This window comes from Zalophus californianus, chromosome 2 (genome assembly GCF_009762305.2).
Source record: "Zalophus californianus isolate mZalCal1 chromosome 2, mZalCal1.pri.v2, whole genome shotgun sequence".
Classification (NCBI taxonomy): domain Eukaryota; kingdom Metazoa; phylum Chordata; class Mammalia; order Carnivora; family Otariidae; genus Zalophus; species Zalophus californianus.
The window spans coordinates 123,324,504-124,477,936 of record NC_045596.1 but is presented as its reverse complement, the minus strand read 5'-3'; the positions used below and the strand labels follow the sequence as shown (position 1 = coordinate 124,477,936).

The 1,153,433-nt window shown below is 38.7% G+C and overlaps 2 protein-coding genes, 1 long non-coding RNA gene and 4 pseudogenes across 7 annotated transcripts; 2 read left to right on the top strand and 5 right to left on the bottom strand.

The window, feature by feature from the left end:
* Positions 1 to 221,135: 221,135 nt before the first annotated feature.
* On the bottom strand, positions 221,136 to 237,918 carry LOC113924097. The gene is made up of 3 exons (XR_003520531.2): positions 237,746 to 237,918; positions 222,635 to 222,718; positions 221,136 to 221,398 (listed from the first exon to the last, which is right to left on the bottom strand). It is a non-coding gene; the product is annotated as an uncharacterized LOC113924097 (long non-coding RNA).
* Positions 237,919 to 432,860: 194,942 nt separating this feature from the next.
* Positions 432,861 to 765,491, top strand: NR3C2 (nuclear receptor subfamily 3 group C member 2). Of its 4 annotated transcripts, none has more exons than XM_027599952.2 (9): positions 432,861 to 433,105; positions 440,706 to 442,464; positions 593,137 to 593,276; positions 659,731 to 659,847; positions 689,060 to 689,410; positions 690,695 to 690,839; positions 717,542 to 717,672; positions 723,190 to 723,347; positions 762,782 to 765,491. In XM_027599952.2, exons 2-9 carry the CDS (start codon positions 440,708 to 440,710, stop codon positions 762,935 to 762,937), a joined length of 2,955 nt encoding a protein of 984 aa, XP_027455753.2. In that variant the 5' UTR covers positions 432,861 to 433,105; positions 440,706 to 440,707; the 3' UTR covers positions 762,938 to 765,491. The 4 variants fall into 4 exon arrangements, with proteins under 4 accessions (XP_027455753.2, XP_027455754.2, XP_027455752.2 ...); XM_027599953.2 differs by lacking the exon at positions 432,861 to 433,105 and adding an exon at positions 433,808 to 433,911; XM_027599951.2 differs by lacking the exon at positions 432,861 to 433,105 and adding an exon at positions 434,596 to 434,726.
* Positions 444,576 to 444,791, bottom strand: LOC113925999 (annotated as a pseudogene).
* Positions 765,492 to 771,344: 5,853 nt separating the features above from the next.
* ARHGAP10 (Rho GTPase activating protein 10) lies at positions 771,345 to 1,112,810 on the bottom strand. Of its 2 annotated transcripts, XM_027599802.2 has the most exons (23): positions 1,112,606 to 1,112,810; positions 1,030,383 to 1,030,478; positions 1,030,247 to 1,030,308; positions 1,009,751 to 1,009,822; positions 1,001,211 to 1,001,312; positions 994,992 to 995,102; positions 992,825 to 992,929; positions 983,173 to 983,302; positions 980,073 to 980,179; positions 977,456 to 977,550; positions 954,441 to 954,522; positions 952,363 to 952,408; positions 950,210 to 950,275; positions 924,973 to 925,047; positions 918,545 to 918,632; positions 910,077 to 910,135; positions 898,714 to 898,819; positions 897,115 to 897,274; positions 835,785 to 835,935; positions 798,899 to 799,058; positions 782,739 to 782,891; positions 781,467 to 781,558; positions 771,345 to 772,084 (listed from the first exon to the last, which is right to left on the bottom strand). In XM_027599802.2, the coding sequence occupies exons 1-23, from the start codon at positions 1,112,757 to 1,112,759 to the stop codon at positions 771,996 to 771,998; spliced, it is 2,361 nt and encodes a 786-aa protein (XP_027455603.1). In that variant the 5' UTR covers positions 1,112,760 to 1,112,810; the 3' UTR covers positions 771,345 to 771,995. The 2 variants fall into 2 exon arrangements, with proteins under 2 accessions (XP_027455603.1, XP_027455604.1); XM_027599803.2 differs by lacking the exons at positions 771,345 to 772,084; positions 781,467 to 781,558 and adding an exon at positions 785,646 to 785,716 and having other exon boundaries at positions 782,817 to 782,891; positions 1,112,606 to 1,112,759.
* On the top strand, positions 849,074 to 850,033 carry LOC113925198 (annotated as a pseudogene).
* On the bottom strand, positions 869,448 to 869,844 carry LOC118356739 (annotated as a pseudogene).
* Positions 1,112,811 to 1,132,244: 19,434 nt separating the features above from the next.
* On the bottom strand, positions 1,132,245 to 1,132,518 carry LOC113925473 (annotated as a pseudogene).
* Between the last annotated feature and the right edge of the window lie 20,915 nt (positions 1,132,519 to 1,153,433).

Below are 1,153,433 nucleotides of genomic sequence, written 5' to 3'. Positions count from 1 at the left end.
ACTTTGAGGACCTTCAGTTCTTCTGCATGTAAAGGAAGAATGAAGCTTTGGCTAAAATGCTAGGATCTCATCTATAGTCCCATAGGTCCTGGGCCTCACCCTTGGCTTTCAGCCACAAAGCAAATGTTTGCAGAGCCTAAGCTGGTATGCTTACTACTGCCCTTGTCTCGCAGCTTTCCCATACTTTCTCAGAAAAGAAAAACCTTCCTTTATTTGCTGCATTCCTGGCCAGTCTGTGGGTAGCAGGGATTTCCCAGTAGCCCCCAAATATGCTACAACATTTAATGTAGCACTTCCAGGTGACCTTCAAGCATTTTCTTTTTTAAGATGGCTTGAGGTTACCGTGAAGGACTCTGCAGATGGTGATTTTCCTTCAGGACCAGACAGTCATGTCATTTAAGGCAGGATAGGGTCTTAACACTCACCCTTGTCCTTAGTGCATTTGAATCTCCCCTCATAAGGGTCTTTTGTTACCTGAAACATTTCACAATTTAACATCTCAAGCAAATCTCTTCATCATTACTTTTTTCCTGGCCAGAGTTGACTGGTAAGTAACACAGAGCCTTTCTTCAGAATTTTTCAACCAACCATCTTAAGATTCAGAAACAGAAGGCTTCCTTTCTAATCAGGTTGCATTTAAATCAATCAGAGAAACTGAGGCCAGAGCTAAAGAGAGGATGGAGCAAGTGTGAGAGAGTTACAGCAATGGGGGTTGGTGGTGGGGGAGAGAGATAGAGAGAGAGAAGTGTGCTCTGCTTGAGTTTCAGTGTTCAACACTAACACTGATCATATGCAATACCTGAGCATTCTTTCAGTAAATTCCTCATTTACCTAAGAAGGTATTATTTGGGTCGGTTACTTGCAATTAAAGGAATCCTGAACAAGACATAGCCAGAAGAGACTCTAAAGTCATCTAGCCAAAAAAAAAAAAAAAAAAAAGCCACTCAATGCATCTAATGCATCTAATTTCCTCTGCCAAGTATTACAGTGAATGTCACTTATGACAGGGTACTAGCTACTTTCCAAGGCAACATTTTCAATCAATTCTAGCCATTATTATTATTAAATTATTATACTAAATCGAAGTCTTTCCCATGGCACTTTCCTCTTATTAGCCTATGAACTACCCCTTAGACCAGACAAATTTACCTTCCAAATGGCAGTCCTTTATTCTAAGACAGTTAAAATAACATCGCTTACTCAAAATGTTAACTGTTGTTTTTCCAAAAGCGCTAAATATCCAATTTCTTCCTTTCTTTCTCAGATGATGCCTTTTTAAAACCCTTTCACCTTCCTGATATCATTTTTCTGACTATCCAATAGTGTGGAGCCTAGAACTAGACACATTACTCCAACTAGGGTGTGAGCAGTACAGAAAACCGCGGGACTCTCTCTTCCAGATTCCAGGACTACACGTTAGCCTAAGCCTGCACTCACTTTTTGACAATCACAGCTGAACTTATTGTTGACTGAAGTTACTAATTGTTTTTTTATTCATGCTAAAGATATGTCCCCATCTCCTCAGCCCTATGCTTATGAAGTTGGTTTTTAGATCCAAGTGTGAGATTATGCAACATCCCTACAAAATTTCATATAAAATTTAGTGAATCAAAAATTGAGGATGATGATGAAAACATTGTGGAGATGGATGATGGTAATGGTTGTATAATAATGTGAATGTGCATGACACCACTGAATCGTACACTTAAAAATGGTAAAAAGGATAATTCCTTTTTTTTAAGATATTTATTTATTTATTTATTTGACAGAGAGAGACAGCGAGAGCAGGAACACAAGCAGGGGGAGTGGCAGTGGGAGAAGCAGGCTTCCCGCTGAGCAGGGAGCCCGATGTGGGACTTGATCGCAGGACCTGGGATCATGACCTGAGCCGAAGGCAGACGCTTAATGACTGAGCCACCCAGGTGCCCCAAAAGGATAATTCTACTTATATTATAAATATTTTACCATAATAAAAAATTGAGGAAATCTAAATATGGACTGGATATTATGATCTTAGGGAATTACTGTTAATTTTCTTAGATGTGATGAGTAGAAGCAGAGTAATAAAGAAGAATGTATTTTTAAGAGGTAGCAAGTGGTCAAATTTTATGAAGTCTGCAACCTGCTTTCTAGTGATCAAAAAAGTAGATATTTTGAGAGGTAAAGAAAACTAATAAAATATTAGCAGCTATTTAAACTAAGTACTCAGTATGTGAGTATTCATTTTTTTAAAAGATTTTATTTATTTGCTTGAGAGAGAGAGAGTGCATGAGAGAGAGCACGAGAGAGAGAGCCCAAGTGGAGGGGAGGGGCAGAGGGAGAAGCAGACACCCCACTGAGCAGGGAGCTCAGATGCGGGGCTCAATCCCAGAATCCTGAGATCATGCCTGAGCCGAATGCAGACGCTTAATCCATTGAGCCACCCAGGCACCCCAATATGTGAGTATTCATATAGTATTTGTTCAACTGTTTTTACGTGTGGAACTTTTCTTACTAAAAATTTGGAGAAAATTCAACACAAAATTTTAGTTTGTTAAAATCATTTTGGGAATTATGAATCTGTCATTCTTATTAACCTCCAGGTGTTTGTGTCATTACAAACTAAATAAATATTACTGATATATCTTCATTCTGGCCATAAACAAAATTGCTGAGGAAGACGTGATTGAGGACTTAACACTGGGGTAGCCAGGAGACATCTTGCTCCAAGCCCACATCAATCAATCTATCAGTGCCTTTATATATGGTTGTTCAACTAGTTATGTATCCATTTAATTATCCCCGCTTCATGGCATATTTCTGCATCATTCTACAAGAATATGGAAATGACTCACACCACTAGCTCCTTTTTTGAAGTTCATATTAATTATGTCTCTGCGAGTGGTGCATCATGATAGAATGACAAATGGATGAGCACTGGAGGCCAACCACTTTGGTTTAAATCCTTGAAGGGCCACTCAGCAGCTATGTGACCTTGGACAAGCTTAAGAATCTACCTTAATTTTAATTTCTTCATCTCTAAATCAGAACAAGATAGAGTTGGTTGCAATGATTAATTAGATTTTTTGTTGTTGGTCTAATACCACACTCCAGGACATGAAGCAGGGACTGTGGCTGGGGAAGGTACACAGCATATTTAAGTTCATTTTCCTTCAGCCCTCGTGAAAAGATGCTCATCAGAAGACACGTGTGCTTTATCAGCTCTGCTTTGACAGAGAACAGGGCCTAAAGACTAGGGAGAAATAAGACCAGTGATCTTTGATGAAGAAATGAAGAAGAAGACCAGACCACAGGCATGTGATGCCCTCAGGGGATGGAAGGCACCCTGGCCATAGGATGCAGCCTGAGAGTCTGGGAGTCTGGGATGATCAGAAGTTACAACAGGAGGAAGAAGAAATGGGAAGAGCCTCCAAAGAAGCCTGCACTCATTTTGTTATCAACTGTACATCTGCTGAAAGCCATCCTTTGCATAAATGCATTTTAAAAGGTAAAAAAATCTTGTGTCATTTCCTGATAAAATCCTTCAGAGACCTCCTTCTTGCCCAACTGCCTGCAAGATAGAGTACAGCCTAGAAAGTGTTCTGGGATTTGATGCTCACTAACTTTTTAGCCTCACCACTTTCAGTCCTATATCTCAGATACTAGAAACTCACTTGCAATTGCCTGAACAGCAGTGGGCTTTTGCACCTTCCTTTGCATGCGAAGCCTCCTCCTTCACCCCATCTTTGGCTTACAGCTAACTCTATTCGCCCTCCTTGGGAAACTATCTTTAACCATCTCTATCCCAGGCTTCAGCAGAAAATCCTTGTATTTATTATTCTCTACTATAACTTTCTATGTAACTCAAATATTTGCTACTCCAAAGTTCCCAAGTCCTCAATCCCCCTACCTTTTCCTTTAATACCTAATTAAGATGGCTCAGCTGGAAAGCCACAGGCAGTCTCCCCTTATTTGTTTACATTTCTGAGGGGCTTATGTTCTTGCCACCACTCATTCTGATTTCTTGCTCCCATTTACCATCCTACCTCTGAGAGCTACCTCTTCTCTTTGGGGCATTTCACCCCCAACAAAAGATAGGTACTTTTCTTCTGCATTCCTCCAATTTAACCAGGAATAGAAGACTGTTATACGTAACAGATTTTTCTGAATAATGTCATAAATAAAGGGGGATAATTGCAGCCCAGGGCAAGAAATAACTCCACATCCCATGTTCCTTGAAATTTCTCTGATCATAGGAAATTTTCACTGGCTGTCTCTCCCAAGAGCCCAATCAGCTGCCTGCTGCCATGTTGGGCCCGTCCACTCTTCTTTCTACTTTTTCCCAAGTCCTGGCCTGGCAACCAGTATGAAAACCACAAATTTCTGGTATTTTATTATCTGGATAACTTTTTCTCTTCTCTCCAAATCTCTCCCATTACACTACTTTGAGATCATGTGTTTTATAATCAAAATCAGCCCGTCCTAGCATTTTCCTAAACATAGATTCTTTTCCCCCCTAGAAGAAATTCTGCTGGTTCAAACTTCTACCAATGCTTTTACATGGCCTGTTTTAAAGATATCCTGTTCAGATTCCCTGTTCAATATCAAAGTCCAAACTAGACTGGCCTCTTTGGGAGTTCCTGCTAACTCTATAGACCTGGTACTCAATTTAGGTCACACTATTAAAGGTTCCTATTTCCTTTGTCTGGTGGCCTATGGTTATATTTCCAGTCTGTGTACTTCCCAAGCTTGATCCACATTACCTGATCTCTGTCTCGGCTTACTTTGCCTCCATCCTTCATCCTTCCCTCTGCCCCACAATTTCTAATGCCCAGGTTGATATCTGGTACCCTCTCATTTTAGGAAGAAAATTTATCGTTGTTGCCATTGCCAAGGCTTCTTCTCTGATTAGTTATATTTCTTCAGAGGGTTTAAAAAAGGCAAGTAGATTGCTGTCATCCCAGGCAGCATTCCCAAGAACTGATACTTTCCTATCATTTGCAGCATCCCATTTTAGTCTTCCCTTTAACCTCAAAGAAGTAAACTCCTCTCATAGTCCAGCAGGATACCTTCTGACTTCAGAAGTCTCCTTCCCTCCACTTGCGCCCATCACTTTAACAATGGAGAACACTATTTCACTTTGGAGTCATTGATTACATTTTGGATTAGAATTAATCTATTTAATCACTGCTCCTTTATCCTCCATTCCCCTTAGATTCCTTTATTTCACTGTGGAGCTTCATTGCTTCTATGAGTACATGTGCAAACAGCCTTCTTCCTATTTGCATTCCTCTCCCACCCACAGCCAAACCTTCTTCCAAGCTGCACTCTAAACTCAGCACTTCCCCCCTTGTCTAAACTCATCCACTGCTTTCCTCTCCTTATTTAAACAGCTCATAAAAGCCTATTTTTTCCATAAAGCCCTTTCTAAAGCAATTAATATTACATATTTATAGTTTTTCCCCCAATGCCTTCCAAAAAAGAATTATGGCATATATAGTCATCTGGGAAAAAATTCTTCTTCTTATATACAACAGAGATTGTATCACACTACCTACTATACTTATCTCTCTGACTTAAGCAACATAAAAATTTCAGCTAATTATATTTTTAATACCAATTTTTTATTACCACTAACACTATAATCCCATACTAAACATTTTAGAAGACACTGTGGAAATAATAAATACTACTTATTATGAATATTTATAATGTATTAAACACTTATACTAAGCACTGTATAAAGTATTTAATTTTCACAATAGCCCTTCAAATTTGAGGAAACGAATTAAACTACTTAATTATATATCTCTTAATCCGAAAAAGTGAGAAGTATTCCTATTTAAAATACAAGTGGACAGTAGTCCTGGATTAGACATCAGGAGGACATGAGTTCACCTGTTTTGTTCGCCATTACTTTTAGCATCTAGTATAATTGTGGGCACATGATAAACACTCATTTTGCATCTGGTGGATGAATGAATAAATGAATGGAAAAAGTTGCTTGAAATTACATAAAAGGTAGACATTAAAATTTGTATTTGATTTAGCCCTCTCAGACATCAAAGCCAATGTTTTTATTTTATTATTTTTTCTGAAGAAAATGAAGTCCTGGTTATTTCCATTATCACATTCACTACTGCCTTTCTCTTATGTTACTTTACTGTTACTAAATATCTTTTTAATTTTACAGATTCGAAGCTGACTTTAGTAGTGACTGGAAAAAGTCGCACCTACAAGATAGGTGAACCTCCAAAAGGTGGCAGTAGAGTGTCAGTCACATGACCCAAGCTCTAAGGCTTTATACTCCTGGCTAATTTGATTGACATAGAGATAAATACATTTTATCTCCTTGCACTAAAAAGAATATATTATAAAGATAATTACACTTAGTATTCATTATTATGTTAGAAAATATTTTAGATATATTTTTGAAAGGAAAAAATCTAAGGGGTAGTTCAAAGCTTCCTTGCTAGTTCTACCTCTTCAGAGAGTCGAAATCACTCACCAGCAGTTAGTTCTCCAACTTCAAGCCTGTTCCAACAAAGTTTCCCTGAGCAGTTTGTTTGCTAGACTTGGTCTCCTCTTTTGCCAAATTACCTTTCCTATAGTATCACGCTAATGAAAGAGATACCCTCAGTTTACCTTTTCAACTTCCTTTCTCTCAGAGTTTGGTTTGTTTGTTTTTGCGCATCGCAAAATCAAAAGGTGAAAGGAATAGCTGCCTGGTAGCATGATGTTGTTGAGAGACCGGTTTTACCCAATCAAAATAAAGTATTTATATTTTACTCATGTTAACTTTTTCTATCCCACCTGTCAAATTCTCTTTCCCCAATCCACAATGAAAGCATGCATGGGCAAGCATCTTTAGTTAGTGCCAAGAGAGAGTTCACTACTGTAATGGATAGTGGAGTATCAAATCAAGGGAGTAAGCTTACTTATTAAACAAAGTTCAAGACCTGTACAGAAATGAAAACGGGAAAATCAGCATCTACAAAGACCCAGAGGTCTACATCTTTGCAGCTTTAGGAAGATGAAAGTGGTCAGTATGTCTGAATGAATATAAGATATCCAGGAGCACCTACTTGCTCACAAGCGCATGATTTCCATGCCTAGGGTATCTTGCTGCCTAGTCAGCAATGTTTTGTATCATATAAACCTTGGACCCTCCCACTGAACAAAGCTGGTTAAACCAGGGGCGGCACTATCTCAATAACAGCCAACTTTCTTCCCGGCTAATGACATATGACCTATTGTTGGGCATAGAAAGATAAAATGGACCAATATGTTTCCTTTCTCAAAATCTTGGACTAAGAAAATGAGCATGATCTGAGTGAGATTTAAACCTGAGATGCATATGATAGGACATATACGTGGTAAAATTATGAAGGAATAAAAGTTAGTAAGAATGAAAGGTCAATTAAGAGAGAAAACTGTAATAGATATGCAGAACAGATATGCAGCATAGCATATTCCTCTAAGACCTTACTTAATATACAATTTTATTTTAAAAAATACATCCCACAGCTTTACCCTCATAAACATTGATGGCGAAGCTCTATGGTTCACCTGGCCATGGGCCACTTCACCACCCTCATTTCTCCTAATATTATTATAGCAATACTCTCAGATTGTCTTTGCATTGTTCTTCTCATTCCATTGACCAAATGAGCTCATTTTACAGATTATAAAATTGACGCACTGAGAGGATAAGTGACTGGCCCAGGTAATGTTTGGTGACCCTTCAATTAGAACTTACCTTTTTTTACTCCTTTAGCATTATTTGCTTCAATGTGCCACAAACGAATCCCAGAACTATACATTAACAGCAGTCAGACCCTACACCTGCACTGGCCAGAAATTTTTCACAACCATTCCCAGCATCTCATCCAGATTGTCAGTTATATACTATAAATTATTGATAGACCTAAAAGTATAAAACAACATATTTAATATTTAGCTTAATGACTTTCTACTGTGTGCTACTATTCTGATGCTGCCATTCTATCAAGCTTAGTGTAAATGACATTATTAAATTGTACTGGCAGCATAAAATTACATTCTTTAAATCATGTGCTTCAGAGTATTTTATTTTAATAAAGTTTCTGCCATAGAAATATCTTCCACGACTCACTTATTCTTTCTCATAAAACAACAGCAAAAAAAATTTGCTCTAGCCCCTTAAATGAGGGCCAAGTGAAAAAATTAATCATAATTGCAATAGCAGTCACAAAGTTGCTTTCGAGTGTTTTTTAGTATTTAATTGACTATCCTTTGTTACAAGCATCAAGTCCTGAAAGTGTAGTAGGTAGGAAGAATCTAAGTAAGCACATATCCTTGTAAGTTTCCAAAATGGCAAAGGGTTGGTTAAAATAATTTGTCAAATTTTGTTAATTGCTTTGTTTCATCTCCAGTTGTTGCCATGGAAATACATACATAGTTAAAACACACACACATGCGTATATACACACACACTCACAACTCAGTATATTCTGGGCTAATACATTTATCCACATGCTCATATTCAATACAAATGAAATATTCCTCAGTAGTCCTACTGCTGTTGCTATCAGAAATCTGTAAAAAGTGAAGTACATGTAGCTGGTAAACTGTAGTGAATCTTTTAAAATACAGCCTAGTCCACAAAACCCAGATTTTTAAAATAAGCATGTGTGAATTTACAATATGAGATTCCAAACAATGTTTTATTCAAATAACCTAAACCAAGACAAGTCTTGGAGAGTAGGTGGGATTTAGGTTACAGCATCTGGGTTTTCCAGGTGCATCCTTGGTGACCTTGAAGGTAACAAATAGGTGTAAAAGACATCCAGGCCCCTCCCCTGCCTGCATTATGAGTTCTTTGTGATCACGCAGGAGATGTTAGCATGACACTGTGGCTACAAGACAACAGGGGAACCAAAACCTCACCCCGTGGATATTATTGCATTACAGCTTTGACTAACACTCTGCCGTCAGGGAGCCAAGAGATAACAAAATACTTTTTTAAACTTCCACAACTGCATTAGCATTAAGAATCCCAAAGGAAGAAAGTTCTGACTGAAGAACCACAGTTGTCCCTGTCACTTGTCCTTGTGGACTTTGAAGGAAGCAGCTGGTAAATTGGCCTCTCCTGTGAGCGCTTTCAGTTCTCAGGAACCTGGGTAATAGAGCAATTCGCGTTATTACTGCTTGAGGAAATCCTGGCTATTGCACCCCAGCCGGCCAGGCCAAAGATCATCTTCCTGATATGGCTCGAGCACCAGCAATATTTTAATCCACGATTACAGAGAACCATTTACCTGCCACTTACTTGGGGGTTAGTGATGATTTTAAGCTGGAGACTTAATTTCATCTTCCTTAACACGAAAGCCTCCTGGCTATGGGAGTGTCAGCAGGGGAAGACAGAGGATGGTTGGTTCCAAAGGACTGGACAAGTTTATGAAATAAAGACACTATTGACAACACTGTCGGTCAATCTCTCTATCTCTTTCATCAATTCTCTTAGAATCTAAGGCTTCTAAGAATTTTTAATTTCTAAAGAATTTACTACACATTCAACCCACATTACCAAATTGCCCCCCAGAAAGATTATCCCAGGGTGACTCCCACCAGCGGGATCTGAGACAGCCCACCTCCCAGCAATCTTGCCAGCTTTGTACCCGGGCTTTTTCCATCTTTGCCAGTTTCATAAAGGAATCTATTCCTCTCTTTTGTTTTATTAGAGCCCATGTTGCCATTGGTTTAAATGATCGTATTTGTAAATCTAAACTTTTCAAATGTTTATATTAATGGATTTCACAATAGTAAATCAATCTCACATTCTTAGAATAAAATCTACAAGATGATGAATGATTCTGTGAATACCTTGCCAGTGTCAGTTTGATCTTTGTTATTTAAGATTTCAACACCTATGTTAATTAGGGAGATTGGTCTCAGATAGTCTGTCCAGTAGCTGAGAATGTTAGCACACCAGTGCCCAGAACACTTGGGGGCCAAACATTGTAAACCATTTTTAGGCATATTAGGCAATGAAGAAAAAATAAGAATAGGGGTTTCTTATAGTTAAATAAATTACAAAGGCTTACCATGCATTTTTGTATATTTGAGATCCTAAGATGCCCTGTACTAAAGAAATCTGTTAAGATTTCTTTTATCCATGGTTTATTAAATTTATTTGGCTAAATACATGGAATGTTTTCTGTATAGAATATTAACTTCTGACAGGACATGCAAGTATTTCACTTGACAGTTTGAAAAGGGTATAGTTTTCTTTTGTTCTGTATTTGGCATAAGTTTTATGCCAGTTTTACAAAATTAAACCATCTTTTCCTGTTCTCTAAAATGGCTTAAATGGAAAACATATAATTTATTCCTTGAAAGTTTGAAAGAATGCTCCTATGAAATTAACTAGTCCTAGTGATTTTTGTTGATGATTGTTTTATTTATTTTTTTCAAGTTCTTTCAGGGCCATTGATACATTTTGGTTTTAGATTCTTCATAGGCACTTTTGGAAATTCTTTTTTCAAAATAGTATCTACATACTTAATATTTTCAAAATAATAGAAAATTTTTATATACATCATTAATATTTTAAAAAACTTTTGTCAGAGGGTGCTTCGGTGGCTCAGTCGGTTAAGCGTCTGCCTTAGGCTGAGGTCCTGATCCTGGGGTCCTGAGATCGAGTCCCGCATCGGGCTCCCTGCTCAGCGGGGAGTCTGCTTCTTCCCTGGCTTGTGCTCTCTCTCTCTCTCCTGCTCACTCTGTCTCTCAAATAAATAAATAAAATCTTGAAAAAGTAATAAAATAAATAAAAAACTGAAAATCTTTGTCACTTCTCACTATATTCACTTTTATTTACAATATTTTATTTCATTTTCTCTCCTTTTTTCTCCACCAGATTTTCCAAGGTGCTTTTCTTCCCGTTCTATTGAGATGCAGTTGACATGCATCATGTATAAGTTTAAGGCGTACGATACAATGGTTTGACTTACTATAGTGTGAAATGATTACTGCAATAAGTTTAGTTAGCATTAATTATCTCATATAAACAAAATAAAAAGAGAAAGCAAAAAGAGAAAAAAAAATTTCCTATGATAAGAACTCTGAGGATCTATTCTCATAACAGCTGTCCTATATACCATATAGCAGTGTTAGCTATCGTCATCATACTGCACATTACATCCCTAGTGCTTACTTACCTTGTGATTGGAAGCTTTTAACTGCCTTCCTCCAATTCTTCCTTTCCTTACCCCTTGCCTCCAGCAACCACAAATCTGATCATCCACCCAACCCTTTTTTAGATTCCAAATACAAGTGAGATCATACAGTATTTGTCTTTCTCTGTATGAGGCATTTCATTTAGCATAATGCCTTCAAGGTCCGTCCATGTTGTCACAAATGTCAGGATTTCCTCATGTTTTATGGCTGAATAATGTTCCATTGTGAATATTATATACACACACACACTATAAATATATATATATATATATATATATCTCACAACTTCTTTATTCATTCATCCCTTGATGGGCACTTAGGTTGTTTCCTTGTCTTGGCTACTGTAAATAACGCTGCTATGAATATGGGGGTGTAGAGATCTTTTCAACTTAGTGTTTCATTTCCTTCAAAGTATTTCTTAAATCTTTCCTTTTCTATGATTTTATTATTTAATTATCACTACTTTACTTAAGCTTATCTACTGTTATTCTTTTTTTTAATTCTGCAAAGTTTATTTATAGTCCTTCCTTATCAATTAATTAGTATAAAAGTTAAGGCTCTGGATTTACTTTTGAGTGAGATTTTGTCAATCTTTTATAAATTTGGCATATAATATTCTCTTATTTGTTATTTTTAAAATGATTTATTAATACAGTATTGATCTCTTTTATGATTCAAGAATTATTTAGAATAATGTTCTGTAAATTTTATTTTGTTTATTTAATTTATGTGATTAATTTCTAATTTTATTGTATTTATCCAAAGAATGCAACCTTCAGCATTTCTATGCTGAGATCTGGCATAATCATAGTTCTAAATGTTCAGTAAATGCTTAAAAAGAAGTTCTATTTTCTGTACAAGATATAAAGTTTCATATAGTCAAAATAATATCTTCTCTTTAAAATTTTTATATAGGTATTATTGATCTCTTTTATCTTCTAAATAATTAAAGAAGTAAAAGTTCTTCAAATACAATTGCAATGACTTTAATGTATCCTTATTTTCTAGACTTCTAAAATTTATTCAAAAGCTGTGTTATTTGATATATAAAACTCAGACCTCTTATAATTTTTTTGGATAAAAGAGTTTGTTAATATGAAAATATCCTTTTGCCTTCTTTAATTTCTTTAAAGATTTTATTTTGAGAGAGAGAAAGCACACACGCACACACACGAGTGGAGGAAGAGGGGCAGAGGGAGAGAGAGAAGCAGGCCCCCCCAGAATAGGGAGCCTGAGTGGGGCTCGGTCCCAGGACCCCGAGATCATGACCTGAGGCAAAGGCAGACACTTAATGGACTGAGCCATCCAGGCAACCCCCCTTTTTGTCTTTAATGTATTGCCTGAATTTTTCTCCATTTGAAATTTAATATTGCCTTTCATAATTTGTGTTTGATAGTCTTTACATTTTAGATCGACAATTCTCAAATGTGGTCTAATAAAGACTCCTGGGAATCCCTGAGACCCTTTCAGAAAGCTTATGAGGTCAATATTTTCAGAATAATTCTAAGATACTATTTGCCTTCTTCACTCACATTCTTTCAGGAGTGTACAGTGGAACATTCCAGTCTCCATGATGTATGGCTCTGATACTAACATACATCACATTCTGATAGGTAAAATTATGTGTGCTTGTGTATTTTTCTGTTTTAAAAATTTCTCAGTTTTATGAAACTTCTACAAGAAAACATGGGAAAAAGTCCTTGTGACCTTGGGTTAGGCAAAGATTTCTTAGATAGAATACAGAAGCATGAACCATGAATAAAAAATGGATAAATTGGAGTTCATCAAAATTTAAAATTTCAGCTCTCTGAAAGACATTTAAAGAAAAAGGAAAAGAGAAGCCACAATTAGAAGAAAATATTTGGAAAACATACCAGATGAAAGACCAGTATCCAGAAGATATAAAAATACCTGTTAATATTCAGTAATAAGAAAACGAACAACCCAATGAGCAGAAGAATTGAACAGACATGTTACCAAAGAAGAGACACAGAGAAGGGTGCCTGGGTGGCTCAGTTGTTAAGCATCTGCCTTCGGCTCAGGTCATGATCCCAGGGTCCTGGGATCGAGCCCCGCATCAGGCTCCCTGCTTGGCAGGAAGCCTGCTTCTCCCTCTCCCACTCCCCCCGTTTGTGTTCCCTCTCTCGCTGTGTCTATCTCTGTCAAATAAATAAATAAAATCTTAAAAAAAAAGAGAGACACATAACAAATAAGCACTGAAAATATGCTGCACATCATTAGCCATTAGGGAAAAGCAAATTAAAACTACAATTAGATAATACTACACATCTATTAGAATAGCTAAAATAATTTTTATTGACAATATCAAGTCTTGATGAGAATTTGTTTTGTTTTTTCTTGTAGCTCCAGATCTTTTTTTAAGATTTAATTTAATTTTATTATGTTAGTCACCATACAGTACACCATTAATTTTTGACGTAGTGTTCCATGATTCATTGTTTGCGGATAACACCCAGTGCTCCATGCAATACGTGCCCCTCCTTAATACCCAACACCGGGCTAACCAATCCCTCCAACCCCCTCTCCTCTAAAACCCTTAGTTTCTCAGAGAATGTTGAATAAATAGGACTCTCAAATGTGGCTAGTGGAAATGCAAAATTATTCAACCATTTTGGAATTGTTTTCATTAAGTTATTGTTTCTTATACTGTTTCTTATAAAGTTACACATACATTTACCATACAGTACAACAATCCCACTCCTGGGTCTTCACCAAGAGAAATAGAGACATAGAGACAATATATCCACACAAAACCCCGTACACAAATGTGCATAGCATCTTTATTTATAATAGCCCAAAACTGGAAATCCTCACACATCCGCTGACTGGTGAATGGATCAAAAAAAAAAAAAAAAAAATCATGGTGCAGCTATACGATGGAATAGTACTCAACAATAAAAAGGATCAAACTACCGGTACATGTAACAACGTGGATGAATCTTAAAAGCATTATGCCAAGTAAAAGAACCCAGACTCCATAGGCTACAAAAGGAATGATTCCATATGTCTGATATTTGCAAAAAGTAAAATTATAAGGTTAGAAAATAGATCGTTCCAGGACTGGGAGTGGAGAAGGCATTTGACCTCAAAAGGCCATGGAAATATCCTGTATCTTGATTGTGATGGTGGTTATACAACTGTACAGATTTGTCAAAATTCATAGAATTGCGTATTGAAAGGGTGAATTTTACATGCATACAGCAATCACCCTGACTAAAAAAAAAAAAAATTCAGTGTTAATTTGTAATATAAACTATAATGATAGATATAATCCACATAAATAAAAGTTCTTTGGATCCTCAATAATATTTTTTTGGATCCTCAATGATTTTTATGAGAGTAAAGAGATCCTGAGATCAAAATGCTTGAGAACCATTATTATAAGGTCATGATAAATAATATAATTTTTATTTCTCTCTTCATTTTGTTTATTGTATTTTGTTAAAGCAACATGCTATTAGATTTTTTAAACTAGTCTGAGTATCTTCAACTTTTATTAAAATTAGAACATGTGGGGTGCCTGGGTGGCTCAGTCATTAAGCGTCTGCCTTTGGCTCTGGTCATGATCCCAGGGTCCTGGGATTTAGCCCTGCGTCAGGCTCCCTGCTCAGTGGGAACCCTGCTTCTCTCTCTCCCACTCCCCCTGCTTGTGTTCCCTCTCTCCTTGTGTCTCTCTCTGTCAAATAAATAAATAAAATCTTAAAAAAATAAAATAAAACAAAATTAGAACATGTAATTACTGTTAAAAGTATTTTTTTGGGTACTCTGGGTCTTCTTATTTTACCTTTTCAAACATTACCTTTTGCTATGTGCAATTTTAACTTTCTCCAGTCATTTAAAAGAATACTTTGTGCTTATTCGAATTAACCTTTAAGTTTTTCAAACACACACATAGAGCTTTTATCTAGATATCAGGGTGAAAAATGAAAATAATGTCTTTTTTCTATACACCTTATGAGATCAGAAATTAATCAATTTACCCATCCTATCTTACTCTAATCTGTGGTTTTGAGATATGGGCTATTATCATAATTCAAGTTATTTTATTATATATATATATATATATATATATATATGTTGTTTTTTAAGAATCATGTGTTCTGTTTTCAAATATATTAAGAATAATCATAAATATATAAATAAATTTTTAAGCCTAACATTTCTTTCTTATTTATTTACTTTATTCCCTCCATTATCAAATGTTGAAGGGCTTTTTTTTTCTGATTTCTATGTCAAGTATCTTCTATCTACCCATCATGTTCCTTCTCCATCCCGTTCTCTGTCCTGAAGGATTGGCCTGAATAATTTACACCTCTAGGATGCCTGCCCTGTGGTTTTCTGTTGAATTTGGCCTATGGGCCAAGAGCTTGGAAAAGAAAGGAGAGAGATCAGTGTATTATTTCCCTTTGTGAGGTTGCTCCAAGTTGGTTTGTTCCTTAACGGAAAGCCACTGCCTCTTTATATAACATACTTACATTTGGGATTTGATGACCTCTCCACCGTCTTTTCCCCTCGGGCCTAAGAGTAGGACAGTCTGCTGTTACTAGCTCTGAATTCTTACCTTCGGTTCTCCTACATCTCACCCACCCCCTTGCAATTAGTCTCTCTGCAAATAAACTATGGCGATAATTCTGAGTCTCCATCTAAGTTCTATAGGGACACTGCTGTCACTGATTAATCATAAGTTTGGCCAAGATATAGCGTGGCATAGCATCTCTTTTCAGAATTGATGAGCTTTTCCAATACAAATTTACCAGGTTTGGGGGACTTTTTTGTTTGTTTTTTTTCAGTCCAGACATTATAGTTCAATTTGCCTTTGCTTATTGTATCCATCCCAATTGCTTGGCATTTTCCTTAAATTTACATGTAATTGTTAGGTTGGATCTTTGCTCTCTATCTTTTCTAACTACCATCTTTTTTCTCATCACTATCATTTCTTTGTCCCATGCGTCTGTGCACTGGGGAGCGCTTGGTACATTTACACTTGACATCACCCATTTGGTCTCTGGAATACAAATTCTTCCCTTCACCAGCATATTTTCATTCTGTTATTACATTATTAGTTATTGTTTTTTTTAATTAATTCCACCCTTAATATTGATTTTCTTTTTTTTATTTTACTATGTTATGTTAATCACCATACATTACATCATTAGTTTTTGATGTAGTGTTCCATGATTCATTGTTTGTGCATAACACCCAGTGCTCCACGCAGAACGTGCCCTCTTTAATACCCAACACCAGGCTAACCCATCCCCCCACTCCTCTCCCCTCTAGAACCCTCAGTTTGTTTCTCAGAGTCCATCGTCTCTCATGGTTCGTCTCCCCCTCCAGTTCCCCCCCTTCATTTTTCCCTTCCTACTATCTTCTTCTTTTTCTTAACATATAATGTATTATTTGTTTCAGAGGTACAGGTCTGTGATTCAACAGTCTTACACAATTCACAGCGCTCACCATAGCACCTACCCTCCCCAATGTCTATCACCCAGCCACCCCATCCCTCCCATACCCCACCACTCCAGCAACCTTCAGTTTGTTTATTTTCACAGTACCACTTTTCTAGACAGCTTTGGCTCCTGTTTCCTAAGAATTTTATCTTCTTGTAAACTGCGTGTTTACCCAGTAAAATGAAAGCATTGAGACAGGGTGTTTTTATGAAATTTATATTAAATTTTCTTCTGTTCCCTGCAATACATCACTTTCCATACCCTGTTTTTTTAACGATAAATCTTCAAGATGGTATTTTACTTCCATATACTATAATACTCAAAAAAATTTTTTTTGCCCTTATGAGTTTGTCACTATCCAAATTTCCCCAGCTTCCTATCCATTTTTGGATGAGTAGACTCCTAGGCTCATACATCCATCTGAAGAACAAGATTATGTATACAACTTCTAGCTCCATTTCTATATCCTCCAAGCCATTGTGCAGTATAAGTGTGCTCATCTTCTCCCTGATTCTGTACCACTTAGAGTAATCAGAATATATGGGATAATCTAATTTGCAGTATGCCCTCCTAACAGGGCTTTTCCAGATCTTCCTTAATTTACAGCTTTTTGCCTCTGTGACGTAATGAGCCCCTCCCATTTTCTTTTTATACCTCCCTATTTTGTGCTCTTTTTTCAGTTTGCTTTTTAGTTCTAAAATGTGTATAAAAAGAGCTACTGGTGGTGAGAGGAAGAGAGATGGTGCCTCAGCAAACTTCTAAGAAAATACCTGTGTAGCTGACAGCTGCCCGTTTTAATGTCTGGAACAGAGCCCAGGGACTCAGAGCCAAGAGCTTAACATTCATAAGACTGAAATAATTCCATCTTCCTAGGGACCCTTAGAGAGCTCTCTTAGAAAAAGCAAACAGTGTATAGACTACTGGCCAGAGTAGAAATTCTAAGGGCTTCATAATTTATGGAAATTGTTCACAAATTATGACCATAGATTGACATTTACTTCTACTTTTTAGTATTGTTGTGTGATTTTCCACTTTTCTATATATAGGCTAAGAGAAACTGCATCAAGAAGTCATACACAGAAGCCTGGAAAATACTTTAACACAAATTGATGCATTCTCAGAATGTAAGATAAACTTTTGAAAAAGTGAGGCTTAAATTGGAAATTCAGAGAATCCTTTTTCTGAGGTTGCTTTTGATGACATTGAGTTAAGATTTACAAAGACCACATTTAAAGGTCTATTCATTCCTTTTTAGATATCTTGGCTATTATCAACCATTACATTTATTCCTCAGGTTCAGGAAAGAATTCAGGTTTTGTGGGTTTGAGACGGATGTACTAGGGAAACTCTCTTTAAGAAAAAGAGTAAAAATCATGAATATGAAACTAAGGACAAAATTATTACTTATTTAAAATGGGGAATGACAATATAACATTTAAAAGTTTAAAAAGTCTGACAAATAACATAAACATCCCAAAACTCAGAAGAACAGTATTTTTATTAATTGAGCAACATAGTTACATAAGTCTCTCTCTTTTTTTTTTTTTTACTACACACTTTTGGCTGCATACTTTTTAATCACTACTTCATAGGACAACAATTTTATAATATAATTTTTATTGAGTATGGAAAAATAATTCAGTATTTCCTCTAATATTATTGACTGATCAAAATTTGTTTTACTTAATGATGTTTTAGAAAGTTTCATTCAGGGGCGCCTGGGTGGCTCAGATGGTTAAGCGTCTGCCTTCAGCTCAGGTCATGGTCCCGGGGTCCTGGGATCGAGTCCCGCATCGGGCTCCCTGCTCCTTGGGAGCCTGCTTCTCCCTCTGCTTCTCTCTCTCTCTCTCTCCCTCTGTCTCTCATGAATAAATAAATAAAATCTTTAAAAAAAAAGTTTCATTCAGCTTCACAAGTTATTACTGATATTATCATGTACATTTTTATATTGTTATCAAACTTGGGAAGCATTCTAAAGTGTTATTTTTTATATAAACTATAAGATATGGAAGAAATTTCCATAGCTCAGTCTCCTGGCTCCACACACTTTAAACTTTGCTTCTCCTCCACTACGATTTTATGTGCCCACCACTGGAGGACACATCCATATCCTGATACAGATGCTCCTCTGTGTCATGACCCTGGATGGGTCAACACAAATGATGGCCACTGCATTTCTGAAAGACATTCCTATACTAGGACAGCTAGCAGTAACATAAATATTCATGGAAGCGACAGAGAATTACATAAATATATTCCACTAACTTAATTTCCCATTAATAGCCAGATCCTAGGTTCAGAACTTTACAAATTTAGCATTCCGCTTATGTCTATAAGATACAGAGCCTGTCTGAAAGAGACTGTATAACAGTTCAGGCTATTCTGGAAACAAGTTATTTTTTTTTATTTTTTTAGAGTTCCATGTGTATAGTTACTTTTCTTTGTAACTCCACATTTTCCCTTAGTATCTATTCTTTGCTGATGGGTTTGCTGAAACTAATGAATAGTGGAAATGGATTGACTAAGTTCTATGACAGGCTTTTCCAACATACTTTGTAAAATGCTAGTGTCCTTATTATTTCACATAAATAGCATGTGATATTGTGGCTTTCTCTCATACCTGGCTTTTCTGTTTGGTTTTTATATAGTGGCTCCATTCGCCTTGTTAGGTCAGTGTTTGGCAAGTTTTGACAATGGAAGGACATTTTAAACTCCCTTTGGAAGGAAAAGTCAGCTCTTATTTGAAGTCCATTGCATAACCCCATGACCTACTTCCTCACTGCCTCCTGACACCACTGAACATTATCCTAGAGGCAGCAGTTGACCTGTATTTCTATTAAATTATTTTCTGCTATATAAAATGTAGACTCTATATGCACATACAAAAAATAATGTGCACAAAACTAAAAGAAAATATAGTATATTTAGTGAAGTTCAGCATGAATGAGATAATAATGTATGGAGGAGCAGACTGGCAAACAGGGATGGAAGCACATGAGGACCATCCATATCATGGGATGGAGACAACATGGAAGTGACTCCTACTTATTCAATGTGCATTTCAGAGTAGGAAAATTCTTCCATTGGCCCAACAATGAACATGGGTGGCTTTAAGTAAAGATGCAATTTTGCCTTGGTCTTTAAGGAAAGTCCAGTAAATACTGAACAGTTTGGATTTAGGCTTCCCCAGATCACAAACCTTCTATTCTTTTATTTCCGATCTAGGATTTGACTACAGGCTTTGACCTTGTGTTGATACCTTTAGATTTCAATATTTTCTGGATAAAATCTTAGGGGAAAAAAAAGCATAGACTTCACAGTCAAGTAGATCTACATTCAGCTTCCAACTCACACTTACTCACTGTGAGATTGGGAAAAGTTCTTTACCTGAACTTTGAATTGTTCATCTGTAAATTAGGAATAGTTAAATCTTTCTTAGAAATCTGTAAAGATGGGGGCATCTTGATGGCTTAGTCAGTTAAGCATCTGCCTCTGGCTCAGGTCATGATCCCAGAGTCCCAGGATCGATACCCAAGTCAGGCTCCCTGCTCCGCAGGGCGTCTGCTTCTCCCTCTCTGTCCTCTTGTCTTTCCCCCGCTCCCGTCCTCTGTTCCTTCTCTCTCTCTCTCTCTCTCTCGCTCACTCACTCACTTTCTCTCAAATAAATAAAATCTTTAAAAAAAGAAAACTCTGGGTGCGCCTGGGTGGCTCAGCTGGTTAAGCGTCTGCCTTCGGCTCAGGTCATGATCCCAGGGTCCTGGGATGGAGCCCCACATTGGGCTCCCTGCTTGGCCGGAAGTCTGCTTCTCCCTCTCCCTCTGCCCCTGCTTGTGTTCCCTCTCTCACTGTGTCTCTCTCTGTCAAATAAATAAATAAAATCTTTAAAAAAAGAAAAATCTGCAAAGATAAAATACAATATTGTACCTAAGGTCCTGATACATAGTTCTTTTCATTTCATAATTCTGTCATCTGATCCTAGTCAAAGCTATAAATCCATTATATATATGAAATCGATAGTAAATGTTTTTAAAATTATGCTGTATCTAGCACAAAAGTAAAGAAACAAATCCATAAAACCCCTTCTCACTTCTAAAATTGTTTCAATGGTGCCTTTCAAACAAAAAAGCGACCTAGAGATTGGGAACCATCAAAATGAGGATAAGGTACAGGCATGCAAATAAGATGATTTACGGTATATGGAAGTCACTGGAGGCCAGCAAAGCTTCCAATTCCCTGGAATTTCTTTCAGAGATCTGAAATCAGTCAAGCCATGATAGAATCCTCTACCCTACAAAGCAAATGTACTTTTCTATACTTGCTTCCACTGTTCTCTGAAACTCAAATTTCTAATTTCTTATGTCTTCTTCCATATCCTTATCCCCCAAATTTTACTCATATGCTGTGTTTTATTCTGGAACACTTCCTCTCCTCACCTCTGCCTTTCTAGATCAAACTATTCTCTGGAGTTCTAATTCAATTTTATTTCTTTCATGAAGCCCCAATAGCTGCTCTGAAAAGAAATGGATAGAAGGAACTCTGAATGCTCATTTGAATCAGAGCAAATATACTTTTTTCTTATTTTTATATTTGATACCCAATCTCACAATATTTCTCTGACTTAAAAAAATTGGAAGTCTATTAATTTTGGTCAGATTATTTCCATATGTTTGTTTAACTTTTCTCAGCTACAGGGTTGACTTCTAACTAAAAGGTATATTCTTAGTAGGCAAGGATCATTCATAATTTACATCTTTAAGCAATGTCTGCAGTACCAGATCATGTTTTACACATAGTGAGCACTCAATAAATTTTAATCAAGATATATTTAAGAGTTTTTCCTTGTTATGGGTTGAACTGTGTCTCCAAAAAATTCATATGTTGAAGCCTCAGTCTCTCATAATGTAATTTTATTTGGAAAAGGGTTTTTGCAGAGGTAAGTAGTTAAGATGAGGTCATACTGGAGTAAGACGAGCCCTTAATCCAAGATGGCTGATATCTTTATAAAAAGGGGAAATTCAAATACAGACATGCACACAGAAAGAATGCCACGTGAAAATGAAGGCAGAGATTGGGGTGATGCAGCCGAAGCCAAAGAAACACCAAAAATTGCCAGCCAACCGCAGAAGCTAAGAAAGAGACCTGGAACAGATTCTCCCTCATATCCTTCAAAGGGAACAAACCCTGTGGACAATTTGTCCTCAGAATTCTAGCCTTTAGAACACTGAGACAATAAAGTTCTGTTGTTTAAGCCATCCGATTGTGGTACTTTGTTATGGCAGCCCAAACAAACTAGCATGGTCCCTCATGACAGAAATACACAAAGGACAAGATAAATGTGATTCTCGCCTTCCTGTGAAACTCTGGATTTGACTCTGAGGAAACTACAGAAACTTGCAGCTTCTGCTCAGCAGATCCCAGGTCTTGCTATAAAGGAATGTGGTCCAGGGCAGACCAGCATATTACACTGTTTGAGCAAAGACAGTGTTCACTGTGATTTTAGAGAAGTGACAGAAATGAGAGTGCTGTTAGGACTCTGCCCTGGGTCTCTCAGGTAGCACAGTGCAAACAGCAGGAAGCAAAGGTCTGGCCTCTGTTGGGATCACCATGGAAACGCAGCCATGGCCAATGCAGAGGGGTTAAGACCCTCTTTGGTCTCCTTCTGCAAGGCAAAACACTGCCGGATTAAATCCACATTGGCCGCAGGGTGCGTTGAACAAGGTTTGGTGGTGGTAAACCTGGAGAGGCTCACTGCACAATCCATACCAATATAATCATGCCTCTGAAATTGTTCCTTTCCTTAGTTTTCTCTTTAAAAAATGTCCAGGGTCTCTAAGTATAGATTTAGAAGACGATAGCGATTGCTCTGGGCCTTGAAAAAACACAATAAGCAACCCCACAAAGAAATATGTGAAGGTTTATTTGTCATGAAAGCATAAGACTGGAATAAAGTCTAACAGAGCCTGAGATCTATCTCTCTATCACTAAGCCTTTTCTTAAGATAAGAAGCTACCTTATAAAAAAAAAAGGTAAGAAGGCAATTTTCTATCTCTCTTCTCTGCTACCTGTTACTTGGAATTGGAAGGGGGAGGAGAGGAAAGATGTAAAGACTGAATAAATACATTGATAATACTAAAAACCCACATCCATATTTACTCTACATATAATAAAGTGATCTTTGTACCTGTTATTTTATTTTCCCCTCTCAGCAACCCTACGAGGCAGCATTATTATCTTCCTTTTACAATTTAAGAAACATTTATTCATTTTTTTCTAAAAATGAAACTCAGAACCGGCTCAAGTCCATACATCCAGTAATTACCAGCTGAAACCTCACACTCAGAGCTTCTAGCTTCAATTCAGATATTATTTCCACCAAGACACCCTGGAGAGAAGAATCAGCAATGGGGGAGGAAGAGTAAGAACGAAATGAAAGAAAGGGAAAGATGGATGTATGGGAAGGGGACTTCCTCCCTTCAGGGGAGCAGACTTAAAGACCCAAACGGAAGAGAGGATTTTCATTGCTTACCTCGTCTTAGTCTGGCCTGGCCTCTGCACAGAAGATCACCATGTGCATTGCTGCATTTCACTGTTTTTATAACTTCAGTATCGTTATCACCCAACCTTGTCTCCTTTATAATCCCAACCCCATTAGCGTTTCTCCCTAGGCTTCATTCTCCAGCTTCTTTGTATCTTCGTACGTTCTCTCTGAACCTTCCACATGATATCTTTATTCCCCTCTCAGTTGTAGAAGACAGAGCTGGATGAAATCTTTCAAGTAGTTTTACCTTCTACCTACCACTCTCTACAGCACAACGAAGAAGTCTGTCAAAGATTAGAACATGATGTAATTCAGTGTATATCTGTTTTTAAATAAACTACATTTCAAGTAATGACATATAAGATGTAAGACCAGTGTTTTATTCCACTGCCTATCCTTTTGGCTGTTTTCCCTTTTACTAATAGCACCTGATAATTAGACAATGAAAGAAGAAAAAGAATTTTATTCTAAACAATACGGTATATCCCCATTTCCCAGGTTGTTTCTCTTCTAGAGATATCATTTTCCAGTTGAGGCAATAGTGAATCCCACAAAAGTTAAGTCAAAATTTTCCATCAGATGATGATGGGGAAAAAATGGTTATCGATTTCTGGTGTCACCACTCAGAAACAAGAGATAACATTAATTAATTATTTACTATGTATCACTCACCATGTGCTAAGGCCTTCATGTTTATAATGAACCTTTCATCCCTACAACCTTAGAAAGTAGATACTGTACTTTGTACTATAGAGAGACAGGACATCAGTCAAGGTCCATTTAACTCCACAGCTTTTGGCCACTATGTATAGCCCCAGAATATGGGAAGTATTCTGTACTGCCTCATCAACAGAAAGCAAAATGTTATTGTAAGAAAAGGGGAAGAGTATGTTTCACAGACTTTTAGAATAAATAATGCTAACTTTAAAATGACTGTAGAGGGGGGCGCCTGGGTGGCTCAGTCAGTTAAGTGACTGCCTTTGGCTTGGGTCATGATCCCAGGGTCCTGGGATCGAGTCCCACACTGGGCTCCCTGCTCAGCAGGAAGTCTGCTTCTCCCTCTTCCCCTCACCCCACTCTCGTGCTCTCTCTCACTCTCTCTCCCTCAAATAAATAAACAAAATCTTTAAAAAATTTTAAAAATATAAAAAAAAAAATGACTGTAAAGGGGCACCTGGCTGGCTCCATCAGTAGAGCATATGACTCTTGATTTCAGGGTTGTGAGTTTGAGCCCCATGTTGGGTATATAGACTACTTAAAAATAAAATCTTAAAATAAATACATTAATTAATTAAATAAAATGACTGTAGAAAAGAAAGAGAAAAGAACATTTTTCCTTAGAGTATTGATGGTAAAACTGAAATGGATATTTGGGAATTTAATAATCTAACCAGATTAGTGCCTTCATCATCTTATTTTTGCTATCCCTCTGAACCAAGAAAGCAGGAACCCTATCTATGTCTCAGTTAACCAGATCATAGTATAGTCAGGCTGGCTATGTTAATTAACTCAGAATGTTAAATGGTGGGTCAGTTCAGTCACTAAATAATCCAATTAATATATGAGAGTAAGTAGCAGTGTGAATGTGCCATGGCTAATTTCATCCCTGCCTGTTGACTTTTTAGTAATTGATCTGATCTATCATGCACCTAACCCACTTGGTTTTTAAGATGCCTAGAATAATGTGTGTGCTGTTCCAACTATTTCAATAATATAATTCTGGCCTTCAAATTCTTTCTCAAAAAAGAATCAGCCCTGGGATGAAAGCATATAGAGCAGGCCTATCTAATTTTTAAAAATAGATACATTTTCTTTCTTTTTTTAAAGATTTTTATTGATTTATTTTTTGACAGAGAGAAAGAGAGAAAGAGAGCACAAGTAGGGGGAGCAGCAGGCAGAGGGAGAAACGGGCTCCTTGATGCGGGACTCAATCCCAGGACCGGATCATGACCTGAGCTAAAGGCAGACGCTTAATAACTGGGCCACCCTGATGTCCCAATAGATACATTTCCTAATAATTGATTCTGTGGCTGAAATAAATATGTTCTTTATCTTCTATCTCTAAATATGAAGGTATGTAACAATAAAATAAATTGCCTTTAAAAGTGATTACTTTGTATACTGGAGTCCTTTGAATTGTCATGCTGGTAACTTACAAGTATTATTGGTTATTATTAACTAATACTTTGTAGGGTTTTACTTGTATTTTAGATAACATGTTCTAGTTTTACCATTTTGTTTTTATTAAGACATTAATAATTCTCCATTGCCATAATTCTGTCTATTCTATCTATAAAATTAATTCATCTATAAAATAATTAAAAAGAGTGACTAATCCTGCCACTAATAAAACTACATGATTTTAATGGAAAGAACACTAGTCTATATTCAGAAAACCTAGATTATAACCCCAGCCACCTCATAGATTCACTAAATGCAGAGAATCTACAGTCAAGGAGAAAATATTTTTGAGACCATTTAGTCCGAACCCTCAAAGGAGAGGATCTGAAGCCTAGAGAAGTTCATTGCCATTATCTCCTGATTCCTACCCCTTGGATCTCTCCATTTCTGCAGTCTAAGAATTTACAATAAACTTTAAAAATAGAAAGTACATTTTATAACTAATTAGATTATGGAAACATCTCATGTCTTGATTATCTTGGACAAATCTTCAAAGTACAGTATTGTTAAGATTACATAATGGCGGTAGCCTTAAAGTTTTGAAATATGAATGCAAACCCATTTTGTAAAGCTTTCTTGAGTGAGATCAACTATAACAAATCATTAAATTTTGATCCATACACCGCCATTATATATTTCACTGTTTTATTTGTTTGTGTGTTTTTGTTGGCTCTCATATTGCTTTTTAATATTAATAACTAAACAAGATGGAGTGAGTATAGTGGAGGTGGGTGGAGTGTATAACGTATCAATTCATACATGTATATCTTTCTATCAATTATTTATTCATTCATTCACCTAATTATTCAACACATATTGACTGACTGCCCATAGACTCTGGAACACAGAAATAAGAAATGGTGGCCTCCAGACTCCACAATCCAGGAAGATACAGACATGCCAGCCTAGGATTACAGCACAGAGCACTGTGCTGTGAGCAAGATGAGAACAAGAAATGGCAAGCACATAGATGATGTTGATGTAAGGCTGCTCAGGAAAGGACAAGCTTCTAAGAGGCAATAACACTGGATTTAATGGCTTATAGGATTAAAAATAACAATACAACATGCCAAGTTCTATTCTAAGCACTTTATATCTATTAATTTATTTAATCCATACAACAACCCTTTGAGGTAGGTCCTATTATTATCCCCATTTTACACATGAAGCAACCAAGAAGCAAGGTCACAGAGTTATAAAGTGGCAGAACTTGCATTTGAACTCAAACAGACTCAAGGCAGTGACAAAGAAAAGGGAGTGAGAATGAACAAAAAGATAGGATGAGTTAAGGTCACAGATGTTATCAACAGTAAATCATAAAACCTTTGTGTGACATATGAACAACTCTGAATTTATCCCAAAGGCTATAATTACGCAAGGCTCTTCAGTGTATCAAAAGTATGACTCGAGTACATGCATTCTCATTTCTATCCCTGTGTTCACATTGCTATCAGGAAAGTCCTTCTTATACCCCTGCTCTTTTTTAAATACTTTCCCATCCTTTCAAATCTACTCTGTGACACTTCCAGCTTATAAGCCCCACTATCCCACTCTTCCAGCACAAACGGCCCTTATCACATAATTCAATAATCCTATCTGATATTGTGTACTAATTTTTCACATGTATTTGTCTAATCTCCCCCATAAAGGCATGTCCTATTCCCCTTCTATATTCCTGCAGTGTCTAATTCAGTTATTGAGCATCTAGAAGTTACTCATAGAATAAAACTTACTTTAGAATAAAAACTGATAAACTGATAAGCTTTAGGAACAGTGGAATATGTTGTTATTGCTATTCCTTAAAGCAAAAATTTCCCAACCCCTCTATCCGGTCTTTCTGGGTGCTTTTTGCATAATCAAGAGATTTAAATCTCAACAATAGATAATTATAACTTGCTTGGCAAGTGCCCAAACTGCTGCCCAGATTAATGGAGGAAGAAAGATAAAATAATAAGAATAAATCACAACACATGTATTAGCACTCACAGATTTTCTAATATCCTACTTCATAACCAGTATTACTTTCAAGATAATCATTACATTTTAAGATTAGAAGGTCTCTTCAGTGTTTATGTTGTTTTCTTACACCTTCCAATTCACCAATCTCCAGCCCCACTATTCAGACAGGATTTAATTTTTAAATTAGCCTTGACAATTGAGAAACTATTTTTACAAGTCTCCCACATAGGAAATTCCATATCCTTCCATAGTAATTCATCCCACTCAGCCAGCTCTTCCCTATATTTAATCTAAATCCCACACATTGCAGTTGGGGCCCATTTCCTCTTGTTTTGACCCCTGCTGTGTAAATGGAGAATGGTTGATTATCATCAATTATGACTAAACATTATTTTTAAAAAAATTTAAAGTACAATTAAATAATCCAGGCTTCTCTTGTTTATTTTAATAATCATAGTAATTTTAACCTATGCTCATAGATCTTACTTCCTAATTATTTTTGTCTTCGCTATTAAACTCTAAGTCCTCCACATTCTTTTGTGCAGAATCTAGAGCTTAAAAATGGGGCCTAGGGACTGTCTGGCTAGTGGTAGGCATAAATGGAAGATGACTTCATGGTTTCTGATTTCTGTACTTCTATTCCTGCCTCTCATTTTGGTGCCTCCACCCCTTATAAGGCTACTTTTTTGTTTCATTGCTTGATAATCACCCCTGAAATAGCCATCAGCCAGACTAAGGAAGATTACAGGTCAAGGATTCCCTTTTGGTAACTATTGTTCTGCCCCAAGTATTTTACAGTCTTACCCTCTTAATCAGAATTCTCTCTGTGAATCTCTTACCATTTGTCCACAATAGTAAGGAATGTACATTAATAATGCTGGTCCTATCCTCTAAGACTGATACCATTTTAGCAGCAAATTTTAATGTGTCTTCTTTTTTTTTTCTAGATTACTGGCCATTTTGTCCTGACCACCCCCTTCCGAGTTGGCATGTATCTTCATAACCATGTTCTGAGTTTCGTTCTCTGTCCTGTGAGCCTCTATAGGGTGGTTGTAATCTGATTCCCTATTAAATGATGAGTGTTTTCTATAGAATATAATTTTAAACATGTTAAAGTCAAGATAGACTGCATCAGATCTTTCTCAGATCCTCCTTTTTAAGTCATAATGAATGAGTCTGACAAGGTTTTTTTCTTCAAAATACTAAATAACCTGTCCAAGTTTTTTTTTTTTTAATCTTTAATTCAGATCACCTTTTTTTAACTTTAAAAATTATATTAGTCTGCTAAAGCTGCCCTAACAAAGTACCACAGACTGGATGGCTTAAACAAAAATTCATTTTCTCATTGTTCTGGAGGCCAGGAGTTCAAGATAAAGGCGTCGGCAGGGCAGATTTCTTCTGAGGCCTCTGTCCTTGGCCTGTAGATGGCCATGATTTCCCTGTGTCTTCACGTGGTCACCCATCTGTGCAAGTCTGTGTTCTGAAGTCTTATAGGGACACCAATCATATTAAGATTAGGTCCAACCACAATGAACTTGTTTAAACTTAATAATCTCTTCAAAGACCTTCTTTAAATCCAGTTACATTCCAAGGTACTGAGTGTTAGGACTTCAACATTTTGCAGCAACATAGTTCAGCCCATAACAAAATACATACTTATCCTTTACTATCTTCCTTCCTGCACTAGGTAAAATATTATTGACAATTTACCAGAAATGTTTCTCTGCCTTGTTTTACTTTTTCTCCCTCAATTACTTCTCAGGCCCCAATCTAGGATTTTTTTGTTATCCTAAAGGCTTCACTAATTCTCTATATAACTTTTAAGCATCTTTTTGTGTTGCCTCTTTTATGACAGCAAAGCAGGTTATCAATTCAGTCAAACTGAGCAACTCACTGAGGAAAAAAACAAACTTCACCCTTAGTGGAGTTGATTGGTCTGTATCATCAATTTGTCTATATCATTTAAAGCAGTTGCCTTAAATACAGCCTTGATAGTATTCAGAATTATTTCCACTTCAAATGTAGTTCTGTGTTCAGAAATTTCTGTTTTTTTCACCTTTCATATGTTTTATGTTATTTTCTCAAAGTACGCTGAGCTCTTTTGGATTGCTTTACTCCTAAGCCCTCTTAGGGTGTAGAGACTTTTCTTCAAATTAACTCCCTCAGATTACGGAAGTCTGATTTCTGAAACACATTAATTATAATTCACTGATAGAAAAGAATTTGTGAAGTAGCTACAATCACCAAAGACATGAATAATTGAATTAAGAGACTAAGCTCAGATTCCCCAGTATCAGCTCCGACTGGTACTGCCAGGTTGAAATATGGGGAGTGTCTGCCCAACATGTCTTTGATTACATTCTCCTTTTAACAGTTCCCCTCATGAATCTTATTAATTCCTTTCATGCTCCCTTTGTGTAAATTATTTCCAGTCCTATCTTTACATACTCATGTTCTCAGCTTTATTTTGGTCACTAGCTAAATATTACCCCCTATCATTATGACTTCCTTTAAATCTGCTCCTTCTCCAAGTATCTCCATTTCTCTTGATTCTCACTTTCCCACCTACCCAGGCTGGAAACTTTATCAACAGAGGCATAGCTTTTCTCTTCCTTCACTAAACAATCTTTGACTTTTGCCTTCATTTCCATCACCATCACCCTCCTTTAAGGGTTCATTACCTCTGACTTAAACCAGTCACTTGTCACATAACAAGCATCTTCATTTTCTGACTTCCTCTCTCACTACCACCACCACCAATGCATCCCAACCCCTATCTACTCCAGACTGGCATTTATCAAAACAAGTTGTGTAAAGAGGGAATGCAGATAAAAAAAAATGGTCAGTTTCTTAGAAATTAAGAGAGATGTTAAAATAAATAAAAAGGTTGCTTCCCTTAAACACCTCCAAGTTCAAAGAATATATATATGTGAAATGCTTTCCAATGCATACTGAATAAATTTCAAATTCTTACCCTAGGTAAGGTATTCAATGCCTTTCATATTCTGGCTCTAATTTCTCGACAAATCTCCTTTGATGCTCCACAATAATGGACATTTTGTTAATCCTCCCATATACCCTATGCCTCCATGGCAGTATTTATGCCATTCACTCTCTTCTGATGCATACTCTCCAGTTCCTACTCATCATTCAGAGTTAGGTTTTTATGTGGAGTTTTTTGCAATGTGTTCAGATAGGAGGGATTCATATCCAACCCATCCTCCAAACCAGGAGTCTCCAAACTAGTATACACACACCCCAAAGGAAGATGAAATGATCTATTAGAATATGGAAAAAAAAATATTTGAAATCTATTTTTAGCTAGCTTAAGAAATAAACAAGAAATTTAGCATATTATGACATAATACTGTTTGTGTAGGCATTTGGTCTCACCTACTTTTTAATTAAACTAAGTCTCACAACCTGCTTAATAATTTTTCTAAAAGAACTGGCAAATCAAAGGTAATATTATAATGTAAGCACCAACAAATAAGAATTAAATAACAGATATAATTTTTCCTTCTCCCAAATATGAGCTTTACATCAGCCACACTAGATGTAAAAACAATGACTGTTGAATCAGATCTGACATATAATCACTTTACCATCCCCCCAAAATTATTCATGGTTTGTTTAAAAAAGTAGGAAGAGTTTTGTATTGTTCAATAAAATTAAAATAATTTTAAAAAATACTGTCTGTTTCATCTTTACATTAACTTCCTCCTTAACTTCCAGTTTTATATATGACTATAATGTATGTAATATTTATGCACTGCGTGTATATACATTATTTACATAAAAATATATTATTCATAGACATGCAAAAAATTATAAATGGACTGCACAATGAAAAAATGTGGGGACCACTTTTTTGAACTAACACAGCACTGCTCAAACATCTTTTGTGGAATTCATTGCTTTCTTCCTTTTATTAGAGACATTTATAAATAAGCATTTTTTGGCTCACCATTTCTTCTAAACTCTAATCTCCTGGAGGACAAGGGTATCCTATTTTATTCACATTTAAATGTCCATTGTGATTAATATGTTTATTGAGCACTTTAATGCTTGATTGTTCCAATAAGTGTGTGGTAGAAGGATGAATGGAATGCTAGATGGGTAAATGGGAAGGTGAATATGTTGTGATTTAAAGTTCTCTTGAGACTTGTTCCTAGTAGGATTTCCAAGAAGTTCACTTAAGAAATCACTCCTAAGGCAAGAAGGGATAAAGAGTATCCTGGGTGGGGCTGTAAGTACCAACATAGGACTCCAGATTTCCCTTAGAATAATGTCATGTATCAGGAAGTAAAAGGTAGAGTCCAAATTAGTAGTGGAAACAGTTTCTCTCTTTGAAGAGAACCAGGGCTCCTGACAAATTCTCCATTGCCCAAAAGAAAAGTGCCTGGCTGCTCTCATCATCAACAGAAGTTTTCTTCTGACATGTATTCTCTGAATCTGCCATCTCTGCTACATACACTGTAACCCAGGGCCTGGTTTGTTACCTAAAATGAACTGACTCACCAGGAAATGTATTTTTACTGCTCTTTTTAGCTGAGTATCACAGCTCTGTTTACAGTATAAATGTTCGTGACAGCAGACAGATTTAAAAAATCAGGCACAACAACTACTGATGATAAAACATTTTAATTACAAAAGTCCTTCACAAGGCTAGCACTGTAATTACCAAGGGTTTAGTGTCTCCTCCATTTAAGGAGACATAGCCAGGCAATAATACATGATAATGCCCTTTGACACCAATAAAGCTGAAAAGGAAGAATAGGAATGAATCTGAAGAAAAAGAGTTTGCTAGGGAGAAGTGTCTGAATCTGATAAGAAAACTGTAGCACATATTGCATTCAAAGAAAGGGCTGAGGTAATAGGATGAACTGGTGTGGGTAAAGAAAATGCAACAGAAGTGTCCATAAAGAGAGAGGGAGATAAAAAGAATGCACACTCCCAGTGTTGTGTGACTGCTATTTTGGGGTATAAATGTTCTACTGTATTTCAGAACACTGCAGAGTTTCAAATACCTTAGTCTTTTTGTTTCTGACAATTCTTAGCTAAACACAGAGCTCATGGAGTCCAGACATCACAAAGACTAGAGTCAGGTTCTTCCTTGAAGTAGCCTCCATTTACTCTGCCACAAGATGACTAGAAGAGCAAAGGTATCGAGTCAGCCAGGGGAGAGGCCCTGCCCACAAACCCACTCCTCAGCATCACAACATATCATGGTTTGTAGAGGATAAAGTAAGCTCCCAAATTACAAAGTCTCAGGGAGTTCTATAAATCCAACTGTAGTTGAAGTGTGGTAAGTCCACTAGATGTTGAGAATTGAATAGCTGCATGATTGAGGAGAGGGAAGGGAATTTGGGGAAGACCAGGAACACTTTGAATGAGAATGTAGATTTGTTGCTTGTTCCCCGAATCCCAGCTAGAAGCTTAACTAGCCTACTCCAGGCAGTTCAGAGCTCCCTGTATGCCTTTAAACCAAGCCAACACCAGAACTCTTTCTATGGAGGGAGGGAAAACACAGTGTGGGAATGGGGCTATAAAGTCCCATACTAGTTCCAAAAGAAAGGTGTTAAAATGAAATAAAAAAAAAAAAAACAGACTTCAGATACAAACATTTGGGCAAAAATTTAACAATTTCTTATTAAGTTATATATATATATATATATATATATATATATATATATACACACCCATGCTATAGAAATTTCATTCTTGTATATCCAAGAGAAATGAAAATATACGTTCACACAAAGACTTGTATGAGAAGGTTCATAGCAGCTCTATTCATAATAGCAAAAGCTGGAAAATCCCAAATGTGCATCAATACGAAAATGGATAAACAAATTATGAAATATATACATATATGTCTAAAACACATGAACTATTGATAAACAGAGCACATATGAATCTCACAGACACTATCTTGAATAAAAAAAAACCTAACACAAAAGAATACATATTGTATTATTCATCTGTGAATATGTAGAACAGGCAAAACTAATATATAATGAAAAAAATTAGAACTGCAGTTGCTCAAGGAAGAGAGAATTGATTAGGAAGGGGATCTTTTCTGGGATGATGGAAATATTCAGTATCTTTAAAGGAGTGTGGATTACACTAAATACACATTTATCAAAATTCATTGAATTGTATAGTTAATATTTCTTGGTAATCGTAAAAAATACTGAAGTCTAGTTAGTAGGTTTGTTTTGTTTTCTCCCAGTGGTTTGGATTAACAATTCTTTTTTTTTAAGATTTTATTTATTTATTTGAGAGAGAAAGAGATCACAGAGGGAGAGGGAGAGGGAGAAGCAGGCTTCCCACTGAGCCCAATACCGGTCTCAATCTTAGGACCCTGAGATCATGACCTGAGCTGAAGGCAGATGCTTAAGTGACTGAGCCACCCAGGCCCTCCTGGGTTAGCAATTCTTAAACTAAATTCTATGTATTCTAATCTTGAGCAAATGAGTACATGTATTAAGGATAATGAGGTTCAAGTTTAACATTGTTGTTGAAGAAAGTCACAAATGTGAAAAGAAAATTAGTAATAGTGTATACAATGCTATTGGACTGGAATAGGAGGCATCAGTATGAACTCAGTTTTTAATAGATGAATTGATAAATAGTGATGATGATGATAAATCGATAGGTGTTAGATGGATGGGTGATAGATGACAGATAGATTGGATAGATAGATGGATAGATGACAGATGGATAGATAGATGATAGATGGATAGGTGATAGATGATAGATAGATAGATAGATGATAAATAGATGATAGATAGATGATAGATTGATAGATGATAGATAGATTGATAGATGATGATGATGATAGATAGATAGATAGATAGATAGATAGATAGATAGATGATAGTTTTTCAGCTCTGTCTACTTAAAAGGAACTAGGACTAATGACACCAGTAGCAATGAGTATATCTAGTACTTGTATCTGGCTTCTAATTAATAGTGACATCTGCACTAAAGAGGGCCAGGGATCCATGAGAAAAGGCTGATTACAGAGCTGGAGCAGGGAAAGTATAAAATGATCCTGAAACATCTTATACAGAAATCTAGAAAGTGGTCATAGAATGATGGTAATGTATTAAAAGGACACCAAATTTTAATTTCTGCTTCTACTTTCACCCTAATATCAAAAACAAGTCAAATAACCTACAAAGTCATAGGTTTTTTTCATAAACTAATCAGATAGCTGAGGATGAAATAAATCAAAATAAAATCTAGAAAGTGACAAGCCCCTTATAAAAAAAGGTCCTATAACCTTTACCATCTTTTATAGGAAAATGGGAATAAGAAGAAGCCACCATTAATAGGTTTCAGGAGAAACTAATGAACTTTGTAAGAATTTTAAAGACTAAATAACTGTTGATGTGATGTTCAGAATTCTGAAGAGTGCTATGCACAAAGAGAATCTATACCTGGTGTACTCATCAGATCTTCCATCACTAAATGCTCATGCAAAATATTCTGAGTAGAACAAGAGAGTTGAGATAGAACCCCTGCAACACAGGCACTCACTGAATGCTGAGAGTAGGGGAGGAGAACTGAGAAAGACCCTCCAAGCCACCACAGACTCTCATTACATACTTCTCAGAGGTTTTCCACAACTGGAGGAAGAGAGACATCATTGAGGAGCAGGTGCCCAGAACCTGAGAGTCTCTTTCAGCTCTTCTGCCCTATCTGTCAGACATACCATGCTAAATCCCTTACAGGTACTCTGAGCATTCACTACTACAATTCTCTGCAGTACAAAGACAAGGGCAAGTCAGGAGAGCAGAAAGAGATCTCTTCAAACACAAAAGGCCAGGAGGCAAAACATGATGGCAAGGTGAACCCCTTAACAAAATAAAAAGCTGGAATCCAGTTTATAAAGCAGAATGAGAGTCCAGTTGGTTTAGAAAGCTAAGTTTGTTTGTATGAAGAGTGATTGCTCTGCCAAAGGTAAAGTACTGACTCACCCTTGAATCATTAATCTGATGGTATACTAAATCTAATTAAAACAACAGTAAATTCCATCTCAGCTCAACTATGGTTTAGATGGACTTCTGACAGAATAAAAGCTGCTCCCTTTCCTGAGCAAATATATTATTTACTTCAGTCTTTACTGTGTCTTGTTTGCTTGTTTGTTTGGTCTGGGGTTTCATTGTTGTTTTTTTGTTTTAGTATGCACAATGTCTGCACACATCAAAAATTAAAAAACACATGAAGAAAAAAAATGTAAATGAAATATAAGCAGACTCAAAATGTCCCAGAGGTTAAAATGATAAGACAGAGACTTTAAAATAACTAAAAGAATATATTGGAAAAGGTACATAAGTAAATGGATGGGTAATTTTAGCACATAAATATACATTATTACAAAAGAAGAGCCAAATGAAATTGCCAGAAATGAAATATATGATATCTGAGATGAAAAACTCACACATTGGCTTGTCAACAGACTGGAAACATCAGCAAAAACATTAAATAAACTTGAAAACAGGTCAATAGAAATCATCTAAATATTAGCACAAAAATGTGATCTAATAAGCTAAATTATATCTGATTAGAATCCTATAATGTGAATTAAAATTTTATTAATTACAAAGGGAAAAATATAACATTATAGTAAAGAAAGCTAGAAGCTTAATCAAATGATCAAAGCTAACATTATCAATATTGGGATAAACCAATATCATGTGCCAACTGAAATGTTACACAGAAGGACACAATACAACTTCAATGATACATCTACCCCCTAAAAATGCATAATCTGAATCTAATTATAAGGAAACATTACACAAACTGAAGTTGAAAGACATTCTATAACACAAGTCACTTGTACTCTTCAAAAATTTTAAGATCAAGAAAGGTAAAGGAAGGCTGAGGAGCCCTTCCATATTTAAAGAGACATTACAACTAAATGCAATAAATGGTTCTGGATTGGATCCTAGACAAGGAAAAATATCCATGAAGGACATAATTGATGTAATTGATAAAAATTCATTATGGACTGTGTATTAGATTACAATATATATCAATGCTAAATTTTCTGGTTTTGTTACTTGGACTATGACTGTGTAGAAAAATGTCTGTATTTTTTAGGAAATCTGCAGTAACTAAGGATCAAGGGTGACAATGTTTAAAATTTACTCTCAAATGGTACTCTGTCCATAAGTATATATAATATATGACACATACACACATATGCCCATGCAAAGAATAACTAAGCAAATGAAGCAAAATGTAGATAATTGGTGAATCTGGGAAAAGTATGATCATTGGAGATACTTTTCATATGCTTGAAATTATATCAAAATACAAATTTACCCCCAGTGAACATCTTTAAAATGAAATGATACTGCCAGAGTATACTATGCTCCTTGAAGAATGGTTACAGAGCAGGCAGGGGGATGTTGTAGTCAGGCAAGCAACTTAGCATTTCACTGGGGATCAAGGATAATGTGTCAGTTCTGTGCAGATTCTGAAATTACTCAAGCTTAGAACCATGGGACTTTAAGACAGGAACGTTGGCACCCCTAACCTACCTCTTACCTTTTACAGACAAGGAAACTAAAGTTAGATGTGGAGCTCAAGCTTCACTGAAGAAGAAGACACAAGCCTTCTGATTCTCAGTCTTCATTTCTTCATTCATTCTTTATTCATTCATTATACTACCTTCTCAAGAATTTTAGGGCTTCCATAGCAGCCTTGCCATAGCATAGTTTCTTTGTCTTCAAGCCACTCAAATCTTTTGCCCTTAATCTGAGCAATCACAATTTGTCATACCTGAGGTATGCATTTGCTTAATGTCATGGTATTTCTTATAAAGGGCGGTCCATGTTTCATGAGGAGTTCCAAGGAATATGAGGACTTTGCTGACTCCTGGGGGCAGCATAACTCTTTATCACCTTTTCCTCCCCCTCTGGTTACCTCTTCCAAGTGGAGATTCATCTTAATTACTGTCCCTCCTATTTTTATTGACCAGCTGTTGAGATTTATTGAACACTCAATGTTTACTCGTCACTACCCTATCACATTGATAATGACTTATTACAGTAATCGTCCCTTTTCCCTGGGGAATATGTTCCAAGATCCCCAGTAAATGTCTGATATGGAGGAAAGCACCAAACCCTACATATACTATGTTTTCCCTACACATGCATATCTATGATAAAGCTTAATTTATAAATTAGGCACAGTAAGAAATTAACTAATAAAATGCAACAATTATAACAATATACTATAATAAAAGTTATGTGAATGTGGCCTCTCTCTCTCAAAATATCTTATTATACTACACTCATCTTTCTGTGATGATGTGAGATGATAAAATGACTATGTGATTAGATAAAGTAAGGTAAATGAGGCAGGCATAATGACATAGCATTAGGCTACTATTGACCATCCAATATGTCCAAAGGAGGATCATCTGCTTCTGAAACACAACTGACTCCAGCTAACTGAAACTGTGGAAAGTGAAACTGCAGATGAGGGGGTACTACTGTGCTCCCAATTTAGTTATTCCCTGATTAAGCACTCTTGAACTAAATAAGGTTATGGTATATGTATGGAGAAGAGTAGGAAAAGTTGGCGCTTCTTTTTCCAAGAAAGGCATTCAGTAATACGTAACTTATGTGATTCTTCTGGTGGATGTGCCAAGCAATAAAGGAGAAATTTTGCATTCCAATCCCATGTTGACCTACAGCTGGGTGGGTTATATTCTATGGCCACAGGGTAAGCCCTAAGCCTCATAACCATATTGTAATAAAAAATCAACAGAAATTCCACCTTCCTTAGGAAAGTATTTTATACCAATGATCTTACTGGAAACCTGATAATCTCTTCTTCCTTTGTGAAGACAGTTTGGCCCAAGTTGCAATCACTACTTTGACCATTAGTCCTAATAGCAGCAGTGTTTTCTTAGTGCATTGTATATAATCTTAACATCTGTCTCTTAAACAATGATACAGCATCTTTGCAGTCACCCAGACACAAAGGGGTCTGAAAAAAGAAGGCTTTCTTTTTTGAAAAACATTGCACCTCTCAAGTCCCCCTCACTCTTGCCAGTCCTATATCATCAGTAACCATGCCTTTTGCTATTTTTTTAATTGTTTCTTACAATTTCCTCTAACATTTAGTTCCCACTGAGAGCTCTTTGGTATAGGACTACTATCACTTGAACTTGGAAGAAGAAAATGGCCTTAATGTAATTGAATGAGCTGGTATTCAAAGAAAAAGCAGGAAGGAAACATTGAACAAGAAATCAATAGGATTTCCATATATATCTGACTCTATATAAAGATAGAGTCAGACATTTCCAACCACAAGTGGCACAAGGTAGAGCTGACCATTTGCTCTTTATATCCTGTAATGTTTTTAGCAGAATCTTTTATATAATCCCAATAACAGATATTCTCAATAACATTTCTTAACTAAATAACTTCTATAATGTACGTATAGAAGTGGCACCACTCAGCTTTTATTAGAACTACAAAAAGAAACCATTTCATTATATTCTGCTCAGCACACTCTTTCTACCTCTCAAATGGACACAAACAAACATAAACACACACACGCACACACAGAGTGATGTGTAAAAATCAAGGACTTTGGTATCAGACAAACTTGATTTCAAATCCAGTTCTGTCCTTATCATATCTGTGACCTTGAGAAAGTTACTTAATCTCTGCAAGGCTTAGCTTCCTTGTCTGTAAACAAGATTAGTTGAGATACTGTGAAATTCACTTGCAAAAGTTAGGTATTATCCTACTTCTCTTAATATGTTCCTTTAGAATAAATCATAATACAGTACTTATTCATATTTATACACATTCATACATATTCAATTATTCCCTCAAAATGTTAGTATGTTTTCATATGCCCCACAAAATATCTTCTACAGCTTCCCAGAAGCTAGTAATACATTAAACACATAACAACATGGATATAGTTTCTATGAAGTAAGATTGTGCTACTATCCTCAAATAATATCTCAATTTTTAACCATGGCTGTCTGTACACTTGGGAAAAGTGTTATGCTCAAGGTTTTTCATGCACTCACCCTTTAAATCACTTGATATATATCCCAGCGACCCAGGAACAAATTAACTCCTTAGGCTAATATACTACATTTAGTGTGTTGGAGAAACCTCAACATTTATTCATGGGATGTACTCAGGGCTTCACAAAGTCACTTTGGAAGACCATTCTTATTCTAGAAAACTATAAAAAAATGATGAGAGAAGAAATTTCCCAGGATCATTCTGCCCCTAATATGCTTCATCTCTCAAAGTAGTTAAGGGTACAATATCTGGAGTCAGAATGCCTGAATTCAAAACCTAGCTCTGCTATTTACTTTCTCAATGACTTTGAGGTGTATTTAGCTTCTCAGTGCCTTAGTTCTCTCACCTGCAAAAGTGGGGATAATTATAGAATCTAACTCAGGTGTATTTTAAGATTAAATTAACTAATATATTTAAAGTGCAGAGTCCATGCTTTGTACACTAGAAACCACCATCAAAAGGTATGGCAGACTTGGTGAAGGTTATGAGAAAGACCAGGGTTTTCCTGAAAAAACTTAAAATCCTAGCCCACCATTGACTCAAAGCACAGGGTGGTCATTTCTTAGCTCAAGAAATTTGGGTGTTGAAAGCGGGCCCAAAATGGCATCATAGAAAGACCCTGAAATCACCTCCTCCCACAGACACACTAAATTTTCATATAGAGTAAACCCTCCTGAAGAACTGAGGGTCAACTGAACAGTTTTTGTACAACAAAGGTGAAAGGGACCACATAGAAAACAGCAAGAGAGACAGAGACACAATAACAATAGGAAGTCCATATTTGGCTCTACAAACTACAATAGGAAGGGATAGCACTGAGGGGCCCACATACAGATTCACCTGAATCTGTATGGGCAAACTAGACTATAAGTGAACAAAACCCATTTAATAACCCTAAAGTGTCCACCTAACAGTGAAGGAACTGCTGAAACTCTCTACAGGGTCATAGGTGCTGGAGGATGCCATTATTTACATTTCCCATCCACCTTGACAGCACAGACAGGAGCAAGGTCCCTAGCCCATACCAGATCCAGCCAGCCTCCCAATACACCCCACACCTGTGACTGCCTCAGGTGTAGCTCTCCCTCCATGGCTGTCCTGACATGGCACCCATAGGATACACACAGCCTCCACCCACAACAGCCTCAGCTATTTTGCCAAGGTGGCCCAGATATAAAGCACCCCAGGACACCACAGACGATGCCCAATCCAGTTCTAGGCATCCCACCAGAGTGCCTCTGCGTGGAATGCCCTAGATCATGCCTGCCTCAGCACTATACATCCCACCTGTGTGGCCCACGGCAGAGCACCTCAGTATCACCTAGCCCATACTCACTTCAGCTCCGTCCATCCCATCAGGACGACCCTGGTGCAGAGTGCCCAGTGATCCCTAGCCCACAACTATGCCAACTCCAGACAAAGCCTCCAGGCACACATAGTCTACACAGGGGACCTCCTACATCAGGCCACACCTTCAAGACTGGAAGAGATAGATTTGCCTAATTCATAGAAAAATCACTAGAAGTCAAACAAAATAAGGAGAAAGAGGAAAGTGATCCAAATGAAGGAATATAATGAAACTTTAGAAAAAGAACTAACTGAAAGGGTTCAAATAGTGATAAAAATATTCACTGAACTTGAGAGAAGAGTAGATGAACTCAGTAACAACTTCAACAAAGAAATAAGATATATAAAAAAAAAGAACTACTCATAACTGAAGAATATAATAACTGAAATGAAAAATTACACCAGAGGGAATCCAGGATCAGTGATCTGGAATACAGGGTAATGGAAAGTACCCAAGCTGAACAATGAAAAGAAAAAAAGAACTAAAAAATGAGGATAGGTTAAGGGACTTCAAGGCCAAAATTGAACATACTAACATTTGCATTATAGGGATGCCAAAAGAAGAGAGAAAGAAAGGGGCAGAAAACTTATTTGAAAAAATAACAGCTGAAAATTTTCCTAAACTGGAGAAGGAAACATTCAGGTCAAGGAAACACAGAGGATCCCAAACAAGAGGAACCCAAAGAAGTCCACACTAAGATACATAACAATTAAAATGTCAACAATTCCAGAGGAGCAAGATGGCGGAGGAGTAGGAGACCTAAATTTCTTCTGGTCCCAGGAATTCAGCTAGATAGGGATCAAACCATTCTGAACACCTATGAACTCAACAGGAGATCAAAGAAATGAATAGCAGCAACTCTCTGAACAGAAAAGCGACCACTTTCTGGAAGGTAGGACGTGCAGAGAAGTGAATCCAAGGCGATATTTGGGAAGATAGACCACGGGGGGAGAGAGCCTCCTCAGCCAGCTAACCACAAGTGATAGAGCAGTGGAGCACAAAATCAGAACTTTTAGAAGTCTGCTCCCCTGAGGGATGTCACTCCAGTGGCTAAGTGGGGGGTGGAACCCTCGCTGGGACAGTGTGGTCTCAGGACCCTCGGGGTCACAGAAAGACCGGGGGTGACTGAGTGCAGCAGAGCTCCCACGTATCCGAGCAGGGAAGCCAGCTGCAAAGACGGAGCCAAGAAGTGGGCTTTCAGCTCGGGGTTGCCTTGTGATCCGCGGCACAGGCAGGCCACTTCTCTTCCAGCAGGGACCCAACAAATGGCAGATCCAGGGAGACTCCCCTTCTTCCCCTGGGAGGAGTGGTGCGGGAGCTCACTACAGGGATCTGCTGGGTTTGGAGACTCCACATGGGGTCGTGTGCCAGAGATAGAAACACTTGGTCTTTGGCTGGGTGAGCATGGAGTGCAGCCGGAGACCAGGGAGACAGGAGTGATTGACTGCTTTTCTCTGGGGGCACACTGAGGAGTGGGGCACTGACTTCTCAGCTCCTACAAGGCAGAGATTGGGAGGCCACGATTTTCAATCTCATCCTCCAAAACTTACTGAAAACTTGCAGGAAACAAAAGCTACCAAGAGCAAACCCAAGCAGATTACTTAGCCTGGACCAGCAAGGGCAGGGCAATTCCAACTCAGGCAAAGATGTTTGAGAACCACAGAAACAGCCACGCCCCCCTCCCCCTGAAGATCAGTGAGAAAAGCCAGCTAAGACCAAGTTTAATGATCAATGAGGATGCAGAACTCCAGCGCTAGGGGAATACTGCACAATAGAATTCATGGCTGTTTTTTCCCCTGATTCTTTAGTCCTTCAGAATTAACTTTTTTAATTTTCTTTTTTTGTGTTTTCTCTTTTGTTTTAATTTTTCTTTTTCCCTTTTTCAGCCAACATCTTATCAAACCCTTTTTAAAAAATCTTTTTGATTTTTCATTTTTAGAGTCATATTCTATCCCTTCATTGTAGTTAACCTTATTTTTGGTATATATATAAGTTGTTCACTCTTTAAAATTTTGAGATACAGTTTCTTCTAACAGACAAAATATACCCTAAATCTCTAGTGTATAGCTTTGTTCTAGTCTCCTGCCTGATCACATTCTCTCCCTTTTTTTTTTAATTTCTCTTCTTTCTTTTTTCAACCAACTTCTTATCTTTTCAATTCCTTTTATAAAATCTTTTATAATTTTCATCTTTACACTCATATTCCATCCCTTCATCGTATTTACCCTTATTTTTGTACATATATAAGTTTTTCTTTCTTTAAAATTTTGGCAGGCAGTTTCTTCTAACAGACCAAAATACGCCCAAAATCTAGTGTGTGGCACTAGTCTATTTACCAGTCTGATTATATTTGATCATATTCTTTTTTTTTAAAGGTTTTTCTTTTTCTTTCTTTTTTTTCTTTTTCTTTTTCTTTGTTTCCCTCTTTTCTCCCGGTTTCAGGTCTCTTCTGATTTGTTTAGCGTATATTTTTCAGGGGTCTTTGTTACCGTGTTAGCATTTTGTTCTCTCATTCATCTATTCTCCTCTGGACAAAATGACAAGATGGAAAAAATCACCTCAAAAAAAAGAACAATAGGCAGTACCGACTGCCAGGGACCTAATAAATACAGACATTAGTAAGATGCCAGAACTAGCGATTTTAAAGATACTAGCTGGGCTTGAAAAAAAGCATGGAAGATATTAGAGAAACACTGTCTGGAGAAATAACAGAACTAAAATCTAACCAAGCCGAAATCAAAAAAGCTATTAATGAGGTACAATAAAAAATGGAGGCTCTAACTGCTAGGATAAATGAGGCAGAAGAGAAAATTAGTGATATAGAAGACGAAATGATGGAAAATAAAGAAGCTGAGAAAAAGAGAGATAAACAACTACTGGATCATGAGGACAGAATTTGAGAAATAAGTGATACCATAAGATGAAACAATATTAGAATAATTGGGACCCCAAAAGAAGAAGACAGAAATAGAGGAGCAGAAGGTATATTGGAGCAAATTATACCAGAGAACTTCCTTAATTTGTGGAAAGAAACAGGCATCAAAATCAAGGAGGCACAGAGAAAACCCTCAAAATCGATAAAAATACATCAACACCCCAACATCTCATAGTAAAACTTACGAGTCTCAGAGACAAAGAGAAAATCCTGAAAGCAGCTCAGGAGAAGAGATCTGTAACCTACAATGGTAAAACACTAGAAGGGCAACAGACCTATCCACAAAGACCTGGCGGGCCAGAAAGGACTGGCATGATATAGTCAGAGCACTAAATGAGAAAAATATGCAGCCAAGAATAATATACCCAGCTAAGCTGTCATTGAAAATAGAAGGAGAGATAAAAAGCTTCCAGGACAAACAAAAACTAAAAGAATTTGTGAACATGAAACCAGCCTCACAAGAAATATTGAAAGGGGTCCTCTAAGCAAAGAGAGAGCCTAAAAATAACATAGGCCAGAAAGGAACACAGACAATATACAGTAACAGTCACCTTACAAGCAATACAATGACACTAGGGCGCCTGAGTGGCTCAGTTGGTTAAGCGACTGCCTTCGGCTCAGGTCATGATCCTGGAGTCCCAGGATCGAGTCCCGCATCGGGCTCCCTGCTCAACAGGGAGTCTGCTTCTCTCTCTGACCCTCCTACCTCTCATGCTCTCTGTCTCTCATTCTTTCTCTGTCAAATAAATAAATAAAAATCTTCAAAAAAAAAGGTTCTAGAAAATACATTTAAAAAAAAATACAATGACACTAAATTCATATCTTTCAATAAGTACCCTGAATGTAAATGAGCTAAATTCCCCAATCAAAAGACACAGGGTATCAGATTGGATAAAAACAAGACCCATTGATGGCTGTCTGCAAAAGACTCATTTTAGACCCAAAGACACCTCTAGATTGGAAGTGAGGGGGTGGAAAACAATTTACCATGCAAATGGATATCCACAGAAAGCTGGGGTGGCAATCCTTGTATGAGATAAATTAGATTTTAAACCAAGGACTATAATAAGAGATGAGGAAGGACAATATATCCTACTTAAAGGGTCTATCCAACAAGAAGATCTAACAATTCTAAATATCTATGCCCCGAACATGGGAGCAGCCAATTATATAAGTCAATTAATAACAAAATCAAAGAAACACATTGAAACAATACAATAATAGTAGGGGATTTTAACACCCCCCTCACTGAAACGGACAGATCACCTAAGCAAAAGATCAACAAGGAAATAAAGACTTTAAATGACACACTGGACCAAATGGACTTCACAGACATATTCAGAACATTCCAACCCAAAGCAACAGATTACACATTCTCTCCAGTGCCCATGGAAAATTCTCCAGAACAGATCACATCTTAGGTCACAAATCAGGTCTCAACCAGTACCAAAAGACTGGGATCATTCCCTGCATATTTTCAGACCACAATGCTTTGAAACTAGAACTCAATCACAAGAGGAAAGTCAGAAAGAACTCAAATACGTGGAAGCTAAAGAGCATCCTACTAAAGAATGAATGGGCCAATCGGGAAATTAAAGAAAAATTTAAAAAATTCATAGAAACAAATGAAAATGAAAACAAAACTGTTCAAAATCTTTGGAATGCACCACAGGCAGTCCTGAGAGGAAAGTATATAGCAATACAAGTCTTTCTCAAGAAACAAGAAAGGTCTCAAATACACAAGCTAACCCTACACCTAAAGGAGCTGGAGAGAGAACAGCAAATAAAGGCTAACCCCAGCAGGAGAAGAGAAATAATAAAGATCAGAGCAGAAATCAATGAACTAGAAACCAAAAGAACAGTAGAACAGATCAACAAAACTAGGAGCTGGTTCTTAGAAAGAATTAATAAGATTGATAAACCCCTGGCCAGACTATCAAAAAGAAAAGAGAAAGGACCCAAATAAATAAAATCATGAATAAAAGAGGAGAAATCACAACCAACACCAAAGAAATACAAACAATTCTAAGAACATATGAGCAACTCTATGCCGGCAAATTAGATAACATGGAAGAAATGGATGCATTCCTAGAGATGTATCAACTACCAAAACTGAACCAGGAAGAAATAGAAAACCTGAACAGACCCATAACCACTGAGGAAATTGAAGCAGTCATCAAAAATCTCCCAACATACAAGAGCCCAGGGCCAGATGGCTTCCCAGGGGAATTCTACCAAACATTTAAAGAAGAATTAATACCTATTCTTCTGAAACTGTTCCAAAAACTAGAAATGGAAGGAAAACTCCCAAACTCATTTTATGAGGCCACCATTACCTTGATCCCAAAACCAGACAAAGACCCCATCAAAAAGGAGAATTACAGACCAATATCCTTGATGAACATGGATGCAAAAATTCTCACGAAAATACTTACCAGTAGGATCCAACAGTACCTCAAAAGGATTATTCACCACAACCAAGTGGGATTTATTTTTGGGCTGCAAGGTTGGTTCAACATCTGCCAATCAATCAATGTGATCCAATACATTAATAAAAGAAAGAACAAGAATCATATGATCCTCTCAATAGATGCAGAAAAAGCATTTGAAAAACTACAGCATCCTTTCTTGATTAAAACTCTTCAGAGTGTGGGGATAGAGGGTACTTGCCTTAATATCATAAAAGCCATCTATGAAAAATAGATTAAAAAGAATATCATTCTCAATGGGGAAAAACTGAGAGCTTTCCCCCTAAGGTCAGGAACACAGCAGGGATGTCCGTTATCACCACTGCTATTCAACATAGTACTAGAAGTCCTAGCCACAGCAATCAGACAACAAAAAGAAATCAAAGGCACCCAAATTGGTAAAGAAAAAGTCAAACTCTCACTCTTTGCAGATGATATGATATTTATGTAGAAAACGCAAAAGACTCCACCCCAAAACTGCTAGAACTCATACACGAATTCAGTAAAGTGGCAGTATATAAAATCAATGCACAGAAATCAGTGGCATTCCTATACACCAACAACAAGACAGAAGAAAGAGAAATTAAACATTTGATCCCATTTACAATTGCACCCAAAACCATAAGACACTTAGGAATAAATCTAACCAAAGAGGCAAAGAATCTGTTCTCAGAAAACTATAAAATAGTTATGAATGGAAATTGAGGAAGACACAAAGAAATGGAAAAATGTTCCATGCTCATGGATTGGAAGAACAAATATTGTGAAGATGTCACTGCTCCCTAGAGCAATGTACACATTCAATGCAATCCCTATCAAGTACCATCCACTTTTTTCAAAGAAATGGAACAAATAATCCTAAAATTTGTATGGAACAAGAAAAGACCCCGAATAGCCAGAGGAATGTTGAAAAGGAAAAGCAAAGCTGGTGGCATCACAATTCTGGACTTCCAGCTCTATTACAAATCTGTCATCATCAAGACAGTATAATACTGGCACAAAAACAGACACATAGATTAATGGACCAGAATAGAGAGCCCAGAAATGGACCCTCAACTTTATGGTCAACTCATCTTTGACAAAGCAGGAAAAAATGTCCAAGGGAAAAAAGACAGTCTCTTCAACAAATGGTGTTGGGATAATTCATCAGCCATGTGCAGAAGAATGAATCTGGACCATTTCCTCACACCACACACAAAAATAGACTCAAAATGGTTGAAAGACCTAAATGTGAGATAGGAGTCCATCAATACAGGCAGCAACCTCTTTGACCTCAGCTGCAGCAACTTCTTCCTAGAAACATCACCAAAGGCAAGGGAAGCAAGGGCAAAAATGAACTATTGGGACTTCATCAAGATAAAAAGCTTTTGCATAACAAAGGAGATAGTCAACAAAACCAAAAGACAGCCGACAGAATGGGAGAAGATATTTGCAAATGACGTATCAGATAAAGGGCTAGTATCCAAAATCTCTAAACAACTTATCAAACTCAACACCCAAAGAACAAATGATCCAATCAAGAAATGGGCAGAAGACATGAACAGACATTTTTCCAAAGAAGACATCCAAATGGCCAACAGACACATGAAAAAGTGCTCAACATCGCTCTGCATCAGGGAAGTCCAAATCAAAACCTCAATGAGATACCACCTCACACAGTCAGAATGGCTAAAATTAACAAGTCAGGAAATGATAGATGTTCATGAGGATGTGGAGAAAGGGGAACCCTCCTACACTGTTGGTGGCAGTGCAAGCTGATGCAGCCACTCTGGAAAATGATATGGAGGTTCCTCAAAAAGTTGAAAATAAAGCTACCTTATGACCCAGCAATTGCACTACTGGGTATTTACCCCAAAGATACAACTGTAGTGATCCGATGGGGTATGTGCACCTCAATGTTTAGAGCAGCAACGTCCACAATAGCCAAACTATGGAAAGAGGCAAGATGTCCATCAACAGATGAATGGATAAAGAAGATGTGGTATATATATAAAATGGAATATTATTCAGCCAGCAGGAAAAAAACCAAAATATTGCCATTTGCAACCATGTGGATGGAACTAGAGGGTATTATGCTATGCGAAATAAGTCAATCAGGGAGAGACATGTATCATATGATGTCACTGATATGAGGAATTCTTAATGTCACAAAACAAACTGAGGGTTGCTGGAATGTTGGGGGTGGGAGGGATGGGTGGCTTGGTGCTAGGCATTGGGGAGAGGATCATAGGGGAAGGGAGGGAAAAATGAAACAAGACGAAACCAGAGAGGGACACAAAATATAAGGGACTCTCAATCTCAGGAAACAAACTGAGGATTGCTGGAGTGGAGGGGGTTGAGAGGGATGGGGTGGCTGGGTGATGGACACTGGGGAGGGTATGTGCTATGGTGAGCACTGTGAATTGGGTAAGACTGATGAATCACAGACCTGTACCTCTGAAACAAATAATACATTATATGTTAAAAAAAAAAAAGTGTAGCCAATCCACAGACCCTTTGTATGTAATTAAGCCTATTATTAAGTCATATTCATATCAAATATTGTTTGACTGAAGTGGAAAATGTTTTGTGTGAAATGTGTAGAGTGGGAAGGTCTTCCAAACTATAGGAAAAGTCATCACTATCATCTTGTAAGGGTCTTTCTTCTCATTACCCCAGTCACCAGCTATTCCTTTCCAGAGAAACACATTGCCTTTTCTCTTATTTTACCTTTCTTTCCCAAAAATTCCTTGGCTGCAAACATGGCTCAATGAGTAGACACAGTCAACAACAGTCAAATGGCCAATAATCCATCTTCAAAGAACCTGATCACTGACATATGAGAAAACAGTTACAAAATTAATGAGGAAGCCATTTCTCCATAATCTATTGCCCTCTTTGCATAATAAACAGAGTTTGGATCTGTTTACCAAGTTTGTAGCCTTCCAAGAGCCTATTCAAATGCCCAACTAGAGTGAATAAAGGCTTTCTTTCTGTCTTAAAAAAAATAAATAAAATAAAGTAAAATAAAATAAAATAAAATAAAATAAAATGTCAAAAATTAAAGATAAAGAGAGAACCTTAAAAGAAGCAAGATAAAAGCAACTAGTTACACACTAGGGAAACCCCATTAGGCTCTCAGCTGAATATCCAGCAGAAACTTTGCAGGTCAGAGAGAGTGGCATGATATATTCAAGGTGCTAAAAGGAAAAAACCTACAACCAAGAATACGCTATCTAGCAAGGTTATCATTCAAAACTGAAGGAGAGATAAAGTTTCCCAGATGAACAAAAGTTAAAGGAGTTCATCATCACTAACCCAGCCTTAAAAAAAATGTTAAAGGGACTTATTTAAAAAAGAAAAATAGACCATAGTAAAAAGTAAGAAAATTATGAAAGGAAAAATTTTCACTGAAAAAGTAAATGTATAGTGAAAGTAGTAGATCAATCACTAGTAAAGCTAGTATGAAGGTTGGGGAGCCTGGGTGGCTCAATCAGTTGAGCGTCTGACTCTTGATTTTGGCTCAGGTCATGATCCCAGGATCATGAGATCAAGCCCTGTGTCAGATTCTGCACTTAGTGGAGAGTCTTCTTGAGATTCTCTTTCCCTCTCCCTCTGCCCCTCCTCCTGCTCACATGTTCTCTCTCTCTTTAAAACAAATAAATAATTTTTTTAAAAAGCTAGTATGAAGGTTAAAAGACAAAAATAGTAAAATCAATTATATCTCAGAAATTAGTTTAGGATACACAAAATAAAATGATATATATATGACATCATATACATAAAACATGGAGAAGGATAAGAAAAAACCTAGTGCTTTTAGAATGTGTTCAAACTTAAGTGACCATCAACTTAGTATAGATTCACAGAATGTTATATTTGAACCTCATGGCAACCATAAACCAAAAACCTATAATAGGTACACAAAATATAAAAAGAAAAGAATCCAAGCATAACAGTGAAGAAAGTCATCAATCACAAGGGAAGAAAGCAAAATAAGAAGAAAAACAGAAAAGAACTACAAAAGCAACCAGAAAACAATCAACAAAATGTCAATAAGTATAGATATATATCTATCAACAATTACTTTAAATGTAAATGATCTAAATGCTTCAATCAAAAGACATAGGGTGACTGAATGGGTTAAAATAAAAGACCCATCTATATGCTATCTATAGGAGACTCACTTCAGACCTAAAAACACATATAAACTAAAAGTGAAGGGATAGAAAAGGATATTTCATGCAAATGGTGATTAAGAAAAAAGCTGGGTATGGGGTGCCTGGGTGGCTCAGTCGTTTCGCATCTGCCTTCGGCTTGGGTCATGATCCCAGAGTCCTGGGATCGAGCCCCACATCAGGCTCCCTGCTCTGCGGGAAGCCTGCTTCTCCCTCTCCCATTCCCCCTGCTTGTGTTCCCTCTCTCGCTGTGTCTCTCTCCTGTCAAATAAATAAATAAAATCTTAAAAAAAAAAAAAGCTGAGTAGCAATATTTATATCAGACAAAGTGAGCTTTTAAACAGAGATTGAGGGATTTACATAATGATAAAGGGATCGATCCAACAAGAGAGTACAAAATTGTAAATATGCATGCATACAACATGGTCGCACCTAAATATAGAAAGCAAATATTAGCAGACATAAAGGGAGAAACTGACAGTATTACGATAACAATAGGGGACCTTAACACTTGACTTATGTTAATGGATAGAACATTCAGATAGAAAACCAATAAGAAAATAGTGGCTTTGAATGACACATCATACCAGACAGACTTAACAAATATATACAGAAGACTCCATCCAAAGACAGTAGAATACACATTCTTTTAAGTGCACAGTATAGATCATGTGTTAGACTACAAAAACTGTCCAATAAATTTAAGAAGATTGAAATAGCATTCACTTTTTCTGACCACAATGGTATGAAACTAGAAATCAATTATAAGATAAAAACTGGATAAAACACAAATGCATGGAGACTAAACAACTTATTACTAAGCAACCAAAGTTTAATCAAAGAGAAAATAAAAAAATACATGGAGACAAATGAAAATGGAAACACAATGTTCCAAAACCTACGGGACGCAGCAAAAGCAGGTCTATGAGGGAAGCTTACAGTAGTACAGGCCTACCTTAAGAACCAAGAAAAATCTTAAATCAACAACCTAACTATACCTAAAGGAACTAGAAAAAGAAGAATAAAACCCAAAATCAGTAGAATGATGGAAATAATAAAGATCAAAGCAGAAATAAATAAAATACAGACTAAAAAATTTAGAAAAGATCAATAAAACTAAACGCTCATTCTTTGAAAAGATAAATAAAATCAATAAATCCATAGCCAGACTCATCAAGAAAAAAGAGAAAAAGGACCCAAATAAATAAAATCAGATATGAGAGAAGTTACAACTGACACCACAGAAATATAAAATATCATAAAGGACCATTATGAACAATTATATGACAACAAATTGGAAAATATAGAAAAAATGGATAAATTCCTAAAAGCACACAACCTTCCAATACTGAATCATGATGAAATAAAAAATCTGAATCAGCCACGCAGAAGCAATGAAATTGAATCAGTAATTTAAAAACACCCAAAAATTAAAAGTTCAGGACCACATGGCTTCACAGATGAATTTTTACAATCATTTAAAGAAGAGTTAGTACCTGTTCTTCTCAAATTATTCCAAAAACTTAAAGAGGAAGGAATACTCCAAACTCATTTTATGAGGCCAGCATCACCCTAATACCAAAACCATACAGACACCACAAAAAAAGAAAACTACAGGCCAATATCCCTGATGAATATAGATGCAAAACCCTCAACCAAACATTAGCAAATTAAATTCAACAATATAGTAGAAGTATTATACACCATGATCAAGTGGGATTTATCCCAGGGATGCAACAATGGTTCAACATCCACAAATCAGTCAATGTAATTAACCACATTAACAAAAGAAAGGATAAAAATCCTATGATCATCTCAAGATACAGAAAAAGCATTTGAAAAAATTCAACATCCATTTATACTAAAAACTCTCAACAAAGTGGGTATAAAAGAAGTGTACCACAATATAATAAAGGCTATAATAACAAATCCAGAGCCAACATTATACTCAATGGTGACAAACTGAAAGCTTTTTTTTCTAAGATTAGGAACAAGACAAAAATGGCTACCCTTACCACTTTTATCAACATAGTATTGGAAATCCCAGCCAGAGAATCAAGCAAGAAAGAGAAATAAAAATCATCCAAATTGGAAAGGAAAAGTAAAACTGTCACATGATACCATATATAGAAAACCCTAAAAAAATAGTTTTTTTACCAAAAAACTATGACAACTAAAAAAGATAAATTCCATAAAATTCCAGGATATGAAATTAACATTCAGAAATCAGTTGGATTTACATACACTAATAATGAGCTATCAGAAAGGGAAATTAAGAAAACAATCCCGTTTATAACTCACACAAAAAGAATAAAATATCTAGGAATAAATTTAACCAAAGGGGGACCTATATCCTGAAAACTATAAGACCTGATGAAAAAAATTGAAGATGACACAAATAAATGGAAAAATATACCATGTTTATGGACTGAAAGAATTAACATTGTTAAGATATCATACTATCCAAAGTAATCTACAGATTAAATGCAATCCTCATCAAAATACCAATGGCATTTTTCACAGAATTGGAGCAAATAATCCTAAAATTTGTATGGAACCACAAAAGACCCAGAATAACCAAACCAATCTTGAGAAGAACAGAGCTGGAGGTATCATGTTCCCTGATCTCAAACTATACTAAAAAGTCATAGTAATCAAAACAATATGGTATAGGGCTCCTGAGTGGCTCAGTTGGTTAAGCGACTGCTTTCGGCTCAGGTCATGATCCTGGAGTCCTGGGATCGAGTCCCGCATCGGGCTCCCTACTCGGCGGGGAGTCTGCTTCTCCCTCTGACCCTCTTCCCTCTCGTGCTCTCCATCTCTCATTCTCTCTCTTTCAAATAAATAAATAAAATCTTAAAAAAAAACCAATATGGTATAATCATGACAATAGACAAATAGATCAATGGATTAGAATAGATAGCCCAGAAATGAACCCAGACATATATATGGTCAATTAATCTATGACACAGGAGGCAAAACTATATAATGAGGAAGAGACAGTCTGTTTAACAAATGGTGTTGCAGAAACTGGACAGCTATGTGCAAAAGAATGAAACTGGATCACTATCTTATGTCATATACAGAAATAAATTCAAAATGGATTAAAGTCTTGAATATAACACCTGAAACCATAAAACTCCTAAAACAAACAAAAAAACCTAGGGAGTAAGCTCTTTGACACTGGTCTTAGTAATATTTTTTTGAACCACTCTCCTCAGGCAAGGACAAAAAAAGCAAAAATAAGTAAATAAATATATATATATATTTAAAAAGCATTTGCACAGCAAAATTAATATTTATTTATTAAAAAAGCATTTACATAGGAAAATAAATCAACAACAAAATGAAAAGGCAACCTACTGAGTGGGAGAAAGTATTTGCAAATCAGAATTTCAATTAGGGATTAATATCCAAAATATATAAGGAATTTACATAACTTAATATAAAAGAAAACTCAAACAACCCAGGTTCTCCAGGGGAGGGGGGTGGGGGGATGGGTTAGCCTAGTGATGGGTATTAAAAAGGGCACGTTCTGCATGGAGCACTGGGTGTCATATGCAAACAATGAATCATGGAACACTACATCAAAACTAATGATGTAATATATGGTGATTAACATAACATAATAAAATAAAATTTAAAAAAATGGATAGAGGACTTGAATATACATTTTTCCAAAGAGTAAGTACAGACGACCAATAGGCATATGAAAAAACACTCAACATCACTAATCATGAGGGAAATGCACATCCAAAACCACCATGGGATATCACCTCACACTGGTCAGATTGGCTATTATCAAAAAGATAAAAAAGAGCAAATGTTGGTGAGGATGTGAAGAAAAATGTTGGTGGGAATGAAAATTGGTGTAGCCACTATAGAAAATTATGAAATTTCCTCAAAAAGTTAAAAATAAAACTACCATACTATCAAACAATTCCACTTCTCAGTATTTATTTAAAGGATGTGAAGAGAACTGTTGGTGGGAATGTAAATTGGTTTAGCCACTATAGAAAATTATGAAATTTCCTCAAAAAGTTAAAAATAAAACTACCACAATATCAAACAACTCCACTTCTCAGTATTTATTTAAAGAGTCTGAAGAGATATCAGAACCCCTATGTTTATTGCAGCATTATTTACAATAGCCAAGATAAGGAAACAACCTAAGCATCCATAGATGAATGGATAAGAAAAATGGTGTACACACACACACATACACTCACACTGAAAAATTACTCAGCCAAAAAAGGAATGAAATCTTATCATTTGCAACAACATGGATGGACCTGAAAGGTATTATGCTAAGTGAAATAAGTCCTACAGAAAAAGACAAATAACACATAATTTCACTTATATGGGGAATTTAAAAAACAAAACAAACAAAACAAAACAGGAACAGATTCATAGATACTAGAAACAAACTGTTGATTACCAGAGTGGGGAAGGAGAGGGGGACAGGCAAAATAGGTGAAGGAGATTAATGTGTACAAACTTACAGTTATAAAGTAAATAAATCATGGGGTTGTACAGTGTAGGGAGTATAGTCAGTAATATTGTAATAACTTTGTATGGTGACAGATGGTAACTAGACTTATCATAGAGATCATTTCTAAATGTATAAAAATACAAACTCACTATGATATATGCCTGATATTAATAGGATATTATATGTCAATTATACTTCAATAAAAAAAGAAAGAAATAGACTCCATTAGAATAAAGATGTAAAAAGAACATCTAAATCATCAGTAACTGACACAGTGAATAAGGTCTAGCCAAAGTGGTTAATTGGGGGAAAGAAGGGGCAAAAGCTTAATAAAAAACACACAAACATGTTCAAAAGAAGATACCATCCTTTGTTATTAGAAAAAGGGTTTGGGTGTGGGAATAGAAAATCCCCAAAGCCCACTTGTACATTTTTGTTGTTTTACTCCAGGGCAAAGGAACCCCTTAATTTAATGTGGTCCAACTGACAGATACCAAACAATACATATGAAAAGGAAGAGGCTTTATCTTTGGAAGAAAATATGGATAACAAGAATTAGACAAAGAAGATTGGGGAAAGGAAGTGACCATATCCTTCTTTGAAGGCAAGTGTCCCCTTTTATTTCATTGAGTCGCATTGGAGGAAAACCCTGTAAAAACTTTAATGAAGCAATGAAACTCATTTTGAAACTTCTTGTATATGTTTTGTTCTTCTCACAGAGCGGCTCACAACCACATCAGTATATATATATAAAAAAAAAGAAACCCATAACTGACCTGTGATTTCTTATTAAACATTTACCTTAGCAAACACATATAAAACAGTCAAATATAATAGGAACTTTCAACTTCACAATCTATCTAGTACACAAATGATAATCCTAAACTGCTAAATGGGCAAGGAACCAAAGTGGAGGTGTTCCCTGAGCCTTTGAAATCAAATGTCCCCTTGTATTAAAATGCTTTAAGAGTGTAAACTGGCAGTGATCTATGCATCTCCTGAGAGCACTCCCTCTTTACTTTGTCTTCCAGGTCTATGTAGATCGCTGGCCCTGCTTTAACTCCCAGGTCTATGCTTCTACCAAAGCCATGCTTTTGGAGGACACAGTGTTTCCCACCCAGCTTCTCTTCTTGCTGCAAAGTGCAGCTTCAGTTCTATTTCTTCTACAACTCTCCTTATATAATTGAATGGCAATGACATACATATTTCAAACAAGCTAACAAAGGCAGGAACTTTTAGCTGTCATCACCAAAAAGATGACCCATGGGAGAAATTACTATTGTATATTTGTCTACCATGAGGACAGAGGCTACGTTTTTCTCTCAGCTCTACAAAGAAGGTATTACAGCACCGAAGAGTCCACAACACGAGATGATAATTTTATATTTCATTTGATAATAGGAATTTAAAAAGAAAAATAGATGGAGAATGGGGAAATTGGATACTCAATTTATTAAAAATGGGAGAGATGGGGTGCCCTGGGTGGAACAGTCAGTTAAGCATCCAATTCTTGGTTTTGGCTCAGGTCGTGATCTCAGGGTCATGAGATCGAGCCCCCAGTCAGGTTTCGTGCTCAGCAGGGAATCTGCCTAAGTCTCTATCCCTCTGCCCCTTCCTGTCATGCTCACTCTCTCTCTCTAAAATAAATAAATAAATACTTTTAAAAATTGGAAAGGTGATATACATATATATACACATATACACACATATATCATATGATAGACATGTAATAAGCCATATATATGTACACATGTCTTAGCTTTCCAACTATAATAGCTTATAGTTTGTCATTTAATTTTCATACCACAAAACCTCAATTACATTTCTAAGTCTATTTTGTGTTTATAGTTTAGCATTTTTATTTCTCTAAAAGTTATCTTGATCATTGTTTTATTGTGCAAGTTCAAGTACTAAGTATCCCCAAATAGGCATTGGTGGATACTTTCCGCACTCTTGTAGTTCTCCTCTCTATGCAGCCCTGTTGGTGTAATGTTACAAATACCTCTCATGCTTATTTATTTTTCTGCTGGTTCTTATCCTGTTCTAAACTCACTTCTATTTTCTTTCTCATTCAGAAAATGAGATTGTCCTTCCCTGGTTACTGAGTACTCCAGATGAGAAATAAGATTTGGACTGGAAAAATATGGGTTATACACTGGGATTCATGGATTTTCCTCTGTAAAACCTAAGATCTCCAGGCCAAACACAAAAGGTCTTTATTTCCCAAATTTTATAAGAACTTTTTCTTGATTTTATATTCTGTTTATATTTTCAAGACCCAATAGTTGTAGCTCTCTTTGTCAAGCTCCATGATACAATTGACTATTATTTCCATCATCTACTTAAATTGTTTTGTGAAAGTGTCATGACATTTCAAGTATCCAATGTTAGCTATTGATTTAGGGGGAATTTCTGGCATTTTTTTTTCCTTAGCGGCTCATTAACAAGTCAAATTTACAAACTAATTCCATTGAATTTACCACACTTTTATCTTGGGAATTAACAGTTCTTTTCATTTGAGAAACCATTTCTTCTAGCTACTTGGCAATTGTGGTTATTGCTGTGTCCAGTGAAACACCATTAAACTAAGAAAGTATGTTTCTATCTCTAAATTAAAATTCCAAAAAAACCCATAAAAAACAAACATAGAAACAAAGATAATAGAAATAAGAAATCCAAAACTTTTTTTTTCCTTTCCTTTCTATATTCTGCTAAAGTTTCTCATTGTTCACAATACCATCTACAGCATTGGCAATTCTTCATGGGCTAACTTGTTACTAGTCAGATGCTATACTTGGTTTTCGAAAGAAGTAGGCAATGGAGAAAGCCACTGGATTTCTCTTTCAAAATGGTCTCAGGACTGTGGCCATGGTCAGCATAAGACCAACCATCTGAAAATGGCAGCTATCTTGAGGCCAGATTCACCTGAATATTCTCCCACAAGGTCTAGTCATTAACAAGTGTCATTTACTTAGATGAGGAAGAAAAGTGCAAAAGGGATTCTGCAGCATGTGAACTGTCAATCCCTTTACTTCATCTGACATATTTGCTCCATTTTAGGCTTCTTGGCCTGACCAGAAACATGAACCAGTGTTTGATTTTTTCCAGTTTCTTGCGCCCTTAATTTTTGAGAGTTCAAAAGACCAATGAACCTGTTCTCTGTTTATGATCTTGTTCTTATCAACTGCATTCAGGAGAATAAAATTTCAAATTTCCCGTAGTATCAGTACTCCCTTGGCAAGTAAAGTTGCACACTGAAGAAATATATTAGGCAAATCTGATGGTGGAAAATTTTCTAAAAATAAAGATAATCTCCCAGTTACTAGAAAATGGACCATTTTGGTTTGATAAGGTTTCATGACATAGACCTTATAAATTCTATATGAAAGAACCTATAGAAGAGGCCACTAATCAAGATCAAGAACTAATTTCATTAGAAGGAGGTAGGGTAGAAAGAACAGTCATTTACAGAAGAAGGGCCTAATTAATGCCATTTGAGACATGGCACTCCATGTGTGTGTGTGAAACCACAGGATAATAGAATAGTGAATTATGGCACTAGAATAGTCCTTGAGTTCCTCTAGTCTCAACCTACTTAGGTAGGTTATATGACTAACTAAGGAGTTATATGACTCTTTTTTAGCTATGTTTGGCAACTTTCAAATCAACTTTGATTATCTCTATTATTTTCTATCTCACAGCAAAATATACTTTCCCTATTCTTACAATTAATTTATGTTTAAGGGTTTTCTGAAGAAAGTCATAAAAATAATCAACCCACTTAGCTGAATGTTGTACCTTTCTTCTAAAGAACCCAAAAGATTTTTCTTCCCATTTTTCCTTAAACAAATGATGGAATTTAATATATGAGGAAAAGGTATTATTATTCTTATTTTATAAATACAGAATGAAGGCCCAAAGAGATCAAATAAAAATCATGCCATCCTTCCTCTCAGAAAATGAATCTTCTCATTTAAAGCTATATGTGCCCTTTGAGTATCTTCCTCAGTGTCATGAGTTTGCAGTGAGTTTATAGTGAATTTCATAGCTATACTAACAACCTCAGCCCTGCCTAATTCTCCTTGGATCCTTTGGACCTACTCTGATGTGCTATATTATATACATACATATATACATAGACACACATAGAAATGGCCTTTTGGGATTTGTACCAGTGGGTTCATACTGACCAGTTTCATTAGTGTTCTCATTTTGAGCATTACAAATCCACATAATGACTGGCAAGGATTAAAAGTCAGTCTGTGATCATGAAGAGAGCAAAGCTCACTGGCCCACACTGAGATCAAATGAATAAACTTAGTCTCATTAATGTCCTTACTAATGAAGCTAACCAGTTGTCCTAAGACAGAAGCCCAGTAAAAGGTAAATTCGACACTTCTACTATCTAACTGGCAGGTCCTGACTTTACAAACAATACCATAAAATACACATTGTGATTACCACCAACAATTACTATATTTTGTGAATCATTAATTTCAAGACCTCTATCTTTAAACAAAATTAATTTATATTTTATTACAAATCTGCTACTTATAATTCTACTCATTGATCTATTTCAAACTGAATTTCCCTGATTTGAGGACTTTCACTCTATAGACAATGGTAACTGAGACATTTAGAGAAGGTAAAGTACTTACTCAAAGTCATACTTTAATAAAGTGGTAAGCTTTAATTTAAATACATTTCAGTATGATTTAAGTTAAAGTTTTAATTTTAGCCCTTATAAAATTTACTTCACAGGTAATTAGCAAATGCTAATGAACGATTACTATATGTTAAGCTCAGGCTAAGCTCGAAGTAATTTTATTATCTTATTAGCGTTTCACAACAACCCCATGAAGAAGTTATTAAGAGATTTTTCCCATTTTATAGATGAGAAAAAACAGGAACTTAGAGTTAAAGATACAATTTAGTCCATACCTATAACTAAATCTTGCCTTATGCCTAGAAAATTAGGTGGTCACCTACACACTTTAAGGGCACTATTTATAGGCACATACTCACACACACCCCTGTCTTACATGGGCATGCTACCCATCATTAGAAAGTAAGTCCTTTGAGCTAAAGCATCATGTCTTCAGTAATCATTGCTAAAATATAAACAATTCTAAAACAGGTAACACCCTATCTCAGGTCAGGTATGCCAAAAGCAGACCCTGACAAGGATTCATGTGGAAGACCTGCATACATTTCAGGGGATATCAGTAAGCGGGGGAGGAAAGCAAAAGAGGAACAGAGAGGAGGCCAAATATGCTCTAGCCTGATTCAACAGGGAAACCCTGAAAAATAGGCTTGCCTCAGTATTGTCTCTGATCCAAAGTGACAAATTTGGGCTTTCATAATCCTACACTCCTCAGCTGTTCTTTAAAGTCTACTCCGGAAGGATTAAATCCCTAGATTCTTATGGGTAAAGAGGTTCCCAAAGTAACGGACACTAGCTATTGAAAGCTAAAGCACACAAAGCCAGGAGGGCCCTCAAAATAGAAACAAAGAATTGAAGGGGACCTGGACAGAGCACCAATATTGTCTGCACACATTGAGGCTATTCATCCATTAGCATCTCCACAGGAAAGAACATAGACCCCCCAGGGAAGAGAAATGGGTATTTCTGTTGAAGGCAGAAAGAAGAAACAGAAGTGAGGGAGGGTCCATAGCTTAAGTTGGGCTTACGGACATTCGGGCAAAGGTCCTAAGGACCATTCCTACCTTGGGAAAGGAACAAAGCTGGGAATGGAAGTGAGAGAAGAAAAACCATATGAGTTGAGAGAACACCACAATTTGATTAAGTCTTCTGTGGCTCTCCTTTGGTGGAAAGGTTTTCTAATATCTTAGCAACCTTCCAAGGAGAGTTACTATTCACACCCATGGGCTTTTTATTACCATTGTAACTACTAACTTGGCCTTTAATATACAGAAGAAAATACTGTAGTTTTTATTTTAATAAAGACACATTTAAAAATTTTATAAGCCTACTAAATTCTAATGGCAAAGAAAAATAACAGAAGAGAGAGCCCAGAAATAGACCCACATAAATATAGTTACCTGGTTTTTGGCAAAGGAGCTGAGACAATACAATGGAGCAAAGTTAGTCTTTTCAAAAAATGACACTGGAACAACTGGGCAGCCACAGGCAAAAGAGTGAATATAAACACAATCTGTATACCCTTCAGAAAAATTAACTCAAAATGGATCACAGACCTTAATGTAAAATGCAAAATTATAAAAATTCTAGAAGATAACATAGGAAAAAATCTAGATGACCTTGGGTATGGTAGTGACTTTCTAGATAAAACCAAAGGAACAACCCATGAGCGAAATAATTGATAAGCTGGACTTCACTAAAATTAAAGACTTCTGGGGTGCCTGGGTGGCTTAGTTGGTTAAGTTTCTGCCTTCTGCTCAGGCCATGATCCTGGGCTCCTGGGATTTAGCCCCATGTCAGGATCCCTGTTCAGCAGGAAGTCTGCTTGTACTTCTCCCTCTGCCCCTCCCCCACACTTGTGATCTCTCTCTTGCCTACTCTCTCTCACTCTCAAATAAATAAATAAATAAAATCTTTAAAAAACTTAAAAACTTCTGGGGGCGCCTCAGTAGCTCAGTCAGTTAAGCATCAAACTCTTGATTTTGGCTCAGGTCATAATCTCACGGTTCTGAGGTATAGAGCCCCATGTCAGCCTCCTTGCTCAGCTGGGAGTTTGCTTGGGATTCCCCCTCTGCCCTTTCACCCAGGCTCCTCTCTCTCTCTCTCTCTAATAAGTAAATAAATCTTAAAAAAATTAAAAACTTCTGCTCTTGCAATGTCAAAAGAATGAGAAAAGGCACAGTCTAGGAGAAATTATTTGCAAAAGACACATCTGATAAAGGACTATTATCCAAAATGTACAAAATCTTTTAAAATTCATCGATAAGAAAGTAAACAACACAACTTAAAAATGGGCCAAAGACTTTAATGGACACCTCACCAATAAGATATACAGATGGCAAACAAGCACATGGAAAGATGTTCCACATATGTCATCAGGGAAATGCAAATTAAAACAGCAATGAGCTACCTATTTAGAATAGCCAAAATCCAGAACACTGACAACAAATGCTGGTGAAGATGTGGAGCAATAGGAATTCCCATTCATTATCGGTGGGAATACCAAACGACACAGCCACTTTGGAAGACTGGCAGTTTTCTATAAACTAAACATACTCTTATCATATGATCTAGCAATCATGCTCCTTGGCATTTACTCAGAGAAGTTGAAAACTAATGTCCACATAAAAACCTGCGCATAGATGTTCATAGCAGTTTCCTTCAAATTGCCAAAACTTGGGAGCAACCAAGATATCCTTCAGTAGATGAATTGATTAATAAACTGTGGTACTTCCAGACAATGGAATATTATTTAGTGCTAAAAAGAAATGAGCTATCAAGCCATGAAAAGACAAAAAGGAAACATAAATGTATATTGCCAAGTGAAAAAAGTCAGTCCAAAAAGGCTACATACTATAGAATTTCAACTATATTTCCAATCTGGAAAACCAAAAACTATGGAAACAGTAAAAAGATCATTTGTTGGGAGTGGGGAAGAAGGATGAATAGATGGAGCACAGAGGATTTTTAGAACAGTGGAACTACTCTGTATGATATATCATGGTGGGTACATGCCATTACACAGTTGTCCAAACCATAAAATGTACAATAGCCAGAGTGAATTTTAATGTAATCTATGAATTTGGGTGATTGTGATGTGTCACTGTAGATTCATCACTTACAACAAATGTACCACTCTGGCAGGGTATGTTGATAATGAGGGAGGCTATGCACACGTGGGGGCAAAAGGAATATGGGGAATTTCTGTACTTTCTTCTTAATTTTGCTGTGAACCTGAAACTGCTCAAAAAGTAAGGTCTTAATTATAATTTTAAAAAGAAAAATAGGGAAATTTTAAAAATTACTTTTTTTCACTTTCAATTAATCTTTTCAAATTTTTTTTTCTTGCCAAATATATTTATAATGACTGCTCTTTAGAGAAGTCAACATTTATAGCTGGGTTTTTTTTCTTACTCTTGAAACCTCAAATTATGGAAATATTATAGAGTCTATGTGATAATGGAAAAAATATACTTTGTACCTGTTTTCAGAAACTTTGTTACATGTGCACATTAATCATGTTTGGGATGATTTATTTCTGCATTCATGCTGGCCAATTTTATTAGTGTTTAGCTTGGCTGAATAGAAGAAAATCTGCTTTCTATTTCACCTCTGTAAAAAGAAGAGTTAGATTTGTGCTAACTTACATAAAGACTGTACATCTGCTTTGTTCCTAATCTCAGGCACTTCTATATTCATCTTTCTTCTACATTCTCCCTCTGGAGCACCCTCTATAAAATCTCTTGATCTAGATCTGTTCAAGTTATACCTTCAGATTGTCTTCCAGCCCCTTCAGAGTCTTCAGTATCTACAACAGGAACATTTAACATTCCCCATATGGATCTTGTCACCATTTCCTGCTTTATTACTTAGTCTTCAGTGCTGGCCTCAAATAATTTTACTATTGACATTGCCTAGCTGTGTTCTTTCCAACCACTACACTGCCACCATTAGGTTAGCCCCCTGAACAGACCCAAAAGCTGCCTTCTTTTGGCCACTGACACATTAATGACCCTTTATCACTTTCCAATATGGCCACAGTCCTTCAGTCTGCAAAACAAACATCTTTCATCTTTGTAATTGTTTAGTCTTCTACATTCAGAAAGCTTTAACAACTCCCGCCCCCCCAAAAAATATGGCCTCAAACTTTTCAAAATCATCAAAAACACATTTATTTGATTTTGTCTTTCCTATTCACTACTTCTCTTGCCTCTCTAAGGGCAAGGTTCACATTCAGTATTCCTAAATTCCTAATATCTAATAAGAGTCCATCAGCCTGAGCACTAAATAACTCTACTCGGATTTACAATATTGATTCGGTTATACTATTTTGATTTTCTTTTCATGTAGGGGTACTATGAGATAGAATTTTAGAGATCCCTTCACCATTTCCATTGTTAAAAATTCTATCATTTTCTAGCACTTCTGCTCAGTAGCAAATAGTTTGGTGAAAATTCCATCTCTCTGTTATATATTTGCCTACCTCTAATGATTCAACCTTGTGACAAATCTGGCTATCCATGCTGTGCACCATTTGTTTACACTCAGTCCTTTGGTCCCTTTCTTATAGTAAGTTCACATGAATAATCAAAGATAGGTCTAGCCTCAACTCAAAATGTTTTAAGTTATAAAATTGCTGGCCAAGTTGCTGACTTTAAATGGTTCAGGCTACTTTAAAATATATGGATGAAAAGTAAAACATCGATCTTCCTCATATTAATCTACACTAGAAAAAAGATTGAGATTTTAAGCAAAAATTTTTATATTCTTTACAGATATTCTTGTGACTATAGACACAACTATATATGGAGACTTAAAGTTTCCAAAAGCATATTGAATATAACGCTTTCTTTTTCTTACATTCCTTTATTCCCTATTTCATCTGGCAAATAATCTGGTATAAGAACTTTTGCTCTGTGGCTATAGAAAAAGATGGTTCCTATAGTCTTGTAGAATAGGTAAGAGGGCCATGGATTTTAGTGTATTGATTTAGAGTTTAGACTTTGAAGTCACATATGAGCTAAAGTCCTGATTGTCAATCAACCCTGAGCCCAGGGTAAGTTACTTGGTATCTCTATACTTCAGTTTGCTCATCTGTTAAATGAAGAGAACATTAGTACCTACCTCACAAGGTTTCATAAGTATTAAATGAGATAATGGGTATAAAGCATGTAACCTGGTCCTTAGATAAATCAATGATTGGTAATGCAAATTATTAGTACTATCAGCACCGTTATTCTATATGTACTACATACTCAAATCTCAGTGAAGTTCTAACATGGTAGGGGTGGGGGGAAGGATCAAGGAATTATGAAAACTTGATTATTGCATTGAAAGAAAACCCAGCCAAATAACTTATTTCTGCAAAATAAAGAGAGGAAGCTTGATACATGCTCATTAGGAAGGGTGATCATATAATTTATCATCCTAATTGAGACCCTTTGGAGAGTGAAGGGGGGATGATTAGTAACTACTCCAGGATAAAAGCATAAACAAAGACCATCCCAGGCTGAATCAGGATTTAGGATCACATTTTTGTTAGCACACTCTGATTTCTGATATTCTAAAATGAAAGAAACAGAGAAAAAACCTAACCCTACAGCTTTGGGATTTTTATGCCATAAGTCCTCAAAATCCCTAGCTATTACAGAAAAAAATGATTGAAGCCAAAAAAATTAACAAGATACTGCTAAACATCCAGAAACACAGAATGAAATTCAAAATAATGAACTTGTGGAAAGGATGAAAATTTTAACATCAAAACCTGGGTCAAGTTCTAGCTCTGCATTTAAATCTGCATATAACTAGGCAAGTCAAAATCTCTAAGCCTTTGTTTACTCCTCTGCAAGTGGGAAAAATGATAATAATGATAATAATAATAATAATAATAGCATCTACCCAATCACTGTGATATATAAACAGTTGCATTGTACATTATAAAGCAACAAACAACAGTTAATTAATTGAATTACTTATTTGGGGAATTTCTTGAAGATTCTATCATGATTCTCTTCCTTTGAGAAATGAAGAGAGAAGAACAACAAGCTTGCTTACTGTACTCAAGAACTATAAGAATAATAACAATGCAAAATTTTCTACCTTGCACTGATGATTGCTGAACTGATCCTAGAATTTCTTTTTTTTTTTTTTTTTTTGAGAGGTGGGGAGAAGCAGAGGGAAATGGAGAGAATCCTAAACAGACTCCCACTAAGTGTGGAGCTTGACACAGGACTCAATCCCACAACCCAGAGATCAAAACCTGAGTCAAAACCAAAAGTTAGTTGTCCAACCAACTGAGCCACCCAGGAGCCCCTCTTAGTTATTATTAAAACTTTATGCCTTTAACAAAATGTCAAGATTGAGTCAAATATTATGGTCTCACATTTTGTTTTTTAAAAAGCTGGTCTTAAAAATAATTAAACCAATAACAAATCCTTTTTTTAAGAGGTTGAATTTTAAGTGGTTAATTCAATCAGAACCTGTGGCTAGGTTAGGGAGGACTACATAAAAATGTTTCCCATGCCCCTATTTGTTCCAACTCTGTGGTTTTCAGTTCAACTAAGCATTTAAATTATCTGAGTTCTTAAAACCAAAGATGCCTTCCCCAAATGATTAAATCCTAGTCTTCGAGGTACGGGTCCTAGGTTTGGTATTTCGTAAAAGCTTTGGTGATTCTGATAGGCGACTGGGTTTGGTGCCCCAGTTCAATGGCCAGATGTAGAAGGAGACACCTCAAGGCACCCTTTTACCTGTATATCCTTCAAGGGATTGATGTTTTAACTCCCCCTCCACCACATACTTTTCTCTAACCCCCAGGTCTTGAATCCCAGTGCCTTAAACTTCTCTTTGTCTTTACTTTTTTCCTAATCAAATCCCACAGAAAAGGTCTCTGATAAATCCACTCTCATCAAAAGGTAACTGTAGATTAATCTTCCTAATGGTGTTTACATGCCAACAGTGAACTTTAAGGTAAAGAAAGAACACAGTGAGGGTGGGAATAGAGAGATTAGGCCAGTATGTCAGGAAGTGATTTCTGAACATTTTCTAGAGCCTTCCAGTATTCCAGAAATCATATCAAGGATGTGGTACTCCATCTACCTGTGCCTAAACCTGTAAAGTTGATGTAGGTATCAGTTTATGAATAAAACAGATAGTACAACTCAATTAACATTTGATTCATATCTTTTATTTCCCAGATAATGTTAGGTGTTTTCACATGGTATCTTCAATCCCATAATCCTGATGGAAAGTTAAGAATTGTTATCCCCATTTTACCTAGGAGAAAATGATGCTATCAGTTCAAATGTTGTGGGGAATACCAGTAAGTCCCTATAAACTGCCCTTGACAGGAAAAGCTTCTGTGGTGATATGGTAAGCATCACCTTCAGGGTCATCTTCTAAGGGCAGAAGCAAGAATTTGCATCATCTCAAGAATAAAAAGGGAAATGAGTGATTTGTACACTCTATATCTAAGCCAATCTCTTAAAGAACATCCAGGTACCCTTGATAATGGATTGGTTTGATATTTGAGAGAAAATATCATCCATCCACCCAGGTAATAGTTTATGCCAAACAAGTCAGCTAGAATCTTGGCATATTGATCATTTTTAAGGATAACTCAGTGAGTGGAAAATGAGTGGAAATAATTTGTAAGATGGTAAATGTGTTCTTATTTTTTAATGCTGATTTAGAGTTTTGTATTTGGACACTTGATACTTGTTGCTAAAAAATTAGGTTTTAAAATTGAATGAGATGTGATTCATAAGATGAACCACATTTGGGTGTTAGATTACATTATAAGATTAATGTGTACACACAAGGACAGAAGTGGCTAGACAGAATTCTTTTGAAGGAAGAAGGGAGAAAAGGAGACATGAGGGACACCTGGGTGGCTCAGTCGTTAAGCGTCTGCCTTCGGCTCAGGTCATGGTCCCAGGGTCCTGGGATCGAGCCCCGCATCGGGCTCCCTGCTCCACGGGAAGCTTACTTCTCCTTCTCCCACTCCCCCTGCTTGTGTTCCCTCTCTTGCTGCGTCTCTCTCTGTCAAATAAATAAAATCTTAAAGAAAGAAAGAAAGAAAGAAAAGAAAGAAAGAAAGAAAGAAAGAAAGAAAGAAAGAAAGAAAGAAAGAAAGAAAGAAAGAAAGAAAGAAAGAAAGAAAGAAAAGGAGACATGAGAAAGAAAGAGGAATGAAAAAAGATTACCTGTGAAGCAAGGAATAAGAAGTTTCTCACATAACACATTCCCTTTATCACAGAAAGATCAAAGGTAAGTCTTGAGAAGCAGAAATAACTTGACTCTTGTTCCCAGTATGGAAAAGGAGGCCAGAATGCCTACATGGTAGACCGAGAGACATAGTCAGCTTGAGCCATACAAGGAGAGAGGAAAAAGAAAGCATAGAAAATGAGAATATTTAAGAAGTCAATTTAAGTAGGTAGAAGCTGAGGGTGTGGCAAGTCCACAGAGTTTTGAAATAAGCAGGAAGAACAGTTTCAAATTGTATAAAGATATAGAAAGGCAGTAAAGCTGATGTCATGTTGATTTGTCACTGAGCATGAGGTGGTAGCTGCAGCTAGAATAGGGAATCACAGAGCAAGTGATGACAGAAATCACAGTGATTTATCACAAAGCAAATGGCCTTAGGAAGGACCAGATGAGAACCAGACATCAGAGAGGATGCTGGAAAAAACAAGTGGCAGAGGGCCAGTGCAAACATGTATAGTCTGGGTGGCAGTTGAACCTTCGGTGACCACACACGATCTTTCCATGGGGGCAAAACATAAGCCTGATGCTCTCAAAAGTCAATTAAGTTTTTTGTACCAAAGGAAAAAGCAAATGTTACCCAATAGTCAAACAATGCCGAGAGTTCTCTTCCTCTAACTCTATAGTTAAGCTACTCACTCAGGATAACATCACTCTATGACTAGGCACTAAAGTCAGGAAGTAGTTTATTTTCACTGAAACTGAAGGGGAAGTTAGAGAGAAAAACAGCTGCAACTTGATCAATTCAAGAAAAGCAGGTACAAATAAAGAGAGCCAGTGAAAGAGAAAGCCAGCTCAGATTTGCTATAAGCTAAATTTTACACACACACACACACACACACACACACACACACACACACACACACACACGACAGAAACCCCAGTATTACTCATCTATATTTGGTACAAAAGACAAAAACTGAATTGGGAATTGAGGTTTTCTGTGTCAGAGGGCAAAGTTAGCTCTGGGAGTCAATGCAGTCATGAGTGTGAGATCACTTAAAAAACCCAAGGAAAATAGATGGAATCTCTGGATTCCTCTATATAGGAGTAGGTGACTGAAGATGAGGAGGGAGAGAGGCCAGAGTTGGAAGGGGAGGAGGGAAAGTAGGGAAAGGGATGGGATTTTGAGAACGAAGGGGGACCGAAGGAGAAAAAGCTGCTGTTTCAAATCAATACTTCTCAGACGATGTTGCTTCCCCAGGGATATTCCGAGGACGTCACAGGACCAGCGCTGCAACCTCCCCAACATCTGTTAAGCAAGGGCAGTTTTAGATTTGCAACAAAACATCTTCTTCTGCATCACTCCCTTCCTTCTCTTTTACTGGAACCATAAGGCCCATTTCCTCCCCACCCTACATTCTGAGCCTTTCCCACCTTCTCCTGAGTGCTTTCCTCCCTTCTTTAGTGTCAAGCAAAGTAAAGACTGTCACCTGCTTCCCCTCCCAACAGCTGAATTATTCTTCCACGCTTTTATTTTGATAGCAAAGTGGTTCAAGCTATGTTTGAGGGTTGTGGAAACCCTCAAAGGGATTACAGAATGAAAAAGTTTTGAGAACTATGCTCTAAATAAAGAATCGGAGACAAAAACCTGTCATAATGAAAAATTAAACTAAACTGCCTCAAATAAAGCAAAGGAGCAAACAATGCCTTGGTGAGCAAGGAGAGAAATTCATATAACACGGAACTAGTAAGGACACAGCTTCCCTCCAATATCTTAGCCTCTTTCTGCCTGACATGTGTTAAGGAAATACAAGGGAGCCTTTACAGCCATGCTATCATAACATGCAAATTCAGAAAACATGAGAGACTATGGACTCTGAGAAACAAACACGGTTTTAGAGGGGTTGGGGGGATGGGTTAGCCCAGTGATGGGTATTAAGGAGGGCATGTACTGCATGGAGCACTGGGTGTTATATGAAAACAATGGATCATGGATCACCACATCAAAAACTAATGATGTATTGTATGGTGACTAACATAACTTAATAAAATTAAAAAAAAAGAAAAAGAAAACAAATCTGAGTACAAGTTTATTTCTAAATTTGAAATTTATTGTCAGTAACTTTTACCATAAATAAACCTATGTGAATGAATGGGTCTGATAACCCATAGTGCAGTAGACTACAAAGCCAGGCCTTTCCTTGTTGAGGTATTTGAAGTTTGTCTTTTTTAAATAATCAATATAATACGTTGGTTAAGAGCCCAGGCAGGGGGAATAAAAAACCATTATGTTTTGGTTATGTGACCTTGGGAAAGTTAGTCATTCTCTCTGAGCATTAGTTAATTTGTTTAGTGAAAATAATAATACCCACATCACAGACATGACATGAGGATTAAGACTTAAAAAATAGTTATTTGTGAGTGCTTTCTACATGTTTCAGGTACAATATTAATTATTTTACATGCATTATCTCATTCACTGTCTACAGCTACTCTCTAAATAATTGGATGGATGCATGCATGCCTGCATGCATGGATGCATGGATGGATAGAATTATCAGTTCCCACTTTAGAGATGAGAAACTGAGACCTAGATTAAATAATTTGCACAGGGCCTTATGTTTATTGGAGGGAGACCAGGATTCTGTCTGACTCCAAAATCTTTGCTCTGTATTGTCCTATAACTGTATTTTGCTGATACTTGTATCCTACACCTCAAGTCTCTCTTTATTCTTTCCCAATCCTGAAAAACCTACCAGGTGATACTTACCCCTAATCCCCGCACTCAGGATTTTCAGATTCTTTTTCTTTCTTTTCCCAAATTTGTTCTGATAAAAAAGACCTGAAAATCCCTCTTATTCAACCTAGCAACTAATGATGGGACCAAAGCAATGGGCCAGACACTGGGTTAGAAGCTGGAGAGGGAGACTAAAACATGGTTCCTACCCTCAAATGATTCACAAGTAATAAATCAGGCCTAAACAATTGATCCCACCTCTCCAAATCCCCACAGCCCCATGATCCCACTCAGTGAGAAGCAGAATTGACATTCAAAATCAGGCTTCTGAATCCAAAATCTTCCTCTGTTCCAGGAGCTATACTTCCATGGATGACCATGACTTTCTAGTGTATGTCTCCTTCTGATTGAGTGAGATCATGGGCAAATTGATTGACCTCTCTAAGTATCATTCCTCTGTCTTTGTAAAATGAAAACTATAATATTTTGTCTCATGGTTGCTCCCAAAATTCAGTAAGGTGATTATATAAAACACCTAGACATATAAGTAGTCAATAAATGGTAACTGTTATCACTATTATTTTCAGTGTGGAAATCACTAATCAAACTTCTGAAAAGAGATTTAAGATAAACCTGTTCCCTTTGTCCTCATTGCAAGGCGTCTATGCACATATTTTCTCTGCATTTTTACATCACATTGTTTTAAACCCATGGTGGACAACTAACCTCTGTATTCTGATGCTGCCAGAATGTTTTTCTGCTTAGTGGACTTTAATTATTACTGAATTACATTAGGATTCCATGGAATTACTTATTATAGCCACACAGTGCCAAAATGAGTCACCATGATTAAATCTATTAGAATGGCTACCAAGGAAACTATGTATGAATTTCCATCCTGTAAAGTATTCGGTCACATGAAACCAACTTCCAGTGAGTAACATGAGTAATATCTCAGGGATTTTATGGCATCATAGAAGTGAATAAGTAATTTTACATATCAAATAGTGTAGTGACAATATTGATGTAGGTCCTATAAAGTATTTCTTTTTCAATGGTTTAAGATTAAATTAAAGATATAATATTTTTAAATATCTTTAATCATTCATAACTATCTTTCCATTTTAGGGAAGCATAGAACAAATAATTAAAATTCATTGATGTAATATATGATCATGTAGTACCATATCATTATTCCAAAGTTATGTTCAGTTAAAAATGCTGTTTAGCCTTGTAATCTATGCAGCCAATATAGAGTACCAAATTCACCATGCATTTCTATGAGAAAAGGCACTGAAATAATTAACAAAGTATTATTCCCTCTTCCTATAATTGAATGGGTTTCTTAGAAAGTCACTTTTAAAATCTATGAATGTATTCTACAGTTCTGTGTTAAAGTTAGCATATAAATTAATATTTTTCATTGATGGTCAGATTTTGGGTCTCTGAAATAAGAACAAATAAAAATAAAACTAGCATGATGCTGTATATTGCTTGATTCCATAAATATGCAAAAAGTATCTTCACATTTCAATAATTTTGTAACTGGGTTTATGCTGATATGGTAGCATCATACTTTATGCATGTCGAGTTGGATTCCCTGAATTTTGGTCCTAATTTGCCTCTACTGCACAATGATATGATTCCTCCTGAATCAGAGGAAGGGCTGGGAGCATCCAGAGGTAAAATAAGAGGGCTTGGAAAGTATTGAAAACAAACTTCATGGGAAATTAAGATTTATGGGTTTAAATGCTGGTGGAAGCATTCTATAATTTTATTCAATCTGAAAAAATGTATAACTTCAATGTACTATATTTAGAAGCTACCATTTTGTGAAGTAGGTCAACATCAGGCAAACCCCTGAAAATTTTGGTTTACTTTTTTTTGTGTTCCTGGAGAAGCCCTCCTCCCAAAATGTATAGAAGAACACAAATATAGATTAAAGCTTTTCATACTTTCATGACTTTGGTTGGCTCTAAACACCATTTACTCCATTTATTTTTTCAACTTCACCTATGGACATTTACATAGTTGAAGGCACTGAGCTGATTTTGTGTAATTATGAAATATTATTTCTTGAAATGTCATTAATATAATTTATGTAATGTCAAACCTGATTTATATTATTTGTGGATGTGAAGGATATTGTTTACATTGTCTTAAAGGTGACAGAAACTGAGGTTAAGTCAAGTGAGCCAATGGCAACCAAAAGATCAGATATCGCTCCTTTAATCCCTCCACTTTGTCACTAACATGGGGAAAGGCTTCAGTCATTTTCAGGTTTCTTCCTTTTCTCTCCAATTCCCATTTGTGAATTGTACACACTTCTATTCTTATCTTTCTTGCACCTTTTGCATTACCATTAAGTTTTAAAGTGGAATATAGGAGGGAAACATACTAACAGTCTGGGAGAGGAAGTTATGCTAATGGAGAGTGAATATATGTTGGCATGCCCAGTAATTTCTCTATCTCTAGTCTCCCATGTCCTTTCTTCCATTCTGCTGAAGCAAATCTCTTTGAGGGAAACCCTAGGCCTCAGGATGAAGAGTTTAAGTTTTCCCATTGAAGAGATTGCCCTAGAGACTCAGAGCCACCCACTGACCTTTTTCCTCCTCTTTAAAACAAAGGTAATATAGTTATGGGGCACCTGGGTGGCACAGTCAGTTAAGCGTCAACTTGTTTTGGCTCAGGTCTTGATCTCGGGGTCATGAGATTGAGCCCCGGGTTTGGGTTCACACTCAGTGCAGAATCTTCTTAAGACTCTCTCTCCCTCTGCCCCTTCCACCCTCTCTAAAATAAATTTAAAAATCCTGAAAAAATATATACTTACTTCACAGCACTCTTACAAGCACGAAATGCACTAAATATCATAGCTAAGCAGCAAAACAGAAACAAACAAACCCAGTCTGCACTCACAATAAGAACTATGGTGCAGTTGTTAATTGGTTCATGGCTGTTATTCTTACCCACACCCCAACCCATCCCCTCACCCCACCTAAGCCACCTTCTCTCCCTCACAGAAGTTCTCTTCCCTTATAGGTCTCTCCATCGCATCGCTCCTTCAACATACATTGGGTCAAATACTATGATGTACAAGGCATCATTTAGAAACTTCAGGAAATGCAGCTATGTACGGAAACATTCTCTAAATAGTCAAGACAGTAAGTCCACCTTTGCCAGGTCTCAGACCATGTACTAGCTGAGTGTCAGCAAGTCAGTTCATTTCCTGAGGCTGATTCCATATATTTACATGGATGTTAACACTTTGTTTTAACATTATCTTTTCTATTTCATCTCAGTATTACATAAATCAGACTACTTACATTATGAGAATAGATTTTCAAAGCTATAATAAGTAAGCTATGAAATGTTAGGTATAAATGTAAAAAGGAGAATTTTACCTTTTTTATAGGAATATGCAGTTCATGCTTCTTTAATTTCACTCTTCTATTCAAATTCAAATTCTTACTCTGTTCAGGACTTTTGAAGAACTGACTCTGCCTCAAAATGTGGAACAATCTTTCCCTCCTTTTATCACCTCATTAAAGTCTAATGAGGTGAAGAGGAAAAAAAGGGTCATGTGTTGGCTTCTAAATCTCTTCCATATACATTGTGGAAGCAGTGTTTTAAAACCAGTATGAAGATGGGCTGGCAACACAGTTATTTTCTAAACTTCTTTAAAGAATAGGGCTTCTTGGAGTAAAATTTGAGTTTCATTCCTTGTATGCAATTATATTTTCCTTCTGATTTTACCTAAGTGTTCAAATGTCAGGCTCCAGGTTGCATCTAAATCCAAACTTCCACGCAGTCCATGCGGACTGGTTGGATTAGGTAAACTGAAGTCCCATCAAGATAAAGTTGCCCTGAGGGTCACAAGAGGGTAGTACAGAGAATCAGGTAAACTGTGAATGGAGTCTTCTGTGTGAAATAAATTAACTATAAAAGGCACCCAGGTGGCTTCTCCTATCTTCCAAGAATTAACAACGTTTCACTGTTGTTGAATAAACTTGTGGGATTTTTTTTTTAATGACAGAATAAATGTTACATATACACTATATAATTCATTCCATCCTGGCAGGAAATGGCCTTCAGTTTTCTCTGGGGAACTGTGCAAACATCTGGATAATCTTGAAATCTTTTAATATGAAAGAGTTGTAATTACCACCAAACTTACTACTTCCCACGTTTATTTCCTCTTTTTCAATGATTAGAAATGTCTTTCTTTCTCAGTAAGGATTTAAAGATTAGATATGAAGGAATTAATTTTGTGATGTGTCTTCCACAAAAGACACAGTTCTCAGCCTCATCCCACGAAAATTCACAGAAAGTTAATTTTTGCCATTTTTCTTCAAGGCAGCCAAATCTCCTAATTTTACAGATGTTCTTTTTTTTTTTTCAATTTGCCAACATTCTTTCCTTTGGTTTTGAATGTTGAGCTAAAATGAATTTTTAATGTAACGAGTAGTATTACATGGTTGTTTATATTTAGCTCTACATTCTCATTCATCACTACCCTATGGAAGAATTTTGACAAGCAATGTACAAATGTGACATGGGTACAAAAGCATATCTCAGAGGTCTGGAATCTCTGGGTGAATTCCATGCTCACTACAGTGCTGCATAACTCTGGAAGAGAATTTCCAATAAGTTACATGGGGTATGAATCTAGCTTTGACCTTTTACTCCGGAACACTTTTTTGCTTCATAGAAAGCAATAAAAGTACTTTTCTCTCACTTTTATATATATCCCTTCTCCTTTTATGTGTTCTTTTTTAAAAAAAAATTATTTATTTATTTGACAGAGAGAGACACAGTGAGAGAGGGAACACAAGCAGGGGGAGTGGGAGAGGGAGAAGCAGGCTTCCCACGGAACAGGGAGCCCAATGTGGGGCCCGATCCCAGGACCCTGAGATCATGACCTGAGCCGAAGGCAGACGCTTAACAACTGAGTCACCTAGGTGCTCCTTATGTGTTCTTAAGTGTTGGTTCTTTATTCTTTTACTCAACTCTTTTTTTTTGTCGTTTAGTTGGCAAAATGTTAATCTCAAGTACTTTTCTTTCTTCCACTCCTCACTTGCTATATCTGAGCATTTTTGTTTTGCTTGTTTGTTTTGTTTTGTTTCTTTATTCCCTTTATTAATAGTACACCTAGAGCTATATTATTTCCCAGTGTGGCCTACATTTGAATTCCTTTATTTTCTTTGTGTTGGTTTTAGTGTTCTCTATTGAATCATGTGGACCCTGAAAGGAGAGGAAAAGCTGAGTGGTCCAATTGGTTGCTGAGTCACCAAACTTCATTATGTTAGGAAGGCATTTTTTGAACTTTGACAAATCTAGTAATCTTTTTGGACCTCAGATTCTTGATCTGAAATAAGAAATTACATATGCTGTTAATTGGTTCAGTATGTACTTATATCTTCTAAAGTATTTGAAGATATAATTTGTATTGAATATTTACTAGTTTAGAATAATAAATATTTAATGATCCCTACCACATGTCTGGCACCATGATGCATGGTGGGGGGAAAAATGAATTGGGGATCCTTCCTCAAGAACTGTTTTGAAAAACAAGCTTATATAAAAGAATAGTTTCAGTAGACCATAGCAAAGTCTTTACATTACAAATATCAAACTCTTTACTAGTAAAATTGTTGTTAAAAAATGATTAAAGAAGACAGTTTAGGTGATACAAACAAAATTTATTTAATACTTCATAAAATAGACAATCTCCATTTAGAGAACTGCAAAATGGGGTGGAAGGCAAGAAGCTTTTACAAGATAAAGAATCGGGAACAAGAAAGAGAAAAGCAGAAAACATCTGATTGGCTGGGGCCACACAGTCAACCTTGTTTGGAGTGAGAAGGCCCCAAGTTGGGTTAGTGTTTGGGGGATTGGCTGACCACTTCCTGCAGTTCTGATCAAGAGGAGCATTTCCAGGGACAGAAAAGTTATCTAAGTTTCAGTTTGCTCATGTGACACTCCCAGGCAGGAATGGCTCCATCTTGGCATAGAAAGTCATTTCAACAGTGTTGAATATGTTTTTGTATCACTGTTATTTTTTAATGTTTTCTATTGAAATAATGGTAAATTAGAGAGGAGAAATGAATTTCCAACATAATCTAGTCTTTCTGGATCCAAGCAGAATAATCCAAACAACATCAAACAAATTTTACCCAATTAATACCAGTCATTATATCTATATCTTAAAAAATTATCCTTTCTGTAATAAGTACTCATTTTTGTCTGATTTTAATCCACACATTTCCTGTTTAAAATGCAGAGAAAGGAAGAATGAATTAACATTTGTTGAACACCTATCAAGCTCTCAGTATAATACAAAGTGCTTTAAAAACATTATTTTAATCAACAACCAGAAAAATTCTCCAAAGTAGGTTTAGTTAACTCTAAGGTTATGGGAAGTCAGGCTAAGAGATCGGGTGATCTATGTAAAGTCACCCACCCAGAAAATGTTAGTCAATATTCATACCCAGTTTCCCTCACTCCAAAGCCCATGCTCTTTCTGCTGTACCACATTTCTAACCCAAACAAAAATCACAGAACATAAGTTCGAATAGCTCTTTAAACATATATGGGACCCTAATATCATAAAAGCCATCTATGAAAAACCCACAGTGAATAGCATTCTCAATGGGGAAAAATTGAGAACTTTCCCCTAAGGTCAGGAACATGATAGGGATGTCCACTATCACCACTGTTATTCAACATAGTACTATAAGTCTTAGCCTCAGCAATCAGACAACAAAAAGAAACAAAAGGCAACCAAATCAGTAAAGAAGAAGTCAAACTCTCACTGTTTGCAGATGATATGATATTTATGTGGAAAACCCAAAAGACTCCACCCCAAAACTGCTAGACCTCATACAAGAATTCAGCAAAGTGGCTGGATATAAAATCAATGCACAAAAATCAGTGGCATTTCTATACACCAGCGATAAGACAGAAGAAAGAGAAATTAAGGAATTGATTCCATTTATAATTGCACCCAAAACCATAAGATACCTAGGAATAAATCTAACCAAAGAGGCAAAGAATCTGTACTGAGAAAACTATAAAAAACTCATGAAATGAAATTGAGGAAGACACAAAGAAATGGAAAAACGTTCCATGCTCAAGAATTGGAAGAACAAATAGTGTGAAGACATCAGTGCTACCTAGAGCAACCTACACATTTAATGCAATCCCTATCAAAATACCATCTACTTTTTTCAAAGAAATGGAACAAATAATCCTAGAATTTGTATGGAACCAGAAGAGACCCCGAATAGCCAGAGGAATGTTGAAAAAGAAAAGCAAAGCTGGTGGCATCACAATTCCGGACTTCAAACTCTATTACAAAGCTGTCATCATCAAGACAGTATGGTTTTGGCACAAAAACAGACACATAGATCAATGGAACCGGATAGAGAGCCCAGAAATGGACCCTCAACTCTATGGTCAACTCATCTTCGACAAAGCAGGAAAGAATGTCCAATGGAAGAAAGACAGTCTCTTCAACAAATGGTGTTGGGAAAACTGGACAGCCACATGCAGAAGAATGAAACTGGACCATTTTCTTACACCACACACAAAAGTAGACTCAAAATGGATGAAAGACCTCAATGTGAGAGAGGAGTCCATCAAAATTCTAGAGGAGAACTCAGGCAGCAACCTCTTTGACCTTAGCCACAGCAACTTCTTCCTAGAAACATCGCCAAAGGCAAGGGAAGCAAGGGCAAAAATGAACTATTGGGACTTCATCAAGATAAAAAGCTTTTGCACAGCAAAGGAAACAGTCAAGAAAACCAAGACACAACCAAAAGAATGGGAGAAGGTATTTGCAAATGACGTATCATATTAAGGGCTAGTATCCAAAATCTATAAAGAACTTATCCAACTCAACACCCAAAGAACAAATAACCCAATCGAGAAATGGGCAGAAGACATGAACAGATGTTTCTGCAAAGAAGACATCCAAATGGCCAACAGACACATGAAAAAGTGCTCAACATCACTCGGCATCAGGGAAATACAAATCAAAACCACAATGAGATTCCACCTCACAATTGTCAAAACAGCAAAAGTTAACAAATCAGGAAATGACAGATGTTGGTGAGGATGCAGAGAAAGAACCCTCTTACACCATTGGTGGGAATGCAAGCTGGTGTAGCCACTCTGGAAAACAGTATGGAGGTTCCTCAAAAAGTTGAAAATAGAGCTACCCTATGACCCAGCAATTGCACTACTGGGTATTTGTCCCAAAGAAACAAATGTAGTGATCCAAAGGGACACCTGCACTCCAATGTTTATAGCAGCCATGTCCACAATAGCCAAATTATGGAAGGAGCCTAGATGTACATCAACAGATGAATGGATAAAGAAGATGTGGTGTATATATATATACACAATGGAATATGATGCAGCCATCAAAAAAATGAAATCTTGCCATTTGCAACAGCATAGATGGAACTAGAGGGTATTATGCTAAGCGAAATAAGTCAATCAGAGAAAGACATTTATCATAATATCTCACTGATATGAGGAATTTGAGAAACAAGACAGAAGATCATAGGAGAAGGGAGGGAAAAATGAAATAAGATGAAACGAGGAGACAAACCACAAGAAACTCTTAATCTCAGGAAACAAACTGAGAGTTGCTGGAGTGAGGGGGGTGGGAGGGATGGGGTGGCTGGGTGATGGACACTGGGGAGGGTATGTGCTATGGTGAGCGCTGTGAATTGTGTAAGACTGATGAATCACAGACCTGTACCCCCAAAACAAATAATACATTATATATTAATTTAAAAAATATTTTGAGCCCTCATAGAATAAATCAACTGGAATTGCTGCATCATGAAAAAAAATGTATGGGACTCTAATGGCCTCTGAGCCTAACTACCTCATCCTATGGATGAAGAATATAGGGCCTGGAGAGTTTAAATGACTTGGTAGAATTCATTCTGCTAGTTGATGTCAGGGATTGGAGTAGACACCATTTTTTCTCTAAGACAAGTCCATGTTCTGAAACATTCTGTCTAAAAATGAATAAAAAATAAAAAATAAAAATAAAGGAATGAATTCCCTGCTGCAGAAAATGCTTAAATAGAAATGTGATGATTAAAAAGATTATGGAAGCATTTTTTATAGGGATGGAAGTTTGGATTTGAAGACCCAAAAGCTTCCTTCCATCTCTCCAATTCTTTAAGGCTATATAATTAAAGGCACATTTCCATTATCTTCTCTCCAATTAAAAATAAGTGACTAAGTGGAAATATAGTGCACTAAAATTTGTGGAATGCAGCAAAAGAAGTTGTAAGAGGAAAGTTCGTACCAATAAATGCCTATATCAGGAATAGAGAAAAGTCTCAAACAACCTAACTTTAAACCTCAAAGATTTGAAAAAGAAGAACAAACAAAGCCCATAAAAATTAGTAGAAGAAAGAAAATAACAAAGATTACAGCAGAAATAAATTAAATAGAGACTAAAAAGAATACAGATCACTGAAACTAAGAACTGGTTCTTTGAAAAGATAAATAAAATTGACAAGAGTTTAGCTAGACTTAACAAGAAATAAAAGAGAAGGAGCTCAAATAAAATCAGAAATGGAAGAGATGTTACATCTCTATGCTTATATTACCCTTCTATTCTTAAATGCTGTCTATTTTACCCATTAGAACTCTTGGTGTATTAATCATAAATATTTTAAATTCATCGTCTGGTAATTCCAAGATCTTTGCCATATGTGAGTCCAGTTCTGATGTTTGGTCTTTCTCTTCCAACTGTGTTTTTTTTGCTTTTTAATATATCTTGTAATTTTTTATTGATAGCTGGGCATAATATATTGGGAAAAATAACTGATATAAACAGTTCTTTAGTAATGTGGTGGTAGGGTATGGGTGGAAAGGAAGTATCTTCTACACCTATGACTAAGTTTCATTCTTTTAGTGAACCAGTGCTTCTGGACTGCATCTTAATCACCCCATCTTCTCACTCTTCTTAGATGGGAAAAGATGGCTAGGCTTGGGTGGAGCTGGATATTTCCTTTCTCCCACATGGAAGGTTAGAGGGGGCTAGATTTGGGTATTTCCTTTCCTTCACATGGAAACTAGAGTCAGCAGGAGTTGAGTATTTCCCTTCCACCAGGTTAATTAGGCTCCGATAAAACTCTATCAGGTTAAGTTTTCATTAACTAGATTCTCCTGGGGACAGAACTTATTAAGAAGAACATAATTCTCTGGTATATTTCAAAATGGCTCCTTTCCCTGCTCCCTGCCAGAAGTGCAAGGGGATTTATCTCCAATATTTACTCTGAGAACCTGGTAGATATATCCAGGAGGTAGAACTCAAGAGTGGATGGGCCTCTCCCTACCACTGTGACTGTGTCCCCTGGAGTTTTTAACATTCAGAGTTGTTCATGCTGAACCTCCAGCAATTCATCAACTACAGTCCAGGTCTCTCTACTCTGGCACTGGTTCCTGAGCGGTTTCAGCTCTAGTAAGTTGTAATTCTTTGTATTTGCCTCTCAGTCACACCAGTTTGGGGGGGCAGCAGTTTGCCCTGTGTTCTCACTTTCTTATGGATTCTAGGAAGGATTATTGATTTTTCAGTTTGTTAAGCTTTTTACTTGTTGTTAGGAAAGAGTGGCAACTTCCAAGCTTTTCACATGCTGGACCAGAAACTGGGAAGTCTCAGATCTTTAATTTTGATAATTTTGATAATTTTTCATGTTCTAGGTTTTCTCAGAGCTCACTTTCCCTAATCTTACAGCAGAATATAGGGTCAACTCTGAAAGGTAAGGACAATTCTCTCTCAATGTCTCTCTCCTTAGTTCTGTCTCTTCCTCTCCCCTTCTTCTCCCATTCTCTTTTCCTTCTCCCTCTGAGTCTTCCTTTCCCTCCTCTTTCCCTTATCTCATTCACACACACACACACACACGCACACACACACACACACAGTTAAAATAGCCTGTGTCCTTGTCCTTAGGCAATCCATAATTAAGTTTATTAAAATAATAAAAAAATTGTAATCCTGGCAGTGATATGACAGGCACTGGGTTTTCCATACTCTATCCCAATATTCAATTTACTTCTTGTACACAGAGTCCTTGTTTTGTACAATTACTTTCTGACCTATTTCCCTTCAAACAAATATCCCTTTAAAATTTAAATATAGAAATAGGGTAAGAAAATATTTTCCCCTTATTTTCCTTTAAAAAATATTTTCTTCAATGTAAATTGATAACATCAGTTATTCAATTATTTAGTTACTATTTTAATCTTGTATTGTAAAGTATAAGTTAATATCAAATTGAATAGATAATTCCAGTGCCATTATATTAATTTTTATCATCAGATTCCAGGATTATATGGATGGGAAGAGGAATAGATGGGAAATATTTTCTCTTTAATTTTTAATCAGTAAGCAACTGATAATTAACACAAAGTAAAAAATCAGCTTTTACTTGATTGGTTTTATTTTTTTAATTATTGTAGGATTTCATGCTCACTGTAAATCATTCAAACATAATAGAAGTGTGTTAAGTAAAAACAAAAGTTTCACTCCTTATATGCCCCTACCCCCCACTGCCCAAGGGTACCACTATTAATAGTTTAATTGCTACACTTCTAGGCGTTTTTGGTTTTACATACACACACACAGAAACAGGATCATATATATAGTATTCTTCAATTTGCTTTTATCCACTCAATGCTAATGAAAAATTTTTATACAACTACATACAAATCTGCCTCATTTATTTTAGTGTCTAGCTAGTATTCCATCTTATAGATGTGTCATAATTTATTTAACCATTCTCTGGTTGATAAACCTTTAGTCTGTTTTCAATTTTTCACCATTACAAATAATGTTGCAATAAACATCCTTGTATATAAATTATTATGACGTGTTTATTTTTACCATTTCCCCTAAAAAATCTGACAAACCCACAATCTTAAACTAAACAAACACTTCACTGTCTATTTCCAAGTTTAAACTGCAGAGTACACAGTTGGGCAATGTCCTACAGGAAAATAAAACACACAGCATGCACCTTAATACGGTGGGCTACAGATGACTTGAAGACCTGTAGATCAATGGATCTTAATGTGCTCTCAACAAGGAAAGAGCCCATTTAGATACAGGCTGGGATCCACAGTTCATGTTTATAAAGGGAGGGAATAAATTGGAGGAGAAAAAATTAATATCTCAAAGAGTAGTGCCTGAAATATCAAACACACCAAAGGGCATCTGTGGTAAGACTCAGCGAAAAAAAAAAAAAAGCAGAAAACAAACTCTGACACTTCCCAAGCACTTACAGGAAGCAAAGGTCAAAGCTCATTAAGTTTACTGGCTTCTTAGGGGTTACACACCCTCAGAATTGCTGTAGTCATCCCTTGTCATGAGTTTCCAACTATTGCTATAGACTCTAATAGCAAGTGCCATATACAAAAGTAGCAATGTGAAATGTCCCATGCAAGTAACACTTTGATTACAGACAGAATACTCACTCTCCTAGCACCACTGCATTTCTGACATATGTTGGAAACCTCCCCCCAAACTTTGTTTCTCCTCTCTCCAATGCCATATCTTCTTTAACATGACAATTCGGCTACAATTTTTGAGCAACTGTAATGTGCCCAGTACTATGCTAAGTATCTTTCAGACATTATCTCATCGAACTTTCACAGTGCTATGAAATCAATGCAATTATTAGTCTCATTCTGCAGACTCAAAGAGACCAGTGCTAATAAGTGGCAGAACCAGGGCTTCAATCCAGGTAGACATGCTCTAAAGCCCAGGTGTATCACTACAGGGAAAGCATCTATTTTTTCCCGAATGTTCGAGGAAGAAATCTTCAGATTGGAGTGATACATATGGCAATGAAAGTAGAACTATCTTAGTTGTCAGGGAAACTAATTCTCAGATTGTCAGAAAGGAAGTATTGATGAAGAGACCTTAAGGTCCAAAGTAAAGAGAAGAATTAGCCCTTCAAAATGTGTTTGAGATCTTTCAAAAGTTCTAAAGGAATACCAAATAAGACTGTTGAATCAAATTTGAAACCTTTGAGAAATCATAGAGAATGAAATAAATACATGATAATAGAAAACAGACAAAGATTTGATATTCAAAGAGGAGAAGGTAGATTTTGAAAATTTCTATCTAGGCATATTTAGCAAAGATGAGCAGAGTTCCAGGGCTGATTATCAAAAGCATTTCTTACATGAAAACACAGCAAAAATCTCTAGACAGATCTACAGATTTAAAGGGGGAAATGCTTTTTTTTTCTTTTTTTTTCTATATCTGTTTGCTTGTGATAGACCAATTTACCTGGACATTGCTGAAGTCTCTACAATTTTACAGAAAAGTCTTTAGTAAAAGCTTTCATGATGGATGTATACAAGACAGAAAACCACAAGGCCAGTGATATACAGTTTGCTAAAAGTCTAATCATTTCAGCCATCAAACCGAAGATTGTTGAATTGCTCAAATATGTCCAAAATTAAAGTTTCTAATAATAAGTTGTACCAAATACAGTAGGTAGCAGATTCAGGATTTAAACATTTAAGTGGGATGTCCTGGCCTAAATCTAGAAAGATAAAATTTAATGTAGATAATATAAGTAAAATATCTGAGACAGTTTATTTCCCCAAGTAACTTTGGATAATACCTCCTAATGACATAATTATTTCTGATAATATCTGAAAAACAAGACAAACAAAACAAAGTTCTACCATGAAGTTTAATTAAATAGCTAACACTACATTGGGCATGTATAAAGCCTTAAGTAGATAGTACATAAAGATACAGAACAGTTGGGCAATCTCAAGCTGCATGACTCAGTCACCTTACGGCATCCAATATTTCATTTCTTTCCTAGGTTGGTCTTCTATACTATCTAGCTCATACTCCCTTCTTTCTTCATTAACCTACTTTACTGAAAACCTACTGTAAATACTGACTTCTGCTCTCACACAAAATTGCTAGCTATGATATTTGGAGCAGACCATGTGCATGTCAACCTAATAGCCATTTGCCCCCTTTTCATGTGTAGGTCCCCAATTTGTTCTGGGGTCTATCCCTCCCCATTTAACTCAGAGAAACTGTGAAGGGCCCATAGTCAATTACAGAGTTTCATCTTCCTTGTCTATGACTGGTTTGGGGGAAGGGTATGCAATCCAGTTTGGACCAATAATACCTGGATACATTCACTGATTCATTCCAGAAATATTTACCCACTACATGGCAGATTCTAGGTCCTGGGAAAATAACAGTGGATAAAGCAGAGACATCTCTGCCCACATAAGTCCCAGGTTTTAACTGGAGAAGAGACAAAATTAATAGAAAATATTTTTGGGAGAAGATTCTTCACTTTTAATATATTTATTAATGCCAAGGGAAGAAATTGTTCTTCATCTTTTTCTGGCATTGATGAATAGGATGTGATGCTTAGAGTTTTAGCAACGTGGAAAGGAGCTAGCCAACCTGGCTAGGACAGCAATGCAGGAAAATGGAAAGAACCATCACTGAGCTGCTAAACTAATCAACATGGCCACCATTATGTTTAAACCACTTACTTGTATTTGAGTTTTCTATTACATTCTCACTGTTACATTCTAATTCTAGCATATTCTAACTGATTTGATATGGTATACAGGCTTGGTAGAAAAGATTTCAGAGAAATCTACCTGATCTCTGACCATTTTTTACAGGTAGAATTGACTAGGAAATCCATCACCTCCTTGATAATAGATGACATTAAACAACAACAACAACAAAATGAATCTATGCTCCATTTTCCTTGTGCATTGGCTGCAGAAGAAGAAAAAATATATAGAATGAAAACACACACAAACAACCCATTAAGGTAAGAATAGACATCCTTTGTACATATGGTCTAGATTGCTGTTGTCTGGCACTGAAAGAGTAGGTATTTATCATCACAGAAAGATTAAGGGTTTTGGGGGCACCTGGGTGGCTCAGTTGTTAAGCGTCTGCTTTCGGCTCAGGTCATGATCCCAGGGTCCTGGGATCGAGCCCCGCATCGAGCCCCACATCGGGCTCCCTGCTCAGCAGGGAGTCTGCTTCTCCATCCCCCACTCCCACTGCTTGTGTTCCCTCTCTTGCTGTCTCTCTCAATGTCAAATAAATAAATAAAATCTTTAAAAAAAGAAAGATTAAGGGTATTTTGAAGGCTTCTTTATCCATGTTCTTACTGTAACTACGACTCATCCATAATCATAATCTATCTAGTTATGTGATATATACTTAATCTTTAGAAGACATTTTGGAAATTCTAATTTGAAGTCTTAATTAAGATTATTTAATCATGAGAATATTAGATGAGGGAAAACATTCATTTTTATACAGATAAAGACATGGACAACATAGCTAACAGGTATTTCCAAAAACTGGTGAGAAGGAACTATGCTATTTTCCAAAATGTTAGGCTGAAAAAGACTAAAAGCAAGGATGAGCTTTCTATGATTACAGCAGGAAAATTCCTTCATGGAGACAGAAAAGGAGTAACTTGATAGATAATTATTGAATGAATGAGTATTTGAGCACCTACAGTACTGTGATGTGTATTTATGGTTTCTTTTCACACAAAGGTATAGTCCTTATCTTTCAAAAACTTACATTTCTGCTGATGATAGGAGAGATAAGTCAATCTCTATCTGTCTATCATTTATTTATCTATCTTTCTTCTCCCTCTTGCCCTTCCTTCCTTTCTTCCCTTCCATCCACTCTTTTTCAGCAAATCATGAGTGCCTTTTATCGAGCAGTTATTGTGTGCGGTATGTGAATAAGACAGATAAGACAGAGTTTTTGCCCTGAAAAAGCTTATTATACTCCAAGAAAAGAAAAGATACATTTAAAGTTTCATGTATTTGCCTGGTGAATGTTATTGGGTAAACAGTGAATGCTACTGAAGTCCAGAGTGCAGAGGGGGAGAGCTATGAGCAGAATTCATGTGGAGAAACGTAAGGGAAAATGAATTGGACTTGATAATTAGACTTAATAAGGTGATGAGAGTATGAAGGGGAAAGGAAGGACAATGAAAGCTGGGGGAAATGTAGAACAGAAGCATGCATGTACAGATGTATGTATGGTACTCTAATGGCAGTGAATAGTTTGTGTTGTTGAAGTTCTGTGTTTCCTGTGGAAGAGTGGTAAGAGTTAAGTTTGGAAGAATAAAATAGTGTCAGGTAATAGAAGACTTTGAAGAGCAGGTTAATTCTTGGTCTAAAGCTATAGGCAATAGGGAGCTTATAATTTAAGCAGGGCGAGAAATACAGAACAGAACCTAAGAAGAATTGTCTGTCAATGATGTAAGCAATGGAAAACAAAACTTGTTTCCTTACTGGACTGTGATGTTTGAGTTGAAATAAGGTTTTTAAATATTTTTAAAAGATTTTATTTATTTATTTGACAGAGAGAGACACAGTGAGAGAGGAACACAAGCAGGAGGAGTGAGAGAGGGAGAAGCAGACTTCCCGCTGAGCAGGGAGCCCGATGCGGGGCTAGATCCCAGGACTCTGGGATCATGACCTGAGCCAAAGGCAGACGCTTAACAACTGAGCTACCCAGGTGCCCTGAAATAAGGTTTTTAAAGAAAAGTAAATAACTGTAAGTCAAAGTACCTGTGATATTGTCATTTATAATAAATATATATTTTGTCTTTGTCCAGTTCCTCACACATAGCTCCTAAAACTCTTGGAATTTCCTGTGATGAGAATGATAAAGATGTCTTTTGTTGTATTAATGAAGTGAATTTTAGGAGGCACCCAAGGATGGGGGCTAGTTGCCAGTGAAACCGACCTTGTGATTAGAGGGTTGGAACTTTTAGCCCTACCTGAATGCCTCCCCCAGAAAAGAGGTCCAATCGCCAATGGCCAGTGATTTAATCAATCATGCCTATGTAATGAAGCCTCCATAAAACACCAAAAGGACAGAGTTTGGAGAGCTTCTGCATTTGTGAACTTGTAGAGTTGAGAGAGTGATGTGCTGAGAGAGCATGGAAGCTCTCCTCTTTCCCCCACACCTTGGCCTATGCATTTCTTCCATTTGTCTATTCCTGAGTTACATCCTTTTATAATAAACCAGTAACTGCAATCTAATAAGTAAGATGTTTGTTTGAGTTCTGTGAGCCCCTCTAGCAAACTAACCAAACCCAAAGAGGAGGTTGTTTGAAACCTCCTAAACCTTAGTCAGGAGCACTGGTGACAACCAGGAGTTACAACCGTGTCTGAAGGTGGGGAATGGGAGCATCTTATGGCACTGAGCTCTTAACCTGTGAGATCTGATGCCATCTCTAGGTAGATAGTATCAGAATTTAAGTAGTTGCTTGGTGGTTTTGGAAAAAAACACATATTGCAACTGGAGTCAGATTTGTAGTACCACAATGAAAACAGGAAGAATTAGGTATTTATACAGTTTACAGAATCTGAGATTCCCATAATAATAATGAATAGCAGTATGAATATTTTTAACTGTTAAAGTTTGATTATAGCATGGATAAAAGTAGGAAATAATTTAAGCAAAAGAATCACCAATGCATTACTTCAAAAAAGTGAAGTTTTGAATTTCAAAACCATAACCAAAATGTTAGTTTAAAAATACATACTCTAACACATTCATTACACTAAATTCTTTCAAAATATATTTTAAATGCTAATTTTGATGATAAAAATTCTATTAATGAATTGAGCAATCTCCTAGAAAAACTTTTATTAATCCAGTCACATCCTATAATCACTAGAAAAGCTTGGGAACGCTAATAAGAGAAGGAATGTTTTAACGAAATGAAATATCCTAAACACAAAGCTACCCATATTGTGCTACTCAAGAGTCTCAATGAAGAAATGCTAAATATTGTCAAAGGTCTCTCCAAAGCCAAAGCCCTGGGGCATAACACACTCCTCCAAGAATTATGTTCTAAATTAGCTAGTGTTCTCCTCGATCGTTTATTAGAACTTTATAACCAGAACTTGAAATTAAAAACCATCCATATTACACACTCTGTCAATATTTTATGCATTATATTAAGAAGGAAGAACTGCTACATTTTAAATTTCTTTTTGGCTCTCTGCCTCCAAAAACACCAGTTTGGGAGGGATGACTCAGATTCTCACCTGGCAGGTAGAATACAAAATGTTCTCTTTTCGCTCGTAAAGACAAGCCTGGACTCATGCCAGGAAGAATCTCTCTTGCTAACGTATGACCATTCATTGATAATATTTTAAACATGGGCCTTTTTATTGAAATAACTGATTTAAAAAAATTAGTGAAAATGAGTACTTACATCGGTTAAGCTTACTTAAATGACTTTTTTCTTTTTTTTTTTAAGATTTTATTTATTTGACAGAGAGAGACACAGCGAGAGAGAGGGAACACAAGCAGGGGGAGTGGGAGAGGGAGAAGCAGGCTTCCCACTGAGTAGGGAGCCTGATGCGGGGCTCGATCCCAGGACCCTGGGATCATGACCTGAGCTGAAGGCAGACGCTTAACAACTGAGCCACCCAGGTGCCCCTTAAATGACTTTTTTCAACTTGGAATCTGATGTGGAAGTTTTCTGAACTGCCAATAATTGCATCTCAAAGGAAAGCTAAGGATAGAAAATGATGGCATTATGAAATTTCCAAAGGTAAAAGAGTATACGTATTAAAGAGGTAAGAAAATTGACAAGCACTCACAAAGGAATATAATAATATTCCTCCAGATTCTCCCCCCAAAGTGTGTAATTATTACACCCATACAAATTAAAAGAATGATGTTCTTTTTACATCCTGCCACATTTCCCTTCTAATGTGCTTACACCTGGGTCAAGCAGAGAGCTATTCAGGTAGAATTAACAATTAACGAAGCTTTGATATGATGCAAGTTCAAACCTACAAAATAATCTGCTATGAAAGGAAGAATGCGAGAGCAGTTGACAGCCTTCTCCTGATCTGCCCACTCCACCCCTTGCAAATTGCAAATGCACTAACCCTGGTGTGTCATTTCTTCTCATTCCCTGTTTCCTCCAGCATAAATGGGTTTATAGGACCCTTCATCTAATTTTGGAGTGTGATTTCAAGCTCATTCATCAATGCTACCTCTTCAAGTGTCGGTGTTAGGCACCACCTAAAACTGAATATGCTAACTCAAGGATAGATGTGGCACATATTATAGGACCAAGTGAGACTACAGTCTTGCGTAGAGAGTACACCAAATATTTTCAATAACCTCTGCTTTTTTTTAAGAGTGATTATGTTGTCATTGTGTTGTTTATTGTTTTTTTTTTTAAAACTCTGTAACTACGAGTTAGTCTTAAGGGGTTCTTAGGTCCTATGAAATTTAAGGCAAGTTTTAAAAGGAAAAATTTTCAGATAGAAGTTAAGAACGTGGAAGGCATTTACTTATAGATAGACAAATGAAATTTAATTCAAATCATTTCTTGTTTTAAAATCTTTAAGATCATGACAGATTGCCCATAAGCTCAGACAAGCACAGATCTCAGAAACCCCTACCCAAAAGACCATTTAGCAATGTCCATAATACTATTAAAAAAGGAACTAAGAACAAATGAACCTCCAATCTAGATATCTGCACGTTGTGTATAATGAGGGTCATCACAATATTCTGTATTGGGAACATGTGAGATGGCTGGAGAGTGAGAGGAAACCAGTGGCATAGTTGTGAAGCTAGGAAGGAAAAAAATAAGATAAAAATTTCCAAGAACAGTAGGCACATATACTCTCTTCAAAAAAGAGCCATCTAATAAATAAAAATGCGTATATTTTTTCAAAAATCAATACTTGACATATATTTAATCAATCATTTGAGCCCCATCAGAAAAAAAGATAATACTTATTCCAGCAAAACAATTTAGCTTTGTTACCTTCTTGTAGGCATTATAATTATTCCCTGTACACATTGCCTTCAGCATGTCAAGAAAAAGTCTTTAATAAACTCATTTTAAAAGACCTATATCATTGCTCTTGCTCCCTAGGATGCTGTCATTTTCATATATCCATCATTAAATTAGGACTGTGCCCCCATTTCCTTTTTCATTTCCAAAGGAAGACTGGACTGGGCTTTATTAGCATTTTAATTCTATTTTTCTAAAGGGAAAAAGATACCAAAAATCAACAAAACTTTTCCCTGCGATATTAAAAATCACTAGGTGGTCTTAAATTTCTTGCATTTATATGCTGCTTTCATGTGAGGAACTAGAGATCTATTTTGAGTTGGCTTTTACCCAAAGAACTTGAGTTGGCTCAGACTTGAACAGGCAAACTGTGATTTCTTTAAAAAAAAAATCTTTTTGTAACACTTTTACCTGACACTTCAAAAAAAGAAGTGTTTATTCAAATTACTATTCAAAGACATAAAATAAGCAAAAGTAGTATGTTGCTTTATTTATACATAAGAAAGGATTACAATTGAAAAATTTATTTATAATCACACAAAGTAGCCAAGGTGAATAAACCAAATTGGGAGATGAATTAAATAGATCCTTCAGTTAGAAAAATGATGACCAAAATGTGAAACTAAAAGATCGTTCTATATGGCAGACCAGTTGGTTTCATCTAGTTCACCACAGATAATGTCAACTAGCTGTCATACAAATGGGTAGTCCCTGACACCAGTAGCCACCAAGTAAAAATGATGACAGCTTATGACAATGACCTTCATTGTCTCTGGAAAAACTCAAAACAAATCTTACTGGGTCATTAGCCTCAAGTCTACATGAAGGTTTCTTCTCAATATCATCTACACAAGATTCAAGAAAACTGGTACAGTTATCTTTCTGATGCAAAACCATTCCTACGAATATATACAGGCTTTGTTAGACTTGATATGGTGATTTAAATGCTAATTCCCTTTATTTGTATATGTCATTTATACAGGGAGTTTTCTAACATCAAATAACAGAGTATAATAAGTCTAACAGTTCATTTGCTCTAAAATTACTGTAGCTTAAGTTGAGTGTGGTTTAAAATATTATGATGAATTTTATTGTTGTTCTTAATAGTCCTCTTTGGGAGCAAGCTAAGAAACCTGTACCTTTTACAATCCTTTATTTATAAACAAAAAAGTCTTTGTTATCAGGTGTTAAATGTATTCCTATCCAAAAAAAAAAAAAAATCTGCTTTTGAAAATCTTTCTCAAAATAGATCTCCTAAAAGAAAATCATTTACCTAAAATCACTTATCTATATTACATATTTCTACTATATGAATTTTTTGTTTAGATTGATGTTCTTGCTTAAAGGATATCTTATCTAAAATTCAATAAAAGATAATATTAAATAATGAAAATAGGCACTGGATTTATCCAAACCTGGGTTTGAGCCCCATCTTTGTCACTTACTAATGCTGTGACTTGAAGAGATTCAATTAATCTTCAGTTTTATCTTCTGAAAATAAAGATAATAATCTCTATTTTGGCAGGTTATTAAGAAGATTACTCTAACACCAATTGCAGGGCTTGATCATGGGCGGTGCAGCATAACAATTAAGATCACAAAGTCTAGAAATAGGCTGCCTGGTTTCAAATCCTAGGTGTGCCATTTTTAAGTTGCAACCTTGGACGAGTTTCTTGAATTCTCTTTGCTTCAGTTTCCTCACCTGAAAAATGGTAATATGGAGAGTACCTACCTTATCAGGCTGTTATGAGGATTGTTGAATAATGCATGTTGATCTTTAAATTATACACTTGGGATAGTGCCCAGGACAGAATAGAGAATATACAAATATTAGCTGCTACTTTAAAACAATCTAATAAATGATAGCTATTGTGATGATGATGAAAAGGAAGAGGGAACCCAGAAGAGGTAGAATGAGAGGAAAAACAGATCAAATGGCTTCATTCCAAGGTAGAAAATAATGATCCCAAAACAAAAGTGCCACTATGACAAGGTTTAAATTAGCTCTCTCTGTGAAATCATTTCAGGTCTCCAGAACCTGAAGAATTTTTTTTCAAATCAATCATAATACTGACACATGTTTTAAAATTGCCCCTATCATAGAACCAATAGTCTAATATGAAATTTTGAATCTTCTTGATTACTTATTCAAACCATGTTTTACACTTTAATAACCCTTTCTTTGTTCATTTCTTTATTGTTCCTGCACAAATTTTTCTTTCCAACCAGGTTATCAGTTTCTTTGATGGCAAGAATTTTGTGTTATTCACCTTTTTAGCCTACCTTGTCCCAAGCTAGGAAGAGTGTTGTTAAACATATATGTTATTAAACTCCTATGTGTTATTGAGCTTAATTAATAACTTCCATAGCTAATATTTTATTTTTTTAAAGATTTTATTTATTTATTAGTCAGAGAGAAGAGAGCACAAGCAGGGGGAGCGGTAGGCAGAGGGAGAAGCAGGCTCCTCACAGAGCAAGGAGCCCAATGCAGGACTCCATCCCAGGACCCTGGGATCATAACCTGAGACAAAGGCAGACGCTTAACCTACAGATCCACCCAGGCATCTCAATGGCTAATATTTTAGATTCCTAAATGGGACACATACTTTTATCATTACTATCCACGTTTAATAAACCAATGCTTTATCTAGTGCTTTAATTCAAATAATTTAACTCAAATTTATGAATCAACTTAGATTTTAGTCATTTGTGTTTAAAGTTCAATTGACTTTTACACAAATAAAATTTAAAAGCATCCTGACTCTTCCAAAATTATGAAAGATGGACTCTTCTTGCATAACCAATAATCCAATAAATCTCAGAAAATTTTATGTGATTTTACAAGTGAGATAAGCAAGGTGGTAAGATCTGATGGTTTCAGGAAGACCAGGAAATAGAAAAAAGCAAGCTAAATGGATATTTCTTTAATTGGGAACTTTTTTCTTCCAGTATATCTTTGATAACTGTTCCATTTCCAATTGTTTTGTCCTCTCCTCCAGGATTTCCATTAGCTGAAGGTTGGCTTTCTTATTGTTATCTTGATCTCATCATTTTCATTTCTTTGCATAAAAATATGCATTAGGGGAACTTCTCAATTTCCTCTGCATCCCACTGGTTTGATTTTTCTCAGCATCAATTCTGCATTTACTAGAGTTCAGTGTGGATTTTAATTCAGTTGCTACATTCTAATGACCTGTTTAATGTATTATTTCTCTGCAAATGCTGCCAAAAACTGAATACTGATTTGTTTTTTATTTAAAAATACTAGTATTTGAATTCTAAAGAAAAATTTTGTCTTACAGAAGTTTTGAATTGCGAGAAGTAAAAACATCTTATCATTTACCAAACAAATTTGAGCTCCTATTATATGATAGACAATGGGAATTTAAAGACAAATGAGACATGTTCTGGACTTCAAGGAGCTTAGAGTAAAGGTGATGATAATGAGAATAAAACTAACACATTTAAGGTGCATTTCTAGGTACTAGGTGCTACGCCACACAGTTTAGATGTGTTATATAATCTAATCTTCATAACAGTATGAAAGAGGTAATGATATACTGATTTTGGAGTAAAGAAACAAAAGCTAAAAGTGGTTAAGTAACTTGCTCAAAGTTATTTAGACCCAGGACTCCAAAATCCATGTCTATATCATTTTCTTTAACTTGTCATAATTTCCTTCACTAAGGTAAAACCAACACATGGCATAAACACAATCATATTTAAATAAAATAATGATTTAATAAGACTGGTAATATCTACCAGTTGTCAACCAATTTCATTTATTATAGGTTGAACCTGATAACTGAGGAAAAAAACATCAAAATTAGACTCATATATACATATATAATTGTATACATATTTATGTGTTTATAGATAGATGGTTTAGGAGAAAAAACAGTACAAATTTATTAAAATAATACAAATATACAGCCTAGGTCTCTCTTCTGTTCAAACCGGCTTTCCTGAAAAACTCCCTTAATTTTCTTCTATTTCCATTTATTCAGTTCTAGTGATACTTGCGATTTCTATAGAAGTAAGGTCTAATGACCTCTAGGGACTCTATTTTTATAGGTACTGCAATCAATGTTTTCCTTTACCAAGGGAACAAAAGGTCTATGAACTTCTTCTATAAAAGGTCAGATAGCAAATATCTTGGGCTCTGTGAATCATTTGGTCTTTGTGAACTCTGCCACTGTAGTGCAAAAGGAGCCATAAACAGTAGGTAAGCAAATGAGCATGATTGCATTCATTTTTTTTCAAATTTTTATTTAAATTCTAGTTAGTTTACATATAGTATAATATTGGTTTCAGGAGTAAAATTTAATGATTCATCACTTACATATAACACCCAGTACTCATCATAACAACTGCCCTCCTTAATACCCTTTACCAATCTAGCCCATCCCCGACCCACCTCTCTTCAACAACCTCAGTTCTCTATTGTTCAGAGTCTCTTATGGTTTGTCTCCCTCCATTTCTGTTTTTTTCCCCTTCCCATATGTTCATCTGTTTTGTTTCTTAAATTCCACATATGAGTGTAATCATATGATATTTGTTTTTCTCTAACTGACTTATTTTACTTAGCATAATATACTCTAGTTCATCCATGTCACTGCAAATGGGAAGATTTCATTCTTTTTGATGGCTGAGTAATATTTCTGTGTGTGTGTGTGTGTGTGTGTGTGCGCGCGTGCGCGCACACGCATGCAAGTGTGCACATCTTTATCCAATTATCAGTCAATGGACATTTGGGCTCTTTCCATAATTTGGCTATTGTTGATAACGCTGCTATAAACATCAGGGTGCATGTACCCCTTCAAATCTATATTTTTGTATCCTTTGGGTAAAGGGTGTAATTGCTGGGTCATAGTACCATGACTGCATTCAAATTAAACTATAATTATGGACACTAACATTTGAAATATTATATAATTTTTACATGTTACAGAACATTCTTCTTTTGATCTTCTCACTTAAAAATATAAAAACCATTTTTAGTTCATGATTTCCTTTGTAGCACTTATCCTGTTTGTAGATAAATAATTGTTTTTTGTAATTATTTGAATAACTACACCATAAGTTCCATGAGGACAGGGATCAGGTTGTCATTTTTATTGGTCTGTTTTTGTGTTTTCCAGGCCAACTCATGAATTCTGTATTTCGACCCTTTTGTCATTTTGCCCCAAGTCGTTTTGAGGAAAGTTATTTATTTTTGCCTCATTTAAAAACAACAACAAACTATTCATTATATTATGTTAACCTGGGTACATTAATTCTCCCTTTGTGTTTGTCTCCCTTGGAACTTCTTTAAGTTACTGCTTTACATCACAAAAATTCCTCATTCCTGGGTGTGGAATAAAGATGACCACAAACTCTATAGTAGAAGGAGAGTAGTTGAGGGACAGCTGGGTGGCTCAGTCTGTTAAGTGTCTGCCTTCGGCTCAGGTCATGATCCCAGGGTCCTGGGATGGAGCCCCACATCGGGCTCCCTGCTCAACAGAGAACCTGCTTCTCCCTCTCCCTCTGCCTGCTGCTCTGCCTACTTGTGCTCTTTCTGTTTTAAATAAATAAATAAATAAAATCTTTAAAAAAAAAAGGAGAGTAGTTGAAAGGCAAAGCCATCAGCACTCTGATTACTAACGATAAGCATGGGAGCTTCAAAAGTCACTGGAAACAAAGGCATGAAAGGGAACCTATTGGGTGTAAATCTTTACTCTTACAGTCCCCAAGAAGTTTTTGGGAAATACTATCGAAGTTTTACTACACTAAAACAGTACTTGTAAGCATTTGAAGCATCAACAGAAGAAGTGCGTGTGAGGGGGCGGAGAGACATGAATATTACAAAATGGACAATCTCATCAAATTAAATGTAATGTTCTGGAATACCCTTTCTCTATCTATTAGCCCTAATTCGGTAACCTTAAAGAAGGAAATGGAACTGCAAGAGAAAACTCCAATTAAGTCTCTGAGCCTCAGGCATATTCAAGCCTTACTGATCTGACTGGAATGGCTTTATAATTCAAAGATAATCTGGTGATGTCGATCAGTTCTTTCTCATCATCCTGCATTTTCCCTCCATCAAAAAAAGGAAAGAAAAATGCCTGAATGTGATACAGCTCTAACAAAGAAACATCTAACACAGAGGAAATGCTATTTCCCCTTGACACACTCTTGTTAACCAACAAAGGGCCAACTGGAGAGGCAGGTGTTTCCTGGGGAATAAGATAGACCAGTGAGGGCATTCTCAGAGATTTAAACAGGAGGATGACTGAACCTAGAGGTATATGTTTTTGTTTTTGTTTTGTTTTCTTTCTTTTATTCACTGAAGAGACTCAGAAAGAGTGGTATTCCTTCAAATCTTTCCTGTCCAGCTTTCAATGAAAGTGAGAAATATCTTGGTTCATTTTTGTTTCCCACAGTCCTTTGGGATAGAGAAATGTGTGTGTAGAGGATCAAACTTTTATGAAGTTACTCCATGAAGCATCAGACAGATCTTTGAAAAGATGGAAAGATAACCCTCCTAGCTGAGGTTTTTTGATGAATCTGCTTCATCTCAATCCAGGTTGCAGTCAGTGAAGGATAAGAGTACACCCAGTCTTCTTCAATGGGTAGATTTTGCTTGAGATCAGTTTTCTTGCTGTCAGGGAAATGAGCTACAATATGGTGTGTTGATGAATATGAATTTGTTTCTATTAAATCACACTTAATTAAGGTATCTCTTTCTGTTTTGTTTTTCAAGTTGTAACTTGGTTTTTCCCATCACACTGTTGGCCCATGCCTTTCTGCATGGGGATAAAGGGAAAAAGACTATTCCCCTCTGACTGGACAGTGAGCATATGACCCTGCATGTCCATATCAGAGTATCTGGGCCTTCCCAGCATTTTGGTTCAGCAATCAGGCAGGTGCTGAATAGTAGACACAATGATGGTGAAAAGCTTCATTCTTCTTCCTGATAAACCACTCCCTCCAAGGTGTACTTCCTCCAGGCAGGGCCCAGAAAAACTACTCAGCAAGACATTTCTCTCTTTGAAAATGTTTCATTAATCAATCAGACAGGATTAAAGAGAAGGAAATAAATCTAGTGCCACTCTTTTGGATATTTTTGGATGTTAAAATAGGAATTTTGGCACTGATTTCTGAGTTCTCTGAGTGTTAAAATATATTTTAAAATTGTAAAGCTTTATTAATTTTTTCATGTAAGTCAGAGAAATGCTTCCTTATTTTGAATTTTGAAAAGTGGACAAATGTGTTTTCTATAACAACTTTACCATGTTCCAAGACATAGGTTTAATATCATACAACCTCAACATCCAAGATGAACTGATCTCTTAGAATATAACTACAGTTGACCCTTAAACAACATGGATGTGAACTGTGATGGTCCACTTAAATGGTCTTTTTTAATAAATACAGTGCAGTACTGTAAATGTATTTTCTCTTATGATTTCCTTAATAACACTTTCTTTTCTGTAGCTTACTTTCTTTTGTTTGTTTGTTTATTTATTTATTTTAAGATTTTATTCATTTGTTTGACAGAGAGAGGGGAAACTCAAGCAGGGTGAGTGGCAGGCAGAGGCAGAGGGAAAGGCAGGCTCCCCAGAGAGCAAGGATCCTGATACGGGGCTTGATTCCAGGACCCTAGGAACATGACCTAAGCTGAAGGCAGATACTTAACCAACTGAGCCACCCAGGCACCCTGCAGCTTACTTTACTATAAGAAAACAGTATATAATATATATCACATACAAAATATGTGTTAATCAACCATTTATGTTATCAGGCTATTAGTAGTTAAATTTGGGGGGAGTCAAAAGTTATATGCAGGGCGCCTGGGTGGCTCAGTTGGTTAAGCGACTGCCTTCGGCTCAGGTCATGATCCTGGAGTCCCGGGATCGAGTCCCGCATCGGGCTCCCTGCTCAGCGGGGAGTCTGCTTCTCCCTCTGACCGTCTTCCCTCTCATGCTCTCTGTCTCTCCTTCCCTCTCTCTCAAATAAATAAACAAAATCTTTAAAAAAAAAAAGTTATATGCAGATTTTTTACTGCATGGGTGGTCAGCACATTGTTCAAGGGTCAACTGTATAATAATTGTGGTATTTTCCATAATGACATAAAGATAAATCCCAACTGATATGGATTTAATTAATCCAGTAATTGCTGAGATACGAGTTGATGTTTATCTTTACACTATCTCTCAAAAAAGGACTAGCTAAGCAAATTACTATGGCATGGGCAAACCCATAAAGAGAGTGCTTACCTAAGTGAATGCATTTACATACAGCTTCTCTAATTGCAACAGATCAGCTGGCTGTTTTGATATATTATTCCAAATCATTTGTCTTTTTAGTGTAGAGCTTCCCTTAGATAATACTTGGTTAGCACACCATTAGTAATTGTGAGAACTTGAATAATTTAATTTCTTAGGGAAAAAAGAATTCAGATGATGGTTGTTTGTGATCATTAGAGTCAAAAGACTCAATTTAAATGGTTGGGCAAGTGCATTTACCGGTGCTCACTTTCATAATCTGAAAAAATACATGTAATACTGTTTTTTTTTTTTATAGTATCACTGTAAGGATTAAACCAGATGAAAATCAAGCATCTGCCAGAGTGCCTAGAACATGGCAGGTTCCAAATTAACACTTTTTAAATATAAGTGTTAACTAAATCAGATTTTCTTTTTTCCAAATATTATAATAACTTCAGGAATTTTGTTCTAGCAAATATAGAAAATGTCTTTTACTGTCAGCCCTCCCGAGTTCTGTTAGCAATGATTTTTTAGTTAAGATATCCCTTTAAAAAATTTCATAATGCTCCTTTAAAATATTATTTTTTAATAGAGATGGGTTTTTTGTTTTTCTTGTTATAAACATTACTTCAAGACTCTTGTGACCATGGGGGTTTCAGAGTAAATACTTTAACTCCATTACCTATTATTTACAATCCAGAAATAAGAAGTTTAAGAGCATGCTGGCTTTGGAATTCCTGGGGTGGGAAGAAGAGTAATGAAAAGGTGGAAGGGGTTTCGTGCCAGATGTCCACAAATCCCAAATACTACTCACCACAGCCTTTGTAGAAATTTTTTCTTTTAGTTTGAAGTGAATGGCTTTTTCAATTTGAACTATTAAACGTGGGATTCTTGAAAGCCTTAGTTTAACTGAATTAAGAATATTCCTTTCATAAAGGTATACTTCTAATATCTTGGTTAATATAATGATAGTACTTTGGGTAGGAATTGAGAATTTTAATTATTTTAATCACCCTCTGGGGGTTATAAATTTCCAAGCCATAGAATAGGGTAAAAAAAAAAAAAGGGGGGAAACATCTAGCACAACATTCTCATTTGTCAGTATGAGAAAACAGAGACCTAGGAAAGTTTACCATCTTGTCAGACACCTAACGGAAGTTTCACTTCTAGAATTTGTATTTATTGACTAGTCTCTAAGGACCATTTTAACAGAACCATGTTTCTTCTATGAATGTAGTTACTTGAAGACTTAGCTCTTAAGAATAGCTACATGAAAAGTAGAGCTCTGTCCTTTTGTCAAAATGACACCATTAAATATTGATTTGGATTCTGGTTTTATACGTGATTGCAGAGGCAAGTGAAACCAAAAAAGTAAAGATTAAAGAAATAGTACAAACATAAAACCAAGAAGAAAAAGCCTAGTTTGCATTGAATATTTTATTAAATTTTAATACAAGCAAATTTATATTTATATTTAATTTATATTTATAAAATTATTGTATAAAATATTTAATTTATATTTATAAAATTAATTTAAATTTATAAATTTATAAAAAGAAAGTCACCCTTTATGGTTACTCGGGGGATATGGAAAGCAGGGAGTGAATGTGAAGTGTTTGGTGGAAAACATAGAACAATCCCCTTTCCAACCAACAAACAAAACAGCTCAGACTTCTTTTTTTTGTTTGCCTGTTTTGGAATATTTTAACTACCTACTCTCAATTTTGGGATACCTAGCCAATGTCCACATTATAAACTGAGAGTCAGAAATAAATCTCCTGAGAAAAACAAAATATTTAGAACAACCTGTAGAGGATGCGGCTGGTTGACCAGCATGCACACCAAACCTATAATCTCCTTCAATTTGTTTGTTGGAGTGCTGGAAAGAATTCCATATTCAAGGAAGGCGTCTAAGTCCTCTTGGCTTAAGCAATGAAATAACGAAGTGATGAACTATTTCTGTTTTAATTTTAAAAAATAGCTAAGGCACAGCTCAAGAGCTCATTTTGGGAAACTAATATATAACTCCAGGATCTTAATATAGATTACTCCTGTGTTGATGCTTGGGGCCTGTTAAATGCTACATTATTATTCATTTTATATGAAATGTCTTCTTATAGTTGCTTCAATACCCACTAAGCCGTTATGCCTAATCTTCGATCATTTCCACAAACCTCCCCGAAAATTTTGTCCCACAAAGCCAAACATCTCTATAAAGCTTCCTTAGAAGTGAATCCTTGCCAATTACTTTCTGTTCATGTGGACTGCCATGAGTAAATTTCATATTGGGTTGCTTTCTAAGATGCTTGATTGTGTGTGTGTGTGTGTGTGTGTGTGTGTGTGTGTGTGTGTGTGTGTGAAAGAGAGAGAGAGAGAGGAGAGAAAGTGTGGCCCTAAAGCACAACTAACTGCTGCATAAAACCCCAAAGATCTACTAAGTTTCCCTATATTCCCATTTCTGAAACTGATTAATACCTTTCATAGTCATTATCCTCAAAAAGCAAGGAAATTGACACAGTGAAGTATTAGGGCTCTAAAAATTATGATCCAAAGTAGTTTTGCAAAAAAAAAAAAGTACTTTTAATAATTCAACCCAAACTCTTGCTGTTCATAGACTTCCTCCATTGCATGAATAAATAGCTCTGTTCATTGTAAGTTAGTAGGAGCACTGTCACAAGCAAATGCAAGGGTCAAACAGTGTGGCCTAAAAGGCAAAAGACAGCCCCAATTTTACACTGCATTTTTTCTTTTCACATCCTTCCAGAAAGTAAAATAACCTAACACCAGGATGAACTGAAGAGGCAGAAGGGGCCTTCTGAAATCAGTCACACTTATTTGAACAGCCTAATACGAAACAATGTGCTATTTGGGACAAAAACAAACAAACGACAACAAACAAACAAAGACGTTATCCCACTTTGGCAGAGGAAGGAGGAAAGTAACTGGCATGAGTATTAAATGTGCTGAAATTCTTAAATCAATATTAAAATTCTCTTAGATAGCTCTTTAAAAATCTTTAACTTCTGATATGGAAGCTAAATTGTTGGAATTTGTGCCCAGTTCTCAATGGCTTCTCTTCCGTCACTGTTGGAACAGTGAGATTCTCTGCCCATATCCAAGTTTGAATATTGACCTTTTGCTACAGGACAGACCAGACCACTCTAAACCAACAGGAGAATGAATACATCTCCATCAGGATCTGGTACTGACCAATTTAGCTCAAACACTGAGCTTTCCTTGGGTCTCCTCCTGCCCAACAGAATCAGGCTTAAAATACACTTTGTACAAAACAGAAACCCTTGCCCAAGGCTGGATTTGTAACCAAGAAATAAAACTGCTTCCTTCCAGAGAGCAAAGCCAGTCAGCTTAGTTTATGCCATTAATATCTTTCTTTTGCAAAGAAAAGTATGAACTCATTGGTAATGAATTACAACATTAACTTCCCTATTTCAATTCCAATTTCAACAGAGCTACAATTACCAAGGAATTATCTATCTAAACTAAGAGAGAAAAGGGGGGGGGGGGTTAAAATCATCTATAAATATATTATCAACAGGGCAAGAAGAGAACAAAGGAAAAAATAAACTAAAAGGAGAGACACAAGGAAACATAAAATATGTATTAAAATATGTAGAAAAATGTATCAAGTAAGAAGTAGAATTCTAGCTTGAGCCTGTAGGAGCTTTGAAACATCAGTGTTGATCATAGTCTCTATACCTGCAACCTTTCTCTTAACAGAAAAACAGCTCTCAGCCACAGCTGAGTTCTTTGGAAAATCTAAGAAAAGCAAACAAAAAGCAAAGCAAAACAAAACAAACCCTCTAAAGGAGTCTCTCAAAGCCCACTCTTCAAACTTGGAAAGATACTAATTATCCTACAACTCTCCAAGAAGGAAAAGACCTATTCATTTTCCCATTTCCAGAACCTAGGAGAGCATCTGGCTGAGAGTAGGCTCTCAATACATGCTTGGGAAGTAGACTCAACTAAAGAGACCAACCCATTACCCACAGAACCTAACAGCCTGAGTCCCCATCCAGCCCTGGGGACAGAGGCATGGCAGAGTACAGGCACACACCGCTGTTAGTACCAGGGTTGTTAGTGCTAGCTATTGCAACATCGGAAGTATTAGGGCTCAATTGGCTGGTGCCAGTAACAAAACCACTGCTTACCAAATACATTATAATAATAAATATAACTTTACAGGTCTCACAAATTTCTTTGTGTCTGCAACTCTAAACCTGCTCCCAAACCCCAAACTCCGGAAACCAAGTTAGCTCGTCCTCTGGAGATGATAATAGGATTGGGCATCAAGGGTATGCATTTGTGAGTGGGGCAGGGGGGCGGGCGAGAACTCGGGCCTTGATGCATTCCTCCTCTATTTTCAACAGAAGCCTGAGTCAGGAGCGCAGTTGTGAGAGAACTGTCCTCTGTAAAAGAGGGGTAATGTTTACCTCAAACTACCTTTTTTTTTTTTCACTTCCTTGAGATGTAACACAGATTGCCTGTAACCATAGCAATCAGTTCAGCTGTGAGCACCCTCATTTATTCAAGGCACAGAGGCAGTACAGGAGAGGAAACACTATTACAAATAGGAACAATAAGATTTAATTTCAGATGCCACAACATGATTGGTTTGGTATTGGATTCCCGACCATATGAAGCACATTATGCTTTCTGGGTTTCACCTGCTCTCTCCTGATCCTCAAGAGTAATATTAATTTCAATTTCTTCCAGAAATAATGATTAACTTGTTTCCAGGACTGCCTTGAGAGTGAAATAAAATTTGGAAAAACATATTTTCCGCAATGTGCTACGTTCAAGAGAGCTGAGATAAATGGCTGAGGACCATAAAGCAATGTCAGTGCACACTTTTTTTTTTATACTTTTGATGTGGGTTTTTTCAGGGCAGTGTCCAACTTCCCTTGACTAAGTCATAATGGATGCGCTCTATATTTATTACTTCTTCTCCCTACTTTAGCCTCTTTACATCTCTGGAATAATAATAAAAAAATCTTATGGAGGCAGCTCTGCCATATCTTAGAAGTAGAGTTACAGCAAAAATAGTCTTGATTTTCAAGGCAATTATTTGTGACTCATTAATTAAACTAAACTTCAGCAATTCCAAATTTGGTTCATTGAATCCTGGTATTTCCACAGATAAAACTCAATTAATGTATTTCAAAGTTATATAGATATTAAACACTGGGATGAAGAAAGGAAATGACAACAGCATTTCACCATCTACAAGGCAAGCATTGCCGCTTTCTCAGCCTCACTTATTATGGAGCTCCTACCATGTGCAAACCATGTGAGACAGAAAGATTTACAGATGGGTACCCCAAATTCCTACCATGGATAAAGCAATGAGAAACATATAAAGATGACACAAATATCTTAATTTCAAAACCCTTCAGCCTAGAAGGAGAAAACTCAATGAGAACCATGAAGGAAATATTTTATCAAAGTAAAGACTTTGGAAATAACCCATTTAATCAGAAAATTATAAAAGTTGCTACTTCTAGCTTAGTGGTAATTGAATCAATTTGATGCCAGTTGTCTAAAATTTTCATTGCAGAATTTGAAGCTTCATAAAGCTATAATTTGAAGACTACTTCATTTCTCTAAAGCTCCACTCATTGATCATACTTTTAATTCAGAGAGGATTTGAAAATGATGAGAAATAATTTCTTAAATGTATTGAATGTGTGGTTTTGGTTTGGTCTGTTTTTTTTTTTTTTTTTAATTTCCCTTTGGCCCTCTGCCTCCCCCTAAAACTTTTCTCAAATTTCTTGTCCCAGGCTGTAACTAACCACCAGCCAATCCCAGTTGCCTGGTTTGTAAGGTCTTGGAAGAAAACAGATTCAGGATAATTTTGTCCCATGACCACCTGAAAGGAAGAGAAAGATTTCAGAGTAACAATTGGAGCCAGCTAAGATTTGTTGTACTCCTAACCATGAGAAATCATCACTATTTTTAAATAATGGTCTGTAGAGGACTGGTTGCTATTTCTTAAAGCTGAAATTTACTATTGCAAAACTTTCTTGCTAATACTGGTTATCAACCACTTATCAAGAAAATTAAGTAATGACATTCACACCAATCCCTTTAACTTTCAGTAAATCCAAACCAGCCAGGACTATTAGTCACTTGTTAATCCACAAGTGATTTTCCCTATGTCAGAGAAGCTTGTTTTTTCCTACTAGATATTTCTTGGCAGTAATTATTTTAATGTCCAAGTTTGTATATGCTAACCACTGTTTAATAGCTATCTCTGTACCTGAATACTTGCAGACCTCCTTCCTTTGTGACGTCTTAGTAATATTTCTGTCTAAACTACAGCAGCTCTTTGCTCCCATCTTCATAACTGTTGGATTGCAGCACTCATTAAACTTATCTTCCAGTTATTTCAAGGTCCATGCCAAGGACCTGCATGGTTTCCAGAGCCAGTCTTTGGAGTACCAAAGCCATTGGCAAGTGTCCCCTACTCATTTCTATCCACGGAGACTGAAGCAGGACTATGTTCTTACAGTATCTCCTGAAGGGATCCCAGCCCACCAGTCCTGCAAAGTCAGACACAGATGGCCAGTTGGTGTGTGTGTGTGTGTGTGTGTGTGTGTGTGTGTGTGTAAACTGTATATACATATATTTATATGTATACAAATACATGTATGTGTACACATGCATATATACCTTAGGCATTTGTATTATATATAGGTTCATATTATGTATGCTAAGTCCTATCTATAACAAAGCAGTGACTGAGTATGGTAATTTTAAAAATGAATAACTTCGGATGAAAATATACTCATGACCAAAATTGTTAATTAGGCTCATTGTTGCCTTTAACCTAGTAACTGAGTAAAGCCAACATCTACGGTTATGAGCAAATGCTTAAGAATATTGTAGCTACAAACACTTGCTCCTCTGGATTGACAAAGTCTAGAACAAATTATCTACTAAATGCTCAAAAATAACATTTATGCAAAGAAGGTATTCATTTTAACAAATACTTGTAGAATATCTATTACTTATAATGCACTGACACAAAAAGAATTAAAGCAACAGCTCAGCCATGAAAGGACATGAAATTTGCACTCAGAGCTGGTTCAAGTTCTGGTTGTGCCCATTACTAGATCATGACCTTGAGAATCCTCAAGACCGTTCTCAAGAGGCACGAGTATGACAATGTTCATTGAACTCCTTGCCATCAGCACAGTGTCACATTGATGTTTTTGTATACTCATTCATGAAAAAACATTTTTTGAGTACCTACTATATATCAGGATTATCTCAAGTAATAAGGTTATAGCAGTAGACAAGAAAGATATCCTATTTCATCATACTTATATTCCTGTGGAATCAACCAGTCCAAAGGAAATGTCTTCTGCCCTGTGCCACTCTGAAATATCTTATACAAATATAAATGTGTACTTTTTGAATTTCAAAAAAGTAGATTAAGTCAAGCTAATTTCCTAACCTAAATATCCCCGTTCATTCCTGCTGGCAGGAAGATGAGTTGGCACCTTCACAACTGATTTAGCTATTTAGCTGACCTCATCCCTCATGCTGTTCTTTACTCTTTCTCAATTGTTTTTTTTTCTATATTTTTTTCTTTTGTTTTTCTTTTTCTTTTTCTTTTTTTGTCCTTGCATGTCATTGGTGCTCCCTCCTTCCACACATGATTGTATAGACAAAAATGAACACTCAGTTTCTGGGGTTGGGGTGTGTATGTGTGTATGTCTGTGTATATGAGGGAGGGAGTGAAGGAAGGAAGCGAGGGAGGAGGAGAAGGAGGAGAGAGTATGAATATGGGAAGGAGCCTGTGAGAACAATGGTTAAAATCCATTTTTCCAAAATCTTTATATTCAGAATTATTTATATTCATTTTTTTCTCATCTTGTGTTCCAGTAGCTCCTGTGAATACTTAAATCCCCCTTTTCAAAAATTTTATTAAGGTAAAAACACAGCATGAGATGTGCCCTTTCAAGAGTTTCTTTTTTAGAATAGGATTTACAGAAAATTTGTGAAAATGGTAGAGTTCCCATATATCCCACACCCAGTTTCCCTTATTATCAACATCTTATATTCATATGGTACATTTATTACAATTAGTGAATCAGTATTAACCAAAGTCCATACGTCATTCAGATTTTTTCAGTTTTTCCCAAGTTTCATCTTTCTATTCCAGGATCTCATTATATTTTGTTGTCATGTCTCTTTAAACTCTTCTTGGCTGTGATAGTTTCTCAGACTTTCCTTGATTTTGATGATCTTGACGTTTTTGAAGGGAAAATTGGTCAGGTATTTTGTAGCATGGATTGGAATTTGAGTTTTTTCTCCTGGTTAGGCAGGAGTTTGGGGAAGAAGGCAACAGAGATAAAGTATCCTTCTCATCACATTGTATCTAGGGTACATACTAGCAATATGATGTCACTGTTGATGTTAAACCTGGGTGAACGACAATGAACTCTTTTTTTTAACAGAAATTTTTACCAATGATTACATTTGTATTCCCAAAATCACTCCAAAGAGATTTTCAGGCAATCTCAAAATAACCTTTTATTTTCTCCAAAAATTTATTCATTCTTTAATTTTCTCTAGGGAAATATATTAAATATATACTAGTCAATGCCAGGCACTGAAGATATAGGCATAAATAAGATTCATCCCTACTTTCAAAAGTTTTGGGTCTAGTCTAGCACAAGAGAGAGACTTATAAAACCATAAATAATGCCTGCTCTCACCACTTCTATTCTACGTAGCATAGGAAGTCTTTGCCAGAGCAATTAGGAAAAAAAATAAATAAACGATATCCATATTGGAAAGGAAGAAGTGAAGTTATCTCTGTTCATAGATGATATGATCTTAAAAACCTTAAAGATTCTACCCAAAAAACCCTTAGAAATAATAAACAAATTCAGCAAAATTGCAGGGTACAAATGAACACTCAGAGTTCAGTTGTATTCTTTATGCTAGCAATGAACAATCCCAATAGGAAAGTAATAAAATAATTCCTTTTACAACAGCATCAAAAAGAATGCCAAGGAGGTAAAAGACTTGTACATGGAAAATTCACAAAGCATTATTGAAAGAAACTAAATAAGACACACATAAATGGAAAGATATACCTTGTTCATAGGTTAGACTTAATACTGTCAAAATGTCAGTACTTCCTATATCAGTCTGGTAGGGCTACCATAATAAAATACTGCAGACTGGGTGACTTAAACTACGAAAATTAATTTTGTCACAGTTCTAGAGACTGGAAGCCCAAGATCAAGGTGTGCGCAAGTTTGGTTTCTCCTGAGGCCTCTCTCGCCTTGCAGATGGTCACCTTTTTGCTGTGTTCTCAAATGACCTTTCTTCTATGCCCATGCATTCCTGGGGTCTCTTCTTCTTATAAGGACACTAGTCATATTGGATTAGAACTCTACCCTTATGACCTAATTTACCCTTAAATTACCTCTTTAAAGCCCTTACTCCAAATTTACTAGGGCTTCAATGTATGAATTCTGGGGAGACACAATTCAGTCCATTATACTACCCAAAGTGATTTACATATTCAGTGAAATCCCTAACTAAATCCCACTGGCATTTCTTGCAGAAATAGAAAAATCCATCTTAAAATTTATATGCAATTTCATATGCAATCCTCAAATAGCCAAACAATGTTAAAGAAGAACAAAGTTTGAGATTTCACAGTTCTTGATTTAAAAACATATTACAAACCTACAATAATCAAAGTAGTGTGGTACTGGCATAAAGACAGACATATAAATCAATAGAATAGAATAAAAATCTCAAAAATAAACCCTCATATATATGGTCAAATGATCTTTGACAAGGGTGCCAAGGCAACTCAATGGGAAAGGACAGTATCTTCAACAAATACATTTTCTTGTTAGGAAAACTGGATATCCATATGCCAAAGAATAAAGCTGGATCCTTACCTTACTCCATATACAAAAAAAAAAAAAAAAAGATTCAAAATGAATTAAAGACCTGAACATAAGACCTAAAACTATAAAAACTCCTAGAAGAAAACACAGGAAAGGCTTCATGACATTGGATTTGGCAGTGATCTCTTGGACGCTTTACCAGAAGCACAGACAACAAAATAACAAATAGACAAATGGGACTACATCTAAATTAAAACTTCTGTGCACCAAAGAATACAATCAACAATGAGTAAGCAATCTATTGAATGGGAGAAAATCCTTGCAACTCATAAATCTGATAATGAGTTAATATTCAGATTATATAAGGAATTTTTACAAGTCAACAACAAAAAACCCAATTCAAAATGGAAAAAGGACCTCAATAGACATTTCTCCAAAGATGATATAAAAATGGCCAACAAGCTATGAAAAGTTCCCAACATAATTTTCAGAGAAATGCAAATCAAAGAGACAAAAATGATACCACTCACACTCATTAGGATGGTTACAATTAAAAAGAAAACCAGAAATAACAAGTGTTGGTGAGGATGTGGAGAATCAGAACACTTGTGCACTGTTGGTAGGAATGTAAAAAGGTGCAATCTCTACGTAAAACAATATGATGGTGCCTCAAGAACTTAAAAATAGAATTACCATATGATTCAGCTATTCATTTCCGGGTATTTGTCCAAAAGAATTGAAAGCAGGGTCTTGAAAAGATATTTTTATACCAGTGTTTATAGTAGCATTATTCACAATATCCAAGAGGCTGAAGCAAGCCAAAGTCAATCAATGAATGAATGGATAAATGAGATTTGATATATACATACAATGGTATATAATTCAGCCTTGAAAAGGAAGGAAATCCTGTCATATGCTATGTCATCAATGAGCCATGAAGACATTAGGCTAAATTACATAACCAGTCACACACACAAAAATACTGTATGATTCCATTTATATGTTGCATTAAAAGTAGATTCATAGAAACAAAAAGCAGAATGGTGGTTGTGAGGGCTGGGAGGAGGGGGAAATGAGCGTTGATTTGATGGGTGCAAAATATTAGCTTTGCAAGATGAAATTGAAGATTTGTTGTCCAATAATGTGATTGTACTTGACACTACTAAAGTGTATACTTTAAAATGGTTAAGATGTGGGGCACCTGGGTGGCTCAGTCGTTAAGCGTCTGCCTTTGGCTCAGGTCATGATCCCAGGGTCCTGGGGTCGAGCCCCGCATCGGGCTCCCTGCTCCGCAGGAAGCCTGCTTTGCTCTCTCCCACTCCCCCTGCTTGTGTTCCCTCTCTATCTCTATCTCTCTCTCAAATAAATAAATAAATAAAATATTTAAAAAATGGTTAAGATGTTATTTATGTATTATTTACCACAATTTAAAATTTATATATATAAATTTATACATATATATGAGTGTGTATATATGTATATGTATATGTATATGTGTGTGTGTATATATATATATATCCAAGAGGTTAAGGGAAACTGTTTAAGGAATAAAATGAACCTAAAGGAGGCACAGCAATTTTTCACATGTGGTATAAGGAAGAAAGAGAACCTCCTTCCCAGACAAAGTGACGCATGATCTGGTTTGAAGGATAAATAGGATACTGCCAAGCAGACAAGGAAGGAAGGAGATCCCAGGAAAAGTGGACAGCATATGCGAAGCAAGTCTGTGTTCATCATAAGTAGTATGGTTTTAGAGAAGTGGCAGGAAGGAGGATGGAGTAGTGGGTAGAGGCATCGTGAGCAGCTTGGCCATCGCTCTTTCAGGCTGCTAGAGTCAAAATACTAAAAGACAAAGGCAGGCTTCTGGCAGGCTCCATCTCTAGCGCAGGGGTGATCAACTGGTCAAGTGGTATCCCTCCCCACCACCAGCCTCTAGAGTAGGGAAACAAGACACGGTAGCACCACATACATGGCCAGGATCTGTGACTAAACTCTGGTATGTTCTCTCTCTCTCTCTCTCTCTCTCTCTCTCTCTCTCTCTCAATCTCACATATACACATATGCTGCTGCTCATTTCCTGAGAGCTGCCAGCCCAAATAGGTAAGACTAGGTTTGGATAATTTGTCTCTTTCCATAGCTTGGCAATAGATGAGGGAACATCAGCTTTGGCTGAGGAATGCAGCAGCCTACTTTACTGTTATCAGAAGGTGTTCTTGGTTACACTATTTCTGCTTATCAATGGCCCTTGAGAACACAGAGTCAGCATCCAAATGGACCCAGAAAAGCCTCCTTGTTAGATGCCTGGAAACTTGCCTGGATTTGGAGGGAAGTGCCATTCCTCAGAAAAGGTCAATTCTCCCAGCTCATAATGATGCTCTAGCTTAAAAATCTGCCTCATGGATTTCATACCCATAGAAATGATCTCCTAGTCTTTATGTATGAAAATTTCCCATTGATACTAGAAGGACTTTTTCCTAGGACCTCACTAGCTCTGAATAAGACACAGCTGGGGCTTCTGGTTGGCTCAGTAGGTTGAGCTTCCAACTCTTGGTTTTGGCTCAGGTCATGATCCCAGGGTCCTGGGATCGAGCCCCACATCGGGCTCCCTGCTCAGTGGGAAGCCTGTTTCTCCCTCTCCCACTCCCCCTGCTTGTGTTCCCTCTCTCGCTGTGTCTCTCTCTGTCAAATAAATAAAATCTTTTTAAAAAATCCATTATATTCCTCATGTTGTCCCTTATCCCAACATATCTCTTTGTCTCCAGATCCTCAGTCTGTCATAAAAGTCCTTTTAGGATCAGGGTACTACCCCATCTCTAACCTCATCTCTCAGCATTGACGCCTTGGCATTTGCCACTCCTAAACTACAGACCAGACATTCAGCAATCAGGCCATGTTCTTGCTCATCACCCTGCCTTTGCACACACTGGTATCTCTGTTTGGATTCCTTCCCTTATAGGGATTTTCTGCCTACCTTGGTCTGGATAACTCTGGATCTTCCAACACCATATTTTGGAATCCTGAGATGGTTATTCCTCATTCATGTTATCCTAGCCTCTTAGGCTTCCTCTATATGACATACATAATAAATGTATTGCTATTGTCTATATCTCAAATCTGACTAATAAGACCATCTCTTACTCTGGAAATTTATGGTTTCATTTTGGATATAGCAGCTTAGCTGTGCTTCTGCATTGCCATGGTACATAGAACTTTATCTTTAGGCTTGGTACTGTATGATAGCAAGATAATTACCGTACTTTGAGGAATCATGAGTCACATCCTTATTTCAGTGTTTCAAGTAGGGAGGAAGAAGGCAGCAGGTAGAAGGAAACTACTTTTTTTTTTAATTAGAAAAGGGGGAAAATGCCCCTCAGAACTCCTGTTATGCCTCATTGGCCAGACCTTGTCATATGGCATCCCTCACTGCAAGGAAGCCCCAAAGGGCAAGTATCTGATAAGGCAGAAAGAATTGTCCAAATTGGTCTAATTGTGATTCATTTCCTGGAGCTGGTACTTAGCCTAACTAAACAAACTTGGGATTTTGTTAGCCAGGGAGAGACTATAGCTTTTGGACAACAAAATAATAGTATTTGCCACACTTAGGTTTTACAAAATAAAAATATTAAGCACATTCTTGAATATCACACCAATAAGAAGTAAAATATAAGGAGCAATGAAAACTTGCTTATATGTGGTGATAAAATAGTTATATTTATTTGTTGGTGTTCAAATATGTATTTTATTCCAGAATTACCTCAAGTCATCAAGACATCTTTAAAACTCTTTACCCGTGCTTATTTGTCTATTCTGACTAGGACAATAAATGAAGCTCCATCCTTATATATGGAAAAGGTGGGCCTAGCTTTATAGAACCACATGCATATAAAGCCCTGTTTACACAATATAGATTGGAAACTATCCTTATGGGCTAATCAGCTGGATTTGATATGTGTTTGGAAGTTTGGCATAAACTTAGTGATAGGTTTGAGGAAAAAATAGAACTACCATAATTATTTTATTCATTAGCCACAGATTTAGAAAATACTTGTTTCAGGCATTTTGTGAGTGATTCTTTTCTTTGAAGATACTTGCTCTCAGATTGCATGTCAAGTCATCTCCACCAATGGCAGAAAGGATATGCTCATATGTGATTCTTATACATTTCTTTTATCCTTGTCTTTACTGAAGTGATTTCACCTAACTTTAAGGCAGATCTAGACTGGTTAACTCAGAAGATTAGGGTACTGGATAAAGATAGCATCATGAGCTAGATATCCTTCAAATCAATGTATACCACTCCTTAATAGCTAAGAGAAACTAATAGCCTCTGTACTATTCTATTTCTGTTTCCACTATCCTTAATCCATTTGCTATGGATGTTTTGAGAGACAAGAACATTTTGGGGGGTGGCACCTGGGTGGCTCAGTCAGTTAAGCGTCTGCCTTCGGCTCAGGTCATGATCCCAGGGTCCTGGGATCGAGCCCTGCATCAGGCTCCCTGCTCAGCAGGGAGCCTGCTTCTCCCTCTCCCTCTCCCTCTCCCTCTGCCCTTGCTTGTGCTCTCTCTCGCTCTCTCTCTCTCACTCTATCTCTCAAATAAATAAATGAAATCTTTAATTTTTTTTTAAAAAAGAACATTTTTTGGTCCTTGGGCTAAAAATTTTCACAAGGTTGGATGGGAATCAAAATTTGAGTGTGCCAGAAGTCAAGGACTGGGGAGTACAGGGCTCTAGGATTTGCTCTCTTGGAAAGAACACAAACACTTGTCTCTAAATTTGCTTCCTCCCTGTATGGTAAAATAGCCCCGTCCTCATTGAAGAATAAGTACCCTCTTCTCTACTCCATTTCCCCTCAGAAGCCAAGTGGGAACCAGAGAGAGGCAGAGGGAAAAAAGGAGAAAACTTGGATGGCTTCTGGCCTCAACAAGAGTTTAGAGGTTCCTCATAAAGCCCAGCTTAGATCCCCAAGAAAATGCACAAAACTATGTGGGAAAAGACATGATATTAATAAAGCATTCATGTCTGCTGGACATGTTCTTCTATGCATACATATCCTTCAGAGTTCTTTCAGGGCAATGTGGGAGGCCAAGGACTGGCTTTGGAAGTTCCTAGTTTCTTTCTCCACCACTTATGCTCAACTCCCTCCTCCCCCAAGGTCAGGCATCATGCAATTACACCTTGGTTATAAAAGGGAAAGGTCACACAGCACTCTGATTTCAAGAAGCATGTATAGATAATGCAGTGAGAACACAGCTTAGTAACCCTCAGATCTGAGCTTGAATCTCAGCACACCTACTTTCTCATTCTGTGAATTTAGGTGATTTATGTAGCCTCTCTGAGCCTCAGTGTCCTTATTTAGTAACACTTACTTCAGGAAGTTATTATGAGGATTAAACGTACAAATGATGCAATTAATAGTTTATAAAATGTGCCAGACATCTAATGTATGTTCAACAACTATTAATCTCCCAAACAAACATTAATACTAGAAAACTAACTCAAAACTCTACTGATGACAGGTCAATAGTAAGATATTCTAATGAAAAGACATTTACTTTGTTACATAAACCAAAGATGTAGAAAATGAACTTGTGTTTCTAGGACAGTTATTTCACCATAATGTAAATTAATTGAAACAGACAGATTAGATTAATAGAGTATTTGTTATCTTTATTTCAGGATTTTAAAAAGCAGCAAGTTTAGGAGCTGACCATATTTGAAAGACTCTAGAATAGCACAGGACTGATTAAAGGTCTGTCACCACAGATTGAATGTGTTGATTTCGCTTCCCCAAAGGTATCCACATAGCAACTTGGCAGTACATAAATATTGTAAAAATTCTAACAGTTTTTACAGAAAATAATAATTGTACTCTTACCTAAAATGTTGGGTCCCATTTTCATTTTAAAGGCTCATAATGCTTTTCATAAGCTAATAATTTTATTCATTCCAATCCTGTCATGGTGAATTTGAAAGACGGGCACAACAAATAGGTACTTAACTAAAGTAGATGCGTTTCTCTGTTGTTTTATAAATCCAAACCTATTGATTGAAAGGATATAATACAGAAATGGGAACTTAAGGAAACTGCTCTCAATGATACTGTAATTACAGCTCATTTTTTGGATCCATCTATTAGAGTTAATTTAAGCTCATTCCCCACACTGTAAAATCTCTTTTATCCTCTGCAGCACTTGTCAGAATGCCTTGTATGTAGTTGGTGCCCAATGAATGTTTGCTGCATTGCACTGAGCTGATCATCCGTCTTACTCACTAGACTTGTCTTTGAATAACTTATGCTTTTTTCTTTTTTTTTCCAAAAATTAAGTCCACCCACGAGGGAAAAAGGCAGAAGGATGTTGTGACAAAAATATTATCCTGGAAAACAGATCTTGGTTCTGGTACTAGCTCTCTGTGACTTTAGACAAATCACTTGAACTTTCTAGATGAAGTTTCTCTATAATGAGGATGCTAGAGAAGTTGCATGTGCCAAACTGTAAGGCCCAGCCAGGCACACTGACATTCAAAGCAATGTGGGTGGAACTTTTTCAAGATTAGATACTTGCAGAGAGACAATATAGCAATGGTTTTGAACAATTTTGGAATTATTGGGTTAAGTGCTCTTATTCCATTAAGTGCTATCACTCCTGTTCCAAAGGAAATAATGCATAGTTTGTCTGGTATGTTTTGAGGGTTTTTGTTGTTGTTGTTGTTGTTGTTGCTGTTGTTGTTGTTGTTTTCAAGTTACGTTACTTTAGAATTATATGCCATATAGGCATTAGGATACAATTCAAGAGAGCAAATGTCAACAAAGTTCTGAAGTTGCTTTGCATTTTATCAATCATTATTTAGAGTTTCCTCTTTTATTTTTTTCTTAATGTATTTGGCCAGGAACACAGACGTTTTTGTGATGTAATGATAAAGAAATAAAGGAAGTTTAATCTAATGCTCTTTCAACCTTATCCACTCAATGCTTACTTTGTGACAAACCCTGACGATCTTAACGTAGTCCCAAGGTTACTAAAGAACTTGGAAGATCTTAGATTCCTACCAGATGATTACAGAGGTTCACACTTTGCCAAGTCATATGCAGGTGCTAAAGAGCAATTTTGCTTTATCTACCATTTCATGTCACACTTGGTATTTTCTATAAATGTTTCTTTAATAGTCATGCAAAGCCCTCAGTAGGTAATTCCCCACCAAAATGATTGTTACATAAGTGACCATGTAGCAATGTATATGTCATCTCAGATCCACCTCAGATCCCAAGTTTATATAATCCACTCTCCAGCAGCTGGTACACAGTTTTAAAAATGTGGGCCTTTACATTGTAGGGGGTTTTGTTTTGTTTTGTTTGTTTCTTAACACTGCACATAAGTGCACTTCTTTTCTCCCCTTGTAACGTATGGGATAAATGAAAATCTTAACTCACACAGATCTTACTGTAGACCCAATGAATGGCACGGTTCCGACACAAACACCCACACACTTCCCTCGTTACAGATCCGTGCTAAAGACCAGAAGTTGGCCATGGCTATGCTGAATATATACTTCTGTTGGATTTCCATGGAATTTGGTTTCATTAGATTGTATGTTAAGCTAAATATGTTTTAAAAAAAGAAAAAGTTTTATTTTGGGGGGTGAGTCAGGGAGGCTTCAAAGGGGGAGCAGAGCTGCCATGTTAATGTCCCAACCCCAGAGAGAAGCTTCTCAAACCACCTCAAAGCAGCCGAGCCCCAGCTTGCTCTGGATCACTGTGGAGCAGAACCAATTTTTAAATGTCTTCATCTGGTCCCTCCTACTTTCATGGTTGCTCTGGGGGTGGTGAGAATCAGGACGCACTGAAAGCTGCTGGGACATCTGACTCTTTATTTTCTTGGCTCTACGAGTCTTAACTCTGCACCAGTCCTCCCAACTATGCAGAATTTCACTTTTAAGAGCAGAGGCAAAAGAAGACACACAGGAGGGACAGGAGCCTTCACTGCTGTGTAGTGAGAGGAAAAAAGAGGCATGACACGTTTCCCACAGTGCCACTGGGGGCCCTGCCAATCACTGTTGCTTCTCCCATAGTCTCTAAGCTGGACTTCTCCTCCACGATATAACATAAGGGAAAGTGCTCTTAAGAGGAAACTGATTTTAAGTATCCTTACATTTATAAAAAATTCTTCCTACTTCTCTCTTGGATTTCATGGATAGACATGGTGTTTGGAGGTCAGGAGGGCTATGTGGAGAGAGATAACTGTCTCAAATATCTAGAAATGAGTTATATAATTAGACCAGCTTTTTGCTGCTCCAATGGAAACACCAACATACATGGCAGAAGTCATGGGGCAAGTTGGCTTCCATATAAGAACTTGCTATCAGCATCCTGAATTGTGCTGAAGTAATGTCCAGCCTCTGGAGATATTCAGGCAAGTTCTGGATAGTCACTTGGTGTAGAAATTATGCAAAGGATTCCATGAGCAGAAGGGAAGTGTGGCATTGGAGAAGAACTTTTCTCCTTCTTGTTGCATTCCCATCTCTGCCCATAGAGAAGGGAATCTGTCTGGGCTTCAGCTCCTCGCGCTGCCCTGTGGAAGGAATACATTCCAATCTGGATAAAAGTTGGCATCTTCTGCACCACATTTAACAGAGGGTAGTTTTACTGTGTCTTGAGAAGAAATGGGCATGTCTTGCTTCCTTCTTTGTCTTTCTGTATCCACTGAAAGCAGGTCTTTCCCACTTGTCCTATAAATTTTTGCTTTACATGTCAGAGGACCAGAGCCTTGATACCCTTCTTTTTTTTTGGCACACAGGAAGTCAGGCCTAGCAGTAGGGTAAATAGCCTATGCCAGCTTGAAATGAGCCGTCAGTGGGTAGGGGACTCCTTGCTACCTTCCCCCTTTTCTCCTGGAGCAGGTAGGTGCAACAGATTAGCTTCTGTCATCCTTCAGGGATGAGATCCTTGGGATTTAAAATTTCCTTAAGAGGCAGCTAGAGCCTTCATCTAGGCTTCCAGAATTAAACTGTGTTCTCAAATCTTTTAACAAATCCAGTAGTAGGAATGTTTCTGTTTGCCCAGCCACTAACCAAGTTGGTTCTTTCTTTTCCACTTAGCTATTATTTTTACACGTACTATCAAACTCTCCCCTAAAAACCCAACCAAACTCACTGTTACAGTGGTACACTACCACAGATTGGTCTAAGCAGAACATGGGTTTTTCATTACCATTAACAAAGCAGAAGCAAAATATTTTAAGTATATACATTTTATTCCTAGGAGATAATACAGGCTTTTTCATTGCAAATGATAAGACAGAATATATGGAAATTTGAGAATCATTATATCATTTATAATGTCCTTTAGCCCTTAGGCCCTGAGATTCAGTAAAATGTGGTATTTTCTACTTAGCCTAACACCATCTCCATTCAATCATCACCTATTAAATTTAAAAATACAACAAAATTTCTGCAGATTCAGTGCTGTGTTGAATTGATTTTATCTGTTGTTGCCTTCTACCTATTTAACCAATCAATGAGAATTCTTTGGAACCTACTGTAGAAAGTATAAATTCCAAATAATGTCCAGGAACAAGCATCAGCACACCAATTACACTCGCTTTGGTAAATACTGCTGCCTGCAGTTGCCCTGTTACAAAAAAACACAAACCAGATACTCTTTGTACCTTCTAACAGAAAGTTCTTCCTTACCTGAAGAAAATTATTCCTATAAAAACCCGTCTCTCAAGTACTTTTCTTGTGGTGTTTCTGATACCTGTACAATCAGGAAGTAATGAAAGTGTTCCCTAAAAACCCAGTTTTCACTGAGCTTTGCCGGCCAATGGGAATGAAAATTAACTCAAATAAATTTTGGAATGCCAGCCAAACCCCTGAAACTTGTCAGCACTTCACCAGCTAAGTCGGTTATGCTTTTTCAGTAGTACCTTATCCTGAAATGACCTGATGGAAAAGCCAGTGTCAGATGACACATGACATCAAGAGTTCAATGAGAAATCTGCTGGCATGATATTCCCTTTGAGTCCACAAACTCCTTAGCCTTCCACAATACTCAGTGAGAACTTAGTACCTTTTCAATCTCCAGCAGAACATGTGTGACTGAAATTTAATTCCTTAGGGAAGTAACTCTCAGTGGCATTCATGGATTTGCTTTTGGATAAGAAAATAGTAAACCCCTAATTGAAGTATCTTTTATTTCCCATAGAGAGTATTTTTGATATTGATTTCGCTTATACATGATGGTCACTTTACATTTTATTTTTTTATGGAAGATACACAAAAGGGTCTATATTTCATTCAAAACAAACTGGAAGTGTTTAACTTTTCTCTTTCTCTCAACAAACATTAACTCAGTATTTTTACCTATTTTGACTTTTTAAATGTGATATTTTATAGCACCTTGATTTATTGCCAGGTATATGTAAACGTTATGTCAGCATTTACATTATAAAGCCATGTTTTTGTGGGTTTGTAACTAAGTCATAAAAAATAATTCTGACTGAAACTTGGAATACCAAGTTTCCACCCTGAAACACAAGTTTGTTCCTAGATGTGCTTCACACACACACACACACACACACACACACACACACACACACACGCACAACATTTAACAACTACTGTTTTATGAAATGCATTCATTCAATATGCTGTTTGATGAAAATAAATTGGAAGAAAATAAAAGCTATGAAGTGAAATCAAGCATAGCTATCATCTAACTGTAGCCACTTTTATACTAAGATGTAGATTTGAAAAACTAATTTAATAACAAAAGAATTGATTGTCTAATTTTCAAATAGTTAAAGATTAAAGGACAGAAAGATGAAGGAATACCTCCCCTAAAAATATCTTCTTATTAACCAGAAATGTTTGCAACTTTCTTTTACACTGTATAGTAGATATTCTCTGTCTCTGCTGATGTTATCTAATGTCCTTGAACACACTTATTATAATTCATCATCTACATAGCAAAAGACAGGGCCATTCTCATAAACCAGAACTGGCGCTGGATCTGGTAAGTCATCAAGCAAACATATTCCTGGGTCATATGAGGCTTGTGTGCCCATTGCTGCCTGTGAAAGGGAAAGATTTCTGATACACAGACTCCTTCCTAAGACATGTTGCCTTCAATTTACATCTTACCAATGTTTTAATTATTTGACTATTTTCAAGTGCTGAAACATACCTGAATAAATTTCTATGGTTCTCTTTAAAATTACTATATCTTCATTTATATGGTCATGATATCTATCAGCAAGTAAGAAACAGAATTATAGGGCACCTGGGTGGCTCAGACATTAAGCATCTGCTTTTGGCTCAGGTCATGATCCCAGGGTCCTGGGATCGAGCCCCGCATTGGGCTCCCCGCTCCACGAGAAGCCTGCTTCTCCCTCTCCCACTCCCCCTGCTTGTGTTCCCTCTCTCACTGTATCTATCTCTGTCAAATGAATAAATAAAATTTAAAAAAAAAGAAACAGAATTATTTTCCCTGAGACATAAAAAATTTAAGAATTAGGGGGAAAATCTGAGACAACATAAACACCAGAGTTTTATCAAACCGACAAGCCATTGGTGTGTCTGAAAAATCCCTTAATTACCACTTAATCATAGAACTTCATATAACCAAACAAGACTCAAGAAAGAAAACAAGAAATTTAATGGAAAATAGCAGTTGAAGTGCATGTATTTGTTATAGTTGGTGACAAAAGTTACAGCTCAGAGGATAAGAGCTATAAGGACCAAGGTGTTAGGTTGCCTGGTTCAAATCCCAACTCTAGCACTTGTAATAGTCACATGACTTTGGACTAGTTACTCAACATCTCTGAGCTTAAGCTTTCTCATCTGGAAAGTGGGTAAATAGTATCTGTGTTGCAGGGAAGATTTACAGCTTAAATGAGTTAATAACTGAAAAATCCTTTCAATGCCTGGTACATCATAAGTGCTATATTAGTGTTAACTGTGATGATGATGAGGGTGATGATGAGACCAAACTCAAGAAAATTTCTGTGGGGAGGAAGTAACACTGCTTTGTACTAAAATCAGATATCACCCCCCAGCCCCGGTTCTTTACATTTAAGAAATTTTAACAAATAGAAATCCTATGTATTCAGGAGAAAATGCAGAACAAAGGCGATATTGACTTACTGTTATGACTGTAATAAGACTACTTGAAGAAATATACCAAACTGTGCAGTGATTGACACGACCCCTGATGAGCTCTACTGAAGAAAATAATATATCATATGTGTTTTGCATGTGAAAATAAGGAGGAACAAATTTGTTTTCACTTCTGATGTTGCTTAAAGGAGCAGATAAAACTAAGATCTTAGGGGCACCTGGGTGGCTCAGTTGGTTAAATATCCGACTCTTGATTTTGGCTTGGGTCATGATCTTAGGGTCATGAGATTGAGCCCTACGTGAGGCTCCATGCTTGGTGTGGAGCCTGCTTAAGATTCTCTCTCTCCTTCTCCCTCTGTCCTTCCCCCTCTCTAAAACAACAACAACAACAACAACCAAGATCTTAACTTTCCTCAAAATTGAGGAGCTAGTTTCATGACAAGGGAAAAGAAAAGAGAAAAGCTGAGTTTATTCTATCCCCAGGTTTAAATAGTATCATAGTTAACACTGGAAAATGGAGACAACTACCCTCCTGTCTCTAGGCATGGAGAAAGCAGGAATCTGAGACTGCACAATTCGGTGAATTCAGGATGACTTTGTTGCCACCCAACTTAGAAGCAGGTAGAGGGATTATATCTCACCTCTCTCTTTGCTCTAACGGTTTGGTCTGGTACATGCTTTTGAGCCATTCAAAAGCATGTGTCTGAAGTCAGGAGGAAGGCAAGATACCAAATAATCCAAGTAAAGTGTTCCTGCTGAATTGAAACTCTCTTCTTTTCAGAGTAGCATAAAGATATATTTTAACTGATTATCTCCTTCATTCTCCACAGCCAGCAATGGAGCTTCCTGGACACAAAAAGACAAATCTTACCGCAATATCCTCTCATATTTTCCTGTCAGTTCAGAGCCCTGTCAATCCAAACCAGAAATAGGTTTCTGGGTGCTGTCAGTAACCACCAAAAGAAGTTTTGGTATGTCCATTTCACACAGAACTCCTTCCAGGGAGGAGACCAGTGGTAGATGATTATCTTACAGAATTACTGCTGTACTATAGGTCACTCCACCTGAAAAACTGAGCCACTTGTGTATGTGTAGCCACTTGAGTATATACCCAAAGTTCAATGAGCCATGCTGAACAAAAGCAATGGCAAAATGAGGCAGTCTGTGTTCTTGTCTCTGCAATTCCTAAGCTTGTTGTGTTAAAAACTAAATCTGTGATCATTCTTCTCATTCCAACCCCTTATTCAATTTCACTGCATATTTTAGGGATTAAAGTTTTCAGTTACCTTCCCCTTTCTGCTGTGTTATTAGAGAATAAGAGAATTACAGTTTTAAAATATTAAAATTTAAAAACCCAGTTTGCAGCTAGAATACAGCAATGAAATAAGTTTCTACTCATAGAGAAGAGTCAAGATGCTCCACCCCATTTCTTTAGATATCAGATGCACCTAACGCCTGAGAATCAGTCCTCTCCTTCTTGTTTCTCCAGCTGATGGTGATAGCAAGGTCTGTAACAGCAAGCTTTTCTATTTCATTCCAGCACCAAATGACACCAGTTGGTCAATGTATCCATGAAGCTTTTTCTGGAGAGAACGTTCTATTTAGAGAATGTTCTCTATTTCGAGTTCATGCGACTCTATAATTGTAATATTAGGAGAAGACAGATGCGCTAGAAATTTGGCTCCACTTTAGATGCTCTGAGGACCAGCGTCAGTATCACTGTTATGCCTTCTAGGTATGGAAAATCTCAGGTCATGCACCAAAACTTTTGAATCAGAACTTGCATTTTAACAAAACCTGAGGTGATTTATATACATATTAAAGTTTGGGAAGCACTGGTTAAATAGTCAGAAGGTCTACTAAAGTACATAACAGGCAGTCTCCTAATACTGATTTGGGCAACAACACATCAAGATCATTTTTATGCACTGTAATTCAAAAAATTTTTGACGGCTTTCTTCTTTTTTGTTATATGAAGTTAGTCTATAATATATGGTAATTAGTTTGAAGATGTTTTAATGATTTTGATAGCCACGATATACAATTTCCACTGAATATGTAAACTCAGAATTTTAAGCATTTACTTGCAAATAAAGTATAATTAATTTTGAGCATTATTGATGGAAAAACTGAAATCTGCAGATAATTCTTTTTTTTAAAGAGTTTTTTTTAAAGATTTTATTTATTTATTTGAGACAGAGAGAATGAGAGAGAGCACATGAGAGGGGGGAGGGTCAGAGGGAGAAGCAGACTCTCTGCCGAGCAGGGAGCCTGATGCAGGACTCGATCCAGGGACTCCAGGATCATGACCTGAGCCAAAGGCAGTCGCTTAACCAACTGAGCCACCCAGGCACCCTCTGCAGATAATTCTTAATTTGGAAGTCTTTCATCCTTCATCCAAAATTTGCATATACATTACAGATTGTTAATAATTGAGGTAAATATTATATTATATTGTAAAATTAACTAGTAAATGTGAACTTTTAGACTATTTCATTTTTAAAATATTTTTATTTGAGTACAGTTGACATACAATGTTAATTAACTTCAGGTATACAACATAGTTATTCACCATCTCTATACGTTATGCTATGCTCACCACAAGTGTGACTACCATCTGTAACCATATAATGCTATTACAATATCATTGACTATATTGCCTATGCTGTGCCTTTTATTCCCATGTTTATTCATTCTATAACTGGAAGCCTGTATTTCCCACTGCGCTTCATGCATTTTGCTCATCCCCACACCCCCTTCCCTCTGGCAACCATCAGTTTCTTAACTGTATTTATAGGTGTGATTCTGCTTTTTCTTCATTTATTCATTTGTTTTGATTTTTAGATTCCACATATTATGATGTCATATGGTTTCAAATCATTGCCTTTCTCAGTCTGACTTATTTTGCTTAGCATAATACCCTCTAGGTCCATCATTGTAGTCACAAATGGCACAGTCTCATCCTTTTTTATGGCTATAATATTTATAATATTCCAGTGTATTATAAACCATATCTTCTTTATCCATTCATCTATCAATGAACACTTAAGTTTTTTCCATATCTTCACTATTGTTAATAATGCTGCAGTAAACATAGGGGTGCATGTATTTTTTCAAATTAGTGTTTTCATTTTTTTTTTTGGATCAGTACTCAATAGTGCAATTATTGGATCATATGGTATTTCTATTTTTAATTCTTTGAAGAACCTCCATACTGTTTTCCACTGTGGCTGTACCAATTTACATTCCCATCAGCACAGCAGAAGAGTTCCTTTTTTCCACATCCTTACCAACACTTGTTAGTTCTTGTCTTTCTGATTCTAGCCATTCTGACAGATGTAAGGTGGTATCTCAATGTGGTTTTGATTTGCATTTCCCTGATGATTAGTGATGTTGAGCATCTTTTCATGTGTCTTTTGGCCATCTGTATGTCTTCTTTGAAGAAATGTGTTTTCAGGTCCTCTGCTCATTTTTTAATTGGATTGTTTGATTCCTTTGATGTTGAGTTTGTAACTTCTTTATATATTTTGGGCATTAACCCCCTATCAGATATATCATTTGCAAATATCTTTTCCAGTTACATAGGTTACCTTTTTGTTTTGTTGATGATTTCCTTCCTTGTGCAAAAGCTTTTTATTTTGATGAAGTCCCAATAGTTTGTTTTTGCTTTTGTTTCCCTTGCCTTAGGAGACATATCTAGAAAAATGTTGCTATGACCAATTTCAAAGATATTATTGCCTTTGTTCTCTTCTAGCATTTTTATGGTTTAAGGTTTCACCTTTGTGTCTTTAATCCATTTTGAGCTTATTTTTGTGTATCATATTAGAAAGTAGTACTGTTTCATTCTTTTGCATGTAGCTGTCCAGTTTTCCCAGCACCATTTGTTGAAGAGACTGTTTTTTCCTCATTGTATATTATTGCATTCTTTGTCATATATTAACTGACCATATAAGTGTGAGTTTATTTCTGGGGTCTCTATCCTGTTCCATTGATCTATGTGTCTATTTTTGTGCCAATACCATACTGTTTTAATTACCATAACTGTAGGATATCTTGAAATCTGGAATTGTGATACCTCCAGTTTTGTTCATTCTCAGGATTGCTTTGGCTATTCGAAGTGTTTTGTGGTTCCATACACAAGTTTTAAGATTCTTTGTTCTAGTTCTGAGAAAAAAAGCTGTGGTGTTTTTATAGGGGTTACATTGAATCTAGATTGCTTTGGGTAATATGAACATTTTAATAATATTAATTCTTTTAATCCATGACATGGAATATTTTTCCATTTGTTTGTGTCATCTTCAATTTCTTTCATCAGTGTTTCACGGTTTACAGAGTGAGTCTTTCACCTCCTTGGTTATGTGTATTCCTAGGTATTTTATTCTTTCTGGTGCAATAGTAAATGGAATTGTTTCTTAATATACCTTCCTGCTACTTTATTACTGTATAGAAATGCTACAGGTTTCTGGGTATCAATTTTTTACGCTGCAACTTTACTGAATTCACTCTTAGTTTTAGTAGTTTTTTGGTGGATTCCTTAGAGTTTTCCATGTCATCTGCCAATAGTGACAATTTAACTTCTTTACCAACATGGATTCCTCTTATTTCTTTTGGTTGTCTTATTGCTATCGCTACGACTTCCAGTACTGTATTGAATAAAAGCAGTTAGAGTGGGCATCTTTGTCTTATTCCTGATCTTAGAGGAAAAGTTCTCAGTTTTTCATCATTGAATATGGTGTTAGCTGTGGGTTTTTCATATATGGGCTTTATGTTCCCTCTACACCCACTTGAACATTTTTTAATCATGAATGGATATTCAATTTTGTCAAATACTTTTTTCTGCATCTATTGAGATTATCATATGTTTTTTATCCTTTTTTTGTTGTTGATGTGGTGTATCACATTGACTAATCTGCTAATATTGAACCATCCTTACATCCCCAAAACAAATCACACTTGATCATGGTGAGTGATCATTTTAATATATTGTTGAATGTGATTTGCTCATATTTTGTTGAGGATTTTTTTCATCTATATTCTCAAGGATATTGGCCTGTAGTTTTTTTTTTTTCTTTTGTGGTGTCTTTGTCTGATTTTTATCACAGTATTGATAAAATACTACTTTGCCAGTACTGTAGAATATATTTGGAAGCTTACTTTCCTATTCTATTTTTTGGTATAGTTTGAGAAGAACAGGTATTAAGTCTTCTTTAAGTGTTTGGTAGAATTCACATGTGAATCCTTCTGGTCCTGGACTTCTATTTTGGGGTTCTTTTATTACTGATTCATATTCATTACTAGTAATTGGTCTCTTCAGATTTTCTATTTCCTCCTGATTCAGTTTTAGAAGATTGCATGTTCCTAGGAATTTATCCATTTTTTCTAGGTTGTCCAATTTGTTGGCATAAAATTTTTCACTGTATTCTCATAATCTTTTGCATTTCTGTGGTGTTTAGTTGTTACTTCTCTCTCATATCTGATTTAATTCATTTGGGCCCTCCCTCTCTCTCTCTCTCTCTCTTTTTTTCCTCTTTTTTCCTTGATGAGTCTGGCTAAGAGTTTATGAATTTTATTTTTTCAAAGAATCAGCTCTTGGGTTCACTGATCTTTTCTATTGTTTTTTAGTCTCTATGTCATTTATTTTTACTCTGATTTTTATTATCTCCTTCCTTCTGCTCACCTTGAGCTTTGTTTCTTCTCCTTTTTCTACTTCCTTTAGCTGTAAGGTTAGATTGTTTATTTGAACTTTTTCTTGTTTCTTGAGGTAGGTAGGTCTATATTGCTATATATGTCCCTCTTAGAACTGCCTTTGCTGTGTCCCAAGGATTTTGGACCATTGTGTTTTCATTTTCAATTGTCTCCATGTATTTTTTATTTCTTCTTTGATATCCTCATTGACCCATTGGTTGTTTAGTATCATGTTGTTTAGCATCCACATGTTTGTGTTTTTTCCGATTTTTTTCCTTGTGATTAATTTCAAGTTTCATACCATTTTGGTCAGAAAGGTGCATGGTGTAATTTCAATCTTCTTAAATTTATTCAGACTTGTTTTGTGGCTTCACACATGATATATTCTGGAGAATATTCCAAGTGCACTTGGAAAGAATGTGTATTCTGTTGTTTTGGGGTGGAATGTTCTGTATATATTTGTTACATCCATCTGGTCTAATGTGTCATTTAAAGACACTGTTTTCTTATTGATTTTCTATCTGGATGATCTATCCATTGTTGTAAGTGGAGTGTTGAAGTCCCCTACTACTATTGTATTATTGTTTCTCCTTTTATGTCCTTTAATATTTATTTTATGTATTTAGGTGCTCCAATGTTGGATGCATAGATATTTAGACTATTATGTACTCTTTGGATTGATCCTTTTATCATTGTGTAATGCCTTTCTTTGTCTCTTATTACAATCTTTAAGTCTATTTTGTCTGATGTAAGTATTGACACCCTGGCTATTTTTTCACTCCCATTTGCATGGTGAATTTTTTTCCATTCCTTCACTTTCAGACTGATGTGAAGCCTCTTGTAGGCAGGATATAGCTCTCTTTCTTTGTGATCGATGAGTTTCTGTAGTGTTATGTTTGGCTTTCTTTATTTTTATGTATCTATTATGAGTTTATGTAGTGTTATGCTTCACTTTCTTTATTTTTTATGTATCTATTATAGGTTTCTGGTTTGGGTTATAAACCATGAGGTTCATATATAAATAACATCCTAAGTGTGTAGTAGTTTATATTAAGTTAATGGTCATTTAAGTTCAATCACATTCTTAAAAAAAAAAAAAAACCCTCCATTTTTTTAAACTCCCTCCTCCACCTTTTATTTAAATACTGTCATAATTTACATTTTTATATATAATTTTCTTATGTCTAATTATGTCCTTTTTTCCCACTTAAAGAAGTCCCTTTAACATTTCTCATAAGGCTTTAGTGGTGATAAACATTTTTAACTTTTGTTTGTCTAGGAAACTATCTCTCCTTCAATTTTGAATGATAACCTTGCTGGGTAGAGTATTTTTGGTTGTAATTTTTTTTTTCCTTTCTGCACTTTGAATATTTCATGCCACTTTCTTCTGGTCTGCAGTTTCTATTGAAAAATCAGCTGATAGCCTTATAATGTTTCTCTTGTACCTAACTTTTTGCTTCTCTTTTGATGCTTTTAAAATTATCTCTTTATCTTTAACATCTGACATTTTAATTATTATGTGTTGTGGTGTAGAACTCCTTGGGTTTATCCTGTTTAAAACACTCTGTGCTTTTTGAAACTGGACGTCTATTTCCTTCCCTAGGTTCAGAAAGTTTTCAGCTATTGTTTCTTCAAATAAGTTTTTTACCCCTGTCTCTCCTTCTTTTTCTAGGATCCCTATAATATAAATGTTTATTCTCTTGATGTCATCCAAGAGATTGCTTAACCTAGCCTCGTTTGTTTTTACTTTTTTCTCTTTTGCTGTTTAGCTTAAGTGCTTTCTGTTACCCTGTCTTCCAGATTTCTGTTATTTTTTTTCTGTATCGGTAATCTGTTAATTCCTTCTAGTGTATTTTTGATTTCACTTATTAAATTCTTCAACTCTGGTTGGTTCTTTTTTATATTTTCTATCTCTTTATTGAAAATCTTACTGAGTTCTTTCATTCTTTTCTCCAGCTTGGTAAGCATCCTTATGATCATTTTTAATTCTTTATCAAGCACATTGGCTATCTACATTTCATTTAGTTCTTTTTCTGAGGTTTTTGTCTTGCTCTCTCTTTTAGGCTGTGCTAGGATAGCTGGAGCTGAAGTGGATGTGGGCCAGGGTGGCTTTGAGTCTCTCTGCTCAGAGGGTGCCCTGGCAGGACAGCTGAACCTGAAGTGAGTGCAAGCCAAGGGGTCCTGAGGTTCTATGCACAGAGGGCACCAAGGAAGATAGCTAAAGCCAAAATGGGTGTAAGCGGGGGTATCCTAGGGCTCTCTGCACAGAGGGTTCCCCGTGAGTGTGGCTAGAACTGAGACAGCGTTCAGGCCAGGAAATCCTAGGGCTCTATGTAGCAGATGCTCATTGCAGGACAGCTGAAGCTGAAGTGGGTGCAAGCTGAGATGTCTCAAGGCACTTGATGCAGGGCATGCCCTGGCAGGGCAACTGGAGCTGAGGCAGTGTGTGTGCTGGGAAGCTCCTGTGCTCTGTGTGCAGAGGACCCCTGGAAGAATAGCTGAAGTGGGTGTAAATTGGGGTGTTCCAGGACTCTCTACACAGAGAGTTCCCTGGAGAAGTGACGAGCCAAGGCAGGATACAAGCCAAGTGCTCCAGTGGTAGTCCACATAGGCAGCTCCCTGAGAGGACTGCTAAACCTAGCTGGTGTTGTCGCTGGGCTCTCTGTACAAAATGTGCCTTGGCAGGATAGTGAAGGTGAAGTGGGTATAAGCTGGGATGTTTCAGGGTGCTCAGCACAGGGGGCACTCTGGCTGGGCACTGGGAGCTGAGGCCAGCATGGGTGGGAGTGTTCCAGGGTGCTCTGCATGGGGCACTTGTACCTTGGCAGGGTGGCTGTAACTGAAGCTGGCATAGGGCAGGTTTCTCAGGATACTCCACACAGGGGGCAGCCTGACAGAGCAGCTGGATCTGAAGCAGGTATCAGCCAGGAGGTACCAGAATGCTCTGTGCCAGGGGTACCCCTAGCAAGCCATCTGAAGCCAAAGTGGTATGGGCCTGGAGTGTTCTGGGGTGATTTGTATCTGTGTCACCTCAGTACAAAGGCTGGAGCTATAGCAAAGTGCTGACCAGGGTGTCCTGGTATGCACTGCCCTGTGGTCTCCTTGGTGGGGCCTGGGGCTTAATGAAGCAACAGGCAGGTTAGGGCACCCAGACCTTTCACTGGTCTGCACTTTCAAGGTAGATGGGAGCATAGACCATGTTCACTAGCCCCTCCCACCCCACCATTTGTCTGAGTTCTAGGGCTGGATCTTTTATAAACTAGCTACTCTTTTAAACTGGGCTGTTTTTTTTCTTTCTGTGCCCAAGGACAAATGCATCTCTTCCCGATCCCTCAGTACTATAGCTCCCCACTGCAGTTCACATTGTTGAAGGTGGGGGTTCCTTTTGTTACCCTGTCTCTGTCTCTTTTGCCATTCTCTCTCTATCTTTTGTTTTGTTGTTCAGAAGCTGTTTGGTCTGCCATCAGTTCTTCAGGAGGAATTGCTCTATAAATAGGTATAATTTGGAGTGTTCAGAGAAATGTGTTAGGATTGTTCAGGGTATGGGAGATCCAGTAGTGACCAATAGACAAAAGTTTTCTCCATTCTACAGGAGGGAGTATAAGCCATTGATAAAGATATCAAAGGTATCATGTATTAGATGGTATACATGCTATGAAGACAATGAAGTAGGATGTGGTATGAGGATAGCTGGAAAAGGAGGGGTTTGTTATTTTAAACAAGAGGTCCAGGAAAGCCCCAGGATACAGGTGTCATTTCATCAAAGACCCCAAGGAGATGAAGGACCTGGTCATAAGGAGGTGGGGTGGTTTGAGCCCGGAGTGTGCCTGATGTATTCCAGTACCAGTAAGGAGGTCAACATGGTGGAGTGAGCAAGAACCAGAGTAGGAAGTGAGGTTAGAGGGATAATGGGGTGACAGCAAAATCAAGTAGAATCTGATAGGCCATTGAAGTGAGATGGAAAGATATTGGAGTGATGTAATCTTATGTTTGAAAAGCATCAGCTTGTCAACTCGTTGGGGGCATGTGTACCTCCAACTAGAGGGACAAGACAGCTACAAAGCACAGCTTTTCTATCCCCTCTCTCCAGCAACATCTTGACCACCACCCCTTCCCAGCCACAGATGCACTTATCATTATTTCTTCTAGTCAGTATGCACAGAATTGCAGATGTGGAGTGAAACAAGTTGAGATAATACAATCATCTCATTTTAGAGATTAGTAAACTGAGGCCTAGAAATCGATATGTTTTGTTCAAGGTCACAAACCAAGTGTATGGCACAGGCAGAACTGGAAATTTTGTGACTTCTGTTCTCATGAAAGGGCTTAGTGTGGAATAGTTGAAAGGCAAGGTCTTTGGTGCCAGACAACCTAGGGTTTTAACTGGGTCATAGTATAACTCTACAGCCTTGGGGAAGTTACATAAACTCTCTAAGCATCAGTATGGAAATAAGAGTGCCTACCATAGGATTGTTGTGGTGGTTAATTATATGTGAAGGAAAACAATAGAGCGTTTGGGGGTAATTTGTACTCAAAATAGGGGAGTTTCGTCTTCTTTCCCACTATCACAGCATCATGGTATGAAAGCTACTAGAAGTCAAGCTTGTATTGTTTCAGTCTGCTGTTTAGCCCACTACACAGTGCAGTGCTTATTACAGTATGGTGTTATCAGACAATTCTCATAAAGACTGAAATAGAAAAATCACAAAGTCACAGATTTAGCTACTTCGCTCATGATCCAGTATATCTTTATGGGAAGAGGCCATTGAGAAAGACAGACACTAGTGATTGACTTTATTTGTTAGATTATACTTCTATATGAGAGAATTATGAATTATAATAATTATATAATCATAGTAGCTACCATTGATTAACTCCTACTATATGTCAAACACTGTACTAGGTACTTTATACACATATTAAATCATTTATGCTCCTGATAATAGCTTATAGGTAGATATAAAATATGCTCATTTGACAGATGGAAAAATTGAGGCCCACAAAGATGATGTCACACATGATTCATATTTACAGCAATAGTACATGCTAAAGGTGGGAATGGAGACCAACTGTGTCATCCATCCACAGAAATCTTTCTTTCAAGAGGCTCCATGAGCATAAGAGTTGCTTTATCATGCATGCATAAAAAGTAGCTAATAATTTTTATTTATTGAATGCCCAGTGTATCAGGCACTGTATTTTTCAGTTTACATACTATCCTATTTAATCTTCCCAGCAATGAGTATTATTTTCCTACTTTACAATCAAGGAAACAGGCTCAGCAAAGGATGAATTTGCCCAGAGTCACACTGTTCCATGAGACAAAACCAGGATTTGAACTCAGCTTTCTGACACCAATGCCTGGGTTTGGCTATATAAAAAATAGGACAAGATCTCTGATGGCCATCTAACCAACTATTCTGCTTATGATAGGAGCTCCAGAGTCACCTCAGAGGACAACTGCATCTTCTTGGATATTATCGTCAATTTTTTCAGTAGTCATTGAAGGCTCAGGTACTAATGAAGAAATAGCTTCAGCAACATTCCAGAGAATGTTCTTAACATTTTTACAGAGGTGGTGATTTAACAAACTTTAGAGCAAAGAACATAGGTCACATATGTGTTCATTAGCCCTTCTCACTTTTATTTTCCTTATGGAAAGTTTGAATCCTTATTTGAATATGATACATTATGAGACTCAGTTTAGGTAGTTCCCCAGATTGGATCAGCTCCATCAGGATTTGAGGCTCCGGTCCATGTAGACAGCCCAAGCTGCCACCATTGTTGCTTCATCTCAGCATCTCATCCCTGCTACCATGGTGGTAGCCATAGTGGTTCTTGGAATCAGGTTTAACCTGAGTGGACCTATGAAGGCTATGACTCCTCCAACATTTCCAAGCTCAAATAACGCACCATGCTGTGGTATGTGGAATCTGTTTACTCAGTGATTATAGGGAGGGGTGTGACAAAGTCCAGAAGTATCAATGCCCCATGGGATGAATTTTGACCAATGAGAGAAGGGAGACAGGGAAGAAAGGGTGAGTAAATTCCTTTCCCTTTTCCCTCTAAGATGGGGTTTGTCAAATAGTCAAAGGGCCATTCTGAACTTCCTCCTATTTTGGTAAAATTTTATTGAAACATAGACATGCTCATTTATTTACTTATTGTCTATGATAAATTTCATGCTATAACAATGGAGTTAAATAATTGTGAATGAGACCATATGCCCTACATAGTCTAAATATTTACTGTTTGGACTTTTACAGATAAATTCTGTGGACCCCTGTCCTAAAGGGGCAACTCTGACACAGAGCCTGTTTGGAAAACAATGTGCATGATCAAGCAATCAGCTGTATTTCTTGTGAAGCCTTGGCCAGCTTGGTTATATGTCCTTTTGTATGTGAATTCCCTCTTTCCCTGCCTCACTTTTCTTGCCTCAGATCTGCTGCTCTGGGATTCTACCTATCAATAAAACCTGAGCAAGGGAGCTTGGTCACAGACTCTGTTTTCTTTTCTTTTTTTTTTTTTTTGCCTTGTTCTTTTTTTTCTTTAAATTTTTCATTGTTATGTTAATCACCATACATTACATCATTAGTTTTTGACGTAGTGTTCCATGATTCATGTTTGTGCATAACACCCAGTGCACCATGCAGAACGTGCCCTCTTTAATACCCATCACAGGCTAACACATGCCCCCACCCGCCTCCCCTCTAGCACCCTCAGTTTGTTTTTCGGAGTCCATCGTCTCTCATGGTTCATCTCCCCCTCCGATTTCCCTGCCTGCATTCTTCCCTTCCTGCTATATTCTTCTTTTTTTTTTCTTAACTTATATTGCATTATTTATTTCATAGGTACAGATCTGTAATTCAACAGTCTTACAAAATTCACAGCACTCACCATAGCACATACCCTCCCCAAAGTCTATCACACAGCTACCCCATCCCTCCCACCCCACCCCCACTCCAGCAACCCTCATTTTGTTTCCTGAGATTAAGATTTCCTCATATCAGTGAGGTCATATGATACATGTCTTTCTCTGATTGACTTATTACACTCAGCATAACACCCTCCAGTTCCATCCACGTCATTGCAAATGGCAGGATCTCATTCCTTTTGATGGCTGCATAATATTCCATTGTGTATATATACCACTTCTTCTTTATCCATTCATCTGTCAATGGACATCTTGGCTCTTTCCACAATTTGGCTATTGTGGACATTGTTGCTATAAACATTGGGGTGAAAAAAAACATTGGGGTGCACGTTACCCCTTCAGATCCCTACATTTGTATCTTTGTGGAAAACACCCAGTAGTGCAATTGCTGGATAGTATGGTAGCTCTATTTTCAACTTTTTGAGGAACCTCCATACTGTTTTCCAGAGTGGCTGCATCAGCTTGCATTCCCACCAACAGTGTAGGAGGGTTCCCCTTTCTCCACATCCCCGCCAACATCTGTCGTTTCCTGACTTGTTAATTTTAGCCATTCTGACTGGTGTGAGGTGGTATCTCATTGAGGTTTTGATTTGGATTTCCCTGATGCCGAGCGATGTTGAGCACTTTTTCATGTGTCTGCTGGCCATTTGGATGTCTTCTTTGGAAAAATGTCTGTTCATGTCTTCTGCCCATTTCTTGATTGGATCATTTGTTCTTTGGGTGCTGAGTTTGATAAGTTCTTTATAGATTTTGGAGACTAGCCCTTTATCTGATATGTCATTTGCAAATATCTTCTCCCATTCTGTCGGTTGTCTTTTGCTTTTGTGGACTTTTTCTTTTGCTGTGCAAAAGCTTTTTATCTTGATGAAGTCCCAATAGTTCATTTTTGCCCTGGTTTCCCTTGCCTTTGGTGATGTTTCTAGGAAGAAGTTGCTGCAGCTGAGGTTGAAGAGGTTGCTACCTGTGTTCTCCTTTAGGATTTTGATGGACTCCTGTCTCACATTGAGGTCTTTTAACCATTTGGAGTCTATTTTTGTGTGTGGTGTAAGGAAATGGTCCAGTTTCATTCTTCTGCATGTGGCTGTCCAATTTTCCCAACACTATTTGTTGAGAGACTGTCTTTTTTCCATTGGACGTTCTTTCCTGCTTTGTCAAAGATTAGTTGACCATAGAGTTGAGGGTCCATTTCTGGGCTCTCTATTCTGTTCCATTGATCTGTGTCTGTTTTTGTGCCAGTACCATACTGTCTTGATGATGACAGCTTTGTAATAGAGCTGGAAGTCCGGAATTGTGATGCCGCCAGCTTTGCTTTTCTTTTTCAACATTCCTCTGGCTATTCGGGGTCTTTTCTTGTTCCATACAAATTTTAGGATTATTTGTTCCATTTCTTTGAAAAAAGTGGATGGTATTTTGATGGGGATTGCATTGAATGTGTAGATTGCTCTAGGCAGCATTGACATCTTCACAATGTTTGTTCTTCCAATCCAAGAGCATGAAACATTTTTCCATTTCTTTGTGTCTTCCTCAATTTCTTTCAGGAGTATTTTATAGTTTTCTGAGTACAGATCCTTTGCCTCTTTGGTTAGATTTATTCCTAGGTATCTTATGGTTTTGGGAGCAATTGTAAATGGGATTGACTCCTTAATTTCTCTCTCTTCTGTCTTGTTGTTGGTGTATAGGAATGCCACTGATTTCTGTGCGTTGATTTTATATCGTGCCACTTTACTGAATTCCTGTATGAGTTCTAGCAGTTTTGGGGTGGAGTCTTTTGGGTTTTCCACATAAAGTATCATATCATCTGCAAAGAGTGAGAGTTTGACTTCCTCTTTGCCGATTTGGGTGCCTTTGATTTCTTTTGTTGTCTGATTGCTGTGGCTAGGACTTCTAACACTACATTGAATAGCAGTGGTGATAGTGGACATCCCTTCCACGTTCCTGACCTTAGGGGGAAAGCTCTCAGTTTTTACCCATTGAGAATGATATTCGCTGTAGGTTCTTCATAGACGGCTTTTATGATATTGAGGTATGTACCCTCTATCCCTATACTCTGAAGAGTTTTGATCAAGAAAGGATGCTGTACTTTGTCAAATGGTTTTTCTGCATCAATTGAGAGGATCATATGATTCTTGTTCTTTCTTTTGTTAATGTATTGTATCACGTTGATTGATTTGCGGATGTTGAACCAACCTTGCAGCCCAGGGATAAATCCCACTTGGTCATGGTGAATAATCCTTTTAATGTACTGTTGGATCCTATTGGCTAGTATTTTGGTGAGAATATTTGCATCCATGTTCATCAAAGATATTGGTCTGTAATTCTCCTTTTTGATGGGGTCTTTGTCTGGTTTTGGGATCAAGGTAATGGTGGCCTCATAAAATGAGTTTGGAAGTTTTCCTTCCATTTCTATTTTTTGGAACAGTTTCAGGAGAATAGGTATAATTCTTCCTTAAATGTTTGGTAGAATTCCCCTGGAAAGCTATCTGGCCCCGAACTTTTGTTTGTTGGGATATTTTTGATGACTGTTTCAATTTCCTTAGTGGTTATAGGTCTTTTCAAGTTTTCTATTTCTTCCTGGTTCAATTTTGGTAGTTGATACATCTCTAGGAATGCATCCATTTCTTCCATGTTATCTAATTTGCTGGCATAGAGTTGCTCATAATATGTTCTTAGAATTGTTTGTATTTCTTTGGTGTTGGTTGTGATCTCTCCTCTTTCATTCATGATTTTGTTGATTTGGGTCATTTCTCTTTTCTTTTTGATAAGTCTGGCCAGGGGTTTATCAATCTTATTAATTCTTTCAAAGAACCAGCTCCTAGTTTCGTTGATCTGTTCTACTGTTCTTTTGGTTTCTATTTCACTGATTTCTGCTCTGATCTTTATTATTTCTCTTCTCCTGCTGGGTTTAGGCTTTATTTGCCGTTTTTTCTCTAGCTCCTTTAGGTGTAGGGTTAGGTTGTGTATTTGAGACCTTTCTTGTTTCTTGGGAAAGGCTTGTATTGCTATATACTTTCCTCTCAGGACTGCCTTTGCTGCATCCCAAAGATTTTGAACAGTTGTGTTTTCATTTTCATTGGTTTCCATGATTTTTTTTAAATTCTTCTTTAATTTCCTGGTTGAGCCATTCATTCTTTAGTAGGATGCTCTTTAGCCTCCATGTATTTGAGTTCTTTCTGATTTTCCTCTTGTGATTGAGTTTTAGTTTCAAAGCATTGTGGTCTGAAAATATGCAGGGAATAATCCCAATCTTTTGGTACCAGTTGAGACCTGATTTGGAACCTAGGATGTGATCTATTCTGGAGAATGTTCCATGGGCACTGGAGAAGAATGTGTATTCCGTTGCCTTGGGATGGAATGTTCTGAATATGTCTGTGAAGTCCATTTGGTCCAGTGTGTCATTTAAAGTCTTTATTTCCTTGTTGATCTTTTGCTTAGATGATCTGTTCATTTCAGTCAGGAGGGTGTTAAAGTCCCCCACAATTATTGTATTGTTGTCGATATGTTTCTTTGCTTTTGTTATTAATTGCCTTATATAATTGGCTGCTCCCATGTTAGGGGCATAGATATTTACAATTTTTAGATCTTCTTGTTGGATAGACCCTTTAAGTAGGATATAGTGTCCTTCCTCATCTCTTATTAGAGTCTTTGTTTTAAAATCTAATTTGTCTGATATAAGGATTGGCATCCCAGCTTTCTTTTGGTGTCCATTAGCATGATAAGTGCTCCACTTTCAATCTTGGGGTGTCTTTGGGTCTAAAATGAGTCTTTTGCAGACAGCATATCAATGGGTCTTGTTTTTTAATCCACTCTGATAGCCCGTGTCTTTTGATTGGGGCATTTAGCCCATTTACTTTCAGGGTAACTGTTGAAAGATATGACTTTAGTGCCATTGTATTGTCTGTAAGGTGACTGTTACTGTATATTGTCTGTGTTCCTTTCTGGTCTATGCTGCTTTTAGGCTCTCTCTTTGCTCAGAGGACTCCTTTCAATATTTCTGGGAGGACTGGTTTCGTGTTTGCAAATTCCTTTAGTTTTTGTTTGTCCTGGAAGTTTTTTATCTCTCCTTCTATTTTCAATGACAGCCTAGCTGGATATAGTATTCTTGGCTGCATATTTTTCTCATTTAGTGCTCTGAAGTTATCATGCCAGTCCTTTCTTGCCTGCCAGGTCTCTGTGGACAAGTCTGCTGCCAATCTAATGTTTCCACCATTGTAGGTTACATATTTCTTCTCCTGAGCTGCTTTCAAGATTTTCTCTTTGTCTCTGAGACTCGTAAGTTTTACTCTTAGATGTCGAGGTGTTGACCTATTTTTATTGATTTTGAGGGGGGTTCTCTGTGCCTCCTGGATTTTGATGCCTGTTTCCTTCCCCACATTAGGGAAGTTCTCTGCTATAATTTGCTCCAATATACCTTCTGCCCCCCTCTCTCTTTCTTCTTCTTCTGGGATCCCAATTATTCTAACATTGTTTCATCTTATTGTATCGCTTATCTCTCGAATTCTTCCCTCGTGATCCAGTAGGTGTTCATCTCTCTTTTTCTCAGCCTCTTTATTTTCCATCATTTGGTCTTCTGTATCGCTGATTCTCTCTTCTGCCTCATTTATCCTAGCAGTTAGTGCCCCCATTTTTTATTGCACCTCATTAATAGCCTTTTTGATTAAAACTTGGTTAGATTTTAGTCCTTTTATTTCTCCAGAAAGTGTTTCTCTAATAACTTCCAAGCTTTTTTCAAGCCCAGCTAGTATCTTTAAAATCATGATTCTGAACTCTAGGTCTGACATTGCACTAATGTCCATATTGAGTAGGTCCCTGGCAGACGGTACTACCTCTTGTTCTTTTGTTGAGGTGATTTTTTTCATCTTGTCATTTTGTCCAAAGGAGAATAGATGAATGAGAGAACAAAATGCTAACAGGTTAACAACGTTCCCACAAAATATACTCTAAACAAATCAGAAAAGACCTGAAACCAGGGGAAAAGAAAGGGAAAGAAAAAAAAAAGAGAAAAAAAAGATAAAGATAAAAACAAGCAAAAACAGAACAAAACAAAAAAAAAAGAAACAGAATATAATCAAATATGATCAGGCTGGTGTAAAGATCAGTGCCACACACTAGATTTGGGGTGTATTTTGGTCTGTTAGAAGAAAGTGCCTCCTAAAATTGTAAAGAAAGAAAGACTTATATATGCACAAAATAAGGGTTGATATGATGAAGGGATGGAATATGACTGTAAAGATGAAAATTATAAAAAATTTTAAAAAAGGAGTTGATAAGAAGGTTTTTGAAAAAATAAAGAAGAGGATTAAAAAAAGGAAAGAAAGAAGGAAAAACAAAAGGGGGAGAGAATATGATCAGGCAGGAGATTGGAACAAAGCCATACACTAGAGGTTTAGGGTATACTTTGATATGTTAGAAGAAACTGTATCTCAAAATTTTAAAGAGAGAACAACTTATATATATATATATATATATATATATATATATATATGCCAAAAATAAGAGGAAGTACTATGAAGGGATAGAATATGACTCTAAAAATGGAAAATAAAAATGTTTTTTTTAAAAAAAGGGATTGATAAGACGTTGGTTGAAAAAGGGAAAAAGAAAAATTCAAAAAAAAAAAAACGGTTAAAAAAATTAACTTTGAAAGACTAATGAATCATGGTAAAAAAAGCCATGAATTCTATGTGCAGTATTCCCCTAGCGCTGGAGTTCTCCGGTTCTCATTGATCAGTAAACTTGGTCTTGGCTGGCTGTTCTTGCTGATCTTCTGGGGGAGGGGCCTGTTGCCATGGTTCCCAAATGTCTTTGCGGGAGGCGGAATTGCCCCGCCCTTGCCAGCCTGGGCTAAGTAATCTGCTCAGGTTTGTTCTTGGGAGCTTTTGTTCCCTGCAACCTTTCCATACAGCTTTGGAGGACAACAGTGAAAATGGCGGTCTCCCAATCTCTGCCCTGGAGGACCCGAGAACTCAGGGCCCTGCTCCTCAGTGCACCCCCAGAGAAAAGCAATCACTCCCGTCTCCCCGGTCTCCGGCCGCACTCCATGCTCCCCCGGCCTGTGACCCAGCATGTCTGTCTCTGGCACACGACCCCGTGTGGAGTCTCCAATCCCAGCAGATCCCTGCAGTGCACTCCCGCACCGCTCCTCCTGGAGGAGGAAGGGGATTCTCCCCAGATCTGCTGCTTGTTGGGTCCCTGCTGGAGGAGCAGTGGACCGACTGTCACCGATCATAGTTTATGGTAACCCCAAGCTGAGAGCCCGCGCCTCGGCTCCGTCTCCGCAGCCAGCTTCCCCGCTCCGATACTTGGGAGCTCTGCTGCACTCGGCACCCCCCGGTCTTTCTGTGACCCTGAGGGTCCTGAGACCACACTGTCCCGCAAGGGTTCCACCTCCCACTTAGCCACTGGAGCAATGTCCCTCAGCGGAGCCGGCTTCTAAAAGTTCCGATTTTGTGCTCGGCAGTTCTATCACTTGCCAGAAGCAGCCGACGGAGGCCCCCTCCCCCGCTGTCTATCCTCCCGAATAGACATTGGTGAATCCTCGGATTCACTTCTCCGCACGTCCTACCTTCCAGTAAGTGGTCACTTTTCTGTTCAGAGAGTTGTTGCTATTCTTTTCTTCGATCTCCTGTTGAGTTTGTAGGTGTTCAGAATGGTTTGATCCCTATCCAGCTGAATTCCTGAGACTGGATGAAATCCAGGTCTCCTACTCCCTGTCACAGACTCCGTTTTCTAAAGAACCAGTGGTGAAGAGAGGTACAGATCTAAGACTCAGAGTCATAAATTTTGTTCTTCTGAGATGTACTGATTCCCTCATAAATTGTATTAATCCATCAAAAAGAATATAATCAGTTTCTAGTTCTTCTGGTTAGCTTGAAGTCGTTTTACAAAGCCATTATAATTTTAAGTTCTCTGGTGATGATACACTGAAACTTTAGACCAGTTTTACTCATACTGTGTATCTTTAGGATATCTTTGCAATCTAGAATTTCTTTTTTTTTAAGATTTATTTTTTTAAGATTTATTTATTTGTTCCAGAGAGAGATGGGGGAAGCACAAGTCAGATGAGGGGTATAGGGAGAGAATCTTCAAGCAGATTACCTACTGAGCATGGACCCTGAGGTGGCACTTGATGTCTCAACCTATGAGATCACGACCTGAGCAGAAACCAAGAGTCAGATATTTGACTGACCACCAGGCACCTCCAGAGTTCCTTTTGGTTATAGTGTCATTTTAATTGGCAGTACACTATTAAGAGTCATTAGTGTTCCCCAAGGTCATATTTAATAAGTATTATGGACAGCAACCTACATCTATTATGGCTCAGTGTCTTCACCTTCCTTTGTATTTGATTCCCCAGTAACTAACTTTACCCACTATAGTAAGTTTCTCTATTTTTATCTGCTATATTTTTTCGATCAGTTGTAAAGATTGAGTTTATAAATTCTATTAAATCACAAATAGAACACTCATTTTAAGCCGAAATAAAAAGGATTAGAAACTGAGGCTGATAAGAAATGGAGCAGATATTACAGACAGCAGGGGTATGGCGAAGAAGCTTCAAAAATGCATATTGTAGCTGGCGCTGTCTTTCCTCACACCCTGCTTGCTAAGGAGTGTCCTTTGAGGAAGGAATAGTATGAAAGGTAACATCAACTTGAATATGATCAGAGCTGTCAGTCTTCATAAAACTAAAGATGAAAGAGATAAATGCTGTATGTATACCGCAGGGTTAGCCTAGATCTCCTGTCATCCCCTCTCTGCATTTCAGGTTAATTTGATCTAGACCAGATCTAGTCAGAGAATGAGTGACTGACTCTATCAAGAACCATTTGCTAAGTCTACTTGCATAGTGCCAAAGTTGTCTGGAAATTTCTTTATGAGGTTTGATCTTGAGAGATCAACTTGGAACATAATTGTGGAAAGGGAATTGCCTTGGTTCCTTCTTCAGGTCCTCCTCTAAGCTCTTAAGCCAGATGATTTGCCATCCAACTGTTGGGAAAGCAACTTAACAGCTATGCCACTTTGTTATCAGTTCGACGTTTTTAGTTGTAGATGACCACAAAGGGAATCATGATCAGACTTTGGAAATCAACATTGAAATGGAATGGTGGCAGTTACACAGAAATCAGGAACTGTGCTTTGCTTTACAGTGACAGCATTCTTCCAAGCCTTCTCAACTTCTGCCTTTCATGCTTAGGGAAATTCATTTGCGAGTTTGGAAAGTGAAACGAAATCTAAACTTCAATGAAATGTTTTAATGCTTTGATTTAGCCAAAGAAGTTTCTCTTTCAGTTAAATCCTATTTAAATATCCATAGCAACTCTATTTCTGAGAAGAGAAACTAATTCACAGATCACTGCTTTTGCTTGCATTTAGGTACCAGCCTTGAAGAAGCTATAACATTTTAATTAATAAATTAAAACATTCCTTTGGTGTTGCTCTCAATGTTATATATCTGCTTCAGTTAAAAAGTAAACTAGCGATAATAATTTAAAACATTAGAAAAAGTCTGTAAATGCATCATGCATTTGGAACCAAATGTAAGCTTTTAAAATTCCATTAACTTTGTTCTGTCTGATTAAAATCCAATAAAGATCAAATAAAAATTTGCAAAATATACATATATAGTATTTATGATTGACTTTCCTCATGCTTATGTACAGTCTAGAGAAATAAAAACCCATACATATCAAGCAAGAAAAATCAAGTGCCTATTTTAATTTTATCATTGTAAAAATTACCTACCTTTTTGATTCTTCAACTTTAGAATCATCTTTTAGAGGTCTACTTTAGGACATGAGTACCCAGAGTATTACAGACAAAATATTTTTATGGTTTCCAATTAGAATTATTTTATCAAAATATTTCAATAAATAGTAATATAATCACAGCTATCTTCTTCAAGCTAAAACAAAACACAAAACAAAAACAAATAAACAAAAACCCTAGTTATAAATCTTCCTGGACTTCATTGTAAACCCACTTATTTACATGACTTTAAACCCTTTCCAGTGTATCATATTTGTTGTAAGTTTTATAAATAGTACCCTCATTAAAATAAATATTAAATGTATCTGGGAAAATTTTACCATTCTAATTAAGAACTTACTATTAATTTTAAAATTTCCCAAAGCAACTTGTTTGTAATAGCTATAGATATTTAGGCAATTGGTGAGAACACTTTATAAAAGATCTTAAAAAACATATTGTTTTATCTGTAATGCTGATTCCTTTTATTTGGAAAAAGAATGTCCATAATATTGGGTCACAGCAACTTTTATTTTTTTAATGAAATGTAGTTGACATACAATACTGTATTAGTTTCAGTACTGTTTTTCATATTTTTAGGAATCTGCACATTTTTTTCCACAGTGGCTGCACCATTTTGCATTCCCACCAACAGGGCACAAGTTTTCCCATCTTTCTACATCCTCACTAGTACCTGTTACTTCTTGTCTTTTTGATAATAGCCATTCTGACAGATGTACAGTGATATCTCACTGTGGTTTTGATTTGCATTTACCTGGTAATTAGTGATGTTGAGCATCTTTTCATGTTCCTATTCATCATCTGTACATTTTATTTGGAGAAATGTCTATTCAGATCTCTGCCCATTTTATTTTTTATTATTTATTTATTTATTTATATTTTTTTATTATGTTCAGTTAGCCGGCATATAGTAAATCATAAGTTTTTGTTGTAGTGTTCAATGAATCATTCTTCGCATATAACACTCAGTGCTCATCCCAACACGTGCCCTCCTTAATACCCATAACCTGGTTACCCCATCCCCCCACCCCCTCCAAGCTTCTGTAACCCTCAGTTTGTTTCCTGGAGTCCAGAGTCTCTCCCCTATCTCCCTCTCTGATTTCTTCCTATTAAGTTTTCCCTCCCTTCCCCTGTGGTCCTCCACACTATTCCTTATGTTCCACATATGAGTGAAACCATATGATAATTGTCTTCCTCTGCTTGACTTATTTCATTTAGCATAATCCCCTCCAGTTCCATCCATGTTGAGGCAAATTGTGGGTAGATTACCAGTAACCTACCATTCTTTAACCATTCTTGTATCTCTGGATTAAATCCCACTTTCTCATGGTATATGATCCTTTAAATGTATTGTTGAATTTGGTTTGCTAGTATTTTGTTGAGGATTTTTGCATCAAGGTTTATCAGGGATATTGGCCAGTAATGTGTGTGTGTGTGTGTGTGTGTGTGTGTGTGTGTGTGTGTGGTGTCTTTGGTTTTGGTATTATAGAATGGCATCATAGAATGAGTTTGGAAGCTTTCTTTCCTGTTCAATTTTTTTAATAGCTTGAGAAAGATAGGTATGAACTCTTATTTAAATGTTTGTTGGAATTCACCAGTGAAACTGCCTGGTCCTGGATGTTTATTTGTTGGGAGTTTTAAAATTTCTTCTTTTTTTAAGATTTATTTATTTATTTCAAAAAGAAAGAGAGAGTGCATGAGTGGGGGAAAAGGCAGTGGGAATCTCAAGCAGACACCCCACTGAGCATGGAATCCAGTGCATGGCTCAATCTCGTGACACATGATCACGCTCATAACCTGAGCCAAAATTAAGAGTCGGATGCTTAACCAACTGAGCCACCCAAGTGTCCTGGGAGTTTTTAAATTCCTGATTCAATTTCATTACTGGTAATTTGTCTGTTCAAATTTTTCTACTTTTTCCTGATTCTTTTTGGGAAATTGTGTTTCTAGGAGTTTATCTATTTCTTCCATGTTGTCCCAGTTGTTATTGTAGTCTCTTATGATCTTTTGTGTTCTGTGGTATCCATTATAACTTCTCCTCTTTCATTTCTGATTTTATTTATTTGGGCCCTCTCTCTTCTTTTCTTGATGAGTCCGGCTCAAAGTTTATTAATTTTGTTTATCTTTTGAAAGAACTTTAGTTTCATTGATCTTTTCTAGTTTTGTTTCAAATTCTGTTCAATTTATTATTTCCTTCCTTCTACTAACTTTGGGCTTTGTTTGTTTTTTTTCTCATTCCCTTTGGTGTAAAGTTAGATTGTTTATTTGAGATTTTTCTTGTTTCCTGAGGTAGGCCTGTATTGTTATAAACTTCCCTCTTGGAACTGCTTTTTCTGTGTCTCATAGATTTGGGGACATTCTGTTTCTATATTCATTTGTCTCAGGGTGTTTTTTTTCCTTCTTTGATTTCTTCATTGACCGCATGGTTATTTAGTAGCATGCTTTTAGCCTCCATGTGTTTGTGGTATTTTTTAGGGTTTTTTTTTTCCTTGTAATTAATTTCTAGTTTCATACTTTTGTGATTAAAAAAGATGCTAGATATGATTTCAATTTTCTTAAATTGATTGAGGCTTGCTTTGTGGCCTAACATATGATCAATACTAAATAATGTTCCATGTGCACTTGAAAAGAATGTATATTCTACTGTATTTCAGTGAAATGCTCTGTATATGTCTATTAAGTCCATCTAGTTTAATGTATCATTAAAGGTCAATGTTTGCTTATTGATTTTATGTCCAGATGACCTAACCACTGATGTAAGGGCAGGGGGAAAGTCCCTTACTATGGTTGAATTACTGTCATTTTCTCCCCTTATGTCGGTTAATATCTGCTTTGCCCCTATGTTGTGTGCATAGATATTTACAAATATCATATCCTCTTGTTGGATAGATTCCTTGATCATTATGTAAATCACTTCATTTTTCTATTACAGTTTTTGTTTTAAAGACTAATTTGTGTGATGTAAGTACTGTCACCCCAGTTTTCTTTTTGTTTCTATTTGCATGAAATAAAATTTTCCCATCCTTTAACTTTCAGTCTGTATGTGTCTTTAAATCTGAAGTCAGTCTCTTGTAGGCAGCACATATGTTTTCTTTTTTAATACAGTCAGCCTATGTCTTCCGATTTGAACATTTAGTCCATTTACATTTAAAGCAATTATTGATAGATATGTACTTATTGCCCTTTTAATGATTGCTTTCTGGTTGTTTTTTGTATTTGTTCTCTGTTCCTTTCTTCTTCTCTTGCTCCCTTCCCTTGTGATTTGGTTACTTTCCTTAGTGTTATGTTTGTATTCCTTTCTGTTTATTTTGTGTGTATCAATTAACAAAATAGATGTTGGTTTTTGTTTGTGATGACTATGATGTTCATATATAATATCTTATGTATATAGCAATTTTAAGTTAATGGTCACATAAGTTTGAACACATTCTAAAGCACTACAATTTTATTCTCCCCTCCACATTTTATGTATTTGATGTCATATTTTATATCTTTTTATTTTGTATATCTCTTAACTAATATTGTAGATATAGTTGACTTCACTATTTTCATCTTTTAACTTTCATACTAGCTTTATATGTGATTAATTAATTACCTTTACTATATGTTTGCTACTGGTGGGATTTTTTTTCATAATTTTCTAATTTCCAGTTATTGTCTTTTCTGCTTACAGAAGTCCCTTTAACACTTCTCGTAATGCTGGCTCAATGGTGATGAACTCCTCTACTTTTTGTTTTTCTGAGAAACTCTTTATCTATCCTTCAATTCTGAATGATAACTTGCCAGGTAGAGTATTCTTGTTTTTGTTTTTGATTTTTTTTTCCTTTGAGCATTTTGAATATATCCTGCCACTTTCTTCTGGCCTGCAAAGTTTCTGGTGAGTAATCTACTGATAGCCTTATGCAGTTTTTCTTGTTCATAACAATTTGTATTTCTCTTAGTGCATTTAAGATTGTCTCTTTATCTTTAATGTTTGATATTTTAATTATTATGTGTCTTGGTGTGGACCTCTTTGAGTTCATGTTTCCTGGGGTTTTCTATGCTTCCTGGACCTGGATGTCCTTTTTTTCCCCTGGGTAAGGGAAGTTTTCAGGTATTATTTATTCAAATAATTTTTCTGCTCTCTTCTCTCTCCCTCATTCTCTTCTCTTTCTGAGACTCATATAATGTGATTTTTAATATGCATGATGTTGTCCCACAGGTTCCTTAACCTATTTCATTTTTTATTCTTTCTTTTTTCCTGTTCATCTGGATGATTTCTACTACTCTGTCCTTCAGATTGAGAATCTGTTCTGCTTCCTCTAATCTGCTTGATTCCTCTTACTGTGTTTTTTACAGCTCTGATTATTTTGTTTTGTTTTTTGTATTTTCCATCTCTGTGTTGAAGTTCGCACTCTGTTGATCCATTCTTCTGAGTTTGATGAGCATCTTTATGACCATTATTTTGAACTCTTTATCTGGTAGATTGCTTATCTCCATTTCACTTAGTTTTTTCCCCGAGGCTTTGCCTTGTTCTTTCATTTGGAACATATTCCTCTGTATCTTCATTTTACTTAACTCTCTGTTTTGTTTTGTTTTGTTTTTTCTATGTATTAGGTAGATCAGTTATGGCTCATGGTCTTGAAGTACTGGCTTTTTGAAGAAGGTGCCCTGTGGAGCTTTGTACTGCAAACCCTCCCTGATCACCTGAGCCACTTGCCGCAGGCCCTTGCCAAAGCCCATTGCATGCATCCTTCTGTTATTTCTGGGTCATGATTGTTGTGGACTTGCTGGTGTGAAGGGCTATGTCACTCTATGGCTGTCTGTGAAGTCTGGCTGTGAATTTTATGGAAATGTTGATGAGCAGGGCTGGCCCATGGCCTGTCTGACTGAGAGGTCTGGACATGACTATTGTGGGCACTTGTGTTCAGGTTGACCCCCCAGTGCAGCTGACTGCAGGACCTGGCTGCAATGGGTCTGGGCTCACTCGTGGGCAGGGCAGGTTTCCAGCATGGCTTGCTGTGAGGTTTGGATATCATTATTATGGGCATTCTAATGTGGAGGCTTGGCCCCAGGGCAGGGCTCTGTGGGAGAGGTTTCAGTGCCAGCCAAGTGTGAGCATTGAAAGTGGCAGAGCTGGGGAAGCTACTTGGGAAGAGCTCTAATGCTGGCCAATGCAACCTGCTGGGAAGGTTGGGGTAGCAGGCCACTTGGGAGAAGCTCCTGGTGGGGCAGATGGGTTCAGTGGGGCAAGTCCACAGAAGAAAGCCAGGGTGGGGCAAGTGGTGTTAGCACAGTAGTTGGAGAGTTCCAGAAATGCTACCAGACCAGCTAGGTAGAAGGGAAGTTACAGAAAAATGATGCCCACCAGTGCTTTTGTCCCCCAGAGAACATTCCAACAGATCCCTGCCCCTCCAGGTTACATTGACTAAATTAGTCAATGGATCCCCTTCAAATGTAACCCAGGTGCTTTTTAAACAGCTGCCTCTGTCCTGGGACTCTGAGCAAGTGAGATTATACACATGTTTTTTTAAGAGAGGAGTCTTGGTTTTCTACTGCCTTTCTGTTCTCCAAGACAAATGTTTTTAAAGCGAGACACTGGGTGCTCCTTTTCCCAGTACAAGTCCCCTAGGCTCTAGAGCCCAGTGTGGAGCTCAAGCCCTCATTCCTCAGGGAAGCACTCTGTGGTTGTAATATCCCTCCTTCTGTGAGACCTGATCAAACCCCATCTCTGCCTCTCCTCCCCATCTCTATATGGCTTTTTCTTTGTATTCTTAGTTGTGTATTATCTGTTTTGCTAGTCTTCAGTTTGTTCTCAGAGATGTTATGTATATAGGAATAGATACACTGTGGGAGAAGGTAAGCTCAGGATCTCCCTACTCTGCCATCTGTGGCAATTTCTAGTATTTTACTGTGAGAGCTTTTTAAGGAGATCAGCTTCCCAGAATCTCTGAGGTCTGGTCCAACTCTATTATTTTGCCCCAATCATTAAGATAAGCTGTGTCTTGTCAACATGGTAATGCTGGAGTTCAAGTCCTTCACTCTTTAAACCCTATTTCAATAGGCCTAAACTACTGAAGTGTTTCTGCTCAGGCCATAGATTCTGCCTCCTTCTGGGAGATAACAGTGGAACAACTTGCACTCTTCAACAACATTATGATATTGTGTTTGACCTGTGAAGGAAATTAGAAAGTCAAGTGTGGTTGGCATATTTGGCTAACCATATTTTTGGCTTGCTGGTCCATAAGAAGTGTGGGTTGAGTGTGTATTGTTTCTCTTTTTCCCCTGAACTTTCTCACCAAATAATCCAAGTGGTATCCAATCTGAACTCTTGATCCAGATACCTGAAATTTAAAGGAATCTCTCATTGCTTTTTTAACTCAGAGTTTCTCAAACTTTGTGTAGAAAGAAGCTATATTGAAATATCTGAAGAAATTTGAAGGCAATAAAGACCTCAGTGATAGGGAGAGACTCATGCTGTCCTTCTTCTTAATTAAAATTCTTCTTTTCTTTGCTTAGGCACATTAAACACCCATCTATCTTCAAAGCCTTAAGAGATTTATCATGATAGGTGTATTAGGTTAGGCAACATGGTAAATTTTCAGCATTCACAGATTTAACATCCATGGTTTCACCAACAGTGACTAACCTTGAAGAATTTGAATTGAACATACTGGAAGCTTACTAACCTCATCATCTACAGCTAACTTAGATCTGTTATTCTCTACTTTTACCACGTACACAGTAAAATTCATGAGGTAGATATAAATCTTTGCTCATGAAAAAATAGTCCTTAAACACGAGGGAATTGCTACTGATAGAGGCAGAAATGAAACAAAATGTGAAACACTAAGAAAGTTATGGGTTGTAGAATGTAAAAAGTTTCATGGGGAAAATAATTTGTTATTGTGATATTCATAAATTTGAACATTTACAAAGCCTTGAGATGGCTCACTCTTGAAATTAAAGTCTTTTGTAAATTTAGGTTTTTAAAGTAATCATAATATTAAATTACAAGCAAACTATTTATGAGACTGAAAATTTAAGAAACCAAGAATAAGAATTCGGTCACCAAGTCAGCAAAGAGAATAAGTCACAAAAATAAATGTTCAATGCAAAACCACATAGAGATGGAATCTCAACTCAGTCTTCATTCAGCATTGGCTTGATTTTCACTCACCACAAAGTTTTGGAATTTTGTGTGTTAATACAGGTGAAGAGAATAGATTTCGAGTGTTTTCCATCAAAGAAATCTCTTGTACATTTTGACATATTTTTAGCTACATTTATAAGACTCAAAACCATTTACAAGTGAAAGAAATAGCCAGCGTAATATCATCTCACAATTTGATTCATTTATTTTCTTTGGTTGGAATGGTTACTGAGTGTCTTATATTTTTTTTATATACTACCAAAGAGCAACTATCTTTAGATGTAGGTTGTATATGATTGTAGCAATGGTATGTCTCAGTTCTGAAAGGTTCTGCAGACAATTACAATGGAAAACAAAAAATAGAGAAATTCTTTGGAGAATTGAGAATATTTCATTACTCTCTGGAGTGCAGTCACAGCTGGCCAATATAAACATTTTTGTGAAGCGGCACCCATCTGGCCTTTATAGACAGGCACTAAACCTCCTATAAGCAGTGTCATCCATCTGTCTTTTATGAATGTATGATGTACTGGGTTCAACTCAAATGATAACATCTGTCTCGATAGATAAGCCAAAGCTAATCTATAAAGATATATCTACATATATCTGTGAACTACATAATGGAGTGACACAACTGATAAATGTAATTGGTGGCACTACTGCTTTATCTCCCCAACACCACCATCTATAGTTATTTCAATGTCTCCCCTTAGCCTTCACAAATGTTTCAGAAAATACATATTACTTAGTGACTCTGTGTGTGTGTGTGTGCTGTATGTAAAGTAAACCTGTATGATTTTTTTACCTGTTCGATGATGGCTCAATTGTTTCTAGCTTAAAAAATCAAACAAATAAATGAAATAAAATCTTGTAATGAAAGGATATTAATTTTCCAAAGCCTATGTTATTTTTCATCAATCTCTCAGTAAATACATAATGTTGAAGAACCTGTTTGGCATGTGGTAGTGAGGTTCCCTTCATCAACTTGTATGCTATACATGGTGTCAAGAATCTAAATCTTTTCAATTTATATGCCTAAACATCTGAATAATCAAAAACATGCTCATTTCTAGAGCAATAAGTGATTAGTCATATTAAATATTCAAGACATGGAATGAAACAGAACACTTTAGAAATTCTAAAGTAAACACACAGAATGAATTCTTATCACTCCAAAAGTTTAATTGCAGGACATCAGAGTTTTCATTAGATACAATATGTGGTGTTTGCTTCAGTAACTGAACCAAAAGTTTTGCGCTTACAGAACTGCGTTGTTACATAAGATTAACCATTTGTTGAAGTACTGAATCAGATCCTTGTATAACCCTCTAGAGTCAGTGTTAAAATAGACTTTCTTGGGTAGCCTAAAGTTTTCCCACATGGAAACACACTGACCCCAAGATACAAAAATGAAGCATTAGTAACAACAAGCAGAAAACACTATCTGATAAACAACAGTCCAATGCACCCTTGAGTCCCTGCTCCAAACCTGGAACCAGTGAGAGTTGTTCTGGATGTACTGACATGAATGATATATTGCACTCCCTGGTTTTCTTTTTTTTTTTTTAAAGATTTTATTTATTTATTTGAGAGAGAGAATGAGATAGAGAGAGAGCATGAGAGGGGAAAGGGTCAGAGGGAGAAGCAGACTTCCTGCTGAGCAGGGAGCCCGATGTGGAACTCGATCCCGGGACTCCAGGATCATGACCTGAGCCGAAGGCAGTCGCTTAACCAACTGAGCCACCCAGGCGCCCAAGCTGCACTCCCTGGTTTTCTTATCTAGAATACGTATGTGTTGATCACAAAATTCTACTTTTGACAGGATACACACGCAATTATTTCTTAATACTTTCTACAGCCACTTATTTATCTCTTCCCAGTTATTTATTTTACAAAAAGGAGTGCCCCTCTCTAGATTGTGCTAGGCTATTATACTCTGCTAGCTCTCTCAGAAGGGTTTCTTGTAACTAAAATAATGATACAGAAAGACTTACTTGCTAGAGTTATTTCTTTGGTTACCACTCAGTCAGGGGTAGATATCAACCATATCTAAGGTATAGAGAACAACAGAAAGAAGAAGGGTGCCACCCTTCCTCCTGTGCAGTCATTCTCTGGGAGAGCCATTGTCACTTGTTTCAGATCCATTTAGGGAAACCATTGCTTCGCCCCATTACCCTGGTGTCTTCTAATACCACTGGTGAGGTAGGTAAGGAATCATTTCCCAAGTACATTAAATATTTCTAAACCACTCTAATGGCCTATGAATTCACTTCTACTGGCAATAATATATGTCGCATAAGTTAAATGCCCACACAAACACAAATTCACACTTATATACACACACTAGCTACAATTAATTATATTTTAAATACTAAATTCTCATTCTGTACAATTGAAAATATTTTCCAAGTTCAAAGCAAAGAATTAAAAAGAAGGATAATATGGTCTACTTTCAAAGGCAAAAAAAGGGGGGATTTCTCTTCTTATTATCCCACAAATTTCTCTGTGATTTTTGGAAAATGAATTAAAATTTCAGTGGAGTCTAATTATCTGTAAAATCACAATATTTCAGGTAAGATACAATATTTAATACCTTAAAAAACTGCCATGAAGAGAATATGGATTTTAGTTACACAGTCAAATTAGCTGTGGAAAGAGCTTCAAACTTGGACCTGGGTTCTAGCCTAGCTTTTTCAGCTTATGAGCTGTCTGACTTTAGTCAAGTTATTTTACCTCTCAACTTTTTATGTAATGGGAATAATAATTACAATACATGATGATTGTGAAGATTAAATGAAATATTGCATATAAATAAGCCAAGAACAATGGCAGGCACATAGCAGATACTCAGTAAATAGTAGTACCTTTCCCCTGTTAGCTAGGGTTTTACATCCTTTAAAGGTTGTAAAGCCTTCTAAAAGCAATGGATAAAAGCTGGTCTAGACCCAGTATTTAAAATAGAAGTTAATTTCAAAATATCAAAATGGGAAATGAAATTGTCCTGGATTTACTCTTATGAAAACAATGAGTGTAGAGAAGGGGAGCAAAGTGCACTCATTTCAGGTTTGGAAGATTTCAACAAAGGATCCCATCATTTTGTATATTATGACCATAGAGAATAAGCAGCCTCCTTTTTACTTAGTGGTGTAGCTCAAGGTAGGTCTGAATTCCCCAACAATGGAAGGCAGGTTTCTCCCCAAAGAAAAAACTATCTCCATACCTTGAATCTTTTGATATGAAATTCTGATAGGAATGCTAGGCTGAGCCCAAACAACAGAATCAACTCATTAATTTATTTCCCAAGTTATCTTTCATCAAACCAAGGTAATTTTCATATTAAGAAGGCCACAGACAAATGATCACTTAAGGTATACCTAATACTTTGGAAGAGTCGGCTAAAATAAACTGGTGAATTTATTTTGCCAGGCAAGTCCCACAGTTCTTTCATTTGGAAAAAAAAAAAAGGATGCTGCTGCAGATCAGGTCCCTGTGAAGCAGACTCAGAAGACTGAGGTTTGCATGCGCAAAGTTTACTGGAGAGTATCCTTGGCATCCCACCTATGGGTGGTAAAAGAAGTACCACCAGGTAGAGAGAAGGTAAGCCCCACAACGTCCTCAGCCAATCTCATGAGGGTCTCTAAAGCTAAGAATGTGCACAGCCTACTTATAGGAAATTGGGCAAAGGAGCCCACCTTTATATCCTTCTCATTAACCATTAGATTCAAGCTCCCCCGGAAGGAGGTATGACCCAATTATTGAGGAAATGGGAACTTAGCTGTGTAAGTTAAAGTTCACGTACTCTGAGCTTTATACTTCCATACTTCCAGAAAGTGGAGGAATAAGAAATTCAGTCCCAGGAAGGGAAGTTGGGAAGGAGGGTACTTCCGAGACTTTATTTGGCATTCCTCATTATGATTGCTCTTGCCCACAGGCATAGGCTTCAGTCCCAATGTGGAGTTTCTTCCGGCTACATTCAATTATATTTTGTGGGACTGGGGAGAAAATCAGTGGGTGGGTCTCTAGATTCCTTGAGTCAAACCTGAGCCAAGACTTTATTATCTATTCCCCAATAGCCTCCGTGTCCGATGTTCCTCAAAATGTTTGTGTCTTTCCCTTTATCAGTGTATAGTTGTTAAATAAGTGTCCATAGGTTCATTTGCAGAATTACTAGGGGAATTATTACCATATTCACTTGCCATGATCTTGTTGTGTCCTTCCTTCTGAGGATCTGGTCTCTCCTATAGTAAATGGGTTATGGATTGGTAAACTGGCTCAAATCCAGAAAAAGGGTAAGAGATTTTGACATTTTATTGGGAAGTTGCCTAGTATATTGACAATCTACTCTTGATTTAATTGTGTAGATTGAGCAACACGTTTGCTGAATTCCCATCTAACTTGTGCCTAGAGATGCCATGTTCTATTAGCCATCTCCAGAGCCCTCTACATCTCAGGTCTCCCAGTTACCACTCTAGCCTTGCTGCTCATTACAGTAAATATGCCCAACTGGCTTTTGACATTTAATCATTAGCCTTTGTTATTTTGGGATCCTGTCAATCCCTGGTGCTGTCTGTGAAGACAATTCCTACCATCAGCTCTGATCTATGAAGCACAATCACCATGGAGCTTTTCTATGATGTTGCTGCCTCTTTCCAAAGCTGCTTTAATAAACGGAGTGTCCTCTGGTATTTTTTTTTAAGAGAGAGAGAATGGGGGGGGCAGAAAGAGAATGAAAAATAGAACCTTAAGCAGGCTACTAGCCCAGCACAGAGCCAAAGCAGAACTTGATCTCATGACCCTGAGATCATGGCCTGAGCCAAAATTAAGAGTTGGATGCTTAAACTAATTGAGCCACCCAGGTGCCCCTGGATATTTTATTTTTAAGTAATCTCTACACCCAACGTGGGGCTTGAACTCACAACCCTGAGATCAAGAGTCACATGCCCTACTGACTGAGCCAGCCAGGCAACCCCCCCCCCTTTTTAAGTCTGGGCCTTCCTTTAGAATTCGTTATCAGGTGGATTTTCCAGTCTTATGTAGTATATCTACTTCATGAGCCTTTTGATCCCTTCTTCATGGTCTGTCACACAGTGTTTGGAATTCCACTTCACTTAATGTGAACCATCATTTTCCTCAAGCTTGTAACACTGATTTCCAACTGTATGATAGCATCAACTCTTAGGGTCCTTTACCTTGGGAAAGTTTCCCATATTGATAAATTCTTGCTTGGGCAACTTTTCACCTGTCTTTGCACAACAAAATGATTACATTTTAGAAAATTGGGGAGCAACCAAGAAACAGGACACTGTACTATCAGAAAATTCCCCAAAATTAGATGACTGCTTATAAAATAGATTAGAATTTCTAAGGTAAAACAATTTTGTGAGCTAAGCATTCATCATTTATAAATCTAATACTACCTCAAGGAGATGGGTGAGATGGAGAAAATATAATTGCTTTATACTTTTATTTCTGTGATTTTCTTATCTTCAGATATTTTTCCTCTTCCATTTAATGGGACAAGAGAGAGAATCTGGTCCTGTAACAGTTTGTATAGGGAATAACTAATATGTATAACTACTTGGTTGATACCAGTCTGTGGACCTCTTTTAGGGTACAATTTCCAAAAGAATCTGCCTCAATAGAATATAAAAAGGAATTGTGCAAAATGTGATTATCTGAATTGAAAAACATCTTCCTGAATTTTCCAAGCATAAAAAAGTGGTCATATTCATATAGAGGCAACTCTGCATTGACACTGCCTTAGAGAGCCATTCATAACTGCAATTACTCCTTAAATACCATCCTGAGCATTTTAGCATTTTTTTCTCTTGATGCCAGTTGCCCCTACTGCCCCAAAGCACTGCCAATCTTTCCCATATGCTAGAATTAGAATATGAGTATGGTGACCAAAAGAAAAAAAAGTTCCATTTTCTAAAGGCCCACCCTGTATCAGAAATGAGTCCTTCTGAACTTGCTGAGTAAACTAGATAGTTTCTCTCTGAGCAAAGTGACTGCACTTAGCAGCCTAAGCCACTAGAGCTGAATTGACTTCTTGGATACATATTTATTAATGTATATCCAACGCAAATTAGATTTATTTTGTCACTTAGACCACAGAGAGGTCCTTTCCTTTCCTTTTAACCTTGAGACAGACAGTTAAACACAACTGGGGCTGGGGACTTTCTGCACATTGAGAGAAATTTTGAAATATTTGATAAGAACAATATGTTCCTGCTCATTACATATTTGTTTTTCTTTTTATTTCACTTGATATTTTGAAAAAATTTGATCTATGTGCTTTTGGATCATTTATCCTTAGATTATTAAAGAATGTTTTATAAGATCTATTTGCCATCCAAAAGCTTTAGGGGTGTTTCTTTTCTCTTCAAGCTCTTTATTAAAACATACACACAAAGGAAATTATGATATGCCAAGTAGAAACAAGCACAGACACCAAATGTTTCAAGTACACTTGGAAATATGACTCTGTGAACTTAGAGTAAAATGTCATCCTCAGTTCATGTTAAAGGTGTGCTTTAATCCACTCCTGCCCCATCCATCCAATAGCTTTTAAACATAATTGCTGCTTTTTATCATGGACCCTTTCCAGCTTCCAATGCTCCCCCATAGATGACTCCAATTTTGCTTTTTGGGTTGCTACACTCTTCTTCCACAAAGAATAGCATCCCTGCCACCAATCATGGCTAGAGAAAGGGAACTATACCCACATGGGATCCTCTATCAGTAAGGAAACACCAACTGATAATGGATGGCACTCCCTGCCATATGCAACCTGTTTCTTCATTCTTACTTGTCACAAACTCTGTTTATATTCCCCTCTCTCCCTTCTTTTCTCTTACTTCCTCAGGTTTTTTTGTTTGTTTGTTTGTTTACCTTTTCTCTTTTCTTCTTCTTCTTTTTTTTTAATATTCTTCCTTTCTTATGACTTAGGTCTTAGAAGAGCTACTCAGAGCATTTGGGTTTTGGGTCCTAGATCTATAAATGGTTTAGGTAGGAAGGGGAAGGGAAGCTTCATAAAATTGATTGGAATAGAGTGTCACCTCAGCTCTTAGTGGCAAGACAAAGTACTGGGGTTTCTAGATTCAGCCCTAAAGGCAGGTAAATAGTTGTCCTTGTCCCTTCCCAGAGAAGAAACTGCTCCTGCAGTAGGCTTTATACTATGTATGTGTCTAAAAGGAGATTCATCCAATTCTGTGAACACCCAATTCTACAAAATGCTGCCCAAATTTTATCTTTAATTTATCTTCTGAGGTTGACTATTAATCCTTTGAAAATCTTATCAAGAGCATATCATAAGCATCTCAGTTCAAACCACCAACATTCACCTGTACAACCACAGAAGCTTCTTAGCTGTGAGTCCACAGCCTCTCCCTGCTGTTTCCATTCCTCATTCTATTAAAGCAGTTAGAGTATATTTTTCAGAATGCAAGTTTGATCACCTCATTTGCTTCTCCCTCATAAAACTTACCAGGTCTTGGAATAGTTCTCAGAATAAAGACCAAATTCCAGCCCGTTCTTGCTTCACTGTGCCATCACCTACACACCCTACAGCCGCCCTTCTTTTCATTCCCCAGTTCCCTGTGCTCTCTCCCACTGCAGGGCCTTTGCACTGTGGCACCCCCTTTGAGTACAATACATTTCCCCATCTGACACCCCTACTTCTATCTTCCTCCTCCACTCCCTACCCTGTCGGCCCTTACTCATCCTTCAGCTCTCAACTCAGGCATTATTTCCTAAGAGGAATTTTAGAGTCTCTGTTAAATGTTCTTACTGTACAATATTTCATTACTTCAAAGTTCTTATCTCAGTTTTAATTATACATTATTGTGATTTAAATCACCATTGCATCACCAGCATAGGGCCTAACATATAAATCTCACTCAGTAATTATTCATTGGATGAAAAAATGAATTCACAGATAACCATTTATTACAACACACCCTCACATACCTTATTCTCCACCAGCCATTATTATCTGTATACTGAACTAGATATGGTTTGTAAACTTTTCATTTTAACCCATATCTTAATGACAGTCTTTAAATAATGGACACCAATGTTTTCCTTCTGGCCTTATTCATGGACTGCTAAAATGACATCCAGAAATTAAAACTGTTTCTCTGAGAAAGTGCTTGTGAAGAGGACGAAATGACAAACTACAGACTGGGAGAAAATATTTACAAACAATGTATCTGACAAAGGACTATATCTGGAATATACAAAGTAGTCTCAGAATTCAACAGTAAAAAAAAGCAAAAGTCCAACTAGAAAATGGGCAAAAGACATGAACAGACATTTCCCTGAAAATGGTATACAGATGGCAAATAATCAAAAGTAAAGATGTTCAATATCATTAGCCACTAGGGAAATGCAAATTAACGCCACAAGATATCACCATATACCTATGAAAAGAGCTAAAATAAAAAAAAAATAGTTGACAAAACTAAATGCTGGCAAGGATATGGAGAACCTGGAGACATGGAATCACTCATATATGGCTGGTGGGAATGTAAAAATGGTATGGCCCCTCTGGAAAACACTTTGACAGTTTCTATAAAAACTGAACATGCATCTACCATACAACCCAGTGACTGAACTCCTAGGTTTTTATTCCATCCTTCAGCTCTCAACTCAGGCATTAATTCCTCAAAGAAAATGTAAACTTAGGTTCACAGAAGTCCTGTATATAAATGGTCATAGCAGCTTTATTTGCTACTCGCCAAAACTAGCATCATCCCAGGTGTTCTTCAATAAATGAATGGCTAACCAAACTTTTGCACTTAATATACTGTGGAGTCAACTCAGAAAAGGAATCAATTCTTGATATATAACAGTTGACATGAATCCCCAGGAAATTATACTGAGTGAAAAAAACAAGTTCCAAAAGTCTTATTTCATTTATATAACATTTTTGGAAGTAACAAAATTTTAGAAGTGGAGGATAAGATTAATGGTTGCCCGGAGTTAGGGATGGGGCATGAAGAGGAATGTGGGAGGTAGGTATGGTAATAAAAGGCAACAAGAGTCAATATTTTGACTGTGGTGGTTGATAACACAAACTTACACAGGTGATAAAATTGTATAGAACTTACACAGACACGTGCAAATGAAACTGAGGAAATCTGAATAAGATCAAGTGGATTGTATCAATATTAAAATTTTGATTGTGACATTATACTTTAGTTTTACAAAATGTCAGCCCTGGGGCAAGTTGGGCAAAGTATACAAGAGATCTCTCTGTATTATTTCTTACAATGGCATTTATGATTTATCTCCATAAAAATTTCAATTAAAAATGATATCTAGAGGGGCGCCTGGGTGGCTCAGTCGGTTAAGCATCTGACTCTTAATTTCAGCTCAGGTCATGATCTCAGGGTTGTGGGATCAAGCCTCTCGTTGGGCTCTACACTCAGCAGGGAGTCTTTCTCTCTCTCTCTCTCTCTCTCTCTCTGCCCCTCCCCACGCTCACTCCCACTCTCTCTCTCTCTCTAAAATAAATAAATCTTTAAAAAAATGATATCCAGAGATTTTTATCATTTTACTTGTTTCATCAACAGATGAAAAACCCTATACACAATTCACTGGTATGCCCTGAAGACCCAGTGAATTCAAGGTAGGACCCACTGCCAGCTGTCATGGAATACATATTTCTTGGGCAAGGATGGATAGTGAACTGGCTTTCAGAAGCTGGTTTCATGCCTACTGGTTTGGACTTAAGGTTAGGTGAGAGTGCCCCTAGCACTCTCTGGAGCAGGTTTTATAGCCTTGTAAATTCAAATGTAGGGAAAAGTCATTCTAGGAGTTATGGTGGGGACAGGGCAGGACTTCCAACATCAAAGAAAATAGTAGCTGGACAAACAAGCCAATCTGAGGTGAGAATCCTGGAGATGGGTTCGGTCTCCATACACCTGTGCAACAGAGGATGTGGGAGGGGAGAATGTGTTGATTATGACTTGATGGTAAGGTAGATGGAAATGTCACCTACCCATAACTGCATTTGAAGGCAAACTCATCTGCTGCAGATGTGTGTATGTCTTGTATATGTGTGTATGTGGGGGTGTATGTAAATTTATAATTTACATAATAGTAATCTGTATCTGTTTTGGCTTTGCTAACTGTCTTAACATTTTCATAAAGTGGTTGCAGCTGTTGACGTTACAGTTCAGAATTTCCTCCCCTCAATTAAAGGCAGGATGGTGGGGCTTAATTATACTACAGGGAGTTTTAATAAGGTATCATCAAAATTATCATGAGATCTCATTAGATTTACCACAAAACTTTGAATATCTGTGATAACACTTCTCATGGGCTAGATTCTAGAATAATGCTGAAGGAAATTCTGAGATTTTACCAGATAGTAAATCAGCAATGAAGTAGCCACATTAAATTACTGGGAAATGATTGATATTTTCCTTCCAGATGTAGTTACATGAAGTGAAATTTAATGGTATGTTTTAAGAGAAGCAAAAATAATGCATGCTGCAGAAAAGCTGAAAACAAGGCTGAGACCATCCAAAATGATGCAGAGAAAACATGCTAATTAGCAACTCGCTAACAATATCTCACTGAAGTGCTCTCTGAAAGCTGCACCTTTTTTTCACAGAGCATCTGTAGCCCTGTGGGTAGAGACTGTCGAAATGAGGTTAAGGAAGTTGGCAATGGGCACATGATGATTATGATGTCACATCCATAAATATTAAATAATAATAATAAAACACTAAAGCGGTAGGATTGATGTATGCAAAGCCAGGACAGGATTTGGTTTCTCAAGAGCCAAATGAGAGCCAGCTGGGAAAAATGCCCAGCCCCAGAGAAAAAGACAATAGTGAAAAGAGTGTACTGTTATACTGAGAGAGGCTTTGCAAGTCACACCATATATTCACGGCAGAAGAATCAGGTTACTTCAGGAAGGAGACCTGTGATAAACCTCCTAGAACCTAACCTAGGAAATGGATTTAATAACTGTTGCCTGTAACCCTTGTGGATGCTTCAAGCTCTCTCTGTAATGAACCTAGCACATATTCAGTAGTACATCCTGTCCCAAGGAGCCAAGAGTCCATTATTTAACCTACAGCACATGTTGTATGAAAACCTCCTTTTGTTTTCACCAGGGAACCTCTGCCAATTTCCTTTAATTGACCTGGATTATAGTGACGATCCTAGAAGAATTTAAGCAGTCAGAAGGCCCATGTTTCTCTTCAAAGATTATCCTCAATTCACAGATAGAAATAGGGTCCAGCTAGATCTAGCAAGCGTCCAGTTATCACGTTAGACTTGTGGCTTTGTTACATCTTGGACAATTTTATGGCTCTGATCATATTTCCCTGGCTTGAAATTGACAATTTCAGGATGATTTTTTTCTTCATTTTTCCTTCCCTGTCTTTCACACCCATAACTTCATTTGACTGTTTGCTTTTTCTTCTACAAATCTAACCTGATGTGGATTTATCCAGAGATGGGAGGAAGCTTGATAAAATTTGTTTTGTTGGGGTATTATCACTCAATGACAACTATCATGGTCTTCGGCATTATTTGTACTTTTCCTTTCTAACTCATGCACACGCACACCAGTGCACAGATTTACAAGCTCACAGATGTAGGCATATAGACATGGGGACGCACACACATACACACACACAAGAACACATATATTTAGGGTTTCTTCATGAAAGAAGAAATACAGAAAATGTTTTTGCTCTTTGATTAGCCACTAATTTAGACATTCACTTTTATAGTTTTGGTCCTGGGACTTGCAACAGTAATAAAGTACCTCTATCGAATATTTCTGGAATTATGATTCCATCATTTTACCCAAAACTAAGGAAATTGTGTTTTTTTCCCTAGGTCCAGTGGTAACCCTCAGTTTTTGTCAGTCCCCATGATTCTTGGTCTCAGTTATCTCAGAGAATTCCAGATTCTTGTGCATTAGGGAGCACCCAGGGCTTTATCCTAAAATATGCTATTGCTCTTATTTATATATTAACATTAAAACTTCTTAGATTTTTCTTTTTGATATTGTTTAAATATTCATAACATGCAAATGGCCAATACCATATACTTTCTTTAGACCAGGTATTCATAGGGCAAAGATTTAGGAAAAGATGCAGAAAAAGGGAGGCCAGAAAGACTAAACAGTGACAATTTTGCCAAAAACCAGCCCCATGTTTCATGAGAGTTGAGACACACTGACATTTGGCTTTGAATTTCTTTATCAGTTTGGACTATATTTTGTGAAAATGAGATAATATATGTGAAAGTACCTAGCCAAATTCTCGGGACATGGCAGACACCCAATAAATGTAAGTTTTTACTACTATATTAAGCATCTTCTTGTCATAAGCAGAATTTACCCAGTAATGAAAAGTTACAGCTTAGTTGAGCCAATAAGGGTGACATACTTGAAGCTGAGAATACACACTTGATGTTACCAAAATCCTAAACTTCACTTCCATTCAAGAATATCAAAATCATTGACTCCAATTCTGAAACCCTGAGAATTCCTATTTCCCATCTCTAACTCTTCCTAAGCTATCTTTCCAAAAGAAGCCAGGCACATTTCCAAGTTATTCCATTTTATTTGTCCCATGTTATTTTCCAGTTGAGACTAATAATTGTTAAATTAATCCCATATATTACAATCTCTCAAAAAGTACAAATTTATAAGCAATCTTAGCAAAGGAAAGTAGCAATTATGCTTGCCTGGAAACAAAATTCCATTTTGTTTTGTTTCCACAAATTTGGAAAATATGTGGGTATTGTTCAGTGTTTGTATATACTATTCATTGGCTACTGACAGGAGCAGTGACAACACCGTGTCTCTGGTGTCACCATTGGTAGAATGACAATAACTGCCCATCTTTGAGAGGTTCTGGGCAGCAACTTTTTGGAATGCTGTTAGGCAACAAGTGAGTGGCAAATACAATAAAAATGGAACCTAAGACTCTTACTTCTGGCCCATGCTGATTCATATGCCCTAACAGTTTGTTTAACATCTAATGCTATAATAAGGTTATTTAGCAATGCCATTGAGAGGTCTTGGATATTTTATTTATTATATTTGTATATTCCTTACATTCTTTTTTTTTTATTCCTTATGCTACATTAGAAATTTTGTCTTGATAAATCGAATCTCTAGTCTATTTAATTCCTGTGTGTTTTAGGGTCATTCTTACATGTCTATCTCTAGATATAGTTGTATGTATAGATTCAGTTATACAAAATATTAAATACATGTAAAATATATAAAGAACTACATCACCAACTCATCATTTTTAAAAATTTTCCAAAAAAAAATTAAGTAAAAATTTTCCACAATGCTTTGAAGGAGGCATTTTTCATTTTCCTTTTTTTTAAAGATTTTATTTATTTATTTGAGAGAGAAAGTGAGCGAGAGAGAGAGCACAAGCAGGGGAAGCGGAAAGCAAAAGGAGAGGGAGAAACAGGGTCCCGCTGAGCAGGGAGCCCCACATGGTACTTGATCTCAGGGCCCTGGGATCATGACCTGAGCCGAAGGCAGCCACTTAACTGACTGAGCCACCCAACCCTCCCCCACCACTTTTCATTTTCCATTGATTCATTCAACTTTCAGTCAAACTAGTCTTAAGTGACTCATTATCTAAAGATAGTGGGAAAGAACTAACCATGCTAATCACTATGGAAAGAAAAATAAAAGACATTTCCAAAAACTTACAAAGGTGCACACAAAATCCATGGGAAGTACTTCACGCATTTCCTATGTGGCTTTTTTGTATGGCACCAATTCTGTACATGAAATATACTACTCCATCGGGTAAAACATTTAAATTGTAAATTGATTTTTTTTACTTAATTTTAAAATAAATGTAATGAATCATTGAAAACTACATCAAAAACTAAGGATGTTCTATACAGTGGCTAACTGAACACAATAAAAAAATTAATAAAATAAAATTAAGTAAATTGAGACCCCAATATCTTATACTATTTGTTCAAAGAAATTATTTCTGTGGCTAAGAAAAAAAAAATCCCATCTCTCAGTCCAGACACCCAGCCCCAGCCTTTACAGGAGACCTCATAACTTTTAAGCATCCCCTGGAACATTTAGGTCATAAGGTTAGTCTTTGCCTTGTTCACAGTGATTTAAAGTCATTAGCAGCTAATGATTATTTGTGTTGAACAAGAGTCCAATAATGCCACAAGCTGTCATAGTTGGTACTAATTAACAGCCTTGGTAGCAGCAGCAAGTTCAGAAATTGAATAATCCTACCAAGTGCTGTCTCATTGGTAGGAAGTTGCCTTTTCCATCCCTTTCCCTGTTCTAACAAGGGAACACTGATGTCTGGAAGACTGGCCATCATGAAGTTTCAATACATCTTCAGTCATTTTTATAATACAGGGACAAATACAAAAGTATATAAGAGAAAGAAGAGTCAGGTTGGTACTCCTAATATTTAAAAGTATGACTCAAGGAAATATTATCCAAGAATAATTGAATGCTTGGTTTAATCAAAAGCAGATTAAACATGTCACTGGAAGCACAGCTCCAATATCAAGTTATTAATAGGTAGTGCCAGCAATAATAATAATGTACCTTGATGTTTACAGTAGGGGCATGCCCTGTAGGTGAATCAATAAGTAAAAATGAAAGCCCCTGTATAAATTAGAAGTGCTAACATTTCCATGAATAATAAATAATTGATTCCTATGACTCTATAGAGAAAACAATTTACTTGAAGAATTTTATCTCTTATTCCAATTTATAACTCTTCTTGACATTTTGTTCTGATATTCAAAATCATGTCAGAGCAAATGAGCTATTATAGGAAAAGTTGTATTAATTTTACCCGTTGATATAAGCAAAACATATTGCTTTTGATTTTTATGAATAGGTAATTTTGTTTTTCATAAATACATAATGAACTCTGTTTTTTTTTTCCCTATGAATGGAAAGGGGCTTTTGAATACATAAAATATAGCTACAAGGATGCCAATCTTTTTTTTGTTTATATCTGTTCAGCCAACACATTTGAAATGTTCTGAAGCTGATTTTTCTTTTTACATGTAACAAAGTCTGTCACCAGCACAATGTTGACAAGATTCACAACTGACCCACTCTTTATATTACAAGTCTTCAACCTCAACCCAGGCATCAAAAAAAGTTTGTGATTAATATCAGATTTGAAACATTTTTGTAGAAACATATTGAATTTAGCAGTAGGAAATATCCTTTCTTGCCCCTGTAATCAAACCAGTCTAACTGAATAGGATGAGAGAATACTATCTGTACATTTGTATGATACTATTATTTGTATTATTCATACATCATTTTAGACCTTTTCTTGGTTCAGTCTTAGAAAGGTCAAAATGGTACTTCCATTGTATTCTATCAGGGTGAGATAATCTTATGCTTATGCATCTATGACATTGAGCTTTTGGAGGAGGGAGGAGAAATGGTATTTTTCAAAAAGTCTTTCTCTATCTGGTTACTCCATTCTTATTCCGTTCAATCAAACACAAAAAAAAGTCTTTTTGTAGCAAACTGTTTCAGGATGAAATGTGATAGGCTGTCTAGATTTGGTCATTTAGGATAAATTTACAAAAATTACATAAGAAATGAGGTATAATTATATATTATACTATATAATTATATTATATATTTAAAATTTGAAATATAATTATATTATATAATTAAAATCATTTAAGACTAAATCTTAAATGTTCTCACAGGGGAAAAAAAGAGGAGATGGTGAGCACCTACCTGTCAGTCAAATGATACACTTATCATAGCCTTTTTTGTTTGGAGTTGAATGTTCTTCACTAAGTTTTTGTGATAACTTATTGGTAAAAGTACCATTTGTCTTATTTTAATACAATATAAATACTGAAAAGAGTCAATCCATATTCCCCACTGAAATTCAATTAAGTGAATAGAGTTTGTTTTTCTCAGTGTATGTATCAAAAGGTAACCTATTAGATAATGACTTTTTTAATTTTATTGTTATGTTAATCACTATACATTACAACATTAGTTTGTGATGTAGTGTTCCATGATTCATTGTTTGCATATAACACCCAGTGCTCCATTCAGTATATGCCCTCTTTAATACCCATCACCAGGCTAACCCATTCCCCACCCCCCTCCCCTCTAGAACCCTCAGTTTGTTTCTCAGAATCCATACTCTCCCATGGTTCATCTCCCCCTCTGATATCCTCCCCCTTCATTTTTTCCTTCCTACTATATATATATTTTTAAAAATATAATGTATTATTTGTTTCAGAGGTACAGGTGTGTGGTTCAACAGTCTTACACAATTCACAGCACTCACCATAGCACATACCCTCCCCAATGTCTATCACCCAGCCACCCCATCCCTCCCACCCCCCAACACTCCAGCAACCCTCACGTTGTTTCCTGAGATTAAGAATTCCTCTTATCAGTGAGGTCATATGATACATGTCTTTCTCTGATTGACTTATTTCGCTCAGCATAATACCCTCCAGTTCCATCCACGTCATTGCAAATGGCAAGATTTCATTTTTTGATGGCTGCATACTATTCCATTGTACATATATACCACATTTTCTTTATCCATTCATCTGTTGATGGACATCTTGGCTCTTTCCATAGTTTGGCTATTGTGGACATTGCTGCTATAAACATTGGGCTGCACGTACCCCTTCGGATCACTACATTTGTATCTTTGGGGTAAATACCCAGTAGTGCAATTGCTGGTTCGTATGGTAGCTCTATTTTCAACTTTTTGAGGAACCTCCATACTGTTTTCCAGTGTGGCTGCACCAGCTTGCATTCCCGCCAACAGTGTAGGATGGTTCCCCTTTCTTCGCAACCCCGCCAACATCTGTCATTTCCTGACTTGTTAATTTTAACCATTCTGACTGGTGTGAGGTGGTAACTCATTGAGGTTTTGATTTGGATTTCTCTGATGCCAAACGATGTTGGGCACTTTTTCATGTGTCTGTTGGCCATTTGGATGTCTTCTTTGGAAAAATGTCTGTTCATGTCTTCTGCCCATTTCTTGATTGGATCATTTGTTCCTTGGGTGTTGAGTTTGATAAGTTCTTTATAGATTTTGGATACTAGCCCTTTATCTGATGTGTCCTTTGCAAATATCTTCACCCATTCTGTCGGTTGTCTTTTGGTTTTCTTGACTGTTTCTTTTGCTGTGCAAAAACTTTTTATCTTGATGAAGCCCCAATAGTTCATTTTTGCCCTTGCTTCCCTTGCTTTTGGCGATGTTTCTAGGAAGAAGTTGCTGCGGCTGAGGTCGAAGAGGTTGCTGCCTGAGTTCTCCTTTAGGATCTTGATGGACTCCTGTTTCATATTGAGGTCTTTCAACCATTTGGAGTCTATTTTTGTGTGTGGTGTAAGAAAATGGTCCAGTTTCATTCTTCTGCACATGACTGTCGAATTTTCCCAACACTATTTGTTGAAGAGACTGTCTTTTTTCCATTGGACATTCTTTCCTGCTTTGTCAAATATTAGTTGACCATAGAGTTGAGGATCCATTCTGGGCTCTCTATCCTGTTCCATTGATCTATGTGTCTGTTTTTGTGCCAGTACCATACTGTCTGGATGATGACAGCTTTGTAATAGAGCTGGAAGTCTGGAATTGTGATGCCACCAGCTTTGCTTTTCTTTTTCAACATTCCTCTGGCTATTCGGGGTCTTTTCTGGTTCCATACAAATTTTAGGATTATTTTTCCCATTTCTCTGGAAAAAGTTGATAGTATTTTGACAGGGATTGCATTAAATGTGTAGATTGCTCTAGGTAGCATTGACATCATCACAATATTTGTTCTTCCAATCCATGAGCATGGAACGTTTTTCCAATTCTTTGTGTCTTCCTCAATTTCCATTCATAACTATTTTATAGTTTTCTGAGTACAGATTCTTGCCTCTTTGGTTAGATTTATTCCTAGGCATCTTATGGTTTTGGGTGCAGTTGTAAATGGGATCGACTCCTTAATTTCTCTCTCTTCTGTCTTGTTGTTGGTGTATAGGAATGCCACTGGTTTCTGTGCATTGATTTTATATCCTGCCACTTTACTGAATTCCTGTATGAGTTCTAGCAGTTTTGGGATCGAGTCTTTTGGGTTTTCCACATAAAGTATCTTATCATCTGCAAAGAGTGAGAGTTTGACTTCCTCTTTGCCGATTTGGATGCCTTTTATTTCTTTTTGGTGTCTGACTGCTGTGGCTAGGACTTCTAATACTATGTTGAATAGCAGTGGTGAGAGTGGACATCCCTGCCGCGTTCCTGACCTTAGGGGGAAAGTTCCAGTTTTTACCCATTGAGAATGATATTCGCTGTGGGTTTTTCATAGATGGCTTTTATGATATTGAGGTATGTACCCTCTATCCCCATACTCTGAAGAGTTTTGATCAAGGATGCTGTACTTTGTCAAATACTTTTTCTGCATCTATTGAGAGGATCATATGGTTCTTGTTCTTTCTTTTATTAATGTATTGGATCACATTGATTGATTTGTGGATGTTGAACCAAACTTGCAGCCTGGGGATAAATCCCACTTGGTCGTGGTGAATAATCCTTTTAATGTACTGTTGGATCCTATTGGCTAGTATTTTGGTGAGAATTTTTGCATCCATGTTCATCAAGGATATTGGTCTGTAATTCTCCTTTTTGAGGGGGTCTTTGTCTGGCTTCGGGATCAAGGTAATGGTGGCCTCATAAAATGAGTTTGGAAGTTTTCCTTCCATTTCTATTTTTTGGAACAGTTTCAGGAGAATAGGTATTAATTCTTTAAATGTTTGGTAGAATTCCCCTGGGAAGCCATCTGGTCTGGGCTTTGTTTGTTGCAAGATTTTTGATGACTGCTTCAATTTCCTTAGTGGTTCTAGGTCTATTCAGGTTTTCTATTTCTTCCTGGTTCAGTTTTGGTAATTGATGCATCTCTAGGAATGCATCCATTTCTTCCATATTATCTAATTTGCTGGCATAGATTTGCTCATATGTTCTTATAATTGTTTGTATTTCTCTGGTGTTGGCTATAATCTCTCCTCTTTTATTCATGATTTTGTTGATTTTGGTCATTTCTCTTTTCTTTTTGATAAGTCTGGCCAGGGGGTTATCAATCTTAATTCTTTCAAAGAACCAACTCCTAGTTTCATTGATCTTTCTCCTGCTGGGTGTAGGCTTTATATGCTGTTCTTTCTCCAGCTCCTTTAGGTGTAGGGTTAGATTGTATATTTGAGACCTTTCTTGTTTCTTGAAAAAGTCTTGTATTGCTATGTACTTTCCTCTTAGGACTGCCTTTGCTGCATCCCAAAGATTTTGAACAGTTTTGTTTTCATTTTCATTTGTTTCCATGAATTTTTTTAAGTCTTCTTTAATTTCCTGGTTGACCCATTCATTCTTTAGTAGGATGTTCTTTAACCTCCATGTATTTGAGTTCTTTCCAACTTTCCTCTTGTGGTTGAGTTCTAGTTTCAAAGCACTGTGGTCTGAAAATATGCAGGGAATAATCCCAATCTTTTGGTACCGGTTGAGACCTGTTTTGTGATCTAGGATGTGAGCTATTCTGGAGAATGTTCCATGGGCACTAGAGAAGAATGTATATTCTGTTGCTTTGGGATGGAATGTTCTGAATAGATCTGTGAAGTCCATTTGGTCCAGGGTGTCATTTAAAGTCTTCATTTCCTCGTTGATCTTTGGCTTAGATGATCTACCCACTTCAGTGCGGGTGGTGTTAAAGTCCCCTACTATTATTGTATTGTTACCGATGTGTTTCTTTGCTTGTGTTATTAATTGGCTTATATAATTGGCTGCTCCCGTGTTAGAGGCATAGATATTTACAATTGTTAGATCTTTTTGTTGGATTGACCCTTTAAGTATGATATAGTGTCCTTCCTCATCTCTTATTATAGTCTTTGGTTTAAAATTTAATTTATCTGATAAAAGGATTGCCACCTAGCTTTCTTTTGGTGTCCATTAGCATGGTAAATGGTTTTCCACCACCTCACTTTCATTCTGGAGGGGTCTTTGGGTCTAAAATGAGTGTCTCGAGGATAGCATATTGATGAGTCTTGTTTTTTTATCCAAAATGATACCCTGTGTCTTCTGATTGGGGCATTTAGACCATTTACATTCAGGGTAACTATTGAAAGATATGAATTTATTGCCATTGTATTGCCTGTAAGGTGACTGTTAACTGTATATTGTCTGTGTTCCTTTCTGGTCTATGTTACTTTTAGGCTCTCTCTTTGCTTAGTGGGCCCTTTTCAATATATCTTGGAGGGCTGCTTTTGTGTTTGCAAATTCCTTTAGTTTTTGTTTGTCCTGGAAGCTTTTTATCTCTCCTTCTATTTTCAATGACAGCCTAGCTGGATATAGTATTCTTGGCTGCATATTTTTCTCATTTAGTGCTCTGATGATATCATGCCAGTCTTTTCCAGCCTACCAGGTCTCTGTGGATAGGTCCGTTGCCAATCTAATGTTCCTACCATTGTAAGTTACACATCTCTTCACCCAAACTGCTTTCAGGATTTTCTCTTTGTCCGTGAGACTTGTAAGTTTTACCATTAGATGTCAGGGTGTTGACCTATTTTTCTTGATTTTGAGGGGGGTTTCTCTCTGTCTCCTTGATTTTGATGCCTGTTTCCTTCCCGAAATTAAGGAAGTTCTCTGCTATAATTTGCTCCAATATACCTTCTTCCCCTTTCTCTTTTTTTCTTCTTCTGGGATCCCAATTATTCTAATATTGTTTTGTCTTATTGTGTCACTTATATCTCGAATACTGCCCTCGTGATCCAGTAATTGTTTATCTCTCTTTTTCTCAGCTTCTTTATTTTCCATCATTTGGTCTTCTATATCACTAATTCTCTCTTCTGCCTCATTGGTCCTAGCAGCTAGAGCCTCCATTTTTGATTATACCTCATTAATAGCCTTTTTGATTTCGACTTGGTTGGATTTTAGTTCTTTTATTTCTCCAGAAAGGGTTTCTCTAATATCTTCCATGCTTTTTTCAAGTCCAGCTAGTATCCTTAAAATCGTCATTCTGAACTCTAGTTCTGATATCTTACTAATGTCTATATTGATTAGGTTCCTGGTAGTCGGTACTGCCTCTTTTCCTTTTTTTTTTTTTTTTTTGAGGTGATTTTTTCCATCTTGTCATTTTGTGCTGAGGAAAATAGATGAATGAAAGAAGAAAACGCTAACAGGGTAACAAGGACCCCAGAAAAATATACACTAAACAAATCAGAAGAGACCTGAAGCCAGGGAAAAGAAAAGGAAGGAAAGAAAAAAGAAAAAAAAAAGAAAAAGAAAAAAGCTGAAAAAAAAGAATATGATCAAATATGATCAGGCTGGTGCATAGATCAGTGGTGCCACACACTAGATTTGGGGCATATTTTGTCTGTTAAAAGAAAGTGCCTCCCAAAGTTTTAAAGAAAGAAAAACTTATATATGTACAAAAATAAGGGTAAATATGATGAAGGGATGGAATATGAGTGTAAAGATGAAAATTATAAAGGATTTTATAAAAGGAATTAATAAGATAAGAAGTTGGTTGAAAAATGAAAGAAGAGAAATTTTTTAAAAAAGAGAGAATGTGATCAGGCAGGAGACTAGAACAAAGCCATACACTAGAGATTTAGGGTATATTTTGGTCTGTTAGAAGAAACTGTATCCCAACATTATAAAGAGAGAACAACTTATATATATATATACCGAAAATAAGGTTATCTACAATGAAGGGACATTATATGACTAAAAATGAAAAATAAAAAAGATTTTTAAAAAAGGGATTGACGAGATGTTGGTTTAAAAAGGGAAAAAGAAAAATTCAAAAAAAAAAGAAAATTAAAAAAATTAACTGTGAAAGACTGAAGAATCAGGGGGAAAAAAAGCCATGAATTCTATGTGCCGTATTCCCCTAGTGCTGGAGTTCTGCTGTTCTCATTGATCAGTAAACGTGGTCTTGGCTCATTGTTCTTGCTGATCTTCTGGGGGAGGAGCCTGTTGCTGTGATTCCCAAATGTCTTTGCTGGAGGTGGAATTGCCCCACCCTTGCAGGGGGCCAGGCTAAATAATCTGCTGGGGTTTGTAGTACCTTTTGTTCCCTGCAAGCTTTCCATACAGCTTTAGAGGATGAGAGTGAAAATGGTAGCCTCCCAGTCTCTGCGCTGGAGGAGCCGAGAACTTGGGGCCCCACTCCTCAGTGAGCCCCCAGAGAAAAGCAGTCAATCACTCCTGTCTCCCCGGTGTCCAGCCTCACTCCATGCTCACCCGGCCTGTGACTGAGCATTTCTATCTCTGGCACACAACCCCCTGTGGAGACTCCAAACCCAGCAGATTCCTGCAGTGCGCTCCCGTGCCACTACTCCTGGGGGAGGAAGGGGAATCTCCCTGGATCTGCCACTTGTTGGGTCCCTGCTGGAGGAGCAGTGGCCTGACTGTGCCGTGGATCACGGTTTATGGCAACCCCGAGCTGATATCTCACTCCTCGGTTCCATCTCTGCAGCCGGCTTCCCCATTCCAATACCTGGAAGCTCTGTCACACTCAGGCACCCTCGGTCTTGCTGTGATCCCAAGGGTCCTGAGACCACACTGTCCCAGTGAGGGTTCCACCCCCCACTTAGCCACTGGAGCAACATCCCTCAGCAGAACCAACTTCTAAAAGTTACGATTTTGGGCTCTGTTTCTCTATCACTTGCCCAAAGTGGCTGATAGAGGCTCCCTCCCCCTGCCATCTATCTTCCCAAATATCACCTCGGATTCACTTTTCCGCACATCCTACCTTCCAGAAAGTGGTAACTTTTCTGTTCATAGAGTTGCTGCTATTCTTTTCTTTGATCTCCTGTTGAGTTCATAGGTGTTCAGAATGGTTTGATCCCTATCTAGCTGAATTCCTGAGACCAGATGAAATCCAGGTCTCCTACTCCTCCGCCATCTTGCTCCGCCCCCCTAGATAATCACTTCTTAATGGCACTGCCCACAGGCAGAAAATTAATGTTTAGGAACTTAAGTTTTTGGATCTATGACTTAGCCATTCATCCATTAGAAAAAAAAATTGACATTGAATGATTATTAGGTGTCAAGTACTATGCTTAGTGAAGGAAAGGAGCAAATGAAAAAACATAAATGCTCTAAGGGGCTCAGTTTAGAGGAAGATATGGTAAAATAAACCAGTAATTACAAGTCAGTGGGACTTTTGCTATGATAGAAAGCTAAGTAATAATCAAACGATATTCACTACAACTGGAGTTTACAATGGAGTGCCTAGCATAGGCTTTTAATTTTAAATAGAGCACAGAAGAAAATATATGTCTGCTAAATCCAGTGAAACATGGATTGCCCTGTACATAGTGGGTACCTGGAGAGTGTGCAGATATCCATGAAAGGTATGGCATTATTTAAATGTTTTGGCCTCATGGGCACCATAATTCATAGAAGCCCTAAGAAAGATTGAATAAACAGAAATATCAATAAGATCAACCCTATCATAAAATGATGCATAGGATTCTCATAGAAACATACACTGTATCTTTCAAACGTGGACAGCACCCAATTCACAGAATTGTTTTAAAGATTACAAGGCAATCCAGTGTTGCCTATATGGTTGGTGCTGTGTAAGTATTCAATAAGTGAGTAAATGAAGGAATGAATGAGATAATATATGGAAATCACCGTAAACTTTAAAACACTGTCTGTGTAAGCTATTGCTGTTTTAGATGACGTTTTTTAAGCCTTAATAATTCCTAGATATCTTTTTCCCCCAACCCTCCTTTAAAAAAAATTATCTAATTGCTTTCTTGCGCTATAAAAAGATAATATTCATTCTCTGCATGGGAGGTGAGAAACAAATGTCTTTATCTAACAGAAAAGTACTCCTTATTTCCATCAATCTAACAGCCAAGTCCACTAATCTAAAACAAAGTGACTCTGCCCAGATGTCCCATGATAGTAAAATATGAAATAGAGGAACACTACATGCGGTACCAGGTTTAGGAAGAAAATTAACAAATTCTTTAGGTTTTAAATTCCAAGGCATATGCTAGGGAAGATGAAGTTCAAGGTATGACATAAAACGGACTCTCCTTCATTTCTCATACATAAATCAGGATTTAACAAATACAATTATGACTTAGAGATAACTGGCCACTCAGACCTTGAACTCATTTATCATTCAGCTTTTTTCTAACAGCTATGCACTCAAGCATGAAACCAAATGAGTATGATATTCATAACTGCTCTCTAGAAATGCTGAATTCAGACTAGAATCAACCCAGAAGACAACCAGACCAGAAACAAAAGAATCTCCTTGGGAATAACATGCTATTTTGAAGCCAGTACCAGTCAGCTAACAAGGCCAGTTATCATGACAGCTTATTTTACCATCTCTCGTTACTTTTGTGCCAGAGGTTTATTTAACTGGTCATATTATCTAAATGTAAAATAATGCTACAGTCCTGGCAAACAGCCTATTAAGTGAAGAATAGATATTCTCACATATGCTTTTGAAGAGAACAAATACCTTTTTCCTCCCTTAGGAATTCTGTCTACGGGTCCCAATTATTTTAAGTATTATATTCCAGTCTTTTTCAGAAATGTTACCATTTTACTGGTAAGATATTCCCTTCAAATGTCTGGAGTATAAAAAAGTACTCTAAAAATTATAAATTCTTCTGCCTTCACAGAGAAACTGAATCCCTTAGTAGTTGATCCAAGTTATTGATAACAACAGAAAGTCACTTAGAACTCTTTCTGAATATCAAAGTTAGAGAGCTTGAAACAAAGGAATAAACATCATATCCAAAAGCTAAGATGAACATGGTTCATGGGATCCCACTGAAAATCAGAGAACCCTTTTCAAGCTCAAAGTGCCTAGTCTTGTTCTACTGTCTAATTAGTAATAAATAAAACACATAGAGCCCCCCAAGCATGAGATGACCATATCTGATTGGGTTACTCTAAATTAGCATTGATGATGAGTCCTTGCCATGAAAGGACAATGGGGGCTTTTGAATGTGTTTTGTTCCATAAGGATATAATTCACTTTCTCATTCATTAACCAACATTGGTTAGTATCCTCTGCATACAGTATTTTACTGCAAGCTGTTTAACATAATAAGGCCATCCGTCTTCTCTTGTAAACCCTAAGAGATTAGTGATATGACTGTAAGGCTCCCAAAAGCAGGCTTGGCAAATTACCATGATCTTGAATCAAAGTGAAAGATTTCTTTGGCATGTCCAACCAATGCAAACTTCCTCTAAATTCAAACAAAAAGCATTAAAAACTTAAATTACACATGGAAATCATAACAAATTCATATATTTTATATATTTTATCTAGGCTTTTGGATTTATTAGCATATAGTTGTTCTGAACACTATTTGTCAATTTTTATTTCTGTTTCTACTAGTTATTTTCCACTTTTAAAATCTGCAACTTATCTCCATTTCTCTTAACTGGTTTTCACAACATATTTGATCATTCTTTTTAAAGAACTGTGTTTCCTTTTTATACTTTTTCTGTTATTGTTTTTGCTGTTTTTCATTTTATTGATTTCTTCCCTTAACTATTGCTTCTTTCATTTTTGTAGTGATTTTAACCCGTGTACAATTATTGTAATTACCTTTATATCAGTCTTATTTGTGCCATCGTAGTTTATATTTTATTTTACAATAATTTTACATTATTTTTTCTATTTAATACTTTCCACTGACTTCTGCTATTTTAATAGTTATACACTTTAAAACGTGTCCCTATGAGGTGAACCACCTGACACATTGTATGTCTGAGGGTATGTTTATTTCATCTTAATATTTAAACAATAGTTTATTTGGCTATAGAAGTCTAGTATTTAAAATATTTTTCCTTCAAAATATTGTTCAACTGTCTACCTGTTTCCAATATTTCTGTTGAGAAGTCTAATATCAATGACTCTTATTACTTTACAAGTAATCTGTGCTTCTCTGGAAACTTTTAGAAATTTTTCTTTGGAACTCCTCGCGTCCTGTCTCAGCAGCTCCCAGCAGGCAGATCATGAGCCATCGGCTCCCCTGGAGCCAGCTGTAGGACAACACAACTCTCACCAAGACAAGCGCACCGGGCACCATGGGACAGTGTTGGTCAGCCAATGCTGAGGATGATGTGTCCACACAAGGAGCCCTCCTGGGAAGAGGTGTCTATGCCTCATGCTAGAACCCATCCTGCGTGGAGGCTGTCACTGACAGGGAGGAAGCCTTGCTTGGCCTGTGGCTCAGGGCAGAGGATGCGCAGGAATTCAGCAATGTGGAGAGGGCCATTGAGACCCTCATCAAGAACTTCCACCAGTACTCTGTGGAGGGTGGGAAGGAGACGCTGACCACCTCGGAACTACAGGACCTGGTCACCCAGCAGCTGCCCCACCTCATGCCGAGCAACTGTGGGCTGGAAGAGAAAATTGCCAACTTGGGCAGCTGTAACGATTCTAAACTGGAGTTTGGGAGTTTCTGGGAGCTGATTGGAGAAGCAGCCAGGAGTGTGAAGCTGGAGAGCCCTGTCCGGGGCAGCTGAGAACCTTTTCCTGGAATTCTTGAGGGGATGTTGGGGTCTAGAAATAAAAGTCCTCTCCACCTGCACCACATGACTCCCCCGTCTGCACCTGCCTCACCTCTGCAAGGTTCAAGTCCTCAGTGACCCTTCCCAGGGCTCTCTGTGCACTTCATCCCTGGGAGCGCCATGGAGCTACCGGGTCCAGGAGTCCCCACCAGAGGGAGGCTCGGGGGTGGGTGGGGGCCAGGGTTAGGTGTGGTGAGATGCTGGAGGGATAAGGGTGGTGAGAGGGCCAAGTAATTTGGTTCGGGGGGGGGGTGGGTGGGAGGGCAGAGAGGAGGTGGGCTACCGGAAATGATTGGAAGAAGGGGGCTGGGAATAGGGCTGGGTATTTGTTACGAAGAAGGGTCTCTGAGAACCTACCCTTCCCAATCTCTTCCCCAACCCACACAGTAGCTGTCTGTCTGGTGCTACACCTTCCTGCCTCCAGCTCTGCCCAGCCTCGTCCCAGGACTCTGTCCCTGGCCTAGGGCAGGGGACGAGAAAGAGCAGGCTGAGGGAGAGGCAGAGGAGGGTGTGACTTTGGGAGAGGACCAGCTGGGTGCTTGGGCATTTAAAGGATGATGGTTGTTTTGTATCATTTGATTAATAAAAAAATGGAAAAAGAAAAAAAAAAGAAATTTTTCTTTGTATTTTCTGGTATAAAAATTCACTATAGTATGTAGGGTTTTTATTTTTTTTCACATCTATTCCATTTAGTATTCCCTGTACCCTTTCTTTCTGTAGTTTTATAACTTTCTTTATTTCTAGGGAAATAATGGTCATTATTTTTCAGTGTGACTCCTCACCAACTTTGAACTTTTAAAATGAGTCCCACTATAAAAAGGTCAAAGACCATGGCCCAGGAAAAAGATAGTTTTACTGAGAATTTTAGTATAGAAACAAGGTCTTTTTGCTGCTAAAGTACAAAGACAAAAGTCACAAGATATGGAGATATCATTAATTTTTCTTCCCTGCAGACAAAGCACTTGCACCTAATGAGGTGTTACTGAACTTGATACATCTCTGCTTTGAAAAGCTTTCTGCCTTTATCAGTACTTCCTTCCAGTGAGATCAGATGTTCCAACAAATCAACCTCAAATGCTGAATTCACTTACATGATGTGACATAAATTATGAGCATTGTCTCCTACATTTACATGTAGATATATGAAATCCTTTGTAATCACCAAAACTAACATACTGAAGCCAGGGTATTGCCAAATAATCATATTAGCAGAATTAGTCAAATTTGAAGAACTGCTGGAAGTAGTAAAAGGGGAATCAAATTACTATTCTATATACAGTTTGCAAAAGTACCAAGAAGTCAGATTCTCTTGTCTTATTTCAAATAAATCTCATGGTCAAAATAAAATTTAATGGAAATTCTATTGTGGACTTTCTCACATGGAATATCTGGGGTCTTCCATCTCAGTGCAAGCCAAATATTTCACAAATATGAGGACATCAATAAATGCTTGCTGAGAAAAACTGAATCTATTAACCTAGTATATGAATTTTAGTAATTGGAGATTTGAAGACCCTTAACAATATCACCTTTTTTTTATATTCCTTAATTTACATACATCAAAACATTAGTCTCAGACCACCACAGAAAATTGGTGGCTATTATGTTGTGGATTGATGGATTATCTGTTCTTTTTGTTCCAAACTGGATAGAAGGAAATGTAGTGACAAATGACCCCCATAAACCTCTGGGTGATAGGATCCAGTGGACTGGAAGAAGTTGTCTAACCCTGAACATGGCCACATCCAATACAAAAACCTTTCACTCAGTCGCTGTCCCTCTCTGAATTAAATCCAAATTTATAAACCTTTTACATTTTCTTGAAAAACACATAAGTATCTACCATGCAGCAGAAACTCTCTGATACCCTAATAATTAAGACCTGGATATAACACCATGAGATGTTCAGGATTACTTAGGGGGAAAAAATGTTTATCAGAAAGGCAATCTATAGTTCAAGTGCAGAGCCACTCACTGTCAACTGTAGGAAAACTCAAACCCTAATACATTTCTAGGGTCCCCAAGTCTCTCAATAGCATGCTGCAGCAGTACCATGGACATCATTTTAATAGATTGACTCTGCCTCAAGCAACTCTGAAGGTATTAGACTACAAAATTATCTCCTAATTTCTTAAAAAGTTTGTCTACAAAACTCCAGTGTCTCAACCATAAATGATAAATGGCTCTTAATTCCAAAAATTCTGTCTCTTTGGTCTTTCTAAAATGTCTTCTTAGTTTGTGTTCAAACATATGCTTTATTTGATAGTAGTTGTCGTACAACCAAAAATAACGGAAAATCCAGGATATCATGACATACCCGGCACCTCTTGACAGTGACCCAATGTATCCAAACACATTGACTGAAAACAGTTATCCAAAATGCCCTCCTGCCTTCTACTATTAAAAAGACCCCAAAAGATTCTTATCTGTTTGTAGTCATTTCCAAGAAAGATAATTTCATCCCCTTCCTGTTTCACTCAGCCTACAACAGTAACACCCTGAAATACATAGAAGTCAAGCAATGTTTTTTGGAGGGGAGGAGTTTGGAAGTTTATATTTATTGAAAAAGTAAACTTTGGGTCAGTGCACTTCTTTGAAAGATCAACAATTGAAATTACTTTTCAAATTTTTCTGTAACAAACACTGATACACCAGTCTCTATTCAACAAAGGATTTCTAAGCACCAGACAATAGTTACCTTACTTAAAACCTTCACTTAATAAACCTAATTCTCAGGACAATGAAGGTTTGTCCCTTTCAGCCTATTTTAGTAAGAACTCTTCTTCTAGGGCTGAGGATTTCCGGAGTCATTTAGCTTAGTCCCATGATTCTTTATTCTAACAGTCCCCTATTAGCCTATTAGCCTGAAGTCAAGCAATATTACCTCAGGGGCTTCTCAACTTGTGCAGTCTTCCTCCACCTACCCACCCTGCCTGACCCAACCAAGGAAAAGAGAACTACCGATAATGGAAAATAAATGCCTAAAATTTTTGTTCTGGCTTCCAATTTTGCTCTTTCACAAAAGCAGATTAGAGTGAAAAGAGAATCATGGGTCATGAAATAGCCTCTTGGAGGGAATGAGACAACTGATCTATGTAAGCTAGGTGTGACTTTGAGCCAGGTACTAGTCTCCACTTCCTCACATGTAAAATCAAGTGTTAGAGTATAAGTGATCACTAAGTTCCCTTCCAGTTCTAAAATTCTAGGATTTTAAGTAAGACACTGGTTATGTCTCTTGTAAGATTCCCTGGCTATTAACACTCTCATTTGCTAAATGACATTTTAATTTTGGCTCCGAGTGTCAGAAATTTTTACATGCTCAACAAATGGTACAATTCACTAGCTAAATGCTTTAGGTCTGATCATAAATTGCCAGAAGTCAGTTATAGCCCTGAGTCTGTGATGAGAAGACTGGGGATTTATAATTGAAACAGACAGCAAGGATTCTGGAGTGCCACTGGGGGAAAGGAATCTATTCCAAAATGAAACAGGCATTACTGGGTTTCTCAGAAAAATATCCCAAGTCACAGTGGCCAACCTATTAGGACTCTACTCACTCTTGCCAATTTTTCCAGTGACTGCTTTGTGTTATCATGGTCTAAAAAATAGGACTGTATTTTCTTTCTTTCTTTCTTTCTTTTTTTTTTTTTGTTAACCAAGAGAAAACAAGATGCATTTTGTCATCAAAAGCAACCCTTTCAGAGAAGGCAATTTAGAATGTGGTGGAAAGCAAATGCCTGCCTGTTAAAGCCACAGGTATTCCCTCACTTGCCAGTCTCCGTTATTCCAGAAACGCTGCTCTAAAGGTTGGCTGAGGTCTTGTTTAGAGAATCAATTAACCAAAGAAGTTTGGGCCAGTGAAGAATGACACTCAAGTATAGAAAGATTTGGAAAACACTTCTACTTTTGTGTTTCCTGCAAGAAAACTTATCCTATTCTGCACCACTAAAATACCATGTAACTCAACAAAGAAATGTATCAATCTAAAATGGGTTTCATGGATGACCTTCTTTTTCTTTTTTTTAAATGTTATTATGTTATGTTAATCATCATACATTACATTATTAGTTTTTGATGTAGTGTTCCATGATTCATTGTTTGCGTATAACACCCAGTGCTCCATTCAGTACATGTCCTCTTTAATACCCATCACCAGGCTAATCCATCCCCCCACCCCCTCCCCTCTAGAACCCTCAGTCTGTTTTTCAGAGTCCATAGTCTCTCATGGTTTGTCTCCCCCTCCTAATACCCTCCGATTCCCCCCCTTCATTTTACCCTTCCTACTATCTTCTTCTTTTTTTTAACATATAATGTATTATTTGTTTCAGAGGTACAGGCCTGTGATTCATCAGTCTTACACAATTCACAGCACTCACCACAGCACATACCCTCCCCAATGTCTATCACCCAGCTACCCCATCCCTCCCAACCCCCACCACTCCAGCAACCCTCAGTTTGTTTCCTGAGATTAAGAATTCCTCATATCAGTGAGATCATAGGATACATGTCTTCCTCTGATTGACTTATTTTGCTCAGTATCATACCTAATGGATGACCTTCTTAGTAAAGAAAATCCTGACCAAACCAAAACTTGAGCCTAATGACAAGCAACAGTCCACAGAGTTATAGAAATACATCATGAATACCCTCAAGATGGGATTCAATTTTATTTCTACTTTATTTGAAATAATGAAATGTTTAAAAGTTCTAATGGCAATATAGGTCTTTAATTCAACTAAAAAGTATTTTTCACACAGTGGAAATATTATATACATGTACAATACATGCATTCTTCAGAATGTCTCCTTGATATGGTTAACTCATATAGAAAACATGTATTTGACTTTGAGGAAAAGACATGCTCATTCCAGTTTAAAAATACTTGATTCTAAACTTTATCATCATCATCATCATCATTTTTATCATCCTCCTCATTTATAGAAAACTAATGAAATATATTTAAATGTGTGTGATATGTTTACATTGGCAACTATGTGAAGAAAAGATCAGATAGTCACATATAAGTTACAAATACAATGGAGAAGTTATTCTAACAATCCAAGGAAAAATCATGAGAGACTGAGTAAAGTTGTCAGTAGTAGGAATATGTCCCATATGGTAATTACCAATTATTTAGAACAACATTTTATTTCTATGTTGCCTAGTTCCTTTTCTCAATTGGAATAGATGTCTCTAAATAAATTTTATATTGCAATAATTATTAAACAAGTTTGGGATTACACTTCTTTTTTAAAGATTTTATTTATTTTGAGAGAGAATGTGTGTGTGTGCGTGAGAAGGGTGAGGGGTAGAGGGGGAGAGAGAGAGAGAGAATCTCAAGCAGACTCCCCACCGAGTACAGAGCCAGGGCTCAAGCTCATGATCTTGAGATCATGACCTGAGGTGAAATCAATAGTCAGAGCCTTAATTGACTGAGTCACTCAGGCACCCCTGGGATTACACTTCTTGCGGTAACTAAAGCCATGTCACTGGGGAGATCATCCAAGGAGTAAATGCAAGTAGAGAAGACAAGATAAGGGAAAGGAATGGAAAGGAGGAGAAAAGAGGAAAGGAGGGGAGGGGAGAGAGAAGGGAAGAGGCATGATGATGCAACAAATAATTGAGCACCTAATTTTCTAGGTGATGGAATATTTATCAGAGGAAAATAAAACATTCCTTGCCTTCTTGGAACTTTTATTCTGTGTCTAAGTAAGCAAAATATGTAGTACACCATGTGTTCATAAGTACTTTGGAGAAAAATTAGACAGAGGAAAGTAAGCTAGGGAATGTGGAGGTGGTTGCGATTTCAGACATGATAGAGAAAGAACGTCTCTCTGAGAAGCTCATTTGATGGAAATGAGGGAGTGATGACCAGGGAAAAGGTGGGCCAGGCAGAGGGAACAGCAAGTGCAGAAATCCTGGGCATACAGCAAGAAGACCAGTATGACTAGAAGGAGATAAAAAAAGCAGTAAGAAATAAGGTTGCCAGGTCATGTTGGCTCTTGCAGGCCAAAATAAAGACTTTGGATTTTGCTCAAGTATGTTGCAGAGCCAACAGACAGTTTTCAGCAGAGGAATAATGTGATCCAACTTACTTTTTAACATCATCACTCTGGTTGCCATATTGAGAACAGACCATGGGAAGGCAAGAGTGAAGCAGAGAGGCTATCGTCAGGAGACATTTGCAATAATCCAAGTGAAAGACGCCGGCAGCAGGGGAACTGGTGAGATACCATTAAGTTCTGAGAACATTTTTAAGTTGGAGCCACCAGGATTTGCTGAATGGCTTGAAAGTTGACTGGAGAGAGAGGAGTTGAAGATGAGATTGTGGCCTGAGTCTGAGATGAGGAGGAATATGTGAGCAACAGGCTTTCAGTGTAGGATCAGGGGGAGTTTGGGAGAAGACAGAAGTCAGTTTGGACATATTGGATATCCACTTAAGGATGTTGAATGGGCAGCTGGAACTGGGAGTCTTAGAAAAGGGGAGCCTGAGATGATAAATTTTAGAGTCATCACCATACAGAGGGTAACTCAGGCAATGAGACTGAGCTCATGATCAACAGGAATAATGTAGCTAGAGAAAGAGGCAAGTGAGTTCTGAGCCCTCCAACATGAAGGTATCTGACGGATGAGGGGGAATTGGCACAAACCTCTGAGAAGAAGCAGGCAGAGGGGCACCCTGAAGAGCATGCCCTAGAAGCTAAGCCAAGAACTTCAAAAAGGAGGGAGTGGTCACTTTTGTCAACTGGAAAGTCAAGTCATATAAAGGCTGAAATATGTGGCCCCTGAAGCCCAGTTTTAGTAGAATGGATTTGGTGCAGGAGAAAGGTGGGTTAGGGAGGATTTGAGGGAGATTGGAGTAGAGAAATCAGATCCAAGTAGCATGGATAAGCTTTTCAAGGAGTTTTGCTGTAAAGGTTTGTAACTAAAGGAAGCAATGAGATCAATAATTTAATAGGATCTGCTCATGTCCTTGTCACAGTTCTTTCATGATCTCCTTATTCTTTTTCTATTATTTCTGTTGATCTTCTGTTTCTCAAGATGAAATAACCAAAATAATGTGCAGCATCCCAAGTGTTGGTATATTAGGATTTATTTAGATTTATTCTGCTTATTCTTCCTTTAAAAGATTAGGCAAAGGTTAGAAAATCTAAATCTCTTTTGGAGGATAAATAACGTTCATCCTTAAAACTGCATAATTTGTTCTAATTTTAATAGGTTAATACTAAAAAGTAAATGATGGTTATTTTTTTAATCCATGTGACAAATGCTGATTTTTTAGACACTAAGGAGACAACACAAAGATTTATTGGGAAGATACCTTTTCCTTAAGAAGTCTGTGGTATATTAGTGAAGGTAACACATGAACCTAAATGACTACAATACAAATACATAAATTTTATCAACATGCAAATCCCCAAAAGCCAGGTTATTCTGATTTTGTTCTCATCACAAAGTAAAAGCTAGAATGGTCAAGCAATTTAACAGTGCTTTCCATTCCCCTGATCCCTTTTTTTCCTTTTTTCACCTCAATAAATCAAATGCCATGAAATTTTTATAACCTAAGGGATTTGGGGAGTGGTGTATATTTAGATCTGAGTAATGCCCTCCCAAGGGAGGAATCGGATTGAGTGCTCACACTGACCAAGAGAGAGGGGCTGTTGTAACAGGTACCTGGGAGGTTTCTGGCCAGAGTAGACAGGACTTAAGAGAGTGTACACAGGAACTCTGGCATCCTTTCCTGGCTTCATTTCCCAACCATCCATCTTACCACGAACCTTTCTGGGTGCAGAAGTCCTATTTTCCACCACCAAAGTAGAGTTTTTATAATACAAGTTCTGAAGTTGTACTAGTCACACCAATAATCTTCTGATATTTATTTAATTTTAAAATGTACATCAAGTTGGAAATTACCATGAGTTAACTTTCCAGTAAGTTATTGCATGCATGATACCAGGACATAGCTGCAGAAGACTAGGGGAGCTTCACAGAGTCAGTAAAGTACTATCAATAATAGATCTTATAAATATCAACAATAGGGATATTTTCATATAGTTCATATCGTAGAAAGTCTCTTTTCAGCAAAGAAGCTGATCTATGTATCTTTATGGAAAAAGCTGGAGGGCGCCTCAGTTGGTTAAGCATCTGCCTTCAGCTCAGGTCATGATCCTATAGTCCTGGGATGGCTCCATGGGTCTGGGCTCCCTACTCAGTGGGGAGTCTGCTTCTCCCTCTGTAACCCCCACCTCCCGGGCTTGTGCACTTGCTATCTCTCTCAAATATTTAAATAAAATCTTTTTTTTTTTAAAGGTGCAATTTTCAGGAAGACCACTACAGTACCACTGGCTTGAAGTTTGAAATGAAACAAATTTCCATTTTACAGAATTAATTATTTTTGCAATTAATTATTAAATAACGTGAGGGCAGAAATCTGCCTACTAAATCCCCTACTCTACAGACTTGGCTTCCTTATTAATGGGAGTAGGTTTTATAATATACACTTAAGAAAACCTCTCTAGTGACAAAGACTTTAAAATAGTAAGAAAAACTCATCATTTGCTCTAAATTTTAGTGGGTCTTAACAAATAGCAACCTCTGAGTAATGAGACTGTCTCTTTGCTTCAAGACCTCACCAGGTCTAAAGATAATGATATCTATCCTTAAATCACATTTACTTACCCACACTAAAAATCTTATGTCCCATTACTAATCTATGCATTTAGAAGCCAAGACACTAGTCATCCTTGGAGCAAGGGAGAAATAATGACAAGGAGCACCAAGGTGATTTCTGGTATAAAGATTATGTTATGTTTTTTGATTTAGGTGTTGATTCCACAGGTGTGTTCAATTTGATATGTGTTATTCCTCTCTGTGTGTGGATATGTGTGTGTGGATAATGTTTCAATAAAAAGTTAAAAACCAACTATATCAGATGCTTGAATTCTGAAAATCAGTAGTGTTGTTGCAGTTTAAGTAAAAAGTCTTATGCCAGTGAAATTTGCACATTGCATTTTATATCAAATTAAAATGAAGAGTCTATCAGTCAGGGTTCTACCAGAGAAGAGATGGAATCAGTGATATATATATATATATATATATATATATATATATATATATATATATATATATATATAAATTTATATATAAAGACATTTATTTCATTCATATATATGAATATTTATATATATTCATATTTATAAAGAGATTTATTTCAAGGAATTGTCTTATGAGATTGTGGGGTTTGGTTGGTCAGAGTCCAAAATTTGTAGAGCAAGCCTGCAGGCTGGAACTTTCAGGTAGAAGCTGGCACTGCAGACCCCACAATGAAAGGGAGAAACCTCTGTTTTGCCTGTAAACCTTTCTACCAACTGGATGAGGCCTATGCACATTAGCAAGGATCGTCTTCTTTACCTAAAGTCAACTGATTGCAGATGCTAACCACTTCTACCCAATAACTACACAGCAGCACCTAGACTAGTATGTGATTGAAAATGTGGGTAATATAGCCTACCCAATTTGACACATAAAAATATCCATCGTAATGGGTTATGTGAGGATTATAGGTTCCAATTAAAACTCCTTATTTTGTCAAGGTTATGTTGTCTCATTGGGAGTTTTGCAAAGAGGAGTATATAAAGTAACCAGTTATAGAAGAGAGGAAACTTATTCTGTATGTTGTGTGCACAAACTCAGTACTTTCTACGCCTCCTTCAGCGTGACCCTTGAGGAAGAAATTCTTCATCCTTATTGTCTTCTCAGAAATGAGTTACATTTAGAAAGGCTGAAGAAATCTGTTCATTCGTTTGGAGCGATAATAGCATTCCAACAAGCAAAGCGTGTTTTTTTACCAGCATCGAAATTTGCCAGAATTTATGTGTATGCAAAAAATTAAAGGAGTTTGAATTTTAAAATTTCAAACTTGGCACATATATTTGTCAAGTGAGGCATGTGGGTTTTGCAAGTTTGCGGGGGTAGGAAAGGGGGGAGGCAGGATTTGGTTGGGAATGAATGTTACCAGTAAGAAAAGAATTGAAGGTTCTGATTAGGTCGCCAGCATTCAGCAATAGAGCAATATACTCTTCCTCTTGGTTTTTCAAGAACAAGCAATAGGAAGGAGAGACATCCTTTGGTAGAGCTCTCACCAATGGTGCATTCCTTTCCCCAAATCCCTGCAATGTTGAGGGTACCATCAAAGAGCCTACTCTTTTCTTTCTCATTGCTTATCAACTTTATGTTGTGTTAACTATTCTCTGAACTGATAATAGTGACGAGAGCTTTTAATTACTGAGCACATAGTGTGTCCGGAACTGTTCTAAACACAGTTTAAACTGTTCTAAACACATATTTACTCATATAAGGTACTCTTATTTTCCCCATTTTATAATTAGGGAAACTGAGGACAGAGAAGGAAAGTAATGTGTTTCAAGTCACATGGTTACTAAGTAGCCAGCCAAGCCAGGATTCAAACTCAAGCGGCCTAACCACAAAGACTCCCTCTGAACCACTGGTCTAATCCCCTGGTATCAACAAAAATGAGCTGACACTCAGGCACAAGCTGAAAAGTTGTTATTCTCAAACCCATTCAACTGTTAAAAAATATATATATATATATTTTTTTACCAACAGAGTTAAAATAGAATCTCTGTCAGATATTAACACACCTAAAATTTAAACTTGGCAATAAAACCCATTCAAACTAAGGTACTGAATGGACACTTGTTAATAATATCTACCAATCAGATGTGGGGCTGGCTTGTTTTCACTTTTGAATGTGTAGGGCTTCATGTGACAAACACAATTTGCAGTGTTTAAGTCTTTCATTTGGACTTCTGCCTCAGGGGAGCTTACCTAGGATTGCCACTGGGTAAATAATTATCAGTTTCTTTATTCCAAAATACTTTGAGGTAAATAAGTACGTTTTTTTTTCTAATCCATTAATTTTTATTGGTTTATATTAAAAAACTGTAGGATAAGATTCTATGAAAGAGAATTCATAACTTGCTTTTGGTAAAATTCCATTTTCTCCAATATTTTGTCTCTAGACCAACAAAAAGAGCAGTGATAATATCTTTTCAGAGGCAAAATTGGTGTGGATTTTTTTTCCTCTTAGTAGAACTTTAGACTCTGAAAAAGTATTTTAGTATGCTTATTTAAAGAACAGCTAGATTTACTGCCAAATAGCTCTTCATGAAAGACATATGTAAATACAGCAGAGTAAACGAGATAATTCTATTTCATTTGAAAAACACTTTCTTAATTATGTGAACTTGTTTGAAAGAATACAAAATGCTCTGTATTTAGTTCTGTAAGAAGTTTGGCTGTGATATTTATGATGTAATCATAGCCAGGAGTTGAAAATTATATTAATATTGAATGCAAAACTATTTTCTTTTCTCTCTTCTTGTATTTTTAATAAAGGAAAATGCTAATTAAAAAATTGATTGCAAAAAATATCCTCTCTGGCACTGAGTACTGCCATTTAGCTTTATTTGTAATGTGTCAGAATTTACATTTGCAACGTTCCAAACTATTGTGTTTTAAAAATTTGAATTAAATATGTTCTTTTATCAAAGGTATCATTAAAATGCACAAAAGGCTAGTCTTATTTACATGTTAAGGTAGTCCACCAGAACATTTCCGCCCCAATGCAGTTTCCAACAAATACCTAATATTTTGTTTCTCCTCATTCCAGATATGAAACCAGCATATGGAAGCAATTTCATATCAACTATCTAGTTCAAATCTTAAGACTCTGAAATAATTTGAAAGATGATATTATCTATGAACCTATGACTAAGTGACTAAGTGCCTTGCCCCAAATCCTACTGTTAATGAGTAAAATCCGTTCAAGGATATTAATTTCCTGCCTTCCAAAGCTAAGCTCTTTCTCACTCCCTTATGCTGCCAACGCAACTCTGATTTAAATACTGATCTCGCTGGTTAATTTCTCTCCTTTCCTTGGCCTTAGCAACAACACACCACAATCCAACTAGTTTAGGCAATACATGCATGCTAAACATTCACCTTATATTATCCTTGGAAACATTTTGTTATTGTTGTTCCACTGAAGTTAAAGTGATCATTGCCTGTATAGAAAATTGTGTCTATGAAATCACTAATAGAATTCCAAAACTGAACTCATTATCACTCAATACCGCAGCTTCAACAAGCCAGTTTATTCCAGTGAATGTCACACTCATTGACCCTGTAACATTAACCAAATGCATAAGAGTCACCCTGGACTCCTCCCATTCCCTTGCCCTCTATTCCAATCACAAAGTCTTTCATTTTCCTTCCAGCATGTTACCTTTTTCTTGCCTGGGTGATTGCCATGGCTTCCTATGTGCTCTTTCCATCAAGATCTGCTCCTGCTCCAATCAAATTATTGCCAAAGAGATTTTTCTGTCTCACTGTGTTACACAGCAGCTTTGAACATTTCAACACCTCTTTCAGGATAAAGTTAAATCCCACAGGCGGGTATATGTAGTGATGCAACTCTGACCTCCTCAGCCTTGTCTCCTTCCACCCTTTTCTCCACACAGTCCATCATACAACCTGTTACAGTCCACAGGCTCTCCTGCCTATTGACCCATACACATGTCCTCTCTTCTGAGAACACAGTCCTCACCCTCAGCACAGGAAAAAATGTGACATTGCAACAGTAATAGTATGAATACTTAATCAATGCTCCTACCAGTTTTTTTTTACTAGCATTTACGAGAATCCCTCCTCTGCTCACCTCTCTCTCACACTGGTCCTTCCTACTTTTCTTCTATTAAAACAATAATTTCAGTAATGTGTAACAATTTTCAGATTGTAAGTGAATGGGCATTGTCACATGGAGATATGAGGTCAGAACTAGGAGGAAAGAGAGACAATAAAAGGGGGATTGAAGTTTTAGTTGCAGTGTATCTAAAAAGAAGAAATATATAATGCCTCAAGTTATTCAGGAAAAAAATCATCTTCCACAAGCCTGGCAAAAATGGTAGGAGATTCTTCTATAGTCCAGTAGAGTTGCTGCTACCTGAATTAGCACAATCCTCCAAAATCAGGCTCATAGTTGAGCGTCAGCTGAATACTAGCTTAAGATCTAACAAGAGAGATCTAAACACAACCAGCTAAGTAGTTTAATGACAAACACTGGGCTTGAATTAATCTCTTTTATTCAAGAATGGGTAACTATAAATTAATTAATTAGTTATTATTTATTTATTTATAAAGTAGGCTCCACACCCAGTGTGGAATCCAAAGCAGGGCTTGAACTCATAACCCTGAGATCAAGACCTGAGCTGAGATCAAGGGTTGGCTGCTTAACTGACTGAGCCCCCCAGGCACCCCTAGAATGGGTAACTATAAATTTAAATTAATAGGAAATTTGAAGGGGTTCCAAATAAGCTAGAAGGAAGAGATACATTCCAAGTGCAAAAGATTTAGCTATAAGAAAGTATCATTTTATGTTATCAGAAATCTGAAATCTTGAACTCTATTAAAGAAACAAATGAAATAATGACATTAAATTGAAATAAACTGAGCATGACTAAAATGCAGAATTGAGAGGAAGTCCAGGGCTAACTAAGCCTTGAATAGTATGAAACAAGGGAATAATGTGACAAAATTAGCATTTCAATAGGGTTAAAATCTATATTAAAATCAGTATAAAGAGTACAGAAAAATCAAATCAATGATAAGGTGTACAAACCTGAAAGGATGACGCACAATGCAGTGAATTCCAAACAAAGATTCCAAGGAAAAATAACACATTAAAAAAGAAAAAAAAGTCAAGGATATAATTGTAGAAAACCTTTGAAACTGCAGTGTAAACACAGAGTATGTGGGATTGCTGTTACTCTACATACTCTGCAGGAAATTTTACTGAAAGGGTGCCAATTACCTAAGCTTTCTTGAAGAAAATTTTGCATGACCAAAATGAAAAACAATATACAGGCAGAAAAAAAGTATGCTATGTAAAATAAAAAAATTAGGAAAGTCTCAGATATCTACTCAGGGACACAAAATGTCAAAGACAATGGGGTAATTAATGATTGTATATGTATAAAAATAGTTGTTTTACATAAGAATAACAATAATCTAAGATACTCAGTAAGTCAAATACCAAAGCACAGTTCTCCAAGATGAAACAAGCAATATTCTAGAGCCGTATGAAAAATAAATCAAAATTAAGGATTATACTAAAATATTTACAGGTATTTTTAAAGGAAAACTATCTCCCTAAAGAACTAACCCCAGCTAAAATGCAAGCTTGTATACTAACAACAAAAAGGGCGCGTTAGATCCGTATGTATTTGTGTTTATGTTCATGGATGTGTCTGGGTATGAGCTAATAAAGAATATTACTCATGGATTCTTGCAAAACAAAATATTATTCCAAGTCTAATTTGAATCCGCTAAGAAGAGAATCAAAACAAAGACCTCTAGAATATAGAATATGTTGTCTACTAGGTCAAGATAGTGTCTTGAAACCAGTTAAACATTGTTAGAACTAAATAACTGTTGCTAATATAGCTATGGAGATGAATACAAATGTCATAAATATTTAAAATAGGAATATAACAACTTTGCAGCAGTATTCTAGGAATAAACCCCAGATTAAATAGTTTCGACAAATTGATTCATTTGGAAAATAATGTTGTCCAAAAACAATATGTTCTCACCAAAGTCAAATTAAACACTAAACATAATGTTTAAAATGTTTTAAAATCTACAATAATCAAAACAGTATAGAGGGCCCCTGGGTGGCTCAGTCGTTTAAGCATCTGCCTTCAGCTGAGGTCATGGTCCCAAGGTTATGGGATCGAGCCCCGCATCAGGCTCCCTGCTCGGCGGGAAGCCCGCTTCTCCCTCTCCCACTCCCCCTGCTTGTGTTCCCTCTCTCACTGTGTGTGTGTCTCTCTCTCTGTCAAATAAATTCTTTAAAAAAAAAAAAAAAAACAGTGTAGAGTCACAGAATCAAACCAAATGAAGGAAATAGAAAAAATGCCCACAAACAGGTAAGTACTAGCATACTTAAAAATTCGGTCTGGGATAAGATAGTGCTTTAAATCAGGGGAGGAAGAACAATTTATTTAATAAATAGAGCAGGGAATTTATCATTTGGGGGAAAAAAATGGATCACTCCCCCCAGGATATACCCTGTAATGCATTACAGATTGGATAAAGATTTATATTGAAGTAATGAAACAAAATGTTTTATAAGAAACTCTAGGGGAATATTTACACAAATTTCATGAAGATAAAGCTTTCTAAGCATGCTATCAATGCATCCAGGCAAAAAAATTAAGGAAAATATTGATATATTTATCACATATATATTTAAAATATATATTTCTTCTAACTAAAGCCATATTAAAACTGGAGAAAATATTTTAAATATAAGTGACAAGTAAATATTTAATATTCTTTATATATAAAAAGTTCTTAGAAATCAATAAGAAGACAAAAACTTCTATATAAAAATGGCAAAAATTATTATAAGAAACCTATTACAATATGTGATTTGTACATTTAAAAAATAAGAAGATAATACCTCTTACTTAACAGATTGTAAAATATTGTGTTTATTTATAATATCTCACGTTAACAAAGTTGTAAAGAAATAAGGTCTCTGGGGCACCTGGGTGGCTCAGTCGGTTAAGCATCTGCCTTTGGCTCAGGTCATGATCCCGGAGTTCCGGAATCAAGTCCCGCATCGGCCTCCCTGCTCAGCAGGGAGCTTGCTTCTCCCTCTCCCTCTGCCTGCCGTGCCCCCTGCTAGTGCTTGCTCTCTCTGTCAAATAAATAATTAAAAAAAAAATCTTAAAAAAAAAGAAAAGAAATAAAATCTTTGTACACTATTGGTAGAATTATAAATTAATTTAAATTTTCTGGGGCCAAGTTTTCTCCAGCCCCTTATGAACATGTACCCCTTTGACCCAGAAATTTCACTATAAGAATTAATCCTAGAATTATCATAGATATGTGAAGGTTATATATCTATAAGCATGGACAAAGCAACAAATCTGGTACTATTTCCCCATCTCTGCATATTAGAACTGTCCTTTTCTCTGTCATTAAGAAGTAGAGAGAATCATGATAGTTTCAGTGTAGTGAGTGTCTCTTGCCCAACCTTGTCTAAAACCATTTATCCATATCTCCCCCAGGACAAATGACTATGGGAGCATAGTATTTTTCAGAAAGTTTGAATCTGTCCAAGAAGAAAACACTCACATTTTTCCACATCAAAACAACACAAACTAAAAATTTTGAAACATGTCTTGTCCACAGGGTCAAGGTATGGTAACAGTGGCTAGAAGTACACTGGGTTTTGTATTTGAATGATGCACTTAATGGTCTTCTTTTTTAAGAACGTTGTTGTCAAAAGTACTTATATTGCTCAGCCTCATTCAAATCAGTAACTACTTTGAGTTGTTAATCTTCCTTGACTGCAAGTTCAGACCTAACAGGAATCATTCATTATTATATTAGACATTAGTCATTCTCCTGAGACTCCTACATCTGAAAAATTCCACATCTTATGAGTCTAGATAAGAGATAAGCTGGATTCCCTTTAGAGAAATGGATTGTCTCACCATCCTACAACATTATTCTAGCTCATGGGAAACTAGGAACCAAAGGTAAACTATACCTAGGTGAAATATACATTTTCCAGGTAATAGGAGATAAAAATACAAAAACACGGAACCCTAATATTAACTTCTCTAAAAGATGTTTCCAGGGCAACATGGGCTCTCTCAAACAAAGTGAATGGTAAGGTGCAGTAATTTGTGTCCACTACAAAAGGGCATTATACCTGAGCCGTTTTAGTTTTAAGAGAGAAAATGTAACAGCTTTTGAGTATGCCATCTGAGCATGTATGAGATACATTAAAAGGTACCAATTTCAAGGACAGTCTCAGAGGAAAAGAGGCCTCTTCAGCTTACCAGCCTTTACTGGAAGGAGCTTCTCTACTTTACCCAGGAAACCCAATGGTTAAATTTGTGGCTAATCCCTAGGAGAATCACAGAAGAAATTCTTAAGATTTGTGGTCAAAGCCATTACCCTTTTCTCAAGTGTCTCTTTGTATGTAGAATAATAGATCCTGTTTTTCTCTAGTACCTATTTACAACTAAACACGTGACTATGGGACCTGAAACTTCACATTATGAATTTGACATCTTAACCCACTCATCTAAAAAGTCAAGTGTACTCCAAAGTGCTCCATCATCAAATGGAAATGGATATACAGAACTGGACCTGATAAAGTTCTGAAGGCACAAGTGAGTTTTGATACTACAGTTTTATCCCTTCCTCTATTCTTGTCTAAGGTATCATGCGAAGCTGCCAATGATCAATTGACTGAAAGGGGGTGGGGTGGGGAATCCTGGATTTCAGAAGACCCCACACAAAATTAGTCATTCTCAAAATGTAACTTTCCACTTATGAAATTCTGGATGCTCTTGATTTGGTTGTCTTAGTAACCAAAACAGTAGTGCTTATATCAGGAGATATAGCAATGGAATCATTAATTGGTAAATTGACAATACCACCTGGCCTATTCAGTCTCTTCAGGCCACTAAGTGAACAGACAATAAAGGGGATTATGGTGTTGACTTTTGAGATTGATTCTGTCAAAGGGAATTAGAATTGCTGCTACATAATTAGGAAAGTAAGAAATATTGAAGGTTCTAAAAGAACATCCTGGGGTGCCTCCTGATTCTGACTTATTCACTGATAAAGTTCATTGGAAGGCGACAGCCTTCATGTAGGAAAGATAACCAAGGCCTTATATTCCTCAAGAATGACAGTTTGGGACACTACATCAGGTAAGGCACTTTGACATTTAAGGCATTGGCTATATTGTTTAAAAAGACATAAAATGAGTAGTAGAAAAGTCATAATTACCAACATGAGCCTTACAACTGTTACAAAGAGAGGACCATAACAACTTCTTGTGTTTTAATTTCTCAGGCTTATGTATTTCACTTCTCTCTTCTCATTTATCTTTCCTTCCACCATTTTGCATAACATATGTTGCTACTAAACTTTCCAGTTTGGCTCTTAGGATTACAATGGATTGTAAGTAAACTAGAAGAAAAATAGATTTTTCAGGATGCAATAATGAATGAAACTGTGTGGTTCCCCTTTGGGGAGGAGGTGGATGCATTTCGGACACATGAAGTTTGTTAGTTGCATTAAGTTGTTTACTTTCTCAGTAAAAGACCCAAACTATTTCCCAAGATAGAAATTAAGTTGCCAAATTCTCAGTTTTCCCTTCCATTTGGAGAGTATGTGCCTACAAAGGCTCTGCCAGTCGCACTCATCTACCCCAGACTAAAAGGGAGTACAGAAGGAAGCAGAGACTAAGAGAATCCTCCACAGTCACAAAACAAGAAGAGTTCTCAGGGCCCTTGGAGCAGTGGTGGCAGGAGGACCAGTGAGCACTGTGGGTGTGGGATCAGCATTTAAGGTTTTGAGATGGCTTCATTTTCCTCATGGGACAGTTTCTATATTATTTAGATGTTTTCTGTAGATGTTTAGACTCCAAAGAGCTATATAGTACATTATTTTCCTATTTCCTAATATCCTTTTGTTTTATTTTTCAAGGGTTTTTCTGTGTTTGTTTTACTTTTTATTTTGAAGTAATTTTAGGTCTATTACCTTTTACGAGAATCCTTTTTCTGTTTAAATCAGCAAGTAAAGGCTTCTGTGGCTTGCAATTAAGAATCCTGACTATACAGTTTTACAGTTAAACACAGGATTAATTGTGAATAATTAGGAATTAATTAAATATCCAAAATTTGGCATTGGGGCAAGTGAATTATATTTATACCACAGAGTGCTGGAAATCATTTTAAAATGTTATAGGATAAAATGTAATGGCAGGAAAAAGTGTTCATGATATACTGACTAGTAGAGAACATTGCAGCCTTGAGTCTTGGGTCACAGGTTTTTATAACTTTATAACTCACATATCTATCTATTTATCTACCTATCTTCTAATCTATCCTGTGTTCATTATCTATAACTATATAGCAAATTACTCCAAACTAAGCAGCTTAAAATGATAATCATTTTTATTCTCTCCCAAGTTTCTTTGAGTCAGGGATCTGGGAGTAGCTCAGCTGGGTGGTTCTAGCTCAGCATCTCTCATGAGGCTGCAGTGAAGCTACTGGCCAGGACTGCAATCTCTGAAGACTCAATTGGGACTAAAAGATCCACTTCCAATCTCAGAAGGATCGCCAAGATGCTTTATTTTCTCACCATGTGGTCCTCTCCATGGGACTGTTCACAACCTTGCTTCCCCTATAAAAAAGTGGGGAGAGAAAGAGGGAAAGATAAAAGGAGACAGAGTGAGAGGAAGGGAGGGAGGGAGCTTGAGATGGATGCATAGTGTTTTATAATCTAACATTAGAAGTGATGTTCTACCACTAGAAGCAAGTCACTAAGTCCAGCCCACATTCAAGGGGAGGGTAATAAAGCTTCTCCTTAGTAGAGGAGTGTCAAAGGATCTATATTTTATCTCCAAAACTGCCATGTATACATGCATGTACAGATACAAATACTTAAATACATAAAATATTGCATAATAAACACACCCAGAAAATTACAGGATATAAAATATCATGTATATTATAAAAATTATTCCATAATTATAAACGTGTGTGTATGTATGTGCATGCATGTGCAAGGTCTGCCAGGGCCAACTTCCTGCTGGACAACTTCTAATGAATTACAACAAGGCTCAAACATCCCCAAGTGAAGGGATATTTTTTTAATTTTGCCTACAACTGAGTTGCACACATAGACAGACATAACTCTCAGACTACGGGAGATGGAGGAGGGAGGATGGTAGGAAGGACAGAGTTGGGACAGGAACTATGGGGTCCCTGGAAAGAATCCTAAGGAAGAAAAGGAGCTCAGTAAAGCAAACTGAACTGAACTCCCAGAAGACAAAAAGTAGTGGTTCTGGATACTAGAGCATGGCAGCTTATACTGCATCCACCCACCAGGCTCTGGAGGGATATGGCCTCTCAGGTTCTCCCATCCCAATACAGCTGCTACCAGTAGATGAGTGAGCAGCAGAAGTGAAATAATTAGCATTCAAATGTGAGGAATGCCCATAAATAACTGGAGAGGGTGGGCATGGGAGACAGAACTTTGCAGCAGAAGACTGATATGTTCTATAGCTAGTGAGATTTGCATATTCATATTATTATGACTTTATTTCTATCTAAAGGCTGTTTGGTAGGATCAGACTGAATAAATACCAAAAAGTTAATATGATTTGACTTTCTTTCTTGCTAATCTCTATCTTCTAACTTTCTATAGTTAACATATTTGCTAGTAATAAAAAAAACAGATTTTTAAAATACTTCTTCAAATATGAAGACAGATCAAAATATAATAGAAAGTGAAAATAGGGTACAAACTATATACAGTAGGGATCCCATTCATTTTTAAATACAAATGTTTGATAATGCAAAGTATTAATGAGATTAAATATGTTTATATATGCATATATACACATACATTGATATAACTATCTCTGTATCCATATACTTATCTATAGCTCTTCAGGGGGAGAAAAACCTAGCAGGAAACATACCAAAAGGTAAGTAGTTCTTATCTGTGGAATTACAAATGATGCTGTTGTCTTCTTGGTACTTTTCTGTTTTTTCCAAAATTCTTTAGTGAGTATATATTACTGTTACAATCAAATAGAAAAAAAAACTAACATTTTAAACAATTAAAAATGGAAATAAATTATGACATTTTCATGAGATACAATTATATTAATTATTAGTATTTCATTTTCAAAGAAATGTAATATGATAAATGCACATGATATAATTGTCAGTAAAAAAAAAGGTTAAAAAGCACAACATAAGGAATGTGAAATCAACTCTGTACCTGTGTGTATATATATATATATATATAACGGGAATTTGAATAGGACTCTTCCTGTTGTCTTAGAATTTTGACTGAAGCCCCAAAAGTGAGAACAATGAGTTATAAATAACTGCACATTCTAAAGAGAGAGCTAGACACATCCACGGAGGATTCAGTGGAGAGAAAAGAACTGGTCCAGCAACTATCAGCTCCTACCACCACCTCTAACCTACTTAAGTGAAGTTTAAAGTTCAAAAGTGGATTCAAGAGTGCCCTTAAGAGAGAAGAGTAGTCAAACTCATAGACTAGAGTGGCATTTTCTCTTCCCATCAAACCCTCCCTCAAATGCTCCAAAAAGAAACATCCATGGAGGGGTAGGGCATCTAGAAAAAAGAAAAACCTGCATCATTCATTAGCTCTAAACTGCTGCTGCAAAGGACTGAAATAAAGTGAGAATCTTGACAGAGCTTGATGTGTGTCTCTTGGAATTTCAGGACCCTGGAGACTGCTTCTCAATCTGAAAGCAGGCAATGGGCTGGAGTCATTTGAGTTAGCAAAATAAGAACAAAAAATGGTCATAAGGAATAGCTTGTACTTCAACCATGAAGCAAGGTAAGGATGCATAAGATTCCTGAGAGTTAAGTGGTATGATGGATGTGATCCTAAAGGAAAACCAGGAGGCAGTTGAAAAGCATGGTAAGGAGTGAGAGAAATGTCTGTGTGAGGGAGCAAGCAGCATAGCACAAAACTCTGTGTGTGTGTGTGTGTGTGTGTGTGTGTGCCGTGCGCGCACTTGCATGTGCAAACTGACCCTAAAGAACTAGAAATCCATCTCGTTTTGTGTAAATATTTGGACTCTTTCCAAAACGGAGGACATGGTTGACAAATAGTATTAGTCAACAGAGAACTAAAATAGTCTTAGTCATCTAAGACCTCTTCTCCTCTAATTTCCTTTCCCTTGTTTGAACACCTAGGCTCCACAGAGAAATTAAAGTTCTGATTTAGATATTACTAGGCTTTTAGGACCTGAAAGTGAATCTTATTTTCCAAACAGAAATACATTATAGTAATTAAAACTATACATAAATACATGGTCTAGCAAAAATACTCTTTGCATTCTTTTAATTTTTTTAACAAAATGAGGTGTGTGTGTATGTGTGTGTGAGTACACATGTGTATGTGTATTGAGTAATAGATAGATGGATAGATGACAAATAGGTAGAAAAACAGGTAAAGGTATACAGGAATTGACACATAGATCTCCATACCTTCAAAATAATAATTTGAAAGCAATATGTCAAAACTTTAACAATGGTTCTCTCCAAGAGATAGGAAAGAGAGATAACATTTTTCTTCTATCCTGTCCATCCTTATCTTTTCCTGTATTTTGCATTAATACTATGTATGAATTTCATACACATAATAAAAGTTTATCTAAAAAATTCTGATTGGGGGGCACTGTACTGTTCTACTGAAGTCCACTAGACTGAAATTGGAAGAAGTGCTTTTGACAAAGACTGTCAAAAAAAGATGCAAAATATAATCTGAACCCAACCAGTACATTTAACACAGGCCAAGAGTATTTTATGTTTCCTAATGACTAAACAATCTGTACAGAAGCACGGATAATTATTTAAACAGCCATCATTCTCAATAAGAAAAAAATTGTTTTTGCAAACATAGAATCTGCATCATAAATATTTGCATCTCAATTTATTTAATATTCCCACTTTATTCTGATATTGGCTGATTCAACTTTTAAAGTTGTAGGTCATCCAGTTCCAGAAAAAAGCTTGCTAACCATGTTCTATCCCCAAATTTACTTTGATCACTCTTGTGCTAATCAAAGTATTTAATTACCATACTCACCATCCGTCATGTTTCCGTCCATAGAGATTCCCTTGTTGACCTGCTTTGTGCTGTTTCTGAGAAACGGCTTTCTCTTTAAGGGGAAAAAAAGGGGGGGGGGATGTAGAAAGAGCTATAGACTGAGAACCAGGAAGTTGTCCTTAATATATCAGAAATGAAGCAAGAGCTAAACTGTTTGACCCCTCTTTTTCTGTTTCTTTATCTGAGTCCTGTTTCATTCTTTCACACACTACTCCCTTGAAATCCTGTATTAGGAGAATCAGCCAGACATGGATTTCTACTTGCTAAGCTTCAATTGCCTCCATTTTATTGAGGCCCTTGCTTGGTGGACCTCCTTCTTTCTTTAACAGTAAAATTTAACGCTGCCTTTATAGCTGTAACTTCCACAAGTGCTGAAATATCCACAGCAGGTTGAAAATTTAGGTCTTCCTGAGTCAGTAGACTTTTCCCTCTGGTCTTTTTCTGAATTCCATATACTCACCTGTGTCCCAACACATTGTTAGACCCACTGCACACTGTCAGAATTCTTCATTGGGTCACAAAAGGGGATGCCAGTTCAAGTTTTATAAATGGAATCAATATGAAGTTGAATCTTTCAGCAGTGACTAGTAAAATTGTACTTGGTATACATGTTTCATCAGTCTGTTTTTTCCAAACATAAAAGAATAAATGTTTTGCCTTCCTGTAATATAAAATGATCTAAAACATTTTCCTTCAGGAGATATAATATTAACTTTTTAAAATTCCTTTACCTCTCTTTCAATGTAAATTAGACAGTTTTACTGGGCATTATTATTCCCCAATTTAAGTTTGCATTTTCTCGCAGGTGAAATCCTTGGCATTCTGGGTCATTAATGGTGTACAAAAATGAGAGCTATCATTCCTATTCATGTGATAAATATTTGCTTCCACCAAGTAGTAAAAACATGATAGGAATTCCAATGGCTACAAGTAAATCTCGGGATTCCTTGAGCAGAGATTATTGAAGTTTTTTATTCCTAACCTGATGAAAACATAATAGGTAATAAGTGAAAAGCATTTGTCCCTTCAGGAGTATCTTTAGAGCTAGCAGAATATGAAATATTTTAGAAAAAGCTCCTGTACTGATCTTTACCTATTTTTTTCTCCTCTAATTTTTAAGCTCTTTAAGATTATCTCAAACTGGAAGGGATTGTGCTAAGTGAAGTAAATCAAGCAGAGAAAGACAATTATCATATGGTTTCACTCATATGTAGAACATAAGCAATAGCATTGAGGACCATAGGGGAAGGGAGGGAAATCTGAAGGGGGAGAAATCAGAGAGGGAGATGAACCATGAGAGACTATGGACCCCAGAAAACAAACTCAGGGTTACAGAGGGGAAGGGGTAACAGGGTGATGGGTATTAAGGAGGGCACGTGTTGCGATGAGTACTGGGTGTTATATGTAACTAATGAATCATTGAACACTACATCAAAAACTAATGATGTACTGTATGGTGACTAATATAATGTAATAAAATAAAATTTAATTTAAAAAAACTAATGATGTACTCTACAGTGGCTAACTGAACATAATAAAAAAATGAAATAAAAATTCACTATCTTATTCTCTAACCTCATTGTCTGAGAGAATTGTATTTACACCTAAACAAATGGCATTGTGAGAACCTGTGTATCTATAATGAGTAAAACCATGGTCCACATAATATAAACACACACTTTTTTGTAGCAGTAGCTACCATTTTATACAGCTTTTAACTTGAAAAATCATGTCACATGTATGTTTAATTCCTAATAATCAGTCAGGCTTTCCTTTAAAATGGATACTTTGAATGCTGTATGACTTACTCATGATACAAGATACAAGAATAGATACAAGAACATTTGAGCAGGAATAACCCCAAACTAGAAATAAAGATCCTTGGATCTTGATAACCATTTTAAAATTGCATAGGCTATAATTTTTAAATACATTCAAATAATACAAAAGTATGTAGGTTACAAAGTAAATACTATCTCATGTTCCCTGCTGCCTCTTCCCACTGTCTCCTCTATAGACCCTTCCTGAAAGGACATCAATGTAAATTTTGTCCATGCTTAGTGTGTGCATTTATAGACAAAATATATACGTGTAAAACAAATTTTTTTATTTTTATAAAGAAAATCATGCCATACACATTATTTTGAAAAAAAATCTTTTACTTAAAATAAGTCAAATATGTTTCATAGGTATTTCCTATTTTTTTAACTGTGGCAGAATATTCATATATAAAGCTGATATTTTACCATTTTATTATTGATTTATATTTAGGCTTATCTCAATTGTTCTTGATTACAAACTCTACTTCAGTGAACATCTCAGTACAAAAGTCTATACCTAAGTATATAGAAGTTGAAATTTGGTGCAAGTGTTAAGCCCATTTTAAAAATTTGATAAAAATTTCCAAAGGCCCACCAAAGAGGCTTAACTAATTGATAGTCCCACAAACAGTATATTCAGAGTTATCATTTCTCCACAAATTCACCAAAATTGGATATTATCAATCATCAATCTTTTTGCTTTTTCTCTAAATGTATATTCACATATATATATATAATATATGTCACAAATTACCTTAATTTTATTTCCTAGATTTTCACAGCAGAGTTAGTATCATTCCAAAAGTTTATGCATTTATTTGTATTTCCTATGCTTTTCCCTTCTCTTTATTGAGCGATTCATTCCTTATTGACTTGTAAATGGTTTTTGTATATTCCTTGTTACATACACATATATACAATTTTTTTATTAAAAGGATAATTTTTATACATATATATATTTTATTCTAGTCTACTGCTTGCCTTTTTGTGTGTTTATTTGTTTTTGTTTTGGTTTGGTTTTGTTCACTGGCATAGGGAACTCAAAGTGGCAAGGTGATAGTTGTAGCCCCCCATTAGGTGGAACCCATGGCGGATTTCCCACCCTGGGAGCTAGGATCTCTAATCCAGCAAAGACTAAGATTGTGGGGATGAAAAGATCCAACTTAGTGAAAGAGAGCATGTGTGTTTTGATCCATGCTTACTTTCCATCCTTGCCATCATGTCTTCATGGACCAGTACAAGCACTGGGATAACTCAATAAGAAGCTAACTGACGTTCGTTGTCTACTTGGTTGTCAAGGGCTTTGCATGAGATTGCTATTCTCTGGTAGGTATTGATATGTAATAAAAGGTCTGCATGCATCATGTCCATTCCAATTAGTCAATGTATATACATTTCTGCTAGACATCCTTGTCTCATATCTTTGCATGTTCCTTTTAAGTACTGACTACTTGATCATATTATTTCCCTCTGCTTAGGAGTCAGTATATATCCTTTCCTCAGGCCACTTCTTTTTCAATATGGAATGAATAACCAAGTGTATTGCTCTTGACTCTGCCCAATGGGAAGATTTCTCTTAAACGCCTTCCTTCAGGGTCAAGCTTGAGTGGGACTTTAATAGATCAGCAGTTTCCTTGTGGCTAGCACCAACATATTCTACCAAACTTTTTTGTGAATCAGACCCAAGTCCTTTTACCCTCTGTCAGGGATTTCCCAATGATGCTGTCGGTGTGTGTTGAAGGAAAGGTCCTACAGAACAGGCAAATGGGCCTAGGCCACCTGTCTATGTCATTTACTCAGGTGTTCTAGACTGACTTCAGTCCAGTCCTGAATGTATCCCTTCCATTATGTAATGGATTACTGTCAGACTCACCGTGCCTTATGACATGGTAGGTCTGATAATAGCTCACAATGATCAGCTTTGTTTCACAGTCACTTGTGTTCCATGATAAGAACTAAATTTTTATTTGTGACCAGCATCATGCTATTTTTCCAAAAAAGGAATTGTTCTCTGCCACAAAAGATAGGGCTTTGCTCCAGAATCCTAAGTAAATCTCCTGCTCGCCTTTTAAGTTTATTTTTTAACATACTTGGGTTTGTTTTTTATTTTTATTTTTTTGATTTATAATACTCACACATTTTGATTTTTCTTCCTTTTTCTATTCTAGATTTTCTACCTTATTTAGGAAGGCATTCCTCAAATAAATAAGAATGGTGCCTTTATTATATATTAAATTCTTATATATACATGAATCTATTTCAAGATTATACTAGAGTCCCATTAGTCTATTCTTCTCTTTTGGACCAGTGGTACTATATATATATATATATATAAAATAGAGAGAGAGATTTGTATATTATTTATATAATCCCATATAAATTATATTATATATTGTATATTATAAATAAATAATATAAAAGATAAACCTAATAAAATTTATATATTATATATATTATTTTTTAAATTTATTAAATTTACAGGATTCCTCACCCAATGTGGGGTACTACCAATTGTAGTGAAAATTTTTGTCTTGTGCTTGTCTATAATGTGAACATTTCTAATATTTTGCATTAGGTAAGATCTGTGCTTAAAGTCATTTATAAATACATTACATTTAGTTAAGGGATTTTTCTCTTTATTTCTCTTTCTAAGAGATCTTATTGGGATCTCTGATAAAAATAGGAATTTTTCAGTATCTACCGAGTGATCTTCCCCCTCCACTTTTAATTTTTTGGTAAAATGAATCACACTAGTATCTTTCCTAATGTTGACCCATACTTGCAACCCCCCCAAAAAAATTATTTGGTCATGATATATGGTGATTTGTACACTGCTGTTTCAATTTGCTGTTATTTTATTTAAGACTTTTGCATCTATATCCATAAATGAATCTTCCCTTATTTATTATTTTGGGGTTAACCTTTTTCTGGAATCAAGAGCAGGATTTTGCCATTCTGTAGAATGAGTTGAAAAGCTGGAATGGATATATTACATAGTAATTATCTGTTCCTGAAAGATTTGGTAAAACCTTTACATTTCCCCTCTTATATATGTAAAATTATTCAGTTGCAGAAATGAGAATCATATTAATACTCCAGTGGTGTGACAAAAAAAATTGCTCTCATCAATTTATTTTGTTTTCAGTGGGGAAATTTATATGCATCAATATAAAGCACAAACACCTAGTCATGTTATGTTTGTAAAAATGCCTTATGTTTCTAGGGCCACCCAGTGCATTATGACATGAAGCACAACCTTGACAACATTTTTTCTGGGGTTTTATCCAAACCATGAAATTATGAACAATATACAGGGAAGGTATTTAACTTGGAGACTTTAAAAGGATAACAAGATAAATTGTAGAGTAATGGAACTCAAACCACATACTGAAAACTGTATTGTTTACTCTGCTTTTAATTTAAGCACATAAAACAGATATTACCTAGTTTATCCTATTTACCGTCCAATACCACATAAGGAGTGACAAAAATCCCTAATCAGGTGTGATCAAATGTTCTGTCTTGGGCGACTGGGTGGCTCAGTTGGTTAAGTGACTGTCTTTGGCACAGGTCATGATCCTGGAGTCCCAGGATCGAGTCCTGCATTGGGCCCCCTACTCAGCAGGGAGTCTGCTTCTCCCTTTGACCCTCCCCCCCCCATGTACTCTCTCTCTCTTTCTCATTCTCTCTCTCAAATAAATAAATAAAATCTTTAAAAAAAATAAATAAATTTTGTCTTAAATAAATAAATAAATCTGTCTTAGATCCCAGCTATTTATAAACAAAACTCCTGGCTGCATAATTTCTGGAATTAACTATTTACTCATTAGATTAGTTAGGATAATGTTCAGATGTGAATAACAGAAATGTAAAATGAGAGTGGTTTAAACAAGCCTGAAATGTATTTGTCTCTCAGGTAAGAGTTCAGAGCTAACCACTACAGAGAGACAGTGAGGCAGCCCTGCTCCACAATGTCCTCAAGGATCCAGACTCCTCACTTTCCACTGTGCCATTCTTTGGGCATTACCTTCACTCATGGTCTGAGATGGAATTGTAGCCATTACGTATATTCTAAGCAACAAGTTAGGGGAAGGGGTTAAGAGAACTCAATAGGTACATGCCAGTTGTCTCATATCAAAGAGTCCTGGAAGCTGTCACAGGGTATTTCCACTTACAGCCCACTGAATATAGTTATACTTCATTACAAAGGCAGCTGGCCAGTATATTTTATCATTCTAGGAAGCCATTTATCTAGCTAAAAAGTCTATTGTAATGGGATAAAGGAGAGCAGATATTGAGAGAAAACTAACCACTTCTGCCACTACCGTTTCACACACACTCACAAGTAGTCTGTTCTTTCATTTCCTGATCTCCTCTCTCTCATGAATGTAAGCTCCTGGTGATGAATGGTCCTGCCCAAAGAGTAGAGATAGATCAGTCCAAATTAATCAGTGCTGATGGAGAAAGCAGCTTAAAGAGCATGACTTATTGCCAGTGGGTCAGTGGTGTTATACTGATAGTTAAAAAACAAACAAACAAACAAACAAAAAAAAAAGAATATTCCTTGAATGGAGAAATTGAACCCTAGTCTTTCAATCAGCCAATATATTCTTGGCACCAGTAACGTGACCCTGTTTAGGTGCCATGTTTGTTACATCAAAGTTGTTTTAGGTGTTTATAATAGAATTAGAAAGGTGACACATACAATAAAATAATTGTATGTATAAAACACCCTAATAATTATTCATAATGAACTAAGAGATGTGACAAGTCTCCATATGATTTGGTATATTTTCATCCATTATCTTCCCAAATATTGCCTCTGCTTCATTCTCTTTCTCCTTTCCCCTAAGAACTCTAGTTTTAAAAATACATATAGATATGTATATGATAGAGAAACAAAAAAGGAGAAATATATAGAAGATTTGAACAAAATGGACAAAAATAGAGGACTCCCCCTTTTACCTATATGCATTTATATTAGTTCAAATTTTAAAATAAGCACATCTTTATTCAAAAGAACTGTCACCAATTACTCTAGGGCTTACTTTTTCTAGGAAACTTAGCTCTTTCCTCTAACAGAGAGCAGAAGAGATGCTCTCGTTGGTGCAAGAGTAAGCTGCAAGACCCCCTGTACCAGATGTAAAACACACCCAGCTTCATGAGTGACAGCAATGGCAAAGCCTTGAGGTGCACAAGAATTGCAGAGCAGCTCTAAGGTCTGTGGAGTTTGGACTGGACTCACTAAAGACAGACCTACAACCAGGCAAATCTCATGAATATGTGTTGAGATCCCTGGAAATTTTTGGAAGTCTTTGAGAAAAAGAACTCAAGGAAAGAAACGTTTTGGTTTAAGGAAATATATATTAGGATTCATCAAGGTTTGGCTAAATATGTTAATGAAATAACATCTGTGCTCACCAGCTGGTAGTATCTTCACCAACTTCCCTAGAACGTATTTGGAGAAATCCCAAATTATAAAACTTAAAACTATGGAATGAAAATGTAGCTCAATCTGTTTGAGCAATTCAGGTGAAACATGTTTGATTTCATTTGTAATGGGATAAAATGTTGGCAATAGTAAATTTAATGCATTTCAAGTTTTTTTCCCTTAAAACATATTCCACTTACGTCCTTTCACCTCCAAGCTGGAACAATGAAGCTGATCTCTGAATAACAAAAACACAGGTTAGAACTCTGCAGGCAGAATGAGGAATAGGAACTGTACTCTGGTAGGGAGGCAAGAGATGACATAGGAAGGACATTTAGGATAATATATAGTTTCAAGGGCTTCCAACACATGGCCGGCAGGACTAGAAAGAAATAGAGCCACAAACATAAAAATAATAGGCTAGTGTGAACGTGTTTTCTTTTTTAAGATTTATTTATTTGAGGGGGAGGGGAGGGGCAGAGGGAGAGACTATCCAAGCAAATCCCCACTGAGCAAGGAGACTGATGTGGGGCTATGTCCCATGAGCCATGAGATCAGGACCTGAGCCGAATCCAAAAGTTGGACGCAACCAACTGAGCCACCCAGGCACTCCCAGTGCCATCATTTTTAACCTGGACTTTGGTAAGCCATTAGGTTTTCATCCTAAGAGAACCACTGCAGAAAGTGAGATTCATCCCTACCCACATTTCAACCAGACAAATGGTCCTTTTTATGGGATTTCATTTAAAGAAAGCTTATACTGCCTTTTAGATGATTCTTTTAAATTTTAAAACCACTTGTAAAAAGTAAATAGGTCCAGGTCATTTTTTAATTGCCTCACTGACTATGGAACCTAAATAACATTGCATTAAACCCTCAGCACCACCATTGTTCAAGACCCTAGAAAATGTAATCCTCCATGACTGTGATTTCAGAAAAATGTCGGTTATCTTACTATGTGCTAGAGCCCTTGCAAGTACTTTACATGCATACTTGCAGCCAATACTCATAATAGCCTTTGGGTATCAGTACCATTTTTATACTCACTTCATAGGTAATAAAACTTAGGCTAAGAGTGTTTTGAAAATCACCTTAGGTAAAAAAAAAAAATCAGTAAATGTCAGTCATAAATATGGTCCAGCTTCTCTCCCTTCAAAGTTCATATTCTTAACAAAGTCACAGTACTTGAAAGCAATTAATAGTTGGTTTATCATACTTGAAGCATCTGGGCTACAGAAAAATTGTATTATCCATCTTGTCATTTATATCAGATCATGAACATAAATCTCACTGAAAGACAACAATATTATGGTGTCAAAAAATAAACTGAGTCAAAAAATAAGAAATAAAAATCTTCACCAAAATTTTAGATTGCTTACTAGCATTACTAGTTTGTGTGGGTTTTTTTTTTATTATTACTATGTATTTATGCATGTGACTATTTTTCCTTCAAACTAGTTTTTTTTTCTTTTTTATATTTTCCAAACACTAAAAGAAACTTACAATCTGAAAAAAAAAAAAAGATCAAAAGAGTGGAAAAAAGAAAACTGAAGAGAACACCAAATGAAAACCCAGCAGGGAACATGAACACTGTGTTTTATTGTCTTCAGAGGGAAAAGGGAGGGTCTTCAAAATGCTAATATTGGTACAGCTTTATGACTCATCCCTTTATCCCCCACAGCACCTGGTGTATTGCTTTGCATATGTACATAATCAATATTTAAATGAATGGATGGATGCATATGAAGCTCCAACTTCCAAAATTCTATATTTTAATTCTCCCCCTCAAATCTAACACCATATATTCACTATATTTTTTAAAACCTGATCACAATGAAGTAAAAAAACAGGATTTGGACCTATTAAGGCCACAAATTGCTTAATACTTTGAGGTTTAACATAACAAATACTACATCCTTATGTGGAAATGTAGTTTGCTTATAAATGCTTTCCTATTATCCATATTTCTGTTACATAACAAACTACCCCAAACTTGGTGGCTTAAAACAACAGTTTTTGTTTTCCTTCATGGTTCTGTAGGTTGACTTGGTCTAACTCAGGGCTTCTTATGTGGTGTCCAATAGTCACTAGAACTAGAGTCATTTGAGGATTTAACTGGGCTAGACATCCAAGGTGGCTCATTCTCATGGCTGACTGTGGATAATGGCCACCAACTGGAGCTCAACTGGAACTGTCAACCAAAGCTCCTATACATGGCTTCTCCATATGTCTGGGCATTCTCCCAATGAGGCAAATTGATTCTGAGAAGCATCCCAAATGATCAACAAAGAAGATATGAAACTTCTTATAACCTAGGCTTGGAGGCTACAGATCATCATGCCTGCTTCATTTTATTGGTCACACTAGTCACTTTAGGCTAGCCCAGATTCAAGGAGATGGAAATCAGATTCCATCCCTTGATAGGAGGAAGAGTGTACAGGTACAGAGAAGGAAGAAACTGGTGGTGGCCATCATGGAGACTGTCCATCACAAATGCCTAAGACAGAATTTTTAAAAGGTTAGATGTGAACTGCTTCATCATTAATAAGTCCTTGGTGCATAATTATGAACTAAATATTTGCAAGGTGAGAAAGATGTATTTGAGCTCTACACAGCTTTTCCAAAAAAAAACATAAAATTTCAAGCCAACTCCATTTATTTGAATTACTTTTCAAACTATACAATAGTTTATATGGTTAATAAAATTTCAAATGATAATACTTTAGTTACTTCTAAGAAAATGTGTGAAACAATACCATGATTATCTCCTAGTACTAAATTTTGTGTTTTCTAAATGAAAATCTTATACATTATGAAAAGTAAAATAAAATCTTGCCATTTCTCCCAGATCTTAGTGGGAAAAAAAGTAAAGAATGGCTTGCTTTGTCCTGCTAATGTATTCAACAATTAAAAATAAGGAGAAAAGGGCTGACACATTTTTATTGCCCACAATTTGTCAGAATCTATTTCTTTTTCATGTTAATTTAATCTTCATAATACCCAAAAAAGGTAGATATGATTGACTCCATTTTGCAAATAAAGAAACTGAAGTTCTTCAAGGTTTAGAACTCTACCCAAGTTAATGGAAGGAATAGTGTTACGGTCCTGAATTTTTTTTCTTACACTGTCTTGTCTCATTAGGCAAAGTGAGTGTGTGTGTATTACAAACTCTCCATAAAGAAGGAAGTAGTTCAGCAATATACCAATATAAAGGAGGAAAAAAATTAAAAATGAAAATGTATTTACACTCTACTGGTTCATCTTACATATGAAAAGTGAAAAAAAACCTATATTCATATAGAAATCCTAATAAGATTGCTTCACCTTTAGTGATTTGGGGAATGGAGTAATTAAAATTGGTGAGGAAAGACATAAAACAAATTTCTTTATAGACATATAGTTGATGATGTGGTCATTCTATACTTCTATCAAATATACTAAAAGAACATTACAGGTAACATTGCTTTATATTATTAGCCTTTATGACTAAGCCTTAATGTAAACTGGTAAAATAAATAACTCAGTGGATGAACCTGAAGTAAGATTTGCACTTTTTTTTTTTTTTCAGTCAAGCAAGGTTTAGAGCAATACCCTCACTTTTCTGGAAAAGAGAATGATTAAATAAATTTAGAGCTCTCAGCAAAAGCCTAAAACAAAAGAAGACGAAAACATTAAATCAGAGTCTGAAAGATAGATGTATTGTATTATTTAAATATTAGCACAGATGCACTCTTGAATGTGAAGCATTAAAATTTAAGTTGTTTATCTCTCAGACAGATTTAATTTAATATCATGCAAGGCAAATAGACCTTTACTTATTCTGGTAAAGTAGTACTGAATCAATTGTAACCACTGCCTGTTAAAAGAGAAAAAAAGAAAAGAAAAAAACATAGCAGCAATTATTATGTGGAAGAATACCTCCACTTTCTTCCTATGTTTAAAAATCATGCAGCTCTATCTGATTGTCATGTTTTATGAGCAACCAGTGGTTTGAGAAACAAGTCTTGTCTTTCCTATAAATCTATCTCGGTCTGTGTTCAAGGCTCAGGTCTGCTGCAAAGGATAATGTCTAATGCACAGTGTCACCATCTCTAAAACTGGAGTCATTTAAAGGTTTGCCCACACACTCTGTGAGATAAGAGATTGACAGTGTTAAATTCATAGATAACAATTAAGGTAGCAATCCCAAAACACTACATTTCTAAATCATCTCCATTAAAGTAGGGTTACATTTGCTCTACTTGAGCCAATCCACCTAATCAAATGTCCTGCCCCTAACGGTAATCAACAAACTGGTATTTCAGAGGAAGAGACCAAACTGTCTTTAAAAAAAAAAAAAATCTTAAAAAAAATAATGTAGCATAGGAAAAATCACTACATGGAAATGACTCTCAATCCTAATTCTCACAGACAATAAATCCATATTCAAAAGCATTAAATAATCTTTTTCTTATATCTCCACTGACCAGGCTACAAGTGCCTAGTGGTGATCATAAAATTTTCCAGCACTTTTGAAAACCCAGGCACAATAATTGCCTCAATAAATCTCACTCAAGTCATACAGCTGGCTCTCTAAGAACATTTCTCTTTCTTTTTTAATTCACTTTTGCTTCCTAAAAGATATTCTGAGCTACAGGATGTGGTTTCTCAGGTTAATAGGGTGCCAATCCACTCTACAGTGTGGTTCATGTCTTCTTCACATGAACCCCAACATTCACAACCTTTTCTTAAAGGGCATTAGTCAATTCCATATGCTCTTATTCACATTCTGTGAGTGGATCTTGGTGACAATGAAAACTCCATAATCTCAGAAGAAGTTGTGGATAGAAACTCTTTGGCTTTGACCTTGGGACTCCGCTAAAGTGTTCTAGGTTAGAGGTGACTGAAGGTATCTAAAGTGGAAGAGGAACATGTTGCTGATAAGGTTGACTGCCAATTTCGAATACTGAAGAGACATTTAAGATTTCTACTCAGGGGCACCTGGCTGGCTCGGTCGAGTAAGTGTCTGACTCTCGATTTTGGCTCAGGTCATGATCTCAGGGTCCTGGGATCGAGGCCCCACGATGGCTCCACACTCAGCAGGGAGTCTGCTAGAGATTCTCTCTCTCCCTCTCCCTCTCCCTCCTGCTCTCAAATAGATAAATAAATCTTACCAAAAAAAAAAAAAAAAAAAGATTTCTACTCACAGGGCACCTGGCTGGCTGAGTTGGTGCAGCATGTGGCTCTTGATCTCAGGGTCCTTTGACCCCGACATTGGGCATAGAGATTACAAAAAAAAAAAAAAAACGATTTCTACTCAAGATTCTCTCCTTTTATCATCTGGTGATATCCGCATCACGTTGTACAGAAAGCTTCGTCATGACTACCTTACCTATTCTAGCACAACATTCTATGCAAGATGTCTATTCACTTAGTTTTGAGTTTAATTGTGGGCATTAACAACATCCTACAGGGAACCCAAATTATTTCACAAGACACCTTAAAATTAAACTATCTAATGATAAAACTAAGCAATGTTTAGCACATTTTGTTTTCAAATGCGAGAACAATCTCCTGAAAGTATTTCACTAAACTTTACCATTTATGGATTTTTCAGAAGCATTAGTAAAACTAACAGAAAAACTACTGGTGGTATGGTTTTAAAATATGAGATTGATGTATTTGTGTATTTATTCTATTCATCATTAGGAGATGTTTTAATAGAAATAAGATGGTGACACTGAATGGGATTCAAAGCCCACCTTCTCCACTGACTAGAATATTTACTAGTGTTTATTAAAATAATAATACCTTGCATCAGGATTATAAGATTAAAGGAGAAACATATGAAAAGCCCCTAGTAAAATGCCTAGCACATAGGAGATCTCAGCGAATGTTTATTGACCTATACTTAACCAAATGTGAAGATGAAAAATATTTTAGGCAGAGATTCATCATCCCACCTAGGTGACAAGCCCAAGATTTTAGAGAGCTTGCCTGGTTTTATAAACAAAAAGATTTGCACCATGTGGGATTTTCTTTTTTTTTTTATTTTATTATGTTAATCACCATACATTACATCATTAGTTTTTGATGTAGTGTTCCATGGTTCATTGTTTGAGTATAACACCCAGTGCTCCATGCAGAACATGCCCTCTTTAATACCCATCACCAGGCTAACACATCCCCCCACCCCCCTCCCCTCTAGAACCCTCAGTTTGTTTCTCAGAGTCCATAGTCTCTCATGGTTCATCTCCTCCTCCGATTTTCCCCCCTTCATTTTTCCCTTCCTACTATCTTCTTTTTTTAACATATAATGTATGATTTGTTTCAGAGGTACAGGTCTGTGATTCAACAGTCTTACACATGTGGGATTTTCTAAAAGCATTTTCACCATATAGTAAGATAGAGGTGGGCATAAGCCCCATTCATTCATCTGGGGAAAATATCTTTAGATTTATATCACTCTGAGGAAACATTAAAATTTCATATTTCTTTCTGAAGTCTTATTCCTAACCGAGTTAGTGAACCTGTCATCTGTATATAAAGACTCACTTTCAAGAAGAATGAAAAATGTTTCTCTTCTATAATCAGGGACTCACCTCTCTATCCTCCCTAGTAACATCAGCCGTTGTGACTCTGGCTCCCTAGCAACCATGTCTTTCTATAGCAGACAGCTTTATTTGAAACCATCTTCACTGGAGAAAAGAAAGTAGAAAAAGTCCACATAAAAATAAAACATGAAATGTCCACGAGGATAAGGGCAGTCAATGCTTACTTGGGATGCTAAACAATTCTCCTTGTATAATGTTAATAAAAAAATAAAATTAAAAGCCTATAGATTTGTCAGAGAACTGAATATATATGTATTTTATCAGGTGAGAACTTTGTTCCTTCCACATGTTAAACCAAAAGAATAATATAAGAAGGGACAATTCTGTCCAAGCTAGAAAGTTCAAAAAGGCAACATACCAAATATTTCATGAGAGTTTTGCTTTACTAAACACAATTTTGATGCAACAGTCTGTACTTTGAGTCTTTCTGCCCTGCAGCCTCTGGGTGAGCTAATTTCTATATCGAGTTGGTTCTCAGAGACAAAGGTCTGACAGAACATAGGAAAGTTTAAGCAAACAGTTCGCTTTATTTGAAACAGATTTACTACTGTCATCAGGAACACCATGCCCCTCATGGCCTCATTTGATGGCCCTTGCCCTTGATGGGCTGGTTCATCACAAACTCATTCCTCGTCAGTGCCCATTACCTGTCTAAGCCTTCCTCACGGGCCCTCCATGCAACCTCCATGCAGGATCTCACTTTGAATCCATTATTCTCTTAGCCAAAAGCAGTGATCATAAATAGCCAAACTTCATTTTCTGATTGCCAACAAAGTGACTGATGTTCATATCCGAATGAAAAAGATACCCCAAAAGATCATGCTTTACAGAAATGATTGATATTCTAAACCAGGAAATATTTCATATGCATATTAAGCAAATATATCATTATATATCATATATTATGCCTTAAAATCTTATTCCACACATAAAGATATGGTATCTTAGGAAAACATTTTTTTAAATAAAAGCAATAGTAATAATGTGTTTACAAATATATAGTATCCTAAACTTTTATAAAACTATTACTATCCCCATGTTATAAACAATGAAACTAAGACAATGATTTGCTCCACGTCACATAATAAATTAGTGACAGGACAGAACAAGAACCAAGGTCTCCTCTCTATAAGCTCAGGACACTGAGGCAAATTCTGGGCCTCTTTTAATTAGCAAAGACCAGAGCAGAAAGCCTCTTCATGGTGCTTCAATCTTTCCAGGTCCCAGATCAGTCCTGTGTCAGTTCATATTCTTTCTTTCCTTTCAGGCCAATGATTTGCTCCCAAATCATAGAAAAAGGAAGAAAGACTATGCTGATATAAATATCTGGCTTTGTAGCTCTACTTTCAAGGGAAAGAGAACAATGTAGCCATAAGATATATGGAACTAACCAAGATATTTAACTAGGGATCCAACAATTTAGACAACACTTAATTTGCTCAACACTTCTTAACTTCTAGGCGCTTCTCTAGACGTTTAGAAAACAAAACAAAGAGAACAGACAACAAACTCTTCCCTCAGGGAGCATACATTCTAGGAAGAGGAGATGAACAATAACTTATAAATATAATATATAGGGAAATATTAGATCATGATAAATCCAAAGGGATAAAAATAGGGCAGGGTAGAGAGTTTGGGAATACTGGATAGTGGATGGGAGTGGGGTGTTCAGGGTACAGAAAAATGGGCTGTGCACGGTCCCCCACAACCCCACCCCCACCTCAAGAGAATTTAGTAGAATCTAATCAGGGTAAGAGTAACATATTATCTTTTTTAAAACTAAATGGTTTTTTAATTTACATAATAAAATTGACTATATATTGACATTAAAAAAGAAATGATCTCCCAGTAAGCTGAGTTGAAGACTTTAAAGAAGCGAAGGAGTAGATGGTTGCTGCTCCTATTGAAGACACTATGCCTTTGTATAGCTACAGAATCTCTCCCTTTGGTGTCACTTGCAGAACTTCCCAACCCAGATCTCCCTCATCTCCATTTCAGTCTTTGCCCCAAACCAAATATCTGACAGTTCCACAACACAAAAACCCTCTCATATCATCTCTACATTTTAGGCTTCTATGGTACTAAATCCATATAAAATAGCTTATGAAATCAGAATAAGTTGGAGAGTGTACACAAGCACACACACACATGCACACATACACATGCACGCACGCATACACACACACATGCACACATATACACACACGCACGCATACACCACACATACACACATGCACGCGTACACACACACACGCATACACACACACACACACACATATGCAGCTTACCCTTGAACAACACAGGGATTTGGGGCACAGACCCCTGTACAGTCAAAAATCCAAATATAACTTCTGACCTCCCCAAAACTTAACTACTAATAGCCCACTGTTGGCCAGAAGCCTAATGGATAACATGATAGTCAATTAAAACATATTTTGTATGTTATATGTATTATATACTGTATTCTTACAAGAAAGTAAGCTAGAGAAAAGAAAATGTTATTTAAGAAAATCTTAAGGAAGAGAAAATACATTTATAGCACAGTATTGTATTTATTGAAAAAAATCTGTGTGTAAGGGGACCCATGCAGTTCAGACTCATGTTGTTCAAGGATCAACTGTATACACACACACACACACACACACACACACACACACATTTATTCCTTAGTATATTTTCAGTTCCTTGGCATCTTTATCTAGATGCATTATTATAATCTCTGTAAATGTTGCTAATCTATTCATTGCCCCTAAGTATGTCTGAAATTCAATTTAACTATTGAGACATTTGGGATTTCACTTTTCTCCACAGGAAAATGGCCAAAATCCTGAAGGTGTTTGGAAGAAAATAATTTTAGAATATTTTAAAAACTATTTCTAAGTCTGTTCTTCAATAACCATAAATGAATTTTTAAAAGATAAAAAATTCAATAAGAAAAGAAAATTCCATTTGCTTCATATCTATAGCAGAACTCAATCAGAGTACTTGTGTTTTGTCAAGATTTCTACTTGATTAACATTTTATGATTCATTTAAAACATCATATAAATTGTAGAGTATCGCTGAGCCAAGCCAGACTTGATCTGTTAACATTTTATTATATCTGACAAACCTTAATTTGGTTTGTTTTCATTTCTATAGTTTTAACTAATGTAAAAAAATGAATTACATGTAAACTATGATTAAAAATTTGTTATCAAAAGGGTTACCATCATTTTGCTTTAAGCCACTTTATCAGAGTATAATCCCATTCTCTTAACTTTCAAAGAAGAGGCAAGTATCTCAGTTAATTACTGTTTCATTGCTAATACCCCAGAGCAAGCACAGTTAAAGTGTTCAATGTTGCAAAGTAATTGGCAAGAACTTAGAAGAACCAGGACATATAAATTTAGACTAACAACTTAAGCTAATTGGGAAAATGGAAATAAATACAAGAATTTAGTGATTATCCAGCACTGAGATAAAAAGAGTGGCTGACAGTGAGCACAATCCAAGAACACAAGTTCAGCTAAACTTGTAATAGTTATGAGACACTTTAATTGGGACTTCAAATGAAATAATGTGCTCAGATGTCCTGTATTTAATCACTGTGCACATGTACCTGAGAGGAAAATATCTGTTTCAACAAAGGGCCACAGCAAGTAGCAATTTATGTCTTCACTTCCTCTAAAATACACACTACTAAAACAGAGGAATCTCATTGTAAATGCAGAAAAATGTGTCAAAACATTATGTGTCACACAAATTGAAAACCTGTCACTGTTGCAATGAAAGAAAGAAGAAAGAAAGAAAGAAAGAAAGAAAGAAAGAAAGAAAGAAAGAAAGAAAGAAAGAAAGAAAGAAAGAAAGAAAGAAAGAAAGAGAAAGAAAGAAAGAAGAGAGGAAGAAAGGAAAGAAAGAAAGAGAGAGAGAGAGAGAGAAAGAAAGAAAGAAAGAGAGAGCGAGAAAGAAAGAAAGAAAGAAAGAAAGAAAGAACGAACGAACGAAAGAAAGAAAAAGAAAGAAAGAAAGAAAGAAAGAAAGAAAGAAAGAAAAGAAAGAAAAAGAAAAAGAGCCCCACTATGCAGCCCATCACCTGAGTGATGTGCATTATAGGAAGATATTTCTACGTAGGTGATAATCAAATGTGCATATGCCAACCAAAGGCCAAAACACCATAGACCACTGGCATTGCTCTAAATGTTATCACAAATTATTATTGTTGTTGTTTTAGCTTAGTTGCCTGAAGTCATTGAACAGAACACATACTCTCCAGAACACAAGGGGTTTTGGGGGGGAGGAGGGAGGTGATTTTCTTCCTTGCAAAGTTCCAGCCAAGGCAAATCATTTTTTTTTTTAAAAAAGTTGCTGGTTGAAACCTTTGAGGTGGAGTCTAGTAATCAACTGGACAGATGCTGTGCAATAAGGTAAGGAGGGTGCAGTGAGACAGCAAGTGGTTACAGGGTAAACACCTCATCAGGATGGTAGGTACACCCTGCTCATTTGAAGGTAGCTCTGTGGTATATTATACATGAGGCAAATGGAGCAGAGAATTCACACACACTGCCAATATCTTAACTTTATATTTTCCTTATTTAAATACATGTCAGTAATATACTTATCCCAGCTCTCAATCTGATCCCCAACCCCTTTACTTCTCTCCCCAATCCCAGTGATGTGCTACAGCTGGCTGATATGAGAGACGATGGTGGCTTTAAAGTCTTCAGGATCTGGTCCCTCTCCCTTTCCAGGCTCATCTTCCATGGCTTACCCACCTCCTAGTGTTCCCCATGTCCCAGTCACAGCAGGCTGCTGCCAGTCCTAGATCCTTTCCATGCTTATGTGACTGCTCTCTTCCAAGAACAAACCTGACTAGCTAATATCTACTCATCCAAGTCTCAGTTCAACTGCTATCCCTTCCATGAAGTCCCCCCCCGCCCCCCAACTTCTACTCTAAAGGAATGGTTTAGAGTTAGGAGAGATATGCTTGAAAATGCCAGTGTTGCCACTTAGTAGGGCTATAACTCCTGTTCATGGGATGACCCCTGTTTTCTTGTTTGTAAAATGAGAATATTAATATGTGTTTATCACTGTCAGCTGCCTCTCAAGGTTATCAGTAAAATTAAATCTTTAATACAGTGCCTGGCACAAAGTAAATATCCATACACTGCTGTGATAATTAATACCACCTGATCTTTCAGAACTCTTTGTCATAGTTCTATAATAGTGTTTGTCAGATCATATAATAATTGTTAACTTGTCAATCTCCTCAGCTAGATACGCTCTGCTCAGCTTTGGGTCTCTAGTGACCAGAAGGGGCCTGACACATAGTATATGATCAATAAATGTATGCTTTATTAATGTATGAACAGTAAAGCAATTAATCATCCACTGGTCATCTTTAATGCACTTTATAATAGTATGTTTTAAAATAGTCTCAGTTGAGCCATTAAAATATGGTTCTTTCTTATCATATGAATGAAATGAAAATAGAAGAGTATAGTTCCATAGTACAGTGGTTCAGAAATCAGTGGTACCCATTACTTCAGGAAGCAGAGGTGAAGGCAGTTCTGAAAATAGGAAAGTATAAATAGAAAGGTACAAGAGAAGGTACAAGGAAGGTACAAGAGAGGGTCTGTCTTGGGGGAAACTGAGTCTCACTGAATGTTGAGTCCCTCAGCCAGAGCATGTGGTAGAGTCTCCATAGAAGAGGAGGTCACAGTCCAAATTTAAAAACAGACAGGAACAAAACATCACAGAAGAATCTGCTGATGCAACAAAGAGCATAACTGCAGGTAGAGTTGCAGGTAAAAACAACCCAAGATTGTTTTAAACATAATTTAAACATGATTCTCATGACATTTTCTATGAGACGGTTCTCCATATTTTACCTAAGATTAAAAATAATATATAGCATAGTGGTATATAATGATTACAGAAATTATTTCAGAATTGACGGAGGGTTCATGGTTGAGGCAGAACCTCCCCTCAAAATACCATACACTGAACATAACGTGGAAAATTTAAGCAGCCATACAAGTCAAATCTAACTCTGTGATTTATAGTTTAAATTATGATTATGATTATAGTTTTACAGTTTCATTAATAGTTAAATAATGATTGCATGGCCTTTCCTACTGGAGCAATTTTCAAACACACATGCTAAAAGGATTTTCATTTATCTTCTTAAACAACTAATAAAATTGGGGAGCAATCATAAAGTCGCATCTGTGATTTTCTTCATTATCAAACAGGAGAGTCTGTGGGTAATCACTGGGTCTTTCCATGTAGGAGGTTGACGTTCCAGACTAATTTCCTGGCTGCAGACCAAAGCTGGGTACACAACCTGTGGATGGTAGTACCAGTTCTCTAACTAAAACGTGCTGAGAGCAGCTCCTAGAGAAGCATACCCTTCAGGAGTGACTTTTTGGGAACATAGAATGATCCAAAATGCCAAAAGGGCAAAGACAGACTCAGAAAAATCCCTTCTCAAAGGTAACAATGAAGGAGGGTCTGATTCCAGTCCTTTTGCTACAGATAATCAGAAATGCTTTTCCTATGAATGTGACATTAGAGAGAACAGACATTTTATATCATCTAACATCAGGTGCAAAAGAAAGCATAGGGAAATGCTCTCCAAGACTAAATATGGTGAAATGTAATAATGATAGCTCCTTTCAGTTAGGGAGCATGATTCCAATTTGGATTACATTTTATCTTCTCTGCTTCCCTGTGGGGAGGTGGGGCTTCTTAATTGTCATCATTTTACAGAGAAAGAAGCTGAGAAAGCTAGTGATTAAGAGACATGCCTCAAGTTGCCCAGTGAATGGACCTAAGAGCTTCTTTTCATTTCACCATTAATGCAGTTGTTTTGAAATAGCCCTTGTTGTTAGGGGGACTGCAGGCACAGGAAGAAAACACATCTTTGTAAGAGTGTTCTCAGCAAGAATCACGATAGTCTCATTCTCTCTGTGTCCAGAACTGTACTCACCATCTTCCTACCAGTGTCCACCATCCATCAAGCTGCTCAACCTTGACCCCTTCTTCTCCCTCACTTCCAATCTAGCATGAACTCTTAGCAAGTCTACCTCCTAAATGTCCTTCAATACCTTACCCCATCCCACTGTCACCATCACAGCTAGACCTCCATTATCTCCCGCTTGGATTACAGGCACCCACCCTGCAGACTTGCCCGCCCCAATCTATTCCTTCCTCTATGGTGATAGTAATTTTTCTAAAACCACATCTGGTGAGGACTGAAGACTGCCATGTCCCCTTCAACCGTTTTTCAATGACCTCTGTTTGATATGCGGTCCAACTTCTGAAATGGTTTAAAAGGTCTTTTTAATTTGGCCCGAGTTTCTATCCAGTCTCATCTTGCATGCTTGCCATTTTATTTCGTCCATCCCACCATGCCTTCATTCTTCAGAGCCCTGTCCATGCTGTTCCTGCAACCATGAGCACACTTCCTTTCCTTACCACTTATAACAGCAAACGTCTATTTACACTTCAAATCTCTTAGCTGTCGTTTTGTCTGGGAAACCTTGTCATAGTGTATTTGCTGGAACTTGCCTGTGTTCCCAACTTGATTGTATATTATGTGAGGGTGGGGTACATATCTGACTTATTCACTTCTGAAACTCTAGGGTCTTGCAGTGCCCATGAAATATTTTTTCTATATGTAGTTTTATCTTCTATGAAAATATAAAATAGTTACAAAAACATGTCCAAATCATAAGTAAAAACCTCAATAACATTTCGCAAATTGAACATACTCTGTAGGCAGCACCCAGATTAAGAAACAGAACATTGCATGCTCACCAGAAGTCCCCCATTATGACCCGTTCAGTCCATACATCCCCATGGGTAATCACAATCCTGGTTTATAACAGCATAGATTAATTTTGTATTTACTTTTACTTCATATAAATTATACAGTACATTGCTTTTATGTATAGATTCTTTTGTTCAACATTATGTTAGTAAGATTCATCCACAATGTTGCATATGGTTATAGATCATTCATTCTCATTACACTAGTGCCCAATAAATATTTATTAAATGAAGATAATGAATGAAACGATAATCACGAAAATCTAGAAGAGGAAATAAATCTCTACATGTTGTGCAATGAAGGAAATGGACCAACTCCAGTCTTCAACCTGAGTCTTCTAAGATCGCAGGAAATATACCATTTGGTTCAGTGTGTCCCACCAACCCTCCCCCATCTCATAAGAGTAAATTGAAACATCAGTAGCAATGGGACCAATCACTCTCTCTCTTTTGCTTTATTTTTAAGGTGTGTTACCTCCATAATCAGAATTGCAGAGCCAGGTGCAAAGGGCAGCATTTAAATTATAGGATGATGACTGGAACACAACCTTCCTGGATATTAAAAGCCAGCAATACAGACGTTAAATACTGAGTGACTTCCTGCTTTTTGTGCTTTACGGTATCCCTTTTCATATGCCAAATGGTCTGTGAATTCCATCTGTCAGGACTTAGGGATGTACAAGACAAGGAAAAGCGGCAGCAAATTGGAACATAATAGAAAGGGGGCAGAACACGGAGATAGAGGGTGGATGTGTGAAAACATCAGGTAGGGATCTCAGAAGCATTGCTGTGGCTCTCAACTCTGGCTTCAGATGAAAATCACTTGGAGAAAATACTGGTGGCTAGCTCAATCCCAGACCAGTTATTTCAGGATCACCGTGGGTGGGGTTCTGGCATCAGTATTTTTTCAAAGCTTCCCAGGTGGTTCTCACATGCAACCGGGTTTGAGAACCACTGGTTAAAAACAAGGACCAGAGTGAAACAATAAACAGACACACCTGCAGTTGTTCTCAAACTTTATTGTGGGGAAAATGTCACCTGGGGAGCTTGTTTAAATTGTAGATTCTCTCAAACCAACCCCACACAACCCCCAGAAGACCAGATTCAGTTGGTCTGACCAACTCTAGGAATCCATCTTTGTAACAAGCTCCCAGTGATCCTGAGGCAGGAGAAGCCCTGGGGAAGAAACGGCTGATGAGGACGGAGGAGCAGAGAGGTTGAGCCAATGATGAAGATCTCTTCCTCGCCTTTCTCCAGAGTGAGTGAACTAAAACTGAGTCCTGAAAGAGGTACAAGATTTTTTCTCTAAAATGAAGTTTGGTATGGGATAATAGAAAATATTGGTACTTATTAAAATTTCATTCACCTTTAAATTTAAATCTTTCTGAACGTATTTGAGTGTTATTGAATGGGCTCCAGTTATGTCTTCACCTTCCCTTACCCAGTAGCAAACCCACCATGCTGGTCTGGACAGAACATACTATTTGAACAGGAAAGCTCTGTAACCATGAGTGTGCTTTCATATGATGATTATCTGATACTTAAGCATCCTTTAAAATTAAGAAAGCCAGTAGTACAGGACTTTATTTGAATGACCAAATAGGGAGGATGCATTAAATGGACTGTGAAGTTCCTTTCATTATGAGAAATGAAGAATTCAATTCAGGAACATCAGGGATTTTTCCCTTTAACAGCTGTTAAATCATCTTTGGTATTGGATATATACCAATAGCCAATATACCAATATACCAAGAGATTGCAATATAAAATGTACTACAGAAAGCAACTATGACACGAGATATAATCAACAAAATTTAACTGAAGGGTACATCCTTGAACATGCTCAGGGATTCCCCAGGCCATATCAATCTGGACCTATGAATGAATCAGATTGCCTACAACAGTGTGACTGACCTTCAGCATGTTGCTTGGCCCTTTCTGGATCATGGTTTCCTTGCTTGTAAAATGAAGCTGCTAATAATAGCTCCATTTACTGAGCTCCTATGTATTAGCACTTTTGTGTGTACCTTTCTTTATACAGTAACTCTCTAAGCTATTATTATCCCATTATATAGATGAGGAAATTGAGACTCCAAGAGGTTAGGTAACTAACCCAATGTAAAGCTCCTAAGTGGCAGAACAAGAAGTCAGTTTCACTATCCTTGAAGTTCCTAGAGTTTAGGGCCCATGTCTTGCTCACCATTGCACACTTTGGGTCTAGCCCATCTTGTACAGTGCCTGGCACAGAGCAGGAGTTCAATAAACACTTCTTAAGCAAGTGAATCAAACTAGCTCTAGAACCATGTTCTCTACACCTCCAAATATTTTATTATATATGCATCAAGAAGTGGACACTGGTATTTAATATCCCAAAACATAGTTTATAACTCAAGATTGGGAACACTTGAAAAGTTCAGTATTTTGTTTCAGGGGAGTTGAGAGGAGGATTTGCAGAGCTGTTGGCAGGTTTCTACAGCAACCAGAGAACAGGCCAGGACAGAGTCTGGTGTACTCACCACCTTCTTAGTTTTGTGATGTTTCTTTATCTGTGAGAGCCAATGAGAATCCAGTGATCCCTGTGATCATCTCAATTTCTTTATCTGTGAGAGCCAATGAGAATCCAGTGATCCCTGTGGTTCATTCAAATGCAAACTTCTATTGCACACACTCCTTTTTTTTTATTTTAATAAAAAGGCCATCTACCACCCTGATTTTAAATATCCTCCAACATTCACCGACCTGGGGGAAAATCCAACTATCTAATTTGCACAGGAGTGTCTGCAAATGGAGTTGACTATTCAGACCTTTTGCCTATCATATTTGTTAAAGGATCTGCATCCTTCTGCCCTCTATTTATCTTTATCTGTAGGTAGTCTCCTTTTCAGATGACAAGGAAGGACAAATCAAATATTATATTCAGAACGAGCAAAATAATTCCATTTCACTCAACACTCCTTGCGTTTTCTTTTACCAAGATCAGCCTGTATTGCATTTAGAAAACTCTATGCAAATAAGAGCTCTGTTAGATAGCGTGTTCAGGAAATGGAAAGGACCAGTGAGTCAAAAGTTATTCTAGATTTAGAATGTTACCTTTAAGAGTTATGGTCTTGAGACCATAATTCTTTTTTTAAGATTTATTTATTTATTTTGAGAGAGAGAGGAAGCAGGGGGAGAGGCAGAGGGAGAGAATCTCAAGCAGACTGAGCATGGACTCTGATGTGTGGCTCCATTTCACAACCCTGAGATCATGAACTGAGCCAAAACCAAGAGTCAGATGCCTAACCAACTGAGCCACCCAGGCACCCCAGATAATTCTTGGACCAGTCAGTTAAATAGAAATGTGAATCTGGAGATGCCTACAAACTACCTAGGAAAGGGAATAGTAAACCAAACTTAGGTCAGAAGTAACTCCCTTGCAATCTGATTTCAAGAGGTAGCAAGTACTTCTCTATCATCTATTCTATTATAGCCTATTCTTTTTCATTCCACTTCTCTCAGCCTTTCAGTTAATCTGCATTGTATTGCTACTCTGAGGGTAAGGTGGTATAGGAAAAAAAAAGCAATGAAAGAGATTTAACTTTTTTGGGGAGGGGGACACATACAAAGTCTCAAGCACCGTAAAATAATGCTTGTACTAAAACCTCAGACTTGGGAAACAGACAAACCCGGCTTGTAATTCCAGCTTTCCTAGCTGTGCAAACCTGGGCAAGGCATTTAATGTCTCTGAGTTAGTGTCTTTCAATCTGGAATAAATAAATGATGATGTTGATGATACCTACTTATTAAGCCTGCTATAATGATTGAGATAGTATGTATAAAAAAGGTCATGGGATTGATTATATATTTGATCTTTTAAAAAATGATAGCTGCATGGGGTGATGAGAGAGGAAGAAGTAATCCATTTTAACTGGGGTTCTGGTATAGACTTCCTAGGTTCTTTTTTTTTTTTTAAATGTTTTATTTATTTATTCATGAGAGTCAGAAAGAGAGAGAGAGAGAGAGAGAGAGGCAGAGGGAGAAGCAGGCTCCCACCTAGCAGGGAGCCTGACGCGGGACTCGATCCCAGGGCCCTGGGATCATGACCTGAGCCGAAGGCAGACGCTTAACCATCTGAGCCACCCAGGTGCCCCTAGACTTCCTCGGTTCTTAACAGGCGCTACTGCCCTTGATACCAAAAAGCACTCCTTCCTTCTTAAAACTTGGTTTTGCTGATATTACAGTAGACTGATTCATTGTTTATGTCTCGCTCTTGCTGCAAAGCCCTCTGGTTTTTTTGCTGACTCCTCTTCCCCATCTCCCTCCCCAGGTTCTAGTCCTGGAGTCCTTACTCTTTTGTCTTGACCTTATTCCCTTCCATGGGTCAACTGCCACATCTGTGCTGCTGACCCCCTCATCCCTACCTTCTGAGCTGAGTAAACCTCCAAACTAGAAGGGCAGAGCACACGAAAGCCAGACGTACAGGTTATAAGATGTTCCAGGGAACAAGGTACTGGGATCAAAAGAGAACCTTTTAGCTCTTCTTGAGCACAGGCCTTTTTTGCTAAGGTCTACCTCACATGTCAACCTCTCTGGGCTTGGGGGGAGCACTGCCATGGAAGTCTTCCCAAAGCGCTGCTTTTATTAGGTTTTGTTCTCACTGGAAGGTTTCCCTATTACCTGTATCTCAAATACAAGCTTCTCTGCAGGGACCGCTACTGGGTACTCAGCCATCCCCAAAGCTACTCTCACCACACTATCTCCTTGCTGACAAATTTGGTACCATGTTTATTCCAAGGTAATAACAAATGTAAAAGTGCCTAGCTCCCAGTCAGGCACATAAAAAGTGTTCAGTAACCACTCACATATCAACCCCAGCTTGATTGTTAGGGACTACAGGAGCAGTTCTGTCAGTTGTGGGATCATATACATGCATGTGGGTCAGTTTTTGCCATTTCTATGTGGTAACGCCACATGTTCACTACTTCCTTCCCACAGAGGCCCCAAGAAAGGAGCCCTCTTTGCAGGGAAGACTTCTGACTTTACAGTGCAAAAATTTCTAGACACAGGCTACACTAAGAGCCAGAGGAGAAAACAATTGTAGCTAAGTTGTAGGTGAGGATGTAGGATATTTATAGAGTGTTATATACTCCCTGAATCAAAACTCATCAGGAAAAAAAAAAAAAGCAATATTCTAAACAGTGACTTGCTTCTTTCTGTAGAAACAGAGAAAGTATGTTTTATTATTGTTCAGTTAAATCTGGGCCTTTGGGTGGGAAGGACAGTGAGATTTATGCTTCCCTAAGAATTATACCTTCTCAGATTGCAAGTACAAAGGCCTAGCTGGCATTCAGAGAAGGAGAATTCATCCTTTCACTGATTCAACAAATATTTATTGGGATCATGCTATAGCCACAGAGCATAGCATAGTCTCCCACCCAAAACTAATTACCTGGAGGTATTCATGAATGAATATATGGTTATTTTGTGATATCTATTGTTTGACCTACCAGACTCTCTTCTGAGCATGTCATTACCTAATTTTCTCTCCTATTATATTTAAATATTATAATATAATATAATGATATTGTAATATAAGACTATATTATAATACAATATTACAATGTAACATGTTGATGGCAGAGATCATATCTCAGTTGTCTGCGTACCCCTGTCAGTTAGCACAATGTTGACACAGAATAGGTTCTTCATGAAGTGAATGAGCGTATGCAGGCAAGAACACCATTCAGCAGATTGGTGCAGTGAGTCAAGTGAGATAGGAGGGCTGGAATGGAGGTGGTAGCATTGGGAATGGACACAAAAGACATTGCAGAAATAGGTTAAGTCCTGGAACATTTTCCAAAATGATCATGAAAAGGCACAATCTTGTTCCTCCTTCCTGAACTACAGGCCACCATAGTGAACAATGATGGAGGCTTCCTGGTCTGCATATCGAACAAAGAAAACATGGATAGGGATGATGTTGGAGCCAGTACAGGAAATCTTTTCTTCACTTGCCTTGGGTATGGATGCTTAGGTGTACACTGCACACACAAGTATGTGCACACACGTATACACACACACATTCTTAATTTCTGGTTTTACTGCCAACTAAGAAACAAAATACAAGAATAATTGACCAAAGGACAAACAAACAAACAAACAATGGGAGCCAAAAGAAGCAAATGGGTAGCAAGTTTTTCAAAACAAGTAAGTTCTTAAGAAATAGTAACGATTTAATAAAACATGCTTACTGATAGTCATAATATAGTCACTGATCTAATCTCTTCACCACCAGAAAAGAAAAAGACTGGGTTATCATCAATAGTGGAAAAAATTTTATTAGAATGGCTAATATCTAATACATTGAAATGCTGATGAGGATGTGGAGCAACAGGAACTCTCATTTATTGCTAGTGAGAATGCAAAATGGCACAGCATCTTTGGAAGACAGTCTCACAGTTTCTTGCAAAACAGCACACTCTTACCATATCAACCAGCAACTGCATTCCTTGGTATTTATGCAAATGAGTAAAAATTATATGTCCACACAAATGTTTAGAGCAGCTTTATTCATAAGTGTCAAAACTTGAAAGCAACCAAGAATTCCTTCAATATGTGAATGAATAGTGGCATATCTATACAAGAGAATATTATTCAGCAATTTGAAGAATTCGAGCCACAAGAAAACATAGAGGAAAATTAAATGCATATTACTAACTAAAAGAGGCCAATCTGAAAAGGCTGTATAATTCCAACAATATGACACTCTGACAAGGCAAACTATGAAGACAGTAAAAGACCAGAAGTTGCCAGGAGGAGGGAAGGATAAATAAGTGGGACACAGGGATGGATTTTTAAAGCAGTGAGACAGTTCTCTATGATACTACAACCATGCATACATGTTAGTATATATTGTCAAAATACATAAAGTGTACAACACAAAGAGTGAACTCTAACATAAGCTCTGGACTTCAGATAATAATGTATCACTATTTGCTCATCAACTTTATCAAATGTACCACATTAATAGAAAATGTCAATAATAGAGGGAACTGAGCGGGGGTAGACAGGAGATATTTAAAAATTCTGCTCAATTTTTCTGTAAACCTAAAACTGTCCTACAAAAATAAAGTCCATTAAATTTTTTTTAAAAAGACCAGCAGAATAAGTTCTATACTATATCACATTTTGTCCAAACACTACTTTAAACTGAAATAATCTATCAATCAAGTATTGGTTACATAGGTGAGGTGTGAGATAAGACACCAAAGGGGGTATAGACAGTGAGGCTAGCTTAGTGATTTGCAATAGCAGGAAGCAGCTGCTACCTCTAAGCTGAAAAGACAAAGGGAGGAAGACAAATTATGACAGCCAGAGGCTGGGGCACAGAGAAAGCCGGAACCCAATGGTCCACAGGACCTGAGGTGGCAGAGAAGGCACTGACACTGACATAAATGATACCTGGGAAAGGAAGACCATGCTTCTCCCTTCCACTCACACCAGTCTCTTTTGAGTGCTGCTTATTAGCTAACCAAGCTATAATGGGAGGCAGGCAATGGGACAGCAGTGATCTGCTGCCCTGTAACGCAGACCAGAGGGAGAGAAGGGAGAGGCCTGGAGCACTCTGGTCCAAAACTAGTATACCATCAGAGAAGAAAAAATAATAATTATGATAATTGTAATAAAACAAGGATGCTACTACTGGGTATTTACCCCAAAGATACAAATGTAGTCATTCGAAGGGGTATGGGCACCCCAGTGTTTATAGCAGCAATTTCCACAATAGCCAAACTATGGAAAGAGCCAAGATGTCCATCGACAGATGAATGGCTAAAGAAGAAGTGGTATATATACACAATGGAATATTATGCAGCCATCAAAAAAATGAAATCTTACCATTTGCAACGACGTGGATGGAACTAGAGGGCATTATGCTAAGTGAAATAAGTCAATCAGAGAAATCTCACTGATATGAGGAATTTGAGAAACAAGACAGAGGATCATAGGGGAAAGGAAGGAAAAATGAAAGAAGATGAAACCAGAGAGGGAGACAAACCATAAGAGACTTAATCTCAGGAAACAAACTGAGGGTTGCTGGAGTTGAGGGGGGTGAGAGGGATGAGGTGGCTAGGTGATGGACTTTGGGGAGGGTATGTGCTATGGTGAGCGCTGTAAATTGTGTAAGACTGATGAATCACAGACCTGTACCCCTGAAACAAATAACACATTATATGTTAATTAAAAAATAAAATAAAATAAAAACAAGGATGCTAGTGAAGGGACTTAACCTGGTTTTTAAAATAGATTAACCTTGAAAGCACATTAGAAAAAGAAGATAGATATAAAATAGATATGACCCCTCTGGGGAGTGGGGCGGATGGGTTACCCTGGTGACGTGTATTAAAGAGGGCACGTACTGCATGGAGCACTGGGTGTTATACACAAACAATGAATCATGGAACACTACATCAAAAACTAATGATGTAATGTATGGTGATTAACATAACAATAAAAAATTATTTAAAAAAACTAATGATGTAATGTATGTAAAATTAACATAACATAATAAAATAAAATTAAAAAAGAAAAAATCCTTAAAAAAAGTCTTACTAACTTTAAAAGATCCTGGACTTACTTATTTTTTAAAAAATAAATAAATAAAATAAAATAGATATGACCAAAATTCAAAAAGTAGCAATAGTCATTTACTAGAAAGGCTATCACTTCTGCCCAGTTCTCATGACATTTCTTGTAGTATCTGCTCCCTACCAACCCTCAGCCCTAAGAAGGATAACCTCATTACATGACATCTGAGCCAACCAAATTCTCTCTCCTGGGAAATGGCAACCAGAGAGACTAGCTGAAGACCTTACATCTACAATAAGGAGAAGGGAAATGAAGAGCTATCTGACTTTCTAGCTCCCGGTGAAAGATCCTCAGATGCACCCCTTCATTCATGCTAGCTTGAATGGGTTTGTGATTTTGCTAACACACATCATCCCTAAGATAGTCAGCTATAAAAGTTATTTCAAACTTTCAGATTGAAGTTTTTCCCTTCTGATTCCTGTGATAATATATATGAGATACATGAAAATGACATTTTATTATGATTTAGTATTGAATAAGCCAGAAGAAACTCTCAGAGTGCCCATAGTACATATTTGTACTGGATACAGTATAATGAAGTGGGACATTGGTTGCAATCGAAACAATGAGCTCAAAAGAACATAATGAGGTAAAAGGTAAGGTTACCAGCTGTCTCACAACCAACAAAAACATCTTCTAAGCCAGTTATAAGAGAAAACACAGATGTAGGGAAGATGTCCAAGCTGGACAAGGAAAAGTAGAAGATATTCAAAGGCAATTAAAAAAAAAAATCTAAGAAACTCTACATCAGTCTTTTTCCATCATACCAGGGCTTAAAGAGGGCTATTTATAATAATTATAAATGTTTAATATATATAAATATAACTAATTTATAATGAATTCAACAGCTTTTTCCCACAGTTTTCTATTTTACTTTTCTTAAAATATTTTTCTCCTTCATCTACAAAGAAATTCTAGAGTCAATGTGGGATAACTGAGCTCTCAGCACCTGTCATGTGGTACCAATAGAGAGTTCACACAAATATACATATGCATATGCATAAAGCAGTGAATGCTCCAGAAATTTAGGCATGTTGACTAAAGTCCTAAAAGGGTTTTCATTTTATTTCACTTGGGAATAAAACATGACCCTAGTTATTTGCATACTTCTATTTAATATTAAATTCCCCATAGCCATAAAATGGCATATTATATATATATTGCAGCAAGATATATTGTATTTTACTTTTAAGTACCTACATGTTAGTAGTTACTAGAACTATTTAAAACAGTGGATGCACCGTTGACAAATCATACACACACACACAGTGGATTCAGCACAATTACTGAAAAGTTCACCATCCATTGCTGTTTGAGTTTGATAGACAGACTAGAATGAATTGAGTCACATCTGGAGAAATCCTGTTTCAAACAAGTGGCTCTCTTGTGCAGTGGTTTCCAAATGTGGGTGATCAGAATTCTACTCAATAGGTCTGAGAGGGGCCTGGTTAGGGACTACTGGCTCAGAGTATCTTCTAGCTGTAGGCTAATTAATAGCAACCCTGTTAAATCAGGAAATTCTACAAAATCATCAGGAACTATCAGCTGCTACAAAAATAAAGTTTAACGTGACAATGAGTCAAACAATAGCCTCACTCTCTTCCTGACTATATAGATGTTTTGAGGTAACTTATCCCTTCTAGAATGCTGTTTATAAACTATAAGAGCTTATACTTAGGTTGACAGACATAGAGATCATCTGTATGCTCATTTTATAGATGAGGGAATAAAGTTCTAGGGACTTTTGATATGAACAAGTGTTTTGAGTATAAAGCTGACCATAATATATCCTAGAACTGAACTTCTTCAACTATCCATGAGTCTGTTTTCATCTAAAAGAAGGAATGTTCTTTATATCCAGTGAAAATCAGCCAGACCCTCCACCCCTTATCAAATTCGGTATCTGTTATGGGATGAGTATACATTAATAGAAAAGATCTCCTTTTTATCCCCCTGTTATATAGAAAATTCCTAAAAGAACACTTGTAAAAGTAAGTACTATTCTTTTAAAAACTATATTGCTTTAATCAATCAGATTGTACATTTATAACTTTCTTTTCACTAACAGAAGAAAAATACCCAATTAGAATTGTTCTTTCTAGAAGATCTTAATATAGAAGTTTTGGAGTTGAAGACTCTTTTTTATACTATGTGGATTGCATTTTTACATAACGCAATTTTTAGAATAACATAGTATTCTATAATCTGTCAGGTATTTAAATCATATTTCAACAGATGTCATTTTAAAAGTCACAATTTTGTATACATTATCTCATCTGATCCCCCCCACACACATATAAAAAACCTTTGAAGTACGATGATATTTTTAATCTTCATATTTGCAGATGAGCAAACTGGAATTTCACAAAGCTAAAGTAACTTAGACTGAGAGACTTTCAGAAACAAATAAATCATCAAGGCCTATGTCAGAATCACCTGAGCGAAGGGACAATTAAATTCAGATTCTTAGTCACAGCCCCCAACACTTCTGAATCAGAATCTCTAGAGCCCAAGAACCACTGAGATAATCTAATCATTTTCTGTTTTCTAAGGCCTAGGATTCTTCAGGGACAGCTCAGAGACTGCTGTAGGAGTAAAGAGAAAGCTTCATGAGTATCCCAACTCAGCCTTAAGGCTTATATGTAATAGGTTTCCATTTACAATTTCATTTGAAGGAAAATGGAATGGGTGTTCCACTCTTTAAAAAGAAAAAGAAAAAAAGCACCTGCATTTTCAGATGCAGAACCCAGTCCCATGAGGGCCCAGGGTCAAACAGCTTGTCAGGACAAAACCAGGTTCTGACACTTTGATGCCTGTTCCAGGGTTTTTTCCATTACACCACAGTGAATCTTCCTGATACAGAAATATTCCTGGGCCAGAGCCTCTACTATTGCAGAAGATTTGCAAATACCAGATGCATTCAAATAAATACAAAATTAGCAGTTCAATGGAGTTTTTTTTCAAACTATAATATTATGGTTTCCACATGAACCACTTGGTTAATCGGGCAGACTGTAGGAACTTAAAAGCAGGTAGACTAGGACTTAATGGTTTGGATCCCTGACCTCTACTGCTCCATTGATGGAAGCCTCCTACTCCAGAAGGAGCTTGGCCTCCTGTATCTCTCCACTTGTCCTATTTCCCTTGCAGCTTTATGTCCTTGAAAGCACAAAGTGGAGGGTGCAGAAACTTTTCTTAATCCCCTGCATTCATTTCCTACAGCCTGTTTGGAACAATATGATCCATGAATTCCAGTTGCATGGTTACAATTACACCAGGGACAAGTACAGTGTTCAGGCCATTGATTCCTGGGCCTTCGACTCTAGGCAACTGAAAATAGTTAACTAGGAGGAAGAAGTCCCAAGGAAATATCTGCTAATAGTCAATGAATGGAGGAAACTCTGGCTTCAAAGATCATCTCACAAGCCCCACCAAATATTTCTATCTTTGTATATATGCATTGATCAAATAGAACAAGCATTTGACATTTTGAACTTCTTGTTATTTAAAAAAAGAAAAATCATGCATTGTCTACCCCACCCCAACCCCAATGAAACTGTAAATAGAAACTCCTTAGATGTTGTGATGTGTAGCAACTGGATATTTTGAGATTCATGCAACGTGTCTGGATTTTATAAAAATACTATAATAATATCCACCTAAAAGATTCATAATAAATACATTTGGAAAGTATTTTAGACAGTTGCACCCATATATACTGTCACTTTTGACACTTTGGAGAATTCCAGTGAGGTCACCAATAACTATAATTTATGATGACAAGATGGACATGGTAATGTATATGTATCCCTTTGTCATTCCTGATTAAATATGTACATAAGTAAATATCTGTGCTAGAGACATAACAGTCTGCATGTCCTCCATCAGCCCTTGAAACCTAGGTAGCCATAGCTGGTACTACATGTCCTCACTGACGCCTACCTAAAACCAGGTGCATCAAAGTGAACATCACTGCAACCTGTTGGTGGATGGGTTCTGTTCCCCATGGATAAGGTGGAAATGGACAGTCATGATGTACAGGGAAGTCCGAGAGATTGCAATAACCCAGTACACACTGAAGTCAGGAGGGAGCTGAGGCTTCACATAAATAAAAGAATCTGTTAGAAGGAAGAAAGGAGCCAAAACAGACACCCAGAAAGAAGCTAAGACTCTACGAGTGAGATCAAGAAGGAGCAATTCAGTTCTCAATGAGTTTCCTCTTCTGGTTCCAGACCACATCTGTCCTTCCAATAAGCCTCCATTGCTTGGTTGGTAGAGCAGTTCTTTGTTCCTTTCAATCAAAGTAAAAATGCCTAATGAAATATTCAGTAAGAAAAAGGAAATTGCAGAAAATATTGAATTTGTGTTTTATTTCAGAAAGAAACTTTAATCTGAAAACTCCTGACTTTACCATGCTCAAATGATCCACCCAAATACAAGTTTGTGTGTGTGGTTCTGCTATTGTATGTATTTGTGATGTTCTTAAAAGAAAAAAATGGTGCTAGCTGAAATGAGAAAATTGGGGCTATAATGTTTATTGGTACTTTCAATTAATACATTAAAAATTAAATGGCCTAACATTTTTTAATTATTCAACTATTTTATGATTTTATTCCAATTAAATGAAGAATTTAATCTAAAGAAAGTTACCAATTCAGCAAGTTGAGAGTTAAAGAGAAGCTATGGAGTTTGTGAGTTTTTACTATTTTTTCCTTCTTTAACTTTCTACTAATCTGATGTATCTCAAAAAGAGTCTGCCCAAATTTTTCAAAATAAAATTACCTCCCGTCTTCAACCATGCTTTTTTCAAGCATGGATAATTTAAATCTAAAAGATATTATTTCAGAAGGCTTTGAACAACTGAAAGGAATGGCTTATAATGAAAATTACTTTCTCCTTCTTACGGCATTGTATTGTAATATGGAATTCTTATGTACTCACGTGTAGCTATTTCCTCATGTACTCCTACACAAAATAGATTCTAAATAGGAGCCATTATGGTTCCAGGGACTGAGCATGAGAACAGTAGTCTGCTTCTAACATGCTACATGACCTGGACCATAGTCACCTAATCCACCTAGTTCTATGTCTATTTCTCTGAAAAACATGAAACTAGCCTAAATCACTTGGCCTTTATGACATTAGAGTGATACTTGCCTTTTTTTTCTGAAATTTTCTGGAAGCTTATTTAGAGATGGAAGTGACACTACATATATTATGTAGAGTAGCTAAGCTTTGTAATTAACTGCATTCATTTTCTATAACATGGGCATGGTAGGAGCAACCTGCTTGGAGAACCACTAGGAAATGATCCTTTATCTATTAAATACTACTTTACTAAATGATCTCTAAGATCACTTTCTGCACAAAAATTTTATGATTCTAATTCCAAGTAGACTAGATGCATTGTTGCTGTCCCTAGCAAGTGATACATGAGGTATAAATTAGAGTTTTGATCCACTGAATGTTACAGCAAAGATTTTCCATAACTGATAAGATGGCAAATAGCATGTTGATGGCTCTCCCAACTGAACTTAAACCTGGAGAGATACCAACATACAATATGAATGGGTGGAGTGTAGAGAGTGGGTAATGATAAAACAGAAGTAGTTGTAGGTATTCAAGCAATCATTTAGTTCAGGAAGAGATAGGATACAGAAACTTAAAAATGAATAAGAAAAATAAATTTAGGGATGAGCCCTAGTAGGAGTAATCTCCTAAAGAATAAAAATAAAAGTATAACCTTAAATTAAAAAAAAATGCAATAGATAGAAGACAAGAAAGGAAGTTTAAAAAAGAAGCAAACATAGAAAATACAAAATAACATGGAAGAACTTATATTTTAGCAGTAATTATAATAAATACAAATTGTTTAAATTCACAGATCAAAAGACTTTAGATTGGACTAAAAAAATAAGATCCAGTAATACATCCAATATAGGAGGCATACTCAGCAGAGGGATATGAAAAGGTTGAAATAACAAAATGGTTAGGGGGGCAGGGAATGCAGCAAATAAAAATGTAAGACATAAGCTGAACTTTGTTTCAGCTCCAACGCAATGTCCTGTCCTCACAACACAGAAAGTTGAACAAACAGAAAATCAGTGACCTTTTTTGAACAAATCAGAGATCTAAGTTTGCAGGGCAAATTGCTACTTCAACATCTAGAGAGAAAGGTAAACCCAGAGAGTCAAAGACAAGATCTACTCACCTGGAATAGAAGTTGCTGAGACCTCAAATTAGTTGGATATGTACATGACAATTTTGATGAATTTCTGGAGGCTCAGTGTATACTAGCTTAAGAATAAAAATATATAGGGCGCCTGGGTGGCTCAGTTGGTTAGGCGACTGCCTTCGGCTCAGGTCATGATCCTGGAGTCCCGGGATCGAGTCCCACATCGGGCTCCCTGCTCAGTGGGGAGTCTGCTTCTCCCTCTGACCCTCTTCCCTCTCATGCTCTCTATCTCTCATTCTCTCTCTCTCAAATAAATAAATAAAATCTTTAAAAAAAAAGAATAAATATATATATATATATATATTAGGGCCACGTGGTGTTTATCTCCAGGAACCCACCAGGTTCTTAAGATAAAGACTCAAGAAAGATCCCCTTGTGGCTCTAGCTGGGAGAGGAGAAAAGTAATCCTTGGTAAATATGCACAGAGTTAAACTAATCAAAAGAAAGCTGGAGTAGCTATATTAATTTCAGACAAGGTAGACTTCAAAACAAGGAAACATCGGAGATAAAGAACAGAACTACATAATAGAAAAATATTAATACTCTAAAAAGACATAACAATCCTAAACATGTATGCACCGAAACAGAAAATGTCAAAATATGTGAGATAAAAATTGATAGAACTGAAAGGAGAAATAGTGCACAATTATAGTTGGAGAGGTCAACACCTCCCTTTCAATAATTGATAGATCAAGCAGGCAGAAAATCAATAAAGATATAGTTGACTTGAACAGCACTATCAATCAAGTTGATCTAACTGACATTTATAGTTCACTCCATCCAACATCAGCAGATTACATACACATTCCTCTCAAGCTTCCATGAAATACCAAGATAAGCCACATTCTGGTCATAAATACACCTTCACAAATTTTAAAGAATAGGAATCATATAAGGTAAATTCTAGACTACAATGGAGTTAAACTAAAAATCAAGGAAAGATAACTGGAAGAACTCCAAATATATGGAAATTAAACAACATACTTCAAAATAGCACTTGGCGGGGGGGGGGGGGAACCTCACGAGAAAATTTTAAATATTTCAAACTAAATGAAAATACAATTTTTATTAAAATGTGTGCAATGCAATAAAGGTAGTGCTTAGAGAAAATGTATAGCATTAAAGGCATATATTTTTTAAAGATTTTATTCATTTATTTGACAGAGAGAGAGAATGAGCAGAAGCAGGGGGAGTGGCAGGCAGAGGGAGAAGGAGAAGCAGGCTTCCCGCTGAGCAGGGAGCCCAACGCGGGGCTCAATCCCAGAACCCTGGAATTATGACCTGAGCCGAAGGCAGCCACTTAACCAACTGAGCCACCCAGGTGCCCCTAAAGGCATATTTTTTAATGAAAAAAGGTTTCAAATCAATAACCTAAGCTTTCATCATAGTAAAATAGAGAAAGAACATTTAAGCCTAAAGCAAAAAAGAAAAGAAATGATAAAAAACTGGAGCAGAATTCTGTAAAATTAAAAACAAGAAAACAATGGAGAAAATCAATGAATTCAAAAACTGATTTGTTGAAAAAAATCAATGAAATTAATAAGCCTCTGGCCAGGCTAACCAAGAAAAGAAAGAAGAGACAAATTACCAATACCAAAATGAAAGAGGGATCATCAGTACTGATCCCATCATCATGAAAAGGATAGTAAGTAATATTATAACTCTATCACCACCAATTTGATGATTTAGATGAAATGGACTAATTTCTGCAAAGACACAAATAACCAAAATCCACAAAAGGAGAACCAGGTAGCCTGAATAACCCTATATATATTAAATATATTTAAATAATACTTAATAGTCTTCCAAAGAAGAAAATACTTGGCCCAGATGATTTCCCTGGTAAATTTTACCAAACATTTAAGGAAGAAATGATATCCATTCTCCATAATCTTTTCCAGAAGATAGAATCAGAGGGAGTAGTTCCTAATTCATTCTATGATGCCTACTACCAAACCCAAATACATCATTAAAAGAAAGGCAAGGAAAGGACCAAAATCTCCCATGGATTCAAAAATCCTTAACAAAATATTACCAAACTGAACCTAACAATGTATACACAAATTTACATACCACAAACAAATGGTATTTATTCCAGGCATGCAAGGCTATTTCCACATTTAAAAACCAACCAATGTAATCTACTATATCAACAGATTAAAGAAGAATGAGTATATGATCATATCAGAAATCCAACAACTATACAATGGCAAAGATTTTCAGCAAAGTAAGAATAGAGGGAATTTCTTCAATTTGATAAAGAACATCTCTAAAACACCTACAGCTAACATTACATTTGATGATGGGAAACTGAATCCTTTCCTCCTGAGATAAGAAACAAGGCATGGATGTTATCTTTCCCACTCCTATTTAACATTGTACTAGAACTTTTAACGAGAGTGCTAAAATAAGAAAAAAAAGCCATATCAATTGGAAATGGAAGAAATAAAACCATCTCTCTTCACAGATGATTTGGTTATCTATACAGAAAATTCTAAAACTTAACAAAAAGAAAAATCTCCTGAAATAAATAAGTGTACAGCAAAGTACAGCAAAGTACAGGATACATGGTTAATACAAAAAGGTCTATTGTTTTCTTCCACACTATCAATGAACAACTGGGATTTGGGATTTTAATACATTTATAATAGCACCCAACAAATTGGTGCTAGATATAAATCTAGCAAAATATGTATAGGAATTATATATGGAAAATATGGAAAACTAAAAAATGCAAAACTACCAATAAAAAATAATCAAAGAATACCTTTAAAAGGGCAAGATATTCTGTGTTCATGGATTTGAAGACTCAGTAAGATGTCATTTCTTCACAACTTGATTTAGTTCAATCCCAATTAAAATCTCAGAAGAAAATCTCATAAGCTATTTCCTAAAGAATATACAAACTAATTCTAAGATTTATAAGGCAAGACAAAGAATGTCAAGTGGTGAGAGTCAGGTTTCTCACTGTGAGAGTGAGAGGTTACAAATAAGGGGGAAATTCTAGAATGATCATGTGGTAATGAATTAGAATTGAAGACATCAATGTGATGTCATATTTAGCTTAATATAGATACAGATGGTAACATACATATGGAACATTTATAGATATATGTGTACATGGTTAGTATATACACATATATCTCCTTGTTCTGTCAGCTGAGAGGGCCAAGAAGCAATGACACCCATTAGCAACAAGAGGGCATGTGACGAGATGAGCACTGGGTGTTCTATGCAACTGATGAATTATTGAACTCTACATCTGAAACTAATGATGTACTATATGTTGGCTAACTGAATTTAAACTAAAAAAAAAGAACATCTAGCACCAAAACTGTGGTTTCTAAAACCATTCTCCAATAAAATAAACCAGAGTTCCTTGGAGAAATGACTGATTCTTGAACTGGAGCACAAAATAGACAAGATGAACCTGAAATGTCTTATAGCACTAGGAAGTAAGAAAAATGCCTTAAAAAAAAAAAAAAAAACAACCCTGCAATGAAAAGGTATGTCAAAGATATACAGGAACTGACTGAAAGAGTACCCAATAGTCAACATTAGACCAATTTTATTTTAACAAAATAAAGTAGTAAATGGATTATAACCCACAGTATAAATAATCTTGAGTCCATACTGATATAAATAAATTGTTGAATAAATAAATGGAGAGAATAGACAAGTCTCCCATGCAGAAGAATTCCAAATAATTTATGTTGATACTCCACACTTAAGGAAGTAGAGCATAATTCTCTACTCCTTAAATGTGGGTTGTGCATGAAGATTTTCTTCCAAAGATTATGGTATGGAAAGGGAAAGACAAAAGGGAAAGACACTCCACTTTAGAGTGGAGAAACTTGAAAACCACTACTTCAAACCAGGTGATAAAGGTTAATATCAACACTGATAAATTATACTCATAGTATGTACCCTTGATATGATGTGATGAGAATGGCACTTTACCTCTGTGTCTTCCACTGAAAAAGACATTACTCTAGTCTAATCTTTCAAAACACCAGATAAACCCCAACTGAGGAACATTCTATGTACTATATAACCAGTGATCATCAAAACTGTCTAGGTCATCAAAAACAGGAAAAGTCTAAGAAACTTTCACAACTAAGAAGAGCCTAAGTGGACATGGTGACAAAATCTTGGATGAGATCCTTGATAAGCAAAATGACATTAGGTAAAAACAAAGGGAATCTGAATGAAGTATGAACTTTCTTTAATAATAATGTGTCAATATTGGTTCATTAATTGTGAAAAACATACCATACTAATATAAGATGTTAATAATAGAAGAAACTGTGTGTATGGGAACTCTCTGTACTATCTTCACAATAATTCTATAGATATAAAGCTGTTCTAAAATAAAAAGATTATTTAAAAAAGATGGAAGCTGGAATAACAATTTTAATATCAGACAAAAAAAAACTCAATACCAAAACAATCATAAAAAACTGGGGGAGGCATTATCTGCTGATAACAATAGATTAAAGGCATAAATGAAACAAAGAACATAGCTTCACATTATATAAAGCAAAAATTGATAGAATTGACATCTAGAAAAAAAATGAATCAACAACTATAGCTTGATATTTTACCAAAACCTTCTCAGAAATTCTTGCAGTTAGCATGAAAAAAGTTAAACAGAGGCAGGGGATATCATAATTAATGAATAACAGACTTAATAATTATAAACAATAATTTAGAATTTTAGTTGAAACTAAATGATGGACTAAAAGAAAACAATTATGCTAGCTCAACAGGCACCATGAAAGTATTTGATAAAGTTCAACACACCAATATTTTAATCTCATAAACCAAAAATAGAAGTCAACTTTCTTAATTTGAAAAAGACAATATACCCAAAGCCTTCAGCAAGTCTCATTTTTTTTGCAAAGTAACTTTAGATACATCCATTTAAATTTTAGAACAAGATAAAGATGCTCACTTTGCCTCTCCTTAGCATGGTATCTCATAACCCTGGCCAATTCAACAAGAAGAGGAAAAAGGGTTGTAAGAAGTGAAGGGAAAAATAGAAAATTGCCATTATTTACAAACGATATGATAATCCACAATAAAATAAACTCTTGATTTCAACAAATGATGCTGAGAAAACTGTATGTCCACATGCAAAAGAATAAAGTTGGAATCTTACCTGGTAACCATATACAAAAATTAGCACAAAATGGATCAGAAACCTAAAAGTAAGAGCTAAAACTATAAATACCTTAGGAGTGAACAAAGGACAAAAGTTTCAAGAGATTGGATTTGGCAATGATTTCTCCAGCATGACTCAGGCAACAACAACAACAAAAAATAGACAAAGTAGACTTCTTGAAAATTTAAAACTTCTGTGCATCAAAAGATACCATCAACAGATTAAAAGGACAATCTACAGAATGGGGGAAAATATTTGCAAATCATATATCTGATAATGGATTAATATCCAGAAAAAGGAAAATTCCTAAAATTCAACAAAAAAGAGCAAACAACTCAATTCAAAAATGGGCAAGGGACTTGAATAGACATTTCTCCAAAGAAGATATGCAAATAGGCAATAATCACATGAAAGATGTTCAATATTACTAATCATTAGCAAAATGCAAATCAAAACCACAATGAGACACTACATCACACCTGTTAAAATGGCTACTATTAAAAAAAAAAAACAGAGAAGTGGTGGCAAGGATGTGGAGAAATTAGAACCCTTGTACACTGTTGGTAGGAATGTAAAATCGTACAACTGCTATGGAAAACAGTATGGCAGTGTCTCAAAAAATTAAAAATAGAATTAGCGTATGATCCAGCAATTCTACTTCTGGGTATATACCCAAAAGAATTGAAAACAGAGTCTCAAAGAGAAATTTATACCCATGTTCATAGCAACATTATTCTCAGTAGCCAAGAGATAGAAACAACAAATGGTGCAAAATAAGTCAATCAGAGAAAGACACGTATCATATGACCTCACTGATATGAGGAATTCTTAATCTCAGGAAACAAACTGAGGGTTGCTGGAGTGGGGGGTGTGGGAGGGATGGGGTGGCTGGGTGATAGACATTGGGGAGGGTATGTGCTATGGTGAGCGCTGTGAATTGTGTAAGACTGTTGAATCACAGATCTGTACCTCTGAAACAAATAATACATTATATGTTAAAAAAAAAAAGAAGAAGAAGAAGATAGCAGGAGGGGAAGAATGAAGGGGGGGAATCGGATGGGGAGATGAACCATGAGAGACGATGGACTCTGAGAAACAAACTCAGGGTTCTAGAGGGGAGGGGGGTGGGGGGATGGGTCAGCCTGGTGATGGGTATTAAAGAGGGCACGTTCTGCATGGAGCACTGGGTGTTATACGCAAACAATGAAACATGGAACACTACATCAAAAACTAATGATGTAATGTATGGTGATTAACATAACATAATAATAAAAAAAAGAAACAACAAATGTCCATCAACGGATCAATGGAGATATTTCTCACATTTTTATATATATAATATATATATTCCACCATATTCCAACATTTATGTTTATATATAAACCTAGTCACAAAAGTCACAAAAGAACAAGTACTATATGATTCCATTTATATGAGATATCTAAAACAATCAAATTAATAGAGACAGAAAATAGAATGGTGGTTGTCAGGGGTTGGGAGAAGGGGAGGAATGGGAAGTTATTCTTTCATGGGTACAGAGTTTCAGTTTTGCAAGATGAAAAGAGTCAAGATGGTGGTGATCACTAAACAACAATATGAATTATTTAATAACACTGAACTGTGCACCAAAAAATAGCTGATAGTAAATTTTATGTTATATGCATTTTACCACAATAAAAAATTTTAATTATAAAATACAAGCAAATCATGAACTAATAATTCAGCACAATTACAAGATAATTATCAACTTTTAAATGTGAAAACGTTCTTCTATACCTCAAAACAAACTATAAAGTAAAAGAGAAAATAAGAAAACCTTTATAATAGCAACAAAAGCAACAATATATTTAAGAATTACCCTAATATAGGATGAAAAAGACCTTTACAAAGAAAATGTTTAAACTCTTTTAAGGATAAAAAATGAGAACTAAATAAATATAAAATATGATGTAACATTATAAAGATACCAAATCTGTAAGGAATTTTTCTTTAATTCAATGCAATGCTAATAAAGATACCAGTAGAAATTTTTTGTACACCTTACAAACTTTTTAATACTACATGGAAGAATAAAAGTTGATAAATAATTGTCAATTTTTGTTTTATATTTGTTTTGATTTTTATAAATTTTTTCACACAATGAAAATACATTTTTTCTGACTATGTAAATAAAACATGTTCACTAAAAAATCATAACAATATATAAAAATGTGCAGAAGTCACCTGGAATTTCACTACCCTATGATAACCACATTTAACATTCTAACTATCCATTGTTGCATTCCATATGCATACATATACATACATATTTTTATAGAGGTGAGATCGCATCATACATTCTCTCTTTATCATGGATATCTTTTCTCCACTTTCATGCCTAATTCCATGTGACCATGCTAACATTCTATTTTTCTCCTTAATCATATATTATGTAAATATACATACATGTGTTCTAATTCATTCTCAGGACTATAGAATATTACATAGTGTTTGAGCCATAATTCACTTATATTCCTCTCATTAGTACATCTTTACTTCCCATTTTTGGTGAATATATACAATGCTGCAGTAAAGGTCCTTGGGAGTAAAATGTTCATATAGACTTGTACTTTTATTTTTGTATTTTTGTACTTTTACTTTTGTACTTGTAGTTGTATTTTTGTAATGGAGAGATTTCTGAGATTAGAAGGATTGAATACAAAAGAATATGTATTTTTAATATCATAGATATTGCCATATTCCCTTCCCAAAATGCTACATATTTTAATATCCCTACCACTAATATGTATCACATTATTCTTTTCTCTATGTCTCTGTCCAGTGAATATAAAGTTTTATCTCATTGTTTCTTTAATGTGGATTTCTGTTTTTTAAAATTTGTGTGTCTTTTCACATTTGTTAACTATTTAAATTTGTTCTTTTCTGAATTATCTATTCATATCTTATGTCCATTTTTAACCGAGCTGTTAATCTCTGAATAATACAGAAATTAATACTTCAAGTTACAAATGTGTTTTTCTTGTTTCATTGTTGCCTATTGATCTGTTATGGAATGTTTTGCCATAAAAGGTTTTAAATTTTTATGTAGACAATTATTTCTATCTCCTATTTTATAGCGTCTAGATTTCCAGTTTTGCTAGGAAGATCTCAGTAATGCATCTATTGTGCATTTATTCTTATAGATTTTCAAAGTTTTATTTTTAAATTATTCCTATGCCCTTATTCATCTGGAATTTATTTGTTTATAATATGGTATATTTATCTTTCTATGTGAATAACTGGTTGGTCAGTAGACCAATTTTGAAAAAAGAAAAAGAGCAAGAACTTAATGTCTCAGATATTAAGGCATGCCACAAGCTATAGTAATTTGAAGCAGTGTGGTATAGGTACAAAAACAAATATTAATAAAACAGAATAGAGATTTCAAAAGAGGCTAATATTTATATGTGAATTGCTATATCATAAAGTTGACACCAAAAATAAGTGAGAAAAGATGAAAGACGGCTTATTTAGTAGATGGTCTTGAAAAAATTTGTTTACATGCCGAAAGGCAAAATGAAAAACAAGGTTTATTTCAAATGGATTAAGGACTTCAATGTGAAAGTTAAAATGATAAAGCAAATAGAAAAAAAGTAGGGGGAATATCTTGGTGCCTAGAAAGCAAAAAACACATATACATAAACATATATATGTGCATGTATCTATTTCTATATATGTAAATTACATAAAAAGTTGGATAATATCAAGTGTTGAAAAGAATATAGACAAGTAAGAGCTTTTATACAGAACTGATAGGAGTGGTAAGTGGTAAGACATTTCTGGAAAATAGTCTGACTGTACTTACTGAAATTATGAATTTTCATATTTCAACCATACTAAATTAGGAATATCCCAAAGAAACCTTTGCAAGTCCTACCAAAAAAAAAAAAAAAAAAAGAACCCAAGCATGTACAAGCAAGAAGTTTGGTACTGCTTTATGTATGTAGCACTAGAAAAATAAATACAAAAATAGTGGATACATAATGAAATGCTACAAAACAATTAGAAAAATAATGTACTAGATATACAGGAGCCAATGTGGATAGTCCTTAAAAATATGATGTTGCATGAAAACAATTTTAAAAAATGGAATGAGACTAGTAGCACAATTCCAGTCACAAACAGCTTAAATGTGTATGTATATAATATATATGTAGAACCATAGGACAAAAAAATATATTTTACATATACAAGAACATACATTGAAAGTATTAGATTGGTTATCCATGGAGTAAAAAGAATGGAGATTAGGGATTAAGTAGAAAATGAAGTAAAACAAAAGAGGCACCTGGCTTAGAAGAATGTGATGGTGTACCATACACTGAGTTGTACAATTATTCAATTCTGTATCTCAGAAAGACAACAAAACAAAAACAAATGGAAAAAAAGGTAAGTCTAAAAATCCCCTCATTTTTCAACTCTAGAAACTGAGACCCTGAGAGATTAAGGTTCCTGCCCATGTAATATAGCTAATTAATGGCCATTCCAAGGCAAACCCAGAAATACAGACCACTTCATCCCATTGCATCCTTTACATAAGCTTTAAGCAATATATACAACCAGAGCATAAAAGTTGTCAGGAGTCCAATATACTGTAAAATGTACTTACCACATATTTTAAGAAATCAACTTAACTATAGCATAGAGAATCATTTTGAGATAGTAGATGTATTGGGTTCTGTCTGCCAACCTCTTTCCCTTGGGAGATTTGCACCTCCCCAGGTCCATATGTTTCTGGTGGGGTTGTCAATCCTTGGAACCCCTTCATAATCATCAACATCTAGTCGGGTACTTGATCCAAACTAATCCAATTATACCTCTCCAAGAAGTTGTATCTTAAATAGAGCACAGGGACTAATATGGGTGATGGCCCAACCAAAGGAGAGAGAGTCCTGAATCCCTGCTCTTCAGATGGCAAAAGCAGATGTTCTGGTCTTTCTTAAAGTCTGCTGGTTCAAATCTTCCTTAAATTGTGTGAGCTGCTCAGCTTCCCCAAAAATATTTTTGTTGACTCAATTAGTCTGTGTTGTTTTCTGTTAGCTTGTCTAAAAGTAATATGTTAATTGCAATAAATTTTAAACATTTAATAAACATTTTCATGATGCTCTTGAATTGAATGGGCCATGGAGGAGGTTGATCCGTATGGCCCATGTTTCTTAAAATAGATTTCTAGGAAAATTTTTTTTTTAAAGCTTGTCATTCTGTGGCAAACAGAGAAATTCAAATCCATTCCACTGATGAGTCATTCCAAAAGAGACGTTTTAGTATCTCAATGTTTAGAGGCACTTTCAGCATGCTGAGTGTTAGAAGACCTGCAATCACTTGAATATAAACCTCTCTGACATTTTCTTTCTTTGCTCTCTCCGTTCGTTACCACCTCTCCCACCCCCCTCCTCATGGGAAGGAAAATATGAATCACAGTAGACAGCCTGGTGATGTGCAGACAGGGGATACAATATTTATTGGACGACTGTATATTTCCTTGGGAATTTTTTTAAACACAGTCTCACTTTCTACTATTGAATCACTGCCTATGTGGAGTCTACCATAGAATGAATGAAACAGTGAATAAACATATTAAGTAAAATGCTGCTATAACTTCACAGAACATTAATCATAACAGCTCAAATACATATGCTGCTTGTGTTTCATGAAACTCAAAATGTTTCACATATTATCTCAGTTCACAAGAGCACCATGAGATAGGTAGATAACCTTTGGTATGCAGCGCCTTTTCCCTGGATGTCTAGAACATTCTATGCACTCTTTCTTCTTCCTTCTCCTTAAACTCTTACAAGGGAGCAAGGAGACAAGGACTAGCCTCTTTGCTTTACAGGGATAAAAACAGATGTTCAAGAGGGACAATAATTTGTCTGCTGTCAAACTACAATTTGGCCAGAGAAGCAGATATTATGGAGCTCAAAAATGTCTCATAAAACTCACCACAAGGAAATGAGAAATAAGATGCTTAGATCAAAAGGAATAAAAAGTGAGCGAGAACAGGGGAAGAAAAGGATCGTCACCTCAGTCTGGCTTCCCACCATTCTGCCGTCAGTGTTCTCACACCACAGTTTCAGAGTACAGAGAAGCCACTGTCATTCCTAACATAATTTTCACTCCACTGTGAAAGTAAAATGTTGATAAATACAGTGGCCCAAGATCTGGGTGAGGGGTGATGTCTAAGTCCATTTCCATTATTCCACACATTCTTTAGCAGTCACATCACTTCTGGACCTCATTTTCTACAGTTTAGATAATATACATTTCACATGTAAAGACTTCCTCTAAAATTTATGATTTCTGACTGGAATTTAGGAAAACAGAATTGGTGGGGATAAACTGGGCCAAGTGCCTTTCAGCTTGTGGACCATTTCTCTGTGTCAGAGTGATCTGATATTGATGACAGATGAGCTGAGAAATCAAAATATGTTTTCCTTCACCTTGTCATTTACAAGAAGTGTGAAGTTAAATGAATTGTCCAGTTATAGTAAACCACTCATATCAAATATCTGGGAGCATGTTCCCTCTATTTCCTCTGCTTCTTTATAATTGTCTCCATTCTGCCCTATCCCTACATATCGTTCTTTGTACCTACTACATTTTCGACAATAAGAAGGTATGAGTGTGGGTGTTTTTTAAAGTCATTTTGCTAACATTTGAGGGGGAGGGAAAATAATTATAGAGAACACAAACAAAAAGATAACATTATTTCTTCAAGTAAGTGATTGAACTACCTCCACAAAACAAACTAGAAAAATTCTCTTGGAAGCTAAGGTCATGTTTCCAGATGTGAAGCCATTTGACCTCCTTTCCTTTATTTCTCCCCACACTGGATAAGTATAAGAAGGGGGGAGGGGGAGAGAAGGGAAGAATGCCAGAGAGATTGTGCAATTACCCTGAGAGGTAAATCAGTACTGATTTTAGGTTTCTTGTGGGTTGTTTTTTTTTTAAGATTTTATTTATTTATTTGACAGAGACACAGCGAGAGAGGGAACACAAGCAGGGGGAGTGGGAGAGGGAGAAGCAGGCTTCCTGCTGAGCAGGAACCCAATGCAAGGCTTGATCCCAGCACCTTGGGATCATGACCTGAGCCTAAGGCAGAGGCTTAACGACTGAGCCATCCAGGTGCCCCTTAGGTTTGCTGTATTTTAATGAAAGGCGGGAGAAGATGACCATGCCTTTCTGTGATGAAAATGACTGCCAGTCTCCACTATGGTCTCCCTGTTGACTGTGGTTTGTCAATGTAATAGTGAAATATTTGAAATCACAGGTGCCTTCAGTTGGAGCAACAAATACTAACCATTATCTTAAGATCTCTGTCAAGATATTTTCTTGCTTCAAAATTCGAATTTTCTTTAAAGGACAATGGATCTCGGATATCATTCATTTCAAAAAAGCAAAGCTAACATGTCTTTTAAACTTCTCTTAATCTTTCAAGCAATTACTCCCAACCATGAAGTAACTTGTGTACCAACGAGCTTCACACACATTTAATAAAGAAAAACTAATGATTTAGAGATTTCTGTGAAGTGCTTTTGAGCTAGAACGTCACCATATGCATTTATATGGTTTCTTTATCCTTATAACAACAAATATCTTAGCAAGGGAAAGATTAAAAAAAAAAAAAAAAGCAACTGCCCATAACAAAAGCAAAACTTTGGATCGGGAAAAACTCTTGAATGAAAAAAATGGTCACTCGTCAAATGTAATATGGAAGTTATTTGTTGAATCACATACCTATTTCTACTATAGAAACACATTATGTGGGGTGGAGCAAGATGGCGGAGGAGTAGGAGACCTGGATTTCGTCTGGTCTCAGGAAATCAGCTGAATAGGGTTCAAACCATTCTGAACACCTACGAACTCAACAGGAGATCGAAGAAAAGAATAGCAACAACTCTCTGAACAGAAAAGCGACCACTTTCTGGAAGGTAGGACGTGTGGAGAGGTGAATCCGAGGCGATATTCGGGAGGATAGACGGCGGGGGAGGGGGCCTCCGTCGGCCGCTTCTGGCAAGTGCTAGAGCCGCGGAGCACAAAATCGGACTTTTAGAAGTCGGCTCCGCTGAGGGACGTCGCTCCAGTGGCTAAGCGGGGGTGGAACCCTCACGGGACAGTGGGGTCTCAGGACCCTCGGGGTCACAGAAAGACCGGGGGAGCCTGAGTGCGGCAGAGCTCCCAGGTATCGGAGCGGGGAAGCCGGCTGCAGAGACGGAGCTGAGGCGCGGGCTCTCAGCTCGGGGTGGCCATAAACTGTGATCCGCGGCCCAGTCGGGCCACTGCTCCTCCAGCAGGGACCCAACAAGCAGCAGATCCAGGGAGACTCCCCTTCCTCCCCTGGGAGGAGCGGCGCGGGAGCGCACCGCAGGGATCTGCTGGGTTTGGAGACTCCACACGGGGTCGGGTGCCAGAGATAGAAACGCTCGGTCACAGGCCGGGTGAGCACAGAGTGCAGCCGGAGACCAGGGACATGGGAGTGACTGACAGCTTTTCTCTGGGGGCGCACTGAGGAGCGGGGCCCCAAGTTCTTGGCTCCTCCAGGAAGAGATTGGGAGGCCACCATTTTCACTCTCGTCCTCCAAAGCTGTACGGAAAGCTTGCAGGGAACAAAAGCTCCTGAGAGCAAACCCGAGCAGCTTGCTTAGCCCAGACAGTCAAGGGCGGGGCAATTCCACCTCCGGCAAAGACATTTGGGAACCACGGCAACAGGCCCCTCCCCCAGAAGATCAGCACGAACAGCCAGCCAAGACCAAGTTTACCAATCAAAGAAAATGGGAGAACTCCAGCGCTAGGGAAATACTGCACAAAGAATTCATGGCTTTTTTTTACCATGATTCATTAGTTTTTCCAAGTTAATTTTTTTAAACTGTTTTTTTTTTGAATTTTTCTTTTTGCCTTTTTCAACCAACATCTTATCAATCCCTTTTTGAAAAAAAACATTTTTATTTTTCATTTTTAGAGTCATATTCTATCCCTTCATAGTACATACCCTTATTTTTGGCATATATATATATATATATATATATATATATATATATAAGTTGTTCTCTCTTTAAAATTTTGAGATACAGTTTCTTCTAACAGATCAAAATATACCCTAAATCACTAGTGTATGGCTTTGTTCTAGTCTCCTGCCTGATCACATTCTCTACCTTTTTTTTTTAAATCTTCTTTCTTTTTTCAAACAACTTCTTATCAATTCCTTTTATAAAATCTTTTATAATTTTCATCTTTACAGTCATCTTCCATCCCTTCATTGTATCAACCCTCATTTTGTACATATATATGTCTTTCTTTCTTTACAATTTTAGGAGGCATTTTCTTCTAACAGACCAAAACACACCCAAAATCTAGGGTATGGCACTGATCTATGCACTAGCCTGATCATATTTTATCATATTCTGTTTTTTTTTTTGTTTTGTTCTGTTTTTTTTTGTTTTTATCTTTTTCTTTTTCTTTTTCTCTTTCTTTTTCTTTTTTCTTTCTTTCCCTTTCTTTTCCCCTGGTTTCAGGTCTTTTTCTGATTTGTTTAGAGTATATTTGCTGGGGACATTCTTAACCTGTTAGCATTTTGTTCTCTCATTCATCTATTCTCCTCTGGACAAAATGACAAGACGAAAAAAATCACCTCAGCAAAAAGAACAAGAGGTAGTACTGTCAGCCAGGGACCTACTCAATACGGACATAAGAACAATGTCGGACCTAGAGTTCAGAATCATGATTTTAAAGATACTAGCTGGGCTTGAAAAAAGCATGGAAGTTCTTAGAGAAACCCTTCCTGTGGAAATAAAAGAACTAAAATCTAGCCAAATCGAAATCAAAAAGGCTATTAATGAAGTGCAATAAAAAATGGGGGCACTAACTGCTAGGATAAATGAGGCAGAAGAGAGAATCAGCGATATAGATGACCAAATGATGGAAAATAAAGAAGCTGAGAAAAAGAGAGATGAACACCTACTGGATCACGAGGGAAGAATTCAAGAAATAAGCGATACGATAAGACGAAACAACATTAGAATAATTGGGATCCCAGAAGAAGAAGAAAGAGAAAGAGGGGCGGAAGGTATATTGGAGCAAATTATAGCAGAGAACTTCCCTAATGTGGGGAAGGAAACAGGCATAAAAATCCAGGAGGCACAGAGAACCCCTCTCAAAATCAATAAAAATAGGTAAAACTTACGAGTCTCAGAGACAAAGAGAAAATCTTGAAAGCAGCTCGGGAGAAGAAATATGTAACCTACAATGGTAGAAATATTAGATTGGCAACAGACCTATCCACAGAGACCTGGCAGGCCAGAAAGGGCTGGCATGATATCTTCAGAGCACTAAAAGAGAAAAATATGCAGCCAAGAATACTATATCCAGCTAGGCTCTCATTGAAAATTGAAGGAGAGAAAAAAATCTTCCAGGACAAACAAAAACTAAAAGAATTTGCAAACACGAAACCAGCCCTCCAAGAAATATTGAAAGGGGTCCTCTAAGCAAAGGGAGAGCCTAAAAGCAGCATAGACCAGAAAGGAACAAAGACAATATACAGTAACAGTCACCTTGCAGGCAATACAATGGCACTAAAGTCATATCTTTCAATAGTTACCTTGAATGTAAATGGCTAAATGCCCCAATCAAAAGACACAGGCTATCAGAATGGATTAAAAAACAAGACCCATCAATATGCTGTCTGCTGGAGACTCATTTTAGACCCAAAGACACCCCCAGATTGAAAGTGAGGGGGTGGAAAACCATTTACCATGCTAATGGACACCAAAAGAAGGCTGGGGTGGCAATCCGTATATCAGACAAAATAGATTTTAAAACAAAGACTCTAATAAGAGATGAGGAAGGAACTATATCCTACTTAAAGGGTCTATCCAACAAGAAGATCTAACAATTGTAAATATCTATGCCCCGAACATGGGAGCAGCCAATTATATAAGGCAATTAATAACAAAAGCAAAGAAACACATCGACAACAATACAATAATTGTGGGGGACTTTAACACCCCCCTGACTGAAATGGACAGATCATCTAAGCAAAAGATCAACAAGGAAATAAAGACTTTAAACGACACCCTGGACCAAATGGACTTCACAGACATATTCAGAACATTCCATCCCAAAGCAACGGAATACACATTCTTCTCTAGTGCCCATGGAACATTTTCCAGAATAGATCACATCCTAGGTCACAAATCAGGTCTCAACTGGTACCAAAAGATTGGAATTATTCCCTGCATATATTCAGACCACAGTGCTTTGAAACTAGAACTCAATCACAAGAGGAAAGTTGGAAACAACTCAAATACATGGAGGCTAAAGTGCATCCTACTAAAGAATGAATGGGTCAGGGCACCTGGGTGGCTCAGTTGGTTAAGCCCCTGCCTTTGGCTCAGGTCATGATCCCCAGGTCCTGGGATCGAGCCCCACGTCCAGCTCCCTGTTCAGGGGAAAACCTGCTTCTCCCTCTCTCTCTGCCTGCCTCTCTGCCTACTTGTGCTCTCTCTCTGTCTCTCTGTCAAATAAATGGGTAGAATCTTTAAAAAAAAAAAAAAAGAATGAATGGGTCAACCAGGAAATTAAAGAAGAATTAAAAAAATTCATGGAAACCAATGAAAATGAAAACACAACTGTTCAAAATCTTTGGGATACAGCAAAGGCAGTCCTGAGAGGAAAGTATATAGCAATACAAGCCTTTCTCAAGAAACAAGAAAGGTCTCAAATACACAACCTAACCCTACACCTAAAGGAGCTAGAGAAAAAACAGCAAATAAAGCCTAAACCCAGCAGGAGAAGAGAAATAATAAAGATCAGAGCAGAAATCAATGAAATAGAAACCAAAAGAACAGATCAACGAAACTAGGAGCTGGTTCTTTGAAAGAATTAACAAGATTGATAAACCCCTGGCCAGACTTATCAAAAAGAAAAGAGAAATGACCCAAATCAACAAAATCATGAATGAAAGAGGAGAGATCACAATCAATACCAAAGACATACAAACAATTCTAAGAACATATTATGAGCAACTCTATGCCAGCAAATTAGATAACCTGGAAGAAATGGGTGCATTCCTAGAGATGTATCAACTACCAAAATTAAACCAGGAAGAAATAGAAAACCTAAACAGACTTATAACCACTAAGGAAATTGAAGCAGTCATCAAAAATCTCCCAACAAACAAAAGCCCAGGGCCAGATGGCTTCCCAGGGGAATTCTACCAAACATTTAAAGAAGAATTAATACCTATTCTCCTGAAACTGTTCCAAAAAATAGAAATGGAAGGAAAACTTCCAAACTCATTTTATAAGGCCACCATTACCTTGCTCCCAAAACCAGACAAAGACCCCATCAAAAAGGAGAATTACAGACCAATATCCTTGATGAACATGGATGCAAAAATTCTCACCATAATACTAGCCAATAGGATCCAACAGTACATTAAAAGGATTATTCACCATGACTAAGTGGGATTTATCCCTGGGCTGCAAAGTTGGTTCAACATCCGCAAATCAATCAACGTGATACAATACATTAACAAAAGAAAGAACAAGAATCATATGATCCTCTCAATTGATGCAGAAAAACCATTTGACAAAGTACAGCATCCTTTCTTGATCAAAACTCTTCAGAGTATGGGGATAGAGGGTACATACCTCAATATCATAAAAGCCATCTATGAAAAACCTACGGTGAATATCATTCTCAATGGGGAAAAGCTGAGAGCTTTCGCCCTAAGGTCAGGAATGTGGCAGAAATGTCCACTATCACCACTGCTATTCAACGTAGTATTAGAAGTCCTAGCCACAGCAATCAGACAACAAAAAGAAATCAAAGGCATCCAAATTGGCAAAGAGGAAGTCAAACTCTCACTCTTTGCAGATGATATGATACTTTATGTGGAAAACCCAAAAGACTCCACTCCAAAACTGCTAGAATGCATACAGGAATTCAGTAAAGTGGCAGGCTGTAAAATCAATGCACAGAAATCAGTGGCATTCCTATACACCAACAACAAGACAGAAGAGAGACAAATTAAGGAGTCGATCCCATTTGCAATTGCACCCAAACCATAAGATAGCTAGGAATAAATCTAACCAAAGAGGCAAAGGATCTGTACTCAGAAAACTATAAAATACTCAGGAAAGAAACTGAGGAGGACACAAAGAAATGAAAAAACGTTCTATGCTCATGGATTGGAAGAACAAACATTGTGAAGATGTCAATGCTACCTAGAGAAATCTACACATTCAATGCAATCCCCATCAAAATACCATCCACTTTTTTCAAAGAAATGGAACAAAGAATCCTAAAATTTGTATGGAACCAGAAGAGACCCCAAATAGCCAGAGGAATGTTGAAAAAGAAAAGCAAAGCTGGTGGCATCACAATTCCGGACTTCCAGCTCTATTCCAAAGCTGTGATCATCAAGATAGTATGGTACTGGCACAAAAATAGACACATAGATCAATGGAACAGAATAGAGAGCGCAGAAATGGACCCTCAACTCTATGGTCAACTTATCTTTGACAAAGCAGGAAAGAATGTCCAATGGAAAAAAGACAGTCTCTTCAACAAATGGTGTTGGGAAAATTGGACAGCCACATGCAGAAGAATGAAACTGGACCATTTCCTTACACCACACACAAAAATAGACTCCACATGGTTGAAAGACCTAAACGTGAGACAGGAGTCCATCCAAATCCTAAAGGGGAACACAGGCAGCAACCTCTTCGACCTCAGCTGCAGCAACTTCTTCCTAGAAACATCGCCAAAGTCAAGGGAAGCCAGGGCAAAAATGATCTATTGGGATTTCATCAAGATAAAAAGCTTTTGCACGGCAAAAGAAACAGTCCACAAAACCAAAAGACAACCAACAGAATGGGAGAAAATATTTGCAAATGACGTATCAGATAAAGGGCTAGTATCAAAAATCTATAAAGAACTTACCAAACTCAACACCCAAAGAACAAATAATCCAATCAAGAAATGAGCAGAAGACATGAACAGACATTTTTCCAAAGAAGACATCCAAATGGCCAACAGACACATGAAAAAGTGCTCAACATCAGTTGAGCTGATGTTGATGATGATGTCGATGATGCTCGGCGATGATGCTCGAGCTGATGATGCTGATGATGCTCGGCATCAGGGAAATCCAAATCAAAACCTCAATGAGTTACCACCTCACACCAGTCAGAATGGCTAAAATTAACAAGTCAGGAAATGACAGATGTTGGCGGGGATGCGGAGAAAGGGGAACCCTCCTACACTGTTGGTGGGAATGCAAGCTGGTGCAACCACTCTGGAAAAGAGTATGGAGGTTCCTCAAACAGTTGAAAAGAGAGCTACCATACGATCCAGCAATTGCACTACTGGCTATTTACCACAAAGATACAAATGTAGGGATCCGAAGGGGTACGTGCACCCCAATGTTTATAGCAGCAATGTCCACAATAGCCAAACTGTGGAAAGGGCCAAGATGTCCATCGACAGTTGAATGGATAAAGAAGATGTGATATATATACCCAATGGAATATTATGCAGCCATCAAAAGGAATGAGATCCTGCCATTTCCAATGACGTGGATGGAACTGGAGGGTGTTATGCTGAGTGAAATAAGTCAATCAGAGAAAGACATGTATCATATGACCTCACTGATATGAGAAATTCTTAATCTCAGGAAACAAACTGAGGGTTGCTGGAGTGGTGGGGGTGGGAGGGATGGGATGGCTGCGTGATAGACATTGGGGAGGGTATGTGCTATGGCAAGTGCTTTGAATTGTGCAAGACTGTTGAATCACAGATCTGTACCTCTGAAACAAATAATGCAATATATGTTAATAAAAAAAAAAAAAGAAGAAGATAGCAGGAGGGGAAGAATGAAGGGGGGAAATCGGAGGGGGAGACCCACCATGAGAGACGATGGTCTCTGAAAAACAAACTGAGGGTTCTAGAGGGGAGGGGGGTGGGGGGATGGGTTGGCCTGGTGATGGGTATTGAAGAGGGCACGTTCTGCGTGGAGCACTGGGTGTTATGCACAGACAATGAATCATGGAACACTACATCCAAAACTAATGATATAATGTATGGTGATTAACATAACAATAAAAAATGTAAAAAAAAGAAAGAAACACATTATGTGGAATAGTTTGTGCTAGGACCAGAAGGGAGCCTCTCTAAATAAAAATGGAGCAATAAAAAACATTCCCTTCTAGCCAGCTAGTGTGTCTCTAAATGCATTTCTACCTGGTTTTGTCTATAGAGAAAAGAGGACATTTTTAACCTAGCAACCAAGAAACAAATGTACTACAACTAGTTACATAACACCTGGTTTGTGTGGACTTTTGGATCAGCAACTGAAATTAGAGAAATTAGGCAAATTTGGAAATTGTAATATCTTCAAGAAAATTAGGTTTTGACTATATAAAACATATATATTGCTCCACTCAGGTCTCTTCAGATCCCTTCTACCATTTCTACCACCCCATCCTCATCCCCCACATTTACCTCCTTTGGATTCTGATGGCCAAGGTCAGACTCTCCTCAGAGGCCTACTTGGCCTATATAATTAGAAGGAAGTTCCAGAAATTTATTCCCCTTTTCCCCTATTCCCCATAGCCCTTAACAAATGACTAGCAAACACTGAACAAGACAGTCCTGGTTTTTGCCTACGGTAAGAAACTCAGAGGTGCACCTAATACTCTTGAGCAACCCTTTGGGCTCAATCTGAGGCCAAGAAAGACATTGCTTAAAATCCTACCTTTGCATGGCTTGCCCAACTTCCCACTCCTTTGCCAGCTTCTCCCAAAAAGTATCTCCTTAAAAAAATCACCTGGCCACAAATCCTCCTCTCTGAGCCTGGTTCTGGAGAAACTAACCCAAGACAGTAACTCAAACCACTAATTAAACACCATCTCCATTCCATACTCATCTGTAATTAGTAGTGTGTGTGTAATGTTCAAAAACAGAATTTTCTCTGAATTAGTTTATATTAATCAACTAGAATTCCATAGTCTGCTAATTACCTTCATAAACCTCTCCTTCAAAGAGAATACAAAAAGAAACATCACACTGTTGAACATGAATATCACACTGAAAATTAGAAAAGTACAAATTAGCAGAGATTTAAAAATCATATTTCAATTTGTAGCGGTTTTGAAGATTCTTTACTTAAAAAACTTAAGTCAGAATCCTTTCAAGTGATACATATTTTTAAATGCTCTGTAAGTTATTTAGGCCCTTGAAAGAAATTTGTACATTCAAATTAATATAGCAGTGGATCAGCTAATAGGACTTGATTTTGATAGAGGATAAACTATGAAAATGTTGGGGAGAAAGTCATGATAAACAAGGAGCATTTTTTAAAATAAGTAGTAAATTTTTTTTGACTGACTTTCAACTCATTAAAATCTTTCTGAATCCAACCTAAACCCTTGCTTTGGAACCTTAATAGCCTTTAGTGGGAAAATTGAATTAACTTTTGAATTAAACTTGTAAAGGTCAAAAAAGAACATACTTCTGATGACATAGGAAATTAAGTGTGTGCTATTTCATCTTTCATTGTTTAATGTATAATATCTCATTTATTTGAAAATGATGAGGGTAAAAACCTTTTCATGCACAATAATGCCTACTTTTTAACTAGAAAAATATGATCACGTTCCTTTTAGATTTTTGTCTCCAGTTTTTGAAAACCAGAGAAATATCTAATCCCATCTAATATGGGTTACATATTGAATTGTAAGCGATGCTATATACAGGCAAGAGTAAACTGAAGAACAGAAATAGCATGTGTCCCTCAGGGTAAATCCAGAATGTACATCCACCCATTCGTTCCACAAATATTGACTGAGTGCCTAATATATGTTCATCTCTGGCTGTTTACTTGGCTTCCTCTATCCCCTGCAAGCTGTTGACACCAGGTAGACATTCCAAATCTAGACTAATCCATACTCTAGTTGCATATTTTCAACTGTCCACCTCACTGCTCCACTTGGATAACCCAGATACCTCAAACTTAAGGTGACCTCCTTCCTCTCACTGAAAAACAAGCAAAGGAAAATTATCCTTCCCTGTCTTCCCAAGCCCCATAAAATGCTGTATCATTAATGATAAAACCTAGCTGCTTTAGATCAGAAAACCTCTTGTCCGGACCACTTTAATGTCCTTAGCTGGCTTTTTGGTCTCTAATCTCTCTTCCCATCTCTCTGTCAAGTCACAATTCGTATAACACCACCAAAGTTATCAATTATAAATCAGATATGAATCATGTTAATCTTCACTTTAAAGTCCTTATAGCTGCTTTTTAATTATAGCATAAAATCAAAACTTCTAATTACAGTACACAATGGGCTTCCAATCTCATCTCAATCTGCTTTTTAAGATTTATCTCCACCCATCCCTATCTCACATCCAGCAGCGCTGGGCCAGTATTGTTTCCTGAAATCACAGACATCATCAAGCCTCTTTTTTGCATGTGTAGTTCTCTATACCTGCAATTCTTCCCCACACTACTTCAAATCTGATTCATGCATATAACTGAGAACATCTCAAAAATAGATACTGGCTTTTATTCATTTTTGTACCATCAGAACATAGCCATGTGCTTGGATTCTCATGGATGTTCAGTTTATGTTGTATTTGAAACCCTTTACAATGTGGTTCTGTTTCCTGTTCTATATCATCTCTAGCCTTTCACCCAATTCAACCAATTTTCTAGTCATATAAACTATTCATCATGACTGAACATTTTCATTTGTTCTGTGAATGTTTCTCCATATTTTCTCCCCAGACACAGCCAGGTAGAATCATTTACTTTCCTTTTCATTAGCTAAGTATTCATAATCTAATGCTTACCAGGTTAAATTACATGTGTTTGCTTGGTCTCTCCTATGGAATCATGAGATATTTATCTTATTTATATCTCCTGCACCAAGCAAAGTATCCAGTAAATATATAAAGTCTTAAATTGAATTAAATTGAATTGAAAAATAGACCAGATTTCTTGGGACACAGGATTCTCATAGCACATGGTCCACAACTTTGGCTGACCTTCACAGTCTCACACCCTCCTTAGTTTCTGAGTCATTTTTTTCGGTGACAACAATAATTACAACAGCTTCAGCCCAACACTTAGCAGGCTCTGGCATTCCAAAAGCTGGCAGCCACAACATAAAGTTCTAATGACATGCCCCCAAGACTTTCTCTGAATCCTGTAACTGCCATGGTTCATGCTTCCCTAACAAGGTAGTCACCTGGCTGTTCAGTCTATGAGGTAGCACTTAGGACCCCATTTGCCCAAGAAAAGACAGACAGATCTCATGGAACCACTGATTCTGCATTGTCCTTCCCCCACAACCACCACCATATAGACCCTATTTGTTCTAGAACTCAGCAGGGTATGGGAAGACCAGGTCTCTATGGGGGCCTTTTTATAAGACATAGAAGTGAAATTGGAGGGAACTGAAGTTACTGTGACCCAAAATCTTCCCCAAAAGGGAAAATATCACACCACCATTTCTTATATACCTGTTGACATACCCGTGGAGTGTGTTCTTCCATAAGGAAAAGGGGTCGTGAGTCTGTTAGATAAACTTACTGGAGACCCATGCCATCAACCAATCAAATAGAGAGAAAGACATCAGAGTCAAGGTTGAAGGAAAAATAGGCTCCATCTACCTCAGGGCCAGAAAAGTGATAGGTGGAAAATCCCTCTGAATAGTTTTGTTACCAGAAGTCTCTGGGATGGGGTCAGATCAAGGAATGGGAAGAAGCAGCACTTCAAGAGAAAAGCATTTCAGATGGGATACCATCATAGACAAAAGCCATGAAATAGATGAGTGATAGGTAAACTGGGCATATTGTTGTGGCCATTCCCATATAATACCTTCAAGAATCACAATTATCTTTGGCTTCTGTTATTAATTGTTTAGATAAGATCTTATTTCCAGGGAGGATCTTATTACCCAAAGACACTTTTAGCAAAATGCAACCAATAAAAAAATGAATCCCAACTGTTTAATTTGGAAGAGAACTTACATTTCTAATCTCATTATTTATTCATTCTGTCAGCAAGCGTTTATCATACACTGTATGTGTGGCACTGTTCTGGGTGGTGGAGGGTACAATGGTGAAAAAAACACACAAAAATATCAGCCTTCAGAAAGTTTATATTCTAGTTTTACAATAACTTGAGATTTGCATGCAAATAAATTAATATCCAAGAAGTTTCTTTTTATACCTTCTTACTGTAAGAGGTATATATAAATAAGTTGGGTTAAGGATGCTATCGAGATAGTTACAATATTATGCATATTTAAAGAGAAAATATGGATTCTCAGATTGATCAATAAATTGTCCTTTTAAAAAGATGTCAGGCAAATGTGATGTGTCCTATTTTTATTTTGCCTTATAGTTTTTGTTTACACATGTTGGAACCACTTAAAGCTATTGTTTGAAATACAAAAATAAAAGATAAAGTGGATGTAAGAGACATAAGGTGTATACCATGAAAAGCAGACCTTTTTCCTGCTGCTCTACAAATTCACTCCTATTTGAACCAAAAGCTGAAACTTGTCTTTAAATGTGTTTTACAATATATAAGGAATTTTTACCTCATCAAATAGGTTCCAAATATTGCCAATTGAACATATAAAAAAAAAGACTTCTCTAAGTTCTTAATTCAGGAAATAAAAACATGATACATAGGTTTCTTCTGAGGCTAGAGGAAATTATCCAACACACAATTAAAGGAAAGAATACAATACTCCAGGGAAAAGGAAATGTCAAGATGTCAAAAATCTCCCTCAAATAGAATCTTATGGAAAGCCCAGATAGGTTGAAGAGATTGAAAGAGGATTTGGTATGACTCCAGTTTTTAATAAATGTTTTTCTCTGAAGTAGAGAACTCAAGCCTATGAAATAAGTTAGTAGATAATAAAAATTGTATGTAAAATCAAAACAGTGAAATTTAATCTACATTAGGAATGAAATTTAGTGAAAGTTGATTAGTTTTGACTCCACTAATTCAGAATTTGAGATGATTTCATGAAGAATAGACGAAAACTTACCTTTTTTGGTAATTTGAGGTAAAAGATCTTCTAGGTCAGTGGTTCTTAAACTTCAATATTTATAGGAACCACTTAGGGATGTTGTTAAATGCAGGTTCTGATTCAGTAGCTTTAGGACCGGGCCCTGAGATTCTGCATTTCTAGCAAGCTCCCTCTTGATGCTTATGTTAGCAGGGCACAAACATACTTTGAGTTGCAAGGACCTGAGAAAATCAGTATAAGCCAAGTTGCAGAGGGGATGATAAACAAACCAAAAACACACTTTCACAATATCCTTGGAGGATAAAAATGATTACTTACAAATGAACCTTTGTTGTTCATTAAAACAGTTGTGGTAGGAGTTCTACTTGGCAAATCTTGTAAACAGCTAACTGGAGTTAATTCACATTGTTAAAAAATGAAAAATATGATTTCTTTAAAAAATTTTTACCTTGCCAATTTTTCATTCTAGTTTCATTTTTTTATAGTGCCTTCATTTTAGTTAATGAACAGCTAAAATCCAAAGAAAATAATATCATTATCCATCTTTAATTCTTCTTGGGTTCATTTTTCCATCATGAGATATCCCCCATTTACTTACTTCCTCATTTACTCAGAAAACACATACACACACACACACACACACACACAGGGAGAGAGAGAGAGAGAGAGAGAGAGAGACATGCTGCTGAGAGCAAGTCCTGAAGAGACTAATTAAGAACAGATCCTAAAATATGCTTCCCCCATCTCATACCCTTGATAAGATAAATAAATAGATAAGATTTTTAAGACAAATGTTACTGTATAAAACTCAATATAAATAATAATGAATTAAAAGTTCCAAATTGGCATTTTAATGGGCTACTACCATGGCTACCAAACAGCTGAGATTGTCCAAAAGCCTTTGCTGTACCTTAGTCTCTGCCATATCACTAAGATAGGGAAATTAAGAAGTAATGGTGATTGCACTTCCCTATTTCTAGGAAATGCTAAAGAAGCATAGATTGGGAAGGATACCTGCCTTTAGATACCAATGATGATCTGGTTTTCTGTGGCAACAGAAAACAGTCCCTTCACTACATGAAAACAGAAACTGGGGGCAAAAGGACTGAGATGGAGGGGCAGTGCTAGAAGTATACAGAAAGACATGATATGCAGCAAGAGAGTGTCTTGCAGAAAAGAAACAAGAGATAGGAAGATGAGGAAAAATGAGAGAACTGTAGAAATGCATCATTAAAGCAGCAGAAAAAGAAAGCAGAGAAATAAGGAGACTTTGAGAAGGTAGAAAAGAAAAACAGTTGTAACTGCATACGCTGCTTACATTTGTGCATGAAAAAGGAGGATCCTCAGGCTCCATAGAACATATACAATACCAGTACCATCCAACATAGCAGAAGGATTCCCAAGCTCAAGCATATGATCCAAGTGGAAAGTACTTTCCTATTTCAGAGATGCATGGCTTAAACAATCAAATAATAATTTACTACCCTATGTCTTTTTTCATGCTCACTAAGCAAGTTTTCTTTTATGTATAGGGGAAAAATATAAACCAATCTAGCAAAAGAAGCAATAACTTGACATTTGTATTTTTCATTATAAATTAATAAATTGGCACTGATGGAAAAGAAAGAGGTAAGGAGGGGTAGAGAAGGGAGAGAGAGAACCCAGTGCTAAACCACAGCTTTTGCTATCCCTCTTGGAAGAAACTAGGACATGGAAACCAGGATTCAGCAAATAGAGTTTTGCCTTGGTAGTACCAACTTCATAAACTGGAAGCTAAATTGAATGCTAGATGAATAGAGTCAGAAGTTAAAAGAAACCTACCGGCCATTAGAGTTAGAGGAATTTGAATAGGGACAAAAATGGTGAAAAATAGATACCAAAATTGAGAAGGTAAAGAGAACTGAGACTCAAGAATAGAAAACATGACATAAAGCCAGCTGTAAATATGGATGCATTCCAGGGACACCTGGGTGGCTCAGTCAGTTAAGCATCTGCCTTCAGCTCAGGTCATGATCCCAGGGTCCTGGGATCGAGTCCCACATCAGGTTCCTTGCTCAGCGGGGAGCCTGCTTCTCCCTCTGCCTGCCCTGCCTGCTGCTCCCCCTGCTTGTGCTCTCCCTGACAAATAAATAGACAAAATCTTTTTAAAAAATATGGATGCATTCCAGAACATTCTTTTTATGTGGGTCTCAGTGAGATTTGAAGGGCTCAAAATGAACCTGAAGGGAAAATCCAGACCTAACACTTAAGGGGTCTTCTATTCCCAGCCTAGGGAACATCAAGACAGGATATGCAAACCTACTTCCAGCTGGCAGGTATAGCTGTTTCCCTGCACATGTGGAGGAACTGATCAGTGGGTCTCCAGCCTTATGTAGTTCTCTATCTCCCCTGGCTCTGGTCTAAGCCCTAGCTCTGCTGGGAAGAAAACAGGGAACCATGTAAAAGAAGATCTGACAGAAGAGACAACAACTCTCTTAAGTTGCTTTAATAAGTCACATGTTCTAACACATAAGACTATTTTTTGCATTCAGAAGGGTGGAATCTGACTTAAATAAAAGAGGAAGTATTCAGGACTATTGGGAGTTTCCTTGAGTCATGCTCTTCTGTGAAGTGGACCTTCCAAGAATTATGCTGTTGATAAGAAAAGAAGGTGCCGCCCTCAGCCTAGGCTTAAGTCGGATAAGTCACACTGCTACTGACTACTCCATTCTCTAGTAAGGGCATTCTAGACCTATGTTTCTTAAAGAGAGAAAGAAAAAAAATTAATTACCTCAGCCCTTGGCAAGTGAGAGTTGATGGGTGTTCCTGTAAGATACTCAGTGTTTTTTTTTTTTTTTCTCAGCAGTTCTTCCTGGCCAGTAGGAATCCACACCTGAAGCCATCAGTTTCTTCTCGCCCTCCACCTTCTCATTAAGATACAAATCCTATGCTTTGACTGATCTTTGTACCTCTTGTTAGTGACTAATGCTCTGTTGATGAATTGAAAACATGGGTCCTATTCAGCCTTGAAAGAGACTTTCCCTGGAAATGCACTAAAATAAAATACTCATGTAAGCAGTATGTTCTTATAAATCTCAGTATTTATGTCTTTAATACTCACCAAGTTATTTTATATCAAAAGCAACACTTGGTCTTCCTCTACAAACACAAATGGCAAAGTCAACAATAAGAACCATACAGAGGTCTCAAGAGGAAAACTGCAAAAAGAAATGAGAACTCTGCTCCGTTAGAGATTTTCCTAAGTAGAAGAATGAAAACAAGGAAGTTTTTCTTTAGTTAGCCTTTGCCCATCTCACTTTGTCTAAGCCTTCTTGCCATGATGCCCACTCCTGCCATACTCCATCATTCTACTGATATCTTGATTGCCTAGAAAACATGCACACTGTTGGACCAGTTCAGTTTGAATAGACCTTCCTCAGGCAGTGTCCTCATTACATACAGGGCATGGGGCAACAGCAAGGTTGAAATCAACATAACTGTGTGGAAGCAAAATTCTGATGAAGCAAACTATCCTTGCCTCAACAAAGCTATTCTATACTGCAGAAGTCAGAATAATGTTTACCCTTTGGTGAGCAGTTAGAGATTGTTTCTGTGAGTATGTTCAGTTTGTGAAAACCCACTGAGGTATATACTTACTTTTACGTACTTTTCTGCATGTGTAACCTATCAAGAAAATGACACAGTGCAAGAGATTGAAGAGGTTCAGAAGAATGCAAAATATAATCAACATAGCCTGGATATTTTAAGAAAAGTTATTCCAAAAAAAATAGTGGAGTAAAATCTAACAATATTATCAATACAAATCCCTTGTAAATATTTTTACAAATATTTTATAAAATATATTTTCCCTTACTAGGAATTACCTTTTAAAAAGATTCTCCCCAGGCCAACATTTCAATGTTATGGGTCTGCAAGATGTATGTAGGAAAGGAGTTGAAGAATATCTCTGGCACTGTCCTGAGAAGAGGGCAAGCATTGCTAAATCAGGCATCGTGGTTGGAGGTCACTAGTTGATTGGATTATCCAACCAATTCTTGTTCTTGTTCAGATTCCTATAGCAAGTCAACTACAGAAACAGAAGAACTTAGGTTTATTGCTCTAAGTTAATAATGTTCCAATTTTACATAAATCTCTGTTGAGTCCCAACCTTTTCTCAGTATGAGGACCCTTTCTAATCTAAAAAGGTTTATCAAACTCTCATATTAATAGTAACTGTGCAAACAGTGTCTGCAGTAACTTCCCAAGGGGTCATGGCGCCCAGGCTAGAACACAAACTAATCCTCCCACAAAAGTACTTCTAGCAAAGCATTGTCTAGCACTGGAACATGCTTTCCCACTGGGGATCCCTTTCTCTAGGCCAATCCAACCAGACTCTGTGGGCAATTGCCTGCTTTATCCATGAATAAAAATGTTTGCAACTTATACTATATGTTAACTGTAATAAACAGAGTTGTATTGATGCAATGAATGTTATTTCTATCACAGTGTTTTTTTATTTTTTAAATTAAGGTATAATTGACATACAACATACTAGTTTCAGATGTACAACATAATGATGCAATGTTTGTATATATTGGGAAATGATCACCACAGTAAGTCTAGTTAATATCTATCTCCACACATAGTTACAGAATTTTTTTCTTCTGATGAGAACTCCTAAGATTTACTCTTAGTAACTTACAAGCACAGTATTAACTATAGTCATCATGCTGTACATATCACCTCACTCTTGTTAGAACGACAATTACCAAAAAGATAAATGTTGTCAAGGATGTATAAAAGAAAGAACCCTCGTGTACTGCTGGTGAGAATGTAAATTGATGTAGTCACTATGGAAAACAGTATGGAGTATCCTCAAAAAAATAAAAATAGAAATACCATACAATCTGGAAATTATACTGCTGGGTATTTACCCAAAGAAGACGAAAATGCTAATCCAAAAAGGTATATGCACCCTTGTGTTTATTGTAGCATTATTTACAATAGCCAAGGAATTGAAACAACCCAAATGTTCATCAATAGATGAATAGATAAGATGTAATACACACACACACACACACACACACAATTAGCCATAAAAAAGAATGAGAGCTTGCCATTTGCAACATGAATGGGCCTACAGAGTATTATGTTGAGTGAAATATAAGTCAGACAGAGAAAGACAAACACTATATGATTTCACTTACATGTGAAATCTAAAAAGCAAATGGGTAAACATACAAAAAGAAGAAACAGACCCATAAATACAGAAAACAAACTGGTGGTTGCCAGAGGGGAGGTGGGTAGGGGGAAGGGCAAAATGGGTTGAAGGGGAGTGGGAGATACAGGCTTCCAGTTATAGAATGAAAAAGTCACAGGGATAAAAGATACAGCATAGGGAATATAGTCAATGGTGTTGTAATAGCATTCATTGTATGGTGACAGATGATAGCTACACTTCTGGTGAGCATAACATAACATATAAAATTGTTGAATCACTATGTTATACACCTGAAACTACTGTAACACTGTGTGTCTGTCAGCTCTAAGTCAATTTTTTTAAAAATTATATAAACAACAAATTAAGTAGCATAAAAAGAAAATGATCAATAAGTCACTTCATTGAAATAAAAAAGAAGAAGCAAAGTATGGTAAATAGAAACAAAAATGATACAACAGAAGTAATTTCAAATATATTGGTACTCATAATAAATAGATCCAGATGGGTTAAACCTTCATTAGTATATAAAATTTCACCAAAAAAAAAAATCCATGAACTCAAAAAGATATATGCATGCCCATGTTCAAGTCTTGTAATATTATTAACAGCCAAGATATGGAAACAATCAAAGTGTCCAATGATGGATGAATAAATGAAAGAAATTGTGGATATATATGAATATTATTCAGCCATAAAAAAGAATGAAATCTTATCATTTGCAAAAATATGGGTGGACCTTGAGGGCATTATGCCAAGTGAAATAAGTCAGGGAAATAAATACCATATGATCTCAATTGTATGTGGAATCTAAGACAAAACAAAACAAAACAAGTTCATCAATACAGAGAACAGATTGGTGGTTGCCAGAGATAGAGGGTGAGGGGGTGGGCAAAATTGGTGAAAAGAGGCAAAAGGTACAGAGTGATCTTTTGTGCATACTCAGAGAAGTCTTCAAAGAGATTTGTTATAAACTTCACTTGAACAATCACTATTCTGGCAGTACTTTAAGCTCAAGAATTTGAACAGGTGTTATGTATTAGTCTTATCTCCATTGGCACTAAACATACTTCATAATACCTGTCAATTTAATGGAATTTGATAATTCCAAGAAAGAATCACAAATCACTAATAGAAATACCTGCCAACAATTGTAAAGGGACACATATTGAAGAGCAATTTTAAATATTTATAAATACATAAGATTTCAAAATTCACCATTTATCTGTTTGTTTTCTAAAATTGAAATCTATTTTTCTCTACCAAATAAAAATTCTTTGTAGTTATTTTACATAATTCATTTTTCTTTTCCTTAATCTTTCTCCTGCTCCAAAATGGAAATATTGTAGCTTATATATTTCACATAGACATTTCAAATGTGAATTTTCCATTCAGACAAAATCTTGTCCTTCTTTTTTGGGAGAATATCTCAGTGTCTAGTTTATGCCATTATTTGAAACATACCTAAAACTTTCTGTCATGTTAATCATCAGTTCCTCAACAGTCATGAAAGAAACATTCACAAAAACTTCATGTCCAGCATTTAAACATACCTAAATTCCTATTTTTTCTTCTTCATTCTTCTACACTTGACAAGGAGAAAACATCAACTGCTCTCCCAGAGCAACCTTGGAAAAATATACAAGAAATCAACATCAGTTTTAGATGAGTTCTTAAAATGATGCCTAGACATAAATTGAGTCATCCACATCTGGAGGTGAGGAAAAAGGAAGAAATAAAAATGTCTTATTTCAATTTCTTGAGTTTTCTTTTTTTTTTTTTTTTTTACTTCAGTCGTAACCACACTATTTAGTTAGAAGCCATCTCCACCTAATATCCTCACCCAGAATAGAACTTGCCCAGGTGAGAATTATATACCAAAGCCAGAATGGAAAAGCAAGGAGAAAGATGAAAACTGCAATCTCATATCTTTGAGCAAAAGAGAGAAAGAGAAGAAAAGAGTACCCAGGCAAATTTACAGAACACTTGGAAAAAAACAAAATAGCATTCTATTCACATGCAAAATTATTTAATGCCTAGTAATCTCCACCCTGAAGCACCAAATTCCTTTTTCTCTAACTACTTTAGCAATCATTCTTTTGGCACAATAATTATGAATGAATGTTTCTTCATATTATCAGAATATGGTTTTTTCCTTCTTTCTGCTAAAGCATAGCAGCTAATTTAATTGATGAAAGCAAAATTATGCTTTTGCTTTTTGTCCCTGTCACACAGTGGTTGTCAACCAGAGACAGTTTTGTCCTCCAAGGGACATTTAGCAATGTCTACAATTATTTTGGGTTGTTACAACTTGGGGGTGGGGTGGGGACTGCTACTGACATCTAGTGGGTGGGGCCAAGGGTGTTGCTAAATACCCTCCAATGTATAGGGCAGTCCCCTCCTGCCCCTAGCCACTTCAAAAAGGAATTATGGGCCACTTTTATTTTTCTGTTCATATATCTACCTAAGGAAAGTGTGGGTTACTTATAGCATACCCTGAGATCCAGATTAGTAAAAATACTCACAGTAGATATGGAGATGTGATGTCCAAATCCCCCCAAGAAAGAGACTTTTGTCCCAGCTGCTGGGAATACTATCACCAAAGGGCCTCTAGCTGCTAGGTTTTCAAGGTTTGCCTCAGCAGCAGAGACCCTCCTTAGCAAAGCGTGCCCTTCCAGAGGTCCACATCCAATGACTGATTACAGCAAGGATATAAAGGCCTGGCCATTTCAGCATCCCATGGAACAATTCTGATGGAATAGATAAACTCCAGAGCTCCAATAAGATATCTGGCCAGTAATGTAGTTCAACTTCTCCCTCTGCTCAGTGCCATTTCCTGCCAAAGGCATTGACCCAGAATATACTTCACTCAATGTATCCTTCACACCAATCTCTGACTCAGCATCTGCTTCTGAAGAGCCCAACCTGGGACAAGATAGAAGACCTTAAGAAAAAGCTTTTGGTGGGAACAAATAGATTCCCCCATGACTATATATGATATACCCGGAAGGAGCTTGTGGAGCCCACAGAACCCCTTGGGAAGAGTGCTGAGGGTAGAAGACGGTGGACATGGGCTCCATCTTAAAGCATAAAGAATTGTGCTATAGTAGCAAGTTGGAAATGCTCCTAAGACATTGAAGATGGCTTGTTCAAATGAAAAAATAAAAATGATATAATTGTTACAACTCTAAAAACCTTCTGGACACCAACAAAAGACTTCCTCTGAAGTAAATTGTGAGATTTAAAAACAAAATAATGTAGTATTGTGTCAGTGAAAAAGAAAAGACAGGAGTGGACCAGTAGGAAGGAGCTGAGAACCTCCCAACACCCTGAGGTTCTAGGCTGCCCTTCCTTACCTTTCCACACCCAGACTGAGACATCTCTGATGACAAATCCACATTCTAAGAGGAGAGAGTACAACCAGAGGTCCTTGCTTTGATTGGTGGAGGTTCAGAAACTCTGGTGGGAATTCAAGTTAATGAGGGTCACAGCCTGGGGCACACCCTTCAGTGCCTTAAAAGGGAGTGAAACTATGAACCAACAGGCCATTAACCCTGGCTATTTTTAGCAGTGAGTCACCTCAACATAGCAGAACCATCAAAGTTGAAATTTCAGAAGTGATTTTCATCTGTGAGAAATAAAAGCTTAAATATACTTATTGTCAGGAGAGGGTGGGCTGCAGAAACTATTTAAAAGTTATTTGAAACTGAATGAAGACTTTGCATATGGTGGTATGCAAAACAATGTTTTATGGGTCATTATAACTTGTGTTCTTATGGAAACTCATTTCTTAAACACTGTATTTTTCTATATCTTTGGTTTAGCAGATAGGCATTTATTTTTGACAGATAACTCCAGCTTTTACAATGCAGAATCACTTCTGAAAATTGTATCTTAAATGAATCTTCATAAAAATAAGCATAAGCTTTTGCATTTGTCAGTTAGAAAATATTTAATGTCAGCAAGATACTCAATAAATGAGCAGGTAAAGATGAAAAGAAATATACGTGAATGTGTATTAAGCAATGTCAAACAGGCAAAGCAGAGAAAAGTAGAGACCCTCTGGAATGCTATTTCTTATACCCATCATCAAAGTCTGGTAAATAAGCATCAATCCAAAAATCCCAATGTCCAAATGTCTTAAGCAGTTTACAATCAACACAGCCATAGTTGTAGCCATAAACCTAGCATTTTGGGGCTCGGAGTCCAATTGGGATGACTTTTTTTGGAACATGCCTGACCTTACGGGGTCACAGGTACACAAAGGCAACCCTGTAGAGACCTGCACCTCTCCAGCCCAGGGCAATCAGTGTGGGGGTCCAGTTGGAAAGAAGAGATGTGTGAAGAAGATGGACTGCCATCATAGAACCTAGATCCCACTGGAAAGGGGACAAGCAGAGGAAAAAAGAAGGAAACCAAGAAACTTTTTTTTCTAGAGATCGTGGGGAACCAGGTAGTCATCTTAGAAAGATAAGGAAGAGAAAGTTCTCATTAAAGGAATGGGACCACCAAAAAGAACAGATTTTGAAAAAAAAAAAGTCAGACATTTCCTATCAGGAAGTTTGAAATCCATGGTTATGTCACATGAAATCAGGTCTCTCTCATATAAATATAGATATAGATGTATAGATATAGATAGATCTGCACAGATGTTTGCTACCTGAAATCTTACTAAGTTTTCCATGGTTTCTAAGGATGCTCAGTGTTTTTTGGGTAAATGACAAAACAAGAAGAGACTGGCCTCTCATTATGAAATTTTACTTTTCTATATTCTGTTCTTGGTGGTAAAAGTAGAAAAGGATTTAGGAGATGCCATGTTAACATTTGCATTAATTCACACTTTCTTTGGAAGTTTAATCCTATCAGTCAGGAAATGCAAAACTTAAGGTTCTTCCATTTATGTAAATTTGCATGCCTTTAATTGGCTGCATTTTTAATTACTAAGGAGCAATTATTATTTTACTGTCCCATTTTTACAAAATAGCATGTTCAGTTCCCTTTGTAGTGCCTAACTGTCATGTAGTTCATGGATTTTGAGCTCAGACTGGCTACATTACCATTGCTCAATGCAGAATACTGTTTAAAAGAGTGTACATTTTGCACATCCAAAATGACATGCATGCACAATGATTTCACAACTTACAATGCTAAATGAAGTTATAGAGCAATTGGAGAAAGCAGATTGGTAAGCCAGAAATCTAAAGCTTTTATAAATGCATGAATGTAGTCTCCAATTTCTCTGCATCCCAGACCTCTCCATCTTCCACTGTCTCCCTCTCCTTTGGGGATCCCAATGATCATTATCATCTCTACCAGAGAATATGCAAGGGAAAAAGTAAAGGCATAAAATTCAAATCAGTGTGTTGCTTTTTAGTAGACCCTTAGAAAGTTTTGTGGAGAAAAAGTCAAAACTAATAGCTAAGCTGAGGTTTGGAGAATATGTTAGATGTTCTTCATTCATGATCTTCCTCACTTGCCCATTAGCATAGATAATTGAAATTTTTCTTCATATATCATAGCACACTAAGCAATGCTGTCATTTTAAGTCAAGACCACGGAAAGAAAACAAGATTTCAAATTACTACAGGAGGAACTATTATAGAAGTAAACTAAATTACTTCAAGGAAGCCAAAAGAACTAGTTACCTGAAGAAGTTATGGAATCTTCCCCTCTGAAGATTTTGAAAAGTCAAGTAAACGACTCCTTCAGTGAAGACCTGCCTGGAGACAGAGAAAGCAAACTGTATTTTGTTAACAACCTAAGCTCTATAGTTTTATATTCTCTCGTTTTTTAAATGTGCAAACTATGGAGTATTTGAAAAGGGAAAATTTGGTTTGGCTTAATTAATGATATACAATTCAGCAGTCTCCAATCTTCCCCAAACTGTGATTACACAAATTGATGATTGTGTTACCTTTAAAATTCCATGTACAATGACCCTAATCTCCCCATCCACAGAAGAGTAATAGTATCTCCCAGTCCCATACACATACACGAATTATAAAGGATCTCCAGGTTGTTTTATTCTGGTTTGTGAATCAGACACATTCTGTGCATATCTCCACAACTGGTGACTTCCAGAGAGCCTGACCTGCTGAACCTCTTGGGTTCCTTTAACAGTAACTGATAGAACCTGAATACACTGCAAAAATGGCCCTGTCCCCAGAGCCATGCTCACTGTTTACATGGCTACTATGAAAGAGTTTTGTCAATTAACCTAGAGTTTAGTAGTTCCCTTCCCCCAAGGACAAAAGAAATAAAAAAAGAACTGGTTGGGCCCCAAACAGTAATTGGTTTATAACTCTTAGTGATTTGGTCTTTGAATCTGTAAGAGAATTGTTATTCTTACCCCATGAAACCTAAGCTTCAAATCAAGTTGCTTAAGAAAATTTAGTCTGGGGGCTCCTGGGTGGCTCAGTCATTAAGCGTCTGCCTTTGGCTCAGGTTATGATCCTGGGATCCTGGGATTTAGCCCCACATCAGGTTCCCTGCTTCACGGAAAGCCTGCTTCTCCCTCTCCCATTCCCCCTGCTAGTGTTCCCTCTCTCACTGTCTCTCTCTCTCTCTCTCTCTCTGTCAAATAAATAAATAAAATCTTTTTTAAAAAATCTATAAAAAAAAGAAACTTTAGTCTGTGCCTATTGGGGTGGGAATATTTAGGCTCACCAACTTCCCTCTAGTTCCTACATGCCACTTAGCCACATGGTAAACCATTACCATTAATAACCAGCTTATACATTTCCTGAGGGAAATTATGGTAGCTCAATTCAATATTCTTAACTAAACCAACATTCTCTGAATATCCATTGCTAGTACCTATTTCATGTGAACATGACAAGGCACCTGCTGTGCTTTGCTAGGGGAAATACAAGACACTGTGGGAATGCATAGGAGATACTTGACTATGATTATGACACTTCAGGGATTAGGAAGGTTTTCTAGAGGAAGTGACATCAAAATCAAGACCTGAAAGAAGATCAGGAAATTATCAGGTAGAAAAAGGAAACAGGTACGTTTTGGGGAAAGAAAATAGCTTGTGCAAAGGATTATACACACAGAAGACCACATTGGACTCAAGGAACGTTACATGATTCTGTATGGTAGAGGCAGGAGAGTAGCGAGACATCACTAAAGGGGTGAGCAGGAGCCAGATGATAAAGGATCCTGGATGCCATGCTGAAGAACTGGAATTTTATCTTAAGGGGGCTACAGAAAGTCATGAACTGGTTTTAAACAAAGGAGTAACACAATCCTGTTTGTGCTTTAGAAGATCATTCTAATTGGTTGTAGAAGAGTGAGGCTGGAGCCCCTCAGAAAAGATATAACATAATGTAGGATTGTAAAGAAAAACAGAATAATTCCCTGAAGCAGGAAGAATTTGAGCTGGGCCTGGGATTGCAAAAAGGCTGTAAAGGACTGATGGAACTACATGAATAAAGTTAAGAAGACAGGAAAATGCAAGGATCAAATGTATAAGGAGCAGAAAGTTAACAACTGGGCCAAAATGGGAGCCTTGAGAACTGTGGTACATGGTGAGGCTACAAGAGTAACTGAGGATGAATCCAGACTTCAGACTGCACACTGACTGGTTCTATTCTGATAGCTATGCAGACCCCCTTGAAGAGCCTTGGCATGATCCAGTTTTAGAATAATTCAAGGAGTGAAGCAAATGTTCTTTTGCATGACTGTGTTGATCTGTGAGCTTTTCAAAAGCAGAGATCATCTCTTATTCATACTTGAATTTTTAGGACCTTACACTATATACACTTGGCAGGTGCTCAGTAAATATTTACTGGTTGGTAGGTTAGAAGATGATTAGATGAATGGAGAGATGGATGACTAAATAGATGAATCAATACACTTCAGGGATAAATGAGCTTTGGGTAAAATAATTTATCAAAACAAGTAAAAAGCCTAGGAACAAGTAGATAATCTAAGAACCCTATAAAATAGGCAGTGGGACCGTCATCATGCCCTGCAGGAGCCAGAAGAGAAAATAAATCTTCTTTTTTCTAATGAGTTCTACATCTTGGTCCTCAACACTGTTTTCAGTGTTTCTCCCCAAAATCTGCCATGTGAACTACCTATTGAACACTGTTTCCTTCAAAACTATCATCCAAAGCTTGAACTTTTACAGCTATGGGTTCCCATTTTCCCTGAGGAATAGGACAAGGGACATCCCTTCCTTGGGATCATTCTCAAAACCCTGAAGACAGAAATAAAAGCACAGTGTTTTATAGGACAACCATGTATTCTTTTCCCCAGAATTCAACACCCCTTCTACACCTAAAATAAAACTCTTAGAACCACTTCCTTAATTAGAAAGAATAAGTTGTTTCCTTGATTAATTGCACATAGCAGAAAAAAGACTATGTAGGAGGTAATAATTTATGGTAGCAATTTGAGGTGATTTTGTCATAAACTTTCCATGGTTTCATATTGTAGATTTTGGAAAACATAGTACTTTGTCAAAAAGGGAGGGGAATGGAGGAGGTAAAATAAATATTTAAGCCCAGAGAGATCATTCCAACAAATGTTCATTCTTAGATCATCTGTTCTTCATTTCATGATATACATTATAAACAACAGCCTCACTCCAACTCTCACATTGCTGCATACTTTAAAATTCAGCAAATATGTTAGTGCACATATATAATGTATTGTTGTAGTTTGCATTCACAGATAACACTACTAATGGAGTTGTTTGCCATATATATGGATAAGGTTAAAAATCTCAGAGGGAGACTAACAGTCTTGCCACATGGGCAGATGCATAGGAGGACTGTCCTATTTTTGTAGCTCTAGAGACCATTTTAGAACAAATCATTTCTCATGACTCTGTCTCTTTGCTCAATGGGTTACTGATGTCTTTACTCTAAAAGAGCTACATGGATTTACTCACTGCCAAGTGGGTCTTTTGGCTGCTGCTATACCCAGAATATCTTAACTATATAGCAAAGCTTTAAATTATATTTCGGGATGTCAAGTTAACATTTCTTCTGGAACCTGCAGTCTCCTGCTTTAGTTTTCCAAACAGCTGCTCAACTTTTTCTGTCTTTTGGTAGGGAAGCAATATGGCGTCAGCTTTAGCAAATACTTGTCTATGATTAAGAGGTTTTGTTTTTGTTTTTTGTATTTTAAGACTTTTTTTTTCCTAGAGCAGCACTATGTTCACAGCAAAACTGAGTGGAAAGGACGGAGATTTCCCATACACCTCCTGCCCCCACATATGGATAGCCTCCTCCACTATCAACACCCTCCATCAGAGTGGTACATTTGTTATGACTGTTGAATCTACACTGACATATCATTATTATCCAAAGTCCATGGTTTATATTAAGGTCCACTCTCAGTGTTGTACATTCTGTGGGTTTAGACAAATGTATAATGACATTTACCCACCATTATTGCATCATACCGCGGATTAGTTTTACAGTTTACAGAAAATCAAGCAAGGATACCAAAAATCTACACATACAAAATTGTGTTACAAAAAGCTAAATTTTATTCAATTTAAAAGACTAAATATTATTCTAAAGTCATGTCTTTTCTACTTATTTTTTCAATAAAATATACTTACTGTGAAAGGATAATGGCAAAATGTAAATAATAGTACTTACGTCAAGGGATTGTATGAGGATTAAGCAGGATAATCCATGTAAAAGTTGGCACAATGCCTGGCTAATGGCAAATTATTAAAAAATGCTAAGTATGATCATTATTATTGTTACTATTCATTACTTCTTGTTGGTTTTGTTTTTTAATTGCTGTTGCTGTTTTCTAAGTAAAAATATTGCTTTTTAATCACCTAACTTCAAATAAGAAAAAAGTTTGTAACATTATGCTAAAACATAAGAAAATAAAAATAAACATAAAATAATATCCAAACTTCCAGAAATGACTACTGAAGGGAAAGTAGATCTGAAGAATAATACTCAGGAAATCTGTGACCAAGCATTGGCCTTTGGATTACATGGGCTATGTGACTATAATCACTTAAGCTCTCTGTGGCTGCTGTCCTCACTGAATGAGGTTAACGTGAGTGTATCTTGGAGTGCCAACGTGTTGTAATTATAATACCTCATAGCATTCTTGTGAAAAGTAAATGCATTTAAAAATAAAGCATTTAGACAATGCCTAGCATATACTGTATATACACTATGTAAGTGTTCACTATTACCGTTATTTCTGTTACAGTTTCTATATGAACAGTCAGTATTTAATCTTTAAATCTTCTGTGATGATAGAATCAATTCATTCTAGGTGCTAGCTCTTGGTGATAATATTCTATTCATAACTTTTTCAGGGCCCAGGATATCAGATAAATAGCCATAATAAATATAAGGCTGAAAGCCATAAAAACATAGAAAACAAACTAGTGGCATATATCACTTTTTGGAATGATATATTTCTTATTTTATATAATTTTCCCATGGAATCACAGAGTCAACTGTAACAGACCATTTTATGAAATACGCATAATTTTTCACTGGTTATACACTGGAATGAACTATCATAACAAGTTCTAGAAACCCCTTCGTTGAACACTTATATATAATTATCTGTCTATGTGGATGTTTAACTTGAGATTCCTCCCAAATTTGTAGTTTTCTTAGATGATAAAAGAACTAGTATGTTCATTCCTGCTAAGAGTTTTCATCATGATTAGAATGACCTGAATTATCAATAATACTAAATAAGACAATTACTTCCTGCTTAAGATAAATTGCTTCATTTATTATTTATTGACAGCCTGCTATGTGCTAGGTACTCTATTGGGTGACAGTTTCAGTCTTTATACCTCTCAAGTTCAATGGGGAGATAAACAAGTAACCAAAATATTATAAAACAGGATGTTAAATGAAGGTAGCAGGGACACTTCTATGTTCTATGTTATCATGGAAGTTTAAGTGTGGAAATATCAAGGCAGCTTTGTTGGGGGAGCAACTTCAAAACTGAGACAGGATGAATAAGCACTAGAGAGTCAAAGGATAATGCATTGCATAATAATCATCTTCAAAAACAGCTACTCAGCTAGCACATACTCCACTTCTCTTACAGATTTCCCTTCTCCCCTAAGTTGCCCAGTGTCCCCATTATGTCTCTAGTTCTGAGTGTCCAGGCAAGACTACATTTGCAGTCACTCTTTTTTCTCATAAAATTTCCATATGCTTTCAAGACAGTAAATATCTAAAATACATTTTAAATATCACTTTATAGGGGTGCCTGGGGGGCTCAGTCGGTTATGCATCTGACTCTTCATTTTGGCTCAGATCATGATCTCAGCATTGTGAGATCGAGGCCCACATTGGGCTCCATGCTGGGTGTGGAGCCTGCTTAAGGTTCTCTCTCCCTCTCCCTCTGCCCCTCTACCCCTCCCTCTCTAAATATATATATATGATATATATTGATATCTATATTGATGTATATATTGATACATTAATTTATAAAGAGCAATACCAAAGCCCAAGGGGAAATGTCATTTGAAGGCATCAACAAAAATGGAATTACAAGGGATGCTTGGGTGGCTTAGTCAGTTGAGCCTCCGACTCTTGGCTTCAGCTGAGGTTATTATGATCTTGGGGTCCTGAGATTGAGCCCCAGGTTGGGCTCCACACTCTTTGTGGAATCTGCTTGGGATTAATGAGGCTATGTCAAATGTGAACAGCATGATTAACCAATTTGACCTAATTGACAAAGAAAGAATACATAAATCTCCCTCTGCCCCTCCCCTTGCTCACTTTCTCTCTCAATCTCTCTCTCTCTCTAAAAAATAAATAAATCTCTTTTAAAAATGGAATGACAATATTATCTCAATATTAAAGAAAAATCAATCTTTAAAGCAACAAAATATGCCTTTCACATCTATTAAATTAGCAAAAATAAAAACAGGTATAATTTGAAGAATCAGGGCCATGCATTTCTGGTATTAGTAATTATTCTTTCCTTCCTTTGGAATAAAAATCTGGCAATACATTGCAAGAGTCATAAAAATGTTCATAACTTTTGACCCAATAACCACATTCCCAGGAATTTAAATTAATGAAATGATTTTTAAAAAACAAAGGGAAGAATCTTTTATAGGCAAAACTGATTATGGCAAGAATGCTAATATAATTCTGATTTTAAAAATAAAATGATTCAGCATCCAGAAAATGAGAAAATTATGAAATATTATCTAGAAGGAAATCTGAAGCCATTTAAATGTAGAAACATGAAGGTCATAGAGATACCAAAAAAGTGTCTACAAATAAATTAAGAGAAAAAATATATAATTATATAACTTAATTTATTTACTAAATAAGTAAATAAGTAAAAGAGATTTACTAAATAAGTAAAAATACTTATGCATCAAGTGAAATAATTATGTGTTTAATTTTGGGTAATTTTTATAAATGCCTGTTTTAAAATCCTTTTTACATATACATATGTATACATAATTTGACATAAATATCTACATACAATTGAAATTTTTGAGCACTCATAATATTTCTGTTTTATTTAGCTTCCCTAGTCAATGTCTTTACCCTCCAAACCTTAGCATCTGTTCCACCATGTTATCCATATTTAAAACTTTAACATATTGTTTTTTATTTTTTCCTATGTTCTTATAACACACGGAGACATGTAGAATTATACATAGATATACAATTTTATACACATATACATGCATATAGATTTTTCTCATCTTTTAACCAAACTATAATAAAAATATATCCATTTCTCTGTATCTTCAATTTCTCATTTATATCTTACCAAGTCCATTTATACAGCCCTAAGTCACCCTGTTTAGTTGTTTGCTATGGCATAATGTATATGTATTCAAATTTTTGAAATCAGTAGCATACTCTGTTTGTACATTAACTTTGTTTCCATTTTTTCGCTCTACAAACAAGGCTTCAGTGAACAACTTTTATAAACACCAATTGAGTACCAGAACTTTTGTTTCTGAAAGAGATTATCAGATCTGATATCTTTGGTCAAAAGTATTATGTGTTTTCTTTTTTTTTTTAGTTTAATTTAATTTTATTATGTTATGTTAGTCACCATGCAATAACATCATTAGTGATCCACGAGTCATTGTTTTCTTGTAACACCCAGTGTTCCATGCAGTAAGTGCCCTCCTTAATACCCACCACTGGGCTAACCCATCCCCCCAACCCCTCTCCTCTAAAACCCTCAGTTTATTTCTTGGAGTCCATAGTCTCTCATGGTTCGTTTCCCCCTCCGATTTCCCCCCCCTTCGTTTTTCCTTTGCTTCTCCTAATGTCCACCACGCTATTCCTTATGTTCCACAAATAAGTGAAACCATATGACAATTGACTTTGTCTGCTTGATTTAACTTCACTTAGCATAATCTCCTCCAGTCCCATCCATGTTGATGTAAAAGTTGTGTATTCATCCTTTCTGATGGCTAAGTAATATTCCATTGTATATATGGACCACATCTTTTTTTATATTTTATTATGTTATGTTAGTCACCATACAATACATCATAAGCTTTTGATGTAGTGATCCACAAATCATTGTTTTCGTATAACACCCAATGCTCCATGCAGTACATGCCCTTCTTAATACCACATCTTCTTTATCCATTCATCTGTTGAAGGGCATCTCGGCTCTTTCCACAGTTTGGCTATTGCGGACATTGCTGCTATGAACATTGGGGTGCATATGGCCCTTCTTTTCACTACATGTGTGTCTTTGTGGTAAATACCCAGTGGTGCAATTGCTGGGTCATAAGGTAGCTCTATTTTTAACTTTTTGAGGCACCTCCACACTGTTTTCCACAGTGGCTGTACCAACTTGCATTCCAACCAATAGTGTAAGAGGTTTCCCCTTTCTCCACAACCTCTCCAACATTTGTTGTTTCTTGCCTTGTCAATTTTTGCCATTCTAACTGGTGGAAGGTGGTATCTCAATGTGGTTTTGATTTGAATTTCCCTGATGGCTAATAATGATGAACATTTTTTTCATGTGTTTGTTAGCCATTTGTATGTCTTCTTTGGAGAAATGTCAGTTCATGTCTTCTGCCCATTTCTTGACTTGATTATTTGTTTTTTTGGGTGTTGAGTTTGAGAAGTTCTTTATAGATCTTGGAAATCAGCGCTTTGTCTATAGTGTCATTTGCAAATATCTTCTCCCATTCTGTGGGTTGCCTCTTTGTTTTGTTGACTGTTTCCTTTGCTGTGCAGAAGCTTTTTATCTTGATGAGGTCCCAAAAGTTCATCTTTGCTTTTGTTTCACTACCCTTTGGAGATGTATCTTGAAAGAAGTTGCTGTGGCCGATGTCAAAGAGGTTACTGCCTATGTTGTCCTCTAGGATTTTGATGGACTCCTGTCTCACATTTAGGTCTTTCATCCATTTTGAGTTTATCTTTGTGTATGGTATTAGAAAATGGTCGAGTTTCATTTGTTTTAATAAATCTTGCCAGATTGCCTTCCAATCTATTGTGATAATTCACATTTCTACCAGCAATGTGTTACTGACTTTTTAGTTCTTTGGCAACATTATATGTGTAAAGTGATGTTTCATGTTACTTTAACATGCAATTGCTTATTGTAAATTTAAACATATTTTCCTCTGTTGGCCGTTTGGATTCATTTTTCTAAGAGCTTACAGTTTACCTTTTATTTTTACATTAGTTGAGGTGTAACATATATATAGTAAGATGTACAAATCTTATGTGTACAGCTGGATGAATTTTTGCATGAGTATATACCTCCCAGATCAAGATACAAAATACTAACAGCATCCCAGAAGACTTCTTAGTGCCCCTTTGCAAACTTATACATACTGCTACCTCACTCCATCTCCAAAGGGAATCACTGCTCTGACTTCTATCTCCTCAGGTTAACTTTGACTCGTCTTGAATTTCATGTAAATATTTCATATAATGAGCTCATTATTGTCAGCTTTTGTTACTCAATGTTATATGTATGACATTCAATTATATTGTAGAGAATGGAAGTACTTCAGTCTTTTCATTGCTTTTTATATATGAATGTTCTACAATTTAAAAATTTGGATTTTTTTACTTTGAGGCTATTAGGAATAGGGCTACTAAAATTATTATTTTATGTGTCTTTTAGCAGATATATACAACCATTTCTCTTGGGTATATACCTATGACAATAACTATTGGGTCATAAGGTAAGCATATGTTTAGCTACTGCAAAATAGTTTTCCAAAAACTTTGTACTAATTTACATTCTCACAAAGAATACATGTAAGTTCCAGTTGCCTCATATCCTAGTTCATATGTGGTACTGATTGGTGGTCTTTTTAATTTGGTCATTCTGGTATGAAATGGGATCTTACTTGCTTTTAGCTTGTATTTCCTTGATGAGTAATGATGTCAAGCTTTTTTTTAACACCCTTTTTAGTTTTTATGAAGCCAATTTCATGAAGTGTCTATTCAAATCTTTTGTCTACTTTGTAATCACGTTATTTATATTTTAATTAATGATTTGGAAGGTTCTTATATATTTTGGATTCAAGCCTTTGTTGGATGTGTGTATTACAAATATCTTCTCCCAGTGTGTGGCTTCCCTTTCCACTCTTTAGAAAAACAGAAGTTCTTAATTTTAATGAAGTTCAACTTCTCAGTATTTTATTTTTTATTTAACAAAATTACATGTCTCAAGATAAAATATTCTCCTGCTTTCTTCTAGAAGCTTTATTATTTTGCCATTTATATTTAAATCTTTGACCTATCTTGAATAAAATTTTTGTAAGGGGTCAGAATTTATTTTTCCCATAGAGATACCTAATTATTCCACCATAATTTGTTGAAAAGACCACCTTTTTCCCCTGGAATACAGTGGGACTCGTAGTAAGTCAGGTGATCAGATACAAGTAGGATTATTTCTCAATTCTCTATTCTTTTCAATTGGACAAATTTATATCCTTAGGTTAATACCACACTGTCTAGATTACCATAGCCTTTTAGTAAATCTTAATATCTGGTAGTGCATAAGTTCTTAAACTTTGTTTTGCTTACTCAAAATTGTCTTGACTGTTCCACATAACATGTAAATTACATACACACACATATGCACACACACACACACACCCTGTGGTGATTTTGATTGGGAAAGTGATGAATCTATAGACCAATCTGGGGACAACTGACATCTTAAAAACTTTGAGTCTTCCATTCCTTGAAAATGGTATATCATTCCACTTATTTAGATCTTCCTTAATTTATCTTAACAATATTTGTAATTTCCAGGGTAAATCTCTTATACATATTTCATGTTGCTAACTTATTCCTAGAAATGTTAATGATTTTTGTGCTATTGTAAGTGTTAATTATTTATTATTAGAAATTCATTCAAAATATAAACAATTTTATATTGACATTACATCCAAAGACCTTGCTAAATTCATGTAATGTAACAGTTTGTAGATTCTTTGGATTTTTTGCATATATAATCATGTCCACTGAAAAAAATAATAGTTTTCTTTCTTTCTTTCTTTCTTTCTTTTTTATTTCTTTCTTTTTTACATTTCAGTTTCTTTCTCCTGCTTTTTTGTCCAGAATATGACATCCAGGATAATGTTAAGTAGAAATAGTGATAGTGAATTTGTGGTCTTCTTCCCAGACTTGGGGTAGAGGGGCAAACATTCAATATTTAATACTAATTATGAAACTATAATTTTTATACATACTCTTTATCAGGTTAAGGATGCTCCATTGTACTATCAGTTTTCTGAGAGTTCTTATGAATATGGATTGAGATGATCATGTATTTTTTATCATTTATTCTGTTAATGTGACGAACTAGATTGACTTTTTTTATTGGTTGATTTCATAATGTTAAGATGACCTTGCATTCCTTGGATAAACTTCACTTAGTTATGGTTTATTACCCTTTTCACATTTTACCAGATTCAATTTGCTAATCTTATATTTAAGAATTCATGTCCATTGTCATAAGAGATTAAAGTCTCTAATTTTCCCTTCCTTTAATGTTATTTTCAGATTTTGGTGTTGGGTTTATGTTGGTCTAATAAAACAGTAAGTGTTTCCTCTTTCTGGAGTCTCTGAAAGAGTTTATGTTGGATTGATACATTTTCTTCTTTAAATGTTTGGAAGAATTTGCCAGTGAAGCCTTCCCTTCCTGGAGTTTTCTGTGTGGGAAGATCTTTATTTGAAGATTCAACTTCTTTAACAGGTAAAAACTATTGAGATTTTTCAAGTTCCTCATATCAGTGAGATCATATGATACAAACTGAGGGTTGCTGGATTGGAGGGGGGTGGGAGGGTTGGGGTAGCTGGGTGATGAACATTGGGGAGGGTATGTACTATGGTGAGCACTGTGAATTATGTAAGACTGATGAATTACAGACCTGTACCCCCCGAAACAAATATTATATGTTAATAAAAAATTTAAAAAAAATTTATTTTTCATTCACTTCTCATGTCACTTTTGATAAGTTGTTTTTCAAGATATTTTTCCATTTCATTTTCAATGTTAAATTTATTGTTATAGAGTTGTGCAAAATATGCTTTATTATATTTTCAATTTAATTTCATGCCCCCTAAGTGTACGATGATAAAAACTTTTCATACCTAATAGTAATTGTTGTTTTCTTTTTCTTTTATTTCTTGATCAGTCTTGCTAAGTACTGCCAAAATTTTATTGAAATATTCAGAGATGCAACTGGTATTCATCAGGTGTCTCCAGAGAAACAGACCCAAGAAGAAATACAGTAGTTCCCCCTTATCGATAGGGGATATGTTCTGAGACCCCCAGTAGATGCCTGAAACCATGGATAATACTGACACATATATATATATGTATATATATATATACATATATATATACTGTTTTTTCTTACATATATATATTGATGATAAATTGGACACAGTAAGAGATTAATAATAATAAAATAGAACAATTATAATATACTATAAAAAAAGTTATAAATGTGGTGTCTCTCTTTGTCTCTCAAAATATTTTATTCTTCTTGTGATGATGTGAGATGATAAAATGACTGCATGCTGAGGTGAAGTGGGGAGAAGGACAGAGTCATTGTGATAAAGTTTTAAGCTACTGAAGAAATGTCAGTTTTCAGGCTGCAGTTGACCATGAGTAACTGAAACCATGGAAAGCAAAACAGCAGATAATGGGGGACTAATATACAGAGAGAGAGAGAGAGAGAGAGAGAGAGAGAGATTCATCATAAGGAATTGGCTTATATGATTATGGAGGCTGAGAAAATCCAAGAACAATCACTAAAATCTGTACTGGATTCTCCAGAGAAAGCAAACTGATAGAAATTGGTTCCCATGACGGTTGTGGCTAAGAAGTATCAATATCTGCAGGCAGCATCTGGAGACCAAGAAGAGTTGATGGTAGAGTTCCACTCTGAGTCCGAAGGCCTGAGAAGCAGGAGAGCTGATGGCATAATTTCCTGACTGCCTCCAGTTCCAAAGGCAGGATGTCCCAGCTTGAGGACAGTCAATTAGAGAGAAAATAATGCTCACTTACCCAGCCTTTCTGTTCTGTTCAGGCCTTTAATGAATTAAAGGCCCACCTACTTTAGGAACAGCAATCTGCTTTATTCAGTCTACTGATGCAAATGTTAATCTCATCCAAAGAAGTCCTCACCAATGCACCCAGATAATGTTTAACCAAACATCTAGGCACCCATGGCCAAGTCAAGTTGACACATTAGTAATCACACAACTTTTGGCTTTGTCAATATTCTTGACTACCCCTTTGCTTTCTATTTCACTTATTTTTGTTTATATATTTATATGTCCCTCTCCTCACTTTCTTTGTGTTTAATTTATAATTCCTTTTCTAGCCTCTTGGGATAAAAGCTTTGATCATAGCTTCTCAACCTTCCTTCTTCTCTGATATGTGCACTTAAAGCTTAAGTTTTCTCTTAAGCACAGCTTTATTTATGTCCTGTAAATTTCAATATGTCATATTGTTATTATTATTCAGTTCAAAATATTTCATAATTCCAATCAGGCTTTCCTATTTGACTCAATGTGCTATTTTGAAAGATATTGCTTTGAAAATTGAAATTCAAAATTTCTTGCAGATTTTCTAGCTATATCCTCTATTGAGCTCTAGCTTACTTCCAATCTGGTAGGAGAACATACTCTGTATGCTTTCAGTCTTTTTGATATTTCTTAAGAGTTTTTTCATGGCTCAGCATAGGTACTCTTTGTTAAGAGCTCCATCGCCACATGAAAATTTATGTATTCTTTCTTTGTCAATTAGGTCAAATTGGTTAATCATGCTGTTCACATTTGATATAGCCTCATTAATTTTTTCTCTGCTTGTTTTACCTCAAACTCTGATTATGAATATGTTTATTTTTTCTTCCATTTCTGCCAAGTTTTGGTTACTACAACTTGAAACTATGTTACTATCTTCAAACAAGTTTAGAACTATGGTTTTTTTCTTCTCAGTATGAAATATGCTTCTTGCCTTAAAGTCTATGTTGTCTGATATCAGTGGTGGCCCCACCTTAGTGTTTCATGTTATATATTTTTCTATTCTTCAACCTTCACTTACCAATGTTCTTACATTTAAAGTTTGTCTCTTGTAAATAGAATACAGTTGAGTCTTATTTTTCTCAAATACAGTCTAATAATCTTTATCTTTTCATTAGAGGTTTTAGACAATTTAAAATTCATGTAATTTTTGGTATTGTTTAAGTCTACTATTTTGTTGTTTCCTATTTATCCCATCTCTTCTTCTTTCCTCCATTTCTTCTTTCCTGCTGCCTTCTTTTAGATTAATCAAGTACTTTTAAAAATTCTACTTTACAAAAAAAAATTCTACTTTACCTAATTCACTAGCATTGTAGTAGTAATATTTTGTATTTTTTCCTTCAGTAGTTATCCTAGAAATTAAAATATGGATGCTTAACTTATTACAATCAAACTTAAATTAATATTTTTAGAATTTCCCAAATAGTATATGAACATTGAAGAAATTTAACAATAATCACCTCCTCCCATCCTTTGTGCTATTGTTATATTTCTAGATGTGCTAAAAAGCCCACAAGACACTATTATAATTTTTGTTTTAAACAATCAATATTCTTTTATATCTATCTACATATTCACCATTCTAGTACTCTTCATTCTGCTTTGCATTTCTTTGCTTCTATGTGGGATTATTTTTATTCAACTTGAATGACTTCACTTACTATATCTTAATGTGTGCTGGCAAAAAATATTCTCAGCTTTTCGTTGCCTGAGAACATTTTTATTTTACTTTATTCTTGGGAATAAACACACTTGATGATGATATAGTATCCTTTTTCTGTATTCATTACTTTATTTGCTAATGTATTTAAAAGGCTTCTTACATCTATGTGCATGAGGAATATTGATCTGTAGCATTTTTTTTCTTGTAATGTCTCATCTATTTTTGGTATCAGGATGGACTCAAAATAAGTTAGGAAGTATTCCTCCCTCATTGTTTTCTGAAAGTTTATAAAGTGTTTCTATTCTTTCTTCCTTAAGGATTTGATCAAATTAACCACTGAAATAGCCTATACCTGGATTTCTTTTTTTTTTTTTTTTTGGCGGAGGGGGGAAGCAGGGTGTGGGTATGATTCAGTTACAGAGTGATTTCAATTTGCTTAATAGATATAAGGAATTCAGTTTTTCTATTTTGTTTAGACTACAGTTCACCATAATAATCTCTTATTATTCTTTCAATGTCTGTAGAATCTGTAGAAATTTTCCCTCTTTTATTCCAGATGTTGATATTTTTTGTCTTTTCTCTTTTTCACTTGATCTGTATATCTATAGTTTATTGATTTTGATGATCTTTTCATCAAATGAAACCAGATCTAGCTGTTGGTTTCACTTATTTTCTTTATTGTTTGTTCATTTTCTTTTTTTTAAGATTTTATTTATTTATTTGACAGAGAGGGACACAGTGAGAGAGGGAACACAAGCAGGGGGAGTGGGAGAGGGAGAAGCAGGCTTCCCGTGGAGCAGGGAGCCTGATGAGAGGCTCGATCCTAGGATCTTGGGATCATGACGTGAGCCGAAGGCAGACGCTTAATGACTGAGCCACCCAGGTGCCCCACTGTTCATTTTCTATTTAACTAATTTCTGCTCCTTCATTTTTTTCCAACTTCTTTATTCTCTCCACTGTTGAAACTGTTTCTATTGCCATATCATCCAATATATTGATCTTTTCTTCTACGGAATTTACACTGTTATTAATCCTATCCAGTAATTTTTTTATTTCAGATATTGTATATTTCACTTTCAAAAGTATCATTTGTCATTCTTATGTCTTCTATTTCTCTTGTCATTATACTCACATTTCTCTTTAAATTCTATAACTCTTCTAAAGTCTGTTTCTTTTATTTCCACTATCTCTGTCATTTTCAAATCTCTTTCTATTGATTTTTTCCTTGTTACTACATTGACCTGCCTCATCTTACTTCATCCCCCAAAGGATTGTTTTTAAACATTCTTAGGATAAACCTAGGGTAGTCTTTTTGCTGGAGTTATATTTGTTCTAATATTAAGGCATGACTTCTGCATGCCCTGAGAATTCAACAAGATACTCCAGTTTTGCTAGTCAGGACTCAAAGATATGTTGCTCAACTTTAATTTCTTTAAGCATAGTTATTACTTTTCTATCCATGTTGTTATCTGCCTATTTCAGTAGTTCTAATTCACTAGGCACATGATCTAGTTCTCAAGTACCTCTAAGAGGCAGCATTCCTCAAAATGATAAAGTTAAATGACTCTTACCAGGGCCTCTAGAACCTTGCTGAGAAACCTAGAGGAAGCCTTCCTTTTCCTCACAGTCTCAAGCACAGGACTAGGATGACTCAGCCACTTCTCCATTGGAGGCCAGGGAGACCAATCATATTCATGATATATAGCCAATATTACTCTTCTCCTATAACCTCCTTGATCCACAATGCTTGTAAATCAAGCTATTTTCCAGGGTTGCTCACTTTATGATCTTTATCCCAGCTCCCCTATGCAGATTCCTAAGTGTTTACTGAACTCACTGGGAAAAAAAAAAAATTCCCTTCATTTGTGTTCTCTACTAATGTTCCCACAAAAACCAAGGGCTTCACTGAACCCAGAAGACTATAGGCCTCAGTAGACGTTTAACTAAGAATATGCAGTTAAATCAAAATTGGACAAGGAAGAAAAGAATACAATGTGCCTACTGCAATTTTCTTGAATCCCCTCTCAATAGTAACTTTCACTTTTAAGACATTTCTATTTCTCCTTCCCATGTGTCCTTCCTCAGTACTCTTCTCCAGGAGAGAAAAGCTAAGTTTGTAAAATAATCCATGTTCCTGGTTAATTTTATCCAATGAAAGCTATCTGCATTTCAATCATGACTTTTATAAAGAGTAACTTAATCTAAAAGCATGTATCTTTAGGACTTTTAAATATAATGACAAGCTGGGGAAGAAAACATTTTCTGTGTGATTCCAATTATAATCATCCTAAAAATGGAATTGCTACATTGTAGGATATGAATATATTCAGCTTTATTAAATATTTTACCAATAACAGTGTATAAAACTGTTGTTACTCCACATCCTCCCTAACACTTGGGATTGCAAGACATTTAGAGTTGTGGAAGTCTGATGGTATAAAATAGTAATTCATTTTATCTTTACTTTTCATTATTACTTGACATTTGGATAACCTCTTCCATGAATTGATTATCCATATTATTTATATCATACTAGATTTTTTTCTTCCTTATTGGTAGATGGCCTTTGAACATTTGGGCTATGAATCCAGTGTTAAAATACTGCAAATATCTTCTCCAAATCTGTTTTCTGTCTTTTAGATTACAGTTTTCTATGTTAAATTGTCAAATTTATCAATAGTTCACTTATAGTTGATGCCTTATGTTCTTGTATTCTTGTGTTCTTGTTTAAGAAGACTTTTCCTACTTTAAAATCACGAAGTTATTGTTCTATATTTTTTATAAAATGTTTTAGTTTTGCTGTTCAACATTCAAAACATATTCACCTGGAATTTATTTTAGTATGATATGAGATAGGGTTATAATCTAGGGATATAATTATTTTCTTCTTAGGGCAAATTAATCTTTATAGTCCCATTTATTAAATCCTTTCCTTTCCTCTACCAATTTATACCCTATCCTCCAATATGTATCTATTTCTGTTTTATACCAAATGTATCTACTTCTGGGCTCTTGTCAATTGTCCATCCCTGAGTTAACCTCAGAGATCAATGCTTTATTGTTAAGGGTGGGTGGGTGTCATTAACACCATGACATCAAGACCAGAGAGGTATTAAGTGTGCTTGACACACAGGGATCTCTGATGATGGTGAATAGATCATGATGTCTATAGAGTTGAGATATAAGAATAGCTGACCAAGGTGTTGTTTGGTCTGTGTATTAAAAAAATTGAGATCTGGTAAGGAGAAGTTTGATGTCAGTACTGTAATGGAAAATCATCACTTCCACCCAGTTTTCAGATCTACATTTATCAACATCATTTGAAGGGGAGGATAGATCCCTTTGAAGAATGACCCTGCAATGCTGCCATGGGTTATATATTATACTAACTATAACATACCTTCTTTCTTGCTTTAAAGAAACCTGAAGTCATATGCCAGGAGAAGAGCCACTAGGGAACAAGTAATAATCAGACCTTCTGAAGAGATGCAAAATACTATCACAGTCCTCCAGTTGAATGAGAGCTTATGGAAACCAGGTAATCAACACAATTATAGCTCAGGATATCTGATAGTGGGTCCAATAAGTCCTTGAGCCTACTCTTTGGTAATTTCCTCAGGTTCTAAATGTATAATTGATGCAGATATATGTAGCAGCTCACATAAGTTGGGGCAAGAGATATTATGGAAGGAAGTTCCTGAAATTTGCATCCTACCTAAGGTAAATAAGAAGTAATCAAAGTAAATCAGAAGAAATGCCAGATCTCATAAAGAATTGCAGAGATATCCACCACCATCAAAGCACTGAAGGATGCAGTGGTGGTGTATCAAATCTCTATCAATTCATCTAGGCCTTCATAAACCCAAGATGGATCACAGCAAATGAGGGTGAACCTGTGTAAACTTAACAAGGAAGGTCACATTTACTGTGTACAATATCTCTTTACTGGAGCAGATCAGCACAGCTTCTGGAATTTATTTATGAAACAAAATTTCCATAACTATGAAGGATTAGATGGAGTTTACCTTGTCTCTGCAAGGACAGCAGTTTACTTTCACTGTCCTGCCTTGGAGCTAGTTAACTCTTGCACTCTCTACCATAGTTTATCACTGAATTTGGAAGTAAATAATAGAAAAAATTATATATATAATGTGTGTGTATGGTTTTTTCTTTGATACTACTAACTAGAAAATATACAGTTGATCCTTGAATAATGCAGGGGTTGGAGCATCAACCCCCGAAGTAGTCAAAAGTCATGTGGAGTCCACTTTACTAACAACCTACTGTTTACTGGAAGCCTCACCAATAACATAAAGTTGAGTAACACATATTTTGTATGTTATAGGTATTATATACTGGATTCTTACAATAAAATAAGCTAGAGAAAAGAAAATGGTATTAAGAAAATCATAAGAAAAAGAAAAAAACATTAATTACTGTACTGTATTTATCAATGCCATTAGTTTATATCATCTGTTTATAAGATGAATTATCTGTCAGTACCTATTTCAGTATTGTCCTATATGATATAAAACACTATAGACTGGGGTGCCTGGGTGACTCAGTTGGTTAAACATCTGCTTTCAGCTCAGGTCATGATCTCAGGGTATTGGGTTTGAGCCCCACGTCAGGCTCCTTACTCAGCAGGGAGTCTGCTTCTCCCTCTCCCTCTCCCTCTGCCCCTCCCCACCACTCATGCTCTCTTTCTCTCTCCCTCTCTGTCTCAGTAAATAAATAAAATCTTAAAAAATATTTAAAAAAACACTGTAGATGTTATATATATTACTAACACTAGACATCAAAAATGAAGAAAAGACAATGTGAAAAATTCATATTTGTTTATAGGTATAATGATTCGTGCATTGATAATGAAGAAACAGCAATAAGATTGTTTTATTGTGGTCTAGCCGATACACTAATGAATGAATCATTATAAAATTTTTATGACATTCAGTTTTGCAGTCATATTTATAATACAGTATTGGAAAAATTGTTACCTTTAAAAAAAAAACACCTGTGATCATAGACTGATATACAGTTTCTCCAATTATGAGAGAAGAATACTATATGGTAATGTAATTCTTTGAAAGCAAAGTTATAGAGCAGTAAGAAAACTAACACATTATTAATTTTATATTAAATATCATTCACTTTATGCCTATGTAAAGAGAGACTGCCCATTTCCATACAAGTCTTGCACACACATATTCTACAGGACAAATACTTAGGCAATGATGATGATAATGACACAAAAATGTCTCATACAGCTCTTGCCATACAGTTTCTAGATTTTTACATGAAGATGCTCACATACATACACAACAGATAAGTTTATTAACTGTATGGCATGATAATTATTTACTATTCATTAAATGGAAGTGGATCATCATAAAGGTCTTCATCCTTGTTGTCTTCACATTGAGTAGGGTGACAAGGAGGAGGAAAAGGAGGGTTGGTCTTGCTGTCTCAGAGGTGGCAAAGGGGGAGGAGGTGGAGGAGGTGAAAGGGGAGGCAGGGAGAGGCAAACACACTCTGTGTAACTTTACAGAAATACATAGTAATTTCTGTCTGACTTTTTTGCCTTTTCATTTCTCTATAAATGTTCCTATATAGTACCAATCCTTTTTCTACTGTTTGCTTTAGTTTTGGTGCCCATATCACAGAAGGGTCCATGACCTAAAAGACATCAGGAACATTCTGGAATAATCAGAACCTCTCTGTCAGGTTGTCTAATGTCAATTTGTTTTCTGGCACTGCTTCTTCTATGTCTTCCTCCTCATGGTCTGAGTAGTTCAGAAGAACTCATCTCCATCAAGTCATCTTCTGTTAATTTCTTTGGTGTGGTGTTTATTAGCTCTTGAATTTCCACAAGATCTATATCTTGAAACCCTTCACACCCCACCTCCTTTACCATATCCACAGTCTCTTTCATGATTTCCTTGATTGGCTCTGTCATAAATCCTGTGAAGTCATGCACAACATCTGGACACAGTTTTCTCCAGCAGGAATTTATTGTTTTGGGCTTGATGGCTTTCACAGCTTTTTTTCTATAACAATGATGGCATCTTCAATGGTATAGTCCTTCCATACTTTCATGATGTTCTTTCTATCAGGGTTCTCTTCCATAGCATTGACAATCCTTTCCATATAGTACCATGTGCCATGAGCCTTAAAGTCCTGAATTAGAGACATTGTGTTTGAGGATAAGTAGACAATTTCAATTTCAACACCTTTGGGGCTGAACTAATGGGGTTCTGAGTGGCCAGGGGCATTGTCCAATATCAGAAGACTGCCTTTAAAAGGCAGTCCCTTACTGGCAAGGCACTTACTGACTTCAGGAACAAAGCATCAATGGAACCAATTCAGAAAAAAATGTTCTTATTGTCCAGGACTTCCTGTTGTACAACCAAAACACTGGCAGCTAATGTTTATCTTTCTCCTTCAAGGCCCAGAGTTTAGCACCTTTGTAGGTAAGGGCAGTCCTGTTGGTAAACCCAATTCTATTTCCACAAGAGTAGAGTTAGCCTATCCCTTCCTACCTTAAATCCTGGTGCTCACTTCTCTTTCTTTCTAATAAATATCCTTTGTGGCATTTTTTTTCCAGAATAGGGTACTTCTGTCTGCATGAAAAATCCATTCAGGCAGATATTTTTCCTCCTAAATAACTTTCTTTTTTATTGATATTTTTCTAAAATTTTATTATGTTATGTTAATCACCATACATTACATCTTTAGTTTTTGATGTAGTGTTCCATGATTCATTGTCTGTGCATAAAACCCAGTGCTCCATGCAGAACGTGCCCTCTTTAATACCCATCACCAGGCTAACCCATCCCCCCAGCCCCCTCCCCTCTAGAACCCTCAGTTTGTTTCTCAGAGTCCATAGTCTTTCATGGTTCGTCTCCCCCTCTGATTTCCCTCCCTTCATTTTACCCTTCCTACTATCTTCTTTTTTTTTAATATACAATGTATTATTTGTTTCAGAGGTACAGGTCTGTGATTCATCAGTCTTACACAATTCACAGCTCTCACCATAGTACATACCCTCCCCAATGTCTATCACCCAGCCTAAATGACTTTCTTAATGGCACCTGGGAATCATCTGCTGCCTCTTGGTTGGCAAAAGCTACTTCCTCTGTTATCTTGAGATTTTTTAAGCCAAACCTCTTTCTAAAAGTATCAAACCATTCTTTGCTGGCATTAAATTCTCCAGCTTTATTTCCTTCACCTTCTTTTTGCTTCAAGTTGATATATAATGACTTTGCTTTTTCTCAAATTATGTTACAGTTTATAAGTAGGCCTTTCTTACAGCAACCTACACCCACATAAAAGCTGCATTTTCAATATGAAATAAAAGAAAAAGTATTTCACAAGAAGTGCAAGGTTTTCATGCCTGTTGGCATAGCTATAGTGATGGCTTCATGAATTTTCTACTCTTTTTTTTACAATGGTTCTTACACTGGATTCATTTATCTTGAAATGGTGGGCAACCAGTTACAGACTTCAATTTATGGTACATATCAAGCAATTCAACTTTTCCTTGTAATGTTATGACTTTTCTCTGACTCTTGGGAAAACTTCTAGCATCACACTAGTGGCATTTCGTATGGCTCCCATGGTGTTAATGTTTACAGTATTACACTGAACATGGTGAAAAATACATGAGAAGTGAGAGAGATCACTTTTTACTACAGTATACAATTTATTTGAGACAAACTGCTCACGTTAATATGATTAACATCACATGGCATTCCAAGCAGATACTTACAACATTTGGGCTCATTGTAATAACAACAGGAGGTATCTAGGAAATTATTTTAGTAGCATAGCATGTATAATAGCTAATTTTATGCAGTTCTGATATGGCATCTTCACATTTCTTTACATTTTTTCTCAACTGTGAATGGTGTCATGTATGTCCTATGAGTATTTATGTGCATAAGTTTCTATAAATTTTAACTTTTTATAATAGATTTATATGTATTTTATGAAAGTAAATGATAAAATAGACTAGTATCTACATATATTTATGCATTCATGACATATCTAACTTTTTCTTAATTTTTTTTATATTTCTAGGCCATGCAGTTCATCTGTGAGTTTTTTTAAATTGTCACAAATCTGCAAAATATTTCCAATATATTTATTGAAAAACACTCATCTATAAGTGAACCTGTGCAGTTCAAACCCATGTTGTGCAAAGGTCAACTGTATTTAGTAACAGTGATTTCCCATTTTATTTCCTAAGTTTCCATGCTTCTACACATGGGTAGGCTAATTGTATCTAGAGCTTTGTAATAAATTTGTCAAGTATTCCATTTTTTTTCCTTCTTCTGCAGATGTTAAACACATGGCATTCAGATGTGAATTTTCTTTTGACATGCAATAATCTTCAAACATTATGATTGCAATGAAAACTTTTTCATGTTTCCATTTCAGAAAGTAAGGGCATTATAAAACTCCCCAGCCATTTGAAGCTCTTCTGCACCATGAAATGAGTGAAATTCTGTGGGTTTAGAGGTTGCTAGCTGATTTCAACATGCAGTTGAAGATATCATTACTACTTTATTCATACTATGATATTCTTGTTACTATATTTTATATTCTTTACAAATATCAGTCCTGAAAGATAATGAAACATTTTGCTTTTAACAAAACATTCTGAAACTACTCTATGCCTAATTTCATAATAATAACCTATTTGTTTGAACCCAGAACTCAGGCTTCCTTTATATCCCTGATGTACCATTTTAATTTCCTATACCTATTTTGTTAACATGTCAGGAGTTATGAAATAGATAATATATAAGATCTGAGCACTAATAATCCATTTTCACAGATGTGCTTTTCTATACTTCATTAGCAGACTGAATCCCATACAACTTCTATAAATTGGCCTGAAAAATCTCATCTCAATGAATTAGACACCAATATTAAGTCTTTCTTAGGGAAAAAAAAGTGCATATTTTCTCCAAGAGGTACTCATCTAGTTATTTCCCATTTTCATATTCATAGATATAATTTATCTGATTATCTCAGTAACACCTTCGGATCTGAGGAAATCAGATAGGTAACAGAAATAAATCTTTAAAGACACAGGCCAAGACATATGAGCCACACTTGTAAACAGATGGTTTAAGATGATGACTAGGAAAATACTGAGAACAGATTTCACCTAATTCAGATTTTTAAGACTATCGGTAGTTATCAATAACTATTAGTATAACAGGTCCCTCAGAGAGATGGAAATATTATACTCAGGGAATCATAATCATGTGATGAAATGAGCACTACACTTTTTGAAGGTCTGACTCCAGACTTCAGTCTATTGCTTGTTAACTGTGTGACCTACGACAAGTTATTGAGCCTTTGTCTCATCATCTGCAAACTGTGAATAGTAATACCTACCTCAGAGAACTGTGAAAATTAAGTAATGACACACACAATATCTAGTACATCATAAGGCCTTATTGAATGTTAGGGTTTTGTTCGTTTGTTTGTTTTTACAAAAAACTATTTTAATAGGAAAAAAGTCCTGCAAATTAGAGAGTTAGTCAAGATGGTATCTTAAATCCCCTCCAGTTCTGTTTCTGATTCTACAATTCCAAACAAAGACAGAAGAGTCAGAGAAACAATCCACACTTAACTCTAATGTAGATATTCAAATGCCATCATACATCCCATCTACAACATGGTGCTCTCACATACTGTTGTTTCAGCATATTCAGAGCAATCTGACCATGTAGTATATTCACTAGACCACTGGGACAAGAACAAGTATTCTAGTTAAACAGACAGACTTTTCCTGGATTGGAATTACAGTCCCTAAATTCAAACCTAACTCCCAGGATAGATCCCTTTCCAACATGCCTGAGAACATAGACTAATCAAATCCATATATCTCCTACCTTAAGGGAGACTGTGCTAACAACTTTGTAAATACTGCTTTATACAAATCTTAAAAGTCAAGTTTAACAATAAAATTAAATGCATACTCATGGGAGATGTTGATGGGAAAAATGATAATGAGATTGCCTCTAGGCCACCTCCTGATGGAAAGTTTTTAATGGTTCTGTTTGGATTTATAATTCTTTTGTTAAAGCCTATTCTGTTTCTCTTATATTGTTTTTGTGAGTTGTTGGTTTTTTTTTTTTTTTTTTTTGAAGATAGAGGATAAAAAAAATCAGGGCAGTATAACACTTATGTTGTACAGGAGATTATTTGATATTTTATTGGGTGCCATCTTAGTAATACCAGGATGTATATTTTAAAGAGCATTGTTTTTTGGTGTCTTATTAACCTGGTTTGAATTCTAATCCCACCAGTGCTAGCTAAATGACCTTCCACAAAGGCTTACCTTCTCTGATCTTCAGTGTCCTCATTTGCATAAAGATGGAAACACAAGCAATTAATTCAGAAAGAATAAAGTGAAAATAATGTGGTAACTGGTTGACTGTTAGTTCCTGCTTCCCATTACTGTATTTCCTCTGTATTATCATCATGAGAATCCAACAATATTTAATGACGAATATTCTCTCATCTGCCCCTTCATTTATATCTTTTATAATTTTCTCCTTGTTTTTCCATGCCCCAATACCACTAAAAAGACCCCATCGATGAAAGGCAAGTAAAGACTAAGGAACTGTTACTAATTAAAGAACTTAAAGAGACATGACAATTAAATGCAACATGTGATTCTGGATTGCATCCTGAAATATAATGGACATTAGTGAAATATTTGGTGAAATACAAATTAAATCTGTAGCTGTAATACTACTTTGCCAAGGTTAACTTCTTGGTTTTGATCATTGTAATGAAGTTATATAAGATAATGTTCTTGTTTTTAGTAAATGCAAACTAAAATATTTAAGACTAAAGAAGTATTATATGTGCAACTTATTCTCAAATGTTTCAGAAATATATGTGTTATATGTATAGGCCTACGTATAGTCATTTCTCATTCATGGGTTCCATATTTGCGAATTTATTTACTCACTAAAATTTATTTGTAACCACAAAATAATACTTGTGGCACTTTTGCAATCATTCATGGACATGGGCCTTGTAATGAAAATTTGAGTCACACAATTTGAGTCTACACTTCCCAATTGATGCCAAATAAGTCATGTCCTGTCTTCTTGTTTCAACTCTCATACTGTAAATAAGTGTCCTTTTCACAGTTAATTCAGTGCCATCTTGTTTTTTCATTTTTGTTTTTTGTTGGTTATTTACTGTTTAAAGTGGCCTCCAACATAGCACTGAGTCTCTGTCTAATGTTCCTAAGTGCAAGAAGGCTGTGATGTGCCTTATAGAGAAAAGACATACTTAGACAAGCTCCCTTCAGGCATGGGTTATAGTGCTGTTGGCCTTGAGTTCAATGTTAATGAACCAACAATACATGTTTCTAAAAGTGTCTTAAACAGAAACACACATTAGACAAGATTTTGTATTGATCAGTTGAGGGAAATGTGAGCAGAGACTCATGGGAATCTAATCCTGTATTTCCCCCAGGAGCTCAGTATTTGCTAATTCAGTGTTTGCTGTGACTTTATAGAACAGACCTACCACAAATAATGACAATAGAGGAAGAACAGGAATGAGAGCAAAAGTGATAAAATGTTAATTTGGGGAATCTGAAGGAAGACTCTACCTTTTTTTTTTTTGTAGCTTTTCTGTGTAAGTCTGAATTTTTAAATGATGTTTAAAAAAAACAAACCTGTACCCTTTGTCTAGAACCCCCTTTCAGGGCCAACAATTACCTAGAGACACTGGAAAAGGGTGAGAGAGGCTAACCCAAGAGTAGGATGCTGAAGAGCGAGCATCTATTTACTCAGGCTGGCCATGGCAGCATGATTAGGCAAGAGGGTGTAGTCATGGTCAGGAAAGAAAAGAAGTACAAGAGATATGTAGAGCCCTGGATGTGAAAAGAATCATGGAGTCAGAAGCCACTCAGATTTGCAGGAAATTGATTTGCAAGATTTGAAATGGATTAGAGCAAAGACTTCAGGTTTAAAACCTTAAACAATGCAAGGTCTTTGGAAATTCTGCTTTTATGGGTACTGCTTACATGGCATTGGGTCAGCCTGATAGCTTTAAAAGAAGCAGGTAAGACCAGATACTTTCTTCCTCTGCATTAATATTCATCTTTTCTCAACATTGTAATTCTTCCAAAGTCATTTGTTAAAACCTCTTTCGGTAAAAAAATGAGATTAAAAAAAAATAATTGATGAACAACAACAAAAACCGTCTGTTCCATCTGAAGTAAAATGTTTATTTGTGTACTGAAATTGATATATGTGTTTATTTGGTTGTGTGGTTTGGGAGAGGCTTTTCGCTTGTTTGTTTAGAAAGTAAATGCAATTAACAATATATCCTGAACACATTCTTAAGTGTATTTGTTCCTAGAGTGTCACACATGTATAAAAGATTCATAAATCATAAACACACAGCTTAATAACTTTTCACAAAGGGATCAACAGAGAACATCATCAATACTGCAAGGGTCATCCTATTCCTTCCCAGTCATTATGTTCCCCCAAGGACGCCCCTATCCCAACTTCCATAAATTAGTTTTGCCTATTTTTAAACTTTATATAAATGATATACAGTATGTACTCTTTCTCATCTGGTCCTTTATTTACTATTATCTTTATGAAAATCACTGATGTTTTTCTATGTAACAATTCTTTGTACTTTCTCATTACTATACAGCATTCCATTGTCTGGAGATACCAGAATTTATTTATGAAGTCTACTGTTGAAGGATATTTGTGTTGTTTCCAGTTTGGGGCTATTATAAATAATAATACTATGTACATTCACGTTTTGGTACACATCTGCCCATGGGGCTTATATTTAGTTGTAAAATTGTTGGGTATGTGTATATTCAATGTTGAGCTTTAATCTATCAGATAGTTTTCAAAGTTGTTAAACCAGTTTAGATCTCCACTATAAGTACACGAAACCTATCCTGGACAACTTTTTATTATTGCTTCCTGTCTTTATTTGATTATATTCAGAGAACACGTTCTGAAAAATGTCTACAATTTGGAAGGTAAAATTTGTTGTGACCAGGTACATGAACAACAATTTAAAATATTCCAAGGATATAAAGGAAAAATTGTAAAATCTATGTTTGCTTACACATACACACATTCATAAAATTGAGACCTGAATACCTTTGGAAAGATAGCATATTCCTAGATACAAAGACAATACCATACAAATGTCAGTTTTCCCCAAAACTAATATATAAATTTAAGTCATTTCCAAATAAATTCTAATAAGGGATTTTTGTAATGTATAAATTATATTTTTAATTTCATGCATGAAACCAATTATGAAAAATTGATAACTGAAAATTAAAAATAAAATGGCAAAGGGGTGCTTCTTCCTACTAAACACAATGCATTAGTCTCAAGTTACCATAATCTTAATAGAATATGTTGGCACAGGAATAGTCGTCAAATAGGAGAATATAGAGTCTACAAACTTATCCCAATACACATGAATTTTACATATAATAAAAATGGTTTTACAATATATTGGATAAAATGCACTTTTTTCAAAGACTATCCATCTAGGAAAATAAAATTATACCCTACTAGGTATCATGTGAAACTAATTCACACATAATCTTAAAAACGAAATATTAAAAAAATAAGTAGTAAAATATTTAAAATCACATTTGTGTAACTTTGAAATGGAAGATGACTTAAGAATATTGTAAAGCTCAGAAGCCAACAAAAAGATTATCAACAGATTTGGGTACATAAAAATCTCAAAACTTTCTGTCAAAATTCAAAGATAGACAGAGAATATATTTGCAATATATATGATGAAGCTTATAACAAAAGAAAATGGCTGGATAAATTGTGTTTTCAAAACTAAATGTTACTGAACTATTAAAAAGAATGCATTAGATCTATTTGCATTGACATGGAAAATGGCCATGTCTTTTAAGAAGGAAAAAACGTGCATTCTGAGAAAATGATGGCAGTAGCCCAGCTTTTGGATATTTCTGAGTTCTTACATAAAAATAGTCAAAGTGTCTAGAGAGCGAAAACAAAATATTTACAACAAAATCAGTAACAAGTGAACCCCAAAATACAAACAGATACAGACAAACCACCAATAACTATAAGATCTAAATGTTACTGACATCTGTATGAAAGAAAGCAGAGGAAAGCAAGGGGGCACCTGACTGATCTAAGAATAGTATAATATGGAATAGTCACCTTAAACTCTGGGAGGCCAATTCGAGAACAGTAGCTGCATCCAGGAAAGGTTTTGTACCCTATAATAGTGTATAAATGCAAAGAGCCATGGTAAGGACGAAAGAGTTTGTATCAGTCTAGCCCCTGTGAACTCTTGAAACTGAATTTGCAGGGCTCCTTTGTAGTACAGGGCCATAAATTGAGGAAAAATGGATGGGAACAAAATGAAAACTGATCCTACTGGGATAAGACGGACAAAGAAAAGAGAAGAGTCAAAAAAAAAAAAATTCAGCAAAGTGAATAAAGCCAGGAAATCTTAGAAAGCATTATGTCATATTTTTAACACTACACAAAAGCAGAAAAGGAAATTTTGTGAAGGCAGAAGGCTATATGAGCCAGGCTCCTTATAAAAATTCAGAAGTATTGAAATTATTAATATTAAAATGAGCAATATAAATTATTGAAATCAAATCCCATTCAGAAATACTACATAAAAAAGAATCAGAACCAGAATGACATCTCTTCAGCAATAAAAACTTGCCAGAAAGATGTATTCAAAAGACAGTAAAATATTGCAAAGTACTATTTCAAAACAAGTTAAAAGACATTTAAAAATGTACAAAATATGAAAAAACAGTATAATTCAATATTATAAAAATTACAAATTGAGATGAGAGAATTCACAAATTAGAAAGAAGATATAAAATCATTTTAGAAATGAAGACTAACCTAGAAGGAAACAGGAGTGGATTAACCACAACAAAAATTGTCCTTTTTCTTTTTTAAAGATTTATGTATTTATTTGAAGGAGAGTGTATGAGTGGGGGAAGGGGCGGAAGGAGAGGGAGAGAGAAAATCCTAAGCAGATTCCCCACTGAACACAGAGCCGGATGCAAGGCTTGATCCCATGACCATGAGACCATGACCTGAGCCGAAATCAAGAGTTGTCTGTTTAACTGACTGAACAACCCAGGCACCCCAAAATTATCTTTAAATACAAATGATGAAAAAGGGAAAGGATTTTTTAAATCAAAAGGAAATAAGAAAAAGATTTCAGATAGTAACATATAGCAAGAATAAAAAAGATCCAATATATGGATAAGAGGAGCCCTAACAAGGAAAATCAACATAACTAAAAGATTATAAACCCTTTCCTAAAATAATAACAAAAAATTTTTGCAACTATGTATTGAAAGAGCACAATGTGTACTTGAGTATGTAGACTCAGAGCAACCAAACTAAGATATTCTAGTGAAATTATTAGGCTTATAATAGAAAATTAAAAAGCTTTGGAGTTCAAGAGAAAAAAGCACATGATTTATAAAAAAATATAAAAGTATATTATTATCAGACTCTTTGTCATCTTATCTTTATGGCAGAAGGAAATAAAGTAATATATTTAATGTAGTCAAGGAAATAAAATATGAGCCAAGTAATTTCTACCCTGTGAAATGGATCTTTAAAATTAAAAAGCACTAATTGTTATCAATAGCCAAGAATTTAGGGACTATAGTTCCCATGGAATCTTCTTAAGAAATCTACTATAAAAGTGACTTAAACCAACCAAAATGACCAAAGAGACATTTACACAAGGACTGATGATGAGGAGTAAATATATAAATACATATAGAACTAATTAAAATTAAAACAAATTCTAGAATCTCACATGTAGCTGTATTATAACTATAAAGAGAAAAAGAGTAAGACAGCATATTTAAAAAGTTTTAACTATTTCCAGTAATCATAATTAGTGGTATAGTATTAGTATTTTGATAAAACTCATGTGTAGAGTAAAACAAATGGATATTTATGGGATATTTTAATTGTAACATTTCCTATGACTGCAGGATTCTCAGAATGCAAGAAAAAAAAAATAGCAGTGTAACACAGACCAGATTAAGTAAAAACCATGTCATTCTGAATTTTAATTTGAAATATTAAAAACATATGAGATATTTTTAGAGTATATGTGTGTGTGCATCCTATCTGTCCACTGAAAAGGTCTAGAAACAATCATCAATCCAATAGCAAGGATCACCAATAGGGCCTCAGAAATGTGGCCTTGAAATGCTATTTCCCAATTAAAAACAGAGAGCGGTGGTGCTTCCTGGAAACATAACCGATTCTGGTCTGGGAAAGGAGATGAACAAAAAGAGCATGTAATAGTTTAATATACCAGATAGCATGAAACTATTAAAACCAGTTATTATTATTATATATCTATAAGAACCATCTTGAAGAAAAGTCCACTATCCAAAGACAGAAATTTTGAACTTCAGTAAGAATAAGAATTGCACTGTATTAAAACTCAACAAATATGTTTAAATACATGATTTCATAGCATTTTCCTTTTCTTGTCTTCATTAGCTAGGAATTGCAGTACAACGTTGAAAAGGAATGGTGAGAGGGAACATCTTGCCTTGCTCCTGATCTTAGTGAGAAAGCTTCAAGTTGCTAACAATTAGCTCTAGGTTTTTTTGCAGATACTCCTTATCAAGTTGAGGAAGTTCTCTTCTATTCTTAGATTTGCTGAGAGTTTTTATCATGAATTAGTATTGGATTTTGTCAAATGCCTTTTCTGTATCTATTGATATGATCCTGATATTTTTCTTCTTTACTCTATTGATGGATTACATTACTCAATTTTCAAATATTGAACCAGCCTTGCATCCCTGGCATAAATTCCACTTGGTCATGGTATATAGTTCTCTTTATACATGGCTGGATTCAATTTCCTAATATTTTGTTGAGGATTTTTGTATGTGTGTTTATGAGAGTCATTAGTCTGCAGGTTTCTTTTCTTCTATTGCCCTTGGTTTTGGTATTTGGGTAATGCTGGCCTCATATAATGTTAGGAAGTATTCCTCCGCTCTAATCTCTTGGAAGAGATTGTAGAGAATTAGTGTAATTTCTTTCCTAAATATCTGGTAGAATTCACTAGTGGACCCATTTAGACCTGGTACTTTCTGTTTTGGAAAGTTATTAGTTATTTATCATAGTTATTTATTTTTAAAAACTAATTAGTCATATTCTGAGGATGACTAGAATCCAATTCATCATCTTGAAAACTGGGTAAATAAAAAGACAGAATTAAGCATTAGTCCTGTCATTCCAATTAAATTTTACCCTTTGGTAATTAAATAGTAGATGTGGGAATTGGCTCTTTGGTAAATAATATATTTTGAACAAATAAAACAATAAATGAAAAATAAATAATAGAATAAGAATATCACCATTTTGAGAACAAATACTTTGGGTAATGGCAAACTAATTTCCTAATGGATCAAAAAACAACTATAATACAAATACATAATGTAAAAATACAAAAAGTAGGCTGCCTGAAAGCACCGCTGAGTGAACAAAAACTGACATATTCTGGTGAGGAGACATGCTCAAAGGAGAAGAGTTATATGTACTGGGTTTCCATTTGCATGAATTTATCTGGGAGCCAGACATATTCAGCACAGTTTTATTCTTAATAGCCAAACACAAGAAAAAATTCAAATGTCCATCAACTGGTAAACTAACAAATTGTGGTAAATCCACACAATGGAATACTACTATGTAATAATAAAGGAACAAATTACTGATCTACATACAGACAAAAGTGAATCTCAAAAGCATTATGCAATGTGAGAAAAGACACATACAAAAGACTACCTAGTGTATTAGTTCATTTATTTAAAGTTATAGAAAAGGCAAAAACTATAGAATAGAAAGATTAGTGATTTTCAGGATATAGTGGATGGACGCAGGAGTTCGATTGCAAAGAGGTCTAGAGAACTTTTTGAGTGATGGAAATGTTTAGTTTCATCATTGTTACAGTTTCTTGACGATACATATTTATCAAACTCATCAAATATCACATTTAAAATTGGTGAATTTTATAGTATATAAATTATACCACACTAAAAGTGATTTAAAAATAGAGGGAAAGCCAGAATTTTCATGCTGAAGAAACTCAAACTATTTATGCATTTGCCAAAGTTCTTGGATGTGGATCTGAGTAAGCCTCTGAATCCACCTGTTCATTTGAAGGAATATAAAAGACAAATGACTGTGTTAAATTGTACCAACATTATAAAATCAACAAGATCCAGATTATGAAAACTCTACAGGTCAAATGGCCTGGATTCTTCAACAGACAGTTTTACAGACTTAAGACATATTAAATTGGGGGGGGGGCAGGCTTGGTCAGTACTGTATAGGGATTCACACTTGGCTAATAAAAACACAAAGCCATCTCCCAGATTCCAGCCCTGCATGTAAGAAGCTTAGAAGTCACCACTCCATAATAACAAGTAACAAGCTGAACCAACTGGAAAATAATTCTTCTTATATCCATCAGAGAAGTGAGGTCACAGAGGAAACTGTTGCCCCCCAAATTGGAGAGAAAGAGAAGCAAATACAGAGAATCACAACTTCCAGGAGCAGAAACCCACGAGCAGAAATGTCCAGAGGAATGAGTGCTGGGGCAGGAAAATTTAGACTGTAAATGAGAAATTACTGGAGGCTTAGTGTGGACGACTTTGAGAGTTAAAAACTCCAAGGGGACCCAGTCACAAATCAGTCTTCACAGTTTTGTGAGTTTCACTTCCATGAGTTCTACAAGGTCCTCACAGTAAATATCAGAGAAGAATCCCCTCTGTGCCTCCATTATGAAGGGGGGAAAGGTAACCATCTTGAAATATGCTGGATTATTCTTTTCTTTTTAACAAGGCCTGCCCTCAGGAAAAACTAGAGTCCAGAATAATGATTATTAAGCATGAAAAAAGCATAGAAGACACTAGAGAATCCCTTTCTGGAGAAATAAAAGAAATAAAATCTAACCAAGTCAAAATCAAAAAGGCTATTAATCAGATACAATTAAAAATGGAGGCTCTAACTGCTAGCATAGATGAGGCAGAAGAGAGAATTGGTGATATAGAAGACAAAATGATAAAGAATAAAGAAGCTGAGAAAAACAGACATAAACAGCTACTGGATCACAAGGGGAGAATTTGAGAGATAAGTGATACCATAAAGCAAAACAATATTAGAATAATTGAGATGCCAGAAGAAGAGGAAAGAGAGAAAGGGGTGGGGGCAGAAGGTATACAGGAGCAAATTATAGTGGAGAATTTCCCTAATTTGTAGAAGAAAACAGGCATTCAAGTTCAAGAGGCACAGAGAACCCCCCTCAAAATCAATTAAAAAAAGGCCAACACCTTAACATATAATAGTGAAACCTGCAAAGCTCACAGATAAAGAGAAAATTCTGAAAGCAGCTTGGGACAAAAGGACATAGCTGGCAGACCAGAAAGTCCTGGCATGATATTTTCAGGGTGCTAAATGAGAAAAACATGCAGCCAAGAATACTTTATCCAGCTAGGATGTCATTCAAAAAGAAGGAGACATAAAAAGCTTCCAGGACAAACAAAAACTAAAAGAATTTATGATCACTAAAGCAGCCCTACAAGAAATATTAAAAGGGATCATTTAAGCAAAGAAGGGCCCAAAAGTAACATAGACCAGAAAGGAACAGAGACAATAAAGAGAAACAGTGACATTACAGGTAATACAATGGCACTAAATTCATATCTTTCAATAATTACTCTGAATGTAAATGGGTTAAATGCCCCAATCAAAAGACACAGCATATTAGATTGGATAAAAAAGCAAGACCCATCAATATGCTGTCTGCAAGAAACTCATTTTTGACCCAAAGACACCTCCAGATCAAAAGTGAGGGGTTGGAAAATCATTTATCATGCTAATGGACATCAAAATGAAGCTGGGTGGCAATCCTTATATCAGACAAATTAGATTTTAAACCAAAAACTGTAATGAAAGATGAGGAAGGACACTATATCATAATTAGAGTGTATCTGACAAGAAGATCTAACAACTATAATATTTATGCCCCTAAAATGGGAGCAGCCAATTATATAAACCAATTTATAACAAAATTAAAGAAATGCGGTGATAATAATACAATAATAGGAGGGAACTTAAACACCCCACTCACTGCAATGGACAGATCATCTAAGCAGACCAAGGAAACAAGGGTTTTGAATGACACTGGACCAGATGGACTTCACAGATATATTCAGAGCATTCAATCCTAAAGTAACAGAATACACATTCTTCTGTACTGCCCATCGAACATTTTCCAGAATAGATCACAAACTGGGTCTTAGATCAGGTCTCAACTGGTACCAAAAGACTGGGATCATTCCCTGCATATTTTCAGACCACAGGGCTTTGAAATTAGAATTCAGTCACAAGAGGAAAGTTGGAAAGAACTCAAATACATGGAGGCTAAAGAGCATCCTAATAAAGAATGAATGGGTCAATCAGGAAATTAAAGAAGAATTTTAAAAATTCACGGAAACAAATGAAAATGAAAGCACAACTGTTCAAAACCTTTGGGAGGCATCAAAGGCAGTCCGAAGAGGGAAGTATATAGCAATACAAGCCTTTCTCAAGAAACAAGAAAGTCTTAAATACATAACCTAACCTTACACCTAAAGGAGCTGGAGAAAGAACAGCAAATAAAGCCTAAACCCAGCAGAAGAGAATTAATAAAAATTGAAGCAGAAATCCATTAAATCAAAGCCAAAAGAACAGTAGAACAGATTAATGACCTAAGAGCCGGTTCTTTAAAAGAATTAATAAGATCAAAAAACCCCTGGCCAGACTTACCACAAAGAAAAGAGAAAGGACCCAAATAAATAAAAATCATGAATGAAAGAGGAGAGATCACAACAAACACCAAGAAAACATAAACAATTATAAGAACATATTATGAGCAATTAAATGCCAACAAACTAGGCAATCTGGAAGAAATAGATGCATTCCTAGAGATGTATCAACTACCAAAACTGAACCAGGAAGAAATAGAAAACTTGCACAAACCCATAGCCAGTAAGGAAATTGAAACAGTAATCAAAAATTTCCCAACAAACAAGAGTCCAAGGCTGGATTGCTTCCTGGGGGAATTCTACAAAACATTTAAAGATGAATTAATACCTATTCTTCTGAAACTGTTCCAAAAAATAGAAATGAAAAGAAAACTTCCAAACTCGTTTTATGAGGCCACCATTACCTTGATCCGAAAATCAGACAAAGACCCCATCAAAAAGGAGAATTACAGACCAATATCCCTGATGAACATGGATGCAAAAGTTCTCACCAGCTTACTAGCCAATAGGATCCAACATTACATTAAAAGGATTATTCACCACGACCAAGTGGGATTTATTCCTGGGCTGCAAGTTTGGTTCAACATCCACAAATCAATCAATGTGATACAATACATTAATAAAAGAAGAACCATATGATCCTCTCAAAAGATGCAGAAAAAGCATTTGACAAAGAACAGCATCCTTTCTTGATTAAAACTCTTTCCAGTGTAAGGATAGAGGGAACATACCTCAATATCATAAAAGCCATCTATGAAAAGCCCACAGCAAATATCATTCTCAATGGGGAAAAACTGAGAGCTTTTCTCCTAAGGTCAGGAACACAGAGCAGGGATGTCCACTAACACCACTGCTGTTCAACAAAGTACTAGAAGTCCTAGCCTCGGCAATCAGACAACAAAACAAAATAAAAGGCATCTGAATAAGCAAAGAAGAAGTCAAACTCTCAGTCTTCACAGATAATATGGTACTTTATGTGGAAAACCCCAAAGACTCCAACCCCAAATTGCTAGAACTCATACAGGAATTCGGCAAAGTAGCAGGATATAAATCAATGCACAGAAATCAGTGGCATTTCTATACACTAACAATGAGACAGAAGAAAGAGAAATTAAGGGGTTAATCCCATTTAAAATTGCACCCAAAACTATAAGATACCTAGGAATAAATCTAACCAAAGAGGCAAAGAATCTGTGCTCAGAAAACTATGGAATACTCATGAAAGAAACTGACGAAGACACAAAGAAATGGAAAAAAGTTCCATGCTCAGAGATTGGAAGAACAAATATTGTTAAAACATCTATGCTACCTAGAGCAATCTACACATTTAATGAAATTCCTGTCAAAATACCATCAACTTTTTTACAGTGCTGGAACAAATAATTCTAAAATTTGTATGGAACCAGAAATGACCCTGAATAGCCGAAAGAATGTTGAAGAAGAAAACCAAAGCTGGGGCATCACAATGCTGGACTTCCAGCTCTATTACAAAGCTGTCATCATCAAGACAGCATGGTACTGGCACAAAAACAGACACATAGATCAATAGAACAGAATAGAGAGCCCAGAAATGGACCCTCAACTCTATGGTCAACTAATCTTCAACAAAGCAGGAAAGAAAGTCCAATAGAATAAAGTCTCTTCAAAAAATGGCATTGGGAAAATTGGACAGCCACATGCAGAAGGATGAAACTGGACCATTTCCTTAAACCACACACAAAAATAGACTCAAAATTGGATGAAAGACCTGATTTGAGACAGGAATCCATCAAAATCCTAGAGGAGAACACAGGAAACAACCTCTGTGACCTCGGTTGCAGCAACTTCTTGCTAGACACATCTCCAAAGGCAAGGGGAACAAAAGCAAAAATGAACTATTGGGACTTCATCAAGATAAAAAGCTTTTACACAGCAAAGGAAACAGTCGACAAAACCAAAAGACAACTGACAGAATGGGAGAAGGTATTTGCAAATGTCTTATCAGATAAAGGGCTATTATCCAAAATCTATAAAGAACTTATCAAACTCAACACCTAAAAAACAAATAATCCAGTCAAGAAATGGGCAGAAGACATGAACAGACATTTCTGCAAAGAAGACATACAAATAGCCAACAGACACATGAAAAAGTGCTCAACATCACTCAGCATCAGGGAAATCCAAATCAAAACTACAATGAGATTCCACCTCACAATGGTCAGAATGGCGAAAGTTAACAAAGCAGGAAATGACAGATTCTGGTGAGGATGCAGAGAAAGGGGAACCCTCCTACACTGTTGGTGGAAATGCAAGCTGGTGCAGCCACTCAGGAAAACAGTAAGGAGGTTCCTCAAAAAGTTGAAAATAGAGCTACTCTACGAACCAGCACTTGCACTACTAGGGATTTACTCCAAAGATACTCCAAAATGTAGTGATCTGAAGGGGCACCTGCACCCCAATAATTAGAGCAGCAATGTCCACAATAGCCAAACTATGGAAAGAGCCAAGATGTCCATCAACAGATGAATGGATAAAGATGTGCTACATGTAATACTACTCAGCCATCCAAAATAATGAAATCTTGACATTTGCAACAATGTGGTTGGAACTAGAGGGTATTATGTTAAGTGAAATAAGTCAAACAGAGAAAGTCAATTATCATATGATCTGATTCATATGTGGAATTTAAGAAATAAAACAGGATCATGGGGAAGAGAGGAAAAAATAAAACAAGATGAAATCAGAGAGGGAGACAAACCATAAGAGACTCTTACTCATAGGAAACAAACTGAGGGTTGCTGGAGGGGAGGGGATATGGGAATGGGGTAACTAGGTGATGGACATTAAGGAGGGCACATGATATAATGAGCACTGGGTACTATATAAGACTGATGAGTCACTGACCTCTACCTCTGAAACTAATAATACATTATATGTTAATTAATTGAATTTAAATTAAAAATAAATTTTTTTAAAAAAGAAATAATTGATAAGTTGGACTTAATTAAAATTTAATACTTCTGCTCTGTTAAAAAAAAAATGTTAAGAGAATTAGGAGACAAGCCACAACCTAGGAGAACATATTTGCAAAAGACACATCAGGTAAAGGACTATTATCTAAAATATACAAAGAGCTCTTCAAATTCAACAATAAGGAAATGAACAATCCAATTTAAAAATGGACAAAACATCTCATCAAAGAAGATATACCAATGTCAAATAAATATATAAAAAATGTTCAACATTCTATGTCATTAGAGAATTACAAATTTGAATGAGATTCCATTTTACACCTATTAGAATGACCCAAATACAAAACACTAACAGCAAATGCTGGTCAGAATACAGAGCAATGGGAAGTCTCATTCATTGCTGGTATGAATGCATAATGGTACAGCCACTTCGGAGGACAAGTATGCTGTTTCTTGTAAAACTAAACATTTCTTAGCATACACAATGCAGAAATTGTTCTCTTTGGTAGTTAGCCAAGTTAAAAACTTATGTCCACACAAAAATCTGCACACATATGTTTATAGCAGCTTAATTCATAACTGCCAAAACTTAGGATCAACCAAGATGTCCTTCAGTGGGTGAATGGATAACTAAATTGTAGTATATCCAGACAATAGAATATTATTCAGCACTAAAAAGAAATGGGCTATCAAGTCATGAAAAGTCATGAGGAATCTCATATTTCTAATATATTACTAAGTGAAAGAAGCCAATCTGAAAAGGCTATATATGTATACTGTATGATTCCAACTACATGATGTGCTGGAAAAGGCAGAAATACAGAGACAGTAAAAAGATGGGTGGTTGCAGGGCATAAAAAAAAGAAACAAAAAACAAAAACAAAAAACGGCAGAGGAGAATGAACAGGCAGAGCACAGAGGACTTTTAGAGCAGGTAAACAATTCTGTAGGATACTATAATCATGGATATATATCATTATACATTTGTCCAAACCCATAGAATGTACAACACCAAGAGAGAGCCCAAATGCAAACTATGGACTTCAAGTATAATTAATGTAATATATCACTGTAGTACAGGATGTCAATAGTAAGTTTGTGGGAGTGGAAAAGGGAGCCAGGGGCAGGGGTTATATGGTAACTCCCTTGGACTTTCCCCTCAATTTTGATATAAGTCTAAAACTCCTCTAAAAAATTAAGTTTATTAATTTTAAAAATAATATAGATTACTATTTTATTGACATGGAAACATGTGGGCATGTACAAACAGTGTGTCCAGGATGATCCTAATTTGTTTAATAAAATATGTTCATAAGTAAAACAACAACAAAGCAACGCAAGAAAGTGATTAAGAGTCAGGATAGTGGTTACTTGGAAGGGAGAGAACTCTTGTTAGAATGGGCTACATAGAGGGTCTTCTCAGGGGTAGCAGATTTCTATTTTCTTACCTGCCTTGTGTTCATATAAATAGTTCACCAAGCTTGCGGTTCTCCAAGTTTTGTCCCAGATAAGCATTATCAGCTTCACGTGGGAACTTATTAGAAATGCACATTTTCAGGCCCTGCCCAGGACTACTGAATCAGAAACACTTGAGATAGAAGGAGCAATCTATGTTTTGACAGTCTGTCCAAGTTTTCAGATGCATGCTAAAGTTTGAGAATCATTGCACTGAGACTTACATTTGTTCTAGGTAGTTTATTGATTCTACATCTTATTTTACAATAAGAAGGTTGAAAAATGTTTTTAATTACAGAATAAAGTAGGGTTTTTTAGCAATTCAAGGGGGGAACTTCTGCTATATATGTAGTTACAAATTTTATATGTTGATATAATAAGAATATGAAAGGACATACACCAAATTCCTAGCATTAATTAACGCAGAGAAGTGGAATTAAAAGAGATAATTTAACTTCTTTAAATTTCTATTGCTGATTTATTAATTTGAGTTCAATGTCAATTTCATACCTTAAAAGAATTATAAGATTTAAAAGATTAACAACACAAAAGTTACAACTCTAACTTAAGCATTTTCTAAATTGTGTTTCCTAGAATACTAGTATCCTACCTGATATTAATAGATATCCCAATTAAAATGTTCAGTAGACAGCTTGGAGAAGCAAGATGGCGGAGGAGTAGGAGACCTAAATTTCGTCTTGTCCCAGGAATTCAGCTAGATAAGGATCAAACCATTCTGAACACCTACAAACTCAACAGGAGATTGAAGAAAAGAAGCAGCAACTCTCTGAACAGAAAAGCAACCACTTTCTGGAAGGCAGGATGTGCGGAGAAGTGAATCCGAGGTGATATTCAGGAGGATAGACAGCGGGGGAGGGGGCCTCCATCGGCCACTTCTGAAGAAGCAGCAACTATCTGAACAGAAAAGCAACCACTTTCTGGAAGGTAGGATGTGCAGAGAAGTGAATCCCAGGTGATATTCAGGAGGATAGACAGGGGGGGAGGGGGCCTCCATCGGCCACTTCTGGCAAGTGATAGAGCAGTGGAGCACAATATCAGAACTTTTAGAAGTCGGTTCCACTGAGGGACGTCACTCCAGTGGCTAAGCGGGGGGTGGAGCCCTCATTGGGACAGTGTGGTCTCAGGACCCTCGAGGTCACAGAAAGACCAGGGGTGCCTGAGTGTGACAGAGATCCCAGGTATAGGAGCGGGGAAGCCAGCTGCAGAGACTGAGCCGAAGAGTGGGCTCTCAGCTCAGGGTTGCTATAAACTGATCGGCAGCACAGTCGGGCCACTGCTCCTCCAGCTGGGACCCAACAAGCGGCAGATCCAGGGAGACTCCCCTACCTTCCCCAGAAGGAGTGGTATGGGAGCACACCACAGGGATCTGCTGGGTTTGGAGACTCCACACAGGGTCGTGTGCCAAAGATAGAAATGCTCGGGTGAGCACGGAGTGCAGCCAGAGATAGGGAGACAAGAGTGATTGACTGCTTTTCTCTGGGGGCTCACTGAGGAGTGGGGCCCCGAGTTCTCGTCTCCTCTGGGCGGAGATTGGGAGGCTGCCATTTTCACTCTCGTCCTCCAAAGCTGTACGGAAAGCTTGCAGGGAACAAAAGCTCCTGAGAGCAAACCCGAGCAGATTACTTAGCCCGGACCGGCAAGAGCGGGGGCAGTTCCACCTCCAGCAAAGACATTTGGGAACCACAGCAACAGGCCCCTCCCCCAGAAGATCAGCGAGAACACCCAGCCAAGACCAAGTTTACCAATCAATGAGAACAGCAGAACGCCAGCAAGAGGGGAATACAACACATAGAATTCATGCCATTTTTTCCCCCGATTCTTTAGTCTTTCAAAGTTGATTTTTTTTTCAAATTTTTTTTTATTCTTCTTTTTCCCTTATTCAACCAACATCTTATCAATTCCTTTTTCAAAAATCTTTTTTATTTTTATTTTTAGAGTCATATTCTATCCCTTCATTGTAGTTAACCTTATTTTTGGTATATATATAAGTTGTTCTCTAAAATTTTGGGATACAGTTTCTTATAACAGACAAAAATAAACCCTAAATCTCTAGTGTATGGCTTTGTTCTAGTATACTGCCTGATCACATTCTCTCCCTTTCTTTTTTTTTGCAACCACCTTCTTATCTTATCAATTCTTATTATAAAATCTTTTATAATTTTCATCCTTACACTCATATTCTATCCCTTCATTGTATTTACCCTTATTTTTGTACATATATAAGTTTTTCTTTCTTTAAAAATTTTGGGAGGCAGTTTCCTCTAACAAACCAAAATACACCCAAAATCTACTGTGTCACTGATTTATTCACCAGCATGATCATATTTTTCTAAAAGATTTATTTATTTGAGAGAGTGAGAATGAGAGAGAGAGAGAGTATATGAGAGGGGGGAGGGTCAGAGGGAGAAGCAGACTCCCTGCTGAGCAGGGAGCCCGATACGGGACTCGATCCTGGGACTCTGGGATCGTGACCCGAGCTGAAGGCAGTCGCCTAACCAACTGAGCCACCCAGGTGCCCCCAGCATGATCATATTTAATTATATTCTTTTTTTTTCTTTTTTTCATTTTCTTTTTCCTTTTTTCTTTTATTCTTTTTCTTTTTTTTAATTTTTTATTGTTATGTTAATCACCATACATTACATCATTAGTTTTTGATGTAGTGTTCATTGATTCATTGTTTGTGCATAACACCCAGTGCTCCATGCAGAATGTGCCCTCTTTAATACCCATCACCAGGCTAACCCATCCACCCACCCTCCTCCCCTCTAGAACCCTCAGTTTGTTTTTCAGAGTCCATCGTCTCTCATGGTTCATCTCCCTCTCCAACTTACACCCCTTCATTCTTCCCCTACTGCTTTTTCTTTTTCTTTTTCTTTCTTTCCCTTTCTTTTCCCTGGTTTCGGGTCTTTTCTGATTTGTTTAGTGTATATTTTCCTGGAGTCATTGTTACCCTGTTAACATTTTGTTCTCTCATTCATCTATTCTCCTCCAGACAAAATGAAAAGACAGAAAAACTCACCTCAAAAAAAAAAAAAGAACAAGAGGCAGTACTGACTGCCAGGGACCTAATCAATACAGAAGTTAGTAAGATGTCAGAACTAGAGTTCAGAAAGATACTAGCTGAGCTTGAATAAAGCATGGCAGATACTAGAGAAACCCTTTCTTGAGAAATAAAAGAACTAAAACCTAACCAAGTCGAAATCAAAAAGACTATTAATGAGGTGCAATCAAAAATGAAGGCTCTGACTGCTAGGATAAATGAGGCAGAAGAGAGAATTAGTGATATAGAAGACCAAATGATGGACAATAGAGAAGCTGAGAAAAGAGAGATAAACAACTACTGGATCACGAGGGCAGAATATGAGAAATCAGTGATACCATAAGACAAAACAATATTATAATAATAGGAATCCAAGAAGAAGAAGAAAGAGAGGGTCAGAAGGTATATTGGAGCAAATTATAGTGGAGAACTTCCATATCAGTAGAAGGAAACAGGCATCAAAATCCAGGAGGCACAGAGAACCCCCCTCAAAATCAATAAAAATAGGTCAACACCCCAAAACCTAATAGTAAAAATTATAATCTCAGAGACAAAGAGAAAATCCTGAAAGCAGCTCGGGACAAGAGGTCAGTAACCTACAATGGTAGAAACATTAGATTGGCAGCAGACCTATCCAAAGAGACCTGGCAGGCCAGAAAGGACTGGCATGATATATTTAGAGCACTAAACAGGAAAAATATGCAGCCAAGAATACTATATCCAGCTAGGCTGTCATTGAAAATAGGAGAGAAAAAAAGCTTCCAGGAAAAATAAAAACTAAAAGAATTTGAGAATACCAACCCAGCCCTACAAGAAATATTGAAAGGGGTCCTCTAAGCAAAGAGAGAGCCTAAAGTAACATAGACCAAAAAGGAAAAGAGACAATAAACAGTAACAGTCACCTTACAAGCAATACATATCTTTCAATAGTTACCCTGAATGTAAATGGTCTAAATGCCCCAATCAAAAAACACAGGATATCAGATTGGATAAAAAAAGAAGACCCATCGATATGCTGTCTGCAAGAGACTCATTTTAGACCCAAAGACACCTCCGGATCGAAAGTGAGGGGGTAGAAAACAATTTACCATGCTAATGGACATCAAAAGAAAACTGAGGTGGCAATCCTTATATCAGACAAATCAGATTTTAAACCAAAGACTATAATAAGAGATGAGGAAGGACACTATATCCTACTTAAAGGGTCTATCCAACAAGAATATCTAACAATTGTAAATATCTATGCCCCTAACATGGGAGAAACCAATTATATAAGCCAATTGATAACAAAATCAAAGAAGCATATCAACAATAATATAATAATAGGAGGAGAATTTAACACCCCCCTCACTGATCATCTAAGCAAAATATCAACAAAGAAATAAAGGCTTTAAATGACACACTGGACCAGATGGACTTCACAGATATATTCAGAACATTCCATCCCAAAGCAACAAAATACACATTCTTCTCCAGTGCCCATGGAACATTCTCCAGAACAGATCACATCCTAGGTCACAAATCTCAGCCGGTACCAAAAGATTTGAATCATTCCCTGCATATTTTTAGACCACAATGCTTTGAAACTAGAACTCAATCGCAAGAAGAAAGTTGGAAAAAACTCAAACACATGGAGGCTAAAGAGCAGCCTACTAAAGAATGAATGGGTCAACCAGGAAATTAAAGAAGAATTTTAAAAATTCATGGAAACCAATGAAAATAAAAGCACAACTGTTCAAAATCTTTGGGATGCAGAAAAAGCTGTCCTAAGAGGAAAGTATATAGCGATACAAGCCCTTTCTCAAGAAACAAGAAATGTCTCAAATACACAACCTAATCCTACACCTAAAGGAGCTGGAGAGAAAACAGCAAATAAAGCCTAAACCCAGCAGGAGAAGAGAAATAATAAAGATCAGAGCAGAAATCAATGAACTAGAAACAAAAAGAACAGTAGAACAGATCAATGAAACTAGGAGCTGGTTTTTGAAAGAATTAACAAGATTGATAAACCCCTGGCCAGACTTATCAAAAAGAAAATAGAAAGGACCCAAATAAATAAAACCATTTATGAAAGAGGACAGATTACAATCAACATCAAAGAAATACAAACAATTAGAAAAACATTTTATGAGCAACTCTATGCCAGCAAATTAGATAATCTGGAAGAAATGGATGCATTTCTAGAGATATATCAACTACCAAAATTGAACCAGGAAGAAATAGAAAACCTGAAAAGACCTAGAACCACTAAGGAAATTGAAGCAGTCATCAAAAAATCTCCAAAGAAACAAAAGCCCAGGGCCAGATGGCTTCCCAGGGGAATTCTACCAAACATTTAATGAAGACTTAATACCCATTCTTCTGAAACTGTTCCAAAAAATAGAAATGTAAGGAAAACTTCCAAACTCGTTTTATGAGGCCACCATTACTTTGATCCCAAAATCAGACAAAGACCCCATCAAAAAAGAGAATTACAGACCAATATCCCTGATGAACATGGATGCAAAAATTCTCACCAAAATACTAGCCAATATGATCCAACAGTACATTAAAAGGATTATTCACCACGACCAAGTGGGATTTATTCCTGGGCTGCAAGTTTGGTTCAACATCCGCAAATCAATCAATGTGATCCAATACATTAATAAAAGAAAGAACAAGAACCATATGATCCTCTCAATAGATGCAGAAAAAGCATTTGACAAAGTACAGCATCCTTTCTTGATTAAAACTCTTCAGAGTGTAGGGATAGAGGGTACAAACCTCAATATCAGAAAAGCCATCTATGAAAAACCCACAGCAAATATCATTCTCAATGGGGAAAAACTGAGAGCTTTCCCCCTAAGGTCAGGAATGCAGCAGGAATGTCCACTCTCACCACTGCTATTCAACAACAAACTAGAAGTCCTAGCCAGAGCAATCAGACACCAAAAAGAAATAAAAGGCATCCGAATAGGCAAAGAAGAAGTCAAACTCTCACTCTTTGAAGATGATAGGATACTTTATGTGGAAAACCCAAAAGACTCCACCCCAAAACTGCTAAAACTCATACAGGAATTCTTTAAAGTGGCAGGATATAAAATGCACAGAAATCAGTGCCAATCCTATACACCAACAACAAGACAGAAGAAAGAGAAATTAAGGAGTCGATCCCATTTACAATTGCACCCAAAACCATAAGATACCTAGGAATAAATCTAACCAAAGAGGCAAAGGATCTGTACTCAGAAAACTATAAAATACTCATGAAAGAAATTGAGGAAGACACAAAGAAATGGAAAAACGTTCCATGCTCATGGATTGGAAGAACAAATATTGTGGAAATGTCTATGCTACCTCGAGCAATCTACACATTTAATGCAATCCCTATCAAAATACCATCAACTTTTTTCACAGAGCTGGAACAAAGAATCCTAAAATTTGTATGGAACAAGAAAAGACCCTAAGTAGCCAGAGGAATGTTGAAAAAGAAAAGCAAAGCTGGTGGCATCAAAATTCCAGACTTCCAGCTCTATTACAAAGCTATCATCATCAAGACAGCATGGTACTGGCACAAAAACAGACACATGGATGATTGGAACAGAATAGAGACCCCAGAAATGGACCCTCAACTCTATGCTCTACTAATCCTTGACAAAGCAGGAAAGAAATTCCAATGGAAAAAAGACAGTCTCCTCAACAAATGGTGTTGGGAAAATTGGACAGCCATATGCAGAAGAATGAAACTGGACCATTTCATTACACCACACACAAAAAAATAGACTCAAAATGCATGAAAGACCTAAATGTGAGACAGGAATCCATCAAAATCCTTGAGGAGAACACAGGCAGCAACCTCTTCGACCTCACCCACAGCATCTTCTTCCTAGACACATCACGAAAGATAAGGGAAGCAAGGGCAAAAATGAAGTATTGGGACTTCATCAAGATAAAAAGCTTTTGGACGGCAAAGGAAACAGTCAACAAAACCAAAAGACAACCAACAGAATAGGAGAAGATATTTGAAAATGACATATCAGAGAAAGGGCTAGTTTCCAAAATCTAGAAAGAACTTGCCAAAGTCAACACCCAAGGAACAAATAATCCAATCAATAATGGGCAGAAGACATGAACAGACATTTCTGCAAAGAAGACATACAAACGGCCAACAGACACATGGAAAAGTGTTCAACATCACTCGGCATCAGGGAAATAAAAATGAAAACCTCAATGAAATACCACCTCACACCAGTCAGAATGGCTAAGATTAACAAGTCACGAAATGACAGATGTTGGCGGGGATGCGGAGAAAGGGGAACCCACCTCCACTGTTGGTGGGAATGCAAGCTGGTGCAACCACTCTGGAAAACAGTATGGAGGATCCTCAGAAAGTTGAAAATAAAGCTACCATTGGACCCAGCCATTGCACTACTGGGTATTTACCCCAAAGATTCCAATGTAGTGCTCCAAAGGGGCACATGCACCCTGATGTTTATAGCAGCAATGTCCACAATAGCCAAACTATGGAAAGAGCCTAGATGTCCATCAACAGATGAATGGATAAAGAAGATGTGGTTGTGTACACACACACACACACACACACACACACACACACATTTTGGAATATTATGCAGCCATCAAAAAACACGAAATCTTGCCATTTGCAATGATGTGGATGGTAATAGAAGGTATTACGCTAAGCAAAATAAGTCAATCAGAGAAAGACAATTATCATATGATCTCACTGATATGAGGAATTTGAGAAACAAGACAAAGGATCATAGGGGAAGGGAGGGAAAAATGAAACAAGACAGAACCAGAGAGGGAGACAAATCATAAGAGACTCTTAGTAATCTCAGGAAAAAAAACTGAGGGTTGCTGGAGTGGAGGAGGGTGGCAGGGATGGGATAGCTGGGTGATGGACATTGGGGTGGGTATGTGCTATGGTGATCACTGAATTGTGTAAAATTGATGAATTATTGACCTGAACCCTTAAAACAGTTAACACATTATATGTTAATAAAAAAATGTTCAGTAGTCAATAAAGTTTAAAGAATATCTTAGAATTTCAAAATACAAATTAATATTCTAAATGTTATGTTTCCACATGTTTAGTTTTACCCAGTATTTCCCATTTTTTAAAAAAAAAATCTATGAATGCTTTCTTTCCCAAATTCTTATTAATATCTAGCAGCCATGGTGTGTTGGAGCCAGCTTGTACAAAGATCCAGTTGTGCTCCTCTCTTCCCATCTCTGCATTCAGACACATTGAGTTGATAGCTTGAAATCAGCTACAGTGAGAGTATTTACACCATGGAAATCAGCAAACATTACAAATCAAGCCTCCACCTACCCCCAGAGCCAGTTGTTAAGCAATTTTCAGCACATCACTCTAGCAGACTCAACGTTTTCTAGGACACAAGAAATTCTGCATTACTTTATTTTGTTTTATTGGAATCTGATTGTCCTCGATAATTTTAAATTTGATATATTCTTCATTTATAATGCACAAAATATTATTACTCCTAGCACACTAAAATTCATCCATAAAAAACTTTTAAAACACTAAAAAGAATGTTGGGGAAGAGTAGAAGTTGAAGCAAAAGAAGTAGAAAGGTATCTTCAGCACTGTTGCTGTACAAGTATAGAAATCTGAGGGTAGAACAAAACATTTCTAATATTTGCAAAGAAGCAAAAGGAGACAATTTAAACATTTTATGTTTATGTGATACTGCTTTTCCTAGCTGGTATAAAGTTCTAATTATTTTTTTCTCCAATCGCAACTACTGCTAATCCCATCCGGTAGAAATAGCTTCAGTTTCCCCCACAGGCTAGTGTCTGAAAGTAGTTCTAGATTTGCGTATTTTTGGCTAAGATGACTACTGTTCTGAAGAACGTTGTCACATCTATGTCAAACCAGTAAGCAGCTTCTCCTGTCAGACTAGTTTGAAATACGGTTCCCGTAAACACCATCTTTGCTGGCACATACGTCATTCCTTTTATCCACTCTCAGCTACTTTTACATGGACTCCTCAGAAATTAAAACAGTACACCCACAGAAGAGTGGGACAGGGGCCAGTGGTTGGAGATTTTTGAACAGGTGGTGGGTGCCAGAGTGTGACAGTAAAGCTCATCTTTATAATGGACGATTCATATTATTTCTTAACCTTATAACAGAAGAGATATTATATAACCAAAGTCCCCTCTTGCCAAGCCTGGGTTGCTGGCAGCCACCCTCCTTAAACAGAATTAGAACACATCACACAGATAAACTATGTAGCATGCATCTATGAAAGCAGTAGTGGGAATCCCAGCAGCAGGAAAACAAATCCCGTTGCCCAGCAACAGTGTGGCCATGTGCCTTACAGTAACATCAAGCCCAACCCTTGAAGCAAGACTCCAATTCCTCATCCATGGAGTCATGCATACCAGAATTACAGACTTGCATGCCATAGGCTTCTGAGTGAAAGAGGAAACTCTGATTGTGAATTATACCATGGGCTTTCCTCACACACAGTAGTAGGAACTGACCATGAGATCAAACACAATTCTCATTGCCACATGTCTGTTCCAGGGATGATGCAGAGCCATTTACTGATATACGGTAAATCACAGTGAGAATAGATACAAAGTACATTATCATGGTGATAGGAGCATTTACATCATTATGATATTTATATCATTTTAATATATAAGACACTACATCATATTTACATTTAATTCTAAGGAACATTAGGTAAACAGTTGAGTTTTTGTAATTCAGCCCGCTCATAACACACATACCCATTCACACTGAAACCATGAAGATGAGCAAGTGTTACCAAAACTGAAGCATGCTTCTAGGCATTTCCTCCACTGGAAACTTCTCGGACTTATAAAAGCTCCATTTGTTTTCAGTAATCATTGTGGATGTCTCCATGCTGACAGGTGAACTTCAAACATCTTTTTAGGCTTATGTGAGAAGGAAACATCGATCTTATTTCATAATGAGAGCCATGGGAGTTGAAGATACTCTAAGGAACTCTTAGGACTTACTTTACATCCCTGATCACTGTCACTTGCTTCCAAAGTTTAACTCTTTATTTGACTATTAAAAACATAGCTATCCTTATCCAAATTTCAAAAGAAAGGGAATTTTCTAACTTGGTGCTATTTTGCCCTCATCATAATAACTACCACATATTGTGCACTTTCTTCAGGTATTTTATTTACATTATTTTATGTATTTATTACAACAATCCTATGGATTAGACAGTTTACAGATAAGAATATTAAAATTCAGAAAACTTATAGAACTTGCCTAGGGATGCATGATCAGCAAGAGGTAGAGCTAAGATTTTAACTGTCTTCCTGAAAAGCTGTTGAGGGTTCCCAGTTCAATATTCTCCCTCAACAGGACACCAAATATTCACTGCTCCTCTTAATTCTTGCTCCTTTGATTTCTCGAGTCAGCAAGACACAGGCACTATCTTCCAACCAGTCTTGTGAAAATCAAGAACAGGAAAATAAGTATCCTAGTTTGTTTATAATCTTATAGGGTATCCCTGCTGGGAATGAACCCAATGAAAAAGGACTGAATTGCCTCCCAGATTCCCTTCTGAGAGTGTAGTTCTGAGGAAGGCAGCCATTGCTGCGTTGTAATTGAGATGAGTTGACTTTTGTGCTGTCTCTGTGAGATCTGCCCTGGCACTCACATTTCCTGGCCCTTAACTTGATGAATGTTGGCACAGCACAGTGGCTATTGCTTGCAGGAGCCTTAATGAATGATTGCATTCTGATTGACTTCTAGCCCAGACAAAATGCTGAATATACTCACTTTCAATACCCATTAATGCCTGGCTGAGTTTTACATGTAGACCAAAGTGCCTAATAAATGTAGCGTTAGATTCAGTCACAAAAGTGCACACCATCAAATGTGACTTGCAGCATGTACAGAGACATCAAGATAACAAGTGTAGTACCTACCCTTCAGTTGTGCTGTGAATCTAAAATTGTTATTAAAAAATTGTCTTAAAAAATAGGTATAAGTTTACAACTGTAGGTTGATTCAAGATGCCTCAAAATTGGTAACAAAATGAAAAGTAAAACAAAATTAATATGAATTTTTCTTGGTAACCAAGAAAGTTTGTAACATTAGCTTTTTGTAGGATGTCACTCCTAGGAATAAAATCTTTCTCCATTTTTGTTAGGTTGGTCTACACAATAGCAATACCATGTGCATCCTAATAAATAAGAAAAACTGGAACCTAATAAAAACTTAAGCAGAGGGGTGCCTGAGTGGTGCAGTCAGTTGGGCATCTGACTCTTGGTTTCAGCTCTCAAGGTCGAGGCATCAAGCCCTGGATCCGGCTCCATGCTCAACGTGGAGTCTACTTGTCCCTCTCCCTCTGCTCCTCCCCCTGCTTGCTAGCTCGCTCTCTCTCTTATTGAATCTTGTGTAATAAATTTTCTTTATAATAGTAAATATTATTTTTCCTTTTCCTCATGTCAAACAATATTCTTCAAAAATATTATAGATAATCTCAAGTATAATATCCAAATGTACAACAAAAAGAATTTCCCTAACCATTCTTCTACTAAAGGATATTTATTTACAGTGTTTTTCTACCAAAGAACTCTGCAAAATTAACACGCACAAATATAAATCTTTGTGCAAGCTGTCTCCAAAAAGTGAAAATACTCTAACAGAGAATATGAGCTTTCTTAAGGCTGTTGAAAGATATGATCAGGCTGTTTCTCTAATCACTTCATATACATTTACACATCCACCAGCCATTAGAGGGTCCATTTCAACAAACACTTGTTAACATTGGCTATTTTCAAAAAATATTTGCTCATTAATAGCTACAAAAAGGTTTCTCGTGTTAATTTCATTTCTTTTATTTCTTTTTTTTAAGACATTTATTTATTTGAGAGAGTGAGCAAGCAAGAGAGAGAGCACAAGCAGGGGGAGCTGCAGAGGAAGAGGGAGAAGCAAACTCTCCACTGAGCCGGGAGCCTGATGCAGGGCTCAATCCCAGGACCCTGAGATCATAACCTGAGCCAAAGGCAGATGCTTAACTGACTGAGCCACCCAGGCACCCCTATTTTCTTTTATTTCTAATGATATTGAGATTAAGTATTAATGCTCTTAATAATTTATTTGTCTAACTGATCTATCATGGAGTGAAAATCTCTCATGATAATTAAATTCTGCTAAAACTACTTTGAATTTCTAAAAGCTTTCACTTTCTCTATTAGTGATACTATACCATTCCATGCATGAGGATTTTTTAATGTTTTTATCTTTGTTACTAATTTTACCATCTCTGGATTAAAATGAACCTCTTTATAGCATTTAATGTTTTTGCTTTATGGTCTACCTTATCTAGTACTAATACTGCTTTCTTTTGATTTCAAACATATAATACAGTATTATTAACTATAGTCATATAGTATATATGCTATACATTACATCCCCATGACTTACTTATTTTATAACTGAAAGTTTGTTCCTTTTGACCACCTTACCAATTTCATCTGCCCCTGGCAACCATCAGTCTGTTCTTTGTATCTATTTCATTTTTTTAAGATTCCACATATAAGTGAGATCATATGGTACTTGATTTTCTGTCTTTCTTATTTCACTTAGCACAATGCCCTCAAGATCCATCCATGTTGGGGCACATGGGTGGCTTAGTCAATTAAGTGTTTGACTTCTCAGGTCATGATCTCAGGGGTCCTGGGATTAAGCAGGGAGTCTGCTTCTCCCTCTCCCTCTCCTTCTGCCCCTACCCCTGCTCGTGCTCTCTCCCTCTCTCTCTCTCTCAAATAAATAAATAAAAATCTTTTAAAAAGATCCATCCATGTTGTCACAAATGGCAGATTTTCCTTCTTTTTTATGGTGAATGATATTCCATTGTATATACATACCACATTTTCTTTATCCATTTATCCATTGATGGACACTTAGGTTGCTTCTGTGTCTTGGCTATTGTAAATAATGCTGCAGTGCACACAGGTATGCATATATGTTTTCAGATTAGTGTTTTCTTTTCCTTTGGGTAAATATCCAGTAGTGGGATTGCTGGATCATATGACTGTTCTATTTTTAAGTTTTTGCAGAAACTCCATACTGTTTACCACAGTGGTTGCACCAATATTCCCACCAAAATGCACAAGGATTCCCTTTTCTCCATATCCTTGCCAACACTTGCTTATTTCTTGTCTTTTTGATAATGCCATTCTAAGTAGTTTAAGGTGATCTCATTGTGGTTTTCATTTGCATTTCCCTGGTGAGTAGTGATGTTGAGCATCTTTTCATGTGTTTGTTGGCCATCTGTAGGTCTCCTGTGGAAAAATTTCTATATGGTTCTTCTCATTTTTTAATCAGCTTGTCTGTCTGTTTGTTTGTTTGTTTGTTTGTTTTTTGCTATTGCATTGTATAGGTTCTATGTATTTTTTAGATATTAATTTCTTATCAGATACATGACTTTCAAATATTTTCTTCCATTAGGTAGGTTGTCTTTTCATTTTATTGATAGTTTTCCTCACTATGCAGAATATTTTTAGTTTGGTAGAGCCCTTTGTTTATTTTTGCTTTGGTTGCCAGTGCCTTGGGTGTCAAATCCAAAAAAATCAATGCCGAAATTGATGTTAAGAGGCTTACTGTCTATGTTTTTTTCTAAGAATTTTATATTTTCAGGTTTTATGTTCAAGTCTTTAAACCAGTTTGAGTTAATTTTTGTGTATGGTGTAAAATAATGGTCTAATTTTATTCTTTTGTATGTAGCTGTCCAGTTTCCTCAACACCATTTGTTGAAGAGACTGTCTTTTCCCCATTTTATGTTCTTGGCTCTTTTGTTGCAAATAAATTGACCATATATACAGGGGTTTATTTCTGGGCTCTCTATTTTGCTCCACTGATATATGTGTCTGTTTTTATGCATATACCATACTGTTTTGATTACTATAGCTTTGTAGTATATTAACTAATACACATTTATTGGTCTAACCAATACTTTGTCATGGTTCTACCAATATGTATTTTCTTTTTATCCTTTTAAAATTATTTGCTTTCTGATTTACCTTTATTTATTTTCCCTAAGTAGAGGTTTGGTTGAGGTTTTTGTTTGTTTGTTTTTGTTGTTTTTATTATCTTTGACTTGCAAAGGAAAATATCTATACTTATCCCTTAAGTAACTACCTTAAATTTTTCAAAGGCAGTTGTAAAATGATATTAAAGTAACCATAAGAGTTAGGGCAAAGTAATCATTTGTTAACTGCCACTGATAGAGAAAAAAAAAATGCTTTGTGCCTTTGCTTTTGAATATTCTCCAATTTCTAGATCTTAATTTAATTGTTCCTGTATTTTTCCTTCTTTAATGTCTTACACAATAAAAGCCAAATTTTGTGACCCATGTGTTAATTTAGATATTAGTCTAATAGTTTTTACCAATGATTTAGACTAGTTGCTTTTTTAAAACTTTTTACTTATTTTAATCTCTACACCCAATGTGGGGCTCAAATTCATGACCCCCTGAGATCAAGAGTCAAATGCTCCTCCCACTGAGCCAGTCAGGCACCCCTAGACTAGTTGCTTTCTGTAGCCACTATTTCCTTTGTCAAGAATTCTGTACTTTGACGCTATTTATATTGTTACAACTCAGATTTTCAAACTATGTATTTATGATGCAGGATAGCATATTTTTAATTCACACATAACAAAGAATGCCTTTCTGTTGCTTTCACACATTGATAACTTTACTGGGATTTTAAAGGATTGCATTATTCTGTTTTCATAAAGTTGACCTGTAATATACTTCAATGTATTCTAGCTTTGGGGGCTGAGGTCAGCCTTTTTGCCATGATGGACTTTTCTTTTTCTGGATCATTGTTCTTGATTCATTCTTTCTATTTTTCTATTTATAGAATTCTATTTTATATAAGTTAACCTTTTGATGAGTCATCTATGTCTCTTATTTTTCTCCTCTTAAGCTCTTAATTATGTGTGATTATATTTATTTTTTATTTCATCAATTCAACTTTTGTCATTTTGTTTCTACTGATTTCAATTTTATCTATTCATTAAACAATTAAAATTTCCCATACACATGCAGTACTTTCAGAACACAGATTGTTAGATTTTCTTTTTCCATAATGGCCCCCAAATCTATATTTCATATTCTCTCTCTTCTCTAAGCTTCAGTGATTTTTCATAAGTCTGATGGTTTTTCCTAATTACTCATCCTACAGAGAAGAATCTATTCTTGCTTAGTAGTGGCTTACAGTCAAATAGAAGACTGATAGAGTTTATATGGGTCCCTGCTTAAAACTTCTACATTTTTAAAGACCATAGCTTCAAGCAGAAGAAATTAAAAAATAAAGGGGAAATTACATTCACAGTAAATTTATATAGTAGGTTCAGAGATTCATAAGTCTAGAGGAATTAGGGAGAGAACTCCCCATAAGTCTAGAGGAATTCGGGAGGGAATAGACAATTATAGCAAAGAACTTCATTTCAATATTTATATGATTATCCTCCTGAAAGAGCAGGATTTCACATCACAAATCTCTCAAGGGTTGCAGCTTCTGGTTTCTGAAACATGTCCTATCTTGGTCACTTCCATCAACTCACTGTTTGTTCTACTTGCCACCTTGTTCACCAGCCACTCCTGCAAAGATCTTCCTATAATTTGCTGAGCACTGAGCTAATCACTGGAAATACGGTGGGAGGGAACAGACTTTTCCTACTCTTAAGGGACTGATGGAGGATACAAGTACAAGACAGTGTGTTTTAACATAATATGACAAGGTATATAATATGTAAATATTGGGCACTTTGGTGGTTCAGTGAATGCACATATATCATCATGTTGTAATATGCCACATGTAAATAAAAGTATTTCTGTAGAGCTACTAACTGAACTCACTTTGATTGATTTGATCTTTGAATGTGTTGAGACAAATTTATTTGCTGGTTTAGTTTGGTTTGTTCTTTTTATGTCATTAACCATCAAGTTACTTTGTTCTCAATAAAATGTAGGCTCTTTTTGCTCTTTAAGACATCTTATGCCAAAATCAGGGTAAGAAATTTTATTCTCTCCTCATATCTTTATATATTCACATATCTCAAAAACTTATTCAAACAGTTGCATCTAATGAGGTTGGAAGGCCAGAAACAAAACAATCAACTTGTTCTACTTGTGCATTTATTGATAAAGCAATCTGCACAATGAAACAATCATTATCACCAAGCTGTGTCTAAGTCTGCACACCATCTTCTTATAGTTTGCATAGACTATTATATCACCTTGAGCAAATTATTTAAACATGAATTAAAAATTCAAAAAGAACTACCTGGTTTTATATATATAATGTCTTCAATATATAATACATACAAATATACATATATTTTATATATAAGATATTATAAATATATAGCTGTAATAGTATTTACCAATATAGGTACATATATATGGGCATATATGTCAGTGTCAATTTGAAATTGACAGTTTATTGGTGAGAACATGTGTATAAGCATTGCAGAGGAAATCTATTCATTATGAAAACCCTTACCCCTACAAGACAATATGGCAAGCACCAGAAGACAAGTCAGAAAGGAAGAATGAGGATGAAAACTCAAAGCCTTGACAAATCACTACAATAAGAGATTCTTTTCTCAATTTGCTGATGGTCTGTTTCTCCAGATTAATAGTAATCTGATACCATATGTTTAGTTCAACCCCTACAGCTTTTAGGGCATGCCTCTTTCAGATTCAGGCTGCCAGGTCAGCGGCTTCAACTGCTTTTGGCAGTGTTTTGATTTTTCACAAGAATTGTTACAGGAACTCTGAATCTGAGTTTCTTAGATAAACTTTGAAGTTAAGAGCTTTTATCTCTTCACTAGAGTATAAGACTGCCAAAGAAGCCAGTGATGTTCATGCATATTTATTTTTACTTACAAGTACTTCCATGCATGTTTATATTTACTTACAAATACTTTTAGAGTTTATTGAGAAGTTTGAAAACTGTCAATTTACTCTGACATTTATATTTATGTGTCCAAGTTAAACTTTTTAGCATTTTTTTTACCAATAATTTTATTTGGATGTTTAGACAGTATTTTGATAAAGGTAGGATCTTAAATGCTTAGAAAAATACCATTCTCTGTATATTTCATCATAAATTAAAGTGTTTTCATAGAAACAATATTGTTTGCTTTGGGGAAGAATACGATAATCACATACAAGTAAGTGAAAGACAAAATATATGAAAAAAGGCCCCAATTTATGAAAAATGTGCCCAATTAATTTTTAATAAGTGAAAGAGTCAATAAAATGGACAAGCAAGTGGACATGCAGAGAAGTTTTAAAGTTCTTTGGAAGACACTGGATATTCTCAATTTATAAGGAAATATTTTCTGGTCTGTTTAGATTTTTCTAATCATTTTTTTTCCAGGGGAGAAATATCACTGTATAGCATTCTCTCAAAAGCTTTGAACTTTGTAATTTGACTTTTAGGATAAAGGGGGTGGGGAACAGCTATAGACCATGACTTCAATGTTTTCAAGGGAATATTCACCTCAATTTTTTAAGAGTGAACTGACTCAGAAAGAGAGAAATTCTCTGGGACAGTTTTTGTCAACTTCTGGGGTTAAAAAATACTGCTTGGAGAAGTCTACTTCTTATATTATCTCTAATTCATTTAGGGAAAATGACCTTGTTGTGCAACTCTGTTTGGAACTGTTAATTAAGATTAACGAGGATCTTGCTGTTTTGCACTGGCTTGCTTCTTCGATCAAACTAGTTGAATCTGGACTGGTCTGACGTCCTGCCTGGACAGGGCTGACATTCTGCCAAGGAGTCAGCAATAGGCTGGGGAAGGTTAAAACACTGAGCTGGCAAGTACAATGTTTTGAAGGTTGAATTTGGGGCATGAACAACAGAAAGGAGGCCTGACACCCAGAGGTAAAGGTGGCAGGATCTAAGTTACCAATGTTGAAAAAGGCCTCTCCTCTGTATCAGAAACGTTTATGCTTTTTTCAATTATCAACTAAAAACCATGCACAGGCATTTAGAAAATTTCAACAATTAGAGTTACCACTGAAAAGCATGCAGACTTAAGAAATTCTGAAATTTTCAATGCCAGAGACCTGCATTGAAAATCATCTTTACTTGCCTGTTCTACATTTTTATTTATTTATTTATTTTTTAAAGATTTTAGTTTTTATTTGAGAGAGAAAGTGAATGAGAGAGAGAGCACAAGCCTGGCATAGGGGAAGCAGAAGGAAAAGCAGACTCCCCACTGAGGGAGAGCTGACCCTGGGGCTCAATCCCAGGACCCTGAAATCATGACCTGAGCTGAAGGCAGACGCTTAACTGATTGAGCCACCCAGGTGCCTCGTGCCTGTTCTACATTTTTAAAAATATTAACAGCCTACATTTGTTTCCTATAAGTGTCCCAATTTTTGGTTTTAGCAGTAGAGAATGTTTCACTTTGAAAACATATTTGAAGAAGCAATGATTTTTTTAACAACTTACTGGATTCCATAAAGATAAATGATATAGAATTTCTATTTGGCAGATATGGGTATTTCAGCCACACAGGAGGGGAAACTACCAAAGTTAGAGGGGACAACAGCAAAACTCAAATATCAGTTTCTCCTGAGCAACAGACACTATTTCCTTCTAGCCAACAACACAAGATTGTATTATTTTGTTCATATTTCTTCTTTATGTAAACATGGAAATAGAAGTGTTCAGAATTTTCTAACAATTTAGCGGTCACACCTTAATAAACATGTCTTCATTTCATTATGTTGCCTATGTTCAGTCTCTCTGTGTGATGACTAATACATAATAAAATAAGAGGAATATTGTTAAGATGTCAGTTTTCCAGGTAGAACTTATACAGGAATTCAGTGAAGTGGCAGGATATAAAATCAATGCACAGAAATCAGTGGCATTTTTATACACCAACAACAAGACAGAAGAAAGAGAAATTAAGGAGTTGATCCCATTTACAATTGCACCCAAAACCATAAGACCTAGGAATAAATCTAACCAAAGAGACAAAGAACCTGTACTCATAAAAGTATAGAATACTCATGAAAGAAATTGAGGAAGACACAAAGAAATGGAAAAACGTTCCATGCTCATGGATCAGAAGAACAAATATTGTGAAGATGTCAATGCTACCTAGAGCAATCTACACATTCAATGCAATCCCTATCAAAATACCATCCACTTTTTTTCACAGAGCTGGAACAAAGAATCCTAAAATTTGTATGGAACCAGAAAAGACCTCGAATAGCCAGAGGAATGTTGAAAAAGAAAAGCAAAGCTGGTGGCATCACAATTCCGGACTTCCAGCTCTATTAGAAAGCTGTCATCATCAAGACAGCATGGTATTGGCACAAAAACATACACATGGATCAATGGAACAGAATAGAGACCCCAGAAATGGACCCTCAATTCTATGGTCAACTAATCCTTGACAAAGCAGGAAAGAAATTCCAATGGAAAAAAGTCTCTTCAACAAATAGTGTTGGGAAAATTGGACAGCCACATGCAGAAGAATGAAACTGGACCATTTCCTTATACCACACACAAAAATAGGCTCAAAATGGTTGAAAGACCTAAATGTGAGACAGGAATCCATCAAAATCCTTGAGGAGAACACAGGCAGCAACCTCTTCGACCTCAGCTGCAGCATCTTCTTTCTAGACACATCACCAAAGATAAGGGAAGCAAGGGCAAAAATGAACTATTGGGACTTTATCAAGATAAAAAGCTTTTGCACAGGAAAAGAAACAGTCAACAAAACCAAAAGACAACCGACAGAATAGAAGAAGACATTTGAAAATGACATATCAGATAAAGGGCTAGTTTCCAAAATCTAGAAAGAACTTACCAAACTCAATACCCGAAGAACAAAAATCCAATTAAGAAATGGGCAGAAGACATGAACAGACATTTCTGCAAAGACATACAAATGGCCAACAGACACATGAAAAAGTGCTCAACATTGCTCGGCAACAGGGAAATCCAAATCAAAACCTCAACGAGATACCACCTCACACCAGTCAGAATGGCTAAGATTAACAAGTCAGGAAATGACAGATGTTGGCGAGGATGCGGAGAAAGGGGAACCTTCTTACACTGTTGGTGGGAATGCAAGCTGGTGCAGCCACTCTGGAAAACAGTATGGAGGTTCCTCAGAAAGTTGAAAATAGAGCTACCCTACAACCCAGCAATTGCACTACTGGGTATTTACCCCAAAGATACAAATGTAGTGCTCCAAAGGGGCACGTGCACCCTGATGTTTATAGCAGCAATGTCCACAATAGCCAAACTATGGAAAGAGCCTAGATGTCCATCAACAGATGAATGGATAAAGAAGATGTGGTATATATATACATTGGAATATTATGCAGCCATCAAAAAATGAAATCTTGCCATTTGCAATGATGTGGATGGAACTAGAAGGTATTATGCTAAACAAAATAAGTCAATCAGAGAAAGATAAGTATCATATGATCTCACTGATATGAGGAATTTGGGAAACAAGACAGAGGATCATAGGGGAAGGGAGGGAAAAATGAAACAAGATGAAACCAGAGAGGGAGACATATCATAAGAGACTCTTAATCTCAGGAAACAAACTGAGGGTTGCTGGAGTGGAGGGGGGTGGGAGGAATGGGGTGGCTGGGTTATGGACATTGGGGAGGGTGTGTGCTACGGTGAGCGCTGTGAATTGTGTAAGACTGTTGAATCACAGATCTGTACCTCTGAAACAAATAATACATTATATGTTAATAAAAGAAATGTCAGTTTTCCCCAAAAATGTTCTATAGTTTCACTAGAATTCCAATCAAAGTCCAGCAGAATTATTTTGGGGGGAAATCATAAAGCTGATTCTAAAATATATATGAAAATGCAAAATAAAATAGCATCATAATAGCAAAAATAATTTTTAAAAAAGAACAAATTTGGAAAAATAACACTACCTTTCCAGACTTTTTACAAAGTTATGGTAATTAAGATAATGTATTGGGGAAACAATAAACATGTAGATCAAGGGAATACAATAAAAAGTACAGAAACAGACCCACGCTAACATGGTCAATCGATGTTCAATAAAGGTGTAAAAGCTATTCAATCATGAAAGGATAATCTTTTCAACAAATGGACTGGAACAATGAGCTATCAATTTTTTTTAAGTACCTTGATCTATACCTTGTACCTCATATAAAAATTAACTCAAAATGGATCATATATCTGTGGTTAAACCTAAAATCATGAAACTTTTAGATGAAAACAAGAGAAAATCTTTGTGACCTGGGGTAGCCAAAGATTTTTAGGCATGACACCAAAAGTACAAACCATTTTTTAAAAATGACAAATTGTCTTATTTTATTTTCCCTTCCCTTCCCCTATTTCATCACCCATTGTGTGTGTATGTACATATATATATATCATCACTTATTGTGTGTGTGTGTATATGTGTATATATAGATATAGATATAGATATAGATATAGCACATCTTCTTTATCCATTCATCTGTTGATGGACATCTAGGCTCTTTCCATAGTTTGGTTACTGTGCATATTGCTGCTATAAACATTGGGGTGCTTGTGCCCCTGTGAATCACTATATTTGTATCCTTTGAATAAATACCTAGTAGTATAATTGCTGGGTCGTAGGGTAGCTCTATTTTCAACCTTTTGAGGAACCTCCATACTGTTTTCCAGAGCAGCTGTACCAGTTTGCATTCCCACCAACAGTCTAGGAGGGTTCCCCTTTCTCCTCATCCTCACCAACACCTGTTGTTTCCTAACTTGTTAATTTTTGCCATTCTTACCGGTATGAGGTGGAATCTCATTGTGGTTTTGATTTGTATATCCCTGATGCCAAGAGATGTTGAGCACTTTTTCATGTGTCTGTTGGCCATTTGTATGTCTTCTTTGCAGAAATATCTGTTCATGTCTTCTGCCCACTTCTTGATTGGATTATTTGTTCTTTGGGTGTTGAGTTTGATACGTTCTTTATAGATTTTGGATAGTAGCCCTTTATCTGATAAGTCATTTGCAGATATCTTCTCTCATTCCATAGGTTGCCTATGAAAACAGAGAAGGAGACAAACTTTCATTGGAAGCAAACTGAGGGCTGCTGAAGGGGAAGTGGGTGGGGGGATGAGATAACTGGGTGATGGGCATTAAGAAGGGCACTTGATGTAATGAGCACTGTATGTTATATGCAATGATGAATCACTAAATTCTACCTCTGAAACTAATAATATAATATACGTTAACTAAATGGACTTTAAATTTTTTAAAAAATAAAAATTTTTAAAAATTAAAAAATATAAAAATGACAAACTGGACGCCACAAAAATTAAGAACTACTTTTCAAAAGGCACTATTAAGAGAATGAAAAGGCTAGCCATATACTGGAAGAAAATGTTTGCAATACATACATCTGATTTTTTTTCAAAAACCTGTATATACGTAATATAGAAAGATCTCTCAAAAGTCAATAATAAGAAAGCAAATAACCCAATAAAATAAATGGGCAAAAGATCTGAATAGATATTTCACCAAAGAAGATATACAGATACAGTAAATACATGGAAAGACGTTCAGCATCTTTTGTAACTACGGAAATACATTAAAGCTACAATGATATAACACTAAACACCTATTAGGATGGCTAAAAAATATTTTCTTTTACATCAAGTTCTGGTGAGAAAGTGGAGCAATTAACAGTGGGAATGCCAAGTGGTAAAGTCAGTGTCTAAAATGGTTTGGCAATTTCTTAAAAAGTTAAACATACACTTACAGTAAGAGTCAGTAATCTGACTGCTAGGTATTTACCCAAGTGAAATGAAAACCTTCATTCATACAAATACCTCTATGCAAATGCTCACAGCAGCTTCCCTCTAATCACCAAACACTGGAAACAATCCAACTAGGGAATGAAGAAACAACCTATGGTATAGCCATGCAATGGAATGCTACTCTGTAATAGACAGGAAGGAACTACTGACACTCACCACAATTGGACTGATTCTCAAATGCATAGTGTTAAGTGAAAAAAAAAAACAGACTTAAAAGGCTTTAAATGGTATGATTCCATTTATATGACATCCTTGCAAAGTCAGAACTACAGGGAAACAAAAGAAATCAGTGGTTGTCAGAAGCTAGAAATGGGGCAAGGAGCTTACTGCGAAGGGGGAGTTTTCAGCATGAAAGAATTATTCTATATATTGATTACGGTGTGATGGGAGTTACAGGGATGTATATATTTGCCAAAACTTGTAGAAATGCTGCACTACAAAGAGCAAATGGGGAAAAAAAGTGTGAGGGGAGGTATTCTAAAAAACAGCAAGACAGAAGTTTAGAGCCACTGAGGGAGCCTGAAGGTTAGTGGAATTAGGTACGTAGGCCACAAAAGCCAGGGTAAAAATCCTATGTCAGCCATTTGTAATCTTAGGCTTTTGATATATTGTTTCTTGAGCAAGTCACTTAACCTCTCAGCTCCATATCTTCTTCTATGAAATGCAGGCACATAACCCCCACTTCATGGGGAACTGTACGGCTAAATGAGAAAATGTATATGCTTCAACTTAGCACAGTGTTTGACACATATGATTATTCTAAGAAAACGGTAGCTGTAGAAGACGTCTCTGGTGCCTAGCATCATCCCTTGGGCCCACTCTGACTGCAGCCACAGATGGCGTGGACAGATTTGTGTGCCTCAGACTCTCGAGGCACTGACAGCATGCCATCTCAGGAAGGTGCTTCAGGTCTTTCTGCATTTTGTCCCAGGCTCTGGGAATGCTGCTGGGCCAAATGGAAGTGCAGCACAGGAATGCAAGGCAGTTCAGACCCCTGAAACAACCCTCAACAAATGGCAAAGAGCTGTTTCTTGTCTTTCAGAAGGAGAACTGTGGAGGTTCCAGCAGAATAGAGGTTCCTTGCCCACAGCAGGGACCATAATAATTATCCTCATATTGTCTTCCTCTTCTCTCTCTCACACTTCTTACGCCCTCTCTCCAGGTTCCTGAGATACCTCTCAAGTCAACTGTCTCTCCCACTGCCCCACTGCAGCTTCTTCTTTCAAGAAATCCCAAACCCCCACACAAGCTATCACCAGAAAACTACATTTTTAAATCTGATGCAGTGACTTAATGAAATGTCCATTCTTTGCTCTGCCAACCTTATTGTGTCCTCCTCCGCAAGTGCTATTTATGTTGTCATATGTAACTTGCTAAGTACCTGTACCCATGTTATCCCACTATGCCATCTCCCCCCGATATGGATTGCAGAATTTACAGATGCTGCCTGTGGCTTCCTGTCACAGTTTTCTTCCCCTCTGGGCTCCTCCACTCTTTGCTACCCAAAGAAAATCTCTGCTTGAAAACAAGTGGTGCCCCTGTTCTTCCATCTCCAATCCCCGCTTCCTCCCCTCACGGGTCTAACTCCTCCCTGTTCAGGACACCATGACATCACTGAGCGACTCAGGGCTCCTCAAGACACAGACTTAGCTGCAGCACTCATGGAAACTTTCACTATCCATACAGATCAGAACATGGGGAGAGCTGAAGGCGAAGCAGCTGAGAGAATAAACACAGAGAGAGTGACACCCTGCCCCGTCCCAAGACATTAATGCTTTGAGGTTCTCCAAACATCTTCTGCGGTTTCCTCTACCTCTCACTCCCAGTCATAGTTATTTGGAAAATAGCTTGTAGCTATGGTAGCTATGTGCAAACGCTACTTATAAAAGAAATTTTAACCCAAGGCTGTGCAGCAAATAAGCCCCATTGTAACAAGATTTAACAACCACAAAAGCAGTCTTGAAATATTGTTGTATCTTTTAAAATGAAATTATTATCTATATATGGCACTCCACATCTGGTTATGATACCATGCTCTGCTTTAGGTGGTTTTATAGGCATACCAGTGCTGTCTGATAGAACTTGCTGCAGTACCAAGAGGTTCTCATCTGCCCTAGCCATTGAGCATTCAAAATGTGGCTAGTGAGACTGAGGCACTGGATTTATAACTTTATTTAATTTTAATTAATTTTAATTTAATAGCCACATTTGGCCACTCTGGAATACTGTATTAAACAGGCCTATAGTTTCATCACCAATTATCACAGAAATTAAACTTCTGTCTCCTAAGAAAATTATTTTTTATTGGTTTTTTTTCTTCCATTATTTGGTTGGGGTTCACAGAATATGATTTTTCTGGGTAATGCTGGCATTTGAATTTTAATCCCATTGAGTGTAATTACTAGTACATAGAAAAACTTTCCTGCTTTTAAATCTATCAACATTCCAAGAGTCATAAACAAGACATATTTCCTTGCAAAAGGTTTTGAGAATAGGGACACCTGGGTGGCTCAGTTGGTTAAGCGTCTGAGTCTTGATTTTGGCTCAGGTCCTGATTTCAGGGTCCTGGGTTCCAGTCCCCTGTCGGGCTCCACACTCAGCGAGGAGTCTGCTTGGGGATTTCCTCTCTCTCTCTCTCTCTCTCTCTCTCTCTCCCACTGCCCCTCCCCCTACTCACTCTCATGTGCTTTCTCTCTCTCTCTAAAATGAATAATAAATCTTTAAAAAAATAAAAAGTTGTAAGAACATAAACAAAAACTAAAGGCCTTTTGAACAGGAAGACTTTCCTCAAAAACTAAATATATGCTTTGATAGCAACCTTCACTTACTCTCTGTCTCCCTTAGAAAGAATAGTTTTAAGCAGATGATTAAATAACTCTAAGCCTCTCACATTATTTTGTTTCTCTAATTTGGTAATATCAAGACTCCCCAACAGGGCCCTGTCCTGCTTCTTTGTCTATGGCCCATATCATTGTTGGAAGCCTAAAGATATAAATGGTATTTTTGTAGACAACTTAACCTACCTAGAAACTATCATAACGCAGGCAACTGATAACATCAAGTAGCTTTTGTGATCAATAAAAATATACAGTCTAATTAAAGTCTTAATCTGCCCAATTCACTAACGCTGTGCTTACGGGTGCCAAGCAACTTTGTAACGACAGTGCACTCATCTGTATGCAGTCCCTTTTCTCCACGTACCCTTGCAACATCAGATGGTATGGAAGACACCCTGTTCTTGGACCACTCTCCTCTCCACCTTCCCATAGGCATGCTATCTTTGTTTTAGTCCTATTCTGTATGGATTTTCTTCTGCCTCCACTTTCTGTCAGGTTTTCTCCTTATAGCCTCTCACACTTCTCTCTGTCTCAGCAGAACAGAATTTGTCCTTCTCTTCAGTCTAGCTCTCAGCTCCAGGCTGATGGCTCCCCAAACTGAGCCCCTCCTATAAATTTCAGACCATGTTCTGCAGCCCTCTATGCACAGACATCTCAGACTCAACTCATCACCTCCCTCCCATAAACAGGTCCTCATCCTGACAGTCATCTAGACCAAGAAAAAATGGTCATCATCGACTCCTCTTTCCTCACCTCTGACAGATGGCAAGTGAAGCTTCTTATCATCACCACTTTATGTCAATTCCTAGACAAACACGGCCTCCTGATCAGGCTCTAACTCCACCTTTCCTCCCTTCAACACAACTTGCCTGTCACCATATATGTCTTCCAAATTTATTGCTTTCAAATCACCCCCCTTATCCAAACACTTCAGTGGATTCCCATTTCCATCCTGTATTCAGTCTAAACCCCTCAGCTTTGCCCTCAAGAGCCTTATTCTTAACATTGGCCCCTCTTTCTCTACCATAACTTCCTTCCTAATATAAATTCTGTTCCTCCAGACTGCAGTTTCCCACCACTAAATTTGTGCCCACAGGGCTTCTCCCCATCTCTTTGCCCAAAAATGCCTTATCTCTTCATGTTATCTACCCAACTCTGGCTCATTTCTGACCCTAGCTCAGTCCACCTTCTCCCTGTGACCCTTCAGGTGTTAAGCCTCTTCTGATCTTTAAAAACAAATATTACCCACACCACTCACTTGTCATTTATTGTTAGTTGATTGTGTGGTGTGTGTATCTGTGTGTGAAAGTCAAAATACATGTAAAGGGCTTAGAGCGGTTCCTGTCACATGGTAAGTGTTCAATCACTATTAACAATTATCTGTATGAGTATTCTTATTATTACTACTACTAATATTATTGTCATGGAAATGACCTACCAATGTACTCTACAAAGTCTAGCATAGTGTCTTGGAATTAGTATGTGCTCAATAAACATAAATCCTCTAAGGTAATTCTTATGCATGGATGCTTTGCAAAGCAATTCATAGAAACATAGAAAGAAGCCAGTGATGGAGGGGGCTTAACTAATTATTATGAGTGTGGAAAATAGATTTTGCATTGCAAATTCTTTTATGAAAGTCTTTATCTGGTCTGTGTATACGTCCAAATTATAATATATTTAGTCTCTTCTCAGAGATAACAACGTTCCTCCTACCCATCTGTCATGTCAGGTTGCACTGAGAAAATGCTAATTTACCTTTTTGATATACCATTTGACAATTTCTGGTTTCAGATATCACACGCAAGGTTGCACATCAGTGAATCAAATTTGAATCCATATTGTCAAGTTCATATTTAGAATAAAATTATGTTGCATCTTTCATATAAACTTAAAAGTAAAGTTGTATATCAAACGAGGGTGTGCATGTAACTTGAATGCAGAAGATAAAAGTAAGGCAGAGGAAGACATTATTATCTTATTGGCTATGAAATTACTGAACCAACTGAGTTTATTTATGGAAGAAGGTTTAAGCAGCTTTGGTTGAACTTTCGCAGTACAACTTCTGGATGCCCATTCCATTAATTCATTAAATAAAAAGAGCATTCTTTTCATTCTAATTATCTTAGTTACACATGTTAAATATGCTAAAAGCTAAACACAAGCAATAATATTCCTGTCATTTTTTTCATCTGCCAACTCCTCAGAAATAATTAAACTATATTGAAAGAAGTAATTCTTCACTCAAAATGATTTTTACCAATGCAAAGGAAGCAGCATGCAATAAAAATTCATATAACCTAGTCATTCAGTACAAAAATAGAACTAGAAAAGCACTAACAGCAATTTAGTTCAATACAAAGGAGAAAATTGCCTGTGTTTACTTTAATTTTCATAGGATAAATATATATTTCAGATTTGCCATATTCTTAAGAAATTGGAGGGATTTTAGAGACTAATTTTATTGTAATGAAAAATATTTGGAGATTTTAAAATTTTTGAATCAAGAATTTCAATTTTGAATTTATTTGAATCGAAAACTATCAACATGATCTCTGAGCTCCAAAGTCAACAATAGAGGCAAAGAGTCACAAATATGAAGAACAGCTTCAAGCAATAAAAGATCCAAATGGTATTTCTAAAGTGCTATAGTGACAGAAAAGGATTACAGTTTTCTGGGTTCTGAGAGGGAAAGACTCATTTTAAGGACATCCTCAGTCCCTCATGCTAACTAGGTGCACAGATAGGTAGGTAAGTACCTAAGTAGGTAGACAGACAGACAGATGATAGATGGGTAGATGGATGGATGATGTAGCTGGATGGATGGATGGATGGATGGATGGATGGATGGATGGATGGATGGATGGAAACCAAGTTACAATTCATAGATTCTCTGTAATGTGACAGCTTGTACACAAAAGTCTTCTTGGTTCATAAATGAACTTTCCCAGTCCCTTAATATTTTGTGTCACCTGAGTAACAACAGCTGAACACAATACAGTAACACAGTAACTGGAGCAGGCTGCAAACAGACACAGTACTAGACCCAGTGAAACAAGCACTGTCTTGGAAGCACTTGTTGGGAGGTTTTCCTCTTCTTTTGTGCAAAACCTGAAACTTTTCCTCAACCTGCAACTTATCTCTTTTCCCTTATTTCCATAATTCAGATGCTTCAACCCTCTCCGACATTCGCCTCGACCCAGTTGCTTTCACCTTCTCCCCCCCCAAGGGTGAAATCTAAAATCTACTGTAGTGTTATTTTTTTAAAGAGTATTGCATGTCTTTCTAACTGAATTAGAGTTAATAATTACAATTGGTATTTTTTGTCATGCGCAGGTTATAAGTTGTACAGGTTTGGAATGACGTACCCCAATTCTATTTTCCCTTTAAGCTTTGTTATCTTATAGGGATGATTTTGCCAAACATGAGGTTTTTCAGAAAAGTGTGTATCATTCAATAGCAGAAGAGATGTCTGTATTCTGTTTTAGAATTTCACAATAAAATATTTCATCCTTACCCTAAAGCCCACATTGCCTATGTTCAAGTTTTAATTCATCATAAGCATTTGTTTCTAAGATCTCTCAAAGGCATTTACAAATTTCCTTTCCTTTTTCCCACAACCTGATCGAGCCCTGGACTGTGGAAAAATCTTCAACATTTATAGATAAGTTATTAATAAATCTGCCTTGATGCTGTAAAGTGCTCATCAAAACGGTGATTATTAAAAATTATTTTTCACAAAAATATTATTTGATATTAATTGGTTAAGTCATTAATTTTTTTTACTCTACCAATAATCTGTGATGTACAATGTTCTACCTATCTAATTACAGCACTATGACTCATCTCTTCTGTTTCATTGCACAAGACTTCTTTTAAAAGATAAAAGGTTTTTGTTCACCTGTCATCTTTCTTTTCATTGCCTTCTCTTCGTTTCCCATGTTGGCCTCAGTCATGTGGACTTTGGGATGCTAGTCACCTGCCTGCTATCTTTCTGACATATTTTTGCAAGTATTTTTGGCATATCACTGTGCGCCAAGCTTGCCCTTTCTCTCACATTGGCTACATACTTTAGCGCTTTCCCCCTCAACTGAACTCTTCCATCTGTCTAATAAGCAATTAATTCCCCTGGCAAAAAAAAAAAAAAAAAAATAGGCATCAGTGGTAGCTTTTAATATATCAGTTTTTAACACATCAAGAGAATGCTTAGGTCCAATTCAAGTGGCATTTCTGGAGCTGTTTTATTCTCTTATTTCCAGTTTTCTTTAGTTTTTTCAGAGCAATAGTTTTGTTTTGGTTTTTTTTTTTCAAATGGAAGGAGTAGAATGTAGAAAAACATGAATTCTAGAGCCTAGCTTTGGCGTTCACATCTTTTTCCACTATTTACTCAGTATGTAGTCAAGTTATTTAAACCACCAACTCCCTGCCCAGGCCTCACTTTCCTCATAAAGTTGTGGGTTTATTTAAATGAGTAAGTATGGATGAGATGCTTATAACATTGCCTGGCACATAGTTAGACTAAATAAGTATATACTGCTATCACTATGACCATAATCTTCCCATATCACTGCTTTAATGCCATGACATTCATTGATATTCTTTTTTATTATTATGTTATGTTAATCACCATACATTACATCATTAGTTTTTGATGTAGTGTTCCATGACTCAATGTTTGCATATAACACCCAGTGCTCCATTCAATACGTGCCCTCTTTAATACCCATCACCGGGCTAACCCCTCCCCACTCCCCCTCCCCTCTGGAATCCTCAGTTTGTTTCTCAGAGTCTATAGTCTCTCATGGTCCGTCTCCCCCTCCAATTTCCCCGCCTTCGTTTCTCCCTTCCTAATATCTTCTTTTTTTTTTTAACATATAATGTATTATTTGTTTCAGAGGTACAGATCTGTGATTCAACAGTCTTACACAATTCAAAGCACTCACCATAGCACATACCCTCCCCAAAGTCTATCACCCAGCCACCCCATCCCTCCCACCCCCCACCACACCAGCAACCCTCAGTTTGTTTCCTGAGATTAAGAATTCCTCATATCAGTGAGGTCATATGATACATGTCTTTCTCTGATTGACTTATTTCGCTCAGCATAATATACTCCAATTCCATCCACGTCATTACAAATGGCAAGATTTCATTCCTTTTTATGGCTGCATAATATTCCATTGTGTATATATACCACTTCTTCTTTATCCATTCATCTGTCGATGGACATCTTGCCTCTTTCCATAGTTTGGCTATTGTGGACATTGCTACTATAAACAACGGGGTGCACGTACCCCCTCGGATCACTACATTTGTATCTTTGGGGTAAATATCCAGTAGTGCAGTTGCTGGGTCGTAGGGTAGATCTATTTTCAACTTTCTGAGGAACCTCCATACTGTTTTCCAGAGTAGATGCATCAGCTTGCATTCCCACCAACATTGTAGGAGGGTTCCACTTTCTCTGCATCCTTGCCAACATCTGTCGTTTCCTGACTTGTTAATTTTAGCCATTCTGACTGTGTGAGGTGGTATCTCATTAAGGTTTTGATTTGGATTTCCCTGATGCCGAGCGATGTTGAGCACTTTTTCATGTGTCTGTTGGCCATTTAGATGTCTTCTTTGCAGAAATGTCTGTTCATGTCTTCTGCCAATTTCTTGATTGGATTATTTGTTCTTTGGGTGTTGAATTTAATAAGTTTTTATAGATTTTGCATACTAGCCCTTTATCTGATGTGTCCTTTGCAAATATCTTCTCCCATTCTGTCGGTTGTCTTTTGGTTTTAGTGACTGTTTCTTTTGTTGTGCAAAAGCTTTTTATATTGAAGAAGTCCCAATAGTTCATTTTTGCCCTTGCTTCCCTTGCTTTAGGCGATGTTTATAGGAAGAAATTGACGATGATTCTAGATCAAAGAGGATGCTGCCTGTGTTCTCCTCCAGGATTTTGATGGATTCCTGTGTCACATTTAGGTCTTTCAAACGTTTTGAGTCTATTTTTGTGTGTGGTGTAAGGAAATGGTCCAGTTTCATTCTTCTGCATGTGGCTGTCCAATTCTCCCAACAAGATTTGTTGAGGAGATTGTGCTTTTTCCATTGGACACTGTTTCCTGCTTTGTTGAAGATTAGTTGACCATAGAGTTGAGGGTCCATTTCTGGGGTCTCTATTCTGTTCCATTGATCTATGTGTCTGGTTTTGTGCCAATACCATACTGTCTTGATGATGACAGCTTTGTAATAGAGCTGGAAGTCCAGAATTGTGATTCCACCAGCTTTGCTTTTCTTTTTCAACATTCCTCTGGCTATTTGGGGTCTTTTCTTCTTCCATACAAATTTTAGGATTCTTTGTTCCATTTCTTTGAAAAAAGTTGATGGTATTTTGAAAGGGATTGCATTGAATGTATAGATTGCTCTAGGTAGCATTGACATCTTCACAATATTTGTTCTTCCAATCCATGAGCATGGAATGTTTTTCCATTTCTTTGTGTCTTCCTCAGCTTCATTCATGAGTATCTTATAGTTTTCTGAGTACAGATTCTTTGCCTCTTTGGTTAGATTTATTCCTAGGTATCTTATGGTTTTAGGTGCAATTGTAAATGGGATCGACTCCTTAATTTCTCTTTCTTCTGTTTTGTTGTTAGTGTATAGGAATGCCACTGGTTTCTGTGCATTCATTTTATATCTTGCCACTTTACTGAATTCCTGTATGCGTTCTAGCAGTTTTGGGGTGGAGTCTTTTGGGTTTCCCACATAAAGTATCATATCATCTGCAAAGAGTAAGAGTTTGACTTCTTCTTTGCTAATTCGGATGCCTTTTATTTCTTTTTGGTGTCTGATTGCTCTGGCTAGGACTTCTAGTACTATGTTGAATAGCAGTGGTGATAGTGGACATCCCTGCCATTTTCCTGACCTTAGGGGGAAAGCTCTCAGTTTTTCCCCATTGAGAATGATATTTGCTGTGGGTTTTTCATAGATGGCTTTTCTGATACTGAGGTATGTACCCTCTATCCCCTCACTCTGAAGAGTTTTAATCAAGAAAGGATGCTGTCCTTTGTCAAATGCTTTTTCTGCATCTATTGAGAGGATCATATGGTTCTTGTATTTTCTTTTATTAATGTATTGGATCACATTGATTGATTTGCGGATGTTGAACCAACCCTGCAGCTCAGGAATAAATCCCACTTGGTCGTGGTGAATAATCCTTTTAATGTACTGTTGGATCCTATTGACTAGTATTTTGGTGAGAATTTTTGCATCCATGTTCATCAGGGATATTGGTCCGTAATTCTCCTTTTTGTTGGGGTCTTTGTCTGGTTTTGGGATCAAGGTAATGGTGGCCTCATAAAATGAGTTTGGAAGTTTTCTTTCCATTTCTATTTTTTGGAACAGTTTCAGAAGAATAGGCATTAATTCTTTAAATGTTTGGTAGAATTTCCCTGGGAAGCCATCTGGCCCTGGGCTTTTGTTTGTTGGGAGATTTTTGATGACTGCTTCAATTTCCTTAGTGGTTCTAGGTCTGTTCAGGTTTTCTATTTCTTCCTGGTTCAGTTTTGGTAGTTGATACATCTCTAGGAATGCATCCATTTCTTCCAGATTTTCTAATTTGCTGGCAGAGAGTTGCTCATAATATGTTTTTCTAATTGTTTATATTTCTTTGGTGTTGGCTGTGATCTCTCCTCTTTCATTCCTGATTTTATTTATTTGGGTCATTTCTCTTTTCTTTTTGATAAGTCTGGCCAGGGGTTTATCAACCTTGTTAATTCTTTCAAAGAACCAGCTCCTAGTTTCATTGATCTGTTCTACTGTTCTTTTGGTTTCTAGTTCATTGATTTCTGCTCTGATCTTTATTATCTTCTTCTCCTGCTGGGTTTAGGCTTTATTTGCTGTTCTTTCTCCAGCTCCTTTAGGTGTAGGATTAGGTTGTGTATTTGAGACCTTTCTTGCTTCTTGAGAAAGGCTTGTATTGCTATATGCTTTCCTCTTATGACTACCTTTGCTGCATCCCAAAGATTTTGAACAGTTGTGTTTTCATTTTCATTTGTTTCCACGAATTTTTTTAATTCTTCTTTAATTTCCTGGCTGACCCATTCATTCTTTAGTAGGATGCTCTTTAGCCTCCATGTATTTGAGTTCTTTCTGACTTTCCTCTTGTGATTGAGTTCAGTTTCAAAGCACTGTGGTCTGAAAATATGCGGGGAATGATCCCAATCTTTTGGTACCAGTTGAGACTTGATTTGTGACCCAGGATGTGATCTATCCTGGAGAATGTTCCATGGGCACTAGAGAAGAATGTGTATGCTGTTGCTTTGGGATGGAATGTTCTGAATATATCTGTGATGTCCATTTGGTCCAGTGTGTCATTTCAAGTCTTTATTTCCTTGTCGATCTTTTGCTTAGATGATCTGTCCATTTCGGTGAGGGTGTTAAATTCCCCCACTATTATTGTATTGTTGTCGATGTTTTTCTTTGCTTTTGTTATTAATTGGCTTATATACTTGGCTGCTCCCATGTTAGGGGCATAGATATTTACAACCGTTCGATCTCCTTGTTGGATAGACCCTTTAAGTATGATATAGTGTCCGTCCTCATCTCTTATTATGGTCTTTGGTTTAAAATCTAATTTGTCTGATATAAGGATTGCCACCCCAGCTTTCTTTCGGTGTCCATTAGCATGGTAAATTGTTTTCCACTCCCTCACTTTCAATCTGGGGGTGTCTTTGGGTCTAAAATGAGTCTCTTGCAGACAGCATATCGATGGGCCTTATTTTTTTATCCAATCTGATACCCTGTGTCTTTTGATTGGGGTTTAGCCCATTTACATTCAAGGTAACTATTGAAAGATATGACTTTAGTGCCATTGTATTGCCTGTAAGGTGACTATTACTGCATATTGTCTGCGTTCCTTTCTGGTCTATGTTACTTTTAGGCTCTCTCTTTGCTTAGAGGACCCCTTTCAATATTTCTTGTAGGGCTGGTTTCATGTTTGCAAATTTTTTTCGTTTTTGTTTGTCCTGGAAGCTTTTTATCTCTCCTCCTATTTTCAATGACAGCCTAGCTGGATATAGTATTCTTGGCTGCATATTTTTCTCATTTAGTGCTCTGAATATATCATGCCAGTCCTTTCTGGCCTACCAGTTCTCTGTGGATAGGTCCGTTGCCAATCTAATGTTTCTACCATTGTAGGTTACAGATCTCTTGTCCCGACCTGCTTTTAAGATTTTCTCTTTGTCTCTGAGACTCGTGAGTTTTACTATTAGATGTCAGGATGTTGACCTATTTTTATTGATTTTGAGGGAGGTTCTCTGTGCCTCCTGGATTTTGATGCCTGTTTCCTTCCCCAAAATTAAGGAAGTTCTGTGCTATAATTTGCTCCAATATACCTTCTGCCCCTCTCTCTCTTTCTTCCTCTGGGATCCCAAATATTCTAATATTGTTTCATCTTATGGTATCGCTTATCTCTTGAATTCTGCCCTCGTGATCCAGTAGTTGTTTATCTCTTTTTCTCAGCTTCTTTATTGTCCATCATTTGGTCTTCTATATCACTAATTCTCTCTTCTGCCTCAATTACCCTAGCAGCTAGAGCCTCCATTATTTATTACACCTCATTAATAACCTTTTTGATTTTGACTTGGTTAGATTTTAGTTCTTTTATTTCTCCAGAAGGGGTTTCTCTAATATCTTCCATGCTTTTTTCAAGTCCAGCTAGTATCTTTAAAATCATCATTCTGAACTCTAGTTCCAACATCTTACTAATGTCCATATTGATTAGGTCCCTGGCAGTCAGTACTGCCTTTTGTTCTTTTTTTGAGGTGATTTTTTCCATCTTGTGTTTTTGTCCAGAGGAGGATAGATGAATGAGAGAACAAAATGCTAACAGGGTAACAATGACCCCAAAAAATATATACTAAACAAATCAGAAGAGACCTGAAACCAGGGGAAAAGAAAGGGAAAGAAAGAAAAAAGAAAAAAAATGAAAATGATTTTATAAAAAGAATATGATCAGGCTGATGAATAGATCAGTGCCACATGCTAGATTTTCGGTATATTTTGGTCTGTTAGAAGAAACTGCATCCCAAAATTTTAAAGAAGGAAAAGCTGATATATGTATATAAATAAGCATAAATACGATGAAGGGATGGAATATAACTGTAAAGATGAAAATTATAAAAGATTTTATAAAAGGAATTGATATGAAGTTGTTTGAAAAAAGAAAGAAGAGAAATTAAAAAAAAAAGGGAGAGATTGTGATCAAAGCCATACACTAGATACTTAGGGTATATCTTGGTCTGTTAGAAGAAACTGTATACTAAAATTTTAAAGAGCGAACAACTTATATATATACCAAAAATAAGGTTAACTACTCTGAAGGGATAATATATGACTCTAAAAATGAAAAACAAAAAAGATTTTTTAAAAAGGGATTGATAAGATATTGGCTGAAAAAGGGAAAGAGAAAAATTAAAAGAAAAAGAAAAAAAAACAGAAGAAAAAAATTGACTTTGAAAGACTAAAGAATCAGGGGAGATAAAGCCATGAATTCTATGTGCAGTATTCCCCTAGCACTGGAGTTCTGCCGTTCTTATTGATTGGTAAACTTGGCCTTGGTTGGCCGTTCTTGTTGATCTTCTGGGGGAGCAGCCTGTTGCCGTGGTTCCCAAATGTCTTTGCCAGAGGCAGAATTGCCTCACCCTTGCAGGGGGCCGGGCTAAGTAATCTGCTCAGGTTTGCTCTCAGAAGCTTTTGTTCCCTACAGCTTTGGAGGACGAGAGTGAAAATGGTGGCCTCCCAATCTCCGCCTGGAGGAACTGAGAACTTGGGGCCCCACTCCTCAGTGTGCCCCCAGAGAAAAGCAGTCAATCACTCCCATCTCCCCGGTCTCCAGCCGCACTCCTTTCTCACCCGGCCTGTGACCGAGCATTTCTATCTCTGGCACCCAACCCCGTGTGGAGTCTCCAAACCCAGCAGATCCCTGCAGTTCGCTCCCGCACTGCTCCTCCCGGGGGAGGAAGAGGAGTCTCCCCAGATCTGCCTCTTGTTGGGTCCCTGCTGGAAGAGCAGTGGCCCGACTGTGCCGCAGATCATGGTTTATGGCAACCCCGAGCTGAGAACCCACTTCTTGGCTCAATCTTTGCAGCGGCTTCCCCGCTCCGATACCTGGAGCTTTGCCACATTCAGGCACCCCTGGTCTTTCTGTGACCCTGAGGGTCCTGAGACCACACTGTCCCAGAGAGGGTTCCACCCCCTGCTTAACCACTGGAGCAACATCCCTCAGCGGAGCTGACTTCTAAAAGTTTCGATTTTGTGCTCCGAGGCTCTATCACTTGCCAGAAGCGGCCAATGGAGGCCCCCTCCCCCACTGTCTGTCCTCCCAAATATTGCCTAGTATTCACTTCTCCCCACATCCTACCTTCCAGAAAGTGGTCGCTTTTCTGTTCAGAGAGTTGCCATTCTTTTCTTCGATCTCCTGTTGAGTTCGTAGGTGTTCAGAATGGTTTGATCACTATCCAGCTTAATTCCTGGGACCAGACGAAATTTAGGTCTCCTACTCCTCCATCATCTTGCTCCTCTCTCTAGCATTTAATTTTTTAAAGCCACTGATGCTCTTATACTATATTTTCACAAGGGTTGAGATATGAAGTGCACTTTGGGATTCATATACTAAGATGGGACAAATCAAAGTTAACATCTTCAAACACATACATACACACACACACACACACACACACACACCACATCCCAGACAAGAACATTTTAAAATCTTATCAGCCACTCTACCACACTGACCCGTGGACTAGGAACTCAGTGATTAGACTATTGGTAAACTGGGATCTCACACCCTTGGAGGGGCCTCCTGAAACAACCATCTAATAATCTGTAATAAGTGAAAATATGAACTTGAAATGTACTCTGTAAATGATGTATAAAGTCATTTCATTAAATCATTTATTCACTGAGTAAACAGTAGTTCCTGTCCTGTGCCAGACACAATGTAGGTTGCTGAGGGTACAAATATAGACAAAAAAATTCATGGTTCTTATTGTCTCAGCGTTTATAATCTGGTAGAGAACACACACAAGGAAAGCAATATAGCATAAGAGCTGAAAATGAGTAATGCAAAGTTTCATGAGAGTAAAGGGAAGGGCAGATATACTGAATTTTGGGGTCAGGAAAGTCTTCCAGAGGAAGAGCCATCTAAATGGAGACATAAAGGGTAAATAGGAATTAGTGAAAGTCTGGATGAGAAGTTTTTGAAGCAAAGAGAATAGCAAGTGTGAAAATTACTGTATCTATTAATGACCTTAAGCACTTCATTGTTCTCACTGTACTCATCTACCCCTCCACTAGATTCAGGGTGGAAGATTTGTCTGATTAGTGCACTGCTATGTATCCATCTCCCAGAAAAGTACATACATGGTGATCTACAGTAGGAGTTCTATAAGTATTTGTGGAATGAATGAATAAATTCAGCACAGCTCTGTTATTTCTGCTTTAAAGCTTCTAACCAGGAGCTCTGGTTAGTTCAATCTGATGATTAGACTTGAAGGTCTGCAGCGGTATCATATATGCATGTCACACATCTTCTGCACAAATAATACTACATGACATCCTTGTGTTCATATCAAAATCTACAGCTTACTTTTCAGTGTTATTAAAGGACAAAGAGACAATATTACCCTTGTTAAGAAAAAATGATCCTAGTATCTCTTATCTTTCCATCTTACACCACCATTAAGATTCGTATACAGATGGGTGTGTTCAAACACTTGTACACTAATATTTAGTGCAGTTTCTCAGCTGTCTTTCCATTGCAATCATAGAAAACATGGAGAAAAGGAAGCTCCAATGTCTCAAATATTGGTCAGAAAAATTTGCATTAAATATGGGTGAAAAATGCAATAATTCCAGCTTTAGAATCAAGATAAAAATTTTGCCAGGGTTCCTAAGTGAGTCCTAAAGTCTTTCTGAGGAACTACAGTGAAATATTGAATTGAAGTAAACCTAACAAATGAGAAAGGTGGATGAGCTCCATTCTGGGAATCAGTAGTTCTGATGCAAGCACAGGGGGAATTGTGAAGCAACCAGTCCACTTCTAGCATCTTTCCATTTTCCTCTTCAGAAACATTAGCCTTCTCACTGCCCAAGCCAATCCTGTCCCCGCTTAGGGCTGATGCTCTCGGGCAATACTTCAAGCTCTCCACTTCTCTCTTTATGCTCTTCTCTCTCAAAAGGTCAGCTAGATGGGAGGTTTCACTTCTTTGTTCATGAAAGACGGTCTGACCCACTAAACAGCACAGAGTTAAAAGCCCAGGTCAATCCCCTACATGCTGTGCAGTCCTGGATAAGTGACACAAGGTCTCTGAAGCTCTGATTCCTCATTAGGTATGATAGCATGCTTTAAAAAGAAAAAAGAAAAAAAGAAAAGCCCTAGTTGCTATCCTATCGGGAAAATGTAACCAATGATTCCACACCAGAGAGTTAATGATTAAAATACTCAATGCATCCTTCCAGATATATCCACATGTTCAAAGGACATAAGGCCAAAGGAAGAAAATGTTTACAGGAAATTTTCTGGCATCAGTAGAAGAATAGTAGGTATAAAGACTTTCCCAGAGAACTTTAACCCACACTTCATGGGCAGCTACCTACTCCACCCATTTCAACTGGTATAATGTGGTACACATAGAAGGTGATTAACAAACAGAAACTTCTAGATGATTAAATGGTTCCAGCCCAATTATGGACTAGGATTGAGACAAGAGCTAAGCATATTTTAAGTGCTTAATTAATTTATAACTGAATGAAATTGACTAGTGCTTTACAGATTTTAGAGTGCAGCTGCCTTTTGAGTATATTTGTATACTTTCAATACTGCTAGTACTTTTCATTAATTCTACAATGTATTTTTTCACCTCTGAAATCAGGATATTGCTTACAATTCATTGAAATTAATTAGTCTCTTCTTTCTTGGTGGTAGATATGTGATGGAATCTTAGATTCACTAAAATGTTAACATATAGAATAACACATGGAATTCCAGACAATGAACACTCAGTAAGTTCTGACTGAAAGTCAAACAGCAAATATGCAGTTTAGTGGATCAGAGTGATCTATTTTACTTTGTGGATATTTAGTCTCTGAGCATTGACTTTAGGAATATTTTTTAAAAGACAACTTTGAATAAGGTACATGTGTAAAAAGGAGTGTGCTTCAAACTACTTAATGCACAACCTCCAATAGATTAAGACTTCATTCAAGTTTTATAAAGAGTCGACATCCTAACAGTTTTTGTTTCATATCTTGTTGTTTTTAAACAACAATTAAGATAGGTACTTGTAAAAACTAAAGTGAATATATATTCATCTTACTTTGACATTTGCTCATACCCCTTGAAAATAATTATATATTGCCTAGGTCATCACAAAACCTGAGTTTGAAAATCCCTACCTCTTATTCATCAATATTTATGTTAAAATGCCCAAAGTATTATGGTTCCTTTAAGCAATTTCCAACTGTTTATTCTACTTAGGTGACCTGGGAGATATCATAAAAGGAAGAGAAAGAGAGAAAGAAAGAAAAAGAAAGAAAGAAAGAGAAAAAGAGAAAGAAGAAGAAAGAAAGAAAGAAAGAAAGAAAGAAAGAAAGAAAGAAAGAAAGAAAGAAAGAAAAGAAAGAAGAAAGAAGAAGAAAGAAAGAAAGAAAGAGAAAGAAAGAAGAAAGAAAGAAAGAAGAAAGAAAGAAAAAGAAAGAAAGAAAGAAAGAAAGAAAGAAAAGAAAGAAAGAAAGAAAGAAAGAAAGAAAGAAAGAAAGAAAGAAAGAAAGAAAGAAAGAAAGAAAGAAAGGAAGGAAGGAAGGAAAGGAAAGAAGGAAAGGGGAAGGAAGGAAGTCATGCATTGAGAACATTAGCACAGCAAGTTGATATTTAATTTTACAAATCTTCCATTATTTTGAGTCAATGTATATATAGCCATGTGAGCCCCCCATGGGGCTATAATTAATATTCTTGTATAGTTCAATGGTCACTGTTGACTCTCATGTACTCATATTCTCTAAGAAATTACTTGTTTTTAAATTGACATTTCTGTGTCTGTAAAGACTCAAAAATCCTTATTACCTTGATGTGTTTTGGTTTTATATTTTGATTTACCATCTTGGGTGCAGTTATCCATAGATCAGACCATAATATGTTATTTAAAAACATATAACATAAAAACTCCAGCCTCACAACCACTATTTCACACATCTGTGCCAAAGACTATAATCAATTGCAGATGCCCTAGTCTATAATATTCTCTGTAGTCATGGAAAATACCACACTAGACAGACCTGTTGTACCATGGATTCTCAAATTTGAAGTTTCTGAGATCTCAGAAGGGTATAGTCTGACAAAATCTGCATTTCTTATCACAACATCCAATATACCTTTTGTATTAAACAATTCTTATGTGAAAGAAAAGATTTAGATAAAAACAGTGTTCGATCAATGAATCCAAAGAAATTTCAGAAGCAAAATAAAATCCTACAACTATTAAAACAAACATAGTGTTTTCTTTACTTTTCTCTAAAGCTTGACCACAGACAATAAACACAAAATTGACAAAAATCAATTTTAGAATGTTACCTTTACAAAAGACAGTGGAAAAACCCAAATGTCCATTAACTAATGAATGGATAAACATAATATCGTATACCCACACAGTGCAATAGTATTCAGCAAAGGAAAAAAAGGAAATGAAGTAGGATACATGCTACAACATAAATGAACCCTCAAAATATTTTGCTAAGGGAAAGAAACAAGTCACAAAAGATTGAATATTATATGATCCCATTTAAATGAAATGTCTAAATCCAGAGAGAGAGAAAGTAAATGAGTGGTTGCCTAGGGCTGGGGGTAGGTGACAGATGGGGAGTAACTGCTCATAGGTACTCAGTTCCTTTTTGGAGTGACGAAAATGTTCTAAAATTAGCTTGTGATGACAGTTGTACAACTCTGCATATACTGAATTGTGCCCCTTAAACTGTACACCTTAAGTGGACCAATTGTATGTTGTGTGAATTATATGTGAATAACACCACTTCAAAAGACAATTGCTCAAAGGCAAAACTTTTCCTCCTAGTAAATGGCAAAAACTTTCTCCATGGGTAGAGATGAAAATGTCCTGCTGCAAGCACTGAAAAATAAAAATTTGCAAAGGAAAAGGGGAGTCCTCAGCAGAAATTTACTACAGAGAGCTTAAGATGGAGGCAGTAACCCAATTCTATTATCTATGTTTAAACAAATGATTCTAGTAACCAGGAAACAGTTCTTGGGGCCTGAGTAGTGTTGCCAGATAAAATACAGGAAGCTCAGTTAAATTTGAATTCTAGACAATGAACCGAGTTTTAGTATAAATGACCCCAAATATTATATAAATATTAAATTCAATATTATTTAAAAATTACATATCTGGGGACATACTCATAGTAAAATACCATCCATTGTCTGCTTGAAAATCAAATTTATCTGAGTGTCCTGTACTTTTTGTTGTTCTTATTAAATCTGGTAACCTAGGCTGGTAAATTTTTTTTAAGTGCTTTCTTACCAAGAGCTCAGAGCAGTTGAAAAAAAAACCAGGGTAGGTCTAGAAAAAGAATGGGAGAAAATTCTTCCAAACCCTATGCCACCCATTCATTTATTCAGTATTTTGTATGCCCAGTCCTGGAAATACTATAGTGAACAAGATGGACTCAGAATGTAGAGTCTGGCAAAAGAAGACAGGAAAGTGAAAACAGTGACAATGTAGTATAATAAATGATCAAGGATGACAAGCAGACAGCAAGCAAAAAAGTAAGAAGAAATGGGCAAAGGCTCAGAGATGAACAAGAGTATGGCTAGTTCAAAGAAACAAAGAAGTTGCATATGAAAACAAAAAAGTATATGGCAAAGGCAGAGTGAGGAAGAGATTATTTTAAAGAGATATAAAGAAGCCACACCATGGAGATTTGTGGGTTTTTTTAATAGATTTTATTTTTTAAAGCAATTTTAGGTTCACAAAAAACTGAGTACAACATACCGAGAGTCCTCATATACCCCCTGTCCTTACACACACATAGCCTTCACCACTATCAACATCCTGCACGAGAGTGGTAGATTTATTGATGGATGAACCTACATTGACACATATTTATCACCCAAAGTCCACAGTTTCCATTAAGTTTCACTCTTGGTGTTGTACCATATATGGATTTTAACACATGCATAATGACATGTATCCACCAATTTAGTATCATACAGAATAGTTTCACTGCCCTAAAAATCCTCTGTGCTCTACCTATTTATTCTTCCCTCCCCCTTAGCCCCTGGCAACTACCTATCTTTTTCACTATCTCCATAGTTTTACCTTTTTTAGAATGTTATTCAATTGGGATCATCGAGTATGTAGCCCTTTCAGATTGCCTTCTTTCTCTAAATAATATACTAAAAGTGTAAGTTTCTTCCATATCTTTTCATGGCTTGATAGCACATTTCTTTTGAGTGCTGAATGATGTTCCATTGTCTGGATATACCCACAAAAGATTTTTAAGTCAACTTAAAAGTATTGACTTTAAACAGGAGAGAAACAGGATGACATTGTTTTTTTGTTTGTTTGTTTGTTTGTTTGTTTTTTAAATCACTTTGTTTCTAAATTAGAGAACAGACTGGAGAGATATCCATTAGATGATTATCATAGCAATTAAAGAGAGAAATGATGGTGGCCTGTAATAGTGTGTTAGTGGCTATGGAGAGAAGTAAGCAAAATCAAGGCATAACAGGGAGCAGAATCCTAGGACTTAGTGATTGATGCGTTATAACCATAAAGGAGTGGGAGGACTTATGTCAAAATCCCAGGTTTCTGATTTGGACTGTAGTGTCATTCATCAAAATGATGAGCACTGAGGAGAAAGGAGAGAGTTGTGGAGAAAGACACTGAGATCATTTGGGAGCACACTGAACTTGAATCATCTCCAAGATATGTATCTGAGCAGTGACTTCTAGTAGAGGGTATACTAATGAAGAACTCGGGAAAGAGGTCTAACCCACAGATGTAGTTTTAGGAGGCATCATCACAGAAAGAAAAATTGAAACTTAGATGTGGATGGGCTCATTCAGTGAGTATGTTTAGAATGAGAAAAGAAGACAGGTCAGGACAGAACCCCAGAGAACACCAACATGTGAAGTCCCTGCAGAGGAAGTGACAGCAGTAAGAGATGTTCATGAGAAACTATGAGTTGATAGTATCACAAAAGTAACAGAAGAGAGTTCCAGAAAGTTGGGAGCTAGTTTAAGGCTTTTAGAGACATTAAAAGATTGTGGTATTCTCTCTCCCATAGGAAATTAAAACCTAAATATATATTTTATATATGTATATTAAAATTACGTTATTATATATTATATATCTGTCCCTTCATGAAGCATGAAACCAACACATATGCTGAAATTAAAATACTTTCTTTCTAAACTTCTAATTGAAGGATTTAGGTAAGTTCATTGAAGCTAATTTTCTTCCATTTTTCTTTGATTTTGCAAGAGCCTTAAGCATGTGCTTAGTCTACTTGTAGGATAATCTTATTCTGTTGACAGGGGATGATAGCGGTATTGAATGTTCAAGACAATAAAATAAAAACTTCAAGATACCCAGTGGATTTAGAGACAAGGATATTGATAAAATTTACAAGTTTAAGTAAAGAGATGGATCAGAATTCAGAATGAAATGAGTTGTAGACTAAATAGGAAATAGGTCAGGAGGAGGGAAAGGGAGACAATGAATATATACAACACTTTCAAGAAATCTGAATCCAGAGCAAAAGGGAGGGTTACTGCAAACACTGGACTGGAATGTGAGGTTACAAGGTGGGATAGACTTGAGTGTGTTCAAATGCTACTGGGGAAACACTGAGGTCTGGAGAAAAATAGATTCTAGACAAAGATGCCAGGCAGGCCTTAGAGAATGGACTCCTCCTACTTTGTGAGAGACAGAAGAAAGACAAAAAAAGGTATAGTTCTTACCAAGTTTATCAATCTCATGGCAGGAAGCTAAAAGTGTTTGCTCTAATAGCTTTCTTTCCTTATGAAATAGAGAAAATAATAGCCGGAGCATAAGTGAAACAATGGAGCAATCAGTGGTTCAAGGTAAATGGTGGAGAAATGAACTGCTAGGAAGAATGAGGACATTGACTAGGAACCCATTGTGTCTGGGAAAGAAAGACAGGGGGACAAAAAGTTAATGATATAACTCTTCTTTTCACTGAGTAGATATTTTTAAAGTACTATATATATATATATACACACACACACACACACACACATATACACACACACATACACACACACACACCAATGATAGAAATATCTTCTTAACACTACTTTTGATGTATTATAAAGATGCAAATCAAAAGAACTCCATTTATAGAAGATAATCTCTCCTTAAAAGCAGATTACACCCAAAATGAGAGTCCAGGAAAATCTATTGCCACCACCAAACTTGCTTTAAATACAGAGAATCAGGTTCAATTTATTAATCATCTACAACTCCATTATCCATGTTTACATGGGGAAAGGATTGATCTGAATAATCCAAAGCAGCAGATATTCCAAAATGATTTGAATCGGGTTTTGAAAAACATAATTATTTACATTAAATTTATATTCCTAATTCACCTCACTTAGACAAATATTAAAATTATTTTAAGTTCTCTAGGAAAATACTTAGTGATATCAGGGGTAGATGAGGATTAGCGTTTACAAAGAATCCTAACAGAGATTAAGAGTTAGCAACAAATAATAAAGAAAATGAATCCTCTCAATTGTATTGAGACAAATGTCTAACAGAGCTCTTTTTTCAATTATTATATAACCAATAAATGACTTCTAAATGTTCAGAAGCAGAGCTGTTCCCATTCTCAACCTATCCCACTTGTACCCTCAGCTGAATCTTGACTTAAACTCCAGGTGCATTCCTTCCAACACCTAGGCTTATATAAATTACCTCTGAATAATAAATAGTTCCACTATGTGTGTAGGGTGGAGATATATCCAGGGCAGGTGGACAACTCTAATCTAATTATACTCTCCTCACATCCCTCATCCAGTCACTCATTCATTCAATCAATTCATTCAATCTCAGTAATAATTCAAGTACTGAGAACTTACTCTGTATCAGGGACTGTGTTAACTGCTAACATCACACTGATGAACAACAGAGATGATCTAAGTAAATTACCAATTAAAAACTATGAGATGTGACTTATGATAGTTGTGTACTATATAAGTGAAAGCAGTGGACCACCCACCTAGGTCTGGTGTTAACTTCTGAATAGTTCCTAAGGAAAATGGCTTTAGGGTTCTTAAAGAATGAACAAGAGTTAATCATGTGGAGAAGGAAGGAGATCAGGAAGGAAAATAAAGACAGGGGATCAGCTTGGACAAAGAAGTGAGAGATGTCATAAAGCATCTTTGCAGTTTCCTCAGATGGAGCACAGGGGTCAGATCATGGAGAAATTTATATGTCAAGATAAGGAAGTGGATAATATCCTGAAGGTTAGAGGGATTTTCTTGATGGAAGCTTTGGAATGACATGATGAAATTCACATTTTAAAACACTTTTTCTAGAAATTGGGTTTTGAAAACAAAATTATTTACATTAAATTTACATTCTTAATTTGCCTCACTTAAGCAAATATTAAAATTAGTTTGAATTCTCTAGGAATTCAATGTATTGGAAGCATTTGAGAAAAACTTGAAAGCAAGGAGATGAGCTGAGGAGTCTGATTGGGACAGATGCAGTGGAATTAGAAGAGCTGAAATCCAGAAATATTAAAGGGGCAAAAAGGTGATGATGGGAGGGAAGGAAGAAACTCGGCTAATTCTCCAGTCTCTAGTTTGGACATAGAATGAATTTTGGCATTACCACTCCCTAAGTTAGAGATTGGAGTAGGAGAGAAAGGTTTGGGTAGGTAGATACGAGTTCAGATTTGGACATGCTGAGTTTAGAATACCCATGAGCAAAGCCTTCTAGCGATAAACAAGGAGTCAAGTAATTTAATAGCTCTGTCACTGAAAAGCAGGTCAAAGATGAAGATATAGATTGGGAATCATTATAATATAGGTGATGGTGTGTGGATGAAAGTATAGACCACCGAGAGTGGAACAAAGAGAAGAGCAAAGAAAAAACAGTAGAGACCTATACATATTATACCAACTAAAAGATTGTGAGTGTCCTACTTAGTGGAGCTAAAAAGGCTTCACCTTAGAGTTAAGGCAGAAGTCAGCTTTTCTTTAACTAACCAACTTGCCCTGATTACTCTACTAACAATTCTTAAATGTTTATGTTTTTTCTTGATAAAGTATGTTTCTTAATCTCTACTTATAAGTAAATGTCATTTTTTAAAAACAGCTCCTAATTAATATTGGTGCTTTTTTATTTTTACTTGAAGAACCTGAATCAATCTACAAAAAAATCTAGCATTTACATATTATTTTCAAACAATTAGAAAAATATATTATGAGCAACTCTCTGCCAGCAAATTAGATAATCTGGAAGAAATGGATACATTCCTAGAGATGTATCAACTACCAAAACTGAACCAGGAAGAAATAGAAAACATGAACAGACCTAGAACCACTAAGGAAACTGAAGCAGGTCGGGACAAGAGACCTGTAACTTACAATAGTAGAAACATTAGATTGGCAATGGACCTATCCACAGAAACCTGGCAGGCCAGAAAGGACTGGCATGATATATTCAGAGCACTAAAAGAAAAATATGCAGCCAAGAATACTATATCCTGCTAGGCTTGAAAATAGAAGGAGAGATAAAAAGCTTCCAGGACAAACAAAAACTAAAAGAATTTGCAAACATGAAACCAGCCCTACAAGAAATTTTGAAAGGGGTCCTCTAAGCAAAAGGAGAGCCAAAAGTAACATAGACCAGAAAGGAACACAGACAATATACAGTAATAGTCACCTTACAGGCAATACAATGGCACTAAAATCATATCTTTCAATAGTTACCCTGAAAGACAATGGGCTAAATGCCCCAATCAAAAGACACAGGGTATCAGATTGGATAAAAAAAAAAACAAGACCCTTCGATATGCTGTCTGCAAGAGACTCATTTTAGACCCAAAGACACCCCCAGATTGAAAGTGAGGGAGTGGAAAACAATTTACCATGCTAATGGACACCGAAAGAAAGCTGGGGTGGCAATCCTTATATCAGACAAATTAGATTTTAAACCAAAGACCATAATAAGAGATGAGGACGGACACTATATCATACTTAAAGGGTCTATCCAACAAGGAGATCGAACGGTTGTAAATATCTATGCCCCTAACATGGGAGCAGCCAAGTATATAAGCCAATTAATAACAAAAGCAAAGAAAAACATCGACAACAATACAATAATAGTGGGGGAATTTAACACCCTCACCGAAATGGACAGATCATCTAAGCAAAAGATCGACAAGGAAATAAAGACTTGAAATGACACACTGGACCAAATGGACATCACAGATATATTCAGAACATTCCATCCCAAAGCAACAGCATACACATTCTTCTCTAGTGCCCATGGAACATTCTCCAGGATAGATCACATCCTGGGTCACAAATCAAGTCTCAACTGGTACCAAAAGATTGGGATCATTCCCCGCATATTTTCAGACCACAGTGCTTTGAAACTGAACTCAATCACAAGAGGAAAGTCAGAAAGAACTCAAATACATGGAGGCTAAAGAGCATCCTACTAAAGAATGAATGGGTCAGCCAGGAAATTAAAGAAGAATTAAAAAAATTCGTGGAAACAAATGAAAATGAAAACACAACTGTTCAAAATCTTTGGGATGCAGCAAAGGTAGTCATAAGAGGAAAGCATATAGCAATACAAGCCTTTCTCAAGAAGCAAGAAAGGTCTCAAATACACAACCTAATCCTACACCTAAAGGAGCTGGAGAAAGAACAGCAAATAAAGCCTAAACCCAGCAGGAGAAGAAGATAATAAAGATCAGAGCAGAAATCAATGAACTAGAAACCAAAAGAACAGTAGAACAGATCAATGAAACTAGGAGCTGGTTCTTTGAAAGAATTAACAAGGTTGATAAACCCCTGGCCAGACTTATCAAAAAGAAAAGAGAAATGACCCAAATAAATAAAATCAGGAATGAAAGAGGAGAGATCACAGCCAACACCAAAGAAATATAAACAATTAGAAAAACATATTATGAGCAACTCTCTGCCAGCAAATTAGAAAATCTGGAAGAAATGGATGCATTCCTAGAGATGTATCAACTACCAAAACTGAACCAGGAAGAAATAGAAAACCTGAACAGACCTAGAACCACTAAGGAAATTGAAGCAGTCATCAAAAATCTCCCAACAAACAAAAGCCCAGGGCCAGATGGCTTCCCAGGGGAATTCTACCAAACATTTAAAGAAGAATTAATGCCTATTCTTCTGAAACTGTTCCAAAAAATAGAAAGAAAACTTCCAAACTCATTTTATGAGGCCACCATTACCTTGATCCCAAAACCAGACAAAGACCCCATCAAAAAGGAGAATTACGGACAATATCCCTGATGAACATGGATGCAAAAATTCTCACCAAAATACTAGTCAATAGGATCCAACAGTACATTAAAAGGATTATTCACCACGACCAAGTGGGATTTATTCCTGGGCTGCAGGGTTAGTTCAACAACCGCAAATCAATCAATGTGATCCAATACATTAATAAAAGAAAATACAAGAACCATATGATCCTCTCAATAGATGCAGAAAAAGCATTTGACAAAGGACAGCATCCTTTCTTGATTAAAACTCTTCAGAGTGTGGGGATAGAGGGTACATACCTCAGTATCAGAAAAGCCATCTATGAAAAACCCACAGCAAATATTCTCAATGGGGAAAAACTGAGAGCTTATCCCCTAAGTTCAGGAACATGTAGGGATGTCCACTATCACCACCGCTATTCAACATAGTATTAGAAGTCCTAGCCAGAGCAATCAGACACCAAAAAGAAATAAAAGGCATCCGAATCAGCAAAGAAGATGTCAAACTCTCACTCTTTGAAGATGATATGATACTTTATGTGGAAAACCCAAAAGTCTCCACCCCAAAACTGCTAGAACGCATACAGGAATTCAGTAAAGTGGCAAGATATAAAATGAATGCACAGAAATCAGTGGCATTCCTATACACCAACAACAAGACAGAAGAAAGAGAAATTAAAGAATCGAACCCATTTAAAATTGCACCCAACACCATAAGATACCTAGGAATAAATCTAACCAAAGAGGCAAAGAATCTGTACTCAGAAAACTATAAAATACTCATGAAAGAAATTGAAGAAGACACAAAGAAATGGAAAAACATTCCATGCTCATGGTTTGGAGGAACAAATATTGTGAGGATGTCAATGCTACCTAGAGCTATCTACACATTCAGTGCAATCTCTATCAAAATGCCATCAACTTTTTTCAAAGAAATGGAACAAAGAATCCTAAAATATTTATGGAAGAAGAAAAGACCCCGAATAGCCAGAGGAATGTTGAAAAAGAAAAGCAAAGCTGGTGGCATCATAATTCCAGACTTCCAGCTCTATTACAAAGCTGTCATCATCAAGACAGTATGGTACTGGCACAAAAACAGACACATAGATCAATGGAACAGAATAGAGACCCCAGAAATGGACCCTCAACTCTACGGTCAACTGATCTTCTACAAAGCAGGAAAGAATGTCCAATGGAAAAAAGACAGTCTCTTCAACAAATAGTGTTGGGAAAATTGGACAGCCACATGCAGAAGAATGAAACTGGACCATTTCCTTACACCACACACAAAAATAGACTCAAAATGGATGAAAGACCTAAATGTGAGACAGGAATCCATCAAAATCCTTGAGGAGAACACAGGCAGCAACCTCTTCGACCTCAGCCACAGCAACTTCTTCCTAGAAACATCGCCAAAGGCAAGGGAACCAAGGGCAAAAATGAACTATTGGGACTTCATCAAGATAAAAACTCTTGCACAGCAAAGGATACAGTCAACAAAACCAAAAGACAACCAACAGAATGGGAGAAGATATTTGCAAATGACATATCAGATAAAGGGCTAGTATCCAAAATCTAGAAAGAACTTACCAAACTCAACACCCAAAGAACAAATAACCCAATCAAGAAATGGGCAGAAGACATGAACAGACATTTTTCCAAAGAAGACATCCAAATAGCCAACAGATCCATGAAAAAGTGCTCAACATCGCTCGGCATCAGGGAAATCCAAGTCAAAACCTCAATGAGATACCACCTCCCACCAGTCAGAATGGCTAAAATTAACAAGTCAGGAAACGACAGATGTTGGTGGGGATGTGGAGAAAGGGGAACCCTCCTACACTGTTGGTGGGAATGCAAGCTGGTGCAGCCACTCTGGAAAACAGTATGGAGGTTCTTCAAAAAGTTGAAAATAGAGCTACTGTATGACCCAGCAATTGCACTACTGTGTATTTACCCCAAAGATACAAATGTAGTGATCCAAAGGGTTACGTGCACCCCAATGTTTATAGCAGCAATGTCTACAATAGTCAAACTATGGGAAGAACCTAGATGTCCATCAAAAGGTGAGTGGATAAAGAAGATCTGGTATATATATACAATGGAATATTGTGCAGCCATCAAAAAATTGAAATCTTGCCCTTTGCAAAGACATGGGTGGAGCTAGAGGGTATTATGATAAGCGAAATAAGTCAATCAGAGAAAAACATGTATCATATGACCTCACTGATATGAGGAATTCTTAATCTCACAAAACAAACTGAGGGTTGCTGGAGTGGTGGGGGGTGGAAGTGATGGGGTGCCTGGGTGATAGACATTGGGGAGGGTATGTGCTATGGTGAGCACTGTGAATTGTGTAAGACTGATGAATCACAGACCTGTACCTCTGAAACAAATAATACATTATATGGTAAAAAAAAAAAAAAAAAAAAAAGAAGAAGAAGAAGAAGAAGAAGATAGTAGGAAGGGAAAAATGAAGGGGGGTGGAAATCGGAGGGGGAAAGGAACCATGAGAGACTATGGACTCTGAGAAACAAACTGAGGGTTCTAGAGGGGAGGGGGGTGGGGGGATGGGTTAGCCTGGTGATGGGTATTAAAGAGGGCACATATTGAATGGAGCACTGGGTGTTATACACAAACAATGAATAGTAGAACACTACATCAAAAACTAATGATGTAAATTATGGTGATTAACATAATAAAATAAAATTTAAAAAAATAAACAAGAAGAAGCCCAGGTTAGCCTACTGGAAAATGAGAGACCATGTAGACAAAAATGAGCCATCTCAGCTGAAAGGCTCTAGACTATCCAACCTTCCAGCTGATAACATGCAAGTGAAATGATCCCAGACCATCCCCCTTCAGATGAGCTGCCCACTGCCTATAGAGATGAACAAAGCTTGCTCAGAACTGAAGAGCCTCCCAGCTGACCTGGGAAACTGTGAGCAAATAAAATGATTATTACTTTCAGTCACAAAGTTTTGGGATGATCTGTCACACAGCAATGGATAACTGACATTACCACCTTCTAGAGATGAATAAGAAATCATTTAATTTGTTTTAAATAATTTGTAAATCATAATCTCTGATATAGGAAGAGAATCTCACAGCAGGCAAACATTACATCCTCTATGACTTTAACCAGAAAAACATATTCCACTTAAGCATGTTATAGAGTGCATAAACTTCTTCTAAATCATGACAATTAAGTATCTTGAATTTTAATCATAGTTAATAGCCTGGATTAGTCTGAGTTGAGAGACAAGCAGCTCTCACAAGTTTTTACCCTGTAGCTATATGTCTTTAAACTATAATTGTAATGAAGACATAAAATCAGGTGTTTATCCAAATAGCATATTGATATTTAACTACTTACTTTTTATTTTATTTTTGTTTACAATTCAATAGATGTTCTAAAAAACTACTTTGAGAAGGACAATGTGGACATTTCTCAAGAAATCTAGGATGGAAAGATTTCATAACAGGTATTAATATTGCCACAAAACATTGAAAGAATTAAAGTACCCACCTCACAAGATAAATCTAGTTTTCTTAGGATAATTATGGACAAAGTTTATGAGTTATTCATCTTTATATCACCCATAATTCCTCCAGTTTAGGAGTTACTTGGTATGTAGTTGTTAAATGAGTAAGTGAATGGTTAATAGGCCAATTTCATTGTTTCAGGCTTTATCATATGTAGTTGTTGTACTTCAGAAGAAATGATTTGATCCATGATATATCTGACTTGATGTAATTAATGAGTCACTCATAACAAGGTTCTACTGGCATTGTACTCATAAATGAAACCACACTAATGACTCTGAAAGAATAATCTCAACTAAGAGATCCCTCTACATGATGTTAGATTTACCAGGTTCAACTCAGCATCCAAAATGGATTGCATTCTTCTTTTAAAAGAGCAAAGAGCAAAATCAGCCAATCTAATTTCCATAGTTATTGATATATAAAATTTATATTTATCTTTATATTTAGAGATACCAGCGCTGGCAATTTCTATCTGAGTGAGCAGGTGTGGCTGAAAAAACCTTTGCCTGACCAACTGTTCCTTCCACACTGTACACATATAAAAGCTATTCTATGGATGGCAGCTGTAACCCTATTTGCAGAGCCCACAGCTATTTGTGACTCCACAATTTAAAGTCTTCCTCTGCCCATTACCATTTTTCATATATAGCTAGACTTCTAACTGGTGAAAATAAAGATGCTCTGCCTATTATCACTTGGAATTCCAGGATTACACTGAGTCATATGAAGTTTTACTTCGTGGGATCTTTACAGCTTTTCTTCCACTCACTCTGTGTTTGCTTGCCACCCTCCAGCTTGGCAAACAGCTTCTATGTGACTCTCCTATTGTCATACATTCCTCACACCTGCCCAGTCTCAAAACCTCATGCTTCCATCAGAATTACATAGACTAGTTAAGTTTAGGTCTTCCCTGTCTGACTTGCCTACTTAAAGTTAAACATCACTCACATCAGAGGAACTGAAGAACCAATTCAAGAAATAATTTATTCATTTACTTAATGCTTATTTATTGAAGCACCAGGCTGTTTTCAGTGCTGAGAATAAAGCAATAAACAGAGTCACTTCCACAACAGAATTTTTATCACAGTGATGCACATTGCTCTTCCCACCGCAGAGCAGAGATAGCCTCTCTTCTTTAGTATCATTTAGACAACTGTTTAACACCTAATAAGTGCTTAATACATGCTTATAAGACAGGTCAGAAAACCTCATTCTATGCTAGAGTCTGAATATATATGTATATTCGTATATACATATGTATATATGTACACACACATACCCCTTATCTGCCAGTAAACCTTGGAGAACATTGGACTTCCAATTGATTCCACTTTCCACTCCTGCTTCCTGGATCTCATGGATCTCCATACTGCCTAGGTAACAAAAATCATGACGGCTTTTAGATATCCTTTGCTAATCAAAATAAATAATTGGCTACCACTGTTTTCTCTCTTCAAGCTGGGATATGATTTTTATCTTCCCAGACGTATACGAAGTTTGTGGTCATATATTTATTCTGCCAAGATTTCCATATATTTTATTAGCATTTTTCCAGAGTGCCTCAACTGTATTCTAGGTGTGTAAATATGGGTTCATGACATGGATTTGTCATGGAGGCTTGTATAGGGCTTGACATGCTGCCTCACCTTCCCTCCATGTTTTTCAAACACCAACATTCATCAACACACCCACATCAGATGGAGATAAGACACATAACAAGTGAGTAGTAAATACAAACACAAGTCTAGCATTCACTTACCTTCTTTCTGGACCCTATGATCTCAAGCATCTTAGAAGTTTGTTGGCCAATTAGTTATTTATTCCCAAGACCATATTTTAGGAATCCCCAAAAGAGCTACTGACATATTCCAAAACCTCTAGTCCCAGAGTACTACTTAGTTTTCCTGCAGTCTATCACACCTCTGAAAAGAAGTGTCTTTATAAACTTTTTTCTATTTACCCATGTGAGTGTGCCATCACTTTTCTGCTGGGACCCTGACTAATAAAGTATTATATATTATTTGGGTGTACATGTCTTTTAAAACTAAAAAAGACCTGCAGGGAAAAGAGAAACACAACATTCTGAAAAGTGGTTAACCCCAGGGAATGGGAAGAGAGGGAAAGTAATTACAGTGGGGATTGGTAAATAGGAGACACAGCAACCAAATGGGTAATATATATCATATAAAGGCTTTATTCTTAAGCTGGGTAATGAGATCATGAATGTTTTCTATAGCATTCTTTATGACTTTTATGTTAAAGTCCATAATTTAACAACAATTCTTCACTCTCTTAAGGATATCTTTCAGTGAATAAAAGTCTTAATTTTAATATAATTTAATTTAGCAAGGTTTTCTTTTTTGGTTAGGGCTTTTTACATCTTATTTAAGAAATCTTTACCAAAATAGCAACATAGGAAATTCTGGCCCTTGTTCCCCCCCACGAAGAAAAACATATAAGCTATCCATAAACAAAAATTCATAAAAACAGAGAGTAGAATGGTGATTTCCAGAGGCTGGGTGGTGGGGGTGGAAATGTGAAGATGTTGGTCAAAGGGTACAAACTTCCAGTTTTGAGATGAATAAATTCTGAGGATGGAATGTACAGCATGGTGATTATAGTTAATAATATTGTATTATATACTTAAAAATTACTAAGAGTAAATCTTCAGTATTGTTACCACAAAAAAAATGATAATCATGAAAGTGATAAAGGTGTTAGCTAATACTACAGTGGTAATCATGTCTCAATATGTAAGTGTATCAAATCAATACCTTAAACTTATACAATGTTATATGCCAATTATATCTCAATTAAGCTGGGGGGATCTTTGCCTATTTAAGAATATCTTAGTCATTAAAATATGCTCTGTGGTATTTTCTAGAAGCTTTATCAGGTTACCTCTCTCATTTAGGTCTACAGTCTATTTGGAATTTATTTTTTGTATGGTGTTATGCTCTCTATGGTTAACATATTGTGGCATTTTCATGGCTAATATTGTGTTTAGGACTTTTGCTTTTACATTCATACTGAGATTAGCTTGTTGATCTTTGTTTTGTAATGGCCTGATAATTGGCTATTGGTATAATTCTTCCTCAAATATCTGGAGCATTCACTGGACCTGGATATTTCTTTCCAGAAAGGTCTCAGATTAGAGATTCCATTCCTTTTTTTTAAAGATTTTATTTATTTATTTGAGAGAGAGAGACACAGTGAAAGAGGGAACACAAGCAGGGGGAGTGGGAGAGAGAGAAGAAGGCTTCCCGCGGAGCAGGGAGCCCGATGCGGGGCTCAATCCCAGGACCCCAGGATCATGACCTGAGCCGAAGGCAGACACTTAACAACTAAGCCACCCAGGCACCCCAGAGATTCCATTTCTTGACTAGAACTATTCATACTTCCTTTTCTTGCATCAGTACTACTTAGGTAAAGATAAATATTTACTTTTTTTCCATTTGGATACCCAATCTATCTTGTGCCATATGTTAAAAAGGCTTTTCTTCCCATCTCTGCCACTCCTGCTGCCCCAGGAGCAACTTTAATATAAATTATCCTATATTTGTGTAAGTTTTGGACTCTTTATTCTATTCTTCACCTTGTATGTATCCTGGCATCAATATCTATTTTATTCTTTTTGTTTTGTTTTGTTTTGTTTTTTTAGTGTTCAACAATTTATCAGTTGTGTGACACCCAGTGCTCGTCACATCATGTTCCCTCCTTAATGCCCATCACCCAATTACCCCATTCCCCCACCCATCTCCCCTCTAGCACCCCTCAGTTTATTTCCTATAGTTAAGAGTCTCTCATGGTTTGTCTCCCTCTTTGATGACTTCCCATTCAATTTTCCCTCCCTTCCCCTATGATCCTCTGTGCTGTTTCCCATATTCCACATATGAATGAAACTATATGATAATTGTCTTTCTCTGATTGACTTATTTCATTCAGCATGATACCCTCCAGTTCCATCCAGGTCAATGCAAATGGTAAATATTCATCCTTTCTGATGGCTGAATAATATTCCATTGTATATGTACATACCACATCTTCTTTATCCATTCATCTGTCAGTGGGCATCTCAGCTCTTTCCACAGTTTGGCTATAGAGAACACAGGCAGTAACCTCTTCAACCTCAGCCACAGCAACTTCTTGCTAGACATGTCTCTATAGGCAAGGGAAACAAAAACAAAAATGAACTATTGAGACTTCATCAAGATAAAAACTTCTGCACAGCAAAGGAAACAGTCAACAAAACTAAAAGTCAACCTACAGAATGGGAAAAGATATTTGCAAATGACATATCAGATAAAGGGCTAGTATCCAAAATCTATAAAGAACTTATCAAACTCAACACCCAAAAAACAAATAATCCAGTCAAGAAATGGGCAGAAGACATGAACAGACATTTTTCCAAAGAAGACAACCAAATGGCCAACAGACACATGAAAACGTGCTCAACATCGCTCGGCATCAGGGAAATCCAAATCAAAACCTCAATGAGATAACACCTCACACCAGTCAGAATGGCTAAAATTAACAAGATGGGAAACAACAAATGTTGGTAAGGTGGTGGAGAAAGGGGAACCCTCTTACACTGTTGGTGGGAATGCAAGCTGGTGCAACCACTCTAGAAAACAGTATGGAGGTTCCGCAAAAAGTTGAAAATAGAACTATCCTGTGACCCAGCAATTGAACTACTGGGTATTTATCCCAAAGATACAAATGTAGTGATCTGAAAGGACATATGCACCCCAATGTTCATAGCAGCAATGTCTGCAATAGCCAAAATATCTCACTATTTTAATTACTGTGGCTTTATAGTAAGTCTTAATACCTCATGTAAGGCCTCCATACTTCTTTTCAGATTATCCTGGCTATTCTTGACCACATTCCCCCATAAATAGAAAATCACCTTGTCAGAGTTTCCAGGACAAAAAACCTTTTTTTTAACTTTTTGATTGAAATTACATTGTACTTGCATTATAGCTACAGGCAAATTTGGAAAGAAATGACATCTTTACAATATTGAGTCTTCCAATTAATGAATATAAAAAATCTCTCCATTTATTTAGTTATTTAACTCATCTCAGTGATGTTTTATAGTTTTGTGTGGAGATTTTTTTTCATCTTTGGTTAGATTTATTCTTGGGTATTTGTTGCTTTTGATGTTATTGTCCATAGCATTGTTGTGTGTTTCTTTTAATTTTCTTTTTTTTTAAGTTTATTTAATTAAGCAATCTCCATCCCCAATGTGGGGCTGGAACTCACAACTCAGAGATCAAGAGCCACATGCTCTACTAACTGTGCCAGCCAGGCACCCCTGAATTTTATTTTCTAATTATTATTTTTTTTATTTAAATTAAATTAGCCAAGGTATAGTATATCGTTAGTTTTTGATATAATGTTCAATGATTCAATAGTTGAGTAAAACACCCCGTGCTCATCATATCACATGCCCTCTTTAATGCCCATCACCCAGTTACCCTATTTTCTAATTATTAGTTGCTAGTATATAGAAATAAAATGTATTTTATATTAACCCTATTATGTCCAGTTATTTCACTAAATTCATTTATTAATTCCAATAATTTATGTGCACATTCTTTTGAATTTTATATATCAATAATTATTTTGTTTATGAATAATGACAGTTTGTTTCTTTTTTCCCAGGGTGAATGATTTTTCTTCTTGCCTTGTTTCACTGTCTCGGACCTCTAGTGCAATGTTAAATAGAAGTAGTGATAGCAAATATCTTTGTCCTTTATATAAGGATGTAAATTTAAATATTTCATGACTAAGTATTATGTTTCCTGTAGGATTTTTCTGTACATACATATTTTTCAGATTGAGGAATTCCTTTTTCTGTACCTATTATTTTTCAGATTGAAGGATTCCCTATTATGGTAGGAATTTTTACCATAAACAAGTATTGACATTTAGAAAATACTTTTACTGCATCTATTGAGATAAACCTATGGCATTTTTTTTCTCCTTTATTCTGTAAATGTGATGGATTAAATTGACTGATTTTTGAATGTCAAAAACATTTTCCATTCCTCCTTCCTGGAATAATCCAACTTGGTTATTTTCTTAATTGATTTCCCTCCCCCACCCACATTCCCACCCCCAAACACACAGACACAGACACATACACACACAGAGCTGGCCCAGAGACAAAGATTTGGTTGCAAGTAGTTTATTGAAGAGTTGAAGAAAACTCTGATAAGGGAGTGGAGAAGTGAGACAGGGAAGAAAAGGAAGCCAGAAAGGGTGAATTGTCAAGCCAGTGGCCATGGTCGGTGACTGGCGCTGAAGCTACCAAGAAACTCTGGAAATGACATAGGCACATATGTCAGAGTTATCCCACCTGAGAGTTGAGGGAATTGGAATATTTATAACCCAACCCTTATCCATCAATCAATCATTTGTTGAAAACTGCATCTGGAAAGTGTTAATTCTCTGATATCTGTGGCCTCCATGCATGTGGTCCAGAGAAAGCTCTCAGGCAAGAAATGAATATACTGAAAGGTAACATTGACCCTCCCACAGTCCACATCTGCAACAGTGGTGATATACCATCCTTTCAACATATTGTGGGATTCTCTTTGCTAATACTGTGTTTGGAAATTTTGCTTTTATGTTTATGAGTGACATTGACCTATTGATCCTCTTTTTGTAATCACCTGATAATTTGTCATTGGCAATATCTCTTCCTTAAATATCTGGAGCATTTGCTGGGTCTGGATATTTCTTTCTGAGAAGACTTTTTAAAAAGGATTTCATTTCCTAAATAGAATCATTCACCTTGTTTTCTTGCATTGGTTTTAATAAGTTATAGGGGGGGTTGGGGGTTTTTGTTAAAGATTTTATTTATTTATTTGAGAGAGAGAGAGAGCACGAGTGGGGAAAGGGGCAGAGGGAGAAGCAGACTCCCCGCTGAGTGGGGAGCTGAACGTGGGGCCTGATCCCAGGACCCTGGGACCATAACCTGAGCTAAAGGCAGATGCTTAACTCACTGAGCCCTTCAGGTGCCCCAAGAAGTTATAATTTGGGGGTTTTTTTTCAAGATTTTATTTATTTATTTGAGAGAGAAAGAAAGAGAGCACACAAGCAGGAGAAGCAGCAGAGGGAGAGGGAGAAGCAGGCTCCCCACTGGGGAGAGAGCTCTAAGCAGGGCTGAATCCAAAGACCCTGAGATCAGGACCTGGGACGAAGACAGACACTTAACCGACCGAGCCACCCAGGTGCCCCAATAAGTTATAGTTGTTTTTTTTATAAAGATTTTATTTATTTATTTGGCAGAGAGATACAGAGAGAGAACAAGTAGGCAGAGAGGCAGGCAGAGGGAGAGGGAGAAGCAGGCTCCCCGCCGAGCAGGGAGCCCAATGCGGGGCTCGATCCCAGGACCCTGGGATTATGACCTGAGCTGAAGGCAGCCGCTTAACCGACTGAGCCACCCAGGCACCCCCCAATAAGTTATAGTTTTAAAGATGCTTATTTTTTCATGTGTCTGTTAGCCATTTGTATATCTTCTTTGGAGAAGTGTCTGTTCATGCCTTCTGCCCATTTTTGGACTGGGTTATTAGTTTTTTGAGTGTTAAGTTTGAGAATATCTTTATAGATCTTGGATATCAGCCCTTTATCTGTAATGTCATTTGCAAATATCCTCTCCCATTCTGTGGGCTCTTAGTTTTGTTGACTGTTTCCTTTGCTGTGCAGAAGCTTTTTATCTTGATGAAGTCCCAAAAGTTCATTTTACTTTTGTTTCACTTTTCAGGAGTCTCTATTCTGTTCCATTAGTCTATTATTATTCAGCCTTCAGAAATTATGAATACCCACCATTTGCATCGACATGGATAGAACTGGAGGGGATTATGTTAAGTGAAGTAAGTCAAGCAGAGAAAGACAATTATCATATGGTTTCACTCATATGTAGAACATAAGCAATAGCACAGAGGACCATAGGAGAAGGGAGGGAAATCCAAAGGGGGGGAAATCAGAGAAGGAGATGACCCATGAGAGACAATGGACCCCAGGAAACAATCTGAGGGTTTCAGAGGGGAGTAGGGTGGGGGGAGGGGAGGGCACGTGTTGTGATGAGCTTTGGGTGTTATACTTAACTAATGAATCATTGCACACTAATTATGTACTATAAAAACTATGTACTATACAGTGGCTAACTGAACATAATAAAAATAAATTAATTAATTTTTAAAAAGATATACTTTTGAACTTAAAATAAAAGGTGCTAATTTATTTTGAATTTTCAAATATGTTGTCATGAAATTTTATCTGTAGTATCCATATTGATGCAAGAAAATATTTTTATCTTCTTAAAGAGAACACTAGACATCTCTGAGATACCTGGGTGGCTCATTCAGTTAAGTGTCTGCCTTTGGCTCAGGCCATGATCCCAGGGTCCTGGGATCGAGTGCTACATCTGGCTCCTTGCTCAGCAGGGAGCCTGCTTCTCCCTATGCCTGCCACAGCCCCTGATTTTGCTCTCTCTCTCTCTCTGACAAATAAATAAATAAAAATTTTTAAAAAAGCACTAGACATCTCTGAAATGGGTAACTTCAGGGCCGGCCCAAGATTAAATATTAGCCTTATATTTGTGTAACTTAAGAAAACAAAGATCTGCCCCAAAGTGAATATCTGCCTCCACAGATGAAAGCTACTAGCAATTTTTCAATGCAATTTATTCACAGGAAATACAATTAACTTTCACCACACCTAGCACTAATTACACAAGTTGTAAACATCTAAGAAGCACCTGTAAACTCAAGAGTGCAACTCTGATACCAAATCAAAGCAAGAGATTTAGATTTTGAATTAACAAACTAGAAATAGTAGATGAAGCCATAAGAAAGAGCTCATATTCCAGAAGAATGTGGAGAGAGAAAAGTGCCAAGTTCAAAGAAGAAGTAAAGTGGAAAGAAACTTACAACAAAAATTAATTAGGAAATGAAAAATAAGGGGAAGAACCAGAGTGGTGATGTTGGACATGTCAAAGAAGGAGAATTTCAAGAGCAAAGAGTTGGTAGGCCAAGCCCAATATGAACAGTGGTCTTAGAGAATAAGGACTAAGGTCATTTGCTTTTAAATGACATCTGAGAAAACAGTAAAGTAGTAAATGTTAGTAATTAGAAATGTGGATAATGCATCATTTCACTGATTTCTAAGAAATGCCCAAACTGAATAGCTATAGTGCCAAGTAGTCAAGATTTAAAAATGTTTCCAAAAAAAAAAAAAAAAGCAAAGTTTTATACCGTAGCCTCACTGGTTGAGATACAAAAAGGCTAAAAAGCAGTTGAAAGTGAGCCAGGTCTAACACCCAAAGGTCAAGAATATTATAACCAAAATAACAACACTTTTTTCCTGAAACCTGATATTTAAGGCCCACAAAGTTTAATATTTTTAAAAAGCACTGCTTTTCTTCTGTCCCTTTGTATCACTTAAAGTGTTTTGCCAATCTCTATAATAAAAGAAAAAAATACAGCAATCCTGAGAGGAGTCATCACACTCTGTCATTTTAGCTGTTTACATGAAACAGAGAAGTAATGTGCATGCTGGGAATCTAAGCAGAGTGAACTCTGTTACCCTCACCCTGTCTTTAAGGACAGCCCAAACTTAAGTGATTTCTGGAAATCTTAAACATGTAAGACCCTCCTAATTCCAGAATCTTAGCTAGCACTTTAAGTCTAAAGATTCTGACAGTGAAAGTACTGCCCAACCCTGCTCCAGAAAGAAAGATTTTTAGAAGACCCTTACTTTTAGGCGGGGAAAAATTTCTATGCCTTGGAAACTTACAATAACTTCAAAGAAAATCTTTTTTTGTTTTGTTTTGGTACAAGGAAGGAGCTTGGCACATGAAAACCAGGGCAGGCCATCTCTCCAACAAAGATATTTCTCGTGTCTTTGCAGAGTACCTCAGCAATTCAAAGGAGTAATCAAAGTGGATGAGTGCAGAGAAGCTAACAATTTATAACAGATCTTCGTTAAACACTTATTAGTTGCAGAAAATACATGAATTTCCACAGGTCCAGTATCCCAGGGTATTTTTTAGCTCTCCTCCACATTCTTTCTCTAGCACAGAGGCTTGCCTTTGTCTTCTGCAATAAAGATGAGTACATCTTCCTAGGACTGATGTTGGGAGGGGGCTGGCAGAGAGAACAGAAGAGGTGAATCCTCAGGACTCCAACTCCTGGGCAGGTTTAGTGATTCCAGGCACCCCCTCCATCACAGCTGGAACAGTAGGGATCATTAACTGGTAAGACTGCTTTTAATTTTCTCACTTTAGTCTGCTGAAAACAGTTTCCTAAAACTGAATATATGCAATAAAGTGAAATAATGAATAGACAACTTTTCCCCAATATTATGCTTTACTCCTTTCTGAGTAACACAAACCCCACAATCCAGGGCCATGGGAGTTACATTGTCAATGTTGTAACACCATAGAGTTAGAAGGTACTTTCAAAATGTTCTGGCCCAAACCCCTTATTTTACTGATGAAGAAATGGGGGCCCAGAGATGGGTAATTACTTGCTCAAGGACACACAGTTACTGGAAGATTAGGATTGAAACTGTAGTTATGTTCTACCACACCAAACTTTTCTTGCAACAATAAACAACAGATTGCATTTTCTCTTTTTTTCCCCTGTCCTCCCTCACTTTCTCTCTCTTTCTCTCCTTCTTTCTCTCCATTTTCTTTCTCTCCCTTTTTTTCTTTCTTTCTCTCCCTTTTTTCTTTTTCTTTCTTTCTTTCATTCTTTCTTTCTTTCTTTTCTTTTTTCTTTCTTCTTCTCCTTCCTTCCTTCCTTCCATTCCTTTCTTTCTTGTTTCATTCCTTCTTTCTTTTTTTGAATTAAGTATTGAAACCAAAGATTAAAAGTATTGCATTTTTTAACCCACCATGCTGTCTACCCCTCCAGGCACCATTAAGAAGGCTTCAACAGTTTCTTTGAACTGAAACTTGTTGTACAGGTTCTTAGCTTAGACACAACCTCATTATTTGTTTTTTCATAATTTGAAAATAACTCTTTAAGTATTTTATAATTTTTGAACTTTGCAAAACTTGACTTATCCCTGTATTATCTGTTTTAGCATTGGTTTCCTACATATGGATGGCCAATACAGCCATTAAAGCCATTTCAAATGTATCCACTGAAACAGTGACTGAAATTTTGTGACACAGGTCAACAAATTTAGCACAGTTTCATGGATCCAGATTTATCATAGCACATTAGATATAATTTTACCTTGGTCTTTACACTAATGGAATTTTAAAGTTGAAAGACATAAACTTCCACACTAATCTACTTTTATGAGTAGCTGTTACCCAGAAGAGTTAAATGGTATATGTGCTAAGGTCATATAGTTAACTAACAATGGAACCAGCATTAGAACTGAAGTCTACTGGATGGTCTACCAGTTCAGTTGTTTATTCCACCATATCACGTTGTCTCCCCAAATGCAGCTTACAGATGGACACAGCTATTTGCATCTTTCCCATCCTAATGTTCCTAAAGTAAACTTTGAGCTGTTCTTCAGTAATCCCTCTTTTTATTGAGAGGATGTTTTGATTCTGTCTTCCTTTCTTGGATTCCACCTTTCTTTCATCTGTGGGCCTTTGCTGCAGTTGCCCTGCTGAAACGATAAACAAACCTCCAGGTTCTTGTCTGATATCATCAAAGAAGAAAAAAAAAAGCGGTTCCTTCACTTATGAAACAGGTTTCCTTCCTTGTTGGCACAGCCATCATTTCTTATGAAAGTAGCTGCCTCAAGAAATCTGCTCTGTGACTCCTTCAGAATTGGGGCATAGTGAATGTTTGTGTTTCAACTTCACTCTCAGCATTGCCTTTCACCAACACTGTCTTTCTTGGTCAACCTTGAATCCCACCCTCATGACTCCCAGAACATTGAATCAGTCATCAAATTCCACTGCTTTTATTTCTGAACTCTCTCCCTCATCCCTCCCTTTGAGAGTGGAGTTTCAATAGCAGTTCAACTCTTTGAGACCTAGACTCTTCTACTAATCTCCAAATGTCTCCCTACCTCTATAATCTCCTAGCCTCAGTCCTTCCAAAATGTGTCTATTTTACTTGAATGTCTTACAGCATAAGACCTTTGATTACTATTAATCGCTCCCTTCTTGACACTCTCAATTTCTTTGACTACAAAACCAACTCCTGCTCCTTGGTCTCTTCCAATCTTCTGACTAATCCTTAGTCTTCTTTGCAGACTCCTCTTCCTCTGCTAATCTCTGAAATATGGTACCCTCCTCTCTTCTCAATATACAAGCTGTGATGACCAAATGCATTTACTCAGCCAGCACCTAACTGATCCCTCACAAAGCTACATCTACAGACCAGATCCCTCTCTCACAATTCACAGACAAAAATCTAGAGCTACTCTGTCCAGTACAGAAGCCCTGATAGGTGAAGCTATTTAAATTCAAATTTAAATTAAGTAAAATTTAACATAATTTAAGACTCAATTTTAAGTCTGCATATTGGACAGCACAAATATAAAAAAATTTCATGAATACAGAAAGCCCTATTGGACAGTGCTAGTCTAGAATTTTCCACAAATGATATCAAGAGAAACACATTTCTAGCTTAAAATATCTAAAATGTCTCATGTGAATGTTTAAACCTGCTCTCCCATATAAATTTCCTTCCTGTCTCCACTACAGTAACCCTATTGCCACTGGCATAGTTCCCATAAACTTTGCTATAGTCTCCTAGTTGATTTCCCTGCCCATGTTCCTGCATATCCTACCCCCCACCAAAATTCATTTTTGCACAGTGCAACCAAGGATCTCTTTCTAAAATGTAAATCTGGTTGTGTTAAGCTCCTAGTAGTAAGTTTCAGTGGTTTCCTAGTATCTGTATAAGATGACCACATAATTTATCATCTAAACCCAGACAATTTTGATAATAATAGGGAATGCTATTAATAATTATGCTGCTACAATAGGACTAAAATGGACTCTCTGAGGCAAACCAATATGTATGATCACCCATTATAGAATCTAAATTTCTTAGCTTAGTTTGTGAGCTCTTATAAAATCTGACCCTGTCTACCTCTTCAGCTCTGTAGATCTACCTGTCATTCATCAAATGTAATGTCCTGTTACACTTCTGTGAATTTTGTTGTTCTGGTCCCTCTATCTAGATCTCCTGCACTCTCTTTGTCATGTCTGCTAAATATAGAATTTCAAAAGATATATATAAGCACTATATACTCTATTATTTTTAAATATATGTATTTCCTGCTTATGAAATAATATACAATTCTGAGAGTACTTTGAAAAAATATAGAAAAGTTTAAAAACAAACCAAAGTGTCCACATTCTTACCACTGAGAGACAACCAGTTAATATTCCATTGTGTATTTTTCTCTATCCATGTATATATACACAGGTTTCTTACCAAAATTAATTTTTACCTTTTTATAATAGGCTATTTTGTGTAATATATTATTTATTTTCTCATATCACAAGTATTCTTTTATAATATGAATTTTAGTGATGGGATATTAATTCACTGTATGAAGATAATACAAGTTTAGCTAATCTTGTGTTGGATATTGTTTGAAATTTATAAAATGTTTTAAAAATTCATTTTCTCACAACAAAAGCAATTCATATTCACCAAAGACTTCTGCAAGGAAAATGCACAAAGAAGAAAAGAGACTTACCACATTCTGAAAAATTACTTGTATGGTGCTTGAAAGATAAGTCTATATGAAAACATATTTCTGAAATTGCTATTAAGTCAATGGAAAAATATTGCAATTCTAGAAATATGGACATGCAAATTTTCAAGAATACAAATACTTTATAAAGGTAGTTTTTTCACAGCTATTAATATTTTTTCTCTTACTATCTAATACTGCTACTGAGCTTAATATTTATAAACATATACATGTTAAACGTTTTTAAGAAATACTTCTTAAGATATGTAGCAGCGTTCCAGGAATTCCACCCATGAACATTAAGTTGGAATGTGGCCTTTCTGAAAATTTCCACTGCATTTTAATCACAGATGAAAAAGAGATTCATTTTTAAAAAGTTATGCAAAATTTCTGACCTGGGAATTTTTGAAAATATCAATTATTTCTCTGAAAGATGTTAGACTTAACCAAGAGTAATTGGACCTGAATTTGTGATTCTAGGAAACAGAAATATGATTAATATATCACAGATATAGTAACCATTTGTGATTTCAGCAAGTCAAAGGTGGACTTGTGAATATATGAATACCAGAACATGTGCCAAAATGCTACCTTAATTTTATTACTTGCTGCTGTTCTGCTAATTTTAAAATGGCTTCATTCAATCTGAATTAAACTTCAATATGCCATATCTTGGTACTTATTTGGCAGGAAAATGTCACAAACTTATTCTAGTGGTCTCTGCACATTGACCTATTGCAGAAATGTTTAACTATCTCCTTTCCTAAAAAAAAAAAAAAGATATCAGAATATTTGGAAAAAAAGAATGCCACCAGTTAGGATCCATAGTGACTGAATAATACTAATATGCAACTGGATTTTGGAGGAAGTACTTCAGAAAACTATAAAAATACCAACAATTCTTGTTGACTCCAAGCCCTAAACATACACGTAGCATAAGACTCAGAAGTCATGGTTGAGAAAACACAACCTCCAGAAGGACAGAAGTTTAGCAAACTCACACCAGCATGTCAATACAGAGCCAAGCAGCACCCATGTTTGCAGAGGAGAAACTAGGAGGCTAAGAGGCACTTGGCCATTCTGAACTCGGCCTTGAAGAAGAGCATATAACTCACCTTTGTAGGTGTCTGGGTATATCTGTGAAACATCAGGGGTGAGAGCACAGCCTGCAGGTTATGCACACTTGCACAGGCTAATTATAGAAATGTAGAAGTGCCAAAAAACACACCTGGGTGTCTTTGGCCAAAGAAGGAAAAAAAGAAAACTAAGGTGAATGGCTCAGACCAAAGTGGAGCACACTGCAAGAACACTGGTTATGGGACATCTGGGTGGCTCAGTCGGTTAGGTGTCTGTCTGCCTTAGGCTCAGGTCATGATCCAGGGTCCTGAGATTGAGCCCTACATTGGGCTCTCTGCTCAGTGGGGAGCCTGCTTCTCCCTTTCCCTCTGCCTTCTGCTCCCCTTGCTTGTGCTCTCTCTCTCTCTCTATCAAATAAAATCTTAAAAAAAAAAACACTGATGATTTGAGGGGCTAAAGCCTCTGTATATTTAATAGCGAATCAAGGATGGCATGTGCTAACACAGGCATGAAAAGAGGTACTAATCCTCATGTTTGGGAGGTGAATGCAAATCAGTTCAGATAAACTGCCTTAGTGTTCAGTTTAACTGAGGTCATTTCAGATTGCCAGTATATTGACCGGAGAAGATCCAAACTAAAATTTGCTATAGTATGTGCCAGGAGTCTCACTGGTTCTCACACAACAGCAGAGGTAGGAGCAGGTGATGAGTGATAACAGAGCTGATACCAGTTGGCTGGGCTACTGAGATTAAACACACAGCTGTCTTGGCACCAGTGAACAGGCATCTCCTGCAACTTGTACTTCTCACCCTGAAATGTGTAATTACTCCCTTGACGAGGGCACAATGCTAACCTTTCCTTCTACTTCATTTATAAACATTCTTCTATGCACAATTATTCACACAAATGCATTTTTTTTTTTTGCTCCTTAAACTGTAAATGTTGTAGATAAAACAAGCATTTGTATAGATCAAACCATTTTCCTTTGGCTTCCAATATAAATTTTGTAGATGAGGTCCATGGACCCATAAGCTAAGTTGGTGACCACTGAAGGCAATAAGAGGTGTCATGCAATAACAACACTCTGGTTGCATAGAGCTTTAAGTCACTTTCACGTATATTACTTTATTTCACGCTCACAATAACCTAGGAAGTAAGACAAGAGTTATTATCATTTGTGTAACATTGAGTAAACGAATCTGGGTTTAGAGATGTTTCATGTGTTGCTTGAAGGCCCATGACTAGTAACCGTGCAGGTTTTCTAACTCAGAGTTCAGCATTCTTTCCTCTACAATATAAGCTAAATTGGATTATTGCCATATTTTTTTCAAAATTTCTCTCTCTCTATATATATATATATACATATATATATATGTTTCTAGACAAATTTCTCCATATAAGTTTTATGTATAGACACCTAGATAAATTTCTGTATATGTTACTTACATATAGATATTTCTAGAAAGGAGAGACCTTGTCTGCCTAAATTCTCTAATTCCACCCCTATTCCAACACGAGGAGGAAACAGGAATATAATATTTCCTTTGAAGTCAGGGAGGATTGGGAGGAGGACCCTCTGTTCTGGCTACATGGAAAGAAATGCAGGAGGAACTGACTCTCCATCCTGGAAATACACACAGCATGAGTCATCTATTTTAATGTAATGACAATAGTCTCTATGCTCTGAAGTTACTTCATATACTTGGAGAAAGTTGGCAGAATAACCTCCAACCTATGAGTCAGGAACTTGGGCTATTGAAAGTTTTATTTAAATGACCTTTCCCTTTAGCAAAGTCTGAATGTGAGGCTTCCTTCCATTCCTGCAGGCCTCAGGCTATAAGGAAAACAGGGTATTAAAAAAAAATGTCAATAAGATTTAGGTAAATAATGGAAACGTTGATAATACCACAATAGATGACGTCCAAAAGACAGTTAAAATGTGAAAATATCAAGAGACGGGAAGGTAAGATTTCTCTTGGGTGATTTGAATTTCTAAATCTCTTAGAAATAATTTTTATTATCTGCAAAATCTTAAGAAATATTTAAATGTATTTGTCAATGCAACATCTACTGGAGCTTATGTCTTGTTTTATTTGGCACTTTGGTAAGGCACTTTTGCACAATTATGTCAACACATTGAGTTAGCCTTTGTCAAGAAAGGCAAGCATTTGAATCTTTGTCAGTCAAGCATTTCATTTTTAAAAAATGATCTAAGAGTCAAGAACAATAGACAACTATTCTTGGCTTCATTTGTGGCTTTATTTTGATCTTTTCCTTTTGACACTCTTTCTCAGGGCAAGTCTAGTTACACTAAGTCCCATTTAAAGGAAACTGAAAATTCCACAATGAAGTTCTCCACTTGACTGGAAGATTTTCACTTTCAGGAAGAGTGAAAATTGAATATGATTGTCTTTCACTTTAAGATTCATTTATAATAGGAACAGGTGCATCAAAACCAGATTGGGGTTAGTAATGAATGGGCAGAAAGTGCAGCAACTATTAGATTCAAGATACAACCAAATTTAGCAGGAGTAAGGCAGAGAGGTTGACAGAGAGATGAGATCAAGAATAGATTAAATACCAAAAATCTCATTAGTCCGTACCTAAGACAATGAACAGTAGATCCTCTTACATTTTGAAATGAAAGAAAACACATTGGGGAGGGACCATAAGTTTTAATTAATTAGATACATATATGTTACTCTTAATTAGTTCACATTTCCCAAAGTGAATGAACACTCAGAGATGATATTTAGTTCTCTGCTAATTAATATTAATGTTAGAAATGTTAAGCAAAAAAAGTCAATTTCTAGAAATAGTGTGCCTATGCCTTTCATGCTATCTGTATTTTTTAAATGGCTCTTTTGCAAAAGTGGAAATATTCTTAATTATTTTTAATTCTAGATGTAGTCAGAGATTCTGTCTCTTGAGAAGTGAAGTAAGGGAAACTATCTATGGTGAGTCTTCAGAAGAATTCAATGTATACGTTTACATAGGGAGGGATGACTTTATCACTATCCTTCGAAAGGCTTGAGCACTACTAGGTATTTACCCAAAGGATACAAAAATACTGATTCTAAGGGACACATGTACCCTGATATTTATAACAGTACTATCAACAATAGCCAAATTATGGAAAAAGCCCAAATGTCCATTAACTGATGAATGGATAAAGACATTGTGAGATATTCATATACACATATGAATATTAGTCATAAAAAAGAATGAAATATTGCCATTTGCAACAACCTGGATGGACCTAGAGTGTATTATGCTAAGTGAAATAAATCAGAGAAAGAAAAATACCATATGATTTCACTCATATGTGGAATTTAAGAAACAGAACAGATTAACATAGGGGGGAAAAAAGAGAGAGGTAAACCATAAAATAAACTCAACTATAGAAAACACACTGAGGGTTGCTGGAGAGGAGGTGGGCAGAGGGATGGGTTAAATGGGTGATGGGTATTAAGGAGAGCACTTGTGATAAGCACAGGGGTGTTTTATGTAAGTGATGAATCACTAAATTCTACTCTTGAAACTAATATTATACTACATGTTAACTAAATGGAATTTAAATAAAAACCTCAAAAAAATAAATACGTAAATACATAAATAAAATAAAAAACAAAAAAGGAATATCTTTGCTATCTTTAGAGACAAAATGCAAAAATCAAAATGGATGCATTATATTCTTACTTTTTATAATTATTATTTTTCTTTTTCTTAAAGCATTTGGAGAATTAAAATAACACCTGTCAATAACAACCATTTATGTTTTCCTCCTTGCTGGAATAGTTAAGTAACAGACTCTTCCACAAGATAGTGAAGATCCTCGTGGGTAGGAGTCATTTGTTGGTTGTGTTCATCAATGTAAACTCAGTTCTTATCACAATACCTGGAATATAATAAAAGTTCAATGAATATTTGTAGACTAAATGAGTGAATTATACTGTATATTCAAACTGGCTTCTTGAAAATCAAACATCTCTACACATCTTCAGAATGTATATGATGAAGAAGGAGTGTAGTCTGTAGAGGTAGACAAGGCTGAGTTCTAATCTAGGCTAATTACCAAATGAACTGAGCCTCAGTTTCCCCTTATATAAAAGGAGATGCTCACTTTGCCTGGCTGTAGTATAGATGACAGATATTGTGCACGTGCACACACACACACACACACACACACACACGCACGCACACAGAGTCCAGCAGAATATCTGATATTTATTATATGTTCAATAAATTGAAATTATTTTTACCATTTAATACCTAGATCATCTATTAAAGTAAGTTTAAAATGAAAACCTTAGCCAAAGCCTAGTACAACCTCTCATAAATGAGAAAAATGTCTAGAAAGAACAAGTGCCTTGCTGAAGAGTCAAAAATTAGTGTTCTTCAGAGAAATGGGGGTCTGTACCAATTCCTGCTGAAGGATTTGAAGGCAGATTTCACTGGAACAGTCCTCTATTTTTAACAGCACATGTATTTTGGCACAATTCAGCATATCTTTTTCAAGGCCCCACAAAGCTAAATATAGGTGGATAAGTTACTATCTCTTAATATTAATCTTCTTATATTTTTATGGCTTCTGTCTTTGAAGCAAGGTAAATAAACTTAGAAACTTGTGCATGATGAATCAGTTCTCCAAATGACTGCAGCATACGCCAATTTAAATTTTCATGAATATTGGTTGAACTGGATTATTTCAATTTTTTTTCAGTGAATCACTTCAATTTTTTAAAGTTTAATTAAAAGTAAAATAGGGGTGCCAGGGTGGCTCAGTTTGTTAAGCATCTGACTGTTGATTTAAGCTCAGGTCATGATCATGGGGTTGTGAGATCCAGCCCAAGCGGGTTCCGCACTCAATGGGGAGTCTGCTTGAGATTCTCTCCCTCTCCATCTGCCCCTCCCCTCTGCACGCATGGCTCTCTCTCTCTCTCAAATAAATAAATAAATCTTAAAAAAAAAAGTGAAATAATGTTTGGTAAAATACTTCCTCATCTTAACAAAATACCAGAAAAACTTAGTCTGTGCCTAAGGCAAGGTGTGATACTATTAGGTGGCATCTTGTCACTTTACAAAGACCTCAAATCACACTACTCCTTTTAGCATATTGAAATTATCCTAATGGCTTGAAAACATCTGGAGAAGATTTAGGCTCATCCACTTCTTAGCTTCCAACACTGTGGTCTCCTCCTATCTCTGCTTCCTCCTTCAGAACTGTCTTCTCCACCACCAGTGCACATCTTATTCCTGCCTCTTTCATCACTGTGTACTGATCTGCCAGGTGTGGTTAGGGGTCTGAACCATCAGCATATTCATCTGCAGTCCACTGCAAAGTCCAGCAGTGAAACACTTAGAGCAGTGGAAACACAAGGATTCAGAACAGTTCACATCCTGTCATGGCCATACTTAGATTCTTTGATTGAGGTTGCCTCATCTGTATATTGAGGGTGGTGAAAACAGGGACTATTGCAGTTACCCAAGGTTATTCAGAAACTCCAAGTCTGTAACAACACTCTGAAAGCTGTAAGTTTTCTCCAAGTATTGGTTGTTTTTATTTTTTTTTTAAGATTTTATTTATTTATTTGTCAGAGAGAGAGAGAGAGCAAGCGTGCAAGAGCACAAGCAGGGGGAACATCAGGCCAAGGGAGAAGCAGTCTTCCCACTGAGCAAGGAACCCAATATGGGACTCGATCCCAGGACTCTGGGATCGTGACCTGAGCCAAAGGCAGATGCCCAACTGACTGAGCCACCCAGCTGTCCCTATTGGTTGCTTTTAGGATTATCCCCAAAGGATCTTTCTCCCCCCAGGCTTACTTGCTGAGATAAAATGGGAGTTGTTAACCACTAAACTGATGAGCTACATTAGTGAGCTCAGGTAATAGAAGTGTCTTAGTCAGCTTGGGCTGCTATACCAAAATGTCACATACTGGGTGGCTTAAACAGCAAACATTTATTTCTCACAGTTCTAGAGGCTACGAAATCCAAGATCAAGGTGCAAGCAGATTTGGTGTCTGGTGAGGGCCCTCTTCCTGGTTTGCAGTTGGCCACTTTCTTGCTGCATCTTCACACGGTGAAGAGAGAGAGAGCTCTGGTCTCTTCCTCTTCTAATAGTCTCTAATCCTACTATGTGGGCCCTACCCAAGTGACCTCACCTAAATTTAATTGCTTCCCAAGAGCCCCACCTCCTAATACCATCACATTGGGAGATAGGGTTTCAGCAAGTGAATTTGGGGGGCACACATCCAATACTAACCATAATAGGTCGAGATATTTTGAAAAATCTGTGACGCCACAATGTAAGAACAAGGCAATGAGCTAGAAGTTAGGTATAGAATTTTAATTCAGGTTCTATATATTGCTCTATAAACTAGGAAAGTCACTTAGCAAATTGGCAATTAATTATGTGTCACATACCATATTAGGTATGTAATTCACATACATTATTTCTAATCTTAAAATATTATAGCAAGGTAATTAAAATTATCCTTGCTTTGCAGATGAAGACATGGAAGACTCTGAGTGGCTCAGTAGCATGCCTAAGATTACAAACATACTCAACAAGAGCCCCAAGATTCAGACCTAGTTCTCTTACTAAAATCCCTTCCTCACTCTATCATGCCATTGCTTTCTTCCTTGGTTGTCTTATCTGTGAGCTGAATGGTCACTCTAAAAGTTTTCTTAGGCTCCATTCAACTCTAAAAGGTGATAATTGACTGTAGTGGATGAGTATTTGGACTTCTTAGATGAGCTATTAAAGTAGCTCTAAATAAATCAACCTGTATGCCTATGAATAGATTGTATGTATACCAAGATGTTAAGACTCTTATCTTTCAGGCTTGTGGGGAGGAGATAGAGGAAGCTGGAACCCCAGGCCCCATCACTGGGAGCACCCTCTTCCATTTACTCCAGTGTGCCCTGTGACTAAGACAATTTTTGGTGTGTCATAACCAAAAGTGTTGGGGAAGCTCTGCAATAATGACTCTCATGTGACAATAATCACGTGACTAAATATAACAGGGAAAGTGTTTTATAGCTTGAAACCAAAAATCTATGTAATTCAACTCATGTTGCGAGTCTGGAAATGACTTAGTTTCCCCAGAAAAAAAAGCCATAGCATGATTTATACGTTCTCCAACTTGTATAGTTGGAGGAGCAAATAAATTTTGCAAAGGGAGATACTGAATGAGCCAAGAAAACTAAATGCTGATTTTTGAGCATTCCTAGGTAACTGTATTTATGTAATAGTTTATTTAAACAAATGGTCTTGCTATGTTTTTAAGCCTTTATTAGTTAAAATAGAACATATGTGCCAAGTTCACCTTCAACTGCTGACCAACATAGTTTTGAATTCTGAGCTGCAATATAGAATTCTACTTAATTCTAATTTTTTCCTTCCATTGATTCAGTAACTTCTAAAGTACATTGCATCATAGAAATATGCAAAGTAGTTACCTAGGATGACCTAGTTGATGTTTAATAGTTTATCAAGCATGTACATCTTTGAAATATTAAGATTAGAGTTCCTGGACAAACTATAAGGCTGGTACTTCCTCTTGATTTAGAGGTCAGCTTCTACATTTTATAGCCAGAAACTGACCTTGACCTTCTTCATGAAACAGAACTGTGGCAGTGCAGGCTGCTGTGCTTCCTACATGCCCTTCTTTCCAGGCAGTCTTCAAGGGTTAAAAAAGACACTAAGGGATAAGAGAGAAAGATTCAAAAATACAGCATCCTGTAGACAAAACTTCACCCATGCAATTAATTAAAGCTGCAACCCCTTAAAGGGACATGTGCCCCCAAACCAGCTACTCCAAAAAAATCTAGATATTGCAAAGTGACTGAAAATGCACCACATTCCTTCAGTCTAAGACAAGTAAATACGCTCACATCTCATGCAAAAGAAACCAAACTCTCCACTACTTCTCTCTTTAGTCCATTGCTAGCCTATACCTTTGTTTGGGATGTTATTGCTTCACATAAAAATGTTCAGACTTGTCTTCTTCACATTGAAAGTTTAAGAGGAAGGTGGACTTTTTTCTAATAGAAAATAGTAAAATTATTGGTTTCATTTATGAGTCATAGATCACATTCTCTCTTAAATGCAATTCATTATTTAGGGTGTCCTAATATTATTTAACAGTTTAAAGCTGGTTGCTGCTATCTCTGTTAAATTTAGAAAAGAAAACCAGTAATTCATGGAGATATATATATCTATATATATATAGATAGATATATATATATGTGGCAAAGTTTCCCTTTTATTGTCCAAACTCAAATCATCGTCTTATTTTACTTGTCTTAAAAATGAGAAAGTTGATTGGGGACCAAAGTTCACTATTCTTTAGAGCTTGTACAAATTACAAAATGGAAATAAATTAACTTTATGTAAATATAAAAAATATCTCTAGTTTATTTTTAAGTATAAATACTTATTTTTAAAATATAAAAGACGATAGCCTTTTGAATAGGGCTTCCCTCCAGATTTAAAGAAACCTTAATTGAGATTTTTCTAGGCTAGAAGATGAAAGTTACACCCACCAACAGTTCTATAAAATAGAATGTCTAGTAGGGCCTCTTACAAAGATAATAACAAGTCAAACAGCTGACAGAAAAGGCTCAGTAAAAAATAATCACTATGTCACTGGGGTGTTTGCTCGCTTTTGTTTTCTCTTCTCAAAGAGAAAGAGAAATGTACTGGGGCTGTGGTAAACTCTGAGGTTTCTTTGAAGTGTTCCCCGAATGTGTCATGCTGTATCATGCCTAAATGCTCTTCAAAGTTGGTTCTCTCTGTCTTGAGCACCCAGCATCTTCTTCTTATCCTGGCAAATTTAGAGCCATTATTTAAGGTCCAGTTCCAAAGTGACAACCTCAAGGAAGTCTCCTTAGGTACTGGTTAAATTGATCCGTGGCATGGGCACAGTTCTACTCTAGCACTTCTTGTACTGTTGCTAGACTTCTCCCTGTGAGCAGAAACCAAGTGAAACTTTGTTTTTGCTGTGAGTTTTTGGTAGGATTAAAAATAACAAATGAAACCACCTAGCACAAGATTCTATGTTTTGTCTACACTAAATAAATGCTTTCTGAAGTTATTGCTGTTGTTATGATTAGGCTGCAGGGCCTGCAGAGGGCACAGCTAAACTCCAGCCAACACAGTCACTCGGGGCTTATGTATGCGGCCGCCGCACACGTAGGTCAATCCCACATCCCCCAGTCACCTGGCTCCTTCTCTCCCTCTCCTGTGTTCTAATTGTCAGGGGGGATCCTTAGAGGTAAAATGATAGATTAATGAAGGGAAATTAATCCTGCATTTGGTTATGCAGACAGAGAATCAGGTACTTTCGTTCAATTCTCACTGACTCCTGGGAGAATTCTGTGTTTATCTGGGATCAAAAAATAATGGTTTTCTTTTTGTTTTAACGTGATATATGCTGCTAATGTAATGATACATACTAATGTATGACAAATTATAAATCAAATGATCATATTACCAGGTTGATATATTTAAGGAACTTAGACACTATTAATCTTTACCAGTATTTGTTCTTAAATAAGGAGGGCAATTGTTCTTTTTCTTTTCTTTTTTTTTTTTTTTTAGTTTCAGGGGTAGAATTTAGCGATTCATCAGTTGCATACAACACCCAGTGTTCATTACATCAACTGCCCTCCTTAATGCCCATCACCCAGTTACACCATCCCCCCCACCATCTCCCCTCCAGCAAACTTGTTTGTTCCCTATAGTTTAGCGTCTCTTATGGTTTGCCTTCCTCTTAATTTTCATCTTATTTTATTTTTCCTTCCCTTCCCCAATGTTCATTTGTTTTGTTTCTTAAATTCCACATATTAGTGAAATCATATGGTATTTGTCTTTCTCTGAATGGCTTATTTTGCTTAGCATAATACCTTCTAGTTCCATCCAAGTCATTGCAAATGGCAAGATTTTATTCTTTTTGATGGCTGAGTAGCATTCCATTATATATACCACATCTTCTTTACCCATTCATCAGTCATTTTGGCTATTGTGAACATTGCTGCTATAAACATTGGGGTGCACGTGCCCCTTCGAATCACTATGTTTGTATCCTGTGGATAAATACCTAGTAGTGCATTTGCTGGGTCATGGGGTATTTCTATTTTTAACTTTTTGTAGAACCTTCATACTGTTTTCCAGAGTGGCTGCACCAGCTTGCATTCCCATCAACAGTGTAAGAAGGTTCCCCTTTAGGAGAATGTTTTTTATATCAAATATTTTTACAAAAAGCAAACCAAAAAAGAAAAAAAAAGTAAATATGTGAGGTGATGGGATGTGTTAATTAACTCAATTGTGGAAATCATTTCACAGTGTATGTGTATATCAAATCTTCACGTTGGACACTTTAAATGTCTTGCAATTTTATTTGTCAGTTATACCTCAGCAGAGTGGGGGAGAGGGAAACCAACCAAGTAAAAAGTGACCAATTAAGACAGGCTATTTGTTTGTTCTTAATAATATTTAATACCATAGATATTCAGAAATACCTAGAAATTCAGGAATACCTACATTTGGTTCAGTATATTGACCCAGCTAAAACCTGCCCACATATTTTCACTCGTATACAGTGTATAGTTGTAAAATGATGAAATGAATTTTGCATGTCATATGCAAAATTTAATCTTTATTCTACAGCCATATTAGTTGTATGCTTTTCTCTCAGAGTTGCATGCATTAAACCCATCATAAATGCCAGCCACATGTAAAATAGTATGTTTGAGGATCTCAAGGTTACAGTGATATATCCCTGACTTCTAGAAACTTATGGTTTAGCCATATGTATTCCTTGTCTTTGCATTTTTCCTATCCCCTCGCTCTCTTTTTTGACAGTACATATGAAATTTAACTAGCAATTTTAGAGGCCTATAAAATCATAAGCAGATTAACTCTCAATCTTTAAAGATTTTAAGCGGAATTTTAATGTCAGTGTACAGGCAAATGTGGGAGTAAGAAAGTAATTTTTATAAGTCAATATCATCTCCCTGGTTAACTAACATGTATTGGGCAACTTCACACTGACAAAGGGTAATGTGAGGCTAGTATTACCACAGTATCTGAGGCAAGTATTTACAGTGGAACTTAATGTGGCACCTGCACATACTCTCTCCTTGTGTTAGTCACTGTGTGGGGAGCATACATACACTTACCATGGATTTGCTTGGTGGCATCCAGTATGTTCTGTAGCCCCCTTGCAACACTCTTTTCAGAAAGTGAATCATTTTGCCTGGTCAATTGTAAACCAGTGCCACCCAACAGTAGGATGTCTACTAGGGTACAATATTGTAGATTTTCTCTGAGAATAAGGACCTATATATGAAAGTATTTAAACATGGTATATTAGTCTGCCAGAGCTGCTCTAACAAAATACCATGAACTGAGTGGCTTAAACAACAGAAATCTATTGTCTCACAGTTCTGGAGGCTGGAAGTCCAAGATCAAAGTATCAGCGGGTTTTGTTTCTCCTGAGGCCTGTTTGCTTGGCTTGAAGATGGCCACCTTCATGCTGTGTCCTCACATGGCCTTTCCTCTGTGCACACACTCCTGGTGTCTTTCTATCTTCTTGTAAGGACATCAGTCCTATCGAAATAGGACCCCACCCTTATGACCTCACTTCACTTGAATTTCCTCTTTAAAGGTTCTGTCTCCAAGTACAGTCACATGGGGGGAGGGGTGGTTAGGGCTTCAACATATGGATTTGGGGGGTGGGCAGGGCCACAGGACACAGTTCAGTCCATAACATATGAAAAAAACAAAACTTCAAGATCATAAATAAAATAATACCATTGAAAGAAACTTCCCTCAATGTTTCCGAGGATTCTTTCAAGTCCTCTGAGAAAGTAAATTAGGGAAAATATAAAACACCGCTCTCATAAATTTTAGTTCACATCTCACATTTAAGAAATGGCACATTTGTTATTTTTCTAAATAATGTTTAATCTAATCAACAGGCTATAGGAAAATTGACTTTGGTTACTATTCAGGGACTCTCACCCCTTTTTGTCCAGGTTCAAGGTAGATCCGAAAGTCTTATGTGGCTGAGAAACCCACTGTTTTCCAGCTCACACTGGTCATTGTCCCTGCTTATTGTCCAAACCACACAGTGGCTCCAGGGCTGAGGTGCAGGGTGGGGCTTTGCTGAGACTGGGAGCCTGACACCTGGAGTCATGCCTCCGGACAATAATGAGAGGAAGGGAACAGTGCAGAGATTTCTACTGTTCTTTGAGCCTCCAAACTATCCATTTGCCCCCCTTCTCAGATTTAAGAAGACCCCTACACCTTCTTCCAGACAAGCACTTCTAGTTCCTTCATCATTTACCATTCTACAGAAACTGTCCCTTCGGTGGGGTTTAGAAATGCATTCCTCTTTTTACATCAGTCATTTTTTTACTATCACAAAAAAAATAAAAAATAAAAATAACAAAAGGCCTGAACTGAGCTGTCTTGTAGGCTGGCTTATTCAGTAAAGATGACAGCTAAAGTCTACACAATACAGGAAAATGAAAAGTGCCACATGTGTCTCATCATAGCAACCAAGAGGAGAGCATGAATCCTTTCTAAGAGACAGTGAGAGACATCAGAAACTAAAAAGATAAAGCAGTTGAATGAATTTCATTATAGGCTCTTTAAATGTCTTTTAAATTGTCTGTGTTTTACTTCCTTCGCTTGCCCTGCATTCTAACATTGTTGAGAGTGTCCTAATGAGCCTTCAGTCTCTTTCATGGCAGGAGGAAAACTGACATCAAGAGAGAGTAGAAGAGGGAAGAGGGAAAACATACTTTTTTTCATATGTTATGGACTGAACTGTGCCCTGTCTCCCTGCCCACCCCCCAAATCCGTGTTGCCACCAACACATTTTTCCCCATTATATATGACTCTGTTGTTCCAATTAGAGCCAAAGTGCTGCAAAACCCCTCACACGGGGATGACTCGATATAAACCAATGACCATTCCAAAGTCAAACAAATTCTACATATGCATTGTTAAGTAATTGTATTGGCAGAATAAAAATATATGAGTTAGGTAAACAGGGTTGAAAACATTTTCCAGCTAAAACACCAGGTCAACATTTGTACTATCTGGATATTTTACTTCTTCCTGCTAGCTAGCTCCCCATATTTGAATAAGATGAACAAGATTAATTTTTGTCTTTTTACTATTATTCAGGATTTCTATACTCAGGATTTTTTAAATAGAGATATTTCACATAAGTATTTTTTTACATAAGTTAAATAAAATATAAATCAAATGTCATAATTTTAAAAATTTGTCATGTTAAAAGTGTTATCACTAATTTTTTCCATATTGAGCTTCTTTTGTCAAGACTTAGTCATATTTTAAAAAGAATAAAGGATGAAATAATATGATTTCTGGGATGTGCTTCAAAAAAGTCCTGAGTTGAAGGAGAAATGAAACAAGATTGGCCATGATTAGGAGCTTTGTGATGATTACATGGGGATCCGTCCTATTATTTTCTCTACTTTTGTATATATTTTATTTTTTAAAAAGATTTATTTATTTATTTTAAAGAGAGAGTGGCGGGGGAGGCAGCGGTGGGGGGTGCAGAATTTCAAGCAGACTTCCCGCTGAGTGTGGAGCTCCACATGAGGCTCAATCTCACAACCCTGGGATCATGACCTGAGCCAAAGCCAAGCATTGGAGGCTCAACCAACTGAGCCACCCAGGTGCCCCTTGTATATATTTTAAATGTTCTATGACACAAAGTTGAAAATAGCAAGTAAAACTTAAAAATTGAATGTCATACTCCTTACAAAAAAATAAATACCAACAGTAAATATGATAGAAAGGTAAATATAACTTTACCAGAGAACATTAGACAGACAAGTGTCAGGGTGATTCAAGAAATGTCGGCTTTTTCTCAAGTTTAAGTATTCGGGAGTCCCCAGGGAACTGAACTCTTTTATCTTCTGTCACCATTGTGAAGGCTGATGGGTGTGTCAGTCACCTCTGAGAGTAGTGCTTTGGGGAATAGCATCATTGTGTCAGCTAGTGCCAACTGGTGCTTGTGCTGTTTTAATATTCTCTGAGGTCTTGTCAATCAGCAGCTGTAATTCTGAGAAGAGTTTAAAACCAAGCACCGGTGGCAACTGTCCTTCCCCTAATAATCTAATAATGGGGTAGAGAAAGAGTGAGAGGCAGCATGGCTGACTGTTCCCCTCCTTTGACCTTAATTTTGTGGGTCCCACGGATGAACAGATATACTCATTCTAGAATTATGTATTAAATGGTGTAGGGAGACTTGCCATGTGTTGCAAGGGATACATAAAAGCATCAACCATTCTCTGTTCCTCCAAAGAGCTTACAACCAAGTTACAGTTGGTACACATAGAGTGGATTAAGTTAAAAACACAAGGCATTGTAGACTATACGCCCACTGAATAATACAGATTCCAAATACTGTAGCAGTTCAAAGTAGGAGAGGGCCTATACTTGAGGGAGTAAATTGGAAAAGCTTTCCTGAGAGGATGGGATTAAAATGGAGATTTAACCATATCCAAATTCACAGGGAGAGTCAAGGACTGAGCTAGAGGCACATAATACAGTAGAAAGAGAAGGAGAACTGAGTCAGACAGATCCACCTTCAACCCAGCAGTTGTCTCTGAACTCTGTTCTTTCATTTGTAAATCGTGCAGAGTTGTTATAAGAACCTAAAATACTAGCATTTGGGGAAATGCCTATTGCTAAATAGACCTCCAATAATTGCTTTGTGTGTGTGTGTGTGTGTGTGTGTGTGTGTGTGTGTGTGTGTGTGTGTGTTTGTAGGAAGCCACAGGATAAAAATTTGTAAACAAAAATTACAGCCATAGTGTAGAGACCTCAAATATCAGACTAAGGGATTTAGACTATTCCATAGATATCTGATGGCTTTAAGCAGAGAAGGTATTTGGGAAAGATTATTGCAGTAGTTATGCAACCTGGTTGAGGGGGGAGACTTGATCCAGAGAGATTCATTAGAAGGTTAATGTGATGATCTGAGCACAAAATGCTAAGGGCGAGAATTAGGGTTGTGGCCAAAGATGAATTTACCTGAAGGTAATGAAGCTTAATTTTTGGCCCCACACTTGCATGAGCCTCGTCTAAGTCCTCAGAAAAGACCCTAGTAATTCCTTCACACAGTCAAGTGGTTTTGTGAACTTTGCAAAAATGAAATATTAATTAGTGAAGACCACTCTCTCTTTCCACCCTGTCTTAGTCACCTTGGGCTGCCATAGCAAAATACCACAGACTGGGTGGCTTAAATAACAAGCATTTTTTTTTTTTCTCAGTTCTGGAGGCTGGAAGTTTGAGATCAGGGTGCCAGCATGGTCGAATTCTGATGAGAGCCCTCTTCCTGGTTTGCAGACAGCCATGTGAGGTGCTATGTATTCCCACAGCCTTTCCTCTGTCCTCATGGGGGGAGAGAGAGAGAGCTCTTCCTCTTCTTACAAGGACATTTATAAGGACCTCATCATGAGATCACTATCTTCATGACCTCATCTAACTTTGATCACCTCCCAAAGACCTTATCTCCTAATACCATTCCATCAGGGTATAGGGCTCCAATGTATGACTGTGGTGGCGGGGGGCGGGGGGGGGCGGCTACCAACATTCAGTCTATAGCACACTTTCCTTCCATATCACTTTCTTTTCATTATGCTCTGGAGCATTATGGGAATGAACTAAGAGGAATTTGAGTTGGAGAGAGATTTAGTTTGGGTTTAGTAAGGTATATTTACATGCTTTTCCTTCACTTCCCTGTATAGTCAAGTTACTACTATCTTTCCCTGCACAGAAATGGTTTCAGAAATACTCCTGTGCCCCAGTGCCATTTTACCTAGAGTCTGGACATGAAGGTGCAGGGCCACCCTGCCCTCAGACCCTTAGGCCCCAAAGGTGTGGGTGGTAGAGGAGAAAGGCATTTTGAAATGTATGGAGCCAGAAGCCAAGTCTGTGGAAATTCTACCAACCATCAGATATGTAAAGTTGGACATGGAAGATTTGCTTCTTATTGATAACTAATCAAAATAGATGTCCTCTCCTGTTGGGAATATATTCAACAATGCAGCATATGCATTATAACAGTTTAACTGTTATAAATACACCATACTTTGTTTCTTTTTAAAACAGAAGAGTACAAAATAAAATTTTTCGGAACACTTAGGTTTACAAAACACATATGTACTTTTAGACCCACTTCACAGAAAGTCTAACATAACTCATTTATGAGAAAAAAATTGATATTTTTTTCATAACTTTGAGACTAGTTTATAACAGAACAATTTACATGACATCACGATAATGATCTGTGATGCTCAAACTTTTCTAAACTATTAGTAATTTTTAACATTTCAATCCACTAAGTTGGAGAAAGATTGAATTGTCTTTCGGGGCGCCTGGGTGGCTCAGTCGGTTAAGCGTCTGCCTTCGGCTCAGGTCATGATCCCAGGGTCCTGGGATCGAGGCCCACGTCGGGCTCCCCGCTCAGCGGGAAGCCTGCTTCTCCCTCTCCCACTTCCCCTGCTTGTGTTCCCTCTCTCGCTGTGTCTCTCTCTGTCAAATAAATAAATAAAATCTTAAAAAAAAAAAAGATTGAATTGTCTTTCTAGTCTCTCTAAAAAAAATTACACGATCCTTAACTTATAAAAAGGTGATCCAAAAGTATGTAGCCAAAAAATACATATACCAGGAAAAAATTTTGGTGCGGTATATGAAGCGGTTAATTACTAAAAATGTTACATTATTTTTATGGATTTTGTAATGCTTGTGGTATTTATCAGTTATGATTCCTTATACCAGTCGAAATGGAAATTAACTTCCTGGTCTAATTTTGTATTTACAATGTTTGATTTTTTTTTTCTAAAATGGGGCTTCCTAAACCTTGATCTATCCCCTTATTGTGGCAATGAGAATAAAACAAAAAGGACAGTTGCAGACATTAAGGAGGCTCAAAACAGTGAGCTTCAGTGAGTCATGTTCATTCTGTAGGAATCACAAAGGGAAAAAGAACTTACTCCCCTCCTAGAGAAGGTCATTTTATTGGCCATGAAAACATTCACCACCCCTCTTTGGGTGCTAGACTTTCTGGAAAAGTGTGCTAATGACACAGTTTGAAACACTCAAGTCAGCATAAAGTAAACAGAAATTCACCACACGTGTCCAGTGTCCCACTGCCAATATCCACACCACATTCTTCCTTATCTGCAGCAAGCTACCAACTCATTTTTCTCTCTTTGGCCTTATCACCACCACCCAAAACAATTCTCCAAATTCTGGACAAATTCATATCTCTAATATACAAACCAGGTTCTATTGCCTTCCTATTAAAACTTTATTACTTTTAGGAAAATTACCAGTCTTTAACACAGAGATGTTAAGGACACTGGAGGATGCTTTCTCAAGTAATTGCTCCCATCTGTCTATATGGCTTCCATGAGAGCTGGTTATTACACTACCTATAGTTGCTAGGTCTCTTTGCCCGGGTTTTAAGACTTGGGACTGAGGAAGTCAGTGGTCATGTTTTTTGTTATGTGACCCTTAGAATCAGAGGTGTCAGCAGAGACAAGGTAGGTACACAAAGATGAACTAAGACAAGAGAGCGTTGATGCCTTGAATGTATTCCAGTTCCTGGTCTCAGGTGTCCCTGTAAACTGATCCCACCCCGATCTTTGGGCTCTATAGATGATATAGCATATTTATGATAAAAATCACCTTCTCATTTGAGTTGGTCAAGGTATGCTCCAGGCCCTTGCAACCAAAAGTCCTTTAGAATGCAAATGGTTTGCAAGGCCTTTCATGACCTAGGCCCTCTTTAATTATCCAAGCTCATCTCTGCCTATTTCCTGCTTTCTCTTTAATATTCATTCAATACCACAAACAGGTTAGGTCCCTCTCCCCACCAAACCCTTCTTTGCACATGCTCTTGCTTCTGTCTAATCCTCTTTCAGGTTTCCATGAAGATGTTTCTTTCCTTACAGAGATTTTTTTTCCTGACTCACATGCCTCTTGTCTCTGCTGTCCTCCTGTGAGATGACTTATCATACTGTATGTCATTTCCCTTTACTTTCTTCCGCCACTGTGTATTTTTCACCACAAATCCCTTCTGAAAAGGTGGGAACCATGCATGACTGTCTTCTTTATCATTCTATTCGCATGGTTTATCACGTCAGGTACATACTAGGCTCTCAATATATATTCGTAAATTAACCACCCAGTCAACATGGACAAACTCACAGTAAATTAATAAAGGGTGGGACAAACACCCAAACCCACCCCCATCTCAAAAGTAGAGCAGTACTGGAACCTAGAAACTTCCTGTGTATTCTGCTGCAATCCTTTATCTTGCCACCTATAACCCTCAGAAGTCACCACTGTCCCAAGGTTTTCCCTTTTCTCATTGGTTTGCTTTTTCTTTAGGGTCATATGACATATGTAGGTAACCCTAAACAATAAAAATGTCTTGCTTAATTGCACTCCTGGGTCTTTATCACAAAGATACAAATACAGTGATCCAAAGGGGTATGCACATCCCAATGTTTATAGCGGCAATGTCCACAATAGCCAAACTATGGAAAGAGCCTAGATGTCCATCAACATATGAATGGATAAAGAAGATGTGGTGTATATATATACAATGGAATATTATGCAGCCATCAAAAAGTGAAATCTTGCCATTTGCAATGACATGAATGGAACTAGAGTGTATTATGCTAAGCTAAATAAGTCAATCAGAGAAAGGCAACTATCATATGATCTCACTGATATGAGGAATTTGAGAAAAAAAACAGAGGATCATAGGGGAAGGGAGGGAAAAATGAAACAAGACGAAACCAGAGAGGGAGACAAACCATAAGAGACTCTTAATCTCAGGAAACAAACTGAGGGTTGCTGGAGTGGAGGGGGGTGGGAGGGATGGGGTGGCTGGGTGATGGACTTTGGGGAGGGTATGTGCCATGGTGAGCGCTGTGAATTGTGTAAGACTGGTGAATCACAGACCTGTACCCCTGAAACAAATAATACATTATATGTTAATAAAAAAAGGTTTGCTTATTTTTAACTATTTTGAACTTTATAAAAATGGTAGCATACTGTTAAGTATTCTGCAACTTGCACTTTTAATAACACAGAGTATTTCTAAGCTTCATCCATGTTAATGTGTGTAGCTGTGGTTCAGTCATTTTTACTACTATATGGTACTGCACTGAATAAACTTACTATCCATTATTGGTCTATCCATTTTCTTCCCATTCTTCCAGCCACCCAATTCCCTAGATCCTGACAGATTTTATTTTTCAAAGATGGTACATCCATATTCCTCATACCATGTGCTCTTTTACTCTATGTCTTTGACACTATCTCATGAGGAAATGAAGTTTAATTCTCTTCTCCTTGAATCAGGGTGGACTTCTGACTGCTTAAACTAAAAATAAAGTCAAAGTGGGTTAAAGACCTAAATGTGAGACCTGAAACCATAAAAATTCTAGAAGAGAATACAGGCAGTAAGTTCTCTGACACTGGCCATAACAATATTTTTCTGGATAAATCTCCTGAAGCAAAAGAAATAAAAGCAAAAATAAACTATTGGGACTACATCAAAATAAAAAGTTTCTGCACAGCAAAGGAAATAATCAACAAAACAAAAAGGTAACCTATGAAATGGAAGAAGATATTTGCAAATGACATATCCGATAAAAGGTTAATATCCAAAATATATAAAGAACTTTATAAAACTCAACACCAAAAAAAAAAAAAAACAAATAACCCAATTAAAACATGGGCAGAAGATATGAACAGACATTTCTCCAAAGAAGACATACAGATGGCCAACAGATACATGAAAATGTGCTCAACATCACTCATCATCAAGGAAATGCAAGTCAAAACTACAGTGAACTATCACCTCACACCCGTCAGAATGCTAAAATCAAAAACACAAGAAACAAGTGTTAGCGAGGACCTGGAGAAAAATCCTCTTGCACTGTTGGTGGGAATGCAAACTGGTGCAGCCATTGTGGAAAATAGTATGGAGGTTCCACAAAAAAAATTAAAAATAGAACTATCCTACAATCCAGTAATCACACTACTGGGTATTTACTGAAAAATACATAAAACACTAATTCAGGGGGCTACATGCACCCCTATGCTTATTGCAGCATTATTACAATAGGCAAACTATGGCAACAGCCCAAGTGTCCATAGATAGATGAAGGATAAAGATGTGGTAAATGTTTACAGTGGAATGTTAAGCAGCCATAAAAATGAGTGAAATCTTGCCATTTGCAACAACATGGATAGAGCTAGAGTAGAATGCTAAGTGAAATAAGTCAGTCAGAGAAAGACAAATACCATATGATCTCACTCTTATGTGGAACTTAAGAAATGAAACAAATGAGCAAATAAAAAAGAGAGAGAGAGGCAAACCAAGAAAGACTCTTAACTATAGACAATAAACTGATGGTTTTACCAAAGGCAAGGCAAGAGGATGGATGAAACAGGTGATAAGGATAGAGTACATTTATTGTGATGGAAAAAAATTTAAAAATTTTAAAAAATGATCTGTTGAAATAATTTCTCCCTGCCCCCACCAGTTTCATAGGACTCCCAGCCTCCTGCTCAGGGAGAACCACCTGTCAACCATTTGTCTCTAATTACAACATTCAGCTTCTTTAAAGGCTTCTTTACCTTTGAGTAAATTTGTCTGAACATTGTTTCTCACAGTGTGGTCCACAGACCATCTGCATCAGAAGCACCTGGGTCCTTATTGAAAATACAGATTCCAGGCTACATCCCAGACATCCTGAATCAGGATCTCTAGATTTGTAGCAAACACTCCAGGTGTGCCTTAAGACATTCAAATTTAAAAATCATATGAGTCTCCTGGAAAGGATTTTGTGGGTTGGGAGGATGGGGAGCAGCTCTTGGCATAGACTTGAGAAAAGCGATCTGGGAGGACTCAGGCAGAAATCCTTTTCTCCTTGCCAACTGAAGTAATTAAAGCCCCAGTGTTCTACCCCTCTAAAATCTGCTTCTTTCCCCATATGAAGCAATGACCCCAAAGCTATACAGCAGATGCTCAGAAAGCATGACAAATCTTGAACTTACAGTGGCTAAATAAATGAATAAATGAAAGAATATAGACCCTATTGTCTACTACTCGTTACAAAAGAGCTTCTGATTTTCAGATCATGGTAGGGGTTAGTTCGAGCCTGGAGAATATAGTTAAAATTTTCAATGTTATTTAAAATAAATAATGTCTTTATCTATAAACATGCATGACTAAATATTATGTGACTTACTCTGGAAATCGGTGTTTCAACTAATGCTAAAAAACCCCTCGATGGAATTTCTCTCATTGTGCACTTTTATGAACATTCTTTCAATTGTTTTTCTGTTTTCAAAGTTAGTTGTTCACATGTTTGTATATACCCTGCCTCACTTCACAAAATTTTTTAATATTTGTTCCATGTGTATAAAGAAACAAATACAAATATTTGTTAAGTATTTCCATACTTGAGCCAACTGTTCCCCAATATCAGAGGACCAGAAGCAAAGAACCATCTTTTCTCCCATTTATCTGAGGAAATTATAAAATTTCCCTGCTGCTTAACTCGTCATGGGAATATCTAACAGTGCTTGAATTTAGCATTAAGAAATGTGTTCTTAGCTATATTCATGTAAATGTTGGAAGTTCTTCCTTCTTAACCGCTATTTATTGTTTGTGTTCTTGTAAGCCACCTGAAGATCTGTGTACAAAAGGCAGGAAAACAAGAAAGGAAAGAAATTTAAAAAAAAAGAGAGAGAGTGGTAGAGAGAGGAAGAGGGAAACCCGATGTAGAGAAGAGTGTTCCTAAATAGAGAAATCCATCTCTTATGTCATAGAATCTGAATTCTTGAATCTCAGATGTTGTTTGCTAGACTGCTGCATCAGCCTGACACTTGTCTTGCAGTATTTTTTCTTACACTCTGCTTTTTTCCTACAGACTCCATCTAGTAGTTTATAAATTCTTTTCAGATAGGAATGAAGTGTGTTTTCGCCAGTGAACCTCAAGATTATGGTATTTGCTGCATATCCTTTAAGAATTTCTATTTTAATAAAACATAAAATAGTTCATCTTGCAAAAATAACCTATATGCAAAAACACTGACTACAACAGTAGTGAAAGTTAACATAATACTCAATGATATACAAGTTGCATATATTATTTCATTTGATCCTCACAGCAATTTTATAATGAAGATGAAAAAAGAGATTACTTTTCTCAGGCTATTTACATGTGCCCTCCCTTCTTCCTGAAACATACTTTGCCCTGATATACACAATGGCTTTCACTCACACCTCTTTCAAGTTTCACTAAGTGTCACCTATTCAGAACTCTTCCTTGACTACCCAAACAAAATAGTATCTCACTCCCAAATAGCACTTCTGCCATCTTCTTCTTTTTGTTTGTCTTTCTGTACTTGAATGTAAGCTCCACGTGGGTGGGTATTAATTTTGTTTGCTACTATTTCCCCAGTCCTACAACAATGCCTAGCATATAGTAGATTCTCAATAAATAAACAAATGAATGCATTAGTCCCATTTCATAAATAATGAGCCCAGCACAGCAGGCTTAAGAAATTTGACTAACATCACACTCCTAATGAGTGGCAGAGTAGGTTTTGGATCACAGGTGTAAATTTCAAGTCCTGCCAGAGTTTCAGGACCACTATAGAGACATTGTGCTAACTTGATTGACACTATAAACTTCAGAAGCATTAATTTCTGCAATAATGTGATATCTGGAAACTTCTCTTACAATTTCATGAGTGTTATCTGGGTCAAAAAAATAAAGCAGGTCACATTTACTAATACTAGATAGGATGGTAGAACACTTCTAAGCTGTGGTGTTCACAGAGCAATCTCCACTACACTGAGAACTGCCACACATTTCTTGGGTGCTAATCTTACATGGTCCCTGAATAAACCCTTAGTGAACCATCCTAAAGTACTCTTTGTCAATAAGCAAATAGTTATTTCTGCTACAATAATAGCATCTTGAGAGATGATGCTATTAAGATAACAAAAGCTCCTGGCTACTCTCAGCGGTGGACCATTTAGTAGCGTGACAAGTACGTGTTACTGCATGAGCACTGGTAAGGAGCACAGCCTTTGCAAGTGGACCGATAATTGCAATGCTTCAGCCTGATTGTAAATATAACAAATTTCATTTATATATATATAGCAATAAAGAAGACCTTACCTAATTTTGGATAATACTTTCCCCTGGCTTTTAGGGATCACTAGTACACATCTAATACTAAACACAACTGGATTTTGCTTAACTCGCTTAGAAATAGTAAACTCTCCATTGACTTCCATTTTATCCACAATTAACTAACACTTTCAAACAACCTCTAGAAGTCCCAGGAGACAGCAGAACCACAAAATAGAAGGAGCCTGAGTCCCTGAGTCACCATTTGGAGGAGAGAAATAAGTGCTATGGGAACACATCAGAAAGTCTTAGGAAAGGCTTTTCAGAAGTTGTTGTATCAGAGATGGACATTGAATTAAGGTTTGAATTGGAAGAAAAGAAAGTTAATTCACCTTGGATAGAGGAGGAAGCATAGACAGAGTTTCAGATGTGAAAATCTTGGGTTAAGTTGCAGGAAGCTCCAAGTGCATTAAAAAGTTTAAAGCTATGGAGTGGCATACACAAAACCTTCCATTAGAAGGTAAACTCTGATGCAGTGAGAAAAACAGTTTGAAAGAGGAAGCAAATGTGAGAGGGACTCAAGTCACCAGGACACTGGAAAAATCTAGGCAAGAAACAATGCAGGTGCTAATCTAGGCGGCATCAGAAGAAACTGATAAAAAAACAAATATAAGAGACCATTTGGAGGAGGCATTCCTAAAGCTTAATGTTCAAGTAGGTGCTGGGAATAAGAAGTTAAAGTAACATTAACTGAGGTAGGGAACACAAGAAAAGGACAGGTTAGAAGAAAAAGATGATGAATTTGTTTTTAAATATGTTGAATTTGGAGTCCAAATTAGAGGAACTATCCAGTGTGCAGTTTGCAGCACATATATAGAACTCAGAGAAAAAAATTCAAAATTGGAATTATAAATTTGGGAGTTGGCAACATAGAGATGATGGTTAAGCCATGGGAGTGGATGAAATCTGCCAAGAAAAGTGTATAGAGTGAGAAGCGAAGGAAGAAGAGATTTCACAGGATACTTGAAAGAATGGTTGGAGGAGTATAAAAAGCATCAGGAGAGAAGGGTATCATGAAAACTAGGAAAGGACAGACTTTAAGAGTCCCACCCACATAGAAGAGTTCAGACCAGACCCAGCAGGGAAACCAATATGATAACTAGTCATAAGTAGGATTATAGATTTTGGAATTACATCAGACCCTGTGGGCATGTTCCAAAGATTTGCCAAAGAATGCCAATCTGTCATCAGAGGCAAGTGATAAATTCTGGCTGGAAATCAGAGAGGGAGCCAGAGGTAAAGCATCAAGGAAATGCACAACTAGGAAGGTGGAGGAACAAGACTGCAAAACGCGAAAAGGTCCAGGATTTTTGCCACAGCTCCTTATCAAGTTTTGGCCAGATGCAGACTGGGTATGGCTAAACACAAGAGATAGTCAACCATTTCCAGCAATAAGAGGCCTGAAGGATCACTAGGGGTTTACAATTAACTGTTGAAGCAATTTTGTTAGTTTTGGAAGTAGATGTCACATTGCATTGGAGTGAAGGAGAGGTTCGTGAGTGAAGGCAGTGAGTGAAGATATCTTTCTCAAGATTGCTGATATTAAATGGAATTGTGTAATGGAAGCTTGAGTGGTCGAGTTAAGAGAAAGCTTGGTTAGGGTGTTTGTGATGTTGAAGGTAAGAATCTATCAGAGAAGAAGTGGAAGATTGAAAGAGCACATAATTTAAGGAATCAAGGAGGAAGTCAGAGGAGATGAGACCAAAGTACCTATGGAGAAGCTAGTTGTGCAAATTATTTTATCTTGCTTGATCTTACCGTTGCCCATTAAAAAAAAAGAAAAACAGAAGAAAAATACAGATAAAGTGGAGATGAATGGTGAGAGATACTGAGATATTTCACAACTGACAGCCTTTATTTTCTTCATGAGGCCAGGCTAGGTCATTCAGTGAGAGAGTAGGTAAAGGCTTGAGAAGAGAGTCAAGTTTTGGCATGACAGCTGCAGAGAAAGAGGGCTCTTTCTGGGGAACATGAGAAATTAGATTTGCACTGAAGACCCAGCTCAGTCAAGGAATCATAAGGAGATAAGATGTTCTCTAGCAGTGATTAGAGCCCGAAGGTCTAAGGACGGGGAAAATAAACAACTAAAACCAACATTTTCCCTGGTGAAAACAAAGGGCAAAAACAGGATGAAGAATCCAAAAGTGTTGATGAGTACACGAAGTAAAGGACTGACCAAGTCCACCTTGAGCTGCTTCAGGGCTGAATGACCTATCATGATTCCCACCACAGGACCTGACACATAGAAGGCACTCAAGGCACTCAAGAGCTATGGAATGAATGAACGTATGAATGAGCTCATACTTGGCATTCAGGGTGGTTGGGAGATGAAGCGGGAGGATGTTCATAAACTGAGAGACTAGGAAGGATTGGAGAAGCAGCAGCATGTGATGAGGCTGAAGAACAGGTTTAGTGGGAGAGAGTTTGAGAAGAGAAAGACGACAAAGTTGTGGGCAGAGAGAGTTTTTTCAAAAATCTAATTTTCAAGGAGCAATTCCAAGCAAGTAAAAGGTCCAAAATGTGCCTCTCTTTACATGGGATTGGTAAAGTGAAATGGAGGTAAATGTCAGTGTGAGAGCAGACTGTGAGAAGTCACTCAGGATGACAGCAGATGTATGAGCCAACTTGCAAAGTCCTTGAGGATTAAGAAAAAAATGACCCAGAAGTAACAGGAACAAGAAGACATATATTTCATCAAGATAATATTGGCTCTCGCTATCACCCAACATTCTTATGAGGATCAAATAAAAAGTAATTAGATGTGTTCTTGTTGGGAGGTAAGAGATACAAAGAGCCAGCATGTCCTTCAAAGGAGGAGAGATTGTTAACTGAAAACTACATAAAATTACCAGGAGAAGTTGCAGGGAGCCAGGATAACGCTGAGTCCTCTTCCAGAAGCCAAATTATAGGAGCAACACTTAGAGTGTTGAGGGAGAAGCAATGTCACTAGGGGCAAGTCTGGGTTTCAGGGAAAAGAAACAGGAAGAGAAAGTCATTTTAGCTACTAATTATGTGCTAAGTTCTGGGAGCTGTATCTATATCATCTTGAATTTCCACAGCAGCCATGCAAGGTGGATATTATTCCCTTCAGATCACAGATGAGGAAACAGGAAATGTGGTTGAGTAAGACTGCACAGTTATTAAACAGAGTAGTCAGGATTTGAACCCAACTCAAATAAAATCTCATTCCCCTTCCACTCCACTTCATTGCATTAAACCAGTGTTTTATAGGGGAAATGAGAATATAAAACACTGGCATGATGCACAAAGAACTAGTAGAGGATAGAGGCAAAAAATGAGAAAAAATGAGATAGTGGAGATTAGAGTATGAGCAAAGGTAGCAGGCAAGAGGGGCTTACCATTACTGATCAATGGCACTGGGGATGTAGGAAGTTGGAAGGTGGACAGGAGGAAAGCAAATAAAACAGCAGCCTTGGGTTTCAACTGCAACGTTGACATTCAGTGGTTGTGGTGTCTGTATGAAGACCATTCCCATTAGTTAACTAACTGCTTTTTTTTTTTTTTTTTAATTTACGTGAACAGTCAAGCAGCCATCTTGCTACTTTAACGCGCACCCTTGAGGAATCAATTAAAAATTCCCATCTCAGAGGACTTACATATGTACAGTAACAGATTGGGTTAATTTACTAATTCTTCTCATCAGCTTGCCATATTATTAGCCAATTTCTGTAAATCTTGTTATAATTCACACACTAAAAAGGCAACGTCTTCCGATTATCCTTCTGCAACATTGGAGAAAACACATACATCCTTTTCCATCATCGGTCATAATTGTAATGTATTTTATGGAGGACAATTGATTAAATCATGTTCCTAAAGTATTTAGGGTGTTTGAAAATTGCTCTTTCAAACATTTTGAGTGTCATTTTTATGATCTTGTTTATGCCATTTATTTCCTTGACAAATCCTTTCTTTATATATGGCATAGAGATATACATCAGCCAGGTCCCAAAGGCTCATCAAAAATCCTGAGTTAGGGAATTTAGAATACAGACAACTGTTATTTAGTGTAAATGCTGCGCAGGCAGCGTTCACAGCCAGAGATTTTTAGACATGCGAGGAATCTTATGTAACTCAGGTATGACTGGGCTTTTGGGGGCAGCTTCTTTTCTCACTTCTAGCCCATGTTAGACGCCCCCCGGAGTATTTAGCTATACTCCTCAGTCTGTCTCCCCTGCCTCCCCAACCTGCTCCAATATTCCAACTCCAAAAGTGTTGGCAGGGTGAACGGGGAAACTCACATACCATACAAAAGAAACTTCCCCAAACTCCTCCATTAGACTTACTTTGTCTAGTGATATCTCCTCTCTCTCCTTCCTTGCTTGGCCTTTTGAAAACCCTCTCTATTATCCTTGACAATTCAGGATTTCTTGATCATCTTTTAGAATATGGAGAATTAATTTTTTTAGTTGCCCTCTCACACACAGGAGTCTTATATACCAAAACTGTCATTTTACTATCGGATCAATCAAAACTATCATCTAAAAGAGGTACAAGTGCCACAGGTAGGAATAAAATTGGGTTCTGCATATACTGTTGCTTTTTTTCACCAATACATTCAGCAACCTCTGAAGCTCCTTCTAACTTTAAGATTCTATCACTTGTCTGCTCTGTGGTTCATGATGAATAAGGGGATCGATCTATAATGGCCCAAATAAGATCATAATAATGTGAAAGGTTTGGGGTGGGGAAGAGGGACTTCATGTCTGTACTTTGTGAGAATGGTCCTTGACTGATGTGAAAGGCCCAGATACAAGAGAGAATTGATGAGCTTCATAATTTACATATACATGGCTAGCTATACATAAACTGACTTTACTGTTTGTTTTTTAGTAGGTATGTGGGGCTTCTTAGGTTCATTTCTTTTTGGTTTTCAGCGTTAAATTATTTAATATATTAAATATGCCAATTAATCAAGAAAGAATATACATTTTTGGGATAGTGCTACACAATGTATGGAATGTAAATGTGATTTATATGGTAAATAATTTTTTAAGTTACCGAAAGGCAGTGATTATCCATCTAATTTGTGTACTGCCTTGCAAAACAAACGATGTCGACAGATAGTTTAAAAATGATAGGCCATACAGAGATGTGGCTGAATGGGTTTTTGTCTTTTGACCCTGAATTTATTGATTCAATTCTTAGGTGTCACATCACTAATTGAGGACAATGGGGTATTATCAGTTTACAATATATTTTTATCAGCTACCTATTTATTTAGCTCATGGCAATTTAGGCTGAGCTCAGCTGGGCTCCTTCATTCCTCAATCAGCTGTCGATCAACTTCAGGTTAGATCTGAAGCTTCAGGTCAGGTCTTGGTTTTGGCTGGCTTCCCTCACGTGTCTGGGGCTCTCTGTTAGGACAATTGAGCTGACATAGTTCTGGTCCCAGTGGTCTCTCATCCCCTAGCTATATAGCCAGGGATTGTTTACCTCATGGAGGAAGAGGTCCCAAGAGAGTGGGAAGGGGATATGGACTCCACCTTTTAACTACTTTTTTCTAAAGATTTAATTTATTTATTTACTTGTCAGAGAGAGAGAGAGAGAGAGATAGCACAAACAGGAGGAGCGGCGGAGGGAATCCTGATGCGGGGCTCAGCAGGGAACCTGATGCAGGGCTGGATCCCATTACCCCGGGATCATGACCTGAGCCAAAGGTGGACGCTCAACGGACTAAGCCACCCAGGTGTCCCAGACTCCTCCTCTCGATGAACAGATCTGTGAAATCACACGGCTAAGAGCATGGATACGGTAAGGGGGATGGGGTTGGGGTGTAGGAATGATGATACAGGTAGGCTTCTATCAGTGCCCAGCAGAGAGCTTGGCTTCACTAAAAAAGGTTTTTGACTGGATAATTAATCCAATCAATGTAAATGACCCTACCACCCTAGGGTTACCATAATTAACCAGGTGCACCAAACTAAGTAACTTCTTCATTCCTATTAAATCTATTTTATAAACATGGAGTTGAAACCTTTTTTTAAAGATGCAAATACTTAACCTTTTATTTTTTTATTTAAATTCAATTAACCAAGGTATAGTACCTCATTAGTTTTTGATATAATGTTCAATGATTCATTAGTTGAGTATATCACCCAGTGCTCATCATAGCACCTGCCCTCTTTAATCTTAGAGAAAATGTACACTTCCCATTTCCTTAGACTTTGGGTAGTTGGGCATTCACAATAACATTTGGTTGTTTTGTTCTCTTCTGAAGGTAATGCAGAGAAAGCAGCAAAAGTATTTAATGTGATCTGAATTTGTCCCTAGAAACTTCTAGGTAAACCACCTCAGAGGGACTCACTCAGCCTCCTCCTGTAAGATGCTCCAATTATCTTATCAACTGGAGGTTGAAAGAATTAAAGTAGCTTCAAAAATACTTCACTGTACCAGGAAATGGGATCTCTGATTCCTCATTCTGTAGTTTATATCCTAAATGCTATTTGAAACCAGTGTTTCATTAAGAGCACCATGATAAGTAGTTTGTTCAGATTGAGCTTTTGAATTATTTTCATTCACATTCATAGGATGAACAAGATAAAACTTGAACTCAATTTTTAAGAATCTATTTCTGTACCATGCAGCTTTATTCACCCTATTATGGAGATGTTGAGCTCATGATGCAAAAATACAAATGTCTATTTACCTGCTGCTTGAAAATTGCTCTCACTTTTCACACAAAAATGTGAAATGTACTTTTCTAAGTAGCTTGTTGTATAGCCTTGTCAATTTTGAAATCTCACGCTATGGAGTTTTTTAGCTTATTTGTTTGGCTGGTTGTTTTACGTGCTTAATTTTTCAAGTTCAGATTTAGATCTTATGATGCTGGACTCAACAGCCAGATTTCTTTCCTAGATATTCAGATGTCAGAAGATACAGTGACCTTTATTTGACTTTTTTGATGGACACTGAATTAGAAATCGGGAATGGAGAGTAGTTGTTTTGCTGGGGCTTTCCTTAGCAACGCATTCATTGCCTACTTGTCTTACTAATTAAATGCTATCTAATTTAATATAAGAAGTTTGCCAAACTGGCTGCTTATTTATGAATTTATGAATGTATTACAGTCTTTCACCTTTAATAAAGAAAGCAATAAACTATACTTACTATATAGCTAAACTTTGATTACTTTTACTGTATTTGAAAATAATTGCACTATTTTTTTGAAAGTAGTTGCACATACACATCAGATATGTAATATTACACAAGAAAGAAACACTGGAAAATCAAATAGAAAACAGAACCCACACTCAAGAATTGAATATTTATTTATGTAAGGAGGTATCTACAATTCAGCTTTCAAAGGACAGTCTAATGTTTCTTATAAGACAGTTTAATTTTTCTTATCTGCTTACATATTGTATATTTTAAGAAAAAAGCAAGAAATTAAGTTCAAAGTAATATTTTTTCAATTAAATGTACCACTTAAAATTAATTTTTAATATAAGAAAAATTATTTTCATCATCATAAATTTTTTTAGAAAGAAGAGTCTCAGGATCAAAATTAAAACCTTCTAAAAATTGTTACTAAACTTAAAATTAAGTAATAAGGGAAACTTTTGAGCTCAGCATAACCACTTTTTCTACTGGGTCTCTCCTGGGTCTACTAAGCAGACCAGAAACTTCTGGAAGGTGGGAGGCTAGGTGAAACATTGGAGGGAGGAAGAAGGAAGGTGTTAGAAATGGTGATTTAATGTAACCACTGATAATCCAACTAAAGAAACTAATTACTTCAGTTTACAAATAATGAGGCTCACATTTTTAATTCTGTGGAGGACTTTTTATTCTGGCTTCAATGCAATAGGAATGATTAACTATAGTGATAAAAATAATGCCCCACTCCAAATCTCAGCGGCCATTTCTCATAATTTAATTATAACCTCTTATTGACAGGATATTATTTGATATGTAACCTAAAAGTAATTAATATATTTATGATAACATGTGAATTTTATTCTTTAAAACCAGCTTTTTGTTTTGATAGCATGACAATTCATATAGAATACAACTTCAAGTCAACAGAAAATATGCAGATTTCTATATGCCAGAAATAAGCCAACTAAACAATCACAATGACTTTGAACTCTTCATCCCAAAGATGCATTGGGTGCATTTTTTTATAAATTGAAATAATAAATAATAGATTGGGTCTAAAAGTAATTTATGTTTTTGCTGAGCTATCCACTCCCAAAATATCTGGATTCTGAGTCTCTAAGATATTACACTGTGAATTTTATTCCTACTTCAAACTCTTATGTGTGTAGGCAAAAGCAAGACTTTGGTAGTTTTGTATTTCTTTTAAAGTTTTGTCTTTTCTTTCTGTTAGCTAAAATAGTTCCCCCTTCATTCAGAACACATAAAAAGGAAGAGGAGTTTAGAAATTGTATAACATTCTGCTCCATCCAGTCCAGGTTATCGATCATCTACTTTATTAAAATATGGAGTTTTCATTCAAAAGACATAATTCCTTAACTCTAAATTCTGTAAGGAAAGAAAATTTATAAATGTACAGTCAGCCGTCTGCCTTTCCGCCTCATTCTCAGTGGGCAATATTTTTCAGCCAACAAGCAGTGCTATAACTTGCTACATTGATAAGGTAGCTAAGCAGGCATTTTTTGACTTTGCCAGACTGGGAAACTGGTAAGTATTCTTTCGTTTTCTGATGCCATGACAGAAATATACAGAAATTCTAATCACTCTCATTGTTTGTGCCTGAGATTTAAGTTCTTATGCATCATATTTCAGGTATGCGATTCAGAATAGATTCAAAGAATGAGTGTTCTGTGATTCAGTGAATCCTTGATTCTTTCACCCAATAAATGAAATCTAGACATCACTCTGGCTCTCACTCATTGTGTGAGCTTAGATATCCTCAAGGTTCTGTCTATACCAACTCATTTGACAGTGATAGGTGCTTTGTTTTGCTATGTGCCTACATGTTATATTTGCAAACATATTGCCATCCTTAGGTGATTAAGAACTGTACATCCAATACATACTTGTATTTTCTAGTCTGTATGTTCTATGTGAGTGTTGATTGATCTTGCTGTCGATTTAATGTTTCCTTTTTTTTTACAAGTCAGTTCTATTGAAATTTTGTATTTATAAAAAGGCTTTTAGTTCTTAAGTCCATCATAAATAAGTCCCAGGTCCATTCTTTTTACTTCCAAGTAGACCTGCTGGATGTGTTTAATTTGGAATGGAAAGAGGAAGATTGCTTAGGGCATAGTTTCCAAAAACATGTTCCTCTGTCAGATGTTAATAGATGTTATTTTTAGGGTTCCATAGTCAAATGAGTTTGTGAAATGGAAGATCAAAATTAGGTAAAACAGGTTTCTTTATGAAAAAACTGCTCTGGAAATTTAATATGCTAATAAGCAATTATGAGTGGTAAAGAGTGATAAAGTATGTGGTTTCCTACCTAGTTGACCATAAAATCATGATTTTGGAGAGCTGCTCACATGACTAGTTTTCTGCAGAACATATTTTGTGAAATCCGACCTAGGAAACAAGACAAAAAGCCTATTAAGTAAATATATATGGCAAGAAGAAGAGATCAAAGATGGCAAAAATGACAATTGGAATCAAAAAGTGGTATCAGTTGGGATACCTAGGTTATTATGCTGCAGTGACCAAAAACAAAACAAAATGTTAGTGATTTCAAACAGATAGTGTTTATTTCTTCTTTACGCCTATTGTTGATCACAGGATGGCTGAGTGCACTGTTCTACCTTGTCTTCGTTCAGACGTGCAGGTGGAAGAGCTTCCACAGATCTACAAACTCACAGATCACCATGGCAGTGGGAAGGGAATATGGAGGATCACATGTGGACTATTAAAAGTTTCTGCGTAGGGGTGTCTGGGTGGCACAGTCGATTAGGTGACTGACTCTTGATTTCAGATCAGGTTGTGAGCTGAGTCCTGAGATCAAGCCCCAAGTCAGCTCCTCAGCTCTGCACTCAGCACAGAATCTGCCTGAGATTCTCTCCTTCTGCCCACCCTCCCACCCCGCTCAAGCCTGCGTGCTCTCTCTCTCTCTTTCTCTCTCTAAAATAAATAAAGCCTTTAAAAAAAAAAAAGTTCCTCTGTAGAAGTGACCTGTACAGCTGCTGCTTCCACTCAATTTGGCCAAAGTGTGTTACATGTCCATACCTAACTCAAAGGACACAGGGAAATATAATGTTATCATATGTCCAGGAGAAGAAAGTCAGAATATTTGTGTGAATGTTCCTAATGACTACACAGAGTCTGAGGAGAGCTGCCTCCCCCAAGATCATGCACCTTCCCATATCCAGTGGGATTAAAGGCATGTAAAGTCCAGGGCTCTCATCCCAACTCAGGACAATTCTGAGAGGCAATCCTAGTTTCACAGGCTTTCAGAGGGGTTGAGTAAGGCCATTGTTAAGACTATTATGGCTCAAACTCTCCCTCTGCCCCATCCTGCTTCCTTCCTGTCCTTTCCTCAAGATGTTGTTCCCAAAAGCACTCCCTAAAGAATCTTCTGCTTGATAATCTCTGTCTCAGAACCTACTTTATGGGGACCCGAGTCTACTGTAATAGTAGTAGTATGAAATATTGTTTTGAGTGTTTTTAAACTTTATGTAAATACTATTGTGTAATACGTATTCTACAATTTGCCTTTTTCCTTCAAATTGTTTTTGAGGTTTATTCATGTTGATTCCTGCAACGCTAATTCATTTACTTTAACTGATTTTTGGAAAATACCACAATGTATTCCCTTATTAATGAGAATTTGGGTTTTTTCCATTTTTTTACAATTATAATTTTGCTGAGATTCTTTGTACATATCTGCTGACTTACACATAAAATATATGTAAAAGTATATATACATATATTACAATGTATGTATATGTAAATCTCTAATATGTATATACCTAAAATATATATTTACATATACCTAAAATAAGAATTGCAATAAAATAGGGTATGTACAATCTCAATTTTAGTAGATGTTGTATTTCCCTGAATAAATGGCCATTTATTTTTTTTCTGGGACTTTCCTATTCATCTCTTTGCCCATTTTTTTTTTTCTGTTGGAATCTTGAGTTTTTAAACTGAACTTTAAATACACATGATACCATTCTTTGTCAGATATATGATTTGAAATATTTTTTCAAGTCTGTAATTTGCCTTTTAACTTTCTTTATGATGTGTTTTTTTTATTAGTAAGCCTCAAATTTTAATGCAGCCAAATTTATTCATCTTTTTCTCCTTTATGACCTGTGCAAAAATTTTCCCTACCCCAAGTCTTAAAATATTCTGTATTTTTCTTGAAGGTATTATGGTTTTTGCTTTCCACATTTGAGCTATTAAACCAACTGGAATTTATTTTATTTTTGTATATGATGTAGAGATATACTTCTTTTTCGTATGGTCAATCAATTGTCCCAGTATTATTTTTTCTAGCCTGATATCCCTAATTTGTAATGCCATTTCTGTGTATATGTATGCACATGTGTGCACATGTATGTGGGGCCTTTGTCCTGTTTAATTAGTCTATTTGTCTATTTCTGCACTAACATCTTTCTGATTTAATTACTATAGCCTTACAATAACTTTTGGTGTCTGAAAAGTCAAGTCCCTTTTCTTTATTCTTCTTTAAAATTACCTTGGCCATTCTCAACTTTTTATTCCAAGTGAGTTTTAGAATCTACCTGTTAACTTTCACCAGATGAAATTCTCTGCTGGCATTTGATTGGAACTGCATCATATTTTTATACATTATATTTTTTTATAATTGGTATCTTTATGATATTGAACATTTCCATTTATGAAAATGGTATGTCTCTAAAGAGATTCCTTTTTACCATATACATGCTCAAGTCCCACTTTTTCAATATTATGATGCACCCAAGGGAGCATGGAAGTGAAGGAGCAGGCTATGCATAAGCATCGCTCTCCTGTTTTCTCCTTCTGTATAAATAGATTAAATTTGGCACAAATGTGATTTGAAATAAATGCAGTGCTTTAAGAATGACTGATGCCATACTGAAGTAGCTACAAAGCACCATTTGAAATTATTTGAAAAGCTGAGAAATCTGACAAAGGAAGTATAGTAATAAGAGTCAAGAGATTTATGTAAAGGCCTATACAGGTGATGGAAAAGTAAAAAGACTGGTCTTCCCTACAGGGAGAAATAAAGGTTGGCAGACCAATAGTTATTCATTCATTCATTCATTCATTCATTCATTAAACAAATATTCACTGAGTAACCACTATTTTCCAGGCAATGTTCTGGCACTGGGGAAAGAATAGAAAACCAAGTAAAACCCCTGCTCTTTGTGAATCCACTTAGGAGAGGGACTTCTTATACACTCAATAGTACCAACTGCCCACTGTATAAAAAACATAAATCATTCTTTCAGTCCTCAAGGTGCTTATGAGAAGATTAACCATCATTAAATCACTAGAGCAAATCAGTGCTACGTGGCATGGCCCAAACTATAAATGCAATTAAAGTTCTGAGTAGAAAGATACTTAGAGATTGGTTGAGAGACAGAAGAGATTTCCTGGAGAAACTGTGTTTTGTGCTAGAATTTGAGGACAAGCAGGATTTGATAGGTAGAGAGGAGACTGAGGCTGCATAAAAAAAGACACTGGGATGAGACTCTTTGTGCCATGTGAGTAGACAGAGAGGAACTCAGCATTCCTGGAAAAGAGATTCATGTTGGGTAAGAGGTGAGTTTGGATAAATCAGATGAGGCCAGACAGCAAAGGACTTTGATCACCAGTAGTGCAGTATAACATGGCCGCAGAGACCAATTACAGACTATCCTTCTACTCGCCTCATCCTTCTCTTCCTCCTCCTTTTTTCACGTATCAGAAAACTGATCTGATAAAAGCAAAATTATAAGATTTATTAATCCTATAGTAATATGCAGGAAGAATTGGAAAGTGAAGAGACAAAAGATGGAAACTGTTATCTTGAGTTTGACACGGCATGAGAGGCTCTGAGACAGAAGACAGGATGGTCCCTACATCGTGAAACTTACAATCAACATAGGAAGGCAAGGCAAATGTGTCTACTAATAAACTAATAAACATTTATAACCCAGATGTTTGCCCCAGATGTAATCTCTTGCCCTTTGGCTTGAACCCATGAATCCACACCTGATTGTATTTCAAAACTTTTTTCATGCTTTCTGCAAATCCCCAGGGGCTCATATCTTTCAGGGTCACTCTGTCCATAGCCCCTGCATCCATGTGTGTTGCTTCTGTTTTCCCCCTTAACAGCCTGCACCCAAAACTCCATCCCTTCACCAATTTCCATAAAATATGCATGCTCTCCAAGCATTTTATTAGTTTATTTTAATTTCCTGAGCAATTGAGGATCATGGGAAATGATCCTATTGGGCTATGTACAACTTCTTCTGCTTCACTGCTTTACTCTCCCCTCCCTCCCAGTCTCCCCCTCTGTTCCTCATTTCACCTTTTCTGAATTGCTTGCAAGAACCTCATATTCTCAGTTCTTTTTTTAAGGTAGACCAATGCAGTGCTCCCTGAATGCTCATCCCAAACTCTCATACCCAAATTAAAGTGCCAACAAACAAAAGGGGAGATACCATTTCTTAAAGGTAGTTAAGTTTGTAAGTAACAAACAAACCAAAACATTCTCTTACACAGAAAACACATAATAAAACAACCTAAGGCAGAAAAATAAATGTGCTTTAGACAGCATGGTAAAAACTGGGGAAATAAGGGCTACAGTAGTTCAGCGAAGGAAAAGATCAATCAAGAAGGGTTTTAATGGAGGAGATAGATCTTGAATTGGACCTTGAAGAGAGGCTAGAATTAGTATTGCAGAGAGAGGAGGCAAGAGGTCATTCAAGGTAAGGAAATAACTGTAAGAAAACCACAGAGGAAAGAATGAGCCTGGCATCTGGGTGACGGCAGCTCTCAACTGAGAATTTAGAAGCAAGATAAGGCTGACTGGGTGCTGGAAATGCTGGGTTGTCAGACCCAAGGGCTTGGACTTAATCCAATAAAAATCAAAGAGGCTCTAACAGACATGCTTTGAAAGGCAGAGGATAAGTGAAGCTTTGGGGTGGAGGCTGGGGGGTGGGTCCCCAGAAATAAGAACTGGGGGTACAAATGTCATCAGAATTCTCTTTGTTTCTGATTTCTGCTTCTTTCTGTGGGTTGGCTTTAATTTCTTCTCCTGAACATCAGGTTTTTTTACCCAGGGAGTATGGTGATTTAGCAGATTCCTGGCTTACCATCCATGGAGAAAAGACTCTTACCTCTTGCTCCAGCTCCACAAATCTAAGATAAGGATTCTATTTGGCTTGGCTTAAATCAAGTGCCCATGCCTAGAATGAGCATTGCAGTCAGGAAGGTGAATTTTGTGGAAGGAGATGGTAATTTCTAATGGACCACATAATAAAGCATGGCCAGATTTGAGAAAGGGAAAAAAATAGGGAGTAAAGAAGGGGGATGAAGCATGGATGTCATCATTGTGAGAGAGTTGTGAGTGAAGAAGCAAATGCAGCTTGTGTCTACAATTGGACCCACTGGAAATGTTTATGTAAAGAAAATCGATTTATTTTTCAGCAAGCATTTATTGAAAACCTACTATTCTTAAGTTGCTATCATATCTCTCTTATTTTTTTCTCATTTTCTTCTAGTTTAAGTCATCAGCCAATATGTTGTGTCCTTCTAAGGCATCTTAAATTCTTTTTGGGAAAAATGGGAAAAAAATTAAAATCAACTGCTTAACAGCTGTTATGAACCAATTATTATGTTAAGACACAGTTCCTGTTTTCAGGGAGCTCTTAGTCTAAAAGTAAAAATACCATGTACGCAAATAGCTCTTACAGCAGATAGAAAATTATAAATGCCACTAAAAAGAATAGATAAAGTTCTGAGTTCAGAGTTTATCCTACTATAAGAAATAGTATTATTGAACCGATATTTTTAAGTAGAATAGAATAGATCAAATTAAGACCCAAAGATAATGGCAGTGAAAGACTTTCTATAGTGAGGAATAGCCTGAGACCAGAATAGCATGGAAGTAGTAAAGAGCAGAATATGTTGAATAAACAGTTTATATCTGACAGGATGGACTTGATCCTAAAAGGGGAGTGGGCCACCAGATGTGGAACCCTTCTAAATCTGTACTCAATAAAAGCAAGGTAGCCTTGGGAAGGTGACAAAAAAATACATCTAAAAATTTTTTATAGAAAAATGTATGGGACACTGTGACAGGTTAAGAGAGAAGCAGCTAAGAAGGAGAGGCAAAAGAGACAGAGTTTGAGGGTGACAGAATCGGGGAATTAGCAGTGTCCTGTGTAGATTTATGTTACCTAGTAAAGACCATTCTCACAATGAGAAGAGATCACCTCCCATTTCAGGAGGCCCCAGATTCCTAACGCACTGAGACACATGGAGACAAGTCTCTTTGTCTTCCACACTAACACTTGCCAGAGTTGGTCGTGACTCTGTGTGGCCTATGGAACCCACACATTGTACAACTTCACAGTGCCACTAATTAAGGGCACCACTGGAAAGTCTTTGCCCTTTAAGATCTAGATAAGAGTTGTTCAAACCCACAATCTAGTCCTTGTGGAAATCCAAAGATTTTTGCACAATCCATGTTGTGAATGCTTACCTCGGTTCTAAGGTGCCATTTCCTCTGAATTAAGTGACTTTTCCATGTGGGCCCTCCCTATTGCATGTCAGCCCAGCTAGGAAACTCATTCCCTTCCTTGGTAGCCACAAACTAACTACTCTCACATGGTGTTATTGCTGACAATAGACTTTACTGAAGGTTTGGGGAAATGGAAGGGGGTTCATATAACAAAAAACAGCTTCGAATGGGATTTTAGACATATCTGTCTTTTAAAAGCCTTCAGCTGTCCCATGACTAAGGATTTTTCAGAAGCCACTTCACCTCATATTGTGCTCAGCTTTGCACTATCTAGAAAGCTCCTTCTATCCCATCCCATATTTTAATTTTACTTCTTCCATTCAGAATTTACCCCCAAGATTTTCAAACTCTTTCCACTGTATTATACAGAGCAGACTTTCTTAATCAAGGGTGATTGCTCCCTTTGGGAGATTTGGCAATGTCTGGAGACATTTTTGATTTTCACAACTTGAGGGCATGTTTACTATAGGCACCTAGTGAGATGAGACTAGGGATGCTGCTAAACGTACTACATTCACAAGACAGCCCCCCACAACAAAGAACTAGTCAATCCAAAATGTCAATAGAGCCAATGTTGAGAGAACATGATGTGGAGTAAGTCTGTTCTCTCCAGCCTCCATACTCTCCATGTCTTTCAATCTTATGTCGATAACCTATGAGGTGGTTCCCTCCATTAAATTGAAGGGGAACATTATGGCCCACAAGAGCAACAGAGACCCTGAAATGTCCTTTAACACAAGCTGCCCTTCTTAGAAAAAATTTGTGGTTTTGAATAGAATTTTTCCTTAATACATAGAGAATAAAGTTCTTATCCATACTCAACTCTACTTACTCTGCCAGAAAGAGAAAGAGAGAAAGAGAAGAATGTAAATAGTGTGGGTGATTCTGTTCCACGTTCCACTAGAGCATATGCCCTGAGGAGCGCAGGATGGGAGATGCGAATCTGATGTTCCTTCAGTTGGTCTCAGTTCCTGAATTGCTCTCATAGAATGAGCATCTTACCATGCTGAGTGTGATTCAAGTGTTTTAAGATACGTTTTTTTTTTTTTTTTTTTTTTTTTTGGTACAACATGGCCCCTTAATGCAAGCCAACTACTTCATCAGGTGTTTAGCTGAGAAAACAGCAATCTGTTCCAATGCTGGAGGAAAAACTGGCTGAGTTGGATGCTATATCAGCCTCAAATGTGCACAAAAATGGCCATGTAAATTATGCCTTAAGGGATTTTTTTTCCTAGGGTATTTCTGACTTAGTATGATTTTTCACCTTGCTCACGGACTTAAGAATCAAACTCTATGTAAAATGCAACTCCACATTAGAGGAGAGGTGGCGGGAAGTAGAGGTCTTGGGATAGATTTGAGGGTAATGAGAGGTTGGGATGGTGAAAAAAAAAAGAGAAAAGAAGAGATGGTGAGTGAAGATCAGAAAGGCAAAGAAGATGGAGAGAGCACATAGCTACTCCATCAATTTTCAGGCACATCTATTTGATAATTGAAAGGAAGTTTACAGATGTTATAAAAGGGAAGCTGTGCCACAGAGAGCTTAGTTTGTTGCAATATTGATCTTTTAAAGACATTACTGTGGAATGTATGATCAAGGTCTGTAAACTAATGTAATGCCTATTGAATTGTTAACTCTCTTTTCTTGTATGCCTAATGTACAATATTGTCATATTTATCATTTAATTTAATAAGTTATGTGTTAGCTTGTTTTTTAATTTAAAAAGCGAGCAAGTACATGTCATAAATTCTAAACAATTTGTTTAAATATTAAACAAGTAACAAGGCAGCTTTTGCAGGTGTGCCTTTGAAGTCTGTGTTTATATTGTGTGTACAAATGGCTTTTTGTGTGTGTAAACAGTGAGGTTGAAAAATAGGTGGTCACTACTTATCTCTGTCTTTGCTGGTGCACATTCTGCCAGTGGACCACCCTCAACAATTTGAAATGGAGGCTACTCTTCTGATTGTTAAGATGAGATAGGGAAAAGGAAAATTAACTCATAAATATTGCATGGTCAAAAATTTTATGTGAGGTTTGGAAAGATAAATTCTACAGTAATAATTTCAGAAATTCCCATTTTAATTAAATACAATATTTTCAAAATTGTGCTATCGTGCATGGCATAGGCTTTCTTAGTTGGGAACTTTCTGAATAATGCACTAAATAAAGGGAAAATTGTTCTCTACTAAGTACTATTTTCAACACATAAAATTTTGAAATGATTTTCTTTTATTTGGGCACAAATTAAGAATATGGATACTTTCTCCAGACCAAATTACTACCTTTTATTGTCAAGATTTTAGTCCAGTGCTGCTATAAAGTACAATTTATGAAAAACAGTTTAGAAGGGAAAATTACAGAAATTAAATTCTGGATTGGAAATACTGGAATATTGGAAAGGGTATAGGGGTAGAAGATAGTTACCTAATAGGTTTTAGTTAACTTACCCAATAACACTATTAGAAAGGAAGTATTATTTGGATTCCAGAGAAAGAACATATTAAAGTCAAAGTTATAAATGTTTTAAGACAAAATTCAAATCTGCTTCTGGAGAATCTACAGTCTATATCCTTTTCTCTACAATATTCTGCTACCTAAACTCCATAATGAATTTGGTAATACTGAACATAGGAAACATCCTAGCATAAATACATTCAAACTTCACTATAATACTCACCATAGACTTATATTCTGTCCTATCTGAATTAATCAGGGCAATGAACACAAGTTTCATGGATTGCAGACAATAAAGATTTGTCACTCACATCACAGTCCAATGCAGTTCAGGCAACTCTCCTTGGTAGATTTCCTCGAAGAGGTGACTCAGGGATCCAATCTCCTTCCATACTATGATACTGCCATCCTAAACTTGAGACCTCCCAGGCATTCATGGTAAGGGAAGTGAGAGGTTAGACAATCAATGAAGTGGTTTTATGACCAGTGGAACACATAATTTCCACCAATATACCAGGGTGTAAACCCAGTCATATGGACCCAACCTAAATGCAAGGGAGGCTGAGATATGTAGCCTTCCTGTGTGCTCAGAAAAAAAAAAAAGAGAGAGAGAGAGAGAGAGTGAGAGAGATCAAATCTGGAGAACCCATAACATTATCTCTTCTACACTATATAAGGAAATTTACTTCTTCATGTAGCAAAAAGACCCTATGAATATTATGTAAAGGTCGAGGTCAAGTTTATGCCATGGAACACTAGGTTACCACAGGAGGAGTGGAAATGTGCCGGGAGAGTTGCAGGTTTTGTGACAGGAGGCTTGAGATATCAGAAGAAAGTCTACCAGAATGTTAATGGGAGGAAGCCAGGCAGACAGCCCTGAATATCAAATGACCCCACTAAGGAAAATACAAAAAAGGGAGAAGTGATTCAATAAGATCAGATGTCAAGCGCATGGAGAGCAGGAAAGAATATGGGTAGAGTAATGGGTAGGAGAAAATGGTTTAGGATTAACAGTATGAAAAATATCATAGTTGGTGTTGTTTACTGTATTTAAGTCAGTTTCCAGGTTGTTAATCCCCATAACAATCTTATGAGGTAAGTTATAGTATCTCATTTGATAGGTGATGAAACTAAGGCCCAGAGTCACACAGCTACTCAGAGGCAAAGCTAGAATCTAAACCCACGCTAAATCTGGCTCCAGAGTCTATGCTTTAAACTTTATAGTTATTGCCAGTCTAAAACACAAATCCTGCTGAATTTCCTCTTTTAAGTGATACTTAGTTTATGACATAGAGGCAACTTTTCAAAAGAAAATGTAAAAGGCTGGATGTCAAAATTCCATGTACTTTATCACCCACTGATTCATCAGGCTATATTGGGCCTTTCTTCCTGATCTCATTTTCTTCTTGCAAGGTGATTATTTAAAAGGCTAAACAAACTGATAGATACCTTATCCATCACCCTGCTTACAGACCCCTGCCTTTGCCATTTCAGATCAGAGGAAATGCTACTTCTAAATTTTTCCAGAGTAGGAAGTTCACAACTTCCTTTGTAATTTGTCTGAACATTTCATACTCTGTAAATAGAGTAGATATATGGCATCTGGAATGTAAGGGAAATCTACACTACTATCTCAAAGATGGATTGACAAATCAACCTGGGTGTTGTCTCTTTTTTTCTCCATTTTATCTGTCCTATATGCAGAGTTTTTGCAGATTGGAGAAGAAATTACTACTTTTTTCTTAAGAATCTTCTTCCTTGGCCCATTGTGGTCTTCTCATCTCTCAAGGAAATTTTGAATAGACCCTGAAAGCAGAAATAATGTTGCTAATATTTACTGACCTGTAAGGCAGCACTGACCAATCAGGCATGCATATCAGCCAATCAGCAGGGCCACAGACTGTAATGTAAGCAAGAAGTCCAGTTGTCTTAGTACTGAACAACTGAATATCAGGCCTGCTCTTAACCTTGTGCTGTCGTGTTCTGGCAGGCATGCAAAAGGAGATTGTAATCTCCTGCATATTCCCCCTGTGCTAACATATACACTGAGGGCCACATATTAGCTCTCTCTGTGTCAAGTGCAGGTTAAAATCTGAGGTTTTTTGGCTTTCTATAGAATAGTATTACTTGCACTTCAAACACTGCTGATTTATCTGAAATAGCTGATAATGATTTCAGTGATTTTTTTTTGAGATTGGTCTATATTGGATATGTTTCTTCTCATTTTAAAAAAATCATTAAGTGAAATTAACTTGTTCTGTAAATTTACCATATGGCTTAGTGAAATATTAGCTCATCTTCACGAGAATATTTAGTTACCACCTATTCCACTATCTAGGTGTATTGCAAAAGATGGCCCCTTTTATTATGAGAGTGTAAATCCCAATCCCAGCATCTACATCCTGGCTCCTGACCTCACCTGCCCTTCTACCCATCATTTCTTATACCCTCAGCTATAACTTTAGATCTTTGTGCCACAGTTTAAGTCTGTCTCATTTTCTTCTCTGCTCAGTGGAGTTGGTCATCATGTGAAAAAGACCATTGATTGTCCCCTGTACTTAGTTCTCCCCTTCTTCCTTTTAGCAGTAGAACTCCAGATTTGGGAGGGCATATGGCCAGTCAACCTCTCTTGAAAATTGCTCTGGCTAATGGGATGTAAGCAGAAATGATGTGTACAAACTACTTGGTCAAAACTTTTGTTTTTTAATAGGAAACAGTGGATATGATGCTGGTGACACAGCTTCCACCATACAGATGAGGACAACACTGTGTGGAATGGGGCTGTTGGGGAGAAAACATTTTTCTTTACCCTTCAAATTTCCCCTGGCTTGTCTAAGAGTTAAATGGACATGAGACAGATTAATAGGAGAAAAATCAAACAAAAATTTAATAAACTGTACACCTCCTGTATACATGGGAGAGGCCTAGGAAAACTAAGTCTCTGAAATGGCCAGAGCCATACTGTAAATAGCTCCAGCTAAAGAAAAGATGTTGGGAGTGGAGAGTCAGTTATGGGAGGTTACCAGGAAAAGCACAATAAAGAAGGGTAATGTTGTTAAGTGGATTTAAATCCATGCCTTCTCCATTGATAACAGTTTCTGGAGATTTTAGAGTTATCTTGGTATAGCCAGGGAGACACTTTTACAAATGGAGATTTCCCTTATACATGTAAATATCTCCTACAAAAGGGTAACTTCTATTTGGTTTTAGGAACTTCTATTATACCCACAGTTTCTTAAAAATAACCAGCTTAAAATAATCAATATGCTAAAGAGGTATATTTCGGGGTAGTAAAGTTTGCTCCCCAAAGGGGTTCCTGAAGACCTCATGTAGCAAAACCACCTATCTACCCTGAACAAATTTCATTTTTCTTGACTTTATGTGAGATAGAATTAAAACTTCTTTCCTATTTTAGCCACCCATTTGGGGGTGTCTTTGTATAGGAGCTTCATCTGTACCTGACTAATACATCAGAATATAAGAACTACTTGAAGATTATTTCTAGCTTAAAGGGCAACATATTGCCAAATAAAATGAGCTGAATAGCGGTCAAACCCACTGAATTCCTAAGCCCTTTGCTGTGGTCTGAATGTTTGTGTCCCTCTAAAATTTATATGTTGAAACCCTAATCTCCAAGGTGTTGATATTAGGAAGTGGACCTTTGGGAAGGGATTAGGTTATAAGGGCAGAGCCCTCATGAATGGGAGTAGTGCCCTTACAAAAGAGGTGCCCTGACATCTTCCACCATGTGAGGATAAAACAAGAAAGCTGTGACCCAGAAGAGGGTCTGCACTTGACCATTTTAACACCCTAATCTTGGATTTCCAACCTCCAGAACTGTGACATATAAATTTCTGCTGTTTATAAACTACACAATCTGTAGTATTTTGTTATAGAAACCCAAACAAACTAAGATACCTGTCCAATTTGGACTGAGCACTTTTCTCTAGGATTAGAGTCAAAATATTTAGCAATTCATACAACAAAGGCCAACCAATCAGAATAGTTCTGGTAATGACTTAAATCAACAAACAGTGGTTTATATGAGTCCTGCATTTCATTGAGAAAAAGGCGACTGGAATTAATTGGGCTAAGAAAAAGACGATTAGAAAGTGACCCAATAAGCCGTAACATTGAAATGAACTGAATTCGAATTGCTCTGTTCCAAGGATCAACAGTCTCCTAGGTGGGCAGTTCTTATTGCCCTGAAGTCTTCATTCTTGAGGATCTCAGAGAGAATAGTTTGACTTTTAAATCCCTTCCCTCAACTGAAACCATGAGCTGGGATAATCTACCAGCCCCACTTTAAGTGTTATTTGCATATATTAAGAACAATTCCCTCTTAAACTCTTTGGGCAGAGAGTGCAATACCTGGGGTTTGTAACAATGGGAGTGAAACCCCCAGGTGATGAAAGCCTATCCCTTATACTTTTTGGCTCCCTCCCTCTCCAACAGTAGCCCCTATCAGGAAATAGGAATGTATTACTCCCATGCAGGTTTTTATACTTCTGCAGCAAATATGAAAAAATGTTCCCACCTCATAATATAAAGGTGGTGACTACCTTGGAGCCTGTGATTATTTTTTTGGAATGCTTGAAATATTTTATGAAACATTTATAAACTTATGAAATATGTTATGCTTTATAATATAATTAAATATTAATATAGCGACATTAAAGAGATGCAGTCAAAAACTTGAAGTGATTTTTACAGTAGCAAAAAATAAAATGAACTCAATGGGTTACCTAATTTGTTATTAATAGTTTTGTATGATGTCACTATCTACCAGGTTAAGGAAATCTAATCACTTTAATTTTTTCATGTATATCTTACTTTCAAAAACTGCTAACAACATTGGGTTTTCTTCTGAATTGTTTCCACAACCTATGAATAACATAATGCTCCAATTGGAGTCCACTGCTAACTATAACACCAAGTTTCCTCACAAGTACATATTCTATTCTTCCCTTTTTATCTTGCTCATTCCAGGTCAAGTTTGATTTAAGTAACACTAGGAATGCAGCATTATTTTATTTCTGTTGGCTTTACTTGACTGTTTTTTAGGTTCATCTCTATAAATATAGAAATTTCAACTATCTTGACTGAATTTTATTTTTCAACTTCTTAAGGAAGGAAAATCCTGCAATGACCAGATCACTTCTTAACAAAGTGATGAAGTTATTATAGGTATAAACAGTAGGCCTGGGTTCCTGAGGAAAATATTAGAAATTTCCTCCTATGATAATTGGTTAAAAACTAGGAATGACAACTACGGCTTTGTCAAAATCTTATCACAGTCAATTGATCTAACATTCCCTTCTGTTAGGATGAACTCTGAAAAAGAAATCAATTAAAATCTAACTCAAGAGTAATGGATGCATCTTTGTGATACACTCAGTATATAGAGAGAAAAGTGATCTGGACTTGACTACAGTGAATTGTGTGCAAAGATAATTAAAGGAATTGGCTTACCAATTCTCATCTCTCCCAGATAAACCAAAGTTAGTTAGTGCCTTAAGATAATACAATAATAAACCAATAGGTACTTCAAGGGCCTGAAAGTGATAAAGTACTTCCCAAATACTAATTCAGGGGAGGAATCCAGAGGTCTAGAAAAATCAACATACAGTCCAAGGGGTGTGTGTTGAAAGAAGGTCCTCAACAGTAATTAGCCAGTCTTATTATTATAATAATTATGTGATTATGAAGGCCACCCCTACCCTTACTCCTTTTTATCACTACCTGACACTTCCTTTCTTCTGTCTCCTACTTCCTGTTTCTCATCCCCACCCCAGCAGTAGCTGCCAGCAATAACTTAAGCTCCTCAAAATGAGCAGCCTGGGGCCAATTCTTTCATTTACTGTACTCTAGGGCAGTGGTTCCAGATCAGCAGCAGCAGCAGCAGCAGCAGCAGCAGCAGCGGCAACCTGGGAACTTAATTAGAAAGGCAAATTATTAGGCCCCACCCCATACCTACTGAATGAGAAACTCTGAGGGTGGGGTCTAGTAATCTCTTTTAACATGGTTTCCAGGTAATTCTGACGCATGCTAAAATTTGAGAATCTCTGTTTCAGGAAAGAGAATTCTTAGAAGTCTGAAATGCTTAAGGACCTCAAGTGAATCACTGATTCTCAAGGGACCTTGAAAATTCTTTGAATTGGAAGGAAGATCTTTAATCTTCCAAAGAATCAATCTTGGTATTTTATGACAAAACTCCAAAGGTGGATATTTTTGAGAGCACTTACTAGATCCAAGTACTATGTTAAGTACATATCCTGTTATGGTATCAATAATCTCATTTTACAAATAAGGAAACCTAAATTTAGAAAGATTAAGTAATTTGCACTGGGTCATAAGGTTATTAAGTGATGAAGCCAGAATTCTAAGCTTTGTAAGCTGGCTCTACAGTACTGCTTGATTTGCTGGTTCTGTGAAAAGGGGTAGCAAAATATAGCTCTAGGCTAAAAATTTTTGCTTGGATTTTTCATTCAGGAAGATTGAAACTTGGCTCTTTCTTGTACCTTGGGCTTTTTGAATTATCTGCAGAAGTTAGCATTTGTTTAAATTTCTCAGTGAGTGCACTCATTGTAATTAATAATATTGATTTAGCTACTGAGTCCATACTTTGTTAATGTACTAGTAGTTGTATTTTAGTATTATAATCTCATGGTGCCATGGAAATAACTTATAGTGAATAAAAAGATATGTACATATGATACTGTGTTTTGTTCCTTGGAAGTTTTTATTGAATTATAACAATAATATATGTTGTTTTACAAATAAAGATAATTTAAAAACTGAATATATTTTCAAACAAAACTTCAGTTCATGTGATACTCAAATTGGAAATATAAGCAGTAATTTATAAATGGATGGGGAAGAAGTATATGTTGAAATGATGTGGTTATAATGTTTCCTGGAATTTTTTTTTTGAGATATACGATTACTATAAAAATACATGCTTTCATATTAAAAATCAAAAAGTCAGATCAAAAGTCATATTCATAAATATTTTTAAAAAATCTCAAAACTTTAGGTGCTTATTTGGTCCTTTACACAAGAAAGCAATCTCTACTGTCATTGTATAGAGGCATCATAAGTCAACTTAACTTCTACTTAGAGGACATGGTTCTACTACATTCATGGCAAAGGCCATTAAAAAGCTTTTTTTTTTTTAAGTAATGAACTAGTTTAAATGGAAACATGTCTACTTGTTTTGATAAAATATTAAAGTCTAGCTATAATTAGCACTAAGCACTTCAAAATAGATTGTGGTTTAAATATTAATAATTGATGTGGCATATACCTTCTATAAAGAAAGTGTTTATACATGTTTCATTTTTACACATGGACATTTAATGTCCAAAATTTATGCACCAAGAAAACCATATAATGCTCTGTGAAAAACTGTCAACACCAAAACATTTGCATCTGGCAGGAGTTGATGCTGGGAAAGAGGAAAGGATATCTAATCAGTTTTTACTAAAGGGGCATCTATGTCTGTTGAAAAGAAAGTCTTACCAAGCAATTAAAAATGCTTCATATTGAAAGATCTAATAAAGTGCCCCCAAAAGAGTCAGAAAAAATAAATGCAATTTAATAAAAATATCATTTGACATAAGAATGCATTAATTCCCCCACTGTGCCAGCTAGATGAAGTGGGAAATACTCAGCTGCCTTTGTTGGGACAAACTCAAAACTTGGATTAGGTCCTCCAAATGAGTAGATGACCTCTGAATAAGATGATTCAGTAGGCTGCTTTAATAATATACCATTACTCCTACTTGCCTTGGAACAGAAATCACTCAATTTGGAGAGACTATGGGTGAAACGCAAATTTGACACTTGCAGAGATTTAGTTTTCATTTGCTTTGTAATGCATTACCGATAGCAAATTTACCTCTATCTTTAGGAATAAAGATGACATCCTCCATGAAGCTTCTTACATTTTTCTGTCTGCTATTTCCAGTGTCATGTATCTGACATATGATAACCACCCTTTATGAACTCTAATGTTAGGGGAAAGATTTTATTCGTTCTGGGTGCCCATATGGCTATTCTTGACCTACTTGCAAATGTATGACAAGATATACTGCACATTCTCTTATTCTGACGTTTCCATTTCTGACATTGAACACACCTTTTAAGAATAAAATAATCTTTATTATGTGTACCTAGGCATCAGAAAATTAAAATTTAAAAATCCACTTGGCCTCATTTTATATGGATACCTTATTGCCTGCCCTTGAGGTATTATTAACATTTTATATCACAGAAAATATCTTTTTAATTGTGATTTTCGTAGCTAAACATTGAAATCTTGAAGCATTTTGTTTCTTTGCAATCATCTTTGTTAGAATAAAAAAATAGTGTTGATCAAAATGTTGTCTTAGTTGTTACTGACAGCTGTTAAAATGCTGCTAAAAATATAGTGCCAACTACTGAAAAGCTAACTGCTCTTGTGAAGTCCTAATGAGAAATTCTAAATGAGTTTTTCATCAAGTTCAACAGAGACTCTTATGTTTCTCACACCTGACCCACTGGACTGTTTCACTTTTCTGTGGTTGTTATTGCACATAATATCAGAGAAACAGCCCCAAAGCATAGTCCTAATGTGCAAACCATGAATTTGTTTATGTAAGATTAGCACAGTTATTTAAAGGTGATGAATTTCCTGTACTAAACAAAGAAAAAGAGAGAAAAAGACAAGAAATTGAAAATATCTTTATTTTTATTAAAATATACTGCTCTAAGTTCCTCTCCCCCTTTTCAACTACTGTACATTATTTCTAAATTGAGAACATCAGTGTAGGCACAGTGAAATCTGATTTGCTTCTAATAATATGGCACACTAATTGTGATGCATGTGCTGTTGGGTGTTCTGTCATCTCAAAATCTGGCCATAGAAATGTATTAGGTTTATGTATTTTTATTTAAAATGACCACAAAAGAAATTAAGGTAGATAGATGAATAAACAGTTAGGAAAACAAATACAGAAATAAATGAATAACCAACGCTAATAAAAATATTCCAAGTAGTCTAGAAAATTGAGTTTGGTCTATTTTGGATATTAACAAAAACCCTGATATGTTTTGTATTTATCTTCTGGTCCACAATTTTTTATTTGCTTGCAATGTTTATAAACTATAACATGTGTGTTTTGCAATAAACAAAGAAAAAATTCTATCTTATATTATTCCCCTATTTATCTTCTCTCTCCAATACCCCCCTCCTCTCTCATTCTGACTCTCTCTTTCTCAACTCTTTCCAACAGCTGGTAAGAGATGGGGGGGTGGCAGAAAAGAAAGCCTAGCTTTTTAGAAAAAAAAAAATGCCAGCATGGCTAGGCTTATTAATGAAGTTAACTATGACCAAATGCTTAGCCTTTAACTTCTAAAAATTATTGAATACAATTAAATTATATTATACCTAATGGTCTTTACTTTCTTGTTGCTAAGTAAAGATATAGAGAGGTAATTAATACATTCCAAAATAAATTCAAAAAGATTTTTTTGGGGGGTGGGTAATGATTTCATGGCTTAAACAACTCTAAGCTAAAAAAGAAAAACAAAAAACAAAAAACAAAAAAAACAACTCTATGCTTTTTTCTTCCCCCAGAGTCAGCTGTTTGAAGAAATGGGATTAGCATCGGGGAATTAAGGGGTGGCTCTGCTAAAGCTAAAATAAAGAGCAAGGGAGAATTTTTTCCAACACAAACTTAGATGATATTAGGCTTTGTATCTGAAGTTATATAATAGAGGATGTGATGTCACACATGTAAATTGCAAACGCTGAGTCTTGCATTTTATGGTGGCAAACCTCAGGGAGTTTGACACTAATGGGATGAGGTAGGGTGGTGTCCTAAGGTACAGTGACTGTGAACGGAGAGTGATTTATTGTCAAAAGGGAGATAACTATTGCTACTGCTTCAAGATTTAAGAGTATTTGGCAGCTGTAAATTGTCTCTATTTGGAGATGAAGTTCCTTTTCTGTTCTTTTCCTTTCTTAATTTTATTTTTTAAAAAAACACATTTTCATCCTCTTGCAAAGAGAAAATATACTTATCTAAAAGGGTGAAAAGAACAAACTTTGTTGAGACAGCTTAAAAAACAAGCAAGTCATGACATTTCTAGGCGCATACTTTTTTAAGGTGACGGGGCTCTTTATTAACAAGCATTGGCACAAAGAATATTCCAAACAACTAGAAAACCCTGCATCCCCATATTTGATGGAGTCTCTCAGGGGCATCACTTGTGGGGTGATTCCAAGCAAAACAAGTGTCACCTTCTCTTCAGATGAGGGAGCCACAGATATTATCCTGGAGGTGTTCTCCCTTAGGGTGGCACAGGACCACCTCTTGTCTTACAGAGAGCAGAACAAAATAAAGAGAAGAGGGAAACTTAATTGTTCAAACGTTTGGGCAAATAGCTAAATAACTTAGATAGCCCCAAAGATTTGCCTATTAATAATTGCAAGATCCCCACAGCGCTTCCAAAGGATAAGAGAAGCTGCTATATATGGCCATATGACCCCCCACCCCACCCCCAACTATTTTGGTGTGAAAAACTTTCAAAAGAACATTTATATACGCTTAAACACTCAATCTTAGTTTTATAATACTAAATGGTTTTTCAGGCAGGGAAGATAAAAAATTGAGTATGGACAAGAAAAAAACACAGGAAGAAATCTAAATTTCTAAAATGTTGCACTTATAATAACCTACTTTACACCATAGTCTGATCCTTCACAAGTTCTCTGTAATGGAAATTATTGATTAAAATCACGGTAGACTATTTAGGTAAAGAATGTTTATGGTAAATCATTTTTTAAAGGGGGAAAGAATAATTGATACCTAATTTACTAATTTTGTAAACAGAATTTACGTCATATAGGTTACCTTACCTAAGAGTTTTCTCTAACACTTCATTATGAAAAATTTCAAGCATACAAAAAAGTTGAAAGAATTTTACAGCAAACACCTGTCTACCCACCAACTATATTCTACCATTAATATTGTACTTCAATATACACATGCTTCATCACATATCTATCCATCCTTCTGTGTATTTTATAAACCCGCCAATGTCAATCCATCTTATTTTTGATGCATTTCAAGAATCAGTTTTTGCAGTCAGGACACTTGTAATTAATTATTAATATGTTCATTTTGAAAATATAGTATTTATTATTTTGATTTCGCTTAAAATATAATACCTTAAGAACTTCACATTCCCTACAAAAAAGGGAACTGAGGCAAAAGTAAAAATTCCTCCTTCTGCCATCTAAAAACTGAGTAGTGCCAATACTCAGTGGGTGTGGGTGATGGACCCAAAGCTCTATATTCGGACATCGGGAATGTGGCTGAAGAAAGGCAGTGATTGTTTTAACAGAGCAGCTCCGAGTTTAACACAGTTTTGTGTGGGAAGAGATTAGCAACTTTCACAGCTATTTAGTAAGAAAATGGGAAAGAACCCTGAAAAGTATGGGGGGGGGCGGTTAGGGTGGTGGTCAATAGATCCTGTAGGAAAAGAAGTGCTAAACTGGGAAAGGGGTATGGGGGGGTCAGTTCGCGGGGTTTAAAAAACTGAATCATAAAGGACAACAAAAAGGGAAGCCTGTAAGGGGTAGTGACTCTATTCCTCCCCCCCCAACACACACAATTTTCCACCAAGGGTAAGTGTAACGGTGCGGTGGAAGAGTCTGGAGCTGAACCTATATCTCACACACGTGAGTGAGCGTGAACCCGCGCGCGCGCGCACACACACACACACACACACACACACACACACACATCCCCTGATGGGGGTGATCTGTGTGGCAGAGAGTGGCGGACGTGGGACTTCGGGAAGGCTCCGGAGTCCGGAGGCAGCTGACTGCTCCGCAGGGCAAAGAGAGTGAGAGAAACCCGGGATCGCGGGTCACAGCTTAATCTTCTGCCCCTCGCAGTGCGCCCGCCTTCGCGGCTCGGTCGCCCCCCTTTCACTTTCGCGTCTGCGTAGGTGTCTGCCCCGGCTGGCGCGAGGGCGCGGGGGCGCGCGGGGCGGCGCGGGGGCGCGCAGCGCTCGCCGAGCTGAGGGGGGAGGGGTCCTGGCGCTGGGCCCCTTCCTCAGCTTGCTCTGCCCAGGCACCACCGTCCGCATCTCAGCCGCTGTCAGAGCGAGGGGACCGGTCGCGGCCGCCGCTCCTCACCAATCTCCCCACACGCCCCCACGCGCAGCCACCGGTCCTTCCTCGGCGCCCCCCCCCCACGTTGGGGGTGGGGCAAAGGCGCCGCAAACTCGAGAGAGGTGGAGAGGAGCAGCCTCACTGGGTGGGCGGCAAGGGAGCAGGAAAAGAAACTTTTCACTCCCGCCCCCCGTGCGTGGTCCCCAACTCGTGCCGCCCCCCGCGGCTGGGGACTGCACCTGAGGCCGGGGCGCGAGCTCAGGCCCAGACTTCGGGAGGACGTGGGAAGTGGTGGAGGGAGGGTTACGTGCATTGGGGGTTCCGTTTTCCCTCCGCCTCCTTGCCGCCAGGGGCCAGGGTGAGAGGGCAACCAGCCACTGGCGCCCCCATCCCGATTTCCCACCAGCCGGCAGCCTCCTCCCGCTGCTGAGGGTGTGACCCGGGGAGGGGGCCGCGGCGCCGCGGGCTCCCCCTGCGGCCACCCCCTCACATACACACAGACACACACGCTCCGCCGCCGGAGCTGTCACCGGCCACCCCAGGCCCGAAGAGGGGGCGCGGAGAGCCGCGCTGCGGGGCTCACGCGTGGAATCATCCCGCCGTACTTCCCGGCTTCCAGGGCCGCCGCCGTCAACGCCCGGGAGACCAGCAGCCCCGGGAGAGGGGCCCGCTTGAGGCCGGGCCGCCGCTGCTGGGGGCGGGCGGGCGCCCGCGTCCCCTTCTGCGCGATTTGGCGCTGCCGCCTCTGCTCCTCCTGCGGGGTAACAACACTACTGATCTATTGCTCTACCCACCGTCAGTAGGGCCACTGCCGGGATTATCATCCTCTCCATCCTTACCGCCGATCTGCTCATATTGGACTTGCTGGTGGTGGCGCCGGCGGCGGCGGCGGGAGTCTCGCTGCCCTCACCCCCACCCTACCCCCCCCCCGCCCCGCGCCCCAGCTTCCCCACCATGTCCTAGAAAAGGTGAGTGCAGCGACAGTCACTTTGCGCTGACAGCGGCGGGAGGGGGCCCGGGGAGCGCAGAGGCGGCCCTGGGGAAGACAGGGTCCGCGTAGAGGGCGCGGGTGGGCGAACCGAGGTGGGCTGTGGGCAGGAGACCAGGTGCCCGCCGGGACGCCTCCGGGCAGGGGTGCTGGGCGAAAGGCGAGCGATCGCAGCGGTTGTCCCTGCAAAATCTAACCTACATTTTGCAAGAAGCTGAGATCCAGGGCAAGACCGGCCCTCCGTAAAGGAGGTAAAAACTTAGTAAAAGAGACACGTCCATTCCTTTAATAATGAATAATTTGTCAGCGCAGGCTGAGCCGCCGCCTCCTCGCCTGACCCGGCGCTAGCTAGGTTCCGGACTCCCCTCGCTCCTGCCTGCCGCCCGTGCTCGGCCCGGTGCGATCGACGCCAGGCTGCTTGCCTGGCCGGGAGAGCGCGCGTGACGGCGGGCCCCGCGGGAAAGTTGGGACACTTGGCTGGGACTCCCGGCTGCAGGGTCCCGGGGGCCGCTCCGCGCAGGGGACTGCTGAGCACCGGAGTCGCCCCCGCCGCCAGGGAGTTCCCTACCTGGAGCGGCGGCGAATTCGAGTCTTCCTGGGTTCGGGGTCTGGAATCCCGAAGCTTAATTACTGTAAAGAGAGGAGGGGCCTTTGGGCACAGACAGGTTGACCACCACCCCCCCTCGCCCTCCGACTTTGGCGGGTGCGAGGCAAGGGTGAGGCGGGAGGCTGCACAGCTGCCACCACCGGGCTGCGGGTCGCCGAGGGCCGGGGGACCAGATTTAGGTGTGTACGTCACTGGTGCTGACTCGGGGCCAGCCGGGAGCCCAAAACGGAGGCTCAGACGCGGAGTCTCAAAGTCCTTAGAAATCAAAGTTAAAGAAGCCCTTCCTTTTGCTTAGTAACTACAGCGTTTGGGTGGGCGAGCGGAGAGTCGAGGTGGGGGCGGTTGGAGGGAAACCGAAATTTCTTCTTGCAGACACTCGATCCTTAGAAAACACTGATTCCTTCCCCTCCTGTGTGTTTCTCCCAATTATGTGCCCCCTCCCACCCATTATAAAGAAGTGAATATCCTCGATGGTAAGCTTTCAAACTGAGCTAGTGGAAAAATCCAATACTAAACTAATAAATGCACCAACAAAATCATAAAGGGGAGCAGCAGCTCTTGACCCTGGCACTTTTTTTTTTTTTTTTTTTTGATGGGGTGGGAGAGACGCTGCGTTTAAAGGGCTTTGGCTGCACTGAAATCACCCGCTTTTCCTGCACGGTTAAAACAAGGAAATTCAAATCGAGTGGGAACGTGATCCTCTTGCTCGCTGGCAGCGACGCTGCGGCTGCTCGTCTGAGAGGTAACTCGCAAGACCGAGGAAAGGGGCGGGGAGAGGAACCTTAGGGGTCGGGTAAAGCCCACTAGGAGTCATCCCCTGCGCGCGGACGCTGTGGGCGGTGCCTGGGCCAGGGCTGCCGCTCACCTGGCGCTGCAGGTGGAGAGCATGAGGGACCAACACCTTGACTGGATCTGGGAAAAACCGACTTCTTCCGCGTCACCACACTTTTCACGTCTTTCCAGATAGCCTGAGGTCAGCCAGGAGGAGAGTCAGGTGGGCGCGAGCAAGTTTGGGGCAGTCGAGCGAGAGGGGCGGGGGGCAGCGTGTGGAGGGTGCCTAGTGCCCAGTGTCGTAGCTGCCGCCAGGCACCTCAAGCACCCGCCGTGGCTGCGGCTTTAAGGGAGCTGCCGAGTCTAGGCTGTGTCGCAGCAACTTTGTATCAGTCATGTCGCCCTCCTGGTGACTGACAGCCGGGATTGTCCAATGAGAAACCCGCCTGGCCTGTGCGGCGTGGAGACTTGCTTCCCTCCGGGCCAATAGGAAGGGCTCAGGGGGGCGGGATAGCAACCTGAACTTTATCTGGACATGTGACCACCCCGGCCCTGGAGCTGGCCCACTCCCCCTCCGGGCTTTCGCCCGCCCTCTCTCCCTCTCTCCCTTCCCACTTCGCCAGCCCTGGCCCTGGCCCTGGCCCTGGCCCTGGCCCTGGCCCTGCCCCTGCCCCCGCCCCCTCCTCTCCGCCCCTCCGCGCCCGGGGTGTCATTGGACCGGGGAGACGCAAGCCAACTTCAGGCTGCTCGGAGGAAGCCCGAGCAGTCACCTGGGTGCAAGAGCGTTGCTGCCTCGGGCTCTCTCGCTGCAGGGAGAGCGGCACTCGCTGGCCTGGATGTGGTTGGATTTAGGGGGTCTCCGCAGCAGGGGTGTCGTGGCGTTGGCGAGCGCTGCAACAGGTAGACGCCGAGAGACGGACCCCGGCCGAGGCAGGTGTGTAGGGGTGCGCCGCGGGGCGCCGCTTGCCGGACTCGGCTTGCGGCCGCGGCGCGGGAGCGTGCACTTTGCAGGGAGAAGTGGCTGCGTAATCCGGAGGCACAGTCAGTATGGTGCTGTGTGCTTGTTGTTTTGTTTTGGTTTTCCACTTTTTACCCCCTTTGGCCGCCAGAGGACTATTTTGGGAAAGTTTGGCCACTTTGGATAAATGCCCTCTGACGAGCAGCTTTCAACCGCCTTTGGCAGTGGGAGGTCTACCTCCCTTCTCTTTCCCCAAGGATGAATTTCGGATCGTTTTCCTTCTAGAATTTTTTTTAAAGGACGTTTGAATAATATTTCTTTCCTCTATCAATTGCGGAAGCACCCAAATCTTAGCTGGAAGTGTAGTGGATAAGGGCAGTTGAAGGAGATACAGATCCTGATGTAGCCTGTAAAAAGAGGGCTCTGGAAATTAGTGCATTTCCCGTTCCCTAGTATTTATAAAACTCTTGAGAGAGGCTAATGCTTTCTGTGGCAGCAGCAGGAATTCCAAAGGCAGGGGAGAAAGGATGAAGCTTCTTTAGGTGTCATCCGTACCCTACTATACTGAACTTAGGTGCATGGCCTTTCCTACTGAATTTTAAAAGACTGGGTTTAAATCATAATGGTTTATGGCACCTTCAGTTTTAACTGTTTATTATAACCTGGAAGTTAGAAAAACTTTGATAGACAGGTTTTGAAAGCGGTGAATTTCTAATGCACTTAAATTGCTTTTTAACATTTGTATGGCCATTTCTTTAGGTGCTGTTATTGATGGTATTTACATAGTAATGATAACAGCGTTCTCCATCTGTGAAGTTTTTAATTTTATGTTTGAGTTCCATGGCACACTATCGTTGAAATGCCTGAGGATAGAAGTTTAAAAAGAAATACAGGGGAGCTTTTTCCTTTAAGGGAGACGTAGTTTGGCTTGGGGATTTTGGAAAGATCAGGTGGCTCAGTGAATTAGGTGAGTGAACAGAAATCAGGTGTGCTCAGTTCTAACTGGTTCTTCCGCTCTCTTAGGTGACCTTGGGCAGGTTTCTATCATTTACCTCATGTATAAAAGAGGAGAACATAATAAGAGTTCTGTAGTAGGTATGACAGAAAAATAGTTATATATAGCAAACTTTCACAGCGATGCAACCAGTGAAAATTGTGAAATTCTTAAGGTTCTGTCTTTTAAGATGCCGTATTATAGTGAAATAACTATAGAAAATATGTTTTAAATGGTACTATGTTTGGGGGATATTAAAAGTGAAAGTGTTTTCAGACAGAATACAAATTCACAAGAATCTTTGTTAATATTCCTGAAAAAAAAAAAAAAACACCGCTATTTCCTTATGGAAAAGCGCAATTTAACACAGACTGTAAAACATAAAAATTTTAAAGTCAGGTTTTTCCTTTACCAAAATAGTGTTTAAGAGCATATGAATGGCTTAAGGTAGAACTTTTGTCAGTGCTTTTCCTTACTTTTGTGAAATTTCCTTTATGTTTTGGGGGAGGCCATTTGCATGAAAATTAAAGGGTCTAAATGGTTTTTGTCTTTGTCCCAAGAGAGCCTCTTACAGTTTCTGCTGTAAGGGAGACAAGTCTGATTTTATATAAGCTAGATATGTATACATGAAGTGCCTGCTTCGTCATCTAGTTTAGTAAAAAAAAAACTTTCCCTTTACCCTCTGGGTATTAAGTCCTATGAGGAGTATAATCATCAACTAGTATTTTCAGTATTTATTAGTACAGGTTAACTGAAATTCTGCTCAAGCCATGGTTATTATGCCATTTCCAAAAAGACAACCGGGCTTTCCTGGACTACATAGGAAATAAATGCCTAACCTAATCTATTTGTTTACAGAGAAGACTGAGTAAATAATGGGAACTCAGCATAAAATATTTTAATACTCCTAAGTTTTTTAAAACTCTGATCTTTAAAAATGTTTGCAGTGGAAGCCATGCAGATACTAGATGTCCTCTATTTTTTTGTGCCTGACAGTTGCCAACCTTTATTTACTTTGTTGAGAGGTGCATTTAAAGTTGGTAGATGAAGACAGTACCTTACACAGAACTAATTTAGATTTCAGCAAAGCCTTTTGCAAATTCTTTAATGATAGCCCTGTCAATAACATGGTGAAATACAGGCTGTTTTGTGTTATTGTTAAGAGTTCAAGGCTAGCCAAACAGGACTTGGAAAGTTGTGATCAGCTGCATGATAGTGATAAGGTGCTTCCTTGTAGAGTGCTTTAAGATTGTACTTGCCTGCTATCTCCCATATAGATTCTCTTCGAATCTTCGTGTAGCTTTACAAGTCTGAGATTTGGTTCCTGCTTTAGGGCAGAGTGATGAAAGGCATCCCTTAGAATATTAGTAGGTGTTGTGGAAAAAGGGGGCAGTGGCCAAGTTATTTAGGGGACGCTGGAATAAAAAGGAAACAGGTTTCTGCACTGTAAAACTTTTCAGAAGTTTAGCATGCAGATTTGCACTGTGAAACTTCAGAAAAGCAATAAGTGATCATCTTTTCCAAAAGAACATTTGGAGGTTGGATTTTTGGAAAGGGATCTGGAGATAGGGATTCTCCTTTCAGACTGTTGCTTAGGGTTGGGGTGGGGTGAGGGGGAGTGGAGATGAGAAAGGAAGCTGTAGGTGGAAGAGGGGGAGGCTGGAGACTTTGGATGTCTCTGTCAAGGGGCCCTAGGCAAGGGTGACCTGCAGGCATTAGAGTAGAGGGTTGTGCAGTTTACTGAGATACAGAATGTGGGTTTATGGACAGGGTTCAGGGCGGGAGATGGGGGTTGCTACACAGAAGATGTTCAGTTTTGAGCATGAATTGACATGTTTCTTGTGTTTAATGAATTTGGACCTGAAACATCTATACCTTAGATGTGCATCTATTCAAGTTTGGTATGGGGAGGACAGAATATTCTTAGGTAGAAGTAGAAGCACAGAATGCTTGAATTTGCAACCTATGGTTACAGCTAAATGGTTTTTCAGTAAAGTAGAAAAGGTCAGTATTAGCAGTTTAAAAGTCCCATTTCAATACATATATATGTGTATGTGTATATATATATATATACATATTTCAACTTGTCTTTTATCCACACTAAATTTTTTGGCTGGCATTACCAGATAAACACCTCAACTGTTGTAATTTGATTTATTTTCCCCTGTTTTGTGTTGACTTGTGATTAGGAATTTATAGAATAATGTTCTTTAAATAAAAGGTTCCATGCTAGATTTTAGTGTTCACAAATTGTTGATTATATTATAAGAGCTAACATTTTTTTATTTGTACTGGGCTATCTGCTTGGGATGCAGTGGTGAAATTAACAAAGTTTCTGCCTCCTGAGAACTTAAAATGTAGTGTAGAATACAGAGAAGTAAGAGATAATTAAAATAACTTAGACCATTTAGGCATTACATGTCATTATAGAGCCTTGTGATATCTATTGCCAATTTATTTAGTAGAGCCATTCTGTTATTTTTCTGTGTTAATTACTGTAAGTTCTGTAGCAGAAGGACTTCCTAGTCTCTTTTCCTGAGGGGAAGCTAGAGGGAATGGGGGTAGTGAGTGGCCAAGGGGGAAAAGGATGAGAGGCCTAAAGTAATATTGGTGTACAGAACTGCAGAAACTTCATCAGACTTTTATCTGGATCATGGATTGTTGACACACCTGAAAGGATTTGAAAAATGCATACATAATGATTTTAGCAGTTTTGTATATTAAATTAAATTTTTACTAAGAATGAGTTAATTTTCTTTAAGGTAGGTTTCTTTAGAGTGGTGGTTCTCAAAGCAGGGGGTGTTTGGCAATGTGTGGAGACATTTATGGTTGCCACAGCTGGATATGGGGAGTGCTACTTGCACCTAGTGGGTAGGTGTCCGGGATATTGCTAAACATCTTACAATGCATAGGACAGACTTTCACCACAAAGAATCATCAGGCCCAAAATGTCAGTAGTGCCAAGGTTGAGATACCTTGGTGTAGAGAGAGACCTGGGATCAAATTCCAGCTCTGCCACATAGCTATGTGGCCTGTGCCTTGGTTTCCCCAATGTATTATTTGGATACTACTTTAATCAATCTTATAGGGTTTTTAGTGTAAATAAGAGGCTCATAATGTGGCATCGGATTATATAGTACATAGGATTATGTAAATATAACACAATTATTTTGTCTGTGAAATAAATTTATATAGAGAGCCAGTGGATATGATTGTATATCTAAAAAAAAAAAAGAAAAGAAAAAACCTGTGGGCTCCCTGAGGATGAGGACTGTGCCTGTTTTGTTTATCACTACAGATTCAGTGACTGGTTGTAGGCCCAGGATGTAGCACGCACTTGGTAAATATTTGTTGAATGAATGAACACATAAATTGTCAGGACTCATCTCAAACTTCCGTCATTTACTGCTGAAAATAAAACTGTCTCTGCTGGAAGTCTTTATAGCACAGGTACCACTAAGTAAGGATGCATGTCAAAGTCCCTGCCAGCATTGAAATACGGAGAATCTAGTGCTGACATTCCCGAGCTATCATACTGCCTCTCTATGGAGCTATGGACCATCTTAATTAATCAGGATACATGAATCTTTACTTTTCAAAACTGACATTACGTTATTCTCATCACTAATCCATTTTCAGAAAATCTTATTTTTTAAAAAAATAATTCTTAAATTATTTTTCCTGTGATAATTCACTGGATAACTTTAATTTTGTATTGAGAAAGGGTAACATTGATTGTATTTCCGTATTGTTTTTAATAAAGCCATGTATTAGATATGGAAAGCAGCTTCCATATGCTTGAAAGACTCCAAAGGTTTTGGAGTTAGAAGATTTAGTTTTAAACCCAACTTCATCACTTACCACGTCTTTGACGTTGGGCAAGTCACCCACATCACTAAGCCCTTCCTTTCCTCCTTGCCTGCCTCATCAGTCCCCAGGATTACTCAGAATATTAAATAAGTTAACATTTGTAGATATTCTTTGCAAATCTAAAGGCTGTATTATAGCAAACATGTTACTTTTATTTAGATGCAAAATAATTTTGTGTGATTGCTGCTTAAAGTCTAGCTTCTGGGCAAGTTATATAGTCAGTACTGTTAAAAAGGTAACAATTTTAATGTAACTAGAACTAATGCTTATAAGTAGAATATGTATGTATCACTTAGTAAATGGAATTTTAGAATGTCTTCTAGAGTAATATTGCTATAAATGACTCTAATTCAATTTTTTAATATAAATTTATTTGTTAGCTATGGAGACCAAAGGCTACCACAGTCTCCCTGAAGGTCTAGATATGGAAAGACGGTGGGGTCAAGTTTCTCAGGCTGTGGAACATTCTTCCCTGGGACCTACAGAGAGGACCGATGAGAATAACTACATGGAGATTGTCAACGTAAGCTGTGTTTCCGGTGCTATTCCAAACAACAGTACTCAAGGAAGCAGCAAAGAAAAACACGAACTACTCCCTTGCCTTCAGCAAGACATTAATCGGTCTGGGATTTTAACATCTGATATTAAAACTGAGCTGGAGTCTAAGGAACTTTCAGCAACTGTAGCTGAGTCCATGGGTTTATACATGGATTCCGTAAGAGATGCTGACTACACCTATGATCAGCAGAACCAACAAGGAAGCATGAGTCCAGCAAAGATTTATCAAAATGTTGAACAGCTGGTGAAATTTTACAAAGAAAATGGCCATCATCCTTCCACTCTAGGTGGTGTGAACAGGCCCTTGAGATCCTTCATGTCTGACTCTGGGAGCTCTGTGAATGGTGGGGTCATGCGTGCCATTGTTAAAAGCCCTATTATGTGTCATGAGAAGAGCCCATCTGTTTGCAGCCCTCTGAACATGACATCTTCAGTCTGCAGCCCTGCTGGAATCAGCTCTGTGTCCTCCACCTCTGCCAGCTTTGGCAGTTTCACAGTGCACAGCCCTATCACCCAGGGGACTCCTTTGACGTGCTCCCCTAATGTTGAAAATCGAGGCTCCAGGTCACACAGCCCAGCACACGCCAGCAATGTGGGCTCTCCTCTCTCAAGTCCATTAAGTAGCATGAAATCCCCAATATCCAGCCCTCCGAGTCATTGCAGCGTAAAATCTCCGGTCTCCAGTCCTAATAATGTTACTCTGCGTTCCTCTGTGTCTAGCCCTGCAAACATCAGCAACTCAAGGTGCTCTGTTTCCAGCCCTTCCAACACAAATAACAGATCCACGCTTTCCAGTCCAACTGCTAGTACTGTGGGATCTATCTGTAGCCCTGTAAACAATGCCTTCAGCTACACTGCTTCTGGCACCCCTGCTGGATCCAGTGCAGCCCGGGATGTGGCTCCTAGTCCAGACACACAGGAGAAAGGTGCTCAAGAGGCCCCCTTTCCTAAGAGTGAGGAAGTAGAGAATGCCATCTCCAACGGTGTGACTGGTCAGCTTAACATTGTCCAGTACATAAAACCGGAGCCAGATGGAGCTTTTAGCAGCTCATGTCTAGGAGGAAATAGCAAAATAAATCCTGATTCCCCATTCTCAGTACCAATAAAACAAGAATCAACCAAGCATTCATGTTCAGGCACCTCTTTTAAAGGGAATCCAGCAGTAAACCCATTTCCATTTATGGATGGCTCATATTTTTCCTTTATGGATGATAAAGACTATTATTCTCTATCAGGAATTTTAGGACCACCTGTGCCCGGCTTTGATGGTAACTGTGAAGGCAGTGGATTCCCAATGGGTATTAAACAGGAACCGGATGATGGGAGCTATTACCCAGAGGCCAGCATCCCTTCATCTGCTATTGTTGGTGTGAATTCGGGTGGACAATCCTTTCACTACAGGATTGGTGCCCAAGGTACAATATCTTTATCACGATCGGCAAGAGACCAATCTTTCCAACACCTGAGTTCCTTTCCTCCTGTTAATACTTTAGTGGAGTCATGGAAATCACATGGCGACCTGTCATCTAGAAGAGGTGATGGATATCCAGTTCTAGAATACATTCCAGAAAATGTAACGAGGTAAGTTGGTTTTTTCCTTCTTTTTTGAAAATGATGGCTTTATAAAATGTTGAAAAAGTATTTATAATTGATAAATTTAAACACGTTTCCGTTGACTGTTTTACATGTTTTCAGCGTGGTCATTTAGTGCCCCCTCTTTCCTTGTTGGTATAATGTTACTGCTTTTTTGAAGTAGAGAAACAAAAAATCTTAAAATCTTTTAGAAAATATTTGTGTTGATTGTGAAGGAGCATATATGGGCATCCCCTCCCCCCTTCCCCATTGCCTGTTGTAGGTGTTTGGGAAAAGTTTTTTTTCTCCTGCCTGTTACTATATTTAGCAGACTAGTGTTAGATTATTTTTTTCTTTAGCTGTACACTGGTTTACTAGAATTGTTTTACATTTGTTTCTTTGTGGTCTTTTTCTTAGCTTTTTTTTTTTATTCATCACCTCATTAGCTGTGAAATATGGAATTGAACCCCAAATCTGTTACCCACAAGCTCTGTATCCTCTTTGTCCTTTTCTGGGTAGGTTAGTTGTATGTAAGTCATGGTTTTCAATGCAAATAAATCATTTCCATAACTGTTGAGGGCTTTTAAAGACTCAGCACATCTAAAATTACTAAGTGGACAGTCTGGCTTTCTTACTCCTCTTGGAGGTGAAATAGGTCACTGCAGTTTTGAGTTGGTATAACTTTTAAGATCTGCAAGAAGACAGACTTCACTTACTGTAAAATATCTCCTGACTTTCCTTTTTGCAGATAGCACGTTGTATATATTTAGGAAAAAAACAAGGAAGAGGCTTTCGATATGACTGTAAAGGGTGGTTCTAAGTTATACGACGAATACTTGCATTGGACTTTGCTTCAGTACTGTTTTTATTACATGGTTGTGATAAATGATCCCTTTATGGAACATATAAAGAAGAAATGTCCTAGATATAGTTCTTTCCTTTGGCATTTAGGAATATGTGGGTTTGTCCCTTAAAAACTTATGTCATGGGAAATATGTTCATCCCATTAACAGTATAGGGTTTACATGTATTTCTATATCTTTTTCCTTCTCTTATGAGCCAAAAGCTAAAACTTTAATTCGTGCATTCTTTTCCTTGTCATTGTTTCAAACCTTGCTCCTCTGGCCTTTATGGAAGTAAACATTCCATTAAAGGATACGTTATTACAGTTCTCCAGTCTCCATGGCATGAATGATCATATTCTGATCTCTTAAAATCTGAACCCTAATGCAAGGTAGCTTAAGATTGCATGGCTTTCATCAGAAACAAACTCAGCATGTGGTCTCCTGCTAGTGCATTGTTTTACTTTTGGAGAAGGAAATTTTGCACATGATATCGATATTTTTTTAAGTGATGTTTTTAGTGAATTAGTATGAGGGAGTACAGCCTAGTAGTTATGGGCATGGCTGCCCGGATTGAAATCCCAGCTTAATTGATTTGTGTCCCTGTGCGTATCCCTTCATCTCTGGGCTTTTAATTTTCTCATCTGGAGGAAAAAGAAAAAATTCTATAGTACCCATCTCAAAGGTAGTTAAGAGAATTGAGTTAATTTTGCGTATCATCTGGTATGCAACAGGGATTCTATACATTTTAGCTGTGACTGTTAACATTTGATTAGCACAATCTTTAGCTTTCATATTCTTTAGTTTTGTGTTTTCTTATATGAAATTACAAAAGAGTTTAAAGAAATATTTTATACGTAGTTGAAAGAAATATTTGTTGATAACTTGTTAAATTCTCTTATTTTTTATGGTTGGGCATGCATCATACATTTGTCACTACATATTTATTTGCTTTTATAGTTTTGAAGGCTATTGCTTTGGGTAATGATATTTCTGGTAGCAATAGTAGAGGTAGAGTAGATAAAATCATTAGTTCTCTGCTTTGTTTTGTTCTGTATCCTATTTCTGCTATTTGATTTGTATGTTTTACACTCAATTCCTGAAGCCCCTCCCAATGTTCTAGTGACCCATAGCCTTAAACATATTAATATGAATCAGTGACCTTGAGCCTACTCTGCATTTGTGGGGCACTGGAGGTGTTGTTCAGTGTCTCTTCTGGAGTACTCCAAAATTCTTTACATACGTGTTAAATATAGTCAGAGGGGGTTCATTTTGTTTACATACAGGTTGGTATTATGCTAGTTAGGGTAAGTTTCCCAAAAACTTTAATAACAAAGCTTTAATGTTATGAAGTCTTTTACAGCGTACTGATTCTTGACAGCTTTTTCTGGTGAGTATTATTCAAACCAATTTGTTTTAGGAAAAGTTTTCAATTAGCAATAATCGCACCTCGGATAAACCTCATTGGCTACGATACTGCCACTGTGCAAAGCTGAAACCTATTTGTTTTGATCATTCTCAGAATAAAGGCTTAAGGACCGGAAGATACTTAGGTATTTTTCTAGATTTCAGTCCCCATGTTATAATATTTAATTTAACCTCAACCATACTTCATCACCAGTCTCTTATTATTTAGTGTCTTTTGGATCAAAATCCAGCCTTTTGCTCTATATCTTAATATGGGATGATGATACCCCGTTCCGGGGGATGTGGAATATTAAAGAATTACAGGTTGTGGAGGATCAAGGTGGTGTGTGACTGTTCCTAGGTTTCGTAATAACCTTTGTCTTTAGATTGAACTCTAAACTGTTTGCTAGTAGGTCTCAAAGTGTTGTTTGGGATTCCTGAGACCCTTTCAAGGAGGTTCATGAAGTGAAAGATCACACCTCGGTAAAAGGTCCACTCAAAATGGAGGATAGACCAGTGGCTTTTAATGTAATAGTTTATGAAAAGTTCACTAACATGGTTTCAGATCCACGTTGCAACTAACCTTTAAGAAATTACTCACAAGCAGTTTTCAGTGTAGTATCAAAGAATCACATCTGCCATTATCTCTAATGACCATTAAAATGCTCGTCCTTTTTCCAACAACATACCTGTGCAAAGCCAGATTTTCTTCATACACTTGAACCAAAACCTATCACCACACATTGAATGCAGAAGTAGATAGTAAAATCCAGCTGTCTTCTATTAAGTGAGACAATAGACTTGCAAAAATGTGAAACAGTGCCACTCAAGTTTTTGTTTTGGGAAACAGTTATTTTTTTCACAAACATACGCTTTTGTTAACACGTAATAACTTCTTAGTTTTAAATGATTTAAAATGAATATTAGTTTTAATCTAATACGGTAAATAGCATTAGATCTAACTTACATAAACAAAAGTTTTTTGGCATCCTCAGTACATTTTAAGAATGGAAAGGTGTCCTAAGACCCAAAAGCTGAGAATTGCTGATCTCTTTTATTCTGTACACCCTTTGGAGGTTAATGAAAAAAGAAGTTATTATTTTATGTTAGCCTCCCTGAATATTATGCTGAGGAGGGAGTACCCTATTCAGATAAGAAAAATGGTTCTCATCTAGTTAATTTTTCAAGCTGATAGAAGTGAGTAATGGCTGTGAAGTGTGTGTTGTCCTCCGTGGGCATCCTGTGAGAGCAGTGACGAAAGCCATCTGTCTGTTAATCATTTCTAGTGAGTGGATTGCCTGGCCACCCAACTGTAAAGTAAATTATGACAGAAGCTGAATGTAGAGCTTTGAGGATGGACACTGGACCTGGTTGGGTCATATAGATTGGAGTTTCCCTGTCAGCTAGGACACAAACAAAACTGTGACCTTGGTGAGTCACAACTTCTCTGGGCCTCAGTTTCTTCATAAAAAGTGAACATGTTGAATTCTGTGCTCTTAGAGGTCTGCCAGCCAAACTATTGTCTGTGAAGTTTCCTTGGAGTTCTGTATGTTAAAAATCAAAATAGAGTATCCTTTAACAGATTTGCTAATCTGGTTTCAAGTATATTTGAATCACAGGTGTAGCTCTCTAGTTTCCAGGGTGTTCCGGATAGAAAAATGTCATTTTCATTTATCATTTGAAAGTCAGGGGTGAGTTATTTTACTTTGAAAAGCAGAGTTTTTTTTATCAAGTCTTTTATAAAATTTGATACAATGAATTTCTCGTTCTTTTAATTTACACTCTTCCTTTTGAGAGCAGTGTTTTTCTGTTGACACAACATTGATGTTTATGGCGATGGTCATAGTCACTTTGATAGCATCATAACAGTGCTAACATTGACTTAGACCTTTGAATATAAAGTTCACTGTTTCAAAGGGCATATTCTGGTAGGCTTCAAGACGGGTAATCAGGTATTTATCTTAATTGTGCTGCATTTTTTTTCCATGATAGAAGGAAACAATTTGGTAAATCACCTATAGTTGTTTTTTATTTTTCAATTGTCCCTAGAGTTTTTTAAAACTCACCTCCTGTAATAAAGCAACTTTATTAGCAAACTTCCTGAGTAAACCATTGAGTTCTGAATATTCTCTGTGTAATGCAAAGTATGAAAGAGTGATGATTGGGGGGGTGTGGAATTGGATTAATTATTGGTGCTTACTTTTATAAAATCATTAAGAATTACTGAGGTCAGGGGCTCCTGGGTGGCTCAGTCGTTAAGCGTCTGCCTTCGGCTCAGGTCATGATCCCAGAGTCCTGGGATCAAGCCCTGCATCGTGCTCCCTGCTCCGCGGGAAGCCTGCTTCTCCCTCTCCCACTCCCCCTGCTTCTGTTCCCTCTCTCGCTGTGTCTCTCTCTGTCAAATAAATAAATAAAATCTTAAAAAAAAAAAAGAATTACTGAGGTCATTTGGAATTGAAAACATGAAACTTTCTTTTTCTTATTATTTGTCTCACAATATTGATTTTTGAAATTGCTAGTGTACCTAGAATTTTTCCCGGTTAGTATTCTAAATAATATTTTTAGAAATGATTTTTCAATGAGACTTGCTTCTCATGATTCATTCACTTCCATTCAGTTATGGTATTTTTGGTGAGAGTAGTGATAATTTTGTTGAAAATAAAAAAAAAACCCTTAGTGCTTTTTAATGAATTAAATCACTATGTACAGTGCAGCTTGATAAATTTTGCTTTTAACATTCCAAGTGTCCTAGGTATATATGTCAATGTGTCCACCTTTTATTACCTAAAGTATTAGTATACTTAGAACTGTTCACTTCATACTTAAAAAATGGAGATAAGAGCCCTGGTTTCAGTTAAATAAACTCAAATTATTCAACGTCAGGCTGTTTGCCTGCACAGCAGTGTTGTGCTAAAACTAGGACCTGGAGGTGTAGCATTTATGGATTTGATGCCTTTTGCACTATTGAAATTCTGGATGTGTCTGACCTTTTCTATACTTGTAATGTTTAGAGTAATACCAGATGTTATGATGATCACAAGTAATTTAGGAGTAACACTTCACTTCCCCTGATGCTTTGATGTCATTAATTTTTTTCTCCAAAATATTTTTTCCACGCTTTCAACTGTTGGCTTTAGCTTCATGCTACTCATCTACTGATAAAATTTCAGTTCTCCTGCCAAATAATGTATCATTTTCTTTCATTTACTAAATTCAAATCAAGACAAAAATATTTGCTTCATTATTAAATTTAAATATAGCCATTAAATTGTATATTGTTGTGGACTGCATTCCAAAGTTTATTAGTGAAAACCCAGGAAATATAAGTATGTTACATGTATAGGTCATCTTAAATTTTAGAATTTCTAGTTTTAAACTTGTCAAGTATAGGCTTTGTTTTCAGTTTTGAGAGTTTTATTTTGTTCTTTATATAGTAAAGGAATGATGAAGTTAAAATGTAATTACATATAAGCACCTGTTACTTAATTGATGCCTGGAAACCTCTGGATTTTTGATTGTCAGTGGTAAGGCCCAGGCTAAAATTTCTTTGTAGAAAAGAGGTAGAAATTCCTTGTATTTATGCAAGAAATAGAAAACCCTAGTATAAGGAAGGAAAGAGAACAAACACAAAGTAATTTGAATACTTAAAAATTCCCTAGGGGGAGAGAGTGAGCTAATAACTGTGACCTGAATTCACAACTGCAGCTGTGACTTAATTTTATCAATGAGGACTCCTTCATTGGCATGTATCCTCACCTTATAGATGAGGAATTGTTGAGACATAGAAACAAAAAAAATTGTAATCTAAAATAAAATGAAATAAGGTTTATAATGGGCAAAGTCAACTTTGGGTATTCTGATGGTAGAAGATTATCTAGGCAAGTTTTGGAAAATGGAGAGTTGGGGTGGTGGTGGTCAGAACTGATATTTATCCTTAGTCTTAAAATTTTTGCAGGGAGTAAGAGTGGTCATTTTCTGATGGAGGGAGTTACATGAGCCAAACTTGGAGATGGGCAGAAAACACCGAATATGGTCCGGCTGTACGGCTGACTGCGACACACAGGGAGTTGGGGGGAGAAGGCCTGGAAGAGGTTAGTTAGTTGGAACTCGAAGGGAGTGGAACTTGAAAGTCACACTAAGAAATTTGTACTTAATTTGGGAGGTAATGAGGAACTATTGAAATGTTGGAGCAGGGAAGTGGCATGAGCTGAAGTGCACTTTGGAAAAACCTTAATTAGGCAGTGGTTGTGGGGTGGAGCCTTGTTAAGAAGTTATTGCAACAGTACAGGGGGATGGGAACTTGACTCTGTCCGGTAATGAAAAAAAGGGGACAGATGTGAGGTATTACAGAAGAAGCCCTTGTAGGAGTTGATTTCTGTATAAATTTTTTTATTTTTTAAATAATCGCAAACTTAAAAAAATTAAGTCCATTATGAAGAATTATAAAGAAGGTCATTCTCTCACATAGCCACAATATAGCCATTAAAATCAAGAAATTAACATTAAGTTACTTGCTTTAGACCCATCTTGTACTTTTTCTGCCCCAGTCCTGGAGTCATCTGCTTTTCCAAGGACCGCCTCCATTCCCGCAGATACTCTCCTGCCTACGATTGGGGTCTAACTCTTGTTCTGGGTCACAGGGCCACATTCCCCCAACAGATGCCCTCCTTATTCCCCTCCAGCACTGACCCCCCCGCTCCCCCGCTGGGCTATCCTCTCCCTGCTTGGGTTCTGATACTCTGCACTAGACCTTGTGTACACATGGACACATGAATACCCCTCCCCACCCTGCATTAGGCATCAGAGCTACCCTTGGGCTTGGTGTCCCACTGTGGGCCATGACTGCTGTCCACACCCTATGCTCTACTGTGAATCTCTACTTTGCTATGTCTTGCCTAATGGTTTTAGGACTGAAGTGTGATGGAAGAGAAGGGAGAGCACTTGATACTTCCGTAGAAATGGAGGGAGGGTCAAGTATGTGGAAAATCAGTGAAAACTCAGCATGTTGTAAGTTTAACTGTCATGGATATGGTGAGCAAGAAGAGAAATGGAGAGGTCAAGAAGAATATTAGCCTTGGAGAAGAAGTGATGATTTATCTTGGATACATGAGTTTTTAGTTCCAGACTACCTCTGACTGGAAGAGTTCTCTCTCTGTAGGCAGAAATGTTGATCTGGAGATGTAGGAGGCCTCTTCCTAGAAGTGGCAGTTGAGGGGGGTCAGTGTGAGTGCTGTTGCCCATCGAGAAACTATATATATGACTCAGGTGTAGTTTAAAGTGTATTCTGGAGGCACCTGGGTGGCTCAGTCATTAAGCATCTGCCTTCGGCTCAGGTCATGATCCCAGGGCCCTGGGATCGAGCCCCGCATCGGGCTCCCTGCTCTTCGGGAAGCTTGCTTCTCCCTCTCCCACTCCCCCTTCTTATGTTCCCTCTCTCGCTGTGTCTCTCTCTGTCAAATAAATAAATAAAATCTTTGAAAAAAAACAAAGTGCATTTTGCTAGGAATTTGGAGGAACAGAACACCATTTAGGAGATGAGCAACATATCCTAATAAAGGAGACAGGGAGTTGTTTAGAGAATCAACATAGTGCCAAGTCATGGATGCCAAGGGGAAGAATCAGGTAGTCTTAGATTTTCCAAATTAGAAGGGCTCTAAGGCTATCTATAAATCCAGCCCTAAAACTAAGGTCCAGAGAGATTACATGCCTTTTCCAGGATCCTACAAAGCAGTTGGTAACAGAGCTGGGAGTAGATCCTGCCCTTTTGTCTATTACATTATCCTTTCCTTCGGTAGGAGGTGGTGGTTCAAAACCTGATGATGGGGTGAGGACCGGAAATTGGACTGAATAGTTGGTGCTGGTGATTTTTCAAGAAGGAATTCTGTAGAGTGGTGGGAATGGGAATCAGACTGTGATTGGCTAATGAGTAAGTTAAGGAAGAGGAGAGACTTGGGGGATGCGGGCACAGTGTTTACCCTTGGGAGGCATCTGTTCAGTGGTAAAGAGAAAGGGTGAGAGAGGAGATTGTAGCACAAAGGAGCCGCAGGATCAGAGTAAGGATTGTGCTGGACAGTAAGCTCTGAAGAGGGTGGCGGAGGAGACTGTGCCCTGACTGAGCTGCAAGGTGTAAGAGGGAGGGCAGATGACAGACGGCGGCAGTGTCCTGGGATGCTGAGAATAAAAGGGAGACTGCAGGTAGCCACAGGGTCAGATATTTAACTGCCCCATTGAACCAGCGCATGTAAGCAGTTACTGGCAGCCAGCATCACTGTTTTTACAGATACGGAAACTGAGGCCTAGAAGGTATATGTGATTTGCCTAAGGCACATAGCAAAGGTAAATGAAGAAACAAAAACTTGAGATAGAGAAGAAAACTGAATGTCCTAACAAAAAAATAGAGAGATGGATCTTTTAAAAACATAAATCAGATTATGTGGCTGATGTAAAGCCCTCTGGCTGCTTCTCATTGTAAGCGGCATAAAGTAAACTAATCGAGGGCCTGAAAAGCACTGAAATATCAGACCTCTGACTACTTTATTTAGTGTCTGTTTTTTTCCTTGCTCAGTCCCCACACTGACTGACCTTTCTGTGGCTCAGACCAGCCAAGCCCCTTTCCCTCTGGGGGCCTCTCTACTTAGTGTTCTCCCTGCCAAGAAGGCTCTGCCTCCAAATTTTGGTTGTCTACCCCTTCTTGTCACTTGGCGTTAGCTCAGATGTCACCGTCTCAGAGGCCTTCCCTGACATCCTATTTAAAGTGGTGCCACCCCCGCCCCAACCTTCTAACAACACATCACCTGCTTTTGTTGTCTTCATAGTGCATACCTATCAGAAGTTATCTGTTTACTTGGCTTCCTCCAATTAAAATGTAAACTTCCTGAGAGCAGGGCCCTTAGCTGTCCTGTTTACCGGTACATTTGCCATACCTAAAACAGTGCCAGGTGCATTGTTAATGTTCAGTATTCAGTAAATCCCCACTGAACGAACGAATGAATTGCTTAGCAGAACAACTTGGGGCAGGCATATATCTAGAATGACTAAGTGTTGGTGGTTATGGAAGACTAATACAATTACTGTCAAATAACAGAGTTCTGTGGAGGTTAGCAAACAATTGTGGTGACCTCTGTCAGCATATTTTTAAGGATGTTCACAAAAATAATCAACATGCTATTCTTGTTTTTTTTCTAATCTCAACATAATAAAGTAGTTCGTAATGATGTTTTACAATCTATATGGTGACACAGTCTTTATTTTGAGGTCGTTTATCTTTAATTTGCAAACAGTAAAATTCACTCTTTTGGGTGTGCAGTTCTAGAAGTTTTACCAAGTGTACAGTCTTGTAACCACCACCCACTCAAGATAAGAACAGTTGTGTCACCCACTGAAATTCCCTTGTGTTGTCCCTTCTCAGTCAACCCCTCTCTTCATTCCCAAACCCTAGCAACCATTTATGTTCCCCATCTTTGTAGAATTGTTTTTTCTAGGTTGTCATATAAATGGAATTAAATTTTTTATAGCCTTTTAATTCTGGCTTCTCTTATCTAGCATAATGTACTTGACGTTCATCCGTGTTTTTGCATGTATTATTTCTTTTTAGTGGCCGAGTAGTATTCCATTTATGGCTATGCCACAGTTTGTTCATCCATTCACCTGTTGTTTCCAGTTTTTGCTGTTACAAATAAAGCTGCTGTGAATATTCACATACAAATTTCTGTATGAACATATGCTTCATTTTTCTTCAGTAAATACCTCTAGGTGAAATGACTAGGTCATATGGTAGGTATAGGTTTAATTTTTAAGAAACTGTCCAGCTGTTTTCCGAAGTGGTTGTACTGTTTTACAACTCTACCAGCAGTGTGCAAGAGCTCTGGTTCCATTACATCCTTGCCCACACTTGAGAGAGACCATCTTTTTAATTTTAGACATTATGATAGCTGTGTAATGATAACTCATTGTCATATTAAGGCATTTTTCTAATGCCTGAATGATACTGAACATTTTTTCATGTGCTTCCTTGCCATTCATAGGCCTCCTTCTCATGCCTGTTAACTCTTTTGCCCATTTTTATTGGGTGGTTTTCTTCTTCTTGAGTTCTGTTATCAGTGGATATTAATGTGAACTTTTTGACAGAAGACCTAGAACCAAGAGAAAGGTAGCTATTTAAATTTCAGGGGGAGAAATAATAGACGGTTTTCACATTATTTAGTACCTACTGTGTTCTTAATGCAGTGAACAAACCACATGTCTTCCCTGTATTCCCCTCTAGCTGGGGGGATGACTCACATGAGTTTATACAGCTTTTTTTTTTTTTTTTTTGGTTCTGTAATTATGTGTTTGATTGCATGATGCAGATAAGAACTGTTTCCAAAGATTAGAAAAGAAAGACTTCTGTGTGGGCTGGAATAGCCAAGGAAAGCTTCATAAAGGAGGTGAATTTCAGTTGACATTTGAAGATTGGTGGTATTTGGTAGGGAGTAGAGAGTTATCAGAGGAATAAGCAACAGCACAGGCCAGGTGTTCGGACAGAGGACAAATGAAGCCTGCTTGGGTGGTTTAATGATATTTAGAGAAAACTAGATTATAGATTTCTATGAGTGCCAAAAAGAAGTGTGTGGCACGTTTAATATGTCATTATTAAACATTCTCATAACCTAAAAAGTGACAGAAAAGGGTAGAAAGGTAAATATGGTAAGGGAGATAAGAAATAGTGACTGAAACGAAAAAAAGCAATTGAAAGGCTATCATACTGGTAATTCAAGCTAAAAGGATAAGTGCCTGAGTTGTCAGAATGTGGGCAAGGGGTGGGAGTTAGAGTTTGAAGGAAGAAATAATTGAATGCCAAATATCAGACCCAAAGCCTGTTCCTTTCCACTATACCACTAAGTCATATATGCTAACAGCCCCACAAAAAGTAGATTGCCGCAGGGTATAAGGAATAAAAATAGTAATGAGAAAATTTGAGCATAATTATGACTCTAAGAGAAAAGGAATGAAATAATTTTATTTGGATAAAGGTAAAACCTGATAATTTTGATACCAAAATAAAGTACTTTTTATTAGACTGGGGGAGAAAAATACCCCTGGGAAATGGAAACAGGAAGAGCCGACTCCTGGTTTGACAAAGTTGGAAAGCAAAAAATGATGTAAATGAATCAGAAATGTCAATTTATGGAACTCAGACGTGTACACATGTATATAAATGAACAGAATCCTAGCTTGCTTGGAAGGCCATTTCTTGTGTCCTCAAGTAACTGGTGTTTGAATTAACAGTGCTCTTTCCAAAACTGGAAATGTGCTCATTTTCTTCCATCACATGTTAGAGTTTGTATTTACTTAATAAATATTTTTCTGATAAGTTTGAGAAGAGACTCCGAGGGCAAAGTTTGGGAGTGTAGAGATTTTAAATGGGAGCAGATATTCTTTAAATTTACACCAATTTAGATTCTCCCTGTAGTTTTGAAATGGAAATTATGTTCAGAGCAGCTTTTGTTCTTGAAACTAAGGTAACATGGAAGAATATATGGTCCCACAATACAAAGTATTTTTTTTCTCTGTTTCTCCATCATTTTCAGACCCAACTGAGGTAAATGTACATGTGAGGTATTCCTTTGAGACTTCTGGAAGCATTTGAGTTTTCTGTATGTGGCAGAAATATGATAATTTTGTTGACATATACCCTGTATTTTGGACTTGGTTGCTATGATTCAGGTGAAAACAGCACTTTCCCCCCTCCTAAATAGTGTTTTTTAGCAACCTGAAGAAACTGACAGATGGGTTACTGAGTAGAGGAAGGAGAGGTTATAAGCACAATAACCTTTCCTAGTGAAAATCTAGAGCTAAGAACTCTTATATAACTTCTGAAACCACTCCATGGAAAGGTCTTAGGTGTCTATTAGCAGGTACCCCTTACTTTTAAGTTAATGTTCATTTAAACGCTAAAGATTTTTATAACAGAGTATAACTGCGTGAATTGCACATTTGTTGAAGGATGAATTTGTTGCCAGTACCTGAGAATGGAAGAAATAAAAACCAAAAATCTAACTGTGAAAATGGCCTAGCCTCTATGATTTCATAACATGGATGAAATACGCTTTTTTTTTGTTTTAAATTTTAACTCTTGCCAATTTACTGTGGCAGAAATAATCAAATCTAGTATTATGAGGGTTATAAGGAGAATAGACCTAAAACAAGTTTTAAAAAATCAAATGTTGCTTTAACAGGGAAAATTACTAAATTTCTATGAATGTGTCAGAGTCTGTATACAGCCTTTCTCCTCCACACATGTAAATGATATTGTGCATGCTGACCTGAGTTATTCAAGGCTTTTAATCAATGAGGAATGATCAAAGTTTGCCATACTATTTTTAGCATTGATGCTTCAGTTGCTTGGCTTTAAAAGGAGGTGCTCTTCCCTGGTCATTAGCTCAGGAGAGAGAAGAAAGACTATTACAAGACGGAAGAAAGGGAGATTTTTCAAAGAGGAATGTACTGCCACCTATAAATAACTAATACCAGTTCTATTTACTGAACTCCGTGGATCTGTAACAACAATGGCACTTAACCCGAAAAAGTTTTGGAGATGGATGGTGGTGATGGTTGCACAACAGTGTGAATGTACTTCATGCCACTGAACAATGTACTTAAAAATGGTGAAAATAGTATATTTTATGTATGTAAATTTTATAGCAAATAAAGTAGCACTTTATCTTGACAAAAATGGGGGTGCCCTGCATTGATGAAAGATACTGAGGTGTACTGGAAGTCCACTGTGTGAGCCCCTGAGAGTAAAGACTAAGCAGGGACCATATACTTAGCTTTGACTCTTCTGCACTAATAAGTACAGTGTCATATATGTACTGTGTTCAGTACTGATTTTCATTCAGCAAGCATTTATTAGTACCAAATACTCTTTGGAGAACACAGGGAGAGAATTCTTAGAAATTAATACTAATTTCATTTGTAAAATTGTATGGTGGTCATAAGTGAATTTAATGTAATTGGTCAGAACTCTTGGTTTGTAAACAGCACAGGAAACCATCTCCTACTAGCTTAAATAAAACGGAATCTCTTGGCTCACAAAATGGGAGAAGTTCAAGGGGTAAACCTCAGGCTTGGCTAGATCCCAGGTTTCAAATGGTGGTGTCATAAGTTTCTTTGTCTTTCCATCCATTGCAGCTTTTCTCTTTTCATTCAACTTTGTTTTTAGAAGCTATGGCCAGCATCACTCCGTGCTTTCATTTTCATTAGATTTTGATTCTGGCAAAAGGATCAGCCCTTTTCTCGATGGATTATGATTGGCCTGGCTTGGGTCTTACAACTAGCCTGGAGTAGAAATAGTATGGGTGTGTGTATGTGTGTATGTGGGTGGGAGGAGGTGCTTGGCTGCACCCAGCCCAGTGGGCTAAGTAAGAACACGGGAAGATGGTTCTTTAGTGTCCTAGGCAAACAAACACTGTCCTCTACATCAAGAAGTTCAAAACCGATCATATAGTCAATTACTAATTATCCTTTAATTAGAAGCGTTAACCACAATGCTTGACTCTCTAAGTATTTTCATTAATAAGACTTTACTAATATTGAGGTAAACTATATAGTAGTATTGAGAACTTGTAGAGAACAGAAAATTGATGCTTGGAAAGGGCAAGGTGACTTTTCTTTTTAGAGGGAGAGCTCTGATAATCTCTTTTGTGGAGTACACTTACAGATGCTTTAATGATGAGAAAATTTAGTAGTAACCAGAATGTGTTCCAAGAGCAGTACACTGCAGATTCAGTCTCATTCTCTGATACATAGGGAAAATCAGCATTAATATACCTCTAAAAGGTTTATTGAATTGACCCCATTAATAAATATGGCCCTAGGCCATCCAGAGCTGGTTATCATTGCCTACTTCAGAGCACCTAAGAAGTCTCTATTATATATTATTTTCTTTGGCCTGTTGATTGAGAGTCTCTGCCGTTCTTGGTGGAAATGATGTTTTCTTATGTGGGAGGATTACTAACAAAATGAACTTAGACCTAAGTTCAAATACATGCATATTTACACACATAATTTTGCATATGGCTTCAGAAGATTCATGGAGCAGTTTATGAACCCCTAGGCTCCAGGTTAAGAACCACTTATCTTGGTCATTGTTAAAATATAATTAGAGAACAACAGAAAAAGGAACATAGTGGTCAACTACCAAGAAAACATTTATAGTTGAAAATGCCGTTAGAATTGTTTGCTCGACAGTAGTGCTAGGTTATACAGTCGGTCACCACATCTCCTAACGTGGTAAATATTTATGCAAGACGGCTATTTGGGCAAAAGAATCCCATGAAATAGGGAGTGCTGAGAGGCCTGTATAAACAAGCCAGCGTTATCAGTTGATCTGATTAGTTGATAGCTGATAAATTGAAAAAGATAAGGATCAATAAGCTTCCAGATATTGTAGGTACAGATAGTGTCGTTTGGGAAGGGTATAATTGGAAGTTAGAATGGTCTTGGTAACTTGGAGAAAATATACAAAATGAATATGTAGGAAAATGATGGTGGATAGTGAGGCCAACGTTGGGATTACACGGTCTACTTACTTATTATATGTCTTTAGGCAAATTACCTAACCTCTCTCACAGTGAGTTTCCATCTTTAAAATAGTGACAATAATAGTCCTTACCCTTAGGGCTGTTGGGAAATTGATCTGAGGTAATCCATGTAAAATAAAGTGCTGGCATATAGTGACGGCTCAGTGAAAATAAAATCTTAGTTCTTATTGTTAATTTTTATTATTAGTTTCGATTAGAATTGATATAAAGGAATAGGAACACATAGGAGCTACATGGGTAAATAATTGCTCATAAGAAAGTATGACCTAAGAAATTCCATTGTGAGAAGAATTAGCAATGTAGATTTAATAGATTCAACCACAGAACTAACATTATTTTAGAGAGGAAATCCTTCCAATTCTTTGTGCCCTCATGAGATCCTTAATTGAGAACTCTATTCTTTTCTGAATTCCAAAAATAGAGATGATTATGAAGATAGTTTAGACTAGGGATTCTCAACTCTTTTTTAGAGCAATACAAATGAAGATTCATATTCGCATATATCACATACTCAATGGCAGATTTGATTTAAAAGCCTTGTGTGAGTATGTGTGTGTGGGCGGTAGAGCAGATAGCACCATGAGCTTTTTGTTTGTGTGGTATTCATAAAAAATCAGTGCTCGGCATAAAAATATTATTCACTAAGGATTCCTTGTTATGAGCTGTTGCATAGATAATATAGGCTGCATGGTAATATACAGTAATGGTTTTAACTTCCACCTCTTCTGCCAGTGAAAACACGAGAATGCAGACAAGTAAGTGGCTTTATTACGAGAATCATGAACCTGTTTTGTTTCTGTTTTGAAAGTAATTTATGAACATCGATATCATTTTTATTATTAACAAATTACTTGGCATACAGCTCACAGATGATCATGCACTATTACATAGCACTCTGATTTAGAGGACAGCCTGAGACATCAGTAAAAATGTCCAGACCCTTCCTCCTCCTCCACACAGTTAAAATTACTAAGTATAATAGTGCTATTCAAATATAAAACTGTTAAGATGATGATACCAAATATATAGTTGCTCTTTCTTTGGGCCAACAATAAAACAGGAAGCCCTGTTAGGGATTTAGATCAGTGATGAAAAATCTGCTGAGTTTATATTGAACATTGATCTAGAATTATTGTTCAGGGAAGGCCCGTGACAGCTCTCACTCTCTGGGTTTTAAAGGTGAGGATGATTTTCATGTTTGAGATGTTTTTGATGTGGCTGTAACTAGAATAGAAGTGCTTAGATTATGCCTTTTCCTCAGATTGAGGAATTCTGGTGTAATAAGTCAGCATATGTTGCTGTCTGGCCTAAAAACTGCTTAAGGATTAAAAAACATATTATGTAAAACCATCTATAGTATCAAATCGCTACAGTTCCACTCTGCTTAAGATTTAATGCCAACACCATACACCAGATAATTTCCAGATGTATTAAAGAGAAAGTCAGTCAAGGAAAACGTTCAGTTGAAGGCATATCTGACTCCAGATAGAGAAGTGCTTTATCAGACTAGAGCAGAGGAAGAAAGTACATACACCTAAATCTCAAAAATCTTGACTGTGTAAAAATTCTAGATGCCTATATGCCAAATAAAATTAAGATGAAGATGGGAAATGGTGATTAGGTTAACTCTATTAAGAGTAATAGAAATCAATGAGAAGACCATGAAGACTTCCAGTAGGGGTGGGGAAAAAAAAAAACAGGCAAAGAACATGGATAGACAGCTCATAGAATAGCAAATACAGATGGAGTGTATGAACTTCTAAATTGTTTAGTTATGCTAGTAAATAGAGACAAATAGAAGCAACAGTTAGATAGCACTTTTCATCTATCAGATTTTCAGAGAGGAGAACAACTTGACGGATGGATGGGTGGATGCCACTGTGGAAAGATGCCAATGAGGAGTATAAATAGAGACAAGTAATGTGACAGCATATACCATCAGAAGTAGTGTAATATGATTTTGGTGCATGAACTCCCCAGCCAGATGGATCTGAGCTTTACCACGTATTGGCTGTGTGACCTTGGGCAAGTTACTTAACCTCTCTGTGCCTCAGTTTTCCCAACTGTAAAATGGAGACAATGATAGAATTTACCAACTATTATAAGGGCTTATTGAGTTAGTAAATGTGAACTGCTTAGAAGAGTTCTTGGTCTGTGGTAATCCCTACATGAGTGTATTTTCTTTATTGTTACTGTCATCATTGCATGTAGGTACCTCAAAAGGTCCAGTTTCTAGGACTGTATCATAAGGAAATTATTTTACATGTGGACAGAGATTCATGTGTATTGGTGTTCACTTTAGCATAACTTATAAAATTTTAAATAGTTTTTTTAATGGATTGATACATTTATTTTGAATATTACCGTGTAATATATGCAGTCATTTCTATAGAGAAAATTTAATAGCATGGGAAATCATTAAAATCTAATATTTTTCATTTAACATTATATATGCAACTGTATTTACAGAATTTAGTCATATTTATGTGTGTGTCTATTTTGTTCTCAGTGGAAATAAATGTGTGTATTTCATTCTCAGTGGAATGGAAATTGCCTTAAAATCATTAGTGGTTATCTCCGAGTAATAGGATTACTGCTTTGCTAATTTTTCTTTCTTGTATTTACCAAAGTTTTTACAATGAGAACGTATTATGTCTACAATAAATTATTAAAAGAGTGCCAGATAGGATTTCATTTGAAGATACAGTAAATCTCTCACATAGAAGAACAAGATCATCTTTGCCTCCAGGTGGCACTACCATTTTCTCAGAGAAGTAAAGAATTCTGGGCTGATGGGCATTTTGTTTCCTTAGGATCTGTGCTTGAGGGTTATGTTTGCCTTGCTTTCCAGACCAGGTCTAAAAGAGGGAGGACTGTGTGGGCCTTGCCCTTGCCTCTCAGAATGTTACTTTGCCTTTTGCAGGTTCTGCCTGCTTCTAGATTCTTTAAGGTTGTAGGACTATTTGTTGTAATATCTATTAAAATTACTTGAGAGTAAATTAAATTGTTATGTTTATAATTATCTGAATGAAGCAGGCATGATGAATACAGCAAGGTTTTCATAATTTAGTTTATTTCCTAAACTAATAAAGGAACTTAAGAGCTGTTTTGGCAGAATAAAAATATTGCATACAAAAAATCCATTATCCTCACATTTATTTCTCCTTTACCTTAATGATCTTTCCTCTTGTTCCACCATGGGGTCCCTGTTTTATCAGGCCTGAAATCTGACCTTCTCAATTTCTGTGATTGTGTAAGAATGGTTCTTTCAGGTACTTAGATTAGATCCACAATCTTGATTTTTTTTTTAACTTTTTTTTTTTTAAGTTGCGCTCTTCTCACATAATGATCCTTTAACTCAATGAGATGAAGAGAAGTTATGTGGATAAACAGGAAAAGTTTTATTATTTGATACTGGGTCAATCACTGGAAACAGCCTAATAGATTTTTTTGTGTCTGTGGGCTAATCAATTGCTATATATTTTAGACTGGCTTTTCTGCACAATATGAAATTCTTATTATTTAAAAAAAAAACTAATGTTAATATTATGGCTTGGAATTGGTCTGCTGACTGGATACTATATTCATTGAGAATATGATGACCATGGAAATTGTCTTGTCTAGGTTTATGTTTCTAATTACTCTGTTGTTATTGGTAAGTAATTCTTCTTTGTAGTCGAAAATTTTTCATTAAGCGAACTAAAGAAAAATAGTTTATACATATTTCTTTCAGAAGTTCTCATGTTTAACATCAGTATGTGTGACAAATTATCTCCCAAAAGACCTTCATATATGGAAGTTTGACCTATTGATAATAATTTTATTGGGTGTATTTTTTGAAAGTGGCATGAAGCTCAGAATAGAATTACTTAAGGTAGATGACAGTCAAGGTAGATTACTGTTACTTTCCAGGAAGCTGAATCAGTTGAACCAAACAGAAGCTAAATCACCTAGACGGGGGTTAAGAATTCTCACTTGATGCCTTATTTGTCCCTTTCATTATGATTTTTTAAAAATTAAATTGCCAAAGGTGATAATATCCATCTTTTGCCACCCAGAGTTAACACCTGTTAATTCGTCGTTTGCTTCAGATCTTCATGTAAACTTGAGATAAAACATTACGGATGAATTTTAAGTCCTGTTTGAAACCCTTCTCCACCTTTCCCTTCCTCTGTCTTTGCAGGGCAAAGTCAAGGATGTCATGTGTTATCTTCTGCCCATGTTTTTGTCCTACACATATATATGTATATGCACATATTTAACAATTTTACAGAAATGAAATCTTACCCTTGCAAAACATCAAGCAATTTTGAGCTCTGTGTGTGATGCATTTAGATCTAGTTCATTCCACTTTTATTGCTTTATAGAATTTTGTTGCTTATCTGGTTCCCTACTAGTGGGCATTGAGGTTGTTTCCAATTTTATTGCTAATAAAAATAGTGCTGCAAAGACCAATTTTATACATGTGTCCTTATACACATGAGCAGAGATTTCTCTAGAATATAAAATTAGAAATAGAATTTCTGGGTAATGGAGAATGTATAGATCTTAAATTTTGCAAGTTTTGCATGGTGCGGGGCAGTGTATTTGCACTGATTTACACTGTCAAAAGCATGTGTAAGTTACTGGTTCCCTCATGTCCTTGCTGACACTTTGTATTATGAGTAGGAAATAGTGTCTCATTTGTAGTTTAAATATGAATCTCCTCATTACTAGTGAAGTTGGACATATTTTCGTAGGTTTATCAGACTGGGTTTCCCCTTCTGTAAATTGCTGTTCATATCCTGTTTACCCAGATTTCTTTTGGCTTGTGTTCTATTTATTGATTTACAAAAACAATCCATACATTAAACCTTTGGTTATGTGAGCTGAAAATAGGATCTCCCAACCTGTGGCCTGTCCTTTAACCTTGCTACGGTATTTTTTTTAATAATTTCAAATTTTGATGTAAAATTTTAATTTTTCTTACATTAGGTTTGTGCTTTATATGCTTTGCTCAAGAATTCCTTCCTTACCTTATATTCATAAAGATATTTTCCAATATATACTTTCATAGGATTTGTTTTTAAGTCTAAACACTTTCATGTAGTAATTGATAAAAGAATTTAGTTTTCAGAAATGAGGTTACCCTAGGAGATGATGCACTGCCATCACTATCCTCAGAAGTGATCTTCACAGCAATAGGGATAATTTCCTATGATACTTAAGGAGCAAAGAACCAAAACCAGTTAAACACTGACTTACCAAAAGTGACTGCTACATAGCTATTTAGAAGCTTTCAATAAATACAAGACAAAACACAGAAGTCAGGGTTGTTTATTTCTTACTTGGTTTTGAGGTTCAGTTATTTGTGAAAATAATATGCTGGCGTGAGAAGGTAAAAGAGGGGAAACTTCTCATTTTGATCATCCCGGTTATTCAGTGTAGATTTATATTATTATCTTAAACTTCTTTGGAAATAAATATAAGGCCCCACTGACTGGGAAAAAGCTCAAATGACATAAAATTTTGTTCTGTAGTCTCAACAGAATTTGCCAACTGAAGTGTGATAGAAGCACCTGGTGGTCCTTTGGGTATGATCCCGGAGTAGCACATTGATATTCACAGTGGTGGGGTCTGGGTCAGAGAGGGAAGCTCCATCACAGATTAAAAGATAAAAATTGCACCTTTTTAGAAACTGTAAGAAAAAAAAATGTTCCTAAGACTGGAAAGTGCTGGCAGTTGAGTTTTTGAATCTACAGTTGGTGTTGCCATTATAAGGCTCTCAGACAAACCCTATTTTTTCTTCCTAAGAAAGGAAGGAACATTTTTTACCCTTTCTCTACTTCTCTCGCTTCTGCCTCTCTCTTCAATTTAAATTACCAATAGATGCTGCCTGCATTTTATCATTGAAAGGCTAAATCTGAATCCCAAAACTGTGACTACTTAGCCAAGAAACTAGTTACAATTCCAGCTTGATCTTTTTTTATTTCACTTACGTATTCTAACACAATTTCAGTCTTCTGAAATTTAACTAATTTAAATGATACTTTTAGGAATGTCAGTCCCTAGAAAATAAGTTAGTAAGTAAAAGGATTCATTGCTTTCTTAAGGGCAAGCAAGGCATCACTGCTCCCACCCCTCCCTGCAAAGAAGAAAGTAGCCCATTGGTGGGCAAACAGGCAGCCCCTTTGCCGCAGCAGTCAAGCCTGGCTTCAGGGCTGCCCACGTGTCAGCCTTAGCTGCCCTGTGCTTTCGAAGCATTAGCCTTTTTGGCGACTGTAGGAGACAGATGTGCTAACCTCTGCTTTGCTGATAAGGAAACAGCTGCTTGTAAGTGGCCGAGCAGCTTGTTCTAGATCCCACAGCTAGTAAATGCTAGAACCAGGCTTACAACCCAGCTCTGACAGACTCAAAACCCTTTCCTTTTGAAACTGCCATCTTAATTAAAATGAGCAGTGGTTTTATAATTTTATGACTTTGTGCCTTGGCATGAGTGGATTTTTATATTCCTGAGAAGAGTCGTGGGGCTCCTCTGTCTCTGTCCGTACTTGCTGAGGAGGTAAGGTGAGAGCAAAGAGAATATTTATTTTAGCAACACTGAAGACTAAAGTTTGCTTGCCTAGTGGTTAATGTTAGAGCTTGTCCTGGGTATATATGCAGATGGTACCCTGAATAACTGTCTTGTGATGTGACATTGTCTGAAAACAACATAAAGTAGGACCACACTGTCCAAAATGTTTGAGGATGGGTCTTAGTAGCACTATGTTGAGTTGGGGGGGGAAAGGAAAAAAAAAATAGGTTGTAGAGCAATATAGATCATGTGGTGTCATTCATATAAAAATTTAAAAGCACATAGAATATGTCCATTTATTATTTATATATGTGTGGTATAATGGAAGTATACAAATATGGAATAAAGCTGTCAACCAAACTTGCTTCCAATTTTCTGTATTTGAGTATTTTTTTCACTCAGCTAACAACACAACAGAAAGTGGTCATAAGCCAGGAAGATTTGCTGCTAATTACCGTGCTTCCAAACAGAAATATTTTGGAACTAGAACTAAATAGTTCAATTCTTTGTTTGGGCCATTGAGAAGAGAAGTCTGATGCAACCAGCCAAAAGGAGCTCTTCTTGCCATTGAGCTCTCCTTGCCAAAAATAAAAAATATGTAATTGGGATATAGCAAGGAACTGCAGTGTGAGGTAACACTAAATGGAGAGTTGGATTCCCTGAGGCTTCTTTGCATGCTTGCATTTGGTTTGTGTCTTTGGTGACTGCATGTGTTCTGTATATCTGTGAACTCATAGTCATCCATAAAGCACGCCTTGTCACTACTCCTGGCTAAATGGTGTGTGACTTTATTGTGCTCTGTGGATACATAAATGATAGAAGTACAAGCTCAGTTTTTATACGTAAGAGAGAAATCCAAATGCCAGTCTCCAAGTACTCACTGCTTGGAGTTACTTTTTTCTCCTTACAGTCGAAGATGTTCAAGGAAACTCACAGATAAGGAAGAAAAATAATTTCTTTGCGAAACCCTACTTCTTTGAAATAAAGTGAAAGGTCCCATGTTGGTAGATCACAAAACACTAACTTGTATTTTAATTTTACTTCTGTATCTTAAACTTTGATTTAAGCTTCTGCAATTAAACTAAAATGTGGTATTAATAGTTCCCTGAATTAAGTCTCTATAAATTTGAAGCCCGTAAACTCCTGTTATTGCTCAGTTAAAGGGGAATATGCTATGAACTGAGGATTTGAGAGAAGCTGATTTGTTATCTTTTGGAGGATGGTCTGGCTTCTTGGAGACTCTGTCCATTGCCTCATTTTAAGAGTGGGCTTTTCTTCAAAACTTTATTAATAATTGAAGCACGGTTTCATTTATCGGAAGTATGGATGACTTGATTTGGAATAGTATGGGCAAGAAGCAGCAGCTCGTTTGAGATAAGCTTAGTTCAGAAAGCCATTTAGTTACTACTTATTATTTCATAATAACCAAAAATTCACACATACATAAGATTATTAGCATACTTTCTAAAACTTGACACATATTTTTGAATGACAGTCTAGAAATTGAGAGATGAATGACTATAGGTTCTTTAAAGAGCTTTCTTCTACGTTAAAAATGAGACAGCCCTTTAGAAGTACCTGAATTTCGATGTGACTTTTACTTAACTTTTTTTTAAGAAAGCATTATGTATAATGTTAGTTTTTGGAATTTATGTGGAGGTTTTTTTTTTAATATAAGATAGTTTAAAGGACTTTAGAAACATATGACATTTAGCCTCATAACATCCTTCTCGTGATGATAGGGACATTCTTAAGCCCTCCATTATGTATAGGGGGATTTTTAGTGAAGAGAAAGTATGTTTTAGTGAAGAGAAAGTATGTTTTAGTAAAGAGAAAGTATGTTTCCCCTCAAGTCCTGAGGAAAAGCACTGGTAAAAACAGAATTTAGGGGATGTGGGGGTGGGAGAAATGAGTGTAGGGGATCAAAAGGTACAAAATTCCTATTATAAAATAAGTAAGTCCTGGCGATGGAATATATAGCGTGATGACTATAGTTAATGATACTGTATTGCATATTTGAAAGTTGCTAAGAGTAGATCTTAAAAGTTCCCATTACAGGAACTGTGTAAGGTGATGGATATTAACTAGACTTATTGTGATGGTCATTTCACAATGTACACAAATATGGAATCGTTATGTTGTACATCTGAAACAAATATGTATGTCAGTTATACCTCAATTAAAAAAAAAACAGCATTTAGGGGACACCTGGGTGGCTCAGTTACTTAAGCATCCAACTATTAGTTTTGGCTCAGGTCATGATCTCAGGGTCAAGAGATGAAGCCACATGTCAGACTCCCTGCTCAGTGGGGACTCTGCTCGGGATTCTTTCCCTTTCCCTCTCCCTCGCCCTCTGCTTCTCACCCCCCCCCCCCACACAGATACTCACACACTCTCTCTCTAAAATAAATAAAACAATAAAACCTTAAAAAAAATAAACACCCAGCATTTAGGACTAAGTAACTTACTTCCCTTGGGACATTTTACCATGAATTTATGTAAGACATGAGAGTCAAGAAGACCACCTAGATAATCAAATATTTTCCCATGATGTTTAAATAGAAATGTGGTTATATTTCAATTTTAATAATGTTCCCAATTTTCAACATCTTATTAGATATTGTTCTCAATTTACAAAATACTAACCTAGAAAGTGACTTCCGACTTAAGGATAATTTCATAGGTGATTCTTTGGAAAATAAAAATTAAAATATACTTATTGTAACTAGAGAAAGTTCTATCAGAAATGATGAAGTCTGGGTTTACAAGTTTTGGCAGAAACAAAATTTTGTTAATAGTCTAAGTGGATAAATACTTGGAAGTGTACAGACCTCCCTCAAGACGGCAACTCATGGGTTTCTGAAATCAGGCTCATGGCTCATGATAAGGACAAACATGAAGAATTTTTGTATAGAAAGAAGAGAAAATGTAAATGGTTAATAATCATATGAAAAGATGTTTACCTCACTTAATATCAAAGAAATATAAATTAAGACAATAAGAATCTATTGCTTGCTTTCCATATTGACAAAATTTTTAAAGTAAGTTTTTATTTTTTTTTTAAATGAGAGATACACGTGTGCTTCTAACAAGAGCACAGATAAGGGACCTTTTCTGGAGGACAGTTTGGCAGTATGTTAGTAGCCTTTCCTTTACCCTTTGACCCAGTACCTCTGCTTCTAGGAAACTAACCTGAGGGAATAATGAGAAATGTGGACATTGACAAAGATTCATCACAGTGTTAGCAGGACCTAGAAAATGACAACTAATAGGTGAATAATGCAACAAAGTTTGGTATAGTCCTATTTGGGGCTTTACAGCTGTAAATACTTTAAATATTTTCTACATTTCAAGACACAGGAAAATACTGAGTGAAAAAGCCGCATATAAAACAACATATTCAGCATGATCTTTTCATGTATCCATATATGAAAAAATATACATTCTTAGACATACTCATAAATGAAATAGTTTCAGAGATGAAATAGGCTAATTTATTTCTCTGGGTGATATATATCTCTGGGTGATAGTCTGGTATTATAACTGATTTCATTTTTCTGAACACTTTTTACTCTGTTTCCTACAATTCACCTATTTTTATAAACAGAAAATTAAAGCAGCCGCCCTTTTATAAGCAAAGATACCACCTAGCATTTAAAAAAAGTAACACTCTTTTTTGAACTGTAAAGTTTTCATGGGTGATTTGATTATTTCAACTGAGTATGATTACTGAATTTGATGTTGTGGAGTATAAAGAAATATAGTATGGGGCACCTGGGTGGTTCAGTTGGTTAAGCGTCTGCCTTTTGCTCAGGTCATGATCTCAGGGTCTTGGGATCCAGCCCCTCATCAGCTCCCTGCTCAGCAGGGATCCTGTCTCTTCTCTCCTTCTGCCCCTCCCCCTTGCTCATTCTCATGTGTGCTCGCTCGCTGTCTCTCTCAAATAAAATCTTAAAAAAAAAAAAAAGAACTATGGTATGATCTCTGCCTTCCATAAGTATAAAATTTAGTGGGAGAGGCAAGATAAAACTCTACTGAAAGTCCTATAAATAAATTCTCTGAGATTTCAGAAACTACCTCTACAGTTACATTAAAATGGAGGATGGAAATCTGGTTTATGTCCTTATAATTACCAGATAACTGGCAGTGATTAATAGGATTAATAATTTTGATTATTTACTCTAATTCATTACGGCCTTGTTTGGCCCATCAGTGCCTGTCACTTCCTGCCGCCCCCACCCCCCCCTTTTCCACATTTAGATTAAAACTTAAAAAAAAAAAACAAAACATTTACTTGCAGGTGTTGGGTCCCTGCTAGTTCATATGTGACAGGTAATAGAACCTTTTAATTTTTTAGCTAAGGATATTAATTTGGCCACATGTTGGGTTGCCTCTTGCCACCACACAATAGCGGAAGGAGGGCGGTGGGAGGGAGGATTCTCAAGGTTTTTGTTTTTCTTTTTTTAATCTAAAAATTGTTGCTTTTTAATTTCTAGAAAGGTATTACTGAAGGCCTGTCACCAGGTTATCAGAATTCTTATTACATCAATTTGCTAATGTGAATTATTTAGAAGAAAATATTCTAATATTAGAGTTAACGTTTCTAGATTGAACACTCTTCCAGTAGCAAATAGTGATGGGGCAAAGATACTGATCTTTTACAAAAATAAGTGTGGCATTTTATAATACTGCAGTAATACTAGAGTAGTTAAAAGAGCTGCTAACTAATGTAAAGATGGGATGGTGAACTAATTTTTTTAGAAGAATGTATTCCTAATGAAGTGGGACCTCTGATAGATTTGAATGATTTACATTCATTTAGATTCATTATGTGCATATGCTTGCAAATCGTATTCTCGAACTATGAAAAAAGGTATTGGCATGCTTGGAAGTCTAGTGAAATCTTGTCTATCAATAGTAATTTATGCAGACTTTAACACTGTTTTCTTTGAAGAATAAGCTGTTTAATGAATGGATCAATACAATTCCACAGAAGTAAACCATTCAAACAAAACTAATTATATGTTTGGGAGGTATGATAAAATCATTTTAATATGGGAAATTATGTCACAAGAGATAGTTTTTAGGACCATGCAGTTGATAGCTATTGACCCTGATTTTAGGACTTTCTTTAGTTGAAGAAAATATAGTCAAGTGAATTCTACATGAAACAAGAGTTTTTGTTGTGTTCATAGGCCATATTTGTCTAGTGTTAAAGATACCATCTTCCTAACAGATATCTATGACTTTGATTACTGTGTAGTGTCAGGAACTGAAATCGCATTGACTTGCATTTGTGTTCTGGTGAACTGTTAGTATTGTGCCCTCAGGAGGGTCATTACTTTCTGTAAGCCTCAAGTTTCTCCATTTGTGATCATCTGTTTAACTCATTGGGAATTTGTGAAGAACCAACGATACACACAAAGCCCTTACCACAATGCTTGGCACTTATGTAAATGTTAACTCTAGGCAAATGGTTGCCATTATTTAATTAAGGTGTATATGTATATATTTTAACTGCTTGGTATTACATTTTCTTAGATTAAAACCTGCAACTTAAATTCACATCTCCCTGAAACTGTCAACTGTCAGATTCTAACACTATTTTGTGTTTTGTAGATCGGAAAAAAAAAAAAAAGTGTTTTCTTAACACTTATTCTGTATAATAATGAGTTTTCCTAGTTTAACAATCTTAAAGTTTAGTATTTGAAAAATCCTAAATGTCGGTATTTAGGAAGTTATCAGTCAGGATCCTTAGTTCACCTTAGCTCTTTCTGTGCTGAATTTCTTCCAAGTTTTCCAACAGTGTACTACTCTCATCTGTGGTCAGTTTTCTACACCCAGGGCAGTTCTCTCTGCATACCTCGTAACCACCATAACTGCCTTGTCCCACATGTGTGTCCTGTCTGTTAGTACTGCAGGGCTTTGCTTAAACGTTTCTCTGTCAAGAAGGCATTCCAAACTCTGTGACCTTAAATTCTCCTTCTAGATATTCTTATGGCTCTTCATACTTCTCTACCAAATATGTACATTATAAGTATTGTAATTATTAGTATCACTACTCTTCTATCATTTTTTTATTATTTAACTGTCCTCCCTTCTAGAATGCACACCCCATTAGGACAGGGCTGTATCTCTCTTGCTCACTGCTCTTACAGAGGTTAGCATTTGAAAGTCGGAAAGTGGCAGAGTTGGAAAATAGTGTCAAGGCCAGGGAGAGCTGCCTGGAGGTGGGGGTGGGGCGCGCACAGCTGGGCTTCTCTTGGACAGCTGTTAGGTGTGCAGGTGTGAACACAGGTGCCCTGCTGCTTGCCCTTTGAGTATCTAGCAAGAACCTCCCTGTAGAGACCTCTAACTTCCCAGTAGAGACCTTGGATTTGTGAAGTGCTTTATAAATCTAAGGATCTCTCAATTTTTATCACTATAGAGCATTCAAACTTTGCTGCAAAGAGGCTGATTCTTCTTGTTGGAGGTGAAACCCAGTTATGACTAGTTCAGGAACTGGTCAGCATTTTGTTGTGATGGAATTTTGTTAAACTTCGTAACTCCCAAAAGTAAAATCCTTTCCCCGGCAGAAGGGAATGAAGTCTTGGCACCTGTGCTATTAATGTTATCTGAAAAAAAGGGGTGATGTGGTTCTGGGGGTTGACACGTATTAACTTCAGCCTATTCCCCCTTTCCTGGTCCCAGTTTGGGATACTGGGACCCAGAAAGGGGTGTGTGTGTGTGTGGGGGGGTGCACATGCACACACATGTCCTGCACATGTATGTTGGTGAAAGATTTGCAAGATATTTTCACTCTTGAGAATTAGAGAAGGATGATGGCTATGCAGAATGCTCTTCCTACAGACTTTTGGTGAGAGTAGTGTATCTTTCTGTACAGAGGCATGTTGCATGTCAAATTGTCATTGCCATGGTTTGTTATTTCCATCTACTACGTTTTCTTTAAGCAAAATAAGTCCATTCTGGATTTTGAATATTATACGAGCAGAAGACATTTCTAAAACATTACTATCTTACTAGAAATTAATCTTCAAGAATGTAAAATATTTGAAATTTAACAGTCCACTGACTTTGTATGTTGAAATAATTTGCTAAAGAAAATCCAGTACATGAATTTGGAGCCATTTAATTCCTCACATGCGTTTTAGTTTATAGGCTTAGGAAATTCTGCTAAATGTATGCTCTTATTTCTGGTTATTTTAAGTCAGTTAAATTTGGTTATGATTTTTTCCTTCAGGTAACATTCTGAGAAGCAAATATTACAAATAAATTGTGAATGTAAATGAAAAACTTTACATAGACTTTCATCATTACTGAAAGTATGCCCCTAAGTACATTTGCTCCATTTTTATTATGTTTTCTTACGCTTTGATATTATGTTTTAAAATCATTTTATCATTTTACTTCCAAAAAATTCATCAAGATCCATGTATATTAGTTTGAATTTGAATTTCTAGATGAGATGGTAGATCATAAGTGTTCAAAAATGAGTCCTTGACATTAACAGAACATTATACTAACATCATACTTATGCTTATGGCAGGAGACTCAAAATATTTTGTTTGCATTTTTGTGTGCAGATACTTGTCTCCACACCATCAAACAGACAGACAAACAAAAATGAAACAAAGGCTCTGAGAGACTTGAAATGATCTTTGGCCAAAGCCAAAGTTTTGACTATTAAATATTAGTATACTTCATTTAATAGGTGTGTTCTTGTTCCTCTTTTGTAAATTTAAGTTTTGTATGTCATATTTGAAGTTTACTCAGAAGAACTTTAGTTTTAAATGAATCCTATTTTAAAGAAAAATATCTCATGTAAATAATCAGTGAGTCATTTCTTCCTTGAAATGTAAATTTTTATAAACTAGAGTTTTCAGTTATTCTGTGCAGGGTACCTGGCTAAAGTACCTGGCTTTAAGCCTGATCTATAAAATGAAATGAAGATAAATTGGGCATGAATGTACACTTTACAAAATAGTTCCAAGTGGATAATAGCATCAGAAGCACAGGTTTTTGAAATCCAATATATTTGAGTTTAAAATTTGACCCAGCTCTCTGAGCCTGAGCAAAAGATGTAACTGTTTTCACTTTTGGATTCCCATACAAGACATGGAGCTAATACCTACCAAAAAGAGTAGACAGGTAAAGTCTGTAGTGGAAAGTGAAACTTTATATATTGAACAAATTATCATCGGTCTCCTCTCAGTGGGAGTGGAGACCAGTTCTCCAGGTATATTTAAAAGAGAAAGTATATGAAACGGAATATGAAGTTTTTTGGCATTCAAAAAGATTTCAGAAAATATACCTTCATTTAAAACATAAACTAGTTATCAGAGGAAGTATAAAAAGTGCTCATAATTGTTAGAATCTTGAACTTCTACACTGGCACTTATTTTCCACTCTCTATTATTTAGAACACTTAAATTTGCAAATTACTGTGATCAAATCTAGTAAAAAGTTTGTCTTACTTTTATACCCTCATTTTTCAATCAGTATCTGGCTCTGTATAAAAATATATTTTCTGAAGCATGGAAGTAATTTGTAAAGAATATTCTGAAATAAGATTGGGTAACATTATATAGAGAGGGAAGGCATTGAAATCTGCTAGAAGTCGATTATTTTCCTTTCAGTCATTAGAAAACAGAGCATCTCCCTAAATTTCTCTTTTCCTTTGGGCTTGATCACCTTCTTTCAGCACTTGAGTACTTTCTAATGGAAGATTTCCTTTTCAAGCCAGGGAAATTTCCTCTGTAGTAAAGATATTGTTACCTAACAAATGGAAAGCAGACCCTAACAGTATAAAAATTAAGGGATGGTGGAGACGAACCATGAGAGACGATGGACTCTGAGAAACAAACTGAGGGTTCTAGAGGGGAGGGGGGTGGGGGAATGGGTTAGCCTGGTGATGGGTATTAAAGAGGGCACGTTCTGCGTGGAGCACTGGGTGTTATATGCAAACCATGAATCGTGGAACACTACATCAAAAACTAATGATGTGTAATGTATGGTGATTAATGTAACATAATAAAAAAAAAAATTAAGGGATGGTGGAATAGAGAAAACTCCTTTTCAGCATCCAGTATATGATTGGGATCTCAACTCGTGATTTATTTGAAACATACAATTGAAGCTTTATAGTAATATGAGAAGGGAAGTGTGTGGATTTCATACCAAACATTTTTTTAATTTTTTTTTATTTTTTTTATTTCAGTTTTGTGAATGAAACTATTTGGATAATACTCACTTTTCATTTAGATTACACAGGTATTTTTAAAAATCATTTTAACTCCTTTTTTCAGAAGGCACGTTTGAAAAGTGTGTGTGTTTCTTTCAAAGTATGTGGTATATACATACAAATACATATGTATATATGAGATAAAACAAGATTATATAGAGTAAAAGTTTCCCTGTTGCTTACCACCACCAAAAACACCACCACAAGACCAAAAACCCACCATCAAAACCAAAGAAGTTGCTATTTAGTGTATATCCTTTCAGAAGTTTTTTGCTATATTTACAAACTACTCACTGTCTGCAACTTGCCATTTTTAATTTAATAATACATTTTGGACTTATTTCCATGTCAGGAAAGCCTTTTAAGCTTGTTTTGTTTTCCATGGCATGTATATGTTTTAATCTTAAAACTTTTAAAGAAATATACTCGAGGCATTTTTTTCCATAAGATATTTATTGAATCATTTACCACATAGGCACTAAGGATATTTGAAATGAAGATGTAGCTCCCTGACCTCAAGGACTTATATAGTGATTTTTATTGTTTCTGTACACAAAAATAATATAAACGTCAAAGATTACTCTCTAACCGCAAATTTAGCAAGTCTTACTAAAGAGGAGTCCAGTGACTCCAGGGTCTTTACATCCCTCTCTGAGGTGCTTTATATGTGAATTTTATGTCTCCCACAAAACCTGAAACTCAGTAAATACCAGCTTATTGATTTGAATATGACAGTATCTTAGCTATATATTTCATATTCATAGATGATCTGCTACAATGCAGATATGGTTTCTGATGTTTCTTTTATTAAATACTAGATGCCTTTGTTATCAAGGGCTTCATCTTGATTAGCTCTATCTCCTCCTCCTCCTGTCTCCTGTTATTCCTAGTTCAGAATAATTACTGAAACGTAATTTAGTCTGGCAGTTTATTAAGAATTCAAAGCCCAGAAGGTAATTGTTGTGTCTGTCTACTGTTCATGCGGCTTGTTACTGAACATATAATACTGACCACTGGGCTAAGATTAAAAATCTCCCATAGCCTGACACCAGTGTCCCGTTTTGGAACTTACAGCCAGGATACTTCCATACTTGAAAAATACTGGGTATTAAAAAACAAGTGAATAAGATGATAAATTATGGCATGACATTTAGTGGAATATTATGTTGCTATCTTAACATAATCATGAAGCTCGTAAGAGCATGGAGAATGTGCACTATAATATAAAAGCAGAATAATCTTATATGTATTCTGAGCATAAGTAGGCAAACCAAGACATTTACACAAAGGCCAGGGACAAGAGTGGGCAGGCAGTTTTAAGGACTGAAAGTGTTTCTGAATGGATGACAAAGCATAGAGTTTGAGATGGGCACAGAGACAAGAAATGAGCCTGGAGAGATGATTAGGAGGTGGTTTATAGAGTCTTGTCTGTGCCACCCTAAGTACACATTTATTATCCTTTGCTAAAATGTCCTTCCTTTATGAAAATGTCTTCTTTCAGATGGTGGCTCAGCAGTAAACCTCTTCATGAAAGGCCTTCTCCAGACATACTCTCTGAACTTCTCATCCCCACCACCACGCATGCATGTATGTATACACACACACACACACACACACACACACGCACACACCCACACACCCACACACCCACACCTACACACACACTCTCCCATCACTGTGACTATTTCTTTCTTAGCTTACCACAATAAGTAATTGTGAATTTATTAAGTTCTTGTCTATCTAATAGAATGTAAACTCCATGAGGGAAGAGGGTATCTGTTATATTTACAGATTTGTGGTTGTTACAAATGGAACATTTCAGTAAATATTTTTGAATGAATGAATCAGGAGTTTGAACCCTCTCCCCAGCACCATTCCTTGCTAACTGTATGAACCATGGGCAAATTATTTAGTTTCTTGAATCTGTTTTTCTCATTTATGAATTTGGAATGCTTATACCTTAGGTTCTTATCTCAGATTGCATAATGTAGTTAAGAATGTAACAATACATTTTGGTTGCATATCTGAGATTGGTCACTATATGTCTACTGTACAGTGATTATCTAACTGGTCCAGGCTCTATAGTTTTCAGGCTGAAAGCCAGAGTTAGAGCCCAGGACTATGGCTTCAAAAGCTTTCCTATTTTCACTGCCCAGGGCTGTCAGAAATGGGATCATGATAAAAGCCCATGGCTCCCCAGGGTCAGGAGAGGGGCTGCCCTGCCCCTCGAGGATGCAGGGCCTAGGCTGGTGGTCAGGCAGCCAGTTAGGGACTGAGGGAATAGGGAGAGGCTGGTCCTCACTGGAATTTCCCACTGTGGGACCCTGGAGGGATGTTCAGTGAAAGCAGCTGCTTTGTAACTTGGTATATGATAGATGAAGTAAAATGCCAAAGTAGCTGTTCAAACTATAAATCTCAGGTTCATGTGGCAAATTTTGATACTGGAACTTCTACAGAATATTTGTTAGTGGTAGTTTATACTTAATGCTTAAAACCTCCGAATTCTTCAAAAAGAAGGGTTCTTAGATTTCCAACAGGGAAGAATTGAGCACTACATCAACTTCTTTAAATTGAATTGTCCTTTATAAACAGAAATAGGGATTGGAGAGAACCCTGTTCTCTTTTGTAATGTAATGTTGTAAGAAAAAGTTTAGAAAGTTAATGAAAAGATTAGAAAATGTTTTAAAATTATTCAAAGTTTATTAGAGTATATTAAGCTTTCAGCTAATCAAGAGTAAATTTTACTTTATGGAATACATTCAAATGAGCTATTGTAAATGAAATGAAAATATTCTTTGGTGCCTACAGTGTTTTCTAAGGAAGCAGTTTTATGGGAACCTGTTTCCAGGGATTCAAACATTTTTGTCCCTATTTTATCATTTAGGTAGAAAAAAAATATCAAATTCACGGTATGGAAGTTTTGTTCTTATAGTTTAATGAAACTGTTTCTGGCAACGGAAGGAAAATAATTTATTTTGCAATTAAAAAAATTCAAGTTAGGCTTCAGTTATTTTTTTAGTCTTTGTTAGTGAGAAGTGCTTCAGTTATACAACACTGAGGGTAATTTAGATGTATACAGAATGGTTGGATATAAATTTTTCTCAAATTGCCTTGAACTTTTAATGGATAAAATGAAGAAACTTTGCCCCAGGGAAAACATAACTATTTCAAGTTTTATTACTCATAAGTACTAACATATGAATTTTTAGTCTCTGTTTATATATGTAATTTATTTTATGTTCTGCTTTATATTTATAGGATGTATCATGAAATATTGCATATGATATGTTCAGTACAACTTTGGCGTTGGGATTGTTCCAGAGCTGAGAGTTTGCTTAAAATTCAAGACTGTTTTGTTTTAGACATTTGGAATAGAAGTCTGTCTAAAATAAATTGCCCGTTTTCCTGTCTTAAATAGATTGTACTGAGCAAAAACCTTTCCTTGATGAATGATCAAACTAGGGTTTATTTTAAGCTTCTTCAGAGCTTAGTGGCTTTTGTAAGCGTAGTAGAATTCCATATCCCTACCCTACTATGACGGCTGCTTCTACCTGCTTGTAAGTCCACTGAGGGCAAGATTAACATTTTTTATCCCTGGCACCTCACAGAGCACACGGTCTATTATTTTAGTTGAATGAATGAAACCATTATGCCAAACTATGATACCCTTAACCAACTGATATTTTTAGTGTACTTTGCCATCAAAATAAATGACCTTAGACTGCTGTCGCTACTTCTTGCTTTGAGGCTATAATCTTGTCTAGCTTGTACAGCTCGTCCTCAATACCTTATTCCCTTTGTCCTGAGTCTGGAAAATTTAATTGAGTATGGTTCAGTATTATGTACAGTGAGAGCAAATAAGCTCTAAGTAAGAGCCTGACTGCCTATAAGTATACAGGAGCGCTTTTGGCACATGGATTCTGGGTCATCTGTTTTATTTTATTTTATTTTATTTTTTTTTAAGATTTTTTATTTATTTATTTGAGAGAGAGAGAGAATGAGAGATAGAGAGCATGAGAGGTAAGAGGGTCAGAGGGAGAAGCAGACTCCCTGCTGAGCAGGGAGCCCGATGTGGGACTCGATCCTGGGACTCCAGGATCATGACCTGAGCCGAAGGCAGTCGCTTAACCAACTGAGCCACCCAGGCGCCCTGGGTCATCTGTTTTAATTACAGAGGTCTGTGTTTCTTAATTTTTCTGCCATTTGGTTCAGTTCTTTTCTCTTGAGAAGTGGATCTGTGAGAGTTGGGATAATCCTTATGACACAGTTGTGATTCCGCAACTCCTTGTTGCCCTGCTCCCCAGCTTGTAGGGACTTGTATTCATGCCAAGGTTCCACACCTCATGAAGTGAGGCTCACCTGGTGGTTTATCTCACCGCAGCTTCACCTTTTCCACCAAGTTACCCCTAATGTGGTGGAGGAGAATCACCGCCTATCTCAGACGAGTTAGGGCTATATCCCCAACCACTAGCCACAAGAATGCAATTTCTTTGAAGTCTTACATTGGAAAATTCATGCCAATTTAGAATCTATACATAGTATATTTCTGTGTATTTTAATGTAAAACAATATTTTGAATAATAGAAAAACATGTCTACACACAGGCATGTCTAAGTATGTATTCTGTTTAAGTTTATATTGTTTCTTCTCAAGTATTACCTCTCCTCCCCCCCACCCCACAGTCACATTGGTTATCTATAACTGAAAACTTTGAGCATGAGAGACAGTTCTACTTCCAACCCACCAAATTCTGGACTCTCTTTTCCCCTACATTCTGCTTGCAAACTGGAAAGTTCCTTTTTTAGCTCTTCTTACCCCCCCCCCATGCCTTTATCATAGGCAGCTTAAGGAAACAAATTATATTTTCAGCCTTCTTTCTAGGATCTTCTTAGCCACATCAGCAAGTTCATTTAGATACATTTTCTATCTTCCAAATTATCACAGGCAGAAATGGCTATCGGTTATTTCACCACAACAAGCTGCTGTTCCTCCCGTCTTTAATTACTGCTTTATAATTTTTCCCTGCCGCTGTCTACCATTCACTCCCAAAACTGATGCCACATGTTCCAGGTTTTTATTATTTTTATGATGGCAACAGTTTACTTTCAGTATAATTTCTGTAGCCGTTCTCAATCTCTGCTTAATCCACCTCCCCAGGCTTAGTGGCTAAAGCAGGAACTCTTGAACATGATTTTGCGCTTTGGGTGGGCTGAGCTGGGTCTGCTCAGGTGGTGGTGGTCATCTGATGGCTTGAGGGACGGGGGCCTGGAGAGTTTCAGGTATTCTCTTCACTCCTGCGTTGGGGCCTTGGTGCTACATGCTGGGCGGGCCCTTGGCTCCAGGTAGTCTTTCATTGTTCAATGACCTACCGCACACCTGCTTACTTGGCAGCAGGGGTCTTCAGAGGGAGAAAGCTGCAAGACCCCTGGCGGCACCAGCTCTGGAACACACGGTGTCACTTCTGTGTTGCTCAAAATAAGCCACAAGGCCAGCTAGACTCAAGAGGTGGAGAAATAGACCCCACCGCTTGATGGAAGGACCTGCAAAATACCGTGGCCGTGTATTTTCACACTGCCACCTCGGTATTGTATGCCCTTCAGAGTATTCCACTCGAGAAGCAAAAATTATTCAGTGCTGTTGGTCTTTTAAACCAAGGATCAAAAACTGACTGCTGAGGCCTCCGTGTGATCGTTGGCATGTTTAAACATTTAAAACTGAAGAGATTTGGGCGCCTGGGTGGCTCAGTTGGTTAAGCGACTGCCTTCGGCTCAGGTCATGATCCTGGAGTCCCGGGATCGAGTCCCACATCGGGCTCCCTGCTCAGCAGGGAGTCTGCTTCTCCCTCTGACCCTCTTCCCTCTCGTGCTCTCTATCTCTCAGTCTCTCTCAAATAAATAAATAAAATCTTTAAAAAAAAAAAATAAAAAAAAAATAAAAAAAAAAAATAAAACTGAAGAGATTTTACACTAAACTGAATCCGAATTTCTTCTTCTGTTTAACAAAATGGAAGCCCTGGCATATGAGGCTTTCATCAACAAGTCACCAAGGAGCTGGAGCTAAGTAGACTGCCCCTTCAGTGTGGGGGTGTTTTTTTCTGGTTCGTCACAGGCCCCGCCACTGCCCATTCACTAGTTCCGATTACCTCCCCAGCTCCCAAGGCATTTGAACCTGTGACAGCTCATCATCAACCAGGGCTGTGTGTCAGAACCACCTGTGAGGGAAGTTTTAAAGCTGCAAGTTCCAGGGCACTACCTAAGACCCTTTGAATAGGAAGCAGAGCCTGGGCACATGCATTGCCTCATAGCGTCACAGGTGGTTCTATATACCCATCATTAAGAACCGCTGACCCAAGATAAGGTTCCCGCATATTTGAATAATATTGAATAATTGAGAAATGACTGTACTTTGAATTTACTTATTTCTCTACTTTAAAAAAATGTCATATGCTTTCACATTTAATTTTTCTTCCTAAGTTCTCTATGAAGAGAGTATGTGATGAAATAAGATAGGGAAATTAATTTGTGAATTGCTGGGAAATTTAATTTTGGCTCCTGAAACTCTACCTTCTCCATATTAAAAAAAAAAAATCAGCATTTATTACAGCTTTAGGGATTTTCCACTTATAGGAAACTCAAATAGAAGTAATAAATTTTAGTAGTGATCATTTTATTAGCACTTGAATCTCTTCCTATTGAGAGATGTCTTTATAAAGGTGGGAAAGGACTGTGAACATCAACAGCTCTGATGACCTACAGAAGCTAACCATGGAGATGGTACCATTTACCTTGAAATTAAGGTAAAGACTTAAATTATTAAAGGGACTTAAAAGCACACAAAAATGTATCTTCCTCTTCTCTGTGTCTCAGAAGGCACCTGCTTTTACAGTATTTTATTTTAGTAAACTCTTTTACTTTACAATTATAAAGTCATAGTTTTTTAGATATGGTCAATGCTTATTTGAGATTGTTTAAAACAAAACAAACCCATGTTTTAAAGTCACCCTTTGTTTTCCTTGACCTGCTTTCCCAATTTTGTTAGTCCAGTCTTCTCTATAGCACAGATTCACAGAGTCAGAAGCAGGTGCTGGGCTAGGTCCGGGGACACCAGTCAGACATGCCTGCCGTCAGTGAGCACAAGGGTGGCGCAGGGGGTGAGGTGGGATCATTGTAATCTCCTAAGAGAGCGATCCTGAGGCTATATTGGAAGTCTGTGAGAAACACAGAGTTTAAAATCTTGCTTTTGGTAAATATTTCAGAAGCACAGTAGTTCCTTAGAGTGAATTCAGTGAAGTCTCAACCTTAAGAGTTAAGGGGTAAGCATGTTATTGTCTTTCCTGTTTCAGAACTTTAAGGTATTCATAGAAAATCTGAACTGATAACTTAGAAGGAGTTGTGAAATCGTTTCTTTAAAACCTCTGCCAAGGTCTGTCTCTTTTGATTCAAGTCTGTCCGTTCATATTTGGTAAATGCGTCTTGGAAAATTATTCACTTTCTTGAGGTACGTAAGCTTCTTATACTTCCCCAGAGGCTTTTCTACTATATTTTATTAATTGTGATGGTTTATTACATAAAAAAATTCTCACATGGTCTCTAGTAAAAGAGACATTTGCCCTTTTGTTTAAGTAGTATACATATTCCTCACTAGTGTATGGTTTGTCAAATCCTGCTACATTTGGACCAGGACTGTGGAATTCTTTCATCCCTTTGGGGAGAAATCTCTGCTTTACTTGCACCAACAGTTCGGTAGATGGACAAGGTTAAAATAAATATCATCAAGGCCAAAGACAATATTTGTACAAATTATACAATACACTATTAAAAGATTTTCTAAAATTAAGAAAACCTTGATTTTTTTCTCACATATTATAGTTCACTTTAAATATATAACTCCCCAGTTGTGAATCAGAGTAAGAAGTAGAACAGAAAACCATTTGTGTTAGCTATTTCATGCATTGTTTCATGTTGTGGTTTTGTCAAAAAGATTTTATAAGCTTTGGGACCTAATAAGAGGCTGAAGCTCTATTTGGTTTATAAATATGTGTAAGATACTTTTTAGGTCTTCAGAAATAAAAGCAGAGAATCATTTCCTTATGTTATCAATTCCTCCATGGGAAAGCATATTAAAATGTAGAGAATATAATAGTATATAATTTAGCAATATAATATATAATGTGGGTTGAGAGACAATTACAGTGTTTTATTTCCCTATATTTTCCATTTTAACTGAATGCATTTTAGCAACAATTGGTTTCTGGCTGTAACATTATTTTAGCTGTTTCATAAAGCTTTATGGCAAATTACTATGGTGTACCAGATAAAATTCCTGACTTCACTCTTAAAAGTCATATTATGAGCAGGCATAATTTTTTACTTTTATAGGTAAGCACATATTTTATAACAATTTGTGTGTGTGTGCTGCCAAAGTCTTTGTTCAAGATTGTTGTTCCTAACATTATTTTAGTGGTTTCCTCTGTATTTAAGGTTTTGTTTTATGCAACAAATCAAACATCTTTTTTATTTGGTTCATAGTAAGCTGATATATACAGCACTGAATTCTGGGGTCACACATCACCAAGTAAACAGCATCTATTTGAATAAGACCTTGTTGCGTCTTCCATTTACACAGTGCCTGGAGTGTACTGTCTCCCCAGACAATCCTACCTTGTCCTCTTTTCAAGTGATTGTGGTGCTAGTCTTTGACCCTTCTACGTACACTTCCTGCCACTCTCTCCAATTCTTACCACAGCCTGATGCTTTTTACCTAACCCCACATCCCACTTGGTCATGTTTTCATCTGAGAATGTAATTCCACCCCAAGGTGGTTGTTGTTTTTTTTCCATATAGAAAAGACAAGAAAATAATTGAACATACTAATAAACATCCATGCATTTATCTCTGATTTAATTGTCAACATTTAATTTATCAGCATTACTGCCGACCTCCCCGCCTCTTTTTTTTTTTTAAAGGAATGTGTCATTGAAGTGTTCCTAATTACATTTCCTTTACTTCTTCCCCAGATATGACCACTCCAGTGCTTCTTTATAGTACATGTGTTCTACTTTTACCACACTCCTGTTTAGCCACAGACAGTATGAACTGTTGTATTACACATTCTTAAATTTGCCTATGTAAAAGGTAATGATTTTAAAAATTCAGGCATAGTGTTACAAGTGAATTTTTTAAAGACTTTTTTTTTTAGAGTAGTTTTAGGTTCACAGCAAAATTAAAGGGAAGGTACAGAGATATCCCTACACGTGCACAATCTCACCTATTATCAGTATCTGATAAGGATACTGATAGTGAACCTACACTGACACGTCATTATCACTCAGAGTCCATAGTCTACACTAGGGTTCACTCTTGGTGTTATCCATTCTATGAGTTTGGACAAATGTATAATAACATGTATCTGTCGTTATTGTATCATTCAGAGCATTTCACTGCCCCCAACATTTTCTCTCCTCTGCCTATTCATCCCTTCCTCACTTCTCTATCAGCCCCTGGCAGCCACTTGTCTTTTCACTGTCTCCCTGTTTTTGACTTTTCCAGAGTGTCATATAGTTAGAATCATACTGTATATAGTCTTTTCAAGATTGTTTTCTCTCCTTTATTAATGTGCATTTAAGATTCCTCCATGCCTTTTCAGGGCTTGATAGCTCATTTCTTCTAGTACGGAATAATAATCTGTTGCCCCAATGTACCACAGTTTATCCATTCACCTAGTGAAGGACATCTTGGTCACTTCCAAGTTTTGACAGTTATGAATAAAGCTGCTATAAATATCTGTGTGCAGGTTTTTGTGTAGATACAAGTTTTAAGTTCATTTAGGTAAATACTAAAGAGCATGATTACATGCTAAGAGTGTGTTTAGTTTTATAAGGAACTGCCAAACTGTCTTCCAAAGTGGCTGCACCATTTTGCATTCCCATCAGCAGTGAATCAGAGTTCTTGTTGTTCTACATCCTCACTAGCATTTAGTATTGTCAGCATTATGTATTTCGAGCATTCTAATATGTGTGTAGTAGTATCTTGAGGTTTTAATTTGCATTTCCCTGATGGCATAAGCTGTGCAGGTGAAACTTTTTCAAAAATATTATTATATTCTTTACAATTTAAGATTCTTAATTCATTTTTAATATGAAGTAGTAGTTTGTGAATCTAGGCTTTTTGTCCTAGCAATATCCTTTATCCTTTTAGTATTTTTGTCCTCAATATTTTGTTATAGTTAATAACCAGCAGAATGCCTCTGTATATTTAAATGAAATACATGTAAGACTTGATTATCTCAGTATAGTTATTATGAAATGCATAGAAGATGTATCTATATCATATCAGTCCAAAGAAAGTATTTTTTGTACAGTTTAGTTTTTTAAATTCTTATCTACATAGATTATCTTATTAAAAGTAAAACCGGAACCCTCTCTAAATGAGGACTTTTTCCTTGTACTTACAAAGAGAACAAAACCTCATATTTTACAAAAGTAATACTAGAATATAAATGAGGAGAGAAAAGAGCACAGGACAAAAAGACTTCTAAAACTACAAATCTGTGTATTTTTAAAATATACTGTAAGGAGGAAAGATGGGGACATTTATCAAATTAGTAAATAGTACATTTACATTTGGAACTTATCTGTTAAATCCTGCAGCTGAATCACCTTTTATCTGTGCACTGCAGGATCATGGCAGAGCACCTGCCATCCTCTTCATAAACACATAGACCAAAATCACTCTGCAGCGAGCCCTTTTTTACCTGGAGCTTTGCTTTTTCTGCAAGATGTGGCCAGGCCCCTCATTGCTGTTGAGGGCAAGTTAAAATGCTTCAAAGACCTGGAGGTGTGGCTGAGACAGGCTTTTCTCAAGTCTTAGGACAAGCCATGTATAATGCTTTGGTAAATGAAAGTAGAAATCTTAGATGAAAGACCTTGATGTTGAACGTTGACTCAGTTGAGGTATAACATATGTCTTTAAAATACTGACATGTAGCACGATGTAAGGATGATCTAGTAGCCAGGCAAAGCTTTCCCTTGTAAACCAGTATGTTGTAAGGTGGCCTGCAGAGGCAGTGTCTATGACTGAATGTGTCCCTTTCCAACCTGCTTGCCACGGATGTGTGCCACCCAGGTCCCCTGCCTGAGGTTGGCCGATCTTGGGGGGAGTCAGAGAAACTCCTTTTTCTTGTCTGGGTCTTCTACAGTCCTGTGACTCAAGAGTGCCTTTCAGTTCCCAGTCATCCCTACTGGTTCCACTTATTACACCTTTATTAGTATGTGGGCAAGATGGTAGCTAAATGATAAGCATTTTTAAGAAATGGGTTTGTTTAGAGGCGCCTGGGTGGCTCAGTAGGTTAAGCATCCGACTCTTGATTTTTGGCTCAGGTCATGATCTTGGGCTGGTGAGATAGAGCCACACCTAGGGCTCCAGGCTCAGTGCTGAGTCAGCTTGTCCCTCTCCCTCTGCTTCTCTCCCTGCTTGCATGCTCTCTCTCTCTCCAATAAATAAATAAAATCTTTAAAAAAAGAGAGAAATGGGTTTTTTTAGTTCCAAATAAATGACTGTTTAATAATTACCTATTTATATCTAAGCATTTTGTCATTTTTTGTATGTTGAAATTGGTGTTGATGGCTGATAGATTTTTATGTGAAGTCGTGATGTGATATAAATATACTTTTTGAAGAGTAAAATTTGTGAATTTAAAATTTAGAAGAGGTTGATTCAGCCTCACAATACTTTGTTTTGTTCTAATGTATTGGACTTTTTATTTACTTGCCTAATATTTAGAGGAAAAGTAAAGAAAGCTACTATAGCATATAAATTATTTTCTGAAGTCATTTTCTCATTTCAGCTTATTAGAATTTGCAAATGAGACAAGAATAAAAATGAGTGTGTCTGGCAGACGTAGTAGCAGTTCAGAACTCTTGGGTGATCTCAGGAATGAATCTGGACATAGAAACTAAAATAACTTATCAGATATGCAGTGTACGTGGCAGGATTTTCAGTAGTGTGTTCATATGCTGTTTCTGGCTGCAAAGTATTTGATTAGGAAATGGGTAACAGGTTACCTAGATGTTCTTTGTACCACCTGTATAATACTGCTTGCTCTAAATTTCAGAATTAAGACATTGAAACATCAGCTATTTAGGAATTCGTATAGGAGATGTTGCTGTCACTATTAAATTCTTAGAACTTACCAAGGTACTGATGTAATTTACATCAATTTTTCTTGGGATACAACCAATTTTAACACTTCATACGTCAGATGAGTATGTTTTTGACAGTGGGACAGACTGGTACCTCTTCCAAGCACCGCCCCCCAGCAGTGTTGTCACATGTTAGTCCAAATAAATTAGCATTCAGTCAGTGGTTGGCTAAACATGCTACCATAAAAAAAATTGAAGTATACAATTAATGATACAATTGTGATTTTCTTTTTCTTGTTCATGTTGACATCCACTGACACCTGCTACATGAATCAGCAAAAATTTCAGCTGTATGTAACAGAAAACTCAAGCCACAGTGGCTTAATCAACCATTTTTTTTTCCTCTAGTCTAGAGAAGGCAGCCTGAGGCAGGTAGGTAGCTTCACAATGTCGGATCTGAGGATCTCTCTGACCTTCTGTTTGGCCCTCCTTTTGGCTGTCCAGCTTTCATCCTCATGCTTGCTGCCTCATGATGACAGTGTGGCTGCTGGACCTCCAGGATCTTCCTAGGAACAAAGAAGATGAAAGGCAAAAAGCCAAAGGCACAAACCAGTCAAATTTCCCTTTTAAAGAGCTTTCCTGGGAACTCCCAAGTGGTGCCTTCTGCTTTTATCTCCTTGGCCAGAGCTAAGTCTCTTTGCCATCCATAGCTGAACCAGAGGTTGGGATATAGGTTTTGTTAGCTGGGAACTGCTGCTGTGCACAAAACAGGGGTTGTGTCACTAAGAATAAAGGGGGGTAAAACTGGAGTAGGTAGGTAGAAGGATCTGCCACACCTATGTGCAGAGATTTCCATGGCAGAGACCCAAAACAAAGCCCAGGAAAATGGCAGATATGAGAGAAGTACAGTTGTGTTTTGTTTTGTTTTAAATCATCGATTTAGGAACTAGGCAAAGCTCTATGGAATAATAGAGTAAAAAGAAGTTAGCGTTCTGTAGTCCTTCCTTTTGAAATTGACCCTAGGGAGTTCTCGAATTACTCCAATTGGTAGTGCAATAGAAATGCTACAGACCTGGTGTTAGGGGACCCAGGGGCGTGGCCCTGAATCTGCTGATGTCTAACTTTGTTAAGCTCAACAGATCACTGTGTTCTTCTTACCATAAGGGTTTCCTCCCTTCACCTCTAAAATGAGGGAGTCCAGCTAGTCACTGTGATCCCTCTAAGGTAAAAGATGTTCTCATTATCTGGGTCTTTGGCTTACAATTTACTCAGTTTGACTCCAAATCTAGCTCTTTTACATCACCACATGTGAAGTTAAGTATATATAGTATTGGTGGTCATTTTTATGAAAAATTGCCATCAGGTTACTTATAAAAGCTTTAATTTGTACGGAAAGCTAAGGTATGCTGCTTTTCAGGCATGTCACCCCTTTGAGACTCACCTGTGGCTTAGACCTGTGACCACACATGCAAATGGCCCTGTTAATTTTGGTGTTAAAGTAGGATTTTTTTGGGGGGGTGGACTCTCATGTTCAGAGCTGTAAAGAGAAGGGAGGCAGTTCCTCCATTTCATGTGAGTGAGGGATGCTTCTTCCCAGATGTCCATCAGGGTGGTTTCAGGCTTGCAGACATCAACAGCATTCCTCCGTTTGTGTTGGCATTGCAATGCAGAGCTGCCCCCGGGCTCCTCCACACCCCTGTGTGCCCCTCCAGGACAGAGCACCTATGGTGCACCCATACATCTGAAATAGACAGTTAAACCAGTGCCAGTAGCCCTCTCCATAGGGGTGGCATGTGCCAGAACACAACACAGGAAGCGGTGGCCTCACTGATGGGAAGCCACACAGAAGTTTTTGGAAGGTGCCCTAGCAATGCTTCAGTCAGCCCTTCAAGGCAGCCCTTCAGGCTGCAGGGGGTCGTGGACGCTGAGAACACACCACAGGAGTATGTAGAATGCAGGTGGAATTGGTGGGGGGGGGTGCGGTTGAGGTGCAGAAGGAGGATCCCTGTCAGAGGTTTACATGATTTAGGATAATGAAATAGTATGTCTCTCTCTCTGTCTTTTCCTCTCTGTCCCTGCTTCCCTCTTTTTCACTCTGTTATCTTTCTGGCTTTAATTTAGTATTTTATCCTAAACAAATATATCTTTGTGTTCAGTTGAAAATAGTGGATAGAAATTTGGGTTCTTAAGGCATTTGCCCTTGAGTAAGGGAAAAAAAGGATTTAAGATAGAAATCTGAGCAACCTGAGGTTTCTGTATAGAATATAAGAAGAGTTGCAATGAATAATTAAACAAGTTATAGCTAATAAAATATACAGCACATTGCTTCAAACTAAAACATTCTAACTCTGCCTTAGGGATGAATGCTTTTCATTATTTTTTAATTGTTGCCAGGGTTGACCTTGAAGGTCTTTTCTGGTAGATAATTTGTTATGGTAAGAATGAGATCACTAAGCATTTTAGCACAAGCCGCACGATACATTGAGTTTCTTCCTATTATATAATGGTGATGTGATAAGTCTGTTTTCCCAGGAATTTGTTCCTTCATTTAGGTGGTAGCTTAGTTCTCAGATGCTGCCTTTGGCAGCCTCAGTGTTGCTGTCCTATAGGAGGATCTGTGGGGTTATGATGCAGGCTCTTGAATCCATGTCCTATTCATATTTATGTGTTGGCTAACCTCTGGAGGCCCATAAACACCAGAGGAATGTGCCTCCATTTTGATAAGATGAACACAGGAAGATCTAGGATCTCCTTTCTGCCCTCAAGAAAGTGGTATCCAGGGAGATCATGCTTCCCTGAAGAGAGTCATATAGATTTTGCCCTGATGGCCTTTGTCACTATTTGGTCTTCCTTCGTAGTTATTATAGGACCTGTAATTGCAGCCTGGTTACCAATATGCCTAGTTACTGGTGTTCTTATGACTGATTTCAAAAAGAAACTGTAAAAGGCAATGAAATGTTTCATTAAATTAATTTGCAATTCTCCATTTACATTATATCTTATGAAGAGCAGATAATAGAACATTATGGCTACAAAATTGGTAAAAGCATAGGAAAAATCTGTAGTTTTCACCAAACAGAATAGGAAAACTTATTCTACACAATTGGGGAATAAATTTAGCATATACGGTTTTTTGTTTGTTTAGAGTGTGTACTGAATTTTGGACTTGAGTAATAAGTTCTAAACCACGTGGTGTGGATGTGCATAATATTAGTAGGTTCTGTGTATACAATCTGAATTAAAAAAAACTCAGTTGATTGGACTATGATATGCCTTTTTTCTTTGTCAGTAACGTTTAGAAAAAAAAACACAGTACTACAATTCTCAGGATATTTTCTTACAAGGAAAATCCAATGTACTTTCATTTGTTTTTTTTTTAATTAATTTTTTTTTTAGAGAAAGTGCAAGTGGTGGTTGGGGAGGAGGGGCAGAGGGACAGAATCTAAGCAGACTCCGTGCTGAGCATGGATCCCCACGTGGGGTGCCATCTCACAACCCTGAGATCATGACCTGGGCCAAAATCAAGAGTAGGACACTTAACTGAACGAGCCACCCGGGTGCCCAAGTGTGCTTTTAAATATATATAAAGATTTATAACATATGTGAAACTTACCTATAAAAATAAGTAATAAAATTACTACTAGTAATAAAAGTACTAAAATTACTGGTAGTAATTTTGTGAATACAAACAGTATTCACATATTGATGTAAGAAGTTTTAGCTTCTATTACATGTAGAAAATACTTGTTTTTACATTTTTTAATATTTTTGGTAATAGAAAACATGAATTATTATACATGATCATTTGAATTCTATTTTGAATATAATAAAACACCATTTACCAGGTGTCGTCTACATAAAATGTTTTTTCCTTTCCAGAAATTGCCAGTGAATCTTGGTTCATAAAAAAAGAAAACCAACAAAAAAAACAAACAAAAAACTATCATTTTAGTGAGCATCTATTTCCTTATTGCTGTCATTCAGCTTTAAAAGGTGCTTATTTATAGACCGTGAAGTCAAACTGTCCTTGGCTTATGGTGATAAAGTTGTAAACTTAGGCCCTTTGCACTGATGATGTCAGTTTACATTTTGGTATGATAAATCCCTAGTCAAACAGCTGTTGTTTAACATTTGTAAAACTTCATAAAATTGTGGCAAAGCTGTCATGTTTAATTTCAGATACATTCAAAATATAGAAAACCCATAATTGTTAACCAAAAGCAAAAGTATGAAATGATTCTAAAAAAAAAAAAAAACAAAAACAAAGATCTACTGGAATTTCTAGGCTACTACAAACTGGAGTGTAAGAAAAGTATAACTTAAGTTGTGTTGATTTACATGAAGTTAATATGCCTCTGGCTATAATAGATTTATCTCCATCCTTATTGCCTAAGGCTTGGTTTTGCTTAGCTCAGAAAAGAAATTCTAGAAAATCATTCGGAATTACTGCTTTAGTTCCTATTATTATAGCCACTTTTATACAATATAATGAAACATACAGCATGACAATATTTCATGCTACCCTGTAAGTTTTATATATTTATTATTATTATATAATAATATATTATATATTATATTATCTGGGTCTTTGGCTTACAATTTACTCAGTTTGACTCCAAATATATATATATATATATTTTTAATATATAAATTAAAATAATCAGGTTGTGACTATTTTAACTCTTGTTACAGCTTATTTTTGAGAATATTCTGAGTATGTTTACTTACTGTCTAATTTATAGGTTGTCTTATTTACACTTTGGGTAAACGAACTGTGGTTACAAACTGGATTTGAAAATACTGTCTCTGAGTAAATTGAGACTAACCATTCACATTTTTTTAAAGAATGTGAGTAGGGAGCAGGGGTTTTTTGTTGGAGAGAAGGGGTAATATTGTTTCACTGCTTTATGTGCATTCCTACTTTATTTATAAGATCTTACCCATGTTCTTCTTTTAATATTACTTAGAGTGACTTTTACTCCTTTTTCCATAGTAGATCTTTTGGTTGGCAGTAGGAAGTTAGTTACCTGTAAACAAGTTATGTTGTAAAAACTCTACTAAATTGATTATTGCCCTTCTTGGCATATTTTAGAAAGAGGTAAATGATGTTACAAATTAGAAATAAAATACCCAGACTGGCTTATTTAATGTATAATGTCCTGGAAATTACAGACATTATTTTTATATGCTATAAATGCATAATGATTGCATCTGTATGATATATATTTTATACCTTTCATACACTCTTCACTGATTGAGCTGCTCGAGGCATTGAGGCTGGGTGACTTTGGGGTTGGACATATCTGTCTTTTGATCTTGGCCTGCGTATTGGTTGGTTCATGAGCTTGGGCAAACCACTTAAGCCCTGAGTTTGTTTGCTCTATGCACGGGGCACATAGTAGGGTCTTCTGTGAAGATTGAAAGTAATAATGTAGAAGTGAAGCAACTGTTACATAATAAGTGCTTTATTAATATTAGATATTTACTTCATAGACCATCTTGTTTTTATCCTTAGCTCCTAGGTCAGAGTCCAGTTAGGAGGAGGTAGAATAGGTAATAACTAACTCATTTAGAGATCCCAGAAAGGATTGCAACAACTTTTGTGCTTTGTAATTTGAAGATTGTTCTCTTTGACTTGACTCACACCTTCATAAAGGTTTATGTGGACAGGGATGTGACCATCTACACAGTCAGCCAAACTAGAAACCTGGACGTCATCATTGATCCTTCAGAATCAAGCTCCTTTTACCTACCTGTGGATTTAATTGCCCCCACTGATAGTTGGTGTAGCTGCTCAGTGGAGGGAGCAGTAAGGGCTGGCATTCTGTCACACACAGAGCTGGTATTGGATCAGGGTAGATTGCGGTGGTGAGGGAAAGAAGACTGGAGAGGGGGCAATTCCAGACAGGGGGACTTGCATAAACAAATGTTTGGGGTTGAAAGCAGAAAGCATAGTGGGAGATGGCATAATGGTTAGATCAGAATATCTAGAACACATACACACAAAATGTTGACGGAGTTCACTGGGTTTGGTACTTTCAGTGGAAAACATTATGGTGTCATTTACTAAATGATTATGTGGGCATTTCCTGAATGAGTTTAAAAGTGAGCATAACCGGAGTGAGTTAACTGTTGCTATCAGCCATACTTTGAGCTTTCGGTTCCTTGTTTTATGTTTTTAAAAATAGGAACATTTTGATTGAATTTTCCATGTTTTAAACATGTTTCCCTACTAACTTTTATTGTACAGAGGTCTTATATGTCATGAGTGTGGGCAGTAATATGTTTTGTCATATGACAAAACATACTTTCTAGTACTTAGTAATGAAATGTTTCTGAATATAATTTAAGTTAATATTTTATTTTGGTCTAGCAAATGGAAAGGTCACAGAAGTAAACTTTAAAGCAATTTAGAAACTTTAACAAGTGATGAAACTTGCAGTGATTATTTAGAATCATTACATTTTCCTAGAGAAATAATTAATGGCATTTGAACAACTGGGCTATAGCTCACCTATCACCATTTACTATTTTGCTAGATGATTTTGAACTGCTTTTTACAAACTTCGTTCTTACCCGAACTTTCCTTTGATCAACCATGTTTGCCAAAGGATAAAGTGTTTGTATTATGAGTATATCAATGTATAAAATCTTAATGTCAGTATATATAATTTTTAAAGATGTACTTTTTTATTTTCTAATAGTTTTTTCATTCACAAGATAAACATTCACTGGTTGTAAGTCTCCTTAGTGAGGTCTAATGTAAAAATTATGTAAGGATTGAAAAATTATTCATCATAATTGTTATAGAATTTGTTAGATCAGTCTAAACTATATGGAAAACTATTGTGAAAGTTTGTGTACTGAAGAGATGTTCAACATCATTAGTAATAAGGGAAATACAAATCAAGACAATATTGAGATACCACGGATGCCTAGCAAGATGTCTATAATCAGACAGACAATACCAAGTGTTGGTGAGGATGTGTGAAATTGGAACTCTCGTGCATTCCTGGTGGGAAAGTAAAATGGTACAACTGCTTTGGAAAATAGTCTGGCAGGGGTGCCTGGGTGGCTCAGTCGGTTAAGCATCTGTCTTCAGCTCAGGTCATGATCCCAGAGTTCTGCGATCGAGCCCCAAGTCGGACTCCCTGCTCAGTGGGGAGTCTGCTTCTCCCTCTGCCTCTCCCCATTGCTTGTGCTCGCTCTCTCTCAAATAAATAAAATCTTAAAAAAAAAAAAAAGAAAGTCTGGCAGTTTCTCAAAAGGTTAACATAGAATCACCATATGACCCAGAACTTCCAAGAGAACTGAAAATACATGTTCACACAAAAACTTGTACAAGAAGCATTATTTTATAATAGCCAAAAAAGTCAACCTAAATGTCCATCAACTGACGAATGGGTAATCAAAATGTGGTATAGCTATACAGTGGAATATTATTGAGCCAAAGAAGAAATGAGCTGCTACATGCTACAACGTAATATGTGAAATTTGAAAGCATTATGCCGAGTGAAAGAAGCCAAACACAAAAGCCCACATTATTTATTTATGAAGTGTCCAGCATATGCAGATTTAGAGACATAGAACATAGATTAATAGTTGTTAAGGGCTGGAGACAGGAATGGGGCATGACTGTTAATGGGTACAGTTTCTTTTGGGGTGGATAAAAAGATTTTGGATTAGAAGTGATGGTTGCACAATTTGGTGACTGTATTAAAAATCACTGAAGTGCATATTTTAAAAGCATGCATTATATGGTATATGAATTATATTTCAATAAAAGGAAAAAAAGACTATGTGCGTGTGTAGTGCCACTGGCAATGGATTTACCCAAAATCACTACATTTTTAAAAGATAGTCTAACTTTCCTGTCAGCCTTTTTGAGTAACATAAAAAGTCATTTAAATCTATTTTTGTGGACTTTTTTCATGAATTCTTAATTTTAGTTTTCCAAATTGGGTGAAGATAGGGTATTAGTCGGTATTAAAAAATATTCATACTGAAATAGGGACTTAATAAGGGAGCATCAATGAGGGGGAACAAGTATAGAGGCCAGGTTTGAGGTCATCCTGCTTCCTAATATCTTTAAGTTATTGAAGTAGATTTTCAAATTATTCTCTGAACCTTTCACTCATCTCATCTTTCTTTTTATCACTGGCATCATGAGAAAATCAAAGTTGCTTATTTAGTAAATAATATGGGAGAACACTATAACATTTTTCTTTTATTTCAGAATTGGCCCGTTACCTCTTATCAACTCTTGTTTCTGAATAGAAGCTTAACTAGTTCTTATAAAGTGATGGTTTCTTAGACTCCTTTGAAAATCCCACTTAGCAGCTCTCCTGGCACCTTCTTGGTGCTTCTCCCAGATCTCGTTTCTCAAAGCAGAGACAGCCTGGCTTGTCAGCTGTGCAACTTTGGGAGGGAGGGTGAACTTTTCTACACGTGTTGCTGCTATGCGGTGCGTTCTGCTCCGCCCGTTTGCGCACCACGGTTTGAAGCCTTCCCTCTCTTCCTCATGGGGAGGTGGGGGGGAGGTAGATCCCCGCCCAGATTCATTGATGAATTCCTAACCGCTTCTACTTGAGAGTTTCTGTCATAAAGAATACTTGGCTTACATCCTTAAAATGGATTTTTAAATAAGAATTAGTTTAAAATAACATGCATACTCTGAAAAAGGTATCTAGATATTCTGTAGTTAAATACATGACTGAATTGAGATAAATATTAATTCTTAACCCTTTTTTTCATTTATTTTATTAGCTGCTTAATCTCTCTAGTATTGTTTTCCAGCTTTTCATTTTCTTTTTTTTTTAAAGATTTTATTTATTTATTTGACAGAGACACAGCGAGAGAGGGAACACAAGCAGGGGGAGTGGGAGAGGGAGAAGCAGGCTTCCCGCGGAGCAGGGAGCCCGATGCGGGGCTCCATCCCAGGACCCTGGGATCACGACCTGAGCCGAAGGCAGACGCTTAATGACTGAGCCACCCAGGCGCCCCTAGCTTTTCATTTTCATGTAATATACTGCAAATTCTTTTGTAGCTTGCTTTTTTTTTTTTTTTTTTGCTGACACAAGTTGATTCAGTGAATTTATTTTCATTGCTACATAATATTCTATTATAATGAACACAGTTTGTTTCCTTTTGACGAAAATTCTTTGTGATTTTTCTTTATTTCAGAGCATAGCACACTGAATACTTTTATATGTTTCCTTGTGCAAATGTACCATGGCACAACAATTTTTCTGAGTATATGCCTGTAAATGAAATTGACAGGGCATGGAGGATGCATATCTTTATTTTTTTTCCCTAGTCGTTTCCAGGTTCTTCTACAATTTATAGTCCTACTGGTAGCGTATGAGACTCTTTGTTTCACATTCTTGCCAACACTGTTATTAATGAGTCAGAAGTTTTTGCTACTCTGAAAGCTACGAGTGTTTTCTTACTGTTGTCTTTTTTCTTTTAAAGGAGCTCCCAAGCACCCAGATTGGAGGGAAATTGTATCTTTCTAGCTCATCCTCATTATTTCTCCTCTAACCACCTCCATGGCCAATGGGAAGAACCCAGCAGTTATACTCACAGTAGAATATTTGAAGAGTTCCTCTGGTTGTCTTAGCACCCAAGTCCTGTAACACTATGAAGTAGCACTAGATGCTATGCCTACATGGTCTGTATTTGTACCGCATACCCATTCCTCTCTCCTGCTGTCTCTTGAGCACCGAGAGGCTGGCTCTACAGCCTGTATCCCAGAGAAGTTCTCTCCCCCATTTTTCCCACAAGGAAGGAAACAAAACAAAACAATGGAAACCTCAAAAATAACATCTCAATAAACTACCCTGCTGTAGAAGTGTCTGACATTGCCTCGGTGATTCTTCTGCTTAGCTATCCAGACTCTCAGGAGAAGCCTCTTCCAGGCAGCAGCAGTTTACAAACTCTACAAATGTCTGATGTCCAGTTGTTATAATAATTATTAATATTTAGGGCAGTACCTTTTCTCGCAACATCATTCTCATCTGTCTAGCTTTCTTCTCCCTTATTCATCTACTCTTTCCTTACCTTTTCTCCTTTTACATTCTTTCTAGCTATTGCTGTTCCTTCTGACCCAGAGCCAGCTCCTTTTCTCATTTTGTGGGCAGCATCTTTGTTCAAATGAAACTATCTTCGTTGTCCCCCGACCTTTGAGAAGAGCTTCACAATAGTTGAGAATAGTTACGTATTCCCTTGGAAACCCCATCCTTTGCTGGTCACGATGGCTAAAGTGCTCTTTGTGATAATCCCAGGCTAGTTATCCTTCTCCCATGCAGGTATGGGCTCCAAATTCACCTTTCCAAAGACTTTCCATGACTTCTTACCCAAAATTTGTAGTCTTCTTCCTGCCCCACCAACTCATATCCCCTCATGCCTTCTTTATTTTTTCTCTTTAGCAAACTTCACTATATAATAATCTGTGTATTATACCTGTGTACCTTTCTTTTGTCTTCCTTCCCCACTAGAACAAAATGTCAATGAGAAAACTAAAAGATCAGAAATGTGTTGTCCTTTGTGTCTGTTTAGAATTAAAAAAAATGTTGTGACCTTAGTAAATATGTAAACCCAGGTATATATAATGAAATAGAAATTTCAACATCCTTAAATTTGAATTTATACTATATTGGGCAAAGTGTCAAAGGAAGTATAACTTTGAAGGAAAAGAGTTTTTGTTGTTGATTTTAATACGATGGTCATAAAATTATACCTTTAAATTTTTATTTATTTCTGGAAATAGACCAGGAATGTACTATATTAAAATAGTAATTGAGTCCCTAACATAATTTTCCTGGTGTTACTCCAGTTATTTGCTTAAAATTTCTAATAACATAATGGAAGAATATATATTAAATCTCACCAAGAAAATTGTAGTCTGGGCTCTTTTTCAGGTTTAGCTATTCTTGGAAGATAGAATTACCTATATTGTTAAACATCATGTGCTTTTAAGCTTTTGAAATTTTAAAGTTCAAGCTAAATTAATAGAGAAGTTGCATTTTTAAAAAGTAAAAGAAATGGTTATTTAAAGTTTCAGCTAAAACTCTTAGAGCAGTAAGCTTTCTCTTGCCCTTTTATAGACTCTGGCCACATTTTGAGAGCCCTTGAGGAGAGAGAGCTGCAGAAACCAAAGGATCTGTTGCATGTGGAGCTGCATTCCTACTCCGTACAATATTTGAAGCACACAAAACCAGCACTACACTGAGTCCTTTGTTCTTCCTGTCGGGCAAAACTCTAGATAGCTTACTGTAAATATGGCCGACCGCCAAGCTGTGGCGCAGATTCTTTTTTTTAAATACTGTAAACTGGCACAGGCTCAAGAATTACAGTTCTTCCTTTTATTTGCTTTCTCCTTCCATACTGAAGAGTTTCCTCTGTCGTAAGATAGAAAAATAGTTGTTGTGGTCAGGGGAAAAAGTGCCCAAATGACCCATTTTTTCTCCCTTACTCTTAGCCTTGGGTAGATTTCTGCTGAAATAAGCAGAATAACTTTATTACTTTTAATTTTTAAAAGGACAATGTCCTCTCATGGTGATGAAAAGAATGTGAGTAGAGAAGTGTGAACGGAGTTGAATTCAGAACACTTAATACTATGTGACTTTAAAAATTAATTCTGTGTTGATGTTTTCCTATTTTTCTTTGTTATCATGGTTTTACTTCCTGTTGTCCTGGAATATTTTTGGTTTCAGATTCTAGTTTTAATATGCCTGCTTTACTTCTGACATTACCAAGTTGCCTTCTCCTTGTGTTGGAATTTGTACGGCTGCTGCTGAATTGAAAAGAGGTAGAGGGAAATGAAGGGTGTGGAGTTCTGTCTTTCATCTACGGGGTGTGTCCCTTTTGAAACTTTTAAAATGCGAGAAAAGGCTTGGTAATGTTTTATTTTTGAAAGGATTATTTGCTCATGATATTAAAATAGAGATGCCAGAAAGAAGTAGATACTTTCTTGATAGAACCATCTTGTCAACATTTTTAAATTTTGCAGTTTTATTCATTAATCTTTCACATGGAAACTTCTAGACCCAACTAGAAATTAAATATACATCATCGTCCGAAAATCAAGCTAAGATTGAGTGTACTCTTCTTCCCTACTTCCCTGACGTTAAAATTATTTTTATACGATAGACACATGTCAACATACTTACTTTTTCATTTGGCTCATTAATCACCATGCTGCAAGACTTTGAGCCCCAGGCCCTGGGTTTCAGTCCTGGTTCTATTACCCAAAAGTTTTGATCCCTGATATAATTCATTAAAATGCTCTGATTCTGTTTCCTTGTTTCTAAAATGAGGATAATTTATGGTGATTTCACAGGTCTATCTTTAATTTCATTTTCAGCATCCTAAAAAATCATCTTCTAGTTCAAGTTGGCAGACTTGAACTGGGCATCTAAAGGACTGTGGGGAGAGGGTGTACACACGTGGGTAATGAGAAAGGAAGGCATACTATGGAAATCAGTTGTAAAACAGTAAATGAGAGTGAAATAATAGAGTTGGAACAGTGGATTTCATCGGGAAATATTATGTAAGACTATATAAGAAGGTATATTTGAACTGGGCTTGAAAGGTGGATAAGATTTCCCGAGTGGGAGAAGAAGGAAGAAAGGGCGAGGAGGGGCTTCCCGTCAGAAGAGAGCCACCAGGGTTGGAGGACTTGAGGCATTGATGGAACCTGGTTTCCCTTGGAAAGAAAAATAGAAGTGACTTTAGAAGGAAATCAAAGTATAGCATTGCTTTATATAGTAAGAAGAAATGTTTAATCCCATTATATATTGGAAACTTACATAAAGTGCTGGTTTATCCTAATGTCTTATTAAAGACATCTACTTTCTTTAGATGCTTTTTCCAGATCATATAATGTGTATGTGTGTATGTATACACACACACATATATATAATCAGATATTGCTGAAAAATCTTTCCATTACAAGTGGCATATAAATTCCTTTAGTAATAGAAGAGTGTTGTACTCTGTAGTTTTGAATTTTTGAACAACTTAAGAGCAAAGATTCTTTAAAGAGATTAAACTGTCTGAAGCATACTCAGAAATCAGTGGAAGGATTGGCATATTTAATCTTGGTTATTATCTCTTAAAACCATGTTATAACTGAATAACTTTTCTCTGGAATTGATCCAGTAAGTATCTGTGTTTAAATGTTAATAACTTGGAAAAATAAAGAAGCTATTGACTTTCTCCTTTCATATACCTTTCATTTGTCAGCAGTTTGAAATACTATTTCATGATAGATTATTTAAAATAAGCTACAGTGAATAAGATTGCTTATGGGCACATTGTATTTCTGGTTGCCAATAGGAAATGTTTTTCTCAAACCTCGAGTCAAATATTTTCTTCCATGTTAAGAAAGCTTCTTTAGTGTTTGGTACCTGTTCAACTTTTGGGTATGATGAAATTATCAGTTGCATCACCTTCAGGGATATGAATGGAATCACTGAGAAGTAGTGGTAAATAGTAGGGCTTTTGTTTTCAGAAAATATTAGTAGCACAGTATAAATGAGAGGGAATATAACATATTTTTAAAACAAGAGATCATGGTATAGTATCTAGAATTCTATTTCTACCATCGTCATTAGTTCAGTAGGAGATTTTCAGGAAGTGAGATACCTTTCTGCTTTGGTTTATTTACCCACAGAACACTTTTTAAGGTGGAGTGTGATATTTAATGTTATGTTTTGTAAGAGAATGCATCTTAATTTAAATACTCTTTATTTGCTAAAATAGTGTATTTTACTTTGACTTTTAGATCTGTTCTACTAAAATTATGACCATGAGCTTTTTGTACATGAGCAATATTCATCCCTTGTTAGGTAGTTGGCATAAGGTAGTAACCTTAGTAATCAGATGTCTGATGAATGAATAAATGAGACATTAAGGACCTAGAAATAATCATTTCTATGGGAAAAAGTGGAAAAACTGAGTTTCTCCACCTTCTCCTTTTAATCTTGGGCTGTGTGGGTGCTGTCACTCACCAGCTTATGATCATACGTAATGACCTCATTTAATGCATCTCATCTTTAGATCCTCCATTTGGATAATCTCTGTCACAGTAGTACCTATCTCAGCTTAATGAGCATTGATAATGTTTTGTTTTAGCAAAATTTTAGGTATCCCTCCTAAGTTCTTGGTGCTTTTGAATGTCTTTTCCTTCATTTTTTCCCCTCCTTTGATGAACTAGAAACTGTTTTGGGAGAGATTGCTTATGCATAAAGTTATTAGGTGTGAAATTCTTTACTTTCTATAAGGTGGGGTATGCCTGTTTAATTCTGTGGTGTAGCACTGTCTCTGGGGGCCTCTTTTGTCTCTGAATATTTATAGAATTGTAAAATTGTAAAGTCATCAAGCCAAGGGGTCCTTGGGCATTTATCTAGTTCCCTCTGCAGACAGGTCCAGAGACATTTTTACCAGCTATCCTGTCTTAGCCCATGATTATAAGAATTAAAAGTAATGAAGGGAACTTAATGTTCATAACTTATTCTCTGAATAAATGGCTATTGGTAAGACTGATTCTTCTGCTTTACTTTAAACCAGACTGAGAGAGTGCTCTCTTTCTTTTTCCAAATATCTAAATTTCAGCACCCCCTTCCATTCATCTGTTTTGAAATTTCATCTAAATTGCATAGTTAGGAAAAATCCCATCTAAACCTCTTGATTTTGGTAACATTCCATGTGATAGCATTCCATTCCAAGTATTTATCCAAAATAATAAACATCTATTTCTTTTATGTGCAGACATATTGACACACAAATACAGTATTGAAAAAAAAGTAATAAGGCTAATTATATGATTCTTCTAACCATACCACTTTCATGATTACATTCACAAGAAAGACTTTTACAAAATAAATTGAATAGTAACGTTTTCATTTCTTAGTGAAGTGTTTTTTTTTTTTTTTTACTTTTGAATTATTTTAATTGGCTTGTAGTGAGGTTCTTCCAAATGTTGATCCATGGGAAAATAGGTATTCAGGAATTTTTCAGAAAATTTGCCCTCCGAACTCTTGTGTTGGTTTTTGTGCCTTAGCCTATCCAACCAGGTCAGGCATGGGTTTCATGGGGCCCAAGGTGAAGGTTTTCTTCCAGAAGAAGCAGGAACTCTGCTTTGTTCTGTAGTCAGATCACAGTTGTCTTGCATCTGTCACTGGCCATCTATCCCCACGGGACAAATCTTACATCCATCACCACTGCTAGAAAAATACTTCAAAGCGCATGCCTCCCAGTAGATGGGCTGGTCGCATCATCTTGGTATACAAGAAAGCATATTATTATTGATTTAGAAAGTTACTGCTTCTAAGAAGGTGGTGTGTGGTTCTAACTCCTCAGTGCCCATTAATTGTGTCTGATTTTGTGTGGTTTTGTGCAGTGTATGAAGAGGCTGAGACTGCCAGGATAGCTAACCATGAGCTCAGAGGCAAGTCTTGCTGCTTTTTGCAATATAGCTCATCTTCACTGATTTTTCTTCTACAGAATTAATTATGTTTGTTTTGTTTTGTTCTCTTCATTAAGAGCCTCTCAAGGGGGTAGGTAGGTATCACTGGATAAGAATTTATATGATGACATCAGAGTGGGCAGAATCCATTTGCCATATAGAAACAGTAGATTAGAAAGAAACAGGGTGGAGCAAGATGGCGGAGGAATAGGACACCTGGATTTCGTCTGGTCTCAGGAATTCAGTTGGATAGGGATCAAACCATCCTGAACACCTATGAACTCAACAGGAGATCGAAGAAATGGATAGAAACAGTAGATTATGCTTTAAAATTTAGAGAAACCGTGGAAGATTTAAGAGAAATGGTGAGCATGATGATTATGCGCAAAGTGCCGAAGAAATACTTCAATGTCAGTTTTCAGATCTGTTACCAGTTCTGTCAGTTTATTTTTTCAATCCAACTCAAATTTTGAATATTTCAAGTGAAGTATATATCTCTGCTAATGCTGCCATTTGGGGCGTTTAAATTTCTGTGGGCAAATGCTATAGTCATAAAATGTGGGGGGGAAGTACAGATGAGAAGGTGGCTTATCTACGTCACTGTGAAATTGTATTCTAATATATTTTTAATTATGTTATGGGCATCTTAATTTCTAAAGAGCTCCTCATTTTATTCATCGATAGGAAACATTTCAAACCACATAAAATCACTAACACTGTGCCATGTATGAAATCACAATTTAGATACTTGCCCTTGTAATCCATGCTGGATCATTTTTGCATAAACTCTATTAAGGGAAATGATTTTTTCCTTTGCTAACAGGTAATTGCCAAGTGTGACTAGCCCCACTGCTTGCAAATTCTAAAGTGCAGACTGCATTTTTACAGAATGTAGTTAATGGCAACAAGCTGTAGAGGGTAGAACCAGAAAAGCCTGAAGGCAACAAGTTTAGAAAGGCCAAGAAGGAAAGTTAGTACCAGGGAAAATAATCCCCAGTATGGTGTAAACAAACTCAATCTCCGCAGGGCTGCGTCTTTTGGGAAATCATGCTGGACACAGTGGAGGAGAGACTTAGGAATTGAGATTGCTTATGAATTGAGCCCCACTTTCTGGGATCTCCTGTGAATATCTCCTAAATATCTCTTTGTGCCTTTTATATCGGCCCATCTTTTCTTTCACTCACTGTCCCCCTTGCAGTGCTAGTTTATATACCAGTCCCATCTTTAGATCCCATTCTGCTGCTTCCTCTCTTACCCCCATTTAGAAATCAGTGAAACACTGTACTGATAGAATGTGTAGGATGCCCCTTGTGCTCAGTGTAACTAGGACCAGAGAAGGATTAAATACATAATTGTGTATGTTAAAGTACCCTGTCCTTTTATTAACAACAAAATACCACTATTGGCTATTTATTATCATGAATAGTAATGATCTAAAATAACAATAGCAGAGACCAGAAGTGAGGGATTTCGTGGGGAGCTAAAAATCCACCCTGACATTTAGAGTGCCACTGCACAGCTCAGAATTCTGTTCCCTTCTCTTGGTTCTCTTCTTGGAGGAGGTACTAATTCCACTGAAACACATTCTTCATGTGAGGACATAGCCGACCAAAGAAGTGAGTGCCTCTTGTTAGAGCTCTTCCTCCTGCCACAGGAAGTGACTTTCTCCTCCCACAGGAAGTGACTTCCTCCTCCCACAGGAAGTGATTTGTAGGTGAACCTAGAAGTACAGGGCTCAGAGGCCAGAGACCCTGCAAGAGTTTGAGCAGGTGCAGCGGTGCCTGTGGAAGTGAAGGGGAGGAGGATAGGTGGCTGGTGTTGTATGGGGAGAGGCAGAAACGCCACCCCAGCAAGGGTACTGGGATGCTGATCTGAGGGGGAGAGGGGGAGGAAGAGGGACACTTAGGTGGAATCAGTGGTGAGTGATTGGTGAGTGAGGATTTGGGGAGGAAGGAGAGTTCAGGATTTGGGCATCTAGGTAGATCTGGTAGAAGAAATAGAGCAGGAGGGCCAGTCTGTGGAGGAAGATTGAGTGTGGCTTTAGTGTATCTCTGTGTGGAAGCATACTGAGTAATTTGCAGAGGTTTTTGTTTTTGTTTATTAAGAGATGCATTTCTGCTTTTTCATGTTGTAATGGAACTCAAGAAAAACAGATTTTTAGTGCTTCTTAAAAAGTTCTTCCTCAAGGACTGTTCTAGTTATCTCTTCACTGTCACTAAAGGAATGCTGAACGTAAATCCTTTATGATGTGAATAATGAAAAATTTGTGTAGTTCTCTAAACTTAGGAGGTATATTACATTTGCCTTTGTGACTTTATGGATATTAGGTTGGGATTGTGGTTAAGCTAATGAACTGAAGATCTCAAGTTGATGGTCTCATCATTCAATCCAGCAGCTTGTCTTGAATTTCAGGCTAATATCTATGTTTATACATGATTGCTTAGCTAGAATTCTTTTCGTACGTTAGCATTTTTCATATTAAACCCAACCTGAATTTTAATAGACATTTTTTCAGTTTATTTGAGAGTATCTTTAAACTTTTTAATATTTATACCTTTTAATATTTTATACCATTTAAATGATGGCGTTGTTGATTTAATGTTATGATAGTATTTATGTAATATGCTACAGACCAAGAGAACAAGTATACGATATAGGCATACCTTGTTTTTATTGCACTTTACTTTATTGTGCTTCACAGATGAGTCTTGTAGGGTTTGTTGTTTCGTTTTGTTTTGTTTTTACAAATTGAAGGTTTGTAGCAACCCTGTATTGAGCAAGTCTATTGGCACCATTTTCCCAACAACATTTGCTCATTTCATTTTTTGGTGTCATATTTTGGTAATTTTTGCAGTATTTCAAACTTTTTCGTTATTACATTTGTTATGGTGACTGTGACCAGTGATCTTTGATGTTACTATTGTATTTGTACTGGGGTGCCATGAACTGTACCCATATAAGATGGTGAACTTAAATGATAAATGTTGTGTTTGTCCTGACTGCCCTGCTGTTTGGCCATTCTGCCATCTCTCCCTCTCCTTAGGCCTTCCTAATCCCTGAGATGCAACAATGTTGAAATTAGGCCAATTAATAACCCTACAATGGCCTTTAAGTGTTCAAGTGAAAGGAAAGATTGCACATCTCTCACTTTAAATCAAAAGCTAGTAATGATTAAGCTTAGTGAGGAAGACATGTCAAAAGCCAACACAGGCTGAAAGCTAGGCCCCTTGTGCCAAAAGTTGGTCAAGTTGCGAATGCAAAGGAAAAGTTCTTGAAGGAGATGAAAAGTGCCACTCCAGTGAACACACGAGTGCTAAGAAAGTGAAACAGTCTTATTGCTGATACGGAGAAAGTTTGAGTGGTCTGGATAGAAGATCAGACTACCCACAACATTCCCTAAGCCAAAGCCTAATCCAGAGCAAGGTCCTAATTCTCTTCAATTCTATGAGGGGTGAGAGGTGAAGAAGCTGCCAAAGAAAAGTTAGAAGCCAGCAGAGGTTGGTTCATGAGGTTTAAGGAAAGATGCCGTCTCCATAACATAAAGGTAGAAGGTAAAGCAGCAGGTGCTGTTACATAAGCTGCAGCAAGTTATCCAGAAAATTTAGCTCAGGTTAATTCATGAAAGTGGCTACACTAAGCAGATTTTCAGTGTAGATGAAACAGCCTTCTGTTGAAAGCAGATGCTGTCTCTGACTTTCATAGCTACAGAGAAGTCAGTGCTGGCTTCAGGACTTCAAAGGACAGGCTGACTCTCTCGTTAGGGGCTAATGCAGCTGATGACTTTTGGTTAAAGCCAATGCTCATCTACTGCCATTCCAAAAATCCTGGGGTCCTTATAATCATGCTACATCTATTCTGTCTGTGCTCTGTAAATGTAACAACAAAGCCTAGATTATAGCACGTCTGTTTACAACCTGGTTTACTGAATATTGAGAGACCTGCTCAGAAAAAAATATTTCCTTCAAACTATGACTGCTCACTGATAACGTACCTGGTCGCCCAAGAGCCCTGATGGAGATGGACAACAAGATGAATGTTATTGTCATGCCTGCTAACACGGCATCCATCCTGCAGCCCATGGATCAGGGAGTCATTTTGACTTTCAAGTCTTATTATTTAAGAAATACATTTTGTAAGTCTGTAGCTGCCACAGGTAGCAATTCCTCTGATGGATCTGGGCAAATGTAAATTAAAAATTTTCTGGAAAGTGTTCACCATTCCAGATGCCATTACAAACATTCATGATTCATGGGATTAATAGGAGTTTGGAAGAAGTTGATTCCAACGCCCATGGATGACTTTGGCGGATTCAAGATAGAAGTAACCGCAGATGTGGTGGGAATAGCAAGAGAACCAGAATTAGAAGTGGAGCCTGAAGGTGGGACTGAATTGCTGCCATCTCGTGATAAGACCGATGAAGAGTTGCTTCTGGTGGATGAGCAAGGAAAATGGTTTTTTGAGATAGAATCTACTACTGTGAAGATTATTGAAATGGCAACAAAGGATTTAGAATATTCCATAAACTTAGTTGATAAAGCAGCAGCAGGGTTTGAGAGGATTAACTCCAATTTTGAAAGAAGTTCTCCTGTGGGTTAAAAATGCTGTGAAACAGCATCACATGCTCCTATGAAATCTTTTGTGAAAGGAAGAGTTAGTTGATGAGAATGAGACTTCATTGTTGTCTTATTTTAAGAAATCACCATAGTCACCCCAATCTTGAGCAGCTCCACCCTCATCTGTCAGCAGCCATCAGCAAGACCTTCCACCAGCAAAAAGATTGACTCATTGAAAGCTCAGATATAAAAATATTATAAAATATAAAATATTAAATATTTAATATATAAAAATATAAACATTTTATTTTTAAATTAAGGTGTGTGCTTTTTTTTTAGACAATGCTATTGCACATTTAATAGAGTATGAACATAACTTTTATATGCCAGGGGAGATAAAAAAATTCATTTTACTTTATTGTGAATTTGCTTATTATGACAGTCTGAAACCAAATTCACAGTATCGCTGAGGTATGTCTATCTTGAAAGTTTATGTCTAATCTTGAGTTGCTCCAACATTTACATTCACTGAAACCACCGTCTAATTTTTCAGCAACTTTCCAAATGTAGTGAAGCATACAACCTCATGACGGTACCATTTTATTATATATATATATATTTTAAACACGGACTCTCAAATGTGGAGATACTGGTACCTTTTTTGCATTTTTAAGTGATGTGAATTCTTTTTACAGTGGGTAGCCTCTGAGGTGACAAAATTCAAGACTGATTTCATAGAGTGTAACATACTTCATTCTGAACTTTATATATTATAAAGGCTGTGTTTTACTTACGAATAGATTGTAAATTGTTAGCATATCACCAAAGAAAATAAATCACCATACAGAAAACCTAAGAGTGAAGTATTTTTCTTGTAGATTGGTGTTATTGAAATCACATTGCCAGTGTAATTGTACATCTAGCTATTGTTAATAAAATCTAAATGTAGCTAATAGAAGGTCATTTTTCACTGTTTGATGATTTGTTATTCTAGAAAATTCCTTTCTATTATAGCTCTTATAGAGGTTTTTTTTTCTTTTTTGTAATTTTAGCTTTTGATATTCAGAATGGAATGTAATCACTCAGGATTTAAGTGTGGGAGGAAGGGGAAATCAGAACTTTTTTTGATGATTTAATAAGGCCTTTGCTTCATGTGTGAGAAGGCTTGTGAACTGATGAGGAAGAATAGAGACATTGATTTGGTAAGAGTTTGTCAATTTAGATTTTTCTAAATTAGTACTTGTGTCTTGAAGTTTATAACTGAATTTGAGAGCCAGTAACTTTTTCTCTTCTAGTGTATCTTCTAGAATATTGCTGTGTTAAAAAAAAAAAAGTGTTAAAAAAAAAGTGTATAAAAAAGCAGCTGAAATTACTTCAAAAATTCCTAAACAGTCACATAATTGGCAAAAGTCTTCTTAAATCTCCTTCAATGTGTGGTGTGTAGAGTAGGCATGTGTCCCAATTATAGTACAGGAAGGTCAACTTTATCTTTAGGAGGAGAAAGAACTTGCCTATATATGCATTAAATTGTTCTTACAGATTTTCCGGGAGCCTTCTGAGATCAAGTATTTTGTCCAGTTGTCTCCACAAATATACTTGTCAAACCATGTTTAGGGTTCTTCAGAAACTGTGGTCTTTAGATCTACAAAGGATGAACTTGGGGCTACTTTGAGGTCTCCCTACATGGGGTACTTTGGCATTAGTTAGAGCTATATGCACTATGACTGAAGTCAGGGAGCAAGCAACAAGTGCACTGAACTCTCTGAGAAGGGCACAGACAGTGGGGGAGAGCACTCGGGGTGGGGTGGCTTACACACAGGGGTGGAAGCAGATGTTCCCTACTCATGATGTTTAACATCCTTGTATGTGATTACACCTGCTGTGTCATTGTTTCCTTTGATTTGGGAGCCAAAGTAAGTTTATCCAACATATATGTTTTCAGCAGATCAGGTTTTTAAGAATTCCATATTTCCTGAAATGTTCTTAGAGATTTATCTTAAGATTTGGGATATTATATCAAAAACTAATGATGTAATGTATGGTGATTAACATAACATAATAAAATAAAAAGATTTGGGATATTAACATTTGTGAAGGTTGGGAAATAATAGCTTTGAATTTCTGAAACAGAATTTTCTGGCTTTTTTTGGTTTGATTTTTTAGATTTTGACATTGGCATTAAGGATAACTTTTTGTCATATATTGAAACACTTTAGAATTTCTGTGGCTACCTTATAAATTGGTGAACTTTGTTGTGAGAGTTGACAGGAGACCTACCTGGGGTCAGTGGCCAGAATTTCTAGGAATTCATGAGTCTGGATGGGAGAAAGAATTACTCTTTTATTTTCATTATTATCTAACTGAAATTTGACCTCTGTCTTATTTATGAATGTAAGCAGTCAACCCTAGTAGTATTGGCAGCCTGTGACTTTGCCACTGATAGAAATCACATATATGGGCGCCTGGGTGGCTCAGTTGGTTAAGCGACTGCCTTTGGCTCGGGTCATGATCCCGGAGTCCCGGGATCGAGTCCCACATCGGGCTCCCTGCTCAGCAGGGAGTCTGCTTCTCCCTCTGACCCTCTTCCCTCTCGTGCTCTCTATCTCTCATTCTCTCTCTCTCAAATAAATAAATAAAATCTTTAAAAAAGAAAAAAGAAATCCCAGATGTTTTCATCCTACATTATAGTTGTTACAGATAGCTCAAAATATTGAAGCTCATCACTACTTCAAAATTACAACATTTATTAGACCCACAGTTAGAACTTGTTATTTAATACATTAATAAAGCAGTACATTATTATATCACATTTTAAATATTTTGATAACTGTCAATCTGATGATTTTCTATGTAATCTAATAACACACTTAAAAAAACCATCATCTGACAAGGTGTCCATAGACTTCATCAGACTGCTGAAAGTATCCATGGCATAACAAAGGGTCCCTGGGCAGGGGAACTGAGCAGACAGGTTCTCTAGAGCTGGTTTTACCAGTACCTCACTGTGTGACCTGGGGCAGTGAGGCCATGTGGCACATAGAATGAGGACACCCATTGACTTGGGAAATTAATTGTAAAGATAAGACGAGGGAAATAGTTTTGAAAAACTTTAGGATTATGCATACAGAAGATGTTATTAAAAATATTTTTGCCTTCCTAGGAACACGGCATATATAAATAAATGTTGAGTATAATTGAGGCATCTAAATCTAATATAAATTGTGCTTTCGTTCTCCAGTTTCAGCGTGGCCTGGTGTCGTTACACTTCACAATGAACTGCTCCGGGAACATGCCAATTTCAATAGAGCTCCAGAACATTACCATTCATGGAAGAAAAGAGGATTACTTTCCCCTAAATATTTCTTTTAAAATTGATTCCTGTATTCTCCAATCCTCTAATCCAAACTGATGGGCTTCAGTGCTCCCCAAAGCAATATGTAAGTCAGGCAAAGCCAGGGAGGAAAGTGCCCGTTTCGTTTCCAGCAAGCCAACATGAAGCAGTGTGGTGAAGCTCCTCTGTCTAATATAATTAATCAGGAAATACATAGGAGAAGGGAAGAACAAAGATACTGAGTATTGTATTTGATGTTTTATAAAAGTTTTGTTTTTATGACAGCCTTATGTAGGTCATAAATATTATGCAATTTAACAGATGAGTAAATTGAGATGGGTATCAATTTATTAAATGGTCACGTTACTCAGAAGTTATAAAACTTTGATTCCTATTCAAGACTAATTGTAAAGCCATATGATTGAATTAAAATATAATTACTGAGTAAAATTAATTGGGAATTAATTTTGAAATGTGACATCTCTTTAGAGTTTTTATTTCCAACGCATCATTCATTTTTCATTGATGCTTGAGATTGAATATACAGTTAGGGCAGGAGAGTATTTTTACCCCTTTGAAATTATAGATAAGACTTAGTATAGAGATACATGAAAAGTCAACTTTAGTTGTTATGAGTAGTGCCATATTTTCATGTTTAAAATCCTATCCCCTAATGCCTGTGACTTGGGTACATAACACATTCTGAAGGTCTCTTAAGTGAATGAGTGACTGAAAAACGCAAGGAAGGCATGTTCTGGTGGGTGAAATTCTGACTAGAAGGAAATGGAAGGTTTACTTGGGATATCTGAAATGAACATTCTTTTCAGAGAACACTAAGAGCAGTAAGGAGATCACTAAATGTAAGAAAACAGCAATGATGAGAAAAATAAGTTTACATCGTTTAGTAGTTCTGTAGACACCAAGGGTTTTGACGTCTGTCACTTCATGTATAGGAACTGAGGTACCTGGGGCAGATGTCCTCTCCATCTTACAGATTGAGCCCAGGAAGATGAAGTAACTCTAACACCTTTACAAATGAGACTCAGAGCAAGATCTTCAGATTCAGCGTCAGGGCACCTTTCGCAGGGACAGAGAGAGATGATGGAGAAAATGGAAAGCTGCAGAAACAAGGGTAGAAAAATGTTGTGAACAGAAGCAGTGTGAGGGCCTTCAGTGCTGTGCTTTAAGTACATGCCTGAGAGACCCTGCCCAGCCTCCCTCATGCCCTGCCCAACTCTCTGCCAAATCTGGTTTTCCTGTGGTAGGATTCACTCTCTTGTGCTGCACAGCAGTTATCACAATTGGTAATTATTTATTTGCATAATTTTTTTGTTAAATGGCTCTTTCTTCCTCAGGGTTCTAGAATGTAAATTCCATTGCAATGGGAACTATGCCCATTTCTTCCCTGCTTTCGTCTTAGAGCATAATGCCTGGCACTCTGTAGCTTTAGAGCAGGTGAAAGCAGGAATGATTATATACTAGTCTACACATGGATGGAAATAATAGAAAGGCCAATGTAGAGATAAAGACTCCAAGAAACTTTTAATAAAAGGAAATAGGGCAGACAGTTTACAGTCTTGGGGAATGCTGTGTATCCTGAACTTTCCAGGAAACCTATATTTTAAATATTAATGTAGTTATGTGGTCATGTCCCTCAGTTTTTGGTTCTGAAAATAGGGTCACCTCTACCTCAGTAACCATTAAAGGTGTAACCATTACACCATTACCATTAACCTTGTAAAGTAACCTTACAAGGTATGCCTTGTAAGAATGGAAGGAGAAGGAAAGGCCCTGAAGCTAGTGAGTGGGTGTTGGCTCTACCTCCACAATCGTCTTTTGTAGGTGGTGTTAACACAAAATTAACAGTTGAAGACATGGTGGACCAGAGAGATTTACCTTGTGCAAGATTCAGATGATAAGGTGTCAGAGCTCAGATTAAAACCAGAACCCATAATTTTCCATTAATTGTGTCATGTGTGAGGAGGATGGAAAAGGACAATGTCAGGAGCGTCTCCGGCATCGCTTGCAGGGCCACTGCTGGGGCAGGTTTCAGGGTGGTTCTCTCATTCTTTGGCTCGTGCCATCAGTAGTTACAGCTTACCTGCAAAGTTCTGTATAATAACTGGTGTTCACAATAATTACTGTGTCATTGGAAGAATGTAAATTATATTACATTTAAGAAAGAAAAGAATATCATAGTCTAGAGATTTTTATTCCAAGTGATTAAAGGCTTAATGCTTTAATTTTGTTATTGAGAATTCTCATGTATAAATTGATCCATTAATGTGTAGCTCGTGGCTAGAGTCACACACTCCAGACTTGGAACCTCAGACTTCATGAATCAAAAATATAATTGAACATTGCCATTTCTTGCCAATCTGTATTTAATATTGTGTTATAAAAGATTTCAGCATTATATAATTAAGGTGAAAACTTACATTAAATCTCCTATTAAAATACCTGGCACATAGCACTTAAAGAATTTTTTAAAACTCTTTTTGTATAAACCCAGTCAAATTACTGTGTGACTTGGAATGTTCCAGAATCTGAGAAATCATGTTTCTAGCAGAAATTCAATAGCATGATTTTGTTTATAACCCAAACACATCCTAAATCTAAATAGGGATGATTACTCTTTAGCTAATATGTCAGATGCTTGTAAGTTTTTTTAAAAAGTTTTTTTAGAGAAAAGTGGGTTTGTTACTGAAGAAAATGTAATTCTAATTATGCTACAGTTTCGTAATGCTTTTGGCTGAGTTTTTTTGCCTTTGCTATGAGTACCTTAGCTTCATAATAAGACGTTTTAATACCCATAGCACAGAAAAGAAATTAATGAGCATACTTACTGCAGTTACATAGAGTATGGATCTTGGCCTACATTACTATGATCCAGTTTCAGTTGAACTTGTTTTTCGTTTGTTTCAAGAGGAAAGCACACACTATAAAGTGGAATAAGAACATATATACAGTATACTTATGTGTATGTATGTATAAATTAATAGTGTTAATTATATAATTTTTATTTTTATAAAGTTCTTCTCTACAGTGCTTGATGCTAAATAAGCAAAATGATACTGAAATGTGAAGCAAGGGGAGAAGAAAACCTGCCTTTGTTATGCTAAGATTTTGCTAAACGACTTATAGTATCTCTTCTATATTTTTGTGTTTGAACAGACTACCTTGAAAATTCCATTCTAGCTAGTATCACCAAGAACTTCCTTCTACTTCATTTTTCTACCTTTGCTTCCTTCTTAGATGTGAACAAAACACATCCAGGGACCCTGCTGTAGCATTATACATCAGTTCCTCGTTCATCTCCACCTGCCTCATTCTCTCGTCCTGAATACTCACCTGTCTCCAGCCCACCTAATCAGTTGCACGGGATAATCTAATCAATTGTATGCAAAGATAGAGCTCCGCCGTACATGATAGTGCCATTTTTAAAGTTTATAAAGCCTTAATTTGGGGGCTTCTATGGGCTGCTTGTAATTATACCTAAAATTGGTATGTATGTGTGTGTGTGTATATATACACACACGTATATAGAAGAGATGTGGGTACATAGCTGTTTCTCAAAGCGGGGTGGGACACCAAAAATGGGAAAAAATGGAAGCTAACTCTTAGATTTCCACCATTACTGCTATATCCATTCTCTCTCTCTCTCTCTCAACTAAACTCTGATCTGTAATCAGCAGTGAAAGATACAGTGGTGGCTGATTTGTTTTGGCATATGCAAAATTTATTGGTACTCATTTGTTTCTCCTATAAGTTTTATATATATAGCTACATCTGCCAGTGGTAGTGGTGAAACCAAAGGTAACTGGAATCCCTTTGCTTTGGGGAACTACAGATCCTACATATAACGCAAGTGGATGTGAGAAGTACCTTCTTTTGGGAACCTGTAAGAACCATTACAGGTTCAGTAAATTCTAAAAAATTTTATCCAGGTTATAAAGTGTTCGAAGTATTACTTTTTAAAATATATATAGCTATGATGAAGGCAGGGCAGAGAAAACTAAACCCATTTGACCTAATGTGTTTAGTTATGATCTTTTTGTATTATAGTCAAGTTGAATGGTCCAGAAAAGAAAAATTAACTGTATAAGAAAGTTGGACCAAGATTACAGATTAGCAAAAGCAATTCATTTACCAATTCTAGCATGAATTCTTCCTTTAAACAGCTCTCTTCTGGCATGATGATCCAAAAAAACAATACTTGAAAAATTAGGTATCTTTTATGACCTACCAAGTGAATTACATATGTAGCGTTTTGGAATATTTTTTTGCACTTTGTTGTTTTTAGAGTTGTGGTTTAGTTTTATATGATCATATTTGTGTTTTTGTAGATGCTTTCCCGTTTTCAGGATCAAACTTGTCTTATGGAAATACTATTATTGGTAGGCTATTACTGCGATTTAAGGTAATGGCCAATTAAATATCAATTTATTAGCCAAGTATTCTAGTGGGTCACTATAATCAAAGATATGAGTGTCTTGAAATGGAATCTTTTCTTTTGAAATTCTAAGACCTACTGCTTTTAGAACCTCAGTGATTAAGTGGTTTCATATAATTTAAATTTAGCAAAGAATTGAGGCATAGCATTTTAATAAGGGGTTTACCTTGTATTGGGAACACATAGTTGAATAAATATAGCCCTTTTGAAAGAGGACACTTTCAGTGCATTTTCATAATTTAAAGATATTTGTGGTTTTCTCATAATAATACTCTATAAATTGAGAAGTAAAAAATCTTTGATCTCAGTGTGTTTATCCCTTTTTTGACCTGTTCCTCATCTTTGTAGCCTGTGTCACACTTTTAATTTTAACATGCCAGGAACTAAAGTGGCTTACACTTCTCTTACATTTTTTTTAAATGATAATTGGAAAGAAGATATAATGGGGATTGATAAACAGAGAAAAGGCTATATAATATGGTACAATTTAGTAGAAATCATCAATGTTAAATAAATAGTGAGCCTTTGATGGAGATTTCTTTGTATTTAGCACAAAAGCTTGTTATGTTAATATTTTCCCAGATTCCTCTGGGAATAAATTTAAAATCTGTAGATATCACAGAACTGTTTTACATTTACATTTTATATATGTGCATGCATTATATTTGCTTTACCTTGATAAAGTTATGATTTAGGAGAGACCTCCATGTTATAGCTACCCGGTGAAAAGATACTTACAGCCTAGTCATTTAAAAGTACATGAATTTATGTTGGGAAATATACCTTAGAATTCAGTCCTCTCACTACAGAGGATGATGATATTTTTGACATTTAAAAGCATAGGTCCTGTTTCCATAGATAAGTGGGCTTGTATTGTATTAACACACATGCCTTCAATACAGAAATGAATGGATCCTAATTTTAAAGATTTACAAGTGAAGATTTGGTCGGATTATTTGTTTCTTTAGTATTGAGTTGTATGAGTTTTTTAAATATATTTTGGATATTAATCTCATTGGGTATATCATTTACAAATATCTTCTGTGGGTTGCCTTTTCATTTTGTTGATTGTTTATTTCATTGTGCAAAAAAACGTTTTAGTTTGTAGTCCTAATTGTCTATTATTGCTTTTGTTTTTCTGGTGTGAGAAGATTTATCCAGAAAAATGTTGCAAAGACCAATGTTCAAGAGATTACTGCCTCTGTTTTCCTTTAACGAGTCTTAGAGTTTCAGGTCTTACATTTAGATCTTAAGTCCATTTTGAGGTTTTGTTTTGTTTTGTTTGTGGTACAGTGTAAGAAAGTGATCTAATTTTATTCTTTCTCATGTAGCTGTCCAGTTTTCCAAACACCATTTACTAAAAAGATTTGCCTTTCCCCCATTGTATCTTCTTGCCACCATTGTCATAGACTGACCGTACATGGATTTACTTCTGGGCTCTCTATTCTGTTTCATTGATCTGTGTGTCTGTTTCAGTTAATACAGCTTTGTAGTATGTCTTAAAATCTGAACTGTGATAAATCCAGCTTTATTCTTCTTTCTCAATATTGCTTTGACTATTCAGGGTCTTCTATGATTCTATACAAATTTTAGGATTATTTTTCTAGTTCTGTGAAAAATACCACTAGTATTTTGATAGTGATTGCAATCAACTGTAGATTGCTTTGGTAGTATAGACATTATGACAATATTAATTTTTATAGTCCATGAGCATAGAGTATCTTTCCATTGGTTTGTGTCATCTTCAGTTTCCTTCATCAGTGTCCTGTAGTTTTTAGAGTATAAATCTTTGACCTCCTTGGTGAAATTTATCCTTGGGTATTTTATTCTTTTTGATGCAATTGTAAATGGGATTGTTTTGTTAACTTCTCTGTCTCCTACTTCATTATTAGTATATGGAAATGCAACATATTGCTGTCTATTAATTTTGTATCCTGAAACTTTATTGAATTTACAGTTTTTCAAAGAAGATACTCAGATGGCCAACAGACACATGAAAAGATGCTCAGAATCATTAATAATTAGGGAAATGCAGATCAAAACTACAGAAAACACCTGGCATCAGCCAAAATGGCTAGTATAAAAAAGATAAGGAAAAAAACAAGTGTTGGCAAGGATGTGGAGAAAAACTCTCATATATTGTTGGTGGGAATTTAAACTGATGCAGCCACTATGGAAAACAGTATGGAGGTTCCCCAAAAAACTAAAATTAGAAATACCATATGATCCAGTAATTCCTAACCCAAAGAAAATGAAAACACCAATTTGAAAAGATCTATGCACCCCTATTGTTTATTTGCAGCATTATTTACAATAGCCAAGATACAGAAACAATCTAAATGTCCATCGATAGATGAATGGATAGAGAAATTGTGTTATGTATATAAAATGAAATATTACTCAGCCATAAAAAAGAATGAGATCTTGCCATTTGCAACAACATGGATGGACCTAAGTATTTTGTGAAATGAAATACGTGAAATTTGACAGAGAAAGTCAAATAGCATATGATTTCACTTATATGTGAATCTAAAAAACAAATGAACAAACAAACAGAAACAGACTCATAAATACAGAGAACAAACTGGTGTTTCCAGAGGGGAGAGTGAAGGGGGGTGGGTGGAATAGATAAAGATTCAGAAATATAAACTTCTAGTTATGAAATAAGTCATGAGATGAAAGGTACAGCATAGAGGTTATAGCCAATAATAATGTAATAACTGTATGGTGACAGATGGTGATGACACTTCTCTTGGTGAGCCTCGAGTAATGTATAGAATTGTTGAATCATGTGCTATACACCTGAAACTAATATAACATTGTCAACTGTAATTAAAAAAAAAAAAAGGTTTGACCAGAGTTATAAAATTATGACCAGAGAGCTATATATAGGAAAGTGAAATTTTTATTTTGGTAACAAGACTTTATTTTTACATACAAATACTTATGTTCCTGTGACAATGTTTTTGTAAGTGAGTCTGTTCTTGGGATATGTGCCATAAGGTTACTTTAAGAAGTGGTCTTTTTGTTTGTGAAATAATGTCATAGTAATATATGGGTCTTAAGTATCCCTTTAGCAAATTCCAAGTTACAGTGTAGCTTTAACATTAAGCTCCCAATAATTAACATGTAGAAAATTATGACTCAATAAGCTACAGCCTAGATAGCCTTTATGGGGGGAAACTGAAAAAAACATTCCTTTTTATTCTGAATGTATATTTCACAGATGTCTTTCTTTAAATGAGAATTTACTGTTTGTACGTATTCATATCATTTTCTCCAAAATTACATAGTGTACCTATATACATAGGTACACACATTTTAATGGAATTGGCAAAACCATTTGTACATTTACAATAGATTTTCATTTTCATCAGTATTTTAAGTACTATAAATGAACTTTTCTCAAATATATGGAGAGCATGCTTTCATTATTACAGCAACAATAGCTTTTGTTTAAGTATAACATGAAATGTTTTTAATAGGTCCCTTTTTGTTGAATAATGATAATTTTATTCTGTATATCTGAAGAGTATACATGTGAACATTATGCAGTTTTCACTTTTAAGATCTTGATTCATAACAGCACCCAGGAAACACTGGGTACTTGTTGGTCCCTTTGCTAAGAATGTTATGCACGTGGCTCATTTAATGCACGCTCTAACCCAGTGTGATGGGTTTTAGCCCTGCTCCCATTTTAGAACAAGGAAATACAGAAAGGTTAAGTAATTTGGCTCGGATCAGGTAGCAGGACAAGAATTTGATCTCCAAAACCTAAGCTTTACCTTTCCTTTTCAGATTTCTGACAAGAAACATTTTTATTCAAAGTGGTATTCTTAACTTTGTGTTGAGCTTTATTAATAGGTCGCTTACCAGGGCCTTCCAGTGATCATGGTGGGCCTCCAGGCTTTAGATCAGCTTGTACATTTGTTGCTTACCAGTGATGTGCTAGCAGTACACACCGGAGGGAGCACCCCTGCGTGTGTTCTGGTAGGGGAGGCACTTAAAATGCTGCCTTGTGGTGGGTGTGCTGCCAGTGTGGTCCTGGGGTGCCTTGGAAGTGCTGCCCCAGCGGGGGGCGCCACCTGGGAAAGTCAGGAGAGGTTTCTTCTGGCTGTTAGACCAACATTGAAGTTAGTTATTAATTTGGAAAGGAACCAGAGTGGGAGTAGAGTAGGGTATTTGGAGGAAAAGATAGAAAATGCAAAGACCAGGAGAGAGACACATTATGATAAATGTAGGGCCTGTAAGCCTGCTGGTGCTTTTGTCTAAGATCCTTTTCTTGGAAGCATTCTACTCATAAAGTAAGAAACCTCAGGTGACATGCTATGGTTTTTCTTGGGATTTCTAATCTCTGGCACACCTCACTTCCCCCGGAGATATGTGGACTTGACTTTGAGAAGTTTGGTATAGATATCCTACTGATAAATTTTGGAGGGGGTGGGAACAGCAAGAGGAGTTTTTACCATATGTAGAATATTGACATCTAGGCAATTTCTGACAATAAGAACAGCTCATCTTAAACTTTTGATCATTTAAATGGGTGGTTTAATTTTGCTCCATTCCATTAGAAACTGTTATTTTATTGTTCCTCCATTGAAATAATTTAGTGATATTATGTGATATTCACTTAAAAAAAAATAACAAGCTTGGCAAAAAAAAAATGAAATCACTTCTTAATTTCCATTGTTAATTTGGAGTATTATGTTTTCTCATTTCACGTTTTTCCTAGTTACAAGATGAATCTGATAATTAATAACTGGGTGTGGTATAGTTTCATGATATTTTTCATAAAAATAAATTCATGAACTATGTTCTTTTGGAGATACTTTATGTATCAGTAACAGAAAAAAATCTGTATTTTATTATAATTATTAGTATTATATCACTCTTTTGTAGCAGGATCTTTTATTTTAAGATACCTTGTACAGGCTTGAAAAAAAAATGCCTTTAAAGCTGTTTATCCTACAGAGTAATGTAATTTATTTTATAACGTACTTCATCAGAAAATGTATTTTACTTCTTGATTCAGTTATTTTTCTTCGCTGAGTGAGTGGATATTTGAAAGGTTGTGTAGGTTTAAAATAATTTTTACATGTCCAGATATATAATTTAGGACTTGTGATTTGTGTAATGATTTTTAAGCTATATAATACCATTTTTAAGGAGTGGTGAGCGAAAAATCCCATTACGTAGAACCCATTTCATATGCAGTGAAACATCACTAGGATATGGTTCCTTATTTATAGTATATGTGTTGACTTAGGGTGAAACTCTGTCCTATAAAACAATAAAACCTTGGGGCACCTGGGTAGCTCAGTTGGTTAAGCAACTGCCTTTGGCTCAGGTCATGATCCTGGAGTCCCGGGATTGAGTCCCGCATCGGGCTCCCTGCTCAGCAGGGAGTCTGCTTCTCCCTCTGACCCTCCCCCCTCTCATGCTCTCTCTATCTCATTCTCTCTCTCAAATAAATAAATAAAATCTTTAAAAAAAGTAAAATAAAATAAAACCTTGATAAAACATGTGAAGTCAGTAAGAAGAGTGAGAATAGACCCTCTCCTCATCTAACAGGAGTTGTTTTGAGTAGTGGTGATGGTCTCTTCATAAAGGGAAGCAACCATAGGAACATTACGCATTTTTCTAAAAAGTATAATTTTCCACTTTTTAAAACACATTCATTTTGTAGAAAACTAGGAAATCCAGGTTTTATTACCACTCTTCTTTGCCTGGGTATCCATATATTTTTAAAAATAAAAGTGGCATAATTTTGTGCAAACTGTCTTTTTGCAACTACTAGCACTTACCATATCATGAAAACTAACCAGTGTTGTTATATATAATGAATAGTTATGGATATATATAGAAAATTTATATATAACTTTTATGTTTGTGCATATAAGCAGTCCTCTATTATTAGACAAACTGTTTCTTATCATGGCTTTGACAAACTACAAATTTAGCTTTGACTATTTGGGACTTTTATAAATCAAAAATTAAAATGAATTTGTATTAATGAAACTATATTGGTGCTTCAATTGTATATTTATCAGAGTTTTGGAATTTAGTGTTTTTACTATAAGCTGCCTTATATTTTTTAGAATAAAGCAGGATATAGATAAATTTAAAATATAGTATCTGGATTAATCATATCTTAGGAACATGTTGAGATGGAATCTACTTTTTTAAGCAAAAATATAAGAGCTCTCTAGTTTGTAAAAACTGATACATTGCCCTAATGTGAGTAGTTCACTTGTTTTGCTATCTATAGTCTATGCAAACTGTTTTGAGGATTTTTAAAAAATTTTAAGACCTGCTTTGTTACCTTGTTACCACTTGTGTTCCCATTAATGTTTATTCATTCAGTGTTTGACTTTTATTTTACATTATTTCAGAAAATGTGTTAAGTAACTTGTTAGCTACCCTACATTTTTAAACCATGTTATATAACAATCTTTGTTTTTCAGGGGTCTCCTTTGTGATTTAGCATTCCTACTATTTACATATCTCTACTTTAAAAAAATCAAAACAACCTGGTTGTTTAGCATTTCCAAAACATTGAGTAAGATATCATTTTAAAAATATGAAGACCCTATAGTTTGCTTTTACTGGGTTTCATTGTGGAAGAAGCTTGTTGTTGACTGGTTAGGGCTAAGATTAATAGAGATCCATGACCACAATTTCTCATCCTTTTCTAATGACCTGCTGATGCCAGTAGGAGAAAATACACGGTATGGTATTAGGAGGAAGGGCCTTTCAATTCTATCTGAGCAGCAGGCCATAGTGAGTCATCCTGTAGTTTGTACCCCTGGCTGAAGAGAATTCAGTAGATGCCAAGCAGCATTTTGGCTAGATGAACAAGGATATATACTGTCATAGCTCTATGTAGAGTTAAGATTTATTATTTTAATTAACACAGAAAACAAATACTCGAGTGACCTCAAAAATAAAGCATAAAGTAACACCCCATAAGTATTACTCCACCGGTTACTTTTTCTCAGAATGACTTCCAAAAACAGAGAAATCCAGAAAAATATTTTCAGATGTCTCTTTGCTGGAAAATGAGTAGGACACTATTCTTCCAGAACTAATGTTGTAAAATCCATCCTTATAGTTTAAGGAGGCTTCCAAAGAAGCAGATCTCCTTCCTCCAGCAAGTCAGGAAGATTGAGTAACCCATATTTCCATTGGCTATTTAAGAGTTCCAAAATTCATTTCTTTGTTAAACACAGATTACCCACCATCTCAGTGTCCTGAATTTCAGTACTTGATCTCAGCCAAGGCTTTAAAAAGAGAATGGAGCCTGACTTAGATACGGACAACACTTTGGTGGTTGTCCAAAGGTGCGAGTGGGAGAGGTGAAGTTTGGCGGTGGGCAAAATGGGTGAAGGTGGTCAAAAGGTACAAATATTCAATTATAAGATTAATTAAAGTCCCGGGGATGGAATGTACAACATGATGACTATAGTTATTACCGTATCCTATATTTGAAAGTTTTTTAAGAGAGTAGATCTTAAAAGTTCTCATCACAAGAAAGAAAACTGTAACTGGGTGAGGTGATGGATATAATTAAGCTTATTCTAGTAATCATTTTGCAATATATACGTATATCAAATCATTCTGGTGTACGCTTAAAACTAATACAGTGTATTTGGCGATGATATCTAAAAAAAAAAAAAAAAATGGAGACTGAATTTTGAGAATGCCTCCCCTGAGGCAGTAATATTACCTGCAATACCTAATGTCACCTTTTAGGTAAACGGTTATTACTCTTTTATGACTGAGGAAACCTAGACTCTAGTGGTCACTGTGAGTCAATTTGTTTACTCTTTTATTCACTATTTAGTCAACAAGCACTTGCTGATCACCTGCCAGCTGCCTTGGGGAGATGCTGGGGATACATAGTGACCAAGACAAGAGGCTGTCCCTGCCCTCAGGTGGTTGGTAGCCTCACCAAGGTCATCACTAGCAGTGGGGTCCCCTGCAGGGCTCTGGTCACTATGCTGCTGCTGAGAGGTAGAGGGTAGGGCGTCCCCTGAAAGGTGAGGTACTAGATGTTCATGACCCACGAGAAGGAAGAGGCAAATTTACATATTAGAAAAGACAAGTTAGCCTAGAACAGGAAATGGATGTTAAAACAGAAGACTGATTTCCTATGCAACACCTTTTAAGTGTTACCTGAGAACACTGAAACAGAGAAAACACAAGCCTGGTAAGGATTTTATTTTTATAATTTTTTTTTTAATTGAACACTACTGTAGAACACCAGATACTTTGGCACATCAGAGATGTATACAATATAGTTTCTTTCAGGATGGGGAAAAAATAGGAATTAAAAACGGAAAAGAACATTAGAAGGATGGAACAATATTTTGTACTAAGTTTATGGCTATTAATTTAATTCATCTCAGTAAACATTTATTGAACTCGTAAAACTCGGTAGTTTCTTGACCTTGAGTTCACAGCCATTTTAAGACAGGTGAGTGATGGGCGCCAGCCACTAAACGCCCTATATCCTATGCCAAGGAGATCAGAGTGTTTCTATAGATGATGGGACTCTTGAAGGCTTTTTAAGCAGAGGAGAGGACGTTTTAAATTTGTGTTTTAGATATTTTACTGTGGTAGCAATGTAAAAGAAATTTTTGAGGGGATCAGTTAGGAGACTAATCTAGTAGTCTGAGAAAATAGCATGGCCTGAATGAGGGTATAATTTGGAAAATTGAGTTTAAGAATTAAACAGCCTTTTAGAAATATTCCTAAACCTTTGAGCTTCTTCCCTTAATGTATTAGGGCCAATTATTTGAAAAGTTAAAGAATATGTAGTTTTTTTTCTGTCTGGTCTATCCAAATGTATAACAATTAAAAGTCTTATTCATATGTTATGAATATAAACATAGGGTTTCTATCCCACCATGTGAAATTTCTTGGAAATTCTCATATTCAGCAATGGAAGGTCAGAGTACAGATGATTTCAGAAGGGTCAGCATGCCAGGGCACTAACTTTGGAGTCCAAACAGACCTCCTTCTGTCCTTTGTAATTGTGTTTCTTGGGCAATTTAATCTCTCTCGGCCTCAATATTCTCATCTATAAAATGGGCATTATGCCCAAATCCGTGGCCTATAGAGTTAGTGAGGATCAAGGAAATAAGGAACGTAACACATCTAGCACAATACTAGCTTACATTCTAAGCAATAAGTAAATGTTTCTTGTTTTTATTTATAAGGTACTTGTCTTTCAGAAAGAAAGTGATATTGTAATTTGGGGCCTCTTGGTTCATTTCTCCACTTGTATAATGGGACCCTTGTTTGCATGTTTCCTCACTTTATGTTTATATATCTGTTCTCCTTCCTCCAGATATTTTCCCTCAGTCTCATAACATTACATTGGGAGCGGTATACTATAGTGTTATTTGATACCAACAATATATACACCATAAACCTTTCTGGGGACTCAGAGAAATTTAGCAAATAATGGAAAATTGTCTAATGGGAAATGGAAGCTATGAAATTAACTAGGATATTGCATGTCATACATTAACATCGACAACAAAAAAATCAAATGTGTTTTAAACACTAAGGAAAATGGTCATTATGAACTCCTTTTCCAAGCAACCAACAGAGCCTTCATAGAAGGGAGTCGTTTCTCATTAAACAGGTTTGTTCAGCTCTAGACCAGGACGTATCTCTGTAGGCATTTGTTATCCCTTTTTTCAGGAACCCTATGGAGCTACACTAAAGAAGATGATAAACATTCATACACCCTTCTTTCTCCAAGTACAATTTCTGTTATTTTAGGCTTGTGTTCTAGCTGACCTTAACATTTCCAGCAAGCAAAATCATGAGGGGTCCTCAGAAAGTTGCTATATTTCAGACTCGTTATCGTACAAGAGAGACATAATGAAACCCGAAAAAAAAATGTAGAGAAAGCCAAATAAAATGATGAGCAACAAAGACGACCCTTGTGAGGAAGAACACTTTAATACCAGAAATATGAAGGAATATTTTGCATGGTATGTAATGGAATTTTCTATACCGAAAGGTGACACATTGTAAAACCATTGTTTTATTCGTGTCTGGTTCCTGGTTAATAGTAAGGAAGGGTCCCCCTCCAGGCTTTTGGAAGTTGTTTTCACTTCTGTGTAATATTTGGGTAAATTAACTTAGTGTATTTTCAGCTATTTCATTCTCTTTCTAGTTATTTTCCTTGTGCTTGGTATTATCCCTCTGAATGCAGCAAAAATAGAGTAACAAGTTAATCCTAAGGCTTGAAAATGGTTGAAAAGTCAGAAGGAAGAAAGCAGAGAAGACATTCTAGTTCTTAAAATAGATATAACAAAATCTCTGTGCTAAAATCCATGCCCTTTTGATAAGGTCAGTAAACAAGTATCAGGTTTCTTGGATTATCATATATTAGCAGCAAATTAGGGGATGAGAACAAACATATTGAAAGTGGTAGGGTAGGACATAAAAACCCATACAAACACTTAGCAGAGCAATTAGGGAGCTATCTGTTATCAAGGCAAACGACCCTATAAACCGCATTAGCTCCCCAATGGCATCACTGCCTTTACAACCAAGTACAAAAATTAGAGTTTATAATGATGACCCCAGAAAGTTACTGTTACATTTATTCTGCCCTATACAAGAAGGCAGACAAGGATAGAAGATTTTTCTTTGAATGGTAAAGTTTGGGCCTGAACATGAATAAATTATTAGATTTGGAAAGTTTACTTTCATTCATTTAACTAATATTTTATGAGTACCTCATATGTTCCAGGTATTTCTCTAGATGCTGAGGACATAAAAACATAACAATCCCTGCCGTAATGGAGTATAGTGAACAGTAGATGAATCAGACATAAATCACATAGTGTAAGTTACCGCCATGATAGGTGCTGCTCTGGGAGGACAGAGCCTGCTGTAACATCAAGTTTATGGCTGGTGGAGGAATGTAAATTAAAGCCCAGCCAGGTGATTAGACTTAACGTAGGCAGAGTTTGGCTCGAGGACTGGCTGCTGGGTCTTGAGTTTTTTCATCTGTAAAATAGGCCTAAAGAGTGAGCCAACACATAAGTTAATTGTGAACACCATGTGAGTAATAGGCTGGGTGACCCCATTCCTGGTGATTGTAAGCCTTATAAACTACCGCTGCTATGATGGTTGTTATTTGTTATTATTGCCATGAAACAATATTTATTTTTGTGCCACAGTTTGTAAACTCACTGGAGGCACACAGTAGGCTCCCAAGAAATATGTGTTCAATAAATGCTTTGGGAAAGTTAAATATGAAAAAAATGTGCAGATGTCTACTTCATTCACAGTGGGTGCTTTTAGTGAGGCCACCATATCTTACAGCAGCACCGGTTTTACTAAGGATGGAATGAAGAATTATGTAGATATTAACAATAGATATGTATAATATTAGAATTTGAAGAATTTTGGAGATTATCAGTGATTATGTAGTGGTGAGCAAGGATGACTCAGTAGAGGGAATATGTGAATCATGGGACAAAAGGAGATGTAATTTGAAAACAGTGGAGGTTTTTCTTTCTTCTATTCTTTGGTTTGTTTTCAGTCATATCAGGGTTTTCAAATGATAATGAAGGAGCATTTCAGGGGTGGTGCTGAGAAGTATGTGTTAATAAAAGGTGTAAAACTTTTGTTTAAAATAATATGCCATTTGGAATTCAGCACGATAAGAATTTGGAACTTTGTAGTAAAATCTACATAAATTCAGGAAAAATTAAATTATAGTAATACAGTTATGTTTTTTAATAAATTAATATTTTAATAACCCCATTTATTTTTTGGTGTTCTAATTTAAATATGCTTTTCAGTCCTTACTTGCTTACAAAGCAGAATTTGACCCCACTGCCCTCTCTCTGCTGATCAGAGCCTGTGCTTATCTTTCTTCTCTTGTACGGTATAATCCAGCTCCATCAGTTTATACCATGTTTTCAGCACCTCCCATCACATTCATCCTACGTGTGTTGAATCCTGCAGCTTCATTAGGGACCAAGCTCTCATTAATGGTCTTGCTCTTCTAAACTTCAGTTACTGTCTATAGCAGTGCCACCCATAGAAATAGAGTGTGAGTCATAATGCAAAACTCCTGTGTAACTTTGAATTTTTTTAGTAGAGCCCCATTATAAAAGTAAAAAGAAACAGAAGATGGTGATCATTTCATAATGTCCATAAATGTTGAATCACTATTGAAACTAATATACCTGAAACTAATATAATATTGTATGTGAACTATACTTTAAAGAAAAGGAATCCATTTTAATATTATTTCAACTGATACATCAAAAATATTAATTCAATATATAATCAATATAAAAATTATCAGTGAGATCCTACATTTCTTTTTAATATAGATTTCTTTAAAATCTAGGATGTATATTTTTATATAGCACATCTTGATTTGGTCTAGCCACATGCCAGGTGCTCCATAGACACATGTGGCTAGTGGCTGCCATATTGGACCCTAAAGATCTGTTTGCTCACAAAAACCAAATCCTCCTCTTTAGCCCTCAACTTTCTTAGGGCTCTAGATCCATTATCCATTTGCCTAGGAAGCACCTCAGACTTAGCCTGTCTAAAACAAAGCATGTCATCTTCCCTTCCTACCTCTAATCTGCTCTGCTTCCGGTGTTCACGTCCCATGAAGACACCTTCATCTACCCTCTACTAGGTAGATGCTAGAATCCTGTGCATTTTCTTTGACACTGCTCACCCTCACCTCCAGGGTTGGCATATGTAACAACCAGATATCTTTGAATCACCATCATCATTGCCATTTCCTTGGGCCATATTACCATCCTTTCCTATTGTGGGCTATGGGTAATAACTTCCCAACTTGTCTTCCTGCCTCCATTCTTGCCATTACACAGTGTTACCCACATTTCCTGAGCCATTCTAAGTGTCGCTCCACAGTTTAAGATCTTTCAGTAGTTTCCATTGCTCTCGTGATAAAATTCACATGTGCCTAATTGTGTTCATTAAGGTCATTTCCCTGCCTTCCTTTGCAGGCTTCACCCTTCTCTGCCTTCGTTTCAGCCATCCTGGCTTTCTTTCACTTCTCACACTTTGCCGAGCCTGGAGCATTCTACCCTCTCCTCTTGTGTAGCTAACTTCAGTTTGTCCCATGGGTAAGGTTTTAGTAGAGAAGTCTCTCACTGCCTCCTGCCTGGGTTTCTCTCCTGACCTTCCCCATGGCACTCACCATGTTTGTAAATCTTTGTATTTCATCTTCCCTACTGGACTCTAAGCTCCAGGAAGGTAGGAACTGGGTCTGTCCTATGCTCTGCTATACCTGTAGTGTGTAGTAAGTTACCTGGCATTTAGTGATCATTTCATGAATATTAGGAAAGATGAACAAGTGAACAAATCCAGAAGAACCCAGTGGGGTGGTCCCCAAATTTAATTAATCCTTATCTAGTACATGAATTACCTTTGGAACATCCCAACTTCTGCTTGAATACTAGTGCTCTCACTAGGAAGTCACATTAACAAGATGGGCATTTCTTCTTGTGAACAAGTCATTATTAAAAAGCTATTTCATTGTATGGAGGAAGAATTTGTCTTGTGTAAGAAAGTGGTTTGTGATCTTTCAAGCAATATGCTCTCCTACCTGCCCCAGAAAAACCCATAAGATAAAGGTAGTATTATCCCAAATATTCTGTTTTGATTGTTATTGTTGAGTTTGGTTAATAGTTGCATCATGAATTTCATTTTCTTTTCAAAAACAACAGTATATGTATATGTATTTTTTTAGTTTTGCCAATTAGTGTCTACAATGAAGAGAAATAAAACACATGTCAATTCATTTTCTGTCTTGTTTACATGGGTCTGCATGTGTCTGCATTCATATGCACATGTGTGTATATGCATTGTCTGTTTCTTGCTGGAAAAAAGAAGTGATCTAACTATAAAGCATCCAGTGTTTTCCATTAGGTCTCATTTGTTACACATTTCTGCTTTTAAATTACTTCTGAACCACAGAATCTGGCAGGCCTCGTTGGAAGGCATTTGAGGATAACTACTCTATCTGGAATCCAGCCATTTACAGTATTTGAAAGCAAAGAACAAAGCAAAGCAAATTGAGATTATTTCACTGAATGTTTAAAAGTTTTGGAAAGAACAATTAAAAAGAAATCCTTCATTGGTGCATGCTTTGAAAATACCATGTTTTCTCAATCTTTAATTTTGTGCCTCTGAAAACCAACTTGAATTTGTTTGTCTTTAATCCTTTGCTAATCAGTGGAAAGTAAACTGGCAGAATTGTTAATCCTATATGGCCTTGGAATAATGTTACAAGGAGCCAGATAGTTTAATGGGTTAAGTATTCTTTCCACTCTTAAGAGTCAGATTCAGATCCAGCAGAGAAGCAAATCTTGATCATGTGTATTATCCCAGTTCTTCCTCAAGAGAATTCAGATTTCATCATCTAGTTTTAGAATTTCTAAACCTCTTAATTATATTAAGCATGTTGAGCAATAGTAGCAGCATTGACCTCAGACTAATAACAGAGAAGCAGTGGAAAATCTTGGATTTTGGAGGTGGACAGAGATGGATTCAGATCCTGGCTGGCCAAGTTCTGTTTTCTAGCTCCTGCTCAGAGCAGCTAACACTTACTGAATGCTGTCGAGGTACCAAGCATGGCACTAGGCGCTGTAGGTTTGTTCTATTATTGAGGACACAGTGGTATTTCCATTTTATAAATTACAGAGGTTGTGTAACTTGCCACTCCCAGTGAAGTTCCCAGTGAAGTTTGATCTCCAATCCTGGTATCTGGCTTTAAAGCCCGTGCTTTTTCCAGCCATACTGCCTCTACGTTGTTCACGTTTCTTGAGTTATTAGCTTTGATGTTACTTGAAATTCCACTATTGCGCTATATGACATATAATTCAAATAATATTTTAATGCAACTGAATATAAGGAATACATTTGGGTATTTTTAGGAAGTTTAAAAACTCTAGTTATTAGTATTTGTGAAGATGTAGACCTGCAACTATCCCTTTGTGTTACTTTAAGAGAGAAATTGGATGGAAGTTTCTCTACCTTGTTGAAGTAAAGTCAATCCTAGAAGAAAGAGTAAAGGCTTTAGAACTATTCTTTCTGAAGTTTTCAGTAAAACATGGGTCTATCATCCTTTCCCTAGATGTAGCTTATGGCTTAGTTGGCATTCAGCAATTAATTTAAAGCTGTATCAGGAATTGTCAATAACTTCAGTCCTGCTTATCATTCCTGCAACTCAGCAAACAGGAATGCAGCTGGCCTTGTAGTGTTTGTAGCTGAACCAGGTTCCACTTTGCGTCCTGCTCAGATTTAACCCTCAAATTTGAATGTCCCAACCTCAAAAGGAGAAGACTCATCCTTAATTATTACATTTTCTTTTTTCTTTGCTATTTTGTTGGACCGTGTGTATGTGTTCGTGGGTTTGTCACTCAGTGACTTTTGTCCCCTAATTGACTTTCACTTTCATCAGCGGCACCTTTGAAGTGCTTTGTTGGGGGAATTTTATTCCTCATTTATAGGAAGTTTTAGTCCTAGTTTCTAAAGACTTAGGTTGGAATTGTCTAAAAACACACTGAGAAAACTGCTTCATACCATCCAACTCCACCCCAAACCCTGAGGATTAAAAATAATAAACCTAGTAAAATTCTGAGGACCAAAAGCATGCCAGGCAGGGCAGGTGTCAGTGGGGAGAAGGCAGCCAGTACCCTTACCTTTCTAACATGGGAGTTCCGGTAGGCCAGAATTTAAGGAGGCCCCCCTGCTGCTTCGGTGCTTGATTCAGTGAGCTGCAGAGACCCTGAGTTTGGGCTGACGGGTTTAAACTTCTTTATTGCTTAGCAGTTCTTGTTCAGTGACACAGAAACCAATAAAGGCAAAATAATTGACCCTGTTATAAAATAATAAAGACTGAGGGAATGGAAGAAAGATGGTGGGGGTAAGTTATCCATGGCAGTAAGGAGTAGTAGAGTGCCCTCAGTTTTGCCTCAGCCCTCTAGTGGATATATGTCTTTGCTTTGAAGCTTCCAGAATTTAGGCTGCTTCGTAATCTTTCCTAAGTTTGACTAGGGAAAGAGCTGTGATATTTGATTAAATAATTACCATGGAGTCACGTGAACTCCTTTCTGTGTCCGACTACCATATAAATCTCCAAAATGGTTTCTGTTTTTCTTTCCAGGAATGGGCTGAAAATCTGCCCTTGCTTTTAGTAAACTAAAGAAAGATTACTTTATATCTGAAGTAGTTGCATTAGTAATGGATTCATTCCAGGTACTTTGAAGTTTCTCATAGCCTATAAGAGATGCCAATTAACCTTATAGCTGAAGTAATTTACAGTAAAAATACAGACGAAATGACTGAAATAGTATTGCTGTGAAAATCCTACTGTTATTCTCTTAGAAATGGTGAGATTTAGACATAAGATAAGGTTTTTCACAGTTCTTTAATGCTACAGCATGATAATTGTATGTGTTAATAATAAAGGCATAGCAGGGGATTAGAAGTTTTAGTCACTGCTAATAGCAGTTTAAAAAAATCCCACAGCAGGTTCAGATATGTGGGAAAGGATTATAGTGAAAGCACAGCTTAGCTCATAAGGGGCTTATTATGGATCAGCAAACCAGGGCCTCATCAGATGTGAAATACAGGTGTATTCTCGGAGTTGTTTTATTTTGTGCCATTTGATACCGATCACAACGCATGTATGGAGCACCCTACTGGAGAACTTTCTGCTGGGCTTTTTTCACTTTTCAGTATCTCGCTAGTTGATACTTTGAGGTAGCCATGACATTAAAGAAATGATGTGATGGATTTCCTCATAAGGCTTTACCTCGTCTCACTTTTTCAGCTGTGTTCTCTGATTCATTGACAATTCTGGTCTTTCTTAATTTGAACTGCGCTCTTTATTGCTATTGATGGCTCCTTGCATACGTTACAAAGCCTGACTCTGGGAAAGAGTTTTATTTGGTATAAACCATAGTCTTGTCTTCATGCTTCTAAAAGCCAAACTTAGAGTCATTCTAAGTGATATAAGAAATGCACCTTTCCTCACTTTAATGTTTAATTTATTTGAAATCTAAATCTTTGGAGTAAAGTAAAAACAAAAGTTTTAAAAATGAAGCAGAATTCAGTGTAATATTGAGTTAGTGAAGACATAGAAATAACTTTTTTAAAAAGTCACCTACACATCTTTTACTTACTTAAAATTTTCAGTAGCTCTGGTTTTCTTTAGGCTTGGGAATTGTATATCTTAGAGAAATAAATAACCACAACTTAATAACAGCAAAAATGTACAGCATCACTTCTTAAATGCTAACTGGCAAGAAGTTCAACAGAACAAAACCAGGCATATCTGATTGCTACAATACATTGTGTGCATTGAGCTGAAGGTTAATTGCTCCTCCTTACTTCCTTGACACTGTTAGCTAAGAGGGAAAGGGTAGCACCTCCTATTTTCATCAGAATGTGCCATCAGCGATGGCAGAGTCTGTATTAAAATCTAGTCCATCTGCACAAACGTTTTGATCAGTTATCGGCCAAGCTTTATTTGAGTGATTGCTTATTGGAGCAAACTTATTTTTGATCAATTCATTGATAGCTAATGTCCTTAAACATTGGAGTTTGGTTTTTTGTAACTTGTTATCTATAGTCACAGTTCTGATTTAAAGCAAAACCAAACTAAACCCTTATCTCTACCATGAGGAACTTCTAAATGTTCAAATCTGATTTTCTGGATTGCTTGAGTGTTTAACCCCTTACTGAAGAGGCACAGACTGGTTTCAGAGACGTAAGTCACTTCAGAGATGTAGATTAACCTGCAAGGAAACATCAGCTCTTAAAATAATTTTTGTCAAGTATTTGTGGTGGCCTAGGGCCTGCACATAATAGATTTCCATAAATGTTTGTTGAATTAAGCAGGTATCTCTTTGAAATGTAATGCTGACCAATGATGTATCTTTGTCTTGAGAACCCAGACCCTGATTGTGTGTGTGTGTGTGTGTGTGTGTGTGTGTGTGTGTGTGTTATTTATAGGACTAGTTTAAACTATTGTGCTGAGTAGAAAAACCACCAGGTCCTTTTAATAAGGTCCCTTGCATGAATCTGAACTCCCTGCGTCATATTGGGCAACATGACCCTTACCCCAAAGATGTCAGGCTCTGACTGCTTGTAGCTGTCACCCTCTGAGTTGAGTCTTCCAGTCATCTCTACTTGTACCCTGAAATCTGTTGTCATCCATGGGGCTGTCTTCAGCAACCCTACTCCCTCCGGCAGACTGATTATAAAACATGTAAAACAAGAGTCAGAAAGTTAGAAGGATGCACCAGAGATTTCCATGCAAATCCAGTGCTTGAATTTGGGACAGTGGTGTTTTCTGCTCAGAAACTGTTTTGTTTTTGGGTTGGCTTTCGACTACATGTGGGTGGGCAGCATGTCTTGATGATGGATATACGGATTGATGAGTTTGAACTCTAATTTTCAGGTATCTTTTAAACATAAGTAGCTGTCTTAAAATGGATGTGTGTATGTATAATGTAATTCTTAAATTTTTAATTTCAAACATTCCAAAGGGGATGTTACTGAAAACGTTTTAAGTGATTGGGAACGCTTACGTCGTAGGTCACAAACTGGCACTCGTGCCAGATTTGGCCCTGTGATGTGTTTGGTTTGGCCCCTACATTTTTTGTTTTGTTTTGTTTTTAATTAAATTAGTCCCTAACTCTTAAAATGGAGTTATTTCTGGTTCTTAATTGGGGGGAGGGGAGAGACCAGACTGTCCAGCACGACTGGATTTGAATTCTGCCTTGTCCAGAGCAGCTGCCTTCTTTCGATGGGACGCATCTCTAGGTCACAGGACTTGCCACTGTTCCCTGTTGCTCCTTCCTGCTGAGACCGAGGCTTGGTTTCCCTTAACATCAGGCTTACCAGGCCCAACCTGACAGCTTTCCTCCTTTATTTTATCTGCTTACCTCCTATAAACCATTTGAGTTTTGACCCCTGACTTTTAATGAATAAACCAATCCTAGATAAATCACAAGAAGCTTTTACACCACAAGCAAAGTTAAATGTACCAATAAGATTCCTTCATCTCCACTATTTGAAAATAAAAACATTTTAATTTTGCCTCTTTAAAAAAATACTTTTAGGAATCACATTACATTTAGCTCTTAGATGTCCTGTTTTTGAATATTCATCTATACATGCATTGTTTGAACTTAATACTTCTGGTCTATCAAATGCCTTAATTTATGGAGCATTGGATCTCCTTCATTTATTTAATATTTCTTTCTTAGTTAAGTGGATAGTAAATACTATAGTCCAGCAAAGAGAAATGAGTTTATAACTGAGTACATTTTCTTCTAAGGTAGCTATTAATACTGTAAGAAACAACGGGGATTTCTAAAGGGAAAGTGACTTTTGTGAGTTATGTTGTAGTTTTGCTATTCCCCGTAATGAAGGAAAGCCTTCCTTTCTGAGACCAAGTCTTGTTCCTAAAAGTAATAATCACAGTAGTGTTCTATATTGGTGTTCATTGTGCACCTGTGTACTTTACATACAGTGTTTAATCTTCAGAGTGTCTCGGTGAGGCCAGTTCTTATATTATCCCAGTGCTACAGATGGGGGCAAAATGAGGGATGTAAAGTTTAGAAAATGTATAACTGGTCCCAAATCTGGTGAGAAATCCAAGATACAAATCCAGGTTTTCTATCTTTAAGCACTAACCACCATGCTGTTTCCCAAAATTAAAAGGAGAAACATCCCGCCCTCAAAAAAACAAAGAACAGAAAATGAATTCCCATTTTGTATTTTGAAATCATTGCGTTATAAGTATGTTAATGAAAATACTGATTTTATTTGCCTGAAATATTAGCTTAATTTGGGTAATATGCCATATATTTCTGCTTTTCTGAAGGGGCATTTCACACACTGATTTTCTTTTCAGTTGTTAAAAGTTTGTCAAACTTAAATATTTGCCCAATACTGAAACCAAAGATTTCTAGACCAAATTAAATCCTTTATAAAAACAGATAAATTATTATGTTCTGACTTGTAAGCAGTAGCAAATCCTAATTCTTAAATATACTTGAAAGTTGGGGCGCCTGGGTGGCTCAGTCGTTAAGTGTCTGCCTTCGGCTCAGGTCAGGATCCCAGGGTCCTGGGATCGAGCCCCGCATCAGGCTCCCTGCTCCGCGGGAAGCCTGCTTCTCCCTTTCCCACTCCCCTTCTTGTGTTCCCTCTCTCGCTGTGTGTCTCTCTCTGTCAGATAAATAAATAACATTTTTAAAAAAATAATTAAAAAAATTAAAAAAATATATACTTGAAAGTTCAAATAATCTTCCTAAAAAAAAGACCTTTTCTTCCTAATGTTTCTACTTTGTGGTGTACCTGCTTAAAATCCAGTAAGCCCACCACTATAACTTATGCATCAACAAGAATAATCATGGAAGTCAGCAGTCATAAAAATAATCAGCAGAAGGTTACATGAACCCTGAATTGACTTAATGTAGGTTCGAAACGGAAGAATGTTTTAGTCACATGTGTTTACTTTGAATTGTTTTTCCATTTTTAACAGTACCAAAACCATATTATAGGAAAAAGAAAAACAATATTCCCTCCTCCCATGCCCCTGAAAAGGAGGAAGCAGCAGCTATTGGCATTTTGATATATTTCCTTACAGACTTTTTTCCTATGTGCTTTAAAACGACAACGGCATATATGAGTGGTGGGGGGTGGGAGGGATGAGGTGGCTGGGTGATAGGCATTAGGGAGGGTATGTGCTATGGTGAGTGCTGTGAATTGTGTAAGACTGTTGAATCACAGACCTGTACCTCTGAAACTAATAATACATTATATGTTAAAAAAAGAAAAAAAGAAGAAGATAGCAGGAGGGGAAGCATGAAGGGGGGAAATCGGAGGGGGAGATGAACCATGAGAGACTATGAACTCTAAGAAACAAACTGAGGGTTCTAGTGGGGAGGGGGGTGGGGGGATGGGTTAGCCTGGTGATGGGTATTAAAGAGGGCACGTTCTGCATGGAGCAATGGGTGTTATACGCAAACAATGAATCATGGAACACTACATCAAAAACTAATGATGTAATGTATGGTGCTTAACATAACATAATAAAAAACAACAACAACAACATATATGTGCCATCATACTTTCGTATCTTTTTGTACTCTGCTTTTTTTCCATAACATTACAAATTTCTTGGCATAATTTTAAGGTTTTCATACCATTCTAATGGCTAAGTAATACATATAATTCTTAATCCACAAACGAGGGTGTGCAAGAGCCTTGTACTTTTTTCCTTCTAGATCTACGAGGTCACTCTGACAGGCTAGGGAAAGGGACATTCAGTTTCTCAACTGTAGCTTTCTCTTCCCAGAGTCAGGCAAAGGTCCTGTAGTATGTGTGTGGGGAGGGGTGGTGGTGGTTACATAGCACTATGGAGGTCCCCCAGTTATGAGTTCTTGTGCCCTCACCACTAATAGCTCGTTCTCAAGCCACCGTGATCCTGCAGTGTTTGATGGATCTATACCTTCACTGCCCTGTGGAGCATAGGAATCCTGTCAGATCTGTGGCCTCTGGATCTCTGCACCAGAGATCCAGAGGCCCACCAAATAACCCACTCCCATAGGCCTGCCTTAGTCCTGACTTGGATAGGTGTCCCTTATGCTGAGCATCTCTTAGGTCTCCAAGGCATGCTTCTCTCTTCCGTTCCCACCCACAGGAAGACTTGGTCTAATCTCAGGCTTCCAGAAATGTGATGAAATCAGATTGTCTGTAAGTACTGTCTGCCTCTGGCCATCTGAGACCCCATCACTGGAGGCAACTGAGGGGCATACACTGCCTGGCCACTTGGGGAGAGCCGGTAGAGGAAGGGACACAAAACAGAAATCCGTAATAGGTTATTCAGCCCTGGTTGCCTAGGATTACCCTGGTTATGCTGTAGTTGACCAACCATCTCTCTTTCTCAGACAGCTGTTGTTCATTACTTTTTCAGTGTTATAAATAACACTGCAGTGAACATTTTTATGCATATAAACTTTTTTCTCTGTTTATGATTTCCTTAGGGGGGATTTTCTAAAGTAACATTACTGGTTGTGAAGGGTTTTGTTTGTTTGTTTGTTTGTTTTGTTTTTATGACTTCTGAGACACTGTATAGCCAAAATGCTTGCTAACCCTGAAAATGAAAACTGAGTAAAAACATTGTGAGGGATACAACTGTGTAGTGAGTAGAGCAAGTTTTCAAAATTACTCCCCTTTTCATTTCAAGTTATTCTAAAATGGTGAGTATTGGAGCATTCCTAATGCTTACAGTTAATAAATTTTTCCAATTTCAGCAAACTCACTAACTGAGCACAGTGAGATACTTGAGAGGAGCCTGTGTGTGCAGTGGATGATTCAGTGGCTGCGGTTGTGTTCCGGCTGAAGAGTAGCTCTTCTGTGGGCGATCGCTCCTTTGGTTTTGCCTGTTTTAAATGTGGCCCCATCTGTGCACATCTCTGCACATTTTCCTCTAGTCATTACCACTGAGAACTCTTAGCTAGCATGACATTATTAGTTATGCGTGCGATCAAATGCTTTGTAAATTAACGTGTTTCACAGGCATGTATAAATACAAATAAAAATCAGTACTAAATGGCACAATCGTTAATATCCATTTACTTTCAGCCAGCTATAATGGGGAAAAATCAGAATGACCTTAGCTTCTCACCATTTGTTAATGGGTTGAGTTCCGCCCTGCCAAAATTCGTATGTTGAAGTCTTAACCCCTCAGTACCTCAAATGTGACCTTATTTGGAAATAGTCATCACAGATGTAATTAGTTAATATGAATTCCTGTTAGAGTAGGGTGGGCTCCTAGTCCAATAGGACTGGTGTCCTTAAAAATGGGGAAATTGGGACACAGACTCAAACGTACTAAGAGAACGCCATGTGGACATGGAGGCAGATCAGAGTGATACAGCAGGAGCCAAGGATTGCCAGGAAACCACCAGAAGCTAGGCCAGAGACCTGGAGCCCTCTCTCTTTCTCAACAGTATTTGACTCTCAGAGGAGCTGACCCTGACAACAACCTTGGTCTTGGACTTCTGGCCTCCAGCACTATGAGACAATACATTTCTGTTGTTTAAGCCACCAGTTCATGGTACTTTGTTATGGCATTTTCAGCAAACTAATACATCAGTTTAAGAAAGTTTTACAACAATCTGTTTGATAACCAAGGGTGCTTTTCCCCCCTCTTAGGTTGGTTGCTCCTTTTCTTTGTCATCTAGAACAAATTATGGTCACATCAATGCCAAAGTTTCTGCTATGTGCTGCTATTCCCCATATATGTTCATTCTGGTGCTGTCCTTGAGGGCTGCTTTATGCAATTTTTTATGTGCTTTGTGCTTTCTCTAAATCAAAAAACCTCTTATTTTAGCCATAGATGTTTCTAGTATTCTTCATAATTTTCCTGATGGCGCGTATGACCTTTGTGATGAGGTCAGTTAGGGCATTTCATGACTTCTGGTTGTTGCAGATCCACCTTACTGTTTTGTGTGTTCTCCCTTGTTTTAGTATCACATTTCTGTCTTTTCATTATCAAGGCATATTCTCAGTTGAAAATAAATTTAAAACTATTTTTATTTTTGAAGCATACAGTCAAAAACAGAAGCAAAACATTGCTTTTTATCTAGTTTTTGTAAATTTGTTTTGAAGAAGGTTACCGTGTGGGCATTTTAGGGGACTGGCCCTGCAATCACTAATTCTAGCTTTCTGATTCCTTTGGACTAGGACTGGTCCAGTGGGGCAGGGTCCTGGTGCTGGGCACAGTCTGTTCTTGCCACAAAAATGTTTCTGTTTCACTTTGAAACAGCTTTCACACTAATACTGCCTTGCAGTATTATCACACTAATGCTCCCGATTTTATTTATATCAGCTGGGTGGGGTTTTTTTTTAAGTTTTTATTTAAATTCTAGTTAGTTAATATATAGTGTAATAAACCATGAGAGAGACTTTTTTTCTTTAAATTTTTTTATTGTTATGTTAATCACCATACATTACATCATTAGTTTTTGATGTAGTGTTCCATGATTCATTGTTTGTGCATAACACCCAGTGCTCCACGCAGAACGTGCCCTCTTTAATACCCATCACCAGGCTAACCCATCCCCCCACCCCCTCTCCTCTAGAACCCTCAGTTTGTTTTTCAGAGTCCATAGTCTTTCCTGGTTCATCTCCCCCTCCGACTTACTCCCCTTCATTCTTCCCCTCCTGCTATCTTCTTTTTTTTCCTAACATATATTGCATTATTTGTTTCAGAAGTACTGATCTGTGATTCAACAGTCTTGCACAATTCACAGCGTTCACCATAGCAATACCCTCCCCAATGTCTATCACCCAGCCACCCCATCCCTCCCACCCCACCCCCACTCCAGCAACCCTCAGTTTGTTTCCTGAGATTAAGAATTCCTCATATCAGTGAGGTCATATGATACATGTCTTTCTCGGATTGACTTATTTCGCTCAGCATAACACCCTCCAGTTCCATCCACGTCGTTGCAAATGGCAAGATCTCATTCCTTTTGATGGCTGCATAATATTCCATTGTGTATATATACCACATCTTCTTTATCCATTCATCTGTCAATGGACATCTTGGCTCTTTCCACAGTTTGGCTATTGTGGACATTGCTGCTATAAACATCGGGGTGCACGTACCCCTTCGGATCCCTACATTTGTATCTTTGGGGTAAATACCCAGTAGTGCAATTGCTGGATTGTATGGTAGCTCTATTTTCAACTGTTTGAGGAACCTCCATACTGTTAACCATGGGAGACTCTTAACTATGGGAAACAAACTGAAGGTTGCGGAGGGGAGGGAGGGAGGGGGTAATTGGGTGATGGGCGTTAAGGAGGGCACGTGATCTGATGAACACTGGGTGTTTTATGCAACTGATGAATTATTGAACACTATCTCTGAAAATAATGATGTACTATATGTTGGCTAATTGAATTTAAATAAAAAAATTTAGGCTCCTCCCAGTTTTCATTCTCCTATCACTAGGGAGATTTTAAGGAGATTTTCTAGAAGCTCCCCCTGATAGTTCTGCTCATGTCTCATTAGCTACAACTTAGTCACATGGTCCCATCTAGCTGCAAAAGAGACTTAGAAGTGTCCTTTGGGTAGGCAGCAGTGTGTGCAGTTTAAAATCAGAGTTATTTTACTATTAATTATCCACCGATGATACAGAAATGCCAAATTTTCTGCCTGTTCTCAGCATATAATTTTTTTTTAATTCTGAAGGTTTTTAAAAATGAAATATACATAAAAGTACATTTGGAAAACTAAGTTTCTATAGATTTTACTTGTACTGTTACATCCAAAAACAAGAAAAAACAAACCAACCAAAAAAAAAAAAAAATCCACACACAAAAACAGTCCTTTGGAAAAGAACTAAAACTTTTTCCAAACTTGAATAGAATTGATATCCCATGAAGACGTATCTCCTTATCTCATGGCTATCTAATATTCCACTGTACTGTGTGCCCTTTGGGATACCAGTATCCCAGGGTGAGAAGAAAGGCTTTCAGGTCAAATGGCAGTGTTATCCTGCTCTTGCTTTAGATATGTGATGTTTTGACTTGGGTATTTTGCCATAGATACTACCATTCCAAGGACAGTTTGATAGCTATTTTAATACAGGGTATTTTGATACAAATCAAAACAAGCATGTTGCAGATAACCACTGCTAACCAATTTTGGTATATATTCTTCCAACTTTGATAGATGGAAAGGGTATGTATATTCATATAGGTATCACCTAAATATTTAAAAAAAAAAGACATTCCCAGTGGAATTCTGCCTCAGAGGTTATAATGGTTTAAATATTAAAGCATTTTTTTGAATGGTTTCCTAAAAGGTTGAATCTGTTTACTTTACCAGTAGCAAGGGGGATTACAAGTATTATACTCTTGGGCAAAAAGTGGGGTTTTTTTTATTTGTAGTTTTTTCTTGCCATGATTATTGACTTACATAGACTTTTTAAAGATGTTCCTTCTTTCCTCCCTGCCTTTTTTTCCTTTGTTTCTTCTCTTTCCTCTCGTTTTCTTACAGAGTTTGAAAGGTAATTCACATACCATATAATTTCCTTATTTAAGGTCTACAATTCAGTGGTTTTCTCTATATTCACCAATTTGTGTAATCATCACTAGCCCATTTCTTTCTCAGAGTTTTTTTTTTTTTTATAATTTTGGATTTCTTCACTCTGATTTGAAAGAGCTTGGAATTTATTCATCATAATTTGCCACACTTATACCATTTTCAGATTTGTAAATTGTCAATATTTTTAGGTGCTTTTTTCTAAAGTAATAATAGCGATCAGCATTTATGATTTCTCGTTTTAGTGACAGACTTGGAAGTTCTTTCCAACCCAAAGTTCATACGACAGTTCTCCTAAATTTTCTTCTGATATTCTTAGAAAGCATCGAGCTGGGCGCCTGGGTGGCTCAATCGGTTAAGCGTCTGCCTTCAGCTCGGGTCGTGATCATGGGGTCCTGGGAGCAAGCCCCACATCAGGCTCCTTGCTCTGCGGGAAGCCTGCTCCTCCCTCTCCCTCTGCCTGCCACTCCCCGTTTGTGCGCGTTCTCTCTCTGTCAAATAAATAAATAAAATCTTTAAGAAAAGAAAAGAAAGCATCGAGCTTTCAGGTTTATCTTTACCAAGTAATGTACAAAGCCAGATATTCCTACCCAGCTCTCCAGCCTCGTGAAGTAGAGCTCTGAGGAAGAATGGATGAGCCCCAAGGTGAGAATTGACAGTTGCACTTACTATTTAGTAATAAAAGAATATCTTTTCTATCCGACAAGGTCAGCAAAGGTGGTATTTTGTATGTGACAAGGTCAGATGTCCTCTGCAAGATGTCATGTTTCATTTTCTCACACCCTTTGTTCACCTGGATGCAGGGTATCAGAACACATTGGCATTGTGCTCCCTCTGGGTAGCACCACTGCTGCCCTTGTCCTAGAAAGCTACTCCTCTTCTTTTGTTCTTAAAGTCAAAGGGGGTGTCTTTATGTATTTATGAAAAAGGCAGTTTTTCATAAGATTTATAGAAGTTTTGCATAAGTGTGGGAGAAAAACTTAGGTTTAAGTTGTTACTTAGAAATCTTGTAGAAACGTCATTATATAACTTTCATCCTGGAAATACCTTTAATATGTAAAAGTTTTCTAATTGTCGTGTATTTATTTTTTGAATCAGGAGAGTTACCTTTGACCCTTAAATGTAATATTTCCACTTGAATGATGCTGTCACCTCTGTGCTGCCCCTTACCTTGATGCATGTACTCCGCTGAGGGGACTTTCCCAAACCCTGATTCGACTGATTCTTTTCATGTCTGGGGCAATCTTTTCTCACCGTTATTTTAGTTTTTCGCTTAACCCATCTTTTTTGTCATTAAGGAAGTTCTAAAGACTACTAGATACAACTTTTGCAAGTAGCAGAATGACCTTTTTTTTTTTTCTTTTGCACCTATTGTGAAACCTAATGCCAAAGATTAGGATTAGATCTACTTTCTATTGACTAATTTTGGAGAATATATGTATCGCATTTATATACCATGAGTGAACTTTTGAATATGGAGTGAAACAGAAGAGAAGCGTTAGTATTTTGCATGAATATGCACATATGCCTAAAACTTGAAGTTTGTGTGTGTATGTGTTTTTTTTTTTAAAGGCTGGTAGCTTTTTCTTCAGTCTTTATTTGCCAAACCAGAGAAAGAAAAATATTGTTAACAATATATAAAAACCTCATATGCAATTAAAAAAATTATACTTTGGTGTCTAAGTTGGGCTACCTCTGCTTGTGACACGAAGAGCATTTTTTTCTGAGATGCCCTGTGATCGGAGGCGATGGAAGAGCCCAAAGGAACCTCTGTGAAACATCGGGTACTAAATTGATGATGGAGAGCTTGTTATTTCATCGGGACTTTGGATGGGCCAGTTGTGGATCCAGGCTGTATTTCATAACGTTCGTGAGCTGAAGACTCATAAAGTTTGAGACCATAACTGTCTAGTTTATAAATGCCTACTGAGAATGAATCAGGTCTTATGCATATTGTGGGGCTTTTACTAGGATTAATTAGCTAATATTTGCCAAGTTTTATGAAGATAAAAAGCACATGTAGGTGCTAGGAGGCATATTAAGTTTTTCCACTTAATGCCAAAATATTTTTTAGATAATGAGAAATTAACCTTAGAAATTCAAAGTTCAGTTTTCAACTCAGGCATCCATTTTTTAAATCTTGCCCCCAAATTAGTATTGTAGAAGTGTTTGCATTGCTGGAACATGGTCTCCCTGGCTAGTCAGAAATAGATAAGAGATGATCAGTGACCAAACATGTAAAGGTAGGAGGTGATCATAGAATGAAAAGCCATCAAGCACCACCTTTTGACTTGGGTATCAGGTTAGACTAATGAGTTAAACAAAACTTAAGATTAAAGCCAATTGACAGATTAAAATTCGTGAAGAATCACTAGATATTTTAAATTTAAATTTAATCTTTAAATTTTAACTTAATTTTAATCTTCTCTTTGTTAGTTGAATGAACTGCTGACTATAGAATTGGTCAGAATTCAAATCTAGTCTTCTCTACCTTGGACAAGTTACTTAAACTTTTCAACCTCAGCTTCCTTGCTTGTAAGATATAGAAGTTTTTATAATTTTTCCAGGACTTGCTTGAGGCTGGTGTATGTAAATCTGCCAGTGTGCTACTTAGTACATGATAGGTGTTCAGCAAACAGAAGTTATCGTGCTATCTCCTTCTTTTTATTTTACTTAAAAGCTTACGGAGAAATCTCTTGTGATGCCAAATAGGTATTGTGTAAGGAAGGGACGTGATGTGGTAGAAGAAGGAACCAAAAAAGTGTAGTCTCTGTAAGCAGTGTAAATGAAGGAAATCCTAATAGGTCCATAGAATAAAGGCAATTCTAGTCGATGCATGTTGCGTGGGACATGGGGCGTGGGCTTCTCCAGTACGCAGTCTCCCATTTCCTCATCTTTGTGCCTGGTCACCAGGCCCCCTGAAGGTGTTTGCATTTTTGACCCCTGATAGACCTTCATCACGTCATCTTATTTCCTAATCTTTTGCCAATTTAAAGGTTTTGCATTCCTGCAGGTACAGAGAATGAAAGGGGAGAGCATAAAAACTAGTTGTATCATCAAGCGGTCTGGCAGAAGTGTGGTTGGAGATTGGCTGAGATTGTGTGCTAAAGTTCGATTTGAAATAGAACTCTTTTGGTATTATAAAACCCAGGGTTATCATTTGTACTCCACCATTTATTGGCTGTGAGGCCTCGGATAAATTCTTTGAGCCAGCACAGTGCCTGGTTCATTGGTGGTAGTTAACCTATTGTTAGTTTCTTCCCTTTGTTAATTGAGAATTAGAATGTAGTTCTGTATTAATGATGCCCTCTCTTCAAACTAATCGATACAAATTTAAAAATCTGGATTGGCTGGGTGGATGATTCGTGAAAACTGAGGACAGGTAGCTTGGGTGCTATTACTGGGGAGAAGACTTTTTCTTTTTTGAGGGGGTGAATGGGGTCTACTCCTATTCCCTTTACACTGTCTAACGTTGTCATCATTTCTGTTTCTTTGGCAGAGGAGACAAAGAAAAATGCCAGGATGCACTTAAAAGGCAGGGCTTTGGCTCTGTGTCTTTTCCTCCGTGGGAGGATATTGTGTGTCCACCTTGCAAGAAGTAGAATTTGTGGAGTATTCAGGTGGTGAGCAGGTCTGTCTTGTGCCACAAGAATGAATGCTTCTCTTTCTCTTACGTGTATCTTTCTCCCCGTGCTGATGCTTCTGCCTGCAACTTCTCCCCTCCTTCTACAATGGGAAGTAGAATATTCCATGTGTAGCCCCTCAATGCCACTGCCCTATGCCGGCTTTGGTTGCTATAGGCAGAAGAGAAAGCAAAACAATTCACTCCTCCCACAGCTGCTGCCACCTCTTTCCCCATCACTCCAGTCACTTCTCTAGCAAATGTAGCCCTGGCTAAAAGTGGCAGAGCCCTGGCAGGAAGCCAGTGTCTAAATAAATACCCAGAGCAGTCGGGGCCCACTGTTGCCTCTGGAAAAGGACAAGCTGGGGCATAATCTTAAGGCAAGAAGGGGAAACTGCAAAGACCAAAATCCCCTCACAAGAAGGAAGAGGCTTTAGGGGCTGGAGCTGGGAAAACACTTGGCCATTAACATGTTGGTTCACATGCTTCTGCCTGGCTAAGCTGCATCGCTCTGCATGCAGGTTGGGAGCGTGCATGTGAGAGGAAACATGTAAAGGAAATGGAGAGAACAGAGTGAAGGCTAGCAAGTTGTCTGTGCTGAGAGATGAAACCGTTTCCATAAGACTAACAGACAAATACTCGGACTGCTGTCGCAGAGCACATCCACCCTGCCCCTTGTCCAGTCAGATCCACTCCTGTGCCTTGCTTTTTCTACTCCCTTTGGTGAAATCATCATCAGGAGGGTGTCAAAGAAGGAACTTTGGGAGCTCCAGCGCCCTGGAGTTCTCAGCTCATTATGGACTATGGGGAAGAACAGGAGGTCCGGAAACCATCAATATAGCGTGTTTGGAGGTGCTCCAGACTGTAGACACGTTTTTGCCACAGTAACAGCCCCCAGGATCCCACAGTACTCTAAGGGATCTCTACAGTGAGTTTGAAGGGTGCATGGGAATGTCCGTGATTAGGCTGTTTTCGGGGGTTTTTTGTTTTTGTTTTTTTAGATTGGGGCTCTATAAGGTTGAACTTCAATTTAAAGATTCACATATCCTCAACTAGGTTAGCTACCTATCCTTAATTTTAAATGTACTTTTTCTCTCTCTTCTACTGTTTGAACTTCCAGAAATTGAGGTGTTTCTTTCAATCGGTAAGAACATGTAATATAGACTCCTTTCTGCATCAAATCAGTGCTCATCATAAACCATCAGTCATGACTAAGGATTGAGGAAATTAGATATTTTTATTTATATTCCTATTAAACCACACTGATTGTTGAAGATTAATGCCCTCACCCAACTGACATCTTCTAGCTTAATTTTAATTTCTTTCCATTAATGGAGCTGCTTCTTATGTAAGACATGAAAATACAGAACTGAATTATCAGACAGAAGTAATTCTTACTCAACTACGGACTTATCTTAGATAATATATCTGTAAAGAAGTAATTAAAGTAGTGTTTTGGATTTAAGTTATGCTTTGTGAATATAATGTAATTTTTGGTGGTATTTTATTACTGAGCTTTACTTCTTCCAGTCATTTTTGTTTTTGTATTAATTCACAAAGCAGATGTTCTTTTAGATTATTTAAATACTTAAAATATTTATATTTAGTTCAAGCATTAGATAATGGGATTTCTCAGCACTGGCTCAGGCTCCCTTCTTGAAAGGTGAACATTGTTGGTAGTGGTGAAGCTTCATTGTCACAGAGGTTAACTCTTGTCAGTCCTTGTTCTAAATTTATTATTTAAATCTGTTCCATAAACAGTTGGGGTCAAAATCCTTCAAGCCCTGAAGAAAAACACAAAAACCTGAGACTCTAAAGCCTTTGGAAGATTGACAGCTTACATACTAGAACAGTAGACATAATGGGTAATAATAAAACCCTTTCCTGGACCAACTCTAGCTGTGTGTAACCTTCTCCTCTTTAAAGAACTCGCTCATCTCAGTATAGTAATGCTGGGAAACTTAAAGTTTATAAAGGTACTTTGAAAAAGATACATTTTAAAAACGAACATCTGTAGTTCTTATGACAACCTGGGTCCCGTGATCTTGCCTCTACCTGGTTGAAGTTCACATTTAGAGTGAATCATAAGGTAGAAAGTAAGTGTATTTTTGAGGATCAAACTTACTTTCCCACAAACTTGTTAACAGTGGTGTGATTCACTGAACAAAATAAAACAAAACTAAAATCTTGAATCTTAAACCCTAAAACTAAAATGGGATCTTGATAAATGCAGCCAAACTGGTACATGTATGTATATATGTATCTCCTAGTTACAGACAAAATGAAACAAGATCTAAGGGGCGCCTGGGTGGCTAAGTCGTTAAGCGTCTGCCTTCAGCTCAGGTCATGATGATCGAGCCCCACATCGGGCTCGCTGCTCGGAGGGAAGCCTGCTTGTCCCTCTCCCACTCCCCCTGCTTGTGTTCCTTCTCTCGCTGTGTCTCTCTCTGTCAAATAAATAAATAAAATCTTTAAAAAAAAATGAAACAAGATCTTAGATACCATATACTACTGTAAGGATTCACCTGTGAATATATTAAAGGATAATCAATCATTTGCACTAATTATTATAGGTAAGGGAAAGTATTTGGTTTTGTTGACACAACCATTGTGGGAAAACTTCCTTTACCCTTTGCTAGCAGCTTGCTTACTTAACAGCAGTAGTAAAAGTCTGGGTTGTCTCTCCCTGGTGAATAAGTTATCCCTTGTTTAAATCTGTTTTGATCTTACCCTTTTCATGCTTAGCAACTCGGTAGATGACAATCATGTGTGTGAAAAATCCACATCTGCTGTCATGAGCGAATACCTAGGTTTCATGCAGAGTTACTGTACTTTACCTGTCACGACTTCCTGCTTGCCGTAAGTCCAGTCATCTCTTTCTCATTGATCTGTAGCACACCTGTGTTGGGACATCTCTGTTGTTAGAGAGGAGGCAAACAATAGGCACAATTTTCTAGAGATAAAAAAGTTAAAACACACATATACACAGAGGCTGCTTTGTACCTTTACTCAATCTGCTTACTTTTCTCCTACCTCCTGTAATTTTAGTGAATTGTAATATATAGGGAAAACATCATTTTATGGATAAAGATACCAAGACCCAAGATGTCTTGCTCAAGGTTACAAAGCTGTTTGGTAGCAGAGCTGAGTGATTTTTGTATGATGAAATTTTGGGTTCATTACTGTACCCCCTCCCCATATATGCATACACACTCCTATACTCCTTGCTTTAGGCACAGCAGCAGACCTTGTGATGCTTGTATTGGAGAATTATCTTGGTAAACTTGTGCTTAAATGAATGGTTCCATAATCTGGAGATGGCTCTGCAATATGATACTGATTTTTCTTTCTCATGCCCATGTAATATTTGAAGTTAACATTTGGCTTCTGTCTTTGGCTTCTGATATTTTGCATGTCTTTCATTTGCTGGCCTGTGGCAATTAAAAAATAACAAAAGACTTGCACAGTAGTTGTGAAGGCAGGTAGGATGATTCTTTATCCAATTAAAGAGGGCTAATCTTTCTCAGAGTTACACTGTTTTCTCTGGCTAGTACCGGAGCATATAGGAAGATAATGAGCTGGTGGTAGATGCTGGTCTCACCAGCTGGTTCTCATTCTGCACTGAGATTTAGATTTGTTCTTGTCAGAGCTGTGTAGACTTTGGAAGTGAGTAGTTTGTGGAATGGAAATGAATTCAGACATTTTAAATAGTATAAGGTTTAGAAAAACCTTGGGGATTGAAGACTTTTTAAAAAATGAGATAGGTGTAATTTTTGTTTTTCCGACATATCCATCAGATTTTACTTTTACCATAACTCCTCTCCTTCATTTGTACATATATTTAAAACAATGCCTAAGTGATTTATGATGTATCTCTCAAGGAAAATTAAAACTAATAACTTTGAGATCATTTTTTGGCATCATCAGATCCCCATACTTCCTCGCTACATCTTCATTATAACCATGTCAGTTGTATTTTCTTTTAGGTAGCTTCTTGTTTGAAATAGGTACAAAGCAACCTGGTTCAGTTATATTTCATTGGGTGATGGCAGTTATGAAAAAACTATAACATGATAATGTCTTCATTTTTATAACTGGAAAATTTAAAAATACTCTTTTGCCACTCAACTATCTTTTATGAGACTCTTAAATATATAGATTGAATTTCTAGTGTCTGAAGTCAGTTAATTCCTAAACATTAATAGGACTATGATTTCCCTTTAAAAATACTAATAAAGAACATTTAATTTTTAAGTAGAATACTGGAACCCAGAATGCATGTTTTCCTAAAACAACATGAAGCATAAATACATAGTATCAAATTGGAGTCATATCCATAAATCAAAAATCTATATAACGAAGCATAATTTTGACTAATTATAAAACTTTCCTGGGCGCCTGGGTGGCTCAGTCAGTTAAGCGTCTGCCTTCGCTCAGGTTCTGATCTCAGGGTCCTGGGATCAAGTCCCGCATGGGGCTCCCTGCTCAGTAGGAAGTCCACTTGTCCCTCTGCCTGCCACTCCCCCTGCTTGTGCTCTCTCTCTCTTTCTCGCTCGTTCTCTCTTTGTGTCAAATAAATAAATCTATCTTTATAAAAATTTCCTTCTTGAAGGAAATTGAAAAGAGAATTTCACAAATACCTATTATTTCTTATAACTCTAAGAGACACTTTATATGTTCAATTATACCAATTTCTTTATCTCCTCTCTTTTGTAAATGTGTAATATTTTCCCCTAATGTGCCATGAGCATTGGTACTTGTAGTAAGTCAGTGCCTTACAGAAATTTGTGTAGAGCAAATTAAAACTACATTTATATGGGTTGTGGCTTCCCAGAAAGTAAATAATCTAATTTTCCCCCTTAAAAGAGGGATTAAAAATAACATATGTTCACTATAAATATATAAGTATACTTTATTTTCAATTATACATAAAACTATATAAAACTAAATAGTAAACAAATTAATATTCTCAACCACACCAAAGACAATCACTATGAATATTTTATATATTCCCTCCTATCTTTTCTGTGTCTGTACTGCTTCACATATATTGAATACAAATAAGATCGTGTCTTACAAGTGTTTTTGCTTTTTTCAGTTAGCATATCATAAGCATTTTTAATATAGAAAATATTTTTAGTGCTTGAAAAAGCTTACAGCCTATATCACATATCATATGTTTATATTTTCTTTCTTTGACCATACAAGTTTGTGTTGAATTTTTTCCCATAAATCCTGTAATGCGCATATTTGTACTTAAATCTTCACCTAAATTCTGATGCTTTAAGATGAATTCCAAAAAGGGGGATTATAAGGTCAAAGAGTAAGAATTTTTGAAAGTGTGGGTCATAAACTTTTTAAAAATGTAGTAAAACTTACTGTCAACATTAATTTTCAGTTCTATGAAAGCAAAATATCCTTAAAAGCAACATCAAAAAAATTTTTCAGAAGGTATTGTAGGACCTCATAGTCTGAGAGCATCATTGTAAAGCAACATGATGTACTGGTTGGGTAGGCAGTGAGGGGTTCAGAGTTTTCCAGAAGAGTTTATTATGGATAGTCTATTATTAAGTTTATTATGGATAGTCGGGAATAGTAACTAAGCATGGTAGCTTGGAGGTGACACTGCAGATCGTTTTGCATGACACATGGGCTCAGGCCCAGTGACAGTTTCAAACCACCGAGAGTGGTTGTGGTTTGCCATGGAATGAATGTCTGAGGAATGAAAAGCTGGGAACAGCTAACCCTGGAAGACCCTGTTGGGCTTCAGGAGTAATTGGCAGATCGAAGTGACTGAATTGTGAGCCATGATGTAGGAGGAAATCAAGTGCTGGCCCTAACTATTCTGGTCCCCTGACATACTGCAAAAGCTGTTTTTTAAAAATAAATCCTCGTAGCATCTTTGATACTGTCAAAACATTGGTTATTTAAAACTTCTATTTGCCTGAATTATAGATAATCAAGAGTTTTCAATGTTAAAAGTACGTAATTGTCATTTATTGTATGATGTTTGCAGAACGCTGTTTTCAGTGTTAGAATTTTACATAATAGAGATTTTACATCATTTTCATTGTATAAAACACTCAAATTGTTTACCATGTTTAATTAAAGATTCTGTGTAATTATTGGATGTATGTTTTCTTAGTTATGAGAACATTATGGTAATTTATTTTGATAGCAGAAACAGTTTATTCCTGAAACCAATCCTACACTATATGCTAACTAGAATTTAAATTAAAACTTGGGAGGGGAAAAAAAAAAAGAAATAGCATAGCATTTGCCCATTGTTTTTACAAATAAATTGTAAAGGAAGGCTTTGGATTTTAATTTTTCTTTTAAAATCTTCTGGATTTAATTAGTTTTCACCTCAGAACGCATGCAGACATTAAGATACTTCCATAATGAATTATCCTTTTTAGGAAACTATAAAACTATTTGTAAATGATTATTAGTAACCTTAGATCATGTTTAAAATATGGACATGCAGGTAGTTTTATAATGTTTCATTAAAATACTGTATGGAATGTAGGCCTTTAGGCACTCAATTTTCATTACTGTGTAAATGGTAAATATAAACATAAAATGTGACTTTATAGGAACTAGATCATTAATGGGGGAAACATCTATAAAACTATGTGCATAGTAAACTCTCAACATCTTTTCCACAACTGAGACCGAATAAAACTCTTAAACATAAGAAGGTCTCATATTTCAAACATGGTTATAGATCTGAAAGAATGATAATGTTTTTCACAGAACTAAGGCCAACTTTAATACTGTACTAAAAATAGTGTACTTGCTTCTGACACTGTGGTGATTTCTGGTGAACTGTGGAAAGGTAGATGCTTCATCTCCCTCATGTCACACTTGCTCTTCTCTTTCGTTTCCACCCCAAACTGTGTGATCATATTACCTTTGAAGATCTCCCCCCCCCGCCCCGCCCATCCTTTTGTTGTTTCTTTTCACAGAATCCATTTTTAGTAGCTCTCATTAGAGTTTGTGATTCCTTAGTTAGGTTTGGAACTGCAGTATCATGCACTTGTTCTTACAATAAAATACACCTCTTTCAGATAGAAGTCGGAATATTTGCAGCTTCTATAAATAAGATCCTTCTGTTACCTGCTTTCCTCCTAGAAAAAGTGTAAGGCGCAGGTATATTAGCCATTTTCATAAAGCCTACGAGTGTGTGCTAGCAAGAAAGGCTTGCTGCAGGATTTGAGGATCTTAGTTTCTACTGTTGAGCTTAGCAAGTAAATTGCTTCACTTGGGGCTGCCTTTGCCATCTTTCTAAGACAGAATACATGCAGGAAAGGTAGAGCTAGGCTGCAGGACGCAAGGTCAAAGCAGATAGTACTCAGCCATCAGAAAGGACGAATACCCACCATTTACATCGACATGGATGGAACTGGAGGGGACTATGCTAAGTGAAATAAGTCAACAGAGAAACACAGTTATCATAGGCTTTCATGCATATGTGGAACATAAGGAATAGTGCAAAGGATCATAGGGGAAGGGAGGGAAAACTGAATGGGAAGAAATCAGAGAGGGAGACAAACCATATGAGACTCTAGACTCTGGAAACAATCTGAGGGTTGCAGAAAGGGAAGTGGGTGGGGCGGATGGGGTAATTGGGTGGTAGATGTTAAAGAGGGCCCATGATAAGCACTGGGTGTTATACTCAACTAATGAATCATTGAACATTATATCAAAAACTAATGTACTATACCTTGGCTAATTGAATTAAAAAAAATTTCAAATGAAGAACATCTTAAAACGCTGCAGAGTACATTGGAAAGAGCAGAGAATTCAGAGCTGAAACCCGGGGCCCATTTTCCCACCTGACTGTGGAGGCTTGAGTAAGCCACCAAAGTTCAGTTTTCTGTCACTTTTAAAATGGGGACAATGATACGTACCTCATAGGTTTGTCCTCGGATTTAAAGGGATTTTAGCATTTTGCTAAATTTATGATAACAATGTTTTATTCATTCTTTTTAGTTTATAAAATGTAAATTGAAAGATTCTTCAGTCAATACAAAATCTAGTAGAACTCATGCCAAAGTGTATTATTGTTATCCATCAGCTAAGTTTTCTCACAAATATAACACATTGGATGGCTTAAAAATATTTTGTACATCAAAATTTGCAGTGACCAAAGTGGACTTGTTACAAATTTGAAGTTTTTCAGAACTTAAGTATGTTAAAAGTGATCATGTTTTATGGTGTTCTTTTTTTAATGGATTGTAATAAATCTGCGTACTCCTCACAAGATAAACGTTATTGGACTGCAGCCCAAGGACTTTCTAAAGACTGTAACATTTCCTTTCTCTAGTAAATTATCCATCATGTTTTATCTTATTTTGGTATGGCTTATTCCTTGCAGTTGGTAATAAAAGAGAGTCCTGGGTCATTTAAACAAGTAATTAAGAGGACCATTTACTATTTCATGCCTTTGAAAAGTGTTAATTTTATTTGTTGTGGGTTAATGATGCATTTATTATCTATGCTTACAGCTTCTAGTAGTTCAAAGGTGAATCATTCCAACAGTAAAAGAAAAAAAAGTTCCATAACATTTAATTGCATTACAGATCTTTAACTAAAGGCATACACTTAAAAAAAAAAAAACTTTTATAAATTTGCTGAAATGCAGTACTAAATGAAACTCTGAGGCAAGAATGTATTAATTTTAAAGGTATGATTATTTGTTAATGCCAGTTACAGCTAAGTTGAATCATCATTTTATGAGACATTTACTTGAATTAATGTGACATTATTTAATAGAGCACCATATAAAACTGTATGTGACTTGTCAGATGAGAATACATTAGAGTTTTGCAGTTCCTTTCTTCTCATTATGCTTTTGCAAGTAACTTTCAGAGAAATGTATTCTCTCATCCCTTCAATGTTTTAGGGCCCCCCACATGCCAGGCACGGTACAAGATGAACAGCTACAGAATAGTAGAGTCAGTCAGTCAGTGCTGTGCTGGTCATGGTAGGTGTTTAATGACTGACTGGCTCTTTGTCTGGGAGGAAAGGCCCTGACTTTCAGTGTCTGCTGCTTTTTGTAGTGTAAATACTGCCACCACTACTGATTCCAGTCTACAGAAGTGATGTTACTAATGAGAAGGTGGGAAAAGGTGCCATGTAGTATACGGTTACAGTATTTCCTGCCAGTAGAGCGAATGTAAATACCTAACGAACATACAGTGAAACAGGAAGCAATAAATTTGGGGTATTTATTACCCTTTTAATATAATTAATTGTAAGTTTATAGAAGGTGATTTTTAATAATAGCTGTAGTTCAATGACCAATTTGCAGAATTCCTGAAAATGTAAACATTGGCTTTCATGAGCCAATGTAAGCTCTCTCCAGTGCAGTGCTAAGGACAAGCAAAAGTTACGAAATAAAACATGATATGTTAAAAGGTGATGTGTGACCAAAAACTAAAGCAAAACTGGGAACGAGGAATTGCTCTGTATGTGTACACATGCATGTACCATGCTCTTTTAGAAAGGCTGGCCAGTAGAGGCCTCACTGCGAAGTTGACATTTGAGAAACCTTCTGAACCTACCTTCTGAAGGAGGTAAAGGAGACAATGATGAAACTTCTGGGGTGGGGGGGCTGCAGCACCTGGGTGGCCCAGTCCGTTAAGGGTGGACTCCTGATTTCGGCTCAGGTTGTGATCTCAGGGTTGTAGGATCGAGCCTGGCATCCAGCTCTGTGCTGAGCTGGGAGTCCACTTCTCTCTTTCCCTCTCCCTTGGCCACTCCCCCCACTCATGCTCAAGTCCTCTCTCTCTCTCTCTCAAATAAATAAACAAATATTAAAAAAAAGAAAAGAAACCTCTGGAGAAAGGCATTCCAGGCAGAGTGACTAGCAGATGAAAAAGCCCCAAGCAGGAGCGATGTGGCATGTTCAATTTTAGTATATGTGCTGCCGAAGCGAGCACGCGATGTGGCATGTTCAGAATCCTCAAGGAGGCCAGCATGGCTGATGCAAACTAAGGGAGAGGGTGGACTGAGAGGCAGGGGGTTCAGCGATTACTGGAGCCTTATCGTGTAGGCCCTTGTAGACCATTGCTAGGAACTAAGCAGTTACTCACTCCAGGTAGGAAGCTCTTGGGAATTTTTGAACACACCAGTGACCTGTGCTTCAGATGACTCTGACCGCTGTTAGGATTGTAGGGGACCAGTGGGGAGGTATGGGAACTCGTCAGGACACGACTGCAGTAATGCATTTGGTGGTCACTTGGACCATGGCGGTAGTGCTGGAGGGTGAGACGTGACCAAACGCTGCTTCTAGTTCACTGGTAGAGGTGATGGGGTTCGCCAGCACGAGGCACGGGAGAGAAAGGGTGACTCCAAAGCTTGTGCCTGCGCAGCTGGAGAAATGGAGTTATCGTTAACTGAGATGACAGAGATCACCGCAGACTTGGCGGAAGTACGTTTGTTTGCGTAATATGCTACATTCTAGGTGACTGTGACACAGATACGCTGGGTGGGCAGTCCGGTGTAGGAATCTGGGGCGGGGTTTGGGTTGGAACTATAAACTTGAGAGTCATCAGAATAGAGGTGGACGAGGTTACTGAGAGAGGGCAGAAGAGAAAAGGTCACGAGCTCTCCAACCCGGTGGGAAGATAAGGACAAGCTGGTGAGGGAGCCCGAGGAAGATGGCCTGGGTGTTAGAAGAGAAACAAAGAGCACATAGTGTCTGGGAAACAAGTGAAGTGCATGTTTCAAGGAGAGAGTGATCCAAGATGTCCGATGCTGCAGGTTATAGGTAGGATAAGGCGAGAACTGAGAATTGTCCTTTGGACTTAGAATGTGAAGGTCCTTTTTGACTGGGGTGAGAGTGCTTCTCCTGGGGCTGACCATGTCCAGAGACTGGGTTCCCCAGGGATATGGGAGGACAGAAGTTGGAGATGGGGAGCATGGGGCATTCTCTCCATAGCTTTGCTGTGAAGGAGGACAGAGAAGCTGGTAAGAGCTGGCTGGGAAATGGAGTCAAAGTGTTTTTTCTTTCTCTAAAAAAAAAAAAAAAAAATATATATATATATATATATATATATATATATATATATATGGACTTATGCTAGACTTTTTTCCTTTTAAAGTATCTTCAAATGCCCTTTCCTCTATGATGTAGAGTTTAGCTTTACACTAACTCTTCTCCCGTACAGAAGCTTATTTAAAACAAACAGCTCCCTTTCATTTAGTAGGACCCGCTGCACGTAGGAAGCATGCTTTTAGTCATCTTTTGTCACTTTATTTTTTCTTTGGGGAAGAGGCTTGTTCTAAGTGTTTCTCAGCTAAGTTGGGCCTCCAACAGCAGTGCTGGTACCATCCTTAGATCCTTATGCATATTAAATAAATGTGAGCTTCGTAAGCAAAGATTCAGCCATGTTTGGGTTTGTGCTTTGTCTTGAAGGGCATTCATAAGGTAGAGGTTCGTGGTGTTCATGATATAAAGGATGTTTTAGTAGTTGGGCTGTGTCATGCACGCAACTCATGTTTTTAAGTGTCTTCATTTGTCAAATGTTGTCTACCAATTTTATTTCATCCTCATGTGAATCTGTAAGGTAATACTTTAGGCAATTATGTTGAAAATTAGAAAGTATGATAGAAATACAATACAGAATAACCGATTCATTCCTTAACTCACCATTTTATTTTCACCTTCTAGTACATAACACATTTTAATTGCAATAATAAGTTACATCTGAAATCATCAAAACTGATTGCTCTGAGAGAGAAATCAACAGAGAAAACCTCTTAAATAGGAAAATTGCTTCAAAGGTGGTTGCCATTTCTCTTTGCCCAGTTTTATCTTTTTGCATTTTTTTACGTAGTGTAATGTAATGTAACTATCTTAGTATTTGAATGTAGCTTTGTTTATTAGTGAGGTAGAAATAGAAAAAAAAAATTAAATCCCAAAACTCTAACCTGTCAGAAAAAAGTATTTGTGTTAAAGGGAAAATCTTTCCTCTTATACTGTGTCAGTATATTAAGATGTAAATTAAGGAAATAATCTTAAGTGTTATTTATAAAGCTGTTCCATTTAATCCATTAATTCTATTAAAAGGGACACGTAGTTGTAAACAAGCATGATCTCTTAATTATGAGCTTATCCACTACAAGATTCCTTTTATCATTTCATTTGCCCCATAAGGCATATGTGCTATAATCTATTTTTAATGTTTTGCAGCATATTTATAGGGTGAAATTATGCATTTAAATCTATGGTATGTGTTTGGAAACCATCTGTTAGAACTTATTGGAAAATAGAACCTTCCTTCATTAATGTGCTCCCTTATTTGGGGAACTTAAATATTTAATATTATCCTTCCTAGTTCACAGCTTTAAAGAATGAGACACATTATTGAAAATTAGCTTTATTTGTTTCTGCAGGCGGATCCAAACTTTACTGCTTTGTGTTCTGTCATATTTTAGAATTGTAAAGTGTGTCCAGTTAGTAGTAATTTAAACTTTAAGATATGTTCGAGGAACATTCATGATAATAGACTTATCCTTACATATAGGAATGATAAGTATTTATTTGAAATTTTACTTGGGCAGTTGGAGAAGGTGAAGTCTAGGATGGATTTGAAAATGAGTACACGATTCCCAGATTTCAAGGAAGCCTAATAGAGTAGTAAAGTATGCGTAATAATTCATAACCTAGGGATATGATGAGTCTGAAAGAGGAGTGCAGGAGGTTTGTAAGATTTTGTTTCATGTCATCAATTTATAGGTAATGGCTTTAAGAAAGTTATCCTATTTCTCTCTTTTATCTCTTTACAAGTGAATGAACATTATCACATTTGTTCTCTCTTAGTTTGTCTTATTATCTAAGACATTTTACCTTTTTGGAAACGTATATTAAACCCTTCCCCCCAAGTTGTAGGAAGTGGCTCTCAATATTAAAATAAACGCACTCCCTCAAGAGCTGCATGTGCAATATCTCATTGCCTTCCAGTGAAAGATAAAGAGTGAGCAGCAGGGGCGCCTGGGTGGCTCAGTCATTAAGCATCTGCCTTCGGCTCAGGTCATGGTCCCAGGGTCCTGGGATCGAGCCCCGCATCAGGCTCCCTGCTCCGCGGGGAGCCTGCTTCTCCCTCTCCCACTCCCCCTGCTTGTGTTCCCTCTCTCGCTGTGTCTCTCTCTGTCAAATAAATAAATAAAATCTTTAAAAAAAAAAAAAAAAGTGAGCAGCAAAGAGGCTGTCCAGGAGCAAGAACCATAGGTGCTGCCCCACCTTCCCTGGAGAACGGTCAGCAGAAGGGAAGACACACAGAGAGCATGTGGCTTCCAAAGCTTTGTTGGCACTGTTTTTCCAAGTTCATATTTAAATTTTTGTAAGTGAAAATGCATGTATAGAGATACCACAAAGAAAGTGAGAAAATACACCTGGGTCAACAGATCTTCGGTGTACAGCTTAAAGTAAAATTATATTTTGAGTTCACTAAAATCAAGAACCTTATATCCCAGCCTTTTCCATTTAACAGTCACTCCGTTTCCTCTTTGATTGGTATTCATCCTGTATTTCTTCTGAATTTTTGAGTATGATTTATAAGTAAAGAAAGGAAGGTAAATTGTAGAATTTCACTTTACTTGCACCATAGCATAAAACAACCACATTGTCAAACAACAAAAAAACCATGAACATCTTAAGAAAGAGATGGTTGGGGTTTAGCTTCCACAATAGAACTTAGAGAATCTTCTTTTTCAGTAGGCTTCATCTCAGAATTGTGTTTCCCTGTGGATTTGGAAATACAACCATGTTCTTTAACTTTTCCTTCTTTATTCTAAACAATAACAACAACAAAACAAAAAAACAAAAACAAAAAAAGTAAGGAATATACAGAAAACTAAAGGGAAGTAACAGGGATGTGGTCTTCATACAGTGAGTAGGAGGTTGACAGGCTGACATCATTCCTGGTCCCTCCCCAGCAATTATTTGTATAAATAAGTCCTTTGAGGTAAATTACCTTACTGTTTACTTCATAAACGCCAGTTTCATCATTTGCAAGTTTTTACTTTAAAACCTGCAGATCTTAAGCATGGGGTCATGACCCTGTGTTTCTGTGTGATGTAGATTTTAATGCAACCTACTTAAAAGTGTTTAGTGAATAATTCTAACAGAATCTGGACTAGAAGGCAAGGGGCAGATACTTCATAATAAATTTTTTGTTTAAAATTGCTAATGTAATATCATCAGCGATGGGATACTCTGATATGTGTCTCCTCATATGACACAATAAAAAATAAACAGTATCATCTATGTAGTATTCTTGCCAAAACAGTTTATTGTAGGTCTAAATATGAGAAAATAAGGCAAATTTAGAATGTAGACCCCATTTAAAAAGTCCGATTCTTAAAAAAAAAAAAAAATTCCAAATGCAATGAGTAGACCTTGATTGGATCCTTATGAAAACAAAGTATAAAAGACTTTTTTGGGGGGCACAGCTGGGGCAATTTTAATGTTGACTGTATGTTACATATTATTGAATGAGCACTAGTTTTCTTAGGTGTGATATTGGAATTATGTTTATGTAGAAGAATAGTCTTACTCTTAGGAAATATATATTGATGATAGATAGTGCAAGATTGTATCATGTCTACATGTATTTTCACGTGTTACAAAAGAAACAGAAAACTATATTAGGGCTTTCCAGAGAAGTAGAACCAATAGAATGGATCTGTATCTGTATCTATATTTATATCTCTGTTGAGAGATTTATTTTAAGGAACTGGCTCTTGAAATTATGGAAGTTGTCAAGTCCAAAATTAGCAGGGTGGGCCACCAGGCTGGAGACGCAGGGAGGACCTGATGTTACAATTTAAGTCTGGAGGCCTTCTGCTGTCACAATTCCCTCTTGCCTGGGGGAGGTCAGTCTCGTTAAATTTGGGCTTTCAACTGACTGGATGAGGCCCATCCACATTATAGACGGCAATTGACTTTACTCAAAATCCCCCAATTTAAATGTCATCGAAAAACACCCTCACAAAAATACCCAGAATAACGTTTGACCAAATAGCTGGGCACCGTGGTCCTGTCAAGTTGACAATCAAAATCAACTAGCATACTATTTCTATGGGAAAATGTTAATGATTGGTTAACCTAGGTAAAGGGTATTTACACACTCTTCAGCTTTTCCATAGGTTTGAATATCCTCAGACTAAAAGGTTGGGGAGAGCAGAGACAAAAATATGAGTTGTTTATGATTCTCAGACATTCTGTGTGAGCTAGGCTTTCTGATACCCATGGCATCTTGTACCCCCAATTACAACTTTGGCAGAAAGAAGTTAAAGTGTGCTGGGTGTCCATCTTATTTTCACCAAAAGAGGTCATCATCTTGTGCTAAGTCCCAGCATGCCACCAAGAGGCCCTTCAGAGCCGTAGGACAGAAGAAAAGGCATTTTATATTTCAATCCAGAAAAAGTCTGCACATCGAAACCCCTTAGATTCTACCTCTTGCTTCCTTGGGCAGCTATTTATTTCCCCTTTTTAAGAAAAGACAGGGAAGATGGCACATACCAGTGCATGATATGCAGCAGAAGAATCGTTGAGTTTTTGAAAGCATGCCTTACACCGTCATGTGCTGTGCAGAAAATACAAGGTGGTCGTCCAGTGCACGCTGTTGGCCAGATGGCTGTCGTGGCCTGTTTCATTTTAAAGTAGAATCAGCTCTTGTCCTTTCATTAGTCTTTCCTCAGAATCCCTTCCATGGCAGTCGAGCTCCTGCAAGTCTTTCCTTTCTGAGAACTCTGGGAGCAGCTGCTTATTTGGCTCTGCATGTAAAATAAAAGCAACTTGAATAGCCCAGGACATACACTGAGTATATAAAGTCCCTGAATTTTTATAAAATATTCATATTCCTGAGAGACTGTTCACCTGTTTTAATATTAGTAAGATTTCTTCAATTCCACATCCCCAAATTGAGTTAACTGCCTGCAAGCCCCAACTTTTTCCTAGCTCTAAGTCATACATTTTCACTCATGCACAAAGTGCTGCTTTGCTCAATCGATCAAAAAAGCTTTTATGCACACAACCCTAAATGAAGATTATAGAACAAAACTTGAGGAAAAAAAATTAAGCAAGAATCCAAATTAATTAGATGGAAAATGAGCAGTTTCAGACTTCCCTTTTCAATGTACCTACCCCAGAATTTTAAAGTATTCCAATGACACCAAAAATGCTTTGCACTTTTTTCATTATTCTGTAAATGAGGAAAATTTTTATTTTATTTCACTGACTACTCAAGAACTGCAAGAAATGGTAAATTGCACATAAAACTAAATATATATTGTTTATTCATTAAGGATAAATTCTAAATACGAAAGCCTTAGGTTATGAGAGACATAGCATATATGCATTGTCATTTTTATTTCTCTGCAACAGAATAACTGGAATTTCTGTGCTTGTTGTTGAACTCTGGTCAGCCTAAGTGCTGACCCGCAGTGCCTGAGAGACTAACAAGGAGTAGGAGTTCTGCAGAAAAAGTACTCTTCAGTGTTTGCTAGCTTTTCTAAGACCTCCACATAAGTCATTTGATCAGCATGTCCTGTATCAGTGTCTCAGTTGGGCATTACTGATTTTTAAATTAGCTGTGCCTTTGCTGGTAAAGAGGAAACTAAATTAGCAAGTAATTTATTCTTCTTTGTTTCTAGCTCCTTATTTCAGTTAAAAACAAAAGCTATACATTCTAAAAGTAGCAGTCAAGATACAACACAGGCCATCACCCCCACCATTCCCCTTCCTGGCTCTCTCCCAGAGGCAGTCACTGTTCTGGGTTTTGTTTTGCTTTGTTTTGTTTTGCCATAGGTGAGTTTTGTGTGTTCCGGAACTTCACATGAATCATGTTGTATGTTCTTCACCCACTTAATGCTTTTCAGAATTATTTGTGGTGTTACAAAGTTCTTTTTATTGCTGCATAGTATGCCATTGTCAGAATATACCAGTTTATCTCCTCTGTTGATAGACACCTAGGCCTTTTTCCAGTTTTTTGCTATTAAGAATAAAGCTTCTATGTGTATTCCTACTTCCCATGGACATGTTTTTATTTTCTTTGGAAAATATCTAGGAAGGGAATTGTTGGGTCATAGAGGAGATGTGTGTGTAGTCTCCAATAAACTGCCAGACATTTTTCTACAATAGATACAGCCTTTTCTACTTCCAGCAATATGTGAGGGTTTTTTCCTTTACCTCCCCACCAGTGTTTTGTGTTATCCATGTTTTTAATTTTAGCTATTCTGATGGATGTATAGTGTGTAACTTTTTAATATATAGGCAAATTTTCAGAATTCTAAGTTTAATTTGAATGCTATGAATTCTAAGCTATGTTAATTAGAAAATGTGGACTCTTCAGAATTTCACAGATATTTTTGTCAATTGGTTTGAATTGAGAAATTTAACAATTTAAGATAATAGATAATGATTAAGGATAAGGTAAAAGATAATGAAAGCTAACTACATAATTACGAGCATTCATCACATTTAATGTGAAAATTTATGTTTTTAATAGGTTGGTTTGTTCACTAGCTAAGTCATTTATTCATTGATTCATTCATAAACACTTTTTTATCGGAATTGTCTAACAGTGCTGTCCAGTAGAATTTTCCATGTTGATAGACATGGTCATTCTGTGCTATTCAGTATGACTATCTACTAGCAACATATGGCTATGAGCACTTGAAATGTGGCTAGTGCTACTGAGCAATGGATTTTTCCAGTTTACCTTAATTATGGCTAGTAGATACTTATTGGAGAATTCATGGCCATATAAGTATATTCAGGTGTTGTCTGGTCTTGTATTTATATTGTAGAATAAAGAAGATGTCTGTCTCCTTTATATACTGGAAAGTGCAAGTCTGGTTGTAATCATTGCCTTTAATTCACTTAAATTTTTGATATTTGGAATTTTATTTCATATTTTTATTACCTTTTGGTTGAAGTTTTTTTGGCATAATTTTAGATACTTATGCAGTCGTAAGACTTAATAAAGATCCTGTGTGCCCTTTACTCAGTTTCCGCCACTGGTAACATTTTGGAAAACTACAGTATGGTATCACAACCGGAACATTGATACAGATACAGATACAAAATTCCCAGTATGTGAAGTTATATTTTCTGAATACTTGATCTAATGCTTAGATTTAGAATAACAGCCACTTATAAAAAATTCATTCTACCGGCCAGTTGTTTCTATGCATAAAATGAGACGGGCAACTGATTCAGACCCCCTTCCGTTTATGGTGTTAGAATCTTTCTCATCTGTTCCATTTATGTTATAGACACATGTGCTTTTTTAATTGGTTAGATCATTACTGAGCAGATTGAAGTCATAAAAACAGTGAATCATTAAAAACAATCCTGTTTTCTTAAGAATAAAGTCATTTGGTTTCAATGATTATGTCAGTATGAAAGGTATAATGCCTTGGTGTGAAGAAAGAAAACAAAAGATTCTAATTAGGCAGCATTCTATTTTACTACTGAACATAATGGGAGAAAATAAAATATTACTTGTTTCTGGTTTGTTTTTTTTTTCCAGTCTAGAATCTTTTATAGGAAGAAAAGACAATCTTAAAGAATAACTGTGAATACTACTTTTTTGGGGTCAGTTCCCAGAAATGTGGTAACATTGTAAGTGTGGCTGGAGCACAGTTAAGTCAGTTGACAGTAAAAATATCCTTTTAAAAGAATCTTTTAATATTTTGAATTATTTTAAAATAATCAATGTGTGGGGCACCTGGGTGGCTCAGATGGTTAAGCGTCTGCCTTCAGCTCAGGTCATGATCCCAGGGTCCTGGAATCGAGTCCTGCGTCGGGCTCCCTGCTCCTTGGGAGCCTGCTTCTCCCTCTGCCTCTCTCTCTCTCTCTCTCTCTCTCTCTCTCTCTCTCTCTGTCTTTCATGAATAAATAAATAAAATCTTTAAAAAAATAAAATAAAATAATCAATGTGAAGTAAATAGGAGTTTTGATAATTGATTTTGATAAAGGATGCGAGTCCAGTAAGGTATTTTGTGACCTTCCTAAGCTGATTCTAGATCTGCTGAGTCCTGTCTTATGACCCAACTACATTCTTTTTCTCTTTTACTCCCTCTCTCAGCTCGTATTAAGGATCTATTTCAAGCAAAGTATTAACTTGAACAAAATTATCCTCTGTGTTTTCTGTCCTTGCTGTATTTCTGGATGAAATGGGTTGATTCTGAAGTAAAAATGCAACTTTTCTAGCTCCTGTCGGGCTAGAAAAGTTTATGTGTGTCCTAAGTTTTATGGAGATGAAAGGCAGGACAACATTAGCTGCCACTGTTAAATCCCCATCAGGATGCATCTGTCGTTGCTTTATGCACATGCCTTTGCTGGGAGATATGGTGGAGTGAAGATGAATTAGTCAATAGGACTATTTCTTGTCTTTATCGAACTTAGGTTCTAATAGACACGTGTCAGGTGAATTCAGTGTTAGCGCCAATAGTGAGGGTATAAGAAAGAGCCCTTCCATCTTGGTGTGTGGAGGGGCCGCCATTTGGGCATGGCCTTAGAGGGTTAGCAGGATTTGTGGTAAGCAAAGATGGTAAGAGTAGGCATTCTAGATGGAGGGGATGACATGAATAATGGGTCATAGACCACAAATGTCTATGTATTTAGTCTTCAGAGTACAGGGAATAAGAATAGAAGGGAATTAGGTACTACAGCTGGAGCCTTATTGTGATGGTTCCCAGTCAGGGCTGTGGCTTTTGGACATTTTTGGAGATTATGCTTATTGTCATATTTAAATGTACTTATCAGTACATTCAGTTTTCTTAATTTTTCTACAGAATTTTGCTTCAAAATTTTTGTTCTCATTATATCAGTATATCTGAAATATTAATGGGTTCCAGAAAAGATGCTCTTACACTACATCTTAAAGGGAAATTTCCATTTTGTGGAATGTCTAAAATCAGGTATAAATTAGCGACTCTCCTCCTCTGTTTTATCTTTTATACTAATTTTTAGTTTTTTGTGAGTATATTTAAATTTTAAAATGTTTCATAATTTTGTCAGTATTTAAATAATAAGAGAGTGCTTATTTCATAGTCATTTGATTAACAGTGTTACAAAGCAACATATTTTTTATATCAATGAGAAACTCTAAAAGGACTTCTTGACCTAGAATGAAGGTAGAGGTATTATAGTATTGGATTAAAATTTAGATTATCAACAGTTAAAGTACTTGGATTAAATTTCAATAAGACACAGGATAAAGGGCTATTCTGTGAGGGAGTGGGTGATGATATGTTTAAAATGTTTTTGTACAATTTAAATCCTGAATTGTCAGAAACAGCAATGCACAGGTTGTCTGTATATGGAAATCATTAAGTGGTTGTATATATAATATAGCTGAAGTCACTTCAAACTACCACTCAGGACTTATCCAAATTTATGGCATGTAATTGAAGATTAACACTGAGTGTTGACCATGTCCCTAGTACTGTGCCAAGTATTTGTCTCCATTAACCCTCAGAACCACAAAGCAGGTACCATTCCCATTTTACAGGTGAGGAAACTGTGACTCAAGGCAGTACATATTTAATTCAAATTCACTCATGACTTAGTAAGACACTGTGATTTGAACCAAGCTCTGTTTGCCCATAGAGCTGCTGCTTGTAACCACCAGTAATTTCACTAGATCAGTTTTGAAGGAGTACGCAGGTACCTAGGAAAACACCCAACACAGCCAAACCCCCCATTTGGGGGAAGGGTACGTGGAGAAGAGGGGCTTTGAGTACTCAAGGCTACCTTTATGACCTGGCATGTTCCCTAGAGAACAGGTTGTGCTCGACACAGAGACCAGGTTAGGGGCAACCAGCAAGCCAGGGTCATGTGTTAGGAGGAGGAGTCTCTAGGTTCAGCCTAGTGCTCAAGGGGAAAGGATTATACAAGGGTTGAATTCTGGGAAGTGGGGCTCATTGGGGATCATCTTAGAGGCTGCCTACTAACTGTTTATAGAGTCTTTTTAAGTATATACTTGCCATGAAGTTTATCTGTACAACAGAAAAATATCAGAGCGTGGATGGAGACTCCTCATGTAGTAATGATTATATGTAATTTGTAAACCATCTCTTTTCTTTATGGTGGTTAGTGAGTCATTTTGATATTTTTTTAAATGCTGTAATAGGATTATATAACTTTTAAAGTACAAAACAAATAACCTGTATACAGTTTTAACTTGTGCAACTGAAGGAAGTTTGAGGCATATTAAGGCCAATGAATGCCAGTAGGAATTGATCATTTAAAAACTTTTTTTTTTTAATTTACTAGAGAGAGAAAGAGCATGCACAAGCAGGGGGAGCAGCAGAGGGGGAGAGAGAGAAGCAGGCTCCCCGCTGAGCAGGGAGCCTGATGCGGAGCTCCATCTCCAGACCCTGGGATCATGACCTGAAAGCCAAAGGCAGCTGCTTAACCGACTGAGCCACCCAGGCGTCCCTAAAAACTTTTTTTTAATGAAGAATAGCCAAAGTATTGAAAGTCAAGAGAAGCGTATAATGCACACTGATCACTGAGGTTTAACAGTTGTTGACTTTCATATTTATATCATCTTTTGGGGGGGCTGTAATATTTACAGTGTAATTACAGACATCATGGTTTTTCATCTCTAAATATTTCAGTACTCTTCTCTTAAAAAGGTATATTTTGCCACATAACATACTATCATAGTAATATATACTAAAATTATCGTATACCCAGTTCATATTTAAATTTCCCTTGATTGTCTCAAAAAATACCTGTTGATAGTTGACTTGTTCAACCCAAGATCCTATATCCCACTTGATTTTTATGTCTTATAATTTTCTTTTTGTATACTAGATTCCCTCTCCCACCCTCATTTCTTTTTCCTGTACATCAGCTTGTTAAAGAATGGGACATATTTTAAATTGGTGCTTTTTTTCTTTTCCCCAAACATTCCTTTAGCACTAAAGTTACTTATTCACACCAAAATCTTGTACTGGAAGCCTAGTATGTTAAGTAGAAGGCATCAAACAGATAAAATAGAGATATCTGTTCTGATTTAGGCAGGGCTGAGAGACCTGTCTCCCCAAGCCATGCCTGTCCAAACTCCCAGTCACCTTCCTGGCTGAACCCCTGTGTTTGGCACAATTTGAAGCTACTGTTTTAAATTGTAGATGATTGAGACTAAAAGAGTAGAAAGAAAAAAAAAAAGGAGCAAACAGAGTGAACAAGAGAGAAAGTGAAGTAGCTGGGCAGGATTCAAATCTTAAAACCTTTTGTATGCCAGAGCAACTGGCTGATGCCCAGGAACCATGTGCTGAATGGAGGGGTGAGGACAAGTTGGCTGAGGGACTGTTCGTTGCCATTTATGCAACAAGCCGACCTCTCCCTGATTATCCTACAGAATGATAGTTCCACGTGGCCAGGGCCTAGGACAATGCCTGGCACTTACACATGCTCAGTTAATAATGGCTGGATAAATATAAGTATGAATGAATAATGAATGAACTAGCATTTACAGAACACCTATTTTATGTGTTATGCTTTGTGCTGTTCACATATTTTGTAAGGTATTCATGTACTAATAGATCCTTATGAGATAGGTTATTACTGACACCATCTTACATAGAAATAAAATGAGCTACAGAGAAGTTTGAATTTGCCTAAAATTATTCAAACCAAGGTCCAGCAAACTCTAAAATACATATTACTGGCTTTAGTGGAACTAGAAATAGCCATGAGAGCTGAATTTTAATTTCAGTTTTTCTACATGCTATTTACAGACTGTACTGCTTCATTTTATGAAAATCATTTTGGTTTTCAGTTCTTCAGTCCCCCTTTATGAAAAATGTTGGTAATTAAATATGTTTTCATGGATCACTTACGAAGGTAACTTTGACGTAAGGAAGCAAAAGTGTGTTGGAAAAACCTCAGGCTCAAGCTCAATACGCCAAGGTATTACCCTTATCTTCTATGTTTAGCATGTAGTTGGCTATTTTTAATTTTCTGTCTGACATTAATAACCTCTGAATGATAGTTTATACATGTCATTTTGTACATGCTGTGTTTCTGTAGGGCTTTGTAACCAAAACCGTTATACAGTTTTCCAGAAGGTTCTGTGTATAATATTTACAATACACACCCAAGGAATTGTGTGGAATGTTTTATACTAGAACTTAGTTGAATATAATAGTGAACCTAAATGTGAAAATAATATGGTACCTGGTTATTTTATCACATAGTTTTTCTTTTAATGGTATTTGCCTTAATAGAATTTGAATTTTTTAAGCCTAGTAATTTTATAGGAAAACTTTGACAGTTTAAGTTGGCAATTCCAAATCAGCCCACTCATTGTGTTCACTAAAGTGTTCTTCCAAAAATAAATGAGTAGGCTGGCATTGTGTTTTAAACATCAAGCTAATTTTGGTTAATTATATAAATCTAAAAGCCATGGGCAAGGCAGCAATTCAGTCTTACTAGATGATGATCAGTAAAATTGTAAGACAGCTTGCTGAATGATGCACATCAAGCTAATAACCTGAATGCATTGTGTCCAAAAGGACAGTGCCTGGCAGAGCATCAGATAGGAAGCCTTCCCAGTGCTTTAATAAGGGGCTTGTGAAAGCTTGCAAAAGAGGGTACAAAGTTAGAAACAGTAGTAATGGCTCTGATCAGAATTCAAAAACATTAGAGAAAAAAAATGGTTACCATGCATAGCTAATAATTCTCTGTTAAATAATGGAAAGCTGGGTTGAGCTGCCTTGTGGGCCATCCCTTACTTGCTCCTTATCGCTAGTTTTTGTTTAAATAGAATGAGAGTGCTGCATTATGTGGCGCTTTCATTTAAATTAGTTGAAATTAGCATTCTGCCACAAGCAAGCAGGAAATACAGATGCAGAATAAGAATGCGGTTTGGGCAGGAGAGTTTAGAGCACTTGACTCCCTAACTACTTCTCCATTCAGAGAAGAATCATGACTCCCTTTGTACATGACTGTAAAGTAATAATGGGCAGAAGTTATGTTAGATTTTTGCTGTAACTGAGTTCAATTGGTGGATTTATGTTGCTGTCTGTTAAATAAGCTGAATTTCTTAAAATGCTCCTGCAACTGGACATAGATTTCTTTAACCCTGTAGTCCATCTCCTGCATAGAAACAAGGCTATGTACAACTCTTGAGAAAACATTTTTGCACTTGACAGTTGCATGATTTCCTTATCTTGGTTGAACAGTCTGTGGTTGTTTTTTGGGTTTATTCAGGTCCATCCCTCCTTCATCCACATTCCATTAGAAGAGCCAAGAATGACTATTCAGGCTATTATTTTATTTCATAAAATAACAAATTTGATTGAACTTTTTTTTCAGTGACCATACGGTCATTGTGAGGATCCATGCCGTTATTTGTAGAAGTGCATCACAGAGAATTTCTGTTGCTCTAGAATCCAAATGGTTGACCATATATAATCAGATTATTTTCCCTCAGCTCTGATCTATACATTCAAGAACAGCTGCCTGACAGTACCCCCAGAAGACAACAGAGACACTTAAAGCCATTTGTAGTAGCCAGGTCTTTTAAAGTGATTGCTGGTTTGCTGTGTTACTATCATCAACTGGGGCTTTAAAATACTATAATCTTAACAGTTCAGCATCCACTCCAAAAATTGTATTTCTGTTCATCGTGGTCTTTTATTTTAAACTGCTGACAGAAATTTAAATAACAGAATTGTGTCACACACCTAGGCTTGTCCTGCAATGTCACTTCAGATGAGGCAAAATTTCTCCAGATATTCTTATTTAACACATTGCTTCCCAGCTCTCCTAGTCACATGTTAATCAGAAAACAAATGATGCATAACATTTCTTTTGTTTTCAATCATCTTTTTAAACACACATTGTGAAATCATTCTTTGAATAAAACTAACATGTTAATATTTTCCTCCAGAATGAATTCTGTGAAAAATAAATGTATTTTATAGCATAGTATGTTTTAAATAGATCTGTAGAAATTATACCAGAAACCATCACACTTTTTAAGGTAACAGTGTATTTGACTTGTCCTGTCTCCACATGCGAGGGGCAGAGAAGCAGCTGCAGTATTTGCCCATGGAGGGAGGAGGGTTTTAATTTCAAAAGATGAAGTATGTATGCTACTTCTCCTGCCTTTTCTATAAAACAGGCTTGTTGTTTCTCTTATTGGTACCACTAGACTCTGCACAGCTTCACCCGCATTCTTCAGAAGAGTTGGTTTTTCTTTGTCTTCCGTAATGCAAGTTATAGATTAGAAGACCCTGAGCACTTTTTAATGTTATTCATTCCATGATAAAGGTTGCAACAAGGGGAGAAATCACTTCTGTCTTGCAGAAAACGTTCTGGGCCTTGGTCGCTTCTGACATCCTCAGTTCATTTCTCAGCATGATGTATTTCCATGACAATTCTACAGTAGGACTCTCAGGGCTGCTACAGCTCACATCAAGGGAGCTGGGCTCTGGAAATGAACCACATGTTGTATAATCCTGAGAGCTAGAAAGGGAATTGGCTTTGGAGTCTTATGAACCCAAGTTCAAGTCTATCTCTGCCAGGTACCTGCTCTGTAACCAGAGGGTAGTTACATTTTGCTTTTCCTGGGCCTGAATTTCTCATCTATGGAATGAGAACAATAACCCATAGGAAGACTCATCTGTAGAATTAAATAAAAGAATGCATGTAAAGCCTCTGACCCCTCACTGCTTTGGGGTTCAGCACATGTTAAATTTCCTTCTTCCTGCCCTTGAAGGTCAGAAGGTTTGGACAGTGACCTGGGATTACAGTGCTAATAAGGGCCAGTGTGCCATCTGATGGCAGAAGGCACTAATTGGAGCTCTGCATGTCAGTATAAAATAAAGCTTGGCCCACAAGATAGAAAATCATGGATCCTTTCACCTTCCTTGCTGGCCAGAAGGGTGTACCAGTAAGTATTCTTGACTGTCAGATAGCCTAGCAGGAATCCTTATAGTAAACAACCAGAATGTATTTACTCGCTTACCTGATTTGTTGCAAAAAGAAACAACTCTGTGATTCCTCTAGGTATAAGTAAAGATCACTTAATCAGTACCTAGCCTTGATTCTGCCTTGACCTATCTGTGAAAACTCGGACACGTTCATTTGTCCTTTGGTTCATTTATTCATGCATTTATGTTTGCAAATGTGTATTGAGTATTAATTTATGTCACATCTTTTGCTGGGGACCCAAAGATTAGAAGGCCAGTCTCTACTCTCAAGGAGTTGATAGGCTTATGGGGGGATGCATATGTATGCAAAGAATAGCCCAGAGGAATAAATACTAGTAGACATATGTCCACAGGAGACAGGAGCCCTCCTCGGTGCTCCTTTAGTACCTGGGCTCTTCACTACTGCCTTGTCCCATTCTCCTTCACAGGCTTCTCTCTCACGTGGTAGAAGGTCAATAAAGTATTTCCTAAAGTGAATTTAATTGGTATGGAAGCACCTTGGAAGTAGTAATTACTCCCATGGGTAGAGATGGGCTGGTAACTACCCTCATCCTCTGTTGTCTCCTATGTGACTCAAAAGGGTTCATGTCCTTTTGAATTTCTGTCGTTACTACTGTTAAACATTGAATAATGATTTACCAGAAATTGATGTAATCAAATATGAATTAACGAACTAAGTCATTTGTTGCCTAAGCAGCAGTTATGAATTAATCAAGAATTGAATTATAAGTTGTTTTTTTATTGTATAGATTGCATAATTTTTAGCATTTTTCTTGGCTGTATTCTGGAAATGGAGAGAAAAATTTTGAGTGCCTTCTGCCAGTTGCGTTACAGAAAGAGGTAGATAGGAACTGAATATAAAACTGTAAATGGAATTCGACTGAAAAAACAGCAGTCATCTGAATTTGAGGTAGTTAATACTTCCATTTCTTGATAGTCTTTTAAGATTAAGACACTTGTCAGAAGCAATCACAATGGGAAAAACACTGAGAGTTCTAGTGCTCAGTGTCACTCTTGGGTTTCTCTTATCAGTGGGTTCTTTACGAAAACATCCCTTAGCATGAAGGAAACACTATAAACCCTAAGCGTTCTATTCCTGGTATCATTTATTTAAAAATTTAATGTTCTTTTGAAAAAAACTCATCAGTTTTGCAGTGTTATAATTTCTATAGAAGTAAGGCTGTGACCTATGGTGCTTATATTTTTCTGATCCTTTCAGTTGTGTAATGGCTAAAACTCGTTTACCTGACCATAGTCTTAAGCAGTTACTTAATTTTTAATTGCTAAAAGTTATCTCCTTCCTTCACATGCTGCTTATCTTTAAAACGACCCAATTATTCTTTTTAATGTTTACTTCTTTCAAGGGCTAGATGTTTTTGCTTGTAGCACATAGGACATTTAAAGGAATTTTTCCTCGTAGTTCGCTAGGTATGATGGTTTTATTCTCTCAACTATGTTTCCTTCCTTTTCCTTCTAACCTCATCTCTCACTTCTTTGTTGTTTTCCCTTCCTCAGATGCCCTGCAAAGTCGCTCAGCTCTTGCCCTTCCGGACCATCCCCTTTGTTTCACTTCTCAGTCTTGTAGTCCTCTCGGTGTTCCACCTGTGGCCGTCTCGTATCCGCCTTGTATCTGTCTTGTATCCCTCCGCCGTGTGCCGCCTGTGTCCGTCTTGTATTCCTCCGCCGTGTGCCGCCTGTGTCCGTCTTGTATCCCTCCGCCGTGTTCCGTCTTGTATCCCTCCGCCGTGTTCCGCCTGTCCCTCTCTCCCCCCCCTCACTGCGGCTCACGTGCCTGCTTTGTCTCTCAAAAGAAAAAAAAAAAGTAATAATCTAAAAGGGATATTCAGAGAAGTTAATGAACACTTTTAGGTGTTAAAATGTTACCTATACTTCAAGGCCCACCTTAAGTTTTACTGCTTCTAAAATGAATTAATCTCTTCCTATTTTATTCTCGTGTTACCATTTTCCTCTATAATAACACAAATAAATATTATATATGGCTATCTCTACGTATATTTGTGCTTCCTTGTTAGTTCCTTGAAAGGACAGGAATCATTTTTACATTTCTCAAAGCATTTAGCATGATGCTCCACATAGCATAGATACTTATTGAGTGTTTGTTATACTGAATTGAGAGGTGGAAAGAATATAAAAAATGATGGGGCACCTGGGTGGCTCAGAGGGTTAAGCGTCTGCCTTTGGCTCAGGTCATGATCCCGGGGTCCTGGGATCGAGTCCCGTCTCCGGCTCCCTGCTCCACCAGGAGCCTGCCTCTCCCTCTGCCTCTCTCTCTCTCTCTCTCTCTCTCTCTCTCTCTGTCTCTCATGAATAAATAAAATCTTTAAAAAAAATATATAAAAAATGAAAATCCCAAGAATGTTGATACTGAACACATCTCTTCATAAGGCATAAGAAACAAACCTAGGGCAAAGATTGGGACTTAAAGTAAGAAAGCACAAGGTATAAGACATAGCTCAGAAAACACTGATTTTTAAAGCCTTAAAATATATAATGAGTATTTGAATGTTTTGCAGTTGAATTTTCATACTTGTGAAAGAGAAAATGTAAATAAAAATATTTGGTAATGACTGAAAGTGTGTAAGTGTACATAAAGTGCTCATTTTTTTAATTAAGAAAGGATACAGAGTAATTACAATAATATGTAAAACTGTAGAATGTGCTTGATGATGTTTGAATGAATTGAAACTTTTGTTTCAATTAAATATAATTTACTACAGTTCAAATAGTTATTCCTGCATTTGGGTATAACCCCAGGCACTAGTTTTATGGTGGAAAATAAAAAATGCCTTCTTTCATCTTTCACATGCTTTTTCCTCATGGGGCTAACTGGCTAGTGTCACAGACTGTTTCCTTTCATTTTGGGATTGTAATTAAACAGGGGGATAAAAGAGAAAACAGAAGGAAGGTCAAAGCCATGACAGCTTGATTTTAGAGAGCTGGGGAACAAGAAAGAATGAAGTATCTGTCGGAGATGAAGGGAGTGACAGAGTCACAGTGGAATTCTCAAGGAAATGTTTCAAGCAGGTGCCTGCAGTTCTGATCCAGGGAGCACAGGTGGCCTGGGACTCAGAGTTTCTCCTTCTGCTCATTGTTTTTCCCAACTAGCCTTCACCCCTTCTCTCAAACACATTTTAACAATCAAAATTATCATAAAAGGGGAATTCATGCACTTATGAATCTGTTTCTCTTACCTTTCTATGAGTTTAGCAGAAGAAATATCATATACATATACATGCTCTAAAACAGAATTAATTCGATGGTTGATATACAGTGCTTTTTGGCCTAGTATATCTGAAAGCCTTATTCCCTTCTTGTTACAGGCAGACCTCAGAGATACTGTGCAGGTTCGGTTCCAGACCTCTGCAATAAAGCAAATATTGCAATAAAGCAAGTCAAATGAATTTTTGGTTTCCCAGTGCATATAAAAGTTATGTTTACACTATATCTCAGTCTATTAAGTGTCCAAAAGCATTATGTCTGAAAAAAAAGTACGTACCTTAATTAAAAAATACTTCCTTGATAAGAAAAAAAACGCCAACCATCATCTGAGCTTTCAGTGAGTCATAATCTTTTTGTTGGCGGAAGGTCTTGCCTCCACATTGATGCCTGTTGACTGATGAGGGTAGTGGCTACTGAAAGTTGGGGTGGCTCTGGCAATTTCTTAAAATGAGACATGAAATTCGCCGCATTCATTGACTCTTCCCTTCACAAATGATTTCTCGGTAGCGTGCAGTGCTGTTTGATGTCTTTTTACCCACAGTAGAACTTCAGTCAGAATTGGAGTCCATCCTCTCAAACCCTGATGCTGCTTTATCAGCCAAGTTTATGGAATATTCTAAGTCCTTTGTTGTCATTTCAGTAATCTTCACCGCAGTAGAATGCATCTCAAAAAACCATTTTCATTGCTCATCCATCAGAAGCAATTCCTCATCTGTTAGTTTTATCCTGAGATCGCAGAAATTCAGTCCCAGCTTCAGGCTCCCCTTCTAATTGTAGTTCTCTTGCCATTTCCACCACGTCTGCAGTTACTTCCTCCACTGAAGTCTTGAACCTTCAATTTGTAAGAAGCGCAGTATCTGCAAAGCGCAGTAAAGCAGAGTGCACTAAAACAAGGTATGCGTGTATTTTGAAGTGCATTAGCGTTTTCTTTGCTATAATTGTCATCCTTTTTGGTATTACTCATAACTTTCTTTCCATGTTAACTCTTCTAAGTGAACAGGTAACTGTATTTATAAACTGAAAAATTGTGCAAGTTATTTTTATTTTTCCAGGGACTAGAATCATGTTAACTCTGATAGTAGTTAGTAAAAAGTACACTTCAGAAAAATTGTGAGGAGATTTTATGCCTTAAAATCTCTTTGAACAGTTGTGGAAAACTAGATTTATTCTCTCGTAGGAACTCAGTGGAATTCTGTTAAAGGATAAGTTTATCTACGGTTATTAAGTTTTTATTTTTCCTGATGTAAACAGATTATTTTAAGGTAAAAATAAGGTATTTTTATCAGTTTGAAGCCAGCTAAAATTACTGCTTTACAAAGCATGGCAAAGAATGAATGCAATGCTTGGTTTAAATCAAGTTAAATTCTTAGTTCGTCCTACATCAAGGATAATAGGTGCGTATTATATACAAATTTGTCAACATATGCATTGCTTTTCTGAAAAGACTCTGAACCCTTCTGGTTAATAGAGCTGAAAGACTTAGGGCTTAGCTTTGCTTATATTTTATTTTTGACTTGTTAGTCATGAATTTTTAGAGTGTATTGTCTCTTTACATAAACCTTGCATAAAATGCATATTTTTGATAGTTACAGCACTTCCAATAACAGGAAGAAAAGGAATTAAAGATTATGCTCATTTGATATTCTGCTCTCCACCAAATTTGTCTAATTTAATCACTTACTTTGCTTTAGAATAACAATTTCTGAAAATTTTCTTCAATATGTTAGGGTGAGATTTAGCTATTTCACAAAGCAAAAAATCAATCTTGAATTTTGTTTTCCCTTTGGCAGTTCTTGGGCTCAAAATTCAAGATTGGTTTCTTAAACTAGAATGTTTTAAAAAAAATGAGTAGTTCTTATTAAAGAATACACACTTTTTCTCTTTAAGTAGCAGTGTGAGGTGAGATACAGTAGTCTACATATGTTATGTACATGTGTATACATGTATTTTAAGTTAAAAATTCAGTGCATTTCTTACCAGATAAAGTTTCTTAAGGAGTTATTTCCCTGACAAATTTGTGAGAAAAATTAGGCTTTTTTGAGAGATGAAAGGTTTGAGGTGTAGGTAAGGGAGATCCAGACATTATACAAAACTTTTAAAAATACATTTTTATATTTTTTGTTATCAGTTCATATTTAGTCTTCCTACGTTATTTGTAATCAGACTAGGGTCCTCTGAAAATCTTGCACATCATTTAGCAAATCTGAATGCAAGCTGTCTTCAACTTAAAAAACAAGTTGTATTTCAAAACTTAATTCTGTAACTCCTTTGAAACATTTCCTGAAAGATCGTTTCTTAACTAAGTAATGTTATTCATAGTAGGGTTCCATCTCTGGATGCTAGGGATCTGTTTTCCTTTCCTTTTAGAAAACACACTTTGGCTCCGAGCAAATAATTCATACAGAGACCAAAAGTGTGGGTTTTCCTTTCATGAGGTCCTATAGATGTCGAGCTGTCTGTCTCCTACCTTCCCAAGTCTTGGCCTTGGCTGTTGGCCTTGGGTGCCGATGACTAGTGTGGCTGCTGCCACAGGGCTAGCAGATTTCTGGCATGAGTGCTGGGTAGGGTGGAGGTAATGGGAGCAGCCTTCCGGAGGTGTGGAGTATTTTAAATTCAGGCACCATTTGTAAAACCTTTATTTCCTGTTATTCACTTGAACTTCACAGCACAAATAAAAGAACACATATAATTTTGATGTAGATTAATTTGTTAGAGATTTGGACACTGTGTTATAATATTTAAAATCATGTAGTACTTCATGTGCCTGTGAGGATGACCCATAGCCATGCGGATTCCAAGGCATATTATTTTCTGTACAGTGATGATTCATATCGTTTTAATAGTCTTTAAATGTCGTCTTTGGGTACTCATTGTCTTGCTTAATATTACTAAGTAACAGACTTGAAATTTTTTTAGAGCTGAAATTTAATCTTTTACTAGAATATCCCATTTTGTAGGATTTTATGCTAATATTTATCAAAAAAAAATTAGGTGATGCTGATCTTCAAGTTGCTACCATAGATTTGGATCCCCCTAAAAGGCTTAACTTTTAGTGTATACTACAGAAGATATCATTTATGATATTTTGATTCCTTTTATAAATTGAAACTTTGCTTCTAAAGATCAAGTGAGACAAATACTACTAAATGGTATCAAGTCACTGAACACACAGTAGGTTGAGTCTCAACCGTGCTTGAAATAGTATGCAAACAAATGTAATCAGTTATTTTAACTAGAGTAAAAGACAGCTGTCAAAACTCTTGAAACTATTTATATAAAAGAGAAATTTATCACTAGGTTATGGTATTACTGTTATAAATGGTTTCAGTAGTGTAAAAGAAAAAGAGTAAAACTATTGCCTTCCCTCATACCTCTGTGAAGTGTTACCCCAATTTTCTCTTGAACAAACAGTAGGAAGTCGTGGTACACTTTTAAGAATGATTGAAATGTGTTTCTCAGGACAGCTGATTACTATTACTGATTGTGGGGAAAGGGGGGGTCCCATACTCATCTATTTTCATCCAGCTCCACTTGATAAATATACACCTTAATGGAACTGTTGTTACCACCAGACTCTAGTCCTTTATCTAGTTTTGGGTATGTCTTGCTGGGACTCTGCCTATCATTAGGAAGAAGAAATCCCTGTCCCAGTAATACTGCCATTATTCCTTTAACTCTTGCACAAGATCTTAACTTCGTGCAACTGAGTAGTAAGAGTAAACTCTTCTGTCTGTGGTCTTTTGTTACTATGCTCTGGGTCTACTTCAAGATCTGTAAAATGCACCAAGACCAATTACGTCAGACTCGTATTTAAAAACACTCCAAAACCCACAGTTAAATATATCTAAATTAATCAGAACCTGCGCTTACTAATTTGTATGCAAAATTCAAATAGTTAATAGGGAATCGTCAGCAAAATAGCACCTCACTCCTGTGGTGCCCCTGCCTGGTGCATGCCCCCCCCCCCACCTCCCATTCTAAGAAATATTCTTAGGTCAAACATATTAAGGCTGCCTTAAAATGTTCACAGTGAGGATCCTAAGGCTCTGAGGTGAAAAATCTTCCATTAGTTTCACTATATTCTCTTTATTTTAGAATGATTTTAATACTAGTTTTAAGGGGAAAAAAGGGAATTTATGAGTAATATTCAAGTAGTATCACAAAATTTCATAAAACAAATTATCCCATTTTATGACAATCACATTTTATATTAATCATAGCTACTATGTTTATTTAAATAAGCCTATGATGGAATATTTTTCCCTACTTCAGGAATTACAAATTGAATTAGAGATTTGTTCAGAGTTGTTTGGTATCTGTTGACTCTTGGAAACTCCAGATTTTCTTCCTATTAGTTGTGTAAATGGCATATAACAATATCAGTTATTATCATTATATCTCATATTTTTAAATGGTTTATAAAAAGATTAGCTTTATACTTTATTAAAAAATAGAATTCCTTGTCAACTCTTTTTTATTTAAATTTTGAAAATAAAAGTAAGCAAAACTTTCTAGCTTAATTTTAGACCTCAACAAATTATTTTCCAACCCTGCAAGTGTATGGTAGAAAATTCCTTCTACTGTTCTAACAAATCCTTTCCCTACCTTTAATTTCTCACACTTATCATTTTTCTAATGATCTTTCCGGTTAGCATGGCTGCAGTTATTTCAGCTAACAAATAATCTTCTCTGCTCGGAAGATAAACCGTGAACATAAATGCGTACTTCAGAACCATATTCCCTCTGTCGTAAATTTATTTCTACCATTATTTTCCCATTTCTTTCTTGGAAATGCCTGCCATTTTTAGGCAACTTTTCTGACTAAGCTTGTATATATCCACCTTTCTAGGACTCCAATAAATTGCCGTTTGTCTCCTTGAACACCATCTGTTCTCAACAGCAGTTCCTTTAAAACACTTACCATATTCGGAAAGTTTATGCTGCTTTCAGCTACCTAGTTTTTTTGAAAGGTTTATTTTTCTCCCTTTCCTTTCTCACCTGCATTAACTTTACTTTTTTCCCATGAACTGGCTTTCTGTTATCTGTATTGAACATGCTGGCCGGTTTTTCTCTGCACGTGATGGGGTCTGGGCTGGGCAGCACCCAAAGCCTAGGGTAGGGTTTCAGTGTCTTGGACAAGCCAGGGGGACTCCTTGGGTGAGAAAAGCTTCCAGGTTTATCTGCCCCCAACACTGTTATCTGTGTCTACCCCTCAGTGACCCGGCTGAGGCCAGCTACCTGTCTCTTGCTCTGTAGCTTGGCCCTCTGCCTCTACCTAGATGGCCCTGATTCTTTTACCTGGTTTCCAAGGGCCTCGCTGACTTGGAACCTTTCCTTTATAACTTTGGGCATCTCTGTGCTTCCTGGCCCCAGAGGTTGCCCAGCGTTTTCCCAGTGTGCCTTCTCTGCCTCTCATTTTTTTCTTTTGGCTTCCTGACCATGTTCCTGTGTCAGCCCCTTCTCAGGTGTCCATGTTGGCTCTTATAAGTTGCCTCCTTTTCCTCTCACTCAGTGTGTTGGGATCACAGCACCTCTGAGGCCTACTCCTTTTCTGGGTCTTCAAAAATTATCAGTTTGGATAAGTTTTACTAAATTAAGGGGTGAGGGAAAAGGTCAAGATGCCATCTGATTCCTGAACATTATTTTACTATATTAAAAAAATTATACGCTGACCATATCCTTTAAAGCATGGTGAAATGTACGTTCACACATTTGCATTATGTTCCTTGTGTGTGGAAATATTTTATATTACTCTCTCTGCTGGAGAATGCATATAGTATATGTACTGTTTCAAACACTAGAAAGAGAATATTGGTGTAGATTTCAAAATTTATGTTGCAGAGGCACCTGGGTGGCTCATTCAGTTAAGCGTCTACCTTCAGCTCAGGTCATGATCTCAGGGTCCTGGGATTGAGCCCCCTGCCCAGGGGGGAGTCTGCTTCTCCCTCTTCTTCTGCCTCTCCCCACCACTTGTGCTTTCTTGCTCTCTCAAATAAATAAAATCTTTATTAAAAAAATTTATATTACAAGCAAGTCGTTGATCATACGGTTTTAATAGAGGACATATGCAATGTCCTTTAAATCAAGTCAGGACATCTAGCAGTCCTAGTTCTGAGACACTGAAATTAAACATAGGAAATTTAGTACATTATATTTTAGGTATTTCCATATAATAAAATAGAGAAAGGCCAGTCTCATATCTTTGGTGGTAGGTTATCAGGTTGGTATCAGTTGATTGTCCTGTTTCTCATCTGGCAGCAGTATAAGGCAGGGAGACATTTTTGAAGCAGGGTAGATCTAAATGACTGCTATACCACTTCTTGCCTTGTCAGTTACAACTGAAGGAATGCCCTTCCTTCCTCAACCTCTTCACCATTTTTCATTACTATTCATAGGTACACAAATCTTTTTTCCCCCACAAACTCCACTGGAACTACTGACCACTAAACAATGTCCTATTTGCTTTGATATCTATGCCATTTGCCTTGTTTTAAAAACCTTTTTCATCTCTTCTCAGATCTTTTCCAAAAGGAAAAGCCTAACTTATAAAAAGCTTTTAAGAAAAGCTTCTGTCATTGCTTTTAAGAACGTCAGGGAAATTTTGATGTTAACAGTTGTCTTTAATAAGATTTTTGCACCCTTGGGAGATGATTACATTGGGCATTAAAGCCAGTAGTAAATATGAGTACCTTTTCATTTGAAGGACTACCACATCTCACTGAAAGCAAGGAAAGACTGGCATGTTTATTTCAGTAATGCCATGGGTATTTACACACACACACCCAGGACTTAGCAATAGAAGTATGTATCTAAATCCTGTTTATGATTCAGTGCTCTTGGGAGTATTTTTTTGAATCTATGTGATTCCCATCTCATTTGTAAGAAATAGAAGTCATGTTGAGTTGACTGAATCTAGAACTGTCATTTAGTTTTTCTTGCCTTGAGAAAGGGCTATTTTAAGCAGACGATATATTTTTTAAGAGAGGAAAATAATATGAAAATGTTTCAGAAATTAATACATATATTAACATCTCTTTATTTTCCAGTAGAGATTTGTCTGTACCGCTGGGCCTTCCATCTCCATTCTGGCACTAGAAAATGACCTCCAGATATCAGGGATTTTAGTGTATTTTGTTAGCTGATATGTGTCAAAGGCAGAACAGTGTCTGGCATATGCTAGGTACTCAGTAATGGAGTTGAATAAATGAAAAGAGGGGCAAAACAGTTATTCATAGCACACAACTATAGGCTTTGGAGAGATACTTGGAGGTAACTATCCCTATTCCTTAGTACCAGAGTAGCAGCAGAGACAGGGTGAGGAAGGAGGTGTAAGTGAGCCTAACAGTGGGCTAGTTCTTCCTTCTTCCACTCCCAACTACTGGCCCTTTTAATTTAAATTAAATATTGAAACAATTTTAATGTCTGCTCTAATAGGGACCAAATATACCTGCACCTCTGATTTTAGTGGTAGCTTTATTTCTCCAAGCCAAAATATGTATGACAATGGAGTTGGAGCAGGAGGAAGGGGGACAGAGATGGGAAGAGAAAGAGGTAGAGAAAAGGAGGAAGAGGCAGAGTATTTAGGAAACTTTTTTTCCTTGATTTTTCCTGAAGTGTAGGGTAGGGTGCAAGATCCCTGGGAAAGACAGTAGCTAATGAAATAAATACAGTGTTTTTATGTACCCTCGTGTTGGCTACATAGAATGCAGTAATTCAGTGGCTGTGTGTTAGTGCATATGTGTGCAAACAGTCTTGGTTAACCAAAGAACAGCCTTCCTGCAACCTTAGGCTTCAAATATTTTTAGAGGGTGGAAGTCAAAGAAACAGCCCCTAACTTCAAACCCTAAGAAAAACAAAGACGCAAAGAAAGTACTCAGGATTCTGTCATTGTTCTGTTCATGCCAAGTCAGGAAATGAGCATACAGTTTGGTTTATTAAAGTTCTTAAAAAAAAAAAAAAAACTAGCATTTTCACTTAAAAGTAAAAGTAATAAAATTGATCAGAAAAAATGAAGAAAAGTACATAACAACAGATTTTTAAATCTTAGCCAAAATTGGTGGAGTGGAGAACATGGTAACAAAAGGGAACTTAGCAGTCTGGCGATGGGGATAACCAATATTTAACTTCACCCCAGTACTTCAGTGCGTTACCTTGAAGGCCTAGGGCCACCATACTTATTAGCAGAGTGCTATTACCCACATAATAGTAAAGGATCATTTTATTGAGTTTGAACTGCCATCCTGTGGTTTCATCATTAAAACCAGAGGCCAGAAATGCATTATATGGAACCCTAACAAATTCCTGATTTTTCAGGTCAAAAATAGTTGAAAAATAGCAATTTCATATGGTTCAATCCTACAAATTGTGCTTGAGAGGGAGAATTTTAAAAGGGAGTTAGTTCTATGAGGAACACGGGCAACTGTTGGAATAGAACATCATTGATTCGTCAATCCTGAAGGGCATGGGGATGAGGTAGAAAAGGTGTCTCTGAATTTCTCTGCAGACTCAGTCGTCTAAACCTTCTGACCAGTGCCCTATGGTTGCTCCCACCTAAAGCCTCATTTTCTTTTTTTTTTTTTAAAGATTTTATTTATTTGAGAGAGAAAGAGCGAAAGAGAGAGAGCACAAGTGGGGGGGTGCAGAGGGAGAGAGAGAAGCAGACTCCCCGCTGAGCAGGGAGCCCGACATGGGGTTCCATCCCACGATCCAGAATCCCAGGATCCCGGGATCATGACTTGAGCCGAAGGCAGATGCTTAACCAACTGAGCCACCCAGGTGCCCCGCCTCTGCTATTTTCTTCTCAAAAAATTCTTAATGAAAAATACCTGAAGGGCAGCACATGGTAACACTGCAGAAGATTTTTGCATATGTGTGTGTGTATGTGTCTCCTCTTCATTGTGTGTGTGTGTGTGTGTGTGTGTGTGTGTGCGCGCGCGCGCGCATGCGCGCGCACCTTATTTTCAGCGCTTACCAGTGAGGCTGGTCTATCCCCTGAGTAACATTTTGCAGTGCTGACCAAATCATTCCTTTTGATGCCTGCCAACAGGATCCAGGTACAACTCACGCTGCCTTTCAGCACAATAAGGACAAGGTTGCTTTGTGTGTGTGTGTGTAGTTATACTGTAGGCTTCCATAAAGAAAACCCCTGATGACTAGAAAAGCTCACTAGTGTTTTGGAAAGGGACATATTTTTTTACATGTTATAAGCTAATGTGGGAATAAGAAAGATTTTTTTTTCTAATAAAGTCCTTATACTTTTACTGAAAGATTATGTCAGAGTATTAAGCTGACCGAAAGCAATAATGTTATTTCAAAATTATAGAATGAACCCTAAGAAAGTAAGTTTATTATTTGGGAACTTTTTTCCAATTTTTTCTCTCAAATGATTCCTCATTGATTATTTAAAAACTGAAATGTTAAAGAATGAATTTATTTAATCCCATTAATTATAATCATTCTTTAGGGCTTTGATATCATATTAAGCTGCTAATTTTAATATTTTGAGGGGTGCCAACTGTGCTGAAAGTCAGATACTGAGTAGATTTGAAATAAATATGGCAAGATGTCATGTCAGCAAAAGTACTGTCACGTTGTCATTAATTTATATATTTTTGAGTGAGTTTCTATAAACCTATCACATGTACATTCATGAAATAATGAAGGATATCCCTTTATCCTATATCAAAAAACTTAGGATAAGGCAGGTAGAATAGGGGGTTGTGAGTTCTTACAAAAGCCCCTGTAATCTCATGTCCAAGTCTTACAGTGATAGTGGAATTGACTTGGTGAATCAGAGGGTAATACCAGCGGCAAGGAAAATGATTATTTCTAGAATGTAAGAAAAACCACTCAGGGAAAAAACAATTTGGAGCTTTGATTAATTAAATTTATAGAAAGAAGCCATGTTCTGCACAGAAAGACCATGATGAAGCATGTTTTACATCAACTTTTTGAAAATGTGGTAAACAGAACACACTTTGATCAGTCATTTCTAAATAACTCAGGTTCAAGGTCCATAGCTAGGTTCAGTACCCATTAGTGCTCAGTGTCTCGTGCCATCTGTGTCAGCACCTAAGTCTGCATCTTAACATAAGGGTAGTTAACATTCAGGGGAAAAAGTTAATTCATGTGTACTATATATAGTATTTTTCAAAAGCAAAGTTACGTAATTAAAAACACTCAAGCAAGCGTTTTGTAGTAATCTCCTTAAAACACGCTTTTTACGCTCAAGCAAGCATTTAGAGGTAATCTCCTTAAAACATACTTTATAAATACTGACCCACAGATGATGTGATAAGTTTATTTTTTCCTTCCAGAGGATTCTAGATAACTAACTTATGATGTATAATACACTCACATATGCCAGAGATCACAGAGGCAAAATAAAATGTGGAGGCATATTTTTTAGCACATATATTTTGTCATTGTCTTAGCAACCAGTGATTGACATATACATGCTCAATAAATGTTCCTGAAGATGATTTGATGTTAGGTCTTTTTAGAGACTCTGCATACACTCAAGTGTATTATACTACCGGGTATAGTTTTATGAGAAGGGCAACGTCCCTGAATTTGGAAACTCCTTAATAGAAAGATGTGGACTACTTTTTGCTTCTATATGGCTTATATATGTCTTTTATATATGCATAAAATTACTATCACTAAAGTCAATGGTGTCAACCATGACAACATCCCAGTGGTCAACCCTAAGTCTTGTTCTCTTGGTGGCATTTGACACTGTTGACCTTCCATTGAAGTGCTCCTCCCTTTGATGCTACGTCTGCCTTATCTTGCCTTTATGCTTCCCCCCTCTTTCTGTTCCCCGCCCCCCAGGTTTGTTTGTTGAGTTTGTCTTTTCCTGCCTGACCAGAAATGTTCATTTTCTGTAATTTCCATTTGTGACCTTTTCTCCTCATTTCAACTTCTCCCTGGGTGAATTCATTCGTTGTTCTGTGATTAAAATCTAGAGTCCTTGCTGTCTATGAACAACCTATCTTGGGGCGCCTGGGTGGCTCAGTCGGTTAAGCATCTGCCTTCAGCTCAGGTCATGATCTCAGGGTCCTGGAATCAAGCCTCAAGTTGGGCTCCCTGCCTGATGGGCTCCTTCTGCTGTTCCCCTGCTTATGCTCGCTTGCTCTTTCTGTCAAATAAATAAAATATTTTAAAAAAATAACCTATCTTTCAAGTTACGTTCCACCCTTGCTTTTGTTGAATGTGGTTTTTGTGCTTGAACTATCTAGTGGTTCTTACTTTTCTTCCAGTTCATCAGATCTTTTTGCTTTCATTGTATTGTACACGTTAAAAATCATAATCAAGTCACTTTTATTATGACCTTTAACATGGTAGATTTTTGTACCCACCTCCATTTTCCATGCCATGTTTTCAGTTGTCTACCAGATATTTCAACTCAGTGTCCTACAATCATCTCTAACTACTTAATCTAGTGTTAGAGATCCTCCATGATTTGGGCCATTTTTCACACTTACCTCTAGAATGTGTTCCTTGACTTTGGATCTCAGTGCATTTGGCCATTGTCTGGACTTTTTTCTTGGTGCAGCTCATTTTTCAATTTGGATTTATTTTTAAGCCATGGATGACTCTTACCATGTAGTGACTTTAATGTTTACCAATCTCCAGGTCTTATCTACCCTACTCAACTTTAAACTTAGTGAGAGTAGAAGCCATTTGTTATTTTTGTATTCTCAGAAGGACTTTCACATAGCTTGTATTTAGTAAAAATCATTTGATTAAAATGATTCATTAATAATACAGTGGCCTATAATTACATTTGACTGTTTTGTTAGAAAATACATTTTAATCTAGACTTAAATATTTTTGCCTATTATCCAAAAATAGGTTTTGCATATTTTGATCAAATGCTAATTTGTCTAGCTATAGTTTAAGGAGAAAAAGTTACTCAAATGCCCTCCTAACATAGATCCTTATTTTTAAAATGAAATTCTACGCATAGTAGTGTGGGCTTCAGTTTGCTGTGATCCAAAGTAATTCTACCTTTTTTTAAATTTTAAATCTATATCAAGATATTTTTCTGCTATGCTTTCTTGATTATGACTTTAAGTCTTTTATGGGCAAATTTCCTTCATTTAAATGAAATTTAGAGTGTAGAGAATACATATCTCATTAAACAGAGCCACTCTAATATTATTAATGGTATAAATTATCATGAAAACAAACAAAAAAGTAAATTGGAAAAGACTGAACAGCCATAGCTGCGCTTTAAATTTTCATTTTCCAAGCTAATTATATCCTTGAATTTTCTGTGTTGGGGAACTTTATAGCCTTCACAAAACTGAGATTATAAGATATACCAATTTTTTAAATTCCTATCTGTGGCGCATCATGAATTGTGATTTAGGAGGATGAACTCTGTTTAGAGATGAATTACCCCCCAAACATTAATGATTCGTTTATCATCAAAGATAACACCATAAAGGAAAATATACCACGAGAATCACTCCCAAATATTTCCCCTAGATATATGAGGAAACTAGAATGAGATACTTCAGGTTAAATATCGTGATTCAAAATATATGCTTATCAAAGCAAGAAGAAATAGCAAAAAAGGTTTTGTGTTGGGTTTTTCTTTTTTTTGTTTGGCATATTTTATGTGTGGGTAAAATTAGCATTTTAGTAAACCAGTTGTTAAAGGTTGATTTATGTTCTTGAAAGGTTTTTGGTTTTTTTTTTTTTTTTGAGTGTTCTCCAGAAACTTATGTTTCTTAGATTCAGTGTTCTTTATATAAAAATATATTTGAATCTCTGATTGTTTATTCTAATGATCTAATAAGCAACTTGCTTATCACAGACATGAACTAGAATGCTTACAAGAAATACTTATATCCACCTGTACACAAAACAGTGCGTGCAGTAAATACACAATATGGCTATTGTAGTACTACTATTTTATAGTATATTTTTAAAAACCTTTTCTTTTGCTGCTTACCAATGTTCTACCTGCTTATATAAATTAAAAGTAGTACAGAAAAATATAAAGGGAAAAGTGGAATTATCTATAGTTTGACTACTATGGCAGTCACTGTTAAGGATTGTAGATCCTACAGTAACACTGAATAATTATCACCAGAATTTAACACTGAAGATATGTCACTCTTCTTAGAGCTCTTTCATATATTGAGTAAAATAAGGGAGAAGCTTTGTTATCACTACTTTATGGATGAGGAAACTGGCCCAGAAAGGTTAAGTAAACCTGATAGAGATCACTCCCCATTTTTCCTATGAGTAAACTATCATTTAATTAATTGTTGTTACATTATTTACAAAAATAGAATATAAGGTACCAATACTGCCCTACCACTGTCAGATCCAAAACAAACTCTCCCTACCCCACCCACCTGCCCATCATCCCTATCTTACATATTAACAGCACTGCCATCCAGTTGTTCTGCAAATCTGTCAGTACTATCTACTTTAAAGAAAAAAGAGTCCTTTCTCAACATCTTTCCTACTTCAGGTGTAGAAGCCACTATCCTGCCCTGGCTGGGGCGTCACTGGGTCTCCTTTGCTGTCCTCCCTGATTCCCAAACCACCCACTCCTCCGGTCCATTCTCCACACAGCAGCCACAGTAAGGTGTTTAAGTGTCAGTCAGATCATGTTCCCCTCTTGCTTAAAAGACGTCAACATTCACCTCACTGCTGATGGCGCTCCGAGCAGTGTTCCGACTCCTTACTGTAGCCTTCGAGGCCCATGCGGTCCTTCTCTGTCCTCCTTTGGGGCCTTACATCCCATCTCCCAGCTCCCCTCCCTCCTTGCTGCCTGCACTTCGGCCGCAATGCCCTCCATGTCTGTGGAATATGTCAGTCAGTCCTGTCTCAGGGACTTTGCACTTATTTGTCCCTTTGTTTGGCATCTTCCCATAGCTGGCTACTTTGTCATTCAGTGTCCTCAAAGATGTCTTCTCGGGCTACCTTTCTCAAGAATCCTATGCTCTACCACCCCATCCAATCTCAGTCTGTCATTTTCTTTCTAGCGCTTACCACTATCTGCAGTTGTTCGCTTACTTCTGTATTGTCTCTCTTATTACAGTAGAAACTCCACAGCAATAGAACCTTCTCTTGTATTCATCACAGTGGTGCCTATGGAAGGCCGTCAGTGAATTGCTTAATTACTGAGTGATTTAAACACACCAGCATGTTCAGATACAAGGATGCTTATTGAAGTAGTGTTTGTATGTTCCTCAAAATTCTCACCCCGCTCTAGATAGCTGGCTGAATACTAGAGTTGATTACACATGGAAAAGTCCTTTTTAGCAACTCGTGGTGATGCTGGAAGCATATATGTGATGAAGTGACAGTACAAAAGATAAGTTTTAAAAAAGAAGATAGGTTTGTTTAATTCACATTGAGTTTAAGAAACAAGACAGTATTTTCATATGAAGAAATTTCAGTTCACTGAATAGTGGATTAATCACTACTCTGTTGTTCTGTAATTGTTATAAAGATAGGGAAAGATAGTTTTACATATGGTAATTCCTGGAACAACATGGTACATTACAGTTTCTCAGTGAACTGGTTTCTCCAGTCATGGTTTTGTTTTGTTTTTCAGTCATGTTTTGATCACTAAAAATCCATTTTTTCTCACATAGCTTCTTACTGCTTCTTCCTAAACATCCCGCCATTTCAGGGAATGTTTTTGATGATTGGCTAGTGTATCCCCTTCCAAATGTCACCAAAATCAACATGCATCTTGAACCTTTGATTATTGTCTTCACCTTCTTCACTGGGTCATTAGAATTATTATTTTTCGTACTAAAAATAGCTGCATTTTATTTGTATTTCCCTAAAAGAGACACTGATAATGTTCGTGTGTTCTTCTTTATAGTATTTTAACATTTGTGTGAAATCCTATGGACAACTAACTCCCTTTGTCTGTTAATTATAAACTTCTTTTTATGAACAATGTTTCTTTGATTACCAAGACCAAAAATTATCAGTTTGGGTAGTTTTTCCCAACCTGTCAATATTAAAATGGTTTTTAGGGGGTAGAGTACCATTTTAATGCATACATTTATAAAGGAATTTTAACCAAAATCAGCAGAGATGCAATCATGTAGATGTAAAAGGCTTTTAAGTGCCATGTGATTAGCTGTTCTAGAAAGAATACGTTTTTACATGGAGATGCTTTTATGCTTGATCTAGATCAAATGATGGTTATTTGTGGTGTATAATACATTGTCTTTAATTTGAGCTTGCAATTTGATTTGTGTAAAACTTGATCAGGACAGGCTGTCCATTTATCTTCTGTATCCACCTTTGTCTTAAAAGAATATCTTGAAAAGAATCTTAGAGATTTCCTATGTAACCTTGTTACGATGCGAATTATGGTCCAAAGAGGAGAGGTGGTTTTGCTAAGGTTTGACCAGGAAATGGCTGACCCAGGACTGGAGCGTGAGTCTCTGTTCCTCCCTTTTCCCCTGCATATTTGGCCCTGCAGTCTGGACCTCACAGCCTATGCAGCTGCCTAGTAAATAGACTATACTATAAAGTTGAATTCTGACATACAGAATCAACTTAAATAAGCTTTGTATTTTGATAACACTCAGTGTCTAAGAAGTGAGTTCAAAGTCTGCCCCTCTGTCTTTCTCTTCCTGCTTTCTTTTTCCCACTTTTCCTTCTCTACCCACCCCCTTCTAAAATGTACTGATGTATTCCTTAAAACTACCTTTAATGCTTCCCAACATGTGCCACATTTCAGGTTCAAAGATAACGTCCTGATAAAGTGTCAGTAGAATCCAGCATTTTCCTGACCCGTCCACTCTTCGTGGCCTGACTTCTATGTTAATAATGCATATGTTTATGAGACAGCTGACTGAGCTTTTGAGAGTAGTCTGTGTCCCTGGATGTCCCCCCCCCCCATTTTCCTCTGTGCGAAGCTAAATGAACCGCATGGGAATTGAACCTATAACCTTGGCCTCATTAATTTACCTTCTGTACGATCGCCTTTTGGAAATTTATGTTCTACTGTAATGAGATTAGGAGTGCAATTTCATTCATTCAATAAATAGCAGCACCCCTGCACTAATGGCAGTAGAGAGCCCAGAGATGCACAGGGCAAGGTTTTTGCCCTCAAGGGGCTAGGATAAGTGCGCAGGTCACTAGTGTAAGGCCGGAAGTGAGGACTGCTGAAATGCGGGGGTAGCCAAGTGCTGCAGTGACTCAGGAGGAAGGCGAGGGGTGCTTGCAGCTGGGAGAACACCGGGGCCCTGGAAGGATGGATGCATTGCCAGGAGTGGTAGCAGGGGAGAGGAAGCTGGGTGTGCACACCAGCAGGGGTGCCCGCGTGTGGCTGGTACGAGGCCGGGCACATGAGGGAGCCTACTGGGGAGGTTGGGAGGGGAAAGAGGACTTAGCTGTCCTCCCGAGGTCATCATTCGTGGTGGGGAAGGGGAGCGATGGAAGTCCTACAGTCAGAACTCTTAAACAGGAAAATTCATTTCTCTGCTACTGGAGGAGGAGTTGGAGGGGGGAGAGGCTGGTGTCAGGGAGGAACCCTTCAAAAGTGAGTGACAGGGGCCTGGTACCATGTTCACAGCAGGTATTGAGGCTGAGGCCGGAGAGCAGACCCGGTAACTGTTAGATTTGACAGTTAGGGAGGTTTCATCCTGGGAGTCTCGCCGATGGCAGGACCCTTCCAGAAGCTCATAGAATGCAGAAGCAGGGATGTTATATAAGGAAGTGAAAACAGGCAGTTGGACATGGGGGAGCGCGATGGGAGACAGATACGAAGATTTGGGACGTCATTCACCAAGAGAGCTGTGGGAGCTGGGAGAGTGAATGAGATCATTAAGGGATAAAGTATAGAAATAAAAAAAAGATGGCCAAGTGTCAAGCTCCAAAGAAAAGCTACACTGATGATCTAGAAAATGAGGACCCTGAAAATCAGAGGAGGCGTGTGAAGGAGAAGGGGCTCAATACAGTGTGACAGAAACCCAGAAGGCCGAGGGCTGAGAGAGGCATACAGAGGCAAATTTGCTCTCGTGTCATTGATAGTGAGCACGAGGGAAAAATAATTCATGTTTGCTTTAGTTTTATAATTAAAGAAAATTGTTTTAATTTGGATTTCAGAATGTGTCTTTTTAATGCTACACTTTCGTTTTTTAATTTAATTTAATTTTATTATGTTACGTTAGTCACCATACATTACGTCGTTAGTTTTCGATGTGGTGATCTACACTTCATTTTTTCGTATAACACCCAGTGCTCCGTGCAGAACGTGCCCTCTTTAATACCCATCGCCAGGCTAACCCATCCCCCCAGCCCCTCCCCTCTAGAACCCTCAGTTTGTTTCTCAGAGTCCATAGTCTCTCATGGTTCATCTCCCCCTCCAATTCCCCCCCTTCATTTTCTTTTCAACTTCTCTGAATTTGGTTCCACTGCATATTTTTCACTCTCAAGACAGTTAAAAACAGATCTCATTCCTTTATATAAGGAGTGTAGTAGGACTTTAGAATTGATGATGTGGTGGGTGTTATGATACCTGTTGTGACAGTGCCCGTTATTCGAAATCACTCATTTATTCAAGTGCTGACTGGGGACCTGCCCTGCACCAGCTACTATTCCAGACACTGGGGACACAATGGTAAATAGCAGAAGAAAATCCCGGCTCCTACTGAGTTTCCTTTCTTGTGTGGATGCGGAAGACAATAAAGAGTACAGAAGTAAAGTGGACAGTATATTAGATGGTGATACGTTCTAGGAAGAAAAATAAAGCAGAAAGGGGATAGAGGGTCCTGAGGAAGGGGGCATTTTCAGTAGCATGGTCAGAGTAGGCCTGACTGAGAAGGTGACATTTGGATGAAGCCCTGAAGGAGGTACAGGAGGGAACTCTGTAGATATCTAGGTGAACAGGGGACAGCAAGCGCAAAGGCCCTGAGGTGGGAGCACACACGGTGGGCTTGGGGGCTAGTGAGGAGGCCAGTGTGGCTGAAGTGGTGTAGGCAAGCAGGAGAGGTTAGGAAAGTCTGGGAGGCCAGATTCTGGCTCTGTGGTCACAAGGGTAACTGTGACTTTTCCTTTGAGTGTGAGGGAAAGCCCCTGGATGGTTCAAGTAAAGGCGTGAATAAAGATCATTCTGGATACAGGGGAAGGAAGCAGGCAAGGGGAAACAGGAAGATCAGTTAGAAGGCTTCTGCAAATCCCAGGGAAGGGGTGTTGATGGCTTGGACTACTGGTTCCAGAAGAGGTGTGGGAAGTGAGCAGAACCTGGATGTATTCTGAAGGCAAAGTGAATAGAATTTAACAGATTGGAGAAAAAGTAAAGAGCCAGAGATGAGTCCAAGTTGCTGTATTAGTTTGCCAGGGCTGCAGCAACAGAGGACCACAGACTGGGTGGCTTAAACAGCAGAAAAGTATTGTCTCAGGGGTCTGAGGGCCCAAAATCCGAGATTAACATCTTGGCAGGGCTGCTCCATTCTGAAGGCTATGAGCGAGAATCTGTTCCATACCTGTCTCCTAGCTTCTGGTAGTTTTCTGTCAATCTTTGGTGTTATTTGGCTTGTAAAAGCATCACTGCCTTTATTTTCATGTGGCATTCTCCCTGTGTGTATGTGTGTGTGTGTGTGTGTGTCCGTGTCCTCATTTCCGCTTTTTAATAAGAACACCAGTCATATTGGATAAGGGTCCCACCCTACTCCAGAATGCTCCCATGTTAACTAATTGTATCAGCTATGACCCTATTCCCAAGAAAAGGTCACACTCTGAGGTCCTAGGGGCTAGGACTTCAACACAGGAATTTTGGAGAGGACACAGTTCAGCCCAAACAGTTGCCATTAACTGAAATGACTGTAGGAGGAGCAGGGAGAAGGTCAGCAAACTTACAGACGTGTTAAGTTTGAGGTACACCTCAGACACTCAAATGGACTCATCAGGCAGTCAGATAAATAGGTCAGAAATTCCAGGGAGGTGTCTGGGCTGGAGATAAACATTTGGAAGTCCTGGGCATAGAGATCACAGAGAAAGTGAATTTGGATAGAAGAGAGTTACAAAAACTGAAGTCAAGAGATTATTAAGTTTGAGGACCAAGACCAAGGCTCTCAAAAATGTGAAATACAAGCTCCAAGGATGCTAGTAGTTGTGAGAAAGCAGTTCCATGTTAATGACAATTGTGAGTTACATTCTAATTGTTAACGAGGTCGAGGTATTTCCCTATAAAGTATAAGAGAGTTGGACAGAGCGTGGATTGAGTTTCACTGGCTGATATGCTGAAGAAGTTACTGGTGCTGAAATGGAATGTTTTGAATGCCATAAAGAAGTCAAAGGACACTAATAAAAATAATAAAGAGCGCTTTTCTCAGAAGGAGAAACAGCTTTGGAGAACACTGTTTCAGTCCTTGATTTAAGAAGTCCTCTTCTAGAAAGTCAGTCATGATGCAGTGTTCCAGCAGCTGAATATTTTGTTCCTTCTCCTGCTTTTGGTGAGAGCATAGTTAAAATAGTTCAGACCTTTTTTTTTTTTTTCTTTTAATTACCAGGTCAGGATTATTATTACGTTTTAGCTAATTGGGAATACAGAAAAAGCATCACTGTAATGTAACCATTCTAGCCTTTTACTATGTTTGAGTCTTTTCCCCCACATGCCTGCTGTGCATGGAGACAGAGCTCATGGCAGCAAGGTGAGGGTGGTGACATACAAGAAGTCTCTTCAGTTTTCTGAACGTGTCCAGCTGGCATTTCTCCTAGCCATTGCCCTTTCTGCTTCCCCTGTCCCTTTTCTTTGTCTGGCTCTCATGCAGTTGTGCTTCCAAATTCAGTTCAGTGGTCACCTTTTGGGAAGGGTTTCCCAAGGCATTTCCCCACCCTCCCAGTCTGTGCCACCGTACTCCCCTGCACCATAGCACTCCCCGTAATAGTTCATGTCCCCACTAACTGAAGGACAGAGACTGGGTTGGGGTATATTTCCTCAGAACCTTGCACAGGACCTGCAGGTAGGTATTCAATAAATGCATGAGGACTGGGAATGAGTAACATCGCCTTCTTTGCCTGCTCAGAACACATCTGTCGCTGAACTGGGATTCCTTAAAACAATTTTGTTTAAACTGTGCCATTAACTAGCAGTGTAATATATATCACAATATATATGAGAAGATCCCCCTTTAAAAGTATTCATACAGATTTTTTGCTTAAAGGGTCACATTTGTCCCTAAAAACTGATGCCCGGAACCCTTCAGTTTCTTAGCAGAAAGATACCTGAGATAGATATTTACTATATATGGCCTTTTTTTTTTAAGTATTGACTGTGTCCCTTTAAATTAGTAAGCAAAATGTAGTGATTTGAATATACCTAAATAGGGTAACATGAAAAAATGCAGAAGCTTGAAGGGATAAAATTGCTGGCAGTAGAGGCAAGAATTTTTAAATTTTAATTAGTGGATTGTTTTGCAAATGGGAGAATTTTTTTATCTGGCATAACTGAGATGCATAATCTGAGTCTGGGTGAAGAGAGTAAAGTACAGTAATAGTTCTCTGATGCCAAAAATACTTCCCTGATGACTCGGCTCAGGGTTCTTCTCTTCCCTACCACCTAGAATACAAATAATATTTTCTGGCCAACTTTCCCAAAAATAGGGGGAGGGGCCCCTGGGCACTTGGTGGCTCAGTCCATTAGGTGTCTGCTTTCTGTTCCAGTCATGATCCCAGGGCCCTGGAATGGAGCTCCACATTGGGCTTTCTGCTCAGCAGGGAGCCTGCTTCTGCCTCTGCCCCTCCCCCTGCTTGTGCGCTCTCTCTCTCTCTCTCTCTCTCTCTGTGTGACTGTCAAATAAATAAATAAAATCTTTAAAAAATTATAATAATAATTGTCAGATCTCCCAAACCTTAAAAAAAAAGTAGGGGGGAAAAAGTATATATGTGATTATTATTTCTTGGTACCAAGAAAAGGCTTTGCTTTGCTCTACAGAATTCTGGATAACATTCCTCCACTGATAGGGTTTTACCTTCATTTTCTAAGTCACATGTGTGACCAGTAAATACTGAATTCATTTATGGAACCACGAATATTGACCAATTTTGAGCTAAGCTATACAGCATATCAAATGTGCTCCTGCAGTGTATTTATTTAAATCTTTATTTCTCTCCTCAGCTCTTCTTTACGAAGTGTTTCTACTGGATCTTCAAGACCTTCCAAAATATGTTTGGTGTGTGGGGATGAGGCTTCAGGATGTCATTATGGGGTAGTAACCTGTGGCAGCTGCAAAGTGTTCTTCAAAAGAGCAGTGGAAGGTAAATGTTCATGTGGGTGTGCCTTTTACACATTTCCTTTTCTAGTGTGTAGCTTACTTGCATAGTTAACTCCAAATCATTATTGGGAAATAATTCAAAAACATTTTTGAGGCAGTCTGTCCGTGATAAATAGTAGTAATGTCTTACCTAAAAACCACCTGGAGATTTTCCACTGAGCGCTATTTAATGGGCAGAATTTGACATGGGGAACTGCGATCAATCAAAAAGAAGTTTTTGTTTTTGCTTGTTTGTCTTTGTTTTTCAGTGAGCCTTAGAAAAATAATTCTCCATAAATTTAATTTGCATGATGAGCAAGAGCATTTTTACTAGGCACACATAGAATGCATTGTCTTCTCTGTGTTTCTGTATCAAATATATGTGTTTGTGGCAAATTAAACATTAATATCAGAATCCTGTCTGTAATTTAAGTTGTATTCCATACAGAATAATTTCATTTAGCAACTGCTTCAGATTCCGGGTCCCTGCTAAAGTCCTATCTTTGTTCTAACTGAAGGTTTTCCAAACCAGGAAGTTAAATGAAACCTCTGACTATGATTCTGTAGGTGTATTTAGGCTAGCTTTTGCTTCTGTCGCAGTAATTGTACTTCCTCAGGAGAAGTAGTCTTTTAGTTTGTTTTTGCCTCCCTCCATCCTCACTTAAAAGCAGTTAATTAACATCAAACTTAGTCCAGATGGTTTTATTAATGCTGACTACATGACTGGGTAAAGTGTAGAATTTTTGCTATTAGGAGCAGCGTTACTGGCATAATTGACACTGATTTCACCAAGGAGTTCCACATTAAGACTCCTGTAGATTTATTTCTCAGGACAGTTTTCTGGGGGACGAATCAGTGCTTCAGAGACCTAAGGGGAAGGGACTTGAATGTTTATTCTTTGTTTTGCTGGTGACCATGAGGATATGTCTTCAGTTTCGGATGCAGAAGCTGACCAAGTAGTTATTTCTGTGCTTCTGGGATTGATTTTGCGTTATTTAATTAATATTACATGATTTTACATTATTTACACTATTAATTATTTAATAGTCCCCAAACCCAGCGTTGAATTGGTAATGGGAGTTCTATATTTCTTTCGCAGAATATGGGCTCTTGGTTACAGGTGACAGAAAATTGAATACAAACTGGCATACACACCAGTAGAAATTCATTGGCTCACATAACTCTAAAGCCCTAGTGTAGGCTTGGCTTCAGACAAGCTGAGGTCTTAAGCCAGGTAGTTAGAGCTCAATCCCATTCCCTCTCCCCCTTGACTTTACTCTGGCTCTATTCTCATCCAGGTTCTCTTCTGGTGATGAGACAGCCACCAGGACCTCATGAAAAAGAGGTTCTCTGTTCCCAGCTCTTCTTATAGAAGGCCCCAGTTCAATCTCCTAATACTGTACTTGGCTCCCACATTCTTCTCTGAACCAAACACAGTGACCCGGGAATGCAGTGATCTGACAGGCTCCTTCTGGCTGGAGTCGGCCAACCTAAGCTACCTAGACCAACAGTGGGGAAGAGTATTTCCCATAGGAAAAAATGGATCCCGTTAGCAGGAGACTGATTCCTGGAAAATAAATTTGTACAATACTGAAATCAGTTTATTTTTTTCAGACTTTCCTCCCCTGCCACCCCCTTTTCTCTTTCCTTAACTCTGTGATTGGCTCAGTAGAAGATAAATAAGTAAAATTGCCTCTGGTACTTTCCTAATGCCACTTTGTACCTTCCAATATAAGGACACCATACCCACCCCCACCCCTGCTCACTAATTAGTGAACAAAGTAAGGCGATATGTAAAACTAAAGCAGTGTGGAGAATGTTTGGAGGGGGACCCTCTGTGTTGCCCTGCATCCGGGTCAGCTTTCATATCAGGACCCAGGCTTCGGCTGTTTACAGAACCCGCTCTTCTCTACATCTGAAGCAAAAGGTTTTCCCAAAGTTTTTGCTTAGTTTTTGTTTTAAATAGTTTCTGTGGAAGTAACTGAGGAAAGAAATGTTTTTGTAACTAAGGTATAAATAAATAAGGAAAAGCCTTGATATCTATATATCTTGTTCTTTCATTGGAAAGCTAATTAATAATGGATAATGACACTTGATAAGCACTTTTTAAGACTTCTATTAATATAGCTTAGTCCCTATTTTGGGGGGGAATTACAATTTTAGAGCTCACCTGCATGAAACAAGGCTTATAAATTTTGAATATAAACTTCATGGGACTGAGGACTTGTTTTTATTTTATATTTGTGTTTCTTTACTGTTTTATTGTATGTAAGAGAGAGAATATGTGAGAAATTAGATTATCTTTGTATCAGAACTTTTTGATTTAATAAATTATTTTTATAATACTTTATATAGTTTGAGGCACTAGTTATAAAATTATGGTATATAGGGCGCCTGGGTGGCTCAGTTGGTTAAAATTATGGTATATAGATTTCTTTTTTATTCCCCTTTTACAGATGAAGACAGTTGGGATCAGACCCAGTCTACTAATCAATTCAAAATCATAAGGCCAAAAACTCAAACCCGTATTAAAGTCTTAGGACTCCACACTAGACCCAACCTAACATCTCACAACTCTAAATCTCAAAATCTGTTTCTTTCATTTTCTATAATTCTCAGGTTCACGGAAATTCTACCCTATATGTCATTCGTTCATGCCTACCTGGTGATAACGAAGGGAGTGATGTAAGCATTGAGAAGACATAATTTGGCACCCTTAGTATGGTGCATATGTATGGGTGACTGTGGATGTATAGTCATACACATATGCAAATATTTATGTGTTTTTAAATTTGAATATTTACTAAGTTTGTTTTCTGGCTTTCCCTGATAACCTTAAGCTCCTCTTTAGATTACAAAAGCAGAGAATTCCAAGCAGCAGTGGATAGAGAGGGAGCTGGGATAAGGGCAGTCAGTTAAGCTGAAAAGAGCTAACCACACCAAAGACAGAACTGGAAGTGACCACTAGAGTGGAGACAGGAGGAAAAATGTAGCAATCTGTGCTCTGAGTTTACTGGTTTAAGGCTTTATGCCCCAGAGCACTCCATTCTAAAGACTGGTATAATAGTGTAGTTGTAACTGTGTAGGAAGACTGAAAATCATTTTTTAAAAGTATAAATTATGTTCTTTGTGTTCTGTTTAATGGCATATATATATATGTGCTTATTTTTTTCATCTTAAACATCTAATATAAAAATCCTTAGAAGTTTCATCCAGAACACCTTACCTTATTTTCCAATAATGTCAGTTAAGAGCCATATTATTAAACCTTACAATTGGAAGTTTATAATTTTGTTTTTAAATTTGAATTGTTTATTTGTCTTGAAGGTTTGTCAGGACCTTTCTATCTTAAAAAGAAGAAGAAGCATTTATATACTTATAGTTTTTTAGGTAGGGTTCTCCCTTGGGTAGAAACTGGACTGGACTGGTTTTACAGCCAGAAGATTTAGTTTTAATTTCTGGCTCTGCCACTCACTAGGTGTGATATTAAGGGAAGTTATTTAATTTGCGTGGGCCTCAGTTTCTTTATATCTAAATAGGGAAAGTAATACTGCCCTAGTAACCTACTAAGAAAAATTAAGTGAAAACAAAATGTTTTTGCCGATTTTATAAAGTACATCAAAATATTAGAACTTTATTTTAATATTAGATTCCCTAGGATCAAATGCTACAGTTCTCTGCTTAATGTCCTTGCAGAGAGATATGTAAATGGTACAATAACATGGCCCTGTTAGGTTTTTGTTTTTTCTTCATTAGATCTTCATTTTTCCTGTAATACGTTATTTTTCTTCATTGAGCTGCCCTTGGAGGTTGTAAGATCCTTCTAGACTAGCAGTTCTCAAAAGTTCTCAAAGGGCATATGGGGGAAGTGGGGATAATGGAGGGTCTGCCAAAATTTTCTGGAGAGGCCATCCCACATGTTCCAATGTGGCCTGGACTGTTGCGATTTACCCCCATAATGACTCTCTGTCAATGATGGGGGTGGTCTCACATTTGGAAGTTGCATAGTAAAGAAAATATTAAGAGCTATCAACTGGACTTTGAGCTCCTCTGTTAGATGTCTTCAGGGCAGGACAGAGTCTTATTTCCAGAATCTAGCAAGACTCTATAGATATTTAGTAGTCACCAAATAAATGTTTGAAGGTACACGTGAATGTGGACATGTGGCATGAGAGCAACTGAGGTTAAATGACTTCAAGTCAGTAAATTAGCAATAAAACTGGCCCAAGAGTTTGTGCAGGCCTTTGGCCTTCTAATCCGCAACTTCTAATTCTAGTCTGAGTTTGTACGATCTCAGTCTCTTTCCAACTGTAAATTGCCATTAGTTTCATCTCATGTGTATTTTATTTTGTGATCCCTCAATGAACAGAGCCGACTACATTCAGTACACTATTTTATAATCTAATTTCCTTTTTGGATACTCCGTATACAAGCAGTGTCTGGTAGACACAGCTACCACAAATCACTGAAGAGTTACAAGGCTGAAAAAAAAAAAAGAGAGAGTTCATTATTATGTAAAGCCAACTGGATTTATATTTTTGTAAGCAGACCTGTTAGGCTAAAGATTCCATATCTTGGTAAGGTCAGCCAAATCACATGATGTCAGTTTCCATACTCAGACATTTCCTTGTAAGTAAGAGACTTACAAATTTATTTCCTGAATTGAAATCCCTTTTAGGAGATATAATTGTAGATTAATCAAAGGATTCCTCAAATATGCAGAATTTTAAGGTAACCAAGCCTGTGAACATGTACCTCAGTCCTTTCAAATGTAGTACACAGCATATAGATTAAAAAAATCTTTAAATTTATAGATTATTCTTTGGGGGAAACTGTTCTTAAAGAAATGTGATGGTTGGCTAATAGTTAATTTCTTTTGCTTTTCTGAAATTAATGATTAAACTGAACAGGTCCAGAGGAAAATGTGTCTCACTGTGTCATACCCACGTTTGCCCTGTCAATGCTGTATGAGCAAGTGGGAGGTGTAGGGGAGTGGGGGATGGGCACAATACAGTTGTGTGCCAAAATAGCTTGAATTTAGTGGACACAAACTAATTAGGGTGGTATTATATAATAATTGAAATATAGCCATTCCCTTGTAACTGGCAATATAAAATTAAGGAAATGATAATGCAAGGAAATAACTTAATGTATATTTACTAGATGTCTTCAGTTCATTATATGATATAGCCCTTAGTGTCCCCATGAGCCATGTACAGGAGACTAAAGAACATCAAAGTCCAGTGTCACTCTTATAGAACTGCTGAGTCAGAATAGGAAACCAAGCACTGTTCTGGTTTACAGTTTTAAATTCTTTGAAGATTATTTCTTTCCTTTACCACATATTAGGAAACAAGTAACCTGGTTCTTTCTAATTACTTATTTTAAGAGCTTAAATACCTACCCAGTAGATCATATCTATGGTTTTTATGAACACTCCTTTCCTCCTTATATAAACATAAGGCTTTAGTGTTAATGGCAAATGTTTGCCTAGATTTTTTATATCCCTTCAGTTGGTTGCTATGGGAACATGCAAAGCCATGACATTTAGGCCAACTCGGAAGGTCAGGGAAGGCTTCTTAAAGAATTGACCCCAAACTGAATCTTGGAAGATTAGAATTGGCAATGGTGAGGAAGGATGAAGATAGGCTGTCTGCACAGGGCACCAAAAGCAATTTCACATTAACCATTTCAAAAATTTGAGGTGTGAGGTAATAGAAGGTAAAGCTAAATGTGCCGATTGGGTCCAGGTCCTGGACCGTAAGGAGGGGCCTGAGCTTATCCTTGGGCAAAACGAATGGCAAACTCAGTTTTGCGTTTAATATCTGGCCTCAGGGAGGTATGCTTATTTAAATAGGGACAGTTCCAGTGGCTGTTTTAAATCATTTTGGTGAGAGCTGTCCAGGGAAAGAACTAGACCATCAGTGTTAGACATTGAGAGGAGGGGTAGTTAAGGAGACTATCTGGGAAGGAACATTGGCAGTTCTATATTGGAGGAAAAGAAGCAGAGATCTAGGGTGAGTCCCCAGGCTCATTTGCTGATACTAGGAACATTGGAGAGGGAGTAGCTTTGGGGGCATGGGAGGAAAGGTTCATTCACTCAGCAAACATTTATTTAATATCTACTAAATGCCAGACACCATTCTAGGCATACCCAGGGACATCTTGAATGAAGATCAAGTGAACAAAATCCCCTACCCTGGTGGAGTGTACATTCTAGTGAGGGGTCGTGGAGAGATTAGACATAATAAAGGAGCCATTTATGTAGCATATGGAAAAAAGGGAGGGGCACTGCCAGGATAAAGGAGACTGGAATTGAGGTTCAGTTTAGGACAATGAGTTTGAAATGTCTGTAGGACAGTCAGGTGTGCCTAACAGAAAGTTGGATGTGAGACTCTGAAGCTTGGGGAATTAGGCACGATTTAAAGCAAAGATTTTGGAATCATCATCCATGAAAATAGATGCATTTGCCTAAGAAATGGGTACTTAGACAAAGAATGTGCCATGGTTAGAATCTTAGAGAACATAAATCTGGAACATTGAGTGTGTGTGTGTGTGTGTTATGCATGTACAAATAATTTTTCTCTCTTCAAGTTGCACACAAAGTCCTAGTTAACTTGGTCTCTCGTTGTTCCAAGTTTAGCTAGACTTAAGGCATTACTGCATATGTGGAATTTTCAATCCCAGTTTTTGTTTTTATTCATCATTAAGCCTTAATTATTACTGAATCTTACTAGTCCAGGGCCCACAACTAAACATAATATAAAGGAGATTTGATTTGCTGACCAGTGCAAAAATAATGCCAAACATGTAGCAGTGCTCAAGCAACATTTGTTGATTGATTGTTCGTTAACTATTTATAAATGGGATTCACCCTTGTTTCTGTCAAATATGTTGAAATGATTTATTAGAAAATGATTTGAAGTAGGAACAGGTGGGCCAAGAGTAAGTTAGCATTATCCAAGGAGAACTTCTTGTAGCTTAAAACTTTAAATTAAGGTGCACTTAACAAATGTGTAAAGTATAAATTAGAAGCCCAGTAATTTTCAAATGCTTATGGGTTTGTTTGCTACCCATCTTGTTCCAGAAAAAACATCCAAAGAAACTGACAACTTTACATAAGTTAAAATGAAATTTAAAATGAGTGAAACGAAAAACAGGACAAAGGGAAGATGAAAGCAAGAAAGAGAAAACTAGAGCCAGGAATGGGGATGATAATAGAGAATATATGCCCTGAGACTTTTGTAGAGACTGGCCACTCACTCCTTTGGCTGTCGGCTTTCCAATAGCCAACCCAAAGACAACAGGAGGTCACCTAACCTATGATCCTTTCTAAAAACTGGTGTAGAGGATTGCCTGTTGATAAAATTTTCGTGAGCATTTCCATGCGAATTGTAATCTGAAATTTAAAAAGTAACTCTTTTTGCAGTTAATGGAAGAGTTGGGTTTATCTTAAGGAGCAGTGCTTTAAAAAATGCTTTGTTCTGTCAACCCCCTGCTCCTGTAATAATAGCTACCATTTAATGAGCAGTTAGTTACTAGATGCCGGACACTGTGCCCAGTCCTCCATGTTTTATCTCACACTTTCCTCATGACAGCCTTCTGACATCTGAAAGTTTTGAAAGGTAATATCTTTAAACTCTGTATGCAGTTGTTGCTATAAGGAAAACATTGACTTTTTTAACAAGGCTTTATGCTATGATCCTTCAACTGTTGAAATTTATAGCAATAATTGTAATATTTGAGTACTTGTGTTTGTGCTCATGATGCTAAGAACTTTATTGTATATTCTCATTTTAATCCTCCTAATAATCCTGTGAAGTGGGTATGATTATTATCTGTCCTCATGTTAGAGATCAGTCATCTGAGGCATGCGAGAGGTGAGTAGTCCAAGAATCCTCAGATTGAAGGAAGTGGGATTTGAACTCGGGAAGCCCAGGCATTCTGACTCTGTGTACTTAATACATAAGCTATACTGCCTCTCACAGAGTTACAAAGATCCCAACTATTTCTACCCACCAAAAAGTAGGGCAACATCTCTGGCTTCAGAACACTTATGAAGAGCACATTATAATTTAAGTCATCTCGCTATACTCTAAATAATTAACTCCTAACCATTCCAAGTTGGAATTCTAATTTGAATTTCTGTTGCCCTAATGGGAAAGAGATTGGGTAGTCTCTATTTTTTCTTAAGGAATGAGCTCCATATTTTTAAAAAATTACTGTTACCATCCTGAAGTACCTCTTTAACATCTTGATATTAATCTGAAGCTTTATTTAAAATTTTTATCTTCCTGTGTTTCATTTCCTGTGTGTGATAAAAATTAGATGTAGCCTATCAGGTTCAGAGAACCATCAGGAAAATGGCCTCCTTCATCCAAAGCTGAAAGTGACTAACTCCTCCGCTCTTTGTTGTCTGCTTTATGTGTGGTGGCTCAGAAACAGACCCAAGAGCCATAGGACACAAAGCTTCTCTCAAGGAACTTTACTCGTGGTGTAACTAGGATCATACAACTTGTGCTCATGGTATAATTAGGATCAGGATTTGATACTTTGACACCGAAAATGAAAATTGCTAAATTGACTGCAGTCAAATGCCAAAATAGGGTCCTGGAAGGATGAGGAGGATGAGGAGGAGAGGGTGGAGGAGGAATGGGCAGATGAAGCCTGAACCTGAGCCCACTTGCTTGAGCTCAGTTCAGTGACAGCCTGGCCAGAGCAGGCCCATGCCCAGATGTGGTGTTGGCAACTGAACAAAGACGCTAGGGCCAGCTTGTGTAAGGCCCTCCTATTGGAATGAGAAATCACAGCCCTTCTCTTAAATACGTCAGGTCTTTTTATAAAAGTTCTTTACAGTGGAAAAAATCAACACAGTGGCTTAGGCAGTTTTGTCTCTTGGTGTGGAACGGTGAGTGGCTCATGGCAAGGGCCACCTAGAGGAGGATATGACAGCTGAGATGGGCCTGTGGATGGTGGAGAGTAGAAAGGACCTAACTTGGGATGGCATTGGTGCCTCTGAGTGGAAGGCCTGATTTGAGCGGGGAGGGGAGAATTGGAAGGACCCGATGGTGGATTCATCTGGGAGAAGGAGGTCGCTGACAGAGACTGAGGAAGGAAACACTCTAAGAATAGAGATGATGGAAAAGTGGAGTTTAGAACAGGTGAGGCTGTAGCAGTCAGTTCTCCAAAGGCGAGAAAGCAGTCCAGGTGAGTAGGAAAGGAAAAGCAGAGACAAAATTCCAAAAAAGTTCACTTTCTACCTGGAAATAGTTTCTTGAAAATTTTAAAATAAACTGCGTCGTTAAGTATTAAGCATTTTGGCAGATGGGCTTAGTTGTAGGCAATAGATGTGGAAGCTGCACAATGAAATTGAGAGCCTGGCGAAAGTCTCGGGCCCACAGCACCACTGGAACAGGCCTGTGGCTGCAGTGATCACCGGGGGGACTTGGGCTGTTGTTACTTCCTCTATTAGAGGTACTAAATGATGATTTCAGCAGCTTATGGCCCCATAGGGAGCCACAACATGAAGCTATTTATGGTTGAGAAGGCAGAAAAAATCTGTAGCAAATGAAAAGATGCCAGTGTTTCAAGTCCCTAAGATTTTTCCTGTAATGTTTTGCTCTTTAAGGACAGACATATCTAGTGTAGTGTAGTGATTTTTTTTTTCCTTTGAACCTTACTCGGTATCTGTGTTCACTTCCCATCCTGACTTTCTAGATGGGAAACCGAAAGAGGCTGATAATGATGTTTCTAGAGATAAGCAGATGCAGGTAGCACATGCACACTTCCAGAGCTCTGCCCCACCTTACTCGATCACCCGGTGACGGCTGTTCTGGGGCTAAGGAGCGGGGGAAACCTCGAACATCAGCAAGACGTTTATTATCATAAAGCCCTCTGTGCACATGCACACATTCTCTCACACACCTCCCTCCAGCATCATAGACCAAATCCACATCTAGAGAAGAGCAGACTGACGCCGAGGAATGAAGCTCACAACTCTCGTAAGCAACGTAGATTGTTTCCATTTTGCCCTCAGGTTGGCCCTATTTGGAGCTCTTTAATAAATGCTAGCTCTTGGAATTTGTTGACTATAAGCTTCCATCTACAAAAGCATCACCTTCCTGTATGTGCTGTGTTGCTAATTAACAGTGAACTTTTATACCTCACAGAGCAAAGAACAATCCCTAAAGAAGAGTGAGAAATACATTTTCTCTCTACAGGTAGAAGACCAAAGGCTCCATTAAATTACTGGCATTTGACAGCCTAATACATCATTACAAAAATGTTTTGTTTACTTCTCTAATGGTAAAACATGAAATAAAGCGAATGAAATAAAACAACAGATTAGAGGATCTAAATCTAGAAGGGCATCCTAATTGTCAGCAAGAACTGTGAAGAGTCACTTACAGCAAATAGCTGAGGAGTAGATGGGGTGAGGTTTTTAGAAAGTTTAACATACATTTCAAATTATATATGTCACTGTAGGATAGCTCAGGCTCATTAAATTCTTTTATTTCAGTGGAATCAAAACTATATAATTTGAAAACTACAAGGCAGATACCTTCTCCTCCCTCCTAATCCCTTTTTATATTTTATTTTCTTCTCCAGTTCAGAAGGAAGAACCAGGGATTGGGTTTCCAAATTCATACCACCCTCTTGTAAGCCATACTGAACACTTACTAATTTTTTAGTGAAAGGCTACTTGGATATTATCCATTGGTTTGCACACTTTACTGTGAGAGTCCTCCAGTAAGAAGCTGTAAAAGAAAACATTACCAAAATAGGCTTTTAACTCCTTTTTAGGGGCACTTGGTGGCTCAGTCAGCTAAGCATCTGCCTTCAGGTCAGGTCATGATCCCAGGGTCCTGAGATCGAGCCCCTTGTCAGGCTCTCCGCTCAGCGGGGAGTCTGCTTCTCCCTCTGCCTCTGTGATCTCTCTCACTCTTGCTGTCTCTCAAATAAATATGTCCTTTTTATGTAAAATGATGGTAGAGTAGAAAGAGAATTGGCCTTGGGTCAGACAATGTGGATTTTAGTCCATACTGCTGCTCATTCTGATGCTTTGAGCAAATAATTGTTAATGTCTGTTTCCTCTTCTAGAAACCAGAGAAATTAAATATTGAAGTATCAGCTCTACCCATCCCTCAGAGTTAGGAAGATATAAAATAGTACATGTATGCTTAAATTGCTTTAAAAACAATAATGGCTTGCTTTACAAACATTATATTTAAAAAACTTTCCTCTTCTTAGGAAGTAATTTAATCAATATACGTTGGTTCTCCATAAACTGTGGGATATTTAAACTGTAGCTATTTTATGTACATATTAAATATTTGGTTTGCAGGAAAAACCAGTAAAACTTAAAGCATCTATTACTTTAGGTAAGACTTGGAGTTTTGACCTCTTTGTCACTAAACCACTTTGGTTTAGGCAGATCTATATTGTTCCTGAGTATTGTGCCAAGGGGCCACGGTGGGGAAACCTTTGTATTTAAGGTCAGGATTTAAATTTAATCCACCTGAGTACAGAATCAGACAAAGAAAAAAGACCATTTTCACACTCTTTCAACATCTTAACCATTTGCAAGATCACAACTGCTTTTTACTATCTTTTTTTTTTTTTTAATTAACTGTGCCAGGATTTCTAAAACATCCTGCATTCTCTTACCCTCCCACTCTTGTTGAATGACTTAATTGGAAAACCAGTGCAGAATTAGTCTAGGTTGATTCTTTTTCATCTGGCCCACACCATAGCGTTTTCCCAGTTGGACCAGGCTCAGCAATTTGATATAGCTAGCATTACATAAGTATTAATTGTTTTGTTTTATTTCATTTTTTGCTATCTAATATGAACTAGAGTTGCATTCAAAGAAAGAATTGGAGTAGAGTACTGGTAGCCATTAATTAGCACTCCTTTAAAAATTACTGGTTTTAAAGAAGAATAGATGATCTTGTTCCAGAAATGCCATTATTAAATGATATTAGACCAAAAATTCCTTCAAACAGCCTTCCCTTTCAATTTTTAAAATCAAATGTGGGTCTGACACATCTGATTAGGATTTAGAGTTATTTGAGGAGTTTAGTTGTTCTAATTGGTGATCCTTAAAATTCAAAATATTTGTTACATCTCCCAAATATTGAAATAGCTGACCTTTGCCTAATTAGTTTAACCAGCATCTCAAAGAACAGAGCTGTAAGAGTGACTAAGGTCAGATCTCACTGAAACATGGAAAGCCAGGTCCAGAACCTGGAGAGCAGGTGATGGGAGGACAGGTAAAGAAGCAGGGACACCACAGGACCATGGCCAGTTAGGGATAAGGCAGTCATTGAAAATGGAAAGGAAAACGCCCCACGCACACCACAGTGGGGGCACACAGCAACCCAGGCGCCTCCATGCAGCTCGGCGAACTGTTGAGCGCGTACTATGCTCTAGGCCCTGGGAGCATGCTGCTGCCATTCCCGTTAGCGAAGAGGCACGAGGATCCCAGACACCACCCCTTACTTCATTCTAAGCAGTGTGCTCCCCCCACCCCCATACATCTAGTTTATTTTAAAAACTTCCTATAAAGCAGAATAATCATGTTGAGCCTTAGGAATTAACTGTGTCTTTTCCAGTGAAACAGTACAAATCATGTAAAAATCAAATGGAACCAGGAAAGATTTTTTTTTTTAAACAAAGATTCTCACTGTTGAACTTCCTTTACTAAACAGAAAATTGCAGTTTTCAAGTCCTGAAGCTATTTATGAGACTGAGTAAGTTGTCATTTATAGTCCTGACCCACAGGGAGGGGATGAGAACAAAAAAGAAATTATTTTAGTATCAAAAATTAACCTCTCCTGAGCCATTAGCGCATCTTTTATAAAAACAAATGAGAAAATTAAAGCAATTTTTAAATTATTTAAAAAATCAAGCAAATTATCTCTCTTACAGTCAGGGGAGCAAGTCAGAAGTGTAACATAAAATATGGGTTTTCATTTATGTGGGAAAATGGAGTAGGCTTTCCTGTTTTGTCTTTACCATAATTTACCATTACGTAAGTAATAACTGTGTTTTTCCTTTCTTTCTTTTTTTTTTTTTTTACTATCCAATATGACTTGATACTGTAATTTAGAAAGGAACCGCCTGGGTGGCTCAGTCAGTTAAGCATCTGCCTTCGGCTCAGGTCATGATCCCAAGGTCCTGGGATCGAGTCCTGAATTGGGCTCCCTGCTCAGTGAGGAGTCTGCTTCTCCCTCTGCCCCTCCCCCATGCTCTGATCTCTCTCTCTCTCTCTCTCTCTCTCTCTCTCTCTCTCTCTCTTTCTCTCTCTCTCACATTCTCTCTCAAATAAATAATTTTTTTAAAAAGGAATAGTAATTTTAAAAGAGTGTTAATAGGCATTAATAAGAATCAGTGTTTTTAAAGAGAATAGATTAATTCTAGAAATATCATTATTAAATGATTTTAGATATAAAATTACTGTAACTTTCCCTTTAAATTTTTTAAATTAAATGTACTCAACAGGGACGCCTGGGTGTCTCAGTTGGTAAAGTGTCTGCCTTCGGTTCAGGTCATGATCCCAGAGTCCCAAGATTGAGCCCTGCATTGGGCTCCCTGCTTAGCGGGGAGTCTCCTTCTCCCTCTGCTGCTCCCCCTGCTGTGCATGCTCTCTCTCTGACAAATCAATAAATAAAATCTTTAAAAATATAAGTGAAAAAATGTACTCAACATATCTGATGATGGTTTTTTTTGAAGAACCTCAGTTGTTGACTGGACTACAAGAATATCATTTCAGGTAGTTGTGACTGTGGTACTTTCAATAAAGAATTTTTTTTTAAAGATTTTATTTATTTATTTGAGAGAGAGAGCAAGCACATGAGAGGGAAGAGGGTCAGAGGGAGAAGCAGACTCCCCGCTGAGCAGGGAGCCCGATGCAGGACCCGATCCCGGGACTCCAGGATCATGACCTGAGCCGAAGGCAGTCGCTTAACCGACTGAGCCACCCAGGCGCCCTATAAAGAATTTTTTTAAAATCAACCCTGTATGAAATTTTTTTTTCAGTTACTTAAATATGTTTAAGATTTAAGTTGAAACATTAGCAAATATCTTTCACGGTGTAGTTTTTCCTTTAATAATTGCATTATGACATTCTATGCATTATTGGTGATCCATTTCAGGAAAAAACATTTCTAAAGGGAACATCATTATGTAGAGAGGTGTGTACCTGTGATGCATTATGCTGCCTAATGTAGCCCAGTCTTTCTCTCTCTCTTTTTTTTTTTTTAGAGAGAGGGAAAGCACATGAGCAGGGGATGGGACAGAGGGAGAGGGAGAATTTCAAGCAGGTTCCACACCTAGCATGGAGCTTCATATATTCTAACAAGGGGGCACCAAACATTTTCTTATATTCAGGTTTCTAGAACACATTGCATGTACCCACTCATTCATATTGAAGGGCTAATTAAGAATCCATTGGAAATCAACACCAGGTAATGATCTATTTTATATTACACAGGTAAATCATAGGATAAGTGTTCTGTTTAGGATCATATAATAAAGTACTTTTACTATCATATGAAAAATACTATCATATGAAAATTTACTTAAACAAAATTTCCATCTAAGTATATTCGGATTCAGTCTAATAAAGCTCAGTGTTTATTTTTGTTTTGTTTTAGTTTTTATTGTGGTAGCATTATATATCACATATAAATACTATACATAAATCTTACATCTTACCATTTTAAATGTGTAGATCAGCGGTGTTAAATACATTCATGTCACTGTGCAATCCCCACCATCCATCTCCATAACTCTTTCCATCTTGTAAAACCAAAACTCTATACCTATTAAATAAGAACTCCTCACTTTCCCCTTCCCCTGACCCCTGGCAACCACCATTATGCTTTCTGTCTTTATATGTTTTGTTTTTTTAACAAGTGCTTTTTCTTCGTTTTAATCATAATTGAAACTAGATGATAAGATCTCATTTTCCACATTCAGTTAAGATGTGCAGTAGTAACCTTTGGAGCCTGTGTTCAGATTCTAGTGTGATCGTACAGGCTGTTCATCACTGTGAACATTTATTAACTGCTCTGAAGAGCGAGGCACTGAAATGGAGATTCTGTGGTTTTATTTCTGTACAGTTTTTGTAGGAATTAATAGAGTCACTTGTCCATAGTCACACAGTGAAGGTCAGAGGCAGGAATAGTTGCACGTCTTTGTGACACCACGCTCTCTTTTGTTTGGTTTTACCATGTTGCATTACTGGGGCAAGTTATTAGCCTATCCCCGATTCCTAGCTGTATAATGAAGATCGGGTAATACCTCGTTCAGCATGGTATTTTAGCAATTGGAGATGATGTATGCCGATTACCTGGCATGTTGTAGTTGTTAAATAAATGACAGCTGTTCACAGTGCCTCTGGTACTTGCCAGACTGGATATACCCCACAGATTATGCAAAGCTCTCTAAGTGGTTACTTGGTGGAATAGTATATAAAATGTCAGGGGAACAATAATTTTATATATCAGATTCTAACCCCCCCACCATGTACTAAATATAAAATGTGTATTTGAAACCAAGTAAGGGGCTTCTTTGAATCCCAGTGAGAATAAATACCATGGAAATCAGGTGCAGACCTAGAGTAAGCAGCTTTCTCAATTGTTAAAATAGCTCTGTTCTGTTATCAAATAGGGTAATGGGTGACATTAAAAGCTATAATACTATTTAATACTATTTTGTAAAAAAGATTCACTGCATGATATTAGGTATGGCCACAGATCTAAAGTCCTAAACTGTAATTTTTCTAAAAGGAGTAATTTGAATTCTAACTTGAAACAAAATTTTACTAAAATTTTGCCCACATAGTCCTAATGTGGAAGTATTCTTTAAAAAACTTTTAGAAGAAAGAGAAGGAAAAGGAAAAATGGATTTTAAAAGTATGTATATTAGGCAGTTTCTCTCCCTTCAAGACCAAGTCTACAGAAACCAGAAATATGCTGACAGTTTAAGTTAAGATGCTGTGGGCTTGCTCCTAGGAAGAAATACACAGCAAAACTCACTTCCATATCTCCATGTACCATTGTGATCATAACAGCATCATGTTTGCGTGTGTCTTCATACTAGTTAACACTTGCAGCTGAGTGACTTAGGCTCACACAGCTAATAAATGACAGAGCTTGGACTCAATCTGAACCTGAGTCAAGCTGTACACTGTCCTGACAAAGAAGCTAACCCTTGGAGTCTGGCTTATTGGAGAAAAGTGGAGAGAGGGCGTGCCCTTGGCTAAAAATTTTAACCAGGAATTGATTTACAGTGTCCAAAAATATTTTTTTTGACTTCTAGTGGTTTTCCCTGGGAATACCTGGAATGCCCACCTCTGTCATCCCAAAACCTATGGCTGACCCTCTAGAAGCAAGTACGTATGTTAGATGAAGAGGGTACTCTTCACCGAGGATGGCTGTTGTGTCACTGGTCTTTTAAACCAAGGTAGTCAATAAATGTCTCCAGTGAGGACTATAGGCTCCATCTGTCAAGCTGGTAATTTGGTCACTGGTTAACTGCCAGTTCCACCTGTACATGTGGCTGACTCTGTTGGTACATATTAGCCAGAACTTACTGTAACTCATAAATGACGGTCCCTCAAACTTACCCATTTTAATAACTTTGCATAGTGCCAGTTGTAAATTATCTAACTACAGGAAACTTCTCTGCCACAGAAATTACAGCAGTAATCATACAGCACTTTCCTTCAATAAACTGGTCCCAAAGTCATACTTGGTGCGTTGTTAAAATCAACAGATGATTTGCTTTCCAAGACTTCCAAATGCTCTACACATTCCTAAGACGTTCGAATGGCTTTGTGTTTTCGATCTGTGAATATGTCATTTAGATTTTCTTTGACATATTTAGGGCATAGGGAGCTAGTCATGAGCACTGTTGAGAGCCGTTCAAGTGTACCCCATTTAAAGGAGGCTCGCTATAAGGAAGTCTGTATTTGTTGAAATGAAAATGCTAAAATGAGTCTTCCCATGGCATATCTTATTCATGTGTATCAGGAGGTGCCATGGAACCCTTGGAAATCCAGGAAAGCAGGTCTGGTCTTAAATAGATCTCAGAATGGGAATTCAGGGGATACTGGGAATCCTTTTTAAAATGAATCATTGGGGCAGTTAAATGAAAGAAAATTAGCTCTTTTCTCTGCGTTGTTTTTTGTAATAGTCAGCAGCTTATTAGTAATACTTGAGATCCTATTTATCATGGAACCATCTTTCCCAGAGTTAAAAAATGCCTTTATAGCCAACTACCTATCTTATTTAAAATGGAAAAAAAAAATCTGGAGAAATCCTTCTACCTAAAATGATAACCTTTTTGCAACCAATTAATGTTCCTACTTTTGTTAGAATCATTTTTGATAGTGTTTCCTTTATGCCTTAACTTTGTCTCACTGAGTAGATGTAAAAGTTTTCATTTGCAGTATGTTTGGGGAAACTAAATGTTTAAGGCTTAATGTGATTCATTCAAATGCCTCAGCTTCTTATACATAAGAACTAGTTCTCTATACTCTGTAATAGACTTTTAAACTTCAAATCCTAGGAGATAGTTGATTTGATGATAAAATTGCATCAGTTGACCAGCTTTTTAATAAGTAGTCTTTTCCCCTACTTATATAAGAAAATGTTCTCTGTGCAATTTTAGAAAACAAGAATGAAGACCAAATAAATATCTGTCCTTTGAGCATAGCAGGGAATTATATGGGAGCCAGTTGGTGTTGTGATGTTTGCTTTACTTGTCCAGTAAATGCAGGCCCCACAGGAATACAAAAATATACGTGCTGCGGGTTCTTCCCACATGGAGGGAGAACGCTTCCAAGAAGATTTTTCCTATACACATCCTCATATTTATTACATCTGATAGGTTTCCAGACTAAACTTTCTGAATCACATGAGGGTTTTGATTTTAAGAAGTTGTTGCTAGGTTGCTTTCCGAAGATGGCAATAATTTACATTTTGACCAGTAGCCTATTTCCAGCCTCACCTGCAACAGGTATTACCATGCTTTTTACTTTATGCTAGTTTGATAGGTATCTGTATCGTTGTGACCTTTTTAAAAACTGTGGGAAAATACACCTAACATAAAATTGACCGTCTTAACCGCTGCGGGGTGCAGTTGAGGGACACTAAGCGCATTCATAGTGTCATGTAGCTGTCACTGCCGTCCTCCATTCCTTCCCCAGCTGAGACTCCATACCCATGAAACCGCGACTCACCTTTGCCCCGTCTCCCCTGCCCCTGGTAGCCTCTGCTCTTCTTTCTTCTTTCTGTCTCTATGGATTTGACTACTGTAGGTGCCTCACGTGTGTGAATCAGGTGTTTGTCTTTTTGTCACTTAGCACAGTGTCGATGAAAAGATACTTTTTTATGATGAAAGAGAACTCCCCGAGAAAGGCTTTGCCCTAGTAGCTACTTGATAAAAATCTGTATTTGAATGACATTCATTTATTCCTGAAGTCATGAAAATTTGAGCATTTCCTGGGTGCCAGATGCTGTTCTAGACACGGGGGGCAGAACAACACTACTACCCTCAGAGACAATACGGTTTAGTGGGGAAAACTGGCAGTTTACAAATAACCAAACAGGTAAAATAAAAAAGGGTGAAGAATTCTCAGATAGAGTATCAGGGATGCAGGGAAATGGTTATGTTAGACAGTGTGGTTTCTCAAAGCTCCCTGGAGAGGTAAATGGGACTTGAAGTTTGAAGTGGAAATAAGAGCCCTAAAAGTGCCCTGGGCACAGTGCAAAGGTCCCAGGGCAGGAGGGAGACTAGAATAAAAGAAGAATAGGTCATGGCCCATGTGGCTGGAAAGTGGGCAAGAGGGAGATGAAATGAGGGGAATGGTAGAGTGAGGGCACAGAGGTGAGACCGGATCGTGTAGGACCTCAAAGACCATGGTTTGGAGGTTGGATTTTATCTTTGTAAAGGCACTTGGAAGCAAGACATAGAATGGTTATCACCCTTCACAGTTCCAGAGAGGTGCATCATTTCATCCTTAACAATAAGTCCAGGAGGGAGTGAGAGAAATTACAAAGGACCCACTCTGTCAGACATAACACTTAGCATCTAGACTTTTTTCCCATTTTATTTTATTTTTTTTACTTTCTTCCCCATTGTATAGGTGAGGTAAAGGAAGCCTAAGACTTGCTTTCCAGTGGCTCCCTGCAGCAAAGAGCCAGACCTTTAGTCTTTAAAAACCATTTTAAGACAGGATTGACATGTAAAAAGCTGTACCCAGACCTTTAGTTTTGAATGGAAAAGGTGTTTTGGAAAACAGACCTTAACAGATTTTACATCCGGAATAACACTGCTCCTGTAAGAGGGAGTTGTAGATTTTCCTTAAGTCGGCCACCTATGCCGACTCACTGCACCCCTGAGCCAGCCTCTGTCACTCGGCATTTCTTCCACTGCCCCTGGGCAGTTTGTCATGGACCCAGTGAAACTACCATCTCCTGGCAGTGAGAGCCTCCCCCTAATCCTAGGCTAGCTACTTCTACCATGAGAAAAATGACTCAATATTCTGATGGCATTATGGTTTGTAACAGATGGAAGGTTTAGTAAAATACTCCAAACTTGCACTATCCAATATGGTAGACACCAGTCCCATGTGGTTTTCAAACACTTGAAATGTGACTAGTTCTAATTGAGATGTGTTGTAAATGTAAAATACATAACAGATTTTGAAAACTTAGTATGAAAAGAATATGAAGTACCTTTCATAATTTTTATACTGGCTGTATATTGAATTAATATCTTGGTGAAATTGGGTTAAATAAAAGTACTAAAATTAATTTCAGCTGTTTATTTTTACTTTTTAATATGGCTACCCAGGAAATTGCAAATATTGACCTTAGTGCCCTTCTCCTTTAACTGTTGTCTGCCTCCTCTTCCCTCACACACATGTACACGCATGCACGCACGAAGGACCTCACGCAGTGCTCTGACCATCAGACTGCCCTGTTTGTACTAACTAAACACTATCCTGGTGAGAGAAGAGGGGAACAATACCCAGATCTCACATACATTATCTCTGGAGCTTCTAGGGTTTGATCACAGAGGGGGGGGGTGGTGGGGAAACTTGAACGTCAGTCCACAGAACTTTGAAAGTTCCTACATTCTCCCAAATAATGGAGAGTCTCTTCTTACACTTCAGTTTTTACCTGTTTATCTCCCCAGGATATTAAAAAAAACCTGATAAAATGTCTTTAAATAAACTATGGGCCCCATACAGCTTCTGACAGCCAGGTATATGAGACTTCTTAGCAGGTATTAAGAACTGTGCCTTCCAGTGTTTGTGACAACTAGCCAGGTGGATGTCCTCTGCATCTTTGTAGTTGTCCTAGTACTTGTCACAGATTAGGAACTTGGAGAGCTCAGAAGCCTCTCCGCATTCCCCCTTCACTGTGGCATCACTCTCAATGGTCTAAACCAGAGGCAAACTCGGATACCCCCGGAGGGTAAGCAGCCAGGGAAAGGGGCAAATGGGACCCCAGGCTGAAGTGCAGACATAAGGCCTGCAGGTACCACATGTCATGAACATGTTGACAAAACTCATCTTGCCATCTGCAGGGCTGGCCTTCATCGAAAGATGTGCGACAGGGGCGCCTGGGTGGCTCAGTCGATAAAGCGTCTGCCTTCGGCTCAGGTCATGATTCCAGGGTCCTGGGATCAAGTCCCTCATCTGGCTCCCTGCTCAGCAGAGAGCCTGCTTCTCCCTCTCCCTCTCCCTGCCGCTCCCTCTGCTTGTGCGTGCTCTCTGTCAAATAAATAAAATCTTAAAAAAAAAAAAAAGAAAGAAAGAAAGATGCGTGACAGTACGGTTGCAGAGGCACCACTTTGAATCCCTGTGCGGCAACGGTGGAGCTGGGGAGCACATGACAGAGAGCAAGTGAGTCCACCTGGCATTCACTCTTCTTGGCTTTGCTTTTCAGGGTTCCTCCGCATTATGTATGAGCTCTGGAAGCTGCCGGCCTCTCTAGCTTTATTGCTTTCCACTCATGCCTCAGAATCTGTTCTCCAGCTGCACTTAGCTTATGAAAGTGTCTGTCCCTCCCATGTGTCTGACTGGCTGCCCATCCCACCCATGGGCTTTGCACATGCAGTACCCTGTTTGATCGCTCTTTCCTCCTCCCTCTCTCTGTGCTGGGCCAGCCAGCTCCCCCTAGAGCTTCAGTTCTCATTTTAGAGGTAGCTGCCTCTGGGAAGCTTCCTTGACTCCTCTGTGTCCCATGACAGCTGAGTTGCCCCACCACAGGTCTTAACAAGTTCTATTAAAATGGCCTGTTGCTGTCTTCCCACTGGACTGCTAAGAGCAGGGTCCGTGCCTTGTTTAGTCTTTTATTCCTACAAGTACGGTACCTAGTAAATGGTAAGGGAATGAACAAATGAACGGTAAGCCCAGATTGCCAGAGTCTCCTCAGAGTCAGAGGTAGTTGATGAATGTCTGTCTTGTATCACATCTTGGGAAATACAATATTTAAAATTTTAACTATAGGAGAAAATGGAAGACTATTATCTTCTGAATTGGGTCTCTGCAGTGCACTGTAATTCAACACTTAATGATGGTCTTTTGATGCAATTTATATCTATGACTATTTTTAAATTGTTCTCACACTTTTGATAGCTTACTTCAGTTCCTTTTCTGTGTTGGTTTCTCTGACCTCTCCTTTGCCAAAATGATTCTTTTTGTTAAGGGTGTTAGTCATAGTGATTTGCTCAAGTTTCTCACATTCTTACAGATGACATTAAGAAATTCAAGTCATTTTTGACGTACAGGATCAATCCAGTGGTGAAATTCAGCTGAGGGAAAACATTGTCTTGGCTTTGGGAAACAGATATCAAAGATAAATTTGAATGTCCTAGTCTTTCCTGTTAAGGCACTTCTCAAGTGGCTATGTGTTACCTCATCTCTCTTCTAGATTCAGGTACTGAACATGCCAGGTGGCCATGCCTGAGTAGAGACTTTTGCAAAGAGCAGTTTGTAATTTTAAATAAAAATACAAAATAGTACGAGCAGATATTATAGTGATTGGTTAGGGAAAGGAAAGAGTATTTCATGGTGTCTTCAGATGGTTTGCTCTAAATACTAGTAGAGGGGCACCTGGGTGGCTCAGTTGGTTGAGCCACCAACTCTTGATTTCAGCTCAGGTCGTGACCTCGGGGTGGTGGGAGGGAGCCTCGCATCAAGCACCACACTCAGTGTGGAGTCTGCTTGAGATCTTGTAAAATGAAACAAGCTGTCAGAACCCATATTGAAACTGGTATCATCTTAATACCAGACCGTTTAAATGAATGATGCAAATAGTTTGGGAAGTTCATTCAGAAATAGTTTTAGCATGTATTTTGCTTGTTTCTTGAAAGGGAAACTCACATTGTTATTGTTCACCCATTGTAACCATTTTTAGCTTCACAAAAGAAGCCTATCACACTATTCAACTCTGTATCATGTTTCAACTTTATGCATTAGTATTCTTGACTTGATTTCTTAATGCCATGTATTTTATTCTGTTATTTAATTTTTAAATGTAAAGCATTTTGACTTCTGCATAGAAAGCAACAAGAAAAAAATCCCCATTTCATTTTTGGGCAGTGCTCCAACTTAGAAAGTTATTGAAGTGCTGCAGAATGTAAGTTCATTTAGTCGGACTAATAAGTTCATAAAATTGTGCCATACTTCATTATAATCTCTTTACCAGAGGAGAAAATCCTTTTGGTTTATAAATTCCAGCTGTTTTTAATTTTTTAGTTTGATTTGGGTTTTAACATTCATAGACATAAATGCTGCTGAGAATGTTAATTATGGCATTTTTAGTGTGAGGAGACCTTAAAAGAAATTGAAATGCTACTCAAATTCTAGGACTATCCAAATGATATAAATAATTGTGGGGAGCACCACCAGGGTCATTCTTTTTCTGTTTTGGATTAAGTGCACACTCTGAGTCTCAAAATTGTCATTGGTATTTTATAGTGCTAGTGGTCTTTGGCAATATATTTCTTAAACAATTAAATGATCCAGTTGGGAAATGAAAGTGTCTTCCCTAGAATTGGATGTTGTTTTCAAACTTTTACAATTGGGTGAAAAAAAATTTTTTTTCTACAATTGGGTGATTTTCATAATTCTCATTTGATAAATTATAATGTTTTGCTATACTCAGTATTGTTCATTCATGTCCATAGTTTACTGACATATATTATAAATATAAAGATAAGAATGTTAATGGTATAAAGGTAAAATATCAGAGTCAAGGGATAAGATTTAAAAAGAGATCCCTTTTAGCTTCTCCCGTACTGGCGGCTACAGCTTTCCAAAGAAGTTTGAGAATAACTATTGTGTAGATTTCACTGTAGACCCCAAAGAATTGGGAATTGTAGCTAAGTCCCATTGATCTGAAATGTTTTTGCATTGACTTATAACTAGAGCAATCATTTGACCCAGTTTGCCTGGCATAGTTTTGGCTTATGCCTCTTATCCTGGTGCAGTTTTTAATACCGCCTCCTTTCACACCCATAAGTGTTTGGATAATAAACCGCTTACTCTGTGTTTGATGCATGATTAATTGACCATGAGTGCCCAGGTATATGCAACACTTCCCCAGAAGCATTGATTTTTTTTCTAAATACTCCAAACAGTGAAATTTGAGCATTCTGATGGCAAAATCATATATATTTTATTTATGGTACCTATAAACCTTCAAACAAAAGTTTTCTAAGCTTTCTTTTTTTTAAGTAAGGGATATCAGTTGCAAATTGTATATATTAATGGCATGTGTCCAAAATGAATTATTCTAATATTGTTATCTTTTCACCCATATGAAAAGCCTATAGGATTTCATTAGAAAAAAATGCATTATTCTTTTTTATTATGTTAATAACCATACATTACATCATTAGTTTTTGATGTAGTGTTCCCTGATTCATTGTTTGTGTATAACACCCAGTGCTCCATGCAGAACGTGCCCTCTCTAATACCCATCACCAGGCTAACCCACCCCCCCCACCCCCCTACCCTCTAGAACCCTCAGTTTGTTCTTCAGAGTCCATAGTCTCTCATGGTTCGTCTCCCCCTCCGATTTCCCCCCCTTCATTCATACCCTCCTGCTATCTTCTTTTTTTTTTTTTTAACATATAATGTATTATTTGTTTCAGAGGTACAGGTCTGTGATTCCACAGTCTTACACAATTCACAGCACTCACCAAAGCAGATACCCTCCCCAATGTCTATCACCCAGCCACCCCATCCCTCCCACGCCTCACCACTCCAACCCTCAGTTTGTTTCCTGAGATTAAGAATTCCTCATATCAGTGAGGTCATATGATACATGTCTTTCTCTGATTGCCTTATTTCAGTTGAGACTGGAAATTTGAAAATGAAAGCACACATGCCAATTCCTAGAGGTGCCACTGAAGTAACATAGAGGATTTATATAGAAACAAATATCGGGAGCCATTGTGAGCTGGATGATAACTTACCTCAAGCCTCTAAGGCCTGGCTAGAGATGATGGTGGAGTAGCAACCAAATTGGTTTACCTGATAGTACAGTGCTGTGCAGGCCTACTTTAGTGTATTCAATTTTTTTTTTCATTTCCTGAGAAGTGGGAAAGATAAATTCTATTCTGCACTTCCCAAGGGGACCTGGAATGGGAGGTGGGAACCCTCCCTGGGGCTGCCCTGAACTAGCCGTAGAAACACAGAAGAGCCAATTCAGATCTCGAGTTTGCCTGCTGCCGCTGGTGTGGCAGTCTGCCAATGGAGAAGTTATATTGGGGGGGGTGTGGAATGTGTGTTTCTTCCTCATAACTTGGCAAGGAGAAAATATGTCAATAAAGATAGAGGAGAAAAAGATGGCTTTAGTCTCAAAATCTAGTTGCTGATAAATATTTTTTTTTTTTAGGATTACTGATCTTTCAAGAAGAGAAAAATAGGCAGATTTCTAAAGCATAACTAAGCCATTATGATAACCGCTGTTTAAGGAGAACTTTGTTTCACAACAGCAGAAAATGAAAAATACTCCCAACTGGGGGGAAAAAAAAAATCTCCTGGCTTAAAGTTAAATCATTGTTCTGATGGTTATACAGTGGAATAAACTAACTAAAAATCAATAAACTGCGCACGTACAGTGGGTGAATTGTATGGGTGTAAATTATATTTCAGTGAAGCAGTTGAAATTTAAAAAAAATAAAATCCTATTTCAGAGTGGTTTTGTTTTATCCTTAAACTAAAAAAGAAAATCAGCTGAACCATTCTATTTTTATTCCTTATATTTTAAAATAAATGCTTTTTACTTCATTATGGAGAATTTTACATTAAAAATACATAAAATTGTATAATGAACACTCATGTATTCATCACCCAGGTTCAACAATTATCAGTATATCCCCTTTTCTGCCTTACTGCGTTATTTCCAAGCATGTCCATCCTCCATAAATTCTTTAATATGTATCTTTAAGAGATAGGTCTCTTTAAAAAAACATAACTAAAATTGCTACTTAAAAGTGTTAAATATAATTATTACTAAAAGAATAATTATTGAAATTTTCTTTAGTATCCTATTTTAAATATCTTTTTATAATTGTTCAAATCAGGAACGAAGCAAGCTCAACAGAGCTTAATGTCTTAAATAGAATATAACTAAGATCTCGGGGCCTAGGAGTTGTAATTTTAAATGTGATTTATTAACCATACCAAAGGTCTTATAAATATTTTCATGATATCATAGAACAGCAGATGTGGTTTAGCCCAAATATCCTGTGAAAATATTTTCATGTGGAGCAAATCTTTCTAGTTTGTTTTAAAAGTCATTGATAATTATGTCACCTTTCCAAAATCTAAGGTGGAAAGCTCTATACATTGCTACAGTGTATTCAGTAGGCAGACTACTTTAAGACCTTGACTGTACATGGCAGAAACCAAACTTGCATGTAGAGATTGTTTTTTGGGGATGGCTTGTGGGTGATGGTACCATCAACCTCGTAATTATTCAGTAAGTATGGGCCATTTATTTCAAGTGATTTATAGGTAGGTTATTTTGTCCTCACAGTGAATATACGAGTACTTGTTCATAGTCGTGGCAAGTCCTGTTTACATTTTGCTTTTTAGAGCAAAGGAGCTGAATTTTTAAAGTTTCAGTTAGTTGTGCAAAATTATTAATCGTTTATCTGGACCTAGAATTTAGCTCTTTACTCACAGTAGAGATTATGTCTTCTAGAACATGGTACTTCCGGTTGTCACATTAGAGCACTATGCTTTTAACAGAATACTATTTGAGATGATTAATTTGTCATAGGAATTGTAATACTCACCAGCGGGTGAAAATTACCTTGACAAATAGGATCTAAGACATCCTTTAGATGGTACTAAGAATAAAAATCCATCTTACTTGTTCGGCCGTGTGACTACCATGCACATTTATGAATTTCACATCTTAGAATTTGTTTTTTTTTTAAAGATTTTATTTGTCAGAGAGAGAAAGAGAGCTCGCACAAGCAGGGGGAGCGGTAGGCAGAGGGAGAAGCAGGCTCCCCCCTGAGCAGGGAGCCCAACGCGGGGCTCAATCCCAAGACCCCGGGATCATGACCTGAGCCGAAGGCAGATGCTTAACTGACTGAGCCACCCAGGCACCCCTTAGAATTCATTTTGAGTTTATATTACAAGAGCTTATTTTCAGTAACTGATACTTAAATTTTGAGAATTTGCTGAGCACATCTTTCTCATTCTTTAGCTGTTGCTAAACTTCAGTGTGATACTAGGAAACCACATGGTCTGCTGAATTCAGGATTGAGATTTAAAGCATAATTACATTCTCCCATTTTTCATGTGGAACCTGAACTGTGCTTACTCTTACTTCCTCCTGCTACGTGGTTAGATCTGAACATCAAGGTTAAATGCGATGTAGGAAGAAATTAGTTAGCTAAGGCAAAGGTATTGGATGTTAAGTTGGATAATCTGTCACTTAGGATGCTTTTGGCTGTAATTAATTTTCAGAAATTCAATGCACATGGACTTCAATAATAAAAACTATTACTGGCTCACATATTGCAAATCCAGAGGGAAAGCAGGTGTCAGGATTGGCTAATACAGGAGAATAACAATATCAAGATCCAGGTTCTTTTCTTCTCTCTGTTCTCTCCTCTAAGTGCCTATTTTACTCCAAGGCTGGCTTCCAGAAGCGACTAGAGCCATGCTTTCTCGCTTATGCACAGGAAAAGAGAGAGAATTCTCATTAAAAAAAAATGAGAGAGCTTTGTTTTTCCAGACGTCCTCAGGAAACCTTTGGCCTTAGAGTTACGTGCTGACTTGTGAGCAGTTGTTGACAGGGATTGGTGTTACCCCATAGGATTAAGAATTTCCCTTGGGCTGAGATTGGAGTTAGCGCCCTTGAAGTAGATAAACTATATGGGAAGTGGAAAGGGGGCATATTTTGAGTTCTTTGGGGAAGGGAAAAGGAGGAAATGGGCGGCAGCTGAGCTAAAATAAGGCCCACTACAACGTCTCTTTAATTTAAAGCAGCTCATGAGAAAACAAACTTTCTTCTGACTTTCAAGTGGCATCTTTGGCCAGAGGTTGCCCTGGTGAATTTCATTTTGGTGTCTCTTTTCTTTGCTGTGGCAGGTCTGAGAACTGGAAAACCTGAGTGTCACAGGACTTTCTGTGACCTGTCGTGACAGGCATCTAAGAGCTGCAGACGTCATTACTCTGCAGCCCTATCTCATCCCTTTCTGCCAGGAAAGCCACAGCTCCAGATAGCATTGGTTTCTTTAGAGTCAGGCTCTTGAGACCCTTTCCAGTCCCAGAACTGGCCATGTACACTGGTCTCACTTGCTTTGGTCTGCTTTCAGCAAAACGCTAAGAGAGAGCTTCTCACCCTGTACCTGGTCTCCTGCGCAGTAGTCTTTCTCCTGGTGTCTGGACCAAGTGTGTCTCTTAGTCCTTCCATCTCTCACCATAATTGTTCATCTTGTCCATGCCTCCCAGCTCCTTTATCCACATGGTACAGAAGTTTGGACTAGGTGCTTGCCTTTCTGTCCTGCCACAGTCTGGCTGCAATGAAAAGATACTTTGTTTCTCTGACGCTGTTATAATAGGCGGGGATAAGAGGTTGCCTAAACTGTGTATTTGCAGTTTGCATGTGTAAGCTGTTTTTAAAAATAAGTATTCAAATGTCAGTAACTCTTAAGACTTTTTAAAGCCTTTTTCTGTCATACTATCTTTTCATCAAAAGTTTGAACTTCATCAACATTTTAAACTCTGTTCATCAAATGATACCATGAAGAAAATGAAGCGGGGAGTACAGAATGAAGAAAATATTTGTAAGATACGTCTTAACACATCTGACCAATGGCTTATTTACATAATATAGAATGAATACATATAATAGGTATAGATAGCTTTTAAAAAACACATATCACCCAATAAAAAATGCAAAAATCACTGTAGCTTTGTTTATTATTACAGAATTTTGGAAACAACCTAAATACCCATACATAGGAGAGTGATTAAGTCAGTGGTGGGTACATCCATGCAATGGAGTGCAATACTCCAAATACTCTGAGAAAGAGCTCAGAATTGATTCGGAGGACATTTTATTAAGTGGAAAAAGCACAGTACAAAAGTGTATCTATATAATGCTACTGTTAATTTGAGACAGGTGAAAATACAATAATCTAATATACATATATATGCATATGCATATTTATGTTTATTTGTACAGGAAGGATAAACCAGAAACTAATGAGATTGGTTGTAAGTAAGGAATGAACCCTGTGGGATTGGATTGGAATAGAAAATAGCGGTATCAACTCATGATTCTTAATAGTTGTATACATATATAGATACAGAAATAGGTTTATATGTTTGTGTGTGTGTGTGTGTGTTTGTACACACACACACACACACACACACACACACGTTTCTTGTTCTATCTCCTGAGAATGCCCAGAAACAGTGATACCCAGTAGCAGTAAGCATATCTACCATCTAGATCTTGATTTCTAGTAAATACCATTGTCCAACAAAAAGGTCAGGATATTTGGAGAAATGGTCCCATTCCCCTGGGGCAGGGAACATATACGATGATCCTGGAACATCTTATGGAACCAGAAAATAAGGTTGGTCTTCAAAAAATAAGTGATGGGGGCATGTCAGAAGTGCCCAAGAGCCAAGCTGAAGGAGCTCTCAGTAGCCAATCTGGAACAGCTTAAACAACAAAATAAATGGATGATAGTTATGGTTTATAACCCATAGTATAAATTAAACATCCATAATTCTATATATAACATACAAATGAGGGAAAAGGAATAATTCTTCCTTATAGTACAATTCCATTAATAAATATCGAAGAAATGAGGGAAATAGAAAACCAGTACTTGACCAACACCGCAGTAAAAATCGTTACAAGTAAGGATGATTAATGGATGCTAAATTAGTGAGTGAAAGTGGAAGAATCGGGATATCTGCCTGTCTCAAAGGATCTCTCCACAAGATACTCATTAATAACAAAGGGAAAAATAACAGCACTATAGGGGAAAAAGCAAGTGGTCAAAGTTAATAAAGCCAGTAACGGGAAATGTCAACACCGTGTACTACCTGGTGTGATGCCCTGAGAAGGGTACAACATTGCTTTATTTTCTTGCCAGAAATGTCTAACCTGAAGTTAAACGTAAGGCAGTATAAGACAATTCAAACTAAGAGTACAAAATAACTGGCCAGTACTCTTCAAAAGTGTCAAGGTCATGAACAACAAAAATTGAGTGACTGTCTCAGATTGGAGGAAGGAAACTGAGTGGACATGACAACTAAATGCAATGTGGAATCCTGGATTGGATCTCGAAGGAAAGGACATTAGCAGGATCATTGGTGAAATAGAAGGAAGGTCTGTGGATGAGTTAACAGCACTGTAGCATAATTCAGTGGTCATTGTACTAGGCTTATGTGAGATGCCAACATTTGGAGAAGCTGAGTGAAGGTTATACAGGAATTCTTCGGACTTTTTTTCAGCTATTTTCTAATTCTGAAATTATTTCAAAATTAAAAGTTAAAAATGTTAGCAGAAAGACTTGAACACACACTTCCCAAAAGATGCTGACCAATAGCACATGAAAAGATGTTAACATTAGTAGTCAGAAAGAATACAAATTTCCAGTTAAAACTGCAAAGAGACTATTTTACACCTACAACAATATGATAAAGATGGACATTATCAATTAGCTGGCACTCTTAGAATTTGCTGGTGGGAGTATAAAATGGCACAGCCACCTTGAAAAACAATTTCACGGTTTCCTATAAAGTTTGTATGTGCCCTCTGCCTATCTAATATATACCCACCCTCCAACCCAGAAATTCTATTTCCTGGTATTGATCCATAAAGATAACATATATCCACACAAATATGAATATTAGTCATGTTTTAGTCATTAATGTTAATTGCATCTGTATTCATAGCATAAACTATGTATATTTATACAACAGGATAATACTGAGCAATGGGAGAAAGAATGAACTAGTGATACATACAACATGGATGAATCTTAAAAGGCAATGTTGAACAGAAGTTAGAGACAAAAGAGAGCTGCCTGTGCCGTTCCATCTGTATGAAATTCAAGAAAGGCAAAATAAACCAACCTATAGAGATTGAAATCAGAGTAGTGATTGCCCAGTGGTATGTGGGGATTGGCTGGAAGGAGGATGATGGAAATAGTCTGTATCTGGATTTGATGGGTGTGTGTATTTATCCAAGCACATTGAATTAGACAGTAAACTTTTTCTCATTTAAACTCAAGGCCCAGAATGGAGCAGACTGCCTGGCATTGAATAAGCCCTTAGTAGAATTTTGAAGGACTTATAACTTAAGCAAGAATGGCATGTGTTAAACTGGAACCTTCAGCTAATATTTATGTATATAAAGCTTTCAGTAACAGTCTGTGGTAGATGCCTTCAGGAAATTTTACAATATATTATTTTTTTCAATGTATTATTTTTTATTAGATACATCTTAGGAAAGCATATTTACATTTCATCTAAGTTTCATTAATATATTTTGTACTATGGATTGCAGACATCTGAAAATACCTACTCTTACTTTGGTAAACTTCTTTATAAAGCTAGGACATTTATTAGTAAGTCATAAACATCCTTTCTGAAAGGGAGAAAATGACCCAATGAGTAATAGAGATAGAATGCCAGATGTTTGAGTGCAGCTTAAGTCAGAGTGTAAAAATACTAGGATTATAATCTTCTGGATGAGTCTGCTGTTAAATACCTTGCATTTATTTCCTCAGAACACTGGTTTTTGTTAATAAAAATGTTTTTCATGTGTTTTTTTTTTTAGTGGCTTTTTGGGGAACTGAGTAAATCTGTTAGTGGTATAGAAATGATACTGAAATTTTCTTTTCAAGAGAGCTCTAATGTACTTCAAAGTTAGTCAAGTTTTAATATTCACAAATTATATGTAATTGGGAAATGATGGGAATGAATAATTTCTAAATGAGTATTTGTGTCTGTTTCAGCAGAGGAAAGAATTAAACTACAGAATTCATAAAATTAATAACTTTTGAAAACAAAGTTCTGGAGATAAGGGAGTTTATGTTTTTATATCTGTCTTTCAGGGCATTATTTTATGTTGTTTCATAATGAATTGTATTGGCAAACATGAACTCATATTACCTGATGCATGGTAACTTTTCTAGAAACTCACACAGCATTTTTTAGACTCTAGTTTTACTGATCATTCAGCAGAAGGTTTCTGTCAGGCATCAAACCTCACCAGAACTCTCTGGATTTGGTGACAGGATTTTCTAGAATCTTACATCAGCTGGGGTGGAGGTTGAGGAGAGTCCATTTAGAAGAGAAAAATAATCGGCATTTCATCAGCAATATACATTTTTATGGCTTCTAGTGGGCCCAATGAAGATTTAAGGTTCCAGTTTTCTAGGTGAAACCCTTATTTAAGTTACAGTTTTCAATACTTAATTCCTAGTAATACATCCCTCTTTGTTCATCAGTTTCTCCTTGCTTCAGCAGAAAGAGGAAATACTTGATTAAAATGGAAACAAGAGCTGGAATCTCAATGCTAGGAGTTTTTTTCTGAAGGTAGTTTCCCCGAAATAAGAGGGAAAATGAGCTATTTTCTTTGAGTCAGGTCCTCTCACTGTATCTCTTACTCCTCGTAACCATCCTGTTAGATATCGTCATTACCATTTTTTAAGTAAGGACATGGAAGTTGTTACTTCCAGAAGCTTCAGAGTTTTAAAACAAATGGTTGAGTTGGGATTCTAACCCATTTTGTTCACCTCCAAAGCCCAAACATTTTCCCACATGTCACATAAACTCTTGAAATTTAGAATCTGTTGAAATCCATTAAAAACAAAAAACTTTGAAATGATCGCCAGCTATGGAATGGATTCACTGTATACAGGACTCACCGTAGGGTTGAGAGTCTCATTTTCCGTTGTCTGTGTAATCCACAATGTAATGCTACCTCACTTTTCCCAAGTTAGAAACGTTTTGCATGTTTACGGGACAAACATTTATTCACTATTTGCTTTGAGCTTTACTGTGAGGGCTGAAGAGGTAAAAGAGATAAAATCATTGTGCTTTGAATGTCATTCTAATACATTCCATTTTGATGTGTTTGTGTGTGTGTGTGGTCTTTTATAAAATCCTTAGACCAAAATTCAGTATGTCCCCTAATGGTAAAATTCTTGACTACACAGCTCATTAAATTTATTGCAAGATAACCTACTTCTTCCTAAGTTTAGGCAGTTGCGTGTTGTCTCTGCTAGTTAACTCATTTTCCTCCACTTTTTTTGTGTGTGTGTGTCCTTTCTTTTTCTCATTCATATTCTTTCTACCTAACTTGAGGTTCTTGACTCTCTGGTCTTTTACTTTCTTGGCTTAATCCCTTGGTATATTCAGTCAACCTAGGTTTGTGAACATCTCCCAAATCAACAAATTCAGCTTCAATTCTCAGTCATGTTTTATCTATTCGTTTGTCTATAAGATCTGTCTATGCATAGATTTTGTAGATGCCTAAGACATAGCAAGATGAAAATTTAACTGCCCAGCCTCCCATAGACTTGGCAGTTCTTTCCAACTTCTGCATTACTATTAATGATAACACCATTATTATTTTGCACTAAGGTTTATAACCCTAAAGTCATTTGGATTTATCTCTTCCCTTTGTTCCTTATGTAAAATCAGTCTCTAACTCTTATTAGCTCTTCCTTCAGAGTATCTCTGTGTTCCCTTCTTCTATGTAATCAGGTATTGATTTTCTGTCAATTGACAGACCCTTTCCTGTCCCTAACTAACCATACCACTGCTCAGCTGGTATTTCTCCCATGCTTCTTGCTTTGTGCCTGTCTTTAATAAGGGCTTATCATAGCTCAGTAACAGTCTGACTTTGCTCTTAAATCAAATTCTACCTTAATCAACTACCAAATATTTATTGAAAGCCTGCCAGGCACTGTGGAGAATACACAGATTTGTGTAACACACAGTCCATGTGCTCAAGTAGTTTATGGTCTGGTTAGAGAATTAAAACATATGTGTGAAAACAACACTAACAATACATGGTAGTGCTTAATGAGGACCAAGTGAGTGCTTCCTTATGGGTCTTAAGCTGAATCTTGGAGAATGCTAAGAGTTAGAGAAGCAGGGAGTAGGAATGCATTTGAGACTGGGGAGAAAGAATGAGTGGAGATTTGAAGGAGATATAGGAGATTTTTGGAGCTTAATGAATAGCTCTGATATATTGCTTGAGGGTCTGGGCGGCTCAGTCAGTTAAGTGGCTGACTCTTGGTTTTGGCTCAGGGTCATTAGATTGAGCCCCACATTGGGCTCCATGCTCAGTGCAGTCTGCTTGTCCCTCTCCCTACCCACCCACCCCCCCCCCCGCTCTTCACCCGCTTGCTCATGCTCTCTCTCTCTCAAATAAATAAATTGTGGTGACTAACATAACAAAATATATATATTGCTGAGCCAGTGTGCGGCAGAGTGGATGGCTAAGGTTAAAAAGGGGGGAGGGAACCAGAATACCTTTTATTTCTCTAGCTATTCAATTTCTAGCCTCTTTCTAATATTCTTAATGTATTTCTAAAGAATTTCTAAAGAATTCTGGTTCACAGTTTCCTTTTACCCAATTGCCTATATTATCTTTACCACATATTTTTACCCTTGATGCCTCTCTCCTTCCTCTCCCAACATGTATGTATTAGATCCTATCACATTCAATCTATGCTGTGAAATCCCAAGAACAGAAAATGTTACCTGAAACGTCTTTGTATTCCCTTAGCATCTAAGAAGCTGGTGGGCACACAGTACATGAGCAGTAAAAACTTACTTTATTGAAATTGCAGTAAAATAAATAGCAAATTTCTACTTTCTCTGCTCCTTCCTAGTGAACATTTCACATGGCAAGCTATAAAATTATCTGAATTAAATAAGGAATCTTAATCAGAGTGTACAACCTGTATTTTAAATTATGTCACTTTTACTATGTTTCGTTAATTTCCTAAATGCTACCATTTGTAATAAAGTATACTGAAAATTTTCAGTTGTTGAGTGGCAGAGTTGCTGTTGAAAAAAAGATGAATTTGTCCAGCTTTTCCTTAGTAGTATTGGATAACCAGGGTGAATTTCTTTCAGGCAAACATTATAGGATAAAGTGGGCTTTGGGCTCATCTACTAAATCAACAGGCTTTTGTGTACTTAGCATCTGGCCCCCTAAGAAATCGGAATCTATTGAGGAATTTTAATTGTTTATGCCTCCTTATTCCTATCATTGCAAATAATGGAGAATTCGGTATTTTAGATGGTGTTTTATGACTCTTCCTAAGGTATGTTCTAATTCCAATGATGTTTCATTTAATTTTTAGATAATATAATGATGGTGTTCCATATATTAAACAGACAAAAGTATCAACGAGTTTTGGTATCAATTTTTGCATCAATAACAATCAATAATAATAGCTAACCCTTACTGATTGCTTACTCAACTAGTGGTCGAATAAGCAAATAAGCTGAATGATTGACAGACAGAGTTAGCTCTTTATAGATTATATTAATTCATTTAATACACACACATATACAAATCTATATTATTATGATTATTCCATATTAGAATGTTAAGATTATAGTACTATTTCTAAACTCACTCTGAAATGTAATAAAGATATGTTTTACTTTTGATTTAAATCTTCTAGTTATGGGAGGTTTAGTTCATTTCTAGTCTCAATAAATAGAAAAAAGATAAGTAAACTTTAATCGATTTGTTTTGAAGAAGCTTATCTTACTCGATTATTTCCCCTTCCAATTTCTATCATCCATTTTCTTTTTCATTTGTAGTATTTCATGACATATTATGACTAGTAATTAAACAGATCATCCCCTTCAAACTGCAGGATGTCTGAGAATGTATTACGGTGATTGAGAAAGAATTACTCTCTGCATTGTACATCTTCTTCATATGACTTTTTAGTGTGATGACTCTGGAAATCTTGTTTGAGATTTAGCATATATATTCCTAAGAAAATGATTGGTAGGTTTACATAATAATAAGGACTTCAAACCCTCGGCCACTCTGTTCTGACAAGTGTCCCAGGAGGTAGATGGTCACCTTACCATTGCATTAACATCATCCCAGAGGCCATCTGTTTTAGATTTATATAATGCATAGAGTTTAACAGGTTTCAACAATAATCTCATCAGAAGTTTGGTCTCACCTTCAGATACTCTTTGCATATATTTTCTTATTTGCTAGCATCTTCATTTCAGTCTTTAGCCTGGGATGGCAAAGGCCTCAAAGCCTTCAAAAATGTGTGTTGGATCTGAAGTAAATAAGCAGATATTAAAAACCTGGGATTAATCAGAGTCCACTCTGTGTATTCTTTTACATCAACACAGTGCTCTCTCCCCGTGCTCCCCTGTCCCTTTCACCCCAGGCCAGATGAGGAGCAGCCATCCCTGCCACCAGGCCCTGCCCAGGACTGCACTCAGCCTCTCCACGTTTGAACCACTTCTTTATTGCACCTCGAGCTGGCTTCCACAGGGAAGTTTTCCTTTGATTATAGATTTTGTTTGCTGGACTCTGACATGTGAAAATGCTTTCTGGTGACCTCTATAATCACAAGTCACTCCAGTATTTTCTTAACTTATGGGTTCTCTACCTCAGTGGTTCTCAAGACTTTGGTTGCAGGATTCCTTGACATGCTTAAAAATATTGAAGATCCCAAAAACCTTTTGTTTATGTGAGTTACACCTATCTATATTTTTTATGTTGGAAATTGAAGAGACATTTAAAATTACTTATTAATTTCTTTAAGAATAACAATATAAGCCCATTACATGCTAACATAAATTACATAATTTAATGAAAAATAACTTCTGAAAAAAAAGAATGGCACTGGTATATATTTTTGCAAATCTCTTTAATATCTGGTTTAATGGAAGACAGCTGGATCTCATATTGTTTTGTTTGAGGTATATGAAGAAAGTCTGGCTTTACACAGATAAATAGTTGAAAAGGGAGAAGAGTATTTTAAGAGCCTTTTCAGATAATTGTGAATACTTCTAGTCTCTGGAAAACTCCATTGTATACTCATGAAGGAATGAGAATGAAAAGGGCAAAAACTGACTTGGTATCATTATGACAATAATTTTGACCTCTTCACTCTCTAAAACAGTCCTAGAAATCCTGGTTTGCAGTTTGAGATCCCCTGTTCTAGCTCATCGAATGAAAGTTTAGAGTTCCGTGCAAAGTTAAACACTAGTTGGGCACATGTATCCAGAATATATAAAGAACCCCTAAGACCCAATAATAAGATGGCAGACAACTCTTTTAAAAATGAACAAAAAATTTGAATAGATGCACCAGAAAAGATACACAAATAGCTAATAATTCCATGAAACTATGTTTAGCACCATTAATCATTAAGGAAATGAAAGTTGAAGCCATAGGGAGATTCCACTTCAAACTCACTAGAATGGCTATAATGAAAATATAAAATAAAATAGATAATATTAAGTGTTAGCATGTGAAAAAAATTCAGAACCCTCACACATTGGTAGTGGACATGTAAAATGATATAGCTAGTTTAAAAAGCAATTTGGCAGCTTCTTAAATTAAATTACCAGGGTGCCTGAGTGGCTCAGTCAGTTAAGTGTCTGACTCTTGATTTTGGCTCAGGTCATGATGTCAGAGTCCTGGGATCAAGCCCCACATTGGGCTCCAGGCTCAGTGGGGATCTGCTTAAGATTCTCTCTCTTTCCCTCCACCCCTCCCCCTGCTCACATGCTCAGTCACACTCTGTCTCTCAAATAAATAAACAAATCTTTTAAAAAGAAAATTAAACTTACTTTAAGACCCAGAAATTCCACTCCTACGTATCTACCCAAGAAAAACGAAAATACATGCCCATCCAAAGATTTATAAACAAATGTTCACATGAACATTATTCGGTATAACAATAATGTAGAAACCATCTGATGTCAATCATTTATCTGAAATGTCCAGTAAGGCAACTCTAAAGAGACAGAAAACAGATCAGTGGTTGATCAGGGTGAAGAAGATGAGAAGTGTCTGCATGTGAGCATAATGCATCTTTTTTGGGGGTGATGGGGATGTTCTAAAACTGGACTGTGATGATAATTACACAAGTATGTGAAATAATAATCACTGAGTTGTACACTTAAAGTGGGTGAGAAAATATACATTTCTATGTTTTTTAAAAATGCATACCTGAAAAATAAGACAAGGGAAATACACCAAAATATTAACCAAAACAAAACCAAACCATGAGACTAATATTGAACTCTTATTACTTATAAGAGAGTGGGTGGCTATATCCTATAGCCTTTTAGATCCCTTAGAACATAGCACTTGCTAGGATTCTGCACAATCCTGCATCATTTGTATGATGGACTATTCAACCATTACACATTTTTTGCCTGAGTATCTCTTTGGGGCACACTCTCCAAGTATTATTTTGTTTTTGCCGTTCTGTTTTATATATACATCTTCAATGGTATCCATGCATTCTGCTACTAAAACCTTCTATTTCGTTTTTTCCCATTAAGGTAATACTTATCAACTATAACATTTACTCTTGTTTTTGTACTTAAGCTTGTAGCAAATTCATAGTCTTAACATCCTCCAGTCACTGGCTCCAAGTGTCTTAAAAAGTTAAGATCAAACGTTGGTGACTTTTTCTTTTGTACTGCTCTGCTGGAGTTACAGGGTACCCCTGAAAAAATTAAAACAAGACAACAACACTATTTATCTGACAGAGTAAACCTCCCAGCAAGGAAAAGGCATGTAGCTGCAATAGATTTGCCCTGGTTTTAGGAGGTTTTCATTGTCCTTTATATTCAAAGGTGCCATTGTTGAACTTTCCTACCAGTGGCAACGGATGTTCGTTACATATACATTCTGTCTGCCCTTTTAGCTATATAGTTCTTCTCCATATCTGTCTTCTCTGTTTATAGCTCCAAGCTTCTTGAGTACTTGATAACAGCAAGCACTTGATCCCAGTGAATGAAAACCTATAGAGTAGCCTGGGTCACAGGGCCCTGACCCACATATGGTGTCAGAGGCAAGTAGGTAAAAGGAAAGAAAGGTTGGCTAGTGTCAAGAGACAGTGGCAAGTATATCAGCATGGGTCATCAAAAAGAAAAGATGGAAGGACGCAGAAACTCTGTTTGCAAGGATCAAGTCACAGTATGAGAAGAGATCTGCCCCAGGAAGACATCAGTAGGGACAGTCACATCATTCAAGCGAGTGCCATATAATCTGTTGCACTAATGACCTCTGACAAGGAGAAATTCAGGAAGACAGGTTGAAAATCTCTGAGGTGTAAATGTTGGACCCTCAGGACCATGACAAATTTATCCTGTGCATGTCCTGGGAGCATTCCATTATTTTTGTTCTAAGGTAGAAGCACATTCCCTGGGCAGATTGCCGCCATTGGGTTAAATCTAGCAAGTGAGATCACAGGAGCTTCCTAGGGTGAGTTTTTCTCCGGCAGAGACTTTATTACTTCCCAGAGCTATAAGGGAGAATTCTGACCACTGGGAACCCATTTCAGTCATGCACATAAATGCTTTGCCCCAAACCAGGTTGGCTTATCTATGCTTATCCTGTTTAAATGTCTTTAAAGTTTGTATGTGATTCATACTGCCTTTTCTAGCTGTCTTGCCACTTTTTGCTCTTGATATGGTTTAGGCATGTAGCTTTAGTTCAACTTTGGCTTATCCCCAGTTCTGTGGCAGTAGTTTTGAGCAAATATGGCTTTGGTAATAAGACTCTGGGCACCATCTGGGACTTAGCTTCTTGTGAGCCTGATCTGTAATTTGATGCTTTTAAAGAATTTGCCTATGATTATGAGCATGAGCTAAGTAACAGGTCCAAATAGCAGAGTGGTTTACATTCAGGATATGTCAGCTTTTTATTAGGAGGACCATGTCTGATAGTCTTTGTTCCCACAAAGGGTCTAGGCGTGTAGTAGGTCCTCATTATACTCCAGAACTAATGGGAAACTGTATTTTTTGTTACGTCCAGATGCCTGGATGTAACATCCAGATGCCTGGGTCCCCTGTCCAGTGATTCTGATTTGGTAAACTGAGGTGGGGGGTGGATCTGGGTGTCTGTATTTTTGAAAAGTCTCCAGTAAGGTGCTGATGCCTAGCCAGGGTCGAGACCCACTATGTGTATGTGTGGCCCTTAGCATGGAGCCCACAGTCTGTATGCTTGGGTTCAAATCCTGGCTTCTCACTTCCTGTCTGTATACACTTAGACAAACCTCAGCATTCTCATATGTAAAATGGGATAAAAAGAGTATTTCATAGGGTTGTTGTCCCAGTTAAATGAATTATGGTTAATTGACCAGGAAATACTGTTTCCTTTTGTTTGACTGTCTGGATCAGGGGGCAGATCTAACCCACTGACTGTTTTTGTATGGTCTTTGAACTAAGAATGGATGGGAAAAATCAAAAGGAAAATAACAGTTTATGATACATAAAAAAATACATGAAATTTACATTTCAGTGTCCACAAATAAAGTTTTATTGGAATACAGCCATACTCATTCATTTACATATCTTCTGTGGTTGCATTCACACTACAATGGCATAGTTGAGTAGTTGTAACAGAAACTATATGTCCCACAAAGCCTAAAATATTTACAGTTTGGCCCATCTACAGAAAATTTGTTTACCCTGGCTCTAGATAGATCCTTGCAGTACTCAGAGCTTGGCAGAGTAATCATACCTTCTCTCAAATAGGATAGAGAATGAGGAAACCTTTTTGCCTGGATAATCATGTTCTTGATGCCCAGTGTTACTTACCAGGGTATTCGAAAGACGCATAAATTTAATAGCTATTTTAATCCGGATGCTACAAATGCTATCTCTGGTCATGTGTGGCATTACTGTAATTCGAGTTAATAAATGACCTCCACTTTCTCCATATTGTTTATCCACAGCATTTGCTTCCTCACAAGGAAAGCCTGGATCGGCTTCTATAAGCTTGCTGAGCGCAGTCTCCACCAGCATACAGCAGTTCGTGGATAGACGCCTCAAGGGCATTTAATAACATTTGCAGCTTAGTGAACTGGAATGGTTTTCCAGAGAGCTGAGAGTCGATTTGGTTGTTTTTCCTAATACTCTGTGAAACACCAGAGGCATATAGCAATGAATCCCAAGGACATAAGGGTAACGAAAATCAGGGACATGCCTCTGTTCTAGATGCCCTGTTTTCCTTCTCATACCCCGAACGGGGTTTATATGATCTGTCCTGATGCCAGTATCCAGGATTTGTTGTGAATTCTTAGACATCGAAATACAAATTGAAATTCAGAAGGCCAGATTCCTCCCTAGCAGCGCTGTGTTTGCTCCTCACCCCCAGCCCCATCCGGTTATTGAAGGCGGCACGCAGCTCCGGCCCCCACACCTGGGTGCTCTTGTCCTCCTGAGGATCTTCACTGATTTCCCCCGGATTGAAATCCAGCTTGCTGAGGTGTTTCCTTTGGCCCGTACAAAGGAGCTTGCGAATTGGTTGCCAGCACTTAGAAATCAGGAGGTTCCACATGAAATCTGGATGCCCAGCTTCTCGTGATGTGGGGGAAGATCTGGCATGGCAGCCCCTGCCTGCATTCCCCATGCCAGCATTTGGCAAGCCCCGCGGGGCAGCTGGAGCAGCTGGAGCAGCCGCGCTTGCCTTGAGCCAGGGCCTGCCGTCTCGTGCTTCACGCAGCGCAGCATCTCGCCACCCCAGTCCCACTACCACCTCCCCACCTCCCTCTGCCTAGATGGGGCTCAGGTAGCTCCTCAGTATGTCTCCTCTAGTCTGCGGCCTTAGTTACTGGTGATTTTCAGCTGTCCCCCAGAACATGAAATGGTCACAAAGCCAAATGCATTCATTTTGACCTAGCCTATCATTTGGGAAATCTTTCTGTTTCATCTTATTTTGTTTCTAGGGTTGAAAAACAACTCAAATTATAGAAAGTGGGTACATGGTTATTATATTACTTTGTAGTTTTCGGGGGGGGTGGCATTTAAAGCAGAGCAAAATAAAAACAGCCCAGACAGGATGGTGGACTGCCATCCAGGGCATCTTTCTTGGTTCAGGGCTCAACTTTATAATCCATATTAAAAACAAAGCTGCTTACAATACCAATCCTGCTAAGCACTATACTTCACACCTTGAATATGGGGTTTTTTTTCCCCTGTCCTTTACAGTCATCTAGCCGATCACACAGATTATATTTTTTACAGACGTACAGAGGAAGAAACTGACCCCAAAGGAGTAAAGTAACCTGCCCCCAACTCACTCAGCTAGCGACTGGATGAGTTTGGTTTCAAACCCAGCTCTTTTGATTTAAAGTCTAGCATCTTTCTGTTATCTCCGTGACCTTGGTTAACCCCTGGGTGGGAATGAACCCAGCTCTAAAATTATATGATTTTTCTAAAATAAACAGAAGACTCTTGTCCTCTATAAGAAACAAAATTCTCAATTCAATCACCGAAGGTAGTGTTCAGACTTTCAGGAGAAGCATTCATACTCTTTTCCCTCTGCCTTTTTAGAGTTCAAGCAAGAACAGGAGGGCTGTGTAAGTTGAAAAGTATTCTGCAGACAGCTACGGTGACTGCAGTTTTATGGCATATTCATTATATGGTTTTACTGGATGCAACAGAATCCGATTACAAAGATCTCATTTGCAAAAGTTCTAAGGAACCTTGCATGCCCTATTGAAGAAGATTTTATTTTAACTTTAATCAGAATTCAGTTTAAATAATTTAGAGTGTTTTTAGGCAGAATAGCTGTCTGAGATGTAATGTCTTTGTTTCTTAAGTGATTAGATTGTATTGACTTAAAGGTTGAGTACATGTGAAAGACCGTATCCTTTGGAAATGCTGCCTAATAATACTCAGCTTTAATTTCATACGAGATAAACATACTCAGTTCAGATTACTGTAAATATAAAAGCAGAAAATTGATTCTTTAGTGAGTTACCATGTAATTCCAAACCTACATAAGCATTCTGTCAGCTTTGGGGGTTAGTTCCTCACCTTTTGTTTTGACATTTCGTGGGCTTTAGAATCATGTCTATTGATTTCTGTTTTTCCTTGGGTTTGGCAGTAGGATTGTCTTTACTGATATTTTTTGCTATCTTTATTATACTGATTTTTAAAATTAATTCCATGACTTCATTGAATTTTACCCTACCGTTGTTCAACTGATCTATTCTGAGTCCTGTGTGGAAGGCCCTGAGTGTGCTCTGGGACCTTGTTATGGCAGCTGTGGCCCCACATGGGCAGGTATGATCTGGTGGGAAAGAAAGCATCAGTGTCCTTCCCTCTTCCTTCTCATTGTGGAGAAATTGCATTTCTCTTTTGAGATCCAGATAAAGATGACCTCTTCATCAAACCTCTCTAATACCACTCGCTACCTCTCCTCCTTCCTTCATTAATTTCTTCCTCCTCTGTGATCTCGTAACACTTTTCCCCCCAGATTTATTGAGGTATAATTGACAAATAAAATTATAATACACCTGAAGTATACATGTACCTTATGAGAATTCCCACCACTGAATTAACAAACAAATGCATGACCTCACATATTTATCTTTTTAATTTTTTTTTTTTCTTTTTGGTAAGAACACTTAAGTTCTCTGTTAGCAAATTGCATTTATACAATATGGTATTGTCACCTATGGTCACCATATTATATATTAGGTCTTCAGACCTTATTCATCTTTATAACTGAAAGGTTGTGCCCTTTTATCATTTCCTCCCTATTTTCCCACCTCCTAGCCTCTGGCAATCACCATTCTACTCTATTTCTATGAGTTTGATTTTTTTTTTTTTTTAAAGATTCCACTTACAAGTGATACCATGCAGTATTCATCTTTCTCTGTCTGGCTTATTTTACTTAGCATAATACCCAACAGTTTCATCCATATTGTAGCAAGGAGACTTTTTTAAGGATGAATAAATACTACACTGTGTGTGTGTGTGTGTGTGTGTGTGTGTGTGTGTATGTATCACACTTATCCGTTCATCCATCAGCACTTTGTTTATGTACCTTGATTCATTAATAATGCTGCAATGAACATGGAAGTATAGATAACTCTTGGAGATAATGATCTCAATTCTTTTGGATATATACTCAGAAATGGGATTGCTAGATTACACGGTAGTTTTATTTTTAATTCCTTGAAGAACTGTTTTCCGTAGTGGCTTGTACCGGTTTACAGTCCCACCAACAGTGTGCAAGGGTTTCCTTTTTTCCACATCCTCACCAACACTTGTTATTTCTTGTCACTTTGGTAACAACCATCCTAACAGGCATGAAGCTCATGACGCTTTTTATACCTGTGAGTAGTTCTGTATATAGTTCTGTGAACAACTTTGTAAGCTTCTTTTCTCATACCTGTTGTATGTCAGTAAACACGCCTGTCACACAGTAGGTGATTATAAAGGGACAGAGGCTGAAACCATATAATTAGAAAATACTTTTGTTTTATCCCAAATCATTTTGCGTCATAAGATTAAACTTTGGTTAAATGAGAATCTATTATTCAAAATCTTGTTGCAGACCATGTACTTTTTCTTTAAATTTTCATTTCATTCAAATGAACTTCTCATTCACTTTCAGATATTTTCTTGGCCCCCTGTGTATATTTGTTTTATTATATGGTGATACGGTAACTATTGACTCCTCTGGTGCAAGACTTTGTTAACTCCTATGACTCTGCCAGCCAGGGCATTGAGAAGTTTGGGAGGAAACGGCCATTAGCACAGGGCTGGTGCACCGACTAGGAAGACAGAGCCTCCCTGCCCCAGGCAGTAGCCTGGTGCTAAACCAGAGGACTGCACTCTTTACTTCTGAGAACGGTTTAAATGTGTATTTCACGCTTACCATGCGATACACACCATGGGGCTCTATTGATACTTAAGACATGCTCCCTCCCTTGAAAGTATTCTGATACAAATATGAAAAAATGGCTCACGCTCATAAACACCCACCCTTCACATAGGGAAGAAAGCAGTAATTGCCAGTGAGGATTTGCCAGAGCAATAAGAACACCATGAAATGGGAGTAATTTTAATAGTGTATGGTATTCTTACAAATCTTAATTAAAATAATGCAGCACTATGGGGCCCAGCTCATAATAGTTCTTAGCTAATGTAAGCTAGATCCCTGAGGTTCAAATAAAGTGTGAGGGTGTTTTAGAGAGAGAAGATGTATGTGTCCAAGGTCAGTTAAGTTTGCAGAGAATATTGAGGTTTAGTCAAGACCTTAGTTAGACATATGTAGAAAGGATGTGAATGTGTACTGACCTTAGTCTCCATAAAGGGAGAAAGAATAGGCTGGTGATAATGTCCAAAGACTCCATTACATAAGAATTTACACAAATTCTATTAATTGGTGCTTGATTATTTTTATGGGTAAGAAAATTTAAGTCCCCCAGAGGATTAAATCAGTCCAGCTATATATGCATTGCGGGTATCTGATGAATGCCATCCACCTTATTCTGACCGATGGAATTCAGAGCTAGGAAAAACTAGGCTATTTTTGGCCTACAAGCTGTATTATGTTTATCACCATCCTGCTTCATACAGGCATATTATCTCACGTTACTCGATCTTATGTGTTAACCACAGAGTACCTCTTTCTTGAATACTCTTCCAGGGAAGCCACAGCTTCTCAATTATAATAATCTCTGATTTTTATTTGGCTTACAATATTACTTCTAGACTTTTTCCCAACACGGTTTATCAATTTGTAATTGCAACATAAAGATAAATAAACAAGTAGCCTCCTTAAAAACTTCGTAGGAGTGAGCATGGAAAATGGAAATGGTGGGGGGGGGCTGAAACTTACATTTCTGCATTTTTTTAATCCTGAAATACCTAGTGAAAAATTCCAGATTTTTTTTTCTTTTACATAACACAGCTTCAAGATTGTAATGTGATTGCTTTTTAACTTTCATCAGTGTTACAGTTCTTTAAGATGTAGGTGTGGTTAGATACCTATACAAATATATACCCGGTCTTATGATTTTGTTTTTTCTCTCCTGGAGTACTTTCTTTAGAAGTATTTTCAAAAAAGTCATTTCTGTTATCTTTGCCTTTCTCATCAAAGGCCGTAGTGACTACTTTTTGAATTCTTTTAACTAATTTGCAATTCTAAGACTCTTGTGTGGTATAAGGACAGCGATTACAGCTCCCTCTCCTGTCTTCAGCAATTCGCTCTTAGTTTGGCTTTGCCAATTACACTGTGTATTTACATAGGCCACAGGCTAAGGCTACGTTGCCCTATTTACTGTCTGCTCACTCTAATGATGACTCTGTATCTTTCCCTCAATCATTCCTCTTTTCAGGACCGTAGAAGCAAAGAGATAGAGCCACAGACAGTGGAGACAATCCCATCTCTACATTTTACAGTTAAGGGATTTAGGAAGGTTATAACTTGTCCAGGATGACCTGCCAATTAGAGATTTATAAAGCTTACCGAGGAACTTTTGTATAAAATTATTTAGCTTATTAAGGTAATAATTTATTGGCTTTGTGGCTAGAAAAGGCTTAACCACATTATGATTGCTTTCATCTGCTGTGTCTCAGGATTTCTTCATTCTCACAGCATGGTACTGTACCTACAACATATCTTAGGACCAATAGGAGTAAAGTTGAGAGTCGAAGCGGCACTGCCATTCCCAGCCGCAGTCCGAGCTTTTGGTTGGTATGAGACCTTGGGGATCACATAGCAGATGATAGGGCATAAGAATAAGAATCCAGGTAGACAGTTGGCATTTGAAGTTTTACCCATGGTTTGTGGAGCTTAAACCATGTGGTAGAGTATAGCGACAGAGGGCGTGGACAGCCAAGGACACACCAGCAATGTTAGATAGGTACCTGGGAAAGCAACATGGATGGGGGGGCCAAGACCAAGGCGCAACCCTGCCTCAAACCCCAGGTCTTTTTCTCTCTCTAGGAGTGTGTATAAGGAACACTGACAAGTGGGGAAGCAAATTACCTTGTTCTAGTGCAGTGGGCTTGGGTCTAGACCCCACAAGAGAGGATATTAGAAACTCAGGTGTCACACTAAAGCAGGCCTGTGTCTGCCCACTTTCATTCTCTATTAATAAAAAGGGGTTATCCTCTAGAAGCTGCCCCTTCAAGGAGACGAGGACACTGCACAGAAGGGCTGACTTATGACCTGGGGTCCAGTAGGGAAATTTAGGCCTGGGAAACTCTTATGCAGTGAGAGAACATTATGCAGCAGTGTAGCTCTGAGCAAACGGTGGAGGCCAGCATAATGAATGGGGAGTAGGAGTAGGCAAAGGGCTGGGGTGTTCTGGGAACTTCTAGCCCGAAGCAGTATCAACCCTGGACCTCTGGCTAGATGAGGCCTGAAGAAGAGAGACCTGGAAGAGGAGGAGAAGGCCCAGACCGGTAAGGGCTGGGAGCAACCATCCCAGGCCTCATGAGATTGTCCAAATGAGCCAAAAATCAGCTGGCCATTTTCCAGTTACATAGGCCACTAAAGTGAATGTGTCTCTCTGATTTAAAAGTGACTACAATGATCATTAGGCAATCAATTTGTAAATCTGTATACTTTCTTAATGATCTAGTAACACAAGTTTTATATGTTCCTCATGACAGACTCTTGCTTTTCAAGAGAGGGAAAACACAGTACGGTTGTAATTAAGCTAAATGCTTATTTCTCTGTGTCTCATCTCTTCTGTATAAAAGAAAAGGTGACAAGAATTAGGGAAAGAAAATATGTCTTTGTAGAATAAGTAATGATGGGGCAAACTAGAAAGGCCTGGTGTATGAAACCAGACCTGCTCATCAATATGGGACAATAACTGGAGCATGGACATTCGTGCCGAAAGAATAGAGTTCCAAAGAGTGCAGAAGCCACCGTGGTCTGGGCAGGGCATCATGAGAGTCTCTGAGCGCAAGAGGAACCAGGTGGGCTCTCAGGCAACAAGTGTCAGAGCCTCAGTCTTGGAGCTGGACGTCAGAGAGAGCCAGGAACTTTGTCCTGTAAGAATTGGGGGTGCTACTGTGCAAGCTACAGGACAGTGGGACACTGTCTGTATGAGGCATAAGTGCAGTTAACAGAAAGTGAACCCAGAATACAAGCATAATTAGAGATTATATTGGACTTAATGCAGAGATCCAGGTTTAAAACATAGGGACTCATTCCTTCCTGCTCAAAGTCAAGATTGGCCTGGACAGGGCTGCCCTAAGGGAGAGGTACTATTACTCTCCCCATTTTATAGATGGGGATATGAAGGCTTCACGAGGCCAACTAACCAGCTCTCACAGTCAGGGTGTGGTGAAATGAGGTGGGAGCCAGGCATTCGGCTCCAGGAACAGGGCTCCACTCCCCGGTCTCAATCTCAAGGGTATGACCTTGGAGGAGAAGGTTTGTGGAGCACCAGTTGTGTTCCAGTCATGGTGCTAGGCGTTTTAAACATACTATTGCATTTATTCACTATAATCCCCCATGAGATAAGTTTGGTTACTCCAACTTTATGGGTGAGAAAATATATTGCAGGGCTGATAAGTGATAGAGTCTAGATATAACCCACATGTGTCTGAGCCCAAACCCATCACTACGTTAGGAACTTTTCTTCTGAGTTTCAGCTATAAATAAGGACTAAGCTATTTTCTAAAAGGGAAGTTCTTTGATTTTAAGCAATTTAGTCCAAATGATCAAATGTACAAGGTTAAAATGTGTAAGTACAAAGCTGTCTTAGAAAGCAAGAATGAGATATTGTGCATATTAAGATTTCAGGACTTTCTGAGTGACTCGCCAGGTGAGCATGGGCTTTATCAGATCTGGGTTCAAATTCTGCCATCACCACTGGCTGTGAGAAGCACCATGGACAGCTGCTTAACTTATGTTTTTTCTTGTCCAGAGCACGAGGACAATATTCCCTATCAACATTGAATATGATGAGAATATAACTTTTCCAGCCTAGTAGCTTAGAGCATCGTAGCTACTCACCAAATGTTAGTCCTCTGCCTTTCCCGTCACGCTGTCTGTCATATTCTCATGACAGTTCCACACACTTAGGATCTGCTCTCTCATCCTCCCCTGTCCTCCTTCTCAGCCAATGGCTTGTCCTACTTCACAGGACAGTTTGCCACAGTTCCTCCACCCTGCCTCCTCTGATTATGGTCTTCAACTCCGAATGGTGAAATAATCCTACACAAAGTCTAATGTATGCAGATCTACATCCTGTACCACTTTTTCCTCATAAGCACAAGAATTTTGGTTCAAACATCCTAAATTTGTGAGTAATTTCTATTGGAAAGAATTGGATAAAGGAGAATGCTAAACAAGGAAAATATCTACTCTGCTTTGGCAAAGTAGGAAGGTAACTCAAAGGCTACCGTTTTTACCTCGAGCATACACATTATCTCCTTCTTTGAGACCATGAGACCCTGGAGGCAGAAGTCAACAACTTTGGGTAATAAAATCAGAAAGGTGTGGAATATTTGCACGGAAGACCAGAAAGAAATAATTTAGGATGGTTTCAACTGTTATCACTTGGATAATGAGTGGATGTTGAAGCAAGTAAGATATAGAAAAACACATTTGGGGCTAGGGAGTAACAGATTAGGTTAACTAATCAGGATAACTAACCACCGTCTTAAAGAGTCAGGTGAATTCTGAGCTTAACCAGTCCCTTTGCCATTACTCTGGATATTTCCTGCTGAGCTGCCCCTGTGAACTTCCTGAAACACAAATTAGACCTGGATTGGCTTCCCCATTGCCTAAAGATCCATAGCCAGCCACGTCGCATGGCACAGCAAGCCCTTGCTGTCCTATTTTTTACTGCCTTCACATATGCTCCCAGTGCTCCAGCCACACCAAGCTCTCCCATCTCTGTATATGATACCCTTTGACAGCATCCACGTTAACATGTTGTTTCTCTAGTTAGAAAACTTCTCTCCCTTTCCACCCAACAAACATTCCTCAAGAAGCTGGCCTAGTGTTGTGTTTTTTTTTTTTTTTTTTTTTTTTTCCCGAGGAGGCCTTTTCTGACTTCTGAAACACGTCTTTCCTCTTCCACATTCCTTTAGCACTCTGCCCACATGCTGTTCTTGCTCCAGGGTTTGATCTGCTTAGCACCCTGTCTCCCACACTGGACCGTGTATGAGTCCCTCAAGGACAGGGATCTCGCCTTATTTATCTCTCAGCCCCCGTGCCGATCACAATAACTGGCATGTAATAGCCACCCAATAATTATTTGTTGAGTTAATTAGTAAAATAACAGACATATTGAATTAATAGTGCTTAACTCAACAAACAACATAGTCACTGTGCTTAAAAGACGTGTGTCCTAGAAAACCTTTGGAGTGCTACAGAGACATTGATAACAGTGGTTGCCTCTGGGGAAGGGAACTGGGTGGCCAGCGGATAGTGGAGACAGAGAGAACCTTTAAGTCATATGACCCATAATACTGCTTCAGTTCTGTACCTTGCACATGCTATTATATACCCAAATTAGTCTAATTTAATGTGTGTGTGTGTGTGAGCAAAACAACCTCACATCAAAAAGTTTCATAATTTTTTTTCTAGCAAAAATTTAGATTGTCGGAGTGCCTGGGTGGCTCAGTCGTTAAGCGTCTGCCTTTGGCTCAGGTCATGATCCCAGGGTCCTGGGATCAAGCCCTGCATCGGGCTCCCCGCTCAGCGGGAAGCCTGCTTCTCCCTCTCCCACTCCCCCTGCTTGTGTTCCCTCTCTCGCTGTCTCTGTCAAATAAATAAATAAAACTTTAAAAAAAAATTTAGATTGTCAGTATAAGTTTATGATACAATCATTCTCTGTTACCAAGACAGCTCTCAGCTGGGTTTCATTTGGGTTTAGAACTAGAAGGGTGTTTAGAAACCAGGCTATGCCTCAGATGGCAAATAAGGACCCACTGAGCTGTGTTGAGACCTTCAAATCTTAATAGTTTGAGGCCAGGGTGGTTGAACAAGACCCCTTCTCTCTGCCAGGCCTCATTTCTACTTTTAAGATCTTGGGCAATTTGCTGGTTGAACATAAGTGAATGAGATCTGATCATTAAGAACATAGCACACAGGATTCAGTTCTGTAAGACTGTGAATATGTTTCGTTCAGGTTCTGGGGTTTGCAGGTACATGTGGACCAAGAAAAAGTGGTGGATTGGGCAGTATGTAAGTTTGCCATCCTATGTAACAGACTTGTAGATAGGCCTAAATTCATGCCATTTCCCTTCCCAAGTGTCAGTCAGAGTAGTTAATATTTTAGTATACAAGTTATCCCTATATGGTAGCCTAAATGTCTTTTGATGCAAAGATTCTCTTTATGTCCCATTTTACCCCGTGGGTGTAAATATCTTAGGGGTACTTCTAATACATATGGAGCCATAGAAAGAGTAAATGCTGTAATGAAAGAGCACCAAGTACAAATCCCAGCTAAGCTGGCCACATGATTTAACCTGTGTGTCTTCATTGACAAAATGGAGAACATATGACCAATCTCATAGGATTCATTCCCACATCCCATAGGATTTTTAAATTAAGGATTAAATTATGTGATTGGTAAAGCACCTGTCACATAATAGGAATTCAGCAAGTGTTAATTCCCTGCCCAGTGCCCTGAATAACTTATTTAAAAGAAAGTTTATCTAGATAACAGATGTTTTTGCATAGCAAAGTACAGCTATGTTAAATTCCTACTACTGAATATGTGTAGGACATAAGTCACTCCTCCTGAAAAAATGTTCCTTGTTCTTTGTCAATAACGTACTTGTCTTTTCTTATTGCACATCATAATACATGTTTCTCAAGGTTAAAAGCTTATTGCACTTGGCTTGTGTCATATATTTTCTTTGATTATCTTTCACCAAAATATACAGAGTGCCTAAAATTTAAGTCACGATAATTAGAAGTTATATTTTTTTAAATGAAAAACTAACACCTTTCACACCAAGAAGAATGTTTATCTGGGAATTTCGTGCTTACCCACATGGGAAGAACTCTTGAAACACCACGGGGAAAAAAATAAGTCCAATCTGACTTCTAAATTAAAATCTTAGACTCCTCAAAACATAACTTAAAAATATTGGTGTTCAAAGGTGGCAGAGGCAACCTATACTTCTCAAGTGAGTCCCCCCCACCACTGGCATTTTAAAGCATGTTAATCCAGGCTCACTCATAAACCCCAGCAGCAGGGGATCATTGTTCATTGGTTTATTATGGGCAGACCAGACTGGTTTAAACTGAGCAGAGGAAGTTAATTATCAAATGTTTTAGCTGGCTCTAACAATGAATAACCAGTTCTTGTCGGACACCATCTTATTCACCGTGCAACATTTTAAGATGGGGGCAGGGGGGATGGGAAATCACCCATCAGAATCTGCAATGAGGGAATTTGCCGGGACTGCCCTAATCTGTTTCCCAGGTTGTTCAAACCAGTTCAAGAGCAGTTAAACAAGGTTATGTAAGTGACATGTGATGTAGCCCAAAATAGTGACTGCAAACACAGGCTGCTGTTGCTGGGCAGTTGTCAACTGCTTTAAAAAAAAAAAAAAAAATCCTCCAGCAGGATAACAAATGGACCTTTAAAAATCAGAAAGAAATTTAAGCCAAAAGTTAATTCTAAAAGGGATTTGGTGAAATTGCCTTTCTGAAAATGAATGCCTTTTTCAGAAAAAGGGAAACTACATTGTACATAAAGCCTGGATATTCTTAGAGTATCCATCAGGGGTAGTTAAGTTAAAGAGGACTCAGAAAGTTTGGTTTTCTGCTAAAGCACAGAGTTCCCAGGTTTTAATAACAGCAACAGCAACACGACTATCAGATTCGTTAATGGCTTTGGGCATATAACAAATTATTGAGCAATATATCTTTGAGATAGTGATAAATATTAAACTATGTTACTCATTTCTGCCCCCTTTTAGTTAAACTCTCTTGTAGTTTCAAGGCGTGAAAAAGAAAATTGCATTTCACCTAGCGTGTTAAGTGCGAAAATAAAATTTTAAAGAAAAATGAGATCCTTTGGTGAAATCTCTTTGATAGATTGTTTTTTTAAAGGAAAATGAAAACAATCACAGAAAAGGAACTAACATATGTCTTAACTGTCATCAAGAGGTTTGCACCCTGACATTTGGATTCTCACATGACCGTGTATTCTCTGGGTGCCCTGCCTTCTAACATGTTGCAGACCTGGGGAGTCAGGAATTGGGGAGCAAGATTCCATGGAAGTAGGTAGAGAAGGACCGTAGGATCTTTGTCACAGGATTCACATTGGGGGGACCCACCTGGTGTCGTATCCCTATTGTTGAGATCTGAGTCTCGGGGACGCTGGTGTGGGCTTCTGTCTTTATCTCTAAGAGACCTGTGAACTAGCACCTTGTTTCCCTACCTGGATGGTGAACAAATGAAGAAATAAAGCAGTAGCTGGTGGTAGATAAAATATCAACTTTGGGGTGGGGGGTGGTAAATAAGTTGAAGGATGGGGCTTAGTGGTAAGAGCAAAAAAGGGGACTGCTACCTGAGCCCCAGAATTAGATAGAGGTGCAGGCAATCCTGGAGCAGGACAGGCCTCCTCAAGACTGGAGGCTGCACCTGCTCCCTGAGGGAATTCTCCCCCAGGAGGAAGATGCTGAGGCAAACAAGTCAGATTGATTCTTCTCAGACTTACTAATCAAGGCAGAGTGAGTAAAGGAGAGACCTGAAGTGTGGCATCCAGGGAGCTGTCTCCTCCGGAAGAAAATACCCACATGGGGAGAGGTTGAAGTGTTCCCATCTGGAAGACCCAACCTGAGACCCCAGGCAAGCTTCTTTAGGGGGATGGGAAAGGATCTGGACGCTGGGGCAGGGACAGGTGTCATGTTTGGTGTGTCCTTACTGTCTCCAGTCAGTCCCCCATTTGTAAAGGGCTGTGCTCCCCAAGTGTCATGATAAGTCAGTTTTTCAAAATGTACAACTTGGGGCATTCTGTTCAGTATAGAATCACTTTAATCCCCTGTCACATCAAATGCCTGCTCATCAGATTGAGTTCAACTACCTCCTTCTTTGTGCATCTTTTTAAAAAAAATTCAGGAAGGTATTTGTAGGTGTTCAGCATGTTACTAGGGCTTCTAGAACCGGGTTCTTTCCATGTCTAATTTTACCTGAGAACTCTAGTGTTTGATTTGATATCAGCCGTACTTATGGCCTAGCTCCCAGGTGGAATAAGAGAGGATAGTGTGTTTTTCCAGATGTAGTTAGAGGAGCAGAACATTGCTGGGGAATTGAAGGTGGTGTGTGTTCCCAAGATATCACTGAATATGAAAGTTGAACCAGAGCAAAGCAGAAATAGGACTCCTCCCTAAGGTCAAAGCAAAGAAGTAATGGGGAAGATGTACCACAGGTGCCGCCACAGCCTAGGACTGAACATGAGCCAGAGCCAGACAGGCAGGGGATGCTCACTGCACCCGGTGCTACCATCTGCGGTTTTAGGGTGTCTCTAAGGATGGTTTGTAATTCTGGACTGACCTATATGCCTGTACCTGTGAACAGAGATACAAACATACAAAGTGACCGATCTTCTGACTTTTTCCATTTTGTTAAAATAAGCCACCAGTTACGATGTCTTTCATACCAAGCATAATAGCAATCACGTGACAATAAAAACACCATAACTAAAAGACCAGTAGAAAAAACAGTCCAGTGTTACAGTATCAAATGCCTCTGATCCCAGCTTTGCTTACTTTTCCTGAAATAGTAGTAAGTTTTGCTGAGCATATCTTTGAGCTCTGCCTGCCAGCCTACCTCCCCTCTTTGTGTCCCAGTGGCTCAGTGTCACTTTGAATAAGATACAGAACAGTTTGCACTTGGAAGTTTAGGTAGTGAAGGGCCCTAGAAGGCCTTTAACCAGAAGGATGAAATGATCAGGTTTGTGATTCCAAAGGATCACTGCACAGCTCTCTGGAAGGCGGAGGCTCCTGGCTCTGATTGTGTGCTCAGAAGAGCCCTAGGTTTGCCACACAGTGCCTTCTGGATCACCGGCAGGTGCAAAATGGGGAATAGCACCAGGGAGGGTCCTCATGGCCATTTCAACCAGGGTAGCTCTTCACTTTGTGTTCTTAGATACTGAGGGCTGTGTTAGGGTTCATTTCTCTTAGCTTTCAAATTGAAGTTTAATCATCATTTGATTTAGAAATGAGGACATGGTAGAGGCAGGGTAGACTAGTTACAATAATAATAATAATATATGATGGCAATAATTTCATGATAACAACTACCATTCACCGGATCCTTACTGGATGCCAGGGATTACTCTAAGTACTTTATATGGTATATTCATCTTCCTGATAACTCATGAGATAGACACTTTGATAATTCCTATTTAACAAATGAGGAAACGGATATACAGAAAGGTTAAGTAACTTGTCTCAGGTCCCACAGATAGTAAGCAAGGATTCAAACTCTGTAATTCAGAAATTTAACTAAGAGAGCCTAAAATCAGGGGAGAAAGTACTGGCAGATATAGATAGGATTCAAGAGAAACTCAGGGCAGAGAATCACCAGGACCTCATGGCCTCAGGACCTATGGAATATTGGGGATTGCAGGAGTTTGTGGGGAGGTGGGTGGGGTGTAAATCAAGGATGACCCTGAAGCTTCTAGTTCTAATAACTGGCTATAGCTTTAAGGGCAGGGGAATTAGGAGGCTGGAAGAGGGCTGTCTGTAGGGTGGGCACTTTATGCTTGATTTGTGAATATGGAGGATTTGACGTGTCAGAGACCTTCAGGTGGGGACATCCACTGAGTTAGGTGGATGCGCACGTCTAAAACCCAGAAGAGGGGGCTCAGGAGCCCTCACAGTGTTGACAGCTCCCTGGATGTCCTCTGGGCACCAGAATACAGTTTGTTGCTTCTCTGTTCCCCTGTCTTCCTGGACCTCAACTGATCAGACCAGTTGCTCACCGCACATTTAACTGTGTCTCTGCTGTTCCCCGCCCCCGTCCTTTGCCTGGGATGTCTATGTGCCTGTCCTCTCCGTGTTTCAAATCCACAGCATTCTTCGAGGCTTACCTCAGATGCTTGCTTTCTGCACAAAGCCTTCCTCATCCCTTTCTTCCCAGTATAATCACTTCCTTCTTCAAAGTCATACCACATCGATCTCATGATTTATCTTAGTCATTTAAGTTTCCCCAGCCTTGTCCACCTTCTAGAAAGGTCATGCAGGGACTGGACCCTGTTTTGCCTTTAAAATGTGTGCCTACTTAGTTTTAAGAGTTTTGATATTAAGTAACCCTGGAAAACAGATAAAGCATATGAGGAGCAACAGTACAAGAAAGTTATAACTTTGCAGAGTCTTAACACCACTCTTAGGGTCTTGGACCCTCATCTAGAATTCTTAGCTGAGCTGCAGACAGATCCGAGTCCCAGCTTTCTGTCCTGTGTTTACCCTAAGGATATCGTTCCCCACTCTCACATCCTTGCCAGCTTTTGAAAAAGTTAAGGCTTGGAGATCAGAGCTGAATGGTATCTGTCTCGTCTCAAGTGGGCTTTCCATCTACAGGTGTTCCTCACTCAATTGTGATATTTGTTTCCCACAGGAAGTTCTTCAATGACGTATTTAATTAAGAGTTGGCTATGTTTGTAAGGAATAGCATGGAGGACATTAGGAGAAGGAAGGGAAAAATGAAGGGGGGGAATCGGAGAGAGAGACGAACCATGAGAGATGATGGACTCTGAAAAACAAACAGGGTTCTAGAGGGGAGGGGGCTGGGGGGGTGGATTAGCCTGGTGATGGGTATTAAAGAGGGCACGTTCTGCATGGAGCACTGGGTGTTATACGCAAACAATGAATCATGGAACACTACATCAGAAACTAATGATGGACTGTATGGTGACTAACATAATAAAGTAAAATAAAATTAAATAAAAAATAAAAATAAATTATAGTTTAAAAAAGTTTAGGCTATGTTCTTTGGATTTTCTCATTCTACTTTTTTTTTTTTAAACCAAGCTAACCAAAAAAAAAAAAAAAAAAGATGGGTAACATCACTATCACCATTTTTTTTTTTTTTTTGAGTTCTTACCTCGGGCCTGGCTTTGTGCTGCTTTCTTTATATATATTAATTTGAATTCAACAACCTATAAAGCAAGCGTTACTATGTCCATTTTATAGATCAGGAAGCTGGGGCTCAGAACAGGTTAAACAACTTGGCCAAGATTCTCACAACTCCCTATTGACTGAGGTTGGGTTGGGACCCAGGTGTGTCCGGTGACAAAGCTGTGCCCTTCCCACTGTATCTCCTCCCTGCTGCCTTCCACGTTTCCGTTCTTTCGGTTCTAGCATTATTGATGCTTTAAGGCAAGACCCATATGTCATCCAATCTGTATTTTCTCATTTGGGACCAACCCAAGTACAACAAAAACTTGGTTTTTGATTTCAAAGTAATTGAAAGTTTTCAAAGAGAATTTTTCTTGAGTTCAGTAACTTTTAAAGCAATGATGTTAATTTTTAGGCACTTTCTGAATTATTTTCCAGTTAAAAGCAATACCACAGTTGAGAACAATAGAGAAAAAATGATACTGTTGATTTGTTTTTTAAATTTTTGAACTCAACTTTGTTTTTTTGTGTTTTTTTTTAAAGATTTTATTTATTTATTTGACAGAGAGACAGTGAGAGAGGGAATACAAGCAGGGGGAGTGGGAGAGGGAGAAGGAGGCTTCCTGCCTAGCAGAGAGCCTGATGCGGGGCTCGATCCCAGGACCCTGGGATCATGACCTGAGCCGAAGGCAGATGCTTAACCAACTGAGCCACGCAGGCATCCCTCGACTTTGTTTTTTAAAGTCCATGGGCATTTTCCGTTTGATTTGAATACTTCTGGTTTTTCTGTAAGCCTGTGAATTTATATTACATATGTGCTAACTAAGCTTCCCGGTACCCCATCCAGATTTACTCCAACCTTGGTGGCTTTCTGTTTTCTAGAATGACTGCCTTTTCTCCAAAAAGCAGCCACTTCCTCAGGCAGGAGGTACACTGAACTAGTACACACTGATGGATGAGTGACTAAAGTTCCCTGAGCCCTCCTGAACAGATTTTCATTCCTAAAACAAGATGTTCTTACATACAAGTGGCTCCGTAATGGCTACCTAGCCAACTTCAATGGAGCATGATGTGGGCTACATGGGGGGGTTGGGGGGGTGGGGAATGACTTGGGACCTAGGACACCAGAAAGGCACACTCTGCCTCTGTGGGATTCTGACCCTAGTTTAAGCTTTGCCTTTCATAGAACTCTCTGCTGCTTCCTAGTAAATCCTGAGAGCTCTTTTTTTTCCATTGTTGTGTGTGTGTAGGAGTGTCTAAAAGGTATGATGCTGGAGATAAGCAGAAAAGATTTATATGCATGGATCTTTTGTGAAAGTCAATTACCTAGGAGTCAGTAGGCCTTCTGTGAACATTCATTATTACTGTAGGTTTGTCTATATACAACATACTGTATGAACATTTAAATTCTGTATGTTTATCAGTGTGTTTGTATTCATTCCTTCATTCTTTTATTCAGTAGCAGCTATGGACCAGGAAGTATGCTGTTTGTGCTGTATCGTTCTTCTTAGTGTCTAATAGCGTGTCATAGATGGATGTTCAGCAATTTTGTACAAAGGTTTTAATTTAAAGAAATATTTTGTAATCTTCAAAGCATATCCTATTTACTTTAAGCTTTTATTTCCCTCCGTGTTGTGGAAATGATTTTTCTTTGGAGTATCTATTACAGTGCTTGTTACCAACTAGCCAGATGGAACTTTCTCTAAATTTTTATGAAGAAAAATAATTATAATCTATTTGAAAATTGTGGGACATTTGCATTTCCCCTATAAGCTTTTAATTTATTTAGTTTCTTTTTCTTTCAGTACAAATTCTTGAATACATATGCATATTAGTGTGTTTCCATTGATAAAATAGGCTGGGGGTTTTGGGACTTGGAGGTGGTCACTGGATTACATTCTTTATTAAAATAGTCCATAGATGCTTATTTTCTTTTAAAAGGAAATGTATTACACACTAGTAGCTTCTCATTAATACTTTGAAAAGTTCACCTATTTATGGAAAGAGCTCTCAGCATTATCTATTAAAATTAATTTGTTCAAAAAAAAGCAATAATGTAAATCTTCTAATACTTTGAGAAGAACTAATATAAAGGCTGAACTTTATTTTCTCATTTACCCTTCCTGGAGGTAGTCTTCAGCAAGGTTCCCCATATATTTCCAGCTCTTTGCCTTCTGGGCACAAGGTAGGATTCCAGTTCCTGCCTTCCTTGTGGTTGAGTGGGCTCATTGGACTAGATCTGAGCAATGAATAGTGAATTGTCCTTTCTAGTCTGGAGCATTAGATTTCCTAAGTAGATTCACTAGCGTCTGTGCCCTGAGACTCAGTATTCACTGTGGTGGCTGCTCCATCAGCCTAGGGCCCAAGGTGAGAAGACATGGAGCAGAATTCCCAGCCTATCTGCTGTTGCCTAATTAACTAGGCTTTATAAAGAACCACCTTTTGACTTTGTTGATTTTTCTCTCTTGCTTGTATTTTTCTTTGTCAATGATTTCTACACTGTATTTCATTCCTTCTATTTGCTTTGGGATTAGTTTCTATTTTTTTCGAGCATCTTAAGGTAGAATCCTAGGTCATCAATTTTAAACCTTTCTTTTTTCTAATATGAGTGTATAAAGCTAAAAATTCTTTTGTAAGTACTGCTTTAGCTGTATCCAACAAATTTTGATATGTTGAGTTTTCATTATCATTCAGTTTGAAATATTCAGTATTTCCATTTTGATCTCTTTTTTGACTCAAATTATTTAGATGGGTGTTGCTTAATTTTTAAATATGTGTGGTTTTATTAGCTATTTTGTTATTGATTTCTAATTTAATTCCTTTGTGATGAGAAAACATACTGTGCATGATTTTAATCCTTTTAGAATTTGACACTTGTTTTATAGCTCAAGATATGCCCTCTCTCAGTGAATGTCCCATGAGCACTTGAACATGTGTATTGTGTAATTGTGTGACCTAAATGTTATTTGGGCCAAGGTGTTTGATAATGTTCACATCTTCTATATCTTTACTGTTCCTCTAGGTAGATAGTGATTGCTCTGAGACATTGTTGCTGAGAGGAGGGTTCTTAAGTCGCCAACTGTGATTTTGGATTTATCTTTTTTCCTTTTAGTTCTGTCAATTTTTGCTTGATGTATTTTGAAGCTCCACTGTGAGATGCATTTTATATTTAGGATTGTTATCTGTCAATTTAATCATCATAAAATGACATTGTCTCTTGGTGATCCTCTTTGTCTTGAAGTCTACTTTGTCTGATTTTAATATAGCTGGATCAGGGGGCGCCTGGGTGGCTCAGTCATTGAGCGTCTGCCTTCGCCTCGGGTCTTGATCCCGGGGTCCTGGGATCGAGCCCCGCATCGGGCTCCCTGCTCAGCGAGAAGCCTGCTTCTCCCTCTCCCACTCCCCCTGCTTGTGTTCCCTCTCTCACTGTGTCTCTTTCTTTCAAATAAATAACTAAAATCTTTAAAATATATATATCTGCATCAGCTTTCTTATATTACATTTTATTGTATAAATGTATATATTTTCCCATCTTTTAACCTTCAACCTGTCTGTGCCTATATATTTAAAATGCACCTTAACACGTACATCAGTCTTGCTTCTTTTCATCTAGTCTACCACCTTTACTTCTAATCAAAGTGTTTAGACCATTTACATTTAATGTAATTATTGCTATACTAGATTTATACCTGTTACTTTGGTGTTTGTTTTCCTTTTGTTCCCTCTGTTATTTGTTCCCTTGTTTTTCCTTCTCTGTATTTTTTGGGTTAAGTACTTTTTAGTATGCCATTTTATATCTCTACGGTGTCTTGAGCTACACTTCTTAGTGTTATTATTCTAGTGGTTGCTCAGGCAGTCTCTCAAACATTAATGTGCATCAGAATCACCTGAAGGGCTATATAAAACACAGATTTCTAGGTCCCACCCTAGAGTTCCTGAATTAGTAAGTCTGGAGTCGGCCCTGTAAATTTAAATTTCTGGTAAGTTCTTATGTGATGTTGATGTTGCTTGTCCAGGGACCATACTTTGAGAACCATTGCTCTCAGGATTACAGGATGTACTCTTAATTTATCATCATCTACCTTGAATTAATTTCAAGTGTACCATTTTAAGTATAATGTAATAAACTTGCAGCAGTAGAATTTCATTTTTATCGCTTTTTTTCTTATGTTCTCAGATATTTCACTCATACATATTTTATAAATCCCATAATACATTTTTATTCTTTTTTTCTTTAAACAATCATTTGACTTTTGAGTAATTTTTAGAAAGAAAGAAAATTTCTTTTACATTTTACCATCTATCATTTCCAGTTTTTGCCTTTCTTCTCAGTACATCCAGATTTCTATCTGGTATCATTGTCCTTCAGCAAAGAGAACTTCCTTTTTCATATCTTATAATGTGATTCTGCTAGCAACAAATTCCCTTAGCTTTAGTTTATCCAAAAATGTCTTTATTTCACCTTCATCTTGAGAAATACTTTCATTGGTTATTCTGGGTTGATGGTCTTTAAAGATATCATATGTTGTCTTCTGGCCTCAATTGCTTTGATATGAAATCAGATATTACTCTTTTGCTTGTCCCTTTTATGTAATGTAATTTTTTTGCCTCTGGCTGCTTATAATTATTTTTATATTTGTTTTTCAGTAACCTGACTATATTGTGCTATAATGCTTTTCTTTGTATTTATCTTTCAAAGAGGGCGTTTGCTAAGCTTTCTAGATTTTCAAGTTGCTGCTTTAATCAAATTTATAAATTTTCACATAGTTTTCTGACCTATTTTCTCTCACCTTCTGGGACTCCACCTGCACACATATTAAATTACTTAATGCTATCCTACAGGCTATTAGTGCCTTGGTCATTTATACTGTAATTTTTTTCTTTGTGCTTTAATTTGGATGATTTCTACTTAGATTTATTTAATTTCAATAACTCATTTTTGTTTAGTGCCCAATATATTGTTAATTCTAACCAATAAATATTTTAGATACTGTATTTTTCAGTTCTTGGATAGCCATTTGGTTTTGTTCATTTAGTTTTTATAGTTTCCAGACCTCTTCTGATAGTCCACAATTCTTAACTCCTATTAATCATATTTTCTTATACAGTCTGACATATCGGTTTTTAAATCCTTATCTGTTAATTCCAACCTCTGGATCTGTTTCTACTGATTATTTTTTGTATTGACTTTGGTTCATATTTTTCTGTTTTTAAATACCTCTGATGATTATTATTGTATTCTAGACTTTCTAGAGAATCCAGATTCTGATGTATTTCTCCAAAGAGTATTGAGTTTTGTTCTAGTAGTCAGTTACATTTCTGACAGATCACCTTGAAATTGTCGAGCCTTTGCATTAAACTTTTTTAAGGTAGGTCTATTTTGGTTGTGCCTTTAACCACAGGGTAAATGCCTCAGTCCTGGAATACCAGGTAGGGACCTTCTAGTATTACAATGGAAAGCCTGAGGTATTTAACGAGTCCTGATTTAGTGGGCAGCAGCTGAAATAATCTGCTCAGCCCTTACAACTTTAAATTGTTTTACCCCTGGACTCTGAAGTTTCATGTTCAGTTTAGGGGTCAGCCAAGAATTTGAGGGGAGTTAATATGTACATTTTATCTACCTCCATCCCCCTATGACACCCTTCTTTCCAGAATATCCTTCTTCAATTTCTAGCTGCTCTGACAGTCCCCAAGTCTGTTCTCTGCCTTCTGAAGCTAATAAGACTGAGGATTTTGCTTGGTTTCTACCCTGCACTGAGTGGAATGTAGGCCCTCAAGGAAAGACTTATTCAAAGGTGAATCTTGTCTAGGGTGATTCTCTTTTCTCAAGAGTCCATTTTCTTCCAGTTTCTGCCTGCTTTTGTTTGCTCCCCAGTGCCTTCACATCTCTCTCTCCTTTTGTGGACAGTTTATAATTGTTATCTGTAGGAGGTTTATCTGATTCAAGCTGTTCTGCCACTACCAGAACTGGAATTCTCCCCGTAATGGACATGTAATTTGAATCAGAAATCTTTGTTTCCTTTATCACCAAGATTCTTTTTAACCACAGGATTATTCCTGTTGCTATATAGTCTGACAAATATATAGCTACTAATTTGCATAGAGGCCATCTTTGAGAACTTTCAAGTAGACTGTTAATGGTGTCCCCTATTTCCATTCTATCTACTTAGTATATCACCTTCAGATTAATGTTTCTAAAACACAGTTCTGAACTCAACATATTGCAAGCAAGAATCTTCACTGATACCCCATCACCTGCTGAATAAAATCTGAGTTCCTTAGCTTATCATCCAAAGCCTCCACTCTCTGGTCCCCAGCATTCTGGTTGTCTGCCCTATGTTGTTAGCATCATAGAAAATCGTTTACCTAAAAATGCCTGGGATGTGACTTACTCAGGATTAGTATTCTTAATACTAGGAGAACACAGTGTTTAAGTAAGACATGATTAAAGTTTTTTAGATGTTCTAGGTGCATTCTCTTGTTTTCATTGTGGGTTTTGTTGTTGTTACTTTGATGTTTTAGTATAGATTGAGGGATGGAACATACGTACTTTTAAGGTACAATTTAAATCTTTAATGTTTGCACAACTGAAAATATAAATGATGGGGAATTGTCTGAAAAATCTTAGGCCATTCCTGCAGCAGTCCTTTACAGTGCTCCCAGCCTATTTTTGGAAGATGAATTGGTGGCAGCGACCACACTGGTCGGTGGAAACCAGGTACACAATTTCAAATATTGCTGCAGGAAGGAAATTATCCTGTAGCTATTATAGTAACATGGATTTTTAAGGTGTGTTCATTTTTTTTGTTTTGTTTTTGTTTTCTTGTTTTTTTATTGAGGTATAGCTGACATACATTATATTAGTTTCAGGTGTACAACATCATGATTCTATTTTTGTCTATGTTGTGAAACAATCACCACAATAAGTCTAATTAACAATTTGTCACCACACTAGATACAGGATTTTTTTTTTCATGGTGTGTTCATTTTTTTTAAATCCTTATGGAAATATCCTAGCTTTTGGAAGTTTGTTTTTGAATACCCCCAAAAAAAAAAAATCTTCTAGTGTGTACGGAAGGCAGTGGTCATTTCTTATGCATTCTCATATGCCTGCAATCGAAGAGACTTAGTCATATTTTACTGCCCATTTGCAGAAGTGGAAAAGAACCTTAGATTACCCCACCCCCTTATGCAAATGTTTGGCAGCTTTGCACACATAGTAGGTTCCCAATGAATACTTGACTGAATTGAAACCAATTAAAATTACGTTTAATTTTCTCTTTGGACTTTAAAGTTTGTTCAACTCAGTGTGAGTTATAGATAAATCTGTGGTTTTGTGTTCAGTTTCACACCATGCAAAAGTTACATAATGCTGGTTGTCAGTGGAAATACTGACTGATAAAGTAGAGTGTTCCTCATTCAAATAATGTTCTTTTGCTTCTTGGTTCCAGAGAGCACTTTCAGCATCTTGTTGGAACACCAGTAAATTATATTGAAAATTGATGTTTAAAAGACTCTGGCCTTAAGGCACACTGATACTGTCAGCCTTCCTGAATTCTTCCAGTTCCATCATTTTGGGAAGCCACTTTACCAGTGCTAGCATGAGTTTTTTTCTTGTGAGCAAATAGCAATAATAATAATTACCTTCTATATCATAGGGTTGTTATAAGGCTTAAATAATATAGGGCTATAATAGGGTCTTAAAATTTTATTTTAAAGGTGGTAACCAGTTAAGATACTGTGCAGCATCATGAAATGTTATATGAATCAGTTACGGTCTTTACCATGGGTATTGATTGCCTTTGTGTAATTATCTATACCTACTTATATTCACTAAGAGCCTCCGATTTTTTAAAAAGTCATTTTATTATTATAATGGTAGGTTTTAATTTCTCTACTTTGATAGATTTCCCTATTCTAGTACTGTTTATTGTTATTATTACTAAGATTTACCATAATGTTACGGAGAATGTGCTTTAGATTAAATTATTTCAATTACATTAAGCAACACACATTATTTTTATTGAGTATTTACTGTAATTTACCTAGTAAGTCTCAACCAAGGAGCATGATAGTCCTAAGCTGAAGGGAGTGCTTTAGAGCTTGTTCACTGCTTTATAGCAATTGATGAAACTCCCTCTCTCCTTTGTCTGCATGTTTTCAATGACCCATGACTCAGTCCTCAGACCTCTTCTCTTTCCAGTCTGTGCTCACTCTCCATATGATCTCATCCAGTCTCATGGCTTAAAATAATGACTACAAGCTACAAGCTGTTACACCTCCAGCCCAGACCTCTCCCTGACTGCAGACCTGTGTATCTAACTGCCAACTTGGCACATCCACTTAGAAACTTCTCAAGCATCTCAAACTTAACATGTCCAAAATTGGGGTGGTTTCCCATAAACCACATGTTCCTACTGTATTCTCCATTTCAATTTATGGCAGTTCCATTTTTCTTAAGGGTTCAGCCAAAGAATCTTAATGCCTCTAACTCCCCTTTCTCTTCTTGTCTATCAGCAAATGCTGGCCATTCTACCTTTAAAATGCATCTAAACTCTGACCACTTCTCACCACTGTCACTGCTGCCATGCTGACCTGACCCACGACCATCTCTCCCCTGGATTGTAGTGACAGCCTCCTACCCCTGGTCTTCCTGCATCTGTCTTTGTCCATTGAGTCAGTTGTCAACATAGCAGCCAGAGTGATCGTGCTAAATGTAAATCACATCCAGTCATTTCTCTACTCAAAGCTTCCCATTGCACTCAAAGTAAAAGTCCAAGTCCTAAATATGATCTTTACTACGGCCCAGTATGATCTGACTCACATCAACTCTTTTTCCTTATCTTTTACTTTCCACTCATTCTTTCTGTTCTTTCGTACTTGTCTGCTCCTTAAACATGCCAGGTATCCTCCCCAACTCTGCCCCTACCTCATTTGCTTTTCCCTCTGCATAGTGTATTTTCTCCCCAAGACGTCCACACAGTGCCCTCATTTCCTTCAGACCTTTATTTAAAGCATCTTTGAGTAAGGCCTTCCGTACTCTTTTTAAAATGTCAACATCCTCCCATATCTCCACCATGTTATATGCCCCTTCCCTAGCACTTACGACGGTCCAACATTTGTATATTTTACCTAATTACCTTTCTATTGACTGTCTCCTTCCAGTTGAATGAAAGTTAATGATAGCAGGGCCTTTTGACTATCTCGTTCATTGCTATAGCCACAGTGCCTGGTACCTGGTGGATATTCTGTAAATCTTTGAAATAAATAAATGAATAATAGAGCTAGGCTACAATTTCACATTTTGCCAGTAGATGCCTCTCTCTAAGCATATTCCCACATCTGAATATTTTAAGTTACAGTTTGGTCTACAGTATGAAATAGTTAAACATTTACAGTTGTATAATTTGTAAGTCTTCCCACTGAAATCACCTGTGTGTAAGTGGTGGACAGGCATAGCAGCTTAAACAACTGCAGGAGAGCCTCTGAGCAATTCACTCTGTTGCTGCTGTGATTTCTAAATGAAAATTGCACCATTGCTTAAGAGGGCTTGGGCAGCTACCAAAAATTTCAGTGTGAGGGAGCATGGCTCTACATATATGAAAGTCAGTTGGAAATAAACGCAGTATTAATCTTATCTCTAATCTAAAATCTCACCTGTGTTAAACTGACTATTCCTGTGCCTATATTATCCATGAATCTTATTTCTCTTCTGTGTTTTTGAAGAATAAATTTCAGGGCAGGAAAGATGAAGTTTCATATTCTGATTATACTTATTAGTACTTTATAGTAGTGTAGAAGTCTTTATTTTGACAGTTGTTTTTTAATTATTCAGGGCAACACAACTATTTATGTGCTGGAAGAAATGATTGTATCATTGATAAGATTCGACGGAAGAATTGTCCTGCCTGTAGACTTCAGAAATGTCTTCAAGCTGGAATGAATTTAGGAGGTAAGTTTTGTGTTTGTTAGTTCAATAAAAATTGTTAATATGTAATATAACACTACTAAGCTCTAATACTCCCAAAATTTAAGATGAAGCTAACATGGAGCAAAGATTTCTAAAAATCTAATAAGCTCATGTTCAGTCATTTTAGTATTTCTTTCTCAGCAGGAGTTTTAAAAAAGTATGTTATGTGACTATGGTCCTAGTGAAGTTTTCAGCCTTGCATTTGCTAAGGTTTCAAGAACTCAGAGCATAACCAAAGAACCAAAACAAAAATGTATGACTTTTTATATAAAACCATAACTCACAGTTTTTATTATAGTGTCTGTTTAGAAATAAGCCGCCCTATATGTGTAACATTAACCAGATAGGAATACATTCCTAACTCTAGGAATAAATGTAATAAAGGAAGACCTATATGAAAAGACTTAAAAATGTCATAGAAGCCCACTAAAAGATGGGGTTGGGGGAGAAGGTGAATTGGGAGGATGGTGGTTAAAAGACTTGAACCAAACACAAAAGTATACAATGTCCATGGATGGGAAGATTCAGCATGCTAAAGGTATCAGTTTCCCCTGAATTAATTTATAAACATAACACATCCTAACAAAATTACCAATTAGTGATTCTAAGTTCCTAAAGAACAGCCAGCAAAATTCTGGAAAAGATAAATAATTAGGTCAACTACCTCTACCAGATAGTAAAACATATGATACAACTACAGTAATTAAAATGATCTGTTTATTTGTTTATTGATTATAAGACCAACAGAAATTCAAGAAATAAAAATAATATGAGAATTTTTTATGTAATAAAGTTGTCGTTCCAAATCAGTGGTAAAAGGATAGATTATTCAACAGAAATTATTGTGACAACTGGGAAGCCATCTGGAAAACAAGAAAATTGAATCCAAACTCATACTATCCACCCAAATAAATTGTAGTCTTGCAAAGTTTTAAACTTGGAAATAAAACCACAGAAGTACTAAAAGAAAACATGGATCTTTTTAATACTCTGCAAGTGGAGAAGACCTTTTTGAGGATAAAACTCAGAAGCTATTAAAGAAAAGAAATGAAGGAATCAACACTATTTGCAAATCAAATATCACTGCAAAAGCAAATAATAAGCTGGGGAAAAGTACCTGCAACTTATAGACAGTGGGTTTATTTCTTGCATAAGAAGCTCCTATAATTCCATAAGAAAAAGAAACCGACTTATTATAAAAATGAGATTGAGGGGCGCCTGGGTGGCTCAGTTGGTTAAGCATCCAGCTCTTGATTTTGGCTCAGGTCATGATCTCAGGGTGGTGAGATCGAGCCCCGCGTCAGGCTCTGTGCTGAGCATGGAGCCTGCTTAAGGTTCTCTCTCTCCCTCTCCCCCTTCCTCCCCTCTTGCTCTCCCCTTCTCTAAAAAAAAAAAAAAAATGAAATTGAACAAAAGAATATGAACAGAACATTTATAGACAAAAGAAATACAATTGGTTCTTGAAATACATGAAAAGATTCTCAATCTAATCATAAGAGAAATACAAATTTAAAATAGGTAATTTTTTTATAAATGGCAAAAGTAAAACATTTTTATGATACATTGATGATACAGAAATAAAGTAAAATTCAGTGGTGATCTCATGCATTTTAGGTGGTAGTATAAGGTGATACAGCCCCTATGGAGAGCGATTTAGCTATTTAAGTAAAATGGTAAAGGACACATACCCTTTGACTTAATGATTCCTAAGTATATTTTTGCACTGTAAGAAATGATACAATCATAAGATAGTCATCATAACATTGTTGACCATCAGAAATACCTTAAATATTCAGGTGTTCAGGATTGGTTAAATAAGTTACAGATACTCTTCAGACAATAGAGGAAGCTCTATATGGATTGATCTCCAAAATATTATTTAGTGAAAAAAATCAGGTTGCAAAATAGGATGTTTTGTCTACTACAAGTGATTTAACTGTTTTAGAAAAAGAATATATATTGTGTAGAACATTTCTGGAATAGTTTATAAGAAACTAGTCATGCTGGTTGTCTCAGTAGAAAGAACTGGGTAGTTGGGAGACAAGGATAGGAAGGAGAATTATTGTCACTGTCTTCTCTTTCGTGCCTTTGAATTTTGTATTGTGTTTGATGCATGTGTTGTGTATACATATTACCTATTTAAAAGAAATAAAGTAATTTGAAAAAGAAATGAGAGTTCATCCTTCTTTGCTTTGATAAATGCAACTGGCCAGCTTGTCAGAACTGGGGAGCAAACATGGCGGCACGCAGAGCAGAGCGACTCTTAGAAAGCAAGAGGAGTATGGGCTGTGGCCAGCTGAGGCTGTTCATGTCAGAGTGTGGCCAGAAGATGTTACATAACAGCTCAGCCAGAGAGACTCATGCTGGTTAAGAGGATGGGCTCTGGAGCCAGACTGCCTGGGTGGGAACCCTTGTCCTGCCACTTCCTGACCTTGTAACCTCAAGCAAGTTACCACCTTTCCGTGCTGTGTTTCCTTAACTTCCACTTGCAGTAGTCAGCATGCTTACCTCATAGGCTGTGATGAGGAGTGACTGAGTCAGTGTGCAGTGAAAAGAAAGTGATCACTCAGTACATGTCAGTGGTTTGGTGGGTGGTGGCAGTGCTCATTGTGATTTCCATAGGGCTTTTGCACATGATCTGAAAGACATTGTTGCCCCATGTTTTGCTGATGGCGAACCTCAGCCCAGACTGGCTAAGTGACTTGCCCAAAGATGCCACAGCCAGTGAAATGATGAACCGAGGTCTTGTAGCTCTAGACTCTTGGTCTGGTGTTTCCCATATACAACACTGTTCTCTTGTTCTGTTATCTGAATCAGTGCAAATGTGGCACAAAGATCACCTCCTTAAGCATGTGAGTGAGAATCCAGAGAAATTATTTAAAATCTAGATGGCACAAGGGTACAGCAAATTTTAGATCAATTTTGTAAAATCCAAAATCTGAATTTAAATATACATACACACTACTGAGGTATCTTTTAAAGTGTCCACATGTACATTTTATATAACTTTATAAATGTTATAAAACTTGAATACATAAATACTACAATAAATGTTATATAATTATACTCTATAAAATATAAGTACTATTGGTTATAAAATAACAAAATAACCATATTTATAATTCCTACCTCATAGGGTTTTGTTAAGGATTAGCCAAGCCCATACATAACCTTTAAAATAGGGTTTCTCAACATCTGCACTGTTGACATTTTGGGTAATTTGTATATCAGCATCCCTGGTCCCTACCTACTAAATGCCAACAGCAATCCCTCTCCCCAGGTTGTGACAACTAAAAATGTTTCCAGACTTTGCTAAATATACCCTGGGTGGCATCAAGACCCACTGGTTTAGCTATAATAGTAAATAATTGTAAGCACTATTCAGTGAGATATTTTCTGCTAGGATATAAATTCCATCCAGTGAAAAATTTTTGCCTGTTTTGTTCATTGCTTTTTTTTTCCCCAGTGACTGGAACAGTGCCTGTCACAAAGTAGGTGTTCAGTAGCTATTTGTTGAATGAATGACTAACTGGCATTTTTGAGGGCTTCTGTGTTCTAAGCATTTGCTAGGCCTTTATATGTATCATCCTTTTTAAACCTCACATTACAATATGCAATACATACTATTAAATCTGTCCATTTTGGAAATGAGTTCACAGAGGCACAGAGAGGTTAAAGAAGTGGCCTAAGACCACAGAGCCAGAGAACTCAAATCTCGTCCCTGGCACCAAAGCCTGTGTCAAGCATCACTCTGAAGTATGACATAGGTCCGCTATTTGTAGATTGGCATTTTTAAAATAGCCCAGATTGTCTAGTAATGGCAGCCGCGGCAGCCTGCTTTTTCACTTGTGTCTATAATGACCTGTAAGTGAGGTTTGGCACAGGACCTGATACAGAATTCACATAGTTTGTCGTTGGTTTCTGTGTATGCAGCATAAGTTCTGTGGGTTTTGGTAAAACATTTTACTAGAGAGAAAGCATACTGTGAATCTTGAGGTCATTGAAAGTACTGAGTCAAAAACAGGGCAGAGTGGAAATTAATATTTATGAAAATACTGTTTTCTTTAGGCTCAAGTTATAATTTAACCACTTCTGGTTCATAGATTAAATCCTTAACTTTTACTAATTATCCAGTTGCAGTGACCTGCATTGTAATTTTTTCTTTGCTTCTGTAATTTATTTTGAAGCCTCGCTTTTAGTTTCAATGTGGGCAATAAGAAATGCAAACAATTTTATTATATTCAAGAAAGATAACATGAATTTTAACCTTTTAACGTGAAGCAATTTTATAAATTAACAATGTGAGTTAAATTAAAGCCTCTATCTATACATGTCCCAGTCTCACCCATGTTCTTAACAGAGCAGGACTGTCCAGTTTCTTTTGATCCACTCCTCTTCCCTGCTGCCTCTCTTGGGGGATAAGGCAGCTGCCAACCCAATGTAATATTTGGAAGGCATTTTCTGTTGGTGAGTGATCATGACTCTGGGAACAAAATTAGCCTTCCCATTCTAAAGGCTTCAGGAATCCAAAATACTTTAGAATAATTTTTTTCCTATTTTATCAGCTGGTTAGCCTGTAATTCTAACCATTGTCCCCATGCTAGCCTCTACCTTAGAAAGTGGGAGGAAGGAAGAAGAGCAAGTAGATTTTTAGTTCTCAAAAATTAAAGCCACAAAATGTGCCCCTTCCCTTTTCTCTAGATCCACTCCCTCCTTCCTACCACAAGTACTATTCCTTTTCTTTTAAAATCCTGCTGAGCTTTAGGCTGCATGCAAAGGAAAATATAGCAGAAGATGTGAGAATGTCAACAGAGAAATTGAAAGGAAAATAACAGCTTTCCTGGCCCCAAGCTGGGCCTGCCACTCTTGCTATAGCCCCTATCAGTAGATCTAAAAAAGTCGTGGTTCCATATGCATGAGAATTTACTGCTTTGCATAGCTTTCTCCAAAGGAATTAATCACTTTTACATGCCAGTGTTCTAAAGAGGGTGATCCGAAAGAGGATGATCTATACATGTCTTTTAGAGCTTCTCCTAAAATAGATAAAACATAGCATTAAAGCCAAGTGGCCCTCAGACCAAGAATGAGTGTGGGGTGCGGGGGTGGGGGGGGTCATTTCCCGTTGACTGCACTCTGGCCTGGCCATAGAATATAGAGGGGATCTTTGAGATTTTTCTATTCCAGTCCTCCTGTTTACAGATGAGGAACTCGGAATCCAAGATCGTATCTTTAGAGACTTAAAAAATGCAACGTAAGGATTCTAATTCCGTTGTCTTTCCTCTTTTCCAAAGCACACCCCCCTCCTTCATTTTTCATTAACTAGGCTAAGTCCACTTTCACATTCCTTTAATGAAGACTCTAAAGTATTAAAGTCTTGCTTCCTTTAGCTTTAGAAATGTAGACTTTACAAACCACCGGATATTCGTAACTTGGGTTCCAGTTTACTTCCAGCGCATATCTGCAGCTTTCCTGAATGCCAGCGATCCTTTTCACTCAGATCAGCAGTAGCCTTCCTTTAAAGGGTGGCCCTGTCAAGCAGGTCTACCTTTGCCTCTTAGAATGGACCACTTCCCATGCAAAGAGAGAAGGATGTCTGGCCCAGGAAGCAGGAGCAACAGTAGACCTCATGGTTGCTTTCTGGAGACAGACAAGGCAGCTTGGTGAAAAAGGAATGAAACAGAATGCTAATGCTAGCAGCATTCAGAGAAACAGATAACTCTTGTATAGGACTGATGAGAATGGAACCAAAGAGAGGAAAATCTGTAAATTAAAATTCATCCACATAATGCAATAATTAATCAGCCAATAAAATTATGGTGATGAAAATTCATAGCAACACAGAAACTTTCTTAAAAAAAGCAATAATGAAAAATTAATATGTAAAATTATTTAGGTTACTTATTCTATAATTACAGCTATGTAGGAAAAGACTTGCAGGAGTCAAGAGACGTGGGGGAAATGATAGAGTACCAAAAATGGCTGGGTCCATGAGGTATGGGTATAGGCAAAGTTTTTCTTTTCCCTTTTCTAGTTTTTTTAATAATATGAGCATGTTTATAATAAAACTTAAAATAGAGTTCACAGTTTTGAACTGAAAAGAAGGGAAACATGAAAATAATGCTGCTGTTGAGCAGAAGAGGTAGAGAATTAGACATACACATAACCAAAGGAGTTGTCCCTGGACAGGAAGGAGGAAAAAGCAGGAAGGGAGGTTAGAGACCTCAGTAAATCAATCTCCTCCCGTGAAATGCTTTAAAAACCAAAATGGAGAAGTGGGTGAAAAACAAAAGACCCAGAGATGGGAGAATGACAGAATCATAACTGATGCACCAAGCCCAAGGAGAGGAATCTTTTTACTTGAGGAAAATTGGCTTTACCTGCCAGCGACTTGCTGCAACTAGTTGGCTTGGTCACCTGCAAAACTCACACGCACTGTGGGTCTGGTGAGAGAAATTACAGGATCAACGCCAGTGAAGAGTAGGTTTAATATCAGAAATCCAATAAGAAAAACAATTTTTATATCTTTAAGGGTCTCCTGAGGCAGGATATGCAGTAGTCTGTAGAAGTTTAGAAAGCCCAAGTGTACTGAGTTTTATGAAGAAATACCGTTCCTCGGGTTTTTTTTTCTTTCCAATTCCTCTTGCTTGTAGACAGTAAGAATTTCAGTGGGACTGTTGAACAGTAAACTAGAGGGGAAAATAACACATTTTTATAAATCAGTGAAAGTATTTTTTTTAATCTTCATGTATAAGTTAAGCCATATTAATTGTCTTAGTGATATAACTTGAATTAAACAACTGGTATTTTTATTCTGCAAAATTTCATGGAGGAAAGTTCAGGATTGGTCCCAAAGCAGGCAGAATTTAAAGATTTACTATAGGGGCACCTGGGTGGCTCCGTCGTTAAGCGTCTGCCTTCAGCTCAGGTCACGATCCTGGAGTCCTGGGATGGAGCCCTGCATCGGGCTCCCTGCTCAGTGGGAAGCCTGCTGCTTCCTCTCCCACTCCCCCTGCTTGTGTTCCCTCTCCTGCTGTGTTCTCTGCAAATAAATAAATAAAATCTTAAAAAAAAAACTTAAAAAATATTTACTATATTTCTTCAATTCCAGGGCATTTTCTTCTTTCAAATTTTAGCTATTATGATTACATAATTTGCAGTCAGTATGTGCATTTAATTTTTATTAGTTTCCTTCAATACTCTTAATTATATTGGGGTCTTATTTTGTGACTGATGACACCTTAGAAGTAGTAGAGGCATTCAATTCAAAGGTTCATCCATCCCAAGAATATACACATTTATTTGTAGGCACATACTCAGGTCTTGGCGAGCTTACTAAAGTAGGCTGCTTCCCTTAGGTCTTTTTAAATATATAACCCAGAGATGTTGGAAAAATTCTGCTTGGTATGCAGAGGCCCATTGTTACGTCCATGTTTCCTTTAACTTTTTCACTTGCAGTCTGTCCTGGTAGGTTGTCATCCCCTCTTATTTAATGGGCAGGAGAGCTTAGCCTTGACCTCGTGGGGCCAGGATAGCTTGTCATTGGCCACAGTGATCTCTAGAGACCCGGCGTCAGACCTGGCCCGCCTCACAGGTACAGTCTCTCTTTTGGCTGGACTCTAGCAGCCTTCCAGGCCCACATACTCACTGATATTTTGTGTAATACATGACTGTTTTCTAAGTCTTTGGTAAACTATGGGGAGTTTTAGTTTCATTTTTGTTTTGTTTATCATGCTTCATATTGTTACACTCTTTGAAGTTACCCCAGGTGATAGAATTTTATTTTAAGAAAATTGATGGTTTCACAATTAGTCTTTGGGAAATACTGGGATGTTCTTTGGGACACGTCAGGTTTTCAATTTCTAGTACTTTCTCTTTGATTTTTTTTTTTGTTCCCCTCTTTTTATGGCTTCTTTTCAAGCAGAAAGTTCTCTTCCCCCTGCTTGGTTTTTTTTGTTTACTCATGGTTTTCACTACACTTGTCTCTACGAACTGCCTTCTCTGTCTCTCAGCTTCATTGTCATCTGAGTGTCCTGTATTTGAACTTCCCAAGCAGGGTCTGGGCTGTTTGGTTGATCACTATCAGAACGGAGCTTCTGGCTGGTTGGAGTCCTCCAGAGGGTATAGACAAACGACTGCCTTTGACTCTGCTGCCCCTACGTTACCCAGGCTGGTGCGGCAGGTTATAGACCCCTGGGGCATGACACTTGATGATTTTTGACAAGAAACATTTTGATCCCATTTTTCAGAAAGGAACTGGAAATATAGCCATCAGAGTGTAATAGATTCAATACAAACTCGTAACAATTACAGTCATCTGTTAATTGTAGAGCATCCCTTAAATCATAGTAATTTTTTCAACGTTGTGATTTTTACTCACATGCTATAAGTTATCCATACATTTAGAAGTAAAAAAGCATTTGTTTTTAATAGGTAAATTGACAAAGGAAAATAACTTTTAATGCTTCTTGAAACACAACTACTAAGGCTTTATTTTGGAGTTCAAGACTTTTTGACATAGCTACTTTGAAAATACACAAACCCAAAAAACAAACACACACACACAAACATAAATAACACAAATCTTAATTTAAAAAAAAAATCACTGTGTAAGGTGGACATTCTCTTGTAGAACATCTCTCTATACTCAAATTGTTCTCTGTCCCTAAATGCCAGGCTCTAGGAGAGAGGATGAGCTCTGGGGTTAGGGAAAGGTAGGGAATGAGGGCTAAGGAAATATTAGAGAAGAAGACGAAACCACTTAAAACCAAGCTTCATAGGTTTACCGTACTCAGTCAACTTAGAAAGGGGTGATCAGTCTTTCTAGGTAAAGTCCCCACCTGTTCTCTAGGATTCATTTTACTGTCTACCTCAAATACTGGTTTCACAAAGTTAAAATTATTGAATTCATTTACTTTCAATTAACAGGTATATCCACTAAGACATATAACTTAATCTTTTTCCATTTGAAAACCTAGAGACTAATGGTCATCTGCTTGTTGTCTTTCTGAATAAATATCTTCTTCCCAGTTTCACAGTAAAATGTTATGAATGGGAAGACAGGGAGAGAAAGCTATTTATGTTACAATAAAGTCCTCTGTCCTCACCTCTAGAACTTAAAAAAACCATCCAGCTAACTTGCCAACAGTTCTTCAGCCTTCGGTAGTAATATGTATGATATTTAATATCATTAGTATCTTTTAAGATGATGATTTTTCTGGGGTAGATAACATACCTTTTAAAGGCTAACCCAATTCTAACAGATTTTTAAAATATTTTTATTGATTTATTGAATTATAAAATACCATACTCACTACAGTGATTAATAAAGGAAAGTAATAGTTCTCTGTAATATATTGAGAGAATAAAGATGGAGGAAGAGTCAAGATGTTTGCTGAGCACTTTACTGATTAAAAAATAATGATTTACATTTTGACATAGAGGCTCTTAAAAGCTGAACTAGCAGAGCTAATAAAAATGGTTTCTTCAGAATGTGCTGCTTCATTATTTTGAAAAGAAGATCTATCAACAACAATATAAAGGCAATTGCTGAGTTAGGTCATAAAAATAAGAAGCTCCAAAATGTAATTGTTCTATATTTCTCCCTCAGTGTTTTGTACAGCATTTGTTTTGAGAGGATAATATGAAATATGCTTAAGTAGTGATAAAGATAAGCAGTTACTCTGTTACCATGTAATTATTTTTTATATTAAGATTAATTTGTATAGGAGGGGATCATACTATTTAAAAAGTACATCTCTGCTGCATCTATTCATTGATTTGTTCAGCAAATATCGATCACATGCCTCTGAAATTCCGGGTATCCCACATGGTGTTGCCAGTGTGCCATAAGAAGGCAGGCACTGGCCTTGCTTTCAAAGACCTAATCTTTAAGAATGAAGAAATTTATTACGGACCAGACAAGCATTAAAAATTGCAGCAAGGCACTTAAGAGCACCATTAGTGTTGATAATGGCACAAATCCCTAGAGTTCTTTGTCTTTGCCTTAGAGTGGTATCCACAACTTTTTGATTTGTATTTATTGATCAAAGTGGTGGCCTCTCAGGATGGCTTCCCATGACTCTGTCCCTTGATATTTGGTTGGTTCATTCTGGTTGCTTCCTTTGTGCATTGATCCCACCAAATGGCCTTATGGCATCTTCCCATTCTTGTGTGGGACGTTGTCTGAAAAGGAGCAGCTCTGAAGGACCACACAGCTCCTTCATAACTGCAGACCACCCCAGTTCCAACTTCAGCATCTACCTTCACTTGATGTTGCTCCCTGAACTCAAACTATGAGATTAGGCTCTTTATATTCTTGCCAAAAAAAAAAAATCAAACTGACTTTACTATGAAGATTTCTGGCCATCTTAGAGGATTTTAAGTCATTTCTAGTCTGAGGACAACTGAGGCAGCTCTGGTTAGTCTCCCGGGAACACACACCATGTCTATCTCTCTTGTAGCTCTTAAAACAGATGAGAAGAAACGTCTGTAGAGAAAGGCTGGAACTTCGGGAGGCAATTTCTAGCAGCCAACCTTCTGCCCGCTCCCTTCAGTTCCAGAACCACCCTAGCATGTTCCTGATTCCCCAGAAACTTCAGAACTCACCTTCAACAACTGCCAGAGAAGCCAGGAGACAAACTGTTGTGAAGAATTTTTTTTAATGTTTTTAATTCTTGAAGATTTCTTTCCACATGCAGTTTTCTTAATCTAGAAATAGTCAAACCAAACCATTCTTTTTTTTTTAAGATTTAATTTATTTGAGAGAGAGAGTGTGAGCAGGAGGGAGAGGAGAGAGAATCTGAAGCAGATTGTGTGCAGAGCGCAGAGCCTGATGTGGGGCTCCATTCCACGACCGAAAGATCCTCAAGATCACAACCTGAGCCGAAACCAAGAGTCAGCTGCTTAACCGAATGAGCCACCCAGGCGCCTCTAGCCATTCTTGATTCTTTTTTTTTTTTTAAGATTTTATTTATTTATGTGAGAGAGAGAGAGAATGAGAGATAGAGAGCACGAGAGGGAAGAGAGTCAGAGGGAGAAGCAGACTCCCTGCTGAGCAGGGAGCCCGAAGCGGGACTCGATCCCGGGACTCCAGGATCATGACCTGAGCCGAAGGCAGTCACTTAACCAACTGAGCCACCCAGGCGCCCGCCATTCTTGATTCTAAAATTAGTGTAGTTCACCAGTGAAAACTCAGTTCCATCTTTATTTGGCAGTTCATGATAATTACTTAGAAACATTTGCATATGTTAATTAGCTCACTTTTTTTTGAGAGAGGGAGGGGTGGGGGCTCAGAGGGAATGAGAGAGAGAGAGAATCTTAAGCAGGCTCCATACCACCATGGAGCCCAATGTGAGGCTGGATCTCACAACCCTGAGATCAAGACCTGAGCCAAATCAAGAGACCTGGTTGAGCCACTCAGGCACCCCAGCTCACTTTTTTTTTTTTAAAGTAGAATCTTAAATCCTATAGGATAAAAAACACCTTTCCATTCTGTATATACTCATATTTTTAGATAAGCTAAGTTGAGTTGGGTTAGAAATTTTAAGCCAAATTCAAAAGACTATGCAGAAGAAAGATAGGAAGCCCAGGAGGACTTTGCAACTAAGGGATACTTTAGGAGAGTCATTCTTGGTTCTCACTACATATCAGATTCACATTCACCCATGCCCTGCTCCCACAGGCCCTCATGCAGTAAATTTTAAAGAACATGGGCATCTTTACTTTGAAAAACCTACGTGTTGTGCGTCAGTTCACTAGAGCTGAGAACAACTGTTCTAGGGGTTACTAGAACATTGGCAGTGGTTTTCTTAGGATAAGAAAACCCTTTCATTTTTTTAAGCACCTTAGTTTTAATTTTTTTTTCTATTTAGTGTTTTTTTTTTCTATTTTATTTTTCTCAAGTAGATCACTAACATTTAGAAAATATTTCTTTTTCAGGAGAAGTCCCCAAAAAATATTTTAAGTTAATGCATTTGTATTTTCCTTGTTAATCCTAACCCAGCCTCACAGAGGGCCATGTTAGCTTTTAGTCCACTGACTTTACTGGTTTGTGCTTTTCAAAGCAATAACTTTATAAGTTATACACTTAAATGCTACAAATATTGGGGGCAGAGTGTTCAAAACGCAAAGATGAAGGTAGGTTTCTTATCCTGAGAGAGGACAAGTCTGAAACAGTGGCCCTAGGGTTCTCTTCTGGGGAACCATGAGTGGAGAAGGAGATGAGAAGGCAGAGAATAATCTCAGGAAGAAAGTTGAGGGGGGAGAGAGAGGGGACTGTGGAAAGGATTGTGATTTGTTGTAAGAGAAGAAACTGATTTAGAAATGCCATCCTGGGTGTCACATCACTTTTGTTTGTTTGCTCCCACCTCATATATATGTGTATGTATAGACATTTGCGCCCCTGAGGAGAGCTGGGAGGAGCACAAAGGGAGCAGGGTTCCATCTTCCCCCCGCACATAGTGCTCCCGCCCACGCCGTGGTGCTCCTCTCTCCAGCTTGTCATCGTGGGGTCTGAAGACATTTGTATGCGTGGTGTCCTCCAAGCCCTCAAGTGGGTCTGTTCCCCACACGGTTTGGGTCACATCATTAAACTTTTCCAGATAATGGTGGTGACACATTGTTGGCTTTCCAGTTGTTTCATAGTTAAACAAAAATCCTTATTAGGCTTTAAATATAAGATTTGATTAAAATACCTTAGAATCAAGAACAGATTCAAAATAAAACTTAAAAACTTAGTTCTGTTTGATTTATTTACTCTAAGGTTCACTAACTGCCCTGTTCCCAGCAAGCTTTCCTATCCAATGGGTCGATTTTTTTCAAAATGTTTGACTCATTTTCTTCTTTAATAAGCAAAATCTGAAGCCTCCCCTTAGGTTATTTGAAATAAAATCAGTGGCATCCTGTGACGGAACATAAAGGTGTGAACACAGTGCTGGTTTGTCTTCAGCTTGCACACACCCCTTTCACTTCACCTGCTCACCTGGCCCCTGGAAAGGTTCCGTACCACTCCTGGGCACCAGCCAGTCGGAGCAGCCCTGCCGGCTGCCCCGGGGTCCCCTCCACACAGTCAGTGACCCCCCTGCCCGCAGCCTCTTCTGCTTCTGTACTGTGGGGGAGTTCCTGCCAAGGCCGCCTCACTGGGGTGAGTGACAGGGCCCCTTTGTCAGGCACAGGAAGGGCCTCCCATCTGCAGCAGACCTAGGCAGGCCGTGGGAGCCACCTGTATCCCTACATGTATGAGGTTCCTATCGGTGCCATAACAAAGTACCACAAGATTAGGACAACACACATTTGTCATCTTACCATCCTAGAGGTCAGAAATCCAAAAGGGGTCTTGCTGAGCTAAAATGATCAATGTGTCAGCAGGCTGTGATCCTTGGTAGAGGCGCAAAGGGAAAATTAATTTCCTTGCCTTTTCCAGCTTCTGGAGGCTGCCCACATTCCTTGGCTCATGACCCCCTCCCATCTTCAAAGCCAGATTAAATGCATCTCCCCTACTTTAATGTAATTAAATCTGCAGGGTCCCTTTTGCCCTGTAAGGTGACACATTCACGGGTTCTGGGGATTAGGAGGTAAACATCTTTGGGGGACCATTATTTTGCCATCATGCCATTCACAACCTATTTCCAATAAAACATGGTTTGTTGCCACTCTGAGATTTCTGGACGGCTTCCTGATTTGGGCCCTCTACCTACTCACCCGGCTTACCCTCCTCTTCACCGTACCTCCTGACACCACCCCTTCTTTCCCTGAAGCCACTCTGGTTTCTTGTTCACAACCTTCTGGCTGTGCCTTTGTACGCACAGTTCTGAAACGGCCTACATATTCCTCCCCTCTACTAATAAGTCTTTCTTACCCACTCCACACCTCCTTCAAAAAACTCATCTCCTCCGCACTGAGTACACCTCTCACAGATCGGTCTTTCACACGGTGGGGAGAACTTCCATTCCTTTTTAGACAGTTCCAGGATATTATGTATGTATATAATTTATTAAGACTTCTTATATAAAGCTTTTTATGACTTCCTTAGATGAGGTTAATTAGTACCTCCTCTGTACTTCCAAAGCCTCTGTTGGAGCACTTATCAGATTTTACTACAATTATTTGTTTATAGGTATTTCTTGCCAAATAGTCTTTGAATTTCTCAGGAACAGAGCTGTTCCTTTGTCTTTAGAGCACTTAGAACAAGTCAGTGTTTGATAAATGCTTATGGAATAAATGAGTGAATGAATGAGCATGCAGTTAAACCTTGCACAAATATAACCAAGCTGACCTTAGCAAAAAGATTATAAGTTTGGTTAGACAGTTATTTAAGGCACAGTATTCTCATTTTGAAACCAGTCCCATAACAAAGATTCCAAGGATGATATTTTAAGAAAGTTCTACTATAAATATTATTGTTTCCATCCCCTTACCAGGAAGGTGCAGTTTCCAAAAAACATATGGTAAGTCTTGATCATAATGTTGACTTATATAGTATAATTTGGCAACTCCTTAAATGATAATACATTGCAAAAAAGCTTTTGTGTATCTCTTTGTTCATTAATGGGGAATTTTATGTGATGTTTGAACTCCTTAATTATTCTTATCTAACCACAATTTTTGTCACCAGCATGGGACAATGGCATTTTGGGGTAGCTGTTGTAGCTGTTAAGGTGGAAATTCTAGCCCTGGTGTGATGATTGGTAGTGAAGCTTTAAGTTCAAGGTCAAGAGAGGCTCGTTTGAGTTGGCCTAGAGTGAAAGGGCTAGAGAACTGAGCCTCCAAAATAAATGTAAAAAGACAGGGATATGAGGTAATGGAAAGAAAAGAAAAGAAAAATACAGGAGTGTGGCAGACCTGTGATGAGTAGGTTAAGATGAAGATTTGGTGGAGCAGCTTAGTGGGATCCTAAATCCCAAGGATCATTAACTGCATCAGTGGAATCCATGGTCTCTAGAACAGTTGTAATCCAAGGTCAAAGTCAAGCATCTGTGCTGATTTCAGGTGAGAGAAGAACCTGTCTTCCCAAGAACTTCACCAAGATTGACAGAAATGCTCAGCCCCTGTTTGGGCATCCAGTTGAGTAAAGCAGAAATAAGCAATGCTGTGTTCGTGACCATAAACATGAAGACAGTGATCTGGTCCCATTTCTGGGAAATAGAGAAGCCTGCCGGCTGAAGAAGAAAAATGGTATCAGGGAGGACCTATAAGGCCTTCATCCGTGAGAAAAATGTGAACCTACTTAACTGAACAGTGTAAAACTATACTCTTTGATGGAAGCAACTCTGTGCAGCTTATACGTGGAAATTCCTTTACATTGTAGTCATGTTTAATTGTACGCTTAATTTGGCTGTGTGTAGGGCTACCATTCATGGGATGGGGGAAAGGTGCAACTTCCAAAGATGAGAAACAGGCTATAAACCTACGGGTGTGGACCTTTCTACCTCCAGGTGGTGTCAGCAGGAAGCTGACCATGGGGAGCAGTGCCAGCAACACAGCTGAAGGAAGATTGTGTTTTGTTTCATTGCAGGAACAAATACTCTTTTAATGGATGGTTAGTAAGGAAGCCTATTGTATAAAACCCATCTTGAATTTTAATGTGAGAATGTTGAAGTCAGTCAGTCATTACTCATTTTTTTTTTATGAGTGTAATAACATACAGGATATGCACTTGTCAGTGAGTACGTACACCCTTTGGGCGTGGTATACTTGGCCATGACTTTTGAATTGTAAACCTGATGCTGTGATTACACAAGCTGTGGGAACTTCTCTGGTGTACTGGGTGTGTGTGCCCATGTTGCTGGCAAATTATGTTTGCACTGTAGAACAGATCATAAGATTTGGATTTCTAGAGGACTAAATGTGAATTTTAAGTATATGGATAGGTCCTAATCTTTTACAACACTAGCGATGCATACAGGGAATTTTGTATAGAATACAACTATCTATGGAGCAAAAGGGAAAACCTTCAGTGCTCCCGTCTGAAGGGAGTAGCCAGCTCGCAGGTCCAGGCATTTGTTACCATGGGGGAAAATAGGCAGATCTTGCCAGAATTTAAGATTTCTTTTTGAGATATCAGAATTTTAAAATTTTTTGTGAAATATACCAAATTCTGAAAGATGAAAATGAAGTTTTTTAAATTTTACTTAGCTCACTTTCCAGTTTATGATTTCTTCGATCAAGGAAACTAACTTTAGGAGCATAATAAATTAGTATGCTGCTTATTTCAGTTCTCGTTTGATATTTTTTAATATAGTCTAAGAATTTAATTATCTTTCCAGCTTACTGTTCCTGTTTTTATCAACTTCCATAGTGTAGACTAGTGGTTCTCAATCGGGGCAATTATATCCCCAGGGGAATATCGGGCAAAGTCTGGAAATATTTTCGGTTGTCACAACTTGGAGTGGGAGGATGCTACTGGCATTTAGGGAGTAGAGGGCCAGCGATGCGGCTAAATAGTCTACATTGCACAGGACAGAACCCCACAACAAAGAATTATCTGGCCTAAAATGTCAATCACTATTGACATAAGATTGAGAAACCCTGGTATAGACCGTGTTTTTATTTCTGTGTCTCGCTCCTTCCCTTCCTTCCTGTCTTTCTTTTAAAGAACCTTTTCCTGGGTCCTCTCTGTTTCTCCTTTCTGTAATCTCACTCAGAACCTTTAGGTTGGTGGTTCTCAATTTCAAAATGCAGGAAAAAAATCACGTGGGAGTTCCTAAAAAATGAAGACTGTCAGCCCCCACTTGTAGATATTCTGACCTGTAGATCTGGGTGGCTCAAGGTTCTGCATCTTGAAAAGCCCCCGGGTGATCCTAAGGAAGACCATGCATTGACCACAGTTAGAGTGGTAGGGTAATCTTTGTTTTCAGAATATCTGCTTTTCTTCATTTGTTTAGATCCTTTATTAGTGGAACTTCTCAATTACGTTGTTATTTTTATTAAGCCTTTAAAATATACATGGCTTTTAATAATTATTTATACTTTGGGAAATAAAATGTATTTATGGACAAGTCATCCAAGTAGCTGGATAATATAGCTTATAGAGTTTCTTCCCAAAATTTCTGGTCTCTTTTCCCTACTTTTTTTTGTAATATACCATATGTCTCTCACTGGTTGAGAGCAGTTCCCTGAAAATACAAGATTAAAAACTTTTTTAAATGTATGAACCGTGTCAAAAAAAAAAAAAAAAGCATGGACTGTAACAGCTGAAAATACTGGAAATAATCCACATAAGTGATTCCTTAGCCAAACTGATGCATGTGAAATGAATGTCACAAAAAATTAACTCCCTGGAGATGGTCGTTTAAGCCGTGTACTTGTTCCATGGAGGCATAAAGGTGAGGGCAGCTGTAGGTACATAAGACCTGTTTCTCCAAATGCTGCCTGGCACTCAGGAAAACCACATGTTCATGCAGGTACCTGCCTTCAGGGGCTTCAACTCATGTCTGGCATTCTCTGTATTATGACGGCTGAGTACAAATTACAGGGCTTTGATAGGTCTACAGCAGTTGTTCTGTGTCTTGAAATTTATCATTAGAATGTTACATGGCAATTACTGGGTCATTAATAAGGCATCTCCTCTGGGATGTTGTTACCAAAACAGATGCCCTTCTACACAGATAAGAAACTTAAAATCATGCAAACGATGTTGGTCTAACCAGCTTGCCACCAAGAGTCATGAGTAACTTTGTTATCCAACTTTGATCACTTTCTCATGATAATCCTGAAGAAACTATTTTAAGAAAGCCAGAATTCTATTTGGATGGCTTCGTGTTCATACCAATTAGCAGATATTAAAGTAGTTATCAGATGGCCTGGGGAGAGGTCTTTAGCTTCTCCCTCATAATTTTCATCAAATGCTTTCCAACCTCCTATAAATAAATATGGATAAATGTCTCACTGAGCAAATGTGTTTTCATGGGTTTCTCTAAGCCCCTCCTCTATAAAAATTCTGATGCTGACACTGCTAACGGGCCACTGAACTTGAAATGATGAGACTGAGTGTCTATGTCACCTTAACCAGCTGGAATCTCAATGAATTCATCTTTCTGGAACTTTATTTACTCTGATTTAAAAGTGAGGAGATTAAACTGACTGTTTTGTGATGTCCCTTCTAGTTCTAGAAGGCTAAGATTCTGTTAGAGTGCCCACAATTTGGATATCAAATGTTGAATTAGTGAGGGTCATTTGGGGCAGGGGAAGATCACAGCTTTTCCCTGCATCCCTACCCCTTTCCCAAGGATGGGTCAGTGTTAAGGGCAGAATCATTTCCCATCATTGCACCCACAAAAAGGAACCCATGCTGCTGTGTCTAACTCAGTGATACTAATTGGGCCCTAAGAATAGGGATGTAGAGTACCTCTTTCCTGGATTCTATCTCTAGATAGAATAGGTTCTTCTTTGAGGTCAAAGAGTTAAAAAAAAATAATTTTTGGCTTTTCCCTTTTTCATCTCTCATTGGACTCTCTCAAGGTTAGAAGTTGCAGGGCTGCCTGCCCTCTACTATAATAGTTGGCTCGCTGCTTCTTGGAGGACACCTGACCTGCCTTTGTGATCATACGAAGGCTGGGTTGAGGCTTGGAGCTGTTTTCTGGATAGACTGGCCTAGCTCATTGGGGTTTGGGGTGAAAACTAACAAAACATACTCTCTGTTTCCCTCAGCACTTTATTAGAGAATGGTGACTGTAGTCATCACATTAAGAAATGCAACTGGTTATAGAATGTCAGCAAAGTATTCATTCGTTTATTTGCACTTTTTCCTCTTTGTTCAGTAAGCACTTATTTAACCTCTGTGTGCTTCCATAAGTTCTAAGCATTAGAATACAGAACTGAAACAAATGAATATAGAGTATATCATTATGTTGGGCATGTCTCATGATCTTTATTCTCTATGATCATATCTGTAAAGGTAGAATAGTTGAATCTAAAAAAGAATTTCAAATCCTAACTCTGGGCTCAGAGAAATTACCATGAAAGATTACAAATTCTCTAATGGGAAGGTTATAGGCTTGTATCATCCCCCATTCAATTATGGAAGTTAAAAATTATTATGGGCACTAAAAATGGTGTTTTACATGGTATGTGATGTGGAACGACATTGTCCATGTGAAAATCATAGCACAAAATTGGCCCCAACCCAAATCAGCAATGAAGAACTGACTCCTAGCCAAGACCTCTGCTCTGGGATTGACAGCCGTGTGCCACCCCATGACAGTAGAAGAGCCTCGTTCTAACACCTGCAAAGCCATCAGTACAGTTTATCATCAAAGGCACCATCCATTCTTCCATAGAGGGGTGTTAAAAATCACAACATGCTAGCAGACTATGTTTTAAATGAAGGGAAACCTATCTTTGGAATATAAGCAGAATACTGATGGGAAAATGGCAGGCAATTTGTGAGAAGAAACCATAACTGTTTTTGTTTAATCTCCTTATTGTAAGTGTGACATTACTTTAAAAATTACTATCAGTGACATAAATCTGAATTACAGCGTGAAAGAAAAACTTTCAGAATGGCCCAGTTACCCTTCCTGAACTACTTAAAGGGTTTCCAAAAGACCTCCTCAGGGCAGTCCATTTTCTAGCTTTGATGGAGAAGGGTTGGCTTGTTTTCATCTAAATCTATGGTTCAATCTCCTGTGTGAAGGAAAAATAGATTATAAGGAATCACGGAATATAAAAAGGGATTTAATGTTTACTTCTCCTAAAAGTTTCTTTTTATGGGTTAGCATCATATTTATTAAGAATTTTCTTGGGGCGCCTGAGTGGCTCAGTCCTTAAGCGTCTGCCTTCGGCTCAGGTCATGATCCCAGGGTCCTGGGATCGAGCCCCGCATCGGGCTCCCTGCTCTGCAGGAGGCCTGCTTCTCCCTCTCCCGCTCCCCCTGCTTGTGTTCCCTCTTTGGCTGTGTCTCTCTCTGTCAAATAAATAAATAAAATCTTCAAAGAATTTTCTTGAGTTCTTTCTGCCCACGGGTCTTGTCCACCACCTTTTTAGCCCCAGGGGAAAAAAAAAAAAAAAACTTTATTAAATTCTTTCTTGGGCCTTTTTTTTTTTTCAAATGTAGCTAAATGATATAAAATTGAGATGACTTTAAATCTGAAACTTAAATGGAAAGCATATTCTTTTAAAGATGCTTTTGTCCCGCCTGCTGTGCTGAATTAGGTTGTGAGAGAGCCACCAAAGCTCTGGAATTTACACTGTGGCAGAATACCAGATGAACAAAATAGCTGTTCGTCTTCTAAACAGAGCTGAGGGGTCAGGCATGTGTGTTCGCCCCCACCCTGGCATGGCTCTGCTCACCACCAGGCAGCTAAGAAGGCTCCTCCTCAGCGGTGACCTGAGACCTGCCAACACAAGACATCATCAGAGTGCCTCAAAATGTTTTAGCACTAACCTCTGTGTGCAGAGGAAAGCTGGAATGAAAACACAAGAAGCAAATGCAAGAGAATCACTTATTCAAAAAAGGCCATTTGGTTTGGCTCAGCTTTATCTGGGAGTTTCCAGACCAATTCAGCCTGTATCCTGGAGATCGCAGCCTAGAAAAATAATGTTTTTTCAAGTACATGCATCATTGGCTACTATTAATTCTTAATTTAGACTTATTCTGATAATGTCAGTGGAATAAAATGTAGAGTAATATTTATTTAAAATGCATGAAAGCTACAAACATTGACATTTGTTTTCTCTTTCCTCAGGCCTGTTTAATTCCCCCCCCCCCAACTTGATGGCATCCTGTTAACTCATTAACATGTTCACTTATCCTTTTTTTCTATTAGTGTTAGCTTCTAATATGAAGATTTTTAAAAATTCTGCTTGGCTTTTTTGTCTTGCTTTTTTTAAATGTTAAAATACTAGAGTGATAGTACTCAGAAATGCAGAATGTTTTCTGTGTTATGCCAATTGTGAAAAATATGTGTTTATATCAATTCATGGGATTATTATTCTGTGTTTGGTTATCTAGGTCGCCAATTCTTTTTCTTGCTAAGAAGTTTTAATAATTTTTAATCGTTCAGTTATAATCTCAACATTGGTAGTCTTAACTAAAACCTCGTCAGTTTACTTTTTATGTAAGTGATGTAAAGCACTACTTGTAATTTGATTAACATTGAGATGACTTTATATAAAATGTGCTGTTAAGTAATAGTCCTTAAAAATAATTAAAACTATAATGATGTGGCTCTAAGTAATTCTTTTACAAAAAGAATATTGAGCTAAGGCTAAACTATTTTAAAGAAAACTGGTCTTGGAGACAAAACTGTCCTCCTAGTCTGCGTATTTTTCCATCCCACCCCATAGTTTTTCTTTCTTAGGTACACAAACAGTAGTCATTAAAAAAAAATCGGAAATTGAATTTTGGCAGCTTCCCTCATTGCATTAGAGCTCTCGAATACTTGCGAGTTGTAAGGTCGCTAGGTACAATGAAAGGGACCGAGGTGAAGAAGCCGTTGCAGTAAAGGAGGAGCAAATGCTAAGAGGGAGAAACAGGACAATTGAAACATGCCTAAAAAGTGATGTGCAGACAAACGTTAAAGCATCATATTTTCAATGTTCTCTTAGAGCTTATTTGTAGAATCTTTTGCTGAAAATGTAAAGAAAAATGCCATTAACCTAGGGTAAATAACCTAATATACCTATTGGGTAAACTCTTTATATATTTATAAATATAAATAAGTAAACGTGTGTGTGTGTGTGTGTGTGTGTGTGTGTGTGTGTGTGTGTGTGTGTAATACTACTTAAGGTAGATCCCACTTAGTTGGCTTTCTGGTTTGAGGAGGTATTGCCTGGGGCCCTTTTTGTGGGTTTTCTGCACAGCATGTGTCCTAGCATCTGACCAGTTCTTTTTGGCCTGAGCCAATGGAGGATCATGTGAGGGTGCAGGAAGGCACAGTAAATTAAGCTGGGCACTATAGTCTGTTTCCAGGTCACTGCCTTCTGCCTCTTTCTCATACCTTGCTCACCCTTTGACCTTGTTAGAGCAGTAATGTTTCTTCATAAAACATTCTTAATGAGACTATTTACCTTGCATACCCAATGAGATCATGCTTCATGTAATAAATTCTGTGCTCAAACATAGGCCAAGAAGGCAACTCTTGCAGCTGTTAAAGAATTAACTTTTTGACTGAGGGAGGGGCCTTTTGCTTGGCAGCCACAGCTATCATGGTCCTGTTTTTCTTATTTTAAGTATATTATAAAGCTAGATGGAAGTTTTTCCTCTCCTTTTTTTTCCCTTTTGCTAATTTGTTTGTGTTTTGTTTTACGTCCACAGATCTGTCGATCTTGAGCATAGCGTAGTTATTCCTAAAGAATGTGAAATCTACAAAGCAGATAAATAACATGTATTTCTTTCAGGAATGTTCATCTGATTTTAAAGATCTCACTCAGTCGCAATGGAGCTTAGGACCTTTATTTTTTATCAGAGGTAGTGAGTTCTTCCTCCCCAGTGAATACTATTTTTTATACAGACCGGTTTGAATTCTGCATCTTTTGGTACCTCCTTACATCAGAATGAAGGTGCCCTCACCTGAGCAAAAGCATAAAGCCTGGGACATCTGCTACAGCAGCAGCAGCCCCCAAGTACCCCAAAGTTGACCGTTCTGCCCAGGGAATGAGGAGACAGACTACCTGTGTATGGTACAGGTCGTAATATGCCTCCTACTGAAAAAACTAATCTCTTCAGTAGAGGCGACCTAATGGTAACCTTGCTGAACTTGTAGATGCCATTGGAGGGCCAGTCCCTTTTTCACCCCCCTTTGACCTCTTGATTTGATGTCACCTGCACATGTAATGGGGCTTCTCTCTTCTGTTTTTCCATTGTCATTACCACAGCTCAGCGCCTACCCCCTCTGCCACAGCCCCGTCAGTGCCTTGTGACCCTGTGCAAACCACCGTACCGTCTGTGTGATGGTGATGACAGCAGTACCAGCCTCACAAGGCACTTCTGAGGATTCAGTGAGATATTTTACAAGATGCCGTCCTAGCACTTAACAAAACAGATTCTCAGTGAGTGGCAGCTCTTTACTATCACGATTTCCCCACTAATACAGTTAGTTTAAGGGAGTCCCAGCCTGGCCAAACCTGGAAGACCTGCTGCGTCACCTTCAGAACTCTGGCCCAAGATGGAACCCTCTCCACACATAGCCTCCTTGTACGCACGTTCTCGAGTCTGACTGGCATTAAAAGAAAAAAAGGGAGGGGATAAAAGATGTTGCTAAATGTAAGAGGAAAAAGTAGTATCTATATACCTACAGAAAAGTGCTCGCTTCAGCAGCACATATACTAAAATATATACCTACAGAAAATATAAATGCCATGAAAACAATCATACTGATCATCTGTCTAGCCCCAGAAGTACCTTGTAGGCAGAGGCTTGCGTTGCACCTTCTGACCTCCTGTCTCCAGCAGGGAAAGTAGCAGAATATGTCATTGGGGGTTATCTTCCAGAACCTTGTTACTATCTCTGCAAAATTAGTAGATCCTCTATTCTGGCTGCCTCAGATTCCCTTGAGTCTCTCTGATGAGATTTGGCTTCTGGTGTGAGGGACTCTCCTCTTAGAGGAGTCGGTGGGGCTTAACTTTGGGTGGATCCTGACCCAGGAAGGGGGCCTGGCCCACGTGGGTCTTCAGTGTAACCTGAATCACACCAGAAGCAAACCAGAGCATGGTGGGAATTAACGCAGAGGAATACGGGAAAACGTGACCTCCCATAGAAAGATAAAACAACTTCTCCCTCCCATCGTCTGACTCTCCCAAGTATCTTGTCAGTACCTCTGACCCCACACTTACCCTAGCCTGCTTTACAAACCTAATTACTTTCTTATGTATCGATCCAACTTCCTTCCCCAAGATTCTCATCTCTTGTCCAGACTCCAGTACTGTTATTCAACATTGCACTGCTCCCAGAACCAAGACACCTTCTACACAGTGGGTAGATACTGGTTATTGGCTAAGTAGTAAAGAAACATGTTCTCCAATAGCAACAAAATTATATTTATTATAGATGTGAAGATATCTACGGATATTTGTACACACATTAAAATATAATATATGGATATCCACTAATTTGGAACATCTTTTTCCCCAGGTTTATTGAAGTTATGATTAACAAATAAAAGATTACATATATTTAACGTGTACTGTGTGGTACTGTGATATAAATAAACCTGTGTAATGATTACCACAAGCTACTATATCCATCACCTCATACAGTTACCGTTGTGTGTGTGTGTGTGTGTGTGTGTGTGTGTGTGTGTGTGTGTGTGTGTGTGGAATGTCTTTTAAAGTGGTCAGAAGTTGGGTTTGAGTTTGCCTTGGCATGTTTTCTGTGTTACTAACATCAATAATGCCAGTTAATTTATTAAATTCTGTACATTACTGTGAGAATGTTTAGAGATACTTTTTAAAACACCCTGTTTTCAAGTTCTTTAACCACTCAAGGACTATTTACAAACAATTGAAATGCCACTTTTTTATTATCAGTTGGGAATCTACTCATTCATTCATAATGCAGGGTGCCCCTGGATGCTTACCCCAGTTCCAGGGGTGTGTATTGTCTTGTGAACAACAGATGCTCTTTTTCCTGTTAGTACCAATGGGAGAGGTTTTGCTGTGAAACCAATTAAACTTGTAGAAAGATGACATTCCTTCCTTTGGTTTTACGACACAGAAATACTTGGTTGCCCCCCGCCCCCAGCTCTCTGAGTATGCCATTTCTGGGAAAGGCAAAAAGCAGTTATGCAAATAAAGAGGATGAGAAGGAGAGGAAAACATGAGCAGGGCAAGGGTGGCAGGAGAAATGGTCTGTTAAAAGAGGGTTGATGGGGTGGGTACTGTTACTGTCCTGTGGGTTCAATCCAGAAATTATATTTGGCCTGTGAACAGAAAACACATGTTTACATATAACCTGAGTGTATCCTCTCAGTATATTTACTGCTGAGACCTAATTTCAAGACATGGCATGGAGCATCTCCAAAATGACAGAATTCGGGGCGCCTGGGTGGCTTAGTCGGTTAAGCATCTGCCTTCGGCTCAGGTCATGATCCCAAGGTCCTGGGATCGAGCCCCTGCATCGGGCTCCCTGCTCTGCGGGAAGCCTGCTTCTCCCTCTCCCACTCCCCCTGCTTGTGTTCCCTCTCTCGCTGTCTCTCTCTGTCAAATAAAATCTTAAAATTAAATAAAATTAAATAAAATGACAGAATTCTCACTTTAAATTTTTCCAGTGAAACACTGTGATTGAAAAAAATCCCATACCAGGCTTTATTCTACTCCAGAAGAAGAAGAAAAGCTGTCCTAATTACCCATTTCTAGGACTAAAATATCTTTAACTGAACATACTTGATAAAGATCACGACGAAAGTACTATGAGAACCTAGTGTACCCCCTTATTTTACTATGAGATGCAAGAATGATAGAATTCCTAGCCAGCCATCATTCTACCCAACCAATAGTTTGTCAAAAAGGTATCTTACAGGTCCTATCAGCCTCAGAAGAGAGAGTAAACCAAAGGGGAAGTCTTGCCATGCTACGTTTACGGCCTTTGTGAAATCGTGAGAGCTCACTGGGAATTTTTCACACTTTTTAGAAGGTCCAGCCAGATGCTCCCTGCTTGCTTCTGCATATTGGTCATGATGGGAAGCAGGGCCTCCCCATTGCGCAGCTCCTGGGGGAGCAATTCATGGAGAATCTATAGAGTTCTGTCTCCCAGCAGTGCCAGGAAATAGTGGCTGCCAAGATGCTGTTAGTAATTAAGGACTTGGCAGCTGAGGGCAGCCAGTAAGCACATACTAGTTACTGTAACATCCAGGTAGAACAAGGGAAACTCCTTTAGGTTTAAGTGGGACTGGGACATGTTTGCAGTCACATTAATGCATACACACACACACACACACCCATGCACGTGCACACACCCACCCACAGCTTTTGCTGGCACTTAAGAAATGAAGTGTGGCTCTGGCCACCTGGGAGCATACGTTCCCAAGCCCAGTGCCCATTAACTCCATGTTAATTTAGTAAGGTGGTTAGTAGGCAGTGTTAAGACCCCAAATTTTTGTTCACTGATGCTTTGGATAATGGAAACATGGCTTATTAAGGATCTTTGGTAAAAGATGTTCCTGTGTAATTAGCAAACATCTTAATTATACGCTTGGACTTGAAGCTTGTGCTAATCTTAAAGTGCAAAAATGATGTGAATTAGGTAAAGAGAAAAGGATTAGAAGGGAAGCCGCAAAGCATAACTCCATTACTAGAGTATAATAATTTATACAAGTTTATTAAAATTTGAATTTGAAATAAATTCAATATTTATTGAGTACCCATAAGCATCATGGAAAGGGTGTTAGAGGAACACATGAGACACTATTACCAACTTTTAGGAGCTTTCATTTTAGAATACAGCATGTATTAGAAAAGCAGCATAAAATTTTCAAGTGTTTTAGAAAGACTACTTTGAGTAATAAAACTGTAATTAATTATGTAACTCCCCATGCTTTTAGAAAAGATATTGGATGAGTACATGTGGCTGCAGAATCTGCACATTGAAAATATTACCCTGAGCTATTTAAATAAATGCAGAGTATTTATTACTCGATGTCAAGTGTGTCCCAAATACATCCACAAAATCACAGGGTCAAGTTAAATGTACCTGAAATACTAAACAGAATGTTGATAATCTGCTCACTAGGTTACAGGCTATAGGACATAGCCTTGTGGATAAGTGCTAGAGAAAGTGTTAAGCTCTCTTCTTCGTGATATTTCATGGCATTGACCTTAAATCAGCCAGGAGAATAAACACAGCATCATAGACCTAAGGCCGAAAACAAATAGGAGTTTTATAATTAATTGCAAGCAAGTATCACTTTTAATAAGAGTTGAAAATATAACCCTTGGCTATTTCTAGTCAATCAAATTATGGTTATCATCAGATATAGTTCTACAACGAATGAGGACATTTTAATGAACTGGAATATTTTAAATATTTTCAAAATTATGGAAAGAATGCAAGTACCATTGAAATATTATTTCAGATGTTAGTAATAATTTCCAGTGTGTTTTTATTTTTCTTACCCAGTTAGCCCTCTACAAGATAGGAGAGGGAAGCCTCATCATCTCCATTTTTCAGATGAATCAGTTGAGGCTTAGAGAAAAGTTCATGTGACACAGGCAGTTCCAGGTATCTGATTCCCCAAGTAATTACTGTAGGCTATTGGCGAGGCACCTGGCTGATTTCTTTTCTTGGCGGTCTCTCACTCATCCATTCCTCAGAAGCATCTGAGTTCCCCACTGTAAGCTCGGCACTCTTGGGCAGGACTCATTCGCAGCTTCCCGTTAGCATATGTGAATATGATACATTTGCTTTTCGTTGGAACAATTCCGAAAAATCAGATTTTTCTGCCACAAACCTTTTATTTAAGGAGGTAGTCTATAAAGAAATGAAATGATTTGAAATGACTGTTTTAAAATTGTTCTGCTAATTTTAAACTCCTTAAAGATAGGAATTACATCTTTTAAGCCCAGTTGCAATATTTAATGTTTGTGTGGCAAAGAGATCTGTTGTTGGCTAGTGCCTTGTCTTGTATCTAAATTGGTAAGTGTTTCTGTGATGAATGTTGTAAATATTAATGGCCACAATTGTAATCATGAATGATTGTTTTTTAAAATCAAGTTAATTCGTGTGGCATATTTCTACTCTACATTAAATTTGTATTCTACAAATCCCATACATCTTAGAACTAAGTAGTAGGTGGCTGGTCCTTCAAGAATTTTGAAATAAAGTCTTCAGTAAAATTGGAAACCTTGCATTTGCAAATAAGTTATCACCATAGCTCAAAGTTCAGTTTGGCATTTCTAAGCTTTATTTCCTTTTTATCCATTCAGTCATCCATCCATCTTCCCAGTTGTCTGTCCATCTCCCCATCCACCCCATGCACCTGCTGTCCACCGCTCAGCCTTCCCATCTGCCTTCCAGTCTCCCTTCCACCTCCCCAGTCTTTCATTTCTCATTGTCTATTTTAAGAGCCCTTAAAGGAAATGAGAAAGAAAAGCAGTTGTTATTAAACGTAATACTGACCCTTTGGTTTTCATTAAAATTACCACATTATATTTATTGTCCAAAATGTGGCACTTCTAAGAGTAAACAGAGCGCTACTGGTAATCATGCTGGAAAAACCAGCATAAACTAGGACTGTTCTGGGCAAATCAGAACCTAAGGTCACTCGTACGTAATATGTTCTTCTAAAAATCTAAAGTGGAATTGCATTGTAGTATTATTATATTTTTTTAGTTCTAGATTATATGATATGTGAATTGTTTATATTAAAAATACAGAGTGAGGCAGATTTTTAAAGATTTTATATGTGTGTATTGGTGTAACTTAAACCTGATTTTTGGTAGCATTAATTCCTGTACATGTAGTAGTTAGCTCTCTAGTTTGAAATCATCTAGATATTTAATTTATTCCCTTTTGTTGCCTTGCTTTGGGGTTGATTGCTCTCCCATTAATTCAATGGACATCTACAAATCACTGTCTCCAGATATAGCATGTACCGAGGTGCCAGAGGGGCTCTAAACGAGGAGGGACACCCAATCTTTGTGTTTCAGCGGTTCACGGTGTAGCTGGGGGTGTAGGGCTAGCAGCGTTTACAACAAATAACTGTGCATAAGCCAGCAATTGCACATGGACCAGAACAGGAAGAGTAAGTGGTAGAGAAGCACCAAGAAGAACTAGTAAAGGGGCCAGGGAGAGCTAATTCGAGGAAGCAGAGACAGCACTAGAATAATAAGACCCATTCTGGCACTTGTTGGCGACTTGTTGGTGGATAATAGTGGGAATTACTGGCTTCTGTAAGATTTAACCGAGGCATATGTAACTTATTAGCATATGAAGTAATTTTTCCTTCCTCTGAACTCCCAGCTCAATCATGTGTTAGCTCTGTGATTGTAGACAGATTTTTTAACCCTCTGGTCTGTTTCCTCATTATAAAATAAGAACCTTAATAGTACCTACCCATAAAATTGTTAAATTGGTTAATTGATATGAAATAGGACTGTGCCTGGTATTAGAAAAATACTGAAAAGGGACTGCTTCTGTTAGTATAGCAAGACATCTTTCAAAGAAAAGTAATCCGTTTCAGTCAGTGTTTAATTATACCTTACCTCATGTAATGTATCCCAAACATAATCTAAATTTACCCTTATTGTTTATAATGTTTTACAGCTCGAAAGTCAAAGAAGTTGGGCAAGTTAAAAGGTATTCACGAGGAACAGTCACAGCAGCAGCAACCCCCGCCCCCACCCCCGCCTCCCCAGAGCCCCGAGGAAGGGACGACGTACATCGCTCCCGCCAAAGAGCCCTCAGTCAACACAGCGCTGGTTCCTCAGCTCTCCACAATCTCACGAGCACTCACACCTTCCCCTGTTATGATCCTTGAAAACATCGAGCCTGAGATTGTGTATGCAGGCTACGACAACTCAAAACCAGACACAGCCGAAAACCTACTCTCGACTCTAAACCGCCTAGCAGGCAAACAGATGATCCAAGTCGTGAAGTGGGCAAAGGTACTTCCAGGTAGGACCGCTTCTCCTGTCACGGTCTGCATCCTGAACTAGAGAAGTCAGGGCAACAGATTTCCCCATCTCCAACAGTGCAGTTGGAATTAGCTTCCCATTAAATCCTCATACCAGATTTGTTTCATCAATATCAAATTAATTGAGTGTGTAAGGAAACTCTGTTCATGTGCTCATTTCTCCTGAGATGTTAGGGCTGCGGGTTCTATTGTTAATATACATTCCTTGTGTTGATGATTGAAAGGGGACATTTCAGACCCAAAATATTTATAAGGTAAAATACATTCTGTTTATGCGAGCACAAGGTGAGCCCTTTATCAGCAGCTTGTAACCAGGGCCAATCTAAGCACAGACAAGGAAACTAAGACCTGTCAAGTAAGTTGTATGAGACCCTGAAAGACTATTCTTTCTGAAAATATCATCTTACCTCCAGCACCCTTTAAATTGTCCTTGAAATTCCTTCTCTAGTCATTTTCTGTGCTCTAGAATTTTATTAAGAAGGCCCCTATTAATCTACAGAAGAATCACTTAGACTGGCTATCCCGTTTTCCCAGTTCATTAATCAAAGCAGTTTCTTGGATTATCTGTGGTCAGCCAGGGCCCTAAGAAAAGATTGGGGAAAGCTCCGATAGTTCTTTCTTTGAAGAGGAGCTTCCTCAGGTGAAGCTCTACAAATAGAAGAATACCATGATGCCCCTGGGAATACAGGGGGATGAGAAGAGGGATAAAAGAAGGGTTAACTTAGGCCCAGATGGGAAGCCTGGGGGAGAGGGCAGGACAGGTACCAAGGATGCTCATTCTACTTCACAACTTTGTTGGAGTCCGGTATTACCCCCAGAAGAAAGGAAACAAGGAATGATATTTTTTCAACCATCCCAAATTCATGAAAATTAAAATCTTCCACCATGATAGCAGATATGCAGGAGTTGACAGTTAATTACTAAAATATTCCTTATTTTAATGTTACTGGGAGTAGAATGAAGCAAGTTTTACAGGTTAATATAAATTCTTTCAGTCTAACCAACGGTTTTAGACCGTTATCCACAGTGAAACTGCCTGAACTCCCTGGTTTTATTTGTCCTGGCAGTTCACCCTCATTGAAAATTTGGGGTGAACTTAGAATGAAATGTTGAACAGGGCCATGGTGGGTGCTCCTGAAATGACTGTTGAACTAATTTGAGTCTGTTAGAGACAGGTGACTGTTTGGGGTTGCCTTAAGAAGCTTCTTCCTGGAATGTACTTAAATGCTAAGTGTATTTCTGTGATTAATTGTTCTGTTCTTCAGGATTTAGAAACTTGCCTCTTGAGGACCAAATTACCCTAATCCAGTATTCTTGGATGTGTCTATCATCATTTGCCTTGAGCTGGAGATCGTACAAACATACAAACAGCCAATTTCTCTATTTTGCGCCAGACCTAGTCTTTAATGAGTAAGTACCTATTAATTAGCCTTCATAAAATAAACTGCAGAGTTATTTGTTATGCTTTTTTTATGATTTCTAAACATAAATCATATGTATATTTGTGAAAGAATCCACTGACACTAGCTAGCATTTTTAAGAGGAAAAAATCCTATCATTTAAGAATTTAAAAATTACTTTTTGCAGAATTACCATGCACATGTCTGAGTATATATAAATCAGTGTATATAGTTCTCATATAATAGTATGTGGGAATTGTCCCAAAAGAAAGATGATCCAGTTGGCTCTAGAAACTTGACTGGTACAAAGCCACCATTAATAGAAAACAGTCTCTTTTGGTATCTGCTCCAGTTGAGAAGACTATCTAATTTCTAGGAAATGTGAATGTATGAAGTGCCAGTTTTTGCACGCATTCATGTAGTGGTTCTATGGTTAACAGTATACAGCTGCTCAGTGTTTCATGACACTCAAAATTACCCTTCTTTGCAATCATAAAAAAAGCCAAAATGTGGTAGTGAAATATCTTAGTTTTATGATACATTTTAAAAGATCAAAAGAATTGTAAGAGAGATTTCTTTGGCCATGAATTCCTTCCTACATTAAGTTTACACTTTTTGCATTCCACATTAGCACATGTCATGTATGTTCATTTCCAGCAGTGCTTCTTTGTCATCGTTGGGTCAAGAAACACCTAATATAAAAAAGGAACTTTTGAATTATGACAGTAACCACAGCCATATTCTAACAGATAGCTCTCTCGAGGTATAAAAATAGGGGTTTTCAGTAAGGAAGGAAGCAGATAAGAAATAGATCAGTGATAAAGGAAAGAAAAAGCAATGCAAAAGATGAGAAGTGGACACATAGTGCCAAGATACCTAAATGGTACCATAGCAGTTTCGCTACGAAGTCCAGTTCACCCCAATATGGTAGGTCACAAAGACCATTTTATTCCAGTATAAATTAGGAACATCAGTTGTTGGTTCTCAGGGTGACCCTTCTTTTGGCAATTAGTCAGAAAGAATAATTCTGCTGCATAATTTTTCACCAAAAGCGTGAAGTGAGGCCAAACAACTGACATGCGCATTTTCATTTACTTGTTTTCCTCATTAGTCAGCTGATACTATTAAATAGTAAGCCTGTTTTCAAGTATGGTCTATAAACCAAAAGGAAAACATGTTCCTTGTTTTAAAAGTGTGGGTTAACAAGAATCTCTATTCCATGCCATCCAGCATGTTTCCATTTGATTTTAACAGATTTAAATGATCCATTCAGTCTTCTTGAGGACATATATTAACTTTTCCCCATAAAATACATATAACATAAAAATTTTCCATTTGAGCCATTTGTAAGTGTATAGTTCAGTGGCATTAATTACATTCACATTGCTGTGCAACCATCCCCCCCCACTCCGTCTCCAGGACTTCTTCATTGTCCCAGACAAAAACTTTGAAGCCCTTAAACAAGAACTCCACAGTCTCCCCTCCCCCAAACACCTGATAACTTCTAGTCCATTTTGCCTCTTCTAGGTAATTCATATAAGTAGAGTCATACAATACTTATCCTTCCGTGTCTGGCTTATTTCACTGAAGCATAAGGTTTTCAAGGCTCGTCCTTATTGTACCATGTATCAGAATTTCATTTTATGGCTGAATGATATTCCAGTGTATGTACATAGAATTGATCCTCATTGTTTGCAGATTCTGTGTTTGTGAAATGACCTTCTGGCTACATTTATTTGTAACCTCAGAGTCAAGACTCACAACACTTCCACAGTCTTTCCCAGATGTGCCCAGAGCAGCAATAAATTTGCGTTACCCAATGTGTACATTTCAGCTGAGACTCTCTGCCTTTTTGTTTCAGCTTTCATACTGTGAACAAGTGGCCTTTTCATGGTCTATTTAGTACCACGTTTTTTGCATTTTTGTGCTTTTTGTTGGTGATTTCACCGTTTAAAATGACCTCTAAGCAGAGTGCTGAAGTGCTATCTAGTGTTCCTAAAGCAGGAAGTCTGACGTGCCTTAGGGAGAAAGACATAGGTCTTAGATGAGCTTCTTTCAGGCATGAGTTATAGTGCTGTCAGCTGTAAGTCCAATGCTAATGAATCAGCTATATATTTATTAATAAGGTGCCTTTAAACAGAAATATACATAAAACAGAATTATGTATAGATCAGTTGATGAAAGTGACCAGTGGATCTTAAGAACCTAACCCTGTATTCCCCTTAGGAGGAACAGTTCATTATTCACTGATTCAGTGTTTGCTGCAACTTTATAAAATATAACTACCTTATTTATTTTTACCAAGTAAAGAGCATTGACCACATTTTGTTTATTCATTCATCTGTCAGTAGACACTTGGGTTGTTTACACCTCTGGCTATTGTAAATAACGTTGCTGTAAACATTTGTATGTTAGTATCTGCTTGAGTCCTTGCTTTCATTTCTTTTTTGGTATATATCTAGGAGCATATTACAATTCTACATTAAACTTTTGAGGAACCACCACACTGTTTTCCACAGCAATTGTACTATTTTACATATTCCCACCAGCAATGTGACAATAGTTACAAGAGTTCCAATTTCACCACATCCTTGCTAATACTTATTTTCTGTTTTGGGCTTTTTTTTTTTTTTTAAGATTATTTATTTGAGAGAGAGGGAGGGAGAGAGATGGGGGAGGGGCAGAGGGAGAAGAAGACGGAGACTCTCAAGCGGACTCCCCGCTGAGCACAGAGCTGGACACTGGGCTCCAGCCCAGCACCCTGAGATCTTGACCTGAGCCGAAATCAAGAGTTGGATGCTTAACCAACTCAGCCACCCAGGCGCCCCCTAGGGTTTTTTTTTTAATAGCTTTCCTAGTAGGTATAAAATGTTTGGGGATGGGATTTTTTTGTTTTGTTTTCAAATATATTTGATATATAATATTATATAAATTTAAGGTATGTTGATTTGAGACATTTATATATAGTAATATGATCGCCATTGTAGCAGATGCTTAGCACTTCTGTCAAGTCCCGTAATTGTCATTCCTTTCTTTTGGTAAGAGTAATAGTTAAGATCTAGTCCATTAGCAAGGTTGATGATTGTAATAGTTTATACATTCACTATACTGTACATTAAGTCTGCACAACTTGTCTACTAGTTGCTAGTTTGTACGCTTGAAACACCATCTCTCCGTCCCCCTCCTTTCACCTCCCAGTAACCGCTATTATACTCCGTTTTTGCAAGTTAGCCTTTTTTAGATTCCACATATGAGTGATATCATACAGCATTTGTCTTTCTATGACTTATCTCTTAGGAGTCGGGAAGTCCTTTCTCATTGTGGTTTTGGCTTGCATTTTCCTAATGGCTAATGATGTTGGGCCTCTGTTCGTGAGCTTATTGGCCATTTGTAGATCTTCTTTGGAGAAATGTGTGTTCAAGTCCTTTGATCATTTTTAATTGGATTGTTTGTCTTTTTGTTCTTGAGTTGTAGGAGTTCTTTATATACTCTGGATATTAAACCCTTATCAGAGATGTGGTTTGTATATTTTTCCCATTCTGTGGGTTGTCTTTTCACTCTTGATAGTATCCCTTGAGGCATTTAAAATTACAGGTTTTAATTTTAATGAAGTGCAGTTTATTTTTTTCTTTTGTTGCCTATGCTTTTGGTATAGTCTGTTAGTTTTTAATTGTATGCACATATCCAAGTATACAGGTTCTGAAAAAGGTACAAAATTGTAAGAATCCTTTTTAACAAATGAGATTTAGGGGAAAGCAACTTATATTTGAAGTCTAAATTAATGTAATTGAAAGGTTTGGGAAATAAATAAGAAACCAAAAATAAAAAAGGCCATATACACTTTGTGTACATTTGCCTATTATAAAAAATACTAATAGAGATGAAATGGAAACACAGAAATGGCTTTCTAATGTTTTAAATAGTTAAATGTTATGATATTATATAATTATTAGAATGAAAATTTTATCTCTGTTCTTAAAACTTTGACCTTAACCCCACCCTAGAGTTCTGTAGGTTTCTCTCAAGTAGAAACTAGAATAGGGCAGGGCTGTGTTTTTCAGAATTGAAAAAGGGGGGAACCTACTTCCAGAAAACATTTAGAAATGACATAAAGCCTTTTGATCAAATCACACCAACAAAAAGAGCTTGATCAGTAGCTCTATCACAGGGTGCTATCATAGACCCTCTATTTTTTTTTAAGAGAAACTATTAAGAGAGGATGGCCTGCAACTAGAGTCTGAATGCATATGTATGCTTCATCCTGCATTTATTGAAGGAATATTTGCTAGCTGTTGTCAAGGTTCTGAACAGTGCCCAGCGGCAGGAAGGAACTCCGTGCAGAGTTATGTAGTGATGGGACACGGAGAGAAATGCAAAGATGTTGAAAGGCAAAGTGGACAGGAATTGCTGGTGGTCAGATTCAGGTAGAGAATGGAGGGGAGGAAGAAATGGGTGTCTAGGATGACTTCCAGGCCTCTGCCTTAAGTGCCAGGTCAGATTTGGTGTCACTGCCCAGGAAAAGGGAGCAAGGGTAGAGGACCAGAGTTTGGAAGGGAAGAAGAAAGGAGGGTGTGAAGCCAGTTTTAAACCTAAGATTGAACTGCCTTTCAAATATTATTCAAGGGAAGATATTAAATAAGCAGTTTTTATACACACCCAAAGCGTAGAGAGAGGTCCCAGCTGAAGATACCAATGTTGGACTCGTGTTAGAGGTGGTAGTCAAAGGGCACAAGACAGGGGAGTGCGGGTCACAGGTCCTAAGGAAAGAGAGGGCTTACAGAAAGAAAGTATGGCTATCAGCATTAAACGCCACGTGAGCCCAGTGAGCGGTGAACCGAGAGCTGGAAGCACGCCTCCCCGCTTGCTGGCCAGCGCCTTGCACATTCTTGTCTGCTGAGCGTGTCCCTGTACTTTCCTTCAGCCAGTACCTGTGCTTGCATAGCCTTCCACCAAGGGAGGGAAGGAATTGGGATTTTGTGCAAGGAAGTAACATACTTCCTTCAGCTGAGGGGAGATCAGCTCTCACGGGACCCTCCCTTACCTCCCGCTCACCCTCCGCCGGCTCAGGCCACCTCACACCTGCATCGGCAGCTCGCTCCTAAGCATCCATAGCCCTGCTTTGGTTCCCTGGTACCTCCCCGTTGAAATCACAAGCTCTGTCATCATCAGCTTTTAATTTCCAGCACCTGGCACGGTGTCCAGGGCAAAGTAGGAACTCTGTAAATATTTGCCGAATAAGTGAATTATTGAACAAATGAACCAAACAATCCATTAATTAGTCTAGAAGATGCTTTCTACGTTATCATTGCTGATTATGAGGATGACATCTATGATAAAGAAGTGTGATAGGGGATGCAGTTTTCATGCCAGAAGCTTTGCTGTATTTAAAACCGTGAGCAAAACTTCAATAGTTGATCCTTTGTGTTTGCCTTCTCCTGTGAAACAGATCTGAAAGCTCCCAAAGATCTTATCCTTAACGCTGTGTACTGGCTTTATTGGAGTTGGAGGAAAGGTGGGGAGCAGAGAATAATTAAGGAAAACATTCTTTCCCATCTTTTTTTATTAAACATTGAGGTGAAGATATGAGTTAATACTTTAAATTAGCATAGAACTTTTCTTATTATAAATGTGAAACTTTTCAAACATGTATTAAATGATTCTTCAATTGTACCTTGAAACAGCTTATCATATATTGCTACAGATCGCTGCAAGTATTCAAATTTCTTATCAATTCAGTACACATATTAAAACTCCCATTTAAGCCTGTAATGAAATTTCTTCCAATTTTTTTTTTAAATTTCTGAAAGGCAGGTTCAGTGTTACCACTCTCTTTTAAGTCTTGGCCAGTATTTTAGAAGTAAAAGTATATTTAAAAGCATGTTTATGTTGTCTCAAGTGGTAGCCCAACAAAAAATGGTTTTGAATGATCTTTCACTGAACATAATTTGTGGTTCCTGAACCTTTATTTTATTTATTTATTTTTCTGGTTCAGAGACGGTAGGAGCAAGAGTTTAAGCCTCGGTGCCACTTTCTGAGCCCCTCTGAGTGAGCGCTCTGAGTGTGTCTGCCTCAGACTTGGACTCGTTAACCTCAGCTCCATAGTGACACCCCCCCCCGCCCACCGCCATTGGCTGTGTGACGGCAGCACCAGACTCGGTATCAGTCATTTCCTGGTTCATGGAGTGCTGCCTGTCCCTGTTGTGTCCCCAGTGGGGGGACCACTGTGCTGCCATTGTCCAGTAGTCCTTGGTGAGGGGCCCTCCCTGGGTCACAGTGCCGTTTAAGGATCCTCTGCACCCAAGCAAGGTCCAAAAGCTCTAGTAGGCCTGGCTCATAGGCTGTGTCTTCCAAGGCCGTGTCACTTGTTGTTCCAGCTGGGAGCAGGGTGTCCCCAGGAAGGCCAGGAGCGCACGGAGCTGGGCCACGGCAGGCCTCCCCCATGCCTCCCAGGGCAGCATGGTTGGTATTCCTGAGGTGACTTCTGTGCCTGGGCCCTCGCTCCAGCAGGGTAAGAGCCAGCGATGGGTGGGGGACAGGGGTTCTGATGAGAGGAGCCACGGAAGCAGGATGAGCCTGGGTCACCTTCCCCTTCACTGGCTTCATGTACTTTTCCTGCTCTATCCCCAGCGGCTCTTCCCCTCTTCTCTTCCCTTTCTGTGGCTTCCAAACAGGATCTCTTACTTCCCCTGTGCTCACTGGGACACCGTTCTGAGTAGTGTCCAATATCTGACCTCCACCCTTTCCCGCTCCCTTCCCTCCTCCTCCTTCCTCCCTCTCCTCCTCCTTCCGTCTCTCCCTCTGTGTCTTACACACACACACACACACACACACACACACACACACACACACACACACACACTCCCCACTCCCGTCTTCTGAGATTTCCTGTTTTTTTCTTCTGGGTCAGTATGAAGACATAAACTGAAAGAACAAAAAGTCGCCCTTCTGTGCCTTCTCTTTCCATTGGCCCCTATGGAAACGAGGTCCTGTCCTACTAGCTAGAGGGCCAGAGTCTCAACAGACTGGGGTGTGGCCATTCTGAGTGTTGGACAGGAGCCCCAGCTCCCCCTTTAGAGGGTGCCTGTGTTGCCCTTCTTCCCATGGTTCCCCCTCGCTGGCCGCTCTTTGCATCTGGCCCTCTTCGCTCATGCCCAGCCCTGTAAACTATCAAGATTGACACTCCTGAATAAAGAAAAACAATGTCACAAATCAGAAAATGGTCAATCCTTGCCTGCAAGTGGCAGAAACATGGCAGAATGGGATTTTTTTTTTTTTTCTGTTGCACAAAGACAAGGTGTGGAAAATATCCTGCCACCTGAAGGAGACCAGGCAGAGGGAACTATAGGTAAAGGTACAATGAAACCTGAGGAGATTTTGTAAGCTATGAATGAGAAATAAGAATTCAATCATATATGGAAGCAAAGGAAAGGTAGGGGCAGAACTCCAAACAAGAGGTATTTCTTCCCTTCTTTTTTCTCCCATTGTTTGAAAACAGTATTTCTTCCCCTTAATCAACTAGCATGGTGATAAGAAGTAGAGTCAGAGCAAAAAGTTACTTCTAGACATTTCTAGCCAAAGGGTTGAGAGGAGGAAAGTTCTTAAATAAATGGGTAACTTGGCTGTGGGATGCTGCTTCTGGGTTACTGCTCACATTAAGAAAAGTTCTTGAAACAAGCATGCAGGGGTCAGGGACTGCCCTTACCTGAGAAAGGCAAGAACACTGAAGAGAGGAGTATTAAGACTGTGGAATCACAGACCTGTACCTCTGAAACAAATAATACATTATATGTTAAAAAAAAAAAAAAAAGAAGATAGGAAGGGAAGAATGAAGGGGGGAAAATCAGAGGGGGAGACTTACCATGAGAGACTGTGGACTCTGAGAAACAAACTGAGGGTTCTAGAGGGGAGGGGGTTGGGAGGATGGGTTAGCCTGGTGATGGGTATTAAAGAGGGCACGTTCTGCATGGAGCACTGGGTGTTATACGCAAACAATGAATCATGGAACACTACATCAAAAACTAATGATGTAATGTACGGTGCTTAACATAACATAAAAAAAAAAAAAAAAGACTAGAACTGTAGGTAGACCTTCTAATTCATGCCTCAACCCATCTTCTTTTTCACCAAACTCTGCCTTCTCCTTTTGGACTGTTCTTGGGAGAAGGAGATATGTGATATTTATTCAGTCCATTCATTCAATACATATTTCTTGAGCAACTTCAATATACCAGGCACTGTTCTAGGCACTGGGAATACAACAGGGAGAAGATGGAGTTCACACTCTGGTGGTGGGTGGGTGGGATAGCAGAAGAAGTGGAGGCAGCAAGGTGAAGAAGTCCCACCTGCTGTGTCTCCCAGGACTGTAGCTCAGGGAACATACCATCATCCTTGTGTACAACCACGAACAAGTGGTATTTAAAATAATAAGGTGCAGTTCGGATTCTCTCAGAAGATGTACTAGCGCCCTTGGTAAGCCACATTGACCTCCTCGTGGTATCTTGAAGGATCTCAGCCCAGACCCTTTCCACCTGCTCTTTGTTGCAGGAGGATGGTCCTTTCTCACCTTCTTGTCTCAGCTGGAATGACCACCAGATCTAGAGAGACCCATCTGCTCAGTCCCTCCCCGTTATATCACGTGTTTATTTTCTTGGTAGTAGGTCTCCTGCTGCCATAACGTAGGCTCAGAGAGGGCAGGAACCTGGCCTGTCTGGTTTATCTTTGCACACCCAGGACCTAGAATACTGTCTGGCATTAGTAAATGCTTGATGAACTAATTAATTTTAAAAATGCTATTTTCAGCATTATTTCCAGCTGCTTCTCTGCATAAACTCTGTGCAAGCCAAATTAACCTTTCTCTTCCCTTAGTCCTGTCTTTCCACTGCTGTGCCTTTGCTCCTAACATTTTCCTTTTCCCTCCCTCACCCAACCCAAAGGACACCTCCTCTCTGGTAACTTCTATTATCTTCAAAATCAAGAGGGACTTTTGCCCCAAAAACTCTTTTTTCTGTATTACTTTTTTCTCTGTCAATTATTTGCTGTTTTTTGTGTTTTATGTATGTTTTCCCTCCAGCTATACTGTAAACTTCTAGAGCACAGGAAGCATACTTGAAAAAAAAAATGTTCCTTAATATTTAGCAAAATGCTTTTTACATATTGACACTTGGCGGCTTTTTCTGGTCTGTTAATTGAGTGCTCTTTCTAGTACAAGTGTCAGATGCAAGATTCCTGATATGGGTTTACTCTACAATGCTTTTAGGTGTAGCATTGGGAACTTAATGAAAAAGATTCATTTTTTATAGGATTCTTTCAAATTTTACTTCAGGAACATTGCTATATGGTTATATTTCTTACATTACTTCTGGTAGCGTACTTGAGAAATTTCCTAAGTAGTCAGTGAAGCCAGGTAATTGCCAGTATAGTATGAAATTAAAACAAAAAGGAGACTGCAAATGGAATGCACTGTTTAAGCTTTATAGAACTATACAGAGATTGCACAGAGTTTTTTTTTGGGGGGGAGGGGGTTGGGGGATTGGGTTTTGGGGATTTTTCTGGTTTTTCTGTTGTTTTTGTTGTTGTTGTTGTTTTAACCAGTCTTCTGTTGAAGACACTGGCCATCTATTTTTTTTTTTTTTAACGATGTATTTATTTGAGAGAGCGTGAACCTGGGTAGGGGGAGGGGCAAAGGGAGAGGGAGAGGGAATCTTCAAGCTGACTCTGCACTGAGTGTGGAGACCCACACAGGGCTCGGTCTCACAACCCTGAGATCATGACTGGAGCCAAAATCAAAAGTCAGATGCTTAACCAGCTGAGACACCCAGGCACCCCGAGATTGTACCGAGTAGTAATTATGCAAGAAATATGTCCAAGCCTTACTCTGAATAACTAGAGGGAGCTATTTTTTATTTTGAATAAAAGTCAAAACCAGTTTAAGGTCACATGTTATCTGTAAAAGGCTTAGTGTGGCTAATAGCAGCATGTTGCTTTGTATTTCAGTAAACATGCCCAAAGACTTTGGTCTCTTGAGCTAAAAATACTCTTCCTTTCAATATAAAATAAAATCACTGCAATGAATTTGTGGGTTTTTTTTGAAAAATTGATAAACAGAGAAAAATTATTTTTGATGCAGTGATTACACATTGTAAGATTGGGGCAGCTGGTGAGGAATGGATTAGTTAGTTACAAAACTGAGGAGAGTGCCAGGCTTCCTCCTTTAACCCAGGTCATCATCAGACACGTAGATGGTGTCTTTGATCATTCTCCTCTAGATTGAAGTAAGAGAACACACTTGAATGTGTCTTGATATATAACCTGTTCAGTGAGCTTTCATCTCTAGACACTTCTAGAACCAAAAGCCACACGATTATCTATTTTTATTGTATCATGCATGAGAGATGATTTAGATGTTAATACCTCACTTCCACCCGTGAAACCTAAGCAAATTAATTGATTTGTGTATCTGAGAGGCTCTGAAGAGGTTAATTTTTGAGGAGGGGTTCTGGCATTGATACTTTCCTGAAAGAAACAAGTAGAGAAGGGGAAAAAAAAAAAAAAGGCCATATTTGGTGACCTTCAGTGTACTTACTAAAGCTCATCTGTGGAGTGCCTGCGTAGCTCATTGGTTAAGCATCCAACTCTTAGGTCGTGATCTCAGGGTCCTGGCATCGAGCCCCACGTCAGGCTCTGCAGAGTCTGCTTAAGATTCTCTCTGTCCCTCTCCCTCTGTTTCTCCCCCCCACCCCCCGTGCTTGCACATGCACTCTCATTCTTTCTCAAAATAAATAAGTAAATCTAAAAACAACAAAAAAAGCTCATCTGTGTATCAGCAGTAGGAGTACTGCCCCAGCCAGTGTCCATATTTACAGATGTGGCAACCTTTGTCTCATGGCCCCTCACCTGTGCTTCTCCACCTTGAAAGAGCCCCTGCCTCAATAGAATCAATGGAATTAGTAGTTTATAAACTCCTAATTTCTTTTTTGCTGTAGGTATGATGTCACGCTCTGTCTTAGTCACCTTGGGCTGTTGTAACAAAATACCACAGGCCGGGTGGCTTAAACAGCGGACATTCATTCCTCACAGTTCTGGAGGCTGCAAATCTGAGAGCAAGGTGCCTGTGTGGTTGTGTTCTGTGAGGGCCCCCTTCCTGGCTTACAGACCACTGCCTTCTCGCTGTGTCCTCATATGGGAAAGACAAAAAGCTCTGGTGTCTCTGCTGCTGCTGCTTTTTTTAATTCCATCATGGGGGCTATGCCCATCTAAACCTGTTTACTCCCAAAAGCCTCACCTCCCACTGTTATCACCTTGGGGGTTAGGATTTCAACATATGAATTTTGGGGGACACAAACATTCGGTCTCTATCATCTCCACTTACATGGATAATAGGGTACAATCAAGTGGTTTGGAGGGGGAATTTGAAGGATGATGAGCTGGTGCTTTTAGAGCTTCTGTTTATATAAGTTACATCTATTCATATTTACCTATATTAGAAACTGAAACAAATTTTTAGAATATGGTTTTATCATTCACATTAAAATAGCAAGTACATATTATATAAATAACAAACGGCATAGCATAAATATGGTATGAAAAATAACTTTTTTAACAAAAGAAAAGTATTAAAAGAATGGCACTCTTTTGCTTTTTTGTAAATCCTTTCAATCTGACTTAAATGAAGACAGTTACATTCCCTTGTCTGCTTCTCATATTCAGTCTGTGGTGATAGGTTGTTTTGGTTGAAGTATATGAAAAAAAATTCAGTTTCACCCAGGTAGTTAGTTGGAGAAAGGAGTACCTTGCAGACCCCTGGAAAGGGTCTTGGGGATATCCCAGAGTCCCCAGACCACACTTTGAGAAACACTAGATGAGGTGATTGATAAAACCCAACCCAAACTTAAAATTCTGCTTGGCTTTGGGGAAGCCTCACTTGTGGTATGGATCTCTGTTTCTTCATTCAGGAAAGACTTAATCTCTACTCAAGTTATCAGATAATCACTGAATAGTGAATAGAACGTGGTCCTCGTGCTTAAGGGGCTCTCAGTCTAGTAGCAGAACACTTACAGAGCCTACTATGTACCATTTTCTGTACTTGATGCTTTTATATGAACTGTCTTCTTCATAGACAGTCATGTTTTCAGGCAGATACTATTATCACTGCTTTATAAATAACTCAGCTGCCTCAGACAGACAGACGTTCAGTAGGGTTATCCAAGGATGATCGCATAGCCGCTGAGAGGTGGATCTCAGGTTTGAGCCCAGATTTCCCTGGAAGTTCATGCTGTTCTCATTATGCCATCTGTCTCCGTGCATCTACAAAGTAATGGAAATGGAAGGGTCTTCAGGGTCCCTTCCAACCTCCTACAGTTTATGATTCTGCTTTACCAACAAGATAACTTATTCTTGTAGCTATGAGAACTTGTGACCGAAATGAGGCCAGTTAAAAGGGAAGCGGACAGTATTATAAGCGAATATCCTGATTGCTTCCCCTAACGTGAAATTTATGTCTTTCTGTTGTTTAGCTTAAAAAAATTATGAACAATGGCTAACGTTTCACTGGTCACTAATAAATATCGGGAATATTTACAATATGCAAAGCACCATGGTGGCTGTTGTAAGGAACCCAAAGTGAGAGACACAATTTCCATCTTCCAGAATTCTGTCCTGTTGTTGGTGAATTAAGACCCAGGCACAAGAGTAGTGGCCCAACAGGATGAAGTCCACATGACAAGTGTGACAAATAAATTGTATTTAAGATGGGGGCTCCAGGAGTTTAAAGAGAAGGTGATTCCCCTGGGCTGAAGTGATCAAAGAAAGCTGCCTGGCAGAATTATCTGGCTTTAAAATTTGTATTAGCCTCTAAAGGAGGGTCCGAATTTGGATGGGCACAGTGAACCCGATGCTCTGTGGTCCGGGCATGAGGAATTGTACCTGAGCAGGAAAGGGGATGAGTCTCTGAAATTCAGAGTTGGAAGTTATCGAACTCTGCATTGGGCATGAAGAACGGTGGGCTCACACTTCAGACTGGAAGAGGCTGTTTCTTTCCCGCTCTCCTTTTCTTCTTTTGCTAGTTCTGTTTTCCCTAACCTCCTTCCTGCCACAACTGACTTTTTTTTTTTTTCTTTCTTGTCTCAACCCTCCACTTCTGCTTGACCCTTTCTCCTTCCCTCCGTTTTCTGGCTTTCTCTTTTCCTCTTTTTCTCCTCTGTCCTTTTGCCCCTGCGACTCTACAGCCCTTCAGTCTCTCTCATTTATCAAATAAAAATGTTGTGTCCCATTGTCAGCTTAGCTTTTAAACTGAGACATAATTGACATGTCACACTGTATTAGTTGCAGGTGTACAACATGCTGATTCCATATTTGCACATATTGCAAAAGGACTGCCACCAGTAAGTCTGGTTAACATCTGTCACCATACTTACAAATGTTTTTCCTTGTGATGAGAATTTTTAAGATCTACTTTCTGAGCAACTTTAAAATAGGCAATACAGTGTTATTAACCAGTCACCATGCGATACACAGTTGTCTTAGTTTTGAAATTAGGTGTGTTAAGGCCATCATACACCTTTGCAGGGGGAAGGAAAACAGAAAACACAAAGTTGCTTTTTCACTTCAGTATGACCTTTGTGCTCTTTTCTTTGGGGTGGTAACCCGAAGTGGGAAACTTTTTCATTCAAGGTCCGCCAGTCTTGGCCTTGGCCTTAAAATCATTGAAAATCTGTTCCAGAAGTTACTCAGAGGAGTGATTTTACTTTTCTAATTTTTATTATATTTTATATCTTTCCTGAATGCTATTCTTTGTACTTGTTGCAGAAAAATACTGCTGTCAACTGGCTGCCCACCCCACCCCCCCAGTTCATTGTGCTGAGCAGTACATTGGGGGTGGGGGGCTTGAATCACACTCTCTTACCAGGCTGTGAGACCCAGTGCCTGCCTGGGCCTGGGGTCCTGCCTGCTCAAGAGACCTACAGGGAGCTAACACTTTTTTTAAATGTTTTATTTTTTGTTTTGTTTTGTTTTTTGTTTGAGAGAGAGTGCGAGCTGGGGGAGGAGCAGAGGGGAGAGACAAGCAGACTCCATGCTGAGCACACAGCCAGACAGACACAGGGCTCAGTCCTAAGAGCCCTAGATCATGACCTGAGCCGAAATCAAAAGTCAGACACTTAACCGCTTAACCAACTGAGCCACCCAGGCGCCCGGGAGCTAACACTTTTGAAGCATTGACCTTCAACTGTGCATTGCTTCTAGTGGATGAAAACAGAAACCCAAAGAATCATTTGTTTGTCATTAAAGACCGCATAGCCATTCTGCTCTGATTAGAGAACATTCGGAAGGTCACAGAATTTCCAAGTGGAAGAGAAGGTTGAGAACATCAGCCATACTCCTCAGCTGTATTGACTAGCGATTTTCTACACGTGGATAAAGAAGATGAAAATATTGAGGCTATGCTTTGAATAAGCACTGTGTTCACGTCACCTCGTGCGCATGTGTCGTATGCGTTTGACTGGTGATGTCTTATGGGAAACAGATGTCACCGCTGGTGTAGTGACCTGGTAGGATTATACTGACTTCACCCAGTCATGAATGATGCAGTTGTTCATCGTGTCCTGAACAAAATCTGCTTTGTGACAGATGTTCAGAATAATAAGAAAGGACACGTGGCTCATCTCGAATAGATTGATTGAGTTGAACATCATCTTTTTTTTATTGTTATTTAGGCCGATGATTTGTCAGCTTTTAGAAGGATTCACACAAACAAAATAAACTACCTTTCATCCAAAACGATGGTACCTGAGAATGTTTTCTGGGACCCAGGTCAATTAATGAATGGAATAGTGTCTGTGATGACAGTCTCTTGAGGTTTAGCTATTTTCTTCTTCCAAAGCGAGACAATGCAGGTAGAAGAAGGAGTCTGTGATCCTGGGAAAGGGGCACAGCTGCTTCCTACCTGCCACACCTCCACCCCAACCCAGGCGCCCACTGGGAAAGTCACCTCTGCAAGTGTGAGCCGCACTCTGCTCTTGCCTCGGAAGCCTCACCGCACACCTGGGCTTTATCAGGGTAAATGGCCTTCCTTATAACCTGTGCCTTTTGCTTCACAAAGAATACGACTCCAGAAGTTGCAATTTAATACAAATCTTTTATTGTACTAGGAAAAGTGATTTGCTGTCACCCTTTACGCACACGATAGTCCAGCCACACTCCCAAATTCAGCAATTAACTTTGTTCACATTCTTGAAGTTCAGTAGTTATCAGGTAGGAATCTTACCTTTTTATGGCTCCTTTTTTTACAAATGAGGAAACTGTGGCCGTTCATTGAAATTAAGCAGTGTCTTTAAGTATATACCCAAAATGTCCCTGTTTGAAGCAATAATAGCTCACTGAAGGTTTTCTGTCTCTATTGAAACATCTGTGGTCTGCATACCATTAAATCTGCAGAAAGTTAGTATTACAGTCTACATCCTACAAAAATGAGTCTTTGCTAATTTTTTTAAAAAAATTCTTTCACCAGAGAATATTGGTTTTTTTGTATCCTTTCTGTGTGGAGAGCAATTCCGGTGTTAAGTCTTAACATGTTTTGGATTTTATGAAGTGCTCATAAGGTTCTAAGCGTGCTGTTGAGTATTTTAATCTTAATATAGCAGTTAAGAGGAAATTTTCACAGTGGGTTATGACTTCATGTTTTCTTTCCTCTACAAGAAGCATGTCCTTGTATCCAAAAGAAATTGTGCTAACTATATAAGTATTTAAAAATCTAAGATACAAAAGACTGTTTTTTTACCAAAAAAAAACTATATATGTAATATATGGTTAAAAGATTTTTTTTCATGATTTCTAGGATTGTGAGTGGTAAATTATGGTTGCCATGTAACCAAGCCCCTTCTAAATTTTTAGATTGTCAAATACTATTTTGATCTGTGTAATATCTACTCAAGTCAGTGGCAACCGTGTTGCTTAGGTTCACGGGCACTTCCACAAAAACACATCCCTTTTGGAACATCAGTTAAGGCGACAAAACACTGAATTAGCTTTTAACTCTTACTAGAGTTGACCATGTAAAATTAATAGAAAATCGATGAATGTCATGGAGACCATTGGGATCCCACTCTCTGGTATGGTAGTCCAGTAAAGAAACCACAAACAACATTGTCCAGCAGTTCCTAGACCAAAGTGGCTGAGTTCTGCCCTGTCTATAAATAAATGATGTAGATGTTATAACACATATCAGAACTGCAGCTAGCATAATGGGCCTTCTATAGATAGATCTTGTTTGTCAGTGAGGGAAAAATCTGGTAAGATTATGAAAAAAAAATGTATACCATAAACTGGAATAATTTGAATGTTCAATTGAGGTCATTTTTATTCTAATTAAGGTTTGAAAAAAAACTGTTCCTGAATGTTATTTTTTAGAAAAATAACAAGCCTAAGACAGGGACCATATGTTACACTGACCACTTAACAAGATGTTACATTGATTCAGACATAATGGTGTAGTCTGCAGCATCAGATATAAGGTCTCATCTTTCAGATCAGCTGTGATTGTGCATGCACCATACCACTCAATTAATTTTACTCTGTGTTGTATTATTGACACTGCTGCTGTATGCATTCCAACAGTGTAATACACACACACACACACACACACACACACGTTCTTAGGAGCAATTCATGGAAGTAGTAGCATGTTACCAAACATGTTTTTGAAGGGTCTTCCTGAGATGCCAGGGATTTCAAGGAGTCCAGCCCTGAATGAGTTTTGCTGTGCTTTGTTTATATACTTTTTTTATTTTTTTATTTTTTAAGATTTTATTTTTAAGTCATCTCTAGTCCCAACGTGGGGCTCAAACTCACAACCCTGAAATCAAGAGTCACACGCTCCACCGACTGAGCCATCCAAGCACCCCAATACATGTATATTTTAAGAGCAACTCAAGGTCTGTGAAATCCATTGGATTTACCTGCTCTCAGTGGCTACCAGATATTTATTTAGTACTGGTGTGATTTGGTACCTGTGCATGTACAAAATCATCCAGAGGTGATTATCCAGAAGGAGGACATGGACCTTCAAAGGGATGAGAGTTGCCTGTTGTTTAATCCATGGACTAATGAGAAATGTTTCAGAAGTTTATTTTTGTAGTCCCTCACTAAATAAAGTGATGCTTTCTACTCCTAAAAGACATGTGGTGACCACAGTACAGTTTAGTGCAATACTGCTAAGGATCTTCACTTAAGAAGTATCACTGTACCTTTCATGGGCTCCCATAGGTGGAAGAGCTGGGAGCCTTTTGTGCTTTGGCATTTATAAAATCAGCCAGTGTGAAAGGATTATGTTTATTAAATGTGAACTCTTGGAAAGAGAAAAGAGTGATAAAGGTAGTTCTATTTTCCCTTCTCCCTTAGGGTACCAAAATTACAACAGACAGGCCTTTTAGGAAGTGTTTCTGTGACTGACTTTGTGAAATTATGGTTTATTAAAGAATTTTTACTCTTCCTGCTTTTAAAAAGCATTTAGCACAGCCTGCAGTAAAAGCACATGCAGTAAAAGTAAAAATCCATCAAGACACAAAAAGGCAAAAAGCAAGTAGTAAAAACAGAGAAGAAGAGAGATATTTTATCTATTATAAAAGAAGAAGAATGAATGAAAAGCCTGAACTCTAAAAGAAGTTACTTGGGCGCCTGGGTGGCTCAGTTGGTTAAGCGACTGCCTTCAGCTCAGGTCATGATCCTGGAGTCCCGGGATCGAATCCCGCATCGGGCTCCCTGCTGAGCGGGGAGTCTGCTTCTCCCTCTGGCCCTCCCTCCTCTCATGCGCTCTCTGTCTCATTCTCTCTCTCAAATAAATAAATAAAATATTTTAAAAAAATAAAAAATAATAAAAGAAGTTACTTAATTAAACACAAAGTATAGCAGGTAGGATCATGGGTTACAGAGATTCTTTTTTGTTTCTAATTAATTTTTTTCTTAATTGTGATAAAATACCCATAACATAAAATTTACCAACTTGACCATTTCTGACTATGCAGTTCAAGAATGCTATGTGCACTCACAGTGTTATGTAAATAAGTGCTCATTCCTCCCCGCTCCCCCCCCAGCCCCAGGGAGCAGCCATTCTTACTTTCTGTCTCTAGGAGTTTGACTACTCCAGGTACCTCATATAAGTGGAATCATACAGCATTTGACTTTTTGTGACTGGCTTATTTACTTAACAGAATATCATTCTGTTCTTTCGTGTTGGAGCATGTGTCAGAATATCCTTTTTAAGGCTAAATAATATTCCATTTTATGTATATACCACATTTTGTTTATCCATTCATCCATCGAAGGACACTTGGGCTGCTTCCACATTTTGGATATCATGAATAATGCTGCTGTGAACATGTATGTACAGATGTCTCTCTGAGACCCTGCTTTAAATTTTTGCGAAGTCTCTTAAGAAGTTAGCTTGCATCCTCCCTGTAGAAGCCACAGCATGAGGATTCACAGTAGGTGTTCAGGTTAATACTTAGAGCTCCTGAGTTCTGCAGATACCCATAGTTTGGAATAGTTTATAGTTTGGGCTTATCAGAGATTTAGTTCTAACAGAATAGAACATAAATATGATTCCAGGATTCCATTTAGTTTGGGTCAGTAATTTCCCAAATCAGCTGCTTCCAGATGGACCTCCAGATAACCGAATTGACTAAGCTTTTCAAATACCTTTTTAGTAGTGTCTTGGTAAGCCAGTACTTGAGCACCAAAACAGAAGTGTTACTTCTGACAGCCATTGACCTGTAGGTTCAAAGGGCTAGCCTCATAAAGTAGGGCAACACTGGTAACATAAGAATGGCAAGATGGCATGGGTCCTGTAGATACAAAAGTTGTTCAGTTCTTAAGCTAAATTAAAAGCAGGCAATTAGCATACAAATCATTTAAATTGTGAGTATCCTGGAGTACCTGGGGGACTCAGTCATTTAAGCTTCCAGTTCGTGATTTTGGCTCAGGTCATGATCTCAGACTTGTGAGATGGAACCCCACCTTCAGCGGGGAGTCTGCTTGAGATTCTCTCTCTCTCTCTCTCTGCCTCCTCCCCTCCCCCTGCTCGCTCGCCCTGTCTCTCTCTCTCTTCCCCAAATAAATAAAATCTTTAGCAAAAAATAAATTGTGAATATCCTTCCTACTCTGATTATAATGGGACTTTCTCATTCCACTGTTATCATGAAAGTGAACTCCATTTTCAACCCCAAATTCCCTCAAAAGCCAGGAAAAATATATTTTCCAACTCTTCAATTATTCACTTTTGTTCCGATTTAATCAGGTTTGGAGACGTTAGATTATTTTAATATTTTAAAACTATTTCCAAATGACCCTATGATTGTAGTTTAGTGTAATGGCTGTTCCAAGGGAGAGCCAGATGAAGTTATAGCTATGAATAAAATTGGTGTCTTAGTTTGAAAAAATGACAGGTTTGCAAAACTATTGAAATATTTCTTTTTCCTTTTTCTTTTTTTCTCAAATTGTTTTTTAAAAAATATTCTAGGACTATCATTCTCATAGATTTTATCCCAAGGCATCCGTTTGGAATCAGAACTGGGTCTCTCTGCCCATTTTGGTTGTTGTATTTATTTATCCAGAAATAGAGTTCATTCTGTAACTGCAAATGAGATGTTTAGAAATGGGTGACATGTGCCCCCTGTTCAGAGGGCTGTCAGTTATTCAGGTCTGATGTTCACTTGAATACAAAGCTATTTCCTCCATCAGTAATCTCCTACCGCCTTCATGTTAGTTCAGCATTCAGGGATAACTTCTGCACTGACTTTTATTTTTTAGAAGAATTATACAGATTTCATCTTTTTCCCAAAGTCATTCATGTATTTTTACATTATCTTACTGAAAATGAGGTAAGATTATAAAATGAATAAAAGCATGTAGCAAAGAGTATTTCTGTGAAGTAATATTGCAAAATTAATACCAGTGTCATGCCAAAAAGATTGTCCTTATTTCAACTTCTATGGATATACATTTCCATGCATTTAATCTAATTGTGCAAAAATGATGTGATGTAAATGTGTTTTTAAGATGGCCTATTTTCCTGAGATTTCAAGCTATATTGAGTACGCAGTGCTCTTCATTTAGAGAACTCAATTTCATGCAGTGGAAACAGCAACTGAGTTTGAAATCACAAAATCTTACCACGTAATGGGGAGCAAAGGATAAACAAATGAGTGAGTGGAATAACAAAACATATAAGGTACCAAACATCTCTTCGTAGTCGGAAAGAGATACTCTGGAGAAAACAGCTAAAAAGCGCTGGGCCACCGGCAAGCGTGGAGAGAGAAGATGACATGAGGTACAAAGTGGAGAACCTGGGGTCGGCTCCTGGCTGCATCGTGTACCTTCATTTCCTTATCGTGAACAGGAGGATAATTATTCACAAGGCACTGTGAGAATTAGCAAGACTAAATTTAGCATTGGTGGATGGTAGGCACCCCATAAGTGATAGCTGTGAAGACCACGGAGGTTACTCAGGGAATAAGACCTCAAGAAAGAGGTAAAGAGATGCTCTTTGTACTGAAGGGGCAAAATATGCTTCCTTTGGGTGTGTTGTCACACACTCACGTTCTCATCTGTCTTCAAGTAGAATCTGAGGTCTCTCTTTAAGTCACCTTTAATCTGCTTGTGGATGTTTTGTCAACACATCTGAGAACAGAAACATTTTAACACAGAGGTGCAAGTTCCTTCCACCTCCCTGAAAATCTACACACTCCCTGGTTTTGCTCCTGCCTTACCCTACATAGAGAAATAATAGTGACAATATAATATTGTTTTCCTGTAAAGTCATCTTAAGAAGTTGATTATTACTTGCTTTGTTTTAACCAAATTGATCACTGATCTCTCAAGGAGAATTTTATTTTCCTTATTATACCAAAAAAAAAGCTAATAGTACTTTATAAGAATTTACATATAGTTGGTTCCTACATTTCTGAAAGGTTGGAATTATTATTAATATCCCAGTTTGACATGCAGTAAGTTTGGGTCTCAGAAGTGGCACAATTGCAGACTCACAAAGCCAGCACCCTGAAGGGCGGATGGGCTGCACTTCTCCAGACCCTGCCGGGATGAAGCCAAGGGTGCCTGTGCTGTCTCCAGGTGGCCTAAGGAATCAAATGCACAGGAGTTCACTTTTTAACTTGTCTAGCATCAAATGCATATTGTGCTGTATTCCGTGGATATCCTGATTTGTAATCCACTCCACCCCATTTTACAACCTAAATCTCTCCTTTTTTTGAGAAAATTTTGAAGAACTTCACAAGTGCCATGTCTATTTTATTAGACATTTGACCTTACTTTATGTAAATTTTCAGTATTCTCTTGCTCTGATCATCATCATCATCATCATCATCATAGGCAAATCATCGTTTTGTTGTCTTCAGTTTTTTCTTCTCATTCATTCATGAAATATTTATTGAGCAAAGATTGACACATGACACTTGGCCATCATATTCTACTTGACATTCAAAACAGTTAGCCAGACATGGATCCTGTCTTTAAGAAGCTTGTAGTTAGCAGTCAGAATGGTGGAACTGAACTGAGCCTTTTTTTTTTTCTCTAAGCACATGGAAATTCTGCATTTAAAAAAGAAAGTCTTAAATATATAGGCAAGCTTAAAAAGAGAGAGAGAGAAGGAAAAAAAAAAAAACAGGTGCAAGAAAAGGGAATTCACAGCCAGAGTGGTTTAACTTGGAGCTAAAGCTATAGTTGGCCCACAGACTAGTAGATGTAGATAAATGCCTTAGGGGCGCATATTAGAACACAAACAGGAACAGGAGACGAGAACATAGACTATAGCAAGACTGGAGCCTGAAATGGACCCTCTTGCATAAAGCCATGGCTCTGCAACTATATCACTGTCTCCTAACAAGGACAGTAAAACTCAACATGCCAGCCAGCCCAGGGACATGGCAGGGATGCTGAAAGGAATAAGAAACACAAGCCTGTATCACATCAAATGTGGAGTCTAAATTTAAACTACACAAGTCTTGCAAAAAGCATTTTAGCTAAGAAATTAGCATAAGAACTGGTCCAAAACAAGTGAAATGCTTATACCCCCAACCGTTATAAATGCTGAAACTTCCTTTAGAGTCCCTTCCACAAGGCAGTGCCCCTGGGATTCACCTAGGCCAAAACAGTATGTGGTAGGTATGCATGTTAGCATCCCAAAAAGTTGAACAAACAAACAAAAAAAAATCTGAAAGAAACTATGAAATATAATGTTAAAAGTATTTGGAGATATAGGTAAAGATATAATTTAGAGAAAGAAGATAGAATAGCCAGAAAATAAGAAGTACCTAATGGAAAAGTAACAGATGTCTGAGAAAGACAATAGAATATGAATAGAATATTCTAGGCAGAATAGAATATGTCTAGGCAGCTAAATGTGAAAAAAATATTGGCATTAAAACACTGTAGACATTAAACAGATTAGACACAGAAAAATATATAGTTAGAAAATAGATCTGAGAAAATCACCTATAATACAGTCCAGAGAGATAAAAAGAAATATGAAAGGAAGGTTGATGCGAAGACACAGTGAAAAGGTCCAACACACTGCTAATAGGAGTTCAAAAAGAAAAAGTAGCGGGGATGGGGTAGGGGTGATACTTGAAGAAACAATGTCTAAGGACATTTCAGAACTAAAGAAATACCTACACCTTCAAATCTAATAGGGACATTGAGTCCCGAGCAGGAGAAATAAAGATTACTCTGCACTCAGGTACTTTGGAATGAAACTGCAGACATCAAATAAACAGGGAGTTTGGGATAAGCTACCAAAGAGAAAATGCAGGTTATCTGTAAAAGAATGACAACTAGGCTAACGAGAAATTTCCACAAAAGCAGTTCTTAAGGCCCAACTATAGGGGAATTCTATCTTCAAAGTACTGAGGGCAATTACCTGTCAAGCTGGGAAATCTATGACTGTAAAGAATGAAGGTGAAATAAAGAGGTTTTCAGACAAATCAAGACTGAAAGACTTGAACTTTCAATGACCACTGCTGAAAGAATTATGAAAAAATATCCTTTAACATGTAAGATACCAAACCCCGAAGTGTGAAGTAAAGTATAAGAAACAGTGGTGATCAAAGAAACCCATCAGTAATGAGACAGATGAGGGTATGTGGGTGTGAGGGGAGAAGGGCTGATTTCAGGGGAGATGTGAAAACAGGTATAATTTAAATTCTAAAGAGCTGTAACAAGGAGAACTGGAAGCAGTAGACCAAAGACATTTTACGTGTCTGTTTCTCATGGAAAAGCTATTGATTAACTTTTGACTTTTAAGTATGCAAATTCACAATTTGATAATTATTTAAAGAGTAAAAATGTGTACTTTCTGTACTTTCTGAAAATCCAGTACTGGAGCAAAGAGGGGGATTTTTTAAAAGCTAGATCAACCTAGTCAAAGGAAGGAAAGTGGAAAGAGAGAAGGAAGAGAGGAAAGTTAAAATGGTAGAAAAAAAATCCAAAACCATCAGTAATCACGATAAAGGAGAACAGATTAAACTGAGTTGTTAAAACTGAGTTGTTAAAATACACAGACTCAGATTTTTTAAATCCAGTTTTTTGCTGCTTATATAAGAGACATGAAATATAATTATTTGGGACATTTGAAAATAAGGGATTAAAAAAAAAAAGGCATACCAGGCAAATTCTAAAGAGAGAGCAGAAGAAAGTAAGAGGAAGGAAGGGAGAGAGAAAGGGAGAAACAAAACTATTATCAGACAAAATTTTTAAGGCAAAAAAATACTAGGATTAAAGATGGTGTTACTTAGTGATAGAAGAGGAAAAGCTTACAGTAAAATGGGTAAAGATATGAAGAGACAAATCAACAAAGAAGTAACCCAAATGGTCAGAAAACATTTGAAAAATGTTCAGCCTACTGGTGTTAATGGAAATGCAAATAAAAGAACCAGTGGGGCTATCCTTTCAGCCCGTCAGCTGGCCACAAATTTGGTGGGGGTGTGGAATAAAAGGAAATTCTTCTCTTTTACTGGTTGGAATGGAAACAGCAGATGTGCACCGATGTGTGACTCAGCGATTCTGCTTTCATTCTGTATCCTAGATTAATGCCCTAGGATGTTCCTTGGGCATCATTCATAATAGCGATAAAGAGGACACAATCCAAGTGACCATCAGTAGTGGAATGGATAAGTAAATCATGATATGTGCAAACAAATGAAACTTGCATCAGTGAAAATGAATTAACTTAGTTACCTGTATTAAAATGATACATCTCAGAATTACAACACTGAATAAAAATAAGTTGCAGAAGGATGTGCATATCTAATTACAAATTTACATAAAACAAAGCAGGTACTGTATGCTGTTTTTATAGATACATACATGTGGCAGTAAAATATATACATCTGAGAAGAAATGGTAGTCCCCCAAAGTGGGAGGTTCCCTTTTTGAATGAAGATGAATGGGAAGCAGCAGGAAGAGAGAGCAGGGCATAACTCTGCCATGTTTAATTTTTAAAGATCTGAAGTAAATATGACAAAAATATTAGCATTTATTTACATTGTTAGTTCTGGATGGCAGATGCATAGGCTCCTGCTATTATTCTGTGTGTGTGTATGTGTTTAAAACGGTTTACATAATTAAAAATATCTTCCAGATTATGGGAGACAAAAGACATACAATAATAATACAGAGAAAAGGTTCTGTTCCATTATGGGTTCTATACAGGTGGATTTCAGAGTTGAGATGAAAGGGATTTCTGCCAATGAGGGGAACCCAAGAATGTATCCTGGGAGAGGTGTTGCTGTCCTACAGACTCCTGCCTGCTATCCATCACCTGTGGAAATATATCAGCCATCATGACCTCTTTCTCTATTTCTTTGGCCTTTATCAAGTCTGTTCCTATTTTTCACTAATAGTCTCTGTCACTTATTAGATTCTGGTCATCATAAAGCAATAGTTACCAACAATATATCCCAAAAGATTTATTATTTTGAGAAGGAAAATCTTAAAAACTAACTGATGCTTTGTTTACTTCTCATGGAAAGAGACAATGATGACTTCTGTTGTTGTATAATATAGATTTTTATGGAAATATTTAGGGGCACCTGGGTGGCTCAGTTAGTTGAGCGTCCTCTTGGTTTTGGCTCAGGTCATGATCTCATGGGTTGTGGGAGTCTGCTCGAAGGTTCTGTCCCTCTGCCCCTCCCCCTACCAGCACCAACACTCCTGTGTGCGCCCCACCCCACAAATGAATCTTAAAAGGAAAAAAGGAGGGGCACCAGGGTGGTTCAATTAAGTGTCTGCCTTCTGCCCAGGTCATGATCCCGGAGTCCAGGGATCGATCCCCACATCAGGCTCCCTGCTCAACAGGGAGTCTGCTTCTCCCTTTCCCTCTGCTCCTCTCCAGCTCATACTCACTCACTTGCTCACTCTCTCACATAAGTAAAATCTTTAGAAAAACATAAAAGGAAACATTTAGACTGGGTGGAGGGAGAAGATTGGTTAGTTGTCCAAGTGGAAACATGCATATATTGCCCCAAACTCCTGACATAGGAAATGTTGGGATTCAGAGCTGACAGCCAAGAAAGAATTCTTGAGACATTTTTGGTGCAAAAAGGTGGTTTTATTAAAGCATGGAGATAGGACCTGTAGGCAGGAACTGCTGCACTGGGGTCATGAAGAGTGGCCGATTATATATTTTCAAGTTGGGAGGGGGTTAGGGATAGTGTAAATCTCTAAGGAATTTTGGAAGCAAGGTTTCCAGGACCTGGAGGGGACCAGCTATTGTTAGGAAAAGGTCATTTATTACTGTCTAATATAACCTTAGTCATGAGACCCTTCAGATGTTTATCAGTGGACCATATGCTTGGAGAACAATTGCCAACATATATCTTGGGGTGGGTAGTGATAAAGGAAGTTTCCAAAGGAATTTTTATATATTAAAGTAGACTTATAGGATCCTGGGGAGTCAGGATAATGTTAAGCTAAGGTTACCTTTTGCCCTTAGCAAAGTATTAACATCAAGGCAGCTGAGTGCCTAGAGGAAGGTCACTCTACCTGTTTCAAGAACTTGTCAGTGGTCTATAAGTAGTAAGGAAATTTAATTTTTTCTTTTGCCTTTGTTTCCCACATTGCTTTTTCCCTTTATCAGAAAGATTCTAGTCCAGGTTCTCACGTTTCAAAATTTTGTTCAATTTCCTTTTTAAATGTGCTGCTTCAAATAGTTAACAGTCATGTTTCATGACCTCTGTAAGGGAAGTCCATGTGGAAATAAGACTGGTCATCCCTGTCCTGTATTCACAGCATCTAGTATAGTTTGTCAAAATAGTTAAGTGTTTGGTATCTCTAGCTGAAAAGGAACAGAAGTTTGTGGGCTTCACCCCACATCACAGCTGCCTCTCTGCTCTACGGATGATCTCACTATATAACACAACACGATCAGTCATCGTTACTCTTGACATAAAATAAAATAATGGCACACATGGAAAAAGTTTGGTTTCCATGCTTCCGACGCATTTTTACAGGGTACTAGGAAATGGCATGGCAGTGTCGGTCTAGAAGCAATTTAGCCATCAATGTGAAAGTCATCTAACTTGTCTTTGGATACATATCTGCTCCATGTTGAAGCCAAAGGGAAACTCTGACTCCATCTCTTATTAAGCTGCCTTGGGCCACCAGTCTGAGCTTGATAACGAACTTTTTTTTTTTTTTCCATTTCCTTTGCAGAGAGAAGATGCATCAGTCTGCCATGTATGAACTATGCCAGGGGATGCACCAAATCAGCCTTCAGTTCGTTCGACTGCAGCTTACCTTCGAAGAATACACCATAATGAAAGTTCTGCTGCTGCTGAGCACAAGTAAGTTGATGTCCACTTGTGCACTTTTTCTACATTGTCAAATAATCTTACCTTTAAGGAGATTAGCGTATTTTCAGTGTCAGGTAGTTAGTATAAAAAAAAAAAAATTGAGGCGGTGAGAAAAGGGCTTTGGTCTTTGGTGAACTAAGTTACTTGGAAAGTATGAGGCTTTGGGTGAACAAAGAGCATATTCCTTCATTTCTTCATCCGTCCGACCACTAAATATTTACTAAGTGTCTGTTATATGTATAGTAGGATTAGGCAATTCAGCTACTACAAGGGTGAATGAGGTGCAGTTTCTGCCCTCAGCGAGTTTTACTATAAGATAAATTCAAAGGTACTTTTAATACGTTGTGGAAAGGGATTAATCATGATAGAAGATAGAGAGTGTCACGGTGGCTCAAAAAAGGGAGGAGCGTATTTAGTTCTGGGAGTCAGGGAGGGATTCATGGTGAAGCTGAATCTTGGCAAGCTTTGCGAGGGTTATGAATTGGTTATGAGGTCTGAGATGGCATTCCCATCAGGGGATGATGTGAGGGAGTATGGAAATGTGGGAAAGCATATCCAGGCATTAGAACTTAGTTCTGGAAGAGGTGTTTTACCCATTAATTTTTAAATTTTTTATTTCTGTATTCATTTAATTTTTTAAGGTGCATGAGGTGATGTTGGGTTGGAGAGGAGTGGGGAATAAAGTTGGGATGGAGACTGGAGCAGGATATTCAGTGTCTGTTGAAGGCACCTGACCTTCACTGGGTGGGCAGAGGAGTGCAGCACCGCAGGCTTTGAGCAGTGGGGTGACATGACCCAAGCTGTCTTCTGTGCCTTTATGAAAATGTGTCTGGTAGACTGGATTAAAGGGGAAAGAGAGGGGGAGGTGGAGAGGCAAAGACAGAGAACTTAGCCTTGAATGATGGTGGTGGGTGGTATGATGGACAGGAGCAAATGCATTCAAGGAACAAGGCCGAACTAGAAAGGGAAACAAAATGGTATGGGTCAGAAGTGACATAGGTTTTGCGCACAGAGAAATGGCTAAGATGGCTGTGATACCCTTAAGAGGAATATGTTAATGTTGGGACTTGGAGAAGATTTGGTGGGGATTTTATAAAATGCGTTCTATTTCAGACGGGTTAATTTTCAGATATATCCCAAAAGATGGGGAGAATTTGGGACTAGCACTCAGAAGACAGGCTTGGGTATTGAGACATAAACATGAAATTATCCTCATAGAAAATTGTCGTCTAAACTAAAATGGTGAGTGGGGTTGCCAGGGCACAGAAAGAAGAGGAACAGTCCAGTTGAGCTACATGAAAGGAGGATGGCAGGGCTGAAGAGGCAGAGAAACTGGGAGCCAAGAACTGGTTTCCAAAAGGGGCATGACTAACAGCAGAGCTTCCACAGAGAAAGTTGAGAGGCCAGTGAGAGTTGACCATTAGCCCTCAGGCAGGTGTCCGGTGGCCAGGGACTTGCAGATTGATGGGAAGCTTTTTTAGGCTTCTGGAACCAAGTATGAGAGTAGAGACGTTGATGACATAAGGTGCCAGAGAGACAGGTCAGGACAGGATTAGCCTTGGCAAGGATGTTGAGCACTTCTTCCTCTGGCAACGGCGCAGACATTTTCAAACTGAGGGGAAAGAATCTGAGCAAGTTCACATCAGATGAGAGGAAGACAAGAATGATGGCAGGAGGCAGCATGGAGAAGAAATCTCTAAGCCAAGTGGTGTGGCCACTGAGGAAACTGGGAAATGTTCTGGGTGCCAGGCGAGTGGCATGGACTTCAAAGGAGGAGAGATTGTTGAGTGACCACATGGAAGCAGAAAAGAGAATCCAGCACATGCCCAGCCCTCCCCTTGGCTCATGAGTCAGGGCCATGGCAGAAGGGGCAGTTTTCAGTAGAGTCATTTGGGAGAAAGTGGCATTACTCACCAAGGTAATGAGGATAGGAGGGGTCAGAAGAGATGTTGTTTCCCCCAGAGAGGGCCTGGGTCTGAGGACGAGTTAGCCTGAATCGGGTAGTGACAAGAGCAGGAAGAGGAGATGCCATAGCGACTCTGGATAAGCACCTGCTTCCCTGTTGTTTAGCAGCTCACGGCTTTTGAAGTGTTTGCCATATATCATCTAATTTAATGCTTAAAACAACCCTATGTTCTAAAGCTAACGAAAAGGAGGCACACAGGTGTTTTTGTCCAGTATCCTCTGTGCATTAGAACTCAAAGCCTTGGCTGTGGCCTTCACGCCCAGTGTTGTTCCCGCTCTCCCCAGAGCGGGGAGCAAGGGGCCGAAAGGCCACTGGTGGCACGTGGCCACAGCGGGAGGCACGGAGTGGTTAGCAGGCGGGACCCAGGCTCCAGCCCAGGGGGCAAACCCACAGCCCCAGTCGGGAGGTGGGGCCAGCACCTCACAGCTGTGTTTTGTTTGGCTGGCACAGGTATTTTAGGTTGCTCTTGGCCTTTTGTCTTGTTTTATTTTCATTGAATTCGATTGCCCAAGGCAGGGCATGTTCTCTCCAGTTTGCCACAGGCCCTACCATTCCTCACTAATTACACTCAGCAAATCTCCTGTAGGGTCGTGTGCGCAACCCCTCATCTGCAGGGTGCTCAGAGCAGGGCTCTTCCCCCACCCCCACCCCCGCTCTCCCTTAAGGTTTCTGAAGTCCCCAATTTATCCTTTTTAGAATATAATTTTGGAGCTAGAATCTTTAAATTCAGCGACAGTGATTCTATTCCCCTTTCCAAGCTATGTCATTAACCATTACTGGCCTGAAAAATGTTGAAAGTATAGATCTAGATGTAGATAGATCAGATGTCTGATAGAATTTAAATAAAAAAATGCATGTGATACTAATTTTTATAAATTTTGACTACAACTTAATTGGTGTCTTATCCTTTTAGACCATTTAATCAGCCTATAATCAATCCTGATATCATTTTGAAGCTACCCAAATTAATTTATTAGCTTCCACGTAGCTCAGTACTTTCAATTCTGATTTTTATAGATGCAGGAAAAGCAAAATAAAAAGGCAGGGAAACGTAAGTAAAGAATTGTATGAGTCATAAAGCTGCAGGCTTTAGTAAGCTTATTTAAGCTTATTTTGCTAATCTGTGATAGAAAACTTAGAAGTTTTCTTCTTCTTTAGGATGTTAAATTGCACACCTGATGTCCAGTGTATCGAGAAGGTTTTTAGCAATGACATTGAGAGAATCTTGTGTTCTTAATGCTTATGGAGGAAAACAGATGAACCTCTACCCCAGTTGCCTCTTTGCTCTTCTCCAGCCCATAGATTTTGGATGGTTTCCAGCAGCCCTGCTGCATTTAATAAGTAAATTCAGAAAATCTTGGCAAACCTCCAAAATTTGAGGTTTTGCTTAAGTTCTCCTTATTTTGTGGGTTTGTTTTAACTTCTAAAAAATCTGGCTGGGAAATTGGTACAATATATTTCAGTTATAGCAATAATATATAAGTAATATTTGACACAAATCATTTGTAATCTTGAGAATTTCTGATACAGAACTATCCATAAGAAGGTCTTTGCTTAAATCTTAGCAGATATACCAAATAGTAGTGAAATATAGTAGTGAAACTTATTCACTCCATTCTAATTTTAGGTAATTGTTAATGTATACGATGATCTCTGTAAATATTTATATTGAAAAGCAAAAGGTGTACTCCTTAATATTTTATAACTTAAAAAAATAATTGTTAACCTTTGTGTAGGCACTATTTGCAAAGTATTTGCAAACTTGCCATTTCTTTCAGAAAGTTCTAAGTTAACATTAAAAATTTTGGTAGACAGTAGGTCTATAGTTTTACTATTAACATCCTGGTTATGACCATCCTTCATATTTTTTATACTTTTAAAACAAGGCTTTATTTTTAAAGAAAACAAACTATTTGTTATATAATGGATGGCATTTAACTTTTAATGTGAATGTCAAATATTTGAAACCACAGCTAATATTGTGGCTATCTCAGGAATGCATGCAATTGCTATTAGGGGTTTATTTTTTCCCCCACAAAAGTAGATTTAGATAAACCACAAATCAAAAGCCTCAACAATTAAACTCAAGGAGACTGTTAACATAAGATGTGAATGTAATTTGTAAGATAATTTTTATACAGGACAACAGGGTTTAATTTGGAAACAGCAGTATTCCCAGCTTCCAGGGTTCTCATAACAGTCAAAAAATGTACTTAGCCATTCTAAAGGGCTGATGACCCAAGTAAATTATTATTTATCCCAGTTATGACAAATTAGCAAACATGCTGTATAATTAAGAAGTGAAAGTAAAAGCAGTTCCAAACTCAGAACATTAATTTCACAAGACGAATTTTCTTTAGGTCTCCATCTCCTAAAAATAAAGTTCTTAAGTGATTTTATTTTTCAAAGTTAAAGCATACACATAACTATTTATTGGCTACAGTGGAAAAGAGCAAACATGTAGATAGATTTTCACAGGGAATACTGTACACTCTGCCCCATACCTCCTTCCAGAACATTCCCAGCACAGGAGCGCCTTTCCTCCATAAGGGCTTTCACATATGTCCTGGGACAAAGCATCTCCTTTCAGCAGGCCACAGAGACACTTGATATGCTTCCAAGCCCTGAATCCCAAAATATTGTTTCTAAGTGAGATTTTTAAATTTAAAATAAAAAGCCAGCCACTACGTAAAAGAAAACCTGATGCTTACTTTTTTACTTTCTCAAAGAAAAAGGAGAACAAGGTTTATTCTCTTTCAAGTTTACAGATTTTTGCCTTACATTGCAGAGCCACTGTGGTGTTACTCCTTTGCACACACAAACCAGTGCACAGACCCACCGCCTTCTTGCCTGGGAGGCCACATGACAGGGCCCCACTGGTCATGGGATCCTGGTGCAAAGAAGATGCAAAGTGCTTCTCAGCATGTCTGTGCTCCCCCACCCCATAGATGGCCAATCTCCCCAAGTGTCTCTGATGTTTGAATTTGAATATAGAGATGTCACTTTCTAATTCTAGCCCCAGCTTAGGTTGTCCGTGGCTCTTACAGTTGTCCTGGAAAATCAAAGTGTATTTTCCTACCTCTGAAGTATTGGCAAGTTACGATTCCTAAAACACTTCGATGACAGGCCACAAGGCAATGTAACATTGTGGTTAAGAGGCAGGCTTTGGAAATAGACCTAGGTTTCCACCCCTTCTTGCCATTTATTTATTGTGTCCTTAGGCAGAATTAAACCTCCAGTCTCCAGTTTTGTCATCTATAAAAGGAGAATAATGATTATGTCATAAAAAAATTAATATATGCAAGATGCATATTAACATACACCCAATAAATAGCAGTTATATTCTATTGTATGTAGATGTGAACAAGAATTTACCAATAGATAACTGCCGTATTTGTTCATAAATGCAATTAATTAAGATTCAGGATCAGTCTAAAAGTGTGAGCCTAAAAACCTCAAAATATTCTAGTCCATTTAACTGCTACAATGTCAAAGCTGTTTTCCATCCTGGGGATTTACATGTCTGTATTCCTTAAACGCAGTTCCAAAGGATGGCCTCAAAAGCCAGGCTGCATTTGAAGAAATGAGGACAAATTACATCAAAGAACTGAGGAAGATGGTGACTAAGTGTCCCAACAATTCTGGGCAGAGCTGGCAAAGGTTCTACCAACTGACCAAGCTTCTGGACTCCATGCATGACGTAAGTAGAGCCTCTTGGTGCCTGTTAAATGAGGGATCAACAATCACACACTGTTGACCCAACAAAACTGGAGAGGTGAGGAAGAGTTTTCAGGGCTTTGGGAAGAATAGGGATAAATTATCCAGTGGGAGGCAGCAAGAGTTGAGAACTGATTAGGAAGGAAATTTTCTTCAGATCACCTTTGAAACAAACCCCGAGTAAAGTAAAAGGTGTGGCTGTCTTCCATTCTGAGCAGGATGAGAGCGGCGTGGACCTACATGGCAAAACCCCTGTGTCCTGGGCCAGGGAAGGCCCTCAGATTTGCTACAGGTGTCAGATCAAGTTTCACATTTCTGCTTACAATTTAGGAAATGTTTGGTTAATAAAAATGTTTGCTTTAACATTGCATAAATAGTGTCCATCTTCTACAACTGTTAATCTAATAACCCAATCTTTCCAAAACATTATTAGTGGTCCAGGGCCAACTTGGATCATCTCAGTCTTTGCCAGACTTTGAATCCTATATTCATTCTTCACAGGAGACACCTTTCTTGTCTTATGTAACTAGAGAAAGTAAATTCTGAGCTTGTTTCTAAATTAATCAATTATAGATGCAGCTGAGGTGTTAGCAGTTTCTACAAAATACCGATTTGGATAACTTGCTTTGTTATGTCATTTGAAATATGCTTCTTGTTTCACTTTGCGAGCAGTTTTCTGTAGCTCTGGCTCAAGGAAAAAGTTGTACATAGTCATGCTGATTTCGTTTTTTATGTTTGTGAAGTTTTCATACTTTCTTTTGAAAGATTTATTGCCCACATTCAGCCCATATGATTTGTATAAGAAATCCTTTTTCAAATATTTCTCTCTTGTTCAGAAAAATGTTGCCAGGCGCCATGGGCTAGTATTATACTAGTATTTTTATTGAAATCATGAGTCATCCTTTAAGATTTTGTTTATGCCAGTGGAATGTGATGATGCCTTTGTGGTTTGATAGATAAGGAATGTCACTCGCCAGTGTTTTACACTGAACACTCGGTATATATCATATTGATTTTGCTTTCTCTCAGCTTTTCATATGGTATTAAGTCAAATTCCTACGAGGTGAATTCAGTGATAATTTGGCTAATTATCAGTGGCCTAAAGAGCATGGTTTAATGGAAAATCGTGGGACTAAGAGATGATGGCAAATGCAGCTTTAGAGAGATCACAACCCACTTTGCTTTCCACAACTCACACGGAGAACAAAAGAAACTAGAGCCTGGCAGAAACTAGAGAACAGGCAGCAGATCTACTTTCTTCGGTTGGCTTGTAGAAAGCCTGTTATAGTGGACTCGGAATGGGTTCTTGGGTTTTTCTTGATGAATTCTCTTATTTGTTCAAACGTATGGACAGGCTCAAGTGCAAAATTAGAATTAGTTTGTGATTGTCATCACCGCAACATATGATAATAGATAATACACTTTGAGGCAATTTGCCTATAATGAGACTGGCAACGGAAGTTAAAACTTGGTTTTCCACAGCCTCTCAGAACCCCTGTGCCTTAAGCAGAGTGGCCCTGGGGAAACACTCGAGTCCAACCAGTGGTCTGTGTGTCAGACTGTCCTCACCCAGCTGGTTTTTTAGTGCCATGCTTGGCACATGATTGGAACTCAATGAGTCCTTGACGCAAAGGACTAGATCATAAATGATGATATTCTGCAAAATTCCCCAAGGCAAACCTCCGTGTCTTCTTAGTATTTTTTTATCAAGGTATAATTGATACACAATAAACTGAACATTCTTAAGGCATACCTTTGGGAAGTTTTTCACACACCCGTGAAACTATCATCACCATCAAGAAAATAGACATATTTGTGACCCCCAAAATTTCCTTGTTCCCTTTTTTAACCTTTCCTGCTACCTCCTACTCCCCAGTTGCTTTCTGGCAATACGGATTTGTTAATATATTCCAGTGTCTTGTATACGTGGAATCGTGCGGTATATAGGTTTTCGGCCTAGCTTTCTTCACTTAGCATAATTATTTTGAAATTCATCCATGGGAATGCATGTATCACTAGTTCATCCCTGCCCTTTGCTGAGTAGCATCCCACCATATGGATATCCCACAATTTGGTAGTCCAGTCACCTGTTGATGGACACTTCAGTTGTTTCCAGGATAGGAACTAATACAGATAAAGCTGCACTAAAATGTGTACACAAGTCTTTGCATGGACATTGCTTTCTTTCCCTTGGGTGAATAGCTAGCTAGTAGTGGAATGCCTGGGTCACATGGTAGGTGTGTTTTCCTCAAGAGATTGCCAAAGTCTTTTCCAAAGTGGTTGTCCAGTTGTACCTGCCCCTGAGAAGTGTGTGTGAGTTCAGATTGCTCCACATCCTTGCTAGCAGTTGGTATGGCTAGTCTTTCTAATTTTAACCATTCTAGAAGCAATTGCTGGTGTCTCACTGTGGTTTTCATATGCATCTCCCTAATGATCAATGATCTTCTTGTGTGCTTATTTGCCATCTTTATGTCTATGAAGTATCTATTCATCTGTTTCACTCATTCTTAAAAGTTGGATTGTCTGATTGTTGAATTGTAAAAGTTCTTCAGATATTCTAGATGCAGATCCTCTATCAGATTTATGATTTGCAAGTATTTCCTCCCAGTCTGTGGCTTATCTTCATTTTCTTAACAATGTCTTTTGAAGAGCAGTAGTTTTCAATTTTTTTTTAAGTCCAATTGATTGTTTTTTTCTTTCATGAATCCTGTTTTTAGTGTTGTAACCAAGAAATCCCTGCCCAAGCCAATGTCACAAGCTTTTTTCCTGTTTTCTTCTAGAGATCATTATCTTTCATTGACTGATATGGAGTGTCTTGAAAACCATTTTTTTAGGGGCACCTGGGTGGCTCAGTCATTAAGCAGCTGCCTTTGGCTCGGGTCATGTCCCCAGGGTCCTGGGATCGAGCCCCTCATGGGGGGGGGGGTCCCCTGCTCAGTGGGAGGCCTGCTTCTCCCTCTCCCACTCCCCTTGGTTGTGTTCCCGCTCTCACTGTGTCTCTCTCTGTCAAATAAATAAATAAAATCTTAAAAAAAAAACAAACCATTTCCTTAAATGTTCTGTTTTTTTGAGAGCATTTTTGGTTTTTCCTTGTGGAAGGGTAAATCCAATCCACCTTACTTCACCATGGCTGGAAGGAGAACATTCTTTGGGGAATCACTGCAGTCATTTTAATTCTGAAACCCTTGTTTTAAATTATCAAAAATGTTTGCACTTAGAAGTAGCCTAACAGAAGCATCTTGAATGCTCTATTTATATTCCTATTCCAGACAGAACATTGAAAAATGCATTGTAAGTCTAGAGGGACCTTTCTAACATTCACGCTTACTCAGACTTGAGACTGCCTACAGCTTTTTCATTAGAGTAAATTAGTGAATCAACATTTGTGGAATTTTCTTCCAGGGAACAAAGAGCTAACAATGACTGGCTCTGTACTCGAGCCTAGTTTTGGTCACCTTGTGGAAAAAGAGCATTTGTGCCTAAGGTTCACAAATATGAACCCTATGAGTCAAACCAAAGCTCTGCTTAAATAGCGTGCATAGTATGCCACCCCTCAGGACACATGTCCATATCTCAGGACATGTGGATTTCTCCCACATGGTGCACACATGTGTTGGCAGAACGGTGCCAAGGTGTGTGAACAGAACATTCTCTGAAAAAATAGGTTGGCCAGTTAAGTATTTGAATCGGTCAGCAACTTTAATGAATCATAATCCCCCTGAACATCAGTCTTTCCCCAAAGAATGTTTCAAAGAAAGCAGCTGTGGTCAGGCTGCTAGGAATACATGTATTTTTGCATTGTAAATGTTTGGGTGTTATATGCATGCAAGGCATATAGATTTCTTATTCTTCTAAAGAAAATTGGTAATTAATAGTCATTCTCTAGCTATTGCTAAGATAGGCAACTAATTTTCCACATTTCTTTTTTTTAAGATTTTATTTATTTATTTGAGATAGAACGAGAGCGAGCAAGAAAGAGAGTGAGCATGAGAGTGAGCATGAGTTGGGGGAAGGGCAGAGGGAGAGGGAGAAGCAGACTCCCCATTAAGCAGGGAGCCCGACACGGGGCTCGACCCCAGGACCCTGAGATCGTGACCTGAGCCAAAGGCAGATGTTCAACTGACTGAGCCACCCAGGCGCCCCAAGAAGCACATTTCTAATGAAGTTATTGGTAACTTTTATTCATTCATAGAGATCAAGAACTATGTTATGATCATTGTATAGAATTAGTAAATGTTAAATGATGATATTAATAGTACTTTTTAGAAGCAAAAATTGCCCTTTTTCTATTAGTTTCAGGGTCACACTATTAGAATCATCTTCATTTCAGTATACACACTGAAAATGTGCAAGCAAAAATTGCCCCATGCTTAGTACTATTGACAAGGCTACAAAGGATACACAATAAATCCATGACACCAGCCCAGCCCTCAAATAGCTTAGGTTCTAGACAGGTGGCTGGAGAACAATGCACAGCAGAAGGGAATCAGGTGCCAGAACTGGCCCCCCAAGCAGTAGAACCTTTGAGAACACACGGGTCTTCTTCTTTCATGTGCCAGTGAGCCCCAACATGTTCTTAGGACCAAAGGTGCAAGTGCAAATAGAATACCTGTCCTTCAGAATCCCACTTGTCTGATGCAGAAAGATATTCATCTCATGCAGCAAATGCTTTAATGTCTGAAAGTGCAAGGCAGTTAGTGTACAAGGGAGAAGAAACCCGAAGCCTGGCCTCCAGGAGATTGCAGTCCATTCAGGGGCCCCAGACAGCACTGTACAGGCAGTGTGCTTGGGAGTTCTGATGAGGTGAGCATGCCGTGAGTTGTGGGCTCGCTGATGTTTATTCTGAACTGATAGAAAGCCTGATTGAAAAGGCTAGGAGCCAGCTGTTCTGGGCAGGGGACCTGGAAGGTTTCCAGGAGGGATTCAGAGAATCTTTATTTAATAGAAGAAGAGACAGAGGCCCAGAGAGTGACTTTGCAGGGTCCATACGTAGCCGGTGGCAGCTGAACCCTCTTGACTCACTGTCTCGTGCTCCAGACACCACTGTCACCATGAGGGAGAGCTTCAGGTTAATAGCAGCTGTTCAGTTTTAGGCTGGTCTGCATCTTTGCAGATCAGAAAACTAGCATCTAGGAACATTAAAAACAGCTGCACTGCTCTCCAGCTCTCCAGACTCATTTGGATCTTCCTTGGCATCTTCTGGAATGCATTGTTTTTGTGAGGCACAGGGTTACATCTTGAAGGCAGTGAACCTCGCATTGTATTAAAATGTCATGCATGTTTAGAAGTTCCCAAAACAAAACGTTAGGTTAGCCTCAGCGTAAGCTGAGCAGGTTTTGGTGTGGAGGCTTTTGTCTCTGCGTCTGATCATTAAGCCCAGGTAAGAACCTATCCGTTGCCTGGGCAGGCACTGGTGTGTCCCTTAGATGCTGTTCTCTGCGTGACAAAAGGAAACACTCTGAGGGTCATGTTGCTAAAGATTTGCTTTCTTTGGTTCCGGAGGGAATGCTCGACAACTGAAGTGGCTCTCCTTTCAGAGCCAAGGTCTCCCTTCCGTAGCGGGGCAGGCCGGGGCGGGGAGGGGGGAGGGTTGGTGAGGAGCAGAACATCTGGTGATACAGTAAATGCTCCACGTGTGCACTAGGGAGACTTCATTCTCTACGTGAAGAGGGCGTTAAGTTTCAGTGACACGATCACCAACAAAAGAGATATTGCTGCAAGCAGTCGAGACTATTAGCAAATTATTTTGAGATTCTCATTGCTCATTTAATTAGTGGGTACTTTTGCATCCGGGCTGTGGTAGTGGTAATTTCCATCGTAATTACACTATAGGTGGTTTTGAGATCGACGCAAACCTATTTTCAGCCTTTCTCACCTCACACTGAAGAATGCAAGCCACAAGTTTGGCTCAGTCCACCATTTGGGCAGCCCGCTTTCTTTCACATTTGATTCTGGTTTATGTCTTCCCAGCTTCTGCTCAGGAAACATTCTGAGACCAAAATAGGAGCCCACCGCAGAAATGTAACCCCAGGGGATGACCTGTGGTGCCGCACCACCATTTCTCTCAGTAAACTTGGGCACTTCACTTAAATTTTCCATCCCTAGTCTCTTCAACTATAAAATGGGCATGCTGTCCATCTTACAGGGAATTTTTAGGAGTGAATGAAATAACATGGGTCCTGAGTGGGGCATCTGCCACAGAGCAGGCAACAAATACCCCTCCTTTTCCCAGACTATGTTAGAGTTTCCCCAAAACCGTGTCTCCGCACCACCAGAAAACTTCCGTCAGGCAGTTTTCATTTACTTTTAAATACAGAGACACCCAGATCCTTGAGGCATAGCATGGACCTTCGAGGAAATAAAGGCTACAGTTGGCAAGACAGGCAGAGAGGACCAGCCCACAGAGCAGGGCAGGAAGCACGTACGTTCTCTGGTAGTGAGTTGCCAGAATCCAGTCAGTCCTGAAGCATTTCCACGGTCCTTTGGGTCCTCGGGGCCCACCACGTCAGCTAGGCATTTACCAGGGGAGATCACTGTTGTTACAAACATGTTGGGGTGAGCTCGAGCCACTTTCTAATTTGCTGGAAGGATTAAAGGTGTCTGATGATGGAATGATGGCAGATTGCTGTGGAGTGACCATCAGGAGGATTGATCCTGGCAAACTATAAACCCTTGCCTCAGGTATTATCAGAACACTTCGAGCAATGAATAAAGGCTGGCCATGCTGCTTCAGCACGAGGAGAGAAATTTCCCTCTCTTCCCGTTGCTCAGGTGACGAGGAAATGACATTATTTGATTATTTGTAATACAGTACTGGTGGTAGCACACATGTGTGTGTGTCTGTGTGTGTGTGTGTAAGAGAGATCAAGTTCAAAGCCACATTCTATTTCACTGAGCAAAACAACTATTGAATATAGTTAACAGCGTTACACTGCCTTCTTCCCTGAAAAGACCATGACTAAGAAAAATTCTAAATAAAGGAAGAGAAGTTTATTCCAGAGTCAGCTAAGTGAGCAAAGCCTTATCTTCCAAGGCACCAGTGGAGGGGAGGATATAAATTTGCAAAGACCCTCTCCCTTTGAAAAAGAAATCTTCATAGGTAAAGATTTCAAATTAAATGAATAATTGACATGGCAGATCTTATTCTTTGTCTAGTTGGTGAAACCAGTGGAACAGTTATTAATGGTTTGCTGCATCTGTTTCTGCATTTCTATTTAGTACCTAAGGACTGGCATTTGCCTTTACAGATTTCTAATTTCAAGGGTATGGCATAGTTCAGAATGCATTGCACCGGGTGCATTGCACCAGTGAGTGCTTATTTTCATTTAGACCATTTTTATGTTTGTATAGTTGAAAAAAAATGCATCAGATTTTTTAAAAAAATAGGAATGGGGGAAAATGGAAAAAATAAGTTCTAGTATTTTGATACTGTGGATAAATAGGGAGTTGATGACTTTGGGTGTGATTTGGAAAGGTCTAGGATTGGCCATGAAGCCCAGATAGAAGCTAGCCCCACAGATATGAAGGATGTCCTTACCTGTTGTTCCTTCTTTGTTCTCCTGTGAATTAAGGGCCCCATCAGTCAATGGTCAGGATTGTGACTCTCAAAGCTCCCCTAGGGTTTGTAATCAGTTCATATTGTGAGAGGCAGAATAGCTGGATTACTGTTTTCCTAAACCTGTTGGAAAGAGGATCTGAAAAACCGGGATACTATGTAAGAGACGGTATCTTTCAGTGCCTCGTTGTTTTAGACTCTGGAATGAGACATCCCTATGTCAGTTACACTTCCTGTTGACGCTCTTCACGGGGGTGTGCAGACAAAGTGCTGCTGAGGGGCTCTGCTTCTGGGACCTGAGCTTCTGGCAGAGTAAGGCCCATATACAGCAGCCTCGACCAGGCCAGGTACTGTGCTGGTGCTAAGGATACAACAGCAGCAAAGGAGACTGGGTCCTTGACCTCAGAGTGCAGTCTGATTCGGAATATAGACAAACTGTAGACTAAAACCAGTGTGATGGGTGCTCAGTATGGGCTATAAGGCCCATAGGTGGCATATCTGGAAGAGGAAGAGGCAGGGTGGAGATGGCCCATGGCATGAGGTGACAGAAGTGATTGCTAAGCTGAGCCCCAAAGGCAAAGTAGGAGTTTGCCAGACAGATGGAGGGAAGCTGTTCCAAGCCAAAGGAGTTAATATCCCAAGAGAGAGAGAAAGCATGGTGATTTTGAGAAATGGAGAATTTCATTGCATCCAAGGGCGTTGGGGAGGAACTGAGAGAAATGAGAATGGAGACGATGAAGGGATCTGTGAACCACCACAAGGGATTTTGAGCAACATCTGTGGAGAATCTAGATCTGCTCTGTGCAGTATAGTAACCATTAGCCACATGCGGCTGTTTACACGGAAGTTAATTAAAATTAAGTGAAATTTTAAGTTGAGTTCTTCAATCATAGTAGCCACACTTCAGGTGCTCAGTGGCCACATGTAGCTAGTTGCTGCCATTTGGGGCAATGCAGAAAGTCTGACAATTGTCCATTATTGGATGGTGCTGATCTAGAGAATCTATTAGGGGAGGAGCAAGAGAAACAAAGGGCCCGTTGGGGTGCTGGTGAGGTGATCCAGGTAAGAGGGGGGGACTAAGTCAGCACTAGGGGAAAGGGGGACTGAGGAGAGATTCGAGTGGCGGAATGGATGGCTCTTGGTGTGATGAATAGGACATGGAGGTTGAGAGAGGAGGGAGGAGGTCGAAGATGACCCTGGGATTTAGACATAGATGGCTGGATGGGCTGGAACCAGCACTGGCAAGGGGACGAGGGGAAGAGCTTTGGGAGGGGATATGATGAGTAGGTTTTGGATGTCCTGATTTGAGGTGTCCTTAGGACAACCCAGGAGAAGTGTCAGGCAGATAGTAGGCTCGATGGAGAAGAAGATGAGGAACGTGGAATGCTGATGCAGATGGCGGAGTGGGTGGCACATGGTGGTCATGAAGCCTGGGGCCAGATGGGACTGCTCAGGCATTGGTGTGGAGTGGAGGGCCTAGAACCAAACGCAGAGGGAGAAATGGCCAGTGGATTCCAAATTGGAAGATTCCGGAGAGGCTACAAAGGAGCTGTTGCTGAGCTAAAAAAGAAAAAAAAAGCAGCAGCAGCAGCAAAAGGAGGGATATAGGGGACAAGCTAGAAAACAATGTGTCTCCCACCGTGCAAATGAGGGGCCAGAGGGGCAGAAGCTGCAGAAAGGTCAGGCAGCAAACGATCTGAACACTTGAATAGCCATAGCAACAGGAAGGTTATTGTGAAAAATCGCTGGCTGATTCAACTTGTGTTAATGTTCAGTAGTTTCCAATAACTGTATCAGAAGCCACAAAGCAAACTGGGACAAGATTTTTTTTAAAAAAGAACATTCAAGAACATGTTTTCCAGTAAAGCTCCTTAGAAAAATTCCTTTAATAAATAGAAGCATGAATCTTTCCATCATGTGAGGGCATGTATATAAATGAGTATTTTATATGTGGATGAAAGAACATGCAGGTTTTGTGTTTGAGTATAGTTAAGAAATCACAGTGGCTTCGCAAACTCTTTGTGAATAACCCCAAAGCAAACGAGTACAGAACTCGATCAGTCACACATGAGTAATTTTGAATTAGTGAAAGCTTTATGATATACTCCATACACATATATGTATTGCATACACTAAATACATGTGTACATACTGCATACATCTATAGATCTAGATAGAGACAGAGATGGAGGGCGGGAGTCAAAGGCAAGCCGCGATGTGTCGGGGCTGATCTTGCATTTCCAGTCATGATTTTATCAATAATACTGGGCCTGAGTCCTTCCTCACCCATCACGCTCAATGAAACCTTAATGACAATGACAGTTAATTTCCACATGGAGCCGCCCAGAACTTTAGCTCCTCCAGTCATTTGTGGTCGGTCATGGTTTTCTGTGGCTGACCTAAGGCCAAATCTGGGTTACTTCCTTACCTCTTTGGAGAAGATTGATTTAAAACATTGAATATTTTCGATGGCTAACATTTAGACTGTGACAGTGCTTACCAACTGCTGGTCAGTAGCTCCATCACATTCTGAGATGCTGTTGTATTAGATTTTAGAGAAATGAAAAAACTTCAGTATAGGAGTTTGTCATTCCTTTTAATTGCGGTAAAATACACAAACTAACAGTTGCCACTTCCACCATTTGTAACTGTACAGTTCACTAGTGTTAAGTTGGTGGGATTGTCCTAGAAGGACAATTGTAGGACAAAAGATTGTCCTACAATCTCCAGAACTCTTCAGCTTCTAAAACCAAAACTCCATATATACTATTAAACAACCCCTTGCCCCCACTCCCTCAGCCCTGGCATCCACCCTTTTACTCTCTGTCTCTGAATTTGACTACTCTAGGTACGTCAGATATATGGACTCATACAGTGTTTGTCTTTTCCTGACTGACAGATTTCACTTAGCATGTAATCCTCCAGGTTCATCCATATTGTAGCATGTGTCAGAATGTCCGTCCGTTTTTTTTTAATTTTTTATTGTTATGTTAATCACATTACATTACATCATTAGTTTTGGATGTAGTGTTCCACGATTCATTGTGCATAGCACCCAGTGCTCCACGCAGAACGTGCCCTCCTTAATACCCATCACCAGGCTAACCCATCCCCCCACCCCCCTCCCCTCTAGAACCCTCAGTTTGTTTTTCAGAGTCCATCGTCTCTCATGCTTCGTCTCCCCCTCCGACTTACTCCCCTTCATTCTTCCCCTCCTGCTATCTTTTTCTTCTTTTTTTTTCCTTAACATATATTGCATTATTTGTTTCAGAAGTACAGATCTGTGATTCAACAGTCTTGCACAATTCACAGCGCTCACCATAGCACATACCCTCCCCAATGTCTATCACCCAGCCACCCCATCCCTCCCACCCCCCACCACTCCAGCAACGCTCAGTTTGTTTCCTGAGATTAAGAATTCCTCATATCAGTGAGGTCATATGATACATGTCTTTCTCTGATTGACTTATTTCACTCAGCATAACACCCTCCAGTTCCATCCACGTCGTTTCAAATTGCATAATCTCATTCTTTTTGATGGCTGCATAATACTCCATTGTGTATATATACCACATCTTCTTTATCCATTCATCTGTCGAGGGACATCTTGGCTCTTTCCACAGTTTGGCTATTGTGGACATTGCTGCTATAAACATTGGGGTGCACGTACCCCTTCGGATCCCTACATTTGTATCTTTGGGGTAAATACCCAGTAGTGCAATTGCTGGATCGTAGGGTAGCTCTATTTTCAACTGATTGAGGAACCTCCATACTGTTTTCCAGAGTGGCTGCACCAGCTTGCATTCCCACCAACAGTGTAGGAGGGTTCCCCTTTCTCCACATCCCCGCCAACATTTCTCGTTTCCTGACTTGTTCATTTTAGCCATTCTGACTGGTGTGAGGTGGTATCTCATTGAGGTTTTGATTTGGATTTCCCTGATGCCGAGCGATGTTGAGCACTTTTTCATGTGTCTGTTGACCATTTGGATGTCTTCTTTGGAAAAATGTCTGTTCAGGTCTTCTGCCCATTTCTTGATTGGATTATTTGTTCTTTGGGTGTTGAGTTTGATGAGTTCTTTATAGATTTTGGATACTAGCCCTTTATCTGATATGTCATTTGCAAATACCTTCTCCAATTCTGTCTATTGTCTTTTGGTTTTGTGGACTGTTTCTTTTGCTGTGCAAAAGCTTTTTATCTTGATGAAATGCCAATAGTCCATTTTTGCCCTTGCTTCCCTTGCCTTTGGCGATGTTTCTAGGAAGAAGTTGCTGCGGCTGAGGTCGAAGAGGTTGCTGCCTGTGTTCTCCTTTAGGATTTGGATGGACTCCTGTCTCACGTTTAGGTCTTTCAACCATTTAGAGTCTATTTTTTTGTGTGGTGTAAGGAAATGGTCCAGTTTCATTCTTCTGCATGTGGCTGTCCAATTTTCCCAACACCGTTTGTTGAAGAGACTGTCTTTTTTCCGTTGGACATTCTTTCCTGCTTTGTCGAAGATGAGGTGACCATAGAGTTGAGGGTCCATTTCTGGGCTCTCGATTCTGTTCCATTGATCTATGTGTCTGTTTTTGTGCCAGTACCATACTGTCTTGATGATGACAGCTTTGTAATAGAGCTGGAAGTCCGGAATTGTGATGCCGCCAGCTTTGCTTTTCTTTTTCAAGATTCCTCTGGCTATTCGGGGTCTCTTCTGGTTCCAGACAAATTTTAGGATGGTTTGTTCCATTTCTTGGAAAAAAGTGGATGGTATTTTGATGGGGATTGCATTGAATGTGTAGATTGCTCTAGGTAGCATTGACATCTTCACAATGTTTGTTCTTCCCAATCCATGAGCATGGAACGTTTTTCCATTTCTTTGTGTCTTCTTCAATTTCTCTCCTGAGTATTTTATAGTTTTCTGAGTACAGATCCTTTGCCTCTTTGGTTAAATTTATTCCTAGGTATCTTATGGTTTTGGGTGCACTTCTAAGTGGGATCGACTCCTTGATTTGTCTCTCTTCTGTCTTGGTGGTGGTGTATAAGAATGCCACTGATTTCTGTGCATTGATTTTATATCCTGCTACTTTACTGAATTCCTGTATGAGTTCTAGCAGTTTTGGGGTGGAGTCTTTTGGGTGTTCGACATACAGTATCATATCATCTGCAAAGAGTGAGAGTTTGACTTCCTCTTTGCCGATTTGGATGCCTTTGATTTCTTTTTGTTGTCTGATTGCTGTGGCTAGGACTTCTAATACTATGTTGAACAGCAGTGGTGATAGTGGACATGCCTGCCGCGTTCCTGACCTTAGGGGAAAAGCTCTCAGCTTTTCCCCATTGTGAATGATATTCGCTGTAGGTTTTTCGTAGATGGCTTTTATGATATTGAGGTATGTACCCTCTATCCCTATACTCTGAAGAGTTTTGATCAAGAAAGGATGCTGCACTTTGTCAAATGCTTTTTCTGCATCTATTGAGAGGATCCTATGATTCTTGTTCTTTCTTTTGTTAATGTATTGTATCGCATTGATTGATTTGCGGATGTTGAACCAACCTTGCAGCCCGGGGATAAATCCCACTTGGTCGTGGTGAATAATCCTTTTAATGTACTGTTGGATCCTATCGGCTAGTAGTTTGGTGAGAATTTTTGCATCCATGTTCATCAAGGATATTGGTCTGTAATTCTCCTTTTTGAGGGGGTCTTTGTCTGGTTTGGGGATCAAGGTAATGCTGGCCTCATAAAATGAGTTTGGAAGTTTTCCTTCCATTTCTATTTTTTGGAACAGTTTCAGGAGAATAGGTCTTAATTCTTCTTGAAATGTTTGGTAGAATTCCCCTGGGAAGCCATCTGGCCCTGGGCTTTTGTTTGTTGGGAGATTTTTGATGACTGCTTCAATTTCCTTAGTGGTTATAGGTCTGTTCAGGTTTTCTATTTCTTCCTGGTTCAGTTTTGGTAGTTGGTACATCTCTAGGAATGCACCCATTTCTTCCAGGTTATCTAATTTGCTGGCATAGAGTTGCTCCTAATATGTTCTTATAATTGTTTTTATTTCTTTGGTGTTGGTTTGATCTCTCCTCTTTCATTCATGATTTTGTTGATTTGGGTCATTTCTCTTTTCTTTTTGATAAGTCTGGCCAGGGGTTTATCAATCTTGTTAACTCTTTCAAAGAACCAGCTCCTAGTTTCGTTGATCTGTTCTACTGTTCTTTTGGTGTCTATTTCATTGATTTCTGCTCTGATCTTTATTATTTCTCTTCTCCTGCTGGGGTTAGGCTTTATTTGCTGTTCTTTCTCCAGCTCCTTTAGGTGTAGGGTTAGGTTGTGTATTTGAGACCTTTCTTGTTTCTTGAGAAAGGCTTGTATTGCTATATACTTTCCTCTTAGGACCGCCTTTGCTGTATCCCAAAGATTTTGAACAGTTGTGTTTTCATTTTCATTGGTTTCCATGAATTTTTTTTAATTCTTCTTTAATTTCCTGGTTGACCCATTCATTCTTTAGTAGGATGCTCTTTAGCCTCCATGTATTTGAGTTCTTTCCGACTTTCCTCTTGTGATTGAGTTCTAGTTTCAAAGCATTGTGGTCTAAAAATATGCAGGGAATAATCCCAATCTTTTGGTACCGGTTGAGACCTGATTTGTGACCTAGGATGTGATCAATTCTGGACAGTGTTCCATGGGACTAGAGAAGAATGTGTATTCCGTTGCTTTGGGATGGAATGTTCTGAATATGTCTGTGAAGTCTGTTTGGTCCAGTGTTTCATTTAAATTCTTTATTTCTGTGTTGATCTTTTGCTTAGATGATCTGTGCATTTCAGTCAGGGGGGCGTTAAAGTCCCCCACTATTATTGTATTGTTGTCCATGTGTTTCTTTGCTTTTGTTATTAATTGCCTTATATAATTGGCTGCTCCCATGTTAGGGGCATAGATATTTACAATTGTTAGATCTTCTTGTTGGATAGACCCTTTAAGTAGGATATAGTGTCCTTCTTCATCTCTTATTACAGTCTTTGTTTTAAAATCTAATTTGTCTGATATAAGGATTGCCACCCCAGCTTTCTTTTGGTGTCCATTAGCATGGTAAATGGTTTTCCACCCCTTCACTTTCGGTGTGGGGGTGTCTTTGGGTCTAAAATGAGTCTCCAGCAGACAGCGTATTGATAGGTCTTGTTTTTTAATCCAATCTGATAGCCTGTGTCTTTTGATTGGGGCATTGAGCCCATTTACATTCAGGGTAACTATTGAAAGGTATGAATTTAGTGCCATTGTATTGCCTGTAAGATGATTGTTACTGTATATTGTCTGTGTTCCTTTCTGATCTATGCTGCTTTTAGGCTCTCTCTTTTCTTAGAGGACCCCTTTCAATATTTCTTGTAGGGCTGGTTTCGTGTTTGCAAATTCCTTTAGTTTTTGTTTGTCCTGGAAGCTTTTGATCTCTCCTTCTATTTTCAATGACAGCCTAGCTGGATATAGTATTCTTGGCTGCATATTTTTCTCGTTTAGTGCTCTGAAGATATACCAGTCCTTTCTGGCCTGCCAGGTCTCTGTGGATAGGTCTGTTGCTAATCTAATGTTTCTACCATTGTAGGTTACATATCTCTTCTCCCAGGTTGCTTTCAGGATTTTCTCTTTGTCTCTGAGACTTGTAAGTTTTACTATTAGATGTCGGGGTGTTGACCTATTTTTATTGATTTTGAGAGGGGTTCTCTGTGCCTCCTGGATTTTGATGCCTGTTTCCTTCCTCACATTAGGGAAGTTCTCTGCTATAATTTGCTCCACTATACCTTCTGCCCCCCTCTCTCTCTTTCTTCTTCTTCTGGGATCCCAATTATTCTCATGTTGTTTCGTCTTATCATATCGCTTATCTCTCGAATTCTGCCCTCGTGATCCTGTAGTTTCTCTCTCTTTTTCTCAGCCTCTTTATTTTCCATCATTTGGTCTTCTGTATTGCTGATTCTCTCTTCTACCTCATTTATCCTAGCAGTTAGTGCCCCCATTTTTTATTGCACTTCATTAATAGCCTTTTGATTTCGACTTGGTTAGATTTTAGTTCTTTTATTTCTCCAGAAAGGGTTTCTCTAATAACTTCCACGCTTTTTTCAAGCCCAGCTAGTATCTTTAAAGTCATGATTCTGAACTCTAGGTCCGACATCGTACTAATGTCCATATTGAGTAGGTCCCTGGCAGATGGTACTACCTCTTGTTCTTTTTGCTGAGGTGATTTTTTTCATCTTGTCATTTTGTCCAGAGGAGAACAGATGAATGAGAGAACAAAATGCTAACAGGTTAACAACGTCCCCTGCAAATATACTCTATACAAATGAGAAAAGACCTGAAACCAGGGGAAAAGAAAGGGAAAGAAAGAAAAAAGAAAGAGAAAGAAAAAGAAAAAAGAAAAAGATAAAAACAAAAACAGAACAAAACAAAAAAAAGCAGAATATGATCAAATATGATCAGGCTAGTGCATAGATCAGTGCCACACACTAGATTTTGGGCGTATTTTGGTCTGTTAGAAGAAAGTGCCTCCTAAAATTTTAAAGGAAGAAATACTTATATATGTACAAAATAAGGGTTGATACAATGAAGGGACAGAAGATGACTGTAAAGAAAAAATTATAAAAGATTTTATAAAAGGAATTGATAAGTTGTTTGAAAAAAGAAAGATTTAGAAAAAAAGGGAGAGAATGTGATCAGGCTAGAACAAAGCCATACACTAGTGATTTAGGGTATATTTTGATCTGTTAGAAGAAACTGTATCTCAAAATTTTAAAGAGAGAACAACTTATTTATATATATGCCAAAAATAAGGGTAAGTGCTCTGAAGGTATAAAATATGACTCTAAAAATGAAAAATAAAAAATGTTTTTTTTTAAAAAGGGATTGATAAGATGTTGGTTGAAAAAGGGAAAAAGAAAAATTAAAAAAAGTTAAAAAAAATTAACTTTGAAAAACTAATGAATCATGGTAAAAAAGCCATGAATTCTATGTGCAGTATTCCCCTAGCGCTGGAGTTCTCCCATTCTCCTTGATCAGTAAACTTGGTCTTGGCTTGCTGGCTGTTCTTGCTGGTCTTCTGGGGGAGGGGCCTGTTGCCGTGGTTTCCAAATGTCTTTGCCGGAGCTGGAATTGCCCTGCCCTTGTCGGTCCAGGCTAAGCAATCTGCTCGGGTTTGCTCTCAGGAGCTTTTGTTCCCTGCAAGCTCTCGGTACAGCTTTGGAGGACCAGAGTAAAAATGGGGGCCTCCCTATCTCCACCCGGTGGAGCCGAGAACTCGGGGCCCCGCTCCTCAGTGTGCCCCCCAGAGAAAAGCAGTCACTCCCATCTCCCTGGTCTCCGGCCGCACTCCGTGCTCACCTGATCGAGTGTTTCTATCTCTGGCACCCAACCCCGTGTGGAGTCTCCAAACCCAGCAGATCCCTGCAGTGCGTTCCCGCGCCGCTCCTCCCGGGGGAGGAAGGGGAGTCTCCCTGGCTCTGCTGCTTCTTGGGTCCCTGCTGGAGGAGCAGTGGCCCGACTGGGCCGCGGATCACAGTTTATGGCAACCCCGAGCTGAGAGCCCACACCTCGGCTCCGTCTCTGCAGCTGGCTTCCCTGCTCCGATACCTGGGAGCTCTGCTGCACTCAGGCACCCCCGGTCTTTCTGTGACCCCGAGGGTCCTGAGACCACACTGTCCCGCAAGGGTTCCACCCCCAGCTTAGCCACTGGACTGACGTCCCTCAGCGGAGCCGGCTTCTAAAAGGTCCGATTTTGTGCTCCGCGGCTCTATCACTTGCCAGAAGCGGCCGACGGAGGCCCCCTGCCCCGCCGTCTATCCTTCCGAATATCACCTCGGATTCACTTCTCCGCACGTCCTACCTTCCAGAAAGTGGTCGCTTTTCTGTTCAGAGAGTTGTTGCTATTCTTTTCTTCGATCTCCTGTTGAGTTCGTAGGTGTTCAGAATGGTTTGATCCCTATTCAGCTGAATTCCTGAGACCAGACAAAATCCAGGTCTCCTACTCCTCCGCCATCTCGCTCCGCCCAGAATTTCCTTCCATTTTAAAGCTGAGTAATATTCCGTGTATGTGTATACCACACTTCGTGTATCCGTTCATCTGTTGACGGATACTTGAGTTGCCTCCACCTCTTGGCTATTGTAAAGAATGCTACATGAACATGAGTGTGCAGATCTCTCTTCAAGACCCTACTTTCAGTTCTCTGGGTGTGTTCCTAGAAGTAGAATTGCTAGATCATATGATAATTCTATGTGTAATTTATTGAGGAACCCCCAAACTTTTTTTCACTGTTTTTTACATTCCCACCAGCTGAGCACAAGGGTTCCAATTTTTCTACAGCTTCACCAGCACCTGTTATTTGCTGTTATTGAGTTTTTGTTTTGTTTTGGATGATGGCCATTCTAACTGATGTGAGGGTGTTATCGTGTGGTTTTGATTTGAATTTCCCTAGTGATCAGTGATGTTGAGCATCTTTCATGTGTTTATTGGTCATTTGTATTTCTTCCCTGGAGAGTTGTCTATTCAAGTCCTTTGCCCATTTTTTTTTAATTTATTCATCTATTTTAGAGAGAGAGAGAGAGAAAGACTGTGAGTGGGGGGAGGGGACAGAGGGAGAGAAAGAGAGAGAATCCTAAGTAGACTCCCCAGTGAGTGCGGAGCCCCAACGGAGGCTCAGTCCCGCTACCCTCAGGTTATGACCTGAGCTGAAATCAAGAGTTGGATGCTCAACCAACTGAGCCACCCAGGCGCCCCCCTTTGCCCATTTTCAGACCAGTTTTTTGTTGTAGTTGTTGAGTTGTACAAGTTCTTTATATATTCTGAATATTAACCCCGTATCAGATACATGACTTCTAAGTATTTTCTTTCATTCCACGGGTTTTGTTTATCTGTTTTGGTGTCAAAATCTTTCCCTTATGAACTTATAATGATAACAGACAGTAGTTTGTTTCTTTTAATCCTTAACTGGAAAAATTAAAAGTTGTGTCTAATCCTAATTTATTTAAAGAAAAGTGGAGAAGGCATATTTTCTTGTAATAACTACTTCTTTGGCTTCATTAATTAACATTTTAAAAGTTGCATACCCATAGAACATGTGCCACTGTTCACAGCTAGTTTTGAAAGGTTGCTGGAGGGAACCTAGGAATTTGCCTTGTTTGGGGAGGTATAAAAGAATTGTGCATTCCATTCCCACCCGATTCTGTAAGACTTATGATGCTATAAGGTGAGCTTTCTGAAAAACTAAAAACAAAAACAAAATATCAGGTAGAAAGAACCACTGAGGATCCTGGAAGTCATGTTCATAGAAGATCTCATCAAAATCTAACCAGACACATAGGAATCTTTTCTTAATCTAAAATATATCTAGGGAAGATTTTGGAAAACTATCTCATTGTCTAACACCTGTGTCAATAAAACCCCCCTCTTACACAGACTAAATCCCCCTTCTTACAATACAAAATAACAATATAATACCTGGGATTTACCTAGTGCCTTTCTTTCTTAAGTCCTTTCATTAAATCCTCCTAATAACTCCATGAGGCAAGGATGAGTAAATACTATTGTTTACACTTAATCACCTCATCTTAATTCCTTTCTCTATAAAAAGGGAATAAAAGTAATATTTACTCTTTTACCTTTTTACAGAGGAAAAAGAAAAAAACAGAGACCGATGAAGTACACTTTCCCAGGTTCGTAAGTGAGGGCAGGACCAGAAGGCGGGGGTGCGTGTGAGATACATCAGTGCAGAGCCAGCCCTGCCCTTGGTTAGCTCTGTTGCCTCTGGTGGGTGAGGGATCCTTCAGGGGCCCACACAGAGAAGGGTCCCACTCTTGGCTTCATGTTTTGCTCTCACCATCTTGAAATCTGTAGCAAACTTTGAACAAGGAGCCCCACAGCTAATGCTGCCTCTCCTAGGCACAGTATCGCCCATCTCAGATGGTGTTGGTCAGAGGCGATGATGAGTGTGGGGAGGAGCCCTTTGCAGCTTGCAATGCACTGGGCAGATGTGTCTTTGAAAGGAGGCAGCGGAGGATATGAAAGGCAGAAAGCTAAGTGAAGCAGGGTAGGAGAATTGAAGGAAATAAGAGATTCATCCATACACTGAAAAGGAGCCTTGAACAACTCAGGCCTAACTTGATACAAAAAGAAAGAGTGGAGAAATTTCAGAAAGGAGAGAGATGTCGTTCAGCGGTAGAAAAGAGGACTGTTATAACCAGGGCTCTTTCAGACTAGGGCAGATCATTTTAAATAACTGAGATTGCAAAGACTCAGAAGATGCTGGTTGATCAATTTTGTTTAAAAGGTCATGGTTAAAGGAACTAGAAAGTGACTATGATTCCAAACATAGTTGATACTCATTATTTGTAGATACTGTATTTATAAATTCTCCTACTGGCTAAAATATATTTGTAACCACAGAATCAATATGGCCCTTTTGCAGTCATTCACAGATGTGCACCAAGCAGTAAAAATGTGTGTGTTCCCAACGAAGGTCAAACAAGGCGATGTTCTGCCTTCTTGTTTCCGCTCTCGTACAGTAAATTAAGTGTCCTTTTCAGGATCTCTTAGTGACACAGTTTTTGCATTTTTGTTGGTGATTCTGCTGTTCACAGTGGTCCCCAAATGTAGTGCTTATGCACTGTCTCATGTTTCCAAGCAGAAGGAAGGCTGTTGATGTGCCTTATGGAGAAAATAATTGTGTTCAGTAAACTTCATTCAGGCATGAGTTATAGTGCTGTTGGCCATGAGTTCAGTATTAAAGAATCAGCAATATACATTAAATAAGGCGTCTTGAAACAGAAACACATAAAACAAGATGGTGTATTCATCGCTGATAATGTGACCAGCAATTCATGGATACCTAACCCTGTATTTTCCCTAGGAACAAGGATTCGGTATCTGCTAATTCTGTTCTCCATGACATAATAGAATGGAACTACCATGCATAATGACAACTGTAAATGTATGTAACCTACAGGGACTCTAGGCTCAAAGGGAAATGACTCCTGAAAGAACAGCCAGAAATGCAAGACAAGGGTCTCTGCAATTCTCCATTCAAATGACAAATTCTGAAGCCTTTACTCTGGACAATGATGTACAAAAATTCTTTGGAAAGCATTTCCTAAAGGCGCAGAGAATCTCTATAATACTTAAAAAGCCGGCTCTAGCTACCAGCCATATTGCTTGGTTCACAGACTTTTTTTTTCACATTTCAATATTTCTGAAATCAGGAGACATCTTATATTTGATTTATATATTTTAACAACCAACCAAAACCTGTTCTCCCATAAACTGTTACTAAATCCCTGGCGTGCCTTCCAGTCCAGGGCCGGCAAGCTTTTTCTGTAAAGAGCCAGATGGTAAGTACCGTAGGCGTTGTGGGCGCCACAGTCCTGCTGCAGCTACCTGGCGCTGCCGTTGTATCAGGAGAGCAGCTGTAGGGACGACGTAAACGAGTAAGCCTGGCTGTGTTCTAGTAAAAATAGTGAAATTGCTATTTATATAATTTTCACATGTCACAAAATACTCCTCTTTTGATTTTTTTTCAATCTTTTAAAAGTATTAAAAACCAAATTAAAAAAAACATATAAAAACAGTTATTAGGCCAGATTTGGCCTGCAAGCCATAGTTTGCCAACCCCTGATTCATTCAGTGGAACAGGAAAATAGATGAGACCCCTTGGTCTCAAGTGTCCTTGGTTGGATCAGAAGAGGCTGCCCCTGCCCAGTGGGGTCTGCTCCTTGTTGCTTAATATTCCTTTTCTTTAGAAAAACTGCTTAATCTTGAGTTAGCCTGATATAAAATTTGGTAACTTACCAACATGAATTGGTTTAGATTTTTACGTTGCTCAGTACAGAGTACCTTGGCAAGAAGGATCTAGGAAATATTGAAAACAAAATTAAGAAAAGTTCATACCTCTATATACAGTAACATGCCAGTGCATTTCAAACACAACCCTTCCCTTAGATTCCCTTTGTTCGGCAATGTTCTAATTATCCCTTTATCTTTAGGCTCTACTTTCTGTTTCCATTGTGTCATTTTTCTTTGTGTTTTTCACATGTACAATAGACCTTATTCACAAGAAGGCGGAGCTGTGATCCAGAATGAGGCTTGTAACACAAGGAAACTTAAACAGGCTGGAAATTAAATAAATTTAAGTACAAAAAAAAAATTGGAAGGATATTGAACCTGTCTTAGCACAGCATCCAAACAACATATTTAGAAGATTTAATATTCATCACTGACTAGAGATCAAGGATTGCTACTGAATTTGATAAAAAAATGATAATGAAGACAAATTAAAAAGTAGCCTCAGATAACAGAGTTTCAGAAATGCTCTTGGTTTTTCATAAGATGTGGAGCAGCTTCTACTTCCCACCTCAGAAGCCAGCCCCTTCCTCCTGGGCACCTGGTCCGGCCCAGAATGCCCACGCCTGCACCAGCCTAGACTCTGGAACTGTCCCTGTGAGGCCACACAGGACAACCCTGCCTCCCTCACTTCTTCAGGTAGCCAGGCTTCTCTGGAGGCAGAGCCAGAGGTGCCCATCCTGGCTTGGGGCCCTGGCTTTGGCCACCCTCATGGTGGGGGGGTCCCCTTACCTAGAATTGCAGGCAGAGTGCACATGAGAGCAAGCAGCCCCATTGAGCCCTGTCTCGTGCTTCAGGGACACAGGTGAATCCAGTGCATTAGATTTCTAGGCCTTACTTACTGGTTGCAATTTTGTAGCCTCTGTCATCTCCTCTATTCTCCCAACCTCTGGTAACCACCATTCGATTCTCTGTTTCTATGAGTTGGGCTTTTCTTGTTTTTGTTTTTTGTAGTTCTCTATTCCTTTTTTCTTCTCTTGCTCTCTTCCCTTGTGATTGAGGACTTCCCTTAGTGTTGAGTTTATATTCCTTTCTCTTTATTTTTGTGTATCTTTATAGGTTTGTGGTTACCGTGAGGTTCATACGTAACATCCCAATTATATAGCAGTCTGTGTTGGTGGTTGCTTTAGTTTGAACACATTCTAAAAGCACTACATTTTTACTCCTCCCCTCCATGTTTTATGTATCAGATGTCATATTTTACATCTTTTTATAAAGCTTGTGAATCCTTAACTGAATTTTTAGATATAATTGATTTACTACTTTTTTCTTTTAACCTTCATACTAGCTTTACAAGTGATTGATCTACCCTTTTTACTATATGTTTGCCTTTACCAATGAAATTTTTTCCTTTCATAATTTTCTTCTACTTACAGCCTTTCCTTTTCTGCTTTAAGAAGTCCTTTTAACATCGGTTTAGTGGTGAAGAACTCCTTGAGCTTTTGTTTGAGAAATTTTTTTTCTCTCCATCAACTCTGAATGATAATCTTGCTAGGTAGAGTACTTTTGGTATTTTCCTTTCAGTACTTCAAATATATCAGGCCACTCTCTTCTGACCTGTAAAGTTTCTGCTACAAAATCTGATGGCCTTATGGGATTTCCCTGGTATGTAACTAGTTGCTTTTCTCTTGCTCCTTTTAAGATTCCCTCTTTATCTTTAATTTTTGCTATTTTTTTAAGATTTATTTATTTATTTGAGAGAGAGAGAGCGCCGGGGGAGGGCAGAAGGAGGGGGAGAGAGAGAATCCTCAAGCAGATTCCCCACTGAGCACAGAGCCCAATATGAAGCTTGATCCTAGGACCTTGAGATCATGACCTGAACCGAAATCAAGAGTTGGATGCTCAACCAACTGAGCCACCCAGGTGCCCCAATTTTTGCCATTTTAATTATGTATCTTGGTGTGGACTTCTTTGGGTTCATCTTGTTTGGTGCTCTCTGTGCTTCCTAGACCTGGATATCTGTTTCCTTCTCCAGATTAGGAAAGTTCTCAGCTGTTATTTCTTCAGATAAGCTTTCTGCCCCTTTCTCTCTCTTTCTTCCTTCTGGGATCCCTATTATGCAAATGTTAGTATGCTTGATGTTGTTCCAGAGGTCCCGTAACCTATTCTCACTTTTTTTTTTCAACTTGGGTGTTCTCCATTACCCTGTCTTCCAGAAGCTGATCTGTTCTACATATGTTGGCTAATCTGCTGTTGATTCCCTCTAGTGTCTTTTTCATTTAAGTTATTATATTCTTCAACTCTGATTTTTTTTTTTTAATTTTCCATCTGTGTTGATGTTCTCCCCAAGTTCATCCACTCTTTCTTCAAGTCCAGTAAGCATCTTTATGACCATTACTTTGAACTGTTCATCAGGTAGATTGCTTATCTCTGTTTCATTTAGTTCTTTTTTTTGAAGTTTTGTCTTATTCTTTAGTTTGGGGCATATTCCTCCATCTCATTTTGTTTGACTTTTTGTGTTTATTAGGTAAAACAACTACCTCTCCCAGTCTTGAAGGAGTAGCCTTGAATATGAATAGGAATGTCCCCTGTGTAGACCATGTATGCCTGGTGGCTTAGGCTGACTGGCTGGAGCTGTAGGTGGCACAGGCTGGGAGGTCCCAGGGTGCTCTGGGAGTGTCCCAGGCTGCTCTGTGCCTGGGCCACCTTGCTGAGACTGCTGGAACCGTAGTCAGTGCAGGCTGGAGGATATGGGGGTGCTCCACACCAGAGCCATGCTAGCAGGATGGCTGGAGCTGAAGTGGGTACGGGCCAGCATGCTCTGCATAGGGGGCACCCTGGAGGAATAGCTGGAGATGAGATGGGTGCTTCATGCCAGGGCTGGCACTGGACAATTGGGGTGTGGATGAAGTGGACATGGACCAGTAGGTCCCGGGTTGCTCCATGCCAGGGTCACTCTGGTGGATGGCTTGAGCTAGGGCAGGCATGGACCAGGGCATTTTGCACAGGGGACACCCTGACAGAGCACCAGAGCTGCCCTGGGGGGATGGCTGGAGCTGAAGCAAACGTAGCCTTAGGTTTCCCAATGTGTGCCATGCTGGGGCAGCCTTGATGGAGTGACTGGAGCTGGTGTGGGCTAGAGGCTTAGGGCTTGCTGAGGCAGCAGGCTGGCTAGAGCACCTGCTCCATGTTCCTGTCTGTGCTATCAAAGTGGAGAGGTTCTTGCCAGCACTGTTGACCCTAGACAGAGAGAAATTGCCCCACCATTTGGCAAACACTCAAGGTTAGTAAATGGGTTTCCTTCACTTGCAGTCTAGTTGCCCTTTAAACTGATGGTTTTTTGCAGTGCCCCAGGTCAGGTGAATCTGTACATTGCCCATCTGTGATGTTTCTCCCTACTGCAGGTTACCATGTTGAGGGTGGGGTTCCCATCACTACCATGTCTCCATCTCTACTGCCATTCTCTGTATGGCCCCACAGTGCTTTATTGTGCAAAAGCTGTTCAATCAGCCCACAGCTCTTCAGGAGGAATTGCTTTATATGTAGGTGTAGACTTTGGTATGTCCATGAGAGGAGGTGAATTCAGGATCCTCCTAAGTTGCCATCAAGTTTGGCTTTTTCAGATTTAACAGCTAAGTGAAATAATATGGCATTTGTCTTTCTCTGTCTGCCTTGTTCCACTTAGCATAATGCCCTTATGGGCCATCTGTTATTACCAGTGGCAAGATCTCCTTCTTTCTTATGTCTGAATAATATCCCTCTGTGTGTGTGTGTGTGTGTGTGTGTGTGTGTGTGTGTGTGTGTGTGTGTGTGTATGGTTATATATATATAACTATATATCTCACATCTTCTTTATCCATCCATTGAAAGACACAAGTTGTTTCCATGTCTTGGCTATTGTGAATAATGCTGCAGTGCACATGGGAGTGCAGATATCTCTTCCATATCCTGTTTTCATTTCCTTTGGATTATATACCCAGGAGTAGAATTGTTGGATCATACGGTAGTTACATTTTTAAAGTTATGAGGAGCCTCCATACTTTTTACCATAGTGGCTGAACAACTTTGCACTCCCATCAACAGGTACAAGTGTTCCCTTTTCTCCACATCCTGGCCAACACTTATTATCTCTTGCCTTCTTGATGACAACCATTCTAACAGGTGTGTGGTGTTATTGTGGTTTTGATTTGCATGTTCCTGATATTAAGTGATGCTGAGCATCTTTTCACATACCTGTTGACCATTTGGCTGTCTTCTTTGGAAAATGTCTGTTTAGTTCCTGTGCTCATGTTTGTGTGTGTGTGTGTGTGTGTGTGTGTGTGTGTGTGTGTGTGTGTTTGGCTTTTGTTTTTAGTTTTGTTTTAATTGGGTTGTTTTTTTGTTATTGAGATGGATGAGTTCTTTATATATTTTGGATAGCAACCCCTTCTCTGGTATATGATTTGTAAATATTTTTCTCCCATTCAGTAAGTGCCTTTTCTCTTTTTTGATTGTTTCCTTTGCTATGCAGAAGCTTTTCAGTTTTATGTAGTCCCACTTGTTGAATTTTGCTTTTGTTGCTTGTGCTTTTTGTGTCGTATCTAAAATCCCATTGCCAAGACTAATGTCAGGGAGCTTCTTTCCTGTGTTTTTTTCCTAGGAGTTTTATGGTATCAGGTTGTATATTTAAGTCTTCAGTCCATTTCAAGTTAACTTTTGTGTATGATATAGGATAGTGGTCCAGTTTTCTCAGCACCATTTATTATAGACACCATCCCTTCCTATTGAGTGTCCTTGGCTCCCTTGTCAAATATTAGGTGACTGTTAATGTTGGGGTTTACTTCTGGGCTCCCTGTTCCATTGCTCTGTGCCTATTTTAATGACAGCCAAATTTAAATTACTATGTATCTCTGTGGTATAGTTTGAAATAAGGAAATATAATGCTTCCAGATTTCTTCTTTCTCATGATTGCTTTGCTATTCAGAGTCTTCTATGGTTTCATACAAATTTTAGGATTTTTTTTTAAATTTCTGTTTAAAATGCTGTTAAGGTTTTGATAGCAATTGTGTTGAATCTAGAAATGGCTTTGAGTAGTAAGGACATTTTAATAATGTTAAGTCTTCTGATCCATGGACCCAGGATATCTTTCCATTTGTTTGTATCTTCTTCAGTTACTTTCATCAATGTCTTATAGTTTTCATTGTACAGATCTTTCATTTCCTTGGTTAAACTTAGTCCTGATTATTTTATTGCTTGAATGCTATCATGAATGGGATAGTTTTATTTTTTTCAAATGTTTTGTTGTTAGTGTGTAGAAATACAACTAATTTCTATAGGCTGAATTTATCTCCTGCAACTTTACTGAATTCATTGATTCGGTTTGGGTTTCTCTATATAAGATCATATCATCTGCAAATAACAATTTTACTTCTTTCTCTCGGGTTTGGATGCCTTTTATTTCCTTATCTTTCCTAATTGCTATAGCCAGGACTTTCAGCACTGTGTTGAATAAAAGAGGGCACTCTTGCCTTATTCCTCATCTTAGAGGAAAAGCTTTCAATTTTTCACTATTATGTTAGCTGTGGGTTTGTCATATGTGGCCTTTACTATGTTAAGGTATATTCCTTATATAACCAATTTGTTGAGGGTTTTTAATCATGAAAGTGTGTTGTATTTTGTCAGATGTTTATTCTGCAGCTTTTTAAAATGGTCATGATTTTTATTTTTCTATTAATGTAGTATATCACATTTATTGATTTATGTATATTGAACCATCCTTGCATTCCTGGAATAAATCCCACTTGGTCATGGTGTGAAATCCTTTTAATACGTTGCTGAATTTGGCTTGATTTTATTTTGTTGAGAATTTTGAATCTGTATGCATCAGGGATATTAGTCTATAGTTTTCTTCTAGTGTCCTTATCTCGCTTTGGTATCAGGGTAATGCTGCTCTCATAAAATGAGTTCAGAAGTGTTCCTTCTTCTTCAGTTTGAGAAGAGCTTGAGAAGGGTGGAAACATGTTGACATTAATTCTTCTTTAAATGTTTGGCAGATTTCATCAGTGAAGACATATGGTCCTGGAGTTTTCAGTGTTTGGAGCTTTTTAATTACTGATCAAATCACCTTATGTAGTATTGGTCTGTTCATATTTTCTATTTCTTCCTCATTCATTCTTGGCAGGTTGTAGGTTTCCAAGAATTTATCATTTCTTCCAGATTATCCAATTTGTTAGCATATAATTTGTCCATAGTAGTTTCTTATGAGCCTTTTTATTTCTGTAGTATCACTTGTAATGTCACCTCTTCCATTTCTGGTTTTATTTATTTGAGTCCTCTTTTTGTCCTTTTAGTCTAGCTATAGGTTTGTCAATTTTATCTTTTTGAAAAACCAGCTTAGTTTCACTGATTTTTTTCTGTTATTTTTCTTGTCTCTCTTTCACTTATTTCCATTCTGATCTTCGTGACTTATTTCCTTTTGCTGACTTGGAGCTTAGTTCTTCTTTTTCTAGAAAAAGAAAATATAAAGTGAGGTTGTTTGAGATCCCTTTATTTTAATATATGCATTTATTACTATAAACTTCCCTCTCAAAACTGCTTTGGCAGCATCCTGTAGGTTTTGGTACATTGTGTTTCATTTTCATTTGTTTTGAAATATTTTATTTCCTTTTGATTTCTTCTTTGAACCATTGGTTGTTCAAGAGTATGTTACTTAATTTTCATGGATTTGTAGCTTTTCATACATTTTAGCTTTCCTCTTGTTATTCTGGTTTCATATCACTGTAGTCAGAAAGAATACTTGGTATGATTTCAGTCATTTTAAATTCACAAGACTTGACTTCTGTTCTATCATGTGGCCTATCCTGAAGAATGTTCCATGTGCACATGAGAAGAATGTGTATTATTCTGTTAGATGGAATGTCCTAAAATTTTGGTTAGATCCATTTGGCCTAATGTGTGGCTCAAGCCCAAAGTTTACTTGTTGGTTTTCTGTCTGGATGATCTGTCTATTGCTGAAATTGGAGTATTAGACGTCCCCTACTATTATTGTATTGTTGTCTGTTTCTTCCTTTAGATCTATTAATTTTGCTTATTATATTTAGGTGTTCCAACATTGGGTGTGTATGTATGTATGACTGTTATATCTTCTTGATGAATCGACCCCTTTATCATTATATATTGACCTTTGTCTCTTGTTACGATTTTGGCTTCAAGTCTGTTTTGTCTAATGTAAGTATAGCTTACCCTTAATTTCCTTTTGATTTTCACTGGCATGGAATATCTTCTTCTCTCTCTTCACTCTGCGCCCATGTGTGTTCTTAAAGCTGAAGTGAGTCTCTTGTAGGCAGCATGTAGATGTGTCATTTTTTATTCATCAAGCCAATATGCCTTCTGGTTGGTTAATTCAATCCATTTACATTATTGCTATGTAAGATCTTATAATGCCATCTTACTGTTGTCTGATTATTTTGTATTTGCATAGTCTCCTATTTCTGCCTAACTTGGTAAATTAATGATTTTCTGTGGTGGTATGCTCTGCTCCCCCCTTTTCTATCTTTCGTGCATCTATGCTAGGGTTTTGCTTGGTGGTTACCATGAGGCTTACATAAGACATCTCATAGATAAAACAGGCCATTTTAAGCTGACAGCAACTTAACTTCAATTGTCTATAGATGCTTCAGCCTTTACTCCCCCCTTGTATATTTCTGATGTCATTATTTACCTCTTTTTATGTTGTATATTTATATAACATAAAATTATAGTAGCTATAGTTAAATTATAGTGGCTCTAATTATTTTTAGTACTTTTTTTCTTTGACATTTATACTATACTGTAACATACCATCCAAAGTCTATTTACCTTTACCAGTGTGTTGTATACTTTTGTGTATTTTCATGTTGCTTATTAGTATCAGTTTATTTTAGCCTGAAGAACTTTCAGCATTTCTTACAAAACAGGTTTAGTGGTGAAAAACTCCTTCAGCTTTTGTTTATCTAGGAAAGTCTTTATTTCTTCTTCACATCTGAAGGATAACTATGCTGGGTATAGTACTATTGGCTGACAATTTTCTTCTTTCAGTGCCTGGAATATGTCATTCCCCTTTCACCTGGCCTGTAGTGTTTCTGTTGAGAAATCTGCTGACAGCCTAATGGTGGTTCCTTTGTAGGTTACAATATTTTTCCCCTGGTTGCTTTTGGAATTCTTTATTTTTTTTTATAGTTTCATTATAATGTGTCTTGGAGAAGGTCTTTTTGCATTGAGATAATAGGGTGATATTCTATAATTCTGTGAACTTAAATGTCTAATTCTCTCTGCATGCTTAGGAACTTCTCCGCTATTATTTCTTTAAATAAGCTTTCTATCCCCTTCTCCTCTTTTTTCTTTTTGGAATCCGGATTATTCTAACATATGTTCTTTTGATGAAACCCCACAGATTAGCTCATGTAGGCTTTCTTCACAGTTTTTCATTCTTTTGTCTTTGTTCTCCTCTAACTTGGTTATTTCAAAATTCTATCTTCTAACTCACTTATTCGATCTTCCATTTGCTCTACTCTGTTATGTTTTTCATTTCATTTATTGAGTTTCTGCTCCAGAATTTCTGCTTGGTTCCTTTTTATGATTTCTGTGTCTTTGGTAATATCTCATCTTGAACATTTGTGTGTGCGTGTGTGTGTGTGTGTGTGTGTGTGAGAGAGAGAGAGAGATTTCAACTATCTTTAGGGTTTTCTGGTAGCTCATTAAGTTTCAACACCGATTTTGAATTCTTTATCCAAAACCCCTTGCCTTTGAGCTCTGTTATTGAAGAATTATTATTTTTTGGTATTGACATATTTCCTTGATTTTTCATGTTCTTTGTAGTTTTTCATTGCTGCTTTCACATTTGAAGTAGCAGCCACCTCCTTAAATCTTTGATTATTGCCTTCAGGTTGGGTATTTGGTTCATTGGTGCTATTTCCATCTAGGGTTTTCTCTGCCTTTGTATGGATACACCTGTTCCACTCTTCTTGCTCCCTCTTGTGGCAAAATTCTTAAGCTTTTACATCTTTGGTTCTTAAAGCTCACCAGGCTGGCTATTGGAAACCTTTGTTTGATTTTCCAGAAGACGGTGCTATAGCTCAAGATTGTAGTTTCTCCCTCGTCCACAGACTCTGGCCTGTTTTTTGAGCACACTCCTAAGGAGCTTGCTCTTGCCACCACACTCGGGAGTGTGCACAGGTAGCCACCCACAGAGTGGAGGGAGGTATAGATTCAGCCTTTGGGGCATTAGAGTTGCCCACAGGCCCTGTAGGGAGATCCTCAGGTGTAGTACTCCCAGGGACTTATTATTGAACTTCCTGCTGAGTACAGTCAGCAGGCCCTGAGTCCCTTTAATGTCGTTTGGTATTCTTATCTCCTCTTTCCTCCCAGTCATGGAGATCCTGCCTAAGTAAGTACTCTGGGTGCTGCTGGATAGAAACGGGTTTCTCCAGCAGCGGTCCACAGCACTGGGGTAGCTGGACACTCACTCACTGCTCTTCTTTTCCTCCATGAGAGAGATCACTGCCACCTGCTAGTTCAGTCCAGTGCAGTGTTTCCTTGGTGGGGGTGAGGACAGCATTGGTAAAGTTCTTTTTACCATCTCTGCTGTGTCCAAACTTCTTTATTGCTCCATTGGCATGCTAGAATCTCTCTTTATAAGGGCTAAGCTTCAGCAGTTTCTCTCTTGTCTGTGGGTATCAGCCCAGGTCAGCACTCTTGAGGTTTTTTTCCTGATTATGGCAAGAGAGGTTGGGGCAGGCTCACTGCTCCACTGGTTCTACAGCCTGTGCCCATAACCAGTTGCACAGGTGAGCCAGACTCCCTCCTGGGTTCCTTGGCATATGGTGCCAGATCCTGCAGCTCCCACAGAGGCACTTTTGTTCATGGATAGACTACGAATTCTTCATTGAAAAAGAGGACCAGAAAGGAGGAATGCCTTCCGCTGCTGTGTGCTAACGTCACTCCCTGATGGTATCTTCCTGATCTAGGAGGCCTTCAGGACTGCTCCCAAATGCAGCCTGTAGGCAGGCCCACCAAGAGCACTCAGCAGAGTAGTGGCATTGTGGGGCTTGGGTTTTCAAAGGGAATCCACAAGTAAATAGTACTATAACTGCATTGTTAAAGCTTATATTGTCTTCTGGGCATAGAAGCTAATGCTACTAAATTTGGGTTGCTATTGTTACTCTTGTACCATGTTCCCATCGTGTTTCGCTGAGGCATCACCAGCCAGAGAAACAGTCCTGCGTGGCCCACCTGTGCATGTGCAGCCGTCTTCCACAGGGATTTGTGCTGGGTGGAGCTTGGGGTTTGGAATGAAGGCCAGACTGCTTATACAATCCCTGAGCAGCATTTTTTAAGTATCCACAAAGCTGTTGCAGGAATACCTGGAGTAAATGGTTGCTGGCCATTTCTGTTAGTGTCACAGTACTTAGAGGTGAAGCTGTGTATCTTTTGCAGGCTGGCTAAAATTCTGATCTTTGAAAATAAACCTTTAACCCCCCATGCTCATTTCAGGCTAAAAACTTGATCCTAATTGGGGGAGAGTTCTGGATTCAGCAGATAACTTAGAAGAAATGAACATGCTGTTGAAAATATGTGGGACCCTATTTCAGAGAGGCTGTTGTTCAGGTGTTCCCGTCACCACCTAGTGACTGTGTCACCTTCGGACAGTGGTGCCAGACGCTCCCTGCACGGTGCCCCGAGAGGCCATTCATTGCTCGTGGTAGGAGTGGCCATGCGGCTGGCGATGACTCGGTGCGGGAAGGGCACTCACGGAGCCTGAGAGCCTGACGGCTTCATGTTCGGTGCAAGTAAAGTGCCATCGGTTGCACTGAGATCTCGCCAAGCTCCTCTACCGCCCTGATCGCTGTGGCCCTTCAGGCGGGATAAATCATGCCGGGCATCTAGCTAAACTTCTGTGATCCCAACAGATAGGTTTTGTATAGAATGAAAAGTCAGTGCATAGGATTTTCTCTGATTCCTAATATTGTGAGACTCATTTTGGATTACAGTGCAGCTTCTTGCCTCTCTCCCTCTAGCCTGGTATTTACCAGGAAAGGCTGGTGGGGATCAATATTAAGGCGCCTGGCCTTTTGTCTCATTGCAGTTAATGCATTCATGTTGATGGGCCAACAGGGTAGTAGAGCTCCTATCTCTTTAGCTGTGACTCCCCTCCCCACACCTGTCCTAATGAGCAGTGATTGCGGTTCATGGCACCCATGGCGTGGCATACGTATGAAGTCACGTTGTAAAACCCAGCATACATGAGTTGCCCAGAATCACAGGGGAAGATGAAAGGGGATAGCTTTGAGTACTGATGAAAGAGGTTAGCTTTATGTATGAAGTTCTGCATTATCTACTTAGTACCACTAAAATGAAGATGCCCATCTAAATTGCCCAGTTTTTGTTTTGGTTCATTGATTAAAACCAGCAACCCATTGCCCTAAGGAAATACTGTTAATTCTGAGCACTTAAGAGTTTGGAAGAAGTCAGAGAAACACAGGAGCAAGGCCCCCACAACAGGAGCTCTGGTCCCTGTAGCCCTCAGCAGGGCTGCACGGAAGTAATGGGAAGGGGGCCTCTCCTGGACACCGTGGGGCTGAGTAAGTAGGTGATTCCTGCCCCCAAGGAGCTTGCAGACTGCTTAGGGACCTGCAAATGGAAAAGTTACACCAAGAAGAGATGCAAACTACCAGGAAAAAAGAGAACGTGGTGCCTCCTGACTCCATGGCTAATTATCAACTAGACAAAAGGTGGCATCTGTAAGTTGGGAGCAGAGGAAGTTTCCTTCAGGCTGGGGCTCCAGGTAGGCTGGGGCTAGGGGTGACTGTAGGGAGTGGGGAGCCCAGGAAACAAGCAGAAGCAGCCAGTACTCACCTTATTGGAAAAGAGAGTGTGACACTCCTGAGAAATCATTCCATGCCAGGTGATAGCCAGGGGAACTGCTGACTTATCTCTGAAGGGCGATCCATCCAGGCAGAGCTGTCCTGAAGTAATTTCATTTTAAAGGCGGCTTTGGTGAAGGTCTGGCTCCCCCCACACCGTGTACCAGAACACTAGCAGGCCGTGATGAACTGAGCTCTTCCCTAGTGCTCTCTGGCTTCATAGTGGGAATAGTGGTTTGGGATTCAGACTGGATACTGTTCATTTAATGATGCACAGCCACACCCAGGGCCCCTTCCAGGGGACAACTGTCGCCTGCCCCACCCCCACCAACATGCTCTACCTGGGACAGTGGACAGTGTCTGGGGAGGGCCCAGGCATGGTACTCGTTTGTACCCTTGTTTCCTGGCTCCTCTGGGCTCAGGCAGGGGCCTGCCTGGCATCTTCCTCAGTGCGCACCCCTGCATTACACCCAGGTGACACCTAGGAGATGCCTGCACATGTGAGCAGTGTGACCACTAGACACCTCGCTGTGACACAGCAGTTTGGCTCGTGAACTGGTGTCCATTCTGACAGCTCAGCATCCCTGCCCACCTTGTTGTTCAGTGTGACTCTTGCTCAGCTGCCAGAGCCCGGTCCCCACTTCCTTGTGCCCTTCCAGTGCCATGTGTTTTTCAACCCACGTGGTGCCCTTGTGTGGCAGCAGCCCACCTCAGCCATGTGCTAAGAGCCGGCGGTCCGTGGGTCCGGTCCTGAAGGCCCTGACCCACTGGCTGCAGCCAGCCAAGGCTGGTGAGGGCAGTAGGAGGGATCTCGGCAGGCAGAACCTGCAGCCTGGACCGGAGTGGCCCCTATTCTCTGTGCCCAGTGACCAGGGGTACCTGTCTTTGATTCTCCCAAATCATCCTGAACCTCACCAGCCACAGGGTTGAGGCCTGCAGAGGTTTTCAGCCAGGGAAGGGAGGGCCGGCCAGACACCTGAAGCAGTCAGCACTTTCTGGTAGCTGCTGAGGCCCCTTGGCCTCCCAGCCTGTCGGCATCTTGACCACCTCAACAGGAGTGAGCCCCTTCCTAAGAGTGGTTGGTGGCGATGGAGTCCCCTAACCCCCAGGTATTCGCAGGGTCAAATGTCCAGTCCCAGGCTGCCAGGCCTACCACACATGCCCCCAGGAGAGCCCTTGTCCCTCTGCAGCCGGCCAAGGCATTTCCTGTAAACAGAAGCCTGGGTGTCTGCTCATGACTGGAAAGGAACTGCTTTCTCAGTCTGTGGAACATGGAGCAGAGGTGAGTGTGAAACGCCAGGCCCAGTTTAATATGCATGGTTAGTGAGTAGAGTCTGGGACACCTGTCCTCAGCCAACCTGTCAGGGAAAACAGCTGAGCCCTTGGCTCTGGTCTCTCTCCCCAGCATCTCCTAGGTGATGCTCATGGAGGGGTTAAAGGTCGGTGCAGAGGCCATGAGCAGGCCTGGGACCTGTCCCCACAGACAGACTCCCGTGGTGCTCCTGTGTGCCGCCTCAGGCTCACGACCTGACTTACTCTGCTCCTTACCTCTCCTCACGTGCAGGAACTGGCACGTTTACAAACAGAAATCCCTAAGTGGCCCTGCCAGGTAACTTGTTTCGGCCGTCAGCCGGTCAGCTGACAGGGGCCGCTTCACTAGCTGCGTGCCGCCCTGAACCCTCCGAGTGAGCCCACACGCGCCCCGGCGGCCGTACAGCGCCGCTCCGTCTCCTTCAGCTCATAAGCCGGAGCCGCCTTGTCGCTCTGACCACCCTTCCGAAAATAGCACCTCCTCTGGCCCTTCTTGTGCTGGCGGCGCCTGACTGCGTTCGTGGTTTCCTCTCGGTAGAACAGAACGTAGATACCTGAGAACAAGGCTTTGTTGTGTCTGCCACGGTTTCCCAGCTCCTGGCTCAGAGGACCTCCGCCCTCCCCTCAGCGCCCTGTGGCCCAACGACAGGGAGCCTTCATCTCTGGACATGAACTAGGGCCAACCCCAGAGAAGTACAAGATGTGGCAGCCAAGCAGAGTTGGCCTCGTGGGGGTTGATATTGCCCAGAAACCGAGATATCTCCCCCTCAGGTTAAAATTTTATGGAAGTATAGTTGACACACATTATTAACATTAGTTTCGGGTGTGCGGCATAGTGACTGGACAAGTCTACACAGCTACCATCTGTCACCATACAGCGCTATATGGGCTGTATTCTCCGTGCTGCGCCTTTCATCCGCGTGACTTCATTCCGTAGCTGGGAGCCTGTATCCCACCCCTCTTCATTTTGCCCATCTCTCCACCCACCTCCCCTCTGGCAACCATTAGTTCTCTATATTTGTGGTTCTGTTTCTGCTCTTTGTTTATTCATTTGTTCTGTTTTATGGATTCCACATAGGAGTGAAGTCATATGGTATTTGTCTCTCTCTGACTGGCTTATTTCACTTAGCATAATACTCTCCAGTTCCATCCATGTTGTTGCAAATGGCCAGATTTTAATCCTTTTTTATGGCTAATATTCCATTTTGTGTGTGTGTATACACATGTCCTTTTTTTATGGCTTATCCTTTCTTTACGTATAATCCATTGTGTGTGTGTGTGTGTGTATGAACACTCGCGTTGCTTCCATATCTTGGCTATTGTAAATAATGCTGCAATAAACATAGGAGTGCATATATCTTTTCAAATTAGTGTTTTCATTTGGGGGAGGTGAATACCCAGTAATGGAATTACTGGATCACATGGCATTTCTGTTTTTAAATTTTTTTGACAAACCTCCATACTGTTTTCCACAGTCACTGCACCGGTTTGCATTCCCACCAACAGTGCAGGAAGGTTCCTTTTTCTCCACATCCTTGCCAACACTTACTATTTCTTGTCTTTTAGATTCTAGCCATTCTGACAGGTGTAAGGTGATACCTCACTGTGGTTTTGATTTGCATTTCCCTGATGATTAGTGATGTTGAGCATCTTTTCATGTGTCTCTTGGCCATTTGGATGTCTTCTTTGAAGAAATGTTTATTCAGGTCTTGTGCCCCTTTTTAAATTGGGTTATTTGGTTTTGGGGGTTGTTGTAGGAGTTCTTTATATATTTTGGATATTAACTCATTATCCAATCTATGATTTGCAAATATTCAATAGGTTGTCTTTTAGTTTTGTTGATAGTTTCCTTCTCTGTGCAAAAAAAAAAAAACTTTTTGTTTTGATGTAGTCCCAATAGTTTATTTTTGCTTTTTGTTTCCCTTGCCTCAGGAGACATATCTAGAAAAATGTTGTGAAGGCCAGTGTCAAAGAGGTTACTGCCTACGTCTTCTAGGAGTTTTATATATTCAGGTCCTACATTTAGGTCTTAAATCCATTTTCAGTTCATTTTTATGTATAGTATAAGAAGGTGGTCCAGTTTTCCCAGCACCACTTATTGAACAGACTGTGGTTCCCTGTTGTATATTCTTGCTTCCTTTTTACAGGTTAATTGACCATATAAACATGGCTAATTCTGGGCTCTTTATTCCACTGAACTGTGTGTCTGTTTTTGTGCCAATAGCATACTTGTTTTGATTATTATAGCTCTGTAGTATATCTTGAAATTCAGAGTTGTGATGCCTCCAGCTTTGTTCTTTTTCAAGATTGCTTTGGCCACTTGGGGTCTTTTGTGGTTCCATACAAATTTTAGGATTACTATACTTCTGTGAAAAATGCTTTTGGTATTTTGATAGGGATTGCATTAAATCTGTAGGTGACTTTTGGTAGTATAGACATTTTAACAATATTTCTTCCAGTCCATGAGCATGAAATACCTTCCCATTTGTTTGTGTTGTCTACATTTTTTTCATCAGTGTTTTATGGTTTTCAGAGTATAGGTTTTCCACTTCCTTGGTTAACTTGATTCCTAGGTCCTTTATTTTTTTTTTGGTACAATTTTATATGGAAGTTAACATTTTTTAAAATCCTCTTCTACAGCCCTGCAGGCACCCCACACAGAGGGCCGTTGGGGACAGGGAGGAGGAGAGATCAGGGTGGACTTAAACTTGGTTCTCTGTGCCTGCAGCTGGTGAACAGAGCTCTACCGCCGCCCACTGAAAGGTGTGCCCTGCAGTCGAAACTGCCAACTCATTCGTGGCACCACATCCGGAGACAGGGGCTCAGCATGGCTTTTAGCTTTCATGGTCACTAGCCCGCCACCTTAAAAAAAAAAAGAAAGAAAGAAAAAAGAAATTTGCTATCTCAATTCTAAGAATCTCTGTCCTGGAAAGGTGAAACACAAAATTCTCCTGTCCCTCGATTTATAGAAGGGGGACCCAAGGACACCAAATTACACAAAGATGACCCAGAGCAGATTTTGCAAACTGTGTCCCATAGAGAAAAAATGATGTATGTTTGAAGGAGTTTGGGACCACTCGGGAAGACAGAATCGGGGGTTTTACCGGCAGTACCCCTCAACATTTTTAAGAACTGACATCTTCTGTCCCAGTTCACTCATTCAGTCCTCTTAAACAACCCTGTGAGGCAGATATACCCCATTTTACAGATGTAGAAACTGAGACTCAGCCTACAAGGCAGGTGCCAAGGTGAACGTGCCCAGAGTGGACAATGGCTTGTGCTGTTTTCCAGCTTGTTTGGCCCCAGTGTTCTGTGCATGAAGAACACTTACCAAAGTTCTCAGTCCTTGGAACCTACTTAGGGAAATGCCCCTCTTAAGACTGCGGGCACATACAGGCACAAACAGAAGCACCGGCTATTTTTCCTGATGACATTTTTTTGATTTCTGGTTTGTGTTAAAGGCCTTTAACTGTGCAGTTATTTACTGTCCTTAGGGTTGCTAATTAAGTTAAAAAAAACTCTGAGGAAAAGTTACAGATGTATTTTCACCAGAATCATTTTATTAAGACGAGAGTGATTTTTATGGCATGTAATATTGTCTGCTTTAATACAGTGGGAAATAACCAAAACTTATTTTTCGAATTAATGATATACTGCATTTGTGGATGGTTGTTTTGTTAACTTACAGAAATGGGAGTTGTTCAAGTCCAGGAGGATGGAAAAGGTCCTTGGGCCAATCAGGCAGGGGAAATAGCTGGACAGGCAAGTAGACGCAGAGGTTGTCCTTGCTGCTTACACTCTCTCTCACCATCAGGCTAAAATAGAAAGTGGTTGAGAATGGATAAGAAACACACACACACACACACACACACACACACACACTGGAATGTTATTCAGCCATGAGAAAGATGGAAGTCCTGCCGTTGGCGATAATATGGATGGAACTTGAGAGCAGTATGCTATGTGAAGTCAGGAAAAGATGATAATACTGTACGATATCACTCATACAGGAAATCTAAAAAAGCCCAAACTCACAGAAATAGAGAGTAGAATGGTGATAACCAGGGGATGGGGGAAATGAGGAGATGCTAGTCAAAGGACCCAAACTTCCAGTGCTGAGCAAATAAGTTCTGGGGATGGAATGTAGAGCGTGGTAATTTTAGTTAATACTGTATTATGTACTTGAAAGTTGCTAAGTGAGTAGACCTTAAATATCCTCGCCACAGAAAAAGAAATGGGAATTATGTGACACGATGAAGGTGTTAATCATTTTGCAATATATAAGTATCAAATCAACCCATTGGACACCTTAATCTTACACAATGTTACACATCAATTATACCTTAACAGAGCTCAGGGTGGGTACTGAAAAGTCTCAACCCTGCCCGCAGCTCAGGGTGAGAAGCTGGAGGAGGGAAGAAGGGGGCGGGGCCCACCCAGGACCAGAGGGAGCAGAACACATGCCTGCAAAGGTTTTGTGGCCCTGCCCCTCACCGTCCTGGGCCTCTGCCGTGCAGGCCCTGAGCCGGCACCCAGAGATACAGGTGCATGCCTGCCCCACTGAATCCACACATTCATGAATGAGAATTTGGTGCGAGCAGTTCCGCGTCCCAGCCACTCTGAACTCTACCTAACCCTGTGGCCACCGGGAGAGTCAGTATTCGATAGTTACTCAGCTCTTGGCCGAATCTGTTGTGCATGAAAGGCGCCTTCCATGACAAGTGATGTGAGCACCCTTCCTCCCCGAAAACAGACGACTTAGCCAAGCCAGGCAGCATCACAGATGCGCGTCCCTGGTTGGATCTCTGAAGGCTGCTCGAGCTTACGCCAGTTAGGACGCAGCGGGGTGCGGGAAAGGAAAAGAGGCCCCCAATGTCATGTCCCCTGTCTGTGTTGCAGCTGGTGAGCGACCTGTTGGAATTCTGCTTCTATACCTTCCGAGAGTCCCAGGCCCTGAAAGTGGAGTTCCCCGCGATGCTGGTGGAGATCATCAGTGACCAGCTGCCAAAGGTGGAGTCCGGGAACGCCAAGCCCCTCTACTTTCACAGGAAGTGACGGAGGATGTCTTACCAGGAGAGCTTTGCCTTAAGTTTCCCCATGCTGTTCTACACCCACCAAGGACCCAAGAAATCCGATTTTTAACATGTGATGGTTGATTCTTACTTGTTCAGCAGTTTCTCAAGTTTAAAATCATGTTAAAGGTTTGGAGCCGGGAAAGCAATGTGACATGGATTTGGCAAGACCTGAGCAGTCGGAAGGATTCTTCCCTCTCCGATCCCCAGCGCTTAGAAACACGTTCCTGTTCCTCTGGATGAAAAGCCATATCTAGTCAATAACTCTGATTTTGATATTTTAACAGATGGAAGTTTTAACTATGCCATGTAGTTTCTGGTATCGTTCGCTTGTTTTAAAAGGGTTCAAGGACTAACGAACTTTTTAGAGCTTACCCTCGGTTGCACATAAAACGTATAGTCAATATGGGGCATTAATATACTTTTATTTAAAAAACACAAAAAAAGAAAAAATATATACAGATTCCTGTTGTGTAATAACAGAGCACGTGGAGGGGAACGGCAGCCCCCTCGGGGGTTCCTGTCTGCCCACCGTCTTCTGCATCACTGGTATACACACCCTTAGCGTCCATTTATTATTTAATTAGAACGGATAAGATGTTAAACAAACAAATGCCTTGGTTTCAATTTCTAGTATCTATTGTGTTGGCTTTACAAATAATTTTTTGCAGTCTTTTGCTGTGCTGTACATTTATGTATGTATAAATTGTGAAGGACCTGAACTAAGGTGTAAGGAACTTTTGTAAATGAGACACATACAAAAACAAAAACAAAAAAAAAAAACTTTAATGGTTGATAGGATGAAGGGGAAAGTATTTTTGAAAGAATTCTATTTTGCTGGAGACTATTTAAGTACTATCTTTGTCTAAACAAGGTAAAAATTTTTTTTGTAAAGTGAAATGTTCTGCATGCATAATGAACCGTTTACAGTGTATTTAAGAAAGGGAAAGCTGTGCCTTTTTTAGCTTCATATCTAATTTACCATTTTACAGTCTCTGTTGTAAATAACCACACTTAAACCTGTTTGGTTGTCTTTAAGCCTTTCTACTTTTTCTGTACTTTTGTTTTGTCTTTGGTCTCGTGCTGGGGGTGTTCATGGGACTCGAGCACATTCTCCGGCTTCTGCTCCATTCTGCGTCCATTGGGGAGCGATGTGCTGTGGCGTCTGCAGCTCCTCAAAGGTGTCATTTGGCGCCACATGTGAGCGAAGGTCCTGGGAGGGCCTGCAGCTCTAGGAGAGCGGCCTCTCCTCCTGCTTTCCTCTTGAAGCAGAATCCGCTCTAGGAGCCCAAGGTGGAAATGCGATGGCCCAGAGAGCATAGTCGTCTCATTCCGTCTTAGAAAATCGCATTTCCTCCTTTGGGAAGGAAATGCCAGGCACTCTCTACATCTGCAGAAGGTGACAATGTTCACTTCTGGGCTGGGAAAGGGGTTTTACACTCCCGAACTGGTCATGGGGACACGTAGGCTGTTGCAGGACGCACCAGGAAGATGCATTTTGGCACGGTTCGGTCAGAATCGCGTGGAGACCCACGATAATTAGAGGGTTTTTAGATTTTTAAAATGTAGGTTTTAAAAATTTTATACATAAACAGTTTTGGAAAAAAAAAAAACTACAGATCATATAAGCAAGACAGTGGCACTAAAATTTTTAATTCATTAGTCTGTTTGGCACTGATGCAATTTATGGCTTTTCTCTTGCCCCAGATCACAAACCTATCTATCTTTGGGGAAACTTCACAATATGATTGCACTAAATAAACGACTTCGACTAGAGGCCAAATTAATCTTTTAAAAGTGATAATCATCAGGTACTCAGTGAAATCGAAAAGCTGTCGCTGGAGAAGCCCAAGGCCAGGGGAAGGCAGCATTGGGATCCACACTTTTCTCCAGGGTTCACCATGCAGGCAACATTACCTTGTCTTTCAGAAGACACCTGCCTTATGCAAGGGGGAACCTGTGAAAGCTGCATTCAGAGGGAGGAGTTTTTCTTAACATAATTTGCAACTTCAGTAATTTAATTTATAGGCAGATCTTTAAATACAGTCAACTTACATGCACAGCAATATGAAAGCCACACTTGGAAGGTGATAAATACACAGCATGCAGACTGGGAGTTTCTAGAAAAGAAATGGCTTACGAGAGCAGCTTTTAGTTCAGACTTACGTTTTATGAAATTGGAATTTCAGTGTAACCAGGTTTGGGATGGAGACAGTCTGCATCAGCTCTTTGTATTAACAAAGTTACTGGCTCTTTATGTGTCTCCAGGTAACTTTGCTTGATTAAACAGCAAAGCCATATTCTAAATTCACTGTTGAATGCCTGTCCCAGTCCAAATTGTCTGTCTGCTCTTATTTTTGTACCATATTGCTCTTAAAAATCTTGGTTTGGTACAATTCATATTTCACCAAAACTTCATATAATTAAAAAACACTAAATTAGTTTAAAATGAAGCAATTTATATCTTTATGCAAAAACATATGTCTGTCTTTGCAAAGGACTGTAAGCAGATTACAATAAATCCTTTACTTTAATCACCTGTTGTTTTGGAAACATTTCATTTGGATGTCTGTAGGAACACCTGGACTTTGTGCCCCTCCACATCTTGAGAACGGGAGCTTCCACCTACATCCAAGACAGAGTAACATTTTTCCCCCATGTTAGAGGCCCCCCCCCCCCCCCCCCGTTAGCCACATGTTAATTATACTCTTTGGGGACTGATTTGATGCCTTGTTTCTTACTGCTAATAACATGTGGGTGACTAAAACAACCGGTAACAGTTTAACAACAAGTACTGCCCACCACATAGCTGCTAAACACTCTATGCACGTTGCCTTTCTCTCTACAGCCACAGGGAAGCTTGATCGTTTGTCAGCCTTTGAGACTGACCTGAGTAGACCAGATGTCCCGTCTGACTCCACAGTTCTTCCACTCAGTCCTCTCTTGCTCCTTTACCCCAGGGTCCTCTTGGGCCGACGAGAGACTCCACTCCCCATAATGCTTCTCACACTCCTTACAGGCTGCTCCTCTTGATTTCACTCATTAATATGGACCACAGAAGAGCAGGAAACAATTATCAGCTCATCTTAAAACTAGAAAACATGTAAAAATCAATTCAAGTACATTTTTAACCTGTCATTTAACTGGTGATCATTCAAACTATTTGCTTCCAGAAAGAGAAGACTAGTTGAGCATTAAACAAATTCAACTTCATTTTAACATGATAGGAAGATTTCTGAACATAACATGGCCATTAAACACAGAACGGGAGAAAAAAATGTTCTAAACTTGAGAATCGGGTGCAACAAATTTGTTTATAAAACATCTATAAATGCAGTTAATTTTTTCTCAAAGTTTATGGAATTTGACCTATTAAGGGGCAAGGCTTTTCACCAAGGCCCCTAACTTTAAATAAAAACCATCTTAGGCTGTGAGCCCTCTGAGACGAGCAGGCCACACCAATGTGCACCCTTAATTAAAGTGGGTGTCCTTTCTGACTAGAGCAGACTCATTCTTGGGACAAGGGTGACTCTATTTCTAAGAACTTCTAAAAGTGCTCTCGGACGCAAAAACTCCAGCGGCACATTGAGGAATCATTAGCTAAGAACGAAGTCTCTGCCACTGAGACAGCTAGCCACTGTACATGAGAGCGGTAGAAATTATGCATGGTGATGCATGTATAATTAGGTGTTCGTTTGCTTCGGTATACTGAATGCCCCTCAAGCAAATAGAAAACATTGTCCCTTTATGTTCAAGTCAGCGCTAACATACTTTTTATAAACTGCAAGTGTACACAGACTGAAATGATTACAGTATCTCTGGCACTTTAATTTCAAGTCATCCAATTGTTAGTGCAGCAGTTTTCTTGGAAATCAAACAGTGGCTTCCCAAACAACACTGGAGAATTGATTAGAATATGATCTGAATGGTCAGCACAGACCAAGACTATACCCAAAGCAAAGTGAACCGCGGGGCAGAGTGGCAGGTAGTTAGCTGCAAAGCACCCCAAAATGTAGTGTTTTAACAACCACCTTTTATTATTTCTCCTGAGTTTACAAATCAGCTTGGAGGGTCCTGCTGATGTGGACCAGGCTTGGCTGAGTCAGCCCTAATCGTGCTTCTGTAGTTAACCAGCAGTCAACTGGTCTAGGATGGTTTTGCTTTGTGTGGCTTCTCATCCTGCAGCAGGCTAGCCTGGGCATATTTCCATGGTAAAGGTAAGGCGCAAGGTTCTAATAAGAAGGACAGTGGAAAGGTACAACACTTTTCAAGCCTCTGCATCGTTTCCTCCTGTTCCATGGGCCAAAACTGGTTACAAGGTCAAGCCTAGAGTCAGCATAGGAGGCCTCCACAAAAATGACATGGATTCAGAGAGGGGTGAAATTTAGGATCATTAAATCAATCTACCACTCGCAATTACTCTGATGCTTTTTCATGGAATTGATGTTGCCAGGACAGCAGTCTCCAGGTTATCCATGGTCTGAAAAACCCATTTCTTTGGTTCTTCATACCCTGGGCCAGCCTGGTCCAGAGAGGGTCACAGCTCCTGTGAAGACTGGCTGAGCTGGGTTGGATCATGCTCCTGCTGCTCTCTGAGTTGTTCTGTCTGCAGTGTTGCCTCATTTGCTAAATCCTCCAAGGAAGGAGAAATCGCAACACCAGCACATGGCACTGAGCTGCCTAAATGAATCTGGTATGTTAACTGTCCAAGTCCAAAGTGTGGGTCTCCTGTTGGGCAAAATGCGGAAGTCTGCTTTCCAATCAAGCTGATCTTCTGATAGCAAGAAATTCCCCAAGGTATTCCTCCAACGAGTAGATTGAGACACTTTCTGCAGACGTGAGCATTAGGAGGATATGTCAGGTGACCCAAGTGGGGTAGCAATAAATTACTGCCCAGGCCAGTGAAGGAAAAAGAATGCTAACAAGCTTCTGAGAAGGCATTTGCGGAGCCACGCGCTCCTGGAATAACATCTCTGGACAAGAGGAAGGAAGGAAAGTTGTGTGGCTCAAGAAGACTCAAAAAGTCATGGAAAACATCTGGCTGAGAAAAGGAGTCACCAAGACTGGCTTGGAGAGATTGGAGGGGAAACATAAGAAAGCGAGAAGGGGCTCAGCACCGAGGTGAAGAGGAAACAAAGACAAGGCCAAGATGACAGAGGCAGAGTATGTCCTTGGGAAGGCAGGGAAAGGTCAGACAATGTAGAGGGGAAGACCAAGCATTGGCCTTTGGAGAAGGACCTGGAGAAAAGCAGCGGGTGGCTGGAGACAGGAAGGGGGGTAGAGACTAATTCCCACCACCAGGCCACCCTGCCGGCTGCCTGCTCCCATCTCCACTTACTGAACTGTGTTTCCGGCTGCGCACCCCTCGGACTTCACGTCACCATTGGTCACACCATCCCGGTGAGGTCGGTAGTACTCTCTTCACAGAAGCAAAAAGAAGTCAAGGTCACTTGCCCAAGGTCACCAAGGTATAAAATAGTGAAAAAGGGTTCAAAATAGGTTGTTTTTAATCAAGACTCATACAGGTAGCCACTGTATTAGTCCCCTGGGAATGCTGTAAAAGGTATCACAAACTGTTGGCTGCAAGTCTGAGATCGAGGTATTGGCAGAGTTGGTTCCTTCTGAGGGCCGTGAGGGAGGGCTCTGTTCCAGACTTCCCTTCTTGCCTCGTGGATGGCTGTCTTCTCCTTACGTGTCTCTTCACGTTGTCTTCCTTCTATGTGCGTCTGTGTCCAAATTTCCCCTTTTTATAAGGATATCAGTCATATTGGATTAGGGCCCAACTGTACTGACCTCATCTTCACTAATTACACCTGTAACAACCCTATTTCCAAATGAGGTCATGTTCTGAGGTACTGGGGGTTAAGATTTCAGCATACGAATTTGGGAGGGGGAGTGTGAATCAACCCAAAACAGCCATTGTCCCCTACTGGCTGGCCCCCAGAGGCAAGATGGTACAGCAAAAAGAACATGATTAGCTGACTGAACCTGAGCAAGGCTCTTTGTCCTTGAGGGCCTCTATTTTCCTATCAATAAAATGGGATAAATTCTCCAGGCTCATTCAGTCACTATACGGAAAGAATGAGTTAAACATCCGTCACTGGCACAGAAAATCCACTGCTTACCCCGGCCCCCCGGCCCCGTGCCCCCAACTGCAGATGTTTCTGCTACTACAAAGGAAAGGAGGAGAAAAACCCCACAAGCTCTTTGGCTCTAATCTCACATGGCATCTTCTTTACAGGCACAGGGGTCTCCAGAACAGGCCCTTGGATGATGCAATCAGATGTGAGCCCCATAGACAGCCCCCATGGCAAGCAGAAACACAAAATCTGGGTGTCTGCTTTTGCCCAAACCTCCCTTGGGGACTCTCAATGAACACAGGCTGGAGGCCTGGTTTGAATGAGGTGGGCTGAGAGGCCAGAGCCCTGCTGATGCTCGGGGGACTGGCCACGCCCATGCAGCAGACACACAGAAACAAATACACCCTATTCCTCATCTGGGGAAGTGGAGATGATCTGCCGGTGTAAGCGAACACCTCACGATCCCGTTACTAAGTATATTCTGGGCCAGACCCAGAGGGGAGCTCCCTACCTGGATGCCTTGGCAAACCTGGCCACACCAGTCCCCGCTGGCAGAGGCAAACAGCCCTGGCTGCCCCCTGGCGCTCCTCCCCGGCTCGCCACAGGAGGGGTCTGCAGGGCCTGGGGCTGTTGGGGACCTCGCACCCGGCATGTTCTGGGGCTTCGCGACCAGCCCGTTGTCACCCTACGGAACACAAATGGCCCTGACACCAAAGGAGCTAGTGACAATCATAGTGGTAACAATACAGGGGACAGCAGGTCCCATTAACTAAACATATACTACATGCTGGGCATGCCACTTGGGTTACATCATTTCAAGCCAAACCTCTGGCTATCGTTTTCTTTTTAGGAGGCAGAAACAGAATCACGGAGTCAATTTAATCGACCCAAAATCACACAGGCAGTCAGACTTAGTAGCAATTTCCTTGACCAAGTGAGGGGCGGTAAACACACTTTGGGGGTTAACAGCCGTTGGGCGGGGACCAGCAGGTAGGGTGCACCTCACTGTCAAGGATGGAAATTGCCCATAAGCAAGCAAATCAATCAGGTCTTGGTGCAGGAGGGCTTATCTGTAAGGCCCCAAAGGGATAAAGCAATTAGGAAAACTGCCAGGAGATCACTCCCAGCGCTATACTGAGCCCACTCCAAGTGGCCGGAGGTTTGCATTGTCCCGCAGAGGGCTGTCTTAAAGTGGGACACATCAGTAACTCTTCTCATAAACCAAATTCCCCTTCCACATCCCTAAGCAGGGGCGTGAGCAGAAAGTGATAACTCAGAAAACAGGACGCCAGGGCTGGCCGTTATTGTGTGGCCCTGGGCTCCTCGGCATTCCCTGCCCTCTCCTCTGGGCCCACAGGTCACTACTCTAAATTAGATTGCACTCAGACTGTCTTTTTTTTTTTTTTTTTATGTAAAACATGGATGCTTTTCAACAGGCCCATTCCTCCGTCTACCCATCACCCCAAACTTGACACCCTGCATGGTCCACGGAGGTGACTTCAAACCTGATAACCAGCAAGCTCTCGAATCAGCTCATCTGGAGAAGAGGCGGTAGACACATCCTTCCTGTGGCAAATTCTCAGGAGCAAAGTCTGACAGGCTGAGGAGCCTCCCTCCCGTGGGGAAGAGAGACCTGCCAGGCCTCCACAGCAGGCCCTGTAGTGGGGCAGGCTTCAGAATCATGAGGCTCCTAAAACGGAGCTCCATACTCCAAGGACTCCAGATCAGGGGACAAAGGAGAAGTTGGTTTAGTCTGTGCCTGGGAAGAAGGAGGAAGCCTCCCAGTGGGGCCCGCCCACAGCTGGGGTGCCATAAGGGGCAGGGTCATGGCTGAGACTCCTCCAGGAACGGTCTGGATGCCTGACCGGCCACCCCGCTGCCTGGCTTAATGCAGATGGAGAGATTAGCGCTGAGGTCTGGAAAACAGAAGGAATATGGGGTGGGGTGGGGACAGAGTGGTCCAGTGACGCGAGTTGGGAGGGCGGGCCTCCACGGCACGGATGCAGCTCACACACAAGCCACTGGGGGGCAGAGCCCCAGCCCCACTCCTGCTCAGGAGTCACACACGCCTCGGGGGGCAAGGCGTGTTCAGGGGGCCGGAGCTGGCCTTCCAGGAGTTCACACACCAGAGAAGGCTGCTGCCGTCAGGAACACGGCCTGCTGTGGATAAGCAAGGCTCCTTGTTACTAAATTCTACCCGTGGGTGTGTGCCAGCATCAGAGGAGAGGAATTTCTACACACCGGATGCCAAAGTGTAAAACATTACAGAGGGAATGCATTCCACGATCTCTTCCCCACATTATGACACACAAATCAAATAGTAAATTACATTTTATTTCATTTACAGAGAGCTTGGGGCAAAAAGGTGGTGTTTGGGAAACAGCACACAGGGGAGAAGCACCAACGAGAAGCCTGTTATAAATACGCCACTGTGCTCTAGAGTGAAGGTGGGGCCCGGGGTGGCCATCTAGGAAGGAGCATCTCTCCACTGCCCTCTGGGTTTGGACCCGTCCCCCGCCTGCCAGGAGCAGCCCCCTCCACACCCCATCAACCACAGCCAAGAGCACAGCCTGCAAACACCACCGTGAGTAAGTACAGTTCCCTTTAGAATCTCAGCAGCAGGTGCACAGTGCGCTGCCCAGTGGAGCCATCACCCGCGGGGGAGGCTGGGCAGGCCAAGGACTGGATAATTAAAAACTCACAGTCCGAAGTCCCGAGGCTTGACATATGAAAAGTCCATTCTGTTAATGCTGATGCTCTTCTCCCGCTCCACAGATCGATGCAGTTCCCGTGCCGGTACGTCCTCTGCCCCCGCCTCTGGTCGTAGGACCCCCTCCCTGCCCCTGGAGTGCCCATCGGTGATATGTAGTTCCTGTGTCCAGGTGGCTGTGGGTTCCGCCCTGGAGGGAGAAGGCAGGTTCCCAGGTGCCAAGGTCCACGTGGGGCCTCACCGGCCAGACACTAGAGCAGCTTGACGTAATTCTGTGGGATCAGCCCCCTCTTGCCATTCAGGGTCCCTTCTAGCCAGCCAGGTTCCCTTGAGGTTTGCACTGAAAAGAGAAATCACTTTTTAGCAAAATGCCCCCAAGTACTTCCTTCCTGTGGAATTCACTGCACCGCTGTGTATCTTAAAGGCTTTACCAGAAGAGAAGGGGGCCCACAGCTGGGCTGTCTGGTTACAAATCTGCACAAGCGATATTTATAGGCTCTGCCCCTCGGCCACTACAGCCCCCATCATTCCTCCCGCAGCAGCCTCCTAACTGGTCCCCCAGCTTCTCATCTGGCTCCTTCCAATCCACCGTGCACAAAGGAGCTCAGTGAACTCTCTAGAACACAGAGCCGATCACCTTTGCCGGCATGTATAGGAACAGACCCCAGCTACTTCTGGTCGGGTGCGCAGACACCCGGTCCTGCCCAAACCCGTAGCCTCCCCTCTGGACTCTCCACCAGCGCGGTGCCTTCCACCTCGAGCGCCTTCCCCCCACCTCTCCACCAGGTGGTCTTGCTCTCGGAGACCTCTAATGTCCTGACCTCTGGGCAGACGCCCTCGACCATTCTCAGCACTTCTCAGGCCTTGTCTGGGCACCTGTCTGCCACACAGGATGGGGTGCTCCTGAGGGCAGGGCCTAGGCCGCACATACCTGGGCGCAGTGCCTGGCAAACTGCTCATGTCCAGAAATATCCGTGACAGATACAGAAGAGAAGGACTGTGGGCAAGCTGCCACTCAGGCCTCGACCAGGGCCAGGAGCAAAGTGGCAGCTGTGTGCCGAGAGGGGAGGGGACCGGCCCGGAGCTGGCCAAGCCGTGCAGCTGCGATCGCCCCCCAGAACAACTACTGTGTATCAGAAACCCGTACGCACAGACATGTGCCTACCACACAAAAGCTTCCGAAACAGTACTTCCCTCGCTGTGCACCGTGCACTCTTTATTCTCTTCTGAAACACTGACCGCAGCTCAGCAAATGGAGTTCATCACCCACTAATGTGTGGCAGCCCCCAGTGTGACCTCCTCACGGCTGCTCTCTGGGCTCGGATGCTCCTCTCCCTGCCTAGGCCTGGAGGATGCCTCTTCACCCTGCAGAGAGCAGCTGAGGCGTCCCTCCCTCTGAGACCGTCCTAGCAGCTCCAGACTAGGTCAGAGCCCCAGAAATACACCGTACATGTTCCGTGTGTGTGTGTGTGTGTGTGTGTGTGTGTGTGTGTGTGTGTGTGTGTGTGAGAGAGAGAGAGAGAGACAGAGAGAGACAGAGAGAGACAGAGAGGCGGGGGGAAGTTGACTGTAACTCTCCCCCTCTAGTCTAGGTTCTAACATAAGACAGGGACCCTGCACCCCCAGCACCGTGCCCGGCACATGAGGATTTGTTTAAAGAATGAATAATCGGGGCGCCTGGGTGGCTCAGTCATTAAGCATCTGCCTTCAGCTCAGGTCATGATCCTGGGGTCCTGGGATCAAGTCCCACATCAGGCTCCCTGCTCAGCGGGGAGCCGGCTTCTCCCTCTCCCTCTGCCTGCCACTCTGCCTACTTGTGATCCCTTCTCTCTCTCTCTCTCTCCCTCTGTGTCAAATAAATAAGTAAAATCTTTAAGGAAAAAAAAAAACGAATAATCAAATGAATGAGGTATGTGCTTTCCAGGCAGTCTGGCAGCCAGTCACCTTTTTTGCTCCCTCACTGATTTCTAGCCTGAAACTGGTCCTCGGAGCAGGATTTTTAAAGGCTCTCACTTATTCCAAACCACCCAAGCTGGCAATGTCAGCACAAGCCGCTGCCAGGGGAAGGGGACTGGATTCCATGGGAAAGGCCCCCAGAGGTTGTGCAACTTGGGGGGCCTCCGTGGAAAGGGGCCCCAGGCTCAGGACAGAGAGCCTGGAGGGGAGACTCCCAGCTGGTGGGTGCCAGCCAGGTGCACCGGGGAGCTACTGAACCCTCAGGGCCCTGTGCAGCCTCCTCCCCTGCAAGATGGGGCTACCAGCACTTAGCGTGGACGACTGCTACCAGGAGTCCGTAAAGTAGCTTATGGAAGAACACCTTGGAGGTGCTCATTGTTTCTTTATACACCACAAACGCTCACTCTCGCACAGAGCAGGTATTAACAGACACAGGCTGAGCAGAAGAGAAAGGCAATCCCCCATGAAGCTGGCTGTGAAGGAGGCCTGATGTGGGAAACCAGGCGCGGTCGAGAATCCTGCACCAATCCTCTCGCAGACCAGGGGGCTTCTCCACACCTCATCTGCTTCTTCTGCAGCCCTCATCTCTCCAAAGGGTAGGAGAGAAGGGTCACCAATGTAGAGAGGGGACTGAGGAGACTCTTGGCAGTATCCAAAGAGCTTGGAAATGGCCAAGGGCTGGGAATGGGATGGAGGAGGGCCAAGCGCCCATAGCTGGGCTCCCCAGGCACAGGGAAGATGGCCCAGAGGTTACAGATGAGGCCTGTGAAGGTCTCACCACCTCTGTGATGACCCAGTCCCTGTGCTCGCTTCGGTAGCACATATACTAAAATTGATGACCCAGTCCCTCCTGGGAGCATCAAATCCCAAAAGACCCATCCTAGGATCCCTGCTACACTTAGCTGATCAAACCGCTTCCTCCAATGGCAGTGTGATAGTTTCATGTGTTAACTTGGTGAGGCCATGGTACCCACGTGTTACTCTAGATGTTTAGATGTAATGAACACGGAAATCAGTAGACTCTGAGTAAAGCAGATGATCGTCCAGGATACAGGTGGGCCTCGCCTAATAAGTTGAAGGCATTAATGGAACAAAGAGTGGACTCCCTCAAAGAAGAGGGAACCCTGCCCTTGGACTGCCTTTGGACACAGACTGCAACGCCTCCCTGGGTCTCCAGCCCGCCAGCCTACCCTGCAGGTTGTGCATTTCCCACAAATGCATGAGCCAATAGCTATCTATGGAAAGCGATTCACTCATTGACAGACATATCCCATGTGTTCTTGTTTCTCTGGAGAACCCGAATGCAGGCAGTTTCGGAAGTAGCCTCATTTTGGGGGAAGATTCTGACTCCAAGAGGCAGTGAGTATAAGAGAAATGAGGTCCTGGCTGGAATCCTGGCTCCTTCATGACTGGGCAACCCTGGATGATTTACTTCATCACCTCTGACCGCCACGCTCATTTTAAAAGAGGGAAGCAGTAACTCATTTGAAGTTGCTGCAAAGACTAAAATGAGACAATTTACATGAAGTGTGATGCCAGGCATCAACCAGGTCCACGTCCTGTGCAATGCAGGGAAGTAAATGTGTGTGGGTGCCCGTCCCTGTAGACCGTACCCTACCTGTCAGTGTCAGCTGTGGAGCCCCTGCCCGCCTCATGCTGGGGGAGGCCAGGGCACGCAGCGAGACAGCTGTGAGGAACTGCATGTTTGTGTCCTCCCAGAATTCATACACTGGAACCCCGACTCCCCATGGGATGGGATTAGGAGGTGGGGTCTTTGGGAGGTAATCAGAGTTAGATGAGGTCATGAGGTGAGGTCCCATGGTGGGATTAGTGTCCTTGTAAGGAGACAGGAGAGTGATCACTTCCTCTTCTCCCCACGCCCTTCCTGCCCCCCCCCCCCCCACCGTGTGAGGAAAGCGGGAAGGGACCTCCCACCAGAACCTGATCCTGCTGCTGCCCTCTCGGAATGCCCAGCCTCCAGAGCTGGGGGAAATACATTTCTGCTGCTTAAGCCCCCCAGTCTGTGGTGTCTGGGTATGGGGTCACTAACACTGTGAGCAGTAAATACCCTCCTCAAACGCTCCCAAAGGTAGTGGGCATGGGAACGAAATGCGGTAAGTGAACTAAAGGTAATTCCCCCCAGTTCCCTGACATTGGACTGCCGCCAGCCACAGTCCCCTATGGGCCAGAGGTCAGGAGCTGTGCTCCCCACACCAAGAGGCTGTGCAGAGGCAGCTAGTGGCTCCTTACAGACTCCCACGCCGCAGAGGTAACACAGCACGGTCCCCCTCAGCAAGCGCCAGGGTCGTGCGGGACCCTCGTGCCAGGGTCGAGAAAGGGCCCAAGCTACACACCCCGTCCTGCCGCTTAGCGAGCTACACAGCCTGAAGAACCCGATCAGTATGTGATGACGATTACACCAACACTCCCTAGTACAACTGTTTTTACTGTTATAAAATACATATAATGTAAAATTTACCATTTTGATCATTTGGAAGCGTGCAATTCAGAATAGTCACAGTGTTGTCTAACCACCAGCACCATCTCCATCCCCAGACCTTTTACCCCTTCCCAAACTGAAACTCGGTGTTCCTTAAACACTAACTCCCCAGCCCCGTCCCTGGGCTCCTGGGACCCTCCATGCTACTTTCTGTCTTTATGAATTTGCCTAGTATAGATATTTCGTGTAAGTGGAATTATACACAATTTGGTCTTTTGTGGCTGGCTTATTTCCCTTAATACCTTCAAGGTTCACCCACGTCGGAGCATGTCTCAGAATTTCATTCCTTTCATGGCCGAATATTCCATTATACGTACATCCACCACATTTTGTTTATCCACTCATCCGTTAAGGAACATTCAGGTGTTTCCCCCTTTTGGCTACCATGCAAATGCAGCTGTGAACACGGGTGTCCAAACACCTGTTTGAGTCCCTGCTTTCAAGTCTTCTGTGTACATATCCAGAAGTGGAATTGCTGGACTGGATGGTAACTCTGTGATTCATCTGTCTGAGGAACTTCCATTCCATCTTCCCGCAGCTACGTGCACCATTCTACCAGCAACGCACAAGGGTTCTGATTTCTCCACATCCTCGCCAGTGCTTGCTCTCTTCTGTGTTTTTGAGAACAGTCATCCTAATGGGTACGAGGTGAAATCTCACTGTGCTTTTCCCACGTCCTCCTCATTTACTGTCCCATAACAACAGGGGCACGGGAGCCAGTGACAAGAATAATTTGCAAGAAGCTTGCTCCAGAACCGAATATGGACTCAGTTCTAGTTTGGGTGGGTTTTTTTTTTTAGCATAATAAAAACAATATATATGACAAATATTCAAGTATTATGAAGCATCACCATAATACAGTGAATACCGGGAAGCCACCAGCACATGACCGATAAGGGGGCCTCATCCTGGGTTGGTTCCTCTGCTTAGCTCACCTAATGCCCCCACCACCTCGAGGTGACCAGTAGCTTGAATGTTGTATTTCTCATCCTCTTACCCCAGCTAGGTTTAAAACACAGTTTCATCGCACATGTACAGATCTCTAATACGCTGTTTATTTTGCTTATTTCAGAGCCTAGCCAGAACCACATTATATAGAGCCTTCTGGCACTCACATTTTTTTTTTTTTTTTTTTTAACTTAACATGTAAGGATTCCCACAGGTACAATTGTTAAGAGTACAGGAATACAATTGTTGGGTTGTGGGGTCTGTACAGACTCAACCTACCAAGATAATGCTAAATTGTTTTGCAAGGATTACTCCTTATATATTTGAGATCTTTAAAATGAATCACCAGGAGTTTTAAAAGATTAATCTGGGCCACACCTGCTCCCCAAGGCATTGGCTCAGCCACATATACACATGGAAATGAACAAAGTGGGGGGGGGGGGGTGGCGCTGCTGAGAGATGGCCAGTTCCCGGAAACCCTCCCACCAGAGGGCGCCCCCTCCTCGTGCCTGGCAGCCTATGGAGGGACACCACTTCCCCGTCTGTCCGGACAGTCTGCCAGCCAAAAAGCCGCCTATCTGGAAAGAGCAGGACTGACTGGTCACCAGGCAAACGTGCTTCTGGAGCTCCCCGGGCCCGGAGAGAAGGGAAGGTCCATACGGCAGTCACAGGAATATAGGCTGCCCTGAGACTTTACAAACACGGCGCTCCCTGGGGGATATGGGAGGCACTGCCCCTAAACAACAGCTAAGCATTCATGTGTCTACGATACATATCTTCAGCCTACAATTTAAACTCATAACTTACGTCTAGGTCCACACGGTAAGAGCAAAAGAGCAAGGAACAGCCATCAAGCTACTTCATTACTAAAGATCCTTTCTCTTCCACACTCTGCTTTGGGGTTTCTCACTGTTGTATATATTACAAACCACAGAACTACTGATGACGCGGCCCACAGGCCACTTTGACCTGGATTTTGTCTTTACCAAAGGCCACTGAATGCCATAAACCAATTTCCTTTGTTGCCCATATGAGGTACAAAAGGGGATTATACTGCAAGAGCATTTATGATAGCCGCTAAGGCTCCAGTGGACAAGTGAACACAGGGAAAAGGTCTCGGACATTCTAGAGGCCAAAGTATTGCTGGTGTGCAGAAAGGAGGTGGTCCTGGCCACATTCCCGTGGCTGGTGCTGTCACAGCGGCCACCACGGAAGCTGAGGCCGGACGAGCTGCCCATCTGTCCTACTCTGTGTCGGTCCCCGGAAGGGAAGACCCCAAACCATTCAAGTAAGAGCTTCACTAGACATCCTAAGCAAGCACACAACAAATTATGCATTTTCTGTTAAGAGATCAATTATGCACAGAGATGAAGGTGCAAATTAAAAAGAATAAATGCTGCTTAAGGGCCTTTGACTTTCTGTACCCTTTAAGAACTAGCCTTAAGACACAGCAAGTGTCACGGTGTAGGTTCTGAATGCGTTCCTCTGTGTCCGCCGTGCTTCTCTGTGCAGGAGGGTCACAGGGAGCCCGCACAGGACAAGGAGCTCACATAAAATAAGACGCTCACATACTTGTGTAGGAGAAGGTGGCAGCCAGCCTGAGGGAGAGACTAAGGAACCACTGTGCCAAGGACCTGGCCAGAACTGGACACAGCACTACAGAGCACCACGTCTGAGGGAGGCAGGCCTTGGCTCAGAATGGAGCCGGTCCCCGGCACCCCACAGTGTGCCAAGTGTGGCTCCCTGCTCGGCCCCATCCTCCACGGACGTCTGTGCTGTTCTCAAAGCCCTACCTACACCCGTGCCCCAAAATGCTGCCCTGACACCGCATCGCTCTTGTAGACGTCCGTGAAGATTAGGATGGAGACTCTGATCCAGAGAGAACTTAAAAAAACTCGTCCAAAGGCACAGAGAAAGTAGAAAAGCCAATCTGATCTTAAGCAAAATAACTGCAGGGTTGACGATCCATCACTCTCCTCTTCCTAAACACAGTGAGATACTGGTACGTGTGTGTGTGCACGTGGGCGTGTGCATGCGTGTGTGTGTGTAGGGACTTCAGAGGTAGAGCAGCTTAGTTTCTCATGTCTGACATCTGTTAGCCTTTTCCCTGTTACCCATGCTGGCAGAAACTGGATTTGGTTGAGGTCCTGACCCTCATTCACATGTCTGTGTGCCCAGAGGAGGGGTCCCGGCGCCCAGTGTGGTTCGGATTGCCCTAAGCCTTGGCCAATGATGGGTTTAGAGTGAGCATCTGACCTTGTTCTGACTACTGAGATATGAGGGTAGGTAAACGAAGGAAGATGTTCTGGAAAAGTTTTCTCCTTCTTAAAAAAAAAAAAAAAAAAAAAAACCACAAGGATGAGGCACCCTCCTCTGCAAGGGTCCAGCATAGCTATGATGCCTGACCTGGCAGCTATCTCGTCCCCACCGGGGGAAGCCAGCCACGGGCCCCTGTCCACAAGCTGTGAACGGCTCAGCAGAGATGGATCTACCGTGATTTTAATGCTATCTTTGAGAATGTGAATTAGCCAACCCTTCCAGACTTAATCACTGTAGGAGCTAATCTATTTTCACGACTGATAGCCGGTTGTATCAGTTTCTTGCAGCCAAAGGCATCCTAATAGATACACCTTCTACCAAGGTAAACATCTCAGGAACAATATAGCCTAAGGGATTTCAGAAGCTCCCAATCAGGTCTAATCACCACACAATGTAAACGTTCACCATCACTTCTCAATGGGTGGGTTTCAACACTACTGTCTCAGCGTTCTGTCCTGCCACGTGGTGGGCCAACATGTGAAGGGCCTGGAGTAGGGCAGATTTTATACCATGCTCTCCTGGCAAAATCACATGTGTGTGTGTCATGGTGATAGAAGAATGACCTTGCTTCTACTCCAAGAATAAAATTTCTCCATAAGGTATAATTCTGCTGTATGTGGGGTTCTGATGGGAGTGTTGTTTGTTTTCTGACACTATCAGGAGTCCCTGGCTCTCAAGAGTACACATCACACATAGAAATCTATTCTAAATGAGGCAACTTGCGGGGCGCCTGGGTGGCTCAGCCGGTTAAGCGTCTGACGCTTAATTTCACTCTTGATTTTGGCTCACGTCATGATCTCAGGGTCATGAGATCAAGCCCCACGTCAGGCTCCCCACTGGGCATGGAGGCTGCTTAAGATTTTCTCTCGCCTGTTCCCTCTGTCCCTCCCCCCCCAAATATAAATAAATAGGCAAATTGCTTTCTAAAAGACAATCACCAGCAAACACTGCATTACTGACAATATACCACTAGGTGTTGTGTTGATATATTCCATATATTCCAAACATTCTGGCTAACCCACCTTTCCATTCCAAGCATCTAAGATCCTCACTGCCTCCCTAGAACTCTTTTGGGCAGCTCCACCCACATGCATCACTGTTTCCACAGCAACCCGTGAATTTAAGAATGAGCAAGACTGTTAAGGAAGAAATCAGGAGACGGGGGGAAAAGAGACAAACAGTGAACCATAGGAGAAATCTGTGAAACATTAAGCCAGGCAGAGCTCCTGAACACTTGTGTGTAAATATTAAAGACTGAGATAAAATCCACACCCTTGCTTGAATGTACAAAGTCAATACCCAGATCCAGAGATTCACACACTATTCAAATGAGCAAAGATCAGGTAAAGCAAAAGAATGTCACGGGAACTATAAACCAAAATTTTTTGACAAGAGTTCTCTTCTGTAACTCAGATCTGGCAAACCTGATGCATTGAGGAGGCTTGGCTGGGGACTCTGGGAGAGGAAAACAAAGGATGCAAATTAGAAGTATTTCTTTTTTTTTTTTTAAGATTTTATTTATTTTATTTGAGAGAGAGAATGAGAGAGAGAGAGCACATGAGAGGGGGGAGGGTCAGAGGGAGAAGCAGACTCCCCACCGAGCAGGGAGCCCGATGCGGGACTCGAACCCGGGACTCCAGGATCATGACCTGAGCCAGAGGCAGTCGCTTAACCAACTGAGCCACCCAGGCGCCCTAGAAGTATTTCTTAATTCCAAGTGGCACTAGCTTCTCTACCTCAGGAGAAAGATGTCCTGAACAAAGATTCACAAGAGTTCAAAGGGCTGGAGAATCATCAAGATGAAAACAGAAGTGGAATTCCATAGCCACCCCCCCACGCCCCCCGGCAGCCAACTGGGCCCGGTCTCTCCTGCCCAAAGGGTCAACGGATGGACGTGTGCCCCTGATAAGCCCACAACCAGTGACTGCTTACTCCGGATTGTAGACATTCCAAGGGGGGAGAGAATATATGCTACCACAGAGCTCCCACGAACACTTACCATCCTCAAAAATTGCTCCTATTTCAAAAGACAATTCTGAGCTGTGTTCTGCTTCACACGGATACACTGCTCGAGCCTTCCGATTGACAACACTGAGAGGGAAATGTGAAAGACACGAATTAAAAGGTGAGAAACTGGGAGGGGAAACCTCACCTCCCCCCAACCCCACCCCTTCCCACACCAGTGGGACAACTCCTTCCAAAAAAAAACCAACCAACCAAATAGCAGCGAAGTGAACATCGGGCACATCTACAGCACTTGATTTTCAAGTAAATGACGGGTTTCAAATTCAAATCTTTCTTCTGGGAGCTTCTCTGAGAAGCTTTCGTTGAACCTCATCACCTAATTCTCCTCTCTGCCCGGTAGGATGCCCTTTTCCTATCATTCAGCATTATCGGAGCCACAGGGTATGTTTACTCCTAAGCACTGCGTTCATCTATTAGGAAAAGCACCAGTATCTTGAGGCAGAAGGCGAAGCAGTGAAGGGCAGAGGCGTGCACACCGAGTGACTTGGGGCAGTGCTCAGTGGACATCCATCTGTCCGCGTGGACAGTCTCCTTCCACACCACTCTGGAAGGAGTTTGTTGTTCTGTGCTGGGTCTTCGCTATTTGACCCCCTCCGCCTGCCTCTGAAAGGCATTTCAAGGCTCAGCTTCTCACCACTTGTCAAAATGCCCTCTGTGCCCTTCTGGGGAAAGAGCACACCAGGGGAGGAGGGAGACCGTGGGGTTAGCCAGATGCAAACTGAAGCAGAAGGAAGTGCCCCACCTCACTGGAGTGGGGGGAAGCCAGTGAAGACAAGAAGAACGTCAGCCTACCACCCAGGACGAAGGGCTTCCTAGGCCAGCACTTCTGGCTTCTATACAACAGACCCATTAAATGGCCATGTTAACTCCTGTTCCCAGGGCCCCGTTTATTTTTTTTTTTTAAAGCATGTACTTTATATTCATGTATAAGAAGTTCTTCCAAAATAAGTGGTTTCATCGATGCACAACAAGCACCAAAAAAACAAAAAACAAAAAACAAAACAAAAAAAAATGGACCAGGACAGTACGTTCAAGCAGCTCTCACATAAGGCAAATTTCTCCTGAGAATGTACTTGCTCTTGAACCAAGGCGCAGTCCGAGACAAGGCTGTCAATGTTGTCCATGAGGTCCAGGAGGCTGCGAGACCTGAGCAAGCCTCTTTCATGTGGGGAACACAAGAAGCTGCTCAGGTTGATCAAGCCTGTGTGCTGCCCCTGTCTTCAACATCATTTTCCATACCCCATACCTTTCCAGCGGCTTGTCCACCATGGCGGCAGGCAGAGAGAGGGGAGAAGGCGGTGGCTTGGGTGAAGAAGGTGTGACCACTGGGCTGCAGCTTGGTGTGGTTGGGGACTGCGTGTTAAGCCACTGGACCATGGGCGATCTCGTCTGGCAGGGACTGCAGATGGAAATTTGAAGGACAGGGTTAACAGTATAAAGGCCACAGAACACCAAATACGTGGCACCCCATTCCTAAATGGCTAAGAGGATAGCTTCCTTATCTCCTCCGATGACTAGAACAGGGCAGAGTTCTCACTAGTCTGTAGCCCCAAGAACCACAATCCAAAGGAGAGATGCCTTGTACTTCTCCAGGTTCATGGAGAAGATCAAGTCTTGTCCAACCTAGCACCGTATCAGTTCACTAATTAGGACACTAGAATCCAACTGCCATGACTACTTACTTGGACTTTTGAGGTGCTCATGTTCTCTGCTTATAAGGAAAGTGTCAGAATCTACAGTCAAACTCATGACCTGTCGCTCCAAAAACCCAACACATGGCCTTTCAGTGTTTAAAGTTGTTTCATCTGGTCATACGGGACAACTCAGAAAAAACTGCAGCTAGGAATCAAAATTCCTCTAGAGCAGACCAAAGACAGCATTTAAGAGAGAAACCCATGAACAGCAAAAATCTTTGGGGACCTTAACGTTCCCTAATATTTGCAAATTAAAAAAAAAAAAAGCTAACATAAAAAGGTCAGTGAACAGACTCACGGAGGGGCCTCTAAACATGAAAAAGAAGGCAATAAATAGGTGCTGATCTGAATTAAATTACTCTTTATCTCCAAACTGAAGGCTTGTGACTATGGTATCTGAAGCTTACTTTAAAAGCACAGTGATGAAAGCTGCTCGTTTCAACTACATTTTTGACACACATGCATTTAATGGCTGCTACACCCAGATGCTCTTCACCTCAAATTCACCCTCTTCAGCTAAAACCAGTTTCCATGAGCAGCTTCCTTATCCTTCCACATTCCTGAGCATTACCTTTGCTTCTTTCCTCTACAGAAGAACTAACAGCAAATTCGGTCCATTTTTGCTTCCAGTAGCCCCCAAGCTGTCTTCTTCTCTACCTTCCCATCACATTGCTTCATGCCTGTGTCACCACTGTGGTCTCCTGGCTCAGCCCCCAGGCCAAGTCCTCCAACTCGAGTGGCTCAACCAGCCACCCTCAGCCACCTGAGACCCAGTCTGCCCCATCCGTCTCCCCAAGAACGAGTGCGCTCCCCGACCTGTCCTCCGCCTGCTCCCTGATGGGTCCCGCACTCTGCCTCAGGTCTCTCCTCACCTCTCAGGCTCCCCATCCCCTCTGCCAGCCCCAGTCTGTCCCTTCCTCAGCTCAGCTCCAGGCCTGCCTCCCACAATGCTTCTCCTTTGGTCTAAGGCACAGATCTCTGAAGGCCCAGCCCAGTAAGAAATGGGAGGGCAGGTTGGCAGGAGTTATTCTGTGATGGTTTCAGAGATCTTTCTTGCCTTTGGGGTAAAATCAGGTCTTTAACTCCTTCTGCAGACCTCAGAGAGCCAGGCAGAGTGCTAGGCATGTGAAGTCTTCCACGAACATCTGAATAACCATTCCACCACTACAACTGGATTTTACAAATCGAGTACATGAAATATTGCATTACTGACTTGATAGATATTTAGTACACTAGAAGGTCTCCTATCCTTCGACCAGAAAAGGGGAGAGGGGCTCACATTTTAAAAAACATTATTTTTTGAACAATTTATTTACAATCCCCCAATCCAGCCAATTCATGTGGAAGTCATAAAACATATTTCATAACCACGCAAAGAAACCTATAAATCTCAAATGATCTGTATTGCCAGCACCAAAAGTCACTCAATGCCTTATCAGAAAATGAAACTTAAATGGTGTCTTCCTAATCAGGAAGGGAGAAGAAGGCAAGAGTGAAGCTCTGACAGAGAATTTAAGACTGCACTTAGCCAAACAATTGCCATTTCATCTCCCAGCAATTATTCAAGGTGCTTGGAGGGTGGTGGTGGCAGCAGATGAGATGTTTTACCACACCCCCATCAACTCTTCCAGGTCATAAATAGCCTAGTGATTAAATGATGGCCATCTATCTGCAGAGAGGGAGGACAGCCACAGGATGAAGATAAAGTAACAATGGTGCCTGTATTTATAAGGCTCTTTAAAAATAAAGATCATAAATTTTATTGCTATTATCTACTTAATCCTCACATCTTTTTTTTTTTTTTTTTAAGTGGTTTGCTTTTTTGTAAAGGAAAAACACTCCTTTTGGAAAGTGAAAGAATCGTTGGCATAGCAGGTGCTATAGGTCTAAGCCTATCCCTTGACTTGGCCTTCTCCATCCTGTTCCAAAACAGGGACTCAGACTCAGCAAGCCTTGTTCAGGGTCAAGTTCTCAACATTAGCCATTTTCGTTTGCTTTCTGTGATCTTTTTTGATGTCCTTCAGTATACGGATGTGCTATGTGATCCAGCACTGACCAGTTCACCCAGATAACCATTCGGACTTCCAACTGAGACTTAAGTTTCTGTATGCAATTTCCTGGGTTCCCCCCACAGTATCTCAGAAGCCTGAGCCAGTCCCTTCTCCTTCGGAATTCAGGATCCCACACAAGGAAAAACTTTGTGAGGTGGAATATTCAAAAGAGGGAGCAAAACCCAAGTCTGGAAACAGTCTCAGTGGGGAGGAGGCATCAGAAGTCACGTGGAGAATCGGAGGTCCTATGAAAGAGGAGACCTACGTGGCAAAACAAAGTTTGGAAAACAAACAGAACAGCTGCTGGGTTAGATACTAGAAATGTTTCACAGGCTTCTCCGCTGGGAAGGAGTGAGGAGGAGGCAAGAAGTGGTTAAGTAAATAGAAAGTCCTGAAATGAGTTCTCACCTCAGCCAACAGAGGTCCAATAACGACATGTCTCACAGGGGTCTCCCACAAGCAAACTGCCTGAATTGTTTCTGAAGGCAAGAAATTGTAAAGCATAAGCTTCTTTATATAAACCACCTCCTCCTTTACAGAATTTGGTGGGGTCCTTTGTTTGTTTGGGGGGTTTTATTATAATGAAGATCAGAAATTTTTTAACTACAGTTGACCCCTGAAAATGCGAGAATTAGGGATACTGATCCGCATGCAGTCAAAAACCCACATGTAACTTTTGACTCCCCCCAAAACTTAACCCTTGCTAATTGCCTTCTGTTGACCTTCGGAAGCCTTAACGATAAGAGCCAATTCACCTATATTTTGTATGTTACATTTGCATTATGTACGGTATCCTTACAATAAAGTAAGCTAGAGAAAAGATGTTTTTAAGAAAATCGTAATGAAGAGAAAGGACACTTACACTACTGTACTGTACTGAAAAAAACCCCGCATCGAAGTGGACCTGCGCAGTTCAAACCTGAGTGTTCGAGGGTCAACTGTATTTAATGCTTCAAATACACTATATTTTTCCAAAAAGCAGCAGAGGAAAATATCATTTCTGTTATTCTCTTTCTCATCTCTGATTTAACACACTGGGCATTTTGGAAATGGCAACCCCCAGCAAAGGTCTCAGTTTTTCTCAGCCTGAGCCCTCAGAGATAATTAAGCCCTAAGGCATCCAGGTACATAAAATTAACATCTCCTATACATCTAGAATGGTTCCAGCTACCCATGTGGTGAGAGACAATTCTTGATGGGCCTCTCGTGTTCTGCGCTCCTACTGAGCAGAGGCATTGGCTGCCTTTCTCCTAGACTATCTTTCCAGGGATGTCTGTAGAGCAAACAGCCTGGGGAGATAGAGACTGGGTCTCCCCCTGGAGAAAAAAAGCAGGCTTTATGCTCATCATAAAAGATCTGGGCTTCCTAAGCTCTGGGTTCCTCTCTTTTAACACTCCACATGCAGGTATCATCTGGCTCATGGGCCATTAGCCTGTGGGAACTAGGAGTCAGGGATCTGATACTCTGACTACTACTACTCCTGCCAAGATCAGCAGTCTTTTGACCAGGAGTACCGCATCTTCTACCAGTATCCATGAAGCCACAAGAGACAAATGTGGTGGCTTGTAAGCAGAATGAGATTTTAGACTTCAAAGTTCTTGACATTCACATCTTTGGGAAAATGGAGAAAATACTCAGGCCTTTTCTTTCCTTTTTTTGGGAGGGGGGGAGCTGTGGTTCAGAGGAGAATCCTGGTTAAAAAAAAAAAGTCTTTGGGTTAAAAACCAAAAATGATGGGTAATCTAAGAATAAAAAGCTTATTACCTGCTAAAACACAATGAAATATTTTCAGTGTCCACTCCCACCACTTCCCACATTTAAGCATCAGAAAACATTTATATCCTTCGTCCTGCTGCCCCTTTACAAATTTTTGATGAGTAGGACTGGCATGATCACAAACCACCCATTTTATTTAATGATGAGCTGCAAGCAATTACAACAAAGTACCTAAACGCCACATATTTCCTGAAAGCCAGCTTGTGGTTTGCAAAATGGAGGCAGAAGTCAACTCTTCCTGAAAAGCTCAGAAACCACATTTACCCAAACAGAAATAAGTTAAAAGGAAGTACTAATACCTGTTTGTTTGCTAGCTTCCCAATTTCACACACTAAACTGAAAGAACCTTCTTCTGAATGGACCCCTCTCCACTTTGAGTGCAGAAGAGCCAGTATCGCCACCTTCCTTTGAGGAGAAACATTTCCTTCTCAAATGGCAACAAGAGGGTTGCAGAAAAACACATAAAGATTTCATACTGCTAACTCAGAAACTCATTCTTGAAAATACTTACACTGAAAGCCTATTTGGCTATTCCTACGGCAACAGTCTCCTGTGCTCCGGGGGAGGGGGGGGGTGGTTGGGAACATATAAGCGGGGAGTAGAATGTGCATTTTTGAAAGTGCTGAGAGACCTCTATAAAAAAAAATATAATAAAAAATGCACACTCTTGCTCTGGAGTCTGTATTTCAGGGAAAGACCCTGTAGATTTCGTGGTGAGCAGGAATAAACCCTCAGATACATAAAATCATGACAGTAGCTGTGTATGTATATACTTTATAGTTTATATTTATAAAATGTAACATATCAGCAATATATGCTGCTTCTGATTCAAACTGTGACCCAATCTTTTCCAATACCAGACTCTACGCTCCATGCATATTAAAAACTTTTTTGGCAGCAGAAGAGCACAAGCATTTCAGCAATGGGGGAAGGGAGTTAGGGCCTTAACTGTTAAAATTTGACAACAGCTGTACCAGTCACTGGAGAACTTCTGCATCTAGTGAACATTTCTTGCATAACACAGACGGGTCAGGCTTTGGGCAGCGCTGGCAACATAAGTGCCCGATTCTGGGCTCTTTGAGCAATGAGCATAATTTAAAATATTCAAAGGACAGAGAACAGGGAGAATACATATCAAGGAAAGAAATGATTGCTTATATGAAGTGATTAAATCGCCCCCCCCCCAACCAAGATATTTGACTCTGATTATATGATGCCAGCGTCACATCAGAAGTTTGCGTTGAATTGAAAGATTTTAAAACCTCATTTGCAAGGTCTCCGAGCAGAAGCTAACACATTAGTGAAATGATCTTTCATTCCAGCCTGGGAAATGTACAGCCAAAGTCTAGAACGGCTGTCCTGGGCAAAAGTGTTTGAAAATGTTAATAAAGACAGAAGGAAATATTGTAGATCTGTATACTATGGGAAATCTCTGTTCAGATAAATGCCACAGTTATCCCTGAAGTGCCAGAGAGGGAGAATCCCACCGCCAGCACACTGTCGGTTCCAAATGAGCATAGAGGAGACCGCAGCGGCGGTGAGCAAACGCCTGTGACAAGACAGTCGCACTCGTCCAGGGCTGGGTGAGGCGACCTTCACTGCCCATTAGGAGACCTAGATGTAGACCTAGTTCACTCCTCATTTACGGCCCGAGAACTACCTATCAGGCCCCATGCTAAGCCCTGGGGACACCCAAGGGACCAGGACATCCGCTCTCCATGAGTGCCCAGTCAAGTGAGTAGAGAATGACAAGCTGATAATCATAACACAGTGTGATGACTACCATGTAGAGAGTTGCGCAGGGTCCTTTGGGAGAATAGAGGAGGAAGCATCCAGCGATCACGAGGGCCCTGGGAAGGCTTTTTGGATGAGGCAGTGTCTGCCCTGAGCTGATGCAGCCAGGGCCAATATCATCGTCACCCCTCCACACCTTGGCTCCCACAAGGCCCAGCCACTCGCTCCAGCACTGGGCCAGACACGTACACGCCGATGCACTTAGTGCCAGCCATGCCCCCCTTTCACAGAACCTGCGAGAAGAGCATCTCAGAAAGCTGACAGGGATCTGCTCAAGGTCATGTGGGTGCTAAATGACCAGACTGCACAGCCTCAGGTCCTTCCGAGTGGCTGGAACAGAATGCAAGGAGAGGAATGGAGAAGGGCGGGAGTCAGACCCACTCAGGGGGCAGGACTGTGTGCTAAAGGCAAGTGGGGGTGGCTACTGAAGGACTGTAATCACACAAATTACAAGCGTGGGAAGCGCCACCACTCCGAAGAGTGAGCTGGGTTCCCAAGCCAGCTCTGGCTAATCTCCCTACGCTTTTTCCTTTTGTCTTTGGAAGCACAGAGGACACTTCTCACTAGCTAGAGGCTGTGGTAAGGAGCAGGAGAATGACCTCGGAGTGCCCGCTGGAGGCTGGTGCCCCATGGCAGTGTTAGCCTTGGCTGAGGGCCACCCACAACTGAAATTTGGGTAAGTATCAAGCTCCCTGGTCTCAGTTTCCTTAATGAAAATGAAAGGAATCATTAACAGGCCAAGTGGCTGTACGGCTTCAGTGGGGTGCCAGGTGTGAGGCACCCCCCGCAGTGACGGGCACTCACCGAACACTTGATAAATGAAGCCCCTACTATGAGCATTAGGTACTTTGGAGTCAGAGGTCACTCCTTCTGTCCAGGGTTATGTCATCACAAACAAATCATTTTCTTTACCCAAAGACAACATATAAACTATTTCAAAGAGGAAAAACTGGAGATATTAAGTGGATGTCACCATTAGAAAAAAGGGGGAAAAAAGTCGCTGGATGCCGTGAATGCCATATGGTATCCTGGAACGATCCTGGAAGAAAACGGCAGGAATGGAAGAACTAGTGAAATCCAAATCAAGTCTCTAGTTAACAGTCATGTATCAGTGTGAATTTCTTATTTTTAATAAAACTGCCAGGATTCTGGGTAAGATGCTAACAGCAGGGGAAGCTGGATGAAGGGTCTAGAGGAACCCCTTGCAGTGTCTTTGTAGCTTTTCTGTAAATCTACAACTATTTCAAATAAAAATTTTAAACAATAGGTTTAAAAAAAAACAAAAAACCCAGCCCCATGTAAACTCTTTTTTCACTCAAACACTAAAGACCTTTTGAAATTAAAATCACACCCCTTGAAGACATCCAAAAGCCACAAGGAAACCTTCTGCTTCGTTCAACGACAAGAAAAGATTCATAAGGGTTATGTTTAGAAATCACATACACTGCCCATCTTAAGGCCATTAACCTCACTTGTTGAAACGGGGTTTTAAGAAAGGTGTTTTTTCCAAAAAGGTTTGTTTTATTTATAGAGGAGATCGAGGTCAGCAAACTTTATCTGGAAAGGGCCAGACAGTAAACACATTAGTGTTTGCATCCATACAGCTGGTCTCCCAGCTCCTCCCCTCTGCCATCCGGCTGCACCAGAGCAATCACAGACGCAATGTCAGTGACTGGGTGGCTGTGTGTTCAATAAAACTTTACGTATAGAAACAGGCAGAGGTGGGCCACAGTGTGCTGACCCCGGCATTAGATGGACCAGATGAGAATCCACTTCGGAGTGGAGAGCTGGGGGAGATGACAAATGATGGCAAACTCCCTTGGGCCTGTGAGGCCCCCACCCCCCCACCCCCCCCCCCGTCTACACTAGCTTTGTGGCATGGGCCCCCCCCCCCCATTATGTGCCAGAAGCCCATCTACCAATGCCCAGGGCCTGCCCACAGCAGAAGCACTCCTCACCAGTGCTCACGAGTACCTCCTGTGCACGGGGAGACAACAATATATCAAGCCAGCACACAGAAGCAATAACTCGATCGTCCTTGAGAAAAAAGCCTTTTGCAGGAGGGGTGTGGGCCGGAACAGGAGAGAGAGCCCCACAGGAATTCACTGGAGCACAGCGAAGACAGAGCCTTTTCCTGCTGGACCCCGCCACAGTGAACACACAGTCCTCCCCTCCTGCCGGGAGGCGCTAAGGCTCCTGGCGGTTTCCCTCCTTCAGGAGAAAGGACACCACCACCTAGTCATCCTAGAGATTACGAAGTTCACTCCACAGGTGGTCATTTTCTTGGGTTTTGCTATAAAAAGAACTGTCTCAGAATTACAGCTGTGACCCATCTTTCACTCAAAGAGTGTTCCCTGAATCCCATTTTCCTTCCTTCCAGATGATCACTGGAATCAGGTAAGAGGGTTGAACTTTAGCCTGCTAGCTGAACAGAAAAGGAACTGAAGCTTCATTTCAGAAAATGATGGGGCATTAGAGGCCTCAGCATTGAGGTCTTGCGGGATAACTGACAGAAATGTTTCTAGCAGCTCAATTCTTCTGTGGAAAACAGCTGCGACCCGGTGTGAGGCCCACACATATAACACAGGGCCTACCAAGCGCAGCTCAAAAGGGGTACAGCAGTACTCCGCTAAGAAATACCCTCTAGTTACTTACCAAGCTGGTTTTATGAGTTACCTGTTCTAAGAGTAAGCTAGCCATACTGCTCAGAATAATTTACAGAGTGGCCTGGTCCCAGTGGGCACCGCATGCCTTGGTCACGCAATATCCAAAGACCCTATTCTCAGGGGGTTCTACAAAGGGGGTTCCTACACAGAAGGGCAAGGAGAGGAACCCCAAGTGGAGTCCTCTTGGACCAACCTCTAAGGCTTCCCCAGGACCAGAGAGGTTATTTCCCTGAACGATTTAGTAAGGAGATTCTGGAACTCATGAACCAGGAAGTCGGGCCAACCTAAACTAAGAATATATCAAATTAGGTTCTCAGATGGAAGCAATCCAGACAGGTGGCCACCTAGCACTCCCAGGAGAGCCGTGACTGGGTTTTATTAGATGTGATACCTTGAAACCTTACAATGCAGAGGGACAGCTATGATTCCCCTTTTACAGACAACCGTGCTAAGCCCTGGTTTGTTTAAATCATTTATAGAAGGCCTCCAAGGTTTTCAGAAGCAGAAGGTGGATACAAAGCCAAGCCTGTGCGACTCTCCAATCAATGCTTTACCAGTCTCAATGATCTTCCACTTTACAGAGAACTCAGGAGGTCCTTGCCTTCGTTTTGATATGAAGACGCCTCCAACCAATCCATGCAGAGCAAATGATAAATTATAACAACAAAGAACAATGAAACATAGTAATAATGAGAAGACGTAATTGGTTCTTTGAGTTAAGCGAGAGAAAAGCTACGACAAAATTCCGACGTGTGTCTTAGTTTTAGAAAGTCCACTTTTCATTATGGGGCTTTGAAGTTACGTGAACAATCAACATTCTGCACTGAAAATAAAGCCTTCGAATTTCAGAACCTGTAGTTACAAGCACAAGGGAAGACGTGAACCGGGCCACACGTGAATCCGAGTACACGGTACAAATACCAAAAATGCCCTAGCAAGGCACACGGGTTGTGTATGGAAGGCTGTGAGGATCATTCCCATGGAGCTGGAGAGAAGATTCAAGGAAACAGCCATGACCAAAACTGTACCCAAAAGAAAGGAATGGGAATAGATATTTATGGTCGATGGCCAAATACGTGGGCCCTGTGATTAGCCTCAAATGCTCTACTGAAGCTAAAGAGAGACGACCAGGTATCATGTTACTCAGAAAAAAATTATGGATGCTGCTCAATTGCAAATTTTCAGATTTCTAAGCCTCTCAGCTCTGTTGTTGGGGAGGATGCCCTCCTTCCCAAATCTCAGCCAAAGGTGTTGGATGATGAATATGGAGCAACCAGATTCAAGTTTTTATCTCCCACAGATAATTATAAACCAAAGCCACAGAACCGAATGTGGGGGCAGAGCTCCCTCTTCAAAACAAGGGCAATGAGCGGCTGACAGCCACTGTGATCTCACTGGGTTTCAGATTCGAGGGAAACCTGCACTTCCAACAATGCTCTCATTTGCACCTAGATAATTTCAATCCCTACATGACAGTAAGTCTAAGGACACCATGATCACTGGGCAGACAGATCAGGGACAAACTCCACCTCTGTCCATTATGAGTCTTGAGGCTTGGGGCAATTTTCCTACCCTCTGTGTTTTGATTTCCCGATCTTTAAAAATGAAGATATATCTACCCCGCTGGGTTCATGTAAGGACTAAGATGAAATATCATTTATAAAGTGGCTAAAACAAATTCTGGTGGCCCCTGATAATTAATGCCCCATTGTTCTCCTGAGAAATGCAAGAGGGTAAGTATCTAATCAAGCCTTCTCTTCAGCCCCTAACCACCAGCCACTGATGAAGCAGAAGCTTCTACTCCCTATAAGTCCCCAGTGCCCCAAAACAAAGTCCAGAAAGGAGCCATCCTCTGAGCATAATTTAAAACGCTGCTTTGGGTCACAGCCAGGGAACACGCTCCTCCTGCTCACAGGCCCTATTCTTCCTTCACTTGAGCTATTTGAGACTTCAATCTTTCTGAATCCACCCGGGGACTTTGCTGCTCACGTAGGTGTGGGGGGGTGGGGGCAGGGACTGGCTTCCAACTCACTCTTCATAGTAGCCAGCACCAGAAAGGACATCCTTCCATATGAAGGTACTAGCTCAACTAGAGACCTCAATCCACGAAACCCACCACAGTCTGTAACCAAAGCCAGCCTACACGTAAGCAAAGAAAAGTGCTACACTTACTAGGATACAGTCTCCTCCCTAGCTACTAAAGATGCTGAAAATTCCTATGATGGGCAATTCACTGCTTCCTGATCTCTTTTTAAATTTACGTAGCTTTCCTCCCCTTGCTACAAAAGCATTATGTGTTCATTTGAGTCAAGTTAGAAAAAAAAAAAAGCAGATGTGGGGAGAACTTTTAAGAGAGAAACTCCCTATTTTCTTTTTAAACAATAATCATAACAAGAGAGGGGGAAAATATAAGATACCAGTTTCTAGGGTGAACTGACTGCCCCTGGCCAAGAAGGGTTGGGAGCAGTAAACTCGAGAGCCTCCCTCAAGGGTTGGAGAAGACGCAAAAAGGACAGAAAATGAGATAAAGGGGGAGGTGAAGACAAGGCTTCCCTATGGCTGCTATCTTCTAATTCCTAGATATGTGCCAAATTTCACAGAAATTTGTTAAAAAACTGTTTAAGATGATTAATTTTCTGAACCTCAGACAAATCACTCATGGTATGTTGTTGTACACTAAGCCACAAATCAAACTTAAAGGGCTCCCAGCAAAATGTGTTCATCAGCTTTTCCTAAAAAGCAATCATGGAACCAACAGCCAAGTAATTTAAAGTACCAAGTAGTTGTCTATGGGCAACCTCAAACTGTTTGCACAATTTAAAGGAAGCAAGTTATTTCACTGACAAGCATACAAATGGTTACCAGTGAGCGCACCAGTGTCTAGAGCTGACATGCAGTACAAGGCTATAAATGAGAGTGGGAGTCTACTGCCTAATGACTGCAAGCAACTAGCATCAAGTCTGGGTAGGCATGAAGCTGCTGCCCAAAAACAGCTCTGGGCAGCAACCGGGAAAGATGGGTTGGGACTTACTCTTCAGGATAAACTAAGCCAAGCTTCTCATCAGATGGGACAGAAGGATCTCCTGCCCTTCTGGCCCGCCAGAGCCCAGCGTGAGTTGTACCTTGGGATACTAACATTCCCAACCACACAGAGATATTCTATGATGCTGCCATCTTGGAGGTGGGGATGTGCTGGCAGGAAAGGGGGCGGGCCCTTTTCATTTGCAATCTATGGAGGAAGCAGATAGCAATGGCGGGTATTTCTTAAGAGATTTTCTTTTGTGGCAGGGAACCTAAAAGGATTACTTGTCAAGAACCTGTTCTATCATTTACAATTGAAGAAAATCTGTTTAGAGAAAGCCGCTTTATTGAAGAAAAAAAAAAATGACTTGGGAACATCTGAAATACCTTGACCTATGATGTAATGTCCTCCAAGGAGACTGAGCTAGCAATTCTTCACTGGCAATGAAGTCACCCATCACCTTCCTGAGTGTACAGGTAAGTAATAGCTCCAGATTGATTGACTGCAATGAATAATCCCAAGTCATAAACATCAGCAGAAACCCAAGAAATCCAATTCTGCTGTATTGTTTTCTACCTGTCAGAGGCTACATCTGTGTTTACACATTGCCTCCATCTGAATCTCGGCTGCTGTAGGTTTTCCTCTGCAAATTTGCTTTCCCGTGGCTAGGGTCATGGCATTTCTGTACGGCAGACCTACTGGGGTCCTGATGTGATCCACATACATTTGTCCGTGTTTTAAGACACAAGATAAGGCAAGTGTACATTTTGGAATGAAGAATCACTACCCTGGATTAAAACCAGGCAGGCCAGGCACTGCCTCCTTTTTAAAGCCCTAGGTAGAGTTTTAATGACCCCACAGCAATTTTGGTTTCATCAAAAGGAATCTTAGTCAGTATTTATGCAGAGCCTACTATATTCAGTACTGTACAGCTTGTGTGCAGAGGTCATGGATTAAAAAAAAAGAAGAAACAAAAACACCACACAATGAAAACCACATTTACCAATTCTAAGGAAACAAAGAAAAATGCTATAAAGAGAAAATGGTGAGATTAATTCTGTGAAGTTCCTAGAGGAAGACTCGTTAATCTTCATAAGGAAAAAGGAAGATGGACCAAAAACAAAGCACAGTTGCTTAACAGACATTCAATGATAGAAAGAAATAAGATTTCTAAGAAGAAGGCATTTTTATAAATACATAATATTTTATTTCCCATTTTAAGAACTATGTCAAGATCACTAAAAAGTTCAAAGAGTTATAAAACCCAATTTCTATCATCAATAATTTTATACTCTATCTTGGAGTGAGGGAAAGACAGTGTTATGGACTGAATGTTTGTGTCCCTTCAAAATTTTTATGTTGAAACCCTACGCTTCCCCCCGCCCCACCGTGTCCTGCTATTAGGAAGTGGGGCCTTTGGAAAGTAATTAGGATTCAATGATGTCATGAGAGTAGAATCCTCATGAATGGAATTAGGTGTCCTTGTAAGAGTCACAAAGCCAGCACTCCACAAATTAGAAGCAGGCTCTCACCAGAACCTGGCATGAGGACACCCTAATCTTGGAAATCTAACCTCCAGAACTGTGGGAAATAAGTTTCTGTCATTTATATGCCACTCAACATATTTTTGTTATCACAGCCTGAACGGACTAAAATACACAAATAGGCAGACAGGCAGATAGAGACTTTGATATGAATATACAGATACACACACACCACTTAAATATCAACTAACACTAAAAGGTAAATATTACCTAATACTAGAAGGCAATATTTTCCCCATGTCCAGCATCAGGTATAGACAGAAAGATACTGAGAATCTTCCTATAGACTACAGCACTAGAGAAAGCTTCCTGAAAGTCGAAACTAAATTAGACCCTAAAGATAGGTCATATCGCCTTGAGCAAAGAAAGGGGGCAATATTTCAGGCAGAGTAAATTAAAGTATGGCGGAGCCACTCAGGGGGACTTCAAGACAGCAAACACACCATCCCAGAAGAGTTTTAAAAAAAAAGGCAAGAAGAGATATCACTCACCCTAATTACACTCCTCAGGGAAGCTGTTTACAATCCACACATGCCTGGTACCAGGGAGATGAGAGGGGCATTCTGTTAGAAATGCATACTTGGAGCCCGCCCCTCAAGCCTCAATGTCACTCTGGGGTGGGGCCCAGCAGTGGGGGCTTCACAAGCCCTCCAGGTGATCTTGCTAAAAGTGCTCAAGCTTGAGACACACTCCTCACTTCATGATAAATCTGAACCGAAATATGCTTACAAGAAAAGCCTTCAAAAGATACATAAGAAACACTCTCTATAATTAAGAGAAATATCCATGCATTTTATCCATTGCACAGGAAAAAAAAAAATTTCTTGAAGTAGGAGAAAGTCTACCTTATAACACAAATCTCCTTTCCAGACTTGCTTCAACTACTTATTTTCTCTTCTCCCTTTTTGACCTGTGTTGGAGTGCTTTCCATGACATTTTAAAATTTGTATGAATAGGAAGCTGGAGAATTCACTCCTCATTTGATTTATGACCAAAAATATCAAGCCCTTCATGTTTCAGGCATGAACGTGCTATGAATTGAGCATTGGCTCTATCATGGCTCATAATGTCACTTTCCTACAGAACCACTCCGGAAGAAGTAGGACTAACTAAGCTGCTCTCCACTATGATACACGCGTAGTGAAAGAAATAATTAGAAATCTGGTTTTTGCTTTAATGCACACACATGTGCCCACATGAACCCATGCAAATTCTACCCCCCGAGGGCCCAGGATTAAATTCTTGGTTCCTATGTAACCATTGTCACTGGTGCTTGGAGTACTAAAGTGAAAAGAGAATTTTTAATCTAGAAAAAGAATAATAAAAATGACAAGCATGTTTGAGTAATATGCAATTTAAGTCTACAATACACAGTCTCTGGCATATGAATATACATATATTACAATCTTGGGGAAAAAGATCTCATCTGGAGAATGTTTCCATACTTTGAGTTTCACTTGCAGTTTCAGTTAGATTTTCCGTCTTTAGGTCACCCCCAAATTTTAGCATACCAAAATTCTCCCAGCCTCTTTTAATACTTAATTAAGTTCATAATGATTTCATGTGAATCCAGCAGTAACTATAAAAAGTCAAGTAATGTGAGGGACACTTTCCAATTCCATTTAAAGTCCCAAGAATGCCCAGCTAGGGTTGGATGACATCATTATCTGTGACTTATTTTAGGCAACTTTGATTTAAAAAAAAAAAAAAATTTTTTTAACTTTGAAGACTAGACGCCCAAATACTCTCAGGCTGAATTATAAATGTATTTTTGGATGTAATGTGATTGACTAAACAAGTAATGGCATGTAATTAATAGTAGGGTTCTTTTTTTTTTTTTTTTGGTTCTCCAAGCATTTGTTTGAAATTTGATGCTCTTTCGATGATGTCCCAAACCACCACCAATCTGCATTTATTCCACAGCTTGGTCAGCACAAAAAGACAAACCATGTAGTCAGACCAGGTCCATGATATTGTTTGTATTAGTATTATTTGTTTTTTTTTTAAGATTTTTTATTGATTTATTTGACAGAGAGAAAGACAGCAAGAGAGGGAACACAAGCAGGGGGAGTGGGAGAGGGAGAAGCAGGCTTCCCACTGAGCAGGGAGCCCGATGCGGGGCTCGATCCCAGGACCCTGGGATTATGACCTGAGCCGAAGGCAGACGCTGAACGACTGAGCCACCCAGGAGCCCCAAAATTTGATGCTCTTTCGATGTCCCAAACCACCACCAATCTGCATTTATTCCACAGCTTGGTCAGCGCAGAAAGACAAACCATGTAGTCAGACCAGGTCCATGATATTGTTTGTATTAGTATTATTTGTCCTGACATACCTGAGCTGATCTGCACATGCCTGTCACTAAACCCAACTGAGAAGATAAAATCAGGTATTTCATCCATCAATTGTCAAATATGCAAGGTGTTATGGAGAAGACAGAGAACACCAGCATAAAGCTCTTGAAAATTCAGACAACTAAAATATCATTCTACAGATAGTTTCAAGAGTCTATGGATCACAATGCATGCATTCTCCTATGTCTAAAAGTTTGCATTACTACTGAGAAAACATCCTGAGTACCTGAGTAGGACAATAACAAATTTCCTTCATGCAACCCAAAACTGCCACAAATTAAACTCAGAACAGATATGAAATAGCACCCACCCACATTTCCACACTGGGAACAGAGATGCTTTCAAGGAAGGCCTCCTTATGCGCCATCCTCCCTTAAGCAGTCCCACTGATTAGAGAACAGAGGTCCTTAGACCTAACACTTTAGAACCCACTCGCCATGTGAACTTTAAAATGAAGGTCATGGCCCTCCTTTCCTCAGCACCAAACAGAAGCACCACTACTTACACAGGGGATGCCCAGTCCCCAAAGCTGCCCCCATCGGCGAGAAGGTGGTTTTTGTCTGGTCCAGGAGGCCCGTGGACGGCTGCAGTCGTGGGAGATGGAGAGGACAGTGAATCTAGATTCCCGGTAGGGGTGTCCTCCTTAGAAAGGTTAGCACTGTCACCTAGGGAGGAAAAAAATAGCATGAACTTCCAAACACGTACTCAAAAGGGAAAAAACAGGAGCCCCTGGGTGGCTCAGTCGTTAAGCATCTGCTTCAGCTCAGGTCATGATCCCAGGTCCTGCGATCAAGTCCCACATCGGGCTCCCTGCTCAGCGGGAAGCCTGCTTCTCCCTCTCCCACTCCCCCTGCTTGTGTTCCCTCTCTCGCTGTGTCTCTCTCTGTCAAATAAATAAATAAAATCTTTAAAAAAAAAAAAAGGGAAAAAACAACTCCACTAATAATTATGTGGCATCATTTGATTACTTAAATCAAATTAAAACCAAAATTACACTTACAATTCACCCTGAGATTATTTGGGTGTCCTCTCCTTAAAGCTTTTGTTTTTGTTTTGAACCAAAGATGCTTAAACTAAATCATAGATAATACACAGTGAGGGGTGTTTTCCCCACAAGAAAATGCAATAATCAAAATCAGATCCAATGGAAGATGAGAGCCTTAATGGCGGCCACAATGACTTCCTAATCTCTAAGGTGAGCAGTTATAAGTCAATGATAACCCCAAGAATAATTCAGAGCAGTACACCAGCCCCAACGTGGCCAACCTCTCCCTTTCTAGTCACCTAATGTTTCTTTAAGACACTGCCAGTCACCACTTCGTGTGTAATAAAGTCGACAACTCTAAAGGGACCTTGTCTTCCGAGCTGGGGTCTTGGATTACAACTTAATAGTCCAATTTATGAAAATCCCAGACATAGAGAAACTTCCATTTCTCTGTGAACATTAGGGAGGATGTTATAGAAGAATCAGGCACCTGCAATGACTGCAGGGAGGACTTTAAACCAAAACTAAAAAGCATTTTTTAAATGGGTTACATGATTTATCATTCACAGAGGACCATTTTATGGAATACGTTTAGTATCATTTGTACATATTACGAGCTGGGGTGAAAAAATGGAGAGAATGGAAAAGAGAGCTCACAAGAGCAGCTGTTTTCCTCAACTGGTCTCCTTATCTTCCTGGTGCTCCTACCATAACATACCAGAACAGCAGCCATCAGAGCTGGGACCCTCTGGCCACATTCATAGTCCCCATCAAAATATTAACTGCTCCAAGGTGCCTTGCAGAGGTAGCAATATTCTATCAAGAGGCACTGGTTTGACCTTTATTTTACAGATGATGGGTCACAACAGTAGATCAAGAAACTGCCATGGAAGCAGATGATACACAACCTGAAGGACCAGACTCCAGCCACAAACAGCTTCTAGCTGATTAAACCTTCATTTTTCCTTAAGTCCATTAGTCCCAGGTCTAGAAAGAGAGTATGCATGAACGCCAGGAATAGCAAGGAACTTGCTCTCAGAACACCATCTCAGATGGATTTCCAATTCTACTAATAATGAGCACAAGAGAAATTCTGGGCTCTGATTAAGCTAGATCCCAAGATGCTAACCTTGAAAATTGATTGTAGGAGATAACTCTTATTTAATTCTGACCCAGCTTACAACTCAGGCTAAGAGAGAGGATCTTAGAAATGGAGATCTAGAAAAGTTGAATTCAGGGAGGTAGGAGTTACAGATGGTGGTGATGGCTGGAAAAAGGAATTCTTGAGGGGAAGAATGAAGGGGGGGGGAATCGGAGGGGGAGATGAACCGTTGGAGACTATGGACTCTGAAAAACAAACTGAGGGTTCTAGAGCGGTGGGGGGTGGGGTATGGGTATTAAAGAGGGCACGTTCTGCATGGAGCACTGGGTGTTATACGCAAACAATGAATTATGGAACACTACATCAAAAACTAATGATGTAATGTATGGTGATTAACATAATTAAAAAAAAGGAATTCTTTATGGGGGTAGTTAGGAGGAACTACCAGGATGATCATGGGCAGAAGATTCTGGTAAACGAGAGTTTTCTGAGCTTTTTCTTTCCTCAAGTGTGTTGTCATCGGGGAAGGTGAGAGAGAAGTTGCAACAAGAGATGAATGCAACCTCTGTGGGCAGGTCTTCTCCCTGCTCTCAGTGTCCCTGTGAAGGCTTGCTCGGTGCCCATTTGCAAATGTGCAGTCTAGAATACTATATGATTCCTCTTTTGGTGAAGTCACTTTTTCCATAGCCCTTCACCACAAAAGTATTTAGCTAATCGGAGTAACTCAGCCCCAAATACATGGGCCAGCTTTCAGGCAAAGAAACCATAACCACTGATAGGATTTCCTTTTGATTTATTTTCATTCTGGGCTACAGTCCACTTTGAAACTAAGGCTACTTCTCCTCCTATGTCTGGATAGTTCAAATCCATCCAGTTCTGTTCTGTGAATACGCCCAAGAACGAGGGGCTGGAGCTCTAGCTTCCCCAGGAACTCCTGAACAGGTACCTATACAATAGCTGCCAAATCGGGGCTTGGCTAGAAGTAGCAAAATATGGTCAGCTCTGAAGCAGAGCAGGATCACCGCAACAGTGAGTCAGACAGAGGCAGCTTCCCAGCCAGCAGGCTGGATCCCGGCCCTCTGCTCTCTGGGCCTCATGCCCTGTCTCTAGGGCAGGGCATGACATAGCAAAAACAGCAAATGAGAGTCTGGGACCAGTTATTCCCTGACTCATTCCTACAAGGAGAAGCCTTTCAATGAGAAGCAACTTTGGGGAAGTGAGAAGCAAGGGTCTAATGTTACTTCCAAAAGATGCCTGAAATGTTTTTACAACCAGACACACTAGCTCATCCACAGTGCCTCAGATCCTTTTCCCCAGCAGACCGACACAGCACAAACGGCCATTCAACATATTAAATGCCTTCTATTATGAGAATTTCTCTCTCCTGTCCTGCCAAACAGTAGCCATCTGAACCCTCAAGTGAAAAGAATGTTGGTAGAAGGGAATATGTTTACACAAACTGATCAAATGAACAGATACCTCACCCTACTTTCTGTGCGCACAGATTTCCTTTCTCCTTCACTGTTCTGGAATGAGCTTATCTATTTGAGCATCACTGAATTCAAGAAAACGGGCACAGAACATCTCAGGCACATAAACATTAAGTACTTATAACCATTTCTGAAACTTTAGTTCCCCCAAATCAAACCAGGACTTTTTAACTAGTATGAAAATAATAAAAATTTTTCCAAAAAAAAACCTCTACGTCCAAATGATTTCTGGGCTAAAGATTTTAAAGCCTATGAAACTGATTTGTACTTGAGAATTAAAGTCAGATACTCTCATCGTTTCTCACCTTCCATTTCTTCTGAGTGTCACACAACCTCTTCCCATAGGTGCTACCCTTTAACAGGCACCCAGAGACAGACAAATCACCTGTGAGTAAAAAGGCTGTTCTGGTAAGTGAGCAGAAATGGTGCTGAAGGACTTTCATTATGAAGAGACTCCCAGAGAAGAAACTCACTAGAAATAGAACTACCACCACCTAGAAGAGAAAACGAGTTCTTCACAGCATCCAGCTTCATTCCCACCTTCTCCACAAAGCACTTGCCAGCTACCTGTTCCACTTCTTCTCTCCTTTCTCACAACGAGATGCAGCAAGCAAGTTTGCATTCGCTATCCTCTAATGGTTTCATGACCTGGTTTTAATTCCTCATTTCCATTATGCATTTTTTGAGGGTGGAGACCAGGCCTCAGTCTCGGTAATTCTTAGAGGACATAATGCAGGGCCAGGCAAACCAGGAATCTTCAGGAAATACTGTGGACTCACTGCCACATGAAATATTATGAATATGGAAAGCCAGTGCCTCTAGGAACGAAGGAGGAGAAAAACAAAATCTATAAGCCTCAAAGTATTGTTACAAAATCTGCACACAGCTTCCATTATCATCTTCTCCCCTTTGAAGCCACAAATATCTTTCACCTTCTTTATTCAATCAATAAAGTATTTCCTAAGCCTCTATTTACGTACAAGGCACATCACGGCTGCTGAGTTATAAAGCTGAAGAATCAGTCCCTAACCCAAAGGTGCTCACAGTACAGTGCTGAGGACAGTAAGGTAAAGACAAACACAGCAGAAGGTGGTGTCAGCCATACTACGATTTTATCAAGCAGCTTTGAGATCCACAGAAAGAAGTTTCCAAACCTGCCAGTGGTGGAGGGAGAAAGACATGGGAATCAGGCAACAGAAAAAGGAAGAAATTACTGCCAAACTTGCAAGGTAAGAACCCCTGATAGAGCAAATATCATGGTTGAAAGCATAGAAACAAGAGAGAATGTGGCAGTTTCCAGAGCTATGGATGGTTGGATTTAGCTGGAGAATAAGGGCAAAGGTGGAGAGTAAGAATACGAAGTGGGGTGATACATGAAACATTAAGGTACCTGACTTTGTTCCATAGGCGTTGGGAAGTTATTGCAGGGGTGAAGTACTAAAGTGACAAGATCCAGAGAATGGATTCAAGAGATATTCAGTAGCACAGTCAACTAGAACTCTGTGAATAAAGGTGAAGGGTGGGAGAGGAACCTAACATGACCCTCAAGTTCTTGGCTTAGTCAACAAGGCGAACGGTAGAATTATAGGAAGTAAAAAGCAAGGAACAAATTGGGTGTGAGAGATAATAAGACCAGTTGTAGACATCTTGGGCTACAGGTGTCAATAAAAAATCCAGGTGAAAATACCCAGAGGAGAGCTGGTTATACAACCCCTGAGCTCAGGAAAGAGGTTGGGGACAGCTGTCTTGAGTTGAGTGTCACATAGGTAGAACTGAAGTCACGGCACTGGATGGAGTACACAAAGGAAGAGATGTAGAAATGTAAGAGAACCTTGGAGAAGCCTCAGATGCAAGGAGCAGGCTTCTCCTTAAAGCAAGATTATTGGCAGGGGTGGCGCTGGCGGTGACTGTTGCTGTCGTCATGATGATAAATACGAAGTCATTTTGCAAATATTTAGGATTCCCTCACAGGCATACGTTTTCATAAAAAGTGGGCAAAAAAGCATGCAAGAAGTCATGCCTTTCATGATGGCTACTACATTTCACTATTTAGTCTGATTTTTTTTTTTAAGACCCTGCGGACATGAACAGTGTTTTATTTTCATGATAGACTGAAACTTCAAAGACTGGCAGAAAATTAGAGCAAGAGGAAACAAGAACTTGACAGCTGTACCATATCTAACAATGCAGAGGACGTTCATCTCGTTAATTTTTTTATTATATTATGTTAATCACCATACAGTATATCATTAGTTTTTGATGTAGTGTTCCATGATTCATTGTTTGCATATAACACCCAGTGCTCCATGCAGAACGTGCCCTCTTTAATACCCATCACCAGGCTAATAGATGGACAGACTTTCACGCTAGTAGTTGAACTTTCTTGTTCTGATGACGACAAATGATTCTCCCTACTCATCTCTGGTCATTTCATGTAAGTAGAAGTGCTTCTGCATTGTTGGAGGGAACAAGGCTTTGAGTTTCCACTTCCATTTCATTCATTTCCTTCTTGTCTTCCTCTCAAATATACTTCCTAACTGTTAAGAAGTCAGGGATAGTTCCCTTTGAATCTCTTCCCTGCTGTTTTCCACGTTAGCCTAAAATGTGTGCCTCCATTAAGGAACCAGAGAAGTTTTAGGTTATTCCTCAGGAATGAATTGTCTCCACAGCAGCAAGAATATTCCATGTTTTTCTCTCTTAAACATCCTGCTTTATGTATTAGAAGTAAGGAAGAAAAGGAAAGTGGGACAGAAAAAAAGCATAGAAAGAAAAGATCCAGTGTACTAATTGAACGTCATTCTAGTGAGCCTCACAGTTGTGCATCTGGGCTCACTGGAAGTCAACCGCAGACCACACCTACATCTCCACTGACACACACGTACGCCCCATGTCAGGTTGGGGGAATCGTAGGTACTTCTAAATATCAAACAGTTCATCACTAGGATCAAAGAAGCATTTACTGAGAATAAAGTAACTGCACTTATAACACCACGGCAACACTTTTATAATAAAGGCTGGTCAGGAAATTTCCACTCAAGAGGGCAATGAAAATTTAAGTGTAAATTAAATATGCTGTCACCACCAACAACAACAAAATGATAAAATAATATTTTTAAAATAAATACAAAGCTATAACCGCACTCCACATTTTGTTAGACCTATCTGTGAAACAGAAGGGGAACACAGTTTCAGAGGTCAGTGGGAGCATAAACCATACTCCTAGAGCCATAAACCTGGCTCTAGGACCTATGAAAACCAGACAGACATTTAAATCCTGTGATGTTCCAAGTACCTGTAATCCACCAGGCATGGGGCAAGGGGCTAGAACCAGGCTCACCATGTGGAACTGGGGGTTGGGAGAGCTCTTCACACTAAATGGAAGCCCAAAATCTATGACTGAGTTCCCCACTTGCCTGGGAAACCAGACGTGACGTGCCTACCCCTCCCATCCCATCCCCAGGATGTGATTTATGAGCAGGAATAAGACCTGGTTGTGAAACAAAGCATTTAGGTTGAGGCAAGAGCCAGAGAGGGAGTAGAAAAGAGAAAGAGAGAGAAGGAGGTTCCAACTCATCACAACCATAACTACACACACAAAATCCTCCTTTATGAGAGAATTATACAATTCTAAAACACAAAGAAAACTAAGACAGCAAACTCAACAAATACAAAAATATTTAGAGCTTTGTAATATAGAATGAAAGTGAAATTGCCAACATCCAGGTCCCAAAAGAAGAAATAAATTGAGAGGAAGGGATACTTAAAGAAACAACAACTAATTCCTCAAAATTAAAGGAACTTCAGAGACCTCAATTCAAAGAACTCCGAGTGCCAAACAGGGGAATAAAAGAAATATTACACAAAGGAAAGACATTTCATACTCATGGATTAGAAGAACAAGTATTATTAAATGTCTATACTTATCCAAACCAATCTACAGATTCAATGCAATCCCTATCAAAATACCAACAGCATTTTTCACAGATCTAGAACAAACAATCCTAAAATTTATATGGAACCACAAAAGACCCCAAATAGACAAAGCTGTCTTGAAAAAGAAAAGCAAAGCTGGAGGCATCACAATTCCAGACTCCAACTTATATTACAAAGCTGTAATAATCAAAAATATGGTACTGACACAGAAATAGACACACAGATCAATGGAATAATATAGAAAACCCAGAAATAAAGCAACAGTTATATGGTCAATTAATCTTCAACAAAGCAGAAAAGACTATCCAAAGGGCAAAAGATATTCTTTTCAACAAATGGTGCTGGAAAAATTGGACAGCAACATGCAAAAGAAAGAAACTGGACCACTTTCTTATACCATACACAAAAATAAATTCAAAATGGATTAAAGACTTAAATATGAGACCTGAAAACATAAAAATCCTAAAAGAAAACACAGGTAGTAACTTTTTTGACATTGGCCAAAGCAACTTTTTTCTAAGTATGTCTCCTGAGGCAAGGAAAGCAAAAGCAAATATAAATTATTGGGACTACATCAAAATAACTTTCTGCACAGTCAAGTAAACAACAAAACTAAAAGGCACCCTGTGGAATGGGAGAAGATATTGGCAAATGACACATCCGATAAAGGGTTAGTATCCAAAATATATAAAGAACTTATAAAATTCAACACCCCAAAAACAAATAATCCAATTAAAAATGAGCGGAAAACATGAAACAGATATTTCTCCAAAGAAGACAACCAGATGTCCAACAGACACAAAAAAAAGATGTTCATCATCACTTACCATCAGGGAAATGCAAATCAAAAGTACAATGAGATATCACCTCACACCTATCAGAATGGCTAAAATCAACAACACAAAAAAAAACAGGTGTTAGTGAGGATGTGGAGAAAGGGGAACCCTCCCGCACTGTTGGTGAGAATGCAAACTGGTGCAGCCACTGTGGAAAACAGTATGGAGGTTCCTCAAAAAATTAAAAATAGAACTACCCTATGATCCAGTAATCACACTATTTACCAAAAGAATACAAAAACACTAATTCAAAGAGATACATGCACCTCCATGTTTATAGTAACATTTACAATAGCCAAGATATGGAAGCAGCCCAAGTGTCCATCAAGTGATGAATGGATAGAGATTTTATATATATATTATATATATATAATATATATATTATATATATGGAATATATATATAGACTATATATAATATATATGGAATATATATATATGAATATTATTCAGCCACAAAAAAAGAATATAAAAAGAATAAAATCTTGCCATTTGCAACAACATGGATGGAGCTGGAGAGTATAATACTAAGTGAAAAAACCAGAGAAAGACAAATACCATATGGTTTCACTCATATGTGGAATTTAAGAAACAAATGAGCAAAGGTTAAAAAAAAGGGTGGGGGGAGACAAACCAAGAAACAGACTCTTAACAATAGCAAACAAACTGATGGTTACCAGAGAGGAGGGGTGGGGAGATGGATGAAATTGGTGATGGGGATTAAGGAGTACACTTGTTACCATGAGCACTGGGTGACATATGGGATTATTGAATCACTGTATTGTACACCTGAAAGTAAAATAACACTGTATGGTAACTGGAATTAAAATTAAAATTTAAAAGTAATGAAAGTAATGAAAGGAAAGAAAGGAAAGGAAGGAAAGGAAGGGAAGGAAGAAAAGAAAGAAAAGAAAAGAAAAGAAAAGAAAAGAAAAGAAAAGAAAAGAAAAGAAAAAAGAAAAGAAAAGAAATAAGAAAAGAAAAGAAAAGAAAATATTGCATATAAAATACATTATTGCAAACTTTGAGAATATCAAATACAAAGAAAAAAACAAAAAGCTTCCTGATATAAAAAGCAGATCATACAAAAAAAGAACCAGACTGACATCAGAGTTCTCAACAGCAACTCTGAATGCACAATAATGAAGTAATATTTTTAAAGTATTAAAGAATTTTGAGCAAAGAATTATATATTCAAAATGCCAACCTGCCATTCAAATGTGAGACCATAATAAATGTATTATTAGACATAAAAATACACAAGGTTTGCCACACAAAGAACTACATTGATGAACACTCTTAAAGAAAATAGTTAAGTGTTTAAATAAAAGAAATAATACGGGATGTTCAACAAACTTGATAATGTGTATTGTTACCTTCTAAAAATACTAGGACAAAAGGTAAAAACATAATTAAACTGATAATTAAAACATAATTAAACTGATAATTAAAACATAATTAAACTGAACTAAAATTCTGGAAAATATCAACATGGTAGGGGAGGGGAGCCCAGAGGCAGAGGAGAGGGCATTAAATTCTTTGTCTTATTATAAGGGGTGGGGAGAGAAACACATAATTAAGTTTAAGAAATCAAGAGATATATGAGACATCCCAAAATAAGAGCAAACACCTTAGGAACAAAAACAATATTGGAAACAAAAGGACATTTGCTTTTTTGAAGAAAAAGCAAGCAAGAAAAAACATATCAAAGTTTATTAAATAAAAATTATAAAATGACATAAGTCCTAACATAATGGTAAATACAAAAACATAAGTGGATTAAACTGAACAGTTAAAAGGCAGTGACTTTCCAAATGTATTTTTTAAATCCTACAATATGTTGACTACAAAAAAAAGCTTAAAAAAAGGCTGAAAGTAAAAAAATAACAGATGTAGTAGGTAAATATTATGATAATGATCTCAATAAAGTGAGAGACAAAGAAAGGCATTTTATATTATAAAGGGACAAGATGATCTAACAAGAAGATAAGCACCTAATGATACAGCCTCAAGCAACAAGTGGAACTGTAAGGAAAAACAGAAAAATCAACAATTGTAATTGGAGATTTTAACACACTCCTCTCAGATGCTATCAGGCAGGCCAAAAAAAAAACAGAGAGAGAGAGATATCTGTACTCAACGATACAAAGGTAATCTATTTCACACACACATGCTGCAATACATGGGATATATATTCTTTAAAAACACAAAGAACAGGTGACGGAGCAAGATGGCAGAGGAGTAGGAGACCTAGATTTCATCTGGTCTCAGGAATTCAGCTGAATAGGGATCAAACCATTCTGAACACCTACGAACTCAACAGGAGATCGAAGAGGAGAGTAGCAACAACTCTCTGAACAGAGAAGCAACCACTTACTGGAAGGTAGGACATGCGGAGACGTGAATCCGAGGCGATATTCGGGAGGATCGACGGCGGGGGAGGGGGCCTCCGTGGCCGCTTCTGGCAAGTGATAGAGCCGCGGAGCACAAAATCGGAATTTTGAGAAGTTGGCTCCGCTGACGGACGTCGCTGTGGTGGATAAGCGGGGGGTAGAATCCTCCCAGGACAGTGTGGTCTCAGGACCCTTGGGGTCACAGAAAGACCGGGGGTGCCTGGATGCAGCAGAGCTCCCAGGTATCGGAGCGGGGAAGCTGGCTGCAGAGACGGAGCCGAGACGGGGGCTCTCAGCTTGGGGTTGCCATAAACTGTGATCGGCGGCCCAGTCGGGCCACTGCTCCTCCAGCAGGGACCCAACAAGCAGCAGATCCAGGGAGACTCCCCTTCCTCCCCCGGGAGGAGCGGCACGGGAACGCACCGCAGGGATCTGCTGGGTTTGGAGACTCCACACGGGGTCGGGTGCCAGAGATAGCAACGCTCGGTCATAGGCCGGGTGAGCACGGAGTGCGGCCGGAGACCAGGGACACGGGAGTGACTGCTTTTCTCTGGGGGCGCACTGAGGAGCGGGGCCCCGAGTTCTCAGCTCCTCCAGGCGGAGATTGGGAGGCCACCATTTTCGCCCTGGTCCTCCAAAGCTGTACCGAGAGCTTGCAGGGAACAAAAGCTCCTGAGAGCAAACCCGAGCACCTTGCTCAGACCAGAACGACAAGAGCGGGGCAATTCAGGCTCCGGCAAAGACATTTGGGAACCACAGCAACAGGCCTCTCCCCCAGAAGATCAGCAGGAACAGCCAGCAAGCCAAGATCAAGTTTACTGATCAAGGAGAATGGGAGAACTCCAGCGCTAGGGGAATACTGCACATAGAATTCATGGCTTTTTTTTTTTTTACCATGATTCATTAGTTCATCAAAGTTGATTATTTTAACTGTTTTTTTTTAATTTTTCTTTTTCCCTTTTTCAACCAACATCTTATCAATCCCTTTTTAAAAAAAAACATTTTTTATTTTTCATTTTTAGAGTCATATTTTATCCCTTCATAGTAGTTACCCTCATTTTTGGCAGATATTTATAAGTTGTTCTCGCTTTAAAATTTTGAGATATATTTTCTTCTAACAGACCAAAATATACCCTAAATCACTAGTGTATGGCTTTGTTCTAGTCTGCTGCCTGACCGCATTCTCTCCCTTTTATCTTTTTTTTTTAAATCTTCTTCTTTTTTCAAAAAACTTATCTTATCAATTCCTTTTATAAAATCTTTTATAATTTTCATCTTTACAGTCATCTGCCATCCCTTCATTGTATCGACCCTTATTTTGTACATATATGACTTTCTTCCTTTAAAATTTTAGGAGGCACTTTTTTCTAACAGACCAAAATAGGCCCAAAATCTAGTGTGTGGCACTGATCTATGCACTAGCCTGATCATATTTGATCATATTTGGTTTTTTTTCTATTGTTCTGTTTTTGTTTTTATCTTTTTTATCTTTTTTTTTTCTCTTTCTTTTTTCTTTATTTCCCTTTCTTTTCCCCTGGTTTCAGGTCTTTGATTTGTATAGAGTATATTTTCTGGGGACGTTGTTAACCTGTTAGCATTTTGTTCTCTCATTCATCTATTCTCCTCTGGACAAAATGAAAAGACGAACAAAATCACCTCAACAAAAAGAACAAGAGATAGTACCGTCACCCAGGGACCTACTCAATACGGACATTAGTACGATGTCGGGCCTAGAGTTCAGAATCATGACTTTAAAGATACAAGCTGGGCTTGAAAAAAGCGTGGAAGTTATTAGAGAAACCCTTTCTGGAGAAATAAAAGAACTAAAATCTAACCAAGTCGAAATCAAAAAGGCTATTGATGAGGTGCAATCAAAAATGGGGGCACTAACTGCTAGGATAAATGAGGCAGAAGAGAGAATCAGTGAAATAGAAGACCAAATGATGGAAAATAGAGAGGCTGAGAAAAAGAGAGAGAAACAACTACAGGATCACGAGGGCAGATTTCGAGAGATAAGTGATACGATAAGACGAAACAACATTAGAATAATTGGGATCCTAGAAGAAGAAGAAAGAGAGAGAGAGAGGGGCAGAAGTTATTGGAGCAAATAATAGCAGAGAACTTCCCTAATGTGAGGAAGGAAACAGGCATCAAAATCCAGGAGGCACAGAGAACCCCTCTCAAAATCAATAAAAATAGGTCAACACCCCGACCTCTAATAGTAAAACTTACGAGTCTCAGAGACAAAGAGAAAATCCTGAAAGCAGCTCGGGAGAAGAGACATGTAACCTACAATGGTAGAAACATTAGATTGGCAACAGACCTATCCACAGAGACCTGGCAGGCCAGAAAGGACTGGCAAGATATCTTCACACCGCTAAATGAGAAAATATGCAGCCAAGAATACTATATCCAGCAAGGCTGTCATTGAAAATTGAAGGAGAGATCAAAAGCTTCCAGGACAAACAAAAACTAAAGGAATTTGCAAACACGAAACCAGCCCTCCAAGAAATATTGAAAGGGGTCCTCTAAGCAAAGAGAGAGCCTAAAAGCAGGATAGATCAGAAAGGAACACAGACAATATACAGTAACAGTCACCTTACAAGCAATACAATGGCACTAAATTCATACCTTTCAATAGTTACCCTGAATGTAAATGGGCTCAATGCCCCAATCAAAAGACACAGGCGATCAGATTGGATTCAAAAACAAGACCCATCAGTATACTGTCTGCAAGAGACTCATTTTAGACCCAAAGACACCCCCAGATTGAAAGTGAGGGGGTGGAAAACCATTTACCATGCTAATGGACACCAAAAGAAAGCTGGGGTGGCAATCCTTATATCAGACAAATTAGATTTTAAAACAAAGACTGTAATAAGAGATGAGGAAGGACACTATATCCTACTTAAAGGGTCTATCCAACAAAAAGATCTAACAATTGTAAATATCTATGCCCCTAACATGGGACCAGCCAATTATATAAGGCAATTAATAACAAAAGCAGAGAAACACATTGACAACAATACAATAATAGTGGGGGACTTTAACACCCCCCTGACTGAAATGGACAGATCATCTAAGCAAAAGATCAACAAGGAAATAAAGACTTGAAATGACACACTGGACCAAATGGACTTCACAGACGTATTCAGAACATTCCATCCCAAAGCAACGGAATACACATTCTTCTCTAGTGCCCATGGAACATTCTCCAGAATTGATCACATCCTAGGTCACAAATCAGGTCTCAACCGGTACCAAAAGATTGGGATCATTCCCTGAATGTTTTCAGACCACAATGCTTTGAAACTAGAACTCAATCACAAGAGGAAAGTCGGAAAGAACTCAAATACATGGAGGCTAAAGAGCATCCTACTAAAGAATGAATGGGCCAACCAGGAAATTAAAGAAGAATTTAAAAAATTCATGGAAACCAATGAAAATGAAAACACAACTGTTCAAAATCTTTGGGATACAGCAAAGGCAGTCCTGAGAGAAAAGTATATAGCAATACAAGCCTTTCTCAAGAAACAAGAAAGGTCTCAAATACACAACCTAACCCTACACCTAAAGGAGCTGGAGAAAGAACAGCAAATAAAAGTCTAAACCCAGCAGGAGAAGAGAAATAATAAAGATCAAAGCAGAAATCAATGAACTAGAAACCAAAAGAACAGTAGAACAGATCAATGAAACTAGGAGCTGGTTCTTTGAAAGAATTAACAAGATTGATAAACCCCTGGCCAGACTTATCAAAAAGAAAAGAGAAATGACCCAAATCAACAAAATCATGAATGCAAGAGGAGAGATCACAACCAACACCAAAGAAATACAAACAATTCTAAGAACATATTAGGAGCAACTCTATGCCAGCAAATTAGATAACCTGGAAGAAATGGGTGCATTCCTAGAGATGTATCAACTACCAAAATTGAACCAGGAAGAAACAGAAAACCTGAACAGACCTATACCGACTAAGGAAATTGAAGCAGTCACCAAAAATCTCCCAGCAAACAAAAGCCCGGGGCCAGATGGCTTCCCAGGGGAATTCTACCAAACATTTCAAGAAGAATTCATACCTATTCTCCTGAAACTGTCCCAAAAAATAGAAATGGAAGGAAAACTTCCAAACTCATATATGAGGCCAGCATTACCTTGATCCCAAAACCAGACAAAGACCCCATCAAAGAGGAGAATTACAGACCAATATCCTTGATGAACACGGATGCAAAAATTCTCACCAAACTAAGAGCCAATAGGATCCAACAGTACATTAAAAGAATTATTCACCACGACCAAGTGGGATTTATCCCCGGGCTGCAAGGATGGTTCAACATCCGCAAATCAATCAACGTGATATAATACATTAACAAAAGAAAGAACAAGAATCATATGATCCTCTCAATAGATGCAGAAAAAGCATTTGACAAAGTACAGCATCCTTTCTTGATCAAAACTCTTCAGAGTATAGGGATAGAGGGTACATACCTCAATATCATAAAAGCCATCTATGAAAAACCTACAGCGAATATCATTCACAATGGGGAAAAGCTGAGAGCTTTTCCCCTAAGGTCAGGAACGCGGCAGGCATGTCCACTATCACCACTGCTGTTCAACATAGTATTAGAAGTCCTAGCCACAGCAATCAGACAACAAAAAGAAATCAAAGGCATCCAAATCGGCAAAGAGGAAGTCAAACTCTCACTCTTTGCAGATGATATGATACTGTATGTGGAAAACCCAAAAGACTCCACCCCCAAACTGCTAGAACTCATACAGGAATTCAGTAAAGTAGCAGGATATAAAATCAATGCACAGAAATCTAGCACCCCCAAACTGCTAGAACTCATACAGGAATTCAGTAAAGTAGCAGGATATAAAATCAATGCACAGCAATCAGACAACAAAAAGAAATCAAAGGCATCCAAATCGGCAAAGAGGAAGTCAAACTCTCACTCTTTGCAGATGATATGATACCTTATGTGGAAAACCCAAAAGACTCCACCCCCAAACTGCTAGAACTCATACACGAATTCAGTAAAGTAGCAGGATATAAAATCAATGCACAGAAATCAGTGGCATCCCTATACACCAACAACAAGACAGAAGAGAGACAAATCAAGGAGTCGATCCCATTTGCAACTGCACCCAAAACCATAAGATACCTAGGAATAAATTTAGCCAAAGAGGCAAAGGATCTGTACTCAGAAAACTATAAAATACTCAGGAAAGAAATTGAAGAAGACACAAAGAAATGGAAAAACGTTCCATGCTCATGGATTGGGAGAACCAACATTGTGAAGATGTCAATGCTACCTAGAGCAATCTACACATTCAATGCAATCCCCATCAAAATACCATCCACTTTTTTCAAAGAAATGGAACAAATAATCCTAAAATTTGTATGGAACCAGAAGAGACCCCGAATAGCCAGAGGAATCTTGAAAAAGAAAAGCAAAGCTGGCGGCATCACAATTCCGGACTTCCAGCTCTATTACAAAGCTGTCATCATCAAGACAGTATGGTACTGGCACAAAAACAGACACATAGATCAATGGAACAGAACAGAGAGCCCAGAAATGGACCCTCAACTCTACGGTCAACTTATCTTTGACAAAGCAGGAAAGAATGTCCAATGGCAAAAAAGACAGTCTCTTCAACAAATGGTGTTGGGAAAATTGGACAGCCACATGCAGAAGAATGAAACTGGACCATTTCCTTACACCACACAAAAAAATAGACTCCAAATGGTTGAAAGACCTAAATGTGAGACAGAAGTCCATCCAAATCCTAAAGGAGAACACAGGCAGCAACCTCTTCGACCTCAGCCGCAGCAGCTTTTTCCTAGAAACATCACCAAAGGCACGGGAAGCCAGGACAAAAATGAACTATTGGGATTTCATCAAGATAAAAAGCTTTTGCACAGCAAAAGAAACAGTCCACAAAACCAAAAGACAACCGACAGAATGGGAGAAAATATTTGCAAATGACATATCAGATAAAGGGCTAGTATCCAAAATCTATAAAGAACTTATCAAACTCAACACCCAAAGAACAAATAATCCAATCAAGAAATGGGCAGAAGACATGAACAGACATTTTTCCAAAGAAGACATCCAAATGGCCAACAGACACATGAAAAAGTGCTCAACATCGCTCGGCATCAGGGAAATCCAAATCAAAACCTCAATGAGATACCACCTCACACCCGTCAGAATGGCTAAAATGAACAAGTCAGGAAACGACAGATGTTGGCGGGGATGGGGAGAAAGGGGAACCCTCCTACACTGTTGGTGGGAATGCAAGCTGGTGCAACCCCTCTGGAAAACAGTATGGAGGTTCCTCAATCAGTTGAAAATAGAGCTACCATTCGATCCAGCAATTGCACTACTGGGTATTTACCACAAAGATACAAATGTAGGGATCCGAAGGGGTACGTGCACCCCAATATTTATAGCAGCAATGTCCACAATAGCCAAACTGTGGAAAGAGCCAAGATGTCCATCGACAGATGAATGGATAAAGAAGATGTGGTATATATACACAATGGAATATTATGCAGCCATCAAAAGGAATGACAGCTTGCCATTTGCAACGACGTGGATGGAACTGGAGGGTGTTATGCTGAGCGAAATAAGTCAATCAGAGAAAGACATGTATCATATGACCTCACTGATATGAGGAATTCTTAATCTCAGGAACAAACTGAGGGTTGCTGGAGTGGTGGGGGGTGGGAGGGATGGGGTGTCTGGGTGATAGACATTGGGGAGGGTATGTGCTATGGTGAGCGCTGTGAATTGTGCAAGACTGTTGAGTCGCAGATCTGTACTTCTGGGACAAATAATGCAACATATGTTAAGAAAAAAGAAAAAGAAGAAAATAGCAGGAGGGGAAGAATGAGGGAGTAAGTCAGAGGGGGAGACGGACCATGAGAGACGATAGACTCTGAAAAACAAACTGAGGGCTCTAGAGGGGAGGAGAGTGGGGGGATGGGTTAGCCTGGTGATGGGTATTCAAGGGGGCACGTTCTGCATGGAGCACTGGGTGTTATGCACAAACAATGAATCATGGAACACTACATCAAAAACTAATGATGTAATATATGGTGATTAACATAACAATAAAAAACACATAGAACAACAACAGCAAAGCAGAATCAGACCTATAAATACAGAGAACAGACCGGGTGGTTGCCAGAAGGGAACAGGGTAAGAGGATGGGCAAAATGGGTGAGGGGTGGGGGGGGGTTCAGGCTTCCGGTTATGGAATGAATAAGTCATAGGGATGAAAGGTACAGCATGGAGAATATAGTCAATGATATTGTAATAACATGGTATGGTGACAGATGGTAGCTCCACTTGTAGTAAGCAGAGCCTAATGCAGAGACCTGTCGAATTACCAAGCTGTACACCTGAAACTGATGTAACATTGTGTGTCAATGACACTTTAACAAAAAAAAAGAACACAGATTATTTTAGGCAAGATTAAGGTCTTAAATACTAAAGATTGACTTTGGTCTTCTCAGATCAAAATTGCAAACTATTTATATCTTCATAAACAAAAGTACAGATTTTACAATTTCCATATGCTGGTAAACTAAATATGGTTAAAAAGAAAATCATAATAGAAATTGTAAAAGATTTAGAATTCAATGATAATAAAAACATTTCATATCAAAATCTGTGAAACACAGCAAAAAAAAAAAATGCCAAGAGAACCTTATAGCTCTAAAATATTTATTGGAAAACAAAAAAAGGTTCAGAACATTTTTATGCCATATTTAAATAGACAATTTTCCAAAATACTGATAGTCAAATGGGAGTCATCATGGCTGTTTAAATTATAGAATTTAGTTATGGTAAATTCTCAATAAAACTAGAATTTACTGAAATACATTTGATGTATTTTTTTTATTTTACTGAATGACTCAAGGGAAATTACTTGTATATTATAATTAATAAACACAAGCTATACCATAAGGTAAGATGTTAATATTCTTTTAAATTTTTTAAATTTTATTATGTTATGTTAGTCACCATACAATACATCATTAGTTTTTGATGTGGTGATCCACGATCCATTGTTTTCATATAACACCCAGTGCTCCATGCAGTACATGCCCTCTTTAATAGCCATCACCGAGCTAGCCAATCCCTCTCCCCCCCGCCCAAACCCTGTTTGTTTCTCCGAGTCCATAGTCTCTCATTGTTCATCTCTCCCTCCGATTTCCCCCTCTTCATTTTTCCCTTCCTTCTCCTAATGTCCTCCATGCTATTCCTTATGTTCCACAAATAAGTGAAACCATATGATAATTGACTTTCTCTGCTTGACTTATTTCACTTAGCATAATCTCCTCCAGTCCCAACCATGTTGATGTAAAAGTTGGGTATTCATCCTTTCTGATGGCTGAGTAATATTCCATTGTATATATGGACCACATCTTCTTTATCCATTTATCTGTTGAAGGGCATCTTGGCTCTTTCCACAGTTTGGCTATTGCGGACATTGCTGCTGTGAACATTGGGGTGCATATGGCCCTTCTTTTCACTACATCTGTGTCTTTGGGGTAAATAGCCAGGAATGCAATTGATATTCGCTGTGGGTTTTTCATAGATGGATTTTAAGAACTTGAGGAATGTTCCCTCTATCCCTATACTCTGAAGAGTTTCAATCAGGAAAGGATGCTGTGTTTTGTCAAATGCTTTTTCTGCATCAATTGAGAGGACCATATGGTTCTTCTCCCTCCTCTTATTGTGTTCTATCACATTGATTGATTTGCAAATGTTGAACCACCCTTGCATCCCAGGGATAAATCCCACTTGGTCGTGGTGGATGATCCTTTTAATGTATTGTTGGATCCTATTAGCTAGGATTTTGTTGAGGATTTTGGAATCCATATTCATCAGGGATATCGGTCTGAAATTCTTTTTGATGGGATCTTTGCCTGGTTTGGGGATCAAGGTAATGCTGGCCTCATAGAATGAGTTTGGAAGTTTTCCTTCTGTTTCTATTTTTTTGAAACAGCTTCAGTAGAATAGGTATTATTTCTTCTTTGAATGTTTGGTAGAATTCCCCAGGGAATCCATCAGGCCCTGGACTCTTGTTTTTTGGGAGGTTTTTGATCACTGCTTCAATCTCGTTACGGTTATTGATCTACTCAGGTTGTCAATTTCTTCCTGTTTCAGTCTTGGCAGCTTATAGGTTTCCAGGAAGACCTCCATTTCATCCAGATTGCTCAGTTTATTGGCATATAGTTGTTGATAATAATTTCTAATAATTGTTTCTATTTCCTTGGTGTTAGTCGTGCTCTCTCCCTTTTCATTCATAATTTTATTAATTTGGGTCCTTTCTCTTTTCTTTTGGATAAGTCTGGCCAGTGGTTTACCGATCTTATTAATTCATTCAAAGAACCAGCTTCTAGTTTCATTTATCTGATCTACTGTGTTTCTGGTTTCTAATTCATTGATCTCTGCTTTAATTTTAATTATTTCTCTTCTAATGCATGGCTTAGGCATCGTTTGTTGCTTTTTCTCTAGTTCTTTAAGGTGTAGAGTTAGTTGGTGAATTCGGGATTTTTCTATTTTTTTGAGTGAGGCTTGGATGGCTATGTATTTCCCCCTTAGGACTGCCTTTGCAGTATCCCATAGGTTTTGGACAGATGTGTTTTCATTCTCATTGATTTCCATGAACTGTTTAAGTTCTTCTTTGATTTCCTGGTTGACCCAAACATTCCTGAGCAGAGTGGTCTTTAGCTTCCAAGTGTTTGAATTTCTGCCAAATTTTTTCTTGTGATTGAGTTCCAGTTTTAAAGGATTGTGGTCTGAGAATATGCAGGGAGTAATCTCAATCTTTTGGTATCGTTTGAGACCTGATTTGTGACCCCGTATGTGGTCTATTCTGGAGAAAGTTCCATGTGCACTCGAGAAGAATGAGTATTCTGTTGTTTTAGGGTGGGATGTTCTGTAAATATCTATGAGGTCCATCTGATCCAGTGTATATCATTGAAAGCTTTTGTTTCCTTGTTTTTTTTTAAACATTTTATTTATTTATTTGACACAGAGAGAGGGAGATAGTGAGAGAGAGCGAGCACAAGCGGGGGAGCGGCAGGCAGGCAGAGGGAGAGGGAGAAGCAGGCTCCCCGCCGAGCAAGGAGCCCAATGCGGGACTCGATCCCAGGACCCTGGGATTACAACCTGAGCCGAAGGCAGCTGCTTAACCAACTGAGCCACCCAGGTGCCCCTCCTTGTTGATTTTCTGCTTAGGTGATCTGTCCATTGCTGAGAGTGGAGTATTGAGGTCTCCTACAATTAATGTATTGTTATCAACATGATTCTTTATTTTGGTTAACAGTTGGCTTATGTAGATGGCTGCTCCCATGTTGGGGCATAGATATTTACAATTGTTAGATCTTCTTGTTGGATAGAGCCTTTAAGAATGATATAGTGTCCTTCTGTGTCTCTAATTACAGACTTTAGTTTAAAATCTAATTTGTCTGATATAAGAATTGATACCCCAGCTTTCTTTAGAGGTCCGCTGGCATGGAAGATGGATCTCCATCCCATCACTTTCAGTCTGGATGTATCTTTAGGTTCAAAATGAGTCTCTTGTAGGCAGCATATGGATGGGTCCTGTCTTTTTATCCAATCTGCAACCCTGTGCCGTTTTATGGGAGCATTTAGGCCATTCATGTTGAGAGTGATTATTGAAAGATATGAATTAATTGTCATCCTGTTGCCTGTGAAGATGTTGTTTTTATAGATTGTCCCTGTAAATTTCTGTTGTATATCACTCTTGGGGTCTTTCTCCTTTTATAGAACCCCCCTTAATATTTCTTGCAAGGCCTGCTTAGTGGTCACATATTCTTTCAGTTTCTGCCGGTCGTGGAAGCTCTGCATCTCTCCATACATTCTAAATGAAAGCCTTGCTGGATAAAGTATTCTTGGCTGCATGGTCTTCTTATTGAGTACCCTGAATATGTCTTGCCAGACCTTTCTGGCTTTCCAGGTCTCTGTGGATAGGTCTGACGTTATTCTGATGTTCCTCCCTCTGTACGTAAGGAATCTCTTCCCCCTAAGTGCCCTTAAGATGGTTTCCTTGGTTCTAAGATTTGCAAGTTTTACTATTACATGCCAGGGTGTTGGCCTGTTTTCCTTGATCTTGGGAGGGGTCCTCTCTGCCTCTAGGACACGAATGTTTGTTTCATTCCCCAGATTAGGGAAGTTCTCAGCTACGATTTGCTCAAATACATCTTCTAGACCTCTCTCTCTCTCCACTCCCTCCGGGATTCCAATTATTCTGACATTGGAGCACTTCATGGTGTCACTTATTTCTCTGATTCTATTTTCATGGATTCTGAGTTGTTTTTCCCTGGCCTCCTCTTTTCCCTTTTTATCTATTATATTGTCTTCCAGGTCGCTTATTCGTTCTTCTGCCTCAGTTACCCTAGCTATTAGATTATCTAGATTGGATTGGATCTCATTGATAGCATTTTTAAGTTCTGCCAATTCAGCTTTCGTTTCTGCCCTTAGAGACTCTATGTTGCCATTAATTGATTTCTCCATTCTAGCCATTGTCTTCACAATTGCTAGCCTGAATTCCATCTCCGACATCTTGGTCATATCTGCATCCATTTGTAAATCGGCAGCATAAATCATAATCTCTGAGTCTTTTCTATTTTGGGGGCTCCTCCTCCTAGTCATTCTGTTGATGGGTATTTGAGGGAATGTATAGAGTCAAATTATTGACCAGAAGCCAAGCAAGATGCACCTGTTTTCTTGGGACCTTAGGGTTGCTGGCCTCTTGTTTTCCCAGCCTCTTCTGGGGGAGGGGCCTGCCGCGCTGTTACTCAGGCAACCCTGTTTGGGCAGAGTTGCCCTGCCCCCTGTGGCGGGGGATGGGCTCAGCGGGAATCAGTTTCTGGGGGCTTTTGTTCTCTGGCGGCTTTCCCTGGCAGCTTTCCACGTCTCTTCCACGAGTCAGAGCAGAAGAGACCGTTTCCAACCCTCCACCTCAGAGCAGAGAGACCGCAGTCTGTTCTTCAGTGAGCTCTCCAGGCCACACTGCCTCCGTTTCTGTCCATGCTGCTATAAACTGCAGCGGCCTGGGGTGTGCGCCCCTCCGCAGCGCCCCCAGTCCTGCCTCCGGGTCAGGGCACGTCTCTGCCCTTTGTGCTTCTAAAACCGCCAGCCGCCCCCAGTTCGCAGGTGCGACCCCGCTGCTCCGGATTTCTGCCCTGGGGGCTGCCCTAAGGTCCTTTCCCCACTGCTACGGGTCTGCGAGTCTCTGCCCTGTCCCCCGCGTGCGAGGCTGTCACTCACTGGGGATGTAGGGTCCCCATGGCCAGGCTGCCTCCCGCTGCTGTTTATCCTCCAATATCTGCCCGCGGAATCACGGCTCCCCGCTTCGTACCTCGAAACCAACCACCGGCGATATTCTGTTTATAGAGATCCAGATCTTCTTACATCTCAGGCTGGTTTCGTGGGTGCTTAGAGTGGTCTGGTAGATATCCAGCTCAATTCCGGGGACCAGTTGAAATAGGGTCCCCTACTCCTCCGCCATCTTTCCTTCCCCAAGAAGTTAATATTCTTAACTATTACTGTTAGTATTTATTGGCATTAAGACTTTCTGGGGGGAAAAAGCCTCCAAAATCACATTTTTCCCATGAGAAACTGAATTGACAAATAAAAACTCACCCTAGGTACAGAGAAATGGGTCTCAAGCCTAAAGATGATCTATTACACTTTTGAAGGGTGATTTCAACCAAAATTAGGTGGACTCTTTCAGCAGTAGGAGGTGAACAAAACTGCTGTGGTGTATACCCTCCCCTTGTGCCTGGATCCATTCTCCTGTCGTTCTGTATTTTTCATCTTTTAAAATAGGGCTGCCCAATAATAACCACTATGGTCTTGCTGAGAGTATTTTGACTTCTCTGCCCAACTGGTGTGTCTTCTCTAACGATGCTGTACCCAAGGAAGACTCATGCACCAAACATTCAGGCTTCATGACTGAAGCCAAGAAGGGCTGAGCACAGGTGGGAAAGAGAGAAGGAATACCCTCAAGAATCAACATCTGTCACAGTAGTGGACAACAGCTTTGGGAATGAAGTTGACAGGACGAGGCTGAAAGTGGGAGGGGGATTATGAAATGCTGCAGTAGGAAGAGAGTTTCATTTGTTTGTTTTGCTAACTTATATAAGCCCGTTCAAAACACAACCTTTGAACGAAGCAGGAAATACTCATGCTGCTCTAGTTTCCACCACGTGGCAGATATTATGACGTCAATAAAATCTCTTTCCACCCATGGCTGTCTTTCCTCCTAATGTTACCCAGGACCTAACATGTACTGAAAAGGAGTGCCCTGTATCAAATACAGTACTCCCAAATTCATTTCCTATAGTTTCTGACATCATTTCTACTTTGTTAAAAGAAAGTCTGAGTCACTGTTATTTTACCATGTCAAAAACCAGACAACAAATATGGAAGCAACCTGTATAAATAAAGTAAATATGTTCAGGAACTGGTGAGAAGCTTCAGATATATGAAACAGTAGGAAGAAAATATTTTTCCACTGATTTCCATAAAGATAGGAAGGGGACTAAAAATGGAATTTTAAGGTGAACAGAGATCAGAGAATTCATTAAGGATCCAGTGCATGGGAATAGTAGCATGCATTAGGCAGGGCTGTTCCCCAAAATGTGTTTAATACAGGTTCAAACTCCGCTACTTGACTTGTGAGAAATGAGACATCCTAGAATTGTCATACTAGATCAGAAAGATAACCCATCAAGGGGAGAATTCTACTTTTAACAAGGACATCCAAGGCCAATCCAGTTGCCCATGGTCTCACATTTTCTATCCAAGTCTTAGATGTACATCAAAATTCCTACTTGCTTTCAGATTGTGGGGTGAAATTACTGCAGACAGTGAAACATTCTCGAGCTCCACCTCTGAGTAAGGAGCAGCTTACTTGACTCCCAGAACAGCTTACCACTGGCAACTGCTCTAAAGGCAGGATTATGGTGTCATCCAGTGTTTTGTTTTGCAGCGCTTGTCCTTAGCACTAGCATTCCCATAATTACTAACTTACAGGCATGAGGGTGGCCAGATACCCAAAGTTACCATGAGAATGAGGAAAACAGGAAAAGGCCACATACTCAAAGAAGAGAAGAGCCTGTCTTGCCTAGGTGGTTTGCCTAACATTGGTTTCATACAAATAGCCCACTCTTTGGTTGCTGAAGAAAAGTGAACAGCCTGTTTCTTCACAATCTACTCAGATGGCTGGCTGGGCCAGAACTTTACAGATTTCTATGACCTTCTCTAACTGGAAGCTGTGATATATACAAACAGAAGGACTGATGCACAGCAGAGCAGTCTGTGAGCAGCATGGCTGGGAAGGGTCATGATCAGATTCAGCACCCAATAACACCTAACGAGCCAAAGAAAACCTGGCACTCCCTTCACATCTTCCCATATGCCAGTCTTCTGCACCCAAAACAGCCAAAGACCTGACATAATTCGCTTTATGAAACACTATCAATAGTGCCATTAAACAGGTAAGATCTATTGAAAGAAAAAGTCTAAAGCAAGACAAAAATTAAAGTTGATATATTTCTCAGGCCACATATTTATTCTTATCCTCTCCTCAAAACTTCGGCCAAAAGAATTACATCATATTATCTTATACATTAGCTTTCCTTAACTGGAAAAGTAAATACACACACACACACACACACACACACACACACACACAAGTAGATACACACACACACAAGTAGATACACACACACACAGTTCCTTCTAAAACTAATTAGAATAATAAAGACAGGTTAGGAAACTCAAAGTTTGACTTTAAAATTGAACTTTTAAAATTCCTAATGTAATTGGATCTGTTTCGTTAAAAAAGCAAACCCAACCCTACCATTCAAAGGGAAGTCTTAACTGTCCATAGAGTAGTAGGTGGTAAATGATTACTGTTAGAAAACAGTCTAGATTCTTTGATCAGAAAATCTTCCCTAAGTCTTACATTAGGGAAAAAGGGGGTGGAGGCATAAGAAATTAACCCTGCCAAATGCCCATTAAGGAAAGAAAGCTAATTGTGTTTCTTAGCAGTGGGAGGTGCACTGAGACAGGTTATAATTGCCAAGTGGAAGGAAAGGCTCCTAAAGTCCCACTTACCCAATTCTCAGTTCTGCTGCAAGTTAAAGCAATGTCATGCTGGGAAGGGGGCAAGATGTCCCAGTTCCTCTCATTTCATTTTGCCCTCATCCAACAAGACAAACGATAATGGGAACCTTAATGAAGCTACATAACATGCAAATTAATGACAGTCAGTGGCTAAATGAGAACAATTCACCTGGGTAATACAATTTCTTTATCTGAAATCGTGTCTAGGAAAGGTTATCTCAGTAGAATAGCCTCCTACTCCCAATCCCAAAAGCATAACAAAACAAAACTACATACAGATAATGCATCTGCCAAAACACTTGTATAGGAGGGAAAAAGGCAATTCCCGAACTACGAACTAATGAGTCATACTAAGGGCATAGAAAGATGTAATGAAGTTGCCATAAAATTATGAAGCAAATTTTATTTTTTACTGCCCAAAGATTTCAAAAGTTAAGTATGATGCTTGCCCCCAAAATCTACTACACAGCCTGGATATGCCCACCGTGTATGCTAGGAGAAGCTGAAGAGGGAATGGGCTGTGTTAATATCACATGACATAAAACATAAAACCCCATTATAACGTTATAGCAGCAGCTAATAGGCATTAGGTTACAACTCCAGGAACCACCTCTACTACTTGCAAAGGTCGATGGAAGTCTGTGGCAATTCAATTATAAAGTGAATAAGACCGGTTCACTTGCAATGTCAATAGAAGTCGAAGCAAATTGCTTTACTCTGTAAAGCCAGAGAGCATTTTTACACCATCATCACAGTCCTGAAGTATTATTTACAGACTCAGATTTCTGCCTACATAAACAAACAAAAAATATAACAACCATGTACTCTTGTCCTTAGGAACCAAAAAGTAATCAGATACTGAATCAAACTGTCTTCCATAAACTTCTGAGGAAGGCTGACACTTTGACAGCTCAGGAAATTTAGATCACTGCTCAGAACACAAACTCCAATCCAGCTGAGACAATGAGGGCTGCTGGACTTCTAGCTATTTACCTGTCCTCCTCTCCTCCCCTGCCATTCTTCTCCCCTGAGGAATGTTAATTATCATCAAATGCCAGATTAAGACACTAGAAACAAATATGCCTAGGTATTATGCTTGACAAAAATAAAAGACGGAGTTATACTTTCTTTGAAAGTATATCTCATATGAAAATATATTTGAAGCCCTCTACTTCATACATCAGACCCTCAAAAAAATAAGCTAAAACTCTTGATATGTGCAAAATATTGGGTGGTTTACAACTATCAACTCATTTGTTCTTGGCAAAAAACCATGTGAAATTTTATTGCCCCAAACCCTTGAGGCTTAGAGGAGAATTTGCCGTGATCATAAAAGACAGAAAGAGCACAAGGATTTAAATCCAGATTACTTTAAATCCAAACTTGACCACAAACAATTCTACCAGTCAATAAAACTCTTTGGCTACCTAAGTCTTTCCAGTAATAGTGATCCCCAAAGTGCTTGGACAGTGTGGCTCAGAGAGTGGCCCAGGTAGAAAGTGAAAGATATTACATCAAACAGGAAACCACTAACCAGCAAGACCTATCCATTCTCAATGTGGCACCAATGAAGTCTGTCCAAGCCAACTCATGCAAGAGGGGCTGCAAACCCTTCTTGCTAGGATCTGTTTCATTCTTTCCACTTCAAATCTTAAACTTACATCCAGCACGCCAAATACCAAGCACAGCTTGCATCAGTGTTAAGCCAAAAGTTTTGTAACTTAAATACATATATATTTATGTGGTATATGTGTATTCATTTGTGTTTATATGTATATGCGTGTATAACAATATTGTGTATAAAAATATGTACATATGTGTATAACAAATACTTGTGTGTAACAAGTACTACGTATGTGTAACAAGTAATATAGGAAAAAGGAACACCGATATGAATAAAGAAGAAAACCATGACTCTCACCCCTTAAGTATAACCATGGTCGTAACTGATTCATATTCTTCCAGATTTATTTCTATGCTTCCACATTTCTTTACACAGTTGTTCCTTTAGAAGTGAGATTATTCTGAAAATTCTGTTTATAGCTTGCTTTATTCACTCAAAAGCATACCACATACATTATCTCTGTGGAAACATTTTTTGTCATCATTGGAAGACTAAAGCCTGTGTGTGGTCAGTAAGGGTCTTGCATTATCTACTTGCATTGGGCTCTGGAACACAAGGCCCTCTTAGGAGTACATCCGTACAAGAGACCACATAGAATACTATACATCAGTGAAAAATGGGGAAAGAGAGCTCTCTGTAGCAACATGAGAAGCAACAATGAGTATAAATTTTTTTTAATTAGGTACAACTCTGTTGGGTCCATAAGGAGGTAAGTAAGAGTCTATATTCATATTTGCTTATAAATACATCAAGAATTCTGGAAGGATGAATGAGAAACCACAGGTTAAACCACGGGAAACCGAGGCTCTTCAGCCTCACACAAACAGCACGCGCACAAACAGCAGTTTCAAATGGTACAACCCTTCCAACAACAGTGGTCAGCAATCCAATTTGGATCTCAACTCTGAAATGATTTAAGAAACTATAGGTTGAACTACATGAAATTTCTGATAGCTTTTGTATTTCTGACCTAATAAATGAATTTTTTTTAAATTGTCGATATTAGATAACTTTGGAAATAAAAGATGGCACTTTCATATGGTGAGCAGTGGGGGAGGGGTAGAGGGAAAGAGAGAATCTTAAGCAGGCTCCACGCCCAGCACAGAGCATGACACAGGGCCGGATCTCACAACCCTGAGTTGAAATCAAAAGATGGATACTTAACCAACTGAGCCACCCAGGCACCACCCCCGCTTTTTTTTTTTTTTTTTTTGCAGGGGCAGTGGGGAGAGCCCATTTCTGCCACAGAGCACTGTGCCCCAGATTTAAAACCATACCCATCTCTCTTTCATCTCCTCCATCAAGACCATTACTCTGAATCCAGTACAAGAAAACTAGGTACTTTTTTTTTAAATGGAAAAACTAAAAATCATTCCTAAAGTTAAAAAAGAAATGGACCGAGTCCCTCTGAAAGACTCTGAGGCCAGCAGGCCATGTGTGTTGAATCAGGGGAAGAGGACCTCTGGCTACAGCACTTATGTTCAGCACACCAGCCGGGTGCAAAGGGGCCAGACCGTGGGATCGCACTGCTTGGGTTCAGTCCTGGCTTTGCACTGGCCAGCTGTGAGACTTAGGTGTCTTTACTGACCCCTGGGCCTGTTTCGTGAACCATAAAATGTAATTTCTAGTTCTGAATTCAAGCAGCTCTCGGACGGTTATGAGGATTATCTATTATCTAACAGACATTGCTATAAACAGTGTCTGGCATTCAATATGGTATATGTAACTGTTCACCATTATCACCCTCCAAATTCTGTATCTTGTTCTTGCATTAACTATTAAAATGTTTAAGAAAAAGAATACACCTTATAAATAACTAAGATAATCAACAAAGACTTAAATAAGCACTATTCTCTTCTGACCTGAAGAGAAAAATAAAATCGTGACCATAATTGCATCTGAAGCTCAAAAAGTCATGCTGCTGATTTTAGAGAGCAAATATTAGTATATGCAAAATGCCAGCCCAAGAATTCATTTTAATAGGTTTGAAGATTTTTTTTCATCCAAGGGTGACATTGGACTCCTTCCAGATACTGTGCAGAGGGTACACAGCAATGCCATGGAAAGCAGAATGAGCCCTCAGAGGAAACCAAGCTGTAGAGCTGCTACTCAGAGTTCACAAGAGGCAACTAGAGAGGACAAGTTATAGGAATATTCTCCACTGTTGACTCAAGCTCACATTCTTTCTTTTTCTTCAACAGCTGGTAGGGATTCAGGAGGTAAAACTGAGCTGTCATAGGTTTATTTTGTTATATTAATTGTAGACAGCACCCTTACTTCGTGGTAACTTTTATCTTGGTCCAAAAGGGTTTTCTGAGTAATAGAAGTTACTTGGAATTGGCCACACTGAGCTAATACCTTCCCCTCTTCAAGATTTCTGCTCATCTTCCTGGCTATCAAAGAAAACGTTTCAAATCACTCACTCTTGACAGCCTTAAAAATTCTATTTCATTCAGGATAAACAATACTTTGGTTGGTTTGAAAAGATGTTTCTTAGACAGCCCGGCTACCTCCTACGCTGTAGGAGTTTCAAAAAGGGCTATAAAGAGAATGACAGCTGCTTGAATTCAGAACTAGAAATTAAAATAAAAGCTATTAGAAGTGAAGAAAAAACCCACACCACGGGGAGACAGCTTTAAAGAATTTTTCTCTCTTCTATAAATTCTAGTTACCTGCCATGAACTTATTTTCACCACAGAAGCAGCTATGTATTTTTTTGAAGGCATTAAATAAGCTTTTTCCCTCCAGAGAAAAGGGGAAATGTTCATCCCACACAGAAGCATAGTTAAGATTATATAGGAAGTCATATATGAAGTTGCCGTGTGCTTTGTCACTAACATTAGGGGGGCTGAGCTTCTGGGAGGCTTCTGGGGAGATGCCAATGCAGGGGAGGCAGCTCGCATGATTTATGGGCACACCACAACTCAATTACAGCCCTGAAATTTCTGGCTGCCTTTTCCAACCCATTGATCTCATCACTGTAAAAGTGAGTTAAGAAATAATCTGTCTACATATACTGTCACTGATTCAAGCCTGGTCTTAGATTTAACTTCACAATACAGTAATTCCATGTCAGGGAATCATAACATTCCTCTGGAGAGATGGCAAGAGGCCTGGCACTCAGGAAGTTATTATCTAGAGCCCATCCATGAAGTGTCATGCCAAAAAGAAAAAATAAGAATCATGAGAAGATTGCCAAGCTTGAGCCAAAGATCTGTTTGTGCTCAGTTACTTAGCTTGGTTATAATTCTGTGTCAAGCTGATCAGACAGGTCTACAAGAAAATGTCAATAGCTATAGAATGTCACTGAAAATTCACATCAACAATGGTTTTACGGTGGTTCTTCTTACATTTTGGGGAGGACAGAGCAGTTGCAATTCACTTACAAGAGCATGTTTTCATGAAGGCAATTTCTAAAGATGGTCTCTTGGGAACCGAGATTAGAGAGTACATAGCAGCCATGACTGTCTGTTATCCACCCTCGACATCTACTAAAACGAGCGTCTGTTAGTATAGCACTTGCCTCGCATCCTTTACCCTCCCAGCCTGTGAGTGAATGGAGATATAAGTCTTTGAGGTAAAGCAGAGGGGAAAAAATGAGCTCTCTATTGTTCACAGTTATGAAACTATTCTTTCTCTAAGAAGACGTAACACTTAGTATTATTTAATATTTTTTCTTAAAATATTCAGAAAAGTTTAGTATTTTCTTAATATTGACTTTCCATAGGCAATATGGAAACAGACTTTCCATATACTCTATTTATACCAATACATTTTACACTATTTTTACCAAACCTATTTTCCAAAGCAGTTACATACAGCAATATGTATTGAAGATGCTAACAAAATGAGATATTTCCTTCCTCTTGATGGAAAGGTGGTCTAGATATTAAAACAAAAAGACCCTCAAGGCAAAATCTAAGACATAAAGGCAATGATACATTTATCTATGAGCCTAAAACGTGGCTGAAGACCTTGTTTCGATTATCTGCCTTCATTCTCCACATCCAGTCAGTTAAGAAGTCCCCTCAACGTGCTTGAATATCTCTCCCAGATTTATCTTCTATCCCTAGTGTGGGTTCAAGACCACATCAACCTGAGCCTAAACTACTTAACCAGCCTTTGCCACGGACTTTCTGATTCTTACAGACAGATTAAGTCCCATTAAATTTCCTTTAATATTATTTTCTATGTTACAACTCTCCTCCCTTGCTGATAAACAGTAACTTCTCTTATCATTCTAAATATAAGGCGCCTTTCTCTGGTTTTAGTAATAATACTGAACAGCAGAAGCTAGTATTCGAGTGTTTACTATATGCCAGATACTATATTAAGTATATTAACCACCTAAAACCTTCCCAACCATCCTCAGTAGTAGACATTATGATAACTCCTATTTTGTAGGTAATAAAACAGACTTAGACAGGGTAAGCTATTTGCTCACTAGTAGAGTGAGAATACAAATTCCTTAGCCCAGACATCTAACCACCTATTCCTTCCTCAGGCTGACCTTGCCAGGGTGGGCAGCATCTCATCAGGTCCGCCCATCACTACCCCTCATCCCTGCCCCCTTCTGATCAAGCTAGCCTCCTCTTTACCCCCCCGCCTTGTTCTTGATCAGCGTTGCTGCCATGCCTTCATTCAAGCTAGTCCCCTCACCTGAAATCATTCCCCATCCAACTCCCAAATGGCTCAGCTCAAGGAAACTAGGAAACCTTCCCTACCTCCTGCAGTCCTGGAGGAGTTCCCTTCCTGAGGGCCCTCACAGCTGATAGCCCAGCGCTGGACACTTACTGCCATGTTGTTTCATTATTTCACTATGTAGTGACAGAAGGAGAGTAGAATATCAGCTCCTTGAAACAGAAACCCTGTGTGACATGATGCAGAGTTTATAAAAGCTCTTCAATAGATATGCAGTATAGGGGCACCTGGGTGGCTCAGTTTGTTAAGCATCTGCCTTCAGCTCAGGTCATGATCCCAGGGTCCTGGGATCTAGCCCCTCACTGGGCTCCCTGCTGAGCAGGGCAGCCTGCTTCTCCCACTCTCTCTGCCTCTCCCCTCCACTCATGCATGTTCTCTCTCTCTCTCTCAAATAAATAAAATCTTTAAAAAAATAGATATGCAGAATTCTGATTTTAGTATCCAGTATAAGAAAAATCACTAATAAATGATAGAGGCAGAAAAACTCCAAACTGCCAGAAGCATTCCATATTTTAGGATTAAAAATCTACATTTCAAAAGACCTTATAGTAGCCTACTTTTTTAGGTCTATTCTCTTGCTTATGTCTCATAATTCAGTAAGCTTTTTTTTGACATACCTAAGGTGGCTCATTTGTCTCATCAGGATTATTCTCATTGACAGGGAACATCTAAATGTTAGGCAATCATTTAAAAAAATCTAACTTGGTATCATTTAGGCTAAAAGGACATCTATATATGACTTCTTTGTCCAATTTCAGAGACTGATCCATGTCACAGTATGTTCTTCCTTAAAACAGAAGGGAAATGTTCATGCTTCACTGTTTATCTATCTCCCTTTCAACAGTTACATTTTTGCTTTTTGCTTATAAGGCTCTGCATCCTTGTCACACTGTAGGACTACAATAACACATGTTCAACAAAATGTGCTGCAGTTAGCACATCCAGGATCCAAGTGTGAAAGTGCCAACCCAACGATACCCAAGTAAGACCTACTCTATAATATTAAATCTTACCAACTGGCTTGCAAGATGATTCTGTTTTCAACTCTCCATAAATATTTTTTAAGTTGCCTAAACAAATAAACTGCTATATCATGTACAAAAGAAGATGGGCACAGCATACCTAACTACCCAAGAAGATACAAATAAAAACTTGTCCTGTGAATGCCTCGTTCTGTTTAAAATAAGAACTAGCATAAAGAAAGAGAGCTTACTCAAAATTTAGATGACAATCATCTTCTCTCCCACTCCCCAAACCTTTAAAATTTTTCTTTTGCCTGGAATGAAAATAACAAAGAATATATCTCATATACCTCACAACCCTTCCTTGTATTTGGGAGAATTACAGCAAAGACAACAGTCTCGGAAGTCAGGCTCTGCACTCAAGCAGGGAATCTGCCTGGGGGTCATTCTCTTCCTCCCTTCTACCCCTCCCCCCCCCAAAAAAGAAGACAACAGTCTCTGTATAAGAGGTAGTAAGGACATAAATGTGGAGGGGGCAGAAGAAAAGGAATATATGTTATATACTAAACTTGGAGTTACTTTATTACTAATTCTAAGAAAATAACACAGAAAGATAATTGGAGAATGAAGGTAGACCTCTGATTTTTAGTTTTCCTTCTAGCACTTTCCAGCCTACCCCATATTTTGCTATTTCACAGCATACTTAGCCAAATCTCCTCAACTTTGAAGTTCATGAGATTATTAAATGCTATATGAAAATGAATATGGCTTCTACAAAATAAAGATAAGAATTTTAGTAAAGACTTAATAGCTGCTCTATTTAAAGAAATCTAGCCAGAAACTATATCCATTTCAGTTCATATTAATCATCAACAAGGATCCTTAAGCAACTAACTGGAATTTTAAAGTCTTTTGCAAAAAGTAAGTTTAATATCATTTAATCATATATTACAAAAAAAATAATGACCATTGTCTATACAGTATGGCTAGATGTGCCAAAGCCAACTGAAGTTTTTAACAAAGTAAAGATACTAGGCATCTTTAATTAAAGTGGTCATCTCTCAATTGGGATGGGGGTGGGGTTGAACATATCATAATAAAAATCATGTCTAACAGCAGAGGGTTTCGCTCTCATTTTACACCCGCTTGGATTCTCTGCTTCCAGGCCTATCCTACATCAGCTCATGTAACAGGCTTGCTTTGCTGACTCTTTGCTAATAATGCTTTTTGATATGCCTGATGTTAAATTGAAGCCAGTTCTGATGGTTTTCCAGGGTTGGCTATTTGGTACATCAGAAAGTTTCATACCCTACTCAATGTAGAAGAAGAAATAACATACTACAAACCACTTAACTCAAATACCAAATCTGTGACCAAATCATAGGACTGAAGAAAATCTCCAGTTATCCAGTCTAGTCCCTTGAATCTTGGCAGATAATCCACCTAAATCTAAGCAAAACCTATTTGCCCTGGGTTTCATTAAGTCAAGGTTAATTTATACCATAGTGCATAAATGGGAGAAAGAGCATATTTGCATTTAAATTTTCTATCAGACTCATAAAAGCTATAAAATTGAGAAAAATAATCCACCAAAGTTGGCTATAATGCATACCTTAACCAAACCTAGAGAAACATAGCAAGTGACTACTACCATTGATAAGAAGAAATACAAAAAAAATTTATGTCTTAATGGCAAGAATACATTTTTTTTTCCTGGAAGGGGGCAGAGTTTTCAATATGCTAAGTGATATTCAATAACACAGTTTTTTAGTAACCTTCCCCTATATGCTTCCTTTCAAAAGCTTTTCTCTTCATTTATCCCCCACTCACTCTCTTTTTGGAAAATGCAATATGTAGACCCTACTATACTCTCTGAAATAATTCTTTTTCACAAACCTGAGTTCCACTAAAGTTTAGCTACAAATAATGGGGGGGATAAATAATAGTTTTTAACTGCTTTATCTTATGACCTCTAAGATCAAATAAAATCACTCTATGACAAAATCATGGACTTTCCTGATTCTGACAACTTGCAACACCAATGACAAATTCCAAGGCTGCAATCAAGAAAGATTAATGTAAAGTTATAAAATACAAAATGTAGACTAAAACATCATATAAATAATGAAGATAAAAACAGACTAAAGGAATTGAATATTTCACAATCTTTTCCCCTTATAATCAAATAATTAAGAATTATTATATGACCTAAAAACTAGGAAAGTTATGATTATATACCATCGTGAGCATTCCCATAAAAGATGTGCCAAACACTACTTCAGCAACTTCTTACCCATTAATAATCACTTAGCAACCCAATGATCAAAAGACCAATATACCATGTATACATAATTGGGTATTATGATTTAATTCCTTAAAATACCAAAAAAGTAGATGTGATTCTAAGACAAACAGCCCCTCTCTGATCATTTCCTTTCTGAAATATAGCCAATTCAGTTTTGCTCAAGGGCCCATGAGCCAATGTAGATACTCTTCTGTATCTCCTTGACTTCTTTTTCTCTTCCTACTTCCCAACATTAGCCTCTTTCACGATTTATTAACACTTCCCCCAGAGGACAAGTGAGATACAAGAAACGGTGCAATTCAAACCAGTTTTACTCCTTATTAGCAACTCTGTTGAGAGAGTGAAGGTGAGAAAAAAAGAGAACAAAAAAGTTAGGTGGGATCAGAAGATGAAACTGATGTCTAAAAGGAAGCTCTGAAATTATAGGTTGATTTTAATGATTCATACTCTTCCTATGGAAAATAAGGATCTGATTGTAAAACTAATAGTTGTATCATATGATGTATGTCTTAAACAATGTAAAAGAATACCAGCACACTTTCGCCCCTCGTGCTATTACAGGAAGCATTCCGAGTCCTCCTGCAGAGACTCCCAAGTCACTTGTCACTTGCTCGCGTGGATCTCTGGATATTAACTACCTGGACATCTGACTATATAGCTCCTTATGATGAAGGTACTATATTTGTTTCTGTCTGCATTCCCTTTCTCCCTCTGACAATCACCTCATACTTCCAAACCAGCATAACTTTGGTAGCTTAAAAGGATAATAAATGAAAAATACGGGGCGCCTGGGTGACTCAGTCGGTTAAGCGTCTGCCTTCGGCCCACGTCATGATCCCATGGTCCTGGGATCCAGCCCTGCATTGGGCTCCCTGCTCGGTGGAAAGCCTGCTTCTCCCTCCCCCTCTACCCCTGCCTGTGTTCCCTCTCCCACTGTGTCTCTCCCTGGCAAATAAATAAATAAAATTAAAAAAAAAAGAAAGAAAGAAAGATACAAACAAAAAGGATTAGAAGAAGAAGAATGACGATGAATTTCAATTTCAGGAAATGTCCTCAACAGGTGTGAAGTCCCACAACAAAAGAGTCCCCGTTTCAGACATGCCTACTGAAATTGGAGGTTCTGAGACCAGGATCATCTTTCTCTCCACACCAATAACCACATGATTACAAATTGGCAATCGGTGACTTCCACAAGGCACCATCTTGTTTTGTAGAGATCCATGTTTAAAATTCAAATTTCCAAGCTCTCTTTAAACAGCAAGGCAATCTGGCAATGCTGAGACAATGTGGCTGCATGACAACAAGTAACTGGAACATGGCAGCCGGGATGAGACAGGAGAACTTCCATTTGCCAGAGTCCCACTGCAGCTTACTTCACTCAGCCTGGCCCCCGAAGGCAGGTCACTTTGCCACCCCTGCTAGATAGGAGATGCCAGCATCACAAGAAAGTCCAAAAAATGGGCCAAGTAAGATGCAGAAGCTAGTGCAACAGAAAAGACACTGTGCCTCTAATCTAGATGCATTTAACATTAAACTATCAGCTCCTCTCAAAAGATCTGCTTTAATTTTAGTTCCCCTTTCCATTTGTCTCAGAGTTATATAACCTCACAGGAGGTCACACAAGTCTCCCAAAAAAGAAATTTAAGCTGTCTTTTAAAAATAAAAAAAGCATGCATAACAAATACAAACACAAACCTGAAACTTGCATTCTCTCTCTGACAAGAAAGCTTTACCCTCCTTGTTAATCTCAAAAATTATCATCTTAAGGGGAAAAGGAATTAAAGCACAAAGGAAGGAAAACCATGGCCTTCCCTGGGGACATACAATATACCATACTCTGGACATGCTGTCAAGCAGAAAAATATAATTAACATCTTACCATCTTCCAGCTCAAGACAAAGATTATATACAGCCACAGGTCTCTTAGTCCTCTGGCCTTGTCTCTTCGATTGCCTTGGTGGAGCATTTGGGGGTGATGTTGACAGGGAGACCGGCTCTGGGAATGTGGCATCAGGCAGGGTCCTAAAAATCTGCCATCAAAGCACAAAGAACATTAATCGTTTCCCATGAACAGAAACCTGTGTGTTGCAATAGTAAACCAATATCAAACAACATTTGATTTGGAGCTCATCCAAAACACGCTGCAGCCAAAAACCCATTCCTTCAAATTTCAGGTACAGGTTCTAAACCTTTCATTTATTTTTTTACCAGAAGATTTCAAAATAAAATTTCCCATTAAGTAAAAGCAACATCCAATCATTACATTTCAAAATAAATTCATTCCCAAACTAAATATGTATAATTATCTCTACCAGGTGTAGACAATACCACAGCTACTCATCCACAAAGAAAGTAGCCAGGATAAAATGTCAAAAGTAAATATCCCATTAAATTTCATACAGGGTTATATTTATGCCAAATGCTGGTCTCAATTTTTTTCAAACTACATAAACAGAAACATAGTACTGCAAATATTTTTTGCACATTTAAAAATAGCTTATGCTTATGAAATTACCTTTCAGATTCCCAAGTACATTTTTCATAAAATGATTTATAGATTTTATCAATTAATACCTTCCAACTTCTTTTAATAATTTCTCTTCCATTTATGAAACCTAGAATATTAGCACCTTGATTATCTCACAGTGTCACTCATAGATCAGCAATAATAACATTAATTAAAATGTGCTGGCTCTTTGCTTAGCAATTTTTTTCTTTTGAGAAAAGCGATCTGTACTGTAAAGAGAAGCATATCATGCAGAGGTGATTTATAATAGACCTTCTAAGACCTGGGTTCAGAGGCTTCCTGTCCCCAACAACACTGCAGACCCTTCAGTCTTTGATGAATTCATAAAATAAAATATTTAGATACATCAACCTAATAGACACTGCATCTCCAAAAGGGCTGATGGTCCCCAAGTGAAAGCAGGAAACAGGAAGAAAGCTAGCTAGCATTAAACAAGATATAAATATAAAACTCACAATAAAAGGCACTGTGGGAAAACCCCACTGCTGCAAGGACATGATTATTTATGCATTTAAATAAAAACAGGCGTGTGACCTGGGTATACGAGTGAGGGTGTCACATATATGTATCACATTTAACAGCTAACAACCATGTCAGAGTTATACTCGCAGAGTCTAAAAGTTCTCACCTAAAAACTATTATATACCAATAAAAATAGATAATTTCAATAGAGCCTTTGCTTTATAGTACCATACTGCCCCCTCATGTGTAAATGGAATACAAAATGATTTAAATTACTCTGGATAAATATTTGCTAGTGAAAATGTAATTTAGTGCTCCAACTGGGAACCTGCTAATACCATATTTCCACAGACTCTGTGTTCCAATCGGGCATTCTGGCAAATAGCAAACTACTTATCTGCCTTAAAAAAAAAAAAAATCCTCTGCTGTCTAAACTACTGTCCACAGCTGGATTTACTACCATCTGTCACTGTGCAAATTAAAGTAGGTTGTGGGGTAGCAGGAGCAGGAGAGAAGTTAGGCTGAGAAGCGCATGACAATGTGAAGGAGAGAAGAAGAGACGGGAAAACTTACTTCCATTGGAAGAAAACAGCACATGTATGCAGCCGACTTTTGGAAGAGCTTCTTGATTTACCTGTGTTTGATCTTTACAAATATGGGAAATACCTCTGGGACCGTACTGGAATAGGAAACCAAAAAATACACAGAACCAATACATCCAAAGCCTAAATAAACAATGACAAAGTTACATCCCCTGAACTGATGCTGGATAGCTGATAACCTTCCGAACAGACCTTCCTCCAAGATCCACACTGATGACTAATGTTCCCCCACACACCTCAGGGTAAGAGGATGAGTGGGAGTGTGGGGGCTAAGCTGTGGGGCAGCTCAAGTCTACAGAGTCAAACTACCAAGCAAGTCAGGACCTGGGAGTGGGACTCCAGTGCTCTCAGGGGACTGATCTGAGACATCCCAGGGCTGAGCCTCTAGAAGCCTCTGGAATACTTATGACAATGTTTAGTTTACATTAGAATATCTAAGAAAATATTATTCATCCATAAAAAGACAAGGAAATCTTGCCATATCTGACAACACGGATGGACACCGAGAGCAGTATGCTAAGTGAAATCAGATAGAGAAACACAAATACTTTATGATCTCACTTATAGGAGGAATCTATAAAAAAGAAAAACAAAACAAAACAAAACCGAACTCCTAGAAATAGAACAGATTAGTGGTTGCCAGAGGCAGGAGGATGTGGATGGGGGAAAATGGATGAAGGTGGTCAAAAGGTACAAACTTCTTCCAGTTCTGGGGATGGAATGTACAGCAGGGTGGCTATAGTTAACAATACTGTATTACATATTTGAAAGTTGCTAAGAGAGTAAACCTTAAAAGTTCTCATTACAAGGGGCGCCTGGGTGGCTCAGTCGGTTGGGCGTCTGCCTTAGGCACAGGCCAAGATCCCAGGGTCCCGGGATCGAGTCCCACGTCGGGCTCCTTGCTCAGCAGGGAGCCTGCTTCTCCCTCTCCCTCTGCCTACCACTGCCTACTTGTGATCTCTCTGTCAAATGAATAAATACAATCTTTAAAAAAAAGTTATCATTACAAGAAATAAAAATTTTTAAGTATGTGAGGTGATGATGGGTGTTAACCAAACTTACTGTCATAACCATCTCACAATACATTCATATATCAAATCATTATACTGTACACCTTAAACTAATACAAACATTTTATGTCAATTATATCTGAATAAAACTGGGGAGAAATTATATCTGGGAATGGGGACTAGGCTTCAGTTTTCCTTGGATTTGCATTTTAAAGCTTCCAGGTGATTCTTCTGTGGAGCCAAGGCTGAGAGATGCCCATTCAGACAATCATCATATAGCACTCTCTACTTTTGTTGGGTAGACCAAAGTCAAAACCAAAACACCACAAAAATTATTTCAGAAAAACTGACACTGAACATACACAATCAATTCCTTGGACCTTCCCAAGTCTTAATCAGAGTAAAATATTTCAAAGATTCTAAATATCAACCATTCCCTCAATAAACTCCGTGTTTTGTTAACATTTCAAAGAGTTAACCTATCATCTGAATGAGGGGGTACCAAAGCACATTTGCTAACTTGAGAAGGCACTATCCTAGCTTTTAAGTCTTCTCAACTATGGAAGTTTAGACGTAGTCCTTAAAACAGCATACCTCATTTTCTCATCTGTATAATGAGGGCTATAACAACTAGATCTCATGTTATTACAGGGATTAAATGAGAAAATGTTTATAAAGTGTTTAGTATAGCAGTTGGCCCACCGTAACCAGAAATAAACGGGAGCTAATGATACTTGTAATACGATCACATATAGTAAATAATGATAATAAAAATGGATTTAGACCCTCACTACCCAGCTCAACCACTGTTTTGAAAGGGCACTAATTTCTTGAGGTCTTGAATATTCCTCCAATTCACTGTTTAGTTATTCTAAACACTATGATTCTAAAACGTTTATGGATAAAGCCCATCAAGCAAAGGGCAAAAGGGAAGAAACAAATAGAGCCCCTTACGGAAACTCCCAAGTCAGCCAAAATCACATCATTATTTTGTGTGCACTGCAGCTCAAAAATTTGAGATTTAAATTACTTCCTCTTTCATTGAATACATTTAACATTTAAAAAACGCCTACTAGGTAGTAGGCTTTAATATTCTCACAACTTTTGAGGGAAGCACTGTTCCCCACATTTTAAAATGATAAAAGCTCAAAGATTAAATCATGAATCCAAATCTCCAGTTTGAAAATGGTAGAGTTGGTATCTCTACTCTCAGCTCTGATTCCAAAGCCCCTATTGCCAGTTTAAAAAACAAAATTTAATTCTCAGGGGGAAAAAAAAAAATCACCAACTATACTATTCTACATCTGTTTAAAAGAGTAAAACTGGATACTATATAATCTCAGATTATGTATATATGAGATTATCTGCCTAAGACTCACCATCATGTGCTATGTCCTCCCAGATGTTTCAAGACCCCCTTACCTTTCATGTGCATCTACCTTGTTTGCCAAGGCACTAGCCTCAAGTACTCAACTCTTTGTTTTTTTAAGCTACAAAGCTATGCTCTCATGGCTGAACACCAGAAATAACTTTTTAAAAATATTCTTTTTAAACTTAGGAGAGGAGGAAACAGTAAACTGTTTATAAAACTGTTTATACTTTAAAAGTTTTGACCTGTTTTCTGGCCATCTGATTCCAGAAGTTACAATTTTGCTTGTCTTGTTCTATGTGGCCAAGATGTGTGTCATCTTTAACAATGACTTCCCGATTCTAGAACCACTGTATGGATATAAATTCCTTTACTGCCCAGATCTCTTTTCAAAATCTTTGGACTCTCCTAACTTCCCTAGCACCAGGCTTCCTTCATTGTAGGGCAGATGAACTCATGTGAAACAATACTGAGATCAAGTCTACTCAAAACATTTTTTTCAGGGTAGAAAGTTTCTTCACTGCACCTACGTATTTTATAACAAAGAAAAACTCAAACCAGCCAATCCAATGACAAAAAAACAAAATTCTGCACGTAAGCATGTCAGGTAAGTAAGCGCGTATTCAGGTCTCCTGAGTGTCAGCACAAACACAAGTCTGGCACCACCTCTCAGGCACAGATTCCTCAGACTCAACAAACCGCACGTGTATGCCCATGGGACTCAGCCATACAGACAGATACCTCCCCAAGTCCTTCCTGCTCTGCCACCAGAGGCCACATGTGGAAATGATTGGGCACGTCTGCTGGAAATGCTGTGTAGATAACAGGAAATAAAAATGGTCTCTGAAAAGTTTGCTTTAGTACCCAATTCAAACCTGTGGCATTTGATTCAACTAAATTAACTAGTAATATGGTTAAAGCAAATTAAGGGGGATGAGATAATTCAAGATCTCTTTTTTATTTTTTTACATGTTTCTACAGAAGAATTCACCAGTCTTTACTGCAATAGGAATACTAATACCTGGGTAGTTGAAATAGATGTCTGACCTAGTCCTATGACCAAATGCTTGACCTACAAAGATTTGAACCCAGAACTCAGATTTCCTGACTTCAATGTGGATGTGTCAGTCACTATGCTGCCCTGTCTCCAGCATCATCCAATCGCATTAAGCGCCATTCATACTATGTCCTCTTTGATGATGGCGTATCTCACCGAACTATAACTATATAAATGGCCAGCAGGTAGTTGGAAATCAATGCCTACTCCCCTTAGTAAACATTTCACATACAAAGGGACAGAAATAAAATTTCCAGTCTTCTTTCCACAATATTGAACTACAGAATGGCCAGATATTCCTTTCAGCTTCGGAGTCTATAGTGTGTTGAGGCAAACATTCATCACGTTCAGGTTGTAGGACTCTAAGCTGGCACCAAGGTAGCCTGAACCTTCCATCTACAGTATAACTTCAGAAGTCAGCTACTGTGTGAGCAGTACAGAGAGAACTCTGAAAACTTTCCAGCTGTCTGTCCTCGAATCGGCTCGACGCCATGACTAAATACCGGTCTTCTACAGAAAACGTAACTAGAATCGACAATAAGGGCTGACAGTGAAATACCAGTTGGGTTTAGACTTGACGCTGGAAATATTCTGAGGCTTCACGTTTGTTCTGGCTCATTAGAACTCAGAATCTCAGAGCTGAAAAGTATCCTACTTATCACTTATGCCAAGCCCTTTATCTCACCGTGGAACAAACCGAGGCCCCTGTGGTTAAAGATTTGCTCATATTTATACCACTAGTTAGTGGTAAACTCAAGCTTTGTTCCCAGACCAAGGCCTCAACGCCAACTGCTATTTCCCATCTTGCTGGCTTGGGTCCTTTCCTTCCAACAGACTGCTCTTTACGCATGTGCTTCCTCATCAGGGGAGATTCTGCTTAATAGCTGCAGTTCCTCCAAGTGCTTTCATATGCGTTATCTGATGCAAGCCTCAACACAGGGATCTGTGAGGCTGACACTGGACCATGTTACAGGGTTTGGCTCAGAGTACCCCACCTACCCATCAGCATGAGGCCCCTCCCACTGTGTCACAGAAGAGAGGATGAAGGGCAGCCAGGAAGAATGGGAGGGAAAAGGGGGACATTCCCAGTCCCAGCCTATTAATCCTACAGGCTCGGGCTTTCACTGTGGCCCTGACTTACTGTGAGCTTCTCGAAAAACAACTTCAATTTTGGTTTACAACACAACCCCCCCAAAAAAAAGGAAAAGAAAAGAAAGAAAAAGGAAAAAAAGTACACTTTTTTTAATTTATCAAATTGCTAAAGTTCCTCTTGTTCTTCTTTCCAAGCTTTTAGCTTTAATTTCTAGAGACATTTTCAGACCCCTTCCCAAGTCCTAATGGGGTATATACCACATTGATTTCTGTAGAACTCCATGCACTAGAGTAATATATAACTGACTTTGGTTTCTTTACTTCAAGATTTCAATAAATGACAACTTTTATTTACCAGACTTTATATAATGAAACATACCCCAGAACTACCTACCCCAAACCATGGGTATTTTCAGTGCCATTAACTGTGCATGCAACATCAGTGCCCTGGTGTTTCTAGTGTTCAACAAGAACTGACAGAGGTAATGATAATAATTAATAACTTTGATATATAGAGAACTAAATGGCATTAAGAAAATGTTTATAGACTCCCTAAATAACTTTCTCCCCACTCAATTCATAAGGGAAACTTCTCCTGATTCAGCCAAAGCTACACTGCTCTTACACTCATGGTGTGAACATATATTCCCAGTTATAAAATGTTGTTTTCTGGTTTGCAACCCTTTAAAAACACTCCAGGTGCAGTTTTATCAATTTGCACCTGCAAACATCTGGGAAATACAAGCATACACCTTCCAAAGTCAGAATACACTTTCCCAAACACAGCTGTAACTATGACTTTCAAAACCCAAATTCCAAGAAATACTCTTCACTAAATAAAAACCCACTATGTAAAAAAGTTTTCATTTCGGGCGCCTGGGTGGCTCAGATGGTTAAGTGTCTGCCTTCGGCTCAGGTCATGATCCCAGGGTCCTGGGATCGGGTCCCGCATCGGGCTCCCCGCTCCTTAGGAGCCTGCTTCTCCCTTTGCCTCCCTCTCTCTCTCTCTCTCTCTCTCTCTCTTTAATGAATAAATAAATAAAATCTGTTAAAAGAAAAAAAAGAATATTTTAAAAAAAAGTTTTCATTTCAGCAATAAAAGCCTAGAATAAAATTAAGGAAATAGAGATACGCTCCACCAACAATGAAGCATACTCAATACATAATATTCCTTTCTTTTTTCTCCTGCTCCTCTTCCTCCAATTTTGGTGTACCACTTCTCCCAAAATTTTTTGGTTTTTTTTTTTTTCACCCTTTATCTTTGCAGGACTCAACGCTCCCTTAGAAATCACTTGGTCCTAATAGCAGCATAGAGGATCAGAACACAGGAAGCCCACCATCTGCAATCCCCAAAGGCCTGGGGGTCCATAAGAAGAGGCCTCCCCAACCCAGCACTAGCTCTAGTCATGACAAAAAGCAGGCCCCTCCTTCAGTGATACCTGTGACACTTTAAATTGAATACAAGTAAATACACTCATCATTTTATGACATTTTCAAGGTGAATGACATTTTTCTTTTGGAATACAAGCCATGACCCCTAGTCATTTGAGTAGATCAGAATGACCATGTCCCTAGAAAGAAAAAATAAGCCATAGACCTATTAATTCTCTAAAAGGAAATGTGTGAATTTTAATCACAGTGAAGACAACATCTCCTGAAGGCACGTATATGATTATATTTATCAGAATCATCTAAAACCTTTTTCAAGTATGTATGCCCCCAGGCATGGTCTACATATTTAAGAGATAGTGCAGCAAACTTCTCTTTTCCTACGTTTTTAACTTTCATAAAAATGAAATGCCTAAAGCAAAACCATGTTTTGAAGGTGGTCAACGGTGGTCCTTTATGAGAAGCTGCATGGTGGGGGCAGGGATGTTTATCAGTCTTCATATTAAATCAATGGTTTTAAAATTTACAGGGACAGTTTGGTTTAGCTTTTTATTGGTAATTTTTTTGTTTCAAATTAGAGTTGATCCTTGAATAAGGATGGGGGGTTGGGTGCTGACCTCCCCGCCCCCAAGCAATCAAAAATCCACATGTAACTTCTGACTTTCCAAAACCTTAACTACGAAGAGCCCACTGTTGGGGCACCTGGGTGGCTCAGCCATTAAGTGACTGCCTTTGGCTCAGGTCATGATCCCAGGGTCCTGGGATCGAGCCCTGCATTTGGGCTCCCTGCTCAGCAGGAAGCCTATTCTCCCTCTCCCACTCACCCTGCTTGTGTTCCCTCTCTCGCTGTGTCTCTGTCAAATAAATAAGTAAAATCTTAAAAAAAAAAAAAGCCTACTGTTGACCAGAGGTCTTTACTGAAAACATAAACAGTTGATTAACACATATTTTGTGTGTCATATGTGTTATACACTGTATTCTTACAATAAAGTAAGCTAAAGAAAATTTTATTGAGAATATATATTACAGTACTATACTGTATTTATCTTAAAAAAAAAATCTGTAAGTGAACCTGCGCAGTTCAAACTCGTATTGTTCAAAGGTTAACTGTACAATTTATTCATGTTACAAAAGTGATAACTAACACACATTATATTCCTTGTAGAATTCTGGTAAACTCAGAAAAAGAAAAAAAAGAAAGAAAACTTTTTTTTTTTTAAAGATTTTATTTATTTATTTTGACAGAGAGAGACACAGCGAGAGGGGGAACACAAGCAGGGGGAGTGGGAGAGGGAGAAGCAGGCTTCCCGCCGAGCAGGGAACCCCGTACCGGGCTCGATCCCAGGACCCTGGGATCATGACCTGAGGCAAAGGCAGACGCTTAACGACTGAGCCACCCAAGTGCCCCAAGAAAGAAAACTCTTTAAAGAAGATAAAAACCACCCAACATTCCACACACAGAAACATTTCTGTTAAAATTTTAATGATTATTCTTCAGAGCTTTTTTTTTCCTCATGTAACATTTGTCTCATTTTAAAGAAGTCAATAGATGACTACAAAAATACATGGACCTCAGTCTCCCAGAATTTGCCAGTATTCAGTCCTTAGTTACATGTGCTAGGTAGTGACCTCTGCCATACACAACTGTGTTTGGGCAAGATTTGATTTCTAAACACCTTAGCACACAGCTAGATTTCACCTCCTAATTGAAATGTTTCTAAATAGGAATTTAGAAAATACTCATGCATAATTTTAAGAATATTCCAAGCAGCCCAATGTTTAAACCCTCACCCTGCCAACTCAAGCCTCCGTGGAAGTCACACATACTGGCGCCTGATACCCACTCCTTCAGTATGTACCGCACAATTCATTTTAATAAGACTTAAATACGATGAAATCATAATCTTTACCTAGTTCCTGCACCTTCAGGCTCAAAAGGTTAATGCTTATGTTCCTGCATTATACAACAGTTTGGAACTTGCTAACTCTCAGTTACAACAGCTGTGTTTGAAGTGTAAAAGGTAAGATCTTCCTCAACTGATTTCACTTCTCCTAGAACCAGCTTTGACACAAATGTTTCCAATCATGATGAATGGTGCATTATGCCTTAAGTGCATTCCTTTAATTGGAAGGAAAGAACAGTCAGGATAAAACAGCCACAGAACCACACCCAGAGAGCAGAACCTCTTCATCTGTATTTCTGTTGACATTCTAATAATTAAGTGCTTGTTACTTACATCCATGTAAATTGTTTAGTACCCATCAAATTGGGTCCATGCATGCTTATCTTTGTCACAGGAATTATTCAATAATCTAAAACTGTCTGTCATCATTATATGTTTATTTACTGGGAGATGAGCATATTATGTTTAAGATTTTTATGTAATTTAAGTCCCAAATCATAAATGCTCAGGAGACATCAATGAATGCTATCACTAAAGAATAAAAGTCTACCATGGAATAGGATTCTTAGTCTCAGGCTATTGGTGGGGCGTCTGGATGGCTCAGTCAGTTAAGCGTCTGCCTTGGCTCAGTTCATGATCCCAGGGTCCTGGGATTGAGCCTTGCATCAGGCTCCCTGCTCAGCAGGGAATCTGCTTCTCCCTCTCCCACTCATGTTCTCTCTCTCTCTCAATCAAATAAATAAATAAAATCTTTAAAAAACAAAAAACAAAAGTCTCAGGCTATATCCTAATGGATCACCATTAACTACAAAGGGAAAAAACCTGTTTTTACAATTAAAAAATCTGGCAGTCATCACCTCTGACAGTTTTAAAACACAACCACAAATTCACTGACACTCTTCCATCAAGAGTGGCATCTATGTCCCTTCCCCTTGAATCTGAGCAGGCTCCTGACCATGCTAACCAACAGCATATGCATTAGTGATGCTAGAGGACTGTGGATGCTAGATTATAAAAGGCCCTACAGTCTCTGTCGTGGTGGCTAGAACACTCCCTTAGGCTGCCATGCTCTGTGAGAAAACACAAGCTTATCTAAGAGACTCTGCTCAATAGTCCGAGAGGAGCCTTGTCTCTGAGTCACCCCAGCCTAGGCACCAAATGTGAGTATGGAGGTCTCCAGATGATTCCAGCCCCCCAGCCATTCAAACTTCCCAGGTGATTTGCTTAGAATAATCAACATCATTTACCTCCCAAAAGTACATAACCTGAATCTAATCATGAAGAAAGATTCAAAATAAAGATCAGTTTATAAAAGAACTGGTCTAGACTTCCAGAGAAGATGGTGGAGTAGTAGGATCCTAAGTTCACTTCGTCTCATGGTTACAACTCAACAGCACCCACATCAGTGCAAATAACCCAGAAAAGGACCCAAAGACTGGCAGAGCAGACTCTCCACAGCTAAATGTAGAAAAGATGCCCCACTGAAGAGGGTAGGAAGGGCAAAGACACAGTCAGGAGCCAATGGACTGTCTTCAGGAGGAAGGGACACAGTGGGCACGAAGAGGGGAGAGGACCAGACCCCACACCAGACACCTCAGGCATGGGGAACACACAATGGGAAGAGGAATCACCACAACATTTGGCTTTAAAGGGGCCTGGTTTCACAAGTTCTTATAAGTGATGGGGCTTAGCACCTGGAACTTTAAGAATCAGTGGGCTCAGCTTCGGGAGCTAAAGGGTGAGAGGAAACTGAGTTCCCACCCTTAAACAGAACAACAAACAGCCCTGCTAAGATAAAGCACAGAAGCAGCAGTTTGAAAAACACCTGGAGTATACAGCAAGGAGATTTATTTACTAATCTCAGAGCACAGGCCAGAGAGGGCAGGGCTCTCTGAGAGACTTCTCCAAGAAAAAAAGAGCTAGTGGCACCAATTTACCCACCCTGCTTCCCAGCCTAGATATACGGACACCTACAGGAACAAGCACAGTGCCAACATTGTCCACCTAGCTTGCTAAAGGCACCTCTGCCCCATCACACTTCTGTGGATATGCTCCCCCACAACCCAGGCAGCCTCAGCAGGAATTTCCCAAACTGCTGCTCCCATAGAGCACTAGTGTGGACCTTGCTGTCACCATGCACCCTGCCCCCTCCAAAAAACCCTTGGCCATAGCCCATCCAAAGTGGTGCCAAAAGCTTGGCACTGTGCAAGCAGCCCTGACAGTGGCCAGCACCACTGCAAAGTGACTCCTGTCCCAGAGAGAGGGGAAGATAACTAGATACATCATTCTAACTGCAACCCCAGTAGTGGGCTAGGGGCAGACATTAGGCCTGACTGCAGAACCCACCCACCAAAAAAAGCTTCATAGGGGACAACTCAGGGAAAGTGCCCTGCAGTTCAGTGCTACTGTTACTCTGGCAAAAGCGTAGTCTGACTCAACTCAAGCCCAAGGTGGCCCCAGACTGGCCCACTATCAACACAGGGACGAAACCCTGCCCACAACAGGCAAAGAGAGCCGTGACACATGACTGGATTGAACAAAGCCAGGTGAGCCACAACAGCAGCATGCAAGTAACACACATAGGAGATTCCCATGAAGTGCCAGGTCCTGGTGAACAGGGGACATTGCACTGCAGGGCACTACAGGCCCTCTCATTCATAAGCCATTACTTTCAAGAGCAGGAGACATAGCTAACTTGCCCAACACATAGAAACTAACACAGAGAGTTAGACAGAATGAGGAGACAAAGGAATATGTCCCAAATGAAAGAAGAGGAAAATCACAGCAAGAGAACTAAGCAAAATGGAGATAATATGCCTGATAGAGACTTTAAAATAACAGTAATAAAGATACTCACTGACTTGAGAAAAGAGTAGAGGACATTAGTGAAATCCTCAACAAAGAGACAGAAAACATAAAAGAGCCAATCAGAGATAAAGAATTCAACAGCTGGAATTAAAAATTCATTAGAAAGAATAAACAGTAGACTAGAGAAAGCAGAAGAATGGATCAGTGACCTGGGAGACAGGATAATGGAAAGCAATCCAGTTGAACAGGAGAGAGAAAAAATAATAAAAATGAAAACAGACAACAGAACTCAGCAATACCATCAAGGGAAGAGCATTCATATAGTAAAGATCCCAGAAAGAAAAGAAAGAGAAACGGGGACAGAAAATTTTTTGAAGAAGTAACAGCTGAAAAATTCCCAAATCTGGGGAAGGAAACAGAAATCTAGATCCAGGAGGCACAGAGAGCTCCCAACAAAATCAACCCCAGGAGGTATACACCAAGACACAGAGTAATTAAAATGGCAAAAAATACTGATAAAGAGAGAATTTTAAAAGCAGCAAAGGAAAGAAAAACAGTAACATATGCAGGAAACTCAATCCCAGGCTATCAGCTGATTTTTCAGCAGAAACCTCGCAGGTCAGAGGACAGTGGCATAATATATTCAAAGTGCTTAAAGAAAAAAAAAACCTGCAACCAAGAACATTCTATCCATCTGGGCTACCACTCAGAATAGAAGGAGAGAGTTTCCCAAACAAACAGAAGTTCAAGAAATTTATGACCACTAAACCAGGCCCTACAAGAAATGTTAAAGGGAACTCTTTGAATGGAAAGAAACATCATAAGTAGGAGCAAGAAAAGTAGAATGCACAAAAGCAGTAAGATTATATTTATAAAAATAAGTCAAGCTTTTCTGCCCATTGACATCACCAAGTGAGCATCGTTAAAATATCCCCTCCCACCGCCAGCATGTCTAAGTCAGAGTCTCACAAAGAGCCTGAACAGCTGCAGAAGCTCTTCATCGGAGGTTTGAGCTTTGAAACAACCGATGAGAGTCTGAAGAGCCGTTCTGAGCAATGGGGAATGCTTACGGACTGTGGGGTAATGACAGATCCAAACACCAAGCGCTCCAGAGGCTTTGGGTTTGTCACGTATGCCACTGTGGAGGAGGTGGATGCAGCCATGAACGCAAAGCCACACAAGGTGGATGGAAGAGTTGTGGAACCAAAGAGGGCTGTCTCAAGAGAAGATTCTCAAAGACCTGGTGCCCACTTAACTGAGAAAAAGATTTTTGTTGGTGGCATTAAAGAAGACACTGAAGAACATCATCTAAGAGATTATTTTGAACAGTATGGGAAAACTGAAGTGATCGAGATCATGACTGACCGAGGCAGTAGCAAAAAAAGAGGTTTTGCTTTTGTAACATTTGATGACCATGACTCTGTAGATAAGATTGTAATTCAGAAATATCATACTGTGAATGGCCACAGCTGTGAAGTAAGGAAAGCCCTATCTAAGCAAGAGATGGCTAGTGCTTCATCCAGCCAAAGAGGTCGAAGTGGTTCTGGAAACTTTGGTGGTGGTCGTAGAGGTGGTTTTGGTGGGAATGACAACTTTGGTCGTGGGAACTTCAGTGGTCAAGGTGGCTTTAGTGGCACTTGAGGTGGTGGTGGATATGGTGGCCGTGGGGATCGCTATAACGGACTTGGTCATGACGGAAGCAGCTTTGGAGGTGGCAGAAGCTATAATGATTTTGGCAATTATAACAGTCAATCCTCAAATTTTGGACCCATGAAAGGAGGAAATTTTAGAGGCAGAAGCTCTGGCCCCTATGATGGTGGAGGCCAATACTTTGCCAAACCACAAAACCAAGGTGGCTGTGGTGGTTCCAGCAGCAGCAGTAGCTACAGCAGTGGCAGAAGGTTTTAATTATTGCCAGGAAACAAAGCTTAGGAGAGGAAAGCCAGAGAAGTGGCAGGGAAGCTACAGGTTACAACAGATTTGTGAACTCAGCCAAGCACAGTGATGGCAGGGCCTAGCTGCTACAAAGAAGATATGTTTTAAACAATACTCATGTGTATGGGTAAAAAACTCGAGGATTGTATTTGTGACTAATTGTAAAACAGGTTATTTTAGTTTTTGTTCTGTGGAAAGTGCAAAGCATTCCAACAAAGGGTTTTAACGTAGAGTTTTTGTGTGGTTTTTTTTTGTTTTTTTTTTTTTTTTTTGGCACCCATGCTGCTGATTGCTAAATGTAATAGTCTGATCACGACGCTGAATAAATGTGGCTTTTAAAAATAAATAAATAAAAAATAAGTCAAGTCTGGGGCACCTGGGTGGCTCAGTCAGTTGAGCATCTGACTCCTGAATTTGACTCAGGTCATGATCTCAGGGTCATGGGACCAAGCCCCACAATGAGCTCCATGCTCAGCAGCAAGTCTGTTTCTCTCCCTCTCCCTCTCCCCCTCTCCTCACGTGTGCTCATGCTATCTCCCTCTCTCTCAAATAAATGGGTGAATCTTCAGAAAAAAAATAAAATAAAAATTAGTAAATGTAAATGTTGAAATTAAAAAATTTAAAGTATGACACCATATACCTAAAACGTGCGTGGGAAGAGTAAAGAATGGGTTCAAACTTAAGTGACCATGAACTTAATATAGACTGCTATATGCAGATGTTATACACAAACCTAATGGTAACCATAAATCAAAAACCAGTGATATGAAAAAGATAAAGACCAAGGAATCCATGTATATCACTAAAGAAAATCAATAAGCCATAGGAGAGCAAGAGAACAAAGTAACAGAAAAGAACTACAAAAGCAACCAAAAACAAGTAACAAAATGGCAAAAAATAAACACCTATCAATAATTACTTTGAATGTAAATGGACTAAATGCTCCAATCAAAAAAACACAGAGTGATAGAATAAATAAAAAAGCAAGACCCATCTATATACTGCCTACAAAAGACTCATTTCAGACCTAAAGACAATGCTGGTTGAAAGTGAAGGTGTGGAAAAGCAGTTGTCATGCAAAGGGAGGTGAAAAGAAAGCCAGATAGCAATACTTTTATCAGACAAAACAGACTTTAAAGAAATACTGTAACAAGAGACAAAAAAGGACATTACATAATCATAAAGGAACAATCCAACAAGATATAAATAATGGGAGCACCCAAATATATAAAGCACCTAATAACAAACACAAAGGAAATAATCCATAGTAATACAATAGTAGTAGGGAACTTTAACACCCCAATTACATCAATGGATAGATAGGTCATCTAGATAGAAAATCAGTGAGGAAAGAGTAGCCTTGAATGACACATTAGACCACATGGATCTAACAGATATATCCAGAACATTCAATCCTAAAACAGCAAAATATACATTCTTTTCAAGTGCACATGGAACATTCTCCAGAACAGATCACATATTAGGCCACAAAACAAGTATCAACAAATTCACAAAGACTGAAGTCATACTATGTATCTTTTCTGACCAAAATGCTATGAAATTATAAATTAACCACAAGAAAGAATCTGGAAAAAAGCAAATACATGGAGGTTAAAACTGGCTACTAAGCAATGAATAAGTCAACCAAGAAATCAAAGAGAAAAATCAAATAATACATGGAGACAAATGAAAATTAAAACAGCAGTCAGCTGTTGCTGCAATCTCTGGGATGCAGCAAAAGCCATTCTAAGACGGAAGTTTATAACAATACAGGCCTACCTCAAGAAGCAAGAAAAATTACAAATAAACAACCTGACCTTATACCTAAAGGAGCTAGAAAAAGAGTAACAAACAAACCCAAAACCAGCAAGCAGGAAGGAAGTAATAAATATTAGAGCAAAAATAAAACAGAAACTAAAAAAAAAAAAAAAAAAGAACAAATCAATGAAACCCGGAGCTGATTCTTTGAAAAGAGCAACAAAATTGATAAACCTCTGGCTAGATTCCGGGGAGGAGGGAGGTCAATAAACAAAATCAGAAATGAAAGTGGAATAATGACTGACACCACAGAAATACAAAGGATTATAAGAGAATATTATGAAAAATTATATGCCAACAAATTGGACAACCTAGAAGTGGATAAATTCCTAGAAACATATAATCTCCCAAAACTAAATCAGGAAGAAGAAGAAAATTTGAACAGACTGATTACTAGCAATGAAACCGAATCAGTAATCAAAAAACTTTCAACAAACAAAAGTCCAGAACCAGACAGTTTCACAGGTGAATGTTACCACACATTTAAAGAAGAGTTAATACTTACTGTTCTCAAACTATTCCAAAAAATAGAAGAGGAAGGAAAGCTTCCAAATTCTTTCTGAGGCCAGCATTACCATGATACCAAAACGAGATAAAGACACTACCAAAAAAAAGAGAACTACAGGCCAGTATCTCTGGTGAAAATAGATGCAAAAATCCTCAACAAAATATTAGTAAACCAATTCAAAAATCATTCACAAAAAAAAAAAAAAAGAATCATTCACCATGATCAAGTGGGATTTATGTCTAGGATGCAAGGGTGGTTCAATATTCACAAATCAATCAACGTGATACATCACATCAACAAGAGAAAGGATAAAAACCGTATTATCATTTCCATAGATGCAGAAAAAGCACTGACAAGTACAATATCCTTCCATGACAAAAACCCTCAAAAAAGTAGGTTTAGAGGGAACATACCTCAGTATAATAAAAGCCATATATGAAAAACTCACAGCTAACATCATCACAGTGGTGAAAATCTGAGAGCTTTTCTCCTAAGATCAGGAACAAGACAAGGATATCCAGCCTCACCAGTTTTATTCAACACAGTACTGGAAGTCCTAGCCATACCAATCAGAGAAGAAAAAGAAATAAAAGCCATCCAAATTGGTAAGGAAGAAGTAAAATTTTCACTATGTGCAGATGATGTGATACTATATGTAAAAAAAACCTGAGAGATTCCACCAAAAAACTACTACCACTGATAAATGAATTCAGTATACTCACAGGATACAAAATCAATATACAGAAATTCATTGTGTTTCTGTACACTAATAATGGGGCAGCAAAAAGAGAAATTAAAAAAAATCCCACTTATAATTGCACTGAAAATAATAAAATGACTAGGAATAAACTCAACCAAGGAGATGAGAGACCTGTACTCCAAAAACTACAAAACACTGATGAAAGAAATTGAAGACGACACAAATGGAAAGATGTCCATGCTTATGGATAGAAAGGACAAATACTGTTAAAATATCTATACTACCCAAAGCAAACTACACATTTAATACAATCCGTATTAAAATACCAACAGCATTTTTCACAGAACTAGAACAAATAATCCTAAAATTTGTATGGAACCATGGAAGACTCCAAATAGCCAAAGCAATCTTGAAAAGGATAAATAAAACTGGAAGTATGGCAATCCCAGATATCAAGATATACTACAAAGCTGTAGTAATCAAAACATTATTGTACTGGCACAAAACTAGGCACATAGATCAATGGAACAGATAGACATGCCAGAAATAAACACACATTTATAAGATCAATTACTATATGACAAAGGAGACAAGAATATGCAATGGGAAAAAGAACATCTCCTCAACAAATAGTGTTGGGAAAACTGCACAATCACATGCAAAAGAATGAAACTGGACCACTTTCTTACACCATACACAAAAACAAACTCAAAATAAATCAAAGATCTAAATGTGAGATGTGAAAACATAAAAATCCTAGAAAAGACACAGGCACTAATTTCTCTGACACGAGCCACAGCAATAGTTTTCTAAAAACGTATCCTGAGACAAGGTAAACAAAAGCAAATATTTACTATTGGGACTACATCAAAATGAAAAGCTTCTGCACAGCAAAGGAAATAATCAACAAAACTAAAAGACAACCCACCAAATGGGAAAAGATATTTGCAAATGACATATATGATAAAGGGTTAGTATCCAAAATACATAAAGAACATATACAACTCAACACATACAAATACAAAAGTTTTCCAATTAAAAATGGGCAGAAAACATAAACAGATATTTCTCCAAAGAAGACATTCATATAGCCAACAACTGCATGAAATGATGCTCAACATCACTAATTATCAGGGAAACACCAATCAAAACTGCAATGAGATAAAACCTCACACCTCTCAGAATAGCTAAAATCAAAAAACACAAAAAACAGCAAGTGTTAACGAGGACATGGAGAAGAAGGAACCTTAGTGCACTGTTGGTGGGAATGCAAACTGGTGCAGCCACTGTAGAAAAGAGGAAGGAGGTTCATCAAAAGATTAAAAATAGAGCTCCCATATGAGCCAGTAATTCCATTACTGGGTATTTACCCAAAGAACACAAAAACACTAATTTGAAAAAATATATGCTCCCCTGGGGCACCTGGGTGGTTCAGCCAGTTAAGCATCTGCCTTCAGCTCAGGTCATGATCTCAGGGTCCTGGGACCTAGCCCGCCATGGGGCTCCCTACTCAATGAGGAGTCTGTGTCTCCCTTTCTCTCTGGCTCTGCCCCCCACTCATTCTCTCTCTCTCTCTCAAATAAATAAATCTTTAAAAATTAAAGGAAAATTTAAAAATATATATGCACCCCTATCTTTATTGCAGCTTTACAATAGCCAAATTATGGAAGCCGCCCAAGTATCCATCAACAGATGAATGGATAAGGAAGAGACAGTTTACATATATATAAAATAGAATATTAATCAGCCATTAAAAAAGAATGGATGGATCAAGAGGATATAATGCTAAGTGAAATAAGTCAGAGAAAGACAAATACTGTATGATTTCACTCGTGTGGAATTTAAGAAACTGAACAAATGAACAACAACAACAACAAAATAGAGACAAACCAAAAAACAGATTATTAACTATAGAGAACAAACTGGTGGATGCCAGAAGGCAGGTGGATGGGGGATGGGTAAAAATAGATGATGGGGATTAAAGAGCACACTTGCCATGCTGAGCACTGAGTAATGTATAGGATTGTTGAATCACTATACTGTATACCTGAAACTAATATAACACTGTGTGTTAACTATACTAGAAATAAAATTTTTAAATTAAAAAACTAAAAACATCTGGTCTATACTTTTTAAAAGTATCAGTATCATGAAAGACAATGAGGAATTATTCTAAATTCAAGGAAACTAAAGAGACATGCCAATTATTAAAACACAATTCATTATACTGGACTGGATCCTGCATGTGGGTAAATTTTTCTATAAAACGTATCATGTGGGGTGCCTGGGTGGCTCAGTCATTAAGCATCTGCCTTCTGCTCAGGTCTTGATCCCAGGGTCCTGGGATCAAGCCCCGCATCAGGCTCCCTACTAGGCGGGAAGCCTGCCTCTCCCTCTCCCATTCTTCCTGCTTGTGTTCCCTCTCTTGCTGTGTCTTTGTCAAATAAATAAATAAATTCTTTAAAAAAAAAAAGTATCATGTGGGGAACCTGGCAGGCTCAGTCAGCAGAGCATGCAACTCTTGATCTTAGGGTCATGAGTTCAAGCCCCACGTTGGGCAAAGAGATTACTAAAAAAAAAAAAAAAAAAAAAAAAAAAAAAAAAGTATCACGTAAAACCTAATTATGAATATGGACTACTCAGAACAGTGCTTCTCAAATATTCATACACATACAAATCAAGGGTCTTGTTAAAATGCAGATTCTGATTCAGCAGCCCTAGAATGGGACCCCAACTTCTCAATTCTAACAAGTTCCCAGTTAGCATCAATGTGTTGGGATATGGGTCACACTTAGTGTTGCAATACACTAAATATCAACACAGTGTCAGTGTCAAACTTCCTGAATTTGTCCTTGGTTTGGAAGACACATGCTGCAGTAATTAGAAATGAAGGGGGTCATGAAGAAATGGAACTTCATCTCAAATGGTTCAACGACAATAACAATAATAATGTAATAAATTCTATAGGGTATAGGAAATACAAATGTTTATTGCATTATGTTGCAACCTTTCTGTGGATTTGAAATTTTTCAACAGAAAGGGTATTATGTAAATTAATATCAACAACCCTATAAGGCTGCTATTTTGATTTCAATGATACAGATGAGGAAACAGATGTCTGGTGAGATCAAATAACTTGTGTACAATCATAATTCTAGTAAAGGGCCAAAAGATCATTAAGTAATAGCATGTCTAGGCCTCGGTTTCCTGATCCAGCTGAAAGGGTTGCACCAGACCAGATGATGTCTAGCATCTCAAATACCATGCTCTTCCCATGAGTCAGTGCACCCTGCAACCACTACATCCCTCACACACTTCATCTGGGCAGGTCTTTATTCTCCCACTACTTTCATGGCAGAATGAAAGAGCAAAGGCAAACATACCTTAAAAAACATATCCATATGACCAACACTAAATCACAGATATCAATGATGTTTTTAATTGGTTAACCATATGAAATGTAATTCCAAAAATTAAAAAAGATCAGGAGTTAAGCCACATATTCTCTCCAAGGAATAGCACTGTCCCTTATCTGGATACCAGACTTAGGTTTCACGAAAGTAGACATCAAAATGGTCTGTGTAAAGTAATGTATGCTTCCATCGTTTGAGGTCCTGAAAGGAAAGCCTTCTCAAAGGGCCAAAGACATTTTCAAAAATGTAATCCTAACTCTAAAACAACAACAACAACAACAACAGGTACCCATGAATGAAGGAAAGGAATTGAAGCAGAAGAAACCGTTCCAACAAATGGAGATCCCAAACTGGGCTCAGATTTATGACAAAAGGAATAGTGATCACTTGCAAGAGCAGAAAAGGATAACCAGAAACTACCACAGGTTAACTAGGAACCTGCCAATCAATTTCCTTTCAGGCTGGGAAATATCAACACTCTATACATCTGGATTCTAACAAGACCTCATGATATGATATCCTCACCTATAAAATGAAGAAATGTAGCCTAGTCAGAAGTTCTTAAAATTTGGTGGAGAGAGTCCAGGATGGTGGAAGAGTAGGAGACCTCAGTTCTGTCTAGTCCCATGAATTCAGCTAGATAGCTATCAAATCACTCTGAATACCGCTGAACTAAATTGGAGACCTAAGAAAAGAATTGCTGCAATTCTCCAAATAGAAAAGCAACCACTTTCTGCAAAAATGACAAGATTGAAAAACCCACCTCAAAAAAGAGAAGAAGAGGCAGTACTGACTGCCAGGGACCTAATCAGCATGGATATTAAATAAGATGTCAGAACTAGAGTTCAGAAAAACGATTGTAAAGATAATATATGGGCATGAAAAAAGCATAGAAGGCACTACAGAATCCCATTCTGGAGGAAAAAAAGAACTAAAATTCAACAAAGTCAAAATCAAAAAGCTATTAATGAGATGCAATAAAAAATGGAGGCTCTAACTGCCAGGATAAATGAGGCAGAAGAGAGAATTAGTGATATAAGAAGACCAAATGATGTAGAATAAAGAAGCTGAGAAAAAGAGAAACAACTACTAGATCACAAAGGGAGAATTCAAGAGATAAGTGATACCATAAAGCAAAATAATATTAGAATAATTGGGATCCCAGAAGAGGAAAGAGAGAAAAAGGGGGAGGCCAAGAGGGTATAACGGAGCAAATTATAGCAGAGAACTTCCCTAATCTGGGGAAGAAAACAGGCATTCAAGTCCAGGAGGCACGGAGAATCCCCCCCCGCCATCAAAATCAACAAAAATAGGTCAACACCTCAACATATAATAGTGAAACTTGCAAATCTCAGAGACAAAGAGAAAACCTGACAGCAGCTCAGGACAAGAGGTATGTAACCTACATGGGTAGAAACATTAGACTGGCAAAAGACCTAGCCACAGAGACTTGGCAGGCCAGAAAGGACTGACAAGATATATTTAGGGTGCTAAATGAGAAAAATATGCAGCCAAGAATACTTTATCCAGCCAGGCTGTCATTCAAAATACAAAGAGAGATAAAAAGCTTCCAGGACAAACACAAACTAAAAGAATTTGTGACCACTAAACCAATCCTGCAAGAAATATTAAAATCCTTTAAGCGAAGATAGAGCCCAAAAGTAACACAAACCAGAAAAGAACAGAGACAATATACAGACTTTATAGGTAATACAATGGCACTAGATTCATATCTTTCAACAGTTACTCTGAATGTAAATGGCCTAAATGCCCCAATCAAAAGACAAAGGGTATCAGATTGGATTAAAAAAAAAAAAAAGACCCATCGATATGCTCTCTGCAAGAGACTCATTTTAGACCCAAAGACACCTCCAGCTTGAAAAGGGGGGTGGAAAATGATGTATCATGCTAACGGACATCAAAAGAAAGCTGAGATAGCAATCCTTATATCAGACAAATTATATTTTAAACCAAAGACTGTAGTAAGAGATGAGAAAGGATACTATATCATAATTAAAGGGTCTATCCAACAAGAAGATCTAACAATTGTAAATATTTATGCCCCTAACACGGGAGCAAGCCAATTATATAAACCAAACAAAATTAAAGAAACCCAGTGATAATAATACAATAATAGTAGGGGACTGTAACACCCCACTCACTACAAAGGACAGATCATCTAAGCAGAAGACCAACAAGGAAACAAGGGCTTTGAACCACTGGACCAGATGGACTTCACAGATATATTCAGAACATTCCATCCTAAAGAAACAGAACGCACATTCTTCTTGAGTGAACATGGAACATTCTCCAAAATAGATCACAAACTGGGTCACAAATCCAGTCTCAAACAGTACCAAAACACTGAGATCATTCCCTGCATATTTTCAGACAACAGTGCTTTGAAACTGGAACTCAATCCCAAGAGGAAAGTTGGAAAGAACTCAAATACATGGAGGTTAAAGAACATCCTACTAAAGAATGAATGGGTCAACCAGGAAATTAAAGAAGAATTTTAAAAACTTCATGGAAACAAATGAAAATGAAAACACAACTGTTCAAAACCTTTGGGATGCAGAAAAGACAGCCCTAAGAGGGAAGTGTATAGCAATACAAGCCTTTCTCAAGAAACAAGAAAGGTCTCAAATACACAACCTAACCCTACACCTAAAGGAGCTGGAGAGAGAACAGCAAGTAAAGCCTAAACCCAGCAGGAGAAGAGAAATAATAAAGATCAGAGCAGAAATCAATGAAATAGAAACCAAAAGAACAGAACAGAACAATGAAACTAGGAGCTGATTCTTTGAATGAATTAGTAAGACTGATAAACCTTGGGCCAGACTTCTCAAAAAGAAAAGAGAAAGGACCCAAATTAAAAAAAAAAAAATCATGAATGAAAGGGGAGAGATCACAACCAACACCAAAGAAATACAACAATTATAAGAACATATTATGAGCAACTATATGCCAACAAATTAGGTAACCTGGAAGAAATGGATGCATTCCTAGAGCTGTATAAACTACCAAAACTGAACCAGGAAGAAATAGAAAACCTGCACAAACTCATAACCAGCAAGGAAATTGAAGCAGTAATCAAGAATCTCTCAACAGACAAGAGTCCAGGGCCAGATGGCTTCCCAGGAGAATTCTACCAAACATTTAAAGAAGAATTAATACCTACTCTTCTGAAGCTGTTTCAGAAAATAGAAATGGAAGGAAAACTTCCAAACTCGTTCTATGAGGCCGGCATTACCCTGATCCCAAAACCAGATGAAGACACCAGCAAAAAGGAGAATTACAGACCAATATCCCTGATGAATATGGATGCCAAAATACTCAACAAGATCCTAGCCAATAGGATCCAACGGTACATTAAAAGGATTATTCACCACAACCAGGTGGGACTTATTCCTGGGATGCAAGGGTGATTCAACATTTGCAAATCAATCAACATGATAGAGCACATTAATAAAAGAAAAGATAAGAACCATATGATCCACTCAATTGATGCAGAAGGAACTTTTGACAAAGTACAGCATCCTTTCTTGATTAAAACTCTTCATAGGGTAGGGATAGAGGGAACATACCTCAATGTCATAAAAGCCATATATGAAAAGCCCACAGCAAGTATCATTCTCAGGCCAGGAACGTGACAGGGATGTCCACTATCACCACTGTTGGTCAACATAGTACTATAAGTCCTAGTCTCAGCAATCAGAAACAAAAAGAAATAAAAGGCATCTGAATCAGCAAAGAAGTCAAACTTTCACTCTTCACAGATGACATAATACTCTATGTGTAAAACCCAAAAGACTCTACCCAAAATTGCTAGAACTCATACAGGAATTCAGTAAAGTGGCAGAATATAAAATCAGTGCACAGAAATCAGTTGCATTTCTATACACCAATGAGACAGAAGAAGGAGAAATTAAGGAGTTGATCCCATTTACAATTGCACCCAAAATCGTAAGATACCTAGAAATAAATCTAACCAAAGAGGCAAAGATTCTGTGCACAGAAAACTATGAAACACTCAGGAAAGAAACTGAGGAAAACACAAAGAAATGGAAAAAACATTCCATGCTCATGGACTGGAATTGTTAAATGTCTATGCTATACATTCAATGCAATCCCTATCAAAATACCATCAACTTTTTTTTCCCAGAGCTGGAACAAATAATCCTAAAATTCATATGGAGCCAGAAAAGACCCTGAATAGCCAGAGTAACGTTGAAAAAGAAAACCAAAGCTGGTGGCATCACAATGCCAGGCTTCAAGCTCTATTACAAAGCTGTAATCATCAAGACAGTATGGTACTGGCACAAAAACAGACACATAAATCAATGGAACAGAAGAGAGAACCCAGAAATGGACTCTCAACTCTATGGTCAACTAATCTTTGACAAAGTAGACAAGAATATCCAATGGAAAAAAGACAGACTCTTCAACAAATGGTGTTGGGAAAACGGGACAGCCACATGCAGAAGAATGAAACTGGACCATTTCCTTTCATCATACACAAAAACAGACTCAAAATGGATGAATGACCTCAATGTGAGACAGGAATTCATCAAAATCCTAGAGGAGAACGCAGACAGCAACCTCTTTGACCTCGGCCACAGCAACTTCTTGCTAGACACGTCTCCAAAGGCACAGGAAACAAAGGCAAAAATGAACTATTAGGACTTCATCAAGATAAAAAAAACTTTTGCACAGCAAAGGAAACAGTTGATAAAACCAAAAGACAACTGACAGAATGGGAGAAGGTATCTGCAAATGTCTTATCAGATAAAGCAATAATATCCCAATTCTATAAAGAACTTATCAAACTCAACACCCAAAGAACAAATAATCCAATCAAGAAATGGGCAGAAGACACGAACAGACACTTCTCCAAAGAAGACATCCAAATGGCCAACAGACACATGAAAAAGTGCTCAACATCACTTGGCATCAGGGAAATCCAAATCAAAACCTCAATGAGATACCACCTCACACCCGTCAGAATGGCTAAAATTAACCACTCAGGAAGTGACAAATGTTTACAAGGATGTGAAGAAAGGAGAACCCTCTTACACTGTTGGTGGGAAAGCAAGCTGGTGCAGCCACTCTGGAAAACAGTATGGAGGTTCCTCCAAATGTTGAAAATAGAGCTACCCTATGACCCATCAATTGCACTAGTAGGTATTTACCCCAAAGATACAAATGTAGAGATCCAAAGTGGCACCTGCACCCCAATGTTTATAGCAGTCTACAATAGCCAAACTATGGAAAGAACCCAGATGTCCATCGACAGATGAATGGATAAAGAAGATGTGGTGTGTGTGTATACACACACACACACACACACACACACACACACACATAGAATATTACTCAGCCATCAAAAAAATGAAACCTTGCCATTTACAATGACATGGATGAAACTAGAGGGTGTTATGCTAAGTGAGATAAGTCAATCAGAGAAAGACAATTATCGTATGATCTCACTCATATGTGCAATTTAAGAAACAAAACAGAGGATCATAGGGGAAGGGAAGGAAAAATAAAACTATGAAATCAGAGAGGGAGACAAACTGTAAGAGACTCAAACATAGGAAACAAACAGGGTTGCTAGAGGGGAGGTGGGTGGGGGGATGGGGATAACTGGGTGATGGACATTAAGGAGTGCACGTGATGGAATGAGTACTGGGTGTTATATAAGACTGATGAGTCACTGCCCTCTACCTCCAAAACTAATAATACACTGTATGTTAATTAATCGAATTTAAATAAAATAAAATTTAAAAATAAACAAGTTCTTAAAATTCATCATCTCAGGACCTCTTTATATTAGTAAAAATTATTGGCATCCCAAAGAACAGTATGGATCTTTGTTTGTGTGGATTATGTCCACTGACATTCTTAGTGATAGAAATAAAAACCAAAATTTAAAAAAATGTTTAAGTGCATATTAGTTGATTAAAAATAATACATCCATTACATATCAACATGTTTTATGAAAAAACAATGGTTTTCCAAAACAAAAATAATTTAATGAGAGAAATGGCACTGTTTTCCATTTTGAAAAATCTCTTCAATGTCAGATTTAAAAGAAGGCAGCTGGATTCTCATATCTGCTTCTGCATTCAATCTGTTTCCATATTGTGATGTCATATGACCTCTGGTCATATCATGACATGATATCATGTCATCAAACTCCTCTCTCCAATTGTAAAAGAATGAGAAAGACAATTATCATAAAAATAGCTATGACCTCAGAGACCCCTAAAAGGGTCTCAGGGAACCCCCATTCATACTTTGAGAATCCTTGTCTGGGATGCTAATAAACTTGACTAACAAAATTAAAAATATCATTTTCAGCAGACACTGTTTAGAACTACATGAATAGGGACAAAGACTCCTCAACCTTAGCACCCTTGACATTCTAGGTCTGATCATTCTTGTTGGAGGCACCATCCTGTGCATGGTTAGCAACACCTCTGGCCTCTACCCACTAGATACCCATAGCAGCCCTACTCAGGTCTAACAATCAAAAATGTTTCCACACATTGCCAAATGTTCCCTGGGGATTGAGATCCACCACTATACCTCTAGAGAAATATTTCTACTATTATGCCTCAGAGCTCAATATTTGTTAACAACGTCTTGGTCTTCATAGACAGAGGACACAAAAAACTGGAGAGAGAGTGAACAATTTCCGGAGCAAGAAGTGTGCCCAAGCAGCTTTCAGCAGGTTGGAAACAAACAGAGCAGGGTTCAAGAGAAAAAAACTATCGGGGCCATACTTGAACCCGTGTAAAAACAGCCACACAAGTACAGTGTGAGAACATACGCCTCAGCCACAGCTGTGAGTAGTCAATGTGGACAGTACGGCCAGGGTGAGGCCACCACATGTTATGACTGGCAAGCTGAGGACATCTCCAACAGAATTAACAGACAGAGAGTTCACCTAGAACAAGGAAGATGCTAATCCCAACTATATTCCATATTGACTGGACCACACTAGAGCAATTCAACGCAATTCTGACAGTATCTACCCAGAGGTGGCATCAGATCCCACAGGTTAAGGGCTCAGTCCCATGAGACGGCCTCCCCCACCCCCTGCTTCAGAAGCCAATTGTAAGACCAGGTGTTTACCTGGGTTTCTGACTGGCTATAAATCAGAGGCTCACATGATCCACTCCTTGGGTTCAGTTAATTTGCTAGAGCAGTTCACAGAACTCAGGAAACCTGTTTACTCACTAGATTACTGATTTATTACAACAGATACTCCAAAGGATATAAATCAACAGCCAGATGAAGAGATACACAGGGTAAGGTGCCAAACGAAGGAAGTCTGTTCTCATGGAGTCTGGGATTTGGCACTGTGACATGTGGGAAGCTTTCTGGCTCCCGAACTGGAAGCTCTCCAAAACCCTCTGCTTTTGGGTTCATTATGAAGGCTTCATGACATAGGCATCATTGATTAAATCACTAGCCACTAGCGACTGATTCAACCTCCAGCCTCTCTCTTCAATCCCCAAATCAGGGGGTAGGGCTGAAAGTTTCAATACTCTATTCACTGTAGGTTCCTCTGGCAAAGAGCCCCCATCCTTAAGTACTTTCCAAAAGTCACCTCATTTACATAAGCCCAGTTGTGGTAGAGAAAGCTTTTCAGGAATAGTAAAACTCCCATTTCACCTGAAGCAATTCAGGAACTGAGGACAAGAGACCAAATACAACAAAGATGTCCCCATGGCTCTATGGCTCAGGAAATTCCAAGGGTTCTGGGAACTGGGAGCCAGGAACTATGGACAAAGACCAAATATATATATTACTTGCTATAAACCACAGCACAATGTGACCAGGAAGGCGGGCAATTCCAAAGAAAGTCATGCAACTTACCAAGCATCTGATTCTAAAAACACTATCGTGTGAAAGAGGGATTCATCTTGTCTTTGGCCCAGAGATTAAAGCCAGGGCTAATGGGTTAAGAATATAAGAAGGCGTATGTCAACTAAATATATGGGGGAAAACCCTTCTGAACTAAAGAAGTTATACAACTCTTAGGCAGTAAATTTAGGAGATGAGGAGTTCCATGTCACCAAAGTTTTACAAAGTCTTACAAAGGTAAGACTAGGAGCATTCCAAAAGAGGCTCCAACACTGCATGCAGGCTGGGCTTGAATAGTTGACCCATGAATCTGTAAATGAGAAAATATCTGCCCCTCCCAAAAGACAGTCTCACTCGCCAAGCTATTTGAGCCAAGTGCCTGACTCCTTAATATAGAAACAAGCCTGTCAAGCTGACCTGTCACCCTTTTCTGCAAGACAGGGTAACCTTTCCCCAACCCCTCATAAGTTCACACTGTACCATGCTGAGACCTGAACTCCCTTATTTCCTGCCACAAGTCGGTCATGATCTGAGTGCTCATTCCGTCCCAGATGCACAGTTAACATGACACGGTGGCCCTGTTACGGAGTAATCTTGTCTTACCATTCCTTCTATTCTGGTTTTCCCTTTGCAATGGAAGAACATGTCAGATATTAATACACGAAAAGGCTTTGTGAACTGTTACCATTTCATAAATGCACTCATTACAGATAAAGTCATCCTTTTTTTTTTTTTTTTTTAAGATTTTTTTTTTAAGATTTTTTTTTAGTTATTTATTCATGAGAGACAGAGGAGCAGAGAGAGAGAGAAGCAGAGGGAGAAGCAGGCTCCCAAGGAGCAGGGAGCCCAATGCGGGACTCGATCCCAGGACCCTGGGATCATGACCTGAGCCGAAGGCAGACGCTCAACCATCTGAGCCACCCAGGCGCCCCAGTCATCCTTATTTGGCTCCTGAAATAGTGATCTTATAGTTCTACAGCCATGGATAGAGATGTGTTCGTCAAAGAGCATGATGATTAACCCCCTTGGAGTTTCCTAACAGCCATAGCACATATAGGCATTTTAACCTTATTTTCCTATATCCTACTATGCAAAAATATGTTAAAAAAAAAAAACAGGAAAAAAACCATACGGGTACAGTAGTAATACTGAGCCCTGCTCCAAAAGAGACCCAAGAGTCCCACTGTTAAGTAAAGTCTGTGTGTTGGGGAAGGATGGGAGGTGAGGGCAGGGTAGGTGGAAATTTTAGGTAGCTGGTGAAAGCTGGCTAAAACTCTAAAACTGCTGTCAACCTGGGAAGAACAGATGCTAACTAATCCCCTGCAGATCCTGCAATGTATTTTCCATTTTTAGAATTATTATTGGATGAAAATATGCAGATCACGTGTTGCTCTTTAAATATGTAACCTTTCAAAATAGTCCCTTTTCTACCTAAAAGAGCATTCTTCCGGAAGTCAGTAGGGACACAGAATTCACTAAACCAAAATTCATTTTCATTGTGAAATGGTGGGACACTCCTTCTTTTGATTGCTGTGTAACAAACCTCTCCAAAGCTTTAGAGTCTCAAACCACCACCATTCTATCATGCATAATTTTCTGGCTCAACTGTTTGGGCATGGCATAGCAGGAATGATCAGCCTCAGCCAAGGTCAAATCAAATGGCTGGAGATGGCTGGGACAGTGATCGGGGCCATAGATCTGAAACCTCAGTTTTGGCTCTCCACTGGGTTCCTCAGTTTTGCCCACTAGAGTCTGGGATGACCAAGCTGTGTTTCCAGCTGATGCCTGGAATGAGAAGACTGGAAGAGCAGAGGCTGACTGTGCATCTCTCTTCCTCTCTTCTACCCAGCTCCCCTACACAGGGCTTCCTCACAGCCTGGCATTCTCAGGGTAGCTAGACTTCTCCATGGTGGCCAACTTCTCCCAAAGTAGAACTCCAAAAGGAAGGGGATGGCAGCGGTCAGCCCTTTGAGCTACAGTTAAGAGTAACTTCTGCCACAATCAATGACCAAAGCAACCCCAGGGTCCACCAAGATCTAAGGGAAGGAGACAGGTTCTCTTATCTCTGTGGAAGGAATGTAAAAGAATTTGTGGCTACCTTTATGTAATCTGCCACAAAGAGACCCATGTATTTCATTTCTTCATCTGATATCCTTACAACCAGATGATAGTCTGGATACAAGCAAAATAACCATTCCCAAAGTGACACTACCATGCAAACACTCCACAATAAATGTGCTCGAAAGATCATACATACAAATACTTCTCTCACCACTTCTTCAAGTTTTTGTCACCTAAGGACAAGATGGCTCTACAAGGGCTTCATTCATCAGAAAGGAAGGACATGGAAGAATGTTGAGGAGCTCAAACTCAAAAAAGAATCAGACTCATTGTTAAGGTTCTTTAAACTGAAGCCTGATCTCTCCAGCAATTTCCAGTTTCATCCAGTAGATGAATCAAATTGACAGATATTTTTACATTCTGAGATATAGAACAAGAGTATTTGTTTATTCTGTAATGTAAATTTAAGTATGTGGTAGTTGGCTTTAAGTCAAAAAAGGAAACTATAAATGAACCATAATCTCCCTATCTTAAAAACACTGTTGATGAGGGTACTGACACACAGAATACCAGAAAAATACTGAGTCCCCTCCACCCTCCAAGGTAATCATTGCCAATAGCTTATTTGATTTCTTCTAAGAAAATTTTAAAAGTTGCCTATGCATAGGCCTGTGTGTGCACACACACACATAATTTCTAGGTATGTATTTTTGTTTGTTTTTATATGATTTTTTATTATGTTATGTTAATTACCATACATCATTAGTTTTTGATGTAGTGTTCCATGATTCATTGTTTGCGTATAACACCCAGTGCTCCATTCAGTACATGCCCTCTTTAATACCCATCACCAGGCTAACCCATCCCCCCACCCCCCTCCCCTCTAGAACCCTCAGTTTGTTTCTCAGAGTCCACAGTCTCTCATGGTTCATCTCCCCCTCTGATTTCCCCCCCTTCATTTTTTCCCTTCCTACCTTTTTTTTTTTAACATATAATGTATTATTTATTTCAGAGTTACAGGTCTGTGATTGATCAGTCTTACACAATTCACAGTGTTCACCGTAGCACATACCCTCCCCAATGTCCATCACCCAGCCACCCCATCCCTCCCACCCCCCCACCACTCCAGCAACCCTCAGTTTGTTTCCTGAGATTAAGAATTCCTCATATCAATGAGATCATAGGATACTTGTCTTTCTCTGATTTACTTATTTTGCTTAGCATAATACCTTCTAGTTCCATCCACATCGTTGCAAATGGCAAGATTTGGGGGGGGGGTGATGTCTGCATAATATTCCATTGTATACATATACTACATCTTCTTTATCCATTCATCTGTTGTTGGACATCTTGGCTCTTTCCATAGTTTGGCTATTGTGGACATTGCTGCTATAAACATCGGGGTGCATGTACCCCTTCGGATCACTACATTTCTATCTTTCGGGTAAATATCCAGTAGTGCAATTGCTGGGTCATAGGGTAGCTCTATTTTCAACTTTTTGAGGAACCTCCATACTGTTTTCCACAGTGGCTGCACCAGCTTGCATTCCCACCAACAGTGGAGGAAGGTTCCCCTTTCTCTGCATTCTCGCCAACATCTGTCGTTCCCTGACTTGTTAATTTTAGCCATTCTGACGGGTGTGAGGTGGTATCTCATTGAGGTTTTGATTTGGATTTCCCTGATGCCGAGCGATGTTGAGCACTTTTTCATGTGTCTGTTGGCCATTTGGATGTCTTCTTTGGAGAAATGTCTGTTCGTGTCTTCCGCCCATTTCTTGATTGGATCATTTGTTCTTTGGGTGTTGAGTTTGCTAAGTTCTTTATAGATTTTGGATACTAGCCCTTTATCTGATATGTCATTTGCAAATATCTTCTCCCATTCTGTCGGTTGTCTTTTGGTTTTGTGGACTGTTTCCTTTGCTGTGCAAAAGCTTTTTATCTTGATGAAGTCTCAATAGTTCATTTTTGCCCTTCCAAGCCTCAATTTTTAACTATTCAACTATTAACTGCTTACTATGGAACATACAATGTTTTGGACATTGGAAATAAATAAGCACAAAGGCCCTGAGGGAGAACTGTGCCTGGCATGTTCCAGGAATGCCAAAGAGGCCAGGATGACTGCAGTCATGAGGGTATGAAAGAAAAGGTGGGTCAGTCAGTAGCAGGAGATTTTTTTAATTTAACTCAAAGTGAGACAGTACACACCAGTATTTTAGACATCATTCAGTTTCAGTGTGTTCATTTACTATGCTGTATAAGAAATTACTACAAACTCAAAGCCTAAAAACAACACATTTACTATTTCTGTGTTTTCTGATTCTTAATGTGTATAAGAAAGCTATCTTTTATCTCACAGTTTCCAACTGTCAGGAGTCCAGGCACATCTTAACATGAAGTTTTGTCTAGTCCCATGACTATAGATCCATTTGTTAGATTTTGAGGAAAAATAGAGGACCTCAGGTCCTCGACTCACAAGACCATAATCAAAGTATCAGCCAGCTAGCATTACAGAGGCCGAACTGGGGATAAACCTGCTTCCCCGAAGCTCATTTGGGTTGTTGGCAGAATTCATTTCCTTGCAGTCATAGGACCGAGGGTTCTGACTTTTTGATGAACATGGGCTGGAGGTCCCCCTAGTTCCCTACCTTGTGGTTCTCTCTGAAGGCAGTTCCCAACACAGCTATCTGCTTCTTCCAGGCCAGCGAGAACCTCTGTCTCCAGTCAGCTCCCATGGAGTCTTCTATAACAAAACCATCATGGGGAAAACATCCCATCCCCTCAGATTCTACTGGTGAGAATCAAGCCACAGGTCCCACAGGCATCCTAGGGCCTAGACCACTGGGCCATCTTAGCGCGTGTCCACCATGCTCAGTACCAGTGCTTATGAGTCTATTTCATTCTTGTTAACGGGCTGCTGAGCATTTCTCCTTATGACCATCCCATAATTTATTTAACCCACTTCCCTGCCACTGGAGGCTGTTTCTGATTTTCTTTTCAGTCTTTCATACAATTTTATTTTCTCCCTTCAACCATAATAATATGATATCCAAATTTTGTCTTAAACGGAGAGTCTATAAACACAGGCTTATCCAGCCTGCTTATAAGCAAAGCAAATATTGCTTCTTGAAATGGTCCCACCATGAAACCTCTGGTCATCCAACCCAAGTCTCCCCCTTGCCTGGCTTTATTTTCACTATACTATGTGGCCACTGGACTGAATCTCATTCCAGACTTTAACTTTTCCATAGCTTCCATGATTTTCCTATGATTTTCACACAGAATGTGTCTGACCTTTACTGCATTGCCACCACCTTTGGGACCCTGAGCCTTCTTGTCAGAACTGTCACTCCCAGAAGCTGCTCCTCACTTACCCCCCTTTCCGGGAACCACTTTTTCCCTTGGGCGGCATCTTCAGAACTTGTGGCAGAGCCCTCAACCTGTTTCTGATTTTTGCACTGAGAGGTATGGTAGATCTGCAGTAGCAGTAAATATGTTCTACATTTTTACAAGATCTTGACACTTATCCGTAGAGTACTTTGTTACGGAGAGATGGCTTCAAAGCAGGAGCACATTCTAAGCCTTGCTGGACACTGCAAACCATTACAGGAAGTCTATTCCAGCTCACACACACTCATTTCCTCCTCCCGGAGACTTCCCTCAGCTCTCAGTGGAGCTTTCCAGCTTTCTTCAAATAGGTGTTCTTCATCTCCTCATTTAGACTTACACACCGGTGATTTATCTCTTCTTGATTTAGGCCTACATTCAAGCAATTCATCTTTTCGGAAAACATTGATAATAGGGCCTGCTATCCTACTGTATTTTCTGATGTCTTGCGATATATAGGGAAGCTATCGATTTTGGTAATTACTGTTAATCCTTCATCCCAGTGAATCATTTTAGTGTATGTAAGAACTCTTCAATCTGCTCTCTAGGGCTATCTATGTGTACAATCACACCCGTAAATAATGCAAACTTTCCCCCTTCCACTTTCCAAACTACCTCGTATTGCTTTCTCACTTTTCTTGTCTAATAGGACAATCGTTAATTAGTAACAGTGAGCTAAGTCACGATTTCAACATTCTAAGCCACTTCAATAATTAAAGAGAATACTAACTTCAGGATTAAAATACACATTTTAGATCATTTTAAGTATCCATAATTTCTGCTTTGCTAAAATATTTCCCTAGGAATTATGTAGATTTTGTCACATGCTTTTACCATCTGCTGTAAGATTTTCTCCTTTGACTTAATAATATGATATATTATATTGATGTATTTCCTAATATTGAGCCACCCTTGTATCTCAGAGATGAAGTCAACTTAGATTGAAATATTACACAGTTAAAGTACTGCTATTATTTGCTGATGTATTATTTAAGGCCTCTGCACAATATGCTTAAGTAAAATTGATCTACAACTTTATCTCTGACAGGCTTCAGCATTGGTGCCCTACCAGCGTCATAAAAAGAATTTGAAACTCTCCTCTATTATGGTGTGGACCAGTTAAAACATTAACAGATTAAATGGTTTCTTCCAAGTTTAAAATGTACCTGTGAAAATATCTGTGCCTGGTACTTGTTGGGAGGATGGCAGCTCTTTTAAATTTTCTGTTTATTATTTCACTAATTTTATTCTGATTTTCAAAATTCTGTGCATTGTGTATCTACAGTTATTTCCACATTTGTTTTTATTTATATATGTGAGCCGTCTCTCCCACCCGTTCTTCTTGACTAGCTTAGCCAAGAAAATCTGTTTTATTTTATGCTCCCCACTCCACCAAAAATGCAAGAGGTTTTATAAAAAAACTTTTTCTTTCCTAATTAATAATTTCATCTTTTATATTTCTTAATTTCTTCAAATTTGGGGGGAGGTGGGTGGAAGCATAACATTTCATTCTTTCTGGCTTGGTTATACATTTCCCTCAGAACATAATTTCTGCATGATTCTTCAGGTTTTGATATTCTCGTGTTCACAATATTTTTCTAGGTATTCTCCAACTTTTTATTTCTATTTTAATCCATGAATCATGAAAGTTTTTAAATTTCCAGATGACCAGGGACTTTTTTTTTTTTTTTTTTTTGCTTCTAATTTCCAGATTTAGAGGATTACAGATCAGGAAAAAAATGGTCTGTGTTACTTCTGCCTTTTGAAATTTGGGATTTTTCTTTGTGGCCAAAAATAGATACTGAAAACCTACAAACACTGCTTTATTTTCTCCTACACAGCTGCTGTGGGAAAATATGAGGCAACCAGATTTTTCCTCCTAGTGGATTTTCTATTTTTCCTCAAAATCTAACAAATGGATCACAGTTTGTCCCTGTATGGTTAATTCTGAAGAACTTAAAAGTAAGAATTGAGGTTTCCTGAAACTCAGTGAATGTTTTGATCAGATTATGGTCTCACTTTGATTCAGAAAAAAGTTCTCGTCTGTTTTATCAATCAAAATTATTTGTGTTCCATGCATTTTGTTCTATACTGCCGTGGTGACTTTTAAACGGGTCATTTTGCCTTCCATGTCTGCTTCTTTGACTTCTTTTACCTGTCTCTCTCCTTCCACTGACCATGTTTTATCAATAAGGGTAATTTAATTATTAATTCTATTCCTTTTGATATATTTTAATTTGTTCATTTGTTTTAAAATACCATACATGTGTCAATCTGTTTTCTGAGCTCCACAAGTACCTTTAAAAAAAAAATCAACAGGGGCGGAGCAAGATGGCGGAGGAGTAGGAGACCTAGATTTCGTCTGGTCTCAGGAATTCAGCTGAATAGGGATCAAACCATTCTGAACACCTACGAACTCAACAGGAGATCAAAGAGGACAGTAGCAACAACTATCTGAACAGAAAAGCGACCACTTACTGGAAGGTAGGACGTGCGGAGAAGTGAATCCGAGGCGATATTTGGGAGGATAGACGGCGGGGGAGGGGCCTCCGTCGGCCGCTGCTGGCAAGTGCTAGAGCCGCGGAGCACAAAATCGGACCTTTTAGAAGTCGGCTCTGCTGAAGGACGTCGCTCCAGTGGCTAAGCGGGGGTGGAACCCTCGTGGGACAGTGGGGTCTCAGGACCCTTGGAGTCACAGAAAGACCGGGGAGCCTGAGTGCGCCAGAGCTCCCAGGTATCAGAGCGGGGAAGCCGGCTGCAGAGACGGAGCTGAGGCGCGGGCTCTCAGCTTGGGGTGGCCATAAACTGTGATCCGCAGCCCAGTCGGGCCACTGCTCCTGCAGCAGGGACCCAACAAGTGGCAAATCCAGGGAGACTCCCCTTCCTTCCCCGGGGAGGAGTGGCGAGGGAACGCACCGCAGGGATCTGCTGGGTTTGGAGACTCCACACGGGGTCGGGTGCCAGAGATACAAACGCTCGGTCACAGGCCGGGTGAGCACGGAGAGCGGCCGGAGACCAGGGAGACGGGAGTGTCTGCTTTTCTCTGGGGGCGCACTGAGGAGCAGGGCCCCGAGTTCTCAGCTCCTCCGGGTGGAGATTGGAAGGCCACCATTTTTGCCCTGGTCCTCCAAGGCTGTACGGAGAGCTTGCAGGGAACAAAAGCTCCTGAGATCAAACCCGAGCAGCTTGCTTAGCCTGGACCCACAAGGGCGGGGCAATTCCGCCTCCGGCAAAGACATTTGGAAACCACGGCAACAGGCCCCTCCCCCAGAAGATCAGCAAGAACAGCCAGCAAGCCAAGACCAAGTTTACCGATCAAGGAGAACGGGAGAACTTCAGCGCTAGGGGAATACTGCACATAGAATTCATGACTTTTTTTTTACCATGATTCATTAGTTCATCAAAGTTAATTTTTGTTAACTGTTTTTTTTTTCTTTTTCTTTTTCCCTTTTTCAACCAACATCTTATCAATCTCTTTTTAAAAAAAAAAAAAAAACATTTTTTATTTTTCATTTTTAGAGTCATATTTTATCCCTTCATAGTAGTTACCCTTATTTTTGGCATATATATATAAGTCGTTCTCTCTTTAAAATTTTGAGATAGTTTCTTCTAACAGATAAAAATATACCCTAAATCACTAGTGTATGGTTCTGTTCTAGTCTCCTGCCTGATCACATTCTCTCCCTTTTTTTTTTTTTTTTTAAATCTTCTTTCTTTTTTCAAACAACTTCTTATCCTATCAAGTCCTTTTATAAAATCTTTTATAATTTTCATCTTTACAGTCATCTCCTATCCCTTCATTGTATCAACCCTTATTTTGTACATATATGTCTTTCTTCCTTTAAAATTTTAGGAGGCACTTTTTTCTAACAGACCAAAATACGCCCAAAATCTAGTGTGTGGCACTGATCTATGCACTAGCCTGATCATATTTGATCACATTCTGCTTTTTTCTATTGTTCTGTTTTTGTTTTTATCTTTTTTTTTCTTTTTTTTTTCTCTATTTCTTTTTTCTTTCTTTCCCTTTCTTTTCCCCTGGTTTCAGGTCTTTTCTGATTTATGTACAGTATATTTGCTGGGGATGCTGTAAACCTGTTAGCATTTTGTTCTCTCATTCATCTATTCTCCTCTGGACAAAATGACAAGACGAAAAAAATCACCTCAGCAAAAAGAACAAGAGGTAGTACCGTCAGCCAGGGACCTACTTAATACAGACATTAGTACGATGTCGGACCTAGAGTTCAGAATCATGACTTTAAAGATACTAGCTGGGCTTGAAAAAAGCGTGGAAGTTACTAGAGAAACCCTTTCTGGAGAAATAAAAGAACTAAAATCTAACCAAGTCGAAATCAAAAAGGCTATTGATGAGGTGCAATCAAAAATGGGGGCACTAACTGCTAGGATAAATGAGGCAGAAGAGAGAATCAGTGATATAGAAGACCAAATGATGGAAAATAAAGAGGCTGAGAAAAAGAGGGAGAAACAACTACAGGATCACGAGGGCAGAATTCGAGAGATAAGTGATTCGATAAGACGAAACAACATTAGAATAATTGGGATCCCAGAAGAAGAAGAAAGAGAGAGAGGGGCAGAAGGTATATTGGAGCAAATAATAGCAGAGAACTTCCCTAATGTGAGGAAGGAAACAGGCATCAAAATCCAGGAGGCACAGAGAACCCCTCTCAAAATCAATAAAAATAGGTCAACACCCCGACATCTAATAGTAAAACTTACGAGTCTCAGAGACAAAGAGAAAATCCTGAAAGCAGCTCGGGAGAAGAGATATGTAACCTACAATGGTAAAAATATTAGATTGGCAACAGACCTATCCACAGAGACCTGGCAGGCCAGAAAGGACTGGCAAGATATCTTCAGAGCACTAAACGAGAAAAATATGCAGCCAAGAATACTATATCCAGCTAGGCTGTCATTGAAAATAGAAGGAGAGATAAAAAGCTTCCAGAACAAACAAAAACTAAAGGAATTTGCAAACACGAAACCAGCCCTCCAAGAAATATTGAAAGGGGTCCTCTAAGCAAAGAGAGAGCCTAAAAGCAGCAAAGATCAGAAAGGAACACAGACAACATACAGTAACAGTCACCTTACAGGCAATACAATGGCACTAAATTCATACCTTTCAATAGTTACCCTGAATGTAAATGGGCTCAATGCCCCAATCAAAAGACACAGGCTATCAGATTGGATTAAAAAACAAGACCCATCCATATGCTGTCTGCAAGAGACTCATTTTAGACCCAAAGACACCCCCAGATTGAAAGTGAGGGGGTGGAAAACCATTTACCATGCTAATGGACACCAAAAGAAAGCTGGGGTGGCAATCCTTATATCAGACAAACTAGATTTTAAAACAAAGACTGTAATAAGAGATGAGGAAGGACACTATATCCTACTTAAAGGGTCTATCCAACAAGAAGATCTAACAATTGTAAATATCTATGCCCCGAACATGGGATCAGCCAATTATATAAGGCAATTAATAACAAAAGCAAAGAAACACATTGACAACAATACAATAATAGTGGGGGACTTTAACACCCCCCTGACTGAAATGGACAGATCATCTAAGCAAAAGATCAACAAGGAAATAAAGACTTTAAATGACACACTGGACCAAATGGACTTCACAGACATATTCAGAACATTCCATCCCAAAGCAACGGAACACACATTCTTCTCTAGTGCCCATGGAACATTCTCCAGAATTGATCACATCCTAGGTCACAAATCAGGTCTCAACCGGTACCAAAAGATTGGGATCATTCCCTGCATATTTTCAGACCACAATGCTTTGAAACTAGAACTCAATCACAAGAGGAAAGTCGGAAAGAACTCAAATACATGGAGGCTAAAGAGCATCCTACTAAAGAATGAATGGGTCAACCAGGAAATTAAAGAAGAATTAAAAAAATTCATGGAAACCAATGAAAATGAAAACACAACTGTCCAAAATCTTTGGGATACAGCAAAGGCAGTCCTGAGAGAAAAGTATATAGCAATACAAGCCTTTCTCAAGAAACAAGAAAGGTCTCAAATACACAACCTAACCCTACACCTAAAGGCGCTGCAGAAAGAACAGCAAATAAAGCCTAAACCCAGCAGGAGAAGAGAAATAATAAAGATCAGAGCAGAAATCAATGAAATAGAAACCAAAAGAACAGTAGAACAGATCAACGAAACTAGGAGCTGGTTCTTTGAAAGAATTAACAAGATTGATAAACCCCTGGCCAGACTGATCAAAAAGAAAAGAGAAATGACCCAAATCAACAAAATCATGAATGAAAGAGAAGAGATCACAACCAACACCAAAGAAATACAAACAATTATAAGAACATATTATGAGCAACTCTATGCCAGCAAATTAGATAACCTGGAAGAAATGGGTGCATTCCTAGAGATGTATCAACTACCAAAACTGAACCAGGAAGAAATAGAAAACCTGAACAGACCTATAACCACTAAGGAAATTGAAGCAGTCATCAAAAATCTCCCAAGAAACAAAAGCCCAGGGCCAGATGGCTTCCCAGGGGAATTCTATCAGACATTTAAAGAAGAATTAATACCTATTCTCCTGAAACTGTTCCAAAAAATAGAAATGGAAGGAAAACTTCCAAATTCATTTTATGAGGCCACCATTACCTTGATCCCAAAACCAGACAAAGATCCCATCAAAAAGGAGAATTACAGACCAATATCCTTGATGAACATGGATGCAAAAATTCTCACCAAAATACTAGCCAATAGGATCCAACAGTACATTAAAAGGATTATTCACCACGACCAAGTGGGATTTATCCCTGGGCTGCAAGGCTGGTTCAACATCCGCAAATCAATCAACGTGATACAATACATTAACAAAAGAAAGAACAAGAATCATAGGATCCTCTCAGTAGATGCAGAAAAAGCATTTGACAAAGTACAGCAGCCTTTCTTGATCAAAACTCTTCAGAGTATAGGGATAGAGGGTACATACCTCAATATCATAAAGGCCATCTATGAAAAACCTACAGCGAATATCATTCTCAATGGGGAAAAGCTGAGAGCTTTTCTCCTAAGGTCAGGAACGCGGCAGGGATGTCCACTCTCACCACTGCTGTTCAACATAGTATTAGAAGTCCTAGCCACAGCAATCAGACAACAAAAAGAAATCAAAGGCATCCAAATCGGCAAAGAGGAAGTCAAACTCTCACTCTGTGCAGATGATATGATACTTTATGTGGAAAACCCAAAAGACTCCACCCCAAAACTGCTAGAACTCATACAGGAATTCAGTCAAGTAGCAGGCTATAAAATCAATGCACAGAAATCAGTGGCATTCCTATACACCAACAACAAGACAGAAGAGAGACAAATCAAGGAGTCGATCCCATTCACAATTGCACCCAAAACCATAAGATACCTAGGAATAAATTTAACCAAAGAGGCAAAGGATCTGTACTCAGAAAACTATAAAATACTCAGGAAAGAAATTGAAGAAGACACAAAGAAATGGAAAAACGTTCTATGCTCATGGATTGGGAGAACCAACATTGTGAAGATGTCAATGCTACCTAGAGCAATCTACTCATTCAATGCAATCCCCATCAAAATACCATCCACTTTTTTCAAAGAAATGGAACAAATAATCCTAAAATTTGTATGGAACCAGAAGAGACCCCGAATAGCCAGAGGAATCTTGAAAAAGAAAAGCAAAGCTGGCGGCATCACAATTCCGGACTTCCAGCTCTATTACAAAGCTGTCATCATCAAGACAGTATGGTACTGGCACAAAAACAGACACATAGATCAATGGAACAGAATCGAGAGCCCAGAAATGGACCCTCAACTCTATGGTCAACTTATCTTTGACAAAGCAGGAAACAATGTCCAGTGGAAAAAAGACAGTCTCTTCAACAAATGGTGTTGGGAAAATTGGACAGCCACATGCAGAAGAATGAAACTGGACCATTTCCTTACACCACACACAAAAATAGACTCCAAATGGTTGAAAGATCTGAACGTGAGACAGAAGTCCATCCAAATCCTAAAGGAGAACACAGGTAGCAACCTCTTTGACCTCAGCCACAGCAACTTCTTCCTAGAAACATCGCCAAAGGCACGGGAAGCCAGGGCAAAAATGAACTATTGGGATTTCATCAAGATAAAAAGCTTTTGCACAGCAAAAGAAACAGTTCACAAAACCAAAAGACAACCGACAGAATGGGAGAAAATATTTGCAAATGACAGATCAGATAAAGGGCTAGTATCCAAAATCTATAAAGAACTTATCAAACTCAACACCCAAAGAACAAATGATCCAATCAAGAAATGGGCAGAAGACATGAACAGACATTTTTCCAAAGAAGACATCCAAATGGCCAACAGGCACATGAAAAAGTGCTCAACATCGCTCGGCATCAGGGAAATCCAAATCAAAACCTCAATGAGATACCACCTCACACCCGTCAGAATGGCTAAAATGAACAAGTCAGGGAACGACAGATGTTGGCGGGGATGTGGAGAAAGTGGAACCCTCCTCCACTGTTGGTGGGAATGCAAGCTGGTACAACCCCTCTGGAAAACAGTATGGAGGGTCCTCAAACAGTTGAAATTAGAGCTACCATTCGATCCAGCAATTGCACTACTGGGTATTTACCCCAAAGATACAAATGTAGGGACCCGAAGGGGTACGTGCACCCCAATGTTTATAGCAGCAATGTCCACAATAGCCAAACTGTGGAAAGAGCCAAGATGTCCATCGACAGATGAATGGATAAAGAAGATGTGGTATATATACACAATGGAATATTATGCAGCCATCAAAGGGAATGAGATCTTGCCATTTGCAACGACGTGGATGGAACTGGAGGGTGTTATGCTGAGTGAAATAAGTCAATCAGAGAAAGACATGTATCATATGACCTCACTGATATGAGGAATTCTTAATCTCAGGAACAAACTGAGGGTTGCTGGAGTGGTCGGGGGTGGGAGGGATGGGGTGGCTGGGTGATAGACATTGGGGAAGATATGTGCTACGGTGAGCGCTGTGAATTGTGCAAGACTGTTGAATCACAGATCTGTACTTCTGAAACAAATAACGCAACATATTTTAAGAAAAAAGAAAAAGAAGAAGATAACAGGAGAGGAAGAATGAAGGGGAGTAAGTCAGAGGGGGAGACGAACCAGGAGAGATGATGGACTCTGAAAAACAAACTGAGGGTTCTAGAGGGGAGGAGGGTAGGGGGATGGGTTAGCCTGGTGATGGGTATTAAAGAGGGCACATTCTGCATGGAGCACTGGGTGTAATGAACAAACAATGAATCATGGAACACTACACCAAAACAAATTAGGTAATATATGGTGATTAACATAACAATAAAAAAATTAAAAAAAAATCAACAAACCATAAGAGACTCTTAATCTCAGGAAACAAACTGAGGGTTGCTGGAGTGGTGGGGGGTGGGAGGGATGGGGTTGCTGGGGGATAGTTATTGGGGAGGGGATGTGCAATGGGGAGCGCTGTGAATTGTGTAAGACTGATGAATCACAGACCCGTACCCCTGAAACACATAATACATTATATGTTAATTAATAAATAAATAAATAAATAAATAAATAAATAAAGTGGGTAGGCTGTGAAAGAGAAATATCAAAAAAAAAATCTTCCTTAATCATCTTATTTTTTCAACTCCCATTTCATTAACTATTTAATTCTTCTACAGAGACAAATTTTAATAAATTCATTTCTTTTCTTCCTTAGATCAGTATTTCTTCCAAAACAGATTCTTCCGCTACAGTTTACATTTTCTCCCCTCCTGCTGCAATACATTCATACAGACTCCACGCTGGATGTTTTTGGTTGGTTGATTTCAATTCTACTTGTGTTCTACATGGGCAGCTTTGTCAACACTTTATTCACACCACAACACCAGGGGTGACACGTTCTTGAATCTCTTCCCATGTTGCGGGGGTCTATTTTCTTCTTCCACACACTACAGCTTTGCCTGCCCGGTGTTCTGTAGCTAGAGAATGGTGTGTTCGTCTGCTTGGACTGCCACAACAGAACCCCACAGACGGGGTGGCTCGAACAACAAAAACCTATTTTCTCACAGTTCTGGAGACTGGGGATCCAAGATCAAGGTGCCAGCAGGGTCTGCTGCTCCCAAAGCCTCTCTCTTGGGCTTGTAGGTGGCTGCCTTCCTGCTGTGCCCTCACATGGCCTTTCCTCTGTGCATGCACATCCCTGGTGTCTTTTTCCCCTTCTTATAAGGACAGCAGTCCTGTTGGATGGGGGCCACATCCTTATGACCTCGTTTAATCCTAATTCCCTTTTTTAAAGACTGCCCCCATCTCCAAAGCGCCCCTCCACTGGGGTCTAGGGCTTCAACATTTTGAGAGGACAGAACCAGTCCGCAACCAGTGGGGATGGGGAAGACAAGGACACAGCCAGGACTGCACGCAACCTGGTCTTTCACCTCATCTCTGGTTTTGCCAAAATGCCTGTGTCTGTATTTAGTCCCCCTGCCTGAGCTGCCCACAATTCCAGCAGTGTCCCTGGCCCTTCAGCCCCTGCCAGGAGTCTCTGTCTTCAGTGGCCGGTTTATCACCACTTCCTATCATTCTCCAGGCACAAGATGGACCAGGTAAGAGACGTGACTTCTAGACGCTCACACCACAAGCTATCAGGGTGGGAAATGGCATTCCTCTCTCTACTCTTGGGGTTCATTTTTCCCATCTTCTTCTCTTACAGAAGCTTTTTTTTTTTTAATTTAGTTTTGATTCTGCGTTTTCTTTCTGACTTTGCTTTTTGCTGGAGCTCACCACCCGTGGGATGTTTCTAAGAGTCCGTGATATATCACACCCCACCTATTCTCCTTGCCCTGGTGGGAAAGCAGGGTGGTCAGGAGGAGCGTCTACCTTTGGGCAAGCTGCAAGTCTCACCCAAGGCTGACCAAACCATCTTATACTCCTCCCTCCAAAAAGGGATTTTGAGGATTACATATGCATCTGTCGGGTATCACATCTGTGGAAGGTTGAGTTAGGAGTAAAACAGATACGGTCCATGCCAATTTTTTAAAATGTTATTTGCTAGTCTCTAGCCTTTTCCTCCATTTGACTGACACCAAGGTGTTATTCTTTATTTTTGGTTTATATTGTAAGATTTTGAGATCTGAGTTTGCTATCTTAAAGCATGTGTTTGAGGTATCTGTTTTAGATAAGAAATGGACAATAATACTACTGATGAAGACATAAGTAAAAGGTAACACATACCATCACATGTGGAAACCTGTAACTTGATAAACTTCTCTAGTTCCCTCACTCCCACGTTGTGTCAATGGGCCACATGTTTTTATTAAGTTATTTCAATATCACCCAAGTTTATTTCACCAAAGCAGGGATTCCTAACTGAGGTTTCTTACAGACTTTGGTATTACTGTATACCCTCAAATCGTCTGTAAATGGTATATATGCATTTGTATTTTTTCTTTTTAGAAAATGAGATTGTTATCTTTCATCAAATTCTCAAAGAAGTATGAAACATAAAAACTGGTTAGGAACCACTGACCTACAGTAATGAGCAGGAAAGCTGCCAAGAATGGAAAATAATGGAGAATTAGAAACCATTTACAAGAGTTTGGATTCATCCAAATAATAAAGTCAAGTGAAAGAGTTTTCTTTTAAGCTACATGGAATTTGGACAAAGCCCACAGGACTTCCAAAAAAGTTCAACCACAGGTTGTTTGTGACCCTGGGCATTGCAGGTAACCCAGTTCTACAGAAACTGTGGGAAAAAAGTCATTCCGAGGACCCTTCCACATCAGTCCATCAGTAAGTACAGTTTACTCTGAGCTTATTAGCACATTAAGCACAAATGACCTAATTCCTTCATTAAATTTTGAAAATGATGACTAATCCTCTTAGTGGTCATGTCCCGCATTTCATCTAAACAGAAATGACATTCTAGAGAAATCAAGGGTTTAAAGGCTTTCCTGGAGAAAGAATGTCTCCACTTCTACTTACTGCTGAGTTAGGGAAAGAGAAACAATTACCGTAAAAAAGGGCATGGCCTATAAGTAGATTCTACTCTCAATATACAAAGCAAGCAAAGTTGATTCAGCAACAAATTAAAGAGAACAGGAGGCAGATACTGAGAATCCTATACTCAAGATTATGATCCAGATTTCGTGTGAGTTTCTGATGTACACTGTTTCTTTATGTGAATATATACAGCACTGCTATCATTTACAAAGGATTATAAATCTTCCTCAAAACCTATTAGTCCAACCACTTTAGAGGTTTGGTTTGGCACAATCTAGAGTCTGCAGCCCATATGCACTTTTGGTAATTAAGAATAAGTAATAATGGTGACAAACAACACACCAGCTGTGCAATGATTAATAAGAACTGTCTTGTGCACACAACCAGGCGCTGGCATGTGTGGCTCAAGCAACTATATAAAGCTCATGACTTTATGAAATCAAATATAGAGATTTCCTTTCTTACTCCTACACATTCCAACAGAGACACACGTAAGCACTTTTGCACAATTTAAACTTGGAGCTATCCATGTAGTAATACTGACTGAAACACTGCATCACTGAAGCTTAAAAAGAAAAAAATATGGTCTTGTTTTTCTTGGGACAGTAGAAAGACCACAAAGAATTTTCTAACTGTGTGGCTTAACTGCCTGAAATCCTTTTTGGAACCAGGCCGACTGTCAATGAATAAAACAAGCTGTGTGACCTTGGGAAAGTTAATTTCAACTCTCCAAGCTTCCGTTTCTTGCATTAGTCTGTAAACTGCAGAGAAAACAAAACTACCTAAAAGAAAACAAACAAACATACATACAACTAATACTACCTACCCTCTCAGGGTTGGCTAGTTGACTCATGGGTCGTATGAATGAGAGCTGGCCAGCGCCTGGAACATCAGGTGCTCAAGAAGGCCTTACTGCCGGCCTTCTGCCCTACGCAGACTAAATGCTTAGGAAAAGGAATTTTGAATTTTATAATTATGTCCACTAGATCTCCTGCAGACCTAGCTCACTGCTGTGAATGGAATGGGTAAATACCTTCTGAAGAAACAACTGAGTTGATTCACAAAGGAATGCCTAGTACAGTAAGTCTTCAAAGTATAGAAATGATCTTAACATGGCTTTGGACAAAGAAAGCTACTGGCTTCTTGTAGGTCCAAACTCCAAACACACAATCCTCGGGCCAGGTTACTAGCTCTCCACCACTATGTCAGAGCTTGTTACACACTGGACTTCCAGAAAGCAGATCTGCTTTTTTTTTTTCCCTTAATCTTTTGTGCCTGTTCATGTAGTACAAGGCATGAAGGAGCGGCTTAATAGATGTTTGGTGAATGAATTGGAAAGTGCGTAAAAGAAATGATGCCAACATCAAATATCAGATCATTTAACTTCTATCATGAATAATTTGAGATATATATACAAGGAAAAAATAATATAAGAAATTCCTATGTGCACATCCCCTAACTACAACAATCATTAACTGATGGCCAGCTTAATTCATCGATATCCCTAGATTATTTTGAGGCAGATTCCAGACTTAGTACAAATGTTTAAGAAGCTTTAGATTTTACTTAAAGTAAATTCTAGACTAGTCTAGTAGACTCTAGAATTCTAGACACTTGTATCTCTACAGTAACAAGAAACACACAATACTACGTAAAGAACAATAGAAGTCATCGCTATCTAGTCAAGAGAGAAACTGTGATACAAACAAAAGGAAGGGGCGCCTGGGTGGCTCAGATGGTTAAGCGTCTGCCTTCGGCTCAGGTCATGATTCCGGGATCCTGGGATCGAGTCCCGCATCGGGCTCCCTGCTCCTTGGGAGCCTGCTTCTCCCTCTGCCTCTCTCTCTCTCTCTCATGAATGCATAAATAAAATCTTAAAAAAAAAAAAAAAAAAAGGAAATCAAACCCTTCCCCTAACTCACTACCGGTTAGAAAGTACTGGTAGTAAAAAAAAAAAAAAAAAAAAGAGAGAGAGAGACAATAATTCTACAAATATCTGCATGAGGAAAAATAATGACTTGGGAGAAGGAACACAGTGCTAATATTGGATGACAAGCTCATCTAACAAATCCTCATATAAGGCTATAGGTTTTTTTTAACTTTTTTTACCTTTTAAATAAAAAAGATTTTTTAGAGAAAAATCCAGAAGATTAAATAGCGGAGGGTGCAGATCTGAGGAGGCTCAGCATCAGCCAGACACTACAAAGCTCAGGCCAAGATGAAGAGGGGGGTTTTGACCAGATGCCAAGGAGGGAAGGCAAGACAGACATGGCAGCACCTTGATCTTTGAGAAAATGTGGGGCCTCCAACGACAGCACTCAATAGAGCTGAAGGGTGAGAACAGAAATAAAGCTGACAAAACTGATTCCTGCCCTTTGGGGTCATACTCAAGGAGAAATCAACCAACCGGAAAGTTAAGACAAGGAGGGCTTTTAAGGGACTTTTCATCCTGTGCCAAATTAGTCCAGCGACATAAGGCTGCATGGCTTGAAATTTACTTGACCTGCACTGACCACATTTGTGTCAATTCTCAAGCTCCTCAATAAAGTTAATCCTGTACTTCCTAATAGGGCTGCCAACATACACTTCCCCAACAGCATGGAGAAGACACTTCCAAAGCACAAGAGAAAAGGCTCTAAATCCCAAAGACGGAGAACAACCTTGCAGGAGAGATAGTAACTCACGGTCACCCCTGCCCTCAAGCTCCTCACCCCAGCAGTTAGAAGATGCCCAGTATGTAGAAGAAAATAAACACAGCAGGCCTAAGATGGGCATCCTTAGAAAGGCCTGCTTGCAAAGTTGGCCCCTGGTTGGTGTCTGGGAACCAGGCTGGTAAACAGGTCTTTGAACTGATGGAAAACATTCTCTTTAAAGTTAGGATGGCCCATCACGCCTAAACTGTTTGTACATAAATGTGTATATGTGGAGGTTATTGTGAAAACACCTGCTTTCCGTCTGGGAGTCTGGAATTCTGGTATTTGGTGGGCAAAGGATGCCTATGGGACTACCTTCCAATAGGCACTGGTCTCCAGTGGGCTTTCCTGAACGGAAGTATCAAACACATGTTGCTGTATTTTCAGGGCTGGGGGAAGAGTCGGCCTTGTGTGACCTCTCCTGGGAGGAAAGAGCATAAGCAAACAACATGTGGATTCCTCCAGATTCCACCCGGTTGTCTTCTTCTCTGTGTGTCCTTACTACATTGCTGCGATGACTCTAGCTGTGAGGACAACTTTACCCCCTTCCAGCACATCCCCAAACATGGGGGTGGTCTTGAGGACCCCAGACAGAGCCAGGAAAGCAGGTACTACACTTGCTGGGAAGACCTCTATTTGGAGGATACTACGTAGTGGCCGGCTTCATCAGGTAGACATTTTATCTACTCTGACTTTTAGCTATGGTGGAAATTGGAGAATTTCTGGAAGCCTAGCAGAAATAGAACTGCCATGCCCCACTGTGCATGAGCTGAAACTGTCAACCCTTAATTTAGCCATTTTCCAGCTACCATTCATTAGTCAAAACGCTTAGTTAGGTAAGACACTGGTGTTTGCCATGCTAAAGATGCAGGAGCTAAAATACTAGCACATGGTCAGCTCTCGGTTATCACTAAGTGCAGCAGTCGTGTTTCCCATCAGTTTTAATTTCAGGGCAATTCAGAGGAGTTCAAATGAGACAACAAGGTTGCACTGTGAAAACCTGGTGAGGACAGAGGTGCCTTCTTCAGTCTGCCCCGAAGTCAGTTTCCTTCTGCTTCCCACTCAGGCAGAAGTCTGAATATCAGCACATCTCAAAATAATGGAAAATGGCTGCCTTTCATTATTTAAGGACAATGCCTTTCAGCATGGGCTCATTCTTTCCATGGCCAAACTGAGCCATCAGTATTTTAATAAAGGGTTTCCTTGGTGGCTGTCCTGGGTAAGGAACAGAAACAACGAAGTGTCACTGACAAAATAAAGCGTAAGTCTGATATGAGTGACATCTTTATCTGTCCCCCTCCCAGCTTCTGAGCAGAAACATGGAATAAGTCAACAGCAAAAGACAAGAAAGGCTAAGCCTGAAGACATGTTCCAGACCCTAACTTCTCATGGATATATATGGCAGCTCTTGGTTTCCCCATGGTTCTAGGTTCCTAATCTCAAATTCCTAAAACTGCACCTACATTTCTTCTGTGTATATATAACACTGTTTTCTGGGAACAGGACCCAAAGCTTTCATTAAATTTTCAAACTGGGTCCTAATGTAATAAAACTTCAAAACTATTGCTCTAGACAGAGGAAGAGTACGTCAGATGGAAGAGTATACATTAAAACGCTACATGACCGAGTGGCAGACCAGAGGCCCACCCCGCCAGGAGATGTGTAAGAATGCAGTGGGAGATGAAATGGGTACATCAGGTTGGAGACCAACAGCTGGGAACAACGTTACCTAGAGAAATAAAGAAATTATGTTAGCGTTAAGAGAAAAGTCACTTCTGTTTTAAATACTGGTCTGAGAAAACTAAAGAAGAAAGTTAAGGAAGTTCTAGTTAAAATCATGGGAATAAAGCAACAGGTTCAGATTTGGGTGACCTCAAAATGCCAGTTTCCACCTAAAACTCTGTTGACCGGACCCACTTGATCTGTTTCCATAAGGACCGGGCCTAAGTAGCAGCCAGCCTCAAGGACATGCTGGAGCTACCTGATGGCACCAAAATATAAACTGAGTTAAATCAAAGTCAATGAATAAATCATGTATCTGTAAATTTATCAAATCGCAGGTACAGTGCATTGTGAATTTTCTCACAGGGTCCAAAGATGATTTCGTTGCAACCAAAATAGTACTAAACTGACAGAAATAAAAAGGGATTCATTAAAAGGAATCAGCAGGAAGTAGGAAGAACTAGAACTCAAGAGTAACCTGAGGCCATCGAGAGCCGGCCAACAATTCTCCATTTCTCACCTCTGCACCCTCTTCTAATGAGAGTCCCCATCCTTCCCAATGGTCTGCCTTCTCCGCTGGGCACCTGACCCACCACCAGGGTTCCTTCAGCCTCAAGCCCAGGGGCAATCTTAGAGTAATTGGCTGAGTTTCTCCCTCTCCCAATTCCAAATCTCTAGGGGAGAGAACCTGACTCAACCCAGGCTCCAGTGAGACTCCTCTTGAGCGTCTAGCCAGCTCCCACCAGCAGACCTAGATTCGAGTGGCACCATGTCTTATAAACCTACGGGAGGGATGAGTTCCACAGTAAACAGTTCTCAGAGGCACGGGGCTGTCTGCCAGGACCTATTTGGACTAAATGACTATGGGGCAGTACAGATGAGGGGGACCAGAGAGAGGTAAAAGGGGAAGAGATGTAGTTCAGTCTAGAAAAATACCCTTCTCCCTGCCCTGCTTATCTACATAGTAGCAGGCCATCTTGCCAGGACAAGAAAGGGAAAAGAAAAAAAAAAAACTTTCCCTGCAAGCATCCTAGTCCAATGCAAGTGGCCATATTATCATTACATAGATTTCAACAGCATACATCATTAATAAAAAACTTCTATTGGTAATTCTAAAGTTTTTGCTAAAAGCAGGTAGCCTATTCGCGATAGTCTGACTTAAAGTTTAGAAAAATCAGTTCGTTACATATTATTGAAATGATACTTCATGTTTATATTTTCCCACTTGCACTATTTGGTGTACTTTTGGATTTCTGAAAATTTGAGACATTGAAACATTCTATTTTTAGTGATTTTGTTCAATATACATATACTCTAGGTCTGCTGTTTCTAAGGATCAGAATGTAGTCGTCCAGTCTATTAGCCAGGGACCACACAGACAGAGCCTTCCATGTAAGCCACTTAGAACAGACAGAGCAGCAGTATAGACTAGGGTTTAACGGCCCCACCTGCAGAGCCAGACTGTCCTGGCTTTAAATACCAGCACTGCCATTTACCAGCTGAGTGACCTTGGGCAAATTCTTGCCCAAAGCCCCAGTTTCCTCATTTGTAAAATGAGGATGATGATATCTACCTCACAGAACTGTTGAGCAGGGCATTAGATGAGATTATGATATAAAATACTTAACAGTGTGAGCACTTAATAAATATTGGGCTTTCTGTTATTATATGTTAATTATCCTGATGGTGATGAACACAAGGAGAGAGATGATGAGCAGAGCTTCTTCGCTAGAGGAGGCCTGACACAACCTGCTGACCCCAGAGAGAGGGCATCCCAGAAGCAGGCTGCCTGTCACACATGACACGGCAAATGGCGGGCAATCTGAGGGGAGGAAAGATGGCCAGTTGAGAGGATTTGGCCTTCTTGCCATTGCCTGATGGGTACAATGATCACATAAACCCCTTGGTTCTCTCAAAATACAAACAAGTCAGCACTAAAAAGAAATAGCTATCAAACGATTGAAAGACACAGAAGAACCTTAAATGCATATTACCAAGTGAAAGAAGTCAGTCTGAAAGCCTACCTACCATATGATTCCAACTACATGGCATTCTGGGAAAAGCAAAACTATGGAGAGAGTAAAAAGACCAGTGAGTGGTGTGCCTGGGAAGTGGGGGCAGGGGGCAGGCGAGGAAAGAGATGAACAGGCAGAATTTTTTTAGGACTTTTAGGACTGTGGGATTTTTAGGACTGTGAAAATATGCTGCTATTATAATGATGAATATATTTTATAACACATTTGGCCAAACCCATAGAAACTACACCACCAAGAGGGAACCAAAGAAACTCTGGACTTGGGAATAATGATATGTCCGTGTAGGTTCCTCAACTGTACCAAATGTACCACTCTGATGGGAGGATGTTGATAATGGGGAGGCTCTGCATGTGGAGGGGGGGGGGACGGAGCAGAGGATATATGGGAAATCTCTGCAATTCCCTCTCAATTTTGTTGTAAACTAACATCACTATAAAAAAAAATGAAGTCTTTTAAAAAATACAAATAAAGTCATTAAAGTTGTTTAATATAAAACTGTATATTTATACACACATTATCTGACAGGGACAGTGTAAGGTTAAGGGATAGGCTTTGGAGAAAGACTGGGTTCAAATCTCAGCTTGGCCACTTCCTAGAACTGTAACCTTGAGCAAGTTACTGAGCCTCTCTGAGCCTCGTCTTCCTCACGTGTGCAACAGCAGTGAGAGGAGTATCTCCTGTGGATCAGCTCAGCTCATCTCTGCAACCACTGTTGAAGAGGTACTTTCATTATTTCTATTTTGCAGAGGAGGAAACTGCCACTGAGAGTCAAGAGGGTGGCCAGATCATACAGAAAGTCACATAAGGTGGTGGAGTTGAGATGCCAACCCAAGGAATTTCACTTTAGAGCTCACTGTGCTACACTGTGTGATCCTATCTATAGAGTATTTCGGTAAAATGCCATAGAAGGAGATAAGCCTTGTGCCCAAGCACATAATCATCCCTCTGTCAATATTGGCTATTATAATTATTATTGTTCTCAATTATATATTGAAAAACATGGAAGAGATAGCTCTGAAAGCTGGGGGGGGCGGTTATAAAAGAAAATAAAACTGAGCACAACCACGCGAAGAGCCAAGCCCATAAACACTCCACACCATCCTGTCCCCTAAGGAAAGGCATCCAGTGGTACCTTCTGCACTGCTCACCTACCCGTTCCCCACCACCCCCATCCCCTCACTCCCAGATTCTTATTCTCCCTTCCAAGAACTCTTGGTGCTGCTCATAAAAGAGAGATGAACAAAAGGATCGTATTCCTCATCATCCTTAGTTCTACAAATACTAATTGAGTGCCAAGTTCCAAGCCCAGAGCTCTGCTCTGAGGACCTGTCTCCAGGGACTCTACGTCTCCAGGGACCCTGGCAGAGAATTTCTGAGTGGGCCAGACCTCCTAGGCCTGCTCACTTTCTCCAACTCCTCAATCCTCATTTCCAACATGAACACATTCTCATTATGAAAAATATTATGAAGTTCTTCCTGCTATTCTATCAAAAACTCACCTCCTAGCAGGTTCTGCTCGCTTGTACGGACTATGCTTTCTTAGATAACAGAGAATAAATCTACCCACCCCCCTTCTGTACTGCAGCTCTTAGATTTTGTTGAGACAGCCCCAGTGCTTTGTCTATCCTGGACACTAAAATGCTACAGAATGAAAGGACCTTGTCTCTCAAATTTTCTCTTATCCAACCACACTAGTACCATGGGAAAATGTTACCTACCCTCTCCAGAGCACACTACGGCACAGAGAATGGACTTCCTGTAGCAGAGCTAACTGCAGACAGCAGAACTGGGAAGACAATGTCATTATTTTCTGACTCTCCTTTGAGGAAGGAGAAAGGCAGACAGAAAGTTTTCTGTGGTTTTAAGGCCTCTTTTTAAACACTCCAGAGAATGCAAGGCCCTGGGGGCGGCGGGGAGCGGCTAACAGTAAAGTAAGTCTCTGTGGCTATGCCAAAGATGGCCAACATTCAAGAAAAACTGGAAGAAGGGAAAAAGCCACCCCGTTGCAATTTGTCAACTATTCTTGCCATGGGGTCTTGACTTCTACACTGAACCATCACTACTCAGGCAAACATAAAGCTTCTAGAAACTTTGGAGTTTTATCATTGTTGCTGTTGTTTCAGATATTTATTTTTCTCTCACATGAAAACTGGTGCTGCTTAGCAACCCAGTGCCAGCAAAGCTAAATCAAGAAGCATTTTAGGCTGCATTTAAAAAAAAAAAGAGAGAGAGAGAAAGAAATTTCTTGTTCCTACTGAATGACAGGCGCGCTTGAAGACATAAAGGTTCCTTGCACCTCAAGGCAAATGGTTTGCATACTACCCACTGGGGCCTCTTTTACCATCAGGGATGACAGAGACCAACCAGCAGAACAGAGCTAGGAGGTGCCTTATCTCTGCAGCTATAGGAGTCGGGGAGCAGGCTGCCCCAAACCTAACCTGATCCACGTGCGGCTCCTGCTGGACTGTGGGTTGGGACTGACTAAAGGAATCCATGCCACCACTGAGCCTGGGGGCAGGGACACCTTCTTCTAGCTCTTGGCAAAGACAGGGGTGTAGGTCAGACAGTGGGATCCAAGGTCAACAAGAGGAATGCAGCGTGTCATTGGATACTCTTCAAGTGTGCGTGTAACTCAATATTCTGATTGTGTCACACGCCTGAGAGGAAACGGGTATGCCCTTCTCATCTCAACTCTTCTGTGACTGGAGGGACACTGGCTCTTCAAGGATTTACAGGGAGGGTTACGGAAGAAACCTCAGAATGGGAACATAACATCAGCCTTTTCCACAAAGCCTGAGCATCACAAATGGCCTCCATTTTCTCACCAGGAAAAATGAGACACAGACTGCCACAGTACCCGTTTCAAAGATAACAATGTTTATGTCGACAAAGTTTTAAGAATCCTGACCAAGGAAAAGTTTTATGCAAGTAAAATGTGATTATCTCTTGGCACCCTGTGGTCCACAGAAACAGTGATAAAGGCTAACACTAGAAAACAACTTCATGCGCCACTGACCATCACAGAATCCGTGAACATCAAGGCAAACTGAAGCACCACACAAAGCTGAAGGCAACCAGAGCACCATATCTGGCCGATCACACTGAAAATCCAATCATAATCCTTAACAAGATAAATATACAGGCATACCTTAAAGATATTGCGGGTTTGCTTCCAAACCACTGCAACGAAATGAATATTGTAATAAAGTGAGTCCAGTGAATTTTCTGGTTTCCCAGTGCATTCATGAGCTATGTTTACACTGTACTGCAGGCTATTAAGTGTGTAGCTGTATTATGTCTAAAAAAAACCATGTACATGCATTAAAAAATACTTCATTGCTAAAAAATGCTACCATTATCTGAGCTTTCGGCAAGTTGTAATCACTGATCACAGATCACCACCACAAATATAATCATGAAAAAGTCTGAAATATTGCAAGAATGACCAAAACATGAAATGTGACAGAGACACAAAGTAAAATGGCGCCAACAGACTTGCTCCATGCACAGTTGCCACAAACCTTTTGACTTGTAAAGAACACAGTATCTATGAAGGGTAATAAAGCAAAGGGCAATAAAATAAGGCATGCCTATAATCTGGATTAAAGTTATATATATTATGTAAAATGATTTGGTTGAGAGTAACATTATATAATCTTACTTTACATGAATTGCCAATCTAAGTATTAACGTGAAATAAGATGGATAATAAAAGAAAACCACACCGATATTAAGGTTTTCTTTGATGATTCTCAAAGGCTCTTCATAATCTTCAAGGGCCCTCAGGGACTTGGGGAGTGACTAGAAGAGGGTCACTTTATAAACACAAATTCCTTTTAGGACACTACAAATGTATGAAATAGCAGAATGGGCTCCATTTCAACAAACTCTATGAACTCCCAGGAAGGTTCTTTCCATCCCTAAGTTCCTCTAAAGAGCCCCCAATCTCAGAAATTAGCTAACCGAAAACTAGAATTGAAACTGATTGGCAAACTGTATACAGGTCAGGTGCTAGTAGTCCTACCCTACTCTTTCCCTCCCCTGTCCTGTCTGCTCTGCCTTTTCCTCCCGTATGTTCTGTCACGTGGGAAAAATACAACGTAGGTCTGTACTTGTTAGCACCCATTCCCCAACACTCACTCATTGAAGTCGACTTCAGCTCTTGCTCTCAACAGACATTTTACTCTTGGAGTAAATACTCGTGCTCTCCCATAGTGCCAGCATCCAGCATCACTGACAAGGACCCTTGACAACCCTAACACTGAAACTTGCCTGGGTTTCTTCTGGCTCCTGTTGTAATAGGAAAATCTTGGTGTTTCTCGAGGATATTGCTCTTAACCTTCTCCGAGTGATGAGAAGCGAAGGTGTGGGGGTCAAACACCCCTTAGTTCAAACCCAAGCCTCGCCACTCACCAGCAGTGTGCCCATAAACAAGCTAATCTCTCACCCTTCAGCTTTCTCCCACGGTGTAAAGGGACAATATATGTAATAAGAATTCTGTATATATACAAGGATACTATTACATATGCATGCAGTAGGCACTTTATATGTTTTACTTTATATATTTAAGTTTCTGTATCTATTTTATCTATTTTAAGCAGCTATATCTATTTTACATGCACACATGTAAACACTAGGGTTACAGGAGGTTAAGTACCCCACGTAGTAGTCTGAAAGCATATAGCACACTCTCCTATGCCAATATCATGCCTTTTTATCTTATCTTCTACTTCCTACCACTAAATTCTCTCACAGATTTGAGCCCCACATCTCTGTTTGTTAGACATCCAGACAGCTAAAATTCAGCACGTTAAAAACTGAACTCTTGCCCCAAACCCATTTTTTCCCTATTTTTATTAATGACCCTAATATTCTCCCAGGTCTGGGTCCTCATTTGTGACCTACTGACCATCATTCCTAACACACTGCTTTGAGACGGCCCACCGATCCAGTCCCTGGACTGTGTCCACTGAGCCTTGGGAGATGAAGCTTGCTCCCCTTGAACTCTCACTCCCACTACCACGTCCTCAGCCATGTGACCTCTTACTCTGTTACTCTTCCACCTTCTATTTGCTAACCTGATGCCAGATTAAACTTCCTGAAGCAGTTTACCTAAAAACCATGAGGGGCCCTGGTTATCCAAATGAAATCCAAAAGTCCTAGGGTGGCATTCCCAAACTCCTTACACCTGGCCCAAATCTCTTTCCAACCACATCTCATGCCCCTCACCATTGTTCCAACAGATGCTGCATTCCCAGACGCACACATATTCTCGGGGCTTCTCTGATTACATGACCTCCCCATACCTGAAATGTCCTCTTAAAACATCTCCACCTGTTCAAACTCCATTCCAAAACCTATTCAAACCACCTAGTCAGGAAACGTTCTAGAATCCCCACAGTCAGACCTAAATTCTCCTCTGAAGTCTCAGCAGCTTTCTCTGCATCGCTCTGAGAGCACTATTCTCCACTGCATCTTGCAATTACTGGTGGACAGATCCTTCCCCTGTCAGCCTCTTCCCCCAAATCTCACATCACGTCTGACTCCAAGCAGGCGCTCACCACAAACACACTGCATTAATCCGTAAGAATTATACTTTGTCAAGAACAAAACTTAAGGGGCGCCTGAGTGGCTCAGTTGGTTAAGCGTCTGCCTTCGGCTCAGGTCATGATCCCGGGGTCCTGGGATCAAGTCCCATGTCGGGCTCGCTGCTCGGTGGAAGCCTGCTTCTCCCTCTGCCTCTGCCCCACCCTCTCCCTGCCATGCTCGGGCTCTCCCTCTCTCTCAAATAAATAAGTAAAATCTTTAAGAAAAAAAACTTATGTAAAACTGATAAATTATAAGGCACAATCCCAACTTGAAAATCTGTGGGAATTTTGCAGTACCCTTTTCCACCTGGGAAATGCAATTTTCTGGCTTGCACGGGAAGAAAGACCTTGATAATATTTTTGGCCCGTGAACGCTTCTTTTAAAACAACATCTTAATATATTGTGTGGAAATGAGGCCAAAGCATGTGGATTAAGTTTCCTATAGAGTACATATGAGTTTTATGAAAAAAAACAGCAAAGAGGCTAGGACAAAATGTGATCTCCGAGGCAGATTAACTTCAGTCTTTTTCTAACTCTAAAATTAATCTAGAGCTTTCTTGCTTTAATTATATGCTGAAAGTTTCCTCTTTTGCTGTAGTAACGTTCCGGGTCAGAGTCAACATTTTTCACATTCCCAGGATGAAAAAATAAGTAACTGAGGAAAAGAAAAGGCATTCCTTCTATTGTCACTTTCCCTCTGTCGGTTCTCCTTCATAGACACTGCGTAGGCCTCTTCACTCCCTCTCTCACTGCACCTGTTTGCTCCCCTAACTATTAGAACTCTTTCCTCCCCCAGAAGACTCTTCTTTGTAACCCTTCTATCCTCCTTCCTCTCACTTTCTCATTTTGTTCTCGAACATTTACTAAGAGGAACCACATCCCTCCCTCACCACATTCAAGTCAAACACAAGATCTTTGGGTGGTAAACATGGATCAGTTGCCAAGGAAACCTCAGGCTCCTATGGGTACATGAATCCATGTGAAGTTTTCTGTACAACCACCCTTGTCGGCGGAAGTATCCTTCCTCATAGCAGAGCCTAGACTCTGAAGCGAAGTCCAGCTGAGTAGGAACAATAGAGCCGGGAGTGAAAGTGGACAAGGATGAAATCGGAGAGAAAAAAAGAGGAAATGGGGAAATTAAGTTCTCAGAAATATGAACTAATCCAAGCTAAAAGCTTTCCACCCCCCCCCAACCCTGTGCTTCCAAACTAAACCCACGCACTCATTGAAGGATCTGAAACTCAATCCCACCTGCCCCCTTCTTAATAGGAAGTCAGTGCTTCAATTCACATTGGCTACGCCTTCACAGCATTATCTAGCGTAGCCACAGAAAGGCAGAGGGGAAAAGTGAAAGCCCTCTCCTTAGCCCTATGGAGCTTAATCTCTGAGAGTGGGTCCAGTGTCATCTGCCATCACTATTATAATTGGCTCACCAATGCCACTTGGAAATTCCTGTAAGATTTGTTAACAAGGTGAAGGCATCGCTGTCTATTTCCCAAGCCGAAAAATTGTGAACTTATCTTCTCAGCTTCAAATAAGAAAACAGGAAGCTGCAGGATTCAGTGGAGATCCTTTTATCTGAGAGCAAGACCCAGAGCCAGTATTTTCACCAATAAACTGCATAAAAAGTTCCCTAACTGGGACTTAATCTAATGATAGTTGTACCACTAAACATTGTTTCAAAGCCATGGGTCTAATTATTTCTTTTTTTTTTTTTAAGATTTTTTTTATTTATTTGAGAAAGAGAGCGAGTGAGCAGGGGAGACGCAGAGGGAGAGAGAATCTCAAGGAGACTGCACTCTGAGTGCAGAGCCCGATGTGGGACTCGATCCCACAACACTGAGGTCGTGACCTGAGCTGACACCAAAGATTGGACACTTAACCAACTGTGCCACCCAGGTGTCCTTAATTATTTCTTTTTCTAAAAACAATTATAGCCATCTTTCCTTAAAGCTGTCTGGATAGCTTAGGGCACCACTTGCTAGCTAAAAACAAACAAACAAACAAACAAAAACCAAACTTCTTACACCCATAAACAAGCTGCTTTTATTATATTGGGCAAGAAAATCTCTGACCAGCTTTCACACTTAACTCACACAAGCTAGAATCACTCTAGCAAACAGCAAATGCAACAAGGCTCTTACCGTGCTTTGTTCATGGAGACTCTGTTTCTCTCCTTCCCACTCCTCTGACCCCCTTAAAATTTACTGAGTTCATTAATTCATCCAATAAATATGAACTGAACACCTAATATGTACCAGGTATTATTCTAAGTGTAAAAAACAATCTCTGCCCTCAAGGATCTGGCAGGGAGAAATAGATAACTATGACAATAAATAAATTAGCACGTTGGACACAGATAAGTGCTGTGGGATACAAGTCCCAAAATGGGGCCCCACCCCACGCTGTGAGCTGCTTTCCATCAGGGGCTGTAATGTTCTTCTTCATGGCCTAGCACCTCATACATGCTTGGCATATAGTGTAATCTCAGTTGAAAACAAACAAACTACAACAAACCTTTAATAAACAAATGAGTAACCAAGCATTTTAACAATTTTCAAATTCCCTATCTTAAAAGAAGTGAGGAAAATTATTAGCAAAGTTGTGATCTATAATGAGAGTGAGAAAAAAACCACATAAAAGTTCTTCAAAGAATCTATCATATTTTGTAAACTTCTGTAGTCCCCTGATCATAGAGAAACAAGTAAAACGATGTGTCACTAAGGAGATTATTCATTTTAAACCAGAGATTCTTAACCTGGGGTTCCCAGATTCAGGGATGCATGTGAATCCCCTGAAATTGTCAGCACAATTTGGGAGATAAGGGGAAGTTATATGTGTGTTTTTCTAGGGAGAATGTGACACAGATTGGCAAAAATATTTTCCCTGGGTTACAGAAATAGAGTTTGAGAAATCCAAAGATAGGACTGAAAGCTGCAAAGAATCTAAACAGTTCAATATTATACTGCAGACTGTCGTTTGCATCTGGGTAAAATGCTTCTCCCTTAAACCAGTGAGATAACAGAAGACCAGGTAAACTTCAGATTTACGGAAATCCATCAGAAGACAGAAGCTCAGGAGGAACTTCTCAGAACCAAACTCATCATCGCAATAATAATAAAATCATTTAACGGTGGTGGGGAATCTTGGAGGCTAGTTTCACATGGTGATAAAGCCAAAACCAGGAATTCCCCTAAGGAAAAAACAAAGAGAGTTTACCTTTTCGTGGTTTTCAATTAAGATTTCCACCACGATGTTCTGAAACTTCAAATCCATGATGGCAGCAACAGTTTCTTCCTGGGGCCTCATCAGAGTTGGTCCAAACACCACTCCCAGATTTGCCACAGTCATGAGGTTCTGCTTGGAGTGATTTGAAACACTGATAAGGAAGGGGACAGGGGGAGAAAGTCTCCGGTTAAAAGAGAGGCAATAGCTGGGAAGGTACAATCTTCTGCAACTCTGTGTTTCTTTAAAAACAAGGAGTCAAGACACTCAATTGTCCTCCGTGTCTGCTTCTGAAATAACAAAATCTGACAAGACCCTAGGGGATTAGGTCCCTGCCTACCTTCCCACTAGCCCTCTCTTCTCGAGGCTCTGCTCTAACCACGATGGCTTTCTTAATAATTCCATGTTTATGCTAGACTTTTGCCCCCCGAAGACCCTCTCTTACCATCCCCCTCTACTTAGAATATCCCCACTTTCCCCAGACTATCATACCCTTGGCTTCCAGTAATGACCAGATTGTATGGTATCTTTATAAGAATTAGCTTCACGAGCACACAGAACTTGGGCAGAGCACCCACATTCACCCCTTTGGCCCAATACATTGTGCAGTGAGCAACCTAGACAACGGTTCTCAGAAGCCCTGATGCTTAATTCAGGTCTCAATTCAAAGTTCCGATCCTCAAGACACCTTCCATAACAATACTCTTTAAAGTCCCACATTCAATCTATATTCTCTATCCCCTCATTTTTTTTTAACCACTTATCACCTGAAATTATTTCGTATTTTTATTTGTAATCTGTTTATTATCTTTTCCCTCTTAGAAAGAAGGGACTTCATGAAAGTAGGGAATTCATCTATCTTGTTCAACTATGTATCCACAAGCACCTAAAAAAGGCATTCGATAAATACGTGTTGACTAAATGAACACATATGGCTCCACTAGTAGTAGGACATTTGGCAGGTCATAATATCCTCTGGCCCTCAGTTTCTTTTTATATAAAATAAAAGCATAATAAAATAAATAACAAAAGAAAATTAAGGACATTCTAAAACAGCATTCCTCAGCTTCCTCTTACCTCCAAATTTCTATAATTACAATGATCTAAGAGTCATTTGAAGAAAGGGCTAATTTATCCACTAAATGCTTAGATTTTGCCTGCTTTTTAAAGAGGGAATAAAAAGGCTAGAATGGATCCTATGAAATAACTACCTATTACTGGATTAAACTAACTTAAAGGCCATGTACAAACTTAGAGTTAGGTAGGTGTGAAACCAGGCTAAATTCGCTAACAGACTTATAATCACATTTCCAGGATCCGTGTACAGGGAAGTGTATAATATTCTCTTCTCTTACTTCCAATCAAACCCCAAGTTGCTGGCAGTGATGTTAAGCAAATAATTATACAACTTTACGAAAGCATCATATTTCAATGCTCTTGTCCAAAACATACACAGTGATCCAACTGTCCAGCCTGCCTTTCCAGGCGTGGTCCCTGGTATTGTGTAGACAGCCCCACTTCCAACCGTTAGGAATCCAAGAACCCCACATGGCACCCAGAGTGAAACAAAGAAAGCAAGAAAAAGGGGCTTACTTTGTTAAGTGTTTCACCAAAATGTCCAACATTTCTTTATTTTTCTCTGGCAGTTTGTGTACCAAGAAATGGATAGCATTAACACGAGATTCTGGGCTTCCACTTTCTTTAAAAAAAAAGAAAAAAGAAAAAAATAGGTTAGATTACTCAATCAAATACAGTCCCAGAAATCAACCATGACAACAGCTCATCTGTTCAACATCTTTCAACAGAGAATTTAAACGTATTTCGCCACCTTTCCCAAAAAAGGTGGGGGGGTGGGAACTATCTATTTCAGTGTGAATGCAATGAGTGCCTATCCCTAGGGTGATATTTAAGAACAGAGGATGACTACAGCTTCTCCTTCTTGCACTCTACACTTCAAGTCTGCTTGTCCCTTGAAGGAGTCGATTACTGGGTCACTGCCCCACAAGGGAATGCAAATAAAATAGAGGCAAACAGGTTCTTCCCTCTTAGGGTTGAGTTTTATCCCCCAAAAAGATACACTGCAGTTCTAACTCCCTAGTGTCTCAGAACATGACTGTTTTAAAACGTGCCTGGGATTTGTTTTAATCAGGTATGGTAAGAAATGCTGACATGAAAATGACTGAGTTGAAGGAAGCGTTTTATACTCATACCACCTAGAAACAGGAGGCATGGTAAGCCAGGGTCAGCCACGAGGCAGAGGGAACAAGGGGGAAATGTGGGCAAGAGGCTTGATTGTGTTTTCCATGTGAGGGAAGAGGCAAGGCAGAGCAAGCAGACTCAGGATTGGTTGGTTTGAATTACTTCAGCAGACTCTGGAGCACAAGGGCTATGCCAAGACATATGGTACCTGCCCCGAGGTGCTAAGGGCAGGATAATGCTGACCTGGAGCGTAAGAGCCCAAACGACAGAGTCACGGAGAGAAAATGGGCTCTGGATTGAGTGGCACATGGAAAGCATGCTCAGTTTACTATCTCAAGGAATTGGTTAGCCCCAGAAAGGGCGTTCTCCCCAGGATCAGTAAAGCCCCAGATGTCAAAATGTCAGAGTAAAAAGACATGCTTAACATAATGACCTTATTTGGGAATAAGGTCATTGCAGAAGCCATCAGTTAAGATCTCATATTGGAGTAGGGTGCTCCTTTAATCTAGTATGTCTGGTGCCCTTATAAGAAAACAAAGACACAAAGGGAAAATGGCCATAAGAAGATAGACACAGGGGAGAATATCATGTGACAACAGAGGCAGAGATTGGAGTGATGTGTCTACAAACCAAGGAATGCCAAGGATTGCTGGGAACTACCACATGCTGGAAGAGGTAAGGAAAGAGCCTTCCCTGGAGCCTTAGAGGTTGGCCGTGCCAACCTACACCTTGATTCTGGACTCCCATTCTCTAGAATTGTGAGTGAGTGAGTGAATGAGTGAATGAATTTATTTATTTACTTATTGACTGACTGAGTGATTGATTTAAGCTATTCAGCAACCCTAGGGAACTAACACACTCACTTTCTCCCTTAGACTTTGGAATGAATTATCCATGGCTCTTATTAGCAACACGCCCAAATTCCCTTTATTGTGTTCTTGACAGAAAGTATCAAACAAATCAATAAAATGCTTATTATTGAGAACTCCACATGAATTTTCAGGGGTGTCAAAGAAGCGACTGAGGAGAATTCAGCGAGCAGTTAAGGCAGCAGAAAGGATGGTCCGGACTGCTTGGAGGCTCACAGAGAGTTGGCAGGAGAAGCTGAGGAGAGGTTTCATATAAGGGAGAGCATCTGAGTTGGGTCTTGAAGAACAGGGAAGAATTTAAAGCAGAACTGAGGAGGAAGGGGCACACTTCAGATTCTGCAAACAGTATAAGAAAATGCACAGCCTATGCAGAGAGGGCGCCTTAAGCTTATGGAAAGGCAGAGGCCAAACTCTGGTTGTAAGAGCTAATTTGAAGAACCTGTCTTGACTGTTGGCTTCTAAATCAGTCACTGTAAGGAAGGCTGGGAAGAGATAGGCACAGAGTCAAATTTGGGGAGATATACCTGACGTTTTCTGGAGGATGGATTCGAATGGGGAAAAAAGCAATCAGGAGGGAAAGGCTATTTGGGCAAGAAGTAATGAGCCAGGAAAGGGCGGGGGGGGGGGGGTGGTGGGCAGGTGGTAGAATTACAAGTGAGGAAGCAGAGCCGGCAGGCAGGCCTTAGAATTGCTGCTTCTAACTGACAACAAGGGCAAGATACCTACTAACGGAGGCTTCTGGCCTCAGTTCCTCATCTGCAAAATGAAGTTAACAGCACTATCTCCTAAGGCCATTCTGAGATTCAGTGAGGTAGCACCTGAAAAGTGCCGAGTGCTGGTGGCAGGCACAGACAGGTGCTCCCTCACGGAGATCACCCATCCCCTCTGCTGTGGTTTGCATTACTCTTCCCATGTGAGAGCTCCCACGGAAGACATAGAATTGATAGGATCTAGCTGCAGACTGGCCGTGGGTCAGAAGGAAGAAGGCAAAGATGACCCATGTTTCATGCCTGGGTTATGCAGTAGTATGGTCAGTCCCCCTAACAGACAGGAGCAGAGGAGACAATGCTGGTTTAAGGGGGACGATGATGGGGGAGTGACAGAGGAAGGGATGTTCAAGGGGCAGATATCTAGCAGGGAGCTGGGAATGGTAGGAGGCGTTAGAGATGAAGGTAGCAATGTTCTCTGGAGGGCACACGACCAAGGCTGCCAGACTACTTCAGAAAGCTAACAGAGTGTCCCATGGGGAAAAGAGCTCCGTCGGGTGCATGGGACATGCCAACTGGGGGCTAAACAAAGCACAGGAGGAGGAAGAGGAGGGAGAACCAGGAGGTTCAATATCATCAGAAAGTCAAGTGAGAAGAAACATGCAAGTCCTGGGTAGCCAGTGGTATAAAGAGTTAACGAGGGACTAAGGAAGAGCAAGACTGGAAGGAGGGCCTAGACACCCACCACTAAGTTTGCCAGCCAGGAGTCCCTCTTTGGTTATACAAGAAGGTTAAAGAGTGAGTGGCTAGAAGGGACAGAGAGAGTGGGATTTCAGATCACTGGTTCAAGTATCAAGAAATGGAAGGGAAGAGAGAGAAAGCAAATCAAGAATAACTGACATATAACATTACATTAGTTTCAAGTGTACAACATGATTCAGTATTTGTATATATTGCTAGATGACCACCACAATACATCTAGTTAACATCCAATACCACACAGTTATAAATTGTTTTCTTGTGATAAGAACTTTCAAGACCGGAGCGCCTGGGTGGCTCAGTCGGTTAAGCGTCTGCCTTCAGCTCAGGTCATAATCCTGGTATCCCAGGATCAAGCCCCACATCGGGCTCCTTGTTCAGCGGGGGGTCTGCTTCTGCCTCTCCCTCTACCCCTCTCCCTGCTTGTGCTCTCTCTCTCTCATGCTCTATCTCAAATAAATAAATAAAATCTTAAAAAAAAAAGAACTTTTAAGATTTACTCTCTTAGCAACTTTCAAATACACAATACAGTATTATTAACTATAGTCCCCGTGCCCTACATTCCATCCTCATGACTTACTTATTTTATAACTGGAAGTTTGTACCTTCCAGCTCCTTTCACCCAACTTGCCCACTCCCCAGCACTGAGCAGCTGCCAATCTGTTCTCTGTATCTATCAGCTTGCTTGCTGTTGTTTATCTTTTCTAAGGTTCCACATATAAGTGAAATAATATGGTTTTTGTCTTTGTCTGATTTAGGAATCTGTTTCTTCAAAATGATGATGTTTTACTTTTTCCTTGTTGTAAAAACTAAATATCTACTCTGTTAAAATTTTAGAAAATGTAGATGAAACAACTCAGTGAAAGCAATCACTAATAATTTGAAATACATATCGTTGAGAAAGAACATGCCATCAGACTATGAAGAACTACAAATCAATCCAAAAAGAAAGAGACAAGCCAAAAGAAAAACAGGTAAAAGACTGGAGCAGGAACTCCAGGAAAGAGACCAGCCGAATGACCAATAAACATATGAAAAAGTGCTAAACTTCGTTATTTATCAGGGAAATAAAATTAAAACCACAATGAGCTACTACTACATCCACCAGAATGGCTTTAAATGAATACAACACTAAGTTCTGGCTAGGATAAGAAGTAACTAGAACTGTCCGGCTCTAACTACGTGGGAATAATTAAACGGCACAATCACTTTGGAGAACTCTTTGGCAGTACCTATTGAAGTTGAACACACACATTCCAACCCACAACCCAAAAATTCTACTCAAAACCAAGAGAAATGCACATAAATGTTCACTAAAAGACACATATTAGAATGTTCACAGCAGTAGCACTCTTGATAATCCCAAAAGTGAAACCACCCAAGTCTCCATCAACAGAACAGATAAATGCATTGTGGTGTGTTCGTACAATGGAATCCTATACCACAAGGACAGAGAATGAACTGCTGATTCACTCAGCACGGAGGAATGTCACCAAGATGAGCAAAAGAAGCTGAATGCAAAAGAGGATATTCTGGATGATTCCATTTAGATACAATGCGAATGCAGCAGCAACCCTAACCTCTGGACCTGTGGTGTCAGAAGTCAGGGGAGTGCTCGTATGTCATAGGGACTGTGTGGGTGTGAGAAAGGGTTTCTGGGACTCTGACAATGTCTTATTTCTTGATCCAGGGCCGATTACACGGCTATCTTAATATGTGAAATTTCATTAAGCTGTATACTTATTATTCGTATACATTTCTATTATGTTTCAACAAAAAGTTCACTTACATTAAGCTACCCATAATAAATCTCACCCTAACTGAGGCTGGTAAATTTTAGGCTTAATCCTTTCAGAACTTTGCTTCCTTTTTTCATAATGAAATGCGTGAATAGCCTATTGCATTAATATACCATGGACATCTCTCCATGTCATTAAAAAGCACCACACCATCAATTCTCTGAACATTTGAGGTGCTTCCAGTGATTGTACAGGTAAGTCTGTTCCAGTTTACACTTCTAATAGTAATGCTTTAGAGTGAGGAATGAGGTTTCACAACACAGGACACAGCTGTTGCTAAAGACAAAGGAAGCAAAAAGGCTAAGAAATGAAAAGGCATCTGATAAAGCAGAATACAAATAATCAAATCATATTACATACTAAAAACTCTTAGATACAGGGACACCTGGGTGGCTCAGGCAGTTAAGCATTTGCCTTCAGCTCAGGTCATGATCTCAGGGTTGGGCTCCGCACCAGCAAGGAGTCTACTTCTCCCTCTCCCTGCTTATGCTCTCTCTCTCTCTCTCTCTCTCAAATAAATAAAATCTTAAAAAAAAAAAAAAAACCTCTTAGACTAAATTTGTCACTGAAACCAAAAGTACAACTATCTAAAGAGTTAGTAAGGAATATCACTCAGCCATAAAAACAGATGAGATCTTGCCATTCACAACAAAAATAGATGGACCTAGAGGGGTGAAATCAGTCAGTCAGAGAAAAATACCATAGGATTTCACTTAAATGTGTAATCTAAAAAACAAAAGCAAACAAACAAACAAAAAATGCAGAAACAGACTCACAAACACAGAGAACAAACAGGTGGTTGCCAGAGGGGAGCAGGACATCAGGAGATGGGCAAAATGGGTGAAGGGGAGTGGAAGGTACAGGCTTCCAGTTACAGAATGAGTAAGTGAGGGGGATGAAAGGTACAGCAGAGGGCATGTAGTCAATGATACAGTGACAGATGGTAGCTACACTTGTGATGAAGATAGCATAATGAATAGACTTGCCAAATCACTCTGTTGTATATTTGAAACTAATGTAACACTGTGTGTCAATACTTCAAATACAATACTTCAAGAAAAAAAACACAAATTATAATCAAGTTTTTGTCTGGAGTTAAAACCAAGATAATACCTTACTAAATCAAAGCTGGAGAAAAATGAAAGAAATTTTTAAAAAAACAACATTTGCAATTCACAGCTTTAATTTTAAAAATAAAACTAAATTGGGGGAAAATTTAAAGTCAAGACTCTGAAAAATAATTTTTAAAAATTCCAAAGGAATAAAAAGGTAACTGGCTATGATAAGAATTTCGTACATTCAAAAACTGAATATTTTATAAAACTTTGACTAAAAAGCTACTTCTAACTCATGTTGTCTACCTTGTCATTAATAAGCATTTCTCTCCAAAGAAAATTTAATTTTAATATTTGGGGATTTATTACTTATTCAGAAACACAAGCTAGAGAAATCATTTCCCACTCTCTAAGGTTAAGGTTCTTCATTTCTAAAAATAGTAGAATCGGTTTTGAAAAATAGAATCAAAGCCTTCCACTTCCTTCTTTGAGTGCCCCTCCCACACCCATCTTCATTTGAAATCACACACGCATTTTTCTCAAGCCTGCTTTTTCCCTCTTTCAAAAAGAAGAATATTTGGAAATAAGGTGCTTTTTAAATATTTATTTATTTATTTTGGGGTGGTGGGGGAGCGGCAGAGGCAGGGAGAGAATCTCCAGCAGACTCCCCACTGAGCACAGAGCCCAATGCAAGGCTCAATCCCAGGACCCTGAGATCATGACCTGAGCCAAAAACAAATCAAGAGTCAGATGCTTAACCAACTGAGCCACCCAGGCACCCCTGGAAGTAAGGCATTTAAAGTAAAACTACTTTTTTCTCCATTTTATTTGACATTAATCAGAAATCTCTACTAAATGGGCATTTCCATGTAATTGCAACATAATAATAACTTAAAGGTACTCAAAAAAAGTTTTTTAAATGATAAAGTACATAGTTAAATTATCTTCAGTGGCTTATGCTATATGGATTTCATTATATTTTAATTTATATAAATTATATAATGAAAAGCATAACTTTTTTAAAATCTAGGATACTGAATTAATCATAACACCAAATTCCTAACATATGCCAGGGAATTAGGAGTTTACTGTAATAGCAAAAGCATTTTTAGTTGTGAAACTAGAAATCAGCATCCACAACACTTAATGTCTATGTGCTTACGATGCTGTGCCAACTAACAGAGACTGAAAAAGATAGGATCATAGCTTATTGGAGCTTATCAAAGATACCCAGGCAGATAAATATTAAATTATTTCAATATTTAAATGTCATAACTCAACAGTACTGTAAGTTTAAGAAAGCATAGCGGTAAACATCCAAACACTTCCCAAGGTGCTTCACTCAACAGACATCAAGTATTCGAGTGGGTGACCCTATCCACTGGGAAATGAATATATCCAGCTAAAATAGCTCAATGTCATTAGGCATTCAATTCCTTTGTAATGTCCAAGTTTCCAAGTCCTTCCCAACTAAGACCACATGATTTTCCTGCTTCCCATGCAGGTTTACCAACTAAGATAGAACATTCCAGTTAGGCAAATACCAGTGCCTTGGATCCTCTAATAGTTTATATTTTTCATCATAAATGACTTAAGAGCTTTGTGATTATGATTTTGCTTCCCAGGTAACTTGACTACAGAAGGAAAATATATAAAACATAGCAAGACAAGTGTTCTTGTTCAGGGGGGAAATATTTTTGTATGATGCCACATTAGGCATCCAGGCTTCGACGGTCATTCTCAAGCTAAGCTTAACATGAGTCCAATCCTGAATGGGTCCAGTTTCTATCAATATGATATATCAAGAACTCTGAGCCTGAAAGGCTAAGACACAGACCATGGACTAAAACATTCTCAGAGATAATAAATGCCGTAGAAAAATATCCAGGTAGACACCTAATATCCTTCCCTAGATGGGCACAATCTTTTGCATTCCTGCACAGACCAACTAAACTGTGTTTTCATCTTATGAATTTCTATACTAAAAAGCTCATTATATTTTCTCACAAGATGGATGGTATGAAGTAATAAGACATATATATGCTGGTCTCTGCTTCTGGTTCCTGACATGGAGCTCCTAAAAGTCTTATAAATAGGAGTAAGGTTTGATTTCTGGAGTGCCTGATACACATATGAATCTTTTGTTCTAATCTTCTGTTCTAATATCTAGTCTTTTTTTTTTTAAGATTTTATTTATTTGATAGAGAGAGACAGCAAGAGAGGGCACACAAGAAGGGGGACTGGCAGAGGGAGAAGCAGGCTTCCTGCTGAGCAGGGAGCCCAATGCGGAGCTTGATCCCAGGACCGTGGGTTCGTGACCTGAGCCAAAGGCAGATGCTTAATGACTGAGCCACCCAGGTGCCCCTAATATTTAGTCTTTGATCCTAGTTTCTAACACAAAGCTCCAACAACCTCCATAATTTTGTAAGTGATAGAAGTGTCTGACGCCAAGCTCCTAAGTCCCTTGGAATTTCCTGGGTGATAAGATTATCTTTTATTCTAATGAGGTGACTTTGTGGTGGGCTCCCAGATGGGGACACACCCTAACTCCACAGGGACAGAAGCTTCTGCACTCAGGACACTTCTGGATCTCACCTTAGGTATGTCTTCATCTGGCTCTTCATCTGTATCCTCTATCATATCCTCTATTATATAATAAGCTGGCAAATACCATTTTGTATTTCCCCCAGTTCTGTGAGCCATTTATCATACCTAAGGTGGGGGTCGTGAAACTGATTTCAAGCCAGTTAGTCAGAGTCCTGCAGACAACCTGGGACTCACAACTGGTGTCTGAAGTGGGGGCAGGCTTGTGCTACTGAGCCCTTGCCCTGCAGGACCTGATGCTAACTCCAGGTAGAAAGAATCAGAACTGAACCAAAATGTAGGACGCTCGGCTGGTGTCGCAGAACTGGTTGGCATGGGAAAAAAGCCCACACAGTTGGTGACCAGAAGTGTCAGAAGTGAAGTACTGTATGTGTGAGTAAAGGAGAAACAAAGGAATGGTTTTCCATACAGAGGGACTCTAGTTCTTTCGGCAATTTTAGTTAGCTCTCTCAGCTGAGAGGGTGTAGTTAACACTCTTAATTTTCTCTATAAAAAAAATTAATTTCCCAATGCATTCAACACTGAACAGTATTTTTTAAGAATGAAGAACAAAAAATGTTTGTCTCGTGGTGACAAAAAAGAAATAAAAGTCATATTTGTATCACGCACTCCAGAAATTAACCCATGGGTTCTCAACAGAAGCCTACAGAGAAGAAACTGAGGAGAGACAATAAAGGGACCCAGGAAAAACCTCCAGAATTCTCAGCAGGGAGGGCAAACAAGACCATCTCAACAGCCCAGAACTGATGGAACCCACCACACATGACTGAAAGAAATCAAAAATTAGTTTTCCATGCTGGCGTGAGAGGCAGTAACAAAGACTGGCGATGCTTGATAATTTTAGCAGTCAGCTCTGCTAATAGACACTTTTGCACTACAAGGTCATCTGTGCCATTGTTAATGGAAAATGATAGCCTGACCGCAATCCCAATTTTCCAACAATATTCAAAAGAGGAGACTAATTTTGGCCACTTGACTTCTGTAACTGTTTTTATGTAATAATTGCAAGTCCATGTGCAAAAGATTAGAAAACCTGCTCCCACACTCTTTCCTAAGAGAGGCACAGTGAAGACGGTGAGGGGTACTCCCAGAGACTCAAAAAATTAAAGTCCACACTGGGGATATTGGATACACCTGTGTAACACACACACTTTTTCTCATTAAAGAAGGTAACTACAGGTCCTGCTCCAACCGCAACTCCACAAAAACATGCCAATAATTACAGTAGCTATAGTATTTCTTTGGAATAGGCCTGTTACTCAAATCATTGTGGAGATTCTATTAGAGCATCCCCAGAAAGTCGGGAGGCCAAACACAAGGCACCAGTCTAGTAGGCGATGCTACCATTTATATTTATGCAATCTCTTCTACCACATTGCTCAAGGACGGCCTCGACAAACTTTTTAAACTCCTTTCCTACCGCTACAGACTCCATTACTACTCGCAAGTTCCTACTCTTATGAAGCCTTCATCCAGTAAAAAAACAAAAAAACAAAAAAACATTGACATCAGAATTTCAGACACACCAGTTTCAGTTATAAGGCGTGATAATCATAATGACATTAACTTGTGGTATTTTAAAACCGTACTCCATAATCACTTTATCTTTCTCCCATTCTCAAAGGATTCTAGATTAAAACTGGCACTCTTCTGCTTTTTCCAGTCTCTGAGGCAAACAACATGAAACAATTGTCCTCCAACTAGAGTTTAATTTCTCTTTCCCCCATTTGCCAAAAATGCCACCGGGAAGGAATCAAAACAACTAAGCGTTTGCTTGAGTTTTTGCCAAGAAAACTTTCCCCCACTTCCTTGATCACATAAATTTTCTTTAAAAAAAAAAAAATCCTCTTCCACGTGAAAACAGAAGTGAGTAGGACCATGTTTTTGCCTTTTCTGAAGGCCTATTTTATCGGCACAGTCTAATCTAGTTGGGCCTACACATTGCTTCTCTCGGTAACACACTAGGAACCTTTACACTGGCCGCCGTAAAGACCTCACAAGAAAATAATGTTTAAAGCAATTGTTCGGGCAGCAGTAACATAGGACCCAAAGGGATTGCTCTAAATTTTTCAACAAATTAAACTGTGGAATACATCCAAGGGGGAAGGAAATGAAAATACAATTATAGCTACTGTCAGTGCACCTGTGAAAACCAATCCTGCAGGTTTTAGCCAGTGGAGCTAGGGTTTTGAATTTTAAATAAAGATCTCTATAATCTGGCAAGTGACTTCACATGTCTCACCCTTCATCTCCTTAACTATTAAATACCTAACACCAATGGATTTCGGACGACTCTGATGATTAAACACCATGTGTCAACACAAAAACTAAGGGGTATGAATAACAGAGAGAAAACAGGACAGCTTCGGATGAGTATGACTCACGAAACATTCAATCACAAATTAAAATTCTACCAACTATAGGACTTTTTTATTTAACATTTTATCACATATAATTCACTCTCTATCGGATACTGTGTGGGCTTCTGGCTTTATCTCACATTACTCCTTCTGCCTGTAATTTCCATCTAAATATCTTTCTATGGGAAGCCATTTCCAACCTGCTAATCTCTCCAAATCTGCTAATCTTCCCCAACCTTCTGCAAGTTAAATACTTCTGTGTTCCCAAAGTGTTTTGCTCATCACATTATTCTGTTTTATGGGCTAATGGGAGGCATGTGTGCCCCAATATTTGCTGGAGAATGGACTCCTAAAGGCAGAAATCCTTTCAGGGCTCCATCTACCCAGTATCTACCGGTGATTAGCACACAGTAGGCAATAAATAAATGGGAATTAGTTAATTAATTAATTCTCCCTCTTTTTCACCCTCTAAAAGAGGAAAGAGACCAAACATCTTCTAAAGGGATCTCTATTTTTAACATAGATTACAAGAACATTAAGTGAGATTTTTCATGTGGAAATTTTAAACACTCTGTCAACCACTACACCTCTACATAATACTTACTGGCTGGAACAATGAAATCTCCATGTAGTTCATAGGTCATAAGAGGCTCTGGAAGACTCCTGTATGAAAAGGACAGCCCAGAATTACCAAACACATCCCAACAGATCACTGCTCTTTGTGTTCATTTTTTTATAAAAGGTTATAAATACGATGTGCATTTCTCAGTTAATGTGTAAAACTTTCTCTAGGAAATTTTTTTACATATCAAAAAGATATATAGATCAAATGGATTACTTTATTAAGTACTATCTGTACCAGGCACTACCAAAGCTTAAGCAGCCACCAACCCCTATGAGATCTAATCACATAATATTTCATATTTAGGGGCGCCTGGGTGGCTCAGTTGGTTAAGCGACTGCCTTTGGCTCAGGTCATGATCCTGGAGTCCCAGGATGGAGTCCCCCATCGGGCTTCCTGCTAGGCGGGGAGTCTGCTTCTCCCTCTGACCCTCCCCCCTCTCATGCTTGCTTTCTCTCTCTCCCTCTCTCATTCTCTCTCTCTCTCAAATAAATAAAATCTTTTTTAAAAATTTCATATTTAATCTTGGAAAATACCTTTACAAACATCGGAGTTTATATATAAAACTTCTTTCCACATACTAAGGTATTTAAAGTCAAACATTCTATCCAACCAAATACAAGCATATAGTTTTGAAAATCATCTCTAGGATATTAACTGAAGATGCTACAAAAAAACATTAAAAACTTTAAACAAAGATCATATCCTCTCCTCTTACAAATCTCTATTACAGAAATATGATATCCATTTTTGGCTTATGCCTATGAAACAATAAAAGAGATATGAAATAAAATTGATAACAATGTGAAAAATGCCCAACATAATTTTAATCTTCTACCAAACAGATTACACAAAAGGTAGTGTATTTTATCCTGTGGTCAACAGAATGCTACAGTTCAGTTGATCTTTATATGTATCTTAAATTTTAAAAGACCAGATCTCTGAACTCTGTAAAAACACTTAAAGAATACTTAGACAAGTATCAATCTGCACAGTCTTCCTGGAGGGCAATCTGGCAAGATATTAAAAATCTTTAAGAGGTTTAAATTGTGTAACCCAGAAATTCCTCTTCAAATGCTTAAGAAAAAAAAAAGTCAAAGGCACACACACAAAAATTTAAGACATATACAAAAGCCAAGAAAAAAATGCAGGGATAAAGGAGTTCATTTCATATTGATAAAGAGGGCAATTAATCAACAAGACATAATAACGAGTTTCAAAATACATGAAGCAAATATTGATAGAACTATAAGAAGAAACAGACAAATCCACACCTATGGCTGGTGATTTAAATACTTCTCTGTTTGAGTAACTTGATGGAACAAGTAGACAAAAAATTCAGTTAGGATACAGAAGACTTGAAAAAAGCTATCAACTAATTTTACCTAATTGATATATCCCTCACCTAAATGATATCCCATCCAAAAGGAGCAGAAAACACATTCTTTCCCAGTGCACATGGAACACTTATCAAGATAAACCACATTTTAGGCCATCAAACAAATCTCAATAAATTTAAAAGGGTTTATTTTTTTTTTTTTTTTTTTTTTTTTTTTTTTTTTTTAAAGATTTTATTTATTTATTTGAGAGAGAGAATGAGAGATAGAAAGCACGAGAGGGAAGAGGGTCAGAGGGAGAAGCAGACTCCCCGCTGAGCAGGGAGCCCGATGTGGGACTCGATCCCAGGACTCCAGGATCATGACCTGAGCCGAAGGCAGTCGCTTAACCAACTGAGCCACCCAGGCGCCCTAAAAGGGTTTAAATTATACCAGCTATTTCTCTGATTACAACAAAAATTGAATTAAAAATCAATAACAAAAAGATATCTGGAAAACCCCAAAGAAAGAGAAACCTAGAAAGTATTTTGAACAAAATGAAAATGAAAACACAACATATCAGAATTTAAGGGATGTTATTAGTAAAGCAGTATTTAAGGGTAAATTTATATCATTCAACACCTATATAAGAAGACAGGTCTTAAACCAATGACTACACTTTCCTTCTTGGAGAGTCAGAAGAAAAAGAAAAAAAAAAAGAGTAAATTAAACCCCATATAAGCAAAGGAACCAAAATAAAATCAAAAAGATTCAAATTCAACAAGATAAATAAAAGGATAATACATCATGACCAAGTTGGGTTTATCACACAAATGTGGTACTGCCTTAATATTAAAACAAAATGAATACAATTCGCCACACTAGCAAACTAAAATAGAAAAACTGTATGATCATCTCAATAGACAATTCAGGGGAGAAAAGATAGTTCTTCCCATAAATGGTATTAGAATAACTAGGCATTCATATTCAAAAGCACACTTGGATCCGTATCTCATATCTTCCATAAAAATGAACTCAAAACAGATCATAGATCTAAGAGTATAACCTAAAACTGTAAAACTTCTAGAAGAAAATTTAAAAGAAAACCTTTGTGACTCTGGATGAGGCAAACATTTCTTGATACATCACCAAAAGTACAGTTCAAAAAAAGAACTGATAAACTAGAACTTCATCAGAATTGATGCTCTTTGAAAGACACTATTAAGAGAAGGAAAAGACAAGTCACAGACTGAAGAAAACATTTGCAAAGCACGGATCTGACGAAGGACTTGTATCCAAAATACAATTAAAAATTATCAAAATATAATAAGGAAACAAAAGTTTAGTTTTTTTAATTGCATGAAAGACATTTCACCCAAGAAGATACATAGATAGCAAATATGCACATAGAAAAGTTTAAGTTTATCAGTCATTATGGAAGCGAAAATTAACAGCACATGAGATACCACTATACACCTGTTAGAATGGCTAAAATGAAAAAGACTAACCATATCAAGAGTTGGCAAGGATGCAGAGGAAATGGAACTCTTGCACATTTAGGGTGAGAACATAAAAAAAATATAACCACTTTGAAAAAAATATTTATCAGTTTCCCAAAATGTTAAACATACATCCAATATACAATGTAGATAGATATTCCGCTCCTTGGCTTGACCCAAGAGAAATATAAGCCTGTTCACTCAAAGTACGTACAGAAAGGATTTTGGTATCTTTATTTGTAATAGCCAGAAGCTACAAACAACCCAAATATCCATCATGAGGTGAATGGATTTTTAAAAAATCTGTGGTGTAGGGGTGCCTGGGTGGCTCAGTCAGTTAAGCATCGAACTCTTGATTTCGGCTCAGGTCATGGTCTCAGGATCATGAGATCGATCTCCACATCGGGCTCCATGCTCAGTGGGGAGTCTGCTTGAGATTCTCTTTCCCTCTCTGTCTGCTCCTCCCCGCCCATGTGTACTCTCTCTAACAAATAAATCTTAAAAAAAAAAAAAAAAAATCTGTGATTTATCCATACAGTGGAACACTGGTTAGCAACAAGAAGGAATGAGCTACTGGTACATGCTATAACACAAATGAACCTCTAATTATGCTAAATGAAAGAACCCAGATTTTTTTTTAAAGATATATTTTTATTCCATTTATATGAAATTTTAAGAAATGCAAATTAATGTACAGTGACAGAAAGCAGAACAGTGGTTGCCTAGGAATGAGGGAGTAAAAAGGGAAGGGTAGGAGAGAGGGATCCCTAAGGGGCATGAGGAAACTTTGGGGGGTAGTGGTTAGGTTCACTATCTTGATTATGGCCACTGCTTTACAGGCGTATGCACATGTCAAACTTACCCTGATGTAAAAAAATATATATTGTTTATTACAGGTCAATTTCACTTCAATAAAGCTGTTTAAAAAACAACTAAAACAGATACAAAAATATATTTACAGGTCATATTCCCTATACACAACTTAGGATACTACAGTACACACACACACACACACACACACACACACACACACACACACACACGATCACAATGACAACCATAGGCACATCAACTAAAACTTAAAGCCCTAGTGAAGAAAAGCTGTTCCTTATTTCCTTTCTCCCTCCCCTTCATCTCCTATGCTCTCATTTAAAGACGAAAAACAAAATCAATTATCCCACAGCCAAAATACAAAGAAGTAAACCTTAGGAGTTTTTTGTTTCAAAATATGTGAAAAATGGAAGGAAAATGATGACTTGGCACAGAAGGAAAGCTAAACAGTCCTGAAAAGAAAACTGGGGGGAGGAGAGTGGAAGAGAACACTTAGAAAAGCCACAGAGAGCATTTCATTCCCGATAAAAACGAATTTGCATCGAAAAACCTTCTATGAGCTACATCTGCCAATGCCATATGTCTGCTAGTCAATACAGCATAAATAATAAGTATTAAATATTGTTGATGGTAGGGAAGCAGTAATAAACATGACAAGTTCCCCATACAAAATGTATTCTACCGAGTCACTGTGTCTCTCAACTTGCCATCCAACATGTTTCAAGCTACCTCTCTTTGCCACCGCTTGGGATCTATGAGTATAAATCATAATATTTATCTAAGCTGGCATTTTCTTCCCAAAAAGTTCCATTCCAATTTCCAGGCTTTGAAAGTTTCTTCTAGCTCAAATCAGTTTACGAAAAACCTCACGGAACAGCTCATTTGTCCCCTCACAATGGGAAACCATTGTAATGAACACATTGCTGGAAATCAAAATTATGGTATCAATAGACAGGTAATCAATCAGGGAGCTGGTATTCAGCCCTCTAAAACCCTAAAGTGAAGAATTTTTGCCTCAAGTCCGGAGAAGAAAAAGGGAGATGCCATACATCTATCTGCTACACACCTTTATCCTTCTCCTAGTGTTTTAGGGCTTTGGCTACTTCCTTCTTACACTTCCAACCTCCCAACCAGTAAGATGGCGGGGTTATTTGCAGTGAGAAGAATTCAAGAGCAACAGCTTTTTTGGTGAGAAAAGCTATATTCAACTTTGTGCTGCGGTACCTTAGGTGACAAAGCTGGGATTCCAACCCACGCAGGCTGGCTCCAACCATGCTCTTGACCATCACACAGTATTACCTCTTGCACTGAAAGAAGTGCACAGGCTCAGGCCATAACCAGACAGCCGAAACAAAAACTCCGTTTTCTCCCACTTGGCGCGTCACCAGAGAAAGTATTACTTAAATCCTAATTACTGCATTTTTAGTTGCTAAAAATAACACAGGGGAAAGAACAGCAACCTAACTTTCAAAATCTCCCAAGACATCTGCCATTTTATGATAATCACTTTATCACACTCAGGCAGACTGTGTATATTGTTAGGAGGGAAGTTATATAATAATAGCATCTCATAATGTTGTTCTGTAGGCAATGTTTGCTTAAAAGCAGAATTCAAAAGGATAAAGCAATGTAATGAGAGAAAAAGGCAGAAAAAGCAACATAAGACCAGGAGCGATAAGGGACTAGCTTCAGAAAGTATCGAGAACCAAAAAGAAATTTTATGTACGGTACTCAATAAAAAGATCCTCTAAGTTTATTAAACTACTTACCCCACCAGGAAAAAAAGAACCATGTGGAACAGGGTTAAAAAACAAAACAAAACAAAACAAACAAACAAACAAACAAACCTCATGCAATTCATTATAAAACAACTGGATTTTTGCCTTTAGTTTCCCACCAATAACTGAGTCACTTTGGTCAATCCCTTTAACTGTATTAGCCAAGAATTTACCAAAGAGTAAAATGAGTTTAAAGCTACCTCCTAGAGTGGCAGCACCCTTTTCTCATCAAGTTAACAGGTGCAGTTCATTGTATTTTTATATCCCTCTCCTATTCTTTCCTTCATCCATCTCTTATGGGCTTTCTCAATCTCAGCACTACTAACATTCTGTACATTTAGGAGCAATCATGGGTTGCCGCCTGCACTGTAGGATGTTTAGCAGCCCATCACTGGACTCCCCCCCCATTACATGCCAAGTAGCACCCCCTTTCCAGCAATCGTGACAACCAACAATACTTCCAGACATTGCCATGTTATCTCCGGGGGGGATGCAAAATTTCCCCAGTCTAGAAGCCCTATATCTTCGTGACAGGTACAGCTCTAGCTGCTGGAGAAACTGCACTGAACAAGACACGTAAGATGCCTATCTTCAGGAATCTTACATTCTAATCCCCAGGTGGGATCTAAGGGGATTCATTTTGTCCGTAATTCTCATCCAAACCAGTCAGGTACGGTCAGTTAGGGAGACATTAACCCATAGATTTCGCATTAATTTTATCCCTTTATCAACTAGGGACAATAATGTACTTCAGAGTTTAAGAAAAAAATTTTTAAAAGGTGGTTAAAAATACCTTGCTTAAATAAAATACTCAAAAATAGGTAATACACATCTAAACTCACTGATAAGTTTTAATCTCATTAAAAAATGGGACAACCAGGCACCAGAGTGGCTCAGTTGGTTGGGGTGTCCAACTCTTGATTTTGGCTCAGGTCACGATCTCGGGGTTGTGAGGTTGAGCTCCATGTCGGGCCCCACATTCAGCAGAGAGTCTGCTTGAGATTCTCCCTCTGCCCCTCCCCATGCTTGCGCTCTCTCTCAGCTCTCTCCCTCTCTAAAATAAATAAATCTTGGGAAAAAAAGAAAAGAAATGAAAAAGTGGGACAAACAGGTAACAGACCTCCTGATATATTACAGGAAGAATATAACACTACTATGGGGGCACCTGGGTGGCTCAGTTGGTTAAGCGACTGCCTTCGGCACAGGTCATGATCCTGGAGTCCCGGGATCGAGTCCCGCATCGGGCTCCCTGCTCAGCGGGGAGTCTGCTTCTCCCTCTGACCCTCTCCCCTCTCATGCTCTCTCTCTATCTCATTCTCTCTCTCAAATAAATAAATAAAATCTTAAAAAAAAAGAATATAACACTACTATGATATATTCTTGGAATAAATCAATTTTTAAAATCTAATGAATTCTATAGATTTAACTGTTTACAAGAAATATGATGGCTACAGAAACACGTTAAATGACACCATGACACAAACTGCCATATCTAAAATATGGAAAATTCTACTTAAAAATGACCCAGGTTGGGACCTGTGGAGTATGGTCATTTGAGCATAGGACTCTTGGTTTCAGCTCAGGTCATGATCTCAGAGTTGTGAGATCGAGCCCCACACTGGGCTTCGTGCTCAGTGCGGAGTCTGCTTAAGACTCTCTCTCTCCATTTCCTTCTGCCCCGCCCCCACCCCTCCTCTAAATAAATAAATAAATCCTTAAAAAAATAAGAACAAAAAAATAAAAATGAGCTAGGTTCATAAACAAACAGAAATGCTGAGGGAGAAGAAAGCTGTGCAGAGGCAGGGGACTGTGCAGATTAGAAGTGACTTAAAACATATGAAATGTGTTGACATTATTCAAACCCTGCAGGAATTTAAATAAATATGAAAAGACCTTTTAAAAAAAATCAGTAAAAAAAAGCAAACATGGATTCAGTACTGGATGATATTAATTTTGTTGGGTATGATCACTGTATTCTCCTTGTCTTTCTCTATTGTCTTTTTTTCTTAAGTCTTTACCTTTTTATAGACATATACTTAAGTATTTATGGGTACAGCAATACGATGTTTTAGAAAATCTTTCAAATGTTATCCAAAAGAAGTAGCAGGTAGGGGACTGCAGAAACAAGAAGGGTAGGAATTTGATAACTGTAGACACGGGGTAGTGGAGCCATGAGGATGCAGTATACTAACCTCTCTGGTTTTACAGACTTGGAATTTTTCAAATAGATGAATGGCTTAAAATATGTAATAGCAGTTCATTTTATGTGCTCATTCAAACCCAAATAATATATACCTGAAACACAATCCTCTGTGCTAGTAACCAAGAACCAGTCCTGGGGGAGCACTGTCATTTGTCGGCCACACAAAAATCAAAGTCCTCCATGGGGGCACCGGAGCACAGGAATTATGGTCGTCATCCTTTTTCCATTCTTTTACTAAAACTTCTTTTTTCCCCTCTCGTGGTATTGTTCTTCATCTAATCTCAAGCTTTTTATCATTAAATTCCTTTCTTTTTTATAAAAAGGGTAATGCCCCATAGAGATGCTGAGCCCTAGTCTAATTCTGGTCCTAAATATCTTCTATAATAAATGCAAGACTTAAGTTTATCTTAAAATCTCAAGTGAACTTCCTTTCAAATAGCTTTGTATTTACGTGTTATCGTTATAAGCCTCTAGGTTCAATGGTTTAAATTTAAACGAAAAAAATCTTCATTTTCACCTAAAAGAGTCAATGAATTCAATAAATAGCCTTCTTCCTGTTTCATAACACTTAACTCCTAAAACTCACATCTATAATAGACATCTATTTCAAAAACCAAATCCATTCCAATTCTGTTGCAATTTATCTAACAACTGACATTCAGCTACTACTTGCCACACTTTTGAAGACACAGATCCCTCCTAAATGTCCCCCTTTTTCATAAGGTTTGACTCGACGACTGAGATCTCCGGGCAGAGTCAGCATCTGCCGTGTGCTGGATGCCCAAGAGCGCACACTTCCTTTCTGTCACTGAGAGGAGCTTACCTCAAGTACTGTTTTAGGGCACTTGTTATTGTCTTCACTTCCCAATCTACGGAATTCTCCAGGTCCACCTCATTGCATGTTTTTACATCTAGTGAGCAAGCAAGCAAGAAAACAGTAATTAAAACCCGGAACATTCAACGGCCCCCTTGACCGGCTCACAAAGCTTCCACTTTTAAATGGCCAAACCACAAATAATTGATTCTAGGATTTCTTATAAAAACATACACAGTTTCTTCTAGCATAAGCTGTGTCCTATTATTAGACATTCCTAAGCAACTTCAGAAGATCTGTAGTGGAAATCAAAAGAACAGGATAAGATGGGGCTGGGAGGAGGGAAGACCTGGACAGAGTGGGGCATTTCAATAGTCACAACTCAAAGCATATGTAGCCACAACGATGGCAATGCTGACAGTGATTACTATTATTAAAGACACTACTTGGAAGCCATGGCTTAGAGCGTGTGGCATTTGTAGTGTCTACATATTTTACTGTGTCTCAGGTGGCATTATGGTCATCACACTGTGTTATGACAAGGGAAACAGCACTGTTAATGGCAAGATGGCAAGTCAGTGGGAAGAAAGGACAGTAAGCTTGGTCCCATGCTTCTAAGACCTGTACTCAACATATTACCTTTCTGAAGATTAACACATGATCCATCAAAATAGCAATCAGGTGATACATACATTTAAACTCAACTTTCACATTAACATCACAATTTGTACGCTCGTCTAAGAAATACTTATTGGAAGCCTCTGTGCAACCCTTCTGACATTCATTCTGAATAAAACTAGTTTTCTTTGTCCTAAAAGTGTTAATGATGCGTTTCTTCCAAATGCCCTTTCAGATAGCCAACAAACTCAGTAGAAAAAGATGTGTGGCTTAAACAAACAAATAAATGGGAGGGGAAAGGAGGTAGTAAATTCTGAAAAGGAAAAAGTGAGTCTTGGTCAAAATAAAAGGAAAGGATGGTGCAAAAGGGAAAGGCAAGCACTCTGGGTATGGTAGTACCTTTAATCCTTCCAAGGCTGGGCTACTGTACCTGGCTGTTGGCTAGGCACCGGGGAGGAGGGGAGGTGGGCAGCATGTTATCACAAACCTGGGCTTAAATCCCCACCACCACCCTGAGTGGCTACACCACCCAAACCAAGTCAGTTCCAAACCTGTCAGAACTTCAGGTTTTCGGCTGTACCATGGAGATCAAGTAAATGCTCTCAACTCTGAAGAGCAGCAAAGTAAATCAGGAATGTGTACAGATTCCCATAAATTGTTTAAATGAGTAGGCAATTACCACAGCTGAGTCACTAAAAGTATAAGCGTTCAGAGGTGGTTCCTACTCAAAAGGAGGGGGCAGCAAATGGGTTATGATGAATGATACTAAACAATCGATAGAAACTTGCCTGGTTTTCTATACTCCCATCATCCAAAGGAAAAAAATCAGACATTCCTGGAAGAGATTTTATTTCTCCCTCACTCCAGAATGCTGTTTCAACCAAGACCCAAGAAAACAAGTCGTTTCAGACTTTTTTTCCCCTCCCTTAACACTGTATTTGTCTATATAGGGGAGGAAACATCTTGTTAGTTAGTTCCTCTTGAAAGGCACTAAAAAGAAAAGCCTGTCAGAACAGGACCACTGCATTCAGTCAGGCATGCCACTGAAAAAGCCTTGGGCTTGGGCAGGAGGAAGGATAGATGGCAACTCAACCTTATTCTCAAACTTTCTGAAAATAAAGTAAAACAGGAAGTGATGATTCTTCCACAGCCATAACATCATACATATGAAGTCAATTACTCAAAAGTCTGGAGACTTTTTTAAGCACTTCAACAATTCTTGATTACAGCAACTGACAGCAACATGCAATAAACTACAACAATGGCAATTGACACTGATTACATTTTGATCAGTTCCTACAATTCAGAACTCATTTGTTACTGAGCTTGTCAGACAAGCCACAGATACATTCAAGAAACCAAATTAAGCACCCTGATTAAAGGTGCAATCCTTTATAACTAGGACTAAATAATTCTGTTCTAAAGGCTTTGCCAACCAATTACTTCAGTAACTGAATATTCTCTCTCTCATTAAATCAATTATTTAAATCTCATTTTAACATACAAGTCAGATAACATTTTCAATCAACTTGCTACCGGCAAATCAGCATTTTAAAATCAGGAGGCTTCTAAAGAAAATCTTTTATTTTCCTCTTTCTACCAAATAATCAGTCTATATTTTGAGAATAATATTCTTTCTATGGAAAAATAAGCCATCCTTTGAATTCATGGAATAAAAAGTAGCTGTCATTTCAGAAGTTAATGACTACATAGGGCCTGTGGTACTAATCCTCTATTAAATTTTCACTGTTTTCAAATAACTCAATCATCCCTAGCAGTTCTTACAATCAGTGGATGCACTGGGACCAGGTAAATTGGCTAATAACTTATTTGGGATTCAAACTTTAAAAATGCTTTGAGTGTTCAATCAGAATATATGTTCTACTATAAACAAGGAAGGAATTTTGCTTCCCTTCTGACCAAGGGACAACACCCTTATGGATTAGTTAAAACTCTAAACTAACAAGCACAGATACAAATAGTTGACTTTTTATTTGGGCTAATGTTTCATAATTATGTAACCAGTGTTCTATTTTTTTTGAAACTGGAAATTTTCAGCCCCACCTAAATACAAAGTACTGACACCCTTCTGAATATTGATTTGGGCCCCACTTTAAAGTACTTGACGGAGCACGGTGATGGAATGAATTTTGAGAATATTCTTTATAATCAAAATCAGAATTTTTCACCTATATTACTTTTTCCCCCCAATCCATATTAAAAAGCTGTCCTACAAATAAACAAGGTAGTATTTTTTAAAGTAAAACTTCTAAATTAGTTTTATTTCTTGTTTTCTATGTTTCTGTGTCTAAAAATAAAATCATCCAGCCTGTTTTGCAAGTTAAATGTAGAAATAACCACCAAATTCACCAACACACATAAGCTACCACCACATTTTTCTCACAATTCCCCCACTCTGCTCTGATGTTTTCATTCTTCAGTGGGGAGGTGGGAAGAATACTGACAATTCTAACCCATCTTAGTTCTAACCTACCAATAACTATTGTAATTAATCTGTTATATTCTCACCCCATTTACTAAAAAATCCATGACTCACCCAAAGACACCTCATCTGATATTTCTCCCTTCCCTCCCCAAGTGCTCCAAGTTTCTGTTTAAACAAACAAACAACTTTTACAAAACTATGTCTATGCATGCCCTCTGTTAGAGCAAAAGGGGAAGGAAAGAAAAACACCTGAAAAGCGAATAAAGACAATTGCTCACTTGGGCTTTTTTTTTTTTTTGGAAACTTAAGGAGCTTGGTCCAGGAAAAGCTAGCAGACCTCTATCTTCTGCTCCCAGAATGGAAGACAACTAAAAAGACAAACAACTCCCATCACCATGACCTGACCTGGAGAAGTAGAGATGACAGGTCTATTTAGAGGACTTTGTATGGTCAACTGTCATTAGTATTTCTTGTTGGCAGAGGAGAAAAGAGAAGAATGGGGTGGAGGAAAAGGGGGGGCAGAGAGGAGATGGGAGAGGAGAAGAATGGAGAGAAACATTTTTTATTTTAATCTTAAATACCAGGGGTGAAACACCAAAAAACAACACAGGTGAAGAAAATATGCAAGATACTAAACATGCATCCTTTCTTTAGAAATTATCACATTTATACAAGCGTACTTAAATACTTAAAACATTTCAAACAAACAATATACAAATGTGTTACATAAAATGGCAATAATAGAAAAACATCCAAGTAAATAATTATCTCTCAAGAACTAAAGAAACCAAGTAAACGGAAGTTCTTGTCAAAAAAATATTAAATGCCTTGGAATTTTTCCTCAGATACTAAAAAATTAGATTATTTCTCATCTCTATAAAGAACAAAAGCATTACACACAAACTGCACTCTGAAAAATTCAAATTTGAAATAAACACTACCTAGAGAAATGGTAACTTAAAAAAAAAAAAAACTGCCTAGTACCACAATGGGCAAAATCATCAGAACTAACTCCTCTAGAGGGGAGGAATTATGGACTGGTTTAAAAGAGCAAAGCTAAAAATCTGGCGGACTCATCCAATTTTTTTTTTCTCTTTAAGATATAGAACCCGAGAACAACATAGGGAGGTGAGAAAAGACAGAAACAAAGAATGTCCAGGGGAAAGGGTATATACAATACACAGAAACTCTAAAATCCTTTTTTTTTTTTTTTTGGAAGAGGTATAAATTATTTGTCGTGAACACTTAGTGAATCAGGATGGATGGAAAGAGGTTTTTTTTTTTATGGAAAGAGCTATCTTAAGGGAATTTTAAATTAGGACACAGCAAATAAATCTATTCTGTTAAGAGCTTAAGTTTGAGTTGGTAACAAAGTAACAAGAAAGTGGATTAATCCTATTAAAAATCCAAGGTTTGTGACTGGCAATTTTAAATTCATACTAGGAATTATTTATGGATTAAGTAAAATAATTTCTACTGTGTAGCGCCCACCCCGCCTTAATAAGGAGATAACACTCTCATCAATTCTTCAACTTCCTGGAGAAATACTTCTTGGGAAAACATAGCATTCCTTTGTCAGTAACTGAAATCAGGTTGTATCATGCTTGTATCCCCGACTTCGCTGCTCTGAGTCTCATGGAAAGTGAAAACCATTTTCCAGGTCATGAATTTTTGAGGGTTTAGGTATTTTAAAACACCTTGCCAGTTCAGGATTATCTTGAGACATTTCCCCTGAGCACAGCAAACTACCACCTTGTTCAGGGATGCAGATCAAGTGGGATTTTATGAGATTAAGAACAACTTTTGAGACAGCTTAACACTTTGGCGTGAACATGGAGACACCCTGGTTGGAGCTTCCCTTGGACGTGAACAAGAAGATAATAAAAATAATGCTATGATCCTTCTGACCAATTTGCTGCCCAAGTGTGCCTTTCAGCCAAAATATCCCTTTCTTATTTTATTTTTTTAAATTTTACTTTATTATGTTAGTCACCATACACTACATCGTTAGTTTTTGATGTAGTGATCCACGATTCATTGTTTGCGTATATCCCTTTCTGATGCCAACAGAGTCTTCCAATTCTAATCATTATTACACCATCTCTTGGAAATGAGAGAAGTGTTTCTAATTTTAAAATTAACTAAAAGCAGATGCTGGAGTCCCATTAAACTCTTCCAGCTGCTACTGAACCACTGGCAACCTGAGTCTATTTAATTTGGAGCCCACTAATGGTAAAAAGGAAAATCTGACTGCCAAAATTGCACACCCAAGTTAAACCAGAGAGGCAGAAAATGAAAACAGCTCATGAAAGTGAATGTATTCTAAGACAGCTCTCCAACTGATGACGGGCAATTTTTCCTGCGGTTAATAGCTAAAAAAAAAAAAAAAGGTTATTGCTTATTAAATCCTTAATTCAAATACAGCCAAACAAGCAATCCTATCTGCCACACATCAGCTGATTTTATTCATCTTGGTTTATGCTTCCGAAAACTGAGTCTTCCCTACAATGCTTTTGGATGCAGGCAGGTTTAAATGCATTGACAGTATACCTGAGGGCATTGTTAATATTGATTAATTAAAGTGAGATATCAAGTTAATTAATATTTAGCAAGGTCAAAATGACAGATTGGTTTGACATGCAGGCCCTCCAGCCTGATGAGTTATCATCACTCCTCAAGAGGCAGCCTGCTTTGGGGTGGGGAGGGAAGTGGGGCCCCTTACAGGTGGCACTGAGATGACAGCAGCGTGTAATGTAAAAGCGCTTTGTCATTCACGTAATGTCTGGGGTAATGAAATGAATTCGCTTTCTGGCTTCCTCTAGTCTGCGATGCCAAAGAACACTGTGTTATCAGCACAGATGGAGCATGCATGGTTCTGGAGAAGAGCCTGGTGCAAACTACAAACAAGCCACTGTGAATACCAATGAATCCCGGAGAATCAGATCCTTGCTGTCAAGTGACAGTTTTGGAAGCAACATAAAAATGAGTGAGTCCCAATGGTCTTGTCCAACCAAATGTACTGTCAAGACTCTGGACAGGCAATTTGGAAGCCATGCAAATCGCAGAGGCCTGGCTGCTTCTTTCCTCTGAGAAGCAAGGGCAAGAAGACATTCACCCATGAGCCTGCATTCTTTTTCCACCACCCCCCCACCACCACCATTTCTTAGTCAGTAAAGAGGGAGTGGATATCTGGGCTGAGGCAAACACTAATCTTCTCTGCATCAGCTAGTTCTGCTCAGGAGAAAGCTCATCTAGGCAGTAGAAGAACAGAATAGATTCACAAGTATGCTGTACATTACTATGAAATATTAAGTGGTGAAGTCAATGAACATAAACAAATAATGCATGGAAAATGATTAGAAAAGAGGCATACCCATCAACATACTCAGAAGTCTCTGGACCTTTGAACTCACCCCCACAACTCTGTACAATCCTTGGTCATTTATACCTATTGGAAGAGACAAAGTGTTAGCAAAATACAAGACTGTCATATTTTAAAAGCTGGGAACAAACAATTGCATTCAGAATCTTTGCTAACTCACATTAGCATTCCTGTTGACTATAAAAATAACGTTCGACAAAAGCAAGTGTTTACCAACTTGTTTTAGCAGCTTGGTATTCATGAGTTATGGTTGGAAAATAATCTCATAAAAACAATGTTCCATGTGGACAAAATGTAATGAGTCAATGTTAATGAAAGAAGTTCCTTAAGTAGTACTCATGTGTACCAATGCACTCTGTAAAGATGCATTGTAACTTTTGTGTTTATTATGTTTATTTATTCTTGACGTTTTTTTTGAAAAGTTTTAGCCTTTTAAAAATAACATGGTGCTAATTAGTACACAGAAAGAAATCGTTATTTGGATGATTCTTTAAGACCATGGAAATGCATTCAAAATTAAGGCAGAACTGTTTTTGTTTTTGTTTTTGGGTGGCTCAGTTGGCTGGGCAACTGCCTTCGGCTCAGGTCATGATCCTGGAGTCCCGGAATCGAGTCCCACATTGGGCTCCCTCCTGAGCAGGGGGGTCTGCTTCTCCCTCTGACCCTCTCATGCTCTCTCTCTCTCTATCTCATTCTTTCTCAAATAATAAAATCTTTAAAAAATAAATACATAAATAAATAAATAAATAAAATGAACCAAATCACAGCATTCTCTCTCTGCAGAGCCAGGGAAACAAAATATCTCTTTGCACAACAGACAAGAAGTAAAGGCAAGAAAATGTCCTATCGAACATAATTTATTCTATCGAATACGTGGCACGTTTGGATTCTGATTTGAACAAACCAACTTGTAAAAGGGCATTTTTCAGGCAATCCGGAAACTCTGAGTGACATTAAGATTAGGTCAGAAAATGTCGCTATTTTTTTAAGGTACATACCGAAAAGAGTGAAAGGAACCTATCTAAGATTTGCTTTAAGAGCAATTTTAGTAAAATCTTTATAACTGTTGAGCCTGAGTAATAGGAATATAAGAGAGTTCACTGTACCACTCTCTCTACTGTTTTTATGCTTGGAACCTTTCATGATAAAATACTGACTTTCAAAAAAACAAGACTCATCTTTATTTCTCAAGAGAGTTACAGCGTGCTGCCTGTGGTTACGGTCTGCACTACGGGTGTTAAAGCTCACAAGAACACAACTGGCTGAAAGGAAGATGATGCCTCTAATCCTTCAAGTTTCCAAAACAAAACATCACCCAAAAGGCCCTGGAATTTGCCCAAGGGGGCTTACTTTCTTTTTGCCTCCCTGCATGGGTGATGAATAGAATACCAGGCAGATTCTGAAGGGCTGGATTCAGGTCAAGGCTCAGTCACTCCTGAACTCCGAGACCTTGGGCAGAGAGACCAGAGATTTCTCTGAGTCTTAATGAGGTACCTGAGATCAAGGATAGTATCTGGCACCTTGTGTTACGGTGGGAGGATACTGAGACAATATTAACACATGTACTGTCGATTCTTACATACCACACACATACAAACTCTTATTATTCCTTGCAAAAAGAAGTCTTTATTTTCCTTTTCTCTTTTTGCCTTTCATTTATTTCTCCTTAATCATTTTTTAAGCTTCTCAAATGTCCTACTTGTCTATTATATGAAAAATTTTGTGTCCCCCCAAAATCCATAACCCTCACTACCTCAGAATTTGACTGTTTGGAAATAAAGTCTTTAAAAGAGGTAATTAAGTTAAAAATTAAGTCATTAGGGTAGGCCCTAAACCAGTATGACCAATGTTCCTATAAGAAGTTGGGAAACAGGGGGCGGAGCAAGATGGCGGAGGAGTAGGAGAGGTAGAATTCGTCTGGTCTCAGGAATTCAGCTGAATAGGGATCAAACCATTCTGAACACCTACGAACTCAACAGGAGATCGAAGAGGAGAGTAGCAACAACTCTCTGAACAGAGAAGCGACCACTTACTGGAAGGCAGGACGTGCGGAGAAGTGAATCCGAGGCGATATTCGGGAGGATAGACGGCGGGGGAGGGGCCTCCGCCGCTTCTGGCAAGTGATAGAGCCGCGGAGCACAAAATCGGACCTTTTAGAAGTTGGCTCCGCTGAGGGACGTCGCTGCGGTGGCTAAGCAGGGGGTGGAATCCTCCCGGGACAGTGGGGTCTCAGGACCCATGGGGTCACAGAAAGACCGGGGGTGCCTGAGTGCGGCAGAGCTCCCAGGTATCGGAGCGGGGAAGACTGCTGCATAGACGGAGCCGAGGTGCGGGCTCTCAGCTCGGGGTGGCCATAAACTGTGATCCGCGGCCCAGTCGGGCCACTGATCCTCCAGCAGGGACCCAACAAGCGGCAGAGCCGGGGAGACTCCCCTTCCTTCCCAGGGAGGAGCGGCGCAGGAACGCACCGCAGGGATCTGCTGGGTTTGGAGACTCCACACGGGGGTCGGGTGCCAGAGATAGCAACGCTCGGTCACAGGCCGGGTGAGCACGGAGTGCGGCCGGAGACCAGGGAGACGGGAGTGACTGCTTTTCTCTGGGGGGCGCACTGAGGAGCGGGGCCCCAAGTTCTCGGCTCCTCCGGGTGGAGATTGGGAGGCCACCATTTTTGCCCTGGTCCTCCAGAGCTGTGCCGAGAGCTTGCAGGGAACAAAAGCTCCTGAGAGCAAACCCAAGCAGCTTCCTTAGCCCGGACCGACAAGGGCGGGGCAATTCCGCCTCCGGCAAAGACATTTGGAAACCAGAGCAACAGGCCCCTCCCCCAGAAGATCAGCACGAGCAGCCAGCAAGCCAAGACCAAGTTCACCGATCAAGGAGAACGGGAGAACTCCAGCGCTAGGGGAATACTGCACATAGAATTCATGGCTTTTTTTTACCATGATTCATTAGTTCATCAAAGTTAATTTTTGTTAACTTTTTTTTTATTTTTCTTTTTCCCTTTTTCAACCAACATCTTATCAATTCCTTTTTAAAAAAAAAAAATTTTTTTTATTTTTCATTTTTAGAGTCATATTTTATCCCTTCATAGTAGTTACCCTTATTTTTGGCATATATATATATATGTTGTTCTCTCTTTAAAATTTTGAGATACAGTTTCTTCTAACAGATCAAAATATACCCTAAATCACTAGTGTATGGCTTTGTTCTAGTCTCCTGCCTGATCACATTCTCTCCCTTTTTCTTTTTTTTCTTAAATCTTTCTTTTTTCAAACAACTTCTTATCTTATCAAGTCCTTTTATAAAATCTTTTATAATTTTCATCTTCACAGTCATCTTCCATCCCTTCATTGTATCAACCCTTATTTTGTACATATATGTCTTTCTTCCTTTAAAATTTTAGGAGGCACTTTTTTCTAACAGACCAAAATACGCCGAAAATCTAGTGTGTGGCACTGATCTATACACTAGTCTGATCATATTTGATCATATTCTGCTTTTTTTATATTGTTCTGTTTTTGTTTTTTTCTTTTTTTTTTTTTTTCCTCTTTCTTTTTTCTTTCTTTCCCTTTCTTTTCCCCTGGCTTCAGGTCTTTTCTCCTTTGTATATAGTATATTTGCTGGGGACGTTGTAAACCTGTTAGCATTTTGTTCTCTCATTCACCTATTCTCCTCTGGACAAAATGACAAGACGAAAAAAATCACCTCAGCAAAAAGAACAAGAGGTAGTACCGTCAGCCAGGGACCTACTCAATACGGACATTAGTACGATGTCGGACCTAGAGTTCAGAATCATGACTTTAAAGATACTAGCTGGGCTTGAAAAAAGCGTGGAAGTTACTAGAGAAACCCTTTCTGGAGAAATAAAAGAACTAAAATCTAACCAAGTCGAAATCAAAAAGGCTATTGATGAGGTGCAATCAAAAATGGGGGCACTAACTGCTAGGATAAATGAGGCAGAAGAGAGAATCAGCGATATAGAAGACCAAATGATGGAAAATAAAGAGGCTGAGAAAAAGAGGGAGAAACAACTACAGGATCACGAGGGCAGAATTCGAGAGATAAGTGATACGATAAGACGAAACAACATTAGAATAATTGGGATCCCAGAAGAAGAAGAGAGAGAGAGGGTGGCAGAAGGTATATTGGAGCAAATAATAGCAGAGAACTTCCCTAATGTGAGGAAGGAAACAGGCATCAAAATCCAGGAGGCACAGAGAACCCCTCTCAAAATCAATAATAAAAGGTCAACACCCCGACATCTAATAGTAAAACTTACGAGTCTCAGAGACAAAGAGAAAATCCTGAAAGCAGCTCGGGAGAAGAGACATGTAACCTACAATGGTAGAAACATTAGATTGGCAACAGACCTATCCACAGAGACCTGGCAGGCCAGAAAGGACTGGCAAGATATCTTCAGAGCACTAAACGAGAAAAATATGCAGCCAAGAATACTATATCCAGCTAGGCTGTCACTGAAAATAGAAGGAGAGATAAAAAGCTTCCAGAACAAACAAAAACTAAAGGAATTTGCAAACACGAAACCAGCCCTCCAAGAAATATTGAAAGGGGTCCTCTAAGCAAAGAGAGAGCCTAAAAGCAGCAAAGATCAGAAAGGAACACTGACAACATACAGTAACAGTCACCTTACAGGCAATACAATGGCACTAAATTCATACCTTTCAATAGTTACCCTGAATGTAAATGGGCTCAATGCCCCAATCAAAAGACACAGGCGATCAGACTGGATTCAAAAACAAGACCCATCCATATGCTGTCTGCAAGAGACTCATTTTAGACCCAAAGGCACCCCCAGATTGAAAGTGAGGGGGTGGAAAACCATTTACCATGCTAATGGACACCAAAAGAAAGCTGGGGTGGCAATCCTTATATCAGACAAACTAGATTTTAAAACAAAGACTGTAATAAGAGATGAGGAAGGACACTATATCCTACTTAAAGGGTCTATCCAACAAGAAGATCTAACAATTGTAAATGTCTATGCCCTGAACATGGGATCAGCCAATTATATAAGGCAATTAATAACAAAAGCAAAGAAACACATTGACAACAATACAATAGTAGTGGGAGACTTTAACACCCCCCTGACTGAAATGCACAGATCATCTAAGCAAAAGATCAACAAGGAAATAAAGACTTTAAATGACACACTGGACCAAATGGACTTCACAGACATATTCAGAACATTCCATCCCAAAGCAACGGAACACACATTCTTCTCTAGTGCCCATGGAACATTCTCCAGAATTGATCACATCCTAGGTCACAAATCAGGTCTCAACCGGTACCAAAAGATTGGGATCATTCCCTGCATATTTTCAGACCACAATGCTTTGAAACTAGAACTCAATCACAAAAGGAAAGTCGGAAAGAACTCAAATACATGGAGGCTAAAGAGCATCCTACTAAAGAATGAATGGGTCAACCAGGAAATTAAAGAAGAATTAAAAAAATTCATGGAAACCAATGAAAATGAAAACACAACTGTTCAAAATATTTGGGATACAGCAAAGGCAGTCCTGAGAGGAAAGTATATAGCAATACAAGCCTTTCTCAAGAAACAAGAAAGGTCTCAAATACACAACCTAACCCTACACCTAAAGGAGCTGGAGAAAGAACAGCAAATAAAGCCTAAACCCAGCAGGAGAAGAGAAATAATAAAGATCAGAGCAGAAATCAATGAACTAGAAACCAAAAGAACAGTAGAACAGATCAACGAAACTAGGAGACGGTTCTTTGAAAGAATTAACAAGATTGATAAACCCCTGGCCAGACATAACAAAAAGAAAAGAGAAATGACCCAAATCAACAAAATCATGAATGAAAGAGAAGAGATCACAAACAACACCAAAGAAATACAAACAATTATAAGAACATATTATGAGCAACTCTATGCCAGCAAATTAGATAACCTGGAAGAAATGGGTGCAATTCCTAGAGATGTATCAACTACCAAAATTGAACCAGGAAGACATAGAAAACCTGAACAGACCTATAACCACTAAGGAAATTGAAGCAGTCATCAAAAATCTCCCAAGAAACAAAAGCCCAGGGCCAGACGGCTTCCCAGGGGAATTCTATCAGACATTTAAAGAAGAATTAATACCTATTCTCCTGAAACTGTTCCAAAAAATAGAAATGGAAGGAAAACTTCTGAACTCTCCCAAAACCAGACAAGGACCCCATCAAAAAGGAGAATTACAGACCAATATCCTTGATGAACATGGATGCAAAAATTCTCACCAAAATACTATGGGATATAGCCAATAGGATCCAACAGTACATTAAAAGGATTATTCACCACAACCAAGTGGGATTTATCCCTGGGCTGCAAGGCTGGTTCAACATCTGCAAATCAATCAACGTGATACAATACATTAACAAAAGAAAGAACAAGAATCATAGGATCCTCTCAATAGATGCAGAAAAAGCATTTGACAAAGTGCAGCATCCTTTCTTGATCAAAACTCTTCAGAGTATAGGGTTAGAGGGTACATACCTCAATATCATAAAAGCCATCTGTGAAAAACCTACAGCGAATATCATTCACAATGGGGAAAGGCTGAGAGCTTTTCCCCTAAGGTCAGGAACGCGGCAGGGATGTCCACTCTCACCACTGCTATTCAACATAGTATTAAAAGTCCTAGCCACAGCAATCAGACAACAAAAAGAAATCAAAGGCATCCAAATCGGCAAAGAGGAAGTCAAACTCTCACTCTTTGCAGATGATATGATAATGTATGTGGAAAACCCAAAAGACTCCACCCCAAAACTGCTAGAACTCATACAGGAATTCAGTCAAGTAGCAGGCTATAAAATCAACGCACAGAAATCAGTGGCATTCCTATACACCAACAACAAGACAGAGGAGAGACAAATCAAGGAGTCGATCCCATTTACAATTGCACCCAAAACCATAAGATACCTAGGAATAAATTTAACCAAAGAGGCAAAGGGTCTGTACTCAGAAAACTATAAAATACTCATGAAAGAAATTGAAGAAGACACAAAGAAATGGAAAAACGTTCCATGCTCATGGATTGGGAGAACCAACACTGTGAAGATGTCAATGCTACCTAGAGCAATCTACTCATTCAATGCAATCCCCATCAAAATACCATCCACTTTTTTCAAAGAAATGGAACAAATAATCCTAAAATTTGTATGGAACCAGAAGAGACCCCGAATAGCCAGAGGAATCTTGAAAAAGAAAAGCAAAGCTGGCGGCATCACAATTCCGGACTTCCAGCTCTATTACAAAGCTGTCATCATCTACACAGTATGGTACTGGCACAAAAACAGACACATAGATCAATGGAACAGAATCGAGAGCCCAGAAATGGACCCTCAACTCTATGGTCAACTTATCTTTGACAAAGCAGGAAAGAATATCCAATGGAAAAAAGACAGTCTCTTCAACAAATGGTGTTGGGAAAATTGGACAGCCACATGCAGAAGAATGAAACTGGACCATTTCCTTACACCACACACCAAAATAGACTCCAAATGGTTGAAAGACCTAAACGTGAGACAAGAGTCCATCCAAATCCTAAAGGAGAACACACGTAGCAACCTCTTCGACCTCAGCCGCAGCAACTTCTTCCTAGAAACACCGCCAAAGGCACGGGAAGCCAGGACAAAAATGAACTATTGGGATTTCATCAAGATAAAAAGCTTTTGCACAGCAAAAGAAACAGTTCACAAAACCAAAAGACAACCGACAGAATGGGAGAAAATATTTGCAAATGACAGATCAGATAAAGGGCTAGTATCCAAAATCTATAAAGAACTTATCAAACTCAACACCCAAAGAATAATCCAATCAAGAAATGGGCAGAAGACATGAACAGACATTTTTCCAAAGAAGACATCCAAATGGCCAACAGGCACATGAAAAAGTGCTCAACATCGCTCGGCATCAGGGAAATCCAAATCAAAACCTCAATGAGATACCACCTCACACCCATCAGAATGGCTAAAATTAACAAGTCAGGGAACGACAGATGTTGGCGGGGTTGTGGAGAAAGGGGAACCCTCCTACACTGTTGGTTGGAATGCAAGCTCGTGCAACCACTCTGGAAAACAGTATGGAGGGTCCTCAAACAGTTGAAATTAGAGCTACCATTCGATCCAGCAATTGCACTACTGGGTATTTACCACAAAGACACAAATGTAGGGACCCGAAGGGGTACGTGCACCCCAATGTTTATAGCAGCAATGTCCACAATAGCCAAACTGTGGAAAGAGCCAGCATGTCCATCGACAGATGAATGGATAAAGAAGATGTGGTATATATACACAATGGAATATTATGCAGCCATCAAAAGGAATGACAGCTTGCCATTTGCAACGACGTGGATGGAACTGGAGGGTCTTATGCTTAGTGAAATAAGTCAATCAGAGAAAGACATGTATCATATGACCTCAATGATATGAGGAATTCTTAATCTCAGGAAACAAACTGAGTGTTACTGGAGTGGTTGGGGGTGGGAGGGATGGGGTGGCTGGGTGACAGACATTGGGGAGGGTATGTGCTACGGTGAGCTCTGTGAATTGTGCAAGACTGTTGAATCACAGATCTGTACTTCTGAAACAAATAATGCAACATATTTTAAGAAAAAAGAAAAAGAAGAAGATAACAGGAGAGGAAGAATGAAGGGGAGTAAGTCAGAGGGGGAGACGAAACATGAGAGATGATGGACTCTGAAAAACAAACTGAGGGTTCTAGAGGGGAGGAGGGTAGGGGGATGGGTTAGCCTGGTGATGGGTATTAAAGAGGGCACATTCTGCATGGAGCACTGGGTGTTATGAACAAACAATGAATCATGGAACACTACATCAAAAACTAATGATGTAATATATGGTGATTAACATAACAATAAAAAATTAAAAAAAAAAGAAGTTGGGAAACACACACACAGAGAAGATGATGTGAAGACACAGGGAGAAGACAGTCAACTACAAACCAAGGACAGGGGCCCTCAGAAGAAACCAGCCCTGCTGACACATGGACCTCAGGTTTCTGGCCCCAAGAATTCTGAGAAAATAAATTTCTATTGTTTAAGCCACCCAGTCTGTGGTACTTCACTATGGTAGTCCAAGCAAACACATACACCTTCTCTCTCAATTATCTCCAAAGAGCTCAAAGAACCAGAAGAGCAAAGACTAGCCTTTCAGTCTACACATGTCTGTTCTAAAGATGCTTTGAATGCTAAAGAATCCCCAAAATAGCAGAGAGGCATCCTCCTGATGGGGAAGCTCACGGACTCCAAGAGAGAGAGAAAAATTCAGGTCAGCCCTGCCAGGAGTTGATAAAAAGGAAAGGAAATTGTCAAGAAACACAAAAATCAGAGTTTGAGCCTGCTACAAGAGAAAAGACTGGGCTTCATTCCTTCCTTCCCCTAGAGGCCACAAGGCCATGTCCCAAGAGTTTAAAATACCAGAGGATTTTTTTCTCAGTACTCCTCTATATAAGAAACCTAAAATAGTTTGACCTCAGTGCCAGAAGCCAAAAGAGCAAGTCATATTCTGCAGTCAAACAAACGTGCATCTTTGAGAAGGGACTAAAATACATAAAGAAATGAAGTAAGAATGTTACCTCAGCAATAATCATCACTCTGTGCTGGTAATTACTATCAGATAATTGATCAAGTTCAAATTCATCAACCTGAGAGAAGCTGAGTTAATTGCTAATGCATAATGAAAGGTGCAAGGGAGAACTGATGCTATTCAATGCAGTTTCCACTTTTTTAAGATGGAATTTAAATAAACCTCTTATTAAAACAGCTTGGAAACAGCCCGTAAAACACACACACACACACACACACACACACACACACACACGTCATGTAGGATTTTCTTATTACAATGTCCTTAAAATTAAGAAAATTGGAACATACTTTATATCTATGAACACACTCTCTTCACAAATTACTCCACTGTCAAGTATTTATTCATCAAATATGTGCCAGGTACTGTTTTAGCTGCCTGAGATTCAACGGTTAGCAAAATGAAGTCCCATCCGGACCTTCAAAACCAGATAAAAATCCCACCTTTTCTACCACCAGCCCACAGTGATATTTCCTTTCTCTGAATGTGACTCATAATTAATTCCTCTTAAAAACCAAAAAAATAAAACAAGCCCACAATCTCTTATTTGCAATTCCCAAAATCAAAATCTGAATGCTTGACCTGACATCAGATTAGTTATGTATTTTTCCCCCACTCAGTGTGAATATTCCTAATTAAAACCATGTTAAAGGCAATTTCCACACACAACCTAGCTGGAGATGTTACATACTGTCTACATGACCTTTCTAAAAACACATCCAACCTCATGATTTTCAGCCCTGTGTTCTACCTTCTCTTCCCAAATACACAGAGACATGGAAAGATCCTAGGTCAATCTTGGTTTTTGTTTTTAATAGCTTTCATGGTGCCTTGTATAGAATAGTTGAAGAGGCATGGCCAGGGTGATCTGACTCAAAATTAACTTGGAACTACAGATATAGATTGGACTTGGACCAAAGCAGACATTACAATTAGGAACTAAAAACTTAAAATATCCAAGTTATTACAACTTTTTCAGGATATCAACATTCCCTGATGTCATTACAAGACTTTCTAACTTTTAACAAAAATTCGTCATCTGATCAAAGTGTTATAGACCCAAGGATTTTTTTCTCTTTTAATAAATAAGATCGTTTCTGATCAGTAGTAAAGAAAGGGTAAGCGCTCTCCGTCACCATGATAAGCAGCTGCTCACAGCTGTCCTCGGGCAAAGTGGACAAGGTGAAATCAGATGTGTCCTCCTTCCCACCACCTGTCTCCTCCAATCTCACACAGTCCTGTCACTGAGCACTAGCCACATCTTTCTTGAGGAGAAAGTCAAAAAGTGGAAATGAGTCAGGTTTCATCATCATCTCTGCCCAACAGCTTTCCTCTCAGAACCCAGAAGATGCTGCCAGAACCAGAGTCTATTCTACTCCATAAAACATCTGCAGAGAACTGCCCAACACCAGTGGGCACTCAGGCCCTGGCAGGTGAGCTGGAGAAGCAAAAAAATAAGACGCTCTGGGACAACAAAAGAATTAGATGCAAAAGGAAAAGAAAGCCAAAGAGGGTAGATAAGTTCAGTTAAACAACAGAGGTGGGTGCAAAGGCTGGAGTGGCTGCAACTGACAAACGTATTGAGTAAGAAGAACACAGGAAGCGGCATTTAGAGTAAAGGAAGCAGAAGAGAGAAGCACACACAGAGGAAAGGTCAACAAAGAAGAGAATGAAAGGAAGAAGAAATTGGAAATCAATGAGAAGATAACAGACTGGAAATTATGTAACATTTAAATTCTTATTAATTTCATAAAATAATGTGTACTTACTATATTTTAAGCACTAAGGTAGAATAAAGTGAAGACAGGGTAAAATTTGAAAGAGAATTAAAATTAAAAGAGAGAGCAACTTGGGCCCAACCCAGCCATAAAGTCTTTCCTTTCCTTTCTGGCTTCAGGAGCAGATTCCATACCTGATAACTCAGGATTCTTAATAACTTGCATGATCCTCAGCACATGGTATACATTTAACAAATTGGATAAATTAATGGATAAACTGAATAAATGATTAATAAGTTGATTGATCTGTAAAGTGATAAGAACAGAAAATAAAAAGGGACAGAAAAGGTTGTTAGTAGAAAAGACAGATATAACAGTATAAAAGAATAAGACTCAAAGTGGAACTTAAATATTTTTGATGGTAACAGGCACAAAATCACTAAAAAGAATTTTCCAGGTGTATGATTCTACAGAAATAAATGACCATATGTTATGGGTCTATCAACTAACATTCATTCAGGTCTCATCAAGTAACCAGCAGAGTGCTTGATATTTGTGGAAGGACTGAATCATTTATTTGCATGTGCGCAAGTTGACAACGGGGTGAAAGGTCATTAATATTCAGGTTCACATTCACAGAATTTACATCAAAAGTCTGCCACATGTCATCATTAATAAGGCATCCACACACACGGACGCACGCAAGCGTAAATACAAATGTAGGTCTACATGTCCCCCAGCGCTGCAAAGACGATTCCCCTTTGGGCTATGTAATGAACAAACATAAAATTTTATGCATATGTAAATATTAATCATAGTTGTAAATATGTTATACAATTATATATTATAAATATTAACTAACCTTGAAAGACTCTTGAAAATAAAAGGAAAAAAGCACTATAGGTAAAATGATTAGGAAAAATTGTGAGGAAATGACCCAGCAACAAGGCTAAGAATGATATGCTATAAAGGTGACTCCAAAAACAGCAATGATGAGGACCATGACTATTGCTTCAGGTCATCAGTGAATTACACAAATTTGATAATGTGTCCCTTACATCTATTTATAACTAATCTCCAATAAACACTCTATTTACATGTCTGTGCAAATGCAATAAGCACTTTCCAGGCTATCCACTGAACTGGGTTACATAAAAATAAACAGCTTCATACACAAAGATGCTCTTCCAAGATACCGGACAATTCATAATAATTTAAGGTTCTGTAAAAAACGCACATTCACATTAAATTATTTTTAAGTATAAGCAGGAAGAACCAAGAATCATTTCCTCTAGTCCATCAAAGGGACATAACATTCAACATCATAAAATTTAAGAGACTAGATTTATAGAATTCTAGAATTCTAAAACTTTGGAAGAAGAATGCATTGTTTTTAACACTTCCAATGAATTAAATACTGCAAAAAGGGTAAGAAACAAATTTTAAGCCCTGAAAGAAAAGATTAACTACAGTTGATAGTAACATTTTAACCTTTCCGGATCACGGTCCCCTCACTTTAAAAAAAAAAAAAAAAAAGCATAATCAGGAAACACAAGTTTGTTGAGTTTAAGTTTGTAAGACGAAAATTATTAGGAGTTAAGGTTACTGATATCTTGGAAACTTCCAGCTCTAACACTACCCCGTTGTACAACCTGGCAAGTTGCTCAATCTCTCTGTGTCTCAGCTTCTGTACCTGAAAAATGAGGTTAATGGTGGCATGGGGTTGTCATGAAAATTAAAGGAGACAACATGTGTAAAGCATGTGCATGAGCCTCACATACCAAGCACCCATTACAAGCTTTAGTTGAGCATAAAATTCAAAATCAGTATCAAAATCAGTATCAAAAAAGCTCGGTACAAGACACAATACAAACACACGTTGCCCTACCTGAGGCGCATAGTCCATAGCCTACTTTTACACAATAAAGCACATGTTGAGAAGAGAGTCAAAGTTTATTCAATATGAATGGCTCATGGAAAATATGAAATTCCTGTTCACTGATCACATTTGGAATTTCTCCCTGAGATGATAATGATGTGGGCTGCAGACAGGAAAACATGACAGACAGCTACTATCTGCCGGGAACCACTGGGCACTTTTCCTTCCTATGAAGTCTTGGTTTCACTTTCAGTTGGCCTCCACGATTTATCTTTTCAGATAAATCCACTTCTGCACTATGATAATAGCGTCCCCACCAGCAGGGACTTTGAGGAAAGGTCTCGTGATTTCATCCACATGGCCTTCCCACGCCCAGATCAACCGGGGACTTAGCTCAGAAACCCAACAGCTCAGCACATGAGGGCAGCTGTGTCCACTGAGTCTGGCTGTCACATCCACTTATATTACTGCATCCCATCCCAGCGGAAGGAATGAGTATGGACAAAGTACAAGGCAAATATCCAATTCCAGGTCTAAGCCAATATTTTTGGAAGCACCGATCACTTCAGGACTCTTCAGACACGTCATCTAGTCTTGACTCTAAGACTCATCCTTTCAAAGCCAAGTCTCAAATACAAAGGGTATTTGGTTTATTAGCTGCTACCTTGGTATTACGGTCAGAACAGAATATATATTCCTAGCACTCCATGTGGCCAGCCTCATTTCCAGTTTCTAGCCCACATGAGAAAAAGCATTTTTGCTTTGGACAACCACTAGACTTGCTGCTATTCCTTGCACAAACACCCAAACAAGTGGGCAGGGCGCCTCCAGCAGGGCTGGTGAGAAACTACACACTAACAGGAAGTTTCCTCTTTCATTAGTAATACTTGGGGTCCCAAACTCTCTCCAGAGGTCTGATGTCTTACTGTCCCAGATCTGACAGATCTAGCTATGACTCATCCAATGTGCCCTTCCATCTTCCCTCACAGTGGAAACCCTGCGAAAAGGAGTACCTCACAGTCCCTGGGCCTCCCAGAATTCAGCTCCCCTACTACCACTAAGCTGAGTTGTCAACCAACTCTTCCTCTCACCTTATGCCACTGCCACAAGATTAATTCTGACTTCGAGTCAGGAGATGAGGATCCAAATCCCAGCTCTGCCACTTTCTAGTTGTGTGAACTGTGGCAGGTTTACCCTTAACTTGTTCCAATCCTCAGATCCCTCATGTGCACCTGAGCCTCAACCACCTCCTGAGTTTTATAGGGATCAGGTGAGCTAGAGTACATGAAATACTTGGAAAACATAAAATGCCATTTATTATTAAAGTTTTAAATATTGTCAGATGCAGAATCCACACTGATATTATGTCTTCCACTAAGACTTTCCAAGGTGCTGCAGAGATTCTTAGCAAAGGATAAATCTTTCTTGGGCTGATGGTGCCCCTTCAGAATGGGGCTCGAATGGAAAGAAGAAGGCATGACTTTAGAATGACTTCATCTCAAATCTGGATAAGCACTTCAGAGACGAACACTTAAATCTGCCCTCCCTGCTTCCCATTTCTACTGTCCACAGTTTCAAACTTCCTCTCTTCTTTAAAAATTTGTCTAGGGGTGCCTGGGTGGCCCAATCAGTTAAGCATCTGCCTTCCACTCAGGTCATGATCCCAGGGTCCTGGGATCAAGCCCCGCATCTGGCTCCTGGCTCCTGGCTCCTGGCTCGGCACGGAGCCTGCTTCTCCCTCTCCCTCTGCCTCTCCCCCTGCTCATGCTCTCTGTCTCAAATGAATACATAAAATCTTTAAAAAAAAAAAAAAAAAAAATAAAAGAAACCAATGCCAATCCCTATGTTCCTCCCAACCCTACTGCTCCTCCTGCATTCTCTGTCTTGGCTAAAAATGTCTTCATCTACCTTGGCTGGAAGGCTTACAGTTTACCTTCCCTTTTCCCTACCTTCTACAGCCAACCCGTCTTCATATTCTGTTCTTCTGCAGTGGGGAGCCTGCTTCTCCCTCTGCCTCTCCCCCCTCCCCCTGCTTGTGCTCTCTCACTCTCTCTCTGTTAAATAAGTAAAATCTTCAAAAAATAAATAATAAAAATTTGTATTATTTCGTTTATCTCCAGCATCCTTAGGAAATCAGCCTACAGAGTCTCCATCTCCTCATGTTCATGGATGTTGATAGCACCAGCATTAAAAACTCAGCCTTGGATTTGAGTGGTAGTCTAATGCTTTCTAGCTGAGACTTATACAAGTCAAATCACGTCTCCTGGCTTCAGATGCTCATGTAAAATGGAGAAATATTGTCTCATAGGGTTCTTGTAGGAAGTACAACCTGTCCAACCTGGCTGTTCTCTAGCTTCTTGCTTCCCAGCTCTTAACCTAGTGGTTTTTTCCTTGGTCTTCCTCCTGTCTGAACTTGCTAGAGCAGCTGACATAGGTATGACTTTCTCTTCTTTGGAATCGCCCCTCTTCTGGATTCCTTTACACACACTGCCTTGGGTTCTTCTCTGACCCATGACTGTGCTGTGTCTCCTTAATTATTCTTTCTCCTCATATTCTCTAAGCTCAAAGATCCCCAAAGATTCTGCCCTTTGCCCCATTATCTTCTTCCCTAACCGTCCACATGGCATGACTTTCTGACACTCGAAACTTCACGTCTCCAAAAATCATGCCCACCAGCTCTTCTGTTACCTTCATTTTATTTCTGACAGAAATGTCACAGGCACCTTGAATTCCTATCAGAAACCAATGCCAGGGGTGCCTGGGTGGCTCAGATGGTTGGGCGTCTGCCTTCGGCTCAGGTCATGATCCCAGAGACCTGGGATCAAAGCCCCACATCCGGCTCCTGGCTCGGTGGGGAGCCTGCTTCTCCCTCTCCTTCTGCCTCTCCCCCTGCTCATGCTCTCTCTCTCTCTCTGTATCTGTGTCTCGAATGAATAAATAAAATCTTTAAAAAAAAAAAAAGAAATCAAGAAAGAAACCAATGCCAATCCCTATGTTCCTCCCAACCCTACTGCTCCTCCTGCATTCTCTGTCTTGGCTAAGGATGTCTTCATCTACCTTGGCTGGAAGGCTTACAGTTTACCTTCCCTTTTCCCTAGCTTCTACAGCCAACTCGTCTTCAGATTCTGTTCTTCTCCCTAGTCTCTCATCCTATCCATCCCTTCTTTCCATTGCCGACACCCTAGTTTAAAGTTCCATCAACTCCTGTATGGATTATTTCTAAAATCCAACCAGCCATCCTGCCTGCCATCCCCTCCATCCCACCTGGCTCCCATTAAATCTACTTCCTCCCATTAAAAGATGTGAACACATTCCTGCTCAAATCTGTCAACATCTCATCACTGCCTATAGAACTGAGGCAAACGTGCAGCACAGCGCCTGGGATCCGCCACACTCTGGCCTCAATGGAGCATCTTGTCGCATCATACCCATCCACCCCTGTGCTGGCAACACCCTAGGGCGGATGAACACCATCTGTTCCACTAGCTCCCTCTGGAGCAAAGAACAGGTTTGAATCAGCCTTGGAAAAGAGAGATAGTGTCTCCATCTAGAACAATGGGCAGGCATGCTTGTTGGCCATAATAGACTCAAGTTTCCTAAGTTCAGAGGTTTTTTTTCTTCTTATAATATGACCCACTATGTGTGCAGATCTCATCTGACCCTCTCTGCAGTGCCCTTGGGAATCAGGCACCAATACAAAATTTAATACTCTGGCTACTGAGAGTAATAAACTATCCTTCACCTCTGATCTAGGAGTCTTAAGTCTTCTACTAGCATCCATGAAACCGCAAAATAACTTGTTCACGTGAAAGCATAAAATCAGGGCCTTCACTGCCTTGAAACTAGATCGAAGCTAATCTTTAAGAAAAGGAACCATATCTGCACCATTTTTTCCTCCAATATCTTTCCTGTAGGAAACACCCAAAAAGAAAGGACTAAAGCCCATCTAACACATGCATGCCCAGGAATATGTTAGTATTAAATAAGCTGGAATGGATGGGACAGCTAAATAAAAGTACATTTTATTTCCAAACTCGCTCATGCAGCTTAAGCTTCAGCAGTCACAAAATTTTACTTACGTAAATCAGAAAAAAAACACAGACTCAAGGCAGAAGTTGGCTGTTGTTTTTTCAAGGCTCCTTTTCCTCCCTTCTCTACAGAGAGCAGAACATCAGGAAAGGCCTAAAGGTGTCTCGCTGCTGCCGTCTGTCTCTCCACCTCAGAGTAGCTGCGCCATCAGGGACCAAGCCAGTTTTGGGCAACTCTGGGCAATTTCTTTTTTTTGGGGGCGTGGGGGGAGGCTGAGGTAATCTAAATGGTCTCCTTCCTGAGGCTCTTTCCTTTTCTTCACTGCCTCCCAGCCACTTTTTTACTCAAGCGTCCACAAGACACTGAGGAACAGAAGATTGAAAGCCAAAGCGGTTACTATTACTGCTTGTTACAAGCGTCACGTAAAATTACTAAAGTGAACTCAAGTGATTTATTTCCCTATGTAAATTACTATTAAAAAAAAATTAAACCAAACTAAATTTCTCCATGCTCCCAGAGCCTTGAATCAATAACAGAACTACTTAATTGTGATTGGCCTCGATTCGCTGATGGATCTCTAATTAAGTGACTCACACTCACTGGGCACTCCATGTGAGCCAACGTCCCAAGCGCTCCTTTTTCATTCTCACAACCTGCCCGCAAAGGCGATGCCACCGTTATCCCAGGCGACACATGATAAAACCAGGTCACAGGGAGTCAAGTAACTAACCTGGTGGTGGTTGCAGAGCTAATACGTGCTGAAAGAGATTTGAATCCAGACTGACCTTTGAGCTCATGCCCTTCTCGCCACTCCCTTGCAATAAAACACCATGAACCTCCTCAGAATCTGAACCAAACACAGAGAATCTAGCACGCCTACTCTGTAGCAAGATAGTTTAACCATTTTTCCCTATTAACTTTACACAGCAACCACTCATTTAGAAACTAATAGCTCTGGAAGCTTATTTGTTCTTAAAACAAATAAGATTACTAATTAAGAAAATGAATAATCCTGACTCGCCTGGATTTAGTATTTCAGTTTTGCATTTGCATTTCTGCAGACACCACAAGTCTCTCTGGTTCCCTCCCACAGAAGACTGTCCTCTGTTACCCACCCACTCCCATCTCACACCCATTATGATTAAAAAAGAGACAGTGCGCGAGAAACTCAAGTTTACTTGCTGTAAATTTTCTGGGGACAGCTGTTCTTTATTTTCTTCATTTTGCATATAATTTGCCCTTGGCAATTTAAGATTAATGTGCAATCATGGTTAAATATGTTGCAAGTTCACTCTGGGCATCTTCCCTCCCACAAAGACTAACACTGAAGCTGTACAGCATCATCTTCTACCAGGCCCCTTCTCGAAACCCAGGACAATTCCAGAGGTGCTCCAGAAGTGGAAAAATCCTCAAGTCAACTTCAAAAAGATTTTCCAGAAACCTAAAACTCTGCTTTTCAAGGAAAGAGAAATTCACTTTTACATACGACAAATCAAAGACTGACACATCTTAGATGTGACTTCCTCCTTCTATCCCATTGAATTCACAGCTTGTTACAGTGCTGAACTGGATAACTGACAGCTTGCCTAGACCAACATTTTAATGCCATACTTTAGAAATTAAAGTGAATATTCAAATTATTCACATATGGAAGATTTTTTAAGAGAAACTTCATAAACAAAAGTGGCATACAAATTTAGTTTTAAATCATGATGACTATTTAAAAAATAGCAACTAGAGGAAGTTTTTGAGCAAGAGTCTTAACTTTGTTTTTGTGTATTTTACAATGAATGCATGCACCTGAAAACTAGATGGCATGCAGTTCCAGAGAAAGTCAACATACTGGTCATGGGAGTTGGTCCCTTTATAGGAACGGGAGTAATTTACTTAAGGAAGTCGTGTAATTACTCTCCAAGCTCTGAAACCATAAAATGCTTCAACATGTAACATGATGTATCTTTCTATGTCTAAACTCTTACCCTTAATTCCCAAAGATGCTGACATAAATTCATAAAGGAATGAAAACCAATCCTACATACATTACTCAAAAGTACTAATTCCAACCACATATAGAAGAAAAAGTCCTTCCAATAATTTTACAAATTGCTGGAACACATGATTTTCTGACATGGCATTAGTCAAATCTTTGAATACTCAAGCAAAACACAATTGCTTACTGAGTTCTATGTATGTAAGACACAGAATATATATAGAGATGAGAAGAGGCAAGCAAAGGATAAATAAAACATTTTTTTCCACTCCAAGGAAACCATAAAGTTCCAGAAACAAAATAAATAGAACAATATAATTAACAATGTCAGCCAATATAACTGCCAAATGAGGAACTTCCTTTTCATGAGGAAAGCTCTTCAAGGGAGGATGGAAAGAGAAAGTTTAAAAACACATTTAATGAATATCTACTATGTACTAAAATTAGCTCTCATCCTCACAAACGTGGGTGCAGGTAGACAGTGTGTATGAACTTCCTAGCCACATTCTTTTAGAGACTAAGGGTCTGAAGGGTTAAAAATCTTTCCAAAATGCCTACCTTATTGCATCATTTTGGAGTGTAAACCTGACCACTCCTATCAGCCAACAAAGAGGTGCACCTTCTCCAGAGTAATCTAAATACGTCTCTTCCTCCAGTCTGGCCAATGGCCCCCAGGTCCCAGATGCATCATGCTCTGTCAAACATCTACACTTCGACCCCACCCTATCCCTCTGCCAAAATCCTTCCTGACACCCCGGAGTTGTACACCTGGCCAATTCCTCATCCTTTAGAATGCAGCTTATGTGCTGAGTCCCCAGGGAAGCCCTGAGTCAGTGGTGATTCAGAGGCTAGGGGTGGGGGGGTGGGCAGGGGCAGGGCAAATAAGCCCATCATATTATCCATCATCAGACAGGGGATGCTCCATCATCAGATAGCCAGAGACCTGGTGGCTGCATGGTTTTTAGCCTAGACACAATGGACGAAAGGCTGTATAAAACTGCTTGAGAATAACCAGGTGTTTTCCCATAAAGGAACAAACTACTACAGGGCACCAGAAACTAGGCATCACATGGAATAGCAGGTAAAGGGGCTGGAGGTGAAGCACAGTATCAGTGAACAACAGACACCATGAGCACTTCAGAATTTGCCTTGGATCCACCTACAGTGTGCTGGAAATCTGAAATGCCCTTGGCTTCTGACTGAAACTTGGCCACTTGGAGCCATTTTCTTATTTCTTCTCTCAAGTGCATTTTTTAGGATGGAGGTTCTACCCTACATCTGCTAGATTCACACTCATAATCCCCAAAGCTACATGGAGCCATGACCCAGGGCCCTCAGAAACTCTACTCTCTCGGGAAACCATCATGGCTTCTTCTACCTCCTAAAAGCAGAAGATGAGAAATCCCTGTCTCCCCTTGACTATTCTTATTGGAACTCACATTGTCTACAGCAGAGGTCCAGCTACCACTGATTATGGATTCAACAGAGCTGACTGAGCCCAGGAATCTGCAACAAGTCTGCCATGGCCCCTGAAATTTCCTTGATATCCTTTGTTTTCCAAACTAAAATCTGAAGGTGAAATTCCTTGCAGAACTCTGATCCTCTACATACAACCAACTGCTAACTGTGACTACTACTGCATCTGCTAAATCACTGGGGTGCATCCATGCTATCTGACCTCACTGCCAAATCTCCCATCCTGAATCAGCTGCTACCTGCCCTGCCAGATCCTCCAACGTAGGCAGAACTCGGGCTCCTTTGCGCCCAGTCATCCCACAAATGGCTACCAATACTAATTTTCATATTTATCTTTCTAAGCCTCCTACTCTATCCACCATCCTCTAGGACTTACCAAGCTCCTTCACAATTAAATGCAAATGCTTGAGTATCTGCTTTTATAGTGTTTCTTCATGCTTCCTTTCCAGTCAAATTTGCCTTGTTGCTGTCACACTCCGTCTCTACATCTTTGCAGAGGTGTCTCTAAATGCCAAAACATACCTTCCTATCCCTTAAATCTAAGGGAGCCTATTCCTAAACACAGTCCTCAACATCAAGTACACTGCAATCTATCAACATGCATTCAAATTCTCTTAATTCTTGCAAACGTATAACACTTTTATTTTATCGCATGGTATATTTACATTACAAATCTCTATGTTTACTATTCATGTATCCAGCATTATATATAACTAACCTTTAATATGTGTTCCAAAGGACTAGAACAAAGCTATGTACACACTATGACTGCTCAATAAATAAATACTGGTTAGCTGACTGGCTTCACGTTAGAACTAGGATTTAATTGTGATAGGTCACCTGTTACTGAGGGAAGGAAAAGAACACTGCGCTATTTTTTCAGAACTTCTCTGTTTTGTTTGTTTGGGGTTAGGTTGGGTTATTTTTAAGAAGTTAAAAGAAAAGCTCCCCACATGGCAGGATACTATAACCATAAAGATAATAATTGTGCACCTATTTCTCCAACATACAAGCAACCCTTCCATTAAGGACAGTGGTTCCCAAACTTTGCTACATAGCAGAATCACCTGGAGAACATTTTTTTAAAAAAAAAAAAATCCCACTTCCCAGCTCATACCAGATAGCAATGAAGTCAGGTAAGGCAGAGGGGAAGTCAGGTCATATTTTTTGAGGATCCCAGATGATCCCAATGTGCAGCAATATTTTGGAATCTTGGCTTTAGAAAGGCCTTCAGCTTGGCATACTTAAGCAATAATTTCCTAGCGATAGTCAGTTCGCCTGAATCCATTAAGAGCTGGTACACAGCATTTACAAACATTTGGTAAATGGCTGGTAGATCAGTTAATCTGACTCCCACATACCCCCTAACCTCATGAGCAAACAACTCTATGGAAATGATGAGTATGATTTAACTGATGCTGATATTGTAGTGAAACGGGTTCTTTCTTATCTCAAAAGCAGAGTTAACTGCTAAATAGTCCCACTCGGGTCAAGATGTTAGCATCTGTATATGTCAACATACATTGTACATGTTAACACAGATTATATATTTATATTGATATCATATATTAGTGTCACATATATATTTGTGTCATATATATTATCTTAGTGTAATATATATTATATATGTTGTCAAAGATATGTTAGTACACTAAAAATGTTACCTCTTCTTAGGATACTGAGGACCACAGTAAGTTCTTGACATCTGTCTGATGCTTTCCAAATATTTCAGTGATGTCACAATTAAAGTGGATAGTAATAAAAATGCCAAAAGTCATTTTTAGAAGAACATATTAGGGAAAAGGTACACTAATAGTTTTAATCCAAACACATGAAATGGTAGTTTTCAGACAATGATAGTCACATTTAAAACACTAAAAGCAGTGATTAGAAATAATTTTTCAGTGAAATTTCATTAAATGCCCCTGGTCTTTAGGCATGTAGATCCACAAAATACACAGTTGTCACTAATGCTATTCACCAAATATTTCCAGCTCTCTGTGTGTTTTCCAGTCTCCTGGTAGGGTTGTTCAACCTAAACTCTTTGGGGTCGAGTGGGGCCATGAGGTTTCTATTGACCAATTAGTTGTAAGTGAATGTAACTCGCTTCAAGGCCAGATCATTCTACTTGCTGGTCCAAAGCCCTCCAGAACTGTTGCCCTCTGGCACAGCAACCAGGAACCTTTAATTTGGTTGGTTTGCAAAGGCAACCAGGAACCTGTAAGCCAAGGTATTGGTGATGAGCAAAGCCCTCATACCAATGCTTGAGTGAGAAATAAGTCCTGTTGTTTTAAGCCACAGGGACTTGTGTGTTTCTTGTTACAGGACAGAGATAGCTGCTTTATCCTGATGAAAAAAAAAGAAGTAAGGCAACCATACCTTTAGCATAAAAAAAATCAACAGCCATGATAGCTGATTTGGAGGAAATCATTAAGAACAATATTACTTGGAGGAACTTACAAATTTAGGATAAAAGCCTCAGAGATTCTACAATGTTTCTCATCATTTTTAATAATATAATCTGACCACTGATGCTTTTAACACTGTTTTTACTCTAGTATTCCATTAAAAGCAAAAAGCTTCATTCAGTAATGGACGACCATTAAGAACAAAAGATTTGAAAAAGAAAAACTATGCTTTTTGTTATCTTTAAATGAGAAAATCTAACTTAAATTGTGTAGACTCGGAGTGCCTGGATGGCTCAGTTGGCTAAGCGTCTGCCTTCGGCTCAGGTCATGATCTCAGGGTCCTGGGATCGAGTCCCACATGGGGCTCCCTGCTCAGCGGGGAGTCTGTTTGTCCCTCTGCCCCCCCAATTGTGCACTCTCTCTCTCTCTTTCAAATAAATAAAATCTTAAAAAAAAAATTGTGTAGACTCATTCTGTTAAAAACATCCAAAAATTATATATTTATAATAAAAACACATTCAATACATGCAGTTTCTAGTATATATATTCAAGGCATAGAACACTCCGTAAAGCTACACCTACCAATCAGAAAGCATTCTAGATAGATTTTAATCTGTTCAGTCAGAAGCAAGTATGTATAAATCATATCCTTTGGGGAAAGAACATAATTTATCAAAATAATAAGCACACAAGTGATACAATTAAGGCACTTCACTTCAGAAGCTTAGGAGAAACAGAACCATGAATGATGAAGTGAGAGATATGAAAATCACAGTATTTTTTCTAAATTTTGAAAATGTGTGAAGCTCTAGGAAAATGAAGGAACTTGTCAGCTCAACTTGAGGGCAGGCTAAGATGGAAGAAAAATCTGTTCCAGCCCAAATTGCCAGGGGAAGAGAGTGCAGGAGAAAAGGCTTTCTGTGGCTTGCATTTTTACTATCAATGGGCAAATCCCCAAGTCATAAAACGGCCGTTCTTCTGTCATCCGACACTCTCATTTCAGACATGGCAGGCACCTGGCTCCACAACAAAGACCTTGTTTTGACAGAAAGTATGAACGCAATGCTTCATCCATAGAGTCATCCAAAGCGGAACCAGGGTATGCAATACATGAGAGTGAATTAAATATCCATTTATCCATATTTCACTAGGTCTCTAAACAAAGAGAAACTCGACCTCCAGAAGGAGCCCGTTTTGTAATGTTCAATATTTCGTTTCTCCAAAGTCTGCTGCCATGGCTGCAAAGTGGAAGGGCCCTGTTTTTCTAGGGACTATAAAGAGAAAGCTTTCGGTCAGGGGAGGGATTAGCTTTCCTTAAATTTAAAATGGAAACAATCCAAATATTTATCAATAGGTAAATGAATAAACATCCATGTAATGAAATCATGCCTAGCAATAAAAAGAAAGGAGCTAGGGATACACCCAATGAGACGAATCTCAAAAGCATTATGCTACATAAAGAAGCCAGACTCAAAAGACTACACTTCATGATTCCATTTATATGAAATACTTTTTAAAAAAGAAAGAACTAAAGTGATAGAAAGCACCTCAGTGGTTGCCAAGGGCCAAGGAGGGAGTGGGGACTGACTGCAAAGGGGCACAAAGGAATGGGGGGAGGAAAGCTAGAAATCTTCTATGATTGTTACTTCTATGTTATGGCAGTTACACGACAGTACATTTGTCAAAACTCACCAATTTCTACAAAGACAGTGAATTCTTTTTATGTAAATGACACCTCGATGAAATGGACTTTTTAAAGGGAGGCCAACAAGACAATGGAAGGTGAGAATATCTTAATAGTGAACAAAACATGATTCAGATTGGCTGTCCGACACTGCTGATTCTTCGAATGCTTCTCATTTCAGCTCTGACTTCAATCTCAATGGGAGACCGGGGGGAGGTAGAAATATTAATGTAAACAGAAAGGAAAATCCCCCCCTGTCGTGGCAAATGAGCAACTCAATCTCTGACACCCAGAATGTACATTTTGCATTGAAGTATTCCATTCTACAACACTTACCCATGCAACAGGCATTTTAAATGACTCTTAGATTTTACATACCTATAGCCTTTCAGGAATAAAATGATTCAATCATGTTACCTCGTGTTTCAACTGCACTGATACACTTTCTGAGAATTGTGAATCCCATCTTATCCAACTGTGCACCTAAAAGAAATACAGTTATAAAATATTAAGGGCACAATGAATTATTTACATTTCTCTTCTTTACAAAAATAGAAAAAATTATTTAAATCCAATTTAATTTTCATTTCGCTATTAAAAGAAAGCTAAAGGCCATGTGTTCCCTGTTTAAATAATGTAAATGAGAATTTCATATATTTAGAGAAGCACTTACCGGAATATTAGGACATCTGTTACCAATAATTTATAAATTTATAATATAAAGTAATTTTTATATTAATAAATGTAACTTATTTTAAACAGTGGAAAAGAACACGATACAAATCTTTAGAGGGAATCTATCTAAAGATGGTTAAGATACATTTTGCCAAAATTTGACCACCACCTCAGGATTTTTTTTTTTTTTTTTTAGTTATATATGAGTGAAGTAAATTACTTGACAGAGAAATAACACAAACTTTTTTTTTTTAACCTAAAGAAAAAAAATTTTAGGGAGACCTGGGTAGCTCAGTTGGTGAAGTGGCTACCTTTGGCTCAGGTCAAGATCTCAGGGTCCTGGGGTGGAGCCCTACAAGGGAACCTGCTTCTCCCTCTGCCCCTCCCCACCTCAGGGTCATGCTCTCTCTCCCTCGAATAAATAAAATCTTTAAAAAAATTTTTTAAACACTTCTAAAAGTATTATTTGGGGGAAAAAAAGTATTATTTGGGCCATGAGTTTGAAAAATAATCTCACATTTCATACCATGCTCTAAGTGTTTAATATGCTATTATTTTCATAATGAATTTAAAACAAATGATTCATGTAGCAGAAAAGATTATTTCAAAAATTTCCTTTTTTTTTTCTAATATAGATGCTTGCCTGTGATTAGGCTGACACATTTGAGTGTCCTAATAAAAGACGATTCTTGTTTCAAACATGAAATCAGGGGAAGTGAATACTTGAGTCTGTATTTAGAACGAGGGAACACTAATATTAACACTTGTCTCTCAGAGCAGACAGCATGAACCATCCATGAATATAAACTGCAGGTTTAATGCTAAGCTTAAAGAGAACGTTAAGGAGGAAAATAAGGCAGTGGTTTACTGTTTAAGGATCCACTATTCACAACATTTTATAAAATGTTTAGCAAAACTATTTTTCAAAAAAAAGTAGCATGTTTTTATTTCTCTATAAAAACTAAGAGCCTTTGGAAGGGGAGAAGGAGAAAAGGAGTGGGAGGAGGAAAGAAGAGGAGAAAGACAGGGAGGGAGGGAGGAGGAGGAGGAGGGAGGAGGAGGAGGGAGGATGGGAAGGGGGTAAGAAGGCGCTTCACGTGGGTTTACAACCGGCCGTTCTCGATGGCAGGCTAGACATGTCTTTTACTCAAGCACTGACTCAAATGAAACACGTAGCATGATAATTTTGAAATTGTGTGTTAGAGAATATAAAGTTTCCAAACTGTACACATTTGATAAACGCAGCCTTAATTTCTCCGAAGATATCAAAAGTAAACTTACAAAGAATCCAACAACTCCGATCACATTTTTGTTTTATCTCAGTAAAAAATCAAGATTAGAGGGCTACGCTTTATGTTCCTCAAGTGCATACAATGCACGTGAAGATCGATGTCCTAGAATATCTGAATAAGTTGGATTGTTATTTTCTAAAGTGCAGTGATTTACTACTCATATAGTCCATACTCTGACTTTAAGGATAAAAAATATCAAGGGTCAGGGTGAGGGGGTTGCAAACAGGGAACCTAGTAAAGAGCTCCCACATGAGCTTACAATTTAGGAAGCTGAAAGATGCATCCCTGAAACTCTTACATCTTTACTTATGGCTATGAAAATAAATATCAAAGTAAACTGTGGAGGAAGCATTTTGGAGAAAGTAATTATAGAGAAAGACCCCCCCCCCAAAAAAAAAGCCCAGAGATGGAAAAGATCAATGAGGATTACAGTAGTCCAGGAAAATCTGGGTTGGTCCCCAGTAAGTAAAAGAGAATACATATATTATTTGGAGGACTAGCTTAGAGAGGGTACAGAGCACTCAGCAACACTTGGACATCAGTAATGAAAACTAACTCATGAAAAAGGGGAACAAACAGTCCTTTTTATGAATTAACACTTACTTCCTTCTGGTCTTGGGACGATGGCTCTATTAAAACTATGTAACAGCTAGTAAAAGAGAAAAAGAGAAAACAGTATTTTTAACACATCAATATAAAGGATTCAAGTAGGCATGCCTAGGACTATGCAAAAGAATACATTGATATTGGTTAATTATATACTAATGTGCTCAAATACTAAGATAAGGAACAATAAGGGGCATCTCTGAGTCTACTCTGTCTCTTACAGAGACGTATGCCACAGTAGTAAAAATAAGATGAGGGAGCTATGATTCCTTAGGAACTCATTGAAAGTTTATATAAATTTGAAATGCTCAGCCTTATAGGTATCGAATGACAAAGAAATTGCTGCATTCTAAGCAATAAGATGAAGCTCATTTTTTTTACCACTATTTCTAAAATCTGGTATTTTCTTAAGAAAAAGATAACTCCTGCTCATAATTTAAATAACTACATCTGAAATAGCTAGGTGATAATTCCAGGCTGCTTCTAAGAACTTCAGCACTGACCCATTATTTGCAAGGCATATATAGCACCTGAAAAAAAAAATATGCAACCTTAAGTGTCCTCACATAAATACATATCTAAATATTTTCTTTCTGCAGATTTGCCTTTGTCTGTCTATCTCAAATTAATTACTTGGTTCCTTGTTCTAAAGGAGAGGTTATATATGTCTTCAAGGTTACACTGCCTCTGACAACAGATTTATTTCTCAAAGACTTAGTCATGTGATCTTTTTGCTACGCAAACTCACTTTCCAAAGCACTTATTGAATCTCTGGGGAGAGAAGTCCTAGTCACTGCATTGCTTTTACTAGAGAGGATTAGTATAATGTGTTTTGGATCTCAGTAACCATAAATGCTCTAAATACTCTTGATTCCCAGCTAAAAATTTCAAGGACAATTTAAGAATAGACAGAAATAAAACTATGAAGGCTAAATGTCGGTCAAATACAACAAAATAACAGACAAATTTGGTTACTACTTTTTTGTTTTCCCAAACATGATATATTCTCCTCTACAGCATCTATTTTTAACATGTGTTCTTGGGGTTTTCGTTTTTCAAATACTGAACCAGGACTGCCACATACACCATGGCCCATCTCCCCGGCCCCCATATTCTATACTTCCACCAACGTGCTCTCTGTGACCATCAGATAACATCATCTTTCCCGGTTTCACAACTCTATTCGGACACCTCTCCTTCTACTATATATGACCTCCCTTTCACGTTGCAAGCCACTCTCTTTCCCTTTTTTTAAACCCTACTAAGATGGCAAATGCTTTCCAGTTAAGCCTACCTGGTACCTGTACTGGCAGTTTATTAGAGTCATAATACTTTCAGCAGAGTTTATTTAAATTGGTTCTATGGTGTTTTCTATAATTATCCTAAGTCCCCAATTCGATATGCGATCTACCAAATTCTCAATTCCCCCCGAAGGCCACCAGCCCACTAAAATGAAAGCAGTGCTTGAATCAAGTCGCAAGCTGACTGAGTTGGTGTGCCTCTGGATCTCTACTGCTCCCTTTAGTTTATTCCTCATACCCATCATACAGAGGCCCATTGACTAGGGCTACCTGATATTGCATACCATAAACCATTAGCCTGACCCATAAATTGCTAAATCAAGCAAAATATCTAATATTTATAATATATAATATAAGCAGTCACTTATAATACTGCTTGCATGGCCTCGTATTTACTGTTCCATCTCCACTGAGATCAAAATGAACTGCAAGCATTTATCGTGTTCATCACCCAAAGAACTGTCAGGTAGGAAAGAAAAAAAAACAAAAACAAAACTGAGCGTTTCGATGACTTCCTCAAGCACAGCAAACCTGACTGGCAAAGTCAAGAAAAATCAAAAATCAAAACTAAGGACACACGGGTCTTCTGTGTGCAGCTGCTAGCTCCCGCCAAATTACTGGAATGCGGGACACTTCCCAGAGGATTCAAAACACCAGCGTCGGCAGCAAACCTTTTTTTCCCCTGCCGAATACCATAAAGCAAAACTCCCATAAAGAGAAATACAAGTCAACGCTGAAGGATGTGAATACGACTCGACCGGTGAGGATTCTTACAGCTTCTTTTCCGCCCAGGGCTTCCAACCACTGCTTCCGCTCATCCTCAGAGAACGCCTGCATGGTCAGAGCAGCGCCAGGCCTGAAAGACACCAGGGATGTGGCCGGTGAGCCCGGGGCTGGGAAAACAACCCTGCTTTTCCACCTTCGAATGTTTTATTGTGGGGAGGAAGAGGGGGTGAGTTTTTAACTGCGACAAAAGACGCATAACATACAATGTAGCACCTTAACCATTTTTAGCTGTACAGGGCGGCTGTGTTGAATATGTTCACGTTATCGGGCAACCAATCCCCAGAACTCCTCATCTTGTAAAACGAAAATGCTGTACCCATGAAACCATGCCCCATTTCCTTCCTGCCCAGCCCCTGACGTGCTCCCCTTCTACCTTCTGTCTCTGTGAATTGGATTACTCCTAGGTAACTCTTGTAAGTGGAATCATACGGTATTTTTTCTTTTTGTAACTTGCTTGTTTCACTTATAATATCCTCCATTTTCGTCCATGTTGTACCATGTTTCAGAATTTCCTTCCTTTTAAAGGCTGAGTAATACTCCACTGTGTGCATGCACTGCATTTTGCTTATCCACTCGTTTGTCCATGGACACCTCGGTTGCTTCTACGTTTTGGCTATTCTAGACAATGCTATTATTAACATAGGTGTACAAATATCTCAAGACCCGGCTTTCAATTCTTTTAGAGATATAGCCAGAAGTGGAATTACTAGGTGTGACATGACAAGAAATAATGCATTTGGTTTCTGACCCATTTCCTGGCACAAAGCTCCTAATACCCTTGGAATAGCCAAAATAAATGTCATTTGATATACTAATGAGATAACAAGGCTGGGAGCTCCAGGACAGCCTCAGGATGGGGGCTGGTTGCCAGGGGAAATGTGTGACTAGGAGATTGGAACTTTCAGCCCCACCTCCCCCCCCATGCCCCTTCCAGGAGGAGGAAGGGGCTGGAGATTGAGTTCAATCACCAATGGCCAATGAGTCAGTCAATCATTCTTATACAATGAAGATCTAAAAAATACCCTAAGTATCAGAGAGCTTCCAGGTTGGAGAACACATGGAGGCACTAGGAGGGTAGCATGTGCAGAAAGGACATGGAAGCTCCAAGCCCCTTCCCCTATGCCTTGCCCTATATATCTCTTCATCTGGCTTTTCATTTATTTCCATTAAAATATCTTTTGTCATAAATTGGCAGAAGTAAACAGTCTCCCTGAGTTCTACAAGCTGTTCTAGAAAATTATCAAACCCAAGATATCAAACCCCAAATTTATAGCCAAAAGCACAGCTGACAACCTGGACTTGTGATTGGCATCTGAGGCAGTGGGTGCAGTCTTGTGGGAGTGAGCCCTTAATCTGAAACATCTTCACTAACTTGAGGTAGTGCCAAAATTCGGTTAAACTGTAGGATACTCGGTCTCTGCAGAGAACTGGAGACTTGTTGGGTATCGAAAAACCCACATATTTAGAGTACAGAAGAAGTATTGTGTGAATAGGGAGAAATAATTTTGCCTCCCACTGTGTCAATAGTAATTCTATTTTTAATTTTTTCAGGAACTGCCACACCTTTTCCACAGGAGGTACACTGTTGTGCATTCCCACCAACATGCACAAGGCTTCCACATCCTCACCAACACTTGTTATATTATCTCTTTTTTTTTTAGAGTAGCCATCTTAATTGGTGTGAAGTGCTAGTGATGACTAAATTTTTATTTATAAAAGAGATACATGCTTATTGTTACATGGACTGAGTGTAAAACCAGAAAATCATTTTCCACCCCATCCCAATTCTATGTTCAAGAAGGCAGACTGTTCACCATTTGGTGTTTCCTTTGTAGTTTCTCAGAGCCCTGTATTGGTCCTCTGGGTCAAATAATCTTTTCTCAGTTCAGTGTATTCAGACACTCAGAGATTCAGTCAGAAAAACTCTTTATACCGGGAAGGAATAACTAGGTAGAAAAGCCATTAATAATGCCTCTTCACCTGGGGGCAGTTTCGCAAATGAAACAAATTTTGAATATTTGATTCAAATATTATAAATTAGTATTCGAAAAGAACTTTTCTGGCAAAGAATTAAAAGGCAAAACACAGAAAACTAGAAATGAAAGCAGATGGCTGAAACAAAAAGTAAATATTAATTCTTGTTGGATACTGAATATACTTTTTAAAATTATCACTCTTGTGGTAGTATTTCAACTCATTTTTAACTAATGGATAATCTCTTTCAAGTAAAGCAAGCAGTAATAATCAACTCTAATTCAATAATCACTGCAATTTTTATAAAGTACTATAAAGTAAAAAGTCCTCCAAAAGCAACGAGCCAAATGTAAGTAGGACTCCCAACGCTCACTCACACAGGCATTATGCTTTCTCCCCACACGATCGTTATAAAGCACAAGAGAAGTTGTTTGATTAGGGTTCACTACAAAGTAACTATAGCTACAATTGATAGGCTCTTGCCTACAACCATTTTCTCCAGACTGAAATTTGTAGGGGGTTAAAAAAAAAAAAAAAAAAAAATCACCAATAATCCCCCACCCCCACCCCTAAATAGCAAAATGACTCTTAATTGTCTACCCAGCACTTTTTTCTCTTGGTTCCACTTTTCCATCACCTTGGCACCACACAGTACAGACCCAAGGTCCCACCTCCTCCCGCTCTACTACACACAGCATCTTTTTGGAGCAAGAATAAAGGCAAGATGCCCAGACAACCAGTCTGTTTCAAGAAGTTCCTTGACTGGGACGTGAAGATTTTGGCCCTTATTCTTAGTAACCCACACTGGGCTCAAGGGAGTTAATTAAAATTGTGAGGGAAAACTTCAGATGGCACGAATGTTTTTCTTTACATTCTTTAAGTGATAAAACAATATTTACATATGGGGGTCTAACGTCTGCAAGAATGCTCCATTCTTGTCAAGAAGGAAAAATATCTAGATACCTCTCTAAAACATAGCTGTATTCAAACATTTAGTATGTAAATAAGTGAACAAAAGTATAAAATGCAAAATAAGATCTGATAGCAAATACATAATAGAAAGCTGACAGCTTTGGGGTGCCTGGGTGGTTCAGTAGGTTAAGCATCTGCCTTCGGCTCAGGTCATGATCCCAGCATCCTGGGATCAAGCCCCGCATCGGGGCGGGGGGGGGGGGGGGGTCCTTGCTCAGCGGGGGTCTGCTTCCCACCACCGCCTGCCGCTCCCCCTGCTTGTGCTCTGTGTCAAGTAAATAAATAAAATCTAAGAAAGAAAAGAAAAGCAAGCAAGCAAGCTGACAGCTTCTCTAGTCCAGAAATGGCAAAATGTGCAGAGAAAATGGGACAGAAGGCCAAACAAGTCAATTTCTATCATAGAAAGGTAAACAGAGAGTTTACATTCAGTTCAATAAACACGGAGTGAGTGCTGACTATGCTTTAAATCTTGTGCCAGAGGGCCAGGAATTATTTATTAAAGATCTTACCATGGGCTAGTCACTGAGCTGGGCATCCCACCCACAAAGGGCTTATTGCCTATCAAGAGAAAGAAGAAGGTAAAAAAAAAAAAAAAAAAAAATTTACAAGTAATCTATTAATTACAATTGTACGGAGCCCTGCAAAAAGCCAGCTACCTAGGAGAAAAAGAGGGCATAATAAAGACATCAGAAGGTGTATGCCCAAATAAAAAAGCATTCAACTTCACTATGTTCAATTGTTGTCAAGAAGACTTGACTGTTGCTAATTTGGCTGCCAGTCTAAGAGGAAATTTCAGCATTCAAGGTGCTATGGAGAATTAAGAAAAAGATCGTACCTAGCCCTGGACGTTAGGCTTCTTTGGGAAAGGGACATTTAACCTAAGGCCTTGAAGATACGTGGGCCATGTCAGAGCACCAGGGCCAGAGTCACCCCTAAGCTGAGAAGGCACACAGAAGAGAAGGAACACACCTTGGAGGAGCTGGGTCAGCCTCATCAGCTGCCTTCCCACCCAGCTGGAGAGGAGCACAGTGGAAAGCTACAGAAGCAGCCTGGGGGTCCAGTCACAAAAGGCTCCTTGGCTGGGCGAAGGATTTGATTAATTCTCAATGTCACTGAAGGTTTTCAGTAGGGGAATAACACGATTAAAGGTGTACGTGAACACAGGCTGCTGGATGGAAATGGACTGAAGATAGGCATGAGCTGGCTGCAGAGACTTGTAAGCAGAATGAGGGGATGAGATGGAAGGGCACAAATGAAAGAAAATATGCAGGAACTTAGAAATAGGAGGTTGCTTCTCCATGCTACAGGCAACAACAACAACAACAAAATCAACAGTAAAGGACAGGTCAATTACAGTGTTTCACCAGTAACTAGTAAAGGGATTCCGTGAAAGCCAAAACAATTGTAGCAAATAAGGGCTTAATACTCTTACACTCAAAAACATCAGACACTGAGCCTGATGAGAATCCTGTGCTTTCTAGTTCCGTTTTTTGCTTCCCCCTAAGGTTCTCCGTGGATATGTGAGGGGAAATAGTATTTACTACATGGAGATGGTTGGATATTCATATAGAGTGGCAAATAGAGATGTTGGATAAGAGAAACAATGACTGGTTCTGGTAACTTGAAACACAAGAAAAAAGTGTTGAATGATGAAGAGTCTAGAGTCATGAACTAGAACTACAGATAGCACAGTAGGGGGGAAAGAAAACAAAAAAACAATTGTCAGGCTTCCAATAAAACAGCCAGAGTACTTCTGGATAAAACCCCAATGCAGCATAAAAACTAAATCTTTATTATACGTCTTGTCTCCAAGCACAATGACTCAGGCTTGAGCCACCTAGCCCTCTATGGAACACAGCAGAGAACAAACAAACTTACTGAAAGATGAGAGATGAAATAGAAATATATCACCTACAAGGAAAGGAGTCTATTTCTGTTTGCATTTTGACACTAATAGCATGGTAACTCAAACAACTCCCCCCTTGAGAATTAATTCATCACAGTACACATTTTCAGAACACTTCACACTTGGAACATTCCAGACCAGGATCAGTCACTAATATTATATAAAGTTGGGTTCCCATGAATCAAAGAGATGGCTCACATTCATCCCCCATTTGCTTAGCCCTCACCTCTAAAACATTACTGTAGGAAAAGTAAAAACCAGTGCATTAAAACATGTTTTAAAGATTTTCAATTTCTCAAGTTTCTTTTTTTAATAAACAATTGCTAGGAAATCATTTTGCAAATATGGGACTTTAGGGAAGCAGTGGACACATTTTAAACTACAGTATTAATAGCATCTCACTGTTAAACCAAACCATAAAAATTCTTTAGTTTTTGAAACAAAGACATGTTTTACTCATGAAGTTTAATGGATAGATAGAACGACACAGTAAATATATATACGGATAGCAAAGAACAGAAAATTTTACAGTGTGCTAGATTATTCACAATTACATCTTCTTCATTCCATGGAGAAGCTCCGGTAACACTAGTGACTCCATCAGAGCCTGAACTAGAATTGACAAAGTTCTAATTTTTGGTAATTGGAGCTGATATTGCTACCACGCACTATGCTGGTCCACTGAGGATACAACAGTCCCTTCTTCATCTGAAAATTCATTTCAACCGGGCGCCTGGGTGGCTCAGATGGTTGGGCATCTGCCTTCGGCTCAGGTCATGATCCCAGAGTCCTGGGATCGAGTCCCGCATCGGGCTCCCTGCTCAATGGGGAGCCTGCTTCTCCCTCTGCCTCTCTCTCTCTCTCTCTCTCTCTCTCTGTCTCTCATGAATAAATAAACTTTAAAAAAAAATAAAAATCTAAAAAAAAAAAAAATTCATTTCAACCAAACTAACATCTGAGTACCTAATATGTGCCAGGCATTGTGCTAAGCTCTGAGTAACTTACCACATATGGTGAGCAAAACTAATTCTTAGCAAATACAAAGGCAACAGTATGAACTTCATAAAGAAAAAACGGATGAGGGAAAAGAGCACAACTTGACCAGATAGTCTATCTTTCTTTTGTTAAAACCATAAATGTTGTCTGTAGAACACAAGGCAGAGAATTGAAATCCAAAGAAAAACACTTAGGTTAAGCAAGTTCTTGTTCTTAAATCAGCAATTCATCTTTTTCCCTTCACTCATTAATAAAATATGCACTACTATGCACTATTAAGCACTATTGAGGCCCACACATGAGAAGCAGTCTAGAGAGCTTATTATCTGTATTCCACATTTGACCCCATATCTATTAATTCTCTTTCAACTGCATTTTTTATAGTTCAGTCAAGGCGTGTGGAAGACATGTGTTTTCCTTATACTCTACACAACAGATCAATGAGCCTGTAAATTAAGAAAATATAAAAAATAGAAACATTCACATTTATGAGATGCCAATTAATGACAGATTCTGTAAATAGAGAAGAGAAAAAATTAAGCAGCTATCAAAACTTACAATGTTACCAATTAGAAATATTTTAATGTTTTTCTAAGAAGAATGTTGAAAAGGAAAAGGAAAAAAACAAACCAGCATGTTGTAAATCCTGCACTAAATTTTACTATGAGAAGGGGAAAGTGCCAAAGCCAAACCAAACACTTTCTAAAGTTATAGAAATGTAGTTGTCATAATCAGTTTCACATAGGATTCCTAGGGGGAAAAATTTAAGTACAAATCAATGAATCTTACATTTTTCCAGAAATGATCAAAGCAAGGTGCATGATTTTACTAAGGGTAAAGACTTTATAATAACTTCTTTCTTCTGTCTACCAAAACAAAAAAAGGTTTCAAATAGAGCAAGTAAGCATTGATATAGTTAGAAGTATGATTATTTCCTCTAATAAAAGTGAATTCAAACCATTAATCATTAGAGAACTGCTACTTTAGAACACAGAAAGTTGCACCCTAACAACAGGATGGAGAATCTATAAAATCATAGTGTTTAAATAAAGACTGGAGAACTGAATATGCAAAAACAAAACAAACAAAAAACCCTAATGAACTAAAATGCAGACAGCAACAAGCCCTTTCTTAAAGAGAAAACAAACACACATGTACACACAGCTACTTAGAGCCTTCGAGAAGCAGCAGGGCAAAGAGGAAGACAGAGTGGAAGACAACAGCAGAACTGGAGTTGCAAAGGCAGAGTATGGTTGGGTGTGATGGTTTCAAATCCCTACAAAATGGAGACACAAAGAGTCTGAACCCATCCTCCAACCCTCACATGGGACTTCACCAAGTGCTCAGGAGGAAATGTGAGAGCATGGCTGAGAGCCCCCTACCACCAACCCTCTGAGGTGTGTGTGCTAAATATGAGGGGCAGAGCAGGAGAACCTCCAGAGAAGGTTCTGATGGTGTTCTCAAATCACATGGATCCTTGATAAATAGAATCTAAATGAAGTAACAACATAGATTCTCAGTTCAACTGACAACTAAAGGGACAGCCCTACCCATTAGCAGCCCCACAGAATAAAGTGCATACCCTTTCCCAGGCATAAATATTACTTTCTTTCTACTACTCTCTTACAGTAGCTGGCTTTCAACCAAAAAATTATGAGGCATGCAAAGAAGAAAATGTAACCAAACATAAAGAGACAAAGCAGTTAGGAGAACCAAACTCAGAAATAGCCCAGATATTAGAGGAAGAAAAAATCAGACAGAACCTACGAACAACTATATGTATATTAAAGGATCCAGTGTACGAGGTGGCCAACATGCATAAACTGATGGGGATTTCAGCAAAGAAGTGAAAACTATTAAAAAGAGACAAATGGATATGTAAGAAATGGAAAATAAAAGAACAGTGATGAAGAATTCAGGAGGGCACCTTTCATATGCAGGCCAACCAATCTGGAGTCAGTATCTGCAACCTTTCCTTTATCTAACTTGTACTCAGGGAGGCACTATTTCCTCTGCCCTAAGTCACCCCAGGACAACCACCCCTAGTGGAGAGAGCCCACCAATATTATTCAAACTAGCCAATCCTAAATTGCTTCCCCTTCTCTGCCTTGCCTTTTCTGCAGAAACCCCAATAAGATTAGTCTAGGATTTTCTCTCACTCCTTCCTGACTCCTGACCAAAACCTGGCATTCCCCGTGTGGTCCTATGTGTCATGGCATGCCCTCTTCTCTTGGAAATTCTAATTAATAAATGGTCTTCCAATGCCATTAGTCTGTCCACATCATCACTCAGTCACTTCCATAAATAAAAATCCTGCAGGTACAACCAAAACAAATACCAAATGGTCGGAGATAATGTAACTGGAATCCCAGAAAGTGAAGAAAGACAAAATGGAGAAGTATTTGAAAAAATGACTTAGATTTTCTAAAGCTGCTATGAAATATCAACCCAAATATCCAAGAACTTCAATGAACCCAAAGCAATATAAAAGAAAGCCACACCTACACATATCATTAAAAAAAAATTCTTAAGAGCAGCAAAAGAAAAAGATGACATAGAGGAGAATAATAAGAAAGATGGATGATTTATCATGATAAAAAAAAATGGAAGGACTGAAGAAAATAGAATGACTTCTTTGAAGTGCTGCACAGGGGGGAAGCTATTAATCTAGAAATCTACATCTATCAAAAATGAAGACAAAGGGCTCCTGGGTGGCTCAGTCGTTAAGTGTTTGCCTTCGGTTCAGGTCATGACCCCACGGTCCTGGGATGGAATCCCGCATCAGGCTCCCTGCTCCGTGGGAAACCTGCTTCTCCCTCTCCCACTCCCCCTGCTTGTGTTCCCTCTCTTGCTGTGTCTCTCTCTGTCAAATAAATAAATAAAATCTTTAAAAAAAAAATGAAGACAAAATACATTTCCAGACAGATGAAACATGAAAGAATTCTTCTCCAGCAGATCTGCATTACATGAAATACTCAGATTAAATTAGCCTAAGGAATTTAAAAGAAATGGCACAAGACAGAAACTCAGTTCTATAGAAAGAAATGAAGAAAATCAAATGGATAAATATATTGATATTAAAAAAAGACAAGAAAAACACATACATAAATAAAACATCAAATTTCTTTAAAAGATTACTAATTATTGATTTCATAAAGTAAAAGCAGTAACGTATATTGGGTTCATAGTGTACGTAGAATTAAAAATGTACGTACGTGGAGGCATAACTAAAAATAGAAAATGGAACACTAAAAGACTCAATTCACTAAAAAGAAAGCAAAGTAGAAGCAGAACAAAGACCAAGTAAGACAAATAGAAAACAAAACCAAGGGGTGCCTGGGTGGCTCAAATGATTAAGTGTCTGACTTTTGATCTCAGCTCAGATCTTGATCTCAGATCTTGTGAGTTCAAGCCCCACATTGGGCCCAGTGGGGAGGAAAAAAAAAAAAAACCAAGATGGTAGACTTAAACCCATACAAATCAGTAATTATATTATACATAAATTAACTGAAACCTTGACTAAAAAGCAAAGACTAAGTGGCTAGATTTTTTAAAATCAGGACCTAATAATACACTATTTATAAAAAACAAAGTTTAAACATAAAGGCACAGAGGTAAAAGGAAAAAGATAAAAAAAAGAAAAAAAAGATATACCAAGTAAACACTGAGCATAAGTAAGCTAGTGTGGCTACATTATCAAACAAGGTAGATTTCAAAATAAAGATTATTAGCAGGAACAGACATTTCATAATTATAAAAGGGTCCTTTTTTTTTTTGAGAGAGAGAGAGAGCATGAACCAGGAGGAGGGGCAGAGGGAGAAGCAGACTCCCCAGTGAGTGGGAGCCCAACATGGGGCTCAATCCCAGGACCCTGGGATCATGACCTGAGTCGAAGGCAGACACTTAACCAACTGAGCCACCAAGGCACCCTGATAAAAGGGTCGTTTCATCAACAAGACGTAACAAACATAAAAATGCACACACACACACACAAATCTCAAATATTCAATATGTGAAACAAAAATTGGCAAAATTAAAGGGAAATAGGCAAGTCCTAATAGATTTTAACACTCTGAGTTTAGTAATTTACAGAATATTAAAAATCAAAACAATATAGGAGTCAAGCAACACTATCATTAACTTGATCTAATCGACATTTAGAGAACACTATACCCAACAACAGCAGAAAACTCATTGTTCTCAAGTGCACATGGAACATTTACTAAACACACCACCTTTGGGGCAGTGAACAAGTCTAGTAAACTTCCAAATTCTGATAAAATAGAGTATGTTCTCTGACCAAAAAGAGTATAAAAGAAAAACAGAAAATAATAAACACTAGGAAAACAAAATAGTATACATAGAACCCCCCACCCCGCAACCATCTGGAACTTTTAAAACATTTCTAAGTAACACCTGGGTTAAAATTCAATACTTATGTCCTAATCACATTTAAAAAAAAAAAAAAGATATTTGCAACTGAATTACAATGAAAACACTAGACATAAAAATTTGTAGGATCAAAAAATTGTAGGATGCAAACTAAAGCAGTCCTTATAAGGAAAATTATATATTTAAATGTCTACATTCAGGGGCACCTGGGTGGCTCAGTCGGTTAAGTGTCCAACTCAGTTTCAGCTCAGGTCATGATCTCAGGGTTGTGAGATTGAGCCCCGCATGGGGTTCCCTGCTGGGTGTGGAGCCTTCTTTCTCTCACTCTGCCCCTCCCTCCAGCATGTTACTCTCTCAAAAAAGAAGTCTACATTCAAAAAAAAAATGGAAAATCAATACTATCTTAAGAAGCAATTAAAAGAAAAACAAATTAAATCCAAAGTAAGTAAAATGAAATGATAAAAATAAAAGCAGAAACCAGTGAAATATAAAATGGACAATATGGGTTATCTGAAAAAAAAAATTAACAAAACTGATAAAGCTCTAGGCAAGACTTCACAAAAAAATGAAACAAAAATTCCCATAGCAGAGATAAAAAATGAAGTATCACTACAGATCCTACAGATATGAAGTAGTAAGAAACAGATATTATGAAGAAAGGTACGCTGAGACAACTTAAAGGAAATAAATTCTTTGAAAACCCAATTTATGAAAACTAACAAGAAAAATAAGAAAATCTGAATATCTCTTTACTCACTAAATTTTACCTGTAATTTTTAAATTTCCCACAAAGAAAATGCCAGATTAAGAGGACTTCACAGGTGTGTTCTCTGAAACACTTAAGGGAGAAATAATACCAGTATTACACAGACATTTTCAAATAACAGAGGAAATGGAAAACTTCCCAACTCTTTTCTGAAGCCACCATAACCCTGATAATCAAAATCAGACAAAGACATTACAAAAAAAGAACATAACACACAATTTTTCTCATGAACATAAATTTAAGTATCCTTAATCAAATATTAGCAAAATGAATAGAACAATAGATAAAGAGGTTAATACATCATGACCAGGTAGAGTTAACTCAGGAATGTAACATTAGTTTAACTTAGAAAATTCAATGCAATTCACCCATTAACAGGTTCAAGAAAAATATTTAATGATCATTTTGATAGATAATAAATATTTTATCAAAGTCAATGTCGATTCATCATTAAAACTGGGAATAGATACAAGCTTCCTCAACATGTCAAAGGCATCTACAAACAATCTTCAGCTAACATTATACTTTACAGTGAAATAATAAATGCTTTTTCCCGAGGATCAGGAATCAGGTAAGATTTCCAATATCACCACTTCTATTTAACATTTTATTAGAGCTCTTGACACTGCAATAAGACAGGTAAAGAAATAAAAGACACACAGATTCAATCTGAAAGAAAGCTGTTTTTATTCACACATGATACCATTGTGTACATAAAAAAATCATAAAGAAATTTTAAGAATAAGTCAACTCAGCAATATTGTAGGACACAAAAAACCAGTGCATTTCTATGTATTAACAGTACATTGGAAAATGAAATGTAAAACATAACCTTTAAAAATAACATTTAGAAACATAAAATACTTAGAGAAATTTAATGAAAGATGTCCATAACCCCTATATTAAACACTATAAAACATTACTGAGAGAAATTAAAGACTAAATAAATGGTAATTACTCAGGAATTATTAAAACTCTGTATTGATGATATTGAACTATAGGCTTTTGTAGAAATAAACTGATCGTAAAATTTATATGGAAATGCGAAGGATCTACAATGGCCAACCAATTTTGAGAAAGAACAGAGGAATCATAAGAAAAAATAAATAACTCACTCTCTACACATCACACCATACACCCCCCCACCCCATGCCACAAAATCTTCACAGGTCACAAACTAATTATAAAACTTTTATAAGAAAACATGGGAAAAAATCTTCACAACACTGGGATAAAGATTTCTTAGAGCAAAGAGCTCTCTCAATAAAATTTTTAAAAACTGATAAATTCAGGGGTGCCTGGGTGGCTCAGTCAATTGAGTCTCCGACTCTTGGTTTCAGCTCACGTCATGATTTCACAGTGATGAGATTGAGCCCAGAGTCAGGCTCCATGGTCAACACAGAGTCTGCTTCAGATTCTCTGTCCCTCTCCATCTGCCCCTACCCCCACTCACAAATGGCGTACTCACTCTCTTTCTAAAATAAATAAACTCTTTAAAAATAATTGATAAATTCAACTTTATCAAAATTAGGATGTTCTTCTCATCGAAAAACACTGTTAAGAAAATGAATAGGCAAGCCACAGATTAAGTATTCACAACTAATGTATCTGTTGAAGGACTTGTATCCAGAATAATTCCTACAATCCAATAACAAAAAGATCAACAACATATTTTAAATGAGCAAAAGATCTGAATAGACACTTCAAAACAGAAGAAATAGAAATAGCTAAAAAGCACATGAAAAATTTTATTCAACATCACTAACTATAATTAGCTAAAAAGAAAATGACTGCCACAGTCAAAGGTTGGTAAGGGGGTGGGGCAACTGGAACTCATATAATGCTGGTAGGAGGATAAAACTACTCCAGAAAACTGTCAATTTCATAAAAAGCCAAATATACATAAATATATATGTACACACACACCAGCAATCCCACTCCAAGGGGGATTCTCCAAGAGAAATGAAAATATGTGTCCACAAAAACCCTTCTATACAACTGTTCATTACAACTTTATTCACAAAAGCTAAGAACTGCTCTATGATCTACATTCCAATGTCTTTCAGCATGTATTTTAAGAATAAATTCATATTAATGTCAATTTAGTTTTCCATTTAAATACTGGAACCAATATAAAATGTGTCTTTCAACAATTATCATATGATTTCACTCATATGTGGAATTTAAGAAACATAACAGAGTAGCATTGAGGAAGGGAGGGAAAAATAAAACAAGACAAAATCAGAGAAGGAGACAAACCGTAAGAGACTCTTAACCATAGGAAACAAACTAAGGGTTGCTGGAGTGGAGGTGGGTGGGGGGATGGGGTAACTGGGTGATGGGCATTAAGGAGAGCACATGATGTAATGAGCACTGGGTGTTATATGCAACTGATGAATCACCAAATTCTACCCCTGAAGCTAATAATGCATTATATGTTAATTAACTGAATTTAAATAAAATTTAAAAAATAAAATAAAATGTGTCTGTCAGTATGCCACTATCAACTACCATCTTTAGGGCAAAATCTTACATACTGTGAAAAACACAGAAGCTTATATACAAGAAATGCTGTCTCTAATTCTACATAATCCATTTTCTACCAGTTCTACCTAAATTCTTTTAAAGTGACTTCCTTTCCTAGTCTCTCTACACTAGAATCTAAGAATTCTTGAATGATGCATCAGCCCTGACAGATCTCTTCACATTCTGGCTTTACTCATCCCCTGAACTATAACCAATTAAGCTGTTACACTTTTTTAATTGAAATGTATATCCCATAAATGTATTCATGTAAAAACAAAACAACAGAACGATGGCATTCAATTCCACAAATGTGTTGGAGTTGCTGTCTTTTCAAATGCTTTAAAGCAAGGCTTTTCAACAGCCACACTAGGAATATATTGAACCAGATGATACTTTGTTGCAAAGGACTGTCTTGTGCTGGATATTTGGCATCAGGGTTGGCCTCCATCCACTAGATGTTAGGAGTGACAATCACAGTGTCTCCAATCACTCACAGTTGAGAACTGGACTTAAAGGATTATCTCAATATGTTGTCTCAAGATTTCTGTGATTCTTTCTGCCTTGGGCAACCCTTCCTCTGAGTTTCCAAACTATTGCCAAATCTTCAAGATCCAGTTTAACAATTAATTTTTTCTATCAAGCCTTCCCCGCCAGCCCCACTTCTATTGCTTTGCAGCTCCTAAAGCACCTCGGACCTCTGAAAAGGCTCTTAGCCTGCGAGTTCCCTCGAGGTCAGGCCTTTTAGTTTCTCATTTTTGCATCCTTAGTGCCAAACACAGTTAATGACTGTTTAGGTGCCTGAATGACATGCTCTCTACACTACTTACAAATACTACCACAGTTAATGTGCTACAGAAACATTATTATTCAGCCCAACCGCATGGGATTCTGGAAGCAACATGTTCTTAACTCACTTTTCAGGGGACAAACAAGACAGTACCGTGCACATAGTTGCTAAATAAAGTCTTTGGTGTAGCAGCACTCAAAAACGCTTATTGCTCCGGATACTTAGGCGATTGCCTCTACCCACTATCATCATGAAAACATAAATGAGTGAATTATAAAGTAAGAAATATCTTGCCGTCCTTCAAGACCAACGTACTGGGAATCAGGCAAAATCAAACCAAACAGAATATCTGAAATGTCAGATTAATGAGAGTAAAATGGGAAGCATTTTCTTTAAGCAGTGCCTGAATGTGATGTGTGGGAGAACCTCACACAATGGTAATTATTTATCAAGCAAATGTGTGGGGGTCACAGCACAATGAGGCATGTGATAAGCATGCGAAGGAAGCTAAAAGCACATTATATAACAAAATTGTTGGGGCAGGAGGAAGGAGATGGTGTTTTGTCCTTTAGAGAAGAAAGCTGCTTCTTCTGACACGCTACAGCTTGCCAAAGAGAAACTAACCACAAAAAATCCTCTTCTCCCACCTGAAATGAGTGACATGATCATTTCACAGCCCATGGTATCTGGAGTGTGGCCGGCGTGAAGTACTGAATGTTTGTATCATTTTAAAAGCCTTATTTTACTTATGGTCCTTATTTGCAGCTCTGTTTTTTTTTTAAGCTTTATTGAAATATAATTCACACTATCAAATTTACCTAGAATATATAATTCAACAGCTTTTAATATATTCAAAGAGTTGTATAATCATCACCAAATCAATTTTAGAACATTTTCAACATCTTCCCAAAATACTCCATACCCATTAACAGTTAGTGTCCATTTCCCTTGAAACCCCCAGCCTTAGACAGCCACTAATCTACTTTCTGCCTATAACGATCTGCCCGTCCTAGATGTTTCATATAAATATAAAATTATATGTAGTCTTTTGTGACTCATGTATTTCACTAAGCATGTGGTTTTCAAAGTTCATCCACATCATAGCACATGTTAGTTCTTCATTCCTTTATATTGCCAAATGATATTTCATTGTATGAATATAGCACATTTTATCTACCCACTCATCAGCTGATAGACATTTCGGTTGTTTCTACATTTTGGCTATTATGAATAAGGCTGCTATGGACATACACGTACAAGATTTTTATGTAGACATAGGTTTTCATTTCTCTTGGGTATAGAACTAGAAGCAGAATTTCTGGGTCACATGATAACTTTATGCTTAACTTTTTTTTTTTTTAAAGATTTTATTTTTAAGTAATCTCTATACCCAAGATGGGGCTCAAACTCACAACCCTGAGATCCAGAGTCACATATTCCACCACCGACTGAGTCAGCCAGGTGCCCCTGTGCTTAACTTCTTGAAGAACTGCCCAACTGCTTCCCAAAACAGCTACACCCTTTTAAATTTCTACCATCAGTTTATGAGAAAGTTCCAATTTCTCCACATCTTCACCAATACTAGTAACTATCTGATTTTTTAATTATAGCCATCCTAGTGGGTGTGAAGTGATATCTCATTCTGGTTTTTTTTTTAATACATTTATTTATTTATTTATTTATTTATTTATTTATTTATTTTAAGTAGGCTCCGTGCCCAACATGGGGCTTGAACTCATGACCCTGAGATCAGGAGCCACATCCTCTACAGAGTGAGCCAGCCAGGCACTCCTCAGTGTGGTTTTGATTTCCCTAATGGCTAATGCTGTTAAGCTTCTTTTCATGTACTTATCAGCCACTTGTACATATTCTTTGAAAAACTAATTCAAATATTTTACCCATTTTTTTAATTGGGTTACTTCTTTTTTTATTATTGAGTTATAAGAGTTATTTATATATTCTGGATACAAGTCCCTTATCAGATATACCATTTGCAAGTATTTTCTCCCATTCTGTGGGCTGTCTTTTCACTTTTTGGATGGCATTCTCAGCACATGTGTTCCTAAATGTTCTTAGCTGAAATAGTCAAAGTAAACTTCTGGTAAGTTGAGAGGAGGAAAATGAAGCACAGATCCATTTAACACTGATAATCAAAGTAGTAATGGCTAGTTGGGCCCCCACCACCAACCATTCTCTCTTTCACTGTCAGTGACAAATTCCCCCTGAATCAGAAGAGCACATGGATGTCTGGAAACAAAAGATAGAAATCTCCCTGCCTCAGCATTTCCCAGCCTCCCTTCCAACTAGATATAACCATACAACTCCATTCACATTGTTATGTGATCAGAAGTGCTATGTTCAACCTCTAGAAAGTGTTCCTACAACAAGAGACTGCTGTACAAGTGGGATCAGGCATCTTGGACCTAAGGTGACCGGAAGGGTAAACCCTACACAAGGCGGAACAAGACCTGGCACCAAAAAGCATGATACCCACCTTGATCTGACCACCTCTAGGCTCTCCCAAACAAGAACAAATAAACTTTTGCACAATTTAACCCATCTTATTTTGAGTTTTTCTGTTACATGCAATCAAACCTGATCTCAACTCATGCAACAATTAAGTGAAAGCTCTTGATTTATCTCTACATAAATCAAATGCAAGCCCAAGCTCCATTCTGCAGTTTATGAAGTATTGCCTGTTGTCACAATGTTACCTGCTTTCCCAACCCAAGGAATAAAACAATAGCAAAAATTGATACCAGGAAAGAAGCCAAAATATGTTTGTGTTAAGCATATGTAATCAACTGTGAAATTACTATATGGAGGTACCCAATAGGAATTCTCTAAAAAATCTATCAGAAACATTTACAATACCCACCTGCTCCACAATGGGTTAAGTTTATTTTCTTTAAGCAAAACAAACAAACAAACAAACAAAAAACCACTGGCACTCTCAGCACTGCAGTGTGGTACAGAAGAAAAGGACAGCTGACTGGTAGTTGCTTGATTGAATCTAATCCCAGTTCTGTCACTTCCAAGCAACAATTCAATTTCATTTAATTCAGTACAAATTTGGTGAATGCCCACCATATATAAAGCATCGCATTTGGTACTGCAGTCCCAAGTAATCCTAAAACAGAGTTTCTACCCTCGTGGGATTCATAATCTAATAGACAAAGAACAAATTACTTACAATTCCCAATAGTCTACTTGGCCAGGAATTGGAGAAATACACAAGAGAAGAGCCTACCTCATTCAAACTCTTCACTAAATAAGCTTTCCGAAACCCAAGAATTAGGGAAGTGACCTCAAAGTACACTCACCCTCCCTCCAAATTTTGTTTCAAAAGTGGGAGACTAATAGCAACGCACTGATGGGGCAGGGGCTGGTAGCAGGAACCTAAGAGCCCCACAAAAACTATCCTTTGGTAACATCAGGCCTGAATAGATGTTTCCCTGCTTAGAAATGAAGAAATAAGCAAAGATAAGAGGAGTCAATAATTTAACTCAAAAGTAACATAATCCTAGAGACTCAAGGAAACATACATAAAGTTATTTTCCAAGTTAACCAAAAAGCTTTAGAAAAAGACTCACAATAAGCATGTATTATTTTTGAAGAAGTATTTCTATGATATTAGTATTTACATAAGATTGAATAGACTCATATAAAATGTTAGATCCTATAAAGGGACCGTGTTTGTTCCCAGAATTTACAAAATGGGAAAATTTACAAAACAAACAATATCTTCCACCTCTGCACTGTTCAAAATGCATCACGGAAACAATACTGAGAATACTGAGTAGGCAGCCAGATAAGAACCTGAAATTCAGGGAAAAGATCTAGGTAGAGATAATAAACGTCGGAGTTACCACCATAAGGATGGCACTTAAAGCCATGAGGCCGGACGAGATCAGAAGGGTGAGGACGAGGAGAAGAGCTCTAGGGTGAACATCAGAGAACCCCAACATCAAGAGGTCTGGGAAATAAGAAGGTGTCATCGAGTCTAAGAACTGAAAAGCCAGTGGGGTGGGAGAAAACGAACAGGCAGGTATGATGTTCTAGAAGAAGTGAAGCAAGTAGGTCATGGAAGAGAGTGGCCTCCATGTGACTGGCCATGTCAGATGCTGCTGCCAACAAAGAAGAGGAAGCACGGGACAGCTGACCATTGGACGCTGCACATGGAGATCGTGACAGCTTGACAAACACAACACAGTGGAGAGGAGAGACAAAGCACAGACTGGAGAGCGCTCAAAAGAGAACAGGAGGAAGAAAAAATGAGACCTTAATATAACAGCGTTCGAAGAACTTTTTTGTTTACTAGAGGAGAGAAATGGGCAACAGACAAAAGGGGAGACTGGTCAAGACAGGGGTCTCTTACATGTGATGGTGGGGGCGTTTTTTTTTTTCCGATGAAAAAAGAGTATTTTGTGTCATAAGAATAATCCAGTAGAAAGGGCAACCCTCAGGTTAACAAGAAAGAAAACTGCTTGAGTGATACTGTAGAGTAGCACGGACAGGATGAGAGACAAATGAACAGAGAGGCTCAGGAACATAGCTCACAGAGACGGAAGAAGGGCAGGGTGTCTGGGCATGGTGATGGAGTGGGTCTTTATGGCAGTGGATGATCTCTTCTCATTGCTTCTACGGTCACAACAAAATAGGACACAAAATTATCAGCAAAGAGGCAGTGTCAGAGGCTCAGAAAGAGAAATATACAAAATATTCATCAACCAGGAGAATAAAGGAGCTAGAAAATGTAGCACAGTTAGTGGTTAGTCTTAATGGCTCATTTGAGGTTAGTGGTCATGAATCTGAAGTGATCCCAGTGAACATGGTTAAATGTGCCTCTCTAGGAAGAGGGAAGGCAGAAGTGACTCTTACTTAAGTTGGGGTTGTACCAGCAAGTCTAATAAAGGAAGAGAAAGACAACGGAGCATATTTAAAAGATTGACTATGAAATTAAAACCAGGCGAGGAAAGGAAGTGAGGGTGTAAGAAACTGAGTAACAACAGGCTCAACTGATTATAGAGAAACTCTAAGGATACTGACCAGGAAAAAAGCAGAGAAGGATAGGGGATGGCGGAAAGAGAAAGGCTTGCGGCTGAGATTCTAGAGCGGTTGCCGGTCCTTGTAATGACAAGACCTAAGCAATGACTGTGAGAGTGAATGGCTGAGGTAGGGTAAAGGACAAGATGACCAAAGGACAGGAGTTCCAGGAGTCAAGAGCAAAGTGCTAAAAAGAATCCTCTCAAGCGGTAGTGAAATCACCAAGAATTTTAAAAGGAGTAGAACTGGAGATATACCGTGTAAGGAGCTAAAGACTCTAAAAGCAGCTCAAAAAAAACAGAAAAAAAAGAAAAATACAGACTGCAGAGTGATTCACTTTGAGGATGAAACCACCTGAATGGACAGAGAAAGAAAGAAAAGACAGCCACAGGAAATAACATTTAAAAAGCAATAGCTGAAAATGGAGAGGTCCAAGAAATTTTGGGCAACAAGCATGATTCAGTCATGTAGGTCAAATGCTGCCAAAGCTGCCAAGGGCTGCACCCAGTCTCCCACTGGGTTTCTTACTGAATGACCCAGAGCAATCTAACTTAACACGACCACAGCTGAATTCATTGTCCTCCATCTTTGGGCCTCCTTGGTTTTCCATCTTAGTAAATGGCACTACCTAGGTGCTTAAGCCAGGAACCTTCACTCTATACTCCAACATCCAAATTGTCTCTAAATTTAGCTCTAAACATCTCCCTCAAATGGATCCCTTAGCTTCCATTCCCACTGCTACCAACACTAATCCAGGGCCCTTTCATCTATTCTTGCCACCTGCAGACCTTTCTCTACTCTGCCAGAGTGAGTTCTGAAAAAGATAAATTTATCACTCACTACTCGACTTAAAGCCATTTAATGGATTAACCTAAAAAACCTCAATGCCAGGCCCTTGCCTCCATCTCCAGCCTCTTCTCCTACTCTTCCTGGCTACTCCAGTGTTGCTGGTGCCTCTGGGGACCTCAAATGGGCCACGTCCTCCCTTGACTCCAGGCCTTCACATGAGCCATTCACTCTGCCTGGAATAGGAGTCCCAATCACAGCTGACTCCAAATAATCCACCAGTCATCAACTAGACGTCAGGTCCTCCATATGCCTTTCTTCAACCACCTATCTAGACTAGATTAATGGTCCCCCTACCATGATATCCCAGAAAGAAGCTCTGGGTGTCAGCAGAAGTAAATTAGAGACATCTACAAGAAGAAAGAAGCTGAAAAAGTAGGGATCCAGGCCGCTTACCCTCTTCAATAAGGGAACTCTCTTTTTCTGTTATTTCTCATATACAGAAATGTAAAATATTATTTGAAAAGAGGGTCTCCCTATAAAGCAGTTTAAAAACCACTAGAATAGGGGCGCCTGGGTGGCTCAGTCAGTTAAGTGGCTGTTTTCAGCTCAGGTCATGATCCTGGGGTTCTAGGATCGAGCCCCATGTCCAGCTCCCTGCTCAGCGGAGAGCCTGCTTCTCCCTCTCCCTCTGCCTGCCACTCTGCCTACTTGTGCTCTCTCTCAATCTATCTGTCGAATAAAAAAATCTTTAAAAAAAAATAATAAATAAAATAAAAACCACTAGAATAGATCATCTCTAAAGTCTGCCCCCCACATTCTCAGAGTTTACTTTTTTCTTTTCCCTTTTTTTATTATGTTACGTTAATCACCATATATTACATCATTAGTTTTTGATGTAGTGTTCCATGATTCATTGTTTGCGTATAACACCCAGTGCTCCATGCAGTACGTGCCCTCTTTAATACTCATCACCAGGCTAACCCATCCCCCCAACCCCCTTCCCTTCTAGAACCCTCAGTTTGTTTCTCAGAGTCCATAGTCTCTCATGATTCCTCTCTCCCTCCGATTTCCCCCCCTTCATTTTTCCCTTCCTGTTATCTTCTTTTTTTTTTTTAACATATAATGTATTATTTGTTTCAGAGGTACAGGTCTGTGATTCAACAGTCTTACACAATTCACAGCGCTCACCATATCAGAGTCTATTTATAAGGTGTTATCCTATATAGGCGAAAATAACTCCACGGTAATCCCTGGTCAATCTCTGTGAGGGGTGGAAAGTGTTTACCATCATAATAAGGATCACTGGTGACCAAGTGCATTTGGCATGATCAAGTCTTAGAGAAAATACGAGGTTAGGCAAAAACAATACACACTATACTAGAGCAATATATGAAAGCACTAGAAGTATCCTATTTTCAAAGCAAATCAGATTAACCCCATTCAACACATTTTCTAGTAGACAGCACTGCTGACACATCTTTGTCAGTTATTCAGGGAATGTCACAATTACGTGGTAATACTCAGACTTACGGTGTAGTGGGTGAGAGGCAGAAAGGGCTCTAGAGGTGGAATGCAGGAGTTCAAATCTCAGCCATTCCACTTACAACTCCATGCCCTTGGGAAAATCACCTAAGCTCTCTATGGCCCAGATTCCCATCATAAAATGGGAAGGATGATAGCTGCCTAAAAGGGCCACGGTGAGGATTCAATGAGAGAAAGCACAGAAAAATTTAGAGTACTTAGCACTGACTCAGTAAATGCCTACTGGGTAGATGCCCACAGATGCTCAAGTTGTACTACACAGCCTGAATCTCTTCTTAAAGTCTCTGAATTAGTCTTTACTGGACTGAAATTGAACCTCTTCCACAATGACATTCTCTTTCATTTTTTTTTTCAGTCTTGGCAAAATGCGTATTAAACTACCTTTCTCATGGTAATGCCAAATTTATCATGGCGCCTAGTGGCACACTTTTATGTATGTGGTCTTCAGTTCATTTACGGGAAAGGAAAGCATAGCTCCTTCCTCTCTGCATCCACCCCACAGACTCGGTTCCAACATCTGAGGGAAGAGGTAGCCTTAATTATTTTTGTATTGGTGGATCCTGACCCCGAAATGAACTTTTGTTACAGAAATCTCATCTTGTAAACTTTTGTTATACAACTATGAAACAGCCTTATCTAAAGACCAGTGTTGCCAAGACTAGGACTGGCAAGGAATCACCATACTGTCAGACATTACGAAAGAAATATTCTATGAGTACCAAGATTTTCCTCAGTACGACAGGAGGATACAGAAATAAATTCCAGAGAAGTAGTAATATTATCAGAGGAATGTTTTCCTTTTTTTACTTCCTCCTCTCTGGCGAAGATTCTTTCAAAATAACTGAAAGTCATACAACAAGGGAAAAGATAAGCAGTCTTTAAATAAACAGTATGCCTATGAACCTCCATCACATACAGAATACACACACCGAAAATTCCCACACACAAAAATGAATATTGTTCTGTATTAACAATCCACCATGTCTTGTCAGCTTTGTCACCTACTGCTTCACTTTCATTCATTATTCTTTCAGTGCCATAATTAGGCTTGGATCAACAATGAAATGCTCCAAGGTAATTTTTAATTACTAGTTAGAAGGACTTCGAACTCCAGCCAAGATCAAGCTATCACTCCATAGCTAAACACAGAGACAAAGACTAAACGGGTCAAAATGAATACAAAGCCTGGAAATGTAACAAGATAACATTCTTTCAGGCCAAGGAAATCTCAGTTTCAATTAACCTCCATTTTTTAAATCATCTTTTATAGGACTCTTTCATTAAGTGCAAGAATTCTAATAACTTACCGGTCAGCAGCTTCTACATCAAAACAAAATCTTCTGTCAATGGAGTCAGTATGCCTCTTGGTACATTCTTTCAAAAAGAACACCTCTCCATCCCCCTGAAAATAATCATTTTAAACATACTCAAAAACTACAATATAAACATAGACACACTAAAGAGCCCTATATTGGGGAGGGGGTACCCCAAGGTTCAAGATTTTAAGTCCCTTTATCCTATTCTCTTTCAAACAAGTTTGTTTAAACACTATTTATAATCTTTTTAAGATTTTATTTATTTGAGAGAGAGAGAGAGAGAGAAAGTGAGTGAGCGCGAGCAGGGCAGAGGAAGAGGGAGAAGCAGACCCCCTACTGAGCAGGGACCCCCCCCCCCCGACATGGGGCTTGATCCCAGGACCCGGAGATCATGACCTGAGCCAAAGGCAGACGCTTAACCGACTGAGCCACCCAGGTGCCCCTGTTTATAATCTTAATCATTTTTGTCATCCTCTTTTCCTTAAGGTTTTCTAGATCTTGCTTTGATTACAGTAACACCAAATCAGACCTCGTGAGCACTGATTTTAAAAGGCAGACTAACAACACAGTTTCCACAAGCCAGAATATTTGCTATTCTCTTATCGCACTTTTTAAAGGAAAAATGTTTTTAATTTATACTGTTACACCACATAAAATAAGCAATATGTGACTTTAAAAAAAAAAAGATTTTATTTATTTATTTGACAGACACAGACACAGCGAGAGAGGGAACACAAGCAGGGAGAGTGGGAGAGGGAGAAGCAGGCTTCCCGCCGAGCAGGGAGCCCGATGCGGGGCTCCATCCCAGGACCCTGGGATCACGACCTGAGCTGAAGGCAGATGCTTAAAGACTGAACCAGCCAAGCGTCCCAATATGTGACCATTTTTGACCTATAAAAACTTCAGTTCCATATGAATATACCTAAAAGGTATCATATTTGAAGGCCCTAGAGCAACTGTTGTGATCATAGAAAGCTAGAGCCACTCAATCAACGTGGGTTTTGTTTCCGGAGTGGACCACCCTGAATTCATATTTACTTAATTTGTTTTAATACGGTACTATTTTACCTCACTAAACCATCCAAGGGAGATAGAAGCAATGCAGGAACACAGGTTCTGAGTAAAGAACTAGAAAACCTCTGAGTACCTACTTCTAGAACAGTCTTACATTTTCTAAAATAGGAGAATCTCCACGTAATATTAAACATTCAAATATGCCAAGACTCAAATTGTCACAGTCATTATATTCTGAAGTGTATTTTTTATTATGTGGTGGTTAAACAGAAAGACATCGCTAAGCAGACATGTCTTAGCCGTTTGAATTAGTCCTGACAGGAATCTCAAACTCAAACCTGATGCTCAATCTTAATCCCATCAGCCTTTATGAGTGATTTCCTCACTTCCTCCTCTTCTCCATGGCCCTGATTTTCCATGTCTATTTCATTATTACAAAACTATGTCTGTATTATAAGCTGCTTTAAATATTTTTCAGGAAGATGTAAAGTATATGTAAATAGAAGTGAACTTGGGTCAATTCTGTATTTACCTAAGCAAAATCATACCCAGCAAGCAATGACTTCCCCCTTTTTTTAATGCATTACCAATTATGTTCAATATTGGTGGAAGAGCTTTGCCTCCAGACTATCAATTATTGCTATGAGCAGCAGTTTCTATTTAAAACCCAAATAACGATCATATTTCCTACACAGACAATTCCTGAGGTCTTCTTGCTATCACGTGTTGTTTCGCTATCTATTTCTGTGGGAGGAGTAGTTAACTGGGAACTGCCTAAGTGAGAACTTTGTAAGTCTAAATGGAAAACAATAAAATTCATTACAGACTATCTACCGTAGCACGTTTTCAGGCTGTGAATACATGTATGCATATCAGATCTTTGTAAATACTGACCTGACAGAACACTGAGTTGTGAAAGCTCGTTTTAAGTGTTCACTTTATCCTCCAAGAACAGAGACATAAAAAGGATTCTAGTCCTGACCATAAAAACTCATACATACAATTCAAAAACCACAAGAATTGTTGTTTACTGGCCTACTTTATTTAGAAATAAAAGAAAACAAAGATTTTAATCCTAAAACCAAAATATAATGTATTTATCATTAGAGAATATAAACACATTAAAATGTCAGCCTCGGGGGGCGGCTGGGTGGCTCAGTCGTTAAGTGTCTGCCTTCGGCTCAGGTCATGATCCCAGGGTCCTGGGATCGAGCCCCGCATCGGGCTCCCTGCTCAGGGGGAAGCCTGCTTCTCCCTCTCCCACTCCCCCTGCTTGTGTTCCCTCTCTCGCTGTCTCTCTCTCTGTCAAATAAATAAATAAAAATCTTAAAAAAAAAGTCAGCCTCAGGCACCTGGGTGGCTCAGTCGATTAAGCGTCTGCCTTTGGCTCAGGTCATGATCCCAGGGTCCTGGGACTGCGTCCCATGTCTCGCTCCCTGCCAAAGGGAGAGTCTGCTTCTCCCTCTGCCCCCTCCCTGCTCGTGTTCTGTCTCTCAAGTAAATAAATAAAATCAATAAATCAATAAATCAATAAAATGTCAGCCTCAAAAACTACATCTCACATAGAATATGTAATATATAATCAAATACTTACAAGTTTTCCCCCAGATCTGTGCTCAAATGGGATTATGTTGAACTTCTTGGCTGCTTTCCGATACATGCAGTAGTGTTTGACCCAACTGGAACCAAACGGAGCGGGCCCTTCAACAAGAAATAGAACTTTACATTTTTCCTCATAAATAAGCAGATACGCAGAGTTTCAAACGTATTACTAAAGAGGAAAAACCCAGTAAGCAGCAACTAATACAGCTCAAGGAAACCAACTAGCAACACTGTTGATTCCAATTAAAAAAAAAAAAGTAGGGAAAATAAGAAGGCTCAGAGAGATCATTTGAGAGAAGATTCAATACTTTTCAGCAACAAAGCAATGAGTTGAAGACATACTCTTCAAACAGTTTGCCAGATTGGACTGTTACCTCACACCTAAAAATCTCTTCATTGTGAGCTATATTTTTTGTTTACTTCCAGGTATTAAGAGCTCACAAGGGTTTTAAGAATTCCATTCAATGTATGTAATTGTTTGGGATTCAGTTCTGGCCTCTCAAAACCAATCATAGAATCAAAATGCGGAGAAAAATCATCTAGTCTAGCACCTACCAGAGTGTTAAGCCCACTATAGCACCTTGGTAGACCACTGCCATTACTAATGATGGTAAAGCTAAGCTTTAAAATGAAAAATGAAGAACAGAGAGGTGAGCTATTCACATATGACCAGAACATTCTCAGAACCTCTTTTTACCTCTGGTAAAGTCAGTATTATCACCACCAGAGCTTTTGGAAGACAGTGGTCTATGTCAGGAGTACCTAGCAATCTAGAGTTTCACATGCCAGTAAAAGTCCAATCATAACAAAAGTTATTCCCAACAGAAGTTAACAATTGTGTCTTTTACCAAATAAAGATTAAAAAAAAAAAAAGTAACATCTTTTATCACCATCATTTTACCTGCAAACAAACCTTCTATACCTAAAACTCAAGAAGGACAAGCTTAGGAGGGAGAAAAGAGATCATTCAAAAGGAATCCACTGAGCTTTTAAAAAAGCTGCTCACATTGTCTTGGGGGCAGTGGGGAATGAAAGGTGTTACCAGACCACAGTAAATCTCACCTCAGACCATCAGGCACACAAACACCAGAATGCAGGGATCACTGGTGTGTGTGTTACAAATAGCTAGCACTTGTATCCTATTCTATGGTTTAAAACATATTGTGTAGATATTTCACGCAATACTAAGAAAAAACTTTGAGGAGGAAATGGTGCATTATTATCTCTAATTTAAAAAAAATTAAGCTTAGACCAAATACCCGAGAAATGACAAAGCCCATCCTCAAACTGGGAGTCCCTGGTCCCAAATACCAAGGTTTTCCCATTCATTAAGCCACCATCCATTCCTGACTCCCATCTAACCCCAGCATTTAGGCTTTTCACAGCTGTCCATGCTCCAGGTAATATCCTAGAGAGCGCAACACAGACTGACAATTCCAACATTCAGGACCTGTGTGATCTAGGGGACATTGTTTCTCTCCATTTTCTCAATGCTGCTTCCATTTTCTCAATGGTAAATGGAGTAATAATAGTACTGTACACTTCATAGGGTTTTTTAACGGATTAAATGAGACAAGGTGTACAAGAAGCTTAGCACAGTGTCTCGCATGCAGTTAACAAGAGGATACTTTTGCCACTACTGCTTTTGTTGTTTTTCCAACTAGTCTCAGCCCAATTGCTCTCAAAGATAGCAAGTTGAGCAACAGTTATGAATCTAAAAATTAAAGTTTCCTGTGATTTTCACTTGGGCATGTAATACAAAAACTCTATCCTTCCAATGTCTCTACCCTGCATGTTAATTTAGTTATTTCAAATTCAATGAACAAACTGAGATTAAAAAGCTAAAACATCAGGAAAATTTAAAGTTCCGCTGGCCGTGTCTCCTCTTCACGAGACATGAAGACTGTGGTAGCCCAGACTGAATAAGGACAAATGGCAAAAGAACCCCTCTGCCAACCACATATGCATTAATTTGACTCTGAAGCACAGATACCCCACAGCTCTTCCACAAGTACTCGCTCCTACTCAAGTGGTCAGTTGGAAAGTCTTGTAAATCAGCCGCACTAATGAAAATTGTGAAGTGTGCTGATGACAGTCAAGGGTGGGAAGGCAGGAGAACAGCAAATAGAGAAATATTTTCACATTCTCTTCCTTTCTACTAAATAATACTCAGGTTCTATAGCTGAGGAAGTAAAGTTTAAGAGCTGAACAGTTAAAAATACGACCAAACTGTCAAAAAGTTTGAAAGAATTTTTAGGTGCCTTCATTTTCAAAATAAGGACACTCTATGCACCGCATATTCACTGAGAGCAACAATACTAAAAATTCTGTAAGTTAGAATGCCATCTAGGAGTCTTTTTTATAGCCATCTGCAATCACCCTGACAATTTTAGCAAGAACAAATGATCTCAGATTGGTGTGGAAAGAACTGATGTGAAGGAATAGGAGGAATATGTCCCTGTTGACTTTAACATGGAAAAGGAGGGCTGTGGGAGGGGGAGGGTGTGCATATGTATATGAATGTGCATATGTGTGTGCGTAGGTGATAAGGACGGCGAGGGATGAAGCGAAAGAAGGAAAAATACCTCGCCTCACTTTCAGCCTTACACCAACTTCTGGCATCCTTATAAGCAAGTTTTAGCAAAGTGTGATGCAGAATTCCAGGATGCATCTGGAAAGTGGGGTGCTCCTTGAGTTCCTAATTTCACTGTCCCCTTCCTGGAGTAGGAATGTGTTTTCCCCCATAATACAAAATACTACTTTCTAGGACAGGAGGGGGCAAAGGCAGTGGTAGCCATAATTATTCCAAAAATAGAGTAATTACAGGGGCGCCTGGGTGGCTCAGTTGGTTAAGCGACTGCCTTCGGCTCAGGTCATGATCCCGGAGTCCCGGGATCGAGTCCCACATCGGGCTCCCTGCTCAGCAGGGAGTCTGCTTCTCCCTCTGACCCTCTTCCCTCTTGTGCTCTCTGTCTCTCATTCTCTCCCTCTCAAATAAATAAATAAAATCTTTAAAAAAAATAGAGTAATTACAGTAAGAGTTTTAAAATCATTTTTCATTAGTCATTCATCACTGCTGGAGGTCCTCTTACTTTTTTCCTGCACATATAAGTAGCCTTCAGCTGTGAATTGACTTGCTCGTTTGTGGTCCTTGGGATTCTGTCTGATTTTGTTCATAAGCTCTTCCACTTCTGACCTTGTTCCTTCAAAACGATTCCGTGTCTGAAACAGATAAAAAAACACATATAAGTTTTAAGTCCTCATATGAGCTTTTTCATGTACATTTTTAAGGCTCTGGATAACTATAATTAAATTTGTAGGATTTTCCTATAAACTTCTTGAAATATACCCACCCTTTCCAGTGTGTCTCTTTGTTAAGATTACCGTTCAAAGGAAAAAATTAGTGCTGGAATAGCTAATAGAGGAGTCTAAGCTAAGGTAACTGGAGGTTATTTACTCTCGAAGCTTTCGAACACTAAGAATGCTTGTGATAGTCAACATAAGAATTTATACCTCCACATTTCACAATATTACTAAATCTTAAAAAAAAAAAGTAGGTCATAAAATATCTGGGAAGTCTCTCCTTCGCACAATCAACCTGACTCACCATTATTATACCAGCAGTATTAGGTACTCAGAACCCAAAAAACTTAATTCATTTTTTGCAGGTCATGGCAATTGCACTTGAAATGACATTTCTTCTCAGATAAAGCAGGGGGTGGGGGGGGTGGGACAGAATCCCATGTACAAATAATGTCTTTGATATCCGAAGAGACAAATCACATTTCTGAAACCCAGGAGACTCGGTATGCCAATATCTCTGTCAAACGGACACACTGGAAACGTACATGCAAGGTGAAGTGACGAAATTACCAAGGCAAGCATGATGAGTCAGCAACACCAAGTTTCTGGACATTTCTTTTATCCACACTCTGAAATAACTGTATTAACACCAAAAAACTGCTGATGTGAAATTGTGAAAAAGCAGAGATTAAAAAAATTTTTATTGAAATCCCTCCCCTCTCCTCCCTACAACGAAAGGGGTTACCAAGGGTCCTAGAACAGAAAAATGGTAGGATGGTACACATTTTTTAGGGGAATGGGAGTTTGATAAATGTGGATTGCAAAGGGGAAAACTTATCTGCAGAAACTTATTTTAAACCCAAGCTGAGAGTTTAAAAAAAAAAAAAAAATGTAGGTACTAGAACAAAATGCAGGATTGCAAGGAGGGTGGGACTCATTTGTTAATGGCCAGTCCTCTCTTGCCTCCCTGTTTCCCATACCTCCAGGATTTCTTGTCCTCATTTTAATACTAATTATACACCGATTTTATTTATTTGCCTCTTTGTCACTTTATTTAGATTCCTCCCAACCCTCACTTCTTTCTCAACGTGTGTGTGTGTATAATATTTATACATATAAATACTTCAGAGATATTACGGGTTCAGTTCCAGGCCACTGCAATAAAGCGAATATTGCGATTAAGCAAGTCAAATGAATTTTGGGGTTTCCTAGTGTATATAGAAGTTATGTTTACACTATATTGTAGTCTATGAAGTGCACAATAGAATTACGTCTTAAAAATGTACATACCTTAAGTAAAAAATACTATATTGCCAAAAAAAAAAAATGCTAACCATCATCCGAGCTTTCAGTCATAATCATTTTGCTGGGGGAGGGTCTGGCCTCAGTGTTGATGGCTGCTGACTGACCGGGGTGATGGCTGCTGAAGGCTGGGGCGGCTGGGGCAATGTCTTGAAATAAGACAACAATGATATTTGGTAGCATTTTACCAACAACAGAACTTCTTTCCAAGTTGGACTCAACCCTCTCAAACCCTGCTGCTGTTTTATCAATTAAATTTATGGAAGGTTCTAACTTCTTTGTTGTCATTTTAACCAATCTTCATAGCATCTTCACCAGGAGTAGCTTCCATCTCAAGAAACCATTTTCTTTGCTCGTGCATAAAAAGCAACTCATCTGTTCAAGATTTACCATGAGATGGCAGCAATTCAGTCCCAGCTTCAGGCTCCACTTCTAATTCTGGTTCTCTTGCTATACCCACCATATCTGTGGTGACTTCTTCCACTGAAGTCTTGAACCCCTCAAAGTCATCCTTGAGAGTTGGAATCAGTTTCTTCCAATCTCCTGCTTATATTGATATTTTGACCTCTTCCCATGAATGACGAATGTTCTTAGTGGCATCTAGCTCTCAACAGAGGGCTTAAAATACTCTGTAAATCATGCTGTTAATAGATGTGCTGTCATCCAGACTTTGTTTTTCCATTCATAGAGCACAGGTAGAGTAGAGTTAGTCTAATTCTTAAGGGCCCTACAATTTTCAGAATGGTAAATGAGCACCGGCTTCAACTTAAAGTCACCAGCTGCATTAGCCTCTAACAAGAGAGTGAGCCTATCATTTGAAGCTTTGAAGCCAAACATTATCTACCCTGAGAATCTGCTGTGTAGTGAGGCCACCTTCATGAATTATCTTAGCTGGACCTTCTGGATCACTTGCTGCAGCTTCTCCATCAGCACATGCTACTTTACCTCACACTCTTCTATTATAGAGATAGCTTCTTCCTTAAAACCTCATGAACCAACCTCTGCCAGCTTCTGACTTTTCTTCTGGAGCTTCTTCACCTCTCTCAGCCTTCATAGAACTGAAGAGAGTTATTGCCCTTGCTCTGGATTAGGCTTTGGCTTAAGGGAATGTTGTGGCTGGTTTGATCTATCCAGATCACTCCAACTCTCTCCATATCAGCAATAAGCCTGTTTTGCTTTCTTAGCATTCATGTGTTCACTGGAGTAGCACCTTTAATTTCCTTCAAGAACTTTACCTTTGCACTCACAACTTGGCTGTTTGGTGCAAAAGGCCTAGGTTTCAGCCTATCTGGGCTCTTGACATGTCTTCCTCACTAAGCTTAATCATTTCTAGCTTTTGATTTAATGTGTGACTCTTCCTTTCACTTGAATACTTAAAGGCCAATGTAGGGTTATTCACTGGCCAAATCTCAATATTGTGTCTCAGAGAATAGGGAGGCCTGAACAGAAGGAGAGAGACGGGGGTGTGGGACAGCTGGTCAGTGAAGCAGTCAGAACCACACAACTTTCATCGATTACATTCACTATCTTATATGGGCACAGTCTGTGGCGCCCCACAACAATTTTGACAGTAACATCAAAGATCACAGATCATGATCACAAATGTAACAACAGTGAAAAAGCTTGAAATATCACAAGAATTACCAAAACGTGAGACAGAGACACGAGGTAAGCAACTGCTACTGTAAAAATACGAATAGACTTGTATTACACACATTGCCGTAAACCCTCAATCTGTAAAAAACACAGTATCTGTGACGCTTAAAAAAACAAAGCATGATAGAGCGAGGCATGCCTGTATACACACACACACATATACAGATATGTGCATGCCGTGTGACAGATGCCGGGACACACACACACACACACACACACACACACACACACACACACACACAGAGTACACACCTGCACACACACAGATATTCCTGTTAATCTCATGAGTTGCACCCAATACTCTCATTATTTATATTAATACTCAAATTGTCCTGGGACTGGACCAGCAGGGGCCCCTTCTAGCTGAATCTTGTATCTTTTGACACACCCCCTTAATTGAGTAATCCCTTACTTTCTGGTCCCAAAAGGAGTCCTGGGTTCATCCTATACTTTCTCTGTCCCAGTCCTAGAAGCAATGATTTCCCTCTACCTCCAGAAGCCCTTGTTCCTTTTAGTGGAGTGTAGAAGTTAGAAACCAAAATCTGAGCACAGTGTGTCACAGTTAAAGGGGTGTCACTGCTTCTGGGTGTTCCTGGCAGACAGAAAAACTACATGGATGTATATATGTGTACACAAAGATAGGCTGTGTTTTTTTTTTTTACACATACACTTCTATATCTCTCTATATTGAAAACCCCGTATGTTCATACAAGTAAATATAATCCCAATCCAATACTCCAGTTTCTTTCTAGCCTATCCCTTCCCAATTTTGAAGATTTATTTGAGAGAGAGAGAGTGTGTGTGCACATGCACAAGCACATGCAAGCGGGGGGGGGAGGGGAAGAAAGAGACTCTCAAGCACATTCCCTGCTCAGCGGGGAACCCAACATGGGGCTTGATCTCATGACCCTGAGATCATGACCTGAGCCAAAATCAATAGTCAGTAGCCTAACCGCCTGAGCCACCCAGGCACCCCTCCCTACCCCGTTTTGTACATTTCTTTTCAGAGAGTGAGAAATCTAGCTCCCATATCCTCAATCTATTTACTTATTTGTTCAATTAATACATCTGCTCAATGTAACCAATCTCCCAAATACACCAGCCACCTCTTCTTCAGGCTGCCTCTATACCCTTCCCACCCCCACCATCACCATCACCCCCACCTTCCCTGCTGCAGACCCCTCCATGGAGTACCACCTGCCCTCACTGTCCTACTTCCTCAGATGTGTAGGACTCTGCACTGGGAAGGGAGGGGAAGGATTTTACCATTTTAGGTAAATTATGAACAGGAATAAAAATTACATATTTTAATTTTTTATAAAGATTTTATTTATTTGAGAGAGAGAGAGAGCATGAGAGTGGGGAGGGTCAGAGGGAGAAGCAGGCTCCCCACTGAGCAGGGAGCCCAATGCGGGGCTCTATCCCAGGACCCCAGGATCATGACCTGAGCTGAAGGCAGACACCCAGGAGCCCCAACATTTTTTAAAATTTGAACATAAATAACAGAATGGCTAGAGCCTCACAATCTCCAATTCCTAAATTCCAGGTGTATATTATCATCAAATAATAATAATGTTAGACTGGAAACGATACAGTAAGTGACCATTAGAGTGTTTACACTGTGGTTGGAATTACTGAAAACACTTTTTGGTGCTTTAATCCTCAAAATAACCTCTGAGATAGTCTGGTGCTATCCATTGTCAGTAAAAAGGAAAAGGAAAAGGAAATTCCTTTCCTTGTATACTTTCTTAAATAAATCTCCAAATAAACTAGTCTTAAATTAAGCCTTATAAATTAAGTATGTTATTACATCACCTCCTTGGGAGGAGGAGGATTCAATTTGGGGACGAAGCTGGAATTCAGACACATTTGAGTATGTCTAGAAACCTGGTGGGTCAGGCTTAGCATAGGTTCACTCCCATAGTAAGGGAAAAAGGAAGACGAGAGAGAGAGGAGCTTTTCTCCGTGCTATACCCAGAAATAAAGCTTTCAAGGCAGAGAGAAAAGGCTAATTCCAAGGACAGATAGCCATTTTAAGTTTTCCCATCCTGGCCCCATGGCCTCATTCAGAGGAGAAAGGAAGGCAAAGTATAATTAAAAATATGAAAAAGGTTTCATGAAACAGCTCTAAAACATGAGGGTGGGCCCCATGCAGCCCTGCCTTAGTAACCTTGCAAAATAATGTAACAGAAAAGGGATAAGGCCCTATACACACACACACACATCCCCTCACTGTAATCCCCATACTGCCCCTCAAATGCCCCACGCAGAGGGAGGTGGCAGAAAAAGGAACATCAGGCAACAGACCCCAGGTGAATAGGTGATAGAGTCTAAATCCCATATAAGACACCTTCCATGGGGATGAGGGAAACACAGTTTAGAACTGGTGACAGGTGGAGGTGAGCGGAGATTCACCATCAGGGCCTAAATCTGAGTTCCTACAATTAAAAGGACTCCCGTGTTATCCACAGGTTGCTAAGGTCTGGGCAAGCAGATGGCCATATCAAGACGTTCCCCCGCTCCCATACGTACGGACCCCAGATACACCATGAGTGACCCATTTATATCCCAGCACAGAATCTGAAGCCAACCACCATGGTCCCTTGGAGGGACTCTGCCCAAGTTCCAATGCTGGACCCGACCTGAAAGCAACAGGATGGCAGGAAGTTACTGTCCTCAGTGTCCTCATCTGTAAACTAGGAATAACAAAGTCTCCGTCACAGGACTTCTAGGAAGATGAAATGTGCATACTCCAAATAAAGCACACGGGGAGTAGCTGGTACATGATAAGAAAATAAATATAGATGACATTACTACCATGACTACCATTACAATGAAGTCACCCAAAAGTCACAATTATTCCCTGTCAAAGGATAAAGGAAAATCTTCAATATCAAACCAACAGCTTATTGTTTTAAATCTGATTGCAAGAGAAAGTATATTTTAAAAATTTTTTTTCAGAATATAAAAACAAATCCACAACATTATAAAAAGAAAGAGGGAAGGGACACAAACAGTCCAGTCTTGGGGGCAGAAAGAAAAGGTTTAAAAGCAATTAAAAGTGACCATAAGCCTATCCCTCAGAAATAAGCGCTTTTGTATTTTTACACAATCACTTCCAATCCCTTTTTTTAAAAAAACATAGTTTATTGTTTTAGTGTTCTACTTTTCTCACAACACTGTAACAAAAATATTTGGGCATATTCTTAAAATCTTAACTATTCTTAGGATCTTCTGGGGATTCTTCATGAATTCTAAGATTTCACACATTACATTTCCTTCTAGGAAGAATTCTATTCTAGTTTCTCTTTCCCCACATTCCTCTGGGGATAAAGATAACAAAAGTTTAAATTTAGTTTTTTAAAATATACTTCAATTTTGATGCAATTTATATTTTTCTTGAAAATCTATTTTCTAAAAGCCATCTTGCTCTGTTTTGCTTTCCATGTATTACTCTGGATTATAGAAAGTGGATGAGGAATAAATTGCTTTCAAAAAACTAAAAGAGATGTTGCCATTTTTATGACAGAAAAGGTGAAACCAGATGGGGAAAATAGGTTGTTTTCATTTTTAAGTAACTTTTACCTTTTTTTCTGATTTTGTAAAACGATCTTGCTGTTTTTTTTACTAAAGTTCTTAAAAGTTGACCAAAATTATCCATAGCATTATAGCACACAGATATTAAATGCTAATATTTGGTTTTATATTTTTTAAGATTTTATTTATTTGAGAGAGTGAGAGATGGAGAGAACGAGTTGGGAGAGGGGCAGAAGGAGAAGCAGGCTCCCCACAGAGCAGGGAGCCCGATGTGGGACTTGATCCCAGGACCTTGGGATCATGACCCAAGTCGAAGGCAGACACCCAACCAACTGAGCCACCCAGGCGCCCTACGATTTGGTTTTAATATTTGCATCTATTTCCTCAAATACATAAATATACATCGCATAAAAAAGAACACATAACTGGGATTTTTGTAATTCATGGCCATTGCCAGCATTTCCCTTTATTATGCTAAAAGCTGATATCATCAGGTAATGAGAGAAATGGCCAAGAAATGAACAAACTACAGCAACACTCAGGTACAGCAGGTACCACAGAAGGAGTGGCATGTGCTTCAAAGGTGCTGGCATTTCTGAAGGGAAAAGAATTAGCTAAGCACAAACACGAAAGCAAAGACACCTCGATCAGGTGTTCTCAAAACTGCAGGTGAGGTGTAAAGAAGAGGCTCTGCATGGAAGAGGTGCAGGAGCAGCCTCAGAAGCAGAACAAAACGAAGAGATGAGTATTTAGAAAAGAGGTTTTAGGGCCATTTACTGATGGCAATCCCTGAGTTCCAGAGGATTCAGAAAAATGTTCCAGCCAACCGTTCTTTGCCCATTTCTCTATGGGAAGTGACTGTTATCAAATGTGTAAGTTAACTTCTGAATGTAGTAAGGATGTTAACCAAGTTATTTTGTGAACCATTTCAAGGGATAGCTTGTTTTTAGGTTTTTCTTCTAATACTTCATGACCGGGCATTGCTCATTTACACTGAAATATTTAATCTCTTGAAATCATTTGGTGCATATAAGGAAACTACATCCCTTTTACCACACGGACGTGTTACAAAAGTACTTCCACCCACAAACCCACAGGCAAGCTGCGCAGGGATCGTCTGCGGATATGCCCACCCCTCATCCCAGACACCGAGATGCAGCCAGCTTCGTGGGCATGTAGCCTGTGCAACCACAGGGGGCCTTGTGCTCAGAAGGCCATGCTCTTGGTTTAATGCTCTGCTGTCACGGTCTTGAAATTCTTCATTTTTAAATAAGGGCCCTGCCTTCCCACCTTATACTGACCCCACAAATTTTGGAACCAGTTCTGCCTGAAGGTTCTCATCCAGGCCAGCCCTGCACTTGACAGATGACATCCAGGCAGAAGAGGTAAATTTCCTCTGCCAGGTGGTAGAGGAAAACATCAGGAGTATAATTAATCTTCTAAACCAACTATATAGCATTCTTTTTACAAAACTGTGTTCTGCTGTCTGCAAAAGTATTCTGAAAAAACTGCAGCAACATTAGACTATTCTACTACCTATAGAGACAATTTTAAAATTAGAACTAATCCACACATACATATACATTTTGATATTTTTTAAAATTCTGTCACATTGTGGTCTCTGAGAGTGGGGGGCCGTGAATGGGGATGGTTACTCCTTTAGTTATTTAACCCAGCTCAACACCAAAATAATCTATAAAAACAAATGACACTTGAATTACCAAAAAAAGAAAAAGAGAGAGAGAAAGAGAGCGAGATTTCATCATCTAAATTCCCAAATGTAGGGAACTATACAAAACACTTAGGAACAAAATCTACACAAAACCATTCCTCCTCGATCTCTATGATGATAGCAAATTGAAAGTCAGGCAGCAAACAGCAGAGTCCCATCCTTCATATGTCTTTCAGTATGAGCTAGAATGTGCTTGTCCCAAAACTCACTCATTTTTTTTCTAATGAGGCCTAAAATTATACTAAACACAACCTGAAAAGAATTTCAGTGAGGATACTTCCAAAGTCAATATAAGTGTTGAGAGGAAAAACATCCACCACCTTCTGATCAAAATCCCCTGTTATACCGTTTAATACAGCTCTCTTAAATCTCTTTATCCAAGACCTCTTTGAAAGCATATACTTTCCAGGAAAATAATAGAGCCCAACAGCAACTGTGAACTCAATACATTAGTGAGTATGCCTAAACATGGGGAAGAAATTACTCTTGAACTATAAGCCTATCTGGGATTAAAAATCCAGTAAAATACACAGGTAATTAAGAAATTGAGACCATTATAAATGAAATGCCTTACAACTGAAGTGGAGTATGTTCTTTTGTTTGCTCCCTACATGAAAGACTGAAAGTTACGTAACAAAGTTTATCCTTACAATTATCCCTACAAAGTGCAACATGGTGACAGTTAACACCGCTGTAGAACATATTTGAAAAGTTACTAAGAGAATAGATCCTAAAAGTTATCATCACAAGAAAAAGAAGTTTCTGTAACGGTATGAAGTGACAGACATTAACTAAACTTAACGTGGTAATCATTTTGCCATATGTATGCCAAGTCGATACGCTGTACAACTGAAACGTATATAGTACTGTATGTCAATTACATCTGAATAAAACTGGAAAAAATAATAAATTATGGAACTCCTGATTTAAAACATATATCTAGTGACTTTTCTGAAAGTAAGACAAGAAAAATTTTTAAAACAAATTCATTATCTAAAAAAAAAAAAAAGAGCCGCCAGGTGGCAGAATTCCTGAGCCTCACCTAATTGAAGAGCAGTTTGTTACACTGAGAACTGACCAGAAGGTGGCAACGTAGCCTCAGTTTCTCAACACCAACAGCTCAGCCTGGTTTTGGTTTAAGGCTTTTCATAAAACAAAATGAAAAATACACATCTCAAACATCCTTTTATACCAGAAAACTTCCATTTCCTTACATTCTGAATGTTGATCTGTAGTTCCATTTTGTAGTGATTGAAGTCTTTGGCAAGTTCATGGCCCTGATGATAGAAAGTAAACATTCCCTGAAAAAAGGACAGCATCTAAGACAAAGGGGGAAAAAAATAACATTAGCACAAACAAAAACTCAGGGTGGGGGGGGTAGAATAAGAACAGCCACATATTGTCCCCCTCAACCCATTGTGATTCTACTGAAGTAAAATAATTAAAAGAAGTCACCGGAATTAATTAAATCTAACTACATATTATTTATTAATTTTATTAATTTGTCCTTTTACAAAATGGAAGGTGTGTTATTTTTCCTTAAATATCAGAGCCATTAGATAGCTTTGAGAGTATAGTGTACTGGAGAAATGGAGTTCTATATCACCCATTGTTCATTTTGGTCAAGAAAATCTCTACCTTCATTTATAATTGAAATTTTATCACCATAGGTCAATACAATCTATAATGAAAGTGAAATCACAGAATTAAAAAGCTAAAAGCTCTCTTCAATGGCGTCCAGTGCACTGTGACTTCTCTATTTTATCTATAAACCTTCAGTGACTGGGGCAGAGACAGGTAGAGACAGAGTGATAATTAAGCTCTGAGTTCTGACCTACCCTCAACCTGCCCCTCCTGAGTAAAGGGCACCTGCTTTTGCCCAACATGTCAATTTAAAATGAGTAAAAGTGATTTGGGGTAGGAATTAAGGAAATCCTGAGATTCATTTTCTTCATAATGTCACGTGGCACAATGGTTAGGAATCTGGGACTCTAATGCGAAGTGGCCAGCAAGGGTCAATCCCCAACTTCAGCTCCGTATGGGACTTTGGGCAAATTACTGAAACTTTCTGTACTTCCATTTCCTTATTTGCTTAGTGGGATCATAAAAATATCTCCTTATGGAGCTAGTGTGTGGAATAAACACATGAGCACGGTGAAGTATTAGAACAATGACTTGAACAATGAGCACTGTAAATGCTCAATAAATGCAGGTCATTATTAGTATTTCACATAAAAGAAAGGTTTATGGAAATGAAATTTTCTCTCATTGTTTAAATTAGATTAATTCTAGGGGTGCCTGGGTGGCTCAGTTGGATAAGCATCTGCCTTCGACTCAGGTCACGATCCTAGGGTCCTGGGAGTGAGCCCTGCATCGGGCTCCCTGCTCAGCAGGGGAACCTGCTTCTCCCTTTCCTCCCCCGCTTCGTGCTATCTCTCCTATCTCTGTCGCTATATTTGTTTCTCAATTAAATCTTAAATAAGTAAATAAGATTAATTCTATTACTCTAACTAGACCATTGCGTCCATGAATGTCAATTTTAAATTAATCATTACTTTGTTATTTTTTCTGTTTCTCAAAATCACACATAAAATGAATAATTGTATGGGATATAAATTCTATCTCAGTAAAGTTCTTTTAAAAAAATCACATGCAAAAACAGCTACATTAAAATTAATCTTGAGAATCATAAATTTCAATGTTTCTTGGTTTTTTCACTAAAACCCACAGTACAAATTACCTTTTACATATATTCATATGTGTCTGTATACATTATATATATACAAAAATATATAAAGAACTGAAGCTATTAGAATACATCTATATAAGCACAAACACAAATCACATGTCTATAAATAGGTCTAAAGAATGGCCAGAGTAACTCACAAGATAGTTTCAAGTGCTCCACATGCTGGTTTTTACAGGTTGCCATAAGCACTGAGTTGTGTTAGAAATAATTTGTTACCAATAATTGTTCAAAGTACCAAAACTTGAACTGGTGTGCTTGCTTCAGAACCAACTCGAGCAGAGTGAAGATTATCCATCACCACCACCACTGTCTCTCCCATCCTAACACTTCTTTCACAGGGCTTCTCTTTAAAGGGTGGACCTACAATAGGGTGGCAGAAATACCACCTGATTGCCGAGTCTTTAAGAACTAATATTCCCTACATGTTGCTGTGCCAATAAGGCTCAGAACCACTAATTTGTAGGTGGTTCCTTGACTTCATGGTGATGGGTGTCCACTTTTATAATTTATGATGCCTTGTGCTTCACGTGTATGCACTATGGCCCTCAACAATGGTAATTCCACCTGGAGAGAAAAACATCTCTATTATATCACAAAAATCTAACAACAGAACAACCTTCTATGATACTTACAGGCTCCACAAACTCAAACTTCTTTCTTTCCTGGATTTCCTGAAGCTTACATACATATTCAAGAGATAGTTCATAAAAGTGCTGCCGGTTCTGCTCCACTTGGATATCTGCCTATGTTAAAGCAATAGAGGCTGGTTAAATCAGAGATGGTGAGGAGTGAAACATTTGATCAGAGGTTGGCAATGCCACAAGCCCTGTGCCAAATATGGCCCCCAGCCCGTTTTTCTACATAAAGTTGTACTGGAACATAGTCACAGCTACTGGTTTATGTATCTTCCATGGTCACTTTCCCGCTGGGGCAGTCAAACTGAGTTAGTTTCAACAGGAACCTTACTGTCTACAAAAACATAATTTTTACCACCTGACTCTGCAGAAAAAGTTTGCCAACTCCTGCCATTTATGATGAGCTTGACCCCAAGGACTGAACATCAAACAGAATGGCTCTTCACGAAAAACTCACCCCAACCCCAACTGACCCCCAAGGTTGAACCATACACATACATTCAAAATCACATAAACATTATTTCCACTGACAAATCCTCTAAGAATGCAGTTGGCCTGGGAAATCTAGTCACCCCAGGACGCACAACTGAAGGCAGCAGGTGAGGAAGTGGCAGCTAGGGTACCATCTCAAGAATCTGGTTCTCAAATACCATATGATCTAGTAATTCCACTTCTGGGTATTAACCCAAAGGAAACAAAAACACTACTTTGAGAAGACACATGCACCCCTATGTTTACTGCAGCATTATTTACAATAGGCAAGATCTGGAAGCAGCCCAAGTGTCCACTGATAGATGAATGGATAAAGATGTGGTAGATATACATACAACGGAATATTACTCAGCCATAAAAAAGGAGGAGCTTTTGGGGGGAGGGGTCACTAGCAACAACACGGATGGACCTAGAGGCTGTTGTGCTAAGTCAGACAGAGAAAGGCAAATACTACATGATTTCACGTATATGTAGAATCTAAACAAACAAACAAAAAAGCAAAAACAGACCCATTAGAACAGAGAACTGATGGTTGTCAAAGGGGAGCGGGTGGAGGGATGGGCAAAATGTGTGAAGGGGAGAGGAGGTATAGGCTTCCGATTATGGCATGAATAAGTCATGGGGATGAGAGGTCAGCCCAGGAATAGAGTCAACAGTGTTGTAACAGCGCTGTATGGAGGCAGGTGGGGCTACTACACCTGTGGTCAGCACAGCATAATGTACAGGGCTGTCAAATCACCATGCTGTACCTGAAAGTAATGTAACACTCTGTGTCAGCTATACTTCAATTAAAGAAAGGAAAATAAAAGAACCTGATTCTCAAAAGGTAGGCCAGGGCTTAAAGCCCATCTACAGGTAATCATGTTCTTAGGCCCTCAAAATGTGCCGTCCTCTGAGAGTAAACAGGCACCAGATGGTCAGGAGACTATTCCAAGGTTGGCAGGGGGAAGGGGTTCCAGCTTATCTTATCTAACTAGAAGGGAATTGGCGGAGAAGCTGGGTTCCATGGAGGAACAGCAGAACAATAACTGTCATCCTAGAAACCACTCTTAACAAGGCATCACATATTTCCTAACTTGGCCAATTTTTAAAGTATTTATCCAGACAACTCTCCAAAGCCATGGCAATAAGCACCTGGAAAGATGCTCAAAAGCACTAATCATTACGGAAATATAAGTACAAGATACAACCTCACACCTATCAAAAAAATAAATAATAACAAAACTAATTAAAAAAAAAAAAACAAACAGAAAACAAGTGTTGCTGAGGATGTGAAGAAATTGGAACCCTGTGCACTGTTGGTGAGAATGCAAAAAAATGTAGCTGCTATGAAAAACAGCATGGCAGGGGCGCCTGGGTGGCTCAGTCGTTAAGCGTCTGCCTTCGGCTCAGGTCGTGATCCCGGGGTCCTGGGATCGAGCCCCGCATCGGGCTCCCTGCTCCGCGGGGAGCCTGCTTCTCCCTCTCCCACTCCTGCTGCTTGTGTTCCCTCTCTCGCTGTGTCTCTCTCTGTCAAATAAATAAAATCTTTAAAAAAAAGAAAGAAAGAAAAACAGCATGGCAGTTCTCCAAAAAATTTAAACACAGAATTATCACATGATACAGTAATTCCATTTCTGGGTATATACTCCTAAAAACTGAAAACAGGGACTCAAAAAAGACTTATATAACCCTGTTCGCAGCAGCATTATTTACAAAAGCCAAAAGGTGGCAGCAACCAGTGTCCACTGACAAACGGATAAACAAAATGTGATATATACATACATAGATATAGACAATATTATACAGCCTCAAAAAAGGAAGGAAATTTGGACATGTGCTATAACATGGATGGACCTGAGAACATTATGCTAAATGGAATAAGCAAGCCACAAAGGACAAATACTGTAGGAGTCCACTTTCATAAGGTACCTAAAACAAATTCATAGAGACAGAAAGCAGAAGGGCAGTTATCAGGAGCTGGGGGTAGGGAGCTGGGGAAGTAGTTTTCAACGGACACAGAGTTTCAGTCTTTGGAGAAGAAAAGAGCTCTCGATACGGAAGGTAGTGATGGTTGCACAAGAATGCGAATGTGCTATACATGGAATAAAGCAAAAAGCTTCTAAATCCCTCAGGACGTCCTGAGTGACAGGAGTATCTTTTATATCTGTATAAAGAGCCCCTCTGGAGCACACCTGAGTTTATGCTACTGAGGTGACTTAGGGTGGGGCCTCTACAGAGCACCAGAAAGACTAAGTGATTAGAGGGCTGGACCTTTCAGTCCTGCCCACTGACATCTGGCAGTGGGTAGAGGGAGGGGTACCACAGACTGAGCTCTGTAAAAACCCTGGAACGTCCCCGTGGATGGACGCACGCACACGAGAGCCTGGAGAGTGACACACCCCAGTTCCACGGGGACAGAAGTTCTGGGCTTGGGACCCTTCCAGACCCCACCCTATGTGGCTATTCATTTCTAGCTTTTATATTATCCTCTACGATAAATTAGTAAATATAAGTAAGTGTTTTATCTCAGTTCTGTGAGCCACTCTTAGCAAATGAATCAAGCTGGAGGAGGGGAAGGTGGGAACGTCTAATTTATAGCCAGTAGGTCAGAGGCATAGGTAAACAACCTTGATTTGCAACTGGTATCTGAAGAAGGGACCATCTTGTGGGACGGAGCCCTTTACCTGTTGGAAATGATGCGGTCTCCAGGTAGACTGAGAATTGGGTTAATCGCTGGGTTGTATGGGAAAACACACATTCAAACTCTACTTTTTACCATACCAAGCAAAAGTGACTTTTTAAACAAACTTCTATTTGATCATCATCTCATTTCTGGCCATTCCTGCTATAAATATGTATCATGAGAATAGACCATTCTCAGGCAAAGTTATTCAAAAGATCTACTTCCCTGGTCATATGTACTGAAATATAATCATTTGACTACTCAAAAAACAAAAATGTACTTCAAAAATTAACAGAAATAGATTTTTTCTCAAATGTCTGATACTTGTTCTAGTGCAAATATTAGAAGTTGGGAGTGTGGATGGAAGTAGAAGCTACTGTACCCAGTAAATGGAGAGTTATAGGTAACGGTCTTAACAGAATTATCAAATAGCCAGCCTGCTGTCTGTGACACGTGTCTCCTGTTATTTTCATTTGAAACAAGGAGAAAGAATGATACAAGTTTTTATGCCTTTGTTCAGTACCACTCTCAGCAACCTTTATAAACCTCTCTAGGACAACTCAGTTCACTGCAGATTAGCAATACATAAGCCAATGCCAAAATCAATAAAGATCCAAATCTAACCTTTTCCTTTTAAAGAGCATCCGCCCCCCTTTAAGGCCTTCACACTTGTAATAGAAAGCTGTTTCAAGTGGGAGTGTGTATGTTTGTAAAGAGCAAACAGCAAGATGGGACAGAATATATAATTTAAATGAAACTAAAATTATTCGTCTCGAGGGTCTCTTCAAATTTCTGATCTGGAGTTTAATTATCTTTGGGAATGATGAAATTAATGAAGCCCCAGCTCACTGTGCAAGCATCTTCACACTTCTTCATTCAATAAATATGTATTAAGTGCCTACTCCCTGACTAGCTAAGGAGTAGGTGTAAAGGACAGAGTACCGAATCAAACAATGTTGTCACCTTCGAGGAGCTTACATGTGAGTGCAAGAAGCCATGTAACAACCAAATATATGGTATGTCAAATGTGTGTAAGAGTATGAAAAAAAAATCAAAGCAGCATAAGGGAGGGTACTTTAAATAAGATGGTCAGGAACTTCTCTAGTAAGGTGAACTCTGTGTGGACAGTATTTGAGAGTACATGGAGGAGTAAAGCATCTGGGTCTGGGCTGGAAACATACTATGCAAAGGCCCTGAGCCTAGAGTATGCTTGTCCCAGTCAGTCAGAGCAAAACAGCCCATGTGGGTGTGAGGACAGGAGGGTGGGCCCTGGGCCTCTGGAGAGAGCTGTTAGGGAGGGTCTGGGGAAGAGAAGCAACATAAAGGCTCACTCTGCTTGCTGTACAGAATATAAACTGTAGGAATACATAGGTGGAAGCAGGGAGACCAATTAAGAGGCCTTTACGGTAATCCATGTGAGAGATGCCAGCAGCACGGGCCAGGGTGATGGTGGTAGGAGTCAGAGGTGGCCATATCCTGAGAATATTCTGAAGCTAAGGAAGACATATGCTGAGAAAGTAGGTGTGGCATAGGAGAGGAAGGGCCAAGGATGGCCATAAAGATTTTGCCTGCTCAACAGCTCCCATGAGATACGTAATTAGAGAGTGAAGTGAAGACGGAAATTTACTAGCAGCATGAAAAATCCCTTCAGAATACCTGAAAAGAGAGATGAGAGGAGAAGACAGGTAGAAAGCCTCTGGCATAAGGAGAGCCGATAAAAACAACAGCTATCATTTCAAAATGGACAGAGGGAAGGAGATGACGGAGCATATATAACAACTATATGGTTTTCCACATAATATGGAACGAGGAGAAAAGGGAGCCCTACCTACCTATGGTATTGTGAGGATTCAGTAGTATAAAAGCTCCCTCCTCTTTCATTTTTCTTTTCAAGATTTTTTATTTATTTATTTGAGAGGGAGTGTGGGAGCGAGAGAGAGAGAGAGAGAGAGAGAGCATGCACACGAGTGTGGGGGAGGAGCAGAGGCAGAGGGAGAAGCAGGCTCCCCGCTGAGCAGGAAGCCTGATGTGGGACTCGATCCCAGGACCCCGGGATCATGACCTGAGCTGAAGGCAGATGCTTAAATGACCGAGCCACCCAGGCGCCCCTCCCTTCTCTTTTATAAACTCAAACACCTTCCAAATGTCAGTTAAAGTTATTAAAGAGGAAAAAGTAAATGTGACAAGTGGGGAACGTCAAAATGACCACACATACACAGGGTGTGCAACTGCATATCTGGCATTTAAATATACTGGAGCCAATGTTGTTAGTGTCATTTTGATGATCCTTCAATAAGTGTATATTATAGTGGTATATTATGCCCAGATTCCTTATGTGTTTAAAAATAAACAAAATGAGAAAAATATCACACTTTTGTGGGATGAGTCAAGATCCCAACAGCTGCAAAACAGCATTATTTTTAATGAAAACATATGTTCCAAATTGCAAACCATTGAGTTTCCACTCAAGTGTGTGAGTGAGAAAACCCAAGTGCCAGGGAATTTAGAAAAGACAAAGACAGACAAAATGAGAGATAAGATATAAATTCCTTTCTCCTTACTCATGGCTCCCTCCAAAAAAAAAAGTCTATTAACACAAGTAAAACAGAGGCCCTCCTTCCAATGAAGCTGAACCTCATGAATCTTCAGTGTTAAATAAGATTAATGCTGCCTTCACATAATAGCAAAATGGTAGATGAGCTTATTAAATTCAATTCATTTCTTCAAAAAATCTTGAAAGCCAATTAATAAGTCTATTCCTGAAAATAATGTATCTGTTCTTCAGTAATGCCAGATAAAATTGTTCCTGTGAAAATATACTCAGAACCGAAAATGTTAATACTATGAATCTCTACTGAATTAATCACTGTAAGATGTATTCATCATTTTGTGTCTTGTTCCACAAGAATTTTTTATTAATTCATGATGATACCTGTTCATTTTTTTTTCATCCCTAATAATCCTAGATGAAAAGTTTACAAAAGAAAAGCACATTTTAAAAAGAAAAGGCATGCACTGCTTATTGAATTTTAGAAACAAACAGAAAATAAAAACAATACCTCTTGTAAATGTGAGTCTTTCTTTTTGGCTGATAAATTCAAATGTTTATCAATTAGACTATAGTTCTTTTCCGTCTCTTTGTCAAACTTCTTTTTTTCTTCCTACAAGTCAGAAAACACAGACAACTATGATTAAACAGGGGGAAAATGCATATATACAGTTTATCTACTGAGAAGCTCAAAATAAGATTAGGATCTAAAAATAAATAAAGTACCACTAAGTGTGATGAAGTTATCTGAAAAATCTATCTGTACCCAGGCCACTGCTTATTAATCATCAAAACAGTGTTAGGACTGAAGAGTCACAAATGGGCTTTTTACTTTTTCCTTTAATGGGCTTTTTACGGAGCACGGTATTTTTCAATACTTACACTTAGTGTTTAGAAGTGGTGCCCTGACACTTGTCCCTCATTAAAAGAAATAATAAGAACAACAACACAGGCTTAAAACAGCAAACTTGTGCAGATTTTGGCAAAGAAATGGGATTCTTTTAAAACTGAGTAAATTTTGGTCTGATTAAAAAAATAATCATCATCACAATTGGGGAAGAAAAAAAAAACTTGGGAAAGATTTCCCTTAACTGTCCAGTGTGAATTTAATAAGACCCTCTGATCAGAAACATCATTTCCTTTCCAAAACCTCTGCAGTGATTTCTATAACACCACTGAGAATATATATCAATAGGTCAAGAGGGCCTAAAGTAACACCGACATCCTCATACTGAGACTCTTTGGTTGAGCATTACAAACATTTCTCCGGTACTGCCTAGAACTAGAATTTGCTTTTCTTTTGCTATAAGAAGCTTTTTGAGAAAACAAGTATCCTAATTGTTAAATACAGAAAAGACAGACTATCTCCCCTAACACTGTTGGCCAATTTAAGCGGATTTTTTTTTAGGTGGATTTTTAATAAACATTTCTGAGCACCAATGAGAGCACACACTATGTCCTCATACTGTCAAAATGTTTCCGTTAACTTCAAATTCTCCCTAACTTTCCAAGGGCTCCAGGAAAGGAACATTCCCTTCCCTATTTTCCAATTCTATCTTCTAAAGCAAAAATAATCTTTTCTGATAACAATCTTTTTCCTAGCAGGCAAAGAGACTGAACAAGTCATGAAAAGTCTATTTCTTCACATTTATCATTGTTTTTTTTTCACAACACAGGGCTACAAACTGCTGTGTGGAAACCTGGGACAGAGCCTCCGCTGGCTCATCTAAAGATCCTGAACTCATCCCACACTGAGGGAGGACAGGCAGGCTCCGGAAGAGACATTTCTTCCCATTTCTATTCCAAGTTTAATTACACTCTAGCTGTACAACTTAGAGAAAAAAAAAACAAAAATGCAACAACACAGAACCTAAATTCTTACTGAAAAGATCAGGGATTTTTTGGGGGGAGGGAGGGGTGGTACTAGCTCATTCTTTGATCCAATCCTAAAGTTCTGTGACCCAATGGTTCCCCATGTGTGACAAGAGTCACACTTTTGTTGAAACAGAAGTACTTTTCCTTTATGCTCTTAATTTACAACTATTAAAAAAAAAGTTTAAAGCATTAATTTACGGTTACCCTCTTTTCTGCTTTTTATTACTACACTCTTCGTCAACTATTTTGGTGACTAACAAAAAAATAACAAAACAAACGTGTGGCCACCATTTCAGAATCTCCACTATTTTAAAATGTTGTTACGGTGGAATGCACACGGGGTTAGGGGTGAGAAGACGGGTCCTGGTCTGGGCCACTTTCTACTGTGACTATACACCAGCATCACAGCGTTCTCTGGGGATTCCTCTTCTCAAGCTGAAACAAAACAGGAAGAGAAGTCCTGCCACTGCATTCACCACAAGAGGACTGCAAAGCGGGATCGTATAGGAACAAACGTTCACTAACCTCGCAGATTCATCCTTACCAGGAAGACTGAAAATATTTTTATTCGTTTGATTTCATGTGAATCACAGAAGGGGACAAAGGAAGCAGTGATGCTAAAATCAGCAGTCAAAACACCCAGCACACTCAGCAGTTGTGGGGTTTGTAAGTTAACACGTGGGTAAAGTTGAGAATGAAAGAAAGCGGGGGTATCAAAGGCTTTGTGAAGAAGGAATTCAGCCAAGAAACAACATTCCACGCACCAACAGAGAGGAAACACATTCGTTCACACATGGTATGGCGTTATACAAAAGCAGTTTTGTTGTTAAACCTGAAGACTTAAATAATTATTTCTTCTTGCATTTGTTCTCAATCCCATTATAGAATAGTATTCTGCTTCTTTGTGCTCACAAGGCTTTTGTGCTGAAATAATGCAAATTTTAAAAGGGACTATGTTCAAGTAGCATCTAATAAAGAACAGTATTTTTTCTTCAACACTGCTATATCCGACAGACATACATACATAGATGTGTGTGGATTTATATATATATATACACATATATATAATATATTGAGTAACTTATGACAAAAGGTTCTATGAAGAATCAAATTTAATACAATGAAAATTTCTTGTACAAAACAGCAGTACAAATTCAAGTAATTATGAGCCGGGTGCAATGAGTGTATACCTGAACTCAGTACAATGAGTGAAGCAAGACAGAACTCATTAAGGAGAGGTGGGGAGCAATGGAAAACCAGATCGTCCACATCTATTCTAGACGGGAAGGTGGCCATATCATGGCTCCAGCAGATTTTCACCATGTGGGAATATAGGCTAGTATATAAGCCATCTCCTTAGATTTTTCTGGAACAGCTTTGAAAAATCCGAAGATTTTTAAATGATGGCAATAGTTTGTTTTTGGTTTTGTTTTGTTTTACATTTTCACATGAGTAAGCCAAGCAAAATTATGTTTACAGGTTAAATATGACTCACTGAAAGTCAGTTTGTAATCTGTTACAAAACCACCCATGCCCCCCCCCAAAAAAGTAAAGAACAGCTATTATTTAAAACAGCTTAACCAAATAAGATGTACGCTGTATAAATAGTAAAGGAAATTCAGAAACCTAAGAAATAAAACTTAAGTAATCAGGTCTTTTGAATATGCTAGAAGTAAATATATACATATTTATATATTTATATATATTAAGGTTTTATCATAATTCACTAGGTAAAAAAATATTATTTATCCAACAGTGTTGATATAATTAGTTAACTACTTGGAAACAGAGAACCACATCTCATATCAAAATTAATTCCAGATGGATTGAAAGAGTCACAAGTAAAAAATGAAGCCATAAAAAAGAACAGTCTCATCAGATCTCAGAACAGAGACATACTTTTAAGCAAAAAAAGAAATGGGAGAAGCCATAAGAACGTCTAGATATCCAAAAACAAAACAACAAAACAAAACCCCACAATAAATAAGCTAAAAGGCCAACAACAAAGCAGGGAGAAGAGGCAATTAATATATAAGAAAAGAAGCAAGTATTTTTAATGCATAAAACATTCTTAAGATTAAGCAATTTTTTGCTAAAATCACACATTAATATTTCCACTGAAAAATGAATAAGGAACATATAAAGAACTCACAGAAACTTGAACATTACTGTGAATTGTCCACATTTCTTTAGGGTACTAGAATTTTTTTGTTTTGTTTTAGAAGGGGGAGGGCAGTTTTTAAAGTTCCCAGATGATCTTTTTAAAACGCTTTGGTTATTTTACAAATTTCCTAAGATGCGGAAATGAAAAGGCTTATTTTACAACTATAAACATTAAATAATAAGGCATGACTAGTCTGGAGAACTAGATACTTTCTTAGATATTCCAACTCTTCCCCCCCCTTACTTAAGTAAGATGGGAGTAATACCACACATTCAAGAAACAAGATTCGCCCACAGGTAATATACTCACAGCAGGACACCTTCTCAAATGCAACCCTGATATCCAAGCCAACCAGAGTTTTGCCATCCCTGTTCTCCTTCCCTGGTCTACCAACCTCCTACATGCCCAGGTGAAACGTCACCTCTTCCAGGAAGCACCCCCCCCTACTCGGGGGTGTAAAAACAGCACCCCCCCTTAACTCCTGCACCAAGTGTCACCTGTATCCCTGCTTGACACTTCAGTTGCCTGATTCAACCCCACTGTCCCCCCTTCTGTAAAGTCCCATCAGCCTATCCAAAGAAAGGATAATTCAGCTTTCCTCCCCACAGAATCTAGCAACTGACTCCACACCCAGGAGACACCCGTCAGAGGAGGAGTGAAGGAGGAAGCCTATGGCTGCAGAGGCACCAACAACAACAAAGTTGATGGGCACCCTGGGGTCCCAAGCAGTCGCTCCAGAGTCACCTACCCATCGCCCCAGCGCTACTTGGCCAGAAGGGTCACATGCCACAGTGGCATGTTATCTCTGAAGCTTGCGTGCAGAGTGGACAAAAACCTGAGCGAGTCCTGTTTGGCAAGTTGCTGCAGCATAAGCCATAAATGGGATAATAAAATAAATTGCAACTATGTATGCCTGGCCCTACTCTAGAGAAATACACCATCACGTTCATGTGTCCTCACAAAAACCTTCGGAGGCAGGGGTCATTCGTCTCCTTTTAAAGATCAGGAAATTGAGGGCACCTGGGTGACTCAGTTGGTTAAGCAACTGCCTTTGGCTCAGGTCATGATCCTGGAGTCCCCGGATCGAGTCCCACATCGGGCTCCCTGCTCAGCGGGGAGTCTGCTTCTCCCTCTGACCCTCTTCCCTCTCATGCTCTCTTATCTCTCATTCTCTCTCTCTCTCAAATAAATAAATAAAATCTTTTAAATAAATAAATACATACATACATACATACATACATACCAGGAAATCAAGAGCTAGATGCCATAAGTCACTTGCCCTGAATCACACATCGAGCTAAGGGGCAGAAGTGGGATTCAAACAAGGATTCAGGTCTTCCTGAGAGACTTGCCCAGTACTCCAAAGCTGAGATCATAGGGCATGTTTCAGAGCACCTATGCCTACCCCAATTATAGCACTTTTTAGTGTATTTTTATTGCTTTTTTATTTGACATCTCCCCTCCAGAGCTGAAGGCCAACCAGCCAGGGTTTTAATTCACAGCTGTACCCAGGGCCTCCTGCCATAATGACAGGCACTGGGAAGTGCTGTATAACTAAATGAAAGAAATGTAATTAAATTATTTTTTTTCTGCTTTATCAAACATAATTTGGGAGATTATTTAGATAGATTTGCTTTTTACCCATATTTTGTAGTCATTTAAAGAATCTTGGGAAATCAACTTTTATTAAATATTCAGTCATTAGATATCTAGTCTTAGAAATACAAAAGACATTTGGCATGAGGGTCAGTGAATGGCTGAGGCAGTGAAATCTGAGGCAGATTTCATTTCATATGAAATGAATATCTTTTTCAACCCTTTGAGGTTACATTTTTTTATTCCATGGAATAAAATGGTAATGGGCTCTTTCCAACCTAGCATTTGAATAGGCTCTATTAACAATATAGTTTAATTGAATCTACTTGATACTTGCATGCTGCCCCTTGTTTGAAGCCACGTTGTCATTACTGGATTGCTCAAATACCTAAAAGAGCAATTTTTTAATTCTCCCACTGTCTTAGCAAGCTGGGGTATTTCTTGGAGATTTCACACAACCGACTAGGCTCCTACGTTGTTCAGTACCTGTACTAGTCCTCTGGGGCTAATTCGACATTTAATGGGCAGTGGCTACGGATAAGGGTTGCGCAGATACAAGTGAGAAGTGAGAAGCCCCAGGGAAGGGGAAAGAGCTGCAGAGGAAATAAAAACTGATCTAGGCCTTGAAAGGAACTCTGACGAGTCATCTCATGTGACACAGCACAGAAGGACGGGTGTCCTGCGAGGGAAATGGAATTTTTCCAACAGAGGAGCTGGCAAGCATGCAAGAAAATCAGCAGAACCTCCAAGAACAGAGGAATAAGCCCAAACCAAACAGGACAGAAGGAGAACAAATCCAAACAGAGGCAAACGGTAGAAAATACCACCTCAGGGCTTTTAAAAAATCCAACTTGCAAAAACCACTTAGCAGTTTAGATCACATGAAAACCACAATTTGAATGCGTCACTAGGATTCTGGAAACTGGAGAAACCAAGACTGAAAGAACAGAAAGGGCTCTAGTTGAAAAGGCAGACAGCAGGATATGCCAGGTGGGGAAGGAGAAGAGAAAGGGAAGATCAACATCCTAACAAGGATATTTTAAACATTCTGCTATGGCCAACTTTTAAAGGCTTTTGTTTTAATCCCCACAAAAAAGAAAAAAAAAAGCTTTATTCTGTTTTTAAAAAAAGACCTTTAATCTATGAGAATAAAGTTATTTTTAAGTATCCCAATTAACCAGTGAAACAAAAATATTTTTGTCAAAACATGTTTAAATATTTAGGAAGCACAGATGTAGAAAATCAAGTACCCAGATCACAAACCCTCCCCAGGTTCTTCTAGAATTATCAGAATAGGTTATTTAATTAGATACCTATTATGTATTATGGCAGAGTGGAGGCTAGTAGAAAATAAGGAAAGCACAGTCTTTTCTCTGAAAAACTGAACAATCTAATGAAACAGGTGTTTATGTAGCACTATGTCACCTAGGAAATCACCTTTCTCTACTCTTTATTATAACATATAAAACTGTCAGTAAAAAAAGGGCTTCTCCCTATGACCCACAAGGACTGGCCTCCTCGAATAGTATCAATGATGCAACAGCCAATACACATACTGTACAGAACAAAAACATGGGATATATCCTTTGTAAACTTAAAGCCAGGAGAACAATGAAGGAATTAAAAAAAAGAGAGAGAGACTTCAGGTTGGAATTTGGCCACTAAACAACTCCAGGCATAGACTAAAACTACTAAAATAACTTCTTCTTTTAATATGGCAATCTATCCTGTCAGGTACTTAACAGGATATACTCTGAAAAACTATAACATCAGAAATGGGGAAAGTTTCAGAGGGAGAAGTCATCCATCAACAGAAAATTCAGGTCAGAAATTTATAAAAACCCAATAGGGGGCTGCCTGGATGGCTCAAGCTGGTAGAGCACGGTCTGGGAGGTTTGTGAGTTCAAGCCCCACGTTGGGCATGGAGCTTACTTTAAAAAAAAAAAACAAACAAACAAAAAACAAATGAAAAAACCAGTAGGGTGTATGGCAAATAAAAAGAAAATATATTAATTAAGCCATATTCATTTTTCATTTCCATACTATATCCTCGTTCACCACCACCTTCATCCAATTAAAATAAGAAAAATAATAAATGGACACTATTTACATTCCATACCTGCCAATTAAGTATAAAAAAAGAAAGAACCAAGATGTTCGAGATTTAAAACAGAATCATAAACTACAAAGTAGAGCAGTCAGATCCCCAGGTCTCTCATTTTACAGATAAGGAACTAAAGGCAATTACTTGCCCAAGGTCACAGGTGTGAAAGCAGACCTCCGGTGACCTACTGCAAAGCCAGAAGACACAGTCAGCCTGGTGCAGCTCAGCAAACAATCCCAGGAAGAGGACCTGGAGGGTACCCCCACTAACCCCTCTCAAAACACAGCCCTTCATTAAAAACGGTAAAACACTATGCCAAAAGGAAGTGTCTAATATTTTAACAAGTCACTTAAAGGAGAACTGATTCTATAAATAGCAACTAAAAAACTGGCACTCTTTGGGCCCAACTCTATAGCTACAGCCCTTGAAGCCACAATGTTTATTTGTACAAAAGGATTTTAATATTTTGTTTAGGAAGATAAAGGAAAAAAAGTATCACATCCCCAAGCCATGTAGGGGAGAAAAATACAAATATAAAAACTCTCTTCTCTACCTAAAATTGATGTTATTCTCTTCTGGGCCAAGCCAAAAATAGTCAACACTTTTGTCCCTCAAGTGAATACATAAAATTCAGGAAAGGTTGGTGGAAATTATTTCCCTGGGATAATTTCAAAGTTCGGTTCACAAACTTTAGAAGTTGCTAAATATATCCCAGGCTCCCTGTGGTCAAGTCACCATATTATTCCCAGGAATCCTGGCTAACTCCCAGATCCTTGAGTGCAGCCTGTGGGTCACTCATCTTTGAATCCCCGACACCTAACAATACTGGCACATAACAGAAGCTCAATAAACTTGTGTTCAATGGAAGGAAATTACATCCCAATAACCCAATATTCTCTTCCTAGTTTCACAATGGCATCATGGTGTAGCTGCGTTTCTAATCTTAAACCCTCACATACTGCTACACTCCTCCATAAAACTGAGGCTTACAAGGAAGTAACTGCATTCCCTACAGAGGTAAGATGCTTCTATTCCAAGTGAACGTGCTGTTTGGTTAAGGATGCTTTCAAAACTCGATATGGGAAGATGTAGCCAAAGACAACTAGAGGTTTTATGATCCTGCCCAGGTGTTTTTGTTTTGTTTACAATTTCATATCGCCCAAAGGGGAAAAAGCACATTGAAAACATAAAACAACAGATGGTTTACTCCAGCATCTCCTTCAAAGCTGCCAAATGCGAATAAAGCGTACACTAGACACAGCAGAGGCACCTCCATCTTCCATTTACAAGTGCACTCAAATTAGACACAAACCTTTACGGCTCCAAGTTGTTCTTTTCTGAATTTTTCCAAGGGTTTAATCAGGGTTTCAGTTACACTTAACGCCTAGAGAACAAGAATGATAACAAAAGAACACAGTATTAGGTTTCCCTAAAGGAAAAAAAAAAATCAGTATTTCATTTCCCTCTTCCACCCCACCCAGAAATAAAATGAACAACATATTTTAACTACCTTATCTCACCCTGCCAATGCAACCATTAAATCACTTCTAAATTTATTAACACGCTATATCTCCGTAAACATTTTCAGGGAAGAGGAGGTGGGGCAAAGTGCCAGTGAAATGTGCAACACAGCCCCAACACAGCTCTTTCTTCAGGGAAATAGCAAGAGGGCTGTCTTTAAACAACAAAGGGGTCTATCACATTCATTAACAGAACACTTCTGTTTGAGATTTTTTTCCCTCCCCCTCCTCAGAAATTTACAAGTCAATTACATTCCTTTATTAGTTATCAGACTACATTATGTAAAGGGCTAGTTTTGTGGCTACAAGTTTAAACACACTCGGTCTTATTGAAAATTCCTCATGAGGATGTAAGGTATATGAGCAAAGCAGAGTCACCGGAGCTCACAACAAAGTAAACATTGGGGGTGCTGGCAAACAGTTACAGAAGGGGAAAGTCAACATGATAGGAGCCACACCCGGAGTCCAACCACAACTGCACTCATTCTTATACTGACTGGTTTGGGGCTTTTCATTTTAAGAGAGAATATACAACAAACAATGCTGAAAATACAAACAAAAGAGAATAATCACCTAAGGAAAATGCATTTAACAATATGCAGGTGGGTAGTGGTTTTCTCATCCTGTATTTCCAGGAGATCAAAAATATTCAGGATAGAAAAGGAAACCTCAAAATACTTTACAACTGTGTGTCATTCCTTTTTTTACAAAAAAAAAAAAAAAAAAAGCCCCTAGAAATCCAAGCTTTAAATTATAGAAAAGGAATTTCCTTAGAAAAGGAAAGGATTCTGGGGCGCCTGGGTGGCTCAGTCAGTTAAGCATCTGCCTTCGACTCGGCTCGGGTCATGATCTCTGAGTCCTGAGATCCAGCCCTGAGCTGGGCTCCAGGCTCAGTGGGAAATCTGCTTCTCTTTCTTCCCTCTGCCCCTCAATCCCCTCATGCTCTCTTGCGCTCTCTCTCTCTCTCTCTCAAATAAATAAAATCTTCAAAAATTTTTTCTAAAAAAAAAAAAAGGAAAAGAAAGGATTCTGAATTGGGACGCCTGGGTGGCTCAGTCCGTTAAGCATCTGCCTTCGGCTCAGGTCATGATCCCAGGGTCCTGCTCGGCGGGAAGCCTGCTTCTCCCTCTCCCATTCCCCCTGCTTGTGTTCCCTCTCTCGCTGTGTCTCTGTCAAATAAATAAATAAAATCTTAAAAAAAAAAAAAGGAAGGATTCTGAATTTAACCAAAGGCTTCTTTGCAATGTTCCATTAGGTAAGGATTTCTCCCAAAGAGACCATTCATACTGTGAGACAGGGAATCCTCAAAGTGACTATGCCTACTTGAGAGGCCTAGAAGTTGAACTCTCTTCCTTGGGCTAGAAACTAGGTTCTACTCACTCCCACCCTGACAATTTGTCACTTAGGTATCAAGGAGCTGGGGCAACAGGGAACTAAGAGCAACAAGTAGTCAAGGGAAAGGGATCCTTTTCAAAATACCTTAATTTTATCCTCTTTACATTGTTGACCGTGTGACCTACAACAATGGCAAACCAGAAAATCCTTTGCACTAAAGAACAGAGCAAGGACAAAGCACATACCAGGAATTCCCAACCACTCAGAACAATATGGAATGCCTCCAGCAGATAGGAGAGGGTCCGCCATACATTTTTAGAGTGATCCAACTCACACACAACATCTCAAAATAATTTAAGGCACATTTCTATGAGCACCAGTGTTGCTGCCTAGCTTCCACATCGTGTTCCTACATAAACCTACACATAAACATATATATATACACACACACATAGATCCTCCATGGTGGCTGGCCCACTCAAAGAAGTCAGCCCAGCATGACGTGCTGGGAACACAGGGGCTAGGAGCTGCTCAAGTGCACAGAAGATAGAAGCAGAGATTCAAAATCATGTTAAGTATGAGCCTAAAAGTACCAGATGGGGACTTCCCCATTCCAAGCAGCCATCTCAGTAAACTTGTATTTCATGAAACAAGTATTTGCTGAGCATTCAGCCCCAGGTGCTGGAGACATGACCCTGAGCAAAATTAGTATAGTCTCCGCCCTCCTGGAACTTACCGTCTAGCACGGGAGACACAGGTTGCACACATGAATGCATAAGTAAATGTGTAAATGCATAAGTAAATTCTAGTAATCCCTTCATATGGAGAAAAGTAGGGCTAAGGTGAGGAATTTATTAGAGGATTTATAAGGAAAAAAACGAAGCAGGAGAGCTCCATCCAAGAAATGACCTTTAAGCTCAGATCTGAAAGATGAGCAGGAATTAGGGGTAAAGAGAGGAAGGGAAATGGTTTCCAGCCTGAAGCCAGCAGAGGCCAAAAGGCTTAAGGTGAGGAATCTGTGTCTTACAGTAACTAGCAAAAGGCTAGTGTGGCTGGGGGCATAAAAAACAAAGAAGTGGATGGAAAGGGAGAAGTGAAGGCAAGGGACCAGAACATGCAGGGCCCTGTAGGCCCAGGGAAAGAGTTCTTTTATTTGGGGCATGATGAAAGCCACTGGAGGGTTTTAAGCAGGGTACTAACACAATGATTATTTAGATCTTTTAAAGATTACTCCGGCTTCTCTGAGAAAAAGAGATTAGAGGTGAGGAAAACTGGAAAGAGAAAGATGTGCTAGGAGGCTTCTAGAATGGCACATTCTCTCTTCTAGAAGAGAGAACTGGGGGTTGGAATAAGGTCATGATAATAAAAATTGAGAGGAGACCATTTTCAGAGATATTTGCAGGTAGAATCAGAGTAACTGGTGATAGACGGAATGTGGGAAAGGGAAGCGTTTCCAGGGTCACTCCCAGATTTCTGCCATGAGCAACTGTATAAGAATACCTTTTATTGAAATAGGAAAATTTTGAGGAAAAGCAACTGGAAGCAAGCACTAAGGGATTACGTTAAATTTGAGATTCTAGGAGACACTGCAAAGATAGTAAAACATCTAAATGCCCACATGAAGAATCCAGAAAAGATGGTTCAAATCCTCGAATGTGGGAGATGAGATGCTGCCCACACACGGGTGTTGTCCTGTCACAGGAGTAGGGCTCCTTCCCTCCCTTGTAACAGGAAGTAAGGAGAATGCAAGTTATCAGTACAAATGAGCGTGCAGATTTCACCAAGAGAGGCTGGGGGACCTGCTACCTGACGTTTCTTTTTTCCATGAAGTACAAGGCGAGGCCACTTATAAGAGGGTCTGAGCATGGGAAAAAGTTTAAATAGAGAGGAGAATGAAGGAAAGAATCCTCACAAACAGTGAGTAGGGCACTTCCTAGAGAAATATGAACATTCCTAGGCAGGCCTACAGGCCCTTTGAGGTAAGTAAACAGGAATCTTTGAAGACACCATCTGCCCTGTTGTGAGATTTTTCTCTAGCGACACAGGGAGCAGGTGAGCAGTGAGGTTCGTCCTGGGGAAGAGCATTTCCAGGAGATGTAAACGTTATCAGCATCACACTGCACAGGCAAGCTGTATGGAGGACGCTGACTGGGTGACAGAAGACTTCTGAAGGGGAGAAAACAGACCTGAGCCCAAAATAGGGCATCGGAGTTCTTCAGGCAAAGAATAAGAATAAAGAGGAGGGGAAAATGGCAACCTCAGGACACAGAACTGCAAGCAATCCTGGTGTCACTAACGCAGCTGAAGAAGCCGAAAATAAGCAGAGGAGGCTGAAGAGATCCAACGGGCTCCATTCACCATCACAGAGTAGGATGTAGGAAATGCCCCGTAAATGCTAGATATAGGCATTAATAACACGGACATATAAAGGCCTTTTAAAATGTGAGCCCTAAAACTCTCTACTGTGGAGGAAACATTGTGCTTCACAAAAGGACCAGGTCACAAAGATTACACATGAGCAATTTTAGGTCATTAAGTACGTCCTTCACTTGGAGAATTAATCTGATGCAATATCTGACTCCCAAGGTCTAACACTAGTGTAGGACAAGAATATATGGGATTTCTGTCTTACTGTTTGCAGATTAAAAAGGAAATTTCCAGAATAAGGAGTAGTTCTGATACCACTATATCCAATTTTTTCATAAAATTTTTTATTAAAATTTTTTTATTTAAAATTATCATTTTTTTCTTTAAAAAATCTGGTTATGTAACTTCTGAACTGAACCTTAAGCATTCTGTTCGAGAACAAAGTAACAGAATGGCGACTAAATCTTCAGTAAGGCAATGCTGATTGAGCAATGAAGATTGTTTTCTTCTTTTTCTCAAAATAGACTGGAGACTCCATGGAATCTCTCAGTTCCTTTTATAAATTTCACAGAAGTATTATATCATATTTATTAGTAATGAGTGTTACTAAAACGTTCTAACACCAAAATGTGATTCTTCTTCCCCAGTGAAAAATGAATACCAAATCAAGAACTGCCCCTAAAACCCTAAAGGAAATTTCTGGTGATAACAGTACCTCAATTTGAAAGAGACAGCTGAAGTAATAACACGGACATAAGCTTTCAAATACTAGTACATTAGAAATTTGGTAATTTAAAGAGAAAAAGAAAAAGCAAATATAGACTGTGATTTTAGAATCCACAAATAAGATTATATAACCATATTTTTCCCCATAAAATACTTGAACAAGCCACAAAAAGAAGTCATAAAAAGCCTTGACTAATGAGCCTTGGAAAGGGTTTTGGATAGTCTTGCTTAGAAACAGAATGCATCTACATGAACATAAAACATGTTCATTTATCAGCTGCTTTCGCCTTAGGGCAGGAGTCAGCCAACTTTTTCCTATAAAAGACTGGGTTGCAAATACTCAGCTCTGCCATTTGCACAAAAGCAGTTGCAAACAGTATGTAAGTGAACCAGAACAGCTAGATGCCAGCAAAATTGTATTTACAAATACAGGAGGCCAGGTGGGCTTAGGCCACAGCTGGCTAAACCCTGCCTGAGATAATCATCTCAAGTATCATGGCCAAAGAGGTTCTACTTACTCTTAACGGACTGTATGTATTTTTTTAAATATACATTTACCATATTTGCAGGGTACCAAAATTTGGGTGGAAAGGCTGAATGCTGGATGAGAGAATCACAGTTCAAGTAGCTGTCCAGTTGAAAAGAAGGATTCAAAGGCGATACTGTCGAGTTTGGCCAGGATAAGCAATCCAGCGGGTTTCAACAATGAGAGGCAATTGTTCAAGTGTAAAACTATCTTAACAACAATTTATGTGAATTTAATAGCAGACTTTAATAAGGGCTTTAGTCCCTAAAAATGAGTTAACTGAAAGTTCAGCATGAGTCAAAGGAGTCATAAGAGGTCCTAAAAAAGAATGAACACATACATTGGCTATGTTCAAACCAAACAAGGCAATCATTCAACTGTGTCCCATAAGATCAGAACCTATCTCAATAGGATGGGTACTGCGATTTAAGAGAGACAATTTCTAACTGGAGCGAAGCAGGAATGTGCCCAGAATGTTAAAACAGTTTAGAAGGAATAGGAAAACCAGAGGTATTCAATGGAATTGGGGAGGAAGAGACTATTCAGAGGGAACATGAAAGCTATCCATAAATATTTAAATAGATGCTGTAAGAAAGAAGAAAGAAATCATTCTGATTTGCTTAGAGAAGACAAAACCAGGTCTAATGGGGGAAGCTGTAGAGCAGATTCTCAGTTCGCTATCAAGAGGAGGTCAGTAAGACCTTCATGGAGCAGGCAAACCATGACCTCTAGCTCTTTTCACACCAACAAATACAATCTAGACAACTGATATCCAGGGATACTCTACCACAGAGGCCTGAATTGAGAAAGAGCTGGCCTAGGAGACCTGTGGGGTCTTACCCAGCTCCAGGATTCTAAGTGAGTTGGGAGAAGCAGAAATACAAGCTACATTTCATGTGATTGGCCAATCACAGAATCCATTAAAACTTCACAATTCAAAGTAAAAGAACAAAATTATTTTATAACAGTGTGGGGGATTAAAAGTTCTCCAACTAGTCAAGTCTGAAATCCCTTTTATTAGGTATCTGGAGGTAAGAACTTAAATGTCTAAAAAGAAAAGAGAAGAGAGGGTGGTATCTCTGCCTGTCTCTACCATTCAAGCAGTAGCTGAGAAATCTGTTGACAACGGACAGCTGACCAGCAGAGAATCAGACTCTGCTTTGGAGAGGAACCTCTGCTGTTGCTTTAAGTTTCCCCATTTGAGATCGAAGGCTAAGTTCTGATTCTAAATCTAAAGAAAATGGGGCTTGGGGCTAGAAACCCATATTCAGTAAAAAGGCAAAACTACATCCTAAGAGATCTTTAGTAACAATGTTTTCAAGTCTCAGTCTAGATAAAACAGTGAATAAGTCCATGTGAGTACTAAACCATGCCTTTCTAATCACTCAGTACTAACAAGGATAGACGGAGTCTAATGGAACAGAAGGAATTATGTCTGTTCCCCATGGCCCTTGTTATTTTAAGCCTGGATTCCAAGTGTTCTTGACCCCAGAGGAATGTATAATCTGAGAGCAAAGGAGAATTTCCACTATTTTCTCCCATGACCTTCCAGATACTTCCCATTTCATTAGACTAAAGGAAAACTCTACTTTCCAACTCCAATATCGAGAATAACGGCAAAGAAACCATGCATCAAAGACATGTTTCTTACTTTTTTCTTGAAACAGAACCTCAAGAAAGGGTGCCAAGGAACTATTGTGTGTGTGTGTGTGTGTGTGTGTGTGTGTGTGTGTGTGTATGTATATATATATATATATGAACATAAGAAGTATTTTTCCCAAAATTGTCTCTCAGGAAAAAAAAAAAAAAAACTTAACCCTATATAAGAATTCTCACAGTCTCCTTAAGGAGACTTTCCATTATTTTGATCAACAAAGAACTGTTTGAGAATCTTAGTCTGAAAGGGCCCCAATCACACCTAGTTTCAGATGCTGCAGATTACAAAGAAGTCTGGGTTACAAAAACAGGAAGCTAAGAAATTTAAGAGATGTAGTTATTCTGGAGAAAACCTCAATTTATAAGTGTTTGGTGCTTTTGTAAAGATCACTTTAAAAGAAACAAGGTGGGTGATTAAGTCATAAAAACACATCTGTATTACAAAACCTGTAAAAGAGACTGTCCAAATCTGCTGCAAATCTGTAGCTTAAGATAAAATACCCAATGAAACCATCAGAAAGAGATTTTTTTAAAGGTGCCATATCTCAACTCCAACAAACGGGGCCATGAAATACTCTGGATAGCTGTACTGAAAAATTCAGAGCATGTCAGTGATAAACATCCTAACATAAAAGCGGTCGAGACTTGGAATAACTTTTTTATTAAATAAGTGGGGAAAAAATCTAAAGTATACATCAATAATTTGATTTTAGGGATGCTTGGGTGGCTCAGTCGGTTAAGCGTCTACCTTCGGCTCAGGTCATGACCTCAGGGTTCTGGGATAGAGCCCCACATCGGGCTCACCGCTCCTGCGTCTCCCCTCCCCGCTCATGAGCATGCATGCTCTCTCACTCTCTCTCTCTCTGACAAATAAATAAAATCTTTAAAAATTTGATTTTAAAATACAGCCACATATTTTTTTAATGGACACACTTATAGGTATGCATATATATGTCTACTATATAATCACATGCTTAAGGCATGTGTGTCCATTCAAGCCATCCCAAAACATTTTTTGTTTAATCTTCTCATAGGAAAATGGTGTTGCCATATAATCAGGCATAACATTATAGGTAGTGCATATCTGCCCTTTGCGATACATAACACTTAAAACACCTTTCCTATGTTTGAGAATTCTCCTACCAAAGGAGGCACAGCCCACCTTCCACTATAAAAGCTGGGAATGACAAACACTTGTTTTCCCAGCCCCCTTGTAGTGAGGTCGTGGTGGTGGGTTTACAGAAGGAGCAGTTCCACAACCACCAGCAGGGGCAGAGGTGCTCCTGGGACATGCCCTGTTATGTACACCCTGAAGCAATGGTGGTGACGGTCTTCTCCAAGCCCAGCTCTGCAAGTGCAACTCTGGGCATCATTCTAGTTCCCAGAACCAGATAAAGATCCTGCAAACTACCAAGTATTCTTTTTTTTAAGATAGTATTTATTTGTCAGATAGAGAGTGAGAGAGAGAGAGACAGAGTGTGCGAGTGCACAAGCAGGGGGAGTAGCAGGCAGAGGGAGAAGCAGGATTCCCGCTGAGCAGGGAGCCCGTTGTGGGACTCAATCCCAGGACCCTGGGATCATGACCTGAGCCGAAGGCAGACGCTTAACTGACTGAGCCACCCAGGTGCCCTACCAAGTATTCTTTAAATAAATTCCCTTTCTGTTCAGAATACTTAGGCCTTGCAACTGAGAATCTAGACTAACATAGGATTCACATTTTTTTTAACTGCAGAACTTTCAACAGTCTTGTCAAAATGCTTTCAGTACTGTCCATCTCAATTCCTAAAGTTTTTTCTCCTGATTAAACCAGATCGTTTTTCATGAATTAGATTACTCCCCAGTCACACTCATCCTTTGCAATCTTTTTCTCTATCTAGCCAGGATCTCCCTGGACTGTGCCTTCCCCCATCAACCTAGACTTGGGTCCTAATAGGAAAATTAAAATGCACAATAAAGCTATTTTTCTAATACCTAAAATAATGAGGGAAAGAAGTCAAAAGACTGTGATGCTGAGAAGAAATGAAAACATCTAATTGGTCGTGCTAACAGAGCCCTGCCACAGTGACAAGTAAGTTCTCTCATTTGGGCTCGGTCCTAACCAGTTCTGGTTTTACACCAGAGAAAACACAATTCTCTTTTTTTACCTGAGTATTCCCAACTTTAAGAAAAGGAATAATGCTTGCTCTCTCTACCTACTTTACACAATTAAGGGAAAAAAAAAAAAAAAGGAAGGGAATGCCACACTAGAAGCAATTTTAACTTCCAAATAAATCCCTGGATGTTATTTTATTTGTGAGCACAGCTCACAGCTACGCTAATCCTTCTGGTGGAAAAAATTAATGTAAAAACAAAATTAAATTTTAGAGCAGTGATAGCTCAAACTTACCAACTCAAAACCAGTGAGAATCTTAACGAACCCATATACAGAGGTCTAACTGGGACATAGGTACAGAGGTGCTGTAAATTAATTCTATAGAGTTTATATCTGAAAATTAAGAGCCAATTAATGTGAAAGTTTCTTGAATGTCTGATTCTTTTACCCCACAGCAGTACTATTTAACAAGCTAAAAATTATAATTAGTAAAATATACATTCTAATTTCACCAGATCAGTCACCACACCTTTGCTTTCTTCTGAAAGTCCAAGAATAAAAGGTTCCTAGAGTTTTTGTCAACTTTCAATCCTAAACTCTGAACAGAGCCTAACAAAACCAGAGGATTTGAACTGAAGTTCTGACAATTTCTTCACTCTGGCTTAATTCCCTGAATATTTGGCCATAATCTGGCTCTCAAAAAAAAAAAAAAAAAGTTAAGCCACTGAAACACAAAAGTTTAAGCTTCCCTTAATGTCTCTTTTCTACAAACAAATATCTTAGCCTTTATTTGAAGGGGGAGAAAAAGGAAGCCTTGCATCAATTTTGAAGGCCATTTGTTAAAGGTAGCAATTTTACTCCAATTGTTTAAATCAGATAGACTCTACCAAAAAAGATTGTTTTTTATTATTCTTGGGAAAAACCTAGAATCTTCAAACAAAGATTAGGTGTATTAGGAATAAGTTAACCTAATAAGGACATTAATAAGAGATTTAACTTTGATATTCTTTTCCTCTGTGCATGAGGGAAAATAAGGATCTAGCTTCTTTTTTTTTTTTTTAATAAATACCCAGGCAGAACAATAAGAGAAGGAATAAAACCCCACAAAAGTGAGGGAAAGAGGAGCTTGACAGAAAGCTGCAAAAGTATCATGAGAGAATTCGAAATTTTATTTTTTAGCTTTAAATAAGAAAATATTTACATTTCTGAAGTGAAGGGTGTAAGTCGGAGGCATAGTTACTAGTGGAACCTGATAAATCAGGCCATAAATGGTTGTATGAAGAAACTATGAGAGAGACAGAGAGAAGGGAGTGGTGGGGAGACCTGTTCAGAAAAGAACACCTATACCTTTGGTCAATGGCAAAGAGACTAATCTCCAGCCCTTCTGTGCCTGGGCTATCTGAGTGGCCGAGAGAGAAAAGGAGGGTGCGAGGCAAAAAGGTCCTCATTCTCCACTCTGCAGCCAGCAGCTGAGCACTTCATCCCGATAAGGACCCAACTCCTCACTGCATCCTCAGGTGCTAGAACACCGTCCAGCTCCTAACAGGCATTCAAAAATACTTATTTTATGAATGAGGTAGGATTCTCCTACAAATTTAGATACCATAAAGAGTAGAGTTTCTAGGGGCGCCTGGGTGGCTCAGTCGGTTAAGCGTCCGCCTTCGGCTCAGGTCATGATCCCAGGGTCCTGGGATCGAGCCCTGTATCAGGCTCCCTGCTCAGCGGGAAGTCTGCTTCTCCCTCTCCCACTCCCCCTGCTTGTGTTCCCTCTCTCGCTGTGTCTCTGTCAAATAAATAAATAAAATCTTTAAAATAAATAAGTAAATAAATATATTTAAAAAAAAAAGAATAGAGTTTCTACAAAAATTCAACATTCCCTGCTAATGGTGACAACAGTAACATGAATGCCTATTCATGAAAGCTGAGGCTCCTTGTATACATTATCTTCATTCAAAACAGTCTGTTTCTGTGTTACACCGGATCCTCTAAGAAGTAGACACCACAAGATTAGAAATGCCAGAAATGTATTAGGGGAAACATTTGTGAGAGAACATGGGGAGGGAGCCCAGGAGGCTAGAAGAGCCGTCAGTGATGCAGGTCTGACCCCAGGGGAAGGAGACAGGCAGGGAAGGATGGTTGGAAGGTTGGGTGGACACGTGTTAGACGGCAGGGCAGTTCTAGGGAAAGTTCAGTGAGGCCATCGGGGATTCCCTGAGCCAAGGCTGCCTGTCAGAGGACTGCAGAGTCCTCAGGAATGAGCTGCTTTAGGACGCCTGCTGTCTCGGTCACTGGCTGGGGGCAGCCTGTGGGAGGCATGGCCTTCACTCTAATGCAGTGATGGAACCATACAGCAGCTGGGCCCAATGGTCCATTCCACTCCCTGTGGTGGGAGATCTGAGAGATGCTTGTCTGCCACTGTCCCCAAAGTCCATATTCTTTCCACTACACTATCATGGCCACTGGTATACCCCTGGGCCTCTAGTAATCACCACCATCACTGAAGTTCTGTATTTCATTCAAGCTAACATGCCACTAATAATAAGACACTCCAGGGGCACCTGGGTGGCTCAGTCAGTTAAGTATCCAACTCTTGATTTTGGCTCAGGTCATGATCTCAGGGTTGTGAAGTCGAGCCCCATGTCAGGCTCCGTGTTGGACATGGTGTCCGCTTAAGATTCTCTCTCTCCTTTACCCTCTGCACCTCCCCCTACTCACAAGCACTTTCTCTCTCTCAAAAAATAAAATATAATAATAATACTTCACCCTATCATATACTATTATGGAAAAAATACTGCAAATGAAATCTTGATTAAAACTTAATACTTAGAACTTATACATTTATTGAAAAAGCTCTTTGGCAGATTTTTATCACGTATCCCTTTCATGCATATATAAAAGAAAAAACAAAACATATTTAAGATATTTCTAAAACTTCTTCAGAGTCCAGCTCCTCTGAATCACTTTTCATCTCAGTCACCAGTATCAAGTTTTGCCCACACATTTTTTCTCCTCTGCGCCATTAAGAATATTGGAGATGCATTATTTCTTTAAGGGGTGCTCCACTATGGTACCCAGGATCTTCTTCCAAGGTGATGGCATCCACTCTTTAGGTATTTACCAATGCTGGCACTTCTTTGACATAACTAGAAGGCCTCAATGGCAGGTTTTCAGATATCCACCATATTTCTTCCTTAAGTGGCCAAGTGGTTTGTTGACTGAAATGTTGGGGGGCTACACATGTCCAAACAGGCCAGGAGAAATAACAAAATTCACATTTATTCAAGACTGCCACCTTGTAGATGGCAACTATAAGGATACATTTCCATTTCACCCAGGTTCAAAGGTGGAGGAAAGGTTGGTAAATCTTACAAGGGGCTAAAGGCAAAGAATAATGTCTTTAGGCTCCCAGGAGATAGGAGATTCTCTTTTCATCACTGTCACCAACTTATTCTGTGAAGTGATGTGGATCAAATCACTCTACTTCACTGAGTTCCAGTTTCCCTTTTCTTCTTTTGGTAAGTAAAAGTGTTAAAAGTTTCCCTAAGTTCTCTCTCAGTTCTTTGTTTTAGGAGCCAAGGCCATACCATTGAGTACTTCATAACTGGATCTGACAAAAATATTTTTCTCATGAAACTGTAGATTCAGCTGAACTTAATTCCCACTAATGGAACCACTCCTCTACATTAGACAATGAAACGAGTGAGCTGGTCACATTCTGGTGTCTGTTGGTGTGTGGGGGGGGGGTTGAGGGGGAGTCCATGTGTATCCTCTTTGCTCTTTCATGTCAGTAGTAACTGGTTTATCAGAAGAGCTGATTCCTCAGAAGCAGAGAACAAGCCCAAGGACATGAAATATAGGAAATATAAGTTTCAATAGGGAAGTAGAATCTGATGATGACAAGGCTTCAAGACCACAGATGACTATGAGTCATCAAAGAGAGGACACTGAGTCATGAGCAAGGCCTTCCACGGAAGGGGGTCCACCAAGGAGCCCAATCCTCTTACCTAACACACCCTCACTCACTTTAGGATTCTGACTTGAGTCAGTCCGGACTGTAACCTCTATAGGATTCTAGGTAGGTAGAAATCCAACTTGCAAAAGCTATCTTCCTAGGAAACAGGTTTCACAATGACATCTGCATCTGACTAAATTATAGTGAGTTTACAAGAGGAAAAAGGGACTTATATGAAAAAAAAAAAATGTCAAATTGTAAGGGTCAGTTCCAAGGAGAAAAATTCTTCATAAAGTTAGGTCATTTGACAACTTTTCAGCTAATCTGAGAAATGTTTTCACAAATAAGTTCAAGATGGATTTTTCCCCATCTGCATACGCTTTCCAACAGAACTTCACACACACAAAAATGTCACCTTAACTATAAAATAACGGATTAAAATGGGTTTGATATACCATATAAAATACAATATTTATAATAAGATGAAATTAAAGGCACAATCTTTCCAATGGCATATGATGCCTTAGGTATTTATCACATTACAAGAACCCATAAGTAATGCTACACATAAATTAAGTAACACTAAAGTTCCTAACAGCAGAAACCTGTTCTATGAAAATAAACAAACTAGATATAGTTCAAAATCCTTTGGAAGTGACACATGAAAGCTTAGGTTTTTAAAGTCTATTTTAACCTCCTGGTAAACAGAAAGTCATCAAAAAGCAATTTACAGTATTTCCACCTTTCAGACAGCTCTAGCTCCAAGGTTAGGAATGCCAGCAGAGACTTCACCGGCACCCTAGGCCAGTGTTTCCAATGTAAGCATGCTTCACAATAACCTGGAGGGCTTATTAAAACACACACTGAGGGGCCGCACCCCAGAGTTCCCAATTCAGTAGGCTTAGGGTGAGGCCCAAGAGTTAGCATTTCTAGCTTGTTCCCAGGTGATGCTGATGCTGCTGGACCAGAGACCAAGCCTTGTGAACCACTGCCCTAGAGTGTACTAAAGAAAGAACAGCATGAAAATTTCTCCCAAAAGGTAAAAGATATTTATTTCATTTAAACCAACATATGTCATTTTAACAATATCGTGACATATTTTTGAAAGAAAAAAAATAGGAAGCTTGGAGCAAAATTCTGTATCAAAAACCCCAAAAGATACAGAAGTCACTTAATCACATCATTCTGTAAGATACGTGAAACAATGATAGAACAACGAGAAAGGAGTGAAGCAAATAGGCAAGTGTTGAGGAAACACGCCATTGTGTCTTGACTGGAACCACCTAAATGATTAACGAAAACCTTTGGTACTGAAAAGCCCAGAGTCTTCTTTACTGGGGCATAAGCTCAGAGCAAATCACCCAGAAAGTGTTCCCTAACCTGGTGTTTTCACAAGAGTGAAATCTGTGGTGGAGAAAAATATGGAAGAGGAGAAAAAAAAGGAGGAGGAGGAGGTCTCAACAGCCTAAAGAGTATGTAAAAGAACTGATTAAAATAGATTTGATATACCATAAAAAAATACAAAACTAAAGGCACAATCTTCCCAATGGCAGGTAATACCTTAGATACTTATCACCTTTCAAGAACTCATAAGTAATGCTAAAGACAAATTCAGTAACACAAAAATTCCTAATGGCAAACAGGGTCATCTTGCTCAAGGAGGCAACGGGATGCAGCTGGTGCATAAGACACTGTTGGCACTTCACTCTTCTTGGCAGCCCAGCAGGCCCCCAGCCCGCTCGGGACGAGAGGCAAGTGCCTTTTGTGCACCATCTGGCAAGCTCTACCTTCTGTCTCCAGGCACCCCCTCTTCCCTGAAGATTTCCTCAACCCCTGGGCCTTACACAACTGTCCTAATTTTCCATAAGCCTCAGAAACTGAGCAGTTGTGTTCGGGAAAAGGATGGAAACAAAAAAGTTATGATCAAAGAACACATGCAGAGAAATAAATACAATATGAGGGCTTTTAGAAGAGCATCATAAATGATGCAGCACTATTTTAAAAGTCCTTAAATTCTTGGACAGCTGCCCACCTCAGATAAGTACGCCATGTCCTGCCACACCAGAGAGAACATCTCGAGCATTCTGGCCGTGAAACATCACGCAGTACTCTCCTTGGAGAACATGCACAGAAGTGAGCTCAGCAATTCTGGCCACAAACAGTACCCAGCTCCCCAACTTGAGTTACTCACTTTCACAGTCAAGGCTAGCAAAATTATCAGTAAAAACTACTCACTTGAAAACACTACCCTGAAAAAGTCAATATTGGCTTTTTAAAGGGCATGACACATCCATTCACAGAAATCCATTCCAGACTTACATGCAGGGGCTGGGGGGAAACACTCTGACTTCCAGACTGGCCTTCTTTCCAGTTCCCTCCCCAACAAAATTGGCTTTAATAGCCACAGAGCCAAACACTGGTGGGAACTATGCAAACAGATCCCTCCCTCTTTCCCAAATTCTATCAGTTTTCCCACAGAGAAGAAACTAGTGCTTCACTTCTGTCTTTCCTTACTTGGATAACTCCGAATCATCTGTCAACTCAGGTCTGAAACGATGTCTACAACATGCCTTCCCCGAATTCCCCCAATAACTCTGTTACCCCAAGCATGAATTGGGCAGTCTTTCCCAACGGACAGCTAACTTCGTGAAGGTAGGAACTACGCCTTTGTCTTTAAAGCCCTTGGCACAGTGTTTGGCATGTAGTAGACACACATGGTATTTGTTGAACTATTTATATCTAAGCCTATTGAGGGATACAGCTCAGTCATGTGTGTGTGTCCACACACACACACACATACACACACACCCTTAGTGGCTCAAAACCAATAAAGAAGAACTTGTTCCTTATTGTTGAGCTTCCAATCCGATGACCTTATTCCTAAAGCCAAGCATCCTATTTTAACATTTATTTAAGAAATGGAAAGCTTTTTAAAAGTTTTTTGACATTGGTCCTTCCCTTCTAAAAACAGATTAGATTTAAAATATTTTTTCACATTTTAATGACTCAGTCTTAATTATGAATATCTAATTATCATGGTACAACATCATTTAATTAAGGACTTCAGAAAACACTAATTGTTTTTGTTGTTTGTTTGTTTTTTTTAAGTAGGCTCCAGGCCCAGCATGGAACCCAGCGTGGGTCTTGAACTCATGACCCCCAAGATCAAGACCCCGGCTGAGATCAAGGGTCAGACGCCTAACCGACTGAGCCACCCAGGCACCCCTGATTGCTTTTAAAGATTAAGTGACCAGTAAGATTTTGTTAAATTCTTAGAGCCAATTTTAGACTATTCTACCACTATTTTACAGCTGTCATTTTGCATTCCTTTTTTAATATGTGGCTCTGTACTGCTGATGTGTAATAACTTTTTTAATATGTGTTTAATGTAGGTTTTTCACTATGTCACATAAAGATGACAATGAGGTACTTTAATGATAATACTGATAACCAAGTATTCTTTTTATTTTTTTTAAGTAGCCTCCACACCCAGCATGGAACCCAGCGTGGGGCTTGAACTCATGACCCCAAGATCAAGACCCGAGCTGAGATCAAGGGTCAGACACCTAACTGACTGAGCCACCCAGGCACCCCAACGTGTAATAATTTTAAGTAAAACAAGAGTTCTTAAAAGTTCCCGCAATGCACTGGCTCCCACTTTAGCTACTTAAAGACTTTCCCCATCTCTTTGTCATACAAAGGCCCTCCTCTGGTGTCTCTGCTCCACAAACTCCATCTCAAATACAACTTCTTCCACAAAGTCCTTCCTGACAAGCACAGACTTAGCTGCTCCCCACTTCACGCAACCCCAACTATTCCTGTATTATCACACTTAGTAGAATAGATTCTTTTAAGATTTAAGAGAATAAAAAAAATAATAAAAATTTAAAAATTTTTTTAAATTTTTAAAGATTTATTTAAGAGAGAGAGCAAGCATGGGAGGAAGGGAGGGGCAGAGGGAGAGAGAGTCTTAAACAGACTCTGCTCTGAGTGCCGAGCCTGATGCAGGGCTCAATCTCATGACCCTGGGATCACGATCTGAGCAGAAACCAAGAGTCGTTGGACGTTTAACTGATTGAACCACCCAGGTGCCCCTTAGTAGAAGAGATTTTAATTCACTTTTTACCAGCTATTCTCCAGGGCCACACTGAGCACTTCCTGACAGAGTTATCTTTTCTTATTCAAAAGTTTAAGGCTAGTGTCTAACAAAGCATCAAAGTTCTCTTTATTAAGTGTTCAAAGCTATTTAAAACAAAGGTAGCCATTATTCTATGTGGTTTTTATGGTTAAAAAAGGTGACCCCTGATGATCAAGATTAGACAGAAACACCAAAAGAACATCAATATGGGTTAAATACCAAACTTTTTTGCTTTTATTATTTTGTTGTTATAACTCATAACTGAGGAAGTAGTACTATTTTAAAGGTCTTTTAAAGTGAACAGAAAAGTATCAGGAATTCTTATCAAGGGGAAAAAGGAGGAAGAAAAACCTACAGATTAAAAAAGACTTAGAAACTTATCAATCAAGGGGCACCTGGGTGGCTCAGTTGGTTAAACGTCTGCCATTGGCTCCAGTCATGATCCCAGGCTCCTAGGATCGAGCCCTGCGCCAGGCTTCGTGCTCAGTGGGGAGTCTCCTTCTTCCTCTCCCTCTGCTCTTCCCCCCTCCCATACTGATTCTCTCTCTCTCAAATAAATAAAATCTTTAAAAAAAAGGAAGGAAGGAAGGTCGATCAAATGCAACGTGTTTGGATGCAGATTCAAACAAACCAACTGTTATGGGAGGATGTAAATGAATATCAGAAAAATCTGAATACAGCTTAATTCTCTGTAATATTAAGAAATTAACTGCTTGTCTTTAAGTGTGTCGAGGATACCATGGATCAAAAAGAGAGTTACCTTTTAGAGCTCTGTAGTAGGGTATTTATGGATGAAACGATACGATAATGGGCTTTCCGTCAAACTGACTGGGGCAGGGAGTGAGACGTACAGGAGAAACAAGATTGGTTGTGTGGCAACCAACTGAAGCTGAACATTGAGTACACGTAGTTTAATTACATTTTTCTCTCTGCTTTTCATACATGCTCAAAATTTTCCAAACTAAAAAGCCTGAGGGAAAAAAAAAGTATTAGGTGTCCTTTTGATTCTATGGTTGGTCACAGCTGCTCCCTCCCCCCCCCGCAACCCCAATCTGCTTTCCGGCATTGAACAGTTTCCGGCTATGCAGCAAGAGTTGCTGTTCCCCCAAATGGATGGTAACATACTGCCCCATCCCTCCCTGAGGTTCATGACCTTCTGCAGACATCCTATTCCTACTTCTACCCTGTACTGGAAACCCAGCCCCACCATCCTCACCCTATCTAAAAGACCCTATCCACCCCTATCACAGCTAAAGATTAAGTCAAGATGCCAGCTAATAAAAGCTGTGAGGACCATGCTATCTGTGTCAGACAGCCTGGAGCTAAGACCACATTCATTTTTTGACCTGGTCAATTCATCTCAAGGAACATGAGATGAAAATAGAACATCAAGACAGGAAGTAGTCACATTGTATTTCAGTGGAGCTAAAACCAGGCACCAGGCTGCGTAGAACCCTCTTCCCCTAAATGCCGGGATGCCTCACACAGTTCTCGGCAGTAAAGGCCTCCCCTCAGCACCCTAGATAAAATAGCACCTCGCCCCACTCCCTGACTCTGGCTACTAACCCTGCTTTATTTCATTTTGTAGGACTTACTACTGCCTGACCTATATTACATGTTTATCACTCCCCTTCCCAGAATGCAACTTCCATGAGGGACCTTGCTCGGTTTGCCTCTAGGTCCTCAGATTCTAAACAGTAACTGGAACATACAGGCAGATCAAATGTATATCTGCCGAATGCTCAGGATCCCAGAAGTACAAGCAAATATCATGGAGGGCTGAGAACAAAAAAGTTGATCCTATGCACATAAACTAAGAACATACCCACACCCACTTTGTGTTGTAGACAGGTAATGTCACAGCACTATTTTTATCCACTATCACATTTAGACTTTCCTAAACTGCTGAAAAATCAGTGATTCGGGATCACACAAAGAATCGTTGAATATGTCACAGTTTGTGCCACAAAAACCTAACGTGACCACAGTACCTTCACCTGCCCTCTCCAATATTTACAATATATACAAATTAGCTCAGGAAATAGGGCACAGTGCAAATTATATTGGGGCTTTTAAAGGCCATATGTCCCCGTCACCTTTAAATAAAAATCAGTGCCCTCCCACTCCTTCTTCCTCTACTGCAACTCCACCAGACAGAAATCCCACCGCCACCACCACCCACGAGATTAATTAGAGCAACATCTAGGAAGCTGGCCAAAATGGTGGGTGTTTCAGAGAGGCTGGTTCTGGCTCTAGCTCTCAGCTGCTGTGTGATCTTGGGCAAGGTACTATCCCTCAGTTTCCTCAATGGCAAAACAGGGGGCAATAACAGAATCTGTATCATTGGACTGACTTGAGGATTAAATGAAATATTAGGTTAATAGCTTAAACCAGTACCAGTCCGAGTAAAGGCTAACTATCTCAGCCATCCCAATCAGTATTATTATTACAACCACAAATAAACTGACTTGTACACCTATACATTAACATAATTCCAGCTAGTACTCATTCTTAAGGACATAGGGAAAAAAAGTTTGTCATTTTCTTAAAGTCTGTAAAAATCGGTGTGAATAGATAGTATATAATAATCTGGGGGCAATTCTACTGTAAATCTTTACTGAATGAGTAAGTAACAGACTTTAGGAGGGACGCTTTTAAGAAAGGTAAGAAAATATGATTCAACACCCTCAAAATCCACTGCTGAGTGTTTGTTAAATAAAAATCATCCCATCAATGCACTCAGCATAGTATCAGGCACGTGGAGAGCAGCTATTATGATTACTGTTGTGATCACAAATCTCAAGGCAAAGTGGGATTCTGAAGACCCAAAATTCTCTCCCTTCACACAACCTAAAAATCTACCAAAGTACGAGTCAGGCTCTAACATTGCTCTGCTGTCCCTCTGCCTCTACGTTAAGTTTTTCTGCCTTCATATTCTGGGTACGTTAATGTTCTGTCTGAGACTCAATTTAAAGGAAAGTGCTCCGCTGCTGACAAAAATCTAGAAAGCACTGCTATAGTCCAACCACTATTTTATGGATAAAGAAACGGGGCCCTGGTCTAGAGGTCAGGCAACTTGTCCAAGATCTTACTGCAGTCAGCACCACTGTGAAACTAGAAATCCAGGCTCCTGAAACCTCAAACCCCCCTGAAATCCCTCCAGGGCTCTTTCCACTACCAAGCGTTACTTCATCTGCAGATAAATGTATCAAAACTTTTACCAGAGGGGCGCCTGGATGGCTCAGTCAACTTGATTTCAGCTCAGGTCATGATCGCAGGGTCCTGGGACTGAGCCCCGCATCGTCATCGTGGAGCATCGGGCTCCACACTCTGCAGGGAGTCTGTTTCCCCCTCTGCCCCGCCCCCCGCTCTCTCTCTCAAATAAATAAAATCTTAAAGAAGAAAAAAGAAAAAAAAACTTCTACCAGAACCAGCTTCTAAACCCAGATTTTCCCTGCTTAAAGGTGAATATACTAGTTTACATCCCACAACTCACCATAATTTCTCTCTGTTCTTCCAGATTCTTCAAAAAATTAGAAAATTCGCGTAAGGAAGCATCTACAAAGAGAAAGTTATGATTATTTGGTGGCCAAAGCAAAGGAAGGCAAACCATAAACCTCACCTTTACATACCTATGCAGCGTTCATCATCAGTCTCTGCATCACCGATAAATTCAAATTTAAAGTCTCTGAGTGAATGTGCAAACTTCCGCTGGGCTGCTGAAAGACCTAGGAAGAAAAATTTAATGGTTACCTGGGGCTTTAAGTCCAGGTTTAGAAGAAATGTATTCCTCCTAAGGTCGCCAGTGCTGTAGAGCTCTCCACCCAATCTACGAGGAGGCACAACCCAACTCCTTTGCCAAGGGGCCCATTGTCCTCAACCTGGCACGCTCTGGGATGCTTCTGTCTTCGCTTCTACACTCTAGCCCAGAACAGGTGCTGAAGAAATGTTTACTCCCTCCCTAGCCTCAGAGATGTGACTGCTCCACATTGTTCCCATTCTCCAAAGCGCTTTCCCTGTCTCTGAGCACTCAGGTCAGAACTCGCCCAATTCAAAAGTTCACGCTATGATTAGGAACACACACACCTGATGGCTTCTCCCAGGGCTGGATGAGAACTGGCTGGATGCCAAGGTTTCAAATCTAAAAGTATCAAAGCTCAAAGTCAGCCAGTCAGAAGCCCTTAACTGACTGGCAAACTCCAGCCAGATAGAAACCCAGATGGATCAAAGAGTTTTCATAGAAGACAGAAGCATGGAGGTAACTAAAGGCCAAGCTTAAATGGTAGAAAGAATTTATTCTACAAAAGACCTATAGGTTCTCATTTTTTTTTAACTGGGGATTAATAGAAAATAGTAGAAAATTACATTGCAGTTTCATTTACCATAACCAAGATATAGAAGCAGCCTTACTATCTATCAATAAATGAGTGGATAAAGAAGATGTGGTTTATATATACAATGGACTATTACTCAGCCATAAAAAGGAATGAAATCTTGCCATTTGCAACAACATAGAGGGAACCAGAGGGCATTATGTTAAGTGAAATAAGTCAGAGAAAGACAAATACCACACTAATTCATTTATATGTGGAAAATAAAAAACAAATCAAACAAAAAGCAAAACAGAAAAAGACTCATAGATACAGAGAACAAACTGATTGGTCACCCAAAGAGGGAGTGATGAATGAAATAGTGAAGGGAACTGAGAGGTGCAATCTTCCAATTATAAAATAAATAAGACATAAGTATAGCATAAAGAATATAGTCAATAATATTGTAATAACTTTGTACGGTGACAGATGGTAAGTAGACTTACTGTAGCAATCATATCATAATGTATATAAATATTGAATCACTATGTTGATACTAATACAATTATTCCTCAATAAAAAAATTAATGAGAAGTACATACAAATATAGAAAGGAAAATAACTTAACAATGGAAAATCCTACTTCTAAAATAGGGTAACATTTGTTTTATGGGCCATGGGCCATGCTAGGTGATTTTTTTTTTTATCTCATTCAATACTCATATATAAAATAAAGATTATCTTCATTTTACAATGGGGTGCTGAAGCTCAGAGATGTGAAAGAATTTACACGAAGTTGCACAGTTACTACAACAGTAAAGGCTTGATTCTATTCCAGCACTATCTGCACAAAGCCATGCCCTGACCAGGATACAATCCTGCCACTGGTCTAAAGCACTTTATAAGAAGCTGCTCACTGACTCCTGTAGTCCTTATACTTCCTGTCTCAGTACCGTGAATACTGAGATTGTGTTGAAGTTTCATGTCAAGCAAATTGAAAAGTTGAAAAAAAAAATAAAATGCAATCCCTAACTGCTGGTCAGAGTACTCATGCAAACAATAAATATCAACAAGAAAGGGAAGTCAACAATGTAAAAAAACTGAGGGCTGTTTTTAATGAGATAGTAGAAGCAATTTTCTCTTTTTTATTTTAGTCATTGACTAAACAAGGAATGAAAGCAAAAGATTCTTATTTTTACATTAGAAGATGCTACTTGATTTTTTTTTCTTTTGCCAACTCTTTATATCCAATCATTAAGTACAAAGGCTCCCCAATGACCTCCTGGACAAGCTGCTTTCTCTCACTTCTCAAACTTTCTAGTCACGCTCATCAGCTCTTTCAGCTACTGTCACGCCTTGGTTTTGTTTCTTAATTTTTCTCTTAAAGGACAGTATTTTTTATTTTTTTTAAGATTTTATTCATTTATTTGTCAGAGAGAGAGCACAGGCAGAGGGAGAAGCAGGCTCCCCGCTGAGCAGGGAGCCCAATGCAGATGCGCAACTCGATCCCAGGACCCTGGGATCACGACCTGAGCCGAAGGCAGACGCTCAACCGACTGAGCCACCCAGGCGTCCCAGAGGACTGTATTTTTTAGAACAATTTTAGATTCCCAGCAACATTGGGCAGAAGGCACAAAGACCCGCTGCCCACACACATGCATAACTTCCCCTATTATCAACATCCCCTTGCTATCATGGTTTTTGAAATTTCATTCTTCCTCTAACTCATGTTTAGCTTGCTCTTCTCAAATCCTTTTTCTCATTAAAATAAAGAAGAGAGTGAAAGACATAAATGTGAAAGGCTAGATCACAACACTTTTAGAGGATAATACAGGATTGTAATTTCTTACCGTTGGCGTATGGAACAAAAGAACACACCGGAACGTAAATTGTGAGGGACTACAAACATGGTGACAATTCTCCACCCCTCCTTGTAGGCACCTCTCTTTGATGGGACTCTGCAGCTCCTCCAGCAACTGGGGGAGTCTATCCTCCCACCCCTTAAATCTAGCTGGTCTTATGGCCCACAGGATGTAGTGAAAGTGACACTGTGCTAATTGAGAGCCTCCATCTCACGACACTCTGTACACCTCTGCTCAACTCTCTTGGAACACTCTGCCTTCCATGTGAACAAGCCCCAGCTAGCTTGCTGGTTGGTTAAAGACTTGTGGTCCAGTCCTCCCATTTACTGGCCCATCGGTCAGACAGCCAACCCACAGAAGCAGAGCTTTCCTGCCCTCCATGCAGGAGCTAATGCAGACAAGCGGGGTCTAGACTGAAATAAATGTCTGCTGTTTAACCCACTAGGTTTGGGGATGATTTGCTACAAAGCAATAGATAAATTAATATAGAAAATTAATGGAATTTGACTGTGTTAAACTTTAAAAATTTTTAAGACATAAAAAGAGTGAAGATAAGCACATACCCAGGAGGCACAAATAACAGCTATAAGTCGAGGCAGAAATTCCAGTAAAAAATTGAACAAAACACTTAAATAGGCCCTTCACAAAAGGAACTAAAAAAAAATCTAAATGGCCTATAACCACATGAAAAAGGTGGTCAAATTCATTAGTGGTAATAAGTGAAAATGAAAATCTCAACATACCTCAATACATTCACCACACTGGGAAAAATTAGTCTGGCAAGCCCAGGTGTTTGTGTAATTCTGTATGTGGAGCAATAGAAATCCTCATATACTGCTGGTTAAGAGGAAAAATTGGGATACTTACTTTTTACTTACTTTGGCATTTTCTAGTAAATTTGATGATATCCTACAACCCAGAAATTGTCCTTCTAAGTAAATTCCCAAAATAAACTCTAAACACATGTGCACTTGTAAACATGTACTAAAAAATCCATAACAGAACAATCACAAAAATAGCCAAACACTATTGGTACTGGAAAAACCAATACCAATCAATCATAGAACTGAAAATTATATTACATTCATACACTATAGGGTAAAAATAACTATAAATTCACATGTCAACACAGATGAATCTCACAACTTGGACAGAAAGAAGCAAGTCACACACACAAAATACACACAGTATGGTTCTCTCATACCAAGTTCAAAACAAGCTACACTATATTTTGGGTTGCATATATAGGTCACAAAATTAAAGAAAAGCAAGTGAATCGTTACCTCAAAAGTCACAGAGTGTTTGCCACTGGGGGCTGAGGACAGCAAGGCAGACAGAAAATGAAAGGGATTAAAGGTATTTTAGTTCATAACCTAGTGGTGAGTCTGTAGATACTTGCTTTATGGTTCCTGTTTACCATGTACATTTGTTTTGTATGCCTCTGTATTTTGGCCATAAATTCACAACTAAAAAATAAAATTTTTTAAACCACAGAAGAGTAGTAACTTGGTTTCTATTGTAATCCAAGCAAACATCTAATTATTCTCTAAGGTTCAGCCACACTGGTGTGCTCTTGGTCACACATGCCACACTCATGCCAGTCTGACACCCTAAACCCACTGCTCCCTCCACCTGAAACACTCCTTCCCCACCCCCACCGGGCGGGCTCCTTCTTAATCCTGATGGCCCAGCCCATACAATCCTCTCCTCCCTATCCCCCTCTCCAAGACAGGGTCCCCAGCAGTCCCAAATCCCTCTCTATACTATTGCTTATTTATTTTTCTTCATAGCACTGACCACCTGAAACTACCTCATTTAGTCAAAACTTACCCGGGGTCATCTACCTTCCCACTCTACAGTACCCTGTCAGTCTTGCGCAACAACTGACAATCTTGTGCTTCACTGTACCCCTGAAACAGGAACAACAGGATTTTCCTTTTGCATTTCATGAACCTATTTCCAGATATTACTAGTGTGTGGGTTTCTCATTTTGAATAACTTTATGTTATTCCATTTTGTTAATGTATATTTACTTATATAGTATACATACTTTATATAAATATTCATATAATATAGAAACACTGGCATAAATTATATACTTTTCCCCTCTGGAGCTGTTTCCTGTGGTATTTTATCCAAATCACCAGGTCAAAGTATACTTGAAAGACCATGTTTCCTCTGGCCAGGGCAGGATGCTCCCTAGAAAGTTAAAACTTAAAGGCAACCGTTTTGTTAACATTTTATAATACCTAATTTCATTTTAGTTTAAAATGTTTATAATAGCAGATTAAATTTGGGTTCATTTGCACAGCTAATAGGATATATTTCTCCCAACGTAAATAGCATGCTTTTCTCTCTTATTAAGTGCTAAGTATCATAGTCACATTAACACTTTATTTTACAATAAATCGTTTTTCCTTTCTGTTGACTTCCTTCTGGTGTTATTAGAGTTCATTATGCAAAATTTTTATTGTTTAAAAATTCGACCACCCCAAACTCCATTCCTTTTAAGAATCACAAATTTATCCCATTTCCATCATTTTATACATTTTAAATTTATTTTATTCTCCCATGTAATTTATACTTTCATAGATATCTTCAGCCTTTTCAAACATAACATAAAAATCATAAGACAGTTCACCATATTTAGTACAGTCCATCAAACAAGCACAAAGATGCTCTGTGCAAAGGATAATGTTTCCTCTTTCCAATATCGCTGCACATGAATCTCAACCAGTCTTTAGTTCTCAAGTTACAAAAGCTGGCAACATTCCTCTACTGGGGGGAAGACGGTGAGGGGGCCCCTGGATGGGAATACCATTACTGAGTGCCTACTCTATGCTAACTGACTTACAAATACTACTTCACTTACTCCTTATAATCAACCTGGAGGGTAGATGTTAGGGTCACCTTATTTTACAAATGGGTTAAGTTCAGAGATAGATTAGTGACTTGATCAAGGGCACAGACCTCGCACAGACCTCTTCAGACTGCTAGTAGTAAGTGCTGGAGGCAAAGGATCAACTGTCTAGTCTCTCAAGTGTCTACCAATGTCCTTTCCATTAATTACATCATTCTGACTTTCAGAAGACAGAGCATTATTCCCTTGCCAGGATCTCGCCCAGTTATCTGAATGGCTCTAGCGAAGATTTCTAACTAAAGGGAAAATTCACATACAGGTGGGTCTGTGCCCACATTCTCTCCTGCCAACTAATTCCTGACCACTGTGAATGAAGTACCTTCAAGGTGCACCCAAAAAAGCACAGCTAACGTGAAAGAATTCATGTGATTTGCACTCTTTCAAATGAACTTGCCCCATCAGAGTCACCCAGACTACAACTTGTAGGTCTTCAATCTGCAAACGGAAGAAAGCACCGGCAACAGAACTCTTCTTAGGGTTAAGAGCCGTGTGAGAGATGAGTTAGTTCTATTGGAGACCTGGTGGGTTTGAGACGTAGGGCACCACGTGGAGAGATGCAACCACGGTTTAAATCCAGGTTCAGAGAGCCTCCAGACACTGGCTCAAATTGCCACAGCTCACCCCTGCTGATTTTACAGGTGAGAAAATTATCTTTTTGCGAATCCCTACCCATTAACAGTTATCAGGACCATGAACTCTGAGTCATATACGGGCACTTGGAAGGAGGTGAATGGGAAGCCTCTCTGTTCAGGTTGTTCTAGTTTTCCTGCACTTCAAGGCAGCGCTCTGCAGGCGGGGTAACCGCTAAGTGACAGTGATAAAGGTCTGGCGATAAAGGTTGTGACTACTGTCTCCAGCAACTTCCCACACCATCAAGCAGAGCACGAATGGGGCCGCTTGAGGAAACGCGGCAGGTTCTATACATCTGGGCTTGAGAAGAAGAATGAAAGAGCAAATAAATGTGCCTTTCTTACTCATTAAATTTGAAATACAAGACTTTGCATACACCATACTGGGTTCTAAAGCCTTTTTTTCAAATAGGCAAAGTGCACCTGGACATTCACATTCCTTTACATGTAGAGACCAAAGGAACCAGTTTATCAAATATGCAAACATTCTGCCACTGGAAGCTCTGCCACCCGTTCTGCACAACAAAACAGGCACCAAAATTCTTCAACATTTTATTTAGACAGGAACAGGGTCCAGACTCTAAGAACTTAGTATCTTTCATGCCAGATTCATGCCAAGGAAATAATGCTGGTGTTAATCCAACTTAACTTGGCAATGAAACAAAATTCCTCTAGGCCTCTACCTGGCTTCATATTTTCCTTCATGTTTTCCGGACTCACACAACTGGCAGCGGCACTATATCCAAGAACAGCATTATGGCCTCTCTGTACGAGTCAAATAAGAAAGTAAGTAACTCACTGTGTAGATTTTTTAAATGATGCAAACATCTCATGAGCCCAAAATGCATTACTGGGCCAGTCGAGGCCTGAAGGCCAAATCACAGGCCGTTCTAGGAACAGCTCACAGGCCAGCCCCATCTCTGGAACTGTTACATGAAGGCGTTCCTGGCCCTAACTCTCCAATTCCAGCCCAACTGCAGTGTGCGTAGAGTAAGGTCTTCTTAATCATAGAAAAAGCAGCTTCTATAATCGCTAGAATATTCTAGACCTGAACTGAAAAATCTATGGGGCAGAGGAAAATAAGATGAGTCCACAGAGATGCATATGCCTCGGAACAAATGTGTAAATCCAGAGTAGAAGACCCAAGACGCAACATGGCACTTAACAGACAACCAGACTCTGTTAACCAAAATAATTATGAACAACACTTAAGAAGGGAGTGATCTGAGCCCTGCAGAGAACCTCATAGGCAGGTCCAAACTGGCAACCACCACAAAACCTTTGCTACATCTTATTCCAAATTTTAACTGTCCCTCACACATTCAGCAAATGCGAAGAGGCTATGCAGGCTAGGTTCTGTGTACAGAGAGAACCCCTGCCACTACAGGCTATCAGATGAGCAGGGCTAGCCGGCCAGCTCTCAAACTGTCTTTGGCCACAGGTTCAGCTGTTCGAAGAAAATCTTATCTACAGTGAGAACAGAAAAATTAGCAGACACTTATGTATTCATTTTCTACTGCTGCTGTAACTCATCACCACAAATTTAGTGGCTTAAAACAAAACAAATTTATTCTTACAGTCCTCAAGGTCAGAAGGCCCAAATCAGTCTCACTGGGATGCATTCCTTCAGGTGGCTCCAAGGGAAAATCCGTTTCTTTGCCTTCTCCAGGTTCCAGAGGATGCCCAAATTCCTTGGCCCAGAGCCCCCGGCCCCCAATCACATCACTCTGACCTGCACTTCCATCACACATCTTCTCTCTTTTAAGGATTACTGTGATTACAACGGGCCCACCATCCTAACCCAGGATAATCTCGACACCTCAAGGCCTTTAACTTAATCCCATCTCCAAAGTTCCTGTTGCCAAGTAAAATAACATATTCACAGGTTCCAGGAAGAGAAAGGGACCTCTCTGGAGGGCCATTATTCTGCCAACCATACCTTATAATGTCAGGTACTCTCCTAACCACTTTACATTTATTAACTGCTTTGTATCCCAACCACTCTAAGAGACAGGAACTATTATTATGCCCACTTTACAGACAAGAAAACTGAGTCACACAGAGGTTAAGCAACTTGCCCAAGATGATACAACTAGTAAGTAGTAGAACCAAGAGATAATCAAAGCTGCTCAGGTGGAGGTAAGATAAAGATCCCGTTCAACTGGTCCCCATCTCCCACAAAGGGCTCCCCGATGAGAGCGCACCCTGCAGAAAACCCAATCTGAAAATCACCGACAGAGTCTCTCACCTTCACTATATAGTTGGGAAATGAAAGCACAACTTTGAACAACTAGTTCAATTTCACACACCTAGTTCAAGGAGAGCACTATCTAGAATCCAAGTTTTAGTATAGAATCCTAGTTTGAGGATAACCTGGTGGTGCACCTGTTACAGAGGAATACTTGGTCCAGCAGTTGGACAGTATGCCCCAGAGAAAGACCGCAAAGGTGGAGTGCAAGCACGCACACACGGGGAAGGGGGTCAAGGTGAAGTGCTCAAGTATGAAAGAGAATATCGAGGCCAACACACTCCCAAGCTCCACCTCCTCTGATTATAATTCATAGAGCATAAGAATGGCTGAGGGGCCGACAAACATTATAATGACAGCGCTGCATGCTGATATTTGGACAGCTTGACACTTCCAGGGAAGTACCTAGATCTGAGCATCAAAAACCGACTGTCTCATAGACTTATTTATTTGGCCATCCCTTTCATTACAATTTTAATCTGAATCTCTCAAACCCTCCAGTTACCATTGCCCCCCCTACTCACTACAGTCTTCTACTCATCTGCCTCACATATGTAAAATATCTGCATGGCCCCTGGAGGCATTGGGATCCAAAGTCCTGGCCTAAATTAAAGAACTCTAGCGGGGAACGTCATCTTAGAGACAATCTAGACTAATGATCCTATTTTACAGATGAGGAACCAAAGGCACAGTATACCAGAGGCAGTGTGGTTTATGTAAAGGAGACAGGCAGAGCTGGCTTGAAATATTGGCTCTGGGCAAGACACATAGTATGTATCAGATTTCTCATCTGTAAACTGAAAATACCCAGAATGTCCCATCTAATGAACATGTGACCTCTCACTTTCCCTTCTAGAGCAATATGCTTGCGCCAGAGCCTTCACTTCCCACACTGGCAGGTTTTGTGGCACATAACCCTACCCAAACTTCACGAGGGCGAAATGAATAGGGATAGAAAGATGACCTAAGAACAGGCCCCACAGGCCAGCCAGAGACACAGACACATGGCAGGTGGATATACGGAATGAAAGAAATGAAGTAAAGGCCACAAAATGCTAAACAACTGGTGGGTCTACGAAAGGATACACGGATGTTCATTAATCTATCCTTGCAACTCTTGTAGTAGATATTCATAAAACAAAATAATTAGCACAAAAGAATAAAATGATCACAATTTATTAAAATGAAAGAAACAAGAACACCCACATATCCCTGAATCAATGAACCATTCTGTTGTCCTTCGTCCCATCTACCCTCATCTCATTCCTATACTTCCAGGAACCCAAGCAGCCCAAATTCCAGTGTTCCTTTCTCAGCATCTCAATCCTTACTCTACGCATCCACATTCTACTCATGTTGTGTATTTATCCAAATATTTGCCAGCCAGTGTTCTAGACACAGAGGATTCTGCAACAAATACATCACACCAACTGGGGTGAGAATGGGTGACAGGCCAAGGCAAGACGGGGGAGAAGATAATAAGACGTAAATTACATAGTATGTTGGGAGCAGGTAAGTGGAAAATTACTTTCTCCGTGGCACTTAGGAAAGGTTAGGGAAATGGGAACGCCTGGGGAGAGGCTGGAAGATCTGAGTGGATGGTACAGAAGAGATGGCACCAAAGCAAAGACTTGAATGATGCAAGGAGCAAGCCACACCGATAACTGCCTTTCCAGACAGAGGGGACAGTCATGCACAGACCTGCTGCAGGACAGCAAAAGACTAGTATGGCTGGGACGCCTGGATGGCTCGTTGGTTAAGCTTCTGACTTCAGCTCAGGTCATGATCCCAGAGTCTTGGGATCAAGTCCCGCATCGGGCTCCTTGCTCAGCGGGGAGCCTGCTTCTCACTCTGCCTGCTCTACCTGCCACTCCCCCTGCTTGTGCGTGTGCTCTCTCTCTCTCTCTCTCTCTGACAAATAAATAAAATCTTTAAAAAAAAAAAAAAAAAAAGGCTGGTATGGCTGAAGCCAACTGAGGGAGGGACAGAGAAAGCAATAGGCAAGAAGGGCAACGATCATGGGGGTCAGTTAAGAAAGGACTTGAGCTTCTGAGTAAGATGGGGAGCTTCTGGAAGGTTCTGAGCACAGGAGGGTCACGATTGAACATTCAGCAGCTCACTCTGGCTGCTGTGCTGAGAACAGACTGAAGGTAGACAAGAGGGGCAGCAGGAAAACAAGTTAGGAGGCTACTGCTGAGAGATGACAGTTCCTCTTTAAAGAATTTCTGGAAACTGTGCCAAAAACTGGTAAGACTCTGGGATCTCAACCTAGTGAGTTGAGGGGTCTAACATACAAAAACTTCCCCAAGGATAGCAATCCCTTTGAAACATCTTGGCTTCAAAGCCAAGAAAGCCTGCTTTATAGGTGTTTAAATTAGTAAAGTGTTCTTGTTCCTCTGTTTATGGGTTCTTTTGTGCAACACCCCCACCCCAATTCATATATTAGAGTCCTAATCCTCAGGATCTCAGAACACCACCTTATTTGGAGAGAGGGTCTTTATAGGTATAATCAAGTTAAAGCTGATCATTAGAGTAGGCTCTCAACCAGTATGACTGGGGTCCTTATAAAAAGGGGAAATTTGGACACAGACACACAGAGAAGACAAGGTGGAGAGACAGAAGAAGATGGCCATCTACAAGCTAAAGAAAGTGGCCTGGAACAGAAGCTTCCCTCACAGCCCCCAGAAAGAACCAGCCCTGCGGACACCTCAGTTCCGGACTTCCAGCCTCCAGGGCCAGGAGACAATAAATGTCTGTTACATAAGCCACCCAGTCTGTGGTACTTTGGTATGGCAGCCCTAGCCCTAATACGTAAGATTTTTTTTTCCCTTTTTTAGAAAAATAAGGTAACCTTGGGGTTAAAAGTAATATAGGCATAAGAACGCTATTGGTAAGTACAGATCAGGGATTTAAGCTCTGTGGCAAAACAATATTATTCAAACATTCTGGTTACAGAATATAGTAAGCCTGTAAACAAAGTGGTTTCCAAAATGTCCTAAGAGAGGAGAGACAAAAAGAAAAACAAAACCACATACAGGGGATAATGTCAAGACAAGCTACCATGTTAACCACAGTATATGCTTAAGGCCCAAAGTAAATAGGAGTAGGGCCTGTGGTGTCAGGTGTTCATCTGGCTAATGAACATGAGTGTTCCCGCTTCCCTGCCACCAAAGCATCACCATGTCACAGCACAAAAGAGATACTTAGTTGCCAGCCAAAGCTAAATGTTACTATGTAGCTCTCATTTCTCTCAAATGCTTTATTTTTTTTAAGACTTTATTTATTTGAGAGAGAGAAAGCCAGAGACAGAGCAAGAGCAGAGGGGGAGGGAGAAGCAAACTCCCTGCTGAACAGGGAGCCTGATGCGTGACTGGACCCCAGAACCGCAGGATCATGACCTGAGCCGAAGGCAGATGCTTAACCAACTGAGCCACCCAGGCTTCCCCGTCTCTCAAATGCTTTAATCATTTGTTTCCTTTAAAATAATTTTTCTTAAGTAAAACAAGACTCACTGTGAGGGGGAACTAAAACCTCTTCTTTTGTGTCCCAAGATAAACCAGGATCAGAAGAGCTAAAGGCAATGTCCCAAGAAATGCCCCATGACTTCCATCATTAACTCAGCGCAGCCCAACGTGTCATCCAAACACCAAGATGTGATGGTTGTCCTAGGGAGCCGTGACCTCCGTTGGAGAGAGATCGCCATGATGTCACATATCGAATACACACTGAGGGGTCCAGATTACACACTGCACAAGAGTTCCATGGGAGACAAACTCAAAAAAAAAAAAACAAGTGAAAGTCATCAGGAAAGCACAGCATGGAATGGGTGGCTTGAAAAGGGTCCAAAAAAGTGAGTTAACGTTTATATCGCTATAAACCATAGAGGAGACATTCCAGGCAGTAGGAACAAAATGAGGGGAATCCTCCAGATGGGAATGAGAAAGACTATCTACACTGCACAACCTGTATAAATTAGGGCCTTTTGAATACAAGAAATAAAGACTCAGATAATGACAATACAAGAGCAAAGAACCCAGGAAAAGAAAGTAAACAACATGTCCCGACAGAGAGCTCGCAGCATAGCCTGCCATGGGATCTCCTCTCTGGGTTGCTGCCATTAACACAACTTGTCTTCTGTTTACTTTTTTCTCTCTCTCATTTTCTTTGAAGTGGAGCTCTTAACTGCTTTTTCCCTTATTTCCCCAATTAAAATTCTCAAGAGAATCAAACAGGTCCGGCTCATTTTCCCCCCCCACCACTGAAGGCCATGACAGAAGTAGCTGTCTAGTGTCCCACGAAGCAAGTCAGCTAGCTCAGGGAGACTAGAGGAGGGAGGTCATGTGGTCCTCAGAGACCCTTCCTCAGTAGCGGCTGTGAGCAAAGCCATTTTTCCTTATAGGAGCTGTGAAGTAGTTAGCAAATGCCAAGAGTGACAACTTGGGTACAAAGCCAAAGAGGACAAAATACATCCTTTAAAGGTCAAAATTATTTCTGAAGATTTTACTACGTTAACCATAAAATTCCACAAAATGCCCCTAAAGGCAGAAACCAGTCCATCTGAAAAACTGCAGTAGGCAGGGCAGGAGTCTATGAGATGGGCCATTTTAACCTAAGGAATTATGTTCGACCTAAAGCAGTTTTTTGGGGTTTTTTTAAGATTTTATTTGTTTATTTGACAGAGAGAAAGAGATAGCGAGAGCAGGAACACAAGCAGGGGGAGTGGGAGAGGGAGAAGCAGGCTTCCCGCTGAGCAGGGAGCCCGATGCGGGGCTCAATCCCAGGACCCTGGGATCATGACCTGAGCCGAAGGCAGCCGCTTAACGACTGAGCCACCCAGGCGCCCTGACCTAAAGCAGTTTTAACACTCCTAATGGACTAGAAAATGGGTTCAAGTCCAGTGTTTCCAAATGGTTTAAATGTGTGCAACAACCATCTAATAGTTACGTAGCACCTCCTACATGCTGGTCACTCTAAGGAAGTACTTTGCATGTATTAGCTCATTTAATCCGCACTATGCTCAGTTAGGTATGCTTTTTTGCCCTGTATTTTACAGACAAGCACCAGAAGACACAAACGCGTCACACTGAGTTAGATGGTGAAGCAAAGATTTGAACCCTGGAGCCAGATTTCCATCTAAATGGTCACAATACACCACACTCCCCACAGAGAAAACTGCGCAGGCCACGGATGGGCCACAAGATCCTTTCCTTACGATGCCCTTATAAAATGTATGTCAATCATCAAAATGTCTTGATTTTGTTGGAGCTTTCGAGGAGAGGTCAAGATTTTTTTTTCAAGGTTGTGTGGGCATCTGCAAACACTGTGTGGAGGACAAGCTGGCCTTCGCACCTGTGGTCACGGGCCAGGCCCGCGGGAGCCATTGGGGGACCCGCACCGTTCCTGGAAGGTGAACGGCTTTAGCCTCTTTGGGCTCTACAAGTCAGACTCTGACCACATTCGAGGCATGAACACTGAGGAGCTCTGCGACCAGTGGGGAGGCAAGGACTGGGAGCTCCTGGACTGGGTCCTGCAAGCTGGGCTGGAAGTGGAGCTGCTCCGACTACAGAATTTCTAGCAACAGCACTGCAAGCAAGCAACGTGGGGCACAGGCCGCTGGAAAGGCTCCCACACGGAAGGGCCTCGAAGATAAGGCGATCCCTCCCAGCCCCTGGCTGCAGTCCTGTAGTGGTAGCTGGAGGCTGGGCCCTGAGCCTGGTCCCAGGAAGTACCCAGCAGGGCTTATCACAGGGGCACAGCCACCCCCTGTGCCTGGCCCACCCAGGCCACTGCCCCCTTCATGCCCCTCCCCGGAGAGACAGCCTTCATAGCTGGCTGGGGCCCAGGCTTGGTCTCCACACTCTGTGAAATGATTTCTGTGAAATTTTGCCATGGTAATAACATTGCTTTCGGGATTTCCAAGAGTTCGGTCTTTAATTCAGAATGAAATGAAATTTTTTTTTTAGTTCTGGGGGAATAAAAATGTTTGTGGACAATCCCTAGGAAAGGAAAGTTGACCAAGAAGAAGGGCAGGGCAAGAAAGCTATGCAGAGGAACCGCAGCCGACAGGAAAAAGGAAAGAGCAACTGGAAGAGCCGTGCTTAGAAAACGAGTACCAGCCAGGCAGTCAAGTCTGTGAGGTCTGCTTCTTGGTGTCACGCTTCCTGAAGAACAAGATCCACATACACCAGGACCCCAGACAACAGGGTCCACGCAACCCAAGCCTCCTAGGGCAGGCAGACACCGGTCTGGGCCTCCTGAAGACTAGCCACGTTCAAAGAGGAAAGAGGTGGGGCGCCTGGGTGGCTCAGTGGGTTAAGCATCTGCCTTCAGCTCAGGTCATGATCCCAGGGTCCTGGGCTCCCTGCTCAGTGGGAAGCCTGCTTCTCCCTCTGCTTGCAGCTCCCCCTGCTATGCTCTCTCTCTCTCTCTGACAAATAAATAAAATCTTAAAAAAAAAAAAAAGAGGAAAGAGGGATTATATAAATAAATAAGACACATGGTCAACTTGTAAAGTCACTGAAAGCATGAGAAAAGTATAGAGATGCATACCTAACAGTTTAAAAGTCCTCCTGCCCCATCTTAACCAATGATTATTTTTATGTTCTAATTCTCTGTATTTTCAAAATATTCCTCATGTAGCATAAATTACTTTTAGAATCAGGGAAAAAAATAAGTTAAAGCCAAAACAAAACAGAAGAATGGGTGATACCTGATCATCAGGATAGACTAAGGTATAAGACAACGTGGCTGTGATGGTGAATTTTATCTGTGAACTTGACTGGGCCACAGGACGCCTGGATATCACATGAAATATTATTTCTAGGTGTGGCTGGGAGGCATTTCCAGAAGACACTAGCATTTCAATTGGCAGACTGAGCAAAGCAGATGGCTTTCCCCAATGTGGATGGACATCATCCAACCACTAATAAACATACATAAAAAACAAATCCAAATTCACTAGTCATCAAAGATAATTTAAATCGCTCTTCAACTGATGGCCAATATGATTTTAGCGAAATTCAGTATTTGCAAGCATATAGGTAAATAACCTTTCATATACCGGTAGGGGAGAAGAAAATGAATCTGGAACTGCTGCTCACTCTTCCTCCTCTCTTCCTCCCCCTAAAAGAGGGAAGAAGGCAAACAACCTGCCATGGCAGCTGACCCATTTCTACCTATTAAAAAAAAGATAATATGTGTGCAACATTTCCAGAGAAAACGCTCAGCCAGCCAGCACTACAGTTAACAGCTGAGGTCCCAACCTCTGAAAATGTGACATCCTTTACAAAGTAAGGTTAGTTGTCCCTCAGAAAAGCCTCGTCACAAAGCTCTCTGGCCTGTAACACAGCACAGTGATTGAGATCACAGGTTCTGGACCATGTCACATGTACTGGGGCTCACACACTGGTGTCCCGGGGGACCAGCTGAGTGGTCCTGAGCAGGTGACACCCCTCCCAAGCTCCGGTTTCTTCACCAACCGCTTGGGAAGAATACTGGTTTTATATAACAAAATGTCATAAAGGAAAATGATGAATCAAAAGATTACTAAGTTATCCTGTAGGGTTGATAGAATGGCGGAACCAGTTTTTTTTAAAAGGGGAAGTCAAGAGAGGAAGCCAAGGTAAGGTGAGGAAACAACTGCATTTTAGGTATTTCACAAAGTAGTGGATGAACTAAACAGAAATTCTGAAAGGAGCTCAAGATAAAGGTCAAGTCCAGAGAGTCTCATTGTCAATTATGTGCAGAAAGGTAATTGAAGTGAATTTTCCTTGTTAGAAGGAAAAAGCAGAGGAAATCTGTAGAAGAAAATAAAGAAGAGAACCATGAAGGGACACTCACGATGGAGCAAGGGGCGGGGGGGGGGGGGGGGGGGGGGGCGCGGAGAAGACGACAAGACAGAGAAAAGACAGAGCCAAAACGAGGCACGAGGGGTGTGCAGAATCAGAGAGGACACAAAACTGACGATGCTCAAAAGTGCCAAATGTTTTGCAAGGCTGGGGATTTGGCAAGTAGTTCTCTGACAAATCATCCTGATTCCTCCCTTTCCCTTAAGCCTCTACACATCCAACTCTACATCCAAAATATCCTATGGATCTGCTCACTTTCTCTGTCTCAACTGTTAACACGTTCAATCCTGTTAACACAGCCCTCACCAGTCTCTCTGCTGCCCCTCATTCCCCTATGTAGCAGCAAAAGCAAACTGAAAATATAAATGGGATTTCCTTACTCCCCACCTTAAGTCTTCAACATCATTCTGTTGTATTTAGGATAAAACCCAAACTCCTCACCAAAGGTCTAAAATACCCTGAGTGATTTAGTCTCTGCTCAGCCCTCCAGCCTCATTCAACCCCTAAGCTCACCCAACTCCAGCTTCATCAGCCTCCCACCTATTCCTTGGGGGAATGGAGGAGGAATGCCAAATTCTCTCCTTTCTTGGGGTCTTCGAACATGCCCAGCCTTCCGTCTGGAATGCTCTTCTCCTACCTCCTCCAAAACTCAAGTGCAACCTACATTCGAATCCCCCAGGACTCCCCCAAGCTCAATGGGTTTACCCCTGCCTGCTTTTATAACCGGGCTCCACAGTTATGAGACATCCATATATACAGCAGATGCATGTGGCCGTACTATTTGCAATCCATGGTTCCTAATTTCAAATGGTTTTTATTCCAAATCAGTAGATAACCAAAAAGGAAACACTAAAATGTATAAGAAATTAAAAAGTAGAATAAAATAAAATGTGTAAGAAATAATCAGCTATTGATTGAAGATCCACATGCCCCTAAAGCCTATTTTCCAGTTAAGTTTTTTATTACTATCACTCTAAATTTAATTACATTATTGGTTCACCCTTCCCCAACCAAAACTACACACACACACAAGCAAAAGATGGGTAAAGACCTTCATGAACACTTCTGGCCCATTAATAATATCCAGGCTCCAGGACACTTAGCAAGAGATCAGCTAACATCCTTTATTCACCAAGCTATGTTATAGAAAGTAAACTTGCCACAGGGCCAGTTAGCACAGAAGGAAAGAAAAAGTTGAATTAGAGATGGAAAGCTTCCAAAAGGAAATATTGGATTTCATTTTCCACAAACTGATAAAGCAAAGACATAATTATTAAAAATTATTAAATTATAACCTAGAAACCCAGCACTGGACCATGACTTCATAATTCCTGGAAGAAGGTTACAGGTACATGGGAGTTCATTATTCCATTTGCCCAACTTTTTTCAAAGTTAATTTTTTTTGTATTTTCTCACCTTTAATCTTTATTTCCTTGATTGCAAGTATTTCTGTGGTGCAAATGGCCATTAATGGACTGTCTTTATTTTCTCTACCCCAACTAGTTTGATCCATAATTTTGTTTTAATTATTTTCCCTCTTAATTGTGTGACCTCTTTTGGATTATGATTTTGAATTTTGTATCTTCTTAAGTAGTCAGATTTTCCCCATTATTTTGAAGAAGCTTCTTCCATCATTTTCACGATTAAAAAGCACCCACCCTTTTACATCTCAGAACATTTTAGAAGAAAATTAAACTGAGTATTTCCAATTGTCCTAAACCTTATTTTTTAAAAAACTTAATTCTGGCATCTCTGAGTTATTGTTACTTTGTCTCTTTCTGTACCACATTTTAAACCACGGTCTCACGTCATGCTTTTTACTTAATACAACCAATCAACTCTATTATTTTTCTCTTTTAGAACTTTATCTATCATTTCAGAATTATCCCTAAAAGCAATAAGCATCTACTATCATGCAGAGTGTGTTTTATAAAATTTACCCCTCATCCTTAGACTCATACCACAAAGGTAAATATTATGTCTTCATTTTATAGACAGAGGTGTGTGGGGAAACAGAGAAGTAAAATAGGTCACACAGTAAAACCGGAAGTAAGCCCAGGTCACTCAGGTTCCCAACTCATGACCTCTTCATTCCTAAACTCTGGTAGAATTACTTGCTTGCACACTAGGCAGCACTGGGCTACGGGGGTTTAACTGACATACCAAATTAGTGTAGCACTGCCTCACCTTTCCAAATCTACCAGAGGCCTGGAAACCTGAGAGCCACATGGCTAAGAACTAGGTGACAAAGGAAGGTTTGTGGTGCCTGCAGGCAATGTTACTCAAGGGCCAGCCCCTGAACGGTTAGTCACAGGGTCCCCGAGACACAAGGAATTTGGACAAAATGTAAATTAACTGAGCACACCTGTCTAGTTTGGCTGACACTATTTTACAGCAAGAATTCTTTTTTTTCCAAAGATTTTATTTATTTATTTGACAGAGAGAGAGAGAGAGAGAGAGAGAGAGAGAGAGCATGAGCAGGGGGAGGGGCAGAGAGAGAAGCAGACTGCCCCTTGAGCAGGGAGCGGATGCGGGCTCAATCCCAGGGCCCTGAGAGCATGTCCTGAGTGAAAGGCAGCCGCTTAACTGACTGAGCCACCCAGGCGCCCCTACAGCAAGATTTCTTGATAAAGGATGTCAACTTATCGTAATCAACAGTCTGCAGACTAGCATAGGTCTACAGGCTTCATTTGAGTGGCACTGACCTACAGTAGCATTTTTCAAAGTACCCAGAGCAGAATTTTTCAGTGCACCATCTGTGATTTAGTGGGTGATAAAATCAGTACATTGAGCCACACCATCATTTTGTAATAGTAGAGAAAGAAAATAGGGTCCTCTGGTATAGGGAGTTGAAGACAGGTAGGGGCATTACTATAATTTGGTACAAAAACACTTTTGAACAAAATTGGTAATTCTTGTAAGATAAATATAAAGGATTCATTGGGTGGAAGTATAAATTGTATAAGTGAATATACATTTCCCCTCGTTTAGTGGAAAATATTGTGTATGTACAAAATTTATAGGTTTCTTTTAAGTGTACTGAGCTGGATTGGGATGGCTCTTGGATTAGCAATTTGTATTAGCACAAGATTTACCAGGTTTATTATCCCCTCTGAAAGCAATACCATATAAGTGAGATCATTAATTCTAACTTCCAGATTACTCTTTTGCTTTGGTTTCTAAGAACTTTTTTTTTTTTTAAGAGAGAGTGCATGAGCAGGGGGAGAGGCAGAGGGAGAAAGAGAGAGAATCTCAAGCAGGCTCCACACTCAGTGCAAAGCCCGATCCCACAACCCCAAGATCATGACCTTGAGCCGAAACCAAGAGTCAGTGCCCAACAAATTGAGCCACCCCGGTGCCACCTAAGAACTAGCTTTTTAAAAATTGAAGAGATGCTGATAAATGGAGGTTAGAGATATCCAACTTTTATATATCACATTCATACTGCCACACAGCTAAGGAGAAGCCCCCCAAACTCTAGAAATTAGGTACTTGGAGCCATCCCTGAGAAGGAGAAACAGATTCCCAGAGATAATATGGAAACGGCAATAGAGTATAGCGATTTAGGAGCTTCCACTCCTTATAGCCAGCTGGCCATAGACTGACTTTCCAGGCTCCTGGGGCATTCAAGTCTGGATCCCTGACACACATGGTTTCTAACATGGGTAATGGTTCCATAAGACAGACACTGTGCTTCCCACTCCACAAATAAGGGAACAGACACAGAAAGGGTAAGTGAAGACTCAAGTTCAGAAATGTCCCCTTTCCACATATGGTATTATACAGAGCATACAAAACAGTTAGTTTTTTTTTTACAAGCTTGCTTTTATGTTTTTATTTTTTAGGGTTTTTTTGTTCTTTTAAATAACATTTCCAGCATGAGTAAGGAAGCTTGGGGGCACTGCATTTAGTTTGGACTACATTTTAAAGGAATGCTGGTGAAATTGAATATCCAAGAACAGTTATCAGGATGGTGAGGATTCCAAAAACCCTACCAATTAAAACAAAATCTTGGGAAGGTTTCTGAATTTTGAGGGACATTAATTAGACCAGTTCTTAGATTCACCCCACATGGTCTTAACGGACTGATCCAAAAGCCAATATAGGTGGAAGCTAAAGGGAGCAGATTTGGTTTAAAGTAAAGCAGAACTTGCTAACTGTAATACAATGGGCTGTCTCACTGGGCAGGCAATTATGAGACATCACTACTATTTGTATGGTAGGGAGATCTTGCTGAGGGTGGGACTTCAGAGTAGTGGTCCAAAAAGGTCCTGCCCCATGTGAACATTATTTTATTCTAAGCCAATCAACAGCTGGTGAATTACTGGCACTAATACTTTCTTACCTTTACAGCATATAGCGCAAGTACATACATAATGGATTAAATAAGACAGGTTTAAAAATTTAACCATCAGGGGCGCCTGGGTGGCTCAGTCGTTAACCGTCTGCCTTCGGCTCAGGTCATGATCCCAGGGTCCTGGGATCAAGCCCCGCAACAGGCTCCCTGCTCTGCGGGAACCCTGCTTCTCCCTCTCCCGCTCCCCCTGCTTGTGTTCCCTCTCTCGCTGTGTCTCTGTCAAATAAATAAATAAAATCTTTAAAAAAAAAAAAAATTTAACCATCATACCGTATAGGATGTTTATGAAACTTGACTCCAAGGGATGCCTGAGTGGCTCAGTCAGTTAAGCATCTGCCTTCAACTCAAGTCATGATCCCAGGATTCTGGAATCAAATCCCGCATCGGGTTCCTCGCTTAGCGGAAGCCCACTTCTCCCTCTGCCTGCCACTCCCCACCCCAACCCCACCGGCTTGTGCGTGCGCTCTCTCCTCCTCTGACAAATAAATAAAATCTTAAAAAAAAAAAAAGAAAAGAAACTTGACTCCATATTTTAAGCAGCTGATTTTTCTTTTTCTTTTTTATTGTTATGTTAATCACCATACATTACATCATTAGTTTGTGATGTAGTGTTCCATGATTCATTGTTTGTGCATAACACCCAGTGCTCCACGCAGAACGTGCCCTCTTTAATACCCATCACCAGGCCAACCCATCCCCCTACCCCCCTCCCCTCTAAAACCCTCAGTTTGTTTTTCAGAGTCCATCGTCTCTCATGGTTCGTCTCCCCCTCCGATTTACACCCCTTCATTTTAAGCAGCTGATTTTAGCATACGGATTGCCTATGCTAAAGTTTTACCATGAGTGATGGGAAAAGCTCTCCAAAGCCCAATGTTAAATTCCTCTCTTCAGTGCAGCGATTCTACTTACCAGAAAGACTACGTAAGTAGGGAAGAGGGAAAAAACACCAAAGCAGAAAGAGAGAAACTTAGTACACAAGGGGGGCAAGGGAGGCAGTAGCACCCCCTCCTCAAGTCCCTTCGGTCAGTCATCATGACCCAAATGACATTAAAAAGAGCCAATGTTTAGCCCTCCTCATTGTACCTCGTTCTCACTGTGCCTCAGGGAAGGTCCCAGGGGAAGAACTAAATGCTTCCCAACTCAGATTTCCAAAGAGTTTTGGCATCAGTTCAGTTCTGACCCTATTCGCTGTAAAACCCTGGAGACTTCAAAAAAATTATAAACAACCAAATAGTTAACATCTGGGTTTCTCCATGTCTCCAATTCTGTGATACAGGAAAAAGCTTCATGGGGAAATACTGGGAGAAAGAGCTACAGTCTGTGGAGTACACAAAGATTATCTGATAAAAAGCCACAGAGAATGCTAAGCTAGGACATTAATTTGTTTGGGTAGTGCCACCAATCTTAATTATACTTTTTTACTCTCTTTGAAGTAGAATATGAATGCTGATGATAACCAGTGATAAAACTTTTTTGTAAGAAGGATCATTTTCTAAGGTCATTTGGATATTTTATAGCAAAAACAGAAGATATGTTATTTTAGGCTTTATCAAAAAATTTTAGTCTTAAAATGGGGACAAACATATGGCATGTCAATCTCAGTCAATATAATTTAAAACTGATTCTTTTACTCTTGTATTCTGACAGGTTTTTCATTTGGGGTATTAATTTTTCAGTGTGTTAATGTTATAAAGCCCAGAACACTACCGCATTGCAATGTTCTCCTGTTTCCTCTTCTAGATAACTCTCTGACTAAGTTTGCTACAATAAAACAAATAGTGGATTCCTTACCAGGAGCCTAGTTCTAGTCTGAATTCTGCAATTAACTAGCAGTGGGAGCCCTAGACCAGTCACTTAACCTGACTGGGTCTCAAGTTTCCTCACCAAAAAAGTAAGAGAGCTCACTGACATGATTTGCTAAAGGTAGAAAATAAATGTTAAACTTTTTAACATTTTTAATTGCTTTTAAAAATCCAACATTTAAGGGACGCCTGAGTGGCTCAGTCATTAAGCATCTGCCTTGGGCTGAGGTAATGATCCCAGGGTCCGGGGATCGAGCCCCGCACTGGGCTCCCTGCTCAGCAGGAAGCCTGTTTCTCCCTCTCCCACTCTCCCTGCTTGTGTTTCCTCTCTCGCTGTCTCTCTCTGTCAAACAAATAAATCTTAAAAAAAAAAAAAAAAGATCCAACATTTAAGAATGAAGGACAAGAGACAAGATAGCATAGACTCATTTCTCCCTGCTCCTTTCTACTAAGCACTATAATTCCTGGAAATAATTAAAGAACTCTGAAAACTGTTAAGAAAAAAGCAAACCAGTCTGTGACTTCAAGACTAGAAGAGCAGCACAGCAGAGGAAAGGACTCCCTCCTTTCCCTTGTCCAGAAAACCCTGGGAAAGCACACATTCCTGCCACACAAAGAAGGCAACCACTGAGACCCACTGTTTTCAGCCCCTGTCCTAACAACAGCAGGTGGACCATGTAGACTCCAAATGGAAGGAGAATCCCTCTGGAAACATGAGGCAAGCCCAACACCATTCAAAAGGGGGACCTATCTGAAGCCCCACCAACAATAAGCAACTAGGGGAACCAAGACATATGCCCAAGGACAAGTCAATGCAACAAGAACCCAGCCACACATGGCCCAAGAAGTCTCTTTGGTCCCACAGGCTTGGGACTCCCTCCTTTCTCATGTCCAGAAGACCTTGGGAAAGTCATGGGGCACCAGTAAAAAGATCTCACTTCAACAAGTGATAGAATCAAGGTGACCCTCTGTCCCACATAGGCAGTGGGGATTCCATCACACTCAGGGAAGCCCCAAGTCCCCAGGAGCCTGCATCCACCTGCCCCCCCTCCCCAGATACCCAGTGCCCCTGCCTAGGGAAACTCCTTCTGTCCCCACAGCCAGTGAGAGCAGGGGGCAATGGGAGCTCCAGCAACACCTGACCATCAAGCAAATTAAAACACCACCACAGAGGCTCTAAGAATTAACTGTCATTGGAGTCCCAGCCCTCAAATGTAGGCCAGGACTTACATGCTAAAACCAAACAGCCTAACTGCTAAAATAAAAGATTTAAATGGGACCCTGAATATCCTAACAGAACTAGGCAAAACATATACAATCAAAATCATCCATCTGGGGCACTGGGGTGGCTCAGTCAGTTAAGCATCCAACTCTTGATTTTGGTTCAAGTCATGATCTCAGGGTTGTGAAGTCAAGCCTCAAATCAGGCGCTGAATTGGGCTCTGCACTGAGTGGGGAGTCTGCTTGAGATTCTCTCCCTCTACCTGGTCCCTCCCCTCACTCACGCACTCTCGCTCTCTCTCTAAAATAAATAAATCTTTAATAAAAAAAAACATCCATTTACCAAGAACCAGGAAAACTACAGCCTGAATAAGAAAAGCCAATCAACTGATGCTATAACCCTGAGATAAATGTTGGAATTACCTGAAAGGATTTTAAAGCATAAAAGTCATAGAAGTGCTTCAACAATCAATTATAAATTATGTTGGAACAAATGAAAAAAATAGAAATTCTTGGCAATTTTATAGAAGTTCAAAAAAGAACCACACAAAAATTCTACAACTGAGAAATATAGTAACAGAAGGTAAAACTCACTTGATGGGCTCAATAATAGACTGCAGAGGACAGAGAACAGAATCAGTGAACTTGAGGAAAGAACAAGAGAATTCATTCAATCAGAACAGAGAGAAACAGGCTGAAAAAATGAACAAAGACTCAGGGATCTATGGAAGAACAAAAGATCCAAAATTTGTATCATCAGAGTCCCAGAGAGAGTGGAGAAATGGAGTGAGGCTAAAAGTGTATTCAAAGAAACAATGGCTGAAAACTTCCCAAATTTGGTCACAAACATACAGATTTAAGAAGCTGAGCCAATTCCTGAACAGGATAAATTCAAAGATAGCCATGCCAAGGCTGGGGTCAATGGTAAAGTAACAAAACATCATAACTAAACCTTTGAAAACCGAAGACAAAATATCTTGAAATCGGCCACAGGAAAATGACAGTGTATTTCTCATCTGAAACCATGGACTCTAAAGGAAATAGATTTTTCAGTGCTGAAAGAACTGTCAACTGCAAATTCTATACCCAGCAAAAGTATTCTTCAGGAATGAATGAAAAGAATCCTTCAGAAAAGTATCCTTCAGAACAAAGGGAACTAAAAGAATATGTCACTAACAGACCTACCTTTAAAGCACAAATGACTATTAAATAAGGAATTACATATTTCAACAGAGAAGATTCACGATTGTCTATGAGAAACTTCTAACTCCAGAGTTTATAATCTAACTAGGGAGAGATGATATATACACAACAAAAATACAAATAATAATAGCAAGTATTACTGTTGAATCACAGATCTGTACCTCTGAAACAAATAATGCAATATATGTTAAGAAAAAAAAAAGAAGAAGAAGATAGCAGGAGGGGAAGAATGAAGGGGAGTAAATCGGAGGGGGAGACGAACCATGAGAGACGATGGACTCTGAAAAACAAACTGAGGGTTCTAGAGGGGAGGGGGTGGGGGGACGGGTTAGCCTGGTGATGGGTATTAAAGAGGGCACGTTCTGCTTGGAGCACTGGGTGTTATGCACAAACAATGAATCATGGAACACTACATCACAAACTAATGATGTAATGTATGGTGATTAACATAAAAATAAAAAATAATAAAAGAAAGAAAGAAAGAAAAGAAAAAATAAATAATAGCAAGTATTGGGGCGCCTGGGTGGCTCAGTTGTTAGGCGTCTGCCTTTGGCTCGGGTCATGATCCCCAGGTCCTGGGATTGAGCCCCAAATGGGGCTCCCTGCTCAGCAGGAAGCCTGTTTCTCCCTCTCCCACTCCCCCTGTTTGTGTTTCCTCTCTCTCTGTCACTCTCTCTGTCAAATAAATAAATAAATAATCTTTTAAAAAATAATAATAGCAAGTATTGTGTAAGTGCCACAGCCAAGGGCTAACTAAGATGATTTAGAGGTAAGTGCCAATATTTTGGGCTGCCATGATCAAAGACAACTTCACAAACAAGGCCTGACTTGCACTGGCCCTTGAATAATGCACTAGATTTAAATAGGGCTGCTGAAAGGGTGTGTCCATCATGAAAATCATGCACGCAAAACTGAAGAGATGTGAAAGCAGAATGTATATTTAAGGGACAGTACAGGCAAGACCTATTCATCTGACAGGTAACAAGCATCTGACCAGGGGACAAAAAAGAATCAAACACAATTCCTGGCCCTCAGTCTAACGGGAGAAATGCAGAGGGAAAGAGAAGACTGTAATCGAATATAGAAATACAACCAGAGAACAACCTGGGCAGACCTCAGGGAGCCCAGTGAGGGTACCACTAATTCTTCCTGGGAAAGGTAGGGGAGGTTTCACAGGGTTGGTGACAGCTGAGCTGGACCTTAACATATGAGACAGAAGCGACATATCAGCAAAGGGGAAGGTACATGGGGCCATGAAAATGACATAAAGAGTCCCAGACATGTTCTGACATACAGTAGCATGACTTAAGGCAGACTGAGGTCAATGGTAAGGACCCAGGCCAAGAAGCTAGATTTCCATCTTGGGGGTAATACGGAGTCATGGAATAATTTTAAGCAGAGCAATAAAACCCTGTATAGAATCAAAGGAAAATAAAAGGGATTAGAGGAAGGAAGGCCAGTTACAGGTCACTCAGTTCATTTTGGTTCAACAAAAATGTGAACCTATTATGTGCCATAGGTCAGATACTTAAAGCAGAAAGATGAATGATTCCCATGCCTGTTCTTGCAAATCAAAGAGGTATCAATGTGAAGACGGAAAGGAAGAGGAAACAGTCATTTCAGAGCTAGAATCAACAGGACTCTGAGAAAAGAGCTATGTGATGTCTGGAAAAGACAAGAGTGAGGTTTTTACATTAGAAGGGGGAGAATGGTGTAACTATGGGCAGCACTCCCATTCTAGAAATAAGGAAACAGGAGAGTAGCATTTGGATGGAAGATCGAGTAGGGATTTATGGGCTTTCCTTAAGATTCAGTGGTGGTGTCAGATCTTCCCAGAGGACCCTCCTGGCTGCCTCCCCATTGTGTTCAAAACAAACCAACAAGCAAAAAATAGCTCACAGCTATGTGGATATATTTTACCACAATGCATTATACTTAGACATGTATCTATCTCTCCCACTAGATTCCTCAAGGGCAGGGATTATTTTATTCATCTTTGTATCTCTATTGCATGACACTCAGTAGGGTTTTAACAAATGTTCAATGAATGGAGAAAATATAAGAAACTTCATGCTGTAACAAAATCATCACAAACTTATTTTCTATCGCATTCCTAAATCACTCCTCTTCTGCTATCAGAACAGGAAAAAAAAAGTTTAAACAAACAACGCTAGGTATCCTAGTTCTGTTTAAAGAGTCTAAGAAAATTAATCCATATTCCCCAAAAGCATAAATCATAACATTATAAAGGTCAATAAAAAGAAGAAAATCTGAGGCTCTAACAGATCTTTATTTGGTCACCTCACACTGAGTGAGTACCTACTACCTGCCAGGTATCATGTGAAGAACACACAGCTCCTCCCTTCCAGAGGCTCACACCCTGTAAGTTCCCTTTGTGAATCACTGCACTAGAGAAGGTTTCTTGAAGAATGTTTCATGAAGTCCTCTGAAGGACTGATGCACACAAAACTTGCTGCAGAACACATCAACAGGCCCGATGGAGAGCTATCCTTCAGGCAAAGGGATGTAATTTTGGACTACAGCAGAACGGAGATACTCTAATGAGGAGTTTTCAAGGGGAAAAAAGGAGTAGGAAGAAGAAGACATAAATATGGCAAGAGGAAAAAAAGCAAGGACACTGCACATTCTTACAAGGCACTTTCAAAAGGCAAGTAAACCACATGAAAACTACAAAAGCCACTCTTGACTAGCAGCTGCTATTTTAGCCACAGGGGAAATTAATGTTCATTAGCTGCTATACTTACATGGAACTGATTATAGTCAACGGCAAAGTAGCTGGAAACTTGGAAACACTTTTTTTTTTTTTTTTTTTACTATGTTATATTAGTCACCATGCAATACATCATTAGTTTTGATGTAGTGATCCACAATTCATTGTTTTCGTATAACACTCAGTGCTCCATGCAGTACGTGCCCTCTTTAATACCCATCACTGGGCTAACCCATCCTCCCACCCCCTCCCCTCTAGAACCCTCAGTTTGTTTCTCGGAATCCACAGTCTCTCATGGTTCGTCTCTCCCTCCGATCTCCCCCCCTTCATTCTTCCCTTCCTTCTCCTAATGTCCTCCACGCTATTCCTTATGTTCCACAAATAAGTGAAACCATATGATAATTGACTTTCTCTGCTTGACTTATTTCCCTTAGCATAATCTCCTCCAGTCCCATCCATTTGATGTAAAAGTTGGGTATTCATCCTTTCTGATGGCTGAGTAATATTCCATTGTATATATGGACCACATCTTCTTTATCCATTCATCTGTTGAAGGGCATCTCGGCTCTTTCCACGGTTTGGTTATTGCGGACATTGCTGCTATGAACATTGAGATGCATATGGCCCTTCTTTTCACTACATCTGTGTCTTTGGGGTAAACACCCAGTAGTGCAATTGCTGGGTCATAGGGTAGCTCTATTTTTAATTTTTTGAGGCACCTCCACACTGTTTTCCAAAGTGGCTGTACCAACTTGCATTCCCACCAACAGCGTAAGAGGGTTCCCCTTTCTCCACAACCTCTCCAACATTTGTTGTTTCTTGCCTTGTCAATTTTTGCCATTCTAACTGGTGTAAGGTTGTATCTCAATGTGGTTTTGATTTGCATTTCCCTGATGGCTAATGATGGATGAACATTTTTTCATGTGTCTGTTAGCCATTTGTATGTCTTCTTTGGAGAAATGTCTGTTCATGTCTTCTGCCCATTTTTTGACTTATTTGTTTTCTGGGTGTTGAGTTTGAGAAGCTCTTTATAGATCTTGGATACCAGCCCTTTATCTGTAGTGTCATTTGCAAATATCTCCCATTCTGTGGGTTGCCTCTTTGTTGTGTTGACTGTTTCCTTTGCTGTGCAGAAGCTTTTTATCTTAATGAAGTCCCAAAAGTTCGTTTTTGCTTTTGTTTCACCAGCCTTTGGAGATGTATCTTGAAAGAAGTTGCTGTGGCCGATGTCGAAGAGGTTACTGCCTATGTTCTCCTCTAGGATTTTGATGGATTCCTGTCTCACATTGAGGTCTTTCATCCATTTTGAGTTTATCTTTGTGAATGGTGTTAGAGAATGGTCGAGTTTCATTCTTCTGTATATAGCTGTCCAATTTTCCCAGCACCATTTATTGAAGAGACTGTCTTTTTCCCCTGCATATTATTTCCTGCTTTGCCAAAGATTATTTGACCATAGAGTTGAGGGTCCATATCTGGGCTCTCTATTCTGTTTCATTGGTTTGTGTGTCTGTTTTTGTGCCAGTACCATGCTGTCTTGGTGATTACTGCTTTGTAAAATAGCTTGAAATCAGGCAATGTGATGCCCCCAGCTTTGTTTTTCTTTTTCAACATTTCCTTGGCGATGCAGGGTCTTTTCTGATTCCATACAGATTTCAGGATTGTTTGTTCCAGCACTTTGAAAAATGTCATTGGAAGTTTGATATGGATGGCGTTGAAGGGTATAGATTGCTCTGGGTAGCAGAGACATTTTAACAACATTTATTCTTCCAATCCATGAGCATGGAATGTTTTTCAATCTTTTTGTGTCTTCTTCAATTTCTTACATGAGTGGTCTGTAGTTCCTAGAGTATAGAGCCCTTATCTCTTTGGTTAGGTTTATTCTGAAGTATCTTACGGTTTTTGGTGCTATTGTAAATGGAATCGTTTCTCTAATTTCTCTTTCTACTGTTGCACTGTTAGTGTATAAGAAAGCAACTGATTTCTGTGCATTGATTTTGTATCCTGCCACATTACTGAATTGCTGTATGAGTTCTAGTAATTGGGGGATGGAGTCTTTTGGGTTTTCCACATAAAGTATCATGTCATCTGAGAAGAGAGAGAACTTGACTTCTTCTTTGCCAATTTGAATACCTTTTATTTCTTTTTGTTGTCTGACTGCTGTTGCCAGGACTTCTAGTACTATGAACAATAGTGGTGAGAGTGGGCATCCTTGTCATGTTACCGATCTTAAGGGAAAGTCTCTCAGCTCAGCTTTTCCCATTGAGGATAATATTTGCTGTGGGTTTTTCATAGATGGATTTTATGAACTTGAGGGATGTTCCCTCTATCCCTATACTCTGAAGAGTTTTAATCAGGAAAGGATGCTGTATTTTGTCAAATGCTTTTTCTGCATCAATTGAGAGGGCCATATGGTTCTTCTCTCTCCTCTTTAATGTGTTCTATCACACTGATTGATTTGCGAATGTTGAACCACCCTTACATCCCGGGGATAAATCCCACTTGGTCGTGATGGATGATCCTTGTTGGATCCTATTAGCTAGGATTTTCTTGAGAATTTTGGAATCCATATTCATCAGGGATATCAGTCCAAAATTCTCCTTTTTGATGGGGTCTTTGCCTGGTTTGGGGATTAAGGTAACGCTGGCCTCACAGAATGAGTCTGGAAGCTTTCCTTCTGTTTCTATTTTTGAAACAGCTTCAGGAGAATAGGCATTATTTCTTCTTTGAATGTTTGGTAGAATTTCCCAGGGAATCCATCAGGCCCTGGACTCTTGTTTTTTGTTTTTTGTTTTTTTTTTGGTAGGTTTTTGATCGCTGCTTCAAACCCGTTACTGGTTATTGGCCTATTCAAGTTGTCAATTTCTTCCTGTTTCAGTCTTGGGAGTTTATATGTCTCCAGGAAGGCATCCATTTCTTCCAGGTTGCTCAATTTATTGGCATATAGTTGTTGATAATAATTTCTAATAATTGTTTCTATTTCTTTGGTATTAGTCATGATCTCTCCCCTTTCATTCATAATTTTATTAATTTGGGTCCTTTCTCTTTTCTTTTGGATAAGTCTGGCCAGTGGTTTATCGATCTTATTAATTCTTTCAAAGAACCAGCTTCTAGTTTCACTGATCTTACCTACTGTGGTTCTGGTTTCTAATTCATTGATCTCTGCTCTAATCTTAATTATTTCTCTTCTAATGCATGGCTTAGGCATCGTTTGTTGCTTTTTCTCTAGTTCTTTAAGGTGTAGAGTTAGCTGCTGAATTCGGGATTTTTCTATTTTTTTGAGTGAGGCTTGGATGGCTATGTTATTTTCCCCTTAGGACCACCTTTGCAGTATCCCATAGGTTTTGGACCAATGTAGAAACACACTTCAAATATTGAAAGTGATTTTTTTATTTTATGGTAAAGTATAAATGATAACATGTTGTGAACAACGCAAATATCCATCAGGAGGGGATTGGTTAAATTAATTGTGCTATATGTACATGACAGGACACCACAGGAACATTAAAAATCATGTTTTGCAAAAACACTTAGTGGCACTGTAATATGTTCATTACTAGTTGCATGATATTGGGTTACTCTGACCTCTCAGCCTCGGTTTCTTCATCTGTAAAACGCGGATAATGGAATACTAGAGAAGTACAGGAATAAGCAATCCACAACTATACACATATTATATGATTCTGTTTTCAGAAAATACAGAAACAGCAAAGGAAACATTGCTTTTGGAAGTCAAGGGGGCAAAAGGGGGACTTCCAGAAATGTAATATTCAGTTTGTTCTTGCTCTGGGGGCTGGTTACACAGGTGTATACAATTCATGAAAGTCCATCCAGTTGTACACATATGAATGTGTCCTTCTCTCTCTCTATATATATATCTACATATATACTAAATTCCAATAAATAGTTTTAAGCATGATGATAATTATAGGTTCCTCTTCATAGGGATGATGCGAGAATTAAAATTATGTTGTAGAGATTAACTGCACATAAAATGTTTGCCACCTAATACATGGGTGATCACACAATAAATATTAGGTTCTCTTGTAATCCCTCCCAATACTGACCACATGAGAAGCTCTATTAAATATTACGGAATGAATAAATTCCTCAGGTGAAATGAATCAGTGCCAACCTCTACAATCCCAAAACTACTCAGAAAATTTACTAAAGCATTTACTTTGCACTTTTCACCATAACTATTTGTGTTCAAGCCTGTCACTCCCTACACTTAACAATTCCCTAAGAACAAAGCACATGGTAATCTCTGTATCCTTCACAACACACAAAACAGTGAAGATAATAAATGTCTGCTAATTGTGATTTGCAGAAGGTTCTAATGCAAGAATGATTTGAAAATTGTGGAAAATTTTAATTGCAAAACCGTATCTCTTCTAAGCTTTATTTTTTAATGTGTTGAAAACCTACCTTGTAGATGAACTTAAGTTCTATTAAAAATGCCCATGTGTTTCTACTTTCATTCATTCATTCCAAAAATACACTGACGTGCAAAGGTGCATCAGATCACCTCCATGGCTACATTCCAAGAAGCTTACTACTGAGGCAGAAGACAAATAGCACAGATTTGTTTCTGTGAGGCATCTCAGCAGAGGAGCATCATTGACTCTGGACTGGTTTTTAAGCTCACTTCTTGACTTGGTAACTCCTGGAAAATTTGGGTAGTATACATTTGAACCCTAAGAGGTAAGGAAACACCTGTGCTTTCTAATTTTAAGACAGGATCAGAGCACTTTTATCTCCTACCCAGAGCCCAGGCTGAGATGGAAAAACTTCTTTATATTTCTGTGCTGGGCAGACTTTTCATGATCTACTCCTTCACCAATGGTGTAGCAATTGGAGGGTCCTGGCTAACCAGATATGAGGTAAAATCCCAGGTCCAACTTTTTGCTCAAGGCTTCATTCTCTCTCCCCATATTGGTGTTCAGACCCCTGTTTTTGAACCTGTGAAAAGCTCAACTCCTAGCATACTGCTTGGGAATTATGTCTTCTCTTCATTGTCCAACTCTGGGAAGTTTCCATACTTTATTTTTATAATCACAGCTTTGCATTTAAAAGGATATTTGTTGTATTTTACCCAACATCACTAAGTATTTTGTAAATTGACACTCCTACTCCATATTTTTAATACACTTTTGACCAGGTGCCCCAGGATTCTCACAGATAATGCTCAATTGAAAAGGAGCTCACAATCCAAAACTAAAAAGCACCCAGGGGAAAAAAAAACTGACCAGGGACAAAACAGAGCAGACACTACAGAAGAGCAGGGATTAAACCCACTGTGAATTTTAAATAACAGACCTATGAGATACACTATAAATTTAAAATGATTACAGGCATGAAAGATGTTGCAAACAGACCTAAGCCCACTTGGCAATTCAGCAAATGTCAAGTTTTTATCTTTGAGAGCCTCCAACAGTTAGCAGGACAGGCTTATGTGTTCCTCCTGCACCCCTTTCATACCAGCAGGCATATTACAAGGAAACCAGGCTTTACTACCCAACCCCACCAAACCAACAACTGTTTACTGATGCAAATCACAGACATAAAAAGAACTGTAAATTGTGCAGAAGCTCTAGAGCAACCAGACCCACTGCCTGTGGGAATATAAATGGTACAACTGAGGGGAAAATGGCATTAGCTAACAAAGTCAGACATGAGAATATCTAATCAAGCATTTTCAGTCCCTTGTCATACTCAAGAGACGATCCTGATCATATGGCCAGCAAGATTCACGTATACGAACGCTTCTAAAAGAATGGTTCGTAATTACAAAAAAAACTGAAAACAATCCAAATGCCTATTCAAAGGTGAAAGAGTAGAAAAATAACAACACGGGGGAATGTTACACGGCAGTGAAAATGAACAGACCAAAGTCAGTGCAACAACTTGGATAAATCAGGCTAATAATGGGGGACTAAGAAAAGCAAGGCCCAGAAGGAAGACCACATACAGAACCAGATGACAAGGAAGGATGACGTTCAGGACAGTATGTATGGGGGCAGGAGGCAGAGGAATGGAAGGGGAGAAGCATAGGTAGATGTAAGTTGTTGGCAGTGTTTCAGATCTTCATGAGTTCTCAGGTATACATTATATTAAAAATATGAATAAAGAAGAGGGTCATGCAAAACCAAATGGTGATACTGTGTCATGAATTAAGGATTATGATCAATCCACTTCTCGGCACCGGAGTCCCATCCCCACCACCAGTAAGGAAGTGGGGCTGTGTGACAAACAGGCAACTCACAGAAGCAACAGCCGGAAAGGCCAATAGATGTGTGAGAAGATATGCAACCTCACTGCAATCAGGGAAATGCAGCACTAAAGCTAGAAATGATAACATAGCACTTTACACCCAACAGATGGGTGAAAACTCAAACGTTTCATAGTACCAAGTATTGGAGAAGATGCAGATCAACGAGATCAATGATACATTGTAAGGGGAATGCAAACTGTCTACCGTGCAGAGCAATGTGGCACTATCTAGTAAGTCTGGGGTTGAAGACACTCACATCCTATAACCCAGCAATTACACACTTACTTATGTCCCCAGAGAAATTCACATATATGCAGGACAGGTACAAGAATGTCCACAGCAGTGCTATTTACAATAATGAAAATCTGGAAACATTCCAAAAATATCTGACAACAAGAGAATAGACTAATAATGTAGAATAATCATCAATGGAATACTATATACATCAGTTTTTTAAAAAGAACTAGAGCTATGTATCAAGGGGAATAAATCGCAAATAACCTGGCTGTTTTTTCTCTCAAGGTACAGGAGAACAAATAGTTTGCTATTTTTTTCATAAAGTTTTAAAAACGACATATATTCTATTGCTCATAAACTCATACACACATAATAAAAGTATAAAAACGTGGATGGCAATGATATACCCCAAATTCAGGACAGTCGTTCTTTCTAGAAAGAGAGAAAGAGAGACAGGACAGGGAGGGGTGTACAGGAATCTTCAATTCCCGGTGATGTTTATTTCTCATATTAAAAAAAAATTTTTGACATGTTTCCTTCAAATATTAAGATCTGATAAAGCCAGGTATGAGTACTTACATACTTATTATATTATCTATATTATGTATTTTTACAATATTTCATATAAAAGGTACACAGGACAAGACTAAAACCTGATAAAATGTATTAGGAAGAAGACTGGAGGAAGTAACAACTGTATGCCACCTTAACACTGGCTACCAAATGGTTCAAAGATAAATAGCTTTATTTTATTATTCCTTTGGCCTAGAAACCAGCACAGGGCCCAACTCATAAGATGTGTTCAAATAAGCATTTGCAGAATAAACTGGACAAAGTAGGTAGAAAAAAGTCAAATTATTAACCTAGCCGTCTCTGGATATTTTCAAAAACATTTACTCACATCTCTGAATATTTGTGAGCATGAATAATAACTACTGATACACCAGATTGTCTCTTAAATTGAAAACATACTTTCTATCAGATAGCCACCCTATTTTTAAAAACAGCATCACTACGTGTCATGGCCTGAGTATTTGTGTCTCTCTAAAATTCATATGTTGAAGCCCGAACCCCCAGTGTGATGGTGTTTGGAGGTGGGTTCTTTGGGAGGGAACTAGGTTTAGATGCGTTCATAAGGGTGGCACCCCACGATGGGATCAGTGCCCTTATAAGATGGGGGAGACCAGAGCTCTCCTCCCTACACTATGTCAGGACACAGCAAAAAGGTGAACACACCAGGAAGAAGGCTCACACCAGGAATGAATCTGTGGGCACCTTGATCTTGGACTTCCCAGCCTCCAGAACTGTGAGAAATAAATGTCTGTTGTTTAAGCCACTCAGTCTATGATATTTTGTTACAGCAGTCCAAGATGACTAAGACACTAGGATTAAAAACAAAGCAAAAAACCTTTCTGCTCATTAAGAACAGACCTTCTTAAGTGCTAATAGAAAGCACCTGCTCTGAGTCCACAAAAATCCACGCCAGAGAGGGCGTGAGACATGAACCATATCATTGGGATCCTGTCTCCCTGGACCAATGCTGTGACTTCCACCATTGTTTTACACAGAACAACAGTAGTTTATTGGGGAAAGCCCTAACTTGGAAGGTCTGGCAAAGCTGTGTGGCACTGGCAGGTCAGTTGATTTCTAGTTAGTGACAACCGTACCTAAAACATGGGACTGCTACCAGGGACCAAAGGCTCTTTGGCTTCAAAATTCAATATCACACTAATTAGGCATTTCTGCACCTCTCACTTTAACTATGTGGACCCTGGAGCTCAATGGACACAGCCCACTTAACACAGAAATACACGCCTTGACAAAATATTGCTTAGATTGTAATGATGCCGAGCTGAGTTTAACATTATAGTTAAACTGACTTCCACAAGACTGAAAGGAAAGTAGATAATGCTTCTAAAAAGAGCCTCTTTCCCAGTCACCCTCCCAAAGGCAGTTGGAGCAGCTAAGAAGGGAGCTCACTCTCCACATGAGCAGCCACCACCTTGCCATCAGTTTTCGCTGATGTCCTCGGTCCAGTGAAGACCACACCGGCTGAGGCCAGCTGCCACTGCTGTCGCAAGAACTGAATGGATTTACGGCACCAGCCATCACATTTATGGTTATTTAATAAATATCACTGACATTCTAACTTAGACCTACTTTTATTCCATTTGAGTGACTTTCTAGATGTTTTCAGCTTATCAACAATGAAGCATGAAATCAAGCACATAAAACTATCTAGCTCTCCTGATGTCACAGGAATCTACCAAAGCCTGTAGAATCAGAGTTCTCTACAAATATTTCATAATACTATTTTCCCCATTTTTACCAACAAGAAAGACCTAGCATAGACATCACTTACTGATAATGCAGACTACTACTGCTGCTCAAATCATACTCGTAGTACATTCCCAAATGTGTAGGTTGGCAGAGAAGTGAAGGGCGCTACCCTTCCTGGCTGCATGTGCTGATGCCCCCACCTTGGTCCTCGCCCCCAAGCTTACAGACGCATGAACAAAGAGAAGCATTTTCAGAATTTTTCCTTCGTACTTTCTCTTGACTTCAGAAGTACTTACTCTTTAAAAAAAAAAAAAAAAAAAAATACCAAGCAATTATGGTGTCAATATGGAGTCCGGGGGGTGTGTTTGGTTTGTGGATATGGGGGGAAGGATGCCTAGACAGGAAGAACTGATAATGAAGTAAATTCTCATGATTTTTTTTTCATATCTGGGAACTATTTAGATTTTTCAGGCAAACTTAGCCCTGATTTTGCCCTTAGCCCTCACTCCTGAGCCCACCCAAGGTACCCACACCCTCCCCGCTGTCCTCACTCGTGTTCTAAATCGCAGGCCTTCTCCCCCCTACAGACCTGATGCTTCCCATGAACTCCAGCCACACTGCCCCTGTGCCTCCACCAGGTACCATGACTTCTGCTAAGGTTACCGTATTGGTATCTGTGGTGTCAGGAGACCAGAGTGACGGCTGTTACTTGATATGCTGTGCACACAAGTTGATAGGAACTCCGTGGTCAGTGGTCATGGGACCAGGTGGCTCAGGGAAAGTGACCAAAGGACAATCAGGCAATGGTCACGGGGAATGAGCTATTGCAGCATGAAGGCAGTACGCCAGCGCTTTGCCCCTCCGGTGGGGCAAAATGCCTGCAAGGAGTCCAGAAGTGAGAAAAACCCAGATGAGGTTTTTCTCAGTCTAATCCCATCTGAGAAACTGCTGCTGAATCAGTCTACCCAATTCCAAAAGCTTCTCCTGCTCAGAATCCTTCCAGTCCACCCACTGGCTAACAAACACAACCCAAAATTCCTTGGCTGATATTCGCAGCCTTCCAGAGTCTGGCAAGAACACACACTCGCCGTCTGCCTGCCCCACCCCCACCATCACTCCCCTGCGGCCGAGGGAATGATTCATTTTTACCTTCACCAGCTCCATCTTCCCCCTCTGCTGACGTTTGGTCTCTGTTGATTTCTAAATCAAACAAATTCATCCCCCCATCCCCTCTGTTTAAACCCTGCCTTTACTCATTCCAATACAGAGCCCCCAGTGGGCCAAGTGCATCTCAAATGCCATTTAACAAAAGAAAAAATTCAGTACTACTTCTACCAGGAAATCACACCCAATCCTCCAGTGTTCCCTGCTGTGTTCAGAAGGCCTACGGCACCTCACACGTTGTTACATCCCTGATCTTCTAGCTTCCATCTTGGTTCTTGGCTGGGGAGATAAAAGTAGGGAAGAAGAGACTTTCTTCAGCATAAGGACTGAGCATTCCAGACCCCTTCAGAATGGGGAAGGGAGTGCTTTGAGAACAAAGGAGTGACTTACAACGTATCACATGCTGCCAGGGAGTTAAGACATTAAAAAATGCATCCACTACACTGAGTCAAAAGGGTGTGACCTTGGTGAGGACAACTGACACAAGACAGAAAAGACTGCAATGGTCTGAGCCATGAAAGAGTGGGAGGTAAGGAAATGGAGACTGAACACAGATTCATGTTTGTGCCCACTTTTCCTCCATCCATATCCCCAAATAACCTTAACAGGTCTTATGTGTCCAAGAGAGCAATTATTGTTGAATAAATTAAATCAGACACAAAAACTAATTTGTGTCATCCAGTAGACATGACCTGCATTCTCTCACCAATAATTTACCATTTTATCCTCAGCTATCCTTTGACATGGGACAACCTTTCTCCTCCCATACTGCAAATCAAAATGTTGCGTGGATTTTTTTTTTTTTTTTTTTTTTTTTGCCTCTTTTGCTCCTACAGATGGGAAAATATCTAGGTTAAGGGAATGAATGAATAGAAAAGAAGAAAATACTTCCTACAAATTTTGAGTCACTACTTTTCCCTGCCATTGGTAGGAATTGGACTTCCGTAACAGTGGATCCCTCCATAGGGTCCTACACCTTACCCTCCCGTTTCCCAGGGAATTACTTAGGGGGTCACACAACTACAATGCTGGTATTGCCAGATCAACAAAACAAATACATTTAATGACACTGCCTGGTAATATTAATGTAAATCAGTTATTTGATATGCTGCAGCTGCTTAAGAGAGGCTTGCAGGCTCTCCAGCTGCCTTGTCATAAGGCAGCTCCACGGAACAACCGACTTTGCAGGTTCCATTTAAAACTTTCATGGCTTCTTCGCCTAGGGTCTCCTTCTGTCTGTCTTTAACCAAAAAAGCAACCTCGCACATGGAAAGTTAAGAAACCAAGAGCTTGTAAATGACCCACCTCAGAAAAATTCTTGTCCATAAACATGAACGCACCAACCTCAGTTTTCCTACAATCAGAAACAAGTTTATCCTGTAAAAGGCACCCATGGGCTCAGTCTTTCACAACAAACTTGGGATATAAGAAACATATATTCAGTGATAAATTATGAAAATAGGGAGTGGTTGGCATACCTAAAGGATTAAGAAAATGAGTGTCATTTAAGAGTCATTTATGAGCCAAGCCTTTATAGTTATTTTTAAAACCAATGTAATATTAAAATCTAATAGAGGACAACCTTCCTTAAATGAAATGATTGCTGAAAATCCACAAAAATTGGCTAAAGTCATGGCTAGTGATGACAGAGGGAAAATTATCTTCAATAGACTTAATACTGCATTTTAAGAATAAAGAGCTCAGATACGACAATGTGGCAGGGGGAAGGGAGGTTGCCTGGATGGCTTTTTCGAAAGCATATGCTGCACGTTATGTGTATCCTGGATACCAGGCACATACATCCATTTCAGGGACATCCAAGGAATTCAAGGAAGTGCATAAGATATCAAAAGCCCTATGCCTGCAATACTCACATTCTAAAAGCTACAGGCTGTTAATCTGAAGGTCATAACACAGCTTCCCCTGATGCCCAGCACTGTCAAGTCATCCTTCAAAAACAACTAGGAATGTCAATCAATGAATGTTAAATCTGGGGCCAGAAAATAAAAGAGAAGCAAAATGGCACACTGGATTACAGACACAGCAAATGATACAAAACACCACAGGCCATCATTAGAAAACCAGGAAAACTCAGAAAGCAGAACTCTAGCACTGCAACTTTATTTTGAGGTTTAGTCCTACTTCCAAATGCATGAACTCTCATGCTTCAATCTTAAATCTGAAGCATAAACACTGGAGGAGCTAAACAAGTTAATATTCAAGATTATTCTTTCCTTTTAGCTTGGGTGTTATTGAGCATCACGCTTCTAATAACATTTTTATTTCCCCGACTGTTAGAACGTAATCCCCCATATACTGCAGCATTGACCATAGTCTATCATATTTAAAATATCAGGAAATCTTTCCTGGGTCTTCTGAATCTTTAGAGACCAGGTGAACTGGGAACAACTGAGGAATGCTCTCTAACCAGGAAGTCCTTACACATTCGTTAACTTTCCAGAAGTTTCTTCTTTCCTGTTTGCAAACTGCTCTGGCCCCTCTGAGCAAGTTGTAACATAGCCAGTAATGGGCACCTCACACACAGGGCTGGCATGTGGCATTCAGACACCGGCAATGACTGAGCCAATTACCACACAGGCTGTACAACAAAGCACCTTCACTTCATTTGACCCACTGATCTACACACACAGTTCTCTCTCAAAGCTGATTTCTCAGCTCTAATTCTTGCTGAGGTAAGGAAGACTTTTTTTTTTCTTTTTTGCTGACGACTGTTCCACAAAGTAGTATTCTGTAACTAGTAGCTGACTGGTCAGCTGCAAAGCTAGCTCACACCAGAAGAACCCACTCCTGAAAATGTGCTAGTTTCATGCTAGTAATAAAAACGCATAAGCCATGTGAAAAATGCCATGGGCACTCCAATATGTTCTACAACTGTCATCACTGACATAAAGAATCATGTTCCTCATGAAAACTACAAATAGCTAACCACGCCCAAGATTTGATCTTTTAACCATATTGTGCAAATTATCAATAAAAACAGTAAGGATTTTCATGGTCACATATTTCTGTGTCCACACCCCACACACCCACCACAGTTAAATTCAGTAAACTCAGTCTCGACAAGACATTCCCTCTACAGCAACATGAAACATGCTGCATTAGCAATAAAAGTGTTTTCTTTATTCAAGTGTTGCATCACTGTATTGTACCTTTGTTGTCCAAAGTCAGAAGAGAAATACTAAGTGGTAAAAACTACTTAATGCCTTTAAAAAAAAGAAATCAGGGCGCCTGGGTGGCTCAGTTGGTTAAGCGACTGCCTTCGGCTCAGGTCATGATCCTGGAGTCCCGGGATCGAGTCCCACATCGGGCTCCCTGCTCAGCGGGGAGCCTGCTTCTCCCTCTGACCCTCTTCCCTCTCGTGCTCTCTATCTCTCATTCTCTCTCTCTCAAATAAATAAAATCTTTTAAAAATAAAAAAATAAAAAAATAAAAAATAAAAATAAATAAAAAAAAAGAAATCATTTCACATTACTTCCAAATCAGAGCAACTCAACTATCAGAGTTGGTCCATTTAGAAACTCAGGTTTAAAATAAATGCCTACAATTTGACAATATGTATCAAGAACTATACAGTCTGACCCAGTTATTCTATTTCTAAGAATTTGACTTTTATGAAAGTACTGAGACATACACAATGATTTCTTTATTTTGCTATCATTCCTGATAGTAAATAGCTGGAAAGGAATTGACATTAGTAACATTATGTAATGAATGAAGTTGTGGTACATTTATGAGATGAAACACAACTACCTATTAATAATATTTTCAGTACAGTATTGAGTATACCAAAATACTCCTAATATTAAAGGGACTGTTATCCTTTTTTTTTTTTCTTTTTAAAGGAGAACAAAAAAGTCAAAGTATGAAAAAGTTTAGAGCCTTGGGAAGGAGCTACTTAAGATATAAAAGCAGTTCCCAGATTTTTTTTTTTTTAAATATGTGTATGTAACCTGAATATCTCCAATATCTAGGGTGACCCTATGTCCAGGCTTGCCAGGTCCAGGCCCGATGTAAATATTAACAGTATCCAGTTTGGTCAACAAGCTAGATGGTCACCACACCTATACCCCAATGGCTTCCAGGTCCCAGGTAAGGTCACTAACAGTCATTCCCTAAGTCTGCAGGATCAATGGCTCCTACCGCCAAGCGCCAGAGCCGAGCCCTTCCCCTTCCTTCTCCCCCTCTCTGGAGTTCCCAAAGGTGAGAGGTGGAGGAGAAAGGGCCTACCCCCACACAAAAGTCAGGCTGCTCCCTATGCCTCTGCTTCTCTAGGCTCCCATAGCCCATTCCACCGTCACTAGACCCCATCTCAGAGGAGGACACTCCAGCCACACGCCCAGCTGTGCCTTAAGTCCTGTCACTAGCTGCATTCCTTGTCACCTGCGATGCCCCACTCCATGGCCGCTGCCCTGCTCAGCTCACCCACAGGATGAGGCTGACCTACCACTGACCTCAAGTGTTTCCTTCTCTCTCTGCATGATAGGCAAGGAACTTCCCCTCCTGGAGTCCCTCTCTGTGGATTGGGCAAGGGGAATCCCACAACAGAGCTGTGACATCGTTCATTCAGTCTGTTTTTCCCAGCCTTCTCCCGAAGGCCCTTAAAGCCTCAGGGGGACAGATCCAAACACAGTGGAGATGAGCATGGTATCATCTCATCAGAAATACAAACGTTGCCCTCTTCACTTCAGGCCCTGCTTGCCCGACTCCTTCCTCATCAACCTCTTCAACGTTGGCATTTTGTTTCATTCTCAGGGGGGATGCTGTCACTCCCAGTCATCTGGCCTCACCCAGAACATGGGGCGGGGGGGCGGGAACCAAACACTAAAGAGAGGGGAGGCAGGAGAAAATCTGCCACTCAGCTCCACACACTGGCATACTGAGCCTCAGCTCTGACCCAGACAGGCCCAGCTCTACTGCTGAATATACATGCAGCCGTGCAAAGACAGAGTGAAATAAATGAAAATGTTAAGGACATAATTTATGGATAGTTCACAGCTGAGTCCTACTTATTATATATTTAGGTTCCAAATTTTTTTTCATTTTTTTTTTTTAAGTAATGTCTACACCCAACATGGGGCTTGAACTCACAACTCCAAGATCAAGAGTCACATATTCTACTGACTGAGACTGCCAGGCATCCCTTTTCCAAATTTTCTATAATGAGTATGTATTACTTTAAAAAATGAGGGGGGTAATGAAATATAAACCAATTCGTGGGTGTTCATAATGATCACAATTATAATAACTTACAGAAAAATGAGGGATATACCACAATCCAACATAATTAATGTTATATTGCTAAAAAACAAAAGTGACTGATAACAACACATCATTTCACTTATACTTAGGACTACAGGGGTGTAAGGGTCTAGAGAAAATTACAGCAAGATAGCTAAGAGATTTTCAAACAATATTCTCCCATTTAAACTTGGTAAGAGGAAATTATTTTGAGAGACAGGTGTCTCATAAAAAAGCATAGACATTAGACTCACGAAAAGGAGACATTAAAGAAAAAAACAATTGGAAGACATGGAAAATTATACAGACCCTTCACTTTGAAAACAGGAGAGACAATCATCTTCTTGGAAGAAAAGATCAACAATTTAAACTCAGTTTAAAAATAGCTGAGAAGTTTCCCCAAAAGCAGCCACCGCTCTGATTCCCCCTTTTGGCAATGTGACCACGACTCCCCAGGCTCTGGAGCTGAAGGAAATGTTGGATCACCTTTGTATTCTTCCTCTTTCTTACCTTCCGGATCTTTCTCTAAAACCCACTCCTAAAATAACTCATCCCCTGGACACTGCACAACCCTCCAGCGTGTCTCACCATCTCTGGCCATTTCCCTCCCTGCTACCCAATAAACTGGGAAAGGAGATGCCAATAAAACTATCCTGATAAAATTCTCCCATAGCTTCTCACTACCCACGATCAAGGGCCAGCTCCTTAGGCCGGCACGCCAGACCTCAGCAGGACTATTACTTTGCACCCCCTCAGAATAGAGCCCGCATGGCAACAGTGAGTGATCCCTGGAACTGGCCAGGAGGGCTGCCCCAGCCACCACCTCTGCTTTAATAGAACTCGCCTGCAGCACTACACCGCCTCCCCTACAGCCGTGGTTCTCAAGGGCGGCCCTGCGACCAGTAGCATTAACATCACCTGCGAACCTGTTTAGAAATGCAAGTTATAGGGACCTACTGCAGACCTACTAAAACAGGAACTTCAGGGATGGGGCCCAACAGGTGGCCAATAAAGCAAAATTGAGAACCACTGCCCCACAGAAACCCTCTGAGGCCACCATGCCCAGATTATGCTTGTACATTCCTCTTCTGCCCCTCAGTCACAGGACAGCGTCCTCTCCACCATCCAACTCCCAGCCACCCTTCAAAGCACAGACCAAGTCCCTCTTCCACCATAAAATCTTTACTGATCACTCTAACACGTTCTTGCCTTTTGAATGCCAACAGCACTTAACAACCCACCACTGGCTGAACCCCTATTAAAATGCAACAGAGCAAAATGATGACAACCCCTCAGACTTCTAGGGTAGGAATTACAAACTTCATAAAATGTGCCGACTTGAAACAAAAAGTAGTGACAGCCAGGAATATGTGTTAAGAAAGATGCTGCAGCTATACCCGGGTAGGAAAAGGACATTCCAATTAGCCATAGCCCTACGAGCAGTTTCCTTGGGAGAGTGGGGACAGTGCCATAGCGTACTTACCCCAAATGTCTCTTTCCTGCTCTAGGGTTTTAACCCAAAAGGAAATAGAGGAAAGGGCTCTCCAAGACCCAGAGATAAAACAGACTACAGGAAGCAGGACTTTCTGAGTACCATGTTCCTTGCAGGCAGGTCTCCAACACGTCTGAGAGAACACCCCAGGCCGCGGCAGAAATCAGTGTGCTCTGCCCCAGGTTAAAGAGTTGTAGCACATTATAAACCCAATGCGTATCTCGCTTTTTTCCACAATTTCACGGTTACACTCTACCAGGTGACACGAGGGACAAAAAGACCCATTTCCCATCAAGAATGATATAACATCTGCCATCTGACAGATAACACCAACTTTTCTCTATCTCAGAGTTTAAGAAATCCATAAAAAATAATCTTGTCTAAGCTAGACTCAGAGACTAGGGATCTATCAATTTCAAATCATTTTGTTCTTCTCGGTGCCAATATTAACAGACATTTCTAAGAGGATCTTCCCTGTTGCAAACCTAGGTAGTGTTTAATCTCACTTATATCTCCGCCTGAGTAGCAAGCAACTTGAGGACAGGACGCAGGACCGACTTTGTTTCTCACATTATCTAGTTCAGTGCCATACACAGATTGTGATGAAAGGTAACCACACACGGGCTGGGCCTACAAAACTCCTTTCTAGTTTTAGGGCCCCAACTTCTCAAGACATCTCCCCACGTACAGGGAACAGAATCTAGATTTTATAAAGTTAGGTCATTAAAAACACAACATTTATGGTACAATAAGGGCCCCGGTGTATAACCTCAGGGGTGTTACTCAAGGTAATAAAAATCAGGGTTCATTGCCACACTTCATATTAACTATTTAGAGGCATAAGCTTCCCCGCCAGAGGTAAAGACACAGTCAGAAATGACACACACATGAATCACCCTAGAAGCCCAGTGTGATTCACAGATCTGCCTGACAGAGTGGCTACATCTCCAAGCCTTGGGTTCAACATGAGGCCACGTCTGAAAAACACACCCTAAGCAGACAATTCTATCCGGCCACACACCTTCATTCAGTTGGCACAGCAAGGAGACCAAACTTCTTAATGGTGACCAGACATAGATATGTAGTTGAAACTCAGATCTGGCACACCCATCTCAAAACAGTTTAACATGAATATATACTCAAGTCCAAATGAAGAAAACTGATCGTGACAGCGACCAGCACCTCACATTACTTTCTGCTGCCAGGTCAAGCCCAGCCAGAGTTTTTCTGGACTAGTCAGTGACGAATATAGCCAAACACCTACCCCCAAAGCCTCCATGTGACTGCAGGCCACACTAGTGAAGAGGTCAGACAGAACCTATCCTAAAGCTTTCACCATGCCGTGGCAAAAGTCCCCATCACTCTAGCAGGATCAGAATGAACCACCGTATGTCATCTGGGCCTCACAGCAGCTAAGGGCACAGTCTATGCTCCACGGCAAGTCCCAATGAGTGAGCTTCTGATGGGCAGTCACTCCCTATCACACCTTACCTCAACAGCTGCTGCAGAACTCCCAGGCAACTTGGATTAAGCAACAATGCACAGGGAAGCCCAAGGGTCTGGTCTGGAGACTTTCTTTTTCACAAATGCATCAAAAGTTCTAGAACAGTAATTCCTAGGCTGCTTGCTGTCTGTGGAGGTACCACAGGTGGTGTCTGAGGGGAGAAATAGGTTTCACGTAGAACCAGAACAACCATTATAACTTCATAACATCTGCAAAAGGACAATTTTCTCATCAGTAGGTTGTATGTGTTGCCCACCGGTAGGTCCCCAAAAGGTACAGGTACCAGCCAATAAGCTGCCATTCAGAGACTAAGAAGGAACTATAGGAGTCTCTCTAAAGGAGACTTTAGAAGGAACTATATTTTGTAATACCACATCTTAGAAATCATCAAAAAGTTATGTCGGGGTAACTGCAGAAGCAAACTTTTGAGTTCCTGGATTCGAATCTGGATTTCAGTACCAACATGTTCAACATGCTTAACCTTTCTGTGCCCCAGTTTGCTAGTGTGTAAAATGGAGATGCCGTCATGGAGAGGACCGAGTAACTTACTATCTGTCACCTCCGAGGACAGTACCTGGTGCACACAGCAAGGGCTCTAGCATCGGCGCCTGCCACTCTCCTGGTGTGCTGCGCTTTGCTTTTTGACTCCATAACCCCGAGCAAGAAGAATGAGAACCTCCATGCTCCAGAGGAGGAAACTGAGGGTCGGTGGGAGGTACTTACTTGTAATGATATAGTGAGCAATAGAGCAGAATTCAAACCCACGTCAGCCTGACCGCAAAGCCTGTGCTCCTTCCATATTCCCATGGCCTTCTGACAAAAGCCAAGGGTACCAACAATAATCACCACTCTCTCTCTGACCAGGCCTTGTTACATTATGCCAATTGGGCACCTATGGGAATAAGGGTTAGGCCAGGACCTTGATGCGAGTCTGAGGAAAAGCCTTCACCACCGCTGGCCCCTGGGCCAGCCCCCAAGACAACAGGAACCGCTTTCGTCCAGCAGCCTCCCATCTGCACAGCTCGGCCCTTGCAGAGAGGCTAGTACCCCCAGCCGCCTGAGACAAAGGAGAAGCAGCACACAGCAGGGACCCACCTAAAGCCCCCTTTATTTCTATTTTTATTTCCAGACTGGCCCAGAGGTGGGATGCAAGCTTTACACCTGGACTCCACAGGTGAGGATGCGGAGGGCAGGTAAGGCCCATCGACAGGGAAAGAGCTCCGGCAAAGTAGTAGCATGGAGAAGACACAGAGCAAATGCTGCTTACCTCAACTCTGAGTCCCTCGGGGCTCAGTCAACACGAAATGTTTATCTTATATCTGCCTCTTCAAGCCCAAGGAAAAAAAAAATTAAACACACACAGGTGCCTGAGTAAAAGCATTATGTGAAGGTTATACAGTCTCCCACAACACACAGGCAGTGAGCTCTCTAACTCACGGGTGGTCGCCACTCCACAAAATAAAGTCACAGGCAATCAAGAGGGTTTAAAGGTTAAAAAAAAACTTAAAAATAAGTATGTTACAGAATGGAGAACACTAACGAGAGAAAGAGATAAGGAAAACTTTGATCTCAAAATCGCCATTCTAACCCTCACCTAAAGACTACTTTAAACCCCACAGACACAAGCCCAGGTCACGCGCACCACCTACACCCTTACACACAAACCAAACCTGTCAAACAACATCAAATACCTGCAGAAACAAATTATTCCATGAACACTCCACCAAGAGTAAGAGTTCGTGCCTACCTAGCCTAGGGAACTGTAGGGTTTAGCTGGAGAACTTGGGACAAATTAGGTCAGGAATGCACAACAATGCCGCTGGGTATCAACCTGGTCTGCTCAGGGTCATGTATGGGTTTTTAATATGTGCTAAATAACAACAGCGGTCAACACTTAGACAGGGCTGGCCCGGTGCCAGGCACTAGCCTAAATGCCTTACATATGTTAATGCATTTCATTCTCACAACTCCCCTATGAATGCTATTATCATGCCCATTTTATAGCCAGAAACTGGGGCTCGGAGAGGTCGGTAACTTGCCCAAGATCACATAGCTTGAAGGACAGGCCGAGGTGTGTAGCCCACAGGCAACCAGGTTCTCACATCTGTGCGCCTAACCTGATGTGTGGCTTCACAGATGCCTTCAAAGCATATTTCAGGCTACGCTCTGGAGTTGATCAGGACTAAACGGCTGAGAAAAGGAAGTAACCCTTTAAACGAGCTTCAAGGAGCTCTAAAACGTGTCTTTCAGAGCTGTCCACTTTCTTACTTGTGTTGATTCACATTCTGAAGACCTGAGGTGCAGAGCCAAGAACCCTCTTTCTCTCTCTACCCCGTAGGGATTCCCTATTATTCCACTTTGATTTATGGCTTGTTTTAGAGAGTGCATGCTTTTTAACAGACTGTTTGAAGCTTTACCCGTGAATCACTGTTTTTTCAAGCCTTCCTTATGACATCATGGCAACCCTGAAAACCACATCCTAGAAAACACTACAATGTCAGTTTATGTCATAACTCAGAATGTAACATTCGAGCCCACATATGGATTGGGGTTGATTCCTAACACAAACTCGAAAACCTAACACTGCTTCCCAAGCTGTCACTGGGCAGTTGGAATCCTAAAATATGATGCTTTCCACTGCCCCTCTTTGTTACACTGGCCCACATTCCAAGGGATGTTTATATTAGCCAGCCCAAAAGCCACTTGCCATTCAATAAACAGAATTTGTCTTCCCAAGTGGTGTATGGGATAGAGCAAAATTCAAATTTGTGGTAAATCGAGTGGAATTATGATAAAGCTTCACAAAGTGTTTAAAGGAAAAAATGATGTCTTGAACACACGTATGAACATTCATGAAAATAAGGTCATGCTAACCCACAGTAAAGAAGCGTCTTTTTGGAAGGGAAGCATATTATTTTAAATATTTTCAAAGAATCCTATCTCGACAACATATTTTAACTGTTTCTTAATATAAAAAATGTCCCTGCCACCAACCAAAAAAGAAAACTAAAACAAAATGCAGAAGACATTTATTCAGATACTTTGTACTTGAAGTCTTTTTTTTTTTTTTTACCACTTAAGTCCAGAATGTAGGACTTCCGTCAAAAACCTCTCCTAGTAAATTCCAGAAGAGTTCCACCTATCCCCTGTCTGTATTGCATTTGGAATTCTAGTCAGTTCCGCCCACCCAGTGACTCAACTGAAATATTAAGTTATGAACAGCTGTACTCATCCACCACACTGAGAACAGCTTCCAGGAAACCAAGCTCCAGTTGGAAAACGACGCTTAGTAAACCTTCTCAACTTGAGAGAACACTGGGGGGAAACTTCTCAATAGTTAATAATGAAAAGGCCAGTAAAAGAATTTTAAATAACACTTATAAAATACATAGTGTATCCCGAAGGTTAACAAGTGAAATGATTTTGTGACCAATTATACCCTAGGATTTTAAACTCATGTGCGTTTACTTGGAATTCTCTGGATGATACACACTGGCTAATGCCTTGTCAGACGTGATCCTTCAAGAGAATGTTCTCCGAGGAATTATGCTCATTGACCATGAGGCACAGGCCACATGGTACAGGTCTGAACAAAAACAGTAAGTCATTGCTAGTCTGCACTCCTTTTCCTCTCACACTGCTTCCTCACTCACCTATCCGACCCCGCCTTAAACCTCTGGTCTGTGTGTGGAACTGCGGTTGCGGTGGGGAGGGGGTGCTGCTACATGAAGCCGGGGGGGGGGGGGGGGGGGGGGGATGGGGAAGAACAGGTCTAAATAACATAAACCATGACATCTGAAGTGTCAAACGGCAGAAACATACTGTTGCCAGGTGGAAACACTCAAAGAATCAAGAGAGAGGAATCAAAGGTGCACTGCGGTTCTCGGGAGAAGCCTGACATTCCTGCCGCTGGAAGGAAAGCCCCGTGGACTTGAAAAGTAATGACACGCTGATGGACGGGGAGCAGAAGCAGAGAGAACACAAGCAGCTTTGAAACAAATCACTCATTTGGTTGCATGAATGAGGGTAAAGAAGATGGGAAGCCTCTGGAAAGAGACACCTAGATATTCACGGCACAATTCCACCAGTTTACTTTTACACTTGGCTGGAACATAAAGAAAACAAGATTCTATCCCACCTCTAGAGAGGAGTAGGTTAACGCTGAGTATGCGCTAAGCTCCTCAGGGCAGGCCTTTGCATATATTATTTCATTTAATCCTCACAACAGTACAACAATATTTGAGCATATATTACGTTCACTGCTCTTACGGACTGCTGAATCATGTCCCCCAAAATTCATACGTTGATGTCTTACTTCCCAGCATCTCAGAATGTGATTGTATGTGGCTGGAGACAGGGTCTTTTTAAAAAGTAATTCAGTTAAAATGAGGTCACTAGGATGGGCCCTAATCCAATACAACTGGTGTCCTTCTAAGAGAAAATGAGGACAGAGAGACACGCACCAAAGAAGACCAGGGAGAAGGCAGCCATCTAAGCCAGGAAAAGAGGCATCAGAGAGGACCACGCAGATACCTTGATCTTGGACTTCTAGGCTCCAGACTTGTGAGAAAATAAATTCGTGTTGTTTCAGCCACCCAATCCCTGCTACTTTGCTACGGCAACCCTAGCAAATTAGCATAACTACTATAACAGAAAAAGACACTCAAAGAGAGGCTAATTCGCTCGAGGTCACATAGCTAGTATGTGGCACAGTTAGAATTTGAATCTAGGTCAAAACACAAACTACTCTCTACAGGTTGAATACATAGCCTGGCACAAAGTAAGTGCTCCATAAATACTGACCACTCCTTATTTACACCAAGCGACTATAAGCTGGAATGTGGGATCCATGGATAAAGCTATAATATAAAGGGATGAGGTTAATTCCTAAGTGCTATGATAGACAAACACTACTGTATCAGCGATTCAGTGGATTGGGGTTAAGTTTGGAATTGAGGTAAATGTCCCAATTACATGACTGATGAAGTAGCACAGGTGAGACCTGATAATGACCTGGCCCAAGGAAGTGGTGACAGGCTAGGGAGGAACAGCTGGTCTATGAATGCACACTACATCTCTGTGATCAAAGAGGGCAGCTTCATCACACTCTTTTGACCCTGCTTTCCTTGGGCCCTTTTGTTGTTATCTGGAATATGTGTATAAACAGTAGGATGACTTTTCAATACCCCTCTTTTTAATCATTCTTAGTCCAAAGCAATACTCCATATTCCATGGTTAGAGAAGGGAGAAGTCACTGCAGGCTCATCTCTGAAGCTCCAGAACACATTTCTTAACTCCAGCCACTGGTTTTTAAACTAGGGTAACAAAGAAAAACAGATTTCTGATAGCAACCTACAGTTTCTTATGTGAAATGATCAGGACATGGGGCATTCAACCAAGAGGGAAAAAAAAAAATCACAAATAGATTCTTAATTTTCAAACAATTAGAAGACAATAAGTATGTGACATTAAAACTATACTGAATATAATCTTTGATGACTCAAGAGGATTTTGTGGTTCCTCAGGGTAATCATTACAAGTACTAATCATCACTGTAGAAAGAACCTCTTAATATATGGAAATTCCATGGTAGCAGAATGTTAGCTAATAGGGAATTTGCGATGCACATAAAGCACTGTGACTTCATTTGAAATGAAGTTTTGATGCATGGTTTACTTTTAATGTTCATATTATGAAGAAAACAACACAGAACAGGAATATATAAGAACCTAGATGCCTATAAAATTTACACTTATTTTCTAATTAGGGGTTTACCTTAAGTTTAAAATTATGGGCCAGAATGGATAACTTCCATTTTTCCCTCCTTCCTCAAGAACATTTACTGAGTAACTTCCCTAAAGACCAGAACTACTCTACTCTACATGGTGAGAAAATGCCTCATCACCGAAACAGAACGTGAAGAATATGGATATGCATATCACCACTGTGTAATTCATCCCCTCCCCATTTTTAAGTAGTTAAGCATTTATATCAAAACTTTCAAAAACAGCAAAGGTGATATCAAACTCTTGCAATTTCTAGAGTTTCTATCATTCATTTCTACTTAGTAGCTGGCAAAAAATATGTTTTTTAAAAAAATGGAAAATTTTGGCACAGAAGATTCTTAGAATAAACAATCTTATTATGAGAATATCCTAAAGTCTCTTATTCCTGGGAAAATTAAGTAAAATTCACTAAATTCAAAACATCGATAACTTTTTCTTAACTAAGGAGAAAGGGGGGAATAGGAATAAGGAATTGGCAAATAAGTCACTAACAAATCTTTACACAGACATTAACAGTGGCTTCTTCAGGATTATTTGGCAGTAGGTTTACAAGGTTTCCAGACACTCAAAACCACTTCTAACGTTCTTATCAGGAAGTGTTTCACAATGTAATAAAGCAATGTAAGTACTCCGTGCTCAGGTCCACGATTCATTCAGCTTGAGATAAGGCTAGCAACAGTAAGTGGCAATAATGGGGAGGGGGGGGAGGAAGGATTGCACAGGAGAGAAAGCCCAGAGAGGAAAAAGATGGCACCCAGTGGAAAATTACATTGGTGGGAAAGCAATTCCCACCAAAATTATGAGCCTCTCAATGGCAGGAGAGGCTCCTGAATATTCGGGATATCCTAACCATTCCTGTATATTCAGCAGCTAGAGTACTGGCCAATTACAGATGTTTATTCAGTGTCTGATACATGATCTAAATCAATTAAATATTTGAAAATCATCCTGAAATAGTTAATCAATAAACTATTAAGAAAGACTAATCCATTAACTACAATATAATTTTCATGCCTTTAGACTTAGGTCGGGGGTTGGGGGGATGGTTACTCCCTAGTATATTCATATATAATATCCTTCATAATTCTATAATCAAAATCTTTGCTCCTTCATCCATAAAACACTCTATCCATTTCCTTGATCATTCAAATATGGTATTCCCTGATTCTCCACCCCATCAGTTATTATTTTCAAATTTGCAATTTATATTGGGGAAAGGACTTCAGTTGAGCAAAAGGCATGGGTTAGTGGAAGAAAACTATAAAAGTTTTCTGTTTTATTTTCAACATGATTCTCGATAATACCTTGATAAATTCTCTTTTTATAAGAGTAAGTATGGCCATTCTTTTTGTTTGAAGATTTTATTTATTGAGAGAGAGTGAGTGCACACAAGCGGGAGAAGAGGCAGAGGGAGAGGGAGAGAGAATCTCAAGCAGACTCCCTGCTGAGTGTGGAGCTCACCCCAGGGCTTGATCTCACAACCCTGAGATCAGGACCTGAGCCAAAATGAGAGTCAGACACTTAACCACTGAGCCACCCAGGCACCCCACAAATATGGCCATTTTTAAAAGGTACTGTCTAGGCAATCATCTCAGAATGCCTTTCAAAATTCTGACCCTAGATCTGCAGGGAGACTAAGTTATAAGAATTATGTCAGAGTGCTGACATAATTCTTTCCACATGGGTTTTCTAAAAAAGCAAATTCTGCAGCTCACACACATTAAGGCTTCACTTATAGTTCATGCAGCCAACTTTGATGACAGTAAGTGAAATTAATATTTCACAATATTTATCTTTGAGAGGTTAAAGAGTGTTTTGAGAAGAGAAATCCTGATTAAATAAACTTAAGAATCAGTGGGTTTAAGCAAAGCTAAACAGGTTTCTTTATTGCCAGACTTCTTTTAATATAATCACATGTGTAGTGTATCTCCAAGACAGGATAGAACATGTCATGTGTTATAGAAGGACTCTATCTTCTTAGGCTGTTTTCACGGAGCTTCTATCAGAAGTAGCATTCCCCCAGAAAATACACTGGGGATTGCTGGATTAAATCCTATCTTGTGTTTTACTTCAGGAGACCTAACAACAATAGACATACCCAATTCTCTGCAGCCTATCTGGAGTGCAAACGGGTGTAGCATACTGAAATACACATATACATATTCACACACGCCCTTGTTCCGAAGTATACTTAATTACAGCACTATCGTATGGAAATACTTGGGCTGTGGTTTATGCAAACTTCATTCAAAAGCATTTCCTAAACAGATGCTGAATTACACATCATGAAGTGTCGTGACTAACAATTAAAAGAACTGAAAATGTCCATGAACACCTGTATTTCTCCACTCCCCCAAAATGTGCGTGACATCAGAGTAATTCCATAATCTAAGTGTTAACTTGGAGTCTGTGAATACCTACATGGGTTATAAACTGACCTCACAGCATTTAAGAGCCCTAAATTATAAGCAAGAGTATATGTATCTGTGCATTTTTGTGGAAAGACAGCTTTTGCTTGTACTCGATACTCAAAGGTTTCTGTGGCCCAAAATATATTTTTAAAATACTCCCAATGAACAGTCTTCCAGCAGTATTCTGGTAATATTTCCAACACAAAACAATTATATTTGTCAAATCAAGATCATCAAAAATACTGCAAGCTGTCCTGATTAAAACATTTCCAGTAAGTCCTGACCATGTTATTAGAATCTATGCACAAACCAAAGTCACAGTTGCTATTTTTCTCCCTAGTCTGATGGGCTCGTGTCTGGTGAGTCTGCAGAATTTATATAAATGTGTTACCAACAAAGCATTCTAGCATGCTATTTAAAAATAACCTATAGGTCCTCAGCACACTGGTCATAGAAAAAGCTCCTAACGGGCGCCTGGGTGGCTCAGATGCTTAAGCATCTGCCTTCGGCTCAGAGCATGATACCAGGGTCCTGGGATAGAGCCCCGCATCAGCCTCCCTGCTCAATGGGGAGTCTGCTTCTCCCTCTGCCTCTGCCTCCCCCCTGCTCATGCTCTCTCTCTGTGTATCTCTCTGTTTCAAATGAATAAATAAAATCTTTAAAAATAAAAAATAAAAGGCTCCTAACAAATGTTTGCTGGATTAATTTATTCCAAATTTAGAGGTTTTTTTAGCTCAGTGCCCCTATTTTATTACTGCAGGGGGCAAATGGGAAATTCCCAAGTCACCTCTCATACAACAATCACTTCCTATAGTGTTAAGGACGCCTATCCTGTGTGTTGTTTACTGACCTACCTTACTCAGGACTAGCTAAGACCAGGCTCTGCAAACTCAAGTCTCTCCAAGCCTAAAAATGCAAAACGTAAGCTCCATAAAGTGGTACAGCAGTCCTTCTACCTTCCAACCTCACTTCCCATTACTCCCTCACCAAAACCAACTCTGTCAATGCCCCCAAATATACCTTCTACTTTCCCACCCTTTGTTCTTCTGAGTCCTATACGTTACTCAGACACTTGCTCATGTTGCACTTTACAAGAAATCTGTCCAACCCCATTCAGTGCCCAGTGATCTTATTACCCAATTATCTATACCAACATAGTGTTTCTCAAAATGTAGTCCAAGATACTGTCTCAAACTCCAGAGAGAACTTGAGTGGAGACCAGGAAACTACATTTTTTTCTTTTTTTTTTTTAAAGATTTTATTTATTTGAGAGAGAGAGAGAGCGCATGAGCACGAGTGGGGGGAGCACAAGCAGAGGGAGAAGCAGACTCCCCACTGAGCAGGGAGCCCGATGTGGGGCTCAATCCCAGGACCCTGGGATCACGACCTGAGCCAAAGACAGATGCTTAACTGACTGAGCCACCCAGGCGCCCTAGGAAACTACATTTTTAAAGAGCACCCTAGGTGAGTCTGACTCCCACCGAAGTTCAATAATCAATCCCTATGTAAGGCTTAATTCACATCCATACCAGTCATTCTCAACCCTGGCTGCACTAAGAAGCACCTAAGGAGCTCTCAAAAACACCAATGCCCAGCCTTCATCCCAAAGCAAGCAGAATAAAATCAATCATTTTTTAAGGCATCAGCATTTTTCAAAAGTTTCCCATTTTATTCTAGTGCATAATGAGAATGGAGAAACACTGTTGTATAACATCTATCTTGCAATGAATCTTATACATACTTATTATGGGTCTTTTGTTTTTACATTGTATCATTAGTTGATTTACTCATTCTTACTTTACTTTCCTTCTGGGTTTATGTCCTGTCACAGTTTATGTCTCACCTCAATTGTTGAAATCTGTTATCATTCATAATTGCCAGCAAATAGGGCAGAGAGTGGGTGAGTAGCAACAACTAATCTTTGATTAGTAACAATCTGCCCTACCCCAGTCCACTTGGTTGTGAAAAAATAAATCATTTCTTTGTTTGGCTATTTCACTCATTTTCCTTTTCCTATGCCCCCCCTACCAGACTACCATTCTGTATCTGCCTCAACTAGTCCTTATAAAGTACGTCAGTGCCGGGGGGCGGGGGGGGGGGGGGGCGGGGGGAGATGATGTACACATATATCAAATCACACTGTACACTTGAAATATCTTACAATTTTGATAATTATAGCTCAATAAGCTGGGAGAAAAAATACCAATGTTAAAGACTGTAATCTGCTATGAGATAATAACATATTAATTGATCATATTTATATTTCAAAAGGAGTAAGTGTCTGGTGGTGGAGAATCTGCAGTTTCTGATCTAGGCATGAGCATGAAAACCAGAGTCAAGAGAAAGAACGCAACATACGGATGCTGCTCAGAAAAGCTAAAGCAAATGGTCGCTCATTTAACTCAATTCATTTAGCCCTATTTTCCTTCTTTGGTCCTAGCAAAGCCTTCTTAAAAACACCTTGAAAGTTGCATAGCACCCATCAGCACAAAACCTTAAGAAGAGTCTAGTACGGTGCAAGGTTAACTAGCCCACATACTATGAATGGACAGATCTTCCAATTCAGACTGTTGGCTCTTGTTTGGTTGCAGAATTCCATACAATTACATTTTATAGTGGATAAATGTAAACGCCTGATGTAATGGCTAGGCCCCCGCTAAAAGCCTTCCTTCCACTCATAAAAGATTCCTGCTGGGAGCGCCTGGGTGGCTCAGTCGTTAAGTGTCTGCCTCCAGCTCAGGTCATAATCCCAGGGTCCAGGGATGGAGCCCTGCATCGGGCTCCCTGCTTAGCGGGAAGCCTGCTTCTCCCTCTCCCACTCCCCCTGCTTGTGTTCCCTCTCTCGCTGTGTCTTTCTCTGTCAAATAAATAGAATCTTAAAAAAAAAAAAAAAAGACTCCTGGTACTGCCCTGGAGAGGAGAGGAAACAAAGCCAAACCCCAAGTATTTAATCAGAGAGGAACCACTGTGTATTGCAGCAGACGCATGTGGTTTGAATTGAATGCTGTTGCCACACCCACCCAAAAAGTGCCAAAGCAGCCACCTACAAACACAAAACACACATGAGACGGACTTGTGGCCGGTGAAGAAATTACTATGACAAGGGGGAAGCCCTAGAGAAGGCTTCGACAGCTTTAAACAATTTTAACTCTGGGCTGCTATAAAGAGGGTTACATAACTTTATCAAATAAACTGCCTCTCAGAAATTATTGCCCATAAACAGTTCCCTTCCAGTTCTCAGGTGGAGGTTCTTCAGTTCCCGCCTAGGATTTTGTTCCCATCCACAGTGTCCACCCAGGGGTCCCATCTCCCAGCCCTGAGTCCCCCCTCCCCACCGCCCCGAACAGCAGCAGGGCACTCCTACCACCCCCAGAAGAGACTAACACAACCCCCCTTTAATTGGGACCTCGGGAAACTGGTCACGAATGAGGAAATCTTCTTTGCCTAGTTCTGTACTACCGACTAATTGGCCCTCAGATAATCGAGTCAGCAAATTAATAGATCTTTTCCTTACATTATTTGTTTGCCTTTTTAAGTTATTGATCATAAAAGGGACAGAACAGGGAACTTCTAGGGGGAGAATTTTGGGGAAAAGAAGAAAGTCTCAAAAGGAACCCTGTCGGGGGCGGGGGGAAGAAAGGGGAGAGAGAGAGAGGGAGAGAGATAATACAATGAATTAGGGTAGGGATGGAGGGACAGCTGTTCAAAACAAGAGGGAATATGGGAAGGGTCAAAATGAGCAAAGGCTGAAATCAGCAAGAACCTCTGGGTTTCTCTGACACACTGAGTCCCTCAGAAGGCCAAGGATGGACCAGGGGGACAGAGAGACAAACTCTTTATGTTGAAGGACTAGCCCAAGCCTCGAGTGAGCTGGATTCTACCCCCAACCCTACCAAGAAGAAAGCTTGTGAATCTGGACAAAGTATTAAGCTCTCCAGATCTCCATACTGTCATCTGTAAAATTTCATGCCAATTGGACAGGTACTAGGACCTGATATAATCACCTCCTCCTCTGGCTCTTGTGAAAAATAAGGAGCTGAGACCATCACACTGGTAGCAGGACGCTTAAGAAAGCATTTAGCAAATACCTAAATACCTACCACATATTGGATATCTTAAGTCAGACAAAAGACACTGCCACAAAGCTTGCATTCCGAGAAAAGCAGACATTAAGACAGATACACAAAAACACAAAAGATACCAGGTGATGAGGGCTGTGGCATGTCATTGGCAGGTAAGGGGGAGAAAGAAGGAGGAAGGGGTGCCAAATGAAACACTGTGGTCAGAAACACCTCACCCTGAAACCTGCTGAAGTGTAGAAGCACGTTACACATGATCAGCCACCAAAAACCCATAGCCCACAGGGTCCAGGGCTTCTTTTTGGGGTGATGAAATATTCTAAAACTGATTGTGGAGGTGGCTACACCTATATGTGAACTTATAAAGGTCACTGAATTGTACACTTTAAATGGGTGACTCATAGGGTGTATAGATTAGATCTCAATAAAGTGGTTAAAAAAATACCAAATAAAAAGTATTAGCCGAAGGTTGATGCACATGTAACTGCACCACATTCTTTAGAGTGAGACAGAAAATAGCTCCTCCCCATAAAGAAAGGACTAGAAAATGCAAAGCAAGCTATGGCGCATATACTAGTTACGCACATAACTAAATAATGGTGCCTGCCCCTCAATCAGCCCACCACCCCTCCTCTTCCAGGCCGTGGTGAGGTGGCAATCTCAGGTAAACCTGTTCTGTATCACAGGTTACAGCTGGCTGGACAGGGACAGGCACCAGATCCAAAAGCAGACAACCAACAGGTGGGTTAGTGACCTCCCAAGAGCTGAGCCAGACAACCTCACCCCAAACAAGGGCAATGGTAATTAGCTGGGCCAACTAGATTCAAGCTGACTTAAGAATATGGAAATTACCCAGATGCATAGTAGAGGACAGTGAGGCTGCTAGCACACTTAGAGAAGCAGCCCACGAGTAAGCCAAAATTGGAAGGATGCAGAAACTATGAACAAACAAAAGCTGTGGGCACTACACAGATGGAAGTGGGTAGAGGGATGTCAAGATGGTGGACACAGAGCAGCCTAGACTTCGAACACCATTAGCTTTGATTTAGATTTTTCAGCAAATCTTAGAAGCCATGGAGCCCTGCTAACTTTCCTTAGGCATCACTCATTTCCTTCTGGCAGGCTCTCCCCCTCCAACTGCTCTGCTACCAACCTGGACCACGGCCCCAGTCCTCAAGGTGAGCAGGACAGCCCTCCACAGGCTTCTCTGGCCCTAGGCTCTCCCTGCTCCACAAAGGAGTACCTGATTAGTTTCCCTTTAAACAGCATATCTTCATATTTCCTACTCCCAAACCACAACAACTCCCCAGTTCTATTTCAGGGCAGAACTTATTTCCACACTCATCCTTCTGATAGGTCCTAATATTTTCCACTATGTCTTAAATAACCTTGGGTATTCAAGCTGTTTCCCCTTCCCAGAAATTTCTATCCCTCCCATCAGCCCATCCTTAGCCAACTCTACCTTCTGTACGGAGCATTTTTAATCATACCATGTATGCACAAAGGCCCCTCTTCTTAAAATCTGGTGAGAAAACACAGCACTTAATTCCACTGAACCTTTGTCTCATGTTTTTATTTCCACAATTGGACTATAAATTCTAGTACGACAACCCATTATATTTTTGCAGCTCTCTCTCTTGTTCACTAACGCCCGTAACAACAGAGTTCACATTAACAGTGCTCAGTAAAGACCTGTTGATTAGTTGAGGTTAAGTGGAGAAACACTATTAAGATCCTAAACTGTTTCCGGGAGGTCCAGAAGTTGTCTCATTCAACAGCCATTCCAATCTTCTCTTCCCTCCCCTTCCTCTACAGTGAAGGCTGGACCATGAACAACTCTTTCCCAAGCCTCCTACAGCGAGGGGAGCCCACGTGAAAACTGAGGCCAATGGGGTATAAGCAGAAGCTGATGGAAGATTCCTGGGAAAGCCTTTGATACAGACTTCTCCTCCTTACTACTTCTTCCTCTTCCTGTTGCCCTAGAAAGAGGGTGTAATGGCTGGGCCACATTGCAACCATGAGGAAAAGGCCAAGAAATGTGTAGAACCCTCAGCCTTGACAACTAGCCAGCAACCACCTACTACTGACTTATTGTGAGAGAAAAGAAAAAAAATGAACAACTCGATCAAGGTCTGTCTACTGCTGCATGCAACCAGCTGTGACTGATGCATTGCTCCTCAAGACATACGGGATAAACACAGCAAAATAAACCAAAGACAACATACAGAGCAGTCACAGAGGCTGACTCACAATGTACTATGCACATCCCTGCCTTCTCTAGTCTAGCTTCTAAAAGAGACAAACAGAACAGTATTACCCACACTATATAAGGGCAAGTGAAGGACAAGAGGGCAGGGTCAATTTACTATGTTTTTAAGACCAAAAGTAAAGCTACTCCTTAAAATACCATATAAGCAGCTTGCGAATGATGATGTTTTCAAAACGAGCCATCTCTTTCTTTTTGATAACATAGCACTGATATTCCTATAGCTAGGCTCCCTTCCTCTTTACAGGGATTACATGGAATGAAATGCCTTACAATTTTCTAAGAGAAATTAGATGAGAAGTGATGCTGTGAACACAGAATGTCCAGACTAAGTTTCACAAGAACTGGTTATGTAAGAAAATATTTTCACAAGGAAAAATATGACAGTCTGTTCTTCTTAAAATAACAAGTACTTCTAATATCATAGTTTTGGTTTTGCTTAAATAATAGGTTTGCTTGTATTTTATCATTACTGTTCAGGAAAATGTTTTTAAGTTTTTCTTTTAATCACCCAGTACTCATCACGACAAGTGCACTCCTTAATCCCCATAATCTATTTCATCCATCCCCCCACCCACCTCCCCCCTGGTAACCATCAGTTTGTTCTCTATAATTAAGAGTCTGTTTCTTGGTTTGTCTCTTTTTTATTTTCCCCTTTGCTTGTTTGTTTCATTTCTTAAATTCCACATGAGTTAAATCATGTTCTCTTTCTCTGACTTATTTCACTTAGCATTATACTCTCTAGCTCCAACCATGTCGTTGCAAATGGCAAGATTTCGTTCTTTTTTATGGCTGATTAATATTCCATTGTATATATATACCACATCTTTTTTCTACATTCATCTATCGATGGACACTTGGGCTGCTTCCATAGTTTGGCTATTGTAAACAATGCTGCTATAAACACTGGGGTACATATATCCCTCTGAATGAGGGTTTTTGTATTCTGGGTAAATACCAAGCGGTGTGATCGCTGGATGGTAGGCTAGTTCCATTTTTAACTTTTTGAGGAAACCCCATACTGTTTTCCAGACCAGCTACACTAGTTTGCATTCCCACCAACAGTGCAAGAAGGTTCCTTTTTCTCCACAGCCTTGCAACACTTGTTGTTTCTTGTGTTTTTTTTATTTTAGCCATTCTGACAGGTGTGAGGTGTTATCTCATTGTGCTTTTGATTTGCATTTTCCTGATGATCAATAATGTTGAGTATCTTTTTGTGTCTGTTGGCCATCCAGATGTCTTCTTTGGAGAAATGTCTTCACTTCTTCTGCACATTTTTTAAATGATTTTTATAAGTTCTTTATATATTTTGGATACTAACCTTTTATCAGGTATTTCATTTGCAAATATTTTCTCCCACTCAGTAGACTGTCTTTTAGTTTTGTGGATGGTTTCCTTTGCTGTGCGGAAACTTTTTATTTTGATGTAGTCCCAATAGTTTATTTTTGCTTTTATTTACCTTGCATCGGGGACATATCTAGAAAAAAAGTTGCCACAACTGACATCAGAAAAATTACTGCCTGTGTTCTCTTCTAGAATTTTTATGGTTTCAGGTCTCACATTTAGGTCTTTAGTCCATTTTTATTTTACTTTTGTGTATGGTGTAAGAAAGTGGTCCAGTTTCATTCTTTTGCATGTTGTTGTCCAGTTTTCCCAACACCATTTGTTGAAATATTGTCTTTTCCCATTCGATATTCTTTAACAAATTTTTTTATTTATTCATTTGAGAAAGAGCACGAGCAGGGGGAGGGGCAAAGGGAAAAGGACAAGCAGACTCCAAGCTGACCAAAGAGCCCAATGGAGGGCAGGGCTCAATCTCACAGCCCGGAGATCATGACCTGAGCTGAAATCAAGAGCTGGACTCTTAACCAACTGAGCCACCCAGGTGTCCCTCCGATTAGATATTCCTTCCTGCTTTGTCAAAGATTAAATGACCACATAGTTGTGGGACTGCTTGGGAATTTTTTAAAGCTATCATTTTTTTAAAGGATTTTAATATTTTTCAGGAAACTTGTTCTATTATAAATCGAATAAAAGAATATACAACTTAACTGTGCAGCAAAATTGCTATTTTTTGTCTTTTTTCCTGTTAGTTTTCATTACATGAAACAAATTAAACACTAATACCCTACCTTCACTCATGTGTAACAATGAAAATTCACCCAGACTGTTTATCTCTATGTGGAAACAGACTAAAAGAACAACAACAAATTGTATACAACTTACAGCATATTAAATAGAAACAATCGTTAAGAAGTGACAATAGAAAGTCAACCAAAAGAAATACACTTGGGACAAGAACCATCCTGAACTTTCTCTGCATCCCGAGGCAGTTTGGGGCCCTCAAAAGAATTGGCATGCTATCCCAACCGTGCCCTAACTCCCCCTAGGCCCATCTTTGCGCTCCAAACATTTATCAACTGAAAGCCAAAACAACTTTCTAACCAGAATGTAGCAACTTCCACCTCCTGAGCATTATGATTTTCCTGTTTTCCTAAAATACAAAGTACTCAGTGGGAATTTGCAGAGGAGCTGGGATAGCAATACGATACAAAGTTACAAAAGAAACTTCTGCCCTCACATCAGAGGCTCAGGAACAGGAAAGGAATGAAGGGGCCTGGATTCTCACATTCTTGTCTTTAATGGTGTCACTTAACCTGTCCAGAATTCAAGGACTTCCAACCTCACAGGAGCCAGACAGGCATTTACTCAAGCGTAGTAATCCAAGACCTAAGAACCAGGCACTGTTCTAGGCGCTAGTGGAGGACCGCAAGGAGAAACCACCCTCAAGGGACTGAGAGTTTACTGGAATCTAGAATGTGAGCTGGGTGAGGGGCAAAGCTTTTATAGGAATGTTCAATCTTTACTAGGACCAGCAGTAGCAGATGAATGGAAACCCCAACCACAAGACACATCATCTTTATTCAATTCATTAATTTCTCTACTTCAAGTTTAAATGAAGCATCAGAAGGAAGGGCTTTCACTCATGTAAATTAAATGGTTAAGTCTCAAAATTTGCTCACTCTCATCCACATCTAAATTTCGACATATATGAATATGACATTAAACATCATGAAAAGTTTCAAAGGGGAAAAAAATCACCCTTTAAATATGACTTCCAGATTTCCTCGTTAATACTGCAAATAAATAAAAAAATTACTACCATGTAAACTTAACATTATAAATGAACTTCAAAAAACCAACAGAGAGGACAAAGCAGATATCTAAAGGGGCCACTCAGAACGTGTTTCCTCCTCTGTAGAATACAAGAGTTAGGCATTCCTTCCAGCTCCGTGGCAGATGTTAGAAGAGCAGGACTTTAATTCTAGCTTTTTATATGGAAATTGAAATTCACTAAGCTCAAGACTTATTAAAAAGCCCCAAAATATTTTCAAATTAACTACAATGTCTCCTTAATACTGTCTATGACTCTAGACAAAATTCTTAAACTTCGGGGTAGCAAGTTCCTCCTACATGAACGAGGAGAAAATCTATTTCAGGGTAAATACATTCAAAATACAGCACCAAAAAGAATGAAACTGCACCCAGAAAGAAAAGAAACAGCCATTACTTGTGAAGAAAATAAGATGGCAATACAATTTGGGGCATGAAATAGCAACAAGTTTCAGCAAGGGTCCAAACTGGCATTAACAGTAAAGCATCCATTTCACAAAACAAAGTATTTCTTTCCCTTTAAAGGAAGAACTCCTACAGGCTTATCATGATAAGCCGGGGAAGCTGAAAAATGGCAACAGTATCAGGCTGTCGATACACATCAAACCCACACACCCTTTGGATCACTAACCATAACATTACTTTTTAAATTCTGCTTTGGTTAAAAAGCCAACACCAGTAAGTTTTACTTTTTGTAAAACAAGTAGAATAGTATGGCCACTATTTCAGAGCTCTGAAACAGTGATGTCCTTTCCCGTGACTTTTAATAGCTCAAAGGAAGTTTTTATCACCTTCATGGAAATTTTTTTAATTTCCTGAAGTGTGCTTTGCAGACATAACCGCCCTCCCCGTGTCTTTACAAGATAATACTGTAAATTAGACTTGTGAAATACTATATCAATGGCAATAATGCATGTTCTGAAAACCACAGGCTTCAGAAATAGTGTGTAGCTGGCAGGCGCCACACAGCTTTCTGGCTAAGTGCCCTTGGGCAAGTAACTCAAACTATCTAAACCCAGGTTCCTAAGTTGCAAAATGGTATTAGATCTAAGAATGAGCACCAAACAAGACTATGAGTAAATGCTAATTCATGTGAAAGGTTTACATGCTTATACAGTAAGTGCTAAAAAATAAAAACCTACTATCTGCTACTACCACAACCATCATTATCATTAGTCCTAGTAAACTTAGAAATATGTTTTAGTACATCTCAGATATTATTTTCTAACAGCTCAACTGATAATTATGAAGCAAATTAAAACAAAATCTAGTATCTCCAACTTAAAGCAACAGTAACCTACTCATTGCTGGTTTAAATTGAAGATAATCTTATATGCACCTTCATTTAAACAAATCAAACAGACAAAAATGGATATTCACATACACATACCAAAAATAGGTTGGGAGATGACTATTCATTTTAAAGGAATCATCACTGATCCCTCTTAAATAATAAACACAGTTTAGTGACATCTAAACTATGATTAGATTATATATACACACATAATGGAAGCCCACAGAGCTGATTATATATTAATTCCATTCCAACCTTCCTTTCTAATGTAAATTCTGAGTTTTGGTACACATTCATTAAACACATCACAATCTGGCATGCATCATTCTACGGTGCCCTCCAACACCTTCCAAAGGTCAAATGCTCACTGCTACTCTAGCTTCCACCATGGAACCCACTCTCTCCCTGTTCCTTTCTATTTTGTTCTCACCCGTCACATACATTGAACTGAGGAAGTACATTTACTCAAAACTACACATTCAGCTTTAAAGCTTTTGAAATGAAAACTTCAAAGTCACAAAACTTAAAGGTCTTTACAAAGTTGCCTCTTTGTTCTCTGGACAAAGAAGCACTTTTTAAACCCTTCTGTTCCATGGTTGTCAAGATAAATCAGTACTGCAGGCACTCCGGTAGATACTGCCAAAAGGCAGTGAACCACCTTAAAGCAAACAAAAAACTGTTAACTGTGGTTAAGTGATACATCCGGTTTCTGGATGCAGGACTGCTCATCAACAATTTTGCATAGCCATATAAGCCTTTTAGAAAATATCAATTAAGACATACAGTCAAATCTCAAAGATTCCCGAGTTTACATCATAAATGTGTAATTTAACCATCACAATTCCCCTAGACTAGCAATGAAAAGAAAATAGTCCAAATAGGTCACTTACCTACTTTCAAATCTTTGCTTTAAATACTATCCAGCATACACAATAAAATGGAGACAAGGGAAGTATTTCCAGAGACTATCATACTATTCAGAAGAAAATAAACTTTTTTTTAATAATAAACTTTTCCAGAAACTTACAGGATTATCTGATTCAAAACTTAAAATTAAGGCTGGAATATATACAAACAGAAAAAAAACACCTGCTCTAATTTCTGTTCAAGAAAAGTTTTCTTTCCTTAAAAGGAAAAAAGAATGTAAAATTGCTCAATCTACTGTGTGAGATGAATTATACTCACCAACATCAGTTTTTCTTAGCAATACTTTACTTCTCCAAAACTAAACAGAAGCACTGTATCAGTGTGAGAAATTGAAATTAAGCCAGCAAATCACTATTTAATTTTTAAAATATTTTCTTGGACTATCACAAATTAAAATATTATTTAAAAAGAAAGTGTCGCAATCACTCGGTACTTTAGAGGTTAAATACAGGAAGGCACAGACACTAACTACCCCACTGCATCAATAACCTTAACCTTGTATCCAGGCAAGCTGCACTTCATTTCTATCTCTCATCTCTCCTGCCCTTCTCAAGTTTGGTTAAAAGGAATCAACCAAGCAATGGGAAAAATAAAGGGCAAACTTAATTTTTTTATCATATATCTTTTTTTTAAGATTTTATTTACTTATTTGACATACAGACAGAGACAGCGAGAGCAAGAGAGACCGCGCACTTGTACAAGCAGGGGGAGTGGCAGGCAGAGGGAGAAGCAGACTTCCCGCTGAGCGGGGAGCCGGATGCGGGGCTCGATCCCAGGACCCCGGGGTCATGACCTGAGCCAAAGGCAGAGGCTTAACTGACTGAGCCACCCAGGTGCCCCAAACTTTTTTTTTTTTCATTTATTTATTTGAGAGCGAGAAAGCGAGCAGGGGGAGGGGCAAAGGCATAAGGAGAGAGTCCCAAGCCAACTCCCCGCCAAACACAGAGCCCGAGGCAGGGCTCCATCCCATGACCCTGAGATCACAACCTGAGCAGAAACCAAGAGTCAGATGCCTACCCACCTGAGCCACCAGGTGCTGCAAGGGCAAACTTAACTCTGACTTACTATCTTCTCACAGTCCTCATTTGCCCCATGAAGCCCCGAGGCCCAGATCAAAACAGGTCTAAAAGTCACCTTCAAAAATGTAAGTTCTCTTACAGATCAGCGATCTGCTTCTTTTTCCACATTCTACAAATCCCTTTGCTAGGAACCTTAGCATTCTGGTAAAGCAATTACTTACTGCCTGCTTTTTCACCCCAGTGGCAAGCACATGATTCAGCTGGCCCAAGTATACCATCTGCCGTGCTCAGCGGCGGGTCCAGGCTGGGCAAGTGACCCAGGACTGACAGGGCCTTTAGGGAAGGTAACCACATGTCCAGGTTTTCCCCAGGACAATCCCAGTTTATCCTTGTTGCTCTGGCATAATTTTATTTTCACAAAAGTATCTTGATCCCCACCTCAAAGACAGGGTTTCTCAGCCTCAGCACAATTAACTTTAAGCTGGACCATTCTTCATTGTAGGGGGCTCTCCTGCACATTGCAGGTCATTCAGCAGCACACCATCATTGGCCTCTACCCACTAGAAGCCAGTAGCACCTCCCAATTAGGACAACCAAACATGTCTCCAGGGGGGTCAAATTCATCCATTTGAGAACAAATCCTCTACGGAAAAGGAGTTACTGTTCTCTGGAATTCCCAGAGCAATAAGAAAGATAGCCTTAAGCTATCAGCACCATGCCAGAGTGCCCATCTGAGGGTCAAGCCAATGGAGGGAAATGCCCGAGATACAAAGAGTGACCTGATGATATTGTTGGAACCCCTGGATTCAGGTACACCTAAAGCAAGCCCCAATCCTCAGACTTCACTCACATGAGCCCAGAAATTTCTTCTTTGCTTCAACTACTTTAAACTGGATTTCTCTCACTTGCAACTGAAAGAAATGAATGAGGATATACAGCATGTTTGTCAAAAATTTGAGCTGTCAAGACAGAAAAAGGGTTCATGGAGCACCTGGGTGGCTCAGTCGGTTAAGCATCTGACTGCAGCTCAGGTCATGATCTCAGGGTCCTGGGATCCAACACCGTGTTGGGCTCCCTGCTTAGCCAGGAGTCTGCTTGTCCGTCTCCCTCTGCCCCTCCCCCACTCATGTTCGAGCTCTCTCTAATAAAGTGTTTAAAAAAAAAAAAGAATAAAAAAAGAAAGAAAAAAGGATTCAGGTTAATTTTGAACCCTATCCTACACCTTCCACAAAGAGACCACCAACTCTAGCTCTAGGGACACAAGCAATGAACTTCTACACTAAAGTGCTGGAGTCCCTCCCTTTGTAGAGACTGAGAGCCTCCGCACCTCACCTCCAGGCGCACAGTGTGTCTACACTCAGTGCACCCAGGGCTAAAGAGAAAGGGGTGCCATCTGCACACCACTGTACCTGAAGAGTTACAGTCATCGTAAACAATTCTTTCTTCTAGAATCATTTCTTAAACTTATTAGAACCTAAGCAGATAGCTAGAAAAGAGAATGAAAAGATCTTTTTAGATCCCTGATAATTACTACACTTTAAACTCTTACAGGTTCTATTCCTCCTCCTCTCTTGGACAAAAGGCAAAAATCTAAAGTCCTAGAGTCTCTTCCCAGACGTTGCCAGAGGCATTTTCTTCTCTGTAGGCATCTAAAGACAACCAGCATAATTCCACAGAGATAAAAGAGAAAAATCAGCAGTGTCATTCTGTGGGGGGGAAAAAAGGTGTTTTCATTTAATACTTTAAAAAAAAAAGTTTAAAGACTGAATTAAAGTATTCAACTTCAAGTGCCAGTAGAATAAAAGTCTGGAATTGAGGCATTTGTTAATTTCTTTTTTTTTTTTAAGATTTTATTTATTTATTTGTCAGAGAGAGACACAGCGAGAGAGGGAACACAAGCAGGGGGAGAGGGAGGGGGAGAAACAGGCTTCCTGCTGAGCAGGGAGCCTGATGTGGGGCTCGATCCCAGGACCCTGGGATCATGACCTGAGCCGAAGGCAGATGCTTAACGACTGAGCCACCCAGGCGCCCCTAGGCATTTGTTAATGTCTTGATGATTGTTTATCCAGACATTTTATTCCTACCTTTTCTCCCCATCCACCTTCCATTACCTAGTCTCAGTTTAACATCTAGATTCCATCCATCCCCCATTTCAAACAGACTGTGAAACAAAAGTCTTACAAGCCATGTATTATTTATTAACCAGAGAAAGAATGTGGTGGGGGAGAAATTAAAACACAATTAACTACTATCTTGCCATCTACCTCACAGAGAAAATAAATCTACTGGTAATAATTTCCTCAAAGTCCTGACACAAATCAACAAATTTATCTGAGTCTGCACCCATCTCTTCCACCCTTCTAGTATTGAAATAGATGATGGGTGTGTCCTGCCTTCACCTGGACTCTGAATCCCATCTTCTATATTGGGTACTTGGTACTCTGGAATATTCCCTGAACCTTCAGGCTCCTCCTCTCTGTTGGATATCGTCATCAGCATGTTCAAATCTCACCCATTAACCAATAGTTCCGGAGAGCTATCTATACCACAGGTTCATTTATCACACCCTCCCTCTCAACCCTCTGCAGTCAGGGTCTCATCCCTGCTGGGCCGTAAACTAATCCAGTTATTACCAATGTCGCTGTCCTTTTTTTTCCCCAGTATGACATACAGTGTTACATTAGTTTCAGGTGTACAATACAGTGATTCCACACTTCCACACATTACTCAGTGTTCTTCAGGACAAATGTACTCTTAATCTCCGTCACCTATTTACCCCCATCCCCCCTACTCACCTCCCCTCTGGCAACCATCAGTTTGTTCTCTACACTTAAGAGTCCTTTTGTTTGACCAATGACACTGTCTTAATGCAATGTCACCTGTACTGCCGGTACTGGTTCTCTTTGTAACATGACCTTGGCTCCTCCCTCCTCCTTTCTCCTCCTTTCTCCGTGACTTGTGCAACCCTCACCAGATTTTCCATCTCCTCCCTCCCCCCCACCCCATGGTTACAGCTCTCAAACCTCCTTCTCAAGCTCTTCTTCCATCCACCCTTTGAAAAGCTGTATTCCCGGGGCGCCTGGGTGGCTCAGTCGGTTAAGCATCTGCCTTCAGCTGATCGAGCCCCACATCAGGCTCCCTGCTCGGCAGGAAGCCTGCTTCTCCCTCTGTCCCTCCTCCTGCTTGCTACAGCTCTCTCTCACTCACTCACTCTTTTTCTCTCTCTCTCACTTTCTCTCTCTCTCAAATAAATAAAATCTTTAAAAAATAATAAAATAAAAAAATTTTTAAAGCTGTATTCCCCAGGATTTGCCCAGCCTCCCTGCCTTCTCCCTTTACATTCCTCCTCTGGGCAGGTTTTCTACTGTTACACGGTGTCATTTCCTATCTATATGCTGTGTCTCCAGAATCTTTATCTGCAGCTTTATTCCGTGTTCCTGAAATACATACTTATAAAAAAAAAGCAAACTACTGAATGTGTCCACTGGATAGCTGAGAAGCACCTCAGTCTCAACATATCTAATTCAAAAATGTCTCCTCTCTCCCACAGAACTTGTTCCTCTAGCTGGACTACCTCAGTGAACAGCACCCAACTGCTCAGGGCAGGAACTAAGGAATCACCCTGGGTGCCTCCTTCGTCAACCCCCACACCCAATCACCCACCACAGCCTGCAGCCTCTGTATTTTCCTCCTCAAGAATCTGCCTCTTCTGCTACCAAAGCCTCTGGCCTAGATGGGTGACCTCCCAACCTCCAGGTCCCCTTTCGTCAAATTCACTCTCACAATCGCTGCCTGCCAGAGAACTTGTTCTAAAATGCAATTCCGATGATGCCAATCCCCTGCTGGAAATGTTTCCATCACTTCCTACTGTGCTTCCAAGGAAGTGCGAAGTCCTTAACTGGCTTCACCAGGCCCTTCCCAACCCTGCACCTGTCCACTCTGCAGCCCCATTGTTCTCACTCTGCTCCCGCCTCACTCCCAGCCCACCAGAGATGTTCCTCCAGCAGTGTAGCACACGATCTCTCTGGCCTCCAGTCCTCTTGCATGCATTTGACCCTGCCTGAAGAACTCTTCTTCCCTACCCTCAGCATGGAAAGCTCCTAGCCTTCCCAGTGGCCTCAGCTTGGAAGCTGCTACTCTCCTGAAGTCTTCTCTGACTCTGACTCCCTTAGTCCTGCTAACCAGGGCCATAGCATCCCAGTCTTACTCAACAAAGTGAATGACAACATTTAATTAATCTTCCATCTCCCCCACTAGAACTCTGACTTCTGCACAGATACCCAGGGTCCCTATTCACTGTTAAACCTCTAGCAACTTGCCCACAATCGGTGGGGTTTAATGACTTGGGATGACACTTTGTCCCCACTGTCATAAATGAGGTTATTAGAATGATGACTGTGAATAGATTTTCAATTTTTTGTCTGTGCTTAGCAAACACATTCAGGGGTCATTATGAATCAGTTTTCTAAGTGCTTGGGAAATAATTAACTAATTTAATTCTAGCAACATTTAGGGAAAGAAAACTACTATCCACATTCTACAGAAGAGGAAATCAAGGCACAAAGGAGTTAAACAAGTTGCCCAAGATCATATAGTAAATCTGACATCAAAGACCATGCTCTTCAATATTTTTGCTCTGCTGCCTTTGACCTACATTTCACAAAAGAAAAACAAAACTATCTGTCACAGTGACAGAAGTCCTATCTGCCAGATTCTCCAATAAAAGTAATGACATGTCAATGACACTCCACTCCCTTGTACTTCTTTGGCTTTGTCCCCAAAACTTTCAAGCAAAGAGCTTCAGTAATATGCTGGATTTCAACATGCTAGGACAGCTGGCTTCTTCTATTTAATAAATGTAAGGCCTATATTCAGCCCAGTGCTCCAAAATACTGTTAGCCTGAAAGAGCAAGGAACAAGTTTCAGAGACTATTTCTACTCTCTCTACTGGTAAAGCCACAATGTGTCCAAGTTCAACCAAAGGAAGTCAGAATGGTGCTCTTTTGATGATGGTGATGAGGATAGTACCTACCAGGGGCCAGACACAGTTCTGAGATCCTTTACTAGGGAACATTAGGACTAAATAATACCACCCCATTAGAGTTCCTACTATCTCCATTTTACTAATAACAAAACAGAAAGTGAGATGGGGCCCCTGGGTGGCTCAGTCAGTAGAGCGTCTGCCTTTGGCTCAGGTCATGATCCCGGGGTCCTGGGATCGAGTCCCGCATCGGGCTCCCTGTTCGGTGGGGAGTCTGCTTCTCCCTCTGCCTGCCGCTACCCCTGCTCATGCTCTCTGACAAATAAATAAAATCTTTAAAAAAAAAAAAGTGAGGAACTGAGGGTTTAAGTAATTTGCCCAAAGTTTCATTTGCCCAAAGACTAGCAGTCTACACTGCTAAGAAGTAGGGGAGCCAACTTTACAGTCAGAGATAAAAACGTTCATCTTCTTAGAGAGTATTAAACATCCTGTATTCAGACCTGAAGTGACATTACTCTGAATTTCCAAATGGATTTCCTCCAGCCACACACCTCACCATGACTCACTCCCAGATGGTGGCAGAACACACACCTTGACACCCAAGGGCAGACGGTGCTCATGGGTGAACAAGTCAACAAGGAAGGAGAAATCACACTCACCATTGAAATATTAAGTGGCACAGGATTAACATCTTCCTCAGGAAACACAGGGAGGAAATTCTAGTTCAACCAGGGAGGCAGGCCTCCAGCAGCAGCAACAGGGGTGTGATGCTTGCTTGGGACTTAGCGATGCCTGCCCTTAGAATGTAAAGTGTCAGGGGTTTTTCGGCGTGTATGTTTGTTTGTTTAAAAGAGAAGGATGTCAAGCCTTCCTCATTACAAAAGATCCCCTTGGCAAGTCTATAAATTAGGTTCCTATATTAGGATAATCAAATAAAGCAGGCTGTGGTTCCTGTTTGCTTTGAGACCTATCACAAAATACCAACCAATCCCTGCCTAAAAATCAAGTTCATATGACCTATCTAGACTGACAGTTACCAGAGTTCTTAATGCACACTGTTGATGAATACAAATATTTTTTTCTCTAGATACCAATATCAGAAGTCTAATTTCAAGGAAGTGAAAAGGCTTTAAATTTTGTTGTGATTCAGACCAGTGACTGAAACTTAAACTGGTTTGCTCTGATTATCCACACTAAGCTGATAATTTATCAAAAAGAAATTTTACTAAAGAACTTCAAAATTCATGGGAACATTATTTACAGATTGTTGTCAAAGCCGCTGTTTTAAAGTTTATCAAATTAATTACAATAAGGCTTTCATGCTGCATAAATTCTCTAATAAGTTGTTTGGCAATCAAAAAATGCATGACTATATGACACATCATAGAACATCTTACGCTTTTATATAACATCTACAAAACATCAATTAACAAAGTCTTCTTAAACACCTCTTGGAGGAAAAAGAGCTTGAACTAAATGAAATAGAGGTACAGATGTATCCACATGGACAAATCTCACAAATATGAAATTGAGGGAAAAAAAGAAGTTGCACATATAGTATGAGAACCATTATATAAAGTCTAAAAACATGCTATCTATTATCTAGGAATTTGTACAGATATATTAAAATGTCTAGAAATAATAAACACCAGATTTGAGATAGCTCCAATGTTTAGGGAGAAGGACAGGTTGCTACCAGGGAGAGGCAGACAGTAAGCTTTCTTCTAAACCAAGATGCAAATACAGAAATGTTTATTATGAGATTCTTTATACACACACACACACACACACACACACACAGTTATTAATGAGTTAAGGACAGGGCTATTTCCATATGCTTCTCCACTAACATTAACAACCACTTATATCTTAATGAAAGAACATGTTACCTGAAAGACGATTTATACACAGTGTGCTTTCAATGAGTTAAGAACACAGCTATTCCTATATGCTTCTGCACATGTTTACAAAAACTTGCATCTTAATGAAACAAGATGTTAATTGAAGGACAAAATATACACACTGAAGTTATTATGAGATTCTCTGTATCTTTTTTTAAACTATCTCATAATTTTGGTAAGCAAAAAAGCCTAATGCCAAAATACGAGAACAAAATGAAAACATATTCTACTAAAGAGTGGGACAAGGAATGGGCAGCGAAGGAAGGATGGGGGAGCGGAGATTAAGAGAGAGAGACCGAGGGGAAGGAAATGATACTGTTTTAAAGCAGAGATCTGAATCTAATGGATTCTAAATCAACCAATCTCTGAATGTCTATACTTATTATACAAACTAGAAACCAGTTTTATTTACAATAATCATCCCAGGGGGCCTTAAATTGTCAGTGGTGGCCCCTGTGCTGAGCTAATAAGAACAGTCTCCCGGGGCACCTGGGTGGCTCAGATGGTTAAGCGTCTGCCTTCGGCTCAGGTCATGATCCCAGGGTCCTGGGATCCAGTCCCGCATCGGGCTCCCTGCTCCGCAGGAAGCCTGCTTCTCCCTCTGCCTCTCTCTCTCTCTCTCTCTCTCTCTCTCTCTGACTCTCATGAATAAAAAAAAAAAAATTTTTCTTAATTCTTTAAAATAAAAAAAAAGAACAGTCTCCCAACTACATCATGAAGTATACACACATTCCAGATAACCAAGATTTATCATAATAACTTCCCTTAACACAAGACCGCAGTTACACCCCTTTATGGAAACAGCTAATGATTGCAGTTAAGGGTTTCAGAGCCAGACAAAAGTAGGTTCCCATCCCAGCTCCTCCACTGACAAACTGTGTGATTTGAACACGCTTTCACACCGTACCTATTCACTGCCACATACAGCCCGCCATCACTTAAAGCACGATTTATGGTAACTTAGCAGACTACCCAGCATTTTTTTTAATAGATTTTATTTGTTTATTTGAGAGAGAGAATGAGATAGAGAGAGAGCATGAGAAGGGGGAGGGTCCGAGGGAGAAGCAGACTCACTGCTGAGCAGGAAGCCCGATGCGGGACTCGATCCCGGGACTCCAGGATCATGACCTGAGCCGAAGGCAGTCGCCTTAACCAACTGAGCCACCCAGGCACCCACTACCCAGCATTTTTATATCCTTCGTAATTCTTGCTTATGACCCAAAAAACAAACAAAACCATCAGGTGTCATAAATAGCTATTGGAGTCACAGACTCAAAACAGCTTCTTTGGGAATCTGTTGAGGAGACTTTGAGGATCCTTTCATAGAGAATAGGACTACCTAACAGGTCTCAGGTACAGCCCTCTTAGAGGCCTCTCTGACTGCCTTTTCTCATTGTGAATTTCCCATAGCAGACACAAGCACTGTCCACTAGTTGTTAGGGTTTCCTGGAGATTAGACACTAACATTAATATCCTCTAAAAGTGTCACTGTGATTTTTAAGTACCTGAAGGCTCCAGTCATTGATGTTATCATCCCAGGACCTTGAGCACAACTCTGTCACCTTCAACCCCTCCTTCTCAGTCCTCTAGACAGAGGCGCGCTACTGACTGCTTGAGTCTCAGCTGCAGGTGTTTTGCTAGATCTACAGCGGCCTTACTGACACTCTCTACTTCATCTTCAAATCTTTGTGAATTGGAAATAAATTCTGGAGAATGTTTTCCCAAGACACAATTTAGCTTTGATTCATCAACTTATTTTCAAGGTTTTTCAGCATCTCGCATGGCATTCAAACTTTGGAAGCCTCCCAGCATTTGTCAAATTTGTCTTTCTTGGTCACCGCTAATGAGGATATGAACCAATATACTCTTAGGGGTAATAAGCACCAAAAGGTTAGATACTAGTCACTGGGCCAGAGCACCATTTTTCAGACAAGAAAAGGACCTGGATATTAAAACATGTACCTGCAATTTAAATAATACATCATAAGTGTTAACATTTCACATCTGAATGCTTATTCTAAATGCTTTACGTGTATTCGCTCATTTAATCCAATGAGCAACCCTATGCGGTGGATAGTATTATGATCTCCATTTTATAGGTGACAACATAGAGAAAAGCCAAGCAACTTGACCAGGGTCCCACTGCCAGTGAGTGGCTGAGCTAGGATAGGGACCCAGACAGACCAGTACCCTCAACCTGTGCTCTTAATCCTCTACCCTGTACTGTATCATCAGCTACTTTAAAAATTAAAACACAAAAATGCCCTCCTGACTTCCCCTCTTCCAAAAGTCAATAATGCTCCCTGGTCCCCGCCAAAAAAACTAAACAAAAAGGAGGCGGTCAAAGGAACCCCAACAAATGGGAGGACAGGGAAAAGTCAATGTGTAAGGAAGACATGGGGAACACCGGATGACTGACCCATAAAACATTTTAAATGAACATGGCTGGGGTGCCTGGGTGGCTCAGTCGGTTAAACGACTGCCTTCGGCTCAGGTCATGATCCTGGAGTCCCGGGATCGAGTCCCACGTCGGGCTCCCTGCTGGGCAGGGAGTCTGCTTCTCCCTCTGACTCTCTTCCCTCTTGTGCTATCTCTCATTCTCTCTCTCTCAAATAAATAAAATCTTAAAAAAAAAAATGAACATGGCTGGCCAGTAGAGAGCTCTAAATAGAAACTATTCTATAGGGGCACCTGGGTGGCTCAGTCAGTTAAGCGTCTGCCTTCAACTCAGCTCATGATCTCAGGGTCCTGGGATCAAGCCTGCATCAGGCTCTCTGCTCAGTGGGGAGCCTGATTCTCCCTCTCCCTCTGCTGCTCCCCCTGCTTGTACTCCCCGCTCCCCACCCTGGTCAAATAAATAAATAAATAAAATCTTAAAAAAAAAAAAAACTATTCTATATGGAGTCAAGGACCACCTACAGTGAGTAATGCATCTGAAGCTCTAAAACCTGTCTGGGTCCACATCCTAGCTCCAGTCTGATGGTAGTTTTTCTACAGCAAGTCTACATTCATACCAGAGACTGGCCCACCATACTAAAACCCCAAGCAAGAGGTGAAGACTTACCCCAGGCGATGCCCTGAATTGTTGGTGATCCATGGTGATTTCTTTGGGACAAAAAATACATACGAGTGTTCTTTTCCATTCAGGAAAAAATTATACTTGTAATTTATCAACTTTTTAAGTAATATTTTATTTCTATACCTCCCTAAATTCCACTGAATAGCAGCATCAGCATGAAATTTACAATTATACAACTCCATCAAAATTGGAGTGTGAAGTAGCAGAAAACACAACCCAAACTGGCTTAGGTCATTTAACAATATATCCAGAGTTGGGCTTTCGACATAGAACAATCTGTGGCTCCCACAATGACATCAAAAACCCAGATACAGTTACCTCTGCTCCATAGTCCTTACCTTGGCTCCACTCAACGGTCCCAAGATGGCGGTAGCAGCTCCACGCAACACAACCAGATAGCATAGAATAATAAAGAACTTTTTTTTTAAGATTTATTTATTTACTTACTTACTTGAGAGAGAGAGAGCACGAGTGGGAGGGGCAGAGGAAGTGGGAGAGGGAGAGAGAATCTAAGCAGACTACAAGCTAAACATGGAGCCTGACACAGGGCTCAATCCCACAACTTTGAGATCATGACCTGAGCCAAAACCAAGAGTCAGACACTCAATTCAACCCAGGCACCCCAAGAACCCTTTTTAAGAGTCTCCTCACACAAAAGGAAATCTTTTCCAAAGTCTCCAGCAGCCTTCCACTCATGTCTCACCAGCCAGAACTGAGATATATTCTCATTCTTAAACCAGTTACCAGCCCAGAAAATAAGTTCACCATAACTGAGTTAGAGTTCTGGGACTCTTAAACCTGACCATATGTTTTTATAACTGCCCAGGTGATTCTAAAGATCAGCTGGGCTTGAAAAACTTAAACTAATCAGAATTACCCCTAATCACCCTTCCCTGCATCTCCTGGGAAAAGGTATAGACACCTGAACAAAATTCCAATAGAGAAAAATTATGCTGGCTGGGCAAACAAGAGAATCTACACAACCACTTTATATGTGTGTTTGCAAAACACTTTCACATAAAATCACTGGATTTTATTCAATCCTCAGACTGGGCTTTCTGCTGTAGTCCCATTTTACAAATAAGGAAACTGAGGCTTAAGTTTACAACGTGAAATTCTTTTAAGACTTCCAAGCTTCTGTATGCTTCAGTGCAATAGCAACTTGGGAATTCCCCTAAAAGGGATTGTCATTTGAATCATTTCTCTAAAACATTAACATAAAGAAAGCAAAAAGGAACTTTTATGTTGTCCTGAAGAAAGCAAAGCAAAAATCAAGAAAATGTTAAAGGAAAAAGCAAAGCAAATACTAAAATACCAAAGCCTTAAAAAAAAAAAAGTACTAAAACCAAGACTTGGAAGACTCCAATTCTAGTCCTGTCTGCCACTCACACCCTTCTCCATGTCTATGCTTTAGAGCAGGCTCACTTATGAGGGGCTCTCTAGCTTAATACACACACCAAGAAAGCTAGACAATCTAAGCTTAATAAAGAGTATTTTACATAACTGTATAAATGCTTAATAACTCTAAGGACTATTTGCTTTAAAAAATTTTTTTTGCCGGGCACCTGGGTGGCTCAGTTGGTTAAGCGACTGCCTTCGGCTCAGGTCATGATCCTGGAGTCCCGGGATCGAGTCCCGCATCGGGCTCCCCGCTCAGCAGGGAGTCTGCTTCTCCCTCTGACCCTCTTCCCTCTCGTGCTCTCTATCTCTCATTCTCTCTCTCTCAAATAAATAAATAAAATCTTTAAAAAAAAAAATTTTTTTTGCCTCTAAACAGAACAAATTCTCTCAAGGTGGCCTAATGTAAAATTTGTGGAAAAGCATATATGGCCTATTTCTGTTCCTGGCAGATATGCTAAACATTTCTATGAATCATAAGCATCTGAAACTACACAGTGCATGAAAGGCTTACAAAAGGAAAGACTGTATTAAAAGAGGACACTGGTTATTCTAGGAAAGGAAAGGCGTGAAAAAGAAAAAGGACTAAAAAATCCATTTAAACAAAGACTCCACTGAATTGAGTGAATGATCTCCAAATGTGCCACATAAGTCAATGATCCCAGACTTCTCTCTGGAGCTCCCGCCTACCCCCACTGCTATGTCCAAATCCACCCTACACACAGATGTCAAATCCTGTCTCGAAATCAACTCTTTCCCATTATGTCAGCCTTCTGCTGACAAACCTCAGTGATTCTCCACAGGATAAAGTCCACATTCCTAACCTCGCTTTTATGACCCTCCATAATCTGAAACCGACCTCTCCCTTTATCCCATTCCTAACTGGTCTCCTCGGGGTCCTCAAATACTGTGGTGTTCAGGTTTCTTCTCAGCTATTTTCAATCTGACAAGTTCTACAAGCTTCTGCTCCTTACTTAGGTTCCCAAACTGCCAGTCATGTCTTCATTCTAACCTACAACAAACTCTTGTTTCTAGCAAAGTTAGAATACTTGTTTCTCATTAAATTTTTAAACTTTATTTTTTAAACATTTATGGGGAGCCTGGGGGGCTCAGGTCATGGTCTCAGGGTCCCAGGATCAAGCCCCAAGTCGGGCTCCCTGCTCAGCAGGAAGTCAGCTTCTCTCTCTCCTTCTGCGGCTCCCCCTACTTGTGCTCTCTCTCCCCCTCTCTTGCTCTGTCAAATAAATACATAAAATCTTAAAAAAAAAAAAAAAAGATTTGTTTATTTGAGAGAGAGAGTACGCACATGGGGGGTTGGGGAGGAGAGGGAGAGAATCTCCAGCAGACTCTGCGCTGAGAGCAGAGCCCAACTCAGAGCTCAATCCCAGGACTCTGAGACCATAATTTGAGCCGAAACCAAGAGTCAGTCACTTAACCGACTGAGCCACCCAGGTGCCCCTTAACCTTTTAATGTGTCTGTGTGTGTGTGTTTATCCTTTGTTTCTTCAAGAATTTAGCACAATGCTATAAGAGTTCAACCACATTCCCTATATTGGACTGAATTCAACCGCAGGACGATAAACTCAAGGACAAGGGCCTCTGCCTTATTACCTCTTTGTATCTCAATCCCAATATTTAATGAATCATAGATGTTAAATATTTGCTGATTTGCTGCATCACTGAACTCAGCAGTAAGCCTTCAAGTCCCACAGAGCCACCTCCAATTTCTTTAAATATTTATGGAATAGGCAAAGCATCAAGACATCAAAACTACATAAATCTAACAAGTATTTAGTGCATGCAGGAGACATCTTACAGGGCAACTAAAAACAGAAATCTCAAACTCACAATTCTGAAAATGCACCAAATGCCATTTATACACAACGGAGTGTAAGACATCTGAAAATATAATCAGTCTGACCTAGTTGATTGCTATTCTTCGGCAGCTCCTACCCCCACCTCACGTCCTTCCTTGACTTTTTGACTCACAGATGTTATATAGAAAGGCTCAACTGGTTAGGCGAACGAATGACCTACACTGCAATTTCCAAACACTGCAGGACCTTACCAGTGCCTCTAAGAAGTAGGACAAGAGAAAATGAACACAAAATAATTAAGTGGCCCGTTCAGCTGTTGTGTGGCCAGGCCCTAACAGGAAAGGTAAATTAAACGAAGGTGTCCTGACTTAAGTCAGATGCTCGTAGTCTTTGATAGGAACTAGAACTAAACTTTGAGGAGCAAGCTGGGCAAACGCAGGGTCTTTCTAACTTGCCTAAAGCATGTGAGCTAAAGCTGTATTTTTGCTGTCTTCTGGGAAAGATTTTAAGTTAATCAAACAAAATGAGAAAAAAGATACTTTCGGGTTGCTCTCTTACTCATGATTATAAATTGTGTTTCTTATGGTAAAGGACAAGAACCAAAAGGAGTAAGACACCAGGTGACAAATTCAAGAAAGTCTACATTCTGGAGAGGAAGGCGACAGCTGGCCTCCCAGATGCACCAGCTGCCGCTGGAACACCAAGCATGTGTCCTGTTGGCAGAAGAGCTAACATGCAGTCACATAAATAGCTTCCTACCAGTGGCCAAACTGGCTTTGCCATCTGCCTCTCCCCATACCAAAGCCTCCCTCCTCTAATCCTAGCTTCAGAGGGAGCTGCTACAGCCAGTAAGACAGAAGGTACACTCGCCAGGCCAGTGACACTGGTTAACACCAAGCTACAGAAGGAAGAAACCCTCTCCCTCATGTGCTCATGTGCGCACGCACACACACACACACACACACACACACACACACACACTGCCCTTCTCACTCCTGCCTACATATTTATAACCCCTCCCTACTTCCCACCCAACACATATATCTAATGCCAAGGCACTGGGCAGCCATCAACCAAATAAGCCTACTAGTCCCATAGGGCAAAGTGATTCCCAATCCTTCTTTTGCAACACCAACAAGGTCACAGAACCAAAAGGAACTTTGGACATCATCCAGAGGAGTGACTTGCTTCCAAAATTACAGGGATGGCTCACTAAATTCTTCCCATTAAAACTTATTTCAACTCATTATATTTACTGTTCCAGACACTGTGCTGGGTTCTTGAAAGTTTGTACAGTATGTTTTCATCTTCCTAAATGCAAAATAGTGGTAGTGGGGGAGAGTGATACGGGGTATTTTTCCCAGAGGTGAGGTCTACAAACAAGTGTACAAGGGACTAACTCCCAAAGCTGGGAATTACCGAACTGAGAAACTAGAGAAGCGATAAAGACCCTAACAACACAGACTTGTGAGGTTGGATACTGCCCTGTCGCTTGTCTGCTGTCTTCTTAAGAAGAGAGGACCCTCAGAGGCCTCCTCGGAAGGGCTATGGGCTACAGGTGTGGTCCAGCCCCGCAGCTCCTCACTGGAGCTAATGCCCCCCCCATCCAGCAGCATCACCAACCATCACCCAGAATCTTGGCCCTTCTCCCTCCTAGAAAAGACTCTTCTCAGATACAGATGTATCTATAGAGATCTATTTCTCCGGTGGCCACTTCCTAGTTTTTCAAAAAGCATAAAAGAACCAGGGAGGAAGGCATCGTGGGTGAAATTCCCTGGTGGCAGGCAACGCTGGCTGAGGCCAAAGGGTACGCTGTCTGCTCACCCTGACAAGTCCCAGTCTTTGAACCCTCCCCAGCGCAGGAGGGAAAGAATGTGCGGAAAGCAGCACGACGCCGGGTGGACTTTCTGGTTTAGCACAGTGAAGGACCCGGGCCGAGACTATCCGAAAAGATCGGAAAATCACACGGTAAGGGTGCAGTGGAAGGGACTTTTGAATAAGTCAGCACGCAGCAGGTTTTCAAAGAATCCCCAGGAAAGTCCTCTGGAGAGGTCACAAGGCAAAACTAACGAAACTGAGCTTGAGGGTACAATCCCACCTGACCCCGGGGCGGGTCGGGCAGGGAACGCAGGCACCGAGGGGTACTGGGCTGCGGGCGGCGCGCTCCCACGCACAGCCCCGGGCTCTGGCCGCTGGTAGAGGGCTAGGGGCGGGAAAGGGCACTCGCCACTCGCTGCCTGGGGAGCCGGGCAGGAGTGAGCCCGGGGCCTCCCGGTCCCCAATCTCCTGTTCCGGGGGCGGCTGACCCGGGGCACGCGACTGCCTGGTCTCCCTACGGCAGAGGCTCCTCCCGGCCTCGCCGTGCCGCAGCCTGGTCCCCGCTTACTTTTGGTCGCTGCGATGAGGTTCTTCCCGTCCTTGATGAGCTCTTTTATGAACTTGTTGGTCCTCTCCAGCTCCGCTTCGTGGGCGCGGATCCTCTCCCGGAACCACGGGCTGTCCAGGTAGCAGTCGCTGAACTCCAGCGGCTGCAGCCCCATGACCGCCGCGGTCCGCCGCCCGCCCGCCGCGCACTACAGCCGGAGCCGGGCTTCGGGGCCGTGGCCAGGTGCGGGGCTCGCGGGCAGGAAGTCCCGGAGAGGCTCGCAGCCCCGGGCTAACGCGGCACGGACGTGTCCCTCGGAGCTGAGCCTGGCCGCGGAGGCGAGCGAGAGCCGCGGCGCCCCAATCCCGGCAGCCCCCGCCGAGCCCCGGGCGCCCGCGGCCCCGCCCCGCCCGGCCCCCCCGCCGCAGACCCTCCCCGAGGCGCGAGCCGCCCCGCCCCGGGCACCTCCCCGGCCCGCCCCGCGCCCCCGCCCCCCCTCGCCCCCTTCTTGATCCTCCGCCTTCCTTCTTCCTCCCTCCCTTTCCTCCTCTTCCTTTCTCCAGCAGCCTCTTCCTTCTCTTCCCCCTCGCGCCTTTGCCCCTCCTCTTCCTTCCGAGCCTTACTCGGTCTAGAATTTCGTCCCGCGGCTCTCCTCCACCCCCGGGGTGCGTGCCCCTCCCCTTTCTTCGGCTCCCCTTCTTGGGGTGACTCAGAGTCAGCTCCGCGAGGCCGGGACCTCGACCAGGACCGGGAAGGGGCGTCTTAATAGCAGTCTCTAATCCCTTCAGCCGGGAGACAGCGCTCAGATGTCTGACTCGGCGAGGGGAAACGATTGACTCGATATTATTTATCCTGGGAGCGACCCTGAGCTGTGAAAGCTCTCGCACGCAGGGCTCGCTTTTCCTTATTCCCGCTCCTCATCTCAAGTAAAATGCGTGTTAAATCTCCGCTTTAATTGAAAGCTTTACCCGAGCAGGGAGAGCTTGGGGACCGACAGCTCCTATTACACTCTTCCGCGTATCCACACTGAACGATTTGGAGGGAGGGAGCGGGTGGATAAACCACTGAAGAGTTGTCTCCGTCGTATTCAGATTAACTTTGCTTGGGTAGGTGGAAATGATCTTTATTGTTCTAAAAATAACTACTGGAAAAAAATGCCAGGTTTCACGAGGTGGGGGTGACGATCAAATGAGAGTTTATGTCAGCACACATGGAAAAGTATCCTGTGTATTCTGAAACAGAACTCAAATGTGTTTCCAAAAAAATTAAGACATTTTAAGTAATTGAGATTTATACTTAAATCAGTCGTTCATTACAGTAACTTTTGATAATGGCAACTAACAATTTATTAAGCAATTATGTACCAGGAACTCTACATACATTTTTTACAAGCTCTCAACATATGTTTACCTATATAGATTTATTAAAGATGTTAATATCCTCCAAGAAACTTCAAACTGATTCTTTAAAACGTTTAGACTCAGCTCTGGGTAATTAAGAATCTGTTTGGACAGCATGTTGTTGGAGTGTAACTCTCAGGAACAAGTTAAATAAGCCTCCTACTCAGTGAACTCTTTTGTTACAAAATAGAACCACGTGCGGCAGACCCACGGAAAAACAGATAAACATTATTGCTTTAATGTCCATCCTCCAGAGAGTTCAAAATGTTTTACAAATAACTTTTAGGCATTGAAAGCTGCAGTTCCTCCTAAAATCAGCAGGGGGCTGGATTCTACACAGAAGAGAAGAGGCGAAAGACGCAAGAATAGAAGGGATGTAAACAAACACTGAGGACCTGGCAAAACAGAAAAACTGACTCAGTCTTCTGGACAAAACCCTAAACTTATCCTCATAAAGAGGGGCTGCTGACACTCCTCAATGTGTTAAACGTAAAATTAACATGTGAGCTAGCAACTCCACTCCCTGGGTATATACCCAAGAGAAATGAAATCCTATGTCTGCACAAATACTCACTCACGGTAGCATTGTTCATAAGAGCCAAAAAAAAAAAAAAAAAAAAAATGGAATCAACCCGGGCGCCTGGGTGGCTCAGTTGGTTAAGCGACTGCCTTCGGCTCAGGTCATGATCCCAGAGTCCTGGGATCGAGTCCCACATCAGGCTCCCTGCTCAGCAAAGGAGCCTGCTTCTCCCTCTGACCCTACTCTCTCTCTCTCTCATTCTCTCTCTCTCAAATAAATAAATAAATAAATCTTTTAAAAAAATGGAATCAACCCTAATGTCCAACAACTGATGAATGGAGGGTTAAAGAAAATGTGTGTATCCATACAGCAGAATGTTAATCTACTAATGGAATATTAATAGAAAAAAAAATAAGTGCTGATACATGCTACAACACAATGAACCTTGAAAACATGGTAAGTGAAAGAAGCCAGTCACAAAAGACCACATATATTATTCAATTCATGTGAAATGTCCAGAATAGGGAAATCAATAGAGACAGAAAGAAGATTAGCTGTTGTCAGAGGCTGGATGCTGACGTGGGTGTAGAGTAAGGGTTTCCTTTGGGGATGATGAAAATAATTTAAACTTAGATTTTGGTAATGATTGCACAGCTCTAACTATACTGAAAATCATTAACTGTACACTTTAAATGGGTGAATTTTTTTAATATGTGAAGTACCTTAATTACAAAGTTAAGAAAGGGGGCAAGGGGCTGCTCCAGAAGTGCCTCTTTCCTTACGGCTTTCTACTCCCAGCCACAAACACTCTGGTTCATTCACTGTGGCCAGTTCTTCCTTAGATATTTAGGTATCTGGAACAAAATGAGCTGTTTAAAACAATTTTATAACATCACAAAAACATTGTTACTTCTGTCTTTGCACACACACAGCCGGAAACAGTGTTAAAGAGCAGGTGAATATGACTCTTAATTCAATACTAAATAAGTCTACTGTGATCACCAAGAGTGAAAGGCCTAAGTAGTTTAGTTTTATTCAATTACATCTTGTCCAGTGCCTAGTAGAGTTGATCAGTAACTGTGGAATGAATGAGAAGTATGGCCAAGTGAAGGGAAACATTATGGTACAATGGATAGATAGAAATTTAGGAGCTCCTAGTCACCTTCACTACTTAGTAGTCATACCAGCTTGGCAAAGGTAAATTTTCACTAAATCTCAGGCTTGCCATCCATGGCATGGAGATGATGATTTTGCAACTGCAAGTTGGTTGAGGAGATTTAATAAAATTGTTTTTGTAAAGCATCTGCTAAAGTTATAATACTTTATATTAGGAGGAGGAAGTTGGGAGGGTAGGCTGAAAAGAGGGAGGAGGAGGAAGAAGAGATGAAGATTACATTCCATCAATATGGGGGAAAGGGAGGGGGGGCAGGGGAATCTGTTCTCCGAAAATCACATAAGACAGAATTCAAGGAAAGTGATCACAAAAGCAGATACTACAGGGTTCCTAGGTCTCATTTTTGTTCATTCATTCATTCATTCTTCCCACAAATATTTGTTAAGTTTCTATATGTATTATGTACCACGCTAGGTGCTGGTGATACAGCGGTATACAAAACAGACAGTGTCTGTCCTCATGGTGCTTTTGTTCTCTGGAGGGAGAATGACACAGTAACTACCCCCCCAAAAAAAATACCCCACACACATAAATATATAGTTTAAAATGAAAGTGCCATACAGTCAGAGTAAAGAGTGTGTGAGACATTATAATTGAGGGCCTGATAAAAATCGAGAGTCGGGTCAGGAAGATTTAATGAGAAGTGTCATTTAATCAGTGACCAGAAGAATCAGTAGGAATTAACCATTAAATAGAGGGCTTTAAGAGCAAAGTAGTCCAGGCAGGGAACCAGCCTGTGCAAGCCTCTTGAATGGGAAAGAGTCTGATACATTCAAAAGACAAAAAGAGGTCAGGTGGCTGAAGCACAGTCAGTGAGAGAAACTGGCTCAAGGCAACACAGCGTGGTGGAGGAGAGGCAGGGGCCAAATTTCACAGAACTCATAGGCCATATTTAGGATTTTGGATTGTATTGTAATGCTATTGGGAGCCTTTGAAGAGGTTTCAGCATGATGGTGATGGGATCTGGTTTGTGTCTTCTCTCTAGCTGCTGTGTGGAGAATGCGAGTCCAGAGGGACACTTTTGGAGTGGTGTGGGCAAGAAATGTTATAGCTTTACCCTCTAAAGTAACAATGGAGACAGAAATAGATCAAAATAGATTGTAGAGGGAGATTCTGGGAGTTGACAATGGCCTGGATATTAGAAATGAGGAGGGTGTCAAAGATGGCTGCCAGGCCCTTGTGGTGATAAGTAAGGTGGGTGGATATGAATTTCACTGAACATTCACTAAAAGGAAAACAGGGGATAAGAAGTCCATGTGGTGGTGGTAATTAATGATGACTGGGATGGGCAAGATCAGTATCCCTTTCAGACTCATTAAGTTTTTAGATGCCTGGAGACATTCAAGTATGTATGTCAGGTAAGCATTCTTATGCTTTGCTAAATGCTTGGATTAGTTAAGGATTTGAAACAATGCAAATTGGTCAGGTTCCAGTCTAGATAAAACAGAGGTTAATACAGATGAAACCTTCCCTTTATGTAGGTTCTGCTACATACAATGTTGTCTTTCCCTGATGAGTAACAAAGTTGCCACATATAAAGTCAAACATGGCTTCTACTTAATCTTTGGATATGTTTCAGACTGAGTCAGCTAGAATTAGGCTCAGACATATTGTAACAGAAAAATCTAAAATAACAGTAGTTTAAACCATAAGGAGTTTATTTCTCTCTCATGTAAAAGAAGTCCAGAAGTAAATAGTCTAACATGATTCCACAGTCCCCAGGGAAGCATTGGGTTCCATCCTGTTTCACCTCAAAATACAAGGTGGCTCCTAGAGCTCCCTCCGGGAAGGAGGAAGAGAAAGGTTAAAAGTGCACCCTGCCCCCTCCCCCCGCCAGCTGAGTCAGCACTTTGTTCCACCTTCCGGCCGGTCTTAGACATTTTTGCTATTTATTTCATTAGCCAGAACTTAGTCACATAGCCACATATCACTGCAAGGGAAAATGGAAAATGTGGTCTTTTACCCAAGCACACTGCCACCTAAATCAAACTTGAATTTTTTTACAAAGAGAAAAGGACAATAGATTTTGAGCAGGAACCTAGCAATCTCTGCTGCAGAGATTATGACACCTTTATGAGTGAGGCACATAAATTATAGCTATGGCAAAACATAAATGATATAAAGAGAAGAAATGCAAGATAAATCTTTGAATGTCTTCCAAATTGTGTCAGGCTGCTTTATCTCACAAGTATTAAGGGGGGGAATGCCAAAATAACATAAACAAGAAATTATTGGACCATATCACTAAAATCCTCCTTGGAGAGGTAAGAGAGGCTTCTGTAGATTTATCTGCTCAGCTCTGCACCAGCTGAGTATTGACTTTAGCTTCTTGGAAGCTTCCTTTCTAAGAATTGAATGGCTTCATCATTTCCAGATTTACGCATAAGCAATGCCACTTCCTGCACTAGAAAGATGCTCCCCAATCACAACTACTTCAATCAGGGCATCAAACCAGTTTAGGAGACTGCCATGCCCTATCTCAATTAAACCTGGAGGCTTCTCCCTCAAGTGATCACTGAGGAAAGGGTAGGAGTAATGCCAAATAGCTTAGGCTACCGAGGGGCAACCCTTTGAGCTGGGGGAGACCAATGCAGGTAGGCATCATGCAATCCATTGAGGGCAGAAATAAAACAAAAAGGCAGGGGAAGGGCAAATTCCCTCTCTCTTTTTGAGTTGGGATGTCCATCTTCTCCTACCCCCAAACATTGGTGCTCCTGGTTCTCCTGCCTTCAGACATGGACTGGGACTTACACCACTGGCTGTCCTGGTTCTTCAGCTTGCAAATGCAAAACTGTGGGACATCTTCGTATTGTATATGTCCATCCTTTGAGCTGAAGGTGGGTTAATCCACCAAGATATGATGATGCTATACAATAAGTTGGTGAACTAGGGATCTATAAAATATAATGATGAAAGTTATACAACAATGTGAATATACTTAATCCCAATATACTTAATTCCACTAGTTGGTGAACTAGGAATCTATAAAATATAACGATGAAAGTTGTACAACAATGTGAATATACTTAATTCCATTTGTACACTTAAAATGGCTAAAAATGGTAGATTTTACGTTATGTGCAGTTGACCACAATAAAAATAATATAGGTATTTATAACCACAATAAAAACGTCTAATTTTATATATCCCAGTGGTCGGTTCTGTTTCTCTGGAGAATACCAATATACTCTGTATCTGCCAGAAGGGCAGTGGGTACATGTGTGTGCCTCTAATGATGACAGAGTACCCACCATATGCCAGGGAGGACCCTAGAACGAAGAAGACAACAGTAAACAAAACAAGCACTTTTGTGAAGGGAACAATTCATGCCCTCATGGATTAATAGTCTCCAGTCAGAAAGAAAGAACATATCAAATAATTACAAATATAAATATTAAATGAAATCACTGATAAGTGCTAGGAAAGAGCTGTACATGATGCTATATATAACAGGAATTTGGCCTTTTCTGAGATGTTAGTGAGGAATTAACAATCGAGCTGAGATCTGAAGGATGAGGAGTTAATGGGTACAGGTCAAGTGGATATGACCTAGAGAGGGGAGAAACATGCCCAGCAAAACCTTGGTCAGAGAGCTAGTACAAGACACTGAAAAAGGTCATGTGGTGGGAACACCGCAGGCTGAGATACAGCCCCTGGAAAGGGAGTGAGTGCTCATCCATCTGCATCTGCACCAGGCTTAGCTCTTTTCCTCCAGATCACTGAGAATGGGTTTCAGAACCCCCTGGGGTTTCCTGATTGCTTTTAGGGAATGCTCACCTTTTCCAGCACCTTGAGACATAACTTGGAAGAATTTAGACCCCAAGAAAGTACTAGAACTATTCCACTTAAGATAGTCAACAAATTTTGGGGCATCTGGGTGGCTCAGTCAGTTAAAGCGCCTGACTTCTGCATAAGTCATGATCTCAGGGTCCTGGGATCCAACCTGTGTTGGGCTCCCTGCTCAGTAGGGAGTCTGCTTCTCCCTCTGCCTCTGCCCTCCCCGACTGGTGCTCGTGTGCTCTCTTTCTCACTCTCTACCTCTCATAAATAAATAAAATTTAAAAAAAAAAAAAGATAGCAAATATTAAGTACCTGGAATGAGCAAGGCACTGTGCAAAGTGCTGCAAGAAATACCAAGGTGAGACAATTGCTAATATCAAGACATCTACAATCTGGTGTACTCCAGCCATGGGGAATAAGCAACACAGGGATAATTATAAAACAAAGCACACTGCTGCTTCCAAAGAAATCTAGGACTCTTCTCGCATTTTGAGTTAGAAGAACCTGGCTCAAGAAGAGGTGTGTCAAGGCACTCAACAAGTACCTTCCTTGAGTGGAGTGCCCTGTCAGTGAAATCACTGCTTTTCCTGCCCCCCAGGTTTGGAGATACTTGGCATGGAGAAGAGGGAGCTGGGTATATGCCATTATATATGCTGATACATATACCAGCAGGCACTCCCCACGGCCCACAGATCCCTCTGGCAAATGCTACCTTCTTTTTTATAACATGTGAATCAATTGACCAAAACAGAGACCTTGCCCTTCATTTCATCCAGATAGCAATGGACATTTAAAAAACATTAGTAGAAGGAAAGAGGAGAGCTCTAAAGAGTATGCTTTTCCCAGGACCACAAATGCCCCTGACCCAAAGAGAGGTTTCACAGGGTGACCTTCAACCAGGCAATCATCCAGTCACTGGAAAGCCAATCTACAATGACCAGAGGCATACTTCCAGAGTCCATCAACACTTCAGTAAAATAGAAAATGAAAAAAAGTTTAAATACTCATGTGTTGTCTTTTGACCCAATAATTCCAGGCCTGATTATTTGTCCTAAAAAAAATAATTTTTTTTAATGTATGTGCTTAGGGCTATTTGTTGCAGGAAAGAAAACAAAAGGAAGCAATCTAACAATTAGAAAATAGTCAAACAAATCAGCACATATCAACTCAACAGATTCATGAGTACATGAGCTTTGATGCCTTTTTTGCTCTTACTGGTGGATACTGGCATTTTTGGATGCTGAACCTTCATTCCCACTTCTCAAGAGCATCCTGATTTTCACGTGGGTAATTATTTTCCCACATAGCATGGAGTTTTGGTAAAATTCATGTGCCTGCCTCACACTAGGAAATCCAAAGAGATCCCTGGAGATTCCTTCTGCTAATCCTTTCTCTCAGACCTGCCTTTGCCAAGGGCGGGGCACATGCCCTAAGCTCAGCCAACCAGACTCTTTTTCCCAGGACTTTGATTCTGAAGCATAGTAAAGCACTGAGAGAAGAAACAAAGTTCATTTGTTCCAGCCAAGAGTGTCAAAAGAGACCTGCTGCCTGGCAGTCTATCCAGCTTCCTGTTCCAAGGCTGGCATGCCAAGCTGTTGTCCTTTCACAATTTTCCCCTGGATATGTCATTTTGAAATAAAGTTTTACTATAAATAATTGCATTGAAGAGATTGTTGTTTGTTTGTTTAATTTTTTATATAGGCTCCACACCCAGCACGGATCCCAATGCAGGGCTTGAACTCACAACCCTGAGATCAAGACCTGTGCCAAAATCAAGAGTCACGCGCTTAACTGACTAAGACACTCATGCACCCCAATATTGAAGAGATTTTTAAAATTAAGCCAAGATGGGTTCCTGGACCTTCACCCTGCATTTGATCTCCTGCCATAGTCTCATCTAGTAGTGCATGAGATACATGTGCAGTGAACAGAGTTCTTACTTTGACAAGTAGGAAATCTGAAAGGTTACCAAGGATAACCTATCTCTCTTTTTTTGACCTTTCCAGAAACAATGTAACCAACACACTTTCAAGAAGGGCACTTACCAGTCTAATGAAGCTCCCTGGGATATGATCGGGTAGGGACAGGTACAGTTACTCCTTCCAGTAGTTTACACTGCTACTCTTGCTGGCCCTTTGATGTATCAGCCAATTTTAGAATGGCCCATGCAGTAACCTACAAGATGAATGAAGTTGCCAGGTCATCAGGTCAACATGATTCATAAAAACTTTCAGGTTAAGTATAATATACAAAAGAAAATGAGGGCTTACAAGAGCTACCACAGAGCATATAGAAAGAAGCCTGAGCTCCATGGCTGTAGTTACATAACTAAAAATTTTACTGTTTGGTAACTTTTTTTTTTATACACACACACACAAAACTTTTGGCAGGAATAAGCTAAGAGAGAGTGCATGTCTAATGAAAAATTAAGCACTGCTTTCCCATTTCTCAAAAAAGTTGCTAATCAACTTGTCAAGTGTTTGTCAATATTTATCATCCTCCATGGGGCATGAACAGTGACACATGAAACCCAGAGGGTCCAATGCTACTAAAACGTTCAGCATCTACTTCCAAAGTTAGAATTTATTAAGAAAACTGGGCCCAAAGGTGGCAATTTAACATGTTAGCCACAACAGAGTGTTTACAGATTACTCTGCAACATGTGGCTTTTCACTTAGATCAAATTACTACACTTCTAAATTAATGGTTTTCACTTATTCCAAGATTTCTTGTGCATTACATAGAGTGAAACATTAATGTGTGGGCTTCACGAATAGGAAAAAAATGCAAATAGTTAAACAAAGCCAACTTTGTATCAGTAAGGATACAAAGGAAGATGCAGAACTTCTAGTGCTCCCCTCTCTCTTAGGTAACATGGGAGGAATGTACTTGTCACCCTCCACCATGTTATTAGTTGTCACCAAGTTCTTAGAAGTGGCACATGTCATTTGATTTGATTGGCATTTGATTGTTGCCTCAAGGCTCTACAGCACTTTCTTGCCCTGCCTCAGTAACCAAGCAAACTAGGAAGCGATTATACTACTGGGTCTCCATTCGCCTGAACCTCTGAAAGGCCAAGAAACAAGTATATGCACTGACTGGCATAGAATATGTAAGTTGAGTGAGAAGTAAACTCTTGTTGTGTAAGCCACAAGATTTTGGAGTTGTTACCATGGTACAGCTTGTCCTATTTCTAATAGAGAAGAATTCTAAGATATTAGGGAGGGGGAGGAGTATTGCTGATGGGATTGAATAATATACAGCAAAACAATGGCAAAATTTTTCAATATTTTTTTAAAGATTTTATTTATTTGTCAGAGAAAGAGAGAGAGACTGAGCAAGCAGTGGGAGAAGCAGGCTTCCTGCTGCGCAAGGAGCCCAAAGTGGGACTCGATTCCAAGACCCAGGAATCATGACCTAAGCCGAAGGCAGATGCTTACTTAACTGGCTGAGCCATCCAGTCATCCCTTTAATATTTATTTTTAAATTTTTGTTTAATGGGTACAGAGTTTCTGTCTGGGATGATGAAAAATCTCTGGAAGTAGTAGTGATGGTTGTGCATTATGAATATACTTAATGCTACTGAATTGTATACTTAAAAGTGGTCAAGATGGTGAATTATATGTTGTGTATATTTTACCACAACAAAAAAATCACCAATATAAAGTTTTTCTACCAAAATCTTCCAGTAATTATAAGGATTGGAAAAACAGTCATTCATGTATTGTTTTTGAAACTATAAATAGGTACTTCTTTCTGGAGGCCATTTTGGTGGTGCTTATTAAAAGGCCTTTGAAATATGATGCCATTAAAAAAAAGAAGAAATATGATGCCATTGATTCATCTATCTCCCTTCTGGGAATTTGACCTAAAATTTAAAAAATAGTAATTTATAAAGTTTTTCGTTAAATAATCTTAACCATAGCATGGTTTTTAAAAGCCAAAAATGTGAAATAGTCTAAACTTGACCATGGTGGATTGGTTAAGCAATTTAGGGTATAGTCATACAATTGAGAACTACATAGCTATCTAAAATTATAGTAGAGAAGTATGTTTAATGAGAAATATTAAAGAAATGCTCCAATATAATGTTAAATGAAAAAGATAGATTAGGTCTTAAGTTGAGTAATAAGTTCTTAGATGTAACATTAGTTTGAGAGCATTGGTTCTTAATGAATCTATGCTTTCTGTTTCTAAAATTATTTTCTAAGATTGTTAACTGTGGTTACATGATTACAACTACAAGTTCTCTAAATATCTCAGGATACAATTTATGTGGGCATAAAAACAAACTCATTAAAATAACTCCATTAACTAAATTGTTTCTTAACTTCCTTGCATTTATGTTCCCTTCCACCATTACTCTTACCCTTTTCATTTGAAAGTAGTTACTGAAAGAAGAATGGAGAAAAAGAGGCTTTGGTTAGTTCTGCTTTCTCTGTTATCTTTTAAACATTACATCATCTTTTCCCAGTGTCTTTATGTTTTTGTTCTTGCTATGAACGTGACCTTAAAAGGGCCCTCCCCACCAACCGCCTCCCTCTTTTTAAAAACATTTTTCACATCTCTGAATTAATTCTGGATTCTGCTTTTCCCAGTATTGTTATTCAAGGGTCATGCTGCTCTCTAGTATTTAGATAAATGTACACATCTTTCCATCATTTCACATTTTGGGCTCAGTAAAGGAACACCTCTGAAGTCACCTTGGTGTTTTAGGATATCTCTTTTATTCTTCCCTATTGGGAATATTTAAGACAATAATCTTCAACCTGAGTTATAAGAACCCTCAAAAGTATGTGAATACTTTTTAAGAAACACTGTTGGCAGGGAACATTTTATTTCCAGATCCTTGACTTCTATTTGTCCTTTTTCCTAAAACTGAACTATCTGAAAAAGCATTTTGCAAGTTCTCCTACCCACCTCCCCTTTCACAGTGACCCTTCTCTCAAGGAAGAGAAGGTAGAAAAGTATACTGCAAGTTCATTCATCTGCAACCTTGTCCCAAGATGTAAAAAGCTCCAGGGTACCAAGAGGACAATTTGAAATATTTTTTCTGGAAGCCTTCTGTAATAATTAACCCATGATAATGAATTTGTCTTTCCCTGTCTTATGCACATTTCTGCTAACGCTGAGGTAGAGCCTTAGAAACCATCCCATTGGGATATTCTGAATATGGTAGAGAGTGAGATGGTAGGAGTGATGACAATTTCCCTTTATTAACTTGCCTCTACTATCCTTAAATATGATTAAAGAATTCATGGCTCTTGAAGAAAAGACTCATGAAAGCAAATAAACACAAGATCTTTAAGAAATATTGAACCCTAAAAATGGCTCTCCTTATCTCCTTTTTGAAAATAAGCTTTTTTCTTTTTTCAGTCTCTCCTCAATATTCTTTTTCTTAAGATTTATTTATTTGAGAGATAGAGAGAGGGAGAGAAATCATGTGCACTCACGTGCAAGTGTAAGCAGTGGCAGAAGGAGAGGATCTTCAAGCAGACTTTCCACTGAGTGCAGAATCAGGCGTGGAGCTCGATCTCACGACCCTGGGATCATAACCTGAGATCATGACCTGAGCCAAAACCAAGAGCAGGACACTCAACTGACTGAACCACCCAGGCATCCCCTCAATATTCTTTTCTAGAATGTGTTGTCAGCTGAAAGAAAAGCACCTTTGAACAGATTAGTCATGCTGATTCATTAAAGTATAACTGGAATCCCTAACTACTAAGATTTTTGAGACATGATGGATCAAACCTATGCAGAAAAAGTTTGTGATATATTTCAAAACAAGTTTGCATTATTCAAAAAGGGAGTTAAGACTTATTCTATCAGTTCATATCATGAAATAGTTATTGATTACTAAATGAAGCTTTCTGTGCCTCAGATTCCTCCTCTATAAAATGGGGTTATCATACCCCTTCACTGAGTTGCTTTGGAGACTAAATGAGTCAACCTATAATCTATGCAAAGCACACAGAAGAGTGCCTGGTACCTAGGAAGTGCTCTCCAGGTAAGAGCGCCCACCTCCCCAGTCTTGACTCTTCTTCTCTTTGTCCGTACTCACTCTCTTGGTGATCTCACCCAGTCTCCTGGCTTCAAATATCATGTATGTGCCAAGGATTCCCACATTTATACTTCTGATACCTGCTCACTCCTGAACTGCAGACTCATATACTTAATAGCTTACTGGACATCTCTACTTGGGTACCTAATAAATATCTCACTCTCACTCTCTCCTAGCTGAACTCTGTTCCTCCCTCTCCTGCAACCTGCTCCACCTACAGCATTTTTTCCCCTGCCACTTGAGGTCAACGCCATCCTTCCAAATGCTCAGGTCTCCAAAACTTGAAGTAAATCTTCACTCCTTTCTTTGTCTCCTACTCCATATCCAATCTGTCTTCCTGAAAAAAATCTATCCAGAATCTGACCACCATGCACTACCTCCACTCCTGCCTCCTGCTGCAGACTACTCTGATCCATCTGCTGGATTACTGCTATGGACTCCTAACTAAGTTTCTTGTATGTATACATACATTCAAGCACATAAATATTTATTTTTTTAGAAGACTGTAGGGGCGCCTGGGTGACTCAGTCGTTAAGCGTCTGCCTTCAGCTCAGGTCATGATCCCAGGGTCCTGGGATCGAGCCCCGCATTGGGCTCTCTGCTCAGGGGAAAGCCTGCTTAATATTATTACCTGCTCTCCCACTCCCCCTGCTTGTGTTCCCTCTCTCACTGTGTCTCTCTCTGTCAAATAAATAAATAAAATCTTAAAAAAAAAAAGAAGAAGACTGTAAAAATATACATCAAACTGTTAGCAGTGGCTATCTTAGGGTAGTGATCATTTAAAATATTTGCATTTTGATCCAATAGTATTACTTTTGGGAATTTACCTATAGGAAACAACAATTAGAATATGCCAAAGGTTTAAGTTCAAGGATTCTAGTTACAACAATATTTACAATAGGTAAGAATCAGAAATAGTCTGAGTGTCTAACAATAGGAAAGTAGTTTAATAAATTATGTTATAGCTAGATGATGGATTATCTTATATGATTGAAAATATTTTTTCAAAAAAATTAATAACATGCCATTAGTGGAAAAAATATGAAATAGCAAGTATGCTATGAGATTAACTTTGCAAAGTGAAAGACTATATGAAGAGAGGAAAAGGCAGGAAGAATATATACTAAAATACTAACAGCAGTTACCACATAAAGAAACACACATAAGTAGCCACGACCTAGAGCTGAACAGTTGTGAAAAAGCCACTGCTTCTCCATTAGCAAATCTGCTTGGAATTCACAAACTCAGAACAAATGTGCAAATTCTAATCAACACTTCCTGCAATGTTCTGCGGTGTCAGCTTAGGCAACCATCTCTTTTATAGGCTGCAAATGCACTCATAGAACAAATCACATGAATGAAAAGATATTTTAACTCTGAATTTGTTATAACAGAAATGATTCTTATACAGCATACTTAGCAAATAGAAAAAAAAAATACCCCAATGCTTTTAGGAATTTAGGCCTTTTAAGTCTTTGCCAGATTAGGAATGGGTTAACCCATTTTTTGCAATGACTGATAAGAGTTTCCCAAGAGCCTCTTATCAGTTTTTAACCTGTTAGAAAAAATAGTTACAAGAGCAAGAAATAAGTTGTTTCGGCATGCTCTGTGACTAATAACCAGTTTTTAACTCATAGTTTCTCTTGGTTTTTAAAGGTTGAGTTTAAAGTTAGTTCTCAGAATTTTGTTTCATGTGTTTCTTGTTACTTACAGAATGAAGTGATCAAAAGAAGAAAAGAAATTCTAAATTCACAATTGTCTCTCCTATTCCGGCCTCAGTCACTGTCTTTACTAGAGAGAACATTAATATGATTAAGAAGGCTAAGAAGTCTTCTCTTGATTCTTTACTTAACTAAAGCATAAATACCACTAGAACTACCAACATATTTTCACTGAAAAGTAAAACAAATCAACAAATAAAAAGCAAAGCTCCAAAGCAACAGAATGAAGCACAAGGCTATCCAAATGACCTGAAAGACAAGGCTGCAGATTTTTTTCATGAATCAAATAATCAAATTCAACCACAAAAGGTCTCAGGTTTGTAATAAAATTGACTAAGTTCAGCACATTTCTTTTTTTATCACCTAGACATAAGGCTGCCCTTAAAAAAAAAACCACATATTTAATAATGAGAACATGAAATTTTACAGGACTTTGTTGCAAAACTAGAAGTGTATTAGAATACTGCCACTTTGCTCTTTTGGAACATAAAACACAAGTTACCAAATGATAGGCCCCATGAAAGACGGGAAGATCTGATTATGTGCTTATGAGAGCTTAAGAGTTTTTTTTTTCTCAGACTATTTTGGTATTCTTTGAGAGCAAGCTGAAATTCTCTTGTTTTCTGGAGAGAGAGAGACAGAGAAAGGCAAAATTTACTAAAGTAAAACATGAGCTTCTTACCAGTATCAAAACAAGGAAATCAACTCTAGGTTGACTTGGAATGAGTATGTACAATAAGATAAGAAAGCCTGTTTTGGTCATCTCCACAGGCAGGCTGAGTCTGTACACCGGGTATGTCTACCAAATTTAAAATCTGAATGTTAATGACATCTAAATTTAAAAACCTTACAAGGTGTGAACCCTTGTTGTTCTCTTAGTGGCAGTTAATATTATTTTTCTTATTTTTAAATTCTATATTTTTTTACTGAAGTATAGTTGACATACAAAAACTTACATAAGTTTCAGGTGTACAACATATTGATTCCACACCCCTATATGCTACGCTCACTGTGAGTGCAGCTACCATTACAAAATCACTGAGACTATATCCCCTATGCTGTACTTTTCATTCCCATGACTTAGTCATTCCATAATTGGAAACCTATACCTCCAAATCCCCTTCACCCATTTTGCCTATCCTCCTACTCTTCTCCCGTCTGGCAGCGGCCAGTTTGTCTCTGTATTTATGGGTCTGTTTCTGCTTTGCTTGTTCATTTGTTTTGTTTTTCAGATTCCACATATATTGAAATCACATGGTATTTGTCTTTATTTGACTTATTTTACTTAGCATCATACCCTCTGGATCCATCCATGTTGTTGTGAATGGCAAGATTTCACACTGTTTTTTAGATTTATTTATTTTTTTAATTTTATTTTTATTATTTTTATTTATTCATGAAAGACAGAAAGAGAGAGAGAGAGAGCATGTGCACACATGAGGGGGAGGGGCAGAGAAACTCAAGCAGACTCTACACTGAGCGCAGAGCCCAACATAGGGCTTGATCTCATGACCCTGAGATCATGATCTGAGCTGAAACCAAGAGTCAGATGCTCAACCAACTGCACCACTCAAGCACCCCAAGATTTCACTCTTTTTTATGACTAATATTCCATTGTGTGTATATACCGCCTCTTCTTTATCCATTCAACTACTGATGGACACTTGAGTTGCTTCTGTATCTTGGCTATTGTAAATAATGCTGCAAGAAACATAGGGATGTATATGTCTTCTCAAATTAGCGTTTGTTTCTTCAGGTAAGTACCCAGTAGTGGAATTACTGGATCATGTGGCATTTCTGTTTTTAATATTCGAGCAACCTCCATACTGTTTTCTACAGTGGTTTCACCAATTTACACTCCCACCAACAGTGCACAAGAGTTCCCTTTTCTCCACATCCTCATCAACACTGTTATTTTTTCTCTTTTTGACACTAGCCATTGTGACAGGTGTAAGGTGATATCTCACTGGGGATTTTTCCTGCATTTACCTAATGATTACTGATGTTGAGCATCTTTTCATGTACCTAGTAGCCATCTATATATCTTCTTTGGAAAAAGTCTATTCAGGTCCTCAGCCCATTTTTTTCTAAGATTCTATTTATTTATTTGAGACAGAGAGAGAGAGCACATGAGCAGGGCAAAGGGGCAGAAGGAGAAAGGGAAGCAGACTCCCTGCCTACAGGGAGCCCAACACAAGGCTCAATTCTAAGACCCTGAGATCATGACCTGAGCCGAAGGCAGACGCTTAATTGACTGAGCCACCCAGGTGCCCCACTCTGCCCATTTTTTAATTAGATTGATTTTGGGATTTTTTGTTTTGTTTTGTTTTGTCTTGTTTTGGTGCTGAGCTATAGAAGCTCTTTATATATTTTGGATATTAACCCCTTATTGGCGATATCATCTGTGAATATCTTCTGTCATTCTAGTAGGTTGCCTTTTCATTTTGTTGATGGTTTCCTTACTCTGCAAAAACTTTTTATTTTGGTGTAGTCCCAATAGTTTTTTGTTGTTGTTATTGCTTTTGTTTTTGCTTTTGTTTCCCTTGCCTAAGGAGACATATCTAGAAGAATGTTGCTAAGGCTAATGTCAAAGAAATTACTATCTATGTTTTTTTCTAGGAGTTGTATGGCTTCAGATCACACATTTAGGTATTTAATCCATTCAGAGTTTATTTTTTGTATAAAAAGTGATCCAGTTTCATTCTTTTGCATGTAGCTGTCCAGTTTTCTCAGCACTGTTCATTGAAGAGACTGTCTTTTCCTCCATATTGTATTCTTGCCTCCTTTGTCATAGATTAATTGACCATATAAGCATGGGTTTATTTCTAGGATTTCTATTCTGTTCTGTTGATCAATGCGTCTGCTTTTGTTTCTTTCTCAAGATTGCTTTGGCTATGCAAAGCAAGATTCAAAGCTTTGGTCTTTTGTGGTTCCATAAATTTTAGGATTCTTTGTTCTAGTTCTGTAAAAAATGCTGTTGGTATTTGATTAAGGACTGCACTGAATCTGTAGATGGCTTGTGGAATATGGACATTTTAACAATATAATCATTATAATCCACGAGCATGGCCTGCCTTTCCATTTGTTTATGTCATCTTCAATTTCTTTCTTCAATATACAGTGTTATTTAATTTCCGGTGTAAAATATAATGATTGAGCAATTCCATACATTACCCAGTGCTCATCACAAGTAGAGTCCTTAATCCCCCATCACCTATTTCAGCCATCCCCCACCCACCTCCCCTCTGGTAACCATCAGTTTGTTCTCTACAGTTTAGTCTGTTTCTTGGCTTCTCTCTCTTACTCTCTTTTTCCCCCCCTTTGCCTATTTGGTTTGTTTCTTAAATTCCACATATGAATCAAATCATATGGTATTTGTCTTTCTCTGACTGACTTATTTCACTTAGTACTATACCCTCTATGTCCATCCATGTTGCTGCAAATGGCAAGATGTCATGTTTTGTGGCTAAATAATACTCCATTGTACATATAGTCCATATCTTCTTTATCCACTCATCTACTGATGAACACTTGGACTACTTCCATAAATTGGCTGTTGTAAATAATGCTGCTATAAACATCAGGTGCATGTATCCCTTTTAATGAGTGCTTTTGTATTCTTTGGGTAAATACCAAGTAGCATGATTAGTGGATCATAGGGTTGTTCTATCTTTTTAGCTGTTTGAGGAACCTCCACACTGTCTCCCACAGTGGCTGTAGCAGTTTGCATTCCCACCAACAGTGCAAGAGGGTTCCTTTTTCTCTGCATCCTTGTCAACACTTGTTGTTTCTTGTGGTTTTCTTTTTAGCCATTCTGACAGGTGTGAGGTGATATTTCATTACATCTTTGATTTGCATTTCCCTGATGATCAGTGATGTTGAGCATCTTTGCACGTGTCTGTTGGCCATCTGGTTGTCTTCTTTGGAGAAATCTCTGTTCATTTCTTCTGCCCATTTTTTAAATTGGGTTATTTGTTTTTTGGGTGTTGAGTTTTATAAGTTCTTTGTATATTTTGGATATTAACCCTTTATCAGATATGTCATATGTAAATATATTTTCCCATTCTGTAAGTTGTCTTTAGTTTTGTTGATTGTTTCCTTCATTGTACAGAAGCTTTTTTATTTTGATGTAGTCCCAATAGTTTATTCTTACTTTTATTTCCCTTTCCTCAGGAGGTATATCCAGAAAAATGTTGCGACAACCAATGTCAGAGACTTGACTGCCTGTGCCCTCTTGTAGGATTTTTATGGTTTCAGGTCACATATTTAGGTCTTTAACACTTTTCTTTTTTTAGTAGGATCCATGACCAGTGTGGAGCCCAACACAGGGCATGGGGCTTGAACTCACAACCCTGATATCAAGACCTGACTTGAAATCAAGAGTCAGACCTAGGTGGTCCACTCTTTAACACATTTTGAATTTATTTTTGTGTATGGTGTAAGAAAGTGGTCCAGTTTCGTTCTTTTGCATGTAATTTACCAATTTTCTCAACACCATTTGTTGAAGAGACTGTCTTTTCCGACTGGATATTCTTTCCTGCTTTCTCAAAGATTGATTGACCATATAATTATGGGTTTATTTTGGGGTTTTCTATTCTGTTCCATTGGCCTCTGTCTTTTTTGTGTCACTACCATACTGTTTTGATTACTACAGCTTTGTAATTTTGAAGTCTGGAATTGTGATGCCTCCAGCTTTGCTTTGAAGTCTGGAATTGTGATGCCTCCAGCTTTGCTTTTCTTTTTCAAAATTGCTTTGGCAATTTAGGGTCTTTTGTGGTTCCATATAAATTTTAGGATTTAAAAAAATAAAATAAAAAAATAATTAAACTCAATTAATTGTACATTTGTGACTCTAGTCATCTCTGGGGTGAAAACCCCCATCCTCACCCCCAATCCCAGCTACATGGGTGCCATCTGACACCATGGTCCAGCTGTCAGTGAAGGGGGGGAAGGTGGGTGCAGGGCTGGCCTGAGAATTTGCACCAGTCTGCCCCCATCTTTTCAGGGCAGGGAGCTCAGACCGTGGTTGTACTTACACTGTTTCAGGGCCTCACTGAAGCCTCCAAAGTGGGACAGGTCACTCTGAGTGGTGGAGCAGGTCAGGAATTGCTTGATCTCATAGGCGCAGGGCCCCATCTGCAGGGGCAGGGGAGCAGAGCGGGTGGAGGCCTCCTGAGTGGCAGGCTGGATAGGCTCTGAGCTCACCCCACTGAAGGCTCCGGTCAGGAGCCACAATGTGTCCCACAGCCCATTCCGTGGCCACCCCAGTGACCATGTACCCCATCAGGGTTTTTTCCAGTTTTTCCTGTAACTGATTTCTAGTTCCATGTCATTGTGACTGGAAAACATATTCGATATGATTTCAGTCTTTTTAAGTTAATTAAGACTTGTTTTGTGGCCCAACATGTCATGTATCCTGGAGAACGTTCCATGTGCATTTGAAAAAAAATGTGTATTCTGTTGTTGTTTTTTTTTAATGGAATGTTCTGTGTATTACTGGTTAAGTCCATCTGGTCTAAGGTGTTGTTCAAAGATACCGTTTCCTTATTTGATTTTCTGCCTGGATGATCTATCTGTTGATGTAATGGGTTGTTAAAGTCCCCTACTATTATTGTATTAATGTCAGTTTCTCCCTTTATGTCTGTTAATATTGGTATTATGTATTTAGGTGCACCAATGTTGGCTACATAGATATTTACAAGTGTTACATCTTGTACTCTTGTTGAATTGATCCCTCTGCCATTATGTAATGCCTTTTGGTCTCTTGTTAGTCTTTGTTTTAAAGTCTAATTTGAGTGACAGTTAATTTTAAAACTACAGTTTGTACAAAAGAGGGTAAATATTCTGCTGATTAAAAAAGGGACAGATTCTAGCTGAAGTATCTCATCCATTGATAACCAGCAAAATCAACCGATCTTCAGCCTCCTTTATATAGTTAGGGGCCACTTCAGTGATGTTTCCGATCACAGAGAAGTAAAAGGAGCACTTGTTTGCCAATAGTCATCAAAGCCACACAAATAATAAAACCCGAACAAACTAAACAGCTGATATTTGGCATCTAAATACCTTCTGCAAATTTAAAGGGCTTAAGCAAAGAGGGTATAAATATTCATTACTGTATTGAGGATAAATTTTTTGCATTCTTTAGGTCTTAAATATTGCACTTAGTTCCTAAGCCTCTTTTCATTTAGGAGCCTAAAACTTGACCTTCTATGTAAACTTTGCAATTTACAGATTTAAACTCAGTCAATCCAGGAGTTTGCTCTTCTCTCCCCTTTTCTGGGGATTTGGATGTTGTACTAACCTCAGAGTCACCTGGCCCAGGATCTGCTGGGATAGGCAGTTACCTCTAGCTCTTGGTTGTCAGCTCCTTTCCCTCTTGCCCCACGTCTGCATCCATCTCTGCTAACCTCATGCTGACCACAAGGCCTCTCCAGTCAAGCCACTTATGTGCTGCTTTGGGGAGCTCAGTAACCTGGAGGGTGGATAGGCATGTCTCACTCAGTCACTCTGCCTCAGCTGTGTGGTGAGCAGGGGCCCTCTCAAAGAGGCCTGCTGGAAGCAAGTTGAAGATCCTCTTTGCTTTAAAGTCCTTCCTGCCTTCCTCCAGGACATTTCCTGTCCTCTCAGCTGACTCAGAAGAATGAATGGGGGGTACAATCCTTTCTTAGGCACCTACCAGCATTTAAATTACAGTTACATGCCCTCAGATTCTCTTCTCCTTCCAGCAGGTTGAACGTTTATTTTATTCTGGTAGACAACTTCATACCTGGTAACTCTTTGGCTTATGGTGTAAACAATCTGCCCTGTGTTCTCCAACCTCTAACTGGTTTAAAACTAAAAAAAAAAAAAAAATCCCATGCTTCCTCTTTTGAGAAACCTTCAGTTATAGTAAAAAACCTACTGTTTTAGCTTTGGTTTTAAAATTCCATTCAGATTTTCTCTGGAGAAAGGTTTGTAGAAATTGACTGTATAATGTCAGAGAAAAATAAAAGTCACTCACTCAAAAACTAAACACCACCACCACCAATAACAACAAAAACCCCCATTCAGAAACTTCGTTGTCTTGTTTATTCTTAGCTATGTTTACCCTCATCCTGGAGCCATGAATGCTATTGACTCAGTGGGTGAAGGGGGAGGATTAGTGGTGGGGGAGGAGAACCAAAAAGCCTGTGAAAAAGAGAAACATCTCCAAAGTGTGTCCCACCAAATCCATCAGGAAGTGTGTTTCTTAATAAATATGTGGTACATGGTAATCAGGGTAATTGGGGCCGATATAAGCCCTCTAGTGGGCACTTGAAAATGCGCAGGACATTTTCGGTTGTCCCAGTGTCATGGAATTCACTGGCATTTGGTGGGTGGAGGTCAGGGATGGTGAACAGTCTGCAAAATGCAGGACAGTTCATATAAAATGCCAATAGCTCTCTGCTGGCAAATACCAAAGACATTCTTCTCTGTTGCTTTTTCAGTCCCTGGCCCAATCCATGTTACTATCCAGGACAGCTCCACGGCCCTCCTTCTAGGGATCAGGCCCCCCCTTGCTTACTTCTTGGAGCCTGAATTTTTTCCTCTTGACAGTTCCGCGGGGCTAGCTTGACTCCCCATGCAGTCTTTGCAGGTCTCCAGCCTGAGCTGTTTGGGGAAGGAGCAGGGACTCGACCAAGAAATATTACTTAAGGGGCACCTGGGTGGCTCAGTCGGTTGAGTAACTGCCTTCGGCTCAGGTCATGATCCTGGAGTCCCGGGATCGAGTCCCGCATCGAGTCCCGCATCAAGTCCCGCATCAAGTCCCGCATCGGGCTCCCTGCTCGGCGGGGAGTCTGCTTCTGCCTCGGACCCACCGCTCTCCCATGTGCTCTCTCTCTCTCTCTCTCATTCTTTCTCTCAAATAAATAAATAAATTCTTTAAAAAAAAAAAAGAAATATTACCTAAGTCTCCTATCCTTTAACCCCAGGTCTCTCTTCTGTCTTAAAGTACCCATGGAGTGGTTTAAGGATTTGACTCTGACCTGCTTGGCCCCTTTTCAAAGCAGAAATACACAACAGCTTTCTTGCCTCCTATTATTGTTCCTATCATTTCTTTTTTTTTTTTTTTAAGATTTTATTTATTTATTTATTTGACACAGAGAGAGCGGGAACACGAGCAGGGGGAGTGGGAGAGGGAGAAGCAGGCTTCCCGCGGAGCAGGGAGCCCGATGCGGGGCTCGATCCCAGAACCCCGGGATCATGACCTGAGCTGAAGGCAGACTCTTAACGACTGAGCCGCCCAGGCACCCCTTGTTCCTACCATTTCTATATGCAAGAAAAATGTGAAAGATCCTGTATTTTAGTCCTGTCACTCACTCTAAGACTTTGGGCAGACTCTGCACCCAGGCAGCTAAATTTCGTCATTTGCAAAAATGAAGGAATTGGGCTAGATGATCTCTGAAGGCATTTAAGCTCTGTGCTTCTGTGGGAAAAAAATGGCATTTATTCTGATTCTGGTGCAGTTCACATTTCTTCCTTCACATACATCCTTTAGTCTTTTTGCTCATAATTTAGTAGTCAATGGGATCTTTATGAAAGGAAGTTGTAATAACGAAACTAGATTTTCATGCCATTTTGTGGCACATGTTGGTTAATTATTGAGCTACCTGTAGTAAAAAGAAATACATCTTAAATTATTATTCTGTTTTGTATAAAAAATTAATCTTGTTTTATTAATACATTGAGGAAATATTTGTTAAGCACCTATTGTGTGCCAGGCACTGTTCTAGATAGAACAGTGCTGAAAATATAAAGTGAACAAAAGAAACTCACTACTTTTATACTGCTCACATTCCAGATCATCAGTTCTCAAAGTGTGGTCTTCAGATCCCCCAAAAATACCTCAGAGGGTCCAAGAGGTCAAAAACATTCTCTTAATAATACAATTGCATTATTTGACTTCCCCAGTGTGTTCACATTTGCACTGATCATATGAAAACAATGGTGGGTTAAATTACAAGTGCCTTAGCATGAATCAAGGCAATAGTACCAAATTACCTAGTTACTATAGCCTCCACCATCACACATTCGCAGGGGGGAAAAAGAGCCAGTTTTATTTAAGAAGTCTTTAATGAAGCAGTAAAAATTACTAACTTTTATATTAAATTTCATCCCTCAGAGACACATCCTTTTAATAGTCTGGGTGACAAACAGAAAATATACATAAAGCATTTCTGCTGCATACAGAAATATAATGGTTATCTTAAGAAAAGGCAATACTGAACTAGCCACTTTTTAAAGATTTTTTTATTTATTTGAGAGAGAGAAAGAAAGTGGGAGCACAAGCAGTGGGAACGGCAGGCAGAGGGAGAGGGAGAAGCAGGTTCTCCACTGAGCAGAGAGCCTTGGGCTCAATCCCAGGACCCTGGGATCATGAACTGAGCCAAAGGCAAATGCTTAACTGACTGAGCCACACAGGTGCCCCTGAACTAGCCACTTTTTAAAATGAAACCCCATCTTTATTTGAAAGAACAACTTAAAGACAAACTATGGTTATTTAGAATTGAAAATTTGGCAGATATTTTTCTGAAAATGAGCCAAGTAAGCCTGCAACTTCTATGAAAATAATTTACGGTATTTGTTACCAATGAAAAAATTCAACTTTCAGGCAAAAATCAGAATTTTGGGAAATTTGCATCCACCACTGTTAGACTGACAAGCTTCCCAAAACAGAGATTTTCTGATGAGATTGGTGGTATAATAACAAATGTGACTTTTTTTTTAATCATGTATGACAAAATGTGCCAACATTAGGAGGATCTAAATATCTCAGTGAACTACTTTCCAAATGACTAAAGCATGATGTTACAAAATCATGCCTGGGTTAAAGATCCATTAAAGGGTAAGATAAACCACTAAATATAGACCATATTGTAACTAGCCTTTAAGAAACTATTACTTATTGGGCACTGGGTGGCTCAGTCGGTTAAGCATTTGACTCTTGATTTCAGCTCAAGCCATGATCTCAGGGTTGTGGGATTGAGCCTCACATGGGGCTCCACACTCAGCAGAGTCTGCTTGTCCCCTCCCCCTCTGCTCCTCCACCCCCCCGCGTGTGTGCGTGCTCTCTCTCTCAAATAAATAAACAAAATCTTTAAAAAAAGAGAAACTATTGCTGTTGACTATTATAGCAAAGAAAAATATCTTCAGTTACCCAAAATGTTATTAAAATGCTCTTCACTTTTACATCAACATATCTATGTCAGGCTGGATTTTCTTGTTTATTTGACAGTGAGAGAGAGAGAGAGACAGCGGTAGCAGGAACACAAGCTGGGCGCGTGGGAGAGGGAGGAGCAGGCCTCCCGGCCGAGCAAGGAGCCCGATACGGGGCTTGATCCCAGGACCCTGGGATCATGACCCGAGCTGAAGGCAGACACTTAACGACTGAGCCACCCAGGCGCCCCTTGGGCTGGATTTTCTTTATAAACTTCAGCTAAAACAACATGTTGCATTGATAGAATGGGAAGCAGATATGAGGATCCAGCTATCTTTTATTAAGTTAGATATTAAAGAGACTTGCAAATGTAAAACAATGCCACTCTTCTCACTACACTTTTTGTGTTTTGGAAATATAATATTTTTATAAAAATGTTATGTATGATAATATGTAATTAATGTATCACTGTTGTTTCAAATAAATAAATATTTTAAAAACATCTGCTTTAATTCCCAGTAAGGTAAATAGGATAGCTATAACTCATATAAACAAAAGCCCCTTGGTGCCCTCAATAATTTGGGGGAATGCAAAGGGATCCTGAGGCCAAAAAGTTTGAGAACCAGTGCTCTAGGAAAAACTCTTAAGCTCAATGTGCCTTTGTATGATCATTGACATAACATCTGTGATAAAGTCACTACTAAGAATAACTACTAATAATTAGTGAAATATTTTGTGACTTGTGCAAATATTTAATGAAATGCTTGGTATCATAGTTCATTAAAGAAGGTGGTAAGGAGAATTTGTTAAAATGATAAAACAAACAGGAGAAAAGATTTATGACATAGGATTTCACATGATTTTTTGGATATGACACCAAAAGCAAAGGCAACAAAAATGAAAAAAAAAAAGAAATTGGACTACATCAAAATGAAAAACTTCTGCACATCAAAAGACAGTATCAACAAAAAAGGCAACTCACAGAATGGGAGGAAATATTTGCAAATTATTATCTGATAAGGAATTAATATCCAGAATATATAGAGAACTCCTAAAACTCAATAACAAAAATCCAAACAACTTGGCTCAAAAATTGGCAAAGAACTTGAACAGATATTTCTTCCAAGAAGATATACAAATGGCCAATAAGCATATCAAAAGATGCTCAACATCACTAATCCTTAGGGAAATGCAAATCAAAACTACCATGAGATATCACCTCCCACCTAGTAAGACAGTTACTATTAAAAAACAAACAAACAAAAACAGAAAATAACGTGTTGGTAAGGATTTAGAGAAATTGGGACCCATGTGCACTGCTGGTAGAAATGTAAAGCAGCACAACTACTGTGCAAAACAGTATGGTGGTTCCTCCAAAAATTAAAACAAGAATTACTATATGATCCAGTAATTCCACTTTTAGGTATATACCCAAAATAGTTGCAAGCAGTTTCTCAAGCAGATATTTGCACACCCATGTTCATAGCAGCATAATTCAAAACAGCTAAAATGTGGGAGCATCTCATGTGTTTATTTTTTTTTTTAAAGATTTTATTTTTATTTATTCGAGAGAGAGAGAGAATGAAAGATAGAGAGCACGAGAGGGAAGAGGGTCAGAGGGAGAAGCAGACACCCTGCTGAGCAGGGAGCCTGACGTGGGACTCGATCCCGGGACTCCAGGATCATGACCTGAGCTGAAGGCAGTCGCTTAACCAACTGAGCCACCCAGGCGCCCTCATGTGTTTATTGAAAGAGGAATGGATAAACAAAATGTGGTAGATATATACAATGAAATATTCAGTCTTAAATAGGAAGGAAATTCCAACATATGGATGAACATGGAGGATATTACACGAAGTGAAATAAGACAGTCACTCACACATGCACGCACCAGAAGTAAAAGAGCAGAGTAAAAGCAAAGTAGAGGAAAGCTGCCAGCAGCTAGGGGGAGTCACTCTGCTTATTGGCCATTTGTATATACAGGGTGTATAGAGTTTCAGTTTTACAAGATGAAAAGAATTATGGGGATAGGTGGAGGTGATGGTTGTGCAACATTATGAAAGTATTTAATACCACTGAACCGTAAACTTAAAGATGGTTAAGATGGTAAATTTTATGTTATGTGTATTTTAACACAGTAAAAAAATTTGGGAAAAAAAGAGAGAATGAGATAACAGAGAACTCTCTTTCTATGTACACACACTGAGGAAAGGCCATTTGAAAACATCGTGACAAGGTAGCCCCCTACAAGCCAGGAAGAGAGCCCTCACCGGAAATTATGTGAGAGCTGGAACCTTGATTTTGGACTGCTAGCCTCCAGAACTGAGAAAATAAACTTCTGTTATGTAACCTCCCCACCTCAAATCAATAGCTATTGAACTCTTACTATATCAGCCCTTTTATTATCCTCATTTTACAAAATGGGAAAGTGAAACATGGAGAGATTAACAAATTTTCCCAAAGTCCATACTTATTCCTCCTTTTCTTGTTAAGTACATTGGAGAATATTCCCAGGTTAACGAAAGTCCTTTGACAGCATTATATATTCATCTGGGAAAAAAAATAATTCATTGCTTCAATAATACTGAAGACTTTTATTTTTTTAATGTTTTATTTATTTGAGAGAGCAAGAGAGTGAGAGAGCACAAGCAGGCGGAAGCGGCAAAGGGAGAGGGAGAAACAGGCCCCCTGCTGAGCAGCGAGCTGGATGCGGATGCAGGGCTTCTTGACCCCAGGATCACAACCTGAGTGAAGGCAAACGCTTAACCGATTGAGTCACCCAGGAGCCGAATACTGAAGACTTTTATTTTATTTTATTTTAAATTTTATTTTATTATGTTATGTTAGTCACCATAGAATACTGAAGACTTTTAAACTGAAGATCCCTGATTATGCTTCTCTACTCCTGCTATTCAACTGGAATTTGATTTACTAACTGTGGTTATCTTAATATTGTCATATCTCTGTAAGTTGTCATTTTTTTTCATTTTCCATTTTTCTCTCAATTTACCTAATTTCTGATGATTCATTTTTACTTGGTTATTTTCTTCATCACCAGAAATTTATTTCCAAATATTCTTTCTTTCTATCTTTGAAACAAAAACCTTTTAAATCTCCCTTATTCCTAGTCCCAGGACTGTTTTTTTAGTTCAGGCTTGAAATATCTCATGCTTGAATTCTTTTAAATTTATCTTGCAACTGATGTCAGAGTAATTTTCCAGTGTTCCAGAAATGTGAATTCTGTCTTTGTCTTTATTTTCTTTTAAAGATTTATTTATTTACGAGAGAGAGAGAGAGAGAGAATGAGCAGGAGGGGCAGAGGGAGAGGGAAAGAATCCCAAGCAGACTCTGCACGGAGCACAGAGCCGGACACGGGGCTCAATCTCGAGACCCCAAGACCGAAACCTGAATCGAAACCAAGATCAGGGGCTTAACCAACTGTGCCACACAGGTGCTCCTGTCTTTTTCTTTAGGAAATAAATATACACACATTCTTTTTATTACCTTCAGACTCGAGAGTTTCCCTTGTCTTATTCTCCAGTTTCCCATGATTTGGACCCATTCTACACTCTCGGTTTTATTTGCCACTGCTACTCAACTTAAACAATAAATAGTTTTCTGTAGAGACAGCTCTCTCCAACATAAATTCTCAACTTTTTGCTTCTGTTTTGCTGGTGTCTTCTGAAAAAATACTGTTCCCCTTATCTCAGCACAACCCAAATACTTCCCATTCTTCAAGACGTGGTTCAAGTCCTGTCACCTTCCTGAATGTCTATCCACTCATTGTAGCCATTTAAATGAGCTTATAATGCAATTTTTAGAGGAAGCCACGATTAAGAATTGAAATGGGAGGATGGGGACGATGGCAGAGTAGGAGGCTCCTGAGCGTACACCTTCCCACAGACACACCGATGCTACAACTACATAAAATGCAACTCACTCTGAAAACGACCTAAAGACTGATAGAACAGCTCTTCTACAGCTAAAAATAAAGGAAAACCCACATTGAGAAGGGTAGCAGGGGTGGAGATGGGGTCAGGACTCACACCTCCTGGAAGTCCAGTGACCCCAAAATGGGAGGGATATCATAGACACAGAGGTCCTCCAGGAGGAGCCAGGGGGTAAGCCTGAAATTGGGCACCTCCTCATCCTGGGGAATCTGCACTGGGAAGACAAGCCCCCACAATGTCTGGCTTTGAAAACCAGTGGGGCTTACCCCCAGGAGACCTGGAGAGCTATAGGAAGCTGAGACTCTCCTCTTAATAAAGGGCCAATGCACTATATCACTTGGTCTGAGACCCAGCACAGAGGCAGCAGTTTGAAAAGTGCATGTTTTTCATGATCCCAGGGTCCTTGGATTGAGAACCACATTGGACTACCTGCTCAGTGGGGAGTCTGCTTCTCCCTCTCCTTTTGCCCCTCCACCCCACTCTCTCTCACTCTCTCTCTCAGAGAAATAAATAAAATCTTTTTTTAAAAAGTGCTTCAGTTATATGTGAAGGAGATTTATGGACTAATTTTAAGGCTTGTGGTGAAGGGGCAGCAATCTGTACAAAGTTTCTCCAGAAACAGAAATGCTGGTAGGTACCAATTTTATTACTCCTCTTCAGCTAGCTGGACAGACACTGGTGGGAACCGGTTCTGACACCATCCATCTACCTTGAGAACACCACTCACCCTGACCTGGTGTTGCCCTGTGAACCAGTCCCATCCAACCCACCCACCCTGGCAGGCTCCTCTCCAAAGCAGCTCCCACCATGCCACACATGGGAGACAGCTTTGGTCAGGACTGGTGTCCACCAAAAGCAACTACCCCCCCTGCCACATCCAGCAAATAGCCCTGGCCAGAACCAGTGCCTCTCCAAAGCACTACCTGCCCTGGTTTGGGGAAGCAGACCCACCCACCAGCACAAATAAAGCAGCGACAGCCAGGCCTCTCAGCCAGTCATACCAGGAGCCAGCCCTGCTCACCAGTGCACCCACAGTAGTCACAACTGGTCATTGCAGTCAACCAGGCGAGGGGTCAGCTCTGCCTACAACTGTGCCCACAGCATTCATGGCTCAGTGAAAATAGGAGGGTGCACACAGCCCACACAGGGGACACCCCTGGAGTGCTGGGTTCTGGTGACTCGGGAGATTGGGTACCACAGAATGCCTTCTATAGAAAGTCACTACTTTCAAGACCAGGAAACATTGCTGACCTACCTAATACACAGAAAAAGCACAGAGAATCAGACAAAATGAGGAGTCAAAGGAATATGTTCCAAATGAAAGAACAAGACTCAGAAAAACAACTAAATAAAATGGAGATAAGCAATTTATTTGATAAAGAGTTCAAAGTAATGGTCATAAAAATGCTCACTGGACTTGAGAGTAGATGAACTCAGAATTTCAACAAAGAGATAGAAAATATGAAAAAGAAATAATCAGAGCTGAATAATAACTGAAATGAAAAATACACTAAAGAAAATTAACAGCAGATTAGAGAATGTAGAAGAATGGATCAGCAATCTGGAAAACAGAGCAGTGGAATCACCCAAGCTGAAGAGCAAAAAGAATTAGAAAAGAATTTAAAAAGAATTTAAAAAGTAGGGTAGGTTGGAGTACCTACATGGCTCAGTTGGTTAAGCATCTGCCTTTGGCTCAGGTCATGATCCCAGGGTCCTGGGACTGAGGCCTGCATTGGGCTCCCTGCTTGATGGGGGGTCTGCTTCTCCCTCTGCCTCCTCCCACTCATGCTTGTGCTCTCTCTCTTAAATCAATCAATCAATCAATCAATCAATCTTAAAAAAAAAGTAGGGTAGGTTAGGGAAATTTTGGGACATCAAGCACAATAACATTTGTGTGAAAGGGGTAGAAAACCTTAAAGACTCCACCAAAAAACTATTAGAAGTAATAAATGAATTTAGCAAAGCTTTAGGACACAAAACTAATATACAGAAATTGGTTGTGTTTCTGAACGCTAACAGAGTAGCAGAAAAAGAAATTAAAAAATAATTCCACTTGCAATTACATCAAAAAGAATAAAATACCTAGCAATAAATTTAAACAAAGAGGTAAAAGATCTGTACTCTGAAAACTATAAGACAATGATGAACAAAATGGAAGACAATAAAAATAAATGGAAAGATATGCACGCTTATGGACTGCAATGATTAATATTGTTAAAATGACCATATTACCACAAGCAATCTACAGATTCAGTGCAGTCCCTAATCAAATACCAACTGCATTTTTCAGAGAACTAGAACAAAGAATCCTAAAATTTGTATGGAACCACAAAAGACCAAAGTTCGAATAGCCAAAGCAATCTTGAGAAAGAAGAACAAAGCTGGAGGTATCACAATCCCAGATTTCAAGATACACTGCAAAACTATGATAATCAAAGTGGTGTGATACCGGCACAAAAACAGACCCATAGATCAAGAGAACAGAATAGAAAGCCTAGAAATAAACCCGAGCTTATATGGTCAATTAATCTATGACAAAGGAGGCAAGAATACAATAGGGAGGAAAAGACAGTCTCTTCAATGAACAGTGCTGGGAAAACTGGACAGCTACATGCAAAAGAATGAAACTGGACCACTTTCTTATGCCACGCACAAAAGTAAACTCAAGGGGCGCCTGGGTGGCTCAGTCGGTTAAGTGTCTGCCTTCGGCTCAGGTCACGATCCCAGTGTCCTGGGATCGAACCCTGCATTGGGCTCCCTGCTCAGCGGGAAGCCTGCTTCTCCCTCTCCCACTCCCCCTGCTTGTGTTCCTTCTGTCTCTGTCTCTCTCTCTGTCAAATAAATAAATAAAATCTTAAAAAAAAAGTAAACTCAAAATGGATTTAATACCTAAATGTGTGATCTGAAGCCATACAACTCCTAGAAGAAAACATAGGTACCAATTTCTTTGACATCAGCCTTAGCAATATTATTGCTAAGGGAAACAGAAGCAAAAATAAACAGAAGCAAAAATAAACTATTGGGACTACACCAAAATAAAAAGCTTTTGCAAAGTGAAGGAAAACACCAACAAGAGAAAAAGTCAACTGACTGAATGGAAGAAGATATTCACAAATAATATACCTGAAAAGGGATTAATATCCAAAATATATAAAGAACTTCTACAACTGAACACCAAAAAAACCCCACAACAATCTAATTAAAAAATTAGCTGAGGACCTGAACAGATGTTCTCCAATGAAGTCATACAGATTGCCAACAGATACTTGAAAAGATGGTCAACATTACTAACAATCAGGGAAATTTAAATCAAAATTCCAATGAGATATCACCATACACCTGTCAGAACAGCCAGCATCAAAAAGAGAAAAAACTTTTGACAAGGATGTGGAAAAAAGGGAAACCTCGTGCACTGGTGGTGGGAACGTAAATTGGTGCAACAAATATGAAAAAACAGTATGGATTCCCTCAAAATATTAAAAATAAAAAAACTGTATGACCTAGTAATTCCACTTCTGAGTGTTAACCCAAGGAAAATGAAAACACTAACTTGAGAAGATACAGGCACCCCCTATATTTACTGCAGCATTATTTACAATAGGCAAGATATGGAAGCAACCCAAGTGTTCACTGAAGGTTAAATGTGTAAAGAAGAGGTTGCGTACACACACACACACACACACACACACACACACACACACACACAGTGGAATATTACTCAGCCATGAAAAAGAGTGAAACCTTGCCATTCACAACACATGGAAGGATATAGAGAGTATTCTGCTAATTGAAATCAGTCAGTCAGAGAAAGACAAATACCATGTGATTTCACTTATATGTGGAATCTAAAAACAAATGAATGAACAAAGAAACAAAAAACAGAAGCAAACTCATAAATGCAGAGAACAAACTGGTCATTGCCAGAGAGGACGAGAGTGTGTGGGGGATGGGTGAAATAGGTGAAGAGGATTAAGGGTACAAAATTCCAGTTATAAAATAAGTAAATCATGGAGATAAAAAGTACAGCATAGGGAATAAAGTCAATAATATTGTAATAACTTTTTATGGAGACAGATGGTACAACTATACTTAAAATGTGAAGACTTTATAATGTATGTAATTGTCAAAGCATTATGTTGTACATCTGAAACTAATACTGTATGTCAACTACATTTAAAAATGTTAAAAAAAATGAGAATTGAATAGAGGCTTACAATTTCTCTAATTTTTCATGTTAGTTTCTTCTCTAGAAATTGTAACCCCTGCCAGGTTATTTTTCTCCCTTATAACACTTAAAAAATTGAGATACACTTCACATAATATAAAATTCACCACTTTGTTTTATTTTTTAAAGATTTATTTATTTTTATTTTTTAAAGATTTCTTTGAGAGAGAGAGTACAAGCAGGAGGGGCAAAGGGAGAGGGAGAGAATCTCAAGCAAACTCTGTGCTGAGCACAGAGCCTGACACAGGGCTTGATCTCACCACCCTGAGATCACAAGCTGAGCCAAAACCAAGAGTTCAGTGTTTAACTGATTGTGTCACTCAGGTGCCCCAAGATTTATTAGAGAGAGAGAGAGAGAGAGAGTGCTGGGAGGGGCAGAGGAAGATAATCTCCAAGCAGACTTCTCACTGAGCATGGAGCCTGATGCGGGGCTTGATTCCACAACCCATGAGATCATGACCTGAGCCAAGACCAAGAGTGAGATGCTTAATTGACTGAGCCACCCAGGCATCCCCAAATTCACCATCTTAAAGTATACACTTCAATGGTTTTTAGTTTTTTCACTATGTTGTGCGACCATCACCACAGTCTAATTTCAGAACATTTTCATCACCCCAAAAAGAGACCTTATTCCCATTAGCAGTTACTCCACTATTTGGCCACCCCCACCCCAGCCCTAGGAAACTACGAATCTACTTTTTGTCTCTATTGCCTATTCTGGACATTTCATGTAAATGGAATCATACAATATGAGGACTTTTGTTACTGTCTTCTTTCACTTAGTATATGTTTTCAAAATTCATCCATGAGTAGTATGTATTAGTACCTCATTCCTTTTTCTGGCTGCATAATATTCCATTGTATGGTTATATTACATTTTATTGATTCATTCATCTGCTGAATTACATATGGTTTGTTTCCATTTTTTGGCTGTTATAAGTAATGCCATTGTAAAAATTGATGTACAAGTTTTACTGTGAACATGTTTCAATTCTCTCAGATTTATACCTAAGAGTGGAATTGTTGGGTCATACAGTAATTCTCTGTTTAACATTTTGAAGAACTTTAATATGTTTTTTCAAAGAGGCCACACAATTTTGCATTCCTTCCAGCACTGTGTGATAGATTCAATTTCTCCATATCCTCACCAACAATTGTTACTGCTTTTTTTAAAAATTTTAATTCCACACACAGTGTTATATTAGTTTCAGGTGTACAAAATAGTTATTAAACAGTTCCATATAGTGTTCATCAAGGTAAGTGTAGTCAATCCCCTTCACTCATCGCCCCCCCGCCATAATCATCTGTTTGTTCTCTATAGTAAGAGTCTGTTTTTTGGTTGGTCTCTTTTTTTCTTTGTTTCTTTTTTTGTTTCCTAAACTCTACATGAGTGAAATCATATGGTAATTGTCTTTCTCTGACTGACTTATTTTGCTTAGCATTATACTCTCTAGATCCATCCACGTTGCTGCAAATGGCAAGATTTAGTTTTTTTTATGGCTGAATAATATTCCATTGTATATATACACCACATCTTCTTTATCCATTTATCTGTCAATGGATATTTGGGCTGCTTCCATAGTTTAGTTATTGTAAATAATACTGCAATAAACATAAGGGTGTATATATTCCTTTGAATGACTGTTTTTGTATTCTTTGGGTAAATACCAGTAGTGCATTTTTGGGATCATAGGGTAGTTGCATTTTTAATTTTGAGTTCATTACTGTTTTTTTGGTTATAGTCATCCTAGTGTGTACAAAGTGGTATCTCATTATGGTTTTGATTTGCATTTCCCTGATAACTAATGATGTTGAACATCTTCTCTTATGCTTGTTGGTCATTTGTTTATCTTCTTTGGATAAATGTCTATTTAGATCTTTTGCCTATTTTTAAATTGGGTTATCTGTCTTTCTTAGTTGAGTTATAAGAGTCCCTTATATATTCCGAATATTAGATCCTTATCCAAAATATGACTTAAAAATATTTTCTCCCATTCTTGATAGTGTCCTTTGACACACAATAGTTTTCAACTTTGATGAAGTCCAATTTATCGATTTTTTTGTGTTTTTTTGTTTCCGGTATCATCTTTATTTATTTATTTATTTATTTATTTTTAAAGATTTTATTTATTTATTTGAGAGAGAGAGAATGAGAGATAGAGAGCATGAGAGGGAAAAGGGTCAGAGGGAGAAGCAGACTCCCTGCTGAGCAGGGAGCCCGATGCGGGACTCGATCCCGGGACTCCAGGATCATGACCTGAGCCGAAGGCAGTCGCTTAACCAACTGAGCCACCCAGGCGCCCTCCGGTATCATCTTTGAAAAATGATTACCTGCCCAGATGGACTCAGTAGTGAATTCTATCACTTAAGGAAAAAATTTTAGCAATTCTCTACAATCTCTTTCAAAGGACAGAAGCAGAGAGAATACTTAACTCATTCTGTGAGGTCAGCACTACTCTAATACCAAAACCAGACAAAGATATCACAAGAAAAGAAAATTACAGGCTAAAATCTCTCATGAACATAGATACAAAAATCTTCAATAAAATATTAGCAAATCAGGGCGCCTGGGTGTCCCAGTTGGTTGGGCGACTGCCTTCGGCTCGGGTCGTGATCCCGGAGTCCTGGGATCGAGTCCCACATCGGGCTCCCGGCTCAGCGGGGATCCTGCTTCTCCCTCTGACCTTCTCCCCTCTCATGCTGTTTCTCTCTCTCTCTCTCAAATAAATAAATAAAATCTTTAAAAAAACCACACACTTTAAAAAAATATTAGCAAATCAAATTCAACAATGTATAAAACATTATATGCCACAACTAAGTGAAATTTACTCCAGGTATGCAAGGCTGATTCAACCTTTTAAAATCAATTAATGTAGGGCGCCTGGGTGGCTCAGTTGGTTAAGCAACTGCCTTCGGCTCAGGTCATGATCCCGGAGTCCTGGGATCGAGTCCCACATCGGGCTCCCTGCTCTGCAGGAAGCCTGCTTCTTCCTCGGCTTGTGTTCCCTCTCTTGCTCTCCTCTCTCTCTCTGTCAAATAAATAAATAAAATCTAAAAAAAATAAATAAATAAAAAAATAAAATCAATTAATGTAATCTATCGTCAACAAGCTAAAAAGAAAAATCATATGATCATATCACAAATACAGCATTTGACAAAATCCAACATTCATTCATGACAAAAATTCTCAGCAAACTAGGAATAAAGAGGAACACCTTCAACTTGATTAAGAAATCTACAAAACACCTAAGCTAATGTCATATTTAATGGTGAAAAACTGGAAGCTTTCCTGCTAAGATCAGGAGCAAGGCAAAGATGTCCCCTCTCTCACTACTCCTTTTCAACCTTGTAATGAAAGGCCTACCTAATGTAATAAAACAAGAGAAGGAAATAAAAGCTGTACAGACTAAGAAGGAAGAAATAAACCTGTCTTTGTTCGCAGATGACATGATTACTTATGTAGAAAATCAGAAAGAATTGATGAAAACAGCTTCTGGAATGAAAAAGCAATTATAGCAAAGCTACAGGATACAACGTTAATATACAAAAGTAAATCACCTTCCTATATACCAACAATGAACAAGTAGAGTTTGAAATTAAAAACATTACCATTTACATCAGCACTCCCGCAAAATGAAATAATTAGGTATAAATCCAACAAAATATGTACGAGATCTATTTGAAGAAAAGTATAAATCTCTGATAAAAGAAATTTAAGAACTAAATAAATGGGCAGATATTACATATTTATGGATAGGAAGACTCAATACTATCAAGATGTCAGTTCTTCACAACTTGATGCATAGATTCAATGCAATCCCAATAAAAATCCTAGTGAGATATTTTGAGGGTATCAACAAACTGACTGTAAAGTTTATATGGAGAGCTAAGAGACTCAGAATAGCCAATACAGTATTGAAGGAGAAAAACAAAGTTAAAAGACTGACACTATCTGACATCAAGACTTGCTATAAAACTGCAGTTATCAACACAGGGTGGTATTGGCAAAATAACAAACAGATCAATGGAACAGTTTAGAGAACTCCAAATTAGACCCAAATATATACAGTCAACTGATCTTTGATAAAAGAGCAAAGACAATACAGTGGAGCAAAATAGACTTTTCAGCAAATGGGGCTGGAACAACTGGATGTTCACATGTAAAAAAAATCTGGACACAGACTTTATACCCTTCACAAAAATTAACTAAAAATAGATCACAGACTTAGGTATAAAATGCAAAACCATAAAAACCTTAGAAGATAACATAGGAGGGGTGTGGGGGGATGGGTTAGCCCGGGGGTGAGTATTAAGGAGGGCATGTATTGAATGGAGCACTGGGTGTTATATGCAAACAATGAATCAGGGAACACTACATCAAAAACTAATGATGTAATGTATGGTGACTAACATAACATAATAAAATAAAATTAAAAAAAAGAAGGTAACATAGGATTAAATCTACATGACCTTGTGATGACTTTTTAGGTAGAACATCAAAGACACAATCCATGAAAAAAATATTTGTTAAATTGGATTTTGTCAAATTTAAAAAATTCTATGTGAAGGACACTATCAAGAGAATGAGAAGAGAAGTCACACAGTGGGAGAAAATATTTGCAAAAGGCGTATCTGAGAAAGGACTGTTATCCAAAATATACAAGTAATACTTACAACTCAACAATAAGAAAATCAATGACCTGATTTAAAAAAAAATGGGCAAAAGATATGAACAGATACCTCACCAAAAAAGATATACCAGATGTCAAATAAGTATATGGAAAGATGCTCCTCATCATATGTCAACAGGAAATTTCAAATTAAAACAATGAAATATCACTACACATCTATTAAAACAGCTGAAATCCAAAATGCTTACAGTACCAAATTGTTGGTGAAGATGTAGAGCAATGGGAACTTTCATTCATTGCTGCAGAGAATGTGAAATGGTATAATCACTTTGGAAGACAGGAGACTTCTTAAAAACTAAACACAGTCTTTTTTTTTTTTTAAGATTTTATTATTTATTTGACAGAGAGAGAGAGCACACACAAGCAGGGGGAGCAGCAGAGGGAGAGGGAGAAGCAGGTTCTCTGGTGAGCCCAGAGCCTGGTGTGGAGCTTGATCCCAGGATCCTGGGATCAGACCTGAGCCCAAGGCAGATGCTTAACCAACTGAGCGACCCAGGTGCCCCATAGTCTTTTTTTTTTTTTTTTTTTAAAGATTTACTTATTTATTTGAGAAAGAAAGAGAAAGAGAGAGCATGCATGAGCAGGGGGAGGGGCAGAGGGAGAGGGAGAGGGAGAGGGAGAAAATCTCAAGCAGACTCCCCACTAATTGCAGAGCCCAATGCCAGGCTCCATTCCAGGACTTTGAGATCATGACCTGAACTGAGGGGCCCCTGGTGGCTCAGTCGTTAGGCATCTGCCTTCCTCCGCTCATGTCATGATCCCAGGGTCCTGCGATTGAGCCCCGCATCGGGCTCCCTGCTCAGTGGGAGGCCTGCTTCTCCCTCTCCCACTCCCCCTGCTTGTGTTCCTGCTCTCGCCATCATTCTCTGTCAAATAAATAAATAAAATCCTTAAAAAAAAAAGTGACCTGAACTGAAACCAAGTGTTGGCCACTTAACCAAGTGAGCCACCCAGGTGTCCCCAAAACATAGTCTTAACATACAATCTAGCAATAATGTTCTTTCGTATTTATCCAAAGGAGTTGAAAACTTATGTTGGAGTGCCTGGCTGGCTCAGTTGCTTAAGCGTTTGACTCTTGATTTTAGCTCAGATCATGATCTCAGGGTCATGAGACCAAGCCCTACATTGGGCTCCTTCCTCAGGGCAGAGTCTGCTTGGGATTCTCTCTCTCCCTCTGCCCCTCCCCCCCCCCACTTTCTCTCTTTCTCTAAAATAAATAAATCTTAAAAAAAAAAAAAACCTATGTTCACATGAAAATTTGCATTCAGGGCGCCTGGGTGGCTCAGTTGGTTAAGCGACTGCCTTCGGCTCAGGTCATGATCCTGGAGTCCCAGGATCGAGTCCCGCATCAGGCTCCCTGCTCAGCGGGGAGTCTGCTTCTCCCTCTGACCCTCTTCCCTCTCGTGCTCTCTATCTCTCATTCTCTCTCTCTCAAATAAATAAAATCTTTAAAAAAAAAAAGAAAATTTGCATTCAAATGTTTATATCAGCTTTATTTATAATTGCCAAAATTTGGAAGCAACCAAGATTTCCTTTAGCAGGTGAGTAGAAAAATAAACGGTGATACATCAAGAAATGGAGTATTATTCAATGCTAAAAAGAAATGAGTTATCAATCCATGTGAAAAGATATAGAGGAACATTTGATACATATTAGTAAGTAGAAGAAGTTAATCTGAAATGGCTACATACTACATGATTTCAACTATAGGACATTCTGGAAAAGGCAAAACTATGGAGACAGTAAAAAGAGGAGTGAGTGCTTACCATGGGTTGGAGAGGAAGAAGGGATAAATAGGCAGAGCACAGAAAATTTTTAGGTCAGTGAAGCTATTCTGTATGATATTATAATGGAAGCTACATGTCATTATACATTTGTCAAAAGTCATAGAATGTACAATAATGGAGTGAACCTTAATGTAAATATAGACTTCGGGTGATAATGATATTAACTCTCCATTCCCTAGGATTTATTGATGTTACTGCTTATTGTAGTTGTTACTGTTTGTTTAGTGACTTTTTTTTTAAGATTTTATTTTTAAGTAATCTCTACTCCCAACATGAAGCTCAAACCCACAACCCTGAGATCACAAGTTACATGCTTTACTGACTGAGCTAGCCAGGCACCCCTGTTTAGTGACTTTCCTTGGACTAATTCTGCAGTCTGTTCTTTGTTGTATGTAGCCCCTGAAGTATCTGTTACAGTAGATCAGCTAATGATTGATCGGAGATTTCCTTAAATACCTGGAACCAAAAAATGTCCCAGTCTTTGCAGAGAGCCTATGTATGTTGTGGCATGCTTTCAACATTCACCAGGCACTTTACAACTCTGCCTTATTCCTTCACTTCCTTCTTTCTAAGAGCCTCAAAGTCAGCAGGGGGTGAGAATGTAGGGCTTGCTTCGGTCTTTCCTGAGCATGCACACCATCCTGAGCATGCATTTGGCCTTCTAGATTCTTAGGAGCTTTGTAAGTCCTTACAAGACACTCATAGCCCAGCCTTTCTGATTAGTCTATTGTTTACCCCAGCTATTATCTATCATAGCAGGCACTGCAACCCAAGACATTATACTGTAAATGTTTTCAACAAATGCCCTGTGGGAAGGAGCTTTAGCACTAGGCTAGTTTGGAGTTAGGCAAAATAAAGACAAGCCTTTGAGCCAACATTCCAGGGAGCCACCAGACGTGGTTAGAACAAATACAGTTGACCCTTGAATGACGTGGGGGCTAGGATGGTGAACTTCCTCATTATCCCCCTGTGTGTCGAAAATCCAGTTATAAATTTGGTTCCCCAAAACTTAACTACGAATAACCTACTGTTGACCAGAAGCCTCACCAGTAACAAACAATCAAGCCATACTTTGTATAGATTATATACCATATTCTTACATCAAAGTAAGCAAAAGAAAAGAAAATATTAAGACAATCATAATGAAAATACATTTATAGTACTGTATTTATTGAAAAAAATCTGTATGTAAGTGGACCTATGCAGTTCAAACCCATACTATTCAAAGGTCAACTGCCATTAATTACAATTCTTTGCTTATGAAGTATGATTTGCTCCCTCTGGTACCAGGAATGCAGGCTGTTATTTTCACAGCTACCACTGATCTGAGGAGCAGGGTATGGGGGTGGCATAGGTT

Excerpts from the sequence above, each read along its gene's own strand:
- NR3C2 (XM_027599952.2), top strand. The coding sequence starts at position 440,708 with ATGGAGACCAAAGGCTACCACAGTCTCCCTGAAGGTCTAGATATGGAA. Across the intron at positions 659,848-689,059 it reads AGCTGGAATGAATTTAGGAG|CTCGAAAGTCAAAGAAGTTG; the intron begins GTAAGTTTTGTG and ends AATGTTTTACAG. Across the intron at positions 689,411-690,694 it reads GTGGGCAAAGGTACTTCCAG|GATTTAGAAACTTGCCTCTT; the intron begins GTAGGACCGCTT and ends TCTGTTCTTCAG.
- ARHGAP10 (XM_027599802.2), bottom strand. The coding sequence starts at position 1,112,759 with ATGGGGCTGCAGCCGCTGGAGTTCAGCGACTGCTACCTGGACAGCCCG. Across the intron at positions 977,551-980,072 it reads ACAGATCTGGGGGAAAACTT|GGGGATGGAGAGGTGTTCTT; the intron begins GTAAGTATTTGA and ends GATTATTTTCAG. Across the intron at positions 782,892-798,898 it reads GGGGACTGGGCATCCCCTGT|TCCCTGCCAGACGAGATCGC; the intron begins GTAAGTAGTGGT and ends TTCCATCTGCAG.